Source organism: Anabrus simplex, chromosome 1 (genome assembly GCF_040414725.1).
Source record: "Anabrus simplex isolate iqAnaSimp1 chromosome 1, ASM4041472v1, whole genome shotgun sequence".
Classification (NCBI taxonomy): Eukaryota; Metazoa; Arthropoda; class Insecta; order Orthoptera; family Tettigoniidae; genus Anabrus; species Anabrus simplex.
This window is the reverse complement of record NC_090265.1, coordinates 1,298,981,281-1,300,134,713: the sequence shown is the minus strand read 5'-3', so window position 1 is coordinate 1,300,134,713 and position 1,153,433 is coordinate 1,298,981,281. Positions and strand designations below refer to the sequence as shown.

The following is a 1,153,433-nucleotide window of genomic DNA, read 5'->3' as shown; positions in this document are numbered from 1 at the left end:
GGTAGCACAGTCATCGGACCTATCGAACTCTGAATGTCTTGGAGAATCATGACCACCACTTCAGTTCCTCCCTTGTGAGCCATAGTACACTCACCGCCGACTCTCAACTTGTACTTTTTAAGTACTTGAGCAGAATCATTCTGTTTTGAAATATTATACAGAAAAATTATAGGCCTACAGGGAATTTAAGAGAAATTCAAGTTAAAAGGCAAGCAGAAAGCAGACTGTGCGGTCTTTCTACCGTATAACAAAGTCGCAGCTACACCTGAGGAAGCTACACAGACCGCTATTTTCTTGTTTTTCCTCACTTCACCTCTCAGCAGTGTAAGCTGCGGCGTGCAGCCAGCGATCAGCCGTGAGGCTAGTGACGTAATGAGGTATAAATTGTTCGAAGGTAGAGTCTGCTGACCCGTGTTCTTTCAAACTGTTTAAAACTTTGAAAGACATTGTTATAAATTGCAATATCAATATTTAAAGTCTTCAAGACGTAGTCTCCAACGAGTAATAACATAATTTATGGTGAGGACCGTAACAGCATTTTATACTTGTAAATCTTCCTCGACTGCATCAAGTGTTAAATTGTGTTTCTTGGAAAAGTGCCGAGTGCTCAGTAAGGGATTTAAACTGGCACAAACGTGTGTCAAGTGTTAGGTATCTTATTTAATAGTATTAAGACTCATACAAGGAGCCTCCGTGGCTCAAGCGGCCTCTCACCGCTGGATACCGTGGTTCAAATCCCGGTCACTCCATGTGGGATTTGTGCTGGACAAAGCGGAGGCGGGACAGGTTTTTCTCCGGGTACTCCGGTTTTCCCTGTCATCTTTCATTCCAGCAACACTCTCCAATATCATTTCATTTCATTAGCCATTCATTAATCATTGCGCCAGAGGAGTGCGACAGGCTTCGGCAGCCGGCACATTTCCTATCCTCGCCGCTAGATGGGGGCTTCATTCATTCCATTCCTGACCCGGTCGAATGACTGGAAACAGGCTGTGGATTTTCATTTCAAGACTCATACAAATTGTGTTTCTTTCAAATTGTGTTAAGTGTTGGAAACTTTCCAAGAACATTGATTAAGCATTTAGGGACTTGTGCGTCCATTTAAACTGTGTAACATCATAAATTTAGAAGGTTCAGGCAAAGTATTAGGAAGTTTTACGAGTGCTACGAAGTTACGCCGGTAGACTTGCTCGTGCCGAGTTCAATTTCTTTTTCAATGACAATGTAAATACTTGTTATAATATTTCTTCAAGGAACTTTATTCACTTGTGGATTCATTCAAGTGAGGCGAGTGTAACTGGAATCGTAAATATTTGTAATAATGTTTTGTTTCCCGGTATTAAACTCCTGGAGTGGTGAAAATCTGCCTAAAAGTGTCTTATTTAACATCTAGTTCATACATAAGCAACCATTGTGTGAAATTTCAACGTTTTCCGTTGAATAGTTTATGAGGAATGAATATTTTTGTTTTCAGGGTTTTAAGTCCGTTTAATCCCCTTGGGGTGAAATTATTTGAAACACTTTCTTACTGAGCACCTAAAACATAAGAGCAACCCCCGTGAAAAATTTGAACTTCCTGCATTTTGAAGTTTTACAGATACACTGTACTTGTTAGTTAATGAGTGGTATTTGGCTTCTATAGATTTCACATTTAGCATATTGAAAGGCAACCATCATGTGAAATGTTGACTTCGTTCGTTAAAGTTTTGGAGGAATAATGAAATAGTTTTCATATCTTAACCCTCATTTAATCCCGTACCAGTGGGGCTGAGTCCGCCTCTGTGGTGTAGTGATCAGCGTGATTAGCTGCCACCCCCAGAGGTCCGGATTCGATTTGCGGCTCTGCCACGAAATTTGAAAAGTGGTACGAGGACTGGAACGGGGTCCACTCAGCCTCGGGAGGTCAACTGAGTAGAGGTGGGTTCGATTCCCACCTCAGCCATCCTGGAAGTATTTTTCCGTGGTTCCCCACTTCTCCTCCAAGCAAATGCCGGGATGGTACCTAACTGAAGGCCACGGCCGCTTCCTTCCCTCTTCCTTGCCTGTCCCATCCAATCTTCCCATCCCTCCACTAGGCCCCTGTTCAGCATAGCATGTGAGGCCGCCTGGGCGAGTTACTGGTCATCCTCCCCAGTTGTATCCCCGACCCAAAGTCTGAATCTCCAGGACACTGCCCTTGAGACGGTAGAGGTGGGATCCCTCGCTGAGTCCGAGGGAAAAACCGACCCTGGAGGGTAAACATTACGAATGAACGAACCAGTGGGGCTGAAACGTTTTCAGTCCTTGTGTTATTTAACATATGGGAGTCCGTGATCGCAAAGACAGATGATTCACGAACATAAAATTCATATCTGAGAAAATAAGTGTTCTAGGTCCATTTTATTTAATAAAACATGAACGAAGTGTGAAAGAATATCAATCAATCATCTGCAATTAGGGCTGTCGTCTAAGTGGCAGATTTCTATCAATTGTTTACCTAGCCTGTTCTAAAAACGTTTTCAAAGAACTTGGAAATTTTTCGAACATGTTCCATGAAAAATTATTCAATTCCCTTACTTCTCGTCCTATAAATGAATATTCGTCCCAATTTGTCCTCTTTAATTCCAACTTTGCCTTCATATTATGATCTTTCCTACTCTCAAAAGCTCAGCTGAAGCTTATTCGTCTACTAATGTGAGTCTACGCCATCTTCCCACTGACGGCTCGGAACATACCACTAAGTCGAGCATCTCATCTCCTTACTCGCAAGTCTTCCCAGCCCAAAGTTTGCACTATTTTCTTAAAACTTACCTTTTGTCGGAAATCACCCAGAACAAATCGTGCTGCTTTCATTTGGATCTTTACCGTTTCTCGTATCAAGTAATCATAGTGTGGGTCCTATACACTGGAACCATACTCTGTGGTCTTAACCGAGAATTACACGCCCTCTCTTTTACATCCTTGCTACTACTCCTAAATACCCTCATAACCATGTGAAAATATCTGAAACGTTTCTTAACAGCCACGTTAATAAGATTACCCCCAATGGAACACCTAATAATAATAATAATAATAATAATAATAATAATAATAATAATAATAATAATAATACCGGGAGGTATACCTCTAAGCCGCACATTTAAATCTTGCGCCCAAAAGAACTCCTCTTCTGGAGGAACAGTGAACTTGAAACTACATCTACTTAAACCGTTACTCAGAAGATGTCACTATGAAATTCTACGTGTTTTGTTTACCATTTATCAAGAAGTTTGGACCTTCTGCAACAGATGTCACTACAACAACTATGATCATGCACCCTGGTGCGAAGTGGATGAACTTTGATTTAAAGTTGTGTATTCATAAGTTTTTTGTAACTAAATTATGTTAATTCATTTTTGGGTTAGCAACATTGATCTTTTCCTTCCGCCAGTTTTGAATTTAGCCAATCCCTAATTTATGTAATTAATTTTCGGTCTATCACAGCCTTCTTCGATTTTGTGTGTAACTTTAAGGTAACCAATAAAGTGAGAGGGTGTGGCTTGATTATTCATGAAAGGTCTCGAACCTTCCCCGAGGGTTTATAAACTGCGGATTTTCACGTCTCTTGGCCAATTGATCGTCATCTAACTTAGTGTGTGCGTCAAGCAGGAGGCGGGAGGCGCCTCTTTCATCAGGCAGCAGTTTTTCAGCAAGGTAATGGCCGTTTAACATCTTTATTTCTTGCTAGCTCCGCAGTTTAGCCCGAGGGATAGGTCCGAAACTTTACCGATGTAACCTACTTTTCTGTAAATGTAACTTCGGCCGGCTTATGTAATAACTTCATAAATCTTTAACTGTGAATCGGGGATAGAGAGTGATATACCCTCTCGAGATCCCCTTCATATTGGTTTGAGGTGACTACGTTTTGGTAACTGGTTTTCTCCCTTTCGTAATGTCTTTAATTTCTTCTTATACGAGTCACCTCCATAGTTTTGGAATAGCCCCTGTTTCATCGGCCTAGTGCCCTTTAGGTTTTAAGTGTTCATATCTAGGCGCGCAAGCATTCGCCTCCTTTCATTTGTGTTTCGGGCCATTTACTTAACCTGTTCTTTTCCGCTACGGCCCAATAGGTTGGGTACTAGATACCCCTGTTTCAAATTGTACGTTGTGCCTTGATGGCAAGTGATTGTATTTTCTGATATCGCCTTGGAGAGGCTTGGAAAACGGAGAGCACGTTAGCTCTTTTCTAGTGTTGTAAAAGTACCTCTAGGAGACTTGGTTTTGTAAATTACGGAGCTAGTGCTCCATTGTATTGAGGGATTTCTGCCCTTGTATAATTTTGTGTCTTTGTAAATCTTGAGCTGAGTGCTCAATAATTGTGAATCGAGGGGCTGGAAGCCCTGATTACTAAACAGTCACTAAATTTTGGATTTTCTTGCTTTGTCTAAACTTTGTCATGGTACCTGATATGTCATTGTTATCTCACTAAGTGAAAAGTTGTTAAAGTTCTGTTGTTGATTTCTGAAATCCTAAAGAAATATAACCTTTGTTAAGTTTTAATCAATTCATGAATTTGTAGTTAGACCCATTCACCCCGGCACCTTCTTTCACCTCTGCTGGTCCACGGGTAACCCCGTAACAATAATAATCAGCTGTCATAGATGGCCTAGGCATCACTGGAGAGGCGTACTAGGGAAATGAGGAGTAAGGTAGTTTCGCGTGGCTTTCCTCACCGAGCCAGAGGTTGCTATTACATATCAGTCTGCCAAGCCCTCTGAAATGCATGCACCAAGCGACCCTATGAGCAACATTTTCACACCATTCATAGCAGGGACTGGGTGCAGAAGGAATGGCATTACTAGCATCACTCATACCTCAGTCATTTTCATATTGTCAAAGCCAAGGAAAAGACTGAGACAGATCAATGAAAGTAACAAAATTGTTCTAGCCCATACCAGAAGACATAGTGCACTGTAAATACTAGGTCCTGCCAGTAAAAGAATAATAATAATAATAATAATAATAATAATAATAATAATAATAATAATAATAATAATAATAATAATAATAATAATGCTATGTGCTTTACGTCCCACTAAGTACTTTTTACGGTTTTCGAAAACACTGAGGTGCCGGAATTTTGTCCCACACGAGTTCTTTTACGTGCCAGTAAATCTACCGACCCGAGGCTGACGTATTTGAGCACCTTCAAATACCACCGGACTGAGCCAGGATCGAGCCTGCCAAGTTGGGGTCAGAAGGCCAGTGCCTCAACCGTCTGAGCCATTGAGCCCAGCATATTAACACCTAGTGATCCCCATGAAGTACTTTCAGTAATTAAAACTGAGAGGACTTTTCCTCTTGGTGAAACTTACAACCTGACATTTCATCCCGTTTACCATCGTACCACTGTCCACTGTTCAACTCACAACATTGTCTAGGTTCCCCTGCAACTCATTTACTACTCTACACAGCAGAGCGTCTCAGGGTGCATGCACTGCGCACGGTGCAAAAGACGACTTCGCTTGGTTGACCAGAGTGCAGACCCCCACTCCTCGATTTGGAGCAATAGCGTTGTCTCTCTCTTTCCCCACGCCTGTCTCCCTCGCTCCGCCTATCTCCCTCTTCCTCGCTTGCTCCATAGCGCTCCAAATCCGAGCCGAGTTTAGCCGAGTAGCCCAGAGACGAAGCGTTGGTCCGAGCGGAGCCGAGTGGGACCGATGCACTGTGCACAGGAACTCTGCGTCGCAGTTTGCATGCGTGAGATTTTGGGCGTTTGAGAGGCCCTGCTATACAGTATAACATCATCCGCAAATAGTATTCGATTGAAATGACAAGCCATAAGAATGCTTTGTTATTTCTGTCTAAAAGTCGAGACAGTCGCTTCTGAATATACGGATACTGTTAAGATGGTGCAATAAAAGTTTTACGTGGATATAAGACTGAAAGAAGCAAAAACTATTGCAGTCTTAGTCTGACCACAAGAAATGAATTTCATAGTCAGTCCGTTCTGTCAAAAACAAGTTAGGAGTTCTTAATGATTGGGTTATTCCACCTTTACAATACTATGCAAAAAATTATTCCCTTTTTTCTATTTAAAAAGGGCATATTTCATCTCTCTTATGAGTCATCTTCAGCATTGATACAATTATAGTAAAAACACACAATATTCCTGATAAACAATGACTTATCCATACATATAGGAGTCAATATGACTCACGCAAATCATGCATAAAAATAAAGTAATTCATATTATTAAAATATCTTATGATGAAAATACACTGACTGACAGAGCAAATGCAACACCAAGAAGGAGTGGTTCGAAAGGGATGAAAGTTGGGGAAAAAACAGAGACGGCACGGACGAATAATTGATGTTTATTTCAAACCGATATGCAGGTTACACAATGCGCACGGCATCGACTCAGTAGGATGTAGGACCACCGCGAGCGGCGATGCACGCAGAAACACGTCGAGGTACAGAGTCAATAAGAGTGCGGATGGTGTCCTGAGGGATGGTTCTCCATTCTCTGTCAACCATATGCCACAGTTGGTCGTCCGTACGAGGCTGGGGCAGAGTTTGCAAACGGCGTCCAATGAGATCCCACACGTGTTCGATTGGTGAGAGATCCGGAGAGTACGCTGGCCACGGAAGCATCTGTACACCTCGTAGAGCCTGTTGGGAGATGCGAGCAGTGTGTGGGCGGGCATTATCCTGCTGAAACAGAGCATTGGGCAGCCCCTGAAGGTACGGGAGTGCCACCGGCCGCAGCACATGCTGCACGTAGCGGTGGGCATTTAACGTGCCTTGAATACGAACTAGAGGTGACGTGGAATCATACGCAATAGCGCCCCAAACCATGATGCCGCGTTGTCTAGCGGTAGGGCGCTCCACAGTTACTGCCGGATTTGACCTTTCTCCACGCCGACGCCACACTCGTCTGCGGTGACTATCACTGACAGAACAGAAGCGTGACTCATCGGAGAACACGACGTTCCGCCATTCCCTCATCCAAGTCGCTCTAGCCCGGCACCATGCCAGGCGTGCACGTCTATGCTGTGGAGTCAATGGTAGTCTTCTGAGCGGACGCCGGGAGTGCAGGCCTCCTTCAACCAATCGACGGGAAATTGTTCTGGTCGATATTGGAACAGCCAGGGTGTCTTGCACATGCTGAAGAATGGCGGTTGACGTGGCGTGCGGGGCTGCCACCGCTTGGCGGCGGATGCGCCGATCCTCGCGTGCTGACGTCACTCGGGCTGCGCCTGGACCCCTCGCACGTGCCACATGTCCCTGCGCCAACCATCTTCGCCACAGGCGCTGCACCGTGGACACATCCCTATGGGTATCGGCTGCGATTTGACGAAGCGACCAACCTGCCCTTCTCAGCCCGATCACCATATCCCTCGTAAAGTCGTCTGTCTGCTGGAAATGCCTCCGTTCACGGCGGCCTGGCATTCTTAGCTATACACGTGTCCTGTGGCACACGACAACACGTTCTACAATGACTGTCGGCTGAGAAATCACGGTACGAAGTGGGCCATTCGCCAACGCCGTGTCCCATTTATCGTTCGCTTCGTGCGCAGCACAGCGGCGCATTTCACATCATGAGCATACCTCAGTGACGTCAGTCTACCCTGCAATTGGCATAAAGTTCTGACCACTCCTTCTTGGTGTTGCATTTGCTCTGTCAGTCAGTGTATATTATGAAGGTAGACTGCTGGGAATTGTAAGTTCTATTGGATTTATAATTCTTAAATGAAAAAAAGTTCAATATTAGAGTAACAATTTCTGAATACATTAATATTGCACTTTAATGTGACTAATTGAATTCGTCACAGGCTTATTGATGTTTTGAAGTACCGGTACATATGTTTGTAGTGGAACGGGGCTTATTTCATCTAGGTGGAATTTCCTCAATGTATTGGTTGCGTTGCCGGACAAATCATGCGATTTCTTATATTGAAGATTGTGATAAATAAGTTCTTCGCTCCCCCCCCCCCTCTCCCTCCCTCTCTCTCTCTCTCTCTCTCTCTCTCTCTCTCTCTCTCTCTCTCTCTCTCTCACCGGGCTGGCCTGTGTGTGGAATTGTATAGTATTGTAAAGGTAGAATTACCCAACCATTAAAAGAATCGTGACAATGGAGTCATTGATCCACCTAACTGAAATCTGTAAATTATCAAGATTGTGAATTTTCTGCTACAGTAACTTTCTTATCTCTTCTAAGCCCAATTCTCAATAGCTGACTCTGTTAAGTCTTCAGTCAGGAGGCTGGTTGAATCCTCAGAAAGCACCACCAAGCTTATGACATTGTCATGGGCGTGATGTGCGATTAAATAAGCACACAGGCAGGATCAATTGGATTTAATGTACAATATGATTATAGACGGGACCATGGTGATTACGTTTTTCAAAATCTAAAGCAACATAGGTAACACGACTACAGAACACAAAATAACGTATGTGGTCATGTTGGAAACCACAAAAACCGATGGCAGTGCCATAATGAGGTATACAAGTCATGATTGGCAGTGGGGTGGTTTGCTTATGCTTTTCTTGCTGGGCCAGAAAGTGCTATTTCAGCATGACCGACCTTATAAGTAGCACCTTTTATAACATCCAGACGAACTAGCCGTGTTCTGAATGGCATTAGTCAACATCACCCATACCTCAGCAGATTCGGGGGAAACATCATTCTGCTCTCGCCTGTGCAAAAATTACTTCAACTATGAAGAAACAGCAACATGCTATCTCAATAGTTCAAATGGTGCAGAAATTTTCAGAGGTAACCGCGAATGACGGATGGAATTTGTTTGGCCGAACTCCCATAATAATATTTCTTTCAATAATGTTTCATTATACTGAAGTATTATCCCTCCCAAAATTCATTATGTCTGTCCGTTCAACGATTGCATAAGCACACACACGCACCCAGGATTAATGTACAACTACCTTTTGACCACGCCTTGGCACGTTTGGAAATTAATTTTGTGGCCATTTACAGAGCTGATGAATAGGGATGAGGAAACTCATCAAACAGTGCGACCGCTCCAGTGGGGTGACGTTTTGCGAGCGCTTAGGACGGCGAGAACACAGATCGGCTACGACCGTGCTCGAGCGCTTGTTTTATCCTTTATCAATTTGCTTTACGTCACACCGATACAGATGGGTCTTATGGTGACAATGGGATAAGAAAGGCCTAGGAGTGGGAAGGAAGCGAGCATGGCCTTAATTAATGTACAGCACCAGCATTCGCCTAGTGTGAAAATTGGAAACCACGGAAAACCATCTTCAGGGCTGCAGACAGTGGGATTCGAACCCACTATCTCCCGGATGCAAGCTCACAGCTGCATGACCCTAACCGCACGGCCAACTCGCCCGGTCACTTACTTACATCCACGTTACAGTCACCCATATAAAATGCGATTCCGACTACTGGTTCTTGGAGCGTTATTTTTTTTACAGTGAGTGTAACCATTTATAACAACCTCGCTCACAGTGCCTCGAGATCCCCATAGACCTGTATGACGAACACCTTCTGCCAGACTACTCCTGTCCGACATCCCTTGGTCGATTCTTGTCCTCTTCCGGCCCCAACGGGATTAGGTTGACAGAGCTGCGGTATAATTCATTTTCCGCCTAGCTGTTCATTCATGGATATCCTCGACTCTACCTAATACATCTTAGAATGGCTGACAATCCGATCGTGTTTCCTTTGAAAGCGACAAACACCGCAGTTGTCACACTTCGCCATACGACAGGAAAATTTGGAATTTCCGCTCTGATTGTGATAGGGCGTGTTTCCTCCAGGTCACTTCCACACACACGAAAAGTGAATGATTATTTGAAACTCTCTTTCTAGCCCCAGAGCGGCTTTCCCAGTCCAAACTCTAATTATAATCTTAGACTCCTACAGAAATCATTGTGTCAGTGATATCAGACAATTTATACACAAATACTGCACTATTGTAAATATGAAGTAGTGTTAGGAACCATGCTGTGCATAATAATAATAATAATAATAATAATAATAATAATAATAATAATAATAATAATAATAATAATAATAATAATAATAATAATAATGTCCGCCTCTGTGGTGTAGTGATAAGTGTGATTAGCTGCCACCCCCTCAGGCCCGGGTTCGATTCCTGGCTCTGCCACGGAATTCGAAAAGTAGTACAAGGGCTGAAACAGGGTCTACTCAGCCTCGGGAGGTCAATTGAGTCGAGAGGAGTTCGATTCCCGACCATCCTCGAAGTGGTTTTTCCGTTCTTTCCCACTTCTCCTCCAGGCAAATACCGGGATGATACCTAACTTATGGCCACGGCCGTTTCCGTCCTTCTTCCTTGTCTATCGCTTCCGCTCTTCCCATCCCCTTATAAGGCCGATGTTCAGCATAGCAGGTGAAGCTGCCTGGGCGAGGTACTGGTCCTCCTCCTCAGTTGTTTCCCCGCAACCCAAAGTGTCACGCTCCAGGACACTGTCCTTGAGGCGGTAGAAGTGGGATACCTCACTGAGTCTGAGGGAAAAACCAACTCTGGAGGGTAAACGGATTAATAATAATAATAATAATAATAATAATAATAATAATAATAATAATAATAATAATAATAATAATAATAATAAATGTCCTGGTATATGACAAGTCATGTCATTCAAGGTGAAAGGACTTGCTACTTCAAATGTGCGTCACTAAAGCTTTGTTTAAACTACTACTCTTGAAAACCAGGAGCTCTCAACCTTGAGTGTCTCAAGTTGATCAAACATTGCAGTTGGAAACAATGGTCCACGTCAATCAAACGTGAGTGCAAATACGTACATCTAGGTTTAAGATTTCCGTGGAGGATCTCAAGTTTCCGCTCCTTCCCACTGATTACAGAATATGTGGAAAGGGGTATGAAATACATAATAATGGTATATTTTAACTCCGAATGGTGTTTGGAGATAATTAGGTCTCCGAACTTTTCCTGAAAGGTTTAAAACCCTTAGATCAGGGCTGCACAGATTTTGGACTATCACAGCTTTCTCACGAGCAGTAAACGATACGTGCACCAACGTACAAAGAATGTATTCGGACATTGCAACTGGAATGGAAGGACATAGATTAGAGGAGGAATCCGTACGTCTCCGATCTATGCGCGAAGAGCATTCTATGGAGTAGAATATAAAACCCGCGTCTGCCGTTATTACTTCAACTGCATCTAGGGGTGTGAGGTGGTGGTGGTGGTGGTGGTGGTGATTATTGTTTTAAAAGAAAGTACAGCTGGGCAAGCATCCTCTATTAATACTAATCAGAAGGATAAAAATGGAAGGGGCCGACAATTCGAAAAATGAAGATATCGGCCATAGAAATTGAAGGGCCACGAACGGCATGAAAATGAAAGACTGCCTAGGCCTCGTTATGCAGTACCGTCGAGGTGGGTAAAGAACAAGAGTTGGCCAAGGGAGATCGGAAGAATAGATGGAAGTGAGGAGCCTGGCACAAGTGGAAGCAATGCCAGGAATCAACTAAGGGCCGCGTGGATGCCAACCCACGCTCCCAAGTTGAGAGCCCTTGAGGCCCCTTTTAGTCGCCTCTAACGACAGGCAGGGGATACCGTGGGTATTCTACCACAACAACCCACAGAGGGTTATAGGTGTGTGAGGAGAATTTCCGAAAGGACTGAAAGAAGGGATAGTGGCGTGGTATACAGAAGGAATCGTCCTTATCCCATTCGTAATATTGGAAAGACCGGGCGAGTTGGCCATGCGGTTAGGGGCGCGCAGCTGTGAGCTTGGATCCGGGAGATAGTGGGTTCTAACCCCGCTGTCGGCAGCTCTGAAGATGGTTTTCCGTGTTTTCCAATTTTCACGCCAGGCAAATGCTGGGGCTGTACCTTAGTGAAGGTCACGCCCGCTTCCTTCCCATTCCTAGGCCTTTCCTCTCCCATCGTCGCCATAAGACCTATCTGTGTTGGTGCGACGTAAAGCAAATCGCAAAAAAAAAAGAAAAAAGATATTGGAAAGAATTAAGTATTAAAAGCACATTATAAATAATTCTGGGAGAAATACAGTACCGCAGGATAATCAAAAATATAGTAAGTCATAATTTGGTCATTAAGTAATGAAGTCGTCATTTGACCTATGCTATACATTGATTTGTATTCTTATTCTTTTCTTCTAGTGCCGTATCCATCATCGGATATTGGTAATAATTCTATCATATTTTTGCTGCTGGCTGTGCGGAATAGCGAGATGGTTGTTTGTCCGAACCACTGTCTCAGGTTCTCCAGTCAAGACGTGCGGAGTCTCCCAAGACCTCCCTTCCCCGCAATTTTCCGTTGTATAATTACTTCCAGGGGGTTGTAGGGTTTTGGCGACTCACGATATGGCCGCAGTAGGAGAGCTTCTTGATTTTAACAGCTCTGAACAGTTTTTTGTAATCATCCTTGTCAATACCTCCACATTCAGTGTTCAACAGATACGAAACATCCGACGACAGATCCACATTTCGCCGTGCGTTCTAACCCGAAACTGCAATGGTAGTCCTCTGTTGCAGAGCACATGGCGGAGGCTTGTAAATGCTGCCCAGGCCTTTTGAATGCGGCACTTTATTTCTTGGGAATGATCCCAGTGGTCGTTGACGACGCTACCTAGGTACGTGATCTGTATCGGCAACCCGTTGATCCACATGATAGGGCCCTTACTCACAATCATGTATTTGGTCTTCTTTATGTTCAAGTTTAGAGCAAGGTTTTCACATGCTTCCGCCACTTTCGATAGCATCTGCTGAAGGTTCTCCGCGCTGCTGGCTATAAGAACAATGTCGTCAACATATGTGATGTTGTTGGTTTTTTTTTTTATTTTTAGAATCTGTTTTACGTCACACCGACACAGATAGGTATTATGACGACGATGGGATAGGAAAGGCCTAGGAGTGGGAAGGAAGCGGCCGTGGCCTTAATTAAGGTACAGCCCCAGCATATGCCTGGTATGAAAATGGGAAACCACGGAAAACTATCTTCAGGGCTGCCGACAGTGAGTTTCGAACCCACTATCTCACGGATGCAAGCTCACAGCTGCGCGCCCCTAACCGCACGGCCAACACGCCCGGTGTGTGATGTTGTTAATCATCACTCGATTCACTCTGATGCCACCAGCTATAGCATGCAGACCCTCCTGAAGCATGTCTCTGAATACAGACTGAACAGGAGCGGGACAGGATACAGCCTTCCCTCATGCCTCGTTCGACTTTGACTTCATTCGTGAGTCGGTGTCCCATTCGAACACAGGCCTTCTGTTTCCAGTAAAGGCTTGTAATTATGTGGCTTTGTCATAAAATCCTCGCTGAGTATGGCCACCATTTTCTTATGCCGAACGCCTTCTCGAAGTAAATGAAGCACATGAATGCCGGACAACTGACTTCTGTGCATCTGTAAATTAGGACCAGAATGCGAAGGTTCTCAAGTTACAAGGCCTTGACGGAACCGTCAATGTGCTCTTCAATTTTTCTGCAGATAAGTTGGTGATTTTCAATATGGTGCCCAATAGGCTGATTATACGGCGTTCTTGCATTATCTTGCGTTAAACCTCTTCGGCAAGCTCACGAACGTTGACAGCAACCAGTCTCCAGTCTCGTAATCTTGTTGAACAGTGTCAGCATTCGTTTTCTCCTTTGCTTACCCAGAATGTTAAGCAATTCTGGTGGAAGTTGTCTGGACATGGAACTCTTTTCCCTTTTCATCTTGTTTAGGGCCAGTTCTACCTCAGCCATTGTAATCGATGAGCTCGTCGTAGCTATTCCTTGTTCTGGTTCTTACCTGTTGTCATCGAATAGTCCTTGTACATACTCCATCCATCGCTTCATCCTCGGGTATTAATTCAGGATCAGGGTCCCGTTTCTACCCTGTCAGGCATCTCAGTCAACCAGCCCGCTTACGCCCATCCAACTCATGAATTTTCTTGTGCAGATGGAATATATCATGGTGCTTTTATAGTGCAAAATTTCGGCACATCGGTCCATGAGCCACGTATCTTCGGCCTTCTTGATGTCTTGAGTGATCGTTATGTTGAGTTCTCTGTATCTCTTCGGATCTCGGTTTTCATGTTGACGTTTCACTCCATCTGCTGACTACCTCACAGCATTGTCGAGGATTGCTTGCAGTCGCTCACAACCCTGTACCTTATTTACTACTATATACAGTATAAGATCAACAGACTGTAAAACGTTTTATCTGTGATCCTTCGACATAGAATTGTGCATCAGGAAGGGCACCAGGCCGTAAAAATTAATCCGCATTAGTACCGATCCCAAATAATTGGGGGGAAAGTTCAGGAAAGAAGTTATCAGTTTACTCACACTTACCAGCCGCCTTTCAGAAAACTACAACTACATATTAATTATTGAGAACCCGGATGGTTTAAAGTATTATCTCCACTCGCTCCTCTCTCAGGTAGGCTTCACAATGTTCTCTTGCCCTCGCATGTGTACATGGGAGGTAAGTTTCGACTCTAATCTCAATCTCTAAGATGGCTCATATTAAGCATGGTCACTAGCCCCCGACATGATGTACTGCATGTTGTTCCAAGTACGAATTTCTAATAGAAGAAAACAGCTTTGAAACCAGAAAGTGAAAGGCATCTCAGGGAAAGACTACAACATGTGGCCCGCGATATCATGCTGAACATCCACAGCAAAATGTGAAGTTTCTATTAAATTTGGCCTGAATATATTAATATTTTACTAATGGGTTAGACCGTTAGAGGAACCAAGTATAAATAAATCACACAATAGAATAACTGCTTTTGACAGGTACTATGTTCGCTTCAAAACGACGAGGATCTATACTTCGCTGCACGAAGATCACTAGATGTAAAAATAAAATTTTGAAACAATACTACAGAAGGATGGTTCATGTTTGTGGGTTACTGTAGTCACGTCCTAGTTCGTGAACCATGGGCAACGGCTGAGTGGCCTAGTAAGTGGTCCTGAAAGTCGGGGTACCAGTTGCTATGGAATGGGAGTGGGCATCTCGGACATATTCTGAGTCGTGGCCCTCCTTGTGCTCAAGCGGCTAGGACTATATAATTCACCGGTGGTCCATAACCCGTTAGAGGAGAGATCCTCACTTGGACTATGTGCAAGTAGGGCAGCATCCTGCTTCATGAATTTACCGAGCTCAGAACACTTTAAGCAAGCCTCGGACCCATGAGAGTAATGGAGTCCCACTCCCATTTGACAGGCGAGGGACTCCTTGGAAACAACTTGGTGAACGAAATGGAATTCGATGGGGAGCTATCAATATTAATGGGGCTTATGGAAGAAAGAAGGTAGAACTGGCTGAGTCAGCAAAGAGGATGCATCTGGATGTGCTAGGAGTAAGTGATATTCGGGTAAGTGGATATAATGAGGAAGAGATAGGAGATTATAAAGTGTACTTGACGGGTGTTAGAAAGTGAAGGACAGAGTCTGGGATAGGGCTCTTTATCAGGAATACCATTGCACGCAACATAGTTTCTGTTAGGCACGTAAATGAGCGAATGATGTGGGTAGATTTGTCAGTGGGAGGAATTAGGACAAGAATTGTGTCCGTGTATTCACCATGTGAGGGTGCTGATGAGGATGAAGTTGACAAGTTTTATGAAGCATTGAGTGACATCGTGGTCAGGGTCAACAGCAAGGATAGAATAGTGCTAATGGGCGATTTCAATGCGACAGTTGGGAATAGAACTGAAGGATACGAAAGGGTGATTGGTAAATGTGGGGAAGATATGGAAGCTAATGGGAATGGGAAGCGTTTGCTGGACTTCTGTGCTAGTATGGATTTAGCTGTTATGAATACATTCTTCACGCATAAGACTATTCACCGCTACACATGGGAGGCTAGGGGTACCAGATCCATAACAGACTATATCTTAACCGACTTCGAATTCAGGAAATCTGTTAGGAATGCACGAGTTTTTCGGGGATTTTTCGATGATACAGACCACTATCTGATCTGTAGTGAACTAAGTATCTCTAGGCCTAGGGTATAGAAAGTGAAATCTATCTGCAAACGAATAAGGGTAGAAAATCTCCAGGACGAGGAAATTAGACAGAAGTACATGGATATGATTAATGAGAAGTTTCGAACAGTAGACAGTAAGCAGGTTCAGGATATAGAAAGTGAATGGGTGGCATACAGGGATGCTGTAATAGAAACAGCAAGGGAATGCCTAGGAACAACTGTGTGTAAAGATGGGAAAAGGCGAACATCTTGGTGGAATGATGAAGTGAAAACAGCCTGTAAACGTAAAAAGAAGGCTTATCAGAAATGGCTCCAAACAAGGGCCGAGGCAGACAGGGATTTGTACGTAGATGAAAGAAACAGAGCGAAACAAATACTTGTTGAATCCAAAAAGAAGGCATGGGAAGATTTTGGTAATAACCTGGAAAGGCTAGGTCAAGCAACAGGGAAGCCTTTCTGGACAGTAATAAAGAATCTTAGGAAGGGGGGGGGGGAAAGGAAATGAACAGTGTTTTGAGTAATTCAGGTGAACTCATAATAGATCCAGGGAATCACTATGGAGGTGGAGGGAATATTTTGAACATCTTCTCAATGTAAAAGGTAATCATCATGGTGGTGTTGCAAACAGCCAAGCTCATGGGGAGGAGGAAAATGATGTTGGTGAAATTATGCTTGAGGAAGTTGAAAGGATAGTAAATAAACTCCATTGTCATAAGGCAGCAGGAATAGATGAAATTAGACCTGAAATGGTGTAGTATAGTGGGAAGGCAGGGATGAAATGGCTTCAGAGAGTAGTAAAATTAGCGTGGAGTGTTGGTAAGGTACTTTCACATTGGACAAAAGCAGTAATTGCACCTAATTATAAGCAAGGGAAGAGGAAGGATTGCAACAACTATAGAGGCATCTCATTGATTAGTATACCAGGCAAAGTATTCACTGGCATCTTGGAAGGGAGGGTGCGATCAGTCGTTGATAGGAAGTTGGATGAAAACCAGTGTGGTTTCAGACCACAGAGAGGCTGTCAGGATCAGATTTTCAGTATGCGCCAGATAATTGAAAAATGCTACGAGAGAAATAGACAGTTGTGTTTATGTTTCGTAGATCTAGAGAAAGCATATGACATCGTACCGAGGGAAAAGATGTTCGCCATACTGGGGGACTATGGGATTAAAGGTAGATTATTAAAATCAATCAAAGGCATGTATGTTGACAATTGGGCTTCAGTGAGAATTGATGGTAGAATGAGTTCTTGGTTCAGGGTACTTGCAGGAGTTAGACAAGGCTGTAATCTTTCACCTTTGCCGTTCGTAGTTTACATGGATCATCTGCTGAAGGTATAAAATGGCAGGGAGGGATTCAGTTAGGTGGAAATGTAGTAAGCAGTTTGGCCTATGCTGACGACTTGGTCTTAAATGGCAGACTGTGCCGAAAGCCTGCAGTCTAATATCTTGGAACTTGAAAATAGGTGCAATGAGTATGGTATGAAAATTAGCCTCTCGAAGACTAAATTGATGTCAGTAGGTAAGAAATTCAACAGAAATGAATGTCAGATTGGTGATACAAAGCTAGAACAGGCCGATAATTTCAAGTATTTAGGTTGTGTGTTCTCCCAGGATGGTAATATAGTAAGTGAGATTGAATCAAGGTGTAGTAAAGCTAATGCAGTGAGCTCGCAGTTGCGATCAGCAGTATTCTGTAAGAAAGAAGTCAGCTCCCAGACGAAACTATCTTTACATCGGTCTGTTTTCAGACCAACGTTGCTTTACGGGAGCGAAAGCTGGGTGGACTCAGGATATCTTATTCATAAGTTAGAAGTAACAGACATGAAAGTAGCAAGAATTATTGTTGGTACAAACATGTGGGAACAATGGCAGGAGGGTACTCGGAATGAGGAGATAAAGGCTAATTTAGGAATGAACTCGATGGATGAAGCTGTATGCATAAACCGGCTTCGGTGGTGGGGTCATGTGAGGCGAATGGAGGAGTATAGGTTACCTAGGAGAATAATGGACTCTGTTATGGAGGGTAAGAGAAGTAGAGGGAGACCAAGACGACGATGGTTAGACTCGGTTTCTAACGATTTAAAGATAAGAGGTATAGAACTAAATGAGGTCACAACACTAGTTGCAAATCGAGGATTGTGGCGACGTTTAGTGAATTCTCAGAGGCTTGCAGACTGAACGCTGAAAGGCATAACAGTTTATAATGATAATGTATGTATGTATGTATGTATGTATGTATGTATGTATGTATGTATGTATGTACTACAGAAGGGTATATTTTCTCAGTTTAAGTAGAAGTTATGGAATCTGCGGGACTAAATAAGATGAAAATGCCAGTATTACCAATTATGGCGTTGTTTGAATGGTAGTATAAAAAATTGGAGCACGTTTTCTCCCTCTTAAAGTTGAACAAATTCGAAGTAAGAAGTCAGCTTCCAGATGAACAATTGATGTATTGATGTATTGATGTAGAATACGGACTGCGTGACGGGCATTGTTACGAACAAAACACTATGCGTTTTATTCAGAGTGACCCTAATTATCAAACACAACACATTTTCCCACACAATTAGACTTGAAAACAAATGACAACAGTTCACTAGTTAATAGCTATTTACAAAGTCGCTAGTCCTCACAGCAGATTGCCAGGTAGCTGGTATTTACTTTAAATAGGCGGACCTTCCGTAATCTTGATTGACAGGTTTCAACCTTTCACTTCGCTACGCACGCACCTGTTTCTTCCATCAGCAGTTACCTGTAGTTGGATTCGAACTCGGGTGTATCGATGACCACAACATATGACTGATGTTAACCTTGCTCGATCCCAAACAAGTCCGATAACTCACATAGTCACACGAGTGCTGTACACTCCGCTCGACCCCAGAGAAGGCCGATAACTTACACAGTCAACTCAGCACAATTAATTCACAATATATGTGATTGCTCCACACAATGAACTACTCAGCATGTATCACTAGACAATAACGCAGCACGACCAACACTAATAACAAGTACAACACTTCAACACTACTCTTCGGCACATTATTCCGACAGTCCACTACGACGACACTCTTTCCACAGTCGAACACGACTCCAATGTTCGGGGCGTGCTTGCTTGTATATCCCTGGTGATGAAGCACTAGAATGTTCGGGGCGCGGCTGAAGTACAAACATTCTAGTTTTGCCTTCTGAAGTGTCCATTGAGACACAGGACGAAGAGCACAGCAGAAGCGAGAGGCCGTTACATTCCCTCGGGCCGGCCGAGTGCTTCCCGACATAACTCATTCCTTCCAGAAAATAATGAATGGGACTACAGGGGGCTGGCAGTCGCATGACCTCGTAACAATATTGTTGAAATAAAGTAGCTTATCTAGCCAGTTTCTTTTTGAAATGCTATTTCTGTATTCTAAACTCTCCCAGGGTGATCAGTGTTCACATCCATGAGTTCCGAATCAGTAGCTGTGGTTGGCCAGAGTTCCAGTAGCACGAAACTCGAATCACGACATTCTGTCACCTTATCTGTGAGATGCTCTTGATGAGCCTTTTGACGCTCAGCATTTTGAAATATGCTAATACGCCGCTCTATCCTCTCTATTGCATTTTCGATCATTTTGAAGCCATTGATTGTCCATATGTCGCGATACTTTGCAAAACAATGATTTTTTTTCTTTTTGCACTTCATCGCACCACTATGTTCACTATTTGACGGTAGGGCTGATCATGTTATTGGTTTTACGTCCCACTAACTAATTTTACGATTTACGTAGATATCGAGGTGCCGAAATTGTGCCCCGCAGGAGTATTCTAGGTGGCAGTAAATCTGCCGACACGAGGCTGACGTATTTGAGCACTTTCAAATATAACCGGACTGAGCCGGGATCGAACCATCCAAGTTGGGGTCAGGCAGCGTACTACCGTATGAGCTACCCAGCCCGGCTTCACTATTTGATTTATTTTTCGCCGTACACTTGTATAACTCACAAACTATTCAAACGACACCTCACAGTGTGTGCTGAGTCCAGAGCTACACTAATTGTAAGCCGCGAGGCATGAAAGTGTAGTACCTTAAGATGGCGGCACTACTGCATCATATAGAAGTCAGACTAGTTACTAGGTATACTGATCCATGCAGTGGCGTATGCTGGGATCAAGACGTGGGCTACCACTAGACTTACGTTACCCCTTTTCCATGGTTGGTTTAGTGAACGTCAAGCCTTCAGCATTTTGAGCTGCAGCCAATAGCCAACGGAGAAGCCCGCTGTGTTGTCAAGGCTGCTTCACATGCTACTGCCTGGCCTCTACTACTGCCAATGCTCAACCCCTGATCAGTGGAGGTGGTAGCCTAAGATTTAGCAAATTAAAGTCCAGCTTTGTGGCTAAATGGATAGAATGCTTGCCTTTGGTCCGATGGTCCCGGTTCAATTTTCAGAATCAATCCCCTCATGCTGTTAATTCCCCTGGCTTGGTGACAGGGTATTTGTGACGTCTTCCCATTCATTTTATCCTCATTAGGTCACCACCAAGCCTATACTGATGCCATGCACCATTATTATTATTATTATTATTATTATTATTATTATTATTATTATTATTATTATTATTATTATTATTATTATTAAGTAAAAATGTTGAATTTTACAGCGGTCGTACCCATTGTTCATTGGTTAATTAGATTCCTCGGGAGATCAGTGGTAGTGTCCGACCCATAATCACGGGTTCGATTCCAGCCAACAAAAGAGAACACTAAACCTGAAAGATTGCATTTCATTTTAACAGATCTAGCAATAAAATGAAAACTATATTGTTCCCATAACATCAGCCCTGCAGTGTCTTCTTACAAGGATGTAGAAGAACACGGAAATGAAATACCAGCACTCTGTTATCTAATTGCGTCAGAAGTATGAGATGATGAAGTATACACTGACTTAGCAAATGTCATGGAATAGTCACCTAATAGCGTGTGGAACCTCCTCTGGCCCTGCGAACTGCAGTGAGACGCCGTGGAAGTGAGTCGACAAGTCCCTGGTAGTCGTCTGGACGCTGCTGACACCAAATCGTTTGCAGAGCGGTCGCCAATGCTTGTCTGTTCGTGGGTGCAGGATCTATGGCACGGAGCCTGCGTTCCAGGACATCCCAGATATGCTCGATAGGGTTCATATCGGGGATCCTGGGTGGCCATGGCAGTCGTTGGACCTCCGCTGCATGTTCCTGGAACCATTCCTGGGCGACGTGGGAGCGATGTGGCGGTGCGTTATCATCTTGAAACACCGCAGAACCGTCTGGGCGCTGGAAGGCCAAAAATGTGTGGAGATGGTCTCCGAGCAGCTCAACATACCGCGTACCATTCAAAGTCTCTTCCAGAACAACTAGGAGGCCCATTCCATACCAGGAAAATGCACCCCAGACCATAACAGATACACCAGCGCCCTGGACCACACCTTCAAAGCAGACGGGATCCATCGCTTCATGTGGTCTGCGCCATACACGGTGCCTCCCATCGGCATGGTGCAGTTGAAATCGTGATTCGTCCGACCATATCACGTTACGCCATTGTTCCAGTGCACATCCCTGGTGTCTGGCGACAAATAGGCGTCGTTGTGCCCGATAATGTTGGGTTAACAGTGGCAACCGTGTGCGGCGCCGGCTCCCATGCCCCATAGGACCCATGTTCTCACGGATTGTGCACTGGAAAACGTGTCTAGCACGGCCTGTATTGAATTGAGCCATGATTTGTTGCACGGTTGCCCGTCTGTCACTATTGACAATCCGTCTCAGATGTCATCGGTCACGGTCATCGAGGGTGGCTGGACGGCCGGTCGTTCGTCTGTTGTGGACGGTGACACCCGCATTCAACCATTCACGATACACCCTGGACACGGTTGATCGTGTGAAGCCGAATTCCCGCACCACTTCTGGAATCGCACTTCCCATCCGTCGGGCACCGACCACCATACCCCTTTCGAACAGTGTCGGCTCACGACGACGTTCCATGTTGCACCTGTCACATGCACAGCCACTGCCCACAAGGTCTCCTATACAACTGCCGCTGGCACAGCGGGCATGTGGTGCGCAGATAACACACCTGCGCATCAGAGCTCCGCTATCCCATGACATTTGCTCAGTCAGTGTATACGACGAGTAACGCATGCTTGGTAGCAGTGCACAGTGGCGATCTGGCTATCACGCCGGTACCCGCTCCTGTCCGATATACAGCAACAAGCCGCTTGGGGCGAGTCAAGGGGAGAGGGGCGAGAGTCTGGGCTGCAATATCAGTCTCCGATGCCTTGCTTGCAGAAATACATACGACGTTTTTTCTCACTGCTTTTAAGTTTTTTAAAATGGAACAATGTGTCAGATGCGTACATTATAATGTGCTTTAGACTTCCATCATTCTCAACTGAGGTTTGGGCATCGCTGATAGTCTTGATAGCCCTCAGTATACGCCAGTGGGTCCAACCTTTCTACAAAGACATTATCTAGAAATTATTTCGATTTTAAAACTTTCATGTCTTTGTAACGCTCACCGGGCCAAGTGCTCTTCCAAAACTATAGACGTTGTTTGTGTTGTTGTTTGGATAATCATTCCATTGACTGGTTTGATTGCAACTTTCCATGCCACCCCATCCTGTGCTAACCTTTTAATTCCTACGTAACTACTAAATCCTACATCTATCCAATTTGTTTGTCATATTCAGACCCTCACCTACCCGTGCCGCTTTACCTCCTTCACTTCCCTAAAAACTAAATGAGCAATTTCACCAAATCGTTCTCATCTCACCAATTCGAATTAGTATCTCTTCTTCTGTAACACCATGTTTCAAAGGCTTCAATTCTCTTTCTTTTTGAGCGAGTTATCGTCCATGTTTCACTTCCATACAATGCCACACTCCAGACAAGTCTTCAAAAATTATTTCTAATTCCTATATCAATATTAATAATCTTGACCATGATGGTCAGGATTGGATCCGTATTGACTTAGTAACAGTAAATATGTTGGAAGATGGTCCGCCTAGTCAATACTATCAACCGAAGATAATGGCAGGACTCCAAGTTTTAACGCAACTTCATTTATTCTTGTACAAATCCAATTGAACTACGCAAGATAGTATTGCTACTCCTAGGACACCGTAAATTCACATCATTATACGACGCTGTGTCCAATATTTTAATTTAAATAGACATCATTTTAACACCCATTAACGGTGGATATCGGCAGGACTTCAAGTTTTAATGCAATTACATTCATTCCTAACTCAACTTTTTTAAACTACGCAAGGCAACTTCAAGGACACTGTGAATTCATATCATCACAAGACGTTGTATTTAATTAGACATTACTATATTGTATACTGAATTTTAATCCACTAGCTGAGGAAGAGAATGCATAATATTCTCGAAACATGTACTAGATGTTAAGGTGAAAGGTAAATAAATAAATAGTATTGACTAGGCGGACCATCTTCCAACATACACTGACTGACAGTGACAATGCAACACCAAGGAGGAGTGGTTCGAAAGGGATGAAAGTTGGGGAAAAAACAGAGTCGGCACGGAAGAATAATTGATGTTTATTTCAAACCGATATGCAGGTTACACAATGCGCACGGCATCGACTCAGTAGGATGTAGGACCACCGCGAGCGGCGATGCACGCAGAAACACGTCGAGGTACAGAGTCAATAAGAGTGCGGATGGTGTCCTGAGGGATGGTTCTCCATTCTCTGTCAACCATTTGCCACAGTTGGTCGTCCGTACGAGGCTGGGGCAGAGTTTGCAAACGGCGTCCAATGAGATCCCACACGTGTTCGATTGGTGAGAGATCCGGAGAGTACGCTGGCCACGGAAGCATCTGTATACCTCGTAGAGCCTGTTGGGAGATGCGAGCAGTGTGTGGGCGGGCATTATCCTGCTGAAACAGAGCATTGGGCAGCCCCTGAAGGTACGGGAGTGCCACCGGCCGTAGCACATGCTGCACGTAGCGGTGGGCATTTAACGTGCCTTGAATACGCACTAGAGGTGACGTGGAATCATACGCAATAGCGCCCCAAACCATGATGCCGCGTTGTCTAGCGGTAGGGCGCTCCACAGTTACTGCCGGATTTGACCTTTCTCCACGCCGACGCCACACTCGTCTGCGGTGACTATCACTGACAGAACAGAAGCGTGACTCATCGGAGAACACGACGTTCCGCCATTCCCTCATCCAAGTCGCTCTAGCCCGGCACCATGCCAGACGTGCACGTCTATGCTGTGGAGTCAATGGTAGTCTTCTGAGCGGACGCCGGGAGTGCAGGCCTCCTTCAACCAATCGACGGGAAATTGTTCTGGTCGATATTGGAACAGCCAGGGTGTCTTGCACATGCTGAAGAATGGCGGTTGACGTGGCGTGCGGGGCTGCCACCGCTTGGCGGCGGATGCGCCGATCCTCGCGTGCTGACGTCACTCGGGCTGCGCCTGGACCCCTCGCACGTGCCACATGTCCCTGCGCCAACCATCTTCGCCACAGGCGCTGCACCGTGGACACATCCCTATGGGTATCGGCTGCGATTTGACGAAGCGACCAACCTGCCCTTCTCAACCCGATCACCATACCCCTCGTAAAGTCGTCTGTCTGCTGGAAATGCCTCCGTTGACGGCGGCCTGGCATTCTTAGCTATACACGTGTCCTGTGGCACACGACAACACGTTCTACAATGACTGTCGGCTGAGAAATCACGGTACGAAGTGGGCCATTCGCCAACTCCGTGTCCCATTTATCGTTCGCTACGTGCGCAGCACAGCGGCGCATTTCACATCATGAGCATACCTCAGTGACGTCAGTCTACCCTGCAATTGGCATAAAGTTCTGACCACTCCTTCTTGGTGTTGCATTTGCTCTGTCAGTCAGTGTATTTACTCCTATATCAATGTTCGAAGTGAGCAAATATATTTTCCTATGAAAGGCCTTCCTTTCTTGGACTAGACTGCATTTAATGTCCTTCTAAGGTTTGCCATCACTAGTTACTCTAATACGCAAGTAACAATATTAATGTACTTCCTTGGACACTTTGATGAAGACGGTAGCAATATCATTTGTCTTCCCTCACCTCCAAGAGAGAACTGAAGTAATAGTCGGTAACATTCTTCTGCTTACACTACACAATGTTCCCTTCATTGTGCAAATATTAAGAAATTTGTCTTCGTATAGAGGTTATAAAACAGTCCGACTCCTTGGCTGAATGGTCACCCTTGAGGCCTTCAGTTCAGAGGGTCCCGGGTTCGATTCCCGGGCGGTTCGAGGATTTTAATCGCATGTGATTAATTCTTCTGGCTCGGGGACTTGTTGTTTGTGTTTGTCCCAACACTCTCCTCTTCGTATTCAGACAATACCCCACACTACCAACCACCACAGAAACGCGCAATAGTAATTACATCCCTCCACATAGGATTGGCGTCAGGAAGGGCATCCGTCCGTAAAAGAGGGTCAGATCCGCATGTGCAACGCAGCTCGCACGCATAGCCCGCAAAGGTGTGGGAAAAGCGGCAGAAGAAAAAGAAGAAGACCGAAACTATAAAACAACTCCCTCCTCCCAGAAATAGTAGCAATAATTTAATGGTAATAACCATTTTGCACTCATATCAGTGGTAGTGTTATAAGCCTCCGTGGCTCAGGAAGCAGCGCGCCTGCCTCTCACCGCTGGACTTCGCGCTTCAAATCCCGGTCACTCCATGTGAGATTTGTGCTGGTTAAAGCAGAGGCGGGACAGGTTTTTCTCCGGGTACTCCAGTTTTCCCCTGTCATCTTTCATTCCAGCAACACTCTCCATTAACATTTCATTTCATCTGTCAGTCATTAATCATTGCCCCAGAGGAGTGCGACAGGCTTTGGCAGCCGGCACATTTCCTATCCTCGCCGCTAGATGGGGGCTTCATTCATTCCACTCCCGGTTCGGTCGAATGACTGGAAACAGGCTGTGGATTTTCATTTTCATCAGTGGTAGTTTTATAATTAATTGCTACAAATAGCTGGGCGACTAGGAGAAGTTGATTGATTGATTGATTGATTGATTGATTGATTGATTGATTCCGCATAGCCTCCGGAAATGGTCTGGTTCAAGTCCTTCTAATGAACACCCACGGGTGAACCGCGCGTCTAGTTGTGGGATGATGATGATGATGACGTTGATGAGGTGACAGAGGGTGAAACTCGGTGTCAGCACATAGCCTACTCTTGTCGAATAACACCAACGGGGTCTGTTCAAGGCTTAAAGTCTCCAACTGACGGACAAATCACTATCAACTACGTCATATGCCTTCAGTCCATATGAACACTACAGGGGTTTTTGTTAGTAGTTTTTTTTTTTTTTTTTTTTTTTTTGCTAGTGGCTTTACGTCGCACCGACACAGGTCATATGGCGACGATGGGATAGGAAAGAGCTAGGAGTGGGAAGGATGTGGCCGTGGCCTTACTTAAGGTACAGCCCCAGCATTTTCCTGGTGTGAAAATAGGAAACCACGGAAAACCATTTTCAGGACAGCCGACAGTGGAGTTCGAACCCACTATCTCCCGAATACTGGAAAATGGCCGCACTTAGGCCACTGCAACTATCGAGCTCGGTGGCCTATATATTAATGTTCATGCTGCTATTATTATTATTATTATTATTATTATTATTATTATTATTATTATTATTATTATTATTATTATTATTATTATCTTACAGCCTTTCCCACACTTGTGGGGTTGCGGGAACAAAATATGTCTCAGATGTAAATCTGACCACGTTTTACGGCCGGATTCCCTTCGTGACCCCTCCACATTCACTATTGTGTATTCCTATGGTGGTTGGTAGTGTAATGTGGTGTGTCAATATGAAGAGGAATTTGTTAGTATAAACACAAAGACGCAGTCCCCGATCTGTACGACTTAACCACACATAGGTAAAATCTTCGGCCTGGCAGGGAATTGAACCCGGGTCCGTCTGAACCGATGGCCAGTATGCTGACAATTCAGCCAAGAACATGCATGGGCACAAATATGGAAACTGCCGGATTCCTGTTCAGAATCACTAATTTTCACATCCTGTGGACAACCTATGTAACAACGATCAGGTAAAATTGAATGGCGTAAGTTATAGCTTTTAGTGCCGAGAGTGTCCGAGGATATGTTCGACTCGCCAGCTGCAGATCTTTTGATTTAACGCCTGTAAGCAACCTGCGCGTTGTGATGAGGAGCGCGTCGTGATGAGGATGAAATGATGATGATTAAAATTCCCGACCCTGGAGGGAATCGAACCCGGGATCCCTGTGACCAAAGGCCAGCACGCTAACTATTTAGCCATGGAGCAGAACAACGATCGGGTGCGCAGCCGTGTTCTGGTGTCGTTCATCCTATCGAGATTCACTGTAATCGATTTGCTCCAACTCAAACAGTTTCCTTTAAATAAAAAAAGTAGTCTCGTGTCCTCGTCCCGAGCTGGTGGAACTCTTTTCAGGCACACCCCTAATGAAAGTGAGCTTCATGAACCATAGAACCATATAGGGCCTACCAGTCATACTGTCATCTTTAAATCTCTGGCAGCGCCGAGAATCGGCCTCCGAGAACGGCAGCTAATAACGCTTTCAAACCTACAGCTGAAATTATGAAAAGGAGACAGCCGGCCGGCTGTGTCGAGCAGCCCAGCCATGTGGAATTGAATCCTGACAAAATTGGAAGGGAAACATATGTTGACAGATTAACTAATACGAAAAGTAACAACATTCCAGCGAGAACATTGCAAATTAAAGGAATGTTCACGAATTATTATTATTATTATTATTATTATTATTATTATTATTATTATTATTATTATTATTATTATTATTATTATTATTATTATTTAGAGTCTCCGTAGCTCAGGCGGCACCGCGCCGGCCTCTCCCCGCTGGGTTCCGTGGTTCAAATCCCCTTCACTCCATGTGAGATTTGTGCTGGACAAAGCGGAGACGGGACAGGTTTTCCTCCGGGTACTCCGGTTTTCCCTGTCATCTTTCATTCGAGCAACACTCTCCATTAAAATTTAATTTCATCTGTCAGTCATTAACCAATGCCCCAAAGGAGTGCGACTGGCTTCGGCAGCCGGCACAATTCCTATTCTCGCTGCTAGATAGTGGCTTCATTCATTCCATTCCTGACCCGGTTAAATGACTGGAAACAGGCTGCGGATTATTATTATTATTATTATTATTATTATTATTATTTAAATAGGCAAGTGTTTTCATATAAATTCTACGTTCTTCATTTAAATAAAAGCATGATCATTAATAATAATAATAATAATAATAATAATAATAATAATAATAATAATAATAATAATAATAATAATAATACCATATGGCAGAGTCTGGTAAACACTAAATGTGTCACCAGAGATCTTCTACATGATGACGAGATTGTTTCGCCCTGTGAAAATCCTACTACCCCAGCCGGGTTTGAACTCTCAACCTCAGGATCAAGAGGCCAACACTTGACCATTGATGCACAGAGGGAGCTACCTGTATATAACTTACATTAATATTGAACTAACTAAGCGAATACCGACCTGACCAGCAAAAATATAGGCTACCTGCTTTCTTTACACTGTTATGTCATGAACGCATTGTGAACAACCAGTGCAATCAACCTAATCACGATTTTCACGGTGGGAAATTTGAAATCCTCAAATACTCTCTGATTTTATCTGAAAAATAAACATCGATCTCATGACTCGTAATGCTGTCCTTTATCAAAACAGCATTGCTAATACATCGACGTTCGATTTCCTAGGGTTTTTTATTTTACAGTTCGCAGCTAGATACGTTGATGCTATCAGTGTCCATATACAGTACTTCCATTGTGGCCGATTCGGCTCCATGGCTAAATGATTAGTGCGCTAGCCTTTGGTCCAATTGATCCCGGATTCGATTCCCTACCGGCGCAGGTAATTTAAACTTAATTGGTCAATTCCTATGGATAGGGGACTGGATGTGTATGCAACCTTCAACATTAGATATCATCACAGGTAGGACCCTATCCTCACAGACAAACAGCCTGCCTATAGGGCATCAATTCGATGATGATGGTTGTTGTTTAAAGGGGCCTAACATCGAAGTTTATCGACCCGCATCAATTCGAAAGACCTGTACCAGACCGCTCCGAAGGCCATTATTATTATTATTATTATTATTATTATTATTATTATTATTATTATTATTATTATTATTATTATTGCAAGTTGCTTTACGTCGCACCGACTCAGATAGGTCTTACGGCGACGATGGACAGGAAAGGGCTAGGAGTGGGAAGGAAGCGCCCGTGGCCTTAATTAAGGTACAGCCCCAGCATTTGCCTGGAGTGAAAATGGGAAACCACGGAAAACCATCTTCAGGGCTGCCGACAGTGGGGTTAGAACCCACTATCTCCCGAATACTGGATACTGGCCGCACTTAAGCGACTGCAGCTATCGAGCTCGGTATTATTATTATTATTATTATTATTATTATTATTATTATTATTATTATTATTATTATAACTGATAACGCACATTGAGGAGTGGATACCGCTCATTTAGGTCGGGAATGACAAGGAGAAAAACGTGATCTATTATAAACGCACTACTTCAAAATTTCCCTGGAACTAAAATGAATTGCGATATGATTCATTTCGTGGATAGCCGATGCTGGGTTTCAATATCTACCAGCCTCTACTGTAAATAGGGATCGTCGTGGTTTGTACTAAAACTCGATTTTCTTTTTAATGATAAATATTTCTTAACCCTGACAGTAACACGTGTATAAATATCGCTTTAGTTACACCACACGTCTCGAAGACGTGCCACTCAAAGACTATTAGTTAAAGTTACATTAAAGTTACCAGACGGAATGAACAAGGAATAGAGGTGGTGGAGGGGATAACTCTCCCCTCCTTATAAGGACTAGATGGCATTCATTCGCACAACACGTCAGAAAATCGTATGCTGTAATTGTCAGGGTTAAGGCATTAAACTTTACAAACTCCTCTGAGCGATAGAATATATTTCACCTCGAGGTATGTCTTGTACACAAGCTCCATGCCTTTGTAATGGGACTTGTGTTCCCTTGATGGTAGGACTGGGGAACAGTACTGATCTAAGGTCTGAAAGTCAAATCATAGTGCAACGGGTTCTCACACTCACTCCAGTAAAATGCCAAGAGAGTACTGGAGACTATATCTACCTTTAGAATTATAAAACATCTTAGTGCGAGGGGATGGAGTTAATGGTGTTTATAATTACTTTAATAATATGAAAATGAAGAATATTTCCGCACACAATCTTTTTCTTCAGTGAGATTGTCTATTTTACGCCAAAGGGAAGTTCAAGTTATTGATGACATTGAGTGGGGGACAATGTGCGGTTGATCACGAAAGGCAACCAGCTGTTGTTGTTGTTGTGGTGGTGGTGGTGGTGCCTTGTATATGAGACTAATGACACATCATTTTCGATTCATTCTATTTATTTTGAAGTGCTGTGTGATAACTATGCAATTTTTAATTTATGTAAGTACAGAATACGTTTACGCATCCCACTCCCACCAGCGTTGCACTTCTTTCTACACTTCCAGCAGCTTAGCGAGTAGGTTTGGTTTCTTAGTTTTCATTCAAGATTTTGTCAGCAATCACCCCTCAACTTGCAGAACAAGAGAACAGGACCATTAATTGTACGAACCAAAGTTACTGAGCTTTAACGAGGAACGTAACTGTTTGAAGACTAGAACAGGAATGGGCAGCCCGAAATTTCAAATCAATGTCCAATTGCAACATTTACCTACAGTGTATAGCCTACGGAATTTAAAGAAAAGTAAATGTTTTCATCAAACAATTGTCTATAGTAAATTCTACGTGTATACAGTAGTTAATATCAACTAGCTGTCATACGCACAGTGCAAATACATTAGTACGGAAAGCAGTACGAAGAGCAGAGAGCGGACATCTAATTTGGTCGTCAACGTGCAGTTATTAAACTGAGACTCCATTTCTAAGCGAAATATATCTTCAGAAAAGTTATTTTTAAAATCTATTTTCTTATTGTTTTACGTTCCATCCAGTAACTATTTTTGTGTTCGTATAGAGAACATGATATTTAAAATAATAAGTGTTATGTATTAGAAAATACGCTAGATCAAAACATTGAAGTACTCACGTCTGCAATGCTCGTGTCTATATCACAGAGCGCGCTACTTCAATTATACACGTCCGACGCAGACTGAATGTCAGTCGCAACTGCTGATCGTCAGCCCGCCGAGCTGTGGCCAGCTATCTGGATGACGTCACGCGTCGCCGACCAATGAACGCTTACCTGTCGAGTAGGAGCGATACTAGCAGAACCGCTCGGGTGAAAAAGATCACGTATCAGGTATTATTATTTGCAGATGCTTTTCCACCTTCTTAAGGAAAATCAATACAAATATTATTAAATAAACTCAAACAAAATCTTATCGAGCGAATAGATCGTGCGGTTACGGTCGCTTAAATGTAAGCTTGCATTCGGGAGATAGTGGGTTCGAATCCCACCGTCGACAGCCCTGAAGATGGTTTTCGGTGGTTTTCCATTTCCACACCAGGTAAATACTGAGGTGTGCCTTAATTAAGGCCACGACCGCTACCTTCCCAATCCTAGCCCTCTCCCATCCTTGCGTCGCAGAAAACCTTCGATGTGTTAGGGCGACGTTAAACCACTAGCAAAATAAATAAATAAATAAATAAATAAATAAATAAATAAATAAATAAATAAATAAATAAATAAATAAATAAATAAATATCTTCTTCTTCCTGACCTTATTTCCAATTACTTGGAGGTGGCGCTACCTGTAGATTAAGCCAGGTCGAGGATTTTAGCCACGTCCAACTGTCGTGAATGTAGACTATCGTAGAGCCCTGCACGGATGCGGATATCCGCGGATATCCACGAAGTTAGTGTCTTGGCGGATACAAACTGTATGCCAGTGTGGATAATTTTGCTGATAATTTCTAAATAATGATGTTCATTGATTTTCACTCAGGTACACTTTTACGTTTGCTTGTAGATAGGCGACCCTTGACATTGGTATGGGAGAATGGTGATATATAAAGAGCCTTGAGATCATAAAGCCGTAAATCTGACGTAAGCCTAACTGGCTTCTGCCCGCAATGAATGGAAGGAAGGAGCAAAGGTCAATACGTCGGTAGTTGTCGCAAGAGAAAATCCTCATTAACCCGTGACTATATTTATAACATTCGCGGAGAACCATTTCCGGATGCGGATAAACATTCGCGGATGCGGGTGAGGATGAAGGAAGTGCGGATGCGGAGCGGATGTTATTTTGCATATCCGCACAGGGCTCTACAAGTCTATTACCGTACATCGAGTAAAACTCAAGGAAGAAAATTGCCCATCGTACTCATTAAGATAACAAAACAATATCATTAACATGTGTCAAGATCCAAACTGAGAATGGCTGCATAACCGAACAAGACCGAAAACCAATTTGGAAAAAAAAAGTGAAATACGGGTGAGGACAAGTAAGGGAATACCCTGTAGGCACGAAGTGTGACTTGGGTGAAATGAAAGACATATTAGACAGTCAATTCAATACAATGTTATTTTTTTACAATTTGCTTTACGTTTCACCGACACAGATAGGTCTCATGGCGACGATGGGATACGAAAGGGCTCGGAGTGAAAAGGAAGCGGCCGTGGCCTTAATTAAGGTACAGCCCCAGGCACTTGCCTGGTGTGAAAATGGGAAACCGCGGAAAACCATCTTCAGGGATGCCGACAGTGGGGTTCGAACCCACTATCTGCCGGATTCAAGGTCACAGCTGCGCGCCCCTAACTGCACAGCCAACTCGCCCGGTAACCAACCTAAGAGACAAAGCAGGCACATTGCAACTCATAAAATGGTACGTAAGTATAACGTGCATATCTTCTTCTTATTCTTTATCCGTTTACCCTCCAGTGTCGGTTTTTCCTTCGGACTCAGCGACGGATCCCACCTTTACCGCCTCAATGGCAGCGTCCTGAAGCTTCAGACTCTGGGTCGGGGATACAACTGGGGAGGATGACCAGTACCTCACCCAGGTTGCCTCACCTGCTATGCTGAACAGGGGCCTTGCGGGGTGATGAGAAAATTGGAAGGTATAGACAAGGACGAGGAAACGAAGTAGCTGTGGCCTTAAGTTAGGTACCATCCCGGCATTTGCCTGGAGGAGAAGTGGGAAACCACCGAACACCACTTCCAGGATGGCTGAGGTTGGAATCAAACCCACCTTTACTCAGTTGACCTTCCGAGGCTGAGTGGACCCCGTTCCAGCCCTCGTACCACTTTTCAAATTTCGTGGCAGAGCCGGGAATCGAACCAGGCCTCCGGGGGTGGCAGCTAATCACACTTAACCACTATACCATAGAGGCGGACTGGGAGGTGATCGAGGAATTAAATAATTTATTGAGTGGGAAGGATAGCTGAATCAGAATGTGATGGAACCAATTATATTGTTCTCAATGCGATTTCATTTCGATGTAAATAAATATCACATGAGATACGTTCACTTCCTTGCATAAAACTACTTTATTGTCGCTACGTCTATTGCTTAACAACACACGGTTATACACAACACTACACTATTAACAGAAACACGCTGAAGCAATTTACTATCGATTCTGTCAAGTACAGATATCAGCAAGTTCTCACATTGGTTATTCACTTCACCATCACACAGTCGATTCTGAAAAGTATAGATATTAACAGTTCACACACTGATTATTCACTTTGTCATCATAAGGCAAGACTGACTACTCTCTCACTCAAGTCGATTCTGACAAATACAGATATCAACTCATTCTAACCCATACTGTACATTCTCTTACTGCACTGTCTGTCTGTCACTGACTCACCACAGAACACCAGTGTGTCTCACTGACTGACTGTGTCTGACTCACTCATCAACTCCCGCTGTCTGAGTTCTCGGCCTGTCAGCTCGGTATATATACTGTTCGACAGACAGCCTAGAAATGCCGACTTTTGGAAATATTCTTGCAACACACTAAATGGAACACATCCGAACATCAATCGTTCGACCGGCCGCTCGATTGGAGTAGATCAAACTCGAATGTTCGATTACTGTTTATAAACACATAAGTTATGGTCAAGTCCATAACATTCCTAATGTTTCTACATGTATCTGGATAATAAATCATTACTGTAAGTTTCCGGAAACCTCCATATGTATCGGAATGATAGTAGTTTATACACAATATGCAAATATTACAGAGTTTTCTACAGTTTTCGACTACACAGATTTTGAGGTTAGACGTATTCACAATACTATTTGAGGTTATACAAATGTACAATACGTATCAGAGGGTACAGTCGTACTTAGCGTTTAATAAAAGGTAATTAAAATGGGTAAAACTTTTCATAACCCTCACCAGTGCAGGAACCGCTGTTTAATGTTCATTTGTCATTGAGGATGTAAGTAAGTTCTTGGCGACTGGTACCAACTGATGTGGCGTAATTAGTTCCTGGTACGTATACTTAACGTAGTTCCTAGTTACTAGTACCAACATTGGTCGGGCTGTTTAATTTATTCCTGGTCGGTTGCTTCGTGGTTCGTTGATATGGTCATAAATAAATACTTCGTTGCTATCAACAAAATATTTTTAAACATGAATGTTGTTCAGTGCGGAGGTTGCTATGTCAAAATTACTGATTTTAATGATTTCAATAGTAAGTTTGAAGATTTGTGTTCGTTTTATGTTAACCACGGTCTGAAAACTAGGGAAAGGAATTGTGAGAAATGTGGGCATAGCACAAAACTCAGAGTTCGGCGAAAGAACAAATTATTCTTTAGATGCTCTCCAGTAAGTTATGCTAAATTTTGGTATAAATCTTCCTTCCTTCCTTCCTTCCTTTTTTCCTTCCTTCCTTCCTTCCTTCCTTCCTTCCTTCCTTCCCACCTCCCATGTGCGTTAAACTTTGTTTATATGTGTGTATGAATATTTTTTTAGCTTTCGTCTACCCTGGACCATTAGTGTTACTTTTCAGAAAAGCATGGCTAGCCAAGTAACAATCACAGATGTTTATATTCCTTCTGTAAAAAAGATGCTATAATTTCTTTCATTAATTTCCCTCTATCAATTATAAGACTGACATCAGCGCTATCTATACTTTACAGTGGTCAAATTTTACAAAATTATCACGCTTCCTTTCCCCTGGACGAAATATTATGACTAGCCCTGGACCATTTAAAAATCTTGTTATTATTATAATTTATCCGACCCGGCTAGTGACAAAAAAAACATTTGACTGGACAGATTAGGTCCGATTACTGACAAAACCATTGGTCGGCATACGTCAGCTCCGGCTAGTGACAAAACCATTGGTTTGAATTGGTTAGGTCCGGCTAGTGGCAAACCCATTGCACTGTGATCAAGCAAAATGGGTCTGGGGACGTGAGCTCCCAGGTTAGGGCCGCGAAGCGGCTGTAGCCTGATGACATCAGCGCGATATACACCTTCCTGTGTCCAGTTTCACGTTACCGTCAGATATGGACCAGTTACAAATGCCCCTGCTTCTCTTATATAATTCTGTTTCCAATATAATAATGTTATTGGCGTCACGTCCCACTAACTACTTTACGGTTTTCGGAAACGCCGAGGTGCCGGTATTTAGTCCCGCAGGAGTTCTTGTACGTGCCAGTATATACCGACACGAGGTTGACGGCCAGCGCTTCAACCGTCTGAGCCACTCAGCCCGGCGTTTCCATTATTTGGGTCGTGTGAATTCCAAGAGTGACAACAGCGCAATCTATGCTTTACAGTGGCGATATCGGTAATTACTGCATCGCTAGTTCTGAACCATTTAAACATGCTATTATTTGTCTTTGTCAATGATATTGCACCATATCCTGTCCTTAAATCCGGCTAAACTCAGGGTAAAAGCGCGTGGTTACGTTCGAAGAGTGGGCACAAAGAAACCTCTAAATAAAAGCATACCAGAAAGTATATGGACAGGACATATGGAAACATAACCTCTGAATGAGACACAAGTTAACGGGTATGATGGATTTATTGATAAAGATAACATAAATTCAGTTCATACTAATATAAATGAAAAGGTTAAATTAATATAAAGTTGACCCCAAATCGGTCCTAAAAATGTAACACGCATATGAGTATCAATCACATGACAGCAAAATAACTATACAAAGAAAAGGCGGGTAACGACCCGTAAAACATAAATTTCGAAATTTAACACATGGAAATTGATTCGTGTTACTAATTTGATGGTTAACTCCACCAGCTAAATTTCTAAGGCCGCTTGAGTGCAGGCATCAGTCTTAATCGTCCAAGTTGATGCTTCAGCGATATGAATACACTAGTGAAAAATCTGACTATGCATATTTACAATCCGAGATATTCGGACACAAAAACATAGAAATACTGCTCCGGGGCTGTCCCTGATCATCCCTTCCAAAATGTATCACTGATTCTATTTATGGGTCCGTATTCATATGCAAATGGACCAGACAGAGCTGGTACCCCTTCAATTTAGCCAGCGAACTAAATACATCCCAATTACACAATGCAAGACAGAAAAATGAACAAACAAGGTACACACACAAATAAAACCTGTAAATAAAAACACATACAAAAATGCATAGAACAAAATAGAGCTATCGAGCATCGATCCCGGCATGCATAGGCTGCGGAGGCTTGCGTCTAAACAAGACACGACAGTTCCGTCTTTCTCTCTACACGTGGGTTGGTCGGTCAGCTCTAGGATCCCAAACATTATCTAACAAGGACAAGGACAAGGAATGCAGAGTTCTTGGAATCATTACGGACCCTTGTATACTCACTTTCACTTAAGAGAGGGGAACACAGCCATCAGCTGTCAAACGGGCCGGCTCACTGGGGTAGCTTACACAATTGGTCGGGCCTGTCCCCGACAATACATCTCGCAAACGAGGAACAAAATCTCTCAATTATATACGCATTACCACTGCTTTCATAAGCAACTCACCGGTTTGCTAATTATCTCACATACAAAATCACAGCTCCCAGTAGCAAATACGACATTCTCGCCTTTTTCACATATATTTAGCTCTGTCAACATCCCTCTAGTATATCTAACCACGCATTTCACATAACCATGGTTCGGGTCCGATGATGTCCCAGAACTTGCCTCCTTTCCAACGTAAAAGATCCTGCTTTATCTCAACGGTGCACACAATTGTACTGCGCATCTTGTAGTACGGTATCTGAAAGGTTCATGCTTCATGCACAGACAGGCATCCTAAACTAATGATGTACTAGTTGTTCTGACATTTACGCATCGCTGAGGGCGTACAGTCTATTTGACATTATAAGAAAAGTACCCAACATCTCTATCATAAACAAAGTGAAGAAAAATATAATACACTAAGCAAACAAAAAATCTATCACTAACCTATCGTTACCTTTTCTTCCCATATAATTAAATACACTTCACATGGGCTAAAAAATTGCATACCAGCCTGAACAAATTTACATTAATAAAAGTGAACAAAACAAATGCCACTCTGGCTTAATTTAATCACTGAATATTTAATTAGGAATATCCCTAAACTAGTATTTATATCCCATAAAACATGCTTAAATGGACACAGGAACTTAACTTTTGCAGCTACTCGCCATCATCAACGAATCGCATGTCCGCTGTGTCACGATTTGCTGTAGTCTCGAATCTGGGTACTGCCATAATTGTCCTCCTCTCGTTCCTGGAAACGTCTGCAATGATGCCGTATGTTAAGGCCTCTTCTTCGCCGCTTAGCGTGAACGTGCACAGGATATCGATCATAATGCTAGGCTATAATTGGCTGAGCCTACGTGCAAGCTTTAGTCCGACTTATGCGTCATCAATTTAAGGGAACAAAGCCCAATCGACATCAGACCTTCTCAGCGGTTAAATATATACGGAAACGCACACGTTATTTCGCGACTCGCGAACGCGTACTGAAAGTTGGTGCTAATTTTAGCGTTAATTATACTTGGGATTTCACTCGCAGGTATCGAGTACTAGTTTCTCAATTTAACGTATTTATTAATATCTGAACTACGCCAGGCAGCACTTGGCGTTTCAAAATAGTTAATGAAAGTCAAGATAGAGGTAACTATCACTAAAGTACTGTTAGCTATTACGGAGGAAAACACGCATCGCGTGCAGCCGACTGAATGAGATTTCTATGGAATGAGAATGAGAGCGCATCGTCCTCTACGGAAACTCATGTAGTCTTACAGCGCAGCCTTCGCAGAAGGTAATTCCCAAACAAACAGAGAGAATGGTCTCCTAACCGTCGACTGAGTCCCAACGGACTCTCGTTTAAATTAGCATTACTATAATAGGGCACAAGTAACCATTTTTATCACTTACAAGTAGATGATAATTCTGTTCTCACTCTCTTATCACTTCGGACCTGTGGAATCTTAGCTCAGTGACGGATATATCGGTTTAAATTCAAATGATCCCAGCCTTGGGAAAACGAAGTTTGTCAGCCTAATATAGTTGTTTAGAGCTTCCCCACATGCACATTACCACCCCATAGCTCGTGGCGGTTGGATTTGAAAGCTAGAGTAGGGGGTCTACATGACTGGATACATAGCCAACGGTTCAATTCAAACTTGAAAAGTTCGTTCGTACTGGAAAAATACTTGGTCCACTTAGCCTATGCCACGGCGCTAAAAGCTTCCTGCCTTCATTATCAGCGTCTTGAATATGCATTAAATAAAATATTTTCACAGTGTTACTAATAATTAATTGAGCATATACTGATATGGCTCAGATAAATGAAATCATGAATGGAGGTATTCCAGGAGTGACAACAGCGCAATCTATGCTTTACAGTGGCGAGATCTGTAATTACTGTACCGCTAGGTCTCTGACCCATGCAAACATATTATTATTTGTCTTTGTCATTCATATTAAATCATGAGTGGCTTTATTCCAATATTAACAACAGCACAATCTATGCTTTATAGTGGCGAGATCTGTAATTACTGTATCGCTACCTATCAACTATTTAAACATGTTATTATCAAGACAGCGAGTTGTTATTATTATTTTTATATGTTTATTCTTTCCATTCTTCCTCCCAACTACAACGATGATTAGTGTGTCGGTAACATTGCCTCATCATTTTAGGTCTTTATACCGCCTAAGTAGGTCATAACTTCTCGCTGTCTTGAATTAGGGGAGCAACGTTTCATTGGCCTAATATTCAACCAGTGGCAGAGTCCATTCGCGCCACCGCCAGCCATTATTATTATGTTATTTATGCTGGTGAGGGTTATCAAAAGTTACCTTTAAATGTATTAACATAATAATATGAAGGTTTTACAAGAGGTAGGTTATGAGTAGGATGCTGTGTATACGACAACTAGAGGGAAGAATAACCTGAAAGTGATGCTGGTGAAACCATATGAGCTTTATGGAGAAACTGAAGTAATGTATGGTATTAGTGATCACGGAGATCTTTATGTCGTAGTTAAAAATAAATGTGACAGAAAGGAAGTAGAACTATTATGGAGAATCATATGGCTAATAAGACAGGCATGAGGGAATTTTAAAAATGTATTTATGATCGGTGGAAAACGGTAAATAAAATGTAACTGTGGGATAGGTTTAAAGCGATTGTTGGGGAATGTGGAAAGAAATATGCACCTTTAAAATGGCAAGGAATGTTATGGACCCGCTATAATATAACAGGGAAGTAAGGAGGCTAAGAAGTAAGTTTAGGTTAGAACGAAATAGAGTTAGAAATGGTTGTGGAAGTAAGAAGAAATTGGAGGGACTTACGAGGAAATTGAACCTAGCGAAGAGTCAGCTAAGGATAATATGATGGCAAGAATAATTGGCAGTCATACAAATTTCAGTGAAAAACGGAAGGGTGTGTATAGGTACCTCAAGGCAGAAACAGGTTTCAAGAAGGACATTCCAGGAATCATTAATGAACAAGGGGAGTGTGTATGTGAGGATCTACAAACGACAGAAGTATTCATTCAATTAGAAGTATGTAAAGTTTGTTGGTTACAAGGATAATGTCCGCATAGATGATATGACTAATACTAACAAAGTATTGAAATTTACCTACGTTAACAAAGACATTTACAATATGATGCAAAAGTTAAAAATTAGAAAAGCGGCTGGAATTGATAAGATTTCTGGGGATATACTAAAGGCAATGTGTTGGAATATAGTACCATATCTGAAGTACGTATTTGATTACTGTTTCCATGAAGGAGCTATACCAAATTAATGTAGACTGCTATAGTAGCCTCTGTGTATAAAGGAAACGGTGATAAACATAAAGCTAAAAACAACAGGCCAGTCAGTTTGACATGTGTTGCATTTAATATATGGGAAAGCATTCTTTATGATTATACTACACATGTTTGAGAAATTAATAACCGTTTCGATATAAGGCAGATCAGGTTTAGGAAAAGTTACTCCACTGAAGCACAACTTGGAGGATTCCAGCAACATTTGATAGGGTAGATCATGACGGAGTATTTGCAAAAATGAATGCAATTGGACTACATTAAAGAGTGACTAAATGGGTGGCTATATTTCTAGAAAATAGAAATCAGATAATTAAATTAGGTGAAGTATTATCTGATCCTGTAATCATTAATAAGGGAATTCCTCAAGGGCCGTTATTTTTTCATACATACCGGTACATTAATGATATGAGATGATATGAGTAAAGAACTGGAATCAGTGATAAGACTGATAAGGCTTTTTCAGGTGATATCGAATAATAAGTAAGTTAGAAGATTGTGAGCAACTACAAAAAGACCTCGACAATGTTGTGTGATGGACAGCAGGTATTGGAATGATGATAAACAGGGTTAAACATCAGATTGTGAGTTTCATTAACAGGAAAAGTCCTCTCAGTTTTAAATACTGCGTTGATGGGGTGAATGTTCCTTATGGGGGATCACTGTAAAGTACCTAGGTGTTAATAAGAGGAAAGATCTTCGTTGGAGTAATCGCACAAACGGGAGTGTAAATAAGGGGTACAGATCTCTGCACTTGGTTATGAGGGTTTTTAGAGGTTGTAGTAAGGATGTAAAAGAGAGAGTATATAAGTATTTGGTAAGACCCCAGCTTAAGTATGGATCCGGTATATGGGATCCTCATCAGGTTTACTTGATTCGAGAACTGGAAAAATCCAAAGAAAAGCAGCTCGATTTGTTCTTGGTGCTTTCCGACAAGAGAGTGGTGTTACGAAAATGTTGCCAAGTTTGGGCTGGGAAGACTTGGGAGAAAGGAGACGAGCAGCTCGACTAAGTGGTATGTCCCAAGCTGTCAGTGGAGAGATGGCGTGGAATGTCATTGGTAGGCGAATGAGTTTGTGTTGTGTTTTTAAAAGTAGGAGAGATCAAAATATGAAGATAAATTTGGAATTTAAGACGACAAATTGGGGAAAATATTCGTTTATAGGAAGAGAACTTAGGGATTGGAAATTTCTAAATTCATTGCAATTATTTAAGAAAAGACTGCGTAAGCAACAGATAGGGAATATGCCACCTGGGCGACTGCCCTAAATGATGATCAGTGGTGATTAATGATGATGATGATTTAAAAATATATATTGCTAAGTTAACATGTTCACAAATTAGTTTTGAATTCGTTATATTGTTTTATTATCATTAACAAATATATCGCATTTGGGAAATTTGGGCAACGCAGTATTTCATTTACCTCTGCTATACATGCGAGAGACCACCCGGAGTCGAAAGTGGTAAGTGAACAAAGATTATACCTTGCTACATCTTGTTTGGCTTAAAGTGTGAAGGGACAAAGAAAAACTGAAGCACAAGGGAAAGGATTCAGACGACAACATTCCAACAGCTATCGGGTTATTAACATCAAATCAACACAAGGATGACAAATGTGTGTTTAGTGAAGGTCATCTTTACGCCAGTGCAGATTGCTTCTCCGCTTGAAGAATGTCAATGGAAAGTAAAGAGAAACTGTTCAGGGAAAAGGGATGTTGTATGTGTTTGAAGTAAGGACACACTGGTAAAGAACTGTAAGGTGAAAAACATAGAATGTATAATTTGTAGTGGGAAGCATGCTGTTTTAATGTGCAGATAGTTGTTAGAAAAACAACATGCTGTCTCCAAAGAAGCTAGCAACAGCGAAGAAAATACAATTCAGGAAGTCACGTTGGCAAATGTTTCCATTTCGCGTAAGGTGTTGTTACAAACCCTTCGTGTAAATCCTAAGATATGATTGAAAACTGAATGTGTTAGTGCTTTGGTGGATACTGGCTCCCCAAAAGTCATACATTTTGCGAAAGATGATTTACAATTCACTGCGAAAGAAAGTCATCTCATATTCTCTCTTTGGTGGTGTAACAACACAACGCAATGAACATGAAGATTGGAGGGTGCGTGTAGAGGGCCTGAACAATGAATCTCGGTGTAACTTTGAAGCTTTAGACCAAGATCTGTGGAGACATTTCACATATTACGGAAGGGGAATGGATGAACCAGCTTAAGAAATTGAAGATACATATCGCCGATAATGAAGCAAACCTTGGGCCAATAGAAATACGCATTGGGGTAGACGTGGCTGGCAAACTTCTATCAGGAAGAAGTGAACTGATGTTGTGTGGTTTAGTTGCATTAGAGACATTGTTGGGCTGGACTTTGATGGAAAAAATTCCTAATACCAAGAGAAGTGAAGAAAATGAAGGCTTGCTTGTAACTTCCATCTTTATAAAGGAGGCAAGTATTATTGATTTGTGGAGGTTGGATGTAATAAGCATTCCGTATCCTGCACAGAAAGTTACGAAGAAAGAACGAGAAGTTGCAGTGAAAGATCATTTCCTCCAAGGTGTTCATTGCACTGATGAAGGTCGATATCAAGTTCAGCTACCTTGGACCGAGGGGAATCCCGTCTTGCCATGAGATCTGTATCTCGCTGAAAGAAGACCGGGTTCGATGAGGAAGAAATTATCTGAAGATATGTTACGAGATTACAATGAAGTGTTTGAAGATTGGTTGGCTGAGGGAATTATGCAAGAAGTGCTCGAATCTGAGCGTATTCATTGTCATCACTACTTACCGCATAAGCCAGTAGCAAAGGAAAACAGTGTAATTACAAGAAACAGACCTGTTTATGCTTCGGAAAAACTAGCCAATTCTCCATCTTTAAATCAATGTCTTGAAACTGGTCCAATTCTGGTTGAACTCATACTGAATGTTCTGTTAAGATAGGAGTGCTTGCGGATATTAAACGAGCATTTTTACAGATTGTCATTCACCTTCAAGACAGGAACTTTCTATTTTTATGGTGGAATAGTTAAGGCACGCAAGAGTGATTTTTGGTGTAAAGTGTTGTCCTTTCCTCTTAGGAGCTGTAATCGAACACACTGAGAGAAGATGATTCAAATCGTTCCATTTTGAAAGAAAAGTTACTGCACAGCTTTTATGCGGCTCTTGACACCAAGCTTAGTGTAAAATGAATGGAAACTAAAATTATCTCGCTGCTGACGGCAGTCAGTAGCAGCGATGTGCGGTAACGTTATCAGCGCTGTAGGTCAGTGGTGAGAGATGAAAGGTGAAGATAGTTCTGGGGCCTTCCGTTAGATAGTGCTTTAAGCGCGAGTGTGTGTCAGTGAGTCAGTGTCGTGAGATGAAGCCAGTCGCGTTATTGTGTAGGCAGTAGCGAGTGCCAATACTTTTCTGTGCGCAATTGTTTTGTGCTGTTTGAGTAGGCCCTACAGTTGTGGCCTGGTCTCCGAACAGTTACCATGTTGTCTAAGAAGCGTAAATATGAAGAGGAAAATCGAAATTTTAATATCGACTGGGAGGAAGAATTCGCTTTTTTAGAAAGAAACGGCAAGCCAATGTGTCTTTTGGGTCAAATAACTTTGTCTCAGTTCAAGGCCAGTAATCTACAACGCCATCATGACACTACCCACAGCGGTTTCAATAAAGATTTTCCTGGTGGCTTTCAATTAAGAAAAACCAAACTTAAATCACTAAACGAAAAACTTCATGGTCAGAGTAGGATTATGTCAGTTTTTACAAAAGAAGCAGATTTGACAACCGAAGCTGGCTTCATCTTGGCTTTTAATATTGCAAAAACAAAAAAGCCTTACACATAGGGGGATCTATTAAGAAGAACATGGCACAAGTTATTTCTGTTTCAGAACCCGAAAATAAGAAACTGCAGAAACTGATCAACGAAATGTCCGAAGCCAGACACGCAAAAAAGAGAGGCGAGTTTCTGTTATTAGTGCGGATATTTTAAATAATTTAGAAAAAATCTAAGCGAGTGCTCAGGGGTACGTGTGGTTCTGGACGAGTCTCCTGATATCAAAGATAAACCACAACTAGCCATATATGTGAGTTATGTGTCAAAGGACTTGGAGGTGGTGGAAGAACTTTTAGACCCACTTACTTTGAAGGATACAACTCGTGGTAGTGAGATTAAAGAAGCCCTGAATGGTGTTTTACAGAAAAACTCAGTATCAGATTTGATACCGATTGTGCACCATCTATGACTGGCACGAAGCAATGGCTTATTGGGCTCTTAAAAGCTGACACATCATTTCCTGATTTCCTACCTGTACATTGTATTATTCACAGAGAACATTTAGCAGCAAAATATTTTCAGTACCTACCCGCATATTTTTCAGGTAGTTCTAAAAATTGTGAACTGTATTCACTCAAGTGCCAAAGCACACCGACAGTTCAAACCTTCTATAGAAGATATGAACGATGACAAGCTTCTTGGTGATGTATTTTTGTACTGCTTAGTAAGATGGCTATCAGTAAGCAATGTTCTTGGCACATATTTTGAATTACTTGATCCAATCAAACAGTTTATATAAGAAATAAAGAAAATAATTCCCTAATGACCCCCCGTGGTTGTTAGTTTTTGCTTATTTACAGATGTGTTCCAGCATTTAAAAACACTAAACTTATCTTTACAAGGAAGAAAAACTTATTTCTGATTTGGTCCAGACTGTATTTAGCTTTGATAGCAAATCTTTCTGGGAAAGACCTTCACACTAAAATATTTGCTCACTTCAAATGTTTGAAGAAAATTACTGAAAGCCTTCCTGAAGTTCAGATGGAAACTGAAGATTGAATGAGTAGAAAGTCTGGCCTTGCTGAAGAAATCAATGGCAGATTTAATGATTTGAGATAACTTAAACCTTCATATTCATTCCTGGAAGATCCTTTTGCTGTTGATGTTGCGGGCGATGGCCGTCAGGTTTCATCAACCAATAACCAAGGATAGAGCAGCTGTAGGGGTGGAGCTACAAGAACTGCAAAAGGACGAAGCACTAAACGGACTCAAACGAATTGGTGTTTCTACCATAGAATTTTGAAAGAATATACCAAATGAAAAATATCCATTAACAAAAGAGTGTGCTAAGAGACTTATCTCAATCTTTGGGACTACTTATGTGAATCAATCTACTCAACGCTTAAATTTATCAAATCTAAATATCGATCTGAACTAACTGATTAACATTTAAGTGAACTTGTGCGAACTGCGCTTACCAATTATCAGCCAGATTTCAAAAACTAACAGCAAAAATGGGCACTCAAACAAACACTTCTCAAAAGTAAAATCTCATTCGTTCATTGTACCTCAACAATAATGTTCTGTGTAGTGTAGAAAATAAATATTCCTTCATTTGTTATAAAATGAAAAACGTGTCTTAATTTTATAAACCATTTTCTAAAACTTGCTCCCAATTTTGTCTCCTAAATTTGCTCTTAAATTTGCGGCTCCCAGAATTAAGGTTAGTGGCCACCCCTGCTCTACGGGTTAGTTGTACTGTTATGTTGTGCCCTAAATTGCTTCTGCATAAAATGCGGAAGATGGGACTTGACTGGGATACAGAAGGTGACGCTACTATCAAGAAATATTTTTATTGTGATATGAAGAACTCCCTCAATTGGAAGAAATTGGCATCCCCGAAGTGTACAGAAACATGTGAATATAGAGGAATGCACCTTTTGTGATGCCAGTCAAAAGGCATATGCAGCAGTAGTTTTCCTCAGAGTAGAGACAAGCAACAATGTTCAACTTCATCTGTTGGCTGGCAAGACACGAGTCTTTCCTATAAACAAAGATTTCTATGCTTCGCTTGGAGCTCGTGACTTTAACTATAGGAGTAAGGCTTGCGAACTCAGTTCTGAACGGATTAGGATTGAAAAATGTGAAGACTTTGTTGTGGAGCGATTCTACTACAGTAATTGCGTGGATTACGAGGAGAGACAAATGGAAGGTCTTCGTCAGAAATCGAGTTAATTAAATTAGGAACATCACTTACTCTGAATCTTGGAGGTCTGCTCCAGAGGAACTTAACACTGCTGATTTACCTTACAGGGGCTGCAAAACTAAACAATTACTTGCATATAGATAGTGGGAGGCAATGTTCGAACGAATCACCAGGAAATTGGTTTGCTCGCAGTGATAATCCAAAATAAGAGGAGATCAACATGGAAAAGCTTAGAACCACATCTGTCATGAATGTTAACTGTTCGGTTTCGGAGAATCAAAAGAACCGGTATTTCAAATACTTCCCTAATTTTGAAAGAATTGTACGCATGTTGGGGTGGTTGTTATGGTTTATACGTAATAGCCGTTTGTCTATAGATCAGCGTCAGAGAAGGGAACTGTGAAGAGTATGCCACTGCAGAGAGAAGAGTTGTTCGGTTTATTAAAAAAACACCTTTTTTCGGGGTTGAGGAACGACAGACTGCGAACGCTCAGAGTGTTTCAACAACATGAAGGAATAATTAGGTTGAAAACAAAGATCACCGACAGAGATGACCATAAAGACTTTTGTCAGCCTGCAGTACTTCCATCACGATACGAGGTAGTGAAGAGGTTAATCACGACAGAACACAAGATACCTCCGCTCTTTTATTTTTTCCAAATAAGTTATTTTATTTTTATTTCAGTTTTTCCATAAGAATGGCTAAGGAGCGCGAGTGTACAAACTGCGGTGTGGCGAGGCATTGAGGGGTATGAGGGAGGAGTTGGAGAGTTTGAGGGAGATAATTAGGATTCTCACAGAAGACAGGAAGGAAGATAGGACTCCCTCAAACAATGTACAGGTTACAGTAGGTGTACAAGAGGGAGGGGAAGGAAAGCGGGGAGTTGTAGAAGACAGGTGGTCTAATGTTCTAAGGGGAAGGAGATTGCAGGCTAAGGGCTCTATTCAGGATCAGAATTCAGGACAGGTGTCTGTGCGAAATCGGTACGAGTCACTCCAGGTAGAACAACAGAGGGAAGATGAGGGACAGGGAACTGTTGTTGAGATGTGTGGAAGTAGGAGGAAGGGAAAAGGTAGGAAAGGGAAATGTAGAGTAGAGGATAGGAAACGACAGGTGGAACAGGGTCATGGGAAGGAGAAAAGGGAGGAGGAATTAGCTTCTGCAGCTATCAGGAAAGATAGGATTGACCAGGAGGGGAGGGGATCAAATGAGGTGGGTAGGGTTGAGGCTCTGGTCATGGGGGATTCCATCGTTAGACACGTGGGGAAAGTGTGTGAAGGAAAGGGAACCAGGGTAGAATGTTATCCAGGAATTAGGTTGAGGCAGATGTTGAGGAAAGTAGAAGAGAGGGAGGAGGGGAAGAAGAAGAAGGTGGTAGCGTTTCACGTTGGTACCAACAACGTAAGGCAAGCTGATATAAGGACCAACATAGTTGGAGATGTGTGGGATCTGGTTAATGCAGCACGGGTGAAGTTCAAGAAAGCGCAGATTGTTATTAGTGGAATAATGTGTAGGAGGGATACTGACTGGAGGGTGATTGGGGATTTAAATGAGACTATGGAGTGGGTATATGGGAAACTGGGAGTGAAATTTCTAGATCCTAATGGGTGGGTAGGAGATAGGGATCTGCGCTCTGATGGCCTTCACTTAAACCGCAGAGGTATGTATAAGTTAGGAAATTTGTTTGGAAGGGTAATAGGGAGGTACATTCAGGGAAACAGGGTGGCCTAGGGAGTGGTGATAAGGGAACAGGGAATTGGAAATCAAGTAGGGATGACAAAATTGTTAGTGTTGAATTGTAGAAGTATTGTAAGGAAAGGAATAGAATTAATTTAATAGATATATATTTATCAGATATTGTAATAGGAGTTGAATCATGGCTGAGAAATGACAAATGGATGCAGAAATTTTTCTCACGACACTGGAGTGTGTATCGTAGAGATAGGATAGGAATGGTGGGAGGGGGAGTATTCATTCTGATAAAAGAAGAATTCGTAAGCTACGAAAAAGTTAAAGATGAGACACATGAAATTCTAGGTGTAAGGCTCATTTCTAAAAATAATAGGCAACTTGATATAATTGGAGTGTACAGACCGGGAAAGGGTAGCACTGACGTGGATTCGGAATTATTTGATAGGAGAGTCGGCTATGTCGGAAACGACATGGAAAGAAATGTGATTGTAGCGGGTGATCTGAATTTGCCAGATGTCAATTGGGAAGGAAATGCGAACGACAGGAGTCATGGCCATAAGTTAATATGGGAAGGACAGTTGATTCAGAAAGTGATGGAACCAACTAGAGGGAAAAATATCCTAGATGTGGTGCTGATAAAACCAGATGAGCTCTGTAGGGAAACTGAAGTAATAGATGATATTAGTGATCATGAAGCTGTTTTTGTCATAGTCAAAAATAAATGTGATAGAAAGGAAGGTCTTAAAAGTAGGACTATTAGGCAGTACAATATGGCTGATAAAGCAGGCAATAGGCAGTTTCTAAAAAGTAACTATGATCGATGGAAAACGGTAAATAAAAATGTAAACTGACTCTGGGATGGGTTTAAAGAAATTGTTGAGGAATGCAAAAACAGGTTTGTACCTTTAAGGGAGGTAAGGAATGGTTAAGACCCACCTTATTATAATAGAGAAATAAAGAGACTAAGAAGGAGGTGCAGACAGGAAAGAAATAGAGTTAGAAATGGCTGTGGAAGTAAAGATAAATTGAAGGAACTTACTAGAAAATTGAATCTAGCAAAGAAGGCAGCTAAGGATAACATGATGGCAAGCACATTGGCAGTCATACAAATTCTGGTGAAAAATGGAAGAGTATGTATAGGTATTTTAAGGCAGAAACAGGTTCCAAGAAGGACATTCCAGGAATAATTAATGAACAAGGGGAGCATGTATGTGAGGATCTTCAAAAGGCAGAAGTATTCAGTCAGCAGATTTCTGGGGATATACTAAAGACAATGGGTTGGGATATAGTACCATATCTGAGGTACTTATTTGATTATTGTTTGGTCGGAGGAGCTATTCCAGATGAATGGAGAGTTGCTTTAGTAGCCCCTGTGTATAACGGAAAGGGTGATAGACATAAAGCTGAAAATTACAGGCCAGTAAGTTTGACATGCTTTGTATGTAAGCTTTGGGAAGGCATTCTTTCTGATTATATTAGACATGTTTGTGAAATTAATAACTGGTTCGATAGAAGGCAGTTCGGTTTTGGGAAAGGTTATTCCACTGAAGCTCAACTTGTAGGATTCCAGCAAGATATAGCAGATATCATGGATTCTGGAGGTCAAATGGACTGTATCGCGATTGACCTGTCTAAAGCATTTGATAGGGTGGATCATGGGAGACTACTGGCAAAAATGAGTGCAATTGGACTAGACAAAAGAGTGATTGAATGGGTTGCTATATTTCTAGAAAATAGATCTCAGAGAATCAGAGAATTTTAGTAGTTGAAGCTTTATCTGACCCTGTAATAATTAAGAGGGGAATTCCTCAAGGCAGTTATTATCGGACCTTTATGTTTTCTTATATATATAAATGATATGAGTAAAGGAGTGGAATCGGAAGTAAGGCTTTTTGCGAATGATGTTATTCTGTAAACAGTAATAAATAATTTATAAGATTCTGAGCAACTGCAACATGACCTCGATAATGTTGTGAGATGGACAGCAGGCAATGGTATGTTGATAAACGGGGTTAAAAGTCAGGTTGTGAGTTTCACAAAAATAAAAAGTCCTCTCAGTTTTAATTACTGCGTTGATGGGGTGAAAGTTCCTGTTGGGGATCATTTTAAGTATCTAGGTGTTAATATAAAGAAAGACCTTCATTGGGGTAATCACATAAATGGGATTGTAAATAAAGGGTACAGATATATGCACATGGTTATGAGGGTGTTTAGGTGTTGTGGTAAGGATGTAAAGGAGAGGGTATATAAGTCTCTGGTAAGACCCCAACTAGAGTATGGTTCCAGTGCATGGGACCCTCACCAGGATTACCTGATTCAAGAATTGGAAAAATCCAAAGAAAAGCAGCTCGATTTGTTCTTGGCGATTTCCGACAAAAGAGTAGCGTTACAAAAATGTAGCAAAGTTTGGGTTGGGAAGAAATGAGAGAAGGAAGAAGAGCTGCTCGACTAAGTGGTATGTTCCGAGCTGTCAGCGGAGGGATGGCGTGGAATGACATTAGTTGACGAATAAGTTTGAGTGGCGTTTATAAAAGTAGGAAAGATCACAATATGAAGATAAAGTTGGAATTCAAGAGGACAAACTGGGGCAAATATTCATTTATAGGAAGGGGAGTTAGGGATTGGAATAACTTACCAAGGGAGACGTTTAATAAATTTCCAATTTCTTTGAAATCATTTAGGAAAAGGCTAGGAAAACAACAGATAGGGAATCTGCCACCTGGGCGACTGCCCTAAATGCAGATCAGTATTGATTGATTGATACAAGGACACGTAGGATTGCAAATACTGATAAATAACCTCATGTAACGCTACTGGATTCTAAACGGTTGGAATGCTATAAAGTCGGTTTTGTCTAAGTGCGTCATATGCAAGAGACACAGTGAAACACATCTCGAAGTTATTTCACCTCCACTTCCATCCAATCGAGTACGGGATGCTGCCGTGTTCAAAATCGTTGGACTAGATTTAACCGGGCCCTTATATCCACAAGGTGGAATTATAATGTGTGTGTGCGGTCCTACTGCAGCAATTGCGTCGATTACCAGGAGAGATAAATGGACGGTCTTCGTCAAAAATCGAGTTATTTAAAGCTGTCCGTCTGGAATTGGTATCGTCAGTCTCGACAGAAGCATTCTTGCAAGCACTCCATCGATTTGTGGCTCGCAGACGAATACGTTCTGTTATCTACAGTGACAATGGGACGAACTTGACAGGGTCTTCAAATTTGTTTCGAACTCTGAACTGGGAGGATATATATATAGGTAAAGCACTGATAGGTGCAGTGAGTAACGTTTCAATCCCTCCCGGGGCAGCTTCATGAGGTGGATGGTGAGAGCATTTGATACGCCTTCTCAAAACTTTGTTGAAGAGGATGTTGAGCAGGTCATGTCTTACTTACGAGGAAATGATGGCTACATTATATGACTGTGAGAGTTTAATGAATTCTCGACCTTTCATTTATGTCATGGAAGAAGGTTCTGAACTAGTGCCTCTCTCCCCTTCTTTATTCCTACAAGATATAAGGGATATTGATGTTCCTGATCTTGATACAATTGGTGCACAGAGCCTCAAAAACGAGGTTTAGGTGCGGACAATCTTTGAAAATGGATTTGAGGAAAAGATTCAGAAGTGAATATTTTGGACAATTGGTGTAATATCTTGATTAAGATCGCGCCCGTACTGTAGCCGTGGGGGACGTTGTGTTGATTGGGTGTGATAATCTCAAGCGTATAGACTGACCATTGGGGTACATAGTTGAATTCATATTAGGTAAGGATGGTGTCGTAGAACACTGAAACTCAAAACTGGCCAGGGCAAATTATTACGTACTATACAAAGGATTTATCCATTGGAAGTGTCTTCTTATGACCCCTCTCTAAGAACTGTGATTCTTCGGAAGTACCAAAGGATGACAACAATGGCGACTCAGTTGTTAATCCAAGTGGTCGAAGGGTGAGAGTTCCTGACCGACTTAACTTGTAAGCAAGAGGTTTGTTTTTGTTGGTATTGTTTAGTGGCCTTCTGCTTCTCGAGGTGGGAGTATATTACATAATACTTTGCTGTCAACAGACTGTCAGTCATTTGCCGGCATCTGCTGGACACTTAAAAAAACTGAATGTAGTAATCGATACTGTTCTTAAGAAAAAACAACTGAATGTAGTAATGGATACTGTTCTTGTAAAATATGAAGTGATGCACGCTGTTTGAACCCATAATTCTACGATGAGAAAATTATTTTTTTATTCTCAATATTTATTTCAAATAAAAGTTACTTGTTTGAGAGCGGCCATTTCGTGAGTCTGGCTGTCTCGTGGGAGCGAGCGCCCCGTGTCGGGCTGAGCCGTAAGCTCATGAAATACCGTGATACTTCAGTGGACTGCGAATATTCAACAAAGTTTCATATTCAAGGAATTCTTCGTAACGAGAGATTTTGGCAATGCAGTAAATCCTGAAATAAAGAATCTAAATTATTCTTAAACCCTACGTGAAGACAGAACCCCCAGGGTAAATATAAATGCAGTTAAGCCTAGAGACAAATCCGCGTCAGATCCGCGGACTAGTTACACGTGCCAAGGTCATTGCATGAAGAAAACCCGCGAAACGCCCGGGCAGAAATAATTTATTTCGTCTGTTGCGAGTGTGGGAAAATTATGAAATTAACGCCTAAATAAAGTGTAAGTCTGTCCGAAGTCATGGAACAAATTTCAGAAAAATCGGTCTATTGGATGCGGAATTAGCGTATTGCATAACCAAGCTCCAGGGGTGGGTAGCGTCACCCCATAGAGTATAAAAGAAACCGCCCTCCGTATATTTCTCAGTGTCTGTCTGGTTTCTGAAGTAGCGGAGCCCACGTCGCTCGTCAACAGAAAAGTGTAAAAAGTTGATCTCCAAATAACTTACTACATGTTCGTGGCTATGGTTCGGATCTACTGTTAGGAATGGAAGATGATAGAATTTCTGAGCTGCCGCTAATGAAACTTTGAAGGTTTAGAAGTAATCGAGTTCCTCTTTGTATTCAGTGCGTGCGTATAATATTTGTTAGAGTCTGGGTGAGAGCTACAGTGTCGTGTTCCTTATATGTCGGGACACCTGGACGTCTTAGTAGGGTGGACAAGTCAGTCGCCATTTGAGAAGCGAGTTCGTCACAAGGGTGATCACGTCAAAAAGTGCGTTATAAAGTGTTGTGTAATTTATATTTATAAAGAAGACGTATAACCTAGCTATGGTAGGCTAGACGAGAGGTGCTGGCTAAATGCATCCAGAACTCCAAGGATGACGGCTAAGATCACAGGTCTGTAAATATTAATCAATGTTGTAGTTAGAATGTTGTTTGTCCCAACCAAATTTTTCATTGCGTGTGTATGGTTGATATTTTGTAATGATCAGAAAAAGATATCATAATTTTGGTCAGCGTGTGAAAATCTTTAGTTTTGTAAAATTCACATCAAGAAACTATAAAATGCGACGTTTAAATCTTGTGTTAATATTCTTCGAGCTATTGTCCGAAGTGAGGGAAATTAGGAAGGTGATCATGATAAAGTGTCGTGGCGAATATCTTAATTTCGAATATAGTTTGAATTCAGAAACGTTTTGTCGAAATTAATAATAATAATAATAATAATAATAGTAATAATAATAATAATAATAATAATAATAATGTATACCGAAGGGATAAAAATTTCTTATGTTAACAGTGGATTTAACAAGTATGTTCTACAAGGACTGTGGGCATTTAAAAAAATTCCAGTGAAATCCGATAAAGTTATGTTTTATTCACGGGAAGTAAAATTTTGTAACATCGTGTATGTCGATGATATGGAAAATCACGGTGTGTTATTGTATTCTCGAGGTCCAAAAGTTGTAGTAACAGTAAAATAAAGAGGTGTATTTTATAACGGTTATTGTTTTTCACAAGAGGATTGATATTTGAAAAGGGTCTCGAAATATAAGAAAAATGGATTGAGAGCGAAGAATTTATATATGTGGAGATGAGAATGGTAGAAATGTTGAAGGCAAACGGGAGCCTGGATTTTACGTAATACCGCCATGAGAAGGCGATCAGAATGAATTTTTGAGACAGGCTATTTTTGCCGAGGAAGGATTTTTGAGACAGGCTGTATATTAAATGTGAGATTTATGTGGCAGGCTGTAGTATATTCCGCTAACAATCCGAAAGCTGGGACCTGAAGAAGGTCGGTCGTAGATAACTGTTGTGTAAAGCATAGTAAATGTCAAATAAGATCCCAAGTGGAAGAACAATTTTGGTGGGTAACTCTTGGTAGTAAAATTTCAAGTGACTAGTTACGTAAAGTCAGTAATGAATATTAGAATAATATGACCTCAAGGATAAAAGAGCATTTTGTATACACGGTTGGTGTTGTTTGGCTGTAAAGACGAGTTTCCAATCAGTAGAGTACATAAATTACAAGGCGGTAATTTATCAGTAAATCGGAGCATTTGTGGAAATAGATTTTCGACGTTTTTAAAGCGATATGTTTGACTGTGTAAATTTATTGAATTTCGTTTCACTGAACAGTCACGGATATGTATATTTGGAAAATGACGTTAGGCGATCTGAAGGCTACATCGTAAAATTATAGTATGGATTTCTGCGCTGGTGATGATTATTATTTTTGACGACATCCACTAAATGTTAGACGTGTGTTGCAATATATTATTCTTTCCTAAACTTCATTGCGCAGGCTGAGATCGTGTTTGAGTTGGGGGATTGTTCGCCATGTGATATTTATTTTCAAGTTCACGTTGTTTTTGTAACAAGACAGAAACGTATTGCATTTTCCGACTTGCGTGCGTTCTGTGGCAAGAGTTGTTTCGTTGTGTGTTATTCGTTTCGACCGTACTTACAGTTAAAAATATCAGCGTTTGTTTGAAATTACGGGTTCGCCTGATGTGCTACGGGAAGCATATACGACCCACTTTCCGCCCGGCAATAGATTCAGGACGTCAAATGTTATCCTAGGAGTATACTGATGATGAGACGTCCTAGTTCACGCTCAACGATAGAATTAGGAAGGTACGGGTACATAGAGGTTAGTGTTAGGGTGTACAGATGTTAAGTAGGCCCGACGATAGGTCTGGGATGTCAGCTGTACATACTCAAATCTTAGATTAGATGTTTTTTTTTTGCGAAGTGACCTGGGCGATGGTAGCACCTGCAGTAATCTACGAAATATGAAGAGGGTTAGATCGGTAATAATGAGGCCAAACTTGCGCGCAGCTCCCAATAACTGGAAGGACTTCCCTAAGATTATGGGACCGCTATCGGCAAATGAGGTTGTCCAACATTGGGTACTGAGCTAACGGTGATTGAACATTATACTGTAATTCTTCATGCGTGTTGAGTTCAAATAATTTCGGTATTTTATTTTATTTTATTTTATTTTACGGACTTAATTGTTTTGTCGTTCTGACGTCCGTTTCGCTTTGATAGTGTGCATCTTGAAACTCAACGTATTAGTGTGAGACTTGAGTTAAGAATGTGGATTCGATTCGTCAGCCAGTAATATATTTTATTTCCGTTCTTTGTCGTTCTTTCATTTTATACGTATTTGAGTTCGATTAATTGATAGCTTTGTAGGTAGGGTGTTGGGACAAACAATAAGTAGATGGATCTGTAATGGTAGTCATTGTTAAGTAGGAAAGAATTCGGTAATTCTGTAATTTTGAGTATAATTTTCACTGTGGACTTGTAATTGTATGAAGCGTAACGTAACAATTCATAACCTGAAAGTCGGTGTTATAATTATATTTTTCAAGTGATTTACCACTTTTTAATTAACTTCAGTGTTTGGCATTTCTTCTAAATGCGTGATTAATAAGTGTTTCCTGTATTTCACAGCTTTGTTCCTTCAGAACGACGTAACGTAAGATCCTCGCGGATCATGTTGTTGTTGGTTCCTTCTGAACAGCTGTTTGGGTGATGCACGTTCAGCATCGGGATTATTTTATCACTTAAGGGTGTCATGAAATGACAAATACATGGTGGAATTTTGTTTTAATTGTGAATGCTGCTGTTAACTTGTAATGAACACCATGCTTTCCAATAATATTTCGCAACCTATCCAAAGCAACTGATAGTCAATTTGTTTCGATTAAGGGTCCATTCTGCGGGTGTTCCGTATCCGAAAGGGTATTCGACGTCGTTCTGAAGGAACAAAATTGCAAAATGCAGGAAACATTTATTCATCACGCATTTAGAAGAAATGCCATACACTAAAATTAAATAAAAAGTGGTAAATCACTTGAAAAATATTCTCATAAAACCAACATTCAGGTTATAAACGGTTACGTTTAGCTTAATAAAGTTATAAGTCCACATAGTAAATAAAATCAAAATCTAGGAATTCTTTCCTTTACAACAACGACCGCCATTACATATCCATCTACTTATTGTTTGTCCCAACAAAAATCTACAAAGTTATTAATCGACCACAATCAACCACGTATTATAAAAATGAAATGAAAGAACGAAAAATGGAAAATAAAATATATTCCCGGCTGACGAATCGAACCCGTATTCGTAACTCAAGTCTCACATAAATAAGCTAAGTGTCAACACGCACACTAGCAAAGCAATCGGACGTCAGAACGACAAAGCAATTAAGTCTGTAACTAAAATAATATATACTGAAGTTCAATGAACTCAAACGCGCGTGGCAAACTGTAGTAATATTCAATCACCGTTAGCTCAGTACCCAGTATTGGACAACCCTCACGTTCATGCCACTAGTGGTTCCATAATCTTAGGTAAACTCCTTCCAGCTGGTAAGGGCTGTGCCAAACATGGCCTCAATATTACTTAGCTAACACTCTTCGCATTGCATACACTACTGCAGACACTACCATCGCTCAAGTCACTTCGCAAAAACACCTAATCCAAGACTTGAGTATATACAGCCGACACCCTAAACCTATCGTCGGACCTACATAATGTCTACACACCCTAACACTAACCTCTATGTACATACACAAACCTTCGTAAACCTATCATCGAGCGTAAACTGGGACGTCTTATCATCAGTATACTCCTAGGATAACATGTGACATCCTAAATTTATTGTCGAGCGGAAACTGGGTTGTCTACGCTTCCTCTAGAATGTCAGGCTAAATCGTAAATTCAAATACACTCTTAGATATTTTAGTGTGAACCTTGTCGAAACAATAGCACACAAATAAACTTTCCACAGAATGAACGCAAGTCCGGAAATGCAACTAAGTCCCTATCTTGTTAATAAAATGTTAAATTGAAAATAAATAACGCGTGGCAAACAATCAACAACTCAAACATGATCTCGACATGCGCAATGAAGTTTGGGAAAATAATGACTTTCAGCACACGATTCACAATACGTGAATATCGCTAAAACAGTAATCATCACTACCGCAAAAATCCACACTATAATTCTAGGGTGAGGCCCAAACTTCGCCTACCATCTCACTATTCAAAACATCCATATCCGTAAACTATCCAGTGAAGCGAAATTCAATGGATCTACACAGCCCAACTATCACTTTAATAACGTCCAATATCTCATCCAACAATGATTTCGATTTAAGGATAAATTATCGTCTCGTAATTTATAAAATTTACTCAGTGGAAATTTGTTATAACAGACAAATCACACCAACCGTGTATTCAGAATACTCTTTTATCCTAGAGGTCGTCTATAATGTTCATTAAACTGACTTTACATAATCGTCACTTGGACTTAACTGCCAAGAGCTACAATCTTCAACAGAAATTGTTTTTCACTGGGGGATCTTAACTTGAAAACATAATGTACGCCAGAGAGCACTCATTTCGAACCAACCTTCACCCGGTCAGCTGTTCCGAATTGTTAGCGGAATATCACTACAGCCTGCCTCAGAAATATCAGTTTAATATGCAGCCTGTCTCAAAAATTATTCACCATCAACAAATATAGCCTGTCTCAAAAATTCATCTTCATCTCCTCTCATGGCGGCATCACACATGAAATACAGGCTTCCTCTGCCTTCAACTTCTATACAACTCTTATCTCAACATATCATTCCGGCACAATCTATTTCTTCCTGTTTCAAAACTTTTCACCTCAATCCTCCCGTGACGAACAACTTTTATAAGAATCTTTTTCATTTTATTTTACTACAACTTTCGTACCTCAAGAATACAACAACACACCGTGTTTTCCTATATCACCGACAACACGGTGTCACAAAAATTAACTTCCCATGAATAAATATAACTTTATCAGATTTCACTGGATTTCGAGACAAACGCAAATCTTATTGAACATGTCTGTTAAATACACTTTTAACATAGAAAAATTTTATCCCGCGGTAATTATTATTATTATTATTATTATTATTATTATTATTATTCCGACAAAATTTTCTGAACTCATACGATATTCGAAATTACGGCATTCGCCACGACTACATTATCGTTATCGCCTTCTAACTTTACTCAATGTGAACATTATCTCAAAGAATATTAACACATTATTTAAACTTCGCATTTTATATTGTGTCGACATGAATTTTACAGCCCTGAAGATTTTCACACGACGACCAGAAATGTAACACATTCGCCTGATCATTATTAAATATTAATTCGACACACGCATTTAAAAATTTATTGGGACAAACAAATTCTAACAACAACATTGAAAAAATATAGTCACAGACCTGTAATCAGAGTCGTCTTGGAGATTCCGGCCACATTTAGCCAGCTGCCCTCGTGCTTAGCTTTTCATGGCTACATTTGACATCATCTTATATACATAACTTAAGCTACACAGATTTTACATTAGGTGTCAATTAACACCGCAAATACCGTACTTTCTTCGCGTTTAACATGCGACGAGCACGCTTCTCAAATGGCGACTGCCACTGTTTTCCCAGGACCATGCTTTCGTTCACGCTACTACTGGCCAGGTGGTTTCAAATAGATAAAAAAACAGACCTCACGGTTAGCCTCCAGACTTCCCTTTGACAAATAACAAACACACATAATTGTAATACGCAGAGAAACTCAGCTACGTATTTTAACCAGATATCTAAACCATCACAGTTTTCATCGGCGAAAGCTCAGGAAAATTTCTATCACCTTCCATTTAATATTCCACTTGAACCATTGACACGAATATATAACAAGTTACTTTGAGAACAAAACCCCGCACTATCTTGCAGACGACTGACGTGGGTTTCACCGTTCAGACTAAGAGACAGAATGTGTGAAATAGGTGGACGGGGGTTTCTTTTATACCTTCTGGGAGGGACGCCACCCTCTCCACGAGGCTCGATTGCGCAATCTGCTAATTCCACATCCACTGAACCAATTTTCTTGAAATTAATTCCATAAATTCGTACAGACTTATAATTCATTATGGTGTTAATATTATATATTTTTTCCATAATTGCAACGGGCGTAATGAATTATTTCTTCCATGTAGTATCGCGGCTTTTCTTCAGAAAAATGACCTCGCCACGTGTCGCAGATCCGCGAGCATGACGCCAATTTTCCTCCAGGCTAAACTGCATTTATATTTACCCTGGGTATTCTATCTTCACATACTGTTTATAAATAATTTAGATCCTTTATTCCTGGATTTACCATGTCGCCAAAATCTCTCGTTATGAAGGATTTTCCGAAATTGGTAACTTATTCAATACTCGAGGTCCACCGAAGTGTACCGGCATTTCACGAGCTAGCGGGTCGCTCGCCACGGTAAGTTCGTTCCTACGAGAAGGCGAGGCTCTTGAAATAAAAACATGGCTACTCTCAAAAAGTTGTTTGCAGCTGAAATAAATATTTGGAATTTTTTCATCGTAGAAGTACGGGTTCAATACAGGGATCCTGTAGTAGAAAAAGCAAGGAAATGCCTAGGAACCACTGTATGTAAAGATGGGAAAAAGCGAAAATCTCGGTGGGTATGTAAAGTTGGGATAAAGCTAACATCTTGATGGAATGGTGAAGTGAGAGAAGCTTGTAAACGTAAAAGGGAGGCTTATCTGATACGGCTCCAAACAAGGGCCGATGCAGACAGGGAATTGTACGAAGATGACGGAAACAGAGAGAAACAAATAGTTGCTGAATCCAAAAAGAAGTCGTAAGAAGATTTTGGTAATAATATGGAAAGATTAAGTCAAGCAGCAGGAATACCTTTTTGGACAGTAGTAAAGAATCTTACGAAGGGAGGGGAAAAAGTGAATGAACAGTGTTTTGGGTAATTCAGGTGAAGTCATAATAGATTCCTGGGAATCATTGGGCAGTTGGAGGGAATATTTTGAACATCTTCTCAACGTAAAAGGAAATCTTCCTAGTGGTGTCGCGAACAACCAACCTCATGGGGAGGAGGAAAATAATGTTGGTGAAATTACGCTTGAGGAAGTGGAAAGCATGGCAAATCATCTCCATTGTCATAAAGCAGTAGGAATAGATGAAGTTAGACCTAAAGTGGTGAAGTATAGTGGGAAGACAAGGATGAAATGGCTTCACAGAGTAGTAAGATAAGCATGGAGTGTTGGTAAGGTACCTTCAGATTGGACAAAATCAGTAATTGCACCTATCTATAAGCAAGGAAACAGGAAGGATTGCAACAACTATCGAGGTATCTCATAATCAGTATACCAGGCAAAGTATTCACTGGCATCCTGGAAGGGAGGGTGCGATCAGTGGTTGAGGGGAAGTTGGATGAAAACCAGTGTGGTTTCAGACCACAGAGGGGCTGTCAGGATCAGATTTTCAGTATGTGCCAGGTAATTGAAATGCTACGAGAGGAATATACAGTTATGCTTATGTTTTGTAGATCTAGGATAGGGTGTCGAGGGAAAAGATGTCTTCCATACTAGGGGACTATGGAATTAAGGGTAGATTATTAAAATCATACAAAGGCATTTATGTTGACAAATGAGCTGCAGTGAGAATTGATGGTAGAATGAATTCTTGGTTCAGAGTACTTACATGGGTTGGACAAGGCTGTAATCTTCCACCTTTGTTGTTCGTAGTTTACATGGATCAGCTGCTGAAAGGTATAAAGTGGCAGGGAGGTATTCAGTTAGATGGAAATGTAATACGCAGTCTGGCCTATGATGACGACTTGGACTTAATGGCAGATTGTGCCGAAAGCCTGCAGTCTAATATCCTGGAACTTGAAAATAGGTGCGGTGAGTATGGTATGAATATTAGCCTTTCGAAGAATAAATTTATATCAGTAGGTAAGAATTCCAAGAGAACTTAATGTCAGATTGGTGATACAAAGCTGAAACACTAGATAACTTCAAGTATTTAGAATGTATGTTATCCCAGGATGGTAATATCGTGAGATTCAATCGAGGTGTAGTAAAGCTAATGCAGTGATCTCGCAGTTGCGATCAATAATCTTCTTGAGGCGCCTTCTCCTAGCGGAGGTTGGCGGTCCGCATAGCCAGCTCTGGGCGTGATGTTGCAGCATGGAAAGCATCTCCTGAAGTGCAGTTGTGCCATCTTCGGATGTCCTTCAGCCATGAATTCTTCCTCCTGCCAACAGACCTTTTCCCCTGTATTTTACCTTCAATGATGAGTTGTAATAGCTGGTACTTCTCGCCTCTCATAATGTGCTCTAGATATTAGGTTTGTCTTTTTTTAACAGTAAGTAATAGTTCTTTTTGTTTCTTCATGCGATGAAGGACTTCGTCGTTTGAAATTTTCAGCACCCACGATATTCGGAGTAGGAGGCGATATAGATACAGTTCAAAAGCATCAATTCTTTTTTTCCAGATTTTGGTCAAGGGTCCAGCTTTCATATCCAAAGAGAAAATGGAGAATACATAGCACCGAATCATTTGCATTCTCAATTGCACACTTAGGTCCGATTTTGTAAATAGCTGTTTCATGCTAAAAAATTGCCTCCTGGCCTGTTCTATTCTAGATTTTATCTCTCTCTCTTGGAATCACATTCCTCATCTAGCACAGTACCCAAGTATTTGAAGGAGGATACTTGTTCAATCTTATTGCCGTTTATTGACAGGGTTGCTGGAATTTTTCTTTTAGAGAATACTACAACTTTGGTCATGGAAGCTTTGACAAACAGGCCAAACTCTTCACTGCGCTGGACTAATTTGTCTATCATGCGTTGGAGCACAGGTAATTCATTTGCTATGACAACAGTATCATCTGCGTACCAGATATTGTTAATTGCCTGTCCATTTATAACTATCCCGCTGTTTTCCTCCAACAATACCTCCTTAAATATTGCCTCAGAATAAATGTTGAATAAGGGAGGAGACAGCACACAACCCTGACGAACACCTTTCCTGATTGTAGTCACTTCTGATGTTCTTTGGTCGATTTTGACATCTGCGGTTTGATTCCAGTACAGTGCGCTGATAATGCGTAAATCGCATTGGTCAATACCAGTCGATCTTAATATCTCTATCATCTTTTCATGTTTCACAGAGTCAAAGGTTTTTTTGTAGTCAATAAAACAAGTATATACATCGACATTCATATCCCTGCACCTCTGTACTAGTACATTTAAGGAGAAGAGTGCTTCACGTGTGCCGACCCCATTTCGGAAGCCAAACTGGTTCTGATCCATATAAGATTCACATTTCTTGTAAATCCGTGTGTGTATGATTCGCAGAAATATTTTGAGGACATGGGACATCAAACTAGTCATACGGTAATCATCACACTGGGAGGAGTTCTGCATCTTCGGTATTGGTATGAAAGTTGATCTCAGCCAGTCAGAAGGTATCTTTCCTGATGTATAGATGATGTTGAACAACGATGTTAGTAGACTGAGGCCGGTTGAGTCCTGTTCAGCTATAACTTTAACAACTTCGGCGTAAATTCTGTCTGAACCAGTGGCTTTACCATTCTTCTGAAGTTTAATGGCATTCAATACTTCACTCTTTGTTATTTCAGGACTGGCTTCATTGATTCTTTCGTCAGGTGGTGGAGGATCATTTCTGTCATCATTGAAGAGATATTCGACGTATTCCTTCCATCTTTTAAGTTTTTCTTCAACTCCTAAAATAATCTCATTGTTTGTGTTCCTTAATATTTGTCCGCATCGCTTCTTTTGTAGACCACTCAGCTCTTTCACCTTTTTATATAGGTTAAAGTGATCATGCTTCTCCTGAAGTTCTTCGATTTGCTTGCATTTGTCAGACATCCAGGATTCCTTTGCTTCTCTGCATTTTCCACGTATCTCTTTGTGTAGATTTTTGTATTTAACGGGCTTTTTATCTTTATATTTCCTCCTTTCATTCACAAGCTCCAGGGTTTCATCAGTCATCCAGTTTTGCTTTTTGCTTTTTGCTGCTGTTGACGTATCCTATGTTATTTTCCTGGACTTGAGTTATGCTATCTCTTATAGATTTCCATGTGGATTCTACTTCTATATGTTGAGACTCTTTAATTGCTTCCATCGTTTCTTCCAGAGCAGCACCAACACTAGTTCTGACATCAGAACTGGCCAATTTTCTGATTTCTATGCGACTTGATATTTTAGCACACCCTGTAGCGTTTCTAAAGCATTGCATTTTAAAGTCCATTACTACTGGGGTTGTGGTCACTGTTAATGTCGGCACCAGGATAGGTTTTTACTGATTTCACGAATTTCTTCAGCTCTTGTTTCACTAAAATAAAATCGATCTGATTTCTGACAGTCTTTTCTTCATTATCTGCAGGTGAAGTCCATGTGTATAACCTCCTAGGGTGAAGTTTGAAAAAGGTATTAGAAACTAAAACTTTATGTTCTGTGCAAAACTGCACCAATCTGTCTCCCCTTGTGTTTCGTTCACCAAGACCATAGCTCCCTACAATATTACCTTCAGCACCGAGGCCAATCTTTGAATTGAAATCACCCATGACCAGTGTTATCTCTCCTTTCTTTGTGAGTTTCAGTGCTTCATTCAATGTATCATAGAATGATTCTATCTCTTCATCATCTTTGTCAGAAGTTGGTACATGAACCTGGATGATATTCATTGGTCGGTGTGTCGTTTGCAACCTTAGTAACAATACTCGATCACTAATTGGAACGAAATCTAAAACTGATTTTCCAATCATTGATGACAGAATAACGCCAACTCCATACCTGTGGTTAATATCATCTCCCCCTGAAAAGTACAAGGATCCTTCCTTCATAATCTGAATCCCTGATCCAGGCCATCTTACTTCACTTAACCCAAGAATGTCAATTTTCAGCCTGCATCTTTCGGCTTCCACGTTTGAAAGCTTCCCGGTCATATATAAGCTGCGTACATTCCATGTAGCAATTCGAACTTTGTTGTCATACACATTGATCTTTCCACAACTGTCGGGCTTACTAATCATAGCAGCGTTCAAAACATTCCCCCCTGGAGATCCGAATGGGGGAATAGAAACTCTGGCTAATAGTTTTACATTAAACAGAGCCATGCCATATGAACTCTAAGGGATATCCTTAAGGATCTTTGATGCAGTGGTTTCCCGTTGCCTTCTGCATCCTAATGCCGTTGACCAGTTTTAGGTCCATCCGCCTTTGGGGACCATTTCCTGTCCCAAGGACAATAGAGTGCCCTAGCCTCTACCCGCTCATCCACCCTCTAGGAGACTGTTGGCACTTGGTAGAGGGTATCTCCTTATACCGGAAGATACTCGGTCGTTTTCACACTACCCTATATAATTTCCTTCACGTCCTCTTGCGGCTGTTATCATTTAGGTACCACGAGCTCAATTTTCTTAGTTAATTTCCTAATTTAGTTATCCTTGCTAAGACTGAACAGAGGAACTTCGTTAGCTTAAAGTACAGAAGTATAATTTTAGCTGCACAGTAGTATTCTAAATAATTGGAGAAGCCAATAGCTTAATTTTAAAGGTAATCATTGTTATTCTGAGAACATATATTGGTAATGAATATCTGCAAACTTATCAACTTACATTCACAGATGTAAGATTTCTGACTCAATTGTTTTGCCTGCAAATATTTTAAAGAACAACTGATGAAAACGTCACCATAAAAAATCTGAGTTGATTTTCTACTTTGCTGAACTACAAAACCAAGTCAGGAGTGTATGCTGCAGTAGCTTCTTTTAGGTCATAGAATATGTTAAATCTGCACACGATTGTTAATTTAATAGCCAGTCAAATAAACGTTCACAGTATTACGGCTTTACAACCCGCTTCACTAAAATACTAGTGTTAATAACATAACCTTCACTTGCATAAATTCCAAACTAATCGTATTTTCCAAAATCGTAAATAAGGCTCTTTTCTCTTTAGTGAACCAGGACTCCCCAATGTTTCAGATTCAGTTTACCTATGTCCACGCCATCTTAAATTTCCTCTTGTTTATTCTCTTGACTTATAACCTCTTTGCTAATTCAGACCTAAGATGTGAGCTAACTTTGTGCCATAGTAGCTTTGGACATATGTAAAATAAAAATAGAAACTGAGTCTAACCATCGTCATCTTTGTCACCCTCTGCTTATCTTACCCTCCATAACACACTCCACTAATTTCCTAGGTAAAGATTCTCTATAAAAAGTCAGCTCCCGGACGAAACTATCTTTACATCAGTCTGTTTTCAGGCCAACTTTGCTTTACGGGAGCGAAAGGTGGGTGGACTCAGGATATCTTATTCATAAGTTAGAAGAAACAGACATGAAAGTAGCGAGAATGACTGCTGGTGCAAACAGGTGGGAACAATGGCAGGAGCTACTCGAAATGAGAAGGTAAAGGCTAAGTTAGGAATGAACTCGATGGACGAAGCTGTACGCATAAACTGGCTTCGGTGGTGGGTAATGTGAGGAGAATGGAGGAGGATATGTTACCTAGGAAATTAGTGGAGTGTGTTATGGAGGGTAAGATAAGCAGAGGGAGACAAAGATGACGATGGTTAGACTCAGTTTCTAACGATTTAAAGATAAGAGGTATAGAACTAAATGAGGCCAGAGCACAAGTTGCAAATAGCAGATTGTGGCAAGGTTTACTAAATTCACAGAGGCATTCAGGCTGAGCGCTAAAAGGCTCTATAATGATTATAAATGCATATACGTCACATAGGCCTAAGTTAATAGGCTGGAACCTTGAATGTTTATTTTACAGAGATTAAAATGATTAGGGGCATGAACATTCAATCAATCACTAACGATCTGCATTTAGGGCAGTCGCCCAAGTGGCAGATTTCCTATCTGTTGTTTTCCTAGCCTTTTAAAATGATCGCAAAAAATTGAAAAATTATTGAACATTTCCCTTGGTAAGTTATTCCAATCCTTAACGCCCCTTCCTATAAACGAATATTTGCCCCACTTTGTCCTCTTGTATTCCAACTTTATCTTCATGTTGTGATCTTTCCCACTTTTAAAGACACCACACAAACTTACTCGTCTACTGATGTCCTCCCACGCAATCTCTCCACTGACAGCTCGGAACATACCACTTAATCGAGCAGTTCGTCTCCTTTCTCCCAAGTCTTCCCAGTCCAAACTTTTGCAACACTTTTGTAACGCTACTCTTTTGTCGGAAATCACCCAGAATAAATCGAGCTGCTTTTCTTCGGATTTTTTCCATTTCTTGAATCAAGTAATCTTGGAGAGGGTCCCATACACTGGAACTATACTCTAGTTGGGGTCTTACAGAGACTTATATGCCCTCTCCTTTACATCCTTACTACAACCCCTAATTACCCTCATAACCATGTGCAGAGATCTGTACCATTTATTAACAATCATATTGATCCTCCTCTGCCAACCATGTGACCTTGCCGCGGTGGAGAGGCTCGCGTGTCCCAATGATGCAGATAGCCGAGCCACAGGTGCAACCATATCGGATGGGTATCTGTTGAGAGAATGGTTCATCGAAAGGGGGTAGCAGCCTTTCGGTAGTTGCAGGGGCGGCAGTCTAGATGATTGACTGATACGGCCTTGTAATAATACTCATCATTGCTTAGGTGTGTTGATACTGCTACACGGCTGAAAGCAACGGGAAACTACAGCCGTAACTACCTCCCGAGGACATGCAGCTCTCTCTGTATGAATGATGTACTGATGATGGCTTCCTCCCGGGTAAAATATTCCGGAGGTAAACTAGTCCCCCATTCGGATCTCCGGGTGGGGATTACACGAGAGGGGGCGATCATCAGGAAGATGGATACTGACATTCTGCGAGTCGGAGCGTGGAATGTTAGAAGTTTGAATCGTTGTGGTAGATTAGACAATCTGAAAAGGGAGATGGATAGGCTAAAGTTAGATGTAGTTGGTATAAGTGAAGTACGTTGGCAGGAAGAACAGGATTTTTGGTCAGGCGACTACCGAATTATCAACATGAAATCAAACAGGAGAAATGCAGGAGTTGGTTTAATAATGAATAAGAAAATAGGGCAGCGGATAAGCTACTACGACCAGCATAGTGAAAGAATTATTGTCGTCAAGATAGACACCAAACAAAAGCCCACCACCATAGTGCAGGTCTATATGCCTACTAGTTCAGCAGATGATGAAGATGAAAGAATATATGAGGAGATGGAAGATTTAATACAATATGTAAAAGGTGACGAGAATCTATTTGTGATGGGAGACTGGAATGCAGTGGTAGGCCAAGGAAGAGAAGGTAATACAGTACGAGAATTTGGATTGGGACAAAGGAACGAAAGAGGAAGTCGGCTGGTTGAATTCTGCACTGATCATAATTTAGTTCTTGCCAATACTTGGTTCAAACACCACAAACGACGGCTGTATACGTGGACGAGACCTGGAGACACTGGAAGGTATCAAATAGACCTCATTATGATTAGGCAGAGATTCAGAAACCAGGTGTTGGATTGCAAAACTTTCCCAGGAGCAGACGTGGACTCTGACCACAACTTGTTGGTCATGAAATACCAACTGAAGTTGAAGAAATTGAAGAAAGGAAAGAATGCAAAAAGATGGGATCTAGACAAGTTGAAAGAAAAGAGTGTGAGGGATCGTTTCAAGGAACATGTTGCACAAGGACTAAATGAAAAGGCTGAAGGAAACACAATAGAGGAAGAGTGGAGAGTCATGAAAAATGAAGTCAGTAGGGCTGCTGAAGAAATGTTAGGAAGGAAGGAAAGATCAACTAAGAATCAGTGGATAACTCAGGAGATACTAGACCTGATTGATGAACGACGAAAATACAAGAATGCTAGAAATGAAGAGGGCAGAAAAGAATACAGGCGATTAAATAATCAAGTGGATAAAAAGTGCAAGGTAGCTAAGGAAGAATGGCTGAAGGAGAAGTGCAAGGATGTCGAAAGTTGTATGGTTCTGGGAAAGGTAGATGCTGCATACAGGAAAATCAAGGAAACCTTTGGAGAAAGGAAATCTAGGTGCATGAATATTAAGAGCTCAGATGGAAAGCCACTTCTAGAGAAAGAAGACAAAGCAGAAAAATGGCAGGAGCATATCCAACAGTTGTATCAAGGTAACGATGTAGATAATTTGGTTCTGGAACATGAAGAGGCTGTTGATACTGATGAAATGGGAGAACCAATTTTGAGTTCAGAGTTTGACAGAGCTGTGAGTGACCTAAATAGGAACAAGGCACCTGGAATTGATGATATTCCCTCTGAATTACTGAGTGCTTTAGGAGAAACCAGCATGGTAAGGTTATTTCATTTAGTGTGCAGGATGTATTGTCCCCTTCTCCGGGGTCGCTCAGTCGGCGGAGCGAAAGTCCCAAAGGGTGTACTGTTCGCATGGGCCAACTTGCTTTTACGGGACTGACCGACAGAACATTTATTTTTACAGGGCCATTGGTGACTGGATAGGAGTCATAATGTTGAATGAAAATCAGGACAAAATAACAACAATGTTTATTAAAATATAATGAAAACTCAGCGTGGACAAATGCAAAAAAAAAACTAATACAATATTTCACCAAAATAATTCAATTCATTCTTGCTTGTGAACAAATAAAATGACTGTGAGTCCTTGCATGCTTCTCGGTTTCATTTGATTCCATTACTTCTTCAATGAAACTCCCTCCAACATTTTACTCTGCAATATTGAATTAATCATGTGATTAGCAATGCTATTATTTTCAATTGCAACACAGGTTTAGAAAATTCTCAAGTAAATTACTTTAATACCTCTTTGAGAAACTTCACTATCGAAATTGCATTTACTTATTTTAAAAAATGTTATTAAAGATTTACTTTACCACTTGTGAAAAATCCTTTCTAAACCGTTTATCACCATCATGGAATTCTTTAGCTTATTCTCAATAAGTTCTGTACAAATCACTTTTGGAAAACTTCGTACAATGTTTGAGATCGTCGTTATAAACTTAAAAAACTCTTTACCACTTCAAGAAACTTCTTTACAATGTTTGAAAATTTTGAAAAATCCTTTGGCGAACTTCCCCTCTCTCGTAGACTTCGCTCGACTGTATTCCTTTAGAATTCTTAATAACATTTCCTAACTAACTAGTATTTGTGGATGGATAAAGTATCACGCAACACTATGTGGAATCAACAACAACAATATCAATGCATCATCAATCACATCAAATACACAAAAGATAAGCATTCCTAGAATGATGTGGGTAAATGTCACGAAATAACATAATTCTAACAACTGTTTATAAGTAGATTTATCACACAATAGAACTATAATATTTTATTATTATTATTATTATTATTATTATTATTATCATTATTATTATTCATTTATTGTAACCTTCTCTTCCTCTTGAATTCGGTTGAAGATCCATACAACATTACCTGACCATAATTAGAACACCTCATGACTGTAGTTATAAGATGAAATAGGATGACAAATTTTTTATCTCGATGAATAATCATCACCACCATTAGAAACATGCGTTTAAGAGCCTCGAGAAAATCAAATAATGATTAAGTCGTGCATTATCCGTATCAGTTGTTGAGCGAAGAACAAGAACTATTATTAGTCCCTAAATCTTTTCATACCATCATAAATCACTATTACAACTATCATTCAATATAATCACTGTGATTCGTTATAATCATTATGACTGATATGCACCCTAGTGGTCCCATATCGTCAATTCATCAAAATTTACTATCACAGTGATCGCTCAATTTTTCTCAACAACAAGTTAAAATTTCCCGACCTTCATTATTATTATTAAAATTATTTTTATTTCCTACAATGGCTCCTAGAACGTTCTCTCGATGAACTGTTCCTATTACTCGTCGATTACCTTCCCTTCTAGTATCAATCATCATACATGCCGAACAGCTTTTTAAGATTACGATTTAATCATAATTTACTCCTATTTTTAATCACATCCTCTTCATCATGATTATTAACCTTCCTTTATTTTTATTATTATTATTCTCATTATTATTAGGCCTTAATCCCTTATAATTTCCTTTGAAGTTCGTAATTACCTATGACCTTGTCAACTCACTGGAAACAGGGATTACTCATCACCGAAATCGAAAAAAGGAAACCATTATTCCAAGAAAATGCAAAGATAGAACAATATTGAAATCACAAATCAACGAAGGAATGAATACTCTACCATCACCACTAAGTACAACATTACTAAATAAACTACATTCCTCTAAGCAAGAATAAAATCTACTAGGCATCTACTAAAAGAGAAGAAATTTTACAACGGTACTTATAGTTCCGATGAGAATTCGTGGCGTCTGGATGCTGCTATGGGCGTCGGCGTCCTCTTCCTCAGCTATGGTGGTTTACAGGTGTACAAGGTCATCGTGTTGGCGTGCACACTGGAGTTTAATCCATCATGACTATGGCTACGTCCAGCATCGTCGTATTACTCCAGCAAAGTTCCGGAAAGTTCCAAGCTTTCCTCGTATTCGTTGCATATTGGCTGCTAGGTTTCACGGAGATAGCTGAAACTGAAATTCTGCATTAACAATGGGATCCACACTAGTTGTAACTCACTAAATTATTCACAAAACTTAACAGGTGCAACGATGTATTTTCAGGTCCAGGTTTACTACCAGCTTCGACTTCCAAACACATTCACCTAGTTACGATACGTCTTAAAGCTGACAAATAATATTACTACGATGTTTAAAGGCCAGATTATTTCTCGAATATTCCCTTAAGATCGTGCCTTTCCGTTATAATGTCCAATGGAACATTCCATGAGTTTCTATTATAAGACTCGGCTTCAATGAACACACGAACTGTCTGCGGATCAGCAAGTTCAACACGGGAAAATGTGCGGCTGTAATAAACTCGCTGGATACTGCATTGAGCTAACGACAAGTTGCAAGAGCACTCAAATAAAGCAATGGTTATGCCATACGAGAATTATACAGGTATTAACGTCGTCTGCAAATACTCTTCCTTTCCGTAGAGAATGCACTGTTCATCTTCTCCGTAAGAATACGACTGTACGACGTTCTTCAAAACTGTTCTGTTCGTCGTTTCGTAAGGTACTCTTCCGTACTGTTCGGTGTTTCACAAGAGACTCTTCCTCGACTTTGTTCTAGAAAAATCCTAAGATTTTCTAGCACCTTCCTCTATTTCCATTGGCTGTTGGCCATCATGCGCCGTGATTCGTCCTTCACAGCTGCGAGTGGATTTTTCGAGAATAATACTCCCCTCTCGTCTGCCGGTGTGTCAGGTGACGTAACTGCGTGCGCTGGCGGCCTTCAACAGCTGTTGACCTAATTTCGGCTGGCTCCCAACGGCACGGCACGGTAACAGCTGATACACGCGCTCTCGTAAACCAATATTCCGTAATAAAATTTTTCCATCTTTCCCAAATTAACTGAGGCACCATTTAGACGGGTACAGTATGAGACAGGAGAAGTCCCATCCGATTTTCGGAAGAATGTTGTTATACCTATTCCCAAGAAAGCCGGTGCTGACAGGTATGAAGACTACCGCACCATTAGTTTAGTATCTCATGCCTGCAAAATTTTAACACGTATTATTTACAGAAGAATGGAAAAACAAGTTGAAGCTGAGTTAGGAGAAGATCAATTTGGCTTCAGAAGAAATGTAGGAACACGTGAAGCAATCCTGACTTTACGTCTGATCTTAGAGGATCGAATCAAGAAGGACAAGCCCACATACATGGCATTCATAGATCTAGAAAAGGCATTCCATAATGTTGATTGGGAAAAGCTATTTAAGATTCTGAACGTGACTGGGATCAGATACCGAGAACGAAGAATTATCTACAACCTGTATAAAAATCAGTCTGCAGTGATAAGAATCGAGGGCTTTGAAAAAGTAGCAGCAATCCAGAAAGGAGTGAGGCAAGGCTGCAGTTTGTCCCCTCTCCTTTTCAATGTTTAGATAGAACAGGCAGTAAAGGAAATCAAAAAGAAATTTGGAAAGGGAATCACAGTCCAAGGAAAGGAAATCAAAACCTTGAGATTTGCCGATGATATTGTTATTTTTCTAAGACTGCAGAAGATCTCGAGAAGTTGCTGAATGGTATGGATGAAGTCTTGGGTAATGAGTACAAGATGAAAATAAATAATGGATTGCAGTCGAACGAAGGCAGGTGATGTAGGAAATATTAGATTAGGAAACGAAGTCTTAAAGGAAGTAGATGAATATAGTTACTTCGGTAGTAAAATAACTAACGATGGCAGAAGTAAGGAGGACATAAAATGCAGACCAGCACAAGCAAGGAAGAGCTTTCTTAAGAAAAGAAATTTGCTCACTTCAAACATTGATATCGGAATTAGAAAGATGTTTTTGAACACTTTCGTGTGGAGCGTGGCATTGTATGGAAGTGAAACATGGACGATAACTAGCTCAGAAAGAAAGAGAATAGACGCTTTTGAAATGTGGTGTTACAGAAGAATGCTGAAGGTGAGATGGATAGATCGAATCACGAATGAAGAGATACTGAATCGAATTGGTGAGACGAGATCGATTTGGCTAAATTTGACGAGAAGAAGAGATAGAATGATAGGACACATCTTAAGACACCCAGGACTTGTTCAGTTGGTTTTTGAAGGAAGTGTAGGTGGTAAGAACGGTAGGGGTAGACCAAGGTATGAATATGACAAACAGATTAGAGCAGATGTAGGATGCAATAGTTACGTAGAAATGAAAAGGTTAGCACAGGATAGGGTGGCATGGAGAGCTGCATCAAACAAGTCAATGGACTGATGACTCAAACAACAACATTTATATGATTACTCCAATGAAGGCCTTTAATTATATTAACACCTAGGTACTTACAATGATCCGAAAAAGGAACTTTCACCCCATCAACGCAGTAATTACAATTGATAGGACTTTTCCTATTTGTGAAACTAACAACCTGACTTTTAACCCCGTTGCACACTGTCCATCTCACAACACTATCGAGATCACTCTGCAGCCGCTCACAATCTTGTAACTTATTTATTACTCTGTACAGAATAACATCATCTGCAAACAGCCTTATCTCTGATTCCACTTCTTTACACATATCATTGATATATATAAGAAAACATAAAGGTCCAATAACACTGCTTTGAGGAATTTCCCCTTTATTATTACAGGGTCAGATAAGGCTCTGCCTACTCTAATTCCCTGAGTTATATTTTCTATAAATATAGCCACCCATTCAGTCACTGTTTTTCTAGTCCAATAGCACTCATTTTTGCCAGTAGCCTTCCATGATCTACCCTATCAAATGTCTTAGATAGGTCAATCGCAATACAGTCCATTTGGCCTCCTGAATCCAGGATATCCGCTATATCTTGATGAAGCTGAGCTTTAGTTTAATAACCTTTCCTAAACCCAAACTGCCTTCTGTCAAATCAGTTATAAATTTCGCATACATGTCTAATATAATCAGAAAGAATGCTTTCTCAAAGCTTTAATGCAATGCATGCCAAACTGACTGGCCTGTAATTTTCATCTGTATGTCTATCACCCATTCCTTTACACACAGGGGCTACTATAGCAACTCTCCATTCATTTGGTATAGCTCCTTCAACCAAACAATAATCAAATAAGTATTTCAGATATGGTACTATATCCCAACCCATTGCCTTTAGTATATCCCTAGAAATCTTATCAATTCCAGCTGCTTTTCTAGTGTTCAACTTTTGTATCTTAGTGTAAATGTCATTGTTATTATAGGTCAATTTTAATACTTCTTTAGTATTAATCACCTCCCCTATCTGGACATTATCTTTGTAACCAACAATACATACTGCTGACTGAATACTTCTGCCTTTTGAAGATCCTCGCATACACACTCCCCTTGTTCATTAATGATTCCTGGAATATCCTTCTTTGAATCTGTTTCTGCCTTAAAGTACCTATACATACGCTTCCATTTTTCAACTAAAATTTGTATGACCACCAATTATGCTTGCCATCATGTTATCCTTAGGTGACTTCTTTGCTAGATTCAATTTCCTAGTAAGTTCCTTCAATTTCTCCCTACTTATATAAACATTTCTACCTCTATTTCGTTCCCACCTGCACCTCCTTCTTAGTCGCTTTATTTCTCTGTTATAATATAGTGGACCTTTACCATTCCTTACCACCTTTAAAGGTACAAACCTATTTTCACATTCCTCAACAATTGGTTTAAACCCATCCCAGAGTCTGTTTACATTTTTGTTTACCATTTTCCAGCAATCATAATTACTTTTTTAAACTCCCTAATGCCTGTTTTATCAGCCATATGGTACTGCCTAATAGTCCTAATTTTAATACTTTCCTTTCTTTCACTTTTATTTTTAACTACAACAAAAACAGCTTCGTGATCACTAATACCATCTATTACTTCGATTTCTCTATAGAGCTCATCAGGTTTTATCAGCACCACATCCAAAATATTCTTCCCTCTGGTTGGTTCCATCACTTTCTGAATCAGCTGCCCTTCCCATATTAACTTATTTGCCATTTGTTGTTCATGCTTCCTGTCGTTTTCATTACCTTCCCAATTGACATTTGGTACATTGAGATCATCTGCTACTATCACATTCCTTTCCATATCATTTCCAACATAAGCTGATTAGCTTATCAAATAATTCTGAATCAGCGTCAGCGCTACCCTTTACCGGTCTGTACACTCCAAAGACATCAAGTTGCCTATTATCTTTAGAGATGAGCCTTACACCCAGAATTTCATGTTTTTCGTCCTTAAATTTTTCGTAGCTTAAAAACTCTTCCCTCACCAGAATGAATACTCCCCCTCCTACCATTCCTATCCTATCTCTACGATACACACTCCAGTTCCGTGAGAAAATTTCTGCATCCATTTGTCATTTCTCAGCCATGATTCAACTCCTATTACAATATCTGGTAAGTATATATCTATTGAATTACTTAATTAGATACCTTTGTTTACAATGGTTCTACAGCTGAGCACTAAAATTTTATGTCATCTCTACTTGATTTCCAGTTCCCTTTCCCCTTAATACCACTCCCTAGGCCACCCTGTTTCCCTGAATGTACTTGCCTATAACCCTTCTGAACAAGTTCCCTAACTTATATGTACCACTGCGGTTTAAGTGAAGGCCATCTGAGCGCAGATCCCTGTCTCCTACCCACCCAATAGGATATAGAAATCTCACTCCCAGTTTCCCACATACCCGCTCCATACTCTCATTTAAATCCCCTATCACCTTCCAGACACAGAATTCCACTGATAACAATCTCCGCTTCCTTAAACTTCATCCGTGCTGCATTTACCAGATCCCACACATCCCCAACTATGTTGGTATTTATACCTGCTTGTCTTACGTTGTTAGTACCAACGTGAAACACTACCACCTTCTCCTTTCCCTCTTCCTTCTCTTCTACTTTCTCAACATCTGCCTCAACCTAATCCCTGGATAACACTCTACCCTTGTTCCCTTTCCTCCACACACTTTCCCCACATGTCTATCGATGACCAGAGCCTCAACCCTACCCACCTCATTTGATCCCCTCCCCTCCTGGTCAGCGCTATCTTCTCTCACTGCTGCAGAAGCTACTTCCTCCTCCATTTTCTCCCTCCCATGACCCTGTTCCACTTGTATTTTCCTTTCCACTACACTACATTTCCCTTTCCTACATTTTCCCTGCCTCCTACTTCCAAACATCTCAGCAACAGTTCCATGTTCCTCATCTTCCCTCGGTTGTTCTACCTGCAGTGACTCGAACCGATTTCTCACAGACACCTGTCCTGAATCCTGATCCTGAACAGAGCCCTTAGCCTGCAATCTCCTCCCCCTTAAAACATTACACCACCTGTCTTCTACAATTCCCCCATTTCCTTCCCATCCCTCCTTTACACCTACTGTATCCTATACATTATTTGAGGTGGCCAACTTTCCTTCCTGTCGTCTGAGAGAATCCTAATTATCTCCCTCAAACTCTCCAACTCCTCCCTCATACTCCTTAATGCCTGGCCACTCCCACAGTTCCTACACTTGCACTCCTTAGCCATTATTTACGCAATAATGAGAAGAAAAGGAAAAATAATAGAAATTATTCTGTGCAAATAAAAATGAAAGGAAAGAAATATTGTCTAGGATAGTTCGCAAAGATCACGCAACAACAAGGTAATTAATATAAGCTACTACTATACTACAATACTACTTAGTTGTACGATTTTTTTTCTACAACACCCTAACAGAATGAAAATTGCTGTTAATTATTGAAAACCGAAAAGTATACACAAGAATTAGGTCTACACAATTTTAAACTGCGGTTAAGTCTACCCTAATTACTGCAACATAATTCTAGTAAGAGAGTTATTACAGATACCACAGATACTATAGACACTACAAATACTATACTACACAAATATTTCACAGTAATAGAATAAACACACTAATTTCTAATAAGGTACCTACTATAATACACTACAATGATTTTAAACTACGTTCAGTCGTATCCTAATTATAATACAACAGGTTATTACTAAGTACAAACTGAAATGGAAATTACAATTAAAGTTTGAAATTCGCAAGACTACTCAAAATAATAGAATAAGCACTCTAATTTCTAATAAGTCGCTACAATACACTACAACAGTTTATAAACTAAGTTCAGACGTATCCTAATTACAATAGGTTATTAATTAAGCACAAATAGAAATGCAAATTGCTATTAGGCCTAAAGTTTGAAATTCGCAAGAGCTACGGTACTCAAGGATTACCAACAAAGTTAAACGCGTAGACAGAAGATTATTTCTTTAGTAGTACTTTATCCTACTATGGTCTAATAGAAATGAAACCTTGCCTTTGGTCAAATGCTAAAGTATCGAAAGGATTGCCGTACACAAAGAAAAACACGAATATAACAGGCAAGGTACTATCTAATATACCTTATCTTCACTACAGTTCTCAACTGAAATGTGGTTATGTGATTATTACAGCTGGCGGATTACTATTATTTTCCCTACTCCACGGGACGGAGAATAAGATTGTCCTTAATTGGGCCTACTGAAAAATACGAGGTTGTCTACAATAATTTCTCAAAAATATTTCTGTAAAAACTTTTACTACTCCAGGGACTTGAATTGCAATTGCTGGGATATATGAACTTTATTATGATTATTAGCTAACCGCTCATAAATACTGAAGGATCGAGAGAGCGAAATACAAATTACGGATACTTTAACTACTTACTCAGAACTACAAATGATTGGAATCAGAGCCGTCTACATTTTACAAGCCGGAGTCATGTAAGTTTGGCAACGTCCAGCGGAGGCGGAGGCGGAGGCGGAGGCGAAAGCGCGGGAGCTATCTGTGTATGTTGATGTGTAGTGAACTTCGTGTTGTGTTTATTTGTATTTTTCATGGATATGTTCGAGTATATGTAACAAGGTAGGTGACTGAGTGACATACGTAGAACCTATTATCGAAATACGTGAAGGCATGCCCGAATTTGGGTTTTTAATAACACGTTTCGTGTATTTGCAGATGCCCAGAAAATGTTGTGTTCCTATGTGTCGTAGCAACTATGACATCAAAAAGGATGGTTATGTTACCTCATTTAGGTTTTCTTCTGATGAGGAATTAAAACAAAAATGGATTCGTCAAGTTAAGCGGGATAATTGGGAACCTGGGAAGGATTCAGTCGTGTGTATAAAACATTTCACAGATGATAGTTTTTCAAAAGGGGAAAAGTTTTGTGATAGTAAAGGCAATATAACTGTACAACCACCTAAACCTAATGAACTTCTTCCTAATGCATGTCCAACTATTTTCCCAAATTTGCCCAAATATTTGTCATCAAAGAGTGTAAAAAGAAAAGATCCTGAAGATAGGAGACTGGAAATTAAGAGTAGGGAAAACAAGAGGAAAACAGATTTGGAGGAATCAAAGCTTCAAGATGACTTAATAACTGACTTTAATCATTTAAGATCCCTTCTTCATACCAAAATTGACATGTCAGTATGGCAGATCAGTATCTGTAATGAATTTCTTTCCATATACAGATTAAATCTGGATGATTTGCCAGATGTAAGTAATTTACTAAAAATTCACCAGGATATGCATGTGACTGTATATGTTAATAGTTATCAGGTGTCAGTCAAAGAAATGAAATGTTTAGCTGATGGTAAAATCTCCAAGTGGTCTCAGCTAAATGAATATTTATTAAATTATACAGGAGCCACTGCTAGTAGTGTTAGTGTTGAATGTGTACAAAGTAATGTACTTAAAATGCTTGACAAGCTCATATAGTTTTGTGAGGTTAGCAGTGAAAGCACAGACTTCTCATCTAACCTTGTTTTCTTAAGGGAACAATTCGAACTTTGTACTAAAAGGAAAAAGAGTTACTCAAAAAGTACATTGATTCTTGCCTTTATGTTGAACTGTCAGTCTCATGCTGCTTATTGTTCTTTGCGTGAGAGTGGTACACTGATACTACCACACCCTAAGTACCTTGAAAAATTAGCAGCAAATTTACAAGTGCCACCTAATTCGGAAAAGGAAAACAGAAACTTTCTTTACCGAGTGACAAGGAATTTATCAGACATTGAAAAATATGTAGTTTTAAGTCTTGATGAAATTTATGTGAATCCCTCTCTTGAGTACACGAACGGAGTACTCATTGGTCAAGCCAAGAATAGCCCTTTACAAGAAGCAAGAACAATACTAGCTTTCATGGTGTATTCTGCATTTGGATCCTTTAAGGAAGTCATCTCTCTCACCCCAGTGAAAGCACAGTCCGGAGATATTTTATTTAACCTGACAATGAATGCTCTGACACTTGTTCAGAATACAGGACTAATTGTTATGTGCATAATATGTGACAACAATAGGATAAATATGTTTAGCAGTATGTGTTCATTGTTAGGAAGTGAAAGTCCATATTGTGTACCAAATTCACAACACAAGAATTTACAGATATTTCTCATGTTTGATCCCGTACATATACAGTATTTAAGAACATCAGGAATAACTGGCTGAATCAGAAAGACAGAGACCAAACATTTATTTTCCCTGATTTTGAAGTAGATCAGATTATCCGTAAGGCGTGCTTTAATGACTTAAGGAACCTTTATGTGTACCACAGTCATGCATCCAACCTGATTGCTACAGCTTTTAAACTTAATTATAAAACGGTGTATCCCAACAATCTTGACAGGCAGAAAGTGTTACTTGTTGATAATCTGTCCCATGACACCATCATAGCTACTTTAAAAACCAGTCAACTAGATTCTAATGCCACTGCAATTTTTTTTGAAATTATTAGTAAGTGGTGGCGTATTGTAAACGTCAAAAGTGTAAGTAAAGGAATTTGCAAGAGGGACCACAATCAAATGCCTTTTACTGAACTAGATGATGACCGCATTCAATTTCTCCAACATTTCTGTGAGTGGGTAAGCAGTTGGGATGATTTAAATTTGGTTCATGGTCACTTAACAACTGACACTTCAAGAGCTTTGGTACATACCACAACTGTCCTGTTAAAAATTATCCAATTTCATTTGAAACTGTGAAACCAAATTATTTACTGTTAGAGAAGTTTTAGAGTGACAATCTGGAAAGAAGGTTTGGTCAGTACAGACAGTTTAGTGGTTGTAACTACAATGTTACTGCAATTCAAGTCATAGAAAGTGAGAAGAAAATTAGGATTAAGAGTGTTCTGGGCTTGCACTTATCTAGGTATGGAAAAGTGCAGTTTGACTGTAGCCAGTAAGAACTGTCTGATTCCACCAAGACAGATGATATTAGGCTCAATATGGCAGTGATAAAAAAGTTCGACTCACTTTTGTCATGTGACATTTCTGATGGGCATTTTGAAATGTCAGGTGTAATATACATTTCTGGGTATGCAGTAAGGGAAATATCCAAAAGGATTAGCTGTGACACATGTTTAGGTCTCCTGCAGTGCAATGAAACAGATGACTCCTATTTTGAAGAACTTCAGAGAGGTGGGTTAGTGGTGCCATCAGATTGTGTTGTGTGTGTCTGTGTAACAGTGACAGAAATGTTTACCTTGTTGGTATCTGCAGACTACAAGGAAGACTACCTGGATTGTGGAAATCACAAAGAAGTTCTCTTCTCTCTATCCAGAGCTGCTTTTGGGAGAGATGAAAATCAACAGTTCTGGTTTGAAGAGGGTAACTGTGGGCATGACAATAATAGTCTAATAGACTGTTTATTGTCCACATTTTGCAACGTCATGTTGAATAATTATAGAAAGCAGATTAAGAACAAGAGTTATGCCAGCAGTGATGATAAAATCAGTAAACGAAGGAAGCTATCAACACTCCATAAATATTGAGCTTGTGAGTACTGTTCTTTAAAGGGTTTTGTTTTTATGCATGTAAAATGTGTATTTCTAACTTTACTGAGTGCATTTCTTGATGTGTGAGTTTCTTAGTGTCATTTTTCACAGTGTGTATATTTTTCATAACCATCATGTTGGTCTAAGTGCGCTGAATATCACTGAAGTCAATTCAAAGTCGGACACGCCCCCTTTTCTCTCGGCCTCCACTTGACAGATAGATACAGCGTTGCCAAGCGTACCTTCCGGCTTTAACTGTAGATGGCTCTGATTGGAATACAAGAAAAGCTGTTTATTTATATTTACTTGGCTACAATACACCATTTGTTCACGAATGCAATATTTGAATATGAAGAGCGACAATAATCAATAACAATACAGCGACTGTTAACTATTATCGTGTAATCTCTTTAACTTCTTTTGAAATGGAAGTTTACAAATTATTACCTTCGCGATAGTTTGAACGGATAATCTATACGAAATACCGGAGAAGTTGCGGCGGAAGTTACGGTACTATTCCTTATAATAATCTGCCTTTGTAATATTATACCAACGAACCTACAGTTATTTACAAATATTTTTAAAGTTAATATCATTAGGTACCTAACGTATTTCCTAAACCTAACAATGCAGTTGATTTTCGGGATACTCGGCAATTACATATTACAAAATTTGAGAAAGAGCTCCAGATACATAAAAGAGTGATTTTTGTGTAAACAGCGCCCTGAAAGATACAATGATTGACAACTATATACACTGACTGACAGAGCAAATGCAACACCAAGAAGGAGTGGTCAGAACTTTATGCCAATTGCAGGGTAGACGTACGTCACTGAGGTATGCTCACGATGTGAAATGCGCTGCTGTGCTGCGCACGTAGCGAACGATAAATGGGACACGGCGTTGGCGAATGGCCCACTTCGTACCGTGATTTCTCAGCCGACAGTCATTGTAGAATGTGTTGTCGTGTGCCACAGGACACGTGTATAGCTAAGAATGCCAGGCCGCCGTCAACGGAGGCATTTCCAGCAGACAGACGACTTTACGAGGGGTATGGTGATCGGGCTGAGAAGGGCAAGTTGGTCGCTTCGTCAAATCGCAGCCGATACCCATAGGGATGTGTCCACGGTGCAGCGCCTGTGGCGAAGATGGTTGGCGCAGGGACATGTGGCACGTGCGAGGGGTCCAGGCGCAGCCCGAGTGACGTCAGCACGCGAAGATCGGCGCATCCGCCGCCAAGCGGTGGCAGCACCGCACGCCACGTCAACCGCCATTCTTCAGCATGTGCAAGACACCCTGGCTGTTCCAATATCGACCAGAACAATTTCCCGTCGATTGGTTGAAGGAGGCCTGCACTCCCGGTGTCCGCTCAGAAGACTACCATTGACTCCACAACATAGACGTGCACGCCTGGCATGGTGCCGGGCTAGAGCGACTTGGATGGGGGAATGGCGGAACGTCGTGTTCTCCGATGAGTCACGCTTCTGTTCTGTCAGTGATAGTCACCGCAGACGAGTGTGGCGTCGGCGTGGAGAAAGGTCAAATCCGGCAGTAACTGTGGAGCGCCCTACCGCTAGACAACGCGGCATCATGGTTTGGGGCGCTATTGCGTATGATTCCACGTCACCTCTAGTGCGTATTCAAGGCACGTTAAATGCCCACCGCTACGTGCAGCATGTGCTGCGGCCGGTGGCACTCCCGTACCTTCAGGGGCTGCCCAATGCTCTGTTTCAGCAGGATAATGCCCGCCCACACACTGCTCGCATCTCCCAACAGGCTCTACGAGGTGTACAGATGCTTCCGTGGCCAGCGTACTCTCCGGATCTCTCACCAATCGAACACGTGTGGGATCTCATTGGACGCCGTTTGCAAACTCTGCCCCAGCCTCGTACGGACGACCAACTGTGGCAAATGGTTGACAGAGAATGGAGAACCATCCCTCAGGACACCATCCGCACTCTTATTGACTCTGTACCTCGACGTGTTTCTGCGTGCATCGCCGCTCGCGGTGGTCCTACATCCTACTGAGTCGATGCCGTGCGCATTGTGTAACCTGCATATCGGTTTGAAATAAACATCAATTATTCTTCCGTGCCGACTCTGTTTTTTCCCCAACTTTCATCCCTTTCGAACCACTCCTCCTTGGTGTTGCATTTGCTCTGTCAGTCAGTGTAAATCCAAGTGGCTATTCTTCATATGAGAATATATTACACATCAAATGGATTTTCCCTCAACAGGAGCATTATCACCTTACATGCATAGTCAAATTTTCTGTTTATAAAAGCACAAAATCTCAACATCCTCTCCCAAAGATTAAGAGAAGTAGGAGGGAAGAGGAAACTAGAGAAAACAATTATTTATAACGATATCAAAAGAGGACGATGTACATTAAGATTACCTACAAGATTCAGCGTCTAATACTAACACTTGTTCACGATAAAGCTCACTAGAAGTTCGGAGTAATATTTTTTTTTGTATAAACTCCTCGAATTTCTAGAGCCCCTGTATACAGAATTTGCGGCACACAAAACTTCCCACTCCTCGAATTTCTAGAGCCACCGTATACAGAATCTGCAGCACACAAAACATCATTAATACAGGGAAACTTCATAGTATTACTTGATTTTACGAAGAACAGCATTAAGTTCACGACAATAAAAAAGACAACTCATGACTGCACAGTACTGCTTCAAGTTCCGCTAAGTTATCAACTGATAAAGCAAGATTAGATCTGTATAAGTTCCAATAGAAAGTGGTGGTAGTGACCCAAGTATTGCCAAAAAGCTTAGAATGTCTCTCACCAAATATTTATAGACTCTCTCATCTTCTTACCTTTTTTTCACAAGTCATATACAGCATACCGGGAGTCCAGCTCCCAAATATTAAAATAAGAAACCTCCTCCTCATCCTCCACCGCCGAACACTCTCACGACCTCCGAGTTTTAGGTTGGAGTGAGCTCCATACATACCGGTCGAGGCGGGGAGGTGAATAATAAGGGGAGCCCACCGAGTCAGAAGGTTCAAGAAAGTAGTAGAGGCGATCCATGGCGTCAATTGTGAGCAAAGTTCGTAGGTTGCCCGTTCAGTTGTTGATTTGCGTGGTGAGAGTGCGGAGTCGTGTAGAGGCAGCGTAGCAGGTACAAAGCAGCAAAGGTAAGTAAAACGTCCAACGAGCTAGAATAACATAGAGGGGCTGTATAGCTGATATCAGCGCTCCCTGCTTGAAACAAGTTGATAAGGGGCAGCCATGTTAACGGTTGTCAAAACAAAGCGAATTGGCGCGAGAGCATATGTTGAGGTGACAGGGAGATCATGCATCCCAATTTAATTCCCTAAGTTTTAAGAAGTGAAAACATAGATTCTCGCATTCAAGAATGCCAGCCGTAACCTCAGCGTATGGTTGTACTAATCGGAATAATAAAACCAAGGATATATCGTACTTTAAGTAAGTATTACTGAATTATAGCCGCGATTCCTTTTTGTAATTTCTGTTTGTAGTTAAATCCATTTTATTGTTTACTTAGCGAAATACGGATAGCCACGGTAATTATTTGTCGAATTTTGTTTCAGATTTCGTTTAAAGAACAAGGAATTAACCGAACAATGCGTTGTGAGGGCGAAAAGAGATAAATGGTATCCCACTCAATTCAGTTGCTTATGCACTGTACATTTCCAGCCCTATTTAGTTTTCATTCACATTTACAAATAAAGGAAATGGAGCGCCCACCACCAAGAAAACGTAACCACAAAAAATCACTTATTTCGTTCAAACGTACACCAAGTATGATAAATACAGCATTTTACTGCTAATTTTGAAATGTATACAGCATTTATTGTAGATGTCTGTTGCATTGGTTTTAAAACTATGCCACACTTCATAATGGACAACTTTCAAGCTTACCTTTCAGCTAGTAATCCCAGTATGATATGGTAATGGGAGAAACATGATATCCCCCTATATTATAATAAATAATTACATTAAACGATTATTGTGGTAAAGTATTCATGGGCCGCCTCTGTGGTGCACTGGTTAGCGTGAGCAGCTGCCACCCCTGGAAGCCAGGGTTCGATTCCTAGCTCCGCCACGAAATTTGAAAAGGGGCACGAGGGCTGTAACGGGATTCTATCAGCCTGGGGAGGTCAACTGAGTAAAAGTGGGTTCGACTCCCACCTCAGCCATCCTCGAAGTGATTTTCCGTGGTTTCCCATTTCTCCTCCAGGCAAATGCCGGGATGGTACCTAACTTAAGGCCACGGCCGCTTCCTTCTCGCCCCCACAAGGCCCCTGTTCAGCATAGCAGGTGCAGCCCTCCCTCACAATTGTATCCCCCGACCCAATGTCTCACGCTCCAGAACACTGTCCTTGAGGTGGTAGAGGTGGGATCCGTCGCTGAGTCCGTGGGAAAAACCAACCCGGGAGGGTAAACAGATTAAAAAAGGAACACAGTACTCATGAGGATGCAATAATTTTAAAAATATGAACAGAATGAGGTTGTAATCTGTTGTAGGTCCCTATGATTTTAAGGTTTCCTGTCATAAATATTTATGTCCATCGTTTTTATTCTAATTTACGCTTAACCACAACAGCCAAGCAGGGTAACGCTCTTGTTCTGATTTCGAGGCCTATTCGTATGTCACTGTGCGATGATTTCGAACTACCCTACAATCAACTGATCGTGATGTTGGCTTCGTGCCACAATATGATGAAGTGGCGGTATTCGCTTTCATGCTTCAAGCTTTCGGCAACGGCCTTTAATTCTCCCCCAGTGATTCTAAAATGCGCATTTTCTACACTTTTCGTCATTTAAAGGCCATGCCCCCTTGCTTGTGTGACCACAGGAAACATGGCGGACGTTCGTTCTATTAGGTTCACCCAGGCAGCGCTTCCGCCTCTCTATGTTATTCTAGCTCGTTGAAAACGTCACATCCTTGAGCGTCAGCACTCCTTCTTCCGCCTTGTGGCGATGTCACTGCACTGTCTTTACGAGCCAATGCCTCCAGCTGCGCTAATGAGTAACTCTTCCTCCAACCATTGCCTACGATGATAAGTCTCTTGCTCCTTATAAACGCTGTAAGATCGTATGTTGTGGCTTTCCCCAGATGAAATCGTAGTACTTACTTCTCTCTTCAGATCCCATCTCTCTGTTGATCCATACCTCTATCCTCTTTAATTGTTTGGCATTAAGGAGAAGTTGGTATTCTTTCATCCCGGATACCAGTTGCAACTTAATAGGCATATTTCCTTGAGTCCTTTCTATTCTCTGCACGTCATCCGCATCGGATTCAGTGCAGTTCATTTTCATTCCTGCCGTTATCACTTCCAAGACAGACGATAATAACGGCGGTTTGATACGTAGAGCAAGCGTTGCTTTCCAGACCTACAATTCCAATTCTCGTGTGCGCTGCTCCAAGACCATGCGGTGTTTTTTTTAAATTCCCATCTTCTCTTGGCATTTATCTAGGCATTCTCTTATCCCTGCCAAATCGCTTCTCAGGCTATTTTTCAGGCCCCGAAAATCCTTGTCCCGGTCCATAATCAGTTCCCTAATCATGTCTACTTAGCTCACCTCCTTTACCACCTCTTCCCAACTCAGGAGTCCAGGATTGACCTCCACTCCTCCAATTACCTAAACCACAGCGATCGCTACCACTAACAACATCATTTCCAAGTAATTAATGCCATTTTTCTGTCCACATACCTGGTACATGACGAGTGGAAGAGAAAGTGTGAGCTCTTAAGTTGTTCCCTGTTGGCTAGTGTAGGGACTGCGATGAAACGTCCGCTAGGGGCAGCACCGTTACTATCTGAGGGTTGTTATCTATAGTTGTAATATGGTTATGTTCGGTAGTGTTGTTCTGTGAAGGCAAAAGCTTAAGTGTCTTGTGTTATTTTTAAGTGAAAGTGAAGACCCTCAGGGGAGCCTGTAACCCCTAGAGGGCGCGTCCCCAGGTGACGGATAGGGGAATACCTCCCAGATATGGGTGGTAGGAGGAAAATGAAATACCTCCCGCGGACCAACAGGCAGGCAGTGTCTGATCCAGAGTGGGCGGGTACACCCAGCGTCTGTTCTCTATGTTAGGAGCGGCTGTATTCATAGAGGGGAAGGCAACGGGAAACCATCCCAGTGACAATATTCCCAGGAAGTTACTATGGAGAGAAAGAATAAATCAAAGGCCCCTAGTCCCGGGCAGCCCATAAGTGGGCAAGGGGTGCTAAGAATCCCCCGGTTTAACATAATTAAAAATCAACTACGTATAGCTACATGGAACGTTAGAAGTTTATATGCAGCTGGAAGCTGGTCAATATGGTTCAAGAAGCCAGGCGATTTAAAATGAACATCTTAGGAATCAGTGAGCTACGCTGGCCAGGTTCTGGATTGTGTCGCCATGAACATGGCACACTCTACTACTCTGGCAGGGACCCGCAAGACCGCGATCACTGGAATTGAGTAGGTGTGTTCGTTTCGGCGATCTCAGATATGTCAAAAAACTTCTGCCAATCTCTGACCGTATAATGCTATTACAGATGCAGAGTCAGCCCTTTAATGTACGCATTATACAAGTATATGCTCCAACAGCGGACACAAAACATGACAACGACGTTGATGAGTTCTATGATATGCTGAATAAGGTGTGTAAAGAACTCAACAGCACTGACATAATAATAATATCAGGAGATTTCAATGCCAAAATTGGGCAAGGTAGAAGGTCTGGCTTAGTGGGAGAATATGGATTGGGTTCAGTTAACCAAAGAGGAAATAGTCTATTCCAATTCTGCCAAGAGCAAGATCTAGTTGTTTGTAACACTTGGTTCAAACTTCATAAACGGCGCCTCTACACATGGATTTCACCACTAGAAAATGAAACCGGAATACCAATCAGGAATCAGATTGATTATATTCTGGTTAACAAAAGATATAGAAATATTGTCAAACGAGCAAAAACGTATCTTGGAGCAGATATTGGGTCCGACAATGTGCCATTAGTGGCAGATATCAGATTAAAATTGAAAACCACCACATCAAAGCAAGTGTCTAGCAAGTTTGATGTTACCAAATTGCGAGATGGTTCAATTAAAAAAGCAGTAATGCAAGACGTGAACAACAACATGCAAACCAACAATAGCAACAACAATGACAACAGTACAGAATATCAACAGAAAATATTACATGATACACTGTTAAAAGTCTGTAAGGATCATCTTACATCAACAAGGCAAAAGAAGCAGAGATGGATGACTGATGAAATACTTGATCTAATGGAACGGAGAAGACAAGAAAAGGGCAGAGAAGACAGCTACCGACAGACACAAAGGGAGATTAAGAAAATCAGATTAGCGCAGGAAAGATGGATGACAATGAACTGTGAAGAAATAGAAGAACTAAATAAATACCATGATAGTTTCAAGTTATACAAGAAAGTAAAAGAGATAGCTGGGCTGTACAGAAAACAGACGCCAACAAACCCATCCTAGATGAACAACAAATCATACAAACCTGGAGAGAATACATAAACGAATTGTTCAGTGATGACAGGGGTGAAATTGTGTACTTACACAATGCAAAAGGTCCAAAAATAACAAAAGAAGTATTACATTCCCTCACAATATCACCTAATGGTAAAGCAATAGGACCAGACCAGATACCAGCTGAGGTTCTAAAACTAATAACTGAAGAGAATGTTGACCAAACTGCTAAACTTTTCAATACAATTTATGATGCTGGAATAATCCCAGAGGACTGGTTGCAATCGACATTCATCGCAATGCCTAAAAAGTCTCATCCAAAGAAATGCAGTGACTACCGTCTCATAAGTCTGATGAGTCATATGCTAAAAGCATTCTTACGTATAATACACGCACGCATTAGAACGAGGTGCGAAATAGACTTGAATGACAACCAAATGGGTTTCAGAAATGCCTTTGGCACACGAGAAGCCTTATTCAGCGTCAATATCCTGCTCCAAAAATGCCGTCAACTACACAAAGATATATTTGCATGTTTCATTGACTATGAGAAAGCTTTTGATAGAGTGAAACATGAAAAAACTGATAGAGATTCTCCAACGAAAACATCTCGATGGAAAAGACATACGCATAACACAAAATCTCTACTGGGGCCAACAAGCAACAGTCAAAATCAACCAAACCAAAACATCAGATGTGAAAATCAGAAGGGGGTACGCCAAGGTTGTATACTCTCGCCGCTCCTTTTTAATATCTATTCTGACATCATTTTTAAAGAAGCTTTGCATGATGTTGAACTGGGTGTGAAAGTAAATGGTGTTTTGATCAATAATATTAGATATGCAGATGACACTCTGATTCTTTGCAACACTATAGAAGGCCTTCAAGAACTCCTGAACAGAATTCATAACAAAAGTTTACAGTATGGTCTCAATATAAATGTAGTAAAAACTAAGTTAATGGTATTTAGCAGAAATAGTAGACAACCGTTAAATAGAACAAGTCCACCAGTTCAAGTACCCCGGCAGCATAATAGCAGACAGTATGGATCCAGATGAGGAAATCAGATGCAGAATTGAGAACGCTAGAGCTGCATTTCGCAGGATGAGCTCTTTGTTCTATAATAATCTGAATCCGAAGCTCAGACAGAGATTAATGAAGTGCTACATCTGGTCAGTACTGTTATATGGAGCATAAACATGGACCTTAAAAGCCACAAGTATCAAACAACTTGCCGCCCTTGAAATGTGGTTACACAGAAGAATGCTTAGAATACCCTGGACAGATATGGTAACGAACGATGAAGTCCTAAGGAGAGCTAAGACGAAGCAAGAACTAATAACAACTTTTGGGGAGTTTTCGTTACAATGGCAGCCCCCTTTCCTACTTCCAGACAGATAACAGTTGAGGAGTTTCTATTATAATGGCAGGCAACTACCCTACTATCAGTCGAAATTGAGTTGTGCAGTTATCATTATAATGTCAGGCCCCTTTTCCTATTGCCAGCCAGCTTACTGCCAGTCACACCAAGTTGGTGAGATTCCATCAAAATAGCAGGCCACTATGCCTGATGCCAGTCATATTTTAGATGGGTACATTTGTTTATTATGGCGGGCACCCTGGCCTACAGCCAAACACAATCGGGTAGGGGAGTTTTAAACAAAACTGTATGCTCCCTTGCAGGGGCGTATATAAGGGGGGGCCCAGGGGGCCTGGGCCCCCCCCCCGAAAAAATGTATAAGCCTTGAAGAACCGGACCAAAATGATGGGAATTTTCGATCGTTTTCGAGATACCGAGCCAACAGTTAGCTGTTTATGTGCCATACCTGGACGATTTTTGTAACTAACTAAAAGAACGCTTTGAATCTCACAAGGAAATAGTTGCATCCTTACAAAACATCTTTCCACAATTGTGTATCGTAACAGATTTCGGTTCACTGGAGGCTGCTTTTAGTTTCTACGAAGGAGATCTGTCACATAGAGATTGTGCAAAGTGAGTTTATGTTGTGGAAAGAAAAGTGGAGTCAGGAAAATCCTTCAAATCTTCCCAAAATGGCTGTAAGTTCTCTAGAAAAATGTGACAAGACTTTCTTCCCCGACATTTATACCCTTCTAAAATTACTCGCCCTGTTTCTATCGCAACCGTAGAAAGAACTTCCTCTAGCCTAAGGAGACTGAAGACTTACTTAAGGAACAGCACATCTGAAAGTAGGCTTAACGGGCTTGCTTTACTCTCTATCCACAGAGACATTATAGTTAGTGATGAAGAAGTTCTTGATAAGTTTGCAAGTGTACCAAGAAACCTGGACTTCGTTTTGTAACCATTGGTGTAATGTATGTATGTATCAATCTTGCCCCCCCCCCCCCCCCAAAAAAAATATATTCTATATTCGCCACTGCTCCCTTGCCTTCTGCAAGTCAAATCGAGAAGTGAACTATTCATTACAATGGTAGGCCTTCCTTACTAATGCCAGTTACACACGAGTTGAAGAAGGACCCCATTCCTACTGCCAGTCAAAGTCGGTGTGGGGAGTACTGATTACAATAGCAGACACACCCTTTCTCGATCGCTACAAATCGACATCAATGAATATATACGAAAGTATATGCGTGTTTACAATATTGCAGACTCTCATTTACAGATTAACTGCTGCTAAACGTACGTCATATCGACAAAGGATTGTACCATAAGACGCCGGATTTAGTGGCCTAAATGCCTGGTCCTATGATATCTCATCTATTCTTGGGTCAGATTGAGTTAGAAACGTTGAACAGGGTAAAAATTTTGTAAGATTATCTCACATTGGATTACTTTTTGTATAATTATGTTACAGCTACATACATAGCATTTCGCTCATATATGGCTACAGAGGTGAGCCAATTTTCGTGAAGAGTTTGATGATTCTATATTTCCTATAAGTGATTGAAAGTATGAATTATGTATGTGAAAAGTCCAAATTTACTTAACATCGATTAATAGAGAAAAATCAAACGTAAAGGGGATACAGATACGACAAAAAGTCATAAGACCGTGCAGTCCGTTATGTAATAGGACTTCCCGAAGGTCTACAACATCATTAAAATTGCCTCCATATTTCGATGTTCTTCGGGGATAAAAAGTGAAAAATTTCAAGATCTTGGAAGTTTTCCGTCCGTTACACGCTAAAACGTATAATTTTTTTCAAATTTCAATTTTCTTTTTCGTCTGGCAGATTATGCCGCAATCTGGATTTTGGACGAGGAGGGTAAAAATTAGGACTTTCAGGAAACTAAACCAAAAAAATATGCAGATGGTCATTATTACTCCTTAAACGGGTAGCTATATGGATAGATAAGAAATCTGCTCCATGTACAACACCTTTTGGGCTATGTCAGCTGGACTTAACCTGCAAAACTTATCATTCATGATATCTCCCTTATTAATCCTCCTGACGAAAAAATGCATATGAAAACAAAGTTTTAGAGATGGAATTCCATCACGTTTGGTCGATTTCCAGTCAGGTTGATCTTGTACTGTATATATTGTGGAAGAGTAAAATCACCATTTCGGTTCCGTATAAACCACCAGTCCATTTCGGGAACATGAAATGTTATTGACCTTTAAAACCAACCTTTGTACAGGTGGATGCTAAATATAAAGTTTGGTTCGAATATCTTCAGTAGTTTTCAAGTTGTAAGAAATACGCTTTACACGCACACGCTCTTGAGTTAAGATCGATGGGACTTGTACCGAAAAACGGTCCGTTAACGATATCTTCCTTATTAATCCTCGTATCGAAATGATGCACATGAGAAAAACGGTTTAGAAATTAATAACTATTAAGGCAGGTAGATTTCCATTAAGTTTGGTTGTGTATATTTTGTGGGAGTGCAAAATCGCGGTTTCGGTTTCGTATAAACCCCCAGTCAATTCACGGATTTAACAACAATATTTGCCCTAAAACCAACCCAAGGACAGGTGGATTCTAAATATGAAGTTTGGTGAAAATATATCCAGTAGATTCTAGCACTCGCGTACATACGGAGTAATTAAGGAAGAAAATGATACAGTTAAGAAAAATGAAATTAATTGAAAATGGATTATAACTGAGGACAGCCGGATGACGACAAATATGTAAATGCCAAGTTAATGTATTGGAAAATCAAATGCCTTTCAGTAAATTATGCTGGTGTGAGTTATGGATATAATAAAGTGGTAAAAGAGGAGAAATTTAGGCGCAGTGATTCTTAGGTAAACAGATAAGAAGATGACTAATGGTGTTATTACTTAATCTATTCGAGGGCGGTTATAACCTCCAACGATATTACGCCAATATCCTCAGATAGGCCGATTGACGCCTCTCTTGCCTTCTACCCAAGGAACAACCACGAATTTAAAAGCATGATGAGGAAAATGGCAATACGTTACTTCCCTGCTGGCAAGCAGTCAGAGACGTTGCCATGGTAACCTGTAGGTTCGTTGTCGGTCCGTCGGTCACAAAATGCAGAGCATGATACCCGCAGAAAATAGTAATTTTCTCTGTCATGTGAGGAGTAAGGTAAATTATGAACATAACAAAAGTTGTTTATAATGAAGAGATGTTTCACGTACGGTCCACGGAGTTTACAGAAAATCAGTAGTGTAAGAGAAAATGGAGGAAAACCGTTCTGGTTTTCCTATAAACCCCCCGTCTATTGAAAGATTTTAAAATGATATGCATATTGAAACCTTCCCTGGGGTGAGTATACTCTAAATATGAAGTTTGGTTTAGATCTATCCAGCCGTTTTGACGTGATGGTGGAACAGACAAACAGACACGAAAAGTAAAAACTACCGATTCGGTCTTGAGTTGGCCTAAAACGGATAAATATCTGAAGAATTGGCAAAACGAAAGAAATTACAGACAGCGGACCCCTTACAACTTTATTTATATAGACTATAGCAATATATACAGCATTGGCAGCACTTTCCTCAGCCATCTTTCAAGAACAGTTTTAATGTGTTCGTGCAAGTTGAAAGTGTAGTGGAACAAAAACTTTCCTGTGAACATAGTCTATGGGGCGACATATTTTACGAGTGTTTGGACAGTTTGAACACTATTACTATTAATTCGAAAGAATTAGGATGCTGCGATGACCACGTTGCGAACATTATCCCTAAACTTGTGTTACATTATATGAAGTGTCGATTTTATTTTGTAACAAGGCAGATGAGAAAGGAACTGAAACCTTCTAAGACCGCAAAGTCTACCTAAACTAAACTATCTGATAACTGACTTCTGGAATGATAAGCAAAAGCATAATATTTTGCATGCAATAATTGTCTTTCATTCGTATGCTGACTTGTAAGCTAAAGTTCACTTACTGCTGAAAGAGTGGCCTAGCGGAGGAACCGATGAACTAGGGTAGAGATCACACTTCTACCTTCTACTCGCTATGCCTGGTATATTACGCAGTTATTCCACCGGTCGATAACCGCCCTTTAAGTTCAATATACATTCTCATTTCACTTGCCCCACCCAGCAACCACGAACACACGTCCGCTTCGCTTGCTTCCACTATCAATCACTATCACTATCACTATTTCTCTCCAGACACGACTCCGAGACAATGCTGGCACCCGTGGAATGATTTTCGATTAGTTCGATCACATGTCGATTCATTTCCCTTTCTTCCGAAGTGAGTAGTTATTTCACTCTCCCAACTCCATCAAATCACCAAACCCCGCCGCATCTCCTGGCCAGAGAGAAGGCGTCACCTTCTAGTTAGCCCGCCCCTCCCTTTCGGGGAGGGGAATGAAAACTTTCCCTAGGCAGTTATTTCACGTGAAAAGGAGGAACTTTTTCACGGAAATAACGTAATGCTTACTCTAGAACATCAGCCGGATTCATAACTTATTTCTCAATGGAACATGTGTTAACTGCCCGGCACAGAAAGTTCAAGGTAACGCCCTCGCTTCATCTGGTCACCAGAGCTGTCCACGTCCAGCTATATGCTAACGTATGCAATCCTATAGACATTTACGTGTCGTTTTCAGGTCCTTACAGCTGGAAATGGTAGCTACATTTTTGTACGGTTACATAAACAAAAGGTATCTAGGAAATGTCACTGCAATATTTGTCCCAAATGGAAGATAATAATTGCTTTTACTCAAATAAAGTGTAAGATCTGCGATAAATTACTAAATAGTACGAAATATATTTACTGGTAGAGAATAATATGGATACATACTTTACTAACTTACAACTATTTTTTCTGCTACGTCACAGCGCTTCCGTATGTGTTTTGTTTGTCTAACACTTTCGTGTGTGATGTCCTTACTCACTGAAGTTGTTTGAATTAATTATGTGTCATTTTCTTCATGTTGCTCATTCGTTTTGTGCCCTAACGCATTCATTAAATGATATATTTATTGGCCCAGCGATCACGCTGTTTTCCTTTCAACAAAAAAAAGTAATATATTTATTGGTCCAAAGATCATGCTATTTTGCTGTTTAAACTGCCCGCGCTAGTCATATAGACAAAGATAATGAGAATTCACAGACATAAGACTCCCATTCGTCGGTGCTAGCCAAGGACCTCTAGAAAGAAACAAAAAACGGCACGAGCTGCGGAATACAACATAAGGGCTTCCTGTATACAGCCCGTAAGTACGTATACATACTTCTCTAGATATTTCTCTAGTAACGACGGTATTTCTTAATTTACCGCAGATTTTTCACTTTATTTGTGTAAAAGCAATGATTATGTCCCATTATGGGACAAGTATTACAGTGAAATTTCGTAGATACCTTTCGTTTACATAACCTTTTTGTACATTGCTTTCTTATGGTTCCCTCATCCTCCTTTCGAAATTTAATTGTCGGTTTCGATATGCACTTTCGAGTTCCCTTTCGAGTGTTGATCCTACTTCCGCAGTTCTTCCCGACCTGACACCTGTTGACGCAGTGCTTTACAATATACTGTATTCTAGATTTTTCGATGCCCCTACCTACCCTTAATTGCTCTTACGCCTCAATCAATATAAATGCGACGAGCTCACCTCCATTCTTCAGTCCTTGTTCTTCTACGGTTGTTCGAGGAGTCGGTGTTGAGTTATTATTCTTCCAGCTTTCAAATTGTTTATAGGCTTTATACATTGTAAAATAAGGATGCTTTTATGTTTACATATATGACGTCATTCTGACGTATTGCTTTTTTTCACTTTTGCCTTGCCTAGCCTAGCCTTGTCCATCTTATAGTCTACTACTTTTAACCTTTTTTAGACTTTGTCCTTACTATATTTAAAATTTACTGATGTACTTTCCTTAGGTAATTTTGTCAAGATATTATGCGATAGAGGGGATGAATCCTTATCATTCTATTATGATTTTCTCTTATTGCTGAACTCAAAAATCTAGTTTTATGTTCGCTACTTAAGTATTAAGGAGGATTATTTCATACTATATATACAGTGTACTCAACTAAAGAAACACTATCGTAATAATTTCAAAGATATCCCTCTAGGGTACTACTTTGTCTTATAAACTAGATCTCTACATAGTTCACTTGTCAAGACGAACAAAATACTTGCTGTCTGTCATTGGTTCACGTAATGGGTCAAATCTGTTTAATCTGGCATTAGATATTAACAAATATTTTGTATGTTAAATGTTATTCTCCTTAATACATAAGTTGCAAGCAAATCGGTATTATTGGAATCTCCTCATTAATTTACCTCACTTCCCAAATTGAAAACGCGCGATAAAACTACAGTCACGCATGTGCATGTGCTTGTAAAAAACGCCATCTTATGCTCGATCTGCGCTCTACCAATCATTTAAAACTCTCTCTTGCCCGTGAATACGTGGGTTCCGACAGCTGTCCATATTAAAATACGCGCTCTCACTCATAAACGTTTGGCCATACTAGGCCTGCACTCTATCAGCCAACTAAACAACTCTTGTACATGTACACATGGTTTTGGCAGTTGTCAACATTCAAAACACACACTCTCGTCCAAAAACATATGACCATGCCAACATCTTAAGACACATGTTGCTCTCGAACAGCCATCTAATGAACTCTGATCGTTGGTGCTGAGCTCCCTATTCCCACCCCCACCACCGACCGATAGTGGCGCTCTCTATCTCCCCCTCCACCTTCTCATATCCGCACCAAATACAGTAGAGACAATACGCGATACTCTACGAGATATCGAGGGACAGCGATTAGATCTCTATCTAGCGGAGTGACCTGAGAGTTACTGATTCTGTCATAAGAGCACGTGTACTTATTTGTGAAGTTTTTGGCGTCATTTGTGCGTTTGCATTAAGTTGACATAAATAAATAGTAGCGTGTGTCATTCCTTTATATCTCCTCTCAATATGAGTGGAAAGATATGTGCTGTGTTTTGCTGCAATAACTATGAAGCGCAGAAGAATTCGCGGTCTTTCTTCCGTTTCCCTCGTGACAAGAAAATGTAAGTAAATATTGTTTTCATATATATTATTTCAGTTACAAAGAAATTTTTATAGTACTCTCTAAACTTCTGACCTGCGCGACCCACATTTTAACTGACTTAAAATATAATAAGTTTATTTTATTGTATAGTGCAGCAGTTAACCGTCAATACCGATGTGTTGTTGTAAGTGTGATCTGTGGGTTTGATTTAATTCTGGAAAATACATATGCATATGTGTGTGGCTGGTTGTGTTCCAAGTTACCCCATTTGGAATGCCGCAATGCGTTGTCAAGTACTGAAGAAAATATGGGTGATTTAAGAAATGTAAAAATTTTGTTGAAACAATATGATGATGCAAATTTGCTTTACCATAATGTAATGGCAAATATTGCTTATAGGGAAGTTTGAATGTTTTTGAGGCTAAATTTATAGATTTTCTTTCTGTTAGTAGGCTTCAAGTTAAAAGGAAAATTGTCCAGCTCTTAAATGTAAATTCATTGAATCATGTGTGCAAGGAATGTGCCGATATTTTATGTTGACAAGTGTTTTAATGTGATGATCAATGCTTTTAAATGAGAAAAAAGACAAATCTGGCCGTGAACGTTCAGGGAGGAATGCTAAAGCTAAAAACGTAATGCATAAATGAAAGTTCAAGCCCTTTCACAGCAGTCCATTTCACATCTTGATTATATGTCTAATATCAGTCTTTAAATAATAACCTGTTAAATAATTCTTCATTCATTTATCCAGAATTGCTTTAGCAACTTTGAAATTAATATCTTAGTAACACTTTCTTTCTAGACGTAATTTATTTATCCATTTCTGTATATACATTTCCGTACATACATTTCCGTTGATATTTGAAGACCTCGGTGCAAGAAGGGGACAGCTCCATTTTACAAAACTTTTCAGAAACAACGAAAAACATTTTTAAAATTTATTTTTAAATATTTTATTTTTATATTTCTCATTAGTTTAGACTTTGTCACTTAAAAATGGAATTCAATGATATTTTGTAAAAACTATTCTTCATATAATATACGGCTTAAATATTCATGTATGTGTTGGAGTTGTCCTATTTTGGCTCCAAATACATGTGTTTCTATTGGTTTTTGTGGTAAAAAAGGAGAGAATTGTGACAAAAACAATCATATATTTTGGAAACAGTACAGTAGGTTACACGTTTGCTTTATGTATTTTGATAATAGTAAACTAAGTTACTTTCTTCGTTATGTGACAGGATTTCTTTTTAGTCATCATAATCCCCATCTTCTACATCACTAGAGTTACTTTTAGCATCATCTTCTTGAATCAGTTCATTGTAAAACCACAAGCAATCTGGGGGAACATATTTTTCAACTAACTCCTTCACATCTTCGAACTTTCGCTGTTTTATTTTCAAAGGCCCATGGTAAAGAGCGTTGTCATATTCGGGTAGGGAGAAAGTAATATTTGGTTTTTCTAGCAGGAAAGCATCTTTTACTAAAGGCACTACACTTGCCGAAGAACTGCACTACATGATATCTTTGGTGTACTTTGCCTACACTTCTACACCTTTAGGCCTACTAGAACATTCATCCTCAGCCTGACTAGAAACTCCACCTATAGAATCTGTTTTATTCACATTACTTGGCCCAGGACTACTGCAACTTTTGTCACTCTCACTGTCACTGTCCGGAACATAATCAGGATCTGAATCACAGAATCACGGAAAAACTGATGACTGAAACACACGAACAAACAATATCAAGCTGAGGTTAGGCTTGTACTGAAGTAAACAAAGGACTAGAGGTATTCACTGTTGACACCTCGAGCGCTTGTAGTGGCCAAACAGTGAACTCTGTTTGGCACAAGCACCGCCGTCTCAATCTCTATATACTGCCTGCTCTACGCTATGCGGTTAACATGCTTCTCAGCGTGAGCTCATAGTGTCACGAACCTCCGCTAGGGGCACCAGCTAACGCACCCAACTTATCTCCGTACCCACGTTATTGTGTTCTAGCGCGTTTGCATCGAGCATTTATGTGTGTGTATCTGGTTGTAAAAGGATTAATTGTTGTGTTCCTCTCTGTATATCAAAGCAGGAAATCCAAATTCTTCAGGTGTGAGGATTCCTGTTATCCCCCCAAGTAAAGAACTTGGGAAAATTGGCTTAACACTATATAAAGGCAAAGATCAACCAAGGGTAAGCAATGGATTCCATCCGATTATTCTCGTGTTTGTAGCCTGAATTTTAGAGATATAGCTAAAAGATAAAACTAAAAGAAAAATATATTGAAGATAGAGAGCATACCCAGCCGGTTTTCGAATTATCCCCATTACCTTCAAACCAGAAAAATAGCTCCACGAAAGACCAGACAGCGACAAGATATTTCTTCGGAAGAAATCTGTGATAAAACAAGCTCTTCAACCGCAGGAAATACATTGGATGACGAGTACGAAATTAATTTGAACAACGATGTATCAATCCAAGTCAATATTCCAACGAGTGCATGACAGCAGTGATCAGAAAATCAGACATTAGAGGCTCCGATCTAGAATCTGAGAGTGAGATAACAGGTGATGACTAAGCATAATTAAGTTGAAAGACTACAGAGACAATTCGAAGACAATTGATCGTCTGAATAAAGTAAAGGAAGAAGCCAAATAGAAAGGAAAAACGACCGTTTTTTAAAATTAAATTCATAATTTTCGCAAGACAAAACTCGGGCAGTCAGAACAAAACAGGCGGTACTATGTGGCGTGGGGAATATTATCCCAAACGGTTACGAATATGGCAGGACTCCTGGTCTAGTGTCAGCTCCGTCAGTAAGTACTCTGGACAGGTAAACTAAATGGAAAATGTTGATAGTGTTTGTCGGGATTTCCCATTTAGTGAAGGAAAGACTTGGAGCTTAATGTAAAACTCTCAGACCAACAGAGAGGAGTGTAACAGTGATCGCTGATTAAATGGCTGATTAGGTACGGCTCCTCTACGACCGAACCAGTGATAAGTTCGTTTTCGTGGTCAATGTTGAAGGTGTATGCGGTACATATATTGTAAAATCGCCTGCTCTCGCGAATAAACTGTTGTGTTTTCTTGTAATCCGACTTGTAATCTGAGTTCTCTAGTCCTGCTGTCTACTTCCTCGTTAAAGGCTTAGAAGTCTCCGATCTACCTCTTTTAGTTCAGGAATGATTACTGTAATGCTTTTCGGCAAAACAATCCAGATTGTGTGCATTTCTATTCACCAGCAAATAAAATACTTATAATGGTTGAATGATGATATCATCGAGTACGTTAAAATAATTCGGTTGGAATCAAAACGTGAAAAACTGAAGTGCCTGACTAATGAGACGGCAGATGCTGTCTCGCTAACTGTGAAATTTATGGTGGAATGTGTGTCTTATCTGTAATAAAAACGGTTATTTTATGTTCTGACTAGATGATTTTCTGGAGACGCAATAGAAGCTCTATTTAGTTCAGCAAGATTGGGTGGTGTATTTAATGACATGACGAACGTACGCATTATGTGTCGTAAAACGCATCCTGAAATCTGGTTATGAACAAAGGGTCAGTGAAATAGTGATAGAAATTTTTTTGCGTCCAATGCTGGTAAATAACAGTAAGAAAAGGATTGAAAAGGTGCTCCGTTACTCGTGTCGAGGAAATTCTGAAATGTATATGTACCATGCAGCATTGGGCAGCAGGGGGATGATCCTAATATATTTACTGTAACTGTTAGGATTTTATATATTTTACGTTTCTATATCTTAAGCCAAGCTCATATGTGAAATGTAAGTTTCTTTATGTGCATTATTTTTTCAGTTAGTAACATGTTAAGGATTATTTTTCATTTTATATTGGCTTTACCGACGAACTCTCATTTAACCAACATATGCTCTGGGTGCGGTAAGTGCTGCCATCTGCAATGTCGTTGTAAACGCAATTCTCGCGGCACAGAGCAGGCAGTATATAGAGATTGAGATGGCGGTGGGCACAAGAATGGCATAGCTCCCGGGAGCTGTCCCATTCTTCCCCCGAACCACAGACTGTTACAACACTTTTCCTTTAATATCTTATGGAATATTAGTTGGAGCTGTATTATCGTTCTTCCGCACAAACAGAGAGAATATTTTTCCTCATGTATGTCAATAAAAAAAACAGTACATAGTGGAGCTGTCCCCTTCTTGCACCGAGGTCTTCAATTTAGCGCGAATATTCAGGTCACGCCACTTGCGACTTGTCTCCCATTTTATAAGGCTAAATCCGGAAGTGTCGCGTACTGTCTCTACTGTATTTGTCCGCACTCTCTACCTCCCACTGTCCGGTTTCATGGCTAAATGAATAGCGTGCTGACTGCTGGCCTTTGGTCTAGCGGGTCCGGGGTTCGATTCCCGGCCGGCTCGGAGATTTTAACATTCATTGGTTAACTCTGATGGCTCGAAGGGCTGGGTCTGTGTGCCATCTTCATCATTAGATTTCATCACAGGTAGGGCCCCATCCTCAAAGACGCGCAGGTCGCCTATACGGCGTCAGCTCGAAAGACCTGCGCCAGGCCTCTTCGGAGGCCACACGCCATTATTATTAACTCCCACTGCATCGTAAAAGATACTCGGAGGAGCAAACTGACCGCGATAGCGCCTGGCTATGTAAGTGCCTTTCGTTTAAGCCTCTCTCCTCGTTAGGGCTTATCAGTACCGGTACAGCCAGGATATTTGTACTTCTAAGTATAACCGATAAGAACATTTGACTGCAGTAGTGTACTTCTAAGTACACACTAAGTGCATTGTCGAAGCATTTGTTAGCACGGTAACTAGAAGAAACGGTAGGTGTCACGCGCAGCCGGCCAGGAGCGTGGAACGTCAGAGGACTCCAGTCTGCCAGGCGCTGTTAACTTAGCCTACTGCAAAATTTGTGTGCCGAGCGCTCCACTTATCTCCATTATCACAAATACGTTTACGTTGTAAATTCATATTTTCACATGAAAACCACTAAGATAACACATAAAACTATATTTTGTTATTTTGTTTGTTTTCTTTTGTAAATACTGCAGACCTACTTTGAAAGCCAGAATAGTGAAACCTTTTGCTAATATGTTTAAAAATCATTTTTTAAATTTTCTAAAAATTCTGGAAATGTTAGTATTTGTAGCTCCAAGTTTCAAAGAATTTAAAATACGTACCCTATACACGTACAGTTTAAATAAATCAAAGCTTACAATCAAGAATATGTTAAAAATTAATAAATTTATATTAACAGATAAAACATAAAAACGCTTAAACCCAATAAAATACAAAAGATTAAATACCGCATGTTGTTACTTTTCCTGTGCTAATATTGTTGTTTGTTTTAAATTACTTGCTAAAAAATCTAATACGTCTAGTCCGGCTTTCATTCACTGATCCCTTAAGTACTCTCTTTTTATTTTATTTTTTCATTTTAATAAAGAACGAATTCTCGCAAAACACATAACATCGAAGTCGTCGATTTCACTACACTTAGGTCTGATGATATCTATCAGTTCCTTCATCGCTGTTGGGCACTTCTTTACAACATTTCCGTGGAATCTTTGAAAATATTTTTACTGGTTCGCAAACAATGTCGAAGCACTGGGAAGATGGATTCATTAGGCCTCCTTTAGACAAAGGCGAGATCCAGTCAGAGTTCTTAATACTAACGCATTTTCCTCTTTTCTCCCGTAGACGAAGCTAGTGGCGTTTTGTTTGTTTGTTTGTTTTTTTTGTTTTTTTTTTGTTTTTTTGCAACTTGGTATGCAAAACCCGCCAACATTTTCAGCAAGTGCTTGGCCGTTGGCGAAATCCCGTTTTCTCAACAAGTTTTACCGTTTCATAAAATAAATTAGTAGTGACGGTCTGATCGAACTGATAGTAAATCGGCTGTTTCCATTTACTGGTTCGCGACCCACATCATCCTGCCGTGCTTTTCGAAGTGGACGCAGAAGCCCAAGGCCGCCAGCAAGGAACGTCAGCCACCAGCACGAGCCACCCAGGAAAGGCTCAACATTCGGACGCAAACCAGGACGACGCTCCGGACAGCGGACAGCAGCACGGAGTTGGAGACGGACGCCCCCTGGCGTTTCGAGGCATCTACCCAGGCCTCGCGGTCTAGCAGCGCCTCCTTCACGATACAGACATCTCGGTGTGCCCTGCAGGACACGGAAAATACAAAGATGCCAGCCTTTACCAATACCGCCGCCAGCCAGGAAGAAGCCAGCACTGCAGTAGGGCTGCCTGTGCCTTCACGGGCCAGTATCCAGTATTCGGGAGATAGTAGGTTCGAACCCCACTGTCGGCAGCCCTGAAAATGGTTTTCCGTGGTTTCCCATTTTCACACCAGGCAAATGCTGGGGCTGTACCTTAATTAAGGCCACGGCCGCTTCCTTCCCACTCCTAGCCCTTCCCTGTCCCATCGTCGCCATAAGACCTATCCGTGTCGGTGCGACGTAAAGCAACTAGCTAGTCCCTTCACGAACCACAGACCAGGAGGAAGGGCACTACCAGAACGATGCCTCCTCCCCTGTCGAGAAGAGACCGTCGCCAGGAAGAAGATGCCGGCCCAAAGGGAGAGAGCCATCCAGCCACAATCCACGTGGCTGCCAGGAGGGCAGTCGAATGATGAGCCAATCAGGAGAGGACCTCAACAGGAAGCGACAGTCAGGTGAGACCTACATGCCCCCTCAGCAGCCCTTGCAATGTTTCCACCAGCAGGTTAACTGTGGGCTTTCAGAACGCTGCAACCGCTATTCTGGTGCCCGCCACCACATAGCTTGCACGTCACCTAGGTACATGGTTTGGTAACCGGTAAGGCCCGCGCTAGCCACAGCAGTGCCAGCTCCAATGAATAATTGGAGCAGCTTGGAACAGGATATTGACTTGTGCATGATACTTGTTCCTAGCTAACATTACCTGGACTCTTTTAGCCCACATACTTGCAAGTGCTATACCGGTATACAATATGTCAGGTTTAACATGTAGACACCTTTCTGCGTATGTGGTGTTTCCCAGACTCTTACTACCCGATTACATATCATTATGAAGTTTGCTGGCGAGATGTAGTGTTTACAGTGCGCTATGTCTTCTGGCATGGGCTATATCAAATTTGTTACTTTCATTGACTTGTCTCAGTCTCATCCTTGGCTTTGACAGTATGAAAGTGACTGAGGTATGAGTGATGCTAGTAATACCATTCCTTATGCAGCCAGTCCCTGTTATGAATGGTGTGAAAATATCGCTCATAGGGTCGGTTGGTGCATACATTTCAGTGGGCTTGGCAGACTGATATGTAATAGCAACGGCTAGCTCGGTGAGGAAAGCAACGGGAAACCACCTCACTCCTCATTTCCCTAGTACGCCTCTTCAGTGACGCCTAGGCTATTTATAACAGCTGTTGGCGGAGCTGCAGAGGATCAAACCAGCCTTCGGGCTGAATACCCAACATACAACACAACACCCATCATCATATCTTCTGACCTGGTAAGCATGCAGAGCACAGGGACAGGCAAATACTTCCTTTACTTTCTTCAAATCCTCCCTGCTGTCTCTTTCTCTTCTTAGAGATAACAGCATGTCGAAGCGATGTAGCTTGATTGCCACGTGGGAGGTGCAAGCTAGGGGGGAGGGAACACACTCAGTTCACTTTGGTGTGAAAAGCCGACTGACGAGGAAAATGCTCACTGGACCAGCGGTTAGCAATTTTTGGTGAACCGGTACAGCTTCACTGGTCCATGAGGAGAAGTTTGGCCACTCTTCCCCCAAAACCAGTCACTAACCTGACCAATGGGCTCCTCCATGGAGACTATCAGGTTCGGTTGTCATTGACTCATGCTGATTCAGCAAACTTCAAATCACCCGCACTGTGTTTGAACCGACCTAATCCTACTAGTCTGGAAGAATGCTACATTTCCAGTTGAACGTCATGCCTTCCATGCTCCTAACAATGTTATCTCAGAAGCGGAAGGCTCATGTCACTCAACTCCCAACTGTACGAATGCATCATTCATCCAATGTACGGATTCTTTTTTAATTTGCTTTATGTCGCACAGACACAGATAGGTCTTATGGCGACGATGGGTTAGGAAAGGGCTAGGAGTGTGAAGGAAGTGCCTATGGCCTTAATTAAGGTACATACCCAGCATTTGCCTGGTGTAAAAATGTAAAACCATGGAAAATCCTCTTCAGGGCTGACAACAGTGGAGTTCAAACGCATGGTCTCCCGAATGCAAGCTCGCAGCTCTGCGACTGTAAATGCAAAGCCACGTGCTAGGTCCAATGTACCTATTGTGGTTTACATTAGTGCTTAACAGATTTCTACATCATACCCACAAAAAGATTTAACTTTATGTAAGGACAGCTAAACTTAGTAGAATAATGAACAATTATTTATAGTTGAGTTTCCAGTCGTATTCATTATTATACCAATATATATCTAGACTCAATAACGTGTATAATTACTGCTATGGGCTGCTAAAATTGGTACAATAAGCTTTTATTACAGCTGAACTTTCCATTGTATTCGATTTTATACCATTATCAGTCAGGCACTTCCTGAAAGTTTCTGTACTAAGTTTGCTTCTACAGTAATAAAATAGGTACCACTTTTGTAATATTGTATATCAACAAAATAATACTGTATCATATATTCATACATAATCATTATAGACTGCCATGCCTTTCAGCGTTCAGTCTGCAAGTCTCTGTGAATTTACTAAACGTCGCCACAATCCTCTATTTGCAACTAGTGCTGTGGCCCCATTTAGTTCTATACCTCTTCCTCTTTAGATAAAAAGATGAGTATGATCAGTCCCATACCAGAGACATATGACCAATTTAGTGATGCTATTAGATTGTGTTCTAAATAAGCCATTCCAAGAGGATGCAGAACTAATTACATACAAGGTATTTGCCAGGAAACATCTGCCCTACTGAAAAACTACTTCAATTTGTATGAAAGGGATCCTTTTAGTGCTGAAACTATTGCAAGCGGACAACAATTTCTCTCTGCTATTTCAGAGACTAAACGAGAACAGTGGTTAAAATTGATGGAAGAGGTTAACACGGATAGTAGTCAGAAGGCCTGGAGGCTACTCAGGCGTCTCAGTAATGATCCTAATAAAGCATCATCTCTTTGTAACGTATCTGCAAACCAAATTGCTCACCAACTCGTCCAAAATGGCAAGTATGTAAGCTCCAGTTCTAAAACAAAAGTGGATGTTCCTAAGACAAAATTCATACCAGAGACCAGTATGCTTTCTAATCCCTTTACCATGGCAGAACTGAATGATGCTATAAATATCAATAAAAACGGAAAGGCTCCTGGTGTAGATGAAATCTGTATTCAACAAATCAAGAATTTTGGACCTGTTACTAGAGAATGGGTACTAAATCAATTTAACAATTGCATTCGAACATGCAGATTACCCAAAATTTGGAGGAAATCTAGAGTTATAGCATTCCTCAAACCAAGAAAAGATCCACATGTTCCTAAAAATTGCAGACCAATTTCCTTACTCTGTCATTTATACAAGGTCTTAGAACGAATGATTCTGATAAGGCTTACAAAAATAGTTGAACCACTTTTGATTCCAGAACAAGCTGGTTTTAGAAGAGGGAAGAACTGCACATCACAAATCCTCCATTTGACCCAATATTTTGAAGATGGTGTTGAAAATCGGAAAATAACTGGAGCAGTCTTCATCGACCTAACTGAGGCCTATGACAGAGTTAGTCACCAAATTCTGCTGAGTAAACTTTATAACAGGGCCTCTCAGGGTGCATGCGCGTGGTGCATGCACTGTGCACGGTGCAAAAGACGACTTGGCTTGGTTGACCAGAGTGCAGACCCCCCACTCCTCGATTTGGAGCAATAGCGCTAACTCTCTCTTTCCTCACGCCTCTCTCGCTCGCTCCGCCTGTCTCCCTCTCCCCCACTTGCGCCGTAGCGCTCCAAATCCGGGCTGAGTTGAGCCGAGTATAGCCGAGTAGCCCAGAGACGAAGCGTTGATCCGAGCCATACCGAGCGGCACCGATGCACAGTGCACGGAGCTCTTGCGCCTCGCTCTGCACGCGTGAGATTTTGGGCGTTTGAGAGGCCCTGCTTTATAAGATGACAAAGGACAAGAAGGTGACTGGATTTCTTCGATGTCTTCTTGAAAATCGAAGATTCTTTGTAGATTTCCAAGGGCGACATAGTCGTTGGAAGAACCTCAGGAATGGCCTACCCCAAGGTAGTGTTTTGTATCCAATGTGTGCTTGAGTCATCAGTCCATAGACTGGTTTGATGCAGCCCTCCATGCCACCCTATCCTGTGCTAACCTTTTCATTTCTACGTAACTATTGCATCCTACATCTGCTCTAATCTGTTTGTCATATTCATACCTTGGTCTACCCCTACCGTTCTTACCACCTACACTTCCTTCAAAAACCAACTGAACAAGTCCTGGGTGTCTTAAGATGTGTCCTAACATTCTATCTCTTCTTCTCGTCAAATTTAGCCAATGATATAGATGTTGATTCCCATAGGGAATCTGAAATATTTGTCCTGAATGAGCAAATTTATAATACCAATATAAATGGTCCGTTATTGGACATTATAAATTTTCCAGCTAGCTCATTCTTGGTTGCCAGCGTTTCGCCCTCGTGTGCTAGGTTGGGCTCATCAGTTGGTACCTAGCACACCTACCAATACGCTGGCTAGAGCATACCGTGGAGGCCACTGCGTAGGCTAACTGGAGCCACCGGCAGTGCCAATGCACCAAGAGACTTTGTCTCATCACTAAAAATTGATGCCTGCTTGGCCATCAGATGATATAGATGTTGATTCCCATAGGGAATCTGAAATATTTGTCCTGAATGAGCAAATTTATAATACCAATATAAATGGTCCGTTATTGGACATTTTAAACTTTCCAGCTAGCTCATTCTTGGTTGCCAGCGTTTCGCCCTCGTGTGCTAGGGTGGGCTCATCAGTTGGTACCTAGCACACCTACCAATACGCTGGCTAGTGCATACCGTGGAGGCCACTGCGTAGGCTAACTGGAGCCACCGGCAGTGCCAATGCACTAAGAGACTTTGTCTCATCACTAAAAATTGATGCCTGCTTGGACATCAGATGATATAGATGTTGATTCCCATAGGGAATCTGAAATATTTGTCCTGAATGAGCAAATTTATAATACCAATATAAATGGTCCGTTATTGGACATTATAAATTTTCCAGCTAGCTCATTCTTGGTTGCCAGCGTTTCGCCCTCTATATCATCTGATGGCCAAGCAGGCATCAATTTTTGGTGATGAGACAAAGTCTCTTAGTGCATTGGCACTGCCGGTGGCTCCAGTTAGCCTACGCAGTGGCCTCCACGGTATGCACTAGCCAGCGTATTGGTAGGTGTGCTAGGTACCAACTGATGAGCCCACCCTAGCACACGAGGGCGAAACGCTGGCAACCAAGAATGAGCTAGCTGGAAAATTTATAATGTCCAATAACGGACCATTTATATTGGTATTATAAATTTAGCCAAATCGATCTCGTCTCACCAATTCGATTCAGTATCTCTTCATTCGTGATTCGATCTATCCATCTCACCTTCAGCATTCTTCTGTAACACCACATTTCAAAAGCTTCTATTCTCTTTCTTTCTGAGCTAGTTATCGTCCATGTTTCACTTCCATACAATGCCACGCTCCACACGAAAGTCTTCAAAAACATCTTTCTAATTCCGATATCAATGTTTGAAGTGAGCAAATTTCTCTTCTTAAGAAAGCTCTTCCTTGCTTGTGCTAGTCTGCATTTTATGTCCTCCTTACTTCTGCCATCGTTAGTTACTTTACTACCCAAGTAACAATATTCATCTACTTCCTTTAAGACTTTGTTTCCTAATCTAATATTTCCTACATCACCTGCCTTTGTTTGACTGCACTCCATTACTTTTGTTTTGGACTTATTTATTTTCATCTTGTACTCCTTACCCAAGACTTCATCCATACCATTCAGCAACTTCTCGAGATCTTCTGCAGTCTCAGATAAAATAACAATATCATCGGCAAATCTCAAGGTTTTGATTTTCTCTCCTTGGACTGTGATTCCCTTTCCAAATTTCTCTTTGATTTCCTTTACTGCCTGTTCTATGTAAACATTGAAAAGGAGAGGGGACAAACTGCAGCCTTGCCTCACTCCTTTCTGGATTGCTGCTTCTTTTTCAAAGCCCTCGATTCTTATCACTGCAGACTGATTTTTATACAGGTTGTAGATAATTCTTCGTTCTCGGTATCTGATCCCTATCATCCTCAGAATCATAAATAGCTTGTTCCAATCAACATTAAAGAATGCCTTTTCTAGATCTACGAATGCCATGTACGTGGGCTTGTCCTTCTTGATTCGATCCTCTAAGATCAGACGTACAGTCAGGATTGCTTCACGTGTTCCTACATTTCTCCTGAAGCCAAATTGATCTTCTCCCAACTCAGCTTCAACTTGTTTTTCCATTCTTCTGTAAATAATACGTGTTAAAATTTTGCAGGCATGAGATACTAAACTAATGGTGCGGTAGTTTTCACACCTGTCAGCACCGGCTTTCTTGGGAATAGGTATGACAACATTCTGCCGAAAATCGGATGGGACTTCTCCTGTCTCATACATCCTGCACACTAAATGAAATAACCTTACCATGCTGGTTTCTCCTAAGGCAGTCAGTAGTTCAGAGGGAATATCATCAATTCCAGGTGCCTTGTTCCTATTTAGGTCACTCACAGCTCTGTCAAACTCTGACCTCAAAATTGGGTCTCCCATTTCATCAGCATCAACAGCCTCTTCTTGTTCCAGAACAAAAAGATCTACATCGTTACCTTGATACAACTGTTGGATATGCTCCTGCCATCTTTCTGCTTTGTCTTCTTTCCCTAGAAGTGGCTTTCCATCTGAGCTCTTAATATTCATGCACCTAGATTTCCTTTCTCCAAAGGTTTCCTTGATTTTCCTGTATGCAGCATCTACCTTTCCCAAGACCATACAGTCTTCGACATCCTTGCACTTCTCCTTCAGCCATTCTTCCTTAGCTACCTTGCACTTTCTATCCACTTGATTCTTTAATCGCCTGTATTCTTTTCTGCCCTCTTCATTTCTAGCATTCTGGTATTTTCGTCGTTCATCAATCAGGTCTAGTATCTCCTGAGTTATCCACTGATTCTTAGTTGATCTTTTCTTCCTTCCTAACATTTCTTCAGTCGCCCTACTGACTTCATTTTTCATGACTCTCCACTCTTCCTCTATTGTGTTTCCTTCAGCCTTTTCATTTAGTCCTTGTGCAACATGTTCCTTGAAACAATCTCTCACACTCTTTTCTTTCAACTTGCCTAGATCCCATCTTTTTGCATTCTTTCCTTTCTTCAATTTCTTCAACTTCAGATGGCATTTCATGACCAACAAGTTGTGGTCAGAGTCCACGTCTGTTCCTGGGAAAGTTTTGCAATCCAACACCTGGTTTCTGAATCTCTGCCTAATCATAATGAAGTCTATTTGATACCTTCCAGTGTCTCCAGGTCTCGTCCACGTATACAGCCGTCGTTTGTGGTGTTTAAACCAAGTATTGGCAAGGACTAGATTATGATCAGTGCAGAATTCAACCAGCCGACTTCCTCTTTCATTCCTTTGTCCCAATCCGAATTCTCCTACTGTACTACCTTCTCTTCCTTGGCCTACCACTGCATTCCAGTCTCCCATCACAATTAGATTCTCGTCACCTTTTACATATTGAATTAAATCTATCTCCTCATATATTCTTTTGATTTCTTCATCATCCGCTGAACTAGTAGGCATATAGACCTGCACTATTGTGGTGGGCATTGGTTTGGTGTCTATCTTGACAACAATAATTCTTTCACTATGCTGGTCGTAGTAGCTTATCCGCTGCCCTATTTTCTTATTCATTATTAAACTAACTCCTGCATTTCCCCTGTTTGATTTCGTGTTGATAATTCGGTAGTCGCCTGACCAAAAATCCTGTTCTTCCTGCCAACGTACTTCACTTATACCAACTACATCTAACTTTAGCCTATCCATCTCCCTTTTCAGATTCTCTAACCTACCACAACGATTCAAACTTCTAACATTCCACGCTCCGACTCGCAGAATGTCAGTATCCTTCTTCCTGATGATCGCCCCCTCTCGTGTAGTCCCCACCCGGAGATCCGAATGGGGGACTAGTTTACCTCCGGAATATTTTACCCAGGAGGAAGCCATCATCAGTACATCATTCATACAGAGGGAGCTGCATGTCCTCGGGACGTAGTTACGGCTGTAGTTTCCCGCTGCTTTCAGCCGTGTAGCAGTATCAACACAGCTAAGCCATGTTGAGTATTATTACAAGGCCGTATCAGTCAATCATCTAGACTGCCGCCCTTGCAACTACCGAAAGGCTGCTACCCCCCCTTTCGATGAACCATTCGTTAGTCTGGTCTCTCAACAGATACCCATCCGATATGGTTGCACCTGCGGCTCGGCTATCTGCATCATTGGGATACACAAGCCTCCCCACCGCGGCAAGGTCACATGGTTCGCAGAGGAGGTTGTATCCAATATTATTTAATATTTACACGAATGATCAACCCTTGCCAAAAGGAACAAAAACCTTCATTTATGCAGATGATCGAGCTATTGTCACCCAGGGTGATCAGTTTGAGAGTGTTGAATGGAGACTAATGGAAGCCTTAGATGAACTGAGTCCATGCTACAGAGAAAACCATCTAAAGCCTAACACCTCAAAGACGCAAGTTTGCGCTTTTCACTTAAAGAATATGCAGGCAAGAAGAAAACTAAAGATTTTCTGGGAAGGTGCTCTCTTGGATCATTGCTCAACACCTAAATATCTAGGGGTGACTCTGGATCGTGCACTCACGTATGAACAACATTGTCTTAACACAAAACACAAAGTATCTACGCGAAATTCCATTCTTCACAAGTTATGCGGTACCAGCTGGGGAATGCAAGCCCAAACAATGAGAACTACTGCTTTAGCACTGAGCTACTCTACAGCAGAATATGCATGCCCTGTTTGGTATAGATCATGTCATGCCAAACAGGTGGATATTGCTTTAAATGAAACTTGTGGCATCTCCGAAGACCGTAAAATTAGTTAGTGGGACGTAAGCAAATAACATTATTATTATTATTATTATTATTATTATTATTATTATTATTATTATTATTATTATTATTATGATTATTATTATTATTATTATGAAACTTGCCGGCTTATAACTGGTTGCCTAAGATCTGCACCTTGTGATAAGGTATATTGCTTGGCTGGCATTGCTCCCCCAGATATTAGACGTGAAGTAGCTGCCAAACATGAAAAATCTACAGTAGACATTTCACAAACACATTCATTACCGTACATGATTATCAACCGGCTCAACAACGACTGAAATCAAGAGAAGTTTTCTTCATTCTACTGAGTGCCTTTCGGAGTCACCTCAATCATCAAGACTAACTTCCTGGAGATCCAGAAACCTTCATCTTAATCGATGGATGGATCTATCTGAAACTCTTCCAGCCGGTTATGAAGAGTCGTGGTTTACATGGAAGAGTCTGAATAGGCTCAGGTCTGGGATCGGTCGATCTAAGAACAATATGAAGAAGTGGGGTCTATGTGAAGAGTCCACCCTCTGTGTCTGCGGAGAAGAACAAACTATGGCGCACGTCCTTAATTGCAACTCCTGCCCTCTCGTTTGCACCATGCAAGTTTTAGTGAAGGCCACAATAAATGGTCGAGATCTTGCCAAATTTTGGTCCGATATGATATAATTGTTACTTTGAATGTACTTCTAGTATGTTTTTTTACCAGTTAGGCCTATTTTTTTATTTTTCATTCTTAACTAATAATTTATATGATGTATTGCTTCTGATACGGATAAATAAATGAAATCTTTAAATCATTAGAAACTGAGTCTAACCATCGTCGTCTTGGTCTCCCTCTACTTCTCTTCTCCATTCGACTCACATGACCCCACCACCGAAACCGGTTTATGCGTACAGCTTCATCCATTGAGTTCATTCCTAAATTACCTTTAACTCCTAATTCCGAGTACCTCCTGTCATTGTTCCCACCTGTTTGAACCAGCAATCATTCTCGCTTTCATGTCTGTTACCTCTAACTTATGAATAAGATATCCTGAGTCAACCCAGCTTTCTCTCCCGTAAAGCAAAGTTGGTCTGAAAACAGACCGATGTAAAGATAGTTTCGTCTGGGAGCTGACTTCTTTCTTACAGAATACTGTTGATCGCAACTGCGAGTTCACTGCATTAGCTTTACTACACGTTGATTCAATCTCGCTTACTATTTTACCATCCTGGGAGAACACACAACCTAAATACTTGAAATTTTCGACCTGTTCTAGCTTTGTATCACCAATCTGACATTCAATTCTGTTGAATTTCTTACCTACTGACATCAATTTAGTCTTTGAAAGGCTAATTTTCATACCATACTCATTGCACCTATTTTCAAGTTCCAACTTTTGCAAAAATTTAATTTGGATAACCAATTTATTAAGGATGTTAGGTTAGCGGCCCTGAGAGGCTCGTTAACAATAGTCAGAAATCATGTACACTCATAGTCTGCCTTAGTTACATCGTTGTCCTACGTTTGCAATAGTGTTGAGCAGTGCTAACAATATTATTTTCTGAATATTGTGATTCTTTGCAAATGTGCAAAACAAGTTTAATCAGACAGAACATAAACGAGTTAGCATACACACATGTTCATAAAAACCAGAACACCTTGAAAGACTAGCGATAGGAAGTTCATATTCACAGGACATGTATATTAGTATGTTCTGAAGAAATGATTAACATTTGAACCATGTCGGCCCTCAGGTTCAAGGTTCACATCGATATGTCGGCACACCACCAGCGACTGGTAAAATGTGCCTGCGGCTCTCGTTGTCTCTATAAACCGAAGGTAATGGATCAGTGTGACTTGAGCAGACCTGCAGGATGCCTTGCAATCATATGCGAAAACTGTACCGTCAAATGAGTTTGAAAGAGAGCGCATTATTAGCATGAGAGAACGTGATGCATCCATCCAGGAAATTGCTGCTCGTGTGGGACGAAGTGCATCAGCAGTGCAACAGATGTGTAAAGAATGGTTCACAAAAGGCCGTATAACACGACGAGATGGGTCCGGTCGCACCACCCAGAACCCAGAACCCCCCCCCCCCCCCCCCCGAGAAGATCGACATCTCATCCGAATGGCATTGCAGGACAGATCTGCATCCTCCTCGGCTCTGGCACAACAGTGTAACACATTGTACACTATTAGAGTGGCAGTCCGTCGCCGTTTATTACGGTCTGGGTTACCGGCGTGTCGTCCATCGTCCACTTCTCCGCCTACCTTTGACTAATGTGCATAAATATACTATACTGCAATGGTGTATGGAACGACGTCACTGGGGACAGGAATGGCAGCAGATAGTGTTTTTGGACGAATTCAAGTTCTGTTTGTTTGAAAATGATGGCCACATTTTGGTTCGCCACAGACAGGGGGAGAGGCATCACATTGACTGCATTCGCACAAGACATACCGCGCCAACTGAAGGCCTTATGGTGTGGGGTGCTATTGGGTACAACCACAAATCGCAGTTGGTGCATGTCTAGGGCATTGTGACCAGTTTGACCTACATGAATGACATCCTGCGACCCGTAGCCATACCTTCTGCATGACACCCCAGACGCCATATTTCAGCAGGACAATGTGTGACCACATGCTGCTGCACGAACACGTGCCTTCTTGTAGTCACAAGATGTCAGACTGTTGCTCTGGCCCTCCCGATCACCGGACTTGTCACCAATCGAAAATGTGTGAGATATGGTGAAACGACAGGTGCAGCGCTGTGAACCAATGCCAACCACCAAAGATGTACTGTGGAACCAGGTGAATGCAGCATGGATGGCTATACCCCAGGACGCCATTCGCACCTTGCACGCGTCAATGCCATCATGCATGGAACAAATCAGTGTCCATGGAGGACCCAGTGCCTACTAGGCAACAGGACACATGCTGAATCTCGGTGACTGAAATGCTAATTGTTTCTGCAGAATATACTAGTGAACATGTCCTGTGAATATGAACTTCCTAGTCTTTCAAGGTGTTCTTTTTTTATATACATGAGTAGTAAACAACACTGAACAGTACACTGCTGACGATCAAACATGAAAACTAATCTAGTTTTTATTTTTGTGTATTATTTGTACTTTGTGTTCTCAAATTCCGTCTTTGTCGGAATTAAATGTTATGAATACTGAGGTAATTAATGTAGCTCAATTGTAGGATCTTTACCTGTCAAAATTAGAATGAATCACAGCTAAATCCTTGATATAACAATAACTCCATGTACAATATTATTTTTCTCTGGTCTGTCCCTTATTGTTGTATTGACATTTCACTGTATGTAGCCACCCATTCAATCAATAATTTGTCTAGTCTAATTGCCCTCATTTTTTGTCAGCAGCCTCCCATGATCTATCAAAAGCTACATCTTGGGGACTTAAACTAAGTGCATGATTAAAATCTTCATGTTTCATTCATGAAGCTGAATGCAATACAACTTCATCATAGAGCTAAACAGCATAAGAACTTCTATTTAATATTCATTAAATAAATACTCAACTGACCGTACTTAGTGTGACTGCATCTGACTGTCTTGGCCTTACATGGATGAACTACAGAAACACACTGTTGCTCTTTTTCAATATTAAGACATCTTAAAAAAATGAAATTTTGATATATAAACAAAGATACAGCATAGCTATTACTTATTCTGGTTCTGTCCTAAGATATCTTGAATTCCAGTTTGTTTACACTCCAGAATGATGCCTTCATGCTTTTATAACATGTTTCCTGAATAATGGCATATAAATTAAATGTTTAAATACTCCACCTCAAAACAGTAATTTTTAAGATGTCATAGTACAAGGGCAGCAACATGCAGACAGCCAAATAATTCTATCCCCATTCCTGTGTTTGCTACCCAAGCCTAAACATTCTGAAGTCCTAATTTGGTCATCCCTTTAGGTTTTTCCTTCGATCATTATGTAACCCCTTTCAGTCTGATTTCTATCTATCCACTTCAGAGGACTTGTCAGTTTATAACATTACTTCCTTATCTCAGATGTTTAAATATTATTGAAATACAGGATGTCCTTTTTGTTAATCCATTATTCCAATGTACTATTTATCTAGACAAGTCTCGCTTCTTCCCTACACATTTTTAAAACTAGATAGATTTGTTTTTTTACCACAGATAGGTCTTATGGCGATGATGGGGAAAGGAAAGGGCTAGGAGTGGGAAGGAAGTGGCCAAGACCTTAATTAAGGAACAGCCCCAGCTTTTGCCTGGTGTGAAAATGGGAAACAACATAAACCATCTTCAGGGTTGCTAACAGTGGGATTCGAAACCACTGTTTCCCAAATGGAAACTAGATTGATATGTAATATATCAGTAGCGTAGCCAGGATTTCAGTTTGGGGGGGGCCCATTCATCCAGAATTTTATTTTGATAGGTGTCCAAACTTCCATAGTTTAGGTGGTGTAGAATACCGAAAAAGGAAATGAGTGTCCTTGGATCCAAGTAAGAGTGGTGGATTCGTGTGGATTCCGGAAGCTAATAGTAATTTCCTTCTTCTTCTTCCCCACTTTTCCCACATCTGTGGGGTCGCGGGTGCGAAATGTGTCGCACATGTGGATTTGGCCCTGTTTTACGGCCGGATGTCCTTCCCGACGCCAACCCCATATAGAGGGATGTAACCAGTGTTGTGTGTTTATTTGGTGGTTGGTAATGTAGTATGTTGTCTGAATATGAATACGTTGGGACAAACACCCAGTCCCAAGCCAGAAGAATTATTCAGACGCGATTAAAATCCCCGACCCAGCCGGGAATCGAACCCGGAACCGTCTGAACCGAAGGCCTCAACACTGATAATTCAGCCAAGGAGTCGGACTCCGGAAGCTAATATTAATGCACATTATATATAAAATGCTCAATAAAAGAACTTTCGTTAAAACTCCTGGGGTGTCTGGACTCCTTGGACGACAACCCCGTCCCCCGGCTACCTCCGTTACTCCCATCCCAACATAACTGCAGCATTTCATATATTCCGCGTAGAAGTGAAATGAATGCAAGAATAAACACTTTGAGTAAGGATGCAATATTCTGGTTTAGAACAAATTCGGTAATGTTATAATAATAATGGTCATGTGGTAAGCAATAAAGAAGTGACATTTTATACAAATAATGCGGCAAAGATACACACACAAACACACACGCGCGTCGAATACAGGTTTCTCGTCCTTCTTGTCCATGGCTAGATGATGAAGGCAAGAGAATGATGGCCCACCGTGACTCGTTATTTCGACATTATAAACAAACCCTAGATGACACAGACTTCGAATCTAATCGCATCTTAAGAAATCGCACAAAGCAGTTAATCAGAAATTTAAAAAATGCATATATTTTCGGATTTCAGCTAACAACTTAAATTCTAATCGCGCATGGGACCAACTCAGAGCTCTGGGAATAGGAAAACATCAACAGAGATAGACAACTCCTGACATTCCACTTGACGAACTGAACGATTACTTTAGTAGAATAAATATTCAACCTACCCAAATTAACTGCACCGACTCACCGCCCTCCCCTCCAGCCAATCCGCCATTCACATTTCACAGTGTCACAGAAAATCAGGTTAAAAGGCTTTGTACTCGATTAAATCAAAGACTACAGGTGTATATGATATTCCTATTACTTTTATACATAACATTATGAGTAACCGTCAACAGCGTGTAACAGTAAACGACAAGGCCTCTAAATGGAAAATGAAACTTAGTGTTGCCCCACAGGGCAGTATTCTACGGCCCCTAAGTTTCTGTATTTATATCAATGACATACCATCTGTGACAGGAAATAACACACATGACCTCTGTGCTGACGATCTTTAAATAGGCTATATCGACACTGCAAGACAAGATATTAACATGGACCTCCGACGACTCAGTGTATAGCACAACGAAGCTCTCTTATACTAAACTGCAAAAAAACTCAGACAATTATAATTGTATCACGAAAATTACTGAGCTTCTCAAACAATGTCGCAATCCCGCCTATCGTACTGAATGGTAACATTATTCCCTACAGTAAAACGGTTAAAAATCCCGGCGTAATGATGAATGTAACAGTTGATTGGTCTGATCAAACGAAAGAAATACGTAAAAAGATTTTTGGAGTACTTCACCCTCTTAAACGACAGAGGAATGCATTTCCATTTGAGCTACAGGCCAAACTAATACAGACACTCATTCTCCCTATTCTTGATTATTGTGACGTTGTTTTAGTTGACATGACGAGAGAAGAAACACTTAAACTTCAACGAGCACTGAATTCCTGCCTGCGATTTATTTACAATATCGAGTACCGTACGATTTTCATATCACCCCATACTATCAGGCTGTCTCATGGCTGATGTCTGATAAACGTCGGCAGCTGCACACTTTAACGATGGTGATCAGAGTGGTAGCTGAAAGTCAGCCAATGTATATTTCTTCTAAATTCATCTTTTTATCATCATTTCACAACATTAATACACGTTCTAGATCCATTCTTTCTATTCCACTGCACCGCACAAATAAAATTATTAGATCATTTGTGGTGACTGTCGCCAGATTATGGAATTCCCTGCCAGTTCAGGTCAGAGAAACTAGCTTTTTAAAATCACGATTTAAGGTCACCTGCCGAGACTACCTGCTGAGGACAGCTGACTGAATGGTTGAAATATGAATGTGTGCGTTCCTGAGGAATAGCCATGTTTAAGAGTTTTTAATATTAATTAGTTCTAATATTAATTTACATACATACATACATTATCATTATAGACTGTTATGCCTTTCGGCGTTCAGTCTGCAAGCCTCCGTGAATTTACTAAACGTCGCCACAATCCTCGATTTGCAACTAGTGTTGTGGCCTCATTTAGTTCTATACCTCTTATCTTTAAATCGTTAGAAACCGAGTCTAACCATCGTCGTCTTGGTCTACCTCTTCTTCTTTTACCCTCCATAGCAGAGTCCATTATTCTCCTAGGTAACCTATCCTCCTCCATTCGGCTCACATGACCCCACCACCGAATATTTAGTAAGTAATTTATTTAAATTTATTTTAAATTCTTATGTAGTTTTAACTATTTTAAGAATCTCAGTATTTTATTTAAGATTTTGATTAGTGTGTGGTTAAGTGTACAAGAGGGCCTGGAGCCCTAACTTCGCCACTGTACTGAAGGCACTAATAAACAGACAAACAAACAAACAAACAAACAAACAAACAAACAAATAAATAAATAAATAAATAAATAAATAAATAAATAAATAAATAAATAAATAAATAAATAAATAAATAAATAAATAAATAAATAAATAAATAAATAAATAAATAAATAAATAAATAAATAAATAAATAAATAAATAAATAAATAAATAAATAAATAAATAAATAAATAAATAAATAAATAAATAAATAAATAAATAAATAAATAAATAAATAAATAAATAAATAAATAAATAAATAAATAAATAAATAAATAAATAAATAAATAAATAAATAAATAAATAAATAAATAAATAAATAAATAAATAAATAAATAAATAAATAAATAAATAAATAAATAAATAAATAAATAAATAAATAAATAAATAAATAAATAAATAAATAAATAAATAAATAAATAAATAAATAAATAAATAAATAAATAAATAAATAAATAAATAAATAAATAAATAAATAAATAAATAAATAAATAAATAAATAAATAAATAAATAAATAAATAAATAAATAAATAAATAAATAAATAAATAAATAAATAAATAAATAAATAAATAAATAAATAAATAAATAAATAAATAAATAAATAAATAAATAAATAAATAAATAAATAAATAAATAAATAAATAAATAAATAAATAAATAAATAAATAAATAAATAAATAAATAAATAAATAAATAAATAAATAAATAAATAAATAAATAAATAATGTAAAGCGTATGGGTATAGATATTTTGTTAGTTGGTAAAGAAAACTACAATTTACAACAAATGCTATGTAGGGTTTACCTTGTCCTGTTAGTTTCCAACGCGGTTAGGGCCACACAGCTGTGAGCTTGCATCCGGGAGATAGTGGATTCGAACCCCACTGTCGGCAGCCCTGAAAATGTTTTCCCGTGGTTTCCCCATTTTCACACCAAGCAAATGCTGGGGCCGTACCTTAATTAAGGCCACGGCCGCTTCCTTCCCACTCCTAGGCATTTCCTATCCCGACGTCGCCATAAGACCTATCTGTGTCTGTGTGACGTAAAGTAAATTGTTAATTACTTTTCCACGCAAGTCTGGGATACAGAATATAGTAGTATAAAGTTAGAGTTTCGTGACGCTAATATTCGTATCTATAATTTTTATTAACGTGCCAGAAATCAACGACACTGAGCTGTTGCCATTTCAACACCGTTTTAAGGGTTACCGATCCAATCCGGGATTTGAACCTGCGAACTCAGACACAGAAGGACAGCGACTCAACCAACTGAGCCACATGAAAAGGAGGCGTTTGTGATTATTGTTATAAATAGATGCAGCTAGTATTTTTACAAAGGTTTTATGAGGAGCATTTTCTTACTGTCCTAAACGCACGAGGCCGGACAGAAGAACTAGCTGGAAGCTAAGGAACCTTGCAGGGGTGTCGCTTCCTTCTCTGTTCACTTTTCCAAATTAAACTCCATGACGTAACAGCCTCGAAGCGCCATCGCCTACCAAGCGACGGCTGTTCAGCCCGGAGGCCTGCAGATTACGAGGTGTTGTGTGGTCAGCACGACGAATCCTCTCCGCTGTTATTCCTGGCTTTCTAGACCGGGGCCGCCATCTCACCGTTAGATAGCTCCTCAATTATAAACACGTGGGCTGAGTGTACCTCGAACCAGCCCTCAGATCTAGGTAAAAGTCCCTGACCTGGCTGGGAATAGAACCCGGGGCCTCCGGTAAGAGGCAGGCACGCTACCCGTACACTGTGGGCCGGCTGGTACTTTTAGGTCTCCTTATTTTCGAATTTGACTTAAGACATCCTGCATTCGACTCCCGGCACTGACAGAGTTAAGAAAGGCATGGGATGGGGAGGATACAGCCTTGTTTTTGGGTGCAGTAGAGTTTTCCTTGAGTCTCTCGTAATCGAAATATATACGGCCTGGAAGGTAGTCACCTTCACGGGGTGTAGTACCAAAGTGGTTCCTTTTTTTTTTTTTTTTTAAGACAAATTAAATGAAGATTCTACTTCCTCACAAACGAAGAACGATATTATCAATAATGCAGCCGGTTTATGTTAAAAGTACAAAAGCTATGATTGTACATGGTAACAATCAAAACCAACAATATCTACTGAAGATCCGTCACCGCACTCGGTAGGACCGGCTTTCTTTTCATATTCACCGGGCGAGTTGGCCGTGCAGTTAGGGGCGCACAGCTGTGTGCTTGCATCCGGGAGATAGTGGGTTCAAACACCTCTGTCGGCAGCCCTAAATATGGTTTTCTGTGGTTTCCCATTTTCACACCAGGCAAATGCTGGGGCTGTGCCTTAATTAAGGCCACGGCCGCTTCTTCCCACTCTCAGCCCTTTCCTTTCCCATCGTCGCCATTGAAGACCTACGGTGCGACGTAAAGCAAATTCTAAATAAAAAATAAAAAATCTTTTCACAACCCCTTCCAAGGGAAAGTTGTATCCACACTACTGGCCTGGACTTACACCCCACCCACTGAAATTATTTTGTGGGTACGCCACTGCATCCACTCACCATTTAAGGTACAAGGTAAGTCCGAAGAATGGTTGGATACTCAAAATACACCACCATAAATGATGCGGTTCTGACTCAAAAGTATAAGGAAAGGTAAGGGACGGGATCTAGTTTTTAAGTAGAATCCGTATCAATAGAACGTGACTTCCCATTTTAAACGTGTTTCATGTATCGACTGCGATTCAAGCCTGGGCCGTCCTGATGAGAAGATAGAAGCATTGGAACTGAGTTATCATGCCCGCCAATTATAAAGTATTTACCCGCACTTTTGATGGTGCCATTTGAGGTTCCAATCAGTCCCCGGGCATTTGACAAAGTATATAGGCCTACCTATCGAACTTAGGCACGCATCCGCGATTGTCTTGGCACTGTAAGAATTAAAAAAAAAAAAAAAAAAAAATTCATAACTTACCGAGGATGCACATAGTGTTGGCTTTTCAGTGACAAAACGGTCCCTTCTTCAAAAAATGTTACTTATATGGCACAAAATGAGGAACTAACGTGCAGATCACAATACTGTCACAGTCTTCCCAACGCTGCAACTCAAATACAGCACACCTCTCAACCACGGTACAACCCGAGGATCCCTAGGACATTGTTGTTTCCTGGAACCGATCTGCAAAAGCTGACACGATGTTGTAAGCTTGCAGCTGTTTCTGGACGTGGCCCCCGTTATCTCGGTGGTCACGTTCCGGCCCCCTACTGAGTAATCCCTTGCTAACTGGCCCTTTCTTCACGTCTTGACATTTGTTGATACACGGTTTCATTCCCAATACTGAGGCCTCTACAGGAAAATATCCTCGCGCATCACAATCCTAAGTGTCTTCCTTTCATTCAAGTAGTACAAATATGGAGAATTATGTATGTCCCTATTGAGCCCTTCTAATAGATTCTTGTCGCTACGTTAATTTAACATTTCGGCGTACGATTTTAAGTTGTTCGTACCGTACGTAAAACAACGGCTAATCCTCGCTCTAGTTTCAGGAAATATTTTGGGGGGGGCCCGGCCCCCCTGGGCCCCCCCCCCCTGGCTACGCCAGTGTAATATATTACTGTATTATGTAAGCAAGGGAAGAAAGAAGAGACAGGAAAGAATATGTTGGCAATCTGAAACTAGGCTGAAAAGAAAAAGATTGAGTACGTAGTTGAACTTCACGAATCTTCTGCTTTAATTCCATATACAATAACATAACATTATTAATCTACAACCTAAGAAATGCATCATATACAAACTTTTTGTTTTCAGCTTTCTAAGTGAACAACAATGTTTTCTTTTAAAAAGCAATCAGATGTAAAGTTAGGGAAAACACAATAATAAAGTATATGTTTAATAAGTCTCTCTCTGGAAAAATGTAATATGAAAACACACAAGTAATATTTGGAAATATAAAATCCAGGCATAACTATATTTTATCTAAAAGCTTGAAACGTCCATGTTGTTGATCTGGTATTACATTAAAAAATTTCTTATAAATGGTTTGACCGGTTCGACCTGCATAATTTCTCATGATCCAAGTGTGTTCCCAATTTGGCTCAATCTTTTCACAAGTCACCACAACTTTTCCAGCTTCCAAAGCAAACAAAGTACCATTTTTACCAAAACCAACCTGAAAACAAAAACAAACATAAAAGTATGCTGGTAGTCTAGAACAACGGTATTCTACTGTATAAAAATAATGTTGACACATACACATGACTAATGATGATGAGTAGAATCTAAAATTGTCCCACATTTTCATAGAAGATAAAGTTCACATTCTGATACTGACATCAACTAGCATCAACCTGGGATTTAAAGAGGCCAAGCTTGGCAAATAGTACATAATCAGGAAAATCAGGAAAGTGGTGTGTGTGTGTATATATATTTTCCAATTTTAATTCTTATCTAGTTACACATGTAGGGATATAATGCATACTTCACAGTAGTTTAAAAACTACAGTGATTCAGGACATAAATGAAGTTAGAAACTCTGCCACAGAATGGAGATATTACAAAGTAGTTCAATATAATCAAGACTGGTTTTTTTTTTTTTTTTCCCAAGAAAATACAACAAATTTACTTATTTAACATATTATTATCCTCTGAACCATTGGCTTCTATTGATTTTCCCAGCATTCTGGCAAATGTTTTATTCTTTATTTCTGAAAAATATATATTTTCTTTTACAATTAGCTTTACATTGCACAGACACAGATACCGTAGGTCTTATGGTGATGATGGGATAAGAAAGGGCCAGGCATGGGAAGGAAGCAGTCGTGGCTTTAATTAAGGTACAGCCCCAGCAGTTTTTTGGTGTGAAAATAGAAAACCACGGAACACCATCTTCAGAGCTGCCGACAGTGGAGTTCGAACACTATCTCCCGAATTCAAGCTTACAGCTGCGCGCCCCTAACCACACGGCCAACTCGGTCTGTCTGAAAAGTCTTTTGTAGCATGCATTCTCATTCAAGAGCACTTGTGATCAATGCATTATCCTGACTCCTTCCATTTATGTTCTAAGTCTACCAAAAAATAAAGAACTTTTTTTTAAATGGGACTATATCTGGACTGAGAGCTGGCTGGTACATGAGGTCCCACTTAATGTGCCTGATGTCCATGGTTTCTCTGGGAGTGTGAAACAACGCATCTCCTTCAGGACGGAAACCCAATTTCCTCTTGGAATGGACCCTCTTCTTCACTTCTCCCGATAAAATTATGGGAGTAATATTCCAAACAGAATGTTGCCATCACTTTTCAAACCAAGATTTTCCTTCCTCATTTCATGGGCCTTGGAAAACTACTATGGCATCACTCTCTCGATGACTGTCAAGACTCAGAAATGAAAAGTGGATCCAGGTTTTAGTCTCTCAGACTAGCTACCTGCATGCATATAACTGTGTGTTCATCAGTCAGTGTGCATGGGATCCATCAAGTATTCACTTTTTAAGTGAAATTATTTTGTTTTTAATAATAGCTTTTACACTACCAAAACTTACACTTAATATTCAAAAGTTCTTTTACAGTGATGCATCTGTTCTCCCACATAAGCACATTAGCATGGTCAATGTTGGTTCGATAACTGAAGTTTGCTGCTAATTAACAATATTCTTGACTCTCTGAAGGTATTACACCATTTAAACATTCAGTCCTTGAGAGAAACTCTACTCTGAACTACTTATTGAGTCTCTGCGTCTCTGGAAAATTTCTGATGGCTAAACCTTTACAGGACTGCCACAGTCCTATAAACTGTACTCGGGAGAAAGAGAAGGATCGTGTTAATTCATACAAAATCTTTGCGGTGCTTAGGTTCTTGGGAAAACTGAGAGCAAAAAGGATACAACTAACATGTGAGGAAAGACCTTGTAATCTGGCTGTAGGTGGCTTCAAATGTTTTGAAAAACACTAGGATTTATATTATTTTTTTAAATGTTGTGCCAGTGATCAACAAGAACACATAAGATGTACACAATGACAGGTCAGTGTGAGAAGAGGGAGCAACAGAAAGAGAAGCCAGGGACAATTCTCCATCTTCATATGCTGCCATTTTCACATTGATGGCTTTCCCCTCATTATATTCACTACATCTACAGAGGGTTGTTTCCAATCTCTGGTAACAAGTTTCGAATGAGACTGGTGCATATGTCAAGGTCAGGGTTTCCAGGATGAACAAACCATTTTTTGTTTAGTTTTTATACCAGTCCCAAGTGTATTGCTCTCACAATGCCTAAAAAAAACAGACTAATTCATTCCCTTTCTGATGCAAAGTACATTTGTGCTACTATTAATGAACTGTGCAAGAAGCAAAGTTTTGTGGCGTCAAAGAGAGGAATTAGCTTAGCGTTGAATGAAACTGAATGAATTCCAAAGGTGAAGGAAACAAAAGGGGGCTAAACCCACAACCTACTACTAGATGTATCCTAGACATAATGAAGGTCAAGACCCTTGTCTCCGGCAGTAACCCAACCTAAAAGAATCATTCCAAATAAATTAAGGATATAGCTAAAAACTGCCCATACCATAATAAACAAAGATCTGAATATGGAAAAATATCACAAGACTTGAATTCATAAATCACAGACTTGTCATGTTTCAGACAATTACACAAAGATCAGGGAACTATATGAAAATCACCTGATGAGACAAAAGTGGAAATTTGTGGTCACATCAGAGGAGTCTTATGCTTACGAGCAATTGAATTAGAGATATCTGGTTAGTAGCTTGTAACGCCCACTTTCGAACGGATGATGGCGACAATGCAGTGTGAGGTAGACTCCACAACACACCGCTTCGGGGAGCCAGGCTGGTCTTATGACCACTGTATAGCCTCCCACAATGCACTGAGATTGGTCAGATGAGAGTCCAGAAAGCGCACATTCCTATCAACAGCATCCTAGTTGTGTTCAATAGGACTGAAGCCAGATGACCCTGGGAGACAGGCAAGCGTCATTCTGTCCATAGAACGTTCATCGAACAAAATGGCCACAATTCAGGAGTGTTGGGCTGATGCATTGTGTAATGTGTTTTGGAACTGATATGTTTGTCTTAAAACATTGGTCTTGTGTCCGTAAACATTAGTTACATGTGTTATCATGTGGTTGGCCTTAACCCCTCAGCGCCGACCTCTATACGTGGTATAGACCCATACATGGTTTCACATTTACGGCTATAGTGCGAAGAGTTTTGGAGTTATGGATACGCATATTGTTTTGTTTCCAAGAGGATATTTTTGAGTTTATCAGTGTTGTAAAATAAGAATTGAAGATCGTTAAAATGTAGTTGTTTTTGCAAGGATAAATATTTGTCAAGTAAGTCTGAGCCCTAATCTCTGTTTTTCTTTTAAGTCTGTTTGCTTCATTCTTTCTCGCAGAATAAAATAAAGAAATGATGGTCTGACTAGTTTGTCTTTTCGCGTGATGTTCTTTGCTCTATTTGTACAGTGACAGTGCGGTTTATTTGTTACATTTACCTTTATTTCTCGGCTTGTAATATTTTCGTAACTCTCCACGAGCGCTCTGTGTAGGCATCAGTTAGTGCTGCTTTCTGTCATACGATATGAGAACCAACTGTGCATGGTATAGATCACATTTGAAAGACGATGTCTCAACCTTTTATCTGAAATATGTATCGAGTTGGTTTATTTCGTCATAAATGTTATTCCCCTCATTCAGTTTCGTACTGCTGCCTTCGGTCTCGCTGCAGCTTCATCAGTCCGTGTAACGCGCCGCGCTCAACCGTGGTTTGACTGACAGTAACGTGCTTGAAATATTGTATAATTCAGATGAAAGTTTAGTCGGAGGTAGTAGTGACAGTATTAGCAGCAGTGACAATGAAATAGATGATTTGGCTGTGGCGGATGCAGTGGTAAATGATGAGAGTGACGATGAGGAGGAACCAGTACTTGGAAATTTTGTGTGGAAGACTATGGATAATTACAAAGGTCAGAGGGAAGTTTTCAACAGTGAATTCGGACCAAGAGGTGGTGCACAAAATATCAGTGAAATCGTTGAATGTTTTGAAACATTCTTTGATATTAGCGTAGTAGAGTTAATTGTGAAAGAAACTAACAGGTATGCGGAGCAATATCAAAATGCTCGTGGAAATCTTTTTTCGTTTCGGTCACCCGTTCGAACCTGGACACCTGTCACAGTAAATGAAATTTATACTGTGTTAGCTTTATTTCTGCTGATGGGCATTGTACAAAAGCCAACATCTCGGTCTTATTTTTCGAAGAGCAGGGTAATATCAACACCTGGGTTTTCAGATGTCATAAGTAGGGACAGGTTTGAAATGATATGTAGGTTTTTGCATTTTATAGACAACAACATCTTGTCTACATACCAAGGGCCTCCAAAACTGTTCAAAGTATATCCTATTCTGTGTCATTTGAATAACAAATTTCAGTCCCTGTACTTACCACAGCAAAATATTGCTATTGATGAAAGTCTGACTCTGTGGAAAGGACGCCTCCCGTTTCGGCAATACTTGCCACTAAAGGCCTAAAATTTGGCATAAAAACATTCCAACTGTGTGAGTCAAGTAGTGGTTATTTGTGGTGTTTTCTTGTATACACAGGGAAAGGAACTCTCATTGAATCAACTCTCATCACACCCGAAACCCCGAAAACTGCAGCAATTGTCTTGAAATTGTTAGAACCTTTGTTAGGCCGCGGACACAACTTATGGATGGACAATTACTACAATAGTCCAGAATTAGCGAGGGCTCTAAAACATCATCATTCAACAGACTGTGTTGGGACACTGAAACTGAACAGAAAAAACGTTCCCAAGGAAGTAAAGGGAAAAAAAAAACTTAAGAAGGGGGAAATAATAGCTAGGCATTCTGGGCCTGTCACTGTGCTAAAATGGTGTGACAAAAAAAATGTTACGTTCGTGTCCACATACCACAATGAAGAAAAAGAAACGTGTTACTAAGAGGGGGAAAGAAACAGTAAAGCCTTTATGCGCGATAGATTACAACTATGGCATGGGGGGGGGGGGCGTTGATCTCAAGGACCAGTTACTACATATGTTTTTAGTAGAAAGAAAGAGAACTACTAAATGGTATATAAAGCTGTTCAAAAGACTGTTGAATGCAACCGTCCTAAATTCTCTAATAATATTCAGACAAGCCACAGAGACAAGCATTAAGCAGTTATCTTATCGGATTCAGCTGGTAGAAGGTTTGTTTACAAAATACGCCCGCACGGGCGGGGAACGAAACATTCAAGGCCGGCGCGCATCAGATAATACAGTTCCAAGGTTGCAAGAAAGACATTTTATCAGGAAATTAGCACCAAAAAGTGAGAAATCCAAACCTCAGAGACGTTGTATCGTGTGTTCAAAACACGGCAAAAAGAAGACGTCGGTGTACTGCTGCCAGGAGTGTGACGTGGGTCTCTGTCTCGAAGAATGCTTCGAACTCTATCACACGAAACTAAATTACTAAGGTAATGTGAAAAATTATGTAATTATCTGCATGTAAATAGTTCTATCATAAGGAATTTCAAATTTCGTGAATATCATGCTACTCTTATACTTGTAGTAACGCTTTAAGTGAATCAATGTTATTTCAGACGCGCGTAGTTGAAATCTCATCCGGCCGCGGGGAAGGAAGCCCTTTAAATGGCTGCGACGCTGAGGGGTTAAGGCACAATTTAATTTTCCTATCCATTTCATACACTGTGTCTTACATTTCTGTATTGCTGTTTTATTAATTATTATGCTGAGTACTAAACGATAGGTGTTGTTCTCCGTACTTTAGCACAATCTAGCGGTTGGTCGCGCAACTACCAGAACAGTCATCTAATGAGTTTAAACTAGCTGTTGACAATGGAGTGACGTTCCGTTTTTTGTTTTTTGTCTGTGTGTGTAGAGAAGCGTCACGTTTTCTGGGGAGCTCCAAGTTTCTATCATTTGATTAAGAAAATGTAAGAGATGGGAGTGTTTGTAGATCCTGGGTGACAAAATTATCACTCCAGGGTGATATGTCTTGAAGATTTTTTGGAAGGAGTTTTTTTAAATTCCTGTGTATCTTTTAATTGTAAGTATTGTCATCAGTCCTTCTCATGGAGCTTGGATGGATTAATTATAAATTCAAGTAAGCCGAACATCTTATTCTACCTGGAATTTTGGTGACTACAATTTATTGCATACAGCAGAGTCCTGCAGCGAGGCCCAGCCCATGAGCTGCTTCAGCAGTACACTGCAATGGCCTTTGAAAGGCTCGAACAAACGAAGCCCGTGACGTCATCGCACGGGCCAGTCTGGGGCAGCGCTCTGTCATTCGTACGCGGTGAGCCAAGGACAGCGCTGTGGTAGTTCTATGGGCTGACTGCTTCAATGTGTACAGTGTACTGCGTGTTACCGGAGTGCGTTGCAATACGGTCGAGTGGAGCCGATCAAATTTCAGTTTGACTTCTCCGTCTATCCTGTTATCGGAAACGAATGTGGACTGTAATTCCAAAAGAAAAGAAACAGCGGCAAAAAATCGTGAAGTAAAAAAAGAAACAACAAACGAACTAAAAACCGCACAATACAAGACTTCTGAACCGGATCCTAAACTTAAAAGTCGTATTTGGTTGGTATTCAAGCCTGCAGTTGACGGTGATGGGAAAGACGTTAATTTTGTGTGCTGTACGATCTGCGGTGAACTTTATGTACACACTAGCAGTTACTCGCGGCTTTTCGCGTGGATTTCGTAATTTGATAAAAGTAATCGTTCCTCGGTACTGTACTAAGGCATTATCTGAAAATCCCTGAAGTATAAAACCTCACTGAAAAACTGAGTTTCATTTACCCCAGAAACTCTTTGTACACAAAGTTTGTCGTATTGCCTTTTGGGGCTGAGATGACCAAGCGACATAGAACTGTAAACGTGAGAACGTCTTCTCTCAAGTAAAAAAAAAAATCGTTCCTTTATTTTTAAAGGAGATTACAAATACGTATTTTCACATCTGTAACATCTTCAGGTTTTGAGATATAAGTATCCGCATAAAAAGAATTCAACCCCTTTATCAGCCCTTCCTCCACCCCCTCCTACGTGGATTTTCCAAAAACAAAAAAGAGAAGTCGGTAAAAAATCTTGGAATTATCATAAGTGAGATACTAGATTGGAGTGAGCACATAACAAGCATCTGTAGGAAAATTCACTCGTCACTTCACCCTCTCAAAACTAGCCAATCACTTCTTCCACTAAGCTTGAAAATTAAACTTATCCAGACCATCATATTTCCCATACTTAATTATTGTGATATTGTAATGATAGATGCCACCATGGAACAGACACTAAAATTACAGACGGCAATGAACTCGTGCATTAGGTTTATATTTTCAATTAAATTTTCAACTCATACCTCCCCCTATTATGAACTTCTCTTCTGGTTAAAAATCGATAAACTACGACATCTTCACGTTGCTACTCTCGTATTTCGTCTGCTGAATGAATCTAAACCCCAGTATTTATCCTCAAAGTTTAATTTACTCTCCTCCTCTCATGAACACAACACACGATCGACTACTACACCTCAATTCCTGTGCATCGCTCATCTTCATTTAACTGCTCCTTTCAAGTGTCTGGTGCAAGGCTATGGAATTCCCTTCCAGTTAGTGTTAGGAATTGCACTTCCTTAGCTTCTTTCAAGCGGTCTTGCCGAGATTACCTATTAAATGTATAACCAGCTTGTATGAATGGCAGTATGAATGGAAGAATGAATGAGGTTAGGATTTATATTTTGTTATATTATTTCATTATTCTGTTTTATAAAGTTTATTAGATATGTGGTTAAGAGAGGGCCGTGAGCCTTAACTTCGCCACAAATGAAGGCATGAAATAAATAAATAAATAAATAAATAAATAAATAAATAAATAAATAAATAAATAAATAAATAAATAAATAAATAAATAAATAAATAAATAGACATATCTCTTTATTTTTAAAAGAGATTATAAATACCACTTCACATCTGTAACATGTTAATTTTTGGAGATATATTGTAGACATGCTCAGGGATTATGTATACAAATTTTGGTTGGCAGCTATGCCCAAACATACACACATAATCGCGCTGCTGTAGAACCCTGGAGCTGGCGTTGCCATGGTTACGGCAGTTCATTTCCTTATCCGATTCCGAGAGCAGGGTAGTGTGGAGCCAATATCTCCATAATGGTCGGTTTCAGGGCCGTGAAACATAGTTTTCGGGCCCACAGGGCTTACCGAGATTTGTTCTTTGGGTCAAGGGGCTTAAAATGAGCTTAGTGTTGTCCTCGCATGACAAATTTGATATTTTGCCTATATTAGCCTATTATTTTTATGCCTTCCCTGTCGCCCCCACCTCGAATTGTTTTGAAAATAAAATACAGCCCATGTCCCTCAGGGATAATGTATATTTACATTAGTAAAAGGATTTTTAGAATCGGTCCAGTAGTTTCTGAGATTTCCCTCCAGATATACACAAACTAACAAAATTCGCGCTCTCTCTTTATTATATTAGTGTAGATTAAAGGAGTCGGACTGATTTCGTCTTTTTTATGATTAGATAAAAAACTTATGATGAACGAGGTGTGCTTGAATGACGAGCATTCTAATGTTTCTGTGTCCGGCTCCATGGCTAAATGGTTAGCGTGCTGGCCTTTGGTCACAGGGGTCCCGGGTTCGATTCTCGGCAGGGTCGGGAATTTTAACCTTAATTGGTTAATTTCGCTGGCACGGGGGCTGGGTGCATGTGTCATCTTCATCATCATTTCATCCTCATCACGACGCGCAGGTCTCCTACAGGAGTCAAATCAAAAGACCTGCATCTGGCGAGCCGATCATGTCCTCGAACACTCCCGGCACTAAAAGCCATACGCCATTTCATCAGACTCCACGACTATGCCACAACCTGGCAAAGTAATGAAATTTTCTTCGTGGACTAACGTTCATGATGCTCCTATTCTAACAGATGAGCTGGAACGATATTTAAAGCAAAATTGTGGAATGCAAGAAGATAGATATAGCATCCTATTGGAGAACAAATGGACAAAACTATCCAAAATTTCACCAGATCACTAAGAAAGTAATATGTATGCAAGCATCATTTTCAGCTTCAGAGATAAATTGCAGTTTAGCGGGCATCATTATCAACGCACGACAATGCTGATGCTCTTCTTTTCATTCACAGTAATTCCATTCCACCACATTAACAATGACCAATAAACTACTCACACTAAGTAAAAGCTATGTTCAGGATTGTTTTTGTTGTTGGCAAATTTTACGTCATTTCTGTTTATATTTTATTTTGAGGTAAACGCGAATGAAATCCTATGAATATGCTTCGTGTTATTGAGATTCATTTTCAGTTAACTTGATGTCAATTGCAAACGAATATTTGTTTATAATACAGTTTCTGTTTGTTTTCAATTATTATTATTATTATTATTATTATTATTATTATTATTATTATAGTGCAGGAGAAATATCTACCGTTTAACTTCAAAATGCGATTAGCCTACTTTGCAATATGTTAGTAGCGTACGGAATTCGTAGAGTGAATGATCCGAATAGTAGTGTGACGTGAACATTTCGTTGTGCACAGCGCACGTTATTGTGGAGAACTACTCAAGGTTATTCCACGGAGCCCACCCAGTGCGGTGGACTGCGGTGGGCCGTATGAGCCCAGTGCTGTGGGCCAGTACGCTGCTGCGTCAGAAAGAGAAAGGCACTGCACGGGCTGGGCTGCCGGAGCCTGTGGGTTCGAAGTGCTGCGCGGTGGGTCTGGCTACAGGATTCTGGCATACGGTGTAAAGCATGAATATTCTGGAGTTATATAACCTTCATAAACAAGAAATAATGGCGGACTGAAAACCGTATTCATTTATTTAAAATTGATCGCGACTATTGGAATTCTTCACTTATTAGAAATTCAATATGGGCGTCACTTAATTGTAATTTAAGTAGTAATATTGTTTGTTAACAATGTATAAAATTCCTTTGGGGGATATATTTATATCTTATAATTACTCGACTTGAATTATGTTTTAAACTTAACGTCTCTGACCTATCCTGTAAATTAAAAGTTTGAAATTATTGTTATTGGTATTATCTATACTGCAGATTCTGGTTATTTGAGGTCGTTTTAAGACATTCTATTGTATGGATCGTCCATGTGAACGTTGTTTCTTATTTGAATTACCATGGAAAGTTTATTTTCTTATCACTGATTTGATGGTGGTTCAGGTTACTTGATTTTCTTCTTAACTTTTTTTATTGCTATTGGCTTTACGTCGCACCGACACAGATAGGTCTAATGGCGACGACGGGACAGGAAAGGGCTAGGAGTGGGAAGGAAGCGGCCGTGGCCTTAATTAAGGTACAGCCCCATCATTTGCCTGGTGTGAAAATGGGAAATCATGGAAAACCATCTTCAGGGCTGCCGACATTGAGGTTTGAACCCACTATTTCCCAAATACTAGATACGGGGTACACTTAAGCGACTGCAGCTATCGAGCTCGGTAACTTATATTTTATTTCTTGAACACCACCAAAGGATACTTTTAAAAAGAATGAGTTGAAAATAGTTTCTTGTATCTAGCTTCAGTTACGATATGGGACGCCATGTTTCTTTTCTTCTCTGTCACGTGATCAGGTTGCCATGCCTGCTATGATTTGCATTTGTGAGGGGGGGTCCTAATGTTTTGATGCACTGACATATGACATTAGACGATTCAGCCTTTGTTCCTCTGTTCTGATTCTGAAAGAATTGCATTTGTGGATGTTGGGGTCTGTGAAAGTGCTATTTGGTTTTAGTTGAAGTGCTCCATTTTGAATTATATTTATCTTTGGAGCATTCCTTATTACATTTGACCGTCAGTTGATTTCCACATTTTGAATCTTACTCATATGCTGCATGATATATGCTTGTTTAGTTCTGCTCAACATAATTCTTGACATTTTTATTTCTTTGATGGCTTAGTTTATCCATATTTCCACTATTATGTTGTTCAAGTTTTGAAGCGAGTCATACAGAGGCCGTTTTCAACTCAACTAATTACTTGTTTTGGTATCAGAAGCAATGCACTTTACTGAATTATTGATTGACCTGATCAAGCGTTGTATCTGTAAATATATACCCGGTGGCCCACCAGCCACTTGCGATCCAGTTTTATGCATCAGTTCACATTTACTACAATTGTGAAAGATATTGGTCCCTCTCTCTAAACTGGGGTAATATAACGAGATGTGTGTTTACAGGCTAGAAGACAGCAGGAATCGTGAGCGCCACTATTAATTCATTATGGGTACCTCGAATGAACCCGTAAAACAAGTACAGATACGCAGAATACGTATTTTGAAACAGGAGGTGGACACACAGACCGGGAGTACGGTATTGTATAGGCTGGGAAGTGGGCGCCGTAGTACCCATGGTGGGCTGTTTCAGTAGGACTGATATCTGCGTTATAAATATTGGTGTAATAGGGAGTGGTAATGTTAGAAAAAACTTCTTTCAACTGTTGACTGACGCACGCAACAGGCAGGTCAATAATAAGATGACGAGATGAGCAGCCCACATGACGTAAGGCAACAACCACGGAACCAGTCCGTACCAGAAGGATGTCCAAATGAACGAGTCTACAATCGGTGAGCGTTTTATTAAATTGCAGCAAGCATTCGCGGAGTCAATTAAAGTTAATGAGTCACTTTTCAATAAGTAATCTTTCAGTTCTTGGTACATTACCAGCATTTCACTTTCACCTAAATAGTTTTCTTTGATTTTTAATTAATTCAGATTACATTAATTATCCTTGTTCCTCAAGATAGTACTTAAAGGTTAGTGCCTTATCACCCTACCCCTGGGATTATCTTATGCCTCTCCTTTCAAAAATAAATTTGAACTAGAGCCTTCAGTTCTAGTCTGGCGCCCAATCACCTTACAAGAGAGACCTAACATTAATTTTGGATGGGTAACCACGGAACTATTTTAATTAAAAGCAATAATTTCAAGTATCAGAATCTATATTCTATAGTGTGGTGATTTATAGGCACGTCACAATTTAATCATATCTTTCAAGGTAGTAATTGGTAATATACATCTTGTCACTTGCCCGCGGTGCAAGAGCGGGTCCACCATAACATCACAAATAATCCTTTTTTTTTTAAATCTGTTTTACATCGCGCCAACACAGATAGGTGTTATGGCGACGATGGGATAGGAAAGGGCTAGGAGTGGGAAAGAAGCGGTCGTGGCCTTAATTAAGGTACAGCCCCAGCATTTGCCTGGTGTGAAAATGGGGAAACCACAGAAAACCATATTCAGGGCTGCCGACAGTGGGGTTCGAACCCACTACCTCCCGGATGAAAGCTCACAGCTGCGTGCCCCTAACTGCATGGCCATCTTGCCCGATAAATATGTATTCAAACGTTCCTATAAAGAAAACCATTCCATTTATCAATAATAAATAAACACAGTAAATTTAGTGCAACATAAATAAACAATTTTTTAAATATACTGAATTTTGTACTGGATAACATCATTAAACTAAGAACTGACTGTTCAAATCTTTTAGATGATGCAGAGATGGAGAGTAATGGCGCAGGAGAAATGTTTGAGTCCGTGGTGAGTCGCGATCCTACGCCCACAGTTACTTGTTACTGAACATCAGCTTTTATGCACACCATCATACACAGCGGAGCAACCGTGCTCGCAACATCAGTACTGCAACCTGTATCAGAATTCTATAGTGTACCAATAAGAAAGTACAAATGGATTTAGACGATAAGCAAAAGTATGCCCGCTCTCACCCATTTGACATATTTATTTCATATTCTCAATTTAAAAGTTATTTGTGTGCTTTTGTCTTTTCCTGTGCGATTTACAGTGTTGTTATGAAACCTGAAATAGACAATGAGAACGTAATAACTTTAATGTCGGAAATACCAGTGGTCTCCTACTTGGGAAAGCGTGATATCATTTAGACCCATTATTGAGAAAGTATCCTCAAAATTGTACCCATCTCTAACGAAATGTGAAGGACACAGCATGCTTGAACTATTTTTTGTATTTTCTTAAGTGTAGAAGGTAAATGAAAACTATGATGGTCCATACTTATTACCCACACTAAAAAGGGTGTTAAAAAGGATCCGCTGGAAAGCGCGGAGAGTTTTGCACCACTCGTCCCGCTGTGTGTGTAAGTCAGCGGAAGCGGTTGCACCCATGCATACACACAGACGCGTTTTTATCCCGTGCCATCTGAAAGAAGCCTGAGTGACTTGAATACCAATGTACACAAATTAGGCCTACTGTACTTACGTATATGACTGACATGTTGGTGCATAATTTTACATTCGTAAGTGAACTGTGTAACAACGTACATAAATTAGGCCCACTGTACTTAGGCATAGTGGTTTGCAGGACATTCAGTTATGGGGAAAAAAAAGCTAGACAGTTTATAGATTATAAAAAATTAAGTTTATTGAGAAGGTGAATACTAAACCACATGAAACGTGTACAAATAGCCCAGATGTTGGACTTTCCTGCGACAAGTTTAAACATAATTGTAAGCGATGTGGATAGTTCGCAAAGAATATTTTTCCTTAATGTTTTACTATGTTGTGATCTTAAAATGTACTATTTCTTTATTTATTTCATTAATTGTATTTGTAAACACTTATTTCTTTGTTTTCATCATAATTATTTTTATGTTCAAACCTAACCTTAAATTGAACAGAGAAATGGTTTTTCATTTTTTAGCACGTTCCCTCTTTATGACGTTATTCTTTTTCGGTCCCCACAAAAACGACCTAACCAGTTTTGGCTATATTTGTTATCCCTTGTGAAAGGAACAGGATTTCCAACTCAAGTAAAAAAAAGAGCCCACGCTACAGTTGCGTGATAACAAAAAAAGGCCTTGAATTCTTGAACTTCATAGGATTAAGTTGCACCTTCGGGGAGCAATCTGCTAACCTCAGGAATGTTCAGTTTTGTTTGCCGGTTAGAAGCGAGATTGCTTGTATTTTGCATTTCATTCAGAAATTAGAAATTGATTTTATGTTGAGTGGTACAGTGAAGGGTAGCAAATATTTGTCGCCTAATAGCCTACATCTGGATTAGGAACATAATCATCTGAAGTTGACTAGCATGGTGCATATTTGTCTTGTGACAACCTAGTTGTGGATCGGAAAAGGCCATGACATTCCTTCCTAACGAGGACAAAATTAAAATCTAACAGGAAGTGGACTGGCACATCTTTAAGCATGCAGAGGTAGCACGAATGTTGAAACTCGCACATTCAAGTTGGTCAAATCAAGGTTTTGACAGTTTCAAAATGGTGGCCATATTCGGAGTCGCACATAGTCAAGTGCAACCTCCAATTCATTTGCTTAGAGTGTGACCAGAAAATAGTGTTTAGTAACCCACTGCTCCAAAATAAAAGGCTTCTACTAACATTTGTTTTTAGAAAGAGCATGTGACCTGCAAAAATACTTTGATATTTTTGCCCCCGTGCAAATGTTTTCATATTTTTGTTGTCTGGTGTTTTCACACCTTTCAGTGCACTGTTATTTTTTAATCCCAAGCAGAAAATGCTTTATTATATGCTCTCTCGTGTTTTTCACACCTTTTAATATTCTCCTTTCATCTTTAGAAATGGCAGATACAGGTTTTATCGTACCTGCGGATACACGACGTAAAATGCTGGCACGTCGGAAAAAATCATATCTAGTGTTTCTTTATCCCTGTTGGATAGTTTTTGTTTGTGTATTCAGTAGTAGGTTTTCTCGCTTAAAACATTATTTTTCCTTGTCCCCTGCAGAAATGTTTTAACGAGGTTTTACTGTATATAGATAGATGTTGCCAAATAATGGAAAGAACTATGAGAGAAATTGGAAACGCATATATAAGAACAGTTTGGCTTAAGACGTAAATGATTAATGGTGGAATTTTCATTATGAGATAATATAAGGAAAAGTATTGGGAGTATGAGAAAGAAAAGGCAATGATAATGGCCTATGCTAATGTCCCCACAACCAAAGATTAAAGACGCCTGACAGAGAAAGATATTGGAAAAGAAACAAGGTGGAAGCAATGCACTTTTAAGTGCTGCAGATCTGTCAACACATCTAGGAAAAACAAGGTTTAAAACTGAAAACAGACTGAGACATAGTAATAGATGGATATGAAGGCAGCCAAACCAGCATACAGTTAAATGCATGAAAGTATGAAATACAGTAAGATAGGTGTTGAGAAGAGTTCACAATGGGAGGTGGATAAACAGACAGTAGAAGTCTGTTATAGCGAGAATTCATAACGGTAAAAAATTTACTCACTAAAACGGATTGTCGTTATATCTGATTTTTTGTTAAAATCGGGAAAAACCCCATACACAATAAAATCGGTATGAAACAGCAATCAGTTTGTTCAAAACTTGCGTTTTCGCGGATGTTATCTACACTATGGCTTGCTCGTTGGTCATTTTTTGAAATCTGATACTACGTGAAAGTGTATGTTTAATTTTATACTGAAAAAATTATAGTATCACTCCAGAGACCTCTGCGGCAAAGTTCCAGTTTTCTTCCCCAAACAGCATCACCTAACCTAACTGTGTACGTATCATGAGAACGTATTTCAAGCACACGCAGAGAAATTATAATCTCCTCGCTACAAATTGACATGGGAACAGCCTTTCCGAAATTTAATTAGACGGGAGAAAATATAAACTATCCTCTGAATCAGTGATGTACTCTGCCATATCTTGAGGTGCGTCCCATTCTTACTTAATTTCAGTATATAATATTCAAAATTAAGCAATGATTTACTTCAGCCATTATTTCTAACGAGTTAACAACTGCTATGGGCCACATTATTTATGCATTTATTGCGAAAATGTGTTATCCTCTTTCATTTTGAATTTTCTTTTAGAGAACAGCAATCGACGGGCAATACTAATCAATACGAACATGAAATTATAAAATCCGACATCGCCTTCAAATGTCAAGGAGAGAGCTCGCAAGTGTACATAGCGAAAAAGCTATATGGTACCGAAGATGACAGATCGCATTTTGTGGCAAATGTTTTAGTTTTCATATTCAAACAGCTTCACCTAACCCAACTTAACCATGTATGTATTATGAAAACATATACCAAGCGTCAGTAGAAAAGTGATAACCTTCTAGCTATAAATTTAGATGGGAATAGCCTTACCGATTTTTTTTTTTTTTTGCTTTACATCGCACCGACACAGATAGGTCGTATGGCGACGATGGGACAGGAAAGGGCTAGGAGTGGGAAGGAAGTGGCCGTGGCCTTAATTAAGGTACAGCCCCAGCATTTGCCTGGTGTGAAAATGGGAAACCACGGAAAACCATCTTCAGGGCTGCCGACTGTGGGGCTCGAACCCACTATCTCCCGAATACTGGATACTGGCCGCACTTAAGCGACTGCAGCTATCGAGCTCGGTACCAAAATTTAACCAGACGTGAGAAAATATAATCTAACCTCAGAAATCAGTGATGCACTCTGACATATCTTGAGGTGTATCACATTCTTACTTAATTTCAGTGTAGAGTATTAAAATTAAGCGATCGTTTACTTAGCCTTTATTTCTGAAGAGTTAACAACTGCTATCGACCACGTTATTTATGCATTTATTACCAAAACATGTTCTCCTCTTTCATTTCTGATTTTCTTTATGGAACAGCAGTTGACGGGTATTACTAATCGATTCTAAGATCGCCTATGAATGCCGACGAGAGAGCTCGCAAGTGCACATAGCAAGAAAATGATACCGTACCGGAGATGATCAACCGCATTTTGTGGCAAACGTTTCAGTTTTCTTATTCAATGAGTATTACCTAACCTAACATAACCATACCATATGTATCATGAAAACATATTTCAACGTCAGCAGAGAAATGATAACCTTCTTGCTATAAATGTATATGATAATAGCCTTTTCGAAATTTAACTAGACCCGAGAAAATATACATTATCCTCTAAATCAGTGATGTACTCTGCCACATCTTCAGGTGCATCCCATTCTTACTTAATTTCAGTATTTAGTATTAAAATTAAGCAATCGTTTACTTCAGCTTTTATTTTGAAGAGTTAACAACCGCTATCAGACACTTTATTTACACATTTATTACGAAAACATGTTCTCCTCTTTCGTTTCCACTTTTTCTTTACGGAACAGCAGTCGACGGATACTACTAATCGACTCAGACATTGCCTTTGAATGTCGACAAGACAGCTCGCTAGTAGACATAGCGAAGAAATGATACTGAAGATGAATGGTCGCATGCAATATAATCGCTGGGTGCATAAATGTCGGTAACGGAAAAAATCACACACGCTTAATCACTCGTAATAGCGGATGCGTCAGTGATAGGGCCCTCACTGTAACGAAAGGATAATACACAGTTTCATATAGGAATTTTGAAGTGACAGACAAAAACTGTCGTTATAACAGGGTCTTCATTATATGCTGTATTCGTTATAGCGAACTTCTACTGTAATATAAAAACTGACACAATGCTATTTGCTGATGATACTGTAATTTGAAAAAAAGGGAAGACTGCACAATGGAGAATGAGTATCAGTATGTACAAAAGCAAAGACAATGGTGAAACAAGAGAAGAGAAGGAAAAGCACCAATTAAAATCAAATATAAAGTTGTGAGAGTTTCAAATACTTAGAAAGTGGATTGATTCAAGACTGGCTATTGATATCAACAAGGAGATTATAAAAGAGTGCTTTTTATCGAGAATATGGATTCCACCATGCAACAAAGAAAAACCAATTAAGGCCAAATAAATTACCTCCAAGGATTATTAATGCAGCTAAAATCTGTTTAAACTCAACAATTCAGACCCATAACAGTGAAAGAAATCTCTTAGCTATCAAGGGAAGGAAACTCCAGTATGACAGTTTCACGTATAAAATGAAACTTCTAAAATCTTACATGCAATCCAGGGTGGAAACGAGTGGTCAACTGAGTTGCCAGGATAGTTCCTGCTTGTACATAATGTCCATCTTGAACTTTCCAGCCTCTGTGCTTCGGTCGAGGGCGGGTTTTCGTATTTTTTGTGCTGCCACCAGTCTTCTTTGATGCATAACGATGAATAATTCCTAAAAATATAAAAATGAATTGAATATCAACTAAAGGCACAGATAAACATACAAATTAAATATTATGATGAAATGATAACAGAAGGTATCAGGAACTAAATCTGTGGTCCAAGATGACTGCTGCCCAGCCATTTCCCAAAGATAGAGCCCTGCACGGATATACAAAACATTATTCGCATCCGCACTTCCTTCATCCGCGAATGGTTATCCGTGGGTATTGTAACTATTTAACTATCATATGAAATGAATTTCATTTTGATCCATATTGATGATTTATCACTAACAACAAGGATAAGAAAATAGACATTATAATAATGTAATGTTTTACATTAAGACTACAATTTCCTTAAAAGAAAAAGTGACACATGGACATATGTGCATTATTGTTTTATATTCAGACTACGATTTTCTTAAAAGACAAAGAATTAAGTAATTTAATAGATATAGACTTACCAGATATTGTAATAGGAGTTGAATCATGGCTGAGAAACAATATAATGGATGTAGAAATTTTCTCACGGAACTGAAGTGTGTATCGTAGAGATAGGATAGGAATGGTAGGAGGGGGAGTTTTCATTCTGGTGAAAGAAGAATTTGTAAGCTACAAGAAAGTTAAAGATGAAAAATATGAAATTCTAGGTGTAAGGCTCATCTCTGAAGATAATAGGCAACTTGATGTTTTTGGAGTGTACAGACCAGGAAAGGGTAGCGCTGACGCTGATTCAGAATTATTTGATAAGATAAGCAGCTATGGGGGAAACGATAAGGAAAGGAATGTGACTGAAGTAGGCGATCTCAATTTACCAAATGCGATTGGGAAGGTAATGCGAACCACACGAAGCATGACCAACAAATTACAAATAAGTTAATACAGGAAGGGCAAAAGATTCAAAAAGTGATGAAACCAACTAGAGCGAAGAATACTCTGGATGTCATGCTGGTAAAACAAGATGAGCTCTATAGAGAAACTGAAATAATAGATTGTATTAGTGATCACGAAGCTTTTTTCTCGTAGTTACAAGGTAGACACCTCATTTGCAAATAAAGAGATTTTGATTTGAAATAAATGTGAAAGAAAGGAAGGTATTAAATTTAGGACTATTAGACAGTACCATATGACTGAGAGGCATGAGGGAGTTTTTAAAAAGTAACTATGATCGGTGGAAAATGGAAAATAAAAATGTAAACGGTCTGGGTTGGGTTTAAAGCAATTGTTGAGGAATGTGAAAATATGTTATATCATACCAACCAACTTTCCCGATTTAGGCGGGAGACTCCCGATTTTCCTTTAAACATCGCATATAGAAAAATGAATTGCAAGAGACTATCTTTTTTTTTTTTCCCCCTATTGAAAGTCTATTTTTAGGAAAATGAACTCTATGAAATTTTTTCTGGTGGACTGTGTATCAATATGTGGTGGAGGGGTGATCAGTCTTAAGGGAAATAATGGATAGGAAGAGTATTGGTCACATTCGCAGTTTTGGCATAAGAACGATGATATTTCATCAATGCTTCGAGACATGCAAACAGTGTTATAGTAAGTATTGGTATTTTAAAGTTACATTTAATGTTCTTTTCCATTTATAATTTACGACTGAAGATGGCCCAATACAAGGGTCGAAACTAGTCCCGTTGTAATAAATAATATTAACATATTATACACAGTATTGAATAGGTGGACCTTCTCATCCCTATTGTTAGTAGGCCTATTTAACTACATTACACTGAAAATATTGAAAATGACAGATCTGTTAACGTAATTCAATAGGTCTCATACAGGCACCAGACTCCCTACAGTCAGAGGTTTACGAGAGATTTCCTCTTGCAACATCTAACGACATATTGAGCGATTCTCTTTCGGCATCTTTGTTCCTTCATTTACTAATTGCAGCCAGGGCCCAGTTAGGCTTAGGTCAGATTTACGGCTTCATGGTCTCAATGTTCTTTATATATCACCATTCTCCAATACCACTGTCAAAGTATTGCCTAATCACAAGCAAAAATAAGAGTATAAATGACTAAAAACAAAATTCATGCATACATACACACATACATTATAATTAAAGACTGTTATGCCTTTCAGCGTTCAGTCTGCAAGCCTCTGTGAATTTACTAAACGTCGCCACAATCCTCTATTTGCAACTAGTGTTGTGGCCTCATTTAGTTCTATACCTCTTATCTTTAAATCGTTAGAAACTGAGTCAAACCATAATCGTCTTGGTCTCCCTCTACATCTCTTACCCTTCATAACTGAGTCCATTATTCTCCTAGGTAACCTATTCTCCTCCATTTGCCTCACATGACCCCACCACCGAAGCTGGTTTATGTGTACAGCTTCATCCATCGAGTTTATTCCTAAATCAGCCTTTATCTCCTCATTCCACATACCCTCCTGCCATTGTTTCCACCTGTTTGTACCAGCAATCATTCTCGCTACTTTCACATCTGTCGCCTCTAACTTATGAATAAGATATCCCGAGTCCACCCAGCTTCCGCTCCTGTAAAGCGAAGTTGGTCTGAAAACAGACCGATGTACCATAAAGATAGTTTCGTCTGGGAGCTGACTTCCTTCTTACAGAATACTGTTGATTGCAACTGCAAGCTCACTGCAATAGCTTTACTACACTTTGATTCAATCTCACTATATTACCATCCTGGGAGAACACTCAACTTAAATACTTGAAATTATCTAGTGTTTCAGCTTTGTATCACCAATCTGACATTAAGTTCTCTTGGAATTCTTACCTACTGACATAAATTTAGTCTTCGAAAGGCTAATATTCATACCATACTCACCGCACCTATTTTCAAGTTCCAAGAAGACTGCAGGCTTTCGGCACAATCTGCCATTAAGACCAATTTGCTAGCATAGGCCAAACTGCTTACTACATTTCCACATAACTGAATCCCTCCTTGCCATTTCATACCTTTCAGTAGATGATCCAGGTAAACTACGAACAACAAAGGTGAAAGATTACAGCCTTGTCTAACTCCTGTAAGTACCCTGAACCAAGAACTAATTTTACCATCAATTCTCACTGAAGCCCAATTGTCAACATAAATGCCTTTGATTGATTTTAATAAACTACCTTTAATTCCATAGTGCCCCAGTATGGCGAACATCTTTTCCCTCGGTACCCTGTCATATGCTTTCTCTAGATCTACGAAACATAAATACAACCACCTATTCCTCTCGTAGCATTTATCAATTACCTGGCGCATACTGAAAATCTGATCCTGACAGCCTCTCTGTGGTCTGAAACCACACTGGTTTTCATCCAACTTCCTCTCGACTACTGATTGCACCCTCCCTTCCAGGATGCCAGTGAATACTTTGTCTGGTATACTAATCAATGAGATACCTCGATAGTTGTTGCAATCCTTCCTGTTTCCTTGCTTATAGATAGGTGCAATTACTGCTTTTGTCCAATCTGAAGGTACCTTATCAACACTCCATGCTAATCTTACTACTCTATGAAGCCATTTCATCCCTGCCTTCCCACTATACTTCACCATTTCAGGTCTAATTTCATCTATTCCTGCTGCTTTATGACAATGGAATTTATTTACCATCCTTTCCACTTCCACAAGCGTAATTTCACCAAAATCATTTTCCTCCTCCCCATGAGCTTGGCTGTTCGCAACACCACCAGGAAGATTTCCTTTTACACTGAGATGTTCAAAATATTCCCTCCACCTCTCTAGTGATTCCCTGGGATCTATTATGAGTTCACCTGAATTACTCAAAACACTGTTCATTTCCTTTTTCCCTCCCTTCCTAAGATTCTTTATTACTGTCCAGAAAGGCTTCCCTGCTGCTTGACCTAGCCTTTCCAGGTTATTACCAAAATCTTCCCATAACTTCTTTTTGGATTCAGCAACTATTTGCTTTGCTCTGTTTCTTTCATCTATGTACAATTCCCTATCTGTATCAGCCCTTGTTTGGAGCCATTTCTGATAAGCCTTCTTTTTACATTTACAAGCTGCTCACGCTCCATCATTCCACCAAGATGTTCACCTTTTCCTATCTTTACACACAGTTGTTCCTAGGCATTCCCTTGCTGTTTCTACAACAGCCACCCATTCTCTTTCTATAAAATTCATTTTTTAGAAATTATCAGCAAAATTACCTGCATCAGCCAAGACACTAACTTTGTGAATATCCACATCCATGCAGGTGTCTACCTATAGATTTTATGTGATGAAGATAATAATAATAATAATAATAATAATAATAATAATAATAATAGGTCTTATGGCGATGATGGGATAGGAAAGGGCTAGGAGTGGGTAGGAAGCGGCCATGGCCTTAATTAAGGTACAGCCCCAGCATTTGCCTGGTGTGAAAATGGTAAACCACTGAAAACCATCTTCAGGGCTGCCGACAGTGGGGTTCGAACCCACTACCTCCCGGATGCAAGCTCACAGCTGAACGCCCCTAACCGCACGACCAACTCGCGCGGTCTGCCGGGTTTGAACCTGCTATCTTGGGATAACCATAAGTGTCCTTCAAGTGCACCCGTTTCTAACTCATACTCTCACAAAATTTTAATTCTCTACTGCAGAGCCTATATACTACAAAGTAAACCACATCAGTTTGTATATCAAATAGTGTGTTGAAGGTCAAGTATCCAGCCCACAAATTTCCACAACATATGCTACATACATTAGACCTATACAATTTTATTTGTGGGCCATGTTACAAAATATATTTAGTTATTTATCTAATTCACCTTTCTTTTCCAGTATGGCAACAGTTTTTAAACAAAGCTGTATTTAGTATCATATTTGTAGGTGTTTCCAAATAAATTTTCAATTGAGGGATTTAAGAAATTTGAATGTGTCTACTTAACTAGATAAAACCTGTCATTCAGTACGGCCTATTAAAATGATTTAAGCTTTACTGTTTTTCCTGGGAAAGCAAAAGTTCTGCTTGCCTGAATGATGAAGGAAAATGAATGTAAATACTTCACGACTGAACAGTTGTCATATTTTTAATTCCCACTGATAATAAACGGCTTTTAAGCCACTTGTTATTTAAATTATTATTTTATTATCCAATGTATGTACCGTATTCAAGCCCACACACAAGTTTGTATATGTGGGATTCACTAAAATGTTCATATGTTCTTAAAATATTGTATTGTGAATAATGTGCAAGAAAATCCACCAAATAAAAAACTAGAACGTTACCACAGAAGGCAGATAGATAAAATTTTAAGGTAGGCTATACAACAACTTTATGGGAATCATTGTAGGCCCGAGTATCTAGGTGTTAACATAAGGCAAGGTATTCATTCGGGTAATAACATGAATGGGATTGTAAATTGAGGGTACAGATCTCTGCAAATGGTTATGAGGGTGTTTAGGGATTTTAGTAAGGAGGTCAAGGAGAGGATATGGTTCCAGTGTATGGGACCCTCACCAGGATTACTTGATTCAAGAAGTGGAAAAAATCCAAAGAAAAGCAACTAGATTTGTTCTGGGTGATTTCTGACAAAAGAGTAACATTACAAAAATTTGCAAAGCTTGGGCTGAGAAGAGTTTGGGAGAAAGGAGACAAGCTGCTCAACTAAGCGGTATGTTCCGAGCTGTCAGTGGAGAGATGGCGGGGAATGACATTAGTAGACAAATAAGTTTGAGTGGTGTCTTTAAAAGTAGGAAAGATCACAATATGAGGATAAAGTTAGAATTCAAGAGGACAAATTGGGGCAAATATTCGTTTATAGGAAGGGGAGTTAGGGACTGGAATAACTTACCAAGGGAGATATCCAATAAATTTCCAATTTCTTTGAAATCATTTAAGAAAGGGCTAGGAAAACAACAGATAGGAAATCTGCCACCTGGGGCGACTGCCCTAAATGCAGATTAGTAGTGACTGATTGAATAACGTATTTTTTTGGGCTTCATTATGTCGAAGTCTTGTTAAAGGCCTCACGACACACGAACATTGACAAATCAAAGCAAACTGATGCTACTGTGGGGCTAATCACTCCACACCGTGGCGTGATGCTCGCAATATTACTTACCAAAATTAGGGTTAATAGCTACGTCTCCGACAAGACGTGACTGAATTACACCTGATAAACGAAACAAAGCATTCATGATTTCCTCCCACTCACATCTGCTCAAAGCAATAACCAATATAGGCCTAATATATAAACAAGAAAAAATTCTTATTATTCTCTTTTTTGTCTTGTCTTGATAATTTGATGGGCTTGGCGTAATAGCCGCGTACCCATTCAATACTTCTTCTTCTTCTTGATAAGGAGGGGAGTGGTTGGATTTTTTAATTGTTACCCAGTCACAATTAGGAGTATAACAGTACTGCTTCTTTTAATAAGGCTCCACATTAAGCACACACAAAATAATCGAAGCACTTATGCACAGAAAACACTTTACTATACACACGGTATTGACCGAAAGCTACGTACCAAATCGAACAGCTGTTGAGTTCATATGACAAGGGAACGTAGGAGTGCGAGAACTTCGTGAAACAAAAGAAGAACATTGGTTTTGTTTACAAAATTATTTTAGAGTTATGAAGAAACTGGTTTATAACAAATACAGTAGAGATAATACGCGACACTGAGCGAGATATCGAGGGACAGCTACTGGAGCTCACTCTAACGGATAGACCTGAACAGTACTGATTCTCTCATAAGAGCACGTGTATTTTTGTGTGAAGATTTTGGTGTTATTTTTCGTTTTCAGTGAGTTGACATAAATAAATAGTAGTGTGTGTCATTCTTTGATATCTCTTCTCAACATGAGAGGAAAGGTATGTGCTGTGTTTGGCTGCAATAATTACGAAGTAGAGAAAAATGCGCGGTCGTTCTTCAGGTTCCCTCGTGACAAGAACATGTAATATTGTGTTTGCATATATATTCTTCTAGTGACAGAGATTTTTATAGTACTTCATAATCTTCTGACCTGCTCGACCCATATTTTAACTGCCATAAAATGTAATACGCATATTTTATTCTATAGTGCAGCAGTTAACCTTCAATACCGATGTGTTGTTGTAGGTGTGATCTGTGGGTTTTGAAATGTCACAGAAGCGATTTGGATAAGGTGTACAAGAAAGAAGGGACGTTACGCTTATATAAGAATTATAAGATCTGCTCAGATCATTTCCAGGCCAGCGACTTTAGCAATCCTCGACAATACAGCCAAGGGTATGTTACATTTTTGCTCTAATTGTACGTAAATATTCTTTAAAGCATCACTATCGACAATATTTTCATACTTTTCTTTCTTTATCCTTCTTCTCAGATTAAAGTCGGGATTTTATAGATTATCTTTCTGGCAGTAGGCTTCATGTTAGGAGGAAAATTGTCCAGTTATTAAATGTTAATTCGCCGGGCTGAGTGGCTCAGACGGTTAAGGCGCTGGCCTTCTGACCCCAACTTGGCAGGTTCGATTCTAGCTCAGTCCGGTGGTATTTGAAGGTGCTCAAATACGTCAGCCTCGTGTCGGTAGATTTATTGGCACGCAAAAGAACTCCTGCGGGACTAAATTCAGGCACCTCGGCGTCTCCGAAAACCGTAAAAGAGTAGTTAGTGGGACGTAAAAAACCATTATTATTATTATTATTATTATTATTATTATTATTATTATTATTATTATTATTATTATTATTATTTAATGTTAATTCATTGCATCATATGTGTAAGAAATATCTTTCTCTTAGTAGGCTTCATGTTAAGAGGAAAATTGTCCACCTATTAAATGTTAATTCATTGCATCATATGTCTAAGGAATGTGCCGATATTTTTATTGACAAGTGTCTTAATGTGATGATACAATGTTTTAAATGAGAAAAAAGACAAATCCAACCGTAAGAGTTCAGGCAGGAATGCTAAAGCTAAAAAAGTAATGCATAAATGAAAGTTCAAGCCATTTCACACCAGTCCATTTCACTTCTTGTTTATATGTCTAATTTCAGTCTTTTAAATAATTCTTCATTCATTTATCCAGAATTGATTTAGCAACTTCGAAGTTAATATCTCAATAACACTTTCTTTCTAGACGTAATTTATTTATCCATTTCCGTATATACATTTCCATTGATATTTGAATTTAGCGCGATTTGTTCAGGTCAGGTCACTAGGAGCGCCACCGTCGAATTGTCTCCCATTTTAGCAAGGTGAAATCTGTAAGTGTCGCGTATTATCTCTACTGTATTTGTTTATAAGTTTAAGAATATTGGGAGAGGGTCCGAATAATAAACAAGAAACACTTGTTGGCAAAGGGATATTTAACTGTACTAATTGCTGTAAAAATATACGTCTCGAGGAAGCGTATGCAGGACATTGGAAAATTAAATGATTACTATCGCCTTCGGGATTTCCATATATACATTGAGGTAAGTTAGTGATATTAAAACGATATTTATATAAAGGGTTGAGAGCATGATTGAACCGTAAACGTATAATGTTTATAATATGCCGCCGTGTACATAAACCTTTAAGATACCAAGGTTTTTGTGGAATACATGGCTGTAACTGATAATAGAATTTACCCTTCGTTCGTGCAGTGGGTTGCCACATTTCCTGATAAGATTGTAAAGCGGCATATTTAATAGAAGGATAATAATCTCGAAGATGGGTAACTACTGGAATCGGCTCCGAGGAGGAAGTACTAGGTTCTTTAGCAGCAAGATCAGCTTTGTCGTTTCCTGGATTTACGGAATGTCCTTTTATCCATATTAAGGTTAGATACACCCGAACTTTCAAGTTGATAAAGGTACTTCACATTATAAAATACCCATTGTATGCCTGTATGTTAGAACTGAGAGCTTGCAAAACGCTTTGGGAATCGGTGAAAATGTTTACCGGTACGGTTTTTAAGGAATGTTGTTGGACATTTAATAGTGCTTGCCTAATCGCAAAGATTTCAGCTGTAAAGATTGAGAAACTGTTCGGTAGATGAAATTGCTCGGTTATAAGCGTAGGTATTGGAAACAAAAAAGGCCGCGCTTTCCACCCGTCGGTATAGATGTTGACGTCACGTGCAGTTGAAGAAATTTTGAGATTCTTATTCGTTGAAGTAAAAAATGGGGTCTGTGTTGATTGCTCTGGGGAAAATGATGGGGAGGTAATAATAATATGAGGAGAATAATTTAAGCTATCATAAGGAAAGGAATGCACGAGTAATTGAGGGGAGCGTAATCATGAATTGCGAAGAAAACTCATCTCAACGTAAGCCTGATATACTGCGGGGGTTCGACCATATTTTGGAGGGCGTTGCCTATAATATTCGTTGAGAAGTTGTAGGTTTGGTGTAAGTGTGGAGCGGGATAAAGCAAGTTTAAGAATATACTTTTTCGCAAGCATTTGGCGTCCAATAAAAAGAGGGGATTCATTTGTTTCTACGACTAGGGCATTGGTTGGGGAGGTTTTGAGAGCGCCAATACAGATTCGTAGAGCTTGATGTTGGATTATATTGAGTTGAGATATATTGGCTTCAGGCGTCATATCTATAAAATTAGCACTGTAGTCCATATATGAGCGGATAGTTGCTCGATGAAGCGATAACGCTATTGAGGGTTCTGCTCCCCATTGACGTCTAGTGACTGTTTTTAGATTTTTAAGATAGCCATCTGCTTTGTGTCGTAATGTCTGAATATGTTGTTTCCAAGTAAGGTTACAATCTATAAGGATTCCCAAATAGGTATGTTGAGTAGTGAAAGGAATGCTGAATATATCAAAAGTAATAGGCGTATGATCAAACGAGCGTTTATGTGTAAAAACCATTGCAGCGCACTTTGGAATAAAAAGTTGTAAGCCGTGTATGTTAAACCATGTTAATATTTTACTCATAACGGTTGCTATAGATTGTCGGCATTCGTCGATGCTAGTATGAGAGGTGTAAATGACGAAATCATCCGCAAATGCTAAAACTCGAGCATATGGTGTTATAATCTGTTCTAAATCACCCGTGTAGATGGCAAATAATATGCCACTTGGTATCGCTCCTTGAGTCAATCCATGCGAAGTCTAACGACTCGGAAGAAGGTGATGTGCCGATTTAATCGTTTATGTACGATAAGAAAACAATTGATGCAACATAGAAAAAAATTTAAAAGGCATTCCCTTTGAGGCCAACTTGTCCCATAGGAGATGTAAGGAAACCGAATCATAGGCGCCCTTTATATCTAGAAATATAGGAATAGTGGTGTGTGTTCTCCAGCGGGATAGAATATCAATGAGTAGAATATTGATTGGATCTTGAGTACTACGACCTTTGAAGAAGGCGTATTGAAATTTGGGTAAGAAATTATAATAGTCTAAAAACCATACTAGTCGTCGTAGTCAAATCTTGGAAAACGTTTTACGTAAGCAAGAACTCAGTACTACTCCACGGTAATTCTCGGGGTCGTTGGGAGTTTTATGTGGTTTCAATATAGGTTTTAAATGAAAATCATTCCACTGAGAGGGTATGTACGCGGTTTGCAAAATATCGTTAAAACAGTTAAGGAGCACAAGTTGGGCTTGAGGTGGGAGAAACCGAAGCATTGTGTACGTTACGTAATCCGGACAAAGGGAGGAACTGTTAGCAGTAAACAATACGGCTCTGAGTTCAATTAATTGTATAGGTTGTATTAAAGAAGTAAAATATGGGTGAGGCATGAGGGAGGGAGACGGGGGTTGTGGGACTCTATAATCAGGAGTAAGGGAAGTAAGAAAGGCAGACAGTATATCTCGAGTTATAGGTTGTTGTATTTGATTATGTGAGGCTCTTGTAATCATTCGTACTGCATTCCACAAATGGGACGCCGGGACATGAGTGGTTAAGGACGATATGAATCCTCTCCAAGTAGCTCTCCTTTTATTATTGAATATCATTTTTAGTTCGGGCGATATGACGTTTTATGTTCAAGTAGTTGGCTTGCGTTAATGATTGACGATAACTTTTTAATAAAGTTTTACGTTGCCTAACCAGTTCATGACACTCTTTGTCCCACCAATGATAATTTGAAAGGGTCGGGGGAGAGACAAGATTATTGGTTTATATGGATGGAAATTAGCAATATAATTACAAAGGATTGTAAGGAATACTGAAAATGTTATAGGACGTCCGTGTAGACTATTAAAATTATTATTTAGGTATGAAACGTACCGTTATCGAAGTTTCTAAAGGTTCGTATATTACTGGCTTGTTTAGCTACCCGCATCAAAGTACATGGTCTACCTATACCGTACGTAATGGAATGGCGTATGGCTTTTAGTGCCGGGAGATCCCAGGACGGGTTCAGCTCGCCAGGTGCAGGTCTTTTGATTTGACTCCCATAGGCGACCTACGCGTCATGATGAGGATGAAATGATGATGATGATGATGATGATGATGATAACACATACACCCAGTCCCCGTGCTAGGGAAATTAACCAATGTTGGTTAAAATTACCGACCTTGCGCGGAATCGAACTCGGGAACCCTGTGACCAAAGGCCAGCACGTTAACCATTTAGCTATGGAGCCGGAAACCGTATGTAATGATAATTGGGTAGTGGTCGCTAGAGTACGTGTCTGATAATGTATTCCAAGTAATCATGGGGGCCATGTACGCACGACCCAAAGTTAAATCCACAGCACTGGGAGGAGATCCAGGATGGGGGGAAGTCTAGTGGGGGAGCCGTCATTAAGGATCGTAAAATTATGCTGTTGTGAGCCGAAAAGGAGATGTGAACCTTTCGGGGTATCATTTATACTTCCCCATGCCGTATGGTATCAATTGCAGTCACCAAACAAAATAACGTGTGATAAGGAATCAAATTGGGAAAAAATAGGACCATTGTGTTGTCAAAATATATATATCTGGGGGACAGTATATGTTAACTAAATGTAAATTATTCTATGAAATGCCAACAGCTTAAGTTTGAGGGATTTTACTAAGGATAGGAAAGGGTAGATATGAACATGAATTGTGTATACATATCGCCACACCAGCACTGCCAGGGCCAGCTTGGCGTTCAATATTGTATCCCCGAAGAGAAAATGTGGATTGAGCAGTAAACCATGTTTCTTGAATAATAAGAATATGAGCAAAAGTTTCCTGCAGAAGTATTTGTAATTCACATTATTTTTTTGGAATTACACTCCTAGCATTCCATTGTAGGATGTTTATCATTAAAGTCAAGGATATTAGCTATAGGCCTACGGTCTCGTAAACGATAAATAACGTGAGTAAGTTGTGGGTCATTGCCGAGTGTTTGTATTAACAATAATAACATTTGTTGGATTTCTTTTTGAAGGAGGTCCTTCTTACTTGGTAGCTGGTGTTCCTGATATACCGACATATCCCTATTACACACATTTGACGTAGTAGATGTAGACGGTTGAACTGTCGAAGAAGCCGATACAGTAGTTGGCAGATAAAAGGGTCGTTCTAGAGGAATGTCTTCATTTCCAAGTAAGGTCATATACACCGCTCTATCGTAACCTGGGGTAGGAGTAGGCTTAGGGGATTGCATGATGACTTGCGTGAATTTTCTCTTCCTCGGATTTTCAGGAGGAGAAGGAGGAGGTTCTTGGCATAATGGGGGAAAATGTTGTGGGTTTTGTTGAGGATAATATGCAGGGAGTGCTACTTTACATTTCGCTTCCTCGAAATAGATGTATTCAGTACTTATTACTTTTTTCACTTGTAACTGGTACTTGTGCTCCAGACATTCGGGAGAGCCGGCTAAATGTTCCCTCTTGCAATAAACGCATTTTATAAAATGTTCAGTGCATTAGTTAGTAGCATGTTGTTGAGAACATTTACCACATCTGTAAGCTTGTGCTTTGCAGTGTCTTTCGGTATGGCCGTACCTCTGACATTTCCGGCACCTAATAGGGGCAAAATAAAGGCCTCAACATCTAAATAAACTTTACACAAGGACACTTGTTGTGGCAAATTCCGCGCACGAAATTACTTTGACAGATCCAGTGGGTAAATATTCGATTTTATTATTTTGTACAACTTTTCGATTTAGCCTTTGAATTGCTTTAATCGGGACAGTTGATTCGAGTTGTTGGAGCATTTCGTCATTTTCTAAATTCTTATCAACTCCCCGTAAGAGGCCTACACGTAATACGTTAGAGGAGGGAATATAAGCTTTTACTTAAAGAGTCTCAAGAATAGGATTTCGCAGGAAGGCAGTTGCCTGCGCTGCTAATTGAAAAGTCACTTGAATACGGTTTCGAACCTTACGCCGCAAGGATTTTACATTTAAATCATTCTCATTGAAACGCCTCCCTAATGCCATAGTGTGCTACTGACCGATATTTTTATCATTTGATGATTCCACGAACACTATATAGGTACCGTAATGGAACTTATTGTAATACTCCGGCTCATTTGTAGCCTGAGCTACTTTACTAAGTTGAGCTACCGAGCTCGATAGCTGCAGTCGCTGAAGTGCGGCCAGTAGCCAGTATTCGGGAGATAGTAGGTTCGAACCCCACTGTCGGCAGCCCTGAAAATGGTTTTCCGTGGTTTCCCACTTTCACACCAGGCAAATGCTGGGGCTGTACCTTAATTAAGGCCACGGCCGCTTCATTCCACTCCCAGCCCTTTCCTGTCCCATCGTCGCCATAAGACCTATCTGTGTCGGTGCGACGTAAAACAACTAGCCACTAAGTTGAGCACCTTGTTGATCAGATGGAAGTTCGCTATTCGGAGGCGTTTGCCCTATTTGATCCTTCGGTGGTAATTGGGTTTGCGGCTGATTAGAAGATTCTGAAGAAGAACTTTCAATAGATTCATCGTCCATATGAACTTCAACCTCTTGTATAAAGTCTTCCTTGAATGAACTAATGGTGATACAAAACAGGGCAATAAGGAACATATTTAACTTACCATTATACACCCCAGTAAAAGACCGGCACACTCAGACCAAAATTCTACCTCTCAGCATAATTACAGAGCTTAATTCTGTCATACTAATGTATAAAAAAGAAACATAATATTTCACAACACTACTTTAATAACCAATTCAGACAACCACAGGTATCTAACTAGACATGCAGATGATTTGGCCTTGTATCACATCCACTCTTCAAAATATGGTAAGAACAGTTGTAAATTCTCAGCAATTCAATCATACAACAAACTTCCTGATGACGTAAAAATTGCGCCCACTTTAATATCTTTCAAACGAAAGGCAAAGGAAATTCTGTGGAATAGATACATCATAGATCAAATATACACTGACTGACAGAGCAAATGCAACACCAAGAAGGAGTGGTTCGAAAGGGATGAAAGTTGGGGAAAAAACAGAGACGGCACGGACGAATAATTGATGTTTATTTCAAACCGATATGCAGGTTACACAATGCGCACGGCATCGACTCAATAAGATGTAGGACCACCGCGAGCGGCGATGCACGCAGAAACACGTCGAGGTACAGAGTCAATAAGAGTGCGGATGGTGTCCTGAGGGATGGTTCTCCATTCTCTGTCAACCATTTGCCACAGTTGGTCGTCCGTACGAGGCTGGGGCAGAGTTTGCAAACGGCGTCCAATGAGATCCCACACGTGTTCGATTGGTGAGAGATCCGGAGAGTACGCTGGCCACGGAAGGATCTGTACACCTCGTAGAGCCTGTTGGGAGATGCGAGCAGTGTGTGGGCGGGCATTATCCTGCTGAAACAGAGCACTGGGCAGCCCCTGAAGGTACGGGAGTGCCACCGGCCGCAGCACATGCTGCACGTAGCGGTGGGCATTTAACGTGCCTTGAATACGCACTAGAGGTGACGTGGAATCATACGCAATAGCGCCCCAAACCATGATGCCGCGTTGTCTAGCGGTAGGGCGCTCCACAGTTACTGCCGGATTTGACCTTTCTCCACGCCGACGCCACACTCGTCTGCGGTGACTATCACTGACAGAACCGAAGCGTGACTCATCGGAGAACACGACGTTCCGCCATTCCCTCATCCAAGTCGCTCTAGCCCGGCACCAGGCCAGGCGTGCACGTCTATGCTGTGGAATCAATGGTAGTCTTCTGAGCGGACGCCGGGAGTGCAGGCCTCCTTCAACCAATTGACGGGAAATTGTTCTGGTCGATATTGGAACAGCCAGGGTGTCTTGCAAATGCTGAAGAATGGCGGTTGACGTGGCGTGCGGGGCTGCCACCGCTTGGCGGCGGATGCGCCGATCCTCGCGTGCTGACGTCACTCGGGCTGCGCCTGGACCCCTCGCACGTGCCACATGTCCCTGCGCCAGCCATCTTCGCCACAGGCGCTGCACCGTGGACACGTCCCTATGGGTATCGGCTGTGATTTGACGAAGCGACCAACCTGCCCTTCTCAGCCCGATCACCATACCCCTCGTAAAGTCGTCTGTCTGCTGGAAATGCCTCCGTTGACGGCGGCCTGGCATTCTTAGCTATACACGTGTCCTGTGGCACACGACAACACGTTATACAATGACTGTCGGCTGAGAAATCACGGTACGAAGTGGGCCATTCGCCAACGCCGTGTCCCATTTATCGTTCGCTACGTGCGCAGCACAGCGGCGCATTTCACATCATGAGCATACCTCAGTGACGTCAGTCTACCCTGCAATTGGCATACAGTTCTGACCACTCCTTCTTGGTGTTGCATTTGCTCTGTCAGTCAGTGTAAATAGGTAATGTTTAAAACAACCACCCGCCCCACTTTGTCAATCCTGTTGCATTGTTACTCACTTGTAGTACTAAATAGTTTAAGTATCTTAGTATAATTAAGGAACTATAGAGTGGTATTTTATTTTTTACACTTTCTGTATTGATGTGTCTACTTTTACTGTTTAAGTCACCTGATTACATCATTGTAAGTATCAGAGTTTGTTGATCCGCCATTGAATATATTATTCATTGTACAATTCCTCTGTATGAGCCTTTGGCTCGTTGGAATTAATTACTGAAATAAATATCTATCTATCTATCTATCTATGTTCGAGAGGCTCACTTGATATTTTCGTTGTTGTGAATTTGATACGTATGAAAATGGATAAAAGAAGAAGTGAAAATAATGCGAGAGAAGAAAGTTTCTTTGCGGAAAGTTGTTGAGTTTAAAGTGTCAACTATTCGCAGCCTTTTGCACACTATAACCCTCCTTGTTCCTTTTACTTTTTTTTATTTCATGTGCTCTTGAAAATCTCTGTTGAGATGGACAAGCAAAATCTTTGTTTATTACCCCTGTTGGTGGGGGCGGTAGAATAACAGACACGGTATCTCCTGCCTGTCGTAAGAGGTGAATAAAAGGGGTCCCAGGGCTCTCAACTTGAGAGCGTGGGTTGGCGAACACGGGGCACCGAGATGAGTCCTGCCATTGCTTCAACTTACTTGTGCCAGGCTCATTTTCATCTACCTTTCCGGCCTCCCTTGTTCAACTCTTGTTCTTTTCCGACCCTGACAGAATTAGGGTGCGAGGCCGAGAGAGTCTCATTTTCACGCCCTTCGTGGCCCTTCTCTTTCTTTGGTCGATACCTTTATTTCTCAAAGTGTCGGATCCTTTCTATTTTTCTATCTGATTAGTGTTATTATAGATGATGGTTGTCTAGTTGTAGCCTACTTCCTCTTAAAATAGTAATCATCACCACCATCATCTTGATTTACTGGTGATATAAGCCAATATTCTAAAGGATACCTGGAGTGTCCGAGCAGAACTGCACTAGAGAAACACAATGATACTGTGTACCAACTGGTAGAGTGCAATGCGAAGCTGCTATTGTAAGGTTATGCTTCATTCCTTGTAGTGGAACGTTCTATTACCAATCCTATCAAGCAAATACTCGAAATTTCTGTAATCTAACCTAAATCTCCCATTGTAATCATATGTTTGTTACATGCCAGTACATGCTGTTTTTGACATAACATTTACTGAATGGTGAATAACTACACTAGTTCCTTATCACTGTCTGTATCAGGGTCAACCATTTCAGTAAGTTTCATAATTTGATGCCAAAATATTAAAATAACACTCACTTTCGTTTCCCAATAATATGAATTATGAGTCAAAATACACTCATGGAAATAATCCTAATAATATGAGTACCGGTAACTGTTATTAGTCATGTTGTCTATGAAACAATTTACAAATATTATTAGGAATATCTACTAATAATTTTAACTCATAAACTAATTACTAATATTATTATCTAATAACTCTATGAAACATAATACTAATATTATTGGTTTCTTACTAATAATATTAGTGAAAGATGTGTTATGAAATAGGGCCCTGCAGCTTTGTGAAGGGAGCAGGTATATCTAGGTGAGAATGAGGGAAAAACATGGTAGCGAAATATCTTAGAGGTCGAAGCTAATTAGGAACTAATATTTAGAGGCCCCATAAAGAAAATAAGAAGAAGCACAAGCCTATATGTGATCGTTGTGGAAGTCTTTGTGAACGTTACCACGCAGTGTACTGCAAACTCCGCTTTGAACCCTGCAAGAAATTCTGGTCTGACGAGTGTTAGATTATGTAATTTAATATTCTTATTCTGCGTTCTATTGGAATTGTAATATTGTGTAAAATTCTTCATGGCCATTGGCTGCGATAATGTTGATAGCGATAAATGTTTTATTCATTATTAACTGCTGCAGACGTAACAGCTTTGTTCTATGGGGCGCAAAGAAGCACATGGAGCATGAAATAAACCACAGCATAAAGCATCTTTGCTGAATCTGCTCCGACTGCTACTGCTACTCATGTTTTGCCCTGGTTTTGCCGTTGCGAAACTTCTCACTGCAATGCACACCCGCATGTTGTAGCTTTGGTATGGTCGTGATCTACGCGACTCAATTTAGAAGGTGCGAAATTTGACTGTATGAATGGGATCACTTCTTTGATTTTGGTAAAGTAATTAATTGGCAATTGAACATACCTGATACTTCAATAGTTTCCATATTCTATACGTTTTAATACCGGAGATGGATTTTACATGTATATTTTGTCCCAGCAACATCATTAGGAATTATGCGGGGAGATGAGAAGAGTAGTGGAGTGCCCCTTCACCGCAGCTAGATCTAGCCTGTGGAGAAAATGATCCCACATCGCAGGATGGTGGCCTCGCCCTTTCGGCATAACCGTGCACTACTGAGTGAGGGAGAATGCGGTTAAAATTAACTGTGCATTCTTCCTATTTAAGCACAATGCACCTAATTATAATACACTACACTGTACACAAAACTGTAATATATACAACTGTACTTTTCATCAAACTAAAGCTCCTCAAAGACCGCAAATTAACAAGATCAAGCATTGCAATCACAGTCCAAATGTGAGCATTGCTGTCCTTTAAACTGCGTAACTATGGTGAAATATTCTCTAATTTTTGTTCCCTGGAACTTTCCATTTTGTACTCGGAATAAGTGTCTTTGTCGAACGCCTGAAATGTCAGTAAAGTTAATAGCGCACTCATTTGTAATTAAATATTTGATTTCAAGTCGTGAAATAAAGTTTCCATTGTTGTCGCTTTTTTTTTTCATCCTAGCATTCCTTCTTCGTAATTTTTTAATGATCATTCCCGTACGCCTCAATGAAGCACTCATTTCCCTAGTTATCAATTTCAATTTCTCTTCTTTCTTTCGACATTGTGCATGTTCCAAGTTTTCTCCATTTTCCTCATCCGGGGATTGAACACCCTGAGTAAATAAACTAGTACTAGTATTAGTTAAAATGGTGACTACCGAACTATAATATGAGCATATTGTGCTCGAAGCTCTTTCTGTAATAAAATAGGAAATGTTCTCACCTTTTGCACCTGAACAGTATTGATGGCACTTGTAGCCGCCTTCAATACGATGGTACTTCACTCGAATTTAGTGCATATTCCAAATCATATGGTCATATGACCAATATTATCGAACGATTTGGATACATCTAGAACTTTACTTTTTTGACATATGCCAAAGGCAGGCATTTATACAAGCGGAGGCACATGCCACATGTCACTGCATTGTCCTACATAGGAGGCTTGTAGTGGTGTCTCAACGGTGCACTAGCGCTAGCGTCTTGGAAAGGTGTAGCATTCCAACTGATGAGCCCACTGCTCCACTGGAGCGAAATGCTGGTAATTTCACGATTGAAAAAGCCTAAAGACTTAGAGAGAACACATTGTTATCGGACGCCAGTTACTAATTACGTTTGGATCTCCTGATTCAAATAACAGTATAGTACGACCTCTTCTAAAACTTCGCGGAACGTAGGCCTACAGTAATCCCTGGTTATTGTTGCGCTTGCTATAATACTAATGAATTTCCAACATTTGATTTCCTTAATGACCTTAAGAAATACTCGATCAGGGCCAGGAGCAGTAAAAACATTTATTCCCTTCATTTTTGTTTAATCTCCTCGTCTATCACGGAACAGTCATATTCATTATCCTCGTCATCAGAAGAAGTGTAGTTAGAGCTCCGAAACATTTTACTGCTGGATGTTCAGGACCTTTGAATTTAGATTTTGCCCTACACAAAAATTTCGATGAACTTCTCTATTAGACTGTCAATTTTTTCTTCATCTTTAGCTCCATTTTTAAATTCTAAGAACTGTTGTTTCCAAAACATCAAATTATCATCATCGGAATTCGCATCCGAATTATAAGTTTTGACAGGACGTGGTATCGGACCATCCTGCACCCCATATCGCTGGGTAATGTTCTGCCTGTGTGTATAGGGATGAGCACGAATTATATGAATATTGACACAACGAAATGTTTTACCACAATAAGGACAAGTATCAGGTTCTTTCAATTCAGGATAACTCTGTTCCCATTCACGGTCATGGTGTTCCTCGCCGTTGCTGACAGTTTTAAATAAATTACTGATGGAAGAATTTAAACTGTCATCTGATTCTGAATCACATCTATACTAATATTATAAAGAGGAACAATTTGTATGTTTGTTTGTAACGAATAGACTCAAAAACTACCGTACCGATTTTAAAAATTACCTCACCTATAGAACGCTACATTGCCAGTGAGTAACATGAGCTTTATTTTATTTTCAAAACAATTCGAGGTCGGGGGTGGGCACGGGGGGAGATATAAAAAATAGGTTAATATCAGCAAAATATCGAATTTGGCGTATAATGACGGGATAAAGCTCAATTTAATACTCTGATCGCAAAGAACAAAACTCGGTAAGCCCCACGGGCCCGAAAACCATGGTTTAAAGCCCTACATTTAACTGATACGGAGATATTGGCACCACACTACCCCTGCTCTAAGAATCGGATAAAGTAATGAACTGCCATAACCATGGCAACGTCAGATCCAGGATTCTACAGCAGCGAAATTATCTACAATAAATTACAAAAACCTAACATGTTACAGACATGAAAATTGAATTTGGAATCCGCTTTAAAAATAAAAGAACACAAATATTCGTTTTCAGAAAATGCACTTGGGGGGGGGGGGGTGAAAAGAAGTGAGGAAGGAGTTAATTATTTATATGAGGATACATATATCTCAAAAAATAAAGGACTTTAAAATTGGTACTTGGAATCTCCTTTAAAAATGAACACACTATTTCTGGAAAATCCACTTAAGGCGGTGAAAAGAATTAAAAAGTGGGTGAATTTTTAAAATGAATATCTTCTTCTTCTATCGCTTTACCCACACCTGTGGGGTTGCGGGTGCGAACTGTGTCGCATATGTGGATTTGACCCTGTTTTACGGCTGGATGCCCTTCCTGACAGCAACCGTATGTGTAGGGATGTAATCTATACTATACTAATATTTTAAAGAGGAAAATTTTGTATATTTGTTTGTAATGGATAGACTCAAAAACTACTGAACCGATTTTAAAAATTACTTCACCTATAGAAAGCTACATTGTGTAGTGAGTAACATGGGTTGTATTTTATTTTCAAAACAATTCGATGGGGGGGCGGCGACGGGGAAGATATAAAAACATTAAAATAATAGGCTAATATAGGCGAAATTGAATTTGTCGTACAAGGACGAGACAAAGCTCATTTTAAGCCCCTTGACGCAAAGAACAAAATTCGGTAAACCCTTCGGGCCCGAAAACCATGTTTTAAGGCCCTAAAACCAACCGTTATGGAGATATCGGAACCACGCTACCCCTGCTCTAGGAATCGGATAAAGAAACTAACGGCCGTAACCATGGCAACGTCAGCTCCAGGATTCTACAGCAGCTAGATTATGCAGGTACATTTGGGCATAGCTGCCAACCAAAACTGATACACATATGACTTACTATCTGGAAAAAATAAATTGTTGTGTAAGACGCTCATAGCACTCCTTTGGGCGTGGATGGAAAGGGAGTGAAGTATAAAAAGAATTGCCCCGGAGATCGTAGTACAGCGACCAGCGGTTGCCGACGGGCCTCCATTTTTACGTTCTGGCTTAGGTTTCAGCATTTTGCGGAGTCTGTTGCCTATTGTGTAAACTATTTTCTATCAAATCATGGAGTACTATGATCACTGATGTTATTAGTGCCGATATTTTTGTCCACTTTTACGATCACTGTAACCATGAAAACAACCTATATACTGTACACAATTGTCAAGATGGTGCGCCCATGACTTGAAACAATTTCTCAACATTTATACTCAGATTCATTATATGATGTGTGACATGAGTGACAAGCCCCGAGAATTATAATTCTCGATAATTATAGTAGTTTCCTTGATCATTTGTAATAGTTACGAAATTGCGGATCAAACAAATACATTCAATAATATTTACATTTGTGGTACTATCTAGCGGAAGTATACTTACACTAAAGCTGCAGCTTTGTGAAGAGAGCAGGTATATCTAGGTGGGAAAGAAGGAAAAATATGGTAGCAAAAGATCTTAAAGGTCGACGCTAATTAGGAACTAATATCTAGAGACCCCCATGAAGAAAAGAAGAAGAAAATACACTATAATTCCAAACATGACAAATAATTTCTACGTACTTAAGTAAATACACCTACCGAGCCCGATAGCTGCAGTCGCTTAAGTGCGGCCAGTATCCAGTAATCGGGAGATAGTAGGTTCGAATCCCACTGTCGGCAGCCCTGAAGATGGTTTTCCGTGGTTTCCCATTTTCACACCAGGCAAATGCTGGGGCTGTACCTTAATTAAGGCCACGGCCGCTTCCTTCCCACTCCTAGCCCTTCCCTGTCCCATCGTCGCCGTAAGACCTGTCTGTGTCGGTGCGACGTAAAGCAAGTAGCAAAAAAAAAAAAAAAATACACCAGTAATATAAATATCTGATGAAGTCAGTCACACCGATAGTATAGGTAACCAAAGCCAGTTTCTGATAGCGCGTACGAAGAACGGGTACTTCTGCTAGTTCTCTATAATTAGGGCGATAATATCTACCCAGGTTAGAATTGACTCCTGTGTCCAAAGATGATGTTGATGGTGGGTCTAACGTCAATGATGGTAGTAATGAATCAGTGTGGCTAGCATGATAAACTATATTTTCAGAGGTTAATTTGTCTCCATGCGACTTTGGTAAGTGTATACGAAGGCGAGTAATTTTCTTAAAATTCCTTTTACACAGTGCGCAATTAGCTTGTGACAACTCAGTAACTTATCTCTTCTCTAAAAACTACGGAATTCCAAAAAGAAACAGAATAAAAACCTCGAAACGAAGCAACCCAAAAGATAAAACCAATAAGAGGAACCTAATTTATACTAATATATAAAGAGGTAAAGTTTGTTTGTATGTAATGGTTAATCTCAGGAACTACTGGAACGATTCTAAAAAGTATTTAACTAATAGAAATATACATTATCCCTGAGTGCTACAGGCTATATTTTATTTGCAAAACCATTCGAGGAGGGGCAACGAGGGAAGATATAAAAATACTAGGTTAATATAGGCGAAATATCTAATTTGTCGTACAAGGACGAGACAAAGCTCATTTTAAGCCGCTTGGCGCAAAGAACAAAGCTCAGTAAGCACTACAAGCCCGAAAACCATGTTTAAGGCCCTAAAACCAACCGTTATTGAGATATTGGCACCACACTACCCCTCCTCTAGGAATCGGATAAAGAAATGAACTGCCGTAACCATATCAACATCAGCTCCAGTATGCTTATAGCAGCTAGATTATCTACAATACATCACAAAAACCTAACATATTACAGACATAAAATTTAGTATTTTGTTTTCAGAAAATCCACTTAAGGGGTGAGGGTTGAAAAGAAGTGAGGAAGGAGTTGAATTCTTTATATGAGGATACATATATCTCCGAAACGAAAGATGTTACAGACGGTAAAATTGGTAGGCCGTACTTGGAATCTCCTTAAAAAATTAATGAACGCAGTTTTTCTGAAAAATCCACTTAAGGGGTGAACATTTTTTTAAAAGCGGGTGATATTTTAAAATGAGTACCTTCTTCTCTTCTACCGGATTTCCCACACCTGTGGGGTCGTGGGAGGGAACTGTGCCACATATGTGGATTTGACGCTGTATTATGACTGGATGCTCTTCCTGAAGCCAACCCTATGTGTAGGGATGTAATTACAATTGGGTATTACCGTTGTGGTTGTAATGTGGTGTCTTGAGTGAATATGAAGAAGAGAGTGTTGGGACAAACACAAACCACCTGTCCTCGAGCCAGAAGAATTTATCACACGCGATTAAAATATCCGACCCAGCCCGGAATCGAAACCGGAACTCTGTGAACCGAAGGCCTCAACAATGAACTCTCAGCCAAGGAGTGGGTCAGTTTTTAAAATGAGTATATCTACAGTATATCTCATAAACTTAACCATGAAAACTGGTATATCTAATCTCCTTTAGAAATTTAAAAAACCCTTTTTTCGAATGATTCTCACATGTAGAGTTCCATGTTGCATGTTCTAGATTTAGCTCTGCCAGTAGTTTGGTCATCTTGGGCCCAAAAGGCAATGCCACAAACGTGGTTTACAAAGAGGTTCTGGAGAAAATGAAATGCAATTTTTCGGCGAGTTTTTATACTTTAGGGATTTTCAGATAATGCCTTAGTGCAATACCGAGGAACAATTCATTTTTATCAACTTACGAAATCCTCGCGAGCGAAGCCGTGGGTAACAGCTAGTAACTTATAAAATAGTAATTTTACGAACCTCATCTTCGTTGTTTCGTAGCAACGATGCAAACAAAGTAAGCCCTACAAAATAAAATCAACATAATAACTTTAAAAAAGCAGCGAGAAGAGGACCGTTCTATAAAAACGTGAAAGATATCTCTCTAAAGTCACAAGAAACTCAGTGCTGATGTAAAAGTATCATAGTAAAACACAATACCGGTAATGATTATAAATGGAGCCAGCACGTAAACAAATCACCAGTCAGTTCACAGCCTTCTGAATCCAAATCTATATATATAAAATAAGAGTTTTGTCTGTACTTTGCTCAGAATCTGAAAATAATGATATTTCTGTATCGGTCATGTCCATAGAAACAAGAAAATGCACTTTTTACTTTTCCGTAATTTCTGTCTGTCTGTCTGTCTGTCTGTCTGTCTGTCTGTCTGTCTGTCTGTCTGTCTGTCTGTCTGTCTGTCTGTCTGTCTGTCTGTCTGTCTGTCTGTCTGTCTGTCTGTCTGTCTGTCTGTATGTACACGCATCACGAGAAAACGGTTGAAGAGAATTTAATGAAAATCGGTATGTGAAGTCGGAGGATGAGCCTTTACAATCTAGGCTATAAATCATTTTACTCACGCTGAGGGAAATGGTAGTTTAGGGGAAGGCCTAAAATTGAATTCTCGACTATTTATGTTACTAGTGGTCTACTGAAAATCGGTATGTGAAGTCGGGGGACGAGCCTCTACAATCTAGGCTATAAATCATTTTACTCGCGCTGAGTGAAATGGTAGTTTAGGGGAAGGCCTAAAAATGAATTCTCAACTATTTGTTATTAGTGGGGAAGTTGGGGAATAAATTGCTACAATCTAGGCTATCAATAATTGTATTCACGCTTAGAAAAATGGTAGTTTAGGGGAAGGCCTAAAATTTAATTTTCAAATATTGTTGTTATTAGTAGTCCTATCTTGATGAAAACCGGTATGCAAAGTCAGGAAATAAGTCGCTATAGTCTAGACTGTAAATTATTTTATTCACGCTGAGTGAAATGGTAGTTTAGGGGAAGGCCTGAAATGTAATTCTCAAATATTTCTAATTAGAGCTGTAATCGCTGAATGCTACATAACTAAGGTTATATAGTATTAAATTTCCTATTATTCATGTCTTATACATTGTTACCGTACTGGCTATGATCACAAAGATATTCATGAATTTGGATTTTTGTTACTAAGTCCATATCAACGCCGAGTTACGAGAAAATGGGTAAACAGTATTTAATGAAAATAGGTATGTAAAGTCGGAGAATAATGAACTACAGTTTACGGTATAAAATATTTTACAAATCACAGAGTCGAAAGAAAACTAAATGTGAAGGCCTACAATATAGAAAGCTCATAACATTGATCAACAATAACATTACATTGACCATTGTTTGTCGTGATGTGCTTTGTGTCTTCTGTTGCCCCTCATCTCCGGTAGATAGGATTACTGCTGCGTACAGAGTAATTTTTATTTGATTTACGTCGCACCGACATAGATAGATTTATGGCGACGATGGGATAGGAAAGGGCTAGGAGTGACTTAGGCCTTAATTAAGGTACAGGCCCAGCATTTGACTGGTGTGAAAGTGGGAAACCACGGAATACCATCTTCAGCGCTGCCGACAATGGGGTTCGAATCCACTATCTCTCGGATGCAAGCTCACAGCTGCGCACCGCTAACCACACGGTCAACTCGCCCAGTCGTACAGAGTGTAACAGCCTGCCTGAATATTGATGGGAAGTAGCTGGGGAGTTAGGTAACTTTCTTCTTTAGCATGCCATTCCCCTGGTTTATAAATGTTCTGATACTACTGGTATGTAACACACTGGATCATCATAGCATTCGGGCTATTCAATCCCTACTCCGAGGCACTGATTGGAATGAACAGTGTGCATATTTAGCGGAATAATGGCAGATGAGTGTTCATGGCAATCTGCGGCCTGGTCATCCCAGCTCTGGAACTTTGGACTATTAGATTGACACCGCAATCTAACCGCAGCACTGTTCGTTAAAAGTGATAAAACGCGCGGCTTTCCATTTGATCGAGTATTTTATATGATAGCATTGATTTTAATCGCTACATTCATACTTACGTTTTTGCAATGACCTATGGAATTTCAGTTAGGAAAGCTACAAAGTCAGTCTTTCTGAGAATCCCGTAGCGAAGCACGGGTACATCAGCTAGTATATATATATAAATTACTGATAAAAGAATGTAAACAATAATCTGATTCGGAGGGCCGAATTCATAGACAGAACTTATACATAAGTGCCCCTTATAAGCCAGGTTCCATTTCATAGTACCTACATAAGTGTCCCACTTATTGCTATAAGTGGACCCCACACACACTTAAGTGTCTCACTTATGTTGGAACAAGATGGAGGATAATTATTTTGCTGAATATGTTGCATTTCATTCACAGAATGTTTTCCGTACACACAGAAGAGATGGAAAATCCTGCCTAAATGTAATGTGACCAACAATTTAATGAAAGTTTCGTTTTAGTAAAGTGAGTGTTATAAATATACGTGTTCCTTTGATTGAGAGAGTGAACATAACCTCTAGAGGACTCACTATCTCACCATTAATGAAGATATTGTTTTGAGATTTTATGCCACCTCTTAATTTCAGGTTATTGTTATTATTATTATCATCACCATCATCATTACTGGTATTTCGCTTCATTAATTGGAAACGTGTTACAAGTTGATAAGTTATCAAGACTGTAGGCCTACGGAATAGTAAAGAGCTCTGCTGAGTTATAAGAAAAATGAACGTGTTGCACTACTACCATTTATTTTAAGGTTGATCTGTGCTAATTATATCAGGTTAGTCAACGAATCGTTTGCCAGATTATATCAGAAGTGTCTGAAATTATGGCATCACACATCAAAACATACTATTTGCATTTTATTAGGGAAGTATTTAGGCTTATTACAACGTAACGGCTACGGATATACTTGTCAAATGATTAAAAGCGTTGTAAGGATAGATATTGTACATTTCGATGAATATTTGTGTAGGTTCGAGTACCTGGATAACTATAAACATATTCAGAAGAAAATTAGACTGGGCATTTTCGTAGTTTGCATTTTCCACAACAAGTTTTTCCCACGTCATTCATACTCTGATGAGAAACTGCGTCGGTTTGCTTGTTCTGTATTATGCGCAAGTTCTTGTAGGTGTCGTCTCAGCTCGCTGTTTTGTTATCCATTCTGATAACCAAATATAATATAGACGGTCTTTTAACCTCAAATATTACGCGCGCGGTCGTGCGATGTCCTTCGATAAACAAAGCACAATATATCATTCCACTATTCGGTAGCCAGAACTGCACGATCCAGGAAGCATGGGCATAATATACAGCATTGCCACATCTCCAGTGATACTTACTGTATCAATGAGTGTGCTCCTTAAGTGCTGTGTATGAAATGTAAACTCATATAAGTGAATACTTATTATAAGTGATCCCTTAATACTTAAGGGTTCAACTTATGTATAAGTGCTGACTATGAATTCGGCCCTGAATCACATTCTCTATAATTAGGGCGATGATATCTCCCCAGATTAGAATTGACTCCTGTGTCTAAAGAAGATGTAGCATCTTTGATTGATTTTCCAACGTTTTATTTACTTAATGACCGCAAGAAATACTCGATCAGGACCAGGAGCATTATCAACATTTAGGGCCGAATTCATATACAACACTTATACATAAGTGCCCCTTATAAGCCAGGTTTCATTTCATATTACCTACTTAAGTGTCCCACTTATTGCTATAAGTGGACCTCCCACACACACTTAAGTGACACACTCATGTTGCAGCAAGATGGAGGATAATGATGTTGCTTGAATATGTTGCATTTCATTCACAGAATGCTTTCCGTGCACACAGTAGAGATGGAAAATCCTGTCTAAATGTAATGTGACCAACAATTTAAGGAAGGTTTCGTTTTAGTAAAGTGAGCGTTATGAATATTCTTGTTCCTTTGATTGAGAGAGTGAACATAACCTCTGGGGGACTCACTACCTCACCATTAATGATGATATTGTTTTGATATTTTATGCCACCTCTTAATTTAAGGTTATTATTATTATCATCATCGCCATCATTATTACCGGTATTTCGCTTAATTAATTGGAAACGTGTTAACAGTTGATAAGTTATCAAGACTGTAGGCCTATGGAATAGTAAATAAGTTATAAGAAAAATGAACGTGTTGCACTACCACCATTTATTTTAAGGTTGAGTTGTGCTAATTATATCAGGTTATCAACCAATCATTTGCCGGATTATGTCAGAAGTTTCTGAAATTATGGCATCGCAATGAAAACATACTATTTACGTTTTTTGGAGAAGTAATTATGCCTATTACAACACAACGGTTACGGATATATTTGTAAAATCATTAAAAGCTAGATATTCTACATTTGGATGAATATTTGTATATGTTCGAGTACCTGGATAACTATAAACATGTTATATTAAGAAGAAAATTAGACTGGGCATTTTCTTAGTTTGCATTGTCCATAAGAAGTTTTTCCCACGGCATACATATTCCGATGGGAAACTGCGTCGGTCTGCTTGTTCTATATTATGTGCATATTCTTGCAGGTACCGTCTCTGCTCGCTGTTTTGTTTTCCATTCTGATAACCAAATACAATGTAGACAATCTTTTAACCTCAAAAATGTCGCGCGCGGTCGTGCGATATCCTTCGATAAACAAAGCGCAATAGATCATTCCACAATTCGGTAGCCAGAACTACACGATCCAGGAAGCATGTGCATAATATACAGCATTGGCACATCTCCAGTGATACTTACTGTATCAATGAGTGTGCTCTTTAAGTGTTGTCTATGAAATGTAAACTCACATAAGTGAACACTTATTATAAGTGATCCCTTATTACTTAAGGGTTCCACTTATACATAAGTGCTGACTATGAATTCGGCCCTTATTCCCTTCATTTTTGTTGAATCTCCTCGTCTATCACGGAACAGTCATATTTATATAGTATATATACCGTACTAGCAAATGTGCCCGTGTTTCGCTACAGTTTCTACATTGTATACGGATTTCTCCGTAAATTACTGTCAAGACAGTAAGATTATATTAAATTGCATGTCTCTTAGCGCTATCCGAAAAACAAAACACGGTTGATGCCATACATTGTTTCCGATGTAAGGTAGGCACTGGGGAAGTTTTGACAACAATGGCAGGCCACGTATCAATAATCGAAACACGGCAATAAATCATAGGACCATAGCTGTAGATCTCTCCAAATTGAACTGCAATTGTGCTATGACTTTTGTAATACGACTTACCGTTTAGAAAAAACTACCCCGAAACGAAGGTCTGCGCCGTCATTAAAATGCATCCATATTTCGATATTTTCCGGGGGGTATATAACCACGTGTTGACAAATGTCAAGAGATGAGGAAAAGGGCAATTAGCAAGGAATTACTCAGTAGGGGCTGGAACGATACCACCGAGATAACGTGGGCTACGGCCAGAAACAGTTGCAAGCTTACAACATCGTATCAGCTTTTGCACATCGGTTCCAGGAAACAACAATATCCTAGGGATCCTGGGGTTGTACCGTGGTTGAGAGATGTGTTTAAGCTGCAGCGTTGGGAAGACTGTGATAGGATTGTGAACTGTACGTTACTTCCTCATTTTGTGCCATAAAAGTAACTTTTTTGAAGATGGACCGTTTGTCATAAAGAAGCCAAACTACAGTATGTGCATCCTCGGTAAGTTATGAAAAAGTTTTTTTAATTCTAAGGGTAGCAAGACAGATCGCGGATGCGTGCCTACGTTGTATGTAGGCCTATATATTTTGTCAAATGCCCGGGAACTGATTGGAACCTCAAATGGCACCATCAAAAGTGTGGGTAACTATTTTGTACATCGCGGGCGTGATATCTCAGTTCCAATTGTTCTATATTCTCATCAAGACGGCCGAGGCGTGAATCGCAGTCGATGCATGAACCATTTTTAAAATAGGAAGTCACGTTCTATTGATTCGGATACTACTTAAAACAGCAGATCCCGTTTCTTACCTTTCTTTAGTACTTTTGAGCCGCAACCACATCATTTATGGTGGTGTATTTTGAGCATCCAGCCATACTTCGGGCTTACCTTGTACCATAAATAGCGAGTGGATGCAGTGGCGTACCCACAAAATAATTTCAGTGGATGGGATATAAGTCCAGGCTAATAGCGTGGATACAACTTTTCCTTGGAAGGGATTGTGAAAAGATTTTTTATTTATTATTTGCTTTACGTGGCACGTGGCTAAGCACGTTGATTTGTTTACAAACAAGAGCACGTGGTCGTGACGTCATGGTCACGTGGTCATGGCGTCACGAGGTCAATGCCCTCGGATGGCAGAAAGAGTGCTGACTAAGAATTTGGAACTCTCACAGCTCCTCTACTAAGGTTTAAATCCCTAAAATTATAGCTACAGTTTTACGAAAAATAATTCCCGTCCCCTCTAGCCATGCATTATAATTTGATAGTACTCAACCTACATCCTTTTGGTACACCTTCGTCACCTTGGGTGGTCCATGTTGGGGCTTAGTGATGCTCTATCAGCACATAAGTGATCGCTGAGAGCACCAATTCACAGCCGAGATGAAATTCCATGGTCCTTGGTTGATGATCACCCTTCAGTTACCTGGACACAGAATACGTCACAAGTTGAATTCCACTATACGTACGACTGCTTCACCGCGCACGACTGGCCGCGATCTTTGATAATGAAAGTTCCGAATCAAAGAGTGGTGATACTGGCTATTACGAAACGGGCACACACTGTGGTCCGAGATTCAACACCGAGTTACCCTGTACCTTACAGCCACTGTTCATTTATCACTACGTGTCGCGATCGTTGTGTAGTAATCATAATAATAATTTTTACAAGTCAAACCAAGTGATTCACAAGTCGACACAGTTTAAACATTTAATTATTAATTAATTATTTAATTATTAACGTCGCGTGCGTTTACACAATGCACTATTCACTCGAATTACTCTATTTCCTTTGAGATTTTAGATTACAATTCACTTAAGAAAGAAACGCTAGGAGCACGACTGACATAGCATCGCCCTCCGTGAACATAAAGGTCCGACTGTGTAGGCGTAACCTCTGCAGTCCTTTTAACAAGAAGGAGGCTTCCCCCCACTCAAAACATGCATATGACTTATCCACGGCCCAATAGAGGTAAAATAGTGCGACAATTAGGTGACCAGTATTCACCTGATGTAAATGAGACACATCCGTGCGATCATTAATCGTAGGATCTCTTGTAATTAATAAAAGGTTCTCCTTGGGGTGAATCCCCGCGTCAATGATGTGTGGAGACACAAACCAGATGGCCGCCAGTAGTTTTCCATGGTTATATAACCAAGTATTATTTCTCTATCCGTAAGTTATTAACAAAAAGGACATCACACACTCTAAATAAATGCCCCATTTATAACCAGCTCTTCTGGATAAAAAAGCAACGCCGGAATATGGATTTTATTAATTCTCACAGCATAGACAATCAAGTTAGCCATGCTGATTTAAATATGGCTGCCATATTCCGATTGGAAAAAGTTCACCTTTCTCGCTTTTCTTGAACGTGAGGTGGGGTTCACTTCTCCTAAGTTCCGTCCTGGTGGTTCACGGGCTCAGCCCCATCCACGACGTCACAGGCTTCTATCTTCGGCTCGCTTACCGCTGGACAAAGACAAGGTTGCGCAACATATCGCAACTACGGAAACATTTCAGAAATAAATTTAAAGAATTGTTTCATCTCTTGCAATGATGTTGATATTTATTGATTTCAAAATTTCCCTCCTCAAAATAGCGTTACGTCTCCAATTTAGATGACCAGTCTTGACCAGAGGTCCTTGGATCTTGCCCCTGTCGGGTGCAGTATGTATGTATGTATGTATGTATGTATGTATGTATGTATGTATGTATGTATGTATGTATGTATGTATGTATGTATGTATGTATGTATGTATGTATGTATTCAAAACTTCTGTGTTTTCATTACAATCCTAAGATTACCCTATAAATAATCTCACCCTACAGTTTCCCTATGTAGTACAAAATTACCCTAGAATAGTGTAACTACCCTAAAAATGGCAACACTGCTAATTGTAGATCGTTCATGAACGACTTATTTGAAAGACCTCCATGGAACTAGTTCAATGTAGTGGTGGGGACGGAGCGGTTCGGTTCGGAGCAAATACTGTGACGTCATTACTCGGTTAAACCGAGTGCAAAACCGAGTACAACATTCTAGCGGTAAATCTAAACTTTATATTGACCTTCTAAGTTACAGTTTACATTTATAAAGAAGATTATCAATTATTATCAGTGGCACAGTGCTCCGTACTTTCTATTATTGGTTATTTGCACAATTTTATAATATAATATAAATTTAACACATAACGTAACAAACAGTGTAATTACAAATGTGTGCTTAATACGAAGCATATGAAATAGACATAAATAAAGAAATAAACATACAAATGAATAAATAAATACAATAAAAATGGATGCATATGGATAAACGTTTCGTATTCCATAATGTGATAATTGACGAAACGAACTCTAGAGCTTTGAAATGTTCCTAAACTTATATAGTGTCAAACATTTCATTTATAACTATGTGGCAAAGAGTTAAATGAAAAATCTGTTAAGATAACATCAGTAATGGAAATAAGTAAAGTATACAAATGAACTCAATTCTTCATCTTGCGACAAACATTAAAATCAAGACACAACAAGCTGTGCACAGACAGTATGGGAAGTACCGTTAGTGTTCTGTATTGCATGGAACAGGTGTTATATAGGAGGAATTTCCATTCAGAAATATCAGAGTTTCAGCTCGTTTTGCAGAAAGCGACAACCTTTGGTCTGAAGGAAATTATCCAGCACATGAAAACACCTCCTATGCGGGCACAGATGTAGCAGGTTCGCTAAGGTAAGCAAGAACAAGTTCACTTAATGGTCAATAAATATTCAATTTTCACGATCGCATTGTAATCGAAATAGACTTTCAACCTATTAGGTCGTGTTACGCACATTTATTACGTGTCTAAGAGATGTTAAGTACAGAAAAAACTGCCAACCGGACACCAGTGGGATCCGAACCAACAACCTCCCGAGTTCGCGTCGGTAGCTCTACCAGTTGAGCTATGGTGGTCTAGTTCTTTTTCGTTCTGTTGCAAAGGATCTAAGATACAGGTCTGGCTCTATCCTCTACAACCCTCAGTGACTGCATGTCTTCGCATACAAAGGTAGCCAAACCCCTATGCAACTTATTTTTTCCCTGCATTGTCTCATCCATACGTAGGAATGGAATTACTTTCACGATGTGCAACTGTATTTGTACCATGTCCTTACGATGCGCCCGTTTTATATGATTCCATAAATTTGACGTTCCTCCACCTGTATAATAGATTTCATTGCAAATCTTACAAGTAGCGGATTTTCTACCTGGACTGCTAGTAAAATACTGCCATGCTTGGGAGGACTTTCATGGCATTATTGCTTCATTCTTATTACAAATAGCGCAACAACGTTAAACAAAGATATATTTAGTATAAGGAAACCGCAGCGCTGTACGGAGTATTCGAGTTGAATCGGTGCTCCGCTGTGACGCCACGTAAACCTGAAGAACCGAGTTATTCTACAATTCTATCACAGTCTATTATATACAGTCGCGAAGCTCTGATGATGTTCTTCATCCGAGGCGACTACAGAGCTCCAAGCAGCGAGGTAGAGGCAACTTGCTAGCCGACAACAGGGAACGAATTATCACTACAGTCTAAAATGGTCATAACTTCTGAACCATTCATACAAATAATATCCTGACAAGGTTATTGTAATCCTTCTGAAATAGTGGAGAAGGTCAAACAATTTATTTCGATGAGGAGTTCGAGGAAAATATCGAAATATTTATTGAATCTTAAGTAGTTATTTTTCTTTACCGCGGACTATAACATAAAATCGCTTCTAGAGGGTAGCCGGTTCAAAATAGGTATATACCATCACGGACTTTTTTGTAGAGGTTTCTATGCTCTACAATTCGTACGCTTACACTTGGGGTTTATCGTTGACGGTTCACGCAGCGTAAGCCAAGAAAGCAAGTGACCGACCGACCGACCGACCGACCGACTTCGAACCTGCCAAATTGGGCTAAGAAGGCCAGCGCTCTACCATGGCGGTCACTTGCTTTCTTGGCTTACGCTGCCTGAACCGTCAACGATAGACCCCAAGTGTAAGCATACGAATTGTAGAGCATAAAAACCTCTACAAAAAAGTCCGGGATGGTATATGCCTATTTCGAACCGGCTGCCCACTAGAAGCGATTTTATGTTAAAGTCCGCTGTAAAAAAACTCCTTAAAATTAAATAAATATTCCGATATTATCCTCGAGCTCCTCATCGAAATAAATTGTTTGACCTCCTCCACTATTCCATAAGGATTACGATAACCTTATCAGGACATTTTTGCATGAATAGTTCAGAAGTTATGACCATTATAGACTGAAGTGGTAATTCGTTCCCTGTTGTCTGCTAGCAAGTTGCCTCTACGTCGCCGCTAGAAGTGCTAGTGTCGCTCCAGCTGTCAAGTGGATGAACCTTCTTCTTATTAGAGCTTCGCGACTGTATATATTAGACTGTGGTTCTACTCGCTCCGTCCCCACCACTAGTTCAATGGCTAGCTTCCTACTTGAGAGTTCATCATTCGTTCTTGCTATTCAAGAATTCTTGGATAATTTTAACATTAAACTATAAATTCTTTTGACTAGTGAGTCTTATGAGCTTCTTAACTCGCATCCTCCTCTACATAACTGTAACCCAATCTCTTTGCTGTAACAAATGATGACGTCACGTTCTCGACCTGTAACCCTGGTGTTTCTACAAGCGTTGATCAACTCTATCCATCATAAGTAAAACTCAGTCTGTTTCTCTTGAAGATTTGTGACAATAAATGTAGTGACTGGGTAGTGGCTTTTCAGCAGCGCCCAAGAAAATCCGAAGAAGAAGAAGAAGAAAAAGAAGAAATACGAGTAAACTCTTCATGAACGAACAGACTGTACCATGAACTGCGGCTCTAAGGGCCCATTCACAATGCAAACGTAACCATATAATTAACGTAAAATTTGTGGTATTCACAATGGAGGAACGTAACATTAACGTAAAGAGTACACAGCAGCCGATCAAAACACTGCCATGTTATTTAGCACGGAACTCGGGTTTTGGGGTATCTCGCAGTTTTATATCTCAGTTCTTCGATGGAATCAAACAACGTGATAGCGGATTTCATATTACTTCAAACATATATTGCTTTGCTTCTGGGAGCTGTGTAGGACTACCCGAAAAGGCGATCTAAAAACGGTGCAGACAATGGGTTCATCCCTTGAATCAAAGAAGGTTATCTCAGTGTGATTTCGGTAATCTACTCTAAGAAATGACCCTCATCAGTTCGTTTTGGACATGCGGATGAAACCTCAACGGTTTGCCCTTCTTACGATTTGCTTCCCCTTTTCTAATAAAAAGAAATGTAAAGTCTCCTTTACCGAAATCTATGCCCCTATCTATCACACCCCGATGAGATGTTAGGATCTATTGTTTGGATGATATCGCTTCGTAAACTAGTAGTCCGTCATAATGTTAAGCAGTGGCGGCTCGTGGCTGTAAAGTATGGTGAAGAGCTATAACCCGTTCGGTTTCGAGCGACAGATTTAGGAACTACATGTTGGTTTTGGTTGTTTTGTACTCGTACCTTGTACATGTGACTGGCGGAGGGATCGGCACGTGACCAAAAATGTATACAGACCGGAGCACTGTGTAACGTCACAGCGCGGCAACCATGTAGCTGACTTTGCTCTACAATGCAAAGTAGAGATAAGATCTGACCGGGAGACTAACAATTATAGAAGCGCGGCACCCTCAGGAAGCGTTGGACATTTTGTCGTGTTTTCATTTACGACGCACAGCTGTTTACTGACGCTAGAAACCTAAAAAGTTATAGTAGTAAAGAAAATATATATATTTACATTAATTGTTTTCTTAATAATTGAACTCACCTATTTTTTGTACATCAAGTCGATCCTCCGCTCATTTAAAGCTGCAAACTTGTCGGTGATGTCTTCATAGAATGGTTGTTTGTTCATTAACTGCAGAAGTAGTTCTTTCTGAATAGCAATATTTCCCAAATAAGAAAGTCTCTCTTCTGAAATTGCATTTCTAAGGTATGTTTTTATATGTTTTAGGCAAGAAAAGCTTCTTTCCACTGACGCAGCAGTAGATGAGATGGACAGAATAAGGGAGAACAATTTATAAGCGTCCGTAAAAATGTCTTTATCTCCGTGAAGCATTTGGAACATGTTTTCAGTAGAAACATGTCTGTACTTTTCATCGGCATACAAAATAGAGAGTTCGTTTCTTAAGCGATGCATCTTGGGAAACACAGATCCAAAGAAATTTTGCACGTTTTCAAGAGCGGTAGAAGGAAAGCACGTGTTGTATTCTTCAAAATTTGTGTTATCGGCTAAGTAAACAAATTTAATTTTATCACAATCGCGAAATCTCTCATCAGTTTCCATCAAAATGTTATCCAAAATTTCGAAATATAAAACTCGATACATCTGATCACATTCGTCCTGAGTAAGGGTGCTATACTCTCGGGTTTGGCGCATATCCATCATTATGCTGCCCTTTTCAAATATAATTAGAAAATATTCATGGGTCCTCTTTTTCTTAGAAGATCATATGTTGTTCTTATTTTTGATATACAATAGTTCACATCCAATGAAGTCTTTTGCAAAATATCATAAAGAATATCAGTTAAACAAAAAATGTCATGAAACCCTTCTGCCAGAAAAGTGAATTCAAAACTGTTCATGTCGTGAAGAAAGCCTCTGGCAAGTAGAATACATTTGTCACCGGACTCTTCACTGGTAACTATATTTTCGAAAACTTCTTTCAGCTTTTCCCAGTCATCCACAATTACACTCAATCATTTTGAGTTCGAGCTCCAGCGGACAGGAGTCACGGTTGGAATGCGTGGCCCCGATACAGCAGAAATGGCGTAAGTTCTCTTCGTCGAGTGATGGAAAAAGGATGGTATTCCAGAAATTGATGAAATAATATACGACACTTTCGTATTGTTTTACAACTCTGTTGTAAGACCACATTTAATCGGTGCGCCAGTGTACAAATACTGCAAGAGGAGCTTTCTCTAGGAAAAGGCTAGGAAAACAACAAATAGGGAATCTGCCACCTGGGCGACTGCCCTAAATGCAGATCAGTATTGATTGATTAATTGATCTTTCTCTGGAGTCCATTTAAATGGCCAGACATCACGCTAGCACCATCGTAACACTGTCCTACTAATTTGTGCTCGTAATCGAATGGTCCCAAAATTTTGTCCAATAAAGCAAACAACGCATCTGAGGATCTGTCAGCACTTACATCATAGAAACCTAAGAAACGTTCCACTTTAACCCCATCAGCATTAACAAACCTCACAATTACAGAACACTGAGACACCTGTGAGATATCTGTTGTATCGTCCACCTGAACAGAAAAAATCAGCACTCGTCAATTCTGTTTTTACGAAATCATCGATGTATACTGAAATACACTCGATTAACTCAATTTGAATACTCTTTGATTCGCCACTAAACACACTTTTTATCTTAGAATACTGGTTTTGTATTTCTGCAGGGCTCCTTGATACTAGCAAAGTTAACAATTCCTTAAAATTACCACGAATTATTGAATTTAATGTTTCGTCATGACCGCGAAAAGCTAGTTCTTGCTTACTTAAATAGAGCACTGCATCAATTACCAACTGAAGGAACAGCCTATTTAAACGCACATTTTCATTGAAGTGTACAATATCCAGTCTAGCATTTTCCTTCAGGGCATCAGAGATCGTATTTTGGTTTCTTTCCAAAGTCCTCAAATCTAGCTGGCATGTTATATGTTCTGCAGAGTCTGAGTGCTTATGTAAAGAATGTGTTAAGTTCAAAAGGGCTGAAAATCCTTCTTTATTCCAAATGTTATTTTTATTGCTAAAAAGCAAACATGGCCAACAAAACAACTTCTGTAGAGCTGGAGAGGAGCACAACCATGGGAATTGCTTAAACCACGATCGTTTGAAACTAAGATTGTAAGATTTACCGGAATGTTTCAATTCTTTTGTAGCACAAATTCGCAGTGATTCAGTAGGGCAACCAAAACATAGAACTTCATTCTGATCTTCGTTTCTCCAACGTGAAAATGGTGTTTCTAATAAAATACACACTATGTCATAAACAGGATACATGTTTAAATAAAACAGCACAACACTACGAATGAACCACGATGCGTAAGTACTCGTACTTCACACAGGATGATGCAGGGAAGACAAAACATTCCGATCTCCCCACAACTTCACGTGTACATTTCGCACTTAGTTAAGTACGCGGGTGACGTCACGCTTGTCATGGCAACGGCCAAGGCCAAGCGACACTTGGGAGGTAAAGCCAGCTGCTGAATCTCTCGTCTTCACCAAATACAGTAGAGATTAATACGCGACACTGAGCGAGATATCGAAGGACAGCTACTGGACCTCACTCTAGCGGATAGACCTGAACAGTTCTGATTCTCTCATAAGAGCACGTGTATTTTTGTGTGAAGATTTTGGTGTTATTTATGCGTTTTCAGTGAGCTGACATAAATAAATAGTAGTGTGTGTCATTCCTTGATATCTCCTCTCAACATGAGGGGAAAGGTATGTGCTGTGTTTGGCTGCAGTAATTACGAAGTAGAGAAAAATGCGCGGTCGTTCTTCAGGTTCCCTCGTGACAAGAACATGTAAGTAATATTGTGTTTGCATATATATTCTTCCAGTGACAGAGATTTTTATAGTACTTCATAATCTTCTGACCTGCTCGACCCAAATTTTAACTGCCATAAAATGTAATACGCATATTTTATTCTATAGTGCAGCAGTTAACCTTCAATACCGATGTGTTGTTGTAGGTGTGATCTGTGGGTTTTGAAATGTCACAGAAGTGATTTGGATAAGGTGTACAAGAAAGAAGGGACGTTACGCTTATATAAGAATTATAAGATCTGTTCAGATCATTTCCAGGCCAGCGACTTTAAATATCCTCGACTATACAGCCAAGGTTATGTTACATTTTTACTCTAGTTGTACGTAAATATTCCTCAAAGCATCACTATCGACAACATTTTCATACTTTTCTTTCTTTTATCCCTCTTCTCAGATTAAAGCCGGGATTTTATAGATTTTCTTTCTGTTAGTAGGCTTCATGTTAAGAGGAAAATTGTCCAGCTATTAAATGTTAATTCATTGCATCATATGTGTAAGGAATGTGCCGATATTTTTTATTGACAAATGTCTTAATGTGATGATACAATGTTTTTAAATGAGACAAATCCAACCGTAAGAGTTCAGGCAGGAATGCTAAAGCTAAAAAATAATGCATAAATGAAAGATCAAGCCATTTCACAGCAGTCCATTTCACACCTTGTTTATATGTCTAATGTCAGTTTTTGAATAATAACCTTTTAAATAATTCTTCATTCATTTATCCAGAATTGCTTTAGCAACTTCGAAGTTAATATCTCTATAACACTTTCTTTCTAGACGTAATTTATTTATCCATTTCCGTATATACATTTCCACTGACATTTGAATTAGCGCGTTTTTTTCAGGTCAAGTCACTAGGAGTGCCACCGTCGAATTGTCTCCCATTTTAGCAAGGCTAAATCCGTAAGTGTCGTGTATTATCTCTACTGTATTTGTCTTCACTCAAGCTCTCGCGCCGTACTGTGGATGGCCAACGGCCGGCGCTTTCGTGAGTTCCCCTGGTTCTCATCAAGTAATGCGAACTCTTGGTGCTCCGAACGCCGTACAAAAACATTTTCTTTCCGTAAAACCAACAAATGTCATAAGAAAAGTAACTTTAAAAAAATCATTCTGGTAAAAATAAATGGTGAAGTGGCACTTCACCTACTTCACCTGAAAAGCCGCCCCTGAATTGTTAAGAAATATACAGGAAGACTTATTTATGACAGGATTGTCTCTCGTCCGTTCGCCAGCACTGCGAGCTTGTCTCCCGCCATTTACCGTCAGATTTCGTTGCTACAGGATATTTATTTCCACCCATTATTTTTCGGTACAGCGTCTTTGTAATTCTTTTTTCATTTTATCATACATAAGATACACACAAAGATTATTTTGAAAGAGTATTACAAGTGTTTCGTCGAAGGAAGTCATTACATCGTGCACAAAACACAATGTTTACCTCTGCTGTGATTGGCTGGCTCTTAAAGTTAACGTAAAATTAACCGCAAGATCTTGGAGTTTGCAATCCCTTAATTTTACGGACTCGCAGTTAAGTTTACGTCGGTGCATTTTGAATGGTTCCATTAGATAAGATGGCCGCTAACTTCTAAGTTAACGTTAATTTCAAGTTTACGTTACGTTACGTTTGCATTGTGAATGGGGCTTAAAAGTAGCTATCTCATATCATTGACTCTTGCTAGTCAATAGCATGCTTCAGATAATCATGATGCGCTTCTTCTCACTTGTGAGGGGTTTGATTCATTTGATTCCATTCACACTACTGTAGCCTACTGACTCGATACAGCGATCTGGTACATGGTACGGTATATTTTTTATAGTCACCATTACTGTTGCGTAATAATAATAACAATATTCAATGCGCACTGTTGCAATTTCGTTTCCATTCTATCAACTGCTTTCGTATTCATGTCATCTAGATTTCTGATTTCTCCAGCAGCCATCTCTCCACAAGAAGTTTCGAAGTTTCAAACGTTTTCATCGACAGTACCAACTCCATTAAATAATAAGTACAATTAATATAAAACAAGTCAGTTGTCAGGCAGTAAAATTGGACCAAATCCACATCAGAGGCTGACCCTCAAAATAGGTAAAATGGCCAGGAAGAAGAATTCAGTTAAAAATGAAATACGTGAGAAAATTACTGGTGGTACATTGATATAAATAATAATAATAATAATAATAATAATAATAATAATAATAATAATAATAATAATAATAATAATAATAACCAACATCATCATCTCCCCAGAAATTATGAACGTGAGAGTATACAAGGGCTATCTTACCAATCAAAATCCATGTCCTATCCAATCGAAAAAGGTATCAAAAACCTAAATTCTCACGCATTGACTCGGAATATCTACAAGAACATGCACAGGAGTTTGTACAGTCATTACAAACAAATGTAGAAACATGGGACGCACTTCTTCAGACCATAAAAGAATCATCAAGTAAACTCGCTCAACCACCACAGAAAGTAATGGGTTGGGATATAGTACCATATCTGAAATACTGATTATTGTTTGCATGAAGGAGCTGTCCTACCAGTGTACAAAGGAGAGGGTGATAAACATAAAGCAGATAATTACAGGCCAACCAGCTTGACATTTATTGAACTTAAACTGTATGAAAGCACTCTTTCTAAATATATTAGACACATTTGCAAAATTAACAACTGGTTTGTTAGGAGGCAGTTTGTGTTCTGGAAAGGTTATTCCAGTGAGATTCAATTTGAGGGACTCCAGCAAGCTACACCAGATATTTTGGATTCAGGAGGTCAAATGGTCTATATAGCTATTGACCTATTATCCAAGGTTTTTGATTTGGTAAGTCATGGGAGACTGATGACGAAAATGAGGGCTATTTGACTAGACAAACAAGTAGTTGAATGGGTGGTTACATTTAGAAAATGGAACTCAGAGAATTAGAGTAGGTGAAGCATTATCTGATCCTGTTGTGATTACGAGGAGGGTCCCATAGGGCAGTATTATTGGACCTTTATTATTTCTTATGTACGTAAATGACATGAGTAAAGAACTGGAATCACAGATAAGGCTTTTCACAGATTGTTATACTGTAATTATAGAGTAGTAAATAAGTTACAGAATTTTGAGCATTTGCAAGAAGACCTTGACAATGTTGTGAGATGCACAGGAGACAATGGGAGTGCCCGAAGCCGCCATCTAGCGGCGAGGATAGGAAATGTGCCGGCTGCCGAAGCCTGTCGCACCAATAGATGAATCCATTAAAATTATCAAAAACTTCTAAAAGAAAACACTTCACTACATGAGACCAAAGAAATTATTAGCCTTCTTAGAACAACAATACACCAAAATTGCTTTATATTTAACAACAAAATCTTTTGCCAAAAAGAATGGTTAGCCATGGGCTTACCATTGTCAGGTATAATAGTGAACATTTTTCTGAATAACTTCGAAAACATCTTAACAGGCCAGCATTCAAAAGGAATCTTACACTGGGGAAAATACGTAGATGACGTAATGTGCATAAATGATAATGACATCACTAATGCACACCGGTTATTGAATACACTTAAATTCTTTACACAAGTCCATCAGGTTCACAACAGAGCCAGAAACTAACAAGAAAATAAACTATTTAGATACCACCATCAGCAGGAATAATGACAACCTGTCTTACAAAGTATACAGAAAGCCCACTCAGACGTCACACACAATGGGCAAAGAGTCGAACCACCTATACACACACAGAATAGCATGACTGAATACAATGATACACAGAGCTATTTGCATACCAATGAGCACAACAGATTTCAATGAAGAGATACAAATCGTTAAACAAATCGCAAAAGAAAACCACCACAGTCCAGGCACAGTAGATAAACTATTAAATAAACAAGAAAAATCCCCAGGAAACCACCACACACGATAAGGAAAAATATGTGATTCTCAACTACATTAACAAAAACACATACAAAGTAGCTAATATTTTCAAGAAACAAAGTTTAAAAGTAGCCTTGAGAATGAATAACACACTGCAGAGACACATCAGCCAGTGCAACCTAAACCAAAAGACTTTCTCAAAGTCAGGAGTCTATGAACTCAAGTGCCAAGAACCTAACTGCAATGTCACATATATAGGTGAAACAAAACATAGTTTCCACACAAGATATAAAGAACACAAAAACATGATCAGATATAATTGGCATTCAGCCTTCAGGGAGCACATATATGCCAGTTCATACTATTTCACAGACAACAATACACGTCTAAAAAATTTATACATCGAAAATAAAAGTAAATCTTTGAATATAAAGGAAGCAATCAAAATTTAGATCGCAAAGAAAGCTGACATAACCAACCTAAACGACCATACACACTTTAAAAATTCCCCCATCTTCGCCCTAATCACATAACATCTGGGCAACACTTACTCTTTAAATTAGAATTTATTGTAATAATAACATCTAATAGATACTTTCTATTTCAGTTCTATACTTTATTTACCTAAAATCAGTAACTTGCATTCATCCATATTCCATAAAAAGTACATTATAACATGAAAAAAGGTTAATAACCTTCTCTTCCCTCTCCAGTGATGAAAAAAGTTCCACAGCTCTCCGCTCACTCCGCCCTTATTCTTCCTCCTCTCTCCATGGTACAGTATACTAGATTAGAACATCCAATAGGAAGGATCCACAACGTTCCACACGCTCCTCCCATGTTTCCCTTCCCTTCTCTGCGAGCAGTGTGCTATACCCAAAACTTTCCATTTGACTCTCCATGACCACATTCCTAAATAGTGTTTGGTGACTACGGACTTAGCATCAGTAGTCTAGATAAGTACAGAAGTTTTTTCATTATGTTAAAACTTGTAAATTCATTATTTGTCAATACTTGTCCATATTATCACTTAACTCTCCATCACTGACAAGTTTACACAATGTAAACAATACTGTACATATATATGCATGTTTTTAGTGATTTGATAGAATCTGAGGATGTTCTTGTAGAACGAAACATGTCATTTTTTGTATAATAGTGTGTACTTTTTTACAGGTATGTTTATAGTGTTATAATTTATATTGAAATTGTTGAGTGTTTGAAAGATTGGGAAGTTTTTATGTTACATATATTGATATAGTATTCCGTTTTGGAGCGACTGTACATTGACTCTCCAAATCACGAGTCCACAATCAAAACGTAACTATTGTACGTAGGCCTACATGCACATAGACTGGCAATCGGCATTGAAGACATGACTTCACAAATTTTTACTACGTAAGTTTTTATGTTGTGTAAAATTATTTAACTTTTATCTGTTACGAAAGAGAGGAATGATATTCTAATTCAATAGTCACAAACTTTATTATCCATTCCATTTTTCATTTTCATTTCCCCTTGTCGAGCTCCTGCCAGGTCGGGGTGTTGATGGCACTTCTCCATATTACCTCTCCTTCCACCACTCCTCTTCAGTACTCTATATCAGTCCAGTCTTCTTTTTCTTATATTGTTCTTAACAGAGTTCATCCATCTTGCTCTGGTCCTCCTTCTTGCCCCATTTCCTTCTATCTTAGCCTCCAACACTTGTTTTGTTATCCTTCACTCCTCCCTCTTCATAAAATGTCCAAACCATCTCAATTTATTCTTATCCATCCTACCACTAATTTTTTCTACCCCTATCTCTTTTCTGGCCCCAACTTGTCTCTCCTTGTCTTCCCTATCATATTCCTCAGGAACTTCACCTCACTGGCCTGAATTTTATTCTCATTTCATGTTGTCAAAGTCCAAGTCTCTGATGCATATGTTAATATAGAGGTATGGCACAGTACATCTTGTACATAATCTAATATTATTTCATAGGAACTTCTCTGTTCCACACCAAGTTCTTCACATTCTGGTAAAATGTATTTCCCGCTTGTACCCTTCTGCTGATCTCCTTATTCAGCCTTGCATCTTGCATTATTTCACTTCCCACATATTTGAAGAATTCAACAACCTCAAGATTTTGTCCCTTGGTACTAATGATTCCTTTTCCTTCTCTTTCTCCTTTTGTCATCGCCACTTTTTTCTCTTCTCCACACTCATTTTCATACCATATTTTTCAATATTGTCATTTAAAGCCTCTAGTTGGATTTGCACTTCTGTATTGTTGACTCCCCGGATCACTATGTTACGTGCAAACAACAATATTTTCATATCCCCTCCAATCTTGCCTTTGTTTTCTTTAGAATTTCATACATAACCATTATAAACATTCAGTAAATGGAGACAATACACTTCCCTGTCTTAGTCCAGTTTGGTTTCTAAAAAAATGTGTTCTTCCCACTAGTCTGGACACAATAATGGAACAGTTCATATTCATTGCTTTCGTTAGTTCCCTTGAATGCCTTACACATCCTTTTCATTCCAGGGTTTCCCCACACCTTTTCTCTTTTAGTATCTATGCCTTCTCTAGATCAAGGAGTACCATCACCAGATCTTTTCTATATTCCCACTGGTAATCTCATGGCAAATATAGGATCTATTGTTGATCTGTCCTGTCAAAATCCATACTGCTCTTCTTCTAAATTTCTTTCCATTCTTCCCCTCATCCTCCTTTCTATTATTCTGTCCAATATTTTGGCTACTTGTGACAACAGTGTAATTCCTCAATAATTGCCACAAACCCTACTCTCACCTTTCTTAAATACTGGTATTATTACACCTTTATACCAATTATCAGGTACTTGCTTTTTCCTCCATATACACCTTAGCAGCCTATATAACCAATGTAGACCAATAGGTCCTGCTGCCTTTTATCATTTCCACGCATATTTCACCCATCCCTGCTGCTTTTCCTGTTTTCATTTGTTTAACAACCATTTCCACCTCTGACATTGCAATATCACCCTCCATTTATGGATCATTCTTATTTACCACTACACTCTCTTCTGTATAATTTCTCCCATTCAGGAGTTCATCGAAATAATCTTTCCACCGTCGTTGCCATAAGACCTATGTGTGTCGGTGCAACATAAGGCAATATAGCAACAACAACAATCTTTTCACCTATTCTTTATCTCCTCTGGGCCAGTTATTACATTTTCCACTCTCTTCCTTCACTTGTTTTTGTGTAGATTTTTCTTTCTCTTATTTTTTATCCATACTTTTATTTCCTTCAGTCTTATATTTTTACGCTCACAGGTCAGGAATAATCCTGCTACCGTATATGAAAGTAGACGTTACAACCTGCGACTGTCTGGCCGAGGGTCAGGCGGCTAAATACCAAACCTGGCAAACTAAGGATGAACTAACGACTACGGGTGGAGGAGTTCTCCTTAGGAGTTTGAGTGAAACCTTTGTGGAGGAAATGCCACATAAATTCACTAAAAAGCTGCTGCCTTGTAGATGTGGCAGGGGACTGCTAAAGGCTAAAGGAGAATGCCCTGACAGAAAAAACACTCTTTTGTGTTAGGCCCAGCAAGTCAACAGGAGAGTAATAGGTGTCCGCTTTCAAAACTAAAAAGAACCTCGGATGCAATGGAATTCAAGTCATGTGACAACATCCTCACAATTTTGCTAGGTATGATGACTGACAGCCAGATGATAATCAGCGAAGATATGCTAAGAGGAAAATCTACATGAGGAAGAATAAAACGAAAATTGGAACAATGAATATTATAACCCTGACAGGAAAATGTGAAGAACTAGTGGACCTCATGGAAAGGAGAAAGTTTGATGTTCTAGGATTGAGTGAGACAAAATGGAAAGGGAAAGGAGTAAAATCATTGAGAAAGGGTTATAAGATCTATTGGCATGGACACGAAAAGGAACCCCGTAATGGTGTAGCATTTGTCATCAGAAAGAACACTGGCATAGTGTTGGATGTAGAACATATCAATGATAGAATTATTAAGCTAAGATGGAAAATAGGGAAAGAGGTCCTAACCATAATCCAAGTATATGCCCCTCAATCTGGGTGTACTCAAGAGGAGAAAGATACATTTCTGGATGAACTAGAAGAGCATATTGAAGAGAATAATACACTGACAGAGCAAATGCAACACCAAGAAGGAGTGGTTCGAAAGGGATGAAAGTTGGGGAAAAAACAGAGACGGCACAGACGAATAATTGATGTTTATTTCAAACCGATATGCAGGTTACACAATGCGCACGGCATCGACTCAGTAGGATGTAGGACCACCGCGAGCGGCGATGCACGCAGAAACACGTCGAGGTACAGAGTCAATAAGAGTGCGGATGGTGTCCTGAGGGATGGTTCTCCATTCTCTGTCAACCATTTGCCACAGTTGGTCGTCCGTACGAGACTGGGGCAGAGTTTGCAAACGGCGTCCAATGAGATCCCACACGTGTTCGATTGGTGAGAGATCCGGAGAGTATGCTGGCCACGGAAGCATCTGTACACCTCGTAGAGCCTGTTGGGAGATGCGAGCCGTGTGTGGGCGGGCAGTATCCTGCTGAAACAGAGCATTGGGCAGCCCCTGAAGGTACGGGAGTGCCTCCGGCCGCAGCACATGCTGCACGTAGCGGTGGGCATTTAACGTGCCTTGAATACGCACTAGAGGTGACGTGGAATCATACGCAATAGCGCCCCAAACCATGATGCCGCGTTGTCTAGCGGTAGGGCGCTCCACAGTTACTGCCGGATTTGACCTTTCTCCACGCCGACGCCACACTCGTCTGCGGTGACTATCACTGACAGAACAGAAGCGTGACTCATCGGAGAACACGACGTTCCGCCATTCCCTCATCCAAGTCGCTCTAGCCCGGCACCATGCCAGGCGTGCACGTCTATGCTGTGGAGTCAATGGTAGTCTTCTGAGCGGACGCCGGGAGTGCAGGCCTCCTTCAACCAATCGACGGGAAATTGTTCTGGTCGATATTGGAACAGCCAGGGTGTCTTGCACATGCTGAAGAATGGCGGTTGACGTGGCGTGCGGAGCTGCCACCGCTTGGCGGCGGATGCGCCGATCCTCGCGTGCTGACGTCACTCGGGCTGCGCCTGGACCCCTCGCACGTGCCACATGTCCCTGCGCCAACCATCTTCGCCACATGCGCTGCACCGTGGACACATCCCTATGGGTATCGGCTGCGATTTGACGAAGCGACCAACCTACCCTTCTCAGCCCGATCACCATACCCCTCGTAAAGTCGTCTGTCTGCTGGAAATGCCTCCGTTGACGGCGGCCTGGCATTCTTAGCTATACACGTGTCCTGTGGCACACGACAACACGTTCTACAATGACTGTCGGCTGAGAAATCACGGTACGAAGTGAGCCATTCGCCAACGCCGTGTCCCATTTATCGTTCGCTACGTGCGCAGCACAGCGGCGCATTTCACATCATGAGCATACCTCAGTGACGTCAGTCTACCCTGCAATTGGCATAAAGTTCTGACCACTCCTTCTTGGTGTTGCATTTGCTCTGTCAGTCAGTGTATAATTGTGATGGGAGATTTGAATGCCCAAGTTGGTGTTGATAAAACAGGGTATGAAAATGTTATTTGTCCAAATGGCTTTGGAAACAGGAATCAAGAAGGTGAAGATCTGCTGAGCTTCTTTTTAAGAAATAACCTCATAATTAAGAACACCCTTTTCCAGAAAAGACCCAGCCATAAAGTAACAAGATACAGCAGGGATGGACAGCAGAAATCTTTAATCAATTATATTATCTCTGATAAGGAAGCCGGTTTGTTTATCACTGATCTGAAAGTATTGCCAGAAGAAAGCTTGGACAGTGACCACAGATTACTGATGGCAACCTTTAGAAACATCCCAGTGAGAAATGTAAAGACCAGGCAAAAACCCAAAATAAGGGTGTGGAAATTGGATGAACCTGAAATAAAGGAAGAATACCAAAGAAGGATCCATGACCATCTCCCGACAGATGAGATAGAGTATCAAATTATAATAATTAAAGAACCACCTTTCCAATACACAAAATCCTTATATTCAGGATGAAATCGTTTAATCACAAATTGGACATGTTTCACTCAACTTTGTGAGCATCATCAGCAATAGTTAACATAAATCATTGGTGGGTCAGGGCCCTGATCCTGGTGTATATCACAAAAGAATGTCTAATATACATTGATAAAATATATAAATTTAACACTTTAAAATAATCAATAAGATTATTTATGTCTATTAAAACAAAAAAATTTATCATTAAAATTGTTTAAAATGTGAAACGGAATGGATGGCTTAAAAGTTAAAAATAGTATATGGTAATTAGATGTTCTTAAAAATCGTTGTTCAATATATTTACGCTCGATTGCATTAAACTGTTTATGATAAAATCAGTTTTTCATATCAGGGTGAGTTCTTATTATAAACTATATTGCTGTTTTTTAAAAATAAAGATGATGAGAAACGCTAAAATCGCACACGATGGTTGAAAAACGAAGTTCACTGGTGGTAAAATGTCGTCTAGATCGGCGTAAATTAGCCTTTATGGGACTCCTTGCGTTGTAATTTCAGCCGTTATTTTGTGCAGTAATGTGTTGAAATTGTTCATCTAACGGAGAATTACTGATCTATTATATGGAATTGATCGGATGTATCCTGAAAAAGAAAAAGGGGGGAGGGGAAATATGAGTGTCGTCTATTGGAATTTTTTTTTTAAAAGAGTGTAGCACTTTAAGGAGAAGATAACGGAAAGCACTTACCCGTGTGTGAACTGGTCCCTTGGTTGTTTACTTAGGTTTGATGGTAACTAGCTTACTGCTGCGTGTGTTATACGAATGCGGTCGTGGAAACGGGGAAGGTAGCGGGAGGGGAAGGGAGGCGGGGCATTGCGCGAGTTATCAGCCAATGAGGAGGATGCAATGGTAGGAAGCGTTGTGGGTGTGGCTACTGTTGCTGCTGTTGCTACGGGAGGATTAAAAGCATGTTTATAATGGAAAATCTTCAGGAAATTATTAGCATTAATACCGAATTTAGCCATTAATTTGGGGATTTGCTAAATTATGGGGCTGTTAATATCCGATACCTCATTTAAATTACTATCCTTATTGAAGTATTGGTCCAAGGAAATATAAACATTTTCATACCCGGTCATTAGACTGCTTTTATTTACGTATTTGCATATCTTGATCGATAGTACTGAAGTTATGCCCTGTCTCTCTCATATGAATACTCATAGCAGAATCCTTTCTGTGTTTCAGGGCATTATAATGTTCTAAATATCTTATTCGAAAACTGCGGCCAGTTTGCCCCATATAAGAAAAATTGCACTGTGTGCATTTAAGTCTATATATTCCCGAGTTTGAGTATTTGTCGTAAATTGTATTGACGGAATTAGAAATGAAAAGGATATTACGGTTGGTGTTATAGATTCGGTATGCGATGTTAATATTATGCTTATTTAATGGTTTAGTGACATTATGAATAGCTGGGTTGGTGAAAGTAAAAGTAGCGAAATTTGTTCTTTTGGTTTTTTCGGGAACTAGTGGAGTTGAATTCTTTAGTTTATTTTTACCTACGATTCTGGTGATCATTTCAGGTTTAAAACCATTCGTCATGGCTAGTTCTTTGATGAAACGTATTTCTTTATCTCGATTAGGTAGCTTTAGAAAGGGTAATGTTCATGGCCCTGTGAATCAAGCTGCAAAATGTAGCTTGCTTATGGAAGTGAGGGTGCAAGGATTCACTTTTTATTGTTATCGGGGCGGCAGATGGTTTCCTGTAAATTTGGTAAGTGAACTCATCTTTATCTCTAGTCAAGGTTAAATCTAGAAAGTTTAGGGAGTTGTTGATCTCGTCCTCTTTAGTAAACTGAATACTAGGCTTAAGGTTGTTAAGAAGCCTGAGTACGTTGTCATTATTATTCAATTGTTTATCTATGATAACGAATGTATCATCCACAAATCTCAGCCATAGATTTACGCCGTTAATTTTATCAATTATTAATTTGGTTTCCATATCGTCCATAAAGATATTGGCCAGAATTGGTCCTATGATAATAAGGCAGGCACAAATTTTTCACAACAAGATGGAGCTCTCAGGATTCTCACCAGCATCTAATGGTTGACTACAGAGATTTAAGGACAGACACGGTATTCGAGAATTAATGAATGAAGGAGAAAAACTAAGTGGTGAGGGCAGTGCAGCAGAAAACTTTATATGTGAGTTTAAGCGCTTAATTGAGAGATATAATTTTGTTCCAAGTCAAGTGCACAATGCCGATGAAACTGACTTTATTGGAAGTGCTTACCCAGTAAAATGCTAGCAGCTGCTGAAAAGAAGTCACCTCCTGGTCACAAATCTAGTAAAGAGCGCATTACCATCTTGTGTTGTGGTGACCATAAATTAAAATTAGCTGTTGTTGGTAAAGCAAAATATCCACATTCTTTCAAAGGAACAGTGATGCAATATTTTCCAGTAGATTATTGTTATAACAAATCTGCATGGATGGCATGCAATATTTTCAGAACTTGGTTCCATAATAAGTTCGTTCCGCAGGTTCAAGATTTCATGGCGTCCAAAGGCTTGCCATCAAAGGCCATCCTTTTTCTTAATAATGCACCCTCTCACCCTGTTGATACAGAGTTGAAAACAGAGGACAGAAATATTTTTGTTTCCTATTTGCCACCTGATATAACATCATTAATTCAGCCGATGGACCAAGGTGTCATTGCAACCTTTAAGGTGCATTATAAACAGGAAATTCTCTGCCTCTTACTTTCTAAGAGTTCTGTAAAAAACTAAATCATAAAGAAGTGTTTTATCTTGCCCAGAAATCATGGGATCTAGTAACCGTTCAGAACATCACTTGATTGTGGAGAAAATTGTATGTTGATGATGAAGAGCTCACAGGTGATTTTCACGGGTTCACTAATGAACATGAAAATGAAGGACTGATAATCAAAGATATCCTGAAGACTACCGAAAATAACATTCATTTTGGAGAAGTGGATGAAAGTAACATTAAGGAGTGGCTTCATACTGATGATGTATTGCCTGGGCATCACATTTTAACTGTTGATGAAATAGTAACTAAAAGCACAAATGGGAACTCAGCAGTCAGCTGCATCGTTAGACACGTGGGTAAAGTGTGTGGAGGAAAGGGTACCAGGGTAGAGTGTTATCCAGGAATTAGGTTGAGGCAGATGTTGAGGAAAGTAGAAGAGAGGGAGGAGGGGAAGGAGAAGGTGGTAGTGTTTCACGTTGGTACCAACAACGTAAGGCAAGCTGATATAAGTACCAACATAGTTGGAGATGTGTGGGATCTGGTAAATGCAGCACGGGTGATGTTTAAGAAAGCGGAGATTGTTATTAGTGGAATACTGTGTAGAAGGGATACTGACTGGAGGGTGATTGGGGATTTAAATGAGACTATGGAGTGGGTATGTGGGAAACTGGGAGTGAAATTTCTAGATCCTAATGGGTGGGTAGGAGATAGGGATCTGCGCTCCGATGGCCTTCATTTAAACCGCAGTGGTACGTATAAGTTAGGAAATTTGTTTGGAAGGGTAATAGGGAGGTACATTCAGGGAAACGGGATGGCCTAGGGAGAGGTGATAAGGGAACAGGGAACTGGAAATCAAGTAGGGATGACATAAAATTGTTAGTGTTGAACTGTAGAAGTATTGTAAGGAAAGGAATAGAATTAAGTAATTTAATAGATATATATTTACCAGATATTGTAATAGGAGTTGAATCATGGCTGAGAAATGATATAATGGATGCAGAAATTTTCTCACGGCACTGGAGTGTGTATCGTAGAGATAGGATAGGAAGGGCGGAAGGGGGAGTGTTCATTCTGGTGAAAGAAGAATTTGTAAGCTACGAAAAAGTTAAAGATGAGACACATGAAATTCTAGGTGTAAGGCTCATTTCTAAAGATAATAGGCAACTTGATATATTTTGAGTGTACAGATCAGGAAAGGGTAGCACTGACGCGGATTCGGAATTATTTGATAGGATAGTCAGCTATGTGGGAAACGACATGGAAAGAAATGTGATTGTAGCGGGAGATCTGAATTTGCCAGATGTCAATTGGGAAGGAAATGCGAACGACAGGAAGCATGACCAACAAATGGCAAATAAGTTAATATGGGAAGGACAGCTGATTCAGAAAGTGATGGAACCAACCAGAGGGAAAAATATCCTGGATGTGGTGCTGATAAAACCAGATGAGCTCTATAGGGAAACTGAAGTAATAGATGGTATTAGTGATCATGAAGCTGTTTTTGTGGTAGTTAAAAATAAATTTGATAGAAAGGAAGGTCTTAAAAGTAGGACTGTTAGGCAGTACCATATGGCTGATAAAGCAGGCATGAGGCAGTTTCTAAAAAGTAACTATGATCGGTGGAAAACGGTAAATAAAAATGTAAACAGATTCTGGGATGGGTTTAAAGAAATTGTTGAGGAATGCGAAAACAGGTTTGTACCATTAAGGGTGGTAAGGAATGGTAAAGACCCACCTTATTATAATAGAGAAATAAAGAGACTAAGAAGGAGGTGCAGACTGGAAAGAAATAGAGTTAGAAATGGCTGTGGAAGTAAGGAGAAATTGAAGGAACTTACTAGAAAATTGAATCTAGCAAAGAAGGCAGCTAAGGATAACATGATGGCAAGCATAATTGGCAGTCATACGAATTTTAGTGAAAAATGGAAGGGTATGTATAGGTATTTTAAAGCAGAAACAGGTTCCAAGAAGGACATTCCAGGAATAATTAATGAACAAGGGGACTGTGTATGTGAGGATCTTCAAAAGGCAGAAGTATTCAGTCAGCAGTATGTAAAGATTGTTGGTTACAAGGATAATGTCGAGATAGAGGAGGAGACTAAGGCCAAAGAAGTAATAAAATTTACATATGATAACAATGATATTTACAATAAGATACAAAAGTTGAAAACTAGAAAAGCGACTGGAATTGATCAGATTTCTGGGGATATACTAAAGACAATGGGTTGGGATATAGTACCATATCTGAAGTACTTATTTGATTATTGTTTGGTCGGAGGAGCTATACCAGATGAATGGAGAGTTGCTATAGTTGCCCCTGTGTATAAAGGAAAGGGTGATAGTCACAAAGCTGAAAATTACAGGCCAGTAAGTTTGACATGCATTGTATGTAAGCTTTGGGAAGGCATTCTTTCTGATTATATTAGACATGTTTGTGAAATTAATAACTGGTTCATTAGAAGGCAATTTGGTTTTAGGAAAGGTTATTCCACTGAAGCTCAACTTGTAGGATTCCAGCAAGATATAGCAGATATCTTGGATTCTGGAGGTCAAATGGACTGTATCGCGATTGACCTGTCCAAAGCATTTGATAGGGTGGATCATGGGAGACTACTGGCAAAAATGAGTGCAATTGGACTAGACAAAAGAGTGACTGAATGGGTTGCTATATTTCTAGAAAACAGATCTCAGAGAATTAGAGTAGGTGAAGCTTTATCTGACCCTGTAATAATTAAGAGGGGAATTCCTCAAGGCAGTATTATCGGACCTTTATGTTTTCTTATATATATATAAATGATTTGAGTAAAGGAGTGGAATCGGAGGTAAGGCTTTTTGCGGATGATGTTATTCTCGATAGAGTGATAAATAAGTTACAAGATTGTGAGCAACTGCAACGTGACCTCGAAAATGTTGCGAGATGGACAGCAGGCAATGGTATGTTGATAAACGGGGTTAAAAGTCAGGTTGTGTGTTTCACAAATAGGAAAAGTCCTCTCAGTTTTAATTACTGCATTGATGGGGTGAAAGTTCCCTTTGGGGATCATTGTAAGTATCTAGGTATTAATATAAGGAAAGATCTTCATTGGGGTAATCACATAAATGGGATTGTAAATAAAGGGTACAGATCTCTGCACATGGTTATGAGGGTGTTTAGGGGTTGTAGTAAGGATGTAAAGGAGAGGGCATATAAGTCTCTGGTAAGACCCCAACTAGAGTATGGTTCCAGTGTATGGGACCTTCACCAGGATTACCTGATTCAAGAACTGGAAAAAATCCAAAGAAAAGCAGCTCGATTTGTTCTGGGTTATTTCCGACAAAAGAGTAGCGTTACAAAAATGTTGCAATGTTTGCGTTGGGAAGAACTGAGAGAAAGAAGAAGAGCTGCTCGACTAAGTGGTATGTTCCGAGCTGTCAGCGGAGAGATGGCGTGGAATGACATTAGTAGACGAATAAGTTTGAATGGCGTTAATAAAGGAAGGAATGATCACAATATGAAGATAAAGTTGGAATTCAAGAGGACAAAACTGGGGCAAATATTCATTTATAGGAAGGGGAGTGAGGGACTGGAATAAATTACCAAGGGAGATGTTCATTAAATTTCCAATTTCTTTGAAATCATTTATGAAAAGGCTAGGAAAACAACAAATAGGGAATCTGCCACCTGGGCGACTGCCCTAAATGCAGATCAGTATTGATTGATTGATTGATGAGTGAAAGTGAGGGGGATGGGGAAGAAGAGTGCGTCACAAACAACTGTGTACTGCTTCAGACTGCACTGGAGTTGGCTGAAACTTTAATGGAATTCTTGGAGCAAGAGGAAGATACGGATTTTTCAGATATTCTTGTAATTAGAGAGCTCAGAATGGACATAAAGAAGAAAATAAGTTATAGAAGAGTGGAAAAAAATTACAGATTTTTTTAAGCAGCTTAAATGACACCAGGTAAACTAATTTATTCATGTTCTTATGGTAATTTACATGAAAATGTAGTATGTATTGTTGTTGCCTTGACTACGTTTTGGTTTTAAAGAAGGTTTCATTCACTGAATTTTAAGATTACCATGGTATGTATTTTATGTACTAAAGTCCATTAAAATTAGTCATATGGATTATTCAGGTTTTTTTATTAACCATCCACCTCTTCCCGTGCATTAGAACATATAATCGAGGTTTTACTGTGTAAGAATAGACTGGTAGATAGCAAAAGCTCTTCACAATGAACAAACTAAATACCATACGTAAAATAACTGAACATTTTGGCTAATGTATACCGTCGAATCAAAACCTATGATATTTAGAAAATTGTTTTAATAATTCTATTAGTTTTAGTTACCATGTAAAAGTTGTATGTTAGTTCAGTTTATCTTCAAAGTTATAAAGTAACAAATATTCATTTTTTAGTTTTCACATTCTGCACCCATTAAAATGACATCAACAAACAAAATAAACAGGAAGTGGTGTGGCTGGAAGTCCCATGCCAAGTACTCGGCCTATGATTGTTGGTTCAGACATGTTCTCGTTTGCTTAGGCCCACCTTTAGTACTTAGATCAGACCTAGTATTTTGTACCTTTGATATAAACTATCCTTAATCCCATAATCCCCCAGCATGGCTAAAATTTTTCCCTTGGTACTCCTGTCCCATGTCTTCTCTAGGTCTATGAAGCATAAATATCTCTCTAATCCTACTGTAGCATTTTTCAATTACCTGGCACATACTGAAAATCTGATCCTGACAACCCCTCTGTGGTCTGAAACTGCACAAGTTTTCATCCAAATTACTCTCGAACAGTGATTGTACCCTGCTTTCCAAAATGTCAATGAACACCTTGCCTGGTATACTGATCAATGAAATATCTTGATAGTTGTTACAATATCATATAGCAAATATTTAAGATTAACTTAAATATTATATTAAAAAGGTCTGTCTATTCAATACATATATAATTTATTAAATATAGGTTTACCTCGTTTCTTCCCCTAAGGGACATCATCAGCTAGAATAAATCACACATATATCAGATGCAAAAATTGGTAAGACAAATTAAAAACACTTTTATATGCAAGACATTTAAAATAAATAATTAGCAAACTTTGTTAAATATTCCCTACTTGATTTTATAGTCAATACGGGTTTTTATCTACAATGAAGCTGTTAAAGCTTGTTATATGTAAAGATATTACAATACTTCCTGTTCTCTTGCTTATAGATAGATGCAATTACTGCTTTTGTCCAATCAGGAGGTACATTACTATTATTTATTTATTTATTAATTAATTTATTTACTTTGTTGTATTTGCCTTGTTTTGCTTGGCATAGTTAAGGCAATGGATCCTTCTCTTGCACTAAACCAACGTTAATAAATACATGGAGCTAAAACAAGAGTTGAAATAATGTAAAAATAAAACAACATACAAAATAATTATAGTTATTTTCGGAATTTTTTATTTTCGGCCAGATCAGAGTTTTTACCTGGACCTGAGGGTTGGTTCAAGGTGAGATCTACTCAGACTACGCGATTATCATTGTCAGTGAGATGGCAACTCTGGTGTAGAAAATCAAGAATTTAATGACCAAGAGGATTTGTTGCATGGACCATGAGTCACCTCGTAATCTGCAGGCCTTGTGGTAGACCTAAGACCCATCAGGGCTGTAGTGGTATGGGATCTGGTTTGGTTTATTTTTAGGAATTTGATAGGGTCTCATACTAGTACTGTAAATTAACCAATTATAATAAGTTTAACAACTGTAATAATGCAACTACTCAGGAAGAAAATATTTCTCACACTGTCTTTTAATTGAGGAGTCATACATTAGGCTCCATAACTCATCTGGTATGGATTTCAAGACCCACACAGAATCTACTGTGAAGGAGTGGGCTGTTTCTGTTGTGGAAGTGATTGTTTAGTTGATGAGTCTCTTGAGAGGTTAGTAAACCTGGATGATGCGTACTGAGGTGTAGAGGTACTTAGAGTAGTTCGGTCGTGTTTCTCAAACGAACACCACTCAATTATCGCCAACTCGTATGGCAGGAACGGTGAACTCTATAAGATACACAACCTACAAAACACCTGGGTCAAGAACGTGAATGAGGAAACATCAGTGACAACAAAGTCATAGATACTAGCAAAGCAAAGCAAAGTCATCTCCGTACAGGCCATGAAAGCCCTTGGAGAGTGGAAGGTAAAGGCTCCCACTATCTGCAACCTCGGTACTTGGGGTAGAGTGGTTATCTCTATGCCCAGCCACCTTTGCCCCCTATAATTAACCTGGTACTTTTTTTGTGTAGGCTGAGTGAACCTCAAGAACATATGCACCTCCAGAAGTGGAAATCTCGTTTCTAAAATTTTTCGACGTCCTACCAGGTGAACCGAGCATGCCTTTACTGCCTCGGCCAGGCAACCCCTCACAGTCACTAACCGTAAGGATTGGAAGCATGTTGTGAATACTGTCCGGAGACCAGCGGCGCCGAAAGCAGTATACTAGGCCAAATGTCGGTCAAGTAGTTGCTCTAGGGAGCAGGCGCTGCTTGCTCCACTCGGGACAGCTGGCTGCCATGCGAGAAGTAGTGTTGGCTACTGAGAGTATGATTTGAAACAGTGTATCGATTCTTTAAACTTTCTGAGTGAATCGAATCGCAACAATAGCAAGCTTGTGGTACACGATTCAGCTGACTCACAGCAGATAGTGCTGTGCGGTGCACTCACGGATCAGTGAAACACAACACACACATGGTTCATCATCAGAATGGTAGACATTTTCAGGGAGATGAACTTGCGCTGCAAGCGAGACACACAGAACCATGGCTCACTGAATGAATTGAACTCTGTAATGTACTCTCATTCTCAGCTCATTTGAAAATAATACCCACTTTCGTTCACTGTCCTCTTCTTACAGAGAGGTTTAAAATAATAGCTGGATTTATTTGCAGTGTTAAAAGGATAGTTGAAATATATGTAGACTAATAGGTTTACCGGGCGAGTTGTCCGTGCGGTTAGGGACGTGCGGCTGTGAGCTTGCATCCGGTAGATAGTGGGTTCGAATCCCACTGTCGGCAGTCCTGAAAATGGTTTTCCGTGGTTTCCCATTTTCACACCAGGCAAATGTTGGGGCTGTACCTTAATTAAGGCCACGGCCACTTCCTTCCAACTCCTAGGCCTTTCCTATCCAATCGCCCCCATAAGACCCATCTGTGTCAGTGCGACATAAAGCCACTAGCTATTAGGTTATCCTATTTATTAGCTTAATTAATCTTAGTATTATAACTTAGTTGACATGTTGACTTTCAACGATTAATTCAACTCAGCTCTCTAGCTTACCCTACAACTATGAGTCATGCTCATGACCATTCACAATTATCTGTTTTATGTTGAGAAGGACCACTCAGTATTCTTTCACTTCGTAAGTAGCATCATTGCACAAGACTTCAATCAACGAATCATGTACATAGACAGCAAGTAAATGAGCCTCCAGATGCAATAACGTAACTGAAAAGCATGTTGAATCAGACAGAATACAGCAAAATTTCTTTCTTTCAAATTATTTACAGAAGGACTAGGCAAACAACTGACAGGGAATCTGCCACCTGGGCAAAAGCACCAAATGCAGATCATTGATGATTGTGTACGTGTATAAGAATCCATTTAGCTCTGGTTAGATTTCAGTTGAGAAACAGATTCAAACAATACAACTGTATGTAAACCAATGCCTACTTAAATGTTTGATTTTCTGAGCATGTTCAGTTTATCCGTGATGCTCCTCAATTTTAAAGAGTATGGAGTACATGGAAAGTGCAGTTCCATAGCAATATGTCAACCTGTTATTTACATAAAAATTAGAAGAAATAAGAGGGAGGGAAGATGCTTTAGGTGAGGGGTGTAGTATTAAATGAAAAGGCACTGCATTAACACTGCAAAGAAATACAGAATGATCTGTATCTCCAGTCACTTTATTATAAAAATGTGAGGTACCATATTTGAATATTAAAAGAAATGGCTCTTTTATGGGCACTCTCAAAATATGTTCTTCTAACTGAAACTGAAATTTAATACAAAAGAAAATAAAGAATTCACAAACAAGGTATGTTTATAGTACCAATGAACGAAGTCGTACAAAAAATTATATAACATTCAGTTCCATTCCATCTCACATTGTATTCATAAAAATTTCCAATTATTCTTGACAGCACTTCAATAAAATTTTAATTCTTGAAAAGAAAACATATCAGCATACTATTTCGTTTTATATTATAGAAAACATTTTAAATTCCATTTCACATTGCCAACAATATTTAATGTGATTAACAACGATTTCCTTTAAATATTTTAATAAGAGAAACATAATGCTGAGATACCCTGGTAACAGAAAGCTCGAGCTGTTTAAAAAACTTTGCACCCAGCAACTAACATGGAATTTTTATAGGATAATTATAAGTTCCTTTTGATTTACCTAACACAAGACAAAAAACTTTTAACCAATCATCTGAATGTAAGCATTATTAATCATATTCACTTTGCAAAACATAATTTTGCTAATGTCTGTAAAAAAAGTTTTAAAAAACCAGTTGATAATTTTAACTATATTCACCCAATACTCTTATTTTAAAGATAAGTGCAGTGATTACATGTTTTGAGCAACACCTTTTAAATGATAAGAAATCTTAAGGAATCACTCATGATGCCAATTTTTGTGCAACTGTTGTCATATGCCAGGCCAGTGTTCTTCATATACAGTATACATTCCACTACACTTTGAAACAGAATATTTTATCATCTTTTCTTATGTATAAAAGTTCTCAAAATGCACTGGTAAAAATAAGTAAAGGGAGAGTTTTTTTTAATGATAACAAAAGGCCTTGGATTGTAAACCATTTTTAATTTCTTTGATATATTCTGAAGAACGAAAATATGTTTTGTCAGGATACTAATCCATGTGCGAAAATGTCTATTTTTTTTTAAAAAAACCTGGGGCCTCAAAGTACAGAAAGCTAGGCAAGTTTTCACAAACATAAATATATTTGATACCTTTACAGAACACACAGATCCCATAAGAAACCAAGCACGCACTTTCAGAAATCATATCAAACAATACATTGTGATGAAGAAACGTGTACATAGTACAATGTAGTCTTCAATAAGCTAATGGAAATTAATCTGATCAAAATGAAATTCCCTGAGTGGGTACCAAAAAGGAACTTATAATACATCCCAAGCAGAACTATTCACTAAATATCCATAATACACTATAAATCCACTATTCACCACACCATAGCCTCATAACTTTTGAGTGTCAGTATTCTAAAATGCATTAAAAAGTTTAATACTGCCATGCCTTTTCTGGATATAATACAATACAAACTCTACAAGAACATTTATCAATGAAATATGGCTGAGGACCTTCAAACCTAAATATGTCTATATAACAAACTGTCAACACTTACAGAATGCAATGATACATGTGAGAAAAATAAATTACTATATATTGGGTCTTATTTCTCAGTGAACTTATGTTTAAAAGGAAAATAATGTATAACTTAAACAGTATCAAACTTCCCATGAAGGGTAGAATAAATACATTGCTCTTTCCAATATCAGTTTTAGGACAATCTCAGGTATTCTTACTTAATTACAAGATTGCTATAAAATATTTCATTCCTATAGCTTAGCAAACAAATCCCCATATACCGAAAATTTTCTTGATCTTTAATATTTTTCCATCTTGATCCTTGTCACTACTCCCTTTAGGTGGGGTATAGAACGTATCTATAGGGTCCCAGGCTGTGATAAGAGGCAAATGGGGCAAACACCCAGGAACTCGCAATCTGTGAGCATCGAGTGGCAGTTTCGTCTGACGAAGACTGGCATGGCTTCCATGTACTAGTATTCATTTTATATTGACTTCCTTTAGCCAATTCTTGTTCTCCTCTGTGACCGAGGATTGTGAAGTCAAGAGTGTCTTTTCATGGCCTTTCCATTTCATCTGCCAATACCTTCATTCTTTGAAAAATGAACCTCTTCCTGTTTCAACTATGATCAATACCATATATTCACTACCACAGAATAGTATGGTTTTAGGAAAGACAGATTATCATTTGACCTGATCTTTACATTAAGACATATGACGGAGAAAGGATGGGAGTTTGGAAAAGACATAGTGATGACATTTATTGACATTGAGAAAGCTTATGACAGTGTGCCCAGACAGTTGGTATGGGACACATTAAGGAAAAAAACAAGTTAGTGGAAGTGCATATGATAAAAGCTATGTACAAAAATTGTGTTAGTAGTGTGAAGACTAGTATAGGAAAAACAAAATGGTTTAAAGTTGAAACTGGTCTCTGACAGGGAAGTATACTATCCCCCATACTATTCATCATAGTCATGGATGAAATTCATAAGAACATTAAACAGAGATTGGGAAGACAGGCAACAAAAGCTATGTTGTTTGCAGATGATATAATGATATCGGGTGAGGATGAAACGGAAGTACAAAAACAAGTAGATGTATGGAATCACGAGATAGAAAAATTTGGGATGAAAGTAAGCACGGAGAAAAGTAAAACAATAGTGATGACAAGGGGAAGGAAGGAAGGAAGGAAGGAAGGAAGGAAGGAAGAGGAAAGATAAAAGTGAATGGTAAAATTCTGGAAGTGGTTAAAAGTTTCAAGTACTTGGGAAGTGTGATCACAGAAGATGGAAAGATAATTGAGGAAACTAGGAAAAGAATACAACAAGCAAACAGCTTCTACCACAGTGTAAGGGGTTTGTGGAACCAAGATGTCCTGAAGAAATGTAAGAAAGTATTATTTTCAACCTATTATGAACCCATACTAACCTATGCAGGTGGATCATGGGCTACAACATAACGAGAGGAGAGTAGAATACAGGCAGCAGAGATGAAATTCCTAAGAGGTATCGAGGGCAAGACCAGAAAGGATAGAATTAGAAATTAAGAGATAAGAAAAAGGACAGGTATCTTGAAACTTCAAGACAGGATAGAAACAACAAAGCTAAAGTGGTATAGGCATATGATGAGAATGGGAGAAGAGAGAGTGCCAGAAAAAGCTTTTTCAGAGAAGTTAACAGTGTGGGAGTGCATAGAGAAGAGGGGAGGAAATCCAGAATATGTACTTAAAAAAGGAGAAGAGTGGTGGAGAGACAGGCAGCGATGGAGGTCCTTGGTTCACAACCCGACCTGGGAAGCTGGAAATAGGAAATGAAGATGATGATGATTCATTACCACGCTCACTGGTGGGTGTCAGATCTCCCTGAAACAGCCATTTTCATCAATTTCATATGTTTTAACAAGGTTGCATTTAGACTCGAATATCTTAAAAAATTCACTGCCTGCCGGTTACCCCGCTATGGTAATGAGTAGACTGTACAGCCAGTGTCTCAATGCCAAGTGTCAGCAAATAACTTGATACCCTAAAGCGACCAACAACGGGTAGGAAATAATACTGGGACCTATCAAGCAGCGTCTGATCCCAGGTTAGGGGCGGCTGCAAAAGGCATCTGTACTCCATGTTAGGAGCGGCCTGATCACCTGCTAGTAGTAGTTCTAAAATGTCTTTAGGAATGGCGACCCCATCATAATAACAGTCTAAAATGAAAAATCATACTTTTAAATTGGCCTCAGAAAAGGCTAGGGTGTTCCCTGGAAGCAATGCTGGGGGAACTGTGAGGAGTGGGTGACCAGTAGAGAACATCATGAAGGTGGCAGTAATCAACCTCATGACAATGCTGGAAAGTCAGAAGAGGTGATTGATTTCATGGAGAAGGAGAATATAGCTATGATGGGATTGAGTGAGTTTAAGTAGAGAGGAGAAAAAGAAAGAAAGAAAGAAGTTAAGGAAGGGATACACTATCTACTGGAGTGAAGGACATAAGGCAAGGACGAATAATAAAGATACAGTTAAGGACAGAGAATGGAATAAAGGATTTCATCCAAGAGTTACTCCGTTGCCTGTTTACTTAGGATTTGAACACATATTCTTCATCTGGACTGGAGCATGTTGTTTCATGTATATCATGCAAAAGTGCTGACTTTTCCAATATGTTACGGTATTTATTTTAGAAACAGCTCACTCCGAAGTAATCAGTCTTCCCAGGCATGCAAATATTGGCCATGTTGTTAGCTTCTCTGCATATATAGTCAGATTCCACCCTATCTAACAGCAGTCCCAATGACATCACTTATACATGGCCTTTGACGACGATCCAGAATTTCTGCATCTGTTGTGTAATCTCTGATATTGTGTCTTATATGATGGTGCGAGATAAATTACTGGCATCAATGAATTATTGATCTTATATCCTTCTTCTAAATTTATGTTGTTCAGGCCTTTCTTGATTTCTAATATTTCTTGAATATTCCTCTCAGGATTCCAAGACAATGTTGCTTAAAGATTGAAAATAAACCTCTAGGAATACCAAGATGTTAGAATTCTGGGAAAATCGAGAGGAAAATCTGAGAAGCAATAGAAATCAAGAAGCATTAAATGATGTGGATTTAAAAGAAGGACAACACTTCAGTAACTTCTGTAAACAATAACGTAAGAGGTACTCCTAGAAAGTGGGATGGACTTCCACAGTAAGCCAAGACAGTGGGGCCAGCAGTATAGTCAATATTTAGTTACCTGGGGAGAGAAACTGTCAGGGGGGCATGATTAGTTCAGTGGCCGAAATGCTGGCTTTCCACCCAGAACGCGGAGGTTTCATCTCACAAATCACATGGCATCAGGATTACCATAATGCACAGTAGAGTCCTGCAAATTTGACCTAACGTGGACTGAGTGTGTGTCTAGTTTCCGAAATGTCAAGTTTTACGGATAAGCGAGTGTGTGTATTTATAACTCATAAAATGTCACTGCATATTACTCGAATGAAAGTTCTAGCACAATACAGGACACAGAAAAGTACAACATACGCTAAAATAATTATTAAAAATTAAAAGAAACTTACATAAAAAACTGAAGAAATGACTACTCATTGTAGGAAAAGTATTGTTATGCTCGACTGTATCGTCCACTTACTTCATCTTCGTGCAGCTTTGTCACATAGGCGATGGAGAAACAAAATTTCAGTACCATATGCACCTTGATCCTCCATGTAATGGAACATTCCTTCACCAGCCTGTAGTTCTTCACTGTGAGTCTTTTTAACTTTTCCATTGTCTTCCATTGTCTTCCATTTCTTCTTTTTCTTCTTCTTCTTCTTCTTCTTCCTCTTCTTCTTCTTCTTCTTCTTCTTCTTCTTCTTCTTCTCCTCCTGATTCGTCATTTTTATTTTCGTTTTCTTTCACTAGTTCAACTATTTCACTATGTAAAATTTTATGGTTTTCATCTTGCCCCATCCATTCTCCATCACCACCAGTAACATATTGGCAGCCTGGAATTTTCTTCAATAATTCCATTATTTCACAATTTTCTGTCTCTTCCCTGCTTTTTTTAAACTTGTTTCCTGAATGGTTCAGCAACTTTCTCCAGGAACAAACAATTCTTATATGCTCAATTTCATTCCAAGTTTCCCACTACGTCCAACATGTCTATTTTCTTTAGTTCATGTCAGTCATGCCACACACTTCCTCCTTGACTAAGACAAGAGAAGAAAGAAGTGTTTGCATCTGTATCTCTTCTTCAATGCTTCCAAAATATCCTGGGCCATTGGTTGACAAACCAAAGTCATGTTAGGAGGGAGAAACGTGGCTGTAATATCTTTGTCTTGTAACTGTTCCGCATCAGGATGGGATGAGGCATTGTTGAGAATGAGAAAGGCTTTCCTTGGCAGTGTTTTTTTATTTTAGAAACTTTTCTACTGAAGGAATAAAGGCTTTCCTTGGTAGGCTTTTTGATTTTAGAAACTTTTCTACTGAAGGAACAGTTCTCACTCCTGTCTGTATCGGTGTGATAAAGCAAACTGTCCTTAAAAATGGCCCCTTCTTGAAATTCGTCATAGAATCTGAGGGCTCTCTCCTGCAAAATTGGTTTGACTGATTCCTGTATACCAAACAGGCAGATCAGAGAAGGTGTCAGTTACATTAGTGGATATTTTTAAGTTTTTAAACGCCCAAGGATTTTTCAGTTTGCCAATGAGCGCTAGTTTGACCTTATGGCTGCTTGTTGCATTGATGCATGCCAAGATTGAAACTCTCTCCTTACTTCTTTTATAGCCTATGGTCAATTTTTCTTCCCTTGTTACAAGCGTTTTCAAAGGCAATATTTGAAAATTCAGACCAGACTCATCCTAGTTGTAAATTTGATCCCTAGCTAAACCCTCCTTTTCAATTAGTCTGTGGAAATTTTCCTTGAACTTGTTAACATTTCCCAAGTCAGCAGATAGGTTTTCACTACAAATGTTTAACTGTCTGATGCCGTAGTGCTTCTTCAACCTGTCGAGTCAGCTAACACTAGCAGTAAATCCAGGCTCCCCTTCTTGAAATTCCTCATAGAATTTGAGGGCTTTCTCCTGCAAAATTGGTCCTGAAGTGTGTGTTCCTTTTTCCCTTTACGACCTAATCCACAAACAAAAGCACCTCACTCACTTTCTCGTATTCGCCACCTTGCATACTTCTCCTTTCATTTAAACTGTCAGTACATGCTCTTTTCACACTCCAAGACCTTTCCCAGTCTATTATAGTAGTTTGTCTACACCAAAATCCATGGCAATTTTATAATGCTTTCTCCTTTGTCCAACCTTTATAAGGCATCCAATTTCATTTCCATTGGTATGTTAATTTGTTTTCTTCTCATTCAATATTTTCAATTGCAGACAACACAACACAACACAACACAACACAACACAACACAACACAACACTTGTAAGGCTAGAAGTAAAAGAAAGTATAATGATGATGAACTCAAAGTTAAGCTTACAATAGGAAACCAGTCAAGCCCGCTAATGGCTAACAAGAATACAAAGGATTAGTGTTGTAAAGGGAGAGGGATACAATTTGAATATCGTAACAAATCTCTGAACAGAACACTAAAACATGTAGACATTCAGACACACAAATATGTACAGTATTATAATTACAATAATGCAGTACTGTAATTAAAATGCACCTATACTGTTTGCACTGTTTAAGTGATGTTAGAAATTACAGTATTATAGGCTAGGTATTAATAGACCACATTATTTCGAAGATGATGTTCTGCTTGACCAGCAAAAATCATTTAGCAATTTAAAAAAAGAAAAATAGTGATCAAGTTGTTGAGTTATGTGGAATGTCAAGTTAGCAGTATTCTAATGTATCAGAAATATCAGAAACCTATACATGATATACATAAAAATACAGAACAGTCCCATATTTATAAAAAGAGAGAATTCCGTTTCAACATAATAATAATAATGATAATAATAATAATAATAATAATAATAATTTACTCTTATCAATACAGGCAAGGTGGCTCGATAAGCGAGTTGTTACAATCCCAATTAGGAAGACTAAGGTTCTATTCCTGGTAGTAGCATTGGTTAGGAACTGTCATGCATCAAGCCAGTGACTCCTGATCAAAACAGGAAGGAATTTATCTTTATCATTTGATGTACACCTAACTTCTAATGGAAGATTATCCAACAACCTTAAATTAAAATATTAGATAATTGCTGATCAGATGCCTCATGAGCTAGAATTCACAAACTGGCCATGTAGTATTTTAAGGTCCTTTACAAATTCTTATGGAATTCTTCCTGGTTTGTATAAATAAAATAAAATCATGACACACCCACACACACACCCCCACCCCCCATGAATGGTGATGGCTTTGATGAGACGATTGCTGCCCAGATAGTGGCCTGTTAGTATTGCAGTGCCATGTGGTTAGCACAATGAAGCCCTCAGTCATACTGCTCAGTTTTCATGAGCGAGTCTGCAACCTCTCGCACTGGACGATTCCTCTGTTTATTTTGCAAGGCTGAGTGAGCCCATTTACAGTCCTCAGTCTAGAATTAAAATCCTTAGGCTGACTAGAAATAAACCCAGGGATTCTGGGTAAGAGGCTACCTGTACACTAGGCCTGCAGAATGGACTAATATCGGGCAACATGGCCCTTGCACTTCCCAGGGCAAATTGAGAGCAGTTTCCTTCTCGCTGTCCATTTGCCTCTATGACTACATTATTTTCTTCCTCACAGCAGTCATAGCACCTCCCTCTCTACCAACTAATGCAAAATATTCACCATTTCTACCAAAAATTTTCTAGAGAAAGATTTCCACACTTACACAGAGTGGCTGCCAAAATCTCTAGTATGTTCAATACTACATACCTGTGTCAACAGCTGTTTTCTAGAATGAAATTGTGTACAAGCCAAATCTGTTCTTCCACATCCGATGTTCACCTAAAATACTGTCTGAGAAAAACAAGTGTGCAGAACCTGACTCCAATCAAAAACTCAACCAACAAAAATATGTCAGATGTCATCCATGTTGATTAAATGTGACAAATATGCCAGTATTTAAATTTCAGTCATTTAGCATTTGGGCTGTAACAGAGCCTTCAAACTTGTTTAAATAATACAATTCTTCATAATGTTCAGTCTATTGTTGAAAAGTTCATTACATTATTCACAAAAGTTTTTCACCAATTTCAACCTGAATAATTTTAAAATTCGAACATATCTTCCAAGTGTTTCTTCCTCTTTTCGTATTATGTCACAGCTTGTGTTGCAAACGTGCATTCTGTAAACATTTTCACAGCTTGCACAGGAAGGAGGCAGTTGTTCAACTGTACTGCTTCCTGGTAGATAGTGATCTACAGTGCGAAGGCCGAGTCCAGTGTTTCCTGTGTGCACTAACTTGCATGAAAAGCATGGCCCACTATTAGCTGTAGCTGTTACCCTAAGGTAGCTGAGTTTTGTGGGCCTACTCTCACACCATAGGGTTGATAGTTTGCAATCTACTGTAAACTGGCCATTGGTAGTATCAACAAGGCAACTACAGTAACTGGCAAGAAAAAGTGGATCACTTCAATTTTCTTTAAATTGTATTTATTTACTTGAAACTTTTTTTTACACAATATATTGCATTGACTCGGCCCTGTGTATGCTATTCTCACTATCAGAGTTAAGTTTTATGTTTTTATGTTTTTTAAAATAGTTACAAAACTTTTGCAACTTCACTGAATAGAATTAAAAGGACAATAGCTTATCTTTAATTCATAATCTTGTAACTAAACATTCTCTTGCTGTTACTGCCCACTCTCCTCACTCCAATATTGTGTTTTTCTACCCCTGGCTATGATGACAGACTCCATATGCCATGGCATGCTTCCCACAAGGTCCTGGATTGTCTTCTGGGAGATGCACATCCACCCCCACCCGCAACAGTGCTGGTCTCATTTCATTCAGGGTATCAAAAGTTTGATGTCAGATATTTTGTGCACGCATATCCTGTAGGTGTTCAATGGCATTAAGGTGTAGGCTACGTGCAAGCCAGTACAGGGTTTGTATCCTGACATCACAAAGAAATTCCAATACGCAACAAGCAACATGGGGGCGGGTGCTGTCGTGCATCAATCTGAAGTTTTTGTTGACAAATGGAGCAAAAAGCATTACACACTCTGTTAATACCACCTCACTGTATTGGTGCGCATTCAGAGCACCTCCATCAATGATGATAGACTCCGTTTGCAACTCAAAGCTGATACCAATCCAAACCATGACAGGGACACCTCCAAATGATATTATATGACTGCTTCTAACAAACTATGCTAGTTTTCCTGAAAGCTAAGCTAAACTACGGCATGGTCATGTATTGGCTATAGGGTGAATATTGCAGCCAGTTCTTCTCCATACTTTACCTACCATCAGGTGACCGGAGACAAAATCGTGACTCATCTGTGAAGAGCACCGCTGACCACAGGGCCACAGTCCAGTTTCAGTACTGATGTGCAAATTTTAATCATGCTACTCAGTGCTGGGAAGTAAACTTCACATCAGTGGCTGGTCTTCTTGATCTTGGATCGGCTTCGAAAAGTCTTACAGTTTTTTCACTAATAGCAATGTTTCTTAATGCCCTGAGATGATTTCTGGCCTGGACTGCAGTAGTGTGGCAATCTGGCAAGACCTGAAGGACCAGGAACCTGTCATCCCTGGCATTTATAAACCTTCAATGGCCTGATCCACACCGTCTCTGATAAGTATCAAATTCACAAAAAAGTCTCCGAGCATGGTGAACACTTTCAAATGATGCACCAATCTCATTAGTAGAATAATGAATGCTTCACCCACCCACAATTAATGTGATAGCTCTCATAACATCTTTTTGGCTAAGAGGCACCTTTTTCTTTACTCAACAAATTTCGTAGAAAAACTGAAGAAATTTTTTGCTTGTGATGACAAAAATTATACCACATATTGATAATCCAAACCACACCCAGGCAACTGGAGTGGGGCATTGATGATGATGATTATGATGATTGATAATCCACCAATAGCTTCTACTCTGGTATCAGAAAAGCTTTAAAAACCGGAATGGTTTTACTGCATTTGGATGCAATAAAATCGATGCATAGTACTTAGGATTGAAAAACAGTTCATGGAGTGGTGTTTATGACCTCTTATCTCTAAAATTCTTGAATATATGCCTTGTAGATCATAAAACCTCCCTAAACAGAAGCAGAGTCTGTATGTTGGTGGTTTTATTTTTTCGAATTCAATTTTTACAAAGTGATCCACTTTTTCTGCCTGCCACTGAATGTACAATGTAGTGTAATCAGCACAGTTAACCGTAAATTACAATCACCAGACAGATAAAGATAACAAACACTCTAGAAATAGATTTATTTATGTGTTGAACCAAGAAATACAAAAATATCAGAATTTACTTTTTATTTGAACTGTATGCTTAGATACAATTTATTGTATGATCAATTACTATAGTTTTCTCTTCAGGAATTTTGTAGTTCAACACTATTATTGACTCCAAACATTTGCTGTATATTGTACACACTGATGTCCAACTCATTTGAGTTAAATAATTTTAAAGAATAAGAATATTTTGAAAACTGATTTGTAAGCTATGGCATGTAATAGGGTAACTACCCAAATTTTAACAATATAATTAATGATATTTAAACACCTGTGAGAGACTTGTTTGCTAGACCAAATGCTTTGAGTTGCATTGTGCTAGGGAGAAGTAGTAATCCAGTTTAATTTTCATTATCTTCATGATCAAGAACTTAAGAGTACATTTCCTCTTATTACTTTTTTTTTTTTAAACCAATTGTACATACCATTCACTGATACTGAAAAGTGCTGTTACATTAATATAGAACCCTGAGTTCAATTTTTTTTTTTTTTCCCCCACAATATAAGTCATGTATTTTAGTAACATAAAAAGAGATAATACTCAATTTTAATTTTAATGTTTTTCATTTTGTGTAAGTGCTCAGCACTAACACAGTTTAACAGAAGGAGCTAGGTGCCATAAAAACACAATCACATGCTGGTGCAAACAGCAACAATCAGAATTTCAAAGTAACTCATCAACATAAATATAACACACTAAGAGATGAAAAGATGAGCACACCCAATTACAAGACCTTTCACAAAATTCATGTCCATGAAAAATATGAAAGATTATTTCCTAAAACTTGAAAGCCTCCCTTCATACATTATATATTTACTCTGATTTGTTTGAATATAAAAGAGGTAATTACCGGTGTAGTGTTTTACTATTGTTACTGTTATTGTATGTTGATGCTATGTACCAGAAAATAAATCCCTGAATAATTGAAAAACTTTGTGCCTGTTTGTATTGGTTTTGTGTATAATCTCTGCATTGCTGTAACACATATTGCCTGAGAAAAGTGTGAATAATTACAGCCTAGATGTACATATACTTAATGTAGAATCAGTCACGTGGAAAAATACAGATCATTATCAGAGCAAGGCCTGAAATGGAAAAGACTGCTGCAGGAGAGAAAGTTCAACCAGTAAATAAAACTGTTATGCCTTGAAATATATTTAGTGTTCATTACATCAATATCGAGGAAGTTTTAAACTGAAATAGGACTAGGTAATATGAATATCTGGGAATACTACAGATCAAGACTTTTTCTTATAACTCTATCACTTTGGTGCAGTAATTTTGTTTTGTTTTCTGCACTGAATCGTACAGCACTACTGACTAAAAATCACTCTGCTGTGGGTATTACATAATTGTTACAGAACCATACTTCACTGTCATCAACAATAGGCCTAATTATAAAAATAAAATAGCAAACAATAAGAAATTAAGGTTGAACAATAATATTATAATAAAACGTTTAGTGGCTGGTGTTTTACTGATAATACCATATTTACCTGCATAATTTACCTCCTCATGGAAAATGAAAATATGGGAAAGAATATGTAAAATGTTCCCACCTTCAATGTATTTTCTGATTATTTTTAATGCAAAATGTGTGGTCATGAAAACATACGCTGCTTCAATGGCTGGTCATCAGTTTGTAGGCAGCAACACAACCTCTTGGCAAACTACGTATAGTGCTGGTCTATGCACACATCGCTAGTATGACTGTAACCACATGGGAGATGTGCACTTTGTCTATACCATACACTGGTTTATGAGCTAATTATTTTTTACATGTGAGTAATAGCGGTTAGTAATGGGTACGAAAAATTTGAGTTACAGCGCACAGTTTAAATTAACGGCGATTGCTAGGACACAGATTTTTATGTAAACACATATTTTCAATAAATCTGTTATGGAGAGAAAGATGATTTATTGTGGAACCATCACCTTCCTGAATTTACAGGTTGCAACTGTAGACAAAGTGTACTAAATAGAGTACATAAATGATTATTTTTCTTTATTCTAATTTTTCAGTTCAGTTCCAAATCTCATTTCAAATACTATACATATTAAAGAAAACGGAACATACTTGAATTTATTTTTTAATGTATTGCATAATGACCTTGACAGCTGTGAAAGGAGAATCTCTCGTCTATGAAAGGAAGCAATTCATTAAAACTGTACAAATGCAAATGTTCATTCTTGTTTGCCGCAATATGTTGGCCAATTTATCAGAACTTTTATTAGTGATGAAAAAATTATATTCTGTCAAAAATATGAGAAATCTGTAAATGTAGATCAGTTATATTAAATTCTGCAGCATTTAACAGTTAGTAAACATAGAATGGCCATTTCACATGGAACCTGTAGAAAAGTTCTTTTACTCAAAGCAACTTCCATTTCACATTCCCCATTTTCAAAAAGTTCAGAATATTATGCAGATTTATGCAAAGCTTTCCTTACATCTGGAATTGGAAAATCCAGAGCTTAGAAAGTTTCTTAAAAAATACACACAATTTTAAACACCAGAAGAATCAACATTAAAAAAGTATATTTCCCTGCATGTTACAAAGAAACATTAAGGAAACCGATGTGGTATGTGAGCTAAAAAATAATGAGTTTCAAAGCGGTGTTTTCTATTAGTCTAAAGAGAAATATCATCACTGAATCACATAACGATGGCTTGCTTATTCAACAAATCTCTGCAGTTGTCTGGCCAAATGGGGTCAAATTTAATAATGTTGTACTCCTACTTATGAATGCTGCTCCATATGAGGTGAAGGCAGCAGAAGGCCTTCTTGGGAGCTTCCCAAACACAACATACCGTAAAGTGGGGTAACTTCAGCCATCCACGGTAAATTTAGGCACTGACGCATGGCAATACTCCTATACTGTAGAAGATGAATAATTTGCAACAACTAAAATGCACATGCAATAGAATGTTCTATCAACACTCGCTAGTCCAAAGAACAATAGTGAGCTCATTGTTGAGTTAAGCGATTTCTTTCGCAGTACCAACTATTGTCTTGTTTGGCAACAGCGGAAAACAAACTGTTCTTCAGCCCCAACATTCGACTCTCCATTCCAACAGTTTATGAGGTCAAAAGGTTAAGTATGCGTGGCACCGATCAACACAATTTGATGCATTTTATTCAAACAGGTTTTCCAGGCAATAGTTTTGTGATAAAAGTTGCCCTCTTACAGGTAACTTTGGCCATGTCAATAACATACAGGAAAATCTAGGCGATCGTGGATATTGCAGTACAATCCCCTTTTCCTCAAGACTGCTTTTGAAGAGATTTTTCAAAAGACTCAATAATGGTTCAGCAAACCTCTGAGAAGTATGCTGTTCTGCAACCAACCCTGCAAGACAAGCTAAACGAGAAGCACATGGGAAAAATAGATGTCCACACATTCTTTCAGTGAGGTTTGTGCTGACCTTATATGTATTTGCTTACTTTGTACTTCCGAGATACTGAAAAGTGAGATCTTGTAATTTCCGGTACTTATTATCTCTGGTGTTTGTTTCATGAAGAATCCAACCTCATTCATTGCTATTCAGTAATGAATTATGATTATCAATAAAATAGCCAAACTTATCCCATGTTCTGGTGTAAATTCCGATACCATATAAATAACTCAAGAAACACAGTTTTCTCCCAAGTCGAGGTGGAGCTGTGCCTATCGAGTGCCTGGAGCTGGTCGACTGTTGTAGAAGTCGCGTATCTTTTGGTCGTTTTCCATTTCTCTACAACAGACTGCTGGGGAAGTTTACCCCTGGAGGTCTCTTGTCGCCATCTTGGGAGTTTGAAATAATAACATTGAGTTATTTATTAGACCACCTAATCAATACAAAATCGTCTTGGATGATTTACATAAATTTGTTAGCTAATAGTGGGACATGTTTCGCCTTCTCTGAAGGCATCATCAGCCATAGTCTTAACCTTAAATTAAAAATAAGCGTCTAAATAACATGTAGTGATGAAATGAATTTTAAAATCTTGAAGAGATTTGAAGTAAAATAACATTAAAAATAACAATGATGGTTTGAAAATACAATGTGATGAGATACAATAGTGGAAGTATTAACAAAATTAACCTTAGAAGGCTGCTAAAATAATTACAATGGAATAAAACAACAGATTGTTATACAACAAGTAGTAAGATTGCATAAAAGTAAAGTTGATAGTAATGGCGGTTATAATTAGACGATGGCGAAAAATCTTATGTAATCAAAGTAAAGAGGAGAGAGTAAAAGTCAAAGTTAGTCGAGAGATCCGAAGTTCATTATGATCTTGAAGATAAAGGATGAAAGTCAGATGCATATGGTGAAGTTGTAGAACACGTTGAGGATATGAAGTTGGTGAATAGAAGTTGAAGAACAGTTTCAAATAGGATCACTATGGACCATCTCAAAATTTGAAGTGATGTTCAAATGTTGTAAATTGTGAGTTTGTAGATATTCTAGTTGAAAAAGCATATACAAGTGGAATCTGTAAATGGAAGCAAGAAACGTAGAGTTAATTGTGTGAAAAGATATTTGAAAAATCTTGAAGTAGAATCGTATGCACTTACCACTTGACGGTGACAAAGATAGCTTGTAATATTATGAGTAAGAAGTATTTGCAACAGTAGACTTCTTGCTACGTGTGTTATAACTGAAGTTTTGTGTTGGAGGGGGATCTGTTTGCGTTGACGTAACTATTAGAGGGGGGCTGCTATTGGTGGGAGGGAAGGAAGAGAGTGTATTACTGCGCGTGTTGTAACGGTGTGAGGCTATTGGAGGGAGCGATGTTCCGGTGGGTGTGGCTATGGGTTTATTGGTTGTATTTGAATTAGAGGTACTAGCGGTGGGGGGAAGGGAGGGGGGTAAATTAGCTGTAGGGGAGGTGGGAACTCTAATTGATGTGAGGTTGAAGATTTTTAAGAATTTGTTGGTGAGGGAAGTTGATTCTCGTAATAAAATAAGAATCTGTTCATACAAGGGGCTTTTTTTATCAATAGTGTCATTTAGATTTTTATCTTTATTAAAATGTTGGTCGAGGAAAATAAATAAGTTTTCATATTCTGTCATGAGTTTGCTTTTATCAACTCTTTTTAGGATATGGAGGTCTTGTTCTATTGTGGTGAATTTATGCCCGGTGTCCCTCATATGGTTGGCCATTGCGGAGAATTTGTTGTGTTTTTGGGCATTGTAATGCTCGGCGTATCTGGTAGAGAAGCTGCGGCCAGTTTGGCCAACATAAGAAAAATTACATGTAGAGCATTTCAATCTGTATATTCCTGATCCAGAGTAACTATTGTCTGTGATGTTGATAGAGTTGTGATTGAAGAATAAATTGCGATTAGTGTTTTTTGTTGTGTAGGCTATTTTTATTTCGTGCTTCATTAATGAATTGGTTATCGGGTAAATGCTATGGTTAGTGAACGTGAATTTAGCGTATTTTGGTTTGACGGGTTTTAATGGAGTTAAATTGGTAGCTAGTTTTAGTTTGGTTTTATTGATGATTTTATCAATCATATTCGTGTTAAATCCATTGAATTTAGCTATTTCCTTGATGAATAGTAATTCTTTCTTTAAATTAGTAGAGGACATAGGGATCTTTAATGCTCTATATATTAAACTGTGATAAGTGGCTTTTTTATGTGAGTTGGGATGTAAAGAATCATTTTTTATGGTTGTTGGAGAAAAGGTGGGTTTTCTGTATATTTGGAAGTCGAATTTGTTCAATGCTCGTGTGATTTTGATATCTAAGAAGTTCAGAGAGTTATTGAACTCATCTTCTTTAGTGAATTTAATATTATTATCTAAGTTGTTGAGGAATGATAGTATGTTATTGCTGTTGTTGATTTGTTTATCAATGATAGCTATGGTATCATCAACATAGCGATGCCAAAGACAGAGTCCGTTGATGTTATTAATAATCTTACTATGTTCGAGATTATCTAAGTATATGTCGGCTAGTATTCCAGATAACGGGTCTCCCATCGCTAGACCTTCTTGTTTGTAAATTTTCTTATTGAAGGTAAAATAGTTGTTGTCTAAAACGAAATTAAGTAATTTTAACCATTCATCAATTTCGATTTTACTCAATGTGCTATGTTTCAACAGATTGTTTTTTATGATGTTAATAGTATTGTTGATAGGGATATTAGTATACATGTTGGTGATGTCAAAAGAACATAAAACGTGGTTTGGTTGTAGACTGAACTTATTTAGGGAATTACAGAGTTCGATCGAGTTCTTTATGGGGTTGGAGTTGTGAAATTTGAAGTGTTTTTTTAGGAATTTGTGTAGGAATTGAGAGGTTTTATAGGTAGGACTATTGATACTATTAATTATAGGTCGAATGGGGACATCTTTTTTATGAATTTTGGGCAGTGATCTGACTGTAGGTAATTTTGGGTTCATTACAGTTAATTTCTGATAATCTTGATCATTTAAAATGAAGTTAGAATTTTTCAGAAGGTTCTTTAAGTTACGCTGTATTTTGTTTGTAGGATCTTTGTTAATTAAGGTATAGGTATTGTCTGAAAAAAAGGTTTCAGTTTTATTGATGTAATCTTGTTTGTTCATTATTACTATGGTGTTGCCCTTATCTGCTTTTGTAATTACTACGTTGTTGCTATGGATTTTGGATTTCAGGTTTAGAATTTGTTTCGAGACATTGTGGTTATTATTAGATGTTATCTCATTAATCAAAGTTGGGAGTTTCTTTTTTACTTCATATCGTACGTCATTCTGTTTATCAATTGGGATTTGTTTATCGATATTAGTTTCGGTTTCAGCGATGGTAGTGATGATGTCTTCTGCCTTTTTGTGATTAGGCCAATTATGTTTGATGCCTTTATCTAATAGATTTAATTCTTGGTTAGAGAAGGTTGCATTAGATAGGTTGATTGTAGTGGGAATGTTAGTCAAATGGGAAGGGGACACTTTGTTGTTTGTATTTTGGTCAGGAGTTTTACATTTGTTTTCTTGAAGACTAAGTAATTTATGGTTTAGGGTTTTCTGTTTCTTGTCTAATACGTAAGATAGTTTGAGGTCAGTGTACCTTAAAAATGAGCTCCATTCAAGTGGGGGTAATTTCTGAGAGATGGTCAAATGAGTCCTATATAATTGTAAATTTAGTAAAGATTTCTTCTTGTATAATAGTTTAATTTCATTTTTCAACCATATGTTGTTTACTTTCTTTTGAGTGGCATTAGATTTTGAATAGGGATGACTTTTTCTTTGTAAAGATTTGAGAAATTTAGGTACCAACTCTAATTTCAAGCAATCTTTAAGAAACTTGATATCTCTAGAAATCTTGCCTATTTTAATTTTTAGGTTTAAGTACTTGTTAGGTTTTACTATTGCCTGGTTGGCATTGACATTACATGTAATAAATATCATTTTTGGTCCGTATTGATGATGTAGATTGAAATAATAACATTGAGTTATTTATTAGACCACCTAATCAATACAAAATCGTCTTGGATGATTTACATAAACCTGAAATCCAAAATCCATAGCAACAACGTAGTAATTACAAAAGCAGATAAGGGCAACACCATAGTAATAATGAACAAACAAGATTACATCAATAAAACTGAAACCTTTTTTTCAGACAATACCTATACCTTAATTAACAAAGATCCTACAAACAAAATACAGCGTAACTTAAAGAACCTTCTGAAAAATTCTAACTTCATTTTAAATGATCAAGATTATCAGAAATTAACTGTAATGAACCCAAAATTACCTACAGTCAGATCACTGCCCAAAATTCATAAAAAAGATGTCCCCATTCGACCTATAATTAATAGTATCAATAGTCCTACCTATAAAACCTCTCAATTCCTACACAAATTCCTAAAAAAACACTTCAAATTTCACAACTCCAACCCCATAAAGAACTCGATCGAACTCTGTAATTCCCTAAATAAGTTCAGTCTACAACCAAACCACGTTTTATGTTCTTTTGACATCACCAACATGTATACTAATATCCCTATCAACAATACTATTAACATCATAAAAAACAATCTGTTGAAACATAGCACATTGAGTAAAATCGAAATTGATGAATGGTTAAAATTACTTAATTTCGTTTTAGACAACAACTATTTTACCTTCAATAAGAAAATTTACAAACAAGAAGGTCTAGCGATGGGAGACCCGTTATCTGGAATACTAGCCGACATATACTTAGATAATCTCGAACATAGTAAGATTATTAATAACATCAACGGACTCTGTCTTTGGCATCGCTATGTTGATGATACCATAGCTATCATTGATAAACAAATCAACAACAGCAATAACATACTATCATTCCTCAACAACTTAGATAATAATATTAAATTCACTAAAGAAGATGAGTTCAATAACTCTCTGAACTTCTTAGATATCAAAATCACACGAGCATTGAACAAATTCGACTTCCAAATATACAGAAAACCCACCTTTTCTCCAACAACCATAAAAAATGATTCTTTACATCCCAACTCACATAAAAAAGCCACTTATCACAGTTTAATATATAGAGCATTAAAGATCCCTATGTCCTCTACTAATTTAAAGAAAGAATTACTATTCATCAAGGAAATAGCTAAATTCAATGGATTTAACACGAATATGATTGATAAAATCATCAATAAAACCAAACTAAAACTAGCTACCAATTTAACTCCATTAAAACCCGTCAAACCAAAATACGCTAAATTCACGTTCACTAACCATAGCATTTACCCGATAACCAATTCATTAATGAAGCACGAAATAAAAATAGCCTACACAACAAAAAACACTAATCGCAATTTATTCTTCAATCACAACTCTATCAACATCACAGACAATAGTTACTCTGGATCAGGAATATACAGATTGAAATGCTCTACATGTAATTTTTCTTATGTTGGCCAAACTGGCCGCAGCTTCTCTACCAGATACGCCGAGCATTACAATGCCCAAAAACACAACAAATTCTCCGCAATGGCCAACCATATGAGGGACACCGGGCATAAATTCACCACAATAGAACAAGACCTCCATATCCTAAAAAGAGTTGATAAAAGCAAACTCATGACAGAATATGAAAACTTATTTATTTTCCTCGACCAACATTTTAATAAAGATAAAAATCTAAATGACACTATTGATAAAAAAAGCCCCTTGTATGAACAGATTCTTATTTTATTACGAGAATCAACTTCCCTCACCAACAAATTCTTAAAAATCTTCAACCTCACATCAATTAGAGTTCCCACCTCCCCTACAGCTAATTTACCCCCCTCCCTTCCCCCCACCGCTAGTACCTCTAATTCAAATACAACCAATAAACCCATAGCCACACCCACCGGAACATCGCTCCCTCCAATAGCCTCACACCGTTACAACACGCGCAGTAATACACTCTCTTCCTTCCCTCCCACCAATAGCAGCCCCCCTCTAATAGTTACGTCAACGCAAACAGATCCCCCTCCAACACAAAACTTCAGTTATAACACACGTAGCAAGAAGTCTACTGTTGCAAATACTTCTTACTCATAATATTACAAGCTATCTTTGTCACCGTCAAGTGGTAAGTGCATACGATTCTACTTCAAGATTTTTCAAATATCTTTTCACACAATTAACTCTACGTTTCTTGCTTCCATTTACAGATTCCACTTGTATATGCTTTTTCAACTAGAATATCTACAAACTCACAATTTACAACATTTGAACATCACTTCAAATTTTGAGATGGTCCATAGTGATCCTATTTGAAACTGTTCTTCAACTTCTATTCACCAACTTCATATCCTCAACGTGTTCTACAACTTCACCATATGCATCTGACTTTCATCCTTTATCTTCAAGATCATAATGAACTTCGGATCTCTCGACTAACTTTGACTTTTACTCTCTCCTCTTTACTTTGATTACATAAGATTTTTCGCCATCGTCTAATTATAACCGCCATTACTATCAACTTTACTTTTATGCAATCTTACTACTTGTTGTATAACAATCTGTTGTTTTATTCCATTGTAATTATTTTAGCAGCCTTCTAAGGTTAATTTTGTTAATACTTCCACTATTGTATCTCATCACATTGTATTTTCAAACCATCATTGTTATTTTTAATGTTATTTTACTTCAAATCTCTTCAAGATTTTAAAATTCATTTCATCACTACATGTTATTTAGACGCTTATTTTTAATTTAAGGTTAAGACTATGGCTGATGATGCCTTCAGAGAAGACGAAACATGTCCCACTATTAGCTAACAAATTTATGTAAATCATCCAAGACGATTTTGTATTGATTAGGTGGTCTAATAAATAACTCAATGTTATTATTTCAATCTACATCATCAATACGGACCAAAAATGATATTTATTACATGTAATCTTGGGAGTTTATAGTTACAGCTATGGTCACCAGATCACAGGGGTAATCAGTTCGAAAGTGAAAACAATGTGTCTGCTATGCTACTCAGTTCACGCCTAGATGCTCCTCCATGCTGACATGCTTGTGTTTTTCGAGTTAGCTTTCAATCCCTTTAAAATTTTGAAAGGCCTGCTGACGGAGGAAAGATATACTGCGCAGGTAGCTCTTTCCCTCATATTGGGTAGGGACTTAGAAGAAGAAGAAGGCGATGATAGTGATTTATCATCTGATTCTGGTGACAGAATGACTTCAGTCACGTTTTCTAATACAGCTACCACTTTGGCATCTAAAAGGTCAGCCAACTTCGACGATTTGACTGAAGATGAAGATAGTGAGAATGAAGATTGGGTGCTTGAACCACCGAGCAGAAAACTAAATTGGAAAATGAAGAACCTGAATCCGAAGAAAAATAAGATTGACGTAGCTAAGTCGACAACCTTAGCGTGTTAAGTTTCTTTCAGCTATTTTTTAACACGAGTATCAAAACTCTTCTGTGCGAGGAGACAAACAGATACTTTTCTCAGAAGGTGGCTGCAGATGGAGTTCCAGAGAGGGTCTAGAAAGAAATGGAGGGATGTGAGTGTGAATGACATTTTTATTACCATGATGTTTATTATGACGAGAGTAAAAGGACCGAGCATGTCGGAATATTGGACAGAGAATCCAATTCTTCAAAGACATTTTTTTCCCCCCCTAGATTGCTACCTTGAGACTGGTTTCAGAATATTTTGATATTTCTCCATTTTCCCAATAATGAAGATGACTGTTTATACAAAGTACGGTCTGTAATCAAACATTTTAGAGAGCAATATAAGGAACATTTCTATCTCTATGAAAACTTGTGCATCAATGAAAGTCTTCTTTAATTCAAGGGCGGACGAAAAATCAAGCAATAAATTCCCGCTAAAAGAAGCTGCTTTGACTGACTGACCGACTCATTAATGCCTAGCCATAACCATTAAAGCTAGAGACATGAAATTTTTACGATATGTTTGTATGAGTATGCAAGGGAGTGCTAAGAAAGGGGTTTTAGAAAACTTTGGTTTAAAGGATTAAAAATGGTGGTATATTTGAAATTGAATTTTTTAATTTGAAATTAAATTTTTTTACTTTCTCGGCTGTGAAATAAAATACAATTTCGTTTTTGGACTAAAACATTCTTCTTATATATTCCTAGAATATAATTTTGCTTTCTTTGAAATTTGACTTACAAGGTTTGAACAACGGCATATTTGAGATCGACTTCTTTTTCTATTTTCTCAGCCACAAAATAAAATACAACTTTGCACTAAGACATTCTTCATATAAATGCCTAAAACACAATTTCCTCTTTCAAAAATTGACTGAACAAGCGTATATTCGATATTTACCTTTTTTTTTTTCTCAGCCACAAAATGCAACTTTGACTTTACACTAAAACATTCTTCATATAAATGCCTAAAATACGATTTCTGCATTAAAAAAAAATTCTATTTATAAGGGGTGCAAAGGGTTGAATAAGTGTATATTCTAATCTAACTCAAACGCCCAGCCAGCACCAAAGCCAGAGACGTGAAATTCTTAAGATATGTTCATATAAGTGTGTAAGGGAGTGCTAAGAAATGTCTTACACAATTTTGATTTTAAACGGTTAAAATGGGGGGTATATTCAAAATTCAACTTTTATGTTCCCAGCTGCAAAATATAATTCGGCTTAATTATTGCAGTAAAGCATTCTCCGTATAAATACCTAAAGTGTAATATCTGCATTTGTTGAAATTTGGCTTACAAGTTGTGCACAGGGTTGAACAAGTGTCTATAAACACTTTTTTTTTTCAATTTTCTTTGCCACAAAATAAAATGTAATGTTTTTCTTCACTAAAACATTCAGTAAATAAATGCCTAAAATGAAATTTCTTCATTTTATGAAATTCAACTTACAAGGTGTACAAGGGGTTGAACAAATGATTCTATCACTCATCAATGCCCAGCCAAGACTACTTAAGTTAGAGATGTGAAATTTTAATATGTTCAGATAAGTGCATAAAGGTGACCTAAGATTTTTTTACAAATATTTTTTTTAATTTCTCAGCTGCAAAATAAAATACAAATTTGTTTTTGCACTAAAACATTTTTTATGTAAATACATAAAATACAATTTAATCATTTTTTCAATTTAACTTACAAGGGGTGCAAAGGGTTGTATAAAAATGTATATCACAAAATCACTTAAATAGCAAATACTTCATAACAAAATGAGATATCAATGCCATTCTTGCTGAGAAATTGTTACCTATACCTTGAGTATGACTACCTCTTTAATGGCAGCTTAGTTGGGATAATTGTAAGACGGCGTGAGGAGCAACATAATATGATGAAGTGAGCACTACATCGATCACATTCAACAATATGACGATTGTTTCCAGATGACTACCTTTGATGGTGATCAGATTGTACTAGACTGTTTCATGCCAACTTTCAAAGTGTAATGTTAAGTTTCTCATTTACACAGAAGCTTGCTGCTATATTCAGAAGAGAAAGCTCAGATTTTATAAATTTATTTGTTCGGTTAAAAAAAGAAAGAAAAAAAAAAAAAAAAGCTTGTCAAAGGTGTTCTAACTATCTCAGCATTAAGCAGGAGTTCGTCAAGCAACTACAAGGAATGCTTCATTCAAAACAACTGCAGGCAAAGCTGTGACAGGTAGTGCTAGTACTTTTATAATTTTCAAATTTTTACTACATAAAAAAATTAATACTTTCATGTTTTTTAGCACATAAGAATCTGTTCCATAGTGATCACCAGTGGCGTGCACTGAACCCCATCTACCCCAGTGCTGCTGCGGTAAAGAACTTTGTATTAACATTTTCTAATTATTCCTTAGAACACTTTTTATAATGTTTAAAAAATGGAGAACATCTAAGCCAAGCCAAGTACAGCTGTCTCGATAATCCGCTCGCACTACCGCAATTCAACTTCTCCAGTGAGCTGGGTTTCCTTGCCGGCGAAATTTAAGGTCACTTGGGTGACACATGCACTTGAAGCTTCCTCGAGGCGGATCTGTGCCCCCTCCCCCGACAGTAATTTACGGCGAGAGGCCAGCTAGCTTAGGTAAGGGGTGTTAGTTTTAAATACTTGACACTCAAAAGTCTTCAGCGCCACACACTAGAGACTGCAAGAAAAATATAAACATCTGAACAGTATAGCCACTTGCACATCGTCTTGCTAATAAAAATAGAGTAGTATATGAAATCAATTGTAATATAGAAGAATATATTTTAGTCTTGGGTTTCGGCATGTATACAGTTTTTTTTTCGAGAAATTCATTGATGGCACGTGTAGAGTATGTGTTCCGATAGCCGAAGAAAAATATTTAGGTTGCCCAGCATGAACACAGAGATAAGCATGAATGGTTGTCTGTGATGGTGGTATATAGTGAATTTTTGTAGTGTTCCTTTTGGATTATAGGTGAAAGTTTTGCAAGTTCTGTGGCATTCTTCACGAATATACTGCGTGTTATACACCATGACAAATATTTCCTCTCGTTTGTCGTTGATGCACATATGCGAGTGAAACTATAAAAATGCTGAAAGGCATAACAGTCTTTAATGATAGTGTATGTATGTATGTATGTATGTAATTTTTTATGTAAACATATTTAAAAAGTGAGGAGATTATGCAAGTAAATATGGTAACTGAAGTCACTTCTGTGAATAAGAGACCTTCAACCTATGTGAAATGAGTGGTTACATTTCAGCCATTTTTAACGAAACACAGTAAATTCATCTACACGGGCAACTTGTTGCACCATATATTTCCATAATGACAACCTCTGTTTTTGATAGCTGAAATACAATTAATTTATTGAACTGAATTCACTTGAAATGAAAACAAAAATCTGAAAACAAAATTGCAGTGGCTTATTAAAATGAAATTAATTACCAGTATTCAATGTCAACCAGTATATCCTACAAAAATAATGATCATCAGGAACAAAATATGGTTTGAATACGTGCAAGAGCCTCTTCAAGCTAATAATACATTACTAAAGATACCAATTATATACTGATCAATACAAGTTTTATTATTATGTAAATAATAAAATAATAATTGTATGGCCTCAGCTACCGTGTTCAAACATTTCAATTTGACACCATCTGGCTGTCTGCTCGTCGATGTTCCATTTTACTCTAGGCCTACTAGATGGCAGACATAGTAAACTGGATCTCTCTTGGGTGTCTGTGGTGGAGATTTTAATTAATTTTGTCAGGTAAACATCAAATGTGTCACCAGAGATGTTTTACATGCTGACATCATACGACATGGAGTGTTGAATGGACTTTTCCCACCCTTCAAAAATCCGACTACCTCTGCTGGGTTTGAACCCGCTATCTTGGGATCCGGAGGCCGACACTCTACCACCGATCCACAGAGGCAGCTATTATGTAAAAAAAAAATATTTTTTTAAAGAGTTTGGTGTCTGACTGCACAACCCTAATTAACAGTATTATTAAACTGCCAAAGATTATTTGTTCTTCAGAATCAAGGATGTATTTCACAAACGTAACTCAAAAAAGTGAAAACCTTCAAACAAAATAGGTATCCTCCCTAGTAATTCTTTAATTGCTAATGGTTATCAAAATATATTGGGAGATAAGAATTTTGTCAAGCCAGAGTACTTAAAAATCTATTAACATGAGGCTGTTGCACTTAAGCATTCTTAAATGCCATCAACTAGAATTCAAATTAAATTTGTGATCTTCAGTTAAGAGGAGTGCCTTTATCACATGTACCAACTGTTAAAAAACAAAACAAAACTTTTAAAAGTATTACGCTACAAGGTTAGTGAAATTACAATATAGGCTGGAAGAGAGAGGAACACTAATTTAAAAGTATTCCTTTCTGTAAGACTTCAGTCTTTTCAAAAATTTATGCTTCAACTAGCAATGAAGTCTACATGCACATTATGATATGTATTAATAATCTATGCCAAACATGGCATAAAATGAGACAAGTTTTCATATTTGTTTAAAAAAAACTTAAGTCCAATATTTTTGGTCAATCAAATAAACACTAGAATACTTTTCATGGCAATATTCCCAGTTTTGAAATAAATTTTAAACAAGAAGAAGAAGAAGACCTTAAATCACTTCTCCTGCAACAGATTATCTATTTGGCTCTTTCCATTAAGATAAGAGGAATGTGTTGAGGTAATAACTACAAGAGGACAGCTCCAAATTCACACACACTAAGATTTTTTCTGAGTCTGTAGGAAAAATACGCTATCTATCGATGATAGAAGAATGTTGCTCTGTCATTCTTTTCTCATTTTTGAGCTCATCCATCTTTGGATAGCAAAGTATTAACAATCTTAATTTGGTTACAGTATATTTTAATATATTTGCTTGGCTTTTTATATTTTCCCTTTCATCGACTGGAGAAAATTTATACTTTGCAATGCCACTGTCATTTGTCATGACAAAACTGATACACACATACACACATTAAATAGTAATCACAGTTTACACGTTATCACTCACTCTTGATCACTCTTTTCCTCTCACTCACTCTCAATCGTTCAGTGTTGTTCACGGCGAAAAAATAACTGTAGTGTATTATCCGTCCCTTTGTCTTCCCCTTTCCCAGATCCACTTTCACTACAATGAAAGAGAATGGTTCAGTATCCCAAGCTGAAAATGCTCATTGTACAATATTCCATGCTCTTAGCACAACCTTATAAATGAACAAGGTTAATGGTCCATGCTAAATGTAGCAGATCAATCCTAATGATAAAAGGAGAATAGCACAGTTGATTCCACCTATTCCATCAGGTCTTGTTCTGTCATCAACACATTTCACAATCCAACTTGATCACGCCAAGCCCGCTGCTAAATGGCGTCAGTATATCACTTCATAAACTGTTGCTTTCTTGTCTCCAGATCCCGTTACGATGTACTTATCATCTGCAGAGATGTCACAACTGAGTACTGAAGAAGACTCCTTGGACTGTGAACAAACAAAAAAACAAATTAAGAAAGGAGATCAATTTAAAAGGGAAGAATCTTATATTGAAGTATATTAATGTAACGAACTGCTGTTGGATAAAACCAATGAAGAATTCAACTCTCAATACAAACAATTACTTGAAGGAACAGACTACATCCACTACAGTAACTTGGAATGAACACAGCCAAGAGCACACACACATATAGAATAAAAATTATCCAAAGTTATAAGTACAATCTTTAACGATATATACCAACTGACTTTTCTTCTTCTTTTTCTTTAATGTATGTGCTATCAACCCTGTTCTTTCCTTATAAATCCATGTAGTGTGATGGTACCTGAGAGACTTCAACCCCAATTTATCACCAAGGTGACAATGGTTTGAAACCCAGTCCACAGAAGTGATATTTTCAAAATTAAAGAGTCACATTTCAGTGGTTCATTTTCCATCAGATTGTGTGGCTGAGAAATTGAGATTAACAGTCATGTAGAACTCTCAGGTTGCTTAGTAATTCATTGCACTCCACTAATTTTATACTTGTATCCTACCACTCTGTTAGTTTTCCTTAATACAACCTATCAAAAAGTGCTAATGGAAGATACACTATTATACATTATTTGCCTTCCTATAGCTCAATTTTGAACAAACTCTCAAAAACACAATATCACAGCATCATTATCATCATCATCATCATCCTTAAATACAAATGTTTTGGCTGAACAAGATCAGAAGACCAGCTGTTCTAATGAGCTTGAACAAGAACATGGATAAGGAGATGAATGTTGTTGCCTTGAATCTGTATGAAGTGTACACAGTATACAGCCACACAAAAGGAAGAAAGGGAACTTTGCTCCAATCCATGCACCAGATTCCAGAGTGCATGGCCAAGGCCCACCATATTGAAACTGAGTAAACTGTTGTCATACCTAGCTTTGAGTAAACATCTGTTTTATACCTTGTGAGTTTTAATTTCAAAACAGTTAACTGCTGTAACAGGTACCTTCAAGTGAACACTTGTTTTATGGATTTTGAATGTTACATTTGTACATATTTATAAATTTTTCATGCTTGACAATGAGTATTCGTAAAATATTTTAAAATATATTATAAAGGGGGTCAATAGTACCAAATACAGTAAAGACAATACGCGACACTCTGTGAGATATCGAGCGACAGCGATTAGAGCTCTCTCTAGCGGAGTGACCTGAGAGTTACTGATTCTGTCATAAGAGCACGTGTATTTGTTTGTGAAGTTTTTGGCATTATTTATGCATTTGCATTAAGTTGACATAAGTAAATAGTAGCGTGTGTCATTCCTTTATATCTCCTCTTAATATTAGTGGAAAGATATGTGCTGTGTTTGGCTGCAATAACTATGGAGTGCAGAAGGATTTGTGGTCTTTCTTCCGTTTCCCTTGTGACAAAAAAATGTAAGTAAATATTGTGTTACCAGAACTGACTGTGGACCAGTCATCAATGGAGCTCTTCACAGGTGAATCGTGATTTTGTATCCAGTCACCTAATAGCAGAGAAAGTATGAAGAAGGACTGGGGAGCAATATTCACTCAACAATATCTCCGAGAGGACACTGTTGGGAGGAGGTTCTGTCATGGTTTGGAATGGTATCAGCTTTGAGACACAAACAGAGCTTGTTATCACTGATGGGAAGTGCTCTAAATCATACGGGCGGTGTTAACAGAGCATACTGCTCCATTTGTCAGCAAGAAACTTCAGACTGGTATACAACAACGCCCACCCCTATGTCACTCGTGCCAGAATTTCTTCATGTCGATATACAAACCCTGAATGGCCAGCATGTAGCCGAGACCTCAAACCCATTGAACACCTATGGGGTATGCTTAGGAAAAACGTTCATCAAAATTTTGACACTCTGAATGAAATTAGACAAGCACTATTGAAGGAGTGGATGTGCATCTCCCAGGAAATGATCCAGGGCCTTGTAGGTAGCATGCTGCAGTGCATGGAGTCTGTCATCATTGTCAGGGTTGGAATACACAAAACTAGTGTGAGGGAAGTGGTCAGTGACAGCACCAGAAAGTTCAGTTGAAAGATTGTGAATTAAGAAAACTGAGTTACATTTTTTAAATGTAATAAAAAGTTGTAAAGCGAAGTTAAGACTGAACTTTGACAATGAGAAAAATGTGTACAGGGCACAGTCGATGAAATGTGTTATGTAATTAACAAAACATAAGCTTTCAAGTAAATAATGACTTTCTTAAACTTGAAATGATCAGAGAAGTTATAGTATTACTGTATTTTAAACAAGTTAAATAGTTTTGCTTTTGCTTGTTACAACAGTGAGCACACACTTAATAAAACAAATTATCATTTCTTGCCATTGGTGCATGTTTCAGCAACAGCTGATCTGTGATTGCAGAAGACAAGTGCACTTGGTAAAACCAGAACTTGTCACTGGCAAATGGCAGTGAACGAATGCGTCTTCTCACTGGAGCTGTTTTATGATTTACATTCAACTGGTGAAATAAAATATGTTAAGATAAATAGTACATGTAAAACTGTCTATTAAAACAGATAAAAATTATATCCTCTCTTATTTTAAGATACACTCAACCTATTTCTGCATGCATGAGAAACAGAAATCTTCAGAAAAATTCTTACTCAATATGATTCCCATGGCCTGTGTTCAAACAGAACAATCTGGCTTCCAAGTCCACTCTTTGGACTAGTATCGAGGTCAGCAAATATTCAATAAATAAATAAAAAACAAGAAAACAACAATACTGTACTGTTAAGTGTTTTACTTACAAGAAAGTTTAAAAGAAGATCAATCTAAATACAAACCTGGAAAATTGATGCTCCATATGGTGTCCTCCATGCATTAAGAAGATTGTCTTTCCCTGTGGAGACAAACCACTTGCCACACGCAGCAAAACGAAGTGAAAGCACACAGGACTCGTGAAGATGTAACTGGTACTTGTCTGGTTTGGCAGCATGTAGAACCTGAAAAAGAATTACACTGTTCATATCATCATCTATAGGCCTATATATAAGATAAGAGTTTTGTCTGTACATTGCTCAGAATTTGAAAAGAATGGTATTTCTGTATTGGTCATGTCCACAGTAACCAGGAAATGCACTTTTTACTTTTCCGTAATTTCTGTCTGTCTGTCTGTATGTATGTACACGCATCACTAGAAAACGGCCAAAGATAATTTAATGAAAATTGGTATGCAAAGTCAGGGAATAAGTCACTACAATCTAGGCCATAAATAATTTTATTCACGCTGATAGAAATGGTAGTTTAGGGGAAGGCCTAAAATTTAATTTTCAAATATTTATGTTATTAGTGGTCCTATTTCATTGAAAATTGGTATGCAACGTCGGAGAATGAGCCACTACAATTTAAGCTATAAGTAATTTTATTTACCCTGAGTGAAATGGTAGTTTAGGTGAAGGCCTAAATGTAATTCGCAAATATGTATATTATTAGTTGTCGTATCGATAAATACTACATAACCAAAGTTATAGAGAATTAAATTTCCGACCATTTATGTCTTACACATTTTTGTTGTACCGGCTATGATAACACAGATATTCATGAATTTGTATTTTTGTTGCCAAGTCCATATCAACGCCGAGCCATGAGAAAATATGTTAACAGAATTTAATGAAAATCGGTATATAGAGTCGGGGAATAAGAAACTACAGTCTAAGCTATAAACAATTTTATTCATCCTGGATGAAATTGTAGTTTAGGGGAAGGTGCCTAAAATGTAATTTTTAAATACCAATATTATTGGTCCTATCGAAAAGTACTATATTAAAAAGTTATAGACAATACAATTTCCGATCATTTATCTTTTATTCAGTTTTACCGTACCGACTATGATAAGAGTGGTATTTCAGAGTTGGAAGTAAACGAAATGTGAAGGCCTATAATATCGAAAGTGCATAACATTGATCAACAATAACATTACATTGACCATTGTTTATTGTGATGTTCTTTGTCTCTTATGCTGCCTCTCAACTTCGACAGATGGGATTACTACTGCGTACCGAGAATAACAGCCTGACTGAATATTGACGGAAAATAGCCAGGAAGTTAGAAAACTTTCTTCTTTAGCATGCCATTCCTCTGGTTCATACATTTTCTGATACAGCTGGTACGTAACACACTGGATCCTCATAGTATTTCAGCTATTCAATCCCTACTCTGATGCGCTGTTTTGAATGAGCAGTGTGCATACTTAAGGCAGAGCCTCACTTAGTGGTAGTAGTAGTAGTAGTAGTAGTAGTAGTAGTAGTAGTATGGCCTGGTCTAGAATAACAATTTAGGCCTTTTCCAAATTATAGCACCACAATAACTCAAAATTCAACTCTGAAAAGACCTGTTTCTTAAGAAAAGCTTCTTTCTCTCCACTTTTATTACATTCTACATTCAATTTATTCCAAACTAGCAGAGAAGAGGGGGTTTCTCTTCTGGCTTGGAGGAAAAATTTGCCTTCAAGTCAGATAGATTTTTCCGCCGCAAGTGTAGTGAATTGATATTTTCTGACTCATCGGGTACTCTTAGGAAACAGAATAGTAATTGGGCATAGATTTTGCCCTGGGAGTCTGCACTATTCGACCCCCTCCCCGCCGAAGAAAGCCGAGGAGTGTTCACGGATCACGGCTGTCTGCGGTTTGGTCATTCCAGGTCTGGAAATTTGGACTGTTAGATAGGCAGCGTAGTCCTGTTCGTTAAAAGTGAGAAAATGTGTGGTGTTTCATTTGAATGAGTATTTCGTAATATGAAAGCATTGCTTCTAATCGTGCCATTCCCATTGACGTCACTGTATGTTCATTTCAGTTGGGAAAACCATTAAGACAGTCTTTCTGAGGATGTAAAAAGGCATTATAATGAAAACATCCCAACCTGATTGTGACTGATGGTATGAAATTGGGTCTACCATTACAGTGAAAATTCCCTCAGTCTTCATATGAGAAAAGATGTTTGGTGACCTCCCGTCGCGTTTCTAGGGTAACGTTTAAGAGCTATACAATTCAAGACAATCTTGCTCACAACGTGTACACTACCTAACCTAGAATTCTGTATACAATGTAGAATTCCGTAGTGAAGCACAGGTACATCAGCTAGTTTATCTATATATATAAAATAACCTGTCCTGACTGATTCATCATCGTTGAGCCAAAACTACTGGACATAAAGAAATGAAATTTTGGAGATACAGTATATTCATATTACAATGTAGGTGCTCACTAAGGGAGGATTTTTAGATGATATTCCGTCACAAAGGAGGTGAAAAGAGGGGTGAATTTTAAAATAAGTGTATCTATATCTCAAACACTGAACAGTTTAAAGACATGTAAAATTAGTTGAATTATTTGTATGATGATACTTATTTCTCAAAAACAAAAGATGTTGCAGACGTGAAAATTGGTATTTGGAATCTCCTTTAAAAGTAAAGATACACATATACCTTTGATTTCAAAAAAATCCATTTTGGGGGGGGGGGGTGAAAGAATTGAAAAATTAATTGAATTATTTGTATGAGGATACTTATATCTAATAAAAACTAAAGTTGTTACAGACGTGAAAATTGGTATTTGGAATCTCCTTTAAAAATAAACAAACACACATTTTGGTGGGGGAAAATCAACTTGGGGGTCGGGGGTGAAAAGGAGTTGAATTCCTTTTATGAGGACACATATATCTCAAAAACTTAAGATGTTACTGTCGTGATAATTGGTATTTGGAAGCTCATGTATTAATAAAGAAATATTGTCGCCAAAAGACCTATCTGCGTCAGTGTGATGTAAAACAACTAGGAAAAAAAAAACACCACTTTTTTTGGGGGGGGGGGGAAATTCACTTAGAAATGAAAAAAAAAAAAGTGAATTTTTTTAAAATGGGGATACTTATTTCTCAAAAGCTGAAGGTTATAGACGTGAAAATTAGTACTTGGAATCTCCTTTAAACATAAAGAAACACACCTCTTTTTTGGGGAGTGGGGAAATCAACTTAATGGGGCTGAGGTGAAAAAGGAGTTGAATTCCTTCTATGAGGATACTTATATCTCAGAAATTGAGGATGTTACAAACATGAAAAGTTTTATTTGGAATATTCTTTCAAAGTAAAAAAACACGTATTCTTTTGTTTTTGGAAAATCTACTTAAGGGGGGCCGGGGTGAATGAATTAAAAAATTAGTTGAATTCTTTGTATGAGGATACTTATATCTCAAAAACTAAAGATGTTACACACGTGAAAATTGGTATTTGGAATCTCCTTTAAAAATAAAGAAACATGTCTTCTTTTGTTTTCAAAAAATTTACTTTAAGGGGAGAAAAAATTGAAAAATTAGTTGAATTATTTGTATGAGGATACTTATATCTATAAAAGCTAAAGACGTTAAAAATTGGTATTTGGAATCTCCTTTAAAAATAAACACATATTCATTTGTTTTTGGAAAATTGACTTAAGGGAGGGTCAAAATATATAGAGAAGGAGTTAAATTCTGTTTAAGAGGATACTTATATCTCAAAAACGGAAAATGTACAGACATGAAAGTTGGTATTTTGAATCTCCTTTAAAAATTAAGAAACACGTATATTTTGTTTATGGAAAGTCCAATTAAGGGGGGATGGTGTGGAAACAAGAAGAAAATGTTCAAATCTTTTTATGAGGATACTTATATCTCAAAAACTGAAGATGTTACAGACGTGAAAATTGGTTTTTGGAATCTCCTTTAAAAATAAAGAAACGTAGTTTTTTTCTTTCAGAAAATCCACTTAGGTGGTGTTGCGGGTGGGGGAAGGATTGATAAAAGGGTTGAATTCCTTTTATGGGAATACTTATAACTCAAAAACTGAAGATGTTACAGACGTGGAAATAAGTATTTCGAATCTTCTTTAAAAATAAAGAAACATGTTTGTTTGTTTGTTTGTTTTACCAACTTGAAAGAAGACCTTTTTCTCACATGTACAGTTCTATGTTGCAACATCGTCCCTGCTCTGGCAAACTAACGAATCTGAAAATTGTCAAAAGGTTAGGAGAGCTGAAAGAAGTTTTGATTACTCATGTCAAATCAATTTTTATATTTAATTATTGGTTTTATATGTTAGGCATACAGAATGAGCTGCAGATGTGAGACTTTGTCAGAGGGTAGACAATATATAAATAACAAAATCTAGACCAGAACTTCAGAACTACAGATTCCTTAGTTTGTCAGTTTCGTTAGTTTGCCAGAGCAGGGACGACATGTTCTATGTAGCCCCAAAACGCAATACCAGAAGCGTTGTTTACAAAGAGTTTCTGGGTAAATGAAACTCAATTTTTCGGTGAGTTTTTATACTTCAGGGATTTTCAGATAATGTGTTAGTACAGTACCGAGGAACAATTACATTTATCAAACCATGAAATCTATGCGAGCAAAGCCCTCGGGTAACTGCTAGTATAGGATAAATTGTGTCTGCTGACTGTTGGGAGGCAGTAAATAACTGTTCCATAGAGCAGCTGATGGCATGGAGGAATTCCTCCAGATAAGGTGATAGTGGAAGAAATAGGAATAAAAGCCATTATTAGCTGTTCTCCAGCTGCAAAGGCATCTGTCTCCACGTTAAAAGTGGTAAAACTGAAACCTGGTATTACATATAAAATACCTCTGGGAGGGATGATCTCATGGTAGCAATAGTCCATAATAAAAATGATATGTCATGGAAGTACAAGAATGGATACCCAGTTATTTGACGATGATAATGTGATTAAAATTTGACCTAAGGCACACTAAGGCACGTGATGGAGAAAAGATGGGAGTTTGGGGAAGACTTGTAGGGACATTCACAGACATTGTGAAGGCCTATGACAGTGTACGAAGCAGCTGGTTTGAGATGTACTGAGGTAAAAAAAACAAGCAGACAGAGCAGAAGTGCTAATGATAAAAGTTAGTGTTAGTAGTGTAAAGACCAGGACAGGAGGAACAAAATGGTTTGATGTGGAAACAGGACTTTGGCAGGGAAGCATACTGTCCCCCATACTCTTCATCATCATCATCATAGATGAAATCCACAAGCTTGTAAAACAGAAGATGGGAAAGAAATACAGCAAACACCCTACTGTTTACGGTGAGATATAGCAAGACAATGAAATGGAAGTACAAGAACAAGTTAATGTGTAAAATCAGGTGATGGAAGAGTTTTGAATGATAAGTGTAGAGAAAAGTAGAACAGTAGGAAGGAAAGAAGGAACTTTATAATCCTCTTTCTGATCTCTTCATTTTTGATTCTGGATTTTCTTGTCTTGTCTATACCTTTTTCCAATCAGTGAAAAATAAGGTAAATATCAGTGGCAGTCGTGTAAGAGTCCAAGAACTGGTAACCACCTCTGTAGACTGTAAAGAGAGTCGCTAGAGAGATTGTTTTGGCAACGTTTTAAAGGCTTTGTACATCTGTCAGTATTTTTTTAAATATTAACCTGATACCAGGCTTTCTTTTATACCAGAAGGAAGAGATAAAATCAAGATCAACAACAATGAAAAGAAATACAGTATAGCCCTGATTTTACGCGACCTCGATTTAGCGTAAACCCGCATTTAACGGAAGAAATTTCCAGTCCCGAAAATTATCCCATAAGAGCAATGGAATTTTATATTCGATTTAACATAATTCACAACATGGCAAAACCCGCATTTAGCGTTAAGGAATTGTTAAAATTCTCAAATATTTATTTCTATTTGTTTTGGTAATGGGACATTAAGCACCTATGAAAAAGACGTCATAAACTTGCTAAGGATGATTCAAGGCAGAAGAGGAATTTAGAGCGTGGCCACTTAGGGCTAAAATGAGTATTCGGACTTGCATACACATCCGACCGCGGCTGCTGTAGTAGAAGAGAACCCCCGTTTTAATGACAATGTTATTATAACCTTCAAAAATTCCTCTATTCATCCGTGCAATATCCATCAGTTACAACGAGAACCCTTTTACTGATTCATCCGTTATTATGGGCAAATTCAGGCATTTATATTGAATGCGATCGATCATCTCCCATATTGATTCCTCGCTATGCGCGAGCGAGTCGATCAAGAACAAGCTTGAGGTCTCCTCACATTCTCATAACTCCGACTGGTGTTAACAAACATGGGAGAACATGTTTTTGCGATAAGTGCAATTAAAGCAGTTGTTAACTCCATAGAAATAAAGGCTGAAGTAAACAACTGCATAATTTTAATACTGTGTACGGAAATAAAATAAGAATGTGATACTTCTCCTTCTCAAGATACCGCAGTGTGCATAACTAATTTCAGAGGTTATGTTTGTACTTTCTTGTTAAATTTCAGAAAGGCTGTTCCCATATAAATTTATAGTGAAAATGTTACCATTATTCTACAGACAGCTTGAAAAATGTTTTCGTAATACATGCGCAGTAAACCTAGGTTAGGTGATGCCGTTTGAAGTAAGAAAATGGAGCCTCTTGAGTGATGCTATTACTGAATATGCATGTTCAAACTATTGGAATTATAAAATACGTACTAATAAGTAAGCCGCTGCTTGGAAAATATCCGTGAAATTGTTTAAACAAACCGAATGCTGTTTTATACCGATTTTAATGTGATTTTGTGCGAGTTTGGTATCTTTTCCCACTTTTATGGAAAATCATGTATAACGTTATAAGAACAACCTTAAACCGAAGCAGTTTTGTATTCACCGACAAAAATTTGTCAAAATGAATCTCAAACCGTAACTACAGTACAGTGTGTAGGGTAGATAACTCCTTGTTTTATTGTTGTCACTGTGTAAATAATGTACGATGGTACAATTTATGTTAATACAGGCAAAGATCTTTAGAAAAGTTGTGCTTTCTACTGAAACCTCGATTTAAGGTAAACCCCCATTTAAGGTTAAAAAAATCAGGTCGCTGTAAAAACATTAAATAGGGGTTCTACTGTATGAAACTACAAAGGGCTCCAGAGAGCCAGGAAGTGAGTAAGTCACGACAAGCCACTGACAAGGAGAGGCATCCCCACTTATGTGCTTCAAAATCTGGGAAACAACGTGAGGAGTGGGCAAAAATATATTCATGCACATGCTACATGCTATGTGATTATTCGTCAACGATGGGCTACATCTAGTTCTCAAATATAATTTTGTGTTTGCGTGTGCGTGCGTGCATATGTGCGTGGGTCAACCCCTCCTAAATTAGATCGATAAAACAGTCGGTGTTCTTATTCGTAACAATATTGTAATAAAAAAATTTCATGCTTAAATTCCTTGAATAATGCCCTATTTTGTTTGCTACTGACCATCACCAACAATATTACCAACTTTCAATCAGTCATCCACTTTTTCTGACTTTATGCACAACATACATATAAGTGATAATGTTTAATACCATACCTCCACATTGGAGTTTTCCATTCCAACTGCCAGCCATTCACCAGTAGGGCAGTAACCCAACGAAAAGATCTGTGATGTAAAATCATGCTGCTGTAACTGCCTGCCCTCCCTTAAATCCCACGAGCGTACAGTATTGTCCAATCCACCAGTCCACAACTTTGTACCATCAGCAGATATATCAATACAAGAAGCACCATCTGTATGTCCTTGAAACTGACGCACCAGAGTCTGATTATGGATATCCCATACAGCTATATTACCATCAGAGCAACAGCTGAAGCACACCTGAAATAAAATGTGAGATGAAAGCTAATTTAATAACAGAAATATTAAATATATACATATTATGTTCTATGGTCTTCTATACTAAAAACAAAAGAAAGAAAACACTTAAGCAATTAAATCCAGTGACAATACTAGTGAACTACTCTCTAACAAATCATATCTCTGGAAAAGTACTTGCATTAGCAATTACCAGTACACAGCTTCCAGCAATGCATCAAACTGTTTAACCCATTCACATACCATTTAACTGAACTTATTTATGCCTTGGTGTACCATTTATTTTCACTACTTTACATGATATTATCACAGACACTGAAAAAGCATGCTTTATAGCAACCTAATGAGAGGAAATATCCAAACTACTGTCAGATGTACTTTGTGAAGTCTTTATCAATATGGTAGGTCATAAAACAGTCATATTCGTGCATCGCCACCTTGCACCAGTGGCATTCAAATGAAGATTCCTTCCTCAGACCCCGTGTCACACAGACTTTGCATCTCCGTGATGGGATAACCTTCTTCGTTGTTGGGGGTATTTTGGTCAGAAAGTGTCCCCAGTGCCTCTCTTGAAGTCTCAGTGGAATATCCCCAGGGTTTGGGTGCATTATTTTGGATAGTCAGGCAAGGTCACACTTGCCAACAGCTGTTCGGCCAAATTGATCCGGAAGGTGGTAAAGCCTACTCGCTTCTTTTCAGGGTTGAGGAGGGGATGAATGATGTTGGAATTCAGAAGTGTCATGTCTAGCATGTAGAAGTATACTTTTTTGTATCCTTTTACATACTTCCTCATCAAGGGGAATGATGCGAGTCTCTGGTCATGGGAATCAACACCACCCTTTCCACAGTTGTAGTCAACAACAAGATTGGGTCTGAACGTCTTTTTTCCATCATACATTACCACTTCAATGTAATCTGGCCTTCATTTCATCCACAGACACAGGAAACCAGTGTTCCTATCCAAATGACATTACCCCATTTATATCCTCGGCAGCCGATACAAGACATTTACTTGCATAAGCATTTACCTCATTGGTTAGATGTTCCCGAAAAGTCTGCTGTTAGAAATTCGTTCACAACTTATAGTTCGTTCGGGCATTGTCCAAGGTGCCTTTGGAAAACACTATTTCACCACTTGTGATGCATGAATGATACTCTGGAGTATTACTTACATGCTCCTAGTTCCATTCCCTATCGTGTAAAACATGATTAGAAGCCACTGGTGCGGCATCAGTTGTAGGCCTAAAATTCAGTGACATATTTGACGGCAAAACAACACTTTGTTCACCCCTACCAGCGCTAAAGTTTCTATCACACGAACTACTTTCCATATCCACTAAATTCTTCGTCGCTTATTTCTATATCAATGTCATTCTCTTCTAAAAATTCCCATATAATCGCTTCGTCACTCAACATGGAGGCAGCCATGATTTCGCTTATGTTGAAGTCAATAAGATACTGGTTATTCCTTCTGCGAAATAACTGCACAGACGTGTTTATCGAATACATCAATGGAATAAAACAGCGATTCCATCTGTCAAGAGGTTACCTTACTAATATCAAATCCTTTCACAAAGGAAACCGGCTTGGAGCGGGTCCGGAAATAAACACTATGCGAGGATGGAAAAATCCGTCTTTGTACCGGAGTGCAGTCGAGAGCCAGGATGGAGAGATCCGCAAAGTACATCAAGTGGTTAATTTCTCTATTCCAATGAAAGACTGCATCATCATCATCATCATCAATGTCCCACTCCAGTTGCCCGGATGTGGTTAACAAGCCTCCTCCACTCCTTTCTGTCCTTCCACTTTTCCTGCTCCATTACTTCCACCACATCCAATCCAGCTTCCCTAATGTCCCTCCAAATCTGATCCATCCACCTTCTTCTCGATCTTCCAAATGGTCTCTTTCCCTTAACTTCTCCTTCCAATTCTTGCCTTCTTGCTACCCATTCCTTTCCCATTCTTTTCACATGTCCGAACAATCTCAGTCTTGCTTTCTGTATCTTTTGTACTAACGGTTCTATATTTAGCTCTTCTCTGGTTTTAATATTTTGAATTCTATCTCTTTGTCTTTTTAACCGATGTTCTTAAAAAATTCATTTCTACCACTTCGATCTTGCTATCTTGTCTCTTATTAGTTACCAACGTTTCTAGTCGGTATGTTAGAATTGGATTGAAATGCTGTTTATATAATGTTAATTTTGCTCTCTTGGGTACTTTGTCATCTCATAAAAGTTCTCTGACTTGATGATAAAATGTTATACCTTTACTTACTCTGTTATTAATTTCAGGGTTGATTTAATTAATTCCACTAATAATGCTACCCAGATATGTAAACTGTTCTACATTCTCTAACCGTTCTCCATCTATGTTCACTTGGCTTCTCCTTTTTCTCTTTTCCACAGTGCATGACTACAGTTTTCTTTTTACTAATTACCACTCCAAACTACTTCAGATTTTCATTTCAAATGTCCAGTCTCTTTTGTACTTCCTTTTCTCCCTTTCCCCAAATCACCACATCATCTGCAAATACCAAAGCATTCACTTCATCACTACTGATACTCTCTTTTACACGTTTTATGATTTCATTCATCAATATAATAAACAATAATGGCGACAGTGCATTTCCTTGCTTGTATACAATGTTTCAGAGTCACCACTCCCCACTTGTACACTGCTTTTACTCTCATGATACAACATTTTCATCTTGTTAATTAATGATTTTTGTACATTCCTTTTCAGTAGGCATTCCCATACATGTTTTCTCTTAACTGTATGAAAGGCTTTTTCCAAATCCAAAAATACGAAGATGATTTCCTTGTTCCTTTCCAGATGTCTTTCCATTATCATTCGCACTGTAAATATCAAGTCTATTGTTGATCTATTTGATCTAAAGCCATACTGTACTTCCTCTAACTGTGTTTATATGTCTTTTGTCTATGACTTTCTTCATTATTTTCAGCCCATGTGATAAAAGGGTTATACCTCTATAATTTTCATATTTCTTCCCATTTCCTTTTTTTGAACAATGGTACAATGCTTCCTTGTTCCAATCTTCAGGTATCCTTTCATCCTTCCATATGGCACTGAGAGCTCGGTATAGCCACTATAGTCCAGTGCTTCCTACTGCCTTAATCATATCAGCAATGAATTCGTCTTTTCCACTTGCTTTATCTTTGGTCATTGCTTTCACTGCCCTTTCAAGTTCCAACCATGTTATCTGGTCCTCTTCCTTTTCTCCATCTATTATTTCCATTTTATTATCTCCTTCTTCCTCCGAGCAGTCATCCTCATTATAAAGTTTTACAAAATACTTTGCTATCACCTTCTGAAGACCCTTGTCATCATATACTATGGATCCATCTTCACTCTAATGCCTTGATTTTTTCTTGATTTATTCTTTTCAATTTTATTATTCTGTATAATAGTTTCTGATATCCTCGACTAACTAGTTCAATTTTGTTGGTTAACTCTCCGCAACATTTCTCCTTTTCTTCCTTAATACTCCTCTTTACTTGTAGTTTCAATCTTTTGCATTCCACGTATAACCTTTCTATCTTGTTCTCATCCCTCTGATAAGTTTTTTTTTTTTTTTTTTTCTTTTCCTTATCCATGCCTTTCTTCACCTTGTTCCTTTCTTTTATTTTTTTTTATTTTGTCTGTCCACCACCGTGTCTCCTTTCCCTTAACCTTTGCTTTTGTTTTCCCATATACCTCAATTGCTGCTTCCACAAATGTCTGTCTTAAATTGTCGCACTCTTCTTTTCCACTTTGTATTTCCATGTTAGGCAACTTTCTTTTTATCCAATCTTGGAATGCCATTCTTTTAACCTCCTCCTCCATTCCTAAATTCTGATCTGTAGTTTCTTCTTCAGTACAATTTTAGGGATTTTTACTTGTTTCAATTCCACAATTAATAATCTATGATCACCTTCCATAATTTCACTTGGGGATTATCTTTGTATTCATGTCGAATCTTCCCCGTTCTCGGTCTGTTATTACGAAATCAATGAGTGTTCCATACTGTCCATCCCAACTATATCGGCTGATCTTATGGCTATTCCTCTTCATAAATCATGTGTTCTTTATTATCAGGTTATTTCTGATACAAAAGTCCAACAGTTTCTCTCCATCTTTATTTCTATCGCCATACCCATGTGGGCCCAAAACATTCTCATATCCCATTCTATCAGTTCCCACATGAGCATTCAGATCTCCCATTATCATGATCCCATCTCCAACAATATGTGTTTCCAGTTCATTGAGGAAATCTTTTTCTTCCATGCTACAACCTGTCTGTGGAGCATACACCTGTACTATCTTCAGTAGTTCCTTGTTTACATGTATGAGCATTATTATAATTCTTTCATTTACATATTCAACTTCAGCAAAAGAGTGCAAAAGCTGAAAATAGTCTCTGTTTAGTATCTTGTTAAAGTAACCTCCCTTGTGTATGAACATAGTTTTATTAACATAGTTATTCATCATCATCATGTTTCCTCTTCTCCAGCTGCAAGTGGTGGTGTTGATTATTGTTTCAAGAGGAAGTGCAACTAGGCAACAGAATCAGCTCCAGCCAGGTCAGGATGTTACTGGCATCTTTCTGTGTTCCCCTATCAAACCAACAATGCTGCTCCTCAACTGTGTTCCAACCAGGTTCCATCGTATTATACTGTTCTTGATAAAGTCCAACCACCATAGTGTTCTCCTTCCTACAGCACAATCTTAGCCTCTGTCATCTGCTTCAATATCCTTGCCTCTTTATTATTATTATTATTATTATTATTATTATTATTATTAAAGCGTCTTTACTGTGGCGAAGTTAGGGCTCCCGGCCCTTTCTTACACTTAACCACTTCATGTATATACAATGTATATTTTACATAAAATTTAAACATATGAAATATTTACAACCTAAAGTATAACTAAAGCAACTAAAGTATCACTAACTAAACTAAGGTGAGTAAAGTATAACTAAATTATATACAGGAACACATTGCAATAAACAACCATATTCACTCTCATTCATGCATCCCATTCACACTCAAGAAAGACTGGAAGTGCTTAAAAGATGACGCTGGCAAAGGATTTTAAATTTGTCTTAGATTTAGCTTCCCTGATGTCATTGGGGAGTTCATTCCACCAGCTCGTGGCGGTGATAGTGAACGATCTGTTGTAGGTTGCGGTTCGATGCACAGGAATTTCTAGCGTACAGCCTGACCAGGTATTGAACAGGTGCAGGGAACTAAGGTAGCGAAATCTGGTGGATAGGTAAGGAGGAGTGTTTTCAGAAAGCACTTGATACACCAAAGTAGTTGCGTGGAGTCTACGTCTGCCATTCAGTCGTAACCAAGATAATTGTGTATAGAATGGGGATACATGGGCGTATGGTTGTATGTCGAATGCATACCTGATGCATGCATTTATCTCAGTTTATTTCTCTCCACACTCAAAAAGCTTTTCTACTACAATTTTCTTCCCAACATCCTCATTTCTTACTCTGTCCTATCTTGTCTTTCCTATAACACTTTTTAAAAATGTTCATTCCACTGGTTTGAATTTTTCTCTCCTGTCTTTTTGTCAGTGTCCAGGACCCTGTCCTACCTGCAATGGCCTGGACACTGCTGCAACAGTGCAAAAGTACTCCTACACTGTACCTGACCATATCTATATCTGACTTAAAGTACTGTAAGTAATATAATTAGCCTACACTTATACGTAAAATTCTTGAATGTTTAGTAAGAACTTGTGAAAATACAAAATATCTCAGTAAATTTTATTGAACATAGGAGGTTCATAAGAAATGCACTAACAAAAATACTCCAAGCACCAGTATTTTGGCTCTCTGAAACATTCACACTGCAGTTACTTTAGGTGATTTTGAAATAGGAGGAGGAATAAGAGTGTCTAGCTATACATAATCCATGTTATACTAAAATGAAATAAAGAAAATATTAGCATAAAAATATGGAGTTAAACACTGTTTTATAAAATTGGCTTATAGAAAAATAAGGCTAGAGTTTGACATTCAAGCATTTGCCACAAGATCAAACAACGTTAATGATGAAAATTGGAAATTCAGAGATAAGTGAAAATTTACCAACAGAGAGAAAACAAATGATGATGAAGAGGAAGAAGAATGTACACAGAGCATTATTAAAGCATAATATTACTACTGTGTTAAACTTAAGCCCTATTTACCTTAGAGTCTGGGCTGATGGCAAGTGCATAGCAGGCAGGGGCGTTGGAAGTAAGTTCAGCCTTAATACGAGGAGTTGGTGAGGCAAGATCCCATATGCTTAAATTGCTTGCTTCACCACCCACGATTAGTGTACGACCGTCCGGCAACAGCTTCACTGACCGAATGTAATTATCCCTTTGCTAGAACAAAAAAACAGTTATCTTAATATACAACCCTCTGCAATTTAAAATATTTTCTACCTGAGAATGGAAAAAGTGCCCAACATATTACAAACATACTGCAAGCCACTCAAACAATAAAAAGGTACATTCAACAGTTTTGGGAAATGGAATATTTTAGGTAGCACAACACAAATGACAACACACATGAATTACAAGCAAGCATAATAATGACACGATATAAGTGATAAATTTTACCTCGTATAGTGATCAAGGAGACTTTTGGAATGCAGTCAAATATTCGCCAGCTGATTCTTCATTTCCAGAATCATGTTCACTGTCTTTTAGATCATCAGCATGGCTTACCTGTTCTTCATTACAGAACACAACTTCAAGATAGTATTATAAATTCTTCCTTTCTCTACTTTTTCTGTACATCTGTCCTCAGACCGGTATCAATTTGAAATCCTCCATTTTACTCAGTCATGAGCATCTTCCTTCATTCATTCATTTGTAACTTCTTACTTTCTTCACATGTCTTAGCTGAAGGCTGAAGGAAACACAATAGAGGAAGAATACACAGTATGAAAAATGAGCTCAGCAGGGCTGCTGAAGAAATGTTAAGAAGGAAATTGGGAGAAGATCAATTTGGCATCAGAAGAAATGTAGGCATAAGACATATCTGTGTCGGTGCGACGTAAAGCAAATAGCAATATTTTTTTTTAAATGTATGAACACGTGAAGCAATCCTGACTTTATGTCTGATCTTAGAGGATCGTAGATCGTAGATCTAGAAAAGGCATCCGATAATGCTGATTGGACCAAGCTATTTGGGATTCTGAATGTGATAGGGATCAGATACCGAGAACGAGGAATTATCTACAATCTGTATAAAAATCAGTCTGCAGTGATAAGAATTGAGGTCTTTGAAAAAAGGAAGCAGCACTCCAGAAAGGAGTGAGGCAAGGATGCAGTTTGTCACCCTCTCCTTTTCAGTGTTTACATAGAACAGGCAGGAAAGGAAATCAAAGAGGAATTTGGAAAGGGAATTGAAATCCGAGGAGAGGAAATTAAAACCTTGAGATTTGCCGATGATGTTATTTTAACTGAGACGGCAGAAGAACTCGAGAAGTTGCTGAATGGTATGGACGAAGTCTTGGGTAAGGAGTACAAGATGAAAATAAATAAGCCCAAAACAACAGTAATGGAGTGCAGTCGAACGAAGGCAGGTGATGCAGGTAATATTATATTAGGAAATGAAGTCTTAAAGGAAGTAGGCGAATATTGTTACTTGGGTAGTAAAATAACTAACAATGGCAGAAGTAAGGCGGACATAAAATGCGGACTAGCACAAGCAAGGAAGAGCATTCTTAAGAAAAGAAATTTGCTCACTTCATCATTGATATAAGAATATTAGGAAGATGTTTCTGAAAAATTTCATCTGGAGCGTGGCATTGTTTGGAAGTGAAACATGGACGATAACTAGCTCAGGAGGAGAATAGAAGCTTTTGAAATGTGGTGTCACAGAAGAATGTTGACGGTGAGAGGAGATCGATTTGGCTAAATTTGACAAGAAGAAGAGATAGAATGATAGGACACATCTTAAGACACCCAGGACTTGTTCAGTTGGTTTTTGAAGGAAGTGTAGGCGGTAAGAATGGTAGGGGTAGACCAAGGTATGAATATGACAAGCAGATTAGAGCAGATGTAGGATGTGATAGTTACGTGGAAATGTAAAAGTTAGCACAGGATAGGGTGGCATGGAAAGCTGCATCAAACCAGTCTATGGACTGATGACTCAAACAACAACATGAGTCCCTTTTATACTATTTATTTACCTTCCTTGGAAACAACCAGCTCCTTTTAATATTGTTATACCTAAGCAGGACATGAAAACAACAGCCACAGTCCCAAGAACGAGTAGAACACTAACATTCCCCTGTACTCTGCTCATCTTCCTATTGGAACAAAATTGTAATGCAATGTATTTGCAATGTAACTATACATTGCATTAAATTTTTTTACCACCACAACTAGAGGCAAACTGCATGGAATGTTGAATAACCAAATGTCAGATAACTGAGACTACTGCAAGTTGTAGTATTCCAGATGTCTTTACAGATGTGTGGTGAATATAATGTTTTGATTACAGCATGTTGGCACATATTGTGCATGTATAAACACACTAGTAGTTATCTGTAGCTTTGCTCGCGTGGATTTTGTAATCTGATAAAAGTAATCATTCCTCGGTACTGTACTAGGACATTATCTGAAAATCCCTAAAGTATAAAAACTCACCGAAAAACTGAGTCCTATTTACCCCAGAAACTCTTTGTAAAACATGTCTGTGGTATTGCCTCTTGGGGCTAATATAACAATGAGACATAGAACTGTACATGTGAGAAACAGTCTTCTCTCAAGTTGGGAAAAAAAAAAAAAAAGCATTTCTTTATTTTTAAAGGTAATTCCAAATAAATATTTCCATGTCTGTAACATCTTCAGTTTTAGAGATATAAGTAGAGGAGAGTCCTACAGTACCGGCCGGCTTGCAGTACCGGCTATTGCTGTTTCTCGTTTTACGTGCTATATGGCAGTAGCTTACAGGTGGCATTTGAAGGATGCTACATTCCCGCGTGTCATATTTTGGGGGTTTCATTTAGCGTTAAGTCTTGTGTGAGATGTGAGTGTTGTACATTGGCCGGCTTACGATCATGCGCGAAAAATTATTTTCAAGCCCCTGGTACTGTATTTCCAGGTAAGCTGTTGATTTTGTTTTTACTTATATATTATATACATTCCTTGAGGACGCTATAGCTGGTAAAAGTTTCACGACATCGTCTATTAAACAATATCCAGTTGGGGAAGTTCCTTCACGCGAGTGTCGTACAGTACCGGCCAACCATATGTCTTCCAGTACCGGCCAATAGGACTTTTAAAGAAATAAAATGATATCCACTTCTTATCACTTTCCATAGTGAAATGACAGAGAAAGGGGGTAAAATAAAATGAACGTGGATACGGGAAGGGATGAAGATAGCACTGAACTAAGCTATTTCTAACAAAATGACTGCAAGGCAAGCTGCTGAGGCTTTTTGTGCACCAAGAAGAACGTTAGGAGATTGTCTGAGAGCACTTAGAGTGGGTGTGGCTGTGAATCTAACTCCTCAGATGGGAAGAATTTAAAAAATCCATCTATTAAGATTTGTAAAATCAGTTGGTTACGTATGTGAAGGATCTAGAAAATTTTCATGTCCCTGGGCAGGAAAAAAATGTACAATTAGCATTCGCTTTGGCCGAGCATTCAAAAGTACCTCACCAATTCAACAAAGAAAACAAAACTGCCGGAAAGCAGTTTTATTATGATTATTATGTAAATACTAAGGAAATGGAAGAAGACACATCATGCATTATTTGTTGTGAGTCATTTGATCAAGAATGAGTGCAGTGTACCAAATGCAAAGACTGGGCGCATGTTGGATGTGTAGACCACGGGAATATTTTGTATTTTATTTATAATTATTGCAAAAAATAAACCAAACTTGAATTTAGTGGATATCAATTCCAATAATTATGTGTTGTCGAGTTCTTTCTGTGTTTGTTTAATATTAGTAATGTATTAGACATATATATCTTAGAAAATAGTAACTGGCTGGTACTGGAAGAAGATTTTTGTAGTCCTTGGAAATTAAGCTTTGTTGTATTTTTAAATACTATTAACTTTTGGTAAGATTTTATGGAAATCACACCCTTACATTGAAAAAGCATTTAGTAAAGTACAAGATTATTGTATGAAAATCTCATACCGTAGAGCATTTTATTTTTTATAAGGGAAAAAGTTAAGGTGGCCGGTACTGTAGGACTCTCCCCTAACCCTATAAAAAGAATTCTACCACTTTATCAGCCCTTCCCCCACTCCCACCCCACTTAAGTGGATTTTCCGAAAACGAAAGAAATACATGTTTCTTTATTTTTAAAGGAGATTCCAAATACCAATTTTCACGTCTGTAACATCTTCAGTTTCTGAGATATAAGCATCCTCATAAAAAATGATTCAACTCCCTTTTCACTTCTGTTCACTCCTGTAAAGTGCCTTTTCCAAAAAAAAGTGTGTTCCTGTATTTTTAAAGGACTTTCCAAATACCAAGTTTCATGTCTGTAACATGTTGAGTTTTTGACATATACTGTAGGCATACAGGTGCTCATTTAAAAAAATCTACCTGCTTTTCAATTCTTTTCAGTCCCTTAAGTGGATTTTCCAAAAATTTAAAATACATGATTTTCTTTTATTTTTAAAGGAGATTCAAAATTCTAACTTTCACGTCTGTAACATTTTCAGTTTTTGAGATATAAGTATCCTCTTAAACAGAATTCAACTCCTCCTTTACTTATTTTTACACCCCCCACCAATCCTCTTACATCGATTTTCCAGAAACAAAACGTGTTTTTTATTTTTAAAGGACATTCCCAATACCAATTTTCACGCCTGTAACATTTTTAGTTTTTGAGATATCAGTACCGTAATAAAAATAATTCAGTCCTTTTTTTTCACCCCCACCCCTCCAGTGGTTTTTCTGAAAAAAAAAAAATACATGTTTCTTTATTTTTGATTAAAATACCAAGTTTTACTTCAGTAACATGTTAAAATTTTGAGATATACTGTAGATATGCTTATTTTAAAAATTCATCCCTCTTTTCTAGCTCCCCTTAGGTGGATTTTCCGAAAACAAATTATCTATGTTTCTTTACTTTTACAGGAGATTCCAAATACCAATTTTTATGTCTGTAACACGTTACGTTTCTGAGTTATACTGTATAGTCTTTCTAAAAATTCACCCCTTCTGTCACTCCTGTTCACCCCCACTTGAGTAGATTTTCTGAAAACAAAAAAATATGTGTTTCTTTCTCTTTAAAGAAGATTCCAAATACCAATTTTTTCAAGTGTTTTTGAGATATAGATATACTCATTTAAACAATTCACTCCCCCTTTTCAGCCTCTTAGAGATAGAATATACAAAAATCCTCCCTTAGTGAGCACCTACACTCTAATATAAATGTATCCCCAAAATTTCATTTCTTTATGTCCCGTAGTTTTGGCTCAGCAATGGTCGGTCGGTCGTTCAGTACATGTCATTTTATATATATAGATTATTCAGTATCGCAATAGTACTACAGTATGACACTGTTTATTTTATAAAGTTATTGATTTAAGAAGAGCAGAACTCACCAAACAGTCTAGCTGAGAAACAGGATTCTTAGAACCAGGCTGGCTGATATCCCATACTTTCACACAGCCCTTGCCACCCGTGTACACATACTTTGTAGGATTGCTTATTGTGACAGCACAAACAACTTCCCCATGACTGAGAGTGTTTATCTGCCGTGCATGTCGTGGAATTCCAGGACCAATCAGAGCATCGGTTGGAAATGGAACAGGTTGTAACTGGCCTTCTCCATTCATATGGAATGAGTATGCTCTGAAATATAAAAACACAACACAGAAATCAATTTACATGTAAAAATTAAAAAAATCACTTTATGGCTGTCATATTCCAACAGCTAAACACTACTACTATCTTTGTAGAAAAATTGACAATCATTTAATTTTATTAACGTCAAATTGATCACAATTTAAAACCACATTAACAACATGAAACTGTGTTTAAAAAATATACTGTCTCTAAGTTCATAATTACCAAGCTCGATAGCTGCACAGAGATGAGTTATTTGTAAGGTTCAACCTATTCAATACTAATTACGTGTTGTATAGATGTTATTCACAACATTTATTCAACATGGGACCGGTTCGACATTAATTAATTTGATCTACTGTAAAGAGCTGGACTATACAAATCACTCAACTATTATGAGCTCTGTGAATGATGGATTAAAAGCTCTGTGGCCAACTGAGTGCAAGAGGAAAAGGTATTAGTGATGTATTCTCAATTGCCTACATCAGCAGCAACTTCAGCTGGCTTCCACAAAGCATCAAACATCTAGAAAAATCAGGACTGCCACTGCAGGATACTATTACTGCCTTAGAGGATGCTATTGAAAAAAAGAGTGCTGTGCATGGGGAAACTGGTGCAAGTGTATTGAGTAAATTGCAAAAAGTATTGAAGAGAAATCCTAGTTTTCAACATTTCACATTGTATGCCAAATTCTAAATGGAGATGACATTGATTCACCTGAGGACATTTCTCCAGCAAAAATTCCTCCCCTAAAATTTGCCCCAGTTAGATCATGTGATGTTAAAAGACCGTTATCTGCATACAAGACCATCCTGAGTGACAAACGTCTTTCACTATTTGCTTTATGTCGCACTGACACATATAGGTCATTTGTCAATGATGGGATAGGAAAGGCCTATGAATGAGAAGGAAGCAGCTGTGGCCTTAATTAAGGTACAGTCCTAGCATTTGCCTGGTGTAAAAAAAAAAACACCTAATTTTCCACTGTGCTACAAAATTTAATATAAAACATGTTTTATATGTTTTAACTGAAAAACATGGTACTTTTACATTGAGTATGTGATATTACATATTTTACTACATATATTGGTTCTTCTTGTTACATATTCATGTACATATTTTGCCACTTGATACCACAAAATTCCCAGCTCTAGTTACCACTTTCAAAGATTTTTACACCTTTCGAAACTAGTTTGTTAGCACTTTTTGTTTTTGAAAGGGATGCACAAGAACTGCCTTCCCAAGCAGGAGATTCAAAGAAATATATATAGCTTGTTTAGCAAAGATTTTCCCTGGTTTCCCATTTTCACACCAGGCAAATGCTGGGGCTGTACCTTAATTAAGGCCACGGCCGCTTCCTTCCCACGTCTAGGCCTTTCCTATCCAATTGTAGCCAGAAGAACTATCTGTGTCGGTGCAATGTAAAGCAAATTCTAAAAAATAGCAAAGATTATTTCTGATACTATAACTTACTATGCACTTTAAACCAAATCACCATTGCCTTATCTAAATCTTCACACATAAATTTCTTCATTCTTCTTAAAACCACTTGCTAAATGTGCATATTTCCAGAATTTAGTTAACAACATAAATTCTAATCGTGCATGGGACCAACTTAGAGCTCTGGGAATAGGAAAACATCAACAGAGACAGACAACTCCTGACATTCCACTTGACGAACTGAATGATTACTTTAGTAGAATAAATATTCAACCTACCCCAATTAACTGCACCGACTCACCGCCCTCCCCTCCAGCCAATCCACCATTCACATTTCACAGTGTCACAGAAAATCAGGTTAAAAAGGCTTTGTACTCGATTAAATCAAAGGCCACAGGTGTAGACGATATTCCTATTGCTTTTATACATAATATTATGGGTGCTGTCCTGCCTATACTGACGCACATACTGAACTTTTGTTTACTAAACGGAACTTGCCCAACTGTCTGGAAAACAGCCAATATTATACCGGTACCTAAAAGTTTAGACCCACAATCACCCTCTGACTATCGTCCGGTGTCCATACTCCCTGCGCTTTCTAAAGCCTTCGAACGTTTAGTATATGAGCAGGTTCTGGAGTACCTAAATAAAAATGCTCTTTTGGACCCTTTGCAGTCTGGATTTAAGAAGGGGCACAGTACTGTGACAGCACTTTTGAAGGTTACTGAAGACATTAGAAATGCTATGGACAAACGACTGCTTACTATACTTATGCTTCTTGACTTCAGTAGCGCCTTTGACACTATAGACATTCAGACTATGATAAAGAAAATGGAACTACTAAATTTTGACCTGGCTGTGCTTAAGTTTTTTAGTTCTTATTTGAGTAACCGTCAACAGCGTGTAACAGTAAACGACAAGGTCTCTAAATGGAAAATGAAACTGAGTGGTGCCCCACAGGGCAGTATTCTAGGGCCCTTACTTTTCTGTATTTATATCAATGACCTATCATCTGTGACAGGAAATAACACACACCACCTCTATGCTGACGATCTTCAGATTTATCGACACTGCAAGACTTCAGACTTAGATGAAACAATACAAGATATTAACAATGACCTCTGACGACTCAGTATATATGCACAACGAAATTATCTTATACTAAACTCCACAAAATCTCAGGCAATCATAATTGGAACACGAAAATTACTGAACTGCTCAAACAATATTACAATCCCGCCTATCCTACTGAATGGTAACATTATTCCCTACAATAAAACAGTTAAAAATCTCTGCGTAATTATGAATGAAACACTTGATTGGTCTGATCACACGAAAATCATCTGTAAAAAGATTTTTGGAGCGCTTCACCCTCTTAAACGGCAAAGGGATGTATTTCCATTTGAGCTTAAGGCCAAACTAATACAGACACTGGTTCTCCCTATTCTTGATTATTGTGACGACGTTCTAGTTGATATGACAAGAGAAGAAACACTTAAACTTCAACAAGCACTGAATTCCTGCCTGCGATTTATTTATAATATCGGGTACGATGTTCATATTACCCCATACTATAAGGCTCTCTCATGGCTGAAGCCTGATAAACGTCGGCAGCTACACATTTTAACGATGGTGTTTAGAGTACTAGCGGAAAGTCAGCCACTGTATATTTCTTCTAAATTCACCTTTTTATCATCATTTCACAACTTAAATACACGTTCCAGATCCACTCTTTCTATTCCAGTGCATCGCACAAATAAAATTAATAGATTGTTTGTAGTGACCGGCACCAGATTATGGAATTCCCTGCCAGTTCAGGTCAGAGAAACTAGCTTTTTACAAAGGTTTAAGGTCACCTGCCGAGACTACCTGCTGAGGACAGCTAACTGAATGGCTGAAGTATGAATGTGTGCGCGCCTAAGGATTAGTCATTATTAAGAGTTCTTACTATTAGTTTTATTATTAACTTAGTAATGTATTTAAATTTGTTCTCAATTCTATTAATTTTTTTGTTTGGTTTTAACTATTTTAACTATCTCATAATTTTATTTTTGATTTTGATTAGTATGTGGTTAAGTGGAAGAGAGGGCCTCGAGCCCTAACTTCGCCAATGAAAATAAATAAATAAATAAATAAATAAATAAATAAATAAATAAATAAATAAATAAATAAATAAATAAATAAATAAATAAATAAATAAATAAATAAATAAATAAATAAATAAATAAATAAATAAATAAATAAATAAATAAATAAATAAATAAATAAACAAACAAATAAATAAATAAATAAATAAATAAATAAATAAATAAATAAATAAATAAATAAAGTAATCAATAAAGTGCTACCAAGAACCAGTACTGGCAGCAACAGTCAACACTCTACCAGACTGGAATAAGCCATCCGAGGGGACCCCAAATAATGCCTCACAACCATTGTCAGTATAGACAACACTTAATAGGATAAGAACGGGTATGCCAAGAACTATGGCTACCCTAAAAATAATGGGGCATTACACAAAATGATGCCTGTTACCATGGTGCATTTCAAGATTTAGAGGATCCGTGTCATTGCTCATTTGCCCTCAACACAAAGATTTTTACGCAATAGTGACAAGGCTATAGTTGCTGCTACATACTAGAGAGACTTCAACATCTGAGAAGAATTGGGTATGATGATGATGATCACCACCACCTCTAGAAATGCTTGGACTCGAGTTTACTCCTAATTCTGACATTTTCACAAACAATAACTCACACTATGTAGATTATTGCCAGCCCCGCGGTGTAGGGGTAGCATGTCTGCCTCTTGCCCAGACGCCCCGGGTTCGATTCCCGGCCAGGTCAGGGATTTTTACCTGGATCTGAGGACTGGTTCGAGGTCCACTCAGCCTACGTGATTACAATTGAGGAGCAATCTGATGGTGAGATGGCGGCCCCGGTCTAGGAAGCCAAGAATAAAGGCCGAGAAGATTTGTTGTGCTAACCACACGACATCTCATAATCTGCAGCCTTCCTGCTAAGCAGCGGTCACTTGGTAGGCCATGGCCTTTTAGGGCTGTTGCGCCATGGGGGGGGGGGGGGGGGGATGTAGATTATCAAGTTCTACAAAAGACTAGGTATGCGGGTATAAGGCAAATGAAACACGCAGCACTATGTCGCGTCACTTATGGTGAAAAGCGGAGTTTACGGAGTATAAGCTCAGTTCTTAAGTATAAAAAACATCATGAGGGGAAAATATTTCATATTTTACCCAGAAAGCAGTTAATCTGCACCCAGATAATCGAGAGTTGACTGTACTGATACCATTTCTAAAAGCGTACCGTGATCTGTTCCCTCCAGCAGCAACTAAACATAATGCTCATAATTATAAATGAAAGCACATATGTAATTCTTATTTAGATACTTTCAAAAAGGAGGATACTCACGGTTTTCCACCAGGAATTCCACCAAGCCCATTAGAACCAAGGCCAGGTGTGCGAACATGAGGATGTGGTTCATAACCAAGCTAAAATGGAATAAAGAAAGATTTAATAGCACAATCACTCAAAAAAGTACATTTTTATAAGAAAAATAACAACACTTTCTGTGAAGATGAACTAGCCTACTTTAAAAGTAATATATAGCATATGTGTAAAGAATACAATGAAGGCAGTATCTTTAGGATCATTTCAATATCCTTATAGCTCACTCTGGACCAGTGGTAGAGTGTCAGCCTCGGGATAACAAGATAATGGGTTTAAACTTGGTAGAGGTAGTAGGATTTTTGAAGAGTGGAAAAAAGTCCCATTCGACACTCCATGTTGTATGATGTCAGCATGCAAAAGAAATCTAGTAACACATATGGCGTTTACCCGAAAAAAATTAACTAAAACTCAGCCTTAGATGCCCTCGGTTTACTCTGCCATCTAGTACGACTAGAGTAAAATTGACAAGCAACAGCCAGATTGTGTCAAATTAACACGCTTGCACCCAGATGCTAAGGCCGTACGATTATTATTATTATTATTATTATTATTATTATTATTATTATTATCATTATTATTATTATTATTACCCATAAGTATAAGTGGAGTAGTGAATATGAAACAACAGAAATCAAATGCCATATACAGTAACCATCCAACAAATGAAATTGAAAGAGGAAATAAGGAGATAAAAGTAGCTTCTGAATATATCGCATTTTAATGTGCCGTTTTTATAAGCCTTTTATTTAAGGAAGAAAAAAATTAGATTCAATATAAGGAACAAGGGGATCTGGATGGTATTGCACTAATACCAATTAATACCAATTAATGCAGTTACAAACTTAAAAAGACGTAGAGGTAAGCTGGAATTGGTAACTGTACCACTTTGTGAAACATATGAAATGTAAAAAGGCTGGTATAAAAAATTCTTCAGTAAACATGAACATATGGCTATAGGTGAGCTGCTAATCTCATGGGAGCATATTCTTTTTAGACTTAATCGTCTTCAGTTTAATGTTTATAATGGAAGTACTTCTCTTTTCTTTTTCTTTTTTTGCTATTTGTTATACAGTACATCACACTGTCAAAGATGGTGGGACAGAACAGACTAGGACTGTGAAGGAAGCAACTGTGGCCTTAATTAAGGTACAGCCCCAGCATCTGCCTTGTGTGAAAATAGGAAACCATCATCAGGGCTGCCAACAAAAGGGTTCAAACCAACTATCTCTCAAATGCAACTTGCTCAGTGGAAGTACCTCTCTTGGTATCTGACCAGGCTTCTGGGTGTTAGAATATGTTCAATATCAGTCTCTGTTTACAATTAATTATATGAATGTGAAAGAAGAAGAAATTATCTTCTATTATATTCAGTCAATATAGTATGGTTGTTGCCAAAATTGCAGCTAGAAATACAGTAGGACAAAATTAAATGTATAATTACAGAGTTAGGGAGTTAGGAAGTTGTCTGTACAAGGGTCCCGGGTTTGATTCCCGGCAGGGTCGGAATTTTTACCATAATTGGTTAATTCCCCTGGCTTGGGAACTGGGTGTATGTGTCGTCTTCATCATCATTTCATCCTCATCATGACACGCAGGTCGTCTACAGGTGTCAAATCAAAAGACCTGCACCTGACGAACTGAAGTCCTTGGACACATCCCGGCACTAAAATCCATATGCCATTTCATTTCAATGTTCTCAGATTATATCAAATTTACCTTTGGGTAAATGTCTACATAGGATATATAATTCTCTTAATGAACACTGTATACCATTTTCTTAAGTTAAGATAGTATGGTGCCAAAATCCAACACTATACTAATTTTCAACATTTATGATTTTTGCTTTAATTAATTTAATTTAATTTAAAGACTGAAAGCCATTTCCACAGTTCAGTGCAGAACAGTAAGGTTTAGTACCAGGAAAAGGAACCAGAGAATATATATATATTTTTGTTTACATGTTGCTTTACACTGCACCGACATCGATAGGTCTTATGGCGAATGATGGGGCAGGAAAGGGCTAGGAATGGGAAGGAAACAGCCATGGTCTTAATTAAAGTACAGCTCCAGCATTTCCCTGGTGTGAAAATGGAGAAACCATGGCACTTCAGGGCTGCCAAAAGTGGGGTTTCAACCCACTATCTCCCAAATACTGGCCCCACTTAAACAACTGCAGCTACCTAACTCGGTAAATTGTAATTGTTAATGTAATTGTATTTGTTAACTAGTAATTGCAATCCTAGAGCATGTATCCATAATTCCACGTAAATCTGTATATATGAAATGGGCAGGGTCCACGTGTGCAAATGTATTATTTATATGGTGTCCGACGCATTAGCTGAACGGTCAGTGTACTGGCCTTTGGTGGGTTCGATTCCCGGCTGGGTCGGGGATTTTAACCTTAATTGGTTGATTCCAATGGCACGGGGACTGGGTATATGTATTGTCTTCATCATCATTTCATCCTCATCACGACACGCAGGTCGCCTAGGGGAGTCAAATAGAAAGACCTGCACCTGGCGAGCCGAACCCGTCCTGGGATATCCCGGCATTAAAAGCCATACGACATTTCATTTCATTTATATGGTTACTGTGACTTTTATCCACTGGAGGTATTATTAAGACTAAGTAAGTGTCATTTAGTGTTTGTGGTGTTCTTCCGTTTTATGATGACAGGAAATTAGAAGGGTATACTGCAACCCAAACTCCTATGCAGATACCACCAATCCTAGAACAGATTTTGGGGTACTATACACATTATTGCCATAGGCCATGTCAAGGCAAGATGGCAGCATGTGCAGAAGTGACACTAAGTGTTATGCACAGCATTATTATATTTATGGTGGTAACGAGTGCAGTGCATTAGTCGAGCTGAGTGGCTCAGACGGTTGAGGTGCTGGCCTTCTGACCCCAACTTGGCAGGTTCAATCATGGCTCAGTTCAGCGGTATTTGGAGGTGCTCAAATATGTCAGTCATGTATCTGTAGATTTACTGGCATGTAAAAGAATTCCTGTGGGACTAAATTCCAGCACCTTGGCATCTCTGAAAACCGCAAAAGTAGTCAGTGGGACGTAAAGCGAATACTTGTAACATTATTATTGCAGTGCATTACTCCAGAAATGCTACAATCGCTCCAAATAACCTCCTGGAGACATGGAATACATAATTCTATTAGAAAAACCATTGGTGAGTGAAAAATGTACTCTTAACTGTTTATCTTGGTGTGCTGCTGAAAGTCTGGGGCTGGCAGCCATAGGTCGGCCACAGTGAAAAGATGGGAGCGGTGTAGTCCAGCTGCCAGTAGCTGATAGGTAACTACTAGGAGGAAGCAGTTATTTTTCCATTGTAATAACAGCATTTTAAATGGCCAAAGAACATGTGCAAAAGTTTCAATGTCTGGCTTCAGAAAAGTAAAGAACAGTTCCTGGACATGATTGTGATGGCAGTGCGAAATGCTGTCATTATTGCTGGCATGGTTGAAGTTATTTTTGGTCAAATGCAATGTGTTGTGTACAAAGGAGCCAAATCAGACCAAACCACAATTACTTCTGGAGTAATTCAGGGTAGTGTGATAGGGTCTCTCCTGTACACAATGTATGCTCTCGACTTAACGGATTGTGTAAATTTGCTCAACAAATGAAGTCAAAGAGACCTTAAGAAAACAAGACCGCATGCAGCGACTGGGCTGAAGTGAGTGCCATCAAGAATTCTGAAGAAATGTGCAGTCATCTTAAGCACCGAATACTGGGACTGTGCCTGCAGAATGGAAAGAAGGTAACATAGTTCTGGTTTTCAAAGACAGAGAAAAATTAAACATAGATGATTACCACCCAGTTTCAATTACATCAGGGTTCTGTAAATGTATGGAATCTAGTTGTTAAATATATGTTGGATTTTCTCAAAGAGAGACACCTGTTAAATTCAAATCAGCATGGCCTCCTTCCTGAAAAATCCTACACAATACTTTTAACAAAAGTCATTGATGACTGACAGTTTTCTTTAGAGCAGATGGATGACTCACAAATAAACTGTGTAACCCTGGACTGGAGCAAGCCTTTTGACCAGGTGGCATATCAAAGACTTCTATTCAAACTTAAGTTTTAGGGAGGAAGGGGGTCTGAGATTGCTCTGGGTAAACTGTCAGAGTGTAGTAAATAAACAATTAAAATTCGGTACATTGATGGAATCTTATGTGGTGATAGGAGTGGAATCGTGGTTGAGAGAAGGGGTGGGTAATAGATAAGTATTTCCAGAAGGGTATACAGTCTATTGTAGAGACCGAGGAGATAAAAAGGAAAGGGAGGTGTTTATTCTGGTGAAGGAAACTTATTGTTCACATGAATGGTTTACCGATGAAAGGGATGAAATATTAGGGATAAAATTAGTTTGTCATAATATGAAGGAGGTGAGAATTATAGGAATATATAGGCCTGGAAGAGAGGAAAGAGACATGGAAATATTTGAGAAAATAATAGATTATACTCATAAAAACAATAATAATGATATGGTAATAATTGGGGGAGATCTAAACTTGCCTGAAGTTGAATGGAATGGAGCTGCAAGTGAAGCCCATGAATAGAAACTGGCAAATAAGTTAATTTGGGAGGGAGGATTTACACAAGTAGTACAAGAACCGACTCGTCTCAATAACTTGCTAGATGTATTCTTGGTTAAACCATGGGAAATTGTTGACAAAACTGAGGTAACTGAAGGAATAGGTGACCATAAGGCTGTAATAATGGATGTAGGACTCGTACCAAAAAGGCTTAATAAGAGGGTTACACAAGACAAAAAACTGTACAGAAAAACTAAAGTTGATGAATTTGGGACTTACCTTAAATCACAATTCGGTTGTTGGATAAGTGAAGGGAGTAATGTGGATACACTTTGGGCTAAAATTAAAGGAATCATTTGGGAAGGAGAGAAAAGATTTGTACCTGTTAAGAAGGGTAAAATGACCTCATACCCTGTTTATTATACAAGGGAAATAAGAAAATTAAAAAGAAAATGTAAAATAGTAAACAGGAAAATCAAGAGGGTGGGGAGAATAGAGAAACTAGAAAACAGCTAATGAGGGAACTGAATAGAGTGAAAAAGGAAGCAAAAGAGAAATATATGAATGGCATACTTCATTCAAGAGGGTAATGACCACAAAGGGAAGTTGAAAAAGCTGTATTCATATATTAGGAATCAAAAAGGAAAAGGAATCCAAATTCCTACAATGGTGGGAGAAAGGGGGAACACTATGTAACAGATACTGAGAAAGCAAATCTATTTAGTAGGGAATTCAGAGATTCAGTAGAAGATTGTCAGGCGTTGGAAACCGTAAGAGAAGATAGAGAGGGAGACACACATAGGGAAACAAGAAGCTTCTCATTCACAAATGAAGATATTTTCAGAGAAATCCAACTGCTTCAAGAAGGAAAAGCAGCAGGAAGTGATCAAATTACTGGGGAGGTATTAAAGACAATGGGGTGGTACATAGTGCCTTATTTAAAATTTCTCTTTGACTATGTCATAAATAACAGTGTAATACCAAAAGAATGGAAGGAATCTATAATAATACCAATTTATAAAGGAAAGGGTGATAAAAGGAAACCAGAGAACTACAGATCAATCAGCCTGACCAGTATAGTTTGTAAAATACTGGAGAGTTTAATAGCAAAGTACATCAGAGGAATATGCGATGATAAAAATTGGTTCATGAGGAGCCAGTATGGATTTAGAAAGAAATTTTCTTGTGAGGCACAACTGGTGGGATTTCAGCAGGACATATCAGATCAGTTGGATTCAGGAGGTCAGTTAGATTGCATAGCCATAGATCTTTCCAAAGCCTTTGACAGAGTGGAACATAATATTATTAAAGAAATTGGAGGGAATAGGATTGGAAGTAAGGGTTATATGTTGGATAAGAACATTTCTAAATTCAAGGGTTCAGAAAGTCAAAGTAGGAAATAATATATCACAGGAAGAGAAAGTTTGGAAGGGAATTGCACAGGGTAATATAAAGGTCCGTTACTATTCTTAATATACACAAATGATTTAGGGAACAATATAACATCAAAAATAAGATTGTATGCAGATGATATTATTGTTTATAGGGAAATAAATAACATTGAGGATTGTTCAGAATTGCAAAGGGACCTTGAGAGTATCCAACAGTGGGTTGAAGAAAATAATATGAAGGTTAATGGAGGCAAATCAACAGTTGCAACATTTACAAACAGGAGCTTTAAAACTGAATTTGAATATACTTTGGATGAGGTAGTTATCCCAAAAGATGGCAAGTGCAAATACTTAGGTGTGAGATTTGAAAGTAATTTGCACTGGAAGTGTCATGTTGATGACATTCTTGGGAAAGCATACAGATCGTTACATGTCATAATGTGGCTACTTAAAGGATGCAACAAAGAATTAAAAGAAAAAAATTACTTAAGTATGGTTCATCCATTATTGGAATATGCAAACTGTGTTTGGGATCCTCGCCAAGAATACCTAATAAAAGAAATAGATAGTTTGCGGAGGAAAGCGGCAAGATTTGAAACAGGGGAATTCAGGAGAAAAAGTAGTGTATCAGAAATGTTAGAGGAACTTGGGTGGGAAACTTCACGTAAGAGAAGGGAGAAAACTAGACTTATACGATTATATAGAGCCTATACAGGAGAAGAAGCATGGGGAGAAATCCGTAAGAGGCTTCAGTTGAAAAATAATTATATCGGCAGAACTGACCACAAGTATAAAATTAGAAGGGATTTTAGCAGAGGCGATTGGGGTAAATTTTCATTCATTGGGAAGGGCGTGAAGGAGTGGAACAGTTTACCGGGGGTAGTGTTTGATCCTTTTCCAAAATCTGTACAGATATTCAAGAAGAGAATAAACAGCAACAGAGAAAATCCTAAATAAAATGTTAGAGGGCATTCGACCAGTGCAGCTTATTGTAAATAAAAAATGTGTGTGAATAAATTAATTCAATCCCCTGGTCTATGGAGTTTGGACAGCCGAAGTAGGGGACTGCCTCTAGGGGTGAAGTACAGTGGGGACTTCGAGGGCCCTGGGACTGCTACGGTAGCTGTGAAGGCCCTTCAGGAACTCCAAAAAGTGGTGGCAAAAGGGGCTCTGGCTAAGACGCAGCAGGTCGTTATGCTACTTAGGTTCCAAAATGGGTAAAAAAAAAATTGCAATGTAAATTTTCATCTTATACCAGTTGCATAGTATTATTTGAACTAATTCCACATACTGCATATGAGTTGACTATGTTTGTAAGTATAGGAGATATTATGAGTAGAATTTTGTAAACAACATAAATTTATTAATATTGTATATTATTGTATTCTAGAAAAATGTTCTTCTCTTGTTAATTTAAAATTTAGTGCTTGACAATAATGTATTTTAGTGCACCATTTGCCACCGAGGTAGACACCTCATTTGCAAATAAAGAGATTTAGAATTTAATTTAATTTAATTTAATTTAATTTAATTTAATTTAATTTAATTTAATTTGATTTGATTTGATTTGATTGATTTGAACATTCAGGGTAAATTGCTGGCATGGTAGAAGTGGTGTGTAAGGCATACAGAGCACTATGTTTTGTCCATAGATGTCTCTCATGAGGAAGAAGTAAAGCCCTGAGGCATACATTTCGCTGGTGCAGCCCATACTACTCTATGGTCTTACTTCCTGACACCCAATAGCGATGGTAAATATGAGAAAACAAGAAAGTGTCCAGCGCCAAGCAGAACATATAATAAACAAACACATCCCTTTTAACGCAGCCTGGTCATTGCCACCAGTGAAATCAATGTGTAAGCAAATAGATGCAGCCTTCCTTAGGAAGAGTAGTTACGAACAACTATGGCTCGGAAGAGAGTGTATACGGAGGTATGAGTGAGGGTATGAATGACTGGGACTTTTATTCTTAATATATACGGTATAAATTAAGATCAGGGGTATGAGTGAGGGTATGAATGACTGGGTCTTGTTACTCTTATTATGTATGGCATAAATTAAGATAACTATTATTCTAACAGTACAGTGTTGGGAGTGTAAATAAGTAAATTTAAAATTGTCCATATTTGGTAGAATTTATTTAAACATAAAAATAAAATAATAAAATCATCATCACTAGGAAAGGTGTGGGGCAGTGGGATACTGTGTAGGAGGGATACTGACTAGAGGGTGATTGGGGATTTAAATGAGACTATGGAATGGGTATGTTGGAAACTGGGAGTGAGATTTGTAGATCCTAATGGGAGGGTAGGAGATAGGGATCTACACTCAGATGGCCTTCGCTTTAACTGCAGTGGTACGTATAAGTTAGAAGATTGTTTAGAAGGGTTATAGGGAGGTACATTCAGGGAAACAAGGTGGACTAGGGAGCAATGATAGGGATACAGGGATCTAGAAGTCAGTAGGTATGACATAAAAATTTTAGTGTTGAAATATATATTAGTATTATAAAGAATTAAGTAATTTAATAGATATATACCAGATATTGTAACAGGAGTTGAATAATGGCTGAGAAATGATACAATGGATGCAGAAATTTCCTAACAGACAGCAGTGTTTATCATAAAGACAGGATAGGAATGGTAGGAGGGGGAGTATTCATTCTGGTGAAAGAGGAATTTGTAAGCTACGAAAAAGTTAAAAATGACAAACGTGAAATTCTAGGTGTAAGGAATAGTAGGAGCGGAAGTATTCATTATGGTGAAAGAAGACTTTGTAAGCTACAAAAAAGTTAAAGATGACAAACAAGAAATTCTAGGTGTATGGTTCATCTCTAAAGATAATAGGCAACTTTATGTTTTTGGAGTGTACAGACCTGGAAAGGGTGACGCAGATGCTGATTCAGAATTATCTGATAGGATAATCAGCTATGTGGGAATGATTTGTAAAGGAATGTGATTGAAGCGAGCGATCTCAATTTACCAAATGTGAACAACAGAAAGCATGACAAACAAATGGCAAGTAAGTTAATCTGGGAAGGACAGCTGAATCAGAAAACGATGGAACCAATTAGAGAGAAGAATATTCTAGATGTGGTGCTGGTGAAACCAGATGAGCTCTGTACAGAAACTGAAGTAATAGATGATACTAGTGATCATCAAGCTGTTTTTATCGTAGTTAAAAATAAATGTGACAGAAAATGAATGACGTAAAAGTAGGATTATTAGGCAGTATCATGTGGCTGATAAGACAGGCTTGAGGGAGTTAAAAAAAAAAAAATTATGACTGGTGGAAAATGGTAAATAAAAATGTAAACAGATTGTGGGATGGGTTCAAAGCAATTTTACAGAAATGAGAAAACAGGTATATACCTTTAAAGGTGCTAAGGAATGGTAATGACCTGCTGTATTATAACAGAGAAGAAGGAGGTGAAGGTTGGAAAGAAATATTTAGAAATGGTTGTGGAAGTAAGGAGAAATTGAAAGAAGTTACAAAGAAATTGAATCTAGCATAGAAGTCAGCTAAGGATAATATGATGGCAAGCATAATAATTGGCAGTCACACAAATTTTAGTGAAAAATGGAAGGGTTTGTATAGGTACTGGCAGATACAGGTCACAAGAAGGACATTCCAGGAATCACTAATGAACAAGGGGAGCGTGTATGTGAGGATCTACAGAAGGGAGAATTATTCAGTCAGCAGTATGTAAAAAGGGTTGGTCATAAGGATAATGTCCAGATAGAGGAAGTGACTAATACTAATGAAGTATTGAAATTTAACTACAATAAAAGAGACATTTCCTATAAGAAATAAAAGTTGAAAACTAGAAAAGCAGCTGAAATTGATAAGATTTCTGGTGATATACTAAAGACAATGGGTTAGGATATAGTACCATATCTGAAGTACTTGATTACTGTTTGCATGAAGGAGTTATACCAAATGAATGGAGATTTGCTATAATAGCCACTGTGTATAAAGGAAAGGGTGATAGAAATGAAGCTGAAAATTACAGGCCATCAGTTTGACATGTATTGCATATAAGCTTTGGGGAAGCATTCTTTCAGATTATATTAGACAGGTTTGTGAAATTAATAACTGGTTCAACAGAAGGCAGTTCGGGTTTAGGAAGGGTTATTCCACTGAAGCTCAACTTGGAGGATTCCAGCAATATATAGCAGATATCTTGAATTCAGGAGGTGAAATGGACCGCATAGCAATTGACCTACGTAAGGCATTAAAGATCATGGTAGACTACTGGCAAAAATGAGTGCAATTGGATTAGATAAAAGAGTGACTGAATGGATGGCTATATTTTTAGAAAATAGAACTCAGATAATTAGAGTAGGCGAAGCTTTATCTGACCCTGTAATATTTAAGAAGGGAATTCCTCAAGGCAGGATTATTGGACATATTTGCAAAATTAATCTATATATATAAAATAACTTGTCCTGACTGACTGACTGACTGACTGACTGATTCATCATCGCCGAGCCAAAACTACTGGACATAAAGAAATGAAATTTTGTGGATACATTCATATTAAGATGTAGGTGCTCGCTAAGAGAGGATTTTGGGATATTCCGGTGCTAAGGGGGTGAAAAGGGGGTTGAAATTTTAAAATGAGTGTATCTATATCTCAAAACTTTAAAAGTTTACAGATGTAAAAATTGGTATTTAGGATCATCTTTAAAAATAAGGAAACACGTATTTTTTTGTTTTCAGAAAATACCAATAGGAGGGGTGAAAAACGGTGAAAAAGGGGTTGATTGCCTTTAATCAGGATACCGGTACTTATATCTCAGAAACTGAAGATATTACAGACCTGAAAATTGGTACACTTGATCTCTTTTAAAAATAAAGACACACGTGTTTTTTTGTTTTTGCAAAATCCAATTAATGGGAGGGGTAAAAGGGGGGTGAATTATTAAAATGAGTGTATCAATATCTCAAAACTTTGAAAGTTTACAGATGTAAACATTGGTATTTAGAATTTTCATTATAAATAAAGAAACTAAAGATATTACAGACCAGACAGTTAGTATATGGAATCTCCTTTAAAAATACAGAAACATTTATTTTTTTGTTTTTGGAAAATCTAATTAATGGGGGTTAAACAGGAGTGAGAAATTGGGGTGAATTTTTAGAAAGATTATGTCTACAGTATATCTCAGAAACGTAAAATGTTGCAGACGTAAAAATTGGTATTTGGAATCTCCTCTTAAAGTAAAGAAACAGGTATTCTCGGAAAATCCAATGAAGGTTGGGGGGGGGGGTGAAAAATTAAAAAATTTATTGAATTAATTGTATGAGGATACTTACATCTAATAAAAACTAAAGTTATTACAGACGTGAAAATTGGTATTTAGATCTTCTTTAAAAATAAAACGACGCGTGTTTTGGGGGGGAGGCGGAGAATCATTTTTGGGGGCGAGTGTGAAAAGGAGTTGAATTTGTTTCAAGGACACCTATCTCAAAAACTGAAGATAATCGGTATTTAGCAGTACCTTTACTATTAAGGAAACAAGTATTTTTTTGCCGGTGTGAAAGTAAGTGAAAAAAGTGAATTACTTTTATGGGAATACTTATATCTCAAAACTGAAGGTAACACACGTGAACATTGGTATTTGGAATCTCCTTTAAACATAAAGGAACACGTTTTCTTTTTTTGGGGGGGAGGTAAATCAACTTAACCGCGGTGGGGTGAAAGCGGAGGCGAGACCAATTGATTTTACTGTTCCTAATGTACTTATAAGGAGCCTCCGTGGCTCAGGCGGCAGCGCGCTGGCTTCTCACCGCTGGGTTTCGTGGTTCAAATCCCGGTCACTCCATGTGAGATTTGTGCTGGACAAAGCGGAGGCGGGACAGGTTTTTCTCCGGGTACTCCGGTTTTCCCCGTCATCATTCATTCCAGCAACACTCTCCAATATCATTTCATTTCATTTGTCATTCATTTAATCATTGCACCAGTGGAGTGTGACAGGCTTCGGCAGGGCTTATTTATTCCATTCCTGACCCAGTTGAATGACTGGAAACAGGCTGTGGATTTTCAATGTACTTATTCTGATCATAAACCGATCATTTTTAATCTCTCCTGGGTTCATTTTCAAGAGCCATCTTTTCCTTTGGAGAACCTTCTTAGATTACAGTAAATTCTTCTGGCATATAAACAAAAATTTAAACATATTTGAAATAAACAATAGATATATGATTGACCGTGCAATTGTTCGCTTCTGTAACAAGGTCAATAATGCACGGAAGTATGTCATTCGTATCGCCAGAAGTCCTGCGCCTTGCCTAAGGGCGACAATGGTGCTGGTCATACTGTCATCAATGACAACGGCAGCAGATGTAATTTACCGCCAAGTAGAGATTCAGTACCGCCAAGGCACCCAAGACGACACCACACCGGATCTCCTCAAGGATTTGATCCACAATAAAAATGCTTATAGGAAAAGATGTCAAAGTTTTAGGGACCCAACTGACTGGGTGGAATACCTGGACCTATCCCAGGAAGTACGAAATCGATTGCTGGAGAAAAGATTGAAAAATGGGAGGAACGTTGCCGTAATCTCTCAGAAAACGAGTCAGATCGCGAATTTTGGCGGAATCTCTCAGAAAACGAGTCAGATCGCGAATATCGGTGGGTTATATATAAAACGATTAGCATTCAATTATAAATTTCAGTATAATACCGTAGCGAAGCACGGGTATCTTGCTAGTAATATATATGAGTAAGGAACAGAAATCAGACATTAAGGCTTTTATGAATGATGTTATACTGTATAGAGTAATAAATAAGATACAAGATAGTGAGCAACTGCATAATGTTATGAAATGAACAGGCAATGGTATGATGATAAATGTGGTTGAAAGACAGGTCGTGAGTTTCATTCCTCTCAGTTTTAAATATTGTGTTGATGGAGTAATAGTATATCATGGGGAACAATGTTAAGTACCTAGGTGTTAACATAAGGAAAGATCTGCATTGGGGTAATCACATAAACGGGATTGTAAATAAAGGGTACAGATCTCTGCACATGGTTATGAGAGCATTTAGGGGTTGTAGTAAGGATGTCAAGGAGAACACATATAAATCTCTGGTAAGACCCCAAATAGAGAACATTCCAGTGTATGGGACCCTCACCAGGAATACACGATTTGAGAACTGGAAAAAAACAAAAACAAAGAAAAGCAGCTCGATTTGCTCTGGGCGATTTCCGACGAAAGAGTAGCATTACAAATATGTTGCAAAATTTGAGCTGGGAAGACTTGGGAGAAAGGAGATCAGCTGCTCAACTAAGTGGCACGTTCCAAGGTGCAGTGGAGGGATGGCGTGGAATGACATTTAATTTTGAGTGGTGTTTTTAAAAGTAGGAAAGATCACAATATGAAGATAAAGTTGAAATTCAAGAGGACAAATTGGAGCAAATATTTGTTTATAGGAAGAAGAGTTACGGATGTGAATAATTTACTAAGGGAGACGTTCAATAAATTTCCAAATTCTTTGCAATTTTGTTAAGAAAAAAAGTAGGTAAACAAGAGATAGGGAATCTGTCACATGGGGGACTGCCCTAAATGCAGATCAATGGTGATTAATGGATTGATTGGACTGATTGATTGATTGATTGATTGATTGATTGATTGATTGATTGATTTTGTGGTGCACAATCTTAATGAGTATCAGATTCACTATCTCAATGAGCTAACTGTATTTCTTGGGTTTTTGATGGTTTGCCCTCCGAACATGCAGTAAAGAATTGTGATATAATGAAGAACCCTCGATTCAACTACTGTACATGCACATGTTGTTCATGTGTAACTGTAGCACTAATGCTCTTCGTCGTCACAATAGTGAATGTCAGACAAACACTATCAATTACTTTCATACTGCAGTGATATAAAATGCCGAACAGTGTTTCAAATATGGCTGATATTTCATGAAACAAGATTATGCCAGACAATCAAAAGGTACCTGCTATCAATAGTACTTCAGAGAAAGCTGCTCAGCCCATCACCCAGTATGTGGATGATACACATATGACTATGCTCGATTGTCCCCTTTTTGTAAAATGGATGATAAGTCCACGGATGGGAGCATTGTAGCAGTATGTAAAACATGTTCCCCAAATTATGTTGAAATCAAGGGATCTAACAATAGTGGCTCATTTTGAAAAGGGAGCATGAACATGATATACTGGAAGAGTACCACAGGTATATGAAAATGGAAAGATCATCCCACAAAGCAAAATCACCACCTGGACAAGTATCCTGAAAAGTAGTAAGTAATACATACTCTCAAGATGATTTTGATCATGCTGTGATAAAGTACTTCACACATTCTATGATATCTCTAAGATGTGTAAAGACATGTTTGATAAACTGGATGTTGAAAGCTGGGTTCTAAGAGTCATAAGCCACTGAACATACTGACACAACATATCAATTATGAACAACAATCCACATCAATCCACAAGTATATTTACACAACTATAAATATATGGTTAGGGTGCAAGCATATTTTCTTGAGTGTAACAGCTCACCGGTTCAAACCTTGAATTTCTTCAGGGTATCGCAGGCACTAGCATGCCAATGATTTAATGGCACCCACAGTAAAGACAAAATTTATACAAATTACTCATGCAAATTTACACGGGGTTTTGATTTGGATCACATTCAAGTTGTAACTGCAATCGCAGCTATGGAAGCAACTTCATAAAAGCTTCTAGAGTTTTCAGCATACAATCATCATCATCATCATCATCATCATCATCATCATTTCCCTGTATCCAGCTGTAGCCGGGTAGGGGCAAATATGGTTCCTCTCCACTTTCTTTGGTCTTTCCACCACTCCTCCTCCAACACTGTGTCCCAGTCCAGGTTTCTTTCTATAATGCTGCGTTGGATGGTATCCTTCCATCTCAATCGTGGTCGTCCACGGCCTCTCCTTCCTTAGATTTGTATTTCCATCACCTTTTTTGGCATTCTTTCGTCGCTCATTCGCTTTATGTGCCCATCTTAGTCGGCTCTTCTCTATTCTATCATTCATTTTTTCCACTCCAATTTCTTCCCGGATTTTCTCATTCCTTATTTTGTCTCTTCTACTCTTCTGTATCATACTCCTCAAGAATTTCATTTCGGCTGCCTGTATTCGACTCTCATCCTTCTTTGTCATTGTCCAAGTTTCTGCTCCGTAAATTGTTATGGGTACGTAATACATCTTGTACATAGTATCCTTTGCTTCCATTGGCACATCTTTGTCCCATAACATATTTCTTACACTATGATAGAAACAACTTCCAGCTTGAATCCTTTTACTAATCTCAGCATCCAGTCAAGCATTCTCCATTAATTCACTCCCCAGGTATTTAAACATTTCCACTACTTCCAGGGGCTTGTCTGCAAGTCTAATCTGACCTTTCCCTTCTTTCTCCCCTCTAGTCATAACAAGAGTTTTACTCTTTTCTACACTTATTTTCAATCCACATTCTTCAATCTTCCCATTCACCACATTCAACTGTTCTTGAACCTTCCTGTCGTCTTCTCCCCAAATCACAATATCATCTGCAAATAACATCATGTTCATTTCTCTTCCTCCATATGCTGCTTTTGCTGTTCTCACGATGTCATCCATTAGTACTGTAAACAGGATTGGTGATAGAACACTTCCCTGTCTCAGCCCACTAATTATTTTGAACCAACTTGTCCTGCCAACTTGTGTTTGCACGCAACTACAACATTCCTTATACAATGCCATGATCATTTTTATTAATCCCTGTCCAATTCCTTTTTGCACCAGACTGTCCCAAACTTTCGTCCTAGGGACACTGTCATATGCCTTTTCAATATCAATGAATGTCATCACCATATCATTCCCGTACTCCCAATGCTTTTCCATTAGTTGTCTCATAATGAAAATGGGTTCTATTGTTGACCTTCCACTTCTGAAACCAAACTGATTTTCCTGTATCTGCTTCTCAACCCTCAACCTTATTCTACTTTCCAGTATCCTTTCCATTATCTTAGCAACATGGGATATTAGAGTAATTCCCCTGTAGTTCTTCAAAACTTTCTTATCACCTTTCTTGAAAATTGGGAAGATTATTCCTTTTTGCCAATCCTCAGGGACCTCCTTATTCTCCCAGACATTCCTGAGAACCCGATATGTCCACTGCAGGCGTACAGCTCCAGCTGCCTTTATCATCTCCACTGAAATTTCATCTATTCCAGCAGTTTTTCCATTCTTCATCTTACTTACTGCCATTTCAATTTCATTCATTGTAATTTCTTTATCCATTTCTTTGTCAACTAATTGCCTTTCCTGGTCGTCCATTGAATGACTGTCATCCGTTCTTATGTTCAGCAGCTTCTGAAAATACTCTCTCCATCTATTTCTTATTTCTTCTGGCTTTGTTAAAATTATGCCACCTTCATCCTTCACAAATCTGGTGTTTACTTGATCTCTCTTTTTGTTTCTTAAGATACCATACAGTAATTTCTTGCTGCCCTGCGTATCATCTCTTAATGTCTGTGTGAATAAGGCCCAGCTTTTCCTCTTTTCTTCCTCCACTACTTTCTTGGCCAAATTCTTTGCCTCCACATATTTTCTTCTACTTTCTTCAGTCTTAGATGTTTTCCATGCTTTCCATGCCATTTTCTTTTCCTTCACTTTAATCTTTACCCTATCATTCCACCAGTGTGTTTCTTTGTCTTTCACATTTCCTGATGTTCTACCACACACCTTTTCTGCACATCCAACCAGTGCTTCCTTAAATCTTTTCCATTCCTGTTCAACATTCCCCACCTCTGTCCTGGGTACCAAGGGTATTATTTCCCTTTGAAATTCTTCTTGTATGCTTTTCTCCTTCAACTTCCATACTTTAATTCTTTTCTCTCTTCTTAATTGGGGTTTTTCAATCTTTCCAACTTTCCATTTTCCTATCACAACTCTATGATCTCCACCAAAGGCTTCTTCAGGCATGGCTGTTACATCTACAAGGTTCTTCCGGTGTTCTTTCTCTATGATTATATAATCAATCATGGTCTTTGTTCGTCTGTCTCCCCAGCCATACCTTGTAATCTTCTGACTGTTCTTCTTCCTAAACCAGGTGTTTCCAACAATCATTTGATTCCTCATGCAAAAATCCACCAACAACTCGCCTTCTGGATTTACATTTCCATATCCAAAGGGTCCTACAACATCTTCCTTTCCTTGTCTTTCCATTCCAACTTGTGCATTTAGATCTCCCATCAATAGTACTTCCTTATCTTCTATCTGTCTCTCCACTTCCTCTAAGAAGTCCTCTAGATGTTCATCTATGCAACCAGTTTGTGGGGCATACAACTGAAATAGATCTTTCACGCCATTTTCAAACTGGAGTCTCATCATCATCATCATCATCATCATCCTATCACAATGTGAATGCATTAATAATGAGGAATATATTTTGAGCTTTACTGACAGTGACACAGATGGTTCTGAACGTGGAGAATGGGGCCAAGATCCTGCACTCAGCAATGTTGAAGAGCTTTCCATGGTAGATCGTCATGCATAACATTTTTGTTTATCTGTGCACTTCAGACAAGCCTCACATACTCTCAGCCGGTGTGTAATTGTTGATACCAAATACATATTAGCTGTCCCAGGCATGGAACTTTCAGCTATCAATCAGCAGGTCTTAAAAAGGTATAATAATTTATGGAAAGCTGGAAATCATCTGAAACCAGTCAAGATAATAAAAGAACACATTAGGTCACGTCCCACTTCGATTGCTTGATTTTGAGTACCTCCAAGGATATGTACATTGCATTCCACTTTTTGTGCTTCAGATATCCTATAAGGGAAAAAATCCAATGTACTTTGGCACTCTCTGTATTTTATTTTGGTGAATTTTGCGAACATTTAATTAATTTTTTGCTGGTGTTTATGCCTATGTTAGGCATGTTATGGGTTTATTATTTTTCATGGTTGCTCAGTCGCCTTCTGAAATTTGAGTAGTTCCGATTTCTTCCTATGGGATTTTCTTTATTTTCTTTAATTATGTGGTTCCTCGTTCCTGTTTTTAAAGTTTTTGATATATTTTTCTTAATGTTTCAATGTTCTACTCGAATATTTTGATGGTTTCATTAAAAATGGTATCCCAGAAATGAAATCTCAAAGGAAAAAAGGAATTATTACTGCACAACATAAAGTTGTATTTATCCTAACTGCAGTTCGTAATCAAAAATGTAATGGTTAAGAGGTAGTAATGATGATCACTGTGAACAGTTATTAACGTTATTTTCTTCTTCTTCTCCTCCTCCTCCTCCTTCTTCTTCTTTTATGACCACATAGGATCACTTTAGTCAGTTCGTCATTCAGGTCTCTTTGAAGGGATTGTTTGGGCTTTGTGGTCCTCCCAGTGCTTCTTCAGACGCTCCGATCTTCGTACCCTTTCCTCAGTTGAAAATATGCGTTTTGTTGGTTTGTTTGGTGTAAGGGTAAAGCGGTGGTTTGCATTCTTGCATTCTAAAAATTCAAGATTTTATTCATATAGTTTCCTTGTGTACAAATTCTTCATATATGCAAGGTTTATTTATTTCCCATCACCTTTCTCAAGATTCTTAATTCCTTTTATATAGTCATGGTGCACTATTTTCAAAGATTCAAGATATAGTTAACAATACCTGAAGGAAAGAAAATATTTATTTAAGAAAAAGAGTTTTCAAACAGAATTTTCTAACATTATGTAGAAGTTTTCATTTTAAATCTTTCAAGATGCTATTTACAGTAGAACCTTGATAATTCAAAATCCCACCTAATTCGAAGAAGCACTCGTTCCCGGAAACATGAGGTACAATTTTGCATGATATTTCAATTGTTTAATTCAAAATACGGATAATTCGTCATTCAAAGAACAATGTCAGTCCCACTACCAAAATTCAGACTTTTAATTCAAAACTGCCTTTACTTATTTTTTTTAGATAGTATTTTTACAAAGCAACTTAAATTCAAAAAATTATACACGTCATGATAGAATGCGTCTTCCAGAGTGTGCAGGGTAGCTTTCTGCATTTTCGCTCACTTCGTGTGTCTACAGTGTGCTTCATATTCACTAGGTTCGAGTGAAATCCTAATTCTTTTGTATTGAGCATTTTAAGGAACGCCAAAATATCACGCAGCAAGCAGTGTGCAGAGAAGAGAATCTGCGAACACTGGCGATGCTGACAGTTGGGGAAAAAGCGTGGCTCATATAATCAATTCATACGCACCAAAAGATATTGTCAATGCTGATGAAACTGCATTGTCTCTTTTAATGCTGAGCAAAAACACACTTATGGTTTTAAAGGAGAGAAGTGCCAGCCGGGAAATCATACAAGGGTTGGGGGTCATTGTGCTGTGTTGCAATGCACACGGAAGCGAGAGAATTTATCCCCTCATCATAGGAAAGTTTGATAAGCCACAATGTTTTAAGAGCGCTGGGCACTTTCCGTGCAAGTACACAGCATCTAAAAAATGTAAACAGTACAATAATCCAAAAATAAAGCATTTTCACAGGGGAGCCACCATAATTTGTCCCCGTCTTTGAATCGTGGGTTTTTTTCTTTTGTTGCGTGAGGTTATGTTTGCCATTGATTTATCCAAGTGCATTATTTGAATAATGTAAATGTACCTTGTTGGAAACATTTTGAAAATAGGATTTTCCATGGCATTTGAAAGGTTTAAACTGTGAATCAAGATGGTTACATGCATTAATGGGTGGTAGAATACTTTGAGACGTGGCAAGGGTTGGCATTTCTGAATTACAAAAGAAGTGCCATGGTGGGAAATCATACAAAGATAGAGTCACTGTATTGTGTTGTAATGCAGGCGGGAAGCGAGAGACTTTCTCCCCTCGTCATAGGAAAGTTCAGTAAGCAATGATGTTTTAAGGGCATTGGGTAATTTCCGTTCAAGTACAGGGCATATAAAATGCATACAGTACAGTAATCCAATGAATAAAGCACTTGAGACGAGAGCCAGCATAGATTTCTTTTCATCTTTGAATCAAGATTTGTTTTCCTTTCGTTGTGTGAGGTTATGTTAGTCAGTGAGTTATCCGAGTGCATTATTTGAATACTGTAAATGCACCTTGTTGGATACATTTTGAAAATAGCTTTTCCATGACATTCAAAAGGTTTAAACCGTGAATCAAGGTTAATTGCATGCAGTAATGGGTCTTAGAATATTTTGTGTCATGGCAAGGGTTGGCATTTCTGAATTACGAGTTGACTGTTAATTCGAAATAAGGTAATTCAAAGTCCAATTTTTCCATCCCAATGACTTCAAATTAACGAGGTTTTACTGTATTTAATTTCTGATTTCAATTTATTATTATCTTTTAAAATTTTAATTAAATTTTGCTTGATTTCAAACTATGAAAGGTGTTCTATGTATTTTCAGGTAAAATGTTCTAATCCTTGTTATTGTTTCATGATCCACCCTCTGTCGATCCTTATGATGCTGGTTCTGCCCAGATCCCCATGCTTCCTAGTCTCGTGTGTTTATGCACCGTGACTTTTGTGTGCTTGCGTACTTGGTCTGTCACAGAATTTCATGTGGTGGTAGTAATGATGGACACTGTATTGCTTGCGGGCTGTTGCCGTGTTTTATCAGTTGGTAGCAGTGTTCTATTGTAGGTATTGCCACAACGCATGGTCAGAGCAACAAATCCTCTCGGCCATTATTCTTGTATTTGCACAATGGGGCTTCAATAGCACTGTCAGATAGCTCGATAGCTCCAAAGTTGTTCTCACATAGGCTGAATGGACCTCAAACCAGCACTCAAATATATATAAAAATCCCCATCTGGTTGGAAGTTAAACCTGGAGCCTCCCTTGTCTTCTTTTGGCTGATATCTTCATTTTTCGAAGTATCGGATCCCTTCCATTTTTCTTTCCTTCCCACCCTCCATCCCCCAGGGGCTCTGAACTTCGGAACGTAGGTTGACGACCACGGGGGCCCTTAGCTGAGTCCTGGCATTGCTTCCACTTACTTGTGCCAGGCTCCTCACTTTCATCTATCCTGTCCGACCTCCCTTGGTCAATTCTTGTTCTTTTCCGACCCCGATGCTATTAGGTTTGCGAGGGCTAGGGAGTCTTTCATTTTCACGCCCTTCGTGGCCCTTGTCTTCCTTTAACCGATATCTTCATTTTTCGAAGTGTCGGTTCTTTTTCTTTTTTCTTCGAATTAGTATTATATTAAGGATTGTTGCCCAATTGTATTTCCTCTAATAACAATAACCACCACCACCACCATCACCACCCTCTAATTAACGTCCCCCCCTTTCTCTATTTATCATTTCTTTATCAATTACTACGGCAAGTTGTTTCGAGTTGAACCTCGTATTTCTTTCATTATTTCTTCCTATTTTTTTAAATATATTTTTTATTTGGCTTTATTCTTTTTTAACGTTTTAAATTATTTTAAAAAACCTATATATCCACTTTGAAATTTGACGAAATTAAATCCTACACTGTTTTCCTAGGACTTCATTCACGTCACCTTTTGCTCTTCAGCCGGAGAAACAAATGCCTACAAGACCTGCCTAGCAACGACTTTACATAAGTGAATATTTGACCTGCTTATGAACTTCAGCTATATTTGTTTTCGGCGCAAGATAGTGATGTTCTGTTTACTCTCTTGACTGTGATTATTGTGTTTTGAACATTTACTGAATTGCTACGTTATGATACAATGTTAATTTTTTGCCTGTATTCAATGTGCTAGATGTTTTAAGATCTTCGCTAATTGGCTGATGATGACACTTAAAATGTGTTGAAACCGGTCCCATTAAACAGGTTGTAACTACTTTTTACCATCTTATTACGGAGTATTGAAAGGTGGATCCTAACCTATAATATTGTACATCACAGACAGAGAGACCAGCATACTACACCCATAAGAGGGTTATAAATACTGAGGAAAGATGCTTGGAATAACTGTATGCCAGCGTTCATGTAATTTGTACAGCGGAAGTTGAGTTTAGAAACTCAGATTTATATTTTAAGCTCCCCATTTCCTATCTTACCATTTTCCCAGCAACCCTTACTTAAAAATTGCTTCCGAAACAGCAGTCTGTTGAATCCAGTGTCTTTGAAAATCAAATTAAAAATGAAAAAGTCCTGAATTTGCTAGTATGACTTCCACTCATGATATAAAAATATTAATCCATAATTATTAATTCACTCACTTCATTAAGGCTTCTTTCAAGTGGTGAAGTTACGGTGCCTGGCCCTCTCTTACACTTAATCACAACTGTTATCTACAGATATATTTAACTTATAATCTAACAGAGTTGCATTATACTATCACTCTCGCAGGCAAAAAATAATTTAAATAGTATTCTGTACATTAACCAATATGAATATCAAGTAATATTGTTCAAATACAAACACACACAATAATTACAAAACTATCAACTTGGTCTACATGTACAAGAAAAGCATTCGCAATCCTTCGTCATTCACATGCTGAACTGTATAGTGCACACGTCAGTCTGGAGCTTTCAACAGGTAATTTCAGCAAAATCTTTTGAATTTAGCATTTCTGACACTGACTGGTAAGAAATTTCAAAGTCCAGAAGCAGTCACAGTAGCAAGGGTAGTGCCAGTGCAAGTGCTACAGTTATGAAAGGAGGAAAGTGTAATTTAGAGAAAATATACTGAAACAAGTTGTATTATTACACAAACTCCTGTGTAGCAAGTATGTGGTATTTACATATTTTATCAGGTTTTATCAAGTGATGATGTTCTTGATAGTTCAAGTTAAAAATGAATACACAACAGTTCAAATCTAAATGCAGTTTCATCATTTGTTCCTTACTTGCATCAACAAGGATTATTTATTAAAGAAACTACTTAAAATAGTTTATGTAGGGTCTACCTTGTCAATATACTTTTAATGATTGAAAATTATTCCTTTTCATGTATGACAGATTAAATAATTTTCAATCATTAAAAGTGATTGATAAGGTGGACCCAACACAAAATATTTTAAATAGTTTCTTTAATAGATTTAGACAAGTCAATACAGGATCAAATAAAATACCTATTATGGTTAAGTTCATCAACAAGGATTATGTCACAGTAGTTGAGGATAGAAGGATTAAAGTCTGGACTATCTTTGGTGGCAAGACATCTGTTTCTTTTCAGTAGATGAAGCTAAGCAAAATCCCTCTGACTTACATTTTTAGTATATTCCATCCAGTTTAGAGTTTCAATCATAGTCGAGCCAAGGTTTCTCACTGTTGTACTTAAAGGGATGATTTTATCGCTTATTAGGAGAGGTAGAATAAGTGTGCTGTCAACTGCACATAGGAGCTTCTGAGAGGCGTGTTTGATTGTACATATTTGCTTTGTTCTTTCAAGTCAGCATTTATGTTTTGTATTGTATCTGATAATTCAATTCTTTTGCTGTGGCTGTATATTTGAAGGTCATCTGCATATAAGTGGAATGAAAGTTATTTTCTTGTTTCACACTGTAATGGGTTAATTAACTACAAAATGTACAGATCATATAAAATTAGTGTGACAGAGTACATTATGCACAAGTTTAGTACGATGTGGTAAAAATTAGTACCATTGGTGGCCTGGAATACGGGGAAGGTGCAACGCTGTTATATGGGCTAGTGTCACTGCTTCGGGAGCCCCCAACTCCCCCAGGCACTAGGGAGAAGGGGGGATATGCACCCGGGGGAAGAACCACTCCGGGCACGGCAGATTTCACTCCACTTGAGCCAGGCAGCGTGGGTCCTCCGGAACCCGTGGGCGTCGTGGCTTTGGACACCGGAGTGGAGGGTTTGTCGGCCTGACAACAGAACAAGGTTCTTATATTATAAAGGTTCTTATTTAATCAATAATAAGTAAATAAAATAAGCAAAAAGAAAACTAATTTAAACCTATATTTAACTGAACAATATGTGATATTCTAATATTATCACCGATATATACAAAAATAAATCCGAAGTTATGTAGCTGGGAAGGAAGATCTGAATACACACAATGATATCTTAAGTCATATATTAGGAATATCGAAAGGAATACATAACAGGATAAACAAAACACAAGGACAGGCCAGTGTGGGAAGAGGGAAAAATAAAAATAAAACACAAAAGGACAAAGACATCTTTCACACACTGCTCTCTCTCTCTTGAAAGTGACTGGCTCTCTCCTCACTAATCCCTATTCTTCCACATCTGCCTCCTCCCAGCCCCTGACAAGCTTGTTTCCGCTTCCCAGCTTTATCAGAAGGGCAGGCTTCAACACTCAATGCGTGGTCATCATGACAGATCTTCAGTCCTGATGTAGGAAGTGTAGGATAGATAAACACAGGAAAGAGGAAAGAAATGAAATAAAGATGAAAACAAGTAGTAAAAGACTAGGAACACAGGGCACACACAAAAGGACGAAAATGGAACCCAACAGGTGTGACGGCATCCCTCGGCTGTTCATGTTACACTCAGTCATCACCTGTTTGCTACACCCTGCCATCTACATTAGCGTGCTCAACAGTCTCTAGAACACTCGAGAAACTTCCCAGTCTATGATGCTCAAGGACTTATTACATCAGACATCCTATATAAATCTTGCTTTGCTCTCCACCAGTATATCGTTTATGATTGTAAAAGTGACCAGCAAGGTGGCTGAGCAGCAAGGGTAAATGTTTTTCCTTCCTTTCATGGCAAATTTTAATTATCTCAGGGCTTTTCCTAAGCAAACTGGTTTTTGCGTAGCATATTCTTATTTCCTTTACCATACCTCAGGTCTATACTGCATTCATCATCCTTAATCCGTAAGTGTTGCTTGTGAGAATATCATTAACTTATGTTGATCGAGAACTATATGGAAAGTTTTATTGACTCCCTAATACTTCATCATGAGAAGCGGTTTCTTCATTTAACCTGGAGAAACTTACTTCTACCATTTTTTCTCATGTTACGTCAACAGATATTTGTTCATAGTGTATTAAAAAGCTTAACATTTTTCTTTATTGATATATGCATTTTTACTCTTTTAGAAATTGAAGCACTTATAAAAGAGCCCTATTTTTGACTTGAAATTTTGTGAATATTTTAATAGTTTTGGGTTTACTCCCACCTCTTTTTCTCTTTTTTCACTGAACTATTTTGTATTTATTTGTAGCTCCTTTTCAAAATGTTGGGAAATCTTTATCAATTTCAGCAGATGTGCCCTGTTAGGGTTGTCATGTCCCTTTTCTTTCTTTTAATTCACAGTTTTCAAATTTATGTACACTGTATTGTAAAGCTTTACAATGTACAATCGTGCTTGTCGCCTTCAATAAGTTTGTATGGACTTTACATAGGGTTGCCATACGTCCCGGAAAACCGGGATTGTCCCGGATTAGAGTGGTATAAATAATGTCCCGTCCGGCTGACTAAAAGTCCCAGATTTTTAAAAAATAATCCCTTTACTCCTAAAGGAAATACAATTTAAACGCCCATCCAATCTCTTAAAACTTTGAGTAAATTGAATGGTTGAGTCTCAAGAAGTATCCATTAAATTTTACCTTATCGATCTTATCCATGAAGTAGTCAAAGTAAACTATCGAATTATCACTTCTTTAGTACTTCTGGTGTTACAGATTGTTTTCAATTAGAATAATGGAAAGAATCTTGTTCTATTCTGTGTTCGAAGAAGAATAATCTGTAGGAATCGATTAAATTCAGTGTGATATTCTGAGTGAGTGAATATTTAACATTTTTAAGCATGGCATCGAAATGGAAAACAAAATTTAAAGATGAATACGCTAAAGATTTGATTATACTCATCGTTACGGCCATGAAGTGGACAGCTTGCAAAGATTTTCCTTCAATAAAACGAGGTAGAAGTGAATATGAGGTGGAATGTAAACTATGCAAGCAAGTTTCTTTTATTTTTTTATACAAGAAATACAACAAATGTTTGATGAAATAATTTCATTTACGGTTTACCGTTTATCTGAAGTCAGACTTGGTAATTTAAAAATAATATTTTTCTTTACAGTTGCTATTTTTCGATTGCACGTGGGGGGAAAAGTGACATAAAAAATCATGTAGGTACAGTGATACACAGGAATTATTTGCTAATATGTATTTGTCCCGGTTTTGTGGCAGACAATTATGGCAACCCTAACTTTACACCTTTTACTGTTTCTTCATTCTAAGACGATCGATCTTGTATAGCCCCCTTTTATTCAAGTGTGAGTTTATTTTCACGGATTGTTAATTCACTGCTTTTTTTTTTAAAGGTCTGATTATTGTATGAATATAGGATTCAACTTTATCTTGTATTCCTTTGTATATGTTTGACCACTGAACTAAAATATACATGACTGATAAGTAGGGCCCACATGTTTATGCAGTAATAGGTTAGAATGCAAACTTGCTGAAGCGAGTAATAACTATAGTCTACCTGCACGACAGTAGTGCTATGAGGTTTACATAAGCATTATAGCTTTACTGTTGTGCAGGTAGACTGTAGTTGTTACTCGCTTCAGCAAGTTTGTATTCTAACCTATTACTGCGTAAAGATCCGGGCCCTACTGATGAGCCATTACATTATGACCACCCAGACCCAGGAACATTTATTGCATTTTGAGCGTGGAGCAGTATACGCGACATGCTGGCGGTATGGTATGTATAGCGTAGATCTACAGCCTTGCTATTAATCATGTCTCCAGTAGCAGAACAGAAAAAGCGGTCGATCTTTTCGAGTTTTGAGAGATCAAATTGTGATGGCACAGTGTCTTGGTACCAGCATCTCTGAAACAGCATGGCTTGTTGGCTGCTCTAAGAGTCTCTGTTGTGGACACACATCGAAAGAGGTGCAATGATGGGCAAACAACATGTCATCCAGCTGTGATTTGACAGCAGTTCATTGAAGCCAGAGGCCATCGGAGGCTGCCACACATTGTTGAGACTGACCACAGGGCCACCGTTCAAGAAATTGTTTAGAGATACAACAGTGGTGACCAGGGCAAAATTTAATTGCACACGATTCAGAACACTGCTGTGCAGTGCACAGCCAAAACCTCGGTCAAACACCAATGATGACTGCACTCCACCAACAGCATCATGTGAGATGGGCAAAACATAATCAACAATGGACTGTGGTTGATTGGAGAAAGGCTGCCTTGCAATTACTAGTGGAGGCTATGTCATCTGGTTGCACTGGTGGGCAGAGACAGGCTGGTGGAGGAGGTGTGATGGTCTGAGCAATGTTTTCCTGGGACATACTGTAGCCTATTATTGCAGTATGCAAAGCCCTGACAATTGTACAGTATCTGGACATTTTTGGAAACCAAGTTCATTTGTTCATATGAACAGCATATTCTGCTGGTGATGGCCAATTCCAATATGACAATGCATCATGCCACACTGCCAGGATTCTGGACTACTGGTTCGAGGAACATGTTGGGGAATTTTCTTTGATACCATGGCCCCCAAATAACCTGGATATGAACCCAATTGAACATTAATGGTTCAACTTGGAGAAGTAGGTTTACATCACCACTGCCCTGCAGTGTATGCCAGCTGGAAGACCTGCTGTTGTGCTTGTAGTATGAGATATCCCAGGATGCCATCTATCACCTTGTTGAACCAATGCCACACCAAGTGGGCACAGTTCTGCAGGCTAAACATGGTTCTACACCGTATTAGTTTGGTAGTCGTAATATAATGGCACATCAATCTACATATGTAACTAGTTTAAAATATATCCCTAGTTTGCCCTCAACTCATGTTACTTCTTCCCTTTCCTTTGTTTATATCACTCACGGTTCTTCTTCTCTAATGGCATACGCTGTTACCTGACTCTGCTTGACATTGCCTGCTATTTTGTACTGTAACAGAATATACTGTAGTACCTTGTATATTTGACTCCACATAAAATTCCTCTGGGTCACCATGCGAACTATGCTAACCTGGTTACATTATTTTAGCATGAGGATGTTGGGTATATTTTCCCCAACCAAACTCTCGAGTAAGATTCTGATTGTGATAAATTTTTCTCTTGTTTTGCTAATGTGCATATATTTCAAATGAAATGGGCCCATGATTATGCAGCCGTTGGTACGATCCCCGTTAATTGATTGTTGGCTGTCAGCGCCAAGGTGATAATGCACTGGCACTGTTCTAAATGCTGCCTGTAAAACATGGCCAAACCATCATAGCCTTCTTGTATTTTACCTTGAATGAGGAATGGGGGCAATACCAACCAAACTGCTACCTGAGTGTGTTGTTTCGGATGTGACCCTGGAGGGTGACACCCATTGTCCAGCGAACCATGTCCATTTCCATTGTATGAATTTGACATAGTTTTGGTCGCAGGCCAGCATTCTGTGCCTTATAATGCTACTCAACATACATCAGTTCAATATATCTTTGACTTAAGGTGGATTGGCATTCTGCTATCACATGAAGTACCTGTTACTTCCCTCCACTTTGACCATGTTGCTCTGACTCGTGCTCTAACATCACCATCAATTCCACCCTCACCCTGCAGGTACGATCCCAGGTATCTGAACAATTTCGCTTTGTGAAGATCTACACCATTAACTTGGAGGAAGCAATCAGCAAGGCATGTTTCCAAATACGATGTTTTTGCAGAGTTAAGACAAAGTGAAAACTGCGAAAGGCTGGAGCTCCAATCAGATGTTATAGTGTCTATGACAAGAATGAAAAGGAGCAGTGACAGCAAAGATCCCTGATGGACGTCAACTTTCACACAGAAGTCATCAGAGGTGCCAAACTGAACATCTAACACGACTGGTGGTTTTTGAGTAGAGCAGTCGAATCCAGTTGATGAGGAGCTGTGGAGCATGGAACTCCATGGTCGTGCAGTGAGTACCAAAGTTCGTCTAAGGCCTTCTCCAAACCGAGTAAAGTTACATGTAATGGCTTTGTCTTCTTGTGATGTCTCTCTAGCAGCATGCATGTGGTACAAATCACATCTGTAGTGACAGAACCTTTGATGAATCCACAATGGTTGATGATGAGTGACAATGCTGCGAAGGCACTGGTCAAGAACTTGCTCAAAGAGCTTTAGGGTGTGACACAAGAGGCGCAGACCCCCCTTGTTTTAAATTTATTTATTTATTTATTTATTTATATTTTTTTTTGCTAGGGGCTTTACGTCGCACCGACACAGATAGGTCTTATGGCGACGATGGGATAGGAAAGGCCTAGGAGTTGGAAGGAAGCGGCCGTGGCCTTAATTAAGGTACAGCCCCAGCATTTGCCTGGTGTGAAAATGGGAAACCACGGAAAACCATTTTCAGGGCTGCTGATAGTGGGATTCGAACCTACTATCTCCCGGATGCAAGCTCACAGCCGCGCGCCTCTACGCACACGGCCAACTCGCCCGGTCTTGTTTTAAATAATGGGTACTATTACACTCTATGGAAGAGGTCTGCATGTACCATTAAAACCACATACCAGCCCACCATACTTAAATTTCCCAGCAGTACCGGGAACAGAACCGAGGCCTCCAAGGACTGCACCTAATAGTGTTAACAGTTACGCTATGGAGGCGGACAGTATTCTAGTTAGGAGTTCAGATGATATTCTGCACACACTTCTACTGCTGAAGTTGCTTAGTGCATTGAGTTGTCAGTTCCTACTATAAAGCAATACCAGCATTACTTCTGAACAGGAACTAGAGAACCGGAAGACTACGGAAAACTTAACACCTAACTTGTTGAATATGTTTATAACTAGTCAAATAGTATAGACACTTCCATATGCAAGCAGCCCTTAAGGAGATACCATCTTCAGAGAAATGCCAATCCACGTTGCATGCTCGTATCAACAGAGCTATAGTAATTTTGAATATTTGTATAAGTACATTTTATAGTTGCAGTTTGCTTTAAAACATACCAATGTAAACTAAGCTACACCTCCATATTTCTCTGGAGATTGCCAAAGCCAGAAGGTCAACAAATGTTCTTCTGAAAATGCAACAAGAGTAGGAGTGAACACAAAAATCTGAATTATGTATAACAGTTTCTTCATCTGTAGAATTTGCCTGTTTTCTTGCACCAGTACCAGTATGGAAAGTTTTTGAATGCATTTAAAATAAGAGAGACCAAATGAAAATATAACGACCATATGGACAGATTATGGTATCAATGGCAGGTTACAATCAGAGGTATTCATGCAGAAAACTTAAGTTTACTTGTTTACATAGATATTTACTGAAGGGTTCCAAACTTTCACAAGCTAGCAATATGAAAAGGAATTTCCATTTGAGGACAGTTTTCACCATTAAATACTTCAAAGAGTTTCAAGGAACATTCAATGGGATTGTTGATGAAGATTGTGGCTGGAACAGTGAGTCTATAAAGACTAAAGAATTTCATGCATGGTCCATATTTTTCATTTATGGTCACTGTTGAAGTTTTCTCCACTTAGATCCTATTTTCAGAAAGCTGCAATCATTAATGGTGAGTACTGCAATTTGTCTCAATGAGAGGCTGCCATCAGAAATATAGAAATGATTATTTCGCTGCCAGCTGCATAGAGAAAAGCATGTAGACGAATGAAAATATGATGTATAATGCTAGATACTGAGATTACTGACCTTTGAAATAACAGATTTTGAAACAGCCTGAATGAAAAGTTTAGTTAAAGATCTTGCTAATCAAAATTTTATTGAGTTACAACTGTAACATGTACTGTGTTATATATTGAGATGCAACAATCTATTCCTTAAATATATTATTATTAAAACTAACAAATTTTCAGCAGAAATGATACAAGGGGTATAGAGATTTAAGACTAATTGAGAGAATTACGATCAAAACGAATGAAAAGGTTAATAATTGTGATCTCCAATATCAGAAGTTACTGTGTTCCAGAAATCAATGGATTTTTAGAAAAAATGGCTCCTATATTTTAACCTTCAGTTTATATTTATGACTCAAATTTAAAGCCATATTACAGTTGATTCAATCAACCACAGCATTATGAAAACAATTTTAGCCAAATTTTCAAATTGTAGTTACTATGTTTTGGACGTCAATGTATTTTAGAATTAAGGGTTACTCCAATTCAACACTGTAATAGTGAAAACAATTTTAACCAAATTTTTAAATTGTAGTTGCTATGTTTTGGACGTCAATGTATTTTAGAATGAGGGGTTACGTCAATTCAACATTGTAATTCATATTATCATACTTTTAATGTGTACATAATTCCTATGTTTTTTACATATTATTACTAAACATGGATTTATACTCAAGCAAAAAAATTTGTAAAAACAATCCAAATATGAAGATGCTTGTAAATAAAGCGAAACATGTCCCTGTAAATTCGTGTTGTAGTATTATGAACTAGCAACACAAAACCAATTTGTATTGAATAGGTGGATTAAAATAATCACTATATTGTAAGTATTTATAGCAAATTTCAATACGGGTCTAATCATAAGATTAGTTACATGTAGTAAGTCTACTTCTTGTCGATCTCGATGTCGACAACAGCCGAAAGTTCAGTTTCATTCATATTTACAACCTCTTTGGAAGCAATTTCACAGAAATAAATGAGCACAGATTTTTGATGATCTGTTTGAGCACTATTTCTGTAGTGCTTGTAAACAAACCCTCATGGGTTCTGCTTTGCTATTCTATTTCATAGTTTTCCGTGAGTTATTTACTTCTGTATATATATTGTTTTTATTTAGTTTATTATATATACAATATATTTTTAGTACAGTGTGCGTGTCTAAATATGCCACCTTCGCCGCTTCATTACGGCAAATTAGTAATGGAAGATGAAAGAGACGCATCTGACTTTGAGGTTATTCAGAATGAACCGACAGATTCAGAAATGTTTATCAGCTATTTCTTTGCATCAAATATCAGAAAGTGAAAGTGATGACGAACCTCCCGTAAAGTAACCTACCATAACAACGTGGTCTAAGGTCACGCTTCCAAATGATAACATCCCAATACATTTTCCCTAATATTTTCAATAATATACCCCTCAGATTGATGAAACATTTGCCAGTGCATTACAGATACAGTACGTTATTGACAATCTCTATATCACAGTTTGTTTGTGATATGTTCCAGTTTTGTGTACATTATGATCGAAAGTTATTATTATTATTATTATTATTATTATTATTATTATTATTATTATTATTATTATTATTATTATTATTATTTTGAATTTAGGAATTACACCTTTTGAACAGACTGTACATTTTTCTAGTCAAAACATTTATGCAACTTCGTGTCACCATGACAATCCTCAGTGTATCAGCTTTACATTCATATATATAAAACTTCATAGATTTATTTCATATCTTGTGGATATTTTGTATTTTATTTAGAAAAGTAAAAGCTGCCAAATATGGCTGCCACCACAAGAATTAACACTGCCAGTTCTAGGGTAAAAAAATAAACATCTATTTTTGGAAATCCACTTGAGGTGGAGTGAAAAAAAGTGAAAAAGGGGTTGAATTATTTTTATGAGGATACTTATATCGCAAAAATAGAAGATGTTACAGACATGAAAACTGGTATTTGAAATTTTGGAAAATCCATTGGGGAGGAGGGGGGGGGGGGAGTGAAAAGAAGTAAAAAGGTGGTGAATTTTTAAAATGAGTATATCTACACTGTAACTCAAAAACTTGACTATTACAGACATGAAGATTGGTATATGGAATCTCCTTTAAAAATATTTTTGTTTTCAGAAAACCCACTTGGGAGGGAGGAGGGGGGCAGTGAAAAGGACTAAAATGGGGTTGAATTATATACTTATAGAGGAAATAAAGAATAGGTGGAAATACTATTTTGATAAACTCCTGAATGTGAGAAATGATGTAGAAGAGAGTGTATCTATCTATCTATCTATCGAAAATCCCCGACCTGACCAGGAATTGAATCCATGATCCTCTGAACCAAAGACCACTACACTGATTGTTCAGCCAAGTAGTATGTGGGGGAAAAGAAATTGATTAATCTATTGGAATGGCACAAAGTAACAAAATTTATACATACAAAATATTCTTCAAAATAATACAAGGAATACGGGAAAGTGCCTGGAGCATTGATAGCGATGCACAAAAGGTGCTGAGATCTTACATCTTTACTTTTCAGGGAGGGAGTTGACCGGCTGGAACTGGAACCACTGCGACTTGGAGGCCGTTCAGACTTGATACTTCCAATACCACTTTTTTCACCATTCTCCCTGATATCTCCAGGGTGTTCACCATTCGGATGTGGAGAAGCTGGATCCTGAACAAGTAATGGAACTTGCAACATGATCATTCCTACATTGTACAAGAACGAATAAGTTTGTAATTTTGATGATCAGAAAATATCCTACTTACCTCATTGGCTACATCAACTACCAAATCTTGATCACTTTTCTCTCCATCACTGTCCTAGAATTAAGAAAGGGTTTATTTAATTCACTAAGTCATATAAATAGTGTCTATGAAAGAACACGTTTAAACATTACCTGGATATATAAAGAGAAATCAAATACCTTGACATTTTGGAAACCAAGCACTTTCTCTGACCACATTAGGTCAAGTTTGCAAAACTCTACTGTATCATGAAACAGGACTAAGGAGTAGACACACATTATGTTAAAACATGACAAGGAAATTAGAACGTGCCTATTTTCAAGACAGTAAAAATAACAAAACAGAGTATATTGACTGAATCTTCACTTTTATAACCAACATGATTTTACATGTATCACAAAACAAGAGTGAATTTGTGAAGGGAAATGGGACAACAGATGTCATACATGATACCAGACTGCTAACTGAAAAACATTGTGAGAAAACAAACCTGTCCATATGCCCTTTTCAAACTTGGAGGTGTTTGGTCGAGTCCCTCACAAACTGATTTGGCATGCACTCCAATCGCATGATGTTTCTGAGGTGTACAGCTGTTGGACACAGCTTCTGTATCGTAAATATAGCAGCAAGGTGCACTGTCCAGAAGAAATCTCTCCTCTCTTCCACATTTGGGTTCCTCTTCATACTTTGTACGGATATGATAACAGCTGATATCCACACCCCATGTCCATTGACACATATGCTGATGATGACTTGTTCGCCGCAGATGAAGGTCATACTCTTGAAGAGCAAGTGCAGAAGTGAGATGCTAAGTCGGCAGGAAATGGACTACAGCTGAACACCATGAAAACAAATAAATGAAGTGCAGATCGCAGACACCCGGGACCATCCACATTGGCAACCCGGATCTTGAGAAAGTTGAGCAATCAAGATGCCTTGGCTCCCTGGTCTATTTGGATGGAGACACGTTACCTAACGCCTGCACTTGTGTCATCCACCTGAACACCAAGGTTTACAGGAGCATCATACACCCAGCCATCCTCTATGGTTCTGAATGCTAACCAACATCTGTTAAACCTGAATACGCTCTACATGTCATGTCACGTGTAGTGATGAACAATCGCCAAGACTGCCCTGCACCTCATTCCAGATGGATACTTGCCCCATGAGCAACCTAAGAAGTGACAGCTTGATTGTGTTAAAGAAGACATAACGCACACCTCATGATGCCCTTGATTATTACTGACTAGCATACAAAACAGTGGACTTTATAGCAAAGTGGAATATGCACAAAGAAGAGGAAGATAGCTGAACCATATTACCAGAAGAGTTTCAGAAAATTTCAAGTTGCCAGATATGGTTCACCTGTCAACAGTTCTTGGTTCCTTCTCATTAACAGTGAACATAAATTTCTAAAATGTTCATAATTTTCAAGATACAGGGAGAGGCAAATGTTGTACAATAAGAAAAGTATTGAAAGTTGTTGTTTGCAAATGTCTAGCAACATATGAAACAGCTGTAACTCTGTGTACAGTAAGTGTACAGTACAGTGTACAGTAAGCTAGTTAACATATAATTTAAAATGCCTAAGGTTTTGTTTTCTCTTTACTTCACAGCAGCTTTTACAAGTCACAGTAACTCTTACTACCAAAGAAAGCACATGGTAGTTCTTCCCTTATTGTACATGAGCAGAGTTGGGAAGTAATTGAGTAAAAGTAATCAAATTACTTGTAACAATTACATTCTTAGTAATTTTTACTTGGTCCGGCCCTGCGGTGTAGGGAACAACGCGTCCGCCTGTCACCCGGCAGCCCCGAGTTCGATTCCCGGCTGGGTCAGGGATTTTTAATTGTAAATGATTAATATCCCTGACCTGGGGACTAGGTGTTTGTGTCGTCCTTAATGTTACTTTCCTCACATTCAACACTCTACACTTCCTCCATTCCAATTACACGCAGGTTCATATCATATGGTGCAAGTAGGGGCAAAAGACACCCCAAACAAGTAGCATTTTTTTAAAATATTTTACTTGTAATCATTACTTGTTACAAAATGTAATTTTTACTTGTAATTTACTTCTTGAAATTAAATTATAATCATTACATTCTAGTAATTGATATACAACGCATGGAAGCAGACATTTCAAAGACATTCCAATGATGTTCTTAAAATTAAACACAGGTATTCCTTCAAGTGTCCTGTAGGGCATCTTTTCAGTAAATGCAAAGATGTACCTCCCCCTTACGACGTCTACAATTAGCGGTGATAACTGTAAGAACCAATTCATTTAACTGCAAAGTAAATAGAAAAACATTTCAAATGCTAAAAGTCATTAACTAAAATAGACATCATGGAAAAATATCTATCTATCTTAATCTGTTTACCCTCCAGGGTTGGCTTTTCCCTCGGACTCAGTGAGGGATCCCGCCTCAAGGGCAGTGTCCTGGAGCTTCGGACTTTGGGTCGGGGGATACAACTGGGGAGAATGACCAGTACCTCGCCCAGGCAGCCTCACCTGCTATGTTGAACAGGGGCCTTGTGGAGGGATGGAAAGATTGGAAGGGATAGACAAGGAAGAGGGAAGGAAGCGGCCGTGGCCTTAAGTGAGGTACCATCCCGGCATTTGCCTGGAGGAGAAGTGGGAAACCACGGAAAACCACTTGCAGCCCACCTCTACTCAGTTGACCTCCCGAGGCTGAGTGGACCCCGTTCCAGCCCTCGTACCACTTTTCAAATTTCGTGGCAGAGCCAGGAATCGAACCCGGACCTCCGGGGGTGGCAGTTAATCACGCTAACCACTACACCACAGAGGTGGACTATGGGAAAATATAATCTTGAAAATTCCAAGGTATCATGTTTAATCTTACCTAGTGATGATAGCCATTTAATGCCTCTATACTAAAAAACCACACAAAATGAAGTACGATATATTCCTTTTTCATGCAAATGTTTGTATTTTTCCAGTCCCAAGCAAAAAAAAAAAAAAAATCAATGATTTCCCTGAAACTAACATCCTGTAAAGTAATTGTAATTTTACTGATTACCTTTTGTAAAAGTAATTTGTAATCATAATTGAGTAAAATATTTCTGAAGTAACTGTAATTGATCCCAATTACTTTTTTTTGTACTCTTCCCATCACTATATATGAGTGGCATTTGAATGAGTTCTGTTTGAAGTTGCTCTTAAGACAACAATTACCATCTCCAGTGAACTGCTCAGTTAAACTGCTTGAAGTATGCAAATGGCTTTTCTTCTTCCACAAGCATTTCAATGAATGGGCAAAATGTGGTAAATTGCTTGAAGAATGCTGATGGGTTTTCTTCTTCCATAAGAATTTCAGTGAATGGGTATTTACATAATGTCCAAATTCACCATGCTATGTCATAATATGCAGGATCAATGACGGGTCTCGTACTAATTGCGTACCACTGCTCAGTTTTAAGGGACTTAGTGATTTACACATGTCCCAACACCATGTATTTGAGCAACCACGTTACCAATATATGAATGGACTAATCTCGAGGGGCATATTCTTTTATGAACTACTGTGACGATTTCCTTAGATTTTTAATATTCTTACACAACTACCTTGAAACAAGTCATCCATTCAAGTTAGTTCAGGCAAAATTGTTTTCTTACAAAAAATGAAGCTGCCAGTTGAGGCGCTGGCCTTCTGACCCCAACTTGGCAGGTTCGATCCTGCCTCAGTCCGGTGGTATTTGAAGGTGCTCAAATACATCAACCTTGTGTCAGTAGATTTACTGGCACATAAAAGAACTCTTGTGGGACTAAATTCCGGCACCTCGGCGTCTCCAAAAACCATTAAAAAAGTCGTTTGTGGGACGTAAAGCCAATAACATTACAAAATGAAGCTCTTTCTTGCCATTTCTTAAACAACAGCACCACAATACTTTCTAATGGGCAAGCAGCCTCTAGCATTGGTGAAATGCAGTCACATAGTGAATTAAAATATTTGTAAGAAGAACTATCCATTACTGCAAAATGTAGCCTATTACCATTGTTACACGCCTTACCATTCAGCTTAAAGCCTTTGAGTTAGTAACAGAGCGGGAAGGGTTCAACTGAGAGCTCAGGAAGGCTTTCCGGCACATATTTACCTCACTCCATATGTAAGGTGGTTTCCAAATTTGAATGTATTAAAGTATACTTAAACATAAAATCTATACTTACATGGCCTAACTTATCCTCCTTCCGCCTTTTGAGATCAGGCTCAACATCAGGTGAACGTGAACGGTATTTTTCTCTATCACCTGGTGACACAGATGCTCTCTGAAACACACAAAAATGAGTTAGGGCAACAACTTGAATTGGTGTATACAGAGAATTCACATGTACCTTACAGTCCTTTGTCACTTTTTGCTCCTTCTCAGGACTACTGTGTAGATGAATATAAAGAACAAACACCAATCGAGTCTATTATTTCCCCCATCTACCAAGGTATGGATTCTATCAATCCAAAAATATGTTCATTATCTGAAAGATTATCCCACACATCATAAGAGGTTCCCCAGCTGGTCCAGTCTACACTAAGCCAGTTGCGGCAATTGCAACAGCAAAAAACTCTTATACTAACTTTAAGAATGGAACAGCACAATATAAACAAACGTCAACTTTTCCTTCAACTTCAAATCTATTGAGAAAGTTAGAAGTCTTCAAATCAAGCATTTTAAAACAAAACAAAAAAGATTGTCCTTTAACTCAAATGCATCAGTATTTTCTGCTCTTCATCTGTTTTTTTGTCCTAAGGACTAATGTCCAGGTGAATATAAAGACAAACCATCATAGGGACTATGATCAACTGAGGCAGAGTTGATCAGCCTGCAAATATGCTTCATTAACCAGAAGATCATCCCACACGTCACGAGTTCCCACAGCTGGTCCATTCTATGTGGAGCAGGCTGCAGCAGTTGTGATTGCATGTGATGCTTCATCTCAGTCCACACATTTTCAATCGCAATTGAATCGGTAGATGGAATACATCAGTTGATGATAAGTTTAACATTTGGTGTGAGCTCACCACCTCTAAGATGTGAGTGAAATGGAAAGAGGTACACACTGAACTGGACAACCTCATCATGCTAGCAAATTCTCTCATTTATTACCAAAATAGTTTGCAAGATATCCACTGTGATATGGCCATTAATGTGATGAAGTACCTATATCCTTTCCAACACAAAGGTGCAGCTAACATGCAAATGTTGCTGTTGCACCACATTCTTAGATTGAACCAGACTCCATAGAACCGAGACAGTCCGTTTGATGTTGAGCTAAAAGTAGATTTATCAAAAAAAAAAAAAAAAAAAATTCATGATGTTCATTTAACTCAGCAAATACAACATGTCACTAAACCTTGTCCTGTGGCCAGTTTGATACTGAACTAAAAGTAGACTCATCAGAAAAAAAAACAAACATTTGTAATCTTCATTTAATTCAGCAAATACAACATGTCACTAAACCCTGTTGTCACCAGACAGAATATCTTTGCAAAAAGCCCTCTGGACCCTCAGACTGTTACCAAGTTAGTCAGTTGTAAACCCATCCTCGAACGGCCCAGGAATTGATAGTGTCCTTGATCTGAACTGCACTTATAAGGACGAATTTTCCTCATTGTTAGCAACAGCAAGATGAGAAGCAAACACCTTTTGTAAAACCTAACCCCCGAAGCTAACTACTTTCCCCTGTCTTTTGTAATAATTTGACCCAGATCTTAACGCCACAAGATTGAAGAAAGTACTTGAATATAACTAACCTGTCAATGCTAGACAACAGCCAGAACATTATCACTCTTGCCTAGTATGTTATGGGATATCTTCCAAGAGAAGAGCAAATATCGTGTTATTTTGTAAGATGTGTCGATTATAGGGATATTCGGCTAATGAAAAATTAAAATGAAAATCCACATCCTGTTTCCAGTCATTCAACCGGGTCAGGAATGGAATGAATGAAACCCCAATCTAGCAGCGAGGATAAGAAATGTGCCGGCTGCCGAAGCCTGTCGCACTCCTTTGGGGCAATGATAAATGACTGATAAATGAAATGTTAATGGAGAGTGTTGCTGGAATGAAAGATGACAGGGAAATCCGGTGTACCCGGAGAAAAAACCTGTCCCACCTCCACTTTGTCCAGCACAAATCTCACATGGAGTGACTGGGATTTGAACCACGGTATCCAGCGGTGAAAGGCCGGCGCGCTGCCGCCTGAGCCACAGAGGGCTTCTAGATATTCAGCTAATATTAAACTTTAACTACATAGCACTGGCCTTTGGAGCTCAAGTTGATGGGTTCGATCCCAGTGCAATCTGATGGTATTTGAAGATGTTCAAATCTTTCAGCATCAGTAGATTAACCAGTGCATAAAAGAACAGTTGTCTTTGTTTGGTGTTAGGGAGTAGCTGAATTGGTGCTGTGTTACTGTCAAGTGATATGTGTTGAGTAGTTCAGTGTGTGGAGGAGCCACATGAATTGATTGTGTGAGTTATCAGCCTTGTCTGGAGTCAAACCAAGTGTATAACAGTTGTGTGTTGTGATAGTCAACAGACTTATGTTCAAGCCTGTGTGTATGTAGCTGCTATGTAAAATGATGGTGGAGCATGCCAAGTTAAAGGTGAAATATGTCAATCAAGATTATGGAAGTGTCGTCCATTCCAGGTAGATCTAAACACCAGCAAGCTGAAGATCTGTTGTGAGGACTAGAGACTTTGTAAATAGCCTCTAATTAGTGAACTGTTGACATGTCATTTAGTTTCAAGTATGACAGATAGAGAGAGGGGAGGGGAGAGAGAGAGGGGAGGGGGGGGAGAGAGAGAGAGAGAGAGAGAGAGAGAGAGAGAGAGAGTGTGTACACTGACTGGGTCATCCTAAATTAAATCAATAAAATAGAGTTTTATTCTTAACCGTTTGTTTCCGGATCTAACTCTCACTTGAACTCCAATAGAACTAGAATGAACGTAAAACCCTTCCTTACTTAATATTTAAAACATACAACCAACTATCGTGTTAAATTTAGACTTTGTAGGTCAAACAAGGAGTAGAGATTGACCGTTTTTGTATTCGGACCTAACCCCCATTTAAACCCTTAGGGGTTGGATGTTTAAAATTTAATTGATTTAGCATGTAAATTATCAAAAGGCAACCATGATGTTAAATTTAACCTTCGTACGTCGCACAGTTCTGGAAGAATGCATATTTTGTTTTCGGAGCTAACTTCCAAATAAAACCCTCAGGGGTGAAATGTCTAAAATACTGTATCATATTATAACACCTAGCACAAAAGAGAACCACCATCGCGTAAAATCTCAACTTTATACGTCAAAGAATTTCGGATATATGATTTTTTATTGGATCTAATCCCCATCAAATCCATCTAAGGGTGATTTTTTAAAGAATATAATTTAATATCTAAGATATAAAAGAGCAATCATGACGTGAATTTCAACATCGTTCGTCGGACAGTTTCGGAGGAATGAACACTTGTTTTCTCAAAGCGAATACCCAGTTAAATCTTGTAGTGGTAAAATATGTTAACATGTATCTTATTTTTAACTTCCGGACAAAAAAAAAGAGCAACCATCATGTGAAATTTCAACTTTGTACATCAATCTGTTTTGCAGGAATTAATCTTTTTTTTATTTTAAGAGATAACCCCTATTAAACATCCTAGGGGTGGAATGTTTTAAAATATTTCATATTTCCCATCTAGTACGCAAAATAGCAACAATCACGTTAACTTTTAACTTCGTACGGGGAGAGGTTTTATGGAAATAACTATTTTAGTCTTTGGGTCAACCCTCAAATAACCTCCTGATGGGTAAAATATTTTCAAACTTTGTTTTATTTAACATCTGGGACATAGGCGCGACCATCAAACATATTTTAATTACGTACGTCGAACGATTCCGGAGAAATGAAATATGTATTAACGGAGCTCATCCAAATTAAAAGTGTTTCTTATTTAACATTAGGACATAGAAGCAACCACCATATAACACTTAAAACTTCGTATATTAAAAAAGTTTTGAGGAATTAATATTGTTGTTTCCGGAATAAACCATAATTTCAACCAGTTAGGATTAGAATGTCTCAAAACATAACTTGTTCAATATCTACAACGTAACTGAGAAACCTTCATGCAGAATTTCCACTTCATACTTCGAACAATTTTCTAAGTGTTTCTTTTCTTTCTTATCTAGTCCCCATTTACGCCCCTTCGGGGTGGAAAGTATTAAGCTACTTATGTAACATCTAGGACGTACAATCATGTACATCATGTACAATTTTAACTTCGTACGTCAAACGGTTCCGGAGAAATGGATATTTCTGTTATCGGGTCTAACTCCCATTAAAACCCCTTAGGAGGGGGGAGTATGTTTTAAGACCGTTTCTTACATACAGTAATATATAAAACATAGAAGAGTGGCCATCATGTGAAATTTCAACTTCGTACGTCGAATGATTTTGAGGGAATTACTATTTTTCGGAGCGAAACCCCATTTAAACCCTTAGGAGTTTTAATATTTCAATATTTAACAGATCGTCGTTGCGGCTCGAAATACCGTCATATGCAGGGCATACTCGGTTATACGCCGTATACCCCCTGGTTAACTCCACTCATTAGAGTATACCTTCTGATTTTTTGTGTACACCTTCTACTTCGGCTTCTTTTTTTTTCTTTTTTTCTTTCAGAGTTCTGACAGCGAGTTTTAACTCTGCAGCTAAGCTCGTAATCGTGAACATCGAAGGTTCAGCTTGATGAATAACATTATCAGCCATCGTTACTAATGGACACCACTGTTCGCTGTTTACCTCTCCAGCCTTATACATTCAAATGGCCGATTTAAGCCTGTGAAATATATGAAAACGTGGCTGCAAAACCACTGTACTGCAACATACACCAATTCAAGAGTTTGTTCACCGAGTGAGTGGCTGTGAGGATTGGGTCACGCAGCTATCAGCTTGCATTCGGGAGATAGTGGGTTCAAATCCCACTGTCATCAGTCCTGAAGATGGTTTTCCATGATTTCCCATTTGCTCACCAGGCAAATGCAGCGTCTGTACCTTAATTAAGGGTATGGTCGCTTTCTTTCCACTCCCCTTTCCTATCCCATCGTCGCCATAAGACCTATCTGTGGTGTGATCGCAAATGGAAATTGACCACTTGGATTGTTTTTAATAAATATCTGGAAGTAGGTCCAGTAGAAAACTACTGTGTATGCAAATCAGGATTTTCAAACTAGTCCAGTCAGCATAAAAATATCTTCTATATGCCTGATTTATACCAAATTGAGGGAAGTTTGTTGTAACTAGCTGTAGCCTACTAATTTTAAATGTCAGGGTGGTCTTGCATCCGGGATTTGTTCACCTGTCTAACATTCTACCCTATGAGAACTTGCGGACTACTGCGCTGGTTATTGGAATGTTGAGGGGGGCAAAATACTGACCCGCAGCACATGCATCACTGGATCTGTACTACGACACTGTTAAAACTGCGGTTTATGTGGCAGTTAGCACATTTATCTAGAAGTTCGGTTGAAAACGCGTACTACGACTTGCGTTTATGTTCAATCTAGGAGAATATTCTCGAGTTTAGCTATGCCGAAGTTGGAGAGGCAGTTACCGCTCTTATCTGGGACTTGGCTCCTATCGGGGACGCTACTGTAAGAATCAAGATGGCTACACATCAAGATGAATCTACATATGCTTGATCCTATAAGAAAAATAAATTGTTATAATGTAATCTATGTATACATATTTATAAAATATAACATGTTTCCTCTCCAGCTATCACAAAATTTTTAAAGATTTCCCCAAGCTAGCAAGTACAGTAGTTGCTACTCACTATATGAGTTGCACACAAGCAACTTAATAGAAAGCTTCTTAGGTAGCCATCGTAGTTACGGCAACAACGTTTGATGCTGCCACGCAGTTATGGGTTCGAGTCCCAACAGTCCAAGATTACTTTTTACATTCTAAATGTTAGTCGGTAGGGTACTAGAGGTGATAGTACACATTCCCTAATCATTAGAGTGCGTGTCAAAAGCTTGGGTTCTATTCGAAATCTATCCGAGACGCACATATGGAGGGTTTTTTTTTTTTTTTTTTTTGCTGTTTTATGACAGCTGATGGCAGAGCTGTTGAGGATACAACCAGCCTTAGGGCTGAAGACTGAACATTTACTTTACGTCGCATCGACACAGATAGGTCTTATGGCGACGATGGGATAGGAAAAAACTAGGAATTGGAAGGAAGCGGCCGTGGCCTTAATTAAGGTACAGCCCTGGCATTTGCTTGGTGTGAAAATGGGAAACCACGGAAAACCATCTTCAAGGCTGCTGACAGTGGGGCTCGAACCCACTATCTCCCGATTACTGGATAACGGCCGCATTTAAGCGACTACAGCTATCGAGGTCGGTTAGGACATAAAGGAGGAACCATTACGTAGCATTTCAACTTTGTACGGCGAACAGTTTTGGAGTAATTAATATTTTAGTTTTCGGGGTTTAATCCCAGTTTCATCCCCTTAGGGGTTGAATTCTCTCAAACACTTTCTTAGTGAACGTCTTACAGAGCGAAATTTGAACCCGCTGAGTCAGTGGCTTTCGGAGATACAGTGATCAGTTAGTGGGTGACATTTGGCTTTTGAATATAGAGATTCTTCGTTATGCCCAACTAAGGAGCGCGATATAACTTATTTAGCTGATGTCGTTGCCTTTTTCTTCTCCCTAAATCCCTCCATCTTCTCGCTGTGGCTTTTCTTGTGATCTTCTGACCAGGTTTTGTTGGTGGTAGTACGTGGATGATGTTCAAAGCGGTGAGTGTCGACTAATTTTCTGAACTTAGATCTGTCTGATACAATGTCATCTGTGATGCCTATTTCCTGAAGATCTGTTCTAACTTCGAGAAGCCAATTGTTTTTTTACTTTCATTGATAGGGCAAGGTTCAGAATTCTTTTGATCAATCTCTGATTACTCATTCTGAGAATATGTCCATAAAATTTCAAACGTCTTTTCCTAAATGTGTCTGAGATTTTCTCTGAGTGTTGGTACAGGTCATGAGATTTCCTTATCATCCAAATTCCCCCTGTACAGACTGATCCAAAAATTTTCCTTAAGATTTTTCTTTCTTGCTTTTCTACATCTTTAATGAATGACCTGCTCCCAATAATCAATGTTTCAGATGCACATAGTGCTTCAGGTTTGATTGCTGTTTTATAATCTTAATTTTGCATTTTGGGATATAGAGTTATTATATCTGCTCCAAGTGAGTTTGTATGCTCTTTGTAGTTTAGATACCCTTTCTTTACTCTCTTCACGATTGAGTCCTGAAGGTTGAATGACTTCTCCCAGGTATCTGAATTTAGACACTTGGGATATTTTGCCATGTTGGGTTTTCATTGGTTGTCCATCTAGGTACCGAAGGGATCCTTCCATGTAGTGAGTTTTCTGATATGAGATCTGGAGTCCTGTTCTGGATGCAATTTCATGGAGTTTTTCAAATGATTGCAATCCCTTCCTGTCTGTTATTGGATAACACTGCTAAGTCATCAGCGAAGGCCAAACACTGTAAATTAATTTTGTTTTCACGTAATCTGCTAAGGGTTATTCCTTTAACTTATTTTTCCCAAGTCCTAATCACTTTTTCCAAAACAAGATTAAACAATAAAGGGGACAACCCATCTCCTTATCGGACTCCTGTTTTAACATCAAATGGTTCAGACAATTCCCCTAAGAATTTAATCTCGGAAGTGGTGCCTGTTAGTATTTGCATGATTAATTCTCTTGTTTTCCTGTCCACTCTGAATTCTTCCAGTACATGGAAAAGTCTATCTACAGAATCAAACGCCTTTCTGAAGTCCACAAAAGTAATCAACGTTGGCCTGCTTTTACGAATTTGTAGGGTGGTCTTGTGGTTAAGAATCTGTTCTGCACACGACCTGCCTTTCCTGAACCTTGCTTGATATTCTCCAACACAAATTATCTGTTTGCTTTTCAAGTCTCTTGAGTAGGAGTTTTGAAAGAATTTTGTAGGTGACTGCTAGAAGGGAAATACCTCTGTAGTTATTTATGTCAGTTTTATCCCCTTTCTTATGTAATGAGTGAATTATTGCACAATTCCAGTCTTCAGGAATTTTTTAACTGGTCCAGATATCTGTAAGAATTTCATGGATTTTCTGAGCGAGATTTCTGCCTCCTAGTTTCCACATTTCGGCAATTATACCATATTCTCCTGGAGCTTTGTTGTTTTTAACTCAAGTATTATTTGTTCAATTTCTACTGTTGGAGGCTCTGAATCTGGATTTGGTTCTGATATTTCGAAAGTGAGTTGGTCAGTAGGAGGTTCGCAATTTAGGTCTTTGAAATGATCTGCCAAAAGTTTACAGTTTTCTTCATTATTTGTTCCTAAAGTCCCATCCGGTCGTTAGAAACATAGAATGGGTTCTCTATAGCTCGTCAGTTCTTCTTTAAAGGTTCTGTAAATGTTTCTAGTATTTTTCTTGAACTCTTGCTCGATTTCTGCCAGTCTGATCTGACCACAGTGACGTTTTTGGAATCTTATAATCTTTGATATCTCCTTGTGGATTTTAATGAAGACATGCTACTTCTCTGTGGTTTTGGGTGAATTCCAGCCTTGCCATGCTTTCATGCGAAGTTCTAACGCTTTATCACAGGAATCGTTCCACCATTGATGTTTACGTTTCCTCGGTGGCATGTTAGTGCACTTGTCTGCTTTTACAAGTTCGTCTTTAAGTTCTGACCAACTAAGTAGCATTTTTCTCGGAGATATTGGCCAGGAAAGAGCTTGAGTTTTGCTTCAGAATCTCTGGGTCGATTCGTGGGTTTCGCCGTGATCTACATTTCGGTCTGTTAAGCTGGAACTTCACTTTGATTAGAGATAGGTGGTGATCAGAATCGACATACCCTTCTTGACTTTTACATTCATGATCTCCTTCCGGTTTCTCTTTGTAATAGCCACATGGTCTATCTGAAATTCTCCTAAATGGATTTTCGGGGACCTCCAGGTTGTTTTCTTCTGCGGGCGTGCTAGAAAATATTAGTTTGAGATCAAAGGTCTCACAGAAGTTGATTCATCTTTCTACATTTTTATTGGTTCTTTTATGGGCAGGGCAGAGTCCTACGGTGGCTTTGTACTTCGTTTCTTTGGCTATTTGTGCATTGAAATCTTCCATCAAAATTTGGACATGTTTACGAATTTGAGCTACTGTTTCTTCTAGAAGGTCCCAGAATCCTTCCACCTTTCCTTGGTCTTTATGGTTGTAATTGTTTGTAGGTGCATAAGCATTGATTAGTGAATAGGCTTTGTTTCCTGATTTGATTGCTAGCACTGAAATTTTTCCAGAGAGAGATGTAAAACTCAAATGAATTTGTGATATTCTTTCCTACTGCAAACCAGGTGCCAAATTGCAGTGGTGTGTTAAGGACTGGAACTGCCGGTTTACCTTTGTATATTCTGCAGTTGCCTGATTCGAAGTGATTTTCATCCGTATACCTGGTTTCATGAAGAGCTAACATTTGGATATTTAGTCTGTCCAACATGCCTGTTAATTGCTTCAATTTGCCAGTTTTGAGAAGTGTATTGATGTTGATGGTGCCGAGAAAATGCTTGCGTTTGGGACGAAGAGATTTGGGAAGCTCCGATACATTCCCGCATGATGTTCTCGGTCCCCCAGAATCTGATGACCGAGAATATATACGGCTTGGTCTATATCAAACAAACTTCGCATTATCGAAGTACAGGATCGACGCCCAAGATCTTTAATATGCATTTTACACAATGATCCGTTATGCAATGAAAATGTTTCTAGTTCAGATAATGGAACTACGTAGGTAAGTTATGATTAGGACTTACCAGTCTCTCTTCAGGTAAGGAGCTGGGCCCCTTGATTTCGGCGGGGTCTCGTTGGTTGTGCAGGTCGGCAGTCTTCAGCAGTGGATGTTGTTGCTGTTGTGCGGCTGCCGCTGCTGCTGCTGCCGCTGCGGCCGCAGTGAGAGGTGTGGAGGTGGCACCCGGTACAGCCGCAGCGCCAAGACCGCCGCCAAACGCCAACAAGCCACCTGGACCCATACCAGGCAGACCTGGATGAGGGCCCATGGGTAACGACGGACCGTGGGCGGCGTGGGGAAGCTGCTGGGCATGGATCTGCTGCTACAAACAAGTGGTCATGTAGGTTAGCATCACAAATCTATTACTCTTAGTGTAGTTCTCAAAATCGAACATCAATCAAATGTATATCTTAAGACACTATACATGCGCATACGCAACATAAAAACATGCTCAAATGAATCGCCTCAGGCAGAAAGGCTTTCATAAATTGCCTGGATGCATAATCAATTCATTATTTTCAAAGAATTATAACGATTCCTGCTAACTCTTTTAAGAAAAGTAATTAACCCTTATTGTCATCCTCCTCATTAATGATACATTTTTCAAGAAGCTTTTTAACAAATTTAGTTTTTTTAGACCTGAAACCTTTTCTCCATGAAACGATTCCAATCGAAATTCGTCACGAAAAGAAAACCAGACACAGAGATAATAACGAAGAGTGGTTATGTAAGAACAAAACTTTGCTGATGAGAGGAAGGAACGGCAATTTGACGGACGTGGAAAATCTTGTCATTTAGAACGCTTTACGACTGGAATTGAGTGATAATATAGCTTTATTATGTCAGGAAGACGAATTGCGGCTGTTCTTTTGCTTAGGGTCTATCGACATCTTGATCATCATCCCTCCATCAATTGCGACATGCTTTATAGCCTGTGCTATTATGCTGCCTCTATCGTGGTGAGTTTCTATTCTCATTTCATGCAAGGTTCCTTATTATAAACTATATAAGGTTTTTTACTACGGCTTTACGTCGCACCGACACAGATAGGTCTTATGGCGACGATGGGATAGGAAAGGCCTAGGAGTTGGAGGGAATCGGCCGTGGCCTTAATTAAGGTACAACCCTAGCATTTGCCTGGGGTGAAAATGGGAAACCATCTTCAGGGCTGCCGATAGTGGGATTCTAACCTACTATCTCCCGGATGCAAGCTCACAGCCGCGCGCCTCTACACGCACGGCCAACTCGCCCGGTATATAAGGTTTCGGCCTGTTCGCCGGGACTAGCAAGCCACAATACAACATGATAAACAGAGCAGGGAAGTAGGTATATTCATATAAAGAATTATTGTAAACTCTTCCCGCAACAGCTGCAGGTTGTCCAGGACAACGATAGATACAGGTAAACACAAGAGGGCATGAAGTTACGTAGGAATAGGTACAAGTTTGGAATTATTGAGAGTAGCAATGGCGATGTTACAGATGAAATCTCTATTCAGCCCAAAGGTAAAGCAAAAGTCAACAGAAAAATTACGTATAGTTCCTCGGTGACTCAACATCAAACAGATTCAATCAATCAATTATCTGCGTTTAAGGCTGTCGCCCAGGTGGCAGATACCCTATCAATTGTTTACCTAGCTTTTCCTTAAACGTTTTCAAAGAACTTGCATATTTATCGAACATTTCCCTTCATAAATTATTCCAAACCCTTACTCCTCGTGCTATAAATAAATATTTGCCCCGATCTGTCCTCTCGAAACTTCATATTATGACCGTTCCTACTTTTAAAAGCTCCCCTCAAGATTATTCATCTACTAATGTCATTCCACGCCATCTCTCCACTGACAGCTCGAAACATACCATTTAGTCGAGCATTTCGTGAGGGGCCCGTCCGGGATATGAACCCGGGACTTCGCGATTACTGATTGCTTATAGTAGTCCGCTGTTTCTTCATAAATTCTTCTTTTTTCCTATCGGCTCTTCTGGCTGGTTTTCGCTGGTCTCATATTTAATAGTGGGATCAATGACAATGCCCGATGGCTTAAAAGCAATAATGCCAATGCGTAGGTTGCTGCCATTGTTGGAGAGTCCATGTAGCCTACTTCTTCAAAGGCATTATAACCCTGACATCTCAAGGCGTTAGTTATCATTGATCTGGCTGCATCATGGCGTGAGGTGCGTAGTAAATCACCTCGTGGACAGGCTCTCAGGACGAGTGAAATAGTTGTGAACTCTCTGGCAACGCCGACAGAGGCTGCTGGCCTGGGATCAGCCAGGTACAGGACGCACAGCAGACACATTGGCATTCATTTCTATTGTCCCACGCCAATCATTGCAAGACAAGCCTTTATGATTATGAATCCATGTATTCACTGGGGTAAATAGCATTATAGGATTACACTTTTGCCCTTACGACATTTCTTGCTCCCCAACTTTGCAGGTTCAATGCTGGCTCAGTCCGGTAGTATTTGAAGGTACTAAAATACGCCAGTCTCGTGTCGGTAGATTTAGTGACACGTAAATGAACTCCTGCGGGACAAATTTCGGCACCTCGGCGTCTCCGAAAACTGCTAAAATGTAGTTGGTGAGATGTAGCAAATAACATTATTATTATTATTATTATTATTATTATTATTATTATTTCCTGTTCCAGTTTTCGAAAGCTCTTCTCAATCTGAGTCGAACTTGTATGAACAAAACCATTCCTTTAGTCTGGAATAGATTCAGTTTCTGCTATAGTCATTGCAGCCAGGCTCGCGCTGATTTCTTCACATAAGTTTCTCTTTCGAGTGTAGAGATACATTACTGGAGGAGTGCAATATTTCGCATGCATTAATGCGTTGCACAGAACAAACATAGCGGGGTTGAGTAGCTCAGTCGGGTAGTATCTGAATGTGCTCAAATACGTCAGTCTCGTGTCGGTAGATTTAATGGCACTTTAAAGAACTCCGGCGGGACAAAATATCGGTATCTCGGCGTCTCCGAAAACAAGAAAAGTAATTAGTGGGACGTACAATCAATATTATTATTTATTATTAGAATAAACCTAGACCTTTAAATTACATTTCGGTGTAATCATATCATTCGGGGCATCCATGGGAAGTCGCAACATTACCTTTTAATGCTCCTCTAACCATAACATCGGAGCAATTTATACATTTGACTATAACCTTTTGTGATGATTCTGTCCGAAATGTGTACAGTAAACTGGGACAGACTGATGTGTTCATGATTAAATTCTGATCGGATTGCAAAAGTAGTTACGAAATGGGAAGTCCTAGGGTGGGGTTTTCTGGCTTATGTAAGATCTCAACGGACAGGAAAGTAATTTCCTTTGAGAAATTTACAACCAAGAACTTAACAGACTCTCCTTAACAGACTCTTCCTTCTTCGGACATGGTACCTGTCTTTCATATGCCATGGGTTTTTCTTCAGATAAGTTAGGTGACCATGTTTGATACATATTCCTTTACATTTGTTAATACTGATGTTACCAATTTATTGGAACTGATGTATGGGGGCATGGACAAGCAATAAAGCTGAATCGGAATCATCGGCAAGAATTAATACTGTTAGAGTTTCATGATCTGGAACCAATTTAAAGCTATACTGGGTAGATATTAATGTTTCGCTGAGGTCATCCAGAATGCGATTGATGGCAAGATTAAACAAGATTGGCGATAGAGGACAACCTAGCATAACTCTAGCTTGGTTATCAAGAGAGTTTTTATTTTCAATCAATCAATCAATCAATCAATCAATACTGATCTGCATTAAGGGCAGTCGCCCAGGGATGTGATTACCCTAATGAAGATCTTTCCTTATATTAACACCTCGGTACTTACAATGATCCCCAAAAGGAACTTTCCAATTTGTGAAACTCACAACCTGACTTTCAACCCCGTTTATCATCATACCATTGCCTACTGTCCATCTCACAACATTATCGAGGTCATATTGCAGTTGCTCACAATTTTGTAACTTATTTATGACTCCATATAGAATAACATCATCTGCAAAAACCCTTATCTCCGATTCCACTTCTTTACTCATATCTATATATTATATAAGAAAAGATAAAGGTCCAATAATACTGCCTTGAGGAATTCCCCTCTTAATTATTACAGGATCAGATAAAGCTTCGCCTAATCTAATTCTGAGATCTATTTTCTAGAAATATAGCAGCCCATTCAGTCACTCTTTTATCAAGTGCAATTGCACTCATTTTTGCCAGTAGTCTTCCATGATTCACCCTATCAAATCCTTTAGACAGGTCAATCGAGATACAGTCCATTTGACCTCCTGAATCCAAGATATCTGCTATATCTTGCTGGAATCCTACAAGTTGAGCTTCACTGGAATAACCTTTCCTAAATCCGAAGTGCCTTCTATTGAACCACTTATTAATTTCGCAAACATGTCTAATATAATCAGAAAGAATGCTTTCCCACAGCTTACATACAACGCATGTCAAACTTACTGGTCTGTAATTTTCAGCTTTATGTCTATCAACCTTCCCTTTATACACAGGGGCTACTATAGCAACTCTGCATTCATTTCGTATAACTCCTTCATACAAACAATAATCAAATAAGTACTTCAGATATGGTACTATATCCCAACCCATTGTCTTTAGTATATCCCCAGAAATCTTATCAATTCAAGCCGCTTTTCTGGTTTTTAACTTTTGTATCTTATTGCAAATGCCATTGTTATCATATGTACATTTCTTTTATTTCCCTGCGTCTGATTTTGTGTGATATTTCCTGTTTGCAGATTCATGATGCCTGAGAAATTACTAAATTAACGTGCACTTGTTCATTATCGACAAATGATTAGTCCTGAGATAGTGAGCCGTGAGCTCTTGCTATATGTATGTTAATGCCCCAATTGTAAGCTTCATGCGACACATCTTGTAATCAATAAATGTAGATTCGTTTCTATTTACTTATCTTGTCAAACAAAATAACTGAAAATTCATTCAAAGAGAAGCTACATACTTAGTATAAAAATAGAGTTGCTAGATGCCGATTCAGTGTGATAAATAAATTCAATTTCAACAGATACCGGTACCATCGGTATTAAATCGAGAAAACTTGCGTTTGAAATCTCTGGAATGTACAGCAAAACCTGTCAAAATTGGATAAGGGTTATCACACAGATTGTTCAAATGATCCTGTTTTGTTGGAATGGTCCACAAACAGTCTCTCAGAATGGTTTTCACATCGACTCATTAAGCAGAAGAACCTTCAATTTTGAACACTGTGCAAGGTTTGTCCTTTCTCTCGAAACCGTAGTTTGCCCATAATATACAGGACGAACTAGTTTCAACACTCATAGTGATCAAATCCAACAAAATAAAATAGAAATAAAGATGATTTGGAAATAATATTTTCCCAATATTGTCTTTTGTAGTTCTAATGATTCGTCTACGTATTATACAAAAGAATACGAAAAATGGGATTGGCTATGGATGCACTGATAGATGAAGTTGCTACATATTGATAACATTATTTTATTTCAAGATGAGGTTCTGAGGTAAATTATAAGGAGAGAGTTGAATGATGATGATGATGATGATCTTTGTTTAAAGGGGCCTAACACCTAAGTCATCGGCCCCTAATGGTATGAAATGAGACTAAATACAATGACAATTTAAAAGTACAAAATTAATCCACTAACCAGAATTTAAAACGTGATGATGAGGAATGAAAGGATGAATATGAATTTAAAACAATCAGTGGATCCGACCCGCAATGCCTCACCATTCCAGATATAACATTACTGACCAAGGGACTGCTTCCAAAGCACAATCCTGAACCGATTATGCTTGTTGTCTAAAGGGGTTCAATATCCAGATCAACGGTTCCTCATTATGACACTTATCGCTAGTAAAATAGAACCATGGTATTTCTCAAGTTGTGGTACTAATGAAAGGTAGCGTGAACTCACGGTATTTCAAACATTATGGCACTACTCACAAATATTGTACGTTGTACAGGTAACGCAGACCTATGGGACTCATACTACCCCGTGGGGTTCCTCACATAGTGGGTACAAATCACAGGCAACGCAGACCATCAGTGCCCTCACACAGTGGTACTAAATACAGGCAACGCCCAGACCCGTGGTGTTTCTCACATAATGGTACAAATCACAGGCAACGTAAGCCCATGATGTTCCGCATATAGTGGTACTAATCACAGGTACTGGAAACCCACAGTGAACCGCTCTCTGCTGCCACTAATCACAAACCTGCTGTGTACCTAACATAGTGGTACTATTCGCAAGTAAAAGCGACCCATGGCTTTCCCCGCGTGATAGTACTAATCACAAGTAGTTTCATGGTTCTATCATCCCTTGGTTGCCCCTTTTAGTTGCCTTTTATGACAGGCAGAGGATATCGTGGGTGTATTTCTCGTCTGCGTCCCCCACCCACAGGGTGTAGAGAGAAAAAAGAAGAAAATGAATGGATCCGTCTTCGAAAACTGAAGTAACGGATGAAGAAAGGCAAGGGCCACGAAGGGCGTGAAAATTAAAGACTCCCTAGGCCTCGAATGCTCTAATACTGTCGGGGTCGGGAAAGAACAAGAGTTGACCAAGGGAGGTCGGACAGGACAGATGAAAGTGAGGAGCCTGGCACAAGTAAGTGGAAGGAATGCCAGGAATCAGCTAAGGGCCCCCTGGTCACGAACCCACGTTCCCCACGCTCCTAAGTTGAGAATGCCTGCGCCCCTTTTAGTCGCCTCTTAGGCAGGCAGGGGATACCGTGGGTGTATTCATCATCTGCGTCCCCAACCCACAGGGGGTAATGAATTATTATTATTATTATTATTATTATTATTATTATTATTATTATTATTATTATTCCTAACCTTTTTCCTAATTAATTAGGATCCGTTCTTGCTGATTATCCTAGTTTTACGGTCAGATGCTCTTCCTGACGCCAACACAGTTTGCAGATTTATTCACTATTGCGTGTTTCTATTGTGGTTAATGGTGTGCTATGTTGTAAGTAGATGAAGATAGGTGTATTAAGACGAACACAAATATCCTGTCCACGAGTCAGAGTAATTAACCATGTGCTGTTATAAGTTTTCGCCCGGCTAGGAATCGAATCCAGAGTCCTCTCAACCGAAGGCCAGTACGCTGTCCATTCAGCTAAGGAGCAGGACATAATCTATACTAATATTATAAAGAGGAAAAATTTGTATATTTGTTTGTAACGGTAGACTCAAAAACTACTGAACCGATTTTAAAAATCACTTCACCTTTAGAAAGCTGCATTGCCAGTGAGTAACATGGGCTGTATTTTATTTTCAAAACAATGCGAGGGGGGCGACGGGGGAGATATAATAATATAAAAATAAGTAGGCTAATATAGGCGAAATCGAATTTGTCGTACAAGGACGAGACAAAGCTCATTTTAAGCCCCTTGACGCTAAGAACAAAACTCGGTAAGCCCTACGGGCGCGAAAATCACGTTTTAAGGACCTAAAACCAACCGTTATGGAGATATTGGAACCACACTACCCCTGCTCTAGGAATCGGATAAAGAAACGAACGGCCGTAACCATGGCAACGTCAGCTCCAGGATTCTACAGCAGCGAGATTATGCATGTACGTTTGGGCAAAATTGATACACATATGACTATCTGTATTTAAAAAAAAAAAAAAAAAAAAACTGGTGTAAGAATCTCATAGGTCTCCTTCGGGCGGGGATGGAAAGGGAATGAAGTATAAAAATAATAGCCCCGGAGATCTCCGTAGTACTGCGACCAGGGGTTGCCGACGGGCCTTCGTTTTTACGTACTGGCTTAGGTTTCAGCATTTTGCGGAGTCTGTTACCTATAGCTTGAATTATTTGCTGTCAAATCATGGAGTATTAAGATCACTTATGTTATTACTAGTACTGCCGATAGTTTGGTCCATTTTTACGATCATTGTAACCATGGAAAAAAACTATATACACAATAATTGTCAAGATAGCGCGCCCATGACTTGAAAAAATATTTCATCATTTATACTCATATTCATTATATTATGTGCGACATAAGTGACGAGCCCTGAGATTTATAATTCTCGATAATTATAGTAGTTTCTTTTATGCATCGCGTATTTCCTTGATCATTCATGGATGAGGTTATGAGTTCCAAATGTTTTTGGTCCACTTACATTAAAAATCGTAACGCCAATCATGCTTTTGAGAAATTTAACCCCTCCTAGTTAATAATATTATTATTATACGTACAAATTATGCCTTTCAATATTGTATCGTCATGTTTTTGTTCTAATAGATATTTCTTGCGTCACAAGCTGTATACTAGTCGCAAAGAATATAGAAATTTGAAGGATAAAACACTTGAATTAAACATCCAGAGAGAACCAAGTCTATATGGTACAGAATAATGTCTTGGTCAGCACGGCACATGACAGGGCCCATGTTTCCACATCACACACGCGAGATGGAAATGACATTCTGAATAATGTAGCGCACGGGACGGCCCAAATCAAAACGTCAACGCACGGCATGGAGTCGACGCTTCTACCGATAAGCTTTATGATAACTGAGACACTGTAGTACAGTCGCAACTTAACATTACAGAACACGTATAACCCAGATTACAAATATATCTTGCAAATATTTTTTGTCTCTGTGGGTATAAAATACCACAGTAAGCAACCGTGACTTGGAAGTACATGAACTACCACTGATATGAACAAATCATAAGAAGGCGACAGGCGGCTCCATAATTAAACCTACCAGGCAAGATGAGGAGTAAGATAGTTTGCCATCGCTTTCATCATTGATTGAGAAAGTGCTATTGCAGCTATGACGCCTATCACAGCAACCAGATGCACTAGTCGTGCTCTGAATGTCATTACTCAACAACGCCCAAACCTCGCAGCTTCTACACGGTCACAACCAAAAAGAGATTTCGAAGAGTCTGGAGCACACATCATTTTGGGTTTTGGTCGGTTTTTCTTTTCGTTTGGATGCCCTTCCACACACCACGCGATTTTCCAGGTGACATTTCCAAACCGAAGTCGACCGGTAATTAAACCTAAGCTGTCTAGATGGAAACCCAGCAGCTAAGACACTACTCTAGTCACGTCACCAATGTTAAATAAGAAGAAGGAGAAGAAGGTTATTAGTTTTACTTTTCATTTTTACCACTTTTACGGTTTTCGGAGACAATGAGTTGCCGGAAATATTGTCCCACACCTGTTGTTTTACGTGCCGTTGAAACCATGTAATGAAACTGAAAGCTTGCATCAACTGGAAGATTTGGTGCAAGATGGGGGAACTCCATTTTGTCAATATTTTTAGGGGAGACTAAAACTGATTTTAAAATCCTGTAAGACTGGCAGAAACTTTTAAGATATATATTTGAATTTCCTACTTTCAACCAGTCTTTTTCAGCCATAGTCTGGGATTTTACCCCAGCATACACCATTGATATTTACATAAACACAAAATGGTTACCCCTTCTTGCACCATATCACGGAAAGGATCTGTAAATATTTTTCTTTGATATTCAAATGATTTCATAATTTTCTGTTTTGTATCGGAAATTCACACCTCTCTTCACCCGTCAGTGAGGGCAAGCAGTTTCTTTCACATGCACTTTTTCTTTGCAAGCTGCTTTACGTCGCACCGACACAGATAGGTCTTATGGCGACGATGGGATAGGAAAGGGCTAGGAGTGGAAAGGAAGCGACCGTGGCCTTAATTAAGATACAGCCCCAGCATTTGTTTGGTGTGAAAATGGGAAACCACGAAAAACCATTTTCATGACTGCCGACGGTGGGGTTCGAACCCACTACCTCCCGGATGCAAGCTCACAGCTGGGCGCCCCTAACCGTACGGCCAATTCGCCCGGTTGCACAATTTTTAAAAGGTTTCCAGTTTGGTTCAACTTTCCCAGTACCTTTACTTTCATTCGTTTTACGTCGCACCGACTCAGATAGGTCTTATGGGATGATGAGATAGGAAAGGTCTAGGACTGAGACGGAAGTGTCCTTGGCCTTAAGGTACAACATTTGCCTGGTGTGAAAATGGGAAACCACGGAAAACCATATTCAGGGCTACCAACAGGGAGTTGGAACCCACTATCTCCAAAATGAAAGCTCACAGCTATGTGACGCGAGCCGCGTAGCTAAGCCCGGTTTTCTCAGGAACCCCTGTGTTCTCTGTAACATGTTCATATTACAACCTCTAAATTTATGATTGCAGCAGTCATCAATTATGATTGTTGTATGTATATTTTATAAAGTGGCATATTGGTATGAAGTTATTACTGTAAGGGTTAGAATTGATTTAAATATGGGCCGATGACCTTAGATGTAAGGCCCCTTTAAACGACAAACATCACAACAATCATCATAATTTAAATAGTGTAGCTGACTGAGATCAGACAGCATATTATTTGTGTAGTATATCTTGTAAGAGGTTAGGAAATCGCAAGCTGCTGTGTATAACAGATATTTTGGGACGAAGGAAATACTAACCACTTGAGATATTTATGACAGAGGTGGAAAATTTATTTTATGCAAGGACAGACGCAGCGACCGCTTGGAACCCGCGAACGGAGAGCGTGGCCGAACCTCTAGGTATAAAGTAGGAACATGTAACCAGGATAAGACATGATATTTATGATATTTCAACAGTGAATGAGTAAGGTTGTGACGTTGCTAACACAGCATGTTTTTCTCTGCGAAACAGTGCAGGTAAATGTGAGACTGAGGCGGGGATTATGTCTACAAGTTATTTACTTGTGAACTGATATTACTTTTCAGGCAACTTTGTATAACCCAATTCCACAGCTCTGCTACCAGATCTTAATAAGTGTGATGCATAGTGTAACGGCAGTATTAACGGCATTCGGTATATACAATTAATCTTCAAGGCCAATAGTTGGTGTTGAGGACAACAGTCTGTATGTTCTTAAACGAGCTCAACTCGAACTTATCAACAGTTTCATCAGAAAGAGAAGTCGGCTCTCATACGCCTGTTAGCGTGGAGAGGAGGAGAAAGAAGTTCTTCGAGTCATTGAGGTGCAACGTGATGCCAACTATTAGGTATCCGAGGCGGTAAAAATCTACAAGACAGCCCGAATCTCGTTCAGTAATTAAAAATATATGAGGGCAAATGTGAGCCTATGAAAATGTCCAATAAAAAGACACCAAAAGACACCAAGGTAAGTGTGACGGAAGAACACGGAAAAAGTGTATACATTGTAAACATATGAATGCCGTTCTGATCGGATTTTGTTGAATATTCCTTTTGCCACATTCTTAGATGTTTATTTCAATATAATCATTTTGACACAAATAACTTACGTCTTAGAGTTAGGGGTTATCCGAAAATGTGTGTAACGAAATAGTGTCATGTAACAAAATGCGTGACGTGATGTTACCTAGGAACAGTACCTTGGGAGCTGCACAGGCCGTGGATCTCTGTCACGGCCATCCATCAATACTTCACATCACAGCCTGCATCGTTGTCAGGTAACATCGCGTCACACATTTTACTGAAAAATGTATAACCATTTGATTTTCTCAAAGGAAAATTTAATAACATTTTCCGAATTGATCTCTTTGTTTGTCGATTATCCGTGGATAAATCCTTGTGACATGCTATTCCTCAATTCTATCGTTTTCAGAATACCAGATTTACAATTCATGAACGCGACCTGCCAAGCCCGCTGAAATGTATGAACCAACCGACACTATGAGTGATATTTCCACGCCATTCATAACAGGGACTGGCTGCATAAGGAATGGTATTCACATATCTCAGCCACTTTCATATTGTCAAAGCCAAGGATGAGACTGACACATGTCAATTTAAATAGCAAATTTATTCCAGCCCATACCAGAAGAATTAGGGCACTGAAAACATTACATCTCGCCAACAAAGGCATCTTATTATGATATGAACCGAAAAATAGTGAAGTGAAATGTAGGTGTACGTTACGAAAACGTAATGCAAAAGTGTCTACAGTGGGAAATACTAGTAATGTTGTTAGAAGTGATTTGACTTACAACCATGATAAAAATGTTCATACGGTTCAAGGCCAAGTAATTAATAGTATAGGGAAACTACTTGGTTGAAAATGATAGTGGTGAAAGTGCCCCTTTTCCTCCCTGTATACGGGCAGCCATATAAGCAGAAACTGACGAACTACTAACGCGTGTGAATCTTTTCATTCGCATTTCAGTGCAAGCTTTATTTCCTATCATCTTCTGTATATGTTTTCGTGGAAAAGTTGGCGTCTTGCCAGACCAAGATCCATGTTAAAATAAACAGACCGAAAATCTGCACATAGGACATACTTCTTACACGTTAAAGAAAAAATGTTCTTATGGACAGGGCCAAATTGATCGTTTCGTGTTTTCAATAGCCTTATATTATATTAAAAGCATGAATATAATTCAAAGTAAAATAGGAAAAAAGAAAGGAAAGAAAGAGAAAATAAAAGGATATCGAAAGAGAAAAGCGCATGACTTTTAAACATTCGTACTAGGTGAAATGAAATGGCGTATCGCTTTTAGTGCCGGAAGTGTCCGAAGACAAGTTCGGCTCGCCAGATGCAGGTCTCTTGATTTGACTCCCGTAGGCGACCTGCGCGTCGTGATGAGAATGAGATGATGATGATGAAGAAGACACATACACCCAGCCCCCGTGCCAGCGAAATTAACCAATGAAGGTTAAAATTTCCGACCCTGCCGGGAATCGAACCAGGGACCCCTGTAGCCAAAAGCCAGCACGCAAACCATTTAGCCATGGAGCCGGACTTCGTACTAGGTATTAAGTATGGACGATTTTAAAGAGGTTTATGATACCGAAATGGAAACGAAATAGTGTGCAACGCAGAAGTACAGTCCGCGGGAAAACTGCCAACATGCTGTCGGGCTGGGTAACTCAGACAGTACAGCGTCGGTCTCGCACCGGCAGATATACGGGAACGTTAAAGAACTCCTGCAGGATATAATTCCGGCATCTCGGAGTCCCCGAAAATCGTAAAAGTACTATAATAAGAGTAATGTTATTGGCTTTGCGTCCCAATAACTACTTTACGGTTTTCGGAGACGCCGAGGTGCCGGAATGTAGTCCCTCAGGAGGTTTTGCGTGACAGAAAATCTACCACACGAGGCTGACGTATTTGAGCACCTTCAAATACCTCCGGACTAAGCCAGGATCGAACCTGCCAAGTTAGGATCAGAAGGTCAGCGCCTCAACCGTCTGAGCCACTCAGACCGGCCGTGATAGTGCTTAGTGGGATGAAAAATCAATCACATCACCATCATAAACATGTTTCCTCAGTGCAATTTGCATTTGTGACTCTTCACTTCCCAGTGCAATTTACTACTGCCCTTGTACTCAATGTAGACAGTCTAAATACAAGTCACTCTTTCTTTTCAACGCGAGCACAACATAGTTTTTCTAAACACTTGATTCGGCACTAATAGCAAGAAAACATGCCTCTTCGTTACAGCAGAGCGATATTTTAAATTTTTGAGCTGACTCTTCGTTGAACTAAACTGTGTGGATTTTCTTCTTAAGGGAAAATATTGTTTTGCTACTGTTTTAACGCCGCGCTAAAACATGGACGGTTCTTGGTGACGCAAGTTTGTGGAAGGGCTAGGGAGCAGCTGTAGCCTTAATTAAGGTGCCCGGTGTTCGAATGGGAAACACGGAAGACCGACCACCTTCAGAACTGCCGACCGTGAGATCCGAACCGGTAAAATAATTTAAACTGAAAATCGATTATACTGACCGATGGTTTAAGAATACAGCAAAATATAACCAAGTATAATCCCTTCAAATTTAATAATATTCCACTTCATGCATCAAATTTCCAAGGAGTTAATCTTAGGATCATAAGATGCCATGTTATTCGAGGTAGAACAACTTACTGCAATCTCCTACATAAGGTTAGCCAGATCCTTTCATTTACAGCCCTAATTATTCTGATAAATTAGACGAAGATGCCATGACAAGTGTCTCATTCTAGGTGTCTACAATCTTTAATTCTTGCATCGCCGCTAATCCAACGCCATCGCTAATTTTAATTTTCCTTTGCTGGATAAGGTCACTTCGCATTTTAAAAAGGATGTTCTTGATGAAATACTTATCAATATAACTTTGGGCTGAGAAGACGTGGGAGTAAGGAGATGAGATGCTCGACTTCCGAGCTGTCAGCGGAGAAATGGCGTGGAATGGCATTTGTAGACGAATAAGCTAGAGCAGAGCTATTAACAGTAGGAAAGATCATAATATGAAACTAAAGTTGGAATTCAATAGGACAAATTGGAGCAAATATTTATTTACAGGACGAGGAGTAAGGTACTGGAATAATTTATCAAGGGAAATATTTACGAATAGGGAATATGCCACCGGAGCGACAGTCCTAAATCCAGATCATTGATGGCCGATTAAGTAAGAGGCTGGTTAAGTAAGAGGAATCTTCAAAAAACAATTTTTAAAATCGTTAATTACTTGGCTTCAAAGAGCCTCCGTGGCTCAGACGGCAGCGCGTCGGCCTCTCACCGTTGGATACCGTGGTTCAAATCCCGGTCCCTCCACGTGAGATTTGTGCTGGACAAAGCGGAGGCGGGACAGGTTTTTCTCCGGGTACTCCGGTTTTCCCTGTCATCTTTCATTCCAGCAACACTCTCCATTATCATTTCATAGCATCTATCAGTCATTAATATCACCTTGGGAGTGGCGACCCCACTGTAATAATAGCCTATATCTGGTTCATTCATTCCATCCCTGACCCGGTCAATGACTGAAAAGCAGGTTGTAGGTTTTCATTTTTACTTGGCTTCAAACTGTGGCAGGTGTATTATCAAGAAAGAACAGCAGAATTGGAAATTGGTCATCAAGAAGGGACAGCAGGATTTCATTTCTGTTGGTAATATTTTGTGATTTGAGAAATGAAGAAATAAGAACTTATGCGAATTCTGGACTCTGCTGGAATATTTTTTATGTAATTGGAACATGTTTGTAATAATGTTTTTTAAATAAGGAAACAGCAAGATATATTGAACAGTATGAACATTGCAAGATGCAAAAGTGTTTTGAAGTGATTTTTTGTATGTAAATTTTATGTAATTCTGTATGTCAAAATTGTAATCTGATGTAAAATGTTGTAAGGTGCTTTATTTTGAAACATGCTATTTAATCGCGCGGTTATCGATGTTGAAACAGGTGATGTAATTCCTCTCGCATCAGTAGGCCGGGAAATGACCATATATAGTCATACAATTGTATTGGCAAACGAGAATCTAGTGGAAATTGTTTCTTATTGGTTAATTGTGATCGGCCCATTTCCGGTGTTCTGCCGGCTTTGGGAAAATTATGCGTGTGCTCGGCGTCTTTTCCATCTGACCGTCCTCGAGTGCAGTTGTGCTCGAGGGTTTCCCCTCCGGGGACCCTACCTCCTTATTGGTATGGCATTGCCATTTCAATGTTTTCTGATTTCGTTTGATTTAATTTAACTCCTTTTGTATTTCGGTATTTTCTCGCTTAATATAATTTTTAAAGTTTTCTTTTAACGTGTCCCAGTTTGCCCTAGATTCTCGTAGGTTGTAAATTCAAATCTTTTACCTGCATTTTAATTGACAAGTCATATGTGATTCTACATACGTTTAACTTGTGTTTTACTAAAAGTTTGAAGCATCCTGATTATGTTTTCGCTTTGGTTAGTCAACCTGTATCTGTCGTTGAGTCAAGTATCAGCTGCTCTGTAATTTAACTTTGTTCCTTGTAATTTTTCCTAAACTCATCAAGATAACTCCATACCTACCCATGGACCTCATAGGGTTCCTGCACCTTCCACTCTCCTTTCTTAGTTGTCTTTTTTAGGCCTGTAAGTTCCCTTGTATATGATTTAATTTTGCATATTGAAAGTTATCCGTCACGTTTCCATGCTCTGATGTGTATTCACCGCAACTGCGTCATTTTCCTATTTCTTTATTCGCATGTTATGTCAATTTATTATATTTAGTATTATTATTAGTAGTAGTAGTAGTATGTGTAGGCGTAATTGTCCCATTTACGGCTACACAAACCACTAAACAATCCTGCTTGTTCTCTTAATGATTCGATAATCACCGAACAGAAAAACTGGCAATTTATTTTTCGAACTGCTCAAAGGTTCGAAAAAAAAAAAAAAAAAAAATGCCAGTCAAATCAATGGACATGAAACAGGGTAACTAACGCACGGAGCACTAGCTTTCCTGCATCGAACGAAAGATTCTTGGAATTATATTGGAATAAGATTCGATATACAAGGTCGGTCAGCTACAACGTCCATCCCAAATCACTCCTAAACTCATCAAGATATAGAAAATCTGTTCTTTCATAAATGTAATAAGGGACGCATTATATGAAACAGCAGTTTAATAGAGGGTCGATAAATTCAGAGATAACGAAACCTAAGACTGCTGCCTTTATATCAAATTACTTTGCTGCAGAGAGCTCGAGACTCAATATAACACAAGCCTAACAACGAACATATAGGGCTAACGACTTTTGCGAAATCATTTGCTACGCGACCTTGGCCTACTGCACTATGTACCATTAACCGCACTTCACAAGATTACTTTGAAAAAGTAAACTTTATAAAAATACTAGCTGATGTACCCGTGCTTTGCTACGGAATTCTACATTGTATACAGAACAGTAGGTTAGGTAGAGTATACGTTGTGAGCAAGACTGTATTGAATTGCTTAGCTCTTAACGTTACGCTAGAAACGCGACGGAGAAATCACCAAACGTCTTTTCTCGTATGACGACTGCATTAGGGAATTTTCATTGTAATGGTAGGCCCGCTTTCCTACCATCAGTCTCAATCAGGTTGGGGAATTGCATTGTAATGACAGACACTCACTCTCCACCTGCCTTTTTACATCCTCAGAAAGATTGCCTTACTGGGTTTTCCCAACTGAAATGAACATAGGGCATTACAACTGCGCGAGTAAAGGCAATGATTTCACATTAAATACTCAATCAATGAAAAACCACACATTTACTCACTTTTAACGAACAGTACTATGCTGCCAATATAACAGTCCAAACTTCCAGAGCTGGAATGACCAGGCCTCAGACAGCCATGATCCGTGAACACTCTTAGTCTTTTTTCGGGGAGGGGGGTGTAATTCTAGACCAGGTCATACTACTACTACTACTACTACTACTACTACTACTAAGTGATCCTCTGCCTTGAGAGAGCACACTGATCATTCAAAACAGCGCGTCAGAGTAGGGATCGAATAGCTGGAATACTATGATGAACCAGTGTGTTACGTACCAGCAGTACGGTATCAGAAAATATATGAATCAGAGGAATGACATGCTAAAGAAGAAAGTTTTCTAACTCCCCGGCTATTTCCCCCAATATTCAGTCAGGCTGTTATACTCGATACGCAGCAGTAATCCCATCTATCGGAGTTGAGCGGCAACATAAGAGACAAAGAACATCACCACAAACAATGGTCAATGTAATGTTATTGTTGATCAATGTTATGCGCTTTCAATATTGTACGCCTTCACATTTAGTTTCCTTCCGACTCTGAAATACCACTCTTATCATAGTCGGTACGGTAAAGTTGAATAAAACATAAATGGTCGGAAATTGCATTCTCTATAACTTTTTGTTAAGTAGCACTTTTCGATAGGACCCATAACATAGGTATTTAAAAATTAAGTTTTAGGCGGCTTCCCCTAAATTACAATTTCATGCAGGGCGAATAAAATTGTTTTTAACTTAGACTGTAGTTTCTTATTCCCCGACTCTATATACCGACTTTCATTTAATTCTGTTAACGCATACTGTATTCTCGTGGCTCGGCGTTGATATGGACATGGTAACAAAAATACAAATTCATGAATATCTGTGATATCAAAGCCGGTATGGTAACAATGAATGGCATAAATGACGGAAATTTAATTCTATATAACTTTAGTTATGTAATATTTATCGATAGTACCACTAATAATATAAATATTTAAGAATTAAATTTTAGGCCTTCCTCTAAACTACCATTTCACTCAGCGTGAGTAAAATGATTTATAGCCTAGATTGTAGCAGCTAATACCCGGACTTCATATACCGATTTTCATTAAATTCTCTTCAGCCGTTTTCTCGTGATACGTGTACAGACAGACAGACAGACAGACAGACAGACAGACAGACAGACAGACAGACAGACAGAAATTACGGAAAAGTAAAAAATGCATTTCCTTGTTACTATGGACATGACAGATACAGAAATACCATTATTTTCAAATTCTGAGCAATGTACAGACAAAACTCTTATTTTATATATATAGATACTATTTAACACTACAGTATATAGTTTCTATTAATATGGCGCAGACTTCAAAAACGCACATGCGCAACAAACGTCTGAGCACTCATGAGAAAATGTGCGGTTAGGAAAGGTAGGACAGTACTTGCGTGGAGACTGTCATAACTCGTTAAGTGTCCCCATTTTCACTAGTTTCGTACTTACTGTAATGCATTTCTTCACAAGCACGAATTTCTTTACATAAATATGATCATTATTAAAAGTGAAAAAATCTTCGTGCACATTATTTGCACGCTGGCCCTGCGGTGTACGGGTAGCGTGACTGGATCTTAACCAGAGGCCCCGGGTTCGACTCCCGGTCAGGTCAGTGTTTATTGCTTTGATCTGAGGTTTGGTTCGAGTCCACTCAGAGTACGTGATTACCGAGGAGCTTTCTGACGGCGAATAGAGGGGCCGGTCTGGAAAGCCAAGAATAACGGTCGAGAAGTTTCGTCATGCCGACTACAAGACACCTCGTAATCTGCGGGCTTACTGATTGAGGAGCGGTTGCTTGGTTGGCCATGGTCCTTCCGAGTTGTTGTGCCATGGGAAAAAAAAGAAAAAGAAAGAAAAATTATTTGCACTCAGTTCCAACTACAGTACCTTCAACTGAAAGTAATTAGTACAAGTTGTGAATTGAGAAAGCAACCAACCCTCTACCCATTTTCTCAGTCTCTCTTTCTCACATCACCATGTGCCCGTTCGCATCTCGTAGACCATTTACAAAATGGCGGCGTAGGAAGGTATGGCCCATGCGATCTATTAAGGCAATGAACTTCTCATTAATGCGGTATATAGAGGACCATGCACGTCTCGGAACGGACCAATTTGGAAGACACTACAGGACAGTAGAGGGTCCATTGGATTGTTTTACAAAAAAAAAATATACAGCAGCGGAGTAATTGTTAAAAAAAACTTTACTCTAAAAAATTTCATCGGTAGAGGAAGGACGTAACTCCAAGCCAAGCTTCACATCTGTAGATTATTCAGGATTTCCGGAGAAGATATTGACTATTTTATGATTGACGTTCAAAACAGACGAAATAATTCACCGGCGCACATTATAAGAAGAGCCGAGATATTACAAAAATAAGTAAAGTACGGTGAGCTACATCTGACTTGGATCCCGTGAGCAACCATTCTGCGATTGGCGAAGAAGGACTCACTGTATCAGTGGACCGATAACTTCGTACGGGCAGAAAATTATCCCTGCTGAATTTAAAGATCAACAAAAGTACATTTCGAATTCGGGAGAAAAAGGCTGTTACATAAATTAATAAATATATATATACGGAGAACTTATTTCCGACTGAAGAAAATTTCATCCCTAAGAATAAGAAATAGAACAATTGATTGGGATAGATCATCAAAGAAAAGGAATATATCATGACTGATTTCTCCGCAGAAAGAATTTTCTATGCTGTTTGCAGAATTGGATTGATGACTGCTTGCTAAATCTACAAGATGGACTGAACTGGGGAAAGGTACCTTCCCAACCAGATGACCAGCCGATGAGGAAGAAGGCAATGGCCAACTAGACAACCAGCCGATGACCGGGAAGGCGATGTCCAACTTGAGATCCAGATCCTAACAGAGGGTCTAACCACATCCAAGCAATGGAGCGACAACCAGACCAAACATAACATCTAACGAGCTAAGTCTTTGCATTTTCTAGTAGAGTAGTTTCTTTCAATCTACACCCACACTCTAACTTCGGCATGTGTTGATTAATTGGTGATATTTATGAATTAATTAAGAACGTGTGTGAATCATAAAGTGAAGTGTGAGATATTTAAAGCTATAACATAAGATGGCAGTGTAGAATTAGAGTTCTATTATATCATATACATGCTACCGCACTTGCTCACAAATAGTAGAAACTAGCATGAGTAAATGAAAGAAGTGTTTCTGGCGAAGATCTGATAGCAATGAGTCTATACAAGTCGTGAAACTTCGATTGATCTCGTATTAGTTGTACAATGATTACGTCACGATTTTACCTGCGCGGCAGACATGAATATATTTAAGTTACGTACTTCTTACTTTATAGAAAGAGGGCATTGAACTTCGATTGCTGTTAAGATATAAGAGGTTATTGAAATGCGTTTTATAATAAGGCAATTCTAAGATGTTTGGCATAGAGCTTTAAGAGTAATCGGCGATATGCGTACGGTAATAAGTATGCCAGTGGTGTGATAATGTATATTGAAATGGTGTTATGATATGGTTATTTCTCGGAGTATATAAAGGAATATTTGAAATGCAGAGGTTTGTTTATGTACTGCGGTATGAAAAAGAATTGCTATTTGCTGAGGAAACGTTACGTTAGATTAACATGAGGTGAGTTCTGTGTCACATAGAAAGAGTACGTTAAAAGAGTGCACATCGCGCAGATGACCCATTTTAAGGTAAGATTGACATGTACTATGGTAGAATTGTGAATCGTGACAGTTTTATCTGACATTGGTAAATGCGGTGTAGTATATACGAGAGAGTTCTTTAACATATGGTTTAACTATGCTCATGGCTAAGTCTACTTATGATATTCTTTGGTGCGGTGACATTTTTCAATATGAATGCGCATTAATTTTGTTCTGTACTGACCATATGAGTTGAGTAGCTCACATACATGAGATATATTGAGTAATAGGAGATAGCTAAAGCACATCGAGCCGATGGTGGAGGTGTGTGTGGATCGGAAACTACCTAAACAGTTAGATAGATGATTTATTTCTTTTAACGCAGAGATGATTTGAGTTGAAGTTCTTAAAGAATATAATGAGTAGGAAAATGGTAAGCTAGGAGCCGTATGTCGTAGGCTCTAGGGAGGTATTGTCTTAGCCCGTGAGTTGTTATTTAAGCGTATTCAAGAAGAAGGACCAAATAATCAGAGTTCAGATTTATGAATGCAAACTCAAGAGAGCAGTTTTATGATTTCATACTCACGCTAGAGTTTATTTGGGAGACATATAAGCAAAGATATGCTCAGATTTATATTCAGAATCTGACTTTATCCCATTTAATTTTTATTACGCTTCATTCTAGCAAACTAACCGTTTTTATCACACAGAATTGACTTAAATGTGGTGAGAATAATTAATGTAATTATCGTGACAGTATTCACACCAACAGACAGAAGTATTTATATGGAGACTGTGATTGCTCAGTGATCTATTGAATATAATTAGAGTAATTTAAACTCATTTCAGAACATGATTACGAATATAGACATAAATAATGAATGTGAACTTGAACATTGAATGAGAATGAGTGTAAATAATTTAAAATTCTCAATTATTTTACTTTTATTTTAGCCAGCGCTGACTCTGATCCCTTAGGCATAAAGGTTATCAAGCTTATACTACCCAGAATCCACATCAACTTTTCATTGAACGTTATTTTAATCTAATAAATCTTGTTATATTATTTTTCTAGGAAGTGTCTGTGTTATGTTTTTGGTAACACCTAGTTTATAAGTTAGCTGGTAAGTTAAGTAGACATAAGTAACTGAAGGATTTGATGAATGAAAGATTCTTTTTGAGGTTTTCGGCCGTTGGTACTTACTCGAGCGAATAGGTTCCCCAGTGATACGTGTCTCAGCAGACCGAGTCTCTTCCGAAACCACGTTAAAAACAAGCATATGGAAAATCTCAGATTTTATGAGCGATAGATAGAATACCCTGAGAAGAAATAGAGCTACCGGGAGAATAGTGTGCTGACCGCCTGAAAGCGGGCACAACCATGTCTGAAACTCTCTGAGATATAATAGTATAATAGTTTCCTAGTATTACAATTGTGCGTATTCCAAATTTGGGAGTCGTAATTATTTTCAAAAGACAATGTATTCAAATGTACTCAACTTAGCACGTAGTAGTCGTTGGCCGTCCTATTGCCAAGCAGACGACCAACATACACACGCTATGTATGAACTACCATTTCTTGATATACGCAGTTCTTCCCCCTTATTGGGACAGATCGGAGTTAATTTCACTTAGTCTGTAAATGAATTATGATACCTCTTCTGATTTAAAACGCCGAACGCAGTTAACTGATCGCAATAGGCAAACTGATATCACCAAACATTTTATTCTTTCCTTCCTTCTGCTCTCCTCACTTCCTCCTACGAATACACGCAGATTGGAGCAGAACTGTACCAGCACGATCACTTTTAGAATTCTTGTAATTATTGAATTATACATATTCTTAGCCTAATATGGCGAGGTCCCGTTGTATTTGAAGGTGATCGTGTAAGAGGCACGGAAAGAAAATCCTGTGGGGTCAAAATTTCCAGCATCTACGAAAACAAAGCCGGCAGAGTGTAGCAATTTTGCCCCGTATGCGCCAGAAGCTTAATAACTATAGAGTAGTTGTATTTAAAAACCCTCAAGTGCCAACAACCTCAGCTGGGATTGAACCCGCTGTCTTAGGAACAGAAAGACAAGCCCAATCCACTGTAGTACTGAGACTGGTAGCTATTTGGAAGGTCAACACCTAAACTGTTCACCAATAATCAACTTAAACGAAGGAAGAGATGTATTCGGTATGCCACCATTTAAGATAACTAGCGCTCGAAAGTAGTTTGGGAGATCACCGACGATTCAAACAACGATCCCGAGGAAAAGTGTAAATTATGCCGCACGTTTGTGTTCATAGACTCCAACAACTGTGTTTGTTTACTTATGAAATTGAACAGCAACGCCAGCGGAAATAAACTGTAAATTAAACAGGAACGGGCTCGCTGATCAACACCCAGCCGGCAGCTGTAATGGCATTAGCTCCGAAAATGTTTCCGGTTAGATTAGCAGCACATGGCAGAACATTTCCAAGTACAAACACAACATGATACGCACCGTGTAAGCGGAACAATCGAAGATTAAATAAAACATTCAAGGAGGAAAGACAATGCAAGAATAAGAACTGTTTATCTTTATGCCTCCGAAATCACATTATAGGATCAAAATTCACAGTGGAAGCTGGTGGGTAAGTTACATGCTGCATGCCTACTACCCGCACTAAACCGTTTGAAATACTAACCGACCAAAACCAAAACGAACTCCTCCAACGGTATAGGGAATTGTACTGTACTTCGTACCTCATACGAAATACCGAATAACAATAGAAAATAACAATCATCAATAATAATACTGAACCGTAACGTACTTTAAACTCCTAAGCTGACAGAAACACCAGCGTGCAGCTTTCTTTTTCCATAGAAGACGTCCTTCAGCGTGCCGGTAAATATACTATTATGGGTCTTAAGCATGTAAACCCAACATTTAAACCTTTTACATTTTGAAAGACTTCAGCAGGAACCGATCTTATGACCTGGATCACTGGAGGAGAATTCGCCCTACTTGTGATGGCCATGACGAAGGGTCTAGACGCAATCAGCTGGGACGTTCCCATCATAATGCGCAGTTTTGAATAAGGAATTCCTGTACTCCTCGTGAAGCAAGGTCCATAGAATTGTCCTGTGATTTTACGTGACGCCAATGGCGGGCTGGTACAATTTCTTGAAACACTGTTACTTGGTTTGCTACGAATGATCTCAGTTTTGTGGGATGTGCGTGTATCAAGTCACTGTCTGGAGATGAGCGTAGGGTTCCAAGTGTCCTCTTGATAAGGCGACCGAGCGAGTTGGCCACGCGGTTAGGGGCGCGCAGCTGTAAGCTTGTATTCGGGATATAGTGGGTTCGAACCCCACTGTTGAGAGCCCTGAAGACGACTTTCCGTAGATTCCCATTTCCACTGAAGGCAAAGCCTGGAGCTGTACCTCAATTAAGGCCACGGCTGCTTCCTTTCACTCCTAGTCCTTTCCTGTCCCATCGTCACCATAAGACCCATTTGTGTCTGTGCGACATAAAGCCAATTGTAAAAAAATTAAATTAAAAAGTCGATAGGCGAGGCAATATTAGAGTACCACACAGCTACAGGCAGGGAAGTTGAGATTTATTTAGAGAAACTCGCCTTCGAGGTTGGCAAATCTTATGGTAGCCGCGTAAGCAGTCTGTGAGGAGTCACGGACGGCGCGTACCGGTATCTCAATGTTCTTCACTATCCCTTCATTGAGTATTATCGTGGAATTTTGAAGTGATTGAGCAGTGGTATTTGCTGATTTAAGTTATTCCAGTATCGAGTAAGTTCTCCGATAACTGGTCATCCCATCCCCTTCTGAACATACTTCTCACAGGCATTGCATGACAACTTCGAAGAGAACAACCACAGGAGTTATCAGCCCTAGTGGGTGGAATACTGATGATACAATGGAAAGTACCATATGTTCTGAGCTGCTAGATTCTTCCAGATTCGAATTATGTGAATTCAAGCCACAGTTGATTTGGAATTGGTCTGTTGAAGGATGCCAAGTCAAACATAATGTCTTAACTTTAGAGTTGCACCACCTCGGACCAGGACACGAATTAACTTACTGCTCGAACTGTTAGTCAATGAATGCTTGTGTTCTCGTGAGTTCTTGTTGATTGAAGGAGTTCTGGGCTATTCGTACACCACTTTCGCAACAGAAATCATCTAAGCAGAAGAAAGTCGGAATTGGACTCACAGCCTTAAAGATTCATCTAGATCTAGAATATCTGCTACAGAGATTCAATCATTCACATACAAATAATGGCGAAGGATAGAAGCCGCTCGAAAGAATCCCGTTGCTTCATCTGTAGCTAAGTAAGCTGATGTCGTATTATAGTGACGGTAGTGACAGCGTAGGATTTGAGTTCATTCTGCGGGCTTACCTGCCATAAATCCACGGCTAAATGGTTAGCATGCTGGCCTTTGGCCACAGGGATCCCGGGTTCGATTCGCGGTAGGGTCGGGAATTTTAACCATCATTGGTTAATTTCGATGGCACGACGGTTGGGTGTATGTGTCTTCTTTATAATCATTTCATCTTCATCACGACGCGCAGGTCGCCTACGGGAGTCAAATCGAAAGACCTGCACCTGACGAGCCGAACATGTCCTCGGACACTCCCGGCACTAAAAGCCATACGCCATTTCATTTCACCTGCCATAAAATACATTGCAGGAGTTGTACTGCATGACCAATACGTCGCCTTATATACCATACCATTAAAATGTCGTTTAGTGTCACACCATTGTCGGTTCTTGCAGAGACATCAAGAACCACCCTTATCTTAGTAGTGCTACTTGAAAGTTTGTTAAAAGCGTAATGAAGTATGTAATATTCTGGCTCTCTTAACGCGGAGTTCGGTTAAAGATCGACCATATGTCCAAGTGTTTGGTGTTCTCTCGCGAACTCTACCTAGTTTTGACGAAGGCCGCTCTGCACTCGTAGTTTCTTCTCCAGATACTTGACTTATTTCCTTTAATTCCAGGTCGAACATAGGGCCTTGACGAAATTTCTCCAGCTTGTCCTATCTGCCGCCATTGCTTTCACCTCCCTCCATGTCTTGTTAACTACAGCAATCTCATTGTCTATAGTTCTCTTCCAGGTAATCCTCGGTCTGCCTTGCCTGCGACTGTCTTGTGGATTCCAACTCAACGCCTGCCTTGTGATACTTTCTTGTGGTCTTCCCGGGGTGTGCCCAATCCATCTCCATTTTTTTCTCATTATCTATTCCTGTACGGGGCTTCGACTTGTGGCCTGCCAAAGGTCTTTGTTTGAGATGGTCTTTGGCCACCATATTCTCATAATGCACCTCAAACACCGATTTATAAAAGTCTGTAACCTTGTGGTAATGTCTTTGGTCACTTTCCAGGTCTCACGTCCATACAGTAACACAGATTTAACATTTGACTTCTCCAGATAACTCCTTCGAATTTCCTAGACCGATTTATTTATTTATTTATTTATTTATTTATTTATTTATTTATTTATTTATTTATTTATTTATTTCTTCATGGGGAGGTCTACCATGTATCTTCACTCCCATCCGCACCGCGTATGGTAGTATCCATGACATGCTTCTCACATTGCATGTGCTCTGGTAAATGTGTTACAAGACTTACTTCCTCTAGGGCCCGGAATATTTTAATCTGGTTCTCTAGACTCAGCCATTAAGGACAAACCTAATAAAGGGTGATTGAGGTATTTACCTATCACCTACCCCTCCATTCATTTGCTGTGGACACTCGCCGCTTAGAATCCACCATAGGTGGGTGTCCTGAAGTGCAGGATATCCTGTATGAGTCTGATTTCCTACCTTCATAAAAGGCTAGAAGAAATGAGCTCCGATTAGCGAGTACTCTGCGGAAGAAGTAAGTCTGGATCAGCGGGTTGACATGTATTGCTTGTAAGCTCTGAGAAAACATTTTCCTGTTTATGTTAGACATGTTTGCGAAATTACTAAATAGACTGACAGAAAAATACGAATGATATGAGTAAAGAACTGGAATCAGCCATAAGGCTTTTTGCGGATGATGTTATACTGTACAGAGCGGCTGCAAAATGGCCTATAAAAATAAGTTGTGAGATAGACAGTAGACAATGGAAGGTAAACGGGGTGAAAAGTCACGTCGTGATTTTCACCAAGAGGAAAATTTAATTACTGTGCTGATGGGGTGACAGTAAATCATGGGGATCACTGTAAGTACCTAGGAGTTAATATAAGGAAAGACATTCATTGGGGTATTACATAAACGGGATTGTAAATCAAGATTACAGATCTATTCATTTAGTTATGAGGGTATTCCAGCCTTCCAGAATTTGAATGGACAGAAGCATGATACAACTCCTGACGCGTGTGAAATTTTGTACAAAGGGGCAGTAAGTGTATCTTGGAAGGATAGCATTAGGGGGTGCTGTTCAATAAAGATAAACCTGAACAAGACAAAATTGACGGTAGTTGACCGTGGCAAGCACCTTCAGTTCACCGGTCTCTTGACAGATCTTGAAGTTGTATATGAATATATTGTCTACGCTCAATCCTGAGTAATAAGTGTGGCTGTGAACACCAAATTAAAAGAAGGATAGTTCTTGGACGCTGTGCAATGGAAAAGTTGAAAATCGTCCGGCGTGACAGAGGAATATCTAGAAAACGAGCATCACCTTCGTACAGATTCTCGTGCTGTCCATCTTCTTGTACGGTTGTGAAACCTGGACTATCAACGCTAGAAAACATCAGCATAGTGGCGCCTTTGAAATGTGGTGCTGGAAAAGAACGCTACGAATACCATGGACACAGACAAGAACGAATGTGTCAATCAGGAATGAGCTAGACATGAGAAGCTCTCTCTTTACTTTGCTACCATAAAGGACCGCAGTTTTTCGGTCATATCACAAGACAACTTAGAGAAGGCCATAGTACAATGAACTGTCAATGGTAAAAGGCCAAGCCGAAGAGCATCAAGCAGATGGGTTGATCAGATGAGGTCACCCATATGCCTTTAAGGAAGATCATACGAGAGGTAGAACATCTACAACAATGGAAGTAGCAGGTTGGATCCAGAATAACATGTATGAGGTCACGATGCTCAGCCATGAGCAAAACTATCAAAGAGAGTAAGGATGTCTCTGACAATACCCAATAAGAGTATATTGTAATCGTAGTTGAATCATGGCTGAGAAATTACATAATGGATGCAGAAATGTTCTCGCGGAACTGGAGTGTGTATCGTAGAGATAGGATAGGAATTGTAGGAGGGGGATTATTCATTCTGGTGAAAGAAGAAAATGTAAGCTACGAAAAAGTTAAAGATCACAAACATGGAAATTCTAGGTGTAAGGTTCATCTCTAAAGATAATAGGCAACTTGATGTCTTTGGAGTTTACAGACCGGGAAAGGGTAGCGCAGACGCTGATTTAGAATTATTTGATAAGATAATCAGCTGTGTGGGAAACGATAAAGAAAGGAATGTGATTGTAGCGGGTGATATCAATTTACCAAATGTCAATTGGTAAGGTAATGCGAGCGACAGGAAGCACGGCCAACAAATGGAAAATAAGTTAATATGGGAAGGACAGCTGGTTCAGAAAGTGATGGAACCAACTAGAGGGAAGAATATTCCGGATGTGGTGCTGGTAAAACCAGATGAGCTCTACAGAGAAACCGAAGTAATAGATGGTATTAGTGATCACGAAGCTGTGTTAAAAATAAGTGAAAGAAAGGAAGATATTAAAATTGGGACTATTAGGCATGAGGGAGTTTTTAAAAAGGTAACTATGATCGATGGAAAGCGGTAAATAAAAATGTAAACAGACTCTGGGACGGGTTTAAAACAATTGCTCAGGAATGTGAAAAAAGGTTTGTACCGTTTAAAGGTGGTAAGGAATGGTAAAGATCCACTATATTATAACAGAGAAACTAAGGAGGTGCAGGTCGGAAAGAAATAGAGTTAGAAATGGCTGTGGGAGTAAGGAGAAATTGAAGGAATTTACTAGGAAATTGAATCTAGCAAAGAAGTCAGCTAAGGATAAGATGATGGTAAGCATAATTGGCAGTCATACATATTTTAGTGAAAAATGGAAGAGTATGTATAGGTACTTTAAGGCAGAAACAGGTTCCAAGGAGGACATTCCAGGAATCATTAATAAACAAGGGGAGTGTGTATGTGAGGACTTTCAAAAAGCAGAAGTATTCAGTCAGCAGTATGTAAAGATTGTTGGTTACAAGGATAATGTTCAGATAGAGGAGGTGACTAATACTAGAGAAGTATTAAAATTTACCTATGACAACAATGACATTTACAGTACCGGTAAGATACAAAAGTTGAAAACTAGAAAAGCAGCTGGAATTGATACGGTTTCGGGGGATATACTAAAGACAATGGTATGGGATATAGTACCATATGTGAAGTACTTATTTGATTATTGTTTGCATGAAGGAGCTATAAGTAATGAATGGAGAGTTGTTATAGTAGCCCCTGTGTATAAAGGAAAGGGTGATAGACAAAGCTGAATATTACAGGCCAGTCAGTTTGACATGCACTGCATGTAAGATTTGGGAAAGCATCCTTTCTGATTACATTAGACATGTTTGCGAAATTAATAACTGGTTTGATAGAAGGGTTTAGGAAAGGTTATTCCACTGAAGCTCAACTTGTAGGATTCCAGCAAAATATAGCAAGATATCCTGGATTCAGGAGGTCAAATGGACTGTATCGCGATTGACCTACCTACGGGATTTGATACGGTAGATCATGGGAGACTACTGGCAAAAATGAGTGCAATTGGACTAGACAAAAGAGTAACTGAATGGGTGGCTATGTTTCTAGAAAATATAATTCATAGAATTAGAGTAGGCGAAGCTTTATCTGTCCCTGTAATAATAAAGAGGGGAATTCCTCAAGGCAGTATTATCGGACCTTTATGTTTTCTTATATATATATATATATATATATATATATATAAGGCTTTTTGCAGATAACGTTTTTCTGTACAGAATAATAAATAACTTACAACATTGTGAGCAACCACAAAATGACCTCGATAATATTGTGAGATGGACGGTAGGCCATGGTATGATGATAAACGAGATTAAAAATCAGATTGTGAGTTTCACAAATAGGAAAAGTCCTCTCAGTTTTAATTACTGCATTGATGGGGTGAAAGTTCCTTTTGGGGATCACTGTAAGTACCTAGGTGTTAATATAAGGAACGATTTTCATTGGGGTAATCACATAAATATGATTGTAAATAAAGGGTACAGATCTCTGCACATGGTTATGAGAGTATTTAGGGATTGTAGTAAGGATGTAAAGGAGAGGGCATATAAATCTCTGGTAAGACCCCCAACTAGAGTATGGTTCCAGTGTATGGGACTCTCACCAGGATTACTTGATTCAAGAACTGGGAAAAATCCAAAGAAAAGCAGCTCGATTTGTTCTGGGTGATTTCCGACAAAAGAGTAGCGTTACAAAAATGTTGCAAAGTTTGGGCTGGGAAGATTGGGAAAAAGGAGACGAGCTACTCGACTAACAAGTAGTATGTTTCGAGCTGTCAGTGGAGAGATGGCGTGGAATGACATCAGTAGACGAATAAGTTTGAGTGGTGTCTTTAAAAGTAGGAAAGATCACAATATGAAGATACATTTGGGATTCAAGAGGACAAATTGGGGCAAATATTCGTTTATAGGAAGGGGAGTTAGGGACTGGAATAACTTAGAAAGGCATATGTACAATAAATTTCCAGTTTCTTTGCAATCATTTAAGAAAAGGCTAGGAAAACAACAGGTAGGGAATCTGCCACCTGGACGACTGCCCTAAATGCAGATCAGTAGCGATTGATTGATTGATTGGTTGATTGATTAATTGATTGATTGATTGATTATGTGGCCCACGCCAGGATTACTTGATTCGAGGACTGGAAAAAACAAAGAAAAACAGCACGACTTGTTCTGGTTGATTTCCGACAAAATAGTAGTATCAGGAAAATGTAGCGAACTATGGGCTGTGAAACTTGGAAGTAAGGAACGAACAGTTCGAATAAGCGGAATGTTTCGAACTGTCAGTTAGAAATGCCTTGGAATCGCATTAGTATATGAAAAAGCTTGAGTGGAGTTTTTAAAAGCAGAGAAGTAGTAAAATGAAGGTAAAGTTAGAACTCAAGAGGATAAAGTGGGGCAAATATTTGTTAGAAAGAAGATTTAGACATAGGAATCATTTATCAAAGGAGATGTGTGATAAATATCCAACTTTTTGAAATAATTTAAAAGACGACTAGATAAACAACACAGGGTAGCTTCCAACCTGGGCGACAAATATAAATGTAGATCAATGGTGATTGATTGGATTTATTGATTGATTGATTGATTGATTGATTGATTGATTGATTGATTGATTGATTGATTGATTGATTGATTGATTGATTGATTGATTGATATGCTTTTCTGACATGTAACATTTCCCCGCTATCGAAATGTATGCTTGATGCTGTGGTGTCATCCGTATTCTTGGTGTAGGATGATGGTCAGACCAGCTGCAGATGGCTGGGTAGAAGAGAAGAGTTGAAGCGTCTGACAGCGCCTATGGCCTATCCAAGATGCTTGAACCCTACCGTGTCAAAATGTGCATGTTCCTTTTCAACCACAAACCTTAATATCTTGTAAGAGTAAGAGTTCATTAAGAAGTAAATCGAAAATACTTTGTCGGGCGTTCAGCGCACTGAGGGGGTGTCTATTGCCTTGAATATATTGATTATATGGCGTATTTCACTTTGAGAAGAACCTAATTTATTCGAGGTTCCATCATTTACCGGATGTATTCGGTCGCAACCATGATTATGATGATGTTCGTTGTTTACAGGGGCCTAACATCCAGGTCATTTGTCCGTAATGATACGAGATGAAACGAAATGAAATACGGATTAAAACTTAAAATTACCCACTGACCTAGATTTAAAAACTGGTTATGAATTTAAAATAATCAGTGGATCTAATTCGTCATGCCTTCCTTCCCTAAAAATAGTTTTAAAATAGATTAATATGTAATAAAATCGAATACGGCATTGTCTTTAAAGTGAAGTCATATATTAAGGTAAAATTAAAACTTTAAAAAACATTAAAATACACACAGATAAATAAAAACATAGTCAGTATAATAAAAACGTAGTTAATAATAAGGTTATAATGAAAAAGAAATAGAAACCTGAACTTCACTTTTAAACACAATAAAAATTGCCATTATCCCTCTTAAAACGGATGGCGAGGTCTACTGACTGCTCGTTATCTCGCAGAATGAGGGAGATAGTATTCCAAAGTTTTAGATGGGCCAGGTCCGCGCAGTCCGTAAGGACGTGTACTGCGGTCAGATGATCGCCGCAAGTACGCATTGGAGATTCTTCTCCCTTCAGTAATAGGAGTGAGTTACTATATCATGGCCGATCCAAAGACGACATAATACCACTGCTCCTCTCCGAGAAACTCGAAGGGAAGTCTTCTATACCTTCATAGTTCCTTTAATCGTTCTGAGCTTATTTGAAAGAGGGGTGGCTTGCCACTCCACCTTCCAATAGGACATTACCGAATGTCTCAAATGAGAACAAATATCACTGGCTGGAACCGTGTAAGGACATAGGGGCCATGTGACCGCCTCTTTGGCGGCCAAATCAGCTAGTTCGCTTCCCGCTATACCCACGTGGCTTGGGAGCCACAGAAAGAAACGTAATTCTGGTGCTAACCCTCCCCAATCCGGCCAGCAGGTCCTGGATCCGCTGCACAAGAGGATGACGTGGGGAAGCATGTATCAATAGACTGTAACGAGCTCAAGGAGTCAGTACACAGTCAAAAGTCCCGACGTTCACTGAACAGCGTGTACTGCAGAGCTTCAAGGATAGCATAAAGCTCAGCTGTATACACGCTACACGTTTCAGGTAGAGGTAAAAGAAGCATCTTATTAGCGACAATGAACGCACAGCCTACTTTCGCTTCTGCCCTCGAACCATCCGTGTAAATAGCTACTTCCCTGGATACCGGATAACAACGGACATGAAGGCCTCCGATAAATGAGCGGGGGGAGTGGGTCCGTGTTCACTTTTGGGCCGGTGTGGCGAATCAAGGATTATTTCATGTCGCTCTACTAACCACGGAGATACCTTACTTGGTCGTCTAACAATACAAGGAACTGAAGGTACATCAAACGATCTTTAACGACTATCCAAGCGTGGTTGCGTTCTTCGTGGATAAGCACCATACAGCCGACGGTTTTCATTGTGGAATACGCATGGATAGCTTGAATGAAGTGGTACCTGCCACAAATTCGCAGCATAGAACAACAGTGTTTGCTAGCGCCTGAGGTGTAGAGGCGGCACACCAGATTCAGCAAGTAGGAGAGCAATGGGGCTTATAGGGAAAGCTTCCGTTGCCAACCGAACTCCTTTGTGGCGGATGCTATTCAGTTTTTCAAGAACGCTTTTTCTTGCTGAACCATATGCTGCAGTGCCGTAGGCAAATCTGGATAAAATATGTGCGTTGTAAAAGCGTAGGAGCACCGCGCGGTCAGGTCCTGCAGTAGCGCCACTAAGAAACTGAATATTTTGAAGCTTTTGATTTTTAATTGACGCATGTGCGGCTCCGACGATGTTCGAAAAGGAGCCCAAGAAATCGGTACACTACAACTACAGGTAGACCAACCTCCCCTAAATAAAATTCAGGATGGGGATGAAGAGTGCGCTTCCGGCAGAAGTGAACAACGGAGGTCTTATCAGTTGAAAACCGACAGCAATGTTCAACGGTCCACTGTTCCACTCTCCTAACAGTTTGCTGTAATTGGCGCTCTGCGACTGCCATATTTTGGGAGCTATAATGCAGAACAAAATCGTCCACATATAGCGACGGTACTACTGCTGAACAAGCAGCAGCGATAATACCGTTTATAGCAATCGCAAAAAGTGTGACACTGAGTACCGATTCCTGCGGGACAACATTTTCCTGAACGCGATATTGCGAACAGGGGACACGGTATAGACGGAGGAACAAAAAACATTCATAGTAAAAAGGGGCAAGTTACCTCATAATTTCTACTGATGCAGTGCTGAAATGATGCCATATCACCACGTGGTGTCATACGCCTTTTACAAATCGAAGAAAACAGTCACCAAATGCTGTTTTCGGAGAAAAGCGTCCTAGATAGAACTCTCTGGGTGTACCAAGTGGTCAGTGGTGGACCGAGCAGCTCGAAAACCACACTGGTACCCTGTTCCCCAAACATCACACAAGTCGTCGATTCACCATCCGGGTCGCGATTAATTTGGGTGGCTGATAACAGTTGACCAGAATACTGAAGCTACTTGAAAGTTCGTGTCAGAAATCTTGATATTTCTCATACTGTCTTTGCCTTCACCTTTCAAGGAGAACAAGTAGAATTTTTCGACGTTTCACAGGTTATCGTTGTTTACTACCAGGCCTTCAAACGTATCCTTGAAGTGCAGCCAGGTAGGAAGATTAATTCTGGGTAACTTTATATCTGGATATGCCATTGATTGATTGATTGATTGATTGATTGATTGATTATTGATTGATTGATTGATTGGATTGATTGATTGTGGCATATCCGTGCTCGTATATAAGTCGCCGTTCAAAATGACTAGCCTTCTAACTAAAAGACTGTACAAAATGACTGAGGAGTGTATCCAGAAAGAAAAATCGACCACACACGCAATTAAATGCCTAATGGGGAACATAAGGCGCACTTCGACATCCTAGAGGGAAACTGCATGCAATATTAATTGACTACACGAAGGCGTTATGTTGATGACTTAGTTTTGGCAGTTCAAGGAAAGCACAGCTGCTCTTAAAAGGTTATGTATATATTATCACGGATTCCAGCTGAAACCTAACCTATCAAAGACCTCAGTGTGTGACTTCCATCTCTGAAATAGAGAAACCAGAAGAAAATTGAATGTTACATGGAATTGGACTAGGCTGAAACACTGTGATTTTTTCAAATATCTTGGTGTAACGCTGGTCATAACGCTCTCTTTTAAGTGGCACTGTGAAAACACTTAAAAGTAAACATTCTGATGGGGACAGTTAGAAACATTAATTATCTGCATTTTATCGCACTTACAATATAAAACTATTTATTCATACAAATTTTGTCCACTTGAGTAATATATTTGGGAGATACATGGACGTAAAGAATGCTATAACGAAAATAATATATTTTTTCTTAATGAAAAGTAATCTGTTCTTACCTGAAATTATGTTTCGTTGTGTACATAGGGCATCTCCGACTGCGATTAATAAGGATTTACAGACATTACAGTAGTGATAGTCGACAAAAATGTGCTCAGCTTTAACTTATCTGAATACCGTCATTATTATTAAAATAATTACCGCCTTTTCATAGTTAATCGTGCGACCTTTCAAATTCATCAAGCAGTAGTCAGTTGTGCTTCCAGCTAATCACCTAACATCCATGTTCGTGCTGAAATCACGGTGAGAGGAACTGTTGATATGCCAACGATTGTAGTCTGAGAATGTTGTTTCACTGCTGCAGAGTATCGGTCGATTGTTTCATGTATCCTACATTTGTAAAAAAAAAAAAAAAAAAAAAAAAAAAAAAAAAAAAACTATCGTTCCAAGGGTTGAACCTGATATGTTGGGCTGGGCAGTGTTATCGTGTCAATTTTTCAGGGTCATGTCATGCTCCTTCAAGAATTTGTATGACATTTTCTGTGTTGTAGTCGATGCCATAGAAATCTTAAAGCACGTTTCGAGCACGTGAATATGGAAGAAATATCTCTTTTAAAAATTAATTGAATACGAATTTTGCCATCATTTCCACGATTTCCATTTTACAATTTTTCATGAATACCTTTTCTTTAACGTTATTGTTTATTCCTGTGGGCTCATAAAGAATCACAAATAATTTAGGAATTTGTTTTCCATATTCAGTAAAGTACGAATGAGTTGTTGCGCCTCTTGACTGTACCACACCGCCGCACCGACACAGATAGGTCTTATGGCGACGATGGCATAGGAAAGGAAGCGGCCGTGGTCTTAACGAAGGTTCAACCCCAGCGCCTTGGTGCGCAAACGGGAAGCCATAAAACCATCTTCAGGGCTGCCGACAGTGGGATTCGAATTCCTGTACATCAGATGAACATTTCATCTCCTATGTTCTTCCCACTGCCATTTCGTTATTAAAAGCAGATTCGTTCACACTGTATATCCGAAATGTTCACTCTTAATCTAGATAAATTTTAAAATCCCGAATTATTACATTCTGCTTGCTTTTACCCTGAATTTGGCGTTTTGTTACACATGTTGTAATTTTACGGTTAACTATGCTGGAGTGCTTCTTAAACCAATAAAGCAAGGATGAAGTTGCTTTGAAGGAATGTTCATCAATTTGTAATTCTAGTGCTCTTATGGTTGAAAATGTGTGTGTAAGTCCCGGACCTTAACTATATGATTCACTGATCTGCTCTGTAAGAAATCCTGAAACGTACACATAAGTTTATTCACCTTCTTCATTTAGCCTCTGAACTGTTTTCATGATATACAAGCGCCTTCATTTTATGTAACTGCCGTTTCCCTATCGACCACGTAAAAATCTGTTTCACATATATCCAGGATATATGATTATACTTTTGTCTGTGATGTTTAGGCGTTCCTAGGAGGAGCCAATAATTTACTAATTTTTCCTTCCAGAGATATGACTCTGTGCTCTTTTGGTGGATATGGAGTATACAAAGAGCCTAGCTGCTCTGAGTTACTGGATTCCTCTTCGGACACGTTTCAGTTGTTGATAGTTTGTCCTCTGAAAAGTCAATATCTAGAGTTATGCCACTTTCGGTACGTCACATAATTTTTTAGAATCTCAGTTCTTTAGTTGCTTGCATATCTTTTTCTTTTTCCTTTTTTGAAATAATATGAAAGTTCATATCCCTCCTCTTCACACTTGACTGCAAGTATTTTTGCAACGTTATAATTATTTAATATTATATTTGTTCACCAAACATATACTGTACGCAAATGCAGCGCTATTAGGGCGTCACATAACGTTGTTTCCTGCGATACATACTTATCCGCAACATAAGAAACATCGTGTTTTCTCATGATGTATGAAAATGGAAACCTACATCGTGTTTTCTCATGATGTATGAAAATGGAAACATACAGCCTGTTTTCCAGTCACTGGCCAGGTCCGGGATGCAATGAAATAAGTCCCCATCTTGCGGCGAGGATAGGAATTGTGCCGACTGCCGAGGCCTGTCGCACTCCTCTTGGGCAATGATTAATAACTAACAGATGAAATGAAATGATACTGGAATGAAATATGACAAAAAACCGGAGTACCCGGAGAAAAAATTGTCCCGCCTCCGCTTTGTCCAGCACAAATCTCACATGGAGTGGCCGGGATTTGAACCACGGAACCCAGCGGTGAGAGGTCGACGCGCTGCCACCTGAGCCACAGAGGCTATTTTCTCATGATGAAATTGGGACAAAAAACCGGAATGTGTATATTTACTATAGCAGAATTAAACAACGATTTTATCTGCTCCATGAGAATGTTTGCTCGTAAGCAAAAAGGCACAGCTCGCAACAACCTCCTTCGCAACGTAATTGATCCAAATGGAGAACATGTGCTCTTGCAATGTGTTTCTCAGCAAGAGAATATGCAACTGCAGTTTGGTGCCGCTCCGTGCATGCTCCGTTGACATCTAATTACATGAAACATGCTGGATCATCGCTGGATGTTTAAAACCAACACCAGAGGACGAACTGTACATTTGTACGGTATAACTCCTCTATCGATAAGAGGAGTTGCAGCTGAAGTGGAAGCTGGTAGAATAATTTGAGGTATGCGTCACCCACTGCATGGACATCGGTTGCCAAGAAGGAGATTAAGATCTAGAAAAAGCCTCTTGGCAACCACACCACCAATTAGTACAACCCAGCGTCAGCTAGAATCATAAAGTGGTCTGCGAGATGCCAGCACCTGGTGACAAAGATCAAACCTACTGAAAATCTGCCTCCTGGTTCCGATCAAGAGTGGGATACGTGTAAGACTTTAAATTGCCTCCAACCCGGCGTGGCAAGGACAAATACAAATTTGTTCAAGTGGGGTTTCTGCGAGGACTTCGTATATGTGTGCAATGAAGAACAGTTCGTACCTCACGTAACGAACTGCCCAACTTCAGAAACCACATCTAGAGACTTTAACAACCACCTTGAAGCTACCATGTTTTCATTTAACACTTTAAAAACGTTAAACAATATCTATTGGTTATGGTACTCTTTGTCATTGTGACAGCCCACAAATGATGTCCTATAATATAGGCCTATAAAACAGTCTGAAGTTCTGTAGACCAAATTTAGCCAAGTTCTTGTAAATAATATGTTTATCAAGTCTGTATTTTGTGATGGATGTACAGTATTACGTTCTGTTTGTTCAGGTTAGATGAATAATAATAATAATAATAATAATAATAATAATATAATCATTATAATTATAATATTATGTCCACCTCCGTAGCGTAACAGTTAGTGTTATTAGCTGCCGTCCTAGAGGGCCCGGGTTCGATTCCCGGTACTGCCAGAAATTTAAGAATGGCAGGAGGGCTGCTATGTGGTTGAAATGGTGCATGCAGCTCACATCCACTGGGGGGGGGTGCCTGAAAATAGCTGCACCACCTCGGGATTATTATTATTATTATTATTATTATTATTATTATTATTATTATTATTATTATTATTATTATTATTATGTTAATACATCGAGTTGAGCCTCTATTTTAGTCTCTAGGTCTTGTTCTTGTTCCGACTTTGACTTCCTGCCAGTATCTTCTGAGCCCAGTGACGAGTGCCTTTTTATGCTCTTCAGACAAAGGTCCTCTCCGTCTTCTGGAAATGTATGCCATTCTGAAACCTTGATAGTTGTTCACCAACCTTCTGATGCGTTCTTGTCAGGAATTTCTTGGTCTGAAATACCATTCTGCCTCAGATCTTTTTCGCATTCCTGGAACCATCTCGGCCTTGTTGCCTTACATGATTATTATTATTAACAGCCACTGAGTATGAATGGGTTATAGTTGTTTAAACTACTCGAACCATGAGAGGATATTTCCAGTTGTATGATCATTCAACTTCTTTAGGGAAACATTTTAATAAAGTACATTTTTTTGCTTTACGTCGCACCGACACAGATATGTCTTATGGCGACGATGTGATAGGAAAGGTCTAGGAAGTGGAAGGAAGCGGCCGTGGCCTTAATAAGGTACAACCCCGGCATTCCCCTGGCGTGAAAATGGGGAATAAAGTATTATTGTATTATGTAAACCTATAGGCTTGCAAAAAATTCGCTTTCCTCTAGCAAAAGTGATAATGGGGTCAGTAGACAACCACCCCATGTGTGCCCAAACAATGACAGGTTCTCCAAGATCACAGACAGCCAGATTAGTCCGAATCAATTACAATATTATAAGGGTGAGTGTACGTGCATGGTTAGTGTAGTGGCATAGCTGTTGGTTTTCTATCCAGACAGTTGAGGTTTGAATACCAGTGGATCCTAGGGCGGAATTTTACCTGAAAAATCACGTGGTGTTAGGATGAGCATCCAGCGAAAGTAAGAAAATGAGCCACGAAGGGCTAAATTTTATTTTATTTTAAATATATGTTAGTGGTCTTATCGTTTAATGCATAACGAAAGTTTTACAATTTCCGATCATTTATGTCTCGTACAGTGTTACCGTACGGACTATGATTACAATATTAATGAATTTAGACTTTTGTTGCATAATCTATTTCAAAGCCGAGCATCGCTAACATGGAAGTATCGTTCAACTGTGTTAACTGGCGATGGTGGCGGTGTAGTGAATGTCTTAAGGTGAAAAATCACGTTGTCATCAACCATATCGACAATGAAAATTGTAAAGATGATTATAAAAATGAGGAAAGCATGGTGAAGGAACCATCGCTTGAAGAATAAGACAAGACGAAATCATGAAAGGAGGAAGAAGGGATCTCTTAACAATGGGTGCCCTAATATCACAGAGTCGGAGAAAAACTAAATGTGAAGCCCTACAGTATCACAAGTCCACAAAATTGATCAACAAAGGTATTACATTGACTATTGATTGTTAGAACGTGCTTTCTCTCTTCTGCTGCCACTCATTTCCGACAGATGGGATTGCTGAAGCGTCCCGAGTAGGATTGCCAACCTGTAGCCAACCTGAATATTGTCTGGAAGTAGCTGGGGAGTTAGATAACTTTTCTTTTTTAGCATGCCATTCCTCTGGTTCATACATGTTCTGGTAACTACTGGTACGTGACACACTAGTTCATCGTAGTATTCCAGCTATTCGATCCCTGCTCTGATGCGCTGATGGGAATGAAGAGTGCAGGCACTTAACGGAAAATAGCAGAACAGTGGTGGTGGTGGTGATGATTGTTTTAAGAGGAAGTACAACTAGGCAACCATCCTCTATATAACATTAATCAGAGGGAAAAATGGAAGGGGTCCGACACTTTCCCAGTTCTGGAACTTCGCGCTGTTAGAACGTTCGTGAAAAGTGAGAAATTGTGGCGTGTTTCATCAAGCATTTCATATGACAGCATATGGCATTCCATACGGCATATGGTAGACTGTACTTTGACAAGAATACTGGCGTCATTATAATGACCGATGCCGAGGTTTTGATATTTGCCTGTGTCTGTTACAGCCTCACGGGAAAATGGATGGGTGGATTTAAATGAAATTTGGTATTTCATTATAGAATAAGGTCCAGTAGGGTCTTAACTACAATTTTCCCAAAAATTTTCACCAGGAAGGGGTGTTTCAGAAGGGGCCCAAAGCACATAACTCGATATACTTACGGTTAATTTTACATCAAAATAGCTCATGGCGAATTTTTGTTCTATAACTTTCTCCGTTTCAGTGAAAAAACGAGGGGAATACTAGTGGCAGTTATGTGTAAGGTCAAGTCCAAGAGCCGCTAACTAACTCTATAGAATGTAAAGAGGATTGCTAAGAAATCGTTCGGGCAACGTTTTAAAGGCTTTGTACACCTGTCAGTATTTCTTGAATGTTAATCCGATACTTAGCTTTCTTTTATACCGGACGGAAGAGAGGAAATCAGGATCAGCAATAATGCAAAAAGAATGAAACTGTAAAGGGCTCACAGAACAAACAAACGAGTACGTCACGACAAGCCACTGACAGGGAGAGGCGTGCCCACGTATGTGCCTCAGAACCTGAGGAAAAATACGAGGAATGGACAACAATTTTCTCATGCACATGCTAAATAATTGTACCGTCAACGACGGGTACTGCAGATAGTATATTATATTAAGTTAATTAGGCAAAACTAACTCTAATTTTAAGAACGAGAATATTAAAATATTATAAGCATGCAATAATTTACATTTATAGCAAAGTAATAGATCCAGACTCTTTTACTGCATATTTGTGAATTATATCGTCGATAAAACTTCCTGTGGGTTCCTCGTCCCCCCAACCGTTGATATCCTGATCCATGTTATTTCTTAATGTTATCGTCACCATGTTCATGGCGCTGACCGACTTTTCTACGCCGGTAGTGGAGAGGGGAATGCACATTCAGCGAGTGTCCTTGGAGCGTCATAGCCAATATCAGTCTTTAACATAAAATGAGTAACATCAGAAGATATACCGGCATTTTCGGACTTGCAGGCTACAACAAACCCAACAGAACGCAAGTGTGCAATAAAAGTGTCAACATTTTAAAGTCACGTAGCTGTCAGCTTGCATGCGGAAGACAGCGGGTTCGAACCCCACTGTCGGCAGTCCAGAAGATGGTTTTCCGTGGTTTTCCATCTTCACACCAGCAAATGTTGGGGCTGTACCTCATAATATGGCCATGGTCGCTTCCTTCCCGCCCTAGACCTTTCCTATCGCATCGTCGCCATAAGACTTATTTGTGTCGGTGCGTCGTAAAGAATTGAATAAGACAAAGCTTGCCGATCCACCTCCTTTTCGGTTTCATTTTATTTAATTATCTGCGCACGAACTGGAGGGTTTAATCCCTGTAATCTACAATTTTCAAACACATTGGCTTCTGGATGTTTCTCTGTCTCGGCGCACTTTTCCAGTTTTACTGTGCTTGGTAGCTTCTCTAAATTTACTGTAAGGTACCGAAATTGACACTCCGCTTTTTTTATATCTTCAATATAATTTTTAAATGCATTTCACAAAATATTCAACAAACTGTACTTATACTCTCTTTTTTTTTTAATACTTAATCTCACGTTCGACACTTTGTTCGGGAAGACTTGAGGATGGGTCATAATTGATACGCATTCCTTTCGACGATTGAGGAAGAATCACTAACGTACCCATCACTGTGCATGTACAGATTATTTATTGAACTGACTTGCGGTATTCTGCGATCCTTGTCTCGAAAGTTGAATAGAAGTAGAAGAGGGGCGTATGTCCGCAGTAGAAAAATAGAACTTCAGCTACACCAGCCCTGCAGATGTGCATGTCCTTTATTGAGTTTGATAAAATGGAATTGTATTAGGTAATTATAAAAATTTAAAATTCATTAATTAATTTAACTTTTAATTATTAACATTATATTTAAAAACTGAAATGTTCGTCCAGGAGTGAATTCACCACCACTACGAAGGGATTAAGCTCGGACCTTATTGTTCTATTAATACTGTATATGTACTTACAGTGTGTTTATAATTATTATTACTGTTAGTATTCTATTCTAACATACTATTATTATTTGCCCGGACAGTATTTAAAATGCACAAACAGATAAACCACTATAAATAAGCTTATATTTCACACTTTGAAGTTATACTTAACAACGGTTTGCTATGATCATGACACAGTTCACACATGCGCTGAACGGCTGTTGGTAACCATGTCCGTGTGTCCTTTCTTACCAAGTACGTCCTCTGACAAAACGCAATCTAGTTTTTTTCTAGTTGCTTTACGTCGTACCGACACAGATAGGTCTTATGGCGACGATGGGACAGGAAAGGTCTAGGAATGGGAAGGAAGCGGCCGTGGCCTTACTTAAGGTACAGCCCCAGCATTTGCCTCGTGTGAAAATGAAACCCCGGAAAACATCTTCAGGGCTGCCGACAGTGGGGTTCGAACCCACTATCTCGTGGATGCGAGCTCACAGCTGCGCACTCCTAACCGCACGGCCAACTCGCCCGGTCAATCTAGATTAAAGCTATGTTCGGTGTTTAAAAAAATCTCAAGCAGCTATATTTAATTCCTTCATCTACAGATACAACGCAACGTCGCAATAAGGAAATAGCTAGACACGTAGAAATCAATTCTAAAAGAGTTACAGATCTCTTCCATAATCCGTCGCAAACAAAAGTATCACGACAGGACTTTTTTTCGATTTCCAGGGGCGCACACCTCAACACACTCGGCACACAAGAAATGTACACACAGTTAGAGACAATGAAATGACATGTAATGAAACATGTCTCCGCCTGTGGTTTAGAAGCATTGTAGCTTGGCAATCAAATAACCCCAGTTCAATCCTCGGTTCTGCCATGAATCTAAGACTTATTTGAGGAGTCGGGAAGGGGATATACACAGCCTCTGGAAATGAGAAGAGTAGTGGTTTTTCGTAGTATAGCACACGATTTCAGGATGGTATCTAACATCCTAAATATGTCACGATTGCTTTCCTACAAGTCCTGTCCGCAGTTATGTAAAAATCCACACATATCAGTTCAGATATCACAACAACAGACAGTATACGTAATCAGACACTCATATGTTCAAAATTCTTCATAGCGATACACCAAAAATGTTAACATGAAGCATTTAAACAGTACATCAAGGAAAAGAAACATACATTTTCATGAAACATGCAATTCTGAGAGTGATGAGGAATCAAATTCTCATGCACGAGCTTCGTTCTCTGAAGGAAATGTCACCACTTCGGTGGTTATCACTAAATAGAACGACGCCAACATAAATATAATGTGTTGAGGTTGGTAGTTATGTTTTGTGACGATGAAGAAATGCACCCTCCCCCTCCATAAGCATTGTGTACCATGTTACAAAGTTATCTCAAATGCTTCTATGACACTAAGTAAATTTAGCATTCAGAAGTACTCGTAATTGTTTGCTTAGCCACGATAAGAAAATACCATTCATCGATTATAACACTAAAAGAAAGTCGAAATTTCGGATAACAAATTGATAAATAGGCTAATAATATTATTGTCTTACGTCTCACTAACATGGCGCCGGAATTTTGTCCCGCAGGAGTACTTTCATGTGCCATTAAATCGGCACGAGGCTGACGTATATGAGCACCTTCAAATATCACCGGACTAAGCTCGGATCGAACCTGCCAAGTTGGGGTCAGAAGGCCAGCGCCTCAAACGTCTAAAGCCACTCAGCCTGGCAAAACTGATGAACAAACGGACGCCCTTAATTCGCTTAAAGTAAATACAAAATTTTAATATTCCACCTTCTCAATACTAAAAAATCATGTGATGTTTTTACAAAACCCCCGCCTTGAACCTTCCCATCCCTCCCACCCTCCACTACTTACGTCATTCCTCTCCTCCGTATTCACCTACCCCTTTTCTGCTGATCTACTCCGCGCTACGCTCACTCCGTAAGTTGCATTCAATCCAGCAAGTTTGTTCCACGCAGCGCAAGGTGAGTCATCGTTTATATTTTCCGGTGCCTCGCTTCTTCTCTATCCGATTACCGCGTTAATACTATCTTCTCTCCCCAGGTTCATTGGGGTCCCGATTGAACTGAGACTTCTGTTCAACACAGAAAGCCTTTAATTCCACCATAGAACAGGTTCAACTTTGTCAATTTTAATCTGGTGCTAGTCTCATTGGACAATTCTTCCCTCTACGCAAAAGTGGAACTCACATCTACAACTTTCTAGAAGCATATACGTAGTTATATATGTCAATCGTGCAACAGAGGAGCAACTGCCAACCTGACTATCTCATCAAGGGTTTTTACGTGACTTCACAAGATTTTACTTGTCATTGTGAACACTTCTGCTACTTTTATCATTATTTGCAAATACGGTTTTTTCACTTTTATCTGTCATTCCACCACCATCCCATCCTTTTAGATCCTCTCATTTCTCCATACTATTTTTTATCACTATGTCTTTTACTGTTTTAATTTGGCTAGGCTGATGATGGTCCACAGTGGACCGAAACTAGTACCATTTTAATGTCATTGTAATGTTTTTGTAAAAACATCACATGATTTTTTAGTATTGAGAAGGTGGAATATTAAAATTTTGTATTTACTTTAAGCATAGTCTCAACTCAATACGGAACCTAACAATGAAGTTTATTACTTTTAATGCCCTTAATTCGTCTCATTTAAATTGTTTTGTAGGTATGCGTATGATGACGCTTTTGCCGAAAATTTCCTTAACTCTTCTAGGAAGCGCTTGCACTTCCCCATAGCAGAAACGGTTCCATGCAATAGTAGGTAGCCTACCTATCCCATGACTTTCGTCATTTATTACATTTCGTGACATTTCATAAAAGTATATATCATATCCAAAGCTTTACTACGACATTAACTATCATCGTTATACATTGCATAAGTGTCAGTGTATTATATGGAGCATTATTACGGAACAAGTTGTATACTATCGTAACATTATCCACGTTTGTTTTCTACTTCCTTTTATACATATCACTTCCTCCTAGCTGAATTTTCTCACCACAGAACTGCACATAATTCACGCCAATTTAAAGAATACAGTTGCCCGTTCAAAACTGTCTTGACCGACACTGAAACTAGTGCAATTTACGTTAAGCAGCACCTATTATAAAGTCGGATCTCCATATGGTGTTCAATGAATCACCAATTCAGAAGTAAATGTCGAAAAATATACATTCTCATAGCAAACTTAGAAGCATCGTCCATGAGATCTCAATAGGATACAAACACTTTTCCTCAAAATTTGTAAAGTAGGCACCACCAACACCAGAGACTTGTGACTATAGCTCATTCCACGTTGAAATGAAATTGCGTATGGCTTTTAGTGCCGGGAGTGTCCGAGGACATGTTCAGCTCGCCAGGTGCAGGTCTTTCGATTTGACTCCCGTAGGCGACCTACGCGTCGTGATGAGGATGGAATGATAATGAAGACGACACATACACCCAGCCCCCATGCCAGAGAAATTAACCACTGATGGTTAAAATTCCCGACCCTGCCGGGAATCGAACCCGGGCCCCATGTGACCAAAGGCCAGCACGCTAACCATTTAGCCATGGAGTCGGATATTCCACGTTAAGAAAACAGTATTGCTCTTATGGACCTACAAGGAGTAAACACACCCCCTCTGAGACACCTGTAATTCCTCGTGATTAAGGGATATTATACTGTACTGAACCCATAATTCTACGATGATTTAAGCTACCTGTGTAAATATAATAAGAAATCCCAGATAGCCATGGGAGGCTAAAATAAACGAGGTTTGCTAGCTGATGCAGCCAGAATTCAGGACGATGACTACGATCGCAGGTCTGTGAATATTTTGTATCAATGTTGTAGTTAGATTATTGTTTGTCCCTACCATTTTTTATTGCGTGTGTTGGGTTGATATTTTGTGATGATCAGGCGAAAGTATTATATTTCTGGTCAGCATGTGAAAATCTTTAGTGTTGTAAAATTCACATCAAGAAACTATAAAATGCGACGTTTAAATATTGTGTTAATATTTTTTGAGATATTGTCCGAAGTGAGGAAAATTAGGAAGGTGATAATGAAAACGTAGTCGTGCCGAATGTCTTAATTTCGAATATCGTTTGAATTCAGAAACGTTTTGTCGAAATAATAATAATAATAATAATAATAATAATAATAATAATAATAATGTCTACCGCGGGTTAAAATTTTCCTATGTTAAAAGTGGATTTAACAAGTAGGTTCCACAAGGTTTGCAGGTGTCTAGAAAATTCCTGTGAAATCCGATAAAGTTATGTTTTATTCATGGGAAGTAAAATTTTGTGACATCGTATATGTCGATGATATGGAAAATCACGGTGTGTTGTTGTATGCTCGGGGTCCGAAAGTTGTAGTAACAGTAAAATTAAAAAAAGGTACATTTTTATAAAAGTTGTTTGTCACGAGAGGATTGAGGTTTGAAAAGGTCTTGAAATATAAGAAATGGATTGAGAGCGAAGAATTTATATACTGTATGTGGAGATAAGAGTTGTAGAAATGTTGAAGGCAAAGGGAGCCTGGATTTTATATAATACCGCCATGAGAAGGCGATGAGAATGAATTTTTGAGACAGTCTATATTTGCCGAGGAAGAATTTTTGAGACAGGCTGTATATTAAATGTGATTTATGTGGCAGGCTGTAGTGTATTCCGCTAACAATTCGAAAGCTAAGACCCGGAGAAGGTTGGTTCGAGATAATTATTGTGTGAGGCACAGTCAATTTCAAGTAAGACCCCAAGTGAAAAACGATTCTGGTGAAGATTGCAAATCTTGGTAGTAAAAATCAAGTGACTAGTTACGTAAAGTCAGTATAACGAAAGAATAATATGACCTCGAGGACAGAAGAGCATTTTGAATACACGGTTGGTGTTATTTGACTGTAATGACAAGTTTCCAATCAGTAAAGTCCATAAATTACAAGGCGGTAATTTATCGTTAAATCGGAAACATTATGGGATGAGATATTGGACATTTTTAAAGTAATATGTTTGGCTGTGTACATTTATTGAATTTCGTTTCACTGGATAGTCATCGATATGAATATTTGGAAAAATGACGGTAGGCGATTTGAGGGCTTCATCCTAAAACTGCTGTATGGATTTTTGCGATGGTGATGATTATTGTTGGGCGATAGTCAAGTAGTGTCATACGGGTGTTGGAAGTCAATATTATTCTTTCCTAAACTTCATCGCGCATGCTGAGATCGTGTTTGAGTTGTGGATTGTTCGCCACGCGATATTTATTTTCAATTTCACGTTTTAGTAACAAAATAGGTACTTATTGCATTTTCCGACTTACGTTCATTCTGTGGCAAGAGTCGTTTCGTTGTGTGTTATTAGTTTCGACCAGATTTACAGCTGTAAATATCAGAGTTTGTTTGAAATTACGATTTCGTCTGATATGTTAGGGGAAGCGTATACGACCCAGTTTCCGCTCGACAATAGATTTAGGACGTCACATGTTATCCTAGGAGTATACTGATGATGAGACGTCCTAGTTCACGCTGAACGATAGAATTAGGAAGGTATGTGCACATAGAGGTTAGTGTTAGGGTGTACAGACGTTAAGTAGGCCCGACGATAGGTCTGGGATGTCAGCTGTACATGCTCAAGTCTTAGATTAGATGTTTTTGCGAAGTGACCTGATCGAAGGTAATGTCTGCAGTAGTATACGCAATGTCAAGAGGGTTAGCTCGGTAATAACGAGGCCAAGCTTGTGTGCAGTCCTCAACAGCTGGAAGGTGTTTACCTAAGATTATGGAACCACTATTGGCATATGAGGTTTGTCCAATATTGGATACTGAGCTAGCGGTGATTGAATATTTACTGCAGTTTGCCATGCGTATTTGAGTTTAATGAACTTCAGTATTTTATTTTATTTTACGGACCTAATTGTTTTGTCGTTCTGACGTCCGTTTTTGCTTTGGCAGCATGCGTGCTGACACTCAGCGTACGTGTGTGAGACTTGAGTTACGAATGCGGATTCGATTCGTCAGCCGGTAATATATTTTATTTTCAATCTTTGTCGTTCTTTCATTTTTATACGTAGTTGAGTTCGATCAATTGATAACTTTGTAGGTAGTGTGTTGGGACAAACAATAAGTAGATGGATCTGTGATGGTAGTCATTGTTAAGTAGGAAAGAATTCTGTAATTTTGTTTAATTTTACCATGTGGACTCGTAATTTTAATAAGCGTAACGTAACCATTTATAACCTGAAAATCGGTTTGATAATAATATTTTTCAAGTGATTTACCACTTTTTAATTAACTTCAGTGCTCGGCATTTCTTCTAAATGAATAAGTGTTTCCTGTATTTCGCAGTTTTGTTCCTTCAGAACGACGTAACGTAAGATCCTCGCGGATCGTGTTGTTGTTGGTTCCTTCTGAACAGCTGTTTGGGGTGATGAACGTTTAGCATCGGAATTATTTTATAACTTAAGGGTGTCATGAAATGACAAATACATGGTGTAATTTTGTTTCAATTGTGAATGCTGCTGTCAACTCGTAGTGAACACCATGCTTTCCAATAATATTTCGCAACCTATCCAAAGCAACTGATAGTCAATTTGGTTCGATTAAGGGTCCATTCGGCGGGTGTTCCGTATCCGAAAGGGTATTTGACTGGTGGATAACCTTAATTAAGAGTAAATCAGGCGCTCTACTTGCTGAAGGTCAGATTTTCCACGGATCGTGTGGATTAATTCTCAGTTATCGTTTGGATTAATAGGTGCCCGATTTTTCAGGTTTTCCTTTCACTTTTTTTTCAGTTTCGCCGTCCACTAATTTATGAGATTCCTATTTTCTCCGAAGAAAATTCTTCGATATTATAATAAATGAATTAACGCTATGCAATGTGACTGCGTTTGAAACATTTAATAATTAATAATTTTTTTATATAATTTTTTGTGCCATTAAGAATTTAATAAAAGTTAGTAAGCACATATTTGCTCCTCATTTCAAGTAGTTAGGCTCTCTTCTGAACCCCATCGTTTGGTTAAGATCGTGACCGAAACATTCCCGCAACGACCCCAAGATTTAAGAGTTCAATATTGCTCTGCTGTAGCAGCTGAGGCCGACCAACGATGGAATGGTAAGCCAAGGGTTCAGTACTTTGTAATGTATTGTGAAAGACAGATAAAAAAGATGAGGCATCCTTGCCCGCGAATTTTTAAAATTTATTTGTTGCGTCGGTTTTCTAGCCTTCATTGCCTGGAGGAATTTATTAAGTTCAATTAAATGCATCCCTCACCCCTCGAGCCCATAAAAATTATTTATCTATTTTCTCCCCCAATTTGCCTTACACTTCAATGCTGAGGTTTTATATGAGCCATAGTTTAACTCTGATTATGTACAAACTAAAAACAGCCCCTGTACCCCTCGTCCGCTTTAGTTCATAAAAATAATTTGTAGCTTCGTTTCTTCCGCTTTTTGTCTTGAACTTAAATAGTGAATTTCACAAATATATGTGCCGCCGTCTTCCCGTGATGGTGTTAAGCAGAGCCGTTCGATGTGGCTACCCTGCTGTCATAAGATCAATGCTGTTTTCTTAAGATGGAATGAGCTATAGTCAAAGGAAGACCATGGGAGGAGGGGAGGATTATGCTTTATTCTTTACTCCCAAAAGTGTACATTTCGGGTTCACATACTCTCTTGATGAGTCTGAACAGACCACCAGGCAAAATGTATCAAATAAGAAAAAGAGAACATGCATACACACTCTGAACTGACTATTCTTAATAAAACTTATGACAGGTAACTATACTTTGTCAAGATTATAATGACCAACTGAAACCAAACTAAAAGGCAAAAAGGGCATGCAGAGAGGAAAGAGGCATGCTTACCAGTAGTTGCTGCAATCCCTGCTGCTGTTGCTGCTAAAATAGACAAGAAGAAGCAAGAAGTCAACAGCAACTCTCTACATTACATTGCAACATTAAACATTCAACTTCCCTTACAAGAACCAATTCACCCCACTTATCAATTACTAAAACACAGGCTTATCTACCACGATACAGAGGTTTATTGTGATGGACTTGGGAGAGGATAATATATTAGGTTCATTTTACTTCCGAGAAATTCCAAGTTCGACTGCTAGTGAAAGAATCAAATGTGACCAAATGTAAATATCTTTACCATTCACAAGGAAATTGAACAACATTCAGAGAGGGAATAAAATATGCAAATCAAGATCTATATAGGAGAAGCGTTGCTTCATCACAGAAATAAGGTAGTTCCTAAAAAAGAGCCATTTGAACCCCCTCTAGCAGCATCTTATACATTGAAATAATATTGATGGATGCTTGTAAAGTTTTCAGCAGCCCGAAGGCTGGTCGTATCCGCAAATAGTACCCCCAAAGGTAACTGTCTCGGTGGATCAGTAAAAAAATCATATGGCATCAGCTAGCGCGTGCAGGCATTTTAATTTGACGCCATCTGGTTGTTTGCTCATCAATTTCGATGTTCCGTTTTACTCTAGGCCTGTGAAGGATTAACGATGTAATTTTATTTTCTCTTTATATGGATTCTCCTTGTAGGTTCTTCCACCTTACTATTTTTCTCCTTGTATGAAGTAAAACGCGTGTATTCATCCACGACGTGCCGAAACCCGGAATTATAGGGAACGAATTAAGAAGACACACCAACACGAGATGACAAGTTTGAAAACTTTCACTACTTTGATTTCAGAATTAGCGGAGAAAGTAAACGCAACTGTCAACATTTGTATTAAATGAGCTCCACATTAGGATCACATATGCCTCCACGATACTCCGAGCACGCTGAACTGAAGTGAACTGAACTCGAGTATGCGACTCCCTTGTGTGCCCCTCTTCGTGCGGAAGTGCGGAGGTAATAGTGAAAGTGGATAATGAAAGGTTGGACACCGAACGTTAGGTCCTATGTCCTATGACGACTGGTTGGTACGATTGCATATTTAGGGCTTTTGATGGCTGGCAGCATTGTTGTGACGTTTTAAACGTCATTTGCGACGCGTTAGCCCTATTTCCAGTATTTCAGGAAGGGTAGATGTATTCTGAAGAAGGCGGAGTAATTGAAAGTTGGTGGCGGCAAAGTATAAGGCGTGACATGAACCGGCGGAAAGTATGAGACGGGCCCCGCATTTGAGGGTTACGAGGAGCTTACTGTGGCATTGACATGGGCATGTAGTATTAATGGGAAGGTTGGGGGGTAGGGCGTGGCTTGGAATTGGCGGGGTATATTGGGTTAGTGAGTGCTGGTTAGGGAGGATAGAAGACATTTCGGGAGATCAATTGATGTGTGACTTTAGCCCGCCTGGTGGCCATGATCGTTAAGGCGCTGAAGTCTGAAACGGTCTAACACCGAGGTTAGCCGGTTCGAGTCCCGTTGGTCGAAAAAATTTTCACCATCAGAATGTTGGCCGGCAGGGTAGGGGAGGTGGTGGTATACAATTTCTAATCACTAGATTGCGTGCCAAAAGCCTGGATTAAATTCCAAACCTCTCCGCAATGCTCATATGGAGTGAGGGCATATGACGCTGTTGATGGTGATTCGTCCGTCGGATGGGGACGTTAAGCCTTGAGCAGACCCCTTGGTGCTATTCGACAGGAGTAGGCTATGTGCCGGCACCGGGTTTCACCCTCTCCCTACTATCATATATCACGTCATTCATTTCATCTCTCATTAACTCCTCTGATGAGGTTGACGTCAGGAAGGGCATCCGGTCATAAAAAAACCGCCACGACAAATTCATCTCACCTCATACCCGACCCCGTAGGGAAACGGGACAAGGGTTGGACAAACAAACAACAATTGATGTGTGAGACTGAGGGGTGTGGTTGTTTGAGATGGGTTGTGCGGGGAGGAAGAGAGACGGAAGGTGATCAGCTGGTAGTTGAGTGCGTTGCAGGTGTTTGTTTCCGACGTAGTGAGTTTTGATTGCTTTTTGAGGAAGGGGCATCCAGGATATGAGACTGCATGTTTGCGCACTGCGCTTGTTCTCGGGAACTGAGCAAGCAGTTTGACGGTGATGATTACTACACCTGTTACAGGGGATTTCATTGGTGCAAGCAGTAGCTGAGTGATTCAGCTGTAGGCAGTTGTAACACATGATGATGATGATGATGATGATGACGATGGTGATGTTGCTTGTTGTTTAAAGGGGCCTAACATCTAAGGTCATCGGCCCCTAAAGGTACGAGATGGACGACATGAGATGATAATTAAAATTTTAAACTGTATCCACAGACAGTAGTTTAAAAGAAATGGTGATGGAAAATGATTATGGGATTAAAGCAGTCAGTGGATCTAATTCGTAATGCCTTATTTTCTAATAAAATTATAGAAAATACAGGTGACAATGAAATAAGGCATTGCCTGGATGTGCAGATATAACACATACAGTATAGAATTCAAGTTAGAAGTTAAAATAACACATTAAAACACGAACTAAAATACAGTCAATGGGTTAAAAGCGCAGTTAACAGAAATATACTAAGACAAAGGACAATATTACACACGATAAAAATCCACTATCCCTCATAAAACGGATGACGAGGTCTGCTGATTGCTCGTCATCGCGCAGGATGAGGGAGGTGGTACACGGGAGTTTTGAAGTACGGCGCCGACCGACCAAGTCCAAGCACTCCGTAACGATGTGTACCACGGTAAGAAGATCGCCCAAAGTACACACCGGAGGGGGTTCTCCTTTCAATAAATAGGTGCGCGTTATTATACCGTGGCCGATCCGAAGACGACACAACACCACTGCTTCCCTCCGAGAAGCCCGAAGGGAAGTCCTCCATACCTTCGTTGTACCTTTTACCGCTCTCAGCTTATTTGGAAGTGGAGTGGCCTGGCCACTCCATCTCCCAATGGGACATAACCATATGTCTCAGCTGAGGCGAATATCACTTGCTGGAACGTTGTAAGGCAACGAGGACAATGTAACTGCCTCCTTGGCAGCCTTATCTGCTAACTCGTATCCCTCTACACTCATGTGGTATGCGAGCCACATAAACATAATTCTGGTGCCGGCCTCCGAACACCCGGCCAGCAGGTCCTGGATCCGCTGCACCAGAGGCTGCCGAGGAAAACAGGTATCAATAGACTGTAGCGAGCTCAAGGAGTCAGTACACACCAGAAAGTGTCGGCGCTCATCGGACTGTGCGTAGCACAGAGCTTCAGACAGCATACAGTAGAGCTCTGCTGTATACACACTACAGGTTTCCGGGAGAGCAAAAAGAAACCTGTCGTTATCAACAACGAACGCACAGCCCACTTTCGTTCCTGCCCTCGAACCATCCGTGTAAACGACGACTCAACCTGGATACCGGCCCAACAACGGACAGGATGAGCCTTCGATAAATCGAAAGGTCCATGTTTTCCTTCGGGCCAGTGTGCAGATCCAGGTCGTCGTATTATCCATGGAGGTACCCTACTTGGTTGTCTGATAAAGCAGGGAACAGAAGGTACGGGCCCAACAACGGACAGGATGAGCCTCCGATAAATCGACGGGTCCGTATTCTTCTTCGGACCAGTGTGCAGATCCAGGACTATTTCAGGTCGTCGTATTATCCACGGAGGTATCCTCCTTGGTTGTCTGATAAGACAGGGAACAGAAGGTACGTCAAACAATCTGTGACTGTATTCCAACGGCCGCATTGCTCGAGGATAAGCAGCGTACAGCTGATTGTTTCTATTGTGGAATACGCAAGGATAGCTTGGGTGAAGTGGCATCTCTCGTAAATTTGCAGTAGAGGACAGAAGCATTTGCTGGCGCATCAAATGTAAAGGCGACACACCAGATTCAGCGAGCAGGCTAGCAATGGGGCTTGTACGAAAAGCTCCCGTTGCCAACCTAACACCGCTGTGGTGGACGCTATTCAGTTTCGCAACGACGCTTTGCCTTGCTGGTTCATATGCTATACTGCCGTAGTCTGACCTGGATAAAATATGCGCCCTATAAAATCGTAGGAACACCGTGCGGCCACCCCACCCCCCACCCCGCAAATTAGTGGTGCTAAGAAACTTGGAAACATTCGACTTCTTAGTGCATTGCACTTTTAACTGCCGCACATGTTGCTCCCACGATAATTAGCTATCGAATAGGAGCCCAAAGAATCGGTAAGTGTCAACTATGCGAAGAGCGACATTTCCTAAATAAAGCTCAGGATGCGAGTGAACAGTATGTATTCGGCAAAACTGCATAACAGAGGTCTTTGCGGTTGAAAACCGAAAGCCATGTTCGGAAGTACACTGTTACCCTCTCCTAATAGCTAGCTGTATTTGTCGCTCTGCGACTGCCATATTACGCGATCTATAATGCAGAGCAAAATCGTCCACATATAGTGACGGTATTTCTGCTGAACCAGCAGCGACAATACCGTTTATGGCAATCGCGAACAGACCGACATTAAGAATCGATCCCTGTGGGACTCCATTTTCTTGAAATGCTATTGCGAATATTCCCTCCCAACTCGGACACGGAATAGACGGACAGAACAAAAATTTCGCAATAAATACCGGCAAGTTGCCTCGGAATCTCCATTGATGCAGGACTGAAAGGATACCATATCGCCATGTGGTGTCATAGACCTTTTCTAAGTCAAAGAAAACAGCCATCAAATGCTGTTTACGGAGAAACGCATCCTGGATAGAGCTCTCCAGGCGTACCAAGTAGTCAGTGGTCGAGCGAGCGGCTCGAAAACAACATTGGTACTGGGACAAAAATTCTTGTTTTTCCAGACACCACACAAGTCGGCGATTTACTATCCTTTCAAATAACTTACACAAGCAGTTTGTAAGACAAATAGGTCTGTAACTTTCTGCATACTTAGGATTTTTGTCAGGCTTAAGGACAGGAATGACTATGCCCTCTCGTCAGTGAGACGGAAACTCGCCCTCTATCTAGATTCGGTTACGAAGGAGATATAATAGACTATCCTCACTAAGGTGCTTCAACATCTGGTTATGGACATTGTCTGATCCAGGAGACGTGTCCTTGCAAAGCGCTAAGGCGTTGCGGAGTTCCCAATCGGTAAAGGGCACGTTATAGTCCTCTGAAACTTGAGTGGCAAAACTAAGGTGATGACGTTCTGCCCCCCTCTGCAGAGCGAGGAAATCACGATGGTAATTCCCGCAGCTAGACACATCGGCGAGATGACTAGCTAGATGGTTATCAATCGAGAGTAGTTCAGTGCACAGTTCAGCCTAAGCCACTGACGAGTGCAGACGTACGGAGTGGAAGGTCCCAGGAGTGGGAGAAGGGAGTGCAGGTGCTGAGTGCAGGAAGGCAGTGAGGAGTTTGCTGCCAATGATTGGTGTGGAGCAATACAGAGCGACCATAGGAGGATGGCAGGGAAGAAAAAAGAAAGAAGAAGTGAAACCAGGAGGGCGTAATAAGGAAATGGAAACAAAAGGAAAATTAATGCTAGCAGCGGCGGTGATAATAGTATTGCTATGGATTCGGGGGGTCGAGCTGAACCCAGTTCCGGCTTCCAGCGGAAATATGAGCCGGGAAGCAATTAGAAGAATTGTAAAAGAGGTGGTCACAGAAGTCTGCCCCTTTGAGCAACTCAAAAATATGATCCAAGAGCAAACCAGGGAATTTGAAAAAATGAAGGCATGGTTCAGAGAAAGGGCAGGCGACACAACATCGCAAGTGAGAAAAAATACTCAAGAAGTTGCTGCATTAAGGGAGAGAATAGGTCGCTTAGAAGAGGAGACGCTGAAACTGAAAGCAGAAGTGGAAGCCAACACTCGAAATCGAAGGAAGAAATGCCTGTTTATATATGGTGTGCCTGAGGAGAAGAGTGAGGACAAAGTGCTTACAATTTATAAAGTAGTGGACCTAATTCAGGGGAAAATGAAAGTTAATTTTAGTCAAGTAGATATAGACGATGTGCAGAGAGTGGGAAGAATTAGAGGCAACAGGCCTATCAAGGTACAACTGTTTTCTACGTTGATGGCGGATATTGTGGTTGGAAATGCGGGTAATATGCAGAGGGGAAAAATATGGATTAAGAGGGACGTAGGAGCTGAAGCGATCAGGAATGAAAAATTTTTGAAAAAACATATGATACGTGCTATACTACAAGGGTTGAGAGCAATTATCAGAGGACAAGATCTAGTGGTGTCAAGCAGCAACTGGAGCAGAACTTGGTCTGTGAATAGATTGATAGACCTAGAAACGAAGATAAAACAAGATGGAGAAAAAGAGAGAAGTGTAGTGAATAGTGGTGATGATAGGCAAGTGAAAGATAGTGATATAGGAGAACATATTGAAACGAGTGCCGGAAAAGACAGACATTATGAAAAGGCAAGTCCAGGAACCAGTGTGAACAAGGGTAGCAGTGAGTTGAGTGATCTTAATGTGGAATTAAGTCCGGAGGAAAGAAGGAGAAGGCAACAAAGTTTCGACGAGTTTTGGTCTGACAGTGAGAAAAGGAAAATGTGGGCCAGAGAATTAGGTAGAGAAATAAGAGGAGAGTCCGGTGGGGAGGGCTGTTTAAGACCAACTGGGAGTGAATATATTGTGCAGAGTGAGAAAGTTAATAAGAGTGAGGAAATCAATAAAAAATAAGGTTCTACATAAAGAGAGAAGTAGGAGCTTAAAAGATTTATGGGGGAAGACAGATAAAAGAGAAGAAGGTATAGTAACTAGGAGTCAAAAACTCAGTAAAGCTAGCAAGTAATTTAAGGCTAGTGTTTTGTTTGGATTGCTGTTCTTGATGGTAAGATGGTTTCTGATGGTTTGTTATGATGGGTAATAGGATGAGTGTGATGGTGGTATGTGTTGGTATAGAAGGTATAGTGAATTAACAGAATAAGTTGTAATTGGTATGTAGTAATGTAATTTGGGTGTTTGTAAATTTTGGTTTGGTGGACGTGATGGCAAATTTAATGTGGAAGGTATTTAAATTGATTAAGCATGGTGGAATATAAGTGTATTTATTTATTGCTGAAATTTGGAGTTGGAGAGGTGGTATATGAAGTGGAGCTGAAGTTGTAATTGGTGTGTTTGTATAGTGAACTTGATGGTGATGTGGTATGTGTTGGTATAATAAGTATAGGGTAATTATGGAGTAAGTTGTAAGAGTTATATAGCAAGATAATTTAGAGTTGATTGGGAATGTTAAGTGTAAGTGAATTATTGCGGAATTGGATGGAGTTTCCGGTTGGTAATGAAGTGTGTTTATTTATTGCTGAAAGGTAGAGATGAAGAAGTGGTGGTATATGTAATGGCAGAATGTGAGGACTGGAACTGAAGTGTTAAGTATGAAAGGTGATGATGGATGGATGATAAGAGAGGTAGCGCAGTTTAAATGGTATTGGTAAGTGATTTATTAGTTAATGGTAGATCGGTAAGCAAAGTTGGTTGTAGATGAGTATTTAAATTAGATTAAACATGGTTGAATAAGACGAGCAGGAACAGGTAAGTAGTGCAGTGATAAAGTTGCAACGTGAGCAGAGTACGTAGTAGCAGAATGTGAGTGCAACGGAAGTATGGTATCAGCAACCCAGAGGGAGTCAAGTAGAGGAAATGTAGGAGGAATGGAATGTGCAAAGGTTTGCGTGTTTACTCAGCAGGGGCACGAAGGTCTGTGACATTCATAATACAGCTTAATTTGCATATTCTGGGAAAACAATAGAAATATTCAGGATAGAAGTTGGACGTGACATGAAGAAGCCGAGGATGACTACCGTGGTGACTTTCATTTGGGGCGTCACGTTTCCGGAGTATCCGAGGAGATTCATGCCATGTCCAAGAAGTATCATTATTTTACTAAATTGTTCTATTCATTTTCTGTCCATTTCGTGTATTACTTTATTTTCTTTTTATGTACAGTACATAGAGTGTGAATTTCGGCTTAGGCTGGACATTGATATTTTTCTCTTTTAACGGATCAAATGGGTATTGTTACTGTAGATCTGGAGAAAAATAATAAATCAATCGATAGTTCTTTTACTGAGTAGTTCAGTGACGATACTGCCTGCAATAGAAATTCCCGATACAGAAGATTATCCATGGATACCCGAAATACGTCGAAGTTTAGTCCACACTTGAGATTATGAAGTATGTGACGTCACAGACAAAACATATTCCTCTCACGAAGCTTTCTTACTTTGGCGAATAAGAACTCGCGCCTTAGCGCGGAGTTTTTTAAATGTTACCAAGTTGGCCACAGTAGGCTGCCTACGATAACATTAATGAGCCCGACGGCCTTCTTTGATAGCTGCTGCGATTTCTTCATTCCACCAAGAAACGAGTTTTCGGCGAGGAATCCCTGAAAAGGAGGGAAAGGAATCCTCAGCAGCAGCAAGAATAACTTGCATTATGTAAGTTATTTCGCTGGTTACGGTCCGCCTGGTCTCGTCATTAAAGACAGCTAGTGATGTGAACATTGGCCAATCGGCATGTTTAAGAATCCATCGAGGAGGAGCCTCGGCGGATTTTTGTTTCAACAAAGTAAAGATAATGGGAAAATGGTCACTATCACAGAGATCATGTGTATTCCACCGGAACAGCGGAACCAACGTTCGGCTGCATAGACTTACGTCCATGCGAGAATATATGCCTTAACGTACACTGAAATGAGATGGTTCACCTGTGATCACATAAACCCAGCTCTGTTACTAATGTTTCCAGCCCTTCCCCTGGGGCAAGGCGTCTCAGAGCCCCATATGGGGTGATGGGCGTTAAAATCTTCCAATAAGAGGAATGGAGATGAAAGCTGGTCTATAAGGTCAGTGACATCATTTATGTTACGAGGTTGGCCTGATGGAAAATAAACGTTACACACTGTTGCTATGACAAACAGCGGTACTCGCACCGCAACTGCTTCCAGTGGGGTTCTTGGAGGAAGCTCTTCGCTACAGGTATCAGAACGAACAAAATTACCCACGCCACCAGACGCCCGGTGTGCATAATATCGTTCTGTCGAATATAGTCTGAAATTTCAAAAGACCGTATGATGACCTGACCTGAAGTTGTTTGTCTCCTGAATACAGACTATACCCACTGCAAACTCACTAATAAGCTGGCGCAGCTCAGCAAGATGCCTGTCATAACCGTTACAATTCCACTGTAACAGTGTCATAGTGTGGACTAAAAGAGAGAGTGTTAGGTTATGAGCAACAAGATGATCTTAAACCTAAACACTATTAACATCAACATCTACATTCGTAGATGTAGATGACAGCTCGACGTCCATCCCGTTATCGACAGACGGCGGGACTGACGCCCAGAACTTCGACGCTTTCCGTGAGCGCGAAGTTCCCCTACAAGGGGAGCGCACAGGTTTTGGGACAGGCGTACGTGCTGGCGCAAACTCACACCCTCCAGATGGAGGGCATGAATTCCCCTTCGCAGGAGAAGTGCGGGAGCGCCCAGTAAGGGCGTTCCTCATTTCCGCCTTCTTTTCGTATTTAGAGGGACTGGGAGATAATTTCCCAGCCCTGGTCGACGATGACACCTCCGCCGGCTTGGAGCACGGCTTTCGCCGACCTCTTGAGGAAAGGAGACGTTGTCTTCTTTCCCTGCTGTGCCGGCTTAGGAGTCCCAGCCGGCACAGCCTTGTTTGTGGTCGAAGGTGGGGTGGTTCCCCCCTCGAGCTTTTACTCTTTGCGGCTTTGCTCGCGGAAGCAACAGCCGCCTTGGGCGCAGCGATCTTCACCGGTAACGATGTCGTGAATGACGAACCTGGGAGACTCTGAGCTATCTAGTGTATTATCAGGTATATTCGTGGAATTAAACTTACGGCGCGCTTCCTGGTAGGAAAGACCATCCAGGGTCTTGATCTCCTGGATCTTCATCTCACTCAGATATGTCGGACAATTCCTATCTCGAGGAGAATGAAGACCAGGGCAGTTGGTGCACCTGTACGGAGTTGTGCACTCATCCGTGCAGTGAGCTACTCTGCCACATGTACCACATACAGATTGATTCGAACAACGAAATACCATACGTCCGAATCGCTGGCATTGATAGCATCGCATGGGATGCGGGATATACGGCCTAACATCGCAACGATAAGTTGTTAGTTATCCTGACTTTTCTGGTAACACTGACAACTTAAAGGAGACAATGAAGGCACCAGTGGAAAAGTCTTCACCGTTGACTTAGCGCGTAATGCGCCGGACTTGTGTCATGCCACGGTTCTTCACGTCTTCCATCAATTCATCATGAGTGTTCAAAATAAGGTCGCGGTGGAAGATGACTCCGCGAACCAGATTCAAGGATTTGTGCTCCTCCACTTTGACGGAGATTTCGCCAAAGTGGTCGTACTTAAGCAACTGATCGGCTTGCAGTGCTGTGCGAGTCTTCAAAGGAAGACTACCGTTGCGCACTTTCTTGAGATCCTCAAGTTCGCCGTAGACGCCTCTATGTGTCTACTAAAAAGGATCGATTTTACCAGCTTAAAACCGTGCCCATCGGTTCTGGTAGCAACCAGAAACCTAGGGAAGCTGGATCCTATTCCTTGACGGTGCGCATGTTCCCAGGGGGTTGAACCCCTTTAGGAATCAAAAGTTAACGACTTCTGTGGGGGACCACCTTGGGCAGGTCGAAGACGTTTCGAAGCCATACCCGAAATAATCATCCCCGAATGCCACCCATTCCGATCAAGGGTCTCTGTAGCCAAACCAAGCACCCAAGGCAATACCCACCTAGTCGTAGCCGGTATTGCCCGGGGTCCGATTGCGGATAATGCCAAATACGGGATGACTGAGGCAATGGACACTACGACTCCCTTTCTCCAATCACCCACAACAGCATGAACCCTATAGCGTGTACAGACCACTAAATATAGAGAAAAATCAATAATAATATGTTCTTCTGGCATTCGGCTGTGCGGGGACCTGTGTTGTCATGCGGAAACTACTGCAAGGGAACATGACACTGCCACCCGCCGCTTCTTGTGTGGTCACTGCGCGGGTTTTCGGGCGTGATCGCACACGTAAAGGCCCATCTCCGAGCAGCAAGCACATCAAAAATTTTGAATCGGTCTACAAAAAACAAGGAAAAAATAAAGAGGGGGCCATGGCCACATGACCCTTTTAGTCGCCTTCTACGACAGGCAAGGATTACCTGCGATGTATTCAGCCCCTCCCATCGACAGGGGGTCCAACACATTGTACCAAACCGCAATCCATGTCCGTGCCTAGGTCGCCCCTTTTAGTCGCCTCTTACGACAGGCAGGGTATGCATCGGATGTATTCTACATCTGCGTCACCCCACTCGCAGGGTGTTGCAACACATGAAAAATCAGTGAAGGTCGGAAGTGAGGTTTCCGAAGATTGGTGCGGGTTCGATTCTCTGAGGAGGCAGAGTTGACGGTGAGGGGGTTTTCCTGTGCCATTGTGGGTGTGATGGCTTGTTGTTCGGTTACAGGCGGCGGTGTTTCCGTTTAAGTAGGTTGTGAGACTGGGAAATGGGTTATTGCGGTTTGGTTTTCCTGTAGTTCATTTGGGGGGGGGGGGAGTTTAGATTTGTTTGGTTTGGTTGCAGTATAGGCAAGGCGGGTGCAAGAGGGTGAAGTTTGAGTGCTGGTGTCCACTAAGGGTAGTGGGGCTCAAATTTGGGTGCTACAGTCACGGTGTAGGAGAGCGGGTTATTATTATTATTATTATTATTATTATTATTATTATTATTATTATTATTGTTATTATTGTGGATTTGTCTACCTGCAACCCAATTAGGCAAGTAGTCTAGTGATTCCTGTAATTTCACTTACGGCAGAGCTGTCTTTTCTTCCCTTCATAAATAGTTAAATAAATGTCCTTTCATGCACAACTACATTAGTTTTTATCTGTTTTGGCTGTCTCGAAATAGGTTGTGGTTCATAGTTCATTAGGGCACGTTCGAATTGGGCCCACGGTAGAAACATTGCCCTGTGCATTACCGTCGATCGTGGAAGGGTCGAGGTCTAGTTGCACCCCTGTTCAGCGGGGTAGCTTTCACCATGTTACTGTTCGGCCGCTCGGTTTTATTTGAATGTCCTTCAAATATTAACAAGTATCAAAATTACAAGAATAATGTTTTGTTTGTCCAACACTTGTGCCATTTCTCTACGGGGACGGGTATGAGATGAGATGAATCTGTCATGGCGTGTTTTTATGACCGGATGCCTTTCCTGACGTCAACCTCATCAGAGGAGTTAATCAGATGAAATATGATGGTAGGAAGAGGGTGAAACTCGGTGCCGGCACATAGAATACTCCTGTCGAACAGGACCACGGGGTCTGCTCAAGACTTAACGTCCCCATCCGACGGACGAATCACCAACAGCGTCATATGCCCTCACTCCATATGAGCACTGCGGAGAGGTTTGGAATTTAATCCAGGCTTTTGGCACGCAATCTAATTATAAATTGTATACGACCACTTTCCCTACCCTAACGGCAAACATTCTGAAGGTGAAAATGTTTTCGACCAAAGGGACTCGAACCGGCTAACCATGGTGTCAGGCCGGTTAGACTTCAACGCCTTAACGATCATGGCCACCAGGCGGCCTTCAACCTTATAATAATAATAATAATAATAATAATAATAATAATAATAATAATAATAATAATAATAATAATAATTATAATAATAATAATTGTACCGGGCGGTACACCTCCGCGCCGCTAATTCAAACTTTGCGCCAGTTGAAACTCCTATACTGGAGGAAGCCTGAACTTTAACTACAGTGTTAATTCTCAAGTTTTTCAGATGATGTCACTACTTGTAAATTTTGAAGGGTTCTGAACTATGTCAATTTCGATTCATTGTTGTTTTCTCTGTAGCAAGAAGTGTGAACATTCTCTTCTAGATGACCCTACTTACGAACTACTATTGTGCACCCTAGTGCGAAGTGAGGGAACCCTTTTTTGAAGAAATTTAGTATTTATAAGTTTGTTCCTTATTAAATTTCTTTCAGCTTGTGTTTAAGTTGGCAACGTTAACCCTTTCATTCTGCCAGTTTTGAAACTGGCCAATCATAAATTTCTGTAATTAATTTTCCACCAATCCTGGTTTTCTTCTCCAATTCTGACATGTAATCTTTTGGTCGTCCAATAAAAGGCTTGTGGGCGGGTGTTCTCATTCATGCAAGGTCTCGAATGTTCCGCGAGGGTATATAAACTGCTGATTTTCGGGTCTCCGCGCCACTTCAGTAACACCTATCATTGTGTAAATTATGTAGCAGGGGGCGGGAAGCGCCTCTTTCTTCGGGCAGCAGTTCATCCATAAGGTAATGGCCTTTTAATAACTTATTTTCTTGCCAGCTCAGCAGTTTAACTCTTTTTTTTTTTTTTTTGCTAGTTGCTTTACGTCGCTCCGACACAGATAGGTCTTATGGCGACGATGGGATAGGGAAGGGCTAGGAGTGGGAATGAAGCGGCCGTGGCCTTAATTAAGGTACAGCCCCAGCATTTGCCTGGTGTGAAAATGGGAAACCACGGAAAACCATTTTCAGGGCTGCCGATAGTGGGGTTCGAACCTACTATCTCCCGAATACTGGATACTGGCCACACTTAAGCGACTACAGCTATCGAGCTCGGTAGTTTAACTCTCGGGGCAGGTTCGATACCTTTTATCATGTAACTTTCCTCTAAAATGTAATAGACTCTTGGTATAAATTCTATCTCCTTAAACTACAAATTGGGATAGAGAGTGCCTAACCCTCTCGAGCTCCCTTTCATATTGTTTTTGAGGTGACTACGTTTTCTCAACCATTTTTCTTCGTTTCGTTATGTAATAGTTTTCCTATCGTGTCACCTCTTTAGTATGGGATTAGCCCTTGCATATGCGGCCTAGTGCCCAGTAGGTTTTAATAAAGTGTATTAGGAGTGCAGTTTCGCCTCCTCTCAAGTTGGTATTTTGGAGGCCATGTAATTGACCTGTTTCTTTACTTAATAGGCCTCAGTAGGTTGGGTATTTTTACCCCTGTTTTCGTGTGTTTGGAGGTCAGCTTGAAAGTTGAGTTTGGTGTGGCTTTTGATAGGCTGGAACTTTGAGAGCGGGTTGCTCTTCCCAAAAAAAATTTGTTTCTGTGTGCCTTGAGGAGGCTTTTACTATGTAATTGGGAGCAAGTGCTCTTGAGCATGATTGGCGTCTTCTACCCCTTGGTTGAATCTGGTATACGGGTAAAGTTGGGCTTATAGCTCAAGAATTGTGTGTCTGGCTCTCGGAGCCCAAATCCTGTAACTACTGTAATTGTACATTCTCGATTTGTTGCTAGGCTACTAAGTACCTGTTATATTTGTTTTTTCTTGGAAAGAAAATATAACCTTGTTAAATTTTAAATTAACTTTAATTTCGTAGATTGAGACCTATTCATCCCAGCACCTTCTTTCACCTCTAACTACCACGGATAACTCCGTAACAATAATAATAATAATAATAATAATAATAATAATAATAATAATAATAATAATAATAATTGTACCGCGAGGTACACCCGCCCCGTCCATTCAAATGAAGCGCCTGGAAGAACGCCATCTGATATATGAAGTTTGCAACAACTATTACAAGTAGTCTGGACTTTTCTCTACAGATGTGTCTACTAAAAAACTGATGTTATGCCCTCTGTTGTGAAGAGGAATTATTAAAATTGTTAAGTATTTTTTATTTTAAGGTTTACTACACTGAGTTGATGATCTTTTGTTTTTGGTATGTTAAAGTTGACAACACTTCCATGTCTTCCCGCCAACTTAAGATGTTGGTCAATAGAAAATTTTGTATATTTATTTTTTCAGCCAATCAAACTATGTCAATTATTTATTTAATTATTCAATAAGAATTGGGGGTCTGTCGGACTTTAACCCAGAGCTCTCTACAGCCTTCCTCTCGGGTAAGAGCTGGCATATTTTTCGACCAGACTGTCTTATTGATCGTCCAGTCTACTGAGTATGTGCTAATAGAGGAGGCGGAGGCGTCGCGCCCATCATCGAGTTTTCCAGCTGATTAAGGTAATGGCAGCCACGTTTTAACTATGTGATAGCCGCTGAAAGCTAGCTTGAGGGGAAGGTTTCCAATCTTTAATTATGTAACCTTAAATTTCCAAACATGTAAATTTATGTTTCTAATGTAAATTTCAAAGTAGCCGAAATGCACTTAGCTGAAATTAGGGAATGGATAGTGCGATACCCTCTCGTATTCCCTCTCAACTTGATTTTGAGGTGACTATGAATTTGTAACAGTTTCATAATTCTGTAACTTAACTTTCCTCCATCTAGTCACCTTATTAGCATAGGATTAGCGTCTGTTACTTCGGGCCAGAAGCCCAAATAGGGTTTTAATCTTTAATTGAGAATTTCAAGGAGTGCAAGTGTCCGCCTCCACTTCATTTTGATTTTTGGGGCCAGTAACGTTAACTTGTTGAGTGTTTTTTTTTTTTTTTTTTTTTTTTACAAAGGCCCGGTAGATTAGGTATTCGATACCCCTGTGAAATTCTATTTCATTCTGTGTAAAAATGTTGAACATTTAAGACAGTAAATACCGTTTGAATTGTAAATGTAGGCTGTCCTTTGATAGGCCTGGACATGTTATTGAAAATATAAATTTTATAGAGCGAAGACGCTCTGGGTGTTAATGTGGAAATGTTGAAGGATGCCTTTGGAAGGCTGTAATGGTGTAATGTTCAGAAAATAGTCTCCTAGACTCCTATATAATCTTGTGGAGCAAAAGGAGCTCTTGAAACATTGTATATTTTGAATACTCTGTAAAGAAATTGGGAGGTTCGTCTCCTTGACTGTTTTTGAAGTAGTCGCGGCGCTCAGGGAGAGTATTATTAGAGAGCTCAAAGCTCACAGTTGTTAATTGTTATCCAAACTTACGATCTTTTGTACCGAATTTTGTAAAGTCTTATTTTTGAAAAAAAGAAAAAGATACCTTAGAAAGAAATATAACCATAATTTTGAAGTTTTCAATCAATCTTCTGCTTGCCCTTTCGTGACCTATTCATGCCCGCATTTTCTTTCACCTCTGTGATCCACAAAAACACGTTAATAATAATAATAATAATAATAATAATAATAATAATAATAATAATAATAATAATAATAATAATAACTGCTTTACGTCCCACTAACTACTTTTTGCAGTTTTCGGAGAAGCAGAGGAGCCGGAATTTAGTCCCGCAAGAGTTCTTTTACGTGCCAGTAAATCTACCGACATAAGACTGACGTATTTGAGCACATTCAAATACCACCGGACTGAGCCAGAATCGAACCTGCCAAGTTGGGGTCAGAAGGCTAGCGCCGCAACAGTTTGAGCCACTCAGCCCGGCTAAATTACATTTTAATGTCAATTAAAGACTATTATTGAAATTATTACATCCCCATTTAATGAATACCATAATAACGTCTCAGTTAAAACATCTTTCTAACAAACATGAAAAAAGATCTTAAAATTGTTATTATAACATTACTTAATCATTAAACCTAATCTAGTGTTGAGTACGGACTCAACTTCGTATTAAAAACTTATTTTAACTGTATATTTTAATTGATTTCCAAAACTTATTTTAACTGTACATGTTAACTGATTTCCAAACTTGGGACAGTTTTATGGGGGAAGTCGATCCTCACCGCGAGCTGAGCATGGGCTCAACTCAACCGTCATTTTTATGGACATCACTGACCCTAGGCCCAATACAGCATCCCCACCCCCGCCCCCCATTAAAGGACTGCGTTGTTGCTACTTAATTTATAATGAAGAAGGACAAAAGAACTGTTAGTGGTGTACTAAAAGCATATCTACGCCAGTTTGAAAACTTTAAAACTGAAGGAAGAATTTTGTTTTGTAAATATTGTAGCACAGCCATAACGGCAACTGAAACGTATCAAGTTCAATATCTTCAAACGACGAAACACAATAAATTAAAAATAGTCAACTTGAAACAAAAACACCAACTTCTTGTAAACCTCGACCACCAACACGAAGTAAATTCTATGAAGACTTGTGTACAGCGTTTGTCTCGGCAAACATACCAATGGCTAAGCTAAACAATAAGAACTTCAGTTTCTGGAGGAGTATACGAAACAGTCCATATGAATCAACAATTAGGTAGAATTACGTTCCTGAGCTTTATAAAGTGGCGATAGGTACAGTAAACTAAGGGAAAAAGCTGGTGGAAAATACTTTTGGATCTCGCTAGACGAAACAACGGACATGGATTATGTGTTTGAAATTTTTGGAGAGGAAGAAGAGAGAGGCAAATTCCATCTCCTAATTATGGATGTGTCACCTAACAAAGTGAATCGCTCAGCAGTTGCTGAATTTTTCAACGATGCACTTTGCTTTTTGTGGCCATCACGCATTCTTTACAATGTTGTTCTCGTGGCCTGCACTGATGCTGCACCTTACATGTGCACAGCCCTGGGAGGTCTTAGGATATTTTTCCCAAGATGATAAACGTCACTTGTGTAACACGTGTGAACACTCACACTTCATCGAGTCACTGAAGCAGTCCGGGCTTCCTTACATGAAGTAAACGTTTTGATCTCTACAGTGAAAAGAGTATCTCTGAAGACTCCGCGTCGTAAGAATGTGTTTTTGGATACAGTAATGTGCCACTCCCGCCTTCACCAGTTCATACAAGATGGAGAACGAGGCTCGAAGCTGTTGCTTACTATACCGATTATTTTGAAGTAGTAAAAGAGGTAATTTGAAGGCCTCGATTCTGAAGAAGTGGTGGTGGTGGTGATTTTTGTTTTAAGAAGTAAAATTAGGTAGCTGCGTCTATTAAAGAAGCACAAGAAGTTTTCAGTAAAGATGGTGTTCGTGAGCAACTTATATTCATCCGTTCCAATTTGATGTGAATACCTTTAGCCATCAAGAAATTGCAAGAAAAAAAAAGACTGTCCCTTCACGTTAGTACTGGAATCCCTATTGAAACAAACAAATCAATTTTTCTCTCGGGAAAATGCAGTGTAGTGTTAAAAAGCTCTGTCTCCACAAACTTAAACATTTCTTGTGTTCTCCAAGTCAAAGAAAAAGTAGTGGGCATCGATACTGGAAGTCTCTGAATTCATTAAGTTAGGGCATGCTCCAATTGCAGCATGTGGTGTACAGAGAGTGTTTTCTGAGTACAAAACCATGTTAAGTGAAAACAGGCACAAGTTCGAGGACCTGTCGCAGCATGCTGTTATTAAGTGTAAACAAGACTTGTGAAGTTTTATTGTGGTACTGTATGTATTTTTTTTATTTGGTCGATGTTTAAAATGTAACCTTCATTCCTGATTGATTTATCAGATGTTTATTTTTTCAATGCATATTTCAACATCTTAATGCATATTTTGGCATTTTTAAGTGCATAATTGTCCGAAGTCTCACACATTACACATCGTATCTTCGGCGGTTGAGGTGATAGAACAAAACAAAATGGTAGTAGTCCGTGATGTATTGTAGTTTCGAGTCTGCCCTTGCAGTATTATCTTGTCACGTTTTCTCTGATGTATATATTTTGCAATTTCCTCGTCAACGACCGGCACGCTTTTGAGGCCTAGCTGGCTGGCTATAATTACATTCCTTGTCCGTAGAATGCCAGGATTTAGCTGACTCTAGACACAGCGTTGTCAACTCTTAACTTATAACTACGAGTAGTCTATATAGCCACTGAAAGCGAGCAGCGAGACTGGACAAAACCACGTGCAGCTGTGCAACACTGGAGACTTGACAAGCGAGCCGGATCCAGGACCGAGATGCTTTTGAAGTACTCCACGTGGACTGTCACTGACAAAGCAAGCATGTTATTGGTCAAGTTATTGGTCAACAGCCATCTGTCATAGGCCACAGCAGAAGCGACAGTTGTTGATTAAAGGGGCCTAACATCTAGGTCATCGGTCCCTAATGGTACGAAATGAGACGAAATGGAATGACAAATTAAAAGTCCAAAACCCTCCACTGACCAGAATTAAAACGTGAGGACGAAGAATGAATGAATGGATGGATATGAATTTAAAACAATCAGTGGATCCGACCCGCAATGTCCCTCATTCACAGAAACTGACGTGAAATAATAGTATTACTGACCAAGGGACTGCGTCTAAAGCATAATACTGAATCGATGCTTTTAGTCTAAAGGGGTCCAACATCCAAGTCATTGGCCCTTCATAATGGTACTTATCGCTAGGAAAGTAGAACCATGGTATTTTTCATGGTGCGGTACTAATCAGAAGTAGCGTAGACTCGCGGTATTCCACACATTATGGTACTACTCTCAGGTAATGAAATTCACACATGCAATACAGACCTATGGTGTTTCGCACATTACAGAGCCATTTACAGGCAACGCAAACCTCTGGTGTTCATCACATAAGTGTACTAACCACAGAGACTCGCGCTATCCCGTGGTGTTCCTCATATTATAGTGGGCACTAATCATAGGCAAGTCAGAACTATGGTGTCGCTCATATAGTGATACTAATCACAGGTACTGTAAAAGCCGGCTCCGTACTCTTTTGCTACTAATCACAAGTAGTTTCATGGTTCTAATTCAATCATCCTTTGGTCCCCCTTTTAGTCACATCTTACGACAGGCAGGGGATACCGTGGGTGTATTCTTCGTCTGCGTCCTCCATCCACAGGGGGTTGTGGGTTTGGTCCGCAAGAGGTATTTTATTTCCTTCAAGTACGCCGGCAAGCCGGTTAGGACCCCACTATCCGCCACCTGGGACGCGCCACGTGGGAGTATCACCTCTCCGCCTGCTACGCCAGCGTAGTAGGTTTGTGGCACGTCTGATTACATCCTGGCTCGGGGACTGGGGGTTTGTGTTTGTTCCAACAGTTTCCTCCTCATATTTAGACAACATACTACATTGCCAACAACCACAGAAACACGCAATAGTGATTACATCCCTTCATATAGGGTTGGCGCCAGGAAGGGCATCCAGCCGTAAAACAGGGCCAAATCCACATGTGCAATGGAAGATACAAGTGTATATTGCGAAATTATCTCGTCAAAGCAATGGTGGTGTTGCCAAAAAGAAACGTAAACTTTGTTTAGGTTTCGTCCTATTTTTTCTCATTAACGGTGCAAAGGAGAAACCATGACGTCCTATTAGTATTTGATTTCATCTGGGCCAGTTATAAAATACGACAATTTACAGTTTTATACGATTGAAAATGAAATTAAAAGGCATGAATCTTAATTCGGAAGGCTGTTCGCCTCTTCTTTCTACCGTGAGCTCATCAACTGGAAGACTGTCTAGAAGACTGCATGGCTCAGAAACCATTTAAATCAATAGCTGTATACCGTAATCTATATAAATAAAGTTGTAGGGCGTCCGCTGTCTGTAATTTCGGTTTCTTTTTCAAATTATCAGATATGTATCTGTTTAAGGTCAACTCAAGACCGTATCAGTGGTTTTTAATTTTCGTGTCTGTCTGTCTATCTGTCTCTTCCACAATTACGGCGAAACGGCTGGATAGATCTCTACCAAACTTCATATCTAGAGTATACTCATCTCGAAGAAGGTTTTGATATGCATAAGAGGACAACATCTCTGAAAAGACGGGACGTTTATAGGGAAACTAGAACAGTTTTCTTCCTTTTTCTCATAAACTATTGATTATCTGTAAAATCCGTGGACTATATGCGAAACGTGCCTTCATTATAAACAACTTTTGTTATGTACACCATTTCGCTTACTCTTCACATGACGGAGAAAATTACTATTTTCTGCGGGTCTCATGCTCTGCATTGAGTGACCGACTGACCGACAACAAACCTACAGGTTGCCATGGGAACGCCTCTGACTGCTTGCCAGCAAGGAACTCACGTATTGCCATTTTCGTCATCATTCCTGCAAACTCGCGGTTATCCCTTGGGTAGAAAGCAAGAGAGACGTCAATCGGACATTCTGCAGGCTAACAGAGGAATTCCGTTGGAGGTTACAATCGTCCTCGAATAGCACTAAGGGGAGTTGTTAATATTTGCACAGTACCGCAAATTATTTCACACCATAAGTTATTTTCTGGCATTTGCTATTTTTTTTACAGTATTTCTTACTTTTTTGCTATTTGCTTTACTCTTTTCTTTGAGGAAAAATTCCGAGCAGTTCAAAATTTCGAAATATGGATGCATTTTAATGACGGTGCAGACCTTCGTTTCGGGGTAGTTTGTGGCTAAACGGCAAGTCTTATTTCAAAACAAATAGCAAAATCGCCGTTCAATTTGGAGAGATTTGCACTTTGGTCTATGACTTATTTTCGTGTCTCGACTGTTGATATTCTAGACGGCGCTGCATTTCTCGATTATAGTCAAGTATCTCCAACTGGATCGTGACTGGCATTAAGAAAAGGGGACTGTCTTTATAATGAAAACTTCCAATCTCTACTGTGAATGTCAGTTGACAAATGAGCCTGGCGTTATAGTAGAAACTCCGAAACTCGATGGTGGTTGGCAGTAGGAAATGTGGCCTGCCATTACCCCAATACCTACCTTATATCGGAAGCAACGTACGACGTCCTCCCTGTTTTGTTTCTCGGATAGCGCTAAGAGCCATGCCATTTAATATAATCTTACAGCCTTTACAGTAATTTACGGAGAAATCCTAATACAATGTAAATTACCGTAGCGAAGCACGGGTACATTTGTTAGTTGTATTATAGTTTTGATTATTTATTCGAGATTATAATAATCGTTTGGCCTCACCTACCGTGTTACAAGTCTCACAATGTTGTGTGGCTATGTCATTTAGGCGGCCTGCACACAAACTTCGATAATATTATTCTACTGCCAACTAGCAACCTTGTATATTCATCATTTTTAAGAACATATTTTTCATGTATTGTTGGACTCTTGTCTATTACGGTGCACATTGTTTACAGACAATAAATTATATTCTAATCAGCTTTAATTAATTACCCATTATGCATTGGTAAGTATATATTGAGGGAAGAGTCATTATTACCAGTTCTTGGAAACTGGCCCGACACGATTGCTTGTCTGAAATTCCCTGTATGCACCTGATTGCTCTCTTTCGCCAAGCCTCTGTGGAATTCCCCCATATTATTGTTGCATACTGTACTCCAAAAACCGTAAAAGTAGGTAGTGGGACGTAAACAAAACATTAATGTTCCATGCTGTAGATGTGAATAAAATAAGGCATAATAAAAAGATATTATTTGAGGTTTGCTAACTTTTTCTTTTCAGTTTTCGCAATAAAATTATCATTCAGGACAATTTCTTGCATATCTGCTGTGTATAAGCATTCCAGCTCAATTTTGAGTCTAAATGGAATCCTAACATTTTCACTTATTGCTGTCGTCCCTAGCTGTACTGCTTAGATGGAAGAAAATGTCTTCAGTTTTAACCATGCCAATGACTCCTGAAACCTCCCCCTGTTTTGACTAACTACATTTCCCTCGTTCCTTATCTGCTGCTGTGATAGTAATACCATCTGCATAGAGTACAGACTTGTCCGATTAGTTACCAGGAATGTCATTTATATACACAAGAAAAAGGAATGGCCCGACTACTGACCCTTGAAGTGCTCCAGTTGTTACTTGGAGTAACTCCGAGTGTCGAGAGCTAACGATTACTTGTTGGGTTCTATTTGTGAGGAAATATTTAATTAATGATAGTTCAAGACCCTTTACACCATAGTGTTTAAATTTAGAAATAAGTATGTCAAGTGATATTGTATCAAAAGCTTTGCTAAAATCAAGGAGTGCGGTACCAGTAATTGTGTGGGACTCAAAATTAATTATTATTTCAGAGATAACATTCTGCCGCCTTTGAGGCTGATTTTTCTGCCCTGAAATCACTCTGGGAAGCATTCATTAAGTTGCTATTCTCGAAGTAGTTTGAAAGTTAATTTTCATACAATATTCTAATATTTTAATAAGACTGGAACAAATGCTACCGGTCGGTAACTATCTGGACAATTTCTATCCCCTTTCTTATACATTGGAACTATGATTGTAATTTTCAGACTGTCTGAAAAAAAAAAAAAAAAAAAAAAAAAAAACCTTACTTCACTACCCAATTTTTGAGTGTAGTTATGGGGAGCACTATTTAATCAATCATTTATTTTAAAAGGGAGTTGGAGAAACCCTAATAGTCTTCTGTTTCAGAATTACTAAGTTCTGTAACTATGTTTTTAATATCACCCAGTTGAACTTCTTCCCATGTGAACTTTGATCTGCCAGTTAAATTACCTCGTTGGTCCTGCTGGTTACCTAGCGTAGGCATAGTTGTAGATTGGGTCTTGTCCCTGCCTATAGACTGATTACGGGGATTGGAAATATTTGTACTGAGTTTACGAAAAAGTCATTCAAGACATCTGGTTCAATGGATGCCGGTTCCTTTCTTATCTTCCTGTCTATTTCCTTATTTATAACTGCCCAGGCAGCTTTACACTTATTTTTGGAGTTTCTAATATAGTTTTCATTGACCCTAACTTTTGCTAATTTAGTCCTCCCCCCTGTATATTTGATTTAGGTTGTTGCACCTATTCTTATCTTCTGAACTACCGTTCTTAGATTTATTATAAAAGGATATTATCATTAGTTTCCTAACTGCTGAAAGATAGGTAGTATACCACTTAAACCCCCTATTACTTGTTGTATGCTTTGTCTTATTTTGTTTTGGACAAACATTCAGGTTAGAGCTTATTTTAATATTTCAAATGCTTCTGTTATAATGCTTCAGTTTAAAATTTCATTCTGCCAGTCTGTTTCCATTAATTTGTACTTCAAACTTGCGATATTTCCCTCCTTTAATCACCTAAAACAATTCATCTACTTGGAATTATATGCTCCCTTACTTACAAAAGGAAATTTAAACTATAGACCCATATGGAAGAAAACAAGGTGGATGACCAAGAACATCTTATTTTTAAAATATGGCCAGTCGTAGATCCTGAATGGCCAGTGAGATGGAGTGTTCTCCCTACCTGGAGATGAAAAGTACTGCTAAGGAAAGGAAACTATGGCTGCGGAAATTAGGTTTAGCCTTTTGAGAGAATAATAGTGCAGGACTTCGAACTAAATCTATAGTGTACATAGAAGCATTGCGACTTCACTGTAACTGTCAAATGTTCGCCTCCCAGCAGAGAGTCTCTGCATAATGTTCTCAAAAACTGCAAACTATTTTTATATTATTTCCAGTGTTCATCAATTCTATGGGCACAAAAACAAATTTCTCGTCTGCGATGCCGCAGGCAAAAGCTAGAGTAAAATAAGAAAGGGCAACAATCTCCACAGCAATATCGTTTGCTATAAGTATAGTTCATCATCGATGGACGGAACAATGTATGAGCACACTGCGGTCACATTTTCTTAACGTGCACATCGTCACATTTTTCATCAAAATCTTGCAGTTTACAGTCACAGGCGAGTTGCTCTGAGATACGACAACACAAACGAAAGGGGAACTCGCAACTAACTACGAAGAAAAATGTAAATATGTCTACTTACTAAGCTTAGCACACACAAATACGACAAATTACATCACACCAGAAGCTAGGAAAAGAACCGAAAAATGCTCCAAGCGAGGATGGATTTCATTGGAAATTCCTCCGGTCCATAAACACCGGGTGGACAGAATATGCGTTGCCCGTGCAGCGAGGAGCTATTGATGTAGTTCTGCGAACATTTGGAACGTAGAGTGGGTTATGTGGATTAGAAAAGGAAGGGGACAACCAGCACACAAGGATTCTACAGGCGGCTTCACCGAACAACTAGATAAAGCTAATACCTACTATACTAATCAAAGCTTCTCAATCGCTACTTTACAACTTCTGTTTCTTTTGTAGTTAATACCATGTTTTCCAGGTAGTTTCAAGTCTTCCCCGTACCCATTCAAAATACAGTGTAATACGCTACAACTAATGGCGAAAGCTAAAGAAAGACGTCTAACTCACCCCGATGATCGCGTTGAGCTCCGTCATGGTGACTTGCTTCGCTCTCTCCACAGCCGTAGCAACCTGCTGCTGATGCTGTAACACCACACACAAAGTTCACATACATTTCTCTTTAAGAGAAATTAAGAACAGTATGGTACTGAAGAAAAGCAATATGTTCCTTACCCTAAATGTTTCATTTTACAGTTTTGTTCCTGACACGAAATTTCAAAATTCCCTGACATTCTCCGATAGACAGTTTCAAGAAAGGAAAGAAGAAGAAAAACACATTTCTTTCTTGAACTTTTCTTACTTTACATAATCTTGATTTCAAGGCTTATTGTTGCAGTAACAATCTGCCAAGTTGAGCACCTCTGTAACATGACCACCTGCTAATATAGACCACATGTTCACGAAACCCGCAAATCCCCATTAGTTCATATCGTCGCTGTTAATCTAAAACACCGTATCTCCAGAAATCTGAAGTTTTCAGGAAGGACAAAATATTGATAGAACATAGTTCGGCAAAACTTAGAAGAAATATAATAAATGTAATTGTTAATGCACACGGAAAACTCTATTCTGGTGCATATCATTAAAAAATTTAAACGATATAACAGGATATATATATAAGAGGTACCGGCATATCTGTGTCCATGCGGTGATAAGCAAGTAGTAAACAAAAACAAAAGAATACCGTATATTATTGCAAGATCATTTGGCGATACGAGGTTTTGTGACTTAACTTCATGCCCAAGTCATGAACCTACGAGGTTTTGTATTAAAGCATTAAAACCTGGTAAATCCAATTTAGGAGGTTTTGTATGAACATAAATATGCGCATTACTACACGAGGTGTTTTTTTATTAGAACGACTATCGACATGTATTAAATCATAAGGTTCTATAGACAGTACACTCAAAGCCTTGATTTCGATATTCGCTGTAGTTACGAGGTTTTGTAGTAACAGCGACGATGTGTACAATTTGTTCTGTAAATTCACTCCCTGTATAACTTGAATTGTGATCGCTATCTGGCTATATTTCAAACTAATGTGGTAGTGTACACATATTCCTCATAATATAACTAAGTCAAATTCCAAGCATCTTGCTATCTTTCTTGTCTCTTTAAATGGCATGACGTGTAAGTTCGACATTCATGGGTTTCCCAATCTGAAAGTAATCTGGGCTAGGGAGATTCGAATATGTTAGAACAGACGGGGAAACAAGCTGTTTGCAGTATTCAATCATAGTGTATTCACCAGATGCCATACATTCGTAAAATGAGTATCGGTAAGCGCAAAGTGTCTAACGAATTTAGAAAAAGAAAGGAATTTTAGATTTAACAGACAAAAGCGTAAGTCAGAGAAATGTCGCTTCTCAACATAATGGAGCAAAAACCACTGTAGTCAACGTCAATAAGAAGAGGGAAGACATGCCCCAAGCATGGGACGAAAATTGCAGCCAAGATAGGAAGACGAAACTCAGGAAGATTAAAAATGAAACAGTTACAACGCCACCTACAATTTCTACAAGTACCGCGCTGCAGATATTCCAGTCACAGGACCCATGCTTCAAACTAAAGCCAAGAAAACTGCTGAACGTCGACAGTTTTTCAACATCTAATGGAAGGCTGGAAGCTTTCCTCTCACGACATAACATCAAATTTGCCTGCCTTAGAGGTGAAGCAGCGGAAGTCAATCTAGTATCCGCAGAAGACTGGAAGGTGACGCTGCTTGATGTCTGCAAGGACTATCTACCAGAATACATATTTAATGCAGATGAGACTGAACCAAAGGGGAGAAAAACTTACGAAAGATAGACTTAACGTGTTGTTGTGCTAGGGCCGGTGAGAAATTGAAGTCCTTAGTTATAGACAACGTTGCTCGACCTCGTGTGTTTATTATTATTATTATTATTATTATTATTATTACTACAATATTATTATTGAATCCCCGATACACATAACCTTATTACACAAAAAAGTAACTCGTGTGTTTAAAAATGTTGAAGCATTTGTTGGTGAAGTGGAAGTCAAACAGGAAAGCATGAATGAATCGTATTTTATTTGAAAAATAAGTTCATAATGTGAATCTGTTCGTGAATAAACAAAATCGAAATGTTTTACTGCTCACAGACAACGTAACAAGTCACAATATAGGTAACAGAAATTGAAGTAATGTAGAAATCAAGTTTCTTTCTCCAAATTTAACCAGTGAAATTCGGCTTCTTGATCAGGGAATTATTCGTGCGGCAAAGTCCCGTTATCGTCAGCATTTACTACAATTGAATTTTTCAGCTGCGGAAAGCGATGCCTCCGTGAGCGATTTCTTGGAATACGTGACTGTGCTTCATACTATTCGATGGCTTAGTAATGAATGCATGGGAGCAGGTCTCAAAACAAACCACCATAAAATGTTTTCAGCATGCAGGATGTGTGAATGGTGTGGCAATTTTCACAGCGAGAATGATGCACAAAGTGACGATGCCTCCCTATTGCTGTCCTTCCCAACAGCCTCAAGGCGGACTTACCATCTATGATAGAAATAATTACAATCGACGATGAAATAATAGTTCATGAACTGGTGTCCTCTGATCCGAACGAAATGCTACCAAAATTTATTAGTGAAAGTGATAAGCAGGAGGAAATGAGAAGACAGATGATGACATTGAAATCTCTGACCCAGAAGAAAATCTCCGTTATTATTCGAGTGTGGGGCACAGTGAAGCCCTAGAATGCACGGACCAGTTCATTAAATACTGTACAGTAATGTAAATATTCCAAATGTTGTGAAAGACAGGAATTGAGGCGAGAATGCTTAAAGACATTTTTAAAGTGAGGAGTAAATTCTTAAATCGGGTGTTGTTTCAGTACTACTGTGCCTAATTCAAGGAATAACAGAAACTGACATTTCCGTTAAGGCCGAATTTTACTTGAACAACGTAACAAATCATGTGTACAACCTCACTTGCTTTTAAGAATACTGCATAGCTCTTTGCTTTGATTTTTTATTTTCTGTTCACATGCCCAGCTGTCGATGTTGACCAAATTTGACCGGGACCAATATTGGTCAGCTTACACAAGTTTGACTGCATATTTAATTAAATTTGCCTTCTAATTTCAAACGAGTCCATTTCACAGAAAGAGACTGATTTGGTATGACAATAAACAAAGCACAGTATCAGACACTTGATGTGGCTGGAGCTGATCTTACAAGGGGAGGCCACGACAATCGAATCACTGATTATCTTCAAACTGCCGGGCGAGTTGGCCGTGCGGTTAGAGTCGCGCGGCTGTAAGCTTGCATCCGGGAGATCGTGGGTTCGAATCCCACTGTCGGCAGCCCTGAAAATGGTCTTCCGTGGTTTCTCATTTTCACACCAGGCAAATACTGGGGCTGTACCTTAATTAAAGCGACCGCCGCTTCCTTTTCCCTCCTAGCCCTTTCCTATCCCATCATCGCCATAAGACCTATCTGTGTCGTTACGACGTAAAGCAAAAAAACTTCAAACTACTATAAAAGTGTACAAAGTTTGAAGGTAACGCGGGACCCGAACGTCGTGGCCTCCCCTTGCCAGTGGTGAATATTTTTTCTCTTGGACAGCTCTGCGTGACCCATTCGCATGTTAATCAAAACAAAAAAAAATATTTATTTACACAAATATACACATTTTTATACGGAAATTTTTATAAATAAAATGTATGCTATGTACGTTACGAAAATGGTCATTCTACTAAAAGCCTTTCCATGCCATATAAAGACTTTAGAGACAATCAGTTAAATTCCTATCTCCATGCATGTTCAAATATCACTTGAAAACCGCAAGGCATATTTTTTTTATGAAACTCAACAAATATTTTACAATTTTGTTAGATGCTGGGCTAATTGGTATTCTCGTATTCAAAGGAGGAAGGGGGCTGAGTGGGAGCGTCAGAGAGAGTGAGGAGATGAAATGTCTCTTCCGGATATTTCAAAACGATCAGTTTTGTTTAGAAAGCTACCTTCCCCGCTTCGCATGGGAGCATTTATGAATTTAAGGCGATAGACTACTTTTACCCGATTACCTAAACATATTTCCTTGTATACGACATTAATACACTGACTTAGCAAATGTCATGGGATAGTCACCTAATAGCGTGTGGGGCCTCCTCTGGTCCTGCGAACTGCAGTGAGACGCCGTGGAAGTGAGTCGACAAGTCCCTGGTAGTCCTCTGGACGCATCTGACACCAAATCGTTCGCAGAGCGGACGCCAATGCTGGTCTGTTCGTGGGTACAGGATCCATGACACGGAGCCTGCGTTCCAGGACATCCCAGATATGCTCGATAGGGTTCATATCGGGGCTCCTGGGTGGCCATGGCAGTCGGTGGACCTCCGCTGCATGTTCCTGGAACCATTCCCGGGCGACGTGGGAGCGATGTGGCGGCGTGTTATCATCTTGAAACACCGCAGAACCGTCTGGGCGCTGGAAGGACGAAAATGGGTGGAGATGGTCTCCGAGCAGCTCAACATACTCTTCCAGAACAACTAGGGGGTCCATTTCATACCAGGAAAATGAACCCCAGACCATAACAGAGACACCAGCGCCCTGGACCACACCTTCGAGGCAGGCGGGATCCATCGCTTCATGTGGTCTGCGCCATACACGGTGCCTCCCATCGGCATGGTGCAGTTGAAATCGTGATTCGTCCGACCATATCACGTTACGCCATTGTTCCAATGTCCATCCCTGGTGACTGGCGACAAATGCGCGTCGTTGTGCCCGATGACGTTGGGCTAACAGTGGCATCCGTGTGCGGCGCCGGCTCCCATACCCTATAGAACCCATGTTCCTACGGATTGTCCACTGGGAGACGTATCTAGCACGGCCTGTGTTGAATTGAGCCGTGATTTGTTGCACGGTTGCCAGTCTGTCACTATTTACAATCCGTCTCAGATGTCGCCGGTCACGGTCATAGAGGGTGGCTGGACGGCCGGTCGTTCGTCTGTTGTGGACGGTGACACCCGCATTCAACCATTCACGATACACCCTGGACACGGTTGATCGCGTGAAGCCAAATTCCCGCACCACTTCCGAAATCGCACTTCCCATCCGTCGGGCTCCGACCATCATACCCCGTTCGAACGGTGTCAGCTCACGACGACGTTCCATGTTACACCTGTCACATTCACAGCCACTGCTCAGAAAGTCTCCTATACAACTGCCGCTGGTACAGGGGGCGTGTGGTGAGCAGACAACACACCTGCGCATCATTGCTCCGCTATCATATGGCATTTGCTCAGTCAGTGTAGTTTTTCCTCTAATAATGAAATATTTCGCTTTGATGTAACACGCGAAAAGGACACGTAAAGCTGTCCATGAGAAAAAATTCTTCACTGAGATCAACTCCAGCCACGCTAAAAGTGTCTGACCCTGCGCTTTGTTTATTACCATCCCAAAGCAGTCTCTTGCCGGGAATTGGACTAGTTTGAAATCAAAAGGCAAATCTGGAGGAATCCTAGGGAGTTTCTTCTGTGCCACAAGTTAAAATAGCATCTTCAATCACACAGTTTTTCAAAGTTTTCACAACCAGTCACGTTCCATTACATAACTCTGGCGGGTGTAGATTAGGTACCAGTATAATAGGTACCCCCATTGTCAAAACCAGCTTACGTGGTGACAAGCCGAAACGATGTAAACAATTTGAAATTTCTGTAAGGTAATGAACAGCTTCTTCACTATCGACTACTGTCTCTACTGAGTAATATACACGAGTCTGAGCAGTAAATTTGAAGAACACCAAGTCACTTTCCAACTTGTTCGTTTGTCGGCGACAATATTGCTCTTTATTTAAACCAGAGGTGTGCAGATGCTGGGAAACTGGCAGCGAGCGGTTACGCGGGCAGCGAGGACATTGCATGGACATACGGATGTGGCGTCATAGTCCACTGTGCTCTAGTATGACTACCGAAAGGTAGAATGCATGCCCATGTGTCACTGCAGCTTCATCCCACACTATTAATTCTGGAAATGAGATGGCTTTTGCTTGAACCTTTAGGTTTTTAGCTTTCCGCGGAAGCGGAGGCTCTCGATTTCGCCTGGAAATGAATGGAACGATTTTGAGTATGTTTGCATCGACATACTTACGTCAACAGCTCATTTCAGTGATGAAAATGCGCAAGTCCGACGACAGAAGTAGACTATCAGATCTACAACTTAAGCACGTTCTAAGACTACATTCAGCTCAAACCACTCTGAGAATGGCTGAGGTGGGAATCGAACACCCTCTACTCAGATGACCTTCCGAAGCTGAGTGGACCCCGTTCCAGTCCTCGTACCACGTTTCAAATTTCGTGAAAATGCCGGGAATCGAGTCCGTGCCCCCTGGGGTGGCAGCTAATCACACTAACCACTACGCCACAGAGGCGGACAACACCTGCTTTCGTGGAGAATATTTGCTTTGCTTTGGGGATAAATCTTACACTATCGAAGGAGCAATTCTTACATCTACTAGATTTCTCGAAAACTGCTCCAAATATTTCGATGAAAATCACAGACTAGAGGTGTTTTGGGACTAGAAATCGATCGGTACGGTTCTTATTTTCAGAAAAAAAATTGGTTACAAAAACAATACAATGGAAGCCATGATATCTACACTGTTTAGTGCAAAGGTCCTGTAGCACGCGTAATGGCTGTGATCATCAAAGCATCAATGTAAATATTATGGTTTGGTACTCAGCTTAGACGATTCGTGTCACAGGGGTTGCAAAAAAAATTACCATCAGATTGTTGGCTGGCAGATTAGGAGAGATGGTGGAATATAATTTCTAATAAATTTTTAGTCGTTAACGTGTGTTCACATTTTTAAATGACAATCACTTACTAGGGGTTTCCTGAGACTAGTAATCGATTGATAAAGGTCTCATTTTCAAGAAATTAAATAACCAGGCGTTTACATGTAAACACAAGATAATGATTAGCCAAGATGGCAGAGTTTTGTCGGCTTTGACACCGATTCTAACTGTCATCGTTAATACATCAATTTGAAACTATACTTTGGTACCCAGCTTAGACGGTTAAACGAGCAATTCTTGTACATTCGCTTTCTCCGCAGAGGCTACAGGTTTATTGGGACTAGAAATCGATCTATTAGTGTTTTACTTTGGGTAAAATTGATTTTCAGGAGTTTACATGCAGTTTTTACAGCGTGACAGACAGTGACATCTATCTTTTCTTTTTAATTAGGAAACCAGCTAAACAATAGAGTTTCCAGACTTTTAACTGCGGTACCTAACAACAGATGACGGTCAAAGCTTGGTCAAAGAAGTAATATTAATTTCATATGATCTCCGTATGGTACTCCAGTTATCAAACGTTAAGTACCGAGCAACAAGTGGCGATTTTATAATGTAAACAATATAATTAGGAAGTCACTGTTAGACAGTACAGTTTCATTGTCTAGCTTGTTTCATTGCAACAGATGGCGGTTTTCTAACGAAAACAAATAAATCTTACCAAATAGTTTTTTCATAGTATGTGTGTGATTGAACAACATATTATATTGCCCAAAGGTCGTCCACGGAAACCAACGAAGTATAACTCTCAAGCTTCGCGCTGTCAAAGAAAGCCTGAAAATTGAAGTGATAATGAAAACCTACAACGTGTTTTCCAGTCACTGACCGGGTCAGAGATGGAATGAATGAAGCATATATAGGCTATTAGTACGATGGGGTCGCCAATCCCAAAATGATTTTTATTAATGACTGATAGATGCTATGAAATGAGAATGAAGAGTGTTGCTGGAATGAAAGATAACAGGGAATACCGGAGTACACGGAGAAAAACCTGTCCCGCCTCCGTTTTGTCCAGCACAAATCTCACATGAAGTGACCGGGATATGAACCACGGTATCCAGCGGTGAGAGGCCGACGCGCTGCCGTCTGAGCCACGGAGGCTCTGGAGTGACAATATACTGGTGCAGTTGACCTTCGACGTAACCCTGTTTCTAATCAAGAGACATATTCATCACGCAGTCAAGAAGAGACTGACAATACTAGTGAGGATATTTACAGGCGAATTTTTCTGAAAGTGAAAATATTACGATTGACTTTTCAACCTAACCCTGTTTCTAATCAAGACGCATAGTCACTGACTCTCCCAATTCGTGCTGCTAAAGTAAGATGCACTGAGTTCATTTCTGAAATTACACATTCAGAAATATCTTGTAGTTTAAATGTTTTACTTGAAAGCAACCTAATGCGGCGAGCTACAGAAAGTAGCAAGAGGAGAGAGATTTGAAGATACGCGACAGTGTGTGTCACAGCATATAGCCAGTGAAACCAACCAACAACGAGAGAAGCGGTTAGATGAACAAAGATGCCGTGATACCAAACGTCGCACAGCTTTGGAAAGGAATTGCTTACCAACATACAAATGTGCTATTAGTGCAGAAGTGTCGTACCAAAGCTTGGGACCGTTTTGTGTAAACACAGCGGTGCTTTGCATTTCCCAGAAGGGCTGATGACCTAGATATTAAGTCCCTTAACAAAAAGCATCATTTCCCAGATAGAAGCGTTTCTAATCGCATAAATCCCAATTCTTTCGGCGAATGTTGCTTGCATGGACGAATTGCATTGGAGCCACCACAATTTTTAAATGTATTAGCGCGTCTCTTTTTAAGGCATCATCCGTTATCGCAAGAAGTTCACAAAACAATGAGGAACTTTAACGCGTCTTTTGCGCTAGCAGCTTTCAGCGTGGACAGTGAACGAACAGTTGGGCTCCAAGGTCAGTGCAACACTCAGCGAGTTGGGGTTCGGTGGCTGGGCTGAGGGCGGCAGAGGTGTTGGCTGTCGCTAGTGTCCCGCCGAGGTCTAAACCAGGAGCTGTTGTTGTAGTGTCGGAGAGACCAGTGAGTGTGTAACTGGGGGCGACAGAACGAAAGACTGTGTACTGCCTTAGAGTACTGTGTATGTGTACTTCTGTGGATTGAAGACCTCCGTGAATCAGCGATTGAAGCAGCCATCGTGAGTGTGAAGATAATTGGACGTGTGTTAATATTCGCTGTTGTGAGTATCGTCCTGCTGTTGGCCACTGTTGAGCTGTTGCTGATTGTTGTTCACTTCATGTGATTGTGTGAAGTGCCGGAACATCATTGGAGTTCCAACCAACGAACGGTCGTCGAGTATTGTATAGCCAGTGACACTGTGTTCAAATCCAGCTATCTACGCACAGCCGCTTGACTGGACTTGGGAAGTGAAAGTGAGGCTTAGGCGTCCGCAGGTAGATGAGCGGGCTAGACCTCCTACTGTGTGTACAGAAGAGAGATTTGTAAATAGACTGTAATTAGTGTGTGGATATTCATAACTGGTTAGACTGTTTGTGTTTAATTATGTGTGTGTACATTTATTACGCCATCCTGAAATAAATTAGAGTAATCAAACATATGGAGTTTTATTCGTAACAACACAATGAACCTCTCAAGACCACAACTTTTGTACTTTTTTAAAGAAAAATACGTTTCTAACAGCGAAGTTGTAGTCACATATTCGCCATGACGACGTAGATATAGTTATATCTATCGGCATTAGTTCGAACTACGTACATCCTGACTGATCCTGACGTATGTTGCATTCCAGAGACATACCGAGAACACGAAAACGTTTGAGAGACGTAAACGAGTACAGTTATGGGTTACAAGAACAATGCAGTGAAGGCCATCATACTTGAACACTTCAGTGAAGAATACTATCTTTCAGTAAAATGAATACTTTTTTTCTTCTCATTCTCGGATTTCTCTCTCTCGATAAGCAGGAAACAGAGCAGCCCACGTGGTGGCCATGGTCGTTAACGCGTCAAGCTTATACGGTCTGACACCGTGGTTATCCAGTTCGAGTCCCATTCGTTGAAAAAATATGTCTGTCCGTCTGTTAGGTCATCAGCCCAGAGGCTGGATGGATCCTCAAACAGCACCACCAAAGGCTATGCAGTTATTGAGAAACCACAAAAACCAATGGCAGTACCAAAATGAGGCATACTAGGCAAGAGGTAGTTTGCCATTGCTTTCCTCACTGGGCCAGTGCTATTGTAGCACAGCTAACCCTATGAGCAACACCTTTCATGACACTCAGACACACTGGTTGTGCTCTGAATGTCATTAATCAGCACCACCCATACCTCAGCAACTTCCATATTGTCACAGCCATGGATGAGACTGGGACTTCAGTGGAAACTACACTTTGCTCTGGCCTGTGCGAAGAGATGGATGCAAAAGTAGTATCCATCAAGAAATGATAGTAGGCAGTGAAAATATATATATATATATATTTTTAACCATCAGAATGTTGACGGGTATGGGAGGTGGTGTAATACAATTTCTAATCACTAGAATGCGTGGCAAAAGTGCGGATTAAATTCCAAACCTCTCCGCAGTGCCATTATGGAGCGAGAGCATATTAAACGCCAACCTTTTCTTGATACCTGAGCTCACTAGTGCTCAATCGAAAGACCTCGGTTATCTTCGAGATTCGTATCGGCAACCTTTGAAACACAAACTATGAATCGGTTATGCATCGCCATGAGACATCTGGCGTACACTTTACGTACTAGTACTGTTGTTGTTTACACAACAAAGCCAAACTATAGAATTCATGCTAGGAACAAGATTCGCATCGAAAAATGTTATATAATATGCGTGAGAGACAGTTGTTGGCTTAAGATAATAAAAGTTTAGAAAATTCATATCGATCGATCATATTATCGATTCACTTCAGATTTCATTTCCATTCAGTTGGCAGTATATTCGGAACTGGGAGAGCTCTCTCCTTACTCCTCAACCCCGTAAAACCTGGTATCAAGAAAAGGTTCGCGTATAGTATGATGCTGTTGATAGTGACTCGTGTTCAACAGTTGTATGCAGCTTTCTCAAGAGTACGCAGATCTATAGACGTTGAAGTACAACTGCAGGCTACACTGCACTCAATATGGTTTTTAAGGACATTCTACTATAAAATACCTGTTTTGATTCCAGTCGAATGCCGTATAAAACCTGGAAAGCGTAACTTTTTATGATATATTCATAGTCCAGTCCGGCTCCATGGCCAATTGCTTACCGTGCTGACCTTTGGTCACAGGGGCCCCGGCTGCGATTCCCAGCAGGGTCAGGAATTTTAACCACAATTGGTTAATTTCGCTGACACGGGGCTGGGTGTATGTGTCGTCTCCATCAACATGTCATCCTCATCACGACGCGCTGGTTGCCTACGGGCGTCAAATCAAAAGACCTGCATCTGGCGACCCGAACTGTCCTCGGACACTCCCGGCACTAAAAGCTCCTACGCATTTAATTTCATTAACAGTCCATTTAGAATTTCCTATTACTTTATAGATAGTAATTTCGACTGTCGAAGACAGGCTTGTGGACTAGTTATACTATACATATCAAACAAGGACACTATCCTAGCTACCATCATTACAGTGTTCTGAAATCGTGTTATTTCACATATAAGGTATACAGCCGCCAAAACATTTAATAGTATTGTATGAGTTTTTTGCAGATAAACTTTTCTCAGAAATAACTGAACCTGAAGATATAATGTTTCCCGCGGGTATGCACAGGATTTGTGTCTACACAATATTTTGGTAATAATTAAAATTAAGTCTGATAAAATGCGAGGAATATTACAATTCCACGCGCTCAATCTCTTTTTGAACGACTACACATTACGTTCTCGAACTTTCAGAATAAGCAATTGTGTGCAGAAGATGTATAATATCACTCCATTGTCCGGCTCCTTGGCTGATGGTCAGCGCAGTTTTCCGCGGTTCAGAGGGGTTCGATTCCCTGCCGGATCGGAGATTTTTAACCTTAAATGGGTCGGGGACTGGGTGTTTGTACATTCCCCAACATCTGCAACTCATACGACACTAAACTCCGCTACAATAACACGCCCTTTGTCCAACCTCGTCGGTGGGTCTCCTTTACAAGGGCTGCACGAGGCTAACAATACCCACACGGAATTATTTACATCCTATGTTCTTCATTTCACCTATGAATCATTCGCTGCAATTGGGAACCATTAAGATGGTTTTCAGCGGCTTCCCATTTTCTCACCGGGAAAATGCTGGGACTGTACTTTAATTAACATCATGGCTACTTCCCTTCCTATGCCATCGTCGCCGAAGGCCCTAACCGAGTCGGTGCGACGTTAAAAATGGATCATCAGCAGCAGGAGCATCAACATCGAAAGAATTATAGTAATACAATTAACGGCTCTTTCTACGAGAAATCAAAATTCACAGCCTGTTTCCAGTCAGTCGAAAAGGACAGGAATGGAGTGAATGAAGCCTCATCTAGCGGCGAGGACAGGAATTGTGCCGGCTGCCAAACCCTGTCGCACTATTCAGGGGCAACGATTAATGCCTGAGAAATGAAATATTATATATATTGGAGAGTGCTGCTGGAATGAAAGATGATAGGGAAAACCGGATTACGTGGAGGAAATCCTGTACAACCTCCGTTTGCCCAGCACAAATCTCACATGGAGTGACCGGGATTTGAACCACGGAACCCAGCGGTGAGAGGCCAGTGCGCTGCCACCTGAGCCACAGAGGATCATCTTCCTAAGTAAATACATAAAATAACTAATGAACAGGCCACAAGTAGGTCTGGAAGAAAAGTGACTAATGATCCACTTCATAATAATTGCACGGCGTTACAGCAATATCTAGCTAGGGAAAAACATTTTTGAAATCAAGGCAATTACTGAATATGCAAAGCACTCACCTCTTGAGCTAGGAACGGTAACACCTGCGCGATGATAGCATTCAGTCTTTTAGCGATTTCCGTCTGAAACAAAAGAACCATAATCAGTAACGCCCATCAGCAAACTCCGTTAAATTATAGCAACAATACAGTGAAAAGCAGATCTTAATAATTACACTATGAAATGCACCCTAATTTTTTTTTTTTCACTACAGTCAGTGACCATACAGAAAACGCTATCGCTTTCAAATAGAATCGGTACGTGCAATAGTTTATATGTACACATGTAGTAGAGAACCTTGTGACAGGTTCGATATCAACATTCTACCAATGCATTTCGGGATTACAACACGGTGCAAATTATTTCAACAACATTACATCATTTCTTGAAGCCCTCATTCATTATATGCTGAAAGTCACGTCAACTTTCACGTTCCTGAACATTGGCGGTAGGTATCTCGCTAATTAGCTACACTGGGATTATGAATGAATGAATGAATGAATGAATCAATCAATCAATCAATCAATCAATCAATCAATCAATCAATCAATCACCACTGACCTACATTTAGGGCAGCCACCCAGGTGTCATACTCCCTATATGTTGTTTACCTAGTCTTTTCTTAAATTGCAAAGAATTTCGAAAGTATTCCAATCTCAAACTCCCCTTCCTATAAACGAATATTTGCCCCAATTTGTTCTCTTGAATTCCAACTTTATCATCATATTGTGATCTTTACTTTCCAAAATAACCACCCTCATTTATTACTCTACTAATGTCATTCAACATCATCTATCGACTGACAGCTCGGAACATATCAGTTAGTCGAGCAGCTAGTCTCCTTTCTGCTAAGTCTTCCAAGCCCAAACTTTGCAATATTTTTGTAACGCTACCATTTTGTCGGCAATCACCCTGAAAAAATCGAGCTGATTTTCTTTGGATTTTTTCCAATCCTCGAATCAAGAACGGTAATCCTGGTGAGGGTCCCATACACTGAAACTATACTCTAGTTGGGGTCTTGCCAGATACATACATGCCCTCTCCCTTACATCCTTACTGTAACTCCTAAAGCCACTTATAACCATGTGCAGGGATCTGTACCCTTCATTACAATCTCATTTTTGTGATTACCCCAATGAAGATTTTCTTATATTAACATCTAGGTATTTACAGTTACCCCCATGTGGAACATTCATCCCATCAACGCGGTAATTAAAACTGAATGGGCTTTCCCTGTTAGTGAACTCACAACCTAACTTTTAACCCCGTTTAGTATTATACCACTGTCTGCTGTCCATCTCACAACATTGTCGAGGTCTTTTTTGCAGTTGCTCACAATCTTGTAACATTTATTACTCTATAAAGAATATCATCCGCAGAAAGCTTTATGTCTGATTACAGTTCTGTACTCGTAATTTATTTATATATAAGAAAACGAAAGTCCAATAATACTGCCTGAAGACATTCCCCTCTTAATGATTACAGGATCAGATAAAGCTTCATCCGTCTACTTCTCTGAGTTATATTTTCTAGAAATATAGCAATCCATTCAGTCACTCGTTTGTCTAGTCCAATTCCACTCATTTTGCCAGTAGTCTCCCATGATCAACCCTATCAAATGCCTTAGATAGGTCAATCGCGATAATTTGACCTCCTGAATCCAAGGTATCTGCTATATCTTGCTGGAATTATACAAGTTGAGCTCCAGTAGAATAACCTTTCCTAAACCCGATTACTTTATTTTAAGGCTAGAAGTGGGAACGGTACTTCAGGGCTTGAAAGACCATATCATACATACATACATACATACATACATACATACATACATACATACATACATACATACATACATACATACATACATACATACATACATACATACGGTACGTACATCTTTATTATAGAATGTTATGCCTTCCAGTGTTGAGTCTACAAGCCTCTGTAAACTTACTAAACGCCGCCACAATCCTCTATTTGTAACTAATTCTTTGCCCTCGTTTAGTTGTATACCTCTTATCTTTAAATCGTTAGAATATGAGTCTGACCATCGTCACCTTGGTCTCCCTCTACTTCTCCTAAAGGTTATCACAAGTCGAACCTTGGGTATGTGGTAAGAAGCAGTGATTTAACAGCAGGTGGACATCCCTGAACAGATCCACATACTCGAGTGACCACAGCACGCGTGCATGTGTTTCGTCAGTTATCAGGGCTGCCCAAAGGTAACTCGAACATCCCATGCGGTTGTAATGCTATGTTTCTCGGGTTTCCACTTTCAACTTCGGAACCTTCCAGTTAAAACTCAGCTAATTTTTGGTGAGTGAGTTTCCCTGTAAGGCGCAGATGTGATTTTAGCAAAATTTCAAGGCAGATTTCTATATGAGCTCATTGAGAGTCCCCTGTTAAGAAAAGACAAGATGAAATGAAATTAAATGTCGTACGGCTTTTAGTGCCGGGATATCCCAGGACGGGTTTGGCTCGCCAGGTGCAGGTCTTTCTATTTGACGTCCGTAGGCGACCTGCGCGTCATGATGAGGATGAAATGATGATGAAGACAACACATACACACAGCCCCCGTGCCACTGGAATTAACCAATTAAGGTTAAAATCCCCAACCCGGCCGGGAATCGAACCCAGGACCCTCTGAACCGAAGGCCAGTACGCTGATCGTTCAGCCAACGAGTCGGACAGAAGACAAGATAAACCATGCCGACTTGTTCGATCCAAAGCCACAGTGACGTTAGGTAGCTCACATGAATAAGAATTGTCTCCAGAGTTCATCTCGCACACAAATTGCAAATACTGAGGTAGAGCAAAATTTAACACCCAAGGCACCCCACGTATATTACAAATAAACACGTTGATAACAAGGTTTACAGATGATAAATTCACTCAAATTTGTAACTGCTACTAGAATGAATGAATTATATAATTAAAGAATCCTTGCACTCAAACCCTAAAATCTAAGACGCATCCGAATTATGATAAGCTGCACATTTCGATATGTTTAGGTGGATGTGTGCTTTTACGCATTCTTCAAAATACTAACAACAAATAACGAGCGAGTTTGGTCTGCGCGGTTCGAACCGTGAAGCAGTTAGCTTGCATTCGGGAGATAGTGGATTCGAACCACACTGTTGGCAGCCCTGAAGATGGTTTTCGGCGGTTCCCTATTTTTAGACTATGCAAATATTGGGGCTGAACTTTAATAAAGACCACTTCCCAGTCCTAGCCCTTTCCTATTCCATCGTCGACATAAGACTTTTATGAGCCGGTGCGACGTAACAATAGCAAAAAAGAATACAAATAAATTATTTGTAGCCCAACGACTCAAAGACAAACAAAGCATTTAGAGGAAAAATATTTTCAGCCAACCTAGTACAGTACCTGATCATGCAAAGAAATAAGGAACCATCTCAAAATCTATCTCAAGTAAGAGAGGGGTGGTAAAGAGAATGGATGAGCGGGATGGCCCTTCGGATTCCCGGAACAAGGCCAGAAGGCATCAAATGGTATAAATCATCATGAATACTTGAAGCGAGGACTATTTTAGCGGCCTACTGCGTTTGCACCAGCCTCCAGATTGCATCTTAAATAGTTCTCCCACGTCACAGAAGAGCAGCTTTATGTTGCGAAACAGTTTTAAATTTAGTGCTAGCTGCGAATGATAAACAGCAACCTGAGTGACGTACCCGCCTGCTACGTCTGCTTCGAGCAGCAGACATGAGAACCATAACATTGCTTGACGACAACCTGGTTCCATAGATGGGTAGTCAACGTCTTGGCCTTCGGTCCTAGGTTTTGACTCCCGGTCGGATTGAAGTATTTTCACCTTAAGTGGTTAATTCTTTTTGCACGGTGACTGAGTATTTGTGATGTCCTTAACACTCCTGCAACTCTCCTACCACACAAAACAGTTATCCTCCACCACAGCAACACGCAGTTTCTCACACACGGCAGACGCCACCTACCCACGTCGGAGGGTCTTCATTACAAGGGTTGCACCAAGCTAGCACTAGCCATAAGAAAGTAAATTAAACCGAGCTGTGAGCTTGAATTTGGGAGATCTTGGGTTTGAACCCCACTGTCGGCAGCGCTGAAGAGGATTTTCCATGGTTTTCCATTTTCACACCAGGCAAATGCTGGTACTGTAACTTACTCAAGGCCACGGTAGACTCCTTCCCAGTCCTAGCATTTTCTTATCCCATAGTTGCCATAACACCTATCTGAGTAGGTGCAACGTAAAACAAAAGGCAAATAATAATAATAATAATAATAATAATAATAATAATTTGAAAACAGGTTCAGGATAGCAGATTGACCTCACACTAAGAGGATCAACTCCCGGCACAATTTGTTGGCAAAACTTGTACCTGTAGACATACTAGCATGTTAAACAACTAATGTTTAGGATGAAATTCTGTCACTGCTCGTCTCACACATACCACAGTACACCATACTTCAATAAGCCATCGGTTCTTTTAGGATTCTCCCAATTTAAGTTCGGCGGTGAATTTCGATGATCCAATCACCCTCCGCCAACGGTCGTAGCCGTGTTGAAACACCGGATCCCGTGAGATCTCCAAAATTAAGCAACATTGGGCGTGGTCAAGATTTGGATGGGTTGTCACGCGCTGTTGTTGGTGGTGGGTAAGGGAATGGAGGAGTGGAAAGGATCTGACCACCTTACCGTACGTAAACTCCGGCTCAGACACACCTCTGCGGAGGTTCGGACCTGCCTTCGGGCAGAATGCACCCTTACCTCAATCACCCTACAAGGTGAAATAATATATATTTGTATTAATACAACTTCCCCCATATGGAGGCTGCCACAAGGACAAAGCATATCAGTTAAAAAAGTGCACGGCTTTTAAAGTCATTGGTGGAAATTAATCAAACATCTCGCGAGGGAAGTATCGCAAATTACCGTGTCGGCACCCAACTCTAATTATGACGTTGATTCCGCATGGTGTAAGAAGACAACATGCAAACAGTGATCTGCAGCATTGAACTGGAATCTCCCTGTGGGTGGGGGCAGTAAAATAATACCCACGGTATCCCCTGCCTGTCGTAAGAGGCGACTAAAAGGGGCCCCAGCGGCTCCGAACTTTGGAGCGTGGGTTGGCGACCACGAGGCCCTTAGCTGAGTTCTCGCATTACTTCCACTTACTTGTGCCAAGCTCCCCACTTTGATCTATCCTATCCAATCTTCTTCGGTCAACTCTTGTTCTTTTCCGACCTCGACGGTATTAGGTTTTCGAGGCCAAGGGAGTCTTTCATTTTCACGCCCTTCGTGGCGCTTGCCTTTCTTTGGCCGATACCTTCATTTTTCGAAGTGTCGGATCCCTTCCACACTTTTCTCTCCGATTCGTGTTATATAAAGGATGTTTGCCCAGTTGTACTTCCTCTTAAAACAACAACAACCACCACCACCACTTCTCAACAATGTCATCCTTATCCAAAATAAGGCTAGACCGCATGCAGCAGAGGATGCACAGAGGCGATTTCAGCGCTGGGTGGGGTAAGTACTGGAACACCCATCATATTCACCAGACCTGTCTCCGTGCGGTATTCACCTCATCTCCGAAATAAAAGGACCATTACATGGGAGACTGTCTGGAACACGAAAGGACATTGCCAACGTTGGGAAACATGAGAGACTGCAAAATTCGCATATGGTGAGGCGATTAGTATCCGACATCATCTGTATCGTTGGCAACGTATTGTGGAGAATCTAGGGGACTGCTATGAGGGTTTACCGTAAAGATCACTTTGCTCTCTTAGAAAAGAAACCGTGATTTAGCACAAAAAGACATCATGGCTGACAGTTTCCTGACTTTATATCATACATTTCATAATTCATAAATTTCACTGTACCTGATGCCACTCACTCCCATCTGTATATTTCAATTAGTCTGGTACATCCCACATTTGAAAAAAATATATAGTTATGGATCAACCCTTATACATAACAAAGCAACCTGCCGAGTTTGTACTGGCGTAAAATACAGCCTGAAAACGAAAAATAAAATGTGAGGAACAATGTGGCAATTAAGTGCTTATTCGTTGTGCATGGTGTCAAAAAGACTCGTGTTTCGAACATTTCATCATTACTAATCATTTTTGCTTTACTTCATTTCTATAAAGTCTTACGCAGCGAAGACTCCGCTTCTCCAGCTCAACTGATTACGACTCTCCGTAGGGATGTGTTAAGCCGTGCTACATTGTTTTTGTAACATCAAGGATTCCAACTTCGATTTTGGGATGTAGCAAAGGAAAAGGGCATCTCATATTTTACATTTGATCTTCTTGCACCATGTGGAATCAACTGTCAAAATGAGAGGTGTGTTTCGACACGATAATTTTCGAAACTTCCGTCGTTAATACAGCAGCATCACAGCCGGGGTAGAGGCTGCGAAACACCATGCTCCAGGGTCATCAAATTCATTTTACATACTCTAGACAGAGCCACGTCATATAAATGTTAGCGTACTTGTCAGAGGATACTCTAGTATACGACGACACAAAAGATATTTATCAAATACGTAATGGCAACAACAAATACTTAAACTGGCTATTATATAGACTTAACGCCAAAGTCTATCATCTACTTAAGCCATATTCACCGATATATTTATGAACGGAAATTTTTTTTTTTTTTTTTTTTTTTGCTAGTTGCTTTACGTCGCACCGACACACAGATAGGTCTTATGGCGACGATGGGACAGGGAAGGGCTAGGAGTGGGAAGGAAGTGGCCGTGGCCTTAATTAAGGTACAGCCCCAGCATTTGCCTGGTGTGAAAATGAGAAACCACGGAAAACCATTTTCAGGGCTGCCGACAGTGGGGTTCGAACCTACTATCTCCCGAATACTGGATACTGGCCGCACTTAAGCGACTGCAGCTATCGAGCTCGGTAACGGAAAATCTACTGATCTACTCGTACTGTAATATTTATACACGATGAGTACTTCTTTTCAGATCGTAATTATGTATTCCACAGTGCAGCGTTTTACAAAGGCCCATTTTAGCACTTCTGTAACGGACAAGGCCTACAGCATCAAGGAGTTTTGGTAGATTTGATAAGCCAGCATTGCGGCCGAGCTTGTTGTTCTAGAATTGGTCTCTTCAGCCCTCTGCCCATAAGAACGCATAATCGGCAATAATGAAGCACTCGGAAGGCAATCGTTACACTTGCCAGCGAGTAAATGCCTATGATGATGGTGTTCGAGTAGCACACGACTCAATCAAATCGTCGCAGGAAAACTAAAACGACAAATGTCACGCCCCTTGTTTGAAATTTGATTTTCATCTATTTTATTCGTACAACAAAAATCTTCACGGAGTCAATGAACGTTTAAAAATGACAGACTATTAGACTCTGAACCGGGTATAGGAAAAGCGGAAAGCTGCAATATGAAACAGAGCAAAATACAGAACCGCTTAAACTTTTCTAACAAAGGAAGGTCTCAGGAAGTTCGCGTGCAGTGTGGCCGGACATTATTACCATGGAATTAAAGTCTGCTTCGCTCAGAGAGCAGGATGTGCCAAGTATCCTGTTGCTTCAGCTGTGCACGCACGACTTACCATACAAATCGATATCGAAGGCGAACTACCTCTACGATATCGTCATTTGTTCGTTCTCCACCAAGTATAAAAATACGGTACCTAGCATAACTAATTTAACGCCGCTTATGTAAGTCTGCTTGACGGATCGAATCAGATATGTTCTCAATATTATTCTCAGAAGGTCGACTCTCAAATCGAAATTCGTGGCCGAGCCGAAGATCAAGAGTACCGTACTTCGTAATGTAAGTTACTAGACCTGGTGGGAGAGGAGATGAGATATTTACGAATACCGGTTGTTAAAACTATTTCAACTCCTCTTTTGTCAGACAGCGCACTTTCTTGCTTCAGACTTACTCAACGACAGACTGCGAAGAGTAGTTCAATAAATGCTTGTCACCTGTGTTTAAAGTTGCCAGTCTGTCGTCATTTTAGAATGATTAAATGCAAAAAGATCCTTCGTAGAAGATTTACATCTAGAGGAACATTTTCGTTCCCCCTGAGTTTCTACGATCATTCAAAGATGTTAGTACAACCAGTTTATACAGGTGGCTCTGTACAAGGTGGAGCAATAAGGAAGGGCAAACGTTCAGGACACAGTTCTCACACGTAGAAGAAAAGGAAGCTATATGGATATTAGTCCGGGAACGCTTTATTTTAGTGTTAGAACTTGTTTACTACAACTCTACATAGTGAACTAATCATAGGAAACACGCAGGAACAGAATGTGGGGGAATACCAGCATACCACATGAAAATCTTCCGTACATGGAATGCTCCAAATGTCCCCCCTCCCTCCCATTAGCACTGATGCATGCATCAACCCGCTGTCTCACTGAATCCTGGATGCACTGACGTATCCCTGCGACGACTCCAGAGCTGTAGAAGCAGAAGAGGAAGCTGTGTACCGAACGGATGACAACACAGTAAGGAAAGAAGGATACAAACGCAAGGTGCCATTAAATTTCAAATACAATTGGGGTAAAACGAGGATGAGCAGTACAAGTCAAGATAGGGTTACAGAGGACGGTATAATTAGCTCCCCAAATGGAAGTACTATAGAAGGAAAAACACGAGTCACTCGTAGTAGAGCAGTGAGTATTGCGGATATTCCGACAAGTTAATAACTAGTGTGGAACATAGGCACTATTAATACAGGGTGTACATCGATGAGAAAGCAACTGTTGTATTAAAATGGTAAATGAAGATTATGCATATGCATGTGTAACTAACTTCACTCAGCACCGAACTCAGTGATATGTTTTTAAAATTAACGACTATCAGAAACTCACCGGTAAAATCTGTGGCATAATTGGCACTCGTCGATCACATCCATTAGTGGATTTAACTATATCAATCAACCTTAGTTAAGCGAGAAATGAAGTTAGGCCTACCTGTTTAACTTTTATTTCGGCTCTTTCTTGTACTTATTTTATAGGTTCTTCAATACTGACGTCCAAGATACCACCCTCCACAAACTGCGATGAAGAACTACATGCCATAAGGTACCAGTTGGCTGTTAATAGTTACAACCAGAAAACGCTTAGAAATGAGTCCAGTGAAACTTTTGTAACACCTTACTCAATAATTCAAGAAAGGAGGGTACAAGACTATATTCAAAGCAAAAATCACAGCCCCTAACCGAGTTCATCCCAAAGCAACTTCTACCACGACACATGTATTACTCTTTAATTTCGAGCGGCTGTTCCAGTCGGATACGGCTCTCGTAAGGCAGATCCTCCGATGTGGGCGGTCGGCGTCTACTGTACATGCGAAACTGCATGTTATTGTTGAGGACAGCACAAAGATCCAGTCCTTGAGCTAAGGTAATATACTGTTTACGATTAAAATCCCACGACCCAGCCGGTAGTCAATTCCCACGATGTCAATGGTCACGTAAAACTGCAACCTTGCATGCGTTGAGTGTTCCATACTTCACATTGGACAGACAGGTCTGTATTTCAAACCATTTGCCAACCACTTACTACAATTAGGGCGAGAATTCGCAGATATCTCCACACTAACCTTAAAACACCCACTCGTAACACTGTAAACTAACCAACCAACCAACCAACCAACCAACCAACCAACCAACTAACTAGAGAGAGGAAGCAAAAAGTTACCACACTACACGGGACGTCTGGGGAAAAGATTGCCGACAATCCATTGCTAGACTCGCTGGTAAGCTGGCGGCCCTTCAGTTTCATTATGGTAGGCCTAAATTATTTTAAGAGTTAATACTGAAGTTGAACATTATGTGCCGGGATGAGTGGCTCAGACAGTTGAGGCGCTGGCCTTCTGACCCCAACGTGGCAGGTTCGATCCTGCCTCAGTCCGGTGGTATTTGAAGATGCTCAAATACGTCAGCCTCGTGTCGGTAGATTTACTGGCACGTAAAAGAACTCCTGTGGGACTAAATTTCGGCACCTCGGCGTCTCCGAAAACCGTAAAAGATTAGTTAGTGAGACGTAAAGCAAATAGCATTATTATTATTATTATGAACATTATATTGATCTTAACTTTTATCAAAGCAGCTGTTGAAAATTATATCCATCGTTCACGATACAAACGTTGCATCGGCGTAAAAATATTTCGAAACGCTCATTGTATATTCGCCTCTGGGAGTTGACGTATGTGTCGTCCGATTTCATTATCCAGGGTTTCTAGAGTACGCGGATGGTCCTTGTACACTTCCTGTTTTAAAGTTCCCAACAAGTGAAAATCACAGGCACTTAAATCGGGGAACGAGGGGGCCAAAGTCCATGACGAATTATTCGTTCATCGAATACCTATTCTAATGCATGCATAGATTGATGAGCTGTATGGGCAGTGCCTTTATCCTGCTGGAAGTAGGCATACTGCTTTTCTTCCTCTTTCAACGTTTCAATACTATACGTAATAGCTAACACAAATAAACAAATAACGATCAAAAGCAGGTGTAGGAATGCAATAATAATCTGCGCACAACAACTCCACTCGTACTGTAAACGGCTATTCCGTACTGTACCAGTAAAATACAGCCCGAATTTACTATTTAATTTATAATCGCACTACTTATGTCTCAGGGCAGTTTCAGGTAAATTATAGCTACGGCTTGGTAAATGAGGAAGGGTCCTATCTACAAGAAAACTTGAAAGATTTTTAAAGAATGAAGTTTATTCAAATAAATGCATGTTACCACCTTGGTGTAGATTTTCGTCTTCTTCAACATCGTCTATCAGGTAACCCGTACTCCCAGGTCACCATGCTTAACTGGACTGGAACTCGTTCTGCAGGCCTCGTTCGTCACCATAGAATGGAGTTGGAACACCCAGGTTGGTCCGTCATGGGATCAAACTCGTACCTCTGAAGTTCTAGACGTTCTCCGACGATCTTGCGGGGTAATCACTCGTTTTATTACTCACACGAGTGTCCACAATTGCACAGTCGCCCGACACTTATTTGACACCTATGTTTGATTTCATATTGACATAATATGACGTCGATCTTCACTAGTCCCTTGTAGATAGAATTTAAATGTTAATTAAATATGAAGATGCGGATAGCATCGAATTAAGAAAAGAAAGATATAACTGTTCATGAACATAAGCTTTAGAAATAACGAAACTGAAGACTGTTCATATATTATGCACAGTTCGTGGTTGCTTTCCACTGAAATATGGTCGCACTTGACACTAGGATAAATATACGACTGCTCAAGAGATTATCCAACGTACACTGCTGTCAGTAACGCGCTAATAAATTATTAATAACTTTGAAGAAGAAATTACATTAGCAATTATTATGCACAGTAAAAAATCCAACTCTGTTTGAATAGAGTATTGTTCACTTCAACCCAGAATTTGAAGAAATAATAAAATTAGCAATTATTATACACAGTTGTAAATTCAATTCATTATGAATCGAGTATCGTTCACTTCTACCTAGAGTTAATCATCTGTGTCGAAGCACACGAGTATAAATTGTGTAATAGGCAACCACTTGCATTTATGGTAGTGAAAAAATTTAAACACTTTCATGGTCACTTCTCATTAATAAATTAAATAAAATAAGCTGACACAGTTAATAATATAATGCAGCGGTGTGTCACTTTGAAATTCACAACACTTGTTGGTAAGAAACTAAGTTCCACAATTATAACGACTTGTCAGATGTCGAAGTTCCTACACGAGCACAATTTCTAAGTTCCAATCAACTGACAGAATCTAAGTCCACTGCAAAGACTTATCACACATCGAAGTTTCTACTCGCGCACAGATTTTAAGTTCCATCTAACTGACAGAATCTACATAAGTCCATCATGAAGACTTGTACAAATCGAAGATAAATTCTGGCAGCACTTTGTCTCGACGAACAGAGTAATGGTGCACCGTGGTGAGTCAGACTGGACTCCTAGCTGTGACTGACTGACTGACTTGGTTGGGTTGAGCTCGTCTTATATACGATTTGTGCTTCTACGTCATCAGATATCATGATTTCTATGAAGTGGAATAACTCGAGAATCCCTCAATGGATTTATTTGAAACTTAATATTACATGATTCTCTACAAAATGACGTATCCCTCGAGTTGATACGATCGTTATTACAGGAGTTTTGAAATTTTGCTAGTTGAACATTCGGGAAGGTGTGACGTTTCTTCTAGAACAGGCCAGTTCATGCCGCGTAGCACGTGGCAGAACAGACACGTAGCCTATCTTGCTCCTGCGTCCACGTCACTCGTACAGCTGTGGCTGCTTCAGGCGGGGTCGCTCCACCGAGCGTAGACAGACCAAGCTCGTAGTAAGTGATTAAATATTATTTATCTTTAAAAATACGGCATGTACCGCGCATTACTGGTACAGTACGCTTACTCTCAGTTTTAATTACTGCGTTGGTGGGGTGATCACTGTAAGTACCTCGGTGGTAATACAAAGAAGATCTTCATTGGGGTAATCACATTAACAAGGTTGTAAAGAAATGTTACAGATCTCTTCACATGGTTATGAGGGTATTTAGGGGTTGTAGTAAGGATGTGAAGGAGAGGGTGTATATGTTCTGGTGAGACCCCATTTAGAGTAAGGTTCCAGTGTATGGGACACACACCAGGACTACCTGATACGAGAACTGGAAAAGATTCAAAGGAAAGAAGCACGATTTGTTCTTGGTAATTTTCGACAAAAGAGTAGTGTTTGGAAAATGCTGCAAACTTTAGACCAGGAAGATGTGGGAGTAAGGAGACGAAATGCTCGACTAAGTGGTATGTTCAGAGCTGTCAGTGGAAAGATGGCGCTGAATGACATTAGCAGATAAATAAGCTTGAGAGGAGCCTTTAAAAATAGGAAAGATCTACTATGAAGGTAAAGTTGGATTTCTTCTTTTTCTTACAAGTGGCTTTACATCGCCCCGACACAGATAGGTCTTATGGCGACGATAAGACAGGAAAGGACTGGGAGTGGGAAGGAAGCGGCCGTGGCATTAATTAAGGTACAGCCCCAGCATTTACTTGGTGTGAAAATGGGAAACCACGGAAAACCATCTTCAGACATGCCGACAGTGGGGTTCGAACCCACTATCTCCCGAATACTGGACACTGGCCGCACTTAAGCGACTGCAGCCATCGAGCTCGGTGAATTGGATTTCAACAAGACAAATTGGGGTAAATATTCATTTATAGTACGAGGTATAAGGGATTGGAATAATTCATCAAAGGAAATGTTCGATAAGTTACCAACTTCATTGAAAACATTAAAGAAAAGGCTAGGTGAACAATTGATAGCGAATCTGTCTCATGAGTAGCAGCCCTAAACGCAGATGATTGATTGATTGATTGATTGATTGATTGATTGATTGATTGAATGAATGAGAAATAGATGGGCCTTAAACACTCTATCCTAGAAGCTGCAGATCAGGAAATAGGAAAAACGACGAAACAAGTACGAACTTCTGGGGCAAAGGGGAGGATTCAAAAACCCAAAGAGTGAAGAAGGAATTAGAAATGCTAAAGTACTCCAAAATCCAGTCAACATAGCAACAACGGCGGGTTAAGAATACATAATGAGATAATGCGCGGAAATATAGTAAATAATGGAAAAAGGAAAGATAGAAACAGGTTACGAACTGATTAAGAAAAAATTCAAAATAGGCTAGTCAATGGCCGTAATAAGAGCATATTAAAAGAAAATGAGGAAACTGATGTTTGACAGCAAAGAAGTTGGAGAAAAATGGAAGCGATAAACAGAAAATTATTTGAAGATCCAACCGAGATAAACGATCTTGAAAATGAAGGCAGAATAACAAGTGATCTACTGGGACCCTCTTTAAGAAAAGAAGTGTATCTTAAGGCTGTGAAATAAATTAAGACTAATAAAGCAGCAGGATGCAATGCAGTGAATGGAGAAACGTCAAACGGATTGAATTAAACAGAGGGTTGTAATTTTGAAACCGGAGATATTTCAGAAGATTTTAAAAAGTGCGTCATAATTCCAATGACAAAGAAACCTGGAACTCTAAAATGTGAAGAACATCGTACCCTGAGTCTACTGTCGCATCTGTCAACAAATATCGACGAGAATAATATATAAGCCTAACCGAATAAGCAAAAGTACTGGACCAAATTTAGCTGAAGGCCCGTATGGATTTAGACGGAACAGAGGTACAAGGAAAGCTATCGTAGTTTTACGACAGGTTAAAAACAATATGCACCGAGCTCGATAGCTGCAGTCGCTTAAGTGCGGCCAGTATCCAGTAATCGGGAGATCGTGGGTTCGAGCCCCACTGTCGGCAGCCCTGAAGATGGTTTTCCGTGGTTTCCCATTTTCACACCAGGCAAATGCCGGAGCTGTACCTTAATTAAGGCCACGGCCGCTTCCTTCCCACTCCTAGCCCTTCCCTGTCCCATCGTCGCCATAAGACCTATCTGTGTCGGTGCGACGTAAAGCAACTAGCAAAAAAAAAAACAAAAAAAAACAATATGCTGGACATAAGAAAACGATTACTTATTGCCAGGGGCGTAGCGAGGTTTTCTACTTAGGGGAAGCTGTCAACTAAAACATGTTACTGAATTCATTTGCGATTATCGTTAAAACTAACACAGTAGTTTTGTTTAGCTTTTTAACAGTTACTGAATGGTTATGAAAGCGTTTAAGTAAAATATTGCCTCCCTTACTTCTTGTATAGATCAACTCTCCGGTTTTTCGTTGATTTGTAAAGTAAGGATTAAGAGAGGGGGAAAATCCGCGCCTGTGATGGTCAACACCTCAGAGAGAGGCAGATAATGTTAAAATTATTCTGAATGTCGAGGGAATTACCACGAAACACTACTGAATTGTCCAAGTAAATTAGAAGTCGATTGTCGTAATGTGCCAAGATGTTCAAAAGCTGAACATAGATATCTCGGTTCAGTGATACACTACATTCTTTTTTGACTCCTAAAAGCAAGTCCCTGAGAGCCTAGAAAGTAAGCAGTAGTTATTACAAGAGATACAATTTTCCTGTTCTGTTTAATACTAGTTTCATTATGCTTTCCCGTAACTATTTTGCGCTGCTCTCTTAAACAAAACTCAATTCGCGTATTTTGTTCAGAAAACTGAAGCTTTTTGTTATAATTGTGTCTTTCATCTGTTTTATAAATGTTATTCAAATGTCGTACCCATGTGTGTTCCATATGTTCCTTTCTTTCGGAAAATAGAAGGCAGGGCCACCAATACATTCTATTTAATTGTTTACAGCTACACAGCCACGGTATAGTGTCACAAATGCACTCGTTGAAATGCTGAGTAAATGTATTTGTTTTTGTTTTCAATCATTTTCAACAATATAATTATAATTTCTCATGAAATGGTAACAAAAAGAAAGTAGCCTTGAGTAGTTTTCAGTTGAACACTTCCAACTACGTTTTATCCCTCTATGTACACGCACGCACATTAATGGTGTCCCGACAAACATTCAACACTGCACCACTCCAGTACTGAAAAGGAGGGGAGAGAGTAAAGGGATAGTGTTGAAGGCCACTTCAGTACTGAAAAGGAGGGGAAGGGAGTGAACAGGTAGTGCTGAATACACAGTGTGTGTATTCCGGCGTTATACTGCAACATTGTAATAAGATGGCTCCTATCCTATCACAGGTGAATCGAGGCCGTATTATTGGCATGTGGGAGGCTCGCATGGTCCCAAGCAATAGCACAAGCAATACCATGCAGTCTTAAGACAGTTTGGAGATGGATAGAAAAATGGCAAGAACGAGGTGAAGAAGGATTGGTAGACCCGATATAACGCAGCTACAAAATATTCCTAACTAGTATACAATACTTTTCGGTTAAAAACCTCCTTTACCTCTTAATCCTGTAATTAACAGAGTAGGTTACTTTTTAATTTTTTTTATGTTAAAATGCTATTTGTTCGGGGCGTCGAACTATAGAGTTATTTTGCCCCTGCTTGCACAATATATGAACCCGCATGTAATTGGAATTGCGGAAGTGTTGAGTGCTGAATGTGAGAAACGTTAAGGACAACACAAACACGCAGTCCCCAGGCCAGGGATATAATCATTTACAATTAAAAACCCCTGACCCGGTCGGGAATCGAACCCGGGGCGGCCGGACGCGTTGCCCCGTACACCGCGAGGCCGGACGAGTAGGTCACCTAATGCTGTACTTCAATACATCCGCCATTGTGCCCATTTCGATCACAACGAAGGCTTGTAGCGGGCCGTCTGCATGCAGTCCATGCAGCAATGCGTTAAGCGAGAAGGTGAGTCATTGTGCCTTCGACACTACCCCTTCACTCCCTTCCTCCATGTTTTGTACTGGATTGGTCTTCAACGCTACCCCTTCACTCTCTCCTCTTCTTTTCAGTACTGGAGTGGGGCAGTGTTGATTGTTTATGTCGGGACACCATTAATGTGCACGTCTGTACTTTTGCCCGCTGTCACCAAGTCTTCCATGCTGGGTTCAGTAGGATGTGATTTTCCAACCTGCATACATCAACGCCAGTTCGCAGCGTACTGGAAGACGCTAATGACTGTGGAACTTAATTCACCTCTAGCGCAAAGTAAAATTCACTTCACCGATATTCATAATACCATACACTAATTAAATATACTACTGAATCTGAGCTTGCACCTAATGAAAAACTAAACAGCAATACGGAAGACAACGTAACCATCCTTTCGCACAACTTGGTGATCTTGCCTGTAACTTCAGGATCACATCCCTGGGACTCGGGAGTTCCTACGTCCTCGACGGCCAATCTTGCAATGGGGGGTTGGGAGTTTGTGCGCTAGTCAGCATGCGGATTTACGAGAGAAAGTTAAATGAAATTATAATATCGCATACAAAATCTAAATCAATAAATTCATGAAGTATTTAAAAAATTTGAACGGAAGCGGCGCTTTTAACACATCCATGGACATGGATTCAGACAAAGCCTTTTATAATGTGAATTGGAATACATATCTGAAGATTATGACTAGAGATGGTATAGATTTCAGAGACAGACGAATAGTATTTGAAGAGGCATCATAAACATAAATGGTAAAGTAAAAAAAATTAAAATGGCGTATGGCTTTTAGTGCTGGGAGTGTCCGAGAACATGTTCGTATGCGACCTGCGTCGTGATGAGGATGAAATTATGATGAAGACAACACACATACCCAGCCCCCGAGCCAGCCGAATTAACCAATGATGGTTAAAATTCCCGACCCTGCCGGGAATCGAACCCGGAACCCTTGTGACCAAAGGCCAGCATGCTAACCATTTAGCCATGGAGCCAGATAATGGTGAAGTACATGAGGCTTACGTAGAGAAAGGAGTACGACAGGGATGTAATTCGTCACCAGTACTGTGCAACCAGGATGCTGAGAAAGGCATTGAGGAATGTAGGCTAAAGGGAAGGGATAAATATCAGTGGAGTAGAAGTCAAAATGATCAGATTTGCTGATGATGGCGGAGAACGAAGAGAAAGTACAAAACGCGTTAGCAAGAGTCAACAAGATATTTAGAGAGAAGTATAACACGCAACCGCTAACATATTGCAGCCGACATTAGAATTAATGATATACCACCCAGATAAGTCAGTACCTTTACCTACTTGGGAAAGTAAATAGATGTCAAAAGTTCAACTGATAAAAAAATTACAAGATTACAAGAAAAGAGTGCTGCTTATATCAAGGATCAAGGAATCTAAATGTCGAGACAAGAAAGAGATTTATTAAGTGCTATCTCTGGAGTGTGGCTTTGTACGGCTCGAAAACGTGAATGTCTGGAGTTTGAGATGTGGTGTTGGAGGAGGATGGAAAAGGTGTCGTGGACACCGAAGCTCACACGTGAAACAGTTATAGAATAGGTGAAAAAAGATCTCTACTACCAACAGTACGGAAAAGAAAATATCAATTCAATGGCCATACCTACAGCCATAAAAGTTGTATAGTTCATGCTATGGAAGGAATGAAATGAAATGAAATGAAATGTCGTATGGCTTTTACTGCCGGGATATCCCAGGACGGGTTCGGCTCGCCAGGTGCAGGTCTTTCTATTTGACACCCGTAGGTGACCTGCGCGTCGTGATGAGGATGAAATGATGATGAAGACAGCACACACACCCAGCCCCCGTGCCATTGGAATTAACCAAATTAAGGTTAAAATCCCCGACCCGGCCGGGAATCGAACTCGGGACCCTCTGAACCGAAGGCCAGTACGCTGACCGTTCAGCCAACGAGTCGGACATGGAAGGAATTATTCAAGGCAACAGAGGAAGACCTGAACTACAACACTCTAGACCAGTGGTGTCCAAAGTGTGGTACGTGGGGTCGTCTCAAGGGGGACGCAAATTTATCGTAGGTTCTGTTTCCAGCGAGCAGTTCAGAAAATGAGTCGAGCCTACTCATTTTCAATAAAATCTTGTTTTGATTTAGTGCTTTTGTCTACCACTACAGAGAGTCTCCTTTCCGAAATATTCATTTTGTACCTCCCATGGACTAGGTACGTAAAAATGCTAACTTATGCTGCAATGCTCTTTTTCTTTCTTCAGTTTTTGTTTCAAAATCCACTAATTAACTGAATCTTTCTCAGCAGCAATGCGCATAGTACGATAAATCTTTTTCAGCAGCAATGCGCATAGTACAATAGTAATTATTGTTGCATTAATAATTATACTCGTTGCTAGGCAACGGAAACCTCGTAGTCGCAATATAAGCCTACTCGTACTTCGGTGGTACGAAAATAAAACAATTGGATTTTGGGGGTACACCAACCAAAATGCTTGAATATCATTGCTCTAGACAGATCAGAGATGATATAGGATCAGGTTTTCATAAGGAAATTAAGAGCCTAACAGAGAAGAAAGAGGAGTGGAGAGAAGAATTGCTGCCAAGCAACCAATCTTTGGATTGACAATGAACAATATGATGCAGGCCTGAACTAAACCGTTGTTCTTCTTTCCTTCAAAGTTCGTTTTTCTTTTTGTGTGTTTTCTTACAATTTTATTTACGTCGCACCGATACAGTTAGGTCTTATGGCGACAATGGGACAAGAAAGGTCTGGAGTGGGAAGGAAGCGACCATATCCTTAATTAAGGTATAATCCCAGCATTAACCCAATGTGAAAATGGGAAACCATTGAAAACCAACTTCACTGCTGCCTACAGTGGGGTTCGAAAGTTCATGTTTTCATTAGTAGTTACTTTTAACGCAATCCACACCATAGTAGCTACACATATACCATGAAAAGATTATATTGACTGGAGTGATTAGCATAAGCAGGAAATTTCCTAGGAGAGTACAATGTTTCCATCAAGTACAAGCAAGCTTCCAGTAAACATGGCTACTCTTGTTACAAGTTGCTTTACGTCGCACTGACAAGATAGGTCTTACGGCGGCGATGGCATAGGAAAAGGCTACGTGTGCGAAGGAAGCAGACGTGGCCTTAAGGGACAACCCCAGCATTTGCCTGATGTGAAAATGGAAACCACGGGAAACCACCTTCAGCTCACAGTTCCGCACCCGTAACCGCAGCCAACTCGTAACTACTGATATAGTGATCATAACAATGAGACCTCTAGTAGTACGTACCGTACTAGCTAGAGAGAACAACTCCAACCCCTCCAAGCAAAGTTGCCAACAGAGTACTGGGACTAACGGATTATATCAGCAGTACAGCGCGTTGTAGTCCTTATACTCCACACATACCGTACATTACCATAAAGAGTAAATTAGTGTTACCGGTACATTAAACTATAAGAACAGCTTTCATGAAAACACCATGCGTAGAACACCATTTTTATAACAATGACGACACAAACATGAATTAAATTATATATACAGTACTGTTTTATTTACCGAATTTAGTCACTCTCTTTTTAGAGGAAGTTTCACATATAGGAGTATTAAGTTCGAACGTTATTTTATTAATATTCCATAACTATTTACAATATTTATAATGTATTACTATTTTATTTAAAAAAAGAGAATTATTATTTGTCCTAACAGTGTTTAAAATGCACAAATATATAAACGAAACATGCCATATATAAACAGCTTACTTTTTACACTACACTAAGGCCACTGCAGAGTACGCGCGTGCGCTATATGGCTATTAATAACGCTGTCCGTGTGACATTTCTGACCAAGTAGGTCCTCCAAAAAACACATTCCACGTTAGAAGGGTCAACACTCGACTTGGAAAAGTAATAAAGTGGAGGCGGCAATGATAGACTATATTAATAGACGATGGAGCGGTTTCCTACTCCACCTCTATAATTTTGTAACAGGGAAGCAGCATCTATGTGCTGATTCTAGGGTCAATCATTTAAGAAAACTCTCTCTCTGCCTCTCTCAGCTGTTGCTCGGATGGTGCCACGGACAGAAAGAAAGGACAAGACATGATTCTAAACTTTGACCTAGATGTATAAAACTATATATTATACCAGAAACTAGTCCAGAAAACATCTCCATGTCATCTACAACACTATCCCCGACAGCACATCTCCGAGTAATAACACCTATACTGTCCTCAAAAAAATGAAAACGCATTGAAGATTTTCAGTGTAACTTAATATGCAAAATAGCAGAAATGCAACCCATTCTAAATTTATTTCGGACGCCACCCTTTAACGTTTGTACCAACTAGGATGGCATTCAACACGATATTACATGACAATGTTGAATGTTGTCCCAAATTTTCAGAAAGTTGCAGATATAAAAAGTAGATACCGTCTGCAGAGTATAGAGCGCACGTTTGAAAATCCACGAATGTCAGATAATGTAGTTATACTGCACAACATGCTCAAATAAATTGAGATTCCGAAGAAAGATCAGTATGTATATAACAAATGCATTACTGTACTACATACACAACTCTAATTCATACCTTCATTTTAAAAAGGTCTTGTGTTATCGCTAGTGCGTTAATTATCTCTACTCCCATTCTCTTTCAAAAGCCTTTATATTTTCTTCTTCTTCTTCTACCACTTTTCCCACACGTGGGGGGTCACGGGTGCGAATTGCGTCGCACATGTGGTTTTGGTCCTGTTTTACGGCCGGATGCCCTTCCTGGCGCCAACCCTATATGGAGGGATGTAACCACTATTGCGTGTTTCTGTGGTGGTAGGTAGTGTAGTGTGTTGTGTGAATATGAAGAGGAGAGTGTTGGGACAGACACAAACACCCAGTCCCCGAGCCAAAAGAATTAATCAGAAGCTATTAAAATCCCCGACCCGGCCTGGAATCGAACCCGGGACCCTCTGAACCGAAGGCCAGTGCGTTGACCATTCAGCCAACGAGTCGGACTCAAAAGCCCTTACATATTAGGCACAAAACGGAATATACTAAGCAGCGTGTACAAACAATTCCAATCTGGTAATTTCGCTGAAACTTATGCCATTTAAATGTGAAAGTGAACAAGCTGTTTCGCTATGATACTGATTTATTACGATATCGAAATTGTCTCTCATTCTTCAGCAAGCACGCTTGCGGTTTTACGTGACTTATTTTAATGTTTACAATTCGCTTTACGTCGCACTGACACAGATAGGTCTTATGGCGACGATGGCAGAGGAAACGGCTACAAATGGCGAAGGAAGCGACCATTAACGTACAGCCCGAGAACTTGCCTGGTGTGAAATTGGGAAACCACGTAAGACCACGGCTGCCAACAGTTGGGGTTCGAACCCCCTATCTCCCAGATGCAAGCTGACAGCTACGTGACCCAAACCACGCAGCCACTCACCCAGTTACGTGACACCCATTTTTACGTGGAATCCTAACCACAGGGACGAGATTTTCATATCGAAAATCCCACGTACATTGCCTTAATTCGAACCGCGGCCTTCTTAATGAGATGCCAGTGACTCAGCCACTCGGTTTTCACGCCCCCAGTCACACCCTACCAGATACCTACGATTCTCAAAATAAGTGTTGAAAAATCTAACAAAACTATGAATATCAGATCTTCCTTTTATGGAGCACTGCAAATGTATCCGTAGTATGTAATTAAAATGAAAATATTTTGTTAAGAAGGAAGCCATACTTTCTAGTGTTGCCTATTATTATTGCCTACAAAATTTCTCCTCATCCCCCTACTTAGCTACCATGACCAAGACCGGAGATAAAGAACTGGCATCGGTCCAAACACAGTTGCTAAAGGTAACGGACGACTGCAACTAAGTAGGTACAGAAAAAAAAATCCATAATTTACTAAAGTGACAACAGAGGATTAAAACGTTCATTATTCTTTGTCCATAACATCACCAATTCATAATGATTGACCAATTTACGCAACGTAAACAATAGTGTATATATATGCGCATGATTTAAAGTGGTCTGATAGAATCTGCGAGGATGTTCTTGTAGAACGAAACATGCTATTCTTTGTTTAACAGTCTGTATTTTGTACAGGTATGTTATAATGCTATATAATGCTATTACCTGCACCAGTCTTAGAGCCTTTTCCCTTGGAATATAAGACGCTTCAAGAATAGACTCCAGCATTCTGTAAACAGTTTGTAAATTTCAACGTGATGTCATATTTTCATGCAACGCTCAACCCACTGTAAATTGTAGTATTAAGGCACCTGAATTATTTTAGAAATGTGTGAATTTGCATATGAACGTCCTGTATTAAAAATGCTAACAATAGTAACTGGACTGCTCAATCTATAGTAAGTCATAGAGTAAAATTTTGAAATACTTAGCGTACGTGTGAATTTGTATATGAATGTGTTGTAATGTTAAGCTAGTAGTAAGCTCAAACTCATATAGTATTGTAAGCCGTAGTGTTAAGCACTGGAAATACTTAAATTATGTGCGAATTTGTATATGATGATGCTGGATTTAGGATGTTAAAGTAGAAGTATTTCTTGTAATATTTCCTTTCCATGGAATTGCTTGTTGTACTCTTGTTGTTGTTACTTTATTATCACACTGTAAGTGATCACTGACATCGGGATATTTCCCAATTGCGACGCATTTGTTAATAATAATAATAATAATAATAATAATAATAATAATAATAATATGTTTCGACCTAGTGTGTTTGACAAACTAAAAAGCTCTTATGTTACATAAAAGAAAATATAAACAGTTTACTTCTCGGCACAGTAACTATTTGTACATTATTTGCGTCCAAACAAGTATACTTGACATGACACAATACATGGAAAAATCCTAAATCTGGTGTAGAACTAGAGCAAAATGAAATGAGCTTCTCAATCAGTTCAACTAGCTGTCAGGTAATTGATGAGGTGCTGGCTGTAACGACTTTTACTAATTAAGTTGCACGTTGTGTCCTACATTGCTTAGGACAGGACCATAACCACGGCGACTTGATGAATAAATCAAACTACATGACACCATCGCCAGCCAATACTGTAGCGAGGCTGTACAATCGAAGCTTCAGGCTTCTCTACACAGCTAAAATCTGAACTACGAAACTAATACTATTACAGTATTACTGGAATGTATGAAAACCATAACGGTATAAGTAGCATTTTGGTCATTCAGAGAAAAAGACATTTAAACATCTTAACACTCATATAAAGCATGCTATTTGTAGTTATACCACCCATCACTAGAGCGCAGAATATTACCGCTATCACTTGTATCTCTTTGCTGGTGAAAGGATACATCCTCCCGGAGTTACATCCTGCACTTAACTCATTTTTTTTTTAATGTCACTTATACCGTTATGGTTTACATCCATTCAGGGAAACATAACACCCCAATGTAACATGGAGTAAACATGTTAAATATTTCTTAAAAGAAAGCCTTTCTAGTAACGCAATAGCTTACCAAGTAAGGAATGGAATAAACAATTTTTAACTGCCATAAAGGAGACACCGAGAGGAAAACCAAGGAGATAATCAAACTATTAATATAATTATAACTCCAGGTGGCGCAGACGATTCGGCCCATATTCTGTGATAACGGAGAAGCTGGGCATAATATATTTAAAAACCATCTCAAAACTAATGAACATCAGCCAAGCATCTAACCAGTTAGGGAGAATACGAGAAAATCTCTGCCATGTCACCTAAGAGAATTGACATACAAAGATTTGCAATCGACAACCTTAATTCAAAATACTATAATAATGGCGAAGGTCTTCGGAGAGGCCGGATACAGGTCTTTCGGTGTTTCTCCCATGGGCGACCTGCATGCTGTGAGTAGTCTATGGAGCCCCACCTAGGATGGAATCGAATGGTGAAGGACACTCACACACCCTCCGCCACATACACAGTTCACGAACCAGAGGAATTAACCAATAAAGGTTAAAATCCCCGACCACGAATCGAACTCGGACTAAAGGCCAACATGATAACAAGTTAGCCTCGGAGATGGACATTTAGAAGACTTTTTCAGACACTCAGTTAAATCTGAAACATATTCTTTCGCCAATCCTAACGTTCATTATGTGAAACACACGACAATATTCGGAACATTCGTCAGAATTCAAACCAGAAACAACACCCAGTACAGATATACATAGACATGTTAACAAACTCAAATACAGTAAATACCCCAAATACGTTAGACAAATTGGTCGAAATTTCAAAAGAAACAGAGAACTTAAACATGGCCGAAAATGTGTATTTACCAACCATTTACTAGACACTGCACACGAATACGCAGACATAGATGGAATATTTGGCCTCTTGAGCCGATAAGGTCCTAGAAGCATAGGCGATGGGTCGCCTCCCGTGTTCCATTTCCTGAAGGACAGCAGCAACCGCCGATCACGAGGCGTCTGTTTGGACAATGAATTTCTTTGAGAAATCTGGCATAGCTAATACAGGGGCGTTAGCTAATTTCAGATCTTCAAAAGCGGCTTGCTGAAACGGCCCCGATTCAAATTTGTCGCCTTTCCTACGCAGCGAGTTCAAGGGCGCTGCTCTGTTGGCGAAATTAGGAATAAATTTCCTGAAGAAATTCACCATACCTATAAACCTGGCAATACCTTTGATGTCCTTAGGACACGGATGGCCTATGTTCTGGAATGATAAATGGTAACACCATCGGGCGACACAATATGCCCTAAGAATGACGTGGAAGGCTTAGCAAACTATCTTGGATAACTTCACAGTCAACCCAGCCTTACGAAGGCGATGGAGTACTTCCTTTAGATGATCTAGGTGTTCTTCAAAGGTCTCAGAAACTACGACGACAACATCAAGGTAGTGATACAAGTATTCAAATTTGATGTCCGAGAAGACCCTATCTAGCAATCTAGTAAGAACGGCTGCACCCGTAGGGAGCACGAAAGGCACGCGGTTGTACTCGTACAAGTTCCAATCTGTGGCAAAAGCTGTTAGATGTTTCGATTCTTCAGCTAGAGGGATCCGGTTGTACGCCTGATTAAGGTCAAGAATAGTAAAAAAAAACTTGGCTTTCCGAAACCACGAAAAACAAGAGTGAAGATCGGGAAGGTGCACAGATTGTAACCCCACCTTACGGTTTAAAACGCTATAATTAATTACAGACCTGAAGCCACATTGCGGTTTCGGTACAAGAAAAACGGGCGATGAATACGCCGACTTAGAAGGTCGAATTATACCATCCTTCAACATTTGATCGATGATTTCCTTAAGAGCCTTCACTTTAGGTGGGAACAGCCTATAAGGCGGAAATCTAACTGGAATCGAATCCGTAACCTCAATCTTGTATTCGATAAGGTCAGTAACACCAAGAGTATCAGAAAATACATCAGGAAAGGACTGACAGAATTTACGGATACACGCCGGGCTGAGTGGCTCAGACGGTTAAGGCGCTGGCCTTCTAACCCCAACTTGGCAGGTTCGATCCTGGCTCAGTCCCGTGGTATTTAAGGTGCTAAAATACGACAGCCTCGTGTCAGTAGATTTACTGGCACGTAAAAGAACTCCTGCGGGACTAAATTCCGGCACATCGGCGTCTCCGAAGACCGTAAAAGTAGTTAGTGGGACGTAAAGCAAATAACATTATTATTATTATTATTATTTGCGAATACATTCAGCCTGTTCCTCAGGTAGATGTCTAAGATCTAACAACATCTCATCTTGGGTAGGCGAAACAGATGAACATGACACAGAATTACACTTTAAAAGAGGAATGTTAAAATTATTAGCAAATTTGAAGGTGCATGACTTGCTCTGAATGTCGAGCGCCAGACCAGTAGAAGACATGAAATCGGCCCCCAATATTACAGGACAGGATAAGTGTTTAGCAACGAACAATTTTATTCTCCAGGTAAATTTTGAAATACGAATTTTAGCAAAAATTAACCCTAGAATTTCTAATGGAGAAGAGTTAGCCGAAGCGCATTTTACAGAAGACGAACAATAGTCAGGAAACTTATAAACACTTTTTAATTTAGAATACCATTCAACCGAAATAATGGAAATCACACTTTCTGAGTCTAATAGAGCGGTGACGGGTTCACTATTTACTTCAATTTTAAGAAATGGCACAAATGCAGGGGTATCGGCCGCAATTCTGAGGCATTCTTTGGGGCCTTCAAACGGTAAATTAGAAGAAACTTTACCCTTACCAGAGCTTTTGCTGGGTTCAACAGAGGCTGAGCCTCGGGAGGATGAATATACTGACTCAGCCGATGACACTAGTCATTGCCCATTACTATCAGAGTTCGCAGAGGTTGCACCAGAAGTTGAGCAGGAGGGGGTGCTACTGACATTAGTGCAATTCTTGGCGAGGTGAATAAACGAGCCACATTTAAAACCACCTTGAGATGGCCCTGCTCCATTCTTTGTCCCACTCGATTATATCAATGGGAATCTATTGCGCAGATGTTCCGTTGAACCACAAGCATAACATTATTATTATTATTATTATTATTATTATTATTATTATTATTATTATTATTATTATTATTATTATTATTATTATTATTATTATTATTATTATTATTATTGTACCGGGAGGTACACCTCAACTTCGCTCCTTCAAAAGAAGCCCGTTGAAGAACCCTATCTACAAGCAAAACGTGAAACTACTACCGCATGAAGTTGGGACATTAATCAGAAGATGACACTACTGAATAATTGAGAAGTTTGTCTTTTCTAAGTTTCCTAAACTGAGTGGTTTTGTTTTGTTTTGGTGTACATCAAGAAGTTTGAACCTTTTCCCATAGATGTCACTTCTAAAAACCGAGGTAATGCACTCTGGTGCAAGGTAAAAGAGTTAATGATTTAAAGAAGTTCCGTGTTATTATGTTTCCTCAACTAACTTTCATTTATTTGGTTATTTCAAGGTTTGCAACACTTCCTTCATATTCCGCCAGTTTTGAATCTGGCTAATCAATTTTTTTCTGTAATTAATTTTCAGCCTATCACAGGCTTCTTGTTGGGTTTTGGGTGTAACTTTTGGTTCTGGCAATAAAAATGAGAGGGTGTGTCCGGATTAGTCCAGAAACCTCTCGAACCTTCCCTTCGGGTATATAAACTGCGGCCTTTCTGGCTACCTTGTCTTTTGATCGCCGATTTTCTGAGAGTGTGTGTGTTAAGTCATGTCCCCCTGTGGGTGGGGGCGGTAGAATAACACCCACGGTATCCCCTGCCTGTCGTAAAAGGCGACTGAAAGGGGCCCCAGGGCTCTGAACATTGGAGCGTGGGTTGGCGACCACGGGGCCCTTAGTTGAGTCCCGGCATTGCTTCCACTTACTTGTGCCAGGCTCCTCACTTTCATCGATCCTCTCCGACCTCACTTGGTCAACTCTTGTTCTTTTCCGACCCCGACGCTATTAGGTTTGCGAGGGCTAGGGAGTCTTTCATTTTCACGCCCTTCGTGGCCCTTGTCTTTCTTTGACCGATATCTTCATTTTTCGAAGTGTCGGATCCCTTCCGTTTTTCCCTCTGATTAGTGTTATATAGAGGATGGTTGCCTAGTTGTACTTCCTCTTAAAACAATAATCACCACCACCACCACCCGTTAAGTCATGAGGCGGGCGCCTCATTCTTCTTCAGGCAGTTCAACAGCCAAGGTAATGACCACCAGACTTATTTTTCTATAGCTACCTCTGCAGACTTTCACGAGGGGAAGGTCCTAATTTCTAACTATGTAACCTGTTTTCTAAAATGTAAGCATTCTTTCGGTTCATGTAAAATTTCATGTCTTAAACTGTAAATCGGGGATAGAGAGTGAGTTACCCTCTCGAGTTCCCCTTCAACTTAATTTGAGGTGACTGTGACTTCGTAACTTTTTCTCTTTTCTGTGAAGTGTTAGTTTAATCTCCATTCTAGTCACCTCAGTAGCTTGGGATTAGCCTCTGCATCATCGGGCCGAGAGCCTAATTGGGGTTTTATATGCAAGTTTCTAGGAGTGCAAGTGTACGCCTCCATTCATTTTGTGTTCGGGCCAGTAATTTAACCTGTTCTTCTTTCCACGAAGGCCCAGTAGTTTGGGTAATTGATACCCCTGTGTAAATAGTGTAAAGGTGTAAGATGAGCCTAGAGAGGCCAGAAATGATAAGATTTTGATGTAATGTTGCCTTGAGTAGGCTGTAAGAAACTGGTTAATGGTGGGAGAGCATGTAAGCTTTTTTCTGTGTTTGCTAAATTCAACTGTAATATTGAGGAGTGCCTCTGGAAGGCTGTAAATTTGTTGGAGCAAAGTGCTCTTAAATTGGGATATTCCTGTGCTGGTCTAAACATTGAGATTTTGCAAATTTTGTAAACTGGATCTTCTAGTTCAGAACTTGTAAATCTGGGACTTGAAGCCCACACCTGTTAAATTCCCTATTCTGGGGTGTTCCGCCCTTGTAACAGAATTGGCATCGTACCTGAGGTTTTGTTGTTTTCACTCAGTGAAAAGGTAAAAAGAAATATAACCTATGTTAAAGTTTTAAATTAATTTTTGATATCGTAGTTAGACCCATTCCACCCAGCACCTTCTTTCGCCTCTTTCTGCTCCACGAAACCACGGTAACAAATATTATATTATTATTATTATCCGGACATGGACAGTAGAACAGCTGCACGCCCAATTACTGCCTAGGCTTGTGCTAAACGTTAGCAATGCAGTGAGATGACTAAGTAAAGATGATGATGCTTATTGTTTAGAGGGGCCTAACATCTAGGTCATCGGCCCCTAATGGAACGAAATGAGACGAAATGGCATGACAATTTAAAAGTACAACATTCATCCACTGACTAGAATTCAAAACGTGATGGTGATGAATGAATGAATATGAATTTAAAACAATCAGTGATCCGACCCGCAATGCTTCACCTGACCAGAAACAATATTACGGACCAAGGGACTGTTTCCAAAGCACAATCCTGAATCGATGATGCTTGTTGTCAAAAGGTCAACGGTCCCTCATATAATGGCACTTATCGCTAGTAAAGGAGAACCATGGTATTTCTCAGGTTGCGGTACTAATCATAGGTAGCGTAAGCTCAAGGTGTTCCAAACATTATGGTAGTACTCTCAAGTATTGTACGTCGTACAGGTAACGCAGACCTATGATGTTTCTCACATAATGGCGAATCTCGCAGGCAACGCAAATCCATAGTGTTCCTCACCTAGGTGTACTAATCACGGACGCCGGTATTCTCGTGGTGTTCCGCATATAGTGGGTACTAATCATAGGCAACGAAGACCCACGATGTCGCTCATATTGTGTTACTAACCACAGGCAACGCCCAGACCCGTGGTGTTTCTCACTTAATGGTACTAATCGCGGGCATTTAGTGGTACTAATCACAGGTACCGGAAACCCACAGTGGACCCCGCTCTACTACTACGAATCACAAAACTATTGAGTACCTAACAGAGTGGTACAACTCGCAAGTAAAGGCGACCCATGGTGTTCCCCACATGATGGTACTAATCACAAGTAGTTTCATGGTTCTGATGCAATCATTCCTTGGTCGCCCCTTTTAGTCTCCTCTTACAACAGGCAGGGGACCGAGGTATGAACGATGCTAGTAATGCCATTCCTTATGCAGCCACTCATTTCCCAAGCACGCCTCCTCAGTGGCGGCTAGGCCATCCATGACAGCTGGTGGCGGAGCTGTTGAGAATCCAACCAACCTGCGGGCTTAGTACTCAATCTACATACATACATACATACATACATACATACATATGACCACGTCAGAATGATCAAACAGCACGCAGTTACGAAGAACCAAATGAAATACCAGCAAGAATTGTTATAGTTTCCGCCGTGTAAACGAAAGTCGACTCAGGTAGCGAGCATTAATCAGAGCTACTGTCAATGGGTATGTGAAGACGCGTGTCACAAAATAGATGTCCCTTAGGAGAAACACCGCCCGTTGATGCGCTCTGGAGGTGTAGAAGATGGTCATGCCATGGATTTGGTCTACATTTAGTTTTTATTTTATAGCCTAATTAAACTTCGAAAAGAGCCCATATTCATTTTACAATGTTCAAAGATATACAGTATATGAAAGCTCATTTGTCCCATTCACCATTCTATTTTTAGAAATCACCTTGTAACCTCAATTCCTAGGAAGTCATTTTAAAAGAATTCCCCACTGTTTAAGATGCGCTCTATGTATAATTTGTTGGTAAATAACCCCAGCCATACCGATCTTGACTTTTCTGCTAATTATAATGTTTATCTTCGACTGCTAAAGGAATTATTGTACGGACGTTGCCACTAAAACCAGAACTGCAAAAAAAATGTCATTAACAGCGTCTATTTGTATTTAAGATTGAATGTGCTGTTGATACCGATTGCCATAACCCATCTCTTATCAAACATATGTATTTCATGCCTTACTTTCCATGATTTTCCCTTTATGTCAATTGCTTTAACTGGTATCAATTTAAAACTAGAGATATTTCGTTTGTGTTGTAGATACTACTTTCTTCGATGTTTTTGTATTTTTACTTTTATTTTTATTTCCTTTTAGATATTAGCCTAAGTATTCTAGGTGACAAGTTCATTTCGAATCTGAAGAAGTATTAATGTATTGTAAATTCAGGTTGCTGCTTTACTCCTTAATAATATTGTGTATTTTTAAGTATTAAGTTCTTCCTAACATGTGTTATTTTTAATGATGTATAGTGACTAAGCCACCTGTAATTGGAGAAACATCTCTGTTGGTGGTATGAAATAAACAAATTAAATGAAATAGGAGATCGGTGTAGCTTGTTACTGCAATAATAATAATAATAATAATAATAATAATAATAATAATAATAATAATTTGTCACGCATCCTTACTAATAGCGACTAAAATGCCCTTGACCGAACATTTGCCACAAATCCGTTTAAGAATACGATGTTCGGCTCCATGGTTACAGCTGTATTCTAATTCTGTCTGCATAGTAAATGAGTTAGGTCCACCGTCTAGGCGTCGAGTTAGAATAACACAACTTTAAAACAGGCCTGTCCGCCTCTGTGGTGTAGTGGTTAGCGTGATTAGCTGCCACCCCCGGAGGTCCGGGTTCGATTCCCGGCTCTGCCACGAAATTTGAAAAGTGGTACGAGGGCTGGAACGGGGTCCACTCAGCCTCGGGAGGTCAACTGAGTAGAGGTGGGTTCGTTTCCCACCTCAGCCATCCTCGAAGTGGTTTTCCGTGGTTTCCCACTTCACCTCCAGGCGAATGCCGGGATGGTACCTAACTTAAGGCCACGGCCGCTTCCTTCCCTCTTCCTTGTCTATCCCTTCCAATCTTCCCATCCCCCTACAAGGCCCCTGTTCACCATAGCAGGTGAGGCCGCCTGGGCGAGGTACTGGTCATACTCCCCAGTTGTATCCCCCGACCAAGAGTCTGAAGCTCCAGGACACTGCCCTTGAGGCGGTAGAGGTGGGATCCCTCGCTGAGTCCGAGGGAAAAGCCGAACCTGGAGGGTAACCAGATGCTGATGATGATAAAACAGGCCTACAGTGATTTAAAAAATAAGCCGGACTTTCGGTGCTGTGATCTTTTCTTAATCTAGTAAGGATTCATTTTTATCCCGTAAAGAAAACTTCTAAAAAAACTATCTACTGAGATGATGAATTTAATTACAATAACCTGAGTTTAAAAGAAAAACAATGAGTTTCTCTTTAGAACGCATAATACTGCACATTCCAATAGACACCTTGTTTCTTTTAGGTTTTCCTACACTAACAACAATAAAATAACAGAAGGCAGGAAAAGTAGCGCCGACTTTAGTCCTACAGTCGGCTAGTCGCCTTCCTTCTATTTCTAAGACGGCCGTTTCGATCCCAGCTGAGTTGGGGGCATTAAGGCATTTTTAAATGCGATAAATAAATTTAAATTTCGTGTGGCTATTACTAGCCGATTGCAGCCCTTGTAAGGCAGACCCTCCGATGAGGGTGGGCGGCATCTGCCATATTTAGGTAACTGCGTGTTATTGTGTTATGTGTGGTGTGTGAGTTGCAGGGATGTTGGGGACAGCACAAACACCCAGCCCCCGGGCCAATGGAATTAACCAATTAAGGTTAAAATCCCCGACCCGGCCGGGAATCGAACCCGGGACCCTCTGAACCGAAGGCCAGTACGCTGACCATTCAGCCAACGAGTCGGACTTTAAATGCGATTATTCCATTTGAACGGCTTCCAGCATGTTAAAGAACTCCTGTGGAACAAAATTACGACAATGTAGTCTCTTGAAATCGATAGCAATAAACTGAAGAAAGGTTTTTCTTTCAACTAGCTTTACGTCGTACCAATACAGATAGGTCTTATGACTACGAAGGGATTGGAAAGGGCTAGGAGTGGGAAGGAAGCGGCCGTGGCCTTAAGGTACAGTCCCAGCAGTCAGAGCTGCCGACAGTGAGGTTCGAACCCACTATCTCCCGAATGTAAGCTCACAGCTCCGCGCCCCGAACAGCACAGTCAACTCGTTCGGCGAAGAAAAGTTAAAGAAGTAACATTAATTTTTAATGAAATAGATATATTGCACTAATTTATGTATTGTAAAACACTGGGTGCCAAGAACACTTACGTAGTCACGTGCCTTAGCTGAAGAAAGTGTGGAATAATAATAATAATAATAATAATAATAATAATAATAATAATAATAATTTTTATATATTTAATCCCAATCCTATCTGTCATTCACAGCGATATTGAGAAAACGAGAATCTTTCAACAGCTAAAACTGGTACGAGTTACAGTTGTTTATGTCTCCTTTACAAGGAAAATACAACGAAAATTTCACGACCACGACTTATGTACGTTTTAAAAGAAAAGTACGTTTCTATTAGCGAAATTGTTTCATATTCGCTATAATAATGTCGGTACACAGCTATATCTATCGGCATAAGGTCGAACTACGTATATCCCGAAACGGCCGATTTAATGCGTCGCTCTAGCTAACTCAGTCACGCCCGACTTATACTGGTACTAGATATGGGTTACAAGAACAATGGTCAATGCAATGATGACCATCATACTTGAACTGTTCAGTGAAAAATAATATCTTTCAGTGAAATAAGTAAAATAATAATAATAATAATAATAATAATAATAATAATAATAATAATAATAATAATCATCATCATCATAATCATATGGCCTCAGCTACCGTGTGCAGACATTCCAATTTGACGCCATCTGGCTGTCTGCTCGTCAATTTCGACGTTCCGTTTTACTCTACGCCCACTAGATGGCAGACCGAGTAAACCGAAACTCTCTTGGGCGTCTAGGGCTGAGATTTAATGAATTTTGTCGGGTAAACACCAAATGTGTCACCAGAGATCTTTTACATGCCGACATCGTACTACAAGGAGTGTCGAATGGACTTTTTTCCGCCCTTCAAACATCCGACTACCTCTGCCGGGTTTGAACGCGTCATCTTGGGATCCGGAGGCCGACACACTACCACTGATCCACAGAGGCAGCTAGTGATATAAGTGAATCACTTCTTTTTCCATTCTGGGATATGAGAACAAATTATCGATAAGCACAAGCTGGAATAGCCCGTTTAGTGGCCATGGTCGTTAACGCGTGAAGTCTGTATGGTCTGACACCGTGGTTAGCCAGTTCGAGTCCCGTTCAATGCAAATGTTTTTACCATCAGAATGTTGACCGGCGGGGTAGGGGGGAGGTGGTGGTATACAAGTTCTAATCACTAGAATGCATGCCGAAAGCCTGCATTACATTCCAAACCTCTCCGCAGTCCTCATATGGAACGAGGGCATATCGCCGTTGATGGTGATTCGTCCGTCGGATAGAGACGTTAAGTCTTGGGCAGATCCTCTGGTGCTATTCGACAGGAGTGGGGTATGTGCCGGCACCGGGCTTCACCCTCTCCCTTCCTACTACGATATATCACGTCATTCAATTCATCTCATTAACTCCTACGATGAGGTTGACGTCAGGAAGGGCATCAGGTCGTAAAACCTCGGTACGAGGATTCATCTCACTTCATACTCGACACCGTAAAGAAGCGGGACAAGGGTTGGGCATACAAGGACGAGATAGAAGGCCTTCCGCTGGGTTTGAGGAATGACCTTAACAAATTGTGATCTCGGATGCTTCGCTGTAGGTGTTTCTATTTGGTTGGTTCTTTATGGACAAAATTCCTCTCATTCAACGAGGTGAAATTGCCATTTTGTTGTACATAATGTTTAACGTTATGTACTGGCAAAAGACTGAACCAAGTTCTACTCTCTGCTTTGAAGTGCTCGCGTACTGACTGCGATGCTTCTCAATCAGTGCATTAAGGTTGTCATTTTGGAGCAAGTAGCAACATTAACATCATCTAATGGCATTAACTGAACCAAGTCTCACTGCCTGTTTTGATGTGTTCGCATTACAAAGAGCAGTATTAGTTAATGACAATAATTCAATATATTTGTGTTCTGTGCATTTAAATGTCTGGGAGTACACATCGTCTCTATTTACTCGCTCTATAATGTCAGATTTAATGACAATTAGAATCTGGTGATTATTTATCGGGAAATTATGTTAATTATTTGTTTCACGATATTGTCTCCAGACAAACATATTTTAGGCCACAAAATGCTTTTTCTTTTCACTGGAGCGTGGAGCTTTGGACTTACAAGGTGGCACTCCCTACTCGTCACCACCGATTTCTCTCAAATTTATAGAACATGCAGGGCTTGGCTAGAAATGAAAGTACCCAAAGTGGGAACTCCAGATGGCCAAGCGTATAGAAAAATAAAAATAATAATGTTGACGCGACTCTCGCACCGTATAAGCCACTTACGTTAGTGCGCACACTGAGCAGTAGTTGGCGTAGCGGTAAGAGCTTGGACTAGTAATTCGATGGCCGTGCGTTCGACTCCGCGTGTGGAGAATATTTTTTCAATTTTTATATTATTCATTTATTTTAATTTATTTTATTTACGAGTATGCAAAGGCATATAGGACGTCATTTTTTAATGAGCGCACAATTGTAGAAAATTTGGAATTGCGAACTTTCCTGACGTGTTCAAACAGAAATTCTTCTTTTTTTTTTTGTTCTCCTTTATTGGCTATCCCCCCCCCCCCCCTTAGGGAAGGTGCTACAAACGTGAATAGTCGTTTCGCTGGAAGATTCATTTTCACATGACAAGTGAAGGTTGCTCCTGGCGGCTGTATACAAACAATATATTCTTGGCGCAGGTAGAAAAAACGTCTGACAATTAAATCCCAATTTCTTACCTTTTCTATGCCTTTTGCGTATAAATAAATAAATAAAATGAATTATTCACCTCTTTTTTAATTGGAAAATGAATAATATAAAAGTTGACAGAAAAAACAGTCTCCACACGGGGAGTTGAACCCACGACCATCGAATTACCAGTCCGAGCTCTTACCGCTACGCCACCTACTGCTCGGTGGGCGCACTAACGTAAGTGGCTTATACGGTGCCAGAGTCGCGTCAACATTTTTATTTTTATTTTCTATACGCTTGGCTATCTGGAGTTCCCACTTCGGGTTATTTCATTTCTAGCCAAGCCCTGCATGTTCTAAAAATTTGAGCGAAATCGGTGGTGACGAGTAGGGAATGCCCCCTTGTTAGTTTAACCGGCTATACGTCCACACATACAGATAGAGGAGATGTCAAAATACACTGACTGACAGAGCAAATGCAACACCAAGAAAGAGTGGTTCGAAAGGGATGAAAGTTGGGGAAAAAACAGAGACGGCATGGACGAATAATTGATGTTTATTTCAAACCGATATGCAGGTTACACAATGCGCACGGCATCGACTCAGTAGGATGTAGGACCACCGCGAGCGGCGATGCACGCAGAAACACGTCGAGGTACAGAGTCAATAAGAGTGCGGATGGTGTCCTGAGGGATGGTTCTCCATTCTCTGTCAACCATTTGCCACAGTTGGTCGTCCGTACGAGGCTGGGGCAGAGTTTGCAAACGGCGTCCAATGAGATCCCACACGTGTTCGATTGGTGAGAGATCCGGAGAGTACGCTGGCCACGGAAGCATCTGTACACCTCGTAGAGCCTGTTGGGAGATGCGAGCAGTGTGTGGGCGGGCATTATCCTGCTGAAACAGAGCATTGGGCAGCCCCTGAAGGTACGGGAGTGCCACCGGCCGCAGCACATGCTGCACGTAGCGGTGGGCATTTAACGTGCCTTGAATACGCACTAGAGGTGACGTGGAATCATACGCAATAGCGCCCCAAACCATGATGCCGCGTTGTCTAGCGGTAGGGCGCTCCACAGTTACTGCCGGATTTGACCTTTCTCCACGCCGACGCCACACTCGTCTGCGGTGACTATCACTGACAGAACAGAAGCGTGACTCATCGGAGAACACGACGTTCCGCCATTCCCTCATCCAAGTCGCTCTAGCCCGGCACCATGCCAGGCGTGCACGTCTATGCTGTGGAGTCAATGGTAGTCTTCTGAGCGGACGCCGGGAGTGCAGGCCTCCTTCAACCAATCGACGGGAAATTGTTCTGGTCGATATTGGAACAGCCAGGGTGTCTTGCAGATGCTGAAGAATGGCGGTTGACGTGGCGTGCGGGGCTGCCACCGCTTGGCGGCGGATGCGCCGATCCTCGCATGCTGACGTCACTCGGGCTGCGCCTGGACCCCTCGCACGTGCCACATGTCCCTGCGCCAACCATCTTCGCCACAGGCGCTGCACCGTGGACACATCCCTATGGGTATCGGCTGCGATTTGACGAAGCGACCAACCTGCCCTTCTCAGCCCGATCACCATACCCCTCGTAAAGTCGTCTGTCTGCTGGAAATGCCTCCGTTGACGGCGGCCTGGCATTCTTAGCTATACACGTGTCCTGTGGCACACGACAACACGTTCTACAATGACTGTCGGCTGAGAAATCACGGTACGAAGTGGGCCATTCGCCAACGCCGTGTCCCGTTTATCGTTCGCTACGTGCGCAGCACAGCGGCGCATTTCACATCATGAGCATACCTCAGTGACGTCAGTCTACCCTGCAATTGGCATAAAGTTCTGACCACTCCTTCTTGGTGTTGCATTTGCTCTGTCAGTCAGTGTATTATGTCACGCATGTGTTTATCACGATGGCCTCAACACTGATATTTACGATAGTTTAAACACCAGTACTTTTTGCCACGACAGAAGGATTGTAGTATGTAGGCAGTTCCTGACTCATGTAACAATGTTTACAACGGTGTAGATCGTTTGCCTAACATAATCGATTGTCTTTACGCCATCGCTTTTTCTGCATCCGCCACTTCATCAGAAATTCGTCGGGAGAACAGGATGTCCATGAAGAAAGAATTTTAAATCTTCAAGGGCTGTAAGAATTTCGTGTTTTAAATCAACAAATTTTAAATGAGCCGATCATCCAACGTACTAAAACTCCACGAGGAAGATAAAAAGAGTAAACATAGGCAAAAGTGGCAAAGGTAAAAATAAGCAGTTACAACGATAAGCAATTTTTACATTTTGCTTTACGTCGCAGAGACATAGATAGGTCTTATGGCGGCGATGAGATAGGAAAGGGCTGGGAGTGAGAATGACGCAACTTTAATTAAGGTAGAGCCACACATTTGCCTGGTATGAAAGTGGGAAACCAAGGAAAACCATCCTCAGGCTGAGGACGGCGGGATTCGAATCCACTATCTCCCGAATGCAAGCTTATAGCTGCGCGACCTTAACAGCACGGCCACTTGCTCGGTGGAGACAAACATCTGAAGCTAAAACGATACCTTTGGAGGACGATAAAATGAGTCAAGTGAAGTCACAGGAAAGAGAGAGTAGTGATTCTAAGTTCGCAGACCTCTACGTCTAACATATGAATCTCAGAAGAAGCGGAGGAAATGAGACAGGTTAAGTTAATCATATGGGACGCTCTTTCAGCAGTAGGTCAGCTACTTATAATGAACAACAAATCACCTTTCGCTGGAAAAATGATCTTGCTTGGTGCAGACTTCAAACAGGGCCTGGCAGAAATTCTTCACTGTTACAGAATAGATGTTATCCAGTCAAGTGTTAAATGTTCTACTCGAATGCGGAGTAGAGAAGAGATTTGTGTATATTGGTAACTGAATGTATTAAGAGACAAGCAGGTAGTATAAATATTAAGTTTATAGCGCTGTTTAAGAACATGAACAATTTATTAATGATTCGTTGTAGAGATGTAAATAATGTGGAAAAAGTGAGAATACAATGTTTTCCAAAGTAGCAACTTTTTTGCCCAAGAAACGAACAAGTTAACGTCATCAACCGATAGGTTCTGAATAGATTCATAGGTGATCGAATAACATACATTAGCATTGACTCCATAGTGTGCGATAATGTTAATGAAGTTAATAAATCTGGTTTGTGCAATGGAACGAGATTGAATCTACGGATTGTTCATACAGAAATTCAGACGGGATCAGCTTCAGAAAGAAAGTGTTAGAATAGATTTAGTACCTGTGAATCGGGGTATATCATTCGTTCTCAAATGTAGGCAATATCCTCTAAATTTAACCTTTTCTGTCACAATGAGTAACTCACCAGGATAAACTTTAAAGTTAGGATAAATCTCTCCACTCCAGTGTTTTGGACAGTTGTATGTAGCTTTCTCAAGAGTACAAACACAGATCTATAGACATCAAAGTACAACTCCGAGCTACAACTGCACTCATTATGGTTTGTATGGAAATACTACAATACCTGTTTTGATTCCATTCGAATGCCGCATAAAGCCTGCAAAGCGTAACTTTTATTCATAAGATATATTAATAGTCCATTTAGAATTTCCAATTACTGTATACATAACAAAGGGGCTGTCTGGCCGAGGTAGTAAAGGCGTGGTCGGTTCGCCCGGAAGGACGTGGGTTCGAATCCCCGTCAGGAAATCGTAAAATTCAAGAAATGAGATTTCCACTTCCAGAGGTGCATATGGCCCTGAGGTTCACTCAGCCTACACCAAAAATGAGTACCAGGTTAATTCCTGGGGGCAAAGGCGGCCGGCCACTCTACCCCATCAAGTGCCGAGGTTACGGATGGTGGAAGCCTTTACCTTCCACCTCTCCAAGGGCCTCCATGGCCTGTACGGAGAATTTGCTTTTTTGTATAGATAATAAAATAATAATAATAATAATAAATACCGGGCGAGTTGGCCGTGCGGTTAGGAGCGCGCAGCTGTGAGCTCGCATGCAGGAGATAGTGGGTTCGAATCCCACTGTCGGCAGCCCTGAAGATGGTTTCCGTGGTTTCCCATTTTCACACCAAGCAAATGGTGGGGCTGTACCTTAATTAAGGGCACGGCCGCTTCCTTCCCATTCCTAGGCCATTCCTGTCTCCCATTGTCGCCATTAAGACCTGTCTGTGTCGGCGCGACGTAAAGCAAAATAGCAAATAATAATAATAATAATAATAATAATAATAATAATAATAATAATAATAATAATAATAATAATAATAATAATAATAATAATAATAATGTTTCGATGAGCTAACATATGCAGAGTGACAAAGATTTCTGAAAAGGGTACTTTAAAATGTCGGTAAAAATCTACTGATTGACGTATCTTGCGCCATTACCAGCCAATCGACAGCGCTAGACAACGACCCGCAACCTTACACAAAGGGAACGTAAGCCTACTCTCATGCGTCAAACTGCTGCCCAATTACAAATAAACTCTAGTTCACGAAAACATCTTCGGTGGATTAGATGATCCTCGAAATGAGTACCGAATGTCGATGATCCTGTAAAATAAAGCATAATTCTGTATAGTACACTATCCACGAAGCCATGCATCCATGTAGCAGGCTGATGATGTCGCGGGTATGCTCTCAGTACTCTCACTTAGCGAAAGGACAATGAATGGGATTTACGTCTCACTATGTACTTTTACGGTGTTTCAGAGGCGCCGAGCTGCCGCAATTTTGTCCCGCGCGAGTTCTTTTACGTGCTGGTGAATCTGCCGACAACAGGCTGGAGCATATCCGCACCTTCAAATACTGCCGGTCAGAGCTGAGATCGAAACCATCAACTTAGGCTCAAAAGACCAGAGTTTCTGTTGTCCGAGCCATTTACCCCGGCAGAAAGGAGAACAGCAGAAATGCTTCGACTACTGTCCTCTCGCTGAGGAATTAAAACAAGTATTCGTTAAATAAGCTACAATAAATTGTCTATAATAGTTATAAAAATGTATCTTCATTCAATCAATGGTCACTCACGTACATACATACATACATACATACATACATACATACATACATACATACATACATACATACATACATGTGCTGCACGGGAACAGATAAACTCTGGATTTTTTCCCCTCTCTGCTCAGCTAGGGCACGAGAATCCGCGATATCCCATGTCATGTAGTCCAGTCCATAGGTTATTCATGGTTGATACATGTAGCGCTCTTTTTACGGCATTACGAACTCTCCTCCCCCATCACACTTTCCCCATAATTATTCTGACATGTTGTGCAGCCTTTATAATGGAAAAGGTTGTCTCCCTCTCCACTCTTTGTTTCCCTAATCAATTCTTGTGTCACTCTGCAACCCACGCTTCTTCACCTCGTTCGGCCCTCATTTTAAAAACACATGACCGTTGCAAATATCAACATTACCCGAGGTAGGAGCCCGTGAATGGTCAGTGTGATCTAACAATCGAAGATTAATTATACTTTTCACTTATCTATGCCAAGCAAACCCTATGGCGCTACAGCCATGATGGGCCATGTACGCCCTACTATGCGACCCTGCTCAGCCCAAAGGTCTAAAGATTGGGAAGTGATGCGAGGTCGGTGCGACGAATCCCCCCGGCCATTATTTCTGACTGTCTACACCGAGGTCGCTATTTCACCGTCAGTTATCTGCTCAATCGTTCTCGCGTAGGATGAGTGGACCTTGACCCAGCCCTCACATGCAGGTAACATTTCTTGACCTGACTGGGAATCGAATCCTGGGCCGAGTTTGCTCTGAGCAAGATGTTTGTTTGTTTCTCCAACCCTTGTCCCGTTTCCCTACGGGGTCGCGTATGAGGTGAGATGAATCTGTCGTGGCGGGTTTTTATGACCGGATGCCCTTCCTGACGTCAACCTCATCAGAGGAGTTAATGAGATGAAATGAATGACGTGATATATGATAGTAGGGACAGGGTGAAATCCGGTGCCGGCACATAGCCTACTCCTGTCGAATAGCACCAAGGGGTCTGCTCAAGGCTTAACGTCTCCATCCGACGGACGAATCACCATCAACAGCGTCATATGCCCTCACACCATATGAGCACTGCGGAGAGGTTTGGAATTTAATCCAGGCTTTTGGCACACAATCTAGTGATTAGAAATTGTATACCACCACCTCCTCTACCCTGCCGGCCAACATTCTGATGGTGAACATTTTTTCGACCAACGGGACTCGAACCGGCTAACCTCGATGTCAGACCGTTTAGACTTCAGCGTCTTAACGATCATGGCCACTAGCCGGGCTCGCCCTGAGCAAGATGGTGGTCAGTAAAATGAGTGTTATAATACAAGGTACGGTAACTGAATGTATTAAGAGACGAGCAGGTAGTATAATTATTAAGTTTATGACGCTGTTTAAGAACATAAACAATTAATGAGTGATTGTAGAGTATCACTATCACTATCAGCCATATTCAATAGTTTCTACGATGTGGCCTCTTTAAGTTCGAAGCAAGGTAGGTTTTCATGAGGTCTCTCCATCTGGGACGGTCTTGAGCGATGTTCTGCCAACTGATCCCGGTAATCTTCCGGATGTCTTTATCCCGTCTGACCGGGCGAGTTGGCCGTGCGCGTAGAGGCGCGCGGCTGTGAGCTTGCATCCGGGAGATAGTAGGTTCGAATCCCACTATCGGCAGCCCTGAAGATGGTTTTCCGTGGTTTCCCATTTTCACACCAGGCAAATGCTGGGGCTGTACCTTAATTAAGGCCACGACTGCTTCCTTCCAACTCCTAGGCCTTTCCTATCCCATCGTCGCCATAAGACCTATCTGTGTCGGTGCGACGTAACGCCCCTAGCAAAAAAAATATATATATATATATATATATCCCATCTGTCCGGTGGCCTTCCCTTAGGTCTGAGATGATCTTTCGGACTCCACTCAAGCACAAGCTTTGTCCACCTACCATCAGTTCTCCGAGCAAGATGGCCTGCCCACCGCCATTTTAGGCTAAACACCCTTTCGAAAATGTCACTGACCTTTGTGACTGACCTGATGTAATCTGCTCTCTTCCTGTCTTTCTTCGTGAAGCCTAGCATAAACCGTTCCATAGTTTTTTGGGTTGTTCTGAGTTTTTGCTTAACAAACTCGCTCAATGTCCAGGTTTCACAACCGTAAGTCAGTACAGGGAGAACACTCTGGTCAAAGACTATCTTCTTTAGGTGGGTTGGCATGTTGGATTTGAAGATTGAATAATTTCTTCCATAGGCTTGCCATCCTAGTTTGATACGTCGGAATATTTCCGGTCTTAAGTCCCCTTTCATGTTTACAAGCTGCCCAAGATAGACATACTCATTGACATGTTATAATGTTGCAAGTGATAAAAATCATTGCTATCCGTATTGAAGATACTGAATGTAGGATGCTAAAAGGTTAGTTTTTTCCACCTATTCAATACATATACATTTTATAAATTAGGAATTTATTGTTGATTCCACTTGAGACATGTTTCGCCCTTCATTGAGGGCATCATCAGTCAAAATATCAGTCAAAATTGAATAGGTGGAAAAAAACTAACCTTTTAGCATCCTACATGTTATAATGTGGAGTATAAGATGTAAATAATGTGGAGGAACTGTATGAAGATGGTGTGACCTAGTAGAGTGGTAAGAAAACTATTGGTATGTTTGTAATGTCGGTGTTGTGGACTGTGGGGAGGTGACTAGGAGTGGTGGTTGTTTATGTGTATCTTAAGTCAAAAGAAAAATAAGAGAGTAAATAATGGAGAGAAGGGTGTTGTATATCTAGAGTAGTAAGTCAGGGAATGGAATGGTGTGTGTAAGTGAGAAAGAGCAGACTGGAAGATACATGATGGGGAGTGCGGAATATAAGAGGTGAAAGTGTGGGGTGGGACTGACACATCCCAAGTTAAAAAATATTAAGCATGTCCGCACGTGGGGAAAGAGGAGAAGCAAGGATGGGTGGTGTCAATGTGAAGGAAAGGTGAGCCGTATACAACAGGCTGGACAGAAGATAAAAGTGTGACGGGTCACAAGCAGGACAGGCTTCCGCCACATGTGATCTGTCACGCCAAGAATAATGATGATGATGATGATGATGATGATGATGATGATGATGATGATGCTTGTTGTTTAAATGGGCCTAACATCGAAGGTCATCGGCCCAACGCAAAGAATGGGAGGAAAACACATTGTCAGCAAGTTGCCTGTGGGGTCCGGTATCCGACCACACGAGGCGGGGCTGCTAGTGGTGTCTACGGGTTGGACAGGCAGTTTTCCTTACGAGGGGAGATACCACGACTAGCCAGCTCTTTTAGACTTAGACAGGAGGATAAGCTAGTTAAGATGTTAGTGTAGCTTGTAGTTCAGGTAGCATCTTACATGTGCTGGCTATCCGCGCATGTGTGGGATGCTATACTGTGGATTTAATAGATAGTACATTTAGACTTAGAGGGCAGTAGCGGCTTGTTATCTTTATTACCTAACCGAGGGTATGTAATATGGTGGAAATAAAGATATGTATGTATGAATACTGGGCCGCCTCCATTTCTCTGTACGAGTGGAGAAATTTACGTAAACTAATTGCATAAAGTTCATCCTACATGAAAAATAAAAATCCACAGCCTGTTTCCAGTCATTCGACCGGGTCAGGAATGGAATGAATGAAGCCCCCATGTAGCGGCGAGGACAGGAATTGTGCCGGCTGCCGAAGCCTGTCGCACTCCTCGGGGGCAATGGATTAATGAATGACAGATGAATTGAAATGATATTTGAGAGTGTTTCTGGAATGAATTATGACAGGGAAAACAGGAGTACCCGGAGAAAAACCTGCCCCGTCTCCGCTTAGCCCAGCACAAATCTCACATGGAGTAAGCGGGATTTGAACCACGGACCTCAGCGGTGAGAGGCCGGCGCGCTGCCGCCTGAGCCACGGAGGCTCATCATCCTACATAATACTCCATGTAAAGGGAGTTGGGATATCATCAGCCCCAGAACGCCTTAAGGGATGATTGATGATAAGAAAAGAGGTGACGTGATAGCTGCATAACATCCTCACTGGATTGTCACGTAAGTGATCGTGGATCGACTCCTGGTGAATGCATGAGGAATTTTTAAAATTAAGTCGCGTCCCTGTGGTTCGAACTCCATGTTAACTAGACGGTGCCTGCTATGAACACAAAATCTACAGGCAGATAAAAACTAAAATCTTGCTTGTTTTGCTTAATGGAATAGAACAGAATTTCTCTCATAATTCTCGATAACGAGAAACTGAGGACAGAGTATTACTTCACTGTAATCTAAAATTACTATATATGCATATAATAACGGTCCGTATAACTCTCGATGATAACAAGTCGGACAGGAATAGAATTCGTCCTTGGAACTTCTGCCATAGGTCATGACAAGGAATTAATTTTGGGTACGTTTTAGGCAACACACTGAGCACCTTTAAGCCTTATAAGTAGAGCCCGGAATTTCGGCAAAAGCCTTTTTAATCTGGGTGTATATCGAAGTGGCACATGCAGACAAACATGTTTCCGTACGTATGGGAACGTTAGGACGAGTTATTGTTTTGCCTTTTTTGCCAATTTTAGCTTCCATAGCCTATTTAACAGTTCATTGCCTCTTTTACTTTTTTAAAAGATGTGGATCTTTTCTGCTGTTATTTATGTATTAAAATGAATCAATGGAAAGAAAAAAAATTCCAACTGTATTAATAATTTAAAAATAATTTTAAAACATCATTTTAACTCAATAAATAATACATAAACGAGAGTTTCATATTACACAAATCTATACTGAAAACTCCACGAGCCAAATGGTGGAGAGGGTTGCCAGGTCACATCCTTGCTACATAAAATTAAGTGCTGGTGGTAATTATTGTTTTAGGAGGAAGAACAACTTGGTAATCATCCTGTACTGACACTAATCATAAGGAGAAAATGGAAGATGTCCGATACTTCGAACAATGAAGGAAAGGACCACGAAGAGCGCCAAAATGAAAGACTTCCAAGGTTTCACAAATCTAATACCATCGGGGTCGGAACAGAATAAGAGTTGACCAAGGGAGGTCAGACAGGAAACGTAAGAGCGAGGAACCTGACACAAGTAAGTGAAAGCATCGCCAGACTCAGCTGGGGAAACCGTGGTCGCCAACCCACACTCCCAAGTTAAGAGGCCCTGGTCCCCCTTTTAGTTGCCTCCTCTTATGACAGACTGGGGATACCGTTGACGTTATTCTATCATCCCCACCCCCAGAGAGATGTAGGATAAGTAGTAAAATGTGATGCAGATGTGTGTTACGTAGCTTACGTTAAAGCATCTTTATTATTAGTGCTCATTTTTGTCATTATATACGCCTATTTTAAATATTTTACTGACTATTTCCTAAATCTTAAGTGCTTATTTGCCTGCCTATTTTAGCAAAAATAAATGCCTGAACTTCCGGGCACTACTTATAAGTTATAACTCTTTTAACGATCTTTTCAGAGGACCCTTTATGATCTTTTGCATAATGTTCTCTGATTGTCTTTAATTTTAGTATTACATACATGCCACACTTAAAACACAATTTCCTTCATAATGAACGTGGTCTAACTATAGACATATTTAAATGTAAGCTAAAGGCGTGTATTTTTTCCTGAAGGAAGCGATGGTGATGGTGGTGGTGGTGGTGGTGCTGGTGCTGGTGATTATTGTTCTGATGATGATGACGATGATGTCTATTGTTTAAAGGGGCCTAACATCTAGGTCATAGGCTCTTAATGGTACGAAATGCAATGACAATTTAAAAGTACAAAATGCATCCACTGACCAGAATTCAAAACGTGATGAAGAATGAATGGATGAAGATGAATTTAAAACAATCAGTGATCCGACCCGCAATGCCTCACCTTCCCAGAAACAATATTACGGACCAAGGGACTGCTTCCAAAACACAATCCTGAATCGATGATGCTTGCTGTCTGAAGGTCAACGGTCCCTCATAATGGCACTTATCGCTAGTAAAGTAGAACATGGTATTTCTCAAGTTGCGGTACTAATGAATGATACCGTAAACTCACTGTGTTCCAAACATTATGGTACTACTCACAAGTTTTGTACGTCGTGCAGGTAACTCAGACCTGTGGTGTTTCTCATATAATGGCGGCACTCTTAGGCAACGCAAACCCATGGTGCATCTCACATAGGTGTACTAATCACAGAAACTCATACTATGCCTGGTGTTCCTCACATACTGGGTCCGAATCACAGGCAACGCGGAACAACAGTGTCGCTCCCACCATGTGATATGAACCTGCGTGTAACTGGAATGGAGGAAGTGTAGAGTGTTGATGTGAGGAAAGGAACGTTGACGACACAAACACCCAGTCCCCAGGCCAGGGACATTAATAATTGACAACTAAAAACCTTTGACCCGGCCGGGAATCGAACCCGGTGCCGCCGGGTGACAGGCGACCACGTTGCCCCCTACACCGCGGGGCCGGACTCTCTCTCTGCTGCTACTAATCACAAACCTATTGTGTGCTTAACATAGTGGTACTACTCGCAAGTAAAGGCGACCCATGGCTTTCCCCGCGTGATGGTACTAATTACAAGTAGTTTCATGGTTTTAATACAATCATCCCTTGGTCGCCCCTTTTAGTCGCCTCTTACGACAGGCAGGGGATGCCGTGGGCGTATTCTTCGTCTGGGTCCCCCATCCACAGGGGCGATTATTGTTTTAGGAGGAAGTACAACTAGGCAACCATCTTCTTTATTAATACTAATTAGAGAGGAAAAAGAGCCTCCGTGGCTCAGACGGCAGCGCGTCGGCCTCTCACCGCTGGATACCGTGGTTCAAATCCCGGTCTCTCCACGTGAGAATTGTGCTGGACAAAGCGGAGGCGGGACAGGTTTTTCTACGGGTACTCCGGTTTTCCCTGTCATCTTTCATTCCAGCAACACTCTCCATTCTCATTTCATAGCATCTGTCAGTCATTAATAAAATCACTTTGGGAGTGGCGACCCCATCGTACTAATAGCCTATATATGATTCATTCATTCATTTCATTCCTGGCCCGGTCAATGACTGGAAAACAGGTTGTAGGTTTTCATTTTCATTTTTAGAGAGGAAAAAGTGGAAGGGATCCGACACTTCGAGGAATGAAGGCATCGGCCAAGGAAAGAAAAAGTCCACGAAGGGCGTGAAATCGATAGACTCTCTAGGCCTCGTAAACCTAATACCGTCGGGGTCGGAAAAGAACTAGAGTTGACCAAGGGAGGTCGGATAGGAGCGATGAAAGTGAGGACCCTATCACAAGTAGTGGAAGCAATGCCAGGACTCAGCTAAGAGCCCCGTGGTCACCAACCCACGCTCCTAATGTGAGAGGCCCTGGGGCCCCTTTCAGTCAACTCTTACGACAGGCAGGGGATACCGTGGGTGTTTATTCTACCGCCCCCACCCAAAGGGGGAAGGACATCAGAGAAGCGTATGCCATAAACAAATATTAGCCTTTTCTGGTGATATGACCCAACGCGTGGCGTATCGATCTAAGACTGAATGAATGACTGTCACAGCAAACATGCTTCATGACAGACAGGCAGGCAGGCAGGCAGGCATGCGCACCACCACCACCATCACTACCACGACTCTATTAGCAACAACTTTTTTTCGTCAATCAATACGTGTTCTCACAGCTCCGATAATTCACATGCATTATATATAGCGATGCGAGGGTGGGCGATACTGCTCGCTGTGTTCTACACCAAATAAAATTACATCCTCCAGCGCTGTCCCGATATCACAGGACGGCTATTTCTGAGTTACCACTGACAGAAACCGATAAAATACGCTTGCACCAAGAATTTCTCCCAAGACAACATTATCATCACAAGGGCTGATCAATTCTACCACAAAACATATGACGATCTTACAGTTCAAGCTATATCGCGTGTGTAATCTCTTAAGGTTATATATTTACTTAGCGTATGGCATGCACAATATGTTTTAATTATAATACATACGCAATCCATATAAACGGGAGTGTGATTAACATAGTGGGTCAGCTCTTAGCTGCTGGCGTTCCACCCGGAGGGCTGAGATTCGAATCCCAGTCGATCCCACAAATTAACTGGGATAAGCTGAAGAAAGTTTGATATATACATAAAAGTGAAAGTGATGGACCTTTTGTAAGCAAGGTGAAGTTCACAGCAGGTTATGAGAAGCACCACAACCAGTCACAACTGTATATCCAGATTATGAAGCCAGTAAATTAAGCTTTTCGGGGCATCAATTAAGTCTGCCTGCGGTTTTCAGTATGAGCGAAGAAGATCGACAAACGGTTTTTTCCGTATGGCTTCCCGAGGGGCCGGGTGTAGGTCTTTTGAACTGATGCCGCCATATTCAAAATGCCTTCCATTAGCATTGATACATGGATCAACTCGTCGTCGCAATAAATTCCGGAAGGGGTGATGTATCCTTGCGAGTGTTGGTGGTGATTACTGTTTCAAGAGGAAATACAACAAGGCAAACATCCTCTATACTAGACTTAAGTAAAGTTGGCGTCTGACAGGTAAGGTTGGAGGGAGGAGCACTGCACGTGCCATTTCACGATGTTGCCACATTCCAGCATTCCCTTCTACATGCTCTTACCCCTCGCTTCCGGCTCACTTGTTCCCTCCTTCATTCTGACCGCTGTGATCTGTTGTGGACTACCTGGCCAGGCGGTGTCGTCCCATTTGCGATCACTCTTATACAAACAATCAGGTTTTTATCAGTGACAGAGACAGGTTTGGCAACTCCCAGCAAGACGAGCTGCCCTGAAGTTTTATCTCCATGGCAACCGCAGTCGCCCCACCCTCGTTTCTATGGCAACCACACAGCCACTCCCTTTATCCCGCCTCGGCAGGCAGTAAACGGACCTCCCTCTAAGAAATGTCAGACACCAACTCTTATTATTAGCAGTATAGTAACACTAATCAGACGGAACATTGGAAAAGTCCGACACTTCGAAAAATGAAGATATCGGCCAAAGACAGACAAGGGCCACGAAGGGCGTGAAAACGAGACTCCCTAGTTATCGACACCTAATACCGTCGGGGTCGGAGAAGAACAAGAATTGACCAAGGTAGGTCGGATAGGATAGATAAAAGAGAAGAAAATGATACAAGTAAATGGAAGCAATGCCAGGACCCAGTTAAGAGCGCCATAGTCGCCAGCCCACGCTCCCAAGTTAAGAACCACTAGGACCCGTTTTTTATAGTCACCTCTTACGACAGGCAGGGGGATACCGTGGGTGTTATTCTACCACCACTAACCACAGGGGGTTGTATCCCTGCGACGGCGTGTTGATGCATGTGCCAGTTCTAATGGAGGGAATTAGGAACATTCCATGTAAGAAAGTGTTCCATGTGGTGACCTGGTACGTTGTGTTCCTGTGTGTTTCTCATAATTAATGTTGATGATGTTCAACTCGTTGGCTGAACGGTCAGCGTACTGGCCTTCGGTTCAGAGGGTCCCGGGTTCGATTCTCGGCCGGGTCGAGGATTTTAACCTTAATTGATTAATTCCAATAACACGGGGGCCGGGTGTATGTGTTGTCTTCATTTTCATTTCATCCTCATCACGACGCGCAGGTCGCCTACGGGTGTCAAATAGAAAGACCTGCACCTGGCGAGCCGAACCCATCCTGGGATATCCCTGCACTAAAAGCCATACGACATTTCATTTCAATGTTGATGATGCTTGTTGTTTAAAGGGGCCTAACATCTAGGTCATCGGCCCCTAATGGTACGAAATGAGACGAAATGGAATGACGAATTCAAAGTCCAAAATATTCCACTGACCAGAATTCAAAACGTGAGGACGAAGAATGAATGGATGGATGGATGGATATGAATTTAAAACAATCAGTGGATCCGACACGCAATGTCTCGCATTCACAGAAACTGACGTGAAATAATAGTATTACTGACCAAGGGCATAATACTGAATCGATGATGCTTGTAGTCCAAAGGGGTCCATAATTTAAGTCATCGGCCCCTCATAATGGTACTTATCGCTAGGAAAGTAGAACCATGTCATTTGTCATGGTGCGGTACTAAGCAAAAGTAGCGTAGACTGACGGTATTCCACACAGTATGGTACTACTCACAGGTAACGAAATCCGTACATGTAATACAGACCTATGGGGTTTCGAACATTGTGGCGCCATTTACAGACAACGCAAACCTATGGTGTTCATCACGCAAGTGTACTAACCACAGGGACTCGCGCTATCCCTTGGGGTTCCGCATATAGTGGGTACTAATCATAGGCAAGCCAGAACCATGGTGTCGCTCATCCCATGGTATCGCTCATATAGTGCTACCAATCACAGGTACTGTAAAAGCTGGCATCGTACTCTTTTGCTACTAATCGCAAATCTATTTGGTACCGAACATAGTGGTACTACACGCAAGTAAAAAGGACTCATGGTGTTCCCCTCGTGGTGGTACTAATCACAAGTAGTTTCATGGTTCTAATACAATCATCCCTTGGTCGCCCCTTTTAGTCGCCTCTTACGACAGGCAGGGGATACCGTGGGTGTATTCTTCGTCTGCGTCCCCCACCCACAGGGGGTTGTTTGTTTGGTCCGCGAGAGGTATTTTATTTCCCTCAAGTCCGCCGGCAGGCTGGTTAGGACCCCCTATCCGCCACCTGGGACGCGCTACGTGGGAGTATCACCTCTCCCTCGTGCTACGCCAGCGTAGTAAGTTCGTGGCATAATTAATGTACCATTTAGAGTCGTAGAAAACGAGTTCTAACATAGAAATAAAGCGTTTCCGAACCCATGTCCATTTAGAATAGTTCCTTTTTCTACGTGGGAGGAATGTGTCCTGAAAGTTAGGCCGAGCCTTATTTCAGATGAGTTAAGGCAAGAAATGGCTGAGAGTTGGAGAAAAAAAAAAAGGCGGACGAGGTGATTATTCGTTAAGAGTAAGATATTAATTACGAAGCAAACCTGTGAATAAAGTAATATTGCTTTATTGAATGACCTACATCTATGGCATCGTCAAATCAAGCCCATGTCTATTTCTGGTTAATTTCGAGTAAGTTTCGACTGTATAAAGGTGTTGATTAATCACTAACAGCATAGTTTAATGTATACATTTTGAGATGTAAAGTTATTTCCTGTACGATTTAATGTGCAAGAAGCCGTAGATTGACAGCGAAATTACATCTGATGTTGGTTCTAGTTGGCGCTATATCTCTCTATTTGTTATGCATTGTACTTTGCGATCACATCGGGTAGCAAGAAGTTTACTGTGTGCCGTTTACTTTTGATCTCGATTAAGACGGGAGCATCTTAAAGAGCAGACTCGTCTACTGTGGTTACCTCGCGGGGCGCGGTGTACAATGGCTGTAATGTCTGAAGGAATCATGGATCACCGTCATAAATAATAATTTCATTACTGTGAGGTAACATTTAAATATCATATAACTGGGAAAAGTCGTTAAAAGAGGAAATAATATTAATGTCTATATGTGTATACGTATGCTTACTAGCGAAGCCACTGAGATTTTGTGATTAAACTATACATACACCTACGTGTGAATTTTGCCAAAATTTGTGCAGTCGTAATAATGTTATGCAAGTTACAGGTGCGTCGTCGATATGAGCAAAAGTGCATCAATGCTAAGACCCACCCCGATGGAATAATAATGTGCAACTAAATGCCGTGCGGAATTTGGGGGTTACGGTAAGTATCTGCACATGACCAACATACAGGGTGAATCACCAAAAACTTGTACCCCAGATATTTCTGAAATGCAAGGTGCTATTGATTTGCTGTTTTCACAGAAATGAAGTGTAACCAACCCCAACCCCATGGCACTAGAGTCCTTGAAGGGCTCTGGACTACCAAGCGACCGCTGCTCAGCCTGAAGGCCTGCAGATTTCGAGGTGTCGTGTGGTCAGCACGACGAATCCTCTTGGCCGTTATTCTTGGCTTTCTAGACCGAAGTCGCTATCTCACCGTCAGATGGTTCCTCAATTCTAATGACGTAGGCTGAGCGGACCTCGAACCAGCCCTCAGGTACGGGTAAAAATCCTTGACCTAGCCGGGAATCGAACTCGGGGCCTCCGGGTAAGAGGTAGGCACGCCACCCCTACACCACGGGGCCGGCGAAGTGTAACCAAGGGCTCATAATTGTAGCTCATACACAGATTTTCATAATTATTAGAATGTGTATTTATTTCAGAAGTTACATTTTCAAATGGAACAATGCCTATTGACATTGCCTAAGTAAAACCAGAGTAAATTAGGATATCAATGGTGCTTTTTTTTTTTTTTTTTTTTTTTTTTTTAAGGAATCTAGTACAAGTGGATTACTAGCTATCGTAGTTTGAAAATTGCCAATACCAGCCACCGTACACCACTCCTGGTCATGCAGGCTGTGCGGTTGTAGAAACTCATTTGTTGTTTTGTTGGTATCTCTGTCTGTCTACCGTTTCTTTTTCTGTTCTGTTTTTTTAATAGAGTCAGAAACTCTTTTGGCCCAAGGTGATGCAAAACGTTTTCGATGTGTGAAACTTCCTCCCGCCAGTCTAAGTAACTTCTTCCAACCCGTCGGCTAACCAAAAAAGATGAGTACCAGGGCACTAAGTTCGGCATGGGATACCCACACAATTTGAAAAAATAAAAGACGAAGGTCATTTTACGCGGCTTCCGTAGATTTTCTGGCTGGTCTTGTAGAATACGAACACACGTATTCCACATTAGAACATCAAATGAAAATAGTAGGACGGCATGCCTCTGGAAAGATACCTGTGAGATAAATAAGGTATGGGTTGAAATTGTTAGTGTACACAAGAAAGTAGTTTTGTTATAACTAAATTCATGGAATGAATTCCTGCACTTTTTAATTGAAATACTGTTACTACTAAATCAAGAAAAATATACAAAACAACTGTTTCACTAGGGGGTACAAAAGATCAAGTCTCCTTTTGCAACTTTCAGAAAGAAAAAAAAATTAAACACATTAAAAGCCAATATTATTTAAAATTAAAACTCTTAATAAAAAGTGTGGCATATTTCAGTACAATATGGAATTATTTGGGCATTTCTGGAATTATCTTGTAATAATCAAGATATACATTCAAAACATGAATTTCGCATGTTGAAGGAGTGGGGGGGGGGGGGGGGCGGGCAACAACGAAATGAAGCAGCACGTGTTGACAATTAATGTGGCAATATCGTAACGATCACAATAACAAACCAAAGAGTTAAAGTAGATGGCAGTACCGGTATACTTGGGGACAAAACATGACGACTCCGCCTCACACCACTACTCTCCAGCGGCAGCCCATTCATTGTCTATTAGCGGCTTATAGGATCTGCCACGTCTACTGTAGCGGGAGTTGCCAAATCGTCTAATGCATTCGACATGAAGAAAGGGTAAAGAGTGAAGAGAATACGGAATAAAGTGGTTTGGCAACCTCTCCACACCAAAGAAGGATCACTTAGAACTCGTTAGGTGGTGGTGGTGGTGATTATTGTTTTAAGAGGAAGTACAACTAGGCAACCATCCTCTATATAACACTAATCAGAGAGAAAAAAGGAAGGGGTCCGACACTTCGAAAAATGAAGGTATCGGCCAAAGGAAGACAAGGGCCACGAAGGGCGTGAAAATGAAAGACTCCCTAGCCCTCGCAAACCTAATAGCGTCGGGGTCGGAAAAGAACAAGAGTTGACCAAGGTAGGTCGATAGGATAGATAAAAGTGAGGAGCCTGGCACAAGTAAGTGGAAGCAATGACAGGACTCAGCTGAGGGCCCCGTAGTCGCCAACCCACGCTCCATAGTTCAGAGCCCCTGGGGCCCCTTTTAGTCGCCTCTTACGACAGGCAGGGGATACCATGGGTGTTATTCTACCGCCCCCACCCACAGGGGGTTGGAACTCGTTAACTCAGCAGGGTGCAGGGAGTGATAGACAGCTGTTTTCCAGCTCGCTTCCAAGTATACACCGCTGGTCCCACACCATCTGAATGCATGCACCAATGCCCTTCTGGCAATGTTTGGTATATCGGCAGTCTCTCTCTTTTTTTTTTTTTTTTTTTTTTTTTTCTATTTGCCTTACGTCGCACCGACAGAGATATGTCTTATGGCGACGATGGGATGGGAAAGGCCTAGGAATGGGAAGGAAGCGGCCGTGGCCTTAATTAAGGTACAGCCCCAGCATTTGCCTGGTGTGAACATGGGAAACTACGGAAAACCATCTTCAAGGTTGCCGACAGTGGGGTTCGAACCCACTATATTGGCAGTCTCAAAACACAGACTAAAAACTTACCCATCCCAGATGGCGGACTGTAATTTTACTATATGTTTAACATCGTACCGATACAGACAAGTCTTACGGCGACCTTGGAATAGTACGGGTTAGGAGTAGCAAGGAAGCGATCGTGGCCTTAATTAAGGTGTACAGGTGTTGTCTGGTGTGAAAATGGCTAACCAGAGAAAGTGCCTGCCGTCAGTGGGGTTCGAATCCACTGTCTCACGCAGGAAGCTCACAGCTACGTGACCTAAATCATGCAGCCAACTCGCTAGGTAGGACTGTAGGTTATTTCTTCCCTAAGACAACAGTCCCTCTGTTTTATGGAAATCACAATAAACATTCTCGCCGAATGGTGAATATCCTTCAGCCTGAAGGAAGCCTGGCATTCCTGCCTTAGTTCTAAGAGAAGAACGTTTTTACAGAAAGAAATGAGAGCACAAACTGCAGACGAATAAACTGGAGAACATCCTAAGGTAATAATAAACACACTCCCGATTTATTATCAAAGAGAATACAACATTTTTTAAAGAATGAAGCCGGCTCAACATAGTAGCAGAATTATCTTTGTGTCGACGAACACTGCTTGCGACTCGTGACAAAAGTCTCGCATCTACTGTCTGTGATACTGTGAGAACGTGGTGGACGCACTCAATAACTCATCACGGACATTAGCATACATTACAATAATAATAATAATAATAATAATAATAATAATAATAATAATAATAATGTTACTGTAAGGTCCTCGGAGAAGCAGAGGTGCCGGAATTTAGTACCGCAGAAGTTACTTTACGTGCCAGTAAATCTACCGACACGATGCTGACGATTTGAGCATCTTCAAATACCACCGGACTGAGCCAGGATCGAACCTGCCAAGTTGGGACCAGAAAGCCAGCGCCTCAACCGTCTGAGCCACTCAGCCCGGCCATACATTGCATGCACAGCGACACGTTTAAAACACCCTAACGGTCCAAACGCAAGAAAACTATCCGTAACGACGACTCACAGCATAGATATGTTCAAAAGAAAGACATGAAGCCATGGAGGTAAGGTCTGCCATTTGATCTATGCAGCTGCACTTAAATGTATCGATGTCTTTCATACTTCCATCCAAACACATTATTTAATTTGGCGTGTTTTGATTATACTCCTTTCTCCCTGGTATTTTCCTTATTACCTAGAGTCGGCACTAATATGGATTACGCCCATTTTAATGGGTCGATGCCTTTCCTCATACCAACCCCGTACAAAGGGATGTACTTACTGTACTACTGCCTGTTTCTGAAGTGTTGGTAGTGTGATGCGGTGTACGTAACTAGAAGACGTGTGTTGAAACGAACATAAACATCCAGTCCCCAACCTGGAGAAATTCACCAAACGCGAATCCCCGGCCCGGCCTGGAATCGAAGCCGGGGCGCTCTGAACCGAAGACCATTATGCTGACAATTCAGCCAAGGACCCGGACTCCTCTTTTGATTACACTGTGCGTGTCCAATTCATGAGCGACTATACACCTATATTACATAAGTATAACACTTAGGTAAACGCTAATTTCTTTCATTTACACCAGTTACTGTAGGTGGCGCAGTTGGATAAGCATTCACCTCGAGTATACAAGGCTCGGTATTCGAATCGCGACACAATCCATCAGTATTGTGGAGGATTTTCCGAGAGGTAGCATATCCAATAAATGTATTATACTATTATTTACAGTTATGTATAAGTTCAATCACGTCTGAGTTTTCCAATCGACAGTTTCCTTACGCTCACAGTCGGTCGCGCGTCGAAATTCTGTTCTCCAACACGGCTTCCGCAGCGCAGTGTCGATCTAGAACAGTTCCGCCTAACCGTCTGGCGTACTCACACTTCAGTGAGACACTCGTCACGAACTCACTATCGTCTCATTCACTCAAGAATGACGCATTCAAGACCGACTCACCGCTCGCTCGCACCGCACTCTTTATGTAGCTTGAGACCGCGGAAGGCTCGTAGTTTCCATTACCAGATCATTCTGGGGCCTTTTTTCACTGTTGATCAGCTTTCAACTGACTTCAACCGACGGATATTAACAGCAACTTCATTGTCACAGTATTTATATTATTGTAGAAAATTAGGCTTTCGGCAACAATAACAATATAATCAGCGAAATATTCAACGTTTTACACAAAACAGTGTAATTTATGTACTGTACTTGACCAAGGAAATTAAAATGCAATAATTGTTGCAAACAGAAGAGTTACAAATTGAATGAATATACAACATACTGTAGTTTAAACCCAATTTCTACACTCAATGTTCTGATACTCATAGTTGATTCTTTTTACCACCTTGCATCAGAAAGTGGACACTATACTCCTTGCGAAACGTAGGTACCATAAACACGAATTATATGTTCACATCACTGCAATTTATTGAGAAGACACTCTCATATCATGGATAAAGTAAAAAATGGTATATTTGTAAGAAGTAGAGCTATTTTATCTGTTATGTAAACAAAACAGTGGACTGTACAAACAATTACTCATCCTTGGCTTTGGCAGTATGAAAGTGGCCGAGGTATGAACGATGCTAGTAATGCCATTCCTTATGCAGCCAATCCCCGTTATGATTGGCGTGAAAATTTTCCTCAGAGGGTCGGGAGATGGGTGCATTTCCATGGGCTTGTCAGAATGATGTGTAACTTCTGCCTCGGTGAGGAAAGCAACGGGAAAATATATCACTCATTTCCCAAGCACGGCTCCTCAGTGACGCCTAGGCCATCCATGACAGCTGATGGCGGAACTGTTGAGAATCCAACCAACCTGCGGGCTTAGTACTCAATCTACATACATACATACATACATACATACATACATATGGCCACGTCAGAATGGTCGACTATCATGTTCAGAATTTTCTTGAAGTTACGAAGTACCAAACGAAATACCAGTAAGAATTGTTATCGTTTCCCCTGTGTAAACGAAAGTGGACTCGGGTAGCGAGCATTAATCAGAGCTACTGTCAATGGGTATGTGAAGACGCGTGTCACAAAGTAGATGTCCCTTAGGAGAAAAGCCGTCCGATGATGCGCTCTGGAGCTGTAGAAGATAGTTATGCCATGGATTTGGTCTACATTTAGTTTTTATTTCATAGCCTAATTAAACTTCGAAAAAAGCCCACATTTATTCTGTAATGTTTAAAGATATATATAAAAGATCATTTGTCCAATTCACCATTCTTTTTTTTTAATTAAGAGATAACACGCTCCCTCGACATCGTTCCATTGATTGAAAATGCTAGTCTCAATATAGTGTAGTTCTCTTCCTCTGGTTTTAAAGACGTCAAAATGCATGCATTAAAATCTATATGCATATCTCAATTTCATTCTGTTCACGTTGCAAAGATACTTAACCCTCAATTACGTCACCATGGGAATTCTTACAAAGGAGTACCGTGAATTTCTCGCTTCTGATTTTTATGACTCAAATAATGCCCGCACTGGGGTAAAAGTAACATCTGTGAAGTAGTTAGTTTCAGAGCTCTTCCTGTCTCGAGCTACTGAAAACTTTGAACTCCTCCCAGCAGTTAGGCAACCTGAAATCGCCTTCTGGTAAAATGTAAGATAGAAATTACGTTTGAACGTTATCTCGGTTCATTTTTGCCCGCCTGGTGGCCATGATCGTCCAGGCATCAGTCTTCAACATTCTGACACCGTGGTTAACCGCTTCGAGTCCTGTTGGAGGGGAAAAAGGACACCATGAGAATGCTGGCCGGCAATCACTAAGCTGCACGCCGAAAACCTGGATTCAATTCCAAACCTCTCCGCAGTGTTCATATGGAGTGAGGGCATATGACGCTATTAATGGTAAATCGTCCATCGGATAGGGACGATACGCTTTAAGCAGATCCTTCAAAGTAATTCGACACGAGTAGTGTACATGCCGATAACTGGTGTCCCCCTTTCCCTACATTTTCATCATCATCTCCTCACACCTAGACGCGTAGATCGCCCATGGGTGTCAAACAGAAATACATGTACCAAGCAAGCTGAACATATCCTCAGACACTTCCAGCAATAATAATAATAATAATAATAATAATAATAATAATAATAATAATAATAATAATAAAAATTACAGATAAAACGGAAAATGATGCCATAGGCCACTTGATGGTAACAAAATCATGACAATTTTCATCACGAAAATGCACTTTTTTTACTTACAACCAGCAGCTTTCATTCAAATATCAAACAACGCATCGCAAAGGACCTGTACTATAACAGCCAGATAAATGTGCGGTTTAAATTTATGCGGAAGATAACACATTTATCCAGAAGCTAGGTTGAAAACGCGTACTACGACATTCGTTTATATGCAACATACTACTACTACTACTACTACTACTACTACCACCACCACCCCACTGTCGGTTTTCCGTGGTTTCCCATTTTCACACCAGGCAAATGCTGGAGCTGTACCTTAATTAAGGCCACGGCCGCTTCCTTCCCACTCCTAGCCCTTCCCTGTCCCATCGTCGCCATAAGACCTATCTGTGTCGGCCCGACGCTGTGGGGTCGCGGGTGTGAAATGCGTCGCACATGTGGATTTCGCCCTGTTTTACGTCTGGATACCCTTCCTGACGCCAACCCGGTCTGCAGAGATGTATTCATTATTGCGTGTTTTGTGGCGGTTGGTAGAGTGGTGTGTTATTTGAATATGAAGAGGAGAGTGTTGAGACAAACAAACACCCAGTCCCCGAGCCAGAGGAATCAATCGGACGCGATTAAAATCCTCGACCCGGCCGCGAATCGAACCCAAGACCCTCCGAAATGAACGTCTCAACGCTAACCATTCAGCCAAGGAATCGGGCATTCGTTTACATGCAATCTGGAGGAATATTCTCCAGTTTAGCTACGCCGAAGATGGAGTGGCAGTTGAAGTTCTTATGTGGGATTTTGCTCCTGTCAGGGACTCTACAACTCTACAGTTGGAATCAAGATGGCTACACATTGTGATGAATCTGTATCTGCAGAATGCTATACGAAGAATAAGTTATTATAATGTAATATATGTGTGTATATTTATGAAATGTATCACGCTTTCTGCCTAGCTATCACAGAGTTTTTAAAGACTTCCCCAGCTAGCAAGTCGTTGCCACTAACTACACCATTTGCACGCAAGCGGTAAAGCAACAAGCGTTCTTCGTAGCCACAGTTGTTACGGTGTCATCTCTTCATCCCGCCACATCGTTATTTAAAAGTTCGAGTCGCATTAGTTGACTTTTTTCCTAAATGTTAGTCGGCAGGGTTCTAGAGGTGGTGGCATACATAATCACTATAGTGCGTGCTAAAAGCCTGGGTGGATTCTCCTAAGCGCTCATATGGAGTGAAGGTATATAACGTTTCTGGTAATTCGTCCCTCGAATGGGGACGTTAAGGACGTTATATTCCTTTGTCTTCATAACAACGCACTACTAAGTACTCACTATTTTAAAATACTCGTCGCTGGGTAGAAATATAGAGTCCGTCCCGTAAAGATTATTACATAATATGTCAATTTCAATGCTGCTATTATTACCTAGAAATGATTCTGAAGGGGGTTGTGTTCATTAAGCCTGCCCTAGAAGTATATTTACTTTTATAACCTAAAGTAGTGGTCTAGGCACCATTATACATTGCTTCTGCCAATGATCACGAGCATTGGCCGACGTTAGCATCCACTCAATGAGTAAATAATATAGGGAGATGCCTTGGAGCCCTGAAAGTGAGGCCCAATGATAGTGCTCTACATAGGGGGCGTGGTCCTATAGGGCGAAAACGCATGTTGTTTTTTGACAGTCAAACCCATCATAGCTCATTGAACTGAACACGGTGAACGCAAATTGTAACTGCAGGAATTTCCAGATATGAACACCGTACGACGCACTAAAACGTAAAAGCGATACTAATATTAAGTTGGTGTTGAAGCTAGTGTAATGTGTTATACGTACGGTTGCACGAATCGGAAAAGTAAAAACCATCCTGGAATAACATTTCACAGGTAAGATTCTAAGTGCGGCGTATAATAAGTGTAGTACAGCATTACCTCCATTGTTATTGTGCTAGTATTTCGGTATCCCAGAAGCACCGTTCATATTTCGTAAGAATTTTTAGGTTAGAATTACTTACCACCTCCGAAATATGTATCCCGTTGTGGGTGGGGTCCGTAGAAAAACCCACGGTATCCCTTACCAGTAGTAAAAAGCAACTAAAAGGGGCCCAACGCGCTCTTGAGTTGGGAGTGTGGGTTGGCGATCACGGGACCCTTAGCCGATTCCTACACTGCTTCCACTTCTGTCAGGCTCCTCACTTTCATCAATCCTATCCAACCTCCCTTAGTCAATTGTCTTCTCTACACCGAGCTCGATAGCTGCAGTCGCTACAGTGCGGCCAGTATCCAGTATTCGGGAGATAGTGGGTTCGAACCCAACTGTCAAAGGCCCTGAAGATGGTTTTCCGTGGTTTCCCATTTTCACACCAAGCAAATGCTGGGGCTGTACCTTAATTAAGGCCACGGACGCTTCCTTCCCACGTCTAACCCTTCCCTGTCCCATCGTCGCTATAAGACCTATCTGTGTCGGTGCGACGTAAAGCAACATGCAGAAAAAAGAAAAGTCTTCTTCGATCCTGACAGTATTACCTGTGGAGGCCTAGAGAGTCTTCTCAACTTCACGCCCTTCGTGGCCCTTCTCTTTCTTTTGCAAGTGTTGGACCCCTAACCTTTTTTTTTTCCCCCTCTGGTTAGTGTTAATAGAGGATGGTTTACTTGACCGTCGTACTTCCTATTAAAACAGTAATCACTACCATCACCGATCTAAAATGCGTAGCAGGGTACCGTAAACAATGTTACTAAGCCCAGTTTGGCGATATATTGCGCATTCCCCTCAAGCATTCAGATTGCGGTATGCCGTTGTTAACAGCCTACTCCTTGTCTTTACTGATATCTGGTGAAGATTTACATTTCTATTTTCAAGATACTCAATTTATAGTACCGATAGTCAAGTAGCGAGAGAGTGAATCTAAGCCTGCGAGTCGTGAGAAACGCTTCTGTAGAGCTTAGTACTAAATCATTAATAGCTCTGTTGGCCAGATAATTTTGATCCAGTTAATGGCCGTGTTTTGAAACGATTATACATAATTATGCGATTCGAAGTTTCCCTACTCCCGCGAAAATGTTTTCATTTGTATATGTCCACAACGTAAGAACTGCCATGTTTTGCTAACCATGGGGGGTGTGTCCATTGGCTTCAAACTATAGCTACAGAGAGTTGTGCAGTGGGCAGCTCCCTGTATTTTTTACTCCCCGGCAACCACTGCAAAAGAAAAAAAAACACTTAAGAGGCCTGCAAAGTTTAAAATGTTATGGCGTCGGACGGTAACCTTATAATTTCTGAATTCCTAATTTAATCTCGCAGCTTACGGAAAGCAATAAAGGTCATTTATTAACTTTAACGTGTGTTTGCATATCCAGACCAATCTCTGTCATGAGAACAGTGGCCTCATCGGAGCCACACTCCCTTCGAGAGGCTTTTTTCTATCGCCGCGCCGCATACTGTCTGCACGACAAGAACATAAAATATAGCCATATCAAACCAACAACCAACAGTTGGTAGCAGTGCTATTCTGCTCATCTCTACTTACCCCAGTGCTACTAGTGGAAACCTAAGTATTAAACAAAGGACAGTCGCATCGCGTGCGCCACATAGTGGTGAATCATGTTACTAACATTGCGGGGCGAACTCTATACTTTTGCCGTCGCTGGAATGATCTGCAAGCTAAAGCGAACTGCTCAAGTCAGAACTCCATAGTTGCTGCGTCAATCAATCAATCAATCAATCAATCAATCAATCAATCAATCAATCAATCAATCAATCAATCAATCAATCAATCAATCAATCAATCAATCAACCAATCAATCACCGGGCGAGTTGGCCATGCGGTTAGGGGCGCGCAGCTGTGAGCTAGCATCCGGGAGATGGTAGGTTCGAACCCCAGTGTCGGCAGCCCTGAAGATGGGTTTCCGTGGTTTTCCATTTTCACACCAGGCAAATGCTGGGGCTGTACCTTAATTACGGCCACGGCCGCTTCCTTCCCTCCCCTAAGCCTTTCCCATCCTATCGTCACCTTAAGACCTATCTGTGTCGGTGCGACGTAAAGTAAATAGTAAAAAAAAAACCAAAAACAATCAATCAATCACTACTGATCCGCATTTAGCGCAGTCGCCCAGGTGGCAGATTCCCTACCTGTTACACTGACTGACAGAGCAAATGCAACACCAAGAAGGAGTGGTTCGAAAGGGATGAAAGTTGGGGAAAAAACAGAGACGGCACGGACGAATAATTGATGTTTATTTCAAACCGATATGCAGGTTACACAATGCGCACGGCATCGACTCAGTAGGATGTAGGACCACCGCGAGCGGCGATGCACGCAGAAACACGTCGAGGTACAGAGTCAATAAGAGTGCGGATGGTGTCCTGAGGGATGGTTCTCCATTCTCTGTCAACCATTTGCCACAGTTGGTCGTCCGTACGAGGCTGGGGCAGAGTTTGCAAACGGCGTCCAATGATATCCCACACGCGTTCAATTGGTGAGAGATCCGGAGAGTACGCTGGCCACGGAAGCATCTATACACCTCGTAGAGCCTGTTGGGAGATGCGAGCAGTGTGTGGGCGGGCATTATCCTGCTGAAACAGAGCATTGGGCAGCCCCTAAAGGTACGGGAGTGCCACCGGCCGCAGCACATGCTGCACGTAGCGGTGGGCATTTAACGTGCCTTGAATACGCACTAGAGGTGACGTGGAATCATACGCAATAGCGCCCCAAACCATGATGCCGCGTTGTCTAGCGGTAGGGCGCTCCACAGTTACTGCCGGATTTGACCTTTCTCCACGCCGACGCCACACTCGTCTGCGGTGACTATCACTGACAGAACAGAAGCGTGACTCATCGGAGAACACGACGTTCCGCCATTCCTTCATCCAAGTCGCTCTAGCCCGGCACCATGCCAGGCGTGCACGTCTATGCTGTGGAGTCAATGGTAGTCTTCTGAGCGGACGCCGGGAGTGCAGGCCTCCTTCAACCAATCGACGGGAAATTGTTCTGGTCGATATTGGAACAGCCAGGGTGTCTTGCACATGCTGAAGAATGGCGGTTGACGTGGCGTGCGGGGCTGCCACCGCTTGGCGGCGGATGCGCCGATCCTCGCGTGCTGACGTCACTCGGGCTGCGCCTGGACCCCTCGCACGTGACACATGTCCCTGCGCCAACCATCTTCGCCACAGGCGCTGCACCGTGGACACATCCCTATGGGTATCGGCTGCGATTTGACGAAGCGACCAACCTGCCCTTCTCAGCCCGATCACAATACCCCTCGTAAAGTCGTCTGGCTGCTGGAAATGCCTCCGTTGACGGCGGCCTGGCATTCTTAGCTATACACGTGTCCTGTGGCACACGACAACACGTTCTACAATGACTGTCGGCTGAGAAATCACGGTACGAAGTGGGCCATTCGCCAACGCCGTGTCCCGTTTATCGTTCGCTACGTGCGCAGCACAGCGGCGCATTTCACATCATGAGCATACCTCAGTGACGTCAGTCTACCCTGCAATTGGCATAAAGTTCTGACCACTCCTTCTTGGTGTTGCATTTGCTCTGTCAGTCAGTGTATTTTCCTAGCCTTTTCTTAAATGATTTCAAAGAAATTGGAAATTTATTGAACACCTCCCTTAGTAAGTTACTCCAATCCCTAACTCCCCTCCCTATAAAATAATATTTGCCCCAATTTTTCCTCTTGAATTCCAGCTTTATCTTCATATTGTGATCATTCTTACTTTTAAAGACACCACTCAAACATATTCGTCTAATGATGTAAATCCACACCATTTCTCCACTGACAGTTCGGAACATACCACTTAGGGCCGGTTCGACCCATCTGCTGGTAACTGGCTGGCAGCTACACGGGAAGTAAACTACCTGGGGTGTGTAAATCATTTGGTACTTTGGCTTGCCTGCAACCACCTCCACGCAAGCGCTAGGTAGCTACCCGGAGTTAGACACTGATATAGGGGGTTGGCTAGACTGATTTTCAGCGACTTCTCGTTTTCGAGTGAGGTGCTATATACTGTTCAATGCATGAAGCTCATTTGGATTGTTTTGTTTTCCTGTTCTTGCATCTGCTGATTATCACCAACAAGCTATGGACAACGATTTATGTCAAGCTTTCGTGAGGTTAATCTATGAGCTTCGAAATCAATACCTGATTGGGATTAAAATCTAGAGATTACATTTTCTTACGCCAGTTATAACCTGTCATGTAGGGCAGCGTTTTGGAAAATATTTTGGTAGTAGATTGGTCAAGTCGCTCGCACTGTAATAGAAGGTATACAGATTCTCTTCGTCTTTCTAATTCTTTCTTAATCTGCTTACGCTCCAGGATTGGCTTTTCCCTCGGACTCAGCGAGGGATCCCACCTCTACCGCCTCAAGGACAGTGTCCTGGAGCTTCAGACTCTGGGTCGGTGGATACAATTGGGGAGGATGACCAGCACCTCGCCCAGGCGTCCTCACCTGCTATGCTGAACAGTGGCCTTGCGGGGGATGGGAAGATTGGAAGGGGTAGACAAGGAAGAGGGAAGGAAGCGGCCGTGGCCTTATGTTAGGTACCATCCCGGCATTTGCCTGGAGGAGAAGTTGGAAACTACGGAAAACCACTTCCAGGAAGGCTGAGGTGGGAATCGAACCCACCTCTACTCAGTTGAGCTCCCGAGGCTGAGTGGACCCCGTTCCAACCCTCGCACCACTTTTCAAATTTCGTGGCAGAGTCGGGAATCGAACCCGGGCCTCCGGGGGTGGCATCTAATCACACTAACCACTACACCACAGAGGCGGTCGTCTTTCTTATTTACATTTTAAAATGTATTTTCGTTCCCTGCCGTTGTTCTTAACTCTCTTTTACGCGCTTCCATATATGTATATACACACGCATCTTCCTTATGGACTTACTGCCTTTGAGCATTCTATCTGCAGGCTTCTGTGAATTGATGAAGTATCTCCACGATTCTCTATTTGCAACTAGCTCTGTGACCTCGTTGAGTTCCATATACTTCCATTTATTAATAATGCATTTCATTCTAACGTTTAACTTTATGAAGATAAAGTTGAAAGATACTGGAAATGTAAAGTAGTAATCGGGGTAAATATCCATTCATAGGAAGAGGAATTTGGGAATGGAATATTTTCCAATTTCTTTGAAATCATTTACGAGAAGACTAGTAAACAACTGATAGGCAATCTGCTACCTGGGCGACAGTCCTATACGCTTTACTACTATAATGATGATTGGGATTATTCATAGCATCACTTTCTATAAGTAGCACACATATTCCTAGTAAACATAATATTGTGATTAAACATTTCAATTTAATATATTATTAACAAAAGAATGTATGAAAAGAGGCATACAGATCAATGCAACACTAATAATGAATATAAAAACTATTCGGCATAATGAACACTCGAACCCGCATACCTCGTATTACGAAACGAGCGCGTTAGCCATTACACTTCGAGAACGCTTGGGATAACAGAGATACATATACTAAATTATACCTAGTGTCTGAAAAATTAAAATTAGAAAATTAAAGCCCATTTGCAATGATTTCCACATAGGTTTTGATATTATATACTTGGTAGAGTTTCTTTGCGAAAGCTTGACGTATAAAATATGTCTCCGACGCTGTCGATACCATTGCAAATCAAGGGAAGCATTAATGTTCAAAATCCTGAAATATATTATCGATCACTGTTACGGTACCGTATCATGCTTTTATCAATATACTAAGCTCCTCTATCTGGACATTATCCTTGTAACCAACAATTTTTACATACTGGTTACTGAATCCTTCTGCCTTTTGAAGATTCTCGGATACACACTCCCCCTGTTCATTAATGATTCCTGGAATGTCCTTTTTTGGAACCTGTTTCTGCCTTAAAGTACCTATACATACCCTTCCATTTTTCACTAAAATTTGTATGACCGGCAATTATGTTTGCCATCATGCTGCCCTTACCTGACTTCTTTGCTAGATTCAATTTCCTAGTAAGTTCCTTCAATTTCTCCTTACTTCTACAGCCATTTCTAACTATTTCTTTCCAATCTGCACCTCCTTCTTAGTCTCTTTATTTCTCTGTTATAATATAGTGGATCATTACCATTCCTCACCACCTTTAAATATACAAACCTGTTTTCACATTCCGCTACAATTACCTTAAACCCATCCCAGAGTCTGTTTATATTTTTATTTACCGTTTCCCACCGATCATAGTTACTTTTTTTAAACTCCCTCATGCCTGTTTTATCAGCCATATGGCACTGCCAATACCTTTCTTTCACATTTCTTTTTAACTACCACAAAAAGAGCTTCATGATCACTAATACCATCCATTACTTCGGTTCCTCTATAGAGCTCATCTGGTTTTACCAGCATCACGTCCATAATATACTTCCCTGTAGTTGGTTCCATCACTTTCTAAATCAGCTGCCCTTCCCATTTTATTTGCCATTTGTTGGTCATGCCTTCTGTCATGCGCATTACCTTCCCAATTGACATTTGGTAAATTGAAATCACCCGCAACAACCACGTTCCTTTCCATATCGCTTCCCACATAGCAGATTATGAAAATCCACAGTCTGTTTCCAGTCATTGACCGGGTCAGGAATGGAATGAATGATGCGCCTATCTAGCGGCGAGGATAGGAATTGTGCCGGCTGCCAAAGCCTGTCACTCTCCTCCAAGGCAATGATTGAAGAATGACAGATGAAATGAAATGGGGAGTGTTGCTGGAATTAAATATGACAGGGAAAACCGGAGTAACCGGAGAAAAAAAACTATCCCGCCTTCGCTTTGTCCAGCAAAAATCTCACATGGATTGACCGGGATTTCAACCACGGAACCCAGCGGTGAGAGACCGGCGCGCTGCCGCCTGAGCCACGGAGGCTCCACATAATTGATAACCTTATCAAATAATTCTGAATCAGCGTCAGCGCTACCCTTTCCCGGTCTGTACACTCCAAAGACAAGTTGCCTATTATCTTTGGAAATGAGTCGTACACCTAGAACTGCATGTGACATCTTTAACTTTTTCGTAGCTTACAAATTCTTCTTTCACCAGAATGAATACTCCCCCTCCTACCATTCCTATCATATCACTACGATACACACTCCAGTTCCGTGAGAATATTTCTGCATCCATTATATCATTTCTCAGCAATGATTCAACTCCTATTACAATATCTGGTAAGTACTATTAAATTAATTATATTCCTTTCTTTACAATACTTCTACAGTTCAGCACTAACATTTTTATGTCATCGCTACTTGACTTCCAGTTCCCTGTTCGCTTATCACAGCTCCCTAGGCCACCCAGTTCCCCTGAATGTACCTCCCTATAACCCTTCTAAAAAAATTTCGTAAGTTGTATGTACCACTGCGGTTTAAGTGAAGGCCATCTGATCGTAGATCCCTATCTTCTACCCACATCTGCCTTAACCTAATTCCTGGATAACACTCTACCCTGGTTCCCTTTCCGCCACACACTTTCCCCATATGTCTAACAATAGAATCCCCCATGACCAGAGCCTCAACCCTACCCACCTACGTTATTTGATCCCCTCCCCTCCTGGTCAGCCCTATCTTCCCTGACAGCTACAGATGCTATTTCCTCCTCCGTTTTCTCCCTCCCATGGCCTTGTTCCGCATGTCTTTTCCTATTCACTACTCCATATTTCTCTTTCCTATCTTTTCCTATCCACTACTCCACATTCCCCTTTCCTACATTTTCCCTTCCTACATTTTCCCTTCCTCCTACTTCCACACTTCTCAGCAACAGTTCACTGTTACTTATCTTCCCTCGGTTGTTCTACCTGCATGACTCGTACCAATTTCTCACAGACACCTGTCCTGAATTCTGATCCTGAATGGAGCCCTTAGCCTGCAATCTCCTTCCCCATAAAAAATTAGACCACCTATCTTCTACAATTCCCCCCTTTCCTTCCCATCCCTCTTTTACAGCTACTGTATCCTGCACATTGTTTGAGAGAGGCCTACTTTCCTTCCTGTCCTCTGAGACAATCCTAATTATCTGTCTCAAAATCTCCAACTCCTCCCTCATACTCCTTAATGCCTTGCCACACCCACAGTACCAACACTTGCACTCCTTAGTCACTCTTTGCGGAATAATAAAAAGAAAAGGAAAAGTAAGATAACTTATTCCGTGCAAAATAAAAATGAAAGGAAAGAAATATTGTCTACTACAATGCTACTTAATTGTACGATTTTTTTCCTACAACACCCTAACAGGATGAAAATTGCTGTTAATTACTGAAAACAAAATAATACACAAGAATTACACAATTCTAAAGTGCAGTTAAGTCTACCCTAATTACTACAGAATTCTAGTAAGAGAGTTACTACTGATACCACAGATACTACAGATACAGGGTTGTTTTTATGGCCTGCTCCGTGTGTCAGGAGAACACGCACGGAAGGAGATAGCGCGGGCGGATGACTCATTTGCCGAGAGATATATTGCTTCATGACCGGCTAAGATGATCTAATGCAGTACGGTAGCGATAACCATTGCTTCACATACAACAACAGTTCAGTTCATCTGCGGCATTGGTAGAGTGTTCAATGTGTTCGCTTTAAAATAGCGTAGTTTCTGTAGGAATACTAATCGTGTGTTTGACGAGTGATGTATACAGTAGAACAGCGTGTATTCATTGTGGTGTGCTATGCGAAGCATTCTTCTTATATAGAATGCCGCTTTCGATTCATTCACAAATTTCCTGGAATCCTCCCTCCCCATAGGAGTACGGTACGTAGATTAGTATAGAAGTTCCGCACCACCGGGTCCATTCTTAACAAGAAATCACGCAGGAGACGAACCGTTTTGACAGAGGGAAAGCTTGACGAAATAGGAGCTCTCTTGGAAAGAACTCCAACAAAATTTCTGTCGCGTCTCGCCGTACAAGCTAATGTGTACCGTACAAACCCACCCCTGCCCAATATTTAAGAGGACCTGACAGTTTCGCCAGGGTTCGGCATTGTAACTGGTTGCTTCAGTCAGTTCACGATGGGTATGTTGACTCAGAACTTTTATAGTGATGAAGCATGGCTACACTTAAGTGCCTATGTAAATAGTGAAAACAATCGCTACTGGTGTGCAGAAAATCCCCACCAGCTTCATGTCCGTCCACTTCATGATGTAAAAATAGGAGTTTGGTGCGCATAAGTGCTGGCAGAATTATAGGGCCTATATTTTTTCGCGAAACAATAAATGCTGATCGATATATAGACCTCATTCTCATACCATTATTTCAAGAGCTGACGGAAGAAGAAAGGAGTAATGGTTACTTTATGCAAGATAATGCGACGGCACACGCTGCTAATCGGTCTATGGAGGTAATACGGGAAGTTTTCGAAGATCGTGTGGTTAACTATCCCCCTAGATCTCCTGATTTAAATCCCTGTGATTATTACCTGTGGGGGATGCTGAAGGGAAAAGTGTATGTGAACAATCCTCACACAAGAGAAGAACTACAAGAGAACATTACACAAGTTATTTCGAACATCACACGAACTGAGATTCGTCGAGTGTCTGCAAACCTATTTACGAGGTGTCAGGCGTGTTTGACAGCTGAGGGACAACATTTTGAACATCAAATGTAATGCCAGTTAGGTTTTAGACTAATAGTTTCACTAGAAATGGATTTCTATAAGTGTGAATTGCCGTGAGTAGTGGGGAGGAAAAGCCGCGCATTATACCGGCTAGCGACCGAGTGTCATTGCGCCAGCCGTGCCGTGCTCTGAGTGGTGCTGCCGAGTATGCTAAAGAAAAGACCCTGTACTATACTACACAAATATTCACAGCAATAGAATAAACACACTAATTTCTAGTAAGATACTACAATACACTACAATAATTTTAAACTACGTTCAGACGTATTATAATTACAACAGGTTATTACTAAGCACAAACAGAAATGGAAATTACAATTATTAAAGTTTGAAATTCGCAAGACTACTCAAAATAATAGAATAAGCATTCTAATTTCTAGTAAGTTACTACAATACACTACAATAATTTTTTAACTACGTTCAGACTTATCCTAATTACAATAGCACAAACAGAAATGAAAATTGCAATTAGGCCTAGCGTTTAAAATTAGCAAGAACTACTCTAGACAGATTCTTATTAGTACAACTTTATCCTACTATGCTCTAATAGAAATGAAACCTGCCGTTTGGTTAAATGCTAAAGTATCGAAAGAGTTACCGTACACAAAGATAACTTACACACGAATATAAGAGGCAAGATACTGTCTAATATACCGTATCTACACTACAATTCTCAACTGAAATGTGGTTATGTGATTATTACAGATGGTGGATTACTATTATTTTCTCTACTCCGCGGGACGGAGAATAAAAGTGTGCTTAAATACTGAAAATACGAAGTTATCTACAATAATTTCTCAAAAATACTTTTGTCAAAACTACGCCAGGGACTTGAATTGTAATTATTGGGAGATAGGAACTTTATTATTATTAGTTAACCGCTCATAAATACTGACAGATCGAGGGTGCGAAATATAAATAACGGATACTACCTACTCAGAACTACAAATGATCGGAATACAAGAATCAGCTGACTTTTATTTATATTTTCTTGACTACACAACACCCTTTGTTCACGACTGTAGCCAATAATGCAATATCTGAATACAGAGAGCGACAATAATCAATAACAGTACAACGACTGTTAACTATTTCGCCAGTGAAATACTGTATAGTGTGTTCAAATCCTGTCTTTAAGGAACAGTTGAACTGCTATTTGAAATACCCTACAATTGCCTGCACCAATATAACCGCTGCCGAAGTTACGACTCTTTTTTAAACATCCCGTATTTGTAAGTATTTTATCAACAAACCTACTGATATTTTAATAATAATATTTAAGAAAGAAGATATTTCTTCTTTCACGCAGTCCTAAATTGCAGCTTGTAATATAGCGAACGCCTACGGAACTGCTCAATGTAAAAATTGTAAATAAATACCACTAATTTCAATTACCACAGACAAACACAAAACACCATTATTTGTGGAACGAAATGTTTCAACCACACACACAAAATTTGCTAAATTTCTACAACTATTAACTACTTTATCACCAAGATAAAACAGCGCTCTTGGAACAGCCAACCACTCGCTAGCGCATCCAACAATGGAACAATCTAACAATTTCCCTTTCAATTTCAATTTAACCTTTACGGCATGAATTAATTCATTAATATTTCATATGATATAACTACAAACCAGTTTTATACACCTTTCTTACTACTTTGTTTTGCATTTAAGGGTTGGATACAAAATCTTATGTACCTTCCATTGTAATATTCATATATTACATATTCTTCCATTATTACACTTTCACCTTTAAGAGAATTATCTAAACGGAGAGCATTACACAGTAAAACGTCCTTGTAACGGAACTGAGATATCGTTCCTTCCTCTCTTTCATTTGCCTGTTAGTTTCGGAAGTATTGCTAATATGAAAGATGATGACGCGGGCTGATCATAAGTCATAAATCATAATTGGAGCATACAGGTGTCAGGTTTTACGGAGACATATTTAGGTTATGTTTGATTAAAGAGTAAGAAGCTATTGTACACCTTACAGGTTTGAGTAACTCGAAAACTATTAAACGGCAAGGCTTTCAAGATGTGGTGAGAGCAGCACACATATTTGTGATCAGGGTGTTCACAGGGACTTGGGAGGAGACGCCAGGGCACGATCGATTCCCCTGACCTGCGGCTGCCGTGCGATGTCACGCAGTCTCTTTGATCTCCCACTCCTTCTACTAATTGCTGCTGATATGAGATCAAGATCCGCAACATTTATCGATGCATAATAAGTAGACCGCTTGAGGAAACATAGCATTCCAAAACATATCTTCTAACAAAAGTGCCAAATGTAATAACAGACTCACACATTGATAATTATATTTCTTATTAAAGCAAACACTGAGAACGTATGAAAATACGGATGAAACCAATTTTAAAGAAACAGTTTCGTTTTAGGTACTTGGAACATAAACTCCTGTATACGGGAATCTTGCGGTAATTTAAAAAAATACTTCTGCTATTGAAAATGATCATTGTTACCATGTATACACATTATATCAACCAGAGGAATCTGATGTATTGTTTGACTGGAAAATAAATACGGCTGGCTATTTGCAAGAGATAAAGGTGAAGCATTCTTGAACGTTTACATTTGAGTATTTAGAGATTCTATGCCTTCTAACACTACACTGAGTGATGTTGATAATCAAGTACTTGGAATAGAATTAATAAATGCATGTGCATCCTCTGAATCAATGACAGCCGTGCAATGAGCGAGTATGGACAGAGTCGAACCAGACTCATTGCTGCACAGTCTGAGTGGGCGATATTTGAACAAGGAGTTGTGCGAATAAACCTAAACTCGAAACACGATAATAGGCTTCATACTTCCGGGTTACGAGTGTTATACGCAATGCTGGCGCAAAGAAGAAGGCTATACAATAGAGAAGCGCCGAGAACCAATGCATGTTGTAGCAGTGTACCACCGAGTAAGGCACTTGAACTTCGGAGTTTCCAAGCTGCTCGAGTCTGCCTAGACTCGTACTGCTCATTGTGTTCAGACAGCATAGACAGTGTATAAACATAGACACAAACAAGGAAGATGTTTGTGAAGAGCGTCTGGAGTGTACTTACAGTGGCTCAAAATGGAAACTCGTACAGTGAAGAATCGCCTAGTATCCAATGAGGTAAAGAATACATTCGACGATTCACCGAATTGAAATCTCTATGTTCTAATGCCCGAAATAGGAGGGATTGTATATTTTAAAAACTACTTTTATGTAACTACACATTGCAAGGAAAATAAATAATTCACTTCACTTTGCGACAGTACAACAACAAAGTAAAACTCTTACAGTACACTTCTAGCGGAAACAAATGACAGCTATATAGCAGGCTCATACCCTCAAGTAACTTTCATTTTTATCGAAGCCCAAGATGAGACTGAGCCAGGTCAATTAAAGGTACAAATTTGCTCTAGTCCACACCAGAAATTGCAGTTCACTGTGTGATGTTTGGGACATCACTGCATGTATTAAATTATTGAACTGTATAATTAATTGATAAGATGTATATATTTAATCACTGGTAGGTCATTTTTAAATTAATATGTATATATATAGGGTTTTAATCATCCATTTCACATCATCAATTCATTTCTTTGTATCGCGGCTATAACGTATTCTGAACGAACAACTTATTGTGTAAAGTATTTCAACATCATTCATATTAATAGCTTGCAGTAAATTTTCCGACAGCCGTAGTGAGGTGACCAGTCAGCAGGCTAATTTCAGCTCATTACCAGGAAATGTACGTCATCAAGCTTACGAGAGACCTTACCCTCTCCATCTTCTGAAGAGACAGTTGAAACCGTATGAACGCCTACTTTTCGAAGTTCGCTACCTGACGCTTCATTTCCGCGGGAAAGTTCAGCCTATGTGAATGGACGTAATGAAGCAAGATGATGGATTCACAGCAATACAAAGGAGAAGGGATGAGACCTCGAATCTTACTGGACCATGTGATAAGGTTGATGGAGGGAGATTTTGACGGCTATATACTCGGCGACAAGAGCTGGAGAGGACGTTCGTATTCACACTCAGATCGAGATTCAGATTCACTCTTGGAAGACACTCTTACGACGATTCGACGTCTGCACATCGGAGAAGAATTTAACTTAGTTCACTTCGCACCTGAGTATTATACTATTCAAAAGTTACTCTCACTGGGACCTGTTATCCAATGACGAGAGGTAAAGTCAACGGGAGACCGGTTTTGACTAGTATAGGGCAGGAGAGCTTTTGTTATGAATTTAGTTACGCTACTGTTCCATAATACGGAAGAATAAAAGTGTATTCTCTCCATGAACATAACCCATGATGGTTTTGCTATTAAAATTACGACTCATTACGACTTTATTTAAGGAGTACAGTAGGAAGTGTTAAAGGCAAGAAAGTCATAGTACAGCTAGTGTACCATGCACAAAAGCAGAAGTAGGACTGGAATCCACAAGAGATGTACGAGAGATCCATCAATCATCAGCTTCTACATAACAGAATCTACAAATGGTGAGCTAATGGCATAAATTACTGCAAGTCTTCGCGCAACAGTTCATTTTCTTAGAGTTAATTTCATTCAATTTTTCTTTTGCTTCCGTAAATTCAGATTTCGTTAATACGCCGTTACGTCACGTTTTTCATCCTGAAATTATTATTAATGATCCTTAAATTCCAAATTAGTGTACTTAATGGTTAGTGTTCCGTCACCCCACCCCTGGGAGTTTTTTTAGTCTCATTACGTGTTATTATTATTATTATTATTATTAACTTTCGTTTTCAAGCCATAAGCTTGAAGGCTGGCGCCCATGGGATATTGTTTATGGAGAAACAATGATATATTATTTATTTATATTTACATTAAGGTGACCCGCCAGTGGGTACGTCACAACTGTACTCACCAGAAATTGACGTGGGCTTAGTAGTAGTGGTAGTAGTAGTAGTAGTAGTAGTAGTAGTAGTAGTAGTAGTAGTAGTAGTAACACAGGGTTGGAGCTGAATACATGATACCATCATAACATTTCACCCAGAGTTAAAAACCGAAAATACCGGGCGAGTTGGCCGTGCGGTTAGGAACGCGCAGCTGTGAGCTTGCATCCGGGAGATAGTGGGTTTGAACCCCACTGTCGGCAGCCCTGAAAATGGTTTTCCGTGGTTTCCCATTTTCACACCAGGCATCCTTCCCATTCCTAGGCCTTTCCTATCTCATCGTCGCCATAAGACCTATCTGTGTCGGTGCGACATAAAACAAATGGCAAAAAAAAAAAACGAAAATAAGAACACTTCAAAGATGACCGAGGGCGAGACTTTTATGTTTCTCTTTCTAGTGATTTTCACGACGATGAATGCGCCCAATCTTGACTTTTATATCAACATTTAAATCCTTCAAGACAGAGCCGGTAATCGAACCATAACCAACCGCGTGATATGACAATATAACAACCACTAAGACCTCGACATCAGCAATTCAAGAAAAAAGATTGGGCGTCATATAAACGATCCACGATACCACGACAGAAGATATCTATCAGCAATGACTTTGGCAGTATTTCTACGGATGCTCGTCTTATTGGTACAAAGAACTTTCACACAGAAAGAATAACGGTCTGATTGAAATGTAGAGTTTCGAATCGTTACACATTCACGGGGGTGACTACTGTAGAATGCGCTGTACGAAATGCAGACTTTATGTAAATTACTTCGACACCTTTCGGCGAGCGAATCAAATTCTTACGACAAAACATACGCGCAGAAATTCAAGAAAATCTTCAATAAAAAGAAAGTGAACATAGATGGCGAAGACGATGATTGCCATTTCATAGGTCCAAACAGCTGGTTTTTCAAGGTTCCAAATGGCATCCCTTTTATAAACCATCCATTACCAATTGTATTTCAAAACTGCATGGTCAAAAATAACAGTATATTTGCGACATTGAACATTCACCTCCCATTCATAAATTTTCAAGACAGCGTTGCATTTTGTAAGCTCTTCTTCAGGCTTCTTCACCCAAGATCTACAATTAAAGGTATGCAACTGTCTTTTATTTCATACATACCTGAAAGAGGTGTGTTTGGTCTCTTTCGTTTCTTTTGAATGCATCCTCTTTCTCCTATGAAAAACCTTCTCGACAAAATTTACAAGTAGACAAATTTGTAGATGATATTTGCCATCTGCGTGAGAAGTACAGGGTGTCGAAAGTAGATACTACGATCATAAACGTAAACTGAATCGACTGTGAGAAATATTCCTCTGATAAGTGTTCACACAGTGCCCTAAGCACACCCAGTCCAGAAAATATATATATATGCATTCGTTTACGGCCGTTAGGGACCACGTTAGGTAACAGTTACATGTTTCTGGAAGCCTTCTTCACAGCCCAAAACTTTAGCATCCTTTCTCCCGCAGCCTGTCTTCTTTCTTCCGTCCACCCACGGTTAAGTTTTGGTCCGTCATGGAATCTCTGGAATTTCTCGATCACTGACCTAAACTTTGTTCGGTTTGAGATGTCTTCTGAATTCAGTCCGACCTGTTTGAGATCCTTTCTCACCTCCCTGAACCATTTGTCCGACACTAGGTCTGCTGTCTAATATTGTGAAAATCCTTTTCGTTAGTCTCTTCTCATCCATTCTAAATAAATGCCCATAGAATTTGTCTCGTTTTCTCATGGACTCAGCCTTTCATTGTCACGGTAAAGTTCTTCCCTTCCTCGCAACCTATAGGCCCTACTGTCCGTCCACAATCTTTGGTCCCATTATTTTGCGAAATTTTCAAGACAGCCTTGCATTTTGTAAGGTCTTCTTCAGGCTTCTTCACCCAAGATCTTCAATTAAAGATATAATAATAATAATAATAATAATAATAAGACACAGGAATGACCTTAACAGGTGCTGTACAATTTACTGAACGAAATCTGGAATTGCAGCACTCTTAAAACCGACTGACGTTGTCGGGAGAGATCCTGTAACAAAGCGAAGCAGCTCGTACGTCACAGCCCTCCACTTTTCAGCAGACGTGATAATGATCGTGCTAGACTGCGTTTTCCCATATAAGTAGGCCTACTAGATGTAAAGCGTTATTGGATGTCTAACAAATCATATTAATATTGTTCGGTAGTGTTATGTATTATATCAAGTTTCCTTCATTTCTCATTTCAGTGATATGTAACAGTAGTACTGATAACTTCCAAGATTTACTTCATTTTGAACCTGCGTGATACAAAGAAATTTGGCGAGTATCTTATGGATCAGAAAAGACAAGAAAACGGGAAATTAAATGATACGGCTAGAATAGAAACTCAAACCATATCTACTGAACATGAGAGAAGCACGCACATGGACCAGAGCGATCCCTAATCAAAGCTCCTTGTCAATATACGAGGTGCGATATGCTCTCTGCTCCATTGTGTGTTTACCCTTACACATCTGTTGGTTTGATTTCTTATGTAAGAGTTCCTTCACGGCCTTCATCCTAACTCTCTTAATGCGTTTTTATCGCAAAAGAGGTGTGTGTCCACAGACGAACAGCCAAAATATTCATGTCTAAATTTTTATTCACCATTCTGTCATAAATGGATATTATTACTTACCCTCCATAGTCTGTTTTATGTCATTCCACTCAACTTATAGGATTCCAGGAAGATATAGCAGATATTTTGGATTCTGGAGGTCAAATGGACTGTATCGCGATTGACCTGTCTAAAGCATTTGATAGGATGGATCATGGGAGACTCCTGGCAAAAATGAGTACAATTGGACTAGACAAAAAGAGTGACTGAATGGGTTGCTATATTTCTAGAAAATAGATCTCAGAGAATTAGAGTAGGCGAAACTTTATCTGACCCTGTAATAATTAAGAGGGGAATTCCTCAAGGCAGTATTATTGGACCTTTATGTTTTCTTATATATATATATATAAATTATATGAGTAAAGGAGTGGAATCGGAGGTAAGGCTTTTTGCGGATGATGTTATTCTCTATAGAGTGATAAATAAGTTACAAGATTGTGAGCAACTGCAACGTGACCTCGAAAATGTTGTGAGATGGACAGCAGGCAATGGTATGTTGATAAACGGGGTTAAAAGTCAGGTTGTGAGTTTCACAAATAGGAAAAGTCCTCTGAGTTTTAATTACTGCGTTGATGGGGTGAAAGTTCCTTCTGGAGATCATTGTAAGTATCTGGGTGTTAACATAAAGAAAGATCTTCATTGGGGTAATCACATAAATGGGATTTAAATACAGGATACAGATCTCTGCACATCCAATCCAATTATGCGATCCAGTCCGGTTAAAAAACTTCATCTACGCAGTAGATACCGTTTCGTTTCAAATGATGGACATGGTAACAGATTTAGACGCTAACATGGCTTTTTCATATTGACATCGTCAGTGGCTTCTCATCAAGGCGACTGCGGTTAGAGTCCCGGCTAATGCATGTAGTATATTTGAAATGAAAAGTCATTTTGTAGTGGTTCGGATGCCACGTTGAACTAGAGGTCCTGTGACTACGATCACGATATCAACTGTCTCGTACAATTTCACATTTAATTTGTTTTTCCAGGTCAGAGTGTACCTTTTACTTACGCTAATAGAAATGAAGGGAAGAGCTGCGATTTGATCTTGAAAATATCACTGGATCACTGTATCCAATACCAGTCTATTTCTTACCTCCATAAGACGACGTGCCTAGAAAATGCCGTACACAATTTGCTGTGGAACGTCAGGAGCCTCTAGCTCCATTTTGATCACCGTCTACAAGCCCAGAAAACGACTATTATCAATCAGTGATATTTTTGATACAGATTGTGGTGTTGCTGTTTTAAGAGGAAGCACAACTAGGTCACCATCCACAATATTATTGATAGGCCTACATGACTAGAAGTTATTTTTTGGTGATTCTATGAGAACATTCTTATTTCTTCCTTCGGATTATTATTGCTATTATTATTATTATTATTATTATTATTATTATTATTATTATTATTATTATTATTATTATTACTCGTTTTTCTTACAGATTACAGATTCATTTCTAGCTGCCTAGCACCCTGCAATTCAGAAGAGGCACGCATTTTCTTTATGACAAAATGCTACCTTTACTTCATTTCTTACCGATAACGTTGTAACTAAGCATCTTCTAAAACACCCCTGACGATCAGAGAACAGCACGTGACTCGCCGAATTGCACGAGGAAGCAAACGACTATTAACTGAATGAAACATAACATTCGCTAATATTTCAAAATAAGTGCAGTACTGCAAGGACTAAGTCATGAAATATTGCTAGATGCTCGTTTCGATCAGAAATGAAAACAGTTTTGGCCCTGCTACGGGGAAGGATGCGAGCCTCACGCACGGTTCATCATTTAAATGTAAACGGCTATAGCTGCGATAAATTTCAACTGATTTTTCAGAGTGGAATATGGACACTGCCTTATGCAACATAACATGAAACATTTTGTAATCCTCCTTTCGGCTTATGTTGATCTACGCAATGTTTTCTTCTTTGGTTTCAAATCGCTGGTTATTTGAAGGTACGAGTTTCCTTGTACTGAAACTGTGACTTTTAGATCACTAAACCAGTTCTCAACAGATTAAAAATGGGCCCAACTATTATTAAAACTCACAGACAGTTGTATCCAATGTCTTATGTCCTCTGTGTATATTGAACTGTGTACGTACAGAAGTAACCGCCAACAGAGAAAGGCTTAAAGTGGAACAGAAGAGCACCCACCATTGCATGGACACAGTCCTCCTAAGCAACAGCTGAGATAACAAAAGAGCTTCCTGAGGACATCTGAGGTGCTTACCGTGTCGCCAGAGAAGGCAAGGCTGGAGCTGTGGAAGAAGAGTACCCCTCACTTCAGCATGCTTCAGTGCCCTCCGTGCCCAACATCGGGCACAGAGGATGGTCTCTTAGAAGCCACTCCGAGTGCATTGGACATTGCAAAATAGTAATCATGTGTAATGTGCAGGGAACGGATTTATATGTAAATACATATCTCTTTAGGAAGCTAAAATTAATTATATTTTGCATTATCTTTACGAATCATGACGTGTGGAGTTGAAAACTGGAGTATTCATTTTCCATATTTTGGAGTTTAGCACATATGTTCCATATTCTTCGTCATTAAAATCAATTAATCCAGTCGAACATGTGTGGGATAGGCTTGACAGAAGTGTTTGTGGGCGCCCTGTTCCACCATAGACTCTCCAAGACCTCGAACAGGCTCTCATTGAAGAATAGGACCTGATACCGCAATGTGACCTCCGTCAACTTGCACGGACCATGCCACGTAAGTGTCAAGCTGTGATAAATGCTCGCAGAGGACATGCACCATCCTGAAGCTCTCCAACTGTGATAAAAATCCACCCTGGAGGACTTATCACTTTGTTTTCGCCACTATTTGGACATTTCGTTTGTGTTCTGAAAATGAACGTGAATCCATCGATGTTCTTTTGCATATTTCACCGGTAAAGAATAAAGGTTTAGTTGGTAATATACCTGGGTGTGAGGTATTGTTCTGTGGAGCATGGCATACGTTCAAAAACATGTTCCCCCAGTTTTTTTTTAACTGTGTAATACCGTACGCTATGTTTAAAAGGTGACGGAAATATAATTGAGATGGGAGAGTGGAAAGCGGTGGTAAACCAAGGGAAGGTAATACAGTAGGAGAATTCGGATTGGGACAAAGGAATGAAAGACGAAGCCGGCTGCTTGAATTCTGCACTGATCATAATTTAGTCCTTGCTAATACTTGGTTCAAACACCACAAACAACGGCTGTATACACTGATGAGACCTGGAGATACTGGAAGGTATCAACTAGACTTCATTATGATTAGGCAGAGCTTCAGAAACTCGGTGTTGGTTTGCAAGACATTCCCAGGAGCAGACATGGGCTCTGACCACAACTTGTTGGTCATGAAATGATATCTGAAGTTGAAGAAATTGAAGAAAGGAAGGAAGGAGTGCAAGGACATGGGATCTAGACAAGTTGAAAGAAAAGAGTATGAGGGATTGTTTCAAGAAATATGTTGCACAAGGACTAAATGAAAAGGCTGAGGGCAACACAACAGAGGAAGAATGGACAGTCGTGAACAATGAGGTCAGTAGGTCTGCATAAGAAGTATTAGGTAGGAAGGAATGATCAACTAAGAATCAATGGATAACTCAGGAGATACTAGACCTGATTGATGAACGACGAAAATACAAGAATGCAAGAAATCAAGAGGGCAGAAAAGAATACAGGTGATTAAAGAATGACGTGGAGAGAAAGTGCAAGACAGCTAAGAGAGATTGGCTGGAAGAGAAGTGCAAGGATGTTGAAGGTTGTATGGTCCTAGGAAAGGTAGAGTAGATGCTGCATACAGAAAAATCAGGGAAACCTTTGGAGAAAACTAGGTGTATGCATATTAAGAGCTCAGATGGAAAACCACTTCTAGGGAAATAAGACAAAGCAGAATGGTGGCAGGAAGGTATCCAACAGCCGTATCAAGGTAAAAAACGCAGATGATTTGGTTCTGGATCAAGGAGAGGCTGTTGATGGTGATGAAGTGGGAGACCCAATTTTGAGGTCAGAGCTGTGAGAGACCTAAATAGGAACAAAGCACCTGGAATTGATGGCATTCCCTCTGAATTACTGATTGCGTTATAAGAAACCAGCATTGAAAGGTTACTCCATCTAGTGTGTAAGATGTATGAGACAGGAGAAGTGCCATCCGAACCATTAGTTTAGTACATCATGCCCGCAAAATTTGAACACGTATTATTTACTGAAGAATGGAAAGACAAGTTGAAGCTGAGTAGGGAGAAGATCAGTTTGGCTTCAGAAGAAATGTAGGAACACGTGAAGCAATCCTGACTTTACGTCTGATCTTAGAGGATCGAATTAAGGACAAGCCCACGTATATGGCGTTCATAGATCTAGAAAAGGCATTCGATAATGTTGATTGGACCAAGCTACTTGAGATTCTGAAGGTGATTGGGATCAGATACCGAGAACGAAGAATCATCTACAATCTGTATATAAATCAGTCTGCAGTGATAAGAATCGATGGCTTTGAAAATGAAGCAGCAATCCGGAAAGGAGTGAGGCAAGGCAGAAGTTCCCCCTCCCCCCTTCTTTTCAGTGTTTACATAGAATAGGCAGTAAAGGAAATCAAAGAGGAATTTGGAAAGGGGATCACAATTCAAGGAGAGGATGTCAAAACCCTGAGTTTTGCCGATGATATTATTTTATTGGAAACTGCAGAAGATCTAGAGAAGTTGCTGACTGGTATGGTCGGAGTCTTGGGCAAGAAGTACCAGATGAAAATAAGCCCAAAACAAAAGTAATGGAGTGCAGTCGAACGAAGACAGATGATGCAGGTAATATTAGACTAGGAAATGAAGTCTTCAAGGGAGTAGATGAATATTGCTACTCGGCTAGTAAAATAACTAACGATGGCCGAAGTAAGGAGGACATCAAATGCAGATTAGCACAAGCAAGGAAGGCCTTTCTTAAGAAAAGAAATTTGTTCACTTCGAACATTGATATAGGAATTAGAATGATCTTTCTGAAGACCTTCGTCTGGAGTGTGGCATTGTATGGAAGTGAAACATGGACGATAACTGGCTCAGAAAGAAAGAGAATAGAAGCTTTTGAAATGTGGTGTTACAGAAGAATGCTAAAGGTGAGATGGATAGATCAAATCACGAATGAAGACATACTGAATCGAATTGGTGAGAGGAGATCGATTTGGGTAAATTTGACGAGAAGAAGAGATAGAATGATAGGACACATCTTAAGACACCCAGGACTTGTTCAGTTGGTTTTTGAAGGAAGTGTTGGCGGTAAGAACGGTAGGGGTAGACCAAGGTATGAATAAGCAGATTAGAGCAGATATAGGATGCAATAGTTACGTAGGAATGAAAAGGTTAGCACAGGATAGGCCGACATGGAGGGCTGCAAACCAGTCTGTGGACTGATGACTTAAACAACAACATGTTTGTGTCTAATGGCAAGGTAAAGGGATGTACAAAAAGTTACCTGGAGAGGGACTTCTAGCTTACATCCTCTTTGGCACGTTCGCACGCTATTAAACACTGTTATGGTCTCCTTCTTCTGGCACTTTTTTCCTACGGCGTGGTAGGGTCGCGGATGGACAGGGCACCCAGCCCTAAAACAGGGCCAAGTCCATAATTTGCTGTTTCAGGAATTTTGTCCTGCAGATGTTCGTTTACGTGTCGGTAAATCTACTCAAACGAGACTGGCGTATTCGAGCACCTTCAAATACCACTAGACTCGTTCGGCTTCGAATACATCAACTTGAGATCAGAAGGTTCGCGATCTACCGACTGAACCACTCAGCCCAGCTAACCCAGCAATCCTGCTGTCAAATGCAATATATCGATACGAAGGATTCAAGATAACCGCTGCTTCACTGGGTCCTTTCTTAATGGGTTGGATGGTCTTTAACTGCTCCATCTTCCTTAACACAGTGAAACGCATTCATTGTCAATGCAACGGGTCGTGATGATTGTGTTTTTGAAACGAAATGCAACGAGACAGTCGTCTAATATTGAGGAGAAAAGTTCCAACATTTCGAAGACTGAAGGCATCAGCAAAAGCGAGGGAAGGACTGCAGAAGGCAGTCGGGGTTAGAGGAGAACAAGGGTTGACCATATGAAGTCGGACAGGTAGGCTGAAAGCGGAAGCCTGGCATGTGGCAGGAGTGTCAGCCTGAGGCACGAGCTCCATAGTCACTACACTACGTTTCTGAGCGGAGTACTCTTGAGGGAATTATCTATGCTATCTGATATATTAAAACTGTTGTAATATATACGACGATTACTTTTAATCTTAGTCCATCTGAAGGTTAACATTTGTTTTCTTTCTCGAGTAGAGATCGACCGGCAATGTCCAACTCTAAATATCGGCAAGTAATGACAGGTTAGGAAGAGAAGAAACAGCACCTTCTGTGGGGCAGAAAAGTTCATAACTCTTATACTAATTACCAAACGCAATTAGTCTCTCGACACTGTACCTATATAGATGATCGACTTTCGCCCATAAAGTAAGCTCATCAACACGTTCAGAAGACGAGAGAATAACTGTACCATTCGAAACTCATTCATCGCCCAAACCAGCACCAAGACAACAGCAGAGCGCGAGCGCGAGGCAAAAAAACAACAAAAAATCGAGTTAGATGTCATTTCCATTATTCTTTTCCCCGGATTTTTCAGGTTGCATGGCAACCCCGTAAATTGTAATAACACACTGGATACGAGGTAGGGGAGGAGAGTGTTTACCTCGGCGCTCGCGAAAAGGGAAGGGGGTGGCCCAGGGATCACGCGCGGATGTGGCGGGGACGGGGGAGAGAAGGACGACCGTCCCTCAGATTAGCTCGGACTCAAAAATCGATGCCACCGACGAAAAAAAAAAGAGAATGCAGGAGAAGCGAGCGACTACTGGCGCCGTGTCATGGTCAAGAGGCGAACCAGGAACGCAAGGTATTTTTTTCCCTACCTCTCCCCATAATTTTTTCCCCCGTCGATGTAGTAAACCGCCGCTAGACAAGGTGGATGATGAAATGTAACATCCTACGCATAAGCTGAGAACGAAGGCTCTCCTATACCAGCTTTACTATGGAGACCTCTAAAATAACTAATTCTGACGTTCGGTTTATTCACCACCAATATTTCGTAATAGGTAGCGCTGGATGTTCAATTATGGAATTCCTAAATGCCCTAAATGCAGATCAGGATTGAATGATTGATTGATTGATTGATTGATTGCAAATAAAGTACCCCAGCAGCTCAAACTGAAAAGTGGGACATTCTTATTGTTATGCGTTTAACAATGCACTAACTAAATCATTTTTTGGGATAGGAACAGAAAGGGTAGCGGCAAAACTTACAGCTATACGACCTGAATGATGTAGGCCTACCCAACTCGTTTGGTAGCCTTGAACGGGTGTAACAATATAAAATACTGATTTTCAAACGATAACAATAATGCACGTTCAATGGCGTTTGAGAGTAGTGAAAAGTGCTTGTCTTTTGGTAAACACAGGGTGGCGCACGAAATGTCACCCCATTTGTTAAATGAACTACATAATTATTCTGGACAAGATGGGTACGGATTTACAACTTATCTTTAACTGCAATTTTTTTTGAGAGACATGAGAGCTATCGGAGTTTTGTTCTAAAAAGTGCACTTCAAAGTGCTGGTGAGTTTATTCGTTTTAGTCTCACATTCTAAAGACCTTTAAATGTGTCTCAAGTGCGGCGATATTCGATCCCACAATCTTGAGTTCTGGACCTATTGTCTAACCAGTAGTGTCAAACATCTGGCATAAAATACAAGACACCTGCACTCCTAAAAAGCGAATAAATGACGACACTGATATTTAAAAAATACGTCCACGTACTACTAAATTACGATCGTCTGGTTCCTCGGTTGAATGGTCAGCGTAGTGTCTTTCAGTTCAGAGGACCCTGGGTTCGATTCTCGGTCGGATCGGGATTTTAACCTCGTCCAGTTCATTCCTCAAGCTCGGGGACTGGACGTCCGTGTTCGTCTTAATAGACATCTTCAATAACGTACAACACGTCACACTACTAGCCACCGAAGAAACGCGCAATAGCGAATACATCCCTCACATAATGTTAGTGTCTAGAAAGGCATCTGGCAGTAAAACTGGGCTTAATCCACACACAATGTCGATAGGATTACGAAAATTACAATACAGCAATTTCACCTATCTTGATGAACGGTATATTCCCTACAGTAACACTGTTAGAAATCTCGGCATAATTATGAGTGAAACACCTGATTGGTTTGATCACACAAAAGAAACCAGCAAATTTCTTTTCGCGCGCTTCACCCTCTCAAACGACATAGAGGCGTTTTTCCGTATGAGCTGAAGGCTAACTTTTTTTTTTTTTTGCCAGTGGCTTTACGTTGCACCGACACAGATAGGTCTTAAGGTGACGATAGGAGGGAAAGGCTTAGGAGAGGGAAGGAAGCGGCCGTGGCTGTAATTAAGGTACAGCCCCAACATTTGCTTGGTGTGAAAATGGGAAACCACGGAAAACCATCTTCAGGGCTGCCGACACTGGGATTCGAACCCACTATCTCCCGGATGCAAGCTCACAGCCGCGGGCCCCTAACCGCACGGCGAACTCGCCCGGTAAAGGCTAGACTAATACACACACTGGTTCTCCCAATTCTTGATTATTGTGACGTTGATTTAGTTGATATGGCAAGAGAATAAACTCAAACTTCAACGAACACTAAACTCCTGTCAGCGATTTATTTACAATACATCAGGTACTGTATGATGTTCGTATCATCCCATACCACCAGGCCCTCTCATGGCTGATAAACTTCGGCAGTTACACATTTTAACGATGGTATTTGGATTGTTAACTGAAAACCAGCCGCTGTATATTTTTCCTAAATTCACCTTTTCACGACCCAAATATCCGTTCGAGCTCCTTTCTGTCTATTACTGTACACCGCGCAAATAAAATTAATAGATCACTTGAGACCGGCGCCAAATTATGGAATTCCTTGCCAGCTTAGGCGAGAAAAACTAGCTCAAGTGGTGGAGACATCCAAATACCTGGGGAGTGAATTGATGCTGAGATTAGTAAGAGGATTCAAGTTGGAAGCTGTTTCTATCATAGTGTAAGAAACATGTTATGGGACAAAGATGTGCCAATGACAAAGAAGGATGAGAGTCGAATACAGGCAGCCGAAATGAAGTTCTTGAGGAGTATGATACAAAAAAGTAGAAGAGACAAAATAAGGAATGAGAAAATCCGGGAAGAAATTGGAGTGGAAAAAATGAATGGTAGAATAGAGGAGAGCCGACTAAGATGGTGTGGGCACATAAAGCGAATAAGTGACGAAAAAATGCCAAAAAAGGTGCTGGAAATGCAAATGCAAGGAAAGGCCGTGGACGATCACGACTGAAATGGACGGACACAATCCAACGCAGTATTTTAGGAAGAAACCTGGACTGGGACACAGTGTTTGAGGAGGAGTGGTGGAAAAACCGAAGAAAATGGAGAGGAACCATATCTGCCCCTACCCAGCTACAGCTGGAAAAAGGGAAATGATGATGATGATGGTGATGGTGGTCAGAGTGTGCCCTGGCGCTTCACAAAGTTATCTGAGAATGGATCTTAAATACTTGTCATCCCTAAACAGTATCCTACAACGTCAGAAACCTCTTCCCTGCTGAGATTCCAAATTTTCTGTAGGACAAATTATGGCAATTCATTCTACCTGCTCCTGGAAATCCCGTACGACTGTAATTAAATGTATTTAAAAGGAGATTTAAACGGTACATAGACTTAGGAAATAAGTATACAATGCAATGTGTCCTTGTAGTTGTAACTGTCAGAAGTGTATCTTTCGTTTATAACTATTATTGTTTACTTTCATAATTAATTATATGTAACTAGGAACCTTAAGACTACTGTACAGTGTATCCTATCTAAGATGGTTTGGCATAACAGCGGACTTCCTAGCCTGAGCTACGCCATACAAAATAAATACACTCATTTTCATAAAAACCAGAACACCTTGAAAGACTAGAGATAGGAAGTTAATATTCACATGACATGTGCATTAGCATGTTCTTAATAAAGAATTAGCATTTGAACCATGTCGGCCCTCAGGTTCAAGGTCCACATCGATATCTCGGCGCACCACCACCGACTGGTAAAATGTGCCTGCGGCTCTCGTTGTTGCTATAAACCGAGCGTAATGGATCAGTGTGACTTGAGCATACGTGCAGGATGCCTCGCAGATGTATGCGAGAACCGTGCCGTCAAACGAGTGAGTTTGAAATAATTCAATTATTGCCAAAAGAGACCGTGATGCATCCATCCGGGAAATTGCTGCTCGTGTGGGACGAAGTGTGTCGGCAGTTCAAGGGGTGTGTACAGAATGGTTCACAGAAAGCCGTAGACAACGAGATGGGTCTGGTCTCACCGCCCAGACCACCCCCCGAGAAGATCGACACCTCATCCGAATGGCATTGCAGGAGAGATCTACGTCCTCATTGGCTCTGGCGCAACAGTGGAACAGTAACACATCGAACACTATCAAGTGTGACAGTCCGCCGCCGTTTATTACGGTCTGGGTTACTGGCGCATCGTCCACTTCTCCACCTGCCTTTGACTAATGTGCATATACATGCTGAACTGCAATGGTGTATGGGACGACGTCAGTGGGGACAAAAATGACAGCAGATAGTGTTTTGGGACGAATCCACGTTCTGTTTGTTTGAAAATGATGGCCGCATTTCGGTTCGCCGCAGACAGGGGGAGATGCATCACATTGACTGCATTCGCACAAGACGTACAGCGTCAACTCAAGGCCCTATAGTGTGGGGTGCTATTGGGTACAACCACAAATCACAGTTGGTGCGTGTCCAGGGCACTGTGACCAGTTTGATCTACATGAATTACATCATGCGACGCATAGCCATACCCTTTCTGCACGACATCCCAGGCGCCATATATCAGCAGGACAATGCGCGACCACATTCTGCTGCACCAACATGTGCCTTCTTGTTGTTACAGGATGTCAGACTGCTGCCCTGGCCCTCCCGATCACCGAACTTGTCGACAATCAAAAATGTGTGGGATATGGCGAAGCGACGGATGGGGCGCTATGACCCAATGCCAACCACCAAAGATGAACTGTGGAACGAGGTGAACGCAGCATGGATGGCTATACCCCAGGACGCCGTTCGCGCCTTATACGCGTCGATGCCACCACGCATGTAACAAGTTTTCAGTGCCCATGAAGGACCTAGTGCCTACTAGGCAACAGGACATATGCTGAACCTAGGTGACTGAAATGCTAATCGTTTCTGCAGAACATATTAATGGACATGTCGTGTGAATATGAACGTCCCATCTCTAGTCTTTCAAGGTGTTCTGTTTTCTACAAACATGAGTGTAAATAAATAAATAAATAAATAAATAAATAAATGGGGACTCCTTCCTTCTTTCTTTCTTTCTTTCTTTCTTTCTTTCTTTCTTTCTTGAACTTCATAATTTAGGAATAACCTTCGGAACAAGTAAGAGATTACTGATCAATTATCTTCATGAAATGCTGGTGCCATGTATCCTTTTACACATAATCTTACGAAACCTGTCATCTATCCCCAGGAGAAATGGAAATATTTGTATGAACATCGGATAAATAAAGGATTCTTTAAATTTTTATCTAATTAACTGATACAACCAAATGGAGGGAGGGGTTCATGTGGATTTTTACGAACGAAGCGCAGCAGCATGTCTTCAGGGAATGAACGATTCTAAAATCACTATTTATCGTCGCATTTTAAAATGCTGGATAATGAGAGATGCATGATATTCACTTCATAATGTAACTGCTACAGTAGTCTTCCTCTCAGAATGGTACAATCTAGAGCAGTCTTGGCCAGTAAAGTAAGCTAGTGGCTTTACGTCACACCGACACAGATAGGTCTTATGGCGGCGATGGGATAGGGAAGGTGCAGGAGTTGGAAGGAACCGGCCGTGGCCTTAATTAAGGTACAGCCCTAGCATTTTCCTGGTGTGGAAATGGGAAACCACGGAAAACCATCTTCAGGGCTGCCGACAGTGGGATTCGAGCCTACTATCTCCCGGATACAAGCTCACAGCCGCGCGCCTCTAACCGCTCGGCCAACTCGCTCGGTAGTGAGCAAGGCGTAGGAGGGCAAAAGGGATAACATAGAAGTTCCAGGCCTAATCTAAGTTCTTCATCTGTATGAAATCAATGCACTTTGTTTCACTCCTCGAACACTATACTATATGACTGCTAGCAGCGCAAAGGCTTACTTCCCAAGAGCAATTACTTCTGAACCGGCAATTATTATAAACTGTCGTTCGTGTCGTGTTAAAATCGGAAAAAAAAAAAAAAAATTCCCCTTGAAACTCGCGTTTATAATATAGGCTGCTCTCCCTTGAAGCCTTTGCTTGAAACTGTTAATATCGGAAAAAACTTTATCTCATTATACTCCAGAGCTGTACCCACCAGCATTTAGTCTTCAAGCCTTTGCATGAACTGTTAAAACCATTCCTCTATATTATAGGCCATTTTGCCCTCCAGCGTTTATTCTTCAAGCCTTTGCATAAAGCAAGCGCCTCTCGAGTCCACTCCAGCCTCTTTTGCTTACGCATCCTTTTACCTTAAAATCATTAAACAATGGGACCGACAACCTTTGCCTTCCAAAGAGGCAAGCAATCTTGCGGTTTTACGTGACTGTTGATACTATGATCTAAGCCGTCGGATCTTCAATTTTCGTAGATTCTACACCACAGATAAGTGCCGTCATTTAAAAAATTCCACATGCATTGGTCGGGACTGACACGCGCCCGCCATGGGCGACGTCGTTATTCGATCACAACTGGTCCTACGACGCGCTCACCGCCCTGTGTTACTCTTACCATCCATGATCCACGCCATTGTCCTTCCAAACAAACTATCCCCCTATTTGCCTCACATGACCCCTCAATACCGAAGCTGCTATTCATTTCTACTTTGCCAGTTGTAAATGAATGTACTGGTGTACCTGATACTAATGTGTAGGCTACGAGATATCTGGATTCTACCCGTGATGTGATTATGCGTAATGTGATGATACATCATGGATTCTACCCTACTTTCGCACTCATCCAGCGAAGTTGGCCTGAAAACAGTGATTTAGGAATATTTCGACTGTGAACTTACTTCTATTGTATAAAATGCCGTTTACTGCAACAGAGAATTAACTGCATTAGTTTTACCGTATCTTGATGTAATTTCTCTCACGATACTATATTGCTTATCAAGTAAGTTTTGAAAATGACCATCACCATAATTTTCGTATTCCCTCCCTACCATTCAATCTTCTTAGATTTCATGTCAACCATGCGAACACACACAATTGATATCGTGATCTTAGTCACGGGACTGCCAGCTTTTCTTGGAATCCGACATGACTTTATTTCAAAAAATCCCAATTCTAGTACCTTCATAACAAGAGCTGGCAACAGAGTTCGAGATTGGTCAATTCTCCTTAATGCAAAACTTTTTCCAACCGAGCATGTGACTATCCGGTTTGAGTCACGAAGCTATCAGCTGTGTCGGTTAGAACCAGACTATCGGCAGCCTGAATATGGTTTTCCGTGGTTTCCCCATTTTTACACCAGGCAAATGCTGGGACTGTACCTTAATTAAGGTCACGGCCGCTTCTTTCCCACTGCTAGCCCTATCCTATCTCAACGTCGCCATAAGACCTATGTGTGTTGATGCGACGTAAAACACAACTGTAAAAAAAAAATGAATATGTCGAGTTTCAGTATTTTTTGTTTGTTGCTCTGAAACGTATGAAATTGTTTATTGCTGATGATGCTTCTTGTTTAAAGGGGCCTGACATCTAGGCCATCGGCCCCTTAAATTGTTTATTACACCAACGTATGAACTTACTTAATTGCTTACCGAAGAGGCAAGTTAATAGCGACGAAAAATATCCCTATAAAACAGACTTACTTCCCTATAAACAATGTAATAACACTATACTTACTATAGTGGAAAAAGTTTTTCTCTTTTTTAACAATGCAATCTGCCACGCCGTATTTTAATACTCCAAGGTAGAGCTTTAAAATTACGCCATTTTTAATAGGAAAATATTCACTCATCTTATGAACTACAATATCTCACGTGCTTGTGAGACAGGTGAGTCAGAGAAAAAAGCAAACGGAACCACCAGTCCATTTCGTGAGCTGCGAGCTCCACAGACAGTAATGTTCCTCTCACACGCCATGTACTGTTGCGTTTGGACTCGTGATTTATAAAAAAAGGACAGAAATGACGCACCTGTACTAAACAATTAGTGCGTTCTTCAGTCTACACAAAAAGCAAAAGATAGGTACATTTTATATACTGCATAGGCCTACCGTAAGTTGTAGGCGGGTAGCAGGTAAATAAATACACGACGGGTAACGTTTACTCTTAATATTTATTAATTAATGGCTATACAAACTACACAGGGACACAATCCACTAGTTCGCGCTCTCTCCCTCGCCCTTTGTTCTCACTATTCAGTCACACTAATTACTCAATCAAACACGAGGTACAACAATTACACCACACCCCCTTTGTAACTGTCACTTTTTTATTACAATTTGCTTTACACTTCACCGACACAGATAAGTCTTCTGGCCCTGATTGGAATTAGCAGTGTGCATATTTAACAGAATAATGGCAGAGGAGTGTTCACGGCTGTCTGCGGCCTGGTCATTCCAGCTATGGAACTTCAGTAAATGGCACACCTTCTTATTTTTTCATAAGGTGTTACTACCTACGCCCAATCAGCGGCCGTCAATGAAACTACCCAAACGACGCGTGTTTTACGTCTTTCTGGCTCTGCTGGAGGAGTACAGAACTTCCAGGCTGAGCGGTGGTCACTAAGGGGACAATGAAAGAGTGTAGGCTTTTAACTATGTAATTCCTATTCCATTTGAAGCAAAGACACAAAACTTACTAACGTATACAGACGGCTCGGTAATGCGGAAACATATACCAGTGATTACAGAATTAAGATGTAAAAACTTAAAGATTATACAGAATGAACAAAAAGGGGCTAAGAGAATAATAGACACCAATATCTTGGAGGATAATATAGGAGTAATACAAGAAATACTGAGGGAAATCAGAGAAGGAGAAATAGATGCGGTATTATCCCTAATAGAGAACTACATCAAAGGAGCGACAGTGAATGCAACAATCACAGGTAGTGCGAAAAAATGGTTTGACAGAGATTGTTACCAAACAAGACAGCTAACTTTGGAGAAACTAAGAAAAGCAAGGCAGACTAGGGAGATAACTGACCTAGCAGACTATCAGAATGCTAGAAAAGAATATACATTTCTAATAAAACAAAAACGAGTTGAATACGAGGAAAGGCAAAATCTTGAACTAATAAAGCAAATTGAAGTAGATCCGTATAAAGCACTCCGCACAAGACAATCGCGCTTTCCAATGGACATACCGATGGAGGTTTGGGAAGCACACTTGGAACAAACACTATGCTACAATAACACAACCTACAACCATTACAGATGATGAAATATAACTGTGCACGCCTTTCTCAATAACTGAAGTAAAGAAGGTTACTGAGGCCACGAAGAACCATAGAGCTGCAGGTCCAGATGGAATTTTTAATGAACACCTGAAAGCCTCAGCACCATACCTATTGCTAGTAAGGACAGAGCTGCTGAACAAATGTCTAGAGACAGGGAAGATTCCATCATCTTGGAGGAAGTCAACCATACAGATGCTCTATAAAGGAAAAGGAGAGGTGAATAGACCTGAGTCCTACAGAGGATTTGCACTGGAACAAGTAGGTTTCAAACTGCTTACAAGATTGTTGACCCAACGCATAGGCACAGCAGTAGATCCGCTTTTGCCGGAAGAACAGTATGGCTTTAGATCAGGCAGATCAACTTTGATGGCAGCTGGAAATCTACTTCAAGATATCCACCGAGCAATTGCCGCACAACGAGGGAAGATGTATGTAGTTTTCATTGACTATACCAAGGCCTTTGACAGCGTAAACAGGACAAAGATGCTGAAGAAGCTGGAAGCTTTAATTGGCAGAACATGGCTGACAAGACTAGCAGTAAATATATTAGCAGAAAATTTCGTACAAATAAATGACAACCTTTGCACATCCAAATGGATCAGCCAAACTATTGGTGTGCTTCAGGGCGACCCAATGAGTCCATTACTATTCAATGTCCTAACGCATGATGTGACAGCCAAGATCAAGAGATGCACTAAGAGTGTATACGCATACATATATGCCGATGATATGGCATTGGCCTCAGAGAATAGAGATGAATTGCAGACTGCGATGGATCTCATCACAGAATGGGCAGATGAGAATGAAATGGCACTAAATATAAACAAAACTGAGTTAGTAGTTTTCAGGAAAGGTGGTAAATTAGCAACATAGGACTTTATACAGTGCAAAGGACAGAGGCTAAGGAATAGCAACGCCTACAAATACCTCGGAATCGCAATTCAAGTAAATGGAACGTCTTTCTCGATACATCTAAGAGAAAGAATAGCCGCAGCAATAAGAAACATCAACGACATCAAGCAGCTACCACGCCTGTCCCTGGAGACAGCCATGCGACTTTTCGTAATAAAGGTTATGTCTATAGCCACATATGGTCTGGAGTTAATATGGGAGTTCCTCTCGAAGAAACAACTACAAGAATTGGAAAGTCTGAAAGCGAGTTCTAAGCGTCTCGAAATACACTCCATTTCGACTAGTCTATGACTGTATTGGCGAGGAAAACGTTTTTAGTGGAGGATGTAAGACTTCACCTACTGCTACCATCCAGAACAAGTTATCGGGAACTCTTACAAGAACTGAAAGAAAAGAGAGCAGATATTGGGATGGATTTCTACGGGACAGACGCCATGGTCAACCGTAAATGGACACGCACAGGATATGACTTACGGCATACAGTTACGAGGTTTGCCATACGTGGGTTTCATCATAAAGTATGCCAGACCTTGAATTACCATGAACCAGGCCCGGATTGCGTGTGCAGACTGTGACCAACACTGCGAGAAATATCATGCCTTACAGTGCAAGCGTAGGCAACAAACGATCACCCAGCTTGCCCATGAATAATGGACATGACAATTAACAGTGCAAACAAACTTGGTGACAATAAGTAGAAAGAGATTGTATTTACTTATATGGCCAATGGCTGCAATAAAATTCTTATTATTAATTCCTATTCTGTAAGGATGTCGGAAGGTAAGATAAGACAGGAAGTTCTCTGCAATTCTATCTAAATTTAAATTAAGCCGGTATCCAAATATCAAGAAGGATGCACGAGTGTTTACCCTTGTTTCTCTTTTCCAATTAACTTTATCTGCGACTAGGATTTTCTCTACTTATTTCGGCTCTAATTTTACTTTCACTAGTCACAGCCTAGTATGGACTTGGCCTCTAATTATTGAAACTGGTCATGTCACCGAGATCATGAATTATGTTTCTAGATTCCTATTCTTTTGTGCTGTTAGCCTTTTCTAAAAAAATGTTCTTGCTGTGTTGTGAATTTAAACTTTTCTATGGCCAAGACTCAGTGTGAACTTTGCTGCTGTTTACTTTTGAGAATGACGTCTTTTATTTAATTGTTGAAATGAATCACTTCCTTTTCTGAACGGTATATTGAATGGCGCTTTGGGAATGCGAATGAGCATAAACACTATGCTCGAGTTATACCAAGGTATACTAAAGTTAACTAGACCTCTTACTCCATTAGCTTTATATGACAGGACTCCGAGAGTTCCCAATTTTTAGTTCCTAAAAGGATCTATTAATTGTTGAAAGGTATTTATTCACATTCTATTGTAGCGTTGATTGTTCTAACAGTTAACCAGAGACCTGAGAAAAGATGAAAGAAAAGGGAAGAAAACAACAAAAGAAAACATGATAAAGGAAATTGATCTCCATCCTGTTTCAATTCTGTTAATGAATGGTTTGTATCTCCTTCGTCCGGACTAAAGGTTCTGCCGCTTCCTCTCTGCCCCCTGTGTGCAATAACAATAGGATATCTCCCACAAGAATAAGATTGTGACACCAGGAATATTGAGGCCTTCGGGTCAGAGGGTCTCGGGTTCGATTTCCGGCCGGGTCGGGGAATTTACGAGTATGATTAATTCTTCTGGCTCGGGGACTGGGTCTTAGTGTTTGCTTCAACACTCTCCTCTACATATTCACACAACCCACCACACTACCAACTACCATAGAAACACACAAGTGATTACAACTCTCTACATAGGGCCACATGTGCGACAAATAAGTGTACAGATATAGTAGCTTTAACAACAAAATGTGTTTTCTTAAAACGACGTTCCTAGAGTATGCATTAACTAGTGCGTAGGAGGTCACGTTTCATACCAGGCCAAACGCCACGGAATATAAGGCCGACCGATGGCAAAAGAGAGATCCAATAAAAGGGACTTTTATTAATGAAAAACTTGAGCTGGACAAGCTGAACACGCATAACCACATACACTGTCATCGATAGACTCAGGGTGAGGGAACAATATGAGATATCGAATTATTGCGTCTCGCGGCGAATCTCCTGGAGGTGTGTGGTCAAGGAGCATCCACAAGCCAACTCTCCCCACCTTTTTCAGATTTAAAAATTTAAATTACACGGTGGGAGACTATCAGTACTCTTACATGAACAGTATTCTCCACAAGGCATGAGAGCAAATCAATGCATGCCAACTTGCCACTCAACTTCGATGGAAAATTATAGTCTTGATCTGAAACTTTCGGGTGGGGGAGGGGGGGTGGAAGAGGAGGACGAAGCCTGTTCCTCCCTGTGCTCTGGTTCTTAATTTCGAAGAGAGATAGATAGCTAAGGACATTCCCGGAGATTAATAAGGAGGCAGCACCATTCTGGTCTAATAGTCGGAGTGAAAGACTGCTGACTGGATTCGAACTGTGGCTGTATCTCTATGAAGTAAGTTTACATTTTGTCTACTTCATAAAAATGATAAATACGAGTATTTTTGGCTGAAAGCCTGTTCACACCTTAGAGACCACCGGTTCAACTTCTGTACGTAGGTATACCGAGTGGTACAGCTGTGCCTATTTTACCTCGAACATATAAAACCTGCTAGAAATTAAATGTCAGTCGTATCTCCGATATATCCTTCCCCACACAATGCAAAAACCGTACAAGATGCAGTAAGTGAGGCCCATCTCAAAATCACTGCACTCTTATGTAGAGTGGAGTCCAATTATGTAACCATGTTTACGAAATGTTACTGTACAAACAACGTCCACCCTTATAGGTGTCGATAGAGAATTGCGCACCTGATTGATCCAGAGGCCATTTTCTTTAGATAGAAATGAGCGGTTGCGGTATCAGAGAAGACGGGATAGGTTAGGACTAATTACCGACATGTCAATTCATTGCCATTCTGTAAACTCATCACATCGAAATTGATGGAAACATAGTTTTCACATTACTTTATATTCTATGGCGCGTAAACGCTGTACAGCAGATGTGATAGTTTATGCTCCGTAATTACTGCCGTTAGATTGTTCAATAAAGGCTTAAAACTGTGCAATAAGCTGTAACACACCAGTTATTTTTCTAAGCGAGAACTTTCGTTCTCCTCGTGAATACAAGACATAAACTTGCACGCCTGAAGTAACTGCATAGAATGATATTGTACGGTAGATATACCTGGCTGACCGCCTCCGTGGTATAGTGGTTAGTGTGATTAGCTACCACCCCAGGAGGCCCGAGTACGATTTCCAGCTCTGCCACGAAATTTGAAAAGTGGTGCGAGGGCTGGAACGGAGTCCACTCAGCCTCGGGAGGTCAACTAAGTAGATGTAGTTTCGATTCCCATCCTATGACGGCAGATAATAGTGTTAACAGTTACGCTACGAAGGCGGCCATAAAACTGAGTGAACAGACGCAACTGGTAACACCCAGTATGTATGTATGTATGTATGTATGTATGTATGTATGTACGTATGTATGTATAGTCCGATTCCCAGCTCGCGACCCCTGTGAGATGAGGAAGTGAGGGAAGAGGGGGAATAGAAAAATAAGTGTTACGTAAGCATGTGTTAGTGATAATTCTGGACTGCAAGTATATACAAGTTACACAAAGACAGTGACCCCCCCCCCCCCTCTCTCTCTCTCTCTCTCTCTCTCTCTCTCTCTCTCTCTCTCTCTCTCTCCAGTTTGCGTGCTACAGTGGTGTACACATTTATACTGTATTCCGCAGCTGCCTCGGTGGATGAGTGATAAACTGTTCGACTTATGATCCCAAGTTTACAGGTTCGATCCCGACTGAGGTAGGACGCTCATACCTCTTGGTCATCCATTTCATTGTTGCTACCATGTTCAAGATCTGTGGTGGTACACTCTGTCACAAAAAAAAAATAACAACTCAGCCGTATCATCCGCCCAATCGAATTCCGCTTTCGTTGCTAGATAACAGCACAATCGAAATGTCAAAACTGGTAGGCAAGCCACCTAGACGGCTCCACGGTAGCCGAGACCATATGATCATTATTACTGCAATAATCTGGTGACGGTAAGTCCGGTGAACTTGGCGGCCACAAATTATTACAGATTAGTCTGTTCTCAACCCCATCGATGGTATCTTTACCTTGTCGTGGTGGTGGGGCTTGTGTGGTCAAAAGATCCAGAGAGCTATGCCGGCGGTAGCTTAGCTACTGGTAGGGCCTCCCTTGCCGGACAGGTCGAAGGTGATGATCCAGACTAAAAGGGATACCCTGGTCCTCCAGGTTGGGGGTTGGGCATAGGGTTGACAACTCTATCCCATTAAAAAAATAAACTGTTGAGAAGCCGCAAAGAGTAAGAACAAACCGGACGGATAAAATTGACAAACGACCTAGGCGAGGAAATGGTTATGGATTGGTATTAGCGACTTGGAATGTGAGAAGCCTACTCCAGCCAGGGAAAAGCAGAAAACTAGAAGAGGAACTAAGAAAGTATAATGTTGAAATCGCTGCTCTACAAGAAATTAGATGGCGGGAAATTGAGATGTTCGATTTACAGGATTATACTTTAATCAACAGTGGGAATGGCGATAACATCTGTGGAACAGGCTTTATGATATCTAAACAACTGAAGCATACCTTAATGTCTTACAAGGCAGTAAATGAAAGAATCTGTATCATGAGAATCAGGGGCCGCTTCTTCAATTATACACTTATAAGCGTACACGCACCTACGGAAGAAAAGGAGGATGAACTAAAGGATAAGTTTTATGAAGAACTAGAGAAACAGTACGATGAGGCACCTAGACATGACATTAAAATAGTAATTGGGGACTTCAATGCAAAAGTGGGACAAGAGGAAGAATTTAGACCCACAATAGGAGCACAGAGTTTACATTTGGAAAGTAACAACAATGGGTTACGGCTTATTGACTTTGCTACAGCAAAGGATATGGTAATCAGTAGCACTACATTTGAGCACAAGAGAATTCATAAAGAAACTTGGGAGGCACCAGATGGGAACACCAAGAATCAAATCGACCACATACTGATTGATAAAAGACATGCGTCTGATGTACAAGATGTGCGAACCTATAGAGGTGCAGATATAGATTCAGACCACTATTTGGTGAAAGCTAAATTGAAACAAAAGCTTGCGGTAAGAGTCAGAGGTAAAGCAGAAAGGAGGAAAGGATTTAACCAAGAAGAACTTAATGATGATGCAAGGAGAAAGGAGTATGAAAGACAGGTTGAAGAAGGTTTGAAAAACCATAAAAATGCAGTAACAGTGGATGAATCATGGCGGGTGATTAAAGAAGCCATCACAAATGCAGCCCAGGAGGTACTAGGAGAAAGAAAGAAACAGCCAAAGAAGGATTGGTATGATGAGGAAGTAAAGATAGCCTTGGAGAAAAGAAATAGAGCAAGGATGATATATATGCAACGGGCAACAAGAGCTACTCACCAAACGTATGTGGAATGTAGAAGGGAAGCCAAGAATCTTTGTAGAAAAAAGAAAAGAGAAATGGAAAAAGATCTGATAAAAGAGATGCAACAAGATTATGAGCATAAGAGAAGTAGAAAGTTTTATAGAAACGTAAAGCAGAGAAAAAGTGGATTTCAACCAAGAGTAAGCTGCATACAAAATGAGGATGGGCAACTACTTGGAAATACCCAGGAAATATTAGATAGATGGGCGGAATATTTTGAGGAGGTTTTGAATCCAGTTAAAATACAAAATGAAGAATATGAATTAGAATTGCCAAATAGTGAATCTAATGAAGATGAATCTGAGGAATGCAATAGTGAACCACCCACTTTGGAGGAAGTAAAAGGTGTCCTCTTATCGATGAAGAATAATAAGTCACCAGGAGAAGATGGAATAACAGCTGAGTTGTTAAAATATGGTGGAACGGTATTGATACAAGCATTGTATAAGTTGATACTGGAAATCTGGCGAACAGAGAAATTACCAGAAGAATGGGAAACAGCTTTGGTGTACCCAATTCTTAAGAAGGGAAATAAATTGAAATGTGAAAATTACAGAGGGATATCTCTGCTTTGCATAGGCTACAAGATCTTTAGCATAATAATAGCTAAGCGTCTAACACACAAAGCAGAGCAGGATCTTGGAGAATATCAGTGTGGATTTCGTGCAAACCGTTCAACAATAGATCATATCTTTACAATGAGGATCATCCTGGAGAGGTGCTATGAATATAACATACCACTGTATCAACTGTACGTTGATTTTAAACAAGCGTACGATTCAGTGCAAAGAGGAAAACTACTCATCGAAATGAAAGCCCTTGGTTATCCTGGGAAGCTGATTAGGTTGGTAAAAACAGCTTTGAGTGGAAGTAAATCTAAGGTATGCGTACAAGGGAAAGTATCGCGAACCTTCGACGTAAAAGTGGGTTTGAGGCAAGGAGATCCAATGTCTGCTGTCCTCTTCAATATTGCTTTAGAAACAGCTGTGCGTACCATCACTGCAAATCGTGAAAGGAACATATATCATAGACTAATTCAAATATTGGCATATGCAGATGATGTGGCCATTATTTCTCGTACAAAGAATGCACTTCTCGAAACCTATGAAGAATTGGAGAGGGGAGCACAGCAAATTGGCCTGGTAGTGAATAACAACAAAACTAAGTTCCTAGTGAGTTCCAGATCTAGTCAACCTCCAAATGCACTTAGGTGTGGAGAAAAGTGTTTTGAAAGGGTACAGGAATTTAGATATCTAGGCTCTCTGATTACTTCACAAAATGAAACAAAAAAGGAAATAAATTCTAGACTGGCTGCAGGAAATCGATGCTATGCTGCCTTAATTCCAACATTAAGAAATAAACAAATATCCAGGAAAGCTAAGTTGACCATTTATAAGACTGTCATTAGACCCGTGGTTACATATGGAGCTGAGACCTGGGTATTAAATAAAACAGAAGAATATAGGTTAATGACATGGGAAAGAAAGGTATTGAGGAAGATTTTTGGGCCAGTTAAAACTGCACTGGGATGGTGTATTAGATCTAATCAGGAGCTTAGAGACCTGTACCAAGAGCAGGATATAGTATCTTTCATGAAGACTGCTAGAGTGCGTTGGCTAGGACATGTCCATCGAATGGAGACTACAAGAGAACCTAAGAAAGTGCTGGAGGGGCATCCAGGTGGAAGACGATGTAGAGGTAGACCAAGAAAGCGATGGATAGAAGAGGTGGAGGCTGATCTACGTACCGTGGGAGTCCGGAGATGGAGGACCAAGGCAATCGACAGAGAGCTTTGGAAGAAGATTGTTGCGGAGACCAAGGTTCTGCAAGGACCGTAGCGTCAAGGAGTAAGTAAGTAAGTAAGTAAGTAAGTCTGTTCTCAAAGAAGCTGCTGATCAGAGCGAGACTCAGTTGACGCGTGGCATGTGGCACCGTCTTGCTGAAAATAACGCTGAGGTGGCTCAATGTCGTCTAGTGTTCGACAAGTTGCAGGAACATGTCCTTGTACCGGTCTGTTCATCGTGTATGAGAAGAAGTATGGACTCACTATTCGACTTGCTGAGACTGCACATCAAACTCCGTCCTTCTATGGGTGCAGGTGCCTTTCATGAATACCGTGTGGCTTATGTGTGGCGCAATGCGGGCATTTTTAGAATTCACATAATCAGTCAGACTGAACCAGGCCTCACCTGTGAACCACGTGATGTTCAGAATTCCCGGTAGCCGTACAGTAAAATCAAATAACCATGTACAGTACAGGACTCGTTTTCTTAATCCCGCTCCTGCAACTTGTAAATGGCAGTCATCTTGCATGGCCGCAGTTTCTTTACCTCCGTCGCTCTTAGACATTGGAAACTAATACTCCGCCTCCTCAGAAAAACGACCGAAGCAAAATAGTCTGAATATAATCTGCACGTCTGCCAAACCAGATGTGCGATGCTTGGCAGACTCTGTTTACAAAGACCCAAATGTTCGCAACATTCTTATAATAGTTAATATCCTCTCTTCGGAGGATCGCATACACCATTCTCCTGAACGTCCTTTGCGTGGCTATGATGGACTTCGTAATCCAATAATTTTTAACTGAAAACACGCGCTGAGGCAATGTGTTCCGCATCTTGAACGAATGTAGGTAAGACACTAAACAATCCAGCAACACGCAATATTCGATGATTGATGCCTAATAAAGAATAACTTGCGTATTGCTGGCAAATGTTGGTAAGTAAATATCCCCGAGTTCCTTCACATTTAGGAAGCAATCGCATCTTATTATCTGCTATCAGACGCAGATTGGATAGTTCTGAAAATCACCCGGTTTATATAAATCACCTGTATATTGCGATTCCCGTACTATCAGTTCCGAACCTGAATCTGAATTAGCCCAACCACTGGAGTAGGATAAATTAAATGTTCTTAAACTGAATAGTAACAGTAGTAGAGGAAATGTCACCCGTCTGTCACTTCGGGCTGTTAACGCACTTCCTCACGACAAATTCATGCATTCCTCTCAGAGCATAATGTATGTGTGTATTTTTGTATGTAGGTACATACACATAATTTCAGTTTGTCCGAGTACCATGTGAAAACCGCAGGGCATATTTTTATGAAACTCGGAATTTTTACATTTCTGTTCACTCATGCTCCAAAGAGGATGGGGGCTAAGATGACGGGAAGGGGTGAAATGTTTTCTGTTAATATTTAGAAAACGGTCACCTTTATTTAGAGTTACTCCAAACGACACTTACTTTAAAACAGAACTAAAAACAGAAAATATCGAGAAAACAAATGTGATTACCTCCATGCAACGCTTCTTGGGTCATGTTAAGAACTATACATAAAATACTTAGTTTAACAACTTTCATCCCTTTTCACAACCCGCGTGAAGAAAGGGTACTTAAGCTAGTCAAGAATAATAAAGTCCACTGTGATCTGATTAGGTGCCGACAAATTATGGCACAAGGAGGAACAGAAAGAAACTCCCCCTTTCTGCACACAAGATCAGGACTACTTTTCGGTGACATCGGGTATATTTTTATGAACAGTGTTACTATTTTGGTCTCTGGACAGTAGCGTAGCCAGGATCGGCCAATGGGGGGGGGGGGGGAGTTACAGTTACAAAATTAAGATATAACATAATGAAAGTGCTTGTGCTTGTGCGTGTCTGGTACGCGCATGCATGACTGTCATAAGGATACTGATTCAAGAGTGAATTACTGTATGTGATATTCAGATTGCAATACACTACAAAATTCTTACTTTAAAATACAGAACAAGAACAATATGATCGAGGTCAGCAGTTTTATCTCAAACGGTATGTTCAGTTTACAATCTAAAATCTAATTTTCGAGGCTTCCTAGAAAATAAATTTAATACATCTGTTGGTTTTACAACTATGTATCTGTGAATGTTCAAGGGAGCCAACCCGTTGAGTCGACTTTAAGGCGTCTTAATGTTGAAAATGATCTCTCACTGGCTGCAGTGGTGACAGGTAGGGTGGCAAACACTCTCAACAAGCAGTAGATTGCAGGGAGTTTATCTTGATCACATAAAAGAAGTTTACTGTTTACTGTCAGTTTCTATTTATTTTCTTTTTGTGAAAGTTCAATGGGGGGGGGTTCTAACCCCCAGTAACCCCCCCCCCTGGCTACGCCCCTGTCTCTGGACATCTATATACCTACAGAACAGAAGCTAAGGGTATTAATTAGTAGTATGCTAATAGCCAGGGAGTGGTTATAGCACTAGAGTAAAAAATTATAACGAGAATTAACTTTCAATGCGTCGTAATCGGCTGGACAATACTTCCGTGAAATCTATATATATAAAGTAGCTTGTCCTGACTGACTGACTGACTGACTGATTCATCATCGCCGAGCCAAAACTACTGGACATAAAGATATGAAATTTTGGGGATATATTCATATTAAGATGTAGGTGCTCGCTAAGAGACGATTTTTGGATATTCCGTCGCTAAGGGGGTGAAAAAGGGGGTGAAATTGTAAAATGAGTGTATCTATATCTCAAAACTTTAAAAGTTTACAGATGTAAAAATTGGTATTTAGAATCTTCTTTAAAAATAAGGAAACACGTATTTTTTTGTTTTCAGAAAATCCCAATAGGAGGGGTGAAAAAGGGTGAAAATGGGGGAAAATGGGTTAAATGCCTTTTTTTCAGGATACCGGTACGTATATCTTAGAAACTGAAGATATTACAGATCTGAAAATTGGTACTTTTGATTTCTCTTAAAAATAAAGAAACACGTATTTTTTTGTTTTTGGAAAATCCAATTAATGGGAGGGTGAAAAGGGGATGAATTTTTTAAATGAGTGAATCTGTATCTCCAAACTTTTAAAGTTTGCAGATGTAAAAATTGGTATTTAGAATCTTCATAAAAAATAAAGAAACACGTATTTTTTTGTTTCCGGAAAATCCCAATAGGAGGAGTGAAAAGGGGTGAAAAAGGGGTTGAATGCCTTTAATGAGGCTACTTATATCTCAGAAACTGAAGACATTACAGACCTGAAAATTGGTGTTTGGGATCTCCTTTAAAAATAAAGAAACACCTGTTTTTTTGTTTCTGGAAAATCCCATTAAGGGGAGGTGAAAAGGGGGTAATATTTTAAAATGAGTGTATCCATATCTCAAAACTTTTAAAGTTTATAGATGTAAAAATTGGTATTTAGAATCTCCTTTAAAAATAAAGAAACACGTATTCTTTTGTTTTCGGAAAATCCCAATAGGAAGGGTGTAAGAGGGTGAATAATGGGTTGAATGCCTTTAATGAGGCTACTTATATTTCAGTACCTGAAGATATTACAGACCTGAAAATTGGTATTTGGGATCAACTTTAAAAGTAAAATAACACGTATTATTTCGTTTTTGAAAAATGCAAATACTGGGGGGTGAAAAGGAGGTGGGTTGAATTTTTTAAAATGAGTGTGTCTACATCTTACAATTTTAAAATTTACAGATGTAAAACTTGGTAGTTAGAATCTTCTCTAAAAATAAAGGTACACGTATTTTTTTGCTTCCTCTAAATCCCAATGGGAGGTTTGTAAAAGGGTGAAAAATTGGTTGAATGCCTTTAATGAGGATACATATATCTCAGAAACGAAAGATATTACAGAACTGAAAATTTGTATATGGGATCTCCTTTAAAAATGAAGAAACACGTATTTTTTAGTTTTTCGAAAATCCAATTAATGGCGGTTAAGCAGGAGTGACAATTTAGGGTGAATTTTTTGAAAGACTATATCTACAGAATATCTTGGAAACGTAAAATGTTACCGACATAAAAAGTGGGTGTTTGGAATCTCCTGTAAATGTAAAGAAACAGAGGTGATTTGTTTTTGGAAACTCCACTTAAGGGGAACTCAAAAGGGGTGAAATTTTAAAATGAGAATTTTTACAGTATATCTAAAAAACTTAACATGTTACAGAAGTGAAAAATGGTATTTTTGTCTCTATTAAACTTAAAGAAACGTGTATTTTTAGTTTACCACTTTGGTGGAGGGGGCGGGGGGGTAAAAGTGACTGAAAATGGTGTTGAATTCTTTTAAATAGGCTACTGATATCTCAAAAATGAAGATGTTACAAACGTGAAATTTTATATTTGCAATCTGCTTTAAAAGTAAAGAAATACGTATTCTCGGAAAATCCAATGAAGGGGGGGGGGGCGGTGAAAGAATTGAAAAATTGACTTAATTGTATGAAAATACATACATCTAATAAAAACTAAAGTTGTTACAGACGTGAAATTTCGTATTTGGATATCCTTTAAAAACAAAACAAAACAAAAAATACGCGTTTTGGGGCGGAAACCATCTTGGAGGGCGGGAGTATAAAGGAGTTGAATTCCTTTCATGAGGACACATAAATCAAAAACTGAAGAAATTAGAGTCGTGATAATTGGTATTTGGAAGATCCTTTACTATTAAAGAAACAAGTATTTTTTGAGGGAAAATTCTCTTAGTGAAAAAAAGTAAATTATTTTTATGGGGATACTTATATCTCAAAACTGAAGGTAATAGACTTGAACATTGGTGTTTGAAATCTCCCTTAAACATAAAGAAACAAGCCTTCTTTTAGTACTTTTTTGGGGGGAGGGTGGCGGTAAATAAACTTAACGGCGGTGGGGTGTAGAAGGAGGTGAGACCAATTGATTTTACTGTTCTTAATGTTTTTATGAGGATCCTCCGTTGCTCAGACGGCAGCGCGCCGACCTCTCACAGCTGGGTTCCATGGTTCAAATCCCGGTCACTCCTTGTGACATTCGTGCTGGACAAAACGGAGGCGGGACAGGTTTTTCTCCGGATACTCCGGTTTTCCCTGTCATCAGCCATTCCAGCAACACATAATAGTAATAATAATAATAATAATAATAATAATAATAATAATAATAATGTTCCGGACCGTCGTCAAATGTGCGGACCGCGCTGGAAACGGCTCCTGGACGGATAATGACTAAGAATGCAGTCCGGCCGTGGGTTCAGTGCCGCCAAGGCACCCAATATGACACCACGCCGGATCTCCTGAAGGATTTTATCCATATTAAAAAAGTTATAGGAAAAGATGGCAAAGATTTACGGACCCAACTGACCGGGAGGAATACCTGAGCCTAGCCCGGGAAGTACGAAATCGATTGCTGGAAAGGAAGATTGAAAAATGGGAGGAAACGTGCCGTAATCTAATAGAAAACGAGTCAGATCGAGAATTTTGGTGGATTCTCGCAGAAAACGAGTCAGATCGCGAATTTCGGCGGATTATATATCTAAGACAATAAGCATTCAATTATAAATTTCAGTATAATACCGTAGCGAAGCACGGGTACCTTGCTAGTCTATATATATAAAATAACTTGTCCTGACTGACTGACTGACTGACTGACTGATTCATCATCGCCGAGCCAAAACTACTGGACATAATGAAATGAAATTTAGGGGACACATTCATATTAAGATGTAGGTGCTCGCTAAGAGAGGATTTTTTGATATTCTGTCGCTAAGGGGGTAAAAAGGGGGGTGAAATTTTAAAATGAGTGTATCTATATCTCAAAACTTTGAAAGTTTACAGATGTAAAAATTGATATTTAGAATCTTCATTAAAAATAAAGAAACACGTATTTTTTGTTTTTGGAAAATCCAATAAATGGCGGTTAAACAGGAGTGATATATTGGCGTGAATTTTTTGAAAGACTATATCTACAGAATATCTCAGAAACGTAGAATGTTCCAGACGTAAAAACTGGTATTTGGTATCTCCTGTAAATGTAAAGAAACATAGGTAATTTGTATTTGGAAACTCCTCTTAAGGGGAGCTAAAAAGGGGGTAAAATTTTTAAATGAGAATTTCCACAGTATATCTCAAAAAACTTAACATGTTACAGAAGTGAAAAATGGTACTTTTAAAACGTGTATTTTTAGTTTTCGGAAATACCACTTGGGTGGAGGGGGGGGGGTAAAAGTCACTGAAAATGGTGTTGAATTCTTTTAATTAGGTTACTGTTATCTCAAAAATGAAGATGTTACAGACGTGAAATTTGATATTTGGAATCTGCTTTAAAAGTAAAGAAACACGTATTCTCGGAAAATCCAATGCATGGGGGGGGGGGGGGGGTTAGGTGAAAGAATTGAAAAATTAATTGACTTAATTGTATAAGAATACTTACATCTAATAAAAACTAAAGTTGTTAGGGCCCTCAAAAACAAAAAAGGCCCGTTTGGGGGGGGGGAATCATCTTGGGGGGCGGGAGTGAAAAGGAGTTGAATTCCTTTCATGAGGACACATAAATAAAAAAGTGAATAAGTTACAGTCGTGATAAATGGTATTTAGAAGATCCTTTACTATTAAAGAAACACGTAGTTTTTGCCCGAAAATTCACTTGGTGGGGGGGGGGAGTGTGAATGTGAAAAAAGTGAATTATTTTAATCTCAAAACTTAAGATAATAGACGTGAACATCGGTGTTTGGAATCTCCTTTAAACATAAAGGAACACGCGGCAGCGCGCCGGCCCCTCACAGCTGGGTTCCGTGGTTCAAATCCCGGTCTCTCCAAGTGACATTCGGGCTGGACAAAACAGAGACGGGACAGGTTTTTTTCCAGATACTCCGGTTTTCCCTGTCATCATTCATTCCAGCAACACTGTCCAAAATAATTTCATTTCATTTGTCATTCATTAATCATTGCCACAGAAGAGTGCGACAGTTTTTGGCTGCCGGCACAATTCCTATTATCGCCGCTAGATGGGGACTTTATTCATTCCATTCCTGACCCGGTCGAATGACTGGAAACAGGCTGTAGATTTTCGATGTACTTATTCTGATCATAAACCGATCATTTTTAATCTTTCCTGGGTTCGTTTTCAAGAGCCATCTTTTCCTTCGGAGAACGTTCTTAGATTACAGTAGATTCCCCTGGCATATAAATAACAATTTAAACACATTTGAAATAAACGACAGGAATGAGATTGAACGTTCAATTTGTCACCTCTATAATAAGTTCAATAATGCACGGAAGTATGTCATTCGTATGGCCAGAAATCCCGTACACTTGCCTACGCGCGACAATGGTGCTGGTCACATTCTCAACAATGACAATGGCAGCAGATGTAATTTACCGCCAAGTAGCGCTCTTGCATCTTGCTGTGGGGTCCAGATCAGCTATAATAGTAATAATAATAATAATAATAATAATAATAATAATAATAATAATGTTCTGGACCGTCGTCAAATGTGCGGACCGTGCTGGAAACAGGTCCTGGACGGGTAATGACTAAGAATGCAGTCCGGCCGCGGGTTTAGTACCGCCAAGGCAACCAAGACGACACCACGTCGGATCTCCTGAAGGATCTGATCCATATTAAAAATGCTTATAGGAAAACATGGCAAAGATTTAGGCACCCAACTGACCGGGTGGAATACCTGGGCCTAGCCCGGGAAGTACGAAATCGATTGCTGGAAAGAAAGATTGGAGAATGGGAGGAAACTTGCCGTAATCTATTAGAAAACGAGTCAGATCGCGAATTTTGGCGGTTTCTCTCGGAAAACGAGTCAGATCGCGAATTTTGGCGGATTATATAAAACAATAGGCATTCAATTATAAATTTCAGTATAATACCGTAGCGAAGCACGGGTATCTTGCTAGTTATATATAATTTCCATTTATTTTGGAAAGACCTCCTGTATTTACAGGCTGCCGCTAAGAACAAGGTAAAACATATCAATTTTCTGTACATATCTAATTAAAGAAAATTCAAACCTAGCTGTAGAGGTGGTGCCTCATGATCTTGATGGAGGCTCGGAGGACGAGGGTCGGGGATGAGTTTCACTGGGAGTTGGAAGCGCTTCTATGTGGCGACGAAGTGACGAGGTATGGTACCGCGAGCTCCGACCATTATCCCTATTATTTCAATTTCTTGAAGATGGTATTTTGATTTGTAGTAAGGGACAGTATTATACAGTTTACTATTAATACTGCATAAGTTTAGCTACTGATATATCAGCTGATACACGAGAATAGCCTAAAATGTCTTTCTGTGTTTGATAATATACTCCTAGAAATTGACCCAAAATAATGCATACACGTTCACTGTAAAAAAAACAAAAAACGTTCCCCCTTTGGGTTGGGGCGACAGAATAACACCCACGGTAACCCCTGCCTGTCGCAAGAGGCGAATAAAAGGGGCCCCAAGGTCACTGATCTTGGGAGCGTCGCTTGGCAACCATGGGACCCTTAGCCGAGTCCTGCCATTGCTTCCACTTACTTGTGGCTCCTCACTTTCATCTATCCTACCCGACCTCCCTTGGTCAACTCTTGTTCTTTTCCGACCCTGACGGTATTAGGTATCGAGGCCTAGGGAATCATTCATTTTCACGCCCTTCGTGGCCCTTGTCTTCCGTTCGCCGATACTTCATTTCTGGAAGTGGCGGATCCCTTCCATTTCTCCTCTAAGATTAGTGTTATATAGAGGATGGTTGCCTACTTGTACTTCCTCTTAAACCAATAATCACCACCACCTGTCAAAAAAAGTATAATCTCTTGAACGACGATTCGGAGCTTTTAACAGTGGACAATGGTTGCCATTGCAGTTCTCTTCTTTAAAGAACCAGAGTACCGGTTGCGATCATTGCTGAACTTTAACACGGAGGAGAACATAAAGAATGACTAGGGAACTAGAGGTCACGTGAATGAGTGATGATGGCTGCCTTGGAAGAAGACTGGATATCATGTGGCCGATAATAAGGATCCCACAATGACGGTGACATTTTCGGATCAAACAGCAGAAACATGAGTTGAAACAAGGTTAAGCCAGACAGTAGCTGCAACGCTAATCGCCAGGAAAGTTAAATGATAACATCCTGAAAAACGTCAAGACATTATTCTATCTAAGGAACGTTTTAAGGTCGAGAAGGGACTGTGGAACAAGAAATTATGCCTATCCAAGATTTTTAAATACTCCTGAAAGTGGATTACATGTAATGAGGGGAGTAGTGATTAGAATGACAAGGATTCCTGTGTCAAAAAGTTGTCACATTTGTCAATGTCTCAACTAAACTACTTCAATCTAACAACTGTCGATCTCAGACGGAAACGTAGACTTTAAGTATGTTCTTCTCTTTCGACATCACATATTGAGATATTCCTGTTTCGCTTGATTCCAGCTGTCTAAAATTAAGGTGTTTTACCTTGTTCTTGGAGAAAAGTAAATAACATATCCACCTAACGTACTGTAGACTAAGTTTCAGAGGAATGAATGGTTTTTCTGTTACGGAAATGGTAAATGGCCACGTAGTTGTAAAATGATAGAAGCCTTGAACTGAGAGGTGCGTAACTGTGTGTTTATGTTTAAAAACACTGGGGGCGACTAAAAAGTGCGTCTTCTCACACGAAATAGTTTCCACACTACAATATTTTATTTCAAATATAAGGCAAACCTACGTACAACTCTGGCGAGAAGTATATTGCTCAGAGTACACGGAGTCTTCTAGGAATGGCCAGAGTACGTCGGTAGCATGTATATTTGAGTTTTGGCTCTGACAATCCGAAAATAACTGCTAAATAAGCAATGCTAGGAAAGGCTTGTATGGTAGGTCGGCGTATAGATTTCAGTGGGCTTGGTACTAGCACCTTATGGTTCAGTGAGGAAAGCAATTGAAAACAAACAAGAGGATTTACAACAGAAAGAATAATTTGGTACCTTTAAAAATGATATTAAATCACAAGCTTAACTACCAACAGTTAGAGATTAATCTCTCTCTCTCTCTCTCTCTCTCTCTCTCTCTCTCTCTCTCTCTCTAATCGCAAGTTTTAAAATTAGCGATATCATCTTGCTATTTTTAATTGTATTTAATAAGCAGCTCATTTTCCTCTCCTATTTTAATAGGATGTTTAGCTTTTAATTCCTTCATTATTTTTTGAAGATTCGAGCACAGAAATGTGGCTTCTTTGATCAAGCTTCGGGACTTATCCGCTAAAACAATCTCTCCACAAAAATATGAAAATCTTTGTAGTCCGCGTGTCTATTTTTCCTTTTCTTTTAGGGGACAAGTAAATTCTACCACATTTGTTTAGTATGTATCATTAACCGCTCCAAATACTTAATAGGACTAACAAGCTTGCACAATACGACGTCAAAGTCACCCTGATAATTGGGCAAATTCTTCGTTTTAAAAGCTGATCGAGATTAACTTGAAATAACTAGCGTGGTCATGGTTATATCGTTGTATTAAATTAGGCGTGCTGAAGCTATGGCCCATCATTTAGGACAGTAGATGTATTCAGTGTCCGCCTCTGTGGTGTAGTGGTTAGTGTGATTAGCTGCCACCCCCGGAGGCCCGGGTTCGGTTCCCGGCTCTGCCACGAAATTTGAAAAGTGGTACGAGGGCTGGAACGGGATTCACTCAGCCTCGGAAGGTCAACTGAGCAGAGGTGGATTCGATTCCCACCTCAGCCATCCTGGACGTGGTTTTCCGTGGTTTCCCACTTCTCCTCCAGGCAAATAGCGGGATGGTACCTAACTTAAGGCCACGGCTTTCCGTCTTCCTTGTCTATCCCTTCCAATCTTCCCATACCCCCGCAAGGCCCCTGTTCAGCATAGCAGGTGCGGCCACCTGGGCGAGGTACTGGTCATTCTCCCCAATTGTATCCCTCGACCCAATGTCTTACGCTCCAGGACACTGCCCTTGTGGAGGTAGAGGCGGGATCCCTCGCTGAGTCCGAGGGAGAAAACGACCTTGGAGGGTGAACAGTAAAGAAGAAGAAGAAGAAGAAGAAGAAGAAGAAGAAGGTGTTTTCAGACAACACACCACACTACCAATCACCACTGAAACACGCGGTAGTGATTATATCCCTCCGTACAGGGTTGGCGTCTGGAAGGGTATCCGGCCGCAAAACGGCCAAATCGACCTGTACCACGCAATTAGTACCTGCGACCCCACAGGTGTGGGAAAAGCGGTAGAATAAAAATAAGACTATGATGATTATGATTATAATATAGGACAGTAGGGACGACCTAAACTAGGCCTCTGTAGTATATATTGTAGTATATTTAAACAAAATCATTCCAATTATTCTTGTACCATAGTCCTTATGCGGGGTCGGGTCCTCTTATCCCCTTCTTCCAGTCTCGTCTTCGGTTAAGCTGATTGTTTTTCAAGTCACGTCTATCATCACCATCATCATCATCATCATCTAGTGGCGATTATTCAATATGGAATGTGACGATCATCCTACACTTCATAATTTATTAATATAATATGTTATTACCATTCCCTGTAACAATTAAGGAAATGACAAACCGGCGTAACTGAGAATCGCTAGGGAACAGAGTGAGCCGCTATTCTGAGCCGGTTGGTGACTGAAAGGATGAGCTTGCCTCGTCCTCACAACGTTAACATGTAAAAGGCACTCGGCACGGCTAGGGTAGGAAGAGAGCTGGAATATGCTGGGAGTGAAGATGTGAACGCAATCCAACAGCCTATTATTTTCCCCGCAAAGGAAATTTAATGTATTTCGTGCGTTTTAGAGTAATAAAAATAGCTTGTAACACAAGCACCTCAAAATGGGAGAAAATCCGATAAATAAACCTGGTGACTGTGAAACTAAAGAATGAATGAAAAAGACTTTTTAGTTTGTTAAAAGGTACCAAGAAGAAAAGGAACTAATTTCTGAAGGGTGGCCTATATGATCGTCACGACCACGTCATTCCGTTTCGTATAACATGGAGTTTTCTAAGTATAGGCCTTTTTTACATTTTATTTTACTTCTTGATTCGATATATCTCGTTCGTCGACAGAGAGTATAACAATTTATGACTGTCGAAACAGACTGACATAGAAGATGGCCTGGATGAAATTCCCGTAGATATGAGCAAAGTGTTCAAGATCATTCAGGAAGGCTTTGCAAAAGAATGTCCGGCTCCATGGCTAAATGGTTAGCGTGCTGGCCTTTGGTCACAGGGGTCCCGGGTTCGATTCCCGGCAGGGTAGGGAATTTTAACCTTAATTGGTTAATTTCGCTGACACGGGGGCTAGGTGTATGTGTCGTCTTCATCATAATTTCGTCCTCATCATGACGCGCAGGTTGCCTACGGGAGTCAAATCAAAAGACCTGCATCTGGCGAGCCGAACTTGTCCTCGGACACTCCCGGCACTAAAAGCCATACGCCATTTCATTTTTTTTTTTTTTTTTGCAAAAGAATTCTGGTTGGGACAATATAAAACAAATAAATATATTCTGTGGAACTTCTTCAGCCACTATACTAAAGCTGTCGCCAGTGGGGAAAAAGCCTCATTTAAATATTTCCCGTCTATATCACATGAGGCTGACAGGACATTCTCTCAATTTAAAATTATCCTGACTGAAACAAAGCATAAATTTACACAAGAAAACCTTTTAAAAATACACAGTAGTCAACTGTACAATATCGCGACAGTAAGCCTTAAGAGGTTCATTAATAATTCTAACAAATCATTTTTACAATTAGGTTACCATCTAAACTTCTCAAGATTGTATCTATTTTTATCTAAAAATTAATGCAAATGTATACTTTGTCGCATGAGAGGAAGTAATTCACAAATAAATAATAAAGTACCGTTTCATTTTGTCTTCACAGAACTGAGATCAATGAAAAGTGGTTCTTCCAATACATTAAAAGTCCTTATTTAACACCGTTCACAAGATAAATTATAGTTAAGCAAGTTTATAAAAATGTTGATAGTGCCTATTTAATCTGCCTGAAACAGGACTTCTAATGCTCAAATGTCCTCAGCTTAGTCACCACTAGTCACCGACCTGGTTTTTTTTTTGCCTTACGTAGCACCGACACAGATAGGTTTTATGGCGACGATGGGACAGGAAAGGGCTAGAAGTAGGAAGGAAGCGGTCGTGGCCTTATTCAAGGTACAGCCCAAGCATTTGCCTGGTGTGAAAATGGGAAACCCGGAAAACCATCTTCAGGGCTGCCAACAGTGGGGCTCGAACCCACCATCTCCCGAATACTGGATACTGGCCGTACTTAAGCGACTGCAGCTATACAGTACATAGTTACTCAAAAGTCAACTAATCAAAATACAGAGGCAGGGAGGAAGAAAGAAAGGAGAGAAGGAAAAAATACCCCCTTACACGACACATTTAAACTTCCGTGCAGTATTTCGTTCTCTGTTGCCTTGTGTTTGGAAACAAACTCTCTAACTTTTCTAGATGTCCTACAATGTAACATGTTTTTTTTTTTCAATTTTTCACTTTTTATTTATTGTCCATAGAACTTTTACAGCTGTCAGACGTCATGCAATACCCTTCATGCAAAACCCGTCTATATTTTCTAATTTATATAGAGATAAAAACACACATTTTGATTTTACAGTTAATTCATTGAATACATACATCTGTTAATTAAGTGATGTTTTACTGATATTTTGAACCTTTTACCATTCACATTTTTTAATATGTTTACGCAGTTTGTTACAGAGTAACATACTGTAAAGATTTGGCGGGGCAGATAAATGAATATTACAACTCGTAGCGTTTAAGTTCTAAAATTTATCATCTAACCACTTAATCTACACATTAACAGATAGGAAAACCAGGATCACTACTTACACGTCACTATATAGATTATACAATTATACAGTTCGCGCTCTCTCTCAGTTCTCACTGTCCATTGACACTCGTGTCTCCGTTCCTAACACATGCAGTTCCACTCAGTTACACAGTTGATCTCGTTGTCGCTGCACAGTCCTCAGTTCACAGCGCGCACACGACAATCCGGCAGTTCAGGATGACGAACGCTGCCCGTTCACTCCAGTACAACCTCCGTTCCCTGTCCCCTGCCGATATCCAGTATCCTTTTCCACGCCGCTACAGCACACAAGCAAGACCCAATTCTTTTGTCAGCTTAGTAACGTGAGAAACTAAGTCGCGAGCGTTGTGGCCTGTCAACCTATGTGGTTTTGAGAGCCATATCATAATAGTGAATACTCCTGCGTTAATATTGGTGAAGAATTTGGGTTCGGAGTATATTTAGTCATTTACTGGCCAGTATGTGGCCTGGCGCATGAGCGCAGTTCGTGCTGTTGAGCATTGTAATATTGCCGTGAGACTGAAGCAGTCATGCGGGCGTGGGGCACCCATCCAGTAGGTGACCACGCCCGATGTTGCTTAACTGTCTGTAGCAGTTGTTGTTCCAGTGCTTTAGGGAGAAAAAGCAGAGGTGTTCATTGCTTGAAGGAGAAGAGTTCTTAGTCTTAGCAAGAGGAGATGCAAGGCGATTAGTCGGGAGGGAGGGGGGTACTGGGTTGTGCTGGGTTTAGTACGTGGTTGGTTGGGATGGGCGGTTCTGGGTAGTGAGGAGTAATAATAATTGCTGGAGTATGTTGTTGGGGTCATAGGTTAAGTTAGGTGGGGGTGGAGTTACGGGTGCTGGGTTCAACGGGGGCGGAATTTTAAGGTGTCGTTGTAGGCGGTAGTGCTTCCTGATGGCTTCCTTTAGGTAGGGACAGCCGGGGTACGAAGCCGCATGTTTGCCTTGGCAGTTTGCGCACTTTGGCTGTTCCCGTGGCACCTTGCAGACAGAGTGGTGATGCGAGCCACCACATCTGTTACATCTGGTAGACCCTGTACAGCTGGCTGCAGAATGATATAGGTGAAGGCATTTGTAGCATTGAGTGACCAAGGCAGGTCGGGTAGTTGAATGGGTTACTGTGGTAGATTTGCTGGTAGTTTGAGGCTGAGATTTCGGGGAATGGTTTTTATGCCATCTCCTAGTCTGGGTGAATGTGTCATTTGTTTCAGGAGCTAAGGTCTGTGACGGTGGTTGTTCAGTCTCATTCCCGATTTCAGATTCTGCTTGGCTGCTAGTGGCCGTGAGGGCGGGGGGAGGGGTGGGAGAGGTAGATGGCGGCGGCGGTGGAATGGTTTGACTGGCTACAGTTATGGTGTTAGGGGTGGTTTGGATCATTTGGTGGTGGTTATTGGGTTCGGTTTGTGCTTCCACGGATTTGGTGTTCGTGGTGGTTTGGCTTATTCGGTGGCGAATATTGGGTTTGGTTTGGGTAGATTTGGTTGTATTGGGGTTGGTAGTTAGGCGTTTGGTTTGGGTATATTTGGATGTACTGGGGTTGTAGGTTGGGTGTCTAGTTCCGGTGGTTGGGGAGGTTGTTTGTGTTTCAGCGGTTGGGGTAGTTGGACGTGACTGTTCTCGTTGATTGGATGAGTTTGTGACTGGATTGATTGTGATTGGGGTAGGGATACCGGTGTGGAGGAGTTTATTGAGGATAATGGGTAAGAATTTGTTGCCTGAGGGGGTGATAATTAGGTGGTTGTTGTGCGTTTCTTCTATAACCGCTATGTGTCGGCTGATTATAGGCTGGATTGCTTCGATGACTATTTTTCGGGTGAGTGGTACGGGTCCTGGGTTCGTGAGCGGTATTAGGAGGAAGTTGCAATTCTGGGCTATGGGGAATTGGGTGTTCTTCCTGGTGTATCGGAAGGGCTGTTCAAACGTGTAGTCTTCTTCTTGTTGTTCTTCTTCCACATCCTTTGATTCAGCTGGGGGCTGGGGTGTTTCGACTTCTTCTTCTGCCTCTTCACTTTGAGCTGTTATCGGATGGGAGCCAAACGGAAGGGTGGAGGGGTAGTTGGGGTGGGTTTGCATGAGTACATGAGATATTCGATGGTTCTCTAGGGTTCTGAGGAGTGTTTGGTTGTCAGTTGGGCTATTGGGTATTATTACAGCACACAATGTTCACTACACAGCGCTTGACCCAAGAGACCCATTATGGGGACAGACACGCAGAACGAATACCCCGTTCCACGGGCAGAACACTCCATATAGGTAGAGTCCTGCACGGATGCGGATATCCGCGAAGTTAGTGTCTTGGGGGAAACAAACTGTGTGGCAGTGCGGATAATTTTGCTGATAATTTCTAAATAATGACGATTATTGATTTTCACTCAAGCATACTCTTATTTTGCTTGTGGTTAGGCGACCCTTGACACTGGTAGGGGAGAATAATGACTTATTAAAGAGCTTTGAAACTATAAATCCGTAAATCTGACCCAAGCGTAACTGGCTCCTGCCCGCAATTAATGGAAGGAAGGAACAAAGGCCAATACGTCGATAGTTGTCGCAAGAGAAAATCCCTCATAAACCTGCGACTGTAGGTGTTCTGGTGCCAGGCCTATTGTATTATGTTAACATATCTATCCGTTTCAATACCTTGCGTGTAATATAATGTAGTTAAATATTTAAATTATCCGCAGATAACCATTTTGCGATGCGGATATCCATTCGCGGATGCGGGTAAGGATGAAGGAAGTGCTGATGCGGAGCAGATGAGGATATAATTTTGTATATCCGCGCAGGGTTCGGCCTATAGGCTGTCAACTACACAAGTGTCCAAACGTTTAGCATAATCACTAAACGAGGCCATACCACCTGATAGGAATGTCAGGATTGCTGAACAAACGGAAGCTGACTCACACACCATACGTCACACAACTTGTCAAAAAAAAAAAAAAAAACCAGTGTCAGAAAAGTTCTATATCTAAGGTACACCTTTGACAACAACTAACAAAACTTGCCAATGTCTTCCACAACAAAATATGCTGTTAATAGGGTGTATGGTTACCCCTAACGGCCACGCATTCTTCGCAGCGACGTGGCATACTCTCTATCAGATGGTCCAAGAGCTCTTGTGGCAGTCGATTCCATTCCTCCGAAAGGGCAATGCGAAAGTCTTTGAGGATCCTTGGTGGAGGCTGACGGGATGCAATTCGCCTTCCCAATGCATCCCAGGCATGTTATATAGGATTCAGATCCGCAGACCTCACTGGCCAGTCCATGCGATGAATGTCTTCCCCAGCCAGAAATCCATCCACCAGAGCAGCGCGGTGCGGTCGGGCATTATCGCCCATTAAGAGGAAGTCTGGATCATCCGCACCTCTGAAGAGTCGAACGTGTGGTCTCAGTACCTCATCCCTGTATCTCCGAGCGTTAACAATGTTCCTCGGACCACCCATGAAGAGGTCCGTACGGACATTCAACATGATGCTACCCCACACGATGACGCCACCACCACCATACTGGTCACGTTCCACGATGTTCCGGTGGTTGTATCGGCTACCCGGTTCTCTCCAGATTAATGTGCAACAGGAATCGTTCTGCAAACTGAAGCGGAATTCATCTGCGAAGACCACATTCCTACATTCATTCATGATCCAGTTTCGATGTTGACGGCTCCACAGTAAACGGGCCCGTCTCTGTGCTGGAGTGAGCGGGACGCACACCGCTGCGCTGGACGTCGGACAAACAGCCGCGTATTAAATTGGCTGATATGGAGGTCTTTCGCGTTGCAATACCCTTCGCATTATGGACTATCCTTTTAGTGCGGTAGAAACTCATGTCGCAATCATTCCCGTTTCTAGCTTTATCATTTTGAACCTCACTGTTACTTATAGTTTTTGCTAGTTGCTTTACGTCGCACCGACACAGATAGGTCTTATGGCGACGATGGGACGAGAAAGGGCTAGGAGTGGGAAGGAAGCGGCCGTGGACTTAATTAAGGTACAACCCCAGGATTTGCCTGGTGTAAAAATGGGAAACCACGGAAAACCATTTTCAGGGCTGCCGACAGTGGGGTTCGAACCTACTATCTCCCGAATACTGGATACTGGCCGCACTTAAGAGACTTCACCTATCGAGCTCGGTAAAAGTTTTTTTTAGCAATCCCTTATATACATCACCCAAATAGGATATGGACCATTACCATCTCGAAAGTTCAAGGCTACTTCAATGAATGTGTCGATCTGGGCACTATCATGTTTCAAGCATTTATTAAACTTTACAAGTAGCATATGAACGAATCCTGTCGTTCAATATGTTCTATCAAAGTCCTGTTAAGATCTGAAGCGGGAATATCAGAGTTCTCTTTTTAGTGATAACGATAGTAAATAGGCCAGAGAGATGGAATTAGGACCGAATGTGCCTCGCGTGCACTCGTGAATATGCAGTTATACCCATAGAATTAGTAAATAATACACTGGAGGTAGCAGCGGCGCCACCGTCTGCGAGAGAATCATTGTGACAAGCGGAGGATGTTGAAATCAAAGCTGTTAGGCAAAAAGCTCGCTCCGCTGTACTCATCAATGTAAATAGGGTACATTTAAAATTGCGCGGATATTGATATGGTTTAAAATTCTTACATGTTAACATTCTCAGAGACTACAGTATACTTGCGATGCTTCTGTCCAGTTGATTTTATTTTATTTTTGCAAGTTGCTTTACGTCGCACCGACACAGGTAGGTGACGAGGGGACAGGAAAGGGCTAGGAGTAGGAAGGAAGCGGCCGTGGCCTTAAGGTACAGCCCCAGCATTTGCCTGGTGTGAAAATGGGAAACCACTGAAAACCATCTTCAAAGCTGCCGACAGTGGGGTTCGAACCCACTATCTCGCGAATATAGGATACTGGCCGCACTTAAGCGACTGCAGCTATCGAGCTCGGTCTGTAGAGTTGAAAGGAGGTCCAAAAAGCAGAAATAAAGGAGAAATGTGTGATAAAAGAAGACGGTGTTCAATTGCAATTACGTAAACAAAATCAATTTACTGTTCATGTTAAGTCTTCTAACAACATACTTTTAGAATGGAGGTACGTATATTTCGCTATCTTTTGTGTAAATTACTGGTCAATACTAGGGCATAATTCTGCCTAACGACCGAAAATATTCTCTCTCGTACGAAACGAATGAACAAGTTGTTAGGCCTAAAAGCGTTGGGCAAAGTAGATAAAACATCGTCATCGCCGGTTAAGGCGCTCGCTTTCTGAGCCAAAGTTGACAGGTTCGATCCTAGCTCAGTCGGTGATATTTGAAGGTGCTCAAATATATCAGCCTCGTGTCGGTATATTTGCCAGCACGTAAAATAACTCCCGTGGGACAAAATTCCGGCACCTCAGCGTCTCCGAAAACCGTAAAAGTAATTAGTGGGACATAAAGCCAATATCATCATCACCATCATCATCGCTGTTTTCTCAACGTGATTAGACTGGCAGTAGGAATGGGATCCTTTCCCAACTCCTTTGTAACTAGCATTAGTAAGGAGGGACTATCATTGTAATTAACTGGCAGAAGTCAAGGGAGCATGCAATTTTGTTCAAAACTCCCCTAACCGATTGTGTTAGGTAGTAGCCAAGTGTGTCCGCATTTATAAACAAATTTACCCATCTAAAATGTGATTGGCATTAGGCATAGTGGCCTACCGTTATAATGGGAACTCTCCACCTCGGTGTGACTGACATTAAGAAAAGGGACCTGACATTATAATGATAACAGCACAACTCAATTTTGAGTGGCAGTAGGGAAGATGCCTGTTATTATAATAAAACTCCTCAACTGTAATCTCTCTGGAAGTAGGAAAGAGCGCCTGTCATTGTAACGAAAACGCCCCAAATCGGTTGTGACCGGGCTGTAGGTAACGGGGCCTCCCATTATAATGAAAACTTCCCTATTAGATTGTGAATGGCAGTAGGCAAGTGAGAGCCTGCCGTTATCATCACAACTCCGCAACTCGCACTTTACATTGGAAACAAGGTATGGGAACCTCCCCCTGCTGTTTCTGGATAACGCTAAGAGACATGCAATTTTAAAAGATCTTATTCACTGCATGTACAGTACTTTACTTCGAAATCCGTATACAATGTAGAATACCGTAGCGAAGCACGGATACATTTGCTAGTAGTTAATAAAGCAAAACTTCAATGGAGAAAGAAAGAAAGAAAGAAAGAAAGAAAGAAAGAAAGAAAGAAAGAAAGAAAGAAATAAAAAGTAAGCTCTAGACCATATGTGCTCACGCTAAACATTCCGTCCCGCGGGCGCCCAGTATTGGAAGTGGGCGGGCAGGCGATGAGCGTATGCTACACAACCACAGTGACGTTGTGGTTACGTCACAGGTTCGGTGAAGTTCTCCCAGCCATTCTCGATCACTGCGGCGATACCGAAAGAAAGAGGACAGAAATCCACGTCATTTTCAATTTACGTTGTACGAAATAAGTTATTTACGTTCATTGCAGGTTATGTATTTTGACCGGATACAACAAAGAGTTAGGCCTACAACCTCAAATATTGTTATAATAATGTACGTAATGAATTACAATTTTCACTATTACATTTGAAGAGGTGCTTTAGAAACTTTTCTAATAGCGGGTTAAGGTGGGGTTGTTCGGGTTTAAATTATCTGATAAACTCATCAACAATCCAATCATGCTTACCGGGAATAAAATCAGTTAGATTATTTATTTTAAGGCATACTGTACATCTATTTGGTAGATACATGTACATTTTTGTTGTACTTCAATCTTGGATAGTAAATATCTGTGTCCAATCCAATTTTCAAAGCTTCATCTCTCTTCCTCAAGCTCTATGCAAACTCAAAATTCTACCTTAAAAATCTACCATTAAACTTGCAACTCACTCGTAATGAAATTCCCTCGCCATTTAGAGGTTAAATATTAACGTCGGATCCCTGTTAGGTTTTAAATACTCTTTCCAGAAATTCAGTTGACAGGGTAAGTCTCACAACGCAACACTACAACACTGTGCAAAATCAAGGAGTAAACTTGTTGAATCATGTAATTATATTACATTTTGCTTAACGAATTACAGGAATTTTACTTTTCTTGCAATTATAGCGTGTTTAAAAAAAATACTGTACCCCAATCAGCATTTCGCTGGGTAGTGGACGTGAGCTTCGTAATCAAAATCGAACATGACTGCTCCCTTCCCTGCAAAGTGTGCTCTCTCTCTCTCTCTCTCTCTCTCTCTCTCTCTCTCTCTCTCTCTCTCTCTCTCTCTCTCTCCACTGTGACGTATGCTTGCTACGTAAGCTGCCCGTATTTACGTCACGCCAACCTGGCCGCATTGGGCTAGCTTCAACGGACGCGCAGCTTAGCACCTCTGCTCTAGGCGCTGCAGAATCCGAACACTAGCATCATCAGAACGTTTCGCGAAATAGAACGCACTTTTCATTGACATTTTATACACAAGCCATAGAATTATCAGTATGGTGCCAACTTGAAAGGACACATGCCAAAGATCCCCTAGTCTTCAATACATAACATCTGAAAGATAAGCCAACTTACCTGTTTGTGCATTTCGACGTTGAGGCCATATGACATTTCGTAATACTGAAAGCAGAAAATAAAACTGTATTAAAACGGACATCCATCAACTAGCAATAACTCATAAACAGAATACGGACTTCTTCCAATACTTACAAATCCACCTGAGAACAAAATATCGATGACAATATTTCTAAAACTTTTGTGAAACGAACATGTGTGCAATACTCAAGATGGCTTAAAGCACAAAGGAATAGCACAGAATGGCTACTTATTTCAAATCATGAGAAAAGAAAAAAAAAAAAGCTTATCTAAATTCGATACTTCAATTTGTATTCATTTGTGGAGTTTAGTATGGATATACGAGAACAACTGAACACACAGCAGATGATTGAAGATAATACACAATAGTACAACACACATACCCATGCGCAAAGCTGGGCCCGAACGAGCAGCTGAACGGGAACGGAAGTCCAGAAACAAAACGACGCCTTAGCACCTGAACTACGGCGGCTGGCACACAAAACATAATGCAATGCATATTAGAACACCTTTCTCTCTCTCTCTCTGACAGCCTGCGTAGGGTAGTTAGTGGCTTCGTTTTACTTAACGTCCACTCTAACTATTAACAGTCGTGAGAAGCCCAAATTTGATCCCGTTATCTTGAACAAAATAATGGAATTAATTCAACAAGAACATGAAGAAAACTAAGCAACGGGTATAGTAAACCAAGCAAAGAGCGTATGAATGTCAAACATTCGATCGAGAAGTTACGAGGAAGACCACGTCTGTCGCGGGAATAAAGACGCAACGAAACAAACTGTCAGTATACGCAGCGAAAAAATAGCGCTGTGTTACGTGCCAGCCCCTTTCGGTTCTTCCTGAAAGGGACTTGAAGCAGACGACCGGAGAGCTCCCAGCCGACCTGGAAGGTATGGCCGGCCTTTCCGTGTATCATTCCCTTTGTCCGGTTTCCTCGTGCGTTTCTGAGAGGTGCAACGAGAATGTTCCGTCTCTAGTCACTTCGCGAATATTCCAGTATTCATCAACCGAATTATAAAAAGGAGGTTAGCCGCGAACAGTCAGTCGAAACGGAGTTGGGGGCGAGCGTTGGAGTTCGGTGCTTGGTCTGAGGACGGCTGTAAGTAGTGTTGGCTGCTGTCAGTGTCCCACCGGAGTCTGAACGAGGAGTTGTTGCGTCGGAGTGTCTAGTGCGTAGCTGGGCTGAAGACGTCTATACTGGTGTTAGTTGTCGTCAGTGTCCCACCGGAGTTGGAGTTTCGTCGCGTACAGAACGGAATACGGCACGCGCGCGCGCGTGTGTATGTACTTCCGTGGACTGAGGACCGTCTTAGAGTTAGCGACTGGGGTAGCTATCGTGAGCGTAATTGGAACATGGTTGTGAGGAGTATTGCGCTGCTGGTTAGCACTGTTGAGCTGTTGCTGTATAGTTGTCACTGTTTACTTGTTTACTGTACTTGACTGTGTGAATTACTGGACTTTTTCTGGAGTAGAACCAAGCAACAGACATCGTATATTTTGTGGCCAGTAGCCCTGTGTTCAAACCTAGCTGTTTGTATGCAGCTGCTGTATGGGGTAACTGGACTTGGACGAGAAGTGAAAGTAATGCGAGTCTGTCAATAAGGATTAACCGTCTCAGGTAATACCAACGACCCGGACTCCCTACTGTGTGAAGGGGTAAAGACTTGTAAATAGACAACACGTAGTGAGTGCGGTCATTCATGGCTGAATAGAATTGTGTGTGTGAGGGGGGGGGGGGGGAGGTGGTCATCCTGAAATAAATTACAGCGATAAAAGAGACTGTGTTTCATCCGTAACAACTTCATAGATCTACCTGACTCCTTCTCCCTGGCTGACAACCGAGATAAGTTCTGCTATGGCCAGCCGTGACAGTTGGTATAGACAATACAGACGAACGCGTGTCAAAGAGGACTTCGAGCAATAAAGGAAAATTAAGAAAAATGTTAAACAGCTAATTATAAACAGTAAATGCCACTACTTTCAGCAATTAGCGGCAAATAATAATTTAACACAAACCTGGAAGAAGCTACGATCTTCGGGTATGCGTAAGGCCATAGGTGAGCACATCCCCACCATATCTCTAGATACGTTAAATAACTTATTTTCTCAGCCCAAAGTAGGACCGGGTCCATTACCGGTTAACGCCACAAGTTCCGCATGCCGTTCCGAGCGCGACCAGTTCTCTTTCCGCACCGGTAGTGCAAATAATGTTACACGTGTACTGTGCGCTTATCACTTCCAATGTTGTAGGTAATGATGTTATCTCAATAAAATTAATGAAAAGACATTACCGGAACTGTCTGCCAATACTTATATATTCAACTACTGCCTGACCAATGGACGTTTGCAAAGACACATTAATAAGACCTATCCCCCAAAACACTACCTTGGATTTTCCATCAAAATACCGCCCAATACCCAGTCTCCCACCTCTTTCGAAAGCACTCGAACGTCCGATGCATGCACAAATCATTGAATACCCGACCCAGAATTCCCTCCTTGACCCTTTTCAAACCGGCGTTAAAAAAGGACGTAGCACCGCAACAGCATTCCTGCGAGTTACGGACGATATCAGGCAACTGACCAAGGATATGTAACTGTAGCAACACTACTAGACCTAACCAGTGCCTTTCACACAGTTATCTCTCAACTTCAATGGGGCATCTCTTAATTTAACTCCCACCTCACTGAATGCGAGTATCAGTGGGGGCAACGTCCGACTCGTTGGCTGAACGGTCAGCGTACTGGCCTTCGGTTCCGAGGGTTCCGGGTTCGATTCCCGGCCGGGCCGGGGATTTTAACCTTAATTGGTTAATTCCAACGGCACGGGGGCTGGGTGTATGTGTTGTATTAATCATCATTTCATCCTCATCATGACGCGCAGGTCGCCTAGGGAGTCAAATAGAAAGACCTGCACCTGGCGAGCCGAACCCGTCCTGGGATATCCCGGCACTAAAAGCCATACGACATTTCATTTCAGTGGGGGCAATGTACTCAAATGGCATAACAAGTCAACAAGCGTCTCGCAGCAATCGGGTTTGGGCCCATTTGTATTTAAAATTAGCTTGATTGACAAAGGGGACAGACTGAAATATAGCAAGTACCATGCACATGATCTTCATTCATATGCACACGACATACGTGTACCCACTGACAGTACATTTCGAGTTACGACGACTCGTGACTATGACAAAAATAACAGCTTGGTAATAAATCCTAACAAAACTCAGACTATAATATTTGGTACCGAAAGAACTTGTTAAAACTTGTGGAAAAGTAGACATGAACCCCCGATTATGTTAAATAATGCTGTCGTGCCCTCTTGTACTCAATAAGAAACTTAGGTGTTATAAAGACAGACGCAGAATTGGACTGAACAAGTGACAACTACATGCCGTAAAATTCAGAAATCACTTTTTCCTCACAAACGCTATTCTACTATAAACTATGCACATACAGCTGGTACAATCCCTAATCTTACCTGTTCTACACCACTGCGACACTGTGCTTACGGCCATATCTCAAGATAGTAATGAAATGCTCGAACGGAGTTCAAACATCCACATTAGATTTATATTTAAGATGCGATATGATTCTCACATTTCATCTTATTGTAGGGAGTTGTCATGGCTCCGTGTGTACGAGCGCCGTATTCTCCACATGCTATCCCTTCTGCGTGGATTTCTAAACTCAGGTATACCGAATTACTTTCCATAAAACTTTAATTCTCTCTCCTATCATAACCACGATACTCGATTTGGCTCCTCTAACTATATCTGTCAGTCATTCCAGGGCTTACAATCGTTCCTTCGTAGTCACTACCGCTAGGCTATGGAATACCCTTCCTGCTAACATAAGAAATTTGCATTTTCGTAGGGGATTTAAAATGGATTGCCGAATGCTTCTAGCTGACTTGTCTGACGTGTGAAGTGTGAATGAGATCATTAATTAGCACATTTTCCTAAAAATTAGAAATGCATTTGCTAGTCATAAGTTTGACGTATTTCCTTTATTATTACTACTGTTAGTTTTATAGCTGGTATTATCTTCATTTAAATTGTCATGCACTTTCTACAGTTATTTCTCTTATTAGCCTAGTGCATTATTTCTTCATGTTTTGTTGTAATTTCTTCTTCTACTTCTGTTACATTATTGTTTAATGTTGTGGTTAAGCGTAAGAGAGGTCCTTGAACCCTAACTTCGCCACGAATAAAGACACTTACTATACAAGGTGTCTGAAAATAAGTTACGGAAATTGTAAGATGATATAGTGTTCTGAAACAAAAATCTATCTGTGACGTTTTTTATTTCCTCCTAGTGAAAGCTCACCAGAAAATCGACAAAGAAATGTAAGTTCAATCGTGAACAACTTCTGTGTCAGCCTATGCAGCGTGTAGCCGGTCAAGCCGTCTTGCTTGATAACGTTGGTCGGTGCACTACCGTAGTATACTGCTCACGTGCCGCTTACTCACATGCAACCTTACTAGTACTGGCGGCGTATCACTGAGCAACACATGATCATCATTCCCGGACAATATAGCGTCTTTATTCTCATTATTATTATTATTATTATTATTATTATTATTATTATTATTATTATTATTATTATTAGTATCCTGCGCTAAGGCATCCTGAATCGACTGGCGCACAAACATGGAATAATAGTAGTAAAACTCCTGCCGGTTTCGGGTGAGTACAGTGCCTTGGTTTTATGAAGCATGTCGTTAAACACAGTACATTTCGTGCATGTCAAAGTTCGTCACATTACAAAATAATCACTGAAATAGCATACTCATGTAACATAACTTATGTAATAAAAGTAAAGATTGCAAGCACGTCCTGTGGTATTGACAGATATTAAAGGCTGTTTAGAACAGAGTATACTTGGATAGACGCTAATAAAACTAAGTCCTAGGTAGATTCGTACGTTATTATTGTGATCTGATGTGTGTGAATCGGAAATGTACACCACTATTAACGCCAAATATCCTCTTTACGTTATTTAGATTTCCTTCCCAGTTCAACTTTATAGAGTCTTTAGGCCATTAACCTGAATCCGCCCAGCGTGCCATATATGGCACGGCAAACTACACAGTCTTCTTGGACTCTTATTATTGTAACCGCGCGCACTGTATCCAACGCTAAAAGTTACAATTTTATTCTCAAAAAATTCAATCTTGGGCGGATCCAGGTTAAGGAGATATGTTCAGTGATAACTGAATTCTGTTAATTGTTTATGTATCGTACATGCTGTGAACATTAATATATTTTATATCATTTCATTTTTGTAGTGTGTTTCACGCGGCGCAGGGCAAAAACGTGAAAACTTACAGGTAATGTTTATTTCAATTTGTATTTCCCGAAGCCCCGCTTGTCCACTCCCTCCCCCTGCATATGTTGAGTGACGCAACGCACGCTACTGTATTGCTTGCCAACTGCATAGCACATGTAAACGGCTGATACCGTGCATTCCTTAGTCATGTCTGTATTCCGTTCACTAGAAGGGATTCTGATAATTTCTGCGTACGCCATGCATTTTCCTGGGAATTTTGAATGCTAATATTAATACTCTTCACCGCTAACGTTCTGTTGCGAATTCAGAGAATTACAGTACGTCGCAAGAGGTATGAACCAGTGACACCGGGCGATTAACTAAAGGGTTTAGGAAAACATGGATGACGGATCATCCCTTACATTATTGGGTTTATTATGCCCATAAATTTTCCGTAACACCCTGAATATATTTTCATAAGTACATCAGCACACGTACTGTGTGCGAGCACAAGGATCTTTAATTTTACAAAAGCCCTAGCAGATGTTATAGTTTGGAAACAAAAATTGTATACACAAATAAAGAACTGTTTGGAATCATACTTCAAGGAAGGAAAATGCAACAGTGCAGAATGCGTTAACGACTCCATGGATGGGATGCTTAAGAAGAAAAAAAAAAAGGCCAATTGTTGTTATCAGCTTCGTTGATATTTGAAACGCCAAATACAGATTTCCTCTCACTCCGCAAGTCTCTGACAGAGTGGAGGTGGACATTATTGATGCGAAGCACACGGTTACAGATGAAGTGTTAACAGGAAGCTTTTTATTTAGCTTTCGCAAGACCCAGTCCGCGACAACTTCTTAGAGCACAGATCATTCCATCTGGACAGTCGTCACAGCGTCTCTCAGTAACTTAACATCTATAAAGCTATTTTCGATCTCATTTAATGGCGCATACTGCAGGGGATATATGAGACTTGGCCAATATACTAATTGGTGATGGAGAGTTTCTGATCAGGTCTCGGCGAAGGCGAACTACAAAATTTGTTGATGTTTATATTCAGGTATTTTATGAGCTTCATCAAAGACAATTTCATCACAAAAGTTAACGCCAAGATATCCTATGCGTTCGTCACTATTTGTCAAAGAGTGTATAATAGAGCTATCTGCGGTGGTAACTTTAACAGCAAGACTACCTTATTTTGTTCTTTTACCGGGTTGAACCGTGTTGTTGTTTTCTGTTTGCCGACGTTTCGAATACATTGCACTATTCTTTGTCAAGGCGACTGAAATATCCCTACTCGATCCGAGGTAATCAGTCTCCCAGGCGGGCAGCAAACTATACGGAATATACAGAAAACAACAACACGGTTCAACCCGCAAAAAGAACCAAATAATTCTATACACCGTGGAAGCTTCACTTCTAGAGCAAGACTGCTGTTTTAGAGACTAATTAATTTACTCCTTGCTGGGTTTGTATTTAGACCACTGGATGCCAAACAGCTTTATGCAAGTTGAATGAGTTGCTTATTCTGGTTTCATTATCTCCCATCAGAGCTAGCTCATCCGCAAAAGTAAAACAAGATAGCTTGCTTAATCCATGAACTACTGAAAACCCATATAAATCAGAAATCTCGTGGTCGGTAAGCTCCTTAATTATTCCGTCTATTGCTAGGTTGAACAGAGTTGGCGACAGAGGGATGCGCTGCGGAACGCCCCTATTTAATGGGATTGCCTTTGTTCTGGATCCTGCTGTCGATTAGTAATTTCACATTTAAATTCTCAGGTATATCAGAGGAACCTAAAGATCTGCTAATGTGCTCGTGGCCTACGAGATCGAAGGCTTTCGTTACATCTAAGAAACCTCTCTGATGGCAAGAAAAGCTTAGGAAACTGCTAAGCATCTTATCTAACACACGTTCAATTTATTCTTCTAGTAACCGAGAAAATGGTTATAGGCCTACAATTTTTCAGATCAAGTGGGTCACCACCTTTGAAGATAATAATAGTTCTTCCTTTTTTAAACTTTGTGGGAACCACTCCAAAACGGATGATCGCAGACCTAACAATCCGATGAATTTGCCTGCTTTTAAATACTTCAAAACTCTCACCGAAATTTTATTACAGCCGGGATGTGTACACGCATACCAGAAAGGGCTGTGTTCACATCCTCCTCCGATAACACTAGGGCATTAGGAACGCTATTACTGGTTTGAAAAGAGGTGTCCAAAGATTTCGTATCATTAGCAGGCCCAAATAATTCTGAGAAATATCCCTCGACTTCATTCAAAGGTGCCAGATAATTATGATGAGACTCGTTATTATACGTCGTACAACTTTCACCCTTTTATTGCAATGATTATGTCGAGCTGAGGGGCTCAGACGGTTGAGGCGCTGGTCTTCTAGCCCCAACTTGGCAGGTTCGATCCTGGTTCAGTCCGGTGGTATTTGAAGGTTCTCAAATAAGTCAGCCTCGTGTCGGTAGATTTACTGGCACTTCACCTTTGCATCTCCGAAAACCGTAAAAGTAGTTAGTGGGACGTAAAGCATTATTGAAAATGAAAATGAATGAAAACCTACAACCTGTTTTCCAGTCAGTGACCGGGTCAGGGATGTAATGAATGACTCATATATAGGCTGTTATTACGATGGGGTCGCCACTCCCAAAGTGATATATTAATGAATGATAGATGCTACGAAATGAGAATGGAGAGTGTTGCTGGAATGAAAGATGACAGGGAAAACCGGAGTACCCGGAGAAAAACCTGTCCCGCCTCCGCTTTGTCCAGCACACGTCTCACATGGAATGACCGGGATTTGAACCACGGTATCCAGCGGTGAGAGGCCGACGCGCTGCCGTCTGAGCCACGGAGGCTTAAAGCATTATTATTATTATTATTATTATTATTATTATTATTATTATTATTATTATTATTATTATTATTATTATGTGCTACGTCGTATACATATTTCTGTCCTTTCGATCTTCTTGCAGGATTAGAGCTTTAAGAGTGAGTGAAACCATGATTACTGATCCATTTCTTAGGTAGATTAAAATATTTCACGCTGGGTCTTGTGGTCCAGATAGCGCATCCATCGAAGAGCGAAAGAAAGGAGCAAATCTCCGAGAGAATATCGTCTCTATTTTCTCTGGTATTTGGTCTTTCTTACTTATCTGCCTAGTTACTTAAATTACCTGTGACAGGTCCTAAGTTACTAGTAGGAACAAACTCGATGGATGACGCTGTGTGTATAAACCGGTTTCGGTGAAGGCTTCATGTGACACGAATGGAGGAGAATAGTGAACTCGCAAATAGTGTATACGCATAGCTTTATCCATTGAGGTAATTTACCCGTCATGTAAAAGGCAATTTCCTTTCGATGACTTTCGGGCAACGCTACCAACAGCTTAAATTTCAGCTACCTGAATGGTAAACTATGGGATACTTCGAGAAGCAAATAAAACTATCTACCAAATCAACTTCGAGGGCCGTAATTTCACTGCCGTGTTCTACGTAGCACACAACATAGGTCAGGTCACTGCGTAGACTCGGCAACACTGATTTGTATTGAGTGGAACAAATTCGCATTTGCAGGCTGGGCTCATGAATGACTTTCTTGATAGCATTGATCTTTTCAGTGATAATCATGGAGCTGATCTGTAAACGTTGTGCGTTTCCAGAAAGTAGATGATGATGATGATGATATAATAAATTATCGTCAACAACAAACTCTTGGCCTCGTCTCGAAGTGGTGCAGCTCCTTTTAGGCACACCCCAATGGAGGTGAGCACCATGCACCATTTTAACCCAGCCCTCCAGTCATTCTTAAATCTATGGCACTACCGGGAATCGAACCCGTGTCCCCGAGGACGGCAGTTAATAACGCTAACTGTTACGCCATGGAGGCGGACATCATACTATTATTATTATTATTATTATTATTATTATTATTATTATTATTATTATTATTATTATTATTACTGTCGTCAACATTTGAGCCACTGTTGTGATTAGACATACCTTGTCATATCTCAGATTAATATAATATCTAGACCTTGCAAGTTGCTGCATTGTTCATCCAGTGTACTAACAGATGGTAAAACAGGCACTTAGCCTTATCTGATTGCTGGTACCTTCCTACCATTGTTCCCGCCTGTTTGTACCAGCAGTCACTCTCGCTACTGACGTGCCTGTCTTCCTCATAAATCTGTTTTATATAATGTACAAAAACAAACCATAATGAATAATTTATTAGTGTTCAACATATATACAGAAGTAACCACAATAACCGAAGGCTCTACTTTCCGAAGGAGACAAGTAATCATTGACTGTGGATGCATGGTAGTTCATGTTCATATTCAGTCCAGGAGTTAGAGTACTGTATCACATTCATTTGCATCCTGTATTTCACGCGTACTAAAATTTGTCTGTTGGTTATGTAGGTACCGATATGATATTAGCAATTATCCAAGCTATTATTCGAGATATACCGGGCGAGTTGGCCGTGCGCGTAGAGGCGTGCGGCTGTGAGCTTGCATCCGGGAGATAGTAGGTTCGAATCCCACTATCGGCAGCCTTGAAGATGGTTTTCCGTGGTTTCCCATTTTCACACCAGGCAAATGCTGGGGCTGTACCTTAATTAAGGCCACGGCCGCTTCCTTCCAACTCCTAGGCCTTTCCTATCCCATCGTCGCCGTAAGACCTATCTGTGTCGGTGCGACGTAAAGCCCTTAGCAAAAAAATTATTCGAGATAAGATTGACGAAGAGCCCACCGGGATTTCCTAGCACCTCTTTGGATTAAAACGGACAGAAAATTATTCGTGCCAAAACACCAAAGGCACAATTGCCCAGGTTGAAATTGCTGGACTTAAGTGTTCTCATCCTCAAACGGCGTGTGGCTACAGACACTACACCACTGCAGATCGGTCCTCGTAAGTTGATAGGCGTTAAACGGCACTCAAAAGGAATCGAAGTCGGATATTTTTCTGAAATAATCGTTGAAATTATTCAAGTCGCCATGGTTATAGTCGTACCAATGCCGTCTGCTGTCTACTTTCAAGGTATCTCGGGGCGCGAGGTAGAAGGCTTCGCAGTAATACGTTAATGAACTCCCGGTAGTTTTGCATCCATCGTTCATTTCAGTATGAAATTGGCATGGTACGATGGGAAGATCTCTTCAAAAGGTGTTCCTAGTGTGAACTTCATCTCATCTCTATTTTCGTAAATAGCCTGCTCCACAATTGGACAATAATATGCCGCACTGTTCGGATAACTGGAGCTTGACTGTCGATGGATTTGGCAATCTAATACGAAAAGGGATTTATTGAACGTGTCAGTTCATTTACGGGCACGGGTCTCATGCATCTAAGCACTCTTGGAATGCCAATCGGCTGTGCCAAGGTTCTATCCCTTAAACGTTTTTACAGGTTGATTTACGTAGCACCCACACAGGTAGGTCTTATGGCCGTCGCCTTAATTAAGATACAGCCTCAGCTTTTACCTGGTGTGAAAATGGGAAACCATCGAAAACCATTTTCAGGGCTGCCGACCGTGGGGTTCGAACCCACTATCTGCCGAATACTGGATACTGGCCGCACTTAAGCGACTGCAGCTATCGAGCTCGGTTCCTTTAACCTTAAAGCACAGCAAGTCAGCTGCCCTACCCAGCCAATCTACTGCGCAGATCGAGCCTGTTAAACAGAAAATGACTCACCGAAGGTGGCGTTCCAGTTACATTTTGATAACACATTAATGCACAAAGCATGAATTATTACGACCTCCTGAAAAATGATTCACCAAGCAGTGTTTCAATAAAAGATACAAGCCTGAGTCATGAAAGTTTCTATAACAGAGCAAGGAAGGTCAACATGGAGGTGAAATGACTCGGGAATGCAAGTCCTCAATCGAATTTCATACAGAAGTGTGATTTGTAGCACCTGTTTCAGACCTTGTAGTTCAGTCGACGAGAAGGTCAAATAAAATATTTACTAAGCGAAGACCGTTTCGTAAATAAGGAAGAAAAACACTTAAGAACAGTACAGACAAAATTCCGGCTCTCTCTATTACTCTTATGTCTGCACAGTACGGCTGGAAGTAGTTCGTAGCTCGGAATGAAGAAAGAATGACGACAACGGGAGTATTCAACGCATTTTCTTCTTTACTCTACAATTTTGAGACAAGCAATAAATCATGTCCACCTCTGTGGTGTAGTGGTTAGTGTGATTAGCTGCCACCCCCGGAGGCCCGGGTTCGATTCCCGGCTCTGCCACGAAATTTGAAAAGTGGTACGAGGGCTGGAACGAGGTCCAGCTCAGCCTCGGGAGGTCAACTGAGTATAGGGGGTTCGATTCCCTCCTCAGCCATCCTAGAAGTGGTTTTCCGTGGTTTCCCACTTCACCAGGCACATGCCGGGATGGTATCTAACTTCACGCCACGGTAGCATCCTTCCCTCTTCCTTGTCTATCCCTTCCAATCTCACCATCCCCCCACAGGGTCCCTGTTCAGCATAGCAGGTGAGACCGCCTGGGCGAGGTACTGGTCCTTCTCCCAGGTTGTATCCACCGACCCAATGTCTCACGCTCTTGAGGCGGTAGAGGTGGGATCCCTCGCTGAGTCGTCCGAGGGAGAAACCAACCCTGCAGGGTAAACAGATTAAGAAGAAGAAGAATAAATAAATCATTCAACTGCAATTAACATGGTGGACATTACTCACAGGAAGGTCTGGCTGTAGTTGTTTGGCGGGCCGCCTGCCATGCTCAGCGATGGGGATCGAATCCCAGAGCAGTCTGTTGGTATTTAAGTGTGCTTAAATGCGTGTTTTAATTATTGGCATGTTATAGGACGCCCTTTCTGGATAAAAATTTCGGCACTCTGGCTGCTTTTAAGACAAACAGTAGCTGAAGAGAACGTCTTTTTCTTGAGCCGACCTCACGGTGTAGGGTAAGGACCTTTTACCCGAGGGCTGGTTCGAGGTCCACTCAGTCTACGTGAGAACTATTGAGCACCTATTGACGGTGAGATAGCAGCCCCGGTCTAGGAAACCAAGAATAACGGACGAGAAGATCGTCGTGCTGTCCACGCGTCACCTCGTAATCTGCAGACCCTCGGGCTGAACAACAGTCACCCGGTAGGTAATGATCCATCAGGGACGTAGTGCCATGCGGTCATTTGATTATTTTTAAAATAATTATTCATTGTATTTTATTTCAGGGATTAAAAGTGGTAGAGTTTCTGAACTGACAGCCGGAGCACGGAGTCACCATCTAAATCAGGGCCTCTCAGGGTGCAATGTGCACGGTGCAAAAGACGACTTCGCTTGGTTGACCAGAGTGTAGACCCCCACTCCTCGATTTGGAGCAATAGCGCTGTCTCTCTCTTTCCCCACGCCTGTCTCGCCCGTTCCGCCTGTTTCCCTCTTCCTCACCTGCCCCGTAGCTCTCCAAATCCGAGCCGAATTGAGCCGAGTTAAGCCGAGTTAAGCCGAGCTTAGCCGAGTAGCCCAGAGACGAAGCGTTGGTCCTTGCTTAGCCGAGTGGGACCTATGCACAGTGCACAGGACCTCTGCGCCTCAGTTTGCACGCGTGAGATTTTGGGCGTTTGAGAGGCCCTGATCTAAATGAATAATTTAGAGTTAATGATAGAGGTACAAAGCCGGGGTTCATCTGCGGTGAGAAATAGTGTTTGCAGTGCACGGTATCTCCTGATATGGGTTGGAGACATTTTGTTGCTCTCTTAGACGCGTCAGCCTTCTCTTTGGCTTCGACAATACGAAAGAGATTGAAGTATGAATGATGCTGGTAATGCCATTTCTTTTGCAGCCAATTCCTGCGACTGAGAAAGTTTCACTCGTAGGGTGAGAATGTGCATACAACTCAGTGGGCTAAGCAGACTTATATGTAATAGCATCTTCCGGCTCGAAGAGGAAAGTCCGAAAAACTAACTCACTCCTCATTTTTCTAGTACCGCCAAGAACGTTCATTGGATCATAGGCTTTCTAAGGTAGCTGATAGTAGAGCTGTTGCGGATCCAACCAGTCACTGGACTGACGACTCGACATCTATATATATGTCCGGCTCCATGGCTAAATAGTTACGTGCTGGCCTTTGGTCACAGGGGTCCCGGGTTCGATTCCAGGCAGGGTCAGGAATTTTAACCATCATTGGTTAATTTTGTTGACACAGGGGCTGAGTGTATGTGTCGTCTTCATCATCCTTTCATCCTCATCACGATGCGCAAGTTGCCTACGGGAGTCAAATCAAAAGACCGGTCCTGCACAAATCTCACATGGAGCGACCGGGATTAGAACCACGGAACCCAGCGGTGAGAGGCCGGCGCGCTGCCGCCTGAGCCACGGAGGATCTATGTTATACTTATAGAAAGTTATTACTTTCGTGGCGGCTTATAACTGACGTATGAAAAGTTAAACGTTAAAATCTCGATGTTTCAAGTCCAAATAGGTATTAATTTTGAACCTCACTAAAGCTTGATGTAAATTATTGTCCGTAACAATACAGACTTCGATAAAAGGAAGCATATAGAGCTAAATGTGGTCGCAGAGCTAGTTGGATCGTGGAGGCATTAATTTAATTCACAGAAGCTTGCAGACAGAATGCTCAAAGGCAGTAACTCTGTAAGGAAGATCTATATAAATATGGAAGCACGTAACCGACATGGAGGTAAAATGAACGACAGGGAACCAAAATAAATTTGAATTAAAATTAAAAAGAGATGGGTTAACTGGGACTCGAACATGCGCACCTTCTATTTCGGAGCGACCGCCTTCACCACACTACTACGAGAACGCTTGCCGAAGCTTTGGCTTACATGATGGTTTATAACGGGTGTATGAAAATGTAAACGTTAAAATCTCAAGATTTTAAGTCCAAATAGGTATTGATTTTGAACCCACATAAATTAACCTCATGAAAGCTTGACGAAAATCGTCGTCCGTAACACTACAAATTTCCCTAGTTGTGCATTTCGGTGATAATCAGCTGATGCAGGTACAGGAAAATTAAAACTATTGTATCTTCATACATCTGATGACAGACAGCACGTCAGTCGAAAGAGAAAAATCGCTGAAAATCAGTCTAGCCAACCCCGTTATATCGGTGTCTAGTTCCGGGTAACTACCTATAGCTCTTCCGCCGAGGCGATAGCACGCATGTCCAAGCACCAGGTGGTTTACACTCCTTTCATTTAGTTTACCAGTAGATGGTTCAATCGGTCCTTAACCGTTCTTCTCGGAACGATGAGACGATCAGCTAAATATTGACATTTCTGGCCACCCTGATTACTTTCTTACTTCTAATCTGCATTAATTTCAATTAGTACATAATATCCATTATTATGTCAAGAGAACCGCGAAGTATCGAACTTTGGCATCCTTAGACAGAACCAACGATGGACAACACGAAGCAGATAAATTACTGAGCCATCACAAGCCACAAAAACCAGTAGGCCTAGTCGCAGGGAGTGTAAGTGTTCAAGTTACTCACCATGACGTAGTGGCGCTGCATCTCAGTCTTCTCGCTCGCAAGCTTCTCGCACTCCAGTTTGAGCCTGGAACACAAGAAGAAGAGTCAGTCGCACTCTGCATTACTGTATAAAACAATGTATGGCGCAGGGTGCGAAATAGGAAAAAATGGTGGGGGAGAAGGATCATAGGGCTTAACTACTAGTGTTTATTTCAAGCAGTAACCGGCCGCGGAGGGGGTATATCATTCCCTTGCAAGTAAATTACACCCTCCCCCTGAAAAATGTAAATTTAAAATGTTTTGGTTTGAATTCTCTTGTTATAACAAGAATGATGTTACATGGAAAATTATTCCTGGGTTTCAGATGGACTTTCCAGAGTGAAACATGAACAACAGGCTGCATGTGCGGAGTTGCTATCGCTACGTTGTTTTATTGCTCAATGCCTGGCAGTCATCCTATTATTTCTATCTTATGTGCATTATTGTTGATGTTTTTTATGAAAATATGCACAGCAAAACACACTGATTTCAGTAATATATGTGTTAAATTTTCCTCATTTTATAATGAAAGAATCCCCCCTGGGCAATTTTAATGGGGGGGGGTCTTTGACAAAGTCATCGGTGGGGGAAAAGCCCTCCACCCCCCACCCTCGCGATTTCGCACCATAGTTACAATAGTTGTATACTGTAGAACCTCAATTCAAACCCAACCCGTGTAAAGATGTTCGCTTTGAACTCTATAACACCACATACCAGAGATTCCCGAACTTTTGACATCAGTGGTACCCTCATGACAGTTACGATCTTATAAGCCGAGGACATTCTGATACTTGTATTTATTTTGGGGCAGGTTACTACCGTAAATAGAGAAATGGAGTTCAGTAACACCAAAGACGTAAAAGTGATTTAATGCAGAATAAAATACACCTATGTACAGTATGTTTTAAATGACTAGGCACACTGGTCTTCATTTTCACAGTTCTTCACAGACACACAATCGTTGCATTTATTCAGAAAAGGAATAAAGGGCGTTATAAAAATGCTATCTTTTTTTTGGTACAGAACATACTGAGCATGACAAACACATAGTACATTTGTAATCAATCAAAAGAGCCTAAACTGTAAAATACTTTGGAGAGTGGATTTGGGAAGACCTCGGTGAAACTACTGCTCTCGAACAAAGGCGAATCAAACTAGACAAGGTATACCATGCCTGCAGAAAAATGTACGCCTCAAAACATCTATCGATAAATGTCAAACTAAGACACTATTGCATTGTCAGTCCTCTACGCAGCAAAGTACTTATCTCTAACTAAGAAGACCCCACCGACAGCCCTCGAAGTACAAGAAAGGAAGTTCCTGAGAAAGATAGCAGGATGATGATGATGCTAGTTTAAAGAGGCTTAACATCTAGGTCATCGCACCCTAATGGTACGAAATGAGACGAAATGTAATGATAATTTAAAAGTCCAAAATCATCCACTGACCAGAATTCCAAACGTGATGAGGAAGAATGAATGGATGAATATGAATTTAAAACAGTCAATGGATCCGATCCGCAATGCCGCACATTCCCCCTAACTATCGTAAAACAATATTATTACTGACCAAAGGACTGCTTCTAAAGCACAATCCTGAACAGATGATGTTTGTTGTCCAAAGGGGTCCAAATCCAGGTCATCGGCCCCTCATAATAGTACATATCGCTAGTAAAGTAGAATCTTGGTATTTGTTATGTAGCGGTACTGATCAAAAGTAGCGTAGACTCACGGTAATCCACACATTATGGTACTACTCACAGGTAATGTAATATGCACACGTAACGAGTTGGGCAAGTTGTCAACAAGACTAGGAGAGAGAGAAATAGGGAACGAAGCTGTAAAAGAAGAGCTTGGGGGGACATTTGAAGTCCATATTGACAAGAAGTCACTCAAATGGTTTGCTTACCGGGTACGTATAGATGCTGAGGGGAAATCTAAGCAAGTGCTTGAATCTAGACGTGAGGAAACTAGAAGAAAGGGACGTCCACGGATGAATTGGGATCAGATGGTCAGTGAAACTGTGAAATACCGAGGAAAATACCAAATGAAGTAAGGTAACTGGTACGGGACAGAACCGAGTACCGAAGATCGATGGAAGGCCCGACGCCGAGAGGCAGAAGGGAACGGTGAAGAAGTTCCAGGTATCAGGTATATGCCAAATAACAGAGATATTCATTAATTTACTGTAGACTTGTGTTGCTTAGTCCATATCAACGCCGAGCAACGGGAAAATAGCTCAACAGAATTTAATGAAAAACGGTATGTAAGGTTAAGGAATAACGCACACAGTCTAGATTTTTTCCACGTTGGGTGAAATTGTAGTTTATGGGACGGCCTAAAATTGAATTCTCAAATATATATGCCCTCCTATCAAATACTATATAACCGAAGTTATAGAGAATACAAATTCCGAACATTTATGTCTTACACAGCTTTGTTTACAATTTGCTTTAAGTCTTGTGGTGTCGATGGGAGAGGAAAAGGCTAGGAGTGGGAAGGAAGCCGGCATGGTTAAACTGTATGCGATCCACCGTCGGCAGCCCTGAAATGGTTTTCCTTGGTGTCCCATTTTCACATCAGGCAAATGCTGGAGCTGTACCTTAATGAAGGCCACGGTCGCTGCCTCACAATGTAAGGTTAAGGAATAAGGCACACAGTCTAGGAGATTTTTTTTTCCACGCTGGGTGAACTGGTAGCTTAGGGGACGGCCTAAAATTGAATTCTCAAATATCTATACCCTCCTATCAAATACTACATATCTATCTACGAAAGCCTTCGATGTGTTGTTAAGTGTGACGTTTAACCCAGTAATAAAAACAAAAACAAAATCTGTATACGACATAGATGATCGGAAATTGTATTTTCTGTGACTTTTGTTTAGTGGTATTTATCGGTAGGACAATTAATAACATAGATATTTCGAGAATTACATTTTAGGCCGTCCCCTAAGCTACCAGTTCACTAAGCATGAATGAAATTATTTATAGTCTACATTGTAGTGCCTAATCTCCCGACTTTCCAATTTTCATTAAATTATGTTCAGCCATCTTCTCGTGATGCACGTGTGTGCGTACATTCCTAGGCCTACAGACAGACAGACAGACAGACAGACAGACAGACAGACAGACAGACACACCGGAAAATTAAAAATTGCTTTGCCTTCGGTCTGTGGACACGACCGATACAGAAATAGCCTTCTTTCTTAATTCTGATTAATATACAGATAAAACTCTTTATTATATATAATTACTGGCAGAAGTACCCGTTCTTCGTACGGGTTATAAGAAACTGGCTTTAGTTATTCATACTATCGGTGTGACTGACTTCAACGGATATTTATATCACTGGTGTATTTACTTAAGTACGTAGAAATTATTTGTCATGGAAGTATACTGCCGCTAGATAGTACCACAAACTATTGAATGTATTTGTTTGATCCGACATTTCGTAACTATTACAAATGATCAAGGAAATATGCGATGCATAAAATAAACTACTATAATTACCGAGAATTATAATTCTCAGAGGTTGTCACTCATGTCGCACATCATAAAATGAATCTGAGTATAAATGTTGAAATATTTTATCAAGTCATGGGTAATGATCGTAAAAGTGGACCAAAATATCGACACTAATAACATCAGTGATCCTACTACTCCATGATTTGATAGCAAATAGTTCAAACTATAGGTAACAGACTCCGCAAAATGCTGAAACCTAAGCCAGTACGTAAAAACGGAGGCCGTCGGCAACCGCTGGTCGCAGTACTACGGAGGGGCTATTATTTTTATACTTCACTCCCTTTCCATCCCCGCCCAAAGGAGTGCTATGAGCGTCTTACACAACATTTTATTTTCTCCAAATAGTAAGCCATATGTGTATCAGTTTTGGTTGGCAGCTATGCCCAAATATACAAGCATAATCTCGCTGCTGGTAGAATCCTGGAAGCTGACGTTGCCATGGTTACGGCCATTCGTTTCTTTATCCGATTCCTAGAGCAGGGGTAGTGTGGTTCCAATATCTCCATAACGATTGGTTTTAGGGCCTTAAAACATGGTTTTCGGGCCCGTAGGGCTTACCGAGTTTTGTTCTTTGCGCCAAGGGGGCTTAATATGAGCGTTGTCTCGTCCTTGTACAACAAATTCGATTTCGCCTATATTAGCCTATTATTTATATATCTTCCCCCGTCGTCGTCGTCCCCCTCGAATTGTTTTGAAAATAAAATGCAGCCCATGTTAGTCACTGGCAATGTAGCTTTCTACAGGTGAAGTAATTTTAATTGGTTCAGTAGTTTTTGAGTCCATCCGTGACAAACAAATATACAAATGTTTCCTCTTTATAGTATTAGTATAGATAGCCGGACTGGGTAGCTCAGGGAGTAGAACTCTGGTCTCGTGAGCTCAGCAACAGATAGGAAATCTGCCACCTGGGCGACTGACCTAAATGCAGATCAGTATTGATTGATGCCATTTCTACTTCTTCTTCCAAACTGCCGATATCGGAAGAGAACAGGAGTCGACCAGGAAGGTCGGACAGGAAAGGTGAAAACTGGAACATAGCTCAAGTAATGCCAGACTCAGTTAGGAGGTTCGTGGTTGCCAACAAGCGCTCTCATGATGAGATACCCTGGAGATCACGCCTATCAGTCGCTCTTAAGACAGGCAGAGAGAATACCACAGATGGATTCTAATCACATCACTAATGAATCATGCGTCCCCACCTTATGATATGTCTCAAATTGTGGCGAGAACAAAGGGAAAGTAGTCAGCATCAAGAAATTGGACTTACTTCCTCAGTATGGCAAGCTAATGGTTCTTACACACTTTCAAGGATACTACCACCTTGCCTCGCTACTGGAGAACGGTCTGCAACTGAATATAATTACGCTGGTCTTTTTACACATTGTCTGAAGTGAAGGGCAGTCTCTGGAACAATGAGACACGTTATCAGTGGCCATCGATGTCATCCCACGATGGATGAAGAAGCAACAAACACTAACAGCAGTTAGTCGTCCGTACATGAGTCCATTGTAGGACTGCTAATAATCCTCAGAAACAATTAAGCTCTTAGAGTGGATAAAGAACTTCGAAAGGACTGGTGAAAATGAAAGTTAACCACGTCGCGCGTTATAAAAATCGTACTGTTTTCCTCAACTCAGGGTGGTACAGGGACTTACTTGTATAGAACACCACTTAGCTTGAATCAAAACATTGGTCGATGTACTGAAGTTAGGTGAATAGAATAGAGCATACACCACATACTTAGGAAAGTCTCGTCTCTGAAGCAAACAGGGTGATACTACTAGTCCTTTTTCTTCTCGAACAACATTGGAGTATATTTTAATACATCATCTTCTTTCTTCGTTATGCCCATTCAAAGAGCGTGTTTGAACTTGTTCGTGGTCTGATGGTTTTCGCCTGCTTATCCTACCAAAATCTCATCATGAATGCACTGTGTTGCATCTTGCGTTCTGTGGACCACTTCCTACCAGTTTTCTTTTTGAAGTTTCTCTATGGATTCGTGCTTGGCTACTACTGTACTAAAAACTCCACGATCTTCTATTACGGTATATCAACATTTAAAAAGTCAATATAAATATTAACAAAATATTTTTTGTCAGTAAACTTCATACTTTGGCCTCATATATTGCTATTAACTCGGACTAGGCATGTAAAAGTCGAACATAGGCTACGTACAGTATATTCAGTTCAATGACAGAATTTGTTCATACTCGGCATTTAAGTTCAGGGATATCCGCAGTGTGCGCTATGCTATACATTACTTGATTAATATGATATTAGTAGCAATATTAAGGGGACCAAAAATATAATGTCCTATCTTTCATGTGTTATGGCCGTTAACTCAATAGACCTGCACCAAATCTCTCCGGAAGTCATAGGTCGTTTTTTCTTTCTTTTTACAAGTTGCTTCACGTTGCACCGACACATATAGGTCTTATGGTAGCGATGGGATAGGAAAGAGCTAGGAGTGCGAAGGAAGCTGCCGTGGCCTTAATTAAGGTACAGCCCCAGCATTTGCCTGGTGTGAAAATCGGAAACCACGGAAATCCATTTTCAGATTATTATTATTATTATTATTATTATTATTATTATTATTATTATTATTATTATTATTCCCTTAATTAGGCCTCTCTCTAAGTCTGGAAGACCGCGACGCATATTTTCTATGTGATTTTCAAGACGTCTTTCCCATGCTGGCTTCTGATTTATATTTCTCGTCTTAGTGTCATGTTTCTGATGAATTCTCCTAAAGGGTGAATATGATGGCGTACGCCATACAAAAACGGTTGCATCAAGGTCAGCACAGCTATGTGTGGTACTGGCTTTGCGTCGCTACTATTCTACTATTAGCTAGACCTGCTACAGTAAGCAGCCTCTTAGAGTTGTGTTTTGCGAGTTGAGGTCTGTCTGTAGGGTACACCACTTCATACAAGCCTTTTTTTCTCTTCCTAGAAATTTGGTAATAGCTTAGTCTGAAAAATAAAAATATCTTTCTCTTTTCACTTGATTCCTACGAGCTTCTGTTTGAGCTGATTCAGTAAACGGATTTGAAATAGTGGATTAATTAGATATTGGTGGCGTCTGAACTGTGACATTTTTAGCTTGTTATATTTCCGCTGAGATTTCTCCAATTAATTTCATTCGTCTTTGTTTTGATACCAATTTTGTCCTGTAGATAGCTGCCCTCCTATCAGCAACGTTCCGCTTCGTCAGGCGCGAAAGTTCGGGATATTGCTGGACGAATTGTTGGTACAAGTCTGATCTATAGCCATGACGGATTATCGCGCAATGAGTAGCATGAACATGAATCTTCACAATGGCCATTGCAGTTCTTCTTCTTCTTATTCTTCTTCTTCTTCTTCTTCTTCTTCTTCTTCTTCTTCTTCTTCTTCTTCTTCTTCTTCTTCTTCTTCTTCGTCGTCGTCGTCGTCGTCGTCGTCGTAAACCTGCCCGTGTGATCCCAGATAATGTTTGGGAAACACATTCAAGAACGGTGAGAACTAGGTGTTGACAGTCTCCTTTCTCTCTGGGCTGTATCTTTTTTAGCTACAGTATAGGTGCCCGCTTGTTGAACCCACTGTAATCAGCGACTCGCATGCTGTCATATATAGCGCTGACTACACATGCCCTGGCGCTACCCAGGCAGCGCCATTTCATCTGAGATATCTTCCGCAAGATTGTCCATCATTAGGTTGGCGGGTTAGCCTTTTATACCGCCCCCAACAAGGGGAACAGGCGATGTTTGCAGCCGCCCGAAACGGGCCAGCAGACGCTGCAGAGGTTTCGTGTCGGGGTTTCCTTCCCTTAGACTTTGGGAACCACTTCCGTACTCACAAGACAGTGGGGGCAGCACTTATTTAATAGTGATGCTTACTTATCAGGCTACAGTGTCGTCGATGAGCGTATGGAGAATTCAACAAGCGCACTCCAGCCACAAACTGTTAGCACTGCCCTCCGTTTTAGTCACGTTTTACGATATGCAGGGAATAGTGTGAACAAATGCTTACCCGCCAACCCATAGGGGAGGGATTGGGATTATTATTATTATTATTATTATTATTATTATTATTATTATTATTATTATTATTATTATTATCCTTAAAAAGATCTCAATCACTGCTGAATACCGGAAGAAAATTCAGAACAATCCTTTATGACCAGTACCAATAACATAACAAGCGGCTAAAATCTAGACTATCGACTATCGTCGTGGCGTACAGCACTTGATCTACCTCCTTCATTACCAATGCAGTGGTAACATTAGTGGCAAAAAAAAAAAAAATTACACACAACAGACCGGACAACCACATCGCCAAATTATTCAAAACCCCCACCAGCGAACTTCTGATTCTGTATTATAAGAACAAACCAGGGAAGATGCGAATTCGTACCGCCAGTCTGAGTGGCTCAGACGGTTGAGGCGTTGGCCTTCTGACCCCAACTTGGCAGGTTCGATCCTGGTTCAGTCTGGTGGTATTTTAAAGTGCTCAAATAAGTCAGCCTCGTGTCGGCAGATTTACTGGCACGTGAAAGAACTCCTGCGGGACTAAATTCCGAAACGTCGGCATCTCCGGAAACCGTGAAAGTACTTGGTGGGACGTAAAGCCAATAACATTATGTATTATTATTATTATTATTATTATTAATTCGTACTGTACAAGTAGGAGTAGAGGAAATCGCTTTGCTGTGGCTGTGGAGAAGAGCAGCAACCTGAGGACCATTCAAGTGTACACTCGAAGACCTCCGCAGAGTAGGCTTTCCGACGAATCACCTTTCTGGCTATCTCTGCTAAATCTGGATATATGCCATTTTATGAACTAGGGGGTATGTTTCTTTGTGTGTATATTCTATATTAACGTGTACTCTGTATATACGCGTTCCATCATACGCTAAATAATAACAACAAATAACATGTTTGGATAAAGGGCCTTCCAAGCTGGGAAACGTTTTCGTCCTCCCAGTAACCAGGTAAAAAAACATTACGAAGCGCCAGACAACGAACGATCCGCAGAATTACTGTATCTGGTACAACAGCGTAGAACACAGCGGTAATATGGAATGCGGGGTTTTCTTAGCGAGGCCAGCACGATGTAAGAGCGAGCGAACAGATCATAGCTCAACGACCTTGTGGCGCTCGCCAGTACACATCCTCTTCCGCGTGTTTCCGCAGCCAAGGACATGCCGCTGACTCGCGTCTACAAGATGACGGTGTAAGGTATCGTGCGTGTCTCTCGCCGACTATTTCTAACACCCGCACCTCTAACTGTACAGCGGTTACTTTGGTGGAGCGATTACAATTCACAACTAAGATCCGAGGCTTGGCAGAGTACAATATTCAATTTTTAAATCTCAGCTTCGAAAAGTATCCGCAAACAAGACGTTGATCGTTCCAAAGGCCACAATTTCTTCTCCCTTAACTTCCGCCTTTACCGTAACCTGGTGTGGTCATAGGTGTGATTTATGCAGCACATGTGGACTTTGGCCGAGATTTCTGGCCGTATGTCCTCCTTGACGCCAATCCTACGTGGAGGGAAGTACTGTATAATAATAATAATAATACCATTTGTTTTACGTCCAACTAGCTAGTTTTACGGATTTTAGAGATGGTGAGGTGCCGGAACTTTGCCCCCGACCAGTGATCTTTCACGTGTCAGTAAATCTACCGACACGTGACTGGCGTACTGAGTACCTTCAAATACCACAGGACTGAGCCTGGGATCGAACCAGCTAACTTGAGGTTAGGAGGCCAGCGCTCTACCGTGTGAGCTACAGAAACTGACGGCTACTGCAGGTGTACATCGTTATCAGAACCCACATTCAATATGCATATGAGCAGTGCTTGTGTTTACCGATATTTTGGTGACAAAGAGAATAATGATATTATTAAGTGTTTCTGTGGTGTTTGACAGTGTGATGTGTTGAGTGTAAATGAAGAGATGAGTCTTAAGGCAAACACAAACACCCAGTCTCCGAGCCAGTGAAATAAACGAGGCGTGGCTAAAATCCCCGACCCGCCCAGGAATTTCACAACCGAAGAGCAATACGCTGATCATGCAGTCAAGGAGCTGGACTATACAGGTCATAATTAGAGCCCGGAAGTTAGGAAAAACATCTTTTTTTTTTTTTTTTAATCGAGGTGGATATATCGAAGTGTCACACAGAGACAAATATGTTTCCGTACGTTTGGAAACGTTACGACCAGTTATTACTTTGCCTTTTCTTTGCCTACTTTAGCTTCCGTAGCCTATTTAATAGATCAATGCTTTGTTTGCCTTCTATAAGTTGATGTGGATATTTTATGCTATAATTTATGTATTAAAATTAATCAATGAAACGAACAAAATATATAATTCCAATGTATTGTATTAATAATAAATACAAATCATTTAACTTAATAGATAAAAATTAACATTTACACAAACGATATTTTCATATTAGACAAATCTCTACTGAAAACTCCACAAGCCAAATAGTGGAGAGGGTTGCCAGGTGCCATTCTTGCTAGGTAAAATTAAGTGCTGGTGGTAATTATTGTTTTAAAAGGAAGAACAACTTGGTAACCATCCTCTACTGACACTAATCATAAGGAAAATGGAAGATGTCCGATACTTCAAACAATAAAGGTATCGGAAAAAGAAAGGCAAGGACCACGAAGAGCGCCAAAATGAAATACTCTCTAGGCTTCGCAAATGTAATACCGTCAGGGTGGGAACAGAACAAGAGTTGACCAAGGGAGGTCAGACAGGAAAGGTAAGAGCGAGGAACCTGACACAAGTAAGTGGAAGCAACGCCAGACTCAGCTGGGGGAACCGTGGTCGCCAACCCATACTGCCAAGTTGAGAGGCCCTGGTTCCTCTTTTAGTCGCCTCCTCTTATGACAGACTGGGGATACCGTTGACGTTATTCTATCATCCCCCCCCCCCAGAGAGATGTAAGATAAGTACTAAAATGTGATGCACATGTTTGTTAGGTAGCTTACGTTAAAGCATTTTTATTATTTTAGTGCTCATTTTTGTCATTATATACGCCTATTTTAATTATTTTACTGACTATTTCCTAAATGTTAAGCGCTTATTTACCTGCCTATTTTAGCAAAAATAAATGGCTGAACATCCGGGCTCTAGTCATAATTAAATAGCAGTCCATCAGGGCCTTGTACTGCGAAGACAACTGTTGCCAAGCCAGGTGGCCTGTAGATATACTTCAGTCCCACTTGGTCAGCTTAGCTTTCTTGATCCGGTCTGCTGTCTCTCGCATCAGACTCAGTTCGTCTCACGACGCTAACTGAACCCTATTCTAGTCCTCAGCCCAGAATTATAATAGCTGGATTTCCTGGGAATAAAATCCGAGACCTCCATATTAGAGACAGGTACGCTACCCCTGAACAACGGGAATGGCATCCAAAAAGGACTCAATTATGGAGAAATATATAAATACTGACATCTGTGCGATGTCATAACACGAATACGAGAATTAGAATATTTTACCTGGGCTAGTTAAGTGAACGCCGGCCCCGCGGTGTAGGGGTAGCGTGCCTGCCTCTTGCCCGGACCTCCTGGGTTCGATTCCCGGCCAGGTCAGGGATTTTTACCTACATCTGAGGGTTGGTTCGAGGTCCAGTCAGTGTACGTGATTACAACTGACGAGCTATCTGACGCTGAGATGGCGGCCCCGGTCGAGAAAGCCAATAATAACGGCCGAGGGGATCCGTCGTGCTGACCACATGACACCTCGTAATCTGTAGCCCTTCGGGCTGAGCAGTGGTCACTTGGTAGGCCATGGCTCTTCGAGGCTGTTGCACCATGGAGTTTGATTTTTTAAGTTAAGCGAATTCAACTAATGTTCTAACGGTGACGACTTCCCGTCCTTCGGACACCATACTGTATATTGCGCTATATTGATTTTCTCACTGTCACTTTACTTTAGGGTCAGCGAATACTGTAGTAATCCATTCCTAGTACTTGCGCGTGTGTGTTTCTGTGAATACTGTCTGAAATCCATGTCCGTTGCAGTGCCTGTGCAAGGTGAAGGGTTAATAATAGCTTATGGCCTCGGCTGCCAACAATCGAGTTAAAGCCATTGCAGCTATTTGTGCGTACATTTTAGAGGTTAAGTTCTTGTCACTATAGGTGGGCCGGCACAAGGTTGCACTTGACAGTTGTAATTCATGTTGGCACCACTACAAAAATGAAATGAAGAACGTCACCCGTCAATCAGAATCACCAATCTACTACTTTTTATATCAGATACAGTTACGCATTTTATTCGTGTTAATTCGTGTTTCATTCCGTATAGAGCTTATAATATTTTATTTGCTTACATAAATACGAGTATTTTAAAAATATTATAATGTTTAAGCGAGCCACAAAATAAATACGAACTATTTTCAGTTGATTGTTGTTGACAATATGGGTAGTATAGTGGTGGCATCTATGTCTAGTTTGACTACCATGTTGAAGTGTTGCCATTTCGTCTGTCGTCGCTAGCACGTGGTCAGGTGTGATTGGCGCGTTTGTGAACGTTTTGTTTTCTTTGTGAGATAATTGTGAAATATTATTATAACTAATGCAGTGCAATGTCACGGAAACGACAGCATAGTTATGAGGCGCGAAGTGATAATCCTTTGCGCCGTGGAGTGGCCCTTAATAGTCAGGCATTAGAATTAGTGCGGAGAACTCGTTTTATGAGAGGGAGAGGAAATTCGTACGCTTGTACAGACATTTCTCTGTTCCTGTAGATCAAGTTGTGTAACGCATTTGTCGAACATTAGGGCTTTCAAAGCGTACTGCTATTCAGACAGGTGTTCGCCTCCAAGAACAGAAGGAAAAAGGGACTGGAGAATATAGCAGTAGCGGAAATTGGACTGATAGTAGGGACTTGTTTCACAGCACTCTGGGAAAGAAACGAATTAAGCTATCTCCTGTAACAGGAATTAATTATTTCCAGGCTGATGCAATACGAAGACACGAGTACGATTATTACAGCTCAAAGTCCCTTCTGTCATTGTTATGGACAATGCACCTTACCACTCCTTAATAATGGACAAGACCCCTACTTTGACCGCCCGTAAAGAACTGCTAGTGGAATGGCTGCAGGAAAGAAATAACCCAGCGAATGTGTGTATGACTAAATTAGTCGACGAGGTAGCGAAGGAATAAGGACACGAGGTTATTCGGTTGCCGCTGTACCACTGGCACTTCAACCTCAATGAGTTGGTACGGTATGGGGTGAAGTAAAACATTACGTACTCACTAATAACAAGTCCTTCACAATTACTGGAAGGACTGTTCCGGGAGGGTATTGCTCGAATGGATGCGGCTTTATGGAGGAAGAAAGTTAGCCATGTCGCAACATTCATTAACTCGGCAATGGCAATACATGGCATCATCAGTGACTGTCAGGAGTTGATGATCTGCCTAGACGACAACGAAGGCGACCGTAGTGATAGCAGTGATCTGGAAGGTATTGAGCCTCTACCTGTATGAATCAGGTATGAAAATAAGGTTTCTGAATTTTCGTAAATTTTATAGATTTTGCTTGAAACCTTTTGTGTTAGCACCGGTGTATTTTATGGTGTATTTAAAGTGAGATTCTTGCCGGCTGATTTCTTCCGTATTTCCTAACATCGCGATAAAAGAACTTCGTAGTATATTTATCTCGCATCATTTAGTGTGATGAAAATTTTTATTGTAAACTTAATCGATGTGTTGAAAGTTCGATTTTTGTCGGCCGATTTCATTTGTATTGTATATCATCGCGATGATACTAAATTTCTCCCATGATTTTAAAAACTCACGTGTCGTGCAATCAGCTGTGTTGCGACGGCAACATCGCTTAGCGCGCCATTGCAGTGTGAGCAACATTGGGCGCAGCTGTCATGTGCAACCTTACGCCGGCCCACCTATAGATCACGCAATCGAAGCCAATTGTGCCGTCGCCGCTTGAAGCAGTGAAACTAACAGCTTAAACTAAACAAGTTAGTGGGACGTAAACATTACTATTTTAAAATAAACAGAATGGAAATTCGTCACAAATACTGAACGGACAAAGGGTTAGTTTACTTTATCGAGGTGAATCAAACGAAGCTTTTAGTTTACATGACCACTAATATCGTGATTAAATGACGGGCTCCTTGGCTGAATTGTCAGCAGCGCGGCCTTCGGCTCAGAGCGTCCTAGGCTGGGGGTTTGGCCGCGTCTAGTTAATTCCCCTGGCTTGAAGACTGGGAGTTGGTGTTTGTCTTAATATATACCACTTAATAAACACACGACACTATTAACGACCACAGAAACAGGTAATGGCGAATACATTCTTCCACGTCGAGTTAGCGGTAGAAAGGACATCCGACCGTAAAACAGGGCCAAGTACAGGAGGAAGAAGAAGAAGAAGAAGAAGGATATCGGGATCAGAACCCAGGACCTGCAGTTTTACTTAGAATCAGAACCACAGGTACGTTACGTAATATTTCAAAAATCCTTCACGCAATGGCTAGGATTCAAACTGCAGCCACTTACGTGAGAAGCAAGAGGCGGTGTCAGTCGGTTAACACGCCATAACATGAACGATATGGTGAGATACAGTATTAATACATCACCGAACTAAGTAGGAATCCCCATGATAGTAAGTGCCAAAAAACAATACAGTACGACGTTCTTACACCTGAACATTGGTTATCGACGTACGTACCCTCACGTCGGCGCTCGCTGGCTGGCTGACCCTACACTGAAAAGGGAACTGCTTGGGTTGGACGAGATCGACTGCAATGAAACTTGGTAGGGTGAATATCAAAGACATCATAAACTTAATAGTAACAGTCATTCTGCCGTAAAAAAATATTCTCACGAATAAAACTGGTTTTATTGAACTAATTTAATCGAGGATAACCCAATTAGTACACACACAATTAGACTTAACAACGAATGACAACACTTCACTAATTAGAGGCTATTTGTAAAAGTATCCTGTCCTCACAACGGGTCTTCGGCTGCCAGTCTTTACCAGGAAAGGGTAGGATATTTTACTGTCATTGAAATAAAACTATGAATTCGTTTGATAGAACAAAATATATTCTTTAAATAATATATAAAAATAGTGAGTCTTGTTGCGATAAAACAGATGAGAATATGAAATTATGACATTGCTACTGAAAGAAACTAGGCATGAATTTGAATTCTTCTTGACCGGACATTTAACAATTTATACGAAATATTTCCCTCACTGATTCACTTGACTGTACCTTCAACACTTTGAGTGTAATTACGACGTATTCCTTTGATCTGGTGTTTACTGTAGATGTGTCACGCCTAACTTGGTGATACATCCTTGTGACTGCTTCTTCTCCATATCATCTGACTTCTTTGTAAGTCAATATGGTATTACCTCTTGGCAGGTCCAGGGTTGCCCTCTCTGACTCCATGGTAAGCCCTTGCGTCCGTGTCTTCAACTAAGTGACGGACCAACTTTGGCCTCACTCTCTCAATGACCAATAATTAATGGCTCACTGAGTCTTCTCCATCTCTCGTTCACACTCGTTGACTGACCGACTGAGGCCTCTTCACCTAGTAGACTTGTTCACTGTACTGCTTCCGTTTAAATAATGACTGACGCTACAATATGCATCCACCTTTTATAGACGTAGGTTGACACAGCTACGTAACCTCCAGAAATAACAATGACATACTCCCACAACGCCTCAAACTGTTGCATGTAATGGTGAAATCCCCTGGGGCGGCCGACTCACTGAGCGAAATGCTAAAAGCTCACGATGACGTAGCCATGACGTAGCAATGACTTGGCAGAATCGCCAGTAATATTGCACAATGTAAGGATGTCGCACTCAACATATGATATATCGAAACTCTCACTGTACAGGTATTTAATGTTAATCTACATATACGCATATATGCATACACTCAATTACAAATACGCAAGCGACAAGCTTTGCGTAATGGAATTGAATAATAATTATAACAAAATAATAGTAATCTCACAGATAAAATAATAATAATACGGACATAATAATAATAATAATAATAATAATAATAATAATAATAATAATAATAATAATAATAATAATAATAATAATAATAATATACATATTATCTTGTAATGGGATTTGAACCGTTACAATACCCACACCTGTCACAGGTTTTTCAACTTTCATTATCAAAACATTGACATAATTGCATCTTTGAATCAGGTATCAAGGTCTCAGTTAACGTGTAGCTCTCCACAACAATTTGGTCACTAGGCAAACTGTTGCCGTCTCTAAAATGCCACTTCTTGAGCACATAGTCTTGATGGTTACTTCGTCATTCTGCAAAATATCCTCTCTCCTTTCCTCTTTCTGGCGATTTTCGTTTGGCAGATGTTGGTTGACACATGTATGACGGCTGCCCAGGAAATATAGTTGTTACAGCATCCTCAGTTAATTTTGGCTTTCCCCTAGGCACAGTTAAAACGGAACCGTCTGGTCTTTTTGCAGTGTCAACTGGAATGATGTGATTTTCGGAAAAATTGTTAATACAGACACAGGCATATTTCTTCTTCTCTGCCGCTTTCCCCACACGGTGGGGTCGCGGGTGCGAACTGCGTCGCACGTGTGGATTTGGACCTGTGTTACGGCCGGATGCCCTTCCTGACGCCAACCCTATATGGTGAGATATAGGCACTATCGCGGGTTTTTGCTGTGTTTGGAAGTGTGGCATATTGTCTGAATCTGATGAGGAGAGTGTTGGGACGGACACATACACCTAGTCCCCGAGCCAGAAGAATTAATCAGAAGTGATTAAAATCCCCGACCCGGCCGGGAATCGAACGCGGGACTCTCTGAAGGCCAGTGCACTGACCATTCAGCCAACGAGGCGGACAGATACAGGCATATTTATTGGGATCAAAAATAGGTCGGTATATAGCATGAATCCATTTAGCATGCTTCTCATCACTAGGAAACGCAAATTTGCCACCTCCTTATTTAAACTGTAACTGGACGTACATCCAAGCATACTACACGTTCGTCCCATTCTGCAAACAGGAGCATACATTACACTAACACATAATAATAATCATAATTAAATAATAAACTTTAAAGTACTTTAGACAATTCATAATAGCTCAGTGAGTTCACCTAACCTATCACATAACATAGCAATATTTCCTAACACCAGGCTGCTGAAATTACAATGCTATAGTATTTAACACATACTATTGCTGAAACTACATCTTTTACTGATGCGTTTTCATACAGTCATCACCTCGAAACACGAACGAACACCTCTAATAACGTTGAAATAACAACGTGCTACCAAACCACCACGAAAACAAGACTCGTACTTCCATGCCAATGCACTAAACGGCTGACGTCATCACTAAGGAACTGTCATGTGTAGCAGGCCGGAACTTCGAGTTGGCCGTGGCTAGACGCATATGTGACTGGTTTTATGAACACTTCCCCACACTATTACATCTCAACTGGTCTGTAAAATCACCTTACTTGAACCCCATTGAAAATCTGTGGGTCATGTTGGAATAGCGGGTAAAACGTCGACATCAACATCCCCGCAATTTGGTGGTATTACGCGATCAAATTCTCAGCGAGTGACTTAACCTGGATGCAACGTACCTGCACAACCTTGTGGACTCGTCTCCTAACCAAATCCAGGCGGTTATCAATACCAGAGGCGGAGTTACACGGCATTAAATTATGTTTGTAAAAAAAGGCATAAATAAATAAATAAATAAATAAATAAATAAATAAATAAATAAATAAATAAATAAATAAATAAATAAATAAATAAATAAATAAATAAATAAATAAAATAAATTTCTCCAGGGGTGACTAATTTTTTGACCCGTGAGCTTATTAAACTTACAGCTTTATTTTTGTGTAATTCTGGAGTTTATGTATGGACGGATAAAATAATAATGGGAGCCATAATTTACAAAGAGTAAATTCAAGACTTATTAAGCTCGTATTAATTAATTTAAATGGATACAATCTGTATGATGGACCAGTAATGCAGATACTTTGAACAACACACCAGAGAACTCGAGATTTTTTGATTTTTTTAATACTATTTGCTTTCCATCATCCCGACACAGATAGGTCTTATGGCGACGATGGGATAGCAGCGATCTCCCCAGAAATTGTTATCAGCCGGGCGGGGAATTCTACTTAAAAAATGAATATGATAAAATCTCAATTGAAGCGTGCGGTCGGCGTGTTTCGAGTTATGAGCTTGAAAGGGTCGGACAATTTCAGTATGCCTGGCAGTAGGCAAGTGCGCACGTAGATCCTTATTCAATTCTTTACGATAACTTGTGGAAATCGTATCCATAGACCTTATTCAGTATGGGCAAAAATGTAACATAGACCCTTATTCGGCCGCACGCTTCAATTTATCCCTCTCAGGGCATTAACAATAATATCAGACAGGTAAGCACTAACCGCAAAATTGAACTATTTTAGTGTTATCACGAATAAGACATAAGAACATTTTGAACTTGCAGTGTTGTACTGCTCGTTCAGAATCATGTAACTGCGGTACTTATCACTCGGTTGCTGTGGAGTACCGTACGGATTTGTAACGTCATGTGGAATCGAGTGCTCGTATGCGACTCCACGCTAATTCATACACCGCTCACGCACGGCACTACGCAATTGTCAAGCTAAAAATTTAAATTCCGATGTAATTGATGCAATTTTGCTGTCGATAATGAAGATTATTAAATAAACAGTTTTTCAGTATTTACGTTTTAATTTGGAGCACCTAACGACTCCAATATGTATTAATATTACGTAACTACCATATGTCTAGGTTATGTTAACTGAGTGGTCTGTAAAAACGGTGAGCCCATTAAAAAGATCATAAGGAGAAAACTGGGATAGGAAAGGCGTAGGAATGGGAAGGAAGTGCCCGTGGCCTAAACTAAGGTACAGCCTGGTGTGAAAATGGGAAACCACGGAAAACCATCTTCAGGGCTGCCGACAGTGGGGTTCGAACCCACTATCTCCCGGATGCAAGCTCACAGCAGCGCGCACCTAACGGCACGGCAAACTCGCCCGGTGAGTTTAATGTTGTAATAGGTATTATTATTGACATTTTAAAGGAATCGTTTGGGAGAAATGACGGGAGACAATTCTTTTGGCATGATTCTGCAATAGTCTCGAACCCAGGTTATGCCATTGCTACTTAGGAGGCACTACATCGGAAGAAAGGATCTGGACGTCGCATCGTTAATTAGACCACGCTTCAGAGAAGAGAGCAGGTAGATCATGATAGAATAGCACTAACATGGCTGCAGGTTAAATTCATGTCTTATTGTGAAGTTCCTACGATATCCAGTAATTAACAATAATATCAAATACGAGATAAAGCGACGAGAATTTCGAAGTGAATTGCTGTAAGGAATAATAATAATAATAATAATAATAATAATAATAATAATAATAATAATAATAATAATAATTTTACGTCCCACTAACTACTTTTAACGGTTTTCGGAGACGCCGAGGTACCGGAACTTTGTCCCGTAGGAGTTCCTTTACGTGCCTGTAAATCTACTGCCATGAGGCGAACGTATTTGAGCACTTTGAAATACCACCGGACTGAGCCAGGATCGAACAGGCCAAGTTAGGACCAGAAGACTAGATCCTCAACAGTCTGAATATACTATTATGGCTACTGCAAGGAATATGAAAGTGTGATAGTAATTTAAATTATTCTCAACAGAAGTGTTCCGTAATCATATTTGTTCAGGTGTGTGCACACAAAAGCCATTGATGAAGTGTTACAATAAACTGTAATATAGTGTTAACAGTTAACTCTATTTATTTGAGATTCAGGTAGGACTACTTTGGCAAAATGAAAGTGAATGTTAACGCGAAGGGAAAGGTTGGCATGATGCTGTGCTAAAGCAAAGATTGCAGCGATAAGTTGATTTGGAAGAGACCACAATGACTGTTCGCTAGTTATATCAGCATGCAGCGAGTGTGTCTATGAAAGATAGGTTGAAAATTTTACTTTCCTTCCAATTGTAACTTGTCATTCCTCCGTTCATTTAATATCTTCTCTGTGGCTTATTGGCTAATATTCTGTTTGATTTATATTTTCACACGCATCTCTATTCAATTATTACAAGTAGAATTAGGAAATGAGTTTAATGTAGAACACAAAGTAGCCTGAAAGGAACAAGAGGGTCATCCAATTTTACGTAAATATTTAAGACATTTAGCATGTGTTTCAACTGAGAGTTTGTCAGTTGGTTAATTACAGACTAGCTTGGGATACCAATGATATATTGGTCATCATAATTTCATAAATAGTTCATAGGGAGTTACATGAGCTGAATAAATGTTATTGTGTTGGAGAGCTAGTCATCCACGTTGTCAACATGAATATTTCACGTAGGCCTATGGTACGGTAACAAATTTAATTGCAGATAATAACCAGGAATCATCCAAAATGGCATAGGATAATAGTGGATATTAGAGTCGTTATGATAATATAATGTTGTAGAAGTATAGTGAAGTCATTGATCAGGGTATTGAATGAATTTTGATGAAATATGGGACCCTATCTTTAAATAAACTCAATAGTGGTAAGATTACATGGGGATACTACGATAAAGGAAAAAATAGTTATGTTACGACGAAAATTAAAGGTCTTCAAAGCGAACGAAGAAGGAATATACTATGTTAGGAAGGTCTTCGAAAATAACGTGAGGTTAAATAAGGATTAGGTTGGAGTATGAGTATTAATAAGACATAAGACGACAGGGAATTGTATTTATGTGCTGGTGATGCACAGGTCTTCGAAAGTGTACCACGAGTATGTTATTATTATTATTATTATTATTATTATTATTATTATTATTATTATTATTATTATTATTATTATTATTATTATTACGGGATTACCGTAGATCAGCAGAGGTGAAAGAAGGTGCCGGGATGAATGGATCTAACTAGAAAGTCAAAGTTAATTTAAACTTATAACAAAGGTTATATTTTCTTGAAACAACTTAGTGAAACAACACTGACCCAGCAAATTAGACACCAGACTTCGAAAGATCCAAGATTTCAAAATTTTAACACACTTGGGCTATAAGCCCCTAGTTTTACAATTTTGAGCTGCTAGCTCAACTTAAAAGCTTACAATTTTACACAAAGGGCAGAAATCCCCTAATACCTGGAGCACTTGCTCCCAAAATTGCAGTATCAGGCTTCCCAGAGGCAATTTTACAACACTTGAAAAAGAGCTCAAGCTCTCTCAGTTCTCAAGCCTATTCCAGGCAACACATTATGAAAATCCAATAATCACTGGCCTTACAAGGCACTATTTACAAAAAGCTATCTTATTACACATGGGTATCTAGTACCCAACCTACGGGGCCTTAGTGAAAAAGAACAGATTCAATAAACGGCCCGAGTACAACTGGAGTGGAGTCGGAAATTGAGTTCCACAAAAAAATATAAAGACCTATAGGGCACTTGGCCGACGAAACAGAGGCTAATCCCAAACTACTGAGGTTGCTCGGATGGAGATAACTTTAATACATAGTAGAAACAAATGCGGTACCTCAAACCAAGATGAAGGGGAGCTCGAGAGGGTAAATCACTCTCTATCCCCGATTACAGTTAAAGGTTGATGAAAATTTACATAAGCCGGCAGAACTTACATTTTAGAGAAGCTAGTTACATAGTAAAGGTTTCGGACCTTTCCCTCAGGTTAAACTGCGGAGGTAGCAAAGAAATAAAGATGTTAATTGGCCATTACCTTGCTGAAGACCTGCTGCCTGAAGAAAGAGGCACCTCCCGCCTCCTGCTTGACACACACATTAAGTTAGATGTTGATCAAATGGCCAAGAGCCGTGAAAACCCGCAGTTTATAAACCCTCGGGGAAGGTTCGAGACCTTTCATGAATAATCAACACACCCACAGAATTGTATTGGTTAAATTTAACCCTACACCGCATAGTGCAGCGTTTTCGCTACATAATATTCTCCTTCTTGTAGTCCAGTAATATGCTAAAAGATGGAAAACCTAGCTATGTAGGCTACATAATATCTTTGAAATCTGTACTTCCAGAAATTATGCTACAGGGGACTAAGGGCAATGATTTTCTCCATCTATGTGCTATGTTATCTTAGCCTGAGGTAGTTGGACATGTGTCATGGCGTTTGTACATGCATGAGTAGCATTCGAATATAATTCAAGGTGATTCGCTGACGATTGAAGTTTAACAAAAATACTGCACTATCCACAATATACTTATCTTTTACCATAAATGTCTAATAATGTTTAATTTACAATATTTGTTACTAAAAAGTCATGAAATATGAGTGTAGCGTTTTTGCTACATCATGCAGCTAAGGCATTTTCTTTCAGATGCATGTTTGAAGGTTACGGGCAGCAATGACTTGAAGTACTTAATGATGGTGTTCTATTTAATGATTATTTCATTAATGCTGCAAGATTTAAGTCCTAATAATAATAATAATAATAATAATAATAATAATAATAATAATAATAATAATAATAATAATAATAATAATAATATATTGTAATTTATATTGCGTTTTCTCAACATGGATTTGTTTAGCTTTATCAAATATATTCGTAATTCCTTTTGACACAAATGTCTTATATCTGGGGATCATCTGAAAATATGCGTTACGGAAGGTAGTTTGACAAAAGTGTAACCCTAGCAACTCTGCAGGCTGTGATGTAGGGTATGGATGGATGGCCAGACAATGTCACCTAGTAACCGTGCAGGCTGTGATGTAAGCTGTGGATGAATGGCCAGACATTGTTACCTAGCAACCGCGCAGGCTGTGGTGTAAATTATGGATGGCTGGCCAGACAATGTTACCTAGGAACAGTGCAGGCTGTGATGTGAAGGATGGATGGATGGCTGGCCAAGCAATGTTAACCAGCAACCATGCAATCTATGTTTTACGGCTGATGGTCATCTGAAATTAGCAGCCGTTGATGAATGGCCATGGCCGAGCAGCACTGCGTTTGAAAAAGAATGCAAATTGTTTCAAAGGCTATCACATCAGTTGAACAGCGGACATGACCTACCCATTTGAGCAAGCTATTATTTTCCAATTGCTTCAATGTAATACATCTCTAAATTGTTTAAAAATAATTTTATTAGTTTTCTATGTTATTATGAGTAATAAACAATAATTCTGCTCATATACTATACTGGGTAACATTTGTACATTAGTAGCCTTCACTGCATGATGTAGCGTTTTTGCACATTCCTGAATTTTTCCCTTTTGCACACCAGTATGATCAAATACATCAAAAATATGTTGTCAATGTGATGTTACATACCTAATCTCCCTCTACTAATATTTTCACGTCAGAGTTGTGGGTGTAAATAAATTCATGCAGTGTAGGGTTAAGTTACACACCAAATCGAAGAAGGGCCTGTGATAGGCTGAAAATTAATTACAGAAATTCTTGATTAGCTAAATTCAAAACTGGCGGAAAGAAAAGATAAATATTGCCAACCCAAAAAATTAATGAACGAAATTTAGTAAAGATAAAACTTATGAATACAAAGTTTCTTCAAAGGGGTTCCTTCACTTCGCACCAGGGTGCATGATCAAAGTTTGTTAGTAATGACATCTATGAGAGAATGTTCAAACTTCTTGATGAATGAAGAACAAAAACAAGTAGAAATTCGCACAGTTCACAATAATAAATTTTAGTGGTGCCATCTTCAGAGAAAATTTATAAGTTGGTCCAGTTCCAAGTTCAGTGTTTCTCCTGTAGAGGAGTTCAATTGGCGCAAGATTTAAATGTACGGCGTAGAGGTGTACCTCCAGGTACAATTATTATTATTATTATTATTATTATTATTATTATTATTATTGTTGTTGTTGTTATAGATATCCGCACAGATACTGGATGTTGTCTCTGTTTTAATTTTGAATGTAAGGATCTTCTACGAAGTGTACTCTATATTGATAGCATGATATATTTAAATAGGGAGTCCGTTGCGAATGATTATCGTATCATCATGGAGGATATATAAGGGATGTGAGAGATAGTAAGGTCATCTACGTGAATGATTAAGGTAAGAATACTGAACCGAGGATGGTAGGGTAATTTATATTTATTTGTGCTTATAACTTTCTTCACTCGAATTGCTGCGATATGCGATAGTTCTCAAAACATCAATGGTAGGAGACGTAGAGGAGGATAATGCAACATGATGGAACACACATTTTCACCCCACTGTTATTTAATTTTGGGTGGATATTACTGCTTGTTTACAAATACTCTTATTATTCTACCGCTTTTCCCGCATCTGTGGTGTCGCGGATGCAAACTGTATCGAACATGTGAATTTGGCCCTGTTTTACGGCCAGATTACCTTCCTGACGCCAACCGTATGTGGAGGGATGTAGTGCCTGTTTCTGTGTTGGTTGGTATCGTAGTGTGTTGAATATGAAGAGGAAAGTGTTGGTACAAACACCTCGTCCCTGTCCGGGAGAATTAATCAAACGCGATTAAAATGCCCGATCCAGTCGGGAATCGAACCCAGGACCCTCTGAACTGAAGGCCTCAACGCTGACCATTCAACCAAGGAGGCAGACTATTGCCCGTTACCATATGATCCACAATAATTGGTATACGTAGAGATTGTATTCTTTTTTCCAGCTTGAATTACGAGAGATGGGAGAAATGATCCAATTTGTCTCTCGAAGCAGGCTGTTGATGCTGATGAAATGGGAGACCCAATTTTGAGGTCAGAGTTTGACAAAGCTGTGAGTGACCTAAATAGGAACAAGGCACCTGGAATTCTGACATTCCCTCTGAATTACTGACTGCCTTAGGAAAAACCAGCATGGCAAAGTTATTCCATTTAGTGTGTACGATGTATGAGACAGGAGAAGTCCCATCTGATTTTCGGCAGAATATTGTTATACCTATTCCCAAGAAAGCCGGTGCTGATAAGTGTGAAAACTACCGCACCATTAGTTTAGTATCTCATGCATGCAAACTTTTAACACGTATTATTTACAGAAGAATGGCAAAACAAGTTGAAGCTGAGTTGGGAGAAGATCAATTTGACTTCAGAAGAAATGTAGGAACACATGAAGCAATCCTGATTTTACGTCTGATCTTAGAGGATCGAATCAAGGAGGACAGACCCACGTACATGGCATTCGTTGATCTAGAAAAAGCATTCGATAATGTTGATTGGACCAACCTATTTAAGATTCTGAAGTTGATTGGGATCAGATACCGAGAACGAAGAATTATCTACAATCTGTATAAAAATCGGTCTGCAGTGATAAGGATCGAGGGCTTTGAAAAAGAAGCATCAATCCAGAAAGGAGTGAGGCAAGGCTGCATTTTGTCCCCCCTCCTTTTCAATGTTTACACAGAACAACAGGCAGTAAAGGAATTCAGAGAGGAATTTGGAAAGGGAATCACAATCCACGGAGAGGAAATCAAAACTTTGAGATTTGCCGATGATATTGTTATATTGTTATTTTATCTGAGACTGCAGAAGATCTTGAGAAGCTGCTGAATGGTATGGACGAAGTCTTGGGTAAGGAGTACAAGATGAAAATAAATAAGTCCAAAACAAAAGTAATGGAGTGCAGTCGAACGAAGACAGGTGATGCAGGAAATATTAGATTAGGAAATGAAGTCTTAAAGGAAGTAGATGAATATTGTTACTTGGGTAGTAAAATAATTAACGATGGCAGAAGTAAGGAGGACATAAAATGCAGATTAGCACAAGCAAGGAAGACCTTTCTTAAGAAAATAAATTTGCTTACTTCAAACATTGATATAGGAATTAAAAATATGTTTTTGAAGACTTTCGTGTGGAGCGTGGCATTGTATGGAAGTGAAACATGGACGATAACTAGCTCAGAAAGAAAGAGAATAGAAGCTTTTGAAATGTGGTGTTACAGAAGAATGCTGAAGGTGAGATGGATAGATCGAATCACGAATGAAGAGATACTGAATCGAATTGGGGAGAGGAGATCGATTTGGCTAAATTTGACAAGAAGAAGAGATAGAATGATAGGACACATCTTAAGACATCCAGGACTTGTTCAGTTGGTTTTTGAAGGAAGTGTAGGTGGCAAGAACGGTAGGGGTAGACCAAGGTATGAATATGACAAGCAGATTAGAGCAGATGTTGGATGCAATAGTTACGTAGAAATGAAAAGGTTAGCACAGAATAGGGTGGCATGAAAAGCTGCATCAAACCAGTGTATGGACTGATGACTCAAACAACACAACGTATTCAATTCCCAAATACTTTACTCTCAGTGTTTCGGTTGCCCTACAAACTCTTAACATATGCGCTCCTTCCATTTCTTCTCCACAGAGTGGACACTGATTTTCGTTATTTCTCTCTCTGACCCTTTTTCTTATAAATTCCCATTAGCCACCACACGATTCCTCTCGCTTCTCTGTTAGGAAGCCTTTCTCTCCTTATTGCCATATTGTGTGTGATTTTACAAAATTCCAGCAGTGTCCTTTTAGTTCCACATTCTGCCATAATCGTTTGCTTCTCAATATCCTGACCGTTACTTTCTTACTGAATTCCTTATATTTATACTGAATCTCTTTACCCTAGTAGCTTCCCATTCTTATTCTCTCGAGCATCCTTTTCACTTTCGTCAGCCAGTAACACTGCCTTCGTGAAGTACAGGCCGTACTGTAGCATGCGCGTGAAAGCAATCAGCTGATCGTTAGAGGAGAAGTTTAGCACGTGAGTTAGTTGAGTTACATGTGAATTCTTCGCTGTTTTATTGGAATTCTTAACGTTGGCCGTATGATTACTCAGATATATATCAGACTGTGTCGTTTTCGACTGCATTATTAAGTGAAAAGTCATAAATTAGTGAAGATAACTTAGTGTGAGCGTGTATTCATGTAAGGCTATAGGTTAAGAATATCGTTCTGCAGTGTTTTTAATTTTGTAGTTTATTTGTGTAATGTTATATCCATCGTGTAAAAGGAATTGAGTCAGTGCATTCAGCGTTTTATTATGAACCACAATGTGTATATAATTGAATAAAGGTTATCAGTGAGAGAAATCACCATGCTAAGAGTTGCTGTGTGCCTGGCTGGTAAGCGAATTATAGAAGAGGAGAGTACTCCAGTATTTGTGTTTCCTTCTGATGAAGAAAGAGGTTGTGGAAGAAGGCTATTCCTGAAGGAAATAAAGAGTGTCTCGTCCAGATGGTGAGTTAAAATGTCTTATTATGTCAAAAACATGGGTAACATTAGATATCTTTTTATGTCATCACACTTACGGCTTATTCGAATTCAGTGAATCTGAAAATTCAAGTCCAATTTATGCATTTTACCATTCTAGGTAGAAATGTATTGTGAAATAACACTGCTGAGATTTTTCCTATCAAATTTCATATCATAGGCACAGTAACAGGGTTTCAGGACACTTTCCTTGCACAGAGCTTTATCTTACGATCATTCTGAAAACATACGGGAATACGTTTTTGAATGTTTGAATGTTTGTACGGAAAGAAAGGTACAATGGAATGCTGAAGTAGCCGTGAAGTTAATTGTTCTGTACAGGACTCTTTCCAAACTTTTCGTTAGGGTCGTCTTTTGCTCTATTTAGTGTATATTCTGAGATCTTTAGTTGCCAGGAATGCTACCAGTGACTATTTAATTACGAGTTACCAAGCAATTTTCCAGCATATCTTGCATCATTCTATTCATAACTCATATTGTCGCTGATAAGGTCGAGATCAGGTTGTTCAGTTAAACTTGATAAGAAAGAGACTTCCATATGCTGACTGTTGAAGCAGAAATCGCCCAGTGAACATCAGGAGGGACGAGCGTGCTTACATCTCGAGACATGAAACTGCGAAAGGAAATTGGGTGAGAAAAGCTCCCTGAAAAATTAAGGAAAACACAATTTTGAAAAATAAAAATGATATACTAAGTGAGCGGGAGGAAAATAGGAATCGAGAAATGAAAAGAAAGTGGGAGTCAATTTTCGCACAAGTGAACGTTGCGGTATATGAATGGTTCAAATGTGTTCGAGCAAAGAAACTGAGTGGGTGGACCAATATCAAGGAAATCGCGAATTACCTGAAAGCTGAGGTTAATAGAATAAATAATGTGTGTGTCACGCTGGGTCGTTATTCCCTTTTCGAGAATACCGCAGTAAACAAATATGTGCTAACTTCGTACACCCAACTGAATGATAAATTCCCGAAGCGGCAATGAATGTAAAGGCTGTAAAATCAATTGTAATATCTCCTAGGTAAATATGTAGTTATAAAATATTTAGCATAATCAAAATAAAGATATGCTTATATTTAAGGTGGATGTACTTTGCTGTTAAAATGTTCGATTAATTTTTACAACCTTATATTTACACCCCTCGTAACGGACTTTTCCATAGAAGCGACGATGTCCACAGAAGAGAGGTTCGACCCAGTAAACTGTAATTTTTTTTCAATTTGCTTTACATCGCACCGACACATATATGTCTTATGGCGACGATGAGATAGTATATGGCTAGGAACGGGAAATATGCGGCCGTGGCCTTAATTAAGGTACAGCCCCAACATTCGTCTGGTGTGAAAATGGGAAACCACGGAAAACCATCCTCAGGGCTGCCGACAGTGGGGTCCGAAGCCGGTATCTCCCGGATGCAAGCTCACAGCTGCGTGGCCCTAACCGCACGGCCAACTCGCCCGGTAAATTGTAAAATTGTATGAGTAGCAATGTTAATTTGAATTGAGACATTTTAATACTTTAAGGCCATTTAAAATAACGTCTATGTTTACAAACAGTAGAAACGTGATATTCGGCAGTCCACGTTGTTAGACTGCTTTCGTAATATACAGGCGGTACTACAGAAAGCGCGCCAAGCCCACCAGTTATCAATGAGGCGAGCTAAGCGAATGTTTTCAAGTTGTACTTGTGAATGTAATTCATAAGTATTGGGGGTATTCTTTGGATAATTGTGACTGTTGAAAGACAGAAATTTATATTTAAGTATATTGCATGTTTGTTCTTTAAATTTATCACATCAGGATTTACATAAAGAGTTATTAAGATAATGTGACCTCACAGTTTAGGTTAGGTATGGTATCGTCAAGTGGTAATATAAATTCAAAGGACGTAATACTTCTCGCGGAATTTATTCATTTAATTGTTATCGTATAACACGTTTTTGTGGAAATATAAGGTGTTGCAAATTTGAATACGGTTGCCACAATGCTAATTTTTTTTTTTTTGCTAGTTGTTTTACGTCGCACCGACACAGATAGGTCTTATGGCGACGATGGGACAGGGAAGGGCTAGGAGTGGGAACGAAGCGGCCGTGGCCTTAATTAAGGTACAGCCCCAGCATTTGCCTGGTGTGAAAATGGGAAACCACAGAAAACCATTTTCAGGGCTGCCGACAGTGGAGTTCGAACCTACTATCTCCCGAATACTGGATACTGGCCGCACTTAGGCGACTTCAGCTATCGAGCTCGGTCCACAATGCTAAGAACTTGTGCGTACCACGGCGAAAATACAACTATAAGTAAATATACATTAATATTTTCGTTTTTCCGTGTGGAGGCAGATTTCCATTATGAAAACAACGAAAATCCCAAACGAAAGAAAATGCCTGTTACGAAGAATAAAGGAGCATGTTTTACTCATTTTCCAGAGCTGATGAGTTGTGCTTTTGACTTTCTTGTTACACAGATTTACAGCAGGGCGTGTTATTGTTGATACAGAACAAGCACAGAAGTGGACAGTAACCAATCGAACCTACATATGGCTATTTCTTGGGTTAGTAATGTTAAGTACGCGCTGACTTCATTCCCCAAAATTAATGGGAGTAAAACTAATTCCTCGGCAATTTCCGCGAATGTGGGAAATAACTAACAGATCTTGCTCGTCAGTGAATTAATATTTGGGAAAACATGAGCTATTCCTAAACAAAAAATTGATACAAATGTTTGTGTGGAAGAAATGATCTCAAGAAAGTCATCGAAGGATAGTGTCAGAAGTGTCAAGGAAAAAAAAACCAAGAAAGCTACTGTATTTACGGCCATCTAGAGGCATGGAGGTAAAGCCTATTATTATTATTATTATTATTATTATTATTATTATTATTATTATTATTATTATTATTATTACTGTACGTTTGTTGTCTCCATATTTCTATTAATGCATAATAGGTGTTTGTTGGGTACACTGACGAGTAAACTAACCAATCTTTGACCGCGTGGATCGCACTTCAAACCTACTTCTCCTAAAATTACGTAGACCTGACTTACGAGTTATGATGCGATTACAGGTGTTAGTGATATCACCTATAATATTAACACAACATTTGTGAATATTTCATAATTACAAGGTACAGACGTATCATGTCCTTGCATTGTACCAGTCGGACGGAGGAAACAGTTCGCCTCTTTGCGTAACGTCATCGGAGCTACAGAACGGCCTGTACCTCACCAAGGCAGCGACTCAGACGTCATTACTGACATGATATGGAGTTTGAATTCGCTATTGTTGCGAGCAACGAGGAATCAAGCTTCCTACTATCACCAACGAATCCTTTGTCTTGATTATGATTGTAATTTCAATTATCCACTCATGCTGTAATATTTTAATATCTTTGAATTCAAATAAATGTGGAAAATCCTTCCAAGTATTTCGAAACCCTGCGTTATTTCATTTAGCTAGTTCGTTTTTACCTTTCCTACCTCACCTTCTTCTTTGCTATTCTACGACGGTAAATTTAGGTGATAAATAGGGGAAGAGAGAAGAGAAGTATCTACGAGGATATACTTACCCACCATCCATGCGACCACAGCTCAACCGTGAGGTATCATGCACGTACGGAGAGTGACAGCTGGAGCAGAAGATCACGAAGAATGGATAGAAGATACGGGTATAATGCTTACTGTACTATCTTAAACACACTGGTTTCATCAGTTCTTTTACATTTATTTTAAGAATTTACCTTTTTAGTCCCTTGATTTCTCTCCTATCGCGGGGTCGGTTCTTTACTCTAGCTTCAAAACGTGTATCCATCTTCCCTATTGAGAGCAACAGTTCCACTTTTTTTCTGTTAGAGCTTGAACATTTAGCAAGTTCGTTTTACTCATTCTACCTCACTCTCTTCTTTGAACCGTTGGGAACAGATTACTGGAAGCTGGGTTGAGAGCTCGACTTGCCATGCGTTGTTTACCGTTGACACCAAACCACGGACAAGGAAACCTTGCATGGTATAGAACCAGAATCAATTGGGACATTGAGTGGCATTCGGTGGTGTTCAGCGATTAAGTCTCGCTTCTGCTTGGGGCGGTCAGACCGACGTGAACATGTCCGTAGATAACCGATCTGGCGAAAAGGTCACAGGAAGTAGCAATTACCGAAGCGCATACCTCTCCAACTCCTGGAATCATGGTGCGGGGAGCTATTGGACATGACAACAGGACGGATTTGGTACTTATTGAAGGGAGACTAAATGCTCGCCAGTATGTGGCAAGAATGGTAAACCCTGTTATCATACCCTCCATGACGAGGGTACCAAATGGCATATTCTAGCAGGATAATGCAAGAGCCCATACTGCAGTGCACACCGGAAACGCCTTGAGGAACGTACGGATCCTTGACTGGCCTACCCGTTCCCCTGACTTGTCACCCTTAGAGCATGTCTGGGATCTGATGAGAAGATATGTACGGTCATACCAGCATCCAGCCTGCAATCTTCGTGAACTGACACACCATGTCTTTCAGGCACGGCATGAAATCCCTCAAGATGTCATTGGAAGGCTGTTGGCTCCCATGCCACGCCGAGTACAAGAGTGTATTCGTGGCCGAGGGGTCACACCTCATACTGATGATGGTCATGATGGACAGTTCCGAATGGACTGAAAGTTTAATCATTTAATACCTGTTATGTGACGAACATCTCCACAAAGTTTGATAAATATCTGAGTGGTACTTCATGGTGTAACACTTTCCATTACCGCTAGTGTATAATTAATATGTTTCGTGCAGATAACGCCAAGTGATTTTCTCCTAGTACGGCGGCACTGCATTGTGTTTATCACATGTATAGCCTGAAGTGGTGTCGCTACCGGCGTCCTAGTCGGCCAGTGTCTTGGGAAGGTGCGGTATCCAACTGATGAGCTCATGCCGCACTGGGGCGAAACACTGGTAATTTTTGACGATTGAGTTTCCTGAATTTTTTAGCCAAGTGATTGTGTTTGTGTCTGGTTGCTTTGAATTTCATTTCCTTACACATATTTTGTGGTGAAAAGAGGTTTGAAAGTAAGGAGTGTTTGCGAGCAGTAAGTTGTCAAAATAGATAGGACAAAAGAATGTTAACAATATGACCAGTTTGCGGCTGGTAGTCGTTACCTAAAATTGCTTCATCCCTCCAGAATTCTCAGTCGGTGATTCTTTTCATACACCTGTGAGACCGCCAGTTGTACAGACGACAGGCGTTGGACATTTCTCTTTTTGCTCACACTTCTTTCGCCTACTCTACAGCGAAGCGAGTTTTCGGTTAGATACATTTTTGTTTCCGCAGAAAAAAAATATATATTTCTTCTAAGCAAGTTCTGGACCAAAGTTTTTCATTTACTTTGCATAATATCTCCATGTTTTTATGTCATACACTCAATTGCAAAAATATAAACAAATTGAAATGCGCACACAAACGAATCCCGCGAGCACAACGATGGTTGCCACACAGTATCGCCATAGGCTGACATGTCCCATTTGCGTTTAATGCTGAATGCTCATGCCGAACTGCCACTAAGGGCAAACATGTCCCTCTCTCATTCACAAATGCAAAATACTGAATAAACCTTGAGCAGGAGCATGGGCAGTGTGAGTCACAGATACTTAATGTTATTGGTTTTACGTCCCACTAACTACTTTTACAGTTTTCGGAGACGCCGAGGTGCAGGAATTTAGTCTCACGGTTCTTTTACGTGCCAGTAAATCTACCGACACGAGGCCGACGTATTTGACCACCTTCAAATACCACCCGACTGAGCCAGGATCGAACCTGCCAAGTGTGAACCACAATGAAAAGCTGATAAATGTCAGGCGCCGACGGCACTTTTGCCAGCTAGAAAAGTTTGATAGAGGCCGCATCGTCGGACTTGGAGAGGAAGGTTGGATGTTTCGGCGCGTTGTTCGCCACCTGAACAGTTCTGACTACAATGTCCGTCGGTATAGACGCAGTTGAAACGTGAGGATACACACATGCGTCGAGAAGGCTTAGGACGAACCCGGCCGACCATCAGAAGGTAGAATCGTTTCATTATGCGACAAGCTGTAAACACTCCCCAGGCGTCGCTGCGCACCATCCAAAGACATGTCACGGCAGCTGGAGATACGCTTGTATCAACCAGTACCATACCCAGACGGCTAGCAGAGCAGGATCTATCGTTGCGGCGTCCATTACGACGTCTAGCTTTAAGACTTGAGCTTCGCCGAGCGCAGTAATCCAAGGCAGAGCGACATACCACCCCCAAAAAAGATGTGTCGTGGTATCGGGTGCAATTTTCTACGATTCCCGCTCCCCATCGGAACCCTGATCACCTGAAATACCTCGTACTCCTAAATGATGTACTATACGACTCAACATGTAATCTTTTTTCGACTCCGCACTGTTCCGGTACCATACTTGGAAAAGATGCCGCCAGGATAGCTTATTACACGGCTAAGTGTGTGCAAACAATAAATGTATACTTCAAAAGTTTAGAAGTTACGGATACAATAATAGGCCTATATAATTTTAGTAGGGTCAAATGGAGTCATTTTATTATAACTCTATTTGAAGTTGGCGTTCGAAAAGAATAACCTTACGTTTAAACCTTAATCTTCTTTATGGGGATCAAACTACAGTCGACAACATTGATTTTCACCTCATGCAAAACTACATACCTGTATTATGTATTTACATGCCTTTCACATACAAAGATCACTTGCAGATCTGTTAATAAGGTCAACTTCACTGCGACTGAAGAGCGACAACGAGCGAGCAAAGAAGTCGTCGTTTGTTTATGCTATCTATAAGTCATAAATAGAGGGGGAATATTTAAAAGTCATGTATTCCAACATTCCTTGTACAGTCAAAAACGTAAGTCATTACTACGGCTCGGATGTTTAGGAAAAGTCATATTCTTTCTTTGTCTCGATTTTCTTGCCTGATTGGATTTTGGTGCAATCAAGGTGTTTATCGTCATAAGTGATTTTTATTTGTCATATAAATGCATATTTTAGCTATTTTTTCAAAAGGTCATATTTTGACCTATTTTTGTAGAAACGTCATATTGCTGTCATATTTCGGTGGTATGACGACAGCTGTAGCTGTGTAAAATCAACTTATCCAATGCGAACTCGTGTTCACAAAACTGCTTCTCGGTATCACACCTGCAGTTAATATAAGTGGAATATTGTTTGTATAGAATGAAGGCCATAGACTTCACTGCACCTTTCACATGATTTAAATATGCTCCAATAACCTTGTGACGTAGAAAGGAGCTCCTCTTCTTACAAGAATGTGTTAAGTGATAATCGGAGGTCTTTCGCGCCTGATGATTTGAAGATGAATCTTGTCATACACTTCAATTCCACCGGCGGAGAAGAATGAAAAATGTATGGCAGTTTGCATTATAGGTCCTGCCGCCCTACCATAATGTATTGAAAGACATCTTAATTCGTTTCGTGGTGCTCAATTTAAACTTTAACGCATTTAATAATAGGCCTATTGATGAAATTTGGGCTTGAACGTTCCATAATATTTAAAAAAATAGATTGATTGTTAGTTTTCTCGTACTTCAAACCACCACATGTTTTGACTCTTAAAATGCTGTGTGATCTGATAATCTTACTACCGGTACTTTACAGGTATGTATTCACAAATGTTCGATAAGTGAATCAAGGACAATAGACTGAATAACTGCTAAACATGTATATTCAGAAAATTAGTCTAATATGAAAGTAAGAATAACGTTAACAAATAGGTATCAAAGTAATTGCCCTTTCGATTTATAATTTATTAAAAATGTACATATTTAGATTAATCGTTTTCCAGTCATATTTTGTTATTTTTACGTCATATTTCTCCACTTTTGAGGTCATATTTGTTTGCTTATTTTGGCTATTTTAGGTCTTAAACATCCAAGCGCTAGTTATTACACATCTCGGCTCAAGTCATGAAGTCGAAACATTATTTTTGTCCAATTAGATCGGGAGAATTGCACATTGTGTGCCAGACTGAAAAGAATGAAATTTTCACGTCAAAATATATCACGAAGGATCATAGCATGGGACGGGGTATATCGTCGTTGCTCCTACGAAAAACGCTGTGATAATGTTCTAGGAGAAATACTGAACCGCAGTACATATATCATCAAGAGCGAAAATCCTTTGAAGTAACTCGCACAATACTGAATCTTAGATGACAGAACTTTACCGGCCGAAGTTCTAAACTGAAATATCTCACATAGCGGTTTTCGCAGGCGCAACAACGATATAAAGTTTGCCTGATTTTCCCGTACAAGACCCACTCAGTTTTTATGTCAAGAAGTATATAACACACGTCACGAAGAACATTTAAAATCTAGGAATGACCGCTTTACAGCAGTATGCTCATGCATTTTCTGTGCCATAAAGGTGAACAAAAAAATGTTGGGAGGAATCAAAGGCGACTTACGTGTGGTACTGCGCCTGCAGGAAGTTGAATTCCTCTTTGATGCGCTCGCAGGTTTCAGCCACAGTGAACTTGAGCTGGCCGGGCTGTGGCGGCGGTCCCTAGAACAACACAAAAAAGACCCATCAAACATCAGCAGAGACAATTTACCCGAAGTCACAAACCAAAGGGTGCCTGAGAAGAGGTAATTAAATTAAATTAAATTAAATTTGTGAATTGCAGAAATATGTACTATTAACAGGCTGGGATCACAAATCATTCATTGATCAGATTCTAACTGGAAACATGTAATACATTCAAAATTTAAGTAACCTCTAATCACAGCGATGAGAACTTAGTACACAAGCCAATAAAATACTCCAAAGACCAGATTAATCTATATATTAAAAGAGTTCACTAAAAACAGTTTGGCAAATCCGTCCGTCCGTTCTACTGGATCGAACTGCTTCATTTTTTGTTTTATTGTCTCCGGAATTAACCTGTCGGTGAATCATGAGACATTGATAAGTCCCAAAATTCAGCCAACTTTGAGTAATCACCGGGCGAGTTGGCCGTGCGGTTAGGAGCGCGCAGCTGTGAGCTCGCATTCGGGAGATAGTGGGTTCGAACCCGACTGTCGGCAGCCCTGAAGATGGTTTTCCGTGGTTTCCCATTTTCACACCAGGCAAATGTTGGGGCTGTACCTTAATTAAGGCCACGGTCGCTTCCTTCCCACTCCTAGGCCTTTCCTATCCCAACGTCGCCATAAGACCTATCTGTGTCAGTGCGACGTAAAACAAATAGCAACATTGAATAATCATAAAATCAAATCAATTATCACTCCAATAATTACAGGCGAAGGCTCACCCTAACCCGCAATCCATTCTGTACTTAGCAAGTTGCTAAGTGACTAACAATTTCATTAATGTTCTGATATGTACAGGATGGGCCATTTTAATCTATAGGAGCAAATATCTCGAAAACTACACATCGGATCAAAAGAAATGTGTAATGAAAATTGTTTGTTTCGGTAGGAGACATCCAATGATACCAAACTCCACCCCCTGTGCGTGGGGGAGCGGGAGAAGGAAATCTTAAATAGGAACCACCTTTTTATTGCAGATTTGGATCCCCCAGAAAAAATTACCCAATTTGACCTATGATTAAAGTCATTTTGGCTGACAGGTGGCTCTGTAATCGACAAAAATTAAATTGGTTAAAAAATCATCAAGAAATGGGGATATTTCTAGAAAAACACATGACATCAGAAAAATAAAAAGTAAATGTAATCGATATTTTCAAAACTGATATCCTACTACCACGTTGTTGTTCCTGGGTAACGCTAAAAGTAGTATTTAGTTATTGATAAACAAATAAATGAACTTTTCCATCGTTTTTGATTGCAACGCCATCTAAAAATAAATTTCCATCAATAATAAAATCAAGACATTCGATTCGGTACTGGAAAACCAAGATTTGATTTTTAAAAATGGTTTCCGATTGAAGATTTTGAAATAATTTCAACTCCCATAAGTGGGGAGGGGGTGAGTCGGTGAATAATGGTACCCCCAGGATATCAATTTTGAAAATATCGTTTACATTTACTTTTATTTTTCTGATATCATGTGCTTTTCTCGAAATATCCCCATTTTTGATGATTTTTAACCAATCTAATTTTTGTCGATTACAGCGCCATCTGTCAGTCCAAATGACTTTAATCATAGGTCAAATTGGGGTATTTTTCTGGGGAAACCAAATCAGCACAAAAAATGGCGGTTCCTATTTAAGATTTCCTTCTCCCGCTCCCCCACCCACAGGGGGTGGAGTTTGGTATCATTGGATGTCCCCTGCCGAAACAAACATCTTAGATTACCCATTTTTTTATCCGATGTGTAGTTTTCGAGATATTTGCTCCGATAGATTAAAATGGCCCACCCTATATATGATTGTCATCCTTAGTAATGGCATTGCATGCAGCCATGTTTGATTGCTACCTGTCAAGCCAAAGAGTATACACTTCTCTGATCACGGAAGAATACCTTTACCTGCCAGATACTCTTTGATTCTCTAACCTTTCCCAGCTTCCAAATATATTCAACAAATGGCAGAGCGTTCCTAAAACTTACATGTTGCCAAGAGGAAAACGTCTACGTACAAACAGACCCCATCATGACATACGCCTTAGACATTATCTGGGAACACGTATCTTAAGAAATTTCTCTGCCTGGCAGCATCGAGCTAACCTATGAACTAACAAGGCAACCCTTCTGTACAGAATATCTGCGACATTGCCTTCTACGACCCAATACCGATCTTTACATCAAGAACTGCAGGATAAAAAGCGAAAATATGGATAGATTTTTACGAAACAGACGGCATACTGACGTTGGAATGGATGAATTCTGACTACGAACTGCGGCATACCGTAACGCGCTTCTTATGAAATGTTCATAAAACCATTGAAAAGCGTAGGCAAAACAATGTGACTACGAGAGGCATATCTCACCTATTCTAGTTAAGCAATTAATTTGTTTATTTATACAGCCTAAACCGAGCGCTTTGGAGACATTTCAACCCAATCCATACAGAATTCATGAACACGGCGGGAACAACTTCGAGTCCGTACAGACATTTATAGGGTTGGAAAGGTTCTATCCGAAGTATTTAAAACAATTTCATTGCTAGAATCACTGTATTCAGTAACTTTGTCCATTCTGGCGGACAAGAAATATTCTCTCTCTCTCTCTCTCTCTCTCTCTCGAGCTTGCATTCGGAAGATAGTGGGTTCAAATTACCATCTTCAAGGCTGCCGACAGCGGGATTCGAACCCACTATCTCCCGAATACTGGATACTGGCAGCACTTAGGCGACTGCAGATATCGAGCTCGGTAATGAGAAAACAAAGAGGAAACTTAACAGTAACGAGTATTTTAGAAATTACATGACGAGAAACAAGGAAAACAGGTATTGTAACGTTCTGACTTGGTTGTCAAAAGTTAAATCGAAAGCTTACTCCTTAATTAGTACAGTACAGTTTCTACATTCATTTGCCTAACAGAAGGCTAGGTCTGTGAAAGGCGATACTTGGTCACCTTGTGCTATCATTCTTCCATACATAGAATTGTACAGATACAGTTTAAGTTTTCTAGGTCTGTTCAAACTGCACAGCCAACTGAATGACATTCGTCGCAGGTGATCTCATCCAATCCCGTACATGTCCAACTAAAGAGACATTTGGAGATCAAAAAGTCAACAGCAGCTGTATTCTCCAGAGCATAATTGTGTTACTTGCACAGTAGAGGAATTATTCTCCGGAAAGAGTTTATCCCTTTGGTTATGCGTGAAGGGGAGTTTGACAGACTAGACGACAGGCAACATGCGTGCTGCGGCTACCAGTGTCCTCTTGTTGATGATGACGAGATATTTTCGACAACGATTTGATGCAGGACACTAAACCATACTTCCTACATGCGTCCAATGTGTCTCAGACAGATTCGTGATGCTTAGGTCCCTCTCTTTCGATCTACGTTGGCCCTGTATACGTCCATCCTTCATGGCTGGGCACAAGCGACTTTCATCACTGAACATCACACACAGTCTTAACTCTCCCCAACCACTTCGTCGCCATTATAACTGCAGCCGTGATCTGTAGTAGTAAAGGGTGAATGGTACTCAACACGTAGGAACGCGTAGCCGAAAAACCTACCTCAACCAGACAATTTCTGCTAGTTCGGGCTGAGATTTCAGCAGTAACCACAATACGAAAGTGCGTTGTTACGGCGATGTGATCTACTGCAATCCGCCAGATATACCGTTCTTCACATATCATGGTTCCACAAAGGAGTCCTGAACCTGGTCTCATTGAGTGAGTACCTTTGCTTTACCATCATGGAAAACATTGATGCACGGTCCCAACATTTCGCCGCAGGCTTTCGGCGATTGCCTATACGACCAACCTGCTTTTCGTACGTCCACTATGCGCCTACTTCTAAGTCGCTTAAACATACGAAGGAGCGACGATTCTATCTTCGTAGCATAGTACCATAGAATAGGAAGCATACAAAAAGAAAACTTCCGTCTAATCCGCCCGCCAAATTCTAGTGTGTATGAGGAATATCCGCTATACCGAAACTGAGTGAACTACTGTCACACCTAGCTTCAAGCAAAAGCCTGTTTTACAACTTGTGACTTAATTTGAAAATAGTTAACAACCGTATCTTCACGTGAACACTTGCTTTTCTACATTTCGAATGTTAAATTTGTAAATATTTATAAATAGGACGCTCGGTAATGAGTATTTGTAACAGAAAAGGCAGTCGATAGTCCAGAAAAGGACAGAGAAACACGTGTCCTTCATTAATTAAATTATTTATTTATTTATTTATTTATTTATTTATTTATTTATTTATTTATTTATTTATTTATTTATTTATTTATTTATTGCGTCTTATTTTTAAGATCAACAATGAATGGAAAAGATATCAGTACTAGTACCATCCCTGACATTTTTGTTGGAAGTCACGTTGATATATCAGCTCACACTCCTAGGGAAGAAAAGTTGAAGACACGATTAAAATTGCTTCGAGGCAAAATAGATCATTTACAGAATAAATTATCCTCATGATAACCAATTTAAAAGTTTATGTCGTGAGTTTTATAACTTATAAACAACTTATAAAAATTCGAGGAGATCGTAGGAAAAACGGAATGCAATATCCATAAGAACTCAAAACTATGGGTCTAACTCTCCTTTCTAAGTCTTAATATTAGTAAATACTATAGTGTACGCATAATATAGTACATTTGCCCAGAACAAGGTACTTCATTCAAGTTAGAAGTTAAAATAACACGTTAAAAAATACTCAAACACAAACTAAAATAGAGTCAACGGAAAAAGGTCGTAGTTAACAAACAAAAAAAAAACACTAATAGAAACTGCACTCTTATACACGGTAAAAAAAAGGCCACTATCCCTCGTAAAACGGATGACGAGGTCTGCTGACTGCTCGTCATCTCGTAGGATGAGACTACGGAGTAGGTCGGCCAGGTCCACGCACTCCGTTAGGATGTGTACCATGGTAAGACGACCGTCGCAAGCACACACCTCCAAGAATTTAAAACAAACAAGACAGTTAAGAAACTACGTTCCCAAAAGGAAAGCATTAGCAGGCATTTATACAAGTGGAGGTACATATCTCCCCTAAAGCGCAATACGTACGCTTCTAAAGGAGGCATAGAGTGATGCCTCAACAGCGCTCTAGCTGCCAGCGTTTACCAATCCAATTGAGAAGTACAACGCCACAACGGGGAAAAACGGTGGGAATGTCACCATTGAAAAAGCGTTAAGAGCTTGAATACATCAGATGAGCTCTATACAGAAATTTCAGTGATAGATAACATAAGTGGAGGAACACTACTGACGAAAATGTGGGCTACTGAGCTAGACAAAAGAGTGACTGAATGGGTGGCTATTCAAAGGATGTACCATATGGTTGATAAGAGAGTTTAAAAAAGTAAACAGGCGATGGGATGCGTTCAAACCAATTGTTGAGGAGTGTAAAAATAGGTACGTACCTTTAAAGGTGGTAAGGAATGGTTAAGCCCACTATATCATAAATAAAGGTGCTTAAGAAGGAGGTGCACGTTAAAAAGGTACAGAGTTATAGATGGTTGTGAAGTAAGGAGAGATTGAAGCGACTTACTAAGAAATTGAATTCAGCGACGAAGTCAGCTAAGCGTAACATGATGGCAAACGTCACTTTTAGCAAAAAATGGAAGGGTATGTATAGGTTACTTTAAGACAGAAACAGGTTCCAAGAAGAAAATTCCAAGAATCATTAAAGGAACAAGGGAAGTGTATATGTGAGGATTTACAGAAGGCAGAAGTATTCAGTCAACATAATGTAAAAGTAGTTGGATATAAGCTTCGTATCTAAGTAGAGGAAGTGCCTTGTACTAAAAAAGTACTGAAAATTACCTAACCAAGTTGTACAAAGGGAAAGGTGATAAGTATAAAACATACATACAGGCCAGTCAGCTTGACATATGTTGCATGTAAGCTTTGAGAAAGCACTCTTTCTGATTATGTTAGACATGTTTGCGAAATTACTAAGTGGTCTGATAGAAGGCTGTTTGAGGTTCGGAAATGGTATTCTAGTGAGGTTCCACTTGTACGATTCCAGCAAGATGATCAATGGACTATATCGCTACTGAACTATCCAAGGCTTCTGACGGGGTAGATCATAGAACACTACAGACGGAAATGAGGGCTAGTGAACATGACAAAAGAGTGTCTGAATGGGTGGCTAAATTTCTAGAAAACAGGTCTCAGGGGATTAAAATAGGTGAAGCTTTATATGAAACGCTTAAGAGGAGAGTTCCGCAAGGCAGTATTGCTGGACATTTAGGTTTTCTTATTTTATATAAATGATATGAATAAAGAACTGAAATCACACATAAGGCTTTTTGCGCATGATCTTACACTGTATAGAATAACAGGTGAGACATAGGAATGTGAGTGGCTTCAAAAAGACCTCGACAACGCCGTGAGATGGACAGAAGACAATGTTATGATGGTATATGGGGTGAAAAGTCAAGTTACACCTAGAGGAAAAGTCCCCTCAGTTTTAACTATTGGGTCGATGAAGTGCAAGTACCTAATAATAATAATAATAAGCAGAAGGAGAAGAAGAAGAAGAAGAAGAAGAAACGGGCATAACGAAGAAAGAATAATAATATTAATAATAATAGTAACTTTAGGTCCCACTAACTACTTTTTAGGTTTTCGGAGACGCCGAGATACCAAAATTTTCTCGTGCAGGAATTCATTGATGTGTCAGCAAATCTAACGACACGAGGCTAACGTATTTGAGCACCTTCAAAAACCACCGGATTAAGCTAGGATACAAAAGTTGAAAACTAAAAAAGCAGCTGGAATGGATAAGATTTCGGGGGATATACTAAAAACAATGGGTTGGGATATAGTACCATATCTGAAGTACTTATTTGATTATTGTCTTAATGAAGGAGCTATACCAAATAAATGGGCAGTTGCTATAGTAGCCCCTGCACATAAAGGAAATAGTGATAGACATACAGCTGAAAATGACAGGCCAGTCAGTTTAAGATGCATTCCCAGGTAAGCTTTGGGAAGGCATTCTTTCTGATTATATTAGACATGTTTGCGAAATTAATAACTCGTTCGATGGAAGGCAGTTCGTGTTTACGAAAGGTTATTCCACTGAAGCTCAACTTGTAGGATTCCAGCAAGATATAGCAGATACCCTGGATTCAGGAGGACAATTGGACTGTATCGCGATTGACCTATCTAAGGCATTTGGTAGGGTAGACCATGGAAGACTACTGGCAAAAAAGAGTGCAATTGGACCTAACAAAAGAGTGAGTGAATGGGTAGCTATATTTCTAGAAAACAGAATTCAGACAATTAGAGTAGGCGAAGGTTTATCTGACCCTGTACTAATTAAAAGGGGAATTTCCAAAGGCAGTATTATTGGATCTTTATGTTTTCTTATATATATTAATGATATGAGTAAAGAAGTGGAATCAGAGATAAGGCCTTTTGCGGATGATGTAATTCTGTACAGAGTAATAAATAAGTTACAGCATTGTGAGCAACTGCAGAATGACCTCGATAATATTGTGAGATGGACAGTAGGCAATGGTATGATGATAAACGGGGTTAAGTCAGTTGTGAGTTTCACAAATAGGAGAAGCCCTCTCAGTTTTAATTACTGCGTTAATGTGGTGAAAGTTCCTTTTGGGGATCATTGTAAGTACCTAGGTGTTAATATAAGGAAAACTCTTCATTGGGGTAATGATATAAATGTGACTGTAAATAAAGGATACAGATCTATGCACATGGGTATGAGGGTATTTAGGGGTTGTAGTAAGGATGTAAAAGAGAGGGCATACAAGTCTCTGGTAAGGCCCCAAATTGAGTATGGTTCCAGTATCACCAGGATTAGTTGATTCGGGAACTGGAAAAAATCCAAAGTAAAACAGCTCGGTTTGTTCTGGGTGATTTCTGACAAAATAGTAGCGTTACAAAAATGTTGTAAAGTTTGGGCTGGGAGGAATTGGGAGAAAGGAGACGAGCTGCTCGACTAAGTGGTATGTTCCGAGCTGTCAGTGGAGAGATGGCGTGGAATGACATTAGTAGACGAATAAGTTGAGGAGTGTCTTTAACAGCAGGAAATATCACAATACGAAGGTAAAGTTGGAATTCAAGAGTACAAATTGGGGCAAATATTCGTTTATACGAAGAGGAATTAAGGATTGGAATATTTTACCTAGGGAGATTTTCGATACATTCCCAATTTCTTTGAATTGATTTAAGAAAAGACTAGGTAAAACCTGATAGAGAATCTGCCACCTGGGTGACAGTCCTAAATGCAGATTAGTGGTGACTGATTGATACTTGTACAAAATTGTTAAGCTTTATGGCAACTCACGTCATGTGGCACTAGTTATTTACAAGCATTTAAACAAATCGTTTAATTCACTGCTTAATTTTCTTCAAACGTTTGAAGGAGCAGGAACAAAACAACTACTACAGTAATTCCTCCCACTTCTTGTGGATCATCAGATGGTGTTAGGACGGTTCCAATCACCTTTGTGAGGCACAAGAGTGTCATTAACATGATGTGGGTTTTACCACATCCTAGCACCTTCTCAAACTAAATCGCATTTGTCTGATTACATAGTTTGCGCGACCGGCTGGGACTAGCTAGCTACAGTATCTAATCGTACTAGTAACGTAAAGTCTAGAGTTTGTCGTGAACTCTCTCACCGATTGAACTTTAAATGAAATGCAGTGCCGACGATACGGCTCGTCATAATGTTCTCATGTTCCAAAGCCCACGGAAACAAAGTACAGCATTAACGCGTCCTCCGATCAGCCGACCTCCCCCCCGATTGTATCGCGAATGTCATTACAGCTCCCACCTTGCTTCCTACTTGCCCCTCCCCCACTAGGTCCGTGTATTATTTACAGACTACTGCACTCCCTTTTCAGACCGTTCTCTCCCATTTAATTGAGATGGCGAGCGTGTAGCAGTGTCGCTCTTCACATCAATGATTATCACCTACAGAAGCCCTCCGAGAGTAGGCCTACCACTGAATCTTCATTGTGCCTTTAGTAGTGCTATCAAGTCCTACGTTTTCTAGGTTAACACCGTGAGCTACGCAGATCATTAAAATAACCTAGTAGCTTATTACTGCAAGACGATCTCCGTAAATAAAAATTATCGTCACTTCACTTCTAAAACCTCGCAGGTCGGATTTTGCCGAAAATAAGGTTATGCCTCCTTTGTTTTAACGTATCCACAAAGACGTACACGAGATGCTATTAGTTGTTACAATTAATTTATTCACACGTATTTACAAAACACACACATAACCTTAATCACTGCTGTCAAAAACAAAACATTCATATCACAAACCGCCATTTAAAGATAACTTCCTATCGCTACACATCGAGATGACAACATTGAAACACAAATAAAACAGATGACTGCGTCAAGCATGTCACTTCAATATGGCGACTGCGATTACCGCATGTCAACACGAGAATAACTTCCAATCAATAACTTCCAATAACTAACTTCACCGTCAAGATCGTCTCTTTATATAGGTGCCTGGACAGGCTTCTAGAAAGTTTCATTACAGAATGTATCTTCGTAAAAATTCTAGAGTGCGTAATACACAGTTTACAATGTACGGAATATTCTCAATCGTTCTAGTGTCTATACCATTCTGGAAGTTACAGTGTGTTTCACTATTATAGATTACAATTTACATATAGCACAGAAAAGCAAAGCAAAACAAAGTCATCTCCGTACAGGCCATGAAGGCCCTTGGAGGGGTGGGAGGTAAAGGCTTCCACCATTCGCAACCTCGTCACATGATGGGGTAGAGTTGTTAGCTATACGCCCGGCCGCCTTTGCTCCCAGGAATTAACCTGGTGTTCATTTTTGGTGTAGGCTGGGTGAACCTCAGGGCCATATGCACCTCCGGAAGTGGAAATCTCGTTTCTTAAATGTTACGAATTCCTGGAGGGGATTCGAACCCACGCCCTTCCGGGCGAACCGAGCACGCCTTTACCGCCTCGGCCAGGCAACCCCTATTTATATATAGGAAAGAATAAATTGTAATATTAATTTGCACGTATTTACATTAACTGAACTTATATCAATGTCTATGTACAACGCGTGTTCCATGACATAACCTCACAGAGAATACAATTATTCGACTATGTAAATAATAGTCATACTAATACTAAATGGATGTAACACTTCACAGATATGTAAGTAATAATAACCATAATCGTAAAATAATAACCATAATCGTAAAATAATAATAATAATAATAATAATAATAATAATAATAATAATAATAATAATAATCTTCTTCTTCTTTTCCTGCCGCTTTTCCCACACCTGTGGGGTCGCGGGTGCGAACTGCGTCGCACATGTGGATTTGGTCCTGTTTTTACGGCCGGATGCCCTTCCTGACGCCAACCCTCTATGGAGGGATGTAAGCACTATTGCGTGTTTCTGTGGTGGTTGGTAGTGTAGTATGTTGTGTGAATATGATGAGGAGAGTGTTGGGACGGACATATACACCCAGTCCCCGAGCCAGAAGAATTAATCAGAAGAGATTAAAATCCCCGACCCGGCCGGGAATCGAACCCGGGACCCTCTGAACCGAAGGCCAGTACGCTGACCATTCAGCCAACGAGTCGGACAATAATAATAATAATAATAATAATAATAATAATTGTACCGGGCGGTACACCTCCACGCCGCGAATTCAAATATTGTGCCAGTTGCAACCTCTCTACAGGAGAAACTCTGAACTTTAAAATCTGTATTAAATCAAAGGTTTCTCGGAAGATGTCTCTACTGTAAATTTTGAAGTGTTCTGAATTATATCTATTTCGATTTGTATTTGTTTGCTCTGTAGCAAGAAGTGTGGACATTCTCTTCTAGATGGTACTACTTAAGAACTATAATTGTGCACCCTAGTGCGAAGTGAAGGAACTGTTTTTTTGAAGAAATTAGGTATTCATAAGTTTGTTCTTTGTTAAATTTCTTTTAGTCATTTTTTGGGTTGGCAGTATAACCCTTCTCTTTCCGCCAGTTTTGAATTTAACCAATCAGTAATTTCTGTAATTAATTTTCCTCCAATCATAGCTTTCTTCCTCAGGTTTCCATGTATAATTCCTAGTCTACCAATAAAGTTGAAGGGGTGTGTCTTTTTCATTCTTGAAAGGTCTCGAATTTTCCACGAGGGTATAAAAACTGCTGATTTTCTGGTCTCGGGGCCACTTCAGTAACATCTTTCGCAGTGTGTGAACATATATAGCAGGGGGCGGGAAGCGCCTCTTTCTCCAAGCAGCAGTTCATCTACAAGGTAATGGCCTGTTAACATCTTCTTTTCTTGCTAGCTCAGCAGTTTAACTCTCGGGGAGGGTTCGAAACCTTTAGTATGTAAACTACCCTTTTAAAAAGTAAATTATTTTCTGTCTATCTATAAATTACAAATCTGTAAAGCGGGGGGAGAGAGTGCTTCACCCTCTCGAACTCCCCTTCATTTTGAATTTGAGGTGACTATGTTTTCGTAACCGTTTTTCTCTTCCTTCTTAAAGTCTTAAACTTATTTGCCAACTAGTCACTTCCCTAGTATGGGATTAGCACCTGTATAACTGGCCGAGTGCCCCCCTAGGTTTTAAGAAGTTCCATGTAGGAGTGCAAGCTACGCCTCCAGTCAATTTGGTTTTTGGGCCATTTAATTAACCCAGAGTTTGTTTTCTTCATGTGAAGGCCCTGTAGGTTGGGTACAAGATACCCCTGTTTCACTGTATGTGTGCCTTAAGGGCAGTTAGGAATGAAGGCTGTTGTAGCCTTTGATAGGCTTGTAAAATTGAGAGCGGGTCTGCTCTTTTCATCTTAACATTGTAATTAGGAGCAAGTGCTCCTCGTACTTAGGGGTTTTCTGCCCTTTAGCTATTGTGGTGGTGAGCTGAGAGCTCAGAAATTAATCTTGGGGCTCGAAGCCCAAATCTTGTAACAATTGTAATTTCTTAAATTGTTTTCCTGCTACTTGGTACCTGTTACTCTGTAGTTGTTATCTGTTGATTTTGAAAAGAAAATATAACCTTTGTTAAAGTTTTAAATTAACTTTAATTTCGTAAGTTGAGACCTATTCCCGCCCGCACTTTCTTTCACCTCTAACTACCACGGATAACTCCGTAACAAGTGGTAGCAGGTGGGTCTCAATTTAGCCCCTTTTGATGGCTAAACATTGTTTTCGTTTTGAACTCTAACAATTTTCTCAGTTGCTGGAATTTTTTTTTTTCTAAAAGTTTTTGTCATCATGTCCGGCTCTCGCGACGTCCTCCATCCCGGCTATTTGCGCAAGGAGGAATTGATCTATGAATTAACGATCAGGAATGTTCAATCTGGAGGCACGGTTGCGATAGACACCAATAAGTTAAAAGATTCCCTTCATTTGCCTATTACCATCCCGACTTTGGGAGAAAAAGAGATCGATGACGCTTTCTCCACGATCACTGATAATGCTATAGTTAGTTTTTTTTGAAGTAAGTGATCCATCTCCTAATCAACTCAAAAGAGTACAGGCCAGATTGTACCACTTTTATAATAGGGTATGTGATCTATTGTCCTTGAAGTTAAATGACCTTCAGGGTAAGGAAGCTAGTGCTGTTGCTGGAAACCTGTCTAAAATGTCTAGTAAAGTTAGCCATTTGTTATCTGGATCTGCTATTCCAAAAACCGACCAGCCTATGGTAGTAAATATCGTAAGTGGGGAGGATCCCTCTAAGGAGGAAGGAGGTAGTACTGCGGAGGCTACCCAACGAACATCTGCCCCATTAGAAACTGTGTCCGATCGCCGCACGTCCATTCCACCCTTCGTGTTAAATAACGCTCCTTCTGAATCTGCTTCTCCGCCACTTAGGCAACTTCCTACTACGTCCCTAGGTTTCAGCAGTTTGCCCCATCCTTTAGCAATGTTGCTCAGAGGTATTTCTAAGTTTTCTGTTAACTCTACCAGTGACGTAATTTCATTCTTAAGGTTTTTAGTTGAGTTTCAGGATCATGCCCTTGTTTTTTTTTCTTTCTCCGTGTCAAATTTTGCAGATCATTTATCCCTATGCAATTGGTGTTCTCTCCGACAAGATAGTTAGGGCAATTGCTGAACAGTCATCCATAGAAGACTTCCATGCCCATCTGTCGGCAAATTTTATCCCTGCTCGAGCTAGGTCATCGCTCATTCAAAAGTACTACTACCGAGTACAACGGTTGGATGAAAATTTGGCAGACTTCATCCAAGACATTAAGTTTTACACTAGGGTATTTGTTCTACATTTCCCTGAAGATCAAATTGTACAGGCTATTGTGGAAGGAATTTCACCACCTTACAGATCATACTTGTGTTTTGCGTCGCGTCCGCAATATTCGCTGAGTTAGAGGCTATGGCTGTCTCAGCCGAAGGAGTTAGATACGCCGATACCTTGCGTGTCGCGAAAGAACCCCCTCCATCCTCTAGTAGTTTTCGGCCTCCACCTCGCCGACCCAACACACCCCGTAAATGTTACGCTTGCGGGTCGCCTGACCATCTTCGCAATAAATGTCCATTGATCAAATCTAGTAGGACAAATAATGGAGCAGGTTCATCCCAAGGCTGTTTTAAATGCGGCGCGTTTTCACATATTGCCAAGAACTGCCCTAATGCTAGCAGTACCCCCTCCTGCTCAACTTCCGGTGCAACTTCCACCAAGGCCAATAACAATAAGTGACTAGTGGCTTCGGCTGAGTCGGCGAACCCTTCTTCTCGAGGCTCAGCCCCAAGTAATCATGTCGAAATTTCAGGGAAAAACTCTGTCTTCAAATTTATCTTTTGAAGGTCCCAAAGAATGTCTTAGGATTGCGGCGGATACCCCCGCACCTGTTCCTTTTCTCAAAATTGAATTGAATAATGAGCCCGTAACTGCTCTTTTAGATTCAGGCAGTGTTTGTTCAATTATTTCGGCTGAGTGGTATTCCAAATTAAAATCTATTTGTAAACTTCCTGATCTTTGCTCGTCTTCGGTTCAATATGTTTCGGCTAATTCTTCTCCATTAGAAATTTTAGGTTCCTTAAAGGCCAAAATTCGTATTTCTAAATTTACTTGGAAGGTTAGACTATTGGTGGCAAAGCACTTGTCTTGCACCATTATATTGGGAGCAGACTTCATGTCCTATACTGGTCTAGTGCTCGATCTTCAGAGCAAGTCGTGCACGTTCAAATTTGCTTCGAATTGTAAAATTCCCTTATTGAAATGTAGTTCTGTGTCATGTGCATCTATTTCGCCTACCCAGGATGAGATGTTGTTAGATCTTAGACATCTACCTGAGGAACAGGCTGATAGTATTCGTAAGCTGTGTCAGTCGTTTCCAGAGGTTTTCTCGGATACTCTTGGTGTTACTGACCTTATTGAATACAAGACTGAGGTTACGGATTCCATCCCCGTCAGGTTTCCACCTTATAGACTATCTCCGCCTAAAATGAAGGCTCTGAAGGAGATCATTGATCAGATGTTGAAGGATGGCATTATTCGGCCCTCTAAGTCGGCGTATTCGCATATTTTCCTTATTCCGAAACCGCAAGGTGGCTTCAGGCCTGTGATTGATTATAGGGCTCTCAATCGGAAGGTGGTGTTACAATCTGTGCCCCTTCCCGACCTTCATTCTTGTTTTTCATGGTTTCGTAAAGCTAAGTTCTTCACCATATTAGACCTCAATCAGGCTTATAACCAGATACCGCTAGCAGAGAAATCCAAACATCTGACAGCTTTTGCCACGGATTGGAACTTGTACGAATACAACCACGTGCCTTTTGGGCTCCCCACGGGAGCAGCTGTACTTACTAGACTGCTAGGCAGGGTCTTCTCCGACATCAAGTTTGAGTACTTGTACCACTATCTTGATGATGTCGTCGTATTTTCGGAGACCTTCGAAGAACACCTCGATCATCTGAGAGAAGTTCTCAATCGCCTTCGTAAGGCTGGGTTAACTGTGAAGTTGTCCAAGGTCGCCTTCGCTAAGTCTTCCATGTCATTCCTAGGGCATATTGTGTCGCCCGATGGTGTTGCAGTCGATCACTCTAGAACACAGGCCATCCGTGATTTCAAGCCTCCAAAGGACATCAAGGGTATTGCTAGGTTCATTGGTATGGTGAATTTCTTCAGGAAATGTATTCCAAATTTCGCCAATAGAGCGGCGCCCTTGAACTTACTACGTAAGAAAGGCGTCAAATTTGAGTGGGGACCTTCTCAACAAGCCGCTTTCGAAGACCTCAAATTAGCTCTCTGTAATGCCCCTGTCCTCGCTATGCCCAATTTCTCTAAGAAATTCATCGTCCAAACCGACGCGTCGTCGTCGGCGGTGGCAGCAGTCCTTCTTCAAGAGACTGAACTAGAGAGGTGACCCATCGCCTACGCATCTAGGACACTTTCGGCTCAAGAAGCCAAGTATTCCATCTATGAACTTGAGGGTTTGGCTGTCTTGTTTGCGCTAGAAAAGTTCCGTCTTTATCTGGAACATGTCAAGTTCGACTTGGAGACTGATAACCAAGCCTTAAGCTGGGTCTTAGGTAGGCCGCGTCGTACTGGTCGTATAGCCCGGTGGGCCATCCGAATTTCTGCCTTCCAATTTGACGTTAGGCATATCAGAGGTACTGAAAATGTTGTCGCAGACGGACTCAGCCGTATGTTTTCCAATGATGTAGAGACCCATGAACTGGTCGATAGTTCTTCACCTCCCGAGTCCATACGACCTGAGGTTAATGCCATTTTAACTGATGCTCCCATGTTGTTTATGGATCTTGAGAAATATCATCGTGAAGATCCGACGCTGGCCCCTATCATGGAAACCCTTTCTTCTGGGGAACATGTTGTCCCTTATGTGCTGAGGAATGATGTTTTATGCTGCCCGTCGAGGCATGATAAGAAGATGAAGGCGGTGGTTCCAGCCGTTCTTGTGCCCATGATCTTCAAGTACTATCATGAGACCCCATTAGGGGGGCATTTAGGTATCTTCAAAACCCGTGAAAAGATCCGGGAGTTGTTTATTTGGAAAGGTATGGACGGTGAAATTCGTGACCTAGTTAAAGCTTGTAAATCTTGCTTGCTTAGTAAACCCACCATGTCCACCAAGGTAGGCCTATTGTCTTCTCATCAAGCATCGCGCCCTATGAAACGTCTGTATATCGACTATGTCGGACCCTTCCCCCAGTCAAAGGGGAATGCCAACAAGTTCATCCTTGTATGTATAGATGGTTTTACAAGATTTTCTTGGTTATTCCCGACTAAGCTGGCTACCGCTCAGTCCACCATTTCCTGTTTAAATTCTATCTTTGCTTCTTTTGGTCCGTGTCAATATATTGTGCCCGATAATGCGAAAGCTTTCACATCAATCTCTTTCGTAAATTTTGTTTCGATCTATCTATCTCTCATGTAACAACTTCTGCTTACTATCCTCAACCATCTCTGGCTGAACGGGTCAATCGTAATCTGAGGTCGGCGCTGATTGCATATCATCATGAAGATCATTCTAGGTGGGACACGTCCCTGCATTGGTTAGCTTTTGCTTTGAATTCGGCGGTTCATGAATCTCATAAGTTTACTCCAGCTTCCTTGATGTTCAAGTTTGTTCCCAACACGCCGCTCTCTAACCTTTGGTCTCTTAGTGATATTCTACCTGAGACAATAGATCCGGAGAACATTAAAGATCTTTGGAAGAAGGCTAAGGCCAATCTTAAAGTGTCTCATGAAAAGGTTAGGAAAAGATATGATCGTGGACGGAGACCCACCAATTTGAAGGTAGGCGACCAAGTAATGGTCAAGAATTTTTTTCTCGCGGGCAAGCTTGCCCCCAGATTTCATGGGCCGTGTATTATTCTCGATTTCCTCACACCCGTTACCTTATTATTAAGCAATCCAGCCACCGAGAGGAAACCGAGGTGAAACCTGTGTAATTTCCGCGCTAACTTAGCTGGTTTTTATTTTTTACCTTTTGAAAGAAATCTGAAGGGTATATTTTGGGTTTCATGTTGAGGCCTTCTGCCCTTTGAATCATGTTCTTTGTATTTAAATATTCATTGTACAACCTCCCCCGTCAGTTAAACTGCTGTTCTGTCCACCTAGGCCATTACCAAGCTCCCGTCTCCTGCTCAAACACACCAGTGGCTAATTAAAATGAAATAAAAACTTCCACGCCGCTGGCCCCTCAGCCTCACCACAAAGACTGTACCCTAAAATCATTATGGTCCAACAAAATTCTGCCGCTGAGATCTTAATGTTTCAGTGCCCCCGCAGCCGTGCGGCGCCGTACCGCCACTGTGGTGGAGTACGGGCCCGCTCTACTCCGGTGAGGTCAACCAGTGTACGGCGAGTCGGAGTCCTCCTTCCGGCCAAGGCTGATGTGCGGCGCACCACCTGCTAACTGCCTGCGGACTGTAAATGATCGTCGCGTGTGCGGCGTGCTTCACCACCATTACCCCTCTCATAGTAGCGGGAGAGGTGTATCTCAGGGTACTTGAGGGGTCCGAGCGGCCACCTCTGAACACAAGCAGCGGCGACTGGTCTGGCCGTCAAACTTAATCAACAACTAATGCACTTATTCAACTACATGGGCATTCAATATCCACAATTACGGCGTTTTTGAATTCAACATCAACATCTGGTGGACTTAGAAAAAAATGTTTCTTCTTCCAAGAATTAAGGTTTTCCTTTGGAATTCAATTACTACAACCATAGAGACCTTTTCATCAAAATCTACTACAAAAGTTTAAAAACTGGACTTAATATTGTCGCACCCACCAATATCAAACCTATTAAGAGATCTCTGACTACTGAAAAAATTGGTATTTTCTCTGCTAAATTTTTCTTCATCCAATCTGCAAAAAAAACCTCGGACTTAAAAAAAAAATGTTTTCTCCTGTGTAACCCCTTGGAAGTACTTTGGGGGGGTGAGGTCTGTACCGGGCGGTACACCTCCACGCAGCGAATTCAAATATTGCGCCAGTTGAAACCTCTCTACAGGAGAAACTCTGAACTTTAAAATCTGTATTAAATCAAAGGTTTCTCGGAAGATGTCTCTACTGTAAATTTTGAAGTGTTCTGAATTATGTCTATTTCGATTTGTATTTGTTTGCTCTGTAGCAAGAAATGTGGACATTCTCTTCTAGATGGTACTACTTAAGAACTATAATTGTGCACCCTAGTGCGAAGTGAAGGAACTGTTTTTTTGAAGAAATTAGGTATTCATAAGTTTGTTCTTTGTTAAATTTCTTTTAGTCATTTTTTGGGTTGGCAGTATAACCCTTCTCTTTCCGCCAGTTTTGAATTTAACCAATCAGTAATTTCTGTAATTAATTTTCCTCCAATCATAGCTTTCTTCCTCAGGTTTCCATGTGTAATTCCTAGTCTACCAATAAAGTTGAAGGGGTGTGTCTTTTTCATTCTTGAAAGGTCTCGAATTTTCCACGAGGGTATAAAAACTGCTGATTTTCTGGTCTCGGGGCCACTTCAGTAACATCTTTCGCAGTGTGTGAACATATATAGCAGGGGGGCGGGAAGCGCCTCTTTCTCCAAGCAGCAGTTCATCTACAAGGTAATGGCCTGTTAACATCATCTTTTCTTGCTAGCTCAGCAGTTTAACTCTCGGGGAGGGTTCGAAACCTTTAGTATGTAAACTACTCTTTTAAAATGTAAATTCTTTTCTGTCTATCTATAAATTACAAATCTGTAAAGCGGGGATAGAGAGTGCTTCACCCTCTCGAACTCCCCTTCATTTTGAATTTGAGGTGACTATGTTTTCGTAACCGTCTTTCTCTTCCTTCTTAAAGTTTTAAACTTATTTGCCAACTAGTCACCTCCCTAGTATGGGATTAGCCCCTGTATAACTGGCCGAGTGCCCCCCTAGGTTTTAAGAAGTTTCATGTAGGAGTGCAAGCTACGCCTCCAGTCAATTTGGTTTTTTGGGCCATTTAATTAACCCAGAGTTTGTTTTCTTCATGTGAAGGCCCTGTAGGTTGGGTACAAGATACCCCTGTTTCACTGTATGTGTGCCTTAAGGGCAGTTAGGAATGAAGGCTGTTGTAGCCTTTGATGGGCTTGTAAAAATGAGAGCGGGTCTGCTCTTTTCATCTTAACATTGTAATTAGGAGCAAGTGCTCCTCGTACTTAGGGGTTTTCTGCCCTTTAGCTATTGTGGTGGTGAGCTGAGAGCTCAGAAATTAATCTTGGGGCTCGAAGCCCAAATCTTGTAACAATTGTAATTTCTTAAATTGTTTTCCTGCTACTTGGTACCTGTTACTCTGTTGTTGTTATCTGTTGATTTTGAAAAGAAAAATAACCTTTGTTAAAGTTTTAAATTAACTTTAATTTCGTAAGTTGAGACCTATTCCCGCCCGCACCTTCTTTCACCTCTAACTACCACGGATAACTCCGTAACAATAATAATAATAATAATAATAATAATAATAATAATAATAATAAAAAAATATTTATAATTAGAGCTCGATATTTGCATTAGTTACCCATGGGTGAGAGAATATTGTTTTCAAGTTATAACTGTTTATTTCAATTGCGTCAGTGTCCGACTCGTTGGCAACATAAAACCTCGTACATCAAAAATTATTTTACAAATTTCTGACTACATATACTTATAATGTGATGACAAAATACCTGAAAAACAACATCTGAAAAACAATGTCAAGGAAAAGTATGTTGCAATTAATTATTTCTCTTGATCTGTAAAATTAGGTGAAATGGACCGTTTTAGAAGTATGATGAGGTTATGTTTTGTTTGTACATTATGAAAATCACTTTGACTAAAAAGCTTTCCCATATTATACAAGGGCTCTAGAGACCAATAGGTTCCATGTATGTATGTATGTATGTATGTATGTATGTATGTATGTATGTATGTATGTATGTATGTATGTATGTATGTATGTATGTATGTATATACGAGCATAATGTCAAAACTGCCGAGCATACTTTTTTGAAACTCGATATATATTTTACAACTGTTTTAACTTATATGCTCGGCTAATTAGCATTATGATATTCGAAGAAAGAAAGAAAGAAAGAAAGAAAGAAAGGGGACCAGGGGACCCGGATGGGAGGTAAAATGGTTTCTTGCTGATATTTTGAAAACGGTCAGCTTTATTTAGAAATACTTCAAACAAAACTTACTACGGATTTCGAAACAGACTTTCAACCTATTAGGTCGTGTTACGTACAATTAGTATGTGTTGAAAAGATGTTTGTTACGTACAATTAGTATGTGTTGAAAAGATGTTAAGTACAATGCGTTCGTGAAAATTCATTTACTACGGATTTCGTTTTTAATTTTCTATGTCATGACAGGTCTTTTGAAAGCTTAAAAAAAATGTGGCCCCTGACCTACCAAGCACCCAGGTGGTGCTGGTTATTGTTTTAAGAGGAAGTACAACTAGGCAACCATCCTCTATATAACACTAATCAGAAATTAAAAATGGAAGGGGTCCGACACTTCGAAACTGATGGTGTCGGCCAAGGAAGACGAAGGCTACGAAGGGCGTAAAAATGAAAGACTCCCAACGCTTCGCAACCCAATACCGTTGGGATCGGAAGAGAACAAGAGTTGACCAAGGGAGGTCGGATAGGATAGACGAAAGTGAGGAGCCTGGCACAAGTAAGTGAAAGCAATGTCCGGTGGTCGCCAACCCACGCTCGCAAGTTGAGAGCCCCTCGGGCCCCTTTTAGTCGCCTCTTACGTCAGGCGGCGGATACCGTGAGTGTTACTCTACCGCCCCCATCCATAGGGGGACCAAGCAACTACTACATATCCCGAAGGCCTGCAGATTACGAGGTGATGCGAGGTCAGCACTACGAATCCTTTTGGCCGTTATTCTTGACTTTCTAGATCGGGGCTAGATTCTCACCATCAGATAGTTCCTCAACTGCTCTCATTTAGCTCAATGGACCTCGAACCGGAGGCCTTCCGGCAAGAGGTAGGTTCGCAGCCACTAGACTGCGGAGGATTGCAGCCACTTTCTACTTTATGACATTGTTCCACTTTTCTCTTGATAGAGTCAATACTGACAGATATGACTTGACAGACAATCAAGGAAATGTTTTTTCTCATGATCAACAATAACATGACAATAAATTACTATTGTTCAACTCACTTCTCTTCTCCGCGCCGGGTGCATCTTGTTTCGATTCCTCAAATCGGTGGCACATACAGTGCTTCTGCAAGAAACATTTTCATATTCGAGAAATATCCAAGAAAGCAGGAAGTTCGTTTACGATCACGGCTGAGCCGTTGCCTGCACCCAATAGGCTATTCCTCAACATATGCTGCAACACTGTTTTGGTCTGTAAACTGTACACATGAACAGTGCTACGTATACAGACACTTTCAAACCGTAACGCCGTTGTACTAGTCATAACTATCACGATATATGGCTCTACCCTGTATTATTCTGTATTAATAGATGCATGATGGTGGTGATAATCATAGCTCCGTCTATGTATCAGTGTATCAGTGGTACAGTGTCGGCATCCAGATTTCAAGACAGTGAATTCAAACCCGGTAGAGAAAGGGAAGGGCGGCACTCCATGTCGTACGATGTCGGTAAGTAAAAGATCTCAGGAGACACATTTTGTGTTAACCTGACAAAATTAATTAACCCAGTTATAGGTCGCCCAACAGAGCTCCGTTTTCTCTGGTATCTGATAGAGCAAAACACTGCGTCGAAACTGACCTGTATGTAACTTAAATGGCGTCAAATCAAAATGCCTACATATTATTATTATTATTATTATTATTATTATTATTATTATTATTATTATTATTATTATTCCAAAGAGAATAGCATGGCTCCTTGCTTGAATGGTCAGCGTAGTGGCCTTCGGTTCAGAAGGTCCCGGGTTCGATTCCCGACCAGGCCGCGGATTTTAGCCGTGTTAGCTCGGGGAGTAGTTGTTTGTGTAAGTCTTAACAAACATCTTCATCTACATACAACATATCACACTACCAACCCCGACAGAAACAAGCAATAGTGAATACATCCCTGCACATAAAGCTGGCGCCAGGAAGGGCATTCGGGCGTAAAACTGGACTTAATCCACATTAGTGCTGATTCCTGACAACTGAGAAGACGCCCAGGAAAGTGAGCAAGAACAAAGGAATAGCTTATAAAAAGGGAGTTAGTTAGACATGCAATGCTATACGGGACAGAGGCAATAGAAAAATCTGAAGGGAAGATACTGGATGTGGCACAGCTGAAAATGCTACGGTGGATAAGTGGGATTACGAGGACGGGCCGCATAAAGAATGAAAACATCAGAGGTTGTGTAAAGGTGAGAGAAATATTATAGGAAGTGCAAGAACGACAGCTGCATTGGTATGGACACATTTCGAGGCGGGATCAAGCTTACTTTGGGAGGAAAATATTTGAAATAATTGTGGATGGAGGAAGGAGAAGAGGAAGAGCGAAGAGACGATGGATGGATTGTGTGAGAGAAGAGATGCCACAGACTCACCATAAATGCCGACTCTGTCTGAATGGAAAAAGGCTGAGTAAAAGGAAAATAACAAGAATATTATAATCATCATACTATGCAATAGCTCCACGTATCGATTCTCACCGTTAAGTTCAAGGCACGTAAAATTCTGGCTGTGGCCCAAATACCGCTGTCAAGTTTGTTACGCGCTTCTTACTAGGAATTCACATCATGATAATCCCAGTTAAGCCCACGCCAACATAGCCAAATATCTACAACTATTTCAGTTGACCGATTATTATAGAACAGTAGCATTTCAGTGTAACTGTTCTAAAGTATCATATTATGTTAAAAGTTGCCATTTTTGCCTCCACCACACTAAGACTTGACACTGTCTTGGAAAACCTGCAACAAGACAAAACATAATAAAGTCCTATTTTACACACCCACCCACACCCAATAATAATAATAATAATAATAATAATAATAATAATAAGATTGGCTTTACGTCCCACTAACTACTTTTTGGTTTTTTGGAAACGCCGAGGTGCCGGAATTTTGTCCGCAGGAGTTCTTTTACGTGCCAGTAAATATACCAACACGAGATTAACGTATCTGAGCACCTTCCAATACCTCCGGACTGAGCCAGGAGCCAGGATCGAACCTACCAAGTTGGGGCCAGAAGGCCAGAGCCTCAACCGTCTGAGCCACCCAGCCCGGCAGAGAGAGAGAGAGAGAGAGAGAGAGAGAGAGAGAGAGAGAGAGAGAGAGGGAGGGAGGGAGGGAGAGAGAGAGAGAATGTCTAGGTAACTTCGTATCCGGAAATTGCGTCACCGTTATTGTTCGTCACTGATTTTTCGTCATTAATCTTTTGGTGACCACCGAAAACCATCTTGAGGGCTGCCGACAGTGGGGCTCGAACCCACAATCTCCCGAATGCAAATTCACAGCTACACCACTCTAACCGCACGGCCAACTCCCTTGGTTCAATTGAAATTTAAAGTATGTTTTTAACTTTCCATTTACGCTGCTGTACGCACTGATATATTCCGTAATACTTGTTCATATATTTAACTTATCCCTTCAGAAGGAAACATGTCAATACACGACCTGTATCAAAGACCGAAATGCCATTAGCCTGCAGCTATTTTAGGCTCTTCACCATGGCTTACCGGGCGAGTTGGCCGTGTGGTTAGGAGCGCAAAGCTGTGAGCTTGCATCCGGGATATAGTGGGTTCGAGCCCCACCGTCGGCAGCCCTACTCATCAATCTGACTTCAAGTAGGGCCATGTCGCTGCCGTAAGTTTGGATGATATACGATCGGTCACCAAAGCTACAATCATCCTGAACACGAAACACCATCAAAGCGTGTCACATTTCAAGTACCTAGGATGGGATCCGGATGTACAATTCAAAAACAGGATCGGCATTGTAGGAAAAGTGATTCTGAAAGTAAAACTTCTTCTGTGCAACACTGGCCTCCATTTCGAAGTGCTGTGTGCCCAATAAAGGAGACGAGATGCTCAACTATTATCTGCGCACTTTTTAGCGATAGATTTACACCCTAGTGCTGAATCGGTCGACTTCGGTTATCTTCGAGATTCGTATTGGCAACCTTTGAAACACAAACTAAGAATCGCTTATGATCCCTGTGCGACATCTGGCGCACTCTTTACCTACTAGTACTGTTGTTGTTTACACAGCAAAGCCAAACTATAGAATTCATGCTTGCCGGGCTGAGTGGCTCAGACGGTTAAGGCGCTGGCCTTCTAACCCCAACTTCGCAGGTTCGATCCTGGCTCAGTCCGGTGGTATTTGAAGGTGCTCAAATACGACAGCCTCGTGTCGGTAGATTTACTGGCACGTAAAAGAACTCCTGCGGGACTAAATTCCGGCACCTCGGCGTCTCCGAAGACCGTAAAAGTAGTTAGTGGGACGTAAAGCAAATAACATTATTATTTAGAATTCACGCTAGGAACAAGTTTCGCATCGAGAAATGTTATATAGTATCATATATTGTGTGTGTGACACAGTTGTTGGCGTAAGATAATAAAGGTTTAGAAAATTCATATCGATCGATCATATTATCGATTCAATTCAGATTTCATTTCCATTCAGTTGGCAGTATTACCGGAACCGGCAGTGCTTACTCCTCAACCCAGTACAAAAATCTATCATTAAAAAGTGTGCGTACAATATGTGATATGTTTCGAGTTGTCAGTGGAATGGCATAAGTAGAAAAATAAGCTTGAGTAGCGCTTTTAAAAGTAGGATAAAGTTGGAATTCAAGCTGACAAATTGGGGCAAATATTCATTTATAAGACGAGGGGTAAGGGGCTGGAATAAATTATCAAGGAAGATGTTCGATAAATTTCCCGAGTTCGTTGAAAATATTTAAGAAAAAGCTAGGTAAGCAATTATAAATAAATGTAAATATGAGGTAAACAATTGATGTAGTATATGCCACCTGGCATTCTTTTCCTACCGTTCCTCCCACACCTGTGGGGTCGCGGATGCGAACTGTGTCGCAAATGTGGATTTGGCCCTGTTTTACGGCCGGATGCCCTTCCTGACACCAACCCTATATGGAGGGATGTAATCACTATCGCGTGTTTCTGTGGTGGTTGGTAGTGTAGTTCGTTGTGTGAATATGAAGAGGAGAGTGTTGGGACGTACACAAACACCCAGTCCCCGAGCCAGAAGAATTAATCAGAAGCGACGAAAATCCCCGATGCGGCCGGGAATCGAACCCGGGACCCTCTCAACCGAAGGCCAGTACACTGACCATTCAGCCAACGAGTCCGTCCTAAATGTAGATCACTGATGACTAATTGATTGATTGATTGATTGATTGATTGACTGATGGTGCTTTATCTTATAGAAGAATGGACACTTAAGAAATCGACTGTAGGCTTTTAAAATGTGGTTATACCGTAGCATGTCCGCCGTGCCGGGACATCATGCAACGTCTTAACATTCGTTAAACGCGGGAAAGAAATATACAGTATTCGGCAAAAACAAACAATACTGCATGTCTGACGAGCATGCATATTGTGTAAATTGTTCGTGACGACGTCTGTGGTGCTTGTATGGAGCAGCGCAGAGTGCAGTTGGTCGCCGGCGGATGCACAGTAGGTTTCGGACTACAAGTGGCCATGGCTGCTCCGTAGTCCGATAGCTCTGCATTCCGACCGACCAACCGAGCAGAGTTGGGGTGGTCACGACTCTACCGTGACTATACGCCTCTGCATTCGGGAGAAGGAGAGGGGTGGTCCCAACAGTCGACTGTCGTGAGAATACTTTTCTGTGGTTTTCCATTCACCTGTACTAAGGCGAATGCCGGGACAGTTCCCAGTATACGCCACGGCCACCAACGCACTCCCCTTCTCCGAGCATCTCCTTCACCGTTAAAAATCCTCTGGCCCGAGAGATGGCCTCACCGTCTAGGAGACCCGTCTCCCCCTTCCGGGGAGGAATGAAAACATTTGATAGTAGTGTTTATTGTACTCACAAAATGAGATGTTTTATCACTGAGCACTATTTACAGTCATACAGCGTGGGACGTCAGAAAGGGCCGAGCTTGCGCCACGTCCATGATAAGTACCAGGAGAGATTTAACAGGGCAGCACCAAGAAGGTATATCATACGAGATCAGTCTTGTGTCAGCGGAGGGGACTGGACGACTTCTCCAACAGGTGTTATAGTCTCCAAAGCGTAGCCTACGAAGAACGTCGTTGAAACTTGGTGTGAGCGATAGTTTTGTTCGGGGGATGTTTAAGAACCGGGTGGATTTCCATACCGCATTCAAGTTGCAATAGCGTCTAATCGGAACGGATGGGCGCGCCCAAGTACATTACTGTAGCCGAGTGTCGACTATGCCATGGAGACCCAGATTTCTTCTGCAACATATGGTTGCCATCGTCACATTCCATGTTATAATGATGTATCTTGATGTTCAGAGCATGTTTGTAATTTCAGTACTGTTTGTTGTTCCACATACTGTATTTCGCTCACATGTTCCGAAATGACAAATACAGCCTCATATAACTTAACTGATGGTAGAAGGTAAGAGAGAAGGGAAACGTGGATGTGAGCTAGCAAGATTATCCATGGCGCGGAACTTCCGACAGCGGCTCGATATCCACGATGCGGTAATCGTAATACGGGAAACGCAAAATAGGAAAAAATATCCCATGATGGCCGCCAACCTTCTATGACGAGATGGTGCCGAAACAAGAACACTGACAGAAAGAAGCTTCTTATATTATGTCTCTCTCCAGCTGGAGTGCTATATGCGACTGTATTAACCATAAGCTGACTCTTGCTAACTTGAACAGAACTGTTTTCTGTCAAGACTTGAGTAGTTTCCTTTTCAAAGATCGTAAAGGTAACTTTCTTCTATGAAAGTTGGGAATTAGTGTTATGTAACTCAACATTATGCATTGGTTACAACACAGTGCTGAATACTGTTTGTTTTCAAATCACTATAAACGACAAATAAAGTTCCAGACAGACACATTCCTTACGGCGACACACCAAAATGTTTAAATTAATTACTTTTCCCTGATCCGACCAAATGCAATAAAGAACAACACACATAATTCTGAGAAAAAACTTTCTCACACTTTTATACCACATTTAAAACTATGCTAACAGCACAGTCCGGTCCCGCGGTGTAGGAGGCAACGCGTCCGCCTCTCACCCGGCGGCCCCGGGTTCGATTCCCGGCCGGATCAAGGTTTTTTTTGCTAGTTGCTTTACGTCGCACCGACACAGATAGGTCTTATGGCGACGATGGGACAGGGAAAGGCTAGGAGTGGGGAGGAAGCGGCCGTGGCCTTAATTAAGGTACAGCCCCAGCATTTGCCTGGTGTGAAAATGGGAAACCACGGAAAACCATTTTCAGGGCTGCCGGCAGTGGGGTTCGAACCTACTATCTCCCGAATGCTGGATACTGTCCGCACTTAAGCGACTGCAGCTATCGAGCTCGGTGGATCAAGGTTTATTAATTGTAATGATTAATATCCCTGGCCTGGGGACTGGGTTTTTGTGACGTCCTTAATCTTCCCTTTCTCACACACAACATTCCACACTAACGCCATTCCAGTTACACGCAGGTTCATACAATATGGTGCCAGTAGGGGCAAAAGATCCACATGCGTCGACGCCCCGAACAAATGGCATATTTTTTAAATGCTAACAGCTGACAAAAGATATATACGGTAAAGTTAGTCGTATCTTTGAAAGGTCAATAAAAGTCCATTCGACATGTAGGTGATGGCATGTAAAAGATTTCTAGAAACACATTCGGTATTTATCCACAATAGTGAATTAAAACTCTGAAACAGATCAGCCAATAGAGCTCCAGTTCCTCTGCCATCTAGAACAATAAAATGAAACGTTGAAACTGACACGCAGGCAGCACAAATGACATAATCAAAACTCTTACATTCGGAAGCACATTATTATTATTATTATTATTATTATTATTATTATTATTATTATTAATATCATTATTATCAACTATTTTTCACATATAAAACCGGTACAGCTCCTGATCCAATCTGACCAACCGTTCCCTTTCAGAGGCGGAAACCTCTGTAGTGGCTGAAGGAGGAAACTTTGCGGTTACCCCTCCCTCGAATCCCGTGGAGGAGATCGTCGCGAATATCAAAGCTGCTATTCGCAATTCACCATCTGATCAGGCAGAATAAATCCGCCACGAAGCCTTACGGATACTGAGAAAGGCACCAGCACCGAGGAGCAACCTCACGGTTCAAGAGAGGAAGGCCATCAACACTCTGAACATGGACGAGAGTGTACTCATTCTTCCCGCGAATAAAGGGAACGCCATTGTCATCATGATTACACTGCAAAGACGTAGAACCCAGAGACCTATCGCGGACTATCGAAAAATCTAACCATGCAGATTCTCGTAACACTAACAGCCTTATTAAGACATCATCATTGCCAGACAATGTGAAGAGGAAAACCTCCAAAAGTGAAGCTTTATCTCCGACACTATAGGGCTTACTCAAGATACACAAAGACAACGCATCTCTACGGCCCATTGTGAGTGCTACTGGATCACCGAACTACGATATCGCTTAACATCTGGCCATCTTACTACAACCTTACATAGGTGACACACCGTCGTACGTCAGAGATACTGGCTACTTCATAAAAAAGCTGAAGAACATACAGTTAGAAGCCGAAGACCTGCTTGTCAGCTTTGACATGGTCTCATTCTTCACTAAGGTACATCGCTCAGATTTTTCGCGAGGGCATTACCATTGCCTCATCACAAGCTATTTCCTGTGAAATGGCAAATTTCTTAATGGAAAAGTTCGAACAAACAGCACTCGAGACCGCACCACTGAAACCTAAGGTGTGGCTGCGCTTCGTAGATGACACCTTTGTGATCTGGAGCCACGGAAAGAAACAATTACCGCTGTTTCTACAGCATCTGAAAAGTAATAATAATAATAATAATAATAATAATAATAATAATAATAATAATAATAATAATAATGTTATTTGCTTTACGTCCCACTAACTACATTTTTAAGGTCTTCGGAGACGCCGAGGTGCCGGAATTTAGTCCCGCAGGAGTTCTTTTACGTGCCAGTAAATCTACCGACACGGGGCTGTCGTGTTTGAGCACCTTCAAATACCACCGGACTGAGCCAGGATCGAACCTGCCAAGTTGGGGTTAGAAGGCCAGCGCCTTAACCGTCTGAGCCACTCAGCCCGGCCATCTAAATAGTATTAACACCAATATCCAGTTCACTATGGAGATAGAAAAGGAAGGAAAACTCCCTTTCATCGATGTTCTGGTAACGAAGACTGCCGATTCAAACTTGGGACACACAGTGTACCACAAGCCGACCCACACAGACCGCAATCTTCAGAAGACGACCAACCACCACCCACGTCAAAAAATACGGAGTGATTAAGATGCTAGCCGGCCATGCTAGGAGAATTTGTCAACCTCAGCACTTAAACGAGGAGCTCAGCCACCTTGATATGGCCCTACTCGCTAAAGGGTACAGCCATAAAGATATCCGACAAGAGTAGCGTTACAAAAATATTGCAAAGTTTGGGCTGTAAAGAATTGGGAGAAAGGAGACGAGCTGCTCGACTAAGTGGTATGTTCCGACTGTCAGTGGAGAGATGACATGGAATGGCATCAGTGCACGAATAAGTTTCATTGGTGTCTTTAAGTAGGAAAGATCACAATATGAAGATAAACCTGGAATTCAAGAGGACAAATTGGGGCAAATATTCGTTTATAGGAAGGGCAGTTAGGGATTGGAATAACTTACCAAGAGAGCTATTTAAAAAATTCCCAGTTTCTTTGCAATCATTTGAGAAAAGGCTAGTAAAACAGCAGAAAGGGAATCTGCCACCTGGGCGACTGCCCTAAATGCAGATCAATAGTGATTGGTCGATAACCAAAATATCTTTAATTTTTGCGAATGAAACTTTTCGTGTTTTCGCTAACATTTCGGTTCGCACATGCTCAAGGACACAATCAGAGCACGTGAATTCGTAGCACAGAATACAATACTTTCTTATTTCTTCTAAAAATGGACTATCAAATCGCCAGCGAAAGTTCTAATGTAAAGTATTTTTTTAAATTCTGTATGATATTCTCTTAGCTGTTCTCTAATGTAGTTTCATTTCAAACTTCGCTCCTCGCTGAATAACCATAATCACTTGTGTATAATCAAATTAATACTATCTAACTAGGCTAAACGAAGATTTTCTTTATTTCGTATCTTTACCGCTTCCTTGAGATTGTTGTATAAATATTCAAATACCTGAGGCACAATAACTGAAATTGCTTATTTTTATAATCTAGACAAATATGCAAGTGAAATGTGCGGGTCACCAACTGCTAGGAATCTTGAAGTTATACCTATAAAAAAAACCTTGTCTCTAGTGGAGCCGGGTTTCCGATAATCTGTATCATTTCTTGCAATTTCAGGCCCAATTACTGTCAACAAGAACTGAAAGTTATGTGGGGGCATTCTCAAGAAAATTTTGAAAGGCTGCTGCATCGTGAATTAACAGTTCTGACATATGTATTCTCTCCATACGTAATTCTAAACGCCTTTCGAATATTCCTTTGCCACACATTTCGTCTATTTTCTTCTTCCTGACCCTACGCATCGTAAACTCACGAACACATTTTCTGGTGGGGACATAATGTAGAAGAAGAATGTTAACAGAAGTTTCCCATTTTTTCACACCGCGCAAATGCTGGAGTTGTACCTTAATTAAGGCCACGGCCGCTTTCTTCCCACTCCTAGCTCTTTCATATCCCGTCTTCGCCTACTGCCCTTTTAAAACGACACCCCTTTCTGCCTAAATTTATATATTTTTTTCTTCCTAGTTGAGGTTTACCTGTACTAACTTACGCATTATGTTAATTATATAACAATCATGAATCCACTCAAAAAATATTTTAGGCATATCTGGGTTAAAAGTCATGAGGTCATTATGAGCAACAGTACTACTTTCTAAGGTATACGCAGAGCTAAAAGTAATGAGGCCATTATGAACGGTTATCTTCCCCTGGAGTGAGCACGACCAGCAGCTAGCGCTGTCAAGACTGTTGTAGGAGGAGAAGATCGATATCAGTCAGCTGAGAACCTCCGGAGACCACAGCAAGCATCAATAGAGAGAGTCTCGGGTCGCCAGCCGCAGATTGATTGCGGAAACCTTGATGACACTGAGCCCGAGCAGTAATTATTACTGACCGTGTGTAGAGCACCGTGCATACCACCCTCACCCCTGCGCACCGAGACCAATCAAAAGTAGACCACAACGTCTTGATATTGTGGCGGGATATCAGAGTTCTTTAAACTAAAATTACTATTCCACTTGACAAATTTTCTTTACACAAATTCTCTCTCTGTCTCTCTCGGGATATTACACCCCACACTAGCGCGTCGAACTGCTGTTCTCCACACGGCTACGGTTGGAAAGTAACAGGTTTAATACTTTGCACCTGTTTGTAACGACAATCATTACCCTACTTTCATATATGTTACTTTCAACTTATGACTAAGATATCCCGAGTCCTCCCAGCTTTCACTCCCGTATAGTAAAGTCGGTCTGAAAACAGACGAGTGCAAAGGAAGTTTCGTCCACGAAATATCTTTCTTACAGAATACCGTTGATTGCAACTGCGAGCTCACTGAATTAACTTTACTACACCTTAATTCAATTTCACTTCGTATACTACCATCCTGGGATAATACACATACTAAATAACCCTAACCTAACCCCATGGCACTACAGCCCTTGGCCTACCAAGCGACCGCTGCTCAGCCCGAAGGCCTGCAGATTACGAGGTGTCGTGTGGTCAGCACGGCGAATCCTCTCGGCCGTTATTCTCGACTTTCTAACTCGTCGAGGTAGCTCCTCAATTCTAATCACGTAAGCTGAGTGGACCTCGAACCAGCCCTCAGATCCAGGTAAAAATCCTGACCTGGCCGGGAATCAAACCCGGAGCCTCCTGGTAAGAGGCAGGCACGCTACCCGTACACCACGGGGCCGGCACACATCCTAAATACTTGAAATAATCCACCTGTTCCAGTTTTGTATTCCCGACCTGACATTCAGTCTTTTGTGGTTTCTTCCCCACTGGCGTAACTTCAGAATTGGAAATGCTTAATTTTCATAGCATACTGGCCGCATCTCTTTTCAGCCATTTATACCTTTCAGTAAATTGATCCATGTAAGCTACAAATAACAAAGTTATCTACTTTGAACCAAGCATCTACTCATTCTACTATCAATTCTTACAGCTGCCCAATTATCAACCTACCCCCAATCCCATAATCCAGCAGTACCTTTTCACTTGGTACTCGGTTATATGCCTTCGTGAGCTCCATGAAACAAACAATCTATTCCTCTGGAAGAATTTTTTAATTTCTTGACACATACTGAAAATCTCGTTCTGGCAGCCCGTCTGTGGTCTGAAACCACACTGGTTTTCATCAGACCTACACTCCACCACTGATCGCACCTTCTTTTACAAATTGCCTGTGAACACTTTGCCTTGTATACTGATAAATTAAATACCACTCTTCTGTTCCCTTGCTTAAAAATACTGCTGATCTTGTTACTGTACGAAGTCACTTCATCCCTGCCTTCCCACTATACTCCATGTCTAATTTAATCTATTCCTGCTGCTTTATGGCAATGCAGAGCTGACTGGCTCAGACGGTTGAGGCGCTGGCCTTCTGACCCCAACTTGGCAGGTTCGATCTTGGCTCAGTCCGGTGGTATTTGAAGGTGCTCAAATATGTTAGTCTCGTGTCGGTAAATTTACTGGCAGTAAAATCTCCTGCGGGACAAAATTCTGACACCTCGGCGTCTCCGAAAACCGTCGAAACTAGTTAGTGGGACGCAAAAACAATAACATTATTATTCGTTTATTTACCGCCCTTTTCACTTCCTGGAGAACTATTTCATTATTGCTCCCTGACCCATGAAAAGATACTACAGAACGGTTTCGAACTCGAGACATTTATCTAGAAGCTAGAGCTATAAGGTACATCAAGTTCGCTGTAGCGATGCTTATCACAAGACGTTTTATGTTGCACACTACTATCTATTGCTGCTGCTAGTATTGCATGTCATTACGGCAATTTCCAGCGTGTTCTGCCTTTAAAATCTTCCTAAACTCATTGAACCGTTAATGTTCTTGGCAACACTTGTATGAATATTGATTTATTACATCTCCGTATTGAACTGGGGTAACCGAAACTCTCCCCCGCTCAAGTGCTGTGTCGAGAACTGTACATTCCATGCACAACTGTCTCAAACCTCGTCATAAAGCACAATTCATAAAATCAGTTAACCAGTCTATAACTAATTGAAGGCTTGACTATAAACAACCTGTGAAACAAACGTGCCCAAATGGTATGTGGAGAAAATATATCTGACGCAACCCTTGCTCACAAACGAAGAACTACACACGGTCTGTATCAAGCATGTAGAACTACCTACAACCTTGAATTATAATTTGTGATACCGTCTTATTACATGGGTGATTTATGGCAAGTGACTTGGTCTAATTTTAAAGGTCTGACCGAGTCGAACAATTCATTAATCCATAATTTAAGATATGTTCAGAAATTGTATACATAATGTTCCCAACACATTCCAACTGCTATACCAACATGGTGACAGCTATTCGACGTGAGATGTGGCAGGTAAGGCTATTACCAACACTAACCGTTCAAAGATGGAAAGTCTGTAACTAGTCTACGGTGGTATTTTGAGGTGTACTATCCACCCCCGACCACTACCCACATGTTTGAGAACACACTGTACAGAGAGTGGGACAGCAGGATTTTTTTCTATTGGTTTAATTTCGCACTCCCTCAAATGCGTTTTTGGCGACGATGGGATAGGATAGGGAAGAAAGCGGCCGTGACCTTAATTAAGGAAAATCTCCAGTTTTCACCAGGTTTGAAAATGGGAAATAACAGAAAACCATATTTAGGGCTGCTAACAGTAGAGTTCAAACCCACCATCTTCCGACAAAGCTTACAGTTAAGCGAATCGTTCCAAGCAGCCGATTCTCTCGGTTTGCAAAGTAGTCACGCCTGGGTTTCAATCATTTCTAACTTCTTCGCTGTAAAGAAAGAAATGTCGATGATTCTGCTCCAAACATAACATACATGCTTTGGAAATGTGTGCATGCTACCTCTGAAAAATGTCACCATTCACTTCCTCACAAGGGTGGGAGGGATACGTTTAGAACATTTTTCATATCTTTATCTGAAATTTCCAGCTATAACATCAATTTAAGCACGAGTATTGTTCTCCAGCTCCTCAACGGCTGCTGGCTAGTTGACATGGACGCATTCCCTGAAATACCCGAAAGAAAAAACCCGGGGGAGACAAATCTGGGGATAGTACAGAATAATAGACTGCTGATTTTTGACGTAAATTTAAATATGGTTCGTCCACTGTTCGGCGCTCCACTTTTCTACGGTGAAAGTGAAAAGGGAATATAATTTTTAAAATAAAGGTTAGTATTTATTTCAACCCATGCGTGCATTCTGCACCACCCAATATATACCAGTTATACCAGATACTGGTGTCGTTCCTACTGATACCTACCGTTCTTAAGTTTATATCTTGTTGACAAAGCTGCTCTTATTCACAGTACCACACCGCAAGATGCCACGTCAGCATCAACTCACACAGCGAGAGAGAAATTACCGAACACGGTTAGGGGCGCGCAGCTGTGAGCTTGCGTTGGGTTCAAACCCCACTGTCGGCAGCCCTGAATATGGTTTCTGTGGTTTTCCCATTTTCTACTAGGCGAATGCTGGGGCTGCACCTTAATTAAGGACAAAGCCGCTTCCTTCCCATTCCAAGCTCTTTCTTGTCTTATCGTCGCCATACGACCTATTTGTGTCGGTGCGACGTAAATCAGATTGTAAAAAACAAACAAAAAATCAGCTCCATGTAACTACGTATGGTTAGGGCGCGCGAGACAATACAGTACATGCAATAGCTATTGACTAACAGAAGTATGCCTTGTAGCATGCAGCCCGCACAACAGTTATGAACGAAGTATTGCCAGTGTTCCGGACGTCACGGCGAAACAGTTCACGGCTCGAGACGATACGTAGGTTGGCCAACACAGCACCTTACAATGGCTCAAGTTTTACCGAGCGAGTTGGCCGTGCGGTTAGGGTCGCGCAGCTGTGAGCTTGCATTCGAGAGATAGTGGGTTCGAATCCCACTGTCAGCAACCCTGATAATGGTTTTCCTCGTTCCCCATTTTTCACAACAGGCAAATGTTGGGGCTGTACCTTAATTAGGGCCACGACCTTTACCTTCTCAATCCTACCCTTCTCCATCCTTCTGTTGTCGTAAATCTTCGATGTGTTAGTGCGACGTAAAAAAAAATGTCCAAACAAAGCTCAACTTGTGTAGGACACGTGAAAGGAAAGTACCTTAATGAAACTATTGATAATGGGCCAGAAGCCCCCACCGAATAAAGAAATGTTCGTTGTTTTGAAAAGCAGATAATTTAGTTTAGTTATAAATTTAGTTATTAATTACTTACTCAATAATGAATTGTTTTATATTACTTGTTAATTACTGTTTTACACTACGTACAATCTTTTTGAAACTTTTAGCAAATAAAACATAACATTCATGTCCATGCATATATAAATGTTATTTCAATGATTTAAGTCAATATATAACTTTAATGTAGATATGTGCACATACAGTAGTGAACAATTTGCTGTAAATAGTGCATTACACTGGTTAGATGTAAGAGAAGGCCACTTGGCCTTAATCTTGCCAGGATAAATTAGCCATCAATCAATCAATCAATGTCAGTCAGTCAATCAATCAATCAATCAATCAATCAATCAATCAATCAATCAATTTTTACGGGCATAAATGAAAGTATTGAGTATTCGATGGCTATTGCGAGAATACATAACAGCTAATAAAAACCTAGGAAAAAATACTGACAATTATAGGAACATTATGCAATTCGACATCTTATTTATCGCTTACAATCTATCCTGATTCATAACATCGGTCATATAAGTCCACGCCTCATGAGCTACCACATTACTAGAAATGAGGAGCAGAAAGTTGCAGCATAAGATACAGAGATGAGGATCTATTAAAAATTGCTAAACATGTGCATGCATATGGGCTAAAAATGTTCAAAATATGGACTAAAATTTTAATAAAACGGTACAACATAATTTAAGGAACATCTGTCACTGAATTGTCCTACAGAGGAGCCTTGCATAAGTCTGAATACATTAATATCTGTATTGTATCAAATGTTCGTAGTTATAAAAAGAGCGTAGTTGAAGATTTATTGCTTAAACACGACAGCCACAAAATAAGAATTCATATGAAAGCTGCAGAACAAGTTTATTTATTTATTTATTTATTTATTTATTTATTTATTTATTTATTTATTTATTTATTTATTTATTTATTTATTTATTTATTTTTGGTCACGAGTCACAGTGGGTTGAGTGACAAGGACAAAGCCAGGAAGATAGAAAAGTGTGTGCATAGAGCAGACTACTTTTCTTATTTCGTAGAAATGCCATAATCCAGGTTTAAAATAGCGATTATAGTAAAACAATTATAATTGATTGACTGATTAATGCAACTGTGAAACCATAAAATATGGAGCGTATTTAAAACCAACACGAGGCTGACGTATTAAAGCACCTTCATGTACCACTGGACTAAGGCGGGATCGAACCCACCAACTGTAATACCACATGAGCTACTCATCCCGGCTCGGAAATATGAACGAATATGGAGAATATAATTTTTCTAATCTCTCCAAGTATCCTAATTCGTAACATTTAACGAAATTTTAACTGTGGTTAGTGAAAAAAGAAATTGTATTCACAAAGAAATCCCAGACCCGACCATCAGAAATCGACAATACGATAGTCATTCTTAAAGTAACACTTCTTAATACCGACAGGAAGAAAAAAAATGGGACGTTAGCTCCGCGTATAAAAGTTCATTGGGTTCTTACGATATCACAAATGAAGATTAGTTCTGTTACATTTTAACTGTAGTACATGCTCCATAAAAGTTACCTGTTCAACACTGCAACCTTACTGACCACACATGAAGTGAATAACAGAATCTAAGAACTGTGGGAGATGTGGTATATGCGGAAAATAAATATTACAGGTACGAGTACGTTGAATCCTTGAATCCTCGGCCCGAAGCTGGTTGGATCCCTAACTGTTCCACCACCAGCGACCAGGCTGTACCTGTAAATTTGTACTAGGAAGAAAGAGGTAGTTCCCCGTTGATTCCCTCATTGAGCCAGCACGGTTTATTGCTAACTAGTCTGCCAAGCCCACTGAAATGTAAACACCAAGAACCTAAGAGAGGTACATATACGTCACCAGGACTGGCTGCATAAGGTTTGACAGTACTACCATCGCTTGTATGTCAATCACTTTCGTAATTCTCGGCCACATTAATGTCAAATCAAAGGTCAAATAGGTCAATGAAAGTAATAAACTTATTGCAGCCCATAAAAGGAGACACAGTGCTCTATAAACACTGTACCTCGCCGAAGATGGCTCTGATGCAATCAGCCGTTAATAATAATAATAATAATAATAATAATAATAATAATAATAATAATAATAATAATAATAATAATAATAATAATGCAGCGATAGGGAAGAACGATTTGTCTTCAAGCAGTAACTGTGAGGAAGAAAGTAGTTGTATAAAATGACTCACTGAGGTGACGACTAGAGTAGGAACTAAGAAATTAACTAGTTTCTATACAACAATGTGACGAAAATAATAGACAAGAAGAAGATATTCCTCGGTTTTCAGATAGATGCTATGGATAATCTGCTAAAGCGATCACCGTGCAGGAAGTCAGTACTTAGGACATTACCACTTTAAAAACGTAATTGCAGTTCTAACAAGAACACGCGCGATAAAGTACTTCTGAAGGATGTTTTACTGTGTCAAGAAGCTATTCATATCCAACTATGGCATCTTCACGTTGAAGAGCGAAAGCTAGACAGGGTGGCCAGGAAATCAAAATAGTCGTGGCTAGAGACAAATAATATTTCCTATTGAAAACTGCGTCTGCTAGTGCTATGGGAGCAAGGATTTCTATGATCTGCAGTTCGAAAGGATAGAACGGTTTACTAAAATTCCAAAAAGTCCAAGTCACCAATGTCGAGCATCAAAAGGCTTATCGGGAACGTCTGAAAGTTAAGGCGGCCGAGTGTCGTGAGGAGAGTTTCGTGCTTCAACTGAGCACACCTACAGCCCCAATGCTGGAAAATGAACTGAAACTCGTGGATGTGGATAATGATAAACTTTGTCTTGAATATGTGCACATTTGTTAAGAACTGTGAAAAAAAATGTCGACATCAAAATTCTAAACCAATCCTAAATAGATATGACATCTTGACGTGGTACGTATCTCACGTCAAAACTTTTGGCCGTGATTCCGACATAGTCCCATCCGATATTTTTTCATAATATTCTTCGTAAAATTAGAATTTTGTGAAAATTTTCATAATAGTTCACATGCGACTTACAATTTTTGGCTTTAAGAATATTTTTTCTTCATATTTGCACGGTGTGTTCCTCCCTCCGTTAATCTTTATATTAGCCTAGTAATGAACCGGGCTATCTAGATACTGTACCCGGATAGCTTTCCAGGAATGACGTCTGGAGAATCCAATCCGTCTATTCCACCTTCTATCAAGTTAGTAAGGTGCCGTGAAGTACCAGAAAGCTACCAAATGTTGCACGATACAAGCATTCTCCAATTGCATTTTGTGATGTGCCAAGATCTTCTGTCATCGTACCCAACAATACCGACAGAAAATGCAACATATTGCCAGAAAACACTGAAAAGTGTTTGTAGCATACTGTGACTTATTTCGTTCTCTGTGTAAGGGTTTCAAGATCCTAAAAGGCTATAAAATTGATTGATTATATTTAATTTGGCATCGTATTATTACATACAACAGAACTAGGTTATATCGACATACAAGGGACCTTATAAATTGTGACGTTATAAACAAGCGTCATTGTAACCGAGAATTATGCCATCAGTCGAATGAGATGGAAAATTATATAGAACAAAACTAATTAGGCGTATTTCATACTGTAGGCTACATACATATTTTTTTTCATATTGGCATAAGTTCCCTACTGCAAGTGACCTTCAGGATTCTATTAAATGGTTACAGCTGAATTTTACAACAGATAAGAAAACCTAATGCTATGAATATAAAGCGATTAGAATAATTCAAAATCTCTAATAAAAAGAAAGCAATACTGTCGAAACACAGATATTAGAGGTTCAAATTATGACATTACAGTGTGAAATTGAAGTACGTCCACTATAAATTACTGGGTTTTAGCTCGTACAGTACAGTACTTACCAAGCTACTTCATTTAGGCATGATTATGAGAAAATGTAGTTTGTCTTCTCCTAGTTCTTCAATACAGTTCTTTTTTTAAATAACGTTCTATGTTCATATGGATTTCAGTGTCACTGCCTTTCCCTAGCTTCGCAGAAAATTTTCATATCTCTTACGGCTTCTAAGACACATTCACTGTTGGAATAGACTACTACTTCATCATCATCATCATCATCATCATCATAGTTACTATAGCATTAATTTTTCACTTCATTTACCATATCGCCATCCGTTTGTGCCTTCGCTATAACTTGTAACTATGCCATCGTCTACTGCTGTTAACATTTCACAGTAACACTGATTCAGAATACCACAGTCTGGTTTCCGCAGCAATTAAAATAACAGAATGTTATCGCCACTGCGATCAACATTATCTTCAGCTTAGGCGACATTTATATCTTCGGTTGATAAAAGTATCGTATGACAGAAATTTCAATCCAAACTGAGGTTCAAAATGACATGTACAAGGTGGACATACACAGTGGTGGCAGAAATGATAAGAATGCAGTAACGCACTTTCATCTTAATTGGAGTGATGACTAAGTTCAATTCATTTGGATCTGACGGGAAAACGTACGTGAGAAGGCCTAAACGTGCCGAATACGACCCCAAGTATATATAAACAATACGGTTAAGTTAGGGGGTAGGGACATCATGGTTTGGGAAGGCTTTTCCCGTAATGGTTAGGCCCCATATTTTGGATTAAAGGCGTAATGAGAAAAGAGATTTAAAGAAACATTCTAAATGATACCATGCTACCATGTGCGAGGGAAAATGTGCCAGCCAATTGTTTTTTTTCAACAGGATAACAATCCTAAGCACTCCTCGAAACCGGTTTGAAGATAACCAGGTATCTGATATGCCTTGGCTGGCACAGTCGCGTGACTTAAACCCCCATTGAAAATCTGCACCGCCATCTTGAGCCTCTTACACTGCCTGCTCTATCCCACTAGTTTAACACCGGAAGGCGCGAATACCAATATTTCTTCAAGTCGCCGTAAGAGTCCAGTTGTAGATGCACGATCTTCGCAGTCATTGCAGGTATTGCATTGTGTTGTTGATGCATGTGTGTGTATGAAAAGCTGAGTTATTTCGTACAATGAGTAAACGTGCCTGTTCACTTCAGTTTGTACAAGTGATATTTTGTACAGAACTGTGAAATGAATTGATCATGTTATGCTTATAGCTATTCTAAAAGTTCTGTTTAAGTACTTGTTTTCTTCCGTTTGTGCAAGTTATTTTTTATAGAACTGAAACTACAGACCCCCCCCCCCCCGAAATACTCAACTGGTGTGCACTATTTTGTAAATTTCGGCAAGGTGGTTTGCAGCCAGAAGAGATAAGAATCCATGAAATACTGTCTAGAAGGGAATTAAGAGAAAGGTGGCTGTAGGCTATATCCAGGCAAGGTCCTAATAAAGGATATCCTAAAATTACCTTCTTTTTTTTTTTGCTAGGGGCTTTACGTCGCTCCGACACAGATAAGTCTTATGGCGACGATGGGACAGGAAAGGCCTAGGAGTTGGAAGGAAGCGGCCGTGGCCTTAAGGTACAGCCCCAGCATTTGCCTGGTGTGAAAATGGGAAACCACGGAAAACCATCTTCAGGGCTGCCGATAGTGGGATTCGAACCTACTATCTCCCGGATGCAAGCTCACAGCCGCGCGCCTCAACGCGCACGGCCAACTCGCCCGGTCCTAAAATTACTCTCGTATCTGTGGCCTTTTCACCTTTACACCTTATTTCAGAAAGTGATTAAAGCCGCGGCCCCGTGGTGTAGGGGTAGAGTGCCTGCCTCTTACCCGGAGGCCCCGGGTTCGATTCCCGGCCAGGTCAGGGATTTTTACCTGGACCTGCGGGCTGGTTCGAGGTCCACTCAGCCTACGTGATTAGAATTGAGGAGCTATCTGACGGTGAGATAGCGGCCTCGGTCTAGAAAGCCAACAATAACGGCCGAGAGGATTCGTCGTGCTGACCACATGACACTTCGTAATCTGCAGGCCTTCGGGCTGAGCAGCGGTCGCTTGGTAGGCCAAGGGCTGTAGTGCAATGGTTTTTCTTTATTAAAGCCGTGGAGGATAGTGGATTCCTTGTGATAAGAATTGTGACGGACAATCACAAAACAAACAGCTTCATGTTTAGTCATTTTGGACAACCTCAAATATCCAAATGATAATGTCCCAATCAATCTAGAAACCAAAATTAAGTCCTAATTGGTGGGTACTTGGTTCGTGTTTTTGAAGAGAGGGTGGAGTGTGACATTCGCGTCAGCGACATCTCACCACCTACAGCTTCGACACCACTAAACAGAACTGGTTATGCATCAGGACAGAGGGGGACTTTGATACTCAATTTTTATTATTATTATTATTATTATTATTACTATTTTGCTGTAATGAAGTATCTGCAGGAGATTCTTGATGGTGCTGTGCTCTACTCTCGGCAGTCCTTCAAACTTACTAGCGTATACAAGGACTTTCTACTTCTTCCCTTTCATAATGTGTTCTGTTACAGTGTGAGGTCAAATAATATCAGCTGTTAGTAATATTATTCTGACCAAGTTTGTAAGACTTCTATTAACTGATATTGCAACGGCAAGAACAGAAAATGTTAGCCGCTCGGGTGTATCACTCCAAGGCTTCGTCCAGCATAATCCTTAAATTGTGACAGTGGCTGACTACGACTTCATACATTTAATACTATCGATATATCGAATAACACTAACTTTTCTTTTTTTGCTAGTGGCTTTACGTCGCACCGACACAGACAGGTCTTATGGACTCGATGGGATAGGAAAGCGCTAGGAGTGGGAAGGAAGCGACAGAGACCTTAATTAAGGTACAGCCCCAGCATTTGCCTGGTGTGAAAATGGGAAACCACGGAAAATCACCTTCAGGACTGCCGACAGTGGGATTCGAACCCACTATCTTCCGGATGCAAGCTCACATTTGCACGCCCCTGACCGGACTGCCAACTCGCCCGGTACTAATGTAATTCACGAGCTTCAGTGAACATAATGACTATACAGCATACCGGTAGTGTTTTGTAGGCAGTCGTCATAATAACGCGTCAAGAACATTGTGCGTCTATGCATGCCATCTAGCGGAGAATTTTTGTCGCAGCCTATCCGCAAAAAGCCTTGCACAGAACAGGCAGTATAGAAGGATCGAGACAGCAGTGGTTTGCTGTTGATGAGTGAGTTGTGACCGTTTCGAAGTCAAATCTTACGCGTAATGTTCTTTCTTTTAACACTGAAATTGATTTGAAAAGGTGACTTTTCTACTGACATATCTTCATAATTATATTTATCTATCTAGTTACTATGTTTTAAATGTAGTTTTTTTTCTATGAGTACACACTGAATTGTACTTTCGTATGATCTAGTTTGTTGATATTCAAGACATGGTCGAAGCTATTTTCAACCATATCGTAAAGTTAGTGATCTCTAAATATGGCGCCCCTGTGCGCACTCTAGTATCGGTCCGGGGCGGTATTTGGGTACTGTACTGAACTCAGGTAGGCTGCGGAAGAAATGCTATTCATGTCTTCATGTCGTTGTCTTATCTTTCCAGATGTCGAAACGAAAATGTTGGAATAAAGAAACAATGCTGAAAGCTATTAAGCGTGTCAAAGAAGATAAAATGTCAGTGAAGCAGGTTGTAAGGGATTTGAAAGTAACTCGCATAACTCTGAGGAACTATTTAAAGAAAGTAAAGCACTCTGATGACCTGAAACACGAGGAAGTGTTTAACTTCCCACTAGGCTAGAAAATAATTTTGCCGACTGAATTAGAATAGAAATGTTCAAGCGACTACCATGACAACAGTCACCAATGGTTCCGGACAACGGGGATTTAACCACTGAATGAGAAAATGTTTACCTAGGACTTAGGAAAAAATTTCATTCCCCTCCCCGTATGGGAGGGGCGGGCCAACTTTCTGGCCAGGACATGTTTACTCATGCAGACTTCTTAAAGGAGAGGTCTGATAGAGAGTCAAACTATGGCAACGATGATTACGTGCTGCCCGGTGACATTCGATCTGTTCCAGTGCTCGAAACCAGTACATGCATTCGACGAGGTTCCGCTGTTTCGGTCGCTGGTTCACCACATAAAAGTGCAGTTGAAGCAGCGGATGCGGCTAGGAAAGAAAATAAAAATGCCGAACTAAAACGTCAGGTGAGTTCGTCTAGCAGTGGCGATGAAGATGAAGTGGAATTTGCCTCAACCGACGATAACAACAGCGGTGAAGAATGTCCCATCTGCAACAAGCTGTACTCAGAAGACACCAAATGTCAGAAATGGATCCGGTGCACCGTTTCTTGTGGAGCCATGAAAAGTGCAATGACAAAGTTACGAAGAACTCTTGTAAACTCTTTGTGAAAACCAATGAGATAATACCCGAAAGAATTATTTCACCACAAATAATGATTAATTTGTAACACTATGTATATGGTTTTGGTAAAATATTATACCAAAAATTTTCCCCCTGAGTTGATTTTTTGTGGGGCCATATTTGGAGCCAATATATGTTCAGCGAAACCTCTCTGTTTTAAAAAAGAGACTTCATTTACTCCAAATTACTTATTATATGGAACCAATACAAGCTATGGGCAAAGCGATTTCCGGGCTGGATGTATTTACATATTCAAATTTTTATCATGGTTAGGTCTTCGCATACGTGCGATAAACAAAATGGAGGCCATAATTGGGGACTTACCCTTAATGAAGATGTGGTTTATTTCCACTTCATTCCTATTTCGAAGTTACTTCTTAAAGAAATTAACTTTCAAAGCCAAAGTTTAACTATGTAGCCCGAGTTCTAACTTCGGCTGACAGAAAACGCGCGAGAATAGTTCAAGAAAAATACATACGTAATGGGTAGCGTTGCACATCTCGCAAATGCCAGTGTATAATCCAAAAGAATTCTGAATATTATAGTACAAAGTGAAGAAAGTGTAAATCTACAACGAGCAGGACGTAACAACATGTTTCTATGGCCAAGTTCTATCATTTGTGCAAACGGCTATAGCGTTGCTGTTAGCAGAGACCATTTATTTATTTATTTATTTATTTATTTATTTATTTATTTATTTATTTATAAATTCCTGACTTACATTTGTGGCGAAGTTAGGCCTCACGGCCCTCTCTTACACTTAACCACTATAAACAATAAAATTTAAAAATGTAAACTTAAAAGTAAGGCACAGTAATTCTACAAAGAAATCGTACGTACATCGATGAAAGTGTTATCAATAATTGCGTACGGGAGCAATAATAACAATAAACATAACAATAACAATAAAATACAGTATTTTAGAGCTTTCTTCAGACGGCCGGAAAATGAACAGAAATATTATTAAGATCATATTATTCGATACAGGATTTAAAAGAATCTTGCATGAAAAAAATATCGCAATATAAGCTAATGTGCTTTCGGTGCACTTATATTATTGCAACAAATGGCGTATGCCAATACAATAGAATAATGAAAAATCCACAGCCTGTTTTCAGTCATTCGACCAGGCCAGGAATGCAATGAATGGAGTCCCCATCTAGCGGTGAGGATTGGAATTGTGCCGGCTGCCGAAGCCTGTCACACTTCTCTGGGACAATGATTAATGAATGGCAGATGAAATGAAATTATATTGGAGAGTGTTGCTGGAATGAAATATGACAGGGAAAACCGGAATACCCGGAGAAAAACCTGTCCCACCTCGCTTTGCCCAGCACAAATATCACATGGAGGGTTTTTTTGCTATTGGTTCTAGGTCGCACCGACACAGATAGGTCTTAATGGCGAAAATGGGATAGGAAAGGGCTACGAGTGGGAAGTAAGCGGTCCTGACCTTAAGGCACAGACTCAGCATTTGCCTGGTGTGAAAATGAGAAACCATGGAAAACCATCTTCAGGGCTGCCGACAGTGGGGCTCGAACCCACTACGTCCCGGATGCAAGCTCACAGCTGTACGCCCCTAACCACACGGCCAACTCGCCCGGTATCACATGGAGTGACCGGGATTTGAACCACGGAACCCAGCGGTGGGAGGCCGGTACGCTGCGGAGGCTCTCAAAATAATAATAATAATAATAATAATAATAATAATAATAATAATAATAATAATAACCGCCATGATGATATTTCAAAGCGAATACAAGGCACATTTTTATTTCGAGGTGCTACTGTTTCGAAAAATAGTGGGACTCGTATTTTGAAGTTTCTGTTACGAATAATTAGAAAGTTACTCGTTTTCTGTGCTCCTTAAAATTTAGAAAATGATCGTATGAAAGCAACTAAGCATTAAATACAGCAGAAGAGCTAACGCTGATGGGTATGTCTGGACCACAATACATTGCGCTATAGACAAGATGTCGCTGAAACCGACGTTGCTGTAACTGCTCCATACACAACCTCTAGGCTTACAACGTCACACTGCACTGTAGGGAGACCTAGAAGTTCGTATCAAGCGAGCAGAATCACGTATTATCCTGAATAAGCTTCGATAACCTCGTGTGCAAAGACAAGTCTAGGGTAGAATCGCTTTTCAACAACGGCGGCTTTCGCCAGATACCAAGGTGTGAGTAATTAATCGACTTGTCAACAAACTCAATGAAAATGGCAGTTACAGTACACCCTTATTATTGTCTTTCAATGTCCAATTACAGACATAGCGATATCACTGATCAAGAAGAAGGACTTTTTTTTTTCTTTTTGCGATTGGCTTTACGTCGCACCGACACAGATAGGTCTTATGGCGACGATGGGATATGAAAGGCCTAGGAATGGGAAGGAAGCGACCGTGGCCTTAAGGTACAGCCCGGTGTGAAAATGGGAAACCACGGAAAACCATCTTCAGGGCTGCCGACAGTGACGTTCGAACCCATTATCTCCCGGATGCAAAGTCACAGCTGCGCGCCCCTAACCGCACGGCCAACTCGCCCGGTTGAGAGAGGAAGGATTGATAAAAGCATTAGCACAATAATAAATTATGCCACTGGTCATTAAATAGCATCCTAACAAACATAGGCCTAATATATACATAAGAGTTTTGTCTGTACATTGCTCTGCATCGGTCGTATCCACAGTAACAAGGAGATGCACTTTTTAATTTTCCGTAATTTTTGTCTGTCTGTCTGTCTGTCTGTCTGTCTATGCGCATCACGAGAAAACGGCTGAATAGAATTGAATGAAAATCGGTATGTTAAGTTGGGGAATAAGTCACTACACTCTAGGCCATAAATAATTTTGTTCACGCTGAAAGAAATGGTAGTTTAGGGGAAGGCCTAAAATTGAATTCTCAAATATTTATGTTATTAGTGGTTCTATCGATAAACACGACATAGTTAAAGTTACATAGTGTTAAATTTCCAGTCATTTATGTCATAGATTTTATTGTACCGGCTATAACAGCAGAGATATTCATGAATTTGAATTTTTGTTCCCAAGTCCATATCAACGCCGAGTCATGAGAAAATGGGTAAACAGAATTTAATGAATATCGGTATGTAAAGTCGGGCAATAAGGAAATAAATGATTATATTCACCCTGGTTAAAATGGTAGTTTAGAGGAAGGCGCCTAAAATGTAATTTTTAATTACCGGTACCTATGTTATTGGTCCTATCGAAAAGTCCTACATAAGAAAAGTTATAGAGAATAGAATTTCCGATCATGACATTAATCATGGAGAAAAATGGAAAGTGCCCGACACTTCGAAGAACGGAGGTATCGACCTAAGAAAGACAAGGGCCACGAACGGCGCGAAAATGAAGCACTCCCTAGGCCTCGAATGCTCCAATACTGTCCTGGTCAGAAACGGACAAGAGTTGACCAAAGGAGGTCGGATAGGATAGGTGAAAGTGAAGAACCTGGCACAAGTAAGTAGAAGCAATGCCAGGACTCATGGACAAGGGAAATTGTGAAGAAGATTATAAAAATGAGGAAATAACGTAAAGGAACGACCACTTGAATAATAAGACAAGAGGAAGTCGTGAAAGAAAGGTCTATCCACTTTACGTTAGATGTCCTAATATCACAGAGTCTAAAGAAAACTATACGAGAGCTTACAATATAGCAAGCTCATAAAATTGATCAACAAATAACATTACATTGACCATTATTTGTTGCGATATACTTTGTGTCGTCTGCTGCTAATCATCTCCGATAGATGGGATTACTGCCGCGTACCGAGTATAACAGCCTGCCTGAATACTGGTGGGAAGTAGCTGGAGAGTTAGATCTCTCTCTTCTTTAGCATGCCATTCCTCTGGTTCATACATTTTCTGATACTACTGGTACGTAAACACACTGCTTCATCATAGCATTCCAGCTATTTAATCCCTACTCTGAGGCACTGATTGGAATTAGCAGGGTGCAGACTTAACGGAATAATGGCAGAAGATTGTTCACGGTTGTCTGCAGCCAAGTCATTCCAGGTCCGGAACTTTGGACTGTTCATTAAAAGTGAGAAAATGTGCGGCTTTTCATTTTATCGAGTATTTCTTATGATAGCATTGCTTTTAATTGCTACGTTACTTCTGACGTCATTGTAATGACCTACTGTATGTTGGCTTCAGTTGGGAATACCATAAAGTCTTTCTATGAGCACAGATACATCGGCTAGTATTCTTATAACGGAATAAACATAAGTAGGCTCATGAGAATATTTACTCCCATTCATATTTCGAAACAATATATGTATAACATATCTGGGTTTACTCAAGATATCTTATTCATATAATAACAGACATGAAAGTAGCAAGAATGGCCATTGTTACAAGCAGGTGAGAACAATGGCTGGAGGACACTCGGAATGTGGGGAGAGCGGCTACGTTAACAATAAACTCCATGGATGAAGCTGTACTCATAAACCGGCTTCGGTGGCGGGGTCATGTGAGGCGAATGTAGGAGGATAGGTTACCTAGGAGAATAATGGACATGGTCATGGTGGGAAAGAGAAGTAGACGGAAACCAAGCGACGATGGTCAGACTCAGTTTCTAATGATTTAAGGATAGAACTGAACGAGACCACAGAGCTAGTTACAAACAGAGGATTGTGGCAGCGCTTAGTAAATGCTCAGAGGCTTGTAAACCGAACGCTGAAATGCGTAACAGTTTATAATTATGTATGTATGTATGTATGTATGTATGTATGTATGTATGTATGTATGTATGTAATACTGACATTCTTGGGAATCTGTAGGCCGACTCTATCAACAAAGTCCCACATCATCTTACCAAGCATAACATTCAAATTCGCAAGAAATTGACCACAAAAAACAGTTCCTTAACTTTTTCGAAACTTCTCGAAGCATTACTGAAACGGTGGTGCGTGCTCATAGTTAACTGACCTTTCTTTCCACCAAACAACATACACAAGAACTCAAAACTCGGAAATATGACAAGACCAGTTACAAGGAAGGTGAACGGAATTTTTCAAAGTAAAGTGTTCATTGATCCTCGGAGGTGATGTCCCTCACACAACAACATGGGGCGGAGAGAATCGATAGCAGCTAGCGCCGAGCCTAGCCACCCCGCACCGCGCCGTTCGGAGCCACGAGGTGTGAAGCGTCCCGCGAGAGAGAGAGAGAGAGAGAGAGAGAGAGACGAACAGTTAATATCCTCGACCCAGTACACGACACGGTGAGGAAAACGATAATGAGAAAAACAGACGAAGGGAATGTAGAAAGTCAGCACAAAGAGGGATGGAATATGAAAAGATTGTAAAGTGACTGAGTAAAGAGAGATACAAAGTTTAATACTTTCTCATTCGGGCAGTGAAAAGAGAAGAAAACTTGATTTATGCCCACTTTCTCAGTGAAACAAACAGAGAAAGGAGTTCGCAGCGAGTAAGAAAGAAATGTTGCTCAAGGTTTGGAAAGACACAAATAAAAAAATTATAAGAATAAAACAGCAATTTTTTATAAAAATGAAAACGGCAGCAAAACACGAGCACACATAACAGATACACACAACAAGAAACAACCAATCCACAATGAAACAGACATCCACAATATTCTTAGATGATGAGAATGAAAAACAAAAGGAGGCATAAACGGTTATGAAAATAGTAAACCTCTGGGCATCTAAAATTTCAGAGAATTATTTAAACGTTACGTGGAAATGTAGTAAGCAGCTTGGCCTATGCCAAAGACTTGGTTTTAATGGCAGGCTGTGCTGAAAGCCTGCAGTGCAATATCTTGGTACTTGAAAATAGGTGCAATAACTATGGTATGAAATTTAGCCTTTCCAAGACTAAAGTTATATTCAGTAGGTAAGAAACCTAAGACTAAATGTCAGCCTGGGAATACAAAACTGGAAAAGGTATATCATTTCGAGTATTTAATATGTATTTTCCTAGGATAGTAGTACAGTAAGTTTTTAAAATATTATTATTTGCTTTACGTCGCACCGACACAGAGGTTTTATGGCGACGATGGGACAGGAAAGGCCTAGGAATGGGAAGGAAGCGTCCGTTGCCTTAATTAAGGTACAGCCCCAGCATTTGCCTGGCGTGAAAATGGGAAACCACGGAAAACCATCTTCAGGGCTGCCGACAGCGGGGTTCGAACCCACTATCTCCCGGATGCAAGCTCACAGCTGCGCGCCCCTAACCGCACGGCCAACTCGCCCGGTAGTATAGTAAGTGAGACTGAAGCAAGGTGCAGCAAAGGCAATGCCGTGAGCTTGCGGTTGCGACCAATAGTATTCTGTAAGAAAGAAGTCACCTCCTGGACAAAACTATATTTACACCAGTCTGGTTTCAGACCAACGTTGTTTTACGAGAGTGAAAGCTGGGTGGACTCAGGATATCTTATTCATAACTTAGAAGTAACAGACATGAAAGTAGCAAAAATGATCGGTGGCGCCAACAGGTGGAAATATTGGCAGAAGGGCACTCGGAATGAGGAGAAAATGGTTAAGTTAGGAATGAACTATATTTATAAAGCTGTACGCATTAATCGGCTTCGGTGGTGGGGTCATGTGAGGCGAATAGAGGAGGAAAGATTACCTAAGAGAATAATGGATGGTAAGAGAAGTAAAGGAAAACCGAGACAGCCTCAGATTCTAATGATTAGAAGATAAAGAGTTAGAGAACTAAACGAGGCCAAAGAGCTGGTTACAAACAGAGGATTGTGACTGCTTTTAGTATATTCACAGAGGCTTGCAGACTGAACGCTGAGAGGCATAACAGTCTATAATGATGTATGTATTTAAAAGGCAAAGATCATGTTCAACATCCCCACTAACTTTAGAAATAAGAGCATACCACAAGAAGCATTATTTCGTACTAAGCAGGCTATAATGATTTGGAACTTATAGCTTTAATAAAACGTTTTCCGTTGGATTCATGGCAAATATTAATGTATACAGAGCATTTCACCACGAACATAACATAATAATTTCATCTCACTAATTCAGTTTTGGGAAGAAACTGTGCTCTGGGACAAAGACCCTATCCAAGTTGAACACTAAAATAGCAATCATCAAATCGTAATGTGGAAGATATGGATGATACAGTTAAGAGAGTAGCAACCATTCTACTTCGTTAACTGCCCTGTAAGAACCAGGTTGTCTTAACAATATCGATCCCGGGGAAAGAAAGACACAGTAGCTACAGAAAGTCCTCGGAGATTGTTTAATACATAACATAACAATAATGCTTGTACATCAATTCACAATTTCCTTCAAAGAAGTTCGCTTTGGCAGTGACATTTGAACCTCTGTGTATGTTAACTGTTTGAAAACATACATTTAGGCCTCTTTTTCCTACTCCACGGGATATTCTAGTATCAAGAGAATTCTTAGGTCACGTCGGTCATTATTAGTGTCTTCCACTTTTTTTTCCAGTTTCGTGAACCAAAACACACAATTTTAAATTCACACACTGTTTTTCTGCAGACAATTCGAAATGAGTACGAACAACAGAACAGTTGGCATATAGTACCAATTTACAATATATGATAACGATTAACCACGTTCTGATATGAAGTAACGCTATTAAACCAAATAACTCTGCACAATGTTCTTCATTGAACGAAATTCTACTTCTGAAATTATTGTAAATTACTACACATACATTTGGAATTCCATCGTGCATCGTACAAACGTGGATTAAATCAACCGTTAGCAACATCTAAAATCTAACAGGGAGGTCATCGAGGTTTTAAGGAAGTTAAGAGACCATCTTGTTTCTCTATCCTTTATTTTTGTTAGCTGTTTAACGTTGCACTTAACATTTTCAGCGATGCTAAGGTAAGGAAGGATAAGGCTGCGAAGTTGGTAGTTGTGGCCTTAAAAGAACAGCCCAGAGTTTGGGTGTGAAAAAAGGAAATACGGGAAAACCATCCTCAGGTCTACCGACGGTCGGGTTCGAACTGGCCATCTCCTAAATGGAACCTTACAGTTACACGTACCGTACCACGTACCTACCTCACTCGGTCCATCCTTGCTGATCTCCCTTTGCAAGTAGACTAATAATTGGGCCTATTACTGCACAATTTATTTTACATAACATTTCACAATAATCCAGGATGGCTTTCTGTTCTGATACTTCATCCCATGCCAGCTCCGCGGTCTAAGTGTAGCAAGCCTGTCTTCCTGGGAGACCCCGGGATCGATTCCCAGCTAAGTCAGGGACTTCAACATGAATTTTTACCTGAATCTGAAGGCTGGCTCGAGGTCCAGTCAGCTTATGTGAAAACAACTGAACGATGGATGGTGAGAGCGGCCCCAGTCTAGAAAACTTAAAATAATGAACAGGATTCGTCACGGTGACCACGTGAAAAATAATTTGCATGCCTTCAGGCTGAGCAGCGGTGGCTTAAAAAGCCAAGGCCCATTAAGGCTGTAGAGCCATGAGATTTGTTTCAGTTCGGATATTTCAATCTAAGAAATGTTAGCTGATCAAGCAGGTATTTACAAATGACAGGACAGATTCGTGGATAACAGTAGGTGGCAGACATGTAAAGAAGTTTATATGTGAAGAACGCATGATAATAATGCATTATGAATCCATGTTTCTGAGTTCGTGTTGAGAAAGGAGTGTGCTCTCTATGCGGCATAGCACATTAACGCGACCGTAGCATAACAGAACGATCGAAATCAATCGTCGGTTTGAGACAGCGTTCAATAACTAGGTTACTACAACACAGACAAGCTATTACAAGGCGGCGCTCAGCTCCTCCGCATTCCCCACGGCTTTCCACCACTTCCCTATTCAACCTACCACTCTGCTTGGTGATCTGTGTCATTAGTTTTTAGAATCGACTTTTCGCATAATAAGTCAGGTCAAGCCACATCAAGGTGAAGTAAAGAAAACTACTGCTATCGGTATTTGTGCAGGGTATGTGGGGTAAGCTGATTTAATATGCAAGTCGATTTAAAATTGGGGACATGATAGTCGAGTGGCATCGTCACTAGTTTCTCACCAAGGCGACCGCGCTTCGGATCCCAGCCAATGCTTGTGCGATTTTTGAAATGAATAGTCACGTTCTTGTGGTACGGATTCCAAGTAAAACTGCAGGTTCCATGTTCACGTTAACAACAGTCATTAAAAATTTATTACCGTATTTTATACAACACAATTCTTTTTACACACATTAAGAGCCCTAAGTTCCTCTTCCCCATCGCGCATCATTATTCAGAAACAAAACTGGAAGTGAAGGCCGTAGAATGATCTTTCTTTAGATCACTTCACGAATGAACTCCAGAACCTCCTAGATTTTCAGAGACGTGAGTGAATAATTTGTGCAGATGTTTCAGGTTCCCTCCTCGGTTAAAATTGCCACAGAATTCACAATATAACCACTATCAACCCTCTGTCTTTTTCGTAAAACGTAAAAAACGTCGTAAAATCAGCGCCCATCGACGATAATTACGTTACTGTCACTGAGTTTACGTCCCATGTACTATTATTACGGTTTTCGGGGAGACTGAGGTTCCTGAATTTTGTCCCTAACTTCTTTCACGTGCTTGTATATATAGGGTGTACCAAAACTCGACGGCAAAAATTTAGGAATGGATTCCTCACATAGAGAGAAGAAAAAACGGTTATGACAACATGGATCCGGAAACGTATACTTACAGATTCATTGAAACTTTTGTACATTTTCACCGTACGTCTGCAACGGCAGCTGAAATACTTTGAGCAGGTATCAGAGGAAATGTTCAGTGACGACCTTCAGCTTGACTACAAGCCTCCGCTTGTCGTCGCATGGAATTACGCACGCGATCAAAACTGTCTGGTGTAGTGCTTACTGCCTGAGAGGTTGTGACAATGCTCCCACACAAAGTTGCTTCATCAGGAACAGGAGTCGCATACAAGAGAGAGTTAACGTGCCCCACAAGTAAAAGTCCAGGAGGTTCAAGTCAGGAGAGTGTGGTAGTGGCCAAGCAATCGGTCCTCCTCTACCTATCCAACACTCAGAAAAATGGGTATTCAGGTACCTGCGGGCAGCAGACTGAAATATGCGGGAGCACCATCATGCATGAAAAACATTTGTCGACGGGATGCAAGTCGCATGTCTTCCAAGTAATCAGGTAATGCAGTACGCAAGAAATTCGTGTAGATCTGTCCAGTAAGCCTATTCGGAAGAACGTAGGGTCTCAACAAGGAATCGCCAACAATGCCTGCCCAGATGTTAATGGCGAACCTCTGTTGATGAGACGATTGGATGATTGCGTGAGGACATGTGAATTATTACTAACATTAATTTGTGTCACAAAGTTTGAAAAAATCTGTAAGTATACGTTTCCGGACCCATGTTGTCATAACCTGTTTTTCTTCTCTTCATGTGATGAATCCATTCCTAAATTTTTGCCGTCGAGTTTTGGTACACGCTGTATATCGACACAAGCCTGGCGTTAAAGAGCACCTTCAAATACCACCAGACCGAGCTGAGAACGCCCTAACTTTGCCAGCGTTTTATCATCAGAGCAGGGTCCATCTACGACTCTCAGCATATACAGTATAACCTAAAAAAGTAAGTTCTATTTAGGTTAAATTTGAAAATCAGTCACAGTAGCTTAATAAATAATTGTATGTACTTACTGTCCTAAAGATAGTTATCGGTATTGAAAGGCGCCAGAGTGCTGGTATTCTACCCACTAACAAAGTTCTATCGCATTTAAGCACTCTAAAATGCCTACTGACCGTTTCTGTACTACAACTTTGAACACGTATGGAAGTTCCGTCGCCCAAACATCTTACTGAGCCATGGTTTACACGCTATTGTGTGTGGTCAGTTTCTCCCAGCTTCTACATTACACATGGTCGCCCATTCAAGTAAAGTCTCATTGACACGCAACTGTAGGTTAACCTCTGTTATAGCTGTGTACGTACCGGTACTGGAGAGAAGGGTCGAAACCTTGGGAGGAGGTCGAACATTACACATGTTCAATAAACTAAATTACAGGAGAAGATTTTGTTCTCGTGCATCTGCTTATCTATGCTTTTGGTTTTTAAAGCCACATCTACAGCTTCTGATCTTAAGATACAGATGCAGCAGATAATTTATTTTACCTGGCAAAGTTAGGGACACTTGTCCTTGGCTTACACTTAACCAGTAAAAACGTTAGCAACAAGAAATCTGCCATATTTTGCTTCCTTATTACAAAAAAGTGGTAGTACCTAGTAACAAATTAACAGAATAAATAATATAGCAATATTTTTATTTCATTTTTTACAATTTGCTTTACGTTGCACCGATGCAGATATGTCTTACGGCGACGATGGGATAGAAAAGGGTTAGGAGTGGAAAAGAAATGACCCACTGCAATCTCAATAAATTACTGGCATGTAAACCTAAATATCCCCTGTTATTTTCTAGGAAAGGGAAAACAATAAATGCACGGATGCTGACATATTTTTAAACCCTAGAATACTAACACGTCGTAATTTTTACGAGGCAGTTTGTCAACATAGCCTGCTGTTCCAAAACCGGAAGTTCCTGTACACTGAAACGCCTCGCTACCTTCAGTTGGAAGCAATCTGCACTGTTGGACGTGTTTATCCATGTTCCCGATTGTTTTGAAAGAAGTATTTTTTTCAGTGTAGCCGTAACATTTACGACACGTTAGTATTACTGTAAGTTATTGTTTTGAGATTAAAATTAAGTTTTCTTCGCTTTTCTGTGTAGCGTCGCCAATATAATCAAGTTTTCTTGAAAACAGTGCTAGATCAACTCAATTGCTTCCCAAGTATACCCACCGCGTTTGAGAAGAATGACGACCGATTCTGTGAACACAGCAGCAGCGGCGCTGTGTTTGCCCAACATCGTGGATCTGTGTTTTGTGTGACGAATGAACAACCAAATCAGACCTACTGTTGTTAAATTTTAACTTCGTACTTCTTGAGCCCGCTTACATTACTACTTTAAGGTATAAACGTTTTTAATCTGTAGCATCATAAAGTTTAAATAAAAAGAATCGTAAATTTTACGAGTGATTAGTATTGACGTAAATCCAACGTAACGTTAGTATTCTAGGGTTAAAGATTTATTTGAACTATAAGAATTGCATTCCATTATAATTCATTTTACAAATTATTTGGAGTAACACGGAATAACCTTGTGGCACATACAGTATTTTATGATTTAAATTTCACACGAAACAGTTCAGTATGTATTCCACGATGGGATAAGGATTATTTACTTGGAGAACCACAGCTGGGCACTTCTACCGACTTTTAATAACAGACACCGGAATGTCAAACTTTTGACTTTAAAATGGGATTCCTTAACGCTCCAAAAATTATGGACACAGGTTTATCGCTTTTAAGCACGTTCAAAGGCAGAGAGAATGTGTGCTGGGATTTAATCCTACCTGTATAACGTTTAATGTCAGAAGGTCAGCTCGAGTCTACTTCCGGATGAGTGTGCTGGTTGACGGCGAAGGGAGTCGAACGTAGCTCACTCAATTTTTATCGCTCATTTAAAAGTAAAAAGCAATGAATCAGTATGAAACTGACTGGTAAATGTTGATGAAACTTCAAATAGATGTTGCCTCTTGATATTTACAAGTCAACTGCATTAATTGTTACTTTAAGCATGCAATACATTTCTCTCTCCCACGAATTACAATAGTAAATTCCATTGAAGAGTAAGGAATAACCGAGGAGAACATATTCGAGTCGGGGACAGAAGTGATTTAGTGATACGTGAATAGTCCCAAGGATACCACGAAGTACCTGGTTTGTTGTGTTTTGCTTAGTTTGGTACAAAATGTTATGGTGATGAATAGGACTCGGATGTTTAAGACCTAATAATAGCCCAAATAAGCAGGCAAATATGACCTCAAAAGTGGGGAAATATGACTTAAAAATTAAAAAATAGGACCCAAAAATGATTAACCTAAATATGGACATTTTTAATAAATTATAAATCGAAAGGGCAATTCCTTCGATACATATTTGTTAAATAAATTCTTTATTCTTACTTTTATATTAATTTTCTGAATATACATGTCTAGCAGTTATTTACATTCGATTGTCCTTTATTCAATTATCGAACACTTGTGAATACATAGCTATAAAGTACCGGTACTAGGTTCGATAAGATTATCAGATCACACAACATTTTGAAAGTCAAAATATGTTTGCACCCTGTAGTGGTGGTTTAAAACATGAGAAAACTAGAAATCAATCTATTTTTTAAATATTTTGAAATGTCGAAGCCCAGATTTCATTAATATTATTAAATGCGTTAAAATGTTAAATTGAGCACCACGAAACGAATTAAGTAGATGTCTCTCAATACATTATGGTAAGGCAAACTGACATATCTTTTTCATTCTTCTCCGCGGGTTTAATTGAAGTGTATGACAAGATTCGTCTTCAAATCATCAGACGCGAAAGAACTCGGATTATCACTTAACACATTCTTGTAAGAAGAGAAGCTCGTTTCTACGTCACAAGGTTATTGGTGCATATTTAAATCATGCAAAAGGTGCAGTGAAGTCTATGGCCTTCATTCTATACAAACGGTATTCCACTTGTATTAAGTGCAGATATGATACCGAGAAGCAGTTTTGTGAACACTAGTTCGCATTGGATAAGTTGATTTTGCACAGCTACAGCTGTCGTCATACCGCCGAAATATGACAGAAATATGACGTTTCTATGAAAATAGCTCAAAATATGACCTTAGACAAAAAATAGACAAAATATGCATTTATATGACAAATAAAAATCGCTTAATTGTAACGATAATCACCTGATTTGCACCAAAATACAATCAGGCAAGAAAATAGAGACAAAGAAAAAAATATTTTTCCTAAACATCCGAGCCCTAGTGATGAACTATTTAAACAATTGCATTCATTGTGAATTTTAGGAAATAATACTATAAATATTCAGTTGCCCTCAAAAGAAATTATGAAATATTATGAACGATGATAATATTCAAGAAAGAAATGGACATACCGTTTGTCTATACGCTAGCGACCAATGCTCTTACGAAAACTTTTGATTGGAGCAAAATTTGACACTGATGAAACCTTTAATATATAGCAGTGATAGGTGAAGCTTTAAGAAACAATACCATGCATATTCAGTTGCGCTTCAGAGGAAATATGAAATATTATGAAGGACTATAACATGCATTAAGAGTTCGTTAACATTGGTTAATATCACCAGTTATCCACAATGCATGCCTTTGCTCGCGGGACCTAGTGTTTACAGTGCACTATGTCTTCTGGTATAGGCTAGAGCAATCTTGTTACTTTCAATGATCTGTCTCACCTTTATCCTTGGCTTTGACAAAATGAAAGTGACTGAGGTATGAGTGATGCTAGTAATGCCATTCCTTCTGCAGCCAGTCCCTGCTATGAATGGTGTGAAAATATTGTTCATAGGGTCGTCGGTTGGTGCATGCATTTCAGTGGGCTTGGCAGAATGATACGTAATAGCAACTTCTGGCTCGGTGATGAAAGCCACGGGAAACTACCTCATTCCTCATTTCCCTAGTACGCCTCTTCAGTGATGCCTAGGCCATCTATGACAGCTGATGGCGGAGCTGTTGAGGATCCAACCAGCCTTTGGGCTGAGGACTAAACATATATATACATACATCCACAATGCATCAACTCCCAAGAAAATGATACATGACTGGTATTAAAATTTACTATAGAAGAAGAGAGTAGTGATGGGACATTCGATTCATTTGATTCCGTTCACGTTACTGAATCGATACAGTGATCCGATTCACGGCTCATTGGTCACCGCTCCTACTGCATCTGTGTAGTATGTGCTGGTAAGACAGCAACAACAGCATTCAGTGCTCGCAGCTGCCATCTGGTCTTCATACTATGAACCCCTTTCTTAGAAAAAATGCTAGTTAGTCTAATACATCGAAGGTTTCCGGTTACGCAGGGTGGGAAAGGTTAGGATTAGGAAGGTAGCAGCTATGGCCTGAATTAAGGTACAGTCCCAGCATTTCCTGGTGTGAAAATGAGGAAACTACGGAAAAACCATCTTAACGGCTGCCGACGGTGGGATTCGAACCCACAATCCCCCGAATGCAAGCGCATAGCCACGTGATATTAACCGCACGACAACTCGCTCAGTCATTTTAAAAAAAAGTATTTTTCTATCAGCTGAGGATTTTTTTAGTCATATTTTGTATAGGCTACCCGAGATGTACAGTAGCCCGCTGGTTTTCTGCTTCAATATACTGTTATTGCGTCTGTCCACATATGATTGAAGTCTTGTGCAACGATGTGACATATGAACTGAGAGAAAGCAGTTCTTCCCAATATGAAACAGGTACTTTTGAGTGGTTATGAGCATGACTCATAGTCATAGGGCAGGCTAGAGTCGAGTTTAATTGTCAAATGTCAACTAATACTAAGATTCATTAAACTAATAAATAGTATAACCTAATAGCCTACCTACTTACTAGCTACTTCAGAATTATGTTGTGACTACCTTTTTAACACTGCAAATAAATCCATCTATTATTTAAACCTCCCTGTAAGAAGATAACAGTGAACGCAAATGGGTATTATTTTCGAATGAGCTGAGCTCGAGAGTCCATTATAGCATACGATTCTTTCAGTGTAGCATGGCTCACTGTATCTCTCGCTGCATAAGGAGCCGTGTGTATCTTGTGTCTCACTGAGCCGCGCTCGTTCACGATTCTTTCGATGTGCCATGGCTCACTGTATGTCTCGCTGCAGCGGAAGCTCGACTCTCCGCCACCCGCCAGTGTCCAGTGAGCCGATAAGGAGCCGTGTGTATCATGTGTCTCACTGAGCCGCGCTCGTTCACGATTCTTTCGATGTGCCATGATTCACTGTCTCGCTGCAGCGGAAGCTCGGCTCCCCGTCAACGTCCAGTGAGTGCGCCACTCAGCACTGTCCGCTGGGAGTAAGCTGAATCGTGTGCCGTGAGCTCGCCGTTCCTGTGAATCGATTCACTCGGACACTTGAATGAATCGATACACTGCTTCGAATCATACATTCAGTAGCCAACACTAGAAGAGAGATGATGGCTATAATGAAATTATTATCATCATTGCATTGATACAGCATTTGAACAGTTGATGAGCATGCACTCATTAGGGAAGCTTCTTCTACTGTATATATGATAGCCATTGATGTCCTTGATATACAGCGGTTGGAAGCGATACGTATTCAGAGGAGTTGCAGTGGGGAGGAGGAATGAGTAGACAGCGACTCTCTTAAAGCTCCATTCTGACTGCAGTTTTATGGATAACACTATCGTCTGTGAATCCATGGTAGTTTTCCTAAATATAAGTTTCCAGTCTTTATCTTTAAAGATGCAAAGAGGTTTATTAGAAGTGGGTCGCCAACACAATAGAAAAATAGCACATGAAACGGCAAATAGCTGATAAAGAATTGCGATATTAGTATGGTTACCAATCCTTTAGCCTTTGTACGCAGCGTGCAGAGGGGCAAATATAATCGAAGTTCACTCGTGAAGAACTCAAACGGAATAGTGAACAAGCGTTTCGTATTATTGATGAACCGGACATTGATTTTCTTGCTAGTGACAGATGCGCCCAGAACAGGGACTGAAGTATCTGGTCTATGCATACAATGCACACACAGGCAAGAGAAAGACTTCAAAGAACAAGTCAACGTTCAGATTTATCAAGAAACTAGCATATGTACCCGTGCTTCGCTACGGTATTCTATATTGTATACGGATATCTACTGTAAGTAAATTACTGTACATGCAGTGAATAATCTTTGTTTTAAATTCCATGTCTCTGAGCGTTATCCGAGAAACAGCATAGGAAGGTCCACATACGTTGCTTCTAATGTGAAGAGCGAGTTGCGGAGTTGTGACGATAACGGCAGGTCCACTAACCTACTGCCATTCGCAACTGATTTGGGAATATTCATTATAATGACAGGCCCCATTTCCTACTTCCAGACAGATAACAATCGAGGAGGAATTTTTATTATAATGGCAGGCACCTTCCCTACAGCCAGTCAAAATTGAGTTGTGCTGTTATCAATATAACGACAGGCCCCTTTTCCTAATGCCTGTCAGCTTACTGCCAGTCACACCGAGTTGGTGAGTTTCCATTATGATAGCAGACCACTATGCCTAACGTCAAGCATATTTTAGATGGGCAAATGTGTTTATAATGGCGAACACCCCAGCCTAATACCAAACACAATCGGTTATGGGAGTTAAAAAAAATGCATATTCCCTAGCCTTCTGCCAGTCAAATCGAGAAGGCAAATATTTATTATAATGGTACACAGGAGTTGGAGATAGACCCCAGTCATACTGCCAGTTTAAGTCGATGTGGGGAGTACTGATTACAATAGCAGATGCCCTCCTGCTGAGAGTCATTATCGATTTGTAAAGTATTAATTAGAAAGGCACGCAAACTCCTTCTGGATCGCTATAAATCGATTTCAATGAATAAATGGAGATCGGCATACGAAAGTAAGTGCATTTTTACCTTCATTTGAAGATTAGTTGCTCTAAAAGGTACACCATATCGACAAAAGGATTGTAGGCGTACGATGAGACGCCATAAATAACGGTCTAAATGGCTGGTCATATGATATGTTCTCGTATCTCATCTATTTTTGGGTAAGATTGAGTAAGAATATTGAATACGGTGAAATTTTGGTAAAGTTTTCTCACATTGAATTGATGATTCTATATTTAGGAAAAGTGAATCAAACTACCAATTATACGGGTAAAATGTGCAAAAAATACGTACAATCCAGAAATAAAGTCAAATTTAACGTATAAGGGATAGAGATACGACAAAAAGTCATAGAACCAAAGTTGTAGATCACTCCGAATTGAACGGAGAATGTGCCATCCGTTTTGTGATACGACTTACCGTTTAGCCACCAAATACCTCAAAAGGAAGGTCTGCACCGTCTTTAAAATTGCCTCCATATTTCGTCGATATTTTGGGGGGGGGGGGGTAAAAAGTAAACATTTTTAACATCTCGTAATTTTTCCGTCGATTACAGGCTAAAAGCTATAATTTTGCTCAATTTCAATTTTCTAGCTCGTCTGGCACATTTTGCCGCCATCTTGATATGGGGGAGAGGATTAAAAATTAGGACCTTCAGGTGACTTTTAAGCCCACGAAACCTATAGGTTATCGTTTAGGATAAATATATCCGACTGCGTTCATATGCTGAGCCCCAAATTTGAGAGTCCCAGCGAGGCCTCTCAGGGTAATTTGAAAATTTCCTATTTTTCTTGGGTTCCTGAAGTCACCAGCTTCTCTGGTACCATGTTTTAAGTTTCTAGGATGCCTGGAAGTGCCTCATTAATTCACATCTATTTTAATTTTTATACCTTAACTTACAGATACAGTACAGTATACTACGTATATAGTTACAAACCGACTTTCATTTATTAATATGGGTTATATTTAACCCCTTCCTAAGTGTTCTAGGGGCGTTCTGCCCCCACAGTATATTTTCCAGATAGTCGGTAATATTTGTATGCCTCCCACCCCAAAGCGGGTCGAACTTGTACTTTAAAAGTATCCCGAGTGACACTATTCATCTCAGCAAGCCCGAAAAGTATGGATTCGACACTATTTTCGATTATTTTCATATATCACTAACAAATCGCCCCCCACACCAAAGGGGGCTGAAGTTGGACTTTAAAAAATTCCGGAATGTCACTATTCACCTCGGCGACCACGAAATCTATAGATTCGTCGCTATTTTGGATTATTTTTATATATCACTCCCCCTCGGACCCCCACTCCAAAGGGGGCTGAAGTTGGACTTTAAAAATTTTCGGAGTGTTACTATTCATCTCAGCGACCCCTAAATCAATGGATTCGACGCTATTATCGATTATTTTTATATATCACTGCCCCCTCGCCCCCCTTCACGAAGGGGGCTGACCTGGACTTTTAAAAACTCCGGCGTGTCACTTTTCATGTCAGCGAACCCGAAAACTATGTATTCGACACTACTTTCTATTAATTTTATATAACCCCCCTGACCCCCCCTCCCAACCCTAAGGGTGCTAGGGATAGCTTACCCCCACAGTGCTCGTCTCCAGATGGTAAGTTATGAGTGTACCAAACTTCTTTGATTTTTCTCGAGTGGTTTAGGAGGAGATGTGTCATTTACATACATACATTCATTTATATATATATATATAGATACATCGCTCCAGACCGACTTACTTTTATGTATATATAGATGACGGATAAGCATGAGCACGTTGGAAAGTGCAGACTTCCACTTCGAGATTCATAATTCCTAAACGGTGCATGATATTACCAAACGGTTTGCGCCATCAGACGCCCCATTTATCGCTCTATATGTCTGTATCTGAACCATTTCGTCGTATCCCCCATATTAAGGGGGGAAATTGAGTTCAAAGTTTGAATAGGGTGAAATTTGGGTACATTTTTAACGTTTTACATTACTTTTTGCCTACTTATGTACAAGCTAGAGTCATGAAATTTGGTCCACATATGGCCCTTGATATTGGCAATGTGCGCACCCAACTTGATGATCCTGTCATTCTTATAAGTGTGTCAAACAATGAAATATTGTAAAAATCACCAAATTTACGAACAATCCAAATCTAACGTATAAGGGAGAGAGATACGACAAAATGTCATAGGACCAAAGTTGTAGATCACTCCGAATTGAAGCGAGATTGTGCCATCCTTTTTGTGATACGACTTACCGTTTAGCCAACAAATAGCTAAAAAAGAATGTCTGCACAGTCATTAAAATTGCCTCCGAATTTCGATATCTTCGGGGGTAAAAAGTGAAAAATTTGAACATCTTGGAATATTTCCGTCGGTTAGGGACCAAAAGCTATAATTACACCAAATTTCATTTTTCTACCTCGTCTGGCAGGTTGTGCCATCTTGATTTGGGGGGACGGGGGATAAAAATGAGGAAATACCCGAAAATTTTTAAGCCCACGAAACCTATAGGTTGTCGTTTCGGATAAATTATACGACTCCGTTCTTATGCTGAGCCCAAAATTTGAGGCCCCCCAGCGTGCCCCCTTGAGGGAATTTTGAGAATTTTCGATTTTTCTAGGGATCCTGGGGTCAGCTTCTCCCGTACCACGTTTCAAATTTCTGAGATTTCTGGAAGTGCCTCATTAATTGACGTCTTTTTTCATTTTTAAAAATTTATATATACATCGCTCCAGACCGACTTGCTTTTATATATATAGAAAAGAGAACACCTTTACTAGTGTCATTAATGCCAGCCTTAACACATGCGAGAATAAGAAAACCCTAAGTCATTATTTAAACTCTCACTAAATAACACAAAATTACGGCTTGTAAATAAACCAAACTACGGCACGTCCTTCTGCGAGTTCTATCTCATTACTGATTGAAAAGATCGAACTCCCTAGTTTAACATTACCCCAAACGGTACAGACGCTGGTCTTCAGAGGACGACTCAGTTCGGTGGTATCTGAGGGTCACGTGTTCACTGATCATGGTTAACTTGAACTCAGGCATGTGAAATGAGGAACAACTATTTATGCAAACATTCCTATAACAACAATATTCACAAACAAACAGAACAATAATACAGCTTGCTTCTGAAATACATTTTTGAACGAGTCTTGTGTACGGAGTTTTCAATAATATTCACAAGTAAACAGAAAAATAGAACTTGATTCATAAACAAATATTTTGCAGGAATGTTTTATTTACGAAGCTATCAAAAATAATCACAAGTAAAAAATTAAAACTTGCTTCATAAATACATTTTATTAATAAATGCCCTATTCCTCTATATATTATGAATGTCATGATACGAAATGTGAAAAGCTCTACCATCAGATGTACCGCCTCCATTGGGAAATGTAGTTCCCTGAAGGAATGTCCACTTTCCAATCTCATTTCTTGATATAAAACCATCTACCATCTTCACCAGATTTAACGCCTTAGCAGCCCCCACAAACTACCAAACTCCACGTTGTCTTGGTGGGGTGGGGGGAAATGGCACTCTGCCCCATAAAATCATCTGGGTTGGGGGCAGGAAACGCTTTGGCCCCCCAAAGTCGGCGCCACTGCCGACATGTAAAAGATCAAAATTCCGGCACCTTGGCATTTCCGACTGGTCAATGGGACGTAGAACCAATGTCATTTTTCTAGGTGCTCGACAATTAAGTACATCTCGTCACGCCATATCAAATAAATGAGTCAACAATTTTAATGGCGTATGGCTCCGGAGAAGCTTCGTGCAGATCTTCGGAGTTGCCGCCCTTGAGCATCCTGCACGTCTGCGACGAGGGGGCACTAACCATGATGAATTCGAATATTGAGGACGACACATGTACCCAGCCACCGAACCAGAGGAATTAGCTAATGAAGGTTGAAATCTTCGACCCAGTCGGGAACCGAACTCGGGATCCATTGGACCAAAGAGCAGTCTGCTAAGTATGCACTACAAAAATTTTGGAATATCATGGATACAATTAAATAATAAATTTGCAGAAAGTTGTTTACTGTACCACAGAGAGACAACCTGGAAATGTAAAAGTTTACAAACTGTGTTTTTCTTCCAATATCTAACGCAAACAAACAGTAACAATGAGAAGGTTGCAATCTGTGTGGATGTATTTCTTTTTCCTTGTACTGAAGGCTTTCCCTTGTTCACTCTGCTCCTTTGGCCTCCTTTGGCTTTGCTCAGGTCTCCGACACGCTGTAGCATGATTGTCATCAGTCAGTACATTGACGTCATCTTGAGGGAGAAGTTCCCATTCCACCCGGAACACACTAATGAGGTCTGGGAGTGTCTGTGGAGGTTGTGAACGATCAAAAAACTGCCGTTTTCAACCTGCCCCATGCATGCTGAATGTGGTTCACGTCCAGTGATTTAGCTGGCCAATTTACATGGTTGATACCAGGCTCTTTCACGGATGCATCTCAATGAGGGCGAGCACCGTCGTCGACGAAAATGAATTCAGCACCACATTCATCCATAAAGGGTCAAAGAATTTCATCGGTATTCCACTGGGCAGTTAACGTCCCTCGAATTGATATCCAAAGAGTACGACGACCACGCATACTCCCCGCCCAGAATAGTACACCACCACCTCCAAACGCATGCACTTCTTGAACATGCTGGAACTTTCCACCACGTCCTTAACGTCTCCACACCCTTTGTCGTGTACTTGGCCTAAGTGATATCCGTCTTTCATCTATAAACACGACAAAGCACCATTCATCCAACCTCCAATTAAGATGTTGGACGGTCCATTTCTCCTCTCAACACGATGACGATTCTCTAGTGGAATCGGTCGAAATGACCTTAATTGGGCACTATGTGCCGGCCCCGTGGTGTAGGGGTAGCGTGCCTGCCTCTTACCCGGAGGCTCCGAGTTCGATTCCCGGCCAGGTCAGGGATTTTTACCTGGACCTGAGGGCTTGTTCCAGGTCCACTCAGCCTACGCGATTAGAATTTTGGAGCTATCTGACAGTGAGATATCGGCCCCGGTCTAGAAAGCCCAGAATAACGGCCGAGAGGACTCATCGTGCTGACCACACGACACCTCGTGATCTGCAGGCCTTCGGGCTGAGCAGCGGTCGCTTGGTAAGCCAAGGCCCTTCAAGGGCTGTAGTGCCATAGGGTTTGGTTTTCTGGTTTTGGACTCTATGTAGCCAATTTCGTACAGTTTGTACAGATACGCGGACCCCACTTGCCCTCAAGAAGCCATCTCCTAATCGTTGAGCGGTCGCAGCTGGTCTTCTATTACACTGTTACACGGACATATCGATCTTGACGTTGCGTTGTCACTCTCGGCCGACCGGTCTCTCAGTCACATCATTGGTCTCACGGTACCTTTTCCCTGTTTTTGACACTGCCCTTTGGGCAACTCCTACAATGTATGATACTGCTGCTTGTGTATGCCCGTCCTGAATCAATGTCACATTTCTAGCTCGGTCAAATTGGGGTATACGCATTGCACACGACATGTCAACACAGTTGCAGCTCGCACTGCACTGTATTGCATATACTACTACCAGTCTAAACCTAAAATGGTATAGTTCATCCCACGCCAAAAAAAAAAAACCGTAGCAGCGGCATCTCCTGTACTGTAAACAAGCAATTGAATGACTAATAATAATAATAATAATAATAATAATAATAATAATAATAATAATAATAATAATTTACCGAGCTCGATAGTTGCAGTCGCTTAAGTGCGGCCGGTATCGAGTATTCGGGAGATAGTAGGTTCGAACCCCACTGTCGCCAGCCCTGAAGATGGTTTTCCGTGGTTTCCCATTTTCACACCAGGCAAATGCTGGGGCTGTACCTTAATTAAGGCCACGGCCGCTTCCTTCCCACTCCTAGGCATTCCCTGTCCAACCGTCGCCATAAGACCTATCTGTGTCGGTGCGACGTAAAGCAAGTAGCAAAAATAAATAAAAATAATAATTTCGTGTGGCTATTTCTAGCCGGGTGCAGCCCTTGTAAGGCAGACCCTCCGATGAGGGTGTGCGGCATCTGGCATGTGCAGGTAACTGCGTGTTACTGTGGTGGAGGATAGTGTTATGTGTGGTGTGTGAGTTGCAGGGATGTTGGGGACAGCACAAACACCCAGCCCCCGATCCAATGGAATTAACTAATGAAGGTGAAAATCCCCGGCCCGGCCGGGAATCGAACCCGGGACTCTCTGAAACGAAGGCCAGTACGCTGACCATTCAGCCAACGAGTCGGACAATTGAATGACTTATGTGTATACAATACTCTCTACCACTTACAACAGGACTATACACGCCTTACCATATAATGTTCCTAATCCCACAATATCCCGAATTTTTTTGAGGTGCATATTTAGCCAAGGAGGTGAACGAATTCGTGCCCTCGTCCCTAAGTGGTGAGGCTATTTTCAGGCACACCCACAATGGAGATGAACTCTCGTGCATGTTTAACAACATACCAGCCCTCCAGGCAATTGCAAATGTCTGACTGTACCGGAAATCGAACCCGGACTTCCGAGGATAGCAGTTAATAATGCAAACCGTTACACTACGGAGGTGGATTGTCAACTCCACTGGCTGTATATTAATAAAACCTTCACCACGTTTAACCTCTTAACCTCTTTATTCCATATTCCATTCGGGGTAAACAGACCAAACTAAACAGGATTACTCCGATGTGAAAGCGATCATCCTTCATGTGACCGGTTAAATAGTGCATTTAATTAGGAATCCCCTATTTTGCTCAAGATTGCAGGATCGAATCCTGAGAGAGTCAACTGGCGAGGTGTGATTAATCGCAGATCTACATTTGCATAGCAAATTTACGGCTCAAGGAGTCTCTTTAAAAACGACAGTTCTAAGTCGACGCTAAATATATAAGCTAGTTTATTGTTTTACGTGACTGTTGATATCGTGACCATGGCCAAGGGATATGTTTACGTGGAACTCGAACAGGACGTGACTTCTGATTTCAAAAGGCCAGCATACATTCGCCGGAATTCGAATTGAGGCTACCTATGTAAGAGAACTATGATGATATCAGCCGGCTATTATACTCCGGACGTTAAATAAATAAATAAATAAATAAATAAATAAATAAATAAATAAATAAATAAATAAATAAATAATTTTTTTGTTTAAATGCAATTTGTTCGGGGCGTCGACCTATGAAGATCTTTTGCCCCTACTTGCACCATATGTGAGGAACCTGCGTGTATTATGTAAATGGCGGAAGTGTAAAGTGTTGAATGTGAAAAAAGGAACGTTAAGGACGACACAAACACCCAGTCCCCAGGCCAGGGATATTAATCATTTACAATTAAAAATCCCTGACCCGGCCAGGAATCGAAACCGGGGCCGCCGGGTGACAGGCGGACGCGTTGCCCCCTACACCGCGAGGCCGGACAACAAATAAATTAAATAAATAAATAAATAAATATCATTATTAGTAGCAGTCTTATTTCCAGAAGGCACTGAAGTGGATTTTAAGGCCGGATGCCCTATCTTACGTCAACACTTTGTGGAAGGATGTATTCACTACTAATGTTACTGATTTTTACTTCCCACTAACTACTTTTACGGTTTTCGGAGACGCCGAAGTACAGGCATTTCTTCCAGCAGGAGTTCTTTTACGTGCCAGTAAATCTAACAACACGAGGCTACAGGGAAGAAAGAAAGAATTCGTTGCAGGCACTACGTCTGTATCAGGAAAGGTATCCGGGCAGGCGGCATCCGACTGCAGACTTTCTGCATTGTTGAAAAACGTTTACGAACAACAGGGGTACTACAGACGATACCACCTGTCCAACAGAAGACCTTAACATCTGGTGAGAATGAGGAGGCTGTTCTGGAAACAGCTCGCAATAACCCATACATGAGTACACGGACAGTTTCACAACAGGTGAACATCAGCCAGGCTTCCGTACTAAGAATACTGTATGCACGAAGTATCACGCCTACCATCTAGAGCTAAACCAAGAGCTCAACAGGCGGAGGAATTTCGAAGCTCGAATAACTTTTCGTCAGTGGCTGTTAGGAAACATGGAAAATGATGTAGCATTCCTGTTAAAAATCCTGTTCTCAGAGGAATCTATTCCGCAGTAATGGTACCTTCAACCGCCATAACATGCACTACCGGAGTACTGACAATCCCCACTGGATGCGATAGGCAGCCTATCAAGTGCAATGGGGAGTGAATGCATGCCGTGGAATCTTGGATGATCGCCTTCTTGACCGTATTTCCTTGAGGGCCAATTAACAGGCACGCTACCTGCACTTCTACGTCATAAATTCCCATAGGGAGACGTTCAACGATGTGGTTTCAACGAGATGGACGTTCGTCATCCGTAACCATCTGAATGAAACGCATCCAGAAAAATGGCTAGGAAGAGGAGCTGTGCCAGATCACCGGATTGAAGCGGCTAGACTTCTTGCTGTGGGACCATTTGAAACAAACCGTTTAAAACCAAAGAACCAGAAAATCCAGAGCGCCTTCGACAACTCATCGCCGAATCCTGCCCATCCATAACACCGACTATGCTACAGCGCACTAGAATATCCATTCAACGGGGTACCCAGATGTGCATAAACCAATCAGACCATCACTTCCAGCACTTGCTAACGTAAGTGACCATTGTTCGTACAGTTTGCCCCGCCCCTCCCCCTTCCACTTATGCCGTCTTCGCCCGACCCTGGTGCCTAAGGCTCGGATAATAATGTGCTTAAATATTTTTTTTACATATTTTGCCACTTTTATCTCTCTCTCTCTCTCTTAGTCCAACCCTTCGTAAGGGTGTAGTGGCATCACGCGACAATCCTTTTGGTGATCTTCCTCCAGGAGTCTCTGTTTTGGGCATGGTGACTTGCTTGCTGTAAGCTCATCCTGGTTAAGTTCTTGATCTGGTCCATCCATCGTAACGGCGCACGTCCTCTAGGTCTTCGGCCTTCGACTTTTCCCTCTATGATAATTAAATACATTAAATACATATTCTGGTGTATTTATTTATAAGTACATATTTCCTATATTTGTTGGTGTCTTCTAGTTCTTAGATGTCTTCTGCCCACATTTTCGATCCTCGACAGTTTCAGCAATTGGTTCTCTGTTTCGTTAGTGCACCCTTGTCTTTGCATTCTATTTCAAGACAGGAATTCTCTGGCCATTAAGGAAACCAGGGGACTGAAGCCGTCAGTCTTAAGCCTCCGTGGCCCCTGCAATAATCCGTACCTTAACAAGAAATTTTACCTGAAATTACAGTGTCTGCCAAACTTATCAGAAACTGACAGTGTGGAGTTCTCGTTTCAATGAACAAGATACGCCACAAAAGTGTGACGAGTGTTACATGGAAACATTTTGTGTGGCAAATAACGCAACAAACTGCTACAGCAAAACACGTGAATTATGCATCGATAAAGAAGCCGACACGTCTGTCTCCCGAAATGCACGATTTGAGACCTGGTCCAGTTCTCACAAGGTATTTGTCAAGCAGTTCTTGCGCCTGATAATACCACTTAAACTGTAGCGTCCAGTGCTACGTAAAACGTTAGAGAAGTACGTCAAACTTCCTCTTCAAATCACGCAAATGCTGGGGCTGTATTTTAATTAAGGCTACGATCGCTTTCTTCGAAGCCCTTGGTCTTTTCCTATCCCATCGTCGTTGTAAAAATAAAATAAAAATCCTACCCTTGGCGAGTCAACTTGCGTAAGTACTGCTAACCAAAATTTTACTTTGAGATAGTACACGGAATTCGTGGTGAAATCAGGCGACAACGTAGTACGAATTACAGTGGACGAGACGACTGACGCTGCTGGATTGGGAAGCTGCGTCAACCGCCGGCCTGTTAAGCGGAAAGTACATATGACAGAAAATTTGTGCTGTGGACCGGTTTATTCAAGCAGCTGAAAGCTTCAACTATATTTTCGGGTAACTAGGGGGTATAATGATAGTAAAAGTTTAAGAACATATTGGAAATTTAATCTCAACTTTTTAAGCACATAAATAAATGCGTATTTCTGAAAAGTTACGCACATATTCGAGGCCTACTGATGACATATCTGCCCTTCTTAAACCACATACACTTTCATTCGCCAAAAATGTACATAAAAGAGGATACTTCGTGTACATTAACGGACGGTAAAAATTAAATAAATCATAAATAGAAGAGTATCCCTACTCCGGACGCTAATCTACCACACACCGTAGCATTCGATTTGCTCTTAAAATCTACGCCATTCTGCACCACGCCACAGTGCGTGTAGATTACAGCTCATGTGATAGTTTTAACAGGGTAGCAATGTCCGCTTCGTGTTTCACAGACATGTCAGATCATTGAAAGCGCACTCATGGTTTCTATTATTTGATATCATCATGGCATAACAGCTTTCCATTTTTGCTAAGCCGTAAATACGAAGATATCCGTTTTACTGTGTTTACTATGCGTACCGGAAGGGTAGATGTTTACAGGACGTATATAAAATGCTGTCTGCACAAAACAATATTAGTAAGCGCAGCTGATTCACCTGGTATCTTTAATTCTTCGCCGGTCTCCAGAGAGTTCTCTAGCTACTCTTAACCAGAAGAGAGGGGAGGGGGGGGGGGGGTATGCATACTATAACATGAATGTTAACTCCAAATGGCCATTTGGAAAATCTCCAACATACACTCGCAACCGAAGTCCTATGACAATAAGTCTCTTGATGGTACTTTTAAAAGGCGAAACGGACAACACACCCTGCCAAAGGCAGATCATTCCGACGAAGCAAGCCGACTTCACGACCCGCTTTCAGAAAATCCAGTAGCTACCCCTCTGAAGTAACTTACGCATGAAGAGAAATGATCAGCACTTCGCTAAGATGGTGAATCTCAATATGCTTTCTTGAGAATACCTCAAAATAATTTGCACTCCGCTAAGATGGTGAAACTATCTCGAAGAGTTGTATGTTGATTCTCTTTTTACCAATGTGATTAAAACAAGGGATACTACAATATTGATCATTTTGATATTTTTTAAATTTAAACTAATAATGTAAATTAATTTTCATTTTATCCTGAAAAAAAGTGAACATGCTGAAAAAATCATTAACCTTCAATGAAGTCACCATGGGAATTCTTCGTAATCATGGTCAAGACAGCAAAATACACGACTGGCTTGATTTGAAAAGGCTGGAAGTGGCTTCCTTGTCCTCAACTTAAAGTAAGAGACACAACTTCCTTCTATTGTCGAAATACATTGTAGAGGTTGAGCAATATTTGTACACGCGGTTTAGAGATGTTTCACATGATGTCAGGCGTGTTTATCAACAAGGGAAGTTACGCCGTGCAATGATCAATACGAACAGAGCAATTTAACAAGCAGTCAAGAGACAGGCTTTTTACTGAAATACTCTTTTGACAAGAGACTGCCAAAGTGATTTACAATCTACGAAGTGGGCTTCACTTCGTGAATGTGGCACTAATTTCAGTAAATAAAAAATACAAACAAGTATGCTATGACAGAAAAGGCTGGAAATAATAGGCATATGAACCAGGCTGATAAAGACCTCTACATAAATAATATTTAAACTGAAAGTAATAACACCCTGACACAATTAACGTTGATCTGAGGGTGTGTATCTTAACCACACCCAAAGACGTGCCTACGAAGATAGGTTCAACAGGTTTCCTAATACCTTATAATTTCACATCCCTCTTTAACTTCATCATTTATCTCAACAAGAGTCAAATAAGGCATCTGACGTTAAATATTCCACTGGATTTTGGAGAACAAAGCTCGAAAATAAGTATTTGGTGACTTCCAAAGTATTTTACTTTTACGGTTTTGAAATCATACTAACGGTCTATCGAGTAACGCTTGTCCACTCTAGATGATGATATTCACCATACCCACGATATGCCATAACTGGCATGCGATAAACTTCCAATACTGTAATGAATTGTAAGGGGAAATTCTGAGCGCTAGTCACGGATATGCATTAAAGAATTGCGTGTGCAGTAGAATTGTCTGAAAACACGTGTTATACTGTAAACACCTTCATGATGACATCTGACAGTATGTCTCCCGCTAAAATTCATTCGCAATTAGTAGAACCTGTGAATTCTGATTGAGTTTCAAAAGTAATGAGCAAAAAAATATATTTGCAGTATGTGATGTGTATAAAATGGAGGAAATATGACACAGATAGTTATGTAATCATAACGATTAAGAAGGGTATAAGGATTGTGTTAGCAGTGAATCAACGAGCAGCTCGTTTCATACGATATTGATTTATAATAATAATGTTATTGGTTTTATGTCTCATTAATTCATTTTATAGTTTTCAGAGACGCCTAATGCTAGAATTTTGTCCCGCATGAGTTTCTTACGAGCCGATAAATCTACGAGGCTGATGTATTTCATTACCTTCACATACCACCAGACTGAGCCGGGTTCGAAACAGACACCACCCTGGACTCAGAACGCCAGCGCTCTGCTGTCTGCGCCAATCAACCTGGCGATTTTACTTTACAAGCCGAAGATATTTCTGGAAGAATTTCAGACGTGGACGATAACCTCAAAGGTACACATTGAAGACAATCCAGAATTAAGCACTTGGAAGTCAGTAAACACCGACTTACTGCCGGAACGCCTCCTATCTTGTTGCGATGTTTTGGGCCTCATACAACCTATCAAAATATTCCACTTCCCACATTCTCCGAAAAATAAATATTCCAGGCTGAGTAGACGCTCAGACGAAGCAGAGCTGGACTTCTGAGCTCAAGTTGATGAGTTCGATCCCGGCTCAGGCCGATGATATTTGAACGTGTTCAAATGTGTAATCCCCATGTTGGTGGATTTACCGGCACGTAAAAGAACACCTACGGAACAAAATTCCGGCAACTCGGAGTCTCAGAAAACAGTAAAAGTATTTCCTGTAACATAAAGCCATTATTATTATTATTATTATTATTATCTAAATTCAATGTACTGGAAACGTTTGTTCTTTAAATACAAACTGGAAGAGTGGAAACGATCCAGGCATAAGACTGACACCAAAACAAACATCGAAGTTAATAATATTAATATACATAATACATGCTCCTGCTCTGGTGGATTGTAAAAGTTACTTGAACACAATCAGACTATTAATTCGGAGCTAGTGATTAGAAAGGACGTTTTCTACCTTGTTGTCAGCTACGGATATGGAATGGGATCTCGCCAAACCCACCATACAGATCTGACATTACACCAACCGACGTCCACTCGTTTTAATCTACCCTAAATCTTTGAACAGAAAAATGATACAGTGATTTCAAAGCCGCCAAGGAGCACACGAATGACATTCACCTCCAAACCAGTCACTTCGACACTGACGGAATTTTAACCCTCACCCTCCACTTCGGAGCCCCACAACCGCACACAAATATTATTTATGGTTTCTTAATCCGTGACTGAATAACACTTTCTCCCCACTTGGCCAGGCTGAGTAACTCAGATGGTAGAACGCTCGCCTTCTAAGCTCAAGTTGGCAAGTTCGATCTTTGTGCAGTCCTCCGGTATTTGAAGATGCTCAAATATGTCAGACTCGTGTCAATAAATTTATCGGCAGGTAAAAAAATCTTCTGAGGAACATAATTACGGCATCTCGACGTCTCCAAAAACAGCTGAAGTAATCAGTGAGGCATTATTAAACCTATAAAATCATTACTCTCCGCACTTTAAAGTCACTGGGTATTCCTTAAGGACGCTAACCAAATTTTTTTAAGTCACCTAAGCCTCAGCTCTCCAAGGTGATCGCCAACGTTTGGGGGACCGGATATTTCATTTGAAGAAAAAGAGAACAAGAAGAAGCCTCAGCTAACCGGTGACAATCAGATTTTATGCTTTTTAAGTATGAGTAAAGAGGGATTCGCCAGACCCCAATCGCAGCCCGTGTCACATAAGTGTTTTTATTTTCTTTTTTTTTTTTTTGGTGGGAGGGGGGAGTGATACTTATGGAAAGATAGATGCGTATTGTGGAAGATACGATTATAGGATTACGTGATAAGGATTATTATTAAAAGTATACAATATTTGTTTTACTGTATTTCACTCTGAGAAGATTTACAGAACTTTCCAACAAGCCAGTTGCACAAGGAAATTGTTGAGGATTCGGGTTTGAGTCCAAGGATTTAAATATTTTTAACTCATCCTCATAAGGAAGCTATAAGCCACAGCTTAATTAAAAGAGTGAGCAGATAAAATGAAAGAACGACGAACATGAAATTAGGATTTACATCTACAAGACTGTGCCCAACAAAAATTTTGCGTTTGACCTGAGAAATTAATGACCTCCAGTGTGCTAGCCATCTGATGAAATAGCTGAAGAGAGGCGGTAACATCCCTTATATGCTAAAGGCCCTAGCATTCGAGTTCTTCACATTGTTATAATCCATCAGAATTATGTTTGTCTTGCCACTGTAAATTAAGAATAATGAAACATTGTTCTATTGGGAATCGATTAAAACGAACAGGAAAGAGCTTCGCAAGTAAAAAATTACTACCTGTATCACAGAATAGGGAAAGATAAATTCATCATTACCAGCGTGACTCTATCAAAGTTGAATCATTATTTGGCAGGGTCCGGTTCCATGGCTAAATTGTTAGCGTGCAGGCATTTGGCCATAGGAGTCCCGGGTTCGATTCGCGGCAAGGTCGGGAATTTTAACCAACACTGGTTAATTTCGCCGGCATGGGGGTTGAGTGTATGTGTTGTCTTCATCATCACTTCATCCTCATCACAACGCGCAGGTCGCCTACGGGAGTCAAATCAAAAGACCTGCATCTGGCGAACAGAACATGTCCTCGGACACTCCCGACACTAAAAGCCATACGCCCTTTCAGTTTCATCATTTGGTTTCTAGGCCACCTCCTGTGAGATGAATGCAAGCAAGCTTGTAGATCCGCGCGACTATTAATGCTGAGATCACAGCCAGGTGAACTCCAATTTTACGCAGATTCCGAACTACGGGATCGTGACTTTTCATTTCAAAAAGCCAAGATTAATATTTTTGAATAAGTCTTCATGTTTGTGGGTTTGTGGGTTACTGTAGTCACGTCCTAGTTCGTGAACCATGGGCAACGGCTGAGTGGCCTAAAAGTGGTCCTGAGAGTCAGTATACCAGTTGCTATGGAATGGGAGTGGGCATCTCGGACATATTCTGAATCGTGGCCCTCCTTGTGCTCAGGCGGCTAGGACTATACAATTCACCGGTGGTCCATAACCCGTTAGAGGAGAGATCCTCACTTGGACCATGTGCAAGTAGGGTAGCATACTGCTTCATGAATTTACCGAGCTCAGAACATTTTAAGCAAGCCTCGGACCTATGGGAGTAATGGAGTCCCACTCCCATTTGACAGGCGAGGGACTCCTTGGAAACAACTTGGCGAACGAAATGAAATTCGATGGGGAGCTATCAATATTAATGGGGCTTATGGAAGAAAGAAGGTAGAACTGAGTCAGCAAAGAGGATGCATCTGGATGTGCTAGGAGTAAGTGATATTCGGGTAAGGGGAGATAATTAGGAAGAGATAGGAGATTATAAAAGTATCCTTGACGGGTGTTAGAAAGTACATGGATATGATTAGTGAGAAGTTTCGAACAGTAGACAGTAAGCAGGTTCAGGATATAGAAAGTGAATGGGTGGCATACACGGATCCTGTAGTAGAAACAGTAAGGGAATGCCTAGGAACAACTGTGTGTAAAGATGGGAAAAGGCGAACATCTTGGTGGAATGATGAAGTGAGAGCAGCCTGTAAACGTAAAAAGAAGGCTTATCAGAAATGGCTCCAAACAAGGGCCAAGGCAGACAGGGACTTGTACGTAGATGAAAGAAACAGAGCGAAACAAATAGTTGCTGAATCCAAAAAGAAGTCATGGGAAGATTTTGGTAATAACCTGGAAAGGCTAGGTCAAGCAGCAGGGAAACCTTTCTGGACAGTAATAAAGAATCTTAGGAAGGGAGGGAAAAAGGAAAAGAACAGTGTTTTGAGTAATTCAGTTGAACTCGTAATAGATCCCAGGGAATCACTGCAGAGGTGGAGGGAATATTTTGAACATCTTCTCAATGTAAAAGGAAATCATCCCGGTGGTTTTGCAAACAGCCAAACTCATGGGGAGGTAGAAAATGATGTTGGTGAAATAATGCTTGAGGAAGTGGAAAGGATGGTAAGAAAACTCCATTGTAATCGAAACAGACTTTCAACGTATTAGGTCGCCTTACGTACATGTAGTACGTGTTGAAGAGATGTTAAGTACAGAACAAAAATGGCCAGCCGGACACCAGTGGGATCCGAACCCACAACAGGAATAGATGAAATTAGACCTGATAGTGGGAAGGCAGGGATGAAATGGCTTCATAGAGTAGTAAAATTAGCATGGAATGTTGGTAAGGTACCTTCAGATTGGACAAAAGCAGTAATTGCACCTATCTATAAGCAAGGGAACACGAAGGATTGCAACAATTATAGAGGTATCTCATTGATTAGTATACCAGGCAAAGTATTCACTGGCATTTTGGAAGGGAGGGTGCGATCAATCGTTGAGAGGAAGTTGGATGAAAACCAGTCTGGTTTCAGACCATAGAGAGGCTGCCAGGATCAGATTTTCAGTATGCACCAGGTAATTGAAAAATGCTACGAGAGGAATAGGCAGTTGTGTTTATGTTTAGTAGATGTAGAGAAAGCATATGACAGGGTACCGAGGTAAAAGATGTTGACTATACTGGGGGACTATGGAATTAAAAGTAGATTATTAAAATCAATCAAAGGCAGTTATGTTGACAATTGGGCTTCAGTGAGAATTGATGGTAGAATGAGTTCTTGGTTCAGAGTACTTACAGGGGTTAGACAAGGCTGTAATCTTTCACCTTTGCTGTTCGTAGTTTACATGGATCATCTGTTGAAAGGTATAATGGCAGGGAGGGATTCAGTTAGGTGGAAATGTAGTAAGCAGTCTGGCCTATGCTGACGACTTGGTCTTAATGGCAGACTGTGCCGAAAGCTTGCAGTCTAATATCTTGGAATTTGAAAATAGGTGCAATGAGTATGGTATGAAAATTAGCCTTTCGAAGTCTAAATTGATGTCAGTAGGTAAGAAATTCAACAGAATTGAATGTCAGATTGGTGATACAAAGCTAGAACAGTTCGATAATTTCAAGTATTTAGGTTGTGTGTTCTCCCAGGATGGTAATATAATATGTGAGATTGAATCAAGGTGTAGTAAAGCTAATGCTGTGAGCTCGCAGTTGCGATCAGCAGTATTCTGTAAGAAGGAAGTCAGCTCCCAGACGAAACTATCTTTACATCGGTCTGTTTTCAGACCAACATTGCTTTACGGGAGTGAAAGCTGGGTGGACTCAGGATATCTTATTCATAAGTTAGAAGTAACAGACATGAAAGTAGCAAGAATGATTGCTGGTACAAACAGGTGGGAACAATGGAAGGAGGGTACTCGGAATGAGGAGATAAAGGCTAATTTAGGAATGAACTCGATGGATGAAGCTGTACGCATAAGCTGGCTTCGGTGGTGGGGTCATGTGAGGCGAATGGAGGAGGATAGGTTACTTAGGACAATAATGGACTATTATGGAGGGTAAGAGAAGTAGAGGTATACCAAGACGACGATGGTTAGACTCGGTTTCTAACGATTTAAAGATAAGAGGTGTGGAACTAAATGAGGCCACAACACTAGTTGCAAATCAAGGATTGTGGCGACGTTTAGTAAATTCTCAGAGGCTTGCAGACTGAACGCTGAAAGGCATAACAGTCTATAATGATAATGTATGTATGTAGGTCTTAACGAGCGTCATTTAACTTTAGACTAATAAATGCATAATGCCATTTAGAAAACTAATGTTAGTACTCATATCTCATTAATAAATAATGCTATAAGGCTGACTACCCAAAAGTATTTCCCCCTTCCAGTTATACAACTTTTGTGTGAAACATCTTTTTCATTCGCAGCTCCGGTACAGGACTGTAAATAAAGGTTACACATCTCTTCACGTGATTATGAGGGTATGTAGGTGTTGTAGTTGGGGCACATAAGTCTCTGGTAAGACCCCAATTAGAGCACGGTTCCAGTGTATGGGACGCTCACCAGGATTACTTGATTCCAGAACTGGAAAAAAAAATCCTAACAAAAGCAGTTCGATTTGTTCTGAGGGATTTTCGACAAAAGAGTAGCGTTACGAAAATTTTGCAAAGTTTGAGGTGGAAGACTGGAATTTTCAGGCGTGATTCCAACCCGCTACGGTTTTCATAGTTTTCGTTGAAATATATTATGTTATGTAAACTGATTAGAATTTATATATCTTATGTTCGTAACTGTGTATTTATTCTGTACCATCACATTGTGATGATCAAATGTGGCAATTCGCGAAGGTCAATAAAAAAGTAGGTAAAAACAAAAATAACAAATGAGCGCTCAAGGCTGTACTGCATCTTCTAGGAATATTCTATACTATAAGACAGTTCCTCTTCTAACCTGCTGCTGTACTGGCCGTATCCACGGTGCCAGCCTGGTGGCCATGATCGTTAAGAGCGAGCGAATTGGCCGTGCGGTTATGGTCGCGCAGCGTTGAGCTTGCATTCCGGATAGTACGTTCCAACCCCACTGACGGCAGTCCTGAAGATGGTTTTACGTGGTTTCCCATTTCACACCAAATGCCGGGGCTGTACCTTAATTAAAGCCACGGCCGTTTTCTTCCCACTCCTCGCCCTTTCGCATCCCATCGTTGCCGTAAGACCCATTTGTGTCGGTGCGACGTAAAGCAAATTGTAAAAAATCGTTAAGGCGTCAAGTCTATATATGGCCTGACACCGTAGTTAGCCGGTTCATGTTCCTTAGTCGAAAAAATGTTCACTATCAGAATACTGGCCGGGGAAGGAAGAGGTGATGTTATACAATTTCTAATCACTAGACTGCGTGCCAAAAGCCTGGATTCAATTTCAAACTTCTCACCAGTGTCCATATGGAGTGAGGGTTTATGATGCTGTTGATGGTGATTCGTCCGTCGATGGCGACGTTCAGCCTTCAGCATACCCCTTGGTGCTATTCGACAGGAGTAGGCGTGCCGACACCGGGTTTCACCCTTTCGCTTCCGATTATCATATATCATCTCATTCCTTTAATCTTATTAACTCCTCTAATGAGGTTGACGTCAGGAAGAACATCCAGTCGCAAAACTCACTCCTCTTATATTTTAACAGAATAATAATAATAATAATAATAATAATAATAATAATAATAATAATTTGTCCTGACTTGTACTCGTAATAACCTACTTATGTGTATGGAGAGTTTACTTATGGGTATGGAAAGTTTCTGCAGGCCATATGTAGAGAATAATAGTTGTTATTGCTGGTATGTGGATCATGAAAGTATCAGACGATTCAAATCTGCGTGAGTCTCACTAGAATCTATTACTCTAATTCGAGGTAGGTGACTGGGGCAACTACAACAACCGAGCCTCATTCGTATTACTGTAGTTTGATGTCCTCTACTGACTTTGTAGCTGATGAACCAGGATCTTGCTGGTATATTTATGAGGGCTCCTTGGTAGCGTCACTGTCAGTTGGACAGCCAGTTGTTATGATAAACAACGAGGATACTGGACACCAGCCCACGCGAACCAAGTGTTAACGAAGATCAAGCTTTCACAGTTGAAGCAAGCATGGCTCAGAGGAATGATGGTCGATCATTGTCTGTACGGGCACCATGCATGTCCTTTGAACACAGACATGTTAGCTGTAAGGTTAGGCTAAATTATAACCAGGGTAGGCTCACACGGTGAAAACTCCCTATTAAACACGTACTGGATCAACAGAGGCCTAAGCCAAACGCGGTTTAAAAATACGTTTCTGATGGAAAACAAATGAATGTAGCTAGATTATATCTTAAACATAATAATCAGCTGTACGGTACAGTAATTTATAGTTCGTTTATCACAAATTACCATTCTTTCTTTTCCACTTTACTTTCTCTAAAACATATCTTGAGCAACTCCAATTCACTTTCAGAACTAGTCAACATCCAAAATTAATGGTTCGATCCTGACCCAAGACTACTGCATCTTAAACGCAAAATATTATAGCCTTCCGTCCGTAGACCTGCGAAAATATCCTTGTCCAAAAATTACCACTAATCACCCTGTTACTACGTGTAGATATCGAGGTCAAAAACTATTGTTGTAAGTTAGTTATTTTCGTCTTTCAAAATGAACAACGAACAAATGTCATTAGCTTGATTTCAATATTGATTCTCTTGTGAAATGCGTCATACAACGAACTGTTCCTAACGAAGCGCCTTAAAATGAAAATGTGTAAGAAAACTATATTCTCGAAGTGAGTGCTGATGATTATTCTTTTAAGACAAAGTACGACCAGGAAACCACTCGCTTCTAATTCGAAGTCTAAACAGAAGTGAAAAAGGAAGACGTCTTGACCCTTCGAAGAAGGAAGGTTTCGGCAAAATAAAGGGAAGGGCCACGAAGGGAGTGTAAATTAAAGACTCATAACACCTCACGCACCTAATATAGCAGGCTTTGGAAGAGAACATCATTTGACTAAAGGAAGTAGGATAGGAAAGATGGAAGAGTCTAGCAGAAATAGCACCAATTCCAGACTCAGCTAGAGGCCCCGTGGTCGCCATAGTACCATCACCGGAGTACTTAAGCGAAAGCGCAAACCAGTTTATTTCTACGTTTATTTCAGTATCAAAATCAGTACGAATTAAAAACCCAATTGGTGCGAAGATTTGTTGGAAGCATGGTGCTCTCCTTACCATTCCAATATAGGATTGCCAAAGAAAAGCCCACATCCCTCTTCGGCGTTAATTTATGAATACTGAACATAAATAAACCGTAAGATTTCGCCGCCTGCTTCTTAAAGCTGAAGATTGTTATGACTGTTATTACGTACCACTAGTACGTCAATCAGTTTCTGTTAACCAACCGATTTCCCCACCCCACGCAACGAGATGTGGGTAGTCAGGGTAACTCGCCTTCACCCTCGCCCGTAATCACCACTTTATACCATAATTCATATCCCCCTTAGCTCGGCTTCAGCTTTTGAAAGCAGAAAATCAGTAAATACATACGACTGAAAATCAAGATACCTTTGATCATCTGAAGTACGTACAACAAATTGAAGTTCCAAATTTCTTCTTAAAAAAGGTATATTTGCTTTTCCTGTACAGAGAAAGTCTGACGTAGAATGAAATGTTTTTTAAACTTTCAATATAATAGTTAATGCTCAGTTATCTCTTTATATGAAAAGGAGATGACGTCTATCAGTCTGCCTCCGAAACGACATGAGGTCTAAACCGCTGGACTGGAGTTCATGACATTTTGCACACACATTCTCAAACGTAACCGTCACAGGACTATGTTTCATTTCAAAACACTGACCTGGAAATGCACTGCCGGAAAAAAAAAAAAAAAGTTAGTACACCCCCTTAGAGTTTTCCAATTCACTCAAGATTTATTGTTGAAACAGTGCATATGGAGTACATAAAATGATTACATTTACAAGTCAAAGGCTCAAGCGGTACTGAGGTACCAGGTATCGATCCATGCTGAAACACCCATATTAGTACGTAGTGTATCCTCCACGGGCGGCAATGTAGGCGCTGATTCTGGCATCTATTCGATCATACAGATGGCGAGCACTGTCTTGGGATACATTATTCCACGCCTGTTTGACCTGTTCATGTAGTTCTGCAAGAGTTGTGAGTTGACGAGTCGCACATATCGATTGTCGTCCCATCATATCCCACACGTGCTCGATGGGAGACAAGTCCGGAGATTGTGCTGGCTAGGGAAGTTTCCGCACGTCTTCAATCAATCAATCAATCAATCAATCAATCAATCAATCAATCAATCAATCAATCAATCAATCAATCAAGATCTGCATTTAGGGCAGTCGCCCGGGTGGCAGATTCCCTATCTTTTCTTAAATGATCGCAAAGAAATTGGAAAATTATTGAACATTTTCCTTGGTAAGTTATTCCGATCCCTAACTCCCCTTCCTGTAAACGAATATTTGCCCCACCCACTGTTAGTAACCGGTTGGCAACAGTTCGTGTTGACACTTCTGGGCTCACAAACCCTCTTATCTGTGTTGTGGTAGCTGTACGATCTGCCACTGCTGCCCTTACAGCACGACGATGTTGGCGGACGTCTGTGCTAAGGGTGTGAGAATGTTCACGTGACCATTGCAACCAGCATCGTTGCACAACTGACGCAACACGTCCAAATTCTGTGGCAATTCTCTGAAAGGACCATCCCGCCACTCGGAAGGCCACAATTTGACCTCTGTCAAATCGCTCAGTTGGCTGTAGGAAGCACGAGTAAGTCTCCGTGGCATGGCGCCTATGTGCTTCACACGTTTACATCACACTGAACCTTATGACTGCAAACATTCTCTATTAAAGGGTAAACGTAGATAGCGCTATGGCAGCTACGTCACTACGCTATCTGTTGGCGGAAGACATTGAAACCATTATCAGTACCGTTGCCTACGTTATAATACAAGGCTTGGAAATAGAGCCCGTAAAACGCTATCGAAGTGGTCACACCGAAGTTCACTGCCGGACCGCTAGGATCGCTTTCTTGCCCCCTGTCTACCATGTTCGCGCCTTTGAGCGTATTTATTAACTGAGTTGGTTGTGAATGTATTCTGTATTCGTCTGATGTTAAGCATTTGCAGTTCCAGTCATGGTTTATTCACGAGAAATTAAAGGTAGTGGAATTTCGTTTCACAAGTTCCAGTGAATGTTCAATGTTCGAAACATTGCACAGAGGAAGTATTACGCATGAGATACGACTTCAAGCTGATGAAATTAGGCCTCTGTTCCTAAGTTTTGATCCGAGTTACGTCATAAGAATCGGGCGATACTAAAATTTGTCACTGGACTTTTTTTGTAAGCAATGCTACCGTGACTGGTGATCGTTTAAAAGGCCTCTTCAAACTCAAAAATCTTAAATTAGGAAACCAATCAGAAAAATAATTTGTCCAACAAATTTGGAGAAAATGAATGTGCAAGAGCTAAAAACATTGTATTTTCTCCCGAAACAATCTCTGGTTTGAAAAGTATGGAGGTGGTTTGTCCCGAGAGCATTAAATAAGTTTCAAATAAACCATTTGTTTTATGGAGCATTTTATGAAATTGTTCGATGCGCATGTCTGCAAACCCTCACACGGGACATATTCCAGAAATGAGAACAAACGAGCATCTTTTAGTGCCACTGAAGATGAACGCATCAGTTGGTTAATTAATGATTTCCTGTCATATATTAAGAAAATTCAAATGCATTCAGAGAAAGTTAAAAAAATAAGTATACATTTGCATTATGCGTTGACGAGGAACCTAACACGCGATGACATCGAGCTCTTCTTCTGCTACCTAAGACGCCAAGCGGAATAAAATGACATTATGGTTCGTGTGGCAAAAGAACAGACTGTAAAGGCTGTTTAGAACATATCTCTTCTCCAGCTACTCAATGTCCAACATTGTGTCTTATTCGTTTTCAAGATCGAGGAGCCCTCAGATACCGAAAAGCATCGTCTGTGGCACTTCTGCAGTGAACGACGGAATTTGTCACCTCCGCGACGCAGTACTTGCCCCGAAGAAAGTTAGTAAAAGGTGTTAAGTTTTTTTTTTTCCGAAAGACATTTTCAACAGTGAAATTAAGAGTAGAAAGTGTAAAGAAGACAAACAGCCTCTGTTTCTACTATGAACATTTCGGGGACCTCTATTAGACAACATTGCTTCGAGGCACTCAAGTAGAAGAGAGAGAGTTTTGAAACTTGATAAGAAGCCCCTCAAAAGGTAGTTTTGAAACTTCAGTGACATATCCAAGCCAATGCAGCACCGCTCTATAAGTAAAGCACTGTCAATACTCGCAAAAACATTAAGTTCTTTTTATTTAGGATATAATTTACTTATTAACAATACGGCCATGCAAATACAAAGGGGCAAGAACGCGATCCTAGCGGCTGAACGGTGAACTAGGATGTCACCCGTTTCCATGAGTGCATTTCAAGGCCTTGTATTATAGCGTAGGCAACGATCAGTACATATACTATCCCCCGGGTGGCATCTGCAGTCATCGGATCAAAATCGATGTCGGCTTGTTTTTCTTTTCGGCAGTGTACATTAAATGAGCTGAAATATTGTATGGATATTCAGCGTGTACCAATAAGATATGGCTGAACTTTCAACACACACTCCTCACACGCAGAGAAAGTATGTTGTATGGAAATGGGTCCGGAAACGCTTATTTCCATGCTAAAACTACAACTCTACATGGTACATTAATCAGGTGAAATACACAGGAACATAACGTACCAGCATACCACATGGAACTCTTTCTTACATGAAATGTTCAAAATGCCCTCCGTTAGCATTGATACATGTATCAACCCGGTCCGGCCCCGCGGTGTAGGGGGCAACGCATCCGCCTGTCACCCGGCGGCCTCGGGTTCGATTCCCGGCCCGGTCAGGGGATTTAATTGTAAATGATTAATATCCCTGGCCTGGGGACTGCGTGTTTGTGTCGTCCTTAACGCTCCTTTTCTCAAATTCAACACTTTACACTTCCCCAATTTCCAAATACACGCAAGTTCATAACATATGGTGCAAGTAGGGGCAAAAGATCTTTCTAGATCTTCGCCCCGAACAAATAGGTAGCATTTTTTGAAAATTAATTTAAAAAATGTATCAACCCGCCGTCAAGCGCATCCGGTTTTCAATGCGGCGGTCTTTGGAACATTTCATGTGAGAGAGTTCCATGTGGTATGCCTGTACGTTCTGTTCCCGTGTGCTTCACATGATTGATGTACTATGTAGAGTTGTAGAAAATGGGTTCTACCATGGAAATAAGCGTTTCCGAATACATGTCCATATAATATATTGTTACGTGCTAAAGCGACCGTCAGCCTTGTCGCAACCCCTTCGGTATTACCTGAAAGGGGATGACTAAGCCAGCTCGGTGAACTACCCAGCCCGCCCGAGGACATGCCATGGCCCTACTAAACACACTGGACTGGACTTCAAACTTTGGTGGAACGTGGTATTATTATGTTTGTGGAAAGTGACTGACTTACAACTGTGGAGTGCTTAGACACTGGGTATTGTATCACTTGTGGCGGCTTGGTATTATAAAATGTTGGTGAAAGCTGTCATTTGGTATATCTCAGACTTTCCAGAATTTACGTTTTAGAACGACAAGCGTTCGTTGCTCAAGTCAATGTATCTTTAAACCAAGTGTTAGTGTCAGTGACAACAGTATTATAAAGGTACAGTATCTGAGAGACCTCCATACAGAAACAAAGAAGTGCTTCGAAAAACCTGGCCTACTCCTGAATACTGAACGCGAATCGGTCAAAGTCTCGCTCCTGCGACAACTCCGTGAGAAAGAATTCGATGCCTGGTGTGCCTTACCACAAAAAGGTAAGGGTGTTATACTGTATAAAGAATACACTCCAGCCAATCAGTGGGTAAGAAAGCCCGAAGGTTTAACCAGCAGCGACCGGAGAAATGCCATAAAAATGACAGCAAATGTAGTTCCAGTTCGTGCATTACCTGGCAGGTCCCAAGACAATAACCAATGTCGGCGTTGCCACAGTGAGACTGAAACACTTGGTCACGTCTTCGGTTCCTGTCCATTTAGTGACGCCCTGAGGAATTCACATCATCGAATAAGATCTATGATTGCCGAAGCCCTGAGAGAAAAGCACTATACAGTCCACGAGGAGGTACATGCATTGTCTCAGACAGGGTCCAACCGGCGGACTGACATGATTGCTATACCACCGGGCTCAAGTAAATATGGAGTATATTTTGGTGTGTTGATGAGGTGTTTATGCACGAATGTTAATTAGAATATAGTCAGTTATTTTAGAATCAGTGGAGTTAGTGATGAACCTAGGTGCACAATTAGAACCGAAGCATCATCCACTCAACCACATGATGTACACAAGGAGAAATGTTATATATATGAACCCACAATTCCATACTATGCCGAGAAATATTATCTGGACTCCATAGATGTGTTAGGATTGATGATAGAAGCAAGAGGCACCATTACTCACACATTCCACAACTTTTGTAAGAAATTTAATTTGCATAACCAACTCATTAAGGACATTGGGTTAGCAGCCCTGCAAGGACCGTTAGCAATAGTAAAAAATCATTGATACTCCTAGCTATATCTTTGTCCTATGAGGAATTTCTCATGGATTTCATAATTATTGACTGATACAATTTTTTATTATTTAGGCTTTACTGTAGTATACCTACTTATAGACACATTTTAAACGGTCCTTGTAATTTCTGGCAGCCTCCAAACGGGGGAAGCAGAAATAAATGCATTTCTAAAAAAAAATGTGGCATAATAAGTGCCAATTATGAGAATCTGCAAGTCATGTTGTTGATACACAGAGACAGTGAAGGGTACTTATCTACATATATGTGCTTTGTTCAACGGTCTGACTACAAATGGTAGCTTGGTCCTTGCTTTTGTTTTCCCACTGTTTTCGTTGTTGTTGTTGTTGTTGTTGTTGTTGTTGTTGTTGTTGTTGTTGTAAATATGGAGTCTTCCAGCGGTATTTTGTGAGTGTGTTTTATGTATATTTTGGTGTGTTGATGAGGTGTTTATGCACGAATGTTAATTAGAATATAGTCAGTTATTTTAGAATCAGTGGAGTTAGTGATGAACCTAGGTGCAGTTTTTACCTATTTAGCCGTTTTCAGAAGGAACCAGCACGCAGCTATATGTACACGCCCTGGGAGAGAAAGAATTATCATGCTCTATCAAAATTCGAGGGATCCATTCTGGTGAACTCTGGCGCCCATACTACGGACATTTCGAAATATTATTTTTATTAATTTATTCTATTTTAATTATGTCAATAATTTTTTCAGTTGTTTATTCAGACATTTTGAATTAGATTACAATTTACGCCCGAGCGTGAGGCGATTAATTTGTTTTATTCATATATATATTTAGTTTAATTATGCCCGGCTCCATGGCTAAATGGTTAGCGTGCTGGCCTTAGGTCACAGGGGTCTAGGGTTCGATTCCTGGCAGGGTCGTGAATTTTAACCATCATTGGTTAATTTCGCTGGCACGGGGGCTGGGTGTATGTGCCGTCTTCATCATCATCATCATCATCATCATCATCATCACAACGCGCAGGTCGCCTACGGTCATCAAAAGAAAGACCTACATCTGGCGAGCCGAACTTATCCTTGGACACTCCCGGCACTAAAAGCCATATGCCATTTATTTTTTTAATTTTAATTATATTGCTATTGGGCTTCAGTGAGAATTGATGGTAGAATGAGTTCTTGGTTCAGTGTACTTACAGGGGTTAGACAAAGCTGTAATCTTTCACCTTTGCTGTTCGTAGTTTACATGGATCATCTACTGAAAGGTATAAAATGGCAGGGAGGGATTCAGTATGGTGGAAATGTAGTAAGCAGTCTGGCCTATGCTGACGACTTGGTCTTATGGCAGATTGTGCCGGAAGCTTGCAGTCTAATATCTTGGAACTTGAAAATAGGTGCCATGAGTATGGTATGAAAATTAGCCTTTCGAAGACTAAATTGATGTCAGTAGGTAAGAAATTCAACAGAACTGAATGTCAGATTGGTGACACAAAGCTAGAACAGGTCGATAATTTCAGGTATTTAGGTTGTGTGTTCTCCCAGGATGGTAATACAGTAAGTGAGATTGAATCAAGGTGTAGTAAAGCTAATGCAGCGAGCTCACAGTTGCGATCAACAGTATTCTGTAAGAAGGAAGTCAACTCCCGCACGAAACTATCTTTACATCGGTCTGTTTTCAGACCAACTTTGCTTTACGGGAGCGAAAGCTGGGTGGACTCAGGATATCTTATTCATAAGTTAGAAGTAACAGACATGAAAGTAGCTAGAATGATTGCTGGTACAAACAAGTGGGAACAATGGCAGGAGGGTACTCGGAAAGAGGAGACAAAGGCTAATTTAGGAATGAACTCGATGGATGAAGCTGTACGCATTAGCTGGCTTCGGTGGTGGGGTCATGTGAGGTGAATGGAGGAGGATAGGTTACCTAGGAGAATAATGGACTCTTATGGAGGGTAAGAGAAGTAGAGGGAGACCAAGACGAAGATGGTTAGACTCAGTTTCTAACGATTTAAAGAGGTAAAGAACTAAATGAGGCCACAGTTCTAGTTGCAAATAGAGGATTGTGGCGACGTTTAGTAAATTCACAAGGGCTTGCAGACTGAACGCTGAAAAGCATGACAGTCTATAATGATAATCATAGCATACATACTTACATACATTAACTATTATATTTGTTATTTAAATATATTACAAATGGCACCCAAGCGTGGGAAAATGATCCTGTTGCTATGGTTTATTATTATTATTATTATTATTATTATTAATAATAATGTTATTCAAATAATATTACATATATATGCCGTATTACCTTCCATGAAATAAGGCCATTTATATTTTATATTTAAATGTTCTAAGACTCAAAGGAAAATTCTACAAGGCACTTAATGATACAAAATCTTCCCTGCCGAAGATAGTTAATAATTTTCATTTAATTTCTACAACCCTAACAATTTCAAGGATTGACAGTTCGTGTTAGAAAGCTGACGTACAATGATATAATAATCAGTAGGCCTAATACCACGTAAGTACTGTATTCAGAAATCGCCAAAGCGGAACAAGAAGCTGCTTTCAAATGTAACGCAGTGTAATGCAGAGCCCTGGAAGAACAGTACTGTATTTTGTAATGTTTTCTTCTGCTGTACGTCGCACCGACACAGATAAGTCTTATGGCTGCGGTGGAGCAGGAAAGGTCTAGGAGTGGGAAGGAAGCGGCCGTGGCCTTAAGGTACAGCCGCAGCTTTTGTCTCGTGTGAAAATGGAAAACTATGGAAAACCATCTTCAGGAGTGCTAACAGTGGTGTTGGAACCCACTATCTCCCCGGATGTAAGCTCACAGCTGCGCGCCCCTAACCGCACGGCCAACTAGCGCCGTTTGTAACTACTCACGGTCAAGTTAAAGGAAATATTGTACAACAGGCAAACTCGTCCATTTTAACAGCGAAGGGTATAAAATATATAACCACTCAACCATATACAAGTGCAAATGATGATGGCGAGTTCATGATGTCGACTCGTTTGCCTTAATCGGTATAACATGAAGCTGAAACTGGGAATGATGCAGCATTTGGCAACTTGTCGCCTACACTGCGCAAGTGTGGGGACACACTTTCAAAAAAAAAAAAAAAAAAAAAAAAAAAAAAACAATTGGCAGGCTAAAAACGTTGCGCGCTAAAGAGTAAAAAAAAAAAAAAAAGTGCGGGATGGCCCGGGGTCGGCGAGCGGGAGGCGGGAGCTGGAGGGAGAGAAATGTCGCTGGTTTTTTTATCGACCCGGCCACGTCTCCTGCTAATACAGGACAATAATTGGTTGCATGGTGGGACGAGGGCAGACGCGCATCTCACTGTCCACCAGATACTCTTTGTTTTTCGCACAGTTGGAACACAAATTAGTTAACTCAGCCATTGATTGATGGCTCCAGTTAGACACCCCCGACTCCAGTACAGATCGTTCATTTTTCATCTTAAAACTAAAATGGGTTGAACTCTGGCAAAATACTGATTTGTGGCATCTCCTCCTTAACAATTCCATCTCACAAAAACAAACAAAAATGCGCATACTCCTGAAAGTATCCACTGGAATGGCTCGCACACGGGTATTCCAAGAACTCTGCTGAACTCCAGGCAACTCTACCACAAACACACTCCAATCACTAGCTGCCTCTGTGGATCAGCGGTAGAGTGTCGGCCTCCGGATCCCAAGATAGCGGGTTCAAACCCGGCAGAGGTAGTCGGATTTTTGAAGGGCGGAAAAAAGTCCATTCGACACTCCATGTCGTACGATGTCGGCATGTAAAAGATCTCTGGTGACACATTTGGTGTTTACCCGACAAAATTCATTAAATCTCAGCCATAGACGCCCAAGAGAGTTTCGGTTTACTCGGCCTGCCATCTAGTGGGGGCCTAGAGTAAAACGGAACGTCGAAATTGACGAGCAGACAGCCAGATGGCGTCAAATTGAAATGTCTGCACACGGTAGCTGAGGCCATACGATTATTATTATTATTACTCCAATCACTTCAGAAAACAGACGGGCCAGCTGAAAGAACAGATATTTTACCATTGATTTTTACAATATTTGCACAGCTAATGTTTTATTTCTTCTGCTCGCTCATTCTTTCACTTGCAAGAAATATTCGCAATGTTAGTTTCTTGGTTTATAATTTGCTTTCAGTCGCACCGACACAGATAGGTCTCATGGCGACATGTGACAGGAAAGAGTTAGGAGTGGGAAGGGAGCGGTCGTGGCCTTAATTAAAGTAGGTACAGCCTTATATGCCTGGTATGAAAATGGGAAACGACGGAAAACCATCTTCAGGGCTGCGACAGTGGGGTTCGAACCCGCTATATGCCAAATGCAAGCTAACAGCTGCGCTAACATAACCGCACAGCCAACTCGCTCGGAAGGCCTATGTTAGTTTCTAAGGGCGATGGATTGGTGATGGTGGTGATTATTGTTTTAAGATAAAGTACAGCTAGGTAACCATCCTTTATTAACATTAATCAAAGGAAAAACGGAAGGGTTCCAACGCTTTGAAAAATGAAGGTATCGGCAGACGAAAGTGAAGCGACACAAACAGCGCGAAAGTGAAAGGCTTCCTAGGTTTCACAAACCTAACACCGTCGGGGTAGAAAGGGAACAAGGATTACCGAGCAGGTGGCTGCGCGTTTTAGGTCACGTAGCTAACCAGCTAGAATTCGGGAGACAGTTGGCTTGAACCCCACTGTCGGCAGCCCTCAAGATGGCCTTCCGTGCTTTCCCCTTTTCACAACAAACAAATACTGGTGCTGAACCTTAGCCACGGTCGCATCCTTTCTACTCCCAGCCCTTATTTATCACATCGTCGCCATAAGACCTCTATCTTCGGTGCGACGTAAAATAAACTAGGCCTACAAAAAGCAAGAAAAAGGACCCATGGTCCCAAGTTGACAGCCTTTTGGGGCCCCTTTTAGTCGCCTCTTAGGTAGGCAAGAGAAACCGTAGATGTATTCCACCATCCCGCCCCCATCCAAAGGGTTGTCTGTCTTTCCGATACAACCAAAATTCTCGAGGTGTGACAAACGGTTATTTTTTGTGTAACTGCTACAGTTGTCACTGCTACATAAAGTAATTGTGAAAAGTAACCGTTAAAAATAACGTCCTACGTTACTCACCTTTTATTGGTCACAGCCTGGTCACGCCTTGAAGCTTGCCTCGTTACAGCTGTATTGCAAAGTCCCATTCATTCACTCGCACATGCGCGCATACATCACTACACTGCTGAAAGTCGGTGCAGCAAAACACCCATTCCTATTTGCTATAAAGTTAACGAAAGGCAGACAACGGATAAAATGAGAAGACAATATAGTGTCTTTTCTGAAATCTAGAGGAGTGAGTTTGACAATGCTCCGATCAAGGATAGAGAAGACAAGAAAACATGAAGATCTGTCAGCCAAACCTCGACACAAACCGGTACAAGATCGATGAAGTAAAATGAAGTAATGTTATCTATAATATCAATATCGAAAGTTAGCATACTAATTTACTTATGGTACAAGAAAAATTATGCGGGTGAAACTTGCAATATTATAATGTAGGTAGCCCTCCACGATGTCTTGAGTCAACGATTACCAGATGACAGCAGCAACTTAAATAAATACACTACAGAGTACATTATACACTATAGTGTATTTGACTTAAAGCAATCTGTGTATTTGACTTAAAGCAATCTCCTACGAAAGCGCTCACACTTGGAAGACATGCGTACTATCTGAAGGTCACATTCTGTGTCTGTAAGCTGCTATTAGTGACAGTTACCACTTCCCAGTTACTATTTTCACTAGTACGTTCTTCTGTTGTCGTTACTCAGTAACCTGTTATTTATTTATTTTTATTTTTTTTGCAATCGTTACATTTGTAACAGTGACAGGCATGTGACTGTGACAAAGTAACTGCTACGTTAATTTTCAGCCATGTCTACACAATTCCCTGCTTTCAGTTTCATGCTTCACCTCATGGCAGGTGGTATATCGAAGCTTTAGCTTCCCATCTTGAAGATCATGTACTTACTTCTTGGTCTTCCTCGTCCTCTCCTTTACAGAACCTTTCCCTCAATAAGGTGGATCATTATTTAGCAGGGTGTGCGTAAAGAATTTGTCCGTCATTTTCCTCATCATCGAGAGTTGTTTTTAGGCTATAATTTCGTTTAGGACAGTTTCATTGCATCACCTTTCCGTGAAGCTAATACTCAGCACTGGTATCCTGAACCACATTTTGGAAAGCTAGAAAACATTACCAGTCTCGTGACTCAATGTCCAAAAATTAACCATACAGGAGCACACTCCAGACAAGTAGTTTTTGCGAACAACTTTCTAACTTAAAAGTCCATGTAGTTACTTGTCAACAAATTAATTTTGTTAATGAACGCCAACGCTATCCTCATCTTGATCTCCACGGCTACACCCGTTGTCCTATGATGATACTTCCCAGATAGTAGAATTTTATGATTTGTTCTACCTTCGAAAAGTGCTCGAAGGATATTAAGACGGGAACTTCAGCTGTAAAAAGAGTGTACTGTACTAATTTTAGCTGCCCGTAGCAGTATTAATACTGTTTATGAGTCTGTATATCTTGTCAGCATAGATATAAACGACAATAAACACATGGATGAACGATTCACTTGTCTTATAAATACCAAGTGGCGTGTTCAGTTCCCTTATGGAACAGAAACGTATCCGACTTTCAAATGTATTTAAATTATGCTTTAAAACTCTGGCAAAGAAGAAATGTTGAAATGAAATGCTGTCTGATTCTTGACCCATTTGAGCTTCATCAACAAATTATATGTTTTCATTTCCAGATACACACAAACACAACCGTTCCACTTGCTGCAAACATCGCAGGTTCAACCTTTTAAAGGTATACTATCCTGTCAGTGAAAAGAGATTGCCAAACGCTTTTGAGAGCGAATTTAACTGACAAGGGGGCATTCCCTACTCGTCACCACCGATTTCGCTCAAATTTATAGAACATGCAGGGCTGGGCTAGAAATGAAAGTACCCAAAGTGGGAACTCCAGATGGGCAAGCGTATAGGAAATAAAAATAAAAATTTTGACGCGGCTCTCGCACCGTATAAGCCACTTACGTTAGTATGCACGCTGAGCGGTTGTTGGAGTAGCGGTAAGAGCTCGGACTGGTAATTTGATGGTCGTGGGTTCGACTCCCCGTGTGGAGACTGCTTTTTTCTGTCATATTTTATATTATTCATTTCCCAATTAAGCAAAGAGGTGAATGATTCATTTTATTTTATTTATTTATACGCAAAAGGCATAGAAAAGGTAAAAATTAGGATTTAATTATCAGACTTTTTTCTACCTGCACCAAGAATCTATTGTTTGTGAACAGCCACCAGGAGCGACCTTCACTTGTCAGGTGAAAACCAGTCTTACAGCGAAACGACTATTCACGTTTATGGCACATTCCCCAAGGAGGGGAGATAGCCAATAAAGGACAAAAAAGAAGAGTTTCTGTTTGAACACGTCGGGAAAGTTCGCAATTCTAAAGTTTCTACATTTGTGCGATCATTAAAAAAATGACGTCCTCTATGCCTTTTGCATACAAATAAATAAAATAAATGAATAATATAAAAATTGAAAAAATACTCTCCACACGGGGAGTCAAGCCCACGACCATCGAATTACTAGTCCGAGCTCTTACCGCTACACCAACTACTGCTCGGCGTGCGCACTAACGTAGGTGGGTTATACGGTGCGAGAGCCGCGTCAACATTATTCTTTTTAGTTTTATTTTCCATACGCTTAGCCATCTGGAGATCCCACTTTGGGTACTTTCATTTCCAGCCAAGCCCTGCATGTTCTATAAATTTGAGCGAAATCGGTTGTGACGAGTAGGGAATGCCCCCTTGTGAGATTTATTTCAACTTCCAAAGCTGTTATGATATCATTAACTTTTATATGTTTATTCATCATAAACAGTTCAGTGCATCAACATTCCATAACATGATTAAGTATGACCGGAAGAGTTGAATTTCCAATTGAATATGATGTGTTTCATACTCCTAACAATGTAATCTAGAAGAGCTGTTCAACTCTCAACTACACAAATGAATAATTAATTCAATGCGCTTACTGCCGTATACAAATATGCCTACAAGATGCAGTAGTAAACACTCGTGCAGTATCACTCTGGTTATAACAAGCACTCGTAACAGTAGATGAACTTTTTTCCCTGTACAGTGTGTGACTTGCCACACCTGCTCACCATGCTGGTGTGGGGAGCACTTTTGGTTTAATGAGTGCATAGATACAATTAGGAAGAAATATACCGTCTGTAGAATCAATGAAAATATTACTAATTACTCACTAAAATTTCAAAGACCTTAGTTGATACTACTTAAATACCAGAAGCTATCTCATAAAATAAGAAGTTCCTCAAAACATATGCAGCCTAATTTATACATCTAATATTGAAAATAAATTACGAAAATTGGAATGTTAAGAGTATGATTGTCCATTTAAATTGATGTTTTCCTACACTACAATTCAATAATATTGCTAGTGGCTTTAACGTCGCGGTGACTCAGGTTTTCGGCGACTATGAGATAGGAAAAAATATAAAAGTTGAAAACTAGGAAAACAACTGGAATTGATAAGATTCTGGTAACATACCTAAGACTATGGGTTGGGATATAGTACCATATCTGGAGTAGGCTTATTTGATTACTGTTTGCATATAGGAGTTATACCACATAAATGGAGAGTTGCTATAGTAACCGCAGTGTACAAGGGAGTGGTAAACATAAAGAGGATACAGGTCAGTCAGTTTGATATGCGATGCATGTAGGCTCTGGGAAAGAGTTATTTCTGATTATATACACACGTTTGCAAAATTACTAACTGCTTTGACAGAAGGGGTTTAGGAAATGTTATTCCAGTGAGGCACGACTTGTAGTATTCCACCAAGATATAGCAGGTATTTTAGATTCAGGTCAAATGGACAGCATCGCTATTGGCCAATACAAAGCCTTTAAAAAGGCAGACCATGGAACACTACTGACGAAAATTAGGGCTACCAGACTAGACAAGAGTGATTGGATGGGTGGCTACATTTCTAGAAAATAGAACTCAGAGAACTGGAGTAGGTTAATCAGTATTATACACATATAAGAAAATATAGAAGTCCAGTAGCTGATGATTATGATATATGTATCATATGATATGAATAAAGATCTGGAAAACAGTTCCCGTGAAAACCGTGATTGAAGCACAAAATGACAGCAAAAATAAATCTGATTGTATGTTTGACTGGTTTTTTTTTTGTTTTGCTTTTTTCACGTAGGCCGACTGACTACTTGACTATGTAGCTCAAATTTGGGAAGCTTATAGTTGATACCATTTTATCTTTTAAGCGGGTTATGTAGCGAAAGAAAATGTGGAGTTAGAGGAAAACGTAAGCTTGGGACCCTTATAATTGAATACGCTGTATAAATGATTAGTCTTATCGAACAATGGATCGCACTGAGTGCACTTGAAATTCGATTTCCAAGGAAAACGTTTGTAAGAGTTTTCTTCGTATCTCTAATAAGTTTCGAGAACAAAAATGTTTTGCTGTGTTTTGACGCATACTTTATCCCTGGCCTCTTTGTCTTGGATTCTTTCACGTTAAAACTACTTGACGGACTGTGCCCAAAATTTGGCAAATATACTCGTACAACTGGAACTTTTGGTTAACATGCAGGCTACTTACTATTACAGTGTATGTTAAGGGGGCCATTCAGGGAAATAAAATGCGTTGCAAGTCACAGGAAAATGTACGCCCGAAACCCTTAAAAGTGAATATCCTGCCTAAACGGTTAGTCCTATTAAATAATAGAGTCAACGAGTGTACATAAAATTCTATTTCCTAGGAAAAAAGTTTGTAAGCATTTTCTTCGAAATTCTAATAGTATTCCAGAAAAAGATGTTTTTCTGTGTTTTACTATCACACTATCTCTTAAGTGAGCCACGCAGCGAAAGAAAATGTGAAGCAAATCAGAGGAAAACGTATGTCTGGGACCCTTAAAAGTGAATAAGCTGCCTGACGGTTAGTCCTATTAAACACTGGAGCAGAGCTAGTGAATTTAAAATTCGATCTGCCAGAAAAATATTATATAAATTTTTTCGTAACTAATTATTTCCGAGAAAAAAAATATCCTGTGTTTTGGCGTATACTTTTGAGGGTTGGAGTGTGATGGTCTTACTTTAAACGAACAAAGCCACAAAATGGCGTAAACGGCACCATTTAATTCAAGAAGTGTTCAATGTGCAACACAAATTCGTGTGTGTCACGGCATCCACTCACGCTCTCACTTTTTTTACTTTTCGCAGTAACCAAGTACTGACTCCGCTCCAATTTGAGGACTGTACATTAGCGCCGTGTGTGAGGCTATATTATTTTAAATGCCTTTCATTGGCAAGAAACATGAACAGATTAAACAAAACACAAAAGCAAAAAGCAAACACTCGGTCAGCTATCATGGCATGGAGGTTCACTGCACTGATATAACAGAGATCGTTTTATTTCTCTCTCAGTCACAACTTTCCTGATTCTTAATTTTCCAAGTTGTCAAAACAAATTTTAGCGATATGTCTTGGAAACATATTCTTTAGGGATTCGTTTTACACCGTATCTACACGCAGACAAATTATCCCGTATATTCCAATAATAAACTTCATGTTAATCATTAATAACTTGTACTTACGTAGATACGTATTAAAACAGCTTTATTGCATTAGGCCTAATATTGCTATCTTATTGGTTTTCTGGCCTATGGTAGATCCTTTAAGACTTTCGGAAAACAACAGAGACAGTCTTTCTGAGGATATAATAAGGCAGGTGGACAGTGAGTGTCTGCCAGTATAATGAAAACTGCCTAACTCGATTCTGACTGGCAGTGGGTACGGCGGCCTGCCATTACAATGAAAACTCCCTAATCCGGTCTTCACATGAACAACGACGTAAGGCGACCTCCATGTCGTGTTTCTGGGGTAACGCTAAGAGCTATAAAATTTCAATACAATCTTCCTCACAAAGTGTACACTACTTCACCTAGAATTTTGTATATAATGTATAATTCCGTAGCGAAGCACGGGTGCATCAGCTAATAGAGTAATAAGTAAGTTACAGGATTGTGAGCGACTGCAAAAAGACCTCGACAATGTTGTGAGATGGGCAGCAGACAATGATATGATGGTAAATGGGGTGAAAAAAAAAAGGTTATGAGTTTCACCAAGAAGAGAAGTCCTTTCACTTTTAATTATTGTGTTGGGAGGTTGAAAGTACCTTGTAGGGATCACTGTAAATTTAGGTGTTAAAATAAGGAAACATCTCCATTGGAATAATCACATAAACGGGATTGTAAACAAAGATTACAGATCTCTTCATACGGTTATAAGGGTATTACGGGCTGTAGTAACGATGTAAAAGAGAGGCGTTTAAGTCACTGGTAGACCATAATTAGAGTCTATTTCCACTGTATGGTAGTCATAGGGATCACCGTAAGCAGCACGATTTGTTTTTGGGTGATTTTCGAAAGAAAAAACGTACTGTTACGAAAATGTTGCAACACTGGGCTGGGAAGGCTCCAGAGAAAAGTGATGAACAACTCGACTACTAGGCGGAATGTTCCGAGCTGTCAGTGGAGAGATGGTTCGGAATGACATAGCAGACGAGTACACTTGGGAGGGGTTTTTAAAAGTAGGAAAGATCTTAATATGAAGATCAAGTTGGAATTCAAAAGGACAAATTGGGGTAATTAATCCTTTACAGGAACAGGAATTAGGGATTGGAATAATTTACCAAAGGGGGAACATGAATTAGGGATTGGAATAATTTACCAAGGGGGATGCTCCATAAATTTCCAGCTTCTTCGAAATAATTTAAGAAAAGACTAGGTAAACAACTAATAGGGAATCTGCAACTTCGGCGACAGCCCGAAATGGAAACCAGTGGAGATTAACTGATTGATTTGGGCCGATGACCTAGATGTTAGGCCCCTTTAAACAACAAGCATCATCACAATCATCTGATTGAGTGATTGATTGTTTGATTGATTGACTGATTGATTAGAAACCCTCATTTACTTGTTTCTCGATATTTGCATTCCATCTTATTCATTCTTATTCTTAGGCATGTTGTTCCATTAGCTTACGGAACGCCAATAAATTCACATACACAGTGCGCGAGAATAAGGGTCAACTACTCCTCCTCTCTGAATTGAATTTTACGTATCATAGTACGATGAGGAGGGTCAATATTCTGTTTACATATCTCAGACTATACTTCCTGTAAGGTGGAGAAAAGTAATCTCCGTCAATATTTGTTTTCAATACTGCGATAACAATATCAATATATACAAAATAAGAGTTTTGTCTGTACATTGCTCAGAATTTGAAAAGAATGTCCACAGTAACAAGGAAATACAATTTTACTTTTCCGTAATTTCTGTCTGTCTGTCTGTCTGTCTGTCTGTCTGTCTGTCTGTCTGTCTGTCTGTCTGTCTGTCTGTCTGTATGTATGTATGTATGGACACGTATATCACGAGAAAACGGCTGAAGAGAATTTAATGAAAATCGGTACGTAAAGTCGGGGGATGAACCACTACAATCTAGACTATAAATTATTTTATTCACGCTGAGTGAAATGGTAGTTTAGGGGAAGACCTGAAATGTAATTCTCAAATATTTATATTATTAGTGCTCCTATCGATAAATATTACATAACTAAAGTTACATACAATTAAATTTCCGATCGTTTATGTTATACATTTTTACCGTACCGGCTATGATAACAGAGATATTCATGAATTTGTATATTTTTTTACTTAGTCCACATCAACGCCGAGCCAAGAGAAAATGGATTAACAGAATTTAATGAAAATCGGTACACAGAGTCGGGGAATAAGAAACTACAATCTAAGCTATAAACAATTTTATTCACCCTGGATAGTTAATAAAATTGATCAACAATAACATAACATTGACATTGTTTGTTGTGGTGTTCTTTGTCTCTTATGCTGCCACTCATTTCCGATAGATGGGATTACTGCTGTGTAACGAGTATAACAGCATGCCTGAATACTGGCGAGAAGTAGCTGGGGGAGTTAAATAACTTTCTTCTTTAGCATGTCATTCCTCTGATTCATACATTTTCTGATACTGCTGGTACGTAACACACTGGTTCATCATAGTATTCCAGCTATTCGATCCCTACTCTGAGGTGCTGATTGGAATGAGCAGTGTGCATACTAAACGGAATAATGGCAGAGTAGTGTTCACGGCTGTCTGCGGCCTGGTCATTACAGCTCTGGAACTTTGGACTGTTCGTTAAAACTGAGATAATGTGTGCTTTTTTCATTTGATCGAGTATTTCATATGATAGCATTGCTTTTAATCATGACATTTCTACTGACGCCAGTGTAATGACCTATGTTGATTTCAGTTGGGAAAACCACTATGGCAATCTTTCTGAGGATGCAAAAGGCAGCTGGGTGGTGACTGATGGTAGGCCTACCATTACAATGAAAATTCCCTAACGTTTGGTGACTTCCCTGTCAAATTTCTGGGGTAACGTTAAAAGCTATGCAATTTAATACAATCCTACTCACAACGTGTACACTACCAAACCTAGAATTATGTATACAATGTAGAATTCCGTAGCGAAGCGCAGGTACCGGTACATCAGCTAGTTCTCCATACCACGAACCTACTACGCTGGTGTAGCAGGGGGAGAGGTGATACTCCCACGTGGCGCGTTTCAGGTGGCGGATAGGGGGGTCCTAACCGGCTTGTCGGCGGACTTGAGGGAAATAAAATACCTCTCGCGGACCAAACACACAACCCCCTGTGGGTGGGGGACGCAGACGAAGAATACACCCACTGTATCCCCTGCCTGTCGTAAGAGGCGACTAAAAGGGGCGACTAGGGGATGATTGTCTTGGAACCATTAAACTACTTGTGATTAGTACCACCACGCGGAGAACATCACGGGTCGCATTTACTTGCGCGTAGTACCACTATGTTAGGTACAAAATAGGTTTGTGCTTAGTAGCACACAGGAGCACCGTGCAGTCGGCTTTTTGCAGTACCTGTGATTAGTACCCACCATATGAGCAGGACCATGGGATGATAGCTACCCTGGTTCTGCCTTGCCTATGATTAGTACCCACTATATGAGGAACACTACGGGATAGTGCAGGTCCCTGTGGTTAGTACTCTTATGTGTTGAACACTATCGGTTTGCGTTGCCTGTAAATGGCGCCGCAAAGTGAGAAAAACCATAGGTCTGCATTATATGTGGAATTTCATAACCTGCGAGTAGTACCATAATGTGTGGAATACCGCGAGTCTCTGCTACTTTTGATTAGTACCGCAACATGACAAATCAATCAATACTGATCTGCATTTAGGGCAGTCGCCCAGGTGGCAGATTCCCTATCTGTTGTTTTCCTAGCCTTTTCCTAAATGATTTCAAAGAAACTGCAAATTTATTGAACGTCTCCCTTTGGTAAGTTATTCCAATCCCTAACTCCCCTTCCTATAAATGAATATTTGCCCCAATTTGTTCTCTTGAATTCCAACTTTATCTTCATATAAATACCATGGTTCTACTTTCCTAGCGATAAGTACCACTCTGAGGGGCCGATAACTTGGATTTTGGACCCCATTTAGACTGCAAGCATCATCGATTCAGTGTTATGCTATAGCAGCAGTCCCTTGATCAGTAATCCTATTGCTTTACGTCAGTTTCTGTGAATATAAGGCATTGCGGGTCGCATCCACTGATTGTTTTAAATTCATGTCCATCCATTCATTCTTCGCCCTCACGTTTTGAATTCTGGTCAGTGGAGACTTTTGGACTTTTAATTTGTCATTCCATTTCGTACCATTGGGGGCCGATGACCTCGATGTTAGGCCCCTTTAAACAACAATCATCATCATCATCATCATCATCATCATCATCTGTTCTCCATAAACTTGTCTACGGACTACGAAAAAAGTAGTATGTTCGAATAAGTCAAAGAAGGCATGTGAATAACATTGATTCTGAAATGAATATAATAATAAAGGGAAATAATAATAGGGAAATGGCGAATGACTTCACCCTTCCTTCCCTGATCCGTATTAGATATATTACTGAGGAAACTTATTAATCTATTACTATACGAGGTTCATGACAGCGAACATAGACTAATATATCTAACTGTTTTATTATGCCTACAGTAATAACATTTACTACTACTACTACTGTCCGACTCGCTGGCTGAATGGTCAGCGTACTGACCTTCGGTTCAGAGGGTCCTGGGTTCGATTCCCGGCCGGGTCAGGGATTTTAACCTTCATTGGTTAATTCCAATGGCCCGGGGGTTGGGTGTTTGTGCTGTCCCCAACATCCCTGCAACTCACACACCACATATAACACTATCCTCAACCACAATAACACGCAGTTACCTAGACATGGCAGATGCCGCCCACCCTCATCGGAGGGTCTGCCTTACAAGGGCTGCACTCGGCTAGAAATAGCCACACGAAATTATATTCTACTACTACTACTACTACTACTACTACCAGTTACCTGGGATCGGCGCGCTTTGTATGGATTTAGGCATTTTTCCAGCCGGATGCCGCTCCTGACGCCAACCCTTCATCTTCATCTTGTGTGTTTTTCCTGTGGTTTGCAGTATGATGTGTTGTATGTAAATGTGTATAAAGACGAACACAGGCGCTCAGTTCCGAGTTCGAGGGATTAACCAGACGGGGTTAAAATCCTTAGCCCAAGCGGGAATCGAAGATCACTATGCTGGCCGTTCAGTCAAGAGGAGGGGTTCCCTAAACAACTGAAACGTAATGCTGTTGAGGAATAATTCAGTCGATTAATCCTACAGGAATTCACCAATTTTTAGACATTCCTTTTGAAAATGATAATTAGCAACTCAAATTACAGTAGCATTGTCAGAATCTTCTTTTCCTCAAAATACTATCCACCGGAACAGAAAAACTGTATGGCCTCAACTATCGTGTGGAGACTTCTTTCATATTTTGCTACTTGTTAACGTCGCATTAACACATCGAAGGTTTTCGGCAACGGAAGATGAGAAAGAGTTAGGATTGGGAAGATGGCGACCGTGGCCTTAATTAAGATACAGCGCCAGCATTTGCCTGGTGTGAAATTTGGAAACCACGGAAAACCACCTGCTTCCTGTAAGGAGAAGGAAAGTAATCTCCGTCAATATTTTCAATATTGGAATAGAAATATATTCATATAAATAATCGTAAAAGGAACATTATAAAGAAATGAAATGGCATATGGGTATGGCTTTTAGTACCGGGAGTGTCCGAGGACATGTTCGGCTCGCCAGGCGCAGATCTTTTGATTTGATGCCCGCAGGCGACCTGCACGTCATGATGAGGATAAAATTACGATTAAGACGACACACACAACCAGCCCCCGTGCAGCGGAATTAACAAATGATGGTTAAAATTCCCGACCCTGCCGCGAATCGAACCCGGGACTCCTGTGACCAAATGCCAGCACGCTAACCATTCAGCCATGAAGCCGGACGGAACATTCTAAATAAACTTATCAACGGACTCCGAAAAAAAGTAGTATGTTCGAATAAGTCATAAAGAAGGCATGTGAATAACATTCATTCTGAACCGAATGTTCCAATAAATCTGTACGAAAAAATATTTAACTGAACGGAATCGTGAAGTTCAGGGAAAAGGCACAAGACTTCAACCCCTACCGCACCCGTATTAGATATATATTACGAAGGAAACTGATTAGTCTATTACTATACGAGGTCCCAAACTAAAGGCGGTCAGTTCTGTTATTGAACAGCGAACACAAGCACGGTGGGATCCGAACCCACTGTCACCGGAATGCAAGCTCACAGCTAAGCGACCCTACCCGCACGACCAACTTGCTCGATGTGGAGACGTGTTTAATATAGGTTTTCCGTGACGATGGTTTAGCAAACGGCTAGGACTGGGAAAATAGCGGCTACCGTCTTTAAGCGAATAGGTTCATTCTAAAACGACCTCAGTCTGATGCATGTCTGCCACAGAAACGGACGTGGAAAAATACATTATGTTACGAGGTCTACAGTCACTGACCGAAGACCATCAAGCAGCTTATCCATTATACAAAATGCCTTTAAGGAATCCTAAAATACAAGACAGGCAAACAAAGGGGTGACCATGGTCTGCCAGCTGGTTGTTGCAACGCTCGCCAGTGAGAGATGTCAGTTGTACCAGGGCCGGGCTGAGTAGCTCAGACGGTTGAGGCGCTGGCCTTCTGACCCCAACTTGGCAGGTTCGGTCCTGGCTCAGTCCGGTGGTATTTGAAGTTGCTCAAATACGCCAGCCGTGTCGGTAGATTTACTGGCATGTAGTCTGGCTCCATGGCTAAATGGTTAGCGCGCTGGCCTTTGGTCACTGGGATCCCGGGTTCGATTCCCGGCAAGGTCGGGAATTTTAACCTTAATTGGTTAATTTCGCTGGCACGGGGGCTGGGCGAGCCGAACTTGTCCTCGGACAATTCTGGCACTAAAAGCCAAACGCCATTTCATTTCATCATTGACACGTAAAAGAACTCCTGCGGAACAAAATTCCGGCACCTCGGCGTCTCCAAAAACCATAAAAGTAGTTAGTGGAACGTAACGCAAATAACATTATTATTATAGTTGTACCATATTATCCCACATGAACAGTCCCCACACGAAGATAACACCTACACCGACTTGAACCGCACCCTGCTGTCAAGAGTGATCACCGGCTTGAACCGCAAACTGCTGTCAAGAGTGATCACCGGCTTGAACCGCACCCTGCTGTCAAGAGTGATCACCGGCTTGAACCGCACCCTGCTGGCAAGAGTGATCACCGGCTTGAACCGCACCCTGCTGGCAAGAGTGATCACCGGCTTGAACCGTACCCTGCTGTCAAGAGGGATCCATGTGGTTGAGAACGCACTCGAATCCGGCCATCGATTTGCACCAGCTGGTACCTCGACTCATCTGTCCAAGCGTTTATCCTTGCTTCGAGCGTCCAACGGCGACGTTCCTTTGCCCATTTCAGTCGTGCCTTGTGACGGGTGTTGAGCAGAGGTACCCTCGTGGGACTCTGGCTTTTGTATTCCATAGCGAGGAGATTGTTCTTAATGGATGGCTGCTCACACGCCGTTGTTTTTCAGCATTGGAACGACTAGTGAATGCTGTACTGTGGCCCGTCTATCTGCTCTTACGATCCGATCCAGCCGACGGTGGCCCCTGTCATCAACGCATTACGTGATTCGCCAAAAATGTGTATACACATACAGGATAAACCGAAATTCGCGCACTCGGGCGTTGCAGCGCGACTCTTCACATGCCAGCAATAAAAAAATGTCTCTCACAAAAGTTCGTCCTGCGAGTATATCCGGCGGAAAAAAAAGACGTTGCAGAGTAGCAATCTGGCAACACTGTAACCACATGTAGGGCAACTACCTCTGTTAGCACATATTAGTAGTGCTGTACAATTGGTGCAGTGGATATAGTTTTGGGTTAGCATGCAGGAGGTCGAGGGGTCTATCCTGGGTTGAGGCGTATGTTTTTTATTTCGTAAATGTAGTCCAGATGGTATGGTTTCTGGCATCTTAATCGTCAACAGCGAATAAATTCACGCCCACGACGTGGAAAGGGCGTCTTTCAAAGATGACCAATGAAAACGATTGTTCGTCCATTTCTAGGATCGTAGTATGTAAGTGCAAATGGTTTCTAGAGGACCCGCTGCAATCGCTGTTGACGATTAAGATGCCAGATACCATACCACCTGGACTACATTTACGAAATAAAAAACATACACCTCATCCTAGGATCGACGCCTCGACCTCCTGCATGCTAACCCAAAACTCTATCCACTGCACCAATTGTACAGCACTACTAATATGTGCTGACAGAGGTAGTTACCTTACATGTGGTTACAGTGTTGCCAGATAGCCATTCTTCAACGTCCTTTTTCTGCCGGATATACTCGCAGGACGAACTTTTGTGGGAGACATTTTTATATTGCTGGAATGTGAGGAGTCGCGCTGCGACGCCCGAGTGCGAAAATTTCGGTTCATCCTGTACATTTACAAACTTTTTTTTTTTTTTTTTTTTTTTGCTACTTGCTTTACGTCGCACCGACACAGATAGGTCTTATGGCGACGATGGGTCAGGAGAAAGGCCTAGGAGTGGAAAGGAAGCGGCCGTGGCCTTAATTAAGGTACAGTCCCAGCATTCGCCTGGTGTGAAAACGGGAAACCACGGTAAACCATCTTCAGAGCTGCCGACAGTGGGGTTCGAACCCACTATCTCCCAAATAGTGGATACTGGCCGCACTTAAGCGACTGCAGCTATCGAGCTCGGTCATTTACAAAATTTGCTTTACGTTGCACCTATACAGATAGGTCTTATGACGACCGAGGAGTAGGAAAGAGCTAGAAGCAGAAAGAAGGAGTCCCTGGCTATGATTAAGGTACAGTCCCAGCAGCATTTGCCCGGTGTGAGAATAGGAAACAACGGAAAATCATCTTCAGGGCTGCCGATAGTGGAGTTCGTACCCACTATCTCCCGAATGCAAGCTGACAGCTACGTGACACAAACAGCGCAGACACTCGCACTGTGATTGTCTGGACTGTCCCATTAGTTGTAAGCCACTGGGATACACTATATAGGACGAGCCAAGTGATGGGGATTCCAACATCTTTGAAATACAATTCATTCTGAAAATTAAATACGTAGAGGTGACAAAGAAGGCATGTATCAGGGGATAGAGACACAAAGCACATACAAAGAACACACTAGGCAAAAAGTTTTTAATTCCAAAGGATTATTGGGCGTTCATTATATTACGAGTGGAAGCCCACAGCCTGGAAAATTGCCATTATTTTCTTTTCGGCCGTCACTAGCACCGCGACTAGCCTTGTTTCTCTTCAAAACAGTTAATTCGTACCGAACAAAACATTTTAAAAACGTTTGGTAAACACACAGCAATTTAAAACATTAAATATACGATCCACAATTATGATGCTGGCAGTAATAAATTTTATCTTGCCACATAGTCGAAAATGAATTGAAATCCATTCAAGAATAAGTTGAATACAATTACATTGATCAGATGAACAAGAAGGCATGAAAACTGTTCGATGAATAAGACTCATGAAACAACTTGAAGTAATAGGTTTTAATGCCACTGGTTATACTTACAACGAAATGAAATGGCGTATGGCTTTTATTGCCGGGAGTGTCCGAGGACAGGTTCGGCCCGCCACATGCAGGTCTTTTGAGTTGACGCCCGTAGGCGATGAGGATGAAATGATGATGACGATAAATACACCCAGCCCCCGTGTCAGCGAAATTATGGTTAAAATTCCCGACCCTTCTGGGACCCCTGTGACCAAAGGCCAGCACGCTAACCATTTAGCCATGGAGCCGGACTACATACAATGACTATATGTACAGTGTGGCCAAATCTAGTCTAGCCGCCATGTTTTAGCCAGGTACTCAATCAGCTGATCGATGAAGGGGAGTTATATTATTATTGTTTCAATAAAGATTTGCTTATACTCTGTGTATAGGCCTATCAGTACTTGTTATATTCGGAGTCTGACTACCTGACGTTAAGACTTCAAAATTTAGATTTATACGTGTTATACTAGCACAATTTTTAAGTGGTTAGAAATTCTGTGTTGGTAGCTAGGCCTATAATGACATTTATATTATAATACATGTGGCATAAAGTAATATAGTCATTGTCCTGAATACGGACAATGACTATATTATGACTATATGATGACTATAAAGTTGGCCTACATTTAAATTTAAAAAATAACATGACCATATTCCAGGTTACATGGTTTTACATATCAGAATATACAACGCAGTATGATCTATATATATTAGAGAAATGTATTTTTTTATGTATGACTTACCGGTATGTATATAATCTTAACACACGCGGAAGATAGAAAATAATATGATTACTTAACCGTGGGGTGGACAAAATTGTATTACCTAGCTCCATATTTATGTTAATATAAGTTAACATAATATACTGCATCATTCCACCCGCGGTACTAAAATAAGTAACAACGAAAACCTGCTACTCTTTATTGGTAAAAACAAGCAACTACCATGGTCCCGGGGTAGTTGTGTACAGTGCTATGTTAATGACGACTACGATTTGATCCCCGCAATGGGCAATTAAATATTGGTATCACTATATATTACAGTTTGAGAAAATACTACTTGTTGCTTGGTGAGAACAAGTAGTTATCCTGATCCCAGAGTACTTGTATTCAGGAATCGGTTAGCGACCATCCGCGGTTGGATCCTCGTGATGTGCAACTAATTCTATGTCCAGATTCGGTTAGTACAGGTAGATATCCGCTGTGTATTAAACATTCCATTTGCTACTATCGGTGTTGCTAATACATTGTTATTCATGTTATCATTACCTTCTTCTTTTTCTACCGCACTTCCCACAGCTGTGGGGTTGTGGGTGCGAACTGCGTCACTCATGTGGATTTCGTCCTGTTGAACGGCTGGTTGACCTTCCTGAGGTATGTAATCACTAGACAACGGATTTTCCTTAACACCTACATGCGTCACCTTTTAAATTGACATGTTTCATGAACGTTTAGATCTATATAAAGCAGTTTTATAAAGCCTAAAATGCCTCGTTTGACGTTAGCGCCTATTTTCCATTCTAAGTCTATTTTAGTGCCAATTTTCCAGATTGACTAGTTTTTTTTTTTTTGTTAGATTTGAATTTCCTTTTTAATTCTTACATTTTACACTGTTCATAATAATGGCCTACTGTACCATTATTTTTAAAGAGCCTGTAACTAAAAGGTCAACTATGATTCTTATGAGCCTGTACCGTTAAACACTGCAAGGACATATAGCAACCCCTTCCTCTTTCCCAGCTTTCGAAAGCCCAGCAATTAGCTACACAATACGAACGTCCCAGTCTCTTTACCTTTATAAATAAAATCATGTCAAATCTGGGAATTTTATCTTTCACTAGAACAATAGCTGCACACCTGGTATGTGTCGGTCTTTAGAGCTCAACGTGCTCACTTGAAGAAAATGTAATGCCGAAAATAAAATCCTCTAAAGTGAACGGTGAAAGTGAAACCCAGTTCATCATATTAAAAACTTAAAATATTGCCCTGTGTCTTCAGTTGGCGTTGAACGCTCTTTCTCAGCGCACAAATTAATACGTAGTGACAAAAGCCGTAACTTTTTCCACAGACAATTTAGAGAAAGTGCTTATTATTTACTGTGAAGCCAACTACGGATATGGTGTTTAACCTCAGTCTGTAATTGTGAGTTAGGCCTATATGTGCCGATTGTGAAATGTATTTGGTTTCTTTTAATACCGATATTGCACATTAAAATTAAGTTACGGTCGTTTACATCACTGTTTTAATGTTTTCTTGATATCTGCTGTTATATATATATATATATATGTCTGCCTATTATTCATTTTAGTGCCTAAATATAGCAGTTAAGGAGCCTATTTTAGGCGCCTAAAACATTACCTTTTTGAGCCTAAACTTCCGCTGTCCTGTAATCACTATTGCGTGTGTCTGTGGTGGTTTGTAGTGTGGTGTGTTGTCTGAGTATGAAGAGGAGAGTGTTGGGACAAACACAAGCACCCAGTCTACGAGCCCGAGCTATTAAAATAGCTCACTCGGCCGGGAATCGAACCCGGGAACCTCTGAACCGAAGGGCAGTACGCTGAACATTCAGCCACGGAGTCGGACTGTTTTTTTTTTTTTTGCTAGGGGCTTTACGTCGCACCGACACAGATAGGTCTTATGGTGACGATGGGATAGGAAAGGCCTAGGAGTTGGAAGGAAGCGGCCGTGGCCTTAATTAAGGTACAGCCCCAGCATTTGCCTGGTGTGAAAATGGGAAACCACGGAAAACCATTTTCAGGGCTGCCGATAGTGGGATTCGAACCTACTATCTCCCGGATGCAAGCTCACAGCCGCGCGCCTCTACACGCATGGCCAACTCGCCCGGTGAGTCGGACTGTTATCATTGTCATTATAATGTATGGGAAAACTCAACTTGATGTTAGGCGGCTCTTATAACCACGTCCTTCAAGAGATGAATGGCCATAAAAGCTTGAATTCGAGAATATATCCATCATGATGGCTCATACGGTGAAAATGAGCGAGACATAACATACATGATCGGGAGTGACCTTTTCTGTAAGTTTTGTTATGTACAGGTTTCAGATAAAGCACGTATTTTCGGGGATATTTGGAAATTTGAAAAAAAAAAGTACAAAAGTGAAAATGTTTGTTTTTTTCCTTACACAGTAAAATCGCACGAAACGTAAAAGTTCGGAAATTATATTCTAAATAACTTTCGTTATGTACAGGTTTTTGATACGGCGAATATTAACGGAGAAATCTGACATTTACTGCCTTGGCCTCCACAAAGTAACTGACCCATTTTGTTATTACTGTTACCATTTTAATGCATGAGACAACTCTAATCGTTGCTGGGAGCGTCTTGCAACGTGCTCTTTCAGAGCTGAAAACAAGCAATTGTCCAATTTCATTTTAAAACCCATTCCCGATCTGTTTTTGCATCCACAACCACAATAGCCTGGCGTAATTTTCTTCAAAATTCAGACCTCAGAAATACGTCAATTCACACGCAATTCGAAACTAATAATACTAAATAATTTCCCATGTTTAATAAAAAAAAATATTTTCGGTACTATTAAAGTGAAAACAGGTAGCCTGTACTTCGCTGAAATTGTATAAAGAGTGATCTTACTCCAGTAGCAGACTACGCGTCTCAACGGATATGTGGGCGGAGCCCAGATCATTTGAGCATATTAGCCCTTCGGCCTTGTGGACCTTGAGTGCTGCTTTCGGCAATTTGGGGTTTGGGACAGAATGGTATTGAGGGATGGTGGTACCTTTGGAGAAAATCAAACTGGCCAGAATGTGACCTGCACCCCGGAGGGTGGGAGAGGAGGCCTGGGGGGTCTGGTATGAGGGTCCAGGGGTTTCATAATTTCCCGATATAGGGAGTAGGTAGGGTTATTCATGATGGCTCAGGGCCAGTGAGAGTAGAGTGGGAAAATGGTCACCCATCCAGTAGGTGACCACTCCCAATGTTGCTTAACTATCGTGGTGCTAGTTGAACTGTAGTGCTGTTAGAGAAGAAGAGGACGACATGAAGGGAGGAGAGTTAGGCACTGATCTTGGCGGGGTTTATACTTGGATGATGGGTTAATGTACGAGGAGTTGTCTACTTGGCATGGCGGGGACCTGGGATGAGAGGAGACTACTACAAGCAAGGCAGGCTCTTCTTTAGAAAATACATTTGCTCACTTTAAACATATATATGTTAGAAAGATGTTTCCGAAGACTGTTGTGTGGAACGTGGCATTACAGTACATTGTTACATGGGCATACGACTGTCAGCCCTGTTGTAGTCCCATTCGGTATTTCCCGGAAGGAATGAGTAATTTAGGCCGGGCACCTCCCAACCGGCCTGAGGGCATTTGGCTGTCTCTCACTGTATTGTGCCTTTCGTCTGGTATCTACGTGAATTTTCCGGAAGGCGAAGGCAGAATGTTCGTACTCTGGCCACACTCCAAATATACCAGAACCCATCACTAGGTATATAAAACAGGTTCGCCGGGAACAGTTTAGTCTCGTTGTTGAGTGAGTGAGTGACTGAGTGAGTGCTGGGAGTGTATCGTCGTGATGGATTGTTCAAGTAGTTGTTGTCGTTGTTTAGTGGTTGGTGTTGAACTGTGTGGTGTAAATGTCAGATGAGCTGACTGCGCAAGTTATCATTCTTGTCTGGAGTCGAACCAAGCGAACAGCAGTTGTGTGTTGTGACAGTCAACAGACCTGTATGTGAACCTGTCTCTTAGGGGTTGCGGCGCGGGCGAAGTGAAAGTCGAGACCTGTGAATCGACCGTTCCAGGTAAATACCGGCCAGCCGGAGACCTCCTGTGAGGGCAAGAGACTTTTGTAAATTACCACTAATTACTGTTGCTAATCACTGTCATTATAATTGTGTGTGCGCGCTTATGTGTATATACTGATAGGGTCATCCTGGATTAAATTAGTGCAATAAAATAGACAGTGTTTTATTCGTAACAATAAAAAAGTGGAACATGGGCAATACAATCAATGCGAAAAGAAAGAAAATGTAAGCTTTTTAAATGTCGTGTTATAGAGTCGAGTTGGTGAGAGAAGAAACATTCTACCCCACCAAGCGCCGAGATTACGGACAGTGTAAAACTTTACCTTCCATCTCTCTAAGGACCTTCATCGACTGTATGGAGATGATTTTGTTTTGTTTTGTGAATAAGACGGCTGAATGGAGAAGATTTCGGATGTAGTAGTTCCGTGGAGATGAAACGTTTAGCAAATAATAGGGTGCCATGGTAGGCAGCATCAAACTAGTCTATAGACTGATGATCCAAACACCATACGAAGACCAAAGCTGGGTAGATTTGTGATATTGTACTTTTCATCTGTTATTAGAAGTTTAGGAATGAACTCGATGGATGAAGCTGTGCGCATAAACCGGCTTCGATGGTGGGGTCATGTGAGGCGAATGGAGGAGGATAGGTTACCTAGGAGAATAATGGACTCTGCCATGGAGGGTAAGAGAAGTAGAGGGAGACCAATACGACGATGGTTAGACTTGGTTTCTAACGATTTAAAGATAAGAGGTATAGAACTAAATGAGGCCACAACACTAGTTGCAAATCGAGGATTGTGGCGACGTTTAATAAATTCACAGAGGCTTGCAGACTGAACGCTGAAAGGCATAAAAGTCTATAATGATAATGTATGTATGTATGTATGTATGTATGTATGTATGTATGTATTTATTAGAAGTGGATAAGAAAGGAGGAAGAACGTTTGTACGTAGTAAACGGCCAGAAAAAGTAGCACGAACACTGATGTTAATAACAAACCGATGAAAGCTAATTTATGACTGAGCACTTTGGCTGAAGCTGTATTTTATTTATTTATTTATTTATTTATTTATTTATTTATCTATTGATTTACTATTATCCAAGCCTGTCTTCGGCAGTCGAAATTAATATCTGCGAAGTGACTGGAAATTTTAAATGGACTTTGTGCCTTATGAATAAAAGTTACACTTTCACTTTCCAGGTCTTATATGGCATTTGAATGAAATCAGAATAGATATTATAGTATTTCCTTACAAACCGTATCGAGTTTGGTTCTAGACTGGAATTGTACTTTGACTCTAGGCATCTGCGCACTCTTGAGAAAGCTACATACAATTGCCCAAAACACCGGAGTGGAGAGATTTGTCTGTCACATCATCAGCCCAGAGGCTGGTTGGATCCTAAAATAGAACCACCGAAGTTTATGTGGTTATAAGAAAAGTACAAAAACCAATGGCGGCGCAAAAATGAGGCGTACTAGGCAAGATGAGGAGTGAGGTAGTTTGTCATTGCTTTTCCAACTTTAAAGTTTGTTCTGGTGACTTATTCACTGTGACAAGGCTAAATTTAGAAGAAATTACCTCCATTCAACAACGAATTGTATATCCAGATTAAAAGTACTAAATCTATTCTTGGAATAAAACACTTTCTTACTGAACTAGGCCCGTCATGATTTATGCATGAATGATATTTTTGTCTAGCTTCAGTACAGTCAATCTTGTTTCGTTGCACAAACCAGCGTTAGGCCTATTAACTTCATTAACATCATCACACACTACGGAGTCACTGATAATGTACGTTATTTGATCACCTATCAAACTATCCAAAACTTGTTGGTTAATGACGTAAACTTGTTCGTTTGTTGGGCACAAAATTTCCACTTTGGAAAAAATTGTACTCTCACTTGTATAAAAAGAAGAATCAAGTGAATCTGGTACAATATTTCTTGAAATCTGGTTTTGCTGAACTCGATAACGCCATTTGGGTTAGCTTTCCGTTGCCGAGTTTCAGAAGTCATTCACACTTTTAGTTAAACATTAATTTGAGCAATGTTGTTGTTGTTGTTGTTGTTGTATGAGTCACCAGTCCATAGACTGGTTTGATGCAGATCTCCATCCCACCCTATCCTATGCTAACCTTTTCATTTCTACGTAACTGTTGCATCCTATATCTCCTCTAATCTGCTTGTCATATTCATACTTTGGTCTACCCCTACCGTTCTTACCGCCTACACTTCCTTCAAAAACCATCTGAACAAGTCTTGGGTATCTTAAGATGTGTCCTATCATTCTATCTCTTCTTCTTTTCAAATTTAGCCAAACGATCTCCTCTCGCCAATTCGATTCAGTATCTCTTCATTCGTGATTAGATCTATCCATCTCACCTTCAACACTCTTTTGTGACACCATATTTCAAAAGCTTCTATTCTCTTTCTTTCTGAGCTAGTTATCGTTCATGTTTCACTTCCATACAATGCCACGTTCCATAGAACAGCATATTTTAAACCTGACTGGACAACAGTTGGTGTCAGAGTGAGGACTTCTGCACCACGCAACATAACTTTTCTAGCGATAGGTAATTTTGTTGTTGTTGTTGTTGTTGTTGTCATTCATTATAAGTAGTTGATCCACTACTGAAAAAGCACTGGTTATCTCGTTCCACATGATCAACTTAGCCCGTCTCATTTTCTCTACATCTTCTGATATCATTTTTATGTTATACGTAGAGGTAAGTGAATTTAGCAATTACTTACTTCTTCCTGTTACCTAACTTTACTCTATTCATCTTTTTCCAAAAGCGTCGTTTTAGCTTGAATTATTTCTCTCTGTAACTGGTTATTTTATCTTCGCCACTTTTGCCTTAGTTTACTCTTTTTGTCTTCCTCATGGAGTTTTAGCTCGTTTAGGGCGTCGGCTCATTTATAATTAGGTGATTTCACGCAGGGAATTCATACCACCTTTGCCGATCGAAGATTCTTTTAATCATGTTAGGCTAATGATCTACACGGTGATAAACATTTTCTTTCTTTTCGCATTGGAACAGGAGTAGGGAACAGCCTAAATTTAAAATCCTTCTGTCCTGGCAACAACGTACTAATGTTTAAAATATCGTAAATATTAATTATTATTAATATTTAGTTTTATACATCCCGTCGATTTTACTACAATTCTGAAATACATGGTCTCTCTCCCTAAACCGAGGTAGTATAACGAGATGTGTGTTTACGGGCTGGAAGACAGCAGCAATCAGAAGCGCCACTATTAATTCATTATGGGTACCTCGAATGAAAGCGTAAAACGAGCACAGATACGAGATCACGTTCTGCAGAACAGATGTTTATAAAGTTCCTAATTTCATATTTTCACAACCAATTTCGCAAGAACACGAAGCACGATTCCCGGACAATATCAGGTTAAAATGTGTAACATGGATCTATCATCTACATCCTCTACATCATCTACATCACCCTTACATCGGGATTTTAAGAACGATATACTTGTCTGGAACTTGTGTGGAGTATTTCCAAATAGATGTAGTACCGATATTAATTGATTTGTGTTCTATGCCTACGACTGGATTATTTCATAGTAATAATTAAAGGTATAATTTATATGAAGCAGAAATATATTGTAAAACAATAGCTTGCAAGATAGTGATGATCAGTAGCCTGGTATGTTGCAAAGAACGGGAACAAGAATTATCGGGTGAGAATCGCTTGCGTAGCCTGCTAGTGTTAGAAATTACGAATGAAAGATAGTTGGAATGAGTAAAAAAAATCCTGTCTTCTGACAGAAACCCTTACATCGGGATTTTAAGAACGATATACTTGTCTGGAACTTGTGTGGAGTATTTCCAAATACATGTAGTACCGATATTAATTGATTTGTGTTCTATAAAGAGCTACGGAGAGAACGCTGGCCCCCAATCACGTATTCATTACGCTCCTGTGAGGAATACCAATGGTAGAGTACGTTTCATTTAATGTTACTTTTTATTACTCTATATGTTAGACATTTCTGTTGTTTTAATTTGGTAAGTAGCCAGTTCATTCCTTCCTCAAAAGAAGGTATACAGGGGTAGGTGAGATAAGACTGGCGACTGGAACATAGGAACTAGAATCCTCAATCATTGGACACGACCAGTCATTGTAATGATATTGCTGAACGCGTGCGTTAACACGCAAAAACGTAATTTCTAGGATAACCCTTAACGTTACAAAGAAGATGCATACTCAACTTTCATACAACACAGATTTGTTTTGCTAGGGGCTTTAGGTCGCACCGACACAGATAGGTCTTATGGCGACGATGGGATAGGAAAGGCCTAGGAGTTGGAAGGAAGCGGCCGTGGCCTTAATTAAGGTACAGCCCCAGCATTTGTGTGGTGTGCAAATGGGAAACCACGGAAAATCATCTTCAGGGCTGCCGACAGTGGGATTCGAACCCACTATCTCCCGGATGCAAGCTCACAGCCGCGCGCCTCTACGCGCACGGCCAACTCGCCCGGTACACAGAATTTTAAGTGCTATGCTGGGCTTTAATTTGCGATAGGACTATTTGTCTATTATTTTCCTTTTGAGCGCGTAAAAATATGCGCAAGTTGAGTAAATATTAATCGCCACCATATTCAAACGGTTAACTGTTCAAAAATCAGAAAAGACCTCTGTTTGACCTGGAAATCTGAGATATAACCACACCAAATTTCAGCCAAATTGGCGAGAAAGACAAAAAATCTCATTTCAAACTATTGCACAACTTTTTCATTTACAAATAATATATTTTCATATCAGCCTCGGTGGCTCAGGCGGCAGCGCGCCGGCCTCTCACCGCCGAGTTCAGTGGTTGAAATCCCGAACACTATGCGAGATTTGTGCTGGACAAAGCTGGGGCAGGACAGATTTTTCTCCGGGTACTCCGGTTTTCCCGGTCATCTTTCATTTCAGCAACATTCTCCAATATAATTTCATTGCATCTGTCAGTCATTAATCATTGCCCCAGAGGAGTGCGACAGACTTCGGCAACCGGCACAATTCCTATCTTCGCCGCTAGATGGGGGCTTCATTTATTCCATTCCTGATCTGGACGAATAACTGGAAACAGGCTGTGGATGTTCATATTTTCAGGTCAATATTTTGAATAAAATATTGTTGATCATGTTACAGTTCCCTCTCGGAAGGTTTGTGCAAAACTTAATGGCATTCCGGCAAGCGGTTCAGACGTAATGTCATTTCGGAAGGCAGAAAGACACATTTATTTCATTGTTGTGTACAAAGAGATCAGAAATGTATCTTCCTGACACTGGACATTTCTTTTCTATTTTGTACGGACAGAAAATAGAGGCTAATTCATATCAAATATTCGTTATATCTAATAGGAATAGTTCTAAGCAAAATCAAAACAAAATTCCAATGGTAAACTAAAACACAAACTACCTACATGGCGAGATGTTTACTGAAACATTAATGCATTACTCGCAAAAATACCTCCAGCAAAATATTTACATTTTAGAATGGGAACTGATCGATTCACTAGTCATGGTCTACCTATGAAGCTTGATTGATGCTGCACGACGATGGTCACAAAAATAAAAATTACAAAAAATACCCGATTTGAATTACACTTCGGTCCATCCACCCCACTTTTTGCGGTAGGAATAGGCGGTCAACCAATGACAGTTTACTGTGGTCCACTCGTTTGTACCTTTTCGCCAGAGCGGTTCAATTTCCGATGGATAGTTATATGGAATTCATGTAGATGAAGAGCATTTTTATCAGCAGAAAAGAGAAAAAGTCGCAAAAACAGTCTTCTGTACTATAAACGTAGAGATACATAACACCCTCATATCTATTATGAAAATAGTGTTGTGTAGGTGGTGTTGATTGTTGTTTGATAGGACAAAGTAACAAAATAATCAGCATAATCACAATATTATTCGGAGAAGAAAGGATACAGATCTTTCCACATGATTATGAGGGCATTTAAGGGTTGTAGTAAGATGTAAAGGAGAGGGCATACAAGACTCTGGAAAGACCCCGGCATTTTAGTAAAGATAGCGGAGAGAATATTAGATTAAATTAAAAATGGTGTCAGACGACAGATGGGCTGTCAGGACCAGATTGTCAGTATGCGTCAGGTAAATGAAAAATCCTATGGCAGGCATAGTCAGTTATGGTTATGCTTCATAGATCTAGAGAAGGGCGTAGGACAGAGTGCCAAAGGAAAAGCCGTTGGCCATATTCAAGAATTATGTGATTAGGAGTACGATAGTACAAGCAATCAACTGTATGCTAATAACACCATTCCTTATGCAGCCAGTCTCTGTTATAAATGGTGTGAAATTACCGCTCAGGGGGTCGGTTTGTTGTGTGTATTTCGGTTAGCTTGGTGGATTGGTATATAACAGCACATTCTGGTTCAGTGAGCAAAGCAACGGGAACTACTTCATTCCCCATTTTACTGGTACGCGTCTTTAGTAACATCTGGGCTCTGTATGACGGCATACGGTGGAGCTGTTGACGATGCAACCAGCCTTCGAGTTGAAGACTCAACATACAACAAGCTGGAGTAACAGGCATGAAAGTGGCGGGAATGGTTGCTGTTAAAATGTTGTTTTTTTTTTTGGCCATTTGCTTTACGTCGCACCGACACAGATAGGTCTTATGGCGACGATGGGACAGGAAAGGCCTAGGAATGGGAAAGAAGCAGCCGTGGCCTTAATTAACGTACAGCCCCAGCATTTGCCTAGTGTGAAAATGGGAAACCACGGAAAACCATTTTCAGGGCTGCCGACAGTGGGGTTCGAACCCACTATCTCCCGGATGCGAGCTCACAGCTCTGTTACGAGATGGGAATCATAGCAGGAGGGTATCGCAATGAAAGTTTAAACTCTTGAATAAAGTATGTATATAAACCGGTCTGAAGGTGGGGTAGTTCGAGGTGAATGCCCGGTTTAGTGCCATTTCGCCCAGCAACAAATTTCCTTGAAAAACGTGCCAATTCGCCCAGCTCCATTTTACAAATTATTACACAAGTTAATGAGTGCCATCTCGTCCAAATGAAATGTTGACAAGGGTTGAGGCAATGCAGGTAGTCGGAGGTCAATGACCCCTGTGCTTACGTGCACAACCACAGGTTGTGGGATATCCACAGCTGGCTGTGGGATTTCCCACCCACCCCTGCTGTGAAATTCCATTCCTCCCCTCCCCACCTTTGTTTATGAACAGAGATTTCATCCGTTCGAATGATCTCCATCTTTGTTAATTATGGAGTTTTCAACCACCACAAGGGGCCAACCTAGTTTATTACTTAACGGGTATCGGTATACGGTTAAGAATGAGAAGAAGTGCGGTGAAGTTGTGTGGCGTTGTGTTAACCGTTCTTGTAGTAGAAAAGTGTTTAGTATAAACCGTGAAATTATTAAATAAGAGATCCATAATACGTGTGTTCCTGATGTGGCTGCACAAGAAGTCCACAAGGCTATGGCACAGGGAAAAAAGAGAGCCCGCGAAGAAACTGATAAATCCATTTCACAGGTAGGTTTATATTTTTATTAGTGACCATATTTACGCCCCAGACTCTAGGACTCCGCCCTACTGCCTTTTAAATGGTCATATATTAATTTAAATTGAGTTTGAACTCCTTGCAAATCCTGAGGCTGAAGGCCGAAGGAAGTAAACTAGTGAAGCGAGTTTACATTCTGCGAGCGACGTCTTGCTCGACAGACAGAAATTGAGATAAAGTTCGATTCGGCTTCCACGATGTATAATACATGAAATTATGCCAAAATTTCACTATTCCAAGTAACGTATAGATATAACTTTTATTTTATTTATATAGGTAGTATAGTTAGTTCCTTTTGATTTCAGATTTTTGACGACGAATTCAAACCTTTTCTACAATCCGGATTTGAACTAGTTACCAGAATTCCTCAATTATATAACTGCAAGTCTACTCTGCATAGACAGCGAAGGGATGCTCAGGGAATTCAGGCTGAACCTAATCATCGAGATGAAGTTTAGTTGGATTCAGAAAGTTTGAAGATGGCAGATGGAAATAATTTCTACTAGCTGACGACTGTGATGGTGAGCGCATACTTACATTTGCCAGTTCCACAGGAAAAACTGCATTAAAAGATTATTTTCTTTCGTGGATGGCACCTTTAAGAGCGTTAGCAAACAATTTTCTCAGTTGAACACCATCCATGTAGATTTACGAAGCACTGTGGAAGAAACAAACGTAACCCCCGTAGTTTTCGCGTTACTTCCTGACACAAGATAAAGTCAACTTACATTCGCCTACGCCATTCTTTGGGTGATTCCAGACTGGTCCCCTGAGACAGTAAACGCAGATTTCTAGGCTGGAGTGATCGAGGCAATCAACACTATTTCTTGCTGCAGAATTTCATGGGCGCTTTTTTCATTTTTCACAAAGTCTATGGAGGAATGTACAAACCTTGAGCTTGCCAAAGATTACAACAAACGCCCGGAAATACGAGACTCCGTGAGAATGTGCGCTGTTCTGGCCTTTTTGAAAGACAGTAGCACATGAGAAAATCAATGAGTTTCTTGATTATTTCATTGACCAGTGGTTAGAAAACCTTCATTTCCCAACTGATGCATGGAATTGTACTGGCAGGCGACACAGTACCAACAATGCTGTGGAAGGATGGAACCATCGCTTGAATGCAATCGTAGGCAAACCATACCCTCGAATAAACACCTAATTATGACACTAAAGAAAGAAGCAGAATATTCTGACACGAAAATCATCAGGATTGGCCTACGTTTAGAAGGTCTAAAGAAGAGAAACAAGTACATTGTAATGGACAACAGAATAGAAAGAGGCATTGAAAAATTGGAGAAGTCACGAGACTTTGAAACGTTTTGGAGGAACGTCTCCTACATAATTAAAATGGATTAAGAGGAACAAAAAGTTACTGATTTGCACCATCGGACAACGCATTAGCTGTACACACTGTATATATTTGTAAATAGACATAAAACTTGACAAGGCTGAAAGGCCGCTTTTTGCATTGCCAAATTTGGTTTGTGTTTTTAATCAAACCTTTGTAGTAATGTGAAAATTGGCTGAACGTGACTTCATAGCAGTCTCGAGGAACGCAGTTAATAGTGAGTATATTATATTTAATTCCGTTAGGATTTTTTTTGTCCAGTAAACTACTTTTTTAAAATTATAAGTCCGATTTTGATGATTGAGATGTCAAATTAAAGGGAACTTTCCCTAGATGTTTCGAAAGGACTTGCTTTCCCTAAATTCCCTTAGGGCTCCCTTCCCAAAACCCTTCAAAGTCCCCATGTAATTTTAATGCATAAACAAATATTCCTGCTTGATATATGATAAGATATTTATTTAAACAGATGTTTTAGTAATGCAACTTTGGATATATTTTAATTATCATCTGATTTGTGAAAATAGTTGTTTTTATTCTCACTATGTTGTTTGCATTATAAGCATTTCATTGTAAAATATAGTTGACTGGTGGCAAACGAGCGGAGCGAGTAACGTCTATTGTTACAAACATCAAAAAATTACTTATTCATAACAAGGAACGCAATGAAATGAAACGGTTATTGTAGACCTGTCAACTGTCAATCATAGGTGTTCAGACGAAATAACACTAGTGGGCCGGTAGAGAGTTAACCACCTGCCTCTGTTCGTGGAATTTGGACGAAATTGCACCTGGATGAAATGGCACGACACGAATGCCCTTTTAAGAAAGGAGATTAATTGACTCGACCACTGAGGGTAAGAGAAACAGAGGGTGGGCGCCGTTTTTAAATACTCAAATATTTTTAAAAATGTTAGTACACAATGCCACGCAATTAGTTGCATATAGAGGATTGTAGAGGAGCTTAATTTATTGACAGGACGTACAGACTGAACATTCAAAGTCAAAGGTGTATTTATAGAAAATAAAGCCTAATGGACTGTGGTCTAATGTTTAATAATAATAATGTTTATGGCTTTACGTCCTACTAACTACTTTAATGGTTTTCGGAGACGCCGAGGTGCCACAATTTAGCCCTGCAGGAGTTTCTACGTGCCAGTAGATGTACCGACACGAGGCTGACGTATTTGAGCACCTTCAAATACCAAAATACCACCGGGCTGAGCAAGGATCGAACCTGGCAAGTTGGCATCAGAGGGCCAGCGTCTCAACCACCTGAGCCACTCAGCCCGGCGGTTTAATGTTTATTTGACTGAACTGCTACACTCATAAAAAGTTAAGCATACACCAGATTTTGTTGTGCTGAGGTAGAACCGATATCCGATTATTTAATGTGTAATTCCGAAAAGTAAATACAACGAATACGTACACTTCCCAGTAACTCTGGACCCAGTATGAAAAGAAAAACACTCAGTATACGGCTAAACCAAACAAATGAGGGAACCTTCCCAGTTAGAACATAAAAAATGATAGACAGTTCTCAATGCGGTCTCGTGAGTAAATTACGTACTGGTCCTCCACGAACCCTGAGGTACTTTTCAATGCAACGGGACATGCTTAGTACCAAACCGTTGAACATTTCTTGAGGCAGACGGTTCCACTCCTCGATGGCAGCATCTTTTACGACCTGAATCGTTAGTGGCGGATGTTGACGGTTGGAAATTGCTCTTTTAAAAAAGTTCATGTATACTCTATGCAGTTCCATGTCCGTGGAAGACGCTGGCCAGTCCATTCTACGGCTCCCACGTCCCTCCAGACACCCATTCACAGCTGCTGTACGATGTGGACAACCGTTATCGTCATGTAGAGTCAACCCATCTCCTACAGTTTCTGCAAAACCACTATGTGTCGGAGAATGTTGCTGTATGTTCGTGCACTGCAGCCGTCATAATGTTTGGACGTTACCTCGGCTCAAGTGTAGGTACTGGATTTATTTACCAATCGTGAGTCGAATGCCCTTAGCTATGAAGAAGGCAGGGCTGCCAGATTTAATCAACGTACTTAACTATCAAACCATAAATGAAACATAAATATTAGACATTGGAGGGTAAACTCCAAATAGGCTAAACTTTTTAATGGTTGTAATTAACAAGCGAGTCTAGTACGTCAACAGCCAGAGTACGATGGGATCCTCACACCACCAAAGTGTATGCGATCATAGAAACGCCGCAGAAATTGAAGGCATCGCTATAACGAGATGTCCTAGGCAAGGCGACGAATGAGGTAGCTTGCACCTGCTTCCATCACTGAACGAAAAGTGATACTGTAACACGACTGGCACTACGAGTAACAACTTTTGTAGCATCCAGGCGCAATAGCTATGCTCAGAACGCCATAAGTCACCATCACTCATACCCCAACAGCTTCGATACTGTAAGAGCCATAAACGAGACAGACTTTAGTGGAAACTACATTATATTAGGGCCTGTGCCAAGGGACACATGCACAAGTATTTCCTGCAACAAGAAAGGGCAACAGGCTAGTTATTACCATAATCACTCTGTCTTAGAGAGTTTCAAATTAAGTCTGGATGTCGGGCCCCTGCGATGAGACTGATATTAGACATTTATTTAAAATGCTATTAACAGTACGTTTCTTTCCTGAAAGAAAGCAATTCAGGATTCTGCTGGCTGCATTTTTTCACACATTAACTTGTACTCCTTTATATCGGATTAGGTTTTTTTTTCATAAAATTCCGGTTGTTGTACATTCACATCTGATCATAACATTCAAAATGACATTTTGCAGCTCGCAATATCTTTTCATTTACAATTAAATAGCAGAATTAAACTGTCTAAACTTCTTTCATTTTTCGTACTACTCGGCTGTTAAGTAACGTTTGAAGTCATGGGTTTATACGTAATACACGCTCTTCCCTTGTGGAAGGCTCAAGAGCTGAGTAAACATGTACAGTGTATTGCCACAAACTACAGATTAGATGTCAAAATGTGTGTTAATCCATCGTTCGTTTGTATTTGTTCACTTACATTAAATAGAGTCCCTAAATAGTTCTAAAGAGCACAATTAATTTTAGGAAAGAAAAGAATTTTGCCATGTACGAAGTCAACGATTATTTTTAAACGTTGTAGCATTTAATAGTTTAAACTGTGTGGCTTCATGAAATGTCACTGTAAGCTGACTGGATAAATTTCTGCGAAACGGGTTGTTCTGAAATTTCTTATTCTAACGGTTTGGAGACCACAGCAGACTGGACAGTCCTATCTGAGCACAAGGACTGTCTCCATTCAAAACATGTACTATGTAAATGCCCACTCCTATTCTATAGTAACTGGTATCCTGATTCAAGGGCCGCCTACCAGGCCACTCCGCAGTTGCCGACGGTCCATGAACTACAGCACTGCAGGAACTCACACCACGAAATTGCAGACATAACAAGCCTTTCTTTTTTCGGTCCATTTCTAGAAAATATGATTCAAGAAAATAGAGCGTCACAATGTGGAGGATTGTAAAGGGATAGGGTCAAAATATGATTCAAGGAAACAGAGCGTCACTAAGTGGAGGATTGTAAAGGGATAGGGTCAAAATATGATTCAAGGAAACAGAGCGTCACTAAGTGGAGGATTGTAAAGGGATAGGGTCAAAATATGATTCAAGGAAACAGAGCGTCACTAAGTGGAGGATTGTAAAGGGATAGGTTCAAAATATGATTCAAGGAACCAGAGCGTCACTAAGTGGAGGATTGTAAAGGGATAGGGTCAAAATATGATTCAAGGAAACAGAGCGTCACTAAGTGGAGGATTGTAAAGGGATAGGGTCAAAATATGATTCAAGGAAACAGAGCGTCACTAAGTGGAGGATTGTAAAGGGATAGGGTCAAAATATGATTCAAGAAAAGAGAGCGTCACAATGTGGAGGATTGTAAAGGGATAGGGTCAAAATATGATTCAAGGAAACAGAGCGTCACTAAGTGGAGGATTGTAAAGGGATAGGGTCAAAATATGATTCAAGGAACCAGAGCGTCACTAAGTGGAGGATTGTAAAGGGATAGGGTCAAAATATGATTCAAGGAAACAGAGCGTCACTAAGTGGAGGATTGTAAAGGGATAGGGTCAAAATATGATTCAAGGAAACAGAGCGTCACTAAGTGGAGGATTGTAAAGGGATAGGGTCAAAATATAACAAACCAGAAGAAAGAGCCGACGTACACGACATCCTTACTAAAATGCCAGCATATGAAAGACAATGTTCAAGAATAGATTGCGGAAAATTGTGTTTAATCACATCACCCCACAATAACAACACCATACGTAGAATTCAACTAAATGTACTGGTAGCGCACCTGTATAATATCGTCTCATCTGTTATATTCCATAAAATGAATTTGGCTATTAAGAAATAAAAAACTGATAAATGGGTTACATGTGAATCACAGTGACGCCCAATGAAGGAGCCGATGACCTAGATGTTAGCCCCTTTAAACATCAATCATTATGACGCTTATTAAAAAAAATCAGGAAAAAAAGACGAGAATTACAAAATCGCTGATATTGCTCAACAGTCAAAGTCGATGGCCAAGAAGCAGTTTAAAATGAAAAGAGAAAAATAATATTACATATGACGTTTAACAGTGTTTACTTACGCCTCCCATCCGTAAGGCAATTTCGTTATCTATAATATATAATGAACAATATTTTGATGAAGATACCACAAAAAAGGCACGAAGGGCATGAAAATGAAATAGCCTACTCCCTACGCCTCACAAACCTAATAACGCACAAGAAACCTGACAATGCATTATGATTTCTATCCAGAATAGAACAAAAGCTTCCATGTTGTAAATTGCTTAGCTGCCTAACAGAAGTCCACACACGGAATACGATACACTGCACAGCTTGACTCAGAGAAAGAAGAAACATTTCCATGGATCCATTGAACATTCTCACGATTGGTGACACATCTGTCGACTCAGTGGTGGAAGAAAACCATTCATCGTTAGAGAACTGACGTGAGAACACTTCCAGCACTCGTCATCACTGTTCAAAAATCAGCTGCAACAGCGTAATGTACACTAATGTCCAAAAGTTAAGCATAATCACTGAACGAGACATTGCCGCCTGATAGGCATGTCAAACGGATTGCTGAACAAACGGAAGCTGACTCATACACCATATGTCACACAACTTGTCAAAAAAAAAAAAACAGTGTCAGAAAGGTTCTGATAGCTAAGTCACACCTTTGACAACAACTAACAAAACTTTCCAATATCTTCCACAACAAAATATGCTGTTAACAGGGTGTATGGTTACCCCTAACGGCCATACGTGCTTCGCAGCGACGTGACATGCTTCTATCAGGTGGTCCAACAGCTCTTGTAGCAGTCGAACCCATTCCTCCGAAAGGACAATGCAAAAGTCTTGGAGGGTCCATGGTGGAGGCTGACGGGATGAAATTCACCTCCCTAGTGCATCCCAGGCATGTTCTATAGGATTCAGATCCGCAGACATCGCTGGCCAGTCCATGCGATGAATGTCTTCCCCAGCCAGAAATTCATCCATCAGAGCAGCGCGGTGCGGTCGGGCATTATCGTCCATTAAGAGGAAGTCTGGATCAACCGCACCTCTGAAGAGTCAAACTTGTGGTCTCAGTACCTCATCCATGTATCTCCGAGCGTTAACAGTGTTCCTCGGACCACCCATGAAGATGTGCAGGTCCGTACGGACATTCAACATGATGCCGCCCCACAACATGACGCCACCACCACCACCACCATACTGGTCCCGTTCCTCGATGTTCCTGTGGTTGTATCGGCTACCCGGTTCTCTCCAGATTAATGTGCGACGGAAATCGTTCTGCAGGCTGAGGCGGGATTCATCTGTGAAGAGCACATGCCTCCATTCATTCAAGGTCCAGTTCCGATGTTGACGGCTCCACAGTAAACGGGACCGTCTCTGTGCTGGAGTGAGCGGGACGCAACACCGCTGGACGTCGGGCAAACAGCCCTGCTGTTCTGAGCCTCCGGTACACAGCTTGCCGGGAAACTGAGATGGCTGCAAGCTCCGCCGACAATTGTCTTGCAGGTGCACTCCGATTTCGTCGGGCGGTTAAGGCCAGATGTCGGTCCTGCTGTGGGGTGGTTACCCTTTGTCGACCTGGTACTGGCCTACGACCAACATCTCCTGTGTCACGAAATCGTCTCCAAAGCCTCGAAATGACACCTTGTGGCACATTCAAGGATACGGCGACTTCAGTCTGTCTGTGTCTGGCCTGCTTCCAGGTGGCCGAGCATTTCTACCCTGCAAAACGGGGTCCAAATGACGTCGTTGTGCCATCATGTTGTCACGTTCAACACGAGGCTACAATCCGCACACTATAACAGTGCAAACACGACTGAGGGAATATGGGGTGCAGGCACTGGCTGTGTTTACCTTGCGGTTACGCCGCTCGTCAAAGCAGGGAACTCTCCTTTCCTATACAGAGCGAACACGTAAGGTTGGTAGGTGCATATATCGTACGATTTGCGGTCTATTTCCTGTTGCCCTGCTTGCTCGTAACTTATGCTTTAGTTTTGGACACTAGTGTAGATTTGAATGACAACTCTGTTCAACGGAGGGAACTAAAATAATCTAATTATACACGAGATGAGCTCGGAATATTGTGTTATTAAAACACCACTTTAGCATGATGATCAGCTGGAAAAACTGACTTCGGAAGAAGAGGGAAGATAGGACGTCGTACTCGATGTTGAGACACGCCTGATCTTACGAGACTTTTTTAAATCTGATACGTAAGATCTCCCCAATCTTTCATCAATTCTTCAGTGAACTGAGGACATCCGCTGGCGTGAGAGGCGTCTACTCGGATGACGATACTGTACTGTTGAAAACGAAGGTGACTGACATGTAGCACAATAATTATTTTCCTATGGGACACAAAGTGAAACAAAATATGACGTCTTACTTCAGAATAACATTAGCAATTTCATATAAACTGAAATCTTTGAAATATGTTTTATAGCAAACACTACAAACACAAGGTCATCAAAATGAAAGTTCTCGTTGAACTATTTATTTATTTCGCAATGTGCTTTGCGTCGCATCGACACAAGTCAAATGGGACAGGCAAGGACTAGGAGTAGGAAGGAATCAACCATGGCCTTGATTAAGGTTTAGCCCCAGCATTTGCCTGGCGTGAAAATGGGAAACCACGGAGAGCTCTCTTCAGGGCTGCCGACAATCGTAATTAATTTGTATTTTATTTTAATAATCTTCCCCATACGCAAATAACAGCTGAGACCACAGAGGTTTTAGTACAAGTGATGGTTTATACAGAAGTAACAAACTAATATTTTTATGAGCTCAAAGTGAGTTAAGTTTTTATTTTCGCATATCTTTCGTAGTTTATCACTCTTACAATATACCTAAATTATGTCAGTGACGACAACAACAACAACAACAATAACAGGGTAAGAGTTATTCAGAACAGTACTAGCTATACAAATAATTCATATTAACAAATAATTCATATTAATATTTATTCACTACATTTCTTCGATGTTTCCAACTCAAGCTACCTGAAAACTTTTTTTTTTTTTTTTTGACACAGTTATTCGCTTTACACAGCAAACACACATTCGTACTCAACAAACAAAAATCACCATATAGGTCTAATATATTGGCTGCAACAAGTTCAGCAACTGACGAGTATGATTAAATTCAATTAGTCTTTCGCAAACGCCTTTGCTTTATGTCCGTTTTAAGTTCATTAGATAAGCTCACCGGACAAAAAAAGTAGTCACCCCTGGATAAATCATTACAAGTATCATTTAATACCGCGCAATTCCGCCTCTGGACTCGATAACAGCCTGGATTCGGTCACGAAGCGAGTCCACAAGGCTGTGCAGGTACGTCCCATCCAGGTTAAACCACTCGCTGAGGATTTGATCGCACAATTCCATCAAATTGTGGGGATGCTGATGTCGGCGTTTTAGCCGCTGTTTCAACATATCCCACAGATTTTGAATGCGCTTCAAGTCAGGTTATTTTGCAGGCCAATTAAGATGTCATAGGGTAGGGAAGTGTTCATAAAACCAGTCACATATTCGTCCAGCCCGATGAACTTTGCTGTTGTCATCTTGAAAAATTGGGGTATCAACAGCATGCACATCATAAATATGCTGAATGAAAGACAACACCTGATCATCCAGAATGGTTTTTTTTTTTTTTTTTTTTTTTTTTTTTTTTTTTTTTTTTTTGCTAGTTGCTTTACGTCGCACCGACACAGATATATCTTATGGCGACGATGGGACAGGAAATGGCTACGAGTGGGAAGGAAGCGGCCGTGGCCTTAATTAAGGTACAGCCTGGTGTGAAAATGGGAAACCACGGAAAACCATTTTCAGGGCTGCCGACAGTGGGGTTAAATGTTTAAATCAACATGCTGGTTCATGTTAGTGATCACCTCAGTGAGCAGGCCCTATCAGTAATACGAAAAACATCCCCAAAACATCACAGACTCACCTCCGGCGTGAACCCGACCTTGCACACATCCAGGATGAAATGCTTCATTTGGCCTTCGGTGCACTTGACGACGTGCGTCATTGGATACAGCCAAAAACGTGATTCGTCAGACCACATTACGTTCCGTCAGTCAGCTGTTGTCTACGTTCGATGATTTCTAGCCCATTGACGACGTGCAACTTTATGTACCTGTGTGAGCAATGGCCTCTTGCGAGGTGACCGACTCCAAAATGTTCATTGCATGCAGCTCCCGTCGCAATGTTCTCTCGCTAACAGATTGGAATGGACCTTCATTCACTAGCTGTAGCAATTCCTGTCGGATTTTTTTTTTTTTTTTTTTTTTTTGGCTAGTAGTTTAACGTCGCACCGACACAGTTAGGTCTTATGGCGACGACCTGTCGGATTTGAAAGCCATTTTGATTCACAAGACGTGAAGCGCGTCTCCGACGCCTCTCAGGACAGTCGGAATCTTTTTCCGACCACAATTCTGACGTCGTGTTTCGTGGCCACTTGTAGTACACCACTGCTTGTAGACACGTTGAACAGTCCGCTGCAAAACACCACCACATCGAGCAACTTAACGCACCGGCCAAACACGATTACCGCCTTTTGCCACTCTGTCACATCTCAACATCTACCCATTGTCTGGCCCCATGGCTAAATGGTTAGCGTGCTGGGCTTTGGTCACAGGGGTCCCGGGTTCGATTCCCGGCAGGGTCGGGAATTTTAACCATTGGTTAATTTCGCTGGCACGGGGGCTGGGTATATGTGTCGTCTTCATTATCATTTCATCCTCATCACGACACGTAGGTCGCCTACGGGAGTCAAATCAATAGACCTGCACCTGACGAGCCGAACATGTCCTCGGACAATCCCGGCACTAAAAGCCATACGCCATTTCATCTACCCATTTGACGTACACTGTCCGCTTGAAATATCAAAGTCTCACTGATCGCTACTGTCTTATGCTCACGCAGAGGTATTGCGCGTGCGGTTGAGCACGGGACTCGATCGTTGCGCCATCTATACAGACTTAACGATCCATCCGTGCGTGCGCACCAGGGTGACTAATTTTTTGTCCGGTAAGCTTATGTATGTTACTATTTAGTACAGGAGAGCGATATGTACTGTAATGTAATTTACAGTTACCGAGCTAGTAGGCTGAGCGGTTCGGGACATATCTGTTAGCCTGCATTCGGCAAAGGGTGGATTTGAACCTCACTATCAACAGCCCTGAAGGTTTCCCGTGGTTTCCCATTTTCACACTAGGCAAATTCTGGCTGTGTACCTGAATGAAGGCTATACTTGCTTCCTTCCCAGTCCTAGTTCTTTCCTACCCTACCATCGCAAAAATCTGGCTCACAAGATGCGACGTTAAATTATTATTAGAAGAGAAAAAATTCAGTTCTGAAGAGAGGAAAAATCAGTGTAGTACAGTACCTAGCAGCAATTCTCTAATGACAGCAGGCTGAGAAACAATGTTAAAAAATTGATTCGCTCCTCCTGAGATCAGAGAAGAGTCAAGCAGATAGGAGGTTTCACCCACCCCCACCCCCAAAGAAATTCTCTTTCTAGATGTGGACAAATACAGTGGCACCTCAACAGCCCACCCCTTGTGCGCACGCGAAGTGATGCAATTCGCTAGTCGCAGTGGGGAGCGTTCACATTATTTTCCCGTGCCTCGTGCACACAACAGGACGGACAATCATGCTTTTATTCAGCCATGCAGGCAAATTATAAGTATAAGCCTATCTCGCAGCCTGCCAGTCTGCTTTTTAATTGGAGCTAGCGAGAGAGCGAGGGGCGAAGGACGTGACACTTTTAATTAATGACAGCGCTTCAAGACTCGACTCACCTCGCGCTCTCTCGCTTTCAATCACCGGAATTATTCTCGCCTCAGCCGACCAGCATTGTTATGCGCAGCGACGCTAGCAATAATGACAAACGGGGAACGACGACATTTGCGGAGTATGATTCAAGTCTCAGCTCCCACAACAATACTAGGACTGCCTAGAGAAAAGAATTCACTACTCGAAAACGTATAGCACACGTCTCCAGGTATGTCCTTGTAAATTAATCTTCAGTAGAGACCGCCCAGCTCAATAATAGGCTCATCGAACTCCACTTTGTTGCTAAAGCATACCGTAGTACTCCACATAAAGCGGAAGAACATCATTTAACTTGGAAGAAATTCACACAGCGAAGTTAATTCCTCGATACTACAGGTATAAAATCAAGCAAGTTTAAGTAGTACGTAACTTCCCAAGAGCTTTACGTGGAATCCGAAACCACGGAGACTTATTTTGCATTTCAAAAATTATATCTGCACCGAAATCGTAATGGGTGACGAAGAACAAAAAGGGTGTCCCTGGCTGTCAGGTACAATGTCGACGCTCGTTTACGGATTGGTCTATAATAGTACATTATAACCAAATGGGCATCAAATAATTGCACGATTTAATATTTTAAACATATAGGGTAATACCAGTTGAAAAATCAACGGCTTTATTTACTTATTTATACTAAGTCAGCAACTAAATTCAAGCCAAGCAATAGCTCTTAATTTAGTGTGCAGCAACAATGAAACACAACAATGAAATATTTTCGATGCGTTCGCCTTGCGAGAAGAAGTGAAATGGGGCTCATTGGCGGGCAAATGAATGAACCTGTGTTACAGAACAAATTAATACGGCTCAAGCTTCGTGGAGCTTGGACGTGTGCAGTGCAGTCTCACTGAATATGACTCAGCTCTCCTGCTGACAGTTGGGTTAAGAATTAATATTGTGACTTAAACATATATTTTACGATGTCAGCAACAAGATCTCACTTCCCAATATCTGTAGCGTATATACTGCGGAGCTCTTCGCCAACTTAGAAACTCTGCAGTTTGGAGTTTCGTATGAGGTTTAACCACGGCAATTTCCGAAGCCATCCATTCACAATCAATGTAGTGGACATTCCTTACTGTTCTTGTGATAGAATGTGCGGCTCCATGGCTAAATGGTTAGCGTGCTGGCCTTTGGTCACAGGGGTCTCGGGTTCGATTCCCGGTAGGGTCGGGAATTTTAACCATCATTGGTTAATTACCGTGGCACGTGAGCTGGGTGTATGTGTTGTCTTCATCATCATTTCATCCTCATCACGACGCGCAGGTCGCCTACGGGTGTCAAATCAAAAAAGACCTGCACCTGGAGAGCCGAACCCGTCCTGGGATCTCCCGGCACTAAAAGCCATACGCCATTTCCATTTAATTTGTGATAGGAAATTAATAAAAGATCTATTTTTTTCAGTTGTTCACACTTTAAGCACCACTGAAGTGTTTTCCTTACTGAATGAGTTAAAACAGAACTACCACCAAGCACTGTCACTACTCTCCTAGCATCTTACAGAAAGAAAGTACATCCCGTTGTAAAAAAAACTTATATCATGAACGACGTGATATGGGCTTTTGAGCTTATGCCGTGTTAAGAAAACAAGGTGAAACTGTCTACGTTTCGCAGAGAATTTTGCTCCGCGTCTTCAGAAGAAAGTCTCGACTGTTCACGAGGAAGACTTCTCCAATAATGAAGGTCTGTATTTAGGCGTTAGTACTAGAAGTGTAAGTGGTACGTTCATTCGTCACCAGATGGCTTACTGTACGCGGTACAGCGCTAGCATTCGAAGCGGAAGCTGACGGCACCATCAGAATCGGTCTGGGAAGTGGGATATAAATGGTGAACACACATATGAAACTATGACACTGACACGAGTCTGGAATGAAACACCTGGTGATGAGGCACGTACGAATTTTGAAAACTCCGAAACGAAATAACCTACGTAAATCCTTAACGGCTGGCAACCACGTATTACTTTTGATAGCCAGTATCCCTGTTGAAAGTCTTAGGATTTCTATGTATTTCCATAGCTTTCCGTATAATTCTGGACCTGTAGTGACTAGTGTGGGTACGAGCTCGAGCATCTTGGAACACATCATGACCCGACGACAGGGCGTGCTCAGCTATTGCTGATTTGTCTGGCTGGTTGAGACAGATATTTCTTTGGTGTTCCTTGATGCGAGTCCCAATGGACCGGCGTGTTTGAACAATGTATACTTTGCTGCAAGTACAGGGAATTTTGTACACCCCAGTGGGGAAGATCTGTTAATGCTGTTACCTAAACTGTGAGCAATTTTGGTGACGGTTTTTATGTTGCGTTTGCGGATGACCTTGGCAATTCGGTATGTGGTCTTGTGAATGTAAGGAGGTAGGCAGTCCCCTTCACTTCTTCTTTCTGCGGACTTAGCTTAGTTGTCCGTCTGAGATGCAGGGCTCTATGCATCTGTACATCGTTGTAACCATTACCCTTGAACGTGACTATGGGCCATCAAATATCCAGGAGGAGATGGACACACCAAAGGGTACTCTAAGGCCAGAAAGAGGTGCAGATGGTCTGAAAGAATGTCCGATTAACGTGCACCTGTCAGCGATCCCTGCAGCCAGAAAATGGGGCCTAACTGCGACCATGAGAACACCGCCCAGACCGGAACTGAGCCACCTCCCGCCTGGACACAACCTTGTTGACACGCAGGACCCATAGCTTCATGAGGCATACGCCACACCCTCACGCGTCATCACCTCGATACAACTGGAACCGGAATTCATCGGATCATACCACATGCCGCCACTGTTCCATAGTCCATTGCCGATGCTCGCACGTCGTTGAGCTCTGTGTCCAGGAGTCAGCAAAGGGACACGAGTTGGTCGTCGGCTGGTGGAGCCTAAGCAATGCAGTTGCCTCCTTACAGACCTGGTAGAAATGGGTTCCTGACTCCCAATAATAATAATAATAATAATAATAATAATAATAATAATAATAATAATAATAATAATAATAATAATAATAATAATAATAATAATAATAATAATAATGTTACGTCCCATTAACCACTTTTACGGTTTTCGGAGACGCCCAGGTGTCAGAATTTAGTCCTGCAGGAGTTCTTTTACGTGCCAATAAATCGACCGATAAGAGGCTAACGTATGTTAGCACCTTCAAATGCCACTGGAATGGACCAGGATCGAAACTGCCACATTGGGGTCAGAAGGCCAGCGCCTCAACCGTCTGAGCCACTCAGCCCGAGTCTCCCAACATTCAACTGGGCGGTGATATGACTCATAGTAGCCCGTCGAGCGCCCGCTATAGTTCTACGGAGGCAGCGTGATGTCCGTTTGTTAAACACCTGTGGTCTTCCCGTGCGGTGGTTTACGCGGGTGGTAACATTCTCTCTGCGATATTGAAGATCCACCCTTGACACTGCTGACCTCGGAAACCCTAATTCGCATGTAATCTCCGCAATACTCTGACCCATGCGTCGTGCGCCGATGATCATCCCACGTTCAAAGTCGGTTAAATCACGACGTGTTGCCATCTTCACGACAGTGGTGTCTGTAACAGACTACTCAGCTACGCCGCAACGCCCAAGGTCATACACGGCACCTTTTCTAATGGGACACCCCTTGCCGTGACTTTTGGCCACTCAGTGTATACCGACTTTATTTTCACGATAGTTAATATACCGGGAAATGTAGTAATCGTACATGTCAATTTCCAAAACACCCATCCTAAATCTGGCAGCAGAGAATATTATTCGTGTTCTATAAGTTACGGTTATCCAAAAGCGATAGCAATGTGAGAAGGCGTAACGTCAAAAGACGTTCAAATGAAGGTTTCCGTACAAGGTCTTAAAATCGTAGCTCAACGTTACGGCCACTACATAAACCGTCTCTAAATGATACTGATTCCTCTAACCCATTCACTGTGCATCCCTATCCCTTATACGTATTTCATACCCTAGCTGAGAACGTTTCAGATCGCTTCTACCCTCCTTGTTTCCCTGAGGACACCTCGCTGTGTCCTCCACATGGTCCCTCCCTGCAGACTGCTCGCTCTTACGTTCTATGCATACACAAGCAGGCAGCTTTGCACTTCCCAAATCCACTCACCAGCAAGGAGTCTCACTATAATTCTCTCGGACTGACCCGGAACCATTACTGGAACAACGGAATGAAAAGGACTCTGAATACGATACAACACAAAATTATAGCTATTTTCTATTCGCCCTATCGAATCTGGAACTTACAACCAAGCATAAAATGAGAAGCGATACAAACTTGTTAGAAATACATTTAGATATTGCACATTATCTTCGGACACATTTTCCTTGCAAGAAAGTTATGCCTGGATATTGTCAAACGTCGAACTTCAATCATCCTGATTTCTAGAACTATAAACAATGTTTTTGGCGCATTGTTTTCTAATTACCTTTCCAAATATGTTTTACACTTCCTGGTCACGAAAACCAAGCTATACGGCTAAGGATGTCGTCGCAACGACCATGTGACACTCGACAATTCTACAGGTCGACTAGCCATCATCGTATTGGCAAGTTAAGGCCTGTAATGGGGATGTATGTGCTCTATCTTAGTTGAACTAGAATGCAGAAATCGCGTTTAATTCGTCCTTTTACATTCTTAAGAGCGCATTTCTGCAATCACGTATATGTTAACAGTACTTGCCTACTGTTTGTGATAACCCATAAATATAATGAACTACCTGACGTTAGAACTATTTAATCGGCAAATAATATAGCTCATCGGAACGCTTTCGACCTCATTTTGAGCAGCCATCTTCAGTAACCCCTTCGGAAGAGTAACACCTGATGTTTTGTGTCCGTGTGATGTGTGTGTATTCATTGAGAACGATAATGCTTTGATGTATGTATACACGAAGAAGCAATGACAAGTTACCGGCACTTAGCTGGTGCTGCCGCATAGGTGGACTGGGGGAAGATAGAGTGCGAGGTCAGGTAGAACAATCAATCAATCAATCAATCAATCAATCAATCAATCAATCAATCAATCAATCAATCAATCAATCAATCAATCAATCAATCAATCAATCAATCAATCAATCAATCAATCAATCAATCAATCAATCATCTGCATTTAGGGCTGTCCCTCAGGTGGCAGATTCCCCATCAAGTGTTTACCTAGCTTTTCCTTAACCCTAAAACTGGCAACTGTCGAATATTCGACACTTTGGTCCCTGCTGTAGTGACACTACCGAATATTTCGACATGCTCGTATTTCTTCGCGCACTTTCCTCCTTTCTTCAACAGATATCATGACAGTTTACTTCTCGTCGTTCTCGATGTTCACTGCAGTCGTGAGTTCACTTTCATTTACATATACAACCTTGGGCGCAATTTCACAGAAATAAATGAGTTCAGTTTTCCGAACATCTGCTTGAGCGCCATTTCTGTAGTGTTTGTAAGTAAACAAACTTTCACGAGCTCTGTTTTGCTAATCTATTTCATTTTATTTCGTAGTTTTCAGTTCGAAGCGAGTTATTTACTCCTGTATATATATCGTTATTTGATTTGTTATATACATTTTTGGTACAGTGTGTGTCTAAATATAGCATCTTGACTTCATTATGGAACATCAATAATGAAGTAGTGCCAAATTTGTTGGTAGGTGAAAGAGACGGATCTGACTCCGAGGTTACTGAGAATGAATCGACAGATTCAGAGTCAGATATGGAATGTTTATTAGCTATTTCTTCGCATCAAGCATCGGAAAGTGAAAGTGATGACGTACCTCGCATAAAGTAACCTATCATAACAACGTGGTTAAAGGGCACGCCTCCAAATGATTGCATGCCAATACATTTTCCCTAATATTTTCAAGAAAATACCACTCAGATTGATGAAATTGTTATTGACAATCTGTATCTCTCTGTTTGTGACGTCCGGCTCCGTGGCTAAATGGTTAGCGTGCTAGCCTTTGGTCAGAGGGGCCCCGGGTTCGATTCCCGGCAGGGTCGGGAATTTTAACCTTAATTAATTGGTTAATTTCGCTGGCACGGGGGCTGGGTGTATGTGTTGTCTTCATCATTTCATCCTCATCACGACGCGCAGGTCGCCTACGGGAGTCAATTCAAAAGACCTGCACATGACGAGCCGAACTTGTCCTCGGATACTCCCGGCACTAAAAGCCATATGCCATTTCATTTCTGTTTGTAACATGTTCCAGTTGTGTGTACAAATTATCGCAAATTTAAATGTTATTTTTAATTTAGGAATTACACCTTTTGAACAGTCTGTACATTTTTCTAGCCCAATCATTTATGCAATTTCGTGTCACCACGACAATGCTCAGTGTATTAGCGTTACCTAGATATATAAAACTTCCTAGATTTATTTTATACCTTGCAGATATTCCGCGTTTTTTTTTTTTTTTTTTTTTTGACAAGTAAAAGTTGCCAAATATGGCTGCCACCACAAGAATTAGCATTACCAGTTTTAGGGTCCAGGTAGCAGATTCCCTATCAAGTGTTTACCTAGCTTTTTCATAAATATTTTCAAAAGAACTTGGAAATATTTCGAACATTTCCCTTGATTAATTATTCCAATCCCTTACTCTGCGTACTATAAATGAATATTTGCCCCACTCTTGAATTCCATCTTCATATAGTGATCCTTCATAAAGTGATACTTTAAAACACACCAAACAAACGAATTCGTTTACTAATGTCATTCCACGCCACTTCTCCACTGACAGTTCCGGAACGTAGCACATATAGTCGGGCATCTTGTCCCCTTACTCCCAAGTTTTGCAGCATTTTCGTAACAATACTTGTTTTTTTGTTTTTGTTTTTTTGTGTTTTTTTTCGGTAGGAAATCACCAACAACAAATCGTGCTGCTTCCCTTTGGATATTTTCCAGTTCTCATATCAAGTAGTCCTAGTGTGAGTTCCGTATACTGGAACAATACTATAATTGGGGTATTACCAGGAACTTATACCCCCTCTATTTTATATACTTACTACAATCCCTTAATACCCTCATAACCAGAGCACGGATTATATGTAATTACATATTCTGTTCCCATATATGCAGCTACAAGAAAAACTAAAATGTCGACGAATCGCGCTAAAAGGATCATTATTCCAGGAGTTGAAAGTTACATATTTTTACATATTTCGATACATAATAATTATTTTGATAAACATTACATATTTTAAATATTTTGAACGATATACCGCATTTGAAAGAAAACAATTATTTATTTCACTAATTTTACATCGATTCATATTTTTAATTGAACACTTGAAAATAGTTTTAAAAGCCTGTACGTCTCTAACATCTAAAAACAATTTAATAATTGAAAGTACAGTATTCCGTCAAAGAATCGCAGCCCTTCGTGTATGTTGACGGTCCAAGTCTTTGGTGTCTATCAATCTTCCCTTGAACAAACTTTGTCACATTGTTCTCTTGTCAGATTTAGTGACGCTTCTTTTGTGATCCCTTCGCCAGTCCTCGGTTTAATGCCATATGTCAAAAGACCCTTTTCTCTTTCTTTCTTTCTTTCTTTCTTTCTTTCTTTCTTTCTTTCTTTTCCTTCTTTCTTTCTTTCTTTCTTTCTTTCTTCTCCGGTCATTTCATTCACTTCCATAAAAGACTACACTCACACAAAAATCTTCAGAAACATTTTTCTAATAAGCATATTTGCGTTTGATGAGATCAAATTTTTTCTCTCTTAGTAAAGACCTTCCTTGCTTGAGCAAGTCTACAATTAAATATTTCTTTGCCGGGCAATTTGAAATACGCGCCAGTTATTTCATGTGAAGTTGAAAGGTCTTTTTCTAGACATAAGAACATCCTACCAGACATAAGGCATTCAATGACCGCAGAAAATGTGGAAATTTTTTTAAGTTATTAATTGTGCCTCCAAATGCAATTTAGAGTTTGAATAACATCTGCACTTTAAACTTTTTTTGGTTTTGTTTCCTTTCCTGTGTTCAAGAATACATCAAATAAAGCTTAGATATTAAGTTACATATTTTTTATTTATTACATATTTATGCACATATTTCTCATTTTTATATTAGATATAATCCGGGCTATACTCATAACCATGTGAAGGAGAACTGCAATCTTTTTTTTTTTTTACAACCTCGTTAATGTGATTACCCCAATGAAGATCTTCCTTATATTACCACTTAGGTACTTACAGTGATCCCCACGAGGTACTATCACCCCACCAACACAGTAATTAAAACTGAGAGTAAGGAAACGGAATAGTCGTTTAGTTTACGAGTGGAGTTCTTGTTGAGCGCAGGTTATTAGTGTTGTATTTCTACAAGTGTTGTTGATTGTTATTTGTTTATGTTAGCTAACACGTATAGTATTCAGATGTTGACAGAGAAACAAGAGCAATATGCCTACTTCCAGCAGGATAAAGCCACTGCCCATACAGCTCATCAATCAATGCATGCATTATAATAGGTATTCGATGAGCGAATATAATTAGTCATGGACTTTGGCCCCTCGTTCCCCCGATTTGTCTGTGAATTTTCACTTGTGAGGAACTTTAAAACAGGAAGTGTGCAAGAAGCATCCATCCTGGATGATGACATCAGACGACTGATACGTGAACTTCCAGAGGCGAAATATGTTTACACCGATGCAACGTCTGTAACGTGAACCATGGATATAATTTTCAACAAGTGCTTTGATGAAAGGTAGATCTACGTAATTTTCAACTCCATCTAGTATTAATTCTTAAAACGATTTAAGTCTAATGTAATGAAACTGAACGCCCACCAGCTTACCGGCGAGTATAGCAATGGATTGCGTACAAGTCGTTTCCCAAACGTCCCGTGCAGTGTGGTAACTTTCTGCTTCCTCTCCCTGTAAACATTTATTTATTTATTTATTTATTTATTTATTTATTTATTTACGAGTATTTATTTATTATTCCACAGTGATACGGCTATGTATTTTATGGTTAATGTGAAGATATCTGCGAATTGCCGTCCTGATTCTAGTAAGTGGTTGGCAAATGGTTTGAAACATAGACCAGTTTGTCCAATGTAAAATATGGAACACACAACGCATGCAAGAATGAAGGGTTGCAGTTTTATGTGATCGGTGACATCGTGGGAATCGATTGCCGACTGGGTCGTGGGATTTTAATCTAAATAGTAAATTCCCTTGGCTCGGGGACTGGGTATTTGTACTATCCTCAACATTCCTGCAACTCTCACAGAACATTATCCTCTACCATAATAACACGCAGTTTCCCATGCACAGTAGGCGTCGAATCTGACTGGAGCTGTCCCACGAAGTTAAAGGGAGATATAGGCAAAATTACACTACTGAAATTTATATGTTTTTCTTCAGCTATTATTAAACCTAGAAATCTGAAACTTAGCAACTAAAAACAATATACTTACAAGAATCCTACCAATTTTCTCAGTGCCATGACTTATCTAAAATAACTATAAAAAATTAAATTACAAATTTTAAAACATATTTTGTACCTTTTTCTCGAATACCATTGGCAATAGACAGCCGAAATTTAGTGTAGCTTTATTCAATGTACGTACAAAGAAATGGGTGGAAGGAAATTGTTTTAAGTGAAGTAGTTTGAAAAATGAGGCATTTAAAATTTTCATTACTTTTTTGGCCTCTGTGAACAGCATTTCCATGGCTGTACAATAGGTACCCCTTAATTTATAAAAACATCCTTCAACTAAAACCTTTATTGAACCTAGATGTGCATCAATACAAACTTTTAAGTTAAAATCTGATACTTTCTGAGAAAAAGGTACATGAATATGAACAAATCATGTTTCTAGGAAAACGCGTTCAAAGTTGGACACATATCGCACTTGGAGTTCTTCACTAAAATTCACCGCATGCGTGTTCTGAGTCTCTTTCTCCAAGTTGTGGTTTCTTCCTCTTTGATGCCCTCATTTGCTGAAGCAAATCTAGACATAGTTTCCACTGCTGTATTTGCATCAACAACACGTTTGTCATCAATGACTTCTGAAATCCTCAACGTGAATTCACCTGGAGAGAAACCGAGGTTGCGAATTGTGTCAACTCTTCCAGAATTGGCGTTATTAAAAATATCTCCAGCATAAGAAGCTGCAATCTGTACAACCTTTTCTGATTAAAATGTGTCTTTACAACACCTTTCCCAAATGAGACTGTTCAGACTCATTTGGATTTTGCGTCCTTCCACTGACACATTTCTTCAGCAAGTCAGGGTAGCCTAAGACTCTAAACATAGGCTTCATTTCATTAATCACGGCTGCAAGAAGGTTATTTTAATGCTCAAATAGTTCTTCATTAATTTGTGATTTTTAAAATAGTTTTCAATATTTTTATATTGCAGTTGGTGGTGTGGTTTTCAATGGGGTATGTTTCCAGAATTCTCTGCTGTAAATTAATCCATTATTGGCGAAGTAAGATTCCTAACCTCATTTGCGAAACACGTCTTTTTTTTCATATCGTTATATTCGCTACGTCCCAGATTATCTTCCCATAGTTTATGAACTTGAATATACACATAGGTAAAGACTTAAGTTTATATGTATTTTACTTGAAGTTTACATGGAAACGGTCTGAACAACAACAAATCACACAGGCCTAAGAACACACATACAAGCTTCTAGGCCTTGCCTACAAGAATAATGCAAAAATGTAACTTCTCTTGAACCTTCCTGCAAGAAATGGGAACAAAACTTACAAGCAGACAACTACTCTTTGACAAGTGGGCATGGCAGGAACGCACGTACGCGAATTTTTATTCTTTTAAGGCACTTAGGTACATTCTTCTAGAGAAAATCTTTGTAATATATTTATGAGACCCTATGCTATCATAAAATAATGCTTTTTAAAATTATATTTTCGAGTCATATTTTGCCTACGTCACCCCTTAAACAAGTAAATTAATACATGTGTGGTGCTAGAAGTTGTTTTTGGGATGAACTCAGGGGTTCTGATTTTTGTTCTGAAACCGTCTTGTACCCTCATTTCTTAAATTATTGGGCAAGGTGGCCCGTGTATGAATTAAATATGTTTTCTGGCAAAAGTTTCACTGAACTGGTTTCCAAGAGTTTTCTGGTTGTAACCATTAACATTCAACTGGTACCTTATAGCATGTAATTCAACGTCGCAATCTGTGGAGGATGGTGTTTTGGGCGTCAATATTGCAGAACCTATTTAAAAAAGCGTACAAGAAAAGATAGAAATAAAAGTTGAACAGATAGCTTCTTTACAGGAAATTTAATTTCGTGCTAAAGGCAAGTTTTTAATATTACCGTTAAATCCGCTAATGGATGCGTTCTACGAATGCTGATTACGTCACAGATTTTACCGATGAGTTTCTGATTGCCGTTAACTTTATAAACATACTACTGAGGGACTTGGGCGCCAAGTGAAGCTAGTGAATTCTTTGCATGCATTTTTCTTCTTTTCGCATTTTGAAACTCAATTCAATCATTACCTTTGCTCTCTGAAGTTACGGATTCCGACAATGAAGAATTTAACAACTCCCGAACGACAATTAACTCTTATTACTGTGAACTATCATCCTGTTGTTTTACAGTTAACCAAACCAAACCCCATGGCGCAACAGCCCCGATGGGCCATGGCCTACCAAGCGACCGCTGCTCAGTACGAAGGCCTGCAGATCATGAGGTGTCATGTGGTCAGCACGACGGATCCTTTCGGCCGTTATTGTTGGCTTTCTAGACCGGGGCCGCCATCTCACCGTCAGATAGCTCCTCAATTGCAATCACGTAGGCTGAGTGGACCTCGAACCAGCCCCCAGATGCAGGTAAATATCCCTGACCTGGCCTGGAATCGAACCCGGGACCTCCGGGTAAGAGGCAGGCACGCTACCTCTACACCACGGGGTCGGAGTTTTACAGCTAACGGAAACATAAAATTCGGCGGATGCAATGATAAAATTCGGAGAATGCATGGTACTGGTTCATTTCATTTCATTTCAGAATCATCGATGCGTTTAAAGACAGACTGCTGATTCACCGGTTATTTCTCCGTTTACTAAGTTAAGAACACACTGATTCCAACTATAAAAATTACCGGTGACTCTAAAACCTCACCCTAAGAACAGTAGAATGTTACTTTTCTACACGACATAATTGTTGTAAATTGTACCGGTATTTAACTTAAATGTGAACTCCTCAAGTTGAAATCTCAACATTTGAGAGCAACAGGTGAATTAACTGAAGTAGCTGTGTTGAAAATACGAAAAAAGCAGAAACGATACACAGGTAGATTGACTTATTCAACCTCTTCAACCAAGTGGATTTTTTTCAAAGGCTTCTTTACACAACACGCCCGAATGACAGAAAATTACAGCTCTTTCGTGATGTAAACGAAATGATAATTCGTTCCTAAATGAGAAAATCTTCAGCTACTTAATGATGATTATGATAGTTCTTAGGGACTGCCATACTACTACTACTACTACTACTACTACCACCATTATTTTTGCTAGTGGTTGAACATCAAACCAACACATCGAAGTTGGGGAAGAGCTACAATTGGGTAGGTAGTGATATTCTTAATTAATACTCACAACATCTGGGAAACCATGGAAAACCATCCTCAGGGCTGTCGATGGAAGGATTCGAACTCACTATCTCCCGAATGCAAGCTCATAGCCATGTGGCCTGAAATGTGCGGCGAACTCGCTCGGTAATAATAATAATAATAATAATAATAATAATAATAATAACTTCATTGGTTATACGTCCCACAAATTACTCTTTTACGGTTCTCAGTGCTCCGAGTTTTTATCCCCAAACGAGTTATTTTACGTGCCAGTAAATCTACCGCCACGACGCTGACGTATTAAGTACTTTCAAACACCACTGGTTTGGGCCAGTACCCGACACTTACACTTCGGCTCAGGAGGCCAGCGCTTCTACAGTCTGAACCACTCAGACTTTGTAAAATCTTCTCTAAGAATCTTCTTAACAGCAGATAGCCTATTCTGAAATTTCATATCAAGGAGACCCTCGCTAAACATTCGACCCTTAGGTTTAAAGAGAAGTGGTTTTTTTTTTTTTTTTTTTTTTTTTTAGAAAGTCTTCCCAGCGAGTAAAAAGAAAGGAAAAATTTTTAAAAAATGCAACAGTTTCTAGTGATGCCACGCATACGTGATCAAACAGCTGCGGTGTTCAATACGAAACTCGAATTCGTGATCAATAAGTTGAGTACTAGAACCACATACTACAGAAAGAAATACTGCGGAGCAAACGAGGGCTGGAGAGTTGCGAAGAGGGATGATGACACGTCCAGGACAGGATGAAGCAGGGCGTGACACCGCAAGACGTTAGATATCGACCGAGCCGTTCTACCACCGCACATCATTCACAGATCAGTGGTATTCAATCTTTTTCGTTCACGAAGCCTGAATATAACTGTAATTTAATGTACGCACACAGTTGTTGGTTCATTACCATAATCTGAAATAAATTTCGACACAATATAAACATCAACAACAGTAATGAGCCTATGACTATTGTACAACACTAAAAGACAACACTGCTGACCTACAACAACAACAACAACAACAACAATAATAATAATAATAATAATAATAATAATAATAATAATAATAATAATAATCATAATCATAAAAATTCGGCTTATCCAAGTTATTTCTCGAGTTACTAGAGCCATCCTGGTTTATTTTGAGTTTTAGTTGGGAGTTTAAATTCGGATGCTCTCCCCGACGCCATGTAATTTCTATGGAGAAAATTCGAGCCAGGATTCGAACCCCACCCGCCCGGATGGAAAGTCAACAGCTAAGCCACTACGCAAATCATGTCCGCAGTAATAATCTCTAGAAGAGAGTACACATACACAGAACATGCACGAAATCATTATTCACTTGAAACGATCACATTCTAGCAGGCGGACAGTTCTTGCTTCCTCAGTAGTCAATGTTGAGCAGACCTGCTTCGCTTGCTACAAGCAACACAGCACGATGCATATTCTCTTCCAACTTTGATGAACTGAAATTAACAAGTGTATTGGACCAAACTTCTTGGCTTACTATCCTCCTTATCATCACCCCATTCACCTCCCTGCGTTTTGTTACAGAGGAGACTGACTCACTCTGTATGTCAAAATATACAATTGAAAACCAGCATACAATATTCCAAGAAATATACGTATTCAACAAATTCTAATACTAACAATAATGCCAACGTACTGGTATTTAATACAAGCATCTCTGGTATGCCTGCCAATCCCACAATAGGGCAGTGAATCGGTAGTATCGCCAACGATGCTTTTATTTAAAAATATTTGTATTAGTTCAAAAATGACTTCTCTATGAAACAGAAAATCTCTACGAATATTTTTTACTAGTAAAAACTTTCTATAGGGTTTTACTGGAATGGTACGCATTATTTTCGTGTAATTTATATACGGTACTTTTTTTCCTTCACAATTTGCTTTACGTGGCACCGACACAGACGATGAGATAGGAAAGGCCTAGGAGTGGAAAGGAACCGGCCGTGGCCTTAATTAAGTTACAACCCCAGAATTTGCCTAGTGTGAAAATGGGAAAACACGGAAAACCATCTTCAGGGCTGCCGACAGTGGGGTTCGAACCCACTATCTCCCGGATGCAAGCTCACAGCTGCGCGCCCCTAACCGCACAGCCAACTCGCCTGGTGATACACTTTAAGCTTCAAGGTTAAACGTGAAGACTTTAGAATGGTTTCTTTTTATTAATATACTTAAAAAGTTCGTCCTTTTTCCCCTAGGTTCCAGTATCATGGAACCGGTTCGCTTCTTTCGTATATAGTTTCCATGAAGTTGACAATAATAGAACTACTTGATACGAAAGACAACGAGACCTGAATTATGAAAACTGTACAACCAACAAATGAACAACACCCTGAAGAAAAACACACACACACACACACACACACACACACACACACACACACACACATATATATACACACACAGAGAGAGAGAGAGAGAGAGAGAACACAATAGACACTACACTATCAACCATCACACAAATACGCTATAGACCTATAGTGAACACACACCTCCACGTGGTTTCTCGCTGCACCGTATCAAAGGCCACGGTCCCTTCTTTCGGAGACCTAGCCCTTTTCATAAGACCTGCCTGTGTTGGTACGACGTAAAAAATACAATACAATACAATAAAATAAAATAAAATAAAATAAAATAAAATAAAATAAAATAAAATAAAATAAAATAAAATAAAATAAAATAAAAGAGGTTTGCGTCAGGAAGGGGCTGTAAACGTGGACCAAGTCCACATGTAGTGCCAACCCCAAGAACTTGGGAAAAGGCCAGGAAGGAAAAACTTAAAAAAAAAAAATATTGCGGTATAATTCCAAGTGTTTACTGAGCTGTACAGTCTTGTGCTCACGATCGTCGATACGACAGGAAATGAGACTGACTCATGTGTTATACAGCGTGACCATGACTAGAATTCAAATCGCCTTCGTTAGAAACTGAACAACTCGTGTTTAGCTCGTGTTTAGTTCGCAAATGCAACAGGTCTTAGCAAGCTCGGCTATGAAGGTACGTCAACGCGAAATATCGGGAAATAGCAAGTGCAAATCCGTTTTACGAGCATACTTTGTGCAGCGCCAAGTTTGAACATACAGACCAATACAGTTCTGAGAAAACGAACTTAGTGATAGCGTGCCCAGAAATCGATGTCCTTTCTCTAGCGTCGTCATCGACCAGCGGGTCGCTCTTCCGGCAGCCGATACTGTAACTAAATTAACGTGACACTCACCTACACACAAAAGGTCGCGTGTGCACACATTAAGGCGAATGAGTGCTTGGACGGGAAAACATGAATGTACGCATCTAACAATGTTATGGAGAGTGCGCGAAGATTAATATTACAGACCGCAACTAATACTAAATCCAGGGTCCCTAAATATCGTTCAGGTGCTAAAGGATTGACAACATGCTCTTACGTAATCGAGCCCTCTGGAGGCCCTCTTCGGTATTTCCTGGAAGGAATGAGTGAGGCAGACCAGTGACCTCCCGGCCGACCTGAGGACGTGTTGTGTTTTTCGTCTGGTGTCTCCATGGATTTTCTGGAAGGCGAAACTAGAACGGTCCTACTCTGGAAAGCAACCGGAAGATACAACTTCATCAGCAGGTATAATAAAAAGCAGGCTCGCTGTGAACGAGAGATGTGAGTGCTGAGGGAGTGTCGTCGTGGTAGAGGATCAGAGTAGTGTTGGAGTAGTTGTCGCTTAGTGGCTGGTGTTGAGTTGTATTGTTTTGCCAGGAGATGTGTGTTCAATAGCTCAGTGTGTGTGTGGATCAGTCATGTAAGTTGATTGTGCGCGTTATCAGTTTTGTCCGAAGTCAACCCAAGTGTACAGCAGTCGTGTGTTGTGACAGTCAACAGACTTGTGTTCGAACTTGTCTGCATGAAGCTGCTGAGTGGTGTGACTAGTGAAACGTTAAGTGAAAGGTGTGACCTGACGATCAATATAACGGAAGGATCGCCCGTTCCACGTAAATATCAGCCAGCGAATGATCCGCTGAAGGGACAAGAAAAGGTCAGGAATGAGGTGAATGAAGCCCCCTTCTAGCTGCGAGGACAGGAATTGTGCCGGCTGTGAAAGGACAAGATACTTTTCTAAATAGCCAGTCATTAGCAAAGTGTTGTCTTACATTGTCAAATATAATTGCACATGTGTACTAATTCGGAAAATTATAAAGACGTGTTGTACTCTTAACAATATTTTCTACAAAGGTAGTCAGTTCTATATTATAAAACAAAGATACAACGAATAACCTACCCCACATCGAGGTCAGGAATGTATAATATTGTTGGTCACATTGTTCATATTGTTGAAAGCGCCACACACATCTGATTCGTGTGCGTAATATTTAGCTGCTAAATTAACATTTTGTCCACAGAAGAACGAATTTTTACCACTGAGTTCTGCGAAAAACATATTTCTACTCAGAGGCGATACACAGGTGTTTCTATATTCCCATTACAGATTTTAAAGGGTAGCAGTGGGGTCCAAGGCCAAGTTTAACATAGGAACTTGTGTCGGGAAACGTACCGTCTTCCCACTACCCGTAAGAAACCCACCAAAGCACATGTTCAAATCTCCTTCATTGTACACGCCATTGAACGTCTATGAACGATCACGTGATGTCTCATACCCCTACAGGTATGGCGACATTCCATGTCGTTCAGTTGAGTGTGTGATCCGCACGGAGACGTGCTGTACCTGCTGTTGTATTGTGATTTTCGTTCATACTACAGTACAGCAATAATTCTTTACTATGTACACAGCAGTACAGTAGTTCATCTGCACCAAAAATTTGGGCAATAGTGGATAGGTCGTGGTGGCCCGATTACTTGGCCTGCACGTTCACCCGACTTGACACCGCTAGACTACTACCTGTGGGGTCACATGAAAACTTGATTTACGAGACACCTATGGAATCCGAGGAAGATCTAATGACGCGGGTTATTGCTGCGGCGGATGTTGGAGGATCAGAGATTGGTGATCGTGTGTATGAGAACATGGTACAGAGGTACCGAGTCTGTGTTGACGTCGGTGGTCGTCGCATCGAGCACACATGTAATTGGACCCAGACGACAAACAACAGTAGTCGGGCAGAGCGCCCAAAATGGGGGGAGCTGTGAACGTGTGCTGTGGTGGGTTTTGCGGATAGCGGGAAGGCGGTACGTTTCCGGACACAAGTTCCTATGATAAATTTAACCGTCTTGATCCCCATCGCAAGCCCTCGAAGTAAGTAATGGAAATTTAGCAACATCCTGTACTTCACAAAACTGTCATCGTCATTTCAAAAAAAAAGACGAAAGCATACCTTTAACATTCATCACAGGCAGTGAATAAACGAGTCACTACACTGAATTAGAAAGTAAATTCTAAGTCGAAAGTGAATTACTTCAGGACGATCATATTTGTATAGAATCGTGATTCTGTGCTTCTTAGGAGTGGTTACACAATGATTGTCATGAAGCAGTTCGCTGCTTTTGACTGAGATAGAGGGGACTTTTTTGTTCAAATGCAGGGATTCGAGCCTCATTTACTGTTCATTTTTTGTGACGACCAATTCCTTTTTTTTCTTTTGCTATATGTTTTACGTTGCACCGACGCAGACAGGCCTTATAGTGACGTTGGGATAGGAAAGGGCTAGGACTGGGAAGGAAACGACAGTGACCTTTGCATCTGCCTGGAGTGAAAATGGGAAACCATGGAAAATCATCTTCAAAACTGCCAACAGTGAGGTTCGAATCCAACCAAATGCAAGCTACCAGCTACGTATCCCAAACCGCATAGCCAACTCACTCGGTAATTTGTGAAATGGAAATCATATCTATTACATATCAACTTCCTATTCCGTAGCAGTTGTGTATCGCACCACCTGAATATTAACATTTCATCGTTCTCTTGTGAACGAAGTTTCCATTAGCACCAGATATAGCCCCTGGAAACTGTAGATGTTCCGTGTCGTTTTCAAAGGTATCAACAATATTGAGTTTGCGTGACCCTGAAATGTGATAAATTCCCTGCAAGTCTCTCTTTCTTTTGTTTACCCTTGTGTGGTAACCGTGCTAGCGGGATTGGTTAACGCATCTGACAGGAGACAGAACGATTCGGGTTTGAGTCACATAGGAAATTATATCTAGCAAAGAAAGCGGGTAAGGATAACATGATGGCAAGCATAATTGGCAGTCATACAAATTTTAGTGAAAAATGGAAGGGTATGTATAGGTATTTTAAGGCAGAAACAGGTTCCAAGAAGGACATTCCAGGAATAATTAATGAACAAGGGGAGTGTGTATGTGAGGATCTTCAAAAGGCAGAAGTATTCAGTCAGTAGTATGTAAAGATTGTTGGTTACAAGGATTATGTCCAGATAGAGGAGGAGACTAATGCTAAAGAAGTATTAAAATTTACATATGATAACAATGACATTTACAATAAGATACAAAAGTTGAAAACTAGAAAAGCAGCTGGAATTGATAAGATTTCTGGGGATATACTAAAGACAATGGGTTGGGATATAATACCATATCTGAAGTACTTATTTGATTATTGTTTGGTCGAAGGAGCTATACCAAATGAATGAAGTGTTGCTATAGTAGCCTCTGTGTACAAAGGAAAGGGTGATAGACTTAAAGCTGAAAATTACAGACCAGTAAGTTTGACATGCGTTGTATGTAAGCTTTGGGAATGCATTCTTTCTGATTATATTATACATGTTTGCGAAATTAATAATTGGTTCGTAGAAGAAGGCAGTTCGGTTTTAGGAAAGGTTATTCCACTGAACCTCAACTTGTATATCTTGGATTCAGGAGGTCAAATGGACTGTATCGCGATTGACCTCTCTAAAGCATTTGAGAGGGTGGATCTACTACTGGCAAATCGGAATCGAACCCGGAACCCTCTGAACCGAAGGTTTCTACACTGACCATTCAGCCATTGAATCGGGCATAATAATTATTATTATTATTATTTACGTCCCTCTAAATACTTTTACAGCTTTCGGAGACGCCGAGTTGTTCCGTAGGAGTTCTTTTAGGTGCCAGTAAATCAACCGACATAAAGCTGACGTATTTCAGCACCTTCAGATGCCAATAGACTGTGGTACGGTCAAATCCGCTAAGTTAGGGTCAGAAGGCCAGCATTCTACCATCTGACCCACTCAGCTACACAGTAAATTATTATGATTTGAGTAACAATACAGTTCCGTGCCCTCTTCGACATTTCCTGGAAGAAACTAGGGAGTCAACTTCCAGTTCCCAGCCTGAGGTCATAATGATAGCCTCTCCCCTTTACTGTTCTTTTTGTCTAGTAATCCCGTGTGCATTCCGGAATAGGAAACGCGAATGTTCCAATTCCGACCGATCCTCGAAGATTCTAGGATATATATACGACGCTAGCCGCGAACAGTCGGTGAGTATTTGGAGTTGGATGACTGTAGTACTGGATCTCAGAGTATCGTCGTGTTGGAATGTTGTCGGAGTACTGAGTAGTACTGTGTGTGTTTGTTTTGCTTTGGAGTACTGAGTGAAGTACTGTATGTGTACCGACGTAGAGTCAGTGTGTGAAACAGTTGGTGTGAGTAGAGTTGGAGTAGTATCTATTGTCGTGTTGCAAGTAGTATTGTAGTGCTAGTTAGCAGTGTTGCGCTGTTGCTGTTATGTGATCGCTGTTTAGTTGTCAGTGGTAAGTAGTTCACTGTGTGGAGCAGTTACGCTGTCTGTGAGTTAACTGACCTGTGTTGACTGTGCGAGTTGCCGAACTCATCCGGAATCGAACCAAGGAACAGTCGTCGTACGTCACGACTACTAACAGAGTGCGTTCGAACTTGTCTGCGTGCAACTGCTGAGTGAAATGACTGAGTGTGCGAAGTGAAGTGAAAGTGAAGGCAAGCTGTCAATCAGGATTACTGTCGTCTCAGATATCAGCGAGCAGGGCTACTTCATGTGTGAGAACTAAAGATTTTGTAGACAGCAATTAGTGAAGCGTGGTCATTCACAGTCAAATATAATTGTGTGTGTGTGTGTGTGTGTCCTCTTTCGTATTGGAATTTGTTTTAAGACAATCTACTCGCTAAAACCATTTCTACTTGGACTTGGCAATGATTTTAGTTTAGGGGCGTGATATTCGAGTGGCATCGTCACTGGATTTTCACTAAGGCAGTCGCGGTTCCAATCTCGAGAGAGGAAGTGAAAAGTTTGAAATGAAAAGTCGCGTCCCTAACATTTGGATTCCAAGTAATACTGAGGTTCCGTGTCTATGATCCCGATATCAACAGTCGCATAAAGCTATTTGCTTGCTCGCTTGCTTGCTTGGATTTTAGTTTGAATATTATTCAGAGCGTCTGAAACAGAATTCAGCCTTAGAACATCTTTACTGAGCCGAACTGAGTAGATCAGACAGTAGAGCCACTGACTTTCTGAACTCAAGTTGGCGAGTGCAGTCCCGGTCGTAGGCCTAATTGAAGGTAGGTAAATACGCCAGCCTCGTGTTGGAAGATTTAGTCTACTGGCACGTAGAAGAACTCTTCTTATATTCCTGCCCTTTCATTATTTAGCACAGACGCTTTACGACTGGTTGCTCTTCCTGACGCTAACCCTATGTAGAGGGATGTAAATTACTCACTATTGCATCTTTCCGTGTGATGTATTGTATGCAAATGAAGACGTGTATTAAGACTATCACAAAGACCCTACCCTCGAGCTAGAGGAAATAACCAAACGCGGCTGAAATCCCTGACCCGGCTGGGAATCTAAACCAAAGGCCATTACCTCACTGACCTTTCAGTCAAGGAACTGGACACGTAGAACTGCGGAACAACATCCCAAATCTCCGAAAACCGAAACAGAAGTTACATACTGTAGTTGGATGTAAAACCAATAAATAATAATAATAATAATAATAATAATAATAATAATAATAATAATAATAATAATATTTGTTTTACGGTTAGGGTCACGTAGCTGTGAGCTTACATTCGGGAGACAGTGGGTTTGAACTCAACTGTCGGTAGCTCTTAAGATGGTTTTCCGTATTTTCCAATTATTCACAACAGGCAAATGCTGGGGCTGTAAGGGTACGGTCGCTTCCTTCCCACTCCTAGCCCTTTCCTATCACATCGACACCGTGTGTCGGTGCGATGTAAAGCAAAATTGTAAATAAAATAAAAAGAAGTTTTACGTTTCACTAACTACTTTTACGGGTTTTCGGAGACGTCGAGGTGCCGAAATTTTGTCCCGTAGAAGTTACTTTACATGCCGGTAAATCTACCAACACGAGACCGACGTATTTGAGCATCTTCAAATAGCACCCGACTGAACCGGGATCGAACCCGCCAACTTGAGCTCACAAGGCCAGCGCTCTACTGCCTGAGCTACTCAGCCTGGTAATAAAATGTAAAACCCATACTCAGGACTACTCTGTCTGGAAATAACGATAACACCTCAACGAACGAAACGTTCATGTAATGGACAATAACGACTTCACGATTCATATCTACTGTGATTGACTTAACTCAACTGAAAGAGGTACACTGCAGCAAGTAGCACGGAAAGGGAAAGAGCTCATTAGAATATTCTTGATCGTGCCGGAGGAATGCAATAACTCGCTGGTCTCGACATGGGCCAAGAATGTGGCTACCTTGTTTACCCGCACCGAGTGGTGCATTTCAATCAGCAACACGAAGCTTGTCCAGTTAAAAATTTAAGGAACCTGCATGAAAAGTGGCATACAGTTCATTTTTTTAAGAATCTGTAAGTACTGTAGTTGAAACTAACACGTCCATTCTAAAATTAACTGAGCCGAGTATTTAACAAGGTTACCGAGACCTTCGCAACAAAATGTACGTCGCCATGAAGTGAGAGTCAGCGGAAAATAAATTGGTGGTCAGTCCGGAAATACGGGCACGACCTTTAATACACCGAGCCAAAAGATACAAGGAATTCCCGGCCAGAAACTGCCAAAATAGTGGGATAAGGTTTCTCGTCCCATACATTCAAGTAAATGAGCCATCAGAGGACAGCGTGAGCTAAGCGCCAATTCGATGTACCAGTTGACTATGCTCAAGCTTTGATTTCCTCGAGTAGCAGCAAAGTAATCTAGCGGCCGTAATATGGAGGTAAATAACGTCACAAGTGACGGCTGACTTGATGAGCAATGCTTGAAAGCTAGAGCCAGGATTAGTGTAATTTGACGGTGTTGTGCTAGTTAGTTCAAATATTAAAGAAAATATATGTGGATGATCTGGACTCTGCATTAATGCTTGTAATACTTTTGGAAAAAATGGTCATCAGAAGACTACGCAAAACGAGGTGGTGGTGGTGATTATTGTTTTAAGAGGAAGTACAACTAGGCAACCATCCTCTATAAAACACTAATCAGAGTGAAAAAATGGAAGGGATCCGACACTTCGAAAAATGAAGATATCGGCCAAATGAAGACAAGGGCCACGAAGGGCGTGAAAACGAAAGACTCCCTAGCCCTCGCAAACCTAACAGCGTTGGGGTCGGAAAACAAGAGTTGACCAAGGGAGGTCGGACAGGATAGATTAAAGTGAGGAGCCTGGCACAAGTAAGTGGAAGCAATGCCAGGACTCAGCTGAGGGCGCCGTGGTCGCCAACCCACGCTCTAAAGTTCAGAGCCCCTGAGGCCCCTTTTAGTCGCCTCTTACGACAGGCAGGGGATACCCTGGGTGTTATTCTACCGCCCCCACCCACAGGGGGACGCAAAACGAGGAGCAAGTGGCATTATCAAAAAAGCGCGCAACAGAAGGCGCATACAGTGTGAAACTTTCGTGCGTCATCATCTGCATTGCAATGAAGGAAAATCCAGAGAAAACTTCAGTTTAACACTAGTGTTATTTGATTTTGCACTGAAATATTTATACATTATACATCTCACGATTCTTCACAAAATTTATCAACAGTTAGTCCCCCTCGCTACCCCAATCTATCATGTTTTGAATAATTGTACGCAGGAAGTTCACCGCATTTGTGAGAATACGTACAAAAAATGTTGATAGAAGTGTTTGGTCGCCGCACTTACCGCTATCAACAAATGACGTTATCGGTATCTTCCGTGACGGTGGCAGAAACCATGTTCCTTTTGCTCCCGTGGCAAAATTTTGGTGACTTTGCAGTTACTGGAAGAAACCAAAGCCCAAGAGTAAGGGAACTGTAAGAGGCCAATTTAATAATAATAATAATAATAATAATATTAATAATAATAATTTTCCTAATTACAAAACAAATTATAGGGATATGGTGGCTAGCAAATAGAGACCAGATAAAAACTACTGTTTTCAGGATAAGGCGGCTACTTATTGCTCCACTGTATGTATAGAGTTGTAAGCGAATTGACTGCGCAGTATGCGTCGTCTAGTCCTACGCTTCCATTCGAGAGATGGTAGATTCGAACCCTAACGCCTGCAGTCCGGAAGATGGTTTTCTTTGCTTTTCCATTTTCACACCAAGTAAAATCGGCTCCATGACATTTAGTACACTGCATTTCGCCTTGAGGACGTTTGGCATATAGGCCTACTGTGCATTTTCACATTTGTTTATTTAACACACCTAATATTAGAATGGATTTTATTTGCTTAACCATTTATGTCACATTCTTCTTCTAATTCGATCTTTCTTATTACTGAGGAGCCCTAATCGCATGTCTTAAGTGTGAATTATGATTCTCTACTTGAGCCGATCTCCTGCTAGACCGGGTGAGATTTGAACAGGTTTCGCAGTGGAGTGTTTAATTTGGTCGAACCAGTTTAACTGTGTTCTACCTCTGGACCACGGTCCATTAACATTTCCTTGTACTGTCAGTTTTTTTATCAGGACCGAAGTACTGCACCATCCGACGTCAACGTTCATTTACAACAGACACGTTCGTTCTTGCTGTCCACGGGATGCAGAGCGAGCTCCACTAGCACCACATTTTAAAGACGTCAATCCGTTTGTGGTATACTATCTTTCAGATAACTTATATTTATATTTCGTTTACTGGAATTATTGTCCTGCAGAAGTAAATATGCATTATAAAATGTAGGATGCATAACGTACAAATATATACAATACAATATACAATCAGCCATTTCAATCATTAAAATGATGTGGCCTCTTTAAGTCGTGGGTATAGGTAGGCCTTCAACAGTCTTCTCCAAGTAGAACGGTCTTGGGCAGATCTCATCCAAGTGGTACCAGCGATCTTCTTGATATCTTTGTCCCATCTGTCCGGTGGTCTTCCTCTAGGCCTTCGATGTTCTCTCGGACTCCAGCGTTTGTCAGAAAGTACTATGTATATGTTAAAATTACAGTATGCCAAAACAAACACATAACCAAATGCACGTAAACCATGCTTAATAAAATGGTAGTTGAATGTAAATCAAACACTCACTACAACGTGAACATAAATGGTTTTATTCGAAAGTAATCACCAAAAGCGTTAATAGATTTATCCCGCTGGGAGACGAGACGATTAAATTCCGTTTTGTAGAAAGAGGTAGGTCGCTGACGGATCCACAACAACAGCACCCACTCTCGCACTTCTTCGTCCGAATGAAACCGACGTTCACGAATGTATTTCTTCTTCCGTGATTCAACGGTTTTCCCGTATAAGGCCATCAATCCGCTCTATCACATCATGAGTAATGGCTCGATGGGCCTGTCCTGGGCGCCCATCGTCTTGCAGTTATGTGCCGTCAGGTTTTACATGTAGGCTCTTTCTTCTTTCTGCCCATGTGGTTTTTCCCTGACCCTTCAATACCATACATCAACACCACCTTACCTAACACAAACTCTTGCCGTGGTAGCGAGTCTGACTCGGAAACCGGCAGATACTCCTTGTATCACTTCCCACTCCTCCCTGCGATCTCTTTCTTCTTCTTAGAAATAATAGCATGTCGGAAGCCATGTAGATTGAGTCGATGGTCACGCGGGGGGAGCGGGCTTCGGGGGCGCCCCCGAAAAAAAGAAAAAAAAAGAAAAAAACAGTTATGTGCGCCCTTCTCAGAATCTCCTACCCGTCCCATGCCACTTGCGCACACTCGTCAAGGACATGCAGTGTTCGCCATACACAGCAGACATGCGACGATGAGTTTCGCATATTCCAGCACCCTCAGCCACCAGAAAACGAACCACACTTCTCAGCTCTTCTTTGCTTGCCTCCATTTCAAGAGATGGACGAACACATTAGACCAGTCCCCGCACCAACAAAGACATAACCCAACAACTGCGTGCACATGTGAGTTGTTACTATGCAGTGCTACCACAGCGCTGGCAGTATCTATACGTAACAACAGTGTTGCCACTTTTCGCGCGGAATGTGTATTATGGCGGGTGTTCGGTTTAAATTTGACTGTCCCTTATACATTGTGGCATAGCCTACTCGAGATTGAAATACATGAAATGTTTTCTTTATATTGGACAGAAATATAACAAATGTTAACAGATGCCAAATGGCTATAGAATGAACTGCAGGGCGTGATTTGTCCTGGCACAGGTAAATGCTACACAGCACATCAAGGGCACAATCATTTCTTTTCTAGCTCTTTCCCATCTCATCGTCGCCGAAAATATCTTTCCCTCCAACGCCGAGAAACTCCCAAGACTGAGGCCAGTGCCAGTGTCAGCGCGCATGCTCCAGCTTATGTGTCCATTGTGTGCCAACAATCACCATCACGTGGATCGAACAATGAGTGGAGAGGACGTTGCCAAAATAATGCTTATAGGCTTCTATATTTTTAAATCACTGTCAAGTGTGCGTATCCAACCCTTCTCTCCTTCACTACGGTGTCAAGTATGAAGTGAGATGAATCTCCCTGACGAGTTTTCACGGATGACCTTCCTGACGTCAACCTCATCAGAGGAGTTAATGACATGAATGACGCGATATATGATATCAGAAAGGGAGAGGGTGAAACCCGGTGTCGGCACATATCCTTCTCTTGTCGAATAGCACCAGAAGGGCTTAACGTGTCCAACAAACGAAAAAAAAAAAAAAAAAAAAAAAAAGGAAATGGCGTATGGCTTTTAGTGCCGGGAGTGTCCGAGGATAAGTTCGGCTCCCCAGATGCAGGTCTTTTCATATGACTCCCGTAGGCGACCTGCGCGTCGTGATGAGGATGAAACGATGATTAAGACAACACATACACCCAGCGCCCGTGTCAGCGAACTTAACCAATTACGATTAAAATTCCCGACCTTGCCGGGAATCGAACCCGGCACCCCTGTGACCAAAGGCCAGCACGCTAACAATTTATCCATAATCACCATCAACAGCATCATCTTATGCCCTCACTTCATGTGAACCCTGCGGAAAGGCTTGGAATTGATCCCAGGCTTTTGGCACGCAATCTTGCGATCCGAAATTGTATTATACCACCACATCTCCTACCTTGCCGGCCAACATTCTGATGGCAAAATGTTTTCGACCAACGGGACTCGAACTGGCTAACCACGGTGTCAGACCATAGAGATTGATGCCCGTGGTGTGAGTAAGGTCATCCGGTCTTAAACACAAAATGAGCCAGACCCTAGAAATGCCTGGAGAAGCTGAATATATATATATTTCCTGAGCTGAACGGTCGGGCTGAGAGTGCCCCGGGTAGGAGATGTGGTGGTATAATACAATTTCGGATCGCAAGATTGCGTGCCAAAAGCCTGGGATCAATTCCAAGCCTTTCCGCAGGGTTCACATGAAGTGAGGGCATAAGATGATGCTGTTGATGGTGATTATGGATAAATTGTTAGCGTGCTGGCCTTTGGTCACAGGGGTGCCGGGTTCGATTCCCGGCAAGGTCGGGAATTTTAATCGTAATTGGTTAAGTTCGCTGACACGGGCGCTGGGTGTATGTGTTGTCTTAATCATCATTTCATCCTCATCACGACGCGCAGGTCGCCTACGGGAGTCATATGAAAAGACCTGGGACCAAGTGAGGTCCGCTAGGAAAGATAAAAGTAAGGATCCTGACACAAGTAGAGACAGTGGTAAAATCGGCAAGAGGTCCCGTGGGCAACAAAATGCGCACCAAAGATGAGGAGAGCCCCTGAGTGTCTCCCTCTTGGTCACTTCTTACAACAGGCACAGAATACCGTTTCTACAGCGTCACCCACAGGTAGTGAGGGTGAGGGGTGGGGGTGGGGAGATTTCAAGAGAAGGTGAGGCCAAGATCTTATGGGCATGAATGGCGAAGAGAATGCGAATATAGAGAGAAAAGGGTTACGAATATGGGATTGGACAGAAGTAAGGGAAGAGGAAGGACCAAGAAGAGTGGGAGAGGGGGGGAAGTGTGTGCTGAAAAGTTTGAGAAGTTGGAAGCACGATGGGTCTAATGTGTAACTTGAAATACTGTAAGGGGTTTATTACCCGATACCAGATTACCAGATCACCAGATACTGTTCGTCAAATGAATTTCGTAAAACAACTATGCAGTGGAGAAAATTCCAAATAATTCGAATGATACGCACACGTATATCCCCTGCACGTAGCGTGTTTGTGTTATCGAAAGTTATGCTCCACAATGTTTTTCTTTCTCTTTTCTCTCATGGACACTCAAGTCATTTTGTATTTCTAAGCAATACTGGCATTTTCTTCAAGCCCGAAGGTAACATCTAGCCTCGTCGCGTCGACTTCCCGCCGATAGCTGTGATGTATAGCATCACAACGTTCAGTACAATTTATTTTCCGTCATCTTGTACTTTTAATAATAAGGGAGTTAATAATTTATCACCTCCCTGGGAGCAACAACTCTGTCACCACAACATTCTCCATCGGAGGTTATTATTGCTACTCGTATGTTTTTGTGCGGAATACTGATCTTCCAGAAAAACATATCTACTATATAAAGCAGTAGCAAATTAGGAACACGGCCTGAACATATCGCATGAAAAAGAAAATCTGCTGAATTTTAGATATTTAAAAACAAAACACCGCTTAATCTTTCTATGACGATTGCATGACCAGTTTGTTTCAACACTTGTAAACTCCACTAATTCCTTCCCCGTAGGATGTTGAATATTGATCCATCCTTGCGATCTGTCCGCTGTTCCTTCTCTTCTTTCCACTTGTCTATTTTTTTCCGCGCCCCGTCCCGCCCTGTTTGCTGCCCCACCCCCACTCCGAGACTGACCACAGAACAGTGTCCCTCTACTTCTCCCTGCAGCTCAAATTTGGCCACTGAGCGTCCGTTGTATCGATCGCGTTTCACCCCTCCCCTCGCCCCTTTCTACTTCGCCCCTCAAAAAAATGTTCGCCCATTGGCCGGCTATGATTGGGAACGAAAAAAAAAACATATACACAAGCTATATGACGACAAATCCTACAAAATATACGACATATTTCAATGAGAATAAGTCGCGTCCAGGCATCCAGTTTTCCATCAATTGTACGTCAGTAATGTAAACGGATTTTTTTATGAAACTGCTATGTATGCATAAAATAGGATTAGAGGTGTTATTCATGAGACGGACTGGCATGGACTATATATTTTTTTCGGTTTAACTGAAAGGTAGGTGGAACTTCCGCGTCTGGAACCTGCACTAATTGCAATATTTCCGAATATGCACTGATGTATATAGCACATTGATTTCAGCGATTCTCGAAAGGTTTTTGACAGCTGCTAGTAAATAATGTACACGCGCCCATAGCCTTCGGTGTAATAGTCCCGCTGCAGGGTCTGACGCTCTAGTCCGTTCTAATGTTCAGCTTAAAGAAATTTATGCCATTAATACACATCAGTATGAAAGCCAGCTTACTGTGTTCAACACCGATATATAGCCTACAAGTCCGAAAAATATTGGATTAGCGAATAATGAACAGGAAAGAAAATCAATGTGTTCTCATTACACATAAATTAAAAATATTTGAAATATACTTCAATATAATGTAGACGTTGAGATAAAGCCTTTGTAGCTAAATAGTAGAGACTAATGGCGGAGCTGTTGAGGACCCAACCAGCCTTCGGGCTGAGGACTAAACATACATCCGCAAGAACAACCCACCAATCAATAACGTGTTATTGATTACTATGACCCAAACTTGCATTCGGGAGATAGTGGATCCGAACCTCACAGTCGGCAGCTGTGAAGACGTTTTTCCGTGGTTTTCCATTTTCACACCAGACAGATGCTGGGGCTGTACCTTAATTAACGTCACGGTTGCTTCATTTCCACTCCTAGCCCTTTCCTATCCCATCGTCACCATAAGACGTATCAGTGTCTGTGCGACGTAAATCAACTTGTAACTTTAGTTACCACCTCATTAACGTGATTGCCCCAATGAAGATCTTTCCTTATATTATCCTCATATTAACACGTAAAAACTTGCAGTGATCCCCATGTCGTACTATCACCCCACTAACACAGTAATTCAAACTGAGGGGATTTCTCCTCCTGGTAAAACTTACAAACTTATCACCCCGTTTACCATCATACCATTGTCTGCTGTCCACCTTACAACATTGTTGAGGTCTTTTTGTAGTTGCTCACAATCGTGTAACTTATTTATTACTCAGCCTGCAGTCTAATATCTTGGAACTTGAAAATAGGTGCAATGAGTATGGTATGAAAATTAGCCTCTCGAATACTAAACTGATGTCAGTAGGTAAGAAATTCAACAGAATTGAATGTCAGATTGGTGATACAAAGCTAGAACAGGTCGATAATTTCAAGTATTAGGTTGTGTGTTCTCCCAGGATGGTAATATAGTAAGTGAGACTGAATCAAGGTGTAGTAAAGCTAATGCAGTGAGCTCGCAGTTGCGATCAACAGTATTCTGTAAGAAGGAAGTCAGCTCCCAGACGAAACTATCTTTACATCGGTCTGTTTTCTGACCAACTTTGCTTTACGGGAGCGAAAGCTGGGTGGACTCAGGATATCTTATTCATAAGTTAGAAGTAACAGACATGAAAGTAGCAAACATGATTGCTGGTACAAAAAGGTGGGAACAATGACAGGAGGGTACTCGGAATGAGGAGATAAAGGCTAATTTAGGAACGAACTCTATGGATGAAGCTGTACGCAAAAACCGGCTTCGGTGGTGGGGTCATATTAGGCGAATGGAGGAGGATAGGTTACTTAGGACAATAGTGGACTCTATTATGGAGGGTAAGAGAAGTAGAGGTAGACCAAGACGACGATGGTTGGACTCAGTTTCTAACGATTTAAAGATAATAGGTATAGAACTAAATGAGGCCACAACACTAGTTGCAAATCGAGGATTGTGGCGACGTTTAGTAATAGGCTTGCAGGACTGAACGCTGAAAGGCATAACAGTCTATAATGATAATCTATGTATGTATGTATGTATGTAGAGAAAATAAATTACTCTACAGATTGTAACATCATCCACAAGAAGCCTTATATATGATTCCCATTCTTTAATCAGATCATTTATATATAAGAAAACATAAAGGTCCAATAATTCTGCCTAGTAGGGGCTCCCCCCCCCCACCCCCCGCCTCTTAATCACTACAGGATCAGATAATGCTTCACCTACTCTTAATTCTTCCAGTTCTACTTTCTAGAAATATAGCTACCCATTCAGTCACTCTTTTGTCTAGTCCAACTGCACTTATTTTTGCCAGTAGTATCCCATGATCTACCGTATTAAACTCCTTAGAAGGGTCAATCGTGATACACTCCATTTGACCTCCTGAATATAAAATATCTGCTATATTTTGTTGAAATCATACAAGTTGAGTTTCAGTGGAATAACTTTTCCTAAACATGAACTGGCTACTATAAAACCAGTTGGTAATTCCACAAAGATGTCTAATATAATCAGAAAGAATGCTTTCAAAGCTTACAAGCAACACATGTCAAGCTGACTGGCCTGTAATTATCCGCTTTATGTTTATCACCCTTTCCTTTACACACTGGGGCCACAATTGCAACTCTCCAATCATTTGGTATAGCTCCTTCATGCAAAGTCATCAAATAAGTACAAGCACTTCAGATATGCTACAGTACTATATCCCAAAACATTTGTCTTTAGTATATCTCCAGAAATCTTATCAATTCCGGCTGCTTTTCTAGTTTTCAATTTTTGTATCTTTGTACCTATGTTATATACACAGCACATTGAAATCGGCGATTCTTGAAAGTTTTTGATAGTTGCTGGTAAATAACTTACACGTGCCCAAAGCCTTCCGTGCAATAGTCCCCTTGCAAGGTCTGATGCCCTTGTCCCTTCTAATGTTCCTTACAGACGAAGTACTAATACCATACAGTTGGCATTTCTTTTTGTAATTCGTAAATACTCTCGTCATCATGTATCTCTCAGTTCAGATCTATTTAAACTAAATCAAAGCAAAGCCATTTCTTCCATAGACGAGCGGAAGAGAAAGGCTTTCTAATTTGTTTGACTTCCTGACGGTGAACCGAGCACGCCCTTGCCGCCTCGGCTAGGCAGCCCTTGAGAATATTATGCCAAATTCTCCCTAATATGAATTGGATGAAGACCCTAACTCTATTCGTAAAATAAGAAATGCCCTCGCTCAGGGAAACCCCTTCAAGGAAAATTGATTAAGTTAGTCATATCACAAATTGGTAGAGAACTGATCATAGACATTCAGAGGAAATTTATTTACTCCCAACATATGGACGCATTATGTCACTCGCTTTCAGTTTTCCTATGAGACCTCTCTTGGTAAAATACTGTTATCTCACGATCCCGATGATATTAGGTTTGCTAAGTCCAGGGAAACTTTCATTTTCACTTCCTTCTTTTGCCGATAGCCTTGTTCTTGGAAGGGTAGGAACTCTTCCAGTTTTTCTCTCAGTATTAACGGAGTACGGTTGCTTAGCTCTAAGTCAATTACAACAATAGTCGCCACTACCATCACTTGTACATTTCCAGTGTTACACGAATTCAATATGATTGCGAGACATCGCGCTGTATTCCCCTGAAGGAGATGTGGAGGAACACTGTATAAGCGAAACTTTAATTCTCTTCAAGGAATCGCAACTGTACGGAGTTCTGAGCTGTCTTGAGAATTTGTCAGAATTTGTTTTACTTATGAATCATTGTTCCTTTAAACGTAATAAGTTGACTGAATGCCAACAAGGAGATCGACCACGGACTGTTTGTTTTAAATCACTTTGACTGTATTTATACAGTGAAACCCGTTTAAGCCGACTGGATAAAACAAACCACAAAACTGGTCTTTTAGAGGGGTGGTTTTCTTAAAGAGGAATACCAAAACAACTACTACTACTACTACTACTGTACAATGCACACAACAATAGCCTTTAATTAATTACGATGGACTAAATGTAAACACAAGCATTGCTCATAATTACTACACAAATGTACAGTACTTCAATGAAAAGTGCGCTACAGAATTTAGGACTTCATTTACTAATTATATCAGATTTAATCTAGGCCTATACTAGCAAACGAACCCGTGTTTCGCTGCGGTATTGTAACTTGTATACGGAGGTCTACGCAAGTTAATGTACATGCAGTGAGTAAGATTATATTAAATTGCATACGTTGTTTCCGATGTAAGGTGCACGTTGGGGAAATTTTGATGACAATGTCAGTCCGCATTCCCTACTGCCATTCACAATCGAGTTCGGGAGTATCTACAATAACGGCAGACTCGCTTGCCAACTGCCATTCACAATAGAGAAGCACAGTTTTTATTATAATGACAAGCTCCCATTTCTTAATGCCAGTCACTACTGAGTTGGAGAAAGTTGATTACAATCGAAAAATGCTGCGCTATCTAAATTATAAAGGATTGAGATACGACAATAAGACAAAGGATCAAAGTTGAAGATCGCTCAAAACTGAGCATTGATAGCGTAATCTGCTTTGTGAAACGACTTACCGTTTAGAAACAAGTTACCACGAAACGAAGGACTGCAAATCATTGAAACTGCCTCCATATATCGATATTTTTCGGGGCCTAAAAGTAATACATTTGAACAGCCTGGAACTTTCCCCTCAAACGAAAGAGAGTCCAGTGACCAAGTGAAATTATGTACATAACAAAAGTAGTTTAACATGAAGCGACGTTTCACATATAGTACACGGATTTTACAGAAGAGAAAATGTAAGAAAACAGTTGCGGTTTTCCTATAAACTCCCATTCTATCGACTGATCTTTAAATCATATCGTCGCTGCCGGGACAAAACCTCCTATGTGAAACATTTTACCTTAGAACTTTGGCCGGTAAGGTTCTGTCATCTAAGGTGCAATATTCTCAAGGCATTCTCGCTATTCATAACCTATGTAATGCGGATCAGAATATCTCCAAAATTATTATCACATAGGAGGTTTTGTCCCGGCAACGACGATATGCTAGCTAAACCTTCTCCTGGATGAGTATACTATATATATATGAAGTTTGGTCATCTATCCAGCCGTTTCTCCGTGATGGTGGAAAGCTAAGTCGCCCAGGTGGCAGATTCCCTATCTGTTGTTTTCCTAGCCATTTCCTAAATGATTTCAAAGAAATTGGAAATTTATTGAACATCTCCCTTGGTAAGTTATTCCAATCCCTAACTCCCCTTCCTATAAACGAATATTTGCCCCGATTTGTCCTCTTGAATTCCAACTTTATCTTCATATTGTGATCTTTCCTACTTTTATAAACGCCATTCAAACTTATTCGTCTACTAATGTCATTCCACGCCATCTCTCCACTGACAGCTCGGAACATACCACTTAGTCGAGCAGCTCTTCTTCTTTCTCCCAATTCCTCCCAGCCCAAACATTGCAACATTTTTGTAACACTACTCTTTTGTCGGAAATCACCCAGAACAAATCGCGCTGCTTTTCTTTGGATTTTTTCCAGTTCTTGAATCAGGTAATCCTGGTGAGGGTCCCATACACTGGAACCATACTCTAGATGGGGTCTTGCCAGAGACTTATATGCACTCTCCTTTACATCCTTACTACAATCCCTAAACACCCTCATAACCATGTGCAGAGATCTGTACCCTTTATTTTCAATCCCATTTATGTGATTACCCCAATGAAGATCTTTTCTTATATAACACCTAGATACTTACAATGACCCCCAAAAGGAACTTTCACCCCATCAACGCAGTAATTAAAACTGAGAGGACTTTTCTTATTTGTGAAACTCACAACCTGACTTTTAACCCCGTTTATCAACATACCATTGCCTGCTGTCCATCTCACAACATTATCGAGGTCACGTTGCAGTTGCTCACAATCTTGTAACTTATTTATTACTCTATAGAGAATATCATCATCCGCAAAAAGCCTTACCTCTTATTCCACTTCTTAACTCATATCATTTATATATATAAGAAAACATAAAGGTCCGATAATAATGCCTTGAGGAACCCCTCTTAATTAATACAGGGTCAGATAAAGTTTCACTTACTCTAATTGTCTGAGATCTACTTTTTAGAAATATAGCAACCCATTCCGTCACTCTTTTGTCTAGTCCAATTGCACTCATTTTTGCCAGTAGTCTCCCATGATCCACCCTACCAAATGCTTTAGACAGGTCAATCGCGATACAGTCCATTTGACCTCCTGAATCCAAGATATCTGCTATATCTTGCTGGAATCCTACAAGTTGAGCTTCAGTGGAATAACCTTTCCTAAAACCGAACTGCCTTCTATCGAACCAGTTATTAATTTCGCAAACGTGTCTAATACAATCAGAAAGAATGCCTTCCCAAAGCTTACATACAATGCATGTCAAACTTACTGGCCTGCAATTTTCAGCTTTATGTCTATCACCCTTTCCTTTATACACAGGGGCTACTATAGCAACTCTCCATTCATCTGGTATAGCTCCTTCGACCAAACAATGATCAAATAAGTACTTCAGATATGGCACTATATCCCAACCCATTGTCTTTAGTATATCCCCAGAAATCTTATCAATTCCAGCCGCTTTTCTAGTTTTCAACTTTTGTATCTTATTGTACACCTAAATGTCATTTTTTTCATATGCACATTTTAATAGTTCTTTAGCCTTAGTCTCCTCCTCCATCTCGAGATTATCCTTTTAACCAACAATCTATACATACTGCTGACTGAATACTTCTGCCTTTTGAAGATCCTCACATACACACTCCCCTTGTACATTAATTATTCCTGGAATGTCCTTCTTGGAGCCTGTTTCTGCCTTAAAATACCTATACATACCCTTCCATTTTTCACTAAAATTTGCATGACTGCCAATTTTACTTGCCATCATGTTATCCTTTTTTTTTGCTAGGGGCTTTACGTCACACCGACACAGATAGGTATTTTGGCGACGATGGGATAGGAAAGGCCTAGGAGTTGGAAGGAAGCGGCCGTGGCCTTAATTAAGGTACAGCCCCAGCATTTGTCTGGTCTGAAAATGGGAAACCACGGAAAACCATCTTCATGGCTGCCGATAGTGGGATTCGAACCTACTATCTCCCGGATGCAAGCTCACAGCCGCGCGCCTCTACGCGCACGGCCAACTCGCCCGGTCATGTTATCCTTAGCTGCCTTCTTTGCTAGATTCAATTTTCTAGTAAGTTCCTTCAATTTCTCCTTACTTCCACAGCCATTTCTAACTCTATTTCTTTCCACCTCCTTCTTAGTCTCTTTATTTCTCTATTATAATACGGTGGATCTTTGCTATTCCTTACCACCCTTAAAGGTAAAAACCTGCTTTCGCATTCCTCAACAATTGCTTTAAACCCATCCCAGAGCCTGTTATCATTTTTATTTACAGTTTTCCACCAATCATAGTTACTTTTTAGAAACTGCCTCATGCCTGCTTTATCAGCCATATGGTACTGCTTTATAGTCCTACTTTTAAGACCTTCCTTTCTATCACATTTATTTTTAACTAGCACAAGAACAGCTTCATGATCACTAATACCATCTATTACTTCAGTTTCTCTATAGAGCTCATCTGGTTTTATCAGCACCACATCCAGGATATTTTTTCCTTTGGTTGGTTTCATCACTTGCTGAATTAGATGTCCTTCCCATATTAACTTATTTGCCATTTTTTGGCCATGCTTCCTCTCGTTCTCATTTCCTTCCCAATTGACATTTGGTATATTCAGATCTCCCGCTACAATCACATTTCTTTACATGTCGTTTCCTACACAGCTGATTATCTCATCAAATAATTCTGAATCCGTGTCAGTGCTACCCTTTTCCGGTCTGTACACTCCAAATATATCAAGTTGCCTATTATCTTTAGAAATGAGCCTTACACCTAGAATTTCATGTGTCTCATCTTTAACTTTTTCGTAGCTTACAAATTCTTCTTTCACCAGAATGAATACTCCCCCTCCCACCATTCCTATCCTATCTCTACGATACACACTCCAGTTCCGTAAGAAAATTTCTGCATCCATTATATCATTTCTCAGCCATGATTCAAATCTTATTACGATATCTGGTAATAATATATCTATTAAATAACTTAATTCTATTCCTTTCTTTACAATACTTCTACAGTTCAACACTAACAATTTTATGTCATCCCTACTTGATTTCCAATTCCCTGTTCCCTTATCACCACTCCCTAGGCCACCCCGTTTCCCTGAATGTACCTCCCTATTACCCTTCCGAACAAATTTCCTACCGTATACGTACTACAGCGGTTTAAGTGAAGGCCATCTGAGTGTAGATCTCTATCTCCTACCCACCCATTAGGATCTAGAAATTTCAATCCCAGTTTCCCACATACCCACTCTATAGTCTCATTTAAATCCCCAATCACCCTCCAGTCAGTATCCCTCCTACACTGTATTCCACTAATAACAATCTCCGCTTTCTTAAACTTCACCCGTGCTGCATTTACCAGATCCCACACATCTCCAACTATGTTGGTACTTATATCAGCTTGCCTTACGTTGTTGGTACCAACCTCAAACACTACCACCTTCTCCTTCCCCTCCTTCCTCTCTTCTACTTTCCTCAACATCTGCCTCAACCTAATTCCTGGATAGCACTCTACCCTGGTTCTATTTCCTCCACACACTTTCCCCACGTGTCTAACGATGGAATCCCCCACGACCAGAGCCTCAACCCTACCCAACTCATTTGATCCCCTCCCTTCCTGGTCAGCCCTATCTTTCCCGATAGCTGCAGAAGCTACTTCCTCCTCCCTTTTCTCCTTCCCATGATCCTGTTCCACCTGTTTTTCCTATCCTCTACTCTACATTTCCCTTTCCTACCTTTTCCCTTCCTCCTACTTCCACACATCTCAGCAACAGTTCCCTGTCCCTCATCTTCCCTCTGTTGTTCTACCTGGAGTGACTCGTACCGATTTCGCACAGACACCTGTCCTGAATTCTGATCCTGAATAGAGCCCTTAGCCTGCAATCTCCTTCCCCTTAGAACATTAGACCACCTGCCTTCTACAACTCCCCCCTTTCCTTCCCCTCCCTCTTGTACACCTACTGTAACCTGTACATTTTTTGAGGGGGTCCTATTTTCCTTCCTGTCTTCTGTGAGAATCCTAATTATCTCCCTCAAACTCTCCAACTCCTCCCTCATACCCCTCAATGCCTCGCCACACCCACAGTTCGTACACTTGCGCTCCTTAGCCATTCTTTACGAAAAAATGAAAATAAAAATAACTTATTTGCAAAAAATAAATGAACGGAGGGTATATTATCTGGTATAGCACTCAAAGATCACACGTCAATAAGGCAATTAATATCCGACTACACTACAATACTACTTAGTCGTACTCTATTTTTTTATCCTACAACCCCTAACAGGATAAAAATTGCTGGTAATTACTGGATATCGAAAGGAATACACAAGAACTACACAATTCCAAATTGCAATTAAGCCTATCCTAATTACAACAACAGAATTTTAGTAAGAGTTTCTACGGATACCTCTACTACACCAGTAATACACAAATATTTTACAATAATAAAATAAGCACACTAAATTCTAATAGCATATTACTCTATATTACTGTACAGTACACTACAGTAATTTTTAAACTACTTTCAGACGTATCCTAATTACAATACCGGTACCGTATATCACTACTAAGCACAAACAGAAATGAAATTTGCAAGAACTACTGTACTCAAAGATTACCAACAAAGCTAAATGCTTAGACAGATTATTATTAGTACTACGCTCTAATAGATACACACGAATATAGCAGGCAAGATAAGGCACTATCTAAATATACTCTATCTACACTACAATGTATCTACACTACACTACAATTTTCAGCTGAAGTGTGATTATATGAACGTTTACCGCTGGTGGATTAGTATTATTTTCCCTACTATGCGGGACGGAGAATAAGTGTCCTTAAATGCTGAGAATAAGAGGTTGTCTACTATAATTTCTGTCAAAACCACTTCCTTTAACCACGCAAATTCTTCCGCTAGACAAACATGCATTTTTCTCTATTGACATGACGACTTGCTCTCACTTTGAAGCCAGAACAATCACTAGAGTATTTACCGCAAAGATTTTAACACAAGGTACAATAACTTATTACCCGCTTCCACACCTTTACAGTAGAAGAGCAGGTTACTCATAGTCGGTGGCCAATGACCTACAGCTACGGGTTTACACAGAGCAGTTGCAAATCAAGCTCTTACCATAAAAATGGTTTCTAACGGTCTTGTGATTGTATTAGGCAGACTAGGGGGTGAAGGTACCGTTAGGATAAATGGAATTACAAGGTGGCGCATGAAAAACTATTGTCACCGCCATCTACTTGCATACGCAGTTTCCCGTATTATTAAGAAAAAATAATTTATGCTTTCCCTTGGTCGGGACAAAGAGTGGTCGTCTTATAGAGATAAAAAGAATGGAATAATAATACCGTTCCGGGGGAAATTAGTCGTGGAAAGAAGTGGTCTGGTTAATGGGGTGGTCATCTGGAGGGGTTTCTCTGTACATAACTTTTAGTTTACAATTTTTCAGTGGTTTTCGAAATTTAGCGGGCAGAAAATGCAAAATATCCAGTGAATCCCCAAATTTGTTCAAAGACCCCAATGCCGTCAACAGCCCGGAATTTCTGTTATTAGTTGTCTTTCTGTTCCCAAGATAACGAGTTCGATTCCCGTTGAGGTCGGTTAAATGCGTCAACTCTGTATTGTTGACTTGGGGAACGTGGAAGCAATGCCGGACTTACTTAGGAAAACAGCGGTCGAAACCCACGCCTCCAATTTACGAGCCCGTGGGAGTTATGGCTATCAATATTCTCTCAAGACACAAACGGGGTTACCGTAAATGAATTATGCGCTCTTACCAACAAGGTGAGAAGATATAAAAACGTAGTATTCTGCATGAATGGTAAAGTGTACTAAAAAAACAAATGCATAATTTGATGGGAACTAGCACATTTTAGTAAAACATTCTGCTTAACTGCGCAATACGAGTGTGAAAACCCACATATGCCACTAGAATGAAAAGCTGTTCCAACAGACCTTCCCACGCAACGTGTAGCACTGTGCAGGGACACTATGCACCGCACGTATTCAATATTTCAGCCCACGCTACAATTTCTCTCCCCTTCAAAATAATGTGTTAATAGGCACTGAACAAGTTGTGTACATCCATTTTCACTATCTTATTTACGTTCTCGTGATATGTAGTGCGTATAATGAATACGCAATTACATGCTCTGCTAAGCTGGTTAATGTCTGCAGGCCGGGGGCTAGGTGTTTGCGTTCGTCTTAATACACATCTTCAAATACATACAACACATCACACGACAAGAATACCACAGAGACATGCAACAGTGAATACATCCCTCCACATTGGGTTGGCGTCAGGAAAGGCCTCCGGCCGTAAAATTAGGCTAACTGCATTCAGAGTGCAGATCTCAGGTAACTGGGAAAATGCCAGGAAAAAGATACGACTCTGCGAGGGCCAAAATCAGATCAGAACGACGATTAGGGTCAATACTGTCGATAAGAATTCTATACATACTGTACGTATCTTTCTTCCTATTACAGTATAGTATTAACGAACAGATAGGGAAATCTGGCTTTTTGGCTGAGTGTTTACAATTTGCTTTACGTCGCACCGACACAGATAGGTCCCGTGGCGACGATGGGATAGGAAAGGGCCAGGAGTGAGAAAGAAGCGACCGTGGCCTTAATTAAGGTACAGCCCCAGCGTTTGTTTAGTGTGAAAATGGGAAACCACAGAAAACCATTTTCAGGGTTCGATTCCCGGGTCGAGGAACATTAATCCGAAACGGTTAATTCCTTTGACTCAAGGACCGGGTGACTGCGCTGTCCCCAAAATTAACACTAGACATTACTACGACTTTTGGACATGCAACAGCAAATCACTGGAGAGCTCAAAAATCTAAAGACAACTTTCGCCACAAGCGGCTAGAGAAGAAAAACGCTTTTTTTTTTTTTTTTTTTTTTTTTTTTTTTTGCGAGCTTAACGTCGAACTAACGGCGATTGGAATACGAAAGTGCTAGGAATGAGGAGGAAGAAGCCGTGGTCTTAATTAAGGTACAGCTCCCGGCATTTGCCTGGCATGAAAATTGGAAACAATGGATAAACCACATGAATAATAATGTTATTTGCTTTACGTCCCACTAAGTACTTTTACGGTTTTCGGAGACGCCGAGGTGCCGTAATTTAGTCCCGCAGTAGTTTTTGTTGCTAAGTTGCTTTACGTCGCACCGACACAGATAGGTCTTATGGCGACGATGGGACAGGAGGGGGCTAGGAGTGGTAAGGAAGCGGCCGTGGCCTTAATTAACGTTCAGCCCCAGCATTTGCCTGGTGTGAAAATGAGAAACCACGGAAAACCATTTTCAGGGCTGCCGACAGTAGGGTTCGAACCTACAATCTCCAAATGCCAGCAAATCTACCGACAGGAGGCTGACGTATCTGAGCACCTTCAAATACCACCGGACTGAGCCAGGATCGAACCTGTCAAGTTGGAGTCAGAAGGCCAGCGCCTCAACCGTCTGAGTCACTCAGCCCGGCTAAATCATATTCACAGCTGCCGATGATGGGATTCGAACCTACCATCTCCCAAATGCAAACTAGGAAAAGATGGTAGACGGCCAGAAGATGATGGAAGACGGCCATAAGATGACGGCCAAGAGAAGAAGGAAGACGACGAGAAGACAGAAGGCAGCCGGAAGAAAGTGGAACCCGACAAAGAAAGATCAAGAAGAGTATCCACGATACAAAGGGCATTCTGCTGATTAAACCACTGTCCCAAAGACCTTGCCCAGAAGACTGTCAGTTATGCTCCAGGAGGGAGGGCGAGCACGAAGTTCCCTGCCGAAGGACCACCGTGGAGTTCGAGGGAAACTGGAGCCGGGACACCTGGACGGAAACGTAGAGGGTCGAAGATCGTCACCTTTACCTGGCTTACTGGTCTGCAGTGCTCGAAGCTACGAGATATGCACCAGCGAGGAAGCCGTTTGAAATAGAGCTACGTCTTCCGGTGGATTTAGCGTTCGGCCGACCTCAGGACCATTCCGCCCCGACCGACCGCTACTGCCGTGATGTGACAAGGAGACCGGAGGATGTACGCGCCGCTGTCCAGAAGAGACCGACTGAAAGCACGGTAGGACCAACGAGCGGATACCAAGAGAAAAAATGAGAACGGTCTACGGTGGCTGTATAACACCGACAGGAAGAGAGGCTTGCCTATCAAGCTCCAGAAGACGTGAAAGGGCCTTACTGCGTACTGATAGGAACAAATGACGTCATCCATCTTGTACGACAGAGTCCAAGATGAAGGTGGTATATCTGGACCGATTGGCGCCATACCGGGGAAAAGCTGAGGAGATGACTGATCGGAACGATCAGGTCTCGAAGGGGAGCTATGTTACGTGTCAGGCCTTTCGTAGACCTCTTCGATATTTCCTGGAAGGAACTAGTGAGTCAACTGAGAACTCCCAGCCTGAGGTCACAATGACAGCCTCTGCCCTCTATTTTTCTCATCGTCTGGTTTCCCTTCTGCACCTTTCGGAAGACAAACGGAAATGTTCCGTCTATAGCCGAGTCCCGAATATTCTAGTACTCCATCATCCAGATATCAATGCAAAGTCGCTGCGAAAGAGGAGTAGTAATTGTGTCGGACTGTTGGAGTTCAGTAATTGCACTGAGCGACAGTAGTGCTGGCTATCCCACCGTTGTCCGAGTATCTGAGCGGAGTGCTGAGTGTGTACTGCCTTGGCGGTACTGTGTAGAGATGAGAAGAATGCAAGAATGAGGAATGTGGCCTGCGAGCACGAACTTCCTGTTCTGCCCGGACAGATCGGCTCTTATCTGCTCGTATCTGCTACACGAAAACATTGACTCACACTTCGCAGTTTGCTGGATTACAACTGACAAGGGCGAAGAGTTGCCAGTAGAAGATAATATAAAGTCACCTGGGTAGTAGCGGAGTTGCTATGGTAACTATTGCATCACTGGCTCTGCTGGTGAAAACCCCTTCGCCCCGTCCCTCACCGGGCATGTGCATTCTTTTGATCTCCCAACAATACTATCTGTGTACCGACGTAGCAAGTGATTGGAACTTGACAGTAGAAGCGCGTTTGTAGCCTGTGTCCAAGGCCGCACTAGATATATCTAGTTGGCCTTGCTGTGTCCCACCGGAGCCAGATTATCGTCACGTAATCACGTAAGGAGCGGGGTACTTTGTGTGTAACCGTGGACTTTAGACCGACTTTGAGTCTATATGTGGAACAGTTAGTGTGAGCACAATTGAAACAGTGTTAATTGTCGTTGATGAAAGGAATATTGTAGTGCTGGCTAGAACAATTGATTTGCTGTTGTTATGTGACCGCTGTTTAGTTGTCAGTGTTAAGTAGTTCACTGTGTAGAGCGGCCATGTGAACTACTGTGTTGTCTGTGAGAATTACTGGACTTTCTCTGGGGTCAAGCCAAGGAATAGTTATCGTGTGTTGTAGTCAGCAGCCCTGCCTGCGTGCAGATACTGGGGATGTGAAGGGATTCAGCTTGCAGGAACGATAGTGAAAGGCCCATCAATTAGGATTACCGTTTCCCAGATAATACCGGCGAGCCGGACCGACTACTGTGAGCAGGACAGACTCTGTAAATACACAGCAATTAGATGAGTGTGGTCATTCATGGTTTTGAATAGAATTGTGCGAGGGTGTAAATGTGTGTTTACTTATTGCGTCATCCCAGAAATCAATTAGAGCGATAAAACAGTGCTTTATTTACAACAATAAGTCAATCAGTAGAAATCAGAAATATAAAAATGCACGATTCCCTCACTGATTCGAGAGGGAAATCGGGTCCACGATTTAAGAAAGGTGTTCAATGTGACCACCATTAGCCCGATCGCATGCTTCGCAGCAACGAAGATAGCTTTCTCGTACACGCTCACATGTCGTGATGTCGTTCGTTATTGAGGTTACAGTACCAAATACGCGCCTTTGAAGTTCTTCTGGGCCATGCACTTCACTCCTGTACATCAGTTCCTTCATATGGTCCTAGAAATAAAAATCCAAGGGATTTAAATCACGGCTTCGAGCCGGCCACTGAACTCGACCATTTTCACAAATTCGCTGGCCCGAGAAAGTAGTGCTAACTCTCGCTCCGGCCAAGAATTGTGAGGGGGTGCACTATTGTGAATTTCTCGGAATGTGCAGAGGAATGTCATCTAGAGCCTCTGGCAACGTTTCTGTTAGGAACTGCAAATACTGTTGGCCTGTTCAAACGCTATGTCCATAACAGTGTTTTGCGGTCAAACAGAAACATTATTATGAAGCCATAAGTTAGAGACATGTAAACAAAACCCCGCAAGTCAAAAAAGTGCCCGAGCCTGGTTGGTGCACAGCTGGGCTCCGTCGTAGGTCACTCTTTGAGGTAATTACTTCCCCCTCCATAGCAGAGCAGAACATAACAATCCTCACTATGCAGAGGGTTAAGGGATGAAATAAAACCAAATAAAGCTAATCGCTGTGCTGTGGAATTACGGCGAAAGAAAACTATACGATTTGGATCGATGACACACAATTGAGCAAGTTCTTGATTTACAAGAGGTGCACAAAGTGTCCAACCCCAGGGGCATGCACTGGCACGATGAAGATATCTTGCTCGTACGTACAGTGCGTTCAATTCCAAAGAACAGAATATGGCAACATCTCATTCATTATTTGTCGACATTCGCGTTTCATGGAATTGTTACCCCGATAATATAATATAAAAGCCGGGCTGAGTGGCCCAGGCTTGGCAGGTTCGATCCTGGCTCAGTCCAGTGGTATTTGAAGGTGCTCAAATACGTCAGCCTCGTGTCAGTAGATTTACTGGTATGTAAAAGAACTCCTGCGGGACTAAATTCCGGCACCTCGGCGTCTCCGAAAACCGTAAAAGTAGTTAGTGGGACGTAAAGCAAATAACATTATTATTAATAACATATAAAAAAGGAGAGTCGCTTGTTTTCCTAGCATTATTGGTGTGGTAGTGCGGCCCAACGATCAGACTACGGACCTGTTTTACACTGAACGCACTGTGCCTGTCTGTAGGTCGCAGTGCACTGACCTCCACAAGCATTCACGTAGAACATTGCACAACCTTGGAGGGGAGGAGGACGAGGGGAAATCACCTGTTCTGACGAGGAGAATCCAGCCTACTGACTTCTCAAAAACATTGGCAGAAGTATTGTGATTTCATTTCTCCTACACTAATTAAGGAGTAAAACTTTTTTGAAGATGTTTGCTTAAAATACAGTCTTCCACCTCCAGTTTAACGGACTTCATGTATCTCAGTTACACTCTGTATATACTGTAGACTACTAGCAAATGTACTCGTGCTTCGCTACGGTATTCTACATTGTATACGGATATCAAAGTAAATTACTGTACACGTAGAGAATAAGACTTTTTTCAAATTGCATTTCTCTTAGCATTATCCAAGAAACACAATGGGAAGGTCCCTATTCGTTTATTCCAATGTAAACTGCGAGTTGCGGTGTTGTGATGATAACGGCAGTCTCACTTGCCTACTGCATTTCACAATCGAGTTGGGAAGTTTTCATTATAACAGAAGGCCCCTTGTCTACTGTGCGGTCACAATCGATTTGGGGAGTTTTCGTTACAATAGCAGGCTCCCTATCCTACTTCCAGACTCCATCGGGTGGGGGAGTTTTGAAGAAAATTGCATGCTCCCTTGCCTTCTGCCAGTCAAACTCATTACAATGGTAGGCCCTCTCTAGTAATACCAGCTACACAGGAGTTGGAGAAGGACCCCATTACTACTGCCAGTCAAAGTCTATATGGGGAGTATTGATTAAAATAGCACTCGCCCTCCTGATGACAGTCACTAACGATTTGTAAAGTATTAATTATAATGGCACCCCTCACCTCCCAGGTCGCTACAAATCAACTTCAATGAATATAAATAGATCGACATACGAAAGTATATGCATATTTACAATATTGCAAACCTTCATTTATAGATTATCTACTGCTAAACGGTACATCATATCGACAAACGGATTGCATCATAAGACGCGTCATTAGAGGCCTGAACGGTCGATCCTATGACATTTTCTCGTATCTCCTGTATTTATGGGTTAGACTGAGTTAGAATCTTTGAATATGGAGAACTTCGGGTAAGGTGTTCACACACGGCATTACTTTTCGGATACTTACGTGACAGCTAGAAACATAGAATATGGCTCACATACGGCTACTGGGAGGGTCAAAGTTTCTGCCGAATTATATGATTCTGTCTTTTCTGCAAGTGTCTCAGACTATGAATTACACATGTAAGAACTGCAAAATTTACGTACAGTCGAGGAACACAGCCAACTCTAATGCATAAGGGATAGAGATACGACAAAAAGTAATAGGACCAAAGTAGTAGATCACTCCTAATTGAACGGAGATTGTGTCATCTGTTTAGTGATACGATTTACCGTTTAGGACGAAATACTTCGAAACGAAGGTCTGCGCTGTCATTAAAATTGCCTCCATATTTCGATATTACCCGCGGGTAGAGAGTGAAAAATGTAAACATCCTGGAATTTTTCCGTCGGTCACCGACTAAAACCTATAACTTTGTTAATTTCAATTTTCTAGTTCGTCTGTCAGATTGTGCCGCCATTTTGATTTTGAGGAAAAGGGTAAAATCAGGACTTTCGGGAAATGAAAGCTAAAATATATGCAGACGGTCATTATTACACCTAAAATGGATTACTGTACGAAAATTTCGCCAAACTAGTCGATGTACAGACCCACGGTGGTTACGATTTTATTTATATACGAGTAGTTATCATAATAAAAACACTTCAACCCCTATTTTACTTCGTTTCAAGCATCCCTTGCGTGAATTTTCCGTCCGGCTCCATGGCTAAATTGTTAGCGTGCTGGTCCTTGGTCTCAGGAGTTCCGGGTTCGATTCCCGGCAGGGAAAAATACATACATACATTATCATCATAGACTGTTATGCCGTTCAAGCGTTCAGTCTGCAAGCCTCTGAATTTACTAAACGTCGCCACAATCCTCAATTTGCAACGAGTGTTGTGGCCTCATTTAGTTCTATACCTCTTATCTCTAAATCGTTAGAAACCGAGTCTAACCATCGTCGTCATGGTCTACCTCTACTTCTCTTACCTTCCATAACAGAGTCCATTATTCTCCTAGGTAACCTATCCTCCTCCATTCGCCTCACATGACCCCACCACCGAAGCCGGTTTATGCGTACAGCTTCATTTATCGAGTTCATTCCTAAATTAGCCTTTACCTCCTCATTCCGAGTACCCTCCTGTCATTGTTCCCACCTGTTTGTACCAGCAATCATTCTTGCTACTTTCATGTCTGTTACTTCTAACTTAATAAGATATCCTGAGTCCACCCAGCTTTCGCTCCCGTAAAGCAAAGTTTCGTCTGGGAGCTGACTTTCTTCTTACAGAATACTGTTGATCGCAACTGCGAGCTCACTGCATGAGCTTTGCTACACCTTGATTCAATCTCACTTACTATATTACCATCCTGGGAGAACACACAACCTAAATACTTGAAATTATCGACCTGTTCTGCCTTTCAGCAGATGATCCATGTAAACTGGAAACAGCAAAGCTGAAAGATTACAGCCTTGTCTTACCCCTGTAAGTACCCTGAACAAAGAACTCATTCTACCATCAATTCTCACTGAAGCCCAATTGTCAACATAACTGCCTTTGATTGATTTTAATAATCTACCTTTAATTCCGTAGTCCCCCAGTATAGCGAACATATTTTCCCTCGGTACCCTGTCATATACTTTCTCTAGATCTAGGAAACATAAATACAACCGCCAATTCCTCTCGTAGCATTTTCAATTACCTGGCGCATACTGAAAATCCGATCTTGACAGCCTCTCTGTGGTGTGAAACCGCACTGGTTTTCATCAAACTTCCTCTCAACGACTGATCGCACCCTCCCTTCCAAGATGCCAGTGAATACTTTGCCTGGTATACTAATCCATGAGATACCTCGATAGTTGTTGCAATCCTTCCTGTTCCCTTGCTTATAGATAGGTGCTGTTACTGCTTTTGTCCAATCTGAAGGTACCTTACCAACACTCGATGCTAATTTTACTACTCTATCAAGCCATTTCATCCCTGCCTTCCCACTATACTTCACCATTTCAGGTCTAATTTCATCTATTCCTGTTGCTTTATGACAATGGAGTTTATTTACCATCCTTTCCACCTCCTCAAGCGTAATTTCAGCAACATTTTCCTCCTCCCTATGAGCTTAGCTGTTCGCAACACCACCAGGAAGATTTCCTTTTACATTGAGAAGATGTTCAAAATATTCCCTCCACCTCTCTAGTTTTTCCCTGGGATCTATTATGAGTTCACCTGAATTACTCCAAATAATGTTCATTTCCATTTTCCCTCCCTTCCTAAAATTCTTTATTACTGTCCAGAAAGGTTTCCCTGCTGCTTGACCTAGCCTTTCCAGGTTATTACAAAAATCTTCCCACGACTATTTTTTGGATTCAACAACTATCTGTTTCGCTTTGTTTCTTTCATCTACGTACAAATCCCTGTCTTCCTCGGCCCTTGTTTGGAGCCATTTCTGATAAGCCTTCTTTTTACGTTTACAAGCTGCTCTCACTTCATCATTCCACCAAGATGTTCGCCTTTTCCCATCTTTACACACAGTTGTTTCTAGGCATTCCCTTGCTGTTTCTACTACAGCATTCCTGTATGCCACCCATTCACTTTCTATGTCCTGAACGTGCTCACTGTCTACTGTTCGAAACTTCTCACTAATCATATCCATGTACTTCTAATTTCCTCGTCTTGGAGATTTTCTACCCTTATTCGTTTGTAGACAGATTTCACTTTCTCTACCCTAGGCCTAGAGATACTTAGTTCACTACAGATCAGATAGTGGTGTGTATAATAAAAAAATCCCCGGAAAACTCGTACATTTCTAACAGATTTCCTGAATTCGAAGTCGGTTAAGACATAGTCTATTATGGATCTGGTACCCCTAGCCTCCCATGTGTAGCGGTGAATAGCCTTATGTTTGAATAATGTATTCGTAACAGCTAAACCCATACTAGCACAGAAGTCCAGCAAACGCTTCCCATTCCCATTAGCTTCCATATCTTCCCCACATTTACCAATCACCCTTTCGTATCCTTCAATTCTATTCCCAACTCTCGCATTGAAATCGCCCATTAGCACTATTCTATCCTTGCTGCTGACCCTGACCACGATGTCACTCAATGCTTCATAAAACTTGTCAACTTCATCCTCATCTACACCCCCACATGGTGAATACACGGAGACAATTCTAGTCCTAATTCCTCCAACTGACAAATCTACCCACATCATTCGCTCATTTACGTGCCTAACAAAAACTATGTCGCGTGCAATAGTATTCCTGATAAGGAACCCTACCCCAGACTCTGCCCTTCCCTTTCTAACACCCGTCAAGTACACTTTATGATCTCCTATATCTTCCTCGTTATCTCCCCTTACCCGAATATCACTTACTCCTAGCACATCCAGATGCATCCTCTTTGCTGACTCAGCCAGTTCTACTTTCATGGTGTGGGTTACTGTAGTCACGTCCTAGTTCGTGAACCATGGGCAACGGCTGAGTGGCCTAGTAATTGGTCCTGAGAGTCGGGATAACAGTTGCTATGGAATGGGAGTGGGCATCTCGGACATATTCTGAGTCATGGCCCTCGTTGTGCTCAGCCGGCCAGGACTATACAATTCACCGGTAGTCCATAACCCGTTAGAGGAGAGATCCTCACTTGGACTACGTGTAAGTAGGGTAGCATCCTGCTTCATGAATTTACCGAGCTCAGAACATTTTAAGCAAGCCTCGGACCTATGGGAGTAACGGAGTTCCACTCCCATTTGACAGGCGAGGGACTCCTTGGAAACAACTTGGCGAACGAAATGGAATTCGAAAAAAATACGTGTTTATTTATTTTTTATGAAGATTCCAAATACCAATTTTCACGTCTGTAACGTGTTAAGTTTTTGAGATACACTGCAGATATACTCATTTTAAAAATTCACCCCTTTTCACTCCTATTCACTTCCCGTTAAGTGTTTTTTTTTCGATAAAAAACGTGTTTCTCTATTTTTAATGGAGATTCCAGATACAAATTTTCATGTCTGTAACGTCTTCAGTTTTTGAGATATAAGTATCCTCATAAAAAGTATTCAATAATTTTTTCACATTTTTTCACCCCCCTTAAGGGAATTTTCCAAAAACAAAAAATAGATGTTTCTTTATTTTCAGAGTAGATTCCAAATACCAATTTTTACGTCTGTAACGTGTTAAGTTTTTGAGATAGATGTACTCATTTAAACAGTTTACCCCCCGTTACCGATGGAATATCCAAAAATCCTCCCTTAGTGAGTACCTACACTGAAATATAAATGCATCCCCAGAATTTCATTTGTTTAGTTTTGGCTGAGCGTTAATTACAGTCAGTCAAAGTTAGCCTTTTACATATAGAGATAATACGCAGGACTTTTTTTAAAATCTTTCTTATGGCAAAGGAACTACTGCAATTGGTCGAACGTATGTGGAGGGTAACGTCGGGAACCAAACTCGCGAACTTTCCCTTTTTGTGCCGAGCTGAGTAGCTCGAGCCGTAGAGCGCTAGCCTTCTCAGCCCAACTTGGCATGTTCGAACCTGGCTCAGCCCGTTGGTGTTTGAAATTGCTCAAATACGTCAACCTCATGTCGGCAGATTTACTGGCGTCTTAAAGAACTCCTGTGGAAACGTGAAATCAATCTCTTTATGATATTGGTTTAGATTTATTTGGAAGTATGGTTTTTTTGCGTTCAACATTTATTTCCATTTCGGTATAGTCACGATATGAATCGACTATGTCTATTTGCTAATCGTCAACAGTGTCTCAAATGATCTGTTTTATGCGAGAGAGAGAGAGAGAGAGAGAGCTAGCTTCCGCAAGCCACGTGCGAATTAGAAAATTAGCAGATAATCTGTTAATCAAATGCAATTACTAACATACGTCCCATTCAGTATTTAGGATGATCCAACATGTGCCCATCAAAACGCCATTATTAGTTACGATAATCCAAAATAATTACCGCTTTCCATTGTGTTACTCTCTGGCTTGTATAATAAACATGAGTTAACAGCAGATATGGGCTTGCTCCTCGCACCGTTCTGGCTGCAACAGGCAGCACAGAAATGGGCATACAAGACACTATCACAGCAAAGTATACAATAAGGTCAGTGATAAGCAGTACTGTACATTATTACTATTCACCTGTTCAAAGGCCACTAACATGACTGTTTTGACAACGGTGTATTTTCAAGTACCAAGAATGATCTACAGGTAATATTTTGAGGTAGATTAATTCAAATCAGATAGACCATTTCAGGTCCCAGGTTTTATCCCTGATAGAGACCAACTCCAAAGAAACTTACATTTTTTAAACCACTACTGTCGTTGCTTCATCTAAGGCAGCGACCAGTAAACGTACGCTTGATTTACACAAGGCTCTCGCCTTATCTATGAGACGACGGTGATGTTCAGTGCCAGTCAATTTAACTATGGCATTGACGAAGGAAGGTACAACATTAATACAGTACATCAAAAACTCGTTCACGAAGTCAGTAATAGCAAATGACAGTACACATTTGAAATTAATTGAAAACATTTCGTAAGCTATCAAAATGTGAACAAACTTTTCACACTGTTTTCGGATGCTATTTCCTGATGGATGCAGTATTTTAAAATCGGGCTCTTACTACAGGCCCGAGCTAATGTGCTTTCGTCGAAGTCTCAGTGTCGTTTATCACTATGGGAGATTTTGACTTCCGCTGCCCAAGAGGAGAATGGCGACCAATGTCTAAAACGACTCGCTCAAAACTATGAGTCATAACATTTTATTCATTGACCGAACGATTCACTTCAGCCGTACGGAAAAGACGTACAAAGTTTTATTACATCCCAATGGCCAACATTTTATTCTCGATTACAAGATTCAGTACGCTGGTTGCAATTTAGTATACGGTAAGTCTCACGGAGATTCCGACATCTAGTACGTAATTATGCGTTCTGGGTCTGGCTCATGAAAAAAATTAGTAGTCTGGCACAGTTTATGATTGTATCGGTGCAGAGAGAGCCTCGTCATTACATATCTCGTTTCGCAGCCATCTTATGTACAGTTGTACGTTCTCTGCTGGTCATGGCGTCGCTAGTGTATAACTCTTCTTCTGTTATGCGATTTATAGAAATATATAGACGTCCATACGTCATTATTTACAGGTTTATACAATTTCAAGCTGCTATTGCCAGCCCGGTGCAGTAATCTAAATGCATCATTATCAGAAGCCTGCATATGACTTTCCCCGAGTCACCAAGGTCAGGTGAGGCTAGAAGTTATCTTCGTGAGACATTCCACTCCTCACGAGTGCCGATCTCTTCCACCGTTCCAATCAACCATTCATTCACAGAGGTTCGGTCGACCCCTCGTAACACGTATGTAAGTACGTTCGTACGCACGCTGAGTCCGTAGCCCGAAGGATGCTTTTTAGGCGGAGCGCACACTTAATGGGCAAGGGACATGGCATGGAATGCGACAAAAAGGACATGTTCAAATGGATGGAGCAAGTACAATCAGAGGAAGCCCGCACACTTATCGATCAAGGGCATGGACTGCCCCATGTGTCAGTGGGCATGTCTCATCATTCGCACGTGAGTTTGGTATAGTGATTTAAACATATGCAGCTCGACACAGGCAACTACTTTAAATTTTACAGCGGGAGTGGAGAAGCATGAAGTGCTGTATAATTACAGATTAAAGGATTATTCAAATAGGTCCATATGTGAAAATATCTGGCGAGAAATAAGAGAAGCATTCAACATGAGTGTTATCAATAATCTTTCAGCTGACAGAATAGAATCCCTGATGTTTTTCTTCAGTTAGTGGTATTACCATATGCAGTAACACTTGAAACGTATCCCAGTTCATTCTATAAAATGTATGAAATTGTAAAGAATCTTCATGAAGTTTCTAAAGTTTCTTAGCCAACATAAAAACACCATTCTCTTGGCATTCCACATTATATGGGTCGACCCAAAATCTCCTTTGTTTTCCTAGTCACCCGTTTTATTCGTAATTCCCGAAGTAACCGCAAGCCTTCCAAATCCCTAGAGGACATCTTAACTAATGAGCCGCAGATGTGCAAGTACGTGGCCCATGGTACACGGGACTGGACAAATTACTTCAGTCGTGTCCTCTCTCCCATGTCGTATGTCCAAGAAGTGTGCGCTCTGACTTAAATGCTCAACAGATCAGCTGCCATAGGAGTATCCTAGCCATAATTATGCCAAGTGTTGGAAAGGAAGCAGCCACTACCTATAACTCTTCCTGTTGAATTGTTTGGTATAACTTCTCCAAATGATTGAGGTATACACCCAAATTGATCCTCTGTGCGGGAGCAACGCGTATTAAACATCAGACACAGAAATTCCGCACGAATATGCAGCTAAATGTTTATGTTGTGTCCGACTCCAAGATAACTTCCGTATTATAAAGTCACAATCCCATTACCTTCAGTCATCTGCTTTAAAAACGATTTCCATCAGGCAGATTTCCTCTGAAAGGCAATGTAGGCTCAAATTTCACAACAAGAATTTTCAGGTGTCTAACTAAATGATACTGACCATCTCGTTACTAAATAATCACTACTACTAGTAACTCTTAAGCCATTACTTTGAGACGGTCACAGCGTGTAAATTTGCGCGATCATTGTCCTCTGATGAAGGTCTTCAAGAATAGGCCTAGTCGCCGACCTTTAAGCTAAATCCTCGACCATGAATGTTGCAAACCACCTCCGACCGAGAACACATTCTTTTTAAATATCCGCCCAGTGTTTTCTCCCTCGGTATAAAAGAATAACATCAGATAGCGGAGATGTTTTCCTAATACATATTCATCCAAAAAGAGCACAACGTCTACTCATGACGATATTCGATTTACAAAGACACGCAAATGACAAACTTGAAAATGACCTTATACTATGAGTGTTTTCAAACAAAACGACTGTATACGAAACGTTCAAAGATAGTTAAAAACATACTCAGAACTTTCAGGACAATTCAATAATTATTTTGAAACTGACAGTGAGATGCAGGATGTATCCAGAAACCTCAAGTAAAGTTCTCTTTCCATCATTTTTAGAATATGCAAAATTCAAGAAAATCACGATCGGCGTAGTTTGGCCCAAGGACTGACTCACGAGACCTCAATACAGCAGTCCCCCAATGGGGTAAGGGTTGATAATCCCACTGTTTCTACCCTCCAGGTTCTCTTCTTCCACCACCAGCACGTGTAGGTGCTAGATTTGACGGAGGTTTACAAGGTATCAGGGAAAGAGACAGTACATTGTTCAATATGACAAGAACACCACCGTATTTCAACACTTGTACGCGACAGCTGAGTCAATAATAATAATAATAATAATAATAATAATAATAATAATAATAATAATAATAATAATAATAATAATAATAATAATAATAATAATAATAATAATAATAATAATAATAATAATATCTACAAACAGAAGACAAACATAATGGCAAGTTAATGCATGCTTCCGATGTCCATTCATGTAAAGTCATCTTTTCTATTATTATTATTATTATTATTATTAATTATTATTATACAATTTGCACCGTCACATATAGGTCTTATGGCGACGATGGATTAGGAAAGGGCTAGGAGTGAGAAGGAAACGACCATGGCCTTAATTAAGGTACATCCCAGCATCTGCCTGGTGTGAAAATGGGAAAGCATGAAAAACAATCTTCAGGGCTGCCGACAATGGGGTTCGAAACTACTATCTCCGAATGCCAGCTGGCATTTACGTGACTCAAACCGCGCAGCCACGCACTCGCTCATAAGTTATTCTAGCCGATGGTGATCTCTAAATCAAAGGTTCAGTTGTTATTAATGCTTCTTTATCAAAGAATGAGACATCGTGAAAAGCAGCCTCATTTAAAAGTCTGACGTCTGCCGAACCGCTGGGACTAAGTACCATCAATCATGTATCCTTTGTCGCGTAAAAGTTAAGTTCAAAATGCTCCCGAAAATTAAGCTACACAACATAATTCATGTTTCTTTGTTTACAGTCAAATACCCGTAACATGTGCTGCGTAACTGTGGGAATGAATACAGTTTCAGCAATCAGACACTGTTACTCTCAGCCTGGTAAGCATATCCTGTCAAGGAGTTTCCGTTATCAATATAATGGCAGGTCACGGTTCACACAGTTCGTAAACACTGACTCAAGCGACACAATCGTTGTACAGGTTGACTAACGGCACTTTTATGTTCACTGCTGATTCATTTTATAGGCTAGGGACGTCCTCTTGTTAGTCCAGCGTGCATATGTGTGCAAATCATGTCTAATAACTGGATTATTCTTTTCTTCAGAGAATCATGTGTCATCAAGTTGTATGTTAGGATCAACGCCTCGGAACTCGACAAAGCATTTGCTAAAACCGTACATAAAATTCAGGGGAGAAATCAGCCAAGGTAACCACTGAATTCTATAGTTTGATGAAACGGAGTAACTCGACCTTGTGTTAACAGTCCTTTGTGCAGTGTGTCCTAATCCGTGAAAGGTGAAATAGTACATTCCGTTGAATGCGACACGCGGGATCTGTTTGTAGTAAATCCGGTAAACAAATGGAGTAAGAAAAATATGTATAAATGCATAATAACAATGGATATAGGACAATAATCTGACCGAGCTCGATAGCTGCAGTCGCTTAAGTGCGGCCAGTATCCACTATTCGGGAGATAGTAGGTTCGAACCCCACTGTCGGCAGCCCTGAAAATGGTTTTCCGTGGTTTCCCCATTTTCACACCAGGCAAATGCTGGGGCTGTACCTTAATTAAGGCCACGGCCGCTTCCTTCCCACTCCTAGGCCTTTCCTGTCCCATCGTCGCCATAAGACCTATCTGTGTCGGTGCGACGTAAAGCAAGTAGCAAAAACAATAATCTGAGCAACCACGTAAATATGTATAATGGTAAGTTACGAAATAATTTGACTTCTAGATAGGAGGTTGGCATTGTACTCGTATTCTGTTAGTGCACACTCGACTTCAGTCCAGCGTTACGCACTGTCAACGCTATGAGCTACAAAACAGGTGTAAAAAGTACAAAGGTTATTTCTTACGTGAGAAAAATCGTGTACGTGGATGTGATATGTTAGCGACAATGGTATTAGTCTCTCGCAAAGATCATGAGACCCAAATCCTGGTTACTGCACCAGAGATTTTAAACAGAAACTATGGCTTGTAGTCTGCATAAAATTGCTGATAAATAAAGCAGCTTAAGAAAGGATATGTTTCAACTCACATCACACTCAAGACTACTAAGAGAGCGGATAGCTTGTTTGTTTACAAGCTGCTTTATGTCGCACCGTCATATATAGGTCTTATGGCGATGATGAGATAGGCAATAGCTAGGAGTGGGAAAGAAGACTACTAGTTACCAGCCATGCGTTTTTAACCATTAAATGTCAAGCAGGTTACAGTAGAATCGAACTGGTGCTCTAAACCATTCATTTTTAACAGGAACTATATAGAATAACACACAATCAATTCGTGATACGCAGGGCCCGGTGCATGAAACACGTTGCTAATAAATATAAATCCTGGCTATGGCCCCTGATTACAGAAATGCATATATATTAACTTTTCCGTATTTTTTTGCCATATTACACTTTTAGGTCATTTATGTCAATGCTGCTTCATTATTTTCAGCAATTCGATAGATTAAATTCTTGTTTTAAATCATTTTCTTTGTTAGTAAGTAAATGCCTTTATTTTTTTTCCTCCGATCTACAGCATTGAAGCCTTATTGATCTACTAAGGAGAAAAATAATAATGCCCAACCTAGGTAGCCTAATCTAACATACACATATAATAATTCCTATAAAATAAACATATCTGACACCAAAGCAAGGAAAAAAAGCCATATTGATATAAATAATAATAATCAAATGGCAACGAGGTAGAATGGTCTGTTGTCCCTAGTATAAGACAGTATGGCAGTATGGCAATGAAAAACTACCTGGTAACATATTGCCATGTAGAGTACGAAGTTGTGTCAGATTTGCATCTGCACGTTAATTATTATTATTATTATTATTATTATTATTATTACAACTTCCCCCATGCGGAGGCTGCCACAAGGACAAAGTATGTCGACTACACAGTATTTTGTCTTCTAAGTTACTGTTGACTTTGCTAGTGTGCCAGGTAGAAGATTCCCCAAAGGCTCAGGAATAGATTTGCAATACGGTTCGTCAGATGTTATATAGATGATTGCGGAGTATGGTCACTGAACCTCGTATTGCGGCGATAGCGATGTCGTGGAGTCGTGTCCGGCTGAGACCGAGAGAATCCCATAGCTGTACAAGAAATTTAGGGATTGTGCCTCGAGCTCCGATCATGAGTCCATGGACGGAAATATTGTCTAGGTGATATTTATCTTTATAGTAGTTTACAGTTGGCTGGTAAATTGACTTCTTTTCGGCGTCCACCTCTTCGGCCTGGCCAACGTGCGACTCGAAGCGTATTGTGGGATCTAAGATTAGTCCTTGCTTGCTAGCTGGTTGAAAGGCTATCATGTCAATACGTCTGTTACTCCCGTCGGTAGCACAAGACAGTACCAGTATGACAGTATGGCAATGAGAAGCTAAACTGGTAACATATTGCTACGTAGAGTACGATGTTGAATTTTCTTTGTTCTGCCTTATTTTTTTAGTAATTTAGTCATGCATGTACGTTGGTAATTCACATATCTGAATATCATCCGAGCTTTCAATAAACGAGAACGCTCAAACATTAAAAGGTTCAGTACTCGGTTCGAAAACTGTGAAATAAAGTAACCTTCTACAACCCTCATCCGAACTCTGGAACGTAATAACTAAAGCCCGGAAGTTAGGCATTTATTTTTGGTTAAAATAGACAGGCAAATAGGCACTTGAAATACTGAAAATAGGCAGTACTGTAATTAAAATCGGCATTTATTAGGAGTCAAAGCAAAGAGGAATCTCACTCATTATTAATGACAATATGTATTTTAAATACTCATTCATTTCTTTATTATCAATCTATCACATAATTAGCGTACTTACTCTTACTTTCCTTTGTTACAAGCAACAACAAGGTGCATTTTCAAATTATCAACTGTCATAGACAGACGCTTGTCAGAAAGAATGTTTTTCATCATGGAAAAGGAACGTTCTACTTCCATTGAAGTGATTGGCGCAAATTTGAAACAAGCTATTTCGGAAGGACACATGCCAGTTAAAGCAGAATTTTCACCTTTCAGAACATCACGAATGTTCTTCATTTTTTCAATGTCCACATTAGCACTCAGAACACGTTTACACATTACACTAACAGTGTTTCCTTTTTCTCCTGGTGCTAGCAGCAATTGATTTCCTGCATCTTCGAAGATCGCCATACAAGATGCCACCGAATCATCTCTTTTCTCCAACTTCAAGATTGCTTCCGGTATCACACTACAATGTGCTGTTATAAATGCCAGATCATTGCTGAGCTCTTCATGGTCCAACAACTTTTTTACCTCGCGAACTGCAGCAACTTCGTCTACTGATACGGCATGAAGTACCACACGTATCTTGTCCAAATTGTTGCTGTAATATATGACTGCTGAGATCCAAGTTCCCCATCTAGTGAGAACTGGCTGTGGAGGTAAAGGGAGCTCTGGTGCCACGTCCTTGAAAACGCGGATTCGGGAGGGTGATTTTAGGAAGATTTTCTTGGTATTCGAAACTAACTTATCCACGCGAGGATACAAACTTTTTATCTCTTCAGCAATTCTGTGCAGTCCATGGGCTAGACATGTGAGGTGGAGCATTTTAGGAAAGAGAAATTTCAAGGCTGTAGCTGCTTTTTTCACGTAAGGTGCCGCATCTGTGACAAAAAGTAGGACATCATCATGCCGTATTCCATCCGGCCAGAGTAACATTAATAATTTGTGAACAACTATGCCACTGCTCTCTCCATCTCTTCTGTCGTCAAAAGAAATACTGATGATAGGTCAGTTTGCTTTGCTTCCATAGTTCCAATGATGACGTTGGCCATGTAACGTCCCATTGTATCCGTAGTTTCATCAATGGAGATCCAGATATTTTTTTCTGCAACTCTGCTTCGAATCCTCTGCAGGGTCTGTTCAAAGGAGATATTCAAATACGTTTTTCTTAATGTGGATTCTGATGGAATTTCTTCTTTAGTGTACTTCTGCAGAAACGTCGTGAGGGATTGATTTTCCAGTTTCCAGAACGGAATTCAGGAGTCCAAGAGAGCTTTACATAGATCCAGGGAAAGCTGAGATTGCCTGCTGGATGCTGTAACTGCTGTTGATATTAAATTGATCTTAGGGTCAACAATATTTAACCTAGACTTATGTTTCGTTGTTGCGAAATGTTGAGTTATAAAGTACTTTTTTTCGTGATTAATAGAATTTTCACAGATTATGCAAAAGAGTATAGCTCCATCAGTAGAAAGTGTATCCGAACCGAATTCGCGAATATAGCCATGCAATTTACCACGCAACGATGAAAATGTCTCCATGATAAATAAGTTGCCTTTAACAAGTTCAACAGTAGACTAACAGCTTTTTTTATGTTTGACCTGTCAGACAGAAGTGATTTCCTCCCTTCCTCTGCATTATCTTATCATTTCGAAATCGTGAATACCAGGTAATTACGCATTGTCACAGAAAAGGGGAGTGAGGAAGGAGCAGAGACATACTTCCCTCATCCTCTCTCTATCCTTGTATTCATTATGGTTGTGTATTCCTTTCACTAATGAAGGTTCTGCTATTTAAAGAGGTTAAATGAATGGGTTGAGAAAATAAGCTTTCGAATGCCTCAAAACAAATAAACGATTTACAGGGAACAATATTCTAAATAAATATTTGTGACGGCAATATGTAATTTAATTTGTGCAACCTTTTTTGTCTTCGATGTACTGAAATTCATTATGTGCTTTTTAAAATGTGTAAATCGCAGAAAAAAATTGCATAACAATCAAAACAGGCAAAAAAAGGCTTTAAATTTTACAACTGGCAACGGAAGCCAAAATAGGCATAAAAAGGCAAAATAGAAATTGTCTCTACACTTCCTAAATGCACGAAAACATATTTATCTCTATCTGATTCTTCAATATACCCAGTCAGATAAAAAAAGGCCTTTTGCCTAACTTCCGAGCTCTAGTAATAACATACCGAACGTTTTCGGTGACGCAAGGATGGAAAGGGATGGGATTGGGATGGCCGTGGCCGTGGCCTTAATTAAGGTACAGCCCCTATTTCGTTAGAATAACCGATGAAAACGTTTTGTTCAGAAAAATATGAACATTAATGAACCTCAGATAAAGAAATCTGCATAATTTGTATCTCAGTATATTATGAATATTTGCCACTTTGTATATTTTCATTAATTTGGACAAAATTACTACAATTTAAATACACAAATTCTTACTAATTTAACTGTCACAACATTTATTATTTTAGAACTTACTACGTTTTAGTTCATGCGTGTTAAGAGTGAAGAATTTCAAATACTAAAAACTCAGCTGGGCTCTCGCAACCACCTCACCACGCTCACAAGTTGCGAGCCCATTGGGGCTGGGTATGGCGAGGGGGCGGTGCACCAGGAATGGGAGTACTTTGTGGAGTAACAGCCAGGGACTCCTCGTCAATTTCACGATTCTTTTTGTCGGTATCGTGTTCATCGTAAACTTCACTCTCCTTGATTTTGGATCCTCCAACTTCATAATACTGGGTTATAACATTTCGTCATGTACAATTTTTAATCACCCTGTTGTAACATTCCAACGTCTTGAGCACAGCTTTCTAACTCTATGCACCAAACATTGTCATTATCTTCGTCAATAAGTCTTTCTATGTCGTTTATTTCAAAAGTGTCATTCCCTTTTACAACTCTGCAACTGACATAAGACCCAACAAGCTCTACAACAACTGGCTGATAACGGGCAACGTGGCCTTCACGTAGCCCTGGACAAACTCGGGGCCATTTCCTTCTCGCTGTATGTTTGTTTCTACTAAAGTTTTATCACAAAAGTGGAGGCCCAGTGACGCTGTGAGACTGCACAAAAAGGGGCAGAGAGTAATAGAGAGAAATTACAAATACACAAGAAAAATTGAGTCGCAATGAAGAAAAACACGTCGGCACTTTTTGGTACACGTAGCCGCAAATTCTCCTTAGATGCTCAGTTATGCAAACCTCTGGAGAGACTACAATAGAGACAGATCATGTAATTGGGAAAACAAATCTGTATATTCTGTTGAATAGCAAGTATACACTAAAACAAAATGAAGTAAGAGACGTTTATATAATGTGGAATTGTATTGTATCCATTCCAATTTTCGTATTATCAGTATTACGGTAGTTCGAGTTAGCATCGGTCCCTTTCAGTTTGATATATCGAGACTGGACTGTATTTCCCAGCCATCTGAAACTGGAGTATAGCCCCCATAATTATGCGTGCCAATAATTATATAAGCTACAGTGGCAGTTCCCCGTTAGTAGAGCGAGTAGATAACATCTCTGTAGAAACTGACGATCCCCAAGCGTTGCTCTTACAAGAACACAAGTTCTCCATCTTCGAAATATGTCAGAATATCCTCCTCATATTTAAGAGCCAGACTGAGTAGCTCAGACGGTAGAGGGCTTGCCTGCTGACGCCAACTTGGCAGATTCAAACCTGGCTCAGTCCGGTGGTATTTGAAGATGCTCAAATAAGTCAGCCTTATGTCGGTAGATTCATTGGCACGTGAAGGAATTCCTGCGGGACAATATGCTGGCTCCTCGGCGTCTCCGAAAACCGTAAAAGTAGTTAGTGGGATGTAAAACCAATAAAATGATTATTATTACCATCACAATCTTCAAGACAACTAAATCTTGAAGTGGAAGAAGTACGTCTAACAGAACGGGAAGTTTTCTCGGTAAGATTCCATTACGAAATCAATTTTTTAATTGTGCCAGGCTCCTCACTTTCATTTATTCTATCCGACCTCCCTTGGTCAACTCTTGTTCTTTTCCGACCCCGACGGTATTAGCGCACTCGAGGCCTAGGGAGTCTTTCATTTTCACGCCCGTCGTGGCCCTTGTCTTTCTTTGGCTGATCCCTTCATTTTTCGGAGCGTTGGATCCCTTCCATTTTTCTCCCTGATTACTGTTATATAGAAGATGGTCGCCTAGTTATATTTCCTCTTAAAACAAGTACCACTACTACCACCACCACCACCACCACCACCACCACCACCACCACCACCACCACCTTACCCAACCATCCTTTAACATTGTCAACAGATTTACTGGCACGTAAAAGAACTCTTGCGGTACAAAAGTCCAGCACCTCGGCGTCTCCGAAAACCATAAAAGTAGTTAGTGAGACGTAAAACTATTATTATTATTATTATTATTATTATTATTATTATTATTATTATTATTAATACTTTGGTTGTTCTGTACTGTACTTTCTATCACTGTGAAGGACGAAAATTCTTACAGCCGGCAGAACATAAAAATCGGTTATGATAAACAAAATACCAACACTCAGATTCAGGTATAGCCTACTAACAGAGCATTAAGACAAGTTATTCAGAAGTATTACAAAACATGGAATAAGATAGCCCCTAGTGCGGTATCAACCTACGTGCAAATAATATCTGAATCCCGACATTCCAGAGAAAATATTCTTCAGGAGTATTTCCGTATATTCTTGTTCTAAATCAAATTGAACACCACACGAATAATAAGTACTGTGCATGATAGCATATTTTACACAACAAGTATACATCAATGATACGGTTGAGGACGACAGCATGAAATCTAACTAGAAACTTAAAAATATAAAATTCCAGTAGGCTATATATCAATAAACCTGTTAACAAGGCTGAAGCTTGTGACCACAGAATTCGATCACTAAACCACAACCATATAGCTAATAATCTGAAGTTTCTAAATTAAACCTAGCCGAGTAATAGGATGACCAAACAAATACTGTACACATATTGATGCTACGGGCGAGGTAACCGTATGCACACCCTCGCCATGGTATCTGACGCATTCCATGGAGATTCCTTCATATGCAATCAAAAATTGAAATTGGTATGTAGGTTATATATACACACACATCTTCCTAGTCACTAGTGCTCATGGTATCAAGGTCCTGCGGTTATTTCTAACTCGATTCGACCTATGGTATTATTATTATTATTATTATTATTATTATTATTATTATTATTATTATTATTTTAACGTCGCAATAACACACCGAAGGTTTTCGGCGACGCAGGGATGGGAAAGGGATAGGATTGGAATGGCAGTGGCCGTGCCCTTAATTAAGGTACATCCCCAGCATTTGCCTGGTGTGAAAATGGAAAACCATCTTCAGGATTGCCGACGGTGGAATTCGAACCCACCATCTCCCGGGTACAAACTCACAACTACGCGTCCCTAACCGCACAGTCAACTCACTCGGTATTATTAACATTATTTCCAACACACTTCTTTATGAAGATGGCCAGGTTTCCTCTGCCAACAGTGAAGAAGAATACACCATCAAATAAAAGATGGACATTTCAATCACAAAGAAAAACAATGAATTTCGCAGAGACAGCACCAGTGAGAAGTAATATCTGCATTGAGAATACAATAATGGGACAAGTCAACTCTTTTCAAATGTTTGGGAGAAACGAAGATCTACCAAGGAGAATCGGATATGCAGATAAGAATTTTGTATGAATATAAAATTTTCAAAACATCAGAGAGTACAAAAAGCACACAATGCTTTTATTTTGTTTAGAGTAACAATGATTCAAAATTGCTCTTAATTTTCATCTTTCTTGGGTATGCCGAGAACCTTTTCTCTCTCTCTCTCTCTCTCTCTCTCTCTCTCTCTCTCCCAGTTTTCAGTTTGCTTATTTTTGTGGAAGAAAATAATTGCAATTTTGGCATAATGTCACATTAATCATACCAAGGCACTTTGTATGCTTTAGAAAAACACTGAAGTCGAGAAAAATTACTCCAAATGTACCCGCGGCAAGTGGAATAGAAAAGTTTCCAGTAGTTTACAAATAGTGTTATTCTAAACAAAACAAAACAAAACAAAACAAAAAAAACAAGTTGAGAAAAATTTCTGAATGGATAATGAATGAGAAGTTATGCTCGGACCTGCCAGGAAACATTCGTAGATCAACGTTTTGGCACTTGATGTAAAATTCCCCATATTTCAATATCTTTTCGTTGTGTATGAAGGCACTTTTCTAAAAAAAGCACCTGAATTCTTGAATGTGCTTTAATAAATATAATTTAAAACTGTTCGAATCTAAGCTTTCACAGACTGTAATACTACACTAAATAGTCTATGCTAAGTAAAACAAGCTGCTGGTCGAATAACTTGGCGTTTCGTGGAGATCGGCTTTCGTTTCTGCAGAAAACAAAAACACACGAATGCTGTTCACAATGAAAAATAGTGCGTATAAAACAATAAGAAAATATGCTATATAAATTAACTACAGGATTTCAAAAGTACGTTCCACATATGCTTAGCATTACGCAAGTTAACAGTACTGATGATCTTGATGTTGCGCCCTCAAGATAAACATAATTCAGGCTGTAAATTTCATCATGTAGAATCTGCCACCGGTTAACATACTGCAAGTAATTCTCCCTCGACTGACCATAAATTTAAGTCTGGTTTGAGGGGTTGGAGCAGGGTATACTCAGCCCCTGATTATGGAATTGAGTAGAAAGGTGTTCAAATAAGTTGCCCTAGAAGTACCTTTTCGTTGTTTCCTACTTCAGGCGAATTCTCAGAATAATTCGAGACTATTCGAAAGAAAGTGCCTGATGAGGTATTAACAATAAACAACAGAAAGTAGGATTCAAAAAGTACGGATCACAATTGCGAAATAGGGGCTGATAACCTGAACGTTAGACCCCATAAAACAAAAAATCACCACCGCGAAGCTAATACTGTACTACATTTATATACAGTACCAATAAGGAATTAAAACTGAATAGAACTAGTAAATCAATATTAGTAATATTTGAAAATATTGCATTTTCAACAATCATTTATCATAATCACTTATGATATTTTATCAAGTATCTCACGGCGTAATAAATGCTGGCACCGTGGCTGAATGGTTAATTCCTATATCCCGACCACAGGGTGTTAATGTTCGTCTTAACACCCACTTTAATTAACGTGCAATATACTATATTAAACCACGACGGAAACAAGTGAATAAATTTTCTCCATAGGGTTGACGTCAGGATGGGCAACCGGCCATACAAATGGACCATATCCACTTTAAGAGCCGAACTGAGAGAAAGGCTGGGAAAAGTAGCTACTTGACAATGTAATATAATCCGACAGTTCTGGCAAAAATTTGATCGTGCGCCGAGTCACTATGAACCTAATGCAATGTGCATACCTGCTACGGGGCGGAAACCCGAAGGGGAAGCGAAGCAAACAGTCTGACCACTAGCAGCCCGTCCCAGCCCTGAAGATGGTTTTCCGTGGTTTCCCATTTTCACACCAGGCAAATGCTGGGGCTGTACCTTAATTAAGGCCACGGCCGCTTCCTTCCAACTCCTAGGCCTTTCCTCTCCCATCGTCGCCATAAGACCTATCTGTGTCGGTGCGACGTAAAGCCCCTAGCAAAAAAAAAAAAAAGCAGCCCGTCCAACACAAAAACGACATTGACATCCGAACAGAGACGAGGTGAGGGTTGAATGGGTTAGGAAGCAAGACAAATGCATTGCGATTCAAAGCGTAATACCGTGTCACATTTTCGCCACGCCTGTAATGTGGCGTAACAGCACGCTTCGTAGCCCTATCTCCGCCAGATTTCTTCCGAAGTACCTGATAACTAATACATTACTACTGAAAAAAATCACGCACACGCATCTCAAATACGACCAAACGGAGTGACCTACTCACGAACACTGCTTAGGAACGAGTAGTAATAATAACCACAGGATCTAGTTTCAGTACTGTTTCCACTTACTTGCGCCACTTTACTCCCTTTCAACTTTCCTATCCGACCTCCGTAAGTCAATTCTTGTTCACTTTCGACCCTATGGTATTCTAGGCAGAGAGTCTCAGTTTTATACCATTCCATTCCATTCCATTCCATTTTTTTTTTTTAGGCTACTTTCATTTTCCGAATGGTTGGAGTTTCATTGTAAACGTGGTAGTGATTACGATTGTTTTGTTACCCTTACAAAATAATGTCACTGCCTTGGTTTTAGTTAAAAGAAGATAATTACTACGATCCATTTTCCCTTAAAGCAATAATAACCACCACCATCACAAACTTCACATTCCCACTCACTTCAAGCAAATGGGACTGATGATCGCGCTGCGCAAAGTCTTAAAACAACAGCAATACTCATTATGAACATCGACAACACGCACTGAGCACATGTGTAAGATGGCCAAATAAGTTCCTTGGACCACAACACGATTCAATTAATATACTCACTGGAATGAAAGTATTTAATGCAAACAAAAATGCAGTCTGTTGTGCACAGATAAATAATTAAACCTTAGAGTAAGAATAATGGCGTCCGCCTCTGTGGTGTAGTGGTTAGTGCGATTAGCTGCCACCCCCGGAGGCCCGGGTTCGATTCCCGGCTCTGCCACGAAATTTGAAAAGTGGTACGAGGGCTGGAAAGGGGTCCACTCAGCCTCGGGAGGTCAACGAAGTAGAGGTGGGTTCAATTCCCACCTCAGCCATCCTAGAAGTGGTTTTCCGTGGTTTCCCACTTTTTCTCCAGGCAAATGCCGGGGTGGTACCTAAGTTAACGCCACGGCCGCTTCCTTCCCTCTTCCTTGTCTATCCTTTCCAATCTTCCCATCCCGCCACAAGGCCCTTGTTCAGCATGGCAGGTGAGGCCGCCTGGGCGAGGTGCTAGTCATCCTCCCCAGTTGCATCCCCCGACCCGATGTCTGAAGACCAGGACGCTGCCGTTGCGGCGGTAGAGGTGGGATCCCTCGCTGAGTCCGAGGGAAAAACCGACTCTGGAGGGTAAACAGATTAAGAAAGGAAGAAAGAATAATGGTACAAAATCTGCAGCACTTGAGACAAGGATTTAGCGCTGCACTGCGAGCTGGTAGGCTTATTGTAGAGATGAATCTTCCGTGTGTCCTTCAATCTGAGCTTTCTCACCACTGAAAATTAGGCTACTTTGCTCGTACATTACACAGAAAATCCAGTGAATAATTTGAATCGAAGAACAGAGATCCAGTAACATTCAGATCAATTGCTTTCAAAGATAATTGCATTTTAGAAATCCGAACCTAATTCGTACTTACTGTACACCCATAAAATGATCTGACCCATGTTTTACAACACAATCGATACCGAATCGTGAATTATTGCTATGAACACATATTACGCCGCGGTTCCGCGGAAAAGAATTGGGAGGCATGGTAGGGGGTCAACTGTATTTTATTCAGAAAATGAGTTTTTCCCCATCATTGGATATTCTATACCAGGGACCCGCTGCGGTCGCACGGTTTATCTGGAAATTGAACCAGTCGTGGGCAGAGGGTAGTGGTAAAACTATGCATGCCATTATCATCATGTCTGCTATGTATAGAAAAATAATTACATCACGCAATATATTCATCCTTCATGTGAAATATGACTGCAACAACATAATTCATGGAATAACGTAAAGGAATTGTCATACATGTTACAGAGAAGTTAGTATTCTTTCTTAACTCAACTGCGTGAACTGTAAAACAATACAGTAAGAAACATAATCGTAAAATGGGACGCAAAAAACAATCACACGGTGTTGATAATAACAAGCTGTAAATAATAATAATAATAATAATAATAATAATAATAATAATAATAATAATAATAATAAATGAAAATCCTCAGCCTGTTTCCAGTCATTCAACTGGGTCAAGAAAGGAGTGAAAGAAGCCCCCCATCTAGCGGCGAGGATAGGAATTATGCCGACTGTCGAAGCCTGTCTCACTCCTCTGGGGCAATGATTAATGACCGACAGGTGAAATGAAATGATAGCGGAGAGTGTTGCTGGAATGAAAGATGGTAGGGAAAACCGGAGTACCTGGAGAAAAACCTGTCCCGCCTCCGCTTTGTTCAGCACAAATCTTACATGGGTTGACCGGGATTTAAACCACGGAACCCAGCGGTGAGAGGCCGGCGGGATACCGCCTGAACCACGGAGGCTCTAAACTGTTAATAATAATAATAATAATAATAATAATAATAATAATAATAATAATAATAATAATAATAATAATAATAATAATAATAATAATAATAATAATAATAATAATAATACTGCAATAAATGCTGACAACTTAAACGCTTTCGGGCAGAATACCTTCGGGGTTGGAAGAGAACAAGAATCGTCCAAGAAAGATTGCATGTAACACGAACTAGAAGCCATGACAGCCCGGCTAGAAACCCCGTGGTCACAACACACTCTCTTAAGTTGACAGCACCAAGGAAGTCAACCACTTTAGTCGCCTCTTTTCACAAGCAGCCGATTGTAGCACAATAGACAGAACAGTTTCAATTACAGAAATAATTATGTTCACATCTCTCCAAGACAGATCATTCGGAAAATTTGATTACATAAATATCTAGTAAACTTAAAGAAATACAGTTCCGTTCATTCTCTAGTAAACTTAAAGAAATACAGTTCCGATGTACTGTATTCGAGTAAATAATATACATAATGCAAAATGCAAATAATCGAATTAGTTCAACTCACCGATACAAATCAGGTCTTATGGCTACGATGGGATAATGCACGGCTAGGACTGTGAAGGAAGTGACCTGGCTTTATAGTACTGTTGGTTACTGAGTGTATGATTCGAAGCAGTGCATCGATTCATCCAAGTGTCCGAGAGAATCGATTCACAGGAACGGCGAGCTCACGGCGCACGATTCAGCTGACTCGCAGCAGACAGTGCTGAGTGGCTCACTCACGGATCAGTGAGACACAACACACACGGTTCATTATCGGCACACTGGACATCGGCGGGGAGCCGAACTTCCGCTGCGGGCGAGACACAGAGCCATGGCACACCGAAAGAATCGTACGCTGAGACAGGCTCTCGTTCTCAGTTCATTTGAAAATAATACCCATTTGCATTCACTGTCCTCTTCTTACAGGGAGGTTTAAATAATGTATGGATTTATTTGCAGTGTTAAAAAAGGTACCGCAGTCAAAACATAATTCCACAGTAACTAGCTAGTAAATAAGTAACTATTAGGTTCTTCTATTTATTAGTTTAATGAACCAGTATTATAACTTAGTTGACATTCGGCAATTAATTCAACTCAACTCTCTAAGCCTACCTTATGACTAAGTCATGCTCGTGACCACTCGAAATTGTCTGTTTTATATTCGGAAGAACCGCTCAGTATTTTCTCAGTTCGTATGTCACATCATTGCACAAGACTTCAATAATCGAATCACGAGATCACCGGTGTACGTGAACAGTGGGTAAGTGAGCCCCACTGACGCAATCTTAAATAAAAATATGTTGAATCAGAAAACCACAGGGTACTGTATATCCCGGGTAGCATATACAGAATATGACGAATTAAAAAATCCTCTGCTGATAGAAAGATGACCGAGCGAGTTGGCCATGCGGTTAGGGTCACGCAGCTATGAGCTTGCATTCGGGGGATGGTGGGTTCGAACCCTACCGTCGGCAGCCGTTAAGATGGTTTTCCGTGGTTTCCTACTTTCACACCATGCAAATGCTGGTGTTGTACCTTAATTAAGGCAACGGCCGCTTCCTTTCCATTCCAAGCGCATCGTCGCCATAAGGCCTGTCTGTGTCGGTGCGGGGTACAACTTAATTGATTTATATTAATATGTAGGCAACGTATTGCGAACACAGGTATTTTTACATCTAATTCTGTATATATAATAGAGTTGTGACTTTCAGAGAATTGAGGGAGAACCATAAGTTAGTGTATAGAATTTGAGTTATGTCAGTTTTCTTTTTCGTCTTATTATTATTACTATTATTGTTAACTACGTAAGTTTTGTACTGTAATATAACAAGCACGTATAATACTGCACAAGTACCTATTTTTTCCTGCATTTCATTTTTAACTTATTTGTTTTGTATTGTGTAGGCTACTTACCGTGAATACAATTAAATTTCCATGTTCTTTGAAATCATTTAAGAAAAGACTAGGCAAACAATTGATAGGGGATCTCCCACATGAGCGACAGCTCTAAATGCAGATCACTGATGATTGTGCGTACAGGTATTTTTTCATCTACCGGTAATTCTATATTCTTATTTAATGGAATTGTCACTGTGGGGGAACAAAATCTGATGCGAAGAAGTGGCTACCAGGAGAAAACTGAATCTGAAAGCTAGATGACAAGTAGGAAAGCAGTTCATAGAATGAAGACCAGATGTCAGCAGCAACTTTGGATGTATTTGCTGCTGTCGTATCAGACAGTACATAGATGTAATAGGAACGGTGACTCGAATGTGCCGCGAATCGGATCACTGTATCGATTCAGTAACGTGAATGCAATCAAATGAGTCGATTCAGTAAAATGAATCGAATATCCTATCACTACTTTGTAGGCGGCCCCAGCATCTGCCTGGTGTGGAAATAGGAAACCACGGAAAACCATTTCCAGGGCTGTCGGCAGTGGGGTTCAAACCCACTATCACCCGAATGCAAGTTACGTGACTCAAACTGCGTATCCACCTCGCTCAGTATTATCAATCTATTAGCACTGCTCGCAGAGAACTATTCGTGAGAAAGTTTTAATTTTTCTGCATCTCGATTAGTTCCAAACAGTGGGAGAGGAATGTCACGCCGCATTCAAGGTATCAAAATAAACTCTGAAACGCACACTGCAAACTACAATTTGTATTATTTCAAAGCCACGCAAGCAGCGCCAATATCAAGTTGCGTCATCAAGTTCAGTATGAAACTGTAGTCATCGCTTGCCAATGTCAACTAAACTGAGTCTGGCAATATGCCACTTCGTAGCGTTTGTAATTTCCAAATCGAGTCTGGTGCGCGACCAAATGAACGAACATTTAACAAGAAGTCGACATCTTACAACTATCCCAAAACATCTTTTCAATGCACAACAATCTCAACCCTCGATAATCGTCGGAGAATCCGTGGTTCACAGCGAGTCAATATCTCCACCCACCACACATTCATCAACAACAGACTATACATGAAATAGCACGTTAACATGAATGTAAGGGATTCGTTGGACTTCAAAGCGGCCAACACCCAAACAGAAGCAAGCAGCACTCACAGAATCTTACCTGAGTCTATAGTACTACTCAAGGGGATAAAAGGCCTAAGGGAGGTGGGGGTGGGGGGCTGGACTGAATTGAAGTTACCTAAGAAATGTTTTACTAAACTACAGATTACTTTTTCAATAAGTAATCAGTAAAATTGCATTTACAGTTACTTCACACAACGCCAGTTTTAAGGAAACCATGACTTCTTTTTGCATGGGGCTGGAATTATACCAAAAATGTTTGCGAAGGAAAATATATTCCAGTAAAATATCATTAATCCGGACCCCGTTAGTCTGAACTTCGCTTAATCCAAACAGCCGATTAATAATAATACATAAATTAAATTAAAGTATAAAGCTGATTTACGAGCACCATGTTGTAAAATACGCAGTTTGAGCCGCAGCTAGTGGTAGGTTGTTAACCTTCCCAAGGCAGATGAAAATTATCCAGGTTATCACATTTTAACAGAGGAAGAGATAGTTGAAAGTGTGATCGCTGCAGAAAGTTCTGAAACGGGTGAATATTACCGGCATGAAGCAGATGATATTAACCATAAGTCAAAACTTAGTGAAATTAAAGACCACCTAACATTGTTATTAAATACATTGAAGATAACGATGAAAACATTCTGCATATTGTGAACATTTGAGGCATTTGCGTGAGTTAATTATTAAATAAATTAATGTTTAAAGGAAGACAGCAAAAGATCAGCAGTTTTTTTAAACCAGTGAGCGTACCAAGTGTGGTCAATGAAGGCGTACCTTGATTGCCATGTTCTAATTCTGTACTGCACTAGTTATTCTGTATATTTAGGGTATAATACTGTACTTTGATCTTGATCTCTTCCAAAACGTATTGTCGGGTCAAACAAAATTTCTGCGACATCAGCTCTTCTGAATTATCAATTGAAGGACTTGCTCAGTATACTTCTCTGGTCTCCCATTACAAATATTTTAAAAATGAAGACAGACTACTACTGACTGTATGGGGTCTTGTTAATTAGCAGTTCGCATTTGGGGAATGATCCCAGCACAATTTCAAGAGTTTCTACCTCACCAAAGTTCGGGACATTGTCCATATAAAAATGTATGTACCACATTTCCTCCTAAATCACTGGAGAAATCTCAACCAAACACGGTACACATATGACTTACTATCTGGAAAAAAAGATGGTGGTGGGGGGCAAGGCTCCCCTGGCACCTCTAGGGGAGAGGGTGAAATCTAAAAACATAAAAATAAAATCTACATTAGTGTCGAATCCATAGTTTTCTGAGTCGCTGAGATGAACTGTGATAACTCTGGATGCAGTTTATATCAAAGTTCAGCCCCAATCGAAATGGGGGTTAGAAGGGGTGAAAAAAAAAAAAGAATGACCGAAATGAATGAGATTATGGACGTATGCGCGTATGTTCCAGTACAGCTCTCAACCAAACTTTGTACATTTTCTATGACTTACTATTTATCCAACCTTTGTCTCGTTTCTCTACGGGGTCGGGTATGAGGTGAGATTAATCTGTCCTGGCGGGTTTTTATGACCGGATGCCCTTCCTGACGTCAACCTCATCAGAGGAGTTAATGAGATGAAATAAATGACGTGATATATGATAGGGAGAGGGTGAAACCCGGTGCCGGCACATAGCCTCCTCCTGTCGAATAGCACTAAGAGGTCTGCTCAAGGCTTAACGTCCCCATCCGACGGACGAATCACCATCAACAGCGTCATATGCCCTCACTTCATATGAGCACTGCGGAGAGGTTTGGAATTTAATCCAGGCTTTTGGCACGAAATCTAGTGATTAGAAATTGTATACCACCACCTCCCCTACCCTGCCGGCCAACATTCTGATAGTGAAAATGTTTTCGACCAACGGGACTCGAACGGGCTAACCACGGTGACAGACCGTTTAGACTTCAACGCTTTAACGATCATCGCCACCAGGCGGGCTATTTTCTATGACTTCCTATCTGGGATAAAAATAGTGTGGGGGTAAGACACCCCTAACATCCCTAGAGGCGGGGGTGGAAAGGGGGTGAAATATAATAATAATAATAATAATAATAATAATAATAATAATAGTAAACGACAAATATCAGTATCGAATCCATAGTTTTTGTAGTGACTGAGATGAATGGTAGCACTCCGGGTGTTGTTTAAGTCCAACTTCAGTCCCCATCGGCATAGAGGTTGAGAAGAGATGAAAAAAAAATATTCACAATGGTCGAGACATCAAATGCAGGCAAACACACGACCTTTCTTAAGTAAATACATTTGCTCTCTTCGAATATTGATATAGGAATTACTGTAGAAATACGTTTTTGAAGATTTTTCTGGGGCGAGGCTTTGAATGGAAGTGAAATATTGACGATAAATAACTCAGAAAAGAAAGAGAATAGAAGCTTTTGAAATGTAGTATTACAGAGTAATGCTAAAGGTGAGATGGTAGAAAGAACACGAATGAAGAGAGACTGAATCGAATTGGTGAGAGGAGATCGATTTGACTAAATTTCACCAGAAGAATAGAATTATAGGAAACATCTTAAGACACCGAGGACTTGTTCAGTTACTTTTCTGAGGGAAGTGTAGACAGTAAGAACGGTAGAAGGCACCAAGGTATGAATATGACAAGCAGAAAAGCAGATGTAGGCTGTAGTAGTTACGTAAAAATTAAAAGTTTAGCACAATATAGGGTATGATGGAGAGCTGCATCAAACCATTCTATGGATTGATGAACCAAACTACCATAAGAGACAATGCACGATTTATAATTCTGTACAGTGAGGAAGAATATGCACAGAATGAGAAAGTATGTATGCATGTATGTATGTATGTATGTATGTACAGTATGTATGTATGTTTAGTCCTCAGCCCGAAGGCTGGTTGCATCCTCAACAGCTCCGCCATCAGCTGTCACAGATGGCCTAGGCATCACTGAAGAGGCGTATAGGGAAATGAGGAGTGAGGTAGTTTCCCGTTGGTTTCCTCACTGAGCCAGAAGTTGCTATTACATATCAGTCTGCCAAGCCCACTGAAATGCACGCACCAACCGACCCTATGAGCAATATTTTCACACCATTCATAGCAGGGACTGGCTGCAGAAGGAATGGCATTACTAGCATCACTCCTACCTCAGTCACTTTCTTCTTCTTCTTCTTCTTCTTCTTCTTCTTCTTCTTCTTCTTCTTCTTCTTCTTGCGTTCCGGCCTTCTAAGGACCACGTTACAATTTCAATTGTTCCTCCTTAGTTCTTTCCTTTTCTTCCAGTATTCTTTCATTGTTTCACTGTGTTTCTTTTTCCTGTCTTCAGTCCACTTTGTGCCTGTTTTCTTTTCCTTCCTCCCTTGGAATCCTTCCATTTGTAAGACTTTCTTCCTAAAAATCTTTCTTTCCAATAATTCTTCTTCTCGTATGTTGTTCCTTTCCAGGTCTTTCTTGACTTCTTGAATCCAGGTGGTAGTTGATTTCTTTTCCCAAAGGTACTTGAAGATTCGTTTAGTTAGTCTATTGTCATCCATTCTGTAAATGTGTCCAAGAAATAGCAATCTCCTTTTTCTTATTGTTTCTGATATGTTTTCTACGTTCTGGTAAATTTCATTGTTACTTCTTAATTTCCAAAACTCTGCAATTCTTGGAGGACCTAATATTTTCCTTATAATTCTTCTTTCTAATATTTCTAATTTATCAAGCTTGTAGTTCAGTGCTAGACATTCGCTGGCATAAAGGCATTCTGGTTTCACTACTGTGTTGTAGTGCTTTATTTTAAGTTTCCTTGATAAGCACTTTTTGTTGTAAGTATTCTTAGTTATACCGTATGCTCTTTCCATCTTTTGTATCCTCTCCTCTATAGCAGATTTTTCTAAACCATTTTCTTGAATTGTCTCACCCAAATATTTGAATTTCTTTACCTTTTCTATTCGACCAATATCCGTTGCTAAAAACTTTGGGGCACTTTTTATATTCGTCAAAAATTTTGTTTTCTCGGCAGAGATTCTCAAGCCTGTCATGTTGGCTGTCTTTTCAAGGAGATTGACTTGCATTGCTGCATCTGTAAGGCTTTCTGAAAGTATGGCAAAGTCATCTGCAAATGCTAGGCAATTTATTGCAACACCTTTGCTCTTCTTCCCCAGCATGAGTGGCAATATTTTATATTCTTTCAGTTTTTCATTCCAAATTCTTACAATTTTCTCCATGACACAATTGAAAAGGAGTGGAGATAGACCATCGCCCTGCCTGACACCTGTATTTATTTTGAAAGGTCGAGATACTTCACCCATAAATTTTACTTTCGAGATAGTGTCTGTAAGTGTTTCACGAATTAGGTTTGCCAATTTAGTTTTAACTCCAAATTCACGGATTACTTTATCTAGGGTTTCCCTATCAACAGAGTCAAAGGCTTTTTTAAAGTCAATAAATGTTACAACTATGTCTTTGGAGTTTATTAATCTGTGTCGAATTATAGATTTCAGGTTGAAAATCTGTTCGGAGCAAGATCTTCCTTCTCTAAATCCACCTTGATATTCACCCAATTGACTGTCCAGTGTCGATTTTACTCTATTTAGTAGTATTGTTGAGAATATCTTGTAAGCAACTGGCAAGAGAGATATACCTCTGTAGTTGTTGACATCCTGCTTGTTACCCTTCTTGTGTAATGGGTGTATTAGAGCCACTTTCCAATCCTCTGGGATCTTTTCTGTTTCCCAAATTTCTTCAAAGATTATTTGTAGATCTTCTATAATTTTTGGTTCAGCCCATTTTAAAAGTTCAGCTGTTATGGAGTCTTCCCCACTAGCTTTGTTATTTTTAAGATTTTTTATTGCTTCTTTTATTTCTTCCGCTGTTGGAGGTGAATCTGCTTCTAGATTTTCCTGAATTTCTGAAAATTCTAATTTATGATTTGGCTCAGGGCAGTTCAGCAGGTGTTCGAAGTGTTTTGCCAGAATCTCACAATTCTCGGCATTGTTAAGGCCAATATTACCATTTGTATCTCTGAAGCAAATGCTCCGGGATTGATAACCTTTCAGGTTATTCTTAAAGGTCTGATAGAAATTTCGGGAGTTATTTTTTACAAAATTATTCTCAATTTCTACTAGCTGCGATTTTTCAAAAGATCTTTTAACCTGCCTTATTATTCTTGTTGTTTCCTTTCTTTGTTGTTTAAATAGCTCATAGTGTTCATTCTTTCCGGAACATTTCCATTTTTTCCACTTTTTCACTCTTTCCATAAGTGCTTCCTCACATACGTTATTCCACCATACTTTCTTTTTAGTTTTAACTGATGCAAATACTTTCTTCGCTGCACTATTAATCTGTTTAGATAATTCTGGCCATTTGCCATGCTGAGTTATTTTAATTTCTTCCTGAAAGTTTTCTATAGTTGCTTGTGTAATGTTGAGCCTATCTATGTTGTATTTCATTAATTTTCTCGGCCTTCTTTGATTCCTGCGAGGTAGAAGCTTTAGCTTAATTTTAGAGAGGTAATGATCGGAGTCAAACTCCCCACTTCTTATTACTTTAACATTCATAATTTCCTTAATACTTTCTTGAGAAATAGCTACATGGTCCAACTGAAACTCACCTAACATCGGATTTGGGGACACCCATGTTTTAGCCTTTCTTGGAAGTTTCTTGAAGAAGGTCGACATTAATTTTAGGTGAAAGGATTTACAGAGATTAATTAGTCTCATGCCATTTTTGTTTGTTCTTTTGTGTGCCGGATATGCCCCTACTGTTTTGCTGAAAACTTTTTCTTTGCCTATCTGTGCATTAAAATCACCGAGTAGAATAATAACATTTGATTTTGGAATTTTTGACATTTCATCATCTAGAAGACTCCAGAATTCTTCAGTTTTACTCGGGTTCTTGCTATTATCTTCATTTATTGGTGCATGGCAGTTAACAAATGTATACTTTTTGTTCTTGCTCAGTCACTTTCATTTTATCAAAGCCAAGGATAAAGCTGAGACATATCAATGACAGTAACAAGATTGCTCTAGCCCATACCAGAAGACAAGTGCACTGTAAACACTAGGTCCTGCCAGCAAAGGCATAATGAGAAAGTATGGGGAGGATATTAAAGATACAAGCAATGCTGTAGGTCACTGCAGTTATAATACGTATTTTTGGAACTCCCTACCAACATAACAGGAGCTTACAAATGATCAGAAGTATGCGGTGATCATCTGACTCCCATCTGGGACCAGTATTGCTTATATATTACACATAAGCCAAACTTTCCTTAAATTCTTTACCTCGGATTATTACCTTTGGTTAATGCTTGTCCTTTCTGATTTCGCGAAATTAAGCTTTCCACTTTTCGGACAAACATACTCATTCTCCTATCATTAAACAGTTTAATTTGATTTTAATATTTCACAGAAAACTCAAAAAGAAAATAAATGGAAACTATGGACAACATTATTCCCGAAAACCACAGCAAATATACAGGATAAAACTACCAGATAATGTTCTGTATGAAAGGAGTCGAAGCCTTAGCTATACCATTCTATTTGATTCTTCGCCTGGTCTACTACAGTAGGCTACAACTGCACAAACCAAGCATCAGAGACGAGTTGGCCGAGCCAAGGTATGTTTGACGAAGGTGCGCTCCGCAATACAGTGAGCGAGCTAGAGTGAGTGCTGCTAGCGTACCATTCCATTTCCGTGTGATTAATGGGATTGCTCGGGGCTCGGGAGGGCGGAGAATAGCGGGGGAGGTTGGGAACAGGAAGAAGAGCAGCCTGCCTTGAGGGCGGCTAAAATTACGGCACCACGAAGTCAAAACTGTCGAATCAAACACCTGAAATATTTAATATATTCATGCACCACACACTACCAAATAAGCGAGCGCTTCCTTCCAAAGTGTTTGAACTGAAGAATACAGAAATAACTTCAGTAAGTACATTTTGGAAACAGGTTCCTTGAGGATGATAACAATGACTCAGCAAAAGTGTTACCTCAATAAGGAAGTTCATGTATGTCTGAATTTTAGTCTCGCTTTCCTGATATGGGGTCGGGGAAAAAGTGTATAAACTCTGAAATATACTTTGCTTTACGTCGCACCGACACAGACAGGTCTTATGAAGACGATGGGGTAGGAAAGGTCTAGGAGTGGGAAGGAAGCAACCGTGGCCTTAAAAGTACAGCCCCAGCATTTGTCTGGTGTGAAAATGGGAAACCACGGAAAACAATCTTCAGGTCTGCCGACAGGGGGAATCGAACCACTACCTCCTGAATGAAAGCTGACAGCTACAAGACCCAAACCGCGCAGCCATCCACTCGGTCTTGTGGAAAAATAGACAAATTATATTCTATTACAAACGACTGAGAAGACTGATGAACGATGTTCAGGATGACGTCATTGTTGACTCACGACAGGATATCGCGCCACTTCTGTCTGTCTACGAGTATTTCCCACAGTGTCAGCACATTGTTTGGAAATTAGCGCAATTAAATTTTTATTGCTAAGCGCGGTATATCACTAGAGATTTCTCTCGGATGGGGAATCTGTTAAAACCCACACCTTCCTTCGATGTTTTCGAAGTGCTTGTGTAGTTGCAACCATACACAACGAAGTAAATCATGTTTTCACTTAGGTATCGTTTACAGTAGTTAAATATGCCGAACCAACAGTTGCGTTGTCTGATTCTGCTACACCTACTAATAGGGCGCAAGAGGCGGATCGCTAGCAGTGACGTCATTCGCTCGAGCGCTTTGGCAGTTTTCCGATTATATCTCCAGAAAAATCTATATAAATACAGTTGTGTAGGGAATCCGCTGTAATTTCGTTTGTTATGCTAATTTTTCAGATATTTATCCGTTTTAGGTCAACTCAAGCCTGTATCAGTGGTTTTTAACTTTCGTGCCTGTTTCTGTCCGACTGTCTTTCTGTCTGTTCCATCATCACGGCGAAACGGCAGGATAGATCTCGACCAATCTTCATATTTAGAATATACTCATCCAGGGGAAGATTTAGATATGTACAACCCGTGACAAAGTTCGCTGAATGAAGTCAGAATGGTTGATCTGGCAACACTGGCGACACACAACGCTGCACCTGCGTAGCAGCAGGTTTTGACCACCTGCTCCCAACGTTGTTCAATTGAGCATGGTGTGTGTGCCGTGTAAGACCTGTTTGACACAGTGCGTGTTTAGTGCGTTGGTTCTGAACTGCGAGCAGGAACATGAACGACCAAATGATCAATGTACAGTTTGATTTAAGCTTGGCAAGACACCGAAGAAACGCATGCGATGCTGGTACGTGTTTATGAAGATCAAGCACTGTCCTTGAAGTGTGTGAACGAGTGGTTCGCCCGTTTTCGAGGAGGCCGGGAAAGTGTTTCTGACAACCCCCGTAGCGGAAGACCGGCGACCGCCGTCAGTGATGAAAACATTGAGAAGGTGAGGACATTAATCACGAACGATCGGCGATGAACTGTGCGCATGATAGCGGATGAACTGCAGATTAACCGTGAATCCGTGCGAAAAATCGTTACCCACAAGTTAGGGAAGAGGAAAAAGAGTTCTCGTCTTGTGCCACATCACTTGACTGACGATCAGAAGCAGGCACGTTTAGAGGCTTCACAGGATTTTGTCGAAACGGCGGATGCGACACCAAATTTCTTGAACTGTATTGTCACTGAGAATGAAACCTGGTGTCTCAGGTACGACCCTGAAACGAAACGGTAAAGCATGGAATGGCGTTCTCCGGGATCCCCTCGTCGGAAAAAGGTCAGAGCCGAAAAGCCACGCATCAAACTCGCTTTGAAAGGAAAGAGATTTGACGATATTCCTTACATCCAACGAAACGTGACGAGGCTTTTGAACACCATCCCAAAGAAAGCCTTCTTGTAAAGTTTCCAGGACATGTATCGCCGATCTCAGCAGTGCATACTTATGGGAGGGTACTATTTCGAAGGACAGTAAGGTAACTGTCGTACATTGTTCAACTATGTTGATAGTACAGGACTATTTCTCCGAATTTTATTGTCACGGGTTGTATATTATTTTTTTTTTCTAGAGACTTTACGTCGCACCGACACCAGAAAGGTCTTATGGCGACGATGGGATAGGAAAGGAGTTGGAAGGAAGCGGACGTGGCCTTAATTAAGGTACAGCCCCAGCATTTGCCTGGTGTAAAAATGGGAAACCACCCAAAACCAACTTCAGGGCTGCCAACAGTGGGATTCGAACCAAGGGAGATGTTCAATAAATTTGCAATGTCTTTGAAATCATTTAAGAAAAAGTTAGGGAGACAACAGATAGGGAATCTGCCACCTGGGCGACTGCCCAAAATGCACATCAATAGTGATTGTTGTCAGGGACAATGAAACACTGTTAATGCCTAGGACAAAGTAAATAGTTTTCTTTTTTTATCTACAATTTAGAAATTAGGTGGAAATAGTAATAAGTAGTAAGTGTAATGTTTAAGGTAGTAGTAGATAACTTTAAATGTAACAAGAATACTATGCATGTATTAGAATAATACGAATTGCAATACATAACTCTTTTCCCAGTTCCAGGGGTCCGGCGAACTAGGAGATGGGAGTATTCTATTCTATTTTATTCTCAGTGAGCTAATTGAGAACTACAAGGTCATGGGACGTAATGTATCTTTGAAAATACACATGCTGGACTTCCATCTTGACTTCTTTCCTGAGAATCTCGGCGCTGTCAGCGACGAACATGACGAGCGTTTCCATCAGGAAAGACGCTACCAGGGAAAATCGACTCCAAATACGTGGGCAGACTACTGTTGGACACTCAAGAGAGATGTTCCTCAAGCAAACTACAGTCGAAATTCTACTTCACAATCATTTTAGGTACGTAAAAGGTTATTCCAGTTAAGATGTTGCACATATTAAAATTTATAATTACCAGAAATTTTATTCATGCAATTACTAAGAAAACAATGGGTGATGGAAAAGTTCTGTAAAAAGATTTGAAGTCAGCACAAAAAAGTCAGTAAGAATCACCCGTTGTACTTCGTTTAACATTCACAAAGTTAAATTTTGCTGACCACTGAATCTGGAAGAAATAAAGCTTATAATGTTGAAACTATTACTAAAGTCGGTTGAGTAGTGTCCGAGATTCCCTTTCATACACAAACGAACTCGCAAACTTTCTCTCTTTATAACATTAGTGTGGACTTGTACATACCTGGAAAATAACAGATTATCAATAGTGGAATGCTATGTTTTGTTCTGTTTTTTTTCCATTTGTTTTACGTCGCACCGACACAGATAGGTCTTATGGCGACGATGGGATAGGAAAGGCCTAGAAATGCGAAGGAAGCAGGCGTGGCCTTAATTAAGGTACAGCCCCGGCATTTGTCTACTGTCAAATGACTTTTACCGTTGTTCGTAGTATCACTCGTTTATAATCGGAGATAAGTTTACGCAACATTAAAAAATCGTGTACATTTATATGCATACAAATAATTAATCAAACAATCTGAGGATGTTCCTATAGATTAAAAAATTATTAATGAATTAATGAACTGTTTTCTTTTCCAGAAATGTACTAGTGTTTTATCATAAATATGTACCTTGTGTTGAATACAATGAAATAAAAAGGCTATTTCACTTACCAAATAAAAATATACTATTCTGTAATTAAACTTATTTTCTTTGTGTTCTGAATTTAGTCACTACTGATTAACGCCACAGATGTGTTAAACATTTTAATTAATTATTTTATACTCTTAATTTCTTCATAGCATACCCGTGACATCTGCATCTTGCACCTCTCCAGAGAACAATTACTATTTTCCGAAGTTCATTGCTTACCTGAAACAAAGTATACAAAATTACAATAAGACAAGTTTTGTGATATTATTTTATAACAAAGAAGTTATATAAGAATTATTTAAGGGTTTAACGATAGCCTACTTCAACAGTTCTTGCATTTAAATTTGTGCAATCTGATAACATATTACATTCCAATAATACCTCTGTTACGGAATGTTATTTTTCTACGGTAACGAAAGGAGCAATGAAATACCATTCCATAACGTTTGTCGAGAGGATCGAACCACTTAACTTTAGCTTCAGTTGAACTGGATTCAAGAACAGTACAGTCAAGACTTCGTCGTTGCCGGGACAAAACCTCCTATGTGATAATATTTTTGGAGGTATACTGACCCGCAGCACGTACATTATGAAGAGCGAGAATGCCTTGACAATATCCACACAATATTGCACCTTAGATGACAGAGCCTTACCAGCCCAAGTTCTAAGCTAAAATATTTCACATAGGTTTTGTCCCGGCAGCGAAGACTTGCTCTTTAAAATACCGCCTTAATGCTTACAATATCACCTCTCACTAGGGTTGAGAAACGTCTACCCGAAAACCATAACAGTCCCAATTTAAGGGCCAAAGTTACTGTCCTGGAGGATGGCCAGATACTGTCAAAATCCTTTCGTTTATATCATGAACATATTACAAAATTTCAGTAATTCAGAATACCATGCAAATATTTAATTGAATTTTACCAGAGAGCACTATGGTCTCTATAGTGGACCATTTGCTGTAACTACACTAGTGTTCAAACTTAAAGAAACAAACAAAAATCCTTTACTCCTGTGATTTTTGATTTGATAGTTGCTTTACGTCGCACTGACACAGATAGGTCTTATGGCGACGATGGGACAGGAAAGCCCTAGGTATGGGAAAGAAGCGGCCGTGGCCTTAATTAAAGTACAGCCCCAGAATTCGCCTGGTGTGAAAAATGGGAAACCACGGAAAACCATCTTCAGGGCTGCCGACAGTGGAGTCCTGTAATTTTTTAAATCACAAAATAGTATAAGGTACAGTCAAATTTAAGGTATAAACAAAGTAAACACTGTAGTATTATTTGTTGATTTGTTGTTGATGAACGAACAGTCACAAACAAACATTGCCTGATTTGCTGCAAAATGTATCCACTGTAACAAATGCCAGAACACGGCTTAGTTCTCATTAGCGCGTGTTATCTATCACCTCTGGCAGTAATACACGCCCGACAATAACGTGGCATGCTATGAATAATGTCATCAATCTCATTTTGCGGTATTAACGCCCATTCTTCCTCAAAAGCAACTCTCAACTCCTCGAGAGTGCTTGGTGGGGTCAAACGTGAAACAATTTGTCTCGCGAGTGTAACCCACACATGCGCTATCGGGGGTAAGTCGGAAGAGTAAATAGGCCAATCCATGCGAGTTTATAGGAAGACATAACCAGCTGCAATCTTTGAGGGCGTGCATTGTCGTCTATCAGTAGGAAATCCGGGTCCACAGCACTTCGAAACAAACGAGCATGAGGTGTCAGGATATCTGACGGTCGGCAAACCTTGCCGGTTTACCCGCACAACTTCACGGAGAGGTATTCCGGTGGTTATCAAAATGCCTCCTCACACCATGATTGATCCGCTTCCATATTGGTCCCTTTCCGAAATGTTTTAGAGCCGAAATCATGTTCCAGGTTATCGCCAAATGCGAATCCGCTGTGAATCATTCGGAAGACCGAATCGAGACTCATCCGTGAACAGAATATCAGCCCACTCTTCGGCTGCCCACGTAACATGTTGTTGATTCCACTCCAAACGTCGCTTCTGCTCAGACGCTTCAGGAGTACACATACAGCCTATCGCCGACAGTAAAGGCCTCGCTGCCTAATCCTTTCGTATACAGTTTGCCTCGTCACAAATGTTGCAGTGAGTGCTGTGAGGTCAGATGCCAGCTGCCGAGCAGTACTACGGTTGTACCGTCTCGCCCTTAGGGTCACATAACGGACCACTCTTTCAGATATCAATCTTGATCGTCGTTATCCAGATCTTTGGGACACATTTGCGGATTCTATATTCTGGTACCACATCCGAGAAACAACACACCGATGCACATTCAGCCGTCTGGACACTTCAGCTTGCGAATGTCCAGCTTCCATTCGTCCAACCACCATTCACCGCAGGGAGTCGTCCATGAGCCTACTCTTTGCAACAGCTGAATGTTCACACAGTGGACATGGACGGTAGACGAATACGGCAGCACACACTTCGTACACCAGCTGACAAGGGCACTGACGTCATCGCTTTTATGGTTGTACGAAGACATACCAACTGCCGGGCAAAATCCGGGTGTAGTGCTATTTCTTTACGCGTTAGTACCACCTGATCGTATTATGTGGTCAAATGGACAGAAAGGTGAAGAATCTGCATTTGTAACTTTAATTTTGGACACTAGTGTATTGTGATTTCAATATTCATCTGGGCTTACCGCTCCCCCTTTTCGCTCTTCGGTGTCTATGGTGTACTGTGTACGTCGTTTTCGTTCTGTGAAACACGAAATGCACACAGTGATTTGTAATCTTCGGCCCACTGTGCTCTTGCATCTCAGAGCGTGTAATGATCGAATGGTTGTTCTAAAACGAGTACTAAAAGGAAAGCAAAATCCAATTAAATACACGCACAAGGAGTACCATTCTATTAAAAAGGAAAATTCTGATGATGAAACTTACTGCCAACTAAGCAATAAATAGGCTACACAACAAAATTAAACTACAACTTCGAAAATTTAGCCATTCAGTATCTGTTTGTATATTTTGCGCGAAGTGTTTGAGGAGAAATAAGAGACAGTACGATAAACAATGATATCTGACGAATAACGAGATGATTTTATGCAAAACTTGGTACACGGATGCAGTAATGGTGAAATCTGTATCCCTCTAAAGAAAAATTACTATTTTGCGGAAGTTCATTGGCTGCCTGAAAAAAGTACCGGTATAATTAGACAAGTTTTATGAGTACTTCATAACAAAGAATTATATAGGAAGCATATCTTCGAAGCAACCGCTAGTAGACACAATGATGGCTTCAATATGGGACCGGAAGCGTTGACATGCAAAATAAACATGGTAGGCTATTTATTGCTGTTGAACATTACTCATGTAATGAAGGCTTTTAAGGAATAGGCCGTATATTAGACGTTGATCATAGTCACCCCTTCAACAACGCCCCACTAGTAATAATTTACGGGATTTAGGTCTGGTGAGTGGGTGGCCACATACTTGGGATGTGATGTGGTCGTGCAGACTGACCGCCAACTAAACCTGCCTCGTCACAGCTTTGTGCGCAGGTGCAAAGTCTGCTGAAAAACGCACGGCTTTCCATTGCGTGTGCTGTCTTCCCAGGGCTAGTCAACTGTCTTCACTACCTCAATGTATCCAGCAGCATTCACCCGAAGGTCCTGCGAAAAGAAAAGGTGTCGCATGACGTGGCCTATCACACCTAAAACAAACGCAGTTGTGGGAAACTTAGTGTAAATATGACAATGACGACGATGATGATGATGATGATGATGATGATGATGAGGATGATGATGATGATGAGTGTTGCTTAAAAGAGCCTAACAGCTACGTCATCGGCACCTAATGATACGAGGTGAACGAAATGAAAATTAAAACTTCAAAATGTATCCAATGACCACAGTCTAAAACGAATGACGATGAAAAAATGACCGTGAAACAAAAATAATCAGTGGATCCTATTCACGCCGGCCCCATGGTGTAGGGGTAGCGTGCCTGCATCTTACCCGGAGGTCCCGGGTTCGATTCCCGGCCAGGTCAGGGATTTTTACCTGGACCTGAGGGCGGTTTCGAGGTCCACTCAGCCTACGTGATTAGAATTGAGGAGCTATCTGACGGTGAGATAGCGGCCCCGGTCTAGAAAGCCAAGAATAACGGCCGAGAGGACTCGTCGTGCTGACCACACGACACCTCGTAATCTGCAGGTCTTCGGGCTGAGCAGCGGTCACTTGGTAGCCCAAGGCCCTTCAAGGGCTGTAGTGACATGGGGTTTGGGGGGGATCCTATTCACAATGCCTTAAGTACTGGGATGATACTTATCTAAAGGGGTCCAAAATCCAGGTCACCGGCCCCTCATAATGGTACAAATCACTCGTAAAGCGGAACCATGGTGTTCCCTCATTAGTGGTACTAATCACAGGTAACGTAGGCTCATGGTGTTTCTCGCATGGTGGTACTCATCACAGGCAATGTAGACCCATGGTATGTCACACAGAACGGTACCCACTCACAGGTAACACAAACCTATGGTGTTTCGCACATATGGATACTACTCACAAGCAACGCAGAACCGTGGTGTTCCTCACATAGTGGGATTAATCACAGGCGCCAGTATTCTCATGGAGTTCCTCACTAATCATAGGCCACGTATACTCATGGTGTTGCTCACATAGTGGTACTAATCACAGGCAATGTAGAACCACGGTGTATCACACGTTATGGTGACGCTCAGAGGCAGCACAAACCCATGGTGTTCCTCACATAATGGTATTACTTAAAACAACCATCACCACCGCTGTAGTTAATTGCGTATCTATCATAATTTTACGAAACTAGGAATCTTGTGATCATAAGCTATGGAGCTTACGGTTTCATTTGGTATTCCGACGAGGGTTTAATTTTCCTATTCAAAATCCGCCCATTATTTTACAGGTATTCGAAACGTATTTGTTTAGATAAGCTAGTGAAGATGTTACCTGCATGGCAGCGTCAATCAAATCCTATAGATCTAGGGACCGCGAAGTTCTAAGTATTCTGGTAACGCTATTAATGTCAAGGTAGCCTTTAGCCACAATAACCTTTCATTGTTGTTCGCAAAGAAAAACCCTTTCTAAGTAGTCTTAGGATTTATAATATTTTACGGCATTCTTAATATCAGTTACAAATCTAGAATATATGTGGTGCCCATTGTTCCATCCATCATGTACCTTTAAAAATGAGAGTCCAAGTAAGTGAATGGTCTTAAGTAAAAGATTCCTACCGTTCAAGTTAACATTTCCTCCAGACTCAAGTAAGCCTGGTATTCGATTTCACTATGATCTCGGACTCAGAAAATCATAAATTAAGCACACTTGTGCGTAATATTACTATGCGTAAAAGTTTAGTTTTCTCATCGAACGATTCCAATGCAATACTTTTAACGAGTGGTCCTGAGATCATGTCAAACGAGTCTTCCGGGTCCAATTTAATGTAATGAATCAAGCTAAGAGAAGTCACCATCCAAGACCTGGAGGATGATTACCGAGAGATGAGAAAATTACATTCTCAAACAGGAAAACGAACCAATGACATGAAAGATAAAATAGCTGTACGTATAGTAAATTTTCGACGTTGTATTATCATCATCATTGGATTTAAAGCTGCAGACTAACTATAAGAATTATATTATGAAACCTGTGTTGTAAACCAGGCTTCCAATCCCAGCGACAAAATAGTTCCTGCATAAAATGGACCACTGTTATCGTGTAATTTATTTCTATTCCACCAACCAAATATCCACTATACAGTTAATTCGTTTGACTAAAATGGCCACGAACCGTGTTTAACAGTTTTAAGTCTACAATACGGATTCAGGAAACAAGTAGGCAGATGATTAATTCTAGTCTCCACTGAGGTGGAAGGATTATTAAGATTCAACCATACATCAAACAGCTGGATGTTTTCAAAGGCTCGTTTAATCTTCAGGATAAAGCCTTCGGGCATAGAGAATGTGCTATGGCTATTAAAATCGAACGTCAACACGAATAGTGTGTTCATCTCCTGGGGAAGAGAGCCGCCAGTGTTCTCAGACAGCTGAATATGAGACCGAAAAACAGTTCGATGTCCTAGGATTCAAGACAAGGAACAAGAGTCAGTTTGAAATCTACATGGATACTTGTAAACAAATCACTTAAGTAGCAAGAGTATAATACGAAAATTCGCACTTCTAAGATTTAAGTGATGAAAGTTGGAAAGAAACTTCAGAATTGAATATGTCAGATCGGAAATACAAAACTGGAACACATGAATCATTTCTAGTGCTGGTATTTGTGATGTACATTCTCTCAGGAAAATATTTGCAACCACGCCGATCGCCAATTGTAATACGTAGAGTAATAATAAGACACTTGATCTTATGTTAACGCAAGTTAATATTTAAAGTTAATCACAACAGGAGAAAAGAAAAGGATCATCGTAGAACGAAAGTGATAGGATTCAGTGCCGGCGCGTGACCCTTATCAAAGTGTTAGCACAGAAGTTTGTAGAAACATGGGTAAAAACAACTGACGTGTATTAAAGCCTAAATAAAAGCGTGCATTTTTAAACTTACACAAATCAATCCTCCCCGTACATCTGCATATATTTCTTTATGTAACACAGCTCTATCTGGCGATTTTTGGCAGCAAAACTATAACAAAATCATGGAAACCCGGATTGTTTGTATACCTTTCATGAGGTTCTTTTCAATTGAAATTAATGGCAACTTTGATATTTTTTTCTTGTCTTAGGGTATTTCTTAAATAACTTTTATCCATTTCATTGCCGAGAAAAATCGCTCGGCAGAGGCACCAGGAGCAGGAACAGTCAAAATTAAAGAACCATTGTATCAAGTACTTCACAACACAGTCTGCAGTATAATTTCTGTTTGTCAATTTCCACATCACAAATTCGCTGCATTTTAACATTAATTTCATTTTCATTCGATGAAACTTATGTATTGTGAAGTACTTGATACAATGTTTCGACACATACATACATACATACATACATACATACATACATACATACATACATACATACATACATACATACATACATACATACATACATTATCATTAAAGACTTATGCGTTTCAGCCTTCAGTCAGCAAGCCTCTAAGAATGTACTAAACGTCGCCACAATCCTCTATTTACAACTAGTGCTGTAGCCTCATTTAGTTCTTTACCTCTTTAAATCGTTAGAATCCGAGCCTAACCATCTTCGTCTTGGTCTCCCTCTACTTCTCTTACCCTCCATAACAGAGTCCATTATTCTCCTAGGAAACCTATCCTCCTCCATTCGCCTCACATGACCCCACCACCGAAGCCAGCTAATGCGTACAGCTTCATCCATCGAGTTCATTCCTAAATTAGCCTTTGTCTCCTCATTCCGAGTACCCTCCTGCCATTGTTCCCACTTGTTTGTACCAGCAATCATTCTAGCTAATTTCATGTCTGTTACTTCTAACTTATCAATAAGATATCCTGAGTCCACCCAGCTTTCGCTCCCACAAAGCAGAGTTGGTCTGAAAACAGACCGATGTAAAGATAGCTTCGACTGGGAGCTGACTTCCTTCTTACAGAATACTGTTGATCGCAACTGCGAACTCACTGCATTAGCTTTACTACACCTTGATTCAATCTCACTATATTACCATCCTTGGAAAACACACAACCTAGATACTTGAAATTATCAACCTGTTCTACCTTTGTATCACCAATCGGACATTCAATTCTGTTGAATTTCTTATCTACTGACATCAATTTAGTCTTCGAAAGGCTGGTCTACAGACTGTTCAGGTCGTTTCTTTAGTACATAATAACTGTAATAATACTGATCTGCATTTAGGTCAGTCGCCCAGGTGGCAGATTCCCTATCTGTTGTTTTCCTATACTTTTCTTAAATGATCGCAAAGAAATTGGAAAATTATGGAACATTTCCCTCGGTAAGTTATTCCGATCCTAACTCCCCTTCCTATAAACAAATATTTGCCCAAATTTGTCCTCTTGAATTCCAACTTTATCTTCATATTGTGATCTTTCCTACTTTTAAAGACACCACTCAAACTTATTAAGCAATTGAACAAACTTTTTAGAATTCCAGGGGCGGGCGTCCATGGTTATTCATCTTGTGCCCTGCGTATACTCCGCTAGTTGGGGCCTGATTGTACTGTAATCTCTGTTGTCATTCGGCATGTTTTCCACAGAGGAATACGTTGACATGCTCCTCGTTTATGGGGAAGCAAGACAAAACGCTTGCGAGGCACTACGTCTGGAACGATATCCCGACAGGCGACACCCAGCTGCTACGACATTCCGTCGTGTTGAAAGACGCCTAAGGACAACAGGCGTGATTTCCAACCAGCCACCAGTCCGCGATAGGCCCGTTACATCGAGTGAAACAGAATAGGCCGTTTTGCAAGCAGCTCGTAATAATCCACACATCAGTACAAGGGCGACTGCACGACAGGTGAACACCAACCAGCCATCCGTCTGGCGAATATTGCATGAACATAAATGTCAACCATACCATCTTGAGTTAACAGGAAGAGACCCATGGACGGGATTTCTAAGCTCGAATGCAGTCCTGTATGTGGCTCTTAGGCAGCATGAACAATGATGCAGCATTCATATCGCATATCTTGTTATCGGACGAATCGCGCTTCCACAATAATGGGAACGTCAATCGCCACAACATGCACTACTGGAGTCCGGACAATCCTCACTGGGTGCGACAGGCGGCCCATCAAGTACGATGAGGAGTGAATGTTTGGTGTGGAATCTTTGGGGATCGCCTGATTGGACCTTATTTCTTTGAGGGCCATTGGACGGGCCCACGCTACCTACACTTTCTGCGACAGGAACTCCCACTGCTGCTGGAGGATGTGCCCTTGCACGATCGTTTGACGATGTGGTTGCAACAGGATGGAACTCAATTAGACTTTGCCTGTTCGTAACCATCTGAACGAGGAACTGCCAGAGAAATGGATAGGACGAGGAGGCCCTGTTTCTTGGCCCGAGGATTTAACGTCGTTATAGCGTTCTCCTTGTGGGGACATTTGAAGATCGTCGTTTACACTCAAGCGCCGGAAAATCCCGACCATCTTCGGCAATTCATCACGGATACCTGCCGAGCAATTACACCTGGAATGCTTCAGGACACAAGACGATCTATTGGACACCGGGCCCGAATATGCATAACCAAAACTGTCATCACATCGAACATTTGATGCGATAAAACATTGTCAGGACAGTTGTGTTCTATTATTTCCGGTCTGTATGTGTCCGGCCTGGAAACTAATCGGCTCTTCTTACGGCCACAAACACATTCATTCACATACAATTTGCATGAAAGCGGGTACTAAACTTACATTGCGTGCGGTACATATTAAACAAATATTTCAAAATTTTGTAATCTTCGCCCCGAACTCGAACCTCCCACCTGACATGCAAGCCCGCTCCGCCAAGCCTTTACCAACTACACTACGGTTCCGTACAGTACACTACGCAGCTTGTAGCAAGTATTAGGTTTACTGCGGTCACAATACCTATTTAGTGTTTCGCCGGCGTGTCAGGTTCATAATGATCTAGAAGACACACGCATGTCTTCCAGTGTTTAATACGAGTGTAACATTACGGCGTCCTATCGTAGTGAGGCGGTAAATACTAAGATATCCGGTTGTGTTGTCTGAGCATACCGGCAGGACAGATGTTTTTAGGACAATGAATATTGTGGGTTGCATAAAACTACATTGGAAGGAACGGCTGAATCACGCTCTATAGCATATTATGTCAGGAAGTAGTTAAAACCGAAGAAATCGGCAGGACCTGATGATATTCCCCAAATATTGTGAAGGTTGTGGTCAATCCTGGATATACAACTGGTGATATAAAATTACTCATAGACCTGTTGCTACTGCCTGTGCCCCAGCCAAAACGTTTGAAAGTATATTATGCAGACAAATTTATGATTATGTTACCAATAGCATGTCACCGAGACCCGAGACAAGATAGATTCATGTCGAGAAGATCGACAGTAACAAATTGCAAATTTATTGAATATGTATCCGCCAGTTTAGATTAATATGCCCGAATTGATGTCATTTACACGATTTTCAAGTATTTTGATGAGTTTGAGTTTAATTATGATTGCTTAGTAAATACATTTTCTTCCTTTCAATTTTCAACTACGCTATAGAATTTGCTGATATAGTATTTAAAGGATAGAACTCAGGCTGTAAGTTACGAAGGTCGTATAATCTTTCAAGTTTGTACAGAATTCTGGAATTCCGGAAGGTTCTAATTTAGGATCATTGCTATTTTTTTTTGTTAATGGCATACCGATAAGTAAAACATTATCTGAAATTCGTATTTCTGCTCATGATATCAAATTATACAAATACATTAAAACTACAGAGCCTCCGTGGCTCAGACGGCAGCGCGTCGGCCTCTAACCGCTGAATACCGTAGTTCAAATACCGGTCACTCCATGTGAGATTTATGATGGATAAAGCGGAGGCGGGACAGGTTTTTCTCCGGACACTGGTTTTCCCCTTTCATCTTTCATTCCAGCAACACTCTCCATTATCATTTCATAGAATTTATCAGTCATTAATATCACCTTGGGGGTGGCGACCCCATTGTAATTGTAATAATAGCCTATATCTGGTTCATTCATTACATCCCTGACCCGGTCAGAGACTGGAAATCAGGTTGTAGGTTTTCATTAAAACTATATCAGATTGCCAACAACTCCAAAACGGTACAGATTCTCGTGTACACAGGCGCAAAAAAAAAGTTACGTTCTAATAGAGGTAAATGTGTAACTGACATTTATTTGGAACAAACGGAAGATGAATTACAACTACCGGTATGCAATGGCTACTATCACACGAGGGCTGTAAATAAAACAGTAGCAATATTGATAGGATGCAATATTTAATAAACTAACAAGTACAATTGCTTTATATTTGTTCAGTGTAGTCATCCGAAAAGTCTATTAACTTTAGCCAAACATCAGGAAGCCGTTGGGGACCGTTGGCAAGGCGTTCTCTGTTGATGACAGCGGCAGAGCGCCATACTACGCGGAGTACAGATGACACGTCAGGAAATCGACGGCCTCAGAAGGGTTTCTTCAACTTCGGAAACAGGTCGAAGTGACAAGGACTCATGTCTGGTGAGTGCGGAGGGTGTTCGAAGACCTCCCAATGCCACCGTTGTAACAAGAGCTTAACATTGTTTGCGCATCATGTTGTCATGCAACACGATAGGACGACTGTCTCGCAATAAATGTGGAATTACGCCGCATAGCCGGACGCAGATATCGCTCCAGAAATCGGCAATAGTAGTCACTGCTGACGGTTTGTCCCTCAAGCACAGTATGCGTAAGAATAACACCCTCGTAGTCGTAAGCTACAATCAGCATAAGCTTCACCTGACTGGGTTCCTATAGAAATGTATGTGGACGCGGCGAACCTGGGCGACGCCATTCATTCGACTGACGCTTTAATTCAGGTTCGTAGGCTCGTGCCCACGTCTCATCAATGGCGACAATATGCTGCAGAAGTGCGTCTCCTTCGTTGCGTCTCCTGGTTGCCAGCCAGTGCATACTGGTGTCATTTCTGGACGTCGGTGATTTGATGTGAGAACCCAACGGGACGCAATTTTCCTCGTGTTAATACAATTCGTCAGTATGTGTCACACCGTTTGATGACTGACAAGTGGAATCAACCTCTACGGATAATTCCTGGACAGTCCATCGACCGTCTACGGAAACGATACCACTCACGACGTCAATCTGATCTTGAGGAACGAACGCACCTGTGCGGTGCAAATCCGCAGTCTCATTCTGACCGACACGAAACGACTTGACCCATCGTGCAACCGTTCTATATGGTAATGCTTCACGTAATCCTCGATAACATCCTGACGCATTTTTGCCACGGCCAACGCTTTAGAGCGGCGAAATCAACACTTCACTTCAACGCCACACAGCAACAACACTCCCAACTGGATGCACATTACACATCGACAACAGCGTCACCTGGACACTTCCATATCCTATTTGTGTATGCCCTATCTCCTGAGAGTGTCTAGGCTACGTTTGCCACTACTTAATATACAGTCCTCGTATTAACCCGTGTCAAGACGAAAAAACGGATTTAGGAATAACATTCGATGAAGTTTAAATATTTAACGATCGCATTCAAAAAATTACCAATAATGCTATGAAAATGTTAGGCTTTATTATAAAGAATTCGTTATCATTTCGCCCAAAGACACATTTCAATTTATTTAACTCATTTGCAAGATCCAGATTTAGATACGACTCAATTATTTCGAACCCAATGACCAGATAGAACATCACTCTGATCGAGAGTGCTCACAAGTTTATAAGATTCATGACTTATAAAATCACAGGCAATTACCCAGGAGCCGTAAATTATTCAAGTATACGCAAGAACATCGTGTGAATTGCGAACATTTGAACTTCATGTATAAAATAATTAATTATACAATTGATGACTCAAATATGTCGCACTCAATCTCTTTCTTTAACACCACAGAATCTAAGTCGTTCTAGAAATATGTTCTTTCTCTCAAAGGCTAAGACTGAAACTCATAAGAACTCCCCAATTAATATAGCTATGAGACTTTACAATAATATTCATCCATACGTTGATATTTTTAGTGTGACAGAAGCTACATTCGTTTGTTCATGTAACACTGTGCTTTTCAACATAATTTAATGGATACGATGAGATTGCAGTGATGTAATATTAGTCATGTTGTGCTTCATATTGTTTTTAATATGACTTGCGTATCACTGCAAAGTAATTTTAACAATACTTTAGTTAGTGTTTTACAAATAAATAACATATGTCGTGAACAATATAACTGAGACTCATGCCTGTTATGTTCACAATACAAAATTCTACTAGTGTTTTTATTAGGCCCATGTTTGGGTATTAAATGTATAAACTGCAATACTCGCCTCACAGTTGGGTATCAACTGAAACATCATTAGCATTACTTATCAATATTAATAATCTCCGAAAATAGTAAAAGTAGTGGGAAGTAAAGCAAATGATATATTATTAATATTAATAATAATCCAAAATTCCGGTATATGAGCACCAGAGTTCATCAGAGGATCCCCCAAAATTTCAATAATAATAGTGGTAGAGCAAATGAAAATCTCATCCCAAGTCGCGTTCATTGAACTGGAAATCTAGTATTCACTTGGGCCTAACCTTACACCCTCTGAAAACGATAGAACCGAGGAATAACATGCCACAACGATCTCTTCACGCCGGGCTGAGTGGCTCAGACTGTTGAGGCGCTGGCCTTCTGACCCCAACTTCGCAGGTTCAATCCTGGCTCAGTCCGGTGATATTTGAAGGTGCTCAAATACATCAGCCTCGTGTCGGTAGATTTACTGGCTGTAAAATAACTCCAGCGAGACAAAATTCCGGTACACCGGCGTCTACGGAAACCGAAAAATTAGTTAGTGGGACGTAAAACAAATAGCATTATTATTATTATTATTATTATTATTATTACGATCTCTCCACAAAGAATCAACAAGCAAAAAACAAGCAAACTTGGCAAAATAAATATATCAGAGTAAACATTTCAAACCATGACATTATTAAGAATAATTAACAGAATACGATCAGAATGACATTCCCAACAATTTATACACTCATAAATATCCGGTGGGGTCAAAAGTCCGTTCGCATCACCATTCAGAACACTTGGAAGGTATGCATGCCCACTTACAGCGAGGACAGAAAAGATGCCCAGTTAACTTCTAGCAATTCCAGTGCAAGGACACACGTGTTTATGTTTACAGCTTCTTTGTTTAAGATAAAAGGAAGTAAGTTACTAGAGCAGCATCATCTGTGCAATGAAAAACATTGATAATCTACCAAAGTAAACTTTATTCCAGTCGGCTGTCAGGGAAGCAGGTAAAAAGGAAACAAATGTATTTATTGGCATCTTCATCAGGGTGAAATCAAAACTACTGTATTTCCAGGTCTTTAAATCTGCATTATTTAATCGCATAAGTTTTATTTTGTACAGTACTCTCCTTTATTACCAATGACTTTTTGCCATTTCCCGGTTACCTTAGAAACACCAGTTCCACTTCCTCAAAAAGCTGCAGGTGTTTGTTGGCTGCACTGTTCAATAGTACATACTTCTGCAGCCCTCCAGCGAAGCAAGGCGTTTACCATTTAGAAAATGTTGCAGAGATAGAAAAAGATACAATAACCTGTTGGAGCGACATCAGAAGAGTACAGGGGATTATGGAATACCTCTTTACTGTTTGTTAATTCTGGCCGCTTCTCTTCAATGGCTTCTTTCAGATGGTCCAGCTGAGAATATAATCTCACTGAAATGATGGTCTGACCATTAGGAAGCAATTCGTAGTGGAGAATACATTTCCAATCCCACCAAATACAAACCAGTACTTCTCTGGAATGGAGACTTGGTTTAGCAACCGTCAGTGGGGGTTCACCTTTCCTTCACTATGACTTTTTCCTAACAATGTTGTTATAAACTATCCATTTCTCACCCGTCACCAGACGTTTCAGAAATGGATCATGTTCATTACGCCTTCGTAACGAGTCACAAATGGACACGCACTGTACCAAATTTCGTTCACTGAGTTCATGTGGCACCCAAACATCGCAACTAAGTATGTCATCAAGCCTCTTCAAGTGTTTCTTCAAATTACAGGACGATATATTCAGCACTTGAGCTATTTCTCCCGCTGTCACCCTTGGGTTACTTTCAACCAACTCCTTGAGTCTGTAACAATGGGTCTTCCGGTACGAGGCTTGTCCTTTAACGGACGAATTCCAGGTTGAAACCTAGAAAACAATTTCTGACATGTCCGGTCGGTAATAAAATCTTCACCGTAAACAGCACAAATCTTCCTCCGAGTTCTTTAAGCATTTTTGCCCTTGCGATAATAAAAGCATATGGTGTCTGAAATGCTCATTTAAAGTTCCCATGTAAATAAACACTACCGTACACGAACCGCAGCAGATGTTAGCGAAGTCACTGACAGTCAGGTACACACTGAACAGTTGACAGTGAATCATTCTTCGCTGCCTTCGTGAATGAGTATGCGGAAACTGCTCTATCGCTACTGTAAAGCGGGTTGTGGCCTCCCCAGGTGAATATCCTGCAGTATGGACTACAATGCGAACGGACTCATGTCCTCACCAAATAAGAGCACCTTGATATCTTTTAATTCGATATTTTAAAACTTCCACATTTCTCATTGTTGTATGAGATATGAATCGTTTAGTAGTTTTTTTAATCACTCAGGATACGTAGTAGTTGTCATCTCGTTCCATCCCCGTGCCTTCTCTGTATGCCGGCACGTATACAAGAGCAGACTACTCCTTCCGATGAAACTGTTGGCAATCTCGAATTGAGGACTTGAGCTCAATCAACAACATACAGTCTGTTGTCCCAAAACGAGCTATTTAATCTTGAACAGGGGCGTAATGAATGTGTTACGGGCCTGCCTGTTAAATTAAACATTCGGGCCTCCTCAAATATAAAGTAAAACTTACGGATAACTAATATAAATTTAATTACAGCAGGTAGATAATATGCGATACATTGTCAAATTATATAAACAAAGGGATTATTCACTATTGTAAGACGATTAAATTATAATTTTAATATGTTTTATCTGGCTGCCTCCATGGTTTAACGGCTAAGTTGCAGAACCATACACCACTTAGTTGTTCGTATTTAAAACTGGTTTCATTTTACAGTAACTATGGGACTATACTCTGTCTCAGTTATAACAATTTATTCGATTACAACACAGAAAAAAAATATAAATAAAATTAAATAAAAAGCTGTTCAAATAAAGCTGGAAAAATATTAAACAACACAACTGATATGCAGGCGCGGCGGGTCTATGTTTGCCGTGTTAGCCGGGCTATCACCACCTGAAACGAAAGCTCAACGAATATGACTACATACAGTGGCTCAAGAAAGTATTGGTCTGTCGACATATGCTACATATGAGGACGAGGAATCTAAGCGAATAATTATAAAAATTGACATATACTAGAATTCCTGATTATTTATCATCTTGTGTAACACGTATATTGTAAGAAAAACATAATTCTTCCATGTCCATATAACTAAAAAGCCATAACTTAAAACAATCATTTTCACTTGCCACCAAAAAGTATTGGTCTGAATTAACATAAAGCAATTTCTGGATCCTTCTTGAACGTTTCAGTACTTGGTAGGTCCTCCTTTCCTCTTTATAATCTCAGCTAACCTACTTGGCATCGATCGTACCAAGGTTTCCATAGTTTTCGTTGGTATGTTATTCCATTCGGTGAGTGAGGCTTCTTTCAGGTCAGCTTTGTTTGATATTTCATGCTTTCTCACGTTTTGTTCTAAATAGTGCCACACATTCTCGATGGGGTTGATGTCGGAAGATTGTGGTGGAGTTTCCATCCAACGCGGTGTATTATATAACAGCCACAGCTTCGTATTCAGGTATGTGCGTTTGGGGTCGTTATCTTGCGTAAACGTATACTTTGCTGAGAGTCGCATTTTTTGTACACTTGATGGAAGATGTGTCTTGAGGATGTTAATGTATGCTTTGTGATCCATAGTCCCTTTAATAAAGGCTAATTCACCTACACCATTCGCACCCATGCAGCCCCACACCATCAGGGAACCACCTCCATGTTTCACAGTGGCTGTCAGGTTCTCTTCTTCAAGTTCAGAATTCGTCTTCCTCCACACAGTCACTCGTCCGTCTGACCTGAATATGGTAAATTTACTCTCATCAGTAAAAACGACTGTCTTTCAATCCTCATAGCTGTCATTTCTGTGCTATGTAGCGTACGCAAGTCTCTTCTTCCTGTTAGCCTTAATGATGTACGGCTTTCTAAGGGCTGTTTTGACTGCATATCCTCTTTCGCGAAGCACATTTCGGATGGTTTCAGATGACACTTGCACTCCTATATCTTGGTTTAACGCAGCTGCTATCTTCGGCGCACTTAGCTGAGGATTTTGCGCCACTTTACGCACAATTTGCGGTTTGTCTTGTACTGATAACTTTGAGGGACGGCCACTTCGTTGTCTATTTTCTATTGTCTTTGTTCGTTTGTACCTATACACAAAATTTTTAACAGTTGTAACAGCTCTTCCAATAATTTCACTTATGCCCTTGAAAGATTTACCTTCCTGAAATAGTCGCACTACAATCCTCCTTTCTTCCACGGTTGTTTCTTTCATTTTCCTTCCCATTGCTAGCTGAACACGGAAACAGTGCTGAATATTACCTTCCGACGTGTCAGCACAGACACAATGAGCCAGATGCGACAGACATCACGATGTCACGATGATATTGTGTACTAGACCAATACTTGTTGGCGAGTAATGACGTACGCCATTGTATTACTGGTCCGTTTACAAACAGCGTGAATCTTCTAGGCTCTATATTCAAGCTACTGATGTACTTGACTGTCTTACATATCTGCATATGTATAATTCCATTATATGCACCATTATTTGTACCATACAGTTCCGTTCATACCACGGCTATGGGCAGACCAATACTTTTTTGAGCCACTGTAATATATATCTTATTCATAAGTTAGAAGTAACAGACATGAAAGTAGCAAGAATGATTGTTGGTACAAACAGGTGGGAACAATGGCAGGAGGGTACTCGGAATGAGGAGATAAAGACTAATTTAGGAATGAACTCGATGGATGAAGCTGTACGCATAAACCGGCTTCGGTGGTGGGGTCATGTGAGGCGAATGGAGGAGGATAGGTTACCTAGGAGAATAATGGACTCTGCTATGGAGGGTAAGAAGTAGAGGGAGACCAGGACGACGATGTTTAGACTCGGTTTCTGACGATTTAAAGATAAGAGGTATAGAACTAAATGAGACCACAAAACTCGTTGCAAATCGAGGATTGTGGCGACGTTTAGTAAATTCACAGAGGCTTGCAGACTGAACGCTGAAAGGCATAACAGTCTATAATGATAATGTATGTAAGTATGTATGTATGTATGTATGTATGTATGTATGTAATATTACGGCGTATAAATTGTTTATTTAATACCGTATTATAACAACAAGAAAGCCTAATTCTCTTACGCAAAAATACCACTTAAAGTAACGAAAGCTTCGCATCTGTCGAATGATGAAGATACGCCGACTGTGCGCTCTGTTTGCCGTTTCGCAGAGGCAAACACGAGGAGCTTAAATTTAGTCGGGGCGCGCTTGCGCATTCAATGCACTCGGAAACAATGCACAGAGATGACCATGCTGGCTAATGGCCTGGGTGCTTTTGCTCCAGTAAGAGGCTAACTTAACAGTAATCGCTTGCAGTGTTCACTGGCGATTGTTATGAGCGTGTCTTGTGCCTGCAACGGCTTTGTTGTTGCTAAAGGGAAATTCAGTTATGATGGAGGACGAATGCTGCTGTGTTATTGAGGACTTATTGAAACATTCACTCTCTAGTCGAACTACTGCTGCTAAGATACAAGTCATAGATAATGGAAGACTGCCAATATATCAGTATGGTAACAGAAAGATTCATTTATAGGAAGGTTCAATAAATTTCCAAGTTCTTTGAAATTATTTAAGAAAAGGCTAGGAAACAACTGATAGGGAATTTGCCACCTGATTCACAGCCCTAAATGTAGATCTGTGATGACTGATTGATTGACTGACTTATTGAAGGAATAGGCAAAATGCATCGTTAATGATTCCTGGTACACAAATGATACATGGTTATGTGGCTGACGGAAATTGTGTTCTTCATATTGCTGGCCTTGCCTTTTATTTTCAACATATACGAATATTTGGACAACAAAGTTTCTGATGTTAACAGTTATTATGTACTAAAGAAACGACATGATAAGATGCCATTATTTTCAGTTCTTGGTCCCTTACTCTATAACTGAGCTTGTGAATTAAGATTTCATGTGAGAGACATTCAAAGACTTTTGTCAGGTCAATTTTCATGTAGCACATGTGACCGTTTTATTCTCAAAATTATTGAATATCTTTTTGATGACACATTCAACTGTTTTTATCGTTGAATAACCCTTTCTAAAGCCAATCTGTTTGATATATAATACATTATTTATGAAAAGTACTCGTCGAGTTGCACAAATATACAGGATTCAATTATTTTACTCAGAATATGTACTATTGTTATAGGGCGGTAATTTGATGGGCACAGTCTATCCCCCTTTTTAAAGACATCTTTAGACATCTTTAAACACCCACGAAAATCACCCTGTCTAAGCATTAAATGTATTAAAAATGTCAATGGCATCAAAATCACGTCAGTAACTCCTTTGATTGTATTGTTAGAGACACCATACATGTCTTAGGTACTAAATGAATTCAAATTTGTAACAATACTTCTGTTTGTCGATTTACCTCTACCCATCAAAAATCATTGTTCAATACATTTGAAGGAAGAGCAAATTATGCAACCAGTCTGAGAAATTGTTTTCTTGCATCGCCATTTGACGGAATGCTGTTATCCTGATCTCATATACTTTCATGTGCACTGATAAAATACCTATTACACTGATCAGGTTCTAAAGGAATCACATCTTTGTTATTTACAATATGACTGGCACTTCTTATGACAGACTATGCAGCTTTGCATTTAATGTTTCACTTTGAATATACCTGTCACTTGCTATATGTAACGACTATATGTACAATTTGCTGTAGTTTTTGAATGTTTCTTTATACTCTTTAACTCAGTGGCTGGATAATATGAAGGTACGTATAGAACTGTGGGATGTTTTTTGACAGCAAGACTAAAATTATGTTGCTGAAGGTTGGCACATGAAGCTAAACAATATTGTTGGAAAGTATACCATTATCTATTTCTAAATTAAATGCCTCAAAGATGATGCAGTTTGCACACGTTTTTTAATTAAACGGAAGGAGAGAGGACAGCCTGGCAACAACAGAAAGAACATCTACGTAAGGCATGACAAAAAGCTGAAAAGAGTGTTACAAAAACTAGAAGAAACCGGCGAGAGCAGGGCATATACACGAAGATTTTAAGAATCTGATTAGTTACAGCATTCACAAATACGGTATCCGTACTGACAAGGAGTTTCCACTGCACTTTATATATGGTGTATGACGATTTTGAAATTAGTATAAAACATCAAGAAAAACGGACATTTTCGTTGATATGAAAACAAACATTCTGAATGTTACATAATTGAATAACAACTTGAAAATGAGTTTCTCTGCAGCTTTTAAACATTACTATGCTTCAACAGACATAGCCAGTCCTAAGCCTAGGTAAAGTGTTAATGGAAGTTGTTTTGAGAATTCTATATTCCACTAATCGATGCGATGTGCAAATATAACAAAAAAAGGGGGGTTCTTAACGGTATGGTACAGTACAGTAGAGTCAACCATAACTTCAGCGTCGACTCAGTTAATATAACTTACAGTATTCAGTCTGTTGACACAATTGTACTTACAATTGTTACATTTTTACAGGTTACAAGTTGCATTTCGTCTTTCGAGATATTGAATAACTTAGTTAAAATAATAATAGTGTTATTGGCTTTACGACCCACTAACTACTTTTACGGTTGTTGGAGACGCAGAGGTGCCGGAATGTTTGTGCGCAGAAGTTCTTTAACGTCCCTCTAAAGACACGAGGCTGAAGTATTTGAGCACCTTCAAATTCTATCGGACAGAGCCAGGATCGACCCTGACAAGTTGGGCTCAGAAGTAGTGATGGGATATTCGATTCATTTTACTGAATCGATTCATTTGATTCCGTTCACGTTACTGAATCGATACAGTGAACCGATTCACGGGTCATTAGAGTCCTCGATCCTATTGCATCTATGTAGGCCTAGTGTGCACTGATAAGACAGCAGCAACAACATTCAGTGCTTGCTGCTGCCATCTGGTCTTCATTCTACGAACTGATTTCCTATGCGTCATCTAGCTTTCAGATTCTCGATCCTCCTGCAGTCCTCTATTATACATACAAGATTAGATGTTACAAAGCCTTCCCCCGACAGTGACAACTCTATTCCATAAGTATATAGTGTTAGAGGAAAAATATTTGTGCACGCAATTATCAATGATCAGCATTTAGAGCTGTCACGCAGGTCTAAGATTCCCTATCAATTGTTTGACTAGTCTTTTCTTAAATGATTTCAAACAACTTGGAAATTTTATAATATTCTCGGTAAGTACATAATACAAAATAAATAAGTTAATAATTGAAATGCAGGAAAAAATAGGTACTTGTGCAATACTATACACGCTTATTAAAGCACAAAACTTACGTAGTTAATAATAATAATAATAATAATAATAATAATAATAATAATAATAATAATAATAATAATAATAATAATAATAATAAACTAGAATTTTATACACAACCTTATGGTTTTCCACAGTTTTTTGAAAGTCCTCTATTATACATACAAGATTAGATGTAAAAATACCTGTGTCCACAATAATTAGCCTACAGATTAAATATAAGTCAAATGAGTTGCTTTACGTCACACCGACACAGTTAGGTCCTCTGGCGACGATGAAATAGGAAAGGGCTAGAAGTGGAAAGGAATTGGCCGGGGCCTTAAGGTACAGCACCAGCATTTGCCTGGTGTGAAAATGAGGAACCACGGGAAACCATCTTAACGACTGACGACGGTAGGATTCGAACCCATCATCCTCTGAATGCAAGCTCATAGCTACGCGACCCTATACGCACGGCCAACTAGTTCCGTCGTCTTTGAAAATGTATTTTTCCATCAGCAGAGGATTTTTAAAATCGTAATATTTTGTATAGGCTATCCGAGATGTACAGTAGCCCACTGGTTTTCTGATTAAAGATCTTTTTATTTAAGCTATTGAATCAGTCGGTTCACTTACTCACTGTCCACGTACACCGGTGATCTCGTGATTCGAAATGATACGACAAATGGAAGAGATTCAGAGGAAAGCAGCTAGATTTGTTCTTGGCGATTTTCGACAAAAGACTAGCGTTACGAAAATGTTTCGAACTTTGAGCTGGGAAGACTTGGGTGTAAGGAGACGAGATGCTCGACTGAATGGTATTCCGATTTGTCAGTGGAGAGATGGCATGGAATAACATTAGTAAACGAATAAGCTTGAGTAGGGATTTTAAAGGTAGTAAAGATCATTATAAGAAGATAAAATTGGAATTCAAAAGGGAAAATTGGTGCAAATAATTGATAGGATGAGGACTAACGCACTAGAATAATTTATCAAGGGAAATGTTCGATAAATTTCCAAATTCTTTGAAAAAATTAAGAAAAGGCTAGGTAAACAATTGATAGGGGCGACAGTCCTAAATGCAGATTATTGATTGAAGAGACAGATGGTCAACGGTTACAAAAGGATCCAAAGAATATTGAAAAAGGTAATTTTATATGTAATGAAAATCCTAAGACATGAACAATGGGACTAACTTCTTTCTTCATTGCGAATGAAGCCGGAGAACACGACCATAACTCTGCCCCGAGAACAGTCAAAAGAAATCCTAAAAAAAAGTCAAAATGCTTCTAAGAGCAGAAACCGTCAGATTCGCTAAGCTATACGGTTCACGCTGATATTGGCAGCAGCCGAGAAGAAACACATGTTCCACAAATCCTTTTCGTATTTCTTCCGAATCACAAAAAGTGCCATACCAGAGTAACACCCATTCTGCTCTTCAAATAAACATTTTCTTCAGAGATATAAGTATTCATGCAGATACTTAGCAGATATAGCTATGAAACGTGATGGAAATATTGAACTTAGTGTACAAATACCAGATGAAACATCTACACGATGATTACTGGGTAACCAAAGTGAAAGGGATGCTAGATAGAACAGGAATTGGATACTACGGGGAAAAATAAATTCAAAGCGAAGAAAAGAAGTTGAGAGTCGAGCGAAAGATACCGATAAGCAAATGATCATGTCAGAATGTAGGTCTAAAGAACATTACTGGAATTCGGTGAAATTAGCGAAAAAAAAGTCAATAAAAGAGAAACTTATGAATAGATTTTTTTTTGTTTGCTAGTGGTCTAACGTCGCACCAACACATTAAAGGTTTTCGGCGACGCTATGATGGGAAAGGGTTAGGATTGGGAAGGAAGCGGCCGTGGCCTTCATTAAGGTACAACCCCGACAGTTGCCAGGTGTACGGCTGTAGGACCATGGGGTGAGGGGAGGTAACCAGTTACCCAAGTAGTGAGACCACAAAATAATTTACAAGGTTCAAGTGACATACCGTAAAGACAAAGAATTACACTACGTAAGGTCATTACAAAACTTTTTTTCGTGCTCCTATATTGAAAGTTATACTTACTGTACTCGAAAAATAGCAAAATAAATAACTACCCTAAATTTCTAAAGTTAGCCAATCAATCAAATAAAGTACATCAGACATAGGGCGCATAGGCAAGAGAAAGGCAAATCGATTTAGACGGAAGTCCCTCTTACTGATGATTCCATTGTTATATATTTCGTGAAATATCGATAGTTGTGAATCTTCCCTTAAAGATTGCTGTGTAGGCCTTTAGTGGTACCTGACTTCGTGTAGTCCCTGTACTGAAGTGAGTCGGCTTGGTCGACGGTTTGTGCTCAGCAGTAGTAATGGAAAATGCAAGTCCATTTACAGTGAGGTTAACCATTTGCAACTTAGCCCCGGCTTCAACGAGTCCAACACAGAAACCTCAAACTTCCTTGTAACCGCAGGAAGGAGGGCGGGGCGAGTTGGAGCGGTATGTGGTATTTGTACTTGCCGGCCGAGTTCCCTATTGCTTGCTCATTTTGATGGTGCATATCTAAATATTCGACAAACATTCATATTCATTAATCAGAGAGAACAAGGCTGAAACGTAGCTTACAAATTCCTACATTTCGAGATCTTCTGTTTCTGACTGGCAACAGGTTTTTTTTTTGCTATGGGCTTTACGTCGCACCGACACAGATAGGTCTTATGGCGACGATGGGATAGGAAAGGTCTAGGAGTTGGAAGGAAGCGGCCGTGGCCTTAATTAAGGTACAGCCCCAGCATTTGCCTGGTGTGAAAATGGGAAACCACGGAAAACCATTTTTAGGGCTGCCGATAGTGGGATTCGAACCTACTATCTCCCGGATGCAAGCTTCACAGCCGCGCGCCTCTACGCGCACGGCCAACTCGCCCGGTGCAACAGTTTCTATGAGATAGCGAGACATTCGGACATAAGCTGCTACAATAAACAGAATTTGAAGAGTCCACAATACTAGAAAAACAAAGTTGCCAAAGCATAAACTGATCACCAGCGAATGAGAGATGCATGCTACGGTAAGTGTAACGTAAACGCTCCATACTTCAGTTCACAACGTTAAAATTATATCTATACACAAGACAAATTTAAAAGAAGTAAAACGTTCTTGTAAATATTTGGCTAGTGGTTTAACGACGAACTAACAGAAGGTATTCCGCTATGCAAAGATGAGAAAGGGCTAGGATTGGGAGAATAGCGGCCTTAATTTTTTTTTTTTTGCTAGTTGATTTACGTCGCACCGACACAGATAGGTCTTATGGCGACAATGGGACAGGAAAGGGATAGGAGTGGGAAGGAAGCGGCCGTGGCCTTAATTAAGGCACAGCCCCAGCATTTGCCTGGTGTGAAAATGGGAAACCACGGAAAACCATTTTCAGGGCTGCCGACAAGTGGGGTTCGAACCTACTATCTCCCGAATACTGGATGCCGCACTTAGGCGACTGCAGCTATCGAGCTCGGTAGCGGCCTTAATTAAGGTGCCTAGTGTGAAAATAGGACACCATCTTCAGTGCTGCTGACTGTAGGATGCGAACCCACCATTTCTCGAGTGCAAGCTCACAACTACATGATCCGAACCCTGCAACCAACTCGCTCGGTTATTTAGAGAGAGAGAAAAAGAAAGACTTTTATTGGACTGTTAGGTAACAGTCTATGTCAAAAGCACAATCAAACTCAGCTAGACGTTCCACGGAACTGGAGTGTCTATCGTAGAGATAGGACAGGAATGGAAGGAGGGGAGTATTCATTCTGGTGAAAGAATAATTTGTAAGCTACGAAAAAGTAAAGGATGAAAAACATGAAATTCTGGGTGTAAGGCTCATCTCTAAGGATAATAGGCAACTTGATGTCTTTGGAGTGTAAAGACCGGGAAAGGGTAGCGCTGACGCTGATTCAGAATTATTTGATAAAATAATTAGCTATGCGGGAAACGATAAGGAAAGGAACGTGATTGTAGCGGGTGATCTCAATTTACCAAATGTCAATTGGGAAGGTAATGCGAACGACAGGAAGCATGAACGAAAAATGGCAAATAAGTTACTATGGAAAGGGCACCTGATTCAGAAAGTGATGGAACCAAATAGAGGGAAGAATATTTTGGATGTGATGCTGATAAAACCAGATGAGCTCTATAGAGAAACCGAAGTAATAGATGGTATTGGTGATCACGAAGCTCTTTTTGTCGTAGTTGAAATAAATGTGAAAGAAAGGAAGGTATTAAAATTAGGACTATTAGGCAGTACCATATGGCTGATAAAAGAGGCATGAGGGAGTTTTTAAAAAGCAACTACGATCGCTGGAAAATGGTAAATAAAAATGTAAAAAGACTCTGGGATGGGTTTAAAGCAATTGTTGAGGAATGTGAAAAAAGGTTTGTACCTTTAAAGGTGGTAAGAAATTGTAAGCAAAGCAAAGCTAAGTCACCTCCGTACAGGCCACGAAGGCCCTTGGAGGAGTGGAAGGTAAAGGCTTCCACCATTGTTAACCTCGGCACGTGATGGGGTAGAGTGGTTAGCTCTACGCCCGTCCACCTTTGCCCCCAGGAATAAACCTGGTACTCATTTTTGGTGTTGGCTGAGTGAACCTCAGGGCCATTATGCACCTCCGGAAGTGGAAATCTCGTTTCTTAAATTTTACGACCTCCTGACGGGGATTCAAACCCACGTCATTCCGGGCGAACCAAGCAATGGTAAAGTTCCACTATATTATAACAGAGAAGTAAAGAGACTAAGGAGGAGGTGCAGGTTGGAACGAAATAGAGTTAGAGATGGTTATGGAAGTAAGGAGAAATTGAAGGAACTTACTAGGAAATTGAATCTAGCAAAGAAATCAGATAAGGATAACATGATGGCAAGCATAATTGGTGGTCATACAAATTTTACTGAAAAAATGGAAGGGTATGTATAGGTACTTTAAGGCAGAAACAGGTTCAAAGAAGGACATTCCAGGAATAATTAATGAACAAGGGGAGTGTGTACTGTATGTGAGGATCTTCAAAAGGCAGAAGTATTCAGTCAGCGGTATGTATAGATTGTCGGTTACAAGGATAATCTCCAGATAGAGGAGGAGACTAAGGCTAAAGAACTATTAAAATTTACCTATGATAACAATGACATTTACAGTAAGATACAAAAGTTAAAAACTAGAAAAACAGCTGGAATTGATAAAATTTCTGGGGATATACTAAAGGCAATGGGTTGGGATATAGTACCATATCTAAAATACTTATTTGATTATTGTTTGGTTGAAGGAGCTATACCAAATGAATGGAGAGTTGCTATAGTAGCCCCTGTGTATAAAGGAAAGGGTGATAGACAAAGCTGAAAATTACAGGCCAGTCAGTTTGACATGCATTGCATGTAAGCATTGGGAAAGCATTCTTTCTGATTATATTACACATGTTTGCGAAATTAATAACTGGTTTGACAGAAGGCAGTTTGGGTTTACGAAAGGTTACGCAGTTTGGGTTTACGAAAGGTTACTCCACTGAAGCTCAGCTTGTAGGGTTTCAGCAAGATATAGCATATATCCTGGATTCAGGAGGCCAAATGGACTGTATTGCGATTGACCTATCTAAGGCATTTGATACGGTAGATCATGTAGATCATGGAAGACTACTGGCAAAAATGAGTGCTATTGGACTAGAAAAAAAGAGTGACTGAATGCTGAATGGGTGGCTATATTTCTAAAAAGAAAAGAAAAAAAAAGAACTAGGAGAATTAGAGTAGGCGAAGCTTTATCTGACCCTGTAATAATTAAGAGGGGAATTCTTCAAGGCAGTATTATTGGACCTTTATGTTTATATATATATCAATGATATCTGTAAAGAAGTGGAATCAGAGATAATGCTGTTTGCAGATGATGTTATTCTGTACAGAGTATAAATAAGTTACAAGATTGTGAGCGGCTGCAGGGTGACCTCGATAGTGTTGTGAGATGGACAGTGGTATGATGATTAACGGGGTTAAAAGTCAGGTTGTGAGTTTCACAAATAGGAAAAGTCCTCTCGGTTTTAATTGCTGCGTTGATGGGGTGATAAGTACCTAGGTGTTAATATAAGAAAAGACCTTCATTGGGGTAATCACATAAATATGATTGTTAATAAAGGGTACAGATCTCTGCACATGATTATGAGGGTATTTAGGGGTTGTAGTAAGGATGTAAAGGAGAGGGCATGTAAGTCTCTGGTAAGACCCCAACTGGAGTATGGTTCCAGTGTATGGGACCCTCACCAGGATTACTTGATTCAAGAACTGGAAAAAATCCAAAGAAAAGCAGCTCGATTTGTTCTGTGTGATTTCCGACATAAGAGTAGCGTTACAAAAATGTTGCAAAGTTTGGGCTGGGAAGACTTGGGAGAAAGGAGACGAGCTGCTCGATTAAGTTGTATGTTCCGAGCTGTCAGTGGAGAGATGGCGTGGGAAGACATCAGTAGACGAATACGTTTGAGTGGTGTCTTTAACCTCCTGAGGCCCAGAACATTTCTCTTTTGGTCAAATGTCATAAAAGTGTATACCTCTTTGACGGTGTCTTGGTGGGGCACAGTGAGGTGAGAAGCATATCCCACCAAGTAAATGAATTCCCCCCCCAAATGGAACACCAACAAAAGGTCAATTTTTATTTATTTTAGTTTTAAAATATTTCTTTCATGGGATATTCCATTTTTAAACAGTGTCCTTTTAAAAGGACTCCAGGCCTCAGGAGGTTAAAAGTGGGAAAGATCACAATATGAAGATAAAGTTGGAATTCAAGAGGACAAATTGGGGCAAATATTCGTTTATAGGAAAGGGAGTTAGGGATTGGAATAACTTACCAATAATTTTCCAGTTTCTTTGCGATCATTTAAGAAAAGTCTAGGAAAACAGATAGGGAGTCTGCCACCTGGGCGACTGCCCTTAATGCAGGTCAGCAGTGATTGATTGATTGATTGATGGTGATGGTGGGGAAGTACCGTGACTGTTGTTTAAAGGAGAAAAACAGAATTTCGGCCCTTATTTACGAGAAAGGGTTTGCTGTCTTCTTTCGAATGGTTTTCTTTTCCAATGTATGCCAAACATACAGAAAGATTTGCAAAAACGTGCGATGCGAAAACTAGTTTTAATCTCCGTTATTACGCAAAGTTTTGCCTATTTACCAGAAATTAAAATCTTCCGATTGATGTTTGCATGGCTGAGAAAGCAGAGAAACACACCCGTTCATTGGAGAAGTGTTGATATACTTCAGTGTATTACCAAGCCAAGATATCTCTATGGTAAATTGCTCCTTGCCTTCGGTCGTGTTTTAACTCGGAGATTATTTTCAGTCGATCATTTTTGTTTTGTGTTAGGATTGTTTTAGGACGCAGCTACTATCGATTTTCAGACTAATTTTAGTCGAAAGAGGTTCTCCAACCTCCTATCATACTTACTGACACGAGCATCTCGCACGTAGACACACATGTAAACCAACTGAGCAGGAATTCGATCCTACAGGCCTGTGGACAGGACACTGGGGTCTAAGTAATTAACTAGCTGGCTTACGTTAATAAACTAGCATAGTTTAAAATTCTGCAGTGAATTTTTAAAGATATCAGTAGCATTGGCATTTACGAACTAAGAAATGAGTTGTGGTTTAAAACTACTGAATGGAACCTCAGCAAATTTCGAACATGAAAACTATACTTCAATTTATGTAACTTAATACAGAGCAATGCTTACATCAGAAGAAAGTTGAAAAAAAAGTACTATATTCGTATTTATTTTCATCCATAATAGCATTGTTTTAAATGACACCACTTATTTGTTACAGCCAGATGTTTTCAGGAACGAGACCACATAACTTCAAAAGGTCTTATATCTTTTAACATAACCATTATAATCTCAGTATGAGAAAACTGTAAACAAAAGTTTAATCTCCAGCAAGAATTTATCTATATTAAAGAATTGTAACCCGTTGATTTAAGAATGAAATCATTGTAAAAATGTGTTGATCAAATTAAAGCTGCTAACTTTTTATTTTAATGGTTTAATTCCATTAACATTTCTCCGTTAAGGGTTTTCTTTTCCAATGTATGCCAAACATACAGAAAGATTTACAAAAACGTGCGATGCGAAAACTAGTTTTAATCTCCGTTATATGTACAAACCTAGACTAGCATACTGATGAAACCCTGTGAACAGTAAATGGTGCGTCAAATGTATGCAGTTCCTAACAAATATCACGGTTTCTCAGATGTAAGCGTAAAGTTCTAACAGATGTGAAGCCAAAAGCCTAACTTATGAGCCTAAAACTACAAACGCTGGGGAAAATAGGAAAAAAAAAAAAAAATACAAGAACGACGCAGGCGTGTTGAAAGTTCATCTGAACATGCGATACATTTTCCAGATCGATTGCGGCATATGAAAAATCAATTGACATATCGATGGTATAATTAAATGTAATACTAAATGAAAAAGGCTGATGAATAGATCTAGGTGCTGCCCAAAGTAGAGAGTAAAATTTATATCCATTACATATTCTCACAAATCGGAATAGGATTTTCAAACAGAATAGGCCATGACGTCACATTTATCAAATAATTTTGTAGTTTTAGTCCACAGTCATATTTCGTCTCACTTTAAAAAACGGGAAGAAATTTTCATTTGCTGTTAACTTCATTTCACAGCTACCGGACACAGATACACTGTCGTGGAAATCACAAATGGGAAAATTTCAGTTCTCTTTACACCAGGTCGGTGGTCATAAGGCACGTTATTAATTCCAAATAAGTGGGGAACAAAGCTCGATAACCCGAAGTTCTACCCATCATTCGATAACATCAAGGTAAGAAGATTCAAGGCACTTTCCACTCAATGAGGAGGATCGTCATCAATGTCCTCGCAAAATAACCACCTTTTAATGGAGCCTGAAGGAAGGGCACGTCCTGTGCCAAGGTAGCTGTCACAAAGCCAAAACTTGTTTAACTCACGATCAAAATAACACTGAGTACATCCTGCCAGTAGACGGTCTTGCTAAATGACTCTGTTATACGTCATCTAATGAGCGATATATCGCTGCACGCACGTGATTAGGAATGCAGGGCATTCAATTCAAATAACGTCTTCAGTTAATCATACACATAAGTGGGAATAATGCGTAAACCTGTGACGTTACTTGCTTACCCAGATGTACGCGGAAAGCTCAAAAAGATGTGAAGCCTAACTTATGAGCCTAAAACTACAAACGCTGAAATAAATAAAAATAGAATATACAGTATTTTACTGGCGAAATGGTTAATAATCGCTGTACTGTTATTAATTATTGTCGCTCTTTATATTCAAATATTGCACTGTTGGCTACAGTCGTGAAAAAAGGCTGTAGTGTAGTGAAGAAAAAATTAATAAAAATCGGCTGATTCTTGTATTCCGATCATTTGTAGTTCTCAGTAGGTAGTTAAATTATCTGTAATTTATATTTCGCACCATCGATCTTTCAGTATTTATGAGCGGTTAGCTGATAATAATAAAGTTCATATATCCTAATAATCGCAATTCAAGTCCCTGGCGTAGTTCTGACAGAAGTATTTTTGAGAAATTATTGTAGACAACCTCGTATTTCTCAGCATTTAAAGGACACTTTTATTCTTCGTCCCGTGGAGTAGGGACAATAATAGTAAACATCAGCCGCAATAATCAAATAACCACATTTAAGTTGCGAATTGTAGTGTAGATACGGTATATTAGATAGTATCTTGCCTGTTATATTCGTGTGTATCTTTGTCTACGGTAATCCTTTCGATACTTTAGGATTTAACCAAACGATAGGCTCCATTTCTATAGAGCATAGTAGGATAAAGTAGTACTAAATTAATTATAATCTTCTAGGCGTTTAACTTTGTTGGTAATCCTTGAGTAATTCAACAACGATACAAAAGTTTATTGATATCCACCTATTCAATACACATTGGGTTCTTAAAAATTAAGATTTACATCTTGTCATTCTAATTTAACGGGATATGTTTCGCCCATTCTATTGGCATCAGCCGTAATCTCATGCCTAAAAGTGTATTGTAGCAACTTATTAGAAATTAGAGTGCTTATCTATTATTTTCAGTAGTCTTGCGAATTTCAAACTTTAATTGCAATTTCCATTTCTGTTTGTGCTTTAGTATAAAATTATTGTAGTGTATTATTGTAGTGTATTATAGTATCTTATTAGAAATTATTGTATTTATTATATTACTGTGAAATATTTGTGTAGTACAGTATCTGTGGTATCTGTAGTAATTCTTTTACCAGAATTCTGTTGTAGTAATTAGGGTAGAATTAACTGCAGTTTAGAATTGTGCAATGCTTGTGTATTACTTTCCATTTTCAGTAATTAACAACAATTTTCATTCTGTTAGGGTGTTGTAGGAAAATAAATTCTTACAACTAAGTAATATTGTAGTATAGTAGTAGCCTATATTAATTACCTTATTGCCGAGTGATCTTTGTGAACTATCCTAGACAATATTTCTTTCATTTCATTATTACTTTGCTCTGAATAAGTTACTTTATTTTTCCTTTTCTTTTCATATTCCGCAAAGAATGGCCAAGGAGTGCAAGTGTAGGAACTGTGGGTGTCGCCTGGCATTGAGGAGTATGAGGGAGGAGTTGGAGAGTTGGAGGAAGATTATTAGGATTCTCTCAGAGGACAGGAACAAAAATAGGCCTCCCTCAAAAAAATGTATAGGATCCAGTAGGTGTAAAAGAGGGATGGGAAGGGCGGAATTGTAGAAGACAGGTGTTCTAATGTTTTAAGGAAAAGGAGATTGCAGGCAAAGGGCTCTATTCAGGATTAGAATTCAGGACAGGTGTCTGAGAAATCGGTATGAGTCACTGCAGGTAGAACAACCGGGAGAAGATGAGGTATAGGGAACTGTTGCTGAGAAGTGTGGAAGTAGGAGGAAGAGAGACGGTAGTAAAGAGAAATGTGGAGTAGTGGATAGAAAAAGACAGGTGGAGTAGGGTCATGGGAGGGAGAAAAGAGAGGAGGAAGTAGCTTCTGCAGCTGTCAGGAAAGATACGGCTGACCTGGAGGGGAGGGGATCAAATGAGGTGGGTAGGGTTGAGGCACTGGTCTAGGGGGATTCCAATGTCAGACATGTGGGGAAAGTGTGTGGAGGCAAGGGGACCAGGGTAGAGTGTTATCCAGGAATTAGGTTGAGGCAGATGTTGAGGAAAGTAGAAGAGAAGGAGGAGGGAAAGGAGAAGATGGTAGTGTTTCACTTTGGTACTAACAACGTAAGACACGCAGGTATAAGTACCAACATAGTTGGGGATGTGTGGGATCTAGTAAATACAGCACGGGTGAAGTTCAACGAAGCGGAGATTGTTATCAGTGGAATATTGTGTAGGAGGGATACCGACTGGAAAGTGATTGGGGATTTAAATGAGACTATAGCGTGGGTATGCGGAAAACTCGGAGGGAGATTTCTAGATCCTAATGGGTAGGTAGGAGATAGGAATCTGCGCTCAGATGGCTTTCACTTAAACCGCAGTGGTACATATAACTTAGAAAATTTGTTTAGAAGGGTTAAAGGGAGGTACATTCAAGGAAACGTGGTGGCCTAGGAAGCGGTGATAAGGGTACAGGGAACTGGAAGTCAAGTAAGGATGACATAAAAATGTTAGTGCTCAACTGTAGAAGTACTGTAAAGAAAGGAATGGAATCATGGCTGAGAATTGATATAATGGATTCAGAAATATTCTCATGGAACTGGAGTGTCTATCGTAGAGATAGGATAGGAATGGTGAAAAATTAATTTGTAAGCTACGAAAAAGTTGAAGCCCACAAACATGAAATTCTAGGTGTAAGGCTCATCTCTAAAGATAATAGGCAACTAGATGTCTTTGGAGTGTACAGACCGGGAAAGGGTACGCTGAAGCTGATTCAGAATTATTTAATAAGATATCAGCTATGTGGGAAACGATATGGAAAAGAACGTGACTGTTGCGGGTGATCTCAATTGCAAGGCTAGGCTTGCAGACTACATCATCGCCACGCCTACTGGACTTGTCAAGAAAGAAGAGAGGGAGATGATATGCGATCTACGAATCAGATGCTTCGTTATATAGAGATCTGAGAATGAGCTGCTACCAAGAGTGGGGAGAGCCCGGTGATATTATCTAACACGGAGTCTCGGATACACACTCACATCGCTACTTCTGCTGAGAACCTAACTACTATTAGAACTTCTACTGTGAACATCTACTTTGAACGACGTTATTGATTTTGAGACAGAGTGTGGTCTCTCTGAGACATAGTTATTTTTGTACAGTGTGTTGTCGCTTCGATACAGTACTTAGCTGCGGTTATGTTATCGGATCTGCGTGAGACGAAACAAGCTTACGGCTTGTGTTATATTCAGTAAATCTTCTGGACGAAAAACTATGTTTAGTTCAAGTCCATGGAATTTGGTACAAGTCTGTACCGTATAAATAGTATAGCTCAGTTGGATTGAGATTTCTACTAACATGGAAAAATTCATATCTCTGAATTTTCTCCTCATACGATAAACGCTGATCAGTTTTTACAAGTATAGGGCCAATGTCTAATTTAAAGACTAGGCAATTAGGGAGTGCTAGTCCAGATAGCCCGTACCACATCAGAGAAGGAAGGATGTCCATGGAGCCAATTCTACATCGAGAAGAGAACGAGTAACCACGGAAACCAGATGACTTCAACGTAAACTGCAATTGGTGAGCTTCAATTAGATAAAGCAAGCAATTAGTAATTTCAGTAACGTAAACTCTAAATCCCTCCACGCTTTAAGGAACTTTTCCGATTCATCTCATTTTTTTGTATAATAAATTCATTTGTATTTTATATTGCGTTAATTTTCTTTCTCAAATGATACTTAATGGTTAATTTAAAATCCTACCCCTGTGATTTAAGTATAAGTCTCTATGCTAGTACATATAAATTTTGCTTTACAGTTTTGTTTAAAACTGTAACGCTGGCGCCCATACATCACGTAGAGAAATGGGAAACCATGGAATGTTAATTGTTTCTATTTGCGTGGCAATTTGCGGGCAAGCCACATATAGTTTATTTGATATTCATGTGTCCCAAGGTATTAACTTTCGTCTCCTCTAGTGAGAAGCTTAGGGTCGAACAGTTACAATATATATCACAAAAATTTGTTTGTATAAATATATAGTTATGATTTATAGAAGATTGTCAACCTGTCTCTGTTGGTTGTAAGCCTGTTCTAAACGTTGTGGTCATTATTTGATGACCAAGACAAATTCAAAATGCTTACAAATTCCATTTCTCCCGCAATTAGGAAAGGAAAAATAGTTCCGTACGTTGGAGATTTGCTGTTCACCTTGAACGTGACATTCTTTGCTGAATAAAAACTTCCAGCATATGTGCTAAATTTCAGTTCTCTTACCTATGATTTAATGATAAATGATTGTAATTGTTACTTCCGCTGCCTGCTTTTGTTGCGAAGTGCTGTCTTAGGGCCCTTACACACAAACGTTTTCCTGTCGTCGATGTCGACGACAAAAATACGCTTCTCAGTCGCTGGTCCGACCACTTATCCAGTTCAGTATCAGCATATTTTGTTGCAAAATTTAGCGTCAAAATGTGGTCCGGCAAGCTTCACCGCGTATAGAATAATTTCGTTCGACAAGTTGAACTTCGGTCATTCACAGTATGAATTCTGAATAGGAAGCTGTACTTCTTTTGCTCATGCGACGACGCAGAAAACAAAGGAAAACGGGGATAATGTTGTTACATTCAATTGTAGATAATGTTGTTGCATCCAATTGGAGAAGTCCGCCTACAGTTTGGGCACTTTCATCCGTTATATTACGAACTTTGCAATCATCCGGATAAGTTTTTCCGGTTCTTCAGAATGTCTAATAATTCTTTCAATGAGCTACTACAGGAAATTGGACCACTTATATCAAGGACAGATACTGCGATGACGAAGTCATTATTGACAGGGGAAAGATTCTTAATACTTTAAGGTAAAGTTACCTTCAACTGCAATAAAATACCCTAAGTCAGTAACATTACAAAATCTTCACTCTAGTGGCTCATTGGCCTGTGTTATTCGTGGGCAAGAACGGACGTACGTTGCCACATACGAAGGCTGTATTTCGGCAATGAACGTATCCGTATCGAAAAGCTCCATCATGATAAATTCTAGATGTAACTTGTCGCCGTCATCACAGTGTAGATGAAATGTCGCCCGTGTGAAAAGGAAAGCGCTACAGTCGGGCTGTGATCAGTGGACGGGATCGGCTATGATTCACGTGTAGTCGAGAAAACGTTCGTCTTCCCAATGCATTATATAATAACGGCAAAGCGGCGACAACCGACCACACATGAACCACTTTTTGTGGTCGACAACGACAACATAAAAAACACACGTGTGTGCTTGCCCTTAGTGCAAGAATCTTGTTCCGGAACCCCTTATCTATCCCATGGGCCGTCGCCATGCTAATTCTTACTTCTGTAGCTATGGACGTTCCAAGGGACACTACTGTTTGTCTTGTATACATTATCTTTGGTTGTTGTAGACAAGCTCAGGCCCGGCAAATGTATGATTTGGTTTGAGCAGTGAATTGTAAACATGTTTCCTGTAAACAAAGTGGATCAATTGTGTTAATATTAAATTATAAGCATTTTTCTCAACATCTGGCAACCGTGACAGGACTGGTTTGCATGTAAATATGGCAGAAATTACGAAGTTGAAAAGCGAACCAACACAATTGCGCCGATTGTTTACACGGGCTGGTAATGACTTAGAACAGAAGCTAATGTACAGTAGAACAACCCACAAGAGAAGAGGTTTCCGCAGGATTCATGATCTTCGAGGACAAAACTGAAGGATTATTCGGGCTTGGTACTCCGTTGAGTACGAAGAAGACATTACTGCCGAATACGAAATCTTGGAAGGATCCCGCGAAAGGTAACCTTAAAGACCAGGTATGAGAATTTTTACATGATTATACACTCAATGACAAAGGGGAAAATAGTGTTGCTAACACTGGTTCTAATAAATCAAGGAGCAAAAGAAATGTAAGATTGCCTAAACTAGAACTTGAAACAGTTCGATGGAGATGTTCGTAACTGGACGGCCTCCTTGGGGACCGCTTTAAAAGATACACGAGGATAACGAAATGATAAATTCCAGTACCTCCGCCTGGGACGTCAGCAAGAGAACTCGTGGAAAGTTTCCCACCCTCAGCATCAAATTATCAGAAGGCCATAGAGCAATTAAAAAAGAGGTTTGCAAGAGATGAGCTCCTGGTTGAGATTTATGTTCAACTCTTGCAATTAGTACATCAAAAGAGTAGGATGTTAAAATTATATCAGTTTACGTAGTTTCTTTTTTATAAACTAGAGGCGCAGTTAGGGGCACTAGAGTCGCTAGGGGTTACTAGTGATAATATGCTGCAATGCTTTACTCAGCTGTAGAATCAGCACTACCAGAAGACATTTTGATAGCATGGAAACGGTCTCGTATGTCGCAGGCATGTAACAAGGGTAACCGATCTAATTATCTGGAGACATTTGAGATTTTTGAGACAAGTGGTAGAAAGTGAAGAACGTCTCCTTTTGGCTCGTACGAACTTCCTTGGTGGCTGTGGGGATACATCTCAAAGCAACAGAGAATAGCTACCCACAGCAGTCATTTTCTCGAGTGAAAAGGAGTGATAGCGCATGTACTCGGTGGAATAAAGGGAACCACGTATCTAGCTAAAGGGAAAAAGCAAGTTCTGAAAAAAGAAGGCGCATGTTTTAATTGTCTCAAAGTGGACCATAGTGTAAAAAAGTGTAAGGCTGTACTCAAACGCTTGATTTGTTTTAAGGGGCATCACACCATTGTGTGCAAGAGCTTAAAGAATGTAATCCCACTCGATAGCAGCACGAAAGGTCCAGTCGATAAAGGATCGCATAAGGAACATGTTGTACAAGGACTAAATGAAAAGGCCGAAGGAAACGCAATAGATGAAGAGTGGACAGTCGTAAAGAATGAGACAGTAGGCCTGGTGAGGACAAGTTAGGAAGAAAGGTAAGACCAAGTAAGAATATGTGGATAATTCGGGAGATATTAGACCTGATTTGATGAACGGCGAAAATACAAGAATGCAAATAATAATAATGAGGAGGAGGGCAGAAAATAATACAGGCGATTAGAGAATGGAACAGGAAGTGCAGGACAGCTAAGGAAGAATGTCTGAAAGAGAAGTGCAAGGATGTTGAAGGCTGAATGCTTGTGAGAAAGGTAAATGCTGTGTCAGGAAGATCAAGGAAACCTTTGGAGAAAGGAAAACTAGGTGTATGAATATTAAGAGCTCAGATGGAAGACCACTCCTAGGGAAGGAAGAAATGGCAGGAACACATACAATTGTATCAAGGGAAAGACGTAGATGGTAAGGTTCTGGAACAAGAAGAGTCTGTTGATGCCGGTGAGGTGGGAGACCCAATTTTGCGGTCAGAATTAGATAAAGTTGAGAAACCAAAATTGGAACAAGACACCTGGCATATTGATGACATGCCTTGAGAATTACAGACTGCTCTACGAGAAGCCAGCATGGAGAGGTTATTCCATTTAGTGTGAAAAATGTATGATACAGGAGAGTGCCATCTGATTTAGACAGAATGTTATACCTATTCTCAAGAAAGCAGGTGCTAAAAAGCTTGAGAACTAACGCAACATTAGTTTAATATCTCGCGCTTGCAAAATTTTAACTCGTATTATTTACAGAAGAATGGAAAAGCAAGCTGAAGCTGAGTTGGCAAAATATCAGTTTGGGTTCAGAAGAAATGTAGGAACTCGTGAAGGATTTCTGACTTTACGTTTGATCTTGGAGGATCGAATTAGGAAAAACAAGCCCATGCACATGGCATTCGTACATCTAGAAAAGGCATTCGATGATGTTGATTGTACCAAGGTATATGAGATTCTGAAGGTGATCGGGATCAGATATCGAGAAAGAAGAATTACCTACAATCTGTACAAAAATCAGTCTGTAGAGATAAGGATCGAAGGCTCTGAAAAAGAAGCAGGAGTCCAGGAAGGAGTGAAACACGGCTGCGGTTTGTCCCCACCCCCTTTTCGATGTTTCCTCTTCTGCGCGGAATCATCCTGATTTGTTGAGCTTTCCTCCCTGCCCAGTAGTTCTTCCTTTTCATCGATTGTTGTAATTTCTGTTCCTCCGACGAGGTACGTCATGTTGGTTTCTTCTCACCGTCCTCATATCCCCATGTCTGAACAATTTTCCTGATTACATTTCTATCCTCCAGATTTGGTAATCCTAATTCAGTGAGTTTATATAAACTGCCTGAAAACAATGATGCGCCCGGAAAGGGAGGAGGAAACCAAATGAAACTTTACGTGTTGAGAGAGTATGTGATGTTATTTCAGTGACTATAAAATCAAGTCAAATTTACAAAGAACTTGGCAGTAAGCGCCAATTTATCTGTATGACGTTGCACGCCCTCTGGACTAGATGCATATACTGATTCTGTTGGGAAGAGTTTCATAAAGACGTTGTATCCTCTCCTGAGGCAAGCTGGCTCACAACTGTTGCAACTAATCCTTGAAATTCTGAATACTGGCACTGGAACAGAGGTGACGTCCGAATTGGTCCCACACGTGTTCTATCGGGGACAGATCTAAGGATCTTGCTGGTCACGGGAGTACCTCAACATCACGCAGACTGTCGCCATGTGCGGACGAACATTGTCCTGCTGAAAACGGCACCGCGATACTGTCGCATGAAAGATAACATATCAGGACGCAGGGTGTCCGCGACGCACCGTTGTACCGTCAGAGTTCCCTCAAGCACTACCAGTCGTGACCTAAAGTCATACCAGATGGCTTCCCACACCATGACACCAGGAGTAACACCGCTCTGGCTCTCCAAAATATTGGAAGAATGGGAGCTCTTCCCAGGTCGCCGCTATACTTGCAAACGAAGGTCATCCGTGGTAGTGCAGAACCGCGATTCATCGCTGAACACAATGCGACGCCATTCATCATCAGCAGTCCATGCTTCTCGGTGACGGCACCACTCAAAAACACAGCCGTTTTGTTGTGGTGTTAACGGCAGCCTACGCATGGGACGGTAATTCCCTAGTCCGGCTGCTGCTAATCTCCGAACAATGGAACGGGATAACAAGTATGTTGCAGTGTCCATTACTTGTTCGTGGATGACAGGCTCCGATGTGAAGGGATCACGATCTGCTTGGTGTACAATACAGCGATCCTCCCTTGTGGTGGTCAGACGGGGTCGACTGGAACCTTGACGAGTATACCTGCCCTTACGTTCCCATTCAATCCAACATCGGGCCACTGTCACATCCCAATGCCCCACAAATCAGGATATTGCACGATTCGACCAGCCAGCCAAATAAAGACCCACAATCAGGCACCTTTCAAATTCTGTCAGGTGCTGACAACGTTATCTCACACAAGTACGCGGCATCTGCGTGCTTCACAGTGATCACTCAATATCTGTTGCAGTTCACGCCCCTTATATACCCTGACAGCCCTGGTAACAACACTAAACACGAACAACACTAATGCACTCTGGTGGCCGTTCTACCTGTCACAGATAATTGCAGCTCTAGACAATGGTGTGTGTATATGTACGAAGTTACATTGACATCCAACCATTTTTTATGGGTGCTTCAATTTTTTTTTTTGTCAGGCAGTGTAGAACAGGCCGTAACGGAAATGAATACTCTAAGATTTGCCGGTGATGTTATTTTATCTCAGTCTGCAGAGGATCTAGATAAACTGCTGAATGGTATGGACATTGTATTACCAGGTGTATGCATACGTTTTTGCCAGTTTTTGTGGTAAAGGAAACGCTTAATTTTCAAGGGAAATTCATTTTTTGTTTTTTTCAAAATATTGGCCATCGGCTTCTTTACACATCGCCCATCTTTCAGGTAAGTTATGAATACCATGCCAGAAAAACTGCTTGTCTTTTGGGGCAAACCATTCGTCGAGCCATTTTCCAACTTCATCGAAATTGCTGAAGTGCTGCTCTGCTAGCACGTGCCCCACTGATGCGAAGAGGTGATAGTCAGAAAGCACCGGGTCGGGGCAGTACGGCGGGTGCGGAAGGATGTCCCATCCAAGCGATTTCAAGGTGTCTTTCACTGGCTATGCTGTGTGAGACGGCGCATTGTCGTGTAACGAAAACACTTTGCCATGTCTTCTGGCCCATTTCGGTCGTCTATCGATCAATGCATGATTTAAATTAATCATTTTTCGGCGATAGCGTTGTGCATTAACGGTTTCGCCGGGCTTCAAGATGTCATACCAGACGTATGCAGAAGTCTTTCCCGAAAATAAGACCTTCGTCCCCCGGCCACCAGCAGACTGCTCGCCTGGCGCCTAGGCCAGCCTCCTTACATAGGCTGGGAAGGACGCGTGTATTTTCCGAATTGAATAAACTTGCTCTTTTTGGATTTTGACTTATTTGAAACATGCATTGATGCTCTTCCGGCTCAGCCATTCGAGTCTCTGGTTAAATCATGTGGTAGCTACTTCAACGTCCTGGTACTCAAAACCGAGTTGTCAGCCACCTATGCATCAACAGAATTTAAGGTCCTGCATACTAGAACTTCATAAATATTGAGTGGATAAATGTGGCATTAACTGAAGTAACCAAACACTATTTTTATTTTGACTATTCCTGCTGCTAGTGCCTGTATCGAACGATCTTTCTCGGCAATGAAACGGATAAAACTGTATTTAAGAAGAACGCAAACACAAGAAAGATTACCAAAATTGTCATTAATTTCAATTGAACAATTCAATTCCGAACGGCTGTAAGACGAATCCAGGGTTCCATGATTCGGTTATAGACATATTTGCTGCCAAAAATCGCCGAATAGAGGAGCTGTTTTACAAGATGTAATATCTAGAGATGTATGGGGAGGATTGATCTGTATAAGTTTAAAAAAAGTATGTTTCTATTTAAGCTGTAAAACCCATACATTTTTATCGAAGTTTCTATAATCTAGTGTGCTAACATTTTGATAAGGGCCATGCGCCGCCACTGCTCCAGCCATATAAACCATCGACTGACAATTCTGAAACCATCTCGTTCCCTTACGAAATTATGTAAAAAAAAAACCAACACCAGCATACTCGTACTGTGGACTCGCACAACGACAGGTCAACATTCAACGGGCGATTAAAAAAACTCTCCATTTAGTAGCGAGTATTCTTAAAGAGCACTCTAGATTCCTATGTGCCCAGCTGAGTATGAAGTTGTGTACTTTTTGTTTAACACTCAAACACTTGCCCGAATAAGGTCTAAGAATTTTAGTTGTCAAACCGAAAGTTTCATCGTAAAAAATAACAAAAGGCATATGAACCTCGAGTCCCTGAAGAGAAGATTGAGCTTCAGGAATGTTTAATGAGCCCTCGTCAAGTTTTATAAGATACTGTCCTTAAATACCGTGGAATCAGATGACTTACCATATGCACCCATGGCCACAAAAATAAATTTGTGGTTCGCATCACACATAGCAAGTAACAATATGGATTTGTTTTTGTAATTATAGTACTAAGAACCACTGTCCACTGGCTTGATTACTCCGACTGTTTCCCATCAATGGCTCCTATACAATGAGGGAAATGGGATTTTTCATAAAACTCAGCAACTCTTTTAAGCCCAAATTCTGTAGTGAATTCTGGAAAGCAGATGGCATTGCAAACCTGTCTTATAAGTACTGAGATTGCTGGTTGAATAATTATATATTGGTAGTGAAGATCTTGCATCTAAGTCCCTGTAGCCAAATGAAAATCCACCGCCTGTTTCCAGCCATTTGACCGGGTCAGGAATGGAATGAATGAAGCCCCCATCTTGCGGCGAGGATAGCAATTGTGCCGGCTGCCGAAGCCTGTCGCACTCCTCTGGGCCTGTAGCCAAATATCTATTAAGAACGTATGTACCTGTAAATAACACGCCAACATTTTCACTCGCTCGCGCTTGTTCCAACACATTATCATTTTCTTTATTTTCAGAGACACTCATTCAAAAGAGATGAAAAGCCATCCGAACATGTTACACGAGAGAAATTCTACAATTAATGGGTGTCAAGTCTGGTTCAGCGGCCAAGAGGAAGAAACAATACATGTATTTTGATCAGTTGCGTTTTCTAGAAACATCTGTTAAGAAAACTACCACAAGCGTAGACGAAGTAGACATTATAGAGCAAGAAGAAAACGAAGCTTCTACTTCATTATTTAGCACACCTGTCATTAATACTACTCAAACTAATTCTTTAAAAAGCAAAAAAAAAAAAAAAAAAAAGATGAGCTAATTGAAGTTCTGAAGAAACAAATTAAATTAACAGAGAATTCAAGTACTAGTGATAATGCAGATGAGGACAGGATGTTTCTGCTGTCTATGCTAACTGAAATTCGCAAAGTTCCTGCCGGAAGAAAATGAAAACTCCGGGTCGACATGATTTCTCCCGTCGCTGCAATCCAAACACCTATACACATCAAGGATGGCAGGAAGCTGGTTACACTGGATATCCCTACCATCCTATACCAGGACAAAAAAACATGCACATCGTATGCTACAACAGCCTATGCAACAATCTATGCCACAATATACTACGCAACAATATTGTCTGCTACAACATCCTATCCAACAGCACCCTATAAACAATTTCATATGCAACAAAATTATACTTCTGAACTAGTAATTTAAGAACCGCAAATTAGTCTTCTTCAGACCCGATTACCACAAAACCAAGATACCAATATGTTCCTACAATCTCCCTCTACCTGTGAAAGCTTCAATCATGTCTAATGACAGATCTGATGAGACTCAAATGAGTGATTTTTCGCAGTTCGAATAATATGAATCATAACTGTTTATTTCATAACAGTGTACCTCCAGGTGATAATGCGATTTGTAATAAAATCTGTTGCAGCAAGCGTTTAATATATATATTTTTTAATTCCTTCTATTCAGTCGAAACTTACGTTATTATAATATCAGTAGGTTAAATAGGTATGGTATCAACCTACTCAGTTAAGTTAAGCAGATAAATGTAATAAAAGAAGAAAATATTTAAAAACTTAATTTTAACTTTTTGGTTTACTTACCTAACGTTACTACAAGTTTCTCTTCTGGTGTGATACATCTTCTCATTTGAGTATCAATCCCTGCTATATCAACCTGTATTAATCTTAAGAATTCATAAAACGTGGATTTCGATATTCGCAAGTAATTGAAAATTCTCGTGATTTTAAAAAGAGTACAGTACAATCCTTTATATTGCCTTACAGATAGAATAAGATGTACATGCACCTTTATTTTCCTTTGCTCCTCTTTTTCAACAATAGTATAAGGAGAAGCATATACTCATCACTCATCTTAACCAGTCAATTAATCAACTTAACTCATCTCTTCATCACTGGTCGAACAGGCAGTGAACTATTGTAACTGTCTGGCTGAGCCACCGCGTGCTCAGCACAACACAGGTCGTGACACTAATCACGCCAACGGTTGCGCGACCTGACTGCCTCGCGCAATAAATGACAATTTCATACCATTAATAACAGGGTGTGACTCCATAAAGAATGGCAGTACTAATATCACACGTACCTCAGTCATTTTCATATTGTCAAAGTCAAAGATAAGACAGACAGAGGTCAATGAATGCAACAGATTTATTCTAGCCCATACCAGATGACACATTGCACTGTTAACACTAGGTCTCACCAACAAAATATTTGTCGGTAATGACTCAGGATTTTGACACTTTTATATAAACGGGTTATCATTCTTTTATGATTTGTATGCTTTATTTCTATACCTGGTATTAGTATACTTCGTTGTAAAAGCGTAACTCGTTCAGACATTCCCATCAGGAACTCAATAAATGTTTAAAAACATGTTAATTTTGAAAGCCAAAAAGACTTCGACCCCCCCCCCCCGTCACTTCTTCACTGCCGTCTTTCTCGGACACATTCACCTTTATCTTCTCAAACTTCTTCCTCTTCATAATCGTTTCTGCCAAATCTTCGTCAATAGAATGTTCAGCCACATTATGCAAAATTATGAAACAGCACACAACTGAATAAAACTTTTCTGTTGCTGAACTAATTTTACTTTGAAGAACAGGAAAACGCTATTTCTCCTGACCAAAAACACCTTTCTATTATCACGCGTTCCTTACTGAAAGTTATTGTAAAATATCTCTTCTCGGTTAAGAACATTCGGATAGGGTTTCTTGAGCCACGGGTATATTCTGTATCCAACATCGCAAAGAAGTAATGCATTGGCGCGATTTCTCCTCTCATTACCTTGCAAACATCTAAATTTGTCCACCTATGGAATCGTGTTCTCATCGATGCCAAGTAGTGTGGACACTCGTAAATACTTCTTTAGAATTACTGTACATGCTGCCTGTGCATTCACGCAGGAAACCCCTTTCCTGTTAATGTAGTCATATCCATGAATGCTAGTCTTTAAAAAAATAAGAATATGAGTGCAATCAAATTCGCTATTGCGACACAAAGAACATATCGTTCTTGCCTTCTAACTTTTACAGTCTTAATTTCATGGACTTTTTTTAACCCTCCCTTAGTCGCTCACGGAGATTTCCTCCGGGCCGATTACATTTTGCACGGTACTGAACTTCTCAGTTGAACTGTAGGTCTCCCCACCCTATACCTTTCTCCTTGTTCATTTGGACTCGTCCTGTCAGCATTTCGGCGCGATCGTGCATCCTGTGAGCGAGTGTGGGATCATTATTGTGACAAGTGAAATCACCTGGGCGTTTCCTCCGTGTGCAAATAAGCAAAAAACCTTATATTTTAGTGCATATTATTTATTTTCTAGGTCGATGACTTTGTTGTTCTGTTCTTCTAAACGTATTTTAGAAAAATATTATTTCATATTTCATATGATATGATCGTCGTAGGTAATATCATAAGACCATTCGTCACAGTTAAGGTCTACAGTATTCTGATTTTAGATCAAACAAACTGTGTAAGAATAACCTACTAATACTTAAAAGGGTTTCTTTTAATTATACCGAAGAATACTGCAAACGATCATGCCAAAACAACATCTCAAATGACGAAAATTACGCGCATTTTTAGCCCAGGAGGTTACCTCCGTGCGCGACTAGTAACGTAATAATTTTCGCGCGACTAAAGAAGGGTTAAATGTGATCCAAATACGCGTTTCTCTTATTATCGCTTCCATTACATCGTTAATGAAGAAATACTATATTTCGATTCATTCAAGACCTTCAGCCATGCCGGATGAAATCCAGGATCACATACAGAACGTAAAAATATCCATCCTCATTTTTCTTCGTTAGATAATGTTTCTATTTTTATTTCAAATGAATCTCCTCCTAGAAAATGTTCCGCTACGCGCCTGACATTTTGCTTCTCAAATTGGTATTCTTATTGTTAACTAATGAGCCTGTGCGAGGTTTATACACCTTTAAGTACGTAAATCTATCACATACTCAGCCACTGCGCTTAAGAGTTGTTGCTCCATCAAACAGAAGTCAGTCACCTAGTGAGGCAACTCCAAAATCCGAGATAAATTTCTCCTATAGACTAGCAAATTATAGTTTGCAATTACATGAAGGTGGAGTGCTCACAACCAAATGTTGCGGATTAATACGAAGGTAATCCTAAAAATAACATACATACATACATACATACATACATACATACATACATACATACATAATATACACTGTTATGCCTTTCAGCGTTCAGTCTGCAAGCCTCTGTGAATTTACTAAACGTCGCCACAATCCTCGATTTGCAACTAGTGTTGTGGCTTCATTTAGTTCTATACCTCTTATCTTTAAATCGCTAGAAACCGAGTCTAACCATCGTCGTCTTGGTCTACCTCTACTTCTCTTACCCTCCATAGCAGAGTCCATTATTCTCCTAGGTAACCTATCCTCTTCCATTCGCCTCACATGACCCCACCACCGAAGCCGGTTTATGCGTACAGCTTCATCCATCGAGTTCATTCCTAAATTAGCCTTTATCTTCTCATTCCGAGTACCATCCTGCCATTGTTCCCACCTGTTTGTACCAGCAATCATTCTTGCCACTTTCATGTCTGTTACTTCTAACTTATGAAGAAGATACCCTGAGTCCACCCAGCTTTCGCTCCCGTAAAGCAAAGTTGGTCCGAAAACAGACCGATGTAAAGAGAGTTTCGTCTGGGAACTGACTTCCTTCTTACAGAATACCGTTGATCGCTACTGCGAGCTCACTGCATTAGCTTTACGACACCTTGATTCAATCTCACTTACTATATTACCACCCTGGGAGAACACACAACCTAAATACTTGAAATTATCGACCTGTTCTAGCTTTGTATCAACAATTTGACATTCAATTCTGTTGAATTTCTTATCTACTGACATCAATCTAGTCTTCGAGAGGCTAATTTTCATACCATACTCATTGCACCTATTTTCAAGTTCCAAGATATTAGACTGCAGGCTTTCGGCACAATCTGCCATTAAGACCAAGTCGTCAGCATAGGCCAGAGTGCTTACTACATTTCCACCTAACTGAATCCCTCCCTGCCATTTTATACCTTTCAGCAGATGATCCATGTAAACTAGAAACAGCAAAGGTGAAAGATTACAGCCTTGTCTAACCCCTGTAAGTACCCTGAACAAGGAACTCATTCTACCATCAATTCTCACTGAAGCCCAATTGTCAACATAACTGCCTTTGATTGATTTTAATAATCTACCTTTAATTCCATAGTCCCCCAGTATAGCGAACATCTTTTCCCTCAGTACCCTGTCATATGCTTTCTCTAGATCAACGAAACATAAAAACAACTGCCTATTCCTCTCGTAGCATTTTTCAATTACCTGGCACATACTGAAAATCTGATCCTGACAGCCTCTCTGTGGTCTGAAACCACACTGGGTTTCATCCAACTTCCTCTCAACGTCTGATCGCACCCTCCCTTCCAAGATGCCAGGGAATACTTTGTCTGGTATATTAATCAATGAGATACCTCGATAGTTGTTGCAATCCTTCCTGTTCCCTTGCTTATAGACAGGTGCAATTACTGCTTTTGTCCAATCTGAAGGAACCTTACCAACACTCCATGCTAATTTTACCACTCTATGAAGCCATTTCATCCCTGCCTTCCCACTATAATTCACCATTTCAGGTCTAATTCCATCTATTCCTGCTGCTTTATGACAATGGAGTTTATTTACCATCCTTTCCACTTCCTCAAACGTAATTTCACCAACATCATTTTCCTCCTCCCCATGAGCTTGGCTGTTCGCAACACCACCATGATTTCATTTAACATTGAGAAGATGTTCAAAATATTCCCTCCGCCTCTCCAGCGATCTATTATGAGTTCACCTGAATTACTCAAAACACTGTTCATTTCCTTTTTCCCCTCCCTTCCTAATAATCTTTATTACTGTCCAGAAAGGTTTCCCTGCTTCTTGACCTAGCCTTTCCAGGTTGTTACCAAAATCTTCCCATGACTTCTTTTTGGATTCAACAACTATTTGTTTCGCTCTGTTCCTTTCATCTATGTACAAATCCCTGTCTGCCTCGACCCCTTGTTTGGAGCCATTTCTGATAAGCCTTCTTTTTACGTTTACAAGCTGCTTTCACTTCATCATTCCACCAAGGTGTTCGCCTTTTCCCATCTTTACACACAGTTGTTCCTAGGCATTCCCTTGCTGTTTCTACTACAGCATCCCTGTATTCCACCCATTCACTTTCTATATCCTGAACCTGCTTACTGTCTACTGTTTGAAACTTCTCACTAATCATATCCATGTACTTCTGTCTGATTTCCTCGTCCTGGAGATTTTTTTACCCTTATTCGTCTGCAGACAGATTTTACTTTCTCTACCCTAGGCCTCGAGATACTTAGTTCACTACAGATCAGATAGTGGTCTGTATCATCGAAAAATCCGCGGAAAACCCGTACATTCCTAACAGATATCCTGAATTCAAAGTCTGTTAAGATATAGTCTATTATGGATCTGGTACCCCTAGCCTCCCATGTGTAGCGGTGAATAGCCTTATGCTTGAAGAATGTATTCGTAACAGCTAAACCCATACTAGCACAGAAATCCAGCAAACGCTTCCCATTCTCATTAGCTACCATATCTTCCCCACATTTACCAATCACCCTTTCATATCCTTCAGTTCTATTCCCAACTCTCGCATTGAAATCGCCCATTAGCACTATTCTATCCTTGCTGTTGACCCTGACCACAATCTCACTCAATGTTTCATAAAACTTGTCAACTTCATCCTCGTCTGCACCCTCACATGGTGAATACACAGAGACAATTCTAGTCCTAATTCCTCCAACTGACTAATCTACCCACACCATTCCCTCATTTACGTGCCTAACAGAAACTATGTTGCGTGCAATGGTATTCCTGATAAAGAGCCCTACCCCAGACTCTGCCCTTCCCTTTCTAACACCCGTCAAGTATACTTTTATAATCTCCTCTCTCTTCCTCGTTATCTCCTCTTACCCGAATATCACTTACTCCTAGCACATCCAGATGCATCCTCTTTGCTGACTCAGCCAGTTCTACTTTCTTTCTTCCATAAGCCCCATTAATAATGATAGCTCCCCATCGAATTCCATTTCGTTAGCCAAGTAGCTTCCAAGGAGTCCCTCGCCTGTCAAATGGGAGTGGGACTCCGTTACTCCCAGAGGTCCGAGGCTTGCTTAAAATGTTCTGAGCTCGGTAAATTCATGAAGCAGGATGCTACCCTACTTACACACAGTCCAAGTGAGGATCTCTCCTCTAACGGGTTATGGACCACCGGTGAATTGTATAGTCCTAGCCGCCTGAGCACAAGGAGGGCCATGACTCAGAATATGTCCGAGATGCCCACTCCCATTCCATAACAACTGGTATCCCGACTCTCAGGACCACTTACTAGGCCACTCAGCCGTTGCCCATAGTTCACGAACTAGGACGTGACTACAGTAACCCACAAACATGAACCTAAAAATAAGGTCTCCTATTTTTTTATAAATATATTAGACCTGTACATTTCTAGAATGGTTAACATCATTTTACACTTTGAACATTTAGCTGTTTTTCTACATAATCACCATTTCGGTGGATGCATTTTTGTAGATGCTGTGACAGTTTTTGTATGCCGATGTCATACCAACTCGCCGCTATGCTGTTCAGGAAGTTGTGAGCGGGGCTTCGGGAAACCTCAGGAACCAGAGATCATTCAGGGTGATCCGCCGATCTTCACGCATTATTTCCTCAACCTTCACGACTGTCTCGACGGAAATTGCCGGTCTCTCGCTCCTTTGTTCGTTCGTCGTGAATTCCAGCCCGACCAGCTGCAAACTCTCTACACCATTTACGAACATTTTTCTGACATCCATGCACGACTCACCATACACTACCGTCAATTGGCGATGGATTTCAATCGGTTCAGTACTTTTTGCGGCCAAAACCCAAATAACTGCGCGCACTTCGCACTTGACGGTAACATCCAACGGGAGCTCAATTCTCAACGGCTGCCAAGCCAAGACTGAGTGCCTCAGCGCGGCGTGCGCATGTTTCTACGCGAGCGCGGGAAACACTCTTCACAATATTGTGACCAACAGCCACACGAACACAGTTCTGTGTTTATAAAAATAGGAGACTTTATTTTTGGGATTATCCTCGTATCTCTTGGAGGGGAATATTGCTCGCAAGACGAGTAAACTTTACTGATACGGATTTGAGCAATGTCTCTAGAATTGAGAGTGAAAAGCAACTTCTCCTATTTATTGATATGACCCATAATGAGTAAGCTCTGGACTCCAGCGTGGAAGCACGCCGTTTGATTTATCTCAGTAAGCTCTACTGGTACACAGTGAAAAGAAATCAAATACCGAAACATCTGAGAAAATTGTAGAGCGAAGAAGTGAGGTTTTTATTTTTTCCGTGAAATGTTGTGACCCATGGACAATAATGGCTTCAAAAAATAATGAAAACGCATTCGATAAAATAGCGCGGCTTAAAAGAATTCCAATAATTCGAAAGTAACTCATGTCGAACATCAAATCGTTTATAAGCGTTTCAAATTTCAGCCGACCGAACGTCATGAGGCGAGTTCCGTGTTGCTGGAACCTCCCAGCCTAGCACATCTACTTCAGTGAGGGAAAATGATTTGGAACTGATGGTCTAGAAATTTGATTGTTTACTTCGTGGCGTTACGGTCCTCCTTAAAGACCTTGGTCTCCTTAACCACAGATTTCCAATCAACTCCATCTTCTACACGTCTACGCCAATTTAACAAACGAAGGTTAAATTCTCCGACCTGGCCGGGAATCGAACCCGGGACCTTCTGAACCGAAGGGCAGTACGCTGACCATTCAGCCAAAGAGTCAGACGGTTTGGATATGACGTAACGTAATTGGATGAGTAGAACATAAATCATCAATTCGGTGTGATTTGGATTTATGTAAATGCTGCCTGTCATTCGTTACAATGGTGCTAGTCTGCCTCTGTTGTGTATTTCTTAATATGAAATGAATGTCTAGTGTTAGTTTGAGTGTCTCTGAGCGGTTTAGGCTTAAGTAAGAATGTTATAACTTAAGATGTAAAACCCTCCTCATAATATTATCTTCTTAAATATTACTGCGTTTACAAACTCCAACTGAATTAAGAAATTTAAAGTGCGTTATAATTTTTCTCTAATATGAGCACCACGATTTACATCAGAAAGAAAATAAACGAAGAATTCCTTTCAAATACTATTCCCACAGTAGAGAGGTTTTATTTCGAACATTACCTTCCGCTAATTTTCAAGCGTTATACTTACTGTTACGACTGAGGGGTGTGGTCTCTGCTACGGAGAGCCTGAGTTGCGGGAGGACAATGTTTGGCTGTATGCCTTACCACGGATGGTGAGAACGACGATCAAGACCCTAAAAGGGGCAAAAACCCTATGATTGATTGAAATATGGATGCATATAAAGAACCAATTTCAAAAACTTCGACATCAAGGAAAGCCATGGAAGTTCCAGCAGAGCAGATCCGGGAGCAAGCCCAAGATGAAAAATGGAGATAAAAGTCCCAATTGGACAGGCTGTCGCCGACTCGAACCAAGAAATGGCAACAGAAGCTCCAGTAGAGCAGACTGCTACCACAAGCAAACCAGGAACGTCTGTAGAGACAGAACTGAAGTTTTCTGCATCGAAAATCAACAGATTTCATATCGACAGACCAACTCGCAACAATGCATATTACAAGGAAAGGAAGAGAGCGAGGAAGGAAGCCAAAATAGCGGCTTGGGCTTGGACGGAGAAGAAGCCAAGGAACTGGGATCGGCGAGAGGCTATCCCTCCGACAACGACCAAAATGCCAAGGTCGGGGGATAGTAGGCCATCAAGTTCGGCTACAAAACCGCTGACCAAGAAACAGAAGAGACGGCCATGTCCTTTTCGGAAAGACTAACTTCAATCAAGGTAGCAATAATACTTAAAACCTTTCCAGGCGGAAAACTGAAGGAGGAAGACGTGAAGGAACTTTCGTCTGCTCTGATAGCGCAAAAGAAACCGCTGTCGGACGGATGGCTTCCAGGTTTCCTCGAGTCTCCAAGGCTGGAAAGTGGAGCAATGGTACTGATCTGTGCAAATCCAGAAACTAAAAGCTGGCTGGAACAGACAGTGGCCAATTGCAACCCTTGGAAAGGGGAAAAGGCGGAAGCCAAGAAGGTGATGAATACTACAAAGGTCATCACCAAGTTTACTCCTCCATTTGACAAGATGAAGGTTGATGATGTGCTTGTCAGGATACATCAGCATGACACCAAACTTCTGACGAAAGAGTGGAGAGTGCTGAATGCAACAACTACTGATGACACAGGAAGGACAATTGTTTCGGCCCTTAATAAAAGAGATTGTGAAGGGCTCAAGAAGAGAGGCCTTGAGGCCAAGCAAGTAAGGGGAAAACAAAACCTAGCGTTGGCAAGGATGGTACTGAAAATTCTACAGGCCAACCTACAACATAAAACATCAGCTGTGGCCGATTTCGTCAGGAAGTTCAAGTCCGAGGTTATCGATGTGCCTCTTATACAAGAGCCATGGGTAGTTAAGGGCAGAGTAGCAGGACTGGCGGAATCTGGAGGTAAGCTAATGTACGATACTACATCGAATATGCCCAGAACATGTTTACTTGTGAGCAGAAAACTACACTGACTGACAGAGCAAATGCAACACCAAGAAGGAGTGGTTCGAAAGGGATGAAAGTTGGGGAAAAAACAGAGACGGCACGGACGAATAATTGATGTTTATTTCAAACCGATATGCAGGTTACACAATGCGCACGGCATCGACTCAGTAGGATGTAGGACCACCGCGAGCGGCGATGCACGCAGAAACACGTCGAGGTACAGAGTCAATAAGAGTGCGGATGGTGTCCTGAGGGATGGTTCTCCATTCTCTGTCAACCATTTGGCACAGTTGGTCGTCCGTACGAGGCTGGGGCAGAGTTTGCAAACGGCGTCCAATGAGATCCCACGCGTGTTCGATTGGTGAGAGATCCGGAGAGTACGCTGGCCACGGAAGCATCTGTACACCTCGTAGAGCCTGTTGGGAGATGCGAGCAGTGTGTGGGCGGGCATTATCCTGCTGAAACAGAGCATTGGGCAGCCCCTGAAGGTACGGGAGTGCCACCGGCCGCAGCACATGCTGCACGTAGCGGTGGGCATTTAACGTGCCTTGAATACGCACTAGAGGTGACGTGGAATCATACGCAATAGCGCCCCAAACCATGATGCCGCGTTGTCTAGCGGTAGGGCGCTCCACAGTTACTGCCGGATTTGACCTTTCTCCACGCCGACGCCACACTCGTCTGCGATGACTATCACTGACAGAACAGAAGCATGACTCATCGGAGAACACGACGTTCCGCCATTCCCTCATCCAAGTCGCTCTAGCCCGGCACCATGCCAGGCGTGCACGTCTATGCTGTGGAGTCAATGGTAGTCTTCTGAGCGGACGCCGGGAGTGCAGGCCTCCTTCAACCAATCGACGGGAAATTGTTCTGGTCGATATTGGAACAGCCAGGGTGTCTTGCACATGCTGAAGAATGGCGGTTGACGTGGCGTGCGGGGCTGCCACCGCTTGGCGGCGGATGCGCCGATCCTCGCGTGCTGACGTCACTCGGGCTGCGCCTGGACTCCTCGCACGTGCCACATGTCCCTGCGCCAACCATCTTCGCCACAGGCGCTGCACCGTGGACACATCCCTATGGGTATCGGCTGCGATTTGACGAAGCAACCAACCCGCCCTTCTCAGCCCGATCACCATACCCCTCGTAAAGTCGTCTGTCTGCTGGAAATGCCTCCGTTGACGGCGGCCTGGCATTCTTAGCTATACACGTGTCCTGTGGCACACGACAACACGTTCTACAATGACTGTCGGCTGAGAAATCACGGTACGAAGTGGTCCATTCGCCAACGCCGTGTCCCATTTATCGTTCGCTACGTGCGCAGCACAGCGGCGCATTTCACATCATGAGCATACCTCAGTGACGTCAGTTTACCCTGCAATTGGCATAAAGTTCTGACCACTCCTTCTTGGTGTTGCATTTGCTCTGTCACTCAGTGTAAAATGCCTTCTCTTTCAGGAACATTGTTCAAAGGACTTAGTGGCGGCCAAGATAAAACTTGGGAAGGTCCTAGAGAAATAACCATAGGCTCTGCATACCTCCCATATGACTCAACTAATCTGCCCCCATCAGAAAAAGTTAAGAACCTAATTGGCAACACAAAGAGGAGAGGCGAACACCTAGTCCTTGGAGCAGATGCAAATTCAAACCACACGGCATGGGGCAGCACGAACTGCAATGCTAGAGGTGAGTCTTTACTAGAGTTTATTATTGGAACTGAGTTGACAATACTAAACCTAGGAAACAAGCCTACATTTATAAATAGAAATCTTAGGGAGGTAATAGACATTACACTAAGCGCTACGCATATTGCAAACTTTATTCAAGACTGGAAGGTGCTGGAGGAACCATCATTGGCAGACCACCAGCACATCCAATTTGCAATAGATGCGAGACTATGTGCGATTAAGATGTACAGAGACCCAAAAAGAACTAAGCGGGATAGATAAAGAGAAGTTCTAGGGAAGGCTGTACAAAAAATTCCAACTAACATGAGAAGACAGAAAGAATTGGATGAGGCAGTGGAACTATTAGAAGAGGCCATTATAAACTCATTCCATGACAACTGTCCTCTCAAAGAAAAACACCCAAAACGTAAAGTGGTGGAACAACAAACTAGCCAAAATGAAAAAAAAAAGTTTAGGATGCTGTATAGAATATCATGTAGAAATGGTATGTGGGACGTATATCGTAGGAAACTCATTGAGTATAACCTAGAGATACGTAAAGCAAAAATAAAATATTGGAGACTGTTCTGTGAGAAAGTGGAATCACACACTGAAACAACAAGTCTCCAGAAGGTTCTTAAAGCAACCAATATAAATCAGGTCGGGACACAGGAGAAACCAGATGGGTCGTTTACTTAGGCGGGGAAAGACACGCTGGAGATGATAATGGCGTGTCACTTTCCTGAGGCTGAGGAGATGACAGAAGAAGAAACGGTTGGAACAGAGACCGAAGCTCGAAGAGCAGACTGGAACTATGCCAACAGAATAATAAAACACAACCCTGTAAAATGAGCAATCGACGCGTTTCACCCTATAAAGGCTCTGGGGCCACATGGGATACTTCCGATACTCCTACAGGAAGGACGGGAGATACTCGTCAATGCCCTGGCGAACCTCTTCAGAGCTAGTCTAGCCGAAATCATGGTCTGAAGCTAAAGCAGTATTCATACCTAAACCTGGAGGGGCAAACTATGCCCAAGCCAAAGCATACAGACCATGATGCTGAAAGCAATGGAGAAAATTCTGGATAAATATATCAGAAGAACGGTGCAACTGAACTCAACGTTACATGAAAATCAGTTTGCGTGTAGACTTGGCAGATCCACTGAAGTAGCACTCCACCAGTCGGTTTATAAACTAGAGGAAAGCCTAGAATATAAAGAAATAGCACTGGTGGCATTTCTACATATAGGAGCCTTCAGAAATACAACCTATGACCCTATGATCAGAGGTTGGAAAAGAGCAAGGTGAGTAAAACCGTCGTCAAATGGATTAAATCCATATACGATGGAAGGAAGATAAAAGCAACCCTGTTTGAAGAAACGCTGACGGTTAGGGCCACCCGAGGCTGTGCTCAGGGAGGAGTTCTTTCGCCTCTGCTGTGGAACCTCGTGGTGAACAAAATAATAGCTATGCTCAACGAACAGGGTTTCTATACACAAGGATACGCAGATGACCTAGTGATTGTGGTACGAGGTAAGGTGATGAGTGTTATCCAGGACCTCATGCAAAGATCACTAAACCTTGTGGAGAACTGGTGTCAGGAAGAACAACTATCAAATAACTCCGGTCCCTTTTACAAGGAGAAAATAGGAGGGAAAGAGGTCAATGAAGCTCTTTGGGCAAGATATATATGGAAGAACAGGCACTGCACCTAGGTGTAGTGTTAGATAAAAATCTAACCTGGAACCCACATATAGAAAAAGGAACATAACCCGGGCCAAGAACTTGTTGTATGCATGTAAAAGAGCCGTTGGCAAGACATGGGGCCAAAGACCATCAATCGTAATGTGGATATACACAATGATCATTAGACCGTTGATGGCCTATGCTGCAATCATCTGGTGGCAGAAAGTAAGTCAAGGAAAAGTCGGTAGTAGATTGGACAGCCTACAGAGAATGGCATGCACAGCCATAACTTCGAATACTTTGAATACTTTACAACACCTCCCATCACTATGCAATTTCATTAAAGGACAGGCTAGAATTAGTTCATATAGATTGGCACAATCAGGGTGCTGGAATGCACAAAGACCCAATTTAGGACACTGTAAAATTAACAGAGTAATAACAGAGGAAGTTCTACGCATGCTTTTATGATACCAAAGTGCAACTTTGAAAAACCGCCTGAGACCCAGATAATAAAAAAAAAAGAAGATATAGTGTGGTGGACTGATGGCTCAAAGACTGGATGGCACAGGAGGAGGGATCAATCGGGGGAAGACTTGAGAGATCAATCCAGATGAGCCTGGGCGTACATACTACAGTCTTTCAAGCTGAAATGATAGCTACCACAACATGTCTTGAAGAAAATCTGAAAATGAACTATAGGAATAAGAACATTTTCATTCTTACGGACAGCTAAGCGGCCATTACGGCACTAGAGGCAGTCCGGATAATATCCAGAATTCTCCTGAAGCTCTCAAAGTACAACATTGTCAAAACAATATGGGTATCAGTGCATGCAAGTATAGAAGGAAATAAAACGGCAGATAAACTGGCCAGGAAGGGGGCAGAAATACACTTTGTAGGCCCAGAACATGTATGCGGGATTTTCTATGGACAAGCCCGACACTACATAGGTAATGGGTGTTGTGTGTATCCTCCGCATCGCAAGCTCTGCGCCTACAAGCTCGCAACCCGCCGCAGCACCGAAATTTCTAGCAGCTACGAGGTGTCTTCATTGCACCTGGCACGCTCACCGATGACGTCGGCCAGCGATATATAAGGAGCTTCGTTCCGAGCCTCTCCAGGACTACCCCAATGTTCGACGACCAGACCACACCGCAAGGCAGAAACGGAGGCATTCCTCTTAAAAACGTGTTTTGAACAGGTGGACAAATTGCTGGTCGTGAGATTTCACCTCTGAACATTGCCTCATTATCCTGATCCCCGTAGCCACGTCGAGCCCCGAGTATAGCATTCTGCTACTCCCTTTAGTCCTCACCAGTGCTCCTACGTCCACCTTAGCATTCTGCTATTTGAATAAATTAATGCAAGTTCCTTGCAAGTATAAACCTAGTACCAGCGTTCTGCCTCTCTCTACAAGTTACGCTTGTAATTTCACAGAAGATAGTTTTCGACTATCAGGATAATTTATTAGTGAAACAGACTATCTCCTCAAGATAGAACTAAGTGTATATAGAACTCTCGTATTGTATAATTGTACATATGCAACAGACATTCAATTTAAGATTTAATTTCAACATTAACTGCGTGCATTCAAACAAGTTTCAAGAAGAATTCAGTTTTATTTCTTATATATATTGTATCAAATCATTGAAACAATAAACTTTATGTTGTGTCACTGTACACCAAGTTCCTTGTATACAACAATGGGTACAAAAGAAACAAATGGAAAACTGGAAAAATATTCCAGGATGCAGACTTGCAAAGGAGCTGATAAACGGACCAAACAAGAAGCATACTAAAGAACTGTTGAAACTCAGCAGAGAAAATATGGGTAGTAGGACTGTTGACAGGACACTGCCATCTGAAAAAAAAAACCTACACAGAATTGGAGTAATAAGAGACAATATATGTAGGAAATGCAATGAAGCAGAGGAATCAGCTGAACACATACTTTTCGAATGTGAGGCGCTGGGTACAATCAGACTCTCCACTCTAGGACTACCAGGTGAAGAGAGCAGGTATATCTAGGTGGGAATGAAGGAAAAACTTGGTAGCAAAAGATCTTAGAAGTCGACGCTAATTAGGAACTAATATTTAGCGACCCCATGAAGAAAAGAATAAGAACAAAATATCTATACCCATACCCCTTGCGTTCTATATATATTGTGTTTCTTTGCCGTACTATTTGTATACAGTGTCACTTCTTTATAGCTTATCGCATGACCATAATAATAATAATAAAATTACCGTATTTATTCTAAACCAGAACATTGCATCTTTACTCAAACTATATATTCTTGCATTCATTTCACTTGTACTCGGAATACATGAAATGCAGCAGTTATGATGGGTGGGAATAACAGAGTTTGGCCGGGGGAGGGGGAATTGTCGTCCAAGGGGTCCAGACACCCCAAGAATTTTAACAAATGTACTTTTATTAAGCATTTTATATATAATGTATATTATTATTAGCTTCCGTAATCCGCACGAATCCACCACTCTTACCTGGCTCCAAGGACACTCATTTCCTTTTTAGGAATTCTATACCACCTAAACTCTGGAAGTTTGGTTACGTATCAAAATAAAATTCTGGATGAGGAACTACCTTACTGCTCCCCCCTCCCCAAACTGAAATCCTGGCTACGCTACTGCATGCGAAAGTACTGTATATTTAGAACTTAATAAAAATTGCACAGACATTATTCTGGAGGATGGGATCTCTGCAACGCCATCTGTTTTTTCTCTCCGTCAATAATTATTGTGTTATGGAGAAAACAAATACATTTAACAACAGCTTCTGCAGTTCCAGGACGTTTCTTTTGTTTTGTCCAATATGTTCATTTCGCGGATATAATTCCGTAGTTTTATCCCACCGTTTTTCACGCCATCGATAGTTTCTTATTCAATAGCTCCTTCTCTTCATCTAGGTGTTTGGGAGCATAGGTTTCAACAAATTCTCATACTCGAACGTGGGGGAAATTCTTCAGCAGGGATATTTAGTGCGAGCTTTTCCATTAATTTGTAAATTACTGAGCTCCCGAAAGTTCCACCATTAATTTGTTTTGTATATGCTCCAATTTCCTATTTCGCTCTCTGACCAAATAGTATTACTCAATGTATTAAACGGCGGGAAGTGTGGCGAGGAGAAATGCTTCAGTATGGTGTGCTGAGGCGAGGTGCGAGGTGCATGGCGAGATGAACTCCAACATGTTTTTGGCCTTAGTGGAAGATTTTGTACACGAAACTAAGCAGAGATATGCCTCTGTAGGTTTTGCTTTGCAAACGAGACCCCTTGTTATGTATGGGGCTGATGGTAGCCACTGTCCAATCACCTGGCATGTTTTCGGTTTTTCAAACCGTTCTAATTATCACATAAATATTCTCCTTACTAACATTTACCATTTCTGCCATTATATGATCCTTCTCAGGAACCTTATTATCCTTAAGTTGTTTATTTCATCAACTGAAGGTGCTATAATATCTTCCTTAGGAGCTGCCCAGCCGAGCCGGTAAAGGCGTGATCGGTTCACCCGGAAGGACGTGGGTTCGATTCCGCATCAGGAAGTCGAAAAATAGAAGAAACGAGATTTCCACTTCCAGAGGTGCGTATGGCTCTGAGTTTCACTCATTCCACACCTACAAATGAGTATCAGGTTAATTACTGAGGGTAAAGGCAGTCGGATGTAGAGCTAACAACTCTAACCCACCACGTGTCGAGGTTGTGGACAGTGGAAGCCTTTACCTCCCACTCCTCCAAGGGCCTCCATGGCCTGTACGGAGATGACTTTGCATTTTTATAGAATCTCCTGCATCACCTGTTTCCATCTTCCGCTCTAGATCATTCATTACTGTCTTCATTTAGCCTACTATATATCTGCCAGTCAGCAAAACTTCAAAATAATGTGCCCATGTTTTTAGGATTTTCGCCTTTCTTAAAATCATATTGGCTGCCTCGTCTTCAAACTTATTCATTTCTGGCTGGTATCCATTTATTTATTTATTTTTTGCCCAACAGCACGGGAGAACTTTCGCCCCTGTTTGTTTTCAAAGTCACACTGAAGTTCATTCATTCTTTTCCTTTTTTCTACTCTCTTTTTTATTTGTTATCAAGGTTCTTGTTATTCCCTTCTTGTCTTTAAACATGTAAACATTATTTCGAGTACGTTTTTGCAGCATTCTTTGTCGGGCTAGGTTCTTCCGACCAGGACTTTTCGAAACCTCATCAAATAATCCAATTATATTCTGCTTCCTTTTTCTCTCCAAGCATCACTTGAGCCGTTACATTTATTGCCATTTATTCCCACAGTATGTCAATATTGTCCTCATCCGTAGTTTCCTCTCCTTACAGTTTCTCTTGCAATTTATCCTTATATGCTTCCTGTATTAGCACATTATCAATTTGATTCCGCGTCAATCCATCCGTGATATCCAGGTCTCCTTATGAATTTCTTTGTGGGGGGAAGCAGGTACTGTTAATTATCATTCCTTTACCCAAGGCAAAGTCAATCAATTTCCATCCAATTTCATTTGTTTCTAGGTGTTTGCTATGAAGGACTGCAAGAGGTTGATTTTATTTCTGTTCGGCTACTTTAGCACTGCAATCCCCTAGCAAAATTTTAACATCATACTTCGGTAACCTATCATGATGCACTTCTCCAACTTCTAATAAAATATTTATCTTCTTTGGTTGTTTCCCCATTGGGTGCATGCATACTGTTTCCTGCTATGTTAAAAAAAAACATTCCTCTCGGTCTGGGGTTTAGTGAGGTGCTGATTGTTTTAAGAGGAAGTCCAGTTCGGCAACCATCGTCTATTAATACTAATCAGAAGGAAAATGGAAGCGGTTCAACACTTCGAAAAATCAAGGGACTGTATTAGCATTTAAAAAAAATCGATGAAGGGCGTGAAAATGAAAAACTCCCTAGGTCTCGTAAACCTCATGGGTCGGAAAGGAACAAGAGTTGATCAGGGGAGGTCGAATAGGATAGTTGAAAGTGAGAAGCCGGGCACAAGTGAGTGGAAGAAATGCCAGAACTCAGCTAAGAGACCCGTGGCAATCCACACTCCCAAGTTAAGAGCATATGGAACCTATTTTAGTCACCTCTTACGACAGGCAGGGCATACCGTGGATGTTATTCTACCACCCGCACACACAGGGGGATGTGTTTACAGTCTCATATTCCACCATGCCATGACTGATCGATTTCTTCTGCCTTTGTTGGCAGGACCTAGTGTTTACAGTGCACTATGTCTTCTGGTATGGGCTAGAGCAATTTTGTTACTGTCATTGATCTGTCTGTCTTATCCTTGGCTTTGACAATATGAAAGTGACTGAAGTATGAGCGATCCTAGTAATACAATTCCTTCTGTAGCCAGTCCCTGCTATGAATGGTGTGAAAATGTTGCTCATAGGGTCGATTGGTGCATGCATTTCAGTGGGCTTGGCAGACTGATATGTAACAGCAAATTCTGGCTCGGTGAAGAAAACAACGGAAAACTACCTCACTTCTCATTTCCTTAGTACACCTCTTGAGTGATGCCTAGGCCATCTATGACAGCTGGGCAGAGCTTTTGAGGATCCAACCCGCCTTAGGGCTGAAGACTGAACATACATACATACATACATACATACATACATACATACATACATACATACATACATACATACATACATATCCTGTCCCTAGTCTATTTTCTTCTTCCCCACTATTGATCTATATATATAATGTTGTTCTACCAGCTCTATTTCCTTCCGTCTTATCTCCCGCAGCGCTACTACCACCATTATGTAGGCCGTTTCCAACAGCTCTTCCTCCTATTTTCTGCTGGCTCAAGCCCAGAGGATACTTCTTACACTCCATGTTCCTCAATACCAAATTTTTTCCGCTTAACATGCACAGTTCGCTGTAGGTTTAAGATAGGCCGGTTCTCTCTGTGATTAGGTTTCTAAAATACATGCCTTTTTACGATGTGGGGGAGTGGGATTAGCCAGACGGCCAACCCCTCAACCTGTATGACAAGGATAGCTCGCAGGATCATTGGCAAGAGACACGAATGCGGGAAGAAATGTGTTTACAACTGCGAAATAAAACGTCAACAATGACATTTCAAACTCATACTGACAAATTAAATGCTTTATTTCGATAATACCTGTCACGTGGGACGTACGTATTTTACATCAAAACTTTCAGCTACGAGCCCGACACAGCCCCGTTCGATTTTCTCACTTTTCTTTAGATCATTCATGAGTTCCAAGCTTGCTTAGTCCTTGTCTTGAGCATTTATAACTTTGTTACAAATAATTATTTGATTAGCACAGCATATCAATCATGACTGATTACCAAGACTGATTTCAATTTTTATTTCCAGACTCTGTAGTCAGGCTCTTTAATAGCCATTTTGAGAATCGATTGTATTTTTAGAACCTTAGATGACTATGCTTTGAACATATTTCTGATTCAAGTGTAATGTGAAAATTAATGCAGTAATTCTTAAGTTTTATAAAATGTGTAATTTATTATTTATATTTGAGGAGGCAGTGGGTTCGAATCGAACCATCGGCAGCCCTGAAGATGGTTTTCCATTTTCACACACCCGATGAAGGCGAGGTGCAAGTACCATTTGTAACCATATACCAGCCCTCCTGTTATTCTTAAATTTCTAGAAGTACCGGGAATCGAACCCAGGACCCTGATACCGGCAGCTAATAACGGTAACCGTTACACTAAGGGGGTGGACAGTGTTTCTATAAATCTAGTAAAACTGCCTTTGCGTGATTAATTACAATCACAATATTATAATACATTCACCACATAATTCAACCTTCACAGAGCCAATTCTACTTTCCCCTCAGAGCTTAATTCTTCTAGGTTCATTTTGATGAACGCTGATGGAAGAACTATTTTTAAATATTCCTACAGTTCTTGGCTGTTTTCTTCTTTTAGAGAAATTGCCAGCAAAGTTCTGTCTGAAAACTTACAGTAACTCACTTGTTCTTTCTGTGTGTTCAGTTAGTAGAAATATATCAGGAATCATGATAATCGATTATTCATTAATACTGTTTATCTATTTGACTGAAAATGCTACTCAAGATACACAAACTCAATACTGTCATCTCTTCAGCATGACAGTTGTACACACTACCAGTCTCTGTCAGAGGGGCCTCACCTGCTAGTTACAGGCATTTATTTTTTTTTTTTTTTTTTGCTAGTTGCTTTACGTCGCGCCGACACAGATAGGTCTTATGGCGACGATGGGACAGGGAAGGGCTAGGAGTGGGAAGGAAGCGGCCGTGGCCTTAATTCAGGTACAGCCCCAGCATTTGCCTGGTGTGAAAATGGGAAACCACGGAAAACCATTTTCAGGGCTGCTGACAGTGGGGTTCGAACCTACTATCTCCCGAATACTGGATACTGGCCGCACTTAAGCGACTGCAGCTATCGAGCTCGGTTACAGGCATTTTCATCACCAACATGTAGTAGGTAATAGTTGAAGTTCAGGTTTGTTTCTTATGTGTTAGCTGTAGATCTGCCTTTATTCAAATTATATATAACCAACTGATTATCTTTAAGGAGATCCTTTTTTTTTTTCAAGCTATGTAGGCCTACTGCACCAACTGTTACCTTTAAGGATTATAGAAATTAGCTTTCATGAATAGGCCTACTAGAGTCATGTTATAACAGTGTACACATCCTCACCTTTCAATGAATGAATGAATGAATGAATGAATGAATGAATGAATCAATCAATCAATCAATCAATGAGTCATCACTGATCTGCTTGTAGGGCTGTTGCCCAGGGAGCAGATTCCCTATCTGTTTTTTTACCTAGTCTTTTCTTAAACAATTTCAAAGAACTTTAAATATATCGAACATTTCCCTTGATACACTATTCCAATTCCTAATTCCTCTTCCTATCAACGAACATAAGCTAATCATCCTCATTTTTTTTACTTTTTAGTATAATTATTGTTATTGAATTTTCTGTTTAGATGGAAGAGAGGGCCTAGTGGCCTTACTCTTGCCAGCTAAAATCAGTATAGTCTATTCTATTGTGAGATTCCAATGAAGTTAATAATATTTAAGATCGTTACCGTATTGTTATTTAGAAGAATTAGATCGTCTCTATTGTCAGGCTGAATTCTTGTTAAGTGTACGAATGGTACCTACTATGTTATGCGGTCACATTAGTCTGCTGAGTTAGGCGGTTTTAAACTTCCTAAGGAAATCTAATATTAATAGATATTACACATCATTAAGTACTCTTTCACCACCGTGCCCTTAATTACGTACAGCCCCAGCATTTGCGTGGTGTGAAAATTGGAAACCACGGAAAACCATCTTCAGGGCTGCCGACAGTGGGGTTCGAACCCACTATCTCCCGAATACTAGATACTGACCGCAATTAAGCGACTGCAGCTATCGAGCTCGGTGAATTAGCTGATTTTTTTTTTTTGCTAGGGGCTTTACGTCGCACCGACACAGATAGGTCTTATGGCGACGATGGGATAGGAAAGGCCTAGGAGTTGGAAGGAAGCAGCCGTGGCCTTAATTAAGGTACAGCCCCAGCATTTGACTGGTGTGCCTCTACGCGCACGGCCAACTCGCCCAGTAATTAGCTAATTAAGCTGGGGTGGGGGTAGTCAGCTCGTCTAATATACCAACACTTTTTAGGAGTTTCCCTCTAAACCACAGTCAGTGGAGGCGATTAGGGAGGGAGGCAACGCACTCCCTTCTATTTTGTGGAGAAAAAATTACATTATAATTCCATTTTAGCCGCCCTGAAACTAGGAATTATTAAAAAAGCCGTTTGTACAAAATATGTAGTCTTATCAGCTAATTCTAAACTAGAAAGCAGCTGGAATTGATAAGATTTCTGGGGATGTAGTAAGGATAATAGATTGGGATATAGTATCGTATCTGAAGATTATATTTGATTATTGTTTGCAATGAAGGAGCTATAAAAAATTAATGGAGAGTTGCTATAGTAGCCCCTGTGTAAAAAGGAAAGGGTGATAGACATAAAGCTGAAAATTACAGGCCAGTCAGTTTGACATGCATTGGATGTAAGCTTTGGGAAAGCATTCTTTCTGATTATATTAGACATGTTTGCAAACTTAATAACTAGTTCGACAGAAGGCAGTTCACGTTTAGGAAAGGTTATTCCACCAAAGCTCAACTTGTAGGATTCCAGCAAAATATAGCAGATATCTTGGATTCAGGAAGGCTAATGGACATTTGATAGGGTAGATAATGCTAATCTTATTACACTATGAAAACGATTCATTCCTGCCTTTCCACTATATTTAACCATTTCAAGTTTAATTGAATCTATTCCTGCTGTTTATGACAATGGAATTTACTGACTCTCACACTTCCTCAAGCATAATATTTCACTAAGATCACTGGAGAGACTTATAATCTGCTATGTTATAAGACCAGAAATGAACTAACAACTAATCAACTACCAGTGACAAGAGAAAAGGAAGAAATGTGAAAATTATTACAATACAGTTTAATCTCGAATCAATATTCTCTGCCATAATGCAACTAGCGATTCCCTTATCGGCCTTCGGTTCAAAGGGCCCTGGGTTCGATTCCCGACCTAGGCGGTGATTTTCAACTGCATATAGTTAATTCCTCTGGCTCGAGGACTTGTTTTCGTCTTAGATGTCAGGAAGGATATCCGGCCGTAAAACTGGGTCAAATTATTAACATGAAGTGCCGACACCAATAGATTGGGAAAAACGTCAGGAAGAAGAAGGATGAGCATAGTTTCGCACTACAAATGGATCATACAAGTGGAATATGATATGGCATACAGATTAAAACAGAGGATGAATCACATTTATCAGGAAACTGTAATGAGGATTGAGCGGTTCACAACAGTTATAGAAATTGGGCGTGGCTATAATCTCATCTTTGCCATTCCTAATTTAAAAATACGTCTGTAACTGGCATAAAGTGACTGCTAGTTTTAGCTACATGAAAACTGAATAGTAAACTCGTCTGCTTGTTTTTTAAAGGAGCCTAACATCTAGATCATCTGTCAGTAAACTCGTAATTTTACGTGAATATTAATATCGTGACCAATCATGGGAGTCCAATTTTACTAGATTCTGAGCCATAGAAACGAGACTTTTCATTTCAAAAATTTAAAAAATGTATTGGTCGGGATTCGAACCGCAGCTGCGTTGGTGAGAAGCTACTATGCGCCTCAGCTATCTCGCTTCCCGCCTCCTCCTAGGACGGAAATGAAATGAAAACCTACAATCTGTTTTCCAGTCATTGACCGGGTCAGGGATGTAATGAATGAAGCAGATATAGGCTGTTAGTACGATGGGGTCGCCACTACCAAAGTGATTTATTAATGAATGATAGATGCAATGAAATGAGAATGGAGAGTGTTGCTGGAATGAAAGATGACAGGGAAAACCGGAGTACCCGGAGAAAAACGTGTCCCGCCTCCGCTTTGTCCAGCACAAATCTCACATGGAGTGACCGCGATTTGAACCACGGTATCCAGCGGTGAGAGGCCGACGCGCTGCCGTCTGAGCCACGGAGGCTCTCTCCTAGGATGGAAATAATCTAGGCAATTTGGCTCATACTGATCATCTAACAGTAAAATGATGCCGCGTACCACGTCGGAAATATGCAATCTAATCTGTTTGAACTTGAAAAAAATATGGAGACTACGGTAGGCCCATAAAATTTAAAATGTTCAAAATGTAAGTAATATGGACAAGTGAGATCTATGAAGACATGCAAAGCACAGTAAAAGAAATCGAGGGTATGCGAAGAAAACGAAGTTTTTCTATTACACGGTTACGATAAACGCTATTCTGTAAGAAGAAATCTAATTCGTCCATATAAAATCATCCACAGAACACCCTTGACCATACCGGCTACATGAGAGCGAGACCAGGCGAGACAATGCTGGAATCATACATCAGCGTGAAAAGTTACTGGTATGAGTAGGAGAATAATTTGCAAGGAGACACTTGGAATAAAGGTATTGGAACAAACACACTGGGTGAATCTGTGTGTGTGAACTGACTTCGTTGGTAGAGTCATGGTTGAAGCTTACGAATCCTGTATTTCATTATTTTAATGTTAGAAGCACTACAAGTAACCAGTACTATGTAAGTGCAAATACGTAGATAGTTAAGAAGACGCTTAGTTCACATAAGATCCCAGAATGCTGAAAAATGTAATTCTAACTTATATCTATGTTCTTTTTCTTTCCTTGCGTTATTCCCGCATAATCAGGGGATCCGCATATTTGCAATGTCTTCGGCTACGAATTACACATTAAAACATATTCTCTCATTTTTGCAGTGCCTGCAAATAGAGCTCAAAGTAGAGGTCACAATATACGTATGTATTGTCCTTAGGACGTGAACTGGAAAGCTTCTGAATATTTTTGTTTTACTAAACTCGTTTTTCTTCTCCATGTACTTTTTTACAAGCCAGCCCCGCGGTGTAGGGGTAGTCCCAGGTTCGATTCCGGCCAGTTCAGCGATTTTTACCTGCATCTGAGGGCTGGTTCGAGGTCTACTCAGCCTACGTAATTACAATAGAGGAGCTATCTGACTGTGAGATAGCGGCCCCGGTCTAGAAAGACAAGAATAAGGGCTGAGAGGATCCGTCGTGCTGACCACACACCTCATAATCTGCAGGCCTTCAGGCTAAACAGCGGTCATTTGGTAGGCCATGGTCCTTCGGGGCTGTTTGCGCCATGGGGTTGGTGGGTTGCTTGTGCTTTTTTTTTCTTACAATGTTTAGTTTTACAAATGTAGGTATATTCTTCACTTCATAGATGACTTGTACTTATGCATCAACATATTAAAAAATATAGTATCAATGACTTGATACATGTCATGTGAATTTTTTATTTTATTTTCAAAATCTTCCTCCACTTGGACGCTGCCAAAGACAAAGAATACACAAACAACGTTGCCATTAATGCTTTCACGGCCCGTACTTATAGACATGGTACTGTATAGGCTTTTGGGCTTATGCCGTGTCAAGAAAATAAGGTGAAATTCTTAACGTTTCGCAGAAAACTGTGCTCTGCGTCCTCAGAAGAAATCTCGACTGACCATGGTTTCTAGCCCAGCAGTTTGCAGGAGGGAACTCCTTGTACAGACACACTCCCTGACCTTTACTTCTCAACTGGCACCATTTTTCAAATTCAGATTCTAGTAATTTGTTTCTGAGTTTCTTGGTGTCATACTGACCGTGCCTGTTCTTCATATCCTCAGTTTTACCATTTACGTTTAACTCAGTTAAACATCTATTAATTTCTTCATCTACGTTTCTGGTGGTTTCTACTCCCGTTTCAGAATGTTGCAGCTGTTTATATTCTGAATCAAGGCTTCCCAGCTTGCTCTAAAAACACCTAACCCTTTGCACCGTTTATCTTTATACAGTACTGTACTAAGGAAGTGGCGGAAAAATTCAACAGTACATCTTGGGCATTACTTTGACGAAAACACTTTGATTTAGGGAAACTTCTCAATCCTAGTGCACATTTTTTTTAGTATTTTAATATTTACTAGACCGAGCTCGATAGCTGCAGTCGCTTAAGTGCGGCCAGTATCCAGTAATCGGGATATAGTGGGTTCGACCCCCACTGTCGGCAGCCCTGAAGATGGTTTTCCGTGGTTTCCCATTTTCACACCAGGTAAATGCTGGGTCTGTACCTTAATTAAGGCCACGGCCGCTTCCTTCCACTTCCTGGGCCTTTCCTATCCCATCGTCGCCATAAGACATATCTGTGTCGGTGCGACGTAAAGCAAATAACAATATATATATATAGGCCTATATATAGGATTTACTAGCTGTGGTACCTATCGCTGAGAGGAAAATGACGTATATGTTCATGATTTGATTACACTTATGTCCATCCATATTTTCCCCCATAGTTCTAGGCACATTAGTGGACATGCCTCTCCCTCCCTGTCAGGGCCTTGTCGTGGCGTACTTGCTTCGTGGTGCTGGTGATCATTGTTTAAAGAGGACGTATAACTTGCACCAGCTTCCTTGCTCTCTGTGGCGCTTTGCGCTTTCATAGTTTTTCTGCAACAGGTAGCCTCTTCTTTTATCTGCCAACTGAGACACTAAACAATCATACGTTAAATACTCTCGGCGATATATATATATACGCGTTCCACCCAAACACTAAGAGGGTCTTAAGATTTTTCTTTTCATGTATCCATTGTCGAGAAACGTAAGTCTACGTTAAAAATGCACAGTTTCTCACTTTTCACGAACAACACTATGGTGGCGTTCTACCAATGCCAAGTTGCGGAGCTGGAATGATCCGGCCATAGTCAGCGGTGAACATTGCTGTGTCGTTTTCCGTTAAGTCTGCACACTCCTCATAGTGGTAGCGACTGTTTAAAGAGGAAGTACAACTAGGCAACTATCCTGTATATACCACTAATCAGGAAGAAAAAAAAAAAATGGAAGGAGTCCGACACTTCGAGAAACGGAGGTATCGACCAAAGAAAGACAAGGGCCACGAAGGGCGTGAAAATGACTCTCTAGGCTTCCATACGTAATACCATCAGAGACGGAAAATAACAAGAGTTGATCAAGGGAGGTCGTATAGTATAGATGAAAGTGAGGAACCTAGCACAAGTAACGGCACGCTCCCCATTTCTATTAGCGCCTCATAGCAGGGATAGATGATGATGCTTGTTGTTTAAAGGGGCCTAACATCTAGGTCATCGGCCCCTAATGGTACGCAACGAGACGAAATGCAATGCCAATTTAAGAGGCCAAAATTCATCCACTCACCAGAATTACAAAACGTGATGATGAAGAATGAATGGATGAATATGAATTTAAAACAATCAATGGATCCGACCTGCAATGCCTCACCTTTCCAGAAACTATATGACTGACCAAGGGACTGCTTCCAAAGCACAATCCTGAATCGATGATCTTGTTGTCTAAAGGGGTTCAATATCCAGGTCAACGGTCTCTCATAATGGCACTTATCGCTAGTAAAGTAGAACCAAAGTATTTCTCCAGTTGCGGTACTAATAATAAACATTAATAAACATTATGGCACTACTCGCATTAGTATTGTACGTCGCACAGGTAACGAAGACCTATGGTGTTTCTCACATAATGGCGCCCCTCGTAGGCAACGCAAACCCATGGTGCACCTCACATAGGTGTACTAATCACAGAGACTAGTACTATCCCGTGGTGTTCCTCATATAGTGGGTACTAATCACAGGCAACGCAGACCAACAGTGTCGCTCATAGAGTGGTACTAATCTCAGGCAACGCCCAGACCCGTGGTGTTTCTCACATAATGGTACAAATCACAAGCAACGAAAGCCCGTGATGTTCCGCATATAGTGGTACTAATCACAGGTACTGGAAAACACAATGAACCGCTCTCTGCTGCTAATAATGACAAACCTAACATATACCTAACATAGTGTTACTACTTGCAAATAAATGCGACCCATGGTGTTCCCCGCGTGATGGTAATAATCACAAGTAGTTTCATAGTTCTAATTCTATCATCCCTTGGCCGCCCCTTTTAGTCGCCTCTTACGACAGGAAGGGGATACCATGGGTGTATTCTTCGTCTGCGTTCCCCGCCCACAGGAGGCAGAGAGAGAAAAAGAAGAACAAGAAGGGATCCGTCACTCCCAAAAATGAAGTAACGGATGAGGAAAGGCAAGGGCCACGAAGGGCGTGAAAATGAAAGACTCCCTAGGCCTCCAATGCTCTAATACCGTCGGGGTCGGAAAAGAACAAGAGTTGACCAAGGGAGGTCGAACAGGATATCCTCTGGTTCATAAATTTTCTGATAAGCTACTACAGGTACGTAACACACTGGTTCATCATAGCATTCCAGCTATTCAAACCCCACTCTGAGGAACTAATTTGAATGAGCAGTGTACACACTTAACGGAATATTGGCAAAGGAGTGTTCACGGCTGTCTGCGACCTGTTCATTCCAGGTCTGGAACTTTGGACTATTCGTTAAGTGATAAAATGTGCGGTTTTTCATTTGATCGAGTATTTCATATGATAGCATTGCTTTTAATCGCGATATTTCTACTGGTGTCATTGTAATGACCTATGCTGACTTCAGCTGGGAAAACCACGAAGGCAGTCTTACAGCGAATTCCATACTGAAGGACGGGTACATCAGCTAGTAAAAAAGTAAACTCGTGTCCTCATATTGAGGTGGTGCAGCTCTTTTCAGGCACACTCCCGATGGAGGTGAGCTGCATGTACCATTTCAACCACATACCGGCCCTCCTGCCATTCTGGCAGTACCGGGAATCGAACCCGGGCTCCCTAGGACGGCAGCTAATAACACTGTTACGCTACGGAGGCGGACCATCAGCTAGTAATAAAATAAGATAACGTGCAATGAAAGACTCGCAGGATAGAAGAATAGAACAGAGCTGAAGAATGGAAAGAACGTGTGTAGAAAGACAGAGGAGAACAAGTGTAAGTCGCTCTGGGGGTGGTGGCATCATAGGTGTACACACGTTGTGAAAGATGACACTTGACCCATAGGAGCCTAGCACAAGTAAGTGGAAGCAATGCCAGGACTCAGCTAAGGGCCTCGTGGTCGCCAACGCCCGCTCCCAAGTTGAGAGCCCCTGGGGCCCCTTTCAATCGCCTCTTACGACAGGCAGCGGATACCGTGTGTGTATTCTTCATCTGCGTCCCCCACCCACAGGGGTTAGCAGGGATTGAATAGCAGGAATACTATGGTGGGCCAGTGAGTCACGTACCAGTAGTCAGAACTTGTATAAAGCTGAGAACGAAGTTACTTCCCGCTAATATTCAGACAGGCTGTTCTAGTGGACATGCAGCAGCAATGCCATACCAGGTATATCGGAGATGAGTGAAGCAGAAGAGACAACCATCACAACAAACAATAGTTAAAGGAATGTTAATTTTAATCAATTTTATAGGCTTTCGATATTGTAAGTTTTCTTCCGACTCTGTGACATTAACGCCTCCAATGTAAAGGGAGTCCTCCTTTCTCCCTTCATGACGTTGCTTCACGAATTTTTTTCCCATTTTGTTAGTCATCTTTACAATTTTCCGTACCGATACGGGCTGATGACCACGTGGATTATCACCTTAAGAATCACGACAAAAACCACCCCCTCCACTCCAGTTAACATGACTGAACAATATTTCTTCCATGTCAGCGATGCTCGGCGTTGACATAGATTAAGGAATAAAAGACTAAATTATGAATTTGCGTTATAGCTGCTACGGTAAAACTATAAAATATAAATGATCGGAAATTATATTACCTTGGCACTATAACTTTTGTTATGTAGTGTCTACCGATAACAGGTATTTAATAAATACATGTTAGGCCTTCCCCTAAACTGCCGTTTCATTCAGTGTGATTCATTTACAGCCTAGATTGTCGGGCCTTGTTGCCCGACTTAACATATCGACTGTCCGACTCGTTGGCTGAATGGTCAGCATAGATGGCCTTAGGTTCAGAGGGGTCCAGGGTTCGATTCCCGGCCGGGTCGGGGATTTTAACCTTCATTGGTTAATTCCAATGGCCCGCGGACTGGGCGATTCCTTCTTATGGTGCACACGACCGATACAGAAACACAATTATTTTTTCATTCTCAGCAATTTGCAGACAAAACTCATATATAATGTAAAATGGGACGAATTATGTTCACAGAAATACTGACGGGGTCTCCAAGGACTCTTGTAAAGTACGGTATGTTCTCGTCATTTCAGGACGACTCGCAGAAAGTTTAGGTATTTTTTTCTTTCTTCCCGGTGAGATTGCTGACACTAGGTACTTACAGTTAGTGTGTCTGAAGATGTTTCGACTCAGCTCACCTGCTTTTAAGCATGGGCAATTGCAGAATAATAAGTAATTTTTTTTTTCGTGTGGCTATTTCTAGCCGAGTGCAGCCCTTGTAAGGCAGACCCTCCGATGAGGGTGGGCTGCATCTGCCATGTGTAGGTAACTGCGTGTTATTGTGGTGGAGGATAGTGTTATGTTTGGTGTGTGAGTTGCAGGAATGTTGGGGACAGTACAAACACCCAGCCCCCGGGCCACTGGAATTAACCAATGAAGGTTAAAATCCCCGACCCGGCCGGGAATCGAACCCGGGACCCTCTGAACCGAAGGCCAGTACGCTAACCATTCAGCCAACGAGTCGGACATAATAAGTAATAATAATGTTATTTGCTTTACGTCCCACTAACTACACTTTTACGGTTTTCGGAGACGCCGAGGTTCCGGAATTTAGTCCCGCAGGTGTTCTTTTACGTGCCAGTAAATCTACCGACACTAGGCTGACGTATTTCATACCATCGGACTGAGCCAGGATCGAACCTGCCAAGTTGGGGTCAGAAGGCCAGCGCCTCAACCGTCTGAGCCACTCAGTCCGGTAATTGCAGAATAATGCCAGAAGGGGTTTCTCCTACTGAACAATGAAATAATAAAGAAAAAATGTAAGTTAATATTCACCTATCGTTTAGAGCAAAAAAATAAAATTAAAAAATAATATATATATATCTTGCACGCTAATGGGAGGGGTTGAGGTGACAAGTTGCAAGGTCGTATCCTGAACTTAAGCTGACACTGGCTGTCTTCAACACTAGTGTCCTAAGGGGGAAATATACTTGATGTACAAAATAAAATATTCATGTCAGCTGTGAAAATTAGCATCCTGCATCATCTTCAAAGCCAGTGAGTGCCGTGTGAACAATAACATTCTCTAAAAGCAGGCGGCGGAAGCTTATCCAACAATCTTCGTTAAGGAATTATAGACAGGTCGTGAATGTGTGACTAATTGTGCTCATAGTGGAGTCCACGTGCAGCAGACACTACTACATACAGGCATAATGGTCACGACTCGAAAGAATCTTGCCTGATGGTTCCTGTGACTTAGAAATGGAATTTGTAGTTATCGAGGAAGCCTACAATCGAATGATATTTAGAAGAAATGTCGGATTCTCAGCAATTCCTTTAATATCTCATATCGTGATTGGTGACAGTGTCAGGTCTGGAAGACTGCGGGTGGCTTTAGACAACACTACATATTGCCGGGTACTAACTACTAAAACCCAATATACTGGGAGGATCCGTTACTTTAATTTCATCTCACGACACTCGGACGAAATAACCGCATACCTTTGCCTTTTATCTCGTTCCACTGGAAGGACATTTCCCTTCGAACTTCACATCACGAGCCACACGAATAGCTCCCAGGCTCCAGTAATCCCCGCTCCCGCTAGTTATGCCATCTTCTCGTCTCTTCCTACATTTCTTTCACTGTCTCTCTCATCGTCTATACCTCTCTTTCCCACCCTTTCGAGTCCCTGCGCCGGCATTCATCTTTTTTTTTATTTCCACGCGCCAGGCGATCTGGGCTTGCCCGACTGATGGTCTTTGTTCCGCGGTCCGCCACCTTATTCTATCGTGGCTCATCACGGCTGCTCCCGCCTGACCCGGAGCTTGTTGCTGCACGACCACGCGAGAGCAGGGAGGGGAGAATAGAACGTAGTGAGGTGAGGCGAGGTGGGGTATGGTTTATGCGGCGACTCCGTTGCGGTCTACTGGACGGGACAATTTGGTAGAGTCTGCCAAGGAGAATGGAATCTCTTAATTGTTCTGCTTTATATGAGTGCTTCATAATAGCGTTAAATACCACGAAGCTTAAAATTAATTAGTGGTATCCATCTTTAAAATCTTTACCTACGTTACAAAGAATAAGAATTGCACTAAAACCATGTCATCCCATTGAATAAATTAAGGTATTGTAAAACAAGAAATGAGTACAGCTTTCTCAGACCCCCCTCCCCCCGTCAAAATAAGGACGATTTTCCGTGTGCTGAGTGTAGGATACAATTCTTGATTTACTTACTTGACTAACGTTTTAATAATTCCTATAATCTACCTTTCAAATACTTTGCAGTACACAATGTCAACCGTACATTACGAAATCATATTTTGCACGAACATAAAATCCTATAATAAATGGGCCATGAACGTCCTCTACTTGTTAACATTCTCTTTTTATTTATTCAACAACATTTAAAATAGATTCACTCACCGCGGCAGATGGATGCCTGGCGGGGGCTGGGTACATGGCTGCTGTCCACACAACTCAGCAGCAGCTCAATGCCACAGAAACATCACCTCCACATTTTTCCACTTCCCAGTAAAAATACAGAGCGATCGCACCCACAGCACTTCTATACAACTCCGTTCTTCCTGTCACAACAGAACACTTGTACATACGCTAGTTGTCGACGCCACAAATGCCACAGCATTGTTTTATAACATAAACCAAAGGCACATACATCTCCTTTGTATCGCCGAGCTATATTCGCGCATCCTAATTCAAATTTCACAAAAATTATCAGGTTTTCGCACATCTAACGCGCACAATCCATTGTTCCACCACCGACAGCGCCAGATACTTTGCTTGTAATGGCGTATATCCCACGTGGTATACCGAGGTGAAACGTCACATATTTCTCAACCAATGATAGGTTAGAATTTAAGATGCTCCGCCCCATAGACGAAGAGTGACAGTTACTCTTCCACTCCGCGTGGAGTCGGACCACAGACCATAAAGAATCAGCTAGCTCACTTTCACACTTGTTAATGATATCCTTATCACATTCAAGACTACACAATTCAAATAATGAGACAGTCCCCTCCATTTCTTGAAATTGTATTCTTAAGCTATATAAAAACTTATTTTAAACTGAACATAATTCTTCCTTATTGAATTCCTAATTTTGTTAAACTGATAATTTAATATTAAGTCAAATGGTTTAATAATTCCTGTGAATGAGTAAACTTGATTAGGAAGTATCAAGTTGACCACTATCGAATTTTTATTCAAGTGAGTCAGCTGCTTCCGCACGCTCTAAATTTGTTGACATTCAAATGTTCTCGATGTGTATGCCAGAGACCTCTAGTGTTCGTCCTTGGAACTAATTTCAAGCCATATTGTGTTTTGTTCTGCTAACCAGTTTGTCCGTCACAGCTGCTGAGGAGAGCTGCGGCGGATGAAATTTGGTTGTATTTTGTTCCTGAACCTGTGCTGTAGGTTACAATGCAAGAAATGGACTTCAAAAATGTTATTTATAACGCTGCAAGAGATGGCAAACTGCGGCGTTTAAAGGTAAGCGCGCAATATTGTTTGTTATTATGGTTAGCTGTTTCATTAAAGCTTGCTGATCTTCCTGAACTGGCCATTACGATGACGGAAGCCGTAGAAATTTCCAATTTATTTATAGAATTCCGTCTAAATATATATCCCTTAATCTGCTACAGTTTATTCGAAGCCTTGTTGTAGAAACTTGTGGTAGTTTGACTCCTTGAAGGTTTGTGCCTCCAAATTCTCTAATTATGCGTCGCCGTTGTACTTCATGTTCATATTCTTGTTGCTGGCATGTAATGTTGTTCGCTACACGTATTGTGACAGCTCATGAATTTTCCGTAAGATCTACGTAGTCAAAGAAATACAATAGCTCAAGGATTTTCATACTGTTTTGTTTTGCAATAGCTCTATTGTCTATTGACGTTTCAGTCACTTGTATTATGTCTCACGATGATCAATTCTTTATATTTTTTATATGAATTGTCATGGGAAACGACCTATTTGATAAGTAATTTATAAACCAGTCATTGTGCTGATTATTGTATTCTTCGTCGCAGTTGTTCGCTCCGATTCACATAGTGATAATACCGATCCGCATATAGGCCTACGTGTAGCCTACCGACATTTATGTTCATCAGTTTCATTTGTCCATATTTTGAGGTAAGCAACGTGTTGTTTACTGTGCAGTATTGGTAGAATTAGATAAACCTTGCTGCATATATTTTGGACACCGTTTATGTTGATGGAATTTTAAAATAATATTGTCTCTTTGTTTTGATTATCATTAGGCCGCGTGATTTCTCTCTTTTTTTTATCGTCTTTTCCGCTCTTCTTGTTATATTTTGTGGGGTTACTACCGTCACTAGCAAGTAAAAGTTAGAATAATATACTATACTTTCTAATGCTAGGAGATGTAATCAGGTAATGGATTGCGTATTGCCATTCAACACTTGCCTTAGTTTTAGAAAGTAAAGTCGAGCACTGCACGCTTAAGTTATGTTATTTAAAAGTACACCTTTAAGTACGATATAGACAGGTGTTTTAATTCGCATTTAATCTCTTTAAGCCTTCGTACTTTCCATCATTCATAGTGCTTTATACTTTCCATTACATATTACTGATACTTGTATGACAAATTCTTGGATCCAGGATCTTTCAGTTAATGATTATTTAATACTTTTCATTACCAACTATTATTCATACTGGTATGGCAAATTCTCTGATCAAAAACGAAACGTATAAGTTACTTTGTAAGAACATAGAAATACTTGGAACTGTTGTTGCCAGAACGTAGTTGTTGATGTCCACATTTCGGATATTAAACTGACAGTGTGTTTACTGCTTAATTTATTATTTCAGTATTATAATATAGAACACTACAGAAATAGCAAGCTACTGAATTTTCTGTGTTACTGCAGTGCTTTAAGGCCTACTTAATTTTAGCTCCATTGACCAAAGAAAGCAGCAGACTTCATGTAGACTTTGTGGGATCATTTATAGTGGTGAAATTTGATTTTACACATTTCTCATACAATATAGTTCCATGCATATTACAGCAAAATATATCTTCTGGAGCTGTGACGAACAAACTGGTTTGCAGAACAAAACACAATATGGCTTCAAAATTGTCTACTGTTAGGAAGTTAAAATTACATCACATAGCATATCGAAACATTTGTAAGTAAGATGAGAAAGATCAAATATAACTAGAACATCTGACAAGAGCGATAATTTTGGACTAAACAGGCTATGTGAAAGTTAATTTGGTCATGGCAGAACTATTTTGTTCAGAATAACTGTATATGGTACTCAAGCCATGACCCCCTGTGGGTGGGGGCGGTAGAATAACACCCACGGTATCCCCTGCCTGTCGTAAGAGGCGACTAAAAGGGGCCTCAAGGGCTCTGACATTTGGAGCGTGGGTTGGCGACCACGGGGCCCTCAGCTGAGTCTTGGCATTGCTTCCACTTACTTGTGCCAGGCTCCTCACTTTCATCTGTCCTATCCTACCTCCCTTGGTCAACTCTTGTTCTTTTCCGACCCCGACAGTATTAGGTTCCCGAGGCCTAGAGAGTCTTTCATTTTCACGCTCTTCGTGGCCCTTGTCTTACTTTGGCCGATAGCTTCATTTTTCGAAGTGTCGGACCCCTTCCATTTTTCCCTTTGATTAGACTTATATAGAGGATGGTTGCCTAGATGTACTTCCTCTTAAAACAATAATCACCACCACCACCACTACTCAAGCCATGGTTTAATAGTCTGAATAATAGGGGAGAAATAGATTATGGAATTCAAGAAACCATCAATAATTCAAGCACATATTTTTAGTTTTGCTTAATAAACCCTTTTCTATTTATTCTGTTAGTCATGAAAGATCAATAGCAAGGTTTACCAGACTCTGATACTGTTTTAAATCAAGGTGGTCTACTATTGTCACTGCTACCTGTTCATGAACATTATCACTGTCCTAGCTCAATACTCATCTTAAAAGATAGATGTTTTGAGATAAGAACATTGTGTTTCTATGCTGTAATTCAGGAAATATATTATGGAAATTGAATTTTGGATATGGAAAGTGTCACATTTTAATTTTTTTCCCCTAGTTAATTAGAATTTAGTTATTACATAAAACATTTTTTTCCTTTTGTAAGATATCGTGGCATTGCACCTATTGTTCCAGATAAGACATTTGACAGGTGGTTTAAGAAAAAAACGATGTCTAGGAAATGTAATTATTTATCTGAAAATAATTTTTTAACTTAAAATTTGGTGAACATTATTTCTGTGTGAGAATAAGGAAACTAATATTGGCGAGTAACTTGCTATTATATACTGTATATGAAATGTATATGACAAATATTATTTCAAAAGTTTTTTAACATATTCAAACTTAAATTTAAGAAAAAAATTAAGAACATTCATTCATTTTGTTCCAAGAAGTATTTAATGAATCAAAAATACAATTGTAAGATTTGGGGATGTAATTGCTTTTACGAACGGGTACGATAGGCAACTGACAGTCCCTTACCAAGACGGTCTTGCTTCGAATCCTGGCCAATGCACATGGGATTTTTGAAATGGAATTTCCCATCTCTGTGGTTTGGGGGGGAGGGGGGTACATAAAACTGTAGGTTTCATGGCTTTGATCGTGATGTGAACTGTCACATACAACTAGAAGATTGCATGCTTTCTTGTTTTTCTCTCTTTTTGCAAAGCAGAAGCTGATTGGGTTTTTTCTCTCCCAAAATGAATTCACAACTTCCTTAAAGTGAAGATGGTTCAGCAGTCTGAGGTTTCCTTCGTTTATATTTTATATTCAGGACTTGAAACTCTGTGTTCCGCTATGAAGTCTGATTATTATAGCCTGGATTATTAGGTTCTTATAAACCACTTTTTAATATTTAACCTTCTGAGTTTGTTTTAAAAATATTATTTCATTATTAAAGTTGTACTTTTTATTCAAACTTTTTTGTACTTTAATGTAACCTTCATGCCTCTCTAGTAAATATTCTCTCAATGTAGCACAGAATGACCTAAATGCAGATTCCACAAGCTCAGTAGCAGCAGGAAGATCAGCAAAGTTTGCCTTAATGAGGGTGAGCAAAATACCATTCTTGTTATTGAGAGCTGTTTCGGCCTTTGCTTTACAGTTGACTCATCAGCGAGTTTATAATGCTTTTGATGTCTTCAAAGTGATGGTATAATACAGTGGTATTTAAAATATGGTACTGGTATGCGTACCACTAGGGGTGCGTGCGGTCGTCTCAAGGGGTACATACATATCCCACTTCGTTCCATCTTAAGCGATGAGTCGGCGAACAAGGCTTTTCTACCAGTTCTGGTCTCTAAACTTCTCTCCTTCTTCAATGCTTTCCAAAGTATGTCCTCGCTGTTCAATGTCAGTCTTCACGTCCTTGTACCTGAGTCTTGGTCGCTCTTGGTCTTTTGTCTTCACTTTTTAGGTTATACATTTGTTTCTGTAATTTGTCATCTTCCATGCGTGTCTTACAACTTGAGCCTGATTGCGGATTTCATCATTACGGACTCTGTCCCTCCGTGTCTTACCGATTATGCTCAAGGGGTACGCAAATTTATCATAACTTCTAAATGTTTTCAGTGAGCAATTCAGAAAAGAGTTGAGCCTGCTCATTTTCAGTAAAATCTTGTTTTGATTTAGTGCTTTTGTCTACCAGTACACAGAGTCCCCTTTCCGAACTATTCATTCTAAAATATGTGTCAGTTTGTACCTTCCATTAACTATGTATGTAAAAATGCTTACATATGTTGCATTGCTCTTTCTTAAAACTTTTGTTTTGAAAGTGTATATTAGTACAATCCTAATTGTTGCATTAATAAAGTTATACTCTACCGGGCGAGTTGGCCGTGCGCGTAGAGGCGTGCGGCTGTGAGCTTGCATCCGGGAGATAGTAGGTTCGAATCCCACTATCGGCAGCCCTGAAAATGGTTTTCCGTGTTTCCCCATTTTCACACCAGGAAAATGCTGGGGCTGTACCTTAATTAAGGCCACGGCCGCTTCCTTCCAACTCCTAGGCCTTTCCTATCCCATCGTCGCCATAAGACCTATCTGTGTCGGTGCGACGTAAAGCCCCTAGCAAAAAAAAAGTTATACTCTTGTGCGTGTGTGTGTATAATTGCTAAGCAAAGAAAACTTCGTAATTCCACTCTCGAAAAAAACACATTTCTCCAACTGTATCCTGAAGGCTTGCTGTGGTGCGTGGGAAGGGAACTGAAGACTCCAGTGGTCGAATAATTGGGCTATTGTTAAGCAGTGAAAATGTCACGAACAATTCTCTGGCCATTGCTGATCACTCATTTCTGAGATTCTTCTGTAAACTTGACTCTGAAGGTATTACGATGTCTCCTTTGCCCAGCGACGTTATATACATTATTATTATTATTATTATTATTATTATTATTGGGGAATAGGGTGGTGTATCGGCATAGCTACTTGCCTGTCATTCCAGCGACTGTGGTTTGATTCCTGGTGTTGCTGGGGTGGGATTTTCAGTTGAAAATCCTGTGGTATCAGGAAGGGCAAGCAACCTTAAATTCCCTGCCACAAGTCTATCATGCCTTAGCGGATGTAGGGATGTTGACTAAGCGGGATAAGCTGCAGAAGATGATGATGATATTAAGAGTATTATTAGTTGATATTATTTTTCATCCTGCAGCAATCATTTATTTGTGGTATCGCAGTATACTCATAATTTGGGGGTACAAAGGTAAAACAATTGGATTTAAATGGTACGCCAATCAAAAAGTTTGAATTCCACTGGTATAGTAGATGGCTGCATTCAGTCATGTCCCTGCTGAATGGCAAAGGGTTCAGGTGGAAGGGTGTTTGAACTTACGTTTCCTTGAAAGTGAGAATGCAGCCAGTAGCTTTTAAAAACAACTGTTCACTCCTGGAAAACTATTCCTGACCTCTTTAGCCAATTGTTATATAAGCCATGGGGTTTGCAAGTGACATGCAGCATGTTAGGGTAGAAACTCTTCGATACATCATTTGCTTTGATCATATATGCTGCATTAATAGGGCCTACTCACAACAAGTAAAAGCTTGTCATCCTGTTTTCTTCTGGAAATAGATGTGAAGAGCATCTTGGATGGCACATGCGATGGTGCTATGATTTGTTTTTTCCAGCATCTTGCACAGTATAAGGTGAGGTTTACCAGGTTCTCTGGCATCTGATTTACGTACGACGTTTGCGATATAATGTTTGCAACTCCTCATGGTCTTGTCTACCGAAAGCCAGCTGTAAGTGTCACTAATATCATCTCTGATGTCTTCGATAGTTTTCAGGTAACAATTTTTCCAAATAATTCTTTTCTACATGGATTTATCTGGCATCTTGTGGCAACTGATGTCCTTAAGAAATTATTTCAATACAGGATTATGTAGTGCATTCTATGGCACGTTTGCTGAAATCGGCACCTCACATAAACAAATATTAACACTGTCCTCCATTGAACAGCCAGGAAAACTGTAGATTAGTGGTTACCGGTAGCCTACTGTGTGTGCAGATTGTTCTCTTTTCTTTTTAATTTTTTTAAAAGCGATGTTGCTGATATGACTTGGAGATTCTTTGTGCTGCACAAAAGGTGATTTTGTTTGCAGGCCACGTGTAAAAATACATAAATACAATTAATTATAGTTTACTCTAGACACAATATACTGTGTATTGTATTTTATAATGAGCAGGGTATGTTAAATCCTTACCTGCTTTTGGCAGACTTGGCAAAATACGTATAACTTTGCATCAGTGGTGAAGTTTGTATTGTTCCTAATCCACTGGGGAGAAGACAAATTTCAAAATGACTTGACCTTAAATTCCCTTCAATTAATTTCTGAGGAAAATTAACTTTAATGTGTCAAGCAACAGTATGTACTTATAAAGCTAAACAATGAATACATACATTAACAAGTTTGCTATAATCGACTGAACAGAAAGATAGTTGCACTGAAACTGATTGGCTTGTCTTCAAGGCAGGCCTTTACTGTCTACTACCTGTTAGGTAAATATCATTGATCTCCTTGTTGAAGAATATTGTGGTTCTGCCTGCACAAGTTACAAACCTGAAAGTTGTTTGAAAAAGTTTTCTCCTATTTTGAAATGCTTTCTTCCTTGAATAGCAGATTTAGGCTTTTTTGGTTTTAATGTCTAAACGTTTTTAAGTTTCATGAGATTTGGATTTTTGACGTCAATGATGATAGTGGGAGAAATGTCATGGTTCCACCCACACAAATCATTTGCAAAAGTCGTGCATAATGAATACATTGCTTGTCCTATTTTAAAGTAATGTTTTTTCTTGAATATTAGGTATAGCCTTTTTTGTTTTAACATTTTGTTTCATAAGATTTGAGCATTTCACTCCAATTATAATAAAACAGATAAGTAAGTTAAAAACTACTGCAGCTAGCTAACAAGGATTAAAAGAATTAAGAATTTAAGAATATGAGCCCTACTTATAAAATACAAGGTTGAATGAATCTTATTTTTTAAATCATTTTTTCATTATTGTACTAGGTGTCTGGGTTAAAGGTATAATAATATAAAATTTAATAACTTGAGAAGTAGTGGAGATATTTACTTGTGGTTTGTTTCTACAAGTAGGGTAACTCAAAATGTTTGTTTACATACCTAATAAACTTTGATGTGCGCACCATTAGTGGTGCGGCAGACATGTAATCGGTATTCCACTTCTCTCCAAGTGTTCTGCAGCATTGTAGGTGTAACATTTGTGATAGCTGCACGAATGCGATGGTGCAGATTTGGTAGATCACGAACTGGTGTCTGGTACACTTGATTCTTGACAAACCCCCACAGGAAAAAATCAAGTGGCATAATGTCAGGGCCTCTAGAGGGCCAAGCAATGATGGACTACTTCTCCCAATCCAGCGATCTGGGAACTCACGATTCAAGAAATCCCTCACAACTTCTGCATGATGGCATGGTGCACCATCTTGCTGAAAGATCTCGTCACGAGGAAGTTCCATTAACTGTAGGCTCTGCAAAGAAGAATGGGCCAAAAACCCTGTCCTTCAACAATCCACACCAAACAGTCACTTTCGGAGAATCCCGTTCGAACTCTGTCACTACGTGGGGGGGAGGGAGGTTCAGATCCACATATGCTTCAATTGTGCTTTTTTATCGTGCCGGAAATATGGAGTGTAGCCTCATCCGAGAAACAGACCGAATCGATGAATACCTCGTTTCCATCAATTTTTGCCAGAATTGTCTCCGCGAATGCCTTCCATAGCGGCCTGTTCTGAGGTATGATTTTCTGACGAAGCTGCAGTTTGTACACCCATATGCGCAACCTTTTGTGGACCACATCGTGTTACTGTCGAACGAGGTAACTGTAACTGCATACTTGCCTGTCGAATTGACTTAAGAGGGCTCCGTTTGAAGGACTCACGGATTAAATCAACAGTAGCCTCTGAAATTGCGTGCTTGGCGTGGTGGCCCAACATCGACAGCAAGGTCCCAGATTCTCAAAGGCGTCTGTTCCATTTCATGATAGTTACGTAAGTGGGAACATCATTAGTTGGTAACAGTCCATTCTCACTCCGAAATCTAGGTTGTACTAGTGTAAGGGATTTTATCTCCGCGAGCGAAAGCACACAGAACACTTTCTGCTGAGGAGTCCACATGGTTACTGGCATGCTTCTCTTGAACAATACAGTTATGCGCATGTGGTACCACCACCACCACAAGTGAACACAGAAAACATTTTGAGTTACCCTAGGTGTAGAAACAAACCACCAATAAATATCTCCATTATTTCTCAAGTTATTAAATTTTATATTATTATACCTTTAACCCGGACACCTTGTACTTGTTCCCATTGCATGGAGAAATTTCCTTCCAATTGAAAAACTGTTCTGCTTAAATTTCTTTTACTGTGTAAGGAGGTCTAGATTTTTTCAGGTGCCAGAATTGTTACCAATTGGTTATGGATGTAGATGGGACCTTCTTTCTGAAGTCTTCTCTGAAGATGAAAATAAAACATTACTATACTACTGCTAAGATGTCTTTCTGGAACTTACAGGTCGGTGGATATACCGGGTGGTTCATCCGCCCCTTTTGATCTCGTTTTATGCAACCCACCATGTTTGTTGCAATTCTGAAATGCATCAGTCCCTCTCCTTAAACCGGGTAATATAATAAGACATGGTTATGGGCTAGAAAAGAAAAGCAGGTATTGTGAGTACCACTATTAATTCATTATGAGTATTCCAAAAGAACCCTTAAAACTAGCTCAGATACAAAAAACATGTACCTTACAACCTTAGAACAGGAGATTCGCACACAGACCAGGAAGAAGTATTGTATAGGCTGGGAACTGCCTGCTGTATGTTAAGCCTCGCAATAGCTTACTTGGCAGGGAAGTGGTTAGAAATCACAAAATGAACAGTGCTTGAGGGTTAGGAGGTTTGAATCCATGCTTTTTTTTTTTTTTTTTTGACAAACAGTTGCCTGGAACGTGTCAAGATTGCATAGCCTACTTAATACACTCACCAGCAAAAAAAAATAAAAAAATAAAATAAAACACTACGCATTGCAGACAAAATTTAATGCTAGTCCATTTGAAACCTTGTATAAATTAAATGTTATGACATTACAACAATATGGCAATGTATCATATATTACTTAGCCAAATTGAGAAGTTTCAGTGCAGTAATTGATGAACATAAGTGATCATGACAATCACAACACCAATACTGCCTCTTACGCTCTTTTGACAAGAATAACCACAAACAGCTGCCTTAAGGTTTATTGCTGTGAATTCTTGTGCCGCTAATCCTTTTGGACATAACGGCTTGTCTACAACAGTTAATCTTGTTTCTGAGTCAGGTCATATGGCTCTTTCACCTGAAAATTCAACAAGGGGCATAGCATTAGTGGAGGATGCGCATAGTATATGCTATGTATCAGACATTATAGGCATGTCTTGTTGTAACGTATACAGAACTGTTAAAAGGTTCAGAGAGGACAATATCTACACTAGGAGACCCGGTTCTGGTCGTAGGAGAAGTGCTACTAAGAGCGATGATCACTTTCTTGTAATGCAAGTTCTTTGTGATTGACACACAACAGTTGTGGATGCCAGAAATCATTGTAGCAAGTGCAAGGCATGAACATCAGTGAAAGGACAATAACAAGGAGGTTGTATGAAGCAGATTTAAAGTCGAAGAGGCCCACCATAGGAACTTTGTTTATACACCTGAGCACCACGCCTCTCGGATGTAATTCTCCAACGCCCATTGAAATTGAACTGTGGAGCAGTGGAGTTCAGTACTGTTCACGGATGAACCCGGATTCTGTTTGAGGCAACTGGATGGATGGAATGAAGAGACTGTGGAGAATGCTGTTCACCCTGTACTTTCTCTTCAAGGACACGTTCTGTAGAAGCACTGTGAAGGTCTGGGCTGGGATTACCACTAATGTTCGCACTGAGTTTGTGTTCGACAAGAATGCAAATCTGACAGCCTGCCAATACATAGAGATTTTTTTTGTTTTGTTTGCTAGGGGCTTTACGTCGTACCGACACAGATAGGTCTTATGGCGACCATAGAGATTTTATTGGACCACGTGGTGCCTTTTGCACCTTTCATTGGCAAGAACTTTATCCTGTTGCATGACAATGCTCGCCCACACGTTGCATTTTGTGTACGTGAGTACCTGGATGAAGTCGGAATTGAACGCATGGTGTGGTCTGCTCGTGGTCCTGACCTAATCCCGATAGAATGTGTCTGGGATGTGCTTGGGAGACGTGCTAGGAGTCATTCCCCTGACACACTGGCTCAACTTCGGATTGCACTTCAGGCAGAATGGGAGCTCATATCACAAAAGAACATTCAAGATTGGATCCTGAGCATGCCTGATCGAATCACAGCAGTAACTGTGGGAAGAGGTGATGATACCTGTTACTGAAGCGATGGAAATGTGTTGGAAACGTGTGGACAAATGGGCTCTGCATATGAAACAGTTCAGAGCTCCCATTTTCAGCATTTCCAAATTTGTGTTGCTGGACTGTTGTGATTGTCACAATCAACAATCTTTATCAATTATTGTGCTGAAACTTCTCAAATGGGGTAAATAACTTACGATACATTGCTATATTGTTGTAATGTCATATTTGATTTTTACCATGTTTCAAATAGACTAACATTAAATGTTGTCTGAAATACACAGTGTTTCGCTTTTTTGTCGGTGAGTGTAGTTTCAACGGACTTATTTGTTTATTTGGCCCTGAAAAGGGCTGTTGGTATGATGGCATGTGGTATGAAGCTGAGTTGGAAGAAGCTAGGAAACATGTGACAGAATTTCAGTTACAGACGTAGTTTAACGCAGCATGTGGCCTATACAGAGCTGCGCAGTAAGGACCACTTAGCACGTTCAACATCTCCAGCGTAGTGGTTCGGCATGCCTTAGTGATGAGCTGTCTTAAGGTGACCGGAATTGTCTGGCTCCTGTGAATACACCTGTCGTTTTATATGGCCATTCAGAAAAGAAATCAAGGGGCATAAGATTGTGCAATCTAGCAGGCCAAGAACAGGTCCTGTCCTTCCCGTCCATTGATCAGGATACATCCCATGGAGGTAGTTTGGGACGATCACGGCCGTGTGCGGTGGAGCTTCATCACATTGAAACCACATTCTGCAGTGGTGAAGGTGTGGCACATGTTCCAAGAAAGGTGGTAGTTCATCGTAGAGAAACTGCAGATAGCGTTCTCTCGTCATTAGTCCCTCAAAAAATGGGGACCAGTATGGTGATCACCCACAATGCTGCACCATACATTAACACCTTACTGTACCTAAAAAGCTCTCTGTTGTATCCAATGGAGATTATCCACACTCCAGTAATGCATATTATGGTGATTAACGGTTCCATTGTTGTGGAACCATGCTTCTTCTGTAAATAAGATGGTCACTAATCAGGTAGAATCAGTGTCCACATGCTGTAGGATCGATTGACAGATTACCACTGGGCTTCGAAATCATGACCAAGGAGTTCCTGGTGTAAGTGCAGATGGTACAGGTGGAACTGGTGGGTCGTCTCCTGTGCAGTGGTCCATGTGTTAATATGAGGGTTATTCCGATAGCACACACACACAACTTCTTCGCTGCGAACAGATGTCGCAGCATGATCTCGAACAGACTGTGTCCTTCCCTGGGAAGCAGTAGCCTGCAGATGTCTTTCCACACTCCGAAATGCCATGCCTGTCAGTTGTTGTCTATCCGGATAGCGTGCTTGATACAGGTGTTGTGCCTGGAATGCATTCTGTCTAGCTTTTCCATAGATGAGTAACATATCCACATTCTTGTCACTGAAATACACCACGTGGCAGTGAATAAGCTTTGTGTTGGTGTTGTAACTTGCCTCGCAGGAGTGGAGTTGCACAGCTATATAGCTACCTGCCATCGCATGTTTTCATTCTAATGGGGCACGCTTTACCCTACCTGTGAAGTTTGGAACATGTATGACTTAGCTAACTGGTTGCCAGTGTCCTAGCCACAGACCATCACCACCTCATCCTCGTCCAACCAGCTCCATACCATTTGCCACGATACATACAGCCCTTTACTGTGCCATATAAACAAACCAGTCTTTGGAGATTATGAAGTATGCAACCTTACCCCATCCGAGGCAGTTGGTGGTAAATAAAATGTACTTGCGTGGGATTTGAACCTTCGAGTACTGTCCACCTGGTCAGTATGTGCACCTCCTGTTGTAAGGTGTGGGTTTTTCTTATCTGTGCTAATTCTATGGGTGCATTTGAGGTACCCATAATGACTTGATAGTAGTGCTCACAATTCCTGTTTTCTTTTAGCTTGTAATCACACATCTCGTATTTCCCCGGTTTAGGGAGGGAGAGCGATGTATTTCTGAATTGTAGTAAATGTGGTGGGATGTCTAAAACTAGATTGCAAGGGGCTGGTGGACCACCCGGTACTATAGATCAGTACTGCCCAGACTACGTCCTGGGGGCCGCATCCAGTCTGCGAAGGCTGCTTCTTTGGTTCACCTGAACTGAAGGTATTTTACTACCCAGGATTTTAAAGTTTTTTGAATTTGGATATTACAAATTATCACCCAATCTCTGTATGACCTGCTTTATAGTTATTTGTGAAAGGATTATTCACCAGGGTTTGATTTCGTTTACCATTTCATACATATCCCCCTGGGAGCATGGTTTCCTCCCTGGAAGCTTGTGCGTAACTATCTTGGCTATCCTCCATCATGCCACGTCTGCTATTCATGCGGATTCTAAACTTCGTGTCTACTATATTGATATCACAAAGGCCTTCCATACCGTGGATCATATGCTTCTTTCACACACTTTCTGAACATTTCAACATGTATGAAACACTCTTATCTCTTCAGAGCTTTCTGAATGAAAGATTACACCGCATGGTTCTTGGTGGATGCAATTCTTCTCTCACCATCACATTCTCTGGTGTCCCGCAGGGTTTATTGAGGTCTTGTTTCCCTCAATCCATGTGAAATTCCTCACTTAGCAGATGTTTGTAAAAATCGTCAAGCGGATCGATTCTCTCACAAATAAAATCTACTTGTAAAATGCACTAGATTCACAGTCGCTTTGGTACACTACATGACATCTTAAACCTCATCCCTCCAAGTGTTCGACCATTTCGTTCACACTTCGCGTATCCCCTGTATTTCATGTATAGCATCTGCAGAAACATCCGATTTCAGTTTTTTATAATAGAAAAGACTTTGGTTGTACATTTCGGCAGTAAATTGTTTGTTTCCCACTTAAACAGGGGTCACGTCATGTGCTATGTCACTTCTTGGTTTACTTACAGATTTTCTGACATCACAGATATAAATGCCAGTATAGCATTCTGTTTCCTGTGTCTTACCAGTTATCAAATCTGCCTCTCCAGTCTGGTCCAATTTTTCTTCTTCAAATCTCAGCCACCTTGACCATGAACAATTTTTCTTCTGTGCAGTTGTCAGAGCCAGGGTTCCTGTCTGTCGCAAACTTGTGCACTAACCAAGTACTTGAAATTAAACCGCAGAACCTTTTCTGCTCAAAGGAAAGTAGCCAACCCTGAGCTATTATACCAAGCTTGTAATGGTATACAGGTTATTTCAAAACTATATTGACAAATCAGGGATGCTCTTTGTGTTATGTTAAGAATGATGGTGCAATTGGATTGGTGAAAAAAGAATTCTCTTTGAGAAAATGAGGTTACTTTGTTTTTTCCGGGCGTGGGATTCAAATATATGAACTTGCCGTATTTGCTACGCCAGAGAGCCAGCCGCTGGCTGTTGCTGTGCATCAGATGAGTAGAGGAAGTGGGAGGCAGATGTAATGCTCGGTGCAAATGCACATGTTTCTCATTCGTTTTGCAAAGTCTCTTCCCAGCCCCATTAGGCAGTGTATGCCTACAGTTTGTTCTGTACAAATTGACTACAATGTGAACCCTGTAGAGAGAGAAGATTAATTTGTACCAAGAATACAGGCAGCATTCCAGGTCATTCACGATACACCACACATCCTGAACAGAGTCCACTACACCATTGTGAACTGTTTCCTTCGTTCAGTATTTAATTCCATTTACATTGTTGTGAATGGAGGAATACACAATCATGGAGCAGTAGTGTTTCATGTTAAATAATAAAAAACGTTGCTGCGACCAGCAGATGAGGAGTGTGTGCGTGCGTGCATGCAGTTGCGACTGTTTAATAAATGAACTGTGGCTATTGCTTGTAAGAGACAAGAACAATCATGTGCGAGCTGAATGAGAAAACTTGTGGATCTGCATGGAGCATTATCTCTATCTCCATCATACATCCTACTTCCCCTCCCTCCCCTTCTCTTCCCTGAAGCACGGCAGTGGGTTGTGCTCTGGCATAGCAAATACGGTGAGAGTTCGTCAATTTTTATCACATGCCTGGAAGTAACAAAGTAACCTGATTTTTCTCGAAAAGAAAATTTTTTCTGCCAATCCGATTGCACCTTTGTTCTTAACATAACACAAAGAGCATCCCTGATTTTTTTTTTATCGGTATAGGTCTGATAATGGCTCAGGCGGCAGCACTCCGTGGTTCAAATCCTGGTCACTGCACGTGAGATTTGTGCTGGACAAAGCGAAAGCGGGACAGGTTTTTCTCCGGTTACTCCGGTTTTCCCTGTCATCTTTCATTCCAACAACACACTCCAATATAATTTCATCTGGCATTAAATCATTGCTCCAGAGCAGTGCTACAGACTTCGGCAGCCGGCACATTTCATATCCTCGTTGCTAAATGGGGGCTTCATTTATTCCATTTCTAACCCGGTCAAATGACTGGAAACAGGTTGTGGATTTTCATATAGTTCTGATACATCCTGTATTTAGGTCACCTGTAATAGTTTCCCTCTTCTCCCATTGTAGTATTTTACCTCTCAACAGGAACCTAGATATATTCTTGTCATATCCTTCCTCCTCTCAAGATATTTCTCACATAACTTAGCTTCAGTTTTTTCCTTCTGGTTCTTTCCTGATCTTCCATTCTCTTGTATTTAAGTGAATTTTCCTTTGTTTATGTAAATCTATATGTATAAAATAAGAGTTTTGTCTGTACATTGCTCAGAATTTAAAAAGAATGGTATTTCTGTATCGGTCATGTCCACAGGAATGAGGAAATGCACTTTTTAATTTTCTGTGATTTCTGTCTACACATCACAAGAAAGCGACTGAAGAGAATTTAATGATAATCGGTATGTAAAGTCGGAGAATAAGTCGCTACAATCTAGGCATAAATAATTATTCACGTTGAGTGAAATGATAGTTTAGGGGAAGGCCTAAAATTTAATTCTGAAATATTTATGTTATTAGTGGTCCTATCGGTAATACTACATAACTAAACTTATACCTATATTATTATATTTCCGATCATTTACGGCTTATACATTTTTACCTACTGGCTATGGTAAGGGATATTCATGAATTTGGGTTTTTGTTGCTAAGTCCCTATCAGCGCAGAGTCGTGAGAAAATGGGTAAACAGAATTTAATGAAAATCGGTATGTAAAGTCAGGGATTGAGGAACTACGCTATAAATAATTTTATTCAGCCTGGTTCAAACGGTAGTTGGGAGGAAGGTGCCTAAAATTTAATTTTTAATTACCTATGTTATTGGTCCTGTCGAAAAGTATCACATAACAATAGTTACAAAGAATGCAATTTTCGATCATTTATGTCTTATTCAGTTTTACCATACCGACTATGTTGAGAGCGGTGGTGGTGGTGGCTATTGTTTCATGAGGAAGTTCATCGAAGGCAACCATCCTCTATATAATACTAATCACAGCAAAAAAAAAAAAAAAAAGGAAGGGCTTCGACACTTCGAAGAATGAAGATATCAACCTAAGAATGATAAGGACCACTAAGGGTGTGAAAATGAAAGACTCCCTAGGCCTCCGTACAAAATAATGTTGGGGTCAGAAAAGGACAAGAGTTGACTAAGGGAGGTCGCATAGGACAGATGTGAGGAGCCCGGCCCAAGTAAGTGGAAGCAATGCCAGGACTCAACTAAGGGTCCCATGTTTGACCCACCCTCCCAAGTTCATAGCCTCTGGGGCCACATTTAGTCACCTCTTACAACAGGCAGGGCTACCGTGGATGTTATTTTACTGCCCCCACCCACAGGGTAAAGACTATAATAAGAAAATTAATGAATTTACGTTAATTTAGACTCTTGTTGCTTAGTCCATATCAACGCTGAGCATTGCTTACATGGAAATATTGTTCAGTCGTTAACTGGCAATGGATTTTGTCACGATTGACTTAAGTTGTTTAAACGCATGGTCATCAGGTCCATATCGAAAAGAGAAATTGTGAAGATGATTATAAAGATGAGAAAAACAATGAAGGAACCAACGCTTGAATAATAAGAAAAGATAGTCATGAAAGAACGCACGACTCACTTTACATAAGATGCCCTAATATCACAGACTCTGAAGAAAACTAAATGTGAAGGCCTGCAATATAGAAAGCTGATGAACAATAACATAACATTGACCATTGGTGGTTGCGATGTACTTTGTACCTTCTGCTGCCGCTCATCTCCGATGGAAGGGATTACTATTGCGTACAGAGTATAACAGCCTGCCTGAATATTGGCAGGAAGTAGCTGGGGAGTTGGATCTCTCTCTTTAGCATGCAGTTCCTCTGGTTTATAAATTATCTGATACTACTGATACATAACACACTAGTTCATCATCGCATTCCAGCTATTCAATCCCTACTTTGTGGCACACACTGATTGGAATGAGCGGTGTGCCATTTAACGGAATAATGGCAGAGGAGTGTTCGCTGTTGTCTGTGGCCTGGTTATTCCAGCTCTGGAACTTTGGTCCATTAAATCAGCAGCGTACTGCTGTTTGTTAAAAATGAGAAAATGTGTGGTTTTTCATTTGATCAAGTGTTTTATATAACATTGCTTTTAATCGCTACATTCCCACTGACACCATTGTAATGACTTATGTTGACTTCAGTTTTGGGAAAACCACAAAGTCATTCTGAGAATTCCGTAGCGAAGCACGGGTACATCAGTTAGTATGTGAAATACAGTGTTTCATTTGGATGTATATTCAGACTCAAAGAAATAAATGTAATTATACTCTACAGTGGCAGTTAGCTCAGTGGCATTTTAGTATCCGAATGCAGACCCTCTTCCATATTCCCTACTCCTGCCTTTCGCTTACCCACAGGCCCGTCTCTATCCGTTTTCAACAGGAACCTAGATATCTTCTTATCATATCCTTCTTTCAAAATCTTTCTCACATAACTTGGCTTCGGTTTTTTCCTTCTGGTTCTTTCCTGATCTTTGATTCTCCTGCATTTAAGTGAATTTTCCTTTGTTTATGTAAATATGTAAAATATAAGGTTTCAGTTGCATTAGGCTTGTACAGTTTATTCTGTATTTGTGTTCTTTGTAAATGTGGGTAAATTTCTCATTTTAGGTTAATAATTACTAATATTGTACATATTATGGGTATTTGTAATTCGGCATTATGCTGTTTTTGATCATAAATGAATAAATTAGCTAAAATTTCTTTTGTAATTTTGACATTCTATAAAGTGGTACATTTTATGTTGTTAAACTGTGGTGGGGGTGTGATTAGCTCAGTGGCTTAGCTGCTGGTTTCTGTCCGGAAGGCCGAGATTTGAATCCCAGTCAATCCTGGGTTGAGATTTTTACTTTAAAAATCGTGTGATGTCAAAGGTTGTTAAAACACTCAGCCAAAATGAAAAAGAGCCTGGGTGGCTCCAGCGACTCCAGATGCATCTGGGATACTCTGAAGAAACTTTATACAGTTTTTACCTGTACATTTGTCTGTGACCAGTTACTCAGGTTAATTAATGGCTGTGCTATAAATTAATACTAAGGCATTGTTCTCAGAATGCAAAACTATGTGTTTATAATTTGCAGAAATGGAGTTGAGCTGTGATAGCTCGGTATAAGATAAGAAAATACTCCATTTAATAAATTTGGAATTTACATTAAAGAAAAGTGATGGACTGAACATCAGCAGTTTTATTGTTTTCCAGACTGTCCAGTGGTTCACCAATTCTGGACCTATACCTGACAGAAAGATAGCGTTCGTCGATCTTCTATTTGAAAAAAGGCTGATGGGGTGGGAAAAGCCCTCTGAAGTGTCCATGACTAGGGTGCTGTAGGAGGAGCTAAAACTGAATGCTTCTTGCTGAAACATAGCTCACTTCCGTAGCAGACATACGAAGAATCCTTAAGTAAAATATCCCCTTAAGTGTTATTCTGATTGGGGCCAAAAGAAGATTCTCTTGGAATAAAATTTTGCTTCAAATTGTAGGGAAACTAAAGGAAAGGTTTGTAAGGTACAAATAGTCTTTCCTCTAGTTTTACCCAAAGTGGTATGAAAACTATGCATGATCCTGTGGTGAGGAATTTGAAGTTTCCACTAGGATTCTGCACCAGTGCACTAAGGTGAGGCAAAATGAGTTGAGTAAATATATCTGACTTCATTATTTTCAAATATTATTCCTCTAGCAGCCTCGTCTTCAATTTACTGGCCCATGAGTTGGGGGCTGCCTTTCAGTGTATGATCTATAAGAAGCATCATCCTAATATTGAGAGTCTGAAGTACTCCTTGGAAGGAACTCCAGAGATTTTCCTCGTACTGCTGTGTAATTTTTTCAAAGTGGCAGAATCAGATTTTTGTGTTCAATTAATAAATGACTTACAGAGCAAGTGGCTGTGCAGTAGCATTCGGTAGATAGTGGGTTTAAAAGCCCTGAAGATGATTTTCCATAGTTTCCCATGTGTTCAGCTTTGTATTGTGAGTACTGTAAGGGAGTTCAATATGGGGACACTTGAAGTCCTTCAGTCCATCGGAGGGAAGCCAGTACCAACTTCTGCTGTGGACATCAGTCACCAGCGAGACCAAAGGCGCTTACAACAAAACAGGAAAAGGAGCTGAGGTGAAAGCAAAGAGCTAAAGAAAAATGATATGATGAAAATATCACTGGAGGAGAGAAGAAAGAAATCTGAAGGGCATACTTATTGTGCTGGAAAGTTTTAAAGTGAGTGAGGTTGCATAGATTTTTATTTTGCATTTTATGGCTTAGCAAAATCTTCATGATTTCTTTCACAAAAATAATCCCTTATCATGCAATTTTTGTCTGATGTAGATGAAATTTTACACAGTAGTAGCTAGATAGTTGGTGCATAAATATCAGTATGCATTTTGCTGTTTAAGGTGATTTTTTTTATTTTTATTTTTTTATCTGACCTACCAAATTTTGTGTACTCATATTTGTTTTAGAAAAATTAAACATTACATTTAAAAACATTCTACAGGCTAATATATTTCTCAACCAACAAACTCTGATACTGATGGTTGTTGGCATAACCATACAGCATATTTGTGCAAAATTTGGTGCCAAATGGAAAAATATTGTGATGCATGGGACTTTTTTTAACGATGCTGATAAAAGGAAAGTAAAAAAATTCCTACTCAAAAAGTTGTATAGGTACAACATTGAAAGTTGGTTGCATTACTATATCTGAGGAATTACACCTCAGAAAAAAATATGGAAAAAAATTCATTGAAAAATATAGAAGTTAGAAATTCACTATATAGTGCCCCCTTAATGGGTATAATCCAGGCATGATGCAAGGGTATTTTCTTCTCTTTTGGAGACTGGCCTACAACTGTGGAAGGAAATTAAAAAAACAGAGATTCAGCACTTTTTAAGCATTCTTCTCACATCTTCCAATGTTGACTTACCTCCCAACGGCACTTTGAGTAGAGTTCCGTCTGTAAGAAAGTAAAAAATAAAACAAGTCAGTAATATGCGACAATTATTAGTAACTTTCTGTTACCTAGGTATATTAGCTCATTTCTGTTATAAGAAACATGCTACAATTGTACTCACTCATAGGATACTGCAAACATTCATTGAAGGAGTCCATTAAGTCGGCGAAAAGTTAGCAGTATTCTTAGGTCGAAAGGCCACTCGATGGCAAGAGGCCTGAAATAAATAATATGATGAATAAAACTAGACAATGAGTATTGATCGTTGGCAGTAATTTTCTATAACCTGCACATTTAAAATTCCATGAGAAATAGAAGCTAACCTGTTAGAACTCCATTTTGCAAGGCTCCAGCAACAAAGTAACTGAGGACATGGGCAGCAATGCTGACATTTCATTTTGGCACGGGTGCTATGTGTGTATCGGTCTGTTTCTTGAGTGTACGAATTCGAAATTTGTCATCCTCATATACTGCCTCTATGTGCTTCCAGCTTGCCACACCAAACTACAAACTAGTAGTCTTGACAACAAATTTCGCATCATATCTCAAGAGACAGTTCCAAGAACACTTACAAAGATGGGGAGGATAAAAAATGGTGACAATGCTCCTGCCTCAGAAGGAGCAAACCGGATCATCACTTGGTAACTTCTTTCTGGTAAGCTCATTCAGTGCTGCTCTGTTGCTGGAACCAAGATCACGCACCGTGGCCATGGCTTTGGCTCCAGCATCGAAACAAGCACCGAGTACCTCCAGGATGAGCTTGCTTAAGTATACTGATGAAATCCCATTGTTACTGAAATAAAAAGCAACGGGCTGCTTCCACTTCCGTACTAGTCCACGCATCATGAACACCAGCGTATACTTTGCCGGAAGGATAGTCCTACCCAGGTGTCCACGGTCCTCCAAATCATCAATGCAATCAAATTTCGAATTGTAACGCAGGCCCTCTCTCAGTGACGTCTCGTAAAAGATGAGATAGCACAGTCTGTCACGATCCGACATTTCCTTGAGTGTGGTGAAGATGGCATCATTGATCCCAGCAGTGAATAGCACTGAATCAAGGATTGCAGTGTTCTTTTACAAGAAAGCACAACAACTTTACTCGGGACTGCGTAACATCTTCTGTTCCTTGTGTGAATAGACTGTGCTAAGATCTTCTCTTCTACGGTCCAGCGCCTTCCCCGTGGTCTCTTCTTCGAGCAACATAATTGTGACGTGAAAATAGTAGCTGCAGAAGTAGACATTTGCCTCCGTAAAAATCGGTCACTTTTACAGAACGAAATATCTCTCAGCTGCCTTTTCTTAGTCCAATGCTGCTTTTGCAACCGAAATAAGACCTTATCTCTCATCTGGCCGTAAGTCAAAAGTTTCTCCTTTAAAGGAGTTAACTGTGCCTTAGTACGCATCTTCAGCACAGACAAGGTCAACCTCTTCCTTTTTCTCTTCCCTGAGCCAGTTGATACTGAGGTACTTCCTTCATCGGTATCATTAATAACTGAATCAGTAAGAGAAGAGGCTACAAATGAAGGCTCGGAAGATTCCTCAAGTGGTAGGCATCCTAGACTTGTATCGGAGACATCTGGAAATGGAGGATCAAAGGAAAGGCGAGATACACGGTGGGGTGTGGAAATTGAGGTGCTGGGCACAGAAGGATGGATCTCAAGATTGCTTGAGAACAGAAATCGAGTTGGGTTACGACGTTCTGTAGGAATAGGAAAGATGGAAGGAGAAGGCTGGGCAAGTGGTGATACGTAGGGAACATGAGGGGGGGGGGGGGGGTGAGAAGCTGCACGAAGTGAAGGTACAGCATTCTTATCAAGCCTCACCAGTAACTCGTTCTGGTAGGATGTGTTTGTGAAGTGGGCACTGCATACATATAAATGGGAACAATCCTTATGCGCCAGCCCCGACAGCCGTTTGTTTTGGCAAAATGCCACCCACTTCTTAGATCTGCAACAAATGATACACGTACAATTAAAAGTGCTGAATCAATACCATTTAACAGTAAGAGTAATAAGGTAACAGTAAACGTTAGTGTTTAGTAGAGCCCGGAAGTTAGGCAAAATGCCTTTTTTTTATCTGACTGGATATATTGATGAATCTGATAGAGATAAATATGTTTTCGTGCATTTAGGAAGTGTAGAGACAATTTTTATTTTGCCTATTTTGGGTTCCGTTGCCTATTTTAGATTTAAAGCTTTTTTGCCTGTTTTGATTGTTATGCAATTTTTTCTGCGATTTACACATTTTAAAAAGCACATAATGAATTTCCGTACATCGAAGACAAAAAAGGTTGCACAAATTAAATTACATATTGCCGTCACAAATATTTATTTAGAATATTGTTCCCTGTAAATCGTTCATTTGTTTTCAGGCATTCGAAAGCTTATTTTCTCAACCCATTCATTTAACCTCTGTAAATAGTAGAACCTTCATTAAGGAAAGGAATGCACAAGCATAATGATTACCAGGAAAGAGAGAGGATGAGGGACGTACGTCTCTTCTTCCTCACACCCCTTTTGCTGTGACAATTCGTAATTACCTGGTATTCACGATTTCGAAATGATAAGATAATGCAGAGGGAGGGCGGAAATCACTTTTGTCTAACAGGTCAAACATAAATTAAGCTGTTAGTCTAATGTGGAACTTGGTAAATGAAACTCGGATGTTCGCGCTGACTTATTTATCATGCCGAAATTTTCATCGTTGCATGGCAAATTACATGGCTACGTTCGCGAATTCGGTTCGGATACAGTTTCTACTATGAAGTTTGCATTTCGCAACAACGAAACATAAGTCTAGGTTAAATATTGTTGGCCCTAAGATCAATTTAATATTAACAGCAGTTTTTCCTGGATCTATGTAAAGCTTTCTTGGACTCCGGAATTCCGTTCTGGAAACTGGAAAATCAATCCCTTAGGACGTTTCTGCAGAAGTACAGTAAAGAAGTTCTGGCAGAATCCACATTAAAAAAAAACGTATTTGAATATCTCCTTTGAAGAGACCCTGCAGAGTATTTGAAACAGAGTTGCAGAAAAGAAGATCTGGATCTCTACTGATGAAACTACGAATACAATGGGACGTTACATGGCCAACGTTATCATTGGAACTATGGAAGCAGAGCAAACTGACCTATCATCAGTATTTCTTTTGACGACAGAAGAGATGGAGCGAGCAAATGGTTCAACAGTGGCACAGTTGTTCACAAATTCATTAATGTTACTCTGACCGGATGGAATACGGCATGATGATGTCCTACTTTTTGTTACCTTACATGAAAAAAGCAGCTACAGCCTTGAAAGTTCTCTTTCCTAAAATGCTCCACCTCACATGTCTAGCCCATGGACAGCACAGAATTGCTGAAGAGATAAGAAGTTTGTATCTCACGTGGATAAGTTAGTTTCGAATACCAAGAAAATCTTCCTAAATTCACCCTCCCGAATCCGGGTTTTCAAGGACGTGGCACCAGAGCTCCCTTTATCTCTACAGCCAGTTCTCACCAGATGGGGAACCTGGATCTCAGCAGTCATATATTACAGCAACAATTTGGACAAGATACGTGCGGTACTTCATGCCGTATCAGTAGACGAAGTTGCTTCAGTTCGCGAGGTAAAAACGTTGTTGGACCATGAAGAACTCAGCAATGATCAGGCATTTATAACAGCACATTATAGTGTGATACCCGAAGCAATCTTGAAGTTGGAGAAAAGAGATGATTCGCTGGTATCATCTATGGCGATCTTCGAAGATGCAGTAAATCAACTGCTGCAAGCACCAGGAGAAAAGGAAAGCAGTGTTAGTGAAAAGTGTAAACGTGTTCTGAGTGCTAATGTGGACATTGAAAAAAATGAAGAACATTCGTGATGTTCTGAAAGGTGAGAATTCTGTTTTAACTGGCATGTGTCCTTCCGAAATAGCTTGTTTCAAATTTGTGCCAATCACTTCAGTGGAACTAGAACGTTAATTTTCCATGATATAAAACATTCTTTCTGACAAGCGTCTGTCTACAGTTGATACTTTGAAAAAACACCTTGTTGTTGCTTGTAACCAAGGAAAGTAAGAGTAAGTACGCTAATTATGTGATATATTGGTAATAAAGAAATGAATGAGTATTTAAAATACATATTTTCATTAATAATGAGTGAGATTCCTCTTTGCTTTGACTCCTAATAAATGCCTATTTTAATTACAGTACTGCCTATTTTCAGTATTTCAAGTGCCTTTTTGCCTGCCTATTTTAACCAAAAATAAATGCCTAAGTTCCGGGCTCTAGTGATTAGGGACATAATAGTTATGCACACGATAATTTGAAACTCGCACTCTTGAAAATTAATACAAAATCGTCAACTTGTACTTGATATTATGCCTATAATATGATGATTTCTAAGGTTTTTAAAATATAACCTCTTACCTTCCTTCGGTTCTCGGGAGGCTATGAAACCTAACGTCAGAATTCCGTGAGGTATTCCCACACCCGGACACTAAGTACTTCTTCGGTCTATCTATACCAAGTTGTCCTTGTTTTGTTTGTTGGATTTCTAACAACATGGGCACTTAGAATTCAAACCAATTCAAGCAACAGCACAATAGCAGCAAGGGAACTATCGCCAAATCTATATGAGTTCGAAGAAGGTTAATTGATTGGGTAAAGTTGGATTCTATGCAATCCAGGAATATTATCTCTATAATGATTGACGCTATGACTAATTCTTTGTTAGAAGGGCCCACTGAATGAGGTTAGGCTTGAAATACTTCACTTCGAGGCAAGCTCCTTTAATTGTATTTATATCGCTCATTTCTTGTCTACTTTCCTTCCGTCTACAGAACCTGCCTACAACTATCTACACGGTGTGAATGTCCTCCAGCGCCATCTAAAAATAGGGACTGGAACTACCTGAAGCTAGCAACAGATTGGAACCATAGGCCTTATTCGACTTTCACCGGAGTGGTCAAGATTATTGCTCATTTCGAGCTCGGCCGAAGCATAATGGCATTCTTTTGGAGGCAAGGATTAGCCATTCTACCTACCACTAATTGCTTACATACTTCGTCAGAGCTTGCTGGAGAATGTAATATTTAGGTGCGATAGACACATGTTTCATCAGTGCCTTTTGGCCTTAGTGAGTGTCGTGTTGCTGAAGCATTGTCTTGTTCTTTCGTGGATCAGAAGAGAATGGTTTTGTTGTTGGCGCTATGGACGGGTTTGTCATAAAAATGAAGCGTGAAGATGAAGAAAGTGATACGAGCGGTATGACAGATCCTGTACCTGACCTTGTACCTGGAAACAGTGAAGTTAATTTCAAGTAAATCATTCGATGTAGCGCAATGGACACGAAGGTGAAGTATCGATATTATGAGGATTCTTACATCAGGCATGTATTTATTTCAAATACTGGTAACCCGCCTCTTATAGTAAGTGTGATATGCAGCCAAACACTATCAAAGAACAGCATGAAACCATCGCTACTAAAGCGCCATTTATTGACCAATCATAGTGAGCTTAGATAAGCTCATTGATGTTCTAAAAGGAAAGTAGATAGTGTAAGTAAAAATCTAACTACAATTTTATATATTATACAGTTTTCAGAATAAGTTTCACCTTCTCTTTTGTGATAATAATTAGCTGTAGTACCCGTCGTTGGCGGGAAAATCATATAATGTGTGCAAAGTTATCTGATCCCCAGCTACTTTCCGCTAATATTCAGGCATGCCGGTTTCTTCGGCTATGGTCTATATGCACAGGTCAGGACACGAATTGTACTTATTGAGCCGCTATTTTGGGACTAAGTATGGGCGCAACAGTATACTAGAAAGGACAGAGGCTGAAGATATTTTCTTGATGTATGATGCCAAAGAGAGAGGCACCTTTCACTCTGCTAGATGGAAACATGACTATAACCCAGACCTCTGTTTTGTTTCCAAGGACCAACAGAGGAGACCTCTCCCGCGCAGAAGAAAACTGCTAGACAGTTTCCCCGAAGTCGGCACAGACCAGTTCTTCTGAAAGTCGGCATTGATGTTCCAATTGTAAGATCAAATCCAGTGCCCAGGCTAAATGGGATTTCTTCACCAGTGAGATGGAACACAACATCCAATGGATTCCACCAGCTCTTGAAAACTATAACCGTTTTACTGGGCTGATGTAGGGTGGAGCGAGAGGTGCGATGAGCTTTACGAAGAATACAAACGCAGCAATCAAACGGAAGTCGCTGATGAATTACTGCATTGCTTAGAGTCCGCCAGGTAGGAAAAATGGCGTACACTGACGTCTAGTATAAATTTCCAACACTCCAGCATAAAAGCATGGTCCCTCCTTAGGAATCAGGGCAGTAGTGCCCCTAATTACCATAGCAAGAACTCTAAGGTAAAGCCAGAACATATAGCAAACATAATGTTGGCTTAACCAGAGCATCAGCAGAAACAAAAAGGGATGAAACAAGGCAAATCCTAAACGAGCTTAAGATAGAACTGCCCAGAGCTGAAACAAACTCGCAGTTCTCCGAGGATTTTTTCTGTTGCGGAGATCTCAGCTGCTTTGAAGGAAACAAAATCGGGGAAAGCAGCAGCCTTGGATGGTATCATCCCGAATTTCTGAAGCACAGTGGTCCTAGAAGTATGGAATTGCTTGCTAAATTATTGACATCCTAATGTAAAGAAGCCTCCCACCTCTTCTTAAAAGAACTAAAGTAGTTGGTGTTGTGAAGACTGCAAAAGTGGCTGTAAGGCGGAAGATTATCGACCTATTGCTCTATTTAGTATCTGCTACAAACTACTAGAGAGCTTGAATCTATAACAGAATCTCAGCTACAGTACTTTACCATATTCCAGGTGAACAAGCAGGATTCAGACCTAACAGGAACTGTTGCGATCAGGTTCTGGCACTAACCAGCCATATTGATCAAAGCTTTCAAGAAAAATTGAAAACGCTTGCTGGATTTATCATCAGCCTATGATACAGTCTGGTGAAAAGGGATGATCCTGAAGTTCCTGAAAATTATCCCTTGCAAGACCCTAGCTTCCTTGCTCAACAACATACTATGTAATCGCCTAATTTAAGTACATCTCAATGGAAACAGAAGCAGATCCTACAGATTAAATGATGTATTGCCGGAAGGTTCTGTTCTTGCTCCACTTCTCTTCAATCTCTACACGGCAGATATTCCATCTACTGCGTGCCGAAAGTTTATATATGCTGACGACGTAGCCCTAACAGCACAGTCCACAGACTTTGAGACCGCTGAAGTCATTCTCACACAAGATCTCCTAAAAATGGATAGATACTTCAACACCTGGCGATTGCAACCCGATGTAAACAAAACAAGATTAGTACCTTTCATCTAGACAACAGGAGAGCCCATTACATCCCACAAGTTCAGTTCAGAGGCCAACAGCTAAAATACTTGGGCATAGTGCTGGATCGCTATTTGACGTATAAAGAACACCTCTGCAGAGTAGCAGCAAAGGTTAAAACACATAACAAAATCCTTCATAAATTTCTTTGGCACTAGTTGGGAGGCAAATGCTAATGTCCTCCGAACAACAGCTCTTGCCCTAGTATACCCAGTTGCAGAATATTGCAGCCCTGCATGGATCAACAGCGCACGCACAGGAAAAGTTGATGTCTAGCTGAATGATACCATGAGGACAGTGTCTGGCACACTCAAATCAACATCACTTAAATGGCTGCCAGTATTAACTAACATCCATCCATCCTCACCTTCGAAGGCTAACTGTTCTGAAGAAGGAATGGTTACAACGTACTGCAAATACACTCTTGCCGATTCATCAGGACTGCAACCCTCAGAAGCATGGAAGATTAAAATCTCGACATGCATCGTGGCAACTAGTAAAGAGGATGGTTGAGTCACAGTGCAACATGAATAATGCCTGGAGGGAAGAGTGGGCTGCTTCAAACCCTGACCAGCTAGGGTTGATATCTGACCCTTGTAGAAAACTTGCTGGGTTCAACTTGCCAAGAAGAATCTGAGCTTCATTGAACAGAGTGCGGACCGGTCTTGGAAGATGCAATTTCCTGCTCGACAAGTGAGGAAAAATTTCCAGCCCTCATTGCGACTGCGGTGACGTGACTCAGACTGTCCACCATGTTGGACCCTGGGGTATGGGAGCCGGCGCCGCACACAGGTGCCACTGTTCACCCAACGTCATCGGGCACGACGACGCGCATTTATCGCCAGTCACCAGGGATGGACACTCGGACGAATCACTATTCCAACTGCACAATGTCGATGGGAGGCACAGTGTATGGCGCAGACCACATGAAGCGATGGATCCCACCTGCCTCGAAGGTGTGGTCCAGGGCGTTGGTGTGTCTGTTATGGTCTGGGGTGCATTTTCCTGGTATGGAATGGGCCCCCTAGTTGTTCTGGAAGAGACGTTGAATTGACTTGTATGTTGAGCTGCTCGGAGACCATCTCCACCCATTTTGGCCTTCCAGCGCCCAGACGGTTCTGCGGTATTTCAAGATGATAACGCGCCGCTACATCGCTCACACGTCGCACGGGAATGGTTCCAGGAACATGCAGCCGAGGTCCAACGACTGCCATGGCCACCCAGGAGCCCCGATATGAACCCTATCGAGTATATCTGGGATGTCCTGGAACGCAGGCTCCATGCCATGGATCCTGCACCAAAGAACAGACCAGCATTGGCGGCCGCTCTGCAAACGATTTGGTGTCAGCTGCGTCCAGAGGACTACCAGGAACTTGTCGACTCACTTCCACGGCGTCTCACTGCAGTTCGCAGGGCCAGAGGAGCCCCCACACGCTATTAGGCGACTATCCCGTGACATTTGCGAAGTCAGTGTAGGTAGGCACTGCACCTAGGTCATCAATAACTCCACTGATTCTAAAATATCTAACTATATTCTCAATAAAATCCGTGCATGAGCACCTCAACACACCACAATATACGTATGACACGCAAACAAAATATTACTGGAAGACTCCATATTTACAACAACAACAACAAAGAAAACACTGGGGAAAACGAAAGCGAGAACTAAGCCACCATTTGTGATTAGTAGGTCCCGAACTTTTTAAAATGCAGATGCATATTCTGAACGTTGGTACATATTTTGAACGTTAGTGCATATATAGACATATTTTTCTCTTATGTGCGATCGATTATCTAAGATTTCAGAACGAAATGAAAAAAATTAATGAAATCTGTATGTTGCACATCACTTGGCAACATGAGAAACCTTCCCTGATCAAGGAAAGTGCTTTCAGTGTCGCAATACAAGTAGGTAGATGGATAATGACGTTTTTCACAACAGCAATTTCCTTCTTTCTGACATTCCTTCCTCCTCCTTACAGCAGCCTCCCAAGGTTTGCTTAAACAAGTGTGTTCATCTGTTAACTTGCTGTTCGTCTATTGAAGTGTTTTACCAGATTAAATTGCAAAAATGCCTAAAGTCTTTGCCAGAAGAATGTTCCGAGCAGTCAGTGCTGGTTTACAAGACAGTATTGCCCAGTTACGTCCGTCGACGTAGAACGAACATTTTCAGCGTATAAATTACTTCTGTCCGACAACAGAATGTCATTGACTCCTGAAAACATTGAAAAACTGTTGAAACCTACTGCCATGCATTATTTTCTAAGGAATGAAACTTGTTTATAAATTTAACACCGACTTAAATAATTTGTTTGGTAATTGCAATATGTCTTATTTTCACTGCATAGTTTCGAGCATAATTTCAGCATTTTTAGTGCATATGAATCCGGGCCCTAGTGATTAGTTCGTTGAACAATGTACATATATGTAGATAAGAACCCTTCAATGTCTGTGTTTCAACACGACTTGCCGATTCTCATAATGAGCACTTATCGCAAAGCTACTGTACCTCGTAATATTGTATTCACTGACTTTAACACTTGCTTTAAAGATGTATACATTTGAGCAACACACGCTCGTCGTTTCTGAACATAAATTATGGAAAGTCTGAGATATAGCACCTCCCAGCTTTCACCAACATGTAATACCAGGCCGCCACAAAGTGATACAGTACTCAGTGCGTAAGCACAGACAACGTTCCACGAACGTTTGAAGTCCAGTCCAGTATAGTGCAGCAGTGTCACTCCAGTACCGTATATCCAGTTTCACTCCCGTGCCGTGTGTCCGCACTACTTCATTCCCGTACAGTGCGTGTGGATGACTTCCGCTGTGATGTCGAAGTATATAAGGACCTCAGTTCTCACATGATACGCCGAGATTGGTCTTGGCCAGCCAATAATTTCAGCATTTTTAGTGCATATGTGCATGCATATTTTCAAGACCACGCCCAAGACAATAACAAACTCGGGAGTGTTTCACATGAGTTATAGAACTTTCCGAGTACAACAGCAAGCTCATCTCATCCGACTGGAATATATATACAAGACTCATGCACAGTTTCCAAGTGCAATATAGCAATGTTTTCCCAGCCGTTGTACAAAACAAATTACTCATACTACACATGGAGACCTTCCAGCTTACAAATATTAATGACAAAATATACAACTGAAATCCTGATTTTGATAATAATAATAATATTCGAATACTGACAACAATATCTCTCACTTCTACATATAGTGTGAGGATGTAATATATGTACTATCACGTAACGCCCCCTTGGTGAATCGATGAAATCACATATTATGAGACACCATAGAACAGAACTTCATAAATAACCCTAGAATGACATAACTGAACACTTAAACTACTGTAATAATGATATTGTATTCGCACACGCGAAGTACAATTTGTCCAAATAATAATAATAATATGGCTGTATACAAACAACTCTGATTGTTTCATACATCATTGAACACAATCCCTTCTTACTACTGAACACTTAATTCAAAATTGATAATATTTACATCAATGATGCAGATCCTATCTCTTACATCTGCGAAGGCTACAGATATTAAATATCCCAAGGACCTTGTTGTCAGAGGTTAGAAGCTGATAAGCACACTTGCCTATTCTATTGTTCACAGTATACGGACCCTGATATAAATGGAACAACTATATATAACCTAATATTAGCATCGATAGACGAGGAATGCGTACCGTAATAAAATCTAAATGCATCCAGAATCCACTCTATCTCACACATTCATCCCATCCAGTTACACAAGAATCATACAAGTTTTCATTCAGAACATTCAAAACAAAGAAATCCCTGTTTATGAAATGAGCAAGAATCTCACAACGTTGTCTCTTCCACAAACCCATAATTAATGCAGAAACAGATCACACATTCCACATCGATATAATTCAACACGCCATTCAAATCATTCACCCAACCCTCAGCTTTAAATAGAACATTACGCACTCGCTTGAATAGACTTTCTTTCATCTCACGCACATTTCCATTCTCACTTTCATTAAACATTCCCAACACACACACACGATCTTTCACACAACAATTTCTCACAAAATCTTCAAACCCTGAATCACCATAGAATTTCCCACCCTTCCGATGAATCTCCTTAAGCACAGAACCTGACGTACAATTCGCTTCAAACAACCCTTCACGAGCAACGGTCATGGTTAACTCGCGCTTATCAAACATACGTACTTCATTTACCTCAAGCTCATTCACACCACACTTAGTACACGTTCCCTCACTCACGCTCACTCTATTATAGAAATCATCACCATAATTCACTATGAAATCGCCATCAATACTACTTAATACCCCGGCAATCAATCCATCTTCACCACCTTCCATACCGGCTCCTACTTTCACTACCTTCATGCAAACAACACTGTTACTCTCGATTCTCGTACTAGAAGTTTCATTTATCTCAAGGTCACAGTTTTCACACATAATCGACCTAACCTTAATTTCCTCACGTACACTTAAATCAACAAAGACATTCTCACTCTGATCTATACTCCGTAAACACTCTTCCCTTACTAAACAACCTTCATCAACTTCACAAAAAACTTCACTTTCAATTTCACCGAGCTCGATAGCTGCAGTCGCTTAAGTGTTGCCAGTATCCAGTATTCGGGAGATCGTGGGTTCGAACCTCACTGTCGGCAGCCCTGAAGATGGTTTTCCGTGGTTTCCCGTTTTCACACGTGGCAACTGCTGGGGCTGTACCTTAATTAAGGCCACGATCGCTTCCTGCCCACTCCTAGCCCCTTCCTCTCTCATCGTCGCCAAAAGACTTATCCGTGTCGGTGCGACGTAAAAGCAAATAACAAAACAAAAAATCAGAAACTTCTGTGAGATTATCGATCGCAACACCGCTATTACCATCACTAGCACAAAGTAAGTCATCCGACACATCTTTCTTACTTTCATCACGCCCCCTATTCTCAAAATCTCCCATCATCGGTTTTACTCTCTACTTGATCAAATGCTTTAAATGATTCCCTTAACACTTTACCCCGCTCGTCAATTGCCTTACTTAACATTTTATCCCTCTCATCGATCTTACTGGACAATCCATCAAACATATCATCGATTTTACTAGATAATACACTAAATAGCGATTTAATCATACTAAAAGTTAAAGCATCCCCACGATCCCCTACATTCTGTGTTTGAGTCGGATTACTCAATTCGTCACCTATCTTTGCCGATTGATCTATACTGCAGTTAGCTATTTCGCTACTCTCACTTAAATTAGATAGACTTGATGTAATGGAATTCTTTTGACTTCTCTTATCCTGATTCATAGTACCAGCAACTTTAACAAACTGTATATTTCTCAAATTTATAGTACTCGACTCGCTAAAACATTTCTTCATACTCCAAAATACATATCGCGTACATATAAAACACTTCACTGACATCGTTTGCAGAATTCCAACCACACCTGACAAGTGCACCTATGCTTATAAGCCTAAAAGATGTACCAATCATTCAGCTCCACGTTGGACAGCCAATTGCTTGATATAACCAATAAATAAAAATAAAATAAAAATAAAAAAATAAATAAAATTAATAAACATAATCGGAATGTCCGTAGTATGGGCGCCAGAGTTCACCAGAATTGATCCCTCGAATTTAGATAGAGCATGATAATTCTTTATCTCCCAGGGCGTGTGCATAATGCTGCGTAGTGGTACATATGCTACAGGCCTTACCTAACCTTCTGAAAAACGACTAAACAGGTAGGAACTGCACTTAGGTGCGTCAATAACTCCACTGTTTCTAAAATATCTAACTGTATTCTCAATAAAATCCGTGCATGAGCACCTTATCAACACACTCCAATATACGTGTAACACACAAACAAAATATTACTGGAAGGCTCCATATTTACAACAAAGAAAACAGTGGAAAAACGAAAGCGAGATCTCGGCCACCATTTGTGATTAGTCCTTTGAACAATGTACAGTGCATAACAGTCTTGTTTGTACACCAATTTATTGCAACGAAATAACTGTTAAACTTTTGTATACAATTATTGTGTTGTATTTTATTGCCCATATCGTAATAGATACACTATTAAATAATGTAAATAATAAAGAAACGGATCTGTGATCTTACAATTTAATACACATACAAGCAATGTACCAAAACCGGGCGTTTCATCCTGGAACAATCTTGTTTGTACACTTACAGAAAAAATGAAAAGTTCACTCAAAAACACTTGTTACCTTGAATTTAATACTCTGATGAGTATCCTCTGGCCTTGAGAATTGTCCCTTCGCTGCATGGAATGAACCAGTTTCTCACATCTCTTGGGTCGCTTTTACCCCATTCTTCATTGACTATAGGCCTACTTAACTGCTCAAGTGATTGAGGTTTCCTTGCCTGAACCCTTCTTTTTAGATCGACCCATAAATGTTCTATGGGTTTCAAGTCAGGGGATTGGGCAGGAGTTCGCAGTTGCGATGGTACGTTCCATATCAGCCACTGCTTGCAAATATCACCTGTGAGCTTGGGGTCATTGTCTTACTGAAGGATATAGCGAGACCTCAACTCCATTTTTACTGCACTCTGCTTGACTTTGTTCTTTAAAATGTTTAAATAACCCCATCTGCCCCTGATGCCATTGACGATTTCGCTATTTCTCACTCCAGAAAACGATATGCACCCCCAAATCATAATTGATCCACCTCCATATTTTACGGTGGGTAGCATATTTGCAGGTTAATTGGCTGTATTTACTTTTCTCCATACATAACTGTTTCCGTCCGAAGTGTATAGAGATATTTTGGTGTAAGCTGACCAAATAACTTTGTTCCAGAATGTAAAATCCTTGTTTTCATACACTCTGCAAAATTTCATTCTGGCTTGTCGGTTTTTCTTAGTAACAAATGGCCTTTTCCGTGGTCGTCTACCGTGATAATCATATTTCCACAATACCCTACGAATTGTCTGACTTGACATTTTCTTCATCGTACTTTCTTCCACCATTGCGCGGATCTTAGGCGCACTTAATTGTGGATTCTGTTTTACTTGTTACACATTATAGCGTTCATCTTGCCTATTCAGTATCTTTTCTTTTGCTTTTTTTGGCAAATTCTTTGTGGTTCCTCAATATCTGAATTTGTTCAACACACAGTGCATTGTGGAATGCGGTTTATTTACTTTGCGTCCGGTTTCACACGGATTAATACCCTTGCAATCCGAGAGATACAATTACATTTTTTAGTTCGTCACTTAACTCTGTTCTTTTACCCATTATGTAACACACGGCCTGGTCCACTAACTGCAAAACTATACACACTAGCACAGCACAGATATACACCAGCTAACTAGGAGTGTTCCCGAACGAATGCAAGGTAGGGAACATGTACAAACAAGACTGTTGCAAGCAAATAGGACACTACAAAACATATTTCACTCCTATTCTTTTAAAATTATGTACCGAGACTTTTGATCGCTAACATCAAGTTCTAAACACCTTGTGCAACAACTTATCCAAGTCTCGTGCGTTGGTTATGCACTATTTAGAAATTATAAAGACATTATGTCTGCTAAGTGGGGTGTACAAACGAGACTGTTATGCACTGTACATGTATGTAGATAAGAACCCTTCACTGTCTCTGTATCAACATGACTTGCCGATTCTCATAATCAGCACTTATCGCACAGATACTCTACCTCGTAATATTGTGTTCACTGACTTTAACACTTGTTTCAAAGATATATACATTTGAGCAACACACGCTTGTTTCTGAATATAAATTATGGAATGTCTGAGATATAGCACCTCCCAGCTTTCACCAACATGTAATACCAGGCCGCCACAAAGTGATACAATACTCAATGCGTAAGCACAGACAACGTTCCACGAACGTTTGAAGTCCAGTCCAGTATAGTGCAGCAGTGTCACTCCAGTAACGTATATCCTATTTCACTCCCGTACCGTTTGTCCGCACTACTTCATTCCCGTACAGTGTGTTTGGATGACTTCCGCTGTGATGTCGAAGTATATAAAGACCGCAGCTCTCACATGATACGCCGAGATTGACCCTAGCCAGCCAATCATGATAGATCCTCTTGTCAAGATCACGCCAAGACAATAACAAACTCGGGGTGTTTCACATGAGTCATAGAACTTTCCGAGTACAACAACAGGCTCATCTCGTCAGACTGGGATATATACATAACTCATGCAAAGTTTCCAAGTTAAATATAGCAATGCTTCCCCAGCCGTTGTACAAAACAAATTACTCATGCTGCATATGGAGACCTTCCAGCGTACAAATATTAACGACAAAATATACAACTGAAATACTACTACTATTAATAATAATAATAATAATAATAATAATAATAATAATCGAATACTGACAATATCTCTCACTTCTACATATAGTGCGATGATGAGATATATGTACTAACACACAGTTTTGGTGCTAAAGCGGAGAAAACATTCCATTCTGTTAGATGGCAATCTGACACCAACCCTGATGTGGTTATTGTTTCCACAGATGAAAGAAAACCCCCTAGACCACACAAGAAAAGTCCTTCAACATTTTCGAAGAAGCCAACACAGATCACTTCAATATAGGTCTTGAAATACCAGTTGTCAGATCCATACATAAGCCAAGGGATCTTCACGAAGGCAAAGTGGGACGAATACTTATCAGAAGTAGATAGTAATCTGAGGTGGATTCCCCCGAAGGCAGAAAATTATAAGAGGTTTCGAGGCGTTGTCATCGGTGCAGCTAAGCGAAACATCCCCCGGGGATTCAGGAAGTAGTATATTCCATGCTGGGGTAAAACTACCCGAAAATGTATTATAGTTATCAGAAAACTGGTGATCCTGTAATAGGAAAAAGGATATTAGAAGATCTGAGTAAAGGAAGAAAAGAGAAAGGGAGAGATCTAACTTGTCAGCTGGGCTTTACTCACTCCAGCAGAAAAGTATGGACCCTCCTTAGGAAAATTGGCGCTGCTTCAAACATACGCAAAGAGGAGCCAGGAATAACACCAAATGAAATGGCACTACATATCCAATCAGGAGCTGACAACATTCCAATAGATCCCACTACGAAGAAACACATTGAGAGAGAGATGAAGAAATTGGACAACAGCTCCAAAATGACTCTACTCTTGCTAATTCACTCAGCCAAGAAGAAATTGAGAAAGCCATCAACATGCTAAAAATGAGGAAGCCCGCAGGTTCGGATGGTATTTTTCCTGAATTCATAGGATATCTTTGGAAGCATGGGAAAATATGGCTCAAGAACGTCTTCAGTGACTTATTAGAGAGTGGAATCATTCCCCCGGAGATCAAGAGGGCTCACACCATGGCAGTTCTCAAACCAGGAAAACCAGCAGATGATCCCTCAAGCTACCGTCCTATTGCACTACTGAGTGTTTGCTACAAATTGTTGGAACTCATCCTCAACCGAATCCAGAAAATAATAAATGACATAACACCAACGTACCAGGCGGGTTTCAGAATCAAACGAAGCTGCTGTGAACAAGTATTAGCATTAACATCACATATTGAGGCCGGATTCCAGAAGAAGCTAAGGACATCTGTTGCTTTTGTTGACCTGACAGCGGCATATAACACAGTATGTTTGGATGGATTACTATTCAAAATTGAAGAGCATACACACTGCCGAAAACTTACAGCCCTTCTGAAGAACATGCTGACAAAACGGTACTTCAAGGTCACCGTAAGGCAAAAGACAAACAAGTCTTTTACAGTAAAAAATGGACTACCTCAAGGGTCTGTATTAGCCCCACTACTTTTCAACTTCTACACCAGTGGCATGCCTGACACCGTCAGCAAGAAATTCTGCTATGTTGACGACTTAATTATTGCTGTCCAAACTGTCACATTATAAGAGGGGGAAAGCATTCTCTCCAATGACTTGATAACCTTTAATGCATATCGTAGTACACGAAGTGGAGACTTTGTCCAAATCTGGTTAAGACGGAGGTATGCTCATTCCAGCTATGTAACCAAATAGCTCGCCGAAACTTCAACGCTGTCCTCTGCCAACAAAGAATTAAACATAATTTCAACCCAGGTACATTTGGATCACCTTAGACCGTTCTTCAACATACAAAAAAACCTGGAAAATATAAGTCAGAAACTTAAGTCAAGAAACATCATGAAGAAACTAGCTGGTACGACATGGGGAGCTGACGCATCCTCACTACGCTCTACTGCCCTCGCCATGGTTTGTCCATTGGCTGAATATTTTGCCTCGCTGTGGCAACGTAGCGCTCATATTAGGAAGATCGACATCCAGTTGAACGAATGTATGAGAACCATAACAGGCACACTAAAATCCACCCCAATCCCCTGGCTACATACTATCAGTAACGTACCAACTCCAGAACTGAGACGACAGGAAACAACTATACGCGAGTGGAAGAAGTTACACCATCCTATTGAATAGGTGGTTATAAATAAAATCATTTTATATTTTTAATACCATCCTGATCATCCACAGAATCTTCCAATCCATGAGGCCCTTGCTGACTTACCCCCTTCTCGTCTTAAATCAAGGAACACAATGTGGCATGGCATAACTGGTTTCAAAATCCGGGAAAAATGGCGTCAGAGCTGGAACTCTGCATATGTGAAACACCAAAGTATCCAAGACCCCACAACTGGAATTCCAGGATTTTACCTGAAGAGACACCAATGGACTAAACTTAACCGTTTAAGAACAGACATTGATTTGTAAATTAGTGTTGGCTACTGAATGCATGATTCGAAGCAGTGTATCGATTCATTCAAGTGTCCGAGTGAATCATGGCGCATCGAAAGAATCGTGAACGAGCGCGGCTCAGTGAGACACAAGATACACACGGCTCCTTATCGGCTCACTGGACACTGGCGGGTGGCGGAGAGTCGAGCTTCCGCTGCAGCGAGACATACAGTGAGCCATGGCACACCGAAAGGATCGTGAACGAACACGGCTCAGTGAGAAACAAGATACACACGGGCACACTGGACAGTGGACACTGGCGGAGAGCCGTTCTTCCTCTGAAGCATTACATACAGAGCCATAGTACACTAAAAGAATCGTATGCTAAATGGACTCCCGAGCTCAGCTCATTTGAAAATAATACCCACTTGCATTCACTGTCCTCTTCTTACAGCGAGGTTTAAATGATAGATGTATTTATTTTCAGTGTTAAAAAGGTAGTCAAAACATAATTCTAAAGTAGCTAGTAAGTACGTAGGCTATTAGGTTATACTATTTATTAGTTTAATGAATCTTAGTATTATAACTTAGTTGACATTTGACAATTAATTATACTCGACTGTAGCCTGCCCTATGACTATGAGTCATGCTCATGACCACTCAAAAGTACCTGTTTTATATTGGGAAGAACGGCTCAGTATTGTCTCAGTTCGTATGTCGCATCGTTGCACAAGACTTCAATAATATGTGGACAGTAAGTGAGCCAACTGACGCAATAACTTAACCAACAGTATGTTGAATTAGAAAACCAGTGGGCTGCTGTATATTTCGGGTAGCCTATACAAAATATGACGATTTAAAAAATCCTCTGCTGATAGAAAAATACAGTACATATTTTCAAAAATGACTTAGCGAGTTGGACGTGCAGTTAGTATCGCGTAGCTATGCGCTTGCATTCGGGGAATGGTGGGTTCGAATCCCACCGTCGGCAGCCGCTAAGATGGTTTTCCGTAGTTTCCCCATTTTTACACCAGCAAATCCTGGGACTGTACCTTAATTAAGGCCATGGCTGCTACCTTCCTAATCCAGGACCTTTCCCATCCTGCGTCGCCGGAAACCTTTGATGTATTAGTGAGACTAGCATCTTTTTTTCTAAGAAAGGAGTTCATAGTATGAAGACCAGATGGCAGCAGCGAACAATGAATGCTGTTGTTGCTGTCTTACCATTACATGCTACACAGATGCAGTAGGAGCGGTGACTCTAATGTGCCGTGAATAGGATCGCTGTATCGATTCAGTAACGTGAACGGAATCAAATGAATCGATTCAGTAAAATGAATCGAATGTCCCATCACTATTGTAAATGTGAACGCTTCCAACATTTTTGTCCTTGTGTATATATATACACTGACTGACAGAGCAAATGCAACACCAAGAAGGAGTGGTCAGAACTTTATGCCAATTGCAGGGTAGACTGACGTCACTGAGGTATGCTCATGATGTGAAATGCGCCGCTGTGCTGCGCACGTAGCGAACGATAAATGGGACACGGCGTTGGTGAATGGCCCACTTCGTACCGTGATTTCTCAGCCGACAGTCATTGTAGAACGTGTTGTCGTGTGCCACAGGACACGTGTATAGCTAAGAATGCCAGGCCGCCGTCAACGGAGGCATTTCCAGCAGACAGACGACTTTACGAGGGGTATGGTGATCGGGCTGAGAAGGGCAGGTTGGTCGCTTCGTCAAATCGCAGCCGATACCCATAGGGATGTGTCCACGGTGCAGCGCCTGTGGCAAAGATGGTTGGCGCAGGGACATGTGGCACGTGCGAGGGGTCCAGGCGCAGCCCGAGTGACGTCAGCACACGAGGATCGGCGCATCCGCCGCCAAGCGGTGGCAGCCCCGCACGCCACGTCAACCACCATTCTTCAGCATGTGCAAGACACCCTGGCTGTTCCAATATCGACCAGAACAATTTCCCGTCGATTGGTTGAAGGAGGCCTGCACTCCCGGCGTCCGCTCAGACGACTACCATTGACTCCACAGCATAGACGTGCACGCCTGGCATGGTGCCGGGCTAGAGCGACTTGGATGAGGGAATGGCGGAACGTCGTGTTCTCCGATGAGTCACGCTTCTGTTCTGTCAGTGATAGTCACCGCAGACGAGTGTGGCGTCGGCGTGGAGAAAGGTCAAATCCGGCAGTAACTGTGGAGCGCCCTACCGCTAGACAATGCGGCATCATGGTTTGGGGCGCTATTGCGTATGATTCCACGTCACCTCTAGTGCGTATTCAAGGCACGTTAAATGCCCACCGCTACGTGCAGCATGTGCTGCAGCCGGTGGCACTCCCGTACCTTCAGGGGCTGCCCAATGCTCTGTTTTAGCAGGGTAATGCCCGCCCACACACTGCTCGCATCTCCCAACAGGCTCTACGAGGTGTACAGATGCTTCCGTGGCCAGCGTACTCTCCGGATCTCTCACTAATCGAACACGTGTGGGATCTCATTGGACGCCGTTTGCAAACTCTGCCCCAGCCTCGTACGGACGACCAACTGTGGCAAATGGTTGACAGAGAATGGAGAACCATCCCTCAGGGCACCATCCGCACTCTTATTGACTCTGTACCTCGACGTGTTTCTGCGTGCATCGCCGCTCGCGGTGGTCCTACATCCTACTGAGTCGATACCGTGCGCATTGTGTAACCTGCATATCGGTTTGAAATAAACATCAATTATTCGTCCATGCCGTCTCTGTTTTTTCCCCAACTTTCATCCCTTTCGAACCACTCCTTCTTGGTGTTGCATTTGCTCTGTCAGTCAGTGTATATATATATATATATTGTAAATTTTCTTTTGTATACTTGCCATACTATAAATAAAATAAATCCCGATCGCCGGGACCGATTCCCCCGATTTTCAGAGCAGTTTGTCAATTTCGTATTTTAAACTCCCGCGCGCTTCCTCGTTTTATCGATATATGGCTGGTCGATAGTAGTTCTAATAATCACAACCAGATGGCAGTACGGGGCACGGTGGCCAGCCATTTGCTCCTCTTTGGTCTATAAAACAGTCAAAATAATAGGAAGTGGAAGTCGCATCAGAAGTAGAACACCATAGACGTCTACCCGGGGCAGGGCCTGCATAAGTTTTCGTGTTATGTCACGTAGTAATGTTTCTTGGTTGTATGTCATATTATTTGTTTTGACCAAACTGTCAAAAAGGAAATATGATGCAGTGTTTAAAAACGCTTATAGGGAAGAGTTTCAGTGAGTACAGGAAGGGACCAACGTTCACATAGGTGTAATTTTTCAGTTGCGCATGGCAGAAAGTGCGATATATTCAAACATGTACAAACGAAAAAGCATAGGGAGAGTGTCCAGTGTACAGAAAGAAACCAGAAACTGAACTTTTAATGTAAAAACCAAGATGTAAATCCTGTGACAAATGCCGTGGCTTTATTTACGTCATTTTTCTTAGAACATAACCTGCCTGTAAATTGTGCCGACCACGCGGGGCCTTTGTTTCGCAAAATGTTTCCTGATTCGGAAATCGCTAAATGATTTGGGTGTGCTAGAACGAAAACAGCGGCTATCATTACAGAAATGTTCATGGAAGAAAGGGAGAAAATTGTATCACATTTGCAAGTGAATGCATTTTCTGTTGCTACTGATGGTAGGGTCGGGAATTTTAACCATCATTGGTTAATTTCGCTGGCACGGGGGCTGTGTGTATGTGTCGTCTTCATCATTTCATCCTCATCACGACGCACAGGTCGTCTACGGGCGTCAAATTAAAAGACCTGCAACCTAGCGAGCCGAACATGTCCTCGGACACTTTCGGCACTAAAAGCCATACGCCATTTCATTTCATCCCAACGTCGCCATGAGACCTTTCTGTGTCGGTGCGACGTAAAGCCACTAGCACAAGAAAAATGTATGACATAAATGATCGGAAATTTGATTCTATATAACTTAAGTCATGTAGTATTTATCGATTGCACCTCTAATAACATAGATTTTCGAGAAATTTGAAGGCTTTTCCTAAACTACCATTTCACTCAGCGTGAATATTATTATTTTTAACCTAGATTGTAGTGCCTCGTACCCCTATTTTAATTACTGATTTTCATTAAATTCTCTTCAGCCATTTTCTCGTGATGCGCTTATGTACATACAGCAGACAGAGATTACGGGAAATTAAAAAGTGCATTTCCTTGTTACTACTTCCCTCCATGGCTCAGGCGGCAGCCCGCCGGCCTCTAACCGCTGGGTTCCGTGGTTCAAATCCCGGTCACTCCATGTGAGATTTGTGCTGGACAAAGCGGAGGCGGGACAGGTTTTCCTCCGGGTACTCGGTTTTCCCTGTCATATTTCATTCCAGCAACACACTCCAATATTTCATTTCATCTATCATTAATCGTTGCCCCAGAGGAGTGCGACAGGCTTCGGCAGCCGGCACATTTCCTATCCTCGCTGCTAGATGGGGCTTCATTCATCCCATTCCTGACCCGGTGGAATGACTGGAAACAGGGTGTGGATTTTCATTTCCTTGTTACCGTGGACACGACTGATACAGAAATACTATTCTTTTTTAAATTCTGAGCAATGTACAGACTAAACTCCTGTTATTTATACAGTATATAGACGGTGAATATAATTACTTATAGTAATAATTGTCATACCCTCGAGAATTAGATTAGATAATATAACCGTAGAATAAGGATAAATGATCTGAAATAACTGTTCAGAAGAGAAGTTGAAAACCTTAGCCATATCCCAAAATTCAGTTAAAAATCTTAAAAAGGAAACTTTAGTTTCAGACTTCAGAGGCTTCCGAGAGGGAGAAAAGAAATCTTCAAAAGTGATTTTTTTTTCAAAAGAAAGGAAGCAGATAAGCAGAAGATCAAAGCCACGGGAGGGAAAAAATGATCCAGGGTACCGTAGTTGTTACTCCGTGGTCGTCCGACTCGTTGGCTGAACGGTCAGCGTACTGGCCTTCGGTTCAGAGGGTCCCGGGTTCGATTCCCGGCCGGGTCGGGGATTTTAACTTAATTGGTTAATTCCAGTGGCACGGGGACTGGGTGTGTGTGTCATTTTCATCATCATTTCATCCTCATCACGACGCGCAGGTCGCCTATGGGAGTCAGATCAAAAGATCTGCACCTGGCGAGCCGAACATGTCCTCGGACACTCCCGGCACTAAAAGCCATACGCCATTTCATTTCATTTTTACTCCGTGGTCCATAGTGGCCAAATCGAACAGAAAAAGAAAAACGAAATGATGGAAATAATGATGACAATGGTCAAATAATGGAAACTTCGTTTTTATTTCCAGTTACCTGAAAATTTCAAGATATTGATTAGTTTTACTGAAACATTTGAAATGAAAACTTAATGTCGGATAACACTCGTTTTTGATTGATCCCTGATTGTAGATACCACCTGGCGTACCAGTGGCGGATAATTGCTTCTTCTTAGCGTAGAAATAAGATCAATTCGGTCTCGTAAAATTGAGCGATGAAAAAATAGGGAACCGAACTTTTATTTTCATATGTTCACAGGCATTATTGTTGTTCTCTTGCTAGTGTTCGTATTTGGTTCTGTATCCAGGGCGTGAGTAGAATAACATTATACTCAAGTATACTTTTTGAGGCTTTGATACACTAACTCCCAATTTCAAATTTAATTCGACATGAACGTAACGTAAGCTATGTTATAATCATTGAAACAGTGTTACACATAACTAATGCAGTAAACGTATTAAGCAGCGGGTGAGTTGGCCGTGCGGTTAAGGGCGTGCAGCTGTGAGTTTGCATCCGGAAGATAGTGGGTTCGAACCCCACTGTCGGTAGCCCTGAAGATGCTTTTCCGCGGTTTTCCATTTCCACACCAGGCAAATGCTGGGGCCACGACCGCTTCCTTCCCACTCCTAGGCCTTTCCTATCCCATGGTCGCCATATAACACCTGTATCAGTGCGACGTAAAACAAATTGTTAAAAAAAAAAAAAAGTATTAAGCGTGAGAGGGATTTTATATTCTGGATGAAGGGAAATGACTCCAGGATTTCTGGCCATACCAAAGTCGGAAAGAAAACAAAAGTAGATGTCTTGAGTGATTGAATGTAACTGATTATTATTTTTATTATTTATTTTTAACTTTCATTATTTTAAACAGAAAGGACACATTTCTGAGACGGTTCGACTCCTGTGAAAATACAAAGAAGCATTGCTATTTGAACAGTGGGAGGTTGGAAGCTCCTGGAGATATTAATGTGTTTAAGTAGCTCGATATGGAACAGCGAAGGTTAATAGAAGAAGGCAGCTGCGAACTCGGAAGTGTCCCCGGCCCTGCGCCTGCCTTGTATGGCTAGTTCCAGTCTGGGTAGGAAGTGAGCGTGTGGAAGGTCAAGGCAGGCCACTTGCTGTTCAAGGCAAATTGCTCCTTGACTCATGAAGCAGCTGGCTCTTTGTGTTCTGTTATGAAGGAACTGTAGGCTGGTTATTTCAACAGTGTATTTGATGGAATTAGGACTGGCTCGGAAGTTCGGTCAAATAGAGTAGAGAATGGGGATCCCCCTCACATCACCGATCAACACAATGGGAAGAAAATAAACTTGTGGCCAAGATTTATGATTTGCGCTGTCATTTTAACTCTTCATAAAAATTGAAATACACTTTACATTTCGAGTGAAATACGTCCATCGCCAGTTGATTGATAATTATAACTGTGTAGTGTCGGCGAGCAGACGCACTATAGCATAAGCATTGCGCCTGTTGTTACTCTAGAATGGGATGCATACAGAATGCCACCTTCTTATTCATACACCTCCATTCTGTGAGAAGAACGGTATATTTTTGACAGTCAAAATCAATTGCCGGTACAATTTTATTTCAATAAAAATATTTCCGGTACATTTATTTACAGTGCTATACAAAAATAAAACTTTTCTACAAATATGGTATAATACAAAATACATAGTATAACAAACGTTGTACTTTTCTTTATCACATTGTTATTCATACAGATGCCACTACTTTATTATTAGCGTATTATGCATACAACACAGTAAAAATTAAAGAATATGTACAAAAGGAAAATAATTTTAGATATGGATTGGTAGATATTTAATCCATTCAATTGCTTCTGGATTGGCTGCATGAAGATCTTCCAAGGACCCAGAATACATATGTAGAGGGCACTCCTGTACGACATGCTTGATGATTTGCACTACATATCCACAGTCACGACGAGGCGAGTCTATCCATCCCCACTGATGTAAGGTTGCACCATAGCAACAATCCTAATATAGGTTTTTACAAGGGCAGAATAGATGGATAAAAATGATATTAATTTTTTAGGTCAAGAATGCACTGGAGAGACACTCTCCGTCATAGGAAACCAGTCATAGCATTGCCAGATAACTGTTTTTGTCAGAGTAAGAGACGACATAAGCAGCAGTTGCTCATGAGATAAGTACCACGTTCTTCAAAATTTAATAATAATCATAATGATTTCACGTCCCACAAACTAAGTTTACGATTTTCGGAGACGCCGAGGTGCTGCATTTTGTCCGATAGGTATTGTTTTACATGCCTGGTTTCCCATTTTCACGTCAGGAAAATACTGGGGCTGTACCTTAAGGCCACGGTCGCCTTATTCCCATCCAGCCCTTTCCTATGTTTGTCGATGCGACGTAAAACGAATAGCAAAAATGCAAATCAGTAAATACATTAAATGAGCATCCTCAAATACCACTAGTCGGAGCCGGGATCGAACCCGCCAACTTGAACTCTGAGGGCCAGCGCTCTACTGAGCTGCTCAGCCCGGCCTTCAAAAATCCGTGAAAGTGCCAGTTTGTGAGCAAAATAAGGTGATCACTGATGTGAGTGTTAAACTGGAACCTTTCAAGGATCTCTGATACGGAACTAGCAGCGGTTTTAAGATAAATATTTTGTGTGGGCCCAGACTTCCAGTTAGGTAGTTTCATGCTCATTTTCTTAAATTTCAAAAGCAGTATCACATTCGAATGTCATGAATGCGTTCACGTTATCAGAATATTTAACTGAATGATTGAAATTGTTCTTAAACAATGTATTACCTATTCGGTTTATTTTAAATACGAATAATAATAATATGACTTATGCTGTTCCATAAACATGTAAAATAATTATGAATTACATTTTTACTCATGCTCGTGCTAGGCCTATATGTTGAAGTGCTTTCTGTGAGGCAGACTCGACAATAATGGCTTTATTTGTTTCACTCAGTGAGTGGTAGTTGTTCCCTTTCTCACTTGAAATCTCCGCTAGGTTGCCAAGGCGATCCTCAGTGGTGGTGATTATTGTTTTAAGAGGAAGTACAACTAGGCAACCATCCTCAAGGCGATCCTCACTCATAGACGTTCTCAGGTATGTTTTGGTAAGTTTCGTTGTTCGAACACTTCTCTCTGCCGTGGCTATGGCACACTGTTCAGTATCTGAACGATGTTGATGATAAAGCTCATCACTTTAGTTACCATTTGCTTTAACTGTATAATAGACGGATTACGTTGAATCTAAATACTGTACATGAATTCTGTTTTATTGTTTTGTTTCTTCGTTCCACGTGTTACGGATTTTCGTGTTAAATTTATTTTTATTGACAAATTAACACAACTTCATTTTGACTTTTTTCTTTGAATGTTTTTTTATACTTACAGTGACTCAAAGTGTAACTCGTACAATAAAGTATAACCTTGTATTAATCATGGCAATGAGGTAACTGTGATGAAAAATGAAACGAAATCTGAATTGTCTAATGCCATAAACATTACGGATTATGTACCGAAAATACCGATCACGTGGAACTGTACATTACAGTACATATAAAATAAATAGCTTGTGTGTGTTGTCTGTATAACAGGTCAAACTGAAACTCGTATAATACACTACTGATGTCAATGTACACAGTAGGCCTACATAACCCATTCATTAGGGATGGCCTGCGAACAGAGTCGCGAAGAGTCGAGACTGCTATCTCTGGAACCGACACTCTCGACTCCAGCGTCGACTCCACTGATGCACTAACCCCATCTAACAACTATTGTCGGAACTGCTTGGAATGATAACTCCACGGTCCTCCCTTGGTAACTTGTGATACGATGAATACAAGATAATTATTAACCAGCAAACATTAAATATTGTTTCGGGATTTTATCATCGTTAGTGTTAATGTTGTAGGTCTATTTTGGCGACGATGATGATAATGATGACGATAATTGTAATGGTAATAATAATCTGACAGTATACGTTTAAATAATCGTCAATATTGACTTAAATGAGTTCAGCTCCGTGGTATAGGAGGCAACGCGTCCGTTTGTCATCCGGCAGTCTCGGGTTCGATTCTCGGTCGGGTTAGGCTTTTTTTAAATTGTAAATTATTAATACCCCTTGCCTGGGGCATAAAACAGAAAAAAAGAAGGGAGTGCTTAGAGTATGATTTTACAACAAATATTTTACCAAACATTGTGTGTCATAATGACCGCCTCCGCAGTGTAGGGAGGCCCCGGGATCGATTACGGCCAGGTCAGGGATTTTTACCTGTATCTCAGGTTTCGTGATCACGGTGAGGAAGAGACCGGGTCTAGAAAGCCAAAAATAACGGTCGAGAGGATTCGTCGTGCTGAACATACGTCACCTCGTAATCTACTGGCCTTCGAGCTGGGCAGAGGTCACTTGGCCTACCAGGGCTGTCGCGAAAAGGGGCTGTTGTGTATACTACTACTACTACTACTACTACTACTACTACTACTAATAATAATAATAATAATAATAATAATAATAATAATAATAATGCAACAAGACTTAACGTGGTCGTTAAATTATAATGAAAACCTACAACCTGTTTTCCAGTCAGAGCCCGGGTCAGGAATGGATGAATGAAGCTCCCATCCTGCGGGGAGGATAGGAATTGTACCGGCTGCCGAGGCCTTTCGCACTCCTCTGGGGCAATGATGAATGACTGACACATGAAATGAAATGTTGTTGGAGAGTGTTGCTAGAATGTAAGATGACAGGGAAAACCGGAATACCCGGAGAAAAAATTTCACGTGGAGCAACCAGGATTTGAACCACGGAATCCAGCGGTGAGAAGCCAACGCGCTGCCGCCTGAGCCACGGAGGCTTCTGGCTGTGTACTCTATGTTCGAATTATGTTAGAGGATTTACCCATATTAGATTTGTTTTCACCGTCCATGTGCAATTCATAATGATTTACCATCGATATCTGTTTATTAATTTCCTGATCACGACAAATAAAGACGTGAAATGTCCGTGGTCTGCTATGCCGATACTTTCTGACTTGACACGTTTAATTTTATTTCAACTACACCATTACGCTCGTCGTCTTCGTTAACGATATCGTACTTCAGTCTACAATACTCTTAAAAACCCAATGGGCAAATGAGCAGCAACATGCATGACATTTCATGTTATTTTCCGCGCCTCGACACGCAAGCGGCCCCCTCAATGGGAGTCAAGTTCGCTTGGAGTCGCGAGGCTTCATGCGAAGCGGCCGTGCGGCCCCGCAATGCACATCAGGTTAACTTGAAGTCGAGAGGCTTCATGCGAACCGAGACCGGTGTTCGGAGTCGATGGAGTCGACGCTCTCGATTCCAGGCTTCAGTCGCGCCCATCCCTACCATTCACTCCCTCATTCCTACTCAGACTTGTGCCCAGGTTAGACGTGCTTCATTCCGAGACCTGCTCTGGTAACAGTACGTACGGGACGTCAAAATGGACAAACTTCACTAGAGGAAAGTCGACGTATCATCCATCATACACAAGGTAAATCTCTAAGAGAAAGAGCCGAAGTCGCAAATAGATCGCATTCCACTGTACAGGACATCATAAAACGTTTCAAAGAACGAAAAGTGTTAGTCAGCAAGGCAAGAGAGAGAGCTCCAGAAAACTCTTGAACAAAGGGATGGACGCTGGTTACTTAACGTGGTGAAAAAGAATCCAAAGCTATCTGCTCCTAAGTTGATTTTAGAGGCTGAAAGTGGTTAGGAAAGACATGTATCCTGAAACAGTGAAAAATGTGTTATGGAAACATAATTATAACGGCCTAATAGCTAGGAAGTAACCTTTCATTAGTGAAGTCAACAGAAGGAAGAGAGTCGCATTTGCTAGGAACACCAAAATAAGGAGTTTGAATTTTGGAAAAGATTTTTTTTCGCCGACGAGTGTAAGAGGCATTTCAGTTCAGTTTTGAGCCAATATCCAGGATCAAGTGTACTGTGTACAGGTGGCCCGAGGGTACCATCGAGTGTGGACTAATCGTTCATTGTTAACCTACGGTGTGAACACAGCGGAGATTTGTGCCCTCTTGGATGCTCTGCGGTACGCGTTGTCCAGTGGATGTCAGCATTACCTTGTGTGCACTGATTTCTTGAGCTTATTGCAGTGTTTCGACACGTGCTTCCCGCAACATCCCCTGGTGCAACATGTTCACGATCTGCTTACTGGAATTGTATTTGTGTGTCTTCCAAACCACGTGGGGCCGGACTGAATGGCTCAGCCATTTGAGGGGTTGGCCTTCTGGACCCCACCTTGGCAGGTTCGATCCTAGCTCAGTCCGATGGTATTTGAAGATGCTCAAATACGTGTCGGTAGATTTACTGGCACGTAAAAGAACTCCCGCGGGTCTAAACTCCTGCGCCTCGGCGTCTCCAAGAAAACCCGTAAAGGTAGTTGGTGGGATGTAAAGCAAATAACATTAATTATTAAACCACGTGGGTATAGCGGGAAATGATTTAGCTGACCAGGCTCCTATTGCCGCCCCCCCCCCTCCCGTTGCCTTAAAAGGTTGCTATCGGGGCCATGTGTTAATGTCCTACTGGAAGGAGGAGTGGCAGGCCACCCCTCCTTCCGACAAGCTGAAAGCGATCAGTTTAGGCTTCGAATGATACGTTAGCTGCGTCTATTCACTAGGGATGGGGATCTTCATATATTTGTTTAAACATCCTTTAAACATCGGGTTTTCTAATGTATACCTATGTATATCTGTTTCGATCGTAGCAGTACACTAATTAGAAGTGGTTCACATAGACGGAGTAAAATGGCTGAGATGACGATTGTGTGCGTGATTTTTTAAACAATATTAGGTGCATTAATATACTCTTGTGCTGCTGGATGAGAGATTTATTTTCAAATTTCACCTCAAAAATATATTACTTCGAACATAACTCTATTTACTTGCAAAATGACTGTCGTATTGAAATTTGTGGAGACTGGAGTTTAAGCCTCTTTAAACATTGAACTTCAACTGCTTTCATATGGAGTTCAAAAATAAAATAGCTGTATTTGCCTCCATTTTTAAACCAACATATGTATATCTTTGCCATTATTACTCTACAGCTGTAGGTCAGTTTGTATCACTCGAATAAGGATAACTTAACCTCTGTATTGCGGGCTTGACGAAAAGGACTCGCCCATCTATGGAAAAGTTTGATCCACTGCTTGGTTTTAAACCCATTTTTTCTAAGTTTCCATAGGTGGAATAGAGATTCGACGTCTGTCGCGCCACTAATGGTGCTCATGTCGAGGTGTGTTAGGTATGTATAAACATATTTTGAGTTTCTCCAGTTGTAGAAACAAAAATACCCTAGTCCTGTCTATCGGAGTCTCCACTTCCACCCTATCTCCATCATAATATCGTAAGTTAGAAATAAACAACGGGTGTTATTTCTGGAGAAATCCGTGAATGAGGCGGTGATGGGAAATTTACATGTATCCGACACGTTATTCGTTAAAATATGTGACCCTGAGTTATAATTGATTCCAAGAACAATTAGAACACCGGGCGAGTTGGCCGTGCGCGTAGAGGCGCGCGGCTGTGAGCTTGTATCCGGGAGATAGTAGGTTCGAATCCCACTATCGGCAGACCTGAAGATGGTTTTCCGTGGTTTCCCATTTTCACACCAGGCAAATGCTGGGGCTGTACCTTAATTAAGGCCACGGCCGCTTCCTTACAACTCCTAGGCCTTTCCTATCCCATCGTTGCCATAAGACCTATCTGTGTCGGTGCGACGTAAAGCCCCTAGCAATTAGAACAACAAATTTACATTTTTTTTTCCAAAGTAAGCAGCTTTACATTCATTTCACTTATTGAAAATTAAGCTCTGAACTTAATATCACTCATTGTGGGTGGGGGACGCAGACGAAGAATACACCCACGATATACCCTGCCTGTCGCAAGAGGCGACTAAATGGGGCGACCAAGGGATGATGACATTAAAACCATGAGACTACTTGTGATTAACCATTGAAATTGATCTTGGTACTTCTGAAGTGAGAGAATCAGCCGTCTAGGAAAAGTCTTAGTCCGTTGCGCAGGAGACGCCCGGATGTATAGCAATATCACATGCAAATACATCGTACTTGTATTCACTTGCAGGTATAGCCCCACCTGATATTAGACGTGAGGTGGCCGCTAATATCGAGCGACAAAAGGTTTGCAGCATCTCAGACAACCCCCTTCATGAACATCAGCCACCACCATCTCGACTGAAGTCCAGGAAGAGTTTTCTACAGTCTTCTGCTCTACTTGATTCTGACCCAAATCATCCGGAACGTGTCGAAATTGAAGGTCACGAAGAGGGATGGTGTATATGGAAGTCCTTAAACAGACTGCGGACCGGCGTTGCAAGATCTAAGGCCAATGTTATGAAATGGGGCATCATGCATGGTGAGGACTCATTGTGTGAATGTGGAGAGGAACAGGCTTCTAGGCATCTACGCCCAGATTCATGTACGGGGTTGGAACTGACACTGGCTGGAAACAATGCCATCAATGTAGCCAAATACTGGTCACAACTTGTGTAAATATTGTATATATAGTGTAGATATTTTCATGTAGTACTTGATTTCTCCTTTTTGATTTTTATGTATGATCTTCCATGTGTTATACTTCATAGGCAAATTTTTTGAGTGCTTCATTTTTTCATCTATATTTTTCATACTCAGTATCTCTATCTTGTATATATTGGTACCTTTGATACGAATAAATAATCATACTTGTGATTAATACCATTACCATTACCTGTGTTTGTCCGTCGTTTGATCATCCGTATTGCTTAAATTGGGGGTTTGGCCCACTCGAAAGGAACGGAATTCAGTCTTGTGACAGTTTGGGAAAGGAGGCGGGTAGTGAGCTATATTATAATAAACGGTGAGGATCTGCTGCAGGAGACTTTCGTTAGCTTGTTTTTTTTTTTTTAATGTTATTTGTTCGGGGCGTCGACCCATGTGGATCTCTTGCCCCTACTGGCACCATATTGTAGTATGAACCTGCGTGTTATTGGAGTGGCGGTAGTGTGGAATGTTTTGTGTGAGGAGAGGAACATTAAGGACGTCACAAACACCCAGTCCCCAGACCAGGGGTATTAATCATTACAGTAAAAAAACCCTGTCCCGGCCGAGAATCGAACCCGGGGCCGCCGGGTGACACCGCGGGGTCGGTCTCGTTAACTTGTTACTGTGCTATACTGCTGCTGCTAACGAAGTAGAACAATCACTCACGATCATCTTCACTGTTCTGTCTAGTATTTGACAGTATCGCACAGTGCAGACGTTCTCTCTATATGGTAGTAGCTATGCATCGCAGAAACTTCTAGTAGAAAATAACAGCAGGACTTGACGCGCAGTAAGGTTTACAACCCGTCATTCACGTGACGTCTTTAGGGTTCCAGCTGGTAGGACGGCTCTCAGCGAGATATCGTGTTTACTTATACTGCAGTTAAAAATACCATTGGTTTGGTGGCGAGGGCACAGCCGTAGTCAACACTAGGAGGTAGGTAGCCCATACTTATAATCACAGAAAAAAAGAACATTACTGAAATACAGCTGTGCAGGGTTAGAACTCATGTATTACGAAGAGTAGTCTTCGCATTTAGCTCCCAGGTCTCCTAAAGTTGCTTTCCTCATTTGCTTACATATTTTCCTGTCAAAATCCGTAGCCATGTTCCATTAAAGCTTCCGCTCTCCTTATATCGCTTGTTTTGTTATTTGTGGGAGTAGTGGACACGAATCAAAATTAAGCCTTCATCACGTGTTTATTAACTCTTAAAGGCGCTCACTGGCCACTTAGACCGAAACCAACATGTTTGTCTTTGTTCAAATTGAATTGTAAATATACATAAAATACTGTCTCATCCGATAGTCCAGTAACGTAAAATAAATTGTTAGTTATAAATTAAGACACGTATAAACATAAACGCAAACAGAACAAAGGTACATAACACTAATAAAATACTAAAGATTAATTAATCAAATAATTTCAACATTTTCATCACCGTCACAGTCTAAGAAATCATCGTTTTTCCATAGGGGTATGCAGCTTGCCAGCATAATTTGTAAAATAGCTTCACAGGTCCGTACCTGCCATCCTTTTATTTTGCACAAGTTTTTTCTCTCTATGGATACGGTATGGTCAGATGCAAGAAACACGTGCGTCGTCAAGTCTAAAACAAAAATCGGATCGAGAAATTCTCTGTGTATGGTTGAGCCTAGTGTGGCGGAAGACTTAGTGGAGGGCTTCTAATGTCTCCTTCGAAAACTTTCCTGCGGGTATTTCAAAAGACTATAATATATCTATTCCATGGGCTAGTAACTTGTATAAACTGCTTGACAAGTGATACAACTTGTATGCCGTTAGTTTTATACTCTGTCTACATCAGTGACTGTGCCACTAGCAACTAACCGTAAAATCACAGGTAAATTTCTAATAAAGGTTTCATCAATGCCTTATATATCAGAAGCCTTGTTTAGGTTTATCAACAACCAGGCTTATTTTCTCTTTAAATTCAATTCTGATTCTCTCTCTCTCTCTCTCAAAAACTTCCTGCCAGGATTTGAAAGAGACGATACGCGGTACGTAAGAAACACAGGGAAGTTTTATCGTGGCGTGGTTGGATAGACGAAATGAAAATAGGGCTTCGTTTGCAGGCTTATCACAAGAATTAGTTGAATTCATTTCTGTTGGTTTCGCACCACGTATGAAACAATATTTGAGGTTGCGTTGGGTCCACTTAGAATGTTACACACGCTGCCATCTACAGTGGCTCCAGAAAGTTTTTGTCGCTGCGATAGAACAAAATACAAGATTATGTATTGAAATAAAACTGTAAATTCAGACAGTGAACTATAAATTGCTTATATGTATAAAGCATAGTAGCCACAAGAAAAACAAAACACTGCACATTTGTCCCTCTTAATTAGCAAAACAGACACACACACAAAAAGAAGAGTTCGTAAAGTGTTCTCCAAGAAGTATTCGTCCGTGCCTTAATCCGGCAATTTCAACGTTACATTTGGAGTTAAGTACTTCGTTGGGCAACCATTTTGTTTAATAACCTCTGCCAGTCGTCGGGGCATGGACTTTTCAGTCGTGGTTCTTGTGATATTCTTCTACTCGTCCAGCAATACTGCCTGCAACTCATTCTTGTTGGAAATAGATCTCTTTCGTACGTTTCGTTCCAATACATCTGTCATGTCCAGGGACACGAACCTTCATCAAGTAGCAGTACATCAGTAATACATAGTGATTACTTTAGTAACTCAATCCATTGGCCGTGCTGTCTGAGCAGCCAAGTGTTGGGGTGATATAGAATGACAGTTAAAAACAGAGTTGTGTGAGGTCAAGAGGTCTCACGAGGAAGTCGATACGAACAAATCTAAATAGTCACGTCCTGTCGTCTGGAGATGGCAAGAAAAGGGGGTAGTTTGAAGGATACCATACTTAAAATTAATGGCGACCCAACTAAGTGAAACGGGATGCAGAGTCATGTTTATGATGACAAGTATTAAAAATGGGGGAGTTATTTTTTGAACATAGGTTTAACGGCGAGAAATCAAGTTCATGTTAATAAATATTGCCACGTGCATAGCTTGGAATTTTGTGATACATGGGGGAGGTGGTAGCACCAATGGTAAGCCAGTAAGGCTTTATCTAAGAGGAGGGGAGACCCTCAGATCATATTGCTAGTCCCTTTAAATACGTATGTAATTGAAGGAACGAGCGTCTTATTGCATTAGTCTTCGCTTTGGAAGCCTTGCCTTCCGCTCACGTTAGGGAATGGCGATTGATTCTCCAAGCGGTCTCGCTACTTAGAATATTTCTTAGTAGATCAGGTTGAACGGTGGTGCTAACACTTGGTATTCATCATTCATACTTTTATTCTCGGCTTAAGCTCTAGTTCTTCTGGGTTTTATCGTAGTTGGCAACTTAAAGCTGGAGGAATCTCTGTGAGACTCCACGATACTCTGTTTTTAACATCGCTTAGCATTTCAGTGGCACTCTAATGTTTTAGGGTCCACTTGCATTTACTTGGAGTAGCCGTTCTGAGGAAGGCTACCTCCAGTACGTCACATTACGTGACCGACTTCAATTGTACGTGTATATTCTTTGTACATCATCTGTCAATATACGCACATATATAGGAAATCATATGAGTTTCAACTCTTAACAACAAACTTACCTAACGCCTATAAATTACCATCTTATATCCCTTTCGTTTTTAGTACTGTTGTTCGCCATCAGGTGATTCCACTCACCGCTTGTCGTCTCACCTGTTGGCCGGGATACGACACATCCCACAAATGCTCAGTTGTATTGAGTTCCGATGACTGGGGTGGGGTCTGCATATACCGTGGTGTGTTCTAAAGCAGCCACAGTCTGGTATTAAGAGCCGTGTGTTTAGGGTCGTTGTCCTGGGTGAAAATATAGTCCCCTGTCAAGCCCATGTCTTCTTCACTTTTGACAAGATGGTCCTTCAGAATCTGAATATATCCACGGTGGTCCAAGATACCTTCGATTGGATGCAAGTCCCCAACACCGCTCGCACTCGTGCACCCCCATACTTGTTTGTGTTTGACAGTAGCAGCTAAGTTCCGTTCTTCCATCGCACTGTTCTTTTGTCCCCGAACCGTCACTCTACCATCCGATTTGAAAATATTAAAATTTACTTTCGTCTGTGAAGACGACCCTTTCCTAAGATTCAAAGTCCTTGTTTTTGTTGGTTTCTGTACGTCTCTTTCTATTCACTTTGTTGATATATGGCTTTCTACGGGCTGCTGGTCCATGAACGCCAGCTACGTAGAGAACATTCCTTACAGTATTCTCTGAAACAGTCTTTCGCAATTCATTTGCTACCGGAACTTTTAGTTTCCGGGAACTCAATTTTTGATCCTTTTTAACTTGACGGACCACTAGCCGCTTTTCCTTCTTTCAAGATAGGTGGACGTCCTTTTCGGGGAGCATTTTGGTATTTTTGTGTTTTAGTAAGCATGTTCAGTATATTGTGCTTCTTACTGTTGTATTTGGTCTGCAGAGAAGTTCACGAATGTCTTCATGAGATTTACCTGCTTTAAATTGACGTACGACAATCCGGTGTTCCTCTTCTGTTGTTTCCTTGTTTTTCCGTCTCATTCTTCCCTGTGCCATGCACAAACAATAACACACTGCGTACACCATATGACGTCGATGTCTGCCTTGGATGGACTGCGGGCTAGCCTGCGATATTTGAATTAGTGCATGCGGACGAATACATATTGCAGGGTAGGTGTCGCTGATAAATGTTTCTAAAGGGAATAACACGATTATTGCTATCCATTGACTTGTTCTTAACAAGTATGTAAGCCGTACATTTTTAAACGTCAGATTACATTTACGTTGGTAAGGCATTATATATTTGAACTTCATAATTAAACTCATAACATTACGTAGGTTAACAGACGAATACTTCTTGGAGCCACTGTACCATAGTTAGATGCAAATCGAAGGTTACATCTACGGTACAGTTACAAGATTATCTCTAAGAGTTTTCTTGTCAGAATGTTGTCGTAAAACCAACTCAAGTGATTCTTTAGATGAAACTAATTTAATAGGTCTACATGATCCTGGGCAATCGTTCCGGATACTACATCAGTCATTTGAATAGGAACGAAGACAATTAGAACACGTATTCATCCGTATATTCAACATCGGAATCATCATATTTCTGCTTGTAAATACTGTGACCTCTGCTATTATCAAATTCTCATTTAAAGATCAATTTCCAAATTCAGCTATTTTGGAATGCTTTCTACAGTTTTGGTGTTTTTTTAGATGCTGCCTGTTCAGCAGCAAAGTAAAGCCCATCTGCAGAGATAGTCACTACAAGAGGTTCGACGCGCCTTTTACCTTTTTAGCGAAGAGGCCTCGAACTCTTTAATAGGCCTTACCGCGAGTAGAGAAGCTCCATCGGTGTTCGCTTTAATTGTGACACCGAGCATTCATCAATGTTGTTACATTCCGGAACCGTACACTCACGGTCAAGCCACTTTTCATTTTAGTAAGAAAAGCCTGCCGAAGCAGGTAGAAGCGGGGAAGTAAAGTGTGTGCGGGAGAGAGAGAGAGAGAGAGAGAGAGAGAGATGTACTGTAGGGTTGGACACTATGTTCCTGTTTCGGCACACTGTCGGTGCACAGTTATGTTCCGCTGTTCCGGAACACCGAGTGTCTTGTCTTGATAATTTGATGGGCTTCGCGTGATAGTGGTGTACCCAGTCACAGATCCTATAAACACCGAGTGCCAGTTGTTCCGAAACATTCTCTAGCGACACCGAGACAGTGACTCGCTATCCGTTAAGAAGCGCCACTGTGCACTTCCCTTCGCCTTTCGCCTACTAGCTGACTGTCGATACCGGCAGTGTGCCGCCACGTGATGAAGCGTTCCGTGATATCCTCTTTGTTCTGTGAGTTACGTTGCACCGGCAACTGGCCTTCGGTACATGCGAATAACTTTGTGTTCTGTTTTGTAAGAGTGTTTTCATTGAAGCTTAGTAATACATACCGTACGAAAGACGATAAACTTTGCATACCGGTAATGTCGTACTGGAATCCTGTTTAGGACTTTTTACTAGAATAAAACCGGACAGAGTGAAATGCATTTTTGTTTTTCTATTTTGTCTGCAAAGGGATCGTCAACCGCCACAATGACGAGACATTTCAAACTTAAAACATCCCACAATTTTTATTTTCATGTTTCGCTTGTATATAGTGTTTAATTTTATCTTCGTGTTTTGCTTGTATGGGTTAATTTTTGTTTTCGTGTTCTACTTGTAGGCCTATATTGTGTACGTAAATAGAGTACTGACGTATATTTTTTCAACTGTGTTCCTTACAGAGGGAAGGTTTCCTTGTTAGTAGTGCTGGTTCGAGCCCCACTGTCGGCAGCCCTGAAGATGGTTTTCCGTGGTTTCCCATTTTCACACCAGGCAAATGCCGGGGAGGTACCTTAATTAAGGCCACGGCCGATTCCTTCCACTTCCTAGACCTTTCCTAGCCCATCGTCGCCATAAGACATATCTGTGTCAGTACGACGTTAAGCAAAATAGCAACAAAAATAAGTTAGTAGTGCTACTCATGTTTACAGTCAGACGAGAGATGTGATTTACAGTGCATATGGCCCTTTTGAGGAAGCTTTCGAGTCGTGGCGTGGTTAACATTCGGCGCATTATGCGCAGAATCAACCGCAAGGACGCCGTGCCTTCATTTTCTGTGAACTCCCTGTGCTCCCGGAGAAGGTTAGGGTCACAAACTACCGCTCCGATGTGACATCACACATCCTGCCTTGCATGCGGTGTTATAACTGCCAACGTTTTGGACACATGATATCCAGGTGCTGAAATAAATCTAGTTGTGCTAGTTGCGGACGCAATGCTCACGAAACAGAAGAATGCACACCTCCAGCACAGTGCACTGATTGTCTTGAAATCCTCCCCCTCGGAAAGGAAATTACCCTGTATACCTGTGAGGGAGATACAGGAAATCAAAACCCTGGACGGCCTTTTGTACTGGGAAGCATGCAACACAACGTGATAAAATTTTCATCGCAAGAGATAAATTACAGCAGGGTAATATCAACTCTTTTTCCCTCAAGCACTTATTTTAATTTCGATCAGCACCTATTCCGAAGAATCTTCCTTCGTCTTCTGCGGTCGTTACTTCATCCAGCTACGCCGCAAAGATTAAAAGCCCGAAGGTGGGATCTTCTTCGGTCACAAAAAGGCTGTGGCTGTGAAGACAATTTCCAGTCACAACAGGGATGAAGGCCAAGGTTACCTCCCCAAAACTGTCGGGGAAGGTCGCACCGAAGCCGGCATAATCGAACGGGGCCGAAAGGATGTCTCCCGGCCCGTCTAGGAAACTAACAGCCGGTGGGGAAGGGAATGGTCTCAAGGACTTCTTCCGCGCCGCCTGCATCGGGGCACTCTCTTGCACCATCCGGTGCGGTGGAGCCTGTGCAGGCCGAGGTTTCCGCACCGAAGCCTGCACGGTTGCCACGCAGGCGGTTTTCCAGCCGTAAAAAAATGTCTCATAAAACTTCCATGGCCCATTCGGCCTCGGAATTCTCGTTTTCTAGCGAGAAGATTGAGGTCGAGGTGTCACCTCCGTCCTCAAACGGAGGAGGAAATACTATTTAGGGAAGTAACCGGACGTCTGCTGAAGCCCTACCTCCCCCACAAAACAGTCCACACTATAGCATTGTTACCGTGAAAGTTGTAACAGTTGTGATAAGCAAATTCTAGAACTGCGCCAGCTTACTTCTTAGTTTGCTTTCAATATAGCTTGTATTCAAAAAGACTATCCTCAGGTCTTGAGAGGTTTGAAGCTATATTATGTAGAGCTCTGCAGTTTTCAGTGAATTCATACCTTTGAGAACTGAGTTGGAATCAGTTGCCATCCGCGCTTGTTATGGCTGCAGTTAGTAATTAAATTTTCCGTCAAACCAGCTTCTCGACATCAGTGACGATTTTATTATTAGATCAGCTCTCTCGGCCATTTCTGATCGCGGGTGATTTTAATTCCCATCGTTTATGCGGCTATTTTAATCTTAGACTTTAGTCTATGCAGCCGTGCGCTGGTTCCCCTGTTCAGTAGTATGTACAGTACATGGCGACCTCTGTGAAACTAATTTTCTATAATTCTTAATATGTTGAATTTGAGATCCACCGAAACTCCTGATCGATGGATTTCTGAACGTGCTAATTAGCCAAAGTTTACATCACTTGCTGACTCCATTGACCGAAGGATCGGTGATAAGTTGAGGTGAACCACTGATTCCATTCTCGCTGCTGCCGAGGACACCACTCCATTTCCCGGGACTCCTCGACGTAAACTGTCCTATGGTGTACGAAGATACAGCGGCAGCTATTAGAAACAACAATCGTCGCGCTTACATTCTCTACCGAAGGCAGCCTACCTTTTACTGCGTGCTAAGGCGCGTTATCTTATTCGACAGAGTAAGAAAGCTTCATGTGAATGGTATGATTACCGAGTGAGTTGGCCGTGCGGTTAGGAACCCGCAGCTGTGAGATTGCATTCGGAATATAGTGGGTTCGAACCCCACTGCCAGCATCCCTGCAGATGGTTTTCCGTGGTTTACCAATTTCACACCAGGCAAATGCGGAACTGTACCTTAATTAAAAGGCCACGGCCGCTAAATCGCTAACGGCGGATAGGGTAGCGATTAATAGACTGTACCTTAAGGCCACGGCCGCTAAATCGCTAAAGGCTGATAGGGTAGCGATTAATTGTTCCCGTGAATGCCCTCCGTGAGAGAAATGTAGGCCTAAGCATATTTCAGTTGTTATTTATGTAGTTCACTCAAAACCAATCAACCCTGTGAATGTGGTGTTAAGAAGGAAGCCATACTTTCCAGTGCTGACTTAGTTAAGTGTAACTTAAAAGCTTTTCAGTCAGTTGAACACACAAGTTCAATATCATTATTACAGTACACTATAACATAGGGTGTACTTGTAAAAAAAAAAAAGACACTTGAACAACACAAGGAATAAAAATATACACTGTTAAACAAAAATGGCATGATCATAGTGTAACAGCGCTATTAGCCACCGTCCTCGGGTTCCCGGTTTGATTCCCGATACTGCCAAAAATGTAAGATTGGCATTAGGGCTGTTATGTGGTAAAAACGGTATATACAGCTCATTTCCACTAGGACCGTGCCTGAAACGATTTGCACCACGACGTCACGAAATTACGCATGATTACGCATTTGTAACATAAGGTATTTCTGTGAGATATTGGTATTGTGTAATGTAGGCCTATTTTTTATATGTCCGTATACTGCATTTTAAATTTTTATTTTTTTTTTACGTCGCACCGACACAGGTCTTATTACGACGATGGGATGGGAAAGGTCTAGGAGTGGGAAGGAAGCGGCCGTGGCCTTATTTAAGGTACAGCCCCCGCATTTGCCTGGTGTGAAAATGGGAAACCACCGAAAACCATCTTCATGGCTGCCGACAGTGGGGTTCGAACCCATCATCTCCCGGATGCAAGCTCACAGCTGCTTACAATGTTCGCCACATGCAGCGCAGCGGTGCATTTCTTCCATTAACGCACGGAGCCTATACTCATCAACTGTCTCCAACTCTTGTAAGATTTCCTCGTCGGTACACTCGCTTAAATAAAGGAAATCGACAGTATCATCATACCTGACCTCAAGTACAGAAAACTTAGTGACAACTTCATCTGCAGCGACTTTCTTACTCATTTCCATAACGGCGTTATAGTGTTTCGTGAATACTGACCTTAAAATGAAGACGACACATACACCCAGCCAGCGAAATTAACCTTTTTTATGGGAATCGAACCCGGGAATCCTGTGACCAAAGGCCAGCACGCTAACCATTTAGCCATGGAGCCGGACGGGTGAACAATGTTTCATCATCAGTTATCAATGATCTACATTTAGGACTGTCGCCAAGGTGGCGGATGCTCTATCAGGTGTTTACCTAGCCTTTTCTTAAATGTTTTCAAACAACTTGGAAATTTATCGAACATCAGGCCTTTCCGGAGGCCATACGCCATACTACATAATTAAGCATTTGGGAAATTCGTAACATCACCCTGATACCCCAAAATAATAAAAATCACACACACAAAAGCATTAAGAAAGTAATCAAAGAGAGCTCAGGGTAGTTGTAATAGTTTTTAAAATATTAATTGTATAAAATTATGCCTTCCTTCCGTGTGCAGTTTTCTATTTCTTTTATAATTTTGCATAATGACGCAATATCACCTGGTGCTCATTCATATGTTGGTGTGATTCATCGCGTCCACAGTTCATATTTATCAACAACAGTTGGCGAGTATGTCAGCCTTTAAATGTTACACGCCATGGAAGTATAGTATAGATAGCTGGTATTGGTCCAAATGCCGTATGCAAAATGTGGAGTGTACATATCTCGCTGAACGAAGCTTAGAGGCATTGTAGTTTCCAGCTGTTTATACATCCTAGCGTCATGTTTTCTTATTATGACTCTTATCTTAAATCGTTTTAAGCATTGTTTTAAATCTGCATTTTCTGAGACTCGTTTGAACGAGTTGGTTTCGTTATATGCCATCTCGGTGCGGATATATGTAATGCACTTAATGGATGTATGCTTTCTTTTGTGTTAAAGATGTTATAGATACGGTGTTCAGAGAATTTATCGCGTAAAGGAATAGTAAAAATTTGGCGGTGACCTAGAGTTCGCCTGGTACAAAGGGCACTAGGAAAGTTTTGCAATGTGAGTGAACGCTTTAGACCAGTGGTTCCCAACCTTTTGTGGCTCATCTCCCCTCTCTGGAGGTTGACTAACACCTATAGCCCCTCTTTTCATTTTCATTGTATGCCTAATTTCAATTTGAAGTAAAGTGTAAATAATAAAGCAGTTTATTATTTTAAACAATTTTATTAGCGTAAATAAAAACAACCAAACTAGTTTTATCCGGTCACTCTTAAACAAAATAGAAAAAAATAAAATGTACATTTTTTACAGAGATTTTTAAGAACAAAGAAGTCGAATAATAAACTAAGATCATAGACGTACATTTAAAAAACAGGAGTACATGTTTTCATTTTTAAATTCGAATCTGAAAAAATTTAAAGGGTGACAGTTAAAATTTGAAAAAATGAATGAAAGTTTGAAAACTTTGTTATTGTTTTATTATATCTTTTCCATGGCTGCCTTGTGCTTGGTGGATTTCAGTTAAAGCTTGAATATCCGGCTTTATGTTCGTCAAGTTCAGGCGCAAGTCTCCTTTGAGGTATATGGCCAACTTATTTCTTTGTTTTGTGAGAATCTGGACAACAGAACTAATTTTTTTTTTTCAACTAAATATGTTAACGGGAACGAGATGAGAAGTGGTTCAGGTTTTCCACACAGTTATGGTAAGTGACCATAAGCTTCACTCAGGCTAACTCATAACCGCTCTGCTTGAAAATAATGTTCGCCTCACAGTCATACTTCAGATCCAGAAACTCCGTCTGCAAAGAGTTATCAAGGTTATCCACAGCTTAAAACGAGGTCTAGAATACAATCCGGAATTTGTAACTTGGTCAAATCTTCAAATCTTGATTCATGTCAGTTTGTAACTGGTCAAGGTGATCAGTAAAAATTAGGATTTTGTCTTCTGGGAGTTCAGGAATCTCGTTATCTGACACTGAACACCCTTTAAGGGTCGGAAACTGAATCAGCTCTTTACGGCCAATATTTACCTTGTGAATATCAAACTTGGCGATGAATGATGAAATAATTCCTTTGGCTTGATAAGATTCATCTTGTTTCCTTGAAGCCTTGTACTGACTTCGTTCATTTTTTCAAAAATATCTGTAAAGTACGCAAGTTCCAACTTGCATTGCTTCAAATTCTCACTTAAAACAAGATCAGACGTGTCGAGAAATTCAGTAACCGTGTCAAATAATTCGAAGAAACGGCGCAAACAGTTTGCTTTGGAAAGCCACCTCACGGTCGTATGTAGAAGCAAGCGTTCGAATTCCTCGTCATTTTCATGGCGAAGTTGTCGGAACAGACGGTCACTGAGATAATTAGCTTTGATACTGTTGACACCAGTAATAACCAGTTGTAGGGTTTCTTGCAGAACATCACTCGTTTTTTTCGCAGCTAAGTGTTGAGGATGAATGACACAGTGAATAGTGATGACCTCTGGCACTTCTTTCTTAAGGTGGCCTAGAAACTCAGCATGACTACCTGACATGGCAGGAGCAGCGTCTGTTGCGCAAGCGCTCAGGTTTGTTAGGGGAATCTCTTATTCCTCAAAATAATCTTGCACCACTTCAAAAAATGGACGATCCCTTCGTATTAGTGATCAAAGTTCTAGCAAACATTCCCTCGGTAATTTCCTTTTGTTCATTGATAAACCTCACATAAGCTAACAAAATTGCTTTGTTATCAATCACAGTTTATTCATCAATATGCAATGCAAATTTATTTTTTCAACCTATTGGTGAGTTTGGATGGTGTCGTCTCATTTGCGATCACTCATATCAGTGACATACAAATAGTCAGGTTGCTGTGAGGGAATTCCCTACTGAAGGTCTGGTACAGGAAGACATCCCTCAAGTAACTGGCGAAACTACATACTAGGATTATTACGAATCGTATGTTGAAACTCATTAAATTACTTATATTTACCGTTTGAGACTGATGCGTTAATATCGGGCCTGACAGAGAATAAACAGGACTCAGAAAGGAACCTTTTATTTAGAGTTACTAGGTGGTTGTGGGTGTAAAGGCTGTTAAGTGAGTTTTAAGAAGTAGGAAAAAGGATGGACGTATTAAAACTGTTGAATTTTACACTTTCCAATTTCAAAACAAAGGATTTAGCTGTAACACTTTGCTTAATCGATAGTGCTACCCTTTTTGAAGCAATTGTAACTCATCTCAAACTTAACAGTATACCTACACTTTCTTATACAATAGGGAACACTATTAAATTACTGCTTAAATAATGCTCAAACTGTTCAAACATCATACTGACACGTTAAGTAAGCAGCTGCTCAAAATATAATTAGCCTACTTTCATCTATATGTATGCATGTCTAAAAAGTGCATTTTCTTGTTACTTTGGCCATGACTGATAAAATACCATCCTTTTTAAATTCTGAGCAGTGTACAGACAAAACTTTATTTTATATATATAGATGTGTGGAACACCGCTAGTCACCGGTACTTTTCATTAGTACCGCAACATTACACATAGCATTGTTCTACTTTCCTAGCGATAAATACCATTATGAGGGGCCGATGACCTGAATTTTGGACCCGTTTCGACTATAAGCATAATGGATTCAGCATCGTGCTATAGAAGCAGTCCCTTGGTCAGTAATACTATTGTTTTGTGCCAGCTTCTGTGTATGTGAGGCACTGTGGGTCGGATCCACTGATCGTTTTAAATTCATATCCGTCCATCCATCCATTCATTCTTCATCCTCACGCTTTGAATTCTGGTCAGTGGAGGATTTTGGACTTTTAAGTTGTCATTCCATTTCGTCTCATTTCGTACCATTAAGGGCCGATGACCTCGATGTTAGGCCCCTTTAAACAACAAACACCAATCAATCAATCAATCAAGCTACACTTTGCTCTAGCTTATGTAAGAGACAAATGAAAAATAAAAACAAAACTGCATCCATCAAGAAATGGCAACAGGCTACATAAAACAAAGTAACTTAGCTTATCCAAATCTGAACGTTGGCGATCGTGGTCAGTGCCACGGCCGCTTCATTCCCACTTCTACCCCTTTCCTATTTTTTCTACAATGAACTAAAACTTCTTGTATCTTTGAGAAAACAGAATAATCAACGGGAATCGAAGGAAATTCGCTGTTATTATGTAGTAACACTGCTTTCAGGCTTCTCTTCGACGCATCGATAAATAAACGCCAGTCTTCACCACCAAACTGAAGAATTAAACTTGATATGTCACAGCAGTAAACTACTTGTTTTTCCATGTAGAAAAAACTGAATTCTTACTCTCCGTTACTGTACTAAAACTAAAGACCACTTCTGGCGTCACTATTTTATTTTCTTTCAATCTCGATCCCGCAATCTCTCTTTTCCTTGGTAAGCCGTAAGTCCCGCACGAAATCGTTCAGCTCTACCTGAGTAAAAAGCTGTGGTTTGTCTTCTGAAGTTAGTGGAGAGAAGTCCTTATCCACGTCAAAACATTCTGTAGACTGATGAACTCGATTGCTCCATACCCTCTATTTGCTTTGATGGCACCGGGACGGGAATATCTGTATTGTGTGGCTGATTCTAAGCCTTGGGCATAATTTATTTTTGTTATATTAAATTTGATGTACCTCGGTACATTGTACAGAGATATGTAGCAATCATCAGAATGATTTTTTTTTTGCTTCACTTCAAATAATATGAATTCCAAACGGCATGGATTTCTTTTTTTTTTTCCCACTAAACCACCGCCTTAGTCCTTTAAAACATGTTTTACACGTAGTATGCGGCGCCCACTTTTTGTCTTGATCTCCAAGATTGACGTTGAGATATGCAAGATATCCTTTCTTAATAAAGGATGTAACATTATGTTTTTGCCTCCTTAACAATTTTGAACCACATCCATACTGTAACAGAAATTGTTCGGGTCGCTCCACACACTGCCTTCTTGGTGCTGTAGAGACTGAAGCCATATTATACAAGATTTATTAGAACTATACCGACAAAATATTCAGGGACGCTCTTCGTGTTATGCTAAGAAGGATGGTGCAATCGGATTGGTGGAGGTTACTTCCGGGCGCTCTATTCAAATTGACGAACTTGCCATATTTGCTATGTCAGAGAGTCTGTTGCTGTGCATCAGAGTGGTGGAAAGGGAGGGGAAGTGGGAGACAGAAGTAATGCTCCGTGCGAATGCACAAGTTTCTCGTTCTCGTCGCTTCCCAGCCCCAGTAGGCAGTGTACAGTTCGTTCTGCAAAAAATGACTACTGTGCGAACGCCGTAGAAATAGTAGATGAACTTGTACCAAGAATACGGGCATCTTTCCAGATCGTTCGCGACACACCACTCATCCTGAACAGAGTCCAAAGGTCACAGCTACACCGTTGTGAACTGTGCATCGAAGTAGGAGGGGACATATTGAACATCTACTGTAATCAAACTAATGGGCGTATTGTTTCCTTCGTTCAGTATTTCATTCCATTGACAATGTTGTGAGTAAAGGAATACACAATCGTGGGGCGGCAGCGTTGCATCTTCGATCATGTTAAATAATAAAGAACGTTACCGCGGCAACCAACAGACGAGAGAGAAACGATCTGGTGCATTCCTTGACTGATAAGTGTGTCTTAATTGCAGTTTGTTCTTGTACGGTGTGTGCAGTTACGGTTGTTTAAAAATAAACTGTAGATGTTGCCTGTAAGATCCAAGGACAATCCTCTGCGAGTCCAACGAGAAAACTTGTGCAAACGCGCAGAGAATTATCTCCCTCTCCATCATACAACCCACTTTCCCTCCTTCCCCGTCTATCCCTTGAAGCACGGCGGCCCCTTGTGCTCTGGCATAGCAAATTCGGCGAGTTCTTCAATTTGAATCGTGCGCCCGGAAGTAACAAAGTAACCCCCATTTTCTCGAAAAGAAACATTTTCTCTGTCAATTCGAATGCACCATCGTTCTTAACATATCGCGAAGAGCATCTCTGATTTTTCTTGTCGCTATAGTTCTGATACACTCTGTCTCAACATATCATTATACGCAACACTAAGGAACACTTTAAAAACCAGCGACCCCCTGTGGGTGCGGGCCGCAGACGAAGAATACACCCACGGTATCCCTTGCTTGTCGTAAGAGGCGACTAAAAGGGACGACCAAGGAATGATTGTATTAGAACCATGAAACTACTTATGATTAGTACCACCACGCGCGGAACACCATACGCGTAGTACCACTATGTTAGGTACCAAATAGGTTTGTGTTTAGTAGTAACAGAGTGCGTTGCCGGTTTCTTCAGTACCTGTGATTAGTACCATTTCAGGAGCGACACCATGGTTCTGGCTTGCCTATGATTAGTACCCACTATATGAGGAACACCACGGGATAGTGCTGGTCCCTGTGGATAGTACATGCATGTGATGAACACCATAGGTTTGAGTTGCCTGTAAATGGCGCCGCAATGTGCGAAACACCATAGGTCTGTATTCCATATGTGAATTTCATTACCTGTAAGTAGTGCCATACTGTGTGAAATGCCGCGAGTCTACGCTACTTTTGATTAGTACCGCAACATGACAAATACCATGGTTCTACTTTCCTATCGATAAGTACCATTATGAGGGGCCGATGTCTTGGATTTTGGACCCCTTTAGACTAAAAGCATCATCGATTCAGTATTATGCTACAGACGCAGTCCCTTGGTCAGTAATACTAAATACTATTGTTTCACGTCAGTTTCTGTGAATGCAAGACATTGTATTGTATTGTATTGTACTTCGTCCAACTGATCATACAGTGATATGGGACACGTCAATAATCATATTTACAGTAACAAAGGATAAAACAGTAATATACATGCCAAGATAAATAAAGAGAAATATACAATGTGGTAAAGAGGCACAGATTTTTAAAAAAAGTGATACATAAGTTAATTTTCAAGAGCTAAGTATTCTTCAATAGAATAAAAACAATGGTTAGAAACAAATTTGAATAATTCTTTCTTAAATTTTGAACATGGTTTTATCTGCTTAATGTAGTCTGGTAATTTATTAAATAAATTGTACTCCTGCATAACTCAAACTTGATTCATATAGCTTAGTTTTGTGTGGTTCTATGTGCAGACTGTGTCTATTTCTAGTATTATACCTATGTACTTCAGAGTTTATGGTGTAGCTGTTTACATTCTCCTTCATATATACAAGTGTATGGAAGATATAAAGGCTAGGCAGTGGCAAAATAGTTTAAAGTATTTCTTGCAGCTTGTCCTCCTGCCGACACCGGCCATTCCTCTAATTATTTTCTTTTGTAACTTAAAGATGACTTCGCTATATCGTGAATTCCCCAGTAAATTATTCCATAGGTTAGTATGGGATGGACATATGCAAAATACATAATTTGGCAAGCCTTTAAATTAAAACTATTTTTCAAAGATATTCTCATAAAATAAATTCTACTAAGCTTTTTTCCTATAAACTCTGTATGTTTTTCCCAGGTTAATGATTCATCCATCCACAAGCCAAGAAACTTTGTTGATGATGAGTACTCAATTATGGTCTCTCCAAATGATATTGGACTAATTTCCATATTTAAATTAATCTGATGGTGAAATCTAATCACAGAAGTTTTCTGTTTACTTAAAATTAATTTCTTATCTTCATGCCAGCTCAGGATATTACTCACTATATTGCCTGCCTTCACTTCTAACACTTCAGAACTTTCATCAGCTACTAAAACAGTAATATCATCTGCAAACAAAGTTCATTGCACACCTTGAGTATCATCGACAATTTGGACGATATCATTAATAAATACTAAAAATAATAATGGTCCTAAGTCTTACCCCTGTGGAACACTATGATCTATGTTTCTGGCACAGGAATACACGTTCTTAATTATATTTTTGCTCAAATCGCTACCGGTATATGATATTTCAGCAATCTGTCTTCTATCCCCTAAAAATGATGTGAACCAGTCATAGGCCATTCCCCATACTCCATACATGTATAACTTTTCTAAAAGCAAGCTGTGGCCAGTTATATCAAAAGCTTTTGTTAAGTCCAAGAAAATACCTAAACATGTACCCTTCCCATCTAGTGTGTCATATATCCGTTCAATAAAGTTAATGAATGCTGTGGTAGTTGATCTATTTTTACGAAAGCCATCCTGGCAACCAGCTAATATATTATGCTTCTCTAAGAATGATAACAGTCTGTCGTACATAATTCTTTCCAGTATTTTGGAAAATACAGAGGGGAGGCAGACCAGCCTATAGTTACCAGCATCTTCTTCACTACCCTTTTTTATGTATCAGAACAACCTTGGCTACCTTGAATTTGTCTGGAAATTTACCAGTGGTTAGTGACAAGTTTATCAAATAACAGAGAGGCTTGATTATGTATTGGTAACAGTATTTAATAAGGTAGTTTGAATAACCATCTAAACCTGAAGACTTCTTTTTACCCATCTGTTTTATTATCTTATCTATCTCTTGCTCAGTCACAGGAGTAAGAAACATGGATGATACATTCCTGTGAACTGTATTCAAGTTTGTTCTTGTCACTGATGTTTGAAAATTTTCCGTTAACCTCAAAACTGCTTCTAGAAAATAGTTACTAAATATTTCTGCAACTTCTTCTGGATCACTGACTTCTTTCCCTGCATTTGTAAGAGTAATATTATTTTTTAATGGAACTGGAGTACCTTTCTCCCTTTTTATAATGTGCCACATACATTTAGACCTGTTTCTCGAATTTTTAGCTCATTCTCATTATGCAATCTTTTGGCAGCCTTCAAAACTTCTTGATATATGTTCTTATATTTCTTATAATAATCCTTCAATTCAGATGAGGTGTTACTCCCTTTCACACATTTGCTTAAAAACCTTAATCGTCTACTTGAATTTCTAATTCCTGTTATAATCCACCCATTCCTATAATTCTTTACATTTACCATTTTGACTGGTATTGCCACTTGATGATAATAATAATCAAACAAACCCAAAAACTCACTGAAGGCCTCATTTGTTGAGTTATTTCTATATACACTCTCCCAAGTTTCCTTGGCCAATAACTGGTTAAAATATGAAATATTTTCCTTGTTACACATTCTAGTTTCCCTGTAAATTACATTGTTATTTTTAAAATTATGGTTTCCTATTACCCTAAAATTTAGATGCACAATTTGAGCAAAATGATCTGAAAAACCTGTATCATAAACTTCTATTTCATAGTTCCACATTTCCTCATTCAATACAACTTGATCTACTGCTGACTTTGTATCCCCAGATATTCTAGTTGGTTGATTTACAACTGCCTTTAGACCGTACAATGAAAACAACATTTCCCGCCTTTGCTTATCTCGCCCCACATTATTCCCTAAAAAATCTACATTGAAGTCGCCCATGATTATTACATTTTTGTTCTTATTCTGTAGGTCATCTAAAATAATTTCAATATTATTATAAAAAGTTTCAACATTACTAGAAGGATTTATATAAATGCATATAAGTATTAACTTATAATCCACTAGTTCAACAAAGCTAGCCTCGAAATGCTCCTCTACATTCAGATATTCAAATTTATCCAACTGCTTACATTTGATATTATTATTCACATATATACATGAACCTCCACACTTCATTTTCTTTCTACAAAACTTACTTGCAAGAGCATAACCTTCTAATACAATGTTTGAAATCTCATCCTCTATCAACCAATGTTCAGTTAAGCATAAAACACCATACCCTTGTAGGTTATCTGCCAACAGAACCTCCATACTTAGAATTTTATTTCTTAAAGATTGAACGTTCTGGTGGAACAAATTTAGTTCTCCCTTTAGATTATAACTGTTGCTACCTTTTACCTTAAAAAATCCTGCTTTAGTAATACTGGTCGTTTCCTTGTTCTACTTGACGTTCTTATTTCTGGTTGTTTAGCTTGCCCTCCTTCAGTTCGTCCTGATGGTGCTCCAACATCCAACTTCTCCAGTAACTCCTCTCCTCGTTCATCCAACTGACTGCTACTGACGATCTCAATGGTTTCCTCAAAAGTTTTCCCTGAGTACTCAGTGCTTTCTGGTATTGCTGTCTCTAATGATTGTGGTAGAATCACATTAATCCCTTTCAGCTGATTTTCTTCTCCTAGGCATCCTCCTTTAGTGGTAGCACTCACCTCAACTACTTCCTCAAGTCTTCCTACTTTCATTACCTGCAAATGTTCTGCAACTTCCTCATCTTTATCGAACAGCAGTGGTATGGCATTATTCATGATAGTTGTTCCTGGAGTCTGTTGTATTTTCTTTCTTATCATATTACATAGCTGCTTTTTCCCTCTTCTGCTAAGATGCATGCCATGGTTTGTGAAATATCCTCGATCCATATTGCTCATATCAATTATTTCTGTATTTTGATAGCATTTGACAATTTTCTGTAGCCGCCTGTTTGTACCATCAACTAACTTATTTACACAAGACCATTCAATTAAATCATGTCGATGTGGAATATTACATAATATTACATTGGTGGTCTTTAATTTGCAAAGTGCTTTCTTCACCCCAGAAATCACATTTGATGCTTCATTTCTAGCATTATCATTCGTCCCTGCCATAATAACCGCGTAGTCATTCTCATTAAGTGTTCCCATCTCTTCCATATCTGACTGAAGAACCTCTTTGAACAGAGCACCTAGCTTGACAAAACCTACAACTTCAGTTTCCGGTAGCATATCACCAAGTTCGACAGCAATACCCCGACCATGGCTATCCCCGTACACAACTACCTTACATTCTTTCTTCTTCAACCCCAGTGTAGACTTTCTTGTAATGGCTGGAACGTTATTAATCTTTACACATTCTTCTTCACTAGAGGTACCGGTAATTGATTCAAGGACCTGGAACTTATTCCTTAATTCAATACCTAGGCCTACGCCCCGATCATGGTTAGTTTTAGGCCTACTGTTGCAACTCCTCGTACTTACTTCCGACCATGTCTCAGTTTGCACTTCAGTCACACCATTTAAACTAAGTCTATTACGTTTAATACTTTCAATGTCTTCCCTTAACATTCGAATAATTTCATCCCTTGAGGCCAATTCGGATAATAAATTAACACAGTCAACACACTTTCCCGCTTCCGCATGCACGATGCGTGCGTCACATACACAAACATTTCGCGAATTATTTTCCCTTTGGCCTATGACCTGATCCACACTTCCACTGGTATTTGACACCTGGTATTTGCAGGTCGGATCCACTGATTGTTTTAAATTCATATCCATCCATTCTTTCTTCGTCCTCACGTTTTGAATTCTGGTCAGTGGAGGATTTTGGACTTTCAATTTGTCTGCTTTTTTCCCCCACTGAATTCCACACACTAATATTAGCGTTCACGTGTTTTGATGCCTGGTAAAAATTTTCGAAACATGAGATAAACCCAAATTTCCTTAAATTTACGTTAAATCTCGAACATCGATACATATACAATATCAAACGGGGTCCGACTCGTCAGCGTACTGACCTTCGGTTCAGAGGGTCCCGGGTTCAATTCCCGGCCGGGTCGGTGTTTTTAACCTTAATTGGTTAATTCCAATGGCACGGGGGCTGGGTGTATGTGTTGTCTTCATCATCATTTCATTCTCATCACGACGCGCAGGTCGCCTACGGGAGTCAGATAGAAAGACCTGCACCTGGCGAGCCGAACCCGCCCTGGGATATCCCGACACGACATTTCATTGCATCTAAAACGGGTGGTGTTTTCGAAATAAGTACATTGTTTTTCATATGAACTACCTATTTTCACCAAAACCGGGAAATCATTGCAGACTAGCGATTACCTGATTACTGTAAGAAACAAAGATAGGTTGTTAGGCTCCATAACGTAAAAATGATTTGGTGTTAAGTCTAGGTATATTACATTAGAAGATGAAGCCGTGTCTGATGTTCTCATTGATAAGGTTGACGGTAATATTGTATTTACAGCCATTGTAATATTTTCGAGAGAAGTATTTAATTTCCAAATGCCCGTACTTAGACATGATATGGACTTTTGGGCTAATGCTGTGTTGAGAAAACAAGGCGAAGCTCTTTACGTTTCGCAGATAACTTTGCTCCGCGTCTTCAGAAGAAAATCTCGACTGTTCTTCTACCATAAGAATGCTTTACCGTTGGACCTGTACTGGTACGCTCGTTCGTCACCAGGTGGCTTGCTGTATGCTGGCACAGCGCTCCAAGCGGGATCTTACGACAACATTCCGCTCCAATGCTCCAAATAAGATGTTCTATCACACCGCGTGTGCGTGAGAAGTTTCAGAGCCATCAGATATCCAGGAGGAGATGGATACATTCAAAGTCACGTGCTAGGGTAATGGTTGCAACGATGTACAGATTCATAGAGCCCTGCATTCCAGAGGGACAACTAAGGAAAACTCACAGAAAGAAGAAGTGAAGGGAACTGCCTACCTGCCTTCTATCCACCATACCACAGACCGAATTGCCAAGGTCCTCCGAAAGCACGATATAAAAACCGCGTTTGGCACCATCACTAAAATTGCTCGCAGTTTAGGTAAAAGCAGGGACAAATTGTTCCCACTATTACACCGTGGGGTGTACAAAATTCCCTGTGCTTCCGGCAAGGTATACAATGGCCAAACATGCCGGTCCATTGGGACTCGCATCAAGGAACATCAAAGAAATATTCGTCTCAACCAGCCGGACAAGTCGGCAATACCTGAACACGCCCATCTTCGGGTCATAATGTCGTGTTCCAAGATGTTCGAGCTCTTACCCACATTAAACACTAGAGGTGTAGGATTATACGGGAAGCTGTGGAAACTCATAAACATTCTAACAATTTCAACAGGAACACTGGCTATCCATTACCGGTAAATAATACGTGGTTGCCAGCCATTAAGGATTCACGTAGGTAGTTCTCTTTCCTGTCCTTTCTATGTTGTCACTTCGTTTCGGTGTTTTCCCAATTCGTACGTTCATTATCATCCTCTGGTTTTCTCAACATACTTTCTTTCCATTCTTCAGCTCTGTTCTATTATACCCTGGTGTTTTTCGTTGCATTTTATGTTATTAGTTTCTATTTCTTTCTTCTACCACATTCGTCCCTGATTCGTCTGATGTCTTTTGATACTTCCCACGCACACACGGTGTGATAGAACATCTTAATTGGAGCTTACTGTTGTCAGCTCCCGCTTGGAGCGCTGTGCCAGCATACAGAGGAGAGCCACCTGGTGATGAACGAGCGTACCACTACAGATCTAACGGTGAAGCATTCTTACATTCAAACCCTCATTATGGTAGAAGACTTCCTCATGAACAGTCGAGATTTTATTCTGAAGACGCGGAGCAAATTTCTCTGCCAAAAGTAAAGAGTTTCACCTTGTTTTCTTAACATGGCATAAGCTCAAAAGCCATGCCATGTCTATATTTATTTTCCTGTTTTAGTGCAGTTTTAAACTCGCCTCGTTCGAAGGAAATAACTTTTAATGCCTTCGAAAGTAGCTCAAAATTCCCTCTTTTAACAGTTTACAAATTATAATTAAAAACTGATTGCTCTGAAATTTGCCATATTACTAACCCTAACTTAACAGAGAGTACAAATAAGAATAACCATTCCTCAGATTTTAGCAGATGTAAATAAGTGAGAAAATTATGAACCATCTTCAGCATCGCCGACAGCGGGGCTCGAACCTACCGTCTTATCAGTGTAAGCTAACAGCTGCCTTACGTGACCCAAACCGCATAGCCACCTCGCTCGGTGAATCCAATACAAATGGCTACAAAATCTTCCCCTTCCGCCATAGAAAAAGGCTAGAAATCCGCGGTAAACAGCGTCGGAAGTGGCTTGCTCACCTTTTTCTGTATATCACCCATTTTCTTTTGTACTGGTAAAAATGTTGATAGCAACTGTTGCTTCACTGCCCCACAGGTTGCAGTCGAGGACGAACAGATGGCTTTTCAGGACCTGATATTTGAGTACCGTGAACACGATCAGAATTGCACGTACCGTTAGAAATTTGCGATTTAAAAAATATATAATTACTAGTACGTAAGCCTGTCCTCGACAATCGAAATTCATTTTCTAAGAAGTAATTAGAAATTTGAAAGGGACTACTAATCTTATGAATAAAACTTACACTCTCCAGAATATGGCATATGAATAGAATCAGAACGGGTATTACAGTATTTCCTTACAGACCATGTTGAGTGCAGTTGTAGATTGGAGTTGTACTGTTGACGCCTATGTGTCTGCGTTCTATTGAGAAAGACGCCCAGATCTGTCCAAAACACTGGAGTAGAGAAATTTATCCCATCTCTAAAGTTTGCCCTGGACGTAATTCATTGCGGAAGAGAAGTTTAAATTTAGAGGAAATTGCCTCCACATTTAAGAATGAATGGTGTACTGGGATTAACAGGTGCCGAATCTATTCCTAGAATAAAACACTTTCTTCCTGAAGCTGAACCCGTGAGAGTTCCTTCATGAACGAAATTTTTGTCTGGTTTCATTACAGTCAATCTCGTTTCTTTGCACAAACAAGCTTCATTAATATCATCGCATTCTACGGAAGCAATGCTAATGTACGTTATTTGATCACCAATCAAACTATTCAGAACCTGTTTGTTAATGACGTTAAATAGTTAGTTTCTTGGGCACAAAATTACTACTTCGAAAAAAAAAAACCTCTCACTGGGATGTAAGAAGAACCAAGTGAATCTCATACAATATTTTTTGAAATCTAATTTTATTAAATTCGGATAGTGTCATTTGGCATTTGCCGAGTTTTAGAAACCATTCACTGAAGTTAAATATTCATTTTGGGCCATAAAGTAGACTATTTTAAACTTAACTGAACAAAATCTGCTCTGTGACAATGCACTATCGGAAGTCTGAACCAAGCAAGGTCACTCTTCTAGCGAAAGTTGATGTGCTGTTCATTATAAGAAGGTGATGCACTGCTGAAATAGCCTATTGAATTTTTTTCATTACCTCAGAAGAGGTGATTGAATACTTTTGTTTGGTGCCACCTTAAAAATCTACTGTTTTTTGGCCTCCTTACAACATGTAGTTTAAATTTGAATTCGACAATATAACTACCTCTATGACCTGTCCGATTGCTGTAAATTTTGGTACTGATCAGTCAGTAAAGGTGTGTACATCAGATAGATAGAAAATCAGACAAACATAGCAACAGAAATTGATGTGATGAAGTTCTTACCTCAATTGACACCTCCAAAGAAGAGTTAATGTGTTCCATTAATGTCCTACAACCAAGTACCGGTAAACAGAATTTTAGTTACCGTACGCTGTGGATTTCTCCTAATGAAGTTGAGGTGAAAGATCCAGAGTAGTCTTCCAATTTCTGCTATGTGCGGCTAAAACAAAGTCTCTGTATGTGGGAATAAACAGTAAAGAAAATGCATAACAAGGCAACGTTTTAGAATTAAGAAATTAAGAGGAATGCAAAACTCTAGCACATACAGTACAATTGAAGCAAGTAATTTACATCTAAAAATATAAAATAACTAGCAGTTACCCGCGGCTTCGCTCGCGTGGATTTCGTAATTTGATAAATGTAATCGTTCCTCGGTACTGTACTAACACATTATCTGAAAATCCCTGCAGTATAAAAACTCCCCGCAAAACTGAGTTTCATTTACCCCAGAAACTCTTTGTAAATAACGTTTGTGATATTGCCTTTTGGGGCTTATACGACCAAGCGACATAAAACTGTACATGTGAGAAAGTCTTCTCTCAAATCGAAAAAACAAAAAACAAAAAAACATTGAAACAAACAAACAAACGTGTTTATTTATAAAGGAGATCCCAAATACCCATCTCCATGTGTCTAACATCTTCAGATTTTGAGATATAAAGGGATTCCAAATACCAATTTTCACGTCTGTAACATCTTCTGTTTTTGAGATATAAGTATCTTCTTAAACGGAATTAAACTCCTTTACTTATTTCCCCCACCCGCCCCCCCCCCACCCAAGTCGATTTTCCGAAAACAAATAAATACGTGTTTATTTTTAAAAGATATTCTAAATACCAATTTTCACCTCCATAACGTCTTTAGCTTTTATAGATACACGTATCCTCATACAGATAATTAAACTAATTTTTCAAATTTTTAACACCTTAATTGTTTTCTCCAAAAACAAAAGAATACGTGTTTCTTTACTTTGAAAGACGATTCAAAATTCAACTGTTCATGTCTGTAACCTTCACCTTTGGAGATATAATTATCCCCATAAAATGAATTCACTTGTTTATCACTTCCTTTCACATCCCCCCTCCTATTAAGTGAATTTTCCGAAAACAAAAAACATGTTTGTTTATTAATAAATGAGCTTCCAAATACCAATTATCACGACTGTAATTTCTTCAGTTTTTGAGATAGATATATATATGTCCTCATGAAAGGAATTCAACTCCTTTTCACCCCCACACCCCGAGTTGATTTTATCCCAAAAATGCATGTTTCTTTATTTTCCAAAATCAAAGGAATACGTGTTTATTTACTTTTAAAGGATATTCCAAATACCGATTTTTACGTCTGCAACGTCTTTCGTTTTTGAGATGTAAGTATCTTCATACAAATAAATTAATTTTTCAATTCTTTCAGCCCTCCCCCCGTTGAGGGGATTTTCCGAAAACAAAAAATACGAATCTCTTAATTTTAAAAGGAGATTCCAAATACCAATTTTCACGTCGGTAACACCTTCAGTTTTTGAGATATCAGTATCTGAATAAAAAGAATTCAACCCCCTTTTCAGTCCCCCCCAGTCAAGTGTTTTTTCCAAAAACAAAAAAATACATGTTTCATTATTTTTTATAGATTAAAAATACCACTTTTCACTTCTGTAACATGTTAAGTTTTTGAGATATGCTGTAGATATGCTCATTTTAAAATGTCACCCCCTTTTTAGTTCCCCTTCAGTGGATTTTCCATAAACAAATCACCTGTGTTTCTTTACTTTTACAGGAGATTCAAAATACCAATTTTTACGTGTGTAATATGTTGCGTTTCATAGATATACTTTAGATATCATCTTCATAAAAATTAACCACATTTGTCACTCCTGTTTACCCCTCCCCCTCCCTATTTTTAAAGTTGATTCCAAGTACCAATTTTCATGTCTGTAATGTCTTCAGTTTTTGAGATATAAGTATCCTCATAAAAGGCATTCAACCCATTTTTACCCCTCCTAATGGGATTTTCCAAAAACAAAAAATATGTGTTTCTCTGTTTTTTAAAGGAGATTCTAAATACAAAGTTTTACATCTGTAAACTTTTAAGTTTTTGAGATATACACTCATTTTAAAAATTCACCCCCATTTTCACCCCTTTAGCAAAGGAATATCCAAACATTCTCCCTTAGTGAGCACCTACATTGTAATATAAATATATCCCCAAAATTTCATTTCCTTATGTCAAGTGGTTCTGGCTAGGCGATGAGTCAGTCAGTCAGTCAGTCAGTCAGTCAGTCAGTCAGTCAATCAGGACATGTTATTTTATATATATAGATAATATGGCCTCAGCTACCACGTGCAAGCATTTTAATTTGGCGCCGTCATGTCCCGTTTGCAAGCATTTTAATTTGACACCATCTGGCTGCTTGCTTGTCAATTTTGACATTCACTTTTACTCTAGGCCTATAGATGGCATAGTAAGCTGAATTTCTCTTCGGCGTCCAATAAATGGATTTGTAGCTATCTAATGTTATTTGCTTTACGTCCCACTAACTACTTTTACGGCCTTTGGAGACGCCAAGGTGCCGGAATTTAGTCTTGCAGGAGTTTTTTACGTGCCAGTAAATCTACCGACACGAGGCTAACATGTTTGAGCACCTTCAAATACCACCGGACTGAGCCAGGATCAAATCTGCCAATTTGGGGTCAGAAGGCCAGCGCCTCAACAGTCTGAGCCACTCAGGTCGGTAATTTGTAGCTATCACAACATGCCAAGAAGACTTAAGAAGCATTTTTTGAGGATGTCTAGGAATGGCACCACAAAATATGCAATTGTTCAAGTTAGCTCTGCCAGTTTTGGTCACTGCCTCTTACAGAACAGGAGGGGAAGTTGAATGGGACACCTTTAGCTGGCTTTACTGTGGTAATGGCTGGTCTTTTCTTGATCAGTTTCCAAGAGTGGGGAGATTGTAGGGCCTTAAAATATTGTTTTTGGGGTCCCGTAAGGTATTGTTTCTCACAGTGAGGGGCATAAAATTAGTTGTGTCCAGTCCTTCTACAACAACTTTGATATATTTCCTGTGTCGTGTACTTTTTTGTTTTTTGTTTTGTTTTGAGCCCTCTTACAATATGGAGTTCAACTTTGACAAAATAACTACCTCTGTGATCCATCCAAGTGCCTCTTGCGCTTCGGTGTAAATTTTTGTACTGATCACCGGAGGCGCGTGGATTTGTATAATGAACAAACATACTTTTGATTTTATAGATACGTTGTGATAGTTTTGGTTGATAGTGGTGGAATTTATTCATGATAGAGCTTTCTTGTATACATGTTTTAACCTTGTAGAAGATTCCCATCTAGTGATATAGATTCTTGTTGATTTTTTATTTTAAATTTTCAGTCATTTATTAATATTGCTTCCTTATGTAGTGCTCCCATTAGTCTAATTTCCTTGCAGAATTTGCATTCTCTTTACTGATAAATATTGATGTGTTTAGAAGCTAACATATATTATATATTGATTTTTTAAAGGTATTTTTGGACCATCGGAGCAAAGACGAAGTGCTGATGTTGGTAGGTGCCAAAACAAATGGAGCTACACCGCTTGTTATGGCGTGTCGTAATGGCCATTATGATGTGGCAGAGTACCTCATTGAACGCTGTAATGCTGATATTGAGCAGCCAGGTTCAGGTAAGGCATTTTATTTGACTTAATGTGAAAGTATTGATGTATAACAGAGAAACTTTAACCTACTGCAAAATTCAGTAGACAAGGAATTTTGCCTACATTACTTAGAGATGAAGCCTTTGCCAGATTGTCCTAGTTGAATCAGAAGTAATATCTATTTTAACATAACTAATGCTTTGTTTCTAATAAATATTGTAATAAGTATTTTCATGTGAGATACTAGAATAGGTTGCAATTGTTATATTGTTGCTAAGGTGTGATTTTTAGTAAATTGTAATAATTAACAGTATATGTCTTCAAGGATTTTTCTTATTGATTGATATCTGGTTGAGAGGCTGGTGGGCAGTTGCGGCGTGTGACCCTTATCAAAGTGTTAGCACACTAGCATGTAGAAACATGGATAAAAACAATGCATGGGTATTAAAGCTCAAATAGTTTGACTCGTTGGCTGAATGGTCAGCGCACTGGCCTTCGGTTCAGAGGGTCCTGGGTTCGATTCCCGGCCGGGTCGGGGATTTTAACCTTAATTGGTTAATTCCTACAGCACGGGGGCTCGGTGTATGTGTTGTCTTCATCATAATTTCATCCTCATCACGACGCGCAGGTCGCCTACGGGAGTCAAATAGAAAGACCTGCACCTTGGCGAGCCGAACCCGTCCTGGGATATCCCGGCACTAAAAGCCATATGACATTTCATTTCAAAGCTCAAATAGAAACACGCAGTTTTATACTTGCACAAATCAATCCTCCCTGTATATCTTCAGGTATTACATCTTGTAACACAGCTCTATCCGTCCATTTTTGGCAGCAAAATGTCTATAACAGATTCGTGGAACACCATGTACTCATTACAGCTTTTCAGGAGGTACTTCTCAATTGAAATTAATGACAGATTTAATCGTCTTTCTTGTGCTTGCATACTTCTTAAATAACTTTATATCTGCTTCATTGCTGAGAAAGATTGTTCCACAGAGGTACTAATAGCAGGAATAGTCAACATTAAAGAGCAGAGTTTGTTTATTTCAAGTAATGCAACATTTAATCCTGAACATGTCAAATATTTATAAAGTTCTAGAATGCAGAACTTCATAAATTCTGTTGCTGGGTAGATGGCCGACAACTCGGTTTTGAGTACCAGGACGTTAAGTAGCTACCACATGATTTAACCAGGGACTTGGATGGCCGAGCAGGTAAAGAGTCCATGCATGTTCCAAACAAGTCAAAATCCAAAAGAGAAAGAAATTCCTGCTTATTGAGTTCAGAAAAAGCAGTACTCTATGTCGAGCCATTGTATCAAGTACTTCACAATACAGTCTGCATTATGATTTCAGTTTGTCCATTTCCACATCACCAATTCGCTGCCTTCTAACTCTTAACTTAATTTTTATTTTATGAAACTGATGAATGTTTCTTCTGTACGCTGCTTCCAAAACAAATAAAATTTATCACGTTTGACATTCAGAAATCTCTTGAATTTATCGACCTTGTTGTTGTTTGAGTCATCAGTCCATAGACTGGTTTGATGCAGCCCTCCATGCCACCCAATCCTGTGCTAACCTTTTCATTTCTATGTAACTATTGCATCCTACATCTGCTCTAATCTGCTTGTCATATTCATACCTTGGTCTACCCCTACCGTTCTTACCACCTACACTTCCTTCAAAAACCAACTGAACAAGTCCTGGGTGTCTTAAGATGTGTCCTATCATTCTATCTCTTCTTCTCGTCAAATTTAGCCAAATCGATCTCCTCTCACCAATTCGATTCAGTATCTCTTCATTCGTGATTCGATCTATCCATCTCGCCTTCAGCATTCTTCTGTAACACCACATTTCAAAAGCTTCTATTCTCTTTCTTTCTGAGCTAGTTATCGTCCGTGTTTCACTTCCATACAATGCCACGCTCCACACGAATGTCTTCAAAAACATCTTTCTATTTCCGATATCAATATTTGAAGTGAGCAAATTTCTTTTCTTAAGAAAGCTCTTCCTTGTTTGTGCTGATCTGCATTTTATGTCCTCCTTACTTCTGCCATCGTTAGTTATTTTACTACCCAAGTAACAATATTCATCTACTTCCTTTAAGACTTCATTTCCTAATCTAATGTTTCCTACATCACCTGCCTTCGTTCGATTGCACTCCATTACTTTTGTTTTGGACTTATTTATTTTCATCTTGTACTCCTTACCCAAGACTTCATCCATACCATTCAGCAACTTCTCGAGATCTTTTGCAGTCTCAGGTAAAATAACAATATCATCGGCAAATCTCAAGGTTTTGATTTCCCCTCCTTGGACTGTGATTCCGTTTCCAAATTTCTCTTTGATTTCCTTTACTGCCTGTTCTATGTAAACATTGAAAAGGAGAGGGGACAAACTGCAGCCTTGCCTCACTCCTTTCTGGATTGCTGCTTCTTTTTCAAAGCCCTCGATTCTTATCACTGCAGACTGATTTTTGTACAGATTGTAGATAATTCTTCGTTCTCGGTATCTGATCCCTATCATCTTCAGAATCATAAATAGCTTGATCCAATCAACATTATCGAATGCCTTTTCTAGATCTACGAATGCCATGTACGTGGGCTTGTCCTCCTTGATTCGATCCTCTAAGAGCAGACGTAAAGTCAGGATTGCTTCACGTGTTCCTACATTTCTTCTGAAGCCAAATTGAACTTCTCCCAACTCAGCTCAACTTGTTTTTCCATTCTTCTGTAAATAATACGTGTTAAAATTTTGCAGGCAAGAGATACTAAACTAATGGTGCGGTAGTTTTCACACCTGTCAGCACCGGCTTTCTTGGGAATAGGTATAACAACATTCTGCCGAAAATCAGATGGGACTTCTCCTGTCTCATACATCTTGCACACTAAATGAAATAACCTTGCCATGCTGGTTTCTCCTAAGGCAGTCAGTAATTCAGAGGGAATGTCATCAATTCCAGGTGCCTTGTTCCTATTGAGGTCACTCACAGCTCTGTCAAACTCTGACCTCAAAATCGGGTCTCCCATTTCATCAGCATCAACAGCCTCTTCATGTTCCAGAACCAAATTATCTACATCTGTACCTTGATACAACTGTTGGATATGCTCCTGCCATCTTTCTGCTTTGTCTTCTTTCCCTAGAAGTGGCTTTCCATCTGAGCTCTTAATATTCATATACCTAGATTTCCTTTCTCCAAAGGTTTCCTTGATTTTCCTGTATGCAGCATCTACCTTTCCCAGGACCATACAGCCTTCAACATCCTTGCACTTCTCCTTCAGCCATTCTTCCTTAGCTACCTTGCACTTTCTATCCACTTGATTCTTTAATTGCCTGTATTCTTTTCTGCCCTCTTCATTTCTAGCATTTGTGTATTTTTGTCGTTCATCAATCAGGTCTAGTATCTCCTGAGTTATCCACTGATTCTTAGTTGATCTTTTCTTCCTTCCTAACATTTCTTCAGCAGCCCTACTGACTTCATTTTTCATGAGACTCCACTCTTCCTCTATAGTGTTTCCTTCAGCCTTTTCATTTAGTCCTTGTGCAACGTGTTCCTTGAAACAATCCCTCACACTCTTTTTTTCAACTTGTCTAGATCCCATCTTTTTGCATTCTTTCCTTTCTTCAATTTCTTCAACTTCAGATGGCATTTCATGACCAACAAATTGTGGTCAGAGTCGACGTCTGCTCCTGGGAAAGTTTTGCAATCCAACACCTGGTTTCTGAATCTCTGCCTAATCATAATGAAGTCTATTTGATACCTTCCAGTGTCTCCAGGTCTCGTCCATGTATACAGCCGTCGTTTGTGGTGTTTGAACCAAGTATTGGCAAGGACTAAATTATGATCAGTGCAGAATTCAACCAGCCGACTTCCTCTTTCGTTCCTTTGTCCCAATCCAAATTCTCCTACTGTACTACCTTCTCTTCCTTGGCCTACCACTGCATTTCAGTCTCCCATCACAATTAGATTCTCGTCACCTTTTACATATTGTATTAAATCTTCTATCTCCTCATATATTCTTTTGATTTCTTCATCATCTGCTGAACTAGTAGGCATATAGACCTGCACTATTGTAGTGGGCATTGGTTTGGTGTCTATCTTGACGACAATAATTCTTTCACTATGCTAGTCGTAGTAGCTTACCCGCTGCCCTATTTTCTTATTCATTATTAAACCAACTCCTGCATTTCCCCTGTTTGATTTTGTGTTGATAATTCGGTAGTCGCCTGACCAACAATCTTGTTCTTCCTGCCAACGTACTTCACTTATACCAACTACATGTAACTTTAGCCTATCCATCTCCCTTTTCAGATTCTCTAACCTACCACAATGATTCAAACCCGGAGATCCGAATGGGGGACTAGTTTACCTCCGGAATATTTTACCCGGGAGGAAGCCATCATCAGTACATCATTCATACAGAGAGAGCTGCATGTCCTCGGGAGGTAGTTACGGCTGTAGTTTCCCGTTGCTTTCAGCCGTGTAGCAGTATCAACACAGCTAATCCATGCTGAGTATTATTACAAGACCGTATCAGTCAATCATCCAGACTGCCGCCCTTGCAACTACCGAAAGGCTGCTACCCTCCTTTCGATGAACCATTCGTTAGTCTGGTCTCTCAACAGATACCCATCCGATATGGTTGCACCATTTAAAGTTAAAAACTTCATGATCGTTCCGTATTGAATAGAGAAATAACATGATCGTTCCGTATTGAATAGAGAAATAAGAAGATGTACAATATTAGAAGGATCTACCTTTCAATACTCCGTTGTAAGTTGAACTAAAAAGAAGTCATAACTTGTTTATTGGGACCGGTTTCGACACAATACAAGTGTCATCATCAGCCAAATAGTAAAATAGGGCAAGATATAAAGATCTTAAAACAACTAATACATTGAACACAGGCAAAAGATTAACATTAATTCATATCGTAGTAATACAGTTAATGTCCAAAACACAATGATCGCAGTCAAGAGAGTAAACAGAATATCATTGTCTTGCGCCGAAAACAAATATAGTTGAAGTTCACAAGCAGGTCAAGTATGCACTTATGTAGAGTCATTGCTAGGCAGGTCTTGTAGGCATTTGTTTCTCAGGCCGAAGAGTAAAAGGTGACGTAATTGAAGTCTTAGGAAAACAGTGTAGGATTTAATTTCGTCAAATTCAAAGTAGGTATACAAGTTTGAAAATAATTTAAAACATTGAAAAGAATAAAGTCAAATAAAAATATATTAAAAATAGGAAGAAATAATAAAAGAAAATTGCAATGTGAGGTTCAACTCGAAACAACTTGCCGTATGATATAGATGTTGATTCCCATAGGGAATCTGAAATATTTGTCCTGAATGAGCAAATTTGTAATACCAATATAAATGGTCCGTTATTGGACATTATAAATTTTCCAGCTAGCTCATTCTTGGTTGCCAGCGTTTTGCCCTCGTGTGCTAGGGTGGGCTCATCAGTTGGTACCTAGCACACCTACCAATACGCTGGCTAGTGCATACCGTGGAGGCCACTGCGTAGGCTAACTGGAGCCACCGGCAGTGCCAATGCACTAAGAGACTTTGTCTCATCACTAAAAATTGATGCCTGCTTGGCCATCAGATGATATAGATGTTGATTCCCATAGGGAATCTGAAATATTTGTCCTGAATGAGCAAATTTATAATACCAGTATAAATGGTCCGTTATTGGACATTATAAATTTTCCAGCTAGCTCATTCTTGGTTGCCAGCGTTTCGCCCTCGTGTGCTAGGGTGGGCTCATCAGTTGGTACCTAGCACACCTACCAATACGCTGGCTAGTGCATACCGTGGAGGCCGTAGTAATTGATAGATGAATCGGAGATGATAAATAGAGAAAAGGTTGGGGAACGTTTATTAGAGGGTGGTGGTAGAGATTATTGCTATTAGAGGAAGTACAAATGGGTAAATATCTTCTATATAACACTAAACCGAGGAAAAAAGAGGAAGAGGTCCGACACGCAAGCCTCCCCACCGCGGCAAGGTCACATGGTTTGCAGAGGAGGAAAGTTACGTTTTATGGTTCTTATAATATAGTTTATGGTATTAAACCATTTTTATGCCATAATATTATATAGTCATATTCGTCGATCTTTTGTTTTATATGGTGTTAGCTGGGCTAACACGGCGCCTGCTGGTGGGGGACATTTGCTTGAGACATAGAAGTACTGTCATGAGAAGGTTTGGACCGTGACAATAAGCCAACCTTGGAAACATCAAACTAGTGAAAATGAAAACCTACAACCTGTTTTCCAGTCATTGACTGAGTCAGGGATGGGATGAATGAAGCCCCCAACTTGCGGCGAGGATAGGAATTGTGCTGGCTGCCGAAGCCTGTCGCACTCCTCTGGGGCAATGATTAATGACTGACAGATGAAATTAAATGATATTGGAGTGTGTTGCTGGAACGAATGATGACAGGGAAAACCAGAGAAAAACCTGTCCCGCCTCCGCTTTGTCCAGCACAAATCTCGCATGGAGTGACCAGGATTTGAACCACAGTATCCAGTGGTGGAAGGCCGGCGCGCTGCCGCCTGAGCTACGGAGCTCGTTAAACATCAAACTAGTACTAATCATTAATAATAAGCATAAGATAAAGATCAGATTGTTTGAGAACTGAAAATATTAGACATAAATGTCAATATCAGAGGAAAATCAGTGATCAGTTACTTGAACGCGAGTGAGGATCAGGGGAAGATGAATGGAACAAATTTGACATTAGTTGACTTTATAATCAGTATTGTGCTGTGGTAAAACATGTGACAAAACAGAGGTAGAAAAGATGCCGTGGTGGAATTAAACTGTTGAATGAGTAATAAAGGAGAGGAATATGCAGGAAAAAGGAGAGGAAAAAAATTAGAAGGCTGCAAAAAGAAACAAGATAAATTAAATCAGTTTTTTACCATCTAGAAACTTAGAACTAAGAGAATCATTGTTTAAAAAAAAAAGGAAGTTCAGGAGTGAATTTGTGCAGATCAAGTGAGGGGGTAGAGGACAAAACTCATTGTCCACTTTTAGGTGGAAATGGGTTTTTGATAATACAGTATTTCTGCTCTGGTTGTATATCTCCACCTGTATCAGGTAAAAAGTACAGCAGACTAACATTCTTGTATATTTAATGTGTTGACTGTTAGGTGTAGTTGCAAAACCTATATGCTCCACCCAACATCTGGTTGCAAAAGTCACATTTTCGTCTTAGCCAGTAGGAAGCTACCTCTAGATCACATGGTCTCTGTTTGTAGTGTAGTGTGTGTTTGTTACTTTGCTGGGTGTGTTACATTGTGAAATTATATTTATTTAATAACTAACAAAATTTGCTTCCTTGAAAATGGAATAGACTGTTAAACCGGTGAATAAGTTCCTCAACCAGATATACAATTTTGCAACTGTGTAATGGCTAAGAAGTGAGGTATTAAAAAAGACTGAAAGAAAACTGAAGAGGAAAATATAATTCATATTCACGTAATTTTGGTATGCAGTCCAAAAAAGGAATTGGAATCACAAAGAAAATGATTTTAAAAATAAACCTTCGCAGTATGCTAGAAGCATTACCAAACTTGGTAAAAGTTCAGTATTAATAAGAGCAAAAGATATTCCTAAAGGCAGTTTTGTAAGGAAAGAGTGTAATGAACAAGATATAGATTCCTTTCTCAAAAAAGAAAACAAAGGAAGAAACACTGTGGTAAGACTTGAGAAAAATAAGATACCCTACACTTTTTCAAGTAGTTATTGAAGCAGAAATTGGCGTAAGGGAAGATGGGAAGGATGACTGCCATTCACTCGAGAAAAAAGAAATGAGCTTGTGGTATGGTATGTCCCTCACATTTAATACTTTATCAGAACTTTAATAATTATGAAAATAGAATTCACCTATGTACAGTAGATACAAACCCTGTGGATACCCACAACAAACATTATATCTACAGTTTCAGTTGTTTCTGAGAAAAGTGTACCTGCAGGGAACTTGCACAATACCATTTGCTCAAATATTATTTTTTTTCTTTTTGAGCGATTATAAAAGAATTGCCCGCATCTCACATTTTTAGGAGAGTCTAACATAATGTGCAATATTTTTATGTTTACATTTTCTTGCATTATATACATTACGTTAAGGTTTTTTTTTTTTTTTTTTTTTTTTTTTTTTGTAAATAATTTCAGAAATCCGCTAGTACTGTAGACGTTTTATATTGTCTTAAATGTTACATTCTCCTAATATGTCAAGTGCAAAACTCGCATTCTCCAAACCTTGGTTCTTCAATATTTAAAGCTACAAGTTAAGTGAAATCAGCTTTATAGGGACTTGAAACTTAGTGAAAAATAAGAGAAACAGTTATGAACCAAGGCTCTACACAGGAAAAATTAAACCGTCATGTAGAAAGGCGAAAGAGGACAACAGAAAGGAAATGGGGCAAAACTTTGGAAAACCTGTGTGAATGTGGTAGCCGGTCCATGAATCCAAGCAGATCACAAATATGGAGATGATCTGGGGCTGTCAGACCTGTTTGATATGGACGGATTCGGATGATAAGTTAAAGAACACAAGTAGGAATAGAGGAACTAAATGCTGACGTGATCAGAGCATAGGGACTGCTGTGCCTTTTCAGATTATTAAACACTGCATGGAGGGAGGAGAAACTTCCAGGAGACTGGACATAGGGCATTGGAGTTTAATTTAGGAAAGGGAACACTTTTGTCGCAGTATCCAAAACTAATGGAAGGAATAATAGAACAGAAATTGAGAGCTTTTATTGAACCACAAGTTTCAGAACCTGGGAACAACTGACCTGATATTTTATGTTAGATTGGTTATGGAGAAACTCTGGATACCATCTGGTAGGGCTGTTTATTTGCATGCAGTCACATCACTATATGAATGGTAGTGAGGAACATTTATTCTTGTTAGAGGAGGTGTTTTTCAAGGTCTTCTTACATACATTTTTCTGTTAGTGTCTTCTAAATATCTAGTTTTGTGTCTGTGCTACCTGTTTATTTCGGGAATGTAGATACGCCAGCAACGTGTTTAGCGTATGGTAGAAGTACCTTTGGTAGTACTTCTTTTAGTTTCTTACATGTGCCCTGATAGCTGACAAGGTAAGTCTCAGCTATACCCATCTGGTAATTGTAATAAACTTCTAACTTTCGTTGAGTAGTTTAGAGTGCTTTGTCTGTAAAGGGCACCTTGGTATAGTGTTCATTGCTCATGAACTAAACAGCTTTCTTATTCTTTCATGTAATAGTCATTAGTTTGGCATCTCCGTAAACCTTAAAAATGTAGTTAGTAGGATGTGAAACAATTAACATTATTATTAATAATCATTAGTTTCTCACTTTACTACAGTGAAATGGCATATAGCTTTTAGTGCCGGGAGTGTCCGAGGACATGTTCGGCTCGCCAGGTGCAGGTCTTTAAATGTGACTCCCGTAGGCGACTTGCAGGTCGTGATGAGGATGAAATGATGATGAATGCGACACATACACCCAGCCTCCGTGCTGGTGAAATTAACCAATGATGGTCAAACTTCCTGACCCTGCCAAGAATCGAACCCGGGACCCATGTGACCAAAGGCCAGCATGCTAACCATTTAGCCATGGAGCCGGACACAGCTACACTTTCTTCATTCAACTTCGTGCTTATATTGATCATTGGAACACACCTGTCAATTTTGACTCAATGCTGTAAAACACATTGTATCTGGACTAGAAAACCAGTTTTTAACTGATTGTTGAGAAACAGTGCTATGGGTTGTACAATTTGAGCAATTTTCATTGTCGAGGGATTGATGAATGAAGTCCTTCCCGATTTACATAAGAATATTGCAGACATAATCAGACCTGGGTTCATATTACCAAGGCCAACTAGATAAGACAGGCCATAAGGCTCCCCCTCCACTTCGGGTGCTACGTCACACAAGTCGCCGGCTGCTTCACTTCTCGCCAGTGACTTGTAGGCTGATCTGAACCTCACAGCAGTGAGGCTATCGATGGTGTTGAATGATTTAAACGTGTGTGAACATTGTGAATTATGCCCACGTCATGTTGTATACCTGGTTGTAGAATCAACTATAGTTCAAAACAGCCTAATATTTCAGTGACCGGGCGAGTTGGCTCACGCGCAGCTGTGAGCTTGCATCCGGGAGATAGTGGGTTCGAATCCCACTGTTGGCAGTCCTGAAGATGGTTTTCCATGGTTTCCCATTTTCACACCAGGCAAATGCTGGGGCTGTACCTTAATTAAGGCCACGGCCGCTTCCTTCCAACTCCTAGGCCTTTCGTATCCCATCGTCGCCATAAGACCTATCTGTGTCGGTACGACTTAAAGCCACTAGCAAAAAAAGAAATATTTCAGTGTTTACATTTCCTACTGACTTGTTTTGGAAACATAAGTGGATCATAGCCATCCATCGAACTGAATTTCTCCCTTCAGCAAGCTCACTTGTGTGCATAAAACACTTCGATGAACGTTTTGTAATTAGGGAGGATTCTGTTAAAAGACCTGATGAGTCTATCTTAACTGTAAAACCTAACCATTTAACACTCTCAAATGGCGCTATTCCTAAGTTTGAAAATGTGCCTGCCTATCTGTCTAAAAATCTTCCAGCCCCAAGCAAAACTCCTATTCAAAGACAAGAAGAAATTGAAAAACGGGAAGAAGAAAGAAAGAAAGAAAGAAAGAAAGAAAATAAAGAAAAGAAAGAAAGCTGAGGAAGAAGATGACAGGATCAAGGAATTCAGAGTAATTTCAGTATTAAACACAAATTAGATTATGACAAAGTTTTTGTCAATTTTAACAGCCAATTCTCTGTATTTTCAAAATTTATATGACTGAGGAAAATATTCCGAAAGTTAGTACTTCTTTAACATTAAACGAGGCTCTTGATTTTAAAGCCATTAAACATGATATTTTCATTAATGAAAGCCTGATATATGTGTATTAAGTGATGGGGACAAGATATTAACACGATCAAATTTGAAAATTATTTGTAACTTCCTGTTTAGTCCTGCTACAATATTTTTCGCATTTCCTGGGGCGTAAAAGAAGATAAGACAGTCAACGTATCTTACAATGCCTCACACGGTGTATTTACGATCTTATACTGCGAAACTAGGCATGGGAAATTCGGGTATTGATGAGTCACATTGGAATTACTTGAAAAAGAAACTGAAATTGTTAAATGAAGATGAAAGATTTTGTAACTTGTTGGATGAAGTCTACATAAAACCTGAGCTGAACTATAAAGGAGGAAAGGTGGGTTTTTTTCCCTTGCTAGTGGCTTTACGTCACACCGACACAGCTAGGTCTTATGGCGACGATGGGATAGGAAAGGCCTAAGAGCTGGAAGGAAGTGGCCGTGGCCTTAACTAAGGTACCACCGAGCTCGGTAGCTGCAGTCGCTTAAGTGCGGCCAGTATCCAGTATTCGGGAGATAGTAGGTTCGAACCCCACTGTTGGCAGCCCTGAAAATGGTATTCCGTGGTTTCCCATTTTCACACCAGCCAAATGCTGGGGCTATACCTTAATTAAGGCCACGGCCGCTTCCTTCCCACTCCTAGCCCTTTCCTGTCCCATCATCACCGTAAGACCTATCTGTGTCGGTGCGATGTAAAACAACTAGCAAAAAAACAAACAAAAAACTAAGGTACCGGTACCAGCATTTGCCTGGTGTGAAAATGGGAAACTACGAAAAACCATCTTCAGGGCTGCCGACAGTGGGATTCGAACCCACTATCTCCCAATGCAAGTTCACAGCTGCACGCCCCTAACCGCACGGTCAAATTGCCCTGTAGGAGGAAAGGTAGATGGAGTTGCTTTTAGTAGTAAAAGTGGAGAAAATAACGCTACATTAGCTAAAATGGCACAAACTTTTACGTTGTCATCCAGTCTTAAACAAAATAAAGACGTTGATTTGTTTCCATGTAAGAACCTAACGTGACATTTCATAAAAGAACTAGCTTTGCAAATCTTTAAAGTATTAACAGATAGGCCTACAGGTTATAAGGTAGCATGCATAATTTCTGATAATAACACTGTTAGCAGGAAAATGTTTGAAAAACTGTGCAAAGGCAATTTACTAACCACTTTTCAAAACCCATTTGACAAAACACAAAAAATAAATGTTTGATACTGTTCATTTATTTAAAAGCTTAAGAAAGATCTGGCATAATCAAGCTGACAACTTACCCCGACCTTGACAACCCTGAGTCAGACAAAAAAATGTCTATCTGGGTCTGTCTAGTGTAGGGTTACCAACTGAAAATTTCCACATGCAGGACATTGCTTAGCAAAAAGCAGGACATTTAAGAAAAATGCCTGACAATTTCAATCGATAACAAAATTATACATATATAACACACAACTTTTTACAAAAGGAAATACCTTACTTAATGATCAGTCGTTGCTGCAGTTCATTTCCTTGAAGCTGTATTTTTCAACAGAGCCTACTTTTAAAAGAAGACACGAGTTATTTTCTTGAAGTACATATTTATAAAATTCTTCACACGACACATCTTTGAAATTGAACTTCACAAGTAACATTCCTTTCACTGATTCTACCAACAAACGGTTCCTTTCCTTTGTCCATTGAGCATTTATGAATGAAAACACACGTTCAGTGGAGGCATTGCTGCCTGGTATGGCAAAGAAAAACTGGAAAATGTTTGAAAGTTCAGAAAATACCTCAATGTTCTGGCACTTATTAAAAAAAACCAGACCATTGTTGGTCTAGTGTTGTATCTTTATCCAAAGTTGAAGTTTTAGAATAAGCCCTTACGTTGCAGAACTGGTCGAATAATTCTGAATCATCTATTTCTACACCTTTTGACTGTAAGTACTGAATACATGGTACAATATCGTCAAAACTGAGGTCTTTAATGTTTTGAAGTTTCAACCATTTGAAACACTTGAATTCCTCTATAGGATGCATCCATTTATCCAAGTACTCAGTGCAGGTTTCATAGAAACAAGATACTTTCTCCATAAACACTTTGCATTCTTTATCCAAACCATCTTCTGAAAATGTATTTAATATCTGTTTGACTTTAAGGGGAATGAATTGATCTTCAAGTCTGCCTTCAATGAAGATTGGACAGATTCTAATAGTTCAAGCACTTCTACAACTGAATTATGTTCTTTCTCAAGTGACAAAATTTTATAGTGAAAAATGTGCATGGTTGAAGAAAGAAGCAAATGATAGAGCTCTGAAAAGTCATTTTCAAAGAAGTTTCTAATTGATGAAGGCACTGACTTCCTACCCTGAGAAAGAAAGTAGGATTTCAGAGCTGGGAACAATTGCAGGATTCTTTCAACTGCTGGATACAATGTTAACCACCTAGTCTTAGAATGATTTAAAAGCTGCAGATAATTTAAATCAACAAATTCACAAAAGTCTTTCAGTTCCTGAGTGCGCACTGCATATATATGAAAGAAGTTGAAAATTTTCATCACCACAGACTCGATATCAACAGCTCCATGTTGCAAACAGTTATGTAGAATGTGAGCAGGACATCCAACACCTATGTTTTCATTCAAGTCTTTTTTGAGAGCAGAAAATACATTCTTCCCTTCCCTGCGTGCAAGGCCTCCAAAATTAACATTGGCATTTTCTCCAGAAAATGCAATGCATCTAGAAGTAATTTTATGCTTTTTGAGAGTATCTGAAATATAGGAGGAAATACATTCAGAACTTTCATTTGGACATGCTTGTAAATCAAGAACTTTTATCTGAATGCCATTCTTTTTGTAATCAAAGAATTTGATGACAATTGGAAACAACTTTAGTGCACCATGATTGCTTGCATCTGTTCCTAGGCAAAAAAAAAATGGAACTTTATTGTTAAGAGTTTCAGTTATAATATCTGTCGAGTTAGGAGCAATAACGTTATTTATTATGGCTTCTGTTTTAGTTCTTGCACAGGTCAGTTTCTGTGCTACTTCAGAATCTAAGAAAATACTCTTATTCAATTTAGCTGTGCAGTCCATTGATTTGTACGACTGGTGATGGAAAACTGTGTGAAATGACATTGTAGCTTCTGCGGCTTGAACTTTTTTATCATCTGGTGAATATTTGGGAGTGACAAATGATGACATTGAACATGATATTGACCTAGTTCTCACAGTCTTTTTGTGTTTTTCACTGTTAACGTGTCTTTCCAAGTCACCAACACCTTTGTATCTGACATTAACATAACTATCACACACTGCACATTTCGCTTCACTTTCACTGCGTCCGTGAGTAAAGCAAGCATACTTATGTATTAGTTTGTTCGAAAATTTACACAGTCTTTTTTTTTAGATTCACTCCTTTCAGGTTGCAAAGATGACATACCGGTACGTAATAGGATGCAATGAGATTAATATTTCACTCCACTCGCTGCATACTCGCACTATAATTTACGGCGACAACCAGATAACCAAACACGAAAGCTGCAAATCATATGGCAAGCACATGTAAACTGTAGCTCTCGACACTTCCAGTTTCTCTCAACATAAACGTGGAAATGAAGCGTGTTGATTGGTTGATCGATGCCAGGACTTTGAGTTCAATATACCGAATATTAGTATTACTTATTTCCACCCTCGGAAGTAGCGCCCTGAGCACATGGAGTTGATGTACGATACAATAACATGCTGTCTTCAGTCTAAAACCTAAGTGAGCAATCTTGTAACGAAAAATGACAATGTCGATAAATTAGAAATGCCGGCCAGACATAACCAAAATTATTGAAAAGCAGGACATGTCCGGCAAAAGCCGGACGGTTGGTAACCCTAATCTAGTGCGGCCTTGGCTTGCTCCTGCCCTGAACTAGAAAGGGTTGTACCCAACTCCTTTAGAGCCACAAAATGTAAACCTGTATACTAATGTTTTTACATGAGGATTCTCAGACAAACATTCTGATTTCACTTGTCAACAATGTTCTGGAAAACATAAACGTCATGTTTAAAATATGCAGCGATTGTAGAAGTAGTTTTAAACATTTCATTGACAAATGTATATACATCTTTTTTAATATATTATTGAATAACAATAGAAAAGTTATCGTAGACAAACTCATGGCTAAGAAGAAATCCTTAAGAAAAGAAAAATATATAAACTGAAACCTTAGGAATTGTTAGGAAGGTTTAAAGTTGAAGCTTAATGTCTAAGAAAGTTTCCAGACTATTGTTGAGAATTGCCATCATGTATTTGCCTAGCAACATTAAAACTATTTTTATATGTATTATGCGTTGTAATCTTTTACATAAAATTGTGTAGGATGTTAAAAGGTTTGTTTTTTTCACCTATTCAATACATATAAATTTTATAAATTAGGAATTTATTGTAGATTCCACTTGAGACATGTTTCGCCCTTCATTGAGGGCATCATCAGTCAAAATATCACCTCAAGGTAAAAAATCAGGTAACTGGTTAGTAGTAGACATGTACAAATTATTACATATTATTAACAACAATATAAAAATTAAGTATGGGAAAAAATTTGCACAAAAGTGATGGTTGAACATGTAGGTTTAGATGAAAAGTCAGCACCAATGCCTAAAAATAACAAAGTAGAGTTCTGCAGTGGCGCTCTGGAGAAACAGTTGACGCAATCATATGAAAATAAAAAGTTTAAAAAATATTTACAATAAAACAATTAAGGGAGAAAAGGTGTAGTGTTTGGCATCAATGTTAGTAACCAAAAATTGATGTCAAAGGTTGGTAACTATACAGTATTTACATAGTTCAATTGAACAGTTGAGATAAAGTTTTTTAAAAATATTTACATTTAACATTCAGCGTAAATGTTTGTAATAAAAACTAATGTTAATGATTGGTAACTATATAGTAATTACATTATCTAATTGAAAGTTGAGAATTTACAATTATATACATATTTACACAAGAGCAGCTGGTGCGCAAGGATAAAAAATTTTAGTACCAAGTGCGTCCTGATGTTTTAGAGGTTGGAAGAAAGAATTAGCATTGACATTTCAGAAATATGTAGAGCAGATTATTTTAGTTAAAAATCACCGGGGGTAGGGGAAATTTTTATAGCCAAATGAGGTTTTATAGGCATCAAGCTGAAAGTTTTCCAGTTGAAGCGCCGAGATCGGGACGGAGACTGGTCAGTGTGGCTGGAGATTCATGGGTAATCCGTGCGTTTGAACGACAACTGTCACCATTGTTGTCGTTCAAACGCACGGATTACCCATGAATCTCCAGCCACACTGACCAGTCTCCGTCCCGATCTCGGCGCTTCAACTGGAAAACTTTCAGCTTGATGCCTATAAAACCTCATTTGGCTATAAAAATTTCCCCTACCCCCGGTGATTTTTAACTAAAATAATCTGCTCTACATATTTCTGAAATGTCAATGCTAATTCTTTCTTCCAACCTCTAAAACATCAGGACGCACTTGGTACTAAAATTTTTTATCCTTGCGCACCAGCTGCTCTTGTGTAAATATGTATATAATTGTAAATTCTCAACTTTCAATTAGATAATGTAATTACTATATAGTTACCAATCATTAACATTAGTTTTTATTACAAACATTTACGCTGAATGTTAAATGTAAATATTTTTAAAAAACTTTATCTCAACTGTTCAATTGAACTATGTAAATACTGTATAGTTACCAACCTTTGACATCAATTTTTGGTTACTAACATTGATGCCAAACACTACACCTTTTCTCCCTTAATTGTTTTATTGTAAATATTTTTTAAACTTTTTATTTTCATATGATTGCGTCAACTGTTTCTCCAGAGCACCACTGCAGAACTCTACTTTGTTATTTTTAGGCATTGGTGCTGACTTTTCATCTAAACCTACATGTTCAACCATCACTTTTGTGCAAATTTTTTCCCATACTTAATTTTTATATTGTTGTTAATAATATGTAATAATTTGTACATGTCTACTACTAACCAGTTACCTGATTTTTTACCTTGAGGTGATATTTTGACTGATGATGCCCTCAATGAAGGGCGAAACATGTCTCAAGTGGAATCTACAATAAATTCCTAATTTATAAAATTTATATGTATTGAATAGGTGAAAAAAACAAACCTTTTAACATCCTACATTCAGTATCTTCAATACGGATAACAATGATTTTTATCACTTGCAATATAAAATTGTGTTTCGTTACAAATGACAGATGTCAGCTTAATTTTACGTAAAGAAATGTACATAAACTGCCCCGCCAGTTTTCTCCCCGCATAAAACTCATGTGTATACAAGCCTATTTTTATAAATAAAGCCACTATTGAAGGAGTGTTCAATTATATCGTTAATGTTGAATAAATGAACAATATCATGGTGAAAGTAGGAGCGAGCCGTACAGCCACTCTCGTGACGTCACGGTCCGACCCTTGTGGCCTGTCTATCTAGTGTGGCCTTGATATTACTCGGATGATACCAAATCTTGCACATTTGGCAGCAATGTAAACTTTCCATAATGAACTTGCCTTCCATAACATTAGAGTGTTTTCCACCAATACATCACATTTAGGTGTGTACACACGTTGGAACCTGTTATGCACGTGGTCCAGAATTAATTTTTAAATGTTTTTATAGCTATTTGGAATCACAATTGGCTCTGTTTTATGGTTTATTATCAGCAGAATGTAAATATATGAGAAAATAAAATCTTCTCTCTGAACAGAACTCCAAAAATATTGGAATCTAATATTTTTCTACAAGAATTAAGTAGCTGTATTGTCAGATTTCTGGTGAATTCCATGCAACAGTAGGAATGCTAATACAGTCATCTCCAGTTATAACAAACTGCTAAGGGATCTGATATATTTGGTTCACTATATCCGAAGTTCACTGGAACCAAAATGTCCTCCCTGAACTGTGGGAGTAGAAACAATAAAATATCTAAAACAGAACCAGTTTCATTGATTGTCTTTTTCTTAACCCTGCCGTGTTATAGCACGTGGGACTCGAGAAACACACTCTCTCCCTCTTGAGGAAAACTGGGTTTTATTATATCGACTAGGTCATATTCTGTTTGATGTTGAGTGTGAATCCATTGTGAAGTATTGTTTAGTGGTATTGATGATGGTAACATTAGTGGATCTGAGAAAAGAAATTCTGGAAATAATGACTGTGATGTTGTGAGGCCAGGTTTGAGTAAAAAAAAAAAAAAAAAAAACAGTGGAAATGGAGAGAAAGGCAGCAAACAATAAAAATTCATTTCTGGGACTAGTATAGCTCCAATACTACTAGACAATTCTGTGGCTCATAAAAGCTGCTTACTTAAGCAGTATGAATGCAATAAATTATCTCATGCTTCACCATGAAAACTTCCTGAAATATTAAAAAATCGAAAGGTAAGGTTTAATTTCTCCATTTTATAAATTCAAGTTTGCATGAAAACTTTCAAATAGTTAGGACATGCACAAATGAATTACCAATTCTGGTTGTGCAAATGGTTCAGAAATTAGTATGCCAGTGGGTTAAACTCAATAAAATACAACACGACAAACAGAATCGATTTTAAATTACCTTACTTGGCATTGAAATACAGTAGTTGGTTAAAGGTGGCTGTTTGCTGCATACTGTTGCAATTAATATTTGTGCAGATCCTTCTGTGAAGTTTGCACTAGATTCTGCATTGCCTGTACATTCCAGAAATTTTAGAATCCTCTATTGCTACTTTTACTGTTGGTACACTTTCTTCATACTGTTCATCATTTTCACCCTCATTTCCTGCCATGCTGGAGCCAACTTTTACACCAATCATCTGAAGGAATTTCATTCATTAGAATTTCACACTCCTGCCTTTGCTGGTGAAATGTAGTATTGGACCTGTTAAAATGGAGAAAGCCGGTAAAAACAAAAAACGGAGATAGGAAAAGGTTAACATAAAGTGAAAGGACGCTTACCTCGTGCTGTGGTGTGTGTAGTATAGCTGATGGTGTGCGACTGGTGGCGGGAAGTGAAATGTGGGCAGAGAGGAGGGCAGGCGCGTGCGGGTTAGGAGGGGGTTAGGAAGAGTGGGGGTGGCTTGGGGCGGGGTGTGAGTGGGAGCCTTAAGGCGGGGCTGAAGGGTGCGGGAGAAAGGGTAATTGTCTTGGAAAAGTACCTTTGATTAGACTTAGGATTGATTTTTGGTTGGCTGTGTTATTGTTTCTGAGGAAAGTGATGAATAGATCGAAGAGTATGTTGGGTTTCTCTGAGATTTCATTGAGAGTGTAACTGTCGTTGAAGTATTGGTCTAGGTGTATGTAGTAATTTTCCATTATGTTGAGTAAAGGGCCCTTGTTTGCTAATTCGAGGATGTCCATGTCCTGTTCGATATTGGTGAAATTATGGTCATAATCATGCATGTGTTGGCCGATGGCTGAAAACCTGTTGTATTTTATTGCGTTAGTGTGTTCGTGGTATCTGGTATTGAAGTTTCTTCCGGTTTGTCCGATGTAGGATTTTTCACAGGTGTTGCATTTGATCCTATACACTCCTGATTTTAAAAAACTGCTGGTCCTGTTGATGTGTGAAGTATTGTGTAAAACGTTCGTGTTATTATTGTTGGTTTTGAAGGCTATTTTAACGCCTTGTTTCTTGAAGATATTGGTTAACTTGTAGATATCATTGTTGAACGTGAAGGTGGAAAATGTTAGAGGTAAGTTCGTTCTTTAGATCTTTCTTGGACATAGGTATGCTGAAGGCTCGGTGAACTAGGTTATTGTATGTGGCTCGTTTGTGGGACTGGGGGTGCACTGAATCTTGGTGAATGGTGGAGGCTGTTTGAGTAGGTTTTCTGAATATTTTATAACTGAAAGAATCTGAGTTTCTAGTGATAGTTAAATCTAGGAAGTTGATTTTTTGATTTGATTCGGATTCTAGTGTGAATTTGATATGAGAATCAATAGTGTTGAGTCTTAAGAGGGTGGTGGAGGCGTTAATGGATTTCTCATTCATGATTACGAAGACATCGTCAAAATATCTGGCCCAAAAGAGAATGTTTCCAAATTCATTGTCAATTTTGGTGTATTCGAGGAAGTCCAGGTATATTTCTGCCAAGATGCCTGAGGCCGGTGACCCCATTGCCAAACCATCTTGTTGATATATGACATTGTTGAAAGTGAAAAAGTTATTGTTGACGATTAGTTTTAATACTGTGATAAAGTCTTGTATCTCTAGTTTGCTTAAGTGGCTGTTTTTGTTTAAATTTTTTTTAATTATCGGAATTAATTTTGATACTTGTATGCTTGGGTACATGTTCACAATATCGAAAGAGTGGATGGAGTAATCCGGTTGCAAATTGAAATTGTTAAGTTTTTCTACTAGCTCTGATGTGTTTTTAATAGACTTTTTGGATAAAAATTGATAATTTTTTCTTAAGAAACATTGGATGAATTGTGATAATTTGTATAAGGGGCTTGGTCTATAGTTGATAATTGGGCGGATGGGAACTCCAGCTTTGTGTATCTTGGGGAGAGCTTTAGCAGTGGGGAATCCTGGGTTCATATGTATGAGTTTGGATTTTTCCTGTTCAGTAAATAAAAATGAAGTGTTTTTAAGAGTTTGTTTAAGTAGTCTTTGAATTTTTTGGGTGGGGTCTTTTTTGATTATGGAAAAGGAGCTGTCTGTGAAAAAGTTTTTTGTTTTTTCAATATATACTTTTTTATCCATGATAACTGTTGCATTGCCTTTGTCAGCTTTGGTTACAATGAGTTCGTCGTCTTTAATTTTCTTTTTAAGGGCGTATATGCGCTTTTGTTCAGCTATTTTTTCTCTACTATTGAGGTTATTTGCGGGGTTGGTTAGGTTGGAGAGGATATTGTTCAGTTTCCTTTTAACATTGGTTCTAACCTCATTTTGCGTATCTTCCGGCATTTAAAAATGTTAAAAATAACATGTTTTAGGATTCGACAAAAAACTTATGTATGCTTTAATATGGCGGTGGGTCGAAACTAGTTCCATGTATAAGATTGTAAATACATATTAGTATTGAATAGGTGGAAACCTTTACTGTGTTACTATTCATATGTTATCTGGATCTACATTGTTGTTTTTTTGTCCGATTTCCAGTATCTTTTGTTATTTCATTCTTGCTTCTAGCTTCCCTAGCCATTCTATCGTTTTATTTTGGGCTCGGCCATCTTTTAACTTAATTTGTGTATTTTGAAGGTAACCATGGAAATTTCGTATTTGTTGTGTTTTCTATGCATACTTCCTTGCCTCGCCCATCTTCCCCCACCTTACTTCTTATTTGGTAATGTTTTCTTTGTGCCTGAAGGATAATAGATTTTTTCTTTGGGAATTGTTATTGCCACAAAAAAAGGGGGTGGGGGGAGGTAATGTGGTTAAAAGGAGGAGGTCACTTCATTGATCGTCTGGCTCCATGGCTAAATAGTTAGCGTGCTGGCCTTTGGTCACAGGGGTCCTGGGTTCGATTCCCGGCAGGGTCGGGAATTTTAACCATAATTGATTAATTTCACTGGGGCTGGGTGTATTTGTCGTCTTCATCATCATTTCATCCTCATCATGACACGCAGGTCACCTACGGGTGTCAAATCGAAAGACCTGCACCTGGCGAGCCGAACATGTCCTTGGACACTCCCGGCACTAAAAGCCATACGCCATTTCATTTTTACTTCATTGATCCAAAATATAAAAGGATAATACTTTAACACCCTGTTGTAATAGCCTTTTTCTGCATGAGAGAATGGACTTCCTAATTCGGTGTCATTCTTCTTTCATTCTGATGGGAAAAGAAAAGTGGGGGGGTGGGGAAGAGAGAGAGCCTGACGTGGCTCAACCATACATATTCTGATGTACCTATATGTTATACGTAAATAACGTACCCCATTGTATTCTTTTCTTCTCTATTATGAGGGTAAGGCAATTTTTATTATGTTTCTTTTTCATTTGAATAAACTCACTTTTATTTAAGATTATTAAGATTATTCCTCAAAGGCTAAGGGAGTAAACCCTGAAAGAAAATCCTCTTATGCGTTAGGCCTAGCAAGTCAGCAGGAGAGTATTGAGTACAGTTGCTTTCAATAAGAAAAAGACCCTCAGAAAGAATATTATAGACAGGACTGACACGTCCTCTCAGACAATTGTCAAGTATGATGACCGTAAGGCTGATGATATACAATGTTCTGAAAGGAAACCCCAAATAAAAAAGAGACCCAAATACCGAATTGGAACTATGAACATTCTATCATTAACTGGAAAGTTAGAAGAACTCCTAGACATGATGGATAGAAGAAAAATATCAATATTGGGATTAAGTGAGACCAAATGGAAAGGGATTGGAAGTAAGACACTTCGTGGAGGTTATAAATTATACTGGAGTGGACAGGAGAAGGTAGCGAAAAATGGTGTTGGATTCTTAATTAACGAAAGGACTGATGCTACAGCTGAAGTTATCTGCAAAAGTGATAGAATCATTAAAATGTTCATGAAACTGGAGAACACTAAGTACACCATCATACAAGTGTATGCCCCACAGACAGGCTGCAGTGAGGAAGACAAAGAGAAATTTCGGCAAGACCTGGAAGATGCAGTTAATGAGGAAAATGTTATTATTATTGGAGATCTAAATGCGCAAGTTGGGGTAGACAGACTTGGGTACGAGAACATCATTGGTCCACGTGGATTTGGACAAAGGAACCCAGAAGGAGAACAACTATTAGATCTGTGCAGAAGAAATGATATTATAATCAAAAATACATTCTTCAAAAAAAGAGACAGTCACAGAATAACAAGGTACAGTTGGGATGGCCAGTATAGAACATTGATTGACTACGTAATCACAAATAAAGATGGTGGCAGGTACATCACAGATGTAAAGGTCATGTGAAAGCATGGACAGTGACCACAGATTGTTGGTAGTGACTTCAAACATAAGGCAAAAGAAACGCAGAAACTTATTACGAAAAAACCAAGGGTTAAAACTTGGAAGTTGCAAGAAGTCCAAATAAAGGAAGAACACGAACTAAGGATTCAACAGAGTTTGCCGAAGTGCGAAGTAACCAGCGTTAATGAAGAATGAAGGCCTTCAAAGACACCTTTGTGAGAGAAGCCAAAAATCTATGTGGAGTTGCAAGTTCTATCAAAAGAAAAAAGGAGACACCATGGTGGAATGATAGTGAAAACAGCAGTGAAAGAAAGAAGGAAAAACAAAACCAGGGACAAGAACGAAATGAACAAGAAATACAAAGACTTCAAGGAGTATACAGGAACAAGAAACTTGCTGTAAAGAACATTGTAAGGGAAGAAAAAGAGAAGAAATGGAATGAGCTTGCAGACAAACTGGAAGAGGACAGTAGAGGAAATATGAAATTGCTATACAGAGTAGTGAAAAACAAGCGAAGGGATCAAGAGACCATAAAAGCAATAGAACGTGATGATGGAACTCTGGCACTAGAGGAGGGAGAAATTAAACAAGAACTCAAGATCTGTTTTGAAAAGCTGCTGAATGGAGATACAGAAAACGTAACAATGGATAGAGGAGAGCCAAGCCGAGAAACCACAACTGAACCACCAATTACATGGCTTGAGGTTGAAAATGCGCTCAAGAGCATGAAGAAAGGAAAGGCAGTGGGCATAGACGAACTAAGTGCAGATATGCTGAAAGCAGCAGGAATTCCAGGAATCCAGTGGCTCTACAGACTGCTTAACAAGATATGGGAGGAAAATACTATTCCTGAGGACTGGAAGATGGGCATCATTGTACCTCTGTTCAAGAAAGGAAGCCGACGAAAATGTACTAATTACCGTGGTATCACACTACTGTCTCATGTCCTGAAAATATTGGAAAAAATAAGAGACCAGAATCAGAGATATTGTTGAACCAATTTTGGAAGAAGAGCCGTATGGTTTCAGACCAGGTAGGTCAACTACAGACCTTATATTTGCAATTAGGATGCTAATGGAAAAATACTGGGAGAAGAACAAGCCTTTATTTTTAATATTTTTGGACATTGAAAAAGCATACGATAGTGTACCAAGGGAAAGAATTTGGCAATGCATGAAAGAACTTCAAGTGCGAGACAGCCTTATAGACAAAGTGAAAATGTTGTATAGTGGAAACAGAAGCTGTATTCAAGTAGGATGTGGTTTGTCGGACTGGTTTGAAACAAAGAGAGGAGTGCAGCAGGGCAGCTCATTGTCACCACTTCTATTTATTATTGTAATGGATGTAGTAATGAAATCTATTAAAAGGAAAGAACATGGAGATATCAAAGCCTTCACATTTGCAGATGATGTTGCAATCTGGAGTGACTCAGAAGAGGAATTGGGAGAGAGAATACAAAGCTGGAATGAGGAGTTTAAGAAATATGGTTTAAACATCAGCAAGACCAAGACGGTGGTGATGAAAGTGTATGGGGAAGGAGCAGAACCAATAGTCATGTTAAATGAAGCTCAACTGGACAGCGTTCCAGTTTTCAAATACTTGGGTAGCGTTATATCAAATGACAACCTAGCAAAACATGAGGTGAACAATCGAATAAGGCAACACAATTTTACCACCAGGTAAAACACACCTGCTGTGGGATGAGCAAATACCCATGAAAACAAAAATGACATTGTACAAGTCCTATTATACACCAATTGTTACATACAGTCTCGAAACCACAACACTGACCAATAGAGATAATTCCAAACTTCAGGCAGCTGAAATGAAATTCCTACGCACTATGATCCAGAAAACCAGGAAAGACAAGATTAGGAATGAGAAAATTAGAGAAGAAGTAGGAATAGATGATTCTCTCCTCAATAAGATTCAGATATCAAGACTGAAGTGGTTTGATCCCATGAAGAGGATGCCAGTAAACAGAACTGCAAGGAAGGAATTTGACAGAAAGGTAGAAGGAAGACGACCCGTGGGAAGGCCACGAAGGAAATGGATAGATTTAGTTAAGAGCGATGTACTGCTGAGAGGTGATGATTGGGACAAGTTGGTGGAGGAAGAATGGTACAAGGACAGGATGAGATGGAGGAGGCTCATATACTACACCCGGGAAACTCGAGATGGTTTAGGATGATGATGATGATGACTGTCTTAATATGTGTGTATCAATTTTTGTGTTGCTTCCTGTACTTCGTATATTGGTATCGGAAGTAAAGTTCAGCTACTGACTGTTTTTTATCAGTTTCGATCACGATCTACTTTTATCGTCGCTCTGTGTCACTTTGCTATCTCTGTTTATGTGGGGGGGATTGAGTGATACTTCACCCCTGAAACAAAGAGAACATTGATGGAATGGGTGCACACCACATTACCACCATGAAAGGAGGCCAAAGTCTACCCTTCAGCAGGAAAGGTAATGACGACAGTGTTCTTTGACATGGAGGGTGTGGTACATGTGGAATTTATGCCAAAAGGCACGACAGTCAACTTGACTGAGTATGTCAAACATTGAACCACCCCCTGTGGGTGGGGAATGCAGACGAAGAATACACCCACGGTATCCCCTACCTGTCGTAAGATGCGACTAAAAGGGCGACCAAGGGGTGATTGAATTAGTACCATGGAACTACTTGTGATTAGAACCATCACGCAGGGAACACTATGGATCGCCTTTACTTGATAGTTGTACCACTATGTTAGGTACAGACTAGGTTTGTGATTAGTAGCAACAGAGAGTGGTTCACTGTGGGTTTACAGTACCTCTGATTAGTACCACTATATGCGGAGTACCACGGGCTTACGTTGCCTGTGATTAGTACCATTATGTGAGAAACACTACGGGTCTGGGCATTGCCTGTGATCAATACCACTATGTGAACGACACCATATATCTGCATTGCCTGTGATCCGTACCCACCGTGTGAGGAATACCACAGTGTAGTAAGAGTTCCTGTGATAAGTGCACCTGTGTGAGGAACACCATGGATTTGTGTTGCCTATGAGTGGTGCCATTATGTGAGGAACATCATAGGTCTGCATTCATTACCTGTATGACGTACAATACATGTGAGTGGTATCATAATGTGTGGAACACTCTGAGTCTACATTACTTTTGATTAGTACCGTAACATGAGAAATATCATGGTTCTACTTTATTAGTGATAAGTACCATTATGAGGGGCCATTGATCTGGATTCTGGACCCCTTTAGGCAACAAGCATCATCGATTAAGGATTGTGCTTTTGAAGCAGTCCCCGTTATTTGTTTTACGTTGCACAGACACAGATAGGTCTTATGGCAACAATGGGATAGGAAAGGCCTAGGAATGGGAAGGAAGCGGCCGTGGCCTTAATTAAGGTACAGCCCCAGCATTTGCCTGGTGTCAAAATGGGAAACCATGGAAAACCATCTTTAGGGGTGCCGACAGTGGGGTTCGAACCCACTATCTTCCGATTACTGGACACTGGCCGCACTTAAGCGACTGCAGCTATCGAGCTCGGTGAAGCAGTTCACGGACAGTATGTACTATTGTTTTAAGATAATTTCTGGGAAGTTGGGGCATTGTGGGTCGAATCCGCTGATTGTTTTAAGTTAATATAATCATTGTTCGTCTCTTTTTAAAAAGAAATCTAGTCACTGAATAAATTTGGGAGTTATTTTCAACTTCCAATACTGTGACATACCTGCCAACTTTTACCGTTTGTCCATAAAATTTACTATAATATTTTACGATTTTACGTACTAAGGTCCTCTCTTTAAAATTCACGCCAGAACAAGCTGTGTGACCAGCGAGTATTCCATATATCGCTCTGATTTATATTCATCCGATCGTTACAGTCTTCGACTGGGAATACTGGATGCGTCCTGAATCCCAGTCCAAGACCTATTACAACCTATCAGACCTTAATGCAAAATCCAGCATGGCGGAAACATTGAGCTCACTGTCTGCTGTGGGACGCAGTTGGGCATTAATTCCTAATAATACAACTAACGCCGATAACATTATAATCTTCGTAAAGAAGAATTAGTATATGAAATATAAATCGTGTTTCCATAGTTAGAAAATACGAAACTGTTTAAAATAATATACCAAAATTGAAATAAGTATTCGACCAACTTACATATCAGAAATTGTTACAATAATAAAAACCACCTTTCCAAAACTTAGTAATCCTTTATATTTAGGATAAAACCATTAATATATATATTAAAAATAGGACATGTTTCGCTCATGCTTTGTGAGCATCATCAGTCAAAATAACCTAATTCAAGGTAGGTCAGGGCCCTGATCCCAGTACATTTAATGTAAAAACGTCTATTAATACAATGATAAAACTAATTACAACAATATAAAAAATGATCAGTAAGAATATAATACGTCTATTAAAACATTTGGTGACATTAAAATAGCTTGAAGTGTAGGTGAATGATATGAATTGTTGATATGTTGCTGTGAATTATTATTCGTACGGAACGATGAGGATAATCCTCGTACGATGGCATTGAACTGTTTATAGTTGGGAACACTTTTTGCACAATAAATGCCATCGTATGAGGATTATACTCCTCGTTCCGTATGAATAATCATTCACAGCAATGTATCAACAATTCATATCATTCATCTACACTTCAAGCTATTTTAATGTCACCAAATGTTTTAATAGACATATTATATTCTTACTGGTAATTTTTTATATTATTGTAATTAGTTTTATCATTGTATTAATAGACGTTTTTTCATTAAATGTACTGGGATTAGGGCCCTGACCTACCTTGAATTAGGTTATTTTGGATGATGATGCTCACAAAGCATGAGGGAAACATGTCCTATTTTTAATATATGTTAATGGTTTTATCCTAAATATAAAGGATTACTAAGAATTGGAAAGGTGGTTTTTATTATTGTAACGATTTCTTATTCTGAATTCCAATATGGTTTTATAATGAGATTTATAACTTGCAACTTACATATCCCTACACCAGTTCATTTGACAATGACAAAATATAAGTAATTAATAATCGTTGGTAAAACAACATAAACACATGACAAGAAAAAAAACACAAATCATCCATAACAGTGAAATGACACATCATACTCGGTAAATAAGACATTTAGCAAGCAAGACTACTTTATATATATGCACATGACTCGCTATCATATCCCTGCAACCCATGTAGTTGTAAATGACAAAAATTTCACCAAAATTTGTTGGTAAAACACAACAACGCACACACAACACATTACAAGAAAACCATTCATAACACTGAAATGGCATACCGTAGTCAGTAAATAAGAAATTCAGCAACCTAAACTACTGTACTTCAAATATGCACATGACTCACTAACATAACGCTACAGCCAGTACACTTGAAAATGACAAAATTAAACCAACATTCATTGGTAAATCACACCAGTGGACAATATATTACAAGAAAAACACAAATTACACAGGACAATGAAACAACATTTTCAACAAATACACATTCACCAGCCTAGTCCTACTGAAATATACAATTAAAGGTGTATTTATAAGAAAATCATAATTATTGATAAAAACCACCTTAATGCACTTTTTAATCATCGTTTTCAACTTCACACTGCGCCAACACTCATCATTAAGGTTACATATACTACTCTTAATTAACTGAAATCCTAACACTACCAGTGCCTCTCTTTGATTCTGTAACTTAAGAAATTCTGGTTTGTAACTGTCACTAATTAACACCTGTAAAAGTCTGAACACATTACAACATAAGGACATGACCATCAATGATGGACACTTCAAACCACCTCTCTTCACTAGATTAAAATACATCATCATTTCCCTGTCACTATCCACAAGTAATTCATTTTCAGTCTGTTCATCGCAGGCATCACACTATTTACATAATATTTCAATCACTTGTAAACTGGTGTAGCTAGCAATGCAGACCAGATTCCAGTGTTTCAAGGGAAACTGTGATGTGAGCTACTACTTCTAATGCAGGCTGTAACACTTCTAAATTATAATTCAATCATGGCTATTGTTATAACCATTATGAGCACAGATTTTCAAAGAAAATTCACCAAGTTTCACCTCATCTTCAATACACCCAATCCTTTGAGCTTTCTTTCAGACTATGTATCAGACATAATTAGAAACTGTAAAGTACCTACTAAAGCAAAAATCATGATATATAAATTGTATTATTTGCCAGTATTGACCTATGGATCAGAATGTTGCACTTGGACAAAAAAATCTCAGTAGATTACAAGCGACAGAGATGCGCTTTCTGCAAGGGATCTTGGGTAAAACAAGGAGGGACAAGATAAGAAATGAAACCATACGAAACACGCTACTGATCAACCCTCTAAAAGAAACTATATGACCTATTATCAATTTTAGGGGTAGCCCGACGTACAAATTATCTCAATTTATTCAAGATTTCCATAGTACACATTATCACTACCAAGCGAACACAACAATAAAGAATTCCATAGAACTTTGCAAAAGACTGAAACATATAAAGGTACCAGAACACCACAAGATCCTTTCATTTTATGTCAATATGTATGCCAATATCCCTGTTAAAACCACTGTAAAATTGATACAGAATAATTTAACCCAATTCAGTAAATTAAGCATTGGTGAAATAGATGAGTTCATAGGCCTATTAAAATTATCTTTAAGTAGTAATTATTTCATTTTTGAGAATAATATCTACCAACAGGTTTACCTATGGGAGCATCGCCTTCAAGTATTTTGGCTAACATATATATGGACCGCTTAGAACACACAAACATCATAGATAAGATCAAAGCTATAAAATACTGGACATGTTACATCGACGATGTGCTAGCCATCATAGATAGCAGTGTTTCAATTATTATTTCAGTTATTGTAATGTCCGCCTCCGTAGCGTAACGGTTAGTGTTATTAGCTGCCGTCCTCGGGGGCCCGGGTTCGATTCCCGGTACTGCCAGAAATTTAAGAATGGCAGGAGGGCTGGTATGTGGTTGGAATGGTACGTGCAGCTCACCTCCAATGGGGGTGTGCCTAAAAAGAGCTGCACCACCTCAGGATGAGGACACGAGTTTTTTTAGTTATTGTAATAGCAGCATTAACGAAGAAAATGAAATTTTAGAACTACTCAACAGTTTAGATCAGAATATTAAATTCACTGTGGAAATGGAGAATAATAACTCGCTTAATTATTTAGACATAACACTATCACGTTGTAAGAACAATCATCTGTCATTTAACATTTACCGGAAACCAACTTACCCTGCTAACACCATTAAACAAATTTCAGTACATCCTGAAGCTCACAAAAAAGCTGCCTACAATAGCATGTTAGAAAGAGCTTTAAAAATCTCGTTCTTAAAGAAAAATTTGAAAAAAGAAATCAAGACAATCTGCGAAATAGCTTTGAACAACAGATTCAGCACAAAATTTATAAATAAGCTAATCAATAAACATACTAATAAGCTCACAACTGCTTTAACGAAAGAGTCAAAAACTAGAAGAAAAATATGCCACATTCACATTTAGCAATAATAATATACACATAATCACCAACGTCCTAAAAAACAGAACCTAAAACTTGCTTTCAGAACCAGCAACCCTAATGAAAGAATATTATTTCTCTCTCACACAGTAAATACTAGCAGTAAATACACATATTCTGGGATATATAAACGGGATTGCCAGGGATTGTGGGTCAAGGTACATCGGACAAACTGGTAGGAACTTCCTCATAAGCAGGGAATGGATTTATATGTACTAATAATTATTGAAATATGTTCATATATATTTAGTTATTTTTATTGAAATATAGAAATATATATGGACTTAAAATTACACATAACATTTATTTCTATTTAATATCAAAGTTCAAAGAAGCTAAACAAAGTAGATCTACATGCAACATAATGTTGCACTTCTCATTTTAATATATTTGAAGAACACACAATCTTTTATTCTCTGTTACCAAAAGAATGGGTTACAAAATGTTCTTTTAAGTGCTGGAAAGTGAATCTTCTCCTATTATCTCTAAGGACAGATTTATATTGACTGAAACTGTGTTCAACATCGGAAGAAGTAATGGGGGCATAATTCAACTTCACAATATTTGCTGGGGTTAAATCCAATGTTAATTTTACACTATCTCCACACAGCATTGTAGCAACCTTTGTCATTTCTTCATATCCAGGGTTCTTTGAAAGTACAGTGGTCATCTTCATGTTTGCTACATCTGCAACTTTACCTGTACTACGATTTAGTTGTTTCACAGTTTTATTCACAATTTCAAAACTTTCAGAAAGTGAGAGATGCAAGTTTTGGAGCCTTTTCAGTGTATTTGTGATGCATGAAAAATTATGCTGAATGTAACATAAGTAATTTCTCACACTTGTATCGCAAACAACTGTTTTTGCGGCTTCAATTGAGGGTGCATCTTCAGAGTCTATGGCATGCAGAACATTCTTAATACAGCCTATATATTCAACATAATATTCAACCGCTTGCAGCCACGTACCCCACCTAGTTAGAATCGGCTTAGGTGGCAATGGAATCTCTGGGTACATTACTTTCAAAAGATGAACTCTTCTGTGGGCTTTGAGAAAACTTTTCACTGAGGAAATCAATAAATCTACTTTGGGGTAACTGCCTCTTACCACTTCTGCCACACGATGAAAGGCATGTGCTACACACATTAAATGAGTCATCTTAGGATATACAACACACAATGCTCTCCGGGTTTTATCATATAAGGTGCAGCATCGCTAAAAGAACGTAACACTGTATTATACTTAATGCCCTGTGGCCAGAGGATACCCATAGCCTCATTGAACAGTTTTGCTATAGTTTTGTTATCGCACTTTTCTAGAACAAGTGTAAGAGAATCCGTTTACAAAAATCTTAACAAACCAATGATTACGTTGGCAATTAGCCTGCTTTCTTTGTCTGTTGTCTCATCAATGGAAACTCAAATTGGACCGTCTTTCAATCTCTTGCCTTATTTTCCGAACAGTTTCATCGTATATGGCTGAACAGTACGTTTTTCTGAACGTTGACTCATCCGGGATGGATCGTTTAATATATTTCTCGAGGAATTCCCTGAAGCACTGATTATTCAGTTTGAAGAGAGGTATGTCAGCAGAGATGAGAGCACGGCAGAGATCAGTGTTGAACTCAGACGTTACACTGGAAGTTGCTGGTTGTGTCAGAAACAACTGTCTCTGCTTGGAATCTCGTTTGTTAGCCTGGTGTTTACTGGTTGAAACGTGCTGTTGCACAAGGAACCTTTGAGTAGATGTCACTGTACAATGACACAAATTACAAAATAATATCTTGCTGTCAGTTGATAAATCACCATCTTTAAATTCTGATACATAACTTTTCAATTTTAAACTGGTTGACTGAGCTACTTTAGGCATATTCTAACAACGTTAATGTCTTCAATTAATATCAATATACAACTATACACACTGAACATACAAGAACACTATGATCCGTCTCACTGCTAATTCAAACTGTGAATGACTGGTAGTGAACTAGATGGAGTTATAAAGCAGTGAAAGGGAATGCCCGAATTACGAACTAATGCGGAAACCACTAGCACATTGTCGATGAATGAGATTTCCCTAGTTACGAAATTATGGCACAGACACAGTCGATGTTATGTAATGCAGCTTATCATTGCTGCAAGTGTGATTCGGATAGTCATGGTACTGACCGGCTGATCTCCACCACTTCCGGGCTCAACCTCTCTCTTTCTTCGCACCGCTTATCAGCTTATTTTATCAGCCCAGACGTGGACAGACGTGATAATGACTTGCACACCAGTTAAAATATTAATTTCTCGAATATAGATTTTTAATTTATTTCTCCATTATTGAGAGGACTGCTAATTTAATATTATTTAATACTTTTTAGCCAAAATATGGACTATATTGATTTTAATGACGAAGAATATGGAACATATGTGCTAAACTCCAAAATATGGAAAAATATGGAAAATAAACACTCCATTTTTCAACTCCACACGTCATGATTCGTAAAGATAATGCAAAATATAATTAATTTTAGCCTCCTAAAGAGATATGTATTTACATGTAAATCCGTTCCCTGCTCATAAGATATACAGAACATCACAACGCTTTAAAATATAATCGTTTGTCTGCCATGAGTAACAGTCACAAAGACTATGATCACAATTATACTACAATAGATCAAGATCTAAAAGTTCTATAACGTGAGCAAAAAGGTGCACTACTCAACATTGTAGAGAATTTTTACATCAGTATGGATCAGTGTAAGAACCAGCCCTCAACTTAAATGAGACAAATGAAAAAAGAAAAAAAAGAACATAATATGGGAAACTTTTATTCCGATCATTTGTAGTAAAAAAACAGGAACATAAGAACTCCCAATTATTACTCGGTTTCAGTCACTGCCCCCATTATTTCGCAAACTCTCATTTTCCCGCAAGTCTCGCCCCATTTCCCCACTCCACTTCCTTGCAGCAACACGTCTTGCATCTCGACTGCGGGAACAAGTCAGTTGAGAGCTGGACTTCATAATCGGAGAACACGGCTGATAAAAGCGGGCCACGTAACGTAAGTTAATTTTCGTTCTTCTTAGCTTAATCTAATTGTTCTTCCTGTTAGTCACAACTTTTCAACCTTAATTTGATTTGTGTTATCCATTTTACAGACTAAAATCAGACGGTTCAACTTCAGTAATGCTTATGTATATCAGCCGAGGTTGGAACACAAAATCTAAGCCAAAGGTATACAGATTCCAGTTGAACCACACCAAAGGACAACAAAAAACATTGAAACAGAAAGACTTCCAGCTCAAGACTGTTTTAACGTTCAACATTTCAGATTTTAGCTTTCATCATGCTTTTTAAAAAACTTTTTAATTAACGTTTCATTTTGTGTTTTTCCTATGTTTTTAATGCATCATACATGTCTTACTGAGAATGACCCAATGCCGGGTTGAAACATGTCTATTTATGTGTGAACTTTCGTCTTAATTGGACGTTAAAACATATAGTATTGACTGCGAGGATTAAATAGTATTGTACAATTTTTAAGTCTGTAATCAAGGTTATGACATTGTTTTAGTCTTAACCAGCCAAGTTCTTCGTAGGCTGAGGTGGTATGCTCATTGTACTGAAGGTCGCTCATATAGTGCACACAAGCGTTTTGAGCATGTTGGAATTTATCATCAAGAGTGGCAGTCAGGTCATTGTAAACTACAGTGGTAGAATAAAATATTCAAACACCATGAAATGAGAAATGTAGAATATGGAAATTATGACATTATCTTTGTCAAGGTAACACATTTAATGGAGGTACAAGAAAAGCCATCGCAAATGTGCCGTGCTGGTCCATTAATAACCGGCGTATTCCCCTGAAATGTTTGAATGCAGGTATGCATTAAACGTAAGAAACTTCATCTTATTTTCCGTATTGAACTGAGATCACAATAATTTAAAGTCTATCAAGTTCCACCTTTTCAATACTAATACAATGTTGTTGGATGATATTTAATAATATTTGATAATAATATTTGATAATAAATAATGTTGTAAATATCATCCAACAACATTGTATTAGTATTGAAAAGGTGGAACTTGATAGACTTTAAATTATTGGTCAGGTATGCAAACGATCATGCATTGTGTTGTACAGGTGCCAGATGTCAGCTTGTGGGATGGAGTTCCATGCCTGTTGCACTTGGTTGGTCACAACAGGGACGGTTAATGCCAGTTGTGGGTTTCCCTGGAGTTGTTGTCCAATGATGCCCCTTACATGCTCAATTGGGGACAGATTGGGAGATCGACCAGACCAAGGCAACATATCAACACTTCGTAGATCAAATTGGGTTACAACAGCGACGTGGGGGGAGGGGGGCAGCATTGTTGTGTTGGAAAACACTCTCGGGAATGCTGTTCTGAATGGCAGCACAACAGGTCGAATCACCAGAGAGACGTACACATCTGGAAAGCAATAAATTGAAGTATGGGGGTCCACCTATACAATTCAAATTATGTAGGAGCTTTAAATCACTACTTTATTATTTATTACATGGGACCAATTTCAGCATAATGAATGTCATCAAACTGTTGCTATGAGATCCACTCTCCCAGCCACGTTACTACACCGCATTAACGAAGTTTGAACTTGGTGCCATATATAATTGACGCCAGTTGATCTTTCTTGAGGAACAACCTTCAAAAAGAACTCTTGTTACTTCTGTACATAATATTACAAATGAAATATAACATTCATGTGCTACATATAATTGATGCAAGTTGATCTCTAAAGCAGACCCTACACGGTCAGTAATACTGATCAGTAATACTGAGTCAATAATACTGACAGTACGCATCAATATTGTAGCGACCTTACACGATCATTATTACTGTCAATATTTTGGTCAGTACCAGTGCACTAGCTTACCATTGCGGTATTCTCACTTTACAAATAAAGTCAATAACTGTCACTACGGAATGAGATTTATAACAGGCAATTGTGGTATTCTATCAAAATGGATCGTAAAAGACTGGCATTTTGTAGCTATCATATTAGTACTGCACGAAACGCACTTTAAACGTAAACGATGGGTTAAAGATTGGCTTAGGAAAAGAGAAGAGTATTCTCATATGAAGTGTTGAGGGAAACACAATATACCGAAGCAGAAGATTATCAGAACTATCTCCGAATGCGTGAGGGTACTTTTGCGAAATTACTACGAATGGTAGAGAGTTTTGTAATAAGGTAAAATACAAACATGTGGTGCTGTTTATCGGTGGCAGAGAGATTAGCGGTGACAGTGAGGTATCTTGCAACTGGTATAAATGTTGAAGATTTAAAGTTTTCCTCTATAATGTCACCAGTTTCCATCAGTACAGCCGTTGTGGAAACATGGAAATTATTGTGTTACGTTTATTCTGACAGCGTTTCATATAGCTCGATAAACTTTTGCAATAGGCCTACTTGACGGTTCCACAAGCACCTCTACTTGGCCTTGCTGAGAAACGCATTTGTCGTCCACCGCTGCTCCGTTGATACTGACAGAAATAATGACAAACGCACTCGCACGGTCAGTATCCCCACCACTCTACAGTACTGACGCTCGCAGATCAGGAAATCCGGATCTGCTTCAGTACTGGCCTTCATTCCATCCAAGGATCATATAAGAGAAATAGATCCGTCACTCCTGTATAATAAAGTTGGCTGAGAAAACAGGTCATGGAAGCTAGAGTGGCCACTCTCTCTCTGCCAACATAAGGAAATAAATCCCACGATAGTACCTCGTAGTAAACACGATGATGATAGTTGTTACTTTGTTAAAATTTTAATTGTAATAGAGATAATGATTGTATTTCGGTAGGAAAGTTGTATCTAAAGCTTCTCTCGTGCCTTTTACTTGAAAATTAAACTGCAATTACCGTATTTGTATGTTGGCAATACTGTTATAACGCTAGCTTGTATCGTTGTTTCACCGTTCGCATTTTAATGTAAATTTACATCTATTAAGTGATAAATGCAACATTGATTACTGAAAATGTTAATGCAATTCATATAAAACCCCAAAACGCCCATACTTGCCTAGATCACGATCTAACATAACCTCATTCTTACGTTCGTTCGTTGAACCCTTCCCACGACTTTTATGTATGGGAATGGAAAACACGAGAAGGAAAGGATGAAAGTAAAACACAGCATAATGCACACAGTTTATATTTTGAATTTATTTATTCCAAACAGCAGGTAAGAAGCACAATCACACAGACGTTTACTCGCAACAGCTAGGTAGTTCAATGTGAAATACGTTCATGATCATAATACTATTTCTTCACACTAAGAACGCGCATAATTATAATTTCACACCATACTCTCAGAAAACTGGATCAAAAATCTCGTTCAATGCGAAAGGATCTCAACAAATTTTCGTCTAACAAGTACTATTACATACCGTACAACCAAGGTCCCTTCGCGCGCAACGATAACGGTGTTGTGTTTTGAATTTGCTGTACCACGCAACTGAATGTGTAATGCCAACCTCTGCCCTCTAAATTAACCCTCTAAAAGAGAATTTTAGTTTTCATTAGTTGGCGGAGATCGATTGGCCCATCTCAGAACTGCTTCGGACGTTCCCTATGAAGTGTCACCCCCCTGATTCCATCATTCCAGTCCACACTGTCAGTATTTTTCGGTACTGACAGTTTTATTGACCGTGTAGGGTCTGCTTAAAGATTACAACATTCAAAAGGAACTCCCTGTTACTTATATACATAATATTACAAGTGAATCATAGCTACAACATGCCCCATTTGACTAACAAATTGTTACCATAGTGTCAAAGACAATCAGCATTGGGCTTTTATATTTTAAATTTCTTTTAATATATGACTTTCAAGTTTCAAACTTGTAAAAATAGTTGTTATATGACCATCCAGTTTTATACTTGTAAAAAACAGTGTTTGTTTATAACATGGATATCCACTTTAAGTTACTTACGAGGGAAGTACCCCGGCTCGAACGGCTAAAACCGACAGAAAGTGGGCTTAAAGTATACAGTTGTACCTATGTCAATAGCTATCAAGGCCATTTATCTGTAAAAGTACGTGTTCGGTCGCCAGCGCCATCTGACAGTCAGCGCAAAGGCAGCGCTGCATTGGAGCTGTACACGCAATGCCTGTTAGTTGCAGTGTGTCGTAGTATAGTGCACACATAAACGTCCGACATGAGTAGGTGGAAGCCAATCAACCCTGTGAATGTTGTGAAGTTGCTGTGCGAAAAGGTACGCCGACGCTACACACGGGATAGTGAAGATGTAAGTAGAGTAGAGGATGGGCCATTTGCATGCATGTTATATCATAACGCAGAAATACAATGGATCTGTAACAGAACTACATACCGATACATTGGAGAGTAATGGCGACTGTGAGGCGGACGGCGTAGAAGAAACAGCACGAGTATGAGGGTTCCAACCGTACGGACAATCCAGCAACGGAAGGAACTATATGTGACAGACAGTGATTTCGATTCTTCACCTTCAAAACGTGCATGAACAAGTGTGATACGGAGTATTGATGACCGAACATTGGACAACATTTATGAAGATTATTATATTCGCGGTTACAATTCTTATCAGAAACTAATGAAGCGTTATAGCTGCATTAGGTCAAAATCAAACTATAAGGTAATTTTAGATTATGTGACATGCAAAAGGCAAGACCCAGGTCTGTTCAAGGGAAACGAAACATTAAAATTGAAGGCTTTAAAAGAGCCTGTAAAAGCACAATTTGACAGAGCTAGAGATAATGGATCAGTGGTCCACTACTGGCACATTCAAGTGTGGGTTCTGGAGGCTGCTAGAGCAGTTTCTCTGGACAATTTTAAAGCTTCTTTGCATTTTGTCAGGGCCTTCAAAGACGAATATAATATTTCGTCCAGACATATCACTATGTTCATGGTTCGCAAAGAGATTGAAGAAGAGCAGAAACATTTGTGGCAGATGTGAACATGTTTATCAAGACAGGAATATAATGAAGGAATGCGTGTGGAATAGTGATCAGAGCCAATTTTTTTATGAACTAACGTCTTCTGCAACACTTTCAAACAGAGGGGAAAATCAACAGCCGGTCTGGTACAGTCTGTGCATAGTTCTACCCATAGTTACACAATTGATGTCCATGAATGGCAAATTAGCGAACAAGCTTTACATTTGTCTGCAGAAAAAAAAATGGAACGTTTGGTCCACAGGTTTCAGAGAAATTGACAGAAATGTGTCCATGGAACATCCATGTTGAAGCGAGTAAAAGTGGAAAAAATGACTAAAGCACATATGAAGAGCTTCTTTAATTTGCGATTCCTGGTCAGGACACAAAGACTACAGCGACATTGAAGAATGTTTTCCAAATAAAGATATTACATTAAACATATTGCCACCAAAGACAAACAAATACCGTCAACCTCTGGATCCATATTCTTTTATTCAATACAAGCTTTACGTCAGACTACTTGTTGATTTTGTCCGTTTGCAAATAGATACCACGCAGGCCATGTTACATGGTCGATACTTCATCGTCCGTCTCCACTCCGTCATCTATAACCACTATCTGCACCGAGATACAGACCTATGTTAACATACGCATGGCAAAGAGCAGGTTATGATGTGGATGTTCCTGTTGCTTCGTTCGATAATGTGATCACCGTGGCATTTGAGTTCGGACTATTGCAATGCGGGAACACTGTAAATAATGTAGTATGTCTACATGTTGCCCTAGTTAAGTGTGCATACTGTTCCATTCCGTTGTGATTTAATCACTTCATTGAAACTGTACATTTACACTTCGACGTCAAATAAAGGACAACACAGTATCTTCTATTGTGGGAAAGATGACTATGTCAACGCGGTTCTGCATGTGTTAAAAGAGTTTTTGTTGCAAGCACGTGTTCAACCTTTTGCCAGATGATACTGCACCACATCTGTTTCTTGTTTCTATAAGGGTCCGAAGTGCTTGTTGCATGGTAGGTTCTGCAATCTATGTACGCCATCAAACATTGATTGTACACTAATGCGGGGTTTTACAGATAAATGCCCTTGATGGGTAGTAGAACAGACATATCTTCGTATGTTAAGCGCACTTCCAGTCGGTTTTAGCCGTTCGAGCTGGGGTACTTCCCTCGTTAGTACTTTTTAATTATAGGATGTATTATGATGATGGCATTCATTATATCAAAACCGGTCCGATGTAATAAATAATAATGTGGTGATTTAAAACTCCTACATAATTTGTATTGAATGGGTGGACTCCCATACTTCAATTTATTGCTTTGTGAATCTCGATTTAATACGGACCCAACAATGAAATTCTTGACGTTGAATACACATCTGCAGTAGGGTGTGTGGGATAACCATGAGAGTGCTCCTGCTGTCATAGGAAATTGCTCCCCAGACTAGAACTCCCGATGTAGGTCCAGTGTGTCGACGCCGCACACACACCAACACACAGCCATCACTTGCACCAAAGCAGAACCGCCTTTCATCGGAAAACACAACGGACCTCCACTCTATCCTCCAGTGAGCTCTTGCTTGACACCACTGAAGTCGCAGATGCTGGTGGTTTGGGGTAAGTCGAATGCACGCTGCAGGGCGTTTGGCTCGGACCAATCCTTCAGTAACCGATTTCGAACAGTTCGTTGTGCCACTATGGTACCAACTGCCGCTTGAATTGTTGCTGTAGTCCACTTGCCACAGCCATACACCGAATACGGCAGTCTTCCCTCTCTGTGTTGCCATGGGGACGTCCGTAGCCCGGTCTTCTTGCGAGCGTACCTTCTAGTGATCCCTGCTGCCAGCACGCATGCACAGTGGAGACATTCCTGCCAAGTCGTTCTGCAGTAGTGCAGAAGGAAAATTCCTCTTCACTTAGCCCTATTATACAGCTTTTTTCAACCACAGTGAGCTGTTGATACTGGCCTCTTCGTCATCGTAAAGGCATTCTTGTTCCACTCACAGTCACTCCGTCCAATCTGACAGGTAACTAACGCTCTCACACAGTACTGTACCCGCCCCCTACCCAAAAAGTGGCTCCGGCGAGAAATCTACAGGGCGTTACTGGGTAAAATAAATAGGCGCATATCTTAAATTAACTTAGCGGCATACAGGGTAGGAGAAACGGGGCATATCTAACTATAATGAGAACACATTCCATTAAAGTATAAGTTAATGCAAAAGGTTTATTAAATCCTGATGACTGTGGGGATGACGCATAAATACACAAATGAAGTACATTATTTATTGACATTTGTTGTGGATCATTTATGGACTTGTAGTCTTGTATGATAGATCCAAGTATTATTTATCGCGAAGCGATATGTCATGATGCAGCGTGAATGGAAACATTTACCATAAATACTGAAGCTATCTCACATTATTGACAAAAAACATTGACAATCGCGCAACGGGTCTGAGTGATCAAACACCTGGGTTTGAACCAACCCTCACTAGAATACAATTCGCCGTGCCGATGGGACATAGCCATCACCGACGCTAATCACAGTCCCAACATATTACATAGAACAACATAAAGAATCACACATTATGTACAATAAACACGCGAGGTATACATCCTTCATTCCAGCACTGTTGAATACCAATACCTACGTAGAGGACTGAACTGAAGACCCCAGAATTGAATATGTGGCACTGAAAACCCTAGCTAAATTGTAATCAAATAAATAATAATAATAATAATAATAATAATAATAATCTAACAAATATTAGTACCAATTTCCGTGTCATTTATTAGCGAATACATTATTCTAGCGTGTTGAATATTTCTAGCTCTAAGCCTTTCGATTCAGGCCTGCCTTCACAGCAAAAGCTCCCTCTCTTAGAGGCGAGACACACACAAAAAAGAACTCATTTGGCGCACGGTCAAGCGTTTCCACCCCCACATCGGGTGGTCATTAGCCTTGGCCTTCACAGGCATAACAAACCATTTCTTAAAAAAACCTCGTCCCGGGTACATTCTCTATAATACTGTGATCTAATCCTCATTTGTCAAACCACATCGACATCAAATAAATAACTTCAATTCAACACATATGTTTCTCATGGCCAACCCATGACTTCAAATCTACCTATCTCACATCACGACACCGGTCTTATAATACTAACTTTTGCATAATAATAATAATAATAATAATAATAATAATAATAATAATAATAATAATAATAATAATAATAATAATAATAATAATTTCATGAGTGGTAAGTAATATAATTAAGCTACGTGAGGTGCCAGAGTTAGGAGAGATGTCTATAGGACTGATATCCCTTACACCTCCATTGAAATATTTAGCTAGGGAGTGTTTCAATTTAAAATGGGTTGTTTTGATCAGTTTATGTACAATTTAATTATGATTTAAGTATCTATTATTATTATTATTATTATTATTATTATTATTATTATTATTATTATTATTATTGATTTCGGCTGTCCACTGACTTCCTTACGTGATTTACCTGGTAATTAAATCATTAAACCATCGCACAGAATCTTCCCCATAATTAGAACGTAATTAAATAAACGATAATTAACTCATAATCAAACCCCCATTAATTTATGGTTAACACATAATTACTTTATAATTAAATTGTCACATAGTAATCAACTCATAATTAAATATTCACATGCTAATTAACTCATAATCACACCGTAATTAAATTGTCACGTGGTAATCAAATCATCCTTAAATATTCACACGCTAATTAACTCGTATTTATACCATAATTAAATTGTCACATGGTACTTAAATCATAATTAAATTGTACATAAACTGATCAAAACAACCCATTTTAAATTGAAACACTCCCTAGCTAAATATTTCAATGGAGGTGTAAGGGATATCAGTCCTATAGACATCTCTCCTAACTCTGGCACCTCACGTAGCTTAATTATATTACTTACCACTCATGAAATTATCAATACTGGGTGAACTACAACCTACCTTAAATTATCAGTCCCTGAATCTACTAAACTACTGGTCTCCTGACGCATTGACTGACTACAAGTTTCCCAAAATGAAGTAAATAAGTAAATCTTCTACCGCATGCAATCTCTCAGACTATAGTTTCCCCTATTTACAATTAAATCACTCAGACCTGTTATTAATTAAATAAGAAATAAAAACTATGTGCTCATCTCTGGCACTTCTACATTCAAATAAAATTACATCCCTAACATTATAGTGTCAGCTTATGATAAATAATTCCCGTCCCTTCTAACCATGCCATTTGAATATGAATAATACTCATCTCTATCATCTGACGACACCTTGGTCAGCTAGGGCGGTCCATGTTGAGGTTTTACTGCTGACCCATTGGCACCAAGGTGATCACTGGTAGCTCCATTTCACCTTGAAGCCGGAAGTCCATGGTTCTTGATCGATGAAGTCGCTTGCAGTATCCTGAGCACAGAGCACGTCACTATTTATTTTCACAATATGTTTAATTGCATTCAACGTGGGCGTCCGGCCACGATTTTGGATTAGTACTTTGTAATGCGTGGTTCGGTATAGAATTCCTTGTACCTCTCAGCCACTATTTATTTATTACTACCCGACAGAGTCATGCGGTAATAATAATAATAATAATAATAATATTATTACAATTTGAACTGAGTGTTCGCGACACGTCACAGTTTTTAAAAGTTTAATTACTAGCGCCCCGTACATCAACTCTATGCAGTATTCACACGAATTACTGTATTGCATTGGAATTTTAAGTTTTTGAAGTCACAGAACAAAGGATTAATAGGAGCTCAGCTAAACATAGCTTTGCCCTTGGTGAGCTGAGAGTCCCGAATGAATAGCTGCCCCTTCGGCATTGCTTTTTACAAGAAGGCAATTTTCCCCACTCCAAATCTGCATATGGCCTATCCACGGCCCACTAGAGGTTAAATAGTACAAACCATCAAATTACTAGTATTCACCTGATGTGATTGAGACATCTCCGTACAATTATTCTTCATAGGATCTCTTGTAATTAAAGTTTTTCCTGCTTCCCCTTCCACACTAGGGTGAATTCCCGCATCAAGGAGGTGTCATGACAGTAACCAGATGGCCCCTGGTACTTTTCCATGCAGAAATAACACAGTATTCTTTCTCCATCCGAAAGTTATCAAGTAAGAGGACATTAGACACTCTAAATAGATGCCCCAATTATAGTTATCTCTTTTAAATCAGAAGACGACTCCAGAATTCAGATTTTATTAATTTTCACTAAACAATCAAGTTGGCTAGGCGGAGTTGAAGATGGCTCCCATATTTCGTTTCAAAAAAGTTTGCCTCCCCTCACTTTCTTGGTTGCGAGGTAGGGATGACCTCTCAAGTTATGTCACGCTGAACCACCGATTGCAGCCCCACCCAAGACTACACAGGCTCGACTCTGCTGTGGGCTCCCCGCTGGACAGAGAAAGATATTGCACAATAGATCGCAAATAATATAATTCTGTAGAATAAATTTTCTAGACTTATTTTATCGGTCTCAGTGATATTGATATTCCTCTCCACAAATAGCATTGCGTCTGCAATTTAAATGACCAGTCTTAAACAAAGGTCCTTGGATCATGCCCCTGTCGGATGCAGTACAGCCCGTATTTAAAGCAAACCTGATGTGCAACATCATGGAGCCACTACTAGTGCCACGCTAATGTGATTTGCAGGAAATTTGAATCATTGTCATCTTTCAGATGTATAAACACTTCTACCAATGTTTATTAATCTAGCACAACCCCTTCTTGGTGTTCGGATATTTTTTTCTGCCAGTGTAATCACAATAGTCAAAATAAGGTAACGCTAAAGTACAGACAAGCCGCTCTTTCAACCGCCGAGAAAAAATCTTGCTGAATCTCTGTATCTGGTTTAGAGCTGAAAATATGTTTCCAGAAATACTCGTAATGTGTTTTGTGTGAGGAAGTTGTTTCTGGAAATACTCGTAATGGGTTTTGTGTGAGGAAGTTGTTTATCTAGGATTATCCCGAGATCTTTGACTGATTCAAGGTAAGATTCTATTAGAATAAAATTTATTGTATCCACCTATTCAATACAATTCACTGTTTGTGGTGATTAAATCCTAAGTGACTTGTATACACTACATAGGTACATGTTTTGCCCTGTTTTTGGGCATCTTCAGCCTATTGTCAATCTTAAGGTCAAAACCCAGGTCTTGTCTGAGTTAAATATTTGGAACCAATATATACGAATATGACCTTATACTAAGAATCTTCCTATTTTTTACAAATAAAAAGGGTGCAACTTCAATTAAAAACAAAATTCGTTACATGAATACATTTAAAATTTTCTAACAATTTACAAACTGTACAAAGCAACAATTGGATCTCTTCATCTATGGATGAATCGTTAGGCTGGTAGTTTGTAGAAAGTATGTTCATCCAAGGTTCTTTTTGTTCACCTATGCCATTCGTTTGACAGCAACAAAATAGGAACCATAGTTTGTTGTCATTCTTCTAAAGCTTGAAATATCCCGTGAGGAAAGAAGCATAGTAGGTTGTTACTATTATAAGGAATTAAGCAATTTTTGTGGATTAAACTTTGTGTATGTTGGAGTACGTTATCCAATGTCATTTAATAGTTAGCTGTTCCTCTATTAAGTGTTACTTGGTTGCTTTTTAGACTAATGTTATCGGTGTTTCATTGTTCTGCCATGGGATTGTTAATGTATATTGTCTGTAATAAATAGAAGAAAAAGAAATTTAGAATTACGAATGTTCTAACCCGCGTTAATAATATTGTATATCCCACGATTGTGGTTGAACTTACACTTTCAGTCTGATGTTAGCAGGATCCACTTGTTCCTGTTGCGTCTGAACGACTGATCTTTCCACTTCTTGTGAAATACTGATGAGGTAGCGGATGGGTAGAGCGTAGAGAGGGGGAAAGGGAGTGGAATGTGCTTTGTGCACATGTTATTGCTAAGGAGGTGTTGCCCAAACTGGTGTGGGTGGGTCTAAGATTAGGTGTGGTAATTGGAACATTTAAGTGCTGTGGTTGGAAAATAATAGGAACCTTATTATGATTTACAGTATGGATCAGCTTTGGAGTTAACTCATATAACGGATTTTTGTTGTCAATGACGTTGTTACGATTAATTTCTTTATTGTAGGTTTGGTCCACCAAAAGTAAGGCCCCCTTTTTTTATTTGTAAAAAAAATAGGAAGATTCCTAGTATAAGGTCATATTTGTATATATTGGTTCCAAATGTTTGACTCAGACAAGACCTGGGTTTTGATCTTAAAATTGACAATAGGCTGAAGATGCTCAAAAACAGGGCGAAACGTGTACCTATGTAATGTATACAAATCACTTAGAATTTAATCACCACAAATGGTGAATTGTATTGAATAGACGGCTACAATAAATTTTATTCTAATAGAATCTTACTTATTGTTATCTTCAATACGGAACAATCATGAGATTAATTACTTGTGATTCAAGGTATTCAAGTGGTGACTCCTGCAGGTATAATTTTGGAAGAGAGACATTATTATTGATTGTGGAATGAATTTCCAGGTGTGATATTATGATTGAGATTTTGCGTAGTTTAGTCAAAGTCCCTGCAAGTTTATCCTGTTACAGATTTCTTTAAAATCTTTGTTAAAAGTCTCAAATGCTTCAGGCAGTCCTTCTGGTTTGCAATGTAAGTAAAATTCTATATTGCGTATAAGTGGTGTCTGCAGCTGTGAACTGATGAAGTGATATCGTTTATATAAATAAAGAAGAAAAGAAGAGGTCGTTCACCTTGGGGTTCACCAGGATGAATATCCGTTAGAAGTACATTTTACACGCTGCTGACGTTTGTGAAGATACTTCATCCACAGGAGACTGTTCTCTGAGAGAGAAAGTGTTTGTATAATTTAGAAAATAGCACATATGTTTTAACAGAATCAAAATACTGTCAAGAAGAACTAGAATTGTCACTTGTCTTCTGTCTATAGCCTTCCCTACATCATCTGTAGGCTGAAGTAGTGCCATGGTAGTATTTGTTAACTTTATATCTTTTTAAGTTGCACCCAACATTTACAGGAGAAATGTTAGTTAGTGAACAACTGATCAACCATAGAACCTCAGTACCCTATAACTCTCAATGCACTGTCAAAGTGATGACTAGACAATTGATAATGCTGTGGAACTCGCAGGTTGTTCTGTCAGTTGATGTCTAATATTCTTTTGTGAACAATTTTCCTCAGAGACTTGACACTTGAATGCAGAAATAAATGCTTGAAGTAAGACATCTGCTACTACCCATGTAACTTTAGCCTACAGTGGAGGATGAAACGAAAAAAGAATATCCTCTACCACTGAATATAACCTTTGTTAAAATGGGCATGTCGAGCAATTGTCTGTCTGTTGTAATTAATTATGGATTGCCCTCCTATTTCTAATTAAAATTTTGTGTTATTTGCAGTTGTATTTGATGGTGAGACCATTGAAGGTGCACCTCCGTTATGGTGTGCAGCAGCTGCAGGACATCTTCCAGTTGTCCGTTTGTTAGTGCGGCATGGTGCGAATGTTAATAGTACAACACGTACCAACTCTACACCGCTTCGAGCAGCATGTTTTGATGGACATTTTGAAATTGTCAAATTCCTGGTGGATCATGGAGCAGGTAAAATTATATAAAACATCACTGTTGTGCCAATAATTATTTTCTTGCTGGTTCACCATTATCTTAACCATCATCTACAGCCCTTTTTTGTCTTGTACCAATATCTTCAAGTTGGTTTACCATTATCTAAACCATCACCTACAACCTTTTTTAAATTCTTTTTATTAAGAACAATATGTTCTTAACTCAAGGAAGAATTGCTCCTACAGGGATTTTGAGATTTGTTTTATGAGGTTGATCACAAGCTTCATCAGTTTATTGGGTGAAAAAGAAAACATTTCTTGTGTTATGTACTGTGTCATAAACTATGATATGAAAATTAAGTGGAAAACATGGGCAACTCCATACAATTTAAAAGATAACCACGTTAATGATCTATTTTAGATACTATGTTCCATGTGATTTATTTTTAAATTATTTTTTAACATATTGTTAATATGTTTTGATAACTCACTTCTGTATGCCTTCATATCTCTCTCTCTCTCTGTGAATTTACTAAATCTGCCACAATCCTCTTTTTGTGCGCCTCATTTTGGTGCTACCATTGGTTTTTGGGGTTTCCTTATAACCGCATAACCCTTGATGGTGCTATTTGAGGATCCAACCAACCTCTGGGCTGATGACCTAACAGACAGACACAACTAGGTCTGTGGCCTCACTTAGTTCTATACCTTTAATCTTTAACCCATGAACTCTATCAGACAAGATTTGGGGGTGGGGGCATGATTAGCTCAGTGGCTTAGCTGCTGGCTTCCCACCAGGAAGGCAGAGGTTTGAATCCTTCTGAAATCTCAGTTCGCAAGGGATTTTTGCTGTACTATGGTTTGTGCTGACATCCCTATTTGGAAATTAAAATTCCAGTGCTGTGCAAGTTTCTTGAAAAATATACACGTAAATCTGTCAGTTCAATCTACAGTCGGGAACAGTGTCCGACATATAATATGAAAATCAACTCTACTCATTTGGAAATCGGTGATGGTCCCATTCGGGTGTCAGTTGACGAAACATCTGATGTACAAAGGAGAGACATTGCAAATTATTTTCCACTAATTGTTGATACAATTTTGAGTTTGTGAATGGAGAAAGGGCACAGCTCCATGTACATGAAGGTGCCTCCATTACAGTTTAAAATTACAGTTCTAAATAATTTCAATTACACACATGAATGCTCACGTACATTCCAGCTAGCCAACTCAGTCTCACACATTCACGATCACATAAACATTCATCTGCCCTCTCACGCATACTGATCATTCACACAAATAGAAAATTATGTTATGTACAGAAGATTTTGAAAATATGCATTCTCTTTAGTTATCTATAAAATTATTTGGTAGGAAGTTCTTTTTACTGTGGTGTGAGTTCATTCCAAAGCCGAGCAGAACAAATAAAGAAATCACTTCGATAAGATGCTGTTCTTGCAAGTGGAGGGAAAAGGGACACACCTCGACCTGTTCGAGCGGAATGGTAATTCAGCTGCGAGCAGTTGAAAGGGTTGATATGAATGTTACCTGTTGGGGAGTTTCTTAGAGAAGCAATATCTGTTCATTTACAGAGAGATGTTATGAGGGTACAGTGACTGTATTTAAATGACTGTGTTAAGCAATTAGTCGTTCTGGTCGGTGTTGAACACCCCCTAGTTTCACCACGTTTTCTACGGTAGAGGGGTGCCAGCAAGATAGTAGTACAATAATATTGATCATACTAATGTCAAATGAGCTGTGTAAATTGCTTTCTTTCTAGCTCCCAGTAAAAATTTGTGGGTAAATCCCAAGCCTGTGTATGCTTTGCACCTTATTTCCTCCATGTGCTTGTTCCATTTGTAAATTGCTGTAAATATGAATGCCAAGCATTTTTATTGTGTCATCAGGTATCAGGTTTTTACCAAACAGCAAAATTTGATGATGGAATCATGTACTTACTCTATTTATGCATACATACATACATACATACATACATACAGTACGCGCACCTTTTAGCGATACATGGACACCCTAGTGCTGAATCGGTCGACCTCAGGTATCTTTGAGATTCGTATTGGCAACCTTTCAAACACAAACTATGAATTGCTTATGCATTGCTGTGCGACATCTGGCATACACTTTATGTACTAGTACTGTTGTTGTTTACACAGCAAGGCCAAACTATAGAATTCATGCTAGGAACAAGATTCGCATCGTGAAATGTTATATAATGCATGTATGACACAGCTGTTGGCTTAAGATAATAAAGGTTTAGAAAATTCATATCGATCGATCATATTATCAGATTTCATTTCCACTCAGTTGGCAGTATTACCAGAACCGGGAGAGCTTCCTCCTTATGCCTCACCCCAGCAAAAAGAAATATCGCTAAAAGGTGCGCGGACTGTACATACCTACCTCTTCATTATAGACTGAATGCCTTTCAGCATTCAGTCTGCAAGCCTCTGTGAATTTACTAAACGCCTCCACAATCCTCTATTTGTAACTAGTTCTGTGGCCTCTCTTAATTCTATACCTTTCATCTTTAAATAGTTAGAAACAGAGTCTAACCATCATTCTCCCGCTACTTCTCTTACCCTCCATAACAGAGTCCATTATTCTCCTAGGTAATCTATCCTCCTCCATTCTCCTCACATGACCCTCCCCCACCGAAGCCGGTTTATGTGTACAACTTCATCCTTTGAGTTTGTTCCTAACACCCTTTCTCCTAATTTTGAGTACCCTCATGCCATTGTTCCCAACTGTTTGTATCAGCAATCATTCTTGCTACTTTCATGTCTGTTACTTCTAGCTTATGAGTAAGATATCCGGAGTCCACCCAGCTTTTGCTCTCGTAAAGCAAAGTTGGTCTGAAAACAGACCGATGTAAAGATAGTTTCGTCCGGGAGCTGACTTCATTCTTACAGAATACTGTTGATTGCAACTGCGAGCTCACTACATAAGCTTTACCGCACCTTGATTCAATCTCACTATACCACCAACCTGGGAGAATACATATCCTAAATACCTGAAATTACCTACCTGTTCCAGCTTTGCATCCTCAATCTGACATTGAATTGTTTTGGATTTCTTACCCACTGACATCAGTTTCATCTTTGAAAGGCTAATTTTCATACCATATTCATATTTTCAAGTTCCAAGATATTAGACTGCAGGCTTTGGGCACAACCTGCCATTAAGACCAAGTTGTCAGCATAGGCTAAACTGTTTATTATATTTTCATGTAACTGAATCCTGCTAGTTAATACCTTTCAGTAGGTCTATGCAAACTATAAACAACAAATGTGAATGGCTACAGTCTTATCTAACCCATGTAAATACCATTAACCAATAACTTCTCCTACCGTCAATTCTCACTGCAGCCCACTGCTGAACAAAAACCAAGATCAGTACATGAAGAACCTGACGGTGGAGAGTAAACTTAAAGGATAAGGTTAGAGAAGAATCCAAACGATTGGCCACTAATAACAAGAGAAGGAAGCACGAGCGGTGGACAGAAGAATGTGAAGAGGCGATAGAGTACAGGAGGAAGATGTGGGTAAGGTGGCAGACTACCAAGAAGGAAGAGGACCTGTCAACTTTCGAGACAGTGAGAAAGATGGCTGCCAAGACGATCAGGAATGCCAGAAGGAAAAGGTGGAATGAGAGGCTGGAAGAAGCTGATCATGCGTTTAAGAAAAACAAATCACGATCCTTCTTTAAGGAGATGAAGAGCAGGATAAAGGGTTATGAGGTGAGAGAACCTTTTGTGAAAGGACAAGATGGTGAGTTGAAAATAGGAGAAAAAGATGTATGCGAGGAAATGGCAAGATATTTCAAAGATCTACTGAACACAGAAGCATCCACAGGGAGTATTACTCTACAGTATAGTAGAGACATCAACCAAGGACGAGCACCCACCAGAACAGAAGTTGTGAAGGCAATCAAGGATCTCGAGAACAACAAAGCGGCAGGTAATGATGGTGTATGCGCCGAGGAGATCAAATGGGGTGATCCTGCAATGGAAGAAAGCATGTACAGAATAATAATGGACATCTGGATAAAAAAGAAGATACCTAGCGACTGGAAAGAAGCTATAATTATACCAGTACATAAGAAAGGAGACAAAAGAATACTGGATAACTACAGAGGTATCTCACTGCTAAATATTGGGTACAAGATACTCTCGAGATTATTGCTGAACAGAGTGGAAGCACAGCTTGAATCGACCATAGGAGAATACCAGGGTGGTTTCCGGAAAAGGAGAAACTGCGTAGAACAGATCTTTGGACTCAAGAGAATCATAGAACACAGACACAGGAAAGGAAAAGACACAATAGTTACATTTGTAGACTTCGCAAAAGCCTACGATTCAAGAGACAGGAACACACTACTGAACATCCTATGCGACAGAGGATTGGATTCTGCGACACATGGATTGGTGGGGGAAACATTGAAGGATACAACTGCTAGAGTAAGATACCGGAGTATGTTGTCAGACAGCTTTGAAATTAAGACAGGAGTCTGACAAGGGGATGGTCTGTCGCCAGTATTATTTAACCTAGTTTTGGATGAAGTGGTGAAGCAGTGGAGACAGTTGAATAGAACCATAGGAACTGAAGGTGTACAGATTGGATATAAGATCAAAAACAATGTCATAGTGGATTGCCTTACCTTTGCAGATGATATGGTGTTGTTACATGAGAAGGAAGAAGACGCAAAGTTGGCACTAGCAAATCTAGCAGAAAATAGCCTACAACAAGACAAAGGTACTGAATTTATTGTATTGAAAAGGTGGACCCTTTTAAGTTTCCTATCTTCCAAAGGTACTGAATACGAAGACCGATTGGAATGTAAAAGGCCAAGTGGTAGAGAGAGTCGACAGCTTCCGGTACCTAGGCGAGAACATCACGGGTAAAGTACAAAGCAACAAAAGTACCACAGACAGAGCTCAACTGCTGCTGAAACTACGATATGCAGCCATGACTACATATGGAAAGAAGAACCTCTCGAGGAACGCCAAACTGCGACACTACATGATAACCATCAGGAATGCTGCATTATATGCAACTGAAACACTGACATTGGGCAAGAGAGCTTGCATACAATTAGTGAAGGAGGAAAGAAGAATCTTGAGACATATATGGGGCACCAAAAAACAAGGTGAAATCTGGGTACACAGATCAAGGCAGGAACTATATGCGAGTATAGAACCAATCTCGAGTGTGATAAGAAAGAGAAGGTTAGGATTTGTTGAACATCTCGTGAGGATGGATGACAGTAGGCTGACGAAGAAGATATGGAATGCAACCTGCTTAACTGGAAATAAGTGGATGAAGGAAGTCAGAGAAGATTGGGAGACTATTGGCATAAAGGAAAAATATCCACTGATGACAGTACAGGATAGGTCCAAACACAAAAAGCTCGTGGAAGGTCACAGATGGACAGACACCAGGATCCAGATTCAGATCACGGAAGCTGAGAGAAAGAGGAGGAGTGAGAGAATGAAGAGGTATTGGGAAGAAAGAAGACGTACCGAACAAGTCACTCGTGATCCTCAGGGGTCATAACGAACCTAATAATAATAATAATAATAATAATAATAATAATAATAATAATAATAATCTGCCCTTTATTCCATAGTCCCCCAGTACGGCAAGGATCTTTTCCCTCGGTACTCTATCATATGCCTTCTCGACATCTACAAAACACGAACATAACTGTTTATTCCTCTTTAGCATATTTCAGTTACCTGATGCATTCTGAAAATCTGATGCTGACAGCCCTTCTGTGGTCTGAAACCACACTAGTTTTCTTCCCACTTCCTCTCAACCACTGATTGCACCGTCCCTTCTAAAATGCCAGTGAACACCTTGCCTGGTATACTCAGGTACCTCAATAGTTGTGCCCGTCCTTCCTGTTCCCATGTTTATAGATGGGCACAATTACTGCTTTTGTTGAGCCAGAAGGTACCCTACTAACACTCTTTGCTAATGTTATTACTCTATGAAGCCATTTCATCCCTGCCTTCCCACTATATCTCATCATTTCAGAGCTAATTTCATCTGTTCCTGCTGCTTTATGACAATGGAGTTTATTTACCATCATTTCCACTTCTCATGCAAAACTTTTTTTTGCAATTGGCTTTACGTCACACCGACACAGATAGGTCTTATGGCGACGATAGGAAGGAAACGGCCATGGCCATAATTAAGGTACAGCCCCAGCATTTGCCTGGTGTGAAAATGGGAAACCACAGAAAACCATTATCAGGGCTGCAGACAGTGGGATTCGAACCCACTATCTCCCAGATACAAGCTCACAGCTGCATGTAAAATTTCACCTGTGACATTTACTAATGTTGTGTGTCATGTGACCATCCAGAAGCATATTCCAATTTATAATTATAAGGATTATTAAGGTTAATTTTTTTTTAATTTTTTTTTTCAGAACTCTTAAGTATAAATATTACCAAGAGAGACAAACATAAGTTCATATCATTTATGATGACTGAGAAAGATCTATAAAGAAATATATATACTATGACCTATCCCTATAATATTAAAGTCGTGATGACCACACTTTTTAACCTAAAATATTTTGGCCGTTTCAAAGTGACTTAAATATATAAACTTGAACACAGGATATGCTAACGTGTCTATTCCATATGTCACCAAACCCAATTTACGGAAATAGAAGAGAATTTATAAAATGATCTATGTCTCTGTTCGAATACAAATGACATCACAGCAGGGTATGTTGAGCCTAACCTTAAACCCTTTTGCTGGAAGCGAGTGGTTCCCATAGTTAGAGTATGCCGTGGGACATATAAATGTAAAAATAAACAATTAGGGAGATAAGGATAATATGGTTGACTAAAGGAAGAAATGAATACAATAGTGAAAAAAGGTTCCACGTGATATAATTTAAATATAATTATTTGAATCTCATTCAAAATTCAATAACATCAAAGTTCAGCTACAAAGCAAGGATCTAATCACAGATCTGGGAATGATTAATATGTCCTACCTCATAAGCCTAAGTGAATAAACTATAATCTTCATTGTTTTGATTTACAGATATTAAGATAAAAGGGGCATAGTAATTTATCACAACCAAATTGAGTGTCCAAGCACTCATAAAAATATTCCAAGATTTGGAAAAGAGAGTTTCAGGTGCATATAGGAATATTTTTGTATGCAAACTAATCATATTTGAATATTAAAAAAAAACACCCAAAAGATTTTAGGATTAACAACTTGATGAACCTAAGTTGGATGGTCTATGATACAAAAGAAATTATTTTGCAATCAGAACAGATTTTCCCTCGACGGAAGTGTTAACCCCTAAAATACATAACATTTTCTATTTATAAAAAGCACAAAGTATAAAACTCCCAAAGCATAAGAGAATTAGAGGGAGGAGGGAATTTTGACTAGAGAATGCATAATAGGATAAGTGCAAATTGTTACAACAGTATCAAAGAAAAGGGGAGCTTGTACAGTAAGATTGTCTTGAAGATAAAGAGTAGAAGCAGCAGCAGCAGCAGCAGCTAACCAAGTATTGCTGAAAGTTCAATCAATCAATCAATCAATACTGATCTGCATTTAGGGCAGTTGTCCAGGTGGCAGATTCCCTATCTGTTGCTTTCCTAAATGCCTTTTCCTAAATGATTTCAAAGAAATTGGAAATTTATTGAACATCTCCCTTGGTAAGTTATTCCAATCCCTAACTCCCCTTCCTATAAATGAATATTTGCCCCAGTTTGTCCTCTTGAATTCCAACTTTATCTTCATATTGTGATCTTTCCTACTTTTATAAACGCCATTCAAACTTATTCGTCTACTAATGTCATTCCATGCCATCTCTCCGCTGACAGCTCGGAACATACCACTTAGTCGAGCAGCTCTTCTTTCTCTCAATTCTTCCCAACCCAAACATTGCAACATTTTTGTAACGCTACTCTTTTGTCGGAAATCACCCAGAACAAATCGAGCTGCTTTTCTTTGGATTTTTTCCAGTTCTTGAATCAGGTAATCCTGGTGAGGGTCCCATACACTGGAACTATACTGTAGTTGGGGCCTTACCAGAGACTTAAATGCCATCTCCTTTACATCCTTACTACAACCCCTAAACACCCTCATAACCATGTGCAGAGATCTGTACCTTTTATTTACAATCCCATTTATGTGATTACCCCAACGAAGATCTTTCCTTATATTAACACCTAGATACTTACAATGATCCCCAAAAGGAACTTTCACCCCATCAACGCAGTAATTAAAACTGAGAGGACTTTTCCTATTTGTAAAACTCACAACCTGACTTTTAGCCCCGTTTATCAACATACCATTGCCTGCTGTCCATCTCACAATATTTTCGAGGTCACGTTGCAGTTGCTCACAATCTTGTAACTTATTTATCGCTCTATAGAGAATAACATCATCCGCAAAAAGCCTTACCTCCGATTCCACTCCTTTACTCATATCATTTATATATATAAGAAAACATAAAGGTCCGATAACACTGCCCTGAGGAACTCCCCTCTCAACCATTACAGGGTCAGACAAAGCTTCACCTACTCTAACTCTCTGAGATGTATTTTCTAGAAATATAGCAACCCATTCAGTCACTCTTTTGTCTAGTCCAATTGCACTAATTTTTGCCAGTAGTCTCCCATGATCCACCCTATCAAATGCTTTAGACATGTCAATCGCGATACAGTCCATTTGACCTCCAGAATCCAAGATATCTGCTATATCTTGCTGGAATCCTACAAGTTGAGCTTCAGTGGAATAATTTCCTAAAACCGAATTGCCTTCTATCGAACCAGTTATTAATTTCACAAATATGTCTAATATAATCAGAAAGAATGCCTTCCCAATGCTTACATACAATGCATGTCAAACTTACTGGCCTGTAATTTTCAGCTTTATGTCTATCACCCTTTCCTTTATACACAGGGGCTACTATAGCAACTCTCCATTCATCTGGTATAGCTCCTTCGGCCAAACAATAATCAAATAAGTACTTCAGATATGGTACTATATCCCAACCCATTGTCTTTAGTATATCCCCAGAAATCTGATCGATTCCAGCCGCTTTTCTAATTTTCAACTTTTGTGTCTTATTGTAAATGTCATTGTTATCATACGTAAATTTTATTACTTCTTTGGCCTTAGTCTCTTCCTCTATCTCGACATTATCCTTGTAACCAACAATCTTTACATACTGCTGACTGAATACTTCTGCCTTTTGAAGATCCTCACATACACACTCCCCTTGTTCATTAATTATTCCTGGAATGTCCTTCTTGGAACCTGTTTCTGCCTTAAAATACCTATACATACCCTTCCATTTTTCACTAAAATTTGTATGACTGCCAATTATGCTTGCCATCATGTTATCCTTAGCTGCCTTCTTTGCTAGATTCAATTTTCTAGTAAGTTCCTTCAATTTCTCCTTACTTCCACAGCCATTTCTAACTCAATTTCTTTCCAGTCTGCACCTCCTTCTTAGTCTCTTTATTTCTCTATTATAATAAGGTGGGTCTTTACCATTCCTTACCACCCTTAAAGGTACAAACCTGTTTTCGCATTCCTCAACAATTTCTTTAAACCCATCCCAGAATCTGTTTACATTTTTATTTACCGTTTTCCACCGATCATAGTTACTTTTTAGAAACTGCCTCATACCTGCTTTTTCAGCCATATGGTACTGCCTAACAGTCCTACTTTTAAGACCTTCCTTTCTATCACATTTATTTTTAACTACCACAAAAACAGCTTCATGATCACTAATACCATCTATTACAGTAGAGTCTCGCTCAACCGACCTTCGCTTATCCGACATTCCGTGTTATCCGACATTGATAGGCTGAATTTGAACTTTAGGTGGAGGCATTTCTGGGACACCCGATGTGGAGGATGCGACCGTGGGACAAGCACTGGCAGTCATGCGGTAGGACCAGGTTTTTCTCAAGGACAGGTGCAGCGAGTCATTGTTCAGTGTAGTATTGGTTGGGTGCGGATGTTATAGTTTTCATCTCCTCTGTGAGTATGGCGAGTAAAGGGAAGAAAGTGACTGTTTCTGTGAAAGACAAGTTGAGTGGGTTAAAGAGACTGGACAAAGCGGAAACCCTTCAAAAATAGCTTCAGATTATGGTGTTGGACGTGTTATAGTGGGAGACTGGAAACATAAGAGGGAAGAAATTGAAAGGTGGTGCTCTACCAGAGCAACAAGTGATGCACTGAAAATTAGAAAAACAATGAAAAATGTGAGTACGAAAAATTAAGTGAAACACTATTTCTTTGGTTCACTCAAAACCGGGAAAAAGGCCTGTCAATATCTGGACCCATTCTGCAATAAATGGCGTTGTATTTCCAGAAGGAGTTTAATGAAGGGGACCTAATTTTACTGCCAGTGCTGGGTGGCTCGATCGGTGCGAAAAACGGTCCGGCATTAGGCAGCTTAATATCTGTGTAGAAAAATTGTCAGCTAAATCCGATGAGGTTGTGAAATTTAAAAGGGAATTTCAAAAAATAAATCTTGCTGTAAGATGAACCGGTGATCAGATTTTTAATTGTGATGAGACTGGGCTGAATTTCAAGATGCTTCCATCAAAACTCTCGCAGCCCAAGCCAAGATGTCTGCACCTGGCTACAAGTGTAGTTAGGAAAGAGTTACTATTCTTGCCTGTAGTAATATTACTGGGAACTTAAAAACAAAATTGCTTATGATCGGCAAAGCAAAGAAGCCTAGGACATTTAAAAACATTTCTGTTAATGTTCCTGTTCCTCCCTCCTAACGTGACGTCATTGTGCCAGCCAATGGACCAAGGTGTGCTGGAAACATTGAAGAGGAAATATCGGCGGAAACTCCTTTCATTCCTGATAGAGAAAATAGACAATGGCAACGACATGATAGAAAAGTTAACACGAAACAACATGAACGACGTGGCATACTGGATAGCGCAGTCATGGGAAGAAGTTGGAACAATGACATTAGAAAGTCTTGGAACATATTGTTGAGTGAGGATGAACATCGAGAGGAGGTGGTACAAGAAGACATGGAAAACATTGTTCCCTTACTGAATTGCATTCCTGGCTGTGAGACTCAAGATGTAAGTGGTGTGCACAAGATCAGCTGTTTGAACTAACTGACCCTGATTTTATTGCTTTTGTGAATGCTAAAGTAAATGAGGATGATGATGAAGAAGAAAGAGGCATTGCAGAACAAAAGGAGAAAACGATGACTCACAGTGAAGGATATCGTCGATGGCGGGATCTCGCACCAAGAAAACGTGAATCAGCAGGCAAGCAGATATTTTTGACAAGTTTCTTTTCGTAAGACATTTGGAATGTTTTCGTTCAGTACTGCATGTACTGTACAATTGAATTGGTAAGTCAATAAATAGAGTACCGTAAAACATAGTAATACAGTATAGCCTTCGTGTTCGTTTTAGTTCATTTTCAAAGTTATTCTGTATTATCCGACATTTTCGGTGATCCGACGTACTCCAGGCCCCGTTTAGGTCGGATAATCGAGACTCTACTGTACTTCAGTTTCCCTATAGAGCTCATCTGGTTTTATCAGCACCACATCCAAAATATTTTTCCCTCTGGTTGGTTCCATCACTTCTGAATCAGCTGTCCTTCCCATATTAACTTATTTGCCATTTGTTGGTCATGCTTCCTGTCGTTCGCATTTCCTTCCCAATTGACATCTGGCAAATTCAGATCTTCCGCTACAATCACATTTCTTTCCATGTCGTTTCCCACATAGCTGACTATCCTGTCAAATAATTCCGAATCTGCATCAGTGCTACCCTTTCCCGATCTGTACACTCCAAATATATCGAGTTGCCTATTATCTTTAGAAATGAGCCTTACACCTAGAATTTCATGTGTCTCATCTTTAACTTTTTCGTAGCTTACAAATTCTTCTTTCACCAGAATGAAAACTCCCCCTCCCACCTTTCCTATCCTATCTCTACGATACACACTCCAGTGCCGTGAGAAAATTTCTGCATCCATTATATCATTTCTCAGCCATGATTCAACTCCTATTACAATATCTGGTAAATATATATCTATTAAATTACTTAATTCTATTCCTTTCTTTACAATACTTCTACAGTTCAACACTTAACAATTTTATGTCATCCCTACTTGATTTCCAGTTCCCTGTTCCCTTATCACCGCTCCCTAGGCCATCCCGTTTCCGTGAATGTACCTCCCTATTACCCTTCCAAACAAATTTCCTAACTTAAACGTACCACTGCGGTTTAAATGAAGGCCATCCGAGCGCAGATCCCTTTCTCCTACCCACCCATTAGGATCTAGAAATTTCACTCCCAGTTTCCCACATACCCACTCCATAGTCTCATTTAAATCCCCAATCACCCTCCAGTCAGTATCCCTCCTACACAGTATTCCACTAATAACAATCTCCGCTTTCTTAAACTTCACCCGTGCTGCATTTACCAGATCCCACACATCTCCAACTATGTTGGTACTTATATCAGCTTGCCTTACGTTGTTGGTACCAGCGTGAAACACTACCACCTTCGCCTTCCCCTCCTCCCTCTCTTCTACTTTCCTCAACATCTGCCTCAACCTAATTCCTGGATAACATTCTACCCTGGTTCCCTTTCCTCCACACACTTTCCCCACGTGTCTAACGATGGAATCCCCCATGACCAGAGCCTCAACCCTACCCACCTCATTTGATCCCCTCCCCTCCTGGTCAGCCCTATCTTTCCTGATAGCTGCAGAAGCTACTTCCTCCTCCCTTTTCTCCTTCCCATGACTCTGTTCCACCTGTCTTTTCCTATCCTCTACTCTACATTTCCCTTTCCTACCTTTTCCCTTCCTCCTACTTCCACGCATCTCAGCAACAGTTCCCTGTCCCTCATCTTCCCTCTGTTGTTCTACCTAGAGTGACTCGTACCGATTTCGCTCAGACACCTGTCCTGAATTCTGATCCTGAATAGAGCCCTTGGCCTGCAATCTCCTTCCCCTTAGAACATTAGACCACCTGTCTTCTACAACTCCTCCCTTTCCTTCCCCTCCCTCTTGTACACCTACTGTAACCTGTACATTGTTTGAGGGAGTCCTATCTTCCTTCCCGTCTTCTGTGAGAATCCTAATTATCTCCCTCAAACTTTCCAACTCCTCCCTCATACCCCTCAATGCCTCACCACACCCACAATAAGTACACTCGCGCTCCTTAGCCATTCTTTACGCTGGAAAAATTTTAAATTAAAAAAATAAAATAACTTATTTGCAAAAAAATAAATGAACGGAGGGATATATTGTCTGGGATAGTACACAACAATAAGGTAATTAATATACAACTACACTACAATACTACTTAGTCGTGCTCTATTATTTTTTATTTTTATTTTTTTATCCTACAACCCCTAACAGGATAAAAGCTGCTATTAATTACTGAATATCGAAAGTAATACACAAGAACTACACAATTCCAAACTGCAATTAAGCCTATCCTAATTTCAACAATATTTTAGTAAGAGTTTCTACGGATACCTCTACCACACCAGTACTACACAAATATTTTACAATAATAAAATAAGCACACTAAATTCTAATAGGATATTACTCGTATACTACAGTAATTTTTAAACTACTTTCAGACGTATCCTAATTACGATACCGGTACCATACCGTATGTCACTACTAAGCACAACAGAAATGAAATTTGCAAGAACTACTGTACTCAAAGATTACCAACGAAGCTAAATGCTTAGACAAATTATTATTAGTATTAGGTCTAATAGATATACACGAAAGATAACACACGAATATAGCACGCAAGATACGGCACTATCTAAATGTACTGTATCTATACTACAATGTATCTACACTACACTACACTGCGTTTGGTTAAATGCTTAAGTATCAAAAGGATTGCCGTACACGAAGAAAAACACTAATATAACTGGCAAGATACTATCTAATATATTATACCTTATCTTCACTACAATTCTACTGAAATGTGGTTATGTGATTATTACAGCTGGTGGATTACTATTATTTTCCCTACTCCACGGGACGGAGAAAAAAAAGAAAGTGTCCTTAATTAGGCCTGCTGAAAAATACGAGGTTGTCTACAATAATTTCTCAAATGTTTCTATCAAAACTACTACTACTCCAGGGACTTGAACTGCAATTACTGTGATATATGAACTTTATTATTATTAGCTAACCGCTCATAAATACTGAAAGTTCGAGGGAGCGAAATATAAATTACGGATACTAACTACCTACTCAGAAGTACAAATGAATGGAATACAAGGTCAGCTGATTTTTATTTATATTTACTTGACTACACTACACCCTTTGTTCACGACTGTAGCAACAATGCAATATTTGAATATGAGGAGCGACAATAATCAATAACAATACGACTGTTAACTATTACCGTGTAATCTCTTTAACTTCTTTTTAAATGGAAGTTTACAGGCGTATCGTGTTTTTTAATGTAGTAAATTATTGCCTTCGCGATAGTTTGAACGTATATCTATACGAAATACCGGAGAAGTTGCTGCAGAAGTTACGGTACTATTCCTTATGATAATCTGCCTTTGTAAGTACAACCAACGAATCTACAGATATTTACAAATATTTTTAAAGTTAATATTGTTACCTAAAGTTTTACCTAAACCTAAATTCGAAACAAGGTGCACCTAGCTAGCCTACTTAACCTAGAAAACGTAATTTACTGAAGACCAACTGAATTACTTGTTACAAAATTTAAATAATTATTACTACTCCCAATTTCTACCAAGAAGCACTAAACACCACTATATAAACAGCACTAAATGAATCAGATATACACAAAATTAAGCTATTTCAATAAGTTTTCACTACAATAATGCAAGAGCTCTCTCAACAGCCAACCGTTCTCAAGCGCATCCAACAATGCAAAACTTAATGGATACAATAATTTTTTCATTGAAAGAATAATTAATAAATACAGACATTGCCCTGTAACTACTTTAAAAAAAGAAAAACCTAATGTCTCTTTATTTTCTACTTTCATGTTCAATAAAGATATTTATAAAATCACTAATGTTTTTAAAAAACATAATGTAAAAATAGCCTTTAAAACTAATAATAATAATAATAATAATAATAATAATAATAATAATAATAACAACAACAACAATAATGCAACAATCTTACATAACTCTACTTCTATTAATAAAACTAATAACTTTTCAAAATCAGGAATATATGGAATCAAATGCAACAGCTGTAATTTTTCTTATGTTGGCCAGACTGAAAGGAGTTTTAATATATGGTACTTAGAACATGTCAATGCTCTGAAATATAATCAATTTTCAGCAGTTGGACAACACATGCATAACTACAATCACAAGTTTAACTGACATTAATCAGGATATGGAAATCCTCAAAATTATGCATACAGGACCCCTCCTTAACATAACTGAAAACTGCTTCATACATTTAGACCAATATTTTAATTCAAATTACAATCCGAATGACATTTCCGAAAAACCAAAATTTTTATTTGACCTGCTCATTCATGCTTTCAGAGACGCTTTAGCTAGCAGTCAGAGTCCGATTTTCCGTTTTATTCACAGTACCTTACTCAGGCGATCGCCTATATTTCCGCATCTATCGGCCCCTCTTTAATCCCCTTTCCTTTCCTTTCCTTCCTACCCTACTCTCTTCTTTTTTCCCTTCCCGCACCTCTCCCTAAAGACCTTGGTAGAACCTGATATGTTCCTCTCCTCAACCTTTATTCACATCCAACTTCAATCCACACATTGCAGCACAAGGTGATTCCCATACAACGTATCATTTATTATATCCCCACATCATAACTCTTTTTATTCTTAACCATTATCTATACAAATAGCATTTTTACAGTCCTCATTGAACTGCGAAATCCCACCACCTTATAGATACTACTAATGTATTTGGACCTCCATGTACAACAATCATCATCATTCAATATTCTTTAACAGAAGAGCCTTTATAACATCATTCATTGCATTCACATGAACTGAATGTATAGTTTTGTGTACACAACTCAAACCTTTTGATATCTTAAGAAGACACCTTGGCTTTGGATCACTTGAACTTTGAACGGACTACGATGTATTTGGAGAGCCAAATCCAATCGCATTTCTATGCGTGAACCACGACCAGCATTTTATGAATATCTATAAAAAACAACTTTTTAACATAGAGCAGCAATCCAGCATTTTAGGAACCTCTATTGAAAAGATCTCTTTAACATAGTGCAACGGAAATCTTGAACATTACCTTATTTCTCATATTATTATTATTATTATTATTATTATTATTATTATTATTATTATTATTATTATTATTATTATTTCTTCCATTGCTTAAACTTTTTATAGAAATTATTTTATTCAACCAGCCTTAAAATTCTATTGATTGTACATACAGTTTTTTAAGACCATCGTGTCGATACATTGTTCATTTTATTCGATACATTTGTATAATTTGCTTCATGGCTGATGATGAGCTACGATTTAGGTTGAAACTAGTCCCGGAATGTTAATATGAATGTATGTCATGTATAATTTGTATTGAAAAGATGGACCTTAAATATAAACTATTTTAACTACTGTTGACTTCTATGGTGCCTGGAGAAAAGGGAACGTCTGTCCGAGTACCAGTGTGATTTTCGAGCTGCTCGCTCAACTAATGACCGCTTGGTACACCTGGAGATTTCTATCCGGGATGCTCACACACTAGATTTGCACACCGGCCCGAAGGAAAACACGGACCCCTCCATTTATCGGAGACTCTTCCCGTCTGTTGTTGGCCGGTACCCTGATTCGGTCGTTGTTTTCACGGATGGTTCGAGGTCAGAAGAAGTGGGAATAGGCTGTGTGTTCATTGTTGACAATAACAGGTTTCTTTTTCCCCTACTGAAAATCTGTTGTGTGTACAATGCCGAGCTCTGTGCCAAATGTGAAGCTCTCCAGTGCACACTGTACGATAAGCGCCGGCATTTTCTGCTGTGTACAGACTCCTTGAGCGCGCTATAATCTATAGATACATGTTTCCCTCGGCACCCTCTGGTGCAGCGAATCCAGGACTTGCTGGCTGGGTGTTCGGATGCCGGCACTGGAATTACGTTTATGTGGTTCCCAAGCCACATGGATGTAGAGCGAAACGAGTTATTTGATAAGGCTGCCAAGGAGTCTGTTACCTTGCCCTTGTTGCCTTACAGGGTTTCAGCCAGTGACATTCGCTCTCAGCAGAAACATCTGGTTATGTCCCATTGGGAGATGGAATGGCAGGCCTCCCCTCTCCCAAATAAGCTGAAAGTGATAAAAGGAACTACAAAGGTATGGGAGACTTCACTTCGGGCTTCTCAAAGAGAAGCAGTGGCATTGTGTCGTCTTTGGATTGGCCATGACATAGTAACACACTCTTACATATTGAGGAGTGAAACCCCCCCCCCCCCCCAATGTGTACTTGCAGCGGTCATCTAAGCGTGGTACACATCCTTACGGATTGCGTGGATCTGGCCGACCTGCGGCGTAGTCTACACCTCCCAAGTGCCATTTCCCTCATCCTACGAGATAACTAGCAGTCAGCAGACCTTGTCATCTGTTTTATGAGGGATAGTGGTCTTTTTTATCGTGTGTAATAATTAATTAATTAATTTATTTATTTATTAATTAATTAATTAATTAATTAATTAATTAATTAATTGTCAGCAACAGCATAACGCTGAATTACAAAGATCCGAGCTATGTACAATAGATATGAATCTAAAATGAAAGATATATAAATATTTACAAAGAACACACACATACACAATAAAACTGTACAATCATATATAATACATATTTACATAAACAACGATATTAACAAAGAAAAATACATTTACAGTAAATACAGGAGCAGAACTCGAAAGAACAAGAAGGAAAATTAAGTTATATTAGAAATATCATAACAGAAGGAAGGAAACGTTACGAAGATGTCTAGGTTCTTGTTGATGGATAATGTATTAAACATTGCTGGAATACGTATAGAAAGGGACCTTTGGGTGAGAGAAAGCCGGGAGTAAGGAATATGGAATAGGGTCTTCATTCTGGTAGTACGGGATGGGACGTGGAGGGGGAATAAGGAAGCTAAATCTGGAGACCTAAATAGACCATTAGCTGCTTTGTATAGCAGCTTTAGGTCGGATACTTTCCTCCGAGCAGAAAGAGTCGTGAGGTTCAGTTTCCCAAGCACTTGTCCTGTGTATTTGTGTATTTTTGTTAACTACGCTTTTATCCCATTGACTCTATTTTAGTCTGTGTTTGCATATTTTAATGTGTTATTTTAACTTCTAACTTGAATGATATACACTGACTTAGCAAATGTCATAGGATAGTCGCATAATAGCGTGTGGGGCCTCCTCTGGCCCTGCGAACTGCAGTGAGACGCCGTGGAAGTGAGTCGACAAGTCCCGGGTAGTCCTCTGGATGCAGCTGACACCAAATAGTTTGCAGAGCGGCCGCCAATGCTGGTCTGTTCATGGGTGCAGGATCCATGGCACGGAGCCTGCGTTTCAGGACATCCCAGATATGCTCGATAGGGTTCATATCGGGGCTCCTGGGTGGCCATGGCAGTTGTTGGACCTCCACTGCATGTTCCTGGACCCATTCCCGTGCGACGTGGGAACGATGTGGCGGCGCATTATCTTCTTGAAACACCGCAGAACCGCTTGGGCGCTGGAAGGCCAAAAATGGGTGGAGATGGTCTCCAAGCAGCTCAACATACAATTCAACGTCTCTTCCAGAGCAACTAGGGGGCCCATTCCATACCAGGAAAATGCACCCCAGACCATAACAGAGACACCAGCGCCCTGGATCACACCTTCGAGGCAGGCGGATCCATCACTTCATGTGGTCTGCGCCATACACGGTGCCTCCCATCAGCATGGTGCAATTGAAATCGTCATTTGTCCGACCATATCACGTTACGCCATTGTTCCATTGTCCATCCCTGATGACTGGCGACAAATGCGCGTCGTCGTGCCCGATGACGTTGGTTTAACAGTGGCACCCGTGTGCAGCGCCGGCTCCCATACCCCATAGAACCCATGTTCCTACGGATTGTCCACTGAGAGACGTGTCTAGCATGGCCTGTGTTGAATTGAGCCGTGATTTGTTGCACGGTTGCCCGTCTGTCACTATTGACAATCCGTCTCGGATGTCGCCGGTCACGGTCATCGAGGGTGGCTGGGTGGCCGGTCGTTCGTCTGTTGTGGACGGTGACACCTGAATTCAACCATTCACGATACACCCTGGATACGGTTGATTGTGTGAAGCCGAATTCCCGCACCACTTCCGAAAATGCACTTCCATCCGTCAGGCACCGACCACCATACCCCGTTCGAACAGTGTCAGCTCATGACGATGTTCCATGTTACACCTGTTGCATACACAGCCACTGCTCACAAGGTCTCCTGTACAACTGCTGCTGGCACAGGGGGCGTGTGGTGCGCAGACAACACACCTGCGCATCAGTGCTCTGCTATCCCATGACATTTGCTCAGTCAGTGTATCTCTTTGTACTTCAAGGCAATGCCTTATTCCATTGTAACCTTTATTTTCTATAATTTTATTAGAAAATAAGGCATTGCAAATTAGATCCACTGATTGTTTTAATCTCATAATCATTTTTCATCATCATTTAGTTTAAATTCTAGTCAGTGGATATATTTTAAAATTTGAATTATGTCCCTTTGTTCCATCTTGTACCATTAGGGGGCGATGACCTAGCTGTTAGGCCCCTTTAAACAACAAATGACATCATCTTCTTCTTCAAAGAATGCAGCTTGTAACAAACCCACAGACACACCTACCAGGAACTTTGTTTTATGATATGTTTAGAAGTCACATTGCTTCTTTCTCTTAATGTGTTCTTATTACATGCTTATGTGCACCTATAAGTACATATACCTCTTTTCCTTTTGCAGATATTGAGGTTGCTAACCGCCATGGTCATACTTGTCTCATGATTGCTTGTTACAAAGGACATTTTCGAATTGCAAAGTTCCTTCTCAGTCTGAATGCAAATGTTAATCGCAAGAGTGTGAAAGGCAATACTGCTCTTCATGACTGTGCTGAATCAGGGAGTTTGGAAATACTTAAACTTCTGATAGAACATGGAGCAAAAATGGATGTTGATTCTTACGGTAAGTACTCGTGCCCAAGAGATTTCTATATCATACACTGACCAGCAAAATGAATGGATCACTTGAATTTTCAAAGGCAAAAACTTGTTAAATTGTGAAACATTTCTTTTATTATTTACCTAGATTATTTTCATTAAAAAATCATCTAAGTATTGTTATCTGTCTGTTATTGCTACCGGTACCTTTAGTTACTTAGATAATTTTTCTTGAAAATAATCAAAGTAAATAATAAAACAAATGTTTCACAATTTAACATGCTTTTCGCTTTGAAAATTCAACATACATCATCTTTATAGACTGTTATGCCTTTCAGCGTTCAGTCTGCAAGCCTCTGTGAATTTACTAAACGTTGCCACAATCCTCTATTTGCAACTAGTGCTGTGGCCTCATTTAGTTCTATACCTCTTATCTCTAAACCATTATAAACTGAGTCTAACCATCGTCGTCTTGGTCTCCCTCTACTTCTCTTACCCTCCATAAGAGAGGCCATTATTCTCCTAAGTAACCTATCTTCCTCCATTCGCCTCACATGACTCTACCACCAAAGCCGGTTTATGCGTACAGCTTCATCCTTCAATTTCATTCCTAACTTAGCCTTTATCCCCTCATTCTGAGTACCTTCCTGCTATTGTTCCTACCGATTTGTACCAGCAATCATTCTTACTACTTTCATGTCCATTACTTCTAACTTATGAATAAGATATCCTGAGTCCACTCAGCTTTCGCTCCTGTAAAGCAAAGTTGGTCTGGAAACAGACCGATATAAAGATAGTTTTGTCCAGGAGCTGACTTCCTTCTTACAGAACACTGATGATCGCAACTGCGAGCTCACTGCATTAGCTTTACTGCACCTTGATTCAGTCACACTATATTACGATCCTGGGAGAACATACATCCTAAATACTTCAAATTATCTACTTGTTCCAGTTTTATATCACTAATCTGACATTCATTTCTGTTGAATTCCTTACCTACTGACATCAATTCAGTCTTCGAAAGGCTTATTTCCATACCGTACTCATTGCACATATTTTCAAGTTCCAAGATATTAGACTGCAGGCTTTCGGCACAATCTGCCATTAAGACCAAGTCGTCAGCATAGGCCAGACTGCTTACTACATTTCCACCTAACTGAATCCCTCCCTGACACTTTATACCTTTCAGTAGATTAACCATGTAAACTACGAACAACAAAGGTGAAAGATTACAGCCTTGTCTAACCTCTGTAAGTACCCTGATCCAAGAACTCATTCTACCATCAATTCTCACTGCAGCCCAATTGTCAACATACATACCTTTGATTGATTTTAATACATCATCATTTCCCCTTACCCAGCTCCTGCCGGGTTGGGTTATTTATGGTATTCCTCCATCTTCCTCTTTCCTTCTACCATTTCTCTTCCATGATCTTGTCCCAGTCTAAATTTGGTCTTCTGATGCTGCTCTTCATTGATTCAGTTCACCTTGTTCTATATTATTTTCAACTCCCTCATTTAGCTTTCCTATCCCAACTTCCGTCCTAACATCTTCATTTCTCACTCTGTCTTTCCTTGTCTTTCCTATCATACTTCTTAGGAATTTCATTTCACTGGCTTGAATTTTACTCTCTTGCCTGCTAGTCAAAGTCCAAGTCTCAGCTGTATAAGTCAGTATGGGTACATAGTACATTTTGTACATTATCTCTTTACTTTTCCTTGGTACTTCTTTTCTCTAAACAAGTTTTCTTACACAATGGTAGAATGCATTACCGTGCTGTACCCTCCTACTAATCTCCATGTCCACCATAGCATTTTGCATTAATTCACTTCCTAGGTATTTAATGCTGCACCATACTGCATCCTGTGTAGGCGTATAAAAATTTCTCCAGCAGCTCAGATGATCTCAGGGTTCGGTTGTAATATTATCTTACTTTAACGTGGGATCTGAAGAGAATTGGTACGGTGCGCCCAAAGTTACAGTATATCGTTTCATCAGATGGGTGTATCTATCCTACGTACCAGGTCAATCGATGTAACGAGCAAGAAAATGCATCTCCCTTACATCTTCAGTCTTATACTAGCATTACTATCTACGAATAACTTCACCACCAGTCGATCTTATCTGTTTGGTTTATTATAATCTAAATTAAAATATTGTGGGAAGAGAGAATGTAAAGAAATAATTATTTCGTTAATCTTGAAATCATAATAACCATCATGAAAACATTCTATTTACAATTAGGGTACCATTCTGTTCTAAACCTGTTCACAACTTGCTTGACATGAACTAACTGGGATAAAATATTTATTTTGCTAACAAATTATTTGTATCACGATGGTATCAACTGTCATGTTAACTTCTCCTTAAACCATCTTGTTTCCAAATGCATCTTCCAGTTCTTATGAAAATGAATTTACTTTTGACCTCTAAATTGTTCACTTCATATGGTTATATATCAGGATAACCTTTGAATGAACTATTGTTCTTTGCTAAGAAAAATCTTTCATTTAATAACCTAACTGTACTTTACTTGATATACTCCAAATATATATCATAACCTTCTAATCACATAATCTCTTAACAGAACACTAGTCCTATCCATTCTTAATTGATCACAGCTCGATTATGAGAATGCTGTGCTTATTTATCCATGTGGTGTAACATCCTTCTTACGTATATTCAGCAATCTAAATCCTTTAAATGGCTCAACTACGACTATCCATGAAAACATTATTCATTTCTTCCATATACTATGAATATTATGTGAATACACATACAAGATGTTTATAGCAAGTAATTCCTAGCATACTAAACTTTATTTCAAACATATGTTTTCTATCTGATGGACTTGGCTTAATATACAATCCTTTAGGTTAGATAGGTATTCATAATACTCCTTCAATCCTTCGATGAGATTTCCTTCCACTACATTATTACCTGTACTCGACCCAGTCTTAAACTACTCATATTCTGCGTTAATTCCAATTCTTCTCTGCCTTCCTTATATCGATACTTTTCAAATATTCATTTCCTTCATAATAATACATAGCTTCCTTATTTCAACTCTGATCCTTCCTTAACTTACGCATTCCTTCTCCAATATCTCAATCTCTTCTTATATAACGTTTTCCTCGATGTAAATTGCTCAAATATAGCTATTTCAACTACTCTGGATTCATGATATCTCATCATGACGATAGTTAACTTTATTATCTAACATAACATTATTTCATACCGTACTTCACCAATGACAAACAGAAACATATACCTCCTATATATATATATATCTTTCCCTAACCATATATATATTGGTTTCCATCTTAATAATAGGATGCTTTATTAATTCATAACATCTACTTCTCAAAAGAAAGGTTACTCCAATCTTATATATAGATTCTTATTGAGGTTATATGCATGAGAGCTTGAACTTTAGGTTAAATTACACTGGTTATAACAATATTACAAGTACATCTCTACAGTTATATATTCTAAACATTATTATTCATCAATTCAATTAAGAATATTGGATCAAGAAACTTAGCTTTTCATTCTGTGGTCCAGGATGATCTAGCCACAATCCATCCTATGGTTGCTGCATTTGGTCGATCGGGAACCAAAGTCAGCTGGCTCAGTGTTCAGATCAGGTGGGCTGAGTTCAGCATAACGAAAACATCTCTAGGAATGTCCGCTGCCCATCTAGTATGACATCATTTTCTTATTTCTTGAGCTCATGATAAAATAATACATATATTTATTTATTTATTTTATTTATTTTATTTATTTATTTATCACTACAGGACTTAGTGTCCCAATTATAGTGGCAACTACGACAGATAAGCTACAATTAACATGGTGAAACTTATATCTAAACTATATTCTACAGTTTTATCTAATCTTGTATAATATTGATATAAAATATGAAAGTACTTTTCTAAAGACTAAAGAACCTTATGTTAATGTGGTGGAGAAACACACGACAAAGTAAAATGATGAAATAAATGAAGCAATACATTATATTGCATAATATTATAGAACTTCGCCTTACATTTTCCCCTATTTTTAGGACTTGATACAATTGCGCGATGAAATTCAGTTACAAACTCACTCAATGGCAAACTGAAGTCAAGGCCATTATTTTTCTGAATGGCACTGTTGAAGATACTGCAGAATCTGTTTACCGGCGAGTTATCATGGGCACACGTCCTGGATTTTTCATTTTAAAATGTTATGTTATTTCTGGAATTGAAGCGAGGTACATGGAAATTTAGGAGAGAAAGTAATTCAGGATTATCAATAGCATTGTTTACAACATTAAAAAGAAATTTTACTGCATCCTTCCGTCTGCGAATTTCTAAACTCTCCACTCCGAAATTTAAAAGGATATCACTATAGGGTACCATACGGGGATAGCAGCCAGTTTTTTTTATATTGTAAGTATTTTAAAAATTTTTTTTGTAATTTTTCAATCTGATAAACATATGTTTGACACCTAGGGCTCCAAACGATGCTGGCATATTCTACTTTTGGTCTTGCTATGGTATTGAACAGATGATTGCAAGTTTGTGTGTTTTTGAAGGGTTTTATATTCCTGATAATGAATCCTAGGGTCTTGTACGACTCAGCTACCACTTTCAGTATATGTGAATTGAATGTAAGCTCGTGGTCGAATAAAACCCCGAGGTCTTTCATCTCGCAAACCAATCGCAAATCACTGTCACCTAGCTTGTAAGTGTAGTGGAAGGGAGTTTTCCTTCTGGTGACAACATCGATACACATTTTTCTACATTTAAGTACAGTTTATTTTCAGTCGCCCACTCCAGTACACTTTTCAAGTCTAGCTGAAGCTGTTCACAGTCGGTTATGTTTTCAATGGCTTTGAACACTTTGAAATCGTCGGCGTATAGCAGACAGCTGGAATATTTCACTTGTTCAGGCAAGTCATTGATGAATGTGAGAAAAACTAAAGGGCCTAAATTTGACCCCTGAATTATTCCTGAATTTACAGGGTATTCCCGAGAAGAATGTCTCTGGAAAGAAACAAACTGCTTCCTATCACCCAGATAGGAACTGAAAAAAATGCAACAGTTGTTTCGAGAAACCGAACAGGTTTAACTTTCTTAGTAGAGCATCGTGATTAATTTTATCGAATGCTTTTGCAAAATCTGTAAATACTACATCCATTTGTCCGCCCGTGTCAAGTTCTGTGGACACTCTCTGAGTGAAGTTAACCAAGTTTGTGACTGTGGAACGTCGTGAAAGGAAACCATGTTGTTTGTCTGATATAAGAGGTCTTAAATATGTTGTTAGTCGATTATATAACATAAATTCGAATACTTTTGCTATCGCGGATAAAATAGAAATAGGCCGGTAATTGTTTATTAGTGTGGGATCCCCTGATTTAAGTATGGGGCACACTTGTGATAACTTCCAGACGGATGGAAATATAGATGTTTTAATAATCAAATTATAAATACATAGAAGTGGATGCTTAAGAACTTCTGAACAACCGTTTATCACATACGGTGGTACATGGTCTGGTCCTGCAGATGCTTTAGGTTTCAGCTTTTTAAGTGCTACTTCAACCTTTTCTAAAGCAAAGTTGTTAATATGCAATGTATCGTTAGTGTAAGATGGAGCGTTAGGTATGCGATATTGTGCCTTATGCAGGGAATATGCTGATTGGAAGTAGTCCGCAAAGCCTTCTACAATTTCATCTTTATTATCTAGTACATTATTTTCATATTTGTAAGTGTTGCAATCCCTACTATTCTTTCTCCTATTTTTAACGTATGCCCAGAAAGATCTAGTGTCATTGTTGATACCTTGTTCCACTGTCTCAGTGTATCTTCTGTGTGCGGACTTAATTTCAGATTTAATTTGAGTTCTCAGAATTTTATATTGACTATCATAATGTTCCATAATGTGCTTCCGCTTTCTGTAATATTCTTTTTCTTTCAATTTTCGAATTATGCTATCTGTAAACCAAATGGGGTATGTTTTGCTGTTACCTGTTTTTTTTTCGTGGGAACCGATTCGTTTATAGCTGAATAAAGGTTGCCGTAAAAACAATCTACTGCAGCATCAACTTCAGTGCATTCATAGAGAGAGTTCCAATTTGTGTCCCCAAGCCTCATGAACAGTCGTTCGTAGTTCGCTTTTTTAAAATTATATGAAGTCTGGGGGGTAGTGTTAGGTTTAGTCCGATGCAATGTAATTCGTAGCTCTATTTCTAAGGCCGGGTGGTGTACATCCTCTGTCAGTAGCGAGTCTGATGTGAGATAGGTCGATTTATGATGATTCTCCTAAAAATACTGACAAATGTGAATGCTTGTCTGCCTTCAATATCAATTGAAACTGCTCTCTAATATACTATAATGGCTATGATGTTGCTTCTGAGTTCATTTATGTTTTTTAAAATTAATTTCGATTTAATATTCTGCCCGTTTCGTTGCACTATTATTTCTTTTCTTTCTTTCTTGATTGTATCTTCTAAATATGCTTGGCAATCTTGCTACTGTGCCGGTCAATGCTGATTTCAGCTCACATATGATAACGTATTTAACTTACTTGATTTCTCTCTTCTTATTTATTTCTAACAGATATACTTCTTTCTTCTCTATTTTCTTCCTTTCTTGATTGCAGATTACTTATTTTTTCGTATTATCTGCGAGTAACGTGATTGACGAATGTGTCATCCATTTGTTCTTTTTTTTAAACAATCTGATTCCAATTTCTTTGGTTTTTTTTTTCTTTTTTTCCACTGCCCTAGCAATTATGCTCTTTTAACTTCTGCCCTATAGACCTCTGAACCATGCTAACTTTGACAGTCGCATGACAGGCTTGCGCACCACTTAACACTGACCATATAAAGTTCATATAAACCTGACTGCATAAACACATATTAACGGAGGGTATCGGCTTGACAACAAGGTTTCATATCATTTTATATTATTCTTAATATCGCGCTACTTGAATTGTACAAGGAAGTATTGGAACACATAGGACACAGTGACGTCACATCACAACAGGACTCGTGCTCAACATTTTATTCATATAGACATCATCCTACTGTGTTTTATTGTATATGACAAGATGGAATTCAATTCCATGCCACCATCCATCAATTTTTAACATGTTACATTGTACTTGTCATAGTCTTAGGTTTCTTAAAGGGGGCCCCCATTTTCACTATGTCCTATTGTATACACGAATTTTAACTTAACTAGCTGAAGAAAAGAATGTGCATATTCTAGATATAATGTAAATGTGAAAGGTAAATATAAAAAATGTTGACACATTGTATTGACTAGGCGGATCATCCCTTGTCACACTGTTGGATGATGGTGTAGGTGAGGATGTGTGAGTACTTAGATCGTGGGTGTATCCGTGTGGTCTTGTAACAGGTAGGCGAAACCGAATGTTAGCGATGAACACCTCATGATCTGCACACAGGCCGAAAAGTAGCAGTCCATTGGCATTACAATTACCAATACCTGTTTGCCCATTACATTTCCCCATAACCGATTATCCCTTCGCACTCTAGCATTCAATCTCCAAACAGTAGCAGGTTTTCTGATGGTGCTATCTTGGTGATGATGGAGTTCGGGTGGTGGTAGAAATGGTTCTTTCTTCATTCTTTAGTTTCTTCATTGGCTTCTTGGGTGGGGGCATATGCAGAGAGGAGCATAATAATACCATATCTGCCTGTATAATTTCTAGTGAAACTTCATTTGTTCCCATCTTTATCTTTTTAACTGACAGTTTCACTTCTACCAAACCAGTCTCTCTTCCAGTTTCTTCTTTTGGTTGTGCAATATATCTTTCTTTGTTTTATTTACAGGATGGCCTTACACTCAATAAGCCATAAAAATATTACTCCTTTCTGCATTTTATTTCTGCTGGTGTTGTATTATTCAGTCTGTTTCCCTTACAAAAGTAGTCTAAACATTTTTACAGTTCACTGTAATTTCTTGTTTTTTCCACTGTTCAGGTCATAAATGAATCATTGTTAAAAAGAGTGAATAAATGTGCAACATTGAATATTAACCATTCATAAGATCTATATTACATCATTTTTCTTGTTTTATAGGGATGACACCACTGTTAGCAGCAAGTGTAACTGGCCACACTCACATTGTTGAATACCTGATTAAGTTACCAGATTTAGTGTCTCGTGTAGAAAGGGTAGATGCATTGGAATTGCTTGGTGCAACATATGTTGATAAGAAGAGAGACATGATAGGAGCCTTGGAACTGTGGAAGAGAGCTATGGATGACAGGTTTGTTCTTAATAATGACAGCCTGTAACAGGATATACTGTTGGTTGCTGGGTTCTGTGGCCATGTTAGAGGGGTCATATCATTTTCTGTGGGGAGAGAGGGGCAGTCTATATTCCTGCGTCAGCATGACTATGCACAGTTCAGAAGACATTGTATTGGAATGAGTCAGGCGTATGTTTTACTTGTGAACACTCGGGCATTGTTTTCCATTTTAGTAGTAGTAGTACTACTACGCTGACACCTTAGCGTAACGATTAGCACTATTAGCTGCCACCCTCAGGAGCCAGGATTCGATTCCTGGTACTGTCTGAAATTTAAGAATGATGGGAGGCCTGGTGTGTGGTTAAAATGGTACATGCAGCTCACTTGCTTTGGGGAGTGTGCCTGAAAAGAGCTGGAACCACCTTGGGATGAGGACACAAGTTTACTTTACCATAGCATGTGGCATGCTTATTACCAGTTGTTTACCTTTCTATATGGCCAAGGATCCCAGCAACATAGTACTTCCATCTGTATGAATGTTCTTACTTGTATACAGAAATTTATTTTTAAAGGGCTTAATTTGATTGTGTTTTCTCATGTAACATTATACAATGACTGCTAGATGTAATTTTCAGTTTGCTGGATAAATTGTAAACTGATTTTTGCTCTGACAGTATCACTCTCTTAAATGTAATAGTAAGTACTTAGTCATGCTGCCCTAGGCATTAAATATATAACAGAAGTAAGGTACTGTGTACGTAAGACTTATCAATTGTAGGTTTCCCTTAAAAGTGTTGCTCTAAAACAAATAATTAACAACCAAGAGTGTGTATGTCCTGAAAACTTCTGGAATCTTCAGAGTACTGCAGGTGAAGTACTTAGTAATTTACTGTTTCACTGATAGCAAGAATGTGGACAGGAATGCAGCAACTAGTTGATGTTGACATACTCGGTGATTCAAACAGCTGTTTCAGTGGATCTGTTGTAAAGAACACCCAAGGAGCCCAATTTTTGAAGGGCACACAATAATAATAATAATAATAATAATAATAATAACAGATGTAATAGTATACGATATATACGGTATCTATCGATCAAAACAAAATTAAAACATTACAAGAGTGTGGTTCAACCAGCGCTTACATACGGAAGCAAAACTCTTTATAAAGTTACTCAGGGAAACAGAATCGACAAAATCCTACAGACAACATTTTAAGAACAACATGAGGGATTTTCATAATAGCTAGAATAAGCATAAATAAAAAAATATGAAAAAGATGGACAATGCTGGATAGTGCGATTTGAAGTGGTGTACAGAGAACTGTCGCCCATCACAGATACTCTACAGAAGGAGAGAATCTCTCTTTTTGGTCACATTATGAGGACACCAGAAACCATATTACCAAGAAAAATTATAGAGAAATTCTGGAATTTGTAACAACAAGTAAGATGGTTTAAGGAAATTAAAGAGGATATGGAAGAATTAGAAATAACAGAAAATTTAAAGAAACTGGAGAACATTTAAAAGAAAGTTTGAACCATAGACAAACAACAGCTACCTACAGATGAGGAACGACAGTAAAGGTCGGAATGAATGAAAAGCTACTGGGTAATTCGGAAAGAATACTTTTCAAAGAAGATGACCAGAAAATGATTCACTGAAGTGGTTCATTGAGGCCGTAAAAGAATAATAATAATAATAATAATAATAATAATAATAATAATAATAATAATAATAATAATAATAATAATAATGAAATCCTTAAGAGTGTAAAACGCAAATACAAGAAAGACAAATTGGATCACACAGAGGAACATTTTAAGAACAACACGAGGGATTTTCATCAACTTTTCAAGACTAAGATTAAGGAGTTCATGACAAACAAAAACTGTACACTTGGCTCAGTACTTCAAAAATCTTTTAAATTATGATCAACCTGAAAAAGGGCCATCTTTTGAAGCACCTACAAACAAAAACTTCAATATTCACACCCTCCTGACAGTGAAAAAATCATAACTATAATCAAAGTGTTGAAAAACAACAATGCTCCTGGGAAAGACTTCATCATGGCATAACTCTTCAAGTATTCAGGTTACAACTTGATTAAACAGCTGAAAAGACTCTTTGCCCACATATGGGTGATAAAAGATATCCTAAAGGATTGGTAAAATGTACCCCTTCATCCCGTGCACAAGAAAGACGATAAAAAGATGTCAATAATTACAGATCCATCCCTCTCTTCCCCATTGCGTACAAGCTATTGTCGAAAACACTTCAGCGTAAAGTGAAAGTCCACCTGGACAAGCAGCTGGGAGAATACCAGGCAGGGTTTAGAAAAGGGCAGTCTTGAGCAGAACATGTTTACAGCCTTAAATCTCTGATCAGAATTAGGGCAATGAGACAGAAACGAATATGAATTATGTGAATTTCAAGAACAATTCAAAATAGAAAGATGATCCACCTATGCAATACATTTTTATTATTGATGTTATCTGGAGCATGTTAATGCAAATAAATATAATAGATTTTCCGCCATGGGCAAGCATGTTGGAAGCTAATCATAAATTCACATATGTTAAGCAGGATATGAAGATTCTCAAGATAGTTGACAAGGCACCCCACTGAACGTTACTGAAAACTGTTTCATTCATTTGGAGCAATATATTAACCCGAACTTTAATCTAGTGAAATTTCTGAGACATCCTTAACGTACTATTTGACATTATTATTCCAATATACTATAAACATAGGCCAGAAAAAAAACTGCAATCCTCATTCTCTTAACACTTCGCATTTACCTTTTCAGAAACCTCCCACCCCTGTACATCCGGCAGCTCCACCGTAGATGTAACCTCGCCCACTCCTTCCCTCCCCTCCTCGTTTTCAGTTCCTTCCACCTGACCCCACTTGCACTCAGGCTATTGTGATTTCTGTTACTCCATCAATAACATCTATTAGTATGCAGAAAATGAACGAGACTCTGTTAATGAACTCATTAAAATTTTACTTGACCTGGGTAAAATATTTTGTTTGTTTTCATTAGAACATTTAGATGTCTTTAAATTTCCTTCATACTTCTTCATCTTATGAATTAAAGCTAATTGGGTTTAGCATGTCTATCATAAATGGTATTGTAGTTTCACCCTATCATTGACTTAATGCTGGAATGACTTGTTATATGTTAGAAGTCTGTTTGTTGTTTATTCCTAAAGCGTTGTGTGCTTGCATGGGCCATTAGTCTAAAGGGACACTCTAACTTGAAGTTGAAATTTGATGTGTACACTCCAATTTTATACTTGAGCTTCTTGATACACTAGTTAGTCCAAACCCCGTTAATCCGAAAGTCCGGTTAATCCGAACTGAAATATTCAATTTTTAAAAAAAATTCTCCTTACTGAAATGAAAGAACATATTATAGAATGAACATTTACTTGCATTTTATTAGTCATATTTTACTAGAATAACTTAATGTAAACATAATTATACATCATAAACCATCAATCACTGGTCATTTATCTTTACAAAGTCTGTTAGGTTTTTTTGCCATAGTGATTGGGCCTACTCAAAGATGCAGTGTTAAACCAGCGTATTTTATTAATGTAACTGCTAAAGAATGGACATTTCAAATTAAAGTATGTACTGTACTGTATTGTAGAAACTGTTTTCCTTAGACGGTTGAGGCGCTGGTCTTCTGACCCCACCTTGGCAGGTTCGATCCTGGCTCAGTCTGGTGGTATTTGCAGGTGCTCAAATACGTCAGCCTCGTGTTGGTAGATTTACTGGCACGTAAAAGGACTCCTGCGGAAGAAAATCCCGGCACCTAGGCGTCTCCGGAAACCGTAAAAGTAGTTAGCAGAACGTAAAAACAATAACATTATTATTAGAAAATATTTTCCGGTTAATCCGAAAATTTTGTAATCCGAACAGACTCCGGTCCCAAATGTTTCGGATTAACAAGACTCTACTGTAGATATGTAACAAGGAAAAGTTAAGTGTAAATATCTTCTATTAATCTGTATGAGCCTCGCCTTAAAAGGAATTTTCACTTGTCCCTGTGACTATTGCCTTTATGTCTGGTGGTGTTTACAACTTGGTGACAAATGCATGTCGCTTGTATTGTATGAGTGAGTGCGTTTTGGCGGGTGGTGGGAAGGGGAGGGCAAAGGGGAAGTGGCCGGCGCATTGAAGGCTGGTGTGGTTTGTGGAGGGGAACACCTAGAGGGAGCATAGGGAGGGATTGAGTTTGTTTGTGTGGTGGGATTATTGATATTTTTTAGGAATGAAAATGTTAGAAAATTTATTTATATCCAACTTAAGTGTTTGTATTCATTTTGGTAACTGTTCTAATAGGGGGTTCTGTACTATAGTGGCTGATGATGCTCAGAAAAAAGAGCGAAACGTGTACCATGTATAACAATTTAGTAAGGATGTAATCCTAACTAAGCTAATTATGTATTGAATAGGTGGATTGTAATAAACCATTGTATTTTTACATCATAATTGATTTTAAACACAGGTAAATACTTGTAATGTAATGGCCAACCAGGCTAATGTTAATATTAAAGGCAGATTTGTTAATCTCAAGGTTAGGATTAGTAAGATCTCCAAGGACATACGGTTTTTAAAGGAATGTTTGAATACAAATTAGTACCTAAGTTTTTAAAATCAGTACAAAGACGTAACTTATCTGTACCAAAATTAATAAACTCTCAAAACAAGGTGAATGAGATCTGGCTAAAAAAATGAGATTAAAACACCTTATAGAAAGAAATTGTTTCTGAATTTACAGCTATATTGCATACACTTAGAAATTTCACAGCTTTTATCCCCATTACAATGGTACTCATTCCAGCAGTATGCTGGAGAGAAGCTTGTAGATATTTTGGATAGGAAACAAAAAAACTCTAGAAAATAAAATTACAAGTTTAGGAGAGAATAATATAAAATCTACAGAAAGTAACAAAAGAGTAAGAAATTCTACTTCAGATCTAACAAATATCTCCACTACTGTAAACTTGTCAGATATCAAATTTACTGAAAGTGAAATGAACCTACTCGGTAAAAATTCAAAATTCAATTGGCCTAACCAACATCAAATAGAAGATGTGATTACTACAATAGCAGAAGTAAAGTCAAATATAGGGAAACTACCTTTAGATTTGCAAAATGATACTCGATTTGAAATTAAAAATGAACTCCCAACTTTAGTAAGAGAAATAAATAATAATTTTAATCCCATTCTCACAAACCAAATCAAAGAATTCATCATCATCATTATCATCATCATCATCATCATTGTTGACCAACTCCAGTTTCCCAGGTGAGGTATACGAGCCCCTTCCATTTTGTTCGGTCCATGAACCATTCTTTGTTCACAATCTGCTCCCAATTCTGACCTCTCTCGTCTACATCCTTCTTCACTAAGTCTGTCCATTTTTCTCTAGGTCTGCCCATTGGTCTCTTTCCCCTTATTTCTCTTTCATACTCTTTTCTTGCAGACCTATTGGCACTCATTCTTTTCACATGACCAAATCACTTCAGTCTTGCCTTTTGGATCTTTTGTAGTAAGGAGTCTTCAAGTCCTACGTCTTCTCTGACTTTTTCATTCCTGATTTTATCTCTCCTGGTCTTCTGGATCATTGTGCGTAGGAACTTCATTTCTACTGCTTGGAGTTTTGAGTTGTCCTTTCTTGTTAATGTAGCAGTTTCCAGTCTGTATGTGAGGATAGGGGTGCAGTATGATTTATACAGTGTCATCTTGGTTTTGAGTGGTACTTGTTTATCCCATAGTAGTTGTCTTACTTGGAGGTAAAAATATATTGCTTTGCTGATTCGACTGTTTACTTCATATTTAGCTAAGTTATCATTGGACATTATACTACCCAAGTACTTAAAATTCTGTGACACTGTCCAGCTTAGTGTCATGCTAAAACAACGTAATAGTAACTAAAGCAGACAAGGTGAAACCACAGTTCTATTAAATAAACAAGACAATATTAATAAAGTGGAAGAATTTTTTTCAGATAGAGCCTACTCAGTAATACAGAAAGATCCTATAATTAGGATTCCGCGAAAATTACGTAAAAATTCCACTTTTCTTTTTAATGAACAGGAATACCAGAAAATGATAAAACATGAACCCAAAGTTACCAACGCCAAGGCTCTGCCCAAGGTCCACAAAGGTAACATAGGGTACAGCCTATAATCAGCAGTATGAATAGTCTTAAGTATAAAACATCTAAATTCATACATCAGTTCCTGAAAAAGCACTATAAGTTTAATAATGAATCCACAATCAGTAATTCAATATAATTTTGTGACAAACTAAATAAATTCAGCTTACAACCACACTATAAGGTGTGTTCATTTGATATAACTAATATGTATTCAAGCATACCGATCAATGAAACTGTTAATACCATCAAACTTAATCTAGTCAAACACAGCAAATTAAGCAAGTTCGAAATTGAAGAATTTATTAACTTAATAATATTAATAATATTTGTTTTCATCATCAGTTCCTGAAAAAGCACTATAAGTTTAATAATGAATCCACAATCAGTAATTCAATATAATTTTGTGACAAACTAAATAAATTCAGCTTACAACCACACTATAAGGTGTGTTCATTTGATATAACTAATATGTATTCAAGCATACCGATCAATGAAACTGTTAATACCATCAAACTTAATCTAGTCAAACACAGCAAATTAAGCAAGTTCGAAATTGAAGAATTTATTAACTTAATAATATTTGTTTTCATCATCATTAGTCTTTGTGCTCATTACTGAGCGTCGTGACCTCATAACTCCATCATTTCCGTGTTGCAACCTTGACAAGATGTCTCCATCCCGAGCAGTTTTCACATTTCGTTAATATGACCTGAAGTGGTAACCCAGTGATCTTCTTCGCCTGATCTATCCATCTGCTTGCTGTTCTTCCTCGTGGTCTACTGCCTTCAATTTTTCCTTGTAAAATTACCTTTTCCAAGTTCTCTCCATCTCGTCTTAAAATGTGGCCATGGAACTGGAGGTAACGCTCACTCACACGGGAAGATAGGCGTTTCTTGATGCAGAGTTCGTCCAGAATGGAAACATTAGTTCTTCTTTCTGTCCAGGGTACACGTAGCATTCTCCGCCAACACCACATCTCAAAAGCATCAATGCGCTTTTTGTCTTTAGCATTCATGGTTCAAGTCTCACAGCCGTACAAAAAGACGGAGAACACTAGTGATTCTACCAAGCGCATCTTCGTGGCTTTTGATATTGCCCGGTTCTGCCAGATCTTAGTAAGTTTAACCATTGCAGCACGACCTAAGACAATACGTCTTTTTACCTCTTTATCACAGCTTTCCGTGTCATTGATGACAGACCCCAAGTATACAAATTCCTTAACTATATCCAGGTCATTTAGGTATCCCGTAAGTTGGATTTGACCTTGCCGATCAACTACCATTAGTTTGGTCTTTTTGATGTTTATCTCTAGACCATACTGAAGACTAGTGTTCTTCACCCTTGTAAGCAGGTCATGAAGTTCCTCTTCACTAGCAGCGATGAGGGAAGTGTCATCTGCAAAGCGCAGGTTATTAATTTTTCTGCCACCAGTCGAAATTCCACCATTCCAGCCATTGAGAGCTCTTTTGATGACACACTCTGCATAGATGTTGTAGAGTTGAGGTGATAATATACAACCTTGCCTTACTCCATTTGTCACATTGAAAATGCCTGAGAGGTTGCCATCCACCTTTATGGTTGCTGCGTGGTTTTTATACGGGCTTTTCAGTAACGATATTAAGTGCAGTGGAACCCCAAATTCCTTTAGCACCTGCCACAACTTGTCCCACATAACACAATCAAAGGCCTTTTTGTAGTTCAGGAAGCAAATAAAGGCAGGGACACAAAACTCGCGACATTTCTCAATTATCTGTCTCATGTTCAGGATAGACTCTCGTGTTCCTTTACCTGCAACAAAGCCTGCTTGTTCTGCGGATATCTGAGGTTGCAGGAATGGTTTTAGGCATTGATTTATTATGTAGAGCAGAACTTTGCTTGCATGGGATATTAATGCGATAGTACGATAATTGGAACCATCCCTTATAGACCCCTTTTTGTGAAGAAGGATTAGTATTGATGTTGTCCAGTCCTTGGGCCATTCACCAGTTTTCCACACCATATTACATACCGAACGTAAAACACACATGCCCTCCTCCCCCATCACTTTCAGCATTTCTCCCGAAATACCATCCAAACCTGGGGCTTTGTTGTTCTTCAAATGATTGACAACATTCACAATTTCAGTAAATAAAATATCAGGTTCTTCGTCATACCTCATAGAAATTTCCTATTCGGCAGAATTATTTCCTTTGCAATACAGCATTTCACAGTATTGTTTCCACCTCTCTATTGCTTTGTTCTTATCAGTAATAAGGTTGCTGTCTTCATCTTCAATCACTCATGTGCGTGGTTTGAACTCACAGGTAATGCTATTGACTTTTTTAAAAAGATCATGTGTTTGATTCAGCCTATGATGTTGGTCTATTTCATCACAAATACTGGTGAGATACCGTGTCTTATCAGTTCTGCAATTGCGCTGTATTTCACGGCAAAGTTCACTGTATGCTTCTTCGTCTTGCTTGGTTTAATGCCGCGTTTCTTCAGTATGCTCCGCTCTTCTATCAGCAGTAGAGTGGTGCTCGATATCCAGGGATGCTTAGCTTGGGAAGAATTAGTAAATGTTTCAGGGAGAGAAGAGTTAATGATTGACTTGAGGTTATCCCATGTTTGGGAGGCTGATCCTTCCTCCTGTACTTGCTGGAGTTTTGGCCTTATTCTTTCCCCAAAATCTTGGAGAACATTTTTGTCAGATTTGTTTTAATCAATGATTATTTCACATTCATTAGAAAAATATTCCATCAGATGTGTTTAGGAATGAGAGATCCCACATCAGGCATATTAGCTAACATTTATATGGACCATTTGGAACATAACAAAATATTGACAAACATAAAAGGGTTATGTCTATGGCTGAGATGTGGACGGCGCCTTTGTCATAATAGACAGTAAACGAAATAACAGTGAGAAAATTCTGGACTTCTTATATAATCTCGACCGTAACATAAAATTCACTAAAGAGGAGGAAAACAACAACTCAAATTTTCTGGACATCAGTATAAAGCATACAGGAAACAAATTTGATTTTCATATTTTTAGAAAACCGACATATGCCCCTGTAACAATTAAAAATGAATCACTCCATCCTAAATCTCATAAACAAGCGGCTTTTTACAGTTTGGTTTACAGAGCCCTAAAAGTTCCTCTTACAAACAACAGTTTAAGGAGGGATAAGTGAAAATTCCTTTTAAGGCAAGGCTCGCACAGGACCTAGCTTTAATCAATGGTTATAAAACAGATATGGTCAGTGAGATCATCAATAAGGTGAAAGTGAAAATGGCTACTAATCTCATCCCAGATAAAACAAAGAAATCCAAGTTGGCAACGTTTACTTTTACTAATCCAGCCATATATCAAGTCACTAATCCTATAAGAAAATGAGAAATCTATATTACGTTTAAAACCCAAAACCCAAACCAAAGTATTTCTTTCAATCATAATAGGTAAATTCAAACAATAACCAATATCAAGGATCAAGAATCTACAGAATCTTGTGCAGAATGCGAATTTTTGTACGTTGGCCAAACTAGCTGAAGTTTTCTTACTAGATACCTAGAACATGTTAATGCTGCAAAACATAATAAACATTCCGTAATGAGTGCTCACATGCAAAAAACTGGACACCGTTTCACAACCATAGAGAGAGATTTAAGAATAATCGGAAAAATCAAAAAGGGAAAATTGATGATGGAGTTAGAAAATATTTACATTCATTTAGATCAGCAGTTTAACCAAGATAAAAACCTGAACGATGAGATCGAAGTAAGGAATCCCCTATTAGAACAGTTACCAAAATTAATACAAACACTTAAGTTGGATATAAATAAATTTTCTAACATTTTTATTCCTAAAAATATCAATAATCCCACTATACAGACTCAACCCCTCCCTATGCTCCCTCTAGGCATTCCTCTCCACAAACCACACCAGCCTTCAATGCGCCACCCACTCCTTTCCCTTCCCACTCCCCGCCAAAACACACTCACTCGTACAATACTAGGAATGCTAATGGAGCGACAAGCATTTGTCACCAAGCTGTAAACACTACCAGACATATAGGTAACAAACAGTCAGAGTGGTAAGTGAAAATTTATTTTAAGGCGAGGCTCACACAGATTAATAGAAGATATTTACATGTAATTTTTCCTTGTTACAGATATATCAATAAGCTTAAGTATAAAATTGGAGTGTTCACATCAAATTTCAACTTCAAATTAGAGCGTACCTTCAGACTAATGGCCCATGCAAGCACACAACGTTTTAGGAATAAACAACAAACAGACTCCTGACATATAACAAATCATTCCAGCATTAAGTCAACGATAGGGTGAAACTACAATACCATTTATGGTAGACATGCTAAACCCAATTAGCTTTAATTCATAAAATGAAGCAGCATGAAGTTTTAAAGACGCCTAAATGTTCTAATGAACACAAACAAAATATTTTAGCCGGATCTCGAGTAAAATTTTAATTTCATTAACAGTCTCTCGTTCATTTTCTACATTTAAGAGATGACGTTATATTCAAGATTTTAGACAATTAATGTTTTCAGCTTAAAGAACAATCTTTTTAATATTATAATAGATTAAAATGAACATGTACAGTAAAGTTTTTTAGATCCATAGTTTTGATTCATACATGAACATTGTAATTATTAAGGTTGTAAAGAATTTGGTAAAATCGCATATGTTTGTAAAGTAGCATAAATTATTTCGAAGTTCAAGGTCAAGATCCTAATTAATCTAGAATAACTATAGTGGCTAATGATGCTCAGAAAAAGAGCAAAACATGTACCATGTATAACAATTTAGTAAGGATGTAATCCTAACAAAGCTAATTATGTATCAAATAGGTGGATTGTAATAAACCATTGTATTTTTACATCATAATTGATCTTCAATATGGGTTCTAAAATGAGAATAGTTACAAGTAACATACCACTTAGTCGAACAGCTCGTCTACTTTCTTCTAGTTCTTTCCAGCCCAAACTTTGCAACATTTTCGTAACGCTACTTTTTGTCATAAATCACCCAGAACAAATTGAGCTGCTTTTCTTTGAATTCTTCCCAGTTTCAAATCAAGTAATCCTGGCGAGGGTCCCGTACACTGGAACCATTCTCTATTTGTGGTCTTACCAGAGACTTAAATGCCCTCTTCTTTACATCCTTACTACAACCCCTAAACATCCTCATAACCACGTGCAGAGATCTGTACCCTGTATTTGCCATCCCATTTATGTGATTACCACAATGAAAATCATTCCTTACATTAACACCTAGGTACTTAAAATGATTCCCATAAGGAACTTTCACCTCATCAACGCAGTAATTAAAACTGAGAGGACTTTTCCTATTTGTGAAACTCATAACCTGACTTTTGACCCCAATTATCATCATACCATTACTCACTGTCCATCTCACAACATTATCAAGGTCATTTTGCAGTTACTCACAATCTTGTAACTTATTTATTACTCTATACAGAATAACATCATCCACAAAATGCCTTATCTTTGATCCCACTTTTTTTACTCATATCATCTATCATCTATATATATAAAATAAGAGTTTTGTCTGTACATTGCTCAGAATTTGAAAAGAATGGTATTTCTGTATCGGTTATGTCCACAGTAACAAGGTAATGCGCTTTTTACTTTTCCGTAATTTCTGTCTCTGTCTGTCTGTCTGTCTGTCTGTCTGTCTCTCTGTCTGTCTGTCTGTCTGTCTGTCTGTCTGTCTGTCTGTCTGTCTGTCTGTCTGTCCACACATCACTAGAAAACGGTTAAAGATAATTGAATGAAAATTGGTATGCAAAGTCGGGAAATAAGTTGCTACAATCTAGGCCATAAATAATTTCACACTGACAGAAATGGTAGTTCAGGGGAAGGCCTAAACTTTAATTTTCAAATATTTGTATTATTAGTGATCCTACCCTAATAAAAAGTTGGTATGCAAAGTCGGGGAATAAGTCGCTACAATCTAGGCTGTAAATAATTTTATTCACACTGAGGGAAATGGTAGTTTAAGGGAAGGCCTAAAATTTAAGTTTTAAATATTTATATTATTAGTGGTCGTATCAATAAATACTACATAACCAAAGTTATATAGAATAAAAGTTCAGACCACTTATGTCTTAGGCCTATATATTTTTTCCGTACCGGCTATGATAACAGATATTCATGAATTTGTATTTTTGTTGCTAAGTCCATATCAACGCCGAGCCACGAGAAAATGGGTTAAGAGACTTTAATGAAAATCGGTATATAGAGTCGGGGAATAATAAACTATAGTCTAAGCTATAAACAATTGTATTCATCCTGGATGAAATAGTAGTTTAAGGGAAGGTGCCTAAAAGGTAATTTTTAAATACCTACGTTATTGGTCCTATTGGAAAGTACTACATAATTAAAGTTATAGAGAATACAATTTCCGATCATTTATCTTTTATTCAGTTTTGCCGTACCGAGTATGATAAGAGTGGTATTTCAGAGTTGGAAGAAAACTAAATATGAAGGCCTACAATATCGAAAGCGCACAACATTGATCAACAATAACATTATATTGACCATTGTTTGTTGTGATGTTCTCTGTCTCTTATGCTGCCTCTCTCAACTCCGGTAGATGGGATTACTGCTGCGTACCGAGTATAACAGTCTGACTGAATATTGGCGGGAAACAGCCGGGGGGTTAGAAAACTTTCTTCTTTAGCATGCTATTCCTCTGGTTCATACATTTACTGATACAGCTGGTACGTAACACACTGGTTCATCGTAGTATTCCAGCTATAATAAGTTACAGACGAGAAAGGTTCCACCTTATCAATACAAATTTATTTATACAAATATCTACAGTACCGGTTTCGACTCTTTACATTTAGTCATCCTCAGCTGTACCTCAGCTGTACCTCAGCTGCACCTCAGCTGCATTCCTCAGACTACAAATTCTTAATTCCATTTTTCGTTTCTTACTGACACACATCGGCATTTATAGACCAGAGAAGACCCACCTTCCTGCATTTGACACTCACAGAATAGAAATTACATTCAATACTCCAGCCATATTCAACCCCAGCTGCACACATCTACCTCGGACAATACATCAGACTTGTTATTAATGATTGATAAGTCAACCATAAACTAATGAATAAGCATAATATACAGCAGAAAGAAGAGCACCACTTACAAAAAAAGCATAGACATTCTCCATATCATATTGAAGAAAATCAACAAATGCAAGACCGTTAACTTACTCTAAATAATTGTTTCCTATGTACTGTAACGGATCTTACATGAATTTGCACATTTTAAGATGGCATTCTACATGTAACTTACTATATATATTTTTGTGTTTATGTAACTGTACTTTTAATAATAGTCCATTTATACGATTTTCACATCATATTGAAGAAAATCAACGTACGCAAAACGAAAAGTTATTCCAACAAAAAGTTTCCTATTTATTTATTATAACGGATTTTACTTGAACTGTATATTTTAAGACAACATTTTACTTATTTCACATATATTTTAAAAAAAGTGTTTACGTAATTGTACTTTTAATAACAGCCCATTTACATGATTTTAGGCCTAAAAAAATTCACCTACACATTTTAGATTGTATATAGTCGAATTTACCCTGATGTATGCTCAATTAGAAGTAAGATATATCCTATCATTATGACTATTATTGTGGACAAGGCAAATCAACTAATTTGATTTATGTGAAGGTAACGGTGTACAGCTGAGGATGACTACATGTAAAGAGTCGAAACCGGTACTGTAGATGTTTGTATAAATAAATTTGTATTGATAAGGTGGAACCTTTCTCGTCTATAACTTATGATAACGGTCAATACGGAAAATGAAACTGATAAATCAAGTATTCCAGCTATTCGATCTCTACTCTGACGCGCTGTTTTGAATGAGCATTGTGCATACTTAAGGCAGAGGCTCACTTAGTAGTAGTATGGCCTGGTCTAGAATTACAATTTAGGTTTATTCCAAATTATAGCCCCACAATTCACTAAATAACTCAAATTCAACCTTGAAAAGAGCTGTTTCTTAAGAAAAGCTTCTTTTTCTTCAGTTTTATTAAATTCTACATTCATTTTATTCCAAATTAGCAGTGGAGAGGGGGTTTCTACTCTGGCTTGGAGGAAATATTTCCTTCCAAGTTAGATAGATTTTTCCGCCGCCAGTGTAATGAATTGATATTTTCCGACTCATCGGGTACTCCTATAAAACAGATTAGTAAAAGGGCATAGTTTTTGCCCTGGGAGCCTCCACTATTCGACCCTCTCCCCGCCGAAAAAATAAGAAGAGTGTTCATGGATCACGGCTGTCTGCGGCTTGGTCATTCCAGCTCTGGAACTTTGGACTGTTAGATCGGTAGTGTAGTCCTGTTCATTAAAAGTGAGAAAATGTGTGGTGTTTCATTTGAACGGGTATTTCATTTGAAATCATTGCTTTTAATCGCGCCATTCCTACTGACGTCATTGTAATGTATGTTCATTTCAGTTGGAAAAACCACTAAGACAGTCTTTCTGAGGATGTAAAAAGGCAGGTGGAGAGTGAGTGCCTACCATTATAATGAAAACACCCCAACCTGACTGTGACTGAAGGTATGCAAGCAGGTCTACCATTACAATGAAAATTTCCTAACTCAGTCTTCATATGAGAAAATATGTTTGGTGACTTCCCCGTCGCGTTTCTAGGGTAACGTTAAGAGCTATGCAAGTTAATACAATCTTGCTCACAACGTGTACACTACCTAACCTAGAATTCTGTATACAATTTAGAATCCCTTTGCGAAGCACGGGTATATCAGCTAGTATATATATATATAATAACAGTTTTGTCTGTACATTGCTAAAAATTTAAAAAGGATGGTATTTCTGTGTCGGTCGTGTCCATAGTAGCAAGGAAAAACACTTCTTAATTTTCCATAATTTATGTATGTATGTATGTATGTATGTATGTATGTATGTATGTATGTATGTATGTATGTATGTACACGTATCACGAGAAAACGGCTGAAGATAATTTAATGAAAATCAGTATGTAGTGTCCGGGAATAAGTCACTACAATCTAGGCCATAAATGGTAGTTTAGAGGAAGGCCTAAAATTTAATTCTCAAGTATTTGTGTTATTAGTGGTCCTATCGATAAATACTACATTACTAAAGTTATACAGTTTTAAATTTCCGATCATTTGTGTCCTATACATTTTTACCGTACCAGCTATGATAACAGAGATATTAATGAATTTGGATTTTTGTTGCTAAGTGCATATGAGCGCCAAGTCACAAGAAAATGGGTAAACAGAATTTAATGAAAATCTTTATTTAAAGTCGGGGAATAAGGAACTACAGTTTACGCTATAAATAATTTCGTAAGACGCCCTAATATCACAGAGTCGAAAGAAAACTAAATGTGAAGTCCTCCAATACAATAATATTACATTGACCGTTGTTTGTTGTGATGTGCTTTGTGTCCTCTGTTGCCAGTCATGTCCGACAGATGGGATTACTGCTGTATACCAAGTACTTTTATAAAACTTGCTTTACGTCACACCGACACAGATAGGTATTATGGCGACGATGGGATAGGTAAGGGCTAGGAGTGGAAAGAAAGTGGCCCTGGCATTAATTATAGTACAGGCCCAGTATTTGTCTGGTGTGAAAATGGGAGACCACGGAAAACCATCTTCAGGGCTATCGACAGTGGTTTTCGAACCCACTACCTCCCGGATGCAAACTCACAACTGCGCGCCCCTAACCACACGGCCAACTCGCCTGGTCGTACCGAGTATAACAGCCTGCTTGAAAATTGGCGGGAAGTAGCTGGGGAGTTAGGTAACTTTCTTCTTAAGCATGCCATTCCTCTGGTACATAAATTTTCTGATACTACTGGTACGTAACAAACTGGCTCATCATAGCATTCGAGCTATTCAATCCTTACTCTGAGGCACTGATCGGAATGAGCAGTGTGTATATTTAACGGAACAGTGGCAGGGGAGTGTTCATGACTGTCTGCGGCCTGGTCATTCAAGCACTGGAACTTTGGACTGTTAGATCTGCATTATAGTACTGTTTGTTAAAAGTGAGAAAATGTGCGGTTTTTCGTTTGAGCGAGTATTTGATATGATAACATTGCTTTTAATCCCTACGTTCCTACTGATGTTTTTGTAATGGCCTAAGTTAACTGTAGTTTGGAAAACCACAAAGACAGTCTTTCTGAAAATCCCGTAGCAAAGCACAGGTACATCAGCTAGTTTGAAAACATAACGGCCCAGTAATACTGCCTCGAGGAATTCGCCTCTTGATTATTACACGGTCAGATAAAGCTTCGCCTACTGTAATTTTGTGAGATCTGTTTTCTAGAAATACAGCCACCCGTTCAGTCACTCTTTTGTCTAGTCCTATTGCACTTTTTTTTTTTTTGCCAGTAGTCTCCCATGATCCACCCTATCAAATGCCTTAGACAGGTCAATCGTGATAAAGTCCATTTGACCTCATGAATCCAAGATATCTGCTATATCTTGCTGTAATCCTACAAGTTGAACTTCAGTGGAATAACCTTTCCTAAACCCGAACTGCCTTCTGTCGAACCAGTTATTAATTTTGCAAACATGTCTAATATCAGAAAGAATGCTTTCCCAAAGCTTACATCCAATGCATGTCAAACTGACTGGCCTGTATTTTTCAGCTTTATGTCTATCACCCTTTCCTTTATACACATGGACTACTATAGCAACTCTCCATTCATTTGGTATAGCTTCTTCATGCAAACATTAGTCAAATAAGTACTTCAGATATGGTGCTATATCTCCAACCCATTGTCTTTAGTATAACTCCCAAAACCTTAACAATTCCAGCCTCTTAAAAGCCTCATGTTTCATTAATTTTGAAGACTAGGTTTCGATACTTCTTTTATTATATATACTTAGTTATGTTTTTGTCAATTTTAAGGTTAAATGACTGAAGATGACCTTACTGTTGGGTTGAAACTAGCGAAAAGAAAACTTCAATAACAAAATTGTATTGAATAGATGGATCATCTTTTGATTTTGAATTGTAATTTTTCATCTATACAGATCACTGTGTAAATGATTTCTTAAGATTTTAAGAAAGCATATCGGTATGATTTAGTGGATCACAAGACACTAAGCACCCTGGCACTGATAAAAGAGCCTCGTACTGACTGACTGACTGGTTCCTGAGTGAGCTATCGGAACCATTTGAGATAAAAACAGGCCTGAGGCAGGGGTTGGTCTTTCCCCACTCCTGTTCACTTGTGTTTTGGAGAAGGTAGGCCAATTGGAGAGTGGAGAAAAAAGTTGTCCGAAAGTGATCTTCAAAATGGAGTGAGAGTAGGATATAAAAACACAGGAATCACTTTTGACTGTTTGGCTCCTAGGAGACAAATCTTCAGACAGTAGTACAGAACGTGGAAATTCTTCAAGAAATAGTTGCTAAAATGGGTTATGGATGGATCTCCTTTGAAAAGACTGTGTAACGTTTAGTGGCTTGTTATTCCTCTCTGAGATGGTATTTCTGAAAAGCAGTAAAATATACTCCCGTTTTTGCAACATAAAATTTATCCATTAAAAGTTGTTTAACTTCTGTAGTATATCTGCAACAAAATAAATTAGTAGCTAATACCAGTGGGTCTTAAAAAGAACACCTGATCCAAATAAGACCCATAATTGGCCCCCAGTAAGGCCTACCCTTGATTTTTAGAAATAAAAGTTATATTCTGAGCTCTTATTATTTATTATGTTTTATTGATACTTGCTGCATTTATTGACACAAGGTAAAATAGATTAGCCTTAAAAATAATTGGAAAATATCCCAATTTCTGCAGTTTGAGCCTTCTATATAAATACAAAAATATTCGCTCTTGGGTAAAAACATATAGTGTCTTTTATGAAAAAATGTCTTAATTTATTTACTGTATTTTAGAACGTTCAGAAAGTTTCATTACAATGCATCTGTAAAACATATAGGAATAAAGAATATTACTGTAACAACACGCACTTTTTTTTTCTTCACAACAGATGTGGTAAACCAGCTTACTAATTTCTGCTTCACCCTTTCCTGGATTGACTACTTTCTCCTTGATGGGTGTTAGGCGCAGCCTTAACAAATTTTCCCTCGTACTGAGTTTTCTTCAGACCTTTCTCCTTTCTAGAAATGGTGAACATTTTCTTGGAACTGGTTTTCTTAGAATTTATCGTAAGATCTCTTCCAGCAGAATTATGTCTAGTTTGGTCACCGGTATTTGCATGGTACTTCGAGATTTTGTCATCAAACATTGTCTTTGTGACAAGTGGAGCCTTGTAATTAAAGGCATTTCTTTTAGGAATGTGAATTTTCCTTTTAAATTCAGGCATTTCTAAAATCTCTTTGAAAGAAAATTCCAAATCATCATCATCAGAATCTAAATCATTCGAACTGTTGTGAACTGAAAAATGTTCACTCACACTTGAGCTGGAATCACTTGAGTTGTCAGTAGGAAATCTCCTTTTGCTGGATTTAGTTAATGGTTCTAGATTTCGCGAGTTTTCGTCCCACTGAGGTTCAGTTGGCAAGTCTTCTGGTGGAACAGGCTGCTGCATAGGATACAATGGAACGAAGGCACTTTCAGGAATGATGTCAAATGGATAAATACCATTTGCATGGAACCCAGAGATAACACTTGCTGGGGACATTGCTTTTGGCCACACTTTACCCATTTATCTTGACAAACACTCACCTGCTGATTGCTCTACTTTCATCTGCTTTCCTATTTTTTGACCAGTAGAGTGGAACTTTGTCATCACAACATGATTCAAATGGTTTGAGCCTTATTGGGCACCACCAACTTTGTGTTTAGTTGCAACTGATATGCTGTTGGTGAATTCTAAATAAAACTTATTTCAAGTAACTAAAACCATAATCTTAGAGAGCATAATTTACTCTACTGCTAGATATATTTACAAGGGCACCACTTAACTGATAACGTGTGTTATGAAGTATGTAAATATACCTTGCAAATAAGAACAGCGTTGGTGTTTGTTGAGGCTTGTTACAAAACTGCCGAGGATGTGATCGGCGCACAAAGAGTTTTGGAAGTAGTTCCTTCCTGTGTCAGGAGCTAACAGAACCACAAGGAAATTTCCTTGTAGTTCCATTTATTGTATTCCCTTGTATTGAGCCAGGTCTCATTTGATACAGATACTTTATATGTATTAGGAAAAGACAGACTTCACTCGCAGCATTGAGAAGGCTTATGAAATTGTCTGGAGGATAAATACCTCATAGGTTATGAATTTCGTTATGGTCCATTGACAATTGATCACTTATCAAAGGGTAGAGAAGGGTCCACCTACTCAGTACCATTAGATTACAAATTATAGAAGACACTATACAAGCTTGGTGCACAAATTGCTCACTTTCCAGGAAAAATGGAAATATCATCGCCGCTGGTTGAAGGAGGTGAACAAAGACATGCAGATGAATGATACAAGACCAGAGGACATAACGGAGAGGACCGTCTTTTAGGAAGAAAGTTGTGGGGTTGAGAGATGATCCAGAGAAAGAACCTGTAAAACCGCAGAATATCTTGGTTGAGGAATGGCTGAAAAGGAGCGTTAGGTTGAAAAACCTTTGGTTACAATGTAAAAAAAAAGTGTAAACCTAAGAAAGAAAGAAAGAAAGAAAGAAAGAAAGAAAGAAAGAAAGAATGGCACGTTTTGCAGAGACAAGAATTTCTTCTTTTTTCTTAACACTACCAAAGCCCAAAGACTGCATTGCCATGTTTATTAATACGGGCCATGAAAGTAGCAATCTATATAATAATAATAATGTTGGTTTTTACGTCTCATTAACTACTTGTTCAGTTTTGGAGATGCTGAGGTGCGGGAATTTTTTCCTGTAGGATTTTTTTTACATGCCATTAAACCTACCAATACAAGGGTAACATATTTATTGGTGCAGTCAATGCTGCCCAACGAATTAAACTTGGCCACAGGGACCATCCAGATCTGCTTTCACTAATAGACAGTAGCACAATCAGAATGTCAAAACTGATAGCCAAACCAATTATGTGGCCCCACTTCAGAAAGTCTGAAACTCAGTAACTCAGGCCACACGACGATGACGACGACGAAGATGATGATGATGATGATAAATTTATGTCTGCCCATCACCATTCCCCCTTAAACACTTTGGTGCTGTAGACTCCCCTTGCTTCAATAACTTTACTGTCACGTCCTTCCATCTCATTCCAGGTCATCCTCTTTCCTGCCTTTATTTCTATAAGAATTTTTAAAATTTTCTACTGACATTCTCATATTGCAAAACCTCTTTGTCTTGACAATACTACTCTTATCCTGCAGTTTACCTACTTCTCTTTTCCCTTGGTGATGTTTTTATCACGATTCAGGGTCTCTGTTCAGAAAGGCTCTTCAATGTCTGGCCTGCAGCAACGGCAGAATAGACACCTACTGCTTCCATCAAATAATCCATCCATCACTTCCTTGTCATATCTAGGGGTGTTGTTCCATGTGGGCAGAAAGTCCGTTCTTGTAACAGTTTCTACATCTATTGTGACCAAATGACCATACCAGGAAGTTGTCTTCCTGGCCATTGTTTCCGTTTTTTCCTACCGACCTCATCTCATCTGAAATGGAGGCAATACTGAAGGTATTACGTATGGTTACATTTCTGATTTGGTAAAGCCATGCAATTCCCATATATCATCTGTGCATCCTCATCTCCGTTCTGTGAAGCATCTGCTTGTTCACTTTGTTGCTGCCCAGCATTCAGGCTGATAAAGTGCCATTGCACCTATAATCGTGCAGTAGATGTTTGTCTTGAGACTCAGCAGGATCTTCCATTCACAGAGGACACCTATGATTCATTGCCACTTCAGGTGTCATTGACATGGGCTTGAAGCATCTCGGAGAATAGTGCCATCAGTTGTTCACAGGGAGCTAAGGCAACAGGACTTCAGAAATCTTGACAAGAGAGATATCATCTACTACAGTTGTACCATTTGTCTGAATGTTGTATTCAAAGTACTTGTCCTTACAGGTTGATCCACAGTTTGAAATCATCAAATCTTGTCTTCCATTAGTTGACTTCATTGTCTTATGGCTAGAGACGAGAATTATAGGCACTAAAAACAGTTAAAATAGGCAGGCATATAGGCTCTTAAATTAGCCAAAATAGGCATGTAAATAGGCACTAATGTATAAAATAGGCATGAAAAAATACTTATAATTTAATAACACGCTCAATTACTATAAAAGGAATTTACAACAAGCAACTTTTCAATGTTTTCCAGTAACAATCTTGTTCTCCTGTCGGGCAGAATGTTTTGTACTGAGAGAAAGATCTCTCAACATCACAGGAAGTGATTGGACAAAACTTCAATGAAGCCACTTCATCTGGTTTTAGTTCAACTGCTTCATCTACCTCACCTCGTAGCACCCAGACTACTTTTACCATTGCTTTCCAACATGGATTCTGCTGCAGGACTCTTATGGAACTTTTTGTTGACAGCGGCTACCTTCCCAGAGATTCGGTCAAAACTTCTCCTGACTTCTTCCACAACCCTAAATGACCTCACCAGGGGAAAGCCACTCTTCTCCAACTCGGTGATTGCTCCCAGCAGCTTGTTGAAGTTTGAAGATGCTCCAGTTTATGCAGGGGGCATTAGCTCCCGCCATTGTAGTGCACGGGTCTATAGAAAATTGTTGTTGGTCGCTGCTCATATTGGACAGGTAGAAAAGCTGCGATGACACAGCTTTCTGTACTCGTGTCAAATGCATCACAGTATTTCTACGTTGATCTATATGGTATCTTTTCACATTTGATCTGAAAAATACTAAAATTGACTTAAATTAAAACGTTCGTAAATCTTAAATTTCTAGAGGTGGGCTAATTGTCAATAATGCTTAGTATAATCATGCAATTGTTTCATAAAAAAAAGAAAAAACTATTAGAGGTGATGTTTCTAGAAGTACAAAACTTTAAAGTAGGAGCAAGAGAAATCGTAATTTACATGGAAATATGTCCTCAAAATTGTTCAGTTATAATCTGACAGTTTCCTGTCGAGTTTAATAAAAATGACGTGAAACGATACCTGAGTAGCGTAGAGGAGAGATCCTTCCTATATGCTTGCCAGGGACTCACCAAGCTGCCCCTAGCAGTATTCTTACTTATATAGAAGAATTAAATTGGTGGCACTATAAATCTCAGTTTTGTTACCTACGATAACGATTTTGCTATTCACCGGCTTTGGTCAGCCGGGTCAGCTGTCATGAAGACTATTTTCTGTTGCCTGCAATAGATCCTGCATCATGTGTGCCCACAAGGCTGCCACCCTCGTTGAAATTTAGAAAACCGCGTGGTTTGAAACTGTCATGGCATTCGCCATTAACCTTACTTTTTTGTCACAATTTAGCAAGATTCTAGATGGGATGCTAGAGCTTACGCAACGCAGACTCTCTTTGCTTGCCCCCTCAGCACAACGGTTACTAACCGGACTTCTCCAATCCAGACCAACGGTTTTTTCACTGGCCTGACCCTGTAAAGATAGTCTTTGCAGCCTTGTAAAACATGCTGTGACATCGTCCAAGCCATGCCATCCTGTATGTCTAGCCTCTGTGATATTGTCCTAGCAGCACCACATTCGATCTTCATCTCATGTTTTGCGAAGGCTTAGCGGAAGCATAATAGAGTTCACTAGAGCCTACACATAGCGCTGGTGAAAGTTACTCACGATTTAAAAAAATTAAATGTCAGTTGTAGTTCGCTTCTGTGGTGTAGTGGTTAGTGTGATTAGACGCCACCCACGGAGGCTTGAATTCGAATCCCAGCTCTGCCACAAAATTTGAAAAGTGACACGAGGGCTGGAACGGGGTCCACTCAGCCTTGGGAGGTCAATTGAGTAGAGGGAGTTCGAACCTCACCTCAGCCACCCTCGAAGTGGTTTTCCGTGATTTCCCACTTCTCCTCCAGAAAAATGCCGGGATGTTACCTACGATAACTTAAGAATGCGCCCACTTCATTCCCTCTTCTTTGTCTGTCCATTTCCAATCTTCCTATGCCTTCACAAGGCCTCTGTTCAGCATAGAAGGTGAGCCTGTCTGGGCGAGGTACTAATCCTCCTCGCCATTTGTATCCCCCACCCAAAGCCTCACGCTCCAGGACACTACCGTTGAGACAGTAGAGGTGGGATCCTTTGCTGAGTCCGAGGGAAAAATCTACCCTGGAAGGCAAATCGATTAAGAAAGAAGGAAAGAAAGAAAGAAAAATATTTTAGTTGTAAACCTCTATTTTCACAGGGAATGAATCAGAGTTCAGAATACCGATTTTTAATTTTCATCCACTCTGTGACAAGAGACCACTGGGGTTCTACCTCAGTAATTAAATGATTATTTAAACTTGAGCAATATAAATTATTGAAAGTTCACAACTAATACAGCAATGTAACATGACAACTTTCCACAATACGTAATTTAATAGGCCTATAAATGTTACAATGAAATGCGATCGTAGTTCAGTCACAAAAAAAGGTTAAAAGGAACAAATGAACTTACCTCCTTACAGCAAGCTTGGCAGAAGACTACCCTTCCATCCGTAGTGAAATTGGGATCCCTTGTGATCCCCCGCTTCAGCCAGTAGGACTTTGACGATTTTTCTTTGCAATTACAATTTTTCTTTTTGTGTCATGCCAACACAGATAGGTCTTATGGTGACAATGGGATGGGAAAGGCCTAGGTGTGAAAAGGAAGCGACCGTGGCCTTAATTCAGTTACATCCCCAGCATTTTCCTAGTGTGAAAATGGGAAACCACGGAAAACCATTGTCAGGCCTGCCGACAGTTGGGCTCGAACCCACAATCTCCCGCATGCAAGCTCACAGCTGCACGCCCCTAAGCGAACAGCCAACTCGCCCGGTGATTTTTCTTTGGGTATTGCCACAGACACACTACTTCTTCACAATAATTCACAACACGTTCTGAAGGTGAAGCGTACTCGTACAACAGTTCACATCGAGAAGGAGGTATAAGGGATATGGGTTATGCAACGTAGTTCGACGTTGATTGGCTCTCGCATATGTATTAAAAGGTTGGAGGGGTTGAAGGCTTCGAAGTCAAATTGTTCCGTGTTTCTCCTGATGAAAATTTCCCAAGAACTATTTCTGTTGACTTCCGAAAATTCCCGTTTTTGTTCGTGGAGTAAATAGATCTTGAGAAATGAGAAGATAATTCTGTCGAGAACACCAGTTACAATATAATGCACTGGAAGAAAATCAGCTTCTTTAAAATAGATTAAAAAGGCATCAAATAGGCAAATATACTCAAAACAGGCACAAACCCCTGAAATAGGCATTTATAGGCACAATAAAACCAACAAAATCTAGCTTAAAGGACCCCGAAACGGATTTATATCTCAAAAGCCTACGTTTCTGAACACAGGAATAAAATAGGCAAATAGGCAAATTCCCGTCTCTACTTATGGCATTGTCCAAGGATGAGGTGCTTGCAGGTCTGCAGATGCAGTGTACATACATAAGGATGAAAAGCAATGGCAACAGGGTAGGTCCTTGATAGACACTAACTCAAATTTTAAATAGTTTGGTTATGCCAGCAGCACAGTGGTCTGAGTTGGTGGTGCCAGTGTAGAGGAGTTCCACCTGGTGGACATATGCTTCTGATACACAATGGGAACAAAGTAGGACCTGATCAAATGCATTTTTTTCTAATCTAAAAAGAACTTGGTTGAATATATTTCTTTGTCAGCTGTCAGGAGATATGTATGGCATTCGTTGTTCTTCAGTCCTTCATGAAGCCACACCGGTTTCATGAGATTGTAACGATGGTACATACGTGGGCATCAGTAACATGTTTCAGAACTATAATCATTACTGTACAAAACATTAGTTGCTTTTATAGATCTTACAACCATAGCTGGTTCAATCCTGGCTGAAGTTTGTGTCATATTAGGGTTTTTATGTATTGTGTGGTAGTTGCTGTTTACAACAAAAAGAATATTAAAAAGGAACGTGCATTGCAGATACTCTACACAAAAGCAAAGCTTAGAATTGAATCTTCAGGGCTAGAGATTTGACCTGTTCTAATGTTGTCGGAGATATTTCCAAGAGATCCTTCCAGCTGCCCTCTCCCCATCTCTTAGAGCTTTCTTCAGTGATGTCGGACATGTTCTGGTCTGGGTTTCCATAGTTGCACTTCGGGAGTCGGACATTTCCATAATGAACAGCAATGAGATGTATCCGCCATGGCCAGTTCTAACAAGGCTCAGTCAGCACCAAGTAATTGATGCCTTGGTAGTTGCATGGTATCATCAGAGTGGTGGTGATTGAAACTAGTATCAGTTTTCCTTACATACACCTTCACTTTTAACTGGATTGAATATCTGTATGTTAGGTAAATTCTGGGTTGTTATGCTTCTGCCATTAATGAACAGCTGTCTTCTATCATCTCAGATTGGGAGGAGATATTTTGATGAGTGTATGAAACCAAGTAATTGGGGTAAATTGTAGGGTGCTCAATATTACTCTTGTGGTGTCTTCGCTTTAGACATCCACCTTATTTACATACAGACCTTAGTGGTACCACACTGGAGGATAGTATTCAGCAACAGAAACTGCTAGTACTAGGGCTGCTGTATGTAAAAGTCTGCTATCAGTTTTCTAATTATATTGTTCTTAGTCTTCAGTTACTTCCCAGGCATCTTATAGATGGACCTGATGTTAGAGAGTGCTTTAATATTACTCCTAGGCCTTTTGGTTGGGGGTTGTTTTATCCTAAAAGACTTGCCAAGCGATTATTGAGATAGAAAACTTAAATTTCCGTTTTGTTGGATTGGGTTATAATCTCTGTTGTCTGTAAAATTGTTCAAAGTTCCTTCAAATTTTGTGTCAAAACCACTTCTTTCTCGATGCATGTACTCCGAAATATTATAACTGTTGTACCTTGTGTTAGAGTCCAACAGCGCTTGAGGATAAGAAATTGTGATAACTTCAGGTTGCTGGCTTTCTGCACAATTAAAAAGGTTCTACAGAACAAAATATCAACATACTTGTGTCTTGTGAAATTCATAGCAGTTGACAGAATGTATTCCTATGAAAATTTTTTTAAAAAAAAGTAAAGTGCTAGCAAGAAGCCAATGGTGTAAAGTTCTTGCCTCTGAACACCTTCAATTGCCTCTGATTTTGGCCAGTATCAAACTCATTATCTTGGAAACAGAAGGACTGCTACTGACTGTGCCACTAAATAATAATAATAATAATAATAATAATAATAATAATAATAAAAATTACACTTTGATCTAGAGAAGCTAGCTTCTCGGCCTCTTGGCTAAGATCAAAATGTAATTACATTATTATTATTATTATTATTATTATTATTATTATTATTATTATTATTATTATTATTATTATTATTATTATTATTATTCCAGTATGCCAATAGAATCTTGTGAATTGAAGTGGGAGAATGTTCTGGGTTGTTAGCTTCTGCCATTAATGAATATTGGGAAATATCCTTATACAAGATCTTCAGCAGACTCCTACAATCCAAACTTATTTCAAATTAGCCCTGTGTAAGATTGTTCTTAATTAATTTTATCATTTTTGTCTTTCATAGGTACAAGGGGAGTCCTCACATTTTGGAAAAACCACTGCAGCATGCAACAGTGGCAGCATATGACCATGCTAGAGAAATTTGTGATCCAGAAGGACTAGAAGATTTGTTAGCCGATCCAGATGAAATGAGGATGCAGGCATTAGTTATTAGAGAACGAATTCTTGGTCCAGCTCATCCAGATACCAGTTATTACATCCGGTATAGAGGAGCTGTGTATGCCGATGCAGGGAAGTTTGGAAGATGCGTAGCTCTGTGGAACTATGCTTTGGACATGCAGCAGAGAATGTTGGATCCCCTTAACCCAATGACACAAAGCTCCCTCTTTTCCTTCACAGAACTATTTTCATTTATGATGGGTGAACAAGGCAGGACCTCTACCCGGGGCCGTCGTGTGCCCCCTGTTACCTTCACAGATCTGTTAACAGTTTTGCATAAGTCTGTACATGAAGTTCAAGCTGGTGTTACCATGCTGGAGAAGATTCCCGCTGGTGAGCGTGACACTACGTACCTTCATCGTGTTCTGGTTATTTCCTTGCATCTTGCATGTCTGCTGACAAAATTGCTTCCCACTCTCACAGAAGAACAAATTCACAAAGTGCACCAGGTAGTGTATTTACTCGTCAAACAGAATGTGCGGGGTCGTCTTGGTTGCACTGCCCTTCATCTAGCGTGTTCGCATGATGCGGCTCTTGTTGGACGTTATCCTGCTTGTCAGTTTCCTTCACCTCAGTTGGCTGAGATGTTACTCACCGTAGGTGCAGATGTCCACGCGAGAGATGATAACGGAAGCACCCCTTTGCATTTGGCAGCATACGTCCGACCATGTCCGCCTGCCCTAGCAACCACCTTATTGGATCGAGGTGCTCACCTGGATGCAATCAACGGTGCTGGTCAGACATTCCAGCAACTTTTAAAGGGTCAAGCCCTTCATGAAATTGTCAACCCCCTGAAGTACACTACTCTGTGCTGCTTAGCTGCTAGAGTCATACGCAGACACAGATTGCCATATAAAGGAAACGTCCCTGTATCGTTAGAAGCTTTCATTGCACAACATTGAAACACAGCATAGATTATGCCTCTTGTTTATCATCTACATTTTGTTCCAGTTACGTACATCAAATTTGCAGGTTCAGTGCTCAGTTTAATCTTGAGGTCAGTTTTAATTAGATAGTCAAGATATTGTTGAGGAATTTGCAGTTGTGATAAGTACGTAATATATGTCATACATTAAATGAGGGCCACAAAAATTGTATGTGATAACTTTTGTAAGGCTGTTATGAGAGTTGCATGTAATTTTTCCTAATTCTTGTACATAAACATGAAATCACCTACAAATATAGAACAGACTAATAGAAGGTGCAGTGAAACCTTGATTCATACAAGTATGGTAAGAGATATACTCCTTTTGTACAGTCCTTAAGATATGATCTATTAAATTAAATAGTTAAAAGTTAAAAACACTGGTAAATTCAAAATGCCATATTCTGGCAGGGATGTTAGTAAGCTGAATTTTAAAACTTAGCAGTCCCTGATCGAACTATCACTTAAGGTATAAACACAAAGTAAAGAATATTTCACGTTTGTAATCTGAATTTTATTAGAAAATATAGTCAAACCTGAGGTTTGTGCCCTTAAAACTCCATCAACAGTAGATATAAGTTTTGGTTGTGAACAGAATTATAATGAATTGCAGAGTGGAAATTGGAGGTTAATAGTTTGGTTGTAAAGGTTATAGTATAGGTGGACAAAAGCAAAGTTGATGCTTTGTTTAAAATATACAGCAATACCTGCAACTGATTGCTCAAGGGGTGTGTCTTTTGTCATGTAATTATGAATAGATTTCTTCATCTTCAGTCTGTTATATGGGAATAATTTTTACTGAAAGTTCTTTCTTGTTTACTGTTAATATTTAGAATAATTATTTTTATATTGTAAAATAATTACTTTTATAGGAGAACTTCCCACTGAAAAGATCAGACGACTGAGATATGTTCACTGTGGAATAAAATGAATGGCTCTCTAAGAAGCTGTCTATGTTCCTGGTGAATTCTCTACTAAATGTACTTCTTGATAATATTCATTAATAGTATTGGCTGTGAAATTACTACTATTCTTTCTTTCTCACAAGTTTTCCCATGAGCTTGTGTGTAATTTTTTCCTTTCCATTTCTCATTTAAAGCCATTGAGGTGGTATGAAATCTTCCTGTTCCTTATCCAAAAGAATAACATATCGCATGCAGCCATTCACAACCATTGGTACACATGTATTTCCTTTACGTAAATTTCCAGAACCTGTCATGTAGTGCTTGCCCTCCTGAGCCCAAAATTGCACAGTTGATCAGCATTTGAGCGCTTAAAAGCAGGAGGCTTTATCAATAGATGTCGGCATCGCGAGGGACTCCTCTTATTACTAAGTTCTGGCACTGTATCGTCTTTTATTAGAATTACAGCGATACGGCCGGTGTAAACTTAAAAGAAATTCTAGTTGAAACATGAACTTTTCACCATCATTAATGATTCATACTTACCATATTTAGATAAGTAAGCTAGTTATAGAACTGCAGGTTACTGTAATAATTAAGAATCTTCTCATTAATGTTCCTTGATTTGTTGTGTAATGTTTGGTTTCCCAGTGAACAAGTTTATGTTGCAGGTATCATTTGTTCTGCAAAATTTCATTAGTTACCATTCCAGTCATTCTACTTCCTTTGTTCGTTATCAAAATGCTCTCATCCTTACATCCATAATGCTATCATTGCTATATCCATACTAGTGATTCAACTCTTCCTTTGGGATGAAGAGTTATACAATCTCATCCTTTCTACAGATGGTGCCAAAATTTAGATACCCTGGTGTATGCTGAGGAATAGAGTTTGTAGCCAGGTGTGAACAGCTTACTGTATTGTGATGTGCAGCATATTGGGTGCTGTCATGTGTTATTATTTATTATAACTAACACTGTTCCACTTCATAGTTCTTAGCCACGTTATCATTTTCTTTCTGATCTGTATATTCTGGTGACATAATAAATAAGGCACTGGATGTGACTGTATAGTTTAGCTTAAATTCTAGGGAAGAAAATGTTATATAAATGACTTGATGTTGTTGTTTGAGTCTTCAGTCAATAGAATGGTTTGATGCAGCTTTCCATGCCACTCTATCCTGTGCTAACCTGTTCATTTCTGCAGAATTACTACATCCTACATCTATTCTAATTTGCTTGTCATATTCACACCTTGGTCTACCCCTACTGTTCTTATGAATTGAACAAGTTCTGGGTGTCTTAAGATGTGTCCTACTCCATGGCTAAATGGTTAGCATGCTGGCCTTTGGTCCAGAGGGTCCCAGGTTCGATTCCCGGCCGGGTCAGGGATTTTAACCTTCATTGGTTAATTCCAATTGCTCGGGGCTGGGTGTGTATGCCGTCTTCAGCATTAGAATTCATCGTAGGTAGGACCCCGTTCTCATAGATGTGCAGGTCACCTATACGGTGTCAGCTTGAAAGACCTGCACCAGGCCTCTTAGGAGGCCAAATGCCATCCCTTCTTCTAACTTTTTATTCTCACTCAGTTCATAGATGATGGGTTTGAAACTCACCAGATGAGTTTATGGATCTAACAGCAGCGTATGACACTGTCCATCACTGGTTACTCCATGTCATGTTGTTCAGTCTAATCTAGGACTTCCATCTAATTAGACTTATCAACACTCTCCTTCAAAACCAGGTTTTTTGTTGACTGCAAGACCACTGCAGTCGTCAACTTCTATACCAACGACCAGCCATCAACCTCATCCACAAGAAGCTTCTTATTTGCAGACGATCTAGCCTGTAGTGCACAAGGTTTAAGCTTTGAATCCTTGGAGAGAAATCTAATAACTGCCCTTTGAAATCTGTCAAGTTACTACAGTCAAAACCAACTCAGACCCAATTCTCCTAAGACGTCTTCCATCTAAGGAACAGGGAAGGTCATCGTGAGTTACCTATAGACTGGCCAGTTCTCCTGTTACTCACTGTCACACTCCGAAATACCTGGGAGTAACCTTTGATAGAACTCTTAGTTCAAAACCTATTGTAAGAGTAATCATCATCATTATCTAAAGGCTTTGCCTTGTGCTGCAACCATTGATCTCTTGTAAGAGTAATAAGATGAAAATCCCCACACAAAACAATCTTATTCATAAACTGGCAGGGTCACAGTCAGGCTCTCGTCCTCAAACAATCCGCACTTAGCAATGGCGCTGTGTTTTTCTGCTGCTGAATATGCTTTCCCAGTCTGGTACAGTTCATCTCGTTCCATGGTCCTCAATGAAACTTGCCGGTTGAATACAGGTTGCATAAAGCCTGCTTCAACAGATTAACTCCATTACCTGGCCGGAATAGCGCCATCTTGTGTACATAGAAAAGTGGCAGCCAACAGGGGGTGGGGGTGGGGTCTTTAAAGTCCTCCCCAGCAATGGCTGAGATCCCAGAAGAGCTTCTTGAGGACATCTCAAGTACCTAGAAGGCAAGGTTGGAGCTGTGGAAGAAGATGACCCCTCACTTCCACGGATGAATGTCAGCAGCTGAGCAGTTACCACCTTGACATAATGTGGAAGTCCTTGAACAGGCTACGATCAGGAGTGGGAAGATCCAGGAATAACTTGAAGAAATGGGGGTTCAGCACAAGTGATACAAGGTGGGAATGTGAATGGCAAGTGATCCACATTTGGATGCATTCTGCTATACACAGTAAGTAAGGGCATATGAATTTCTGCATTATTTGTAGAAAGATGGAATTGCATGTCTCTGTGATTCATAGGATGTGTTGAATCTCCTGTTATATTCACTAACCTAGTCCAAATTTACATTTGACTTACATATTTCAGTACAATTTGATTTTCACGAACCTGATTTGGGTTGTCTTGATATGTGTGGGTTGTGTTTTTTTTAAAATAAACATGCCTCTCTACTTTATTGACTGAATAAATTCTTAATTGTTAGATTGTGGTATTATTTTTAAATTTTTTTTTTTTTAAATAGCTAATCCTTTGAAAATGTACTGAAGTTACAGTATGTAGAATTGCTTAAATGATATATCATCTGTCAGCTAGGGGTGTCCATCCAGTTGAGTTGATCAGGTTACTAAATGTGCATTTGAACCGTGAATTCTGCAGCCACGAGTTGAATGGATGTGATATGGCTAGCCTTCAAAGATAGTTGGTTGCCTCTTTTTAATAAACTTAAAAGCTTTTCTTTTTTAACTTGAAACTATGAAATGGATTGAAACAAGAACATAACTGTTTAACGTCACTCATTTTTGTTATTCACTGATTTTATCCTTGTCTAGTTAATAATATGGCTTGGTTTAGTTGTCTTAATACATGCCTCTTCATTTACATTGAACATAACACATCACTCCACAACGCACTGCTAACCACCACAGAAACACACTGTAGTTGAATGCATGCCTCACATAGGGTTGGTGTCAGCAGGAAGGACATCCTGCACTTTGTTCCTTTTCTCTCTCATTTTTTCCATCCAAATTGATGATTAACCAAGATACTGTATGAACATTTTACAAGCTTGAAATTTATGCATAGCTTCAATCAGGTTAAGATCATAGATTTTGTTTGCAGAATGCAAAGTTTAAGGTATTTATCCAACAAAGAGCCAACCTTGTTTCATGGTTGAAGTATTACAGTATAATTTCTTTGAGCTTTACTCGGTTGCAGTCTTCGTTACTCGATTTGAAATAGTGAAATAACTCATTGTGGAGCTTTCAATGCATACTTTGCGGCATGCTTTCTTTTATATCAAGCATGTTTAATTTCTTGGCCACTTATTACAAATGCTGGTTTCAATGCCATCACACAGAAGATTTAAAGGGTTACCAAAGCAATAAACTACAGATGACAGGGTATCTAGAAGTGGCTTCCGATTTCAGAATCGGGATTTAGTGATGAGAGGAAAATGTTTTGATTTTTAATTTTTTACGTTTAAAAAAATAATTTTAGGAACTCTTATGTAAATAAATCATGGAGAGGAATAGGATAATCTAAATGAATGTTCAGACATGGAAAGATCTCATAGAATCAAATGAATTTGATGAATGAAATTAAATATCAAAATCTAAAATTCATTGCGTTACTAAATTTCCTATAGTTTGCCTATGAGATCTTGTTTGGTGGTTGTAAATTTCGTTATCCTTTGCTTGACAATAGTCCATAAATTTTCAATGGGATTCATGTCAGGGCTATTTCTTGGCCAGGGTAACACTTTCAGCAGCCTTTCTTCCAAATACTTTGAGACACTTTTGGCTTTATGACAGTGTGTCCTGTCATGCATAAAAATGGCATCTTCATTTGGGAACCACTTATTTGGGGAAAAAGTTCCTCTTCAAAGATTTATTTATATTGAATTTGCCTTCTTGTCCCTTTGGCCTTATATAGTCTGCCAGGACCTTTCACAGACATCACACTTCATACCATAATGGATGTTAGATGCTTCACTTATTATTACATGCATTTGGACTTGAAAGCTTCTCCTGGTCTCCTACGAACATACTGGCTGCTTTTTGCCATCACAGTGAATACAGATTTGTCACAAGTACAGAGTTCCAAATTTAAAAATTTGTGAATGGTAACACAGAAGACCTCAACAATCCCAAAATTCACCTTTGTATTTTTTGAATGCCAATAAAACATCACAGTTTGGAGCACAAACTCTTAATTTTGCAATACAATCCACATTAATTTGATATAGAATTGTATGTACCTTTGCCCACTCCTCGCTTGTCTACTCTTGAAGTTGTTTGGCCCAATGCAGTCTCTTGGTTTTCATTGCTGGTGTGATTTTTTGCTTTTTCCTTGGTCGGCATGCTTCTAAACCAACTTCAATCAACCTCCTTCTCACTGTCACAGGAGACACTTCAACATCAAAACCTTTCAGCTGGTGGCCAAAGTCATTAGACGTAAGTTTACGGTTCAGTGTTGCCATGTTCATAAGTCTTCTCATTGATCTAGGATTGATTTTTCTCATGTGTCCACATTTTCTTTCTCTCTTTTGCTTGTATTCACCACTTTCATGCACTGAAAGTTTGATTCTGCTGACAGTTTTCTGTGATATTTTCATTCTATTAGCAATTTCCTTCTGTGTGTAACAGTTTTCAGCAATAAGTGCTGCCACAGCAGTGGTTTTCCTAGGTGAAATGTCTTTTCCCTTCCTTTGCAGGCTTAAAGTTTTCTGTATATTAAACACAGTGAAGTTCACAGGCTTTATAATGTCCTTACAATGTAGGAAGAGGTATGCAAAATGAAAACGAAGCCTAGGTTTACCACAGAAACATAAAATAACACTGTAAACAGACTTTTGAAACATGTGCTCTCTAAGCCTACACTAACACTGTTTGGAAGGAAACTGACAACTGTTGCCAGCTGTGAAAATACATTGATCTGTGATTTGCCTGAAAGGGAAATCTCTTGAGTATCAATCAAGAATGAAGTAACCAGTAAAAACAATCAGGTATTATACTTTTCTCTCTTAGTTTTATACCATGGAACTTAGGAATAATAAAAGTATATTCCTTAGTCTATTAATTTAAATATGTCTGTACTTAACCCTTCCTTCCTTCCTTCCTTCCTTCCTTCCTTCCTTCCTTCCTTCCTTCCTTCCTTCCTTCCCAGGAGTCACGAGACTGTATAGTACAAATCCATGGCTCAAGCCATAAGTGCAGATGTAAATATTGTCAACCATCATAATATGAACTAGCAGTCATATGTAGACCAGCTGTGTTTAAAACTTTTGATTCTATGACTGCCTTTATTATTGAAGGTGACAACAGAAAACCCTAGCTTTGCACTAACATCTCTCAAATTCATTGGACATGACAACTGATACCTTCCTGAGTAAGTTTTCATGTTATTTGACTGTATGTACAAAGGGATAGGACCTAATGACTCGCAAGCTGCTCAAGATTTTTGAAGTTGGCTGTGAAAAGCCTGCATCTGCACAAATTCAGAACCATTTGTCAAAACGTTACCTAATAGTGATTATTATGCATGCACAAAATGGTTTGTATCCAAAATAATAAGGCATAATTGAAACAAGTTACTCTGCAAAGTCAAAAGCAGTAAAATAAAAATTTAACAGTGAAACATAGGTTTTAGGCATGAAAAGAAAATACTGTAGAAGCATTTTTGTTAAATTGCACCATATTGTTTTGGAATTTTTAAACGAGGGAAAGAATGGCAAATGAAATGTTCAAATGTTGTCTCATATTGCATTTATTGTAATATAATGGTTGAGACACTTGAGAGATGGAATTTTACACCATATAAATGTAAATTATTTAAGTATGTTGCATATTTAGCCAGCTCCAGGGTGTAAAGCAGGTGTCAGACTCATTTGGGCTGCGACCATTTTATATATTACCAAACGTCTTGCAGGCCACACATGATCTATAGACCTTACCATTACTAAACCTATCAATTTTTTTTTTAAATTGGCTGAGTTCTTGCTTGTGGCAGATTTATATTTATAGTAACTTATAGGCATTAGTAACTGTTTCAGTGGAAATAAAAATATGTTAAAATAATTTCTAATTTGAATTGTTCAGCTAGATTTCCTTTAAATGATTTTGCTACAAGATCAACATTTTTGAAAATTAATCAGCACATCTTAATATGCAAGTTATCAGTTGGTCTCTCCCTTGTAGTTTGATGTTTAAATCATTCAAGTGCTCTGTTATATCTACTAAGAGCACTAAATCTTGTACCCATGACGAATTCTTGAAGTCAAATGGATCCTTACTTTTCATTTTCAGCAACAGTATTATTTCTTCCAAAAGTAAATAAAATCTCTTCACTACGTTGTGGCAAAACAACCAGCAAACCTTCATGTAGTACGGTACCCCTTCAAATTTACTGTGCACATTCTGAAAAAAGTTCAGTAAACTGGTGGTGGTGAAGCCCTTTGGATCAAATTAGGTTCAGTTTTGCACACTGTCCATTTTAATCACTTTCGAACAAAGGCACTGCTGATGAATAATACAGTTGAAAGTTTTGGTTTTTCTGGATCTATAGGTCCAGATCCTTTCAGCTTTTTTTTTTCTAACATTGCTGCAAATCCTTAGTCTCTTCCAATCATCACTGGAGCACCATCCTTAGTCACAGCCACGAGCCGCTGGAGAGGAAGTTTGTATTTTTGTAAAATTTCTCTCACAGCATGTAAAATGTCTTTCCCTGTATTAATTCAATTCCAAAAACTCTTCAGTTATTTTGAAATTATCGTTGCAGGCTCAAAGAAACGACACAGTTTGTGCCACACCCACAATATCACTCATTTTGTCAAGTGCTATTGAAAAGCATTGAAACAGTGAATTACCTTCTTGTAGGTGTTCACGCAAGTCTTCAGCAATTTCAGATATTCTCTGAGCTGCTGTTCCTTGACAATGAAATTTTTTGGAACACTTTCATCTTACCAGGACAGATGTTTTCTGCTGCTCGTATCATGTATTCATTAACCATGGAGCCATCAGTAAAAGGTTTGAAATGGTTTGCCAATAAACAACTGATTTTATAACTGGCTTTCACTGCTGACTCGCTACTTGTATTCATGTTTATAAATAACTTTCACTGCCTTTGCAATTTATTTATATCAGGTAGACTTATAGAGCAGTTCAGACTGCCTTTGCCTTTAAGTGCAAGCGATGTGACATTCATTACCTTGCCCAGTGGTGGATTCTTCTTGATGTATTGTATTGAACTGGAGGGTTCCTAGTCTTAATTTACCCTCATAGAAACAGAAACTTTCTTTATGATTTGTATCATAGTGCTGTTTAACATTATACTCCTCTTTCACAACACTTACAGATGCATTGCAAATAACACATACAATTTTTACCATCCGCCTCCCTGCAAAAATAATTGAGCTCCCATATTTCTTAAAATTTTCTCTTTTCATTAACAGTCTTTCCTTTTCTGGATGACCGGGCGAGTAGGCCATGCGGTCAGGGCCGCGCAGTTGTGCAAGAGATAGTGGGTTTGAACGCCACTCTCAACAGCCCTGAAGATGGTTTTCTGTGGTTTCCCATTTTCACACCAGGCAAATACTGGGCCTATACCTTAATTAAGGCCACGGCTGCTTCCTTTGCACTCCTAGACCTTTCCTATCCCATTGTCGCCATAAGACCTGTCTGCGTCGGTGCGACGTAAATCCAATTGTAAAACAAAAATGTTTCTGGATGGCTTGGATAGCGACATCATGCCAGAATGATGTAAAATCACTAAATATGACTCAAAATGTAATGAGTAGTGGGTTGTGTACTGAAGCATACTGGACTCGCATGTTATCTCCTGCAGTTTGCAAAGTAGAACATACTTGAGTTTCAAACCGGACAGAAGATGAACCTGAAGGAAATCTAAATACATTGCATGGGACGGGATATACTCATTCAGGTACTGTCTCCTGTTAAAACATGAGGCCAATTTAGACAAAGAATCAATTTGTCCTCCAGTTAATTCTATTTTGGATTATCGGCCTATACATAATCTTCCAACTGGTGCCAAATTCTTCCAAGCTTATTCACTGTAATAATAGTTTTATAATTTGTATGTCTGAGAGGCGGTATGGTTTACAATTTAAATATTTTCATACAGCAGACCCCAAAGATTTAAAAAATTGAGTGATTTATGGTGAAGTCCTTTGTCGTCTACATTACAAAGGAAAGAATAATCCCATCAGGTAGACTGATAGAGCAATTCAGACTGCCTTTAAGTGCAAGCAATGTGACATTCATTACCTTGCTCAGATTTGGATTCTTCTTGATGTATTATACTGAACTGGAGGGTTCCTATGTTTAATTAGGTAATTATTATTTTATAATAAGTATAGTTAATTTTCTTTTGCTGCAAAATTTGAAACTGATATCTTAAGTGGTTTTTATGATATAAATTATTCAGTGAAGGTACTCCCCAGTTATCCCTTACAAGCAAATTATTACTCCAGATTTTGCTAGATAGTGTCAAAGAATGACTGTAGGAAATGGTTAAATTAAACCGAACTCGATTGCTGCAGTTGCTTAATTGTGGCCAGTATCCAGTATTCGGGAGATAGTAGGTTTGAACCCCACTGTTGGCAGCCCTGAAAATGGTTTTCTGCAGTTTCCCATTTTCACACCAGGCAAATGCTGGGGCTGTACCTTAATTAAGACCAGGGGCACTTTCTTCCCACTCCTAGCCCAGCCTTGTCCCATCGTCGCCATAAGACCGATCTGTGTTGGTGCGTCGTAAAGCAACTAGCAAAAAAAAAAAAAAAAAAAAAAAAAAAAAAAAAAAAAAAAAAAAAAAAAACTAAATTGTGGTTATATTTCCCCGTAGAGGCAGGCTGGAAAAAAAAAAAAAAAAAAAAAAACCACCACAACCCACTTGCAGTCCGCAAGCTTGCCAGTTTGGCACACCTGGTGTAGAAGGTAGCATGTCATCCTCATGTGGAAGCCACAGGATTTGTTCCGTACTTTGTTCTGACTGACAAGCCACTCTCATTATTTATTTATTTATTTATTTATTTATTTATTTATTTATTTATTTATTTATTTATTTATTTATTTAATGCCTTTGTATGTGGCAAAGTTAGGGCTCACGGTCCTCTCTTACACTTAACCACAACATACAGTACATAGGCACATGAATTAGAAAAATAGTATTGTTAACAGTCTCTAAAAACTACCTAAATTAATAGAGTAATATTAGCCTATAAATTATTATAATTGTTTTTTTTTAAATAATTAATATCTACATCACCTAGCTCTAAATCATACTTGCACTCATACACACTAACATTCACACAAGCTGATCACATATTTAAGAGGAATATTGAGACTATTGAAGTTACGTGTACTGACAGGGAGAGTGTTCCATATCCTTGCCCCAGACACTTGGAAAGAGTGGCTGTATAGAGATGAATAATTAACCGGTATCCTAAGGGTAGAATTCGATCTGGTATTATGTCCATGGATAGATGAGAGGAAGTTAAAATGTGAGGATAGGTATTCAGGTGTATATTCATTCAGAAGTCGAAAAATTAGTGTCGTAGTATGTAGATTTCTTAGTTGATCAATTTTCAGCCAGGATAGCTTCTCATAATATGAGGAAATACGTGTCCTAAAGTTCAAAGAAAATATAAATCATATGCAAAAGTTAATTGCCCTTTGAAGTTTCAAGCAAACAGCAGAAAAAAAAAAAAAGAAGTTTCATAGTTTGTTCTACAGGTGCATCGGTTAATACGACATCGCAGTAATGAATTATTGGGAAAATGAGGGTTTGAATTAGCTTTATTTTCATGCTATATGGAAGAATGGATTGTTTCACTTTTAGTGGGTGGAGAGATGCATATCTTTCTACAGACACTTGTTATATGGTCATTCTAGTTTAATGTGTCTTTCATGACAATGCCTAGGTTCTTTACAGACTTCTGAAAAGGTATAGCTTCACCGCAGAACATGAGAGTAGGCGGTTGTGTGATGTTTAGCGTATTTAAAAGCCTAGGTTGTCCTAGTATGATAGCTTGCATTTTCTTTGGGTTAATTAATAGGCAGTTCTCTTTTGCATACGAGCTGATTAAATTTAGAGTCAAGTTCATTTGGTGGATTGCTTTTTCAGTGTCGGAGACTTTGAAGTGTGAGTATATCTGAAGATCGTCAGGATAATATAGAATAAAATAAAAGAATAAAAGAGGTCCAAGAACAGATCGTTGGGGAACGCCAGATAGCTTAGTCCTCCATTCTGTAGTCGTCATGTTTGATACAACTCGCTGTCATCTATTTTTGAGGTATGAGCTCAATAGCTGAATAGCAGAATGAGCCATGTGAAGTTTCTTTTTTTCTCCTTCTCTTACCAGTCTCCCTCTCATCTAGGACCAGGATTCACCTCCAATTACAAATAATTTTGACTACTGCTGCCACCATCACAGTTGCTTGTAATCTAAGAGTGATATCAATAACTTTTATCACGTGCATTACAAAGACTGCATGTCCTTGCCTTTGACACATGGTCACATCACACTGGTTTCTTACCACTGTGGTCACTATTCAAATCCTGGCCAATACAAGTGATTTTTTTTGAAGTGGAACCAAATAAGTGTCATTGAATGGGTGATATTGAAAGGGCCGGACAGAGTGGCTCAGATGGTTTGAGGCGCTGGCCTTCTGATCCCAACGTGGCAGGTTCGATCCTGGCTCAGTCCAGTGGTGTTTGAAGGTGCTCAAATATGTCAGCCTCATATCAGTAGATTTATTGGCAAGTAAAAGAACTCCTGTAGGACTAAATTCTGGCACCTCAGCATCTTCGAAATCCATAAAAGTAGTTAGTGGGACATAAAGCAAATTTGATATTTGTTATTATTATTATTATTATTATTATTATTATTATTATTATTATTATTATTATTATTATTATTATTATTATTATTACATTGATACTGAAAGGTGAGAGGGAAGCAGAAATGAAAAATTTGCACCTTACTGTAAGTTTCAATTTGCTAGTGTTCTGTTATGCATCATTTGGTTACAATAAATCTTACGAAATTACTACTCCTACTCTAATGTACATTGAGATTCAGCTCAGCCTGCAGTATAAATTTTTATTTCCTGGTATGTAATGAATGAATTTCAATAAAAGAAATTGGAGTTGAATAATCAATTGAAATTGACAGAGTAGAAATATGCTATGCTTGTAACCATAGGCTCTGTTAACAAAATTTTAGCCATCCCTGCAGAACTTACTTATGACATATAACACTGCCTCTGGCTTGGATAATTCCGCAAATCCTGTGTGGTCAGGACTCCGAGAGGTTGTCTAGGTGTGCAACATCAATATGCAGCCACTTGTGCATCAGATAATCCAGAATACAGAGGTGCCTGTTTATACATTTCACCCTTTGTTCCGCTTAGTCCCCCAGATTTTCCTTTGGATTGAAATCTGGAAAATTAAGCAGTTGAAGTCAGAGTGTTGCAAAGTCCTTATCGTGCTATTCAGGCACAGTTTGAGCCCAATGCATGTGGCAATTGCCATCCTGTAAGACGGGAATGTCCCTGTTTTGTGCATGATAGAGATGTAGGCTAAGTGACAATATTTAACCAATCAGAATGACAAAGTATGCATACTGATTTATGATCTCAATCATTTGCATGGGAAAGCCCAGTTCATGATACATACAGGGTCTCTCTTACGAACTCAGACCAAGCGCACGGTGTTTATACTCAGCGCTACAGCAGCTGCCTCAGCCCAACGTACGTCACGCACGGCCGTCCTGCTTTAAGCGTGTATACAATCTTATATGAAATCTTACCTTATAAAAGATGCTGGGAGTGTAATCCTTCACAGTGAGGGACTTCATAAACACCATTAAGATTTTCTACACACCAATAGCGAGAGTTATGACTGTTCACAAGACCATTAAGATGAAACCAGGCCTCATCCGAAAAGAACACAAGCTGTGGGTCGAATAAACAATCATTCAATGATGCAAGATACCACTCACAATATCTTACTCTTGTGGCTGGATCAGCAGGTTTTAAACAACGTGTAAACCTGTACGGTTTGATGATGTGTAACAGCTTTGTAGCTCTGTGTGCAGAAAAAACCAAAACCCCCTGCTTGCTGTGCTAATTTTGTGAGTGATTTATTCGGTGATTGGTCAAGATTCGCACCCATGTCATCTGGCTGTTCCTCTGTTAAAACTGTTTGTGTGCATCCATGTTGTTTTATTGAGCACTGAGCCAGTAGTTTCAAATTTATTTACAATTACGTGAATCAGGAAATTGCTAACAAATGCATTGCAATGCATTGTGTCCCCGTCTAGCTGACTCATACTTAAAATAAATTTTACCTACGAAAATACGGTGTTGCAATTATAACTGTATTACCACGTTAACAGCTGAGATTCAGACTGGCTGTTGATGCAATGTCGAACACGTGCATGCGGATGTTGATTGCACATTTTCACGAACACTGTCGTCTTCATTCAGCACACTGTTGTCACTTTCACTATCAGAATTCCTCCACTGATCGTCCTCACTGCGTGACAGTATACTGTATCAGATTCGCCCGTCAGAAACCTCTTAATATTTTAATTAAATCTTCATTAGTATAAAATTGTGTCTCATACTTCTTCTTAGGATAAGACGGACCGGGCTCTGACCTGTTCTTCTCTATTTCAAAGCAATACTGATTGTCACCTAATTGCTCAACAATGGAACCACGCACAGCAAGTTGTTCTAAAGGTAACCTTCCTGCAGTGCTGGCATAACCACAAACATCAATCATCAAGCCGGCGCGTTTCTATGTAGCTTTAGAAACATAGGGCTCTGGACGCTTTTAAGCAGCAGCGGTATTGCTGAATATATCACCTTGATGCTTTAAAGCATCAGTGGCAGTGAATGTGTTAAGATCATTCATTTCTTTCTATTTCTAATCTTATTCATATGGTCTGCAAGGTGAAAAGAACCATTATTTTGACCTTTGTTCTATACATACAAATATCAGGTCACAGTTTAAATAAAACTACCATACACTTGATGTGAAAACCTGTAAATAGATTGACAGTTTTTTCTGTAGTCTAAACTAAACAAAACAGAACTATTGGGAAACTCAACACTACTACTGTGTGTTGTAACTGAATGCAAAATTAAGTTGTTCTCTGTGGATAACTTCATGATCCTGTGTCCTTGGAAGTGTCTTGTTGATTTGTGTCTAATTGACCTTCCTTCAAATTTATTTTCCTCACTAATCTCCAGAGCAGCGTTGCCTACTCATTTTTCTACCATGTCTCTTCAGACCACTCAGAATGTCACTAAGTCCCTACATCCCTACTCCAAAGAAAGTTATATGTAAACAAACAAAATATGTACAGTATGTAAGAATGCTGAATAAAAATAAACATAAGAATGATAGAAAATGAGCCAAACATCTCTACACGTAGCACCATGTCCCTGCTTCAGAAACCACAAGATTTGGCATATAAAATAAAGCAATTTGATTGTACCTTGTTTCTTACTATTAGAATACACCCACGGTATCCCCTGCCTGTTATAAGAGGCGACTAAAAGGGGCGACCAAGGGATGATCAAATTAGAACCATGAGACTACTTGCAATTAGTACCATCATGTAGGGAACACCATGGGTCGCTTTTACTTGTGCGTAGTACCACTATGTTAGGTACAAAATAGGTTTGTAATTAGTAGCGACAGAGTGTAGCTCAGGATGTATTTGACAGTACCTATGATTCGTACCCCTATATGAGTACCATGGGATGAGCAACACCATGGTTCTGCCTTGCCTATGCTTAGTACCCACTATGTGAGGAACACCACGGGATAGTGCGGGTCCCTGTGGTTAGTCCACTTATGTGAGGAATGCCATAGGTTTGCGTTGCCTGTAAATAGCACCGCAGTGTGTGAAACACCATAGGTCTGTGTTACATGTGCGCGAATTTCATTACCTGTGAGTAGTACCAAAATGTGTGGAATACCACTAGTCTACGCTACTTTTCGTTAGTACCGCAACATGACAAATGGCATGGTTCTATTTTTCTAGCGATAAGTACCATTATGAGGGGCTGATGACCTGGATTTTGGACCTTTTTCAACTACAAGCATCACCGACTCAGTATTGTGCTTAAAAAGCAATCCCTTGGTCAGTAATACTATTGTTTAACGCTAGTTTCTGGTAATGTGGCGCATTCCGGGTCGGATCCACTGACTGTTTTAACTTCATATCCATCCATTCATTCTTCGTCCTCACGTTTTCGAATTCTGGTCAGTGGAGGATTATGGATTTTTAAATTGTCATAACATTTTGTCTCATTTCGTACCATTAGGGGCCATTGACCTAGATGTTAGGCCCCTTTAAACAACAAGCATCATCAGATTCAGAAATCCATCCCTACTTTACAACTAAATGAGCCAAACATCTCTACACGTAGCAACATGTCCCTGCAGTTGGTAGCACTGCTTCAGAAACCACAAGATTTGGCCTATAAAACACAGCAATTTGATTGTACCTTGTTTCTTACTATCAGAAGAAAAGCTTATTAGAACTCCATCTTCATTTGCTATGTCATTTTCTGACAAAAGGAGAACTGTTATGAAATGTTTTTCTAAATTGTGTCATAATTTCATTTTCTGTTTCTTGTGATGGCACTTCTACAAAATCTTAGAAATGCTCACTATCATCAGGAAGTTTTCCTTCAGTATTGTTTTTGTTCTCGCATTTCCATTTAATTTTCTCTAAAATGATAATATTATTGGTTGTATGCCCTACCAACTACTTTCACAGCTTTCAGAGACACAGAGGTGCTGGAATTTTGTCCCACAGGAGTTTTTTGTACATGCCAGTAAATCTAGTGACATGAGGCGGATGTATTTGAGCACCTTCTGGGCCGGGCCAGCTTTCAAATTTAATTCCCCTGCCTTTTTCTTTCAGAGAATCGGCCATTGCAGTCTTATCAATATTTTCCTTTCCATCACATTCAACAGTAGTATATTGTCTCTTTTGATTCGACAAAGAGGTGTTATGCCACACTTAATAAATTCATCTTTTATGTTACTTGAGGCATTTTTTGTACCTTAAGTAGCTATTTGGAAAACAATCTTGGGAAGATGTCTTTTATTATTATAATTAATCGTATACAGTTGTATCAGCACACTAAATTTTATTTCAAAACCAGTTTTCGGACTCAAGGTCAATCATCAGTGTTGAAATTATTTTAAAACATTTGATTGTATGTTGTCACAATGAATTAAAATTTTTAAACAGTTAAAATGGAACCGTGTTGAGATAAACTGTAAAATAAGAAAAAGAAAAAAGCAAGTGTAAAAGTATGCACACAATACATATAAAACTTAATAATGATGTTTAAAAAAATATATATGACGTACCATAGGAAGGTGTGAAGGAAAGTTGTTTCTAAACAGAATTTTTTTTAAAATCACTTAGATCTTTACAATCAACTGTTTCCACCCAGTCTTCTGATGTGTTTCCATCAATTCACTCACTAAAGTACAGATAAATTTCTAGCCTAATCTGTAGAAAAGTCTTTTGCCTCATACACAACATAGCAAGGAGCTTTTCCCCAGGTCCAGTTGCTGCTAACACAGAAATGGAGGCCTTGCTGTGACATAACTTTTTTAGGATACTTGCATCTACATTTTGCTTTAATTTTATATTGACCAGGATTGTTGTTCAAGTTTGTGTCATAATTTATAACATGGCTTGGGGAAATATCTCTCCCCCCCTTTATCGTCTTCGTCTTCTTCTTGCCCTACTCAGTCTTTTGGACATTGGTGATCAATCTGGATCTTCTATCTTCAGCAACACAATATAGTTCTGGAGTGCTATTTATGCCCGTCTAGTCTTATATACTTAAGGTATGGTATTTGCTACTATTCTGCTCTCTTCAGTTTCACCTTTCAGAATTAATAGAATTTGTAAAATTGCATAGTTTTCACCACATAATACTTCTCAATAAGCAATTTTTCTGCATTTGATGGTAGTCAGCAGTTCTCTTTTGCAGTTTGGTCTCCTTAATCAGACAAGTTCAGCTCGCAAGACTGAATATTCTATAAAGCCATAGTTCTAGAGTTTCCAGTCCTTCGATGATGGCTTGTTGTAACGTCCAAGCTTCAACCTCATAGATCAGAGTAGACCAAATTTAAAATTTAATCATACGCTGCCAAAGTTTTAAATTTAATGCTTCATCACACAGTAACATGTTCATTTTCTAGAATGTTGATTGTACAATTTCTACTCAGCTCCTAATTTCCAGGTCTGGATTCAAATCATTTGTTAGTTAACAACCAAGATATTTAAATATGCTGTCCTTGTAAATTGTCAAAATATTCATTAACTAATTCTGCACTTATTGCTACTCTAGTTGATGGAACTCCTCCTAATACTTCCTAGTGATGTGCCGTGAAACAATAGCAAACTTGTTACCAAAAGTTTGTCCACATCCTGAGGTGAGTAGCTCAGATGTTAAGAGCACTGGTCTTTTGAGCTCAAGTTAGCAGGTTCAATCCTGGTTCAGTACGGTAATATTTGAAGGTGCTCGTGTGAAAGAACTCTTGCAAGACAAAATTCTGACACCTTGACATCTCCAAAAACCATCAAAGTAGTTAGTGGAACTTAAGAACCAATAATAATAATAATAATAATAATAATAATAATAATAATAATAATAATAATAATAATAATAATAATTAGACATGAACACACACACACACAGTCTATCCCTTCTTCAACACATTCCTTTTCAATGTTTTAGCAGAACAGTTCTGGGAATTAAAATATGGTGCCTGTCTTGTACTTTATCCTTTATTGCCTTATTCATCATCATCATCATCATCATCATCATCATTTCCCTGTATCCAGCTGTAGCCGGGTAGGGGCAAATATGGTTCCTCTCCACTTTCTTCGGTCTTTCCACCACTCCTCCTCCAACACCGTGTCCCAGTCCAGGTTTCTTTCTATAATGCTGCGTTAGATGGTATCCTTCCATCTCAATCGTGGTCGTCCACGGCCTCTCCTTTCTTGGATTTGCATTTCCATCACCCTTTTTGGCATTCTTTCGTCGCTCATTTGCTTTATGTGCCCAAACCATCTTAGTCGGCTCTTCTCTATTCTATCATTCATTTTTTCCACTCCAATTTCTTCCCGGATTTTCTCATTCCTTATTTTGTCTCGTCTACTCTTCTGTATCCTACTCCTCAAGAATTTCATTTCGGCTGCCTGTATTCGACTCTCATCCTTCTTTGTCATTGTCCAAGTTTCTGCTCCGTAAGTTGTTATGGGTACGTAATACATCTTGTACATAGTATCCTTTGCTTCCATTGGCACATCTTTGTCCCATAACATATTTCTTACACTATGATAGAAACAACTTCCAGCTTGAATCCTTTTACTAATCTCAGCATCCAGTCGAGCATTCTCCATTAATTCACCCCCCAGGTATTTAAACGTTTCTACTACTTCCAGGGGTTTGTCTGCAAGTCTAATCTGACATTTCCCTTCTTTCTCCCCTCTAGTCATAACAAGAGTTTTACTCTTTTCTTCACTTATTTTCAATCCACATTCTTCAATCTTCCCATTCACCACATTCAACTGTTCTTGAACCTTCCTGTCGTCTTCTCCCCAAATCACAATATCATCTGCAAATAACATCATGTTCATTTCTCTTCCTCCATATGCTGCTTTTGCTGTTCTCATGATGTCATCCATTACTATTGTAAACAGGATTGGTGATAGAACACTTCCCTGTCTCAGCCCACTAGTTATTTTGAACCAACTTGTCCTGCCAACTTGTGTTTGCACGCAACTACAACATTCCTTATACAATGCCATGATCATTTTTATTAATCCCTGTCCAATTCCTTTTTGCACCAGACTGTCCCAAACTTTCGTCCTAGGGACACTGTCATATGCCTTTTCAATATCAATGAATGTCATCACCATATCATTCCCGTACTCCCAATGCTTTTCCATTAGTTGTCTCATAATGAAAATGGGCTGTATTGTTGACCTTCCACTTCTGAAACCAAACTGATTTTCCTGTATCTGCTTCTCAACCCTCAACCTTATTCTACTTTCCAGTATCCTTTCCATTATCTTAGCAACATGGGATATTAGAGTAATTCCCCTGTAGTTCTTCAAAACTTTCTTATCACCTTTCTTGAAAATTGGGATGATTATTCCTTTTTGCCAATCCTCAGGGACCTCCTTATTCTCCCAGACATTCCTGAGAACCCGATATGTCCACTGCAGGCCTACAGCTCCAGCTGCCTTTATCATCTCCACTGAAATTTCATCTATTCCAGCAGTTTTTCCATTCTTCATCTTTCTTACTGCCATTTCAATTTCATTCATTGTAATTTCTTTATCCATTTCTTCGTCAACTAATTGCCTTTCCTGGTCGTCCATTGAATGACTGTCATCCGTTCTTGTGTTCAGCAGCTTCTGAAAATACTCTCTATTTCTTATTTCTTCTGGCTTTGTTAAAATTATGCCACCTTCATCCTTCACAAATCTGGTGTTTACTTGATCTCTCTTTTTGTTTCTTAAGATGCCACACAGTAATTTCTTGCTGCCCTGCATATCATCTCTCAATTTCTGTGTGAATAAGACCCAGCTTTTCCTCTTTTCTTCCTCCACTACTTTCTTGGCCAAATTCTTTGCCTCCACATATTTTCTTCTACTTTCTTCAGTCTTAGATGTTTTCCATGCTTTCCATGCCATTTTCTTTTCCTTCACTTTAATCTTTACCCTATCATTCCACCAGTGTGTTTCTTTGTCCTTCACATTTCCTGATGTTCTACCACACACCTTTTCTGCACATCCAACCAGTGCTTCCTTAAATCTTTTCCATTCCTCTTCAACACACCCACCTCTGTCCTGGGTACCAAGGGTATTATTTCCCTTTGAAATTCTTCTTGTATGCTTTTCTCCTTCAACTTCCATACTTTAATTCTTTTCTCTCTTCTTAATTGGGGTTTTTCAATCTTTCCAACTTTCAATTTTCCTATCACAACTCTATGATCTCCACCAAAGGCTTCTTCAGGCATGGCTGTTACATCTACAAGGTTCTTCCGGTGTTCTTTCTCTATGATTATATAATCAATCATGGTCTTTGTTCGTCTGTCTCCCCAGCCATACCTTGTAATCTTCTGACTGTTCTTCTTCCTAAACCAGGTGTTTCCAACAATCATTTGATTCCTCATGCAAAAATCCACCAACAACTCACCTTCTGGATTTACATTTCCATATCCAAAGGGCCCTACAACATCTTCCTTTCCTTGTCTTTCCATTCCAACTTGTGCATTTAGATCTCCCATCAATAGTACTTCCTTATCTTCTATCTGTCTCTCCACTTCCTCTAAGAAGTCCTCTAGATGTTCATCTATGCAACCAGTTTGTGGGGCATACAACTGAAATAGATCTTTCACGCCATTTTCAAACTGGAGTCTCATCATCATCATCCTATCGCTGACGTACTTTGTATATTCCAGATATTCTTGGATTTCTCTTCTAAGTATGATGGCCACTCCATTTTTTGCTTCAGGTCCTCCGCTGTAATACAGCCTGTATCCTTCTCTCAGAGGGATCTCCCCTCTACCCCTCTTCTTGGTCTCGGCACAGTCCAAGTATGGCTATATCTTTTTCTATCATGAAGTCAACCAGTTCTTCTGTCTTTCCCGTCAGTGTCAGTACATTAACTGTTGCAATTTTGATGTAGTTTGGTGCTGGTTGCCCATTTTTAACAGTTTCCCCCAGCACCTGAAGAGCTGCGCGTCGCTTTTAGCAGGGGACACCCTAACCTTTTCCGAGGCACCATATCTGCTTTGTCCATATAGGCTATTGTTACGATGGGCCCGCCACACCCAAAGGCATTTTATACCTACTGCCAGGTTCAAAATTAGGCCGCCCCTAACATGGAGACAGACGCCCTTCGCAGCCGCTCCTCTGGAGTACAGACGCTACGGGTATGCCCCTTCCGCCATCTCCGCCGTACCGAAGTCCACCTTCTCCGCTGTAGATGCCGTTGAGGTCTTCACTCGTAACCCTGAGCTGGGACCCATACCAGATGTTACACACTGGGTCAGTGTGCTCTGGGACTCACATAGGCAGGGGCGCCACTCCCTGGGTAGGGCTGCCTCCAAAGAGGGTCCCTACCTGCTGCCTTATTATTACAGCTAATCTAGCTATTTCTACTGCATCAAAGTCAGCTCTGTGGTTTCATTTTTTTGTGTAGATCAGGTTTGTAATGGAGCAGTATATGGAAATTTAATCTCTAAATATATGATCCTATTTTGATTTCTGAAAAATTAGGTGGAAGAAGACAGTTCAGATATTATTTTATCACAAAAGACAAAAGAACAAGTGGAGATTATACCTGAAATTTATTCACAAAATCCTTGCACGAATACAGAAGAGAGTTCACAAATAGCGAGCACACATTCCAGAAAGTTATTTCACCAAGTTAATTCCAAAGAACTTCTGCTTTTGGTTCAGTTCTACTGAAAGTGCTGCAAACTTAAAAATAATGAACACAAACTGATACATCTTTCAGTTTACTTGGTACGTATAAGATACTTGTATGTTCACCAAAGAAGTTTCGATCCTATTCATTATCTTTTATGGTACTATTTGTAAGTATTGTTATTTCTTGTGTGGCATTAATAAATATATCAGATTTACTTGCTATTATATACACAGTGGCTTAATCTGCAATCTTATTGAAATTTATCAATGTGAAATCTTAAACTATTGGGATGTGGGAAAGCCCAGTGTTGATGAATAGGCTTGCTTTATCTCTAGTCTTTCCTCCTGTTTGTAGTAAAAGCTAATAAGAGTAAAATGACAACTTTCCTATTCCAGCTTCTGTATGCATTTGTGATTTTATATGTATATATATATTTGTAGTATTACATCTAAGATGACTAAGAACTAATTCTCTCTTTGGTTGCCCACCTAGTGGCCTAAGGCATCAAGTCTATATGATTTGACACCAGGGTTAGCCAGTTCTCAAGTCCCGTTGTGGAAAAAAATTTCGCCGTCAGAATTTTGGCTGGCAGGGTAGGAGAGGTGGTGGTATACAATTTATAATCATTGAATTGCATTCCAAAAGCCTGGATTCAATTACAGACCTCTCTGCAGTGTGCATGTGGAATGAGGGCATGACACTTTTGATGGTTATTCATCCATCAAATGGGACATTAAGCCTTTGGCAGTCCCCTTGGTGTTATTCGATAGGAGTAGGTTATGAGTCAACACAGAGTTTCACCTGTCTTCCTACCTCATAGTTATCATATATCCAGACACGAAGGTCGCCCTTGGAGGTCGAATAGTAAGACCTGCACCAGGTGAGCCGAACATGTCTACGGACACTCCTGGCACTCAAAGCCACACGATACAAAAATAATTTCTTTGGTTTTAACTTTAAACAGTTTTTGAATTGGTTCCCTATTCCTGATATATTTCCTCTTATTAGTCTCTTCATGTGATTTGGCTGATGAAGGAAAAGACAAACCAACCTCCTTTCTACCTTTGTATGTATATTGTAGTATAATGCTAAATGCTGTTACAGTCAGTATCATCTTTAGTGCTGGAGAATTATTTTGCTCTGTACTTTTATTAAAATTTGAGGATAATATGAAGTTCCTCTTTGTGTAATAAGTGATGTATACTTGTGAATAGGGAATCAAAGTTTCACTGCTAATGTATATAATAAATAATAAAATGTTGTGTTGTTTCCTTGACTCTGTTTTAAGAGTGGGACGTTTCTGTTCAGTAGTTACAAAACAGTCTGAGTGCTTTTAACAAACTGGATCTTAAGATAATGTTTTCATTTATAAGAAATGTGCTGTGCTGAAATTAATAATGTTCCAGAGATATCCTCTACAGTTTATGATGTTAATATTGTATAAATCTGTAAGTTCCTGATGGATTTTGATAAACATTTCAGAAGTTTTGAAATGAATTTGTGGTGCTATTGATTGTGTTTTCTCTTAATAGATACAATAAAAAAAAGGAGATTTATGATTTAACAAAATTTGCGTTGGAAATATGACCTTTGAAGGTTACTAAAAATCAACTCGGGTGGAAACTACCAACATTAATTTAAAATTCCTGCCTTTTCCAGTTTCTTCAGACCAGCTGTGAGATGCTTCCTGATTGCTTTGCTGCTGTTCTTAGCATCTCGTTACATAATTTCTTGGAATGACTTGTAAACCTTATCTGTTTTGTTTACCAAGAAAATGTAATATATAGAACTGAAAATATGAGAAAGTTCTCACATTCAGTTGCATATGTTTTATAATTTTTAAACATTGCCTTTTCCTACACATTCTAATAGCAAAATATTGTGATAAAGGTTTTTATTTAAAAAAATAATCAGAGTACTTCTGTTGGGAATAACAAATGTTTGACTGGAGGGTTAGTTAAATAAGAATTTCTTTTAGTAAATAATAAGCATTGGAAAGTGTTTTTTCTAGATTTCTGGTATTTCTTACCAGAGTCTGCAAGAAGACATATTTCTATGATGTATTCAGCAGTGTTTCAAAACGTTCATGGTTTCAAATTTCTTCAATATATGGAAAAAGAAAAAACCATAATTGAAATAGAGTCCAACATCATCGTTCAGCTTCAACTTATCATTAGTTCTTTCTCTAACAAATCACCACCCTCATAACCTTTAGGTAATTTCAGATATTGTCATTTCATGTTTTTTGTTTGTTTCTATTTCTCCCTCACTCACCTGTCACTGTGTTTATCCTTTTTTTTTCTTTCTTTAACAATTTGTTTTGAAAATAGGAAACCACAGAAAACCTTGTGTTCCTTTTGATTTTCCTACTTTTTAGAATCTACTGTTCATGATGTGATTTGCACTTGTTTGTCCTTATATTGACCCATTTGGCTCCTTTTGTGTTTGTTGCGCGTTTCTGGTCTTTTACCACCTGTATTCATCTTGATATTTTTGTCTCTTTCCTTTTCCTGTGTTCATCCAAATTTCTTCTCCTACACTTTCCAAATCAAGACTGAAGATCTATCAAGATAGCCCCTCAATGAGCATTGAAGATCGCCCCCTGAGGAAGCCTGGAAGCAGAAACAAGCTTGTCAGGGGCTGAGAAGAAATTGATGTAGAAGAACTGGGATTGATGAGCAGAAAGCAAATTACCTATCTGAAGACAGCAGTGTATGAAGATGTGGAGATTGCCCTTGTCCTTTTTCCATTCTGTATTTCCTTCTTCCCACACTGACCTGTCACTGTACTTGTCTTATTGTGTGTTCTTTTTGATGTCCATACCATTCTCTATACACTTGCCAGCAGAAAAGCAAAACACTATGTATTTCAGACAAAATTTAATGTTGGTTTATTTGAAATCTTGTATTCATTAAATGTTATGACATAACAACAACATGGCAATGTATCATAATTTAAAGTTAAAAACTTCATGACTGATCCGTATGTATCATAATTAGCACATTTGAGAAGTTTCAGCACAATAGTTGATAAATATTATTGTCATTATTGACCATGATAATCACAACACCAATATTGCCTTTTCCTGCCTTCGGATAAGAATAACCACAAACAGCTGTCTTAAGGTTTATTGCTGTGATTTGCTCATGTTGCATATTTTTGTGGACATTACGTCTTGTCTACAACAGTTAGTCTCACTTCTAAGTTATAATAGCACTTTCACCTGAAAATGCAGTGAGGGACGTGGCATTAGTGGAGGATGGGTGCAGTATACGCTGTGTAGCCAACTTATAGGTCCGTCTTGTTCTAACATGTACAGAACTGTTAAAAGGTACAGAGGACAATATCTACACCAGGAGACCCGGTTCTGGTCTTAGGAGAAGTACTACTCCAGGTAGTTGGGCACTACTGAGCGTAATGATCGCTTTCTTGTGTTGAAAGTTCTTTGTGATCAACACACAACAGCTGTGGAGGCCAGAAATCATTTGCAGCAAGTACAGGGCACGAACGTCAGCGAAAGGACAGTAAGAAGGAGGTTGTACGAAACAGATTTGAAGTCCAAGAGGCCCACCACAGGACCTCTGCTTACATGTGAGCACCGTGCCTCTCGGATGCAATTCACCAACGCCCATCTTAACTGGACTGTGGAACTCAGTGCTGTTCACAGAGGAATCCAGATTCTGTTTGAGGTCACCGGATGGAAGGAAGAGAGTATGGAGAAGGTCGTGGGAATGTTATTCACCCTGTATTTCCTCTGCAAGGACACTGTTCAATGGAGGCTCTGTGATGGTCTGGGTTGGGATTGCCATTGATGTGCGCACAGAGCTTCTGTTCATCGAGAATTGAAGTCTGACAGCCCACCAATAATTTTATTGGATTATGTGCTACCTTTTGCCCCTGTCATCGGTGAGAACTTCATCCTGCTGCATGACAGTGCTCACCCACACATTGCCGTTTGTGTACATGAGTACCTGGATGAAGTCGGAATTGAGCACATGGTGTAGCCTGCTCGTAGTTCCAAGCTAAACCCGATAGAGAAGGTCTGGGATATGCTTGGGAGACGTGCTAGGAGTCATTCCACTGACATACTGGGCCAACTTACGGCAGCACTTCGGGAACAATGGGAGTTACTACAGAACAACATTGGAGATTGCATCCTTAGCATGCCTCATTGAATCACAGCTGTAACTGTGACTAGAGGTGGTAATATGTTACTGAGGCAATGGAAATGTGTTGAAAACTTGTGGACAAATGGATTGCATACAAAACGGTGCAGAGTTCCAGGTTTTGACATTTCCAAATTCATCAAGATGGATTGTTGTGATTATCACGATCAATAATGTTTCTCAGTTATTGAACTAAAACTTTTCAAATACATTGCCATACTGTTCTCATGTCATAATATTGATTTTTACAAGATTTGAAATGGACTAACATTAAATTTTGTCTGAAATACAAATTTTTTTTGCTGGCGAGTGTATTACTTGATATCTAGAACAGTTAGTGAGGCACCCGTACTCAAGGTTGTAAAATTGACTTCTGGCACCGATTTAAGAGGGCTTGAATTGAAAAGATCCATGACAGTAGATTTACACTGTCTTCAAATGATTTATTTCAGGGGAAAATGCTGTTGTCTTCATGTGTTGTTTGAGTCATCAGTCCATAGACTGGTTTGATGCAGCCCTCCATGCCACCCTATCCTGTGCTAACCTTTTCATTTCTACGTAACTATTGCATCCTACATCTGCTCTAATCTGTTTGTCATATTCATACCTTGGTCTACCCCTACCGTTCTTGCCACCTACACTTCCTTCAAAAACCAACTGAACAAGTCCTGGGTGTCTTAAGATGTGTCCTATCATTCTATCTCTTCTTCTCGTCAAATTTAGCCAAATCGATCTCCTCTCACCAATTCGATTCAGTATCTCTTCATTCGTGATTCGATCTATCCATCTCACCTTCAGCATTCTTCTATAACACCACATTTCAAAAGCTTCTATTCTCTTTCTTTCTGAGCTAGTTATCGTCCATGTTTCACTTCCATACAATGCCACGCTCCACACAAAAGTCTTCAAAAAAATCTTTCTAATTCCGATATCAATGTTTGAAGTGAGCAAATTTCTTTTCTTAAGAAAGCTCTTCCTTGCTTGTGCTAGTCTGCATTTTATGTCCTCCTTACTTCTGCCATCGTTGGTTATTTTACTACCCAAGTAACAATATTCATCTACTTCCTTTAAGACTTCGTTTCCTAATCTAATATTTCCTATATCACCTGCCTTCGTTCGACTGCACTCCATTACTTTTGTTTTGGACTTATTTATTTTCATCTTGTACTCCTTACCTAAGACTTCATCCATACCATTCAGCAACTTCTCGAGATCTTCTGCAGTCTCAGATAAAATAACAATATCATCGGCAAATCTCAAGGTTTTGATTTCCTCTCCTTGGACTGTGATTCCATTTCCAAATTTCTCTTTGATTTCCTTTACTGCCTGTTCTATGTAAACATTGAAAAGGAGAGGGGACAAACTGCAGCCTTGCCTCACTCCTTTCTGGATTGCTGCTTCTTTTTCAAAGCCCTCGATTCTTATCACTGCAGACTGATTTTTATACAGGTTGTAGATAATTCTTCGTTCTCGGTATCTGATCCCTATCATCTTCAGAATCATAAATAGCCTGGTCCAATCAACATTATCGAATGCCTTCTCTAGATCTACGAATGCCATGTACGTGGGCTTGTCCTTCTTGATTCGATCCTCTAAGATCAGACGTAAAGTCAGGATTGCTTCACGTGTTCCTACATTTCTTCTGAAGCCAAATTGATCTTCCCCCAACTCAGCTTCAACTTGTTTTTCCATTCTTCTGTAAATAATACGTGTTAAAATTTTGCAGGCATGAGATACTAAACTAATAGTGCGGTAGTTTTCACACCTGTCAGCACCGGCTTTCTTGGGAATAGGTATAACAACATTCTGCCAAAAATCGGATGGGACTTCTCCTGTCTCATACATCTTGCACACTAAATGAAATAACCTTACCATGCTGGTTTCTCCTAAGGTAGTCAGTAATTCAGAGGGAATATCATCAATTCCAGGTGCCTTGTTCCTATTTAGGTCACTCACAGCTCTGTCAAACTCTGACCTCAAAATTGGGTCTCCCATTTCATCAGCATCAACAGCCTCTTCATGTTCCAGAACGAAATTATCTACATCGTTACCTTGATACAACTGTTGGATCAAGGTAACGATGTCTTCATATATTTTAATAAAATAATAACTCTTGACAACTTTTCACAGTACCCAAATGAATAATGCTACTAAGGCAAATATGTCTTTCAATTAGCAGTGCAAATAGTTATTTACAAATTGTTCATTAAAATCAGGCAGCAGCGCACCGGCCTCTCACCGCTGGATACCGTGGTTCAAATCCCGGTCCCTCCATGTAAGATTTGTGCTGGACAGGGCGGAGGCGGAACAGGTTTTTCTCCGGGTACTCTAGCTTTCTCTGTCATCTTTCATTCCAGCAACACTCCAGTGTCATTTCATCTGTCAGTCATTAATTATTGCCCCATAGGAGTGCGACAGGCCTTGGCAGCCGGAACAATTCCTATCCTCGCCGCAAGTTGGGGGCTTCATTCATCCCATCCCTGACTCGGTCATTGACTGGAAAACAGGTTGTACGTTTTCATTTTCACATTAAAATCAGTTAGTGAAATGGAAATTAAACATGAATGAAATATTCTGTATACAGTACAACTTGATTACAACAACTTGCAAGAGACCTGGTAAATTTTCTTTATAAGTGGGAGTTGCTGTAACCGATACTTATACTATCAGTTGATTGAAGTAGAAAATAATATAGAAAGAAACTTAGGTTTATTTTAGATTGTTCAAATATACTTTTAAAGGCTAACAAATTGCAAAACCATAGTAGTACATTCTGTACCTGTGCTGGGCATCGACAGAGTACCAAATATAAAATCAGGCCTCACAACATGTGGATGAAAGAACCTCGGAGAATCAACCCCGGGCATCGAGGTCCCCTCCTCCCTACTTTCATGCCAAGCAACAGCTAGGTTCAGAGCATTATGGGTCGTAATCTGTTTGACAAAAGAGAAAGGCCCGGTTTCTTCAACGAATGTTAAGTGTTAACACTGCTGTTAAGGAGACTTAACACACAATTTAACAAAATGGTCCTCTCATCAAGAATTGTTAACTCTAACAATTGTTAAATCTTGTGTTAAATTAACCTAGCAGCAACCCTGTGTTAAACCTTTTAACAGTTGCTAAAATTTCAAAATGGAGACATGTAGAAGACGTAAGTTTGAAGCTTTACTGCTATATGAGGACTATTTATAAACTGAAGAAGGCAAAGGACGACCCATACTAAGAAATAACGACCTTTTAGAGTTATCAGAAGAAAGATTTCTAATTACCGAAGCCATAGATGATATAGGTTAGAGTTTCCAACAGATTGCAACTTACCAATCTCTCCAGTGCAGCAGTTGCTTATAGATTTTACAAGGATGGGTCAGACCCTGCGTCCAACCGATTTCAACTAGCTTAATGTACCTGCTGGGGGATACTCAACAGTAACTCGTGTAGAAGCGTTTGGGTCAATACCGTACAGTTTCGTTTTCGAAATAGATGAGGACGAATGTCATGAGGCAGGATCCGCCTTCAGACCACGTGGAGGGGATAGAACACTAAAATGCGAACACATTTAACTTGAACTTAATAGGTCCGCAACCTAATAATTTCCGAAAAAATTACGAATTCCCGATTGTAAAGCACCGCGTATATACTTGGAAAGTTGCACACTAGTCAAGTGTAGCAGTGGCCGAGTGGTCATCGTACTTGCTTACAAACCACAACGATGAGAGTACGAGTCCCGCGTTAGATTACTTTTTTTTTAAATACAAATTTAATTATTTCAGGGAATGTGAAGGTAAAAATGCGAATAAAAGTAATGAATGATCAAATTGCAGTGGAAATTTATTTCCTACCTCAAATTAATATAGTCCGCCTCTGTGGTGTAGTGGTTAGCGTGATTAGCTGCCACTCCCGGAGGTCCGGGTTCGATTCTTGGCTCTGCCACGAAATTTGAAAGGTGGTATGAGGGCTGGAACGGGGTCCACTTAGCCTCGGGAGGTCAACTGAGTAGAGGAGGGTTCGATTCCCACCTCAGCCATCCTCGAAGTGGTTTTCCGTGGGTTCCCACTTCTCCTCCAGGCAAATGCCTGGATGGTACCTAACTTAAGGCCACGACCGCTTCCTTCCCTGTCCCATCCATTCTTCTTTCCATCCCTCCACAAGGCACCTGTTCAGCATAGCAGGTGAGGCCGCCTGGGGGTACTGATCATTCTCCCCAATTGTATCCCTCGACCCAAAGTCTGAAGCTCCAGGACACTGCCCTTGAGGCGGTAGAGGTGGGATCCCTCGCTGAATCCGAGGGAAAAACCGACCCTGGAAGATAAACTGATTAAGAAGAGATCCAGCAGTAACTGTGAGAACGTTTAGACCTATATTAATTTCAGGTAGAAAACAAAGTGTATCAGTACTGCAATTTGCATAATATTTTTGTTCCAATTTTTAAATAACGTTCCCTGAAACGAGAGTCGAACTCACGTCTACGACGCTCGCAGACAAGTACGATGACCACTATGCCACAACTCCTAAATATATACGCCTTGCATTGGAATCGGGATTTCATCAATTTTTCAGAAGTTATTAGGTTGCGGACCTGACATGTTTAAGTAAAATTTGTTCGCCTTTAGTGTTATCACCTCCACTTCGTCCGAAGCGGAGGTTTGTAATGACATCTGACCTCGAGACACTATCCATGTAGGCCTAATTGTAGGGGCAAAAGATCTTCATAGGTCGACGTACCGAACAAATAGTTTTTTTTAAAGAAAAAAGGCCTAATTGTGGGCGACTATGTTCACGAGGGCAAGAAAAGAGTGTGTAGAATTCTACAAAGAATTCTTGCTGCCATTGCAGCATTAACAAGGCACTACATTATTTTCCCCGCAATAATAATAATAATAATAATAATAATAATAATAATAATAATGTTATTTGCTTTACGTCCCACTAACTACTTTTTAAGGTCTTCGGAGACGCCGAGGTGCCGGAATTTAGTCCCGCAGGAGTTCTTTTACGTGCCAGTAAATTTACCGACACGGGGCTGTCGTATTTGAGCACCTTCAAATACCACCGGACTGAGCCAGGATCGAACCTGCCAAGTTGGGGTTAGAAGGCCAGCGCCTTAACCGTCTGAGCCACTCAGCCCGGCTTCCCCGCAATAAAAGAATGCCCGAAAATCATTCAAAACATATCAATTATCACATTTTCCCGGTGATGTAGGAACCTTAGATTGCACTCCTACAAGAATAGGCTATATAGAATGTTGTGATATAACAGTCCGTTATTTCATTTTTTAAGCACTCTCGCATAATTTTATATTAAAACTATAACAACATTTGTCTCGCGTTCATCATAATAACGCTGTTGTTGCCTCTTACTTGACATGTTTACTTCTTAGCGGTCTCCGCTAACCATAACCTATAATAATGTCAACCATGTGTCTGTGTGACAAAATACTATTTCAACACGCCACTAGGAGCGCTATATGTAAAGAAACAAAAGACGCTCACTGCCAAACGCGTTCAGAAATCTTACGGAAATGTGTTAAATTGTCTTTAACAATTGTTTCGTAACAAAAGTTGGAAATATGTTCGTGAAACAGGGCACTTTTAAACGAAGTGTTAAATTAATAACAATTGTTAGTTAACATTTGTTTAGCAAAATTTAACATAGAGTTGAAGAAACCGGGCCTAAAACTCTTGTTATGACTAGAGGGGAGAAAGAATGGAAAGGTCAGATTAGACTTGCAGACAAGCCCCTGGAAGTAGTGGAAACGTTTAAATACCTGGGGAGTGAATTAATGGAGAATGCTCGACTGGATGCTGAGATTAGTAAAAGGATTCAAGCTGGAAGTTGTTTCTATCATAGTGTAAGAAATATGTTATGGGACAAAGATGTGCCAATGGAAGCAAAGGATACTATGTACAGGATGTATTACGTACCCATAACAACTTACGGAGCAGAAACTTGGACAATGACAAAGAAGGATGAGAGTCGAATACAGGCAGCCGAAATGAAATTCTTGAGGAGTATGATACAGAAGAGTAGAAGAGACAAAATAAGGAATGAGAAAATCCGGGAAGAAATTGGAGTGGAAAAAATGAATGATAGAATAGAGAAGAGCCGACTAAGATGGTTTGGGCACATAAAGCGAATGAGCGACGAGAGAATGCCAAAAAAGGTGATGGAAATGCAAATCCAAGGAAGGAGAGACCGTGGACGACCACGATTGAGATGGAAGGATACCATCCAACGCAGCATTATAGGAAGAAACCTGGACTGGGACACAGTGTTGGAGGAGGAGTGGTGGAAAGACCGAAGAAAGTGGAGAGGAACCATATTTGCCCCTACCCGGCTACAGCTGGATAAAGGGAAATGATGATGATGATGATGATGATGATGATGATGAATCTGTTTGACAAAATTAATGTGGGTAAGTAACTAATATATCTTGAAAGTTGGGGAAAAAGGCTAAGTGGAATACATTGCTCAAATAAAGAATGGTTTTTTACTGAATTCAAAACACAATTTTATTTCACTGACAGAGTTCTGTAAAAAAATCCTGTACATACATGAAATGCCAATTAAGTTGCCTGCGTGGCAATTTCGAGATATGTTACACTTAACATATTGCATGGGTAATAAATATTAGGGACTCTTCCCTTTCATTTTGATAATGGTATCATTTGGATATTCGCACTTCGCATACCTGCCAACTTTCCCGATTTAGGCGGGAGACTCCCGATTTTCGACAGTTTTTCCTGCCTCCCGATTATTCTGTTATTTCTCCCGATTTTAGCTTATTTTTTGTGGACTTCAAACATTTGTTTTCAAATCCCACCATTTCAGCTTTGTACGCCCATGGCCGGAAGTCCTTCCCACATTGGTCACTTTCAAATGAAATATCGACGTTTATTAATACGAGAAACGCGCGCGAATGTGCGATGTTTATTGAAACCTGTATATCGCGACGTGTATATCGATTGTCGATCTCTCGTTCTCGCGTGCTATGTTCGTGTTTGTTCACACCAGTCTATAGGTCGGTCGGCACAAGGTGGCAGTTGTAAGTCATGTTGGCACGACTATAAAAATGAAATGATGAACGTCACCCGTCAATCAGAATCACCAATTACTACTTTTTATGTGAGATACAGTTACACATTTTATTCACGTTAATTCGTATTTATAAGTTATTTTATTTGCTTATACAAAAATGACCATTTAAAAATATTATGACGTTTAAGCGAGCCACAAAATAAATACGAACTATTTTCAGTTGATTGTTGTTGGCAATGTGTGTAGTACGGTGGCGCCATCTATAACTAGCTTGACTACCATATTGAAGTGTTGCCGTTTTGTCTGTCGCCGCTAGCACGTGGTCAAGTGTGATTCGCGCGTTTATGAAAGTTTTGTTTTCTTTGTGAGATAATCGTGAAATTTCATTTTAACGAATGCAGTGCGATGTGACGTAAACGACAACATAGTCACGAACCGCGAAGTGATAACCCTTTGCGCCGCGGAGTGACTCTTGATAGTCAGGCGTTAGAATTAGTGCGGAGAACTAGTGAGTTTTACGAGAGGCAGAGGAAATTCGTACGCTTATATAGCCATCTCTCTGTTCCTGCAGATCAAGTTGTGGAACGCATATGTCAAACATTAGGGCTTTCAAAGCGTACTGTTATTCAGACAGGTGTTCGCCTCCAAGAACAGAAGGAAAAAGGGACTGTGGAACATAGCAGTAGCGGAAACGGGCATGATAGCAGGGACTTGTTTCACAGCAGTCTGAGAAAGAAACGAATTAAGCCAACTCCTGTAACAGGAATTAATTCTTTTCATGCTGATGAAATACGAAGACACGTGTACGATTATTACAGCTCGAAGTCCCTTCTGTGATTGTTACTGAACAATGCACCTTACCACTCTGTAATAATGAACAAGACACTTACTTCGAGCGCCCGTAAAGAGCTGTTGGTGGAATGGCTGCAGTAAAGAAATATCCCAGCGCATATTTGTATGACTAAATTAGCCGATAAGGTAGCGAAGAACCAAGGGCACGAGATTATTAGGTTGCCGCCGTACCACTGTCACTTTAACCTCATTGAATTGGTACGATATGGGGTGAAAAACATTACGTACGCACTAATAACAAGTCCTTCACAATCACTGAAGTGGAAGGACTGCTCCGGGAGGGTATTGCTCGAATGGATGCGGCTTTGTGGAGGAAGAAAGTTAGCCATGTCGCAACATTCATTAACTCGGCAATGGCAATACATGGCATCATCAGTGACTGTCAGGAGTTGATGATCTGCCTAGACGACAACGAAGGCGACGGTAGTGATGGCAGTGATCTGGAGGGTATCGAGCCTCTACCTGTGTGAATTAGGTATGAAAATAAGATTTCTGAATTTTCGTAAATTGTATGTACTGCATTTTACTTGAAACCTTTTGTGTTAACACCGGTGTATATTATTCTAACATTTATTGGTGTACCGTATTTGAAATGAGATTATTGTCGGCCGATTTCTTCCGTAGTTTCTAACATCGCGATAATAAGAACTCCGTAGTATATTTAACTCGTATTATTTTGTGTGATAAAGTATTTTATTGTAAACTTAATCGGTGTGTTAAAAGTTCGATTTTGTCGGCCGATTTCATTTGTATTTGTGTTGTGTATCATTGCGATGACATTAAAAGCATTTCTCCCATGTTTTTTAAAACTCACGTGTCGTGCAATCAGCTGTTGTTGCGGCGGCAACATCGCTTCGTGCGCCATTGCAGTGTGACCAACATTGTGCGTAGCTGTCATGTGCAACCTTACACCGGCCCACCGATAGTCTATTCTAGAGACTAGTCGCTAGATTTGGAGTTTTTAAGTAATTTAGCGACAGAATTTCAAAGATAGCGACTAGTGAATTTTCTAGAGGTTTTAGGAGGCACTTGAAGACAATTCTGGCGAATTTTAATTTATTGCCTACTTGATAAAAATGGTATTGCGTTTCGCATAATCGCGCGGGCGCGTGATACAATATATTAATCTATGCATTTGCTAAGTAATGGCATCTAAGTGCATGGCTGATTCACACGTGTGAAGAATGAGTTCGTACTATTTTCGGAAGGCTTATCAAAAAGCGATCATCTCACTCGCATACTTTCTGTGGGGGAATAAAGATGTGTAATTTTTAGCCTTGTAGCCTCGTGTAGCAAACAGTCGGGTTTGGAGACAATAAGTGTTATATACGATAGTACTCCTGTATTGCGAATGACACGTAGAATAAGCAGTTTTGACCAATTGTATCTCCTGATTTTTCCTGGTTTTCAGATAAAAAATCTCCCGATGTTTTGTTCTATAAAGTTGGCAGGTATGCGAAAAGGTCAATGACCTTGTTAGCCCCTTTGGCAAGTATACAGTCACTCTTCAATTATTACCGTAAAGGAAAAAAAACTAATTACACAAATACAATACATTTTAATTGTTAACCACTGTCGTATAATTGGCATTTCTAAATGGTTCATCGCATTTTTGAGAATTCCACATAATTGTTCACAAAATATCTAATTACAAATTACTATACTACCGAACACGCATGTCTCTCCGGGGTGACAAACGTATTACTGATATTTACAATGTGGACATTACAACGCTGGTGATACTTTGATTCCAGAAATGAATCTCCAAACAACTACATATGACACAAACAAGGTAGGCTACATAATATGGTGGAGCATATATCTTGTAAACAAAAACATTAATACACTAAATGCTCTCCAGAGTCTGTGACCCAACAGAGGTCTTCTGGTATCGACCCAAGAACATTGATACCAGTCGAGTATCGAACCACGCCGCTCGACTCGAGGTATTAGGTGAAATCCCCGAACTACGAATTTATATTATCCGAATCGGGAAAGGGTCGTCATGCTACTGGCATATTAGTACTCAAAGTCCTTCGCTGATGAAGACAAATTACTTCCAAATGAATGTTCTAGCCTTGTGCGTTATTAGGTGCACGGACATATTCCTGGACGAGACGAGGCAGCTCATACTTCAGGCCCAAGCCAGCAAAAAATAGAAATACAACTGGGGGGGTGCGGGTGAGAAACTTCGCTCTCCCTTCGTTCATTCGTCTCAAGAGGGTCACAATCACATGCCTCAGCTCACTGAGCGGACAGGCACAGCACCCTAGCAGAACAGCTGGGCGACACACACATCTCCAGAGCGAGCAAGTTAATTAATTTTTATCGCGACCGTACTCTGGCAAATTATCCTCAACGGACATCATTCACGTAACTTCGTAATTCACTTTCTTCAGTGACTTCTTGCGCTATTGGCATAATTTTCCACTGACCTATATTATTATTATTATTATTATTATTATTATTATTATTATTATTATTATTATTATTATTATTATCATCATCATCATCATCATCATCCAGCCTCGTCTGCTACCGGTACGTAACTCATAACTTTTCGTAACACCGTCCACAATGCACATATGACTGTAATATTCACCCTAATCAAACGCTTTTAGAGTATAGATAGGTGATCCTTATCAATGGGAAATTCTGTTATAGCACTAACATACACGCAACCTATCTGGGCCAAAGTTCATACCCCGAGTCGTGTAGTCTTATGTCTTCTCATAACAGCCGTCCTTAAACTAAAGGTGGACACTATCATCATGCAAATTTAATCTGTAAAGTATCAGATCAGTGTTCAACACAACTTAATAATTGAACTTTAGGAAGACCTTGCCAATTGATTTAGTAGAAATTGAATGGGAATCCCCCCACTTATTTGAATTTCTCTCCTACTGGTACTTCACTAGTACATAGAGCAATATATAGGGCACTAAATCATGCAAATCCCCAGAATAAATTCAGTGATTGTCCAAGAAATCACCACGAAGACAAACTCTAATAAAACAAACCACACTCCTTTGAGACGTGCGTCTCTCATATCTACACTGTTGTATGTCCGGCGCTCCCTTCTCGCTCCACCAGCCAGCTGCACGCGCGCCTGTGTATCATTCTGCTAGCTTCGACGCGCAGCCCTCAGTGCGCGTGCCTGACCATCGAGTGTACTATAAATAGGAGCTCCCTGCCTGCTCACTTGCCCACTTGCCCCCGGTGTCCAGCTCCAGAATACACCCTACGTCGAGCACGGAGGCTACTCCTCTTGAAAATGTGCTTCGACCAGGTGGACTGAATTTCTGGCAGTACGAGGTTTCACCTCTGGTCACCGCTCCCTTACCTGTTTCCGCTGCCTATGTTCCGTAATTCTTTTACAAGCCATTTTCATTCCCTAATTTATGCAAGCTCCCTTAGTTTCGCTAGGTGGAATTTCTTCAATCAATTGAACTTGCTTTTTAGGAATTCAGGCACTTCAACAAACAAGGACTCTCAAAGACATTTATGTTAGTGTGCCAGATAGTTCTCGACTATCAACGTGTCAATTCACAAAGACTATCTTTTCAAGATAGGAGTGTATATAAAGACTGTAAACCTGTACATATTGTATAAAGACAGACTTTTCTCAAGATTCAATATTCCTTTTTGCTTCAAGATAAATTGCAGTTATTTGTGTAAATATCATAAAGTGAAGCAATAAAAGTTGTGTTTTGTAAACTTCAACCTTGGTTACAACATACACACTACCATGTCGAAATGCATGGTGGCCAATTTATTTACACATTAAATAATCATAAAAAGGTGACCTTCAGGATTTGTCATGCTTAAGACTAGTGGATAGTACTTATCGTTTGGTGTGTAACCTGTCCATCATCCAGAGGTTCCCATGATTATTTTAATGCCTCATGACTGCCATCCCGCTAGTAGAGAGTCCTGAGTTCGTCTGGAGTCGTGTTGTCTTCATGATTAACTGGAACGTTGTCTTCTTACGGATCTTCAAACCGTTGAACTTACGCGACGTCTCCTTAGTTCTGGAATATCGCAGGCACTTAGGTGCGTCTCGGCGTCCGTCATCTGGTCTTGGGTTCAAAGGGCACTCAGATACATGTGAGCAAATGACATATCGTATTATATTAAAGGTACTGTTTATTGACTTAAAAATACGATATGGTATGTGAGGCGTCCCCTCAAAGACTCGAGGTAGAATACTCCGAATAGCTAATATTGTCTCTAGAGGTCACTATTCAAGCCCTGTTCATCATTAACGGCTTTCCTGATAGTTCGGCTATCCACACACACACAATTAACTCCATTTGTTCGTCTAGATAGTACCTACGGTACGGTTAAGTTCATCTAGTTGGTTTCTGTAACCACCGGAGCTCAGTATAGCACAATGTATCCGATCTATAACTGAAGATCATTGGCCTAGCTTGTTTACAATATCAATTGTAATGATCTCTCCTACTCATTCCACCACAAGAAGGGCGCTAATCACACGTAATACTGTCGATACCACACACCCAGTGGCGCCTCGTGTTCAATTCCGCCAGTGGGGCCGGATATAAAGTTTTTGATCATGAATATGGGTTTGAGGCAGGCAATTTCGAAACGTGGGTTTCTGTACTGTACTGTACGATACTATACTGTACCGCAAAAACTCCAACAGACAGTGCATATAGCAAATCGGCCTAAATATATACACTAAATAGTTAATAATAAACTGGACGAGTTGGCCGTGCGGTTAAGGGTCGCGCAGTTGTGGGCTTGAATCCGGGTGATAGTGGGTTCGAACCCCACTTCGGCAGCCCTGAAGATGGTTTTCCGTGGTTTCCTATTTTCACACCAGGCAAAAGCTGGGGCTGTACCTTAATTAAGGCCACGGCTGCTTCCTTCCCACTCCTAGGCCTCCCTTGTCCTATCGTCGCCATAAGACCTATCCGTGTCGGTGGGATGTAAAGCAAAATAGCAAAAACAAAGTTAATAAAGAAAGAGATCTGAACTCACCAAGCGGCATATTACTTATACAGCAATTGAGCACGCCTATTCTTCTGACGGCAAAACATTTCAGTGGCTCTGATGTTGAAGTTCGGAATTACACCAGTTTCCTTCTTAACAATTGAACAAATACGAGGATCGAGAAGGCAGTGACTGATGATGTTCGCGAGTAATTATCTTGCTCAAGTTTTGCTATATAATAGAGGTTCGTAATCGTTACATTAGTGTAAGAGTGAACAGAAGTAAATATTTAGACCACCTACTACATTCTTGTAAGATATCTGACATTAGGCCTATATCCGTGGTCTTTGTGAGCAGTAAATAACTATACAGATAACCTAAAATCCTTTGTTGACCCACCCAAAATGGCCACCTCTGTTGATAGAGGTCGGCATCTATCGAATTCAATGAATGAAAAAATCAATGATACTTTTCCTCAACAGACACCAAGTAAGCCAACAAATAATAAAAACACCGTAAATAACCCTCCACATCCTAACAGTGCATCAGGTAACCAAATGGCAACCGTCACAAGTAGGCCTAGTAACTAACGTAATTCAAGCTTAAGCTATTCTGCTGCAATACAGTTGTACCGCTCCAAAGAACAAGCTATTGTAATCGAATCTCATGATGGAATCAGTATCAAGGATTATGTGCTAGCTATAGGTAAACTTACAACCCCTAGCAACATTCGGTTTGTTTCACGTATATCGAACGGAAGGATACCGTATGCATCTTTCTCTCTAGTAAAAAAATGTTGAAGATCTGATATTGACAAACCCTAAGATCTTAATAAACAATGTATCACTGGAAATACGACCCCTTCTAACAAAAAAACAAGCGTATTATATTATCCAGCGTCTGTCCTGTGATCCCAAACTACGTTATTGAAGAAGAATTGTTAAAACTCGGTGTGAAAATCATGTCTAGGATTACCCGAATCAGAGCAGGTTTGTCAATTCCAGGATTCTCCCACATTTTAAGCTTTCTAAGACAAATGTACATTCAAAATGAAGACTTTGATAAACTCCCCGAATTCCTTCATCTCGAATGCGATGGATTTACCTATCATCCGACTCACCCACTTGTTTTCTTTGCCATACCGAAGGACATCTGGCCAAAGATTGTTCTAACAACGTATCACTTCCAAAAGATGAATCCTCTTCGAATCATTTTCCTCAGCTCCAAGAGATTTCACAAAAGTTAGAGGTCGAAAACCCCCAAAAAAGGCATCGGTACGTCTAGCTCTCTCCCAAAAGATAGGCCTATTCAAGAAGCCACTTCACTGACCAGCCCTGACTTAGCACTTAGCCAAGTCTGTAATAATCCTCCCTCCTCCAGAATTCAAATTGAGAGAGAAATTGTGGCACTTACGGAAACACACGCCACCCCTACAACAGTGAATTTTCCTGGATATAAGAGGCCAATTTCACTAGCTAGCAGTGAAACAACTAATCCAAATCCTCCTGATAGCAAAAAATCCATACTGGCCTCTCCTGAACAAATCGAAAACCGTAAGACAAATCACACTTCCAAGAAACCCAAGACAGACACGCAAAAATCAATTAGTGATATGCTCCTGCCAGTAAAACAAGTTCTGGAAGCCGACCCATCAATATTCCCTCTCAGCTACCTACAGCTCCAATCCTTCCTTGAAAATACAGTTGGTGCCAAGGACATATCAGAAATTGCTTCAAACTACACAAAAGACATAGAAGGGCTTGCTAAATCCCTTCAAAAACTCTATCCTTACTATACCGATAAAAGCATAAAAAACAAAAGCACTCGAATAGTAAAAGCTACTGAAATCCGCCAGTCAAAGTGAAAACCCAACGCATATCAATGTAACGCCAGACTATTCCAGTGACAGTTCGTTCCCAGTATAACAATGGAGATAAACTTCATTCTGCTTTGATCACTATTATGACAACATTACTCCAATGGAATCTTAACAGTTATCGATCACAGTTAGAATATCTACAACTCCTAATAAATAAACAAACACCAACCATCTGTTATCTGTCTCCATAAAACAAACTTTCAGAACGACTTTGCTGCCAATCTAAGACTCTACAGTGTCTATCACAAAAATAGAACTAATGTGAATCATGCGAGTGGAGGAGTAGCTACTTATATCAAAAACAATATCTATGCCAAGGAAATTACTGTTAACACTAATTTGGAAGCTGTAGCAGTTTCAGTCCATCTACCACCTTCTCTATGTATCTGCAATGTTTATGTTCCAAACAGTTATTTGTTTCAAGGGGACGATCTACGATACCTTATCCACCAACTACCTAAACCATTCATCCTAGTGGATGACTTCAACAGCCACAGCACGTTATGGGGTAGCCATAGTTCTGATGCAAGAGGAAAAGAGATAGAAAAGATACTTGATGAATTTGATTTAATTCTAATGAACTCTACTGCTCCAACTCGCTTTGACATAGCCCATGGCACCTGTAGTAGTATAGACCTAACCATCTGCACACCGGACATAGCAACCCTTTTCAACTGGTCTGTTTATTCAACACTCCAAGGAAATAATGACCACTTCCCGATACTAATCAATAATGAAAATTCTTCTGTCAACTCCTCATTTATTAACAAATCTAAATGGAACTTAAATAAGGCAGATTGGACGAAATTTAGGCAGACAGTCAATAATCACTTAATAGACTTAACCCCTCCAAATAATTTCCCTTCTAAGCACACAAATGGGGGATTCCATCGTTAGACACGTGGGGAAAGTGTGTGGAGGAAAGGGAACCAGGGTAGAATGTTATCCAGGAATTAGGTTGAGGCAGATGTTGAGGAAAGTAGAAGAGAGGGAGGAGGGGAAGGCGAAGGTGGTAGTGTTTCACGTTGGTACCAACAACGTAAGGCAAGCTGATATAAGTACCAACATAGTTGGAGATGTGTGGGATCTGGTAAATGCAGCACGGGTGAAGTTTAAGAAAGCGGAGATTGTTATTAGTGGAATACTGTGTAGGAGGGATACTGACTGGAGGGTGATTGGGGATTTAAATGAGACTATGGAGTGGGTATGTGGGAAACTGGGAGTGAAATTTCTAGATCCTAATGGGTGGGTAGGAGATAGGGATCTGCGCTCGGATGGCCTTCATTTAAACCGCAGTGGTGCGTATAAGTTAGGAAATTTGTTTGGAAGGGTAATAGGGAGGTACATTCAGGGAAACGGGATGGCCTAGGGAGCGGTGATAAGGGAACAGGGAACTGGAAATCAAGTAGGGATGACATAAAATTGTTAGTGCTGAACTGTAGAAGTATTGTAAAGAAAGGAATAGAATTAAGTAATTTAATAGATATATATTTACCAGATATTGTAATAGGAGTTGAATCATGGCTGAGAAATGATATAATGGATGCAGAAATTTTCTCACGGCACTGGAGTGTGTATCGTAGAGATAGGATAGGAAAGGTGGGAGGGGGATTTTTCATTCTGGTGAAAGAAGAATTTGTAAGCTACGAAAAAGTTAAAGATGAGACTCATGAAATTCTAGGTGTAAGGCTCATTTCTAAAGATAATAGGCAACTTGATATATTTGGAGTGTACAGATCGGGAAAGGGTAGCACTGATACGGATTCGAAATTATTTGATAGGATAGTCAGCTATGTGGGAAACGACATGGAAAGAAATGTGATTGTAGCGGGAGATCTGAATTTGCCTGATGTAAATTGGGAAGGAAATGCGAACGACAGGAAGCATGACCAACAAATGGCAAATAAGTTAATATGGGAAGGACAGCTGATTCAGAAAGTGATGGAACCAACCAGAGGGAAAAATATCCTGGATGTGGTGCTGATAAAACCAGATGAGCTCTATAGGGAAACTGAAGTAATAGATGGTATTAGTGACCATGAAGCTGTTTTTGTGGTAGTTAAAAATAAATGCGATAGAAAGGAAGGTCTTAAAAGTAGGACTGTTAGGCAGTACCATATGGCTGATAGAGCAGGTATGAGGCAGTTTCTAAAAAGTAACTATGATCGGTGGAAAACGGTAAATAAAAATGTAAACAGACTCTGGGATGGGTTTAAAGAAATTGTTGAGGAATGCGAAAACAGGTTTGTACCTTTAAGGGTGGTAAGGAATGGTAAAGACCCACCTTATTATAATAGAGAAATAAAGAGACTAAGAAGGAGGTGCAGACTGGAAAGAAATAGAGTTAGAAATGGCTGTGGAAGTAAGGAGAAATTGAAGGAACTTACTAGAAAATTGAATCTAGCAAAGAAGGCAGCTAAGGATAACATGATGGCAAGCATAATTGGCAGTCATACAAATTTTAGTGAAAAATGGAAGGGTATGTATAGGTATTTTAAGGCAGAAACTGGTTCCAAGAAGGACATTCCAGGAATAATTAATGAACAAGGGGAGTGTGTATGTGAGGATCTTCAAAAGGCAGAAGTATTCAGTCAGCAGTATGTAAAGATTGTTGGTTACAAGGATAATGTCGAGATAGAGGAAGAGACTAAGGCCAAAGAAGTAATAAAAGTTACATATGATAACAATGACATTTACAATAAGATACAAAAGTTGAACACTAGAAAAGCGGCTGGAATTGATCAGATTTCTGGGGATATACTAAAGACAATGGGTTGGAATGTAGTACCATATCTGAAGTACTTATTTGAATATTGTTTGGTAGGAGGAGCTATACCAGATGAATGGAGAGTTGCTATAGTAGCCCCTGTGTATAAAGGAAAGGGTGATAGACATAAAGCTGAAAATTACAGGCCAGTAAGTTTGACATGCATTGTATGTAAGTTTTGGGAAGGCATTCTTTCTGATTATATTAGACATGTTTGTGAAATTAATAACTGGTTCGATAGAAGGCAATTCGGTTTTAGGAAAGGTTATTCCACTGAAGCTCAACTTGTAGGATTCCAGCAAGATATAGCAGATATCTTGGATTCTGGAGGTCAAATGGACCGTATCGCGATTGACATGTCTAAAGCATTTGATAGGGTGGATCATGGGAGACTACTGGCAAAAATGAGTGCAATTGGACTAGACAAAAGAGTGACTGAATGGGTTGCTATATTTCTAGAAAATAGATCTCAGAGAGTTAGAGTAGGTGAAGCTTTGTCTGACCCTGTAATAGTTGAGAGGGGAGTTCCTCAGGGCAGTGTTATCGGACCTTTATGTTTTCTTATATATATAAATGATATGAGTAAAGGAGTGGAATCGGAGGTAAGGCTTTTTGCGGATGATGTTATTCTCTATAGAGTGATAAATAAGTTACAAGATTGTGAGCAACTGCAACGTGACCTCGAAAATGTTGTGAGATGGACAGCAGGCAATGGTATGTTGATAAACAGGGCTAAAAGTCAGGTTGTGAGTTTCACAAATAGGAAAAGTCCTCTCAGTTTTAATTACTGCGTTGATGGGGTGAAAGTTCCTTTTGGGGATCATTGTAAGTATCTAAGTGTTAATATAAGGAAAGATCTTCACTGGGGTAATCACATAAATGGGATTGTAAATAAAGGGTACCGATCTCTACACATGGTTATGAGGGTGTTTAGGGGTTGTAGTAAATATGTAAAGGAGAGTGCATATAAGTCTCTGGTAAGACCCCAACTAGAGTATGGTTCCAGTGTATGGGACCCTCACCAGGATTACCTGATTCAAGAACTGGAAAAAATCCAAAGAAAAGCAGCTCGATTTGTTCTGGGTGATTTCCGACAAAAGAGTAGCGTTACAAAAATGTTGCAATGTTTGGGTTGGGAAGAATTGAGAGAAAGAAGAAGAGCTGCTCGACTAAGTGGTATGTTCCGAGCTGTCAGCGGAGAGATGGCGTGGAATGACATTAGTAGACGAATAGGTTTGAATGGCGTTTATAAAAGTAGGAAAGATCACGATATGAAGATAAAGTTGGAATTCAAGAGGACAAACTGGGGCAAATATTCATTTATAGGAAGGGGAGTTAGGGATTGGAATAACTTACCAAGGGAGATGTTCAATAAATTTCCAATTTCTTTGAAATCATTTCGGAAAAGGCTAGGAAAGCAACAGATAGGGAATCTGCCACCTGGGCGACTGCCCTAAATGCAGATCAGTATTGATTGATTGATTGATTGATTGAATACCATTGTTCAAGATTTCACAGAAGTTCTTGTTAAATCTGCGGACATGAGTGTTCCAAAAGTAATCTCAAATTCCTTTAAGAAAACACTACCTTGGTGGAACGACACTTGTAAGGAGGCTATTAAGAATAAGAATCACGCTTTCTACCTCTACATAAGAAAACCCCCACCTGAAAATAAAGCCCAATTTCAGAAATGTAGAGCAATCGCTCGAAAAGAAATTAAACTCAGCAAAAAGAATTCATGGCTATCATTTGTCTCCTCGCTAAGTTCCCAAACCCCACAAAAGGAAATGTAGAATAAACTTCAAAGAATAAATGGCAAATATAATCACTTCTACATTACTTCCCTCAGAAACTCGGTTGATGGAACCTTCATAAACAAACCTCAAAACATCGCTGATAAATTAGCTGACACATTTGCCCAGATCTCTAGTGACAAAAATTATGATCCTGAATTTCTCCATACAAAGAAGTCCAGTGAATCCGTTGATCTAAGGAAAGCCATCTCTGACCCCAACTATAATCTAAATGATGCTTTTCAACTACAGGAAATAATTATTGAACATGACAAATGTGGCACATCTAGTCCTGGCCCAGGTACGGTCCCTTATGAATTTCTAAAACAGCTTCCACTAAATGCAATAAATTATCTTCTGGCCATTTTCAACCACATATGGAGCTCTTAAGACTTTTCCTGATCAATGGCGAAATTCCATTGTAGTTCCAATACCCAAACCAGGGAAAAACAACTCAATTGCAGAAAATGATCGCCCTATTTACTAATGCGATGTGTAAACTCATGGAGAAAATAGTCAACAAAAGATTACGCTGGTATCTCGAGCACATACATTTCTTCAGTAATGTGCAAAACGGGTTCCGTAAAGCACACTCCACAACAGACACTTTGATAAATCTGGAATCTGAAACACAGGAAGCGTTCCTCAATAACCAGCACCTAATGGATATTAATAAGGCATATGACATGGTATGGAAAGACTACCGGTATGTAATCAAACTACTAATGACACATAATACATCTGGAAATATCGTATATTTTATTTATAATTTTCTCCAAATGCGCCGAATTCAAGTTATAAATGGAATGTTGTCAAAGGAAGTAGTAATCAACAATGGAGTCCCACAAGGATCAGTTATCAGTGTAACACTGTTTCTTGTGGCAATTAATGCTATAGTCTCTAACATCCATTCACCAGTTAAGTGTTGCCTTTTTGCTGACGATTTGATAATCTTCTGCCCAGGCAAAAACATTACGACAACTCAACTCCTATTAGAAGAATCAATTGTAAATATTCAAAACTGGACTAAAACCACAGGGTTCAAATTTTATAAAACTAAAACCAAATGTATTATCTTCTCCAAAAATAAACATATCATCCCTAACCCTGAATTATATATGGAAGGCCATAAAATTGAATCAGTTTAAACTATTCAAATTCTAGGACTTTTATTTGATAACAAGCTCACCTGGACCCCATACCTTAAAAATCTTAAAGACGAGTGTCAAGGAAGAATGAATATCATGAAAATTCTCTCAGCAAAAGACTGGGGAGCAGACTACCATGTCAGACTGCCACAATCAGAGCCAAACTGGATTATGGCAGTATAGTATATTGTTCTGCCAGACCATCTACTCTTAAGATCCTTGATACCATCCAATCTTCAGCTCTTCGAATTGCCCTAGGAGCCCATCGCACCAGCCCAATAGCTAGTATAGAGATTGAAGCCAACGAACCACCACTTGAAATCAGACGTAAACAGCTGAGTTTGACATACGCACTCAAGATATCTGGCTCAAGTAACCAATACTTGAAAAACGCCTACCTTCAAAGAAACACAAAGGAAAACTAACTGGATCTCAACCCCAACCATTTAACATCAGAATATACAATCTTCTCAAAGAACTAAACCTCAGCCTTCCCATAGAGTTAGTATATTGTACACTAGAGGTAGCATGGGCGCTGCAGTCGTGTGCGAAGTTGAACGAGCGCGCTGTTTGGCAAAAGCTAGATTGTTTGGCACTGTTACTACTGAAGCTTCCCGATAAATTGAAGTATATACTTCTCTGAAGGAAAATACCAGTCTCCTGTGCAGCTTATGGCTGCATAGAGGGGTTCATAAAGGGCAGTGGTGTATCATTTCACAGGTATGTTTCATAGAAATTCATTTCCGTGCGTATAAAATAGTACTTTGCCTGACACTCATTGTCATGTGAATTGGCCTACTTGGGCTGACTTCGCGACTGATTCTCCTGTCGGTGTGAATGAGATTCTTTGGATCTTTCCTTGAAGACCGTAATTAAAGTTTTAGGAGATACAAGGGATGACATTTTCCTTTCACTGAATGGCCATGCCTTTGAAAGCGAATATGCAGAAAATAATGTGCACGATACCGAGCGAGTGTCTATAGGCTTTAGGTCACGTCGCTGTTAGCTTGAACCCCACTGTCGGCAGCCCTGAAGATGGTTTCCAATATTTGCACCTTAATTAAGGCCACAGTCGTTTCCTTCCCACTGCTAGCCCTTTCCTGTCCCATAGTCGCCGTAAGACCTATGTGTGTCGGTACGACGTAAAGCAAATTGTACAAAAAAAAAAAAAAAGAAGAAACTTTGTGCATGATAGTCTGGAACTGTGCTCTGTTTTTCAGTTCTGTGTGTATTTATAGTATTAAAAGCTAATGAATATATTTTCTGTATATACAGTTTGTTGCTTTCCCTTTGTATAGTACGTGTAGCAGTCCCCATTCATAGCTTACCAGACTTTAAAATTTAGAGCCTAAATGTGCAACACCGTGTTAACATCTGAGTCCTTACTTTCGTGAATATTATTCCCTTAAATGGCATGAAGGACTACATACAACCATAATATGTAAATCATTGACCGAGCGAGTTGGCAATGCGGCTAGGACCACGCAGCTGGTTTTCCGTGGTTTCCTATTTTCACACCAGGCAAATGCTGGGGATGTACCTTATTTAAGCCCATGTGCTCTTCCTTCCCACTCCTAGTCCTTTCCTCTCCCACCGTCGCCATAAGGTCCATCTGTGTCGGTGCGATGTAAAGCAAATAGTAAAAATTATCGTATTTTTTCAGTTCCCTTCAATCATATAATTTACCACTTTCCCTTTCCATTCACAAAAATCATTTTACAAGGTAAAATCTTAAAGCAAATCATACATTTCAGGAAAAGCTAAATAAAAACTCTATAATAGACTGAAACCACAAGCGAGTGTCATATTTCCACTTGTAATCGCATTTAGAAAACATCGATGCTGATGATGATAATAATAATAATAATAATAATAATAATAATAATAATAATAATAATGGATTTACGTCCCACTAACTTCTTTCGCGGTTTTCAGAGACGCTGAGGAGTCGGAATTTTTTCCTACGGGAGTTTTCTCATGTGCCGGTACATTTATCTACAAGAGGCTCACATATTTGAGCATCTTGAAGTATAACCGTACTGAGTCAGGCTCGAACCTGCCAACTTGGGCTCAGAAAGCCAGCGTCTAAACCGGCAATGACAATATTTTGTCTACTTTACCCCCAAATCTCGCCAACGCTTTTAGGCCTAAAAACTCTCTCATCCGCTTCGTACGAGAGAGGACATTTTTGGTCATTAGGCAGAATTATAGCAAAGTCCTGGCCATTTACACAAAAGATAGCGAAATATACGAGCCCTCCTTCTAAACGTATGTTGTTAGAAGACTTAATATGAACAGCAAGTTGATTTTGTATTACTTAACTGCAACTGAACACTGTCCTCTTTTATCACTTATTTCTCCTCTATTTATGCTTTTAGGGCTTTCTTTTTTACTGGAGAGAAGCATCGCAAGTATACTATAGTATCTGAGAATGTTTACATGTAAGAAATTTAAACCGTATCTATATTCACATAGTTTTAAAAGTCCCCAATTTACATTGATGAGTACGGCGGAGTGAGCTTTTTGCCAAACAGCTGGGATTTCAACATGCTCCGCTCGCTACAGTGATTCTCTCGTAGACGGTGGCGCCAATGCTACCTCTAGTGTGTTATTTACTAACTCTATGAGCCTTCCACCCATTTTATTTCCACAAAACTCACTAGATACCCCTCCATGGAAAGCCCATTTGCCTCCAATCAACTGGGAATTGAACAACAATCTTAAAGCTCAAACTGACACAGCGAAATCCCAACAGTTATTTAATGAAATTTGTAATAGATACTCATCATATAGTGGAATTTATACTGATGGATCAAAATTCAATGAGAGAAATTGTTGTGCAGTGAAATATAAAGACTATAGTAAGCTATGCAGATTACCAGATCTTTTCACAGTTTTTACAAGTGAACTGTATGCTCTTAAACAGACCATGATTAATATTTCTAAAGCAAGCTACAATAACTCATTCATAATATTCTCTGATTCCAAAAGTTCATTAACTTCAATACAAAAACCATCAACAACACACCTCCTCGTTAAAGAAATTCAAATGCTGTACCACAAGATCAAGATTGCAGGAAAAAATGTTATTTTTATATGGATACTGTGACCGTTCATCACCTTGCCATAGGCATATTAGGCGGTTTAGTTAATCATATATGGCGTTTTCCGCAACATTCTATGACATATAATGTAGTAATTAGCAGTCTACATGCCGAACAGGGATGTGATTTGCGATATCCCAGCCCGAAGGGAGCAGTTTTCTGCGCTGTAACGAGAAAGGGATAGCGTAGTACTGCTGAACCTTGAAATCGCGCTCTCTTTTCGTGTGAGCGAGATGGAAGGATGACGCTACGCGTGGAAATGCAGGTTGTCGGAGAGTGGGCTGAGTTAAGGTGTGTTAACCCCTGAGAAATAAATGTCCTCTACTAATTCATCACCGCATTCATTTGTGCCACTTCACTATAATTTACTCAAAAGGGGAAGAAGAAGAACACCTTCATCTGAAATAATTTTTGGAAATTTATGAGTCAGGTCTCATTCGAACCGATGTATTTAATGCTAATTGTTGATGCATATAAATACAATACTTTAATGGTGGATCGGTAATGACGCTTGCCATACAGCAGTACGCAGATTAAAGATGACTGCTGAAATCTGACAACGTGTGGAAAAATTGGGGGATCTTGCGTGATGAACCATGACGCGTGATTTTCTAAAAGGACGCTTTTGAAATTGTGAATGACCCACTGATCGCTTTAGTTTTATATGCGATCAGTAGAAAGCAGAGGCCACGAGCTATAATTTGAGTGTTTTCACGTCGCTGAAAGATTCCGATTACCGAACCTTCAATTTCAGAAGGGGCATAATTTACCTCCCCCTGGTCATTTTGTCCGGAGGCTATAAGTAGAGCCAGGGACTAGGTACAGTATCGCATTGTCATTTGTGTAGCTGCAGTACACACACGTTAAGAGTGAACTTGGATATCAGTTTATGAAGTGTTGTGTCATAGAAGAAAAACACATCAGTGCGCGGTAAAATATCGCGAAATAAGCCGTATGGTACAAGACAATGTACAGTATTGGTGAACAGAAGCCTTATCTCAACATTCAATATTTTAAATAAGAACAACAGTCAGTTGCGGCTCATGATGCAATAACCAGTGAAAGGGCAAACACGTCAGGTTGTTTAGAGGTAGTGAGACAGCTAATTACTTTCAGTAATTAATAATAACCGATCCAAAGCATTTTAAGAATGAGTGACGTTCAGCAAAATTAAAGAACTGTTCCTGACAAAATTAGCTCTAGCATACTCCATGGACACTCGCGGTGATAGACTGTGTGATTAATGGGGAAATGAACAGTGATTTCTACAAACTTGCCATTATTTGCTTTAATTTATTTAAAGTCAGTAGTGGATTTTATCATCAGTAGATTCCTTTGAAAGTACATAAATAGTGTTTAATAACTGATTTCCCATTTTGCCTGCATGTTTTCGTGAGTGGTCGCCGAACCCGAGATCTGGAGCCTACAAGAATCGCGCCTAAGTGCCTGCAGTTATTTCTACAAGAAACGCCCAGAGACTTAACTAAGAAGACCACAGTTCGAGACATGGATCGTGGTAGTACTATGAGGAACCAAGGACTATCAAAGAGAAGACCGCTCATCATGACGGAGTAAAAATCTAAGATGTACCTCGAGATGACGGAAAACCATACCCAATATTTGATAAGTAGAATCCATTTGAATATATTAAACCACGAGATTTGCATGCCAGTAGCAATTCTTATTTTTGTAAATATTAGAATGTTATAATTAATAACAATATTAAATGTAGGGAACACTATACGCGTCTGACTGGGAAAAGATTTATTATTTTAGTTAGGATTTTCAAGTGATTTAAGAATAATCATTGATATTTAGCAGGTTTCTTTGCAAGAATTATTATATAGAACCCATCAATTCCTAGTGTATATGAAGCACATATTCGGGGAGAATAGCGATTTAGCTAAACTTATAATTTCTTCGTAATGTTATTATTTGGTAAAGATTTTCATAGTAGTTTGAATATAAACTATATGTTTGCTTCAAGGTGATTCAGGTATTATAAATCCCGTATGATAATAGATGATCATTGAAGATGTCACAAACCGAGGTATTTTGCGAATTATATAGATATGCGAGAAGAAGTAAATAACCTGTAAGAATGGAGTCTTCTCTGTAAATTAATGGAACGAATTTGAGATGCGATGGTATGATATGGAAGGGTGAAGCTGTAACATGTTATGTTGTTGGAATGATAAAGGATAATAATAATTATGACTGTTGTGATATATTGAATTAGGCTAAATATATAGCCAAATAATGAATAAGAAGAAGTAATGGCTCTCAAATGAATGCGTACTTGAGAACAAGCCGAGATGATATATAAAAGAAAGAAAGAAAGAAAGAAAGAAAGAAAGAAAGAAAGAAAGAAAGAAAGAAAGAAAGAAATGACAAGTTCATTGTGTTTTTGTACCCACGGAGCTGGTCACACAGCTGTTGTCATGATTGACAGTTTTACTACGTGCGACTTAGGGTCGAGGAACATTCCGTAGTTTCCAGCAAAGCTTAAGGTTTACCGGCGAGATCCCTTTCATTCGCCAAAACAGTCTCAATTCCATTCTAATGATATGTTATAAGTAATGCGGATAATTGTCTGATTTTGCGAAGGATAGATCCCTTCTCATGTTTATGCATTGAATTAGCTCGTGATTGGAGTTTTAAATTTTTTACCTTGGAAGCTGGAGTACTTGAGTTCGACCCATGATGGAGCGAAGAATTTAACCAGATACTATGGCTTGGTTAAGCCATAATCTTCGAGATGTATTGTGTTATATATGTTTGATATTTCTTATGTAATGTGTTTTATTATTTCCCAAAGTGTTCTATGGTGATGGGTTCGATTCCAGCGTTGGCTGATTTTTCTTTGAATATAATTTGTTAGGTAAACCCAGGATACACGTATTTGTTCAGTGTAAATATATAACTGTTGTGGTCAAATGGACCATGTGTTTGATATACGGCGATGCAATCTCGTGTTTTAAAGGAAATGTACTTATGGGAATGTATATTTTCTACAACCATGATAATTAAGCAAACGATTTGAGGTATGCTGAGGACCAACTACAACTATGAATAAACTACAGGGACACGAAATCATACTATATATATAATTTTTGCATTATTCTTGACTGCTTCTGGTTCATGTATTGTAGTATGGCACCATCTCGTGTGATTTCATCAGTATAATAAAATGTTAGCAAATAATATTTTAACGAAGATTCTTCTCATTTAATAATATTAGTGTATTCCTCTCACATTATAGAGAATCCTACTTTCGTTATGTTTTATGTAGTGCCTATTTTTCTTTTTCGAACATTCCATTGCCCGTATGCTTTATGAGTTCAGCCGGTGACGAAATGAAAGTAGGGAGGACGAGACTTCAAACCTGGTAAGTGACTTCTGGAGGTTCTCATCCAACTATTCCATCTATACAACTGTTTGTGAAACCAAATTATGTAATAGTTGCCCTAAATTACCCAGTATGGGTACAATACCATCTCACAGAGGAATACCAGGCAACGAATCAGCTGATCAAGCAGCAAAAGAGGCTATTAGTCTTCCAATCAACGACTGTCAAATTGCCACGCCACATTCTGATATCATCGCTTATATCAAAATCAAACTACACGAACAATGGAAAATGAACTGGCTTAAAACTTCCACTAGCAACCTCCAAAAAATTAAAATGATATCTACGAGAACATATCCTCTCTAAAACCTCACCAGACATGAACAAGTCTTAATTTCCCGACTAAGGATAGGACACACGAAGATCACCACAACTATCTCCTAGAACAGAAACAACCTTCCACCTGCAGTAAATGTAACTGCTCTCTCACTGTCAAGCATATCATCTCAGAATGTCAACTGTATGGCCATTGGCGCCAACACCACAACATACCTAAGAAAATGGAACTGACACTGGCTTCTCCAGCAGTGACTCATCAAGTCATCAACTTCCTCAAGGACACTGGCTTGCACTCCAAAATCTAATTATATTATAGATTTATTTTTTTCCTTTACATTTTTATAATTACAATATTATTATTACTGTTATTCTGTAATTATATGTAAGAGTCGCGATAAGACCTTGGAGTTAAAACGACTATAAACAACCCTAATAAAAAAATTGAACAAATACCGAGTGAATTCAGTCTGCTTTGACCCATATTATTCCTATTACTCTTTAATGTGCTAAAACTTTGCTCTGCTTCCGCTGTTAAAACTGGAGTAATTAGTGCAATTTGTAGAGTTTTGTGTACCTCAGAGAACGGTTCTTCGAAGGAATGTTTCATGAAGAATGTGAATAAATCACAGACTGAAAGAATATCTCTAAAGGTATCTTCTCAAAACATTCCAATAAATGTGATTTGTTTTCACGAACCAGGACGAATAGAAATGTAAATAAATTGACGACTTATGCTGTTTGATGTGTTCCTACACTACGTGGCGCTGGTGTAGGTAAATAGTGATCAGCTGTCTTTGAACATGTGCTTTTAAATGAGATCTGATGTGACTTAATTTGGAATTTATCGTTTAAATAAATTATTTAAAACCGTGTGTTTATTAGTGTGATGTTTCAGGAATGTGCATTCTCTTTACTGACAGATGACTCTGTTTATATGCGATCTGTGTTTCGTGCAAATTAAGACATATCCTTGTTTTGAAAGTATTATTGAAAAATTCGTAGGAAAATTGTACGTTAATGACAATTTAATGACAATACCGGTACTTCTGCAATTCATTCGTCAGTATTTTAACGAATATCTCAAACGGGTATGTCTGTATAGAGCTGAGTGATATTTCATTAATTCACTACGAAATTGAACTCATTTTCAGTGATCATATTAAAACTGCAGGCACACACATGATGTTTACGTACCAGTATATCATATATATGTAATTCCAACATAACTACTTAAGTTAAATTATATGTTACCATGCTCAGCTTAATGAATCTTACCAGGACTTCACCCCATCAGTCAGTTAACTGGACACCTTGGACATTTTCCGGGTATGCTAAAATCAATCAATCAATCAATCAATCAATCAATCAATCAATCAATCAATCAATCAATCAATCAATCAATCAATCAATCAATCAATCAATCAATCAATCAATCAATCACTACTGATCGGCATTTACGGCAGTCGCCCAGGTGACAGATTCCCTATCTGTTGTTTTCCTAGCATTTTCCTAAATGATTGCGAAGAAATAGGAAATTTATTGAACATCTCCCCTGGTAAGTTATTCCAATCCCTAACTCCCCTTCATATAAACAAATATTTGCCCCAATTTGTCCTCTTGAATTCCAACTTTATCTTTATATTGTGATCTTTCCTACTTTTAAAGACACCACTCAAACTAACTCGTCTACTGATGTCCTCCCACGCCATCTCTCCACTGACAGCTCGGAACATACCACTTAGTGGAGCAGCTTGTCTCCTTTCTCCCAAGTCTTCCCAGCCCAAACTTTGCAACATTTTTGTAACGCTACTCTTTTGTTGGAAATCGCCCAGAACAAATCGAGCTGCTTTTCTTTGGATTTTTTCCAGTTCCTGAATCAAGTAATCCTGGTGAGGATTCCATACACTGGAACCATACTCTACTTGAAATCTCACGAGAGACAAATATTTTCTCTCCTTTATATCCTTACTACAACCCCTAAATACTGTCATAACCATGTGCAGAGATCTGTACCCTTTATTTACAATCATATTTATGTGATTACCCCAATGCAGATCTCTCCTCATATCAATACCTGGGTTTTTACAATGATCCCCAAAGGGAACTTTCAACCCATCAGCGCAGTAATTAAAACTGAGAGGACTTTTCCTATTTGTGAAACTCACAACCTGACTTTTATCCCCGCTTATCATCATACCATCTCACAACATTATTGAGGTCATTTTTCAGTTGCTCACAATCTTGTAACTTATTTATTACTCTGTACAGAATAACATAATCTGCAAAGGGCGTTATCTCTGATTCCACTTCTTTACACATATTGATATATATGAAAACGTAAAGGTCCAATAATACTGCCTTGAAGAATTCCCCTCTAAATTATTACAGGGTCAGATAAAGCTTCACCTACTCTAATTATCTGAGTTCTATTTTCTGGAAACAGAGCCAACCATTCAGTCACTCTTTTGTCTAGTCCAATTGCATTCATTTTTGCCAGTAATCTCCCATGATCTACTCTATCAAATGACTTAGGTCAATCGCAATACAGTCCAATTGACTTTCTGAATCCAGGATATCTGCTATATCTTGCTGGAATCCTACAAGTTGGGCTGCAGTGGAATAACCGTTCCTAAACCCAAACTGCCTTCTGTCAAACCAGTTCTTAATTTCGCAAACATGTATTATAGAATCAGAAAGTATGCTTTCCCAACTCTTACATGCAATGCATGTCAAACTGACTGGCCTGTAATTTTCAGCTTTATTTCTATCACCCTTTCTTTCATATACAGGGGCTACTATAGCAAATCTCCATTCATTTGGTAAAGTTCCTTCATGCAAACAATAATCAAAAAAGTACTACAGATATGGTACTATATCTCAACCCATTGTCTTTAGTATATGCCCCGAAACCTTATCAATTCAAGCTGCTTACCTAGTTTCCAACTTTTGTATCTTACTGTAAATGTCATTGCTGCTATAGGTAAATTTTAATACTTCTTTAGTATTAGTCACCTCCTTTATCTGGACATTATCCTTGTAACCAACAATCTTTACATACTGCTGACTGAATACTTCTGCCTTTTGAATATCCTCGCATACAGTGGCGGTTCCTGGTATAGCGCAATGGAGCAATGAACCTCCAGTTTATATCAAATTTTATTCAACTACTTAATATTCATAACTCCCTTGTCAATCTCGAAGCTCTTGCTTAGCCCATCTATCCGTAATATACTCGTACTGGCTTTCAATTCATGTGAACTGCGCACGTTCCGTGGCTGGATACTTGTCTGGAATGAACCTCCTTGGAAGGAAATCTCTCCGTCCGTACCTGGGCGAAGGGAGTGGCGAGGTGCGGGGGACATCGGCTGGCACGTAGACAAGGCCAGGATATCGCAGAAACAGATATCCATGGTTTACGCATGCGCAATATGCCACTCTCTCTAATCGTGTTGTCGGGGGGTGTTTGGGCAAGGTCTGTCTAGACTGACCTTGTGTTGGGGTAAGTATGTGCCTGCCACCTGTTGCCCTTACAGGAATTCAACTACATGGCAGAAAATAGTGCACATAATTAGCGCTAGTGTTGAAGAGCATCATTACTGCCAGCAGTCACATTAAATTGCCAAATTCCAATTGATGTCTTTTCCCAAATACATCAATATTTACTAAACATCTGTTCATTTGCCTTCTTTGGAATAATTACTTTTTTGAGAGAAAATTAACTTAAAAATCACTGAGGCAAAGAGTAGCGGGAATGTAATACCAAATAAAACGCTAATTGCCTAGCCACAAGAGTTCTTAAAATTAAGTTACCAACATTGCGAACATACATCCCTAAAGTTTACTCTGTTTTTCATTGTTATCATAATTCGTATTATTATTGTACGCTGTGCAAGCGTGTGAGTGTTTTTCTGCACTGATGTGCCGTTCAGAAACTTAATTTGTAGGACATAAAGAAGTTACAATATTTTCTCCGTGTGTGTATTTTTGTGCACTGTAGTTGCGTCCATACTTTTTGTTCCCGGGAAAGGTAAGGAGCTACATAATGAGTTTGAACAGTGATATGATACTTAAGAAGACAAACTTTTCTTCTCTATCTCTCTCTCTCACTCTCTCTTGAGCGTAAACTTAAGATTAAGATTAAGGATGCCGGACGCCCAATGCCTGATCTTGATATAACGAGGCATCCTAAAAGTAAAAGTAATGAAATCGTGCGTAAATTCAGAATGGATTTATACCGTATAAAAGAATCGAGTGGATCTGTGGGTGCAAAATTGCTAACATGTTGATTTGTTTTCCTTTTTTATGATTCATGTGTGATGAAAGCGAAGGGACTTGGACCAAAGTCGGAGTGGTAGATATAGGATATTTGTCCCAAAAAATAATAATAAAGAAACACAGAAGTTCTAAATCTCATATGCTTGCCCAGTTACAATTCGATCTCCTGGGAAGACACGATAACAGTTAGTAATTTGACTGTGCTTACAGGCAGTCTGTGGAAAGAGACAACGACTAAGTATGGAAAATTCGTTATGTGCTATGTAAAGTTCTGTGGCGCGTTTGAGATGGCATTGCGTGGGCATGACGAAACAAGTGAATCATCGAATCCTGGCATATTTCGAGGCCTCGCCAATTTTAGTTCTGAAGTTGACGTTGCATTGAGAGACCATCTGTCCAAAGCTACTGTTTTCAAAGGCACCTCGAAAGGCATTCAGAATGATTTGCTTTCGTGCATGTATGAAATCTGTCGTGAGGAAAGAAAAAGAAATCACCACAGCGCACTTCATTTCGGTAATCGCAGATGAGACCACCGATATATCAACTACAGCACAATTTGTTATCATTCTTCCCAACAGTAAGCCAGTTGAAAGATTCTGGGGTTTCCTCTACCCTCTAGTCATGATGCTAAGACAATAGCAGAGTGTTTAAAATTTTCTTTGAGGAAAGTTGTGGACAATAGAGATAAGTTGATTTCACAAGGTTACGATGGAGCAAATGTAATGGAGTGGTCACCACTCAGGGTGCAAGTTCTCATCAGGGAAGATTTTAGGCATGCACATTATGTGCACGGTTATGCCCATTCTCTGAACTTAGTCATGGCACAGGTGACAGGGGGAAGGGGAGATAATGAGGGGGATTTTTCCTTCTGTTGAACCCCCAGTGACGAAAGTCACGCGCCGCCACTGCTCGCATACACACTCCCCTTGTTCATTAATGATTTCTGGAATGTCCTTCTTGGAACCTGTTTCTGCCTTAAACAGGTCAATCGCAATACAGTCCAATTGACTTTCTGAATCCAGGATATCTGCTATATCTTGCTGGAATCCTACAATTTCACTAGAATTTGTATGGCCGCCAATTATGCTTGCCATCATGTTATCCTTAGCTGACTTCTCTGCTAGATTCAATTTCCTAGTAAGTTTCTTCAATTTCTCCTTACTTTCGCAGCCATTTCTAACTCTATTTCTTTACAACCTGCATCTCCTTCGTAGTCTCTTTACTTCTCTGTTATAATATAGTGGATCTTTACCATTCCTTTAAAGGTACAAACCTATTTTCACATTCCTCAACAATTGCTTTAAACCCATCCCAGAGTCTGTTTACATTTTTATTTACCGTTTTCCACCGATCATAGTTTCTTATTAAAAACTCCCTCATGCCTGTTTTATCAGCCATATGGTACTGCTATAGTCCTAATTTTAACATCTTCCTTTCTTTCACATTTATTTTTTATCACCACGAGAACGGCTTCGTGATCACTAATACCATCTATTACTTCGGTTTCTCTATAGAGCTCATCTGATTTTACCAGCACCACATCCAGAATATTGTTCCCTCTAGTTGGTTCCATCACTTCCTGAATCAAATGCCCTTCCCATATTAACTTATTTGCCATTTGTTGGTCATGTTTCCTGTCGTTCGCATTACCTTCCCAGCTGTCATTTGGTAAATTTAGATCACCCGCTACTATCACGTTCCTTTCCATATCGTTTCCCACATAGCTGTTTATCTTATCAAATAATTCTGAATCAGCATCTGCGCTACGCTTTCCTTGTCTGTGCACTCCAATGATATCAAGTTGCCTATTATCTTTAGAGATGAGCCTTAGCCCTAGAATTTCGTGTTTGTCATCTTTAACTTTTTGGTAGCTTACAAATTCTTCTTTCACAAGAATGAATACTCCCCCTCCCACCATTCCTATCCTATCCCTCCAGTTCCGTGAGAAAATTTCTGCGTCTATTATATCATTTCTCAGCCACGATTCAATTCCTATTACAATATCTGGTAAGTATATATCTATTAAAGTACTGAATTATATTCCTTTCTTTACAATACTTCTACAGTTGAGCACTAACATTTTATATCATCCCTACTTGATTTCCAGTTCGCTGTTCCCTTAACACCGCTCCCTAGGCCACCCTGTTTCCCTGAATGTATCTCCCTATAACCCTTCTAAACAAATTTCCTAACTTACATGTACCACTGCGGTTTAAGTGAAGGCCATCCCTATCTCCTTCCCGCCCATTAGGATCTAGAAATCTCACTCCAAGTTTCCCACATACCCACTCCATAGTCTCATTTAAATCCCCAATCACCTTCTAGTCGGTATCCCTCCTACACAGCATTCCACTGATAACTATCTCCGCTTCCTTCAACTTTACCCGTGCTGCATTTACCAGGTCTCACACATCCCCAACTATGTTGGTACTTATACCTGCTTGTCTTACGTTATTAGTACCAACGTGAAACATTACCACCTTCTCCTTTGCCTCCTCCTTCTCTTCTACTTTCCTCAACATCTGCCTTAACCTAATTCCTGGATAACACTCTACCCTGGTACCCTTTCCTCCACACACTTTCCCGACATGTCTAACGATGTTTTGCGGTCGTACAAGCTTGCATTTTTTCCTTACTTCTTTTACTCCGAAATAAAATCGGCATCGTATGTAATGGAAAATTAATTTTGGTACTAAGTCCTGAGCATGTTCAGTACAGCACCCAAGTCTATGAGAAACAGTAATTGAAGGTAAACTATCCAGGCATTCTTGAAATATTTCGCCCCATAATGCTTCTTGTACACTAAGATTTCTCACAACAACTTCCTCTACATGAGAAAACATCAATAACAATTCATTGGATAGGTAAATGTAGACTCATTAAGGCTGAAAACGGGCTGCCTTTTGCCTCCTCTGTATTGTTTTGCAGAGACCCAACACATGCTGTACAGTCTGTCACTTTGCTTGCATGTTTAACAATATACCCACAGAAGTGATGAATAAGTTAACATTCATTTTTGAACTGATGAAAGGAACTATTTGTTCATCTTCCTAACTTGATAAGGGTGGCTGATCAAAGATAAGCTTGCTGTAAATTTTCTCTTGAGCTGTACTTATGATTTTGGCATTATCTTTGGCAACAACTTTTGCCATGGCTCTAATCTGACTGAAATATGATGTTAAGGGTACTTCAACTTCAGACTGGCAATTACCTCCATTAGGTAAAGCATTGCTTAGTGGGACATACACCGATTGTAACATGTGCAGATGCAAAAAGTCCACTGTAGAAGGGTGATCATCACAGCTTATGGATCGTGGGATACCAAAGTGCCTTTCCAAGGGGGCCTTGGTTGAATTTGGCTGTAAGCACATAAAGAAACCATGCCTCCACAAATACTGTGTAACTTCTATTGTGCGTTTCTAAGTGTCACACGCATGGATTCAAGAGTTCTCTCAGAGGCGAATGTATTGTTTGGTGCTTTTAAAACCCTGCTCACCGAGCTTGATAGCTGCAGTCGCTTAAGTGCGACCAGTATCCAGTATTCGGGAGATAGTAGGTTCAAACCCCACTGTCGGCAGCCCTGAAAATGGTTTTCCGTGGTTTCCCATTTTCACACCAGGCAAATGCTGGGGCTGTACCTTAATTAAGGCCACGGCCGCTTCCTTCCCACTCCTAGCCCTTTCCTGTCCCATCGTCGACGTAAGACCTATCTGTGTCGGTGCGACGTAAAACAACTAACAAAAAAAACCCTGCTCACTTCACACAAGCGATAACATTTCTGACAATCAGGAAATAATGCTTCGTTAGGAGTTTTGGCGTTCAGTGCATCAAAAACATCATTGAGGTCACTCGTTAAAATTTCTATGGCTTCACTTCTTTCAAAACCAGTGGTGTGACTGTCTCTAAAAATGAATTGCATTTGCCCTGCTGAATAACTGGAACGCCAAACAAGCATTCATTTTCTGAAAACTGTTAGGGTTTTATGTAATGCGATGAGGTTATTTTTGGACATACCCGCAAACCTGCAGAATCATGAAGGGTGTCATTTTCATAAACTAGCCTGTAGTAGTTGAAGCTGATACTGTGGCCTTTATAGGTAGAATTTTCGCTGGCAAGAAAATAATTTCTAATGCATTTCAGGATATGAACTGCATCTGAAACTGCCCAAACCTTTCTAGAGAAGCTTACAGGATTGGGAATGTTTACATTTCAGTTATTGAGTTTACCACTGTGCCCATTGCATTTATGGACGTTTTCCAAAATGGCGCATGCCGAAGGTATAGACCACTCGAGCTAAAAAGAGTACATAACAAAGTCTTAACATTTAAACACAATAGGAGGCCATGACTTACTCGAAACTACTATATTACGAAGGCGATGCAGAACAGAGAAAAGTCAAGTAGATTGTTTCAAAAAGACAAGTAAAATAGAAGAGATTATTGAGAAAAAAACACTTGAAAAAATTAACTCGAGAGAATAAGAAGAGGACTGACATCGCTCTGTGGAAATAAGGAGATTACCAAGATTCTAACAGAAATACCGAGGAAAAGCCTCGATAATATTGAAGAAGACAGCGAAACAATATATAAAAGTAAGGTGGAGGATATAAAGTACACCGAGAATTATAAAAATTTATCCAAATACGTGTACTGATTGTCCCGAAGTACAATATCACTGCCTTCGTGATGTCCAGGCCGTACTGTAACGAGCGCGGGAAAGCAATCAGCTGATCGTTAGGGGGGGAAGTTTAGCACATGAGTTAGTAGAGTTAAACATAGATTTTCGCAGTTTTATTGAAATTTTTAACGATGGCCGCGTGTTCACTCAGATATATGTGAGAATGAGTCGTCATCGACTGCATTATTAAGTGGAAAGTCGTTAATTAGTGAAGAAAACTTAGTGTGAGCGTGTATTTATGTGAAGCTATACTGTAGGTTAAGAGGATCGTTCTTCAGTGTTTTAATTTTGTATTTTATTTGTGGAAGGTTATATTTATAATGTAAAATTAATTGAGTTAGTGCATTCTGTGTTTTATTATTAACCACGAATTGTATATACTTGAATTAAGATGATCAGTGAGAGAAATCACCATGCCTAAGAGCTGCTGTGTGCCTGGCTGCAAAGCCAATTATAAACAAGGAGAGTACACTCCGGTATTTGTGTTTCCTTCTGATGAAGTACGAGTTAAGTTATGGAAGAAGGCTATTCCCAGGGAGAATTTAATAGTTAATCACAACACAGTTGTGTGTATCAAGCACTTTCCTGTAAATCACATCCTGAGAGAAATAAGAGTGTCCCGTCCAGATGGTGAGTTAATTTTTTTTATTATGTCATAAACATGGGTAACATTAGGTAGGCCCTATATTTTTACGTAATCAGACCTACGGCTTATTTAATTCGGTGTATTTGAAAATGCAAGTCTTATTTATGAGTATCACCGAGCTCGATAGCTGCAGTCGCTTAACTGCGGTCAGTATCCAGTATTCCGGGCACAGTGGGTTCGAACCCCACTGTCGGCAGCCCTGAAGATGGTTTTCCGTGGTTTCCCATTTTCACACCAGGCAAATGCTGGGGCTCTACATTAATTAAGGCCACGGCCGCTTCCTTCCCATTCCTAGACCTTTCCTGTCCCATCGTCACCGTAAGACCTAGTTGTGTCGGTGCGATAAAAAAAATATAAGTATCAAACAGCAGTGTGATTTATGTAAATCTTATCTTCTGACAGATTCAGATCTTATATATGAATTACCTCCAGAAGTAAGATATCTGAATTTCCTAAATCGTGGGGCTTAAAATATCCACCAGACATGTCAATAGAACTTGGAATTGAGGTGTACAAAGTATTTTGTGTGTTAGTGTCAGATACATATAAGATGGTATTTCTAAATTCAGACGATCCTAAGTGTGGCACAAAATATCTGGCTTTGGAGTCAATGCAGTTGGCAGATTCCCTAGTCATTTGTAACTGCGGGAAGGAATTGGAAGGCCTGGCCGGACAGTGTAGGCCTATTTATATTTGGGTGATTATATTTTTAAATAACTTTTTCTAAATTCACACCGACTTGTGTATTCAACCAAGTGCTTCAAAGAGAGTAGACCTACTCCATACTGGTGTAACTTCCTGTAAGAGGTCCAGGAAAGCTGCAGTGTTCATGGAGTGGAAACAGTGAGGTACAGAAATAATTTATTTTTGTAATAAATAGTAGTGGTAATTGGCTGCATGTTTTCTGTCAGTGTGTATGATGTGAATGTTCCAGTTGACCAGAAATTGGATAAAATCGCAAGAATATGTCTTAGTGTTAGGCTGTACTCACGCAAACGAACGTATATACGCGAGAAATAGAACGTTGCGGAGAAGTATATGCATTGTATGTCAGTATTAACAAACATTTGAGGATAGGTTTTGGTTTTATAAGGTGTTAACAGTTCTTTAAGTAATTTAAACGAATGTGTTATTCAAGCGGAGCGTATGCGTATCGCCTTCAAGTCCCCCCCAAAGCGTGACGTCATCAGAGGTACAGTACGGCTTGGACATTACGAAGGCAGTGACAATATCTGTTAAACTACGAAAACAGAAACTGGAAGCCGCAGGAAGAGGAAGCAATAGCATTGAATTACTGCATTAAAGGAGAAATCGTAAAATAAATTATATTTCCGAAATTAAATAATTTAAATTCTGAAGAATTGGAACTTAAAAATTGGACAATTATTTATCGAAAGAAGACTGAAAAAAAATAGCTTAGAAGAAATATTATGTCTCAATAGTAGCAAATGATATAAAGAAGGTTATACGTGTTGAACATAGATATTGAGGAAGTTAAGAAGGTATTAATTGAAGTTATAAATGATAATATGGAGCTTTATGAGATGATTTAAGTATAATATTACGCGTTGTGATAGTTAATGAAACATATATGTGATGAATAGACGTTAGATATGCATGGAATTGATGCAGTTAGACGATGCAAATACTCAAAAGGAATACGCCGCAGGAGTAACTTATAATAAGGTATGGATGGTTAAAATACGTATATAGTTGAGAATTGCAGATGATATGGATGTAATTACAGCTGTTAATAGATATATGTGTTTCGTGTCGTATTCTCAGAAATATAGAATATGAGGTAGGCAAGATGACATATGTAGTTGACGTATAAGCATAATACCGAGATGTCACACCGCAGATACTTGGTGAATTTCTTGCACACGTAGTATATGTGAGATAAGCCTAACGGCTGAACGCATATTGAGCCCTGATACAATGAATTAAGAATTATACAGGTAGAACAGGGAGATAGGTTACTTTATATGTTGAGTATTGTTTTATATTCTAAGTTAGAATTTTAAATGAAGAGATATTAGAATAGGAGCCGTAATTTTAAGTGGCATTAGGGTAGAAAACCTTAGCAAGTCAGTCGTCATAATGTTTTTCATCAGATGATATTCGACGATAAGGAATTCAGATTTTAACATTGTAAAACGTGTAAATTGTGTGGAGGAATCCTGAATCTTTCTTAATGATGATGTAATTATGTTATACTAATGCACATGAATGATTAACTTAATTTTTCAATTGGAGATATTTTGACTTTATTTCAGAAATATTGGATTCATAATATCATGATAGTTTAAAAATAAGCTAGCGCTAACTTAAACTTTAATTTCTACGGAATAATATTTATTTATTTTTGAGACAATAATTATGGAGTTCATGAAGTAATTCATTCTCATTTCTTTCAATAATTCATTAGTTTAATAAATATGTTTCTTGATTATTTTCATAATTCAATGAGTGATCATTTATAGTGATAGATAGTAGACTGACTTAGTATGTAAGGTAATTTTTGAGTGAGTTGCGTTATGAAATTATGGTAGAAGATGAGTTTGTGAATCTATGCGGTAAGGTGAAGACGTTCATCGGATGGTATCGCGTACGGTCGTTGTGTCTTTCTTGGAATTCACGTAAAATCTGACTTATAAAAAAATTAAACATTTTTCTTGCTTGTGGATACCCTGGAACTACACACTAGCCGGAGTGATAGCTGTGTCTCACCTGGACGCGGGTAGGGTTCACCACTGATATCAAGATTTTGCCTAGCTTTCTTGTTTGTCTGACTCCCATCTGACACATATCCAACAATGTGAATCCCAGCATTTTCCAGTTGAATAATAACTTGGATTATTATTTTTGACAGGGTGTCACCAGGTGTGGAATTGCGACTTGCATATATTGCAATAGGTTGTAGCCAGTGCTTTAAGAGTGGTACAAGCATAAACACTAGGACATGATTTGCAATATTTGCTTGTTGATCTTCTGGTATGAGATCATCAAAGTCCACGTAGCCATCTATTTTTAAAGAAGTGCCATTAAACTCTATTTCTTCTTTTAGTTTAACTTCATTACATATTATTATTACTAACCTGTCATCATCATCATCATCATCATCATCAGTGTTAAAGTCTTGAGAAATGGCACTCACCGAATGATGATTGATAACGTATGAACACCTCAGGGCTTTCAACAGAGTGCGAAGATGTGATGGATGGTGATGGCAGTGGATGAAGGTCATGCTGTCTACAATGCCTGTAACCTTTCGAGGCTTAATTTTCAATAGGAGTGCTTCCAGTGGAAGTTCCTGATCATAACGCATGCCTTTTGAACTTCTGGTATTGCTCTTCTTTAATATGGTATAAATTATTATCTTCTGTTTCCAATATAGTCTTTCATTAGCGGTATTTACCCGCTTTTTGAAGGATTTAATTTCTTGAAGCTCCCTTTCTAGTTCAGCATTATTTTTATTTTCATCTTTTAATCTTTTGCTAAATAAGTAACCTTCCTCTCGAGATGCTTAATTCTCTTTTTAAAGATGAATTTCCTCTGATTATCAGCACTAACCTGTGATTTATCAACAGTACTAGAGCATACAGAGCTAATACTAGGGGAGTCTAGTGTGGAATAATCATGAGGGGAAGGAAATCTAATATGGTAGACTGGCGTTGATATGGAGATCTTCTTACTGTGATGTTTCGTGATAAATATTTCGGAAGATTAGGAAAAATATGTGGGACTGTTGTGGGATCCAGTTTCCATCTCTGTCTTGGAATTTCCACCTTTTCACCATTAATAATGAAACTGTCACATTTGTGGATATGTTCGGCCACAAAATGCAGATTACAGATACGATTTTTGAGACTTAAAGGCAGATCTTGACGTGGAATGGTGTTGTATATAAGGAACATGATATACAAGACACAACATAAAAGTTTATTACTTAGAAAATTTTATACAGTATGTACACAAAAGGAACGAAACTTCTCTTGATGTTTAATGTGGTTCACACGTTCAATGATAACATAAATTAGTAGACTGAGTGTCTGAAAACTATTTACACTTATACACATTAATATTTATATGTACATTGAGTTCTATCTTGCTAAGATAGGCTGCTCGGATGAATGAATGTCCATGATAGTTGACAACTATCTGTAGTTGGTAGAATGACAAGTGTAACTTGTAAAAAGTCCGTAGTAGCAGAATGCTAGTTAGGAGTTGTAGAACTTGCAAGGAACTTGCGGTAAAGTTCATGAATAGCAGAATGCTTGGATTGAAGTAGTAGAACTTGCAGGGAACTTGTGTTGAAGTTCATGAGTAGCAGAATGCTAGGACAGGATGCACGACGGCGATACGGGAGGCAGGATGAATGAGGCAATGTCCTGAGGTGAAACCTCCCGGCCAGAGTTAGTCCACCTATTCAGAACACTTATTTATGAGGGTACCTCCGTGTCTGACATACGGTGTAGTCTGGTCGTTGGACACTGTGGGAGTGCCTGGAGAGGTGGAAACGTCGCTCAATTTATAGCGCTGGCTGACGTCACAGACGATTACGTCAGCGCACTGCAGTCCACCTCGTGGTCTCTCGAAACGTCGATGATGGGCGGGTTGCGGAGCTTGCAGGCGGCGGAGGATACACACAACACCCTCCCCTCCCAATTACGCCTACTCGGCGCGAAGCGGCGATGGCGCTGGCAATGCTGGGCTGGAGAGTCGGCCGTGTCTGTTGTGTTGTCCGGAGCCTGGTCTGGGCGAAGGAGCGTAGAATCGTCCTGAAAAGAACCCATGTTGATTAGATAATCCATAGCTCGTTCTGCAATGGATTTCTGAGGTGTGACAAGGGAATCAGCAGAAGGAGATGGACGATAGCGGAGGCGGATCTGGTCCTGGTGGCGGCAGATGCATTTCTTGGCGGTCTGGATGTCGTAGAGACGATGGCCCAAGGTACGGGAGATGATACCAGGTATCCAGGGAGGTTTGGACTTGAAAGTCCGGACATACACTTTGTCGGCGGCGTTGAACTTTGGTTGCGAGGGCTGCGGCTGGGCAGGAAGAGGCTGCAAGAAAGAAAGCAAAGTTCGATGAGGGCGTCCTTAGAGCTTGTGAGCTGGAGTGAGGTTGTCGGTACCAGGCATAGTCCTATATCGTCCTAGGAGTTGTAACAATGCCTAATTCTTCGAAAAACCTGAAGATACGGCTTTCTTCATGTTTTTCTTGAAAGTCTTGACAAAACTTTCAGCTTCACCATTAGATTGTGGGTGAAAAGGCGGTGCCTGAATATGCCGAATGCCATTATGAGTACAGAAGTTTTGGAAGTTAGTGGCAGTAAATTGAGGTCCATTGTCGGAAATGAGCACTTGAGGTAAACCTTCAGTAGTGAAAATATTCTGAAGTGCGCGAATGGTAGCTTCTGCAGTAGTAGAATGCATTTCTACGATGTAAGGAAAGTTGGATAGAGAATCTATCACTATGAGCCACATAGAGTTGAGAAAAGGTCCACCGAAGTCTATGGGTACTCTTTCCCAAGGAGAAGTAGCAGGAGGCCATGGAGCGAGGTCAGACGACGGTACTTTTCTGATGCACTTGACACGGATCACAGTGGCGGATGAGTTTCTCAATGTCGGCGTCAATACCAGTCCAATAACAGTGTTGACGTGCGAGTTGCTTGGTGCGTGATATTCCCCAATGACCGTCATGTAACAAGTCGAGAACTTGTTTGCGCAGACTAAGTGGGATAACCACTCGGAATAGGGTGCCTGTTTCTAATAGGAGAACTCCGGAACGAACCGTGAGACGATGCTGAAGACGATGATAAAGTGCAAGGCTGGTAGGATGCTTGTGTTGAAGAGGCCAACCGTTGTGGATATAAGTACGAACTGTAGCTAGTGTACTATCGTTATCAGTCGCTTTGGCGATGCAAGTAGCGTCAATGGGAAAACTGGAGACTGTGTCTTCAAGTTCAATGTCTAACTGAAGACATTCAGATTCTTGATGGTTCATGCGTTCATGAACGTGCCATTTGATGATAATTTTCGCTGTTTTCGGTACCTTTCATATTTCTCTATATTTAAGTTACATGCTGTTCTAACCTTAATTACTTTTTTCAGTCTGGCTACTTTTCGTTGATTGCTTACAAGTTTCCTTCGACGTGCACTTATGTTACCGGTTAAACGATCTCTGTGCACATATTTTCTTTCACTTTGCTCTGCCCTACGTCATTCCTTCTTGGTTTCTGATTGGTTACAGCACCTTAACATGACTGCTTACGTCACTGGCAACTTTTCTCTTGATTGGTACCGAAAGTGTATCCTTCCGCGCTTTCTTGTTCTTTTATTAGTTCTTTTCGTTATTTGCATTTTGTATTTATTATATTTATTAATTGTAAATTTTAAGGATATTCTTTCTGGGTTCCACTTTTCTTATTGTTTGGTTATTTTTTGTTAAGATTTCCATGCACAGTTTGTAAATTACTTTTGTTAGTTTTCCAGCACTATGTTGCGTCGCATCTGGAATCTTCCTTTGTGCTATTTAAGCGACATGCCTACCTGTATGCTTCGCCTTATCATTCCGGATTTGGCCGGAATCGCCACCCGGTGTTCCGCAGCAGTTACTATGCTGTACTTTCTTGAGAAACATATTCGCTGCACGCATATGCAGTAGCAACTTCTCTTCAGCGTGCGTCTTTGCTACAGTCAACTCGAGGTTGTTTACCTCGCCTTCATCGCTCAGGTCTGGTTTGCTCTAAGCATGTTAGCCAGCCAGCTGCAACGACGTGGCCTTGTCGGCCTCGTACTTTACATTTGAACATGATAACAACACCGGCTTAGGCTTAGTCTTCGCACCAGTTGAATTACTTTTTAATGACTGGTCTTACCTAATTTGTGTCTATGGATATGTTTTACCCAGATGTCGGCTGGTTCGTCTGCAAACTCATTTACTACTGTTCTTAGACGAATAATGAAGATACTGGACAAAAGGTCCCCTTTTTCTTGAACTTATTACTCCCCGGTGGAGACTTGTGTGTTAAGACTCAATTCCAGTACTGTTGTGCTACACCGTAATTTTTTTCAATATTCCTATCTTTAACCTTGTTGTTTTGATAGCTTTACTTTTCAAGTATTTATAATTATTCCGCTTATTCGGTCTGGTTTTTTAACCAGTCTTCAACGTAAATTAATTATTTGGAGATTGTAATCTCATTTCACAGCTATCGTAAGACATAGTCTTACCTATTTGTTCTTGTTCGCACAGCCTGTGGCAACCTATTAGCTCAAGGCCAAGTGCTGAAATATAATATATTAATCATTGTTAGAATTTTCCTAAATTTTCTTGTTATTTTTACATTATTTATTTAATAAACATTGCAACTGCTGATTTCCTTTCTTATTTCCCGAGAAACCCTGGAAACACCCCTCCAGCTTTCCACTGTTTTCTCCACTTGAGAATCGAAAGTAGTATCAGAACCTACAGGTAAGCGAGAGAGAGCATCAGCATTACAATGCTGGGATGTGCTACGATAGGCAATCTGATAGGAGTAGTCAGAAATAATATTGACCATCTCTGAAGTTTCCTTAGAGAATGTTCAGGGATCTTATTACCAGGATGGAATAAGTGAACAAGAGGCTTGTAATCAGTGATTATGAGGAAATGGTTGCCATAGAGATACTCATTGAAACGGAGAATACCAAATATAATAGCTAAGGCTTCTTTCTCTATCTGAGATTAGTGACGTTGATGTTCGTTGAGTGTCTTGGAAGGCTATAGGACGTTCTTGACCGTGGCGATCCTTCTGGGAGAGAACGGCTCCGAGTCCATAATCAGATGCGTCCGTGGCGAGAGTGAGGAGCTTACCGGGCTGAAAATGAGTAAGCTTGACAGCGTGGACAAGGGCCTAGTTAATGGTCTGCCAGGCATGTTGACATTGCTGAGACCAATGAAATTAAGCACCTTTCTTGCGTAAGGCGTTCAGAGGAGCTGCTACAGAAGCGAAGAGTGGAATGAACTTGTTGTAATAGTTCGCTTTTCCAATGAAGGATTGTAGCTGTTTGATGTTCTGCGGTGCTGGTATGTTGGTAAATGCAGAGATGTTCTGGTCGCTAGGTCGAATGTCATGCTTATCAATGATGTGACCTAGGTATTGAACTTGAGGTTGAAAGAATGTGCACTTAGCGAGATTAGCACGTAGGCCATTTTCTTTCAATTTGGTGAGGATCAGGCGCAGATTATTCAGGTGATCTTGATGATCTTTGCCGGTCACAAAAATGTCATCAAGGTAATTAGCACAACCGGGAATGGAGGCGGTAAGCTGTGCTAAATATCGCTGGAAAATCGCAGCGAAGGAAAAGACACCGAAAGGCAGGCGCTGGAGCTGTAGAAGTCCAAGAGGGGTATTCAGTGTGAGGCACTGCTTGCATTCTTCGTCTAAAAATAGCTGTAGCTAAGCTTCTTTGAGATCCACTTTAGCGAAGAACTGTCCACCGGCTAAACGGCGAAATAAGTCTTCAGGACGGGGAATCGGAAAACGTCGGTTTCAATCTGAGAGTTGATCGTAGAGCGAAAATCACCACAAATGCGGATATTGTCATTAGATTTTTAACTACGACGAGCGGCGTAGCCCATTTACTGGAATTGACTGGAGCTACGATACCGACTGCTAGCCATCTCTGTAATTCTTGCGTAACTTGATCCTGAAGTGCAAGTGGGATTGGACGTGCTTTGAAAAAGCGAGGCTTGGCTCCTGATTGAAGCTGGATATGAGCTGTGTGGTCTTTGGCTGTGCCTAGGGCAGAGTCGAAAACTTCTGGAAATTGCTCTAGGAGATCAATGACATCAAAGGTAGGTTGTAAGGCGGAGACTACATTGACGTTTTCATGTACTTGAAAGCCGAATAAATTGAAAAGATCCATGCCTAGAATATTGGATGCAGTGTAGTTATTGACAACCAGTAAGGTAACTACCTTATGAATATCTTTATATCTTGCTGGAATAGTGATTTTTCCTTTAATTTCAATTTTCTTCTTGTTAAAAGTAACAAGTTGGACATCAGCAGGGGAGAAAGACAGCGATTCTAAGCTATGATATGTAGCAAGATTGATGATGGAGACAGGCGATCCAGTATCTAATTGAAAATCAGTAGAGTGCTCTGTGAAAGCGATTGGAATGATAATCTTACTAGAATTTCTTGTAGGAAGAATGAGGTTGATTTGATCAACTTCCATGTCCTGTCGTGTCTTCTGAATAGTTTTCTTCGCAGGATGAGTACGTTCAGGGCGGGACGTTCTTTGACAGACGGTCTTGATGTGCCCTATTTTATGACAGCGATCACAGGTGGACTTGAAGAAGCGGCAGTCACGGCGTTCGTGATGCTTAAAACATCCTCTGCAGGAAGGCAGGAGCTGAGGAGTTTTCTTAGGAATGCGTTTCTTCGTAGAAGAGCGAGAATGAACCTGTCGGGAACGCTTCGAAGTGAGCGAGCTGACCTGGCGGTTCGAAGGAGCAGAATGCTTGCTGGCCGGATGAGATACGTGAGCGACTTCATGTTTGCTAGCTATTTCAGCTGCAGTCTTAGTAGTCATTTCATAGACTGTGGTAATACGCTGTACTTCTTCTAAAGAAGGGTTACTACTCTTGACAGTGTCGATACGGACCTTGTCTTGGGGACTATGGAGAACAACCATGTCCCGAATGAGTGAATCAGTGTAGGGCGTGCTAAACCATCCCTTGAACAGATAAACTTGCAACTCTTGGACACCAGGCCACGTAATTCCGCAATCCATTCTGTGTGAGTCTGTTGCAGCTTCATTCTACATTGAAAAAATTTATAGCGAGCTGCTACAATGTGGGGATCCTTAGCATAATGTTCATTATGCGAGCTAAGAGCTGTGCGAAAGAAACTTCCGAGAGCTGTTCTTCGGGGCTTAATTTCTGCAGTAATTCGCTGGTTGTATTTCCTACAGAACTGAGAAAAAGAGCTCGTTGGCGTTTCTCGTCCGTAATGGAGTGACAGATGAAGTGCTGTTGAAGGCGAGCTAAATATACTGACCATTCTTCTTTCTCTGGGTCAAAGGCAGAAAAGGCAGGAACGGTAGTGTTCTGAGCGGATGAAGAGAGAGCCTGTATGGATGTAAGCAAAGCTGACTGCTGCTGTTGCATGAATTGCTGTTGCTGCTGTTGCAAAGCCTGCAATATAGCTGCTAATTGTTCCGTACTAGCCATGTTGACGGATGATACAGTGAGCACAACGTTTGAAACAGAGTGTAGTGGAACCAGTTGAAATCGTGACCTTCAGCGTGCGCCTGGGAGTGAGAGAGAAAGAGCGAGCGCGAAGAGAGAAGGCAGTGGAGAAACAGGTGCTGTGTCCGGGCCGTGCAATGTTGGCCTGGTGTCCGCATTTCGAACGGGGCGTACCACTGGGAATAAAGTCACGGCACAAATACGAAATGTTGGCGATAGAATATCGTCCTAGTGACCTGAGTCAATAATGAAGGTCAGTTGTATGGCGTACTAACTGTTCCTGTTGCCAGAGTGTTGACGTGCCTAACTAGGTTCTCGTCGCTATATTGTTGATATGGCGTAGCTATGACTTTTCCTCGTCGCTATATTGTTGATATTGTGACCGTTCACAACGTCACCTATGGTATGTCATGATATCCAGGAGATGAAATATGCCGTTTTCCGCGTCATTCTACGATAAAAACTGCCCAAGTTAGAATTTTTCTGCCCGCTCCAGGACTCGATTTGCACTATCCAGAGTCGCGCGACCCAGCTCTAGTTGCTGGTAATTAGCAGCAAGGCGGTGCAAGAGCGCTTGTACTCGAAGTTTTCTAACTCCCACCGCGAGCGAGATGAAACGATACGCGTTATCACGTGACAAAGAATCTAGGTCACTAGCTGAGCCCAGAGAGTACATCCAACGTGAAAACTAACATTATACCCTGTTTTCCTCGCTTATTCACCACTGCCAACTTAACGCATTCAACTGTTTTATTTCTGTTAATTTTTATAAATCGCAAAATACCCAATAGATAATTAAGCGCAAACATTCATTTGAATCAGGGAATTTTACGCATAATTATGAGACCGAGAAGTGCTGTACTTAACTGACAGAGCGGTAACTACGCTGTAAACAAGGGCGCGTCTTAATGACTAACAGATGTTGGACCCTAACCGTGAGAGCGAACACAAGGAATCCCCTGTGCTCGTCATCATTCACCGCCAGAGACTAAAGGACGCTTTTAAGATTGCTTCAGAACCTACGAAGTTATTTTAATAACAGTCACTCAGTGGAGATGGGAATACAGGAGCTACATTTTGATACCCTGTTCATCACTGTACGTTGTGTATTAACGGACCAACGTGTGAGAAAGGATTGCATTTTTCCCCCACCCTCAGCATTCGGGTCTCTAGCGTAGCGCGCCTATATATTCAAGAGCTGAGAAGGAGACACTACCCAGTGCATTTTCAATGTAGCGCCAGTACGGTAGTATTTCGTCGTGGTTTGTGTGTGAGTCGTTTGTGAAGAAATAATCTTGTAATTTGAGCAGTGTAATACAGTGATTCATTAAAGTCTGTGAGTATGTGGAAATAATCATCCTCTGAGTGAGATGTTAGCGTGTACAGTGTGCCGCAAATTAATAAATAGGAACGGTACGAAACCGTTATAACCGATGTCCGTGTGTAGAAAAGGTCGTACATCGAGCCTCCTATGTGTCTAAGTTAATACGGTTCAGTTAACATATATAGGGTCGTACTTAGCGAAGTGGGTGGAGCGAACGTGCTTGATATCAATATGAATTACCAAGAAAGTCAGTGAACGGCTCAGTGTAGGCCTAATTGAGGACAGCGCCACGTTAAAGTAATCCGTAGTACAGTTGAGAGCTCGACTCACGGCTAAGTGCATTAGAACAGGCCTGAACTAGTATCATGAATACGAGAATGCTAATACATTAGTGGCCTAACCACTGTCGTTTCTAGGGAAACTAGTGAAATTTCTGGGCCTATAATCGCTGCCTACAAGAAGAATCGATAAATGGGAAGGGATTAATGTCGGGCTTCTGGGACATTACCGACATTGGGTTGGAATGCTCGTGCTATTGAGCAAATCCAACCATATGTTCAAATTGTGGTGTGTAATAAACTAACGCATTCACTTGAGATAATTTCCCCTCATTTACATGTCTACGAGAACGCCGGAGTGAACGCCGACGTCCAGTTGAATGCCAGAATTTTGCCTGTGTACCGGAGTGAACGAGTCATCTAGCTGTTTGCCGGAATTTCGCCTGGTAGCCGAGAACGTCTGGAACGTCGCTGTCATGTGTATGACCTGCCAGGAAGTCATCATGGGTCTTCACATCGCCGATGACGTGATGCAAGCAGTTTAAATCCATGGAGTGCCCTCCTGTAAAGCTGTGAACGTGGTATCCAGAAGGCTGAGTACATTTCCAAGTATTTATATCTTTGAAGGTCGTGTCCCATTGTAAATATGTAGATTTTTCACTTAGATTTAACGTAGACTGTAAGCACGCCATTTCAGAGGGATAATAATTATAATTTCATTTTTATTTGGGTCTTTTATAGAATACTTTCTTCATGGTTTGGGAACGACCATATTTTACTTCCATTTTTTTACAAGGGTTTGATAATGCATGACGTAAATTTAAGGACCTCAGATTAATTAAGTGTGAAGTACTGTCAAGTAAAAGGGCTTAAATATTCTACGTAAACGACTCCAGTTATCATCTTTCTACAGCCAATAGGAGTCCTCAAAGATATCTCAGTAACTGATTTTTTTTGTACTTCACAAGCTCTTAGGAAATCCTCCTTACTAGAAATTAAAACTGCTGGAACAACGAATGGAGCAAGAGATTGGGGTATATATCTTACATCGCTAATTAGTTCGCGAATGCGCAAGTTAATTTGGACCCTGGTGGCAGGAGATCATCACTGAATTTGCATCGTGGTCGATGTACCGAGAGGAAATGAAATGGCTGAACAGGCTGTAGCCATAATATATATTGTGAAATGAAATGTGAAGTTCCCTTGGAATCTGTCATTAAGACACGCGAGGCGCATATCGCGATGTGAATATGTTGATTACGGCCGGATATAGGGCCGTGATTTGTGTGATGCCATGATGGCCAGTATTGCAAGAAGTGAATAGATTATTTGCCGTGAAGCCATTGCCCGAGAAGGCTTAATGGACCGCTCTTTGGAAGTGTGTCACGGGCAGCTCACAGCTGGAGTTTTATGAGCCCCTTTAAACGGGGGAGTGAAGGCGTTTTCTTCAGTGAAATAGAACAGATACAAGTGGCGAGTTTCTTTTCCTTTCGGCACAAAGATTACGCCTGTTAATTTAAATAGAGCCAACGTCGCAGAGATTCCAAATGAGCATTAAAGGAAGGATCCCTCCAATTTATTTCTTTAATTATTCACAGCGTATAGGGAATTCCAGGTCAGATATACCCTGTCTCAGAAGGTCCTGAGTTCATTGCAGGAGACAGTAAAGCTTACTGTCACAAGCGGCAGGTGAATAAGGTCACCTGTAGTCCATTGCGTGCATGTGAAATGTATATATTCTTGTCCATTTGTTGCAGGTAGTGCTATAATACTTTGTCTATGATGTTTGGTATTGAAGTCGCTAAATGCTTGTCCATAGGTAACATCGTTGTGTAAATAATGTCCTGATATATGTGTTGATAAAAATCCTAATGAAATGAGCGTGTTTATCATATTGCATATTTGGCAACGTTTAACTTAAGGTAGGGTTGTAACGCGACTTTCAAAGGATTGGGAGTGTAAATTGCCTATTTCAGTTCATACGATACTAGCAAACTTATATCATAATTTGATGCAAATTGAATATATTAATTCTTGGCAGGTAAACAGATTTACAGTGGGGTGTGTCCATAATGATTAAATATGTGTGTGATGTAATATAAGTGTAGAGTGAAATAATTAGAGAGAAAACGCCTCTCTCTGAGGTAGTGTAATAGTTCGAGAGGGAACGCCTTCTTAAGTTTGAATATTTAAACGTATAATGAAGTGTAGAAAAAGACTACCGAACATTTAAACGTCAAGATCACCCAAGTTACTGTATGTAAGGTGTTTGTATGACATACCCATGTAAATAATGTGTTTCACTAGTATAAGTAAAAATTTGTTATACACGATCTTGTCTCTCTTCTCATTAGTAATGAAATGGTATTCCTCTCATAATTAACATTTCCCCCTACTATAGAGACTATTACTAAAGGACTTACCGCCCCATCGGACAGTCCACAGACCCGAAAATGCGATACCGACTCAGCTAGCGAACTATTCTAGTAGGGAAGGGTGAGGCTTCGACAAACCGGGCTGAGTTCGAAGCTCACCGATGGTGCTCCATTCTAACGTCATATTTATGAACAATGGTAACTGGTTCATGTGCTGATGCCTTGGAAAGGTTACAATATGGCTTAACTAACTTTTCCTCGTCGCTATATTGTTGATATGGCGTAACTAAATTTTCTTCTTCGCCATATTGTTGTGTTGTATACAAGGAACTTGATGTACAAGACACAGCATAAAAGTTTATTACTTAGAAAATTTTATACAGTATGTACACAAAAGGAACGAAACTTCTCTTGACGTTTAATATGGTGCACACGTTCAATGAAAACATAAATTAGTAGACTGAGGGTCTGAAAACTATTTACACTTATACACATTAATATTTATATGTACATTGAGTTCTATCTTTCTAAGATAGGCTGCTCGGATGAATGAATGTCCATGATAGTTGACGACTATCTGTAGTTGGTAGAATGACAAGTGTAACTTGTAAAAAGTCCGTAGTAGCAGAATGCTAGTTAAGAGTTGTAGAACTTGCAAGGAACTTGCGGTAAAGTTCATGAATAGCAGAATGCTTGGATTGAAGTAGTAGAACTTGCAGGGAAATTGTGTTGAAGTTCATGAATAGCAGAATGCTAGGACAGGATGCACGACGGCGATACGGGAGGCAGGATGCATGAGGCAATATCCTGAGGTGAAACCTCCCGGCCAGAGTTAGTCCACCTATTCAGAACACTTATTTAAGAGGGTACCTCCGTGTCTGACATACGGTGTAGTCTGGTCGTTGGACATTGTGGGAGTGCCTGGAGATGCGGAAACGTCGCTCAATTTATAGCGCTGGCTGACGTCACAGACGATTACGTCTGCGTTCTGCAGTCCACCTCGTGGTCTCTCGAAACGTCGATGATGGGCGGGCTGCGGAGCTTGCAGGCGGCGGAGGACACACACAACAAATAGCCTTCACCACTTCGAGAACAGTGGGATCTTTTGGGGGTGAATAAATAATGCCGTTTCTCATTCGAATGTTTATCGTAACCCGACTTGCAACTCGGGACATAGCAAGATGTAGGTATAGACCTCGTGCTCATGATGGGTGCTAAGCTCTAGCGACAAGTCACTTAAGCAGTCAGGGGGAGTCGCAGACGAGTGCCCATTCTTGTGTTGGTCTTGTTTATACTGTTTATACTGTTTATACTGTTCTCGAAACAGTAGAAAAAATGTTCTGTGGTTTTTGCAACTTCACGTATATTAACAGTCCTACTGGAACTAAATTATTTGTGTTCCGAACAAAAGGCAGCATGAAATTAGAAGAAATGCCTGGATTGAGGCACTGAAACGAGGGACTAGTGATGGTAAACAATGGGAACCCACGAATAACTCGCGTGTTTGTAGTCGGCATTTTGTTAATGGAATGTCTTCGAGAGATCCTGACAGTCCTGGTTATGTACCGAGATTGTTTATAAAACTGCTTGTTTCGATCGAACATCAGCAAGAAGAGTACCGAGTGACGACTAAATACAAGAGGCGAAAACGGAGACATGAAAATGTTGAAACTAGTACCACGGAAGATTTTTCGAAATCATACAGTGATTCAAGCACGCAGACTGAAGTACTGACCACCGGTGGTAATAAAACCAGTGCGAACATGTTATTTTCTGCTCTGAAAAATAATTGTGAAGCGGAAGTTCAAACAATTTTGCAATGCCTCGAGTGAATAAACAGACGACGACTGACACTTGTTTTAAGAGAGATTGCGGTGTTCACGTGGACTTCGTGGACACGAAATATACGTTTCATGGATACAGGTCAATGAAAGGCAAGGAACAGCACCTTCTTGTAAAAGCAGGTGTTTAGTTTGCAGTGTTTCATATCCTGTTGTCCTTGTTACCCTCTCTTCATGAGAACTGTACATTTACTAAAGAAAACATGCTGCTTCTACTGCTAATGAAATGGAAACTCGGTATTAGTCTCGCTAGTCTAGGCGTAATTTTTAACTGTCATAGGACTACAGCATCTGCTATTTTTAAATTCGCTCTCCATCTTATTTTTGAGATTTTTCTGGCCACAATGATCCACTATCAAAAGCGCAATGCCTAATGCTCTTAAAAACACTTGAAAATTGCACTTGCATTATACATTGCAGTGAAGTGACCTTGAAAGACCTAACAGTGCTCGTCAAAGAATTTTAATGTTGTCTCATTATAAGAATTCATTTACAGTCAAATTTCTTATTGCTATTTCTCCATCAGGTTACATTTCTTTTATATCCAAATGCTATGGCGGAAGAGCGACTGTTAGCTACATCACAGTTAATTCCTGTATATTACACTTTATTCAGCCAGGGGATATACTGTAGTTTATTCGTGACAAAGGATTCCCAAAGATAAAGACTTGTATTGAGAACAGAAACGTTCAATCCTCAGTTTTCAGCTGAAGAAGTTGAAACAACATACGATATTGCATCAGTATGAATTCATGCTGAAAGAGCTATTCAGAGAATTTTAAGCAACAAACTCACTATGGATTTACTTCCCCCATATAGACAGAATTTTTCACATCATACGTGCCTTGGTAAACTTCAGTCCTCCAATAATTAAATCACAAGACTATTTTTAGTTAAGCTTACTAAATATTTTCACAAATAATTGTCATAAAATTCGATACCGTAATGGAATTTGTAACAGCAAAATAATTAGTGTTTGAATTATGCTATCAATATAATATATAAACTTTTCAAAAATTCTCAATACTGAGAAATATAATTCGTACATCAGCCATTATTCGATTAGCGATAATTCACACTTGAATATAGTTACAGTGGTATAGTTATAGTAGCATCTTTAAATTACTGGAAGGTAATGTTCAAAACAAAATTTCTCTCTACTGAAGGAATAGTACTAGAAAGGAAGACATCGTTTCTGGAAATGTTCACTTTAACACTTCCCTTTGGAGAATATATAAACAAGTCACAATTGTGAAGGTTCAGAATGTACACTGACACCTGTACCTGATTATAAACGAGTCACAGTTGTGAAGGTCCAGAATGTACATTGACACCTGTACCTGATAATAAACGAGTCACAGTTGTGGAGGTTCAGAATGTACATTGACACCTGTACCTGATAATAAACGAGTCACAGTTGTGAAGGTTCAGAATGTACACTGAGACCTGTACGTGATAATAAACGTGAGCTTCCTTCAAGCTTTACGTTACCATCAGTAGTTATATATAAATACGGGACATTGCACCTTTTGTCTTCAACTATGGATTTTTCTCGACACGAAAAAGGGCATTTAATCTCGAGAAAATTAGCAATATTCTGACCTACCAATATTTCATTTGGACTGCAACTTAACCATGGTGGTTGTTCTTTTATAAACAACCCGAGTTGAACCACACTTGGCATTCGTTTAATAAGCAGCACTCCTCAAGTGCCTTCCGTTCATTCTTCTTCTTCTATGGCTCTACAGTTCATTGTGAACCTTGGCCTCTTCAACAATCTGCCGCCATTTATTTCGCTCCAACGCTAAAACTTTCCAATTCCTATAGCCCATTTCCCGAAGATCTTCAGTAACTTCATCCATCCATCTGGTTCTCGGTCGACCTCGTCCTCTCTGTCCCCCTGGATTTCCATTTAATATCTTTTTAGGTACTTTCGTATCACTCATCCGTGCTACATACCCGGCCCACCTCAATCTGGCTGATTTCACTATTCTTCCAATAGGTGGGTCTTTATAAATGTTGTACAGTTCATGATTGTACCTCCTCCTCCATGTTCCTCTTTCACAGAGTGGGCCGATGATTCTCCGAAGTATCTTTATTTCGAAGGCATCCAGCATTCCAGAATCTTTTGCTGTTAATGGCCAAGTTTCCGAGGCATATGTAAGCACAGGTCTTATAAGTGTTTTATAGATGGTTAATTTAGTGGTACGGGTCAAGAGCCTTGAGAAGAGAAGCCTTGTTAGAGCAAAATAGGCTCTTTTGGCTGCTATTAATGTCTGTTTAATTTCATGAGAGGTATCATTTGAGTAATGACTGTTGATCCCAGATATTTAAACTGCTCAACTCTCTCAAAGGTGTAATTGCCCACGGTTATTGAGGGTGGCATGTTCTCCTTACGTGGATTCCCAGCAGCCATATACAGTGGTGGTCAAAATAATAGAGCCACCTGGCAAAGGTTTAGAATCAAGTGCAAATTTATTACTAGACATGTTTGTACTATGATGGAAACAACATTTTACGTTGTACAGGAACCATTACAACAGAGTCACATTGTACCACAGTCAGTTATATAGATAACACAACTGAAACTAATCAATAATATTCAAAATAATACCAGACCACAGGGTCAAAAAATAGAGCCAATTGACACAAATATTTTGTACTTGATCTAAGTCTTATGAAATTTACAGGAACAGTCGTTTTTACATAGGAGTGCATTAGTACTTCGTAGTGTAACCCGTATTTTTGAGGATTTCCCTGCACCTCTTACCCATAGAGTCGACTAAACGCCTGCATTCGTCGCTGCTGATCGCATACAAGGCTCTCTGGATTTCTTCCCAAAGTTTATCTAAAGACGTAGCTTTTTAGCGGTCAATTCTCTTGTCTACGATCTCCCATAAGTTCTCGATGGATGATGCGTCAGGGGATTGAGGTGGCCACTCTAATACTTCGATATGGTGATATTGAAAAAACTGCCTTACGATCCTTGCAGTATGCTTTGGATCGTTATCGTGCTGAAATTTCCATTTCAGCGGCATTTCCTCTTCAGCATAAGGCAGCATCACATTTGCTAAGATGTCGTTGTACATTTCTGCGTTCATTATGCCGTTGATACGGTGTATTGGACCAAGGCCATACCATGAAAAACATCCCCATACCGTAACATTTCCTCCACCGTATTTCACAGTTTTTAAAGTGTACTTGGGATTAAATTCCTGGTTTGGTGGGCGGCGCACATAGATTTTTCCGTCTGAGGCAAACCTATTATACTTGGATTCATCGGACCAAAGGATGTTCCTCCATCAAATATTGGGTTTGTGTTCATTTCTCCGGGCGAAGGCCAACCTTTTCCGAACATTAGCTTTTGAAACATGTGGCTCCTGTCTCGCAATGCGCCCATTCAATTTTGCGGATCTCAGTCGTCTTTGAATCGTTGAAGTTGATGGTTGAACATCATTTTTGTCGCTAAACAAAATGGCTTTCAGTCGTGGTGGTGACAAAAATGGGTTTCTTTACTTCCCTCGTGATGAGTCTGTCTACGCGAAGAGTAGTTACACGAGGTCGCCCCCTGTTCCCCACCTGCGGCTTTGTTTGTTTTACCAGTCTAATGGCGTTCTGGACTCGTTTTCGCGAAACGTGTAAATCTTTGGCTATTTGATTCATGGATATCCCACTTTTGAACATCCGGAACATTACTATACGACCATCATCACTTGTATGCTCTGCTCTGCCCATCTAGAAGAATGTAAACAAAACCAAACGTCAGTTTACATACAAAATAATATTGAGTGGAGGTTTGTTGACAAATTATATCGCTAGCCCCCAAAACAGCTGCAAAAAATCAATTTGAACGGGACTTCTGGTAAACGGCTCTATTATTTTGACCCATAAGATTCTTACCTTTGTGCCTCTTTTCGAACGTCTAGCTCAAACGCTTCCTTTCGCACGACTACAGACAGCAGCGACGTCTTCCCTGATATTGTCTGAAAGGGACTGACAACACTGCACTCGTGGAGATTTTGCGAACTAGTAGATATCCTAGTTCTTAATCTCGTCATTAGAGGTGGCTCTATTATTTTGACCGCCACTGTATTTAGTTTTCCGCTGGTTGATGTTCAGTCCCATTTTCCTACTGGCCTGCTCAAGGGCGATAAATGTCCCTTCCATTGACTTTCGAGTTCTTGCCACTATATCTATATTATCGGCTTAAGCAAGTATCTGCACTGATCTATAGAAAATTGTTCCCCTATTCAGGAGGTTTGCAACTCTCATCACCTTCTCTAGGGCAACATTAAAAAGGAGACATGCCAGCGCGTCTCCCTGCCGTACCCCATTTTGAATATTTAATGTCTCAGACATCATTCCTCCCATTCTTATGCTACTTCGTGTCCCACTCATTTTCATTCTCACCAACCTTACCAATTTTCCAGGGATTCCCAGTTCAATCATAGCATGGTACAATTGCTCTCTGTCTATACTGTCATACGCTCCTTTGTAGTCAATAAAGAGGTGATGCGTGCCAATCCCAAATTCGATTGTATTCTCTAAAATTTGCCTTAAGGTGAAAATCTGATCTATAGTGGACTTTTCTGGGATAAATCCACACTGATAAATCCCAGTCTCTCTCTGAACAATTGGGAGAAGACGGTCAAATAGAATGTTGGAGAATACTTTATATCCCAAATTAAGTAGCGCAATTCCTCTATAACTATCACACTCAAGCTGATCACCTTTCTTATATATAGGACATATAATTCCTTCTTCCCATTTCTGAGGCATGTTCTCCTCATCCCATACTGAAGTAGCTATTTTTAGGAAAGTCCGTTCCAATTCATTGCCACCTTGCTTGAGCAGTTCTGCTGGAATATAATCTGTTCCTGTTGCCTTGTTATTCTTCAATTTCTTCATGGCAGTTATCACCTCTTCTAAAGTTGTTGGACCTGTATTTTCGTCAGGGTCATTTTCTCCTTGCGCATCAATTGAGTGTCTTATTATCATTCTGAAATTCAGGAGTCTATCAAAATGTCGCCGCCATCTTTCACATATCTCTTTCCCCTCGCTAACAATTTTTCCTGTTTCATCCTTTATCAGGCTAGTGTTGCCACAGAAGGGTTTCCGTGCAGCATTTACCTCTCTGTAAAATTTCCTCGCCTCATTTTGATTTCTCAGAAGCTCCATTTCTTCGATATTTGCCTTCATCCACTCCCTTTTTTTACTCTGATGGATCTTCTTTTCAATCCTCCGTTTTTCTTTATAGACTTCCTTCATTCTTCTTGTACAATTTGATTGTAATGTCCTTCTGTATGCCATGTTCTTATCTTCTGTTGCTATTTCACACTCAGTGTCAAACCAAGGAGATTTGTTATATCTTGTTTCAATCCCCAGTGTTTCATTTGCTGACGTATCTATTGCATTTTTATCATTTCCCACTGTTACTCAATGTCGTTGCATTCTTCAGTATTTTCAAGGATCTGTATTATCCTCTCCTGGTATTGCTTTTTAACTTCAGATGATTCTAGGGCTGTTATGTTGTATTTTGGTATGTTCTGTGACGATTTATTGCGACAACGTATAGGTTGATTAAGATTCTTTGACAAGACGTTCAAGGAGAAAAGAGCTGGGACCAATTGGAGGTTAGTGGATGTAATAAGAAGAAGAAAAAAAAAGTTAATCAAAACAGTATATTGTTTCTACAAAGGAAATCAATTTTAAATTTTACAACTCAAACTTTTGTAACCGGACACAAACAAAAGAAAACACTCATCGTGAATGACGTACATAGGATAGAATCCCTAGACCATTTACAAGTTATAATATTTGACTAATCAAATGAACGTGGTAACCTATAAGCCTCGGAGAATATGGACACAAATTTCAAAAGGGTAAACAAAGAGAGAAGAAAGGCACGGGAAGGACCAAGGACGGGGATCACAATAATGGGAGTCGCCTGAGTATAAACATTGCCAAATGCAGGAACAGTTTTATGTGATAAGTTGTACCGTCCAGGCCACAAGTTCAATCACTCACCAACTCTTGAAATTGGATATTACTCAATGTTCATTTGTTAAGAAAAAAGTGTCACTCATATTAGACTTAAAAGAAAACCGGCCACAGCAATGAAGATAACTCCAAAATCCATAGGAGGAGAATAATAGTGGTAATTATAAAATAAATACTCTGTTGCTCACCCAATGCAGCAAATAAAAGAAGTGGAGCTTCCCAGCAAATACTGGGAAGTCCTCAGACGACCCTCCAACCACACTCGGAATCAGTGCTGGACTGAAGACCGAGTATGTGGGGGAAGCCTTTATACCGCTGCAGAAAGTTCCGGAAAAAAGTACACAAAACGTCGAGAAATATCGGACACTGACGTAGCAGATGACGTAACGCAGAGGAGACTCAGTGTGTAGTCAGCAGTTCACCAGGACGGATGCACGGCGCGTCAGCAGAGAAGGTCCAAGGCCGGTTAGATGGATGAAGTATCGGCGAGTATATGAACATAGATGAAGTTGCAGATGACGGTAGCCGAAAATAGGTGAGTGATCGTTACATATTCCCCCGCCGGCCAGGAATCCGAAGGATTCCGGAAGTCAAGATGGACCCGACGAATGGCGACAGGCGAAGAGGAAGGAAGAACAAGAGGAGCTGGAACAAAAACAGACTCGGCAAGAAACAAAGTTTAAATAAACATAATAAAGGCACAAGGAAGGGAAGGGGGGGGGGTATTAAAAATTTACAATAAACGAACACAATATGGTCTAGGGTATATTTTTTTAACTTACATAATATATAAAAAAATAAAACAAAAGAAGGGGAACATTCCCTAATGTTCACCAAGATGGGAGAGTCCAGTTGACCCGGGTGGGGTTGAAGGGTCACTGGGTAGAGCAAAAGAGAAAAGAAAAAGAAAGAAATTACTGAAAATACTGTTTCAACTGCGAAACATGGGCCTTCTTAATAATGGAAGGATCATTTGCATCCTGTAATAAAACAGAAACCGGAGTAGAGAAGTGAATGATTGAAAAAGGGCCTGTCCAACGAGGGCAAAGTTTAGCAGATATATGATCATTCGCGGAACTTTGAGGATGATTCTTTAACAGTACTTTATCTAAAAGTTTAAATTTTGATGGACGGTGCCCACGGTCGTGAACCCGTCGATGGACCTCCCGTGCCTGGTGCAATTTAGTTAAGGCCCTTTTCCACTCCGCTTGAGTGACTTGATTAGGGGGGCAAAGGAGCAAAGAAGGTAGATCCCATGTTAAATCCAAAGGAGGAGAATAATAGTGGTAATTATAAAATAAATACTCTGTTGCTCACCCAATGCAGCAAATAAAAGAAGTGGAGCTTCCCAGCAAATACTGGGAAGTCCTCAGACGACCCTCCAACCACACTCGGAATCAGTGCTGGACTGAAGACCGAGTATGTGGGGGAAGCCTTTATACCGCTGCAGGAAGTTCCGGAAAAAAGTACACAAAACGTCGAGAAATATCGGACACTGACGTAGCAGATGACGTAACGCAGAGGAGACTCAGTGTGTAGTCAGCAGTTCACCAGGACGGATGCACGGCGCGTCAGCAGAGAAGGTCCAAGGCCGGTTAGATGGATGAAGTATCGGCGAGTATATGAACATAGATGAAGTTGCAGATGACGGTAGCCGAAAATAGGTGAGTGATCGTTACAGTTGGTTCGGGTTCCTTTGAATGCACTGGCGATCCTAGCCCTAATTCGCGCACGTACCAAGAAGTGGTCTGAGTCTATATTTGGGTATCTGAGACTCCTCATATCCAAGAGATCTGACTTGTGCCTTGCATCTATCAACACATGATCAATCTGGTTAACTATGTTTCCGTCCAGCGATGTCCACGTTCCTTTATGTATATCCTTGTATGGGAACAATGAGGAACCCACAACCATATTTCTAGATGCTGCAAATAATATAAGTCCCGTACCATTATCATTACTTACGGTATGTTTGCTGTGGGGACCAATAGTTGGCTTATATATCTGTTCCCTTCCCACCTGAACATTTAGATCACCAGCAACTATTTTAATGTCATGGCCTGGACAACCGTCATATGTTCTTTCCGAAAGTTCATAGAACAATTCTTTCTCTTCTTCCTCAGATTCTTCTGTTGGTGCATGGGCGTTAATTATAGAGTAATTAAAGAATTTACCCTTTATCCTGAGTACTGACATTCTTGGACTAATAGGTGTAAACCCAATTACAACGTGCTTTAGCTGGTGGTGTACCATAAATCCTGTGCCGAACTCGTGCTTCTCCTCGCTACAGCTATGGAATATACAAGCTTCTCGCTTTTCTAGAATTCCACTTCCGGTCCACCTTACTTCTTGTAGAGCTATGATACTCTGTTTCAGCTTCATTGTTTGGTTCAGCAGCACATTCAGGGCTCCTGGGCGATACAAGGATCTCACATTCCAGGTTCCAATATATAAGTCTGACTTACGCTTTATATTTGTTTTCTTTCTTTCATGCACTGATGGTCGATTATCATTGTCCTTTTCCACGCCAAGTTTGTCACCATTGATCAGTCCGGCTTTCTTTCGTTGAAATTTCCCAACTTGACCTTTCTTACAGAGTGGGGTGTCAGCCCTACGTCCAACGTCTTCCAGAGGACGGGTAATTTTTAATCAGAGTTTTCTTCCCTTAGCCTTTGGAGAGCCAACCCCACATACTACAAGGCAGCAGCATCTTCACTATAGCCCGGTTAGCCGCCACTTTTCAGGGTTCTGCTGGGCCTTCACAGCTACCGAAGCGGTCACGGGGCACACGCAGTCCCCACTGTACATCATCCCACCAGGCGATCCCTTACTTTATGATGTTTCCCGTCTCCCACGACGTGGACGAGAGGTTGGACTTATGGGAGACCCTTCCGTTCATTAGCTCTGCCATATCTCACTGCAGGAGTGTTTAAATTCTTAGATAAAAAACGCTAATGTCAGCCTTTCGTAATCTCCACTCTGTAGGGTTTTGATATGGTGTACATTCTGGCTGGCCGAAATGCTTAACATCCTTTGCTGGAACCAGGAAGGACATAAAGATTGTTCCCTTGTCTCAACTGCAATTTACATGCTTCTGTCAATTTGTTACTTTAACATTTTCACAACAAAATTTCAATATATCATTTGGCAACATGCACTTATAATTTGTGGAAGCTAGTGATATGTTACCACCAGGCAACTTATTCACAAAATAGCATCTAAATAGTCTAGTAACTGTTTGTTTGTCCAACTGGTTAAGACACTGAAATAAGAGGTCCATTAGCTCTATGGCGCTTCCAACGATCTTTTGATCTATGCAAGTAGAGGTGAAGAAAGATTCACCTTCACACTCTGCTTTCAAGATTTTCGAGAAAACACAGTCCATGGCCTTAATTTTCTTCATGTGATTGTATTTCTTTCACTTAATGATTCAACATTTTCACTTTCCGACGCGTAATAAATTGGTCGCTTATTTGATGGTCCATTTAGTATTTCTTGTACATTTCCTCCTTTATAATCCTCCGCAATGATGTTCTTAGGTTTCTTCCATTGTTGCAGAGAGGAAGTCTGGGAAGAATCTCTCTCAGTATTGATATAAATACACAAATCAGCAATATGTTTACAGCATTGTGAAAGTCCGGCTTTGCAATCGCACTAATCTGATTTAACCTTTCTACAGCAATCAATCTGTAAAAGGATTAATCCTGTGTGAATTAATTGTAAAAACAACTAAAACTGCGATAGATACAATATTATTCTACGTTATTATATAGAAAGAGAAAACATATGCTTACTTTAATTTTAACATGGCCTAGGGAGCGGTGATAAGGGAACAGGGAACTGGAAATCAAGTAGGGATGACATAAAATTGTTAGTGTTGAACTGTAGAAGTATTGTAAGGAAAGGAATAGAATTAAGTAATTTAATAGATATATATTTACCAGATATTGTAATAGGAGTTGAATCATGGCTGAGAAATGATATAATGGATGCAGAAATTTTCTCACGGCACTGGAGTGTGTATCGTAGAGATAGGATAGGAAGGGTGGGAGGAGGAGTGTTCATTCTGGTGAAAGAAGAATTTGTAAGCTACGAAAAAGTTAAAGACGAGACACATGAAATTCTAGGTGTAAAGCTAATTTCTAAAGATAATAGGCAACTTGATATATTTGGAGTGTACAGATCGGGAAAGGGTAGCACTGACGCGGATTCGGAATTATTTGATAGGATAGTCAGGTATGTGGGAAACGACATGGAAAGAAATGTGATTGTAGCGGGAGATCTGAATTTGCCAGATGTCAATTTGGAAGGAAATGCGAACGACAGGAAGCATGACCAACAAATGGCAAATAAGTTAATATGGGAAGGTCAGCTGATTCAGAAAGTGATGGAACCAACCAGAGGGAAAAATATCCTGGATGTGGTGCTGATAAAACCAGATGAGCTCTATAGGAAAACTGAAGTAATAGATGGTATTAGTGATCATGAAGCTGTTTTTGTGGTAGTTAAAAATAAATGTGATGGAAAGGAAGGTCTTAAAAGTAGGACTGTTAGGCAGTACCATATGGCTGATAAAGCAGGCATGATGCAGTTTCTAAAAAGTAACTATGATCGGTGGAAAACGGTAAATAAAAATGTAAGCAGACTCTGGGATGGGTTTAAAGAAATTGTTGAGGAATGCGAAAACAGGTTTGTACCATTAAGGGTGGTAAGGAATGGTAAAGACCCACCTTATTATAATGGAGAAATAAAGAGACTAAGAAGGAGGTGCAGACTAGAAAGAAATAGAGTTAGAAAAGGCTGTGGAAGTAAGGAGAAATTGAAGGAACTTACTAGAAAATTGAGTATAGCAAAGAAGGCAGCAAAGGATAACATGATGGCGAGCATAATTGGCAGTCATACGAATTTTAGTGAAAAATGGAAGGGTATGTATAGGAATTTTAAGGCAGAAACAGGTTCCAAGAAGGACATTCCAGGAATAATTAATGAACAAGGGGAGTGTGTATGTGAGGATCTTCAAAAGGCAGAAGTATTCAGTCAGCAGTATGTAAAGATTGTTGGTTACAAGGATAATGTCGAATTAGAGGAGGAGACTAAGACCAAAGAAGTAATAACATTTACATATGATAACAATGACATTTGCAATAAAATGCAAAAGTTGAAAACTAGAAAAGCGGCTGGAATTGATCAGATTTCTGGGGATATACTAAAGACAATGGGTTGGGATATAGTACCATATCTGAAGTAATTTGATTATTGTTTGGTCGGAGGAGCTATACCAGATGAATGGAGAGTTGCTATAGTAGCCTCTGTGTATAAAGGAAAGGGTGATAGACATAAAGCTGAAAATTACAGGCCAGTAAGTTTGACATGCATTGTATGTAAGCTTTGGGAAGGCATTCTTTCTGATTATATTAGACATGTTTGTGAAATTAATGACTGGTTCGATAGAAGGCAATTCGGTTTTAGGAAAGGTTATTCCACTGAAGCTCAACTTGTAGGATTCCAGCAAGATATAGCAGATATCTTGGATTCTGGAGGTCAAATGGACTGTATCGCGATTGACCTGTCTAAAGCATTTGATAGGGTGGATCATGGGAGACTACTGGCAAAAATGAGTGCAATTGGACTAGACAAAAGAGTGACTGAATGGGTAGCTATATTTCTAGAAAATTGATCTCAGAGAATTAGAGTAGGTGAAGCTCTATCTGACCCTGTAATAATTAAGAGGGGAATTCCTGAAGGCAGTATTATCGGACCTTTATGTTTTCTTATATATATAAATGATATGAGTAAAGGAGTGGAATCGGAGGTAAGGCTTTTTGCGGATGATGTTATTCTCCATAGAGTGATAAATAAGTTACAATATTGTGAGCAACTGCAACGTGACCTCGAAAATGTTGTGAGATGGACAGCAGGCAATGGTATGTTGATAAACGGGGTTAAAAGTCAGGTTGTGAGTTTCACAAATAGGAAAAGTCCTCTCAGTTTTAATTACTGCGTTGATGGGGTGAAAGTTCCTTTTGGGGTTCATTGTAAGTATCTAGGTGTTAATATAAGGAAAGATCTTCATTGGGGTAATCACATAAATGGGATTGTAAATAAAGGATACAGATCTCTGCACATGGTTATGAGGGTGTTTAGGATGTAAAGGAGAGTGCATATAAGTCTCTGGTAAGACCACAACTAGAGTATGGTTCCAGTGTATGGGACCCTCACCAGGATTACCTGATTCAAGAACTGGAAAAAATCCAAAGAAAAGCAGCTCGATTTGTTCTGGGTGATTTCCGACAAAAGAGTAGCGTTACAAAAATGTTGCAATGTTTGGGTTGGGAAGAATTGAGAGAAAGAAGAAGAGCTGCTCGACTAAGTGGTATGTTCCGAGCTGTCAGCGGAGAGATAGCGTGGAATGACATTAGTAGACGAATACGTTTGAATGGCGTTTATAAAAGTAGGAAAGCTCACAATATGAAAATAAAGTTGGAATTCAAGAGGACAAACTGGGGCAAATAGTCATTTATAGGAAGGGATTGAATCGATGGCTGCCCAAAAATCAATAGTGAGGGCATACAATGGGAGATATTTGATTCCGGGATATACAGTTCAAAAATTAGGGGAACATGTTTTGTAACGTACGATTTGTGAACGTTTAATTTGGTAGATGGCGTTCCAATGGTCGTACAGCGTACCTTGATACCTTAGCTACTGAGGGAATGTCAAATTGAAGTTATACTCCACCTGTAGACGTAGCCATGCATGAAACTGTCAGATGACCCCTCAAAACAAAGTGAATAGCGGTGCGTCCGTGTGTCGTTGTGAGGTACACAGACTACTGCGGTCATTTGAGCACGTTGTACGTCAACCAGCACATCCCATGAGACATCTTAACGAGGTTCAAGTCGCAAAGGCCGTCACTTTGGTCCAGGAAGGATGGACTTTTCGTCGTGTTGATGTGGATCTCAATGTTTCTCCGTCAGTAATTCAACGCTTTTGGAATCGCTACAGTGAGACAGGCCAGTTCACAAGGAGGGATGGACAAGGTCGTGGACGCATGACAACCCCACAGGATGACCGTTATCTGACCATGTGTGCGTTGCGGCGTCGTTCAGGAACTGCCAGTGAACTGCAACAATACCTCAGGAGGGTCACTGGAATCACGGTGTCTGATCAGACAGTAACAAACAGGTTAAGAGAAGTGTCCTTACGAACCAGACGTCCTGTTCGAGTGCCCCGTTTAACGCAGCAACATCGCGCAGCTCACCTTCTGTTTGCCCGTGCCCACATCGACTGGCAACTTAGCCAATGGAGACCTGTGTTGTTGACAGACGAGTCCTTATTTCCCCTGACACAGTGTGATGGACGTCAACGTGTATGGGTATGCAGTGGTGAGCAGTACATGCCAAACGTTGTCCAGAAAGGTGACCGATTCGGACAAGGTTCTGTGATGGTGTGGGGTGGCATTAGTATTGATGGCCGTACGGATCTTGTTGTCGTCCGTGTTAATCTTAACGCTGTGGGGTACATCGAGCCGATACGGTTACAGCATGTGTATGTTGCTGCATACGGTGTTGGCCCTGAATTTATACTCATGCACGACAATGCCAGGGCACATGCAGCGCGCTTCACGAGGGCTGTCTTGAGAGAACTGGACGTTAAGAGATGGAATGGCCAACAGCGAGGCCCGACCTTAATCCCATCGAGCATGTGTGGGATAGGCTTGACAGAATTGTTCGTGGGCGTCTTGTTCCACCACAGACTCTCCAAGACCTCGAACAGGCTCTCATTGAAGAATGGGATCTGATACCGCAACATGACTTCCGTCGACTTATACGGAGCATGCCACGTAGGTGCCAAGCTCTGGAGGACATACACCATACTGAAGCTATCTAACTGTGTTAAAAATCCATACTGGAGGACTTTTATCACTTTGTTTTCGCCCCTATTTGGACAATTCCGTTTGTGTTCTGAAAATGAACGTGAATCCATCGATGTTCTTTTGTATACTTCAATGGTAAAGAATAAAGGTTTAGTTGGTAATATACCTGGGTGTGAGGTATTGCTTTATGGAGCATGGCGTACATCAAAAACATGGTCCCCTAATTTTTTGAACTGTGTACAATCCTAAATACATTGTGTGTTTTGAAACACTGTAATGGAAGTATCAGGCTTAAGACTGGATTAATACGACGTCAAAATAAAAATAATTTTCGGCTTCCTACGCTCCTTCTAGATAACCACAGGATGACTGATTTAATAATACTTGATCAGCACTTGAAATCAAATCTTGCTGGAGTTCATATCATACTCACGACCCTACGAGAGAAGTTCTGGATTCCCAAAGGAAGAAATACAATACGGAAGGTACTCTCAAAATGTGTTAGATGCAAACGACATGAGACAAAGGGAATTGAAGAATGTCCTATTACCTTGCCAGGGGATCGAGTATAGGATGCAAGTGTATTCGAGGTTACCGGAGTAGATGCTCAATGATTGTGGAAAATGTTGGATTATTGTTCACATGTGCAGTATCTCGGGCAATCCTCGTAGAACTGACAACATCCGTTTCTACCAAGAGCTTTTCTTGGGTTTAAGGAAGACATGGAAGACCCAAAATGATATATAGTGATACGAAGTAATGGAACAAACTTCACTGGATCGGAAAATAATTTAAATATATTTTAAATTCATTGATTGAAAGAAAGTGGAAGCGGAAACATAAAAAAGGAATTCAGTGGAAGTTCAATCCAGCCGCAGCTGCCTGGTAGGGTGGTTGGTGGGAGCATCTGATACAGATTGTGAAAAATGTACTGAGATGTACGTTGGGAAATGTATTGTTAAACTATGAAGAAATGGTGACTGTGTTGTGTGAATGCGAGATGACGGTAAATTCTATACCGTTGACTTGCACCTCAGAATATCCTGAAGATTCTATGCCAATGACACCAGCTATTTTTCTTCAGGACATGACAGATGTAGGGGTACCTGACCTAGACTACCTGGACCAAGTCGATATAAATAAGAGATTTCGATATCAACAGACGCTTAGAGAAGAGTAGAGGCCACGTTTTCTGGCGGAATGTCTCAGCCTACTGATACAACAACGTAACAAAAGGAAAATAACATTGAACCAATTAAAGTTGGAGACGCATTTCTTGTGGGGGATGAAGGAGAGCCGAGAACATTTTGGTCCAAAGCACAGATCATTGAAGTTTACCCTGGTAAAGATGACCATGCCAGGGTTGTGAAGCACAAAACGGCTGCTGGAGAGATTAGTGCGACGTATACAGCGAGTCTTCCCTCTCGAGATAGCAGTAGCTGCAGAGTGTGAAGAGCAGAAACAAGGATCGACGATAGAGACAATGACTCCATCTTCTACTCCAAGAAAAGAGTTGACTACAAGAAGTGGAAGGAAAATCAAACTCCGACTGAAGGTTTCGGAATAAATTTTTTGTTACTGTGTTAATTTTATTTGTAATACAATGTTTGGTTTTTATTTAACTGTGTAACTGTTACAATTCTTATCCTTTTGGGTTTGTTGTTCTATGGGATTTGTTCACTTTATGTTAATAAGGGACCGCAGGAATGGCATTATTTATGTGTGTTTTGACAGTTTAGACAATAAAAGTGTGTTTAAAGTTTGTAAATTAGAATGGAACATTGACTGGAAAGAGTAAAACGGGTAGTTTTAATTCATTTCCTGACATTGGTGATAGAAAGCCACGGTACAGGGACTTGGGTTGGATGAGGATAGTTTAAATAGAGACTATAGAAAAATGTATCACAATGTTAAGTAGGCCTCACTTAAAAATTTGACTATTGCTTGCTATATATGGATGTCATAGCCGCTTAACAACGACGTGGGAAGTGGAACTTTCAGTTCAGAATTAATATTATGCAAGTGCTGGACGTCGTACGTGATGGTTGATTTAACCATAACCAATTGGTGGTACTTTAGGTTTGTATCTAGGAAATCCTAAAATTGTATGGTTGCTCTTTGCTTGAGGTCAGAGGGACAATTTGGGCAGTCTATAACTTTGATTCTGAACAGATGACTGGAGTAAGATGTATGTCCAAGTCCCATTCTGATAATTGACGTGATATGTCGGCGAGTTAGACACAGAATATTAAACCATGGTTTCTGTGGGATGTGCTCTGAATAGTGGCGTAATGCTTGCCTCTGATGAGCTGAGTTGTTGCCCAGTGATTTGACCATTATTTGTAAACCTGTTATTTGGTGTGGTTTTGGACGCCCGTGTATGGTAGGGGTAGTGTTTGGAACTGGCCTTCTGTAATGCTCTGCTTTGCCAGTTTATCTACTATCTTACTGTGTAGAATTCCAGTGAGGCCTTTGATCCACATAAGATGAACCTCCTTTCCGATTTCCTTAGCTTGGTATATACTGCTAATTATGTCATGATGTACTAATTTGAACGCTTGTTCGTGCATTGTTGTTCTAATTTTTTAAGTGGACTCTTGGAGTCCGTGAGAATTAATATTCTGCAAGTGCTGGACGTCGTACGTGATGGTTGATTTAATGGGAAGTGTTTCAGATGTGAACATTGAAGCTTCACTGGGAAGAGAGAACATTTTGGAAGTATTGAGGGCAGGGCAGTCGTACGCATAACCAACTCCTTCGGTCTTAGATCCATCTGTGTATATTTGAGTATAACTGCCCCAATATGTATCAATGAAATTTGTTACTTTTTCGTTGGTATTTGTATTGCAGATTATAAATCTGGTAGAGGAAATGTGGATGGTTGAAATACTGAAAGTTCATACCTCTGTCGAAATACTGGAAACGATGTACCTTGAAGAGTAATGGGTATAATGTACTGTAATTCCTTGATGCTTTTAACTTATAGAGGTGTCCGTAGTCTTCTGTTTGTTCCTATTTAACACAGAGGAAGAAGATGGCGCAGTTTAGAAGTTAGAGGGTGGCTATTTACGAACGAGCTTTGCAGAGAAATTTGTTGGCAAGCAGATCTCGTCTTATCTCAAGGGGCATTTCTTTAACCTCTACCAGTAGTGCGTTAGTAGGACTTGAAATCATGGCTCCGAGATATTCTGAGTGCACGGAACTGTAGGACATAAAGTTTTCGAAGAACATATTGTGGCACGTTGCCGAAAAATATGCAATCATAATCTAGTACAGATCGGATTAACGATCTATATAATAGTAGTAGAACAGATGGTTCAGATCCCCACCATACTCGACATACTGCTCTGATAACACTAGTTAACAAATTTAAACTTTTCTTTTGCATCTGGTTTGTAAATGGGTGGATTTTCCTAATTTTGAGGTGCTGAATACACTGGTAAAATCAGTTTTTCTCTATGACGTCCCATTTCCTAGATATACAGCAGAATAAAAAACGGCAATAGCGAAAATTGACACAATTAAGTCAAACAAAAATACACATTCAGAACGTTTGATATCAATACTGTTTTGTATGTATATATGGGCATGATGCCAATAAAAGGTCCAAATTAGTTCAGAAGATGTTTTCACCTTTAATCGTCTTTGGTTTTGAAAAATGCGACGACGGAGCTCTTCTTTTGTTTGCCGTTTCATCACTCTCCCTAACAAGACCCCAGCAGTAGTCACCTCATCAAAGGTTTCCAATGGCCTTGGTAACGGTGTTCCATGGTAAGAATGTCTTGGTGAAAGCGTTCACCATGCTCATTGCTTACGGCTCCCAAATTTTCCGGGAGGAAATCAAGGTGAGAATGTAAAAAGTGAATTTTAAGCGACATTCTACACCCCATGTTCTTATAGTTGTCCAACAGATCATTCACAATTGTAACATAGTTTTTGTCTTTCCTGTTACCCAAAAAGCCCTTCACAATTGCTTTAAAAGAAGACCAAGCAGCTAATTGGATATCTGTGAGTTTGGTATCAAAGGTTGGGTCTTTCAGCAATTTTATTATTTGTGGTCCAACAAATATACCCTCTTTCAGCTTTGCCTCACTTAATTTAGGAAACTTTTCTTTTAAGTGATTGAAGGCCTCACCTTCTTTATCCAGAGCTTTTACAAAAGCCCAACTTGATATGAAGGGGAGGCAAAATGATTTTATCGGGCTCAACCAATGGGGTATTGTTCACATTTACGTTTCCAGGAACATATGAATTCCTTATAGGCCATTCCTTGACTGTATAGTGGTTCTTGGTGTCACGGCTGTCCCAAAGGCACAAAAAGCAGCAGTATTTCGTGAATCCAGCCTGTAAACCTGTAAGGAGTGCAACAACTTTTAAATCACAGCAAAGCTGCCATTCATGATCCTTATATTTGATTGCCTCTAGCAGCAAAGCCATAGCTTCATAAGTTTCTTTCATGTCTACTGCGTAAGCCAAAGGTACCGATGGAAATGCATTGCCATTATGCAGTAGTACTGCTTTCAGGCTGGTTTTACTGGAGTCAATAAACAGTCGCCACTCCTGTGGATTTTGTTGTACACCTAGCTGCATCATCAGACCATTGACATCTCTACATACACACATTGGAATTCTGCATATCGAAATATTGAGCGAAGGAAGCACCTCTTGATCTGAAACAGGAAATTTTTGTCTCTGGAGCTAGAAGGTTCCGTTGCTGCAGTCTCGACCCCAAGAGTTCAGCTTGCTGTTTCGAAAGTTTTAGATCGCGAACCAAATCGTTCAATTCCTCTTGATTAAAGAGCTGAGGTGAAGTGTCATGATATTGAGGGCAGTACTCTTCTATATGTTCAGTACTTTCTGATTCACTTGACATGGTGTCTGGTTCCGTGGCTTTCAAGTTACAGACAGGAACAGGCAACCCCTCATCATGGGGCACAGGCAAATGCACTGAAGATACATTTGGATATTTTATTTTATGTCTAGTTTTGCTTGAATGTCCCGAAATAACAGAAGTAACAGTCTGAATAATGGTCTTTAGGCTCACACCACACCATCGAAACAGCGAATGGCATGGCTCGGCGTTTTCCTTTCAACCACTCGGTTAAGGTTGTAGTACAGGTTATGCAGGCAATATGAGGTGCAAAATTTTTATCTTGATCACCAACAGGACAATCAAAATAAAATTTATATGCCTTCTTAACCAAATCAGTGATTGGTTTTCTTTGGACTTTGGAGTGAATTTCCCACACACATAACAAAAGTTGTCGGGGTTTCTAGATCTTTTAGCTCTCCTCAGCAAATCAAAAAGAAACAATTAGACATCAAAACAGAAGAGCAGCCAAAAGCGAAATACTGAATACAAAAATAAAAAACCTTTAAAAACTCAAAAATGGTACGTGCTAGAACATTTTGAAAGGTATATTCGGATTATACACACCAAAATACATACTAGTTGATGTATCACATTCCAGATGCAAAATGGCTGTTGACTAGTGATAATTTTAACGTCCGGCCCACTTTAGTGGCCTGGTACTAGACGTGTGTTCTCCATGTAAAATTACTATCGAGATATACAAACAGTAGTGATGGGCAACGCTCTCGCTCGAGACTCTCGAGACTTACGTCGCAGATCTTGAGACTCTCGCGAGAATCTCGAGACCGATCCTCCTGTAGTGCAAGCTGTGCGACATACCTGTAACGACTGTAAACTTGATAGTATATCATTGACAGTTATTGCGTGAAATAATGTTCTCATATGAAAACGTGTGAGCCAATACATTTTGTCAAAAGCCTGGGAAAGTGCTGCATGTTCAACTATGAACCCCTTGATACCATTAACGAAAGTGAAAACAGAATGTCAGTATCTTAAACTCTTCACGACTTATTTGTGGTGGACATCTTAGCTGAATAACCATGCATAATTTGTGAATAACTGTATATAGGATGCACACCTACTTGGATACTAGAGGCGTGCATTATTCGAACTTGAGACGGGGAAGATTTGCTTTGCTGCATATGCAACCGCCATTACACATGAGTGGAACGTGTAATCTAAAATACCCGACATTGCTCCAATTCTTTCAAATTTTCGCGTACAATTAGACACAATTTCTCATTGCGCAGTCACATATCGAAGTACCTAATTATGACGCGAATACTCGATAACATTGGAAGGAATTATTTCCTTCGTCACCAAAATATCGGTAAACAAGCAGTGTCCATATGTTATTGAATATGGGGTCTGATAACGATGTATAAAACACCTACCTGTCGAAAGAATTGGAGGAAACTTTTTAGATTGCACATTCTACTCATGCGTAATGGTGGTTGCATATGCAGCAAGGCGTATCCTGCCTTGTCTCGAGTTCGAATAATGCACGCCTCTAGTATCCAGGTACGTGTATCTACAATAGCCGTCAGGTTCTGTACTTAAACCACTCATTCGTGTACCTAACAGTGCATAAAATGCCAGAATTCGTATCCTTTATAATTATGTCATACTGCGTCAAAATAGACCTGGGTAGAAATTAACGCCCTAATCGCTTGTTGACACGTATGTACGAAATTGAGAAAGCCGGTGGTTGGCTATTCGCATACTCGGCACAAACAGCATTCAGCTCCGACTACCGTTAGGCCTACGACACGCTGCGGGGACAACATTCTCGAGATCTCCCGAAATTTCTCGCGAGAAATAGTGCCTGCGCTAGTCTCGAGAAATCCCAAGAAATCTCGAGACATCGTCTCAGACTGCCCATCACTAAAGCACAGTCTATACACAGTCGCGAAGCTGGGCTCATTTTTTCATCCATGCGAAGATGCCATAGCTATTATTCATTAGGTTTTCTAAAGATTCTGTACAGTAAAGCTTGAACTACCGTTTACATTTTCGGATAATTGAAAAATATTGTGAAAATTCAGAAATTTAACTTCCGATAATTAGGAATTTCGTTTATCAATGATCCAGGAATGTAGTTCAAAGGGAAATCCATCCAATTATAAAATTAAATAACGCTTTAACGAAATCGTTATATCTAGCACTAGCGGTGTTTTAATTTTTCAATGTGTAAAAAATGATCTGTAGTGTAGTGGTTAGAGGCCCGCGATTGATTTCCGGCACTACGACGATATTTGAAAAAGTAATACGAGAGCCGGAACAGATTCACTCAGCCTCGAGAGGTCAGCTACTGAGTAGAGGGGGATTCGATTCCAACCTCAGCCATCCTCGAAGTGTTTCTCCGTGGATTTCCACTTCTCCAGGCAAATGCCGAGATGATACCTAACTTAAGGTCACGGCCGCTTCCTTACTTTGTGATCCTCCAATCCCGCACACAGCCCTGTTCAGCATAGCAGGTGAGGCCGTCTGGGCGAGGTAATGGTCCTCCTTTACAGTTGTATTCAACCTACCCAAAGTCTCACACTCCAGGACACTGCCCTTGACGCGGTAGAGGTGGGATTCCTCGCCGAGTTCGTGAGAAAAACAAACCCTGGACGGTAAACGGGTTAAAAAGGAAGAAAATAAAATTGCTCATAAATAGTAGGAGGGCTGATTTATTGAAGAAAAATGTGAACTATTTGTATAATGTTGTTATGTTCGAAACACTTTGAAGACCGCCAGTTTATGTCAGCAAAAAAGAAGAATTTTTTTTGCAAGTTGCTTTAAGTCGCACCGACACAGATAGGTCCTATGGCGACGATGGCACAGGAATAGACTAGGAATGGGAAGGAATCGGCCGTGGAATTAATTAAAGTACAGCCCCAGCATTTGGCTGGGGTGAAAGTGGGAAACCGCGGAAAACCATCTTCAGGGTGCCGACAGTGGGGTTCGAACCCACTATCTCCTGAATACTGGATACTGGCCGCACTTGCGCGACTGGAGGTATCGATCTCGGTGAAAAGAAGAAATTAGTATGGAATGTAGTTCCATTCTAAATAAACCTCAGCAGATTTCTTCAAAAAGGGAGTTATTGATAAGAGATGATCAACCCGTGTTAAAAGAGCACCACGCACATTTACATGTCGCACAGACACAGATAGGTCTTTTGGCAACTGTGGGATAGGAAAGAGCTAGGAGTAGGAAGGAAGTGAGCGTGGCTTTAATTAAGGTATAGCCTGGTGTGACAATGGGAAACCCCGAATAACCATCTTCAGGGCTGCCAACATTGGGGTTCGAACTCACTATCTCTGGAATGTAAGCTTTCGAACTCACTATCTCTGGAATGTAAGCTTTCGAACTCACTATCTCTGGAATGTAAGCTTTCGAACTCACTATCTGATAGCTACATGACTCAAACTGTGCGACTACTTGCTCGGTTGTCAGAGAAGCAGGAGAAATTATCTTATAGGAAGTCGAGGAGAAATAAGAGAGAAAGGGCTGTTTTTAGGAATTTCCTATATGTTTAAGGGGAATGTTCACGAGCTTATATGCGGTATACTGTTAATTCCCTAATGCAAATACCTGATTTTCCACATTAATGCTCTTATGGTACTAAGTCATTAGTGTTGAAATTATTTGTTAAGGTTAGATTACATTAAATAAATCAATACTGATCTGCATTTAGGGCAGTCGCCCAGGTGGCAGATTCCATATCTGTTGTTTTCCTACCCTTTTCTTAAATGATTGCAAAGAAATTGGAAATTTATTGAACATGTACCTTGGTAAGTTATTCCAATCCCTAATTCCCCTTCCTATAAACGAATATTTGCTACAATTTGTCCTCTTGAATTCCAATTAATGACTGATGAGCGTCGCGACTGTGTTATTAGACTGTAGTATAAGTCCAGTAGGTTGGCTGAAGTCCGTAAGGGGAAGTAATATGGTCCAAGACGCAAAGATAGTGATGTGTATGGGGCTGGTTTTTATGTGCTAAAAATGTGAAAAAAATTTATTTTCTATGTGTTGAAAAACTTTAAAATATGTGATAACAAATTAAAATTATTTTCCTTTAAATATCAAGTAAATAAGTATAACGTTTTGTATTGGAATATGGCGCTACCAAACGTGCTCCTTAAGGCAAATGTCTGTGTATGAAAACGTGCAGTATGATATATTAATTTTTGATATGACATAGTAGATATTATGAATTGTTATTTTTTAAAAGGTAATGTTTTGTTTAAATATGGCAAAAGCAACCTATCATATTTGAAAGAATGGTACCAGTTCGTACTCACCCATCACACTTAGGAATATTAGTTGCTAGAAGTAGTCTCAGAATTGAAGTGAACAACAAAGGTCATCTCCAAATTGTCCATCACAAATGCATGCCGATTATCTCTAAAGAACGCCTTATACTGCGAAAACGATCGCTCCACATCACAGGAAGTCAGACGTGGATAATTAATTAGAGGAATGTCACCAACAATAACGTCATCAATTTCGATAACATGAGCATCCTCTAATACATTGACCTTTAACAGTCCCTGTACCTGCGAAGTCGGGAGTGAATCTAATTTATTTTCAACATCCCGCACTTCCTTCACTGTTTCGGACAACAGGTTAATGGATTTTTCAAGTATGTCTATAGTTTTACACAAGATGCTTAGATTGGCAGATATAAACGCCAAATCATTTTTCAAAGAGCTGTCTTTCAGCATCTCTTGAAGAATCTCAAGTGAAGACGCGTCGTTTTTATCTAGTGCATTCACAGCGGATGCAAAACTTTCGAAATTGTCTGCGTAGTATACCATACAGCAAGCCAGATACCCCACCGCGTAACAATATGCAGAGGAGGAAGTGCAAGTTCCGGAGTTTTCTCTTTAAACAGATCGATTCTTGAGGGTGCTTTTACGAAGACTTTTTTGCCATGAGACACTAATTTATCCACTTGAGGATACTGAGCCCGCACAGCTTCGCATAACCTGGGTAGAGCATGAACAACCCAAGTTACGTGTATCATTTTCGGAAAGCTCACAGAAAGGCCTTCGGCTGCCTTTTTCATGTAAGCTGCACTTTCAGTAAAGAAAGGCAATACATGGTTGTATTTTATACCTTATGGCCAAAGTAAGAGCATGGCTTCATTGAATACCCTAGCTACAGTGACATGGTTTTCAGCAAGCATTTCTTTACACGCTAGGAAATAAGAATGTTCACAAACAGTTTTGTCATTCTTCAACACACCAACTACAACATTTCGTACTTTTCTGCCACTTGAATCAGTGGTTTCCTCAATGTTCACCCACAGTTTTTCGCTATTACATACTGCCCGAATTCTCTGTAAAGTTTCTTCGTAACATTTTGGGAGCTAGTTTTTTCTTAATGTGGATTCGTCTGGAGGCTCAAAATTAATGTACTTTGTTAGGAAATTTCTTAGTCCCGGATTATTTATTTTGCCAAGAGGAGTTTCGGCGCAAACAAATGCCCTGTACACATCTAAATAATACTTCGAATATTTAGATGGGCCTGCATTTGAAGTAGCTGCTTCAGCTATTAGTACTGTAATTGCCGCGAACGCACATGCGAAGCAGCCGCAGTATGCTTATTTCCAGACAAATTCAGGGTCACTTGAGAACGTTGATCTGCACTTACTGTTTTACCCCACGGTTGGCAAAATAATACTTTTACATCGGTAGTGAAAATGCTTCTAAAATTCACTACATATTGTTGAAGACGAGACCTTGTACTCAATTTCTCTCTTGGCACTTTTCCGTTACGACACACGCATTTACGGTAAATCACTGTTTCAATCAAAAGAACAGCAGCGGCCACTGAAGGAAATATTTCTTAGAAATATGGCCTTATAGGATAGTGTCATCTTGTAGCTCTCACATTCCATTTGTAATTGATGATATATGGAACCGAACAGCTAACCTTACTCTTAGGAGTGATAAAATCCCACTACCTAATAGTGGGGCAATATTCTTCCCAGTCTCCCATGTCGTAACAGTATTACGTCACCTTATCTCTCCGTAATTTCCTTTCGCTGATATTCTATAAACAAAACCCGAGCGGGCTGACTCATAAAAGCGAGTTGGAATGACATCATGCAAGGAAACATCTTGTGCAGCAAATCAAATCGCTGTCTAAATGTAACGACGTAGCCAGTGCCAGAAAAGTTTAGAACTTCCGGAGGGAAGTCTATAAATAGCCGAAACATTCAGATACATGATGTTAAATACACTGTTAAAACAATACCGTAATCGTAAAATGAAAATATGAGCATTATTTTATAACACAGAAGCGTTTTAAATTTTATTGATTAACAAATATTGCCGATTTATGTGCTTATTATAGATTTTCTTAAAATATGTATTTACATTAAAAATGTGGAAATATATGTTTTATGTGAAATATGTTTTTTTTGCTAGGGGCTTTACGTCGCACCGACACGGATAGGTCTTATGGCGACGATGGGATAGGAAAGGCCTAGGAGTTGGAAGGAAGCGGCCGTGGCCTTAATTAAGGTACAGCCCCAGCATTTGCCTGGTGTGAAAATGGGAAACCACGGAAAACCATCTTCAGGGCTGCCGATAGTGGGATTCGAACCTACTATCTCCCGGATGCAAGCTCACAGCCGCGCGCCTCTACGCGCACGGCCAACTCGCCCGGTAATATAAGTTTTTACACTTGGGGATGCACAATAGAAATAATGAACTTTGCAACTTGCGTTAAAACTTACGCAAAGAAGTATGTAAATACATAAAAATCCGCTCCCTAATGATGGGTAGTGGAGCTTCTTCCGCGTGAGGACAATAATCGAGGATTTTGTTGGAGATAAATTAAGACCTGTTTGAAATATACAGGTTTTGAGTTTCCTTGCAGCGTCATCTGGCCATAAACATGTTAACCAATGAGACTGAGATGATGCGTAGATACATACGTTATCTGCATATCGTAGAACTTTCACTGTTTGATTAAACATGTGGTCGAGATCTGCAGCGTGGGTAGCATACACTAAAGGAATCAGTATAGCACCCTGGAGGAATACTTTTGCTACTAGTCTGGGCCCATACAAGGTGTTATCTTGGGGTCAAATATAGATTGTCCGCTGTAAAAATAGATTACAAATTCCTGGCACGTACGGTATATTTCGGGGAAACCTAGGCCTTGTAGTTTTCAGAAAGTACTTCTACTGTCGTATGCCCCAGTTATATCGAAGAATAATGTTTCAAGGTAACCATGGTATAGAAATGTACGTTCGATATCCGTAGTCAGAATGCTAAGATGGTCGTAAGTAAATCGACATTTCCGGACCGCATATTGACAGGAAGGCAATAAATTGTGAAACTATAAACACAACTCCGGTCTATGTATCAATAGCAGTTCAAAAGTTTTAGCTATGCTATGCATGCAGATAGAGCGATTGCTCTGTAAGAAGAAACTTCATTCGGATCTTTACCCGCTTTTAGAATTGGTAAAATAATCTGTTAAAATTAATAAAGCAATATTTCCTTGGCGTTGCGTGATTAGTTAAAATAGATGGAATAATTTACATGGTCGTATCCAGGAGCAACGTTAGCAGTAGTTTTTTAAAACTTGCTCTAATTCATCCCTAACGTGAAGGGTGATGTAAGACTATCTTGCGTAGGTAGAGAACGTTCCAACTGTGGACGCTGTTTGGGGAGAGGCGAGGTCGTAGGTGGAGCAATAAGGTCTGAAAACTCTTCTGTCCAAAATTTAAGTGCTTTAAGGGGTGGTGGTTTTTCTTAATTTTGTTAACCAACGATAGGGGTGTATCCTAGGTCAATTTTTGCATTTTTACCCTTTTCAATAAGCGGTTGACTGCCGCATCTCTATTCTTGTAGTTGTGGAAATTTTCCATTGTAGTTGCTCGTTTTAACTTGCCGAGGGCCTGATTTCTCTTCGCTATCTGTCGGAATTCCACCATGGAGCAGGGAATCTGTTTGAGATATTGGCTTGTTTTAGTTCAGGAATGGACATGGTCGCAGCTAAATGAATGGTGTATATGAAGGCGTTGTATCAAGCGTGGTTTTTGATGTAACACAGGGTGTATAAATGCGTCCATTACCCTTCTGTTTTTGACACAGTCAGCGTTTTGAACGTTCCATTTAATGGTAGGTTTGACCGGTAAAGGGCGAAGTGGCAAAGCAGGCGCAATGATGATAGCGTAATGATTAGAACTCAGTGAATACGGCAATATTTTCCAATAAAAATCAGATGAGATATTAGAAGAACAAATGGTTAGATCAATAGCGGAGGGACGTTGTCACGGTACGCGTAACAGAGTAGCCGATCTATCGTTTAAAACAAATAAATTGAACTCATCTACTATTTGTAAGACATATGTATCTTTATCTCGCAACCCCATGTTGTGCTATGTGAGTTAAAATCGTCATAAAAGACGAAAAGTGGCTCTATCTGTCGTGTAAGCCGATACCATTCTTGAATTGGAATTCTCGTTCGTGGTGGGCTATATAATAAAACCAATGTAATATCTTGGTTGTTAATAGGAACTCTTGCGGCAGCGGCCTGAAAATTTGCAATCTGCGAGTGGCAAATAACTGTTTAAACTTATGGAACTGTATTCCACATGAATATTGCTACCCCTTCATAGGTGCATCATACAACGTGCAATTTTCAGAGCTGAAAACAAGCAATTGTCTAATTTCATTTTCAAACCCTTTCCGAATATGCCTGCATCTATAAGCACAACGGCCTGACGTAATATTATTCAAAACTCAGAAATACGTTAATTTCAAAACTATTAATATTAAATAATACCCCGTGTTTAATAAAAACGTATTTCCAATACTATCAAAGTTTAAAAAGGTAGCCAACACTCCACTGAAATTGAATAAAACATTTAAATCATCTGGCGGGACACTTGGCCAAAAGATGGCGTAGCCAGTCAAAAATGAAGCACCCGTTGGACACATTGTACATATAGAGTCACTGTAGGCACGAACAACATTCAGCTCGTACGACATGCTGCTCGCCGCACAATGCGGGGGCAACGCCCTCCACATTTCTCGCGGGAAACAGGTGCTTGCGCTAGTCTCGAGACTCCGTCTCAGACTGGGTACCAATAGTCAATACCGCACCGTTCGACACCGCATGGCGCTGTCATCAATACTTGTATGCTGTGTATGCTACTAGACAGCTGTGTCTAATTCAATTGCTCACGAATTTATTCCATCGTTTACTCGTAGACTTCTAAGAACGAAAAATGTCGGCCATTTCATGTTTTGGTATGGTTATAGTTTTGTTTCAATTGACATTTTACATACTCTTTGTAATATAACGTATCATGTAAGGAATACAATATTTGCTTTGTATATGTAGGTAATCATTCAAAATTTAGTGTTCATTTAAAAAATGTGTTTCATTTTTCAGAGACTAGAAAAAATGGACAAAGTACCTTTCATACAGAAAATAAAATACTCTCATTTTATGAGGAAACTTACACTCCCAAGATTGCGTGCCGTGCTTGCGGCAGGGAGCGTGTTCTATAAGAAACGACAAGGCAAGGGATTTACGAACTACAGAATGAAACTATATTAAAATCAAATTTAAATATTCCTATTAAAATACTGTTCATGAACAAGTTTATTTCTTACCATTTATTTTAGAAACTGTTGAAAATGAACGTACAGCCAGGTTTTTGGGGCAGAGAAATTACGACAACGATTCTTGAAAGATATTCCCCTTCCACAGAAGGCCACGCCACAAATCATTAAAACAATTTATCTCCCAACTTTCTGTAATTCTGCTTCGGCGATATACTAGTAGTATAAGGGCGTATTCAGGACATTCTGGAATTCACAGGCATGCCGATTCACAAACACATAATTTTTTTCCTATCTGTCCTGAATACCCTCAATGAAAAAATTGTTTAAATACCTATAATTTTTTTTCCTTTCTGTCCTGAATCCCCCAACGAAAAAAGTTTGTTTAAATACTTAAAATGATGTTTAAATACCTATATTTTTTCCTATCTGTCCTCAATACCCCAACGAAAAAATGTTTAAATACCTAAAATGGTGAAAAAACTGTTTAAATACCTATAATTTGTCCTAAGTGTGCCCCTCGAAAAAATATAAAATAACAATCATTTAAGACTATTATTATTATTATTATTATTATTATTATTATTATTATTATTATTATTATTATTATTATTATTACACTGACTGACAGAGCAAATGCAACACCAAGAAGGAGTGGTCAGAACTTTATGCCAATTGCAGGGTAGACTGACGTCACTGAGGTATGCTCATGATGTGAAATCCGCCGCTGTGCTGCGCACGTAGTGAACGATAAATGGGACACGGCGTTGGCGAATGGCCCACTTCGTACCGTGATTTCTCAGCCGACAGTCATTGTAGAACGTGTAGTCGTGTGCCACAGGACACGTGTATAGCTAAGAATGTCAGGCCGCCGTCAACGGAGGCATTTCCAGCAGACAGACGACTTTACGAGGGGTATGGTGATCGGGCTGAGAAGGGCAGGTTGGTCGCTTCGTCAAATCGCAGCCGATACCCATAGCGATGTGTCCACGGTGCAGCGCCTGTGGCGAAGATGGTTGGCGCAGGGACATGTGGCACGTGCGAGGGGTCCAGGCGCAGCCCGAGTGACGTCAGCACGCGAGGATCGGCGCATCCGCCGCCAAGCGGTGGCAGCCCCGCACGCCACGTCAACCGCCATTCTTCAGCATGTGCAAGACACCCTGGCTGTTCCAATATCGACCAGAACAATTTCCCGTCGATTGGTTGAAGGAGGCCTGCACTCCCGGCGTCCGCTCAGAAGACTACCATTGACTCCACAGCATAGACGTGCACGCCTGGCATGGTGCCGGGCTAGAGCGACTTGGATGAGGGAATGGCGGAACGTCGTGTTCTCCGATGAGTCACGCTTCTGTTCTGTCAGTGATAGTCACCGCAGACGAGTGTGAGACGAGGCGTCGGCGTGGAGAAAGGTCAAATCCGGCAGTAACTGTGGAGCACCCTACCGCTAGACACGCGGCATCATGGTTTGGGGCGCTATTGCGTATGATTCCACGTCACCTCTAGTGCGTATTCAAGGCACGTTAAATGCCCACCGCTACGTGCAGCATGCGCTGCGGCCGGTGGCACTCCCGTACCTTCAGGGGCTGCCCAATGCTCTGTTTTAGCAGGATAATGCCCGCCCACACACTGCTCGCATCTCCCAACAGGCTCTACGAGGTGTACAGATGCTTCCGTGGCCAGCGTTCTCTCCGGATCTCTCACCAATCGAACACGTGTGGGATCTCATTGGACGCCGTTTGCCAACTCTGCCCCAGCCTCGTACGGACGACCAACTGTGGCAAATGGTTGACAGAGAATGGAGAACCATCCCTCAGGACACCATATCCGCACTCTTATTGACTCTGTACCTCGACGTGTTTCTGCGTGCATCGCCGCTCGCGGTGGTCCTACATCCTACTGAGTCGATGCCGTGCGCATTGTGTAACCTGCATATCGGTTTGAAATAAACATCAATTATTCGTCCGTGCCGTCTCTGTTTTTTCCCCAACTTTCATCCCTTTCCAACCACTCCTTCTTGGTGTTGCATTTGCTCTGTCAGTCAGTGTATTATTATTATTATTATTATTATTATTATTATTATTATTATTATTAATTGACAGTACTCATTCATACTCGTTCTCTGTTGAAACGACCTTCCGGAGCAACGTTCTATCTTGTTGAAGCTAACAAGGTCATTTCCTCAATGTAATTACTGCTTGCGGTATTAATCATTCTTCAATGTCATCTACACTGTTCCGGTGACGTAATCGCACAGTGGTGTGTAATGTTGTTTTTCCGCATGTGCTGCCATCTTTTAGCTACTGACAAGTACTATTTGCTAATGCTTTCGTACTACACTCTAGCGGCAAACGATAATAACACTTAGACAAGACTATTTTAAGAGCACTCTAGCGTCTGCTAATAGAACATTTTAGAAGTGAGCATGATGTAACGTAACACATATAACCAGTTAATCTGACCTTCACTCGTCAGATAGGTACGAACAATTTTCAGCTCCCCCTCATTTCGGCTACTTTTTAATTTCCTTAATTTTATTCATCTTTTATTAACATTTATTACAGTATAATTATAATTTACCCCTTATTTAATTTCCACTCCAGTCCACGATTTGTCTTACATTTTACTTATTTTTACCACTAAATATTTTGTAATCTACCTATTTTTTAACCATGTTCTAAAACCTGTCTCTATAAAAAAATTTTTTGTCCCTAATAAATGGTATCCGAAACTAAGAACTCTGCTACTACTAATAAATACTCTATTACGGAGTTACTTGGGAATAAAATTAAACCCACAGACGAAAGATTTGGATTATGGCTACTAACAGAAAATTCGCATAACAATAATTTGGTTACCAACATTGGAGACATTAATTATGTACAAGGAGAACAAAAATTACAACAACTTAAACCAATTACAGATCCATTTTGCGACAATATTATGGTAGTTAAAATAACAGATTCTTTGCATTGCGAAGGAGATTTAAAAAATGGAAAATTCTTATTAAAAAATCTGCATGTGGATCTTTTAATAGTTTTCTTAGATCTTGCTTTTCTAATTTTAAGTTAGCTGGACATGGTGTTAAAGCTAAACTTCCGTATTTACTAAATTCTTCTTCTAAAACAAATAACATAGTTAATGGAGTAAAGCAAATCGCGAAACAAGACATGGATATAATAAATAACAAATATAACAAGCCAATTATTATGCCATACAAGATAGAACTAGCAGATGTAAAATTAGAAACTCTTTTAAGCGAACTGCCGAAAATACTAGAAGAATTAAATAAGGAGCACTACTATTTGTTAGACTTAGATATAACACAAGATTTTGCAGGAATATTTAACAAAACAGAAATGGTTAATTATTTAATAGACAACTATACTTTTCGAAAGGAAGGAGAATATAAAAAAGATTATAATATAATTGTAGATAATAACAAAACAGTTGGAAAGGATTGTTTAACGTGGATTAATTGTAATTCTAGAGTTAAAATTTATAATAAATTTATATGCCAATTAACAAGTCCTGGAGTTAGTAAACAATTAGGAAACCATATTATAGATTTTTAAATTGTCCAGATAAAAGATTAAAAGATACATTTACGTCTAACTTAGCAAAGGAGAATGGAATAACTAGATTATAAGCAACAATTTATAATTATATTAATAAAGAATTCGAAAACAAACAAGAATTTGATCCATTAAACGACTGTGTAAATTTAATACGAGATAGTAGAAAATACTTCGATAAAGCTCCATTTTATTCTGTTCCACTCTCTAAAATGTGGATAAAATTAACAGATTGTTTATTAAACAGTTGTTGTGTTGTTTCTAAAAACTTGTTACAATATGCATACTGGGGAAATATAAATACTAAAAAATTAACTGGAATACAAATAAAACTTCCAGAAAAACCAGAAGATAGAAACAAGCTTATAAATGATGTATTATCGGCTTTTAGTTTTAACATGTTACCAATTAATTACTTAGAAATTTTAGAAGATGCAGAAGATAATAATAATGTGTCTATAATCCAAAAATCTTATATTAAAGCTGGGGAAACTTATTTTACCAAATCGAATACTCTTTATTCTTCTTTAGATAAAAATATCGATATCGAAGGATTAGGATTAATTAAAACTAAGAATGTCATGCCTTTAGTTTTAAGAAAGAGAACTAATATTACACATAAACTATTTCCTTATAAATTTAAAGAAGTAAAACCAATTAATAATGCTTACTTAACATCCACAAAGAAAAGAGAACAAGAATTGGAAGAAATAAAGTTACAAGAGAGAAAATTAGAATATTTAAATAAAACGAAAGCTATACAAGAAGATTATAAAACAGCATTAGAAAAGGAACAAAAGATTAAGCAAACAGAAGACGAAATACGGAATTACTTTAGACAAAAATGGGATAATTTACAAACATTTGGGAATTATAATTTACATGCATTTTTAGTAAATGGAAGAGGAAAATATACTTATGTTGGTGCATTATGCGAAAGAAAAGGCGGTAAAGATGTTTATTTTATTAAGGGTGCATTTAAAAATACATTAATAAATATCGCTAAAGGCAGAGAAGATTTAAAGAACGAAGGGTTTGTTTTTATTCCATACAAAAATGATTTAGAAATAATTTATTATCCAACACAGAATCCTTTTATGGAAATAGAAATGGATGGTATTAAAACGTACAATGGAAATAGTTTTCCAAATATAAAAAACTATAAAACCTTAGATTCTTTCCAGTCTAAAATTAATCTAGAATACTCCGAAGACACCAAGGAACAAATAGATAATTCGAAAATGGGTAGTATAACTGGAAAAATAAAACCAATAGATTGTAAAAGACTCGAAAGCTTAGAAGAAGCTTTAGAATTAATTATTTCCAACTTATCTGTAATAAGCTAAGGCATTTACATCCAACCTCTTCCGTAAATTCTGTTTTGACCTGTCTATATCACACGTAACTACATCGGCGTATTATCCTCAACCATCTCTGGCTGAGCTGGACAATCGTAATCTTAAATTAGCTCTCATTGCATATCATCATGATGATCATTCTATGTGGGATACGTCCCCGCATTGATTGGCCTTTGCTTTGAATTCAGCAGTTCGTGAGTCCCATAAGTTCACTCCTGCTTCTTTGATGTTTAAATTTGTGTCTAACACGCCGCTCCCTAACCTTTGGTCACTTAATGACATTCTACCAGTGACAATAGATCCCGATAATATAAGAAATCTATTTAAGGAGGCTAAGGCCAATCTTAAGGTTTCTCATGAAAAGGTTAAGGAAAGATATGATCGTGGACGGAGGCCCGCCAATTTGAAAGTAGGAGATCAAGTCATGGTAAGAAACTTTGTTCCCGCGGGCAAGCTTGCCCCCAGATTTCATGGGCCGTGCATTATATTGGATATTCTGACACCGGTTACCTTATTAGTGAGCAATCCAGCCACGGGGAGGATCTTTAGAGTTCACCTGTCTCAGGTGAAACCTGTGTAACGTCATTGTTAACTTAGCCATCAACGTTTAACAGCGGTTTGAAGGTTATCTTTTCGGGAGGCCTTCTGCCCCAAATTATTTTATTTTGTAATATATATAAACTGTATGTACGATCTTCCCCTCTGGTTTTCCTGCTGTCCATTTCTGAGTGGCCATTACCAAGCCCCCGCCTCCTGCATATCCACACCATTGGCATAAAAGTCTTTCACGCCGCCCGGCCCTCAGCATCTCCAACAAAGATCGTACCCTCTAATCTCTAGTCACCAGCAACACTTTGTCGCCGAGATCTTACTGTTTCAGTGCCCCCGCAGCCGTTCGCCGCCGTTCTACCACAGAGGTGGGGTACGGGCCCATTCCCCCCACCCGTGATGTCCACTTGTGTACGGCGCGCCGAAGTCCATCTCCCGGCAAAAGCTGATGTGCGGCGTCCCTACCGCCAACTCATCTAGGAACTGTAGATACACCTCTAATCTGCGGCGTCCTTCACCACGACAACCCCTCTCATAGTAGCGGGAGAGGTGTATCTGAGGGTACTTCAGGGGCCCGGGCGACCTCAACTAGGCATTGGCAGCAGTGGCAGGACTTGCCCTCAAAAATATCAACATGTATTTCACACTCTACTGCAACAAAGAAACTCTAAAGGTTGAGTTTAACAAGTTTCATCCCATCAAAAAAAACTTAGAACAATTTCTTCAAAGTAAAATAATAATTTTTTCAAAATTCTTCTGTGTCACCCCTGGGAAGGACATTTGGGGGGGTGTCTGTACCGGGAGGTACACCTCTACGCCGCACATTTAAATCTTCCGCCTAAAAGAACTCCTCTACTGGAGGAACCGTGAATTTGAAACTAGACCGACTTAAACCTTTACTCAGAAAATGTCACTACAGAAATGTGATGAAATTTTGTTATCGTGAAGTTTCCTGTACTGTGTGAATTTCTATTTGTTTTGTTTGCCCTTCATCAAGAAGTTTGAACTTCCTTCAATAGATGTAGGTAAGGGTTATTCTGCCCGAAGGCAGGTCCGAACCACTGCAGAGGTGTTCCTGAGCCGGAATTTCCGTGCGGTAGGGCGGCCAGTTCCTTCCCGCTCCTCCATTCCCTTACCCCCACCAACAGCGCGTGGCAACTCATCCAACTCCTGACCACGCCCAATGTTGCTTAACTTCGGAGATCTCACGGGATCCGGTGTTTCAACGCGGCTACGGCCGTTGGCTCAATAGATGTCACTGCTAAAAACTAAGATCATGCACCCTGGTGCGAAGTGAAAGAATTTTGATTTAAAGAAGTTTTGTATTCATACTTTTTTACTAAATGATGTTCATTTATTTTTGGGTTGGCAATATTTATCTTTTCTTTCTGCCAGTTTTGAATCTAGCCAATCCCTAATTTCTGTAATTAATTTTCCGCTTATCACAGGCTTCTTTATCAATTCTGAGTGTTACTTTTGAATTTAACCAATAAAGTGAGAGGGTGTGGCTGGTTTATTCATGAAAGGTCTCGAATATTACCCCAGGGGTTATAAACTGCGGATTTTCACGTCTCTTGGCCAATTGATCGTCATCTGAACTAGTATGTGTCTCAAGCAGGAGGCGGGAGGCGCCTGTTTCATCAGGCAGCAGTTCTTCAGCAAGGTAATGGCCATCTAACATCTTACTTTTTTGCTAGCTCCGCAGTTTAACCCGAGGGAAAGGTCCGAAACTTCAACTATGTAACCAACTTCCCTGAAATGTAAATCTCCCTTCGGCTCATGTAAACATTTCATAAATGTTCAACTGTAAATCAGGGATAGAGATTGATGTACCCTCTCGAGGTCCCCTTCATCTTGGTTTGAGGTGACTACGTTTATTGCTGTTTTTCATTCTATAGTGTGGTAAATTACTTTATTATACGAGTCACCTCCATAGTTTGGGAATAGCCCCTGTTTCATCGGCCTAGCGCCCCTTAGGTTTTAAGAATTCATATCGAAGCGCAAGCATTCGCCTCCTTTCATTTTGTGTTCGGGCCATTTATTTAACTGTTAGTTCCTTTTACACGAAGGCCTTATAGGTTGGTTACGAGATATCCCTGCTTCAATTTGTAAGTTGGGCCACGGAAGGCCAAAAGGTGTAAGATATTTTTGGTGTTGCCTGGAGTAGGCTTGAGAACTGAGAGCACGATCGCTCTTTTCTAGTGTTGTAAAGAGTGTGTTGGGAGCAAGCGCTCCACGTGTACCAGCCGAACCGGCGATCACTGGTACAAATAAACAAAGAACATAATGAGCAGAAACCCTAAAAAGAATTAACCATAACATTGTCTGTAAATACTCACCTACTAGTAAGTCGACGGCCCATAACACAGAGAATAGTTGAATCCAAAATTAAGCATAGGCACGGTATGAAATGAGTAAAGTTTTGAAAGAAAACTCAAAAATTTCTTTCGCCAAACAATTAAAATTTAATGAATAATTCATTTGCAAGAACTTTACAATTATTTGAAAGTATACCTTTTTATTCTTTAAAACTTACGGTGCACCGTTTAAGGCAAGTTAAAATTAAAAGGTAGAGATTAATTAAATAAAATAACAATGGATAAAGTCAAAACATTTTCCACTGAGAAGAGAGACGCCCACTAAGTTAAAAGCTAAAATTAATTTTAATGAATAAAATAATTAAAGAGAAAAATTATCTCCTGGCAGAAACCCCTAAAATAAACAGTTTTCCAGCACATTCATTTCAAAATATTACAGGATTTCTTGCCCTTCAAGTTATTATCGGACTTAAAAAAGAGGCCACGGATTCACTCGAAGAAACCAGAACTCAAGGGGACTCCACGAAAAGTAAAAGAAAGTGGATCGAATACAAGTTCAAACTCAAAAGAAACACCAAGGTTAGGTTAAATAGGTCACCAACCCGACCCAAAATTCACCGCGCTTCACAAAGATACCAGGTACCTTCAATTTGAGGGACAACCCGCGCAAATTTATCATCAAACCCCAAAGATATAGGATTTTAACACATCAACACACGAACCACGGGCAAATCAACAAAATTACATATATCATAAATATAGAGCGAATGCACTCCAGTAAAATAATAAACGAAAGGGAAGGAACAACAGTTCAAACTTCAGAACACTGCCAAATTATCACTTAAGTGTCTTTCTTT

General features: G+C 40.0%; 4 protein-coding genes across 6 annotated transcripts in view; 1 reads left to right on the top strand and 3 right to left on the bottom strand.

Annotated features, from left to right (window-relative positions):
- LOC136878463 (calcium/calmodulin-dependent protein kinase type IV) overlaps nucleotides 1-31,244 on the bottom strand; it is a 587,971-nt gene extending 556,727 nt beyond the window's left edge. Inside the window, exon 1 of the mRNA XM_067152086.2 lies at nucleotides 31,122-31,244. The gene's annotated coding sequence lies outside the window, so the exon portion shown is untranslated. The remainder of the gene's footprint in view (nucleotides 1-31,121) is intronic.
- A 91,260-nt stretch (nucleotides 31,245-122,504) lies between these two features.
- On the bottom strand, nucleotides 122,505-147,187 carry mRpL27 (mitochondrial ribosomal protein L27). Its single transcript, XM_067137708.2, has 3 exons — nucleotides 146,967-147,187; nucleotides 140,771-140,937; nucleotides 122,505-122,966 (listed from the first exon to the last, which is right to left on the bottom strand). Exons 1-3 carry the CDS (start codon nucleotides 147,040-147,042, stop codon nucleotides 122,763-122,765), a joined length of 447 nt encoding a protein of 148 aa, XP_066993809.1. The 5' UTR covers nucleotides 147,043-147,187; the 3' UTR covers nucleotides 122,505-122,762.
- Nucleotides 147,188-224,328: 77,141 nt separating this feature from the next.
- gro (groucho) lies at nucleotides 224,329-853,016 on the bottom strand. Of its 2 annotated transcripts, none has more exons than XM_067137706.2 (18): nucleotides 852,628-853,016; nucleotides 563,664-563,761; nucleotides 528,410-528,473; nucleotides 513,618-513,662; nucleotides 390,321-390,383; nucleotides 377,578-377,652; nucleotides 352,584-352,616; nucleotides 302,306-302,602; nucleotides 292,613-292,711; nucleotides 288,442-288,495; nucleotides 288,194-288,346; nucleotides 278,687-278,914; nucleotides 255,104-255,183; nucleotides 249,993-250,242; nucleotides 244,610-244,789; nucleotides 238,127-238,411; nucleotides 230,575-230,733; nucleotides 224,329-227,750 (listed from the first exon to the last, which is right to left on the bottom strand). In XM_067137706.2, the coding sequence occupies exons 1-18, from the start codon at nucleotides 852,661-852,663 to the stop codon at nucleotides 227,643-227,645; spliced, it is 2,307 nt and encodes a 768-aa protein (XP_066993807.2). In that variant the 5' UTR covers nucleotides 852,664-853,016; the 3' UTR covers nucleotides 224,329-227,642. The 2 variants fall into 2 exon arrangements, with proteins under 2 accessions (XP_066993807.2, XP_066993808.2); XM_067137707.2 differs by having other exon boundaries at nucleotides 302,306-302,599.
- A 543-nt stretch (nucleotides 853,017-853,559) lies between these two features.
- On the top strand, nucleotides 853,560-1,039,692 carry LOC136858282 (protein fem-1 homolog CG6966). 2 transcript variants are annotated; one of them, XM_067137704.2, is made up of 6 exons: nucleotides 853,560-853,710; nucleotides 933,905-934,064; nucleotides 980,920-981,120; nucleotides 1,001,094-1,001,312; nucleotides 1,009,381-1,009,570; nucleotides 1,036,389-1,039,692. In XM_067137704.2, exons 1-6 carry the CDS (start codon nucleotides 853,642-853,644, stop codon nucleotides 1,037,443-1,037,445), a joined length of 1,896 nt encoding a protein of 631 aa, XP_066993805.1. In that variant the 5' UTR covers nucleotides 853,560-853,641; the 3' UTR covers nucleotides 1,037,446-1,039,692. The 2 variants fall into 2 exon arrangements, with proteins under 2 accessions (XP_066993805.1, XP_066993806.1); XM_067137705.2 differs by lacking the exon at nucleotides 853,560-853,710 and adding an exon at nucleotides 853,890-853,912.
- Nucleotides 1,039,693-1,153,433: the final 113,741 nt, after the last annotated feature.

Excerpts from the sequence above, each read along its gene's own strand:
- LOC136858282 (XM_067137704.2), top strand. The coding sequence starts at position 853,642 with ATGCAAGAAATGGACTTCAAAAATGTTATTTATAACGCTGCAAGAGAT. Across the intron at positions 853,711-933,904 it reads GCAAACTGCGGCGTTTAAAG|GTATTTTTGGACCATCGGAG; the intron begins GTAAGCGCGCAA and ends GATTTTTTAAAG. Across the intron at positions 981,121-1,001,093 it reads CCTGGTGGATCATGGAGCAG|ATATTGAGGTTGCTAACCGC; the intron begins GTAAAATTATAT and ends TTCCTTTTGCAG.
- mRpL27 (XM_067137708.2), bottom strand. The coding sequence starts at position 147,042 with ATGAATGCTTTGTTTCGTTTATCAGGTGTAATTCAGTCACGTCTTGTC. Across the intron at positions 140,938-146,966 it reads AGCTATTAACCCTAATTTTG|GAATTATTCATCGTTATGCA; the intron begins GTAAGTAATATT and ends TTATATTTTTAG. Across the intron at positions 122,967-140,770 it reads GTTTCCACCCTGGATTGCAT|GTTGGTTTTGGTAAAAATGG; the intron begins GTAAGATTTTAG and ends TTTTGTTTTCAG.
- gro (XM_067137706.2), bottom strand. The coding sequence starts at position 852,663 with ATGTACCCAGCCCCCGCCAGGCATCCATCTGCCGCG. Across the intron at positions 528,474-563,663 it reads CTGCAGGCGCAGTACCACAC|GCTCAAACTGGAGTGCGAGA; the intron begins GTAAGTCGCCTT and ends CTTGTGTTCCAG. Across the intron at positions 278,915-288,193 it reads CCTCCCTGAAAAGTAAAGAT|GCCGACAAACCCTCCACTCC; the intron begins GTAAGATCTCAG and ends TTCTGTTGTCAG.